This window comes from Tenrec ecaudatus, chromosome 6, assembly GCF_050624435.1.
Source record: "Tenrec ecaudatus isolate mTenEca1 chromosome 6, mTenEca1.hap1, whole genome shotgun sequence".
NCBI classification, from domain to species: Eukaryota; Metazoa; Chordata; class Mammalia; order Afrosoricida; family Tenrecidae; genus Tenrec; species Tenrec ecaudatus.
Genome location: NC_134535.1, coordinates 47233604 through 48307993, shown reverse-complemented (window position 1 = coordinate 48307993; position 1074390 = coordinate 47233604). Strand labels below are relative to the sequence as shown.

The following is a 1074390-nucleotide window of genomic DNA, read 5'->3' as shown; positions in this document are numbered from 1 at the left end:
GCCTGGACCACAATCAATGCCCACAGAAACAGCAGTCAGGATATTAAACGGCACAATGCATTGGGTAGATGTGCATAAGACCACTTTAAAGTGTTGAAAAGTAAGAATATCACTTGGAGGACTAAAGTGCATCTGACCCAATCCATGATAGTTTTAATCAACTTAAATGCAAGTTGAAGTTTCACCTTTAAAAATAGTATGAACGAAACAGGAAGTTCCAAAGGGACATATTAGAGCAGTGAAATTCAAGGTCAGAAATCCGACAAGTCAGGTCAGAAGCTCATGGTGGCTTTTTTGGGAGATGCCAAAGGAAGCACCTTGATAGATATTCTCGAAAGACACAGGCCAATCATGGGGTTTAAAATGATGCAATTTTAAGAAACTAGAGTGTGGCATTGAGAGAAAAATTGTACTAAAGAGAAATATCCATTAAGACGATTCACCTGTATTCTTCAAATGTAGCAAAGGCTGCTCTATCAGATTTTGATTGAGAAACACAGCCTATCCACATTACCAGCCCAGTCTTACCCTTTCAGACTCCCTTTTGTTGCCTAAAGTGGAAGAAGAATGAAAAGAGGCACAATTAGCATTTCGCTAGAATTGCCCAAATCCCAGCTCGACATGGTGAAGCTCAAATGTAGATTTAAAACAAATTTTGAGGACAGATCAGAGGGGTGGGAGCACCACCTTAAGAAGTATGTTGGCATAGCTGGAGAAAGGTCCAGAAACACTAGCTTCGAGTTTGAGTATTTTAGTTTCGTAAATTTTCTATGATTTTTTTGGAAGAGCTTTTTTCTTACCCATGTAAATACCTTGTAAGTGAGCAAGAAGCAGAGAAATGCTAATTGAAGCTATTAAGAACCAGCATAGTCTGTTTAACAAATTACAATGGGACAGTGAACTATCCACACATAAATGAATGAATTTGAACTCATATCACATACCATATGCAAACAATTTAAAATGGAGCAAAGTAGTAGCAAAAATTCTAAACTCTTAGAAAAAGATATAGGAGAAGATACTTTAGACCTTAGATTAGGCATGAGTTTCTCAGATGTGACACCAAAACAAGAAACAAAAGCAAAAATACATACATTTGCATTGTGAAAATTTTAAACTTTTTGTTTCAAAAGATATAAAAGTGAAATATAAAGACTACTCACAGAATGAAAGAACATGTTGAAAATCATGATGAGACTCTTACCCAGAATCCATATTAAAAACTCACACAAGACAACCATAGAAAGTCAAATGACCTAGTTAAAAACTAGGCAATGGTTTGGAGTAGATATATCCCCAAGGGGGGTATACAAACATCAAGATAATACAATAAAATACGTTCAACATCATTAGTCAGTAAGAAGCTAGCTAAAACAAGCAAGCAAGCAAACACAAAAAATCAAAAAAGTAATACCACTTGCCCTCATGAAATGATCACTGAAGATATGAGTGCTGTAGATAAGTGTGGTGGTGGTTATAAAGTCCGCAGGTGAGACTATTAAGAGTGAAGGGTGGAGTTTAGCTTGTCCATTAGGTAGTAGCTTGATGACCTCATTAGGAGATGCTAAGGAGAGAAATAGCTCACTGGAGGCAGGACACACACTCACACCCTTTGAGATGTTCCTGTCAGCAAGCCATATGGAGCTATGCTGATGGCAGCCAGAGCCTTGGAGCTGGAGAAGCGATACGGAAACCCACGCCAGCGCTAAGATGCTTGCACCGCCACTGGATCCACTAGACTTAATACCCACTGGCCTGTGAGCTTCCTACATTAGGGATCATTGCATGTGTTGCATGAGTCTGAAGAGGAATTTACAAAGTGGTACTAGGTACATGGGCTAATATTGGACTTATGGACTTGATTTGGATTGGGCTGGGATGTTTTCCTAATGTACAATTACTCTTTATATGAAACTCTTTCTTATACACATACGAATCTCTATGAACGCGTTTCTCTAGTCTACCCGGACTAGCACAGTGGTGAAGAAATCAGATGTTGTCCAGCTACCAGAAAGAACAGTGTTTAGTTAATTGGACATCCCCTCACAGAGGGGTCACAGGGAAGAGAGAGCCAGTCAGGGTGCAGTACAGCACTGATGAAGCACACATTCCTCTAGTTCTTTGGGAATTCCTTTACTCCACTATCATGACCTCAATTCTATCTTACAAATGGAATTAGACCAGAGCATGCACCCTGCTACAGATAACACAACACAGGAAATCCAGGATAGATAAACCCCTCAGGACCAACAACTGAATTGTCATATTGAGTGTTTAAATCCTATGGTAGGCAAATTTTAAGTCGTAAACTGTTATTTATAATAGCAGAGATGAAATCTAAAAAGAAAACTGGGAATAATTTAATGAGACCCATTTAACTTCTTGTGCTGAAATACATAGAAGGATATAAAATAAAGAAAAATATTAAAATGTTCGCATATTCACAGATATATAAAATGAGAAGTTTGGGGTGGTTTCTAAATCAGATAATATCTTACTTAATAGCAACGATGATTTCTGCTCTGCATTTTCTCCAACAGGGTACCTATCCAATGTTAATGCCTAATTTATCCATTTAATGATGCTACCCTTTTATTTCCTTGCCAGCATTGTAATATTCAGAGCATACAATGCTAACCCTTCAGACATAATTAAAGAATCTGACAATGGGTACCGATTTTTAAAAATCTGCTTTATATACGTCTACATAAACATAAAGTATTTGCAATGTGGAATTTAAAATACTAAAACATTCAGAGATACGGTTATATTGAAGAAATTTGGGGAAAATTTATTTCTTTATGTATTACGTTTCAGCTGAAACTCAATATGCTATTTCTAGAACCAGTTCCATCTTTCTAATTTATAACAGTAGCATGAAGGTGACTGACTTTAGTAAAATGGAATAATATTGAATTATTCAACAGTGATACTTAATTTTTTCCCAGAACAACTGAAAAAGCATGGAAATAATGAATCAGCATAGTTTAGCTTTAAATATCTTCAGAATTTTGGGCATATTTAAATTTCAAATACAATCTATTTTTTTCTGGGAAAATGTTACTTTTCATGTATACTAGTCATGAATTCTTGAATGATTGTGGATGTTTTCACATTCCAAACTGCTAATTTTAAAAGAAAAGTAATTGTGAAAGAATGGGTCATGAATGGATTGACCTAGCATTCTCTATAAGCAAGGCTTTCTTTTTCTATGCATTAGTTACACGTATGCCTCATTTCTGTTAAATCACTTTAAATTTCATTTTTTTATTTCTACTGACTCACCTTACTTTTCTAATTTCTGTGATCCCCTTGCTGTTTCTTGTGATTTTACATAATTCTATTATTCTGAGATTAAAATCTTTATATTTTCATTCTGCACCAATGTCTAAGTCTTCCCTAAAATATTAATTTGTATAAACCAAAAATCTTTTAACTTGCAGCAATTAGAAAAATGACCAGTAGTAGTTTCTTTTCCCTACTAGAGTTATTATAGTTATTTTGATCTCCAGAGGAGCCACACAGCATTTCTGAAATCACCACATTGGCGACATCTTCTATATATTTGGCTACAAAGGAAAACACAAAGCTTAGGTACCCTTCTATGAAATAACATGTGCCAGATGCAGTTAATTCATCTGAAAATTCAGAGGCCTGATACTTCATTGGTATAAACAAGCAAACAAACCCTGCCAATCTCATTAAAGAAATTTACTGGTCTTCATTTCAAATACCATGTTTCAACAACATAAAAAATGGCTGCAGAGGAGGATCTCAAAAAGCAGATAGAGGAGGTTTACGCTCTGTAGATGTCAATCAGTCTCTCTCACCAGCCACCCCAGTGTTTACTCAATGAACCCAAGAACAAAGTGTCCAAGCCAGTGCAGGAAGAAGCTGTCCACACAGTGAGTCATCCAGGTCTTCTCGCTAAGGCTCATTGGGACAATATCATTTCTCAGTATTCGCTCTGCCAGGAGAGGGCTGACAGTCGAGTCTTCAGTAGATTACCATGTTCCGGAAGCAGACAATCACCTGATGGCAGTTTGACTACATTAGAGATTTATAACTTATCGGGGACAGTGGACTCTCTCATTTTTGAATATAGATGTTCCTTCACAGTCCTCAAATCACAGTTCCAACATCGTCCATGAACACCATGAATATTTTATTTACCATTACAGATTTTTAACTGGGGATTCATTCTCTGTGAAATAATTGGGGCAATACATGAATACTTATGGGATTCACTGGTCATACTATGTATCCCATCATGAGTCTGTCAGTTTGCTGTACTGTGGTAGCTTGCATGTTGATGGGATGCTGGAAACTATGTCACTAGTATTTCAATTATGATCAGGGTTACATAAGGCGAACAGGTTCCAGCAGAACTTCCAAACAAAAAACAGACTACAAAGAAGGCATAGCTTATCCCCTTCTGAAGGAAAATCTTATAACATCAGTGAAACATTGTCAGTGATTGTGGCAGAAGGTGAGTGTCCTTGGGTTGGAGGACACGCCAGATACAAATTGGGAAGAGCTTCCTTCTCTACGTAGATCAACAATTAATGGTGAGAATGGAACAACACTTTTTAACATTCATTTGCAGATGAGCATTACTAAAAATGAGAAGAATTGATTAACTGGACCATGGAATAAATGAAGTATGTATACAGAAAACATGTCACAAGTTAAATGGGAAGCATAGATATCAATATGCTAGGTATTAGTGAGGAGAGATGGACTGGTCTTGACCCTTTGAATAGAAAAATAATTATTTTCTCTGCTAGGAATCACAAATTTAAGAGGAATGGCACCACATTCATCATCAAAAAGAACTATTATTCAAATTTACAAAGCAACTAAAACTAGTGAGGAGGAAATTGAAGAATTATACTACTTCAGTCTGAAATCGATCAAATATGCAGTCACAATACATTGACACACTGACAATTATTGGCAAATGGAGGAGAAATTGGAAAGATAGAGGAAGCAATCAACTAAAAAACCTAACTCACTGCTGTGTAATCCATGCCGACTCACAGCGACCCTGAAGGACAGGGAGAGCTGCCTCTGTGAGTTTCCAAGACTGTAACTCTGTAAGGAAGGAGAAAGTCCCACATTTTCCAAGAAGCTGATAGTTTGGAACTGCTGGCGGGCAGCCATCCTGTTAGAAACTCGGGTCTTTGTGATTGAAATAAGGCTGGAAATACATTCGCAAGACCAATGACTTCATCATTAAAAATGCCATGGTTTCAACAACATAAGGCGAAACTGCAGCTCTGGATCTCACCAGAATCAAATGGACTACATTTGTGGGACAAGAATAACAAGTCCAGTGTTAGCAGCCAAACAGAATCAGTGGTGCAGCGTAGAGCCACCCCATTGATTTCACATGTGTAAATTCAGATTGAAGTTGAAAAAAAATTGAAACAATTTCACAAGAGCTGAAATATGACCTTGAGTGTATCTCATATGAATTTTGAGAACATCTCGCGAGTGGATTTGCTGCATTCAACACTAGTGCCAGAGACCTGATGAGCTGAGGGATGACATTAAGTACATTCTACACAAAGAGAGCAAAAGGTCATGAAAAAGAAAGTGAAGAAAGAAAAGATCAAAGTGAATATCAAAAGAAACTCTGAAACTTAATCTTGAATATAGAGTAACTGAAAACGTGGAAGAGTTGGTGAGGAAAAAGAGCACTCAGCTTGTCTTAAAAAAAAATCAAGAAAAAATTTAAAAGGCAGCAAGAAAACAAAATAAAGTATTGCCATGAAATGTACCAAGACCTGGAATTAGAAATCCAAAAATGAAGAGCATGCCCAGTGTATCACAATTTGAATGAAATGAATAATAATTCAAGCTTCAAGTTGAAATATTGACAGATTCCATTGGCAAACTATAAAATGATTCAGGAAGCATCAAAAAATCATGGAAGAAAATACACAAAGTTACTGCACAAAAAGGACAGGTTGACATTTAACCATTTCAAAAGGTAGCATATAAGTAAGAGCTAATGTTACTTCAGGAAGACCAACGTGCATTGAAAGCATTAGCAAAAAAATAGGATCCAGAGACTAAAATTGACAGAACGCCAACTGAAATGTTTCAATAAACTGAAAAAGCACTGGAAGCACTCACTAATATAAACCAAGAAATTTGGAAGAAGCTACCTGGTTGTGGTGGTCACCTAATCTGGTGTCAATTCAAGGATTAAGAGTGTAGGGGTGGAGTCTAGGTTCTCAATCTGGAGATAGCCAATGAGACTTCCGTGTGGGCATGATCTTCTCCTGAGAATTCTGGGAAATCTGGTACTTCCTCCTTGGAGGCGGAAGAAACCTCTCTCTCTCTCTCTGCTACTCCCCGGGAGACATTGTAGAAGACAAGCCACATGGACGCAACCAGACCTCTGAAGCCAGAGAAGCCACAGAGAGCCCTGCCAGCACTGAGACGCTTACAACGCCACTGGATCCACATGATTTCCCACCAACTGGCCTGTGATCTTCCTTCATTCAGCGTCACTGCATGTGTTTCATGAGTCTGAAGAGGGCTTTATGGATTGGTATCAGACATGTGGGCTAGTACTGGATTTATGAGCGTGATCTGGACTGGGCTGGGATGTTTTCTCAATGTTCACTTGCTCGTGCATATAAATCTCTTTGTTATACACTTATGTGTGGCCATGGATTTGTTTCTCAAGTCCACCCAGACTGACACACTGGTTAACTGGCTAGAAGAGGTCCAGCATTGTGCTCATTCCAAAGAAAGGCAATCCAGTAGATTGTAGAAAATATTGAGAATGTAATTAATGTCACTTGCAAGTAAAATTTTGCTGAACATACTTTGACAACAGTGGTCTCAGCACATCTATAGAAAGCTGTCAGAAATGTAAGTTCAGATTAAAAAGGACAAGGTATAAAAGAGGTATCTTTCCTGATGACAAATTGATCTTGACTGAAAACAGAGTGCCCCTCACGTAGTTAGAACATACAGGTCTCTACAATGCAGAGCATCTTCGGAACGGCTCACATCATTACTAGGGACACAGCCACTTTGGACTACCTGGTTCTTAAAGGAAGGATGTTCCCACCATGAACAAACAAAGTTTGTCTGAAACTGGAAATTGATATGGCTACCTGACTGATTCATGCCAGTCAATTGGCTGTCATAAAGAGATGTTATTGAATTTTTTGGATGATCAATCTTGATGATTAAATATATTTGCTATTACTATATAATGGGGTGCTATGTGAAATGAGATTCACTGGGAAACTCATTGCTTCCATGTGAATGAGAAAAAAATATGTCAAACTGAAGCAATCAGATGTTGGTAGAAGCACTAAGATTTACAGCATCCCACCAGGTTAAAAAACCACAAATCTGAGGATCATGAACTATAAAACAATTTCTAGAAAAAAATATATTAATATCCAGGTACAGAAATGACTGTAGTTCTCAGGTATACACACTTTGCTTGATTTGTTCCTAATATAATTGTGCATATTAGCCGATAGACTTTATTTTTCCTCTTCTATTAATTGATATAAAGTATTTAAGCTATGGATACTTTCATAATTCAGAATTTAATTTAAGTTAGTTCAAACTAAATGTAGTTTAGTTTAAAATTTATCTAAAAAAACAAGATGGTAACTAACCTAGGAGGAAAACTGTCACCACCTTGATTTATATAAATTAATTCATGGGAACTACAGTTAACACATCTTCATTTGAATAATGATAATTGCAATATTCTGGAATTATAGAACTGTCATTGCTACCTGTACGTTTAAGAGGTAGAGGACCATGTATGGATGCTGAAAAACCAAAGGGGTAATTGTGATCGATCTATCATCTATCTATCATCTATCTATCTATCTATCTATCTATCTATCTATCATCTCTATAGAATGTACCCTAATGATTTTTTTCCACCCAGCCTCATACTGTAGCTGCTGGAATCCCCAAAGTCACATTTGTCTGAATGTCTCGCCAAGAGCTTTAGAGTCCACCAAACGTAGATCATCACAAAGGTCAAAGAGAAAAAGAAATCATTGTCCTGAGTTCTATAATTTCAAGGAATTGTTCATGTGATACAGTGGTAAATCATTTGTGGTTACATAATTTTATTAAGATTCTTTGGGTGGGAAATACCTTGATTCTTGGCTTGCATGAGAAGAAATTCATGCCGAATTCTGGTTTGTGATCCAAGTGAGTTTTCATAAAGGATAGAAGAAGTTTCAGGTTTTACAGTAAACTGAACACAGGACTACATCCCACACATGGTGACCTGGGGCTAGCAGGCGAGTGAGATCGGAGCAGCGGGGGGGGGGGGGGGGGTGGTGGAAAGAAGGCTGTGGTCCAGGTTCCGGCTTTTTAGGGCCTTCCATGGTCGACGGTACTGGTTGACTGTATGGGTTGACTTAAGGCCACCTGGCCTAGTTTGGGGCCCACCCGATGTACTGGCTCAGGGTGCCTGAATGGCCCAGGCCCTTTAGCCTGCATTGGCTTCCAGCCTCCGGTAGGGGGCCCCTGGCATGGAGAGGAACAGCCCCTCTCTGGCTGCCTAACATTTTCCCTAATCCTCTGATCACGGGTGATGGAAAATGAGTGTCAGCTGCCCCTTCCCACAATCACGATTCGTCCATACCTTCTCTCCCCCTTTTATTTTCGCTTATTGATCACCTAGTTCACAGTATAAGGGTAAGTCAAAAAGCATTGCTTATGGGTAAAGTTTATTTCAAACAAAATACATTTAAATATTTCTCCTTAATCTGGGGTGGTTTCAGACAATTTGCCTCAGTGACATATTTGTCTTGTTAGAGCGCCTTCAAGAAAGATCCAATCAAAACAGTGGAGGATCTACTGCAGTATTTATTCAAGGCAGAAAGATTAGCTCAATAGTTGATGGAAACTGCTTATTGCGATTTCAAAGGGATCGTATAGATCGATTTCTCTTGAAGGACACAAGACTATCACTGGGACTTTTTATGAAGAAATTTGAAGGAAATGGAAGACTGCACGAGTGAGGCCAAGGCCAGGAAAGCTGGGCCGTGGATTTGGTTTTTTCCTCATGACAATGCACCTGCTCATTCCTCAGGGGAAATAAGGGTTCCCCTGAGACTTTCATTGGGAAACCTTACCCCCTCCTTCCTACCAGCCCAATCTTGACTCTTCAGATGCCTATTTGCCATTGTGACAAGGTGTGAATCAAAGTTTCTATTATTTCTCTGTTTGACCATTACATTTCTAATACTATTACATTCCCTGAATTAATCCTGATAATCATAGATTGGGCAAAACTACATTTTTATCTTAATTGCTTTTACTAACAATGTGATATGTCAACTCTTACCACATATATAAAAATCTTTAGATAGGCTTTAATGGGATAAGAAAGATAAACACTACGAAATCTTGAGGAAGAGCATAAAAATATCAATAACACTGTTACAAATGTCATTGAATTATCGATGTGGAAATTGTTGGAAAAAATCTAACTGTAACATAACAATATTGGACTAAGAATTTTGTATGCTTACTTGTTCTAAGAATTTTATATATTTGTATATTATTTCATCTGCTCCTCTCAACAAACCTATGGGGTAAAAATCTTATTATCACCCCTATTTTAAGAAAACAAAAGGAGGTTTCAAAAAGCTCATTAGCTTTTACTGTTATTTCCCCATGAATTTTTTAACCTCTCATGTCCTAACCAGGGCTGGTTCAATCTGGTCCAATTTTGTGCCGAGAATTTGAATTTCCATTCTAGAGATACTGAACTGCAATCTGTAGTTCAGTAAGATTATTAGGTGATTCCTACAGATACTCTAGATGAAGCATTTGTGTGTGTAAACATTACGGGGAGGATTTTGCTAAACTGTAGATTCTGATTCAGTACATCTGGGGTGAAAATGTGAATTCTCGCTAAAATGTTAAACCAGATAGATTTAGTTGGAAGTCTTATATAGAGAGGCAACATAAGCATGCCTGCCATTACATAGCTAGAAAGTGGTAGAGGCTGGATTTGTTTCTAGGCATTACGTCTCTTGAGACTTTACTCTGTAGATACTGCATTATGTTGATTTGTAATACAAGAAAACAAATGTCAGCACAAAGATTAACACCCAATAAAATAGTTAAAATAAATAATGAAGATGAGCATAGGCTTTATATAAGGTAATTAAAAAAAAGAGAATGCCTGTTAAATATTCATACAGATCTGTCTTTTCTGTGTTTTTTCCCCCTGTATTATCCCAGATTCAAATGCTATTCTGGCATTTGGCTGTTTGAATATCATTTACATCAATCAATAAAAAATACCCAAACTCACTGCCATCGTTTCAAAGCCGACTCCTAGCGACCCTATAGGACATGGCAGAACTGCTCCTGTGGGTTTCAGAGATCGTAACTCTTTGCCGGAGAGGAAAGCCGCCCCCCCAAGCAAGACCACCACCACCCCCTCCCCCACCACCCCACCCCCGTCTTTCTCCTTGGAAGAGGCTGCCGCTTTGGAACTGCAGACCTTGCAATGAGCAGCCCAACCTGTCATCACTACTCCCTCCACCAGGGCTCCTTAACAGCCAGCATTCACAGAGCAAACACCACTGGCTGAGGACTATGTCACATAGTTCACACGCATATTTCATCGATTTTCATCACAATTTTAACATTGCCCACATTTTATAGACTGGAAAAGGTGAGGCTAGTCGATTACGATATTTTCGCATATAAATGACAATAAAAAAAGAAGCCCATCAACTTGGCCCAGAGCATAACACTTCACCACAAAGCTCCTATGAGACGGCAGGCTCTGGGGAAGGACATCGTATTGGGTAAAGTAGAGCATCGGTGACAAAGATGGGCTGGCACAGTGACTGCAACAATGGTCATGAGCAGCAGTTGTGAGCATGGCCCAGGACGGCGGCACACAGGGTCACTGGGAGAGAAACTGGCTGGGTCGCACCTCGGAAAGCAGCAACATCAATTCGGGAAGCTGTCCTTATGAAGGAAGTGCATTCGTGTCCTTGAAGAAAGCTCAAGTCATGAAGATATTGGAGAAATCCAAAATATAACTGTTACATTTAGTTTTTTCTCTCCATTCCCCTGATTTTTTTCTATAAATATTTCCATAGGAACAAACTTCTGCTCAGGACTCAAATTAAACTAAAGTGGGCCTAAAGGAAATGAGGACATATGCCATAAACATACCTTACTTTTAGTGGATTTTTATAGTTAGATGTGCTTCTCAGTAAGAACATTCGGCATATTTCCTTCGAGTGGAAACTTTTATCTCCTTAATTTAAGACTGAAATCAGTGAGAAGAAACCGAGAGCTTCCAGGGAAAGCTTTGCAGAACCCTGGATGTTTGAAGAAACCTAAAAGCACTCATTGGTCCTTGTATTACTGCCCTTCTCCATTGCTTGCACTTCTAATGTGATTTACTTTGAAGAGGGGGTGAGGGAGAAGGAGTGAATTCAAGTGCTCTGAGGTTTCAGGTTCTAGAACCCAAGAAATTAGCAGGCATTTTAAAGAAAGCAAGTTGACAAGCCTCTAACCCAACCTGGGACTTCAGTTTGATTTGCACACAACATACCAGCTGGGTTACAGTCTGCATCTATCGGTTGCCAGTTCTAACACGATCCAGATTTCATGTTTAGCATACTTCTCAAAAATGCTCTGCTTTTAGAGATGCCGTAGTCTGCCAGGCGCCTCATTACGTGTTCTCATGCTGACCTGTTACGTGTTGTGCACTTACTGCAATTGTAAAAGAAAATGTTCATTTTATACATGTCTTCTTTTGCTTATAGATGTTCATATTAGTGGTATCAGCTTAACTGGAATGATAAAAAATAGCTCTTAAAGACTATAGCAGGATGGTTAAAAAAACCAAGTGAGATTATTTTTAGGAAATAAGCTAGTGGCTGGTATGGAAGCTAGCTTTCAGGCCGATTTGCACTGGTATGGGGGTGGTGCAGGCTGTGGCCTGATGGATGGCTCCTTGGGAGAGTGGCCTTTTTATACGAGAGACACCAGGACATATGAGGGCTGGAGGCACAGGGAACCCAGGGTGGACGATACCTTCAGGACCAAGGGCGTGAGGGGCGATGCTGGGAGAGTGGGTTGGAAAGGGGGAACTGATTACAAGGATCCACATGTGACCTCCTCCCTGGGAGAGGGACAGCAGAGAAGGGGGGGAAGGGAGACTCCGGATAGGGCAAGATGTGACAAAATAACAATGTATAAATTACCAAGGGCACATGAAGGAGGGGGGGGCGGGGAGGGAGGGGGAAAAAAAGAGGACCTGATGCAAAGGGCTTAAGTGGAGAGCAAATGCTTTGAGAATGATTGGGGCAGGGAATGTATGGATGTGCTTTATACAATTGATGTATGTATATATATGGATTGTGATAAGAGTTGTATGAGTCCCTAATAAAATGTAAAAAAAGAAAAGAGGAGAAAAAAATGATTAGGGCAAAGACTGTACAGATGTGCTTTATACAATTGATGTATATATATGTATGAACTGTGATAAGAGTTGTATGAGCCCCTAATAAATTGTTAAAAAAAAAAGAGAGAAAGACACACCAGGCACCTCTCCTCTTTCTCTGCCCCTTCACCTCCCTGCTGCCTGGGACTCTGTGCCCCATCGGGGCTGTCCTACCCGGAGAGCTGTCAGAGGCCGGCCGTGTTTCTACTGCCCTTGGATCCACGCAACCCTGCACCCACAGGCTTGTGCTTTCCCATAAGCCACTCACCTTTCTGCATCATCAACACGCAGCTACATGAGTCTTCAGGGTGCTCCGGCTAGCACTGCACCCCTGAACTCAAGTTTGACCAGACTTGGATGTCTTCTTAATATTTGATTACTTCTTGATATCAAGCTCTTTCTTATACATATAGTAGTGTTACTGGTTTTATTTCTCTAGACATCCCAGCCTAACACAAATGGAGTTTCAGGCTTTTGAACTTTAGTGGAATTTGTGCAGGAAAATAAAAGGGTAGCTTAGAAGACCAAGCTTTGTTAATAGTTCTAAATCTGTTGAGCTATTTGGGTCAAGGAGCTCTTAATCAATTGTCATTTTGAAATGCAGTTTGGAGACACTGCATGCTGATTCAGTGGTGGTGTAAAGAAGCTGTGACATTCGAAGCAACCTAAATGACTGTCAAATACTATAATTTTACTGATGAGAAGTCAAATGACCAAGTCATACAATTATTTCCCTGCAAAGCTAAACTTAAATACAAGTTCATTCTTATCAATATCAGGATTTTTTCAATAAATGAAACATTATGATGGTTTATAAATTGTCATTACGCAGCAAATGTCCTTTGTTATAGAGGGCAGCACTCTTGTTTACTTGAACAAAAACACAGTCTATAGGACCATTGGGGGAATGTGTGAAGGATTCGGTTTCAATTGGACCAACCAAAGGCAGATTTGGGTCAAAACTCTATCAACTTTCTGACTTATATTCTCATTCTTACTGGTGGATTGAAAATGGTAATGTGGGATACTGTGAAGGAATTAATGTTGATTCAGCATCCCAGTTTTCTGAAACACCTGGGCATATTCTTTTCTCGTAGGCACAGTTTTGTAATGAAGTGATCATACGCTTTGTCGTTTGTGGCCATCTAGTGGATTCCAACTCCTGGTGACTTGCGTGTGCAGAAGAAAACTGACCCTAGAGTTGTCAAGGCTGCGGCCTTTGGGAAGGTCTGTCTTATGGGGAAGATGCTGCTGCGTGGGTTTGCATCACCTTCAGTTAGCAGTCAAGCATCCCCAGCTATGGGCTCATTAACTTCTTCAAATTGAAAATACATTCTTTAATTGTGCTTTCAATAAGTCAAATAAAGAAAAAAATCATAATTCTTTCTTGAGTATTCAGTACTAGAAATTTGACATATTTTTCCTTCACTCCATTTTCCTAGGCCAGAAATTAATTTTTACAGACTTCTTTAACTATACTATTTTGAAGTAGTAAAGAAAAGCCTCCGATGACTAATTTTGAAAAACGTGATGTTGTCATTTTAATCCTTAAGAGTTATTAAGTTCCTTACAACATTGAGCCAAAATAGAGAAACACTTGTTATAACATTTATGTAATAGTATTCAAAATATTTTTTAATATTAGAAGACAATCACAGATCAATATTTATATTCATGTCAATGTCACTTTGATCTTGGAGTTGAAATGCATTTTTATTACCATTTGTCATGTCATTGATTTTAAAGGTTAGAAAAATGGTGTAGACTGTCACGGCAGTTCCCATGTTCAATTTTCTCTATGTCATCAAATGTGAAAATGGCAAGGCAGTTTCAGATAATTCAGTATGACCAAGGGATGGTGTCAAACCTCATCGTTACCAGCCCACAAAGCCACCTAATCAAGGGGAATGTCTGCAGCTACCCAGCAAAGTTGAATTTTGAGCCAGACGCTGACAGCCATGCAGCACCAGGGGCATTTAAAAATAAGTTCTAATCTAATTTTGATTGACTCTGAGTGGAGAATAACACAAAGAAAATGAAATGTTAAATGTTTCAATGGCAGTCCATTTTTCCTAGAATTTTTCTCATCTGGTGCCTCAGTACATACGGTAGCCTAATAAAAATATCCATTGATGACCTACAGAGTCACTGATGAAGACAATATTTCAGTCATAGTGCAGTCTAATGCTACTAAATATAATCCCCGGCTATGTTTTTATATCTTAGACATTCCCTTCACCCATTGCAATTAACACGTTTATTAAGGTGATACTATGAACACATACTGCTCACATAATATTATGCCATATAAATAGGTGATTAATTCTGCACCCATACAATGATTTGAGATACCAATTTGGTAAATGTGCCCCGACTGATTATATTGGAAGCAATTTGATGTAATCAGCCAGCTAAGAGACTTATCTCCACCTGGCATATTGCTACTTTCTTCATCCTGCGTCAGGCAGCGGTGCCCAAATGAGTTATTATTCCAGCTGCTTTGGCATCGCTGCCTCTACCTACTTAGTTGCAATCAGCCTCATCAGACACTGAAGAACATCTGAAAGAATAGAACAACCACATGTATTTTTCTTTCCTAAGCAGTGCCAAGAGATGGTGAAAAAATTTTATTTTTCTGTCATATTTTTCAAACAGAGTAATTTGGGCAGCAAACAAGTCGCAATCAGGATGAATAAACAAGACATGGTAGCTGAGCGAAAAGAAACCTAGGACTAGCCTATCATACTGTTCTCCTGCTTCTGCTGTACTCTGAGCCGTCCTCACATCATTTCTCTATTATTTGTAGCTATTCACTGAAAATATAAATCCAGAGTACTAAGAACTGCCTTGATCATTTTGCAGATTAGGATCCCACCATATATTATAGGTCCGGACATCCAAGGGGTTAAGCATTTGCTGTTAACCAGGAGGTTAGCAATTTAAATCTAGCGATTGCTCTTCAGAAGAAAGCTGTGGTAGACAGCTTCCCTGAAGATCATAGTCTTAGAAACCCTATGTGGTAGTTGGACTCTGTCCTACATGGCTCTTCTCTGCTGAATGGATGCAACAGCAATGAAGTTCAACTCTAAAGATCCTAAGAGGGTCTTCAGAAGCCCAGAGAACCCCTTGAGGGGATAGTGGGTTAGTCAATGAACTACGAACCACCAGGACAGTGGGTGGAACCCAGCAACTGCTTTGTGGAACAAAGATGAGGTTACTTATTCCCACAGGATTTACAGTGTCAGAAGCCCTATTATGTAGGGTCACTAAGAGTCCAAGCCACGTGGTGACAAGGGGATTTTAAGTTTTTGGAATACTGACTATTGGATTTCCATAAGTGCCACAAAAATAGGAATGATCCTTTTCTTTATCTTAAAGTTGCACAAAGAATACTATTTTAATCAATTGACCTAATTTAATTATGTTTTCCATTCCATTTTTTCTGCTAAAAGCTAAAATATACAACACTACAAATAACCCCAATCTTCCTAACACATTTTTTCTGATAGCATTGAGTTTTCCTCTGAAAGGTTATAAGAATTTTATAAAACAGTCTCTTTTTAGTTAAAGATCATCCAACAGCAGTTGCAACAGTGCATTGACAAAGAACTGTCAGAGGTTCAGGTCAGATTCAGAAGAGGTTGTGGAACAAGGGGTATCATTGGTGATGTTAGATAGATCTCCGGTGAAAGCACAGAATACCAGAAAGACATCTACTTGTGTTGTATTGACTACGCAGAGGTATTTGCCTGTGTTGATCATAACAAACTATGGATAATCTTGAGAAGAATGGGAATTCCAGAACACTGCATTGTGCTCATGCAGAACCTATCCATGGATCAAGAGGCAGTTACACAGATAGACAAGGGATAACTGTATGATTTAAAACAGGAAAGGTATGAATCCAGGTTATATCCTCTCATCATACTTATTGAACCTGTCTGCTGAGAAAATCATCAGAGAAGTTGGATTATATGAAAAAGAATGTGGCATCAGGATTGGAGGAAGGTTTATTAACTTCCTGTGATACTCAAATGACACAGCCTTGCTTGCTAAAAGTGAGGACTTGAGGCACTTACTTATAACAATCAAGAATGTCAACCTTCAGTATGGATTACAACTCAATGTAAAGTAGATCAAAATCCTCACAACTGGACCAACTGATAACATCATGATAAATGGAGAAAAGGTTGAAGCTGTCAGGATTTCATCTTGCTTGGATCCATACTCAATGCTCATGACCACAGAAGTCAAGAGATGTGAAGACATGCTGCACTCAGTAAATCTGCTGTACAAGAACTCCTTAGAGTATTGAACATCAAGAATGTTATCTTGAGGACGACTAAGGCGCACATGACTCCAGCCATGGTATTTTCCTTTGTCTGAGATGCATGTGAAAGTTGGACATTGAATAAGGGAGACTGAAGAAGAATTGATGTATGAAGTGTGGTGGTGGAGAAGAATATTGGAAATACCGCGGACAGCCAGAAGGACAATGTGTTTTGGAAGCTATGTCATGCATAAAGTATGATCATAGTGCTCTTTAGAGGCAAGCTTGGCAAGATTTCATCTTACGTATTTGGACGTATTGTCAGGAGGGACCAGTCCCTGGAGAAGGACAAGGCCTCAAGGAGATGGCTTGGCACAGTGGTTGGACTCTGGGTTCTGGCACAGGGAGAATTGTGAGGCTGGTGCAGGTCTGGGCAGTGTTTCAGGCTGTTGTGCATAGGGGCCCTATGGGGCAGAGACAACTCAATGGCATTTAACAACAACAACCCAACGAACAACAACAACAACAAAGCATTCTCTTCCTCATTTGTAGTTGTTTCATCTGTCGTGATGGAATGAAGCTTTGATAGATTGTTTAAAAGGAGTAATTTTTAAGCAAGGATACTTCGTAAAGATGAGCCTTATTAGAATACAAATATTGGGTTTATGAAGGTTCTGGATTGTTTTGTTTTTTACTTCAGATAGTTTTAAGGAAATTTTTCGGTTGGTCGTAACCTACTTTTGAATAACCATACTTTGTCCACATTATTCCTTCATATAGCATTTTACACAAAGCTTTGAGGTTTTGTACCTAGAGGAAGAGCGAATTGTCTGTTTTTGTTTCTCCCTCCCCCCTTTTTTGCTAGTCAGGCCTCATAACTAGTCTACTACAATGGCAATAGCTTTAAAAACTAGGCAGTTCCATTTCATAAGAAGTCTAGATACGTCTAACCTCAGTTTAACCCTTTCCTGTTTTTTGACATGTTCATCTTTCCAATTATCAAAAGGATGAGGACATGATCATCACTGTCAGCTGCATGACGCTGCATTCCCTCAGTGGACTACTAATTGTCCACTGCCATCATTTGCCTGGGTATCCCTAGAAAAAGAGGTGCCAGAAGAGAATATGGTAACTTTGATTCCTCCATCCATTTCCATTGGCTCATAAGCATGACTGACCCCACTGAGCTTGACTCAGACACAATCCATTTCTTCTAGGCAAGGTGATGAGCTTATTTGTTAGGTAGGTGTACAAAAACCTTGTCTTCTTTTTATTAAATCCAGTATATAGTGAAGCAGTGGTTCTCAACCTGTGGGTCATGACCCCTTTGGGGGTCAAACAGCCCTTTCACAGGGGCCGGCCGATTCATAACAGTAGCAAAATGACAGTGATGAAACAGCAACGAAAATAATTTTATGGTTGAGGGGTCACCACAACTTGAGGAACTGAATTAAAGGGTCCCGGCACTAGGAAAGCTGAGAAGCACTGCAGTAAAGGGCCCAAAGCACAGTGATACCACACCTAGAGAGAAAAATCAATGACATTCAAAAGGAAGAATTGAGAAAACAACCTAGAATATTAAAAATGTTTATTGTGAAAATAGTGTAGGACCAGCCCTGAGCATGATCACATTAACCATCTTTAACAAATAAATCAAACCAAAACCAGGTTCCTATAAAACAGAGTAAAACTGCCTCATAAGGTTTCCAAAACTTAGAATCCTAAAGGAAGCTGACTGCCAGCTGCGCCTCTCCGAAAGCAGGGGGCGGATAGAGCCCTTGTTCCTTAGGTTCGTAGCCAAGCGCCACGAGGGCACTTTCTTGCATCCGTCATGCTTGTGGTTAGGAGCCATGCAGTCAGCTCTCATCAGAGACCCTGTGCACACAGACGGAAACCCTGGCTGGGCCTGTGCCAGTCTCACGAGGGCTGTTCGGCTTGAGCTCATTTGTGCAGCCACTGCCACAGAGACAATCCATCTCTTTGATGGTTTTCTCTTGTTTGGTGACCTACTTTACCAAGCACCACAGAGCTGCTGTAGTCATCAATTTCCATACAGTAGTATAGTGCCCACCCTGGAGAGATAGGTATAAATATTAACATATAAAAGCCTATGTAAATTTTCTAATTCTGATTTACCTGATGTCTCTAGATATAGTCCTGATCTGAAATCTTAAGATGTCAGTCTCTTTCAATCTGTTTAGCAATTAGTCAACGCTCAAATCTCAGATAGTTTTGTCAGATATTTAAATTTTGTAGACAGGTTCATTTATTTTCATTTGTGCTTGTTTTGCTTTATAAAATTTTATTTACCACATTTGAGTATCATGCGAGTCTCTCATGAAACACAAATCTAGGAATATCTCAATTTAGATGTTACTATTATGGTAAATGGATAAAATTCAAAAGGCAAACAATTTGTGTTATTAAATTTAATGGCCCCAAATTTGGGGAGATATACAAAAATATATCAAATGTATAGCTCAGATTCCCTACTAGTTGTCTGTCAATTTGTGGGACTATGGTGACTTGCATGTTGCAGTGATGCTGGTGCATTGCTACTGGAATTGCAAACACCAGCAAGATCACCCAGGCCGGACAGTTACAGCAGAGCTTCCAAATTCAGATCAGACTCTGAAGAAAGAATAGCCTGTTCAGTTCTGAGGGATTAACCACTGAAAACGTTATGAAAAGCAGGGGAACATTACTTGATCTGGTGCCTGATGATGAGACTCTCAGGTTGGAAAGCACTCAAAGTCCAGAATACAAAAGCTGTCTCCTCTGAGGAGGTTTGAGCTTAATGACGTGAATGGAGTAGAACTTCCAGGACCTTCATTTGCTGAAGGGCTACAAGCATCCGTTACTAATAAGAACATGGAGCACAGGAAGCATAAGTATAGGAAATCTAGAAGTCATTAAAAAATGGAATGCATCAACATCCATGTGCTTGTATTAGTGAGTTGAAATGGACTGGTATTGGCAAAAGATTTACACACATAAAGTTTACTATGCCAGAAATTATAAATTCAAGAGAAGTGATATCATATTCACTGTCATAAAAGAACATTTGATTATCTACCTTAAAGTACAATGCTCTCTGTAATGAGATATCGATATGCCTACCAAGAAGTTTGGTTATTACAATATTATTCAAATTTACATTCCAACCCCTAAAGCTACTGATATGGAAATTGAAGAAATCTACTGAAGGAGTAAGTCCAACCTGCCCCGAAGGCATTAGCAAACAAGGCTTCAGGAATTGAAGGCACTGGAAGCACTCACTAATGTAAGCCAAGAAATTGGGAAGAAAGCTACCTGCCTGTTAACTGGAAGAGATCCATATCTGTGCCTATTCCAAAGAAAGGGGATCTACCACATGCAGGTAAAATTTTGCCGAAGATAATTCAACAGTTGTTGCAGCAATACATCAACAGGGAGTTGCCAGCCATTCAAGCTAGTTTCAGATGAGGACAAGGAAGAAGGGATATCATTACTGATGTCAGATGGATATTGGCTGAAAACACAGAATACCACAAAGATGTTTACTGTGTTGCATTGACCATGTAAAGGCATTAGACTGTGTGGATCATAAGGAACTATGGATACCCTTGAGAATTCAAATCCCAGACACTTCATTTTGCTCATGTAGAACTTGTACATAGGCCAAGAGGCAGCCACTCAAAGCAAGCCAGGGAATACCACAATCAGGAATGGTCCACATCAGTCTTGTATGTTTTCAACATACTTACTCAGTCTTTACCCTGAGCACAGTCTGAGAAAACAGACCATATGAAATAGAATGTGGCACCAGTGTTGGGGAAGACTAACAGCACAGCCTGTGTTATGGAGATGACACACGTTGCTTGCAGAAAACATGGAAGACTTGAAGCATTTACAGATGAAAATAGAAAGAAAACCAAAATTCACACACCTGAGCCAATAGAAAACATTATGATATGTGGAGAAAAGATTAAATTTGTCAAGAATTTCATCTTGCTTTGATCCATCATTGGCGTTCATAGGTTGCACTGCATAAATCTACGGTAGCAGACTTCTTAAGGGCTTGTAAATGTGAATGTTACTTTGAGAATTAAGTTGCCCTGCAAAAAGCATTCTCAGTCACCTCATAGTCTTGTGAAAGTTGGACAGTGAATAGGAAAACTGAAAATAATTGATACATTTGAATTCTGGTGTTGGGCACAAGTATTTTCAATCACTTCACATTCTTGTGAAAGTTGGACAGTGCATAAGGAAGACCAGAAATAACTGGTACATTTGAATTCTGGCATTGATGAAGACTATGAAAAGTACCAAGAACTACCAGAAGAACAAGCAAATCTGCCTCGGAAGAAGGGATTCTTCAGACTTTTCCAGAATTCTCCTTGAAAGCAAGGAGGGTGAGGGTTCGTCACCCATCCCTTGGACATGTTACCAGGAGAGGCCAGTCCCGGGAAAAGGACATCATGGTTGGTAAAGTGGAGGGTCAACAAAAACAAACAAGCCCGCAGAAATAGGAAGATCATCGGTGAGACAGATTGACACAGTGGCTGCAACCATGAGCTCTAACAATAACAATTGTGAGGATGTTGCAGGACTGGGTGGCGTTTTGGTCTGTTCTACATTGGGTTGAGTCACTAAGGCAGTAGTTCTCAACTTGTGGGTCGTGACCCCTTTGGGGTCAAATGACCCTTTCCCAGGGGTTACCTAAGACTATCGGAAAACATATTTCTGATGGTCTTTGGAATGGAGACACCGCTCCTCTATGTGTCTCCAGGCGGGTCTGCCCACCCGCAGATAGGCCCACATAAGAACACCTATCGTTAAGACTGGTACCCATGCTACACCCTGCTTCAAGACAAATTTTCATTTCTTTGTCATTAGAAATCAATAGTTCACAATATATAATGACATATTTTTTTGTGATTCATCACTATGCTTTAATTGTGTTCAATTTGGTAACAATGAAAATACATCCTGCATATCAGATAGTTAGATAATGATTCATAACATGGCAAAATTACAGTTATGAAGTAGCAACGCAGATAATTTGCTGGTTGGGGTCACCACCACATGAGGGACTGGATGAAAGAGTCGCGGCCTGAGGAAGGTGGAGAACCACTGCCCTAAGGGTTCCAGCTTACACAACCACCTCCAACCACGGCTACTGCCAGGGTCCCGTGCACGGCACACGGGCGCCACCCAAACGCGCCAGTTAATCCAGGTGTGTATGATCAGTAGAGAGCTGCAGCTAAGTTCTCGCAGTCATTTAGTTGTCTTCTATGGTGTCTGAAAAAAATAAGTCCATTTACAGTGGTTTCTGAGGGCCTGTTTAGTGTTATGACGCTGTATTTTTTACTATTCCAAAGGGGTAATCTTGACAGATTTCTGCACAGAGGATGATTACAGAGGCACATTAGGAGAATTGAAAAATGCAATCATGAGACAAAAAAAAGTCAGAAAAGTTGTGCAAATGAGTGTTTTTCCCACCACAGCAATGCATCTGTTTACTCCTTGAGAATAAAGGACAGTCCTATGAAGACTTTATTGGAGAATCTGAGCCTAGCTACCCTCCAGCTCTGATTCTGTTCTTTAGCTTTCGTTTGGTTCCTACAACTCAAACAAACTTTAAGATGAACGTGATTAGAGATGTGGGGATTCAAACACTGCTGTTTTGGTGTGATATAATTCAAAGAGGTCGGAATTCTTCAGGGAAACCTTCCCATTGCTATTGAGTTGATTTGTGAATCTAGCGTCCAGAGTTAAACTGCTCCACAGTGTCTTAGACTAAATTCGTGTTGACACAAACAATGACATCCAGCTGGCAGGTTTGCATGGCTAAGTTTGCGCTTAGCAGCCCGATGCCCCAGGAGAGGTCCTAGTGAAACCCGAAAGCCATAGAAACCCTACCTTAGGTACCTTATAGGGTCTAGACTGTAGGACAAGGTGAAGGATATGTCAAGGCACAATTACCTTCTGACATTTTTAATTAATGAAAGTCTCTATGACTTTTGTAGCAATGCTCTTTGGCCTACCTTTGTATTAAGAGCTGCTTTATTTTCTTTATATTAAAGCGCAATACCAACGGAAAGCTATAGACTTCATCTTTATTGATAGGTGCTTCCTATTCTTTTGGCTTTCAGCCAGCAAGACTGTGTCATCTACTTATCCCAGGTGGCTAATGAGCTTTCTTCCACTCTGGCTACCATACAGTCTATTCTCCTTAAATCCTTGATCAATGTACATGGAAGCCCATGCACTCAGGAAATCAATGGCTGCACTGCATTTGCTGCAAGCGATCTTGTTAAAGTATTAAGAAGCAAACATACCACTTTGATTACTAATGCAAGAATTGGGCAATGAATAAAGGAGATCGAAGGATTGATGCATTTGAGCGCCGGTGTTGGTGGAGATTATTAAATATACCACTGACTTCCAGAAGAACAAACAAATCTGTTAAGGAGTAGTGAGCGCAGCTGGAGCGGTGCAATCTTTTTGCAAGTCCTTTGGCCATCAGACAGATGACCGAGAAAGAGGGCATTGTTCAAAGAGATGGACTGGCACATTGGCTGCAGCAATAACCTCAAACACAGCACTGGTTGTGAAAATGAAACACGACCGGGCAGTGTTTCATTGTGTTGTACGAAGTGTCACTTTGGATTGAAACTGATGCCACAGCGCCGACCAGTAAAAATAAAGGCTTATTATTAGTTTTACTACAAACAGGAAAAAAGTAATAGAATCTAGTCAAATTCTTTTCTTGTGCAGTATAAAGTTATTGTGACTATTAGAAGCAGACAGAAAATGAGAGATAAATTCCAATTGAGAAGATAAAAAAAGGCATATATCTCTCAAATACTTACAAATTAGGAACATATGTAAGTGCATGGTCATCCAGATTAAACAGATGCAAAAGGAATTGGTAATTAAGTTATTAATGGGGACAAGATGAGTAGGAGTTGGTCTACCATTAATGTAAGCATTACAGAAATTAATACAATTAACTATAATACTTGTAGTTGTTATACATGTGACAGAAGCTTGCCATTTACTTTTAGAAACAAACTAAACACAGTGCCTCTAAACTATTACCCAAATAACAACCGAAAATAAAAAGAAAAACTGTGAAATAAAAGTGCAAAAGAGCACACACATTGGGATATTCTAAACATAGAGTTGGAAGTTATCCTAATAGAAGGTAACAACTTTTGAAGGCACTGACATATGATCATTTAAAATATGCATACAAGATGATATGAAAAAAGGTGGTCTCATTAATGCAAAATTATCTCCATAATGTCGACAGAAATTTTTGTTAGCTGGAGGAAAAACTGCAATTTTGTTGAAGAACAAGCTTACATCAAACAGGCCAGTGTCAGATAACAGGGGATCTTGCACATTGATTAGCATTTAGAGTTCATTGCTGAAACATGAAATTTACAGCTCTGATAATAAGTTTTTTTCAAAACTTAAAAAAAGCTACATCCTTAGATATTAGGATTTTCTCTTATTTGGATGTCCTTTTAGTTTGTATTTGAATGTTAAAGTAGTAGATGATTCAAATTTTTATTTGATTATCTTATACAAAGTAATTGAATTAAACTTATAAAAAGTCATGGAATGTCTCAGTAGGTCATCTGAATAATTAATAGATTCAATGTAAAACAATTAAAAAGTAGATGGTGCTAGTGATTGACTCAGTCTCTTAAATACTAGATTTTCAATTAGATTCACTCACTGCCATGGAGTTGATTTTGGCTAATAGATAGGACAGAGTAGAACAGCCTCTGTGAATTTCCAAGACTGTAAGTCTTTATGGGAATATAAAACTCTGTCTTTCTCTCTTAGAGCGGCAGGTAGTTTTGAACTGCTGACCTTGTGATTAGCAGTCCGATGCGTAACCACTTCACCACCAGGGGTCCTGTTCAATTAGACAGTGCACTGTAATTTTTTCTTTTAGGATTCATCTTATTTTTATCATAACCCACAAAATGCCTTGCAATCCAACTACCACAGTTGGATAAATCCCTAGACATAAAGTCAATTTAGCTTTAAAATTTTTTAATCACACATTCTTTGAATAGGCAGAGGATGCCTGAACTTTAATTAACTTAAAGCTAGATTAGTTGATGGAAAAGTTTAATTGAACATTAAGTTCAGTGGTGATGAGATGCTATAAAAAGTACATACATATATTCAAAGAGCAGACTTTAGTAGATAATAAAATGATAATTTTGTTATAGCAGATATTAAGTCACTGTAGGCTTTCTACTCCTGTAAAAATTTAAAGTCTCATAAACCCACAAGGGCAGTTCTACTCTGTCCTAAAGAATTGCTGTGAGTTGAAATTGACTCAATGGCAGTGAGTTTTTTGTTTTGTTTTTTTGGGGGTTTTTTGGTAAATACTTTACAAGTTCCATGTATAAAAAAGAAAAAGGAACATGATCTTAGTTCTTTATCTTCCCATTACCCCCCTTAAAACAATACTGATAGAAGGAAAAATAGGGGGAAACTTTCACAAACTATATATTTTTGCAAAGCGAGGCAAGACAGATTGTTGGAAACTTTGTGTGTGTGTGTGTGTGTGTGTGTGTGTGTGTACATATGTGGGAAACAGAACCAGGAGGAACGTGTCTGAGGACAAGCTCACATATGTTGAGGTGTCTGTGAAGCCATGGCTCTCCTGGAGAAAAGACTCCATGGTGGGAGCTGGAGATGCGTCCCACTCACATTCTCCTAAATAAAAGCTACTCCCCACAACGTCCCCATAATAATGCCCGGTTTAGGTGTTGTTGGCAAGCACGTGGTCGCTGAGTAGACACGTGGAGGCCAACTGCTTGAAGGTTGTCAGCCACCTGAGGAGGAGGACCACGCCCCTGAGGAGGAGGACCACGCCCCTGAGGAGGAAGACCACACCCCTGAGGAGGAGGACCACACCCGTTGATAAGGATCATGGATTGTTCCCCTGAAGGAGAGCCCAAAGACACCTGAGGTCAAGCCAACTCTGATGACTAAAGTTAGGCTGCCGCTTGACTCTAAGGCCCACCCATCTGATTATATCTATGCCTTTCTGTCACATGTGTGTCCCTAGTGCCTCCCCTTCCAGTTGCGTGCATGCCTACTGCACTACCCCTTCCTGTTACTTATGTGCTTACTGTGGCCTGCGTGCCCCAGGTGACGTAAAGCGAGATTTCCTCACTTGCCTTCTCTCTCTGCTCAGACCTGGCTCCTGAAATCATGACTGAGAGGTAAGCCCTAGCAGGCTTTATATTGTCTGATGTCTCTTTACCCCTCAAGTGCACAACCGGCCCTGGGACCCATTGGGTGGTGGGGAGGCTGTTTCCCCACATACGTATTTATAAAACGAAATAAAACAAGCACAGGACACCTTATAAAACAAAGGAGAAGCTGCTGTGGAATAATGCAGAGCACCTACCATCTCAGATTAGCAAATAATTACTCTCAAATAGACACAGTCCTCTACTGAGTGGCAACTTAAAAACGAAAATGTTTTCAAATGTTCCCACCGTGGAGGAAAATCCCCATTGATAGATTGTTACAAACAAACAAACAAACCTTATGGGAACTGTGGTATACAGACACATACACACTCAGAGGTAAAATGATATTTCAAAGTTATTTGTTAAAAAATGATGAATCAAGGTATACATTTTGCAAATCAAGAAGCTATAAGGAACAAAAAGAGTTACAGAACATCCAAGAAAGAAAATACACAGTATCAAAGAATAAAATTATTTTGTTTGTTGCTTTTCAATTAAGAGATCCATAAGAAATAAAAGTTATGGAGTGTGTGATTGTGTAGAAGGTGTGCTTGGGAAGGATGAATGGTACAACTTATTGCAAACTCTTTGACAAATGTAAAAAATAATTTTGGACATAAAACAGGAAATAGAAATAAGAATAGAAACTAGTTTTATGAGAGTAGATTTATTAGACAATAGGCCTACTTTTCACAAATCTTTGTTATTTGAAGTTCTTATTGAAATATATAATTTTCTGAAAAGCCAAAACAATATTAACCATAAAATTTAAAAATAATTTATAAATCAACAAATGAATAATTATAGAGAAATTGAAATAAATCATCACATTTACTAAGTTGATTAAATTCATTAAATAAACTTATCTTTAGATTATTTTATTCATCATAACTCATATAAACTCAGATAATATAGATAAACAGAAAGTGGTTGCTATCATTTTCAGTGTTAACATATTTGTACAAATCTACTTATAAGCATATAGATTTTTTGAAATTGGTGGAATTGATTAAAAATCACTATAACCTAATAAACTTTTATAACCACTGACATTCAGAGCAATTAATATTAGAAGATATATTAATATCATATTAGTAATACCTTATGTAAAATAATCATTTTCTTAATAAATTCCATAAAACCACCTACTCAGTGCTGGGCTGAAAATAGTGAGCTTCCACCTTGCCTCTTTCCAGAAATGCAGTTCATTTCATTCCTGTGTATTTCATTCAGTGATATCCAAAGAACTAGACTTCAGAAACTGAAATCGTAGTGAATTTATATATAACTTTTTTCTTTTATTCACCAATCCCTGAGCAGATACTGGATAGGAAACACTATATATATATCCAGAGTTCAATCACATCAAGCAGAATTGTACAATTGTTACCACAATCAGTTTCCAAACATTCTTTTTCTACATGGACCCCTTGACATCATCTCCCCTCACCTCTTTAATTCTGAACCCCTCCCCTCAAAACCCTTTTTCTATTTGCTGTCTCTATAGGTTTATCAATCCTGGGTTTCATACATCATAAAACAGAAAAACATAACACAACTTCAAGAGGGTCCCCTTCAATGGCATGACACCTCTGAGATACAACCCAAATATGGACAGAAAAGACCACAAGGATGGGTAACACAGGAAACTGGGTCGGGTCTAGCGGGCATTGTGGGAGGATTTACTGACAAAGCTTTAACTGTCCAAGTCAGAGCTACACCTTTGATCTTCTCATCTCTCCAAAGTCACGCTTTTTAAAAGAGGAACCAAACTATTCATTTGGGTTCTAGTTATTTTGGATACTAAGATAATTTAAAAACAGCAAAGAAAATTTGAAGTTAGATAGATTTTTGTTCCAGAAAAGAGCACTCAGTAGCAGAAAGTTTCTCATAATTCTTTCGTGTAGGTCATAGTTTAAAAGCTTATCCCAATCAAATGCATGCTAATGCCTTTAAAATTGTATTGTCTGGCTAATTAAGGTATGGATATTTTAAAATGTTATGTCATGATAATGTGTAATGTTTAAACAAAAAGAAATTACTTGGTGCTTAAGGCAGGAATGTAATGAAACCATAAATGAAAATTCTGGTTTATTTTGAACATAATTTTTTGATACCACAAATTCCATTCCTTCTAAATGCTGACCTGATTTTAGTAAGATTTTTATAGCGTGCAGGTGAATAATAAATCAAAACTTTCAAATACGGACAAAAACATAACAGGACTGGGAAAACAATAATAGCAAAATAAATTTGAGAATGAGCTATTGATCGTTAAGGTAAAATCATTTAATATGGTCCTACTAGCCATAATTCTCATGTGATATAACCTTTACACACGTATGACTCTTGTCCCATATTGGAGGGGACTGTCGACTATGAAACAGGAATAGGATGGGAATTAGAGCGGATCTTCATAGAGAATGTGGATGGAGGAAGCCACAGTTTCCTCGATTACATGGTTAAGATCCCACATGAGAACTGGGTGCGATCAGGCCACACCCTACATATAGCATGGTGCCCCATACAATTCCACCGCACAATTCCTTACACTATTTCCTCAGACAGTCTGGAAAGTCAGACTGCTCTTTTCTGACAGGCTTGGTGGAAGAAACAGGACCAGCTGTGACTGTTGGACATTTTTGGCTGCTGACTCTGGACCTTGAATTTGGCTCAACCCTGCCTGACCCTTGGATTGTGTAGTGAACAGCACCTACCCCCAGGGGAGCTGGTTCCCCAGGGCTCTGTGAGTTTCTGTCGACGTGGGGGCAGCCTGCAGCACCCAGGAGGGGAGAGAGTATGCACCACGGGAAGGGACTGGAATGGCATCATGGGAGAAGGAGTTGGACATTTGGGGCATCATTGATTTCCAAGTCTTTGGGACTGGTCTGGTAGCAATGCTTCTAAAAGAGATGATCACCACAGTAATTAGCCCCAAATGATTTTTTTACCTATTACTTAATTTTAAAAAATGACTCTTGAGAAACATATTCAAGTATCTCCTTCATGTACTGTGCAACAGGAGGAATACCCAAGGCAGAACAATGTCTGCCCAGTTACAATTTATAATTTAAATTTTCAGCATTTCTTGTAGTGCATATCTGAGTTAATTATCTCCATTTGGTTTATGTGAAAAAGAATAATTATTTTAGCCTCATTGTTAGAGAATTCATATAGACCACTAAACATGCCATTTCATTTTCTTCCTGATCAATTTCGTTGTTCCATGAGAAATCCGTTCACATACTCCTATGGCTAGTCCTTTGTCTGTTGCTATTCGGTGCAATCGAGTCAGATCTGACTCGTAGCGACGCTGCGTACCACAGAACAAGACACTGCCTGGTCCTGCGCCAACCTCACAATCCTTGATATTTCTGAGCCCATTGTTGCTGTCATTGTTCTTCTATCTCCTTGGTAGTCTTCCTCTTGCTCACTGCCCTTCCAGCTCCATTGAAGGCTGTGACATTGCTTCTATTTTAAATACTGGTGACATATTCCAGCATCACAGCAACATGCGGGCCACTACAATATGACAAACTGGCACATATGTCGTGTAAGTTGTGGTCATTTTACTGGAGTACATATTTTTTTCCTCTTGCTACTTAAGGTTCACTATCTTTGACATTGAATAGCAGTTTGATATGTTAGCTTTAGGTGTGCTTTTTAGTCTTTATTTTGTGGGACGTTGGCTGAACTTATTTTTCATCAAATTTGTTATAAAAACAAACTCCATGTATATACTATGACATTTATCTTACCAACTTCTCTAGAGAAAGTTGTCTCAAGCAGTCATGTGTTTATTTAACAACAGTTACTGTGAGCATATAGTGTATAAAGAATTGGTCTGTGTGCTCTCGATACAGTGATAAAATTGCAGCTCAAGAAAACTTATAAAAAAAATAGAAAAAGCATCTCTGACCTCTGGGTTTTGTGTATGTTTTAGCAACACCTTCTCCAGGGAAGCAATCCTTGGGGACAGGTAAGGGAATGGGATTTGGAGTCAGACGCGTGGTGGGAAGCCCATCTACGCCAATGAAGGATTGTGGGTTCTTGAATAAATTACAAAACTATTTTGTATCACATTTATTCCATTGGTAAAGTATCATAATTTTTTCCTGGGAAGATAAAATGAGTTAAAGCATGTGAGCTATTTAGAATCATGCCTGGTATGTAAGAACTCAATAAACATTTAATACTTTTATTTTCTCTCTCTCATGTCCAGTGTGTTGTCCAGGATATAAAACATACAGAATACAAATGACAGAAAGAGTAAATGAACAAATAAATGGAAAAACAACAACCAAAACTATGCTTCTGGTGTGAGTTGTATATTGGGAATTTTACATTTATCTTGTATCCAACTATGTTTTACCTAAGGTTGCTGGCTAAGAAAGTATTTCCAGTCGAAAAAGACAGAACTGGTTTAATTTCATTTGTTAATTAAATCATCTGATTCATCCATTTACAGTGCTACTCCGAGTACTCATTCAAAACAAGAAGAAAACCCAGACACTTTTCATCCTCAGGAGCTCACAAGGGAAATGATATAATAATATGTATTTGGAAATATCCAATAAAATGCAGTAAGCAATGAGTGCTCTGAGGGAACTAATAGAGCATGTCTTTTGCAGTATAACAGTATACCTAAATTACTTGACATGTGTATTTTTTGGACTTTGAACTATACACAATTGCTTATAGTTTAATGGATTTGTCTATTTTAACAGAAATTTCTTATGGATCAAATTAATAATCAAAAAGCAGCCCTGCGGGACAGGGCCGATCTTCTCCACGGGGACGTCACAGCAACAGCTTGGCTCATCTTCTCCGCAGGGGTTGGCAGGTTTGAACCATGACCCTTTCGGTAGCAGCCCAAGGCTTAAATCACTGCAGTACCAGGGAGTCTTCTCAAACTAACACTCTTGGTGGGATCAGGTACCCAGGTCGGTTTCAGCTCATAGTGACCTGATGCATGAAGGGAAAATACATATATTCTCTCAGGTCTTGCGCCCTCCTCACAATTGCTGTTTGAGTTCGTTGTGAAAGCCACTGTGTCAATGTCCTTGAGGGTCTCCCTGGGGTTTGTATCATTCTCTTTTCATTGTTGTTGTTGTTCCTTCTGTTTTTCCAAGTGTGATGTCTCTTTCTAGAGATTGGACTCTTTAATAATAGGTCCAAAGTCAACAAGATAAAATCTCACCATCTTTACTTCTAAACTAGAGCATTCTGGCTACATTTATGAGATAAATTTATTTGTTCTTCTGGCGGTCAATGGTACTTTAAGTATTTTTCATCAGTGAGGTCAGCAGTTCAAACCCACCAGCCACTCTGTGGGAGAAGGGGGACTTTCTACTCCCATAAGGAGCTACAGTTTCAGACTCTCTCAGGGAGAGTTCGCTCCTGTGCTACAGGGTCGCTGTGAGTTGGTATCACGATGCCAAAGCTCAGACACTAATTCAAATGCATCCATTCTTTTTTAGTCTTCCTTCTTCCCTGTCTAACTTTCACATGCAGGTGAAGTGACTGAAAATGCCATGATATGAGTCAGTAACTCTTTATTCCCCAAAGAGACATTCTTAGTCTTCAACACTAGATTTGTCCAGTTCCATAATGCAATTCATCATTTGGTCTCTTGACTGCTGTTTACATGGTTTATCGTAATGTGGTCTACTGGCCCAACGGTGAGGAGTTTTGCTTCTTCCTTTTGAATTCTAATCTCTACTGAAGCCGACACTTCTTGGTCTTTAGTAATGAGCGCTTCAAGTTCTCCTCACTTTCAACAAGCAAATAATAATAAAATATAGTCTCTGTGTGAGTTAGAATTGACTCGAAGGTATTGATCCTTGGTATTAAAATAGTGTATATATTTTGGAAAAAGGAGAAAACTTATAAATAGCAGGACAAAAAGGCTTTGGAAAATTAAAACAGCTTTTAAGGTGCCTGCACATAAACAGTAGAGTTCAAGGCCATCGCGCACTAGGCAGGGCTCTAGTGTAAGATAATCACAGGGCAGCGCTCCTCAGGCTTCCGAACGCCGTGCCCGTTCATATAGTTGCTCAGGTGGTGCTGACCCCCAACCAGAACATTATTTCCGCTGCTACTTCTTCACTGTCACTTTTCTACTGTTATGAATCAGGTGACCCCTGTGAAAGGGTCATTTGATCCCCAAGGGGGTCACGACCCACAGGCTGAGAACTGCTGGCACAGGGCATCCAAACTGGGAAACAGCTCTCTGACAAACAGTACTTCAAAAGAGCATGGAAAATATGGATCGATTATGTTTTACTTGCTTCATTTTACCCATAGTATCCAAATCTCTGAAGCTAGAAAAAGAAAGAGAAAATAGCCCAAGGCAAAGTAGTTCTAATAATTGAAATAAATATTTTTATAGTATAATTACATTGTGCATTTCTAATAGCATCTTCAACTATTGAAGTCTGTGTCCAATATCATATTTATTTCCTTCAATTAATTTAGACTTAGACCTTGTGAAATCCCAAGAGACTGAGTTGGTTTTTCAATTGTCTATTGTTTAGCATGAACACGCTCTCCATTAGTGCAGAAAAAAAATGTATATAGACAGGCATTCGCTTAGCCAAATGTAACAATATGTATTTGAAGTAGTTCATTCTTTGTTCAAAATCATTATTTTAATGAGTAGAAACATACCAAACTGCAGGACACTCAATACTTAAAACACGGCATAAAATTAAAAATTGCACGAATGTAAAAGAAAGGCTTTTAGTGAAACTGCATGCTTTCAAATGTGTTCACTTGGAATTTTAATTACACATAGACTTGATTTTTCTCACTTGAAGCCTTTTTTAGAATGAACATTTCAAGTGATGTTTATGTTGTATCTGATCACTTAACCAAAGATGAATTTTTTTAGATTTCATATTAATTTGTATAGCTTTAATGTTAATAATGCTATTTATGTATCTTAACATGATGTTGAAATACAAAACACAGCTATTTTCTGCACAAAATATCTTATTACTGTTAAAAGAATTAACTTCATTTAAAGTATTGATTTAGGAGTTTTTGTGAATGCTAACAAATCAGAACATTATTCTCTTAAAGCATCTTATTATTCTATTCCTTAAACCATCACAAATAAAAATGAATCTACTTCTTATTGACCACTTGCATCCAACTAAGGCAAAAAGGATGTTTTGATGTTGTAGAATACCCTATGAATTGTAACGTAAAAAGCACCTGCTTGCCGTCTGGAAATAAAGACTGGATTAGGCTGTCTTTATCACTTGTAAATTGGTATCAGTTCCATGATACCAATTGTTTTAGACTCTGTTTTGTAGATAAGCAAAACCAGCAACACTTATAGATGTCTAGATAAAGATACCTTTGGAGCTTTGGTGGCATAGTGGTTACGCATTGGACTAACACCCCCAAAGTCAGCAGTTTGTAACCACCAGCAGCTCCAAGGAAGAAAGACAGAAGACTCTGCTCTGGTAAAGGTAAAGAGTGACAGTCTCTGAAACTCACAGGGGCAGCTCTCCCGCCTCATCAGGTTGCTGTGAGCTGGCCTCCGTTTGGTGGCCGTGAGTGAGAGATAAGTTTTATATTAAGGAAAAGGCTCCCACAGTTGTTGAGTGGGGATATCTGCAGCGCAGACAGGTCCCAAGTTTGTAAGTCAGATATTAGGCAAGAAGCTTCTCCTAAATCTCAAAGCTATGATTGACAGGAAGACGTCAGGCTGGTAGCTTCAAGGGATGATCAATCCATGGTGAGCAGGTCAGGTTTGGGGCTGCAGAGGCAAGGGCTCCAACATCGGCTCGTCAAAAGACAAGTCTCTGATTACTTTCAGATTGGCCTGCGCATAGAAGGAATATGCTGGCCCTTTTGGAGGAATTAGCGATGGACAATCTTAAGGATAGCACAGAAATGGTCAGATAGTGAAAATGTCATAAATAGCAATGGGACATTGTTAGACATAGTAGCAGAAGATGAGGCCCTCTGGTTGGAAGGCACTCAAAATATAACGGAAAAAGAGTTGCTTTTTCGGGTCAACCTTAATAACACAGATGGAATAAAGCCGCCAGCACCTTCATTTGCTGGAGGGGGGGTGGCGGGAGGGGGCTATTCAAAATGAGAGGAAACAGCTGCAAACATCTATTTGTAATTGGAAGCTGGTATGAAGTATGAAACTAGGAAAATTGAAATCATCAAAAATTAAATGGCTATAGATCAATATGCTAGATGTAGGTGGGCTGAAATGGACTACGATTGGCAATTTTGAATCAGAACATCGTATTGTTTACTATGTCAGGAATCATAAATTCATGAATGGCATCAAAAAGGCTATTTCAATGTCTATCTTGAACTGCAATGATGTCTGTCATAGGACAGTGCCAATCTCTCATCCAAGGAATCCATTCAATACAACTATTTTTCAACTTTATGTACTAACCACTAAAGCTAACCAATACAGAAATTGCAGAATTCTACCAAGATCTTCAGTGTGAAATTGGTCAAATGTCATCAAAATGCATTGATAATTATTGACAATTGGAATGCAAACATTGGAAACAAAGTGGAAGAAACAGAAGTTGGAAAATATGGCCTTACTGGTGATAGAAAAGAAGCTGGAAATCACGTGGTGGGATTTTGCAAGACCAGCGACTTCTTCACAGGGATCTCTTTCCAACAACACAAAAAGTCACTGTGCATGTGGGCTTCTCCCCACGGGATACACAGGAATCAAAATGACTATGTCTGTAGCAAGAGATGAAGGTGAGACTGGATATTAACAATCAAAATCAGGCCATGGGTAGACTGTGGAATATACCATCATTTGCTCATATATAAGTTCAGGTTGAAGCTGAAGCAAATTAAAACAAGTTCACAAGAGCCAAAATATAATCTTGATTATATTGCACCTGAATTTCAAGAACATTTCAAGAACAGATAAGACACATCGAACACTAGTGACAGAAGAATAGTGAGGCGTAGGATGACATCAGGAACATCATACATTAGGAAAGCAATGTTAGTTGTTATTGTTAGGTTTGACCCAATGAGCAACAGAATGAAACCCTGCCTGGTCCTGTACCATTCTCTCAATTATTCCTAAGTTCGAGCCCATCCACGCAGCCACTGAGTCAACCACATTCTTGATCATCTTCTTTTTCGCAGCCCTCAGGCATGACGTCCTTCTCTAGGGACTGGTCTCTCCTGCCAGTATGTCTAAAGTACATGAGATGAAGCCTCGCCAGCCTATAGAAAGATAGGAAAGAAAGAAAAGATCATCACAGATGTCAGAAGACACTCTGAAACTTGTCTTAATCATGGAACAGGTAAGGCATATGGAAGGAAAGATGAACACAAGAAATGAACATACAATTTCAAAGGGCAGCTTAAGAAGACAAAGTAAAATACAATAAAATAAGCAAAGGCCTACAGTGAGACAACCTAAATAGAACACGCTCAGCATATCTTAAGCAGAGAGAACCGAAGGGAAAATCCAAGCCTTGAGTTCAATATTAAAAGATTCTATGGCGAAAATATTGAAGGATACAAAAAAAAGCAGATGGGAAGAATACATAATCACTGTACCAAAAAACATAAAACTAGTTGATACTCAAGCATTTCAATAGGTAGCTTATGAGCAACAAACTGAAAGAAGATCGCCAGGCTGCACTAAAAGCATCAGCCAAAAATCAGTTCCAAGGAATTGATAGAACACCCATTGAACTCTTTCAACAAGCTGAATTACTTACTCGTCCACACCAGAAATTTGAAAGAGAGTACTTGGCCAACTGACTGGAAGAGATCCATATTTGTACCCTTTCCAAATAAATGCAACACAAGCAATGCACAAATTATAGAACAATAGCATTAATAGTCACATGCAAGTAAAATGTTGCTGAAGATCATCTAACAACCTTTCCAGCAGTACATTGACAGGGAGATACCAGAGTTTCAGGTTACATTCAGAAGAGGACATGGAACAGATATAATTGCTGACATTAGATATCTATTGACTGAAAGCAGAGATGACCAGAAAGATGTTTATCTATGTTTTATTGACTAGGACATTTGATGTTGTATATCATAACAAACTGTGGATAACTTTCAGAAAAAATGGGAATTCCAGAATGCTTCATTGTGTTCATTCAGAACTTGTATATGAACAAGAGGCAGTTGTGTGAACAGAACAAGGGAATACTGTATGGTTTATAATCAGGAAACGTGCGCATACTTATCCAAACCGATGCTGAGCAAATCCTCAGAGCAGCTGGCTTATGTGAAGAAGACTGTGGCATTTGGATTGGAGGAAGGCTTATTAATAATCTGTGATAAGTAGATGGCTCAACCTCACTTGTTAAACGTGAAGAAAACTTGAAGCATATGAGATGAAGTTTGAGGATTATAACCTTTAGTATGGATTACAACTCAATGCAAAGAAAACCAAAATCCTCAAAACTGGACCAATAGGTAGAATCAGGATAAACTGAAAAAAGATTGAAGTTGTCAAGGATTTTGTCTTGCTCAGTAATGCTCAAGAGAACAAATAAATTGTTTTGGAAGAGGTTCAGCCAGAATTCCCCACAGAGGCAAAGATGAGGAGACTTTGTCTCACTTCCTTTAGATATGTTGTCAGAAGAAACCAATTCCTGAAGAAGAAATCATGACTGGTGATGTATGAGGGCAAAGAGAAAGAGGAAGATCTCTGACAAGATGGATTGACATAGATGGGTTGAAGAATCATTGTGAGAATGGCGTAGGAGCTGGCAGTGTTTAGTTTTGTTTTATAGGGTTGCTAAGAGTTGGAAGCAACCCAACAGCACCTAATGACAACAACAAAGTTAATGGGATACACAAGTAGAGAGAGGCTCAATAAAGGCAATCATAGCAAAAAATAGACACTGCTCTATTCACACATCTTTTTCTGATTTGCTTGTTCGTAACTCTTCCCATTTATTTTTACTTTGAACAACCAGATATTATTGGCTTGCTTAGGGTATTTTTATTAGTAAGAGATGTTAGTAAATTTTGTCAAGAACTCCAGAGAGTATTTGGCATTTCCTATTTTCATGCAAAAACAAACAAAACATCAATCACAACAACAAAAAGCCAATTTTAATGGCAACTTTTTGCTACTTGTTTCAAATAACTTTTAAAATTTTAATCCAATACTCCTATTCCCTGACATTGGATATCGAGTTTCTTTCTTTTATCTATGCATTTATAAAACTATACAGAATCTTAGTAAGCATTCTCTAGAGAAAGAAAACCAGTGAGAGAATATATTAAAATAGAGAAAGAAATTTGCTTTAAAAGAAAATTAGTAACACATGGTGGGTTTTGACGGGTTCCAAATTCTTTCATGGGGGTAAAGGTTAGACCCAGGCACCTCAGCAACTCACACACTAACTGCAACTGCTTACAGGTCAAGATGATAACTCAGACACATACATGAAGAAAAGCTCTCTCCAAAGGGGAAAACCAACACCAAAGTAGACTAGGTAAAAGCCAACTAAATGGAAACTGCACCCCACAGAGACCGCAAACACAGGCAGAAGAAGGGGAGGACTGTGCAGCTGTGCCCTGGCGGAGACTGCCCGGTTTCTAGTTTCTAGAGTTCATGGAGGAGACATAGGCCTACTTGCTCGCAGATGGATTGAGCCTGCAGAATCTGCTCGGAACCTGTGGGGCTGATGACCAGAGGAGGTGCCCAGGCAGTCCTGTAGCTCCACACTCTGTGGGTCATCTCCTGGCACCTCAGTGCTGCCCAAGGACCCAGATAGTCCCTGTTACTCCCCTGTACCCCACCCAGTGCTGCTGCTCTGGCCCTCTCCTGCGCTTTCACTGCCACAGCCCAGCTCCCCACCAGGGAGGGGAGACTACACCCAGCACTCAAAAGGGGCATGAACCACTTCCTCCAGCTGCTTTTTGAGGGTGTGGGAAAAATCTACACAAAGAGCATAAAAAATTCTATTTAGTTACCCATTGTCTTTCATTGTGTTTATCTTCTTTGTGCTTTGTGGTTTCTAGTATGCCTTTTCTGCACCACCGGACAAAGTCAACTATCCCTCTAGGACCCAGGCACCCTCTCATCCCTGCAACTGCATCCCCACATACTGGAGACAGCAGTCAATCTTGGAGCACATGGCTGAACTAGACCGGCAGGCACAAAGAAGTGAAGAATACCCAGGGCCGAGGAAATTGAAGAAAAGCCTTGGGCAATACCAGCAGGAGCAGTCATACGAGTGATGGTCAGGTCCTTAGGAAGGAAGGAGAAAAGCATCAGGAGTGCTTCAGGAACAATAGACATCAACAACATTTCAGCAGCAACACTGATAAAACAACCAATAGAAATTTAGAAAATGAGTACTCGCGTAACAGAACCGGGCAACAGTTTCAAAGAGGAAAGTCACAGAATGGAAGCAATAGGAAGCTACATGCATGTGTTGAACGCAGATCTCGGGAACCCAATGGACGAGAGGAACAACAACAAACAAGGAAAAGGAATCTGAAGAAAACCTAGGGATTATGTCAGCCACTAGCAAGAGAACCGTGCATTTTTCATTGGGATTCAAGAATAGAAATAAACAAAAATGTCAACCTAGAATGCGAAACAAGGAACACTGGAAGAAAACTTTCCTAACAAGCTAAAAGAAGATAAAAGATACCTCTGCAAGAAGCAGAGAGAACTCGAACAGTATGGACCCTAAAAGAAAACCACAATCAAACTTTCTAAAATCAATGACATGGAGAATCCTCAGAGCAGCCAGTGAAATAAGAGCAGTTGCCTAAAAACGTAAGGAAAAAAAATCACATTTTCCACAGAAAACTTGCAGACAAGACAATCGCATTACATATATAAATTCCTGAAAGAAAAATGATTGCTAATCAAGAAACATATCCAGCAATATTATCCATCAAGTAAGAGAAATAAATTTATTCCTAAACAGTGAGATATTAACACAATTTCTCAAAACAAGATCAGTTTTACAAAAAATACTGAAAAGAATCCTTTGGACAGAGAATCAACAACAGCAGACATATGCATTAGATCAATACACAAGACACCAACACCCCGAACTCAACTCACAAAAGCCCTGATGGGGTAGTGGCTAAGCTCAAGTTCAGCAGTTTAAAACCACAAGCCACTCCTCGGGAGAAAGATGAGGCTTTCTACTCCGTGAATTTTGACAACCTTAGAAACCCACAGGTGCGTTTCTATCTTGTCCTGTGAGACTTTCATGAGTCCGAATCAACTTGTCAACAGTAAGTTGAGAAAACAGTATTTAAGATAAATCAAAATTATAGGTCTTAAAATGGGGAACCGGAGGTATTACTCTACATGGACGATAAATACCATGACAAAGAGGAGCAAGTGTGGATGGAAAATATATGACGAGAAAGGAAGATGAATAGTTTACAATAACCGAACAATAGGCTGTCTCAAACATGAGGAGAAAACAATGCTAGCAAGGTAAGCTCAGAGATAATAGGAAAACTTGATCAAAGTAAAAACAGGAGAAAACCACATCAAGCTAGGGAAAGATAAAATAATAGCACATAAAAGGAAATCCACAAGCAAAGGGACCTCTCCTTGCCCCCAGCAATTTAGAAGCGCAGAGAAACCAATAACACCCACCCCACCCCCTTCAATTCCTCAGCACTCCTTTCCTGAGTGCCTCTTACAGAGAAGAGGTTCCAGGATTCCAAGAACACAAAGATTTTTTTTTTTAAGAATCTCTCTCTGATATCAAGGAAACACAATTTAGTTCTAGTAAAACAAATCAACAGATTTCATAGAGTGTGTGAGGCTTCGTAGGAAATAGATGAACAAGCAATAGTGGAGACCAAGAAAAGTGTGGAAAACAGTTTGCCCTGAGGCAACAGCAATCATTCTAAACCAAAAATCAATTGTGTGGCGTTCTTGCCTATCATCTATCAAGGCCTCCCCATTGCTGATAGGGAACAACAACAAAATCGAAGCTCTTAGGTTCCCCTTGTGGTTTTTGGCTCGTATAGCTACTGCCCCCTACAGAGCATTTGGAAATGAGCAGTGCATCGTATCTATTGCTCCGGTAACCCAATGTTATTTTTACTTAATGTAGTTAGAAAAATCCCCCGCACACAACTCAGTTAGCCTACTTACTGTGGCCTTTATGGAATTTTTATAACTTACAACATGGCTCAAAAGCAAGCAGATTGGCTATGGATGTCCCTAAAAGGTGAAGTCAGATAATGCTGAAATAATGCTTCGCTTCCCGCTGACTATTACTGATTAAGAGCTAGTCTCTGCTAGCTCGTTAGACAACCAAGACATCAGAAGACTAGCATGAGACTTCATGAATCTTATTGCTCCATTTGGCTTGCTCGTGGCCAACAGTTATTTCCTGTGGTGACCCTGAAACCCGAGTTAATGTAAACCTGCCCTGTGTGACTCCCCAAAGTGGGAATTCCACAGCCAAAGGTATATATTCCCTCTGGATTCTGAGTCTGGGTTGCACTGCTGCAGTCTCCTTGCTGGTTCACTTTCTAGATAAAAAATATCTCCTCTTCCTCTGTCTTGGAAAAATGGCGGCACCGCTTCAAACGAAAATACCTGCATTTCAGATGATTACACAGGATCTCACAGTTTGATAACGTTTTATTATCTCTTATTAGTTAACTCCTGGGGGTCAGGAATCTTGGAAAACATACCTGGGTGATTTCGACTCTAATGCGGTCTCAGTCAGGCTGTTGGCCAGATGTGCAGTCAGCTGCGGGACAGGAGGATTTGCGTCCTTGCTGCTCAGACGGCGCTCCCCGGAGGCTGCAGTCCAAAGGATTGTGCAGTGGACACAGCAACGGGCTTGTCCCACAGTGCGCTGGAGGATGAGAGAGAAGACAAGATCAATAATATTTTATAGTTTGATATGAAAAAGGATATTCTATCACTTTTTCTTTATATTAGGCCAGAAGCAAAATCAATTTGGTTTAAAGGCGGAAGGAAACGACATGCTTGTCTTTGGTTATCACTGAGTGAGTTTCCACTTATAGACTCTCATGCACAACAGGAGCCAACATTGCTTGGCCCTGCCCTGCACCTTCTTAAAAATCAGTATCACACCAGCTTGTGTGATCCAAAGACCCCTATAACAAAATTCAAATAGGAAAAAGTATCAGGGGCTAAATTGGGAACACCCAATGTGTAGAGGCTATGGAGGACATTGGGGGCCCCACACCCATCTGCAGATGCCAGATTAAGGCCCTGGCAGATGTAGTGACAGCCACAGTGACGCTGTGCAGGGTGCCGGAGGCTGCAGACCTTGAAGGGAGCGGATGGAATCCCAATGGTCAAGGTTGCACTGAGGACTCCAAGCCTTGCCCAACAGCGCCACCAGGGGTCCAGTTCCTTGCAATGCCTAGTAAAATTCTACGCCAGATTCCCACAAATCTTCCTTCCCACAACAGTGCCTTTACCATTTTGGCAACTTTTCAACTCCGCTTCAGAATTGAGTTCAAATATCTTCCTTTCTTGGATGCCTTCCCTGAACTAATTAAGCAGAACTTAATCGGCAGAGACAATGAGCTTAAACCTAACGGGAATGGTGAGGATGGCCGCGTACCGCAGTGCTGTGTTCTGTTGGATAGATTGTTGCTACAACTGTAGCTCACAAGAGCAGCCTTTGCTTTCTCTCATCCTGCCATCTTTACAATGCCATCTCATGACAATGCTATCGCTGTCTTTTAGCAAGCCTCCTCTTAAGAAAGCTCAGCCAGAAAAGACTGTCACATCATTTTAATTTAATCTCAATGACTTCCTATGGCACACAGTTCCTATACAGGCTGTTCATGTGCTCAGGTGCCATCGAGTCAGCTCCAACTCATAGCGACCCGATGCACAGCAGAACCAAACACTGCACAGTCCTGTGCCCCACCACTTGTTCCCAGGCCTGAGCCCATTGATACAGTCACTGTGTCACTTCAGCTCCGCGAGGGCCTTCCTTTATTTTTGCTGCCTCTTAACTTTACCAAACATGACGTCCTTCTCCATGTCTCTCCCAACAATATGTTCAACGTATGCAAGACATCCTTGTCTCCAAGGAGCACCCTAATTACACTTCTTCCAACTTTGCTGTTTGTCCTTTTAGCAGTCCATGGTACTTTCAATAGTCTTCTCCAGCACCACAATTCACACACATGTGTAGATTCTTCTTCAGCCTTCCTTATTCGATGTCCAACTTTCACATGCATGTGGTGCAATGAAGAACATGGCTTGACTCAGGCACACACTAGTCTTCCAAGTAACATCCCTGCTCTTCATAACTCTAAAGAGGTCTTGTGCAGCTAAGTCAGGTAATGCAATGCAATTTTTTATCTCTTGCCTGCTGCTTTCATGAGCATTGTGCATCCAAGCAAGACAAACTTTCTGAGTATTACAACATTTTCTCCACTTACCATCCGGTTACCTGTCATCAAGGTGTGAGGATTTGAGTCTTTTTGCATTGAGTTGTCATTCATACTGAAGGCAAGCGCTTCACTTCCTCCTCACTTTCAGCAAGCAAGGTTTTATTATCTGCTATTGCACATTGCTAATAAGGTTTTATCATCTGCTATTGCGCATTGCTTCTTTCAAGCCTGAAGCCACATTATTGTTCAGATAATCTAGCCTCTCTGATGATTTGCTCAACATCTAGATTGAACAAGTATGGTGAGAGGATACAAACCAGATGAGAGGAGACCCATATGGCCAATAAGCATATGAGAAAGTGCTCAAAGTCCCTTGCCATAAGAGAAATGCAAATCAAAACAACCATGAGATACCACCTAACACCCCTGAGGCTAGCCCAGATCAGTAAATCAGAGAGCAACAAGTGTTGGAGGGGCTGTGGTGAAGTAGGAACCCTCCTCCACTGCTGGTGGTCGTGAAAGATTTGTACAGCCACTGTGGAAAGCAATCTGGCAATACTTAAAGAAAATGGAAATTGATCTACCTTATGACCCAGCCATCCCTCTACTGGGCATATACCCGGTGGAAGCAGCAAATAAAACACGACCAGTCATATGCACTCCAATGTTTATTGTGGCACAATTCACAATAGCAAAGACTTGGAAACAGCCTAAGTTTTCATCGATAGACGAGTGGATTAGTAAACTTTGGCACATACACACAATGGAGTACTATGCAGCACTGAAAAGCATGGATGAGCACATGAAACACATTATTTCATGGGAAGAGCTGGAAGGAATTATGTTAAGCGAGGTAAGCCAGACCCAAAGGGACAGGTACAACATGAGTACCCTGAGGTAAGTACAATCAGCATGACAGAAATAGAAGAATAAACATCCATCCCACAATAAACGGGGGGAAACATAGATAGTTGGAGGGAGGGCAGGCCACACTTAGGGAGGTACATGGGAGCCCAGCATAAAGAAGGAGAAGTGGGGCAGGGAGAGGGAGAATCAGGAGGGGGAGAATCCGAGTGGATGGTATGGGGAGGAAACAGGGTACTAACCCACCCGGGGGAGAGTATCGGTTGTGTCCCCACAGAACTGGAACATGCATACGGACCCCACCATGACACACCAAACAAGGAGGGCAATGTAAAGTACGGAGGACTACACAGAGAGGCTGGACGACATGCTGGCCCAAACCAGAATTAGTCCAACCCCCACATTCGAAGGGAATAAAACAGAAAACGAAAATAGATCGTCTGGAGTGGGAAAGGAACTGACCCACCACACCATATCCAGAAGGAAGCTGAAACAAAGGAAGGAGAAAGGACGTAGTGGAGTACACCTGGGTCCACCAAGCCCAAGGACGATAGACCAGCTCGAAGGGCACATCGTACAGAGAGGACCATATAGCTGACCACACTGCAAGATGCAACATCCTGCACCAACACATGGCCCTACACGGGACAGCACCTGAGACACAGTGGGGGATGTGCGACTGAGCTGACCCCACCATACTGAGGCAAACACTGGGGGTGTGCAATGGAGCAGTTGGGGAAGCAAAGGGATCCCGAGGGAGTATAAAGGATGGACTTTGGGGGCCAGGACGTGGCACCACACAAGTTTCATCTGGAAAACACTCCTAAAGGCCAATAAACTGACCTTGAACTACTAGCAATTTATCTTTTAATTTTTGCTATCTTTTTGTTTTGTTTTGTCTTTTTTTTTTTACCTTGTAAATTTTGAATGTTAGTGGCTTTTCTGAGTATCAGCGTGTCGGTGTTGCTGTTGAAGCCATGTTCATATGTGCCACTTAGGCACTGTCAAAGTCATCTGCATTTGTATGCACATATTACTATATCAGCAGGTCCACCTAGATAAGATAGGCTGGACAAATAATGAGAGAAGAGAATAATGGGACCAATGGTCTTGGAGGGACATGAGAGCGTGGGAGGTAGAGGAAGGGAGGAGGTGTCGCCCAACACAGGGACAAGGGAACAGCGAGTGGTTCAAAACCAGAGGAGGGAGGGGAGGGGAGGACTGGTAGGGAGTGCCAAGGGCAAGGTAACTGAGAGGAATTACTGAAACCAGAATGAAGGCTGAACATGGTAGTGGGACGGGAGGAAAGTGAAAGGAAATAGAGGAAAAGAGTAGGAGGCAAAGTACATACAGAGAAGCCTAAATACAGACATGTACATATGTAAATATATTTATAATTATGGGGGAAATAGACCTATGTGCATATATTTATAGGTTCAGTAGTAGGGTAGCAGATGGACATTGGGCCTCGTCATGCATACTCCCCCAATACAATAGCACCTCGCCCTGCTAAACGGTCATTGCATGATACCCACCTTCCCGACATGATCACTGAAGACAAGACAAGACAAACGTGGCAAGAAAGCTGATGGTGCCTGACTATCAAAAAGATATAGCATCTGGGGTCTTAAAGTCTTGAAGGCAAACAAATGGCCATCTAGCTCAGAAGCAACAAAGCCCACAGAGAAGAACACGGCCTAAGTGAATACAAGGTGTTGAATGGACCATGTAGCAGACACCAAGGAACAAAAACAATAATTGTGTGATCACCTTCCTCACATAATCGCTGAAGACGAAAGTGTGCATAAGCAAGTGTGGTGAAGAAGGCTGATGGTGCCCGGCTACTGAGAGATATAGCATCTGAGGACTTAAAGGCTTGAAAGCAAAGCGGCCATCTAGCCCAGAAGCAACAAAGCCCACATGGAGGCAGCACACCAATATAGGTGATCGTGAAGGGCAGAGGTGACCAGGTCTCAAACAACAAAGGCGGGGGGTGGGGTGGGGGAGAGAATCACATCATCGTGAATGAGGGGGAGTGCATGATGGGGACCCAATGCCCATCTGTAGACAGCTGGACATCCCTTCCAGTGGGGTAGTGGGGAGGAGATGAGTCACTCAGGGTTCAGTGTAGCAACAATGAAACTCAAGACCTTCCTCTAGTTCCTGAACGCTTCCTCCCCTCCCAATTATCCTGACCCCAATTCTACCTTGCAGACCTGGTTATACCAGAGGATGTACAGCAGTGCAGTAGGGATCTGGAAAGACAGGGAATCTAGGATGGACGAACCCCTCAACACCCACAGTAGGAGTGGCAACACCAGGAGGGAAGGGGGTGAAGAAAGGGAGAACCGATCTTGGAGATCTATGTGTAACCTCCTCTCTGGGAGATGGGCAATAGGAAAGTGGGTGAGGGAAGACGCCAGGCAGTATAAGATATAATAATTATTTATAAACTATTAAGGGACCAGCGGGAAGGGGGGGAGAGGAGAGGGAGGGGGAGGGGGAAAAAAGGGAAACCGACCTGATTCCAGGAACCCAAGTGGAAGGTGAATTTTGAGAATGACAAGTGCAACGAATGTATAAGGGTGCTTTGCTCAATTGATGTATGTATGGGTTGTGATAAGAGTTGTATGAGCCCCAATAAAAAGATTTATTAATAAAAAAAGAATATAACCATGAAAAAAACCCAAAAAACCAGATGAACTCCTTTTCTCATTTTAAACGACGCTCAATGACAGTGTTCAGTTCACAAAGCTGCTCCTTGATCCAGCTACTAGTTCTGAATGAACCCAGTGAAGTGTTCTGGGATTCTTTCTTCTCAAGATTACTCACAGTTTATTATGGTCCACACACTCAAATGCCTTGGCACAGTCAATGAAACACATATAAACATCTCTCTGGTATTCTCTACTTTGAGCCAAGATCCATCTGATATCAGCAATCGTATCCCTTGCCCCACGTCCTCTTCTGAATCCAGCCTCATCTACTGACAGCTTCCTGTCAAAGCACTGCTGCAACCATTGTTGGCTGATCTTCAGCACAATTTTACTTGGATGTAATATCAATGATATCATTTCAATAGTTTGAACATTCTGTTGGGTCACCTTTCTTTGGAATATGCACAGATGGATCCCTCTAATCAGTTGGCCAAGCAGCTGTCATCTAAATTTCCTGGAGTGGAGAAGTGGGTACTTCCGGTGCTTTTCCTGGAAGCTTGTTTCGCTGAATGTGCTCAGCACAGTTTGCCCTCCTTCCTCTAGCACCCTGGTCTTGCTCACATGCTGCCTCCTGAGATGGTGAGCTTTGTACAGTGACTCTGTATTCGTTCCATCTTCTCTTGATGTTTCCTCCATCATTTTGACCATAGAATGTTTCAAGATTGTAAGTTGAGGCTTGGTTTCTTTTTTTGAGTTCTTTCAATTTGGAAGTTGTAAGACCAGAGTGCTCCTCAGAGGAAAGGATGGCAAGAATTCATCTTACATACTCTGGTCATAATGTCTGGAGAGACCAATCCCTGGGGAAGGACATCATGTTTGGGAAAGTGGAGGGGCGGTGAACAAGGGGAAGGTTCTCCATGAGATGAATTGACACAGTAGTTGCAGCCAGGTGCTCAGGCCCAGGAACCATTGTGAAGATGGCACAAGACCAGGCAGTGTTTGGTTCTGCTGTGCATAGGGTCGCTATGGGCCTGAGCCTGCTCAATGGCACCTGACAGCAACAGCATGGGTAAAAGAGGCAGACCTGGCAATAGCACTTCACTGATGTTTATACCAGGTGTCTATAAACAGCGTCAGTTAAAAATAAATTGGTGATGGCAAACCTCAAGCTTGAGTAGCTAATGTTTAGAGGAGAAGAAATGTGAAGTTATTAATGTGAATGTTTTGAAAATATAAAGCCAGGGCATGGTTTAAACCCTGGTTTAAAACCTTTTTTATTTTGTGAAATAAAGTAGAAGGCTGAACAATTCAGGGTTATGGATAACATAATTTTGATATGTATGTATATTTGTTTCATTTTTTTAGGTAGTTGGGTTTAAAAGCATTAAATTTAGGCTGCTAGCAATTACTTCATTGATTTTGTTATAATTAACTCAACGTGTTTACAATGTAATTAACACAATTTATTTACAGAGTTGTTCAGATTGTCATGGAGTTAGGAATCGGTAAATAAATATAAGTTATGGTTACAGAAAATAATTCTGGAAGATTGGAAGTGAAGACGGAAACTCTTGCTGCCCTTCTCAGCCTTGAAAAATGGTCAGCCACTTCACCTCTGACGTGGTCAGGACTAGAACACTCCAAGAGTAGAACTGTTCCCAAAGAGGTCTCCAAGACCAGGATGTTCGGAATCACAGAACCACCAACCTTCCCATTAGGAGGGCTCCTACGACCCCTCCAAAGGGCTCAGTGTCCAGCAGACTACAGGGTACTCAGGGCGGCATCTCTTCCTGCCTCTGCCCTTGGCCAAGGTCAAGATGAAGTCACAGAGATACATGACAGTTGGAGCCTAGAAGTCAGAGGAGAGGCAGGGAAGCCGATCACCACAGAAAAGTGGTCAGTGGGCAGGGCAGAAGGAAGCACTCTGTCCAGGGCTGGTGGCTGAGAAGCCATATTCAGGAAATGCTGAATCTGAACCCACAAGCCTTACTTCAGGGTGAGCACCGCCAGCTTTGCCAAGAGTAACAAGGAGGAAGAGGGTGGTCACTGTGTGCAAGCAGAAGGAGGCAAAAGCAGAGGCCGGTAGAAAGAGAAAGTTAGTTGGAGGAAATTATGCTAAGCAAAGTGAGCCAATCACAAAGGCCAAGTACAACATTCATCCCCTGAGGTAAGTAAAACCAGCACAGTAGATAAAGAAGAAAAGCCACTTATCTCACAATATACAGATTGATGTACAGGCAGTCGGATGGAAGTCAGACCAAACCTAAGGAGGTACGTGTTAATCTAACACAAAGAAGGGGAAATGGGGGGGAGGGAGAGGGAGAAAAGAGGGGTGAGAGTGAGATGATGGCATGGGGGGAGCAGGGCACTAACCCACCCAAGAGGAGAGTATTCATTATGTCTCCACAGAATTGGGAGCGTGCATCACAGCACACCAAACCGCGAGGGCAGCGTGATCACAGGAGGAATGCATGACAAGATGGGGCTACAGGGCTGACCCCAACTGGAGTCAAACTGACCCCCTCCCTAGAAGTACATGCAACAGAGGACAACCCTAAACCTACAGGTTGGGGAGAAGGGCCGGCATATCATGCCCACATGGAAGCAAACCAGGAAGGAAAAGAGAAAGGGACAGTCGGTCTAGACCTCATATTGGCATACCAAGCCCAGAGGACAATGTCCCTACATGGAGCTGCTAAGGCTGACAACAGCTTATGACATGTTGTCATCTTACAGGAGCATACTGTGACAGAGGACAATACTGGGGACAGTAATGGCAGGGAAGTAATGCGGTCTGACCCCCACCCCCCAACCCCACAGTGGAGCAAACTATGAAGGGATCATAACAGAGCAGCAATGGGAACCCCTAGAGAGCCCCCACAATAGACTTCAGGCTAGGAGGGGCAGCTCCCGGAATTCCCCCAGGACCAGTGGAAAGGTCAGTGGACATATCTGGAATTATGTTTGTTTTTTCTCTCCCCCTCCCCCACCCCTTGTTTTGCTTTTTTACCTTTTCTTTTTTTCCCAATCATTTGTTTGGTCTATGCCAGTGGTTCTCCACCTTCCTAATACCTTGACCCTTTAATGCAGTTCCTCTTTTTGTGCTGACCCCAAACATAAAATTATTTTTGTTGCTACTTCATAGCTGTAATTCTGCTGCTGTTATGAATCATAATTTAAATCATAATGTGTTTCCGATGGTCTTAGGCAACCCCTGTGAAAGGGCCTTTTGAACCCCCAAAGGGGTCATGACCCACAGGTTGAGAACCACTAGTCTATGCCATTGCTGGCATGTTTACTTACATAAGACAGGCATAGAAGGAAAACTCAAGAAGCAAGCAACCGGACAAATGGTCCCGGAGGGAATTGTGGAGGCAAGTGGCAGGGGGGAGATGGGGTGGTGGGTAAACAACACCATACACAGGGCAATGAGTAGGGAATTAAAATCAACAACAGGAGGATATCGAAGTCCTTGGGGTGTTGGAGCAACAGCAATCTAGCTGAGAGGAAGTCCTATGAGGCAGACGTAGGGTGAGCAAGATGGTGGGGCAGAAGGAAGGTAAAAGGAAACAGAGTAATGATCTAGGAAGCAAAGCTATGGCTAGAGGTATAAGCATAGGTGTGTCCATATGTAAATATATTAATCCATACAAATAGAGGGATTGGCCTATGTACATATCTTTATACGGCAATACACTGAGGTAGTGGATGGACTTTGAGCCCCTGCTCATACTCTTCCTCAATACAAGAAGGCTTTGTTCTAACAAGCTGTCATTCTGTAAAGTCCATCCCCCTGGTATAATCACCAAAGACAAAATGGGTGCATAAGCAAAATGTGGCAAAAAAGGATTGTGCCAGGCTATTAGAAGATATAGCATCTAAAGTCTTAAAGGCTTGAAGTGAAACAAGTGGTCATCTAGCAGAGAAACAACAAGCCCACATAGAAAAAGCACACCAGCCTGTGTGCTCATGAGGTGTTTTTGGGACTGGGTAGCAGGCATCAGAAGACCCTTAACAAACAAAAACATATGGTTGAGAATGAGTGGGGTGGGAGCAGAGACCCAAAGCCCATCTGTAGATAATGGGACATCCCCCTTTAGAGGGGTCACAGAGAAGGGATGAGTCAACCAGGGCGCAGTAAAGCACCAATGAAAACACAATATTCCTCTTGTCCTTAAGGCATCCTCTCCCCCAACTACCATGACCCCAGTGCTGCCTCTCACATAGGACTAGACTGGAGCATGTACACAGGTATGGATAAGAGATAAGAGCTCAGGACACATGCAATCCAGGAGCAGAAATGGGAATAGCAATACCAAAAGGGTAGAGAGAAGGTGGGAGGCGGGGAGGATGGGGGGACCGATCATAATGATGGACAGACACACAACTACACACATCCCTCCATGGGGAAGCACAACAGAAACCATGGGGGAAGGGAGACAGCGGCTGGTGTAAGATATGAAAATAATAATAAATTATAATCTATCAAGGGGTCATGAGGGGGGAGGAGAGGGCAGGAGAAAAATGAGGAGCTGATACCAAGGGCTCAATAGAAAGTAATTGTCTAGAAAAGAATGATGGCAACATATATACAAATATGTCTGATACAATCGATGTATGGATTGTAATAAGAGTTGTAAGAGCACCCAATAAAATACTCTAAAAAAAGAAAACATCCTAGCCCAGTCAGATCAAGCCCCTAAGTCTGATATTAGCCCCTATGTCTGATACCAATCTATAAAATGCTCTTCAGACTCACACGCAATGATGCCAAATGCAGGAAGAACACAGGCCAGTGGTGGAAGGTCTTGTGGGTCCAGTGGTGGGGGAAGTGTCTCAGTGCTGGCAAGGGTCTTCACCTGGCTCTTCCAGCTCTAGAGCTCTGATTCCATCATCGTAACTCCATATGGCTTGTCAACAGGAATGTGTAGCACAGAGAGTGTCTGGCCTTTATCGCCTTTGCTCCTCCAAATGAGGTCATCAAGCTGCAACCTGAGTCTACAGCCTAGACTCCACCCCTTCCTCAAGTTGACAGTAGATTAAGTAACTGCCCCATGGCTGCTGACCAAAAAAGTCACTGGTCAGTGTGAGAAAGAGGTTGCAGTCTGCTTTTTAAACATTTAGAGTCCTGAAAACCCTATTGGATCCTTATGAGTTGGAATCTACTCAATGACCGTGGATATGGTTAAATAAAATAGAATAAATGTATCAGACGTATTTGTGAAACAATGATGGCATTGTATAAGGAAACATCTCAGAATCATATAAGGAAAACTCTCAGAATTTATATCATCTCTTAAATGTCTAACAAGGGTGTGACAGAGCCCAGTCAGTTACTCCTCAGTATCTTCATTCTCTGTTTTGTTGGCAGAGTGACAGACTACATTTATAGACCCTTTCATCTAGGTAGGGCCAGGGGTTCAAGTTCAGGCCAATGAAATGTGGGCCAATGACATACCCTTTGTGATTGGTCAGTTAACACTTTGACAGATCCTCCACACCCCTTTCCTTACTCTGCTCTCTGGCAGAGATTCTCCAGCAAGACTCTACAATGGTAGATGATCATGTGTGTTATACAAGGTTCTCTAGAGAAACAAAACTAGAATGCTAATAATGTTATATATATATATATTTATACAGATAGATAGATATATAACATAAGAAACAGCTAATGAAATGAAAAAGCAGTACAAATGGCTCAGTGTAACTCACTCCCGTGAGACAGTTGTGAGACACTGGCAGCCCTTGCATTCTTGAGGGCCGCCGGGTAGTCCTCTGTAGAGCAATTCAGGCTGTCCGGGCACAGGCAGCAAATAGCAAGGCAGGTCACCAACAGTCAGCCAGATGACAGGGTCCAACAGTCCCCAGCTCAAGAGATATAAATTCCACGGATTAGGTGTCCCACAGGTAGTGTAGCTTGCAAATTGAGGCAAAGAACAAGCAAGGCAGCCATACACTGGTCTGATGATCAAAGAGCAAGACACAAAAAGGCACGATTTGCTGAGCCATTTATCTCTCCGCCCTTCAATTAATTCTACATGTGTTTATGAGCCAGGTTGGCACAATAAACTAACTACCTCAATCCACCCCTTGCCAACTTGGCACCTGTACCAATTCTTTAGCCATATATAATTTTCGGACATTAATGTAATCACACTTATACTCATCATCAAACATCTATCATACATAAAATGAAAACACACTGAGTCCAATTATATCTGATATATCATACCTGAACAAAGGAAAGATATTCAATAAGCACATATAAAGAAAATACACTGACAATTACAAACCTTGCTTTTGCAATTGATCACGTGGTCATAACTGATAGGTAGAACTACCCTCTTCTACTACTCATTCTGTATTACCTTTGCCCTCAGCAAGCACCTCAGCTGGCTGTGGTTTTTTGCCTGGTGGAGTGACCCAGACCTTCATTCCTGAGGGGTCTGCGTCATTATAAGTCCTGTCAGGATTGGGTTGCTGTAATTTACCATTTACTTTAATCACAGGGCATGGTAGTACTAGGAGTCGGCCTATCACATCTCCTGGATTCCAGACATATTCTTCTTTACCTCAATTATGTAGTACCACTCAGTACAGTGACACCCTTCCTGACCTGTTGATCCAAAGGCATGAGAAGTCCAAAGTGCCCAGGGGGCATTCTCAGCTGCCAGTTCAGTGGAATCCATGCCGTGTTTCCAGGTGGGAGAGTTCCTTTCTTCGGGATCAGGATCTCCAGGCCTGAGGAGCACAGGGTTGCTGGGACAGGAAGCAAAATTGCTGCAAGTGGATCACTAGGAGTAATAGTGAGTGGTGCCACTCCAGCTTCCATCCCTTGGTTCCTGGACCCATGAATCCTGGCTATTGGAGACACAGCACCATATATTGGCCACTGGTTTAGAGCATATACAGCTTCCTGGATAACATTGCCCCAGCCCCGCAAGTTGCTGCCACCTAGTTGGCGCCGTAATTGTGTCTTTAGGAGCCTATTCCATCGTTCTATCAAGCCGGCAGCTTCAGCATGATGAGGAACATGATACGACCAGTGGATTCCATGGGAATGGGCCCATTGCCGCACTGTATTTTCTGTGAAGTGAGTTCCTTGATCTGAAGCAATGCTATGTGGGATGCCGTGACGGTGGATGAGGCATTCTGTAAGTCCTAAATAGTAGTTTTGGCAGAAGCATCATGTGCAGGGAAGGCAAATCCATATCCAGAGTAGGTATCTATTCCAGTAAGGATAAAACACTGCCCCCTCCATGGTGGAAGTGGTCCTACGTAATCAACCTGCCACCAAGTTGCTGGTTGATCTCCCTGAGGAATGGTCTCATATCTTGGACTTAATGTTGGTTTCTGCTGCTGGCAAATGGGACATTCAGCAGTAGCAGTGGCCAAGTCAGCCTTGGTGAGTGGAAGTCCATGTTGTTGTGCCCATGCATAACCTCCATCCCTGCCACAGTGTCCACTTTGTTCATGTGCCCATTGGTCAGTAATAGAAGTGGCAGAGGAAAGAGGAGGACCAATCTCTACAGAGTGTGTCATCTTATCCACTTGATTATTAAAGTTCTCCTCTTCAGAGGTAATCCTTGGTGAGCATTCACAGGAGATACAATTACCTTCACTTTCTTGGTCCACTCAGAGAGGTCTATCCACATACCTCTTCCCCACACCTCCTTGTCACCAATGACTTTTTTGGTCTTCAGTTAAAGTATGGTAAGGAACTCCCCAGGAGGCCATAGGTGCAGACTGGGAGAAAGAAGGTAATGAGACAGGAGTGGAGACTGTGGGCATTTGGGCCACTTCTTCATGTAGCTTACTTGTCCCTTCAAGTCCTGCTTTGACCCGACCTCATATATACCACTTCCATTTGACAATGGAGTGTTTCTGTGCACGTCCTACTTTATGATTCTGTGGGTCAGACAATACCCAGTTCATTATGAGTAGTTCACACCTCATGGTGACTTGGTGGCCCATGAGGAGGCATTCAGTCGCTACCAAGTCCCAGTAACAGGCCAACAGCTGTTTTTCAAAGGGGGAGTAGTCTGCAGAGGATGGCAGGACTTTACTCCAAAATCCCAACAGTCTGTGCTGTGATTCACCAATAGGGGACTGCCAAAGACTCCACACTGCATCTTTATGTACAACTGACACCTCTAGCACCATCGGGTCAGCTGGATCATATGGCCCCAGTGGCAAAGCAGCTTGCACGGCAGCCTGAACTTGTTGAAGAGCCTTTTCTTGTTCTGGGCCCTACTCAAAAATTGGAGGCTTTTCATGTCACTTAATAAATAGGTTGAAGTAGAACACCCAAATGAGGGATATCTTGCCTCCCAAACCGAAGAGGCCCAGCAGGCGTTGTGCCTCCTTTTTAGTTGCAGGGGGGTGGCAGGAGAGGGGTGCGGCAAATTCATTAGCTTATTCTTCACTTTAGTAGGAATATCTCGACATGCCCCACACCACTGGACCCCTAGAAATTTTACTGAGGAGGAGGGTGCCTGAATCTTCATTGGGTCAATTTCCCAACCTCTTGTATGCAGATGCTGTCCCAATGAATCTAGAGTCTTTGATACAGTCTCCTTAGTGGGTCCAATCAGCATAATGTCATCAATATAATGGACCAGTGTGGCATTTTGTGACTTAGACAGGTGATCAAGTTCCCTTTGGACTAAATTATGGCCCAGGGCAGAAGAGTTGATGTACCCCTGGAGAGAGTTGTGAAAGTGTATTGTTGTCCTGCCAGCTGAAGGCAAACTGCTTCTGGTGGTCCTTTGAGATGGGTATTGAGAACAAGGCATTGGCAAGATCAATAGCTGCATACCAAGTACCAGGAGAATCATTAATTTGCTCAAGCAATGAAATCACATCTGGAATGGCAGCTGCAACTGGAGTCACCACCTGGTTAAGTTTATGATAATCCACTGTTATTCTCCAGGATCTGTCTTCTTTACAGGCCAAATTGGTGAGTTAAATGGGGATGAAGTAGGAATCACCACCCCTGCATCCTTCAAGTCTTTGATGGTGGCACTGATCTCTGCAATCCCTCCAGGAATGCAGTACTGCTTTTGGTTTACTATTTTCCTAGGCAATGGCAGTTCTAATGGTGTTCACTTGGCCTTTCCTATCATGATAGCCCTTATTCCACATTTCAGGGATTCAATTTTGGGGTTCTGCCAGTTACTAAGTATGTCTATCCCAATTATGCATTCTGGAACTGGGGAATTTATACAGGATGGGTCCGGGAGCCCACTGGACCCACAGTAAGGCATACCTGAGCTAAAATTCCATTGATAACTTGACCTCCATAAGCCCCCACTCTAACTGGTGGGCCTTTGAAACAACTTGGGTCTCCTGGAATTAGTGTCAGTTCTGAGCCAGTGTCCAGTAATCCCTCAAAAGTTTTATTATTTCCTTTTTCCCAATGAACAGTCACTCTTGTGAAAGGCCGCAGGTCCCTTTGGGGAAGGCTAGAAGAAAGACTAACAGAATAAACCTTCAGTGATGTAACAGGGTCCTCCTTCAAAGGAAACTGGCCTTCCCCTCATTCAAAGAGTTGTGGGTTGGTAAACTAGCTCAGGTCTGGGAATTGATTGAGCGATCGTGACTATCTATTCTGCTGTTCACCTGATCTACCATTCTTCCGCCTGTATAGATCACGTAAATATTTAGTAGGTTTCCCATCTATTTCATTCCTAGGGACACCGTGGCTAAGTAGCTAATGCCAGAATTACATATGAGACAGGTTGCTTTGATTACTATGTAAACCTTGATGTTTATTATAACCACACCTGTCTCTGTTGATTCAGTGCTGACACCTGCCCTCTGCCACTCATTGTGGACCAATGTCAGAGTTCAGTTAGGGCAGTGCCCACTGTTAATCCTGGTGCACATAAAATAGCAATTACAGAAGTCTTAAGAGATGCTGGGACCCACTTCACAAACTTGTTCCTTATGGTTGTGGTAAAGGGTATGTCCTCTGGACATCCCCTTTTTGGGTCTATGGGAATATCCTGATAGATCCATTCCAGCATACCAATTTCTCTAAGCTTTTGGATGCCTTCCTCTACAGTGTACCAAGGTAGGTCAGGTACTTCAAGTTGGTCTAATCTAGGCCATCTGGCAGTCCATGCTTCAGCGAACCAACCAAATAAGGAATTAGATGCTCTATTAGCCTCTCTTGCTGAGACACTGAAAGAAGAATCTGTGCTTAGGGGTCCCATACCTAGAAATTCAGACCGCTCTAATATTACATTTCATGCACCAGTATCCCACACCCTTAGTAACCATTCTTAGGGATATTCTCCAGACTTCTGCTTGTACATATTTGAAAACTTGAGCAGATCTTTGCGAGTATAGTGTGCTTCTTGTTGGGTAACCATCTCAACCTCCCTTTAGCAGCTTTCTGAGACTTAATTTTAGTAACAGGTCTAGCGGAAATAATGGGTGGTGAGGGTGTTTCCCGGGTGCTCTCTGCAAACTTTTGTAAGGCATCTCCCTCAGGCATTGCTACCGATGCAGCCCCACCTGGCATTTCAGCTTGAACAGTTTGGTTAATCTGCTCAGGTGTAGCTTGTTCTTTGATAGTGGATTAATACCTTCAGCTGGGATGGGTGGATCTATTGACTGGGGTGGCTCAATTGTTTCTAGGGATTCAATAACTTCCTCTTCTGAATCATCAACCCATCTATTCCCACCCCATTTTTTTCAGGGTCCCAACTTTTTCCAATGAATGCCCTCACTTTGGTATCAGACACTGCTCTAGATCTGCAATTCAGCTGATGTTGCACTTCAGCCACTTGCATAATGAGACTCTGGACCTGGTTCTATGTCTATTCAATGTCAGCTCTATTACTAGAGGAGAGAAGGCTCTCCCTTGTAGCACAGATGGAAACTTTCAAATCTGTTATTCGGCAAATGAGGCACGCTTCTGAGACCATCCCTCTCCTTAATCACACTTTCCATTGTAAGAAGGACCAGCCAACCAGCTTCCCTATACTTGTCATCCTCACGAAACTCCTGCAAAATATCAAAGATACGCTCACTCAGAGCCTCTCCTTTAACCAGCACTTTATCTATCGGTGGTGATACTGTATATATTAACCTTGCTATTTCACACCATGGATTAGTAAGAGTAGCAGATTTAGCCATACTTTGGGGCATAGAAGTAGCATTATCAGTGCTGTTAAGACTAATCAGGCTGGAGAGCCAATTTAAGAAGCCCGCATTTATAATTTTATTTCTCTAGAAGCACTCCTGGTATCAAATGTGTTATACAGGGTTCTCTAGAGAAACAAAACCAGAATGCTAATAATTTTATATATATTTATACAGGTAGATATATAACATAAGACATAAACTGTTAATTAAATTATAAAGCAGTACAAATGGTTCAGTGCAACTCACTCCCGTGAGACAGTTGTGAGACACTGGCAGTCCTTGCATTCTTGAGGGCCGCTGGGTAGTCCTCTGTAGAGCAATTCAGGCTATCCGGGCGTAGGCAGAAAACAGCAAGGCAGGTCACCAACAGTCAGCCAGATGACAGGGTATGCCAGTCCCCAGCTCAAGAGATGTAAATTCCAATGGTGTGGCGAAGCAAGTCTTGAAGGAACCTCAAATTACAGCAACACAGCCCACGGGTTAGGTGTCCCACAGGTAGTGTAGCTTGCAAATTGAGGCAAAGAACAAGCAAGGTAGCCACACACTGATCCGAGCAAGACACAGAAAGGCAAGGCTTGCTGAGCCATTTATCTCTCCGCCCTTCAATTAATCTCACATGTGTTTATCAGCCAGGTTGACACAATAAACTAACTACCTCATCTTGCAATTTCATGTGAGGAGCCGGAGTCCCTGGTAAAATAATACAGAGTAGATCAGAGCAGAATAGAGTAACATTAAGGGTGAGATAGAGCAAGAAATGCTTTTCTGTTGTACAGTCTGTCTGTTCATTACAGAGGACATCAGTGAAGCTAACACTAAACTTATTATCTTGCTATTTCCTCTCTTAAGGACAAGTTAACATGTTCAAACTGCGTGTATCAAAGTTCCATGAATTATGTATAAACAAATCTTATAAAGGTGAAATTTTTCTCACTACTTCTAGAAAATGTGCTTATATGTTTTTACCAGCATTTTAATGACAAGAAACATGAGCCTAAGACAGAAGTATACACTATTTTCTATGGTGCTGTGTTAGTCCGGGTAGACTAGAGAAACAAATTCATAAACACACGTATGTTTATAAGAAATAATTTTATATACAAGAGTAGTTCAATATTGAGAAAACATCCCAGTCCAGTCCAGGTCAAGTCCATAAGCCTGATATTAGCTTATATGTCTGATACCAATATATAAAGTCCTCTTTAGACTCACCAAACACATGCAATGATGCCAAGTGCAGGACGATCACAGGCCACTGAGTAGAAAGTCTTTGGATCCAGTGGTGTTTTAAGCATCTCAGTGCTGTCAGGAGTTTCCACGTGGCTTCTTCAGCTTCCAGGGCTTCATTGTGACATGTACTATGTATTCTCTGTTAAACATTTTTACTGAACAGTTTCCTATCAATAGAAAAAGATTGATTTGACTTCTCAGAATTTCAATTTAATGAAAATCTATGCTGGTAATTAAAACGCATTTTATGAAATCCATCATGAAGTACTCCAGTTAGGGTTAATCCTCATTGTATGTTATGAAATAAGCATATTTTCTGCTTTCTAACTAAAAAAGTGTGCTTTCTTACATACTGTTTTGTTTTTAATAATATAGTGTTTCTTATTCTTTAAATACAAAAAATAAGTTTGACCATCTAGTGATACAAATAGCTATTTTTATTTAATTATAATCAAAAGCCAAACATGAGAATTACAAGAAGTTGCTGTTGTTTTGAGACAGCATTTTTTGGCTTACTAATTTCATGGGTGAATGAAATGTTTCTCCTAACTAATTCAGCCTATATGGATATTAGCATTTTGCATGATATTACATTACATTATATTTCTCATTTTGCAAATGAGAAAATCAAGACCCAGAGAGGGACAGTGACTAAGGCAAAAATTCCCAGTTACTAAGTAGGGTAAGTTTAATGTGACCCTGGACACTGGTTCTTATGATCTGCGCTCTTAATGACTGAATCCTTTTGCCAGAATATCTTATACACGTTAGCCTGAGGACTGCTAAAAATGTTCCTGTGGAAACCCAAGGGTCTATGGATCCTACATGGAGAAATAATGCAATTAATCATCCAGTCCTTTCTCTTATAGTTTATCGATTCTACTACAACCATAAACATCCACATTGAAGTCACAAGGCAATTTCAGGATAATAAAGGGAAATTTCAGATGATATATAATATGTGTATATGAATGTGCACATCTGTTATCCACCCATGAATGAGAGGGTACCCCCCATCCCCCACTAAACCAGAATTTTTTTCAAAGCTATGTATTTAATTTTTTTTTACAAAACAACCTTATTACCGTCAAAGTACTCTCCATTCTACTTAATACATTTGTCAAATCTGCGATTCCATTCTTGGAAACATTTTAAACCCATCTGTTTGGATAGGTGAAGTACCGCTCTCATTTTTTTCTGCACCTGTTCTACATTGTCAAATCGCTGTCCTTTTATGTCCCTCTTCATTTGCGGAAACAAAAAGAAGTCACACAACTTGGGTCATGATTGTGGGGTGGCTGTGTGTGTGTGTGTGTGTGTGTGTGTGTGAGGAAGCCTCAAAGAACCAGAGGAATATTGTGTGTTTCACTGGTGCTATACTGTGCCCTGGTTAACTCATCCCTTTCCTGTGACCCTTCTGTGAGGGGGTGTCCTATTTTCTACAATGGGTTTTGGGTCTTTTCTCTGACCCACCACGTTCTCAACAATATGTTTTTTGTTTGTTTGTTTGTTTTGGGTCTTCTGGTGCCTGTCATTTGATTCCATCAACAACTCATCATCACACAGGCTGGTGTGCTTTTTCCATGTGGGCTAGTTGCTTCTCTGCTAGATGGCCACTGGTTTAACTAAAATCTTTAAGACCCCAGATGTTATAATTTTTGATAGCCAGCACCATTAACTTCCTTCACCACATTCCTTACCCACTACTATAATGACCCCAGCCTTTCGGTTCTGGCTAGACCAGAGCATGGACACTGGTACAGATAAGAGCTCACAACACATGGAATCCAGGTCGGCTAAACCCCCCCAGGAACAGAAATGGGAATAGTGATACCAGGAGAGTAGGGAGAGGGTGGGAGAGTGGGGAAAAAGGGGAAACCAATCACAAAAAATCGACCCATACACCCCCACCCCATCCGCACGCCAGGGGGATGAACAACAGAAACCTGGGTGAAGGGAGACAGTGGTCAGTGCAAGTTATGGGAACAATAATAACTTATAATTTATCATGGGGGCATGAGGGGAGGATAGGAAAAAAGAGGAGCTGATACCAAGGGCTCAAATAGAAAGTAAATGTTTAGAAAATGATGATGGCAACATATGTACAAATATGCTTGATACAATTGATGTATGGAATGTTTTAAGAGCTGTAAGAACCCCCAATAAAATTATTAAGAAGACAAGAAAAAGAAGTCACACAGAGCGACGTCAGGTGAGTAAGGTATGTGGGGCAAGAGAGGCATGCTGTTTTTGCCAAAAACTGGCACACTGAATGGCTGCATGCGCAGGTGCATTGTTGTGGTGGTAAAGCCAGTCTGCTGTCTGCCACAAATCAGACCTTTTTTTTTGTCATAAACTATTACAAAATCTTTTCATAACCCCTAAATAGAAAGTTTGACCTGGTGAAATGAACTCAATGTATTATACCGCTTACATAAAAAACAAACGAGTATCTGTTTTATGGGGGCACCATTTCTTATGCATCTGGTTATTAAAGAGTCTGAAATGGATAAAATTTCAGTTTCCACCTTTACCATACTACTTAAGATACTCTTTTCACTTAGATATACAAACCTTATCAACCAAGGCATTCAAAAGAATAGAGTCAGTGATAATTTTAAGAAAAATAATTGCCATATATTTTTTTAAATCTGTAATCTTTCCTAAAACTCATCATATTGAGGGTGAATCTCTGTAAGAGACAGCAGTCAACTTCCCCATCTGTGTTTCTTCCTGCCTTATCTTTCTGTTTCTTCCTGTTTCTCCTGTTTCACATAAGAAAGGCATATATGTTAAACATTTTCTTTGGATTTGTGTGTGTGTGTGTGTGTGTGTGTGTGTGTGTGTGTGTGGTGCTCCAGGGAGTAAATCCAAGAGCATATAAATAAAAAATATTGGATGCTGAAAGCAGAGTTGTCTTCTCATGTACTTAAATGTAAGCAGTTCTTTTCAGATATTCTTAAAACATTTCTTTAGGATATGTCATTAGCTGCAAAAGGAGAGTTTTGAAGATTTGAAGCAGTATAGGTTAGTGAAGTAGATTCTTAATATAATTAGAATAATTTTTGAGATCATCAACATTTTCAAGATTCATTAGATAATACTCAAGATTTTTTAAAAATTATTTCTTCCAGGTAGGGGATGTATTATTCAGGAAAGTAATTAAAAACTATTTTATCAAAGCATATCATAAAACACTGTTTTTCTAATTTACTTAACCCTCTTCTTACCTTGTCTTATTAAAGGCCTGTATATATTTTTTAACTTTTTATTGTGAATTAGGTGAAGGTTTACTGAGAGAATAATTTAACATCCAGAAATTCATATATATTCTGATTCAATTTACCCATAGTAATCCCCTCAGTGTCCCATAATTTACCCACTTTCTCCGTGTATTTCTCATGTCCATTCTGTTTTCCTCAGCCTCTGAACTCTTTCCTTGAGTAAATGCTGACCTTTTTATTTTAAGAGGTTAATTGTTCCAATATGGAAACAGTTTCCGTTCCAGAGTTGAAGAGTAAGGGCCATAGTCTTGGGGTGACGCCATCTCTATCCAAACCGGTAAGCCTTATCTCATTTGTGGTTTCTGCGTTCTGTTCTCCATTCTTCTCTTACTTTCTCTAGGACCTTCGAACATGACCTTTTTCAAGGCATTTGGTAGTGGGAGGCAGGCGCCATCTAGTTCTGATTTCAGGGTTGGGGGGACTGATGTTCTCCTGGTCCATTTGTCTATTGGACTACATTTTTCTATTTGTCTTTTGATTTTCTTCAATGTTCCTTCTCTGGACACAGAGAGAACAATAATTACACCATAGATAGCTGCTCATGAGTTTTTAAGACCCCAGTCACTACTTGCCAAAGTAGAATTTAGAATATTATCTTTGTGAACTGTGTTATGACAGATGATCTTGGTGTCCCCTGAAACTATGGTTCTGTTCCCCAAGTCATTTGGCTTTATCTAAGAAGTTTTCATAACTTTGTATACTCCACCATAATCATGGATATGTTTCAGAAAATTTAAATATATATATAGAGATACCCTTATGTAAGTTTGACAGAAGGTATTCATATTTTACTTTTTATGAACAAAATAAAACTGAATACTAATATTAGACTTACTTTGGTGATTTTTTCCTTTTTATACACACATATGGTTGATCATGATGATAAAATTAATAGAGTCATTCCTGGGGTTTTTTTGCATTATTTTAATTCTTCCAGAAGCTCTAATATCAGTTTAATATAGGTTAAATATTTACCCATATTTTACAAAGAAATATTCTCAGCTTCATAAGTAATTTATGATATAAGCTGTGCTCAATAATACATTATTAAAAATAAGTAATGAGGACAATCATATTTAAAAATTTTGTTTTTATTATAGAATTATATGAATGAGTCATGTCTTGTTAAAATCCATATATCTTATAAAACAAGCTGCACACTTGCACAGTGGCTTTTATAAGTTATTTTTTTTCAATATGAGAATTATCATGTTTATTTGAATTGAAAATCAAGTTAGATGTCCCTGTCAGAAATGCATTGTATGACGCTGCTTTTATTTAACAGTGAGGAAAGGCTTATCAATTAAATTATATGGTAAACATTTGGATAAATTAATTTAGATATTTTTGTAGCTCCAAAGTTTTGTAAAGCATACTTAAAGTACACAAGACCAAAAATTTAAATTAATTAATTAATTTTTAAAAGGGTCAAAGTAACTGCCTTCGAGTCAATACTGCTCAAAGGGACCCCATAGGACAGCGTAGAACTGACTCTCTGAGTTTGGGAAACTGCAAACGTTTGCAGGCCTAGAAAGGCCCCTCCTTCTCCCCAGGAGCTGCTGACTGGTTCCAAGTGCAGACCTTGTGGGTTGCAGCACAATGAGTAACTACCAAGGAGCCAAGATAAGAATATATTGTAAAAACATTGTCTTGGTTAATATGTTTTAAATTCACTAATAGATTCATTTTTCAAACCTTTCTGAGGACAATAAGCTTCAAGTTAGTAGGTAAGAGATACAATAACCACACTACCTGCCTTCAAATTCTGGTTTTACCACCATGTCATCAAGAGAGAGTGGAAAAATGACTTAAACTCGCCATGCTTCCATTGAACTGTATTAACATTAGTGGTAACTTAAACATTAACATGAACTGTATTAACATTAGTGGTAACTTAAAGTTGCTTGATAGGACTTTTCCATCCCTAGTCTTCATGATTTTCACGCAGAGACCAGGTGGTTGTTCTTAGATGCCTGAATCGATTTTGACTTTTAGAGACACTATGTACAACAGAATGAAACATACCCAGACCTGTGCCATGCGCACAGGTGGTCTTATGATTTTGCCCATTGTTGTAGGCACCGTGCCAAGCTATCTCTTTTAGGGTGTTCCTGTTCTTCGCCATCCCACTACTTTGCCAAGCATGATGCCTTCTCCAGGGACTGGTCTCCTCTGACAGTAAGTCCAAAGTATGTAAGATGAAGTCTTGCCATCCTTGCCTCTAAGCAGCACTCTGACTTTACACCTTCCAAGACATTCCATGGTACTTTCAAAATTCTTCTCCGGCACGACAATTCAAATGCATCGATTCTCATTCGGTCTTCCTTATTCAGTGTCCAACTTTCACTTGCATGTGAGGCAAGAGAAAATGGCAGGGCTTGGGTCAAGTGCACTTTAATCCTCAAAGTGCCATCCTTGCTTTGGACCATTTCAAAGATGTCCTGTGCAGCACATTTACCCAGTGCAGTGCATCCATTGATACCCCGACTGCTGCTTCCTTGAGTGTTCACTGTGGACCCAAGCCAGGGCAACTTCAATTGACAACTTCACTTTTTCTCCACTCCTCATAATATCACCTACTGGTTCAGGTGTGAGGCCTGTGGTCTTTTTTACTTTGGGTTCTAATCCATACAAAAGGCTGCAATCCTTGACCTTTATCTTCATGTGATTCAAGCCGTCTTCACTTTCAGCAAGCCAGGTTATGGCATCTGCGTATCACAGGCTGTTAAACATTGTTCCAGTTCTGGTGCAGTATTCTTCATATACTCCAGCTTCTCTGATTATTTGCTCAGCACACAAAGTGAATAAGGATGGCGAGATGATACAAAACTGACACACATGTTGTTGGGTGATCTTCAGCAATATTTAAATTTCATGTGACATGAATGAAACTGCTCTGTAATTTGTACACTCTGTTGGGCCTCTTTTTAAGAAAGGGTGCAAATATGGAGGGCTTCCAGTCAGTGGTCCAAGTTTCTGTCTTCGAAATTCCTGGTGTAGACAAGTGAGTGCTTCCAGTGGAAACATTTGAGTTGGCATTTCATCAACACATGGAGCCTTATTTTGACTGTCATTTTAATGCAGCTTGGTTCTTGATTATATGTTACCTCCTGAAATGGAATGTCGACTAGTTCCTTTTGGTACAGTGACTCTGTGGATTCCTTCCACCTTCTTTTGATCCTTCCAGCATCATTCAACATTTTGATCATAGAATCTTCCAACATTGACTCTCCAGGCTTGATTTTTTTTCTTGGGTTATTTCATTTTAAGATATCCTGAGTGTGTTTTTCCTTTTTGGTTTTCCATTTAAAAGTCTTTTCACATTTCATTATAATATTTTACTTTGACTTCTCCAGCTACCCTTTGAAATTTCCTATTCAGCTTTATGACTTCACCTTTTCTTCCATTTGTGTTAGTTACTCTGCGATTAAGGTCAAGTGTCAGAGCCTCTTCTGACATGCACTTTGGTCTTTTTTTCTTTCCTGTCTTTTTATTACCTTTCCCTTCATCGTCCATAATGTTCTTTATGTCTCCCGCGGCTCATCAGGTCTTCTGTCATTAGTATTCAATGCATAAAATGCGTCCCTGAGATCTGCTCTAAAATCAGGTGGGATATACTGCAGGTCAAAATTTGGCTATTGTGGACTTGTTTTAATTTTCTTCAGTTTCTACCCGAATTTACATATGATCGATTACTGTCTATTCCACAGTCAAACCCTGGCCTACTTTCAGCTGCTAATGGTAAACTCCTCCCTCCTCTCTTCCCACATATGTAGTCAATGTAGCTTCTGTGTATCCCATTTGGAGAAGTCCCTGTGTGTAGCTGCCCTCTGGGCTGCTGAAAAGTATTTGCTACAAAGAACTCGTTAGTCTTACAAAATTCCATCATGTGATCTCTGGCTTCCTTTCTATCACAAAGACCATATTTTCCAACTACCATTCCTCCCTCTTTGCTTGCAACTTGTGCATTCCAATTGCCAATGATTATCAATGCATCTTGATTGCATGCTTGATCAGTCTCAGGCTGAAGAAGTTAGTAGATTCCTTCAATTTATTCATCTCCAGCTTTGGTAGATGGAATATGAATTTGAGTAATCGTTGTACTGACTGATGTCCTTGAGTGGGAATAGATCTGATCCCATCACAGCATTACGCCTCAAGATATAATTGACCTCCTCGAGGGAGGTTATTCATCCATCTTTTCTACCAGTTTCTCCTTTCCTACTTCCCCCCACTCCGTTCCTGCACCTTCATGGAATAATTACTCCCATTACTGTTTCTGAGGGACTGTCTCTCCTGGATTCCATGTATCAAAAGCTCTTATCTGTACCAATGTACATACACCGATCTAGCAGGATTAGTGAGGTAGAACTGGTGCCATGCTAGTTGGGGGCGGGTGCATTAAAGAACCAGAGGAATTCTGCTGTGTGTTCTATCGGTGCTATACTTCGCCCCGGAGAACTCGTCCCTTCCGTGTGTCCCTTCTGTGAGGGAATGTTCAATTATCAACAGATGGGGCTTTGAGTCTGCACTCTGATCTCTCTCCTTCACATCGATATAATTGTTTGTTTTGGTCCTTTGATACCTGATCCCATTGACACCCACAGGATCCCACAGGCTGGTGTGCTTCTTCCTTGTGGGCTTTGTTGCTTCCCTTCTAGGTGGCTGCTTGTTTAACTTCAAGCCTTTAAGACCCCAGATGCTATATCTCTTAATAGCTGGGCACCATCAGCTTTCTTCACATTTGCTTACACATCCATTTAATCTTCAGCGATCATGTCGGGAAGGTGAATATCACACAGTGCCACATTATTAGAACAAAGTGCTCTTGTGTTGAGGAAAGACTTAAGTACTTCAGCTTTCCTTATTTAATATCCAACTTTCTTAGGTATATGAGGCAGGGAGGCGAATACCATGACTAGGGTCAAGTGCACCTTGGGCCTCAAAGTAACATCCATGCTTTTGAATACTCTAAAGAGGTCTTGTGCAGCAGATGAACTTAATGCAATACACTGTTTGATGTCTTAACTGCTGGTTCCATGAGCATTGATTGTGGATACAAGCAAGACACAAACCCCTTGACAACTTTAATCTTTTATTCATTATGATGTTAACTACTGGTCCACTTGTGAGGATTTTGGCCTCCTTTACTTTGAGTGGTAATCCACACTGAAGGCTGCAATCCTTGACCTTCAAGTCCTCCTCACTTTCATCAAGCAAGATTGCGTCCTCTGTACATCACTGGTTGTAATAAGCCTTCCTCCAATCCTGATGCCACATCCTTCTTTGTATAATCCAGCTTCTCTGATGATTTTCTCAACATAAAGATTGAATAAGTGTGGTGAAAGGATACAACCCCGACACACACATCTTTCTTGATTTTAAGTTACTTAGTATGTGCTCCTTCTGTTTGCAAAACCGCCTCTTGGTCCATGTATAAGTTCCTCAGGAGCACAGTGAAGTGTTCTGTAATTCTGATCTTCTCAAGGTTATCCACAGTTTGTTGTGGTTCACACAGTCAAATGCCTTTCCATAGTTAATATAACACATATAAACATCTTTCTGAAAATTCATCTGATATCAGCCATGAAACCCCTTGTTTCATGTCCTCTGAATCTCGCCTGAACCTCTGGAAGCTCCTCATCAATATACTTTCTCAACCCCTGCTAGCTGGTCTTCAGCAAAATTTTATTTGCGTGTGATATCAATGATATTGTTCTATAATTTGAGCATTCTGTTGGGTCATCTTTCTTTGGAATGGGTGCAAATATGGATCTCTTCCAGTCGGACAAGTAGCAGCCTTCTAAATTTTGGCATAGATGAATAAGTGCTTCCAGTGCTTCATAAGCATTAATGCCTAGAATGTCCACGTTTATGTGTTCTATTTCATTTTTAACCACTTCTATTTTATTCATATTTCATACATTCCAACTTCCAGTCATTGATTGTTTATACCTGTGCTCATTTCTATCCATGCCCCTTCATCAAAAGAAGATCCTAACAGCTTTACTGCTATAGCCCTTACCCGTCCACTTCATTATGGCCAGCGCTGCTGGGAGAGGGCAGCTCTTCCTCAGCCCTACTTTGATGCCGTCAGTCCTTAGGGGCGCATCTTCCACCACTGTGTCTGGCAGTCTTCTCCTTCTCACGAGGAGGCCAGCTCCTTATTCATAGTCTGTTGTAGTCTGGAAGCTTTGCTGACACTTGTTCTCTGTGGGCTTGGGTGACCCTGGTGGGATTTTGAAATACCAGTGACATAGCTTCTAGCTTCACAGCAACACACAAGCTACCACAATATGACAAACTGACAGACAAGTGGAGATGGGACAGGACTAGGATAGGATTAAGATTTGCTGAAAGCAGGGAGGACTTGACGGTCTTGCTTATGAAGCTTAAGGATGGCAGCCTTCGGTACGGATCCCAGCTCAATATAAGGAAAACTCCAATCCTCACAACTGACCATGATAAATGGAGAAAATGTTGACATTTTCAAGGATTTTGTCTCACTTGGATCCACAATCGATCCTCATGGAAGCAGCAATCAAGAGATGGTTTGCATCAGATAAAGCTGCTTCCCAAGAGCTCTTTACCATCTTGTAAAGCAAGGAGTTACTTTGAGGATGAAGGGGCGTCTGGCCTAAGCCATGGTATTCTCCATGCATCACATGCATGTGAAAGTTGGACATTCAATAAAGTAGACCTAAGAAAAATGGATGCATTTAAATTGTGGTGCTGAAGAAGAGTATTGAAAGCACCATGGAATGCTGAAAAGACAAATGGATCTAAATGGGAAGAAGTAAAACCAGAGTGCTCCTTAGAAACCAGAATGGTAAGACTTCATCTTATATACTTTGGACATGTTGTAAAGAGAGACCAGTCTCTGGCGAAGAACATCTTGTTTGGTGGACGGGCAGCACAAAAGAAGAAAGCCCTTGACGAGCTGGAACTTCACTGTGGCAGCATCAGTGGGCTCGAGCGCAGGAGCAGGTAGGAGGCCAGCACAGGTCCATGCAGCGTTTTGTTCTATCGGCATAGGGTCACTGTGAGTCAGAGCTGACTTAATGGCACCTAAATGGAACAACATAAAAGCTAATCCTGCATAATAGCATTGGAGAACATTTTGTGACAAACACTTAATGTGACTATGAGCTATTATATATTAGTGTGACAAACATATAATGCTACCATGAGGAAAGGGGATAAAGGAAACTTTCTGATGGTTCCAGAAGAATTGAATGAATGTTTAACTCTATGACAGTACTATCTGGATTTTGGACACACTTGAGAATGTTTTATAAAAATATACTTTAAAATGCCAACGTTTGGATATAATGGAAATAATATCCTTAGCAGCTCTTTACATGTAGTTTAATATCAATACAAAAACATGGGCACTTGCCTACGTGTTTTAAAATTGTTTCGGACACCTGTCAACATAACTCTGTGGCATACAGCTTCGGGGAGCTTTTCTTTTCTATCACTTAACAGTATCTACTTGGGTACATCCTAGTGTTCTGAGCACTTACAGTTATTTAAAACAAAGTAAAATCCCATTTACAACCAGCCTCATCCTTCCACTGCCTCCAGCCTAAAGAGCAAGAGGGGAGCATATGACGCCCTCCTTCTTCCGGAGGTGAGTCTCCTGCCATGCGTTGGGCTGCAAGGAAGCAAAAGAAGAGGATCAATGTCTCCGTGTAGCTGCTGCTCTGGGGGTTCTGTTGCTTTAATGATTGAGGAGCAACACTCTCCGTAGAAATATTGCTTATTTTCCAAGGGCTTTTCCAGTACCCATTCCCTGATGCAAGAATCATGCTCCATTTAGTTTTTATCCCCAACAATAGAACACAAAGCTTCTTACTTCACAAACTCATATCCCTCCTGCATGCATGCCCTTCCTGGGCAAGAAAGTTCAAACTCGCTAATTTCTGAAGTACCCACTTGACCTCTGAGAACTGTATTGCTTTGTCCTATCAGACTAGGGGAACTTCTTCTCTGGCAAAGACACAATCTTTTCATTTCTTTTGTGTCTGCACAAAACAAAGCACCACTGCCATCTAGTTGGCGCTGATTCGGTACAAATGAGCAAAGATAATTGTGGTAGTCGGGTGGTTTTATGCCAATTAGACACTCCTGCTAGTGGTGGAGTCAAACCTGTCAATCAGGTCACAGCCTGTGCTGTCTCTTTGGAGGTGTGGCCTTCATCTAAGCGGGTGGGGATCCCCATCACTTGCTTTCTGAACACCCTGAGAGTTGCTGGGGTCCTGCCATGTGTCCACCACCTTTGAATCCACACGACTCTGAGCCCACTGCCCTGTGATCTGCCTGCAATCCTTGTCATTGCATGTGACTTTGTGAATCTGAAGAGGGATTTGCAGACTAATATTGGACTTATAGAATTGAGTTGACTTGGGCTAGGATGCTTTCTTGATTCATAGTTATATTTTGATATAAAGCTCTTTCATATCTATATAGGTATATATGAATATATATTCCACTGGATTTGCTTCTTTAGTCAACCCAGGCTAACACAAAACTTAAGTTTATTGCGTAAGATATGTCCATTCCCATCTTCTTCTACATCTTTTGTACTGTGGAATAAGGCACTAGGTTTGACTTTCATCTCTGGAAGTAGCACTCTCACTGGGATTTGTGAAGCATGATTTAGGCTAACTTCAAAGTCGGCGATTTGAATCCGTTAGCAGTCTGTGGGAGAAAGGCAAAGTTGTCTACTTCCATGAAAATGTACAGTTTCAGAAGTCCAAGGGAGTAGTTCTGTCTGTATTGCTGTGAGTCAGAATTGACTGGTCAGCAGTGAGTTCGGTTTGGGTTTACGGCAGCTATAGAGAAAGGCTTGACTTCTTTGGGTCTTGACTTCTTGAAAGCGGATAAATGTATTCCGACAGTTCCCTGCGTGGTCTGTTTAGGCAGACTCGCAGGTAGCACGGAGGCTACGCTGACCATTACTCGTAGCAGGACTGTCTGCCTCGTGTCAGCAGGCATCAGGGAGATCGTGGTCTCTGATTATTTGTGACACTCTTTAGAATGCAGGGAATTGATGCCTCTTTTCTAGTCTTGGGTTTAAAGCTGCTGAATTTAACACGATTTAAAAGACTATTGTTTTGCGGGCTAGAGAGAAGAATGAAGCACAGATTTTAAAGAATAATATAGCAAAGCTATTATTAAACTTCCAGAATATAACCTTGTATCAGAGCGCAATAAGCTCAATCTGAGTGCGAACTTCCCAGCTGCCCTTGAAATCCACGACGGAAAGTTGTTGTCCACCTGCAGCCCACCCCAGATGACAGTCAAGAATCACAAAAGATGTCTAAATCCATATCCTTTCCCACTGATTCCAAAGTTTCACCGAGAATCATGAAATAAAATAAAATTTAAATTGGTATACTCAACATGTAGATTAAGATGAAGACTATCCCTTTTTACTTTTATGCTAGTTTCTTTTAAAACGATAAATCAGAGTAACATATAAATCTAGAGAAATGAAAAAAATTCATAAAGAAAATTCCATAATTTCCCTAATGAAAATATATTTATAAGGTATAGAGTTGCTGTGTAGGCATTGACTTGTTGACAATGAATTTTTGTCTTCTTAATTCACTGATTTGGCTAGGTTTTCAGATATTTTCTTAAAGTGATTACTAACAGTGTTAGTTTTGTATCTTTTTTTGTGGGGCAGCTCACCATTATGTAATATATTACTGATGTGATCAAGTCAATCATGGACAGGGGTGTGGTATTCAGGGATTATGTCAACTGGACATTCATGGCTAGGCATGGAGGTAAACCTGTTAATCAAGTTGCTGTCTGATTAATACTGTCTCAATAACATGAGCCTTTTAACATAAGAAGACGAGACACTGGACACTGCTCTCTCTGCCCCTCTGTCTTTCTGCCTGCTGGACCTCCCAACCCTGAGAGCTATCGACGCCCTGCCTGCTTCCACTGCCTTTGGATCCACTCAACTCTGCAGCCACCAGCCTGTGACTTTTCTATTTCCCGGTTTGCTGTTCCATGTCTGCATCACCACCAGCAGGTGGCTATACGAGTCTGAAGAGGGACTCATGGACTAATATGGATGTACGGACTTGATTTGGACTAGGCTGTGATGCCTTCTTGATATATAATTACATCTTCATATAAAGCTCTTTTTAAATATGTATGAGTGGTTTTTTTTTTCTTAGAGCACTCCAGCCTAATACAGGGGTTACCTTAACAGAGTGAATCCAGGAACCTGGAAAATAAACGAGTGGTACAGTCACATCGCAGCCCTCTACAATGCAGACGCAGTACGTGCATTCAAACCATCACTGTTGAGTCCCGGGAATCTCTGAGTTTCCAGGGTCATGCCCATTACATGTTCAGTCTTAAACACATGTCATATTCTCTTCAGAGAGGAGTATGTCTTAGAATTAATTCCCACCTCAAATGTAGCAATGTAGTGAAGTTCTTTTATTTCTACAGTCAAAAATGGTTATTATAACCATTCAAAGCTACTCATATGCTTATATCAGAACACCAGACACTGTTCAAATGCCATTTTATCATTGAACATAACATTACATCTGATTTATTCAGAGGTCAATTTTATGGCAACTTCAACATTTATAAAAAATCTGAGAAACGGTATGACCTACTGAAATACTGGGATCTCAAAGTTCTGATATCTTATTTATTGTTGTAGTGAAATGAGTTATTTGTGTGGCCCTTTTGCCTTGATTCCTTGGAAATCTACTTGAGAATTCCTTCGATCTCTCCCCATGCTCTCTTTGCCTTTGTTTCCTATAAGAGAGTATTTGTTATTTTATCCAAATTAATCTGTAAACACCTTGGTTTGACCCTTTTTGTCTGGCCCTAAACTGCAGGCTGACTCATAAGCACACTGCAGAGATTGGTCAGTAGACTATGCACATAGGGTGCCTTCCAGTCTGATACACAAAGGACTTGTCTGTAGCCTACCAAGAGGGAGTGGGCCAATTTGTGGCCTTGGTAGAAGGACTTTGCCTTGAAAATGACAAGGTTTTCGTGCATTTATGCTGCCCACCCCATGTGAATTTTTCAGACAGAATCAGGAAGAGGAGCAGAAAGAGGAAATAGAAAGAAGAGAGACAGAGACAGAACGAGATTAGGCAAGGATATTGTAGAGATCAGGCTGGAAGGTGCCCAGCCACGGGGTTGGTGACAAGGAGTAGTGAGCCAAGGGGAGCCTGTCTGCGGAGGGCTGAGGGTAGAACTGCCCGACCCCGAGCTGCCGAGAGTGGGGACCAACACTGAAGAAGGAAGCCTGTCCCACCGTACAGGTCGGAGACTTTAACCCCCCTGTGGACTCTCGAGTGTAAATATTACAGGAAACAGAAACCCACATCTCATTTCAAGGGAGCATCGGTAGGTTCAAACTGCTGACCTTGTGGTAATCCACCACGTAGCCCACTATGCCACCAGGACACCTCCGTTATTGAGAACATGTCTTTTAAAACATTACGTGGGATAAAGTGAACTTTCCCCAAACAAGGCACACTTTTAGACCTTGTCTAAGGCCCATGAAGTGGAGGCCTGACATACCTCCACCCCCAAATGTTTTTACCGTCTGACACCAGCTGTCCTCTTCACTCCCAATCCCTTTCTCTCATGAGTCAGATAATCCATCGCAATAATCACCGGGAGCTCACAGAACATGTGACAGGTAAGCTATTTATTAGAAAATTAACAGGTCACAATCTTGGTTCACTGTTTGCTGTCACCAACCCTGGAGGGCAGTTATGAATAAGAAGCAACTCGATGGAAGGCAGTTAGTGTTGTTTATTGAGCTTCCGCTGCTAACTGGACAAAATCCAAACAGGAATTTGCTTTTCTGAAAAAGGCAAAAGGTGAAACTCGCATGTATCACTTCCTTTGCAGCAAACTACTGATGAAGCCGCCATCCCAAGGCCTAGCAGCAGTAGCAAGAGCGAGGTCGCCCAGCCCCTTCCCCAGGAACTCCACTGCACACGACTCAGTCTCGACTATCATGATATAGTTTGTATACTTACCAAAGCATTCCTACTTTTAATAGATGTTAGTTTTGTTTTGGGCCTTAAGCATGACTCAGTGTGATTTGGTAGTTTAATTTGGGGGATCTGGGAACACTTTAAAAATGTTTTCTGTATTAATTAATGTTAGTTGTTCCTTCCCTTTATGCCATTTCAGCTTACAAGTGGTCTCACAGGTTGACTCTACTTTGGAATAGTGAGGGACGTCTGTATCTTTGAAATTCACAGATCGAAACCAATATATTTAGCAAAATGACAAGTGTGAAAACTAGAGGTGCTACACTCTAAAAATTAGGATTTATACACACAAAATCATTATCTATAAAGACCATTCCAGAAACAAAATATGGTGAAGATTAATTATTATTACTTCAAGTCCCAGAAAGTGGATATTACGCAATAAGGTACAGCTAGACTCCCTGGAGAAACCACAGTGGCGATTTCAGTTGGCTATTCCTATTAGATACAGGAATAGCACCGAGAAGCTTTGAAAATTTAATAGCCTCTGTCCTCCCTAGAGGACTGTCAGTCGATGAAAATGAAAAACTATACTGGATTTCAAAATAGGATATTCTGAATGATACATAGTAATTAAAATTGGTGGTATTTCAGAAAAACTTAAAATGTGCATGTTAAAGCAATCACAGAATGGTGTGGGTTCATAAACTCAAGAATTTAATGAATATTCTATAGGAAACTGAAGATTTCAGTCACAGCTGAGGAGGCCGCGGGCGGGTCTATAACCCGATGTGCTTTGGTATCTGCGTCACATGGGCATGGTCACATGGGCATGGTCACATTTTGCTGTCGTATAAAGTGAGCAGGTTCCAGATGAACGAACCCATAAATGCCACAGTTCTCCAGCTAATAATACAGTGACTTCAGATGCCTAAAAACAAAGCGGTAGTCTCCAGTCTTAGCTGCAAATGTGCTTTTTTCTTATAAACTCTATACACTACTTTATAATATCAACATTATCATGCCCAAAGAGCTATGTAGGAACATTCAAATATCTAGAATGAAATAGTTGATCATTACTATTAAGCAATATTCAATATTGCACTTGCTACCTAAAAATTCCTGGGGTTAACTTAGAAATGGCAGTTTTGAATCAATAATCCTACATTAATATTGTTATGTTTCTATGAAGGCATTCTGCTCACTGTTGCTTAGCATTATATGTAATTAGTCATAAGTACAGATTAAATTCAACTTTTATCGATGCTCAGTTCTTTCATTAGTGAGACAATGAATAGAATGCGAGCCTGCCATCTGCTCTGTGCACGCAGACTCCATGCACTGTCGCGCGGGCCTTTTTAACCTGTTGATAGCTACGCTGGTTTTCATAGGAAAATATGAAATGTTAAAGTTTGAAGATACTGTGTAATATATTTAACTTCTTATGAACTTTATAGATTTGTGATTCTTGATTTATCTCAGCTTTTCTTCTCATTCCTTACTTTTGTGTTAAAATGTGTGAAAGGGTTTGAAATACAGAAAGTAGCTTTTAGTTGATTTTCTTGAATGCTAAGAAGTCTCAAAAGCACGCACTTTAAAAGTACTACAATTGAGGGGGAAAACGGCCTTTTTCTGGTGCAAAACCAGCAGATGGTGTGTCTTCGTACGTGTAGAAGACTTCTGCTCTCTTGGTAGACAACACATTTAATCGATTGAAAACAATAATGGTTCTGTACTAAAATTGGTGCTTCCAAAGACTAACTTCGCTTATTTTTGATTTCTTCCTCAATGATTTAGTGTCTTGCTTTCATTTTCAGTGATAGAAAAAGAAAAATATTTTATTACCTGAGGAAGACTGTCAGGTTCATGGCAAGAAAAGACAGAAGCAAATACTTAAATCCTTACAAACACTTTCCAAGGACATATCGCCTGGAGAAAATGTCAAGTGTCTGTCTGATGATGCTCATAATAAGGCAATGGTACTTCTGAATCAAAGCTTAGCCTGGCTACCAAGAAGCAAGGCAGAAAAAGACAAAATTAAATGAGTCTAAACTGAACACACTGTTTCACTTGGATAAATTCAGGCTGTGGTTCACAGTTGGTTTCTTTGTTTTGTTTTGGTGGACTGTGTTGTGAAATAGCAAACTGATTTGAACTTGTTACCTTGAAGCTTTGTTGAGACCCTAAGTACAGAAGCAGTAAGTTGTAGAGAAAGAATTTTGGAAAAGTTAATCAAGTAAGATAGTGTTACTGAAACCCACTTCTGAAAAAATAGTATGTGGTGTTGTTGTCAGCAAATATGTTTCAGGAGTTACTGATCAAACAAAGGATGTTTGTTTGTCTGTTTATTTGTTTCATTGAGACAGTCTAGAGATCTTCCTTTTCTAATATGTTTGATGAATCTCTCAGGATGAGGTGTTGATGAAAACAGTATGCACAACTATTTCATCCAAACACACTCATGGATTTCCTATCAAGATTTCATATGGAATAAATTCATAATCAAATGCACATATAGTTTTTGGGAAACATTAACCTTATGAATATAATCAGCCCTACTAAAGAACAATTTACATAAATTATATCACTTATACAATTATAATATCATTAGTGATATAATTTTTAGTTTTAAGCATCACATCAATGAATGAGTAAAATTATAATATTTTCTAATCTAACTTATTTGATAATGTGTTCTATTACATCTAAAACACCATCTAGTATCATTATATGCTTTCTCTCCAAAATACACGAGAATCTGATTGGCCATGGTACATTTTGCTTGAGACATTTGGTGTAAACTATGTAATAACCTGATGGTTCAAACATCATCACTAAATCATACCAAATGTTGTGGTAAAAAGATGTCTTAGAGACTACCTCAATACATTCAGGACACAGGTGCATTAGGGTTGTATCTTTTTAACTATACTTATTCCAGCTATATGGTGCGAAAATGGTCAGAGAAGCTGCATTATGTAGGAAGAATTCGGCATCGCGATGGGAGGAAGGCTCATTAGCAATCTGAGCTCTGCAGAGGACACAGCCTTGTCAGGTGGAAACCAAGAATCCTGAAGCACTTATGAGACAAAATACCTCCAGGGCTGACAACAATAACAACAACAACAAACGTCAAGTGTTTCAGGAAAGACGTGCTCAAAGTTCATAAACAAACGAATAAGTATCAAAAGCTGAATATGCACCTAAAAATAAACTAAGAGATTTTTACAAAATAGCATAAATGAATAAAAGACATAAATCAGAATTGACAAACTATGAAATGAGATCATAGATTTTTTAATAAACAGAATAAAAATTGCTCTTGTGAACATTTATTCTGTAACATGGATCATATTGCTGGAGTTCCACTGATGAATATGCCTAGAAATAAATTGCTTCACGTTTCTAAATTAACTATTTTAAAGTGTATGCAGGTTTTAATTCATTCAACACTACCAAACTGCTATCCTGAAGAACAGGTCATTGTATTCACTTTAATACTTTGGGAAGAGCACCGGTTCAATCAATGCATTGTTACCCAAATTTGGCATTAATTTGCTAATATGTTGGACAAAGTATTTAAATTTTTATCTCCATGATTTTAAATGAGGTGTAGCATTTAAAATATTGTCATATGGTCTATTACTTGGTTCTAATTCTATAATTTCTTATTGATTTGTCAGAATTATCAAATCTGGCAAAAGTCTTTGATTGCTAAATGATTTTCAAATATATATTTTTAGTCTATCATATGCTTTTTGGGTTTATGACGTCTCTCCTTAAAGACAAAATGTATAATTTTTATATAGTCTATTTCAACATTTTTTTCCCATACACTCTGTGTTTGTGTAAATTTTTCTGTCTCCTGCCACAAGAAGTTAAATAAATGCGCTAATCATTCTTTAATGGTTTGCAAAGGTTTGCTTTTACATTTTGGTCTTTTTGTAGAATAGATTTTATGTATGATGTGACATATTGCTCTAATTTATTTTTGCAGTATCAAGAACTGCATAGAAACCAATTACTCACTAACATAAACAATGCTGTGACTGCATCCTTGCACCTATGCACACGTGTTTCTCTATAGAAACACCTAAAATTAGAGATATAGAAGTGAAGGATATGCTCATTTTCATAACCATTCGCTATGCCAACTTGTTCACCCATGATGTTCAAATTGGTACTACAACCAGCAAAAGGTAAATTCTACCTGCCTAAGAATATAATCTCATTTATTAATTTCAAGCAGTCTGATATGAATTCATTGTATTTACAATCATAATTTCAAAAATAATTTTTTCTTTAATTTTTGTCGTTGACATATATTAGGCGATTACTTGTTCAAAGTGATGGGCGCAATTCATTACTTTTGTAGGACTATTGTTAGTGTGCTGCTTTGAGTGAGACTGGAATTTTCTCTCAGAATATATGATAATGCCTTTCCTCATCTTTTACCTTGGATGTTTGAAAGTATTTTCAAGGTGATCGAGTAAGACAATTTTGCGATCATACGATTTGAATTTTGTTATCTTCATGCTTTAAATATTCATCATAATAATATCTTGCATCTCTATAAACACTTGACAATATTAAGTTTAAACATGCATCCTGTCAACCATTTTAAAACTTAGCGTTTCCTACAACTACACATATTAAAATTACTCAATGTCCTCTTTGGTGCCTCTGAGTCACTTTCAGTTTCTTAGTTGCCTATAATTTTATGTCTCATCAAAAATCTTTGCATATTTATATCAACATTCTGTTTACCCCTTAGATTATCCATGCCTGAGTGGAGTGTCAGCTGCAGAAGGAGGAGGTTTAATGAGTTCCATGGGAATCCCTCATTCCAGGAGCAAAAGCAGGAAAAGGAGTAAAGCACCAGAGCCTGCATACTAATATGCCCCTTGTTAGCCCAGCCCTCAGGAGCACCAGGTGATAGTTAGTCCCCGTGCAATGGATATTTTCTTCCAAGGGCCTTCACTTTCAATTCTGTTTTCTTTGTATAAATTAAACTCCCACAGACATTACACAAATGCCAAATATTAAACCACAAATACCTAAAGGGAGAGGTTGTCATTGTTCTGCCCTGAGCATTGCATTTACCCTGCGCTTGCCCACATTTTATTTTCCACTATTGTTTTTGTCTGCTCCTTTCTTATTTAAAAGAATCACTGTTGTTTGTAATAGAAATAAGATATTACAAAATAAATATTTAACTTGTTAGCATTCTACACAGATAATTTTTTCTTAGAGAGTCTCAATTTACTTTGGTGAAGATAATGCATTATAAAGTGCCTATTTTACATATTTAATATATGCTATCTAGTGCTAGTCTATTGGGACAGCAAGCAAAGTTAATTTAAAAGAGTGAAATTTAAGGTTGATCTATGAAGCACATGAAAAATGGAGAACTAAGGCAATTATTCATGCTTTTCAGATGAAAAAATACAATGTATGTATAAATAAGAGAGAGATTCTGGGCCTGCATAATTTAGAAGCATCATGGCTTAGTGGCGTGCGTATGTGCTGTAAAATTCATAAAACAATACTTTGAAATTCTAATTTTTAATGAAAAATCTGGTCTTAAATTGTACAGTGAAAATTAAAAAGGCATCTCAAAGCCTTGATATTTCTTAAGCCAGGTGAAGTTTTGCAAAAAATATTATTTGGAGGGATTTCAGTAACTTATTTGGAGCAAGGGAAAATATGATTGGCAGCAGTTTTAAAGCTCTCTTGAAAATATAGTTAGAAGTTTAGATGGATGATCTTTCACTTTTTTTGCTTCTTTAGATTTTAAAGGGAACAGCTTTCATTAATTATAGCAGAAATGTGCTCATTTATCCACACATTAGTTATACTCTAATATGGTGCTCAGGTGACAATATGGAAAGAAATGGGCAACAGGGAAGATGGGAACAAATATTAAAGCAATGATTAATTTATGTAAGATACTGTACATCTATTATATATATTATTATCCTGCTCAATGTGATATTTTGTGATTCACTCATATATTCAACACAAAGAAAACATTTTTTCCTTTCCTAGAAAGATGCTAGCAGCTTGCCAATTTGCACGATGAGAAAGAAGTGCTAGAGTTGGAACTTGCTTTAAATCTTTGAAGCTACCAAGTGGAGATCATTTCCAGCACTTCATGCAGCAAAGGGAGATAAATATGAAATCTGAGCTAAGTGTGCAAAAATGTGCAAATGTGCTAAACAAAACTATGAGTTCGCTTTCAGTGTCCTATGTTACCGAGGAAATAAATATATTGCCAACATCCATTTATGTGAAGAACACAATCACTCAGGGGCTTTGAAAGTAGTATACACGACTAAGAGGCTCCACGCTACTACAAAATTCTCCACCTACTGTACATGTTTTAGATTTCCTGTATTGTGCCCTTGCTACCTTCCGTTCATGGTTCTACTATCACATTTCCTTGTTCAACAAGACATTGAGGTTAATATTTTCAACCAATTTTATATATGAAGATACAGAGGTTTAGAGAATAATCGATATCACAGAAGTTCACAGGACTTAGCATAATTTAATCAAAGGTCTCCAAACTTCTATTCTCTGAAACTCACAGTCTTCCCAAACTCACAGACTGTTAAGTGCATCAGCATTACAAGAGACTCAATAGCCCAAAGGTGATTCCATTTAGAGAACAGAAGCTGTTATTGATCATAGTAATTTTTAAAAGTTTCCTGTTATGCTGTGTTGAATCACATGCTTTTGTGGTACTGAAAGCTATGCTGTTGGTATTTCAAACACAGAGCCACTCTTGGTGAAAAGGTTTCAGTGCAGTGTCCAGAAGAAAACAAACTTGAAATAGATGATCCGATTCTGAGAGATTAGCCAATGAAAACCAATGAATAGCAAGGTAAACTGAGCCCCTCAGTTTGGCAGACATTCACAATATGACTGGGGAAGAGCTGCCCCCTCAAAGTAGAGTTGGTCTTAATTCATAGTTGGAGCAAAGCTATTGGCACCTTCATTTGCAAACTTCTAGGTCAAAACTCAAAGTCAGAAGAAACAATTGCAAATATCTACTAATAATCCGACCATGGAATGTATGATGTGTGTTTCTAGGAAAATGGGGAGGAATCAAAAATGAAAGAAAACTTGTAAAAATCAATATACTAGGCATTAGGGAGCTGAAATAGGCTATTGGCCATTTTTTAAGTTGTTCAATAGTATTGTTTACTATGCTGGGAATGAAAAGTTCAAGAGGAATTACGTCACATTCATCATCGCAAAAACGGTTTTAAGATCTATCTTGAAGTACAATTATGTCTGTGATAACACCTTTGTGACTATAAAGAAGACAAATTAGTACAGCTATTATTCAAATTTATGCAGCCACCACTAAATGATGAAGAAATTGAAGCATTCTGGGTTTTTGTCAATCTAAAAGTGGTCAAACAAGAGATAGAGAAACATTGACACACACTGGTGACTGAACTGCAAATGTTGGAAACTAAGAGAGAGGATCAATAGATGTAAAACAATACCGTTGGTGAAAGAAAATAAGCTGGAGACTGAATGGTAGAATTTTGAAAAGTCAACAACTTATTTGCAAATACTTCTTTCAACAATCAAACCAGCAACTATCCCGATTGATCTTGCGAGGGAAATCCGCACTACTCAAGTTGCCTACAACTGTAGGAAGAGAACATCGAAACCCTTAATGACGTCAGTCACTGCCAGATCAGTGGTGATTGTGTAAAAGATGATTGCTCATATGCAAGCTGAGCTTAATGTAAGTAAAATTAAAACATCTCAAGAACAGTTTTGATGCGTTGAACATTGATGGGGGAAGACCTGGAAAGTGGTGGGTGACATCAGGATGATCGTGCACGAAGGACTTAAAAAGTCACTGAAAAGACAGGAACGAAAATAAAGGCTCAAAGTGGATATCAGAAGAGAGGTTGAAACTTACTCTGGAACGGAGTAGCTTACACCTTGGCATTACTGCGCTGGTGAAGAAAATCGAGAGTTTAATGGACTTCCAGGTGAACAATTCAGTTGTTGAGGAAGTACAACTGGAGTATTCATGAGAAGCAAAGGTAGGGATACTTTGGCCCATGCACTTTGAACATATTATCAGTAGGGGTGAGTGCCTGAGAAGCGATAGTCTGCTTTGTAAAGCAGAGGGTCAGCAATGAGCTATATTGACGCATTGGCTGCAACAATGAGGTCAAACATACAATTGTGAAGCTGGTACAGACCTGCTCCGTGTTTCGTTCTGTGGTACTGAGCAGGCCGAGCACCATTTCATTGTGTTGGTCGTGTGAGTTGGCACACACTGGACCATGCCTAGTATGCAACATAAAACCATTGAGGATACTTGGTTATAAGTTTTGCAAAACTTCCCTCAAAACAAATTTAAATAATGTGAATAACATTGACTAATGGAAATAGAGCTGGGAGATTTCAAGAATAGGCTGGTTCCATCCTGGCTCTGTTTTTCTGTGGTGTGGTGTCAATGCTGGCGTACTCCAGGACAGACAAGTGGCTGCAGTAGATGTGAGTTTCACACTCCACATCTCATGGCAATCCTTACACAATGAGAGACCTCCATTAATCTAGGCATCTAGATCTCTATAATTCTCTTTAAAACGATTTCAACTTGTGGTGGCGGGGAAAGGCTCTATTTTGAGCAAACCAAGTACAGGCCTCACTACGATGAATAGATAGGAGTGACAGCCAAAGAAACCAAAACAACATCCCCTATAACCCGCCTTCTCTTCTGATTGTAAAGTTGAAATAAATCTGTGTAATGATGCAGCAGAGCGTCTCACACACAATCAATGGTATAAAGATATTGGATAATATTTTTCTTTAATGCTTTTCCTTTTTACTTCCACCACTTGTCTGTCAGTTTGTCATACTGTGGTGCCTTGTGTGCTGCTGCCATGTGGGAAGGTGTGCAACAGATACTTCAAATGCCAGCAGGGCGGAGCTTCCAGAGTAAGAATAGACAAGGAAGAAAGACTCAGCTCCCCACATTGAAAGAAGAAGCCACTTATATAGCTTCAAAGCACTGTAAATTGCTGAAAAATTAAACACAGGAAGCAGAACATTGTCAGAGATACCGTCGGAGGACAGACCCCTTTGGTCCGAGGGCACTTGCCATGAAACTGAAGAGGAGATGATTCTGCGGAGGGAGTAGGGTGTGGTGACGTGAGTCAGGACAAGCCTGTGGGAGTAGAGCTTTCGGGATCTCCATTTGCTGATGGGGAGATGACTCAAAGTAAAAAAAAACAGCTGCAAAAATCCTCTAATGATTGGAACTTTGGATGCAAAAAGTATGACTTTAGGAAAACTGGAAGGGGTAAAAATGAAATGGAACACATGAACACACTAGGCTTTAGTGAACTACTATTGGCCGTTCTCAATCAGAAAGATCCTATGACTTACTACGCTGAGAATAACACAATCAAGAGGAATTACTTGGCATTCATTTCCAGAATGGATGTTATTAAATCCACCAGGAAGTATAAAACTATCTGTGATCAGATTATACCTATCTGTCTTCAAGGAAATCCAATGTATGAAACTATTATTCAAATGTATACACCAACCACTAAAGCTAGTGATGAATTAAATAATTCCAATAACTAGTTCAGTTGGAAATTGATCACATGCAATCAAGATCGATAGTTATTGGTGATTGGAATGCAGAAGTTGGAAACAAAAAATGGAACAGTAGTTGGAAGATATCGATTTGATGATAGAAATGAAGCTGGAGATTGCATGAGATTTTCCAAAACCAATGACTTGTTCATTGCAAATACATTTTATCAACAACACAAAAGACAATTATACACATGAACTTCTCCTATTGAATATGCAGAAATCAATTTGATTATATCTGTGGGAAGACACAAGGGAGAAGCTCAACATCAGCAGCTAAAACCAGACCAGGGCCAACTGTGGAACAGACCATTAATGTATCATATGTAAGTGCAGGATAAAGTTGGAGAAAATTCAAACAAATCCACAAGAGTCAAAGTACTACCTTGATTCTATCCCACCTAAATCTCAAGAACATTTCAAACACAGATTTGATGCACTGACTCCTACTGGTAGGACACAGAGCGAGCTTGGGGAGACATCAAGGCCATCATTCATGAAGGAAGCAAAATGTCATTAAGACAGGAAAGATCAAAGCAGATGTCAGAAGAGACTCTGAAACTTGCTCTTAATCATAGAGCAGCTAAAACAAATGGAACAAAGAATGACGTCAGGGAGCTGATGGAAACGTTCCAAGGGAATCTCAAGAAGACAAAGCCAAATATTATAATGAACTGTGCAAGTCCTAGAATTAGAAAACCAGAGGAGAATTATATGGTCAGCATATCAGAAACGGAAAGTAAAAGGTTAAGCCTTGGGTTACGATTTTGAGTTTCTGTGGGAAAGTTACTGAATGATGCAGGAAGTATCAAGAGAAGATTGTAGAACACACGGAGTCATTGAACCACAAAGAACAAGTTGAAATTCTTCCATTTCAGGAAGTAGCATATGAGCAAGAACCAATGGTGTTGAAAGAAGTTCAAACTGCACTGAACGCATTTGCTCAAAATAAGGTCCCAGGAATTGAAGGAATGGCCAGTGAAAGGTTTCAGAAATCTGAAGAACCACGGGGAGTGCTCATTCGCCTATGCCAGGGAATTTGTAAGACAGCTATTTGGCCAACTGACTGGAAGAGATCCATATTTCTGCCCATTCCAAAGAAAGGTGATCCAACAAAGCACTCAATCTGTAGAAGGATGGCATTGATAGGGAATGCAAGTAAACTTTTGCTTAAGATCATTCAACAATGATTACAGGAGTAATCAGGGAACTTCTAGACGTTCAGACCGGAATCAGAAGGGATGTGGAATAAGGATGTGGAATATCATTGTTGATGTCCGATGGATCCTGGCTCAATGTGGAGGATACGAAAAGAGGTTTCCTTCTGCTTCACTGACTAAGCAAAGGCATTCGCCTGTGCAGACCATTGTAAACTGTGGGCGACCTTGAGAAGAATGAGAACTCCAGAACACTTCACCGTGCTCATTCACAACTCATGCATGGATCAAAAGGCAGTTGTGAAAAAACAACAAGGGCACATTACATAGTAAAAATGAGGAAAGATGTACCTCAGGGTTGTATCCACTCACCATGCTTGTTCAATCTGTACACTGAGCAAATCGTCAGAAAAGCAGGTATATACTCAAATAAAGAAGAATGTGGAATCAGGATGGAGAAAAGCTTATTAACAACCTGCAGTGTTCAGATGAGAAAACCTTGCTTGCTGAAAGTGAGGAGGATTTGAAGCACTTGGTGAAAATCAAGGATCATGGCCTTCAGGATGCATTCCGACTCAATGTAAGGAAGATCAAAATCCTCACAGCTGGGTCGATAGGAAACATCATGGCAAATGGAGAAAAGGTTGAAGGTTTTAAGGATTTTGTCTTGGATTCACAGTCAACGCTCATGGAAGCAGCAGTCAAAAGATCAAAAGACATAGTGCATTAGGTACATCTACTGTACAAGGCCGCTTTAGTGTATTGAAGAGCAAGGATGTTGTTACTTTGTGGATTAAGGTTGATCTGATCCAAGCCCTGGTATTCTCCATTGCATCATATGTATGTGAAAGCTGGACATTGAATAAGGAAGACTGTAGAATAATAGACGCCTTTGAATTGTTGGGCTGGGGAAGAATATTGAAAGTATCATGGACTGCTTAAAGGACAAACTGACCTATATTAGAAGAAAGTCCAGCAGGCTAGAGGCAAGGATGACCAGATTTCGTCTTACACTTTGGACATCAGTGTCAGGAGATACCAGTCTCTGGAGAAGGGCCTCATGAATGGTTAAGTGGAGGGGGTGGTGACAAAGAGGAAGACTCTCCATGAGATGGACTGACACCAAGACTGCATCATGGCACAGCCGTAGGAACACTGGTGAGGTTGGCACAGGGCCGTGCAGTTTTTCATTCTGTGTTGCCAGGGCAGGATGGCACCGAACAATAACAGCATGCTTTTACTTTACATACGTTTTGTGTGATGGTTTTATTAGGAGACAACCTGAAATGTAGCAGCATATCTTATAAATGTTGTCCTAGACAACTAGTTGTATGTAATAGAATTAGACTTTACTATTGTATTTCTGAATTTAGTTTACACTGAGAGACCAACCAAATATCTTCATTCAAATACATTTCCCCCCTCTCATCTTTCTTCATGTCTTCTACATGAAAAAATATTTATAAATTAATCACTTGATAGCAGTTGGTTCGGCAATATCAACTACAGTACAGACATTCCATTAATTAGTCCAGGTGTACTCCAGCTGCATTGTGTTGGTGACAAACTTTGAAGTGCACAAGTTTTTGATTGATTACTTAAATGGGTTAAAAAATGACTGGGCTTAAAAAAAACATGTTTCAGGAAGTTAGAGTAAAACGCTAATTATTTTATAATTATTTATTATGCCCCAAATATCTAAGCCACTGTGCAGTTTGTTTTCTGTTGTGACACATTCTCACGAACCGTGTGAGACATTTTCATGTGTTTTGATACACTTGCCATTTCTTTTTTCTTCACCTTACTTTTTCTACCTTACTCCTTTTATATTGTACAAGGTTTCATATCACTTGACTAATTCTTGCTTTTTACAAAATGATAAAAACAGTGACTGTTTTAAATCCTCAAATGACCTTAAAAGAACTATTTTATCCCTTTATGTAGTAGCACACATTATTTTGCACATTAGTAAGTTTGTAAATTAAAACAATCGATGCTTCAATGATTTTTTAATAGTTTGACTATACCCATAATTGAGAGAATGTGAATGCGGTCACGCTTCCAACACATGCAGCCACAAACACACATATCTCTGCTGTGGATCCTCGCTGTACGAGGATAGCAAACACTGGATCTTCCTGCACATGAAGCCTGCAGGTCAAGCCATCCGAGACAATGATTTGTTTATCAAAGAATTTTGAACCTGTCTCTGAGTCATATTTTCAAGTTCCTAGAATAGAGAATATGACTCTTCCAATTAGTGAAAAACATCCATGTATGATTCACTCAATTATATCCAGGAGGAAGAATTATACCACTTGAAATTTTGATAAAATACATGCTAAACATTATTTTTTTGCTATTAATAATATGATTTTTCAAGAAAAAGCAGCATGGGATGGAAATAAGTCATACAGAAAGACCCGGAAGCTTGAACTAGGAAAGAGGAAAGATACAGAGCCAGTTCTCTAGCTTTATGTCTAAACGCCTGAGCAAGGGCTTTTGTGATGAGCATGAAAGTTTAATGAATTATTTATAGTTGGTAATTTAATTATGTGTAACTGCATAACAAGCTTGGTTTTCTATACAGTGCAAGTTCAATTATTTGCCTATAATTTCTCCTAATTTCAGTCGATGGAAACTTCCTCATATGATTACCGAGCTGAATCTAGGGAGGGACTTGCAGCAGCAGTTGCAGTTACGGTGTTCATATGTAGGAATATTACAAAAGATGCAATGCTTATTGAATACCGTAATAATACGATATTTTTTGCCTAGAAATATTATACCTTTATATTCTTCTTTTTGTGTGGAAAAGCATTCTTTTCACAAGGATACTTGTGGAAGAGAGTATAAAAATAAAATAGGCCCTAGTAATTCATTTTAAGAAGTGGAATAATCCGTTTTCAGGACATGATGTCTATAAAAATGTTGTCATTTTATTTCATAGAAAGTAATGCACACTATTGTCTTAGGCTGAATTCTCTAGAGAAGCAAAACCAGTGATGTGTGTGTGTGTGTGTGTGTAAATGCGAGAGAAATCTTTATCAAGAAATAGCTCACAGGCAAACCCAGTTCTAGCAGGTTTCCACCCTGTGGGTCAGATTTTAGGTTGGCGGCTGCGATGACTCTCGCAGCTGTGGGATGATGAATCTCAGATTAGCAGGAAGCCAGGGTCATTTGAAAAGCTGCTGACGACTTCCAGGATAGACAGTGGGCCATTGACTCAACTCCAAGGGATTGAAGGTCAGCAAGCAGATGCAAGATCAAGAGCCAGCAACAAAGTAGAGCAATGTTTTCCACAGCATCCCCTTATATTGGGAATAGGACTCATCCCAGAAGCAACGTCTTTTCAATGGACTGCATCAGGGCTGTGATCTGAGTAAGAATGTTGCGCCCTGTACTACTCTTCTTACAATTGTTTGATTGCTTATCTCAAAACCAAACCAAACCTCACTGCCATCAATTCTGACTCATAGTGACTCTACAGGACTGAGAAAAGCCACTCCTGCATGTTTCTGAGACTATAAATCTTTAAGGGAGTAGAAAGCCTCATCTTTCTCTCACAGAATAGCTGGTGGTTTTGATCTGCTAACCTTGTGGTATCAGTCAAGGACATAGTAGATCAAATTATAAGTCACATCACAAAGGATTACTAGGTCTTAACTACCAACCACTGACATAAAACCTGTCACAATTATAATTCAGTTTTCTGATCATAAGATGTCCATTACCTTCCTTACCTTTGTTATGTTTAACTACTTTCTTCACTGCACTAGAGAACACCCAAATTCCCGCCCCTCACTTGAAGAACCACATGTTTTCCCCCCAATAAGATAAAAAAAAAAGCCACTGAGTCAATTCCTACACATATTACCTTTGAGGACAGAATATAACTGTCCCCGTGGATTTCCAAAATTATAACTCTTGTGGGAATCGAAATCATCAGCTGTCTTCTCTGGACAGAAAACTAGTCGTCTCCAACAACTGACCTTGTGGTTAGCACCCCAAAGAAACCACCCGGGCTTCTTCCAGGAGCAGCTCTCCACACCACCAGAGCTCCTTCAGCGTGATGAAGAGAATTAGAAAATTGATGAATAAATTTTACCACATTAAAAAGAAATAAGACCATCATGCATTCTTCTCAATAGAGAAATTATATCATTTGCTAGTATCCAACACTGATTGACAGGGAACTGCCAGAAGTTCAGGCTGGATTCAGAAGAGAACGTGGAACAAGGGACATCATTGTTGATGCCATGGGGATCTTGGCTCAACGTAGAAAATACCAGAAAGATGTTTACTTCGTTTCATTGACTATGCAAAAGCATTCGACTGTGTGGACCATAATGAACTGTGGATAACCTTGAGAAGAAAGGGAATTCCAGAACCCTTGATAGTGCTAATTCAGAATTTGTGCATGGATCAAGAGGCAGTTGTGTGAATGGAACAAGGGCATACTTCATGGTTTAAAAACAAGAAAGGTGTGCATCAGAGTTCTATCATTTCACGATACTTGTTCAATCTGTGTGCTAAATAAATTATCAAAGATAACTTGCTTATCTAAAAAGAAGCATGTGACATCAGGATTTGGGGAAGGCTTAGTAACAACCTGTCATGTGCAGATGACAAAACCTTCCTCGCTGCTAGTGAGGAGGAATGGAAGTGCTTGGTGATAAAGCCCAAGGACTGTAGCTTTCAGAATGGATTACAATCCAATATAAGGAAGACTAAATTCTCATAACTGGACCAACAGGAACTATCATGGCAAATGGAGAAAAGGTCGGAGTTGTCAAGGATTTTGTCTTACTTGGATCCACAATCCATGCTCATGGGAGCAGCAGTCAAGAGAGCAAAGACATATTGCATTAGGTAAACCTGGCACATAAGGCCTCTTTAGAGTGCTGAAGACCAATGCTGTTACTTTGAAGATGAAGGTTGGTCTGACCCAAGAATTGGCATTCTCCATTGCATCATATGTATGTGGATGTTGGACATTTAATAAGAAAGACCAGCGAAGAAGAGATGCGTTTGAATGGTGGTGCTGGAGCAGAATGCGGAAAGTATCACGGACCACTGGAAGTTCAAACTGACCTGGATTGGAAGAAGTAAGGTCAGAGTGCTCTTTAGAGGTAAGGATGGCAAGACTTCGTCTGACATAATTCGGATATAGTGTCAAGAGAGAGAAGTCCTTGGAGGAGGATATCATGTGTGGCACTGTGGAGGGGGCAACAAAGAAGGCCCTCAGCGCGATGAACTGACCCAGTGGCTGCAGCATCCGTGGCGCAGGCAGAGGACCACGGTGAGGATGGCCCAGGAGCGTGCAGCATTTGGTCGCTGTGGTCTGAGCTGACCAGATGGCACCCAGCGCAGCAGCAACATCCTTGGATTCTTATAGAGAAGATCATACAAAATACAAACAGGAAGCAGATGAATAAGTAAGCAAACAAAAACCGAATAATGGCTACACAAAACATAGGATAACATCATTCAAAAATAAAGCATACAATATTAAATGGAAATAACCTTTAAAATGGGTCAAAACGGAGATTAAATGAAAAGGTGTTGCCTTTTATCCTAACTACATCTGCCCGATCGACTACAATGCTCGCCGTTCACATCCATCAGCTAGGTTAGAGGGTATTCAGCGGAGACTTACCCATGTGGGGATCCTGCAATTGGATTTTGGGCATCACTGTCATGCCTAGCATCTTGCAAATCAGGTGTTCCCAGCTTAAGCTCTGATACTAATCCCTATTTCAGCTTTGGATTTTGCTATTTACAGTCCTTGGCTCACTCTGTCTGGTGTGCTTCCATGTGGATTTGGTTGATACCTCACTTATAAGGCTGCTAGTTTTAAGATAAGCCATTAAAGCCCAGATGCAATTCTTTCTGATTGTTGGGCCCCATCTTTTTTCATCACCACATTTTCCTATCGGACCCATATCTTCAGTATTGGTCAAGGCCATCTCATAACAACCAACCATTCTTAGACTGGGGCTAAAATTCAGTTCAGGTCCAAAATTCATTCACATATCTATCGTGTATGAGTGTTTTGACTCACTTTAGAGACATCATCATCATTTTAAGATGGAGAGCATGATAAGTCATCCCCCTGGGAACAAGATAATTCTATTGGTAATATCATTAACTTAGTCAATGATATAGAATTTAGAACACTGTTGAGAAACGGAAACTGAACAAGTACAGTCTGTTTCTGCCTGCAATACATGAATTTTTCACTTGTACAAATTAAACTCAAGTGGCTAGACAATATTTACACAATGGGGATTGGCAATCGAAGGAAACTTTCAATGAAACGCATGCACAATTACCAAACTATGTCTGTCAGGTTAATACGTGCCATAAGAAAGAAAGAAGGACATTAAGATAGCAAGTATATGGTGAATCTGGGCCACCAATCATTGGGGACCCTCTAATCAGTAGATCCAAATCAAAGTCCAACAGTCACGAATTCCATTAGCCTTGGAATGGAAGGCATCTGCTTCCTCTCACATGGGGGCTCCAGGCTGAAGTCCAAGGGAGTAGGTCAGTTCTTAAACTTGCTACAGGGACGTTTGAGGTAAAGCCCAGTCCACTTAGTGGGGTTTTCACATCAAATCCTTCTCTTGTGCCCTGTAAGGGATTTTGTGCTTTGATGGCTGCATTCAAAAAATTTATTAGCAAATGCTTAAAATTCTCATTTTCAGTAAGCAAGTTTGTGTCATCTACATATCACAGGTTTTCCATAAACATTCCTCTAATCCTGATACCTCATTCTTCTTCACATACTCTAGCTCCTCATATTATTTGCTCAGTATACAGATCAAATAGTACAGTGAAAGAATAGAAGAACTTACTTGATTTTAAACCATAAAGTATGTCCTTATTCTATTCACACAGTTGCTTCTTGATCCATGTACAGGTTTTCCATGGGCCCAATGAAGTATTTCGGAATTCCCATTTTTCTCAGGGCTATACATAGTCTTCTATGGTCCACACAGATGAAGGACTGAGCAATAAACTCAAGGAAGCCTCTTTCAGGGATTACCTGATTTCAGCCCCAGTCCATCTGATTTCAGCAATGATATCGATACCTTTGTTCCATGTCCTTTTCTGAATGCAGCCAGAATCTCTAGTTCCTCCTGAATGTGCTGCTGCACCATTGTTTGATGCTCTTTAGCAAAAATTTACTTGCATGTGATATCGATGATATTGTTCTACAATTTGTGCATTCTGTTGGGTGACGTCTTTGGAATGGATACAAATATGGATCTCTTCCAGTTAGTTGGCCAAGGAGCTGTCTTCCAAATTTCCTGGCATAGACAAGTGAGTGCTTCCTGTGCTTTAACAGAGTCTTAAAACATTTCAATTAGTTCTCAATCAGTTTCTGGAGTCTTATTTTGGCTAACATTTTCCATGTATCCTGGATTTCTGCCTTCATGGCCATTGGTTCTTGTTAAATGCTACCTCTTGAAATTATTAAAAGTTGACTACTTTTTGGTAAAGCGACTTTCTATCCCTTTTTTGATGCTTTCTGCATCCTTCAATGTTTTACCCATAGCGTATTTCTGAATTCCTCCAGTTTAAGAGATGTTAATCATGTTCTTCCTATATGGTTTTCTACTCTAGGAAAATCTAATCTTGAGATGTTCTCAAAATTCAAGTGGGATAGACCCAAGGTCCCACTTTGTCTCTGGGGGATTTGCTTTAATTTTCTTCACTTTCAACCTGTTTTACATATGGCCAATTGAGGGTCTGTTCCACAGCCCCTTGACTAGTTTTCGCTGTTCATGCTAAACTTCTCCATTGTCTTTTCCCACACTAGTCCATTTGGTTTCTGTGTATTTCATCTGGAGAAGTACATGTGTGTAATTGCCTTTTGTGTTGTTGAAAATAGATATTTGCAGTTTGCACACAACCTGCAACACGTGGCAAGCTTTATAGAAAAGGACAGTTCAAAATTCTTTGAAGGCATCCAAAGACACATCAACCAAGTTATTCACATACAGGAAGGGAGGGTGAGCCTGGGAACACGAAGTAACTGATAAGTGCAAACCGCTGTCTTCTGCAGCTTTAGTCAGGGAACAGGAGGCAAGTGTCCGGTTTAACTCAGGCAGAGAGACAGGCCAGCCATTGGCTTCATCAGCTCCCTTGGCTGAGCCATCAGCATTCTCCCACAGACCACGAACCATGGAATGTGGCGGTCACATCCTGCTTGCCTAAGGAGTAAACAGCATTCTCTCCACATACAACTTCTGATTTTCCTAGATTCATACTGAGTGCATTCCAAGTTCTGATTAATTACGTTTGCAGGTGTTTCTCCTCATGGCGAGCTGTGCCCCACGGGCAAACGAGAGTCCCAAAGGTTTTACGCCCACAGCCTTTATCTGCATCATCATGGTCCCGGAGTGTGAGAAGGCAGCTCTTCCCGAGTGATCTTTTGCGTGTCCTCCTACCCGAGGGGCTCGTCTTCCGGCACTGGAGCTGGCAGCCATCTTCTTCTGTTCCTGCAGTTGGGGTATCCGACAGTGTCCCGCTGCTATACGTGAGTTTCCCAGAGGCTGGTTCCTCAGAAGTGGACAGCCCATTCCTCCTTCACAGTCTGTCCATAGTCTGGAAACGCTGCTGAAACGTGTTCTCTCTGGGTGACCCTGCTGGCATTTGAAATATTGACAATGTAACTTCCAGCATCCCAGCCACACACCAGTTACCACCACATGACAAACTGAAAGACAAGTGGTGGACGCCAGCTGCGGAAGCTACACATCAGAACCAGAGAAAAATGACACAGATAATTATGTGCCAGGCGGCGTCAAATTCATTCCAATACCCCAAACTCATGTCCCAAGCTTTACATTGTTTTACCCATATCCTTTATATACGTACAGGTGACCCTAACCAAAATAATAGATTTATTTGTCCCCATGTTTCCTTCAGTTTGAACATAATCCTTCAGTTGAATATCTCTGTATTATCTTTGAAACCACAAAATCATTGCTCACTTCGCTGTTAAATAAGAGCACCATTTGCATTAGGTAAATTCACTTTAAGTTTATTTTCTGTTTTAATTTTTTACTACCTCTCTATACACACAGAGAAATTGACACATAAAGCAATGCTATTAAATAATCCTATGTTGTAAAAATATTTCCTTTTCCACATATTTACAATAATAATTAGATATTTATTTTACATTATGTATTTAGTATCAATACTGAGTTCCATTCAGTGTTTTTAGTTTAGGAATATAAACATAATTCCTTAGGAAACATGATAATTCCTTAGGAATTAATATATAACAAAAATTTAAATGAAATTGTCTAAGTTGCTGATGAAAATCAAAGATTGTAGCTGGCAGGACAGATTACAACTCACTGTAAAGAAGACCAAGATCCACGCAAATGACTAACAGATAAATGGAGAAAAGGTTGGAGTTGGATCCACTATCAATGCTCATGGAAGCAGCAGTCAAGAGATCCACAGTCAAGAGATCCACAATCACGAGATGCGTAGTTGCACTGCGTTATCTGCTGCACAAGATATCTTCAGAGCATTGAAAAGAAAGGATGTTACCTTGAGGATTCCGTTGAGCCTGACCCAAGCCATGGTATTATTCATGGCCTCATATGCATGTGAAAGTTTGACACTGAATAAGGATGACCAAATAAGAATCGACGAATTTGAATTGCAGTGCTTGAGAATATTGAAGGTAGCATAGACCGCTAAAAAGACAACCCAATCTGTATTGGGAGAAGTATGACGCGAGAGTTGCTATTTAGAAGTAAGGATGGTGAAACTTTGTCTTACATATTTTGGACATGTTGTCAGGAGAGACTATTCTCTGGAGAGCAACATCATGTTTGGTAAGGTAGAGGGGCAGAGAAAACGAGGAAGGTCCTCCAGGAGATGGATAGACACAGTGGTTACCACAATGGGCTCAAGCATGGTAACAAATTGTGAGGATGGCACAGGACCTGGCAGTTTCCTTCTGTTGTGCATATGGCTGCTGTGGGTCGGAACTGATTGGACGGCACCTAACTACAAGAACAGCAGGTTGTTGGTGGTCTGGTTAAAATACTAGTGATCTATATTGTGGGTTTTCACCTTAATTAATGAGATTTTTTTCCCTCAGTTTAAAAATATTTAGAGGGAAAATAATTGAAAAGAAATGATTGGAAATATAGATTACCAGGATTGTGCATCTAGTTTTCTAAAATAGAAGTGACTAAATATTTTTTGTTATCTAGAAAAAATTTGAATCAGAGTTGACTCAGTAGCAGCGAGAAAGAGAGAGAAATAATTTATAACACCCTTCCTCAAATAAAATTGTGGCTATTAGATGAATCTCAAGTTGTAGACTGCCTTCGCATTAGCTAGAATGTTTGTTTAAAAATAATTACTTCAATCTCCTTTCTCCCTCTGTACTCAAAAGAGGAATAAGGCTACATTAAAGATTAGGAGTACATTACTTCACAGTAGCCTATGATCCGAAAGGTCAGTGGGCGAAAGACGGGGCTTTCCACTCCTGAAAACCAATCACAGGCTCGGAAACTCACAGGCAATTCTACTTTGTCCTGCAAGGTCACTAGGAATGGGTATCGATTTAATGGTAGTGAGTCAATGGCATTTCAGAAACTTTAAAAGGCTGTTGAGTTATGGAAAGGCATATTTTAGAAGTCCTTCTTAGCATTGAAATAATTTTTTCACATTTCCTGATTGTAACATTTTAGGCATGTTAATTAATCTGAACATTTTTTCTTTTAAAAATACTTTCTTCTGTCCTTCTTTCATTTTTAAATTACTTTTTGCTCCCAGGCTTTTGCTGCGGCTCTACATTAATTTGGTTTGGTATTATCCTGATTCTAAGCAAGTTTTTAAATGTTAAAGTAATTATGTGAAGCAAGGCTTATCAGCCTTAGCTTCAAAATAGGTAGCAGAGAGTTTCAACGTTTAGAAATGTTTCCAAGCTTTCACATCGAAGTAGTGACTGAGCAGTATTCTGTTTCATGTTTTCATTAGCCAATTGTCAGCTCACCAGGTCTGCACACCTTGTCTACCTTTACCTGGAAGCCCCCTTGAAACCGGTTGCCCACAGGTGACTCTGATGGTATCGAAACACCAGCGGCGTTGCTTCCAGCCCCATAATGACATTCAAGCTGGCTCAGTAGGAGAATCTGACAATGAAATTGTAGTGGAAGATCTTTCTTAAAAAATCCTAAAAAGCAGAGATGTCACTTTGATAACTATGGTTCCTCTGGCCTAAGTCACGATCTCTTCTCTATCACTTCTTCACTCACTCACTCACTCCTCACTCACTCACTCATTCACTCACTCACTCACTCACTCACTCATTCACTCATTCACTCACTCACTCATTCACTCACTCACTGCCATCGAGCTGCTGCTGCCTCATAGCAACCCTACAGGCCAGGGTGGAGCTCTGCCCCCGCAAGTGTCTGAGACTGTAACTCTTCACCAGAAAAGAAAACCAGAAAACTAAACTCACTGCCATTGAGTCAGTTATGACTTATGGCGACCCTATAGGACAGGGTAGCATTGCCCCTAGCAGTTTTCAAGACTACTTATTAATGAGAATAGACATGGTCTTCCTCCCGAGGAGCCACAGCTGTTTTCAAACTGCTGACCTTGTGGCTAGCAGCCCAGTGCATAACCATTATACCGCCAGGGCTTCAAAAGCTGAATATTCAAAAAGAGCACAGAAAACTATGATATTTTTAAAAACCATGTCAAAAAATGTGAACATACCGTATACTACCAAAAGATATAGCAAATCAAATCTTAGAAGAAACCCAAGCACAATCACCCTGAAAAGCAAGAATGGCAAGACTTGAATTTGCTGACTCCGGACACATCCTCAGAAGAGGCCAAGAGAACACCATGCTTGGAAGAGGGTCAATGAAATTGAGAAAACCCTCCCTGAAACACAACAGGGACTGGAACGTATCACTTGCTCATGAAGATGATGTGGGATCTCGCACACATAAGATTTCCACGAGGCTGCGAGAGGGTAACTCACAACGGCAGAGCTCATAATCAAAATGAGACTCACTGAATAGTGATTTTAAGATTTGTGTGCTTAGTGATCGATCAACAAGTTTTAGTGACTCAATTGGTCATTGCTAGGTGCCTCCTCATTGGTTCTTACTCATGGTGACCCCTGTGTACAACAGACTGAAACTCTGCCCAGCCGCGCACCATCCTTACCACCTTCACTTTGAGTGAGCCCATTGAGCCACCCACAGTGTCAACATAACTTCTTGAAGGTTTTCCTCACTTTCAGACCCTCTACCAAGTATAACACCCTTCTCCAGGTCCTTCCTGATTATGTGTTGAAAGTAGGTGAGGCAAAATCTTGCCATCCTTATTTAAAGATTTTTCTGGCAGGGCTCCTTCCAAGACAGATTTATTTCTTCTCCTGGCAGTCCATAGTCTACTCAATAGTCTTGGTCAACATCACATTATGATGTTTTAAATTGCTTCCTATGCACGTGAAAGCTGGGCAGTACAGTCAATACGGAAGATCTATGAGAACTTAATGCATTTGAATTATGGTGCTGGTGTTCATTAAAAAGGCTTATTCTTAGAAAGTGCCTATATTTCCACTATTTGCGCCTCTAGATGTGGCTCGGCTGCAGTCCTCTAGTGCTACTGCCCACTGCTGCCCTATCTGTGTACTGCGTTCCATTCAAGCCGCATGGTTTGCTTCGATTTATAGCTTTCTCTGGATCTCAAATGGAAACATCATTAATAATCTCTTTATATAATTTCCTGATGAAGATGACAGTGCACTAACGAATCCAGAGAAAGACGTTCCGATCTATAATGCTGGGTCAATCTTTGCCTCATGCAATCCTTTAGCCAATCTTTCTTTTTAAGTTAAATGAAAGTTCTCTTTAACTTTCCTTCTTAATATTTAAAGGAATTCAGGGCCTCTAAATCTTAATATGTGCCAGATATTTGGAGGAAATCTAATATCTCCTGCACAAGTTAAATTAACCTTTCTTCTCTTTAAAACTATATTCCAGGGACCCACCTATCCCCATTCTCTTATTTGGTTTATTCTCTACTCCTCTTTTCATTGTCTCTTCAATTACAACCTTCTCCTTTTGACTCTTGTTTCAGTGGGGTTTCTCTAACGAGAGGAGATGGATGTGGATGTGCTACATGCTGTGTTTTATTAGAAATCTATATTCCATTTTTCCCCCCAACACAAAGATAATCATCAGTCAATTGCAAAACTCGTGTGCTTGGAATCACATTTCCAATTTTTCACCAGCCATGTGCAGAAAGAATATAATCGTATTTATATAATACATTGGGAGAAGTGACAGTGCTGAAGCAAATTGATCAGGAGCCCTCCACCTTGAGGCAGAGGCAATAAGGATCATTAAACAAACTGATTGCGATTAGGAAGATCCCAACTACTCGCCAGGCACACTGACTAAGTTCTGAGGACTGATAAGGTGTAAGGCCTGCCTGTTTTTCTTTGTAGCTGAATGGCCTCAAGAAATTAACTTGTCTCTACGTTTCATTTGTAATTATGGACATTGTTGTGTGTGGAATTGTATTTCCACCCACATATGTTCAAACTTGGCAGGATTCCCTGGATTGGTGGGTAAGTAATCATGCACCATGGTGGTTAAATAGTGATTCCTCATGATGTAATCTGGTGTGATAAACCAGTAAATTTAAGAAGAGTAAGCATGGGAAGTAAGCACCTTAACTACAACATCTTCTAACGTAAGGGGGATTTTCTAGGGGTGTGGACTGAAACACTTTTATCTTAAAAGAGAGAGTAGGAAGCAGAGGCCAGGGAGACCTACTACCACCACGAATGTGGAGCCAGGAGTGAAGTGCATACTTTGAACCTGGGGTTCCTGCACTGAGGAATGCTTAGACCCAGGGAAGATTGGTGCCCACATTCACGGATATCTCCAAAGACTGTCAAGCCTGTAGATGCTAAAAGGAGACAAGAACATTTTCTAGAGACAGCAGAGAAGTCCTGCCTCTAGAAATGGCACTCTAAGTGTGAAACTCTAGCCTTCTAAGCTGTGGGGGAATACATTTCTGGTTGTTAAGTCCACACCCTCAGGATATTTATTATAGCAGCACTGGGGAAAGAAGATAATCTTAGTAGTTATCGCATAGCACTCTTATGAGAATTGCTAGAGCAAACCTGTTCGAAATTTTCCATCATAATGTACCCGCATGTTTCCTTGCTCCGTGTTTTCACCAAGGAACAATACCTTGAGCATTGAAGGTGCTTTTATATTTCTTCAGTGAATGATTAGAGTGAACATTATTGTAATATACTTTGCTCCCCCAAAACAAACACACACAAAACTGTAACCATCTCGTCCCTGTGACTCAGCCACACTTGCTCCATAAGGTTTCTCTTTATGGATACAGAGGCCTCATCTTTGTATTGCAGACCAGCTGGGGAGTTTGAACCAATGACCTTTGGGTGGCAGCCCAGTACTTAACCCATAGCATCAAGGCAACATAAAGCAAACTGACCTGGAAGAGGAAGAGAGGCGGCTGGGATTTAAATTGAGATCTTGGGTGTCCGGATTCCAGTTGTGGCACTTCTTTCTTTTTCCTTTAAGAGCATTTTACTGGGGGCTCTTACAGCTCTTATAACCATCCATACATCACTTGTATCAAGCATATTTGCACATATGTTGCCATCATTATTTTCTAAACATTCACTTTCTATTGGGGCCCTTGGTATCAGCCCCTCTTTTTTCCTATCCTCCCCCCTCCTACCCTTCTGACCACTTGATAAATTATACATTATTATTATTTTCATCTCTTACACCAGCTCCCTTCACCCATGGTTTCTGTCATTCATCCCCCTGGGGTGTGTGTATGTGTGTGTACGTTTAGATGCCAATCATTGCGATCCGTTCTCCCTTGTTCTCCTCCTCTCCCATCTTCCCCCTACCCTCCTGGTCTCGCTCCTCCCATTTCTGTTCCTGAGGGTTTTATCTGACCTGGATGCCATGTGTCGAGAGTCCTTATAGACCTGTGTACATGCTCTGGTCTAGTCCACGGTGAAAGGCAGGGCTAGGGTCATGATAGTGAGGGTCAGGGTGATAGGAGGGTGGTGGTGGTGAGGAAACCTCAAGGAACCAGAGGAATATTGTGTGTTTCATTGGTGCTATACTGCACCCTGGTTGACTCACTCCTTCCTTGTGGCCCTTCTGTGAGGGGATGTCCATTTGTCTACAGATGAGTTTTGGGTCTCTGCTCTGACCCCCCTCATTCTCAACAATATGTTTGTTTATTTTGGGTCTTCTGATGCCTGTTACCCGATCCCATGGACAGCTCATGACTGCACAGGCTGGTGTGTTTCTTCCATGTGGGCTTGTTGCGTCTTTGCTAGATGGCTGCTTGCTTAACTTCAAGCCTTTAAGACGCCAGATGCTTTATCCTTTGATACCTGGCACTCTTGGCTTTCTTCACCACATTGGCTTGTGCACTCATTTTGCCTTCAGCAATCTTGCTGGGAGGGTAAGCATCACAGAATGCCAGGTTGTTAGAATAAAGTGTTCTTGCCTTGAGGCAGGACTTGAGCAGAGGCCAAAAGTCCGTCCACTACCTCAATGCACTGACATATAAATATTTGTACATACTCTAATACCTCTATTTTTAAGAATTGATACACGTCTATTTTATACCTCTATAAACATAGAGGTATGTTTCTTAGATCTTTCCTCTGTTTCCTTTCACCTCCCTCCTGCCCCTCCTCCCACCTTACCTTCCTCCAGCCAAAGGAGCAGGGAGCCAACAGCGCCACAGGGGAAACAGCTAGAGAATTACAATCCACAAAGAGGAGGCAGTAGAGATCCTGGGAGTGTTGCAGCAGCAGCAGCAGCAGCAATCTAGCTGAGAGGAATTACTCAGAGGCCGAAGTGCCACCCTGGCTTTTGCCATCAGAGATCCTTACAGTCCAATGGCAAGCCTCCAGGGAGTGTGAATGGTTTAGTACTCCACCACTGTGGGGGAAGGTTGTCTGTTTCAATCACCCAGGAGCATCTTGGAAAAACAGTTGGACAGAAACTGCTTTTAAGAGTCAGGGAAAACGTGCAATACCCCTTCTGTCAGGAGAAAGGCAATTATTGTTGGTTGGCCCCAAGTTGTTTTAATTCATAGAGACCCTATGTGTGCAGAGTAGAGATTGCCCCCCACCCCACCCGAGGATTTTCATAGTAGTAACCTTTGTCTTTCAAGTCTATCTATATCGTCTAGCCCAGGGCTCCTTTGGAAGCCAAGGTAATTGAATGCATGTCTGTTGCCTTGCATTTGATTTCTCCCTGTTCTAGTTAGCTTTGATCGCCACATGGTCTTTCCCTACAGGACAAGGTGTTTACAGCCTCTTTAGGTTACAGCCCTCCCATGTCAGGCTCATGCCCCTCTTTCTCACAGGAGGTTTGGAAATACGTCTTTACATTTAAAACTGCAAACATTGTCACACCAATGCAGCCTGTGTTTGGCATACCATTAAGGCGAACAATTGCATCTGAATTTCACTATATGATGAAAAGTGATAAAGGAGCTCAAATCATGTATGGCAAAGCCAAAGAGTACCGTATATCACCACTTTCTTATTCTCATTTTGTTTTCTTCTGTTTCCTCTTTTTATTTTTAAAATACCGTTACATAACTCTTTGCCTCCCTCTGCCCCTCCTCCCTCCTCTGCCCCTTTTTGGGGCTTCTGGGGATTGGTCAAGGAAACCAAAGAGGCAAATTACAGGGGGCTAAATAAATGCAACACGCCCTTTCCACCGTCAGCTTGTAGAATTGGTGGGAAGGCCCATCAGCAGGTGAATGCCAATGCTAACTGGGTTACCTTCCTGGTGGCCTGTCAATCACCCCAGAAGCACTTCCCAATTTGACCGGCCCAACCTTCTTTCACTCCTCCTACTATCTCAGCTGTCAGGAAATCCTGGAACAATCTTCCCCCTGGAACGGCCATCTGGGTACTTAAGCAGGGAGTGGGTTGATTTAAGAAAGGAACTATAACGATTGGTGGGCTGGACACATCGCCCGGGGTCGGTCCTTTCCGCTGGAGGGGAGGCAAGCTGCACCCAGTTCCTTATTTGGGACATTTCAAGTGCTTGGGCCTCTTCCGAGGAGTGCCCCAGGGGCAAGAAGGACGGATGTCCTGCAGCTCCAGGACGCTTTTCCCGGGCAAGTCCTGAAGTTGGAAGTGTGTGTGCACACTGCATGGGTGGCAGCGGGACGCGGTGACCCGCTCGCCCCGATTGATTCCAGCCTGCGGCTCCCTCGCAAACTCCAGATCGTATTTTCCCGACAACTCTAGTATAACTTTGGCTCCTTCTGGGATTCTAGGTCCACTTGGAATTTGCTCACACCTCCCCTTGTCCCTGAGGCCCCAAGAAGTCTCTGGAGCCCACTTGTCGCCGGTGAAACGGCTGCACTGTCTGCCAGAGCCACCGGTGCCAATGAAGCCGTCCTGGTTGCAGTGTCGGAAGGTCACCGGCGCCGGGGGGATCGGGGCGCCCCTGCCCGGGTCCACTGCGACGCGGGGAACCGGGCCGACCCGCCGGGCGTACGTGACGCCCAGCCCGCGGGGCCTCGGAGGCCTGGGCGGCCGGACCCTGTCGGGCGGCGGCGGCGAGTACAAGACGCACTTTGCCGCCTCGGTGGCCGACCCGGAGAGGTTCTGGGGCAAAGCCGCCGAGCAGATCAGCTGGTACAAGCCCTGGACCAAAACCCTGGAAAACCGACACCCGCCTTCCACCAGCTGGTGAGTGCCTCCTTCGCCAACCCGAACTTTCTGTCGGCCTCCAGTTGCCGTCCAGGGGCTCTGGCCCCTTCCATTTGTTTTAGGTCTCACTCAGCTTCCCCGCTTTCTTCTCTTGGAGGATTCGCTCCGTTTCCTACACACGTTTACCTGTGTGGCGAGGCTCTGCTGACCCTCGGGATGCTTGGGTGGCTGTCCCCCAGGGACAGCGCGGCCCAGTAGGGAAGAGGGCTGCAGTCCACACAAGAACTGGCGATGGCATGAGACATAAGCAGTGTTTGGGATGATGTGTCTTGTCAAGTTTCACAGCGCCTGATAGTCAAAACCCAGGAGCTCTGAACACTTTGAAATGTGACCGTGATGACAAGTAATTGGATTGGCTGACGTGGTGGGAAATGGGGGTGGTGAGTTAGGAATTGGATTGGGAAGTCTTTGCCATGCCAAGTAATTCAGACTGGAGCCAAAGTCTGTGTACATGAAGCTGCAGCATGGGTACCCAGGGACAAAACGATGCAGATATAGACTAGGTGTTAGACATCGTGGTTGGAATAAAGATTTTTATATCTGTCGCTGCAATCATGTAGCTGTTAACGCTGGCTCTTATAGTTAACCCTGTAGATGCATTTCAGTGTAGACGCCAGACTTGCCTGAACATGGCAGGCGAAGCACACACTGATCTTAAATGGATTGTATTCCTAATCCTTAAAAGCATAGTTACTTTCTTCTGCCAGAGGGGGTAGGTGGGTCTTGTTAAGGTGTGCTTGCTTCCAGTCAATTTTCTTCTACAGATCTTACAGGTTACAGTAGACCTGCTCATAAGGTTTCCTGCCTTAGAATCTTCACAAGAGCAGCTCCCTGGTCTTTTCCACTACCGAGTCAGTGGGATGTGGGATGCAACCACGCCTCATGTTTCACAACCAAGCGCCCTAACTATTACACCACAGCTCTCCTTTGCCAGACACCCAGGGGGCTGGCTGTTTCCTGTGAAAGTTGAGAAACATTGCTCAACAGTGACATGGGAGGTTTGATAGGAGATTTAGATTTGGCCAACTTCTCCCTGGCAAGAGCAAGGGGCCGGGAGTGGAGAAGGTCCTCCATCCAGCCCAAGGTTGTTCTTTGCCCAGACCATGCCCATTCCTCTCCTGATCGTTAACTAGTTTCATGTTATTCCCTTTAGAGCCTGCACTTCGAAACCACCAGCAGCTCCTGGGGAGAAAGAGAAGGCTTTCTAGTCTCAAAAAGATTTACAGTGTTGGAAATCCACCAAGGCAGTTCTACTCTGTCTTCTAGTGTCTTTATAAATCAGAAGGGGCTCGTGGCAGTGGGCTTTTGTTTACTGTGTACTTGGATTAGGAACTAGACACACTACAGTCCTCTGCCTTCTGGAAATCAAAATGATGAAGAGTGTGGGTTCTTTGGCTCTGTCACCCAAATCTCACAGGGACTGATTATGTGATCAAGGGCAAGGTAACCTCCCCGTGCTTCAATTTCCTCAAATGTACACGGAGTAGAGTGCGATCATGTTTTGTACAAGGTTCAGAAGAAGATTCATAGTAGTGTCCACATGGTCACATCACAAGTATTTGGGGAGCAGGACATCATTTAATCATTTTGCAAACAGGGAATCACTTTACTTCTAAAATTTCAGTATATTGTAAATCGCTTACATCTGATAACATTTTGTCTGTAATCTTTATCTTTGTATTCTTGGATTTATACCTTTTTATAGTGGTTTAAAAGATAAATGAGATTAAGAGATAAATCTTTAAAATTAATTATTTTAAAAAATAAATGATAAAATATTATTTTCATATATTACACCAACCACTGTCTCCCTTTGTCCACATTATTGTTGTTCGTCCCCCTGGGGAGAGGGTGGTATTGTGCATTATTGTAGTCAGTTCCCTGTTTTTTTCCCTTCTCCCCCCACTGTCCCCCTACCCTCATCGTATAACTACTCCCATTGCTGTTCCTGAGGGTTTTATCTGTCCTGAACTCCATGTGTCCAGAGCTCTTATCTGTACCAGTGTATGCTCTCCGGTCAAGTCAGATTTGTAAGGTAGAAGTGATAGCATGATAGTGGGGAGGGGAAGCCTTAAAGAACTAAAGGAATGTTGTGTTCTGTCCATGCCGTGCTGCATCCTGGTTGTCTCATTCTTTTCTTGTAACCCTTCGGAGAGGGAATGTCCAATTATCTACAGATGGGCTTTGGGTCTCCACTCTGACCCCCAATATTTGCATTGATATATTTGTTTTGGGTCTTCTGATGCCCAGTACCTGATCCTATTGACACGTCATGATCACACAGGCTGGTGTGCTTCTTCTGTGTGGTCTTGTTGCTTCTCTACTAGATGGCTATTTGTTTAACTTCAAGCCTTTAATACCCCAGATGCTCTATCTTTTGATAGCTGGATACCATCAGCTTCTTCACCATATTTGCTTATGCACCCATTTGTCTTCAGCAATCATGCTTGGAGGGTGAGCATCACAGAATGCTAGGTTGTATTGTCATATAAATATATGCACATATGACAATACCACTCTCTTTACAAATCAATGTATTTACACATGCACATGTCTATGCTTATACCTCTATCCATAGTTTTACTTCCTAGAGTTTTCCTGTTTCCTTTGACTTCCTGCTCCCCTATCACTCTCGCTCTTCTTCTGCTTCTTAGTAATTCCTCTCAGCTGGACTGCTGTTGCTCCAACATCCCCAGCATCTCTACTTCCTCGTTGTTGTTGATTTTAATTCCCTAGTTGTTCCTCTGTCTATGGTATTGTTTGCTCACTATCTTCCTTTGCCTCCTCCTCCCCCCAAGTCCCTCCGAACATTACGTCCCATTGTTTTGTCCTTGAACTTGCTTCCCAAAGCTATCTTAAATAGGTAGGCAAACCAACAATAATGGCGACAAAACAAAAGATTGAGTGAAAAGAGAAACTAATAGTAATAATAATAATAGCAAGCAAATAATAACCCAAAAAAAGCATACACGATTCCAGGTCTGTCTGGTGACCTTTATGACTGTCCCCCCACTGATCCTGGGGGATTCCAGGAACTGCCCCTCCAAGCCTGAAGTTTGTTTTTTGGGCTCCTCGGGGGCTTTGTGGCTTGGCTTGGCTCCTGTTGCCGATCTGTCATGTTCCCTTCTTGCTTTGCCCACTGTGGGGGATTCAGTCCTAACTCCCCTCTATGTGACCCCAGTATTGTCGAGGGACATCGCATCTCAAGCTATTGTCGGCCCTGCAGTCCTCGCTGTGCCTTGCAGTGACGTCAGCGCTTGGCCTGCCGATATGGGATCTGGATCATCTCTTTTTTTCCTTCTTGGTCTGCTTCCGTGTGGGCGTGGCATGCTGGCCCCTCCCCAACTTGTCGGTTTAGCTTTGTCTTCTGTAGCACATATTCTAGGAAGGGGCCAGTGTCACTCTGATTGGGGCCGGCCCTGTAGCCCACTCTGTTTATGAGTAAGAGAGAAATCTTTTGAGTCTGCAGTTGTTTCATCCGTGTGGTTTAAGTTTACTTACAACCTTATGTTGGAACATTGGTATTGGGAAGGGAAGTGGAGGAAGGAGACCATGCGTTTAAATTCACATTTCATTTCATAAGTGGGAATCTATGACTGTATTGGATACCTAATTGCAGATCCCAGGGTAAGTAAAACCTGCTGCTTGCTTTAAATACATGCACAGATTTAGTCTAAACACAGCGTTTTTAAACAAGTGGACAAAGCAGTATATGGTTGCAGCCAAATTCTCTCAGAAATATGTTAGTTTTATTTGTGTTAAGGTGCCAAAAAATAAAGAAAGAAAGGAAGGAAGGCAGAAAGAGTGCTTTTTTTTCCCCAAGGAAAAAATAATTTTTGAGGTAAGAACTAATATAAAAAATAAATTTTAATTGGACATCTTCCCAAGTCATTGAAGCTTTATAACAAGCTTATAGCAATAGTGAAACACATAAAACAATAAATTTTAGATGGAGCAAAGTTTTAAGGAAGGTCAGGACATCAGGACGATGTGAAAGACGAACCAAAACCTGTGCTACATCGAGTGTTCAGTGACTCTTGTTTTAATAAGTAGATTGCTGGATCTTTCTTCTCGGGCACCTGTGGGCGGACATGACTTTCCAGTCTCCTAGTCCCAGGCTGAGTGCATTAGCTGTTTTCCCCTTCCAGGGACTCCTCATACGGAATCGCGGTCATATATTGAATTACTAGCACAAGGGCTTTGTGTTCTTTCAGCATTGGCAACAGGGCGGAGTTTAACTCCAACTCTGCCACTTAACTGGGAGAGCCCTCAAGATCCGTATTTGCTACATGAAGACAATAAAATGTAGATTCCTTAGGACTAAATTAAACGAATAGACTTTAAAATGTACAGCCACAGTGCCCCACATTTTTTACTAGGAACTAGTATCTTGGAATATGGACGATAGACTCCCATACATCTGCATGATGCAGGAAGTTTCTGGGAAATGGTAGCATTTGAATTGAATTTTAAAGCAAAGACGCATTTAGAGAAGCAAAGATATTTGTGTGCAGAAAAGAACATGACAAAGCCATCGAGATACGGAAGTGTCGGTGCGTGTGGAGGATGGTATAGTAGAGCAGAAGGAGCCCTGGTGCTTCTGGGACCAGCAGGCTAGCACTTTGAGACCACCAGTGCTCCTTGAGGGAAAGACAGGGCTTCCTCCTCCCGTAACTAGTCACGGTCTGGAAAACCCACACATGATCACTTCTGAGTTACTGATACTTGTTTTCAGGGAAGGTGTTTTCTTCATGGTCTTGGACTTGTAGAAGTAAGCTAAAGCATTTGCATTTACTTCTTAGACTTCAGGTAATAATCAAGCCGCAGGTCTGCAGATAGGCTTGGATTGACCCAGTTGTTATTTAATTTAAAATTGTTGTTCCTCTAGGGCTTCAAAAAGAAGAACAAAATCAGTAATCTTTTAGCTGCATTTTCCCACAACATTCTGAAACCTCGTCATGTGTGTATTGGAAATGTAGCCCTAATATATGTACTGGAAGCAAGGTTGGTGAGTTGGATTGACAAGTGGCTCCAACAGCGGACTCCAACAGGAACGAGTGGCATTGAGGCTGGCATACAATTGAGCAGTGCCTCTCAGTGTGGTATGTAGAGTTACTATGACTCAGAGCCAACTCCACAAGAACTAACAACGTACCGTATATACTCGAGTATAAGCTGACCTGAATACCAGTCAAGGCACCTATGGTAATTTTACCACAAAAACTCCATTAAAAGTGTGCTGGAAAACTCGGCTTATGCACGAGTATATGTAGGACTTTAAATTTAAAATATAATCACTTTTGTAAATATTAAAAAATATTTTAAGAAGGTACATTGCCAGTATGAAAAATGCCCTATTAGAAATCCAGTCTCTCAAAATAACCCCATCAGCAAGAAAGACCAATTTTAAAAGATGGGCCTTAGTTTATATTCTGAAGGTCAGTAGCTCAGTGTTGCGCCGTATCTAATTTTCTCAGCCTGTCATGCTGCCGAACCTTCAGGAGAGAACACAGTGCACTATAGGAATGCTGCAATTACGTAAGCAAGGATGGATTGCCTGGCAAACGGTACAATCAGTGAACAATGGAAATTCAGTCAGCTGTGACTGATCAACTACCAGGTGTAGAGGAAAATCTAAGCTCTTAGCATCTCCTGGAAGGCAGCGTACTTTTCCTTTTGTTCTTGCCTACATTCTTAGATGATAGGGGAGATTATTTACTTCTTTTATAAAACAATTTTTAAAAAGCAACAAGCAACACCTCCATAAGGGATCATAGCCTTTCATTATGGTGTGACAATGGTAAGAGAGTTGTGTGGGAAATGAATGAATCGTTGCCGTAATATGTGTGAATGTAATGGCATCTCTAAATTACGGTTTGGGAAGTACATCTGAATATGATGCTTAAGTGCTTAGACTAAAACTCTCTGGCTAGAGGACATACATATAAAATACATATAATAATGAGTTTTATTTTACTTTTGCTGGAGTTGTGGTTTAATGCAGAGAGGGATGGGATATACAAAGAAAAGGTCTTATATTCTTGTGATATTCAAAAAAATGAAGTTTAAGAACTCTGGGTTGAAAGAGCCCAATTGAAAAGATGAGAATAACTAAAATTAGAACTCTTATTTTAGTCTTGAATTATTGCTTTATTATAAGATATTTCTTTTTTTCCGGATTTTATTGGGAGCTCTTTATTATAACAATCCATAGTTCAATTAGATCAAGCATGATTGTACAATTGCTGCCACTATTATTTTGAAAATATTTTTTTCTTCTTGCGTTCTTTTATATCATCTCCCCTTTATCCCGCCCTCCCCACGCTCTCCCTGAGGAACACTTATCATTATATTAAAAAGTATTATTGTTATTCCTTTTTATGGCCATATCTTAACACCACCCAATGTATCCCTTTGCCTAGCATTCTGTTATTCGTTTTCCTTGAGTGGGGTTATAGTCATCGTTGCTATCAGTTCCCCGTTCTCCCCCCCTCCCACCTCTCTGTACTCTCAGGGAATCATTACCCCCCTTATTATTTCTGAGGGGTTTATCTATCTTGGATTTCATGCATCCAATGATCTTAGTTAGACATATGAACACACTCAGGTTAATGAGGGGAGACTAAGACTGTCATACTCGGGAGGAGATATTGAAGAACTAGAGGAGAGCTAGGTGCTTCAACAGTGCTGTATCTCACCACCGATACACTTATCCCTTCAGTGCGCCCCTTCTCGAGGGACGGTCCTGCCTAGGCTTCTTCACGTCAGTTGGTTGCTTGTGTTTGAACTTCTGATATCTATTCCCATCGACACCTCATGATCACCCAGGCTTCTTCCATGTGGACTGTGTTGGTTCCCTGCTAGATGGTCACCTTTCTCACTTCAAAGTTTTAAAAAATCCAGATGCTATATCTTTTAATAGCCGGGCACCATCAGCTTTCCTCACTACATTTGCTTATGCACCCACTTTGTCTTCAGCAAACATGTCAGGAAGGTCTCATACATTGCCACATTATAAGAACCGACTGATCTTGTACTTGACGTAAGGTTAAAGTAGAGCTCCAAAGTCCATCTGCTTCCTTGTGTGTGTGTGTGTATATACAGGAGGGGGTACCCCCCAAACCGGATTTTATTTTTCAAAGCTATGTAGTTAAAATTTTTTTTTAACAAAACAGTCTTATCACCTTCAAAGTATTTTCCACTGTACTTAATACATTTGTCAAATCTGCAATTCCGTCTTGGAAACATTTTTCAAACTTGTCTGTTTGGATGGCTGACAACACCTCCCTCATTTTTTATTCACCTCTTCTACATTGTTAAATCGCTGTCCTTTCATGTTCCTCTTCATTCTCAGAGATGAAGAGACATCGCATGCAGTGAGGTCAGGTGAGTAAGGTGTGAGGGACAAGAGAGCCTGCAAATGACCTCTTTATAAAGTATTGAAAACTAAGGTTGTTGGTTTGAGGACTAAGGTACTCTTGTGTCAAGCCATGGTATTTTCAATGGCCTCATATGCATATGAAATTTTGACACTGAACAATTAAGACTGAAGAAAAACTGATGCATTCGTTCTATGGCGCTAGTGAAGAATATTGAAAGTAACATGGACTGCCAAAGAGCAAACAGATTTGTCTTGGAAGAAGTACCGCCAGAATGTTCCTTAGCAGGAATGGCTAGATTTCATCCCATGTACTTTGAACATGTTATCAGAAAAGACCAGTTTCTGGAGAAGGGCACCATGCTAACAAAGTAGGGGCAGCCACAAAGAGGAAGGTTCCCAAGGAGATGGACTGACACAGTGACTGTCACTGTGGGTTCAAGCATTAGAACAACTGTGAGGCTGGTGTAGGATGGGGCAGGGTTTCATTCTGTTGCACATACGGGTGCTGTGATACTGAAAGGACTGGAAGGCATCTGACAAACACAATAAGAGGGACAAGACGTGCCACTTCAGGGTGAAGCATTTGGTTGTAAGAAATTCCCATTTTAGTCCTTTCTCCACCTACCATGGCTACTGGGGAAGTGCATCTAGGATACCAGCAGTCTGGGATGCTGAGCAAAAATGTGTAGATGCAATGTTTGAAGAATTTACATGGGCACACATAGAGCTTTCATGAGTGAGAAGCATTTGTGTTGGCTAGTATCTTAGTTAGCCAAAATATAAGTGGATAGTTATAAGCAAATATATAACTGGATAGCTTTAGCAAGCAGAAAGATAACCGCTCACAATTTAAGAGGGTAGAAGCCCAAATGCAGAGCACCAGCTTCAGGGGAAGGCATTCTCTTGGTGTCTGCTCTGCGGAAGATCCTTTTCATCAATCTTGCCCGGGGTTTAAGTCTCCCAGCTCAGGGATCTTAGGTCTAAAGGACACACTTTCAGCCTAGCTTTTCTTTGTTGGTGGCAGTAGGTCCTTATGATCTTGCCTTTTATCTCTTATGAAATAATAGGTCATGCAGGTCACAGGCCTGAGCAGCCTCTCTTACAATGGACCAGGACTGTTAAAGATGTTGCATCGCATCCCAACCCCCTCAGATTAGATTCGGGTTTATCAGATCAGGCATATCGTGAGAAGTCATCATATTATTAGATAACTGCCATGATCACATCATTACATAATTGTCAAACCATTGAGAAGCATGGCCCAGCCAAATTGACACAATTTTGAGGCCACAATCAACTCATGATCAAAGGATATTGGTTTTCCTTTTTTTTTTTTAATCACTGGTTCATAACATAGCCTTTCTTTGTTGATTTTGGGAAAATAATAATAACTTTGTAGGATTACTGGAATGATTAAGCATGGTGATGTGCAAAAACTTGTGAGGCATGTAATAAAAGGAACCACCATTTACGTATCCAGAGGCACATAGAATACTAAGTGCTTCACACTTTTGCTTATTCATTTCACCCTTATAACAACCCTGGGGGGTAGGGTCAGTTGTATTCACATTTCATTGGTGTGGAAACTGAGGCACAAAGAGCTTAAGAACTTGAGTAAACTAGTTTATCTGGGATTTGAAGCAATTGAAATCTAGTGTCTGTGGGCCCTAATCCTACATTTCATTGTTCTATAACAATAGGTTCAATTCATTTCAGTTTTCCTTTTCATTTTGGAGCTATTTGGTAAATATCCATATTAGCTAAAAAAATAACAAAAAGAACAACAAAAAACATGCTCTTTTGAAAAATAAAAAACCAACTGTTTATATTTTATATATGAATCCCACTGGTAGGGCGGACTTTATAGTTGTAGCTAACTACTTTAGAAGTATTTACTGGACAGTAGTAAGCAATATTAATCTTCTCTCTTAAAAATTCTTTGTTGGCTTTCTGGCTTAAGGAAAATCTATAACGACCACATTATTCATTGCATGCAGTGTACTTTAAGGTTGTGTTTATGAGAACATGGTAAGAAATAGCCTAATTAATTCAACTAATTTTGAATATTTGCAAATTTTTCTTTCCTCTTGCCTATCAGTGTACACAAATGCTAGGATTTGTTTTATGTTTCTCCTTACAGTTTGTTGGTTTCTTTCTTTTGTTTTTTTTTAAAATACAGCTTTCCTTCCTGTTATTCCTTCATTCATCTCTATCTTGATCCTGGTTTCCTTGTGTGCATGCAAGATGGAGATACAAAGGTGGACAGAGCTTCATGAATGGCACATGTTACGTGCAGAGATGTTTTCTAGGCAGTATATGTGTCCTGCTTTCCTAGTTGTGTTTGGAATATCTCGATTTTAAAGTTTAGTCCAAGAATATTAAGTTGTAATATTGCCTGCTATTCCCTACATATTAACTAACTTAGTGGAACAAATTATCTAAAAATATTAGATGCTTCCTTGGACAGTTTCTTGACTTGGGATACTTGGAAAGCCGTTAGTAGATTGAAGAGGACTCTCACGTTCTCTGGGTATTGTCTGAGCCAGTCTTCAAAATGGATGTGTTATCTTCAGTAAAGACAACCACAACATTATCAGAAGAAGTTTCCAGAAGCAGCAATTCATAATCTTAGCATATTTACTTTGGGCCAGGCGGTCTACTAATCACTCTATGTGCATTATCTCTTTGAATCCTTTCACAAACTTAATGGGAGAGGTATATTTATCCTAAATTTTTATTCCTGTGTGAATTAAGGTGAAGAGATATTTAGTGACTTGCCAGAGGTCATTTGGTGGCGAACTTAATTTCAACCCACTTGTATTACGCTCTAGAGCCCTTTTTTCAGGGATGTTTCCATTTGACTGCCTTTTATTTTAGAGGACCTATAGGTGGCTATAAGTTGGAATCGACTCAGTGGCAGTGAGTTTAGTTTTTTTTTACTTTAGAGAACGAATTTACACATGTCTTTTTGCTTTTACCTTCATATCGTCTCTCTAGGAATTTTACTTTATTATTTGGTGGTTTACTCCTTAAAAGCTCATCTCAAATATTTTTCTTTCTTTCTTTACTGTGACAAAGAATGTTCAATACTCATCTCCATTTTGTCACTCCACTATATAAATTCACATTCCACTGATAATTTTCTCTTAACTGCAATTTAACAAATAACTTCTAGACCACAGTAGAACTGGGATCAGGTCTCTGCCACCTTTATTAACTTGAGTGAAATACATACAGCCTTGTTTATTTCAGTTGAATTGGTTTTAAAACTTTATCATATGTGGAATAACCTTCTTAATGTCTTTTCAAAATATATATTCCTATATAAATTTCAGGTGGATGCAACCTGAATCACATATCTCATCAGTACCCAAAATGACCTATGAATCGTCTATCAAGGCATCAAAGGGGTTGCAGTTCTTTTGTCTGAATTAATCCCAAACAAAGAATGAAACAATGGACTCCCTTTACTTTCCTTTGAACTTACCAGGACTCTGGTGCCACACAGATTATCGGTTGGGCTTCTTACCAGAAGATGACTCTTTCTCCTTCTCTAAAGATATGTAGCCTTGGCAACCCAAGGGGGGCACTTCTACTCTGTCCTCTTGGTGGCTTTGAGGCGGAATCAACTCGATGCCAATTGGGTTTGGCTTTAGTTTGGGGTTCTGGTGGTGCAGTGAATACGTGTTCATTTGGTAACCCCAAGGCCAGTGGTTCAAGGGGATGGGAGGAGGAGGTGGCAATACGCCCCTGTGAAAATTACCGATAGCCATTTGGAGCACATCCAACGCGACCCATCTGTCAAAGTAGAACTGCTGCCAAAGAAGGCTCTACGGCCGCTGTCTCTGCGAGGCTGTCTGCCCCTTCAGGGTCAGAATCAACCCACTGGCAGTGGGTTTTGGGGTTTTTACATCTTATGGCGGAACCTTGGTGGCGGCCTAGTGGGTTGCATAATATTGGGCTGCTACCCACGAAGGTAGTGGTTCAAACCTAACAGCTACTCAGGCCAAGAGAAGGCTTTCTGCTTCTATAAAGGTTTACAGTCTTGGGAACTCTCAGGGACAGTTCACGCCCCTCCAGTAGGGTTGTGATTAGTCAGAATTCACTGGAGGGAAATAATGAGTTTAATATTCAGGAAAGCGGTGAAGCTCTGGTACTAATTCTAACAATGGCAGAAATGTCTGCAGGTTGAACCCGCCAACCTCTCGGGAGGAAGGAAAATGTGGCAGTAGCCTTTCCTTAAGGTTTTAGGGTCACTCGGAGTTTGAAATGCCGCACAGGCAATGGGTAAGGTAGGCACTCTGTGTGGAAGGGGTCTGCTTCACCACGTCTTTCTCCCACTGACCTTGCACTTAACAGTTAGAACATTCACTACTGCTCCACAAAGGTGTCTTCCTGGGAGTTTACAGCCGCATCAACATTACGAGCTCTACCTTGTCCTACAGGGTTGCTTTGAGTCCGAATTGACTAAGGCACACAATTCCTTAGTTGATTTGTCTTTAAATGGAGGGTCTTGTATAATCAGCCTGGGTTTGGTCATCAAGCCAGAAACACGCACACTTCAGCAAGGAAACGCCTTATCTATGTGGTATAGACCAAAGATCCATATGAGTGTGCCGCAGTGGTTCTCTGGCTTATCTCAGGTTCCAAGGAAACGCCTTATCTATGTGGTATAGACCAAAGATCCATACGAGTGTGCAGCAGTGTTTCTCTGGCATATATCAGTTTCCAAGGATTTCAGGTTAACAAGGTGGATTGACCTAGAGAGACATCATGCACAGCAGAGTAAAACACTACCTGGTCCTGTGAAATCCTCACAATTGTTCTGATGTGTGCACACATTTGGGCAGCCAAGGTGGCGATTTCTATCAACTTGGCAGCCTAGAAAGAAAAGAAAAACCAAGTTGGAGGGATACTATATTACCGGATTTATATTTTAAAAATTCATATGATAACACAAGTAAAATCTCAGGTTAAAAGTGGTAATAGATTATTTAAGGATTATTACTTCCCTTTTAGACACATTATGATAACTATTACTTGGTGTAAAATTCCAATATGCTCTGTTACAAACTTTACTTTTGGAATAAATCTAATACTAATTTTATTATTTTAAAATGTTGAGTGCTGGCTGATCAAGGGCTTCTAATTCATCTACTCTAAATATCTCACTGGGAGCCCTGGTAGGATAGTGGTTATGAGTTGGGTACTAACCACAAGGTCAGTCCTTTGAAACCAGCCACTCCGCAAGAGAAAGACAGGGCTTTCTACAACCGTCAAGAATCAGTCTTAACCAAGCCTCCAGTGAACTCCCTCTATCCGCAATTGCGGGATGGAAGGACAGTGGTTACTAAAGACAGTGGATTGGAAAGATGAGTATGGAAAATCAAAGGTATATATCCGATTTGAACAGTTACAGCCTTGTCCGTTCATCCCCCTCTGATGCATGCTGGACCTGATTGGGTTTCAACATTTTCTGTATTTTTGTTTTGCTTGTTCATATTAGAGTTCATATCAACTCAGAGGTGCTGTGTCCTTGGAGGTCACCCTCTTGAAGTTGTATTATATGCTTCCCTGTGTTTTTGGTATATGAAGGCCAGGACTGAGGAGCCCTTAGGGACAGCAAATACAATAAGGGGTTCAGGGATTGGGGTACAGTAGTGGTGGGAGCTTAAAAGGGACACAATATCAAGGAGTCCACGAAGAAAAAGAATGTTTGGAAACTGACTTTGGTAGCAATTGTACAATTCTGCTTGATGTGATTGAATCACGGAATGAACTGATGTATGTATTATCTCACAATTAACAATAAATTCAAAATAATACTAGTTTAAAAAGTATTACAGCCTTGGAAACACGTAGGGGCAGCTCTACTCTGTGTCACAGGGTTGGCATGCGTCAAAATTGACTCAATGGCCGTGAGGTCTCTGTGTGTGTTTGTGTTAGTGGTCGGTGTGTGTGTGTGTGGGGGGGGAGGGATGTCTCACTATTTCAACAACCATTTGAAATGTGATTTATAAGTATTTGCTAAATTGGTCTAATTTGATTACATTTTCTCTTATTTTGGTTTGCTTTAGAAATAATTTTAAAATTGATAACAAATGCAGAAAAATAACCCTATTAGCATGCCTACATGTGCTGCCAAAGTGAACACAAAATGAGGAGCTGATATCAGGGGCTCAAGTGGGAAGAGAATGCTTTGAAAATGATGATGGCAGCATATGTGCAAATGTACTTGACACAGAGGATGAATGTATGGATTGTGATGGGAGATGTAAGAGCCCTCAATAAAAATATTTAATAAATCAATAAATAAAAAATAAAGAAAATATTCCGTTTTCTTATGGTTACCCAGCTATCTCAAAGACTGTATTTGTTGGAAACACTACTGCTCTTGTCTGCGCAGCACTTCCATCCTGAGACACGAATTTCCTACGTGGTTGTGAGGTGCTGGGGAGTCTGCTCTGACTCATAGTAACGCTGTTTGGATGAACACAGCCAAAATATACCGCTACTGGGATCCCCGCTCATACGTGCAACGGGGTTTCCCCCAAACAGAACGTTTCAGCCTCTCGCTGTTGCCAGTGGACAGCTGCAGACAAGCTTTCCCATTAATACATAGTCTTGAGTGCCTTAAGAACGACATACGATCCACAGCGCAACGACTTCCAAGGGGATCCGCTGCTCCAGGTACATTCCAGGCAGTAAGGTTGGTCTCAGATGGAGACTGAGTCTTGGGAATCCAAGGAAGACATTGTGGTACCCATTTTCTTACAACACACAGGATCATGATGCAGATTTATTTTGAAGAAGTTTAAAGAAAACAGAATTGCATTGGTGAGAAAAAGTCTAGGAAAATTTCACTGAGGGATCTCTTTCTCATCAGAACAACATACCTGGTCATTCTTAGCGGGTAGGAAAGGCTGACGTACAATCGTTTAGTAGGGAAACTTTCCCCATCTACCCAACAGCTCTGCTCATGCCTCTTCAGACTTGTTTTGCACCCCAAATTAAAAAAAAAAGCAAATTGAATCTCTCTAGGATGCCAAAATTGCTGTTTTGATGTAAAGTAAATCTCAGTGTGTAGAACTCTTTTGGAAGGAATGGAGAGATGGAAGTACTACATTCAGAAGTGTGTAGGCCTATATGGAGGACGTTGAAAGAAAGAATAGCTTCTCATTCTGATATTTTGTTTCATTAAGGTTTCTATGATTTTTAAGCAATATTTTCTATTTCCTCTTGAATATATTTGTGCGTTTTGTGAATGCTGGTTAAAATGAGACAGGCTATGAAAAATGCGATCACACTCGTAATGACAACAGTAATGCTCCTTGGCACAGTTCTTCAAATTTCTCAAGAATATATGTTCTTGAAAAATAACTTAGAGAAAGCTAATTAATTTGTTTATTTTAAATTACCATATAAGTGGCAGCGGCAGATCTGACATGAGAACGCAGATCTCTGTGACTGTAGAAGGTATCCGTTTCTCATTGTGTCATATTTCCTCTTAAGTTAATCTTATTTCATCCTGATAATACCAGAAATATGCATCTCAAATTAAACCAGAGGCAAAAATTATGATTGACACCTGAATAAGCTCCTTAACCTGTTACTTTTATAAAAGAATCATTGTTGGTGTGCTTGCTGTGAAATGTGCTTACTTTTGCACTCATTTGTCTGCTCTTTCATTTCTTCCTTTTATTCTTTACCTCTTCACCCACCAAACAGTAATTGAGCACTCCTATAAGCCACCTGGTTTTCAGGTGGTCAATGAGTATCTAGCTAGAGTATGCCTTTGAAGAACAATGCCATCCACTTAAAAAATGTGCCTATAATAAAATGGCCTTTATTTTCCTGTTTAATAAAGGAACAATCAGAAGTGATATGAGCTATCTACTTATTAGTTGCTGCAAATGTGAGTAATAAAATCCATTTTATTTTAGAATTTCAATTGCTTTGACTGTTGAGGTGTGAACAAGCAGAGCGCAGAGGCTCCCTTTTGTTCAATAGTGACCGGTTTATAAGTAATGAAACCTCTCCTAGATAAAAGGATCAACTAATTTCAATTTTATCCCTTTGTGCAACCTCTTGTTTTTTTCTGCTGGAGGTACTAACAATCAGGAAGGTAGGAAAAAGCGACAAAGGAGAAAATGAGACAAATCATGGGCTTGACTCGGACCAGCTCGATAAGGAACTCTTGGTGACTGAATGGCTGCGTTCAAGTTTCATGCTGTTGAAGTGTTGAAAGAAAGAGTTTCATTGCTGAATATGGTGGTGTAGGTTGTGGCAGAATTGGCAAAACTAAAACGAAAATGTAGTTTGTGGCACTGTGTTCAGTTTATTTTGTAGCAGAGGCATGGAGGACAAAAGACATGACACCGTTTTTTAATCTACTTTAATATTTCAAGTCATGTCTAATGATGTTTACTTGATCTGTGTAGACTTATCTTTGTTGACATGATAATTCACTGGGTATACGTGTGTGTGTATGCATGTGTGTGAAGCGAGAGTTGAAGATGGAAGTTGTAGAAAGAGGTATCTGCTCTATTTCAAAGAGCGGGGTTGTTCTGTATCATTTTGGCTTTAATATCAGAAGGTCTACGCTGCAGATGTCAGTATAGACCAGTCCCTGGAGGAGGGCATCATGCTTGGTAAAGTTCCAGGGCAACGAAAAGGAGGAAGATCTTCGATAGGAATGATTGACATGGTGGCTGCATTGATAGGCTCAAACACAACAACAGTTGTGAGGGTGGCGCGGGACTGGGCAGAGGCACCTAACAACAACTGCAAAAACACCGCAGGGATCGATTTATATTACTTTTCATGGACACACTGATTCAGAACTAATCTTGATTGAAGTACAGGTTAATGCAATTCTTCTATTATAAAATTGTTAATGTTCTTCGGTGCTTTCCTGGCATCCTGAGTCACAACAAAGCGAAACAGTGACCATCCTCAAAATCATTTCTGCGTTTGAAGCCCGGGTCACTGCCACATATCCAAACATTTCATTGAAGGTCTTCCTGCGGTTTTGGCCCTCTACCACGTTTGATGTCCTTGTCTAGGGAGTGGTCCCTTCTGATAACATGCACACAGCGTATGAGAGGAAGGGTCACCATCTTCTTTTCTAAGGTCCAATCCGGTTATATTTCTTCCAAGATAGAGTGTTCATTCTTCTGCAATTCGGCGCACATTCAGCACACTTCCAACATCAGAATTCAAACAGATAATTCTCTAATCGTTCTTTTTCATAGTCTGGCATCGTCATGTACATGAAGTGATTGAAAATGCCATGACTTGGGTCAGGTACCCTTAGCCCTCACGCTGACTTTGCTGTTAAAGGCCTTACAGAGATATTGTGAAGCAGATGCCCCCAGTACAACGTCTCCTTTCATTTCGTGACTGCTGTTCCCCTTGTGGTGATAGTGGATCCAAGCAAAATAAAATCCGTGACAATTTCTATCTTTTCTTTTTAATCTGTCCTGATTCTTCCTTTTGGTCCCATTGTGAGGATTTTGTTGTCTTTATGTGTGGTATAATTCATACTGAAGTCTGTATTCTTTGATTTCCATCGTCAGTCCTTCAAATCCTCCTCACTGTCAGCAGGCAAGTTGTCTCATCTTCAGTATCACAGGTTGTAAATGCATCTTCCTGCTATCTTTTTCATATAGTTTTTCGTATTTGCTCAGCCTGCAGGTTGAACAAATATACAAGTCTACTGCATCTTGCTTGTGATTTTAAACCATGCTTTATCCTCTTGTTCCGTTCCAATGACTGCCTCTAGGACTGCACAGATTATGAATGAGCACAATGAAGTGTTCTGAAATTTCTATTCTCCACAATGTTACCTATAATTTGTTACGGTCAACACAGTCGGATACCTTTACATAGCACATCAATCATAGATAAATGATCAAATTAGTGCAATTTCGAATGTTAATTGGAAAAGAGTTCATTGGAAAAGAAGTTCAGCAGACTGACGTCAAGTCCACACGATCACCAGGCTTCATACAAAATCAACTGGGGCTGAGCTCGGTTTTCTTAAATAAAGGGTGACTGCTGGCTGTTGTCTCAGGGAGTCTTCCAGCCCCGACGCTACCAGCAATCCTAGTCTCTTCTGTGCTTTTGAGTTTTATACCAATCTTCCTCCCGTTTTATATAGTATCATCTTCTAATGCCATCCCTTTGGGGACATTTGGTAGTGGTAGCCAGGCACGGTCTAGTTCTTCTGATCTCATAGAGACTGATGTGCATGTGGTTCATATTCCATTGGAGTTATTTTTACCAGCTGTCTTTTATTGTCATCATTCTTGTTTCTGGAGAGAGAGAGAGACCAGTAGTCCCACCTTGGATGGCTGCTTTTCTCAAAAACTCACTTCCACCAAGCTGATTCTAACTTATACCTTATCGAACAAGGTAGAATTGACCTTGTGTGTTTCCTAGACTATAACTCTTTATGGGAGTAGAAAGCACAACTTTTCTCCTGCAAAGCAGCTGTTGGTTTCAAACTTCTCACCTTGAATTTGCAGTCTAGCCATAACCACTATACAAACAGGCCTCCTCTAGATAGGTGTTTCCTAGTTAAAACCCCATTCACTGTTCTGTGATGTCCGTCTGTGGGAATCTCAGCTATAAAGGAAAGTTTCATCAGAACATTTCTGTGTGCCATTCTCCCTGAGTTGTAGTCTTGGAGAGAAAGGCGGAGAACCAGAGGTGAAGATATAGTGAGACAACTAGAAAAGCTTGTAGTGCTAAAGCCTTCAGCTTTAGAGAGCACTAATCTTCATCTTTACCTTGTTCCCTTTCTTCCCATGAGTCCTTAACCAGAGAAAGATAACATCACATCAACAAACTGGTTTTCCCTCCTCTGCATGGTGTCACCACTACTGTTTCTTCTTTCTCTCTCTTCTTTTTGTGTTTTTCATTGCGCTGTATTTGGCTTACGTGCATCTTCTGTTTTCGCTACTGAGCACTAGCAGACCTTTTAGAGCACGCCTCCATGTCCATTCCACTCTTGATTCTCTGGTTAGTTCTGAGGCGTCCAGTAGTAGGCACTTGGGCCTCTCGGAATCCAGAACTATGGGTCTGGATTTCTAGGAATCTATCCACTCTGGTTTGAAGTCTCTTTCCTGACGAGCTTATTGCAAATAGTTCTGAATTGGCTGATTGAGGAGCCATCGCTATTCCAAAGGCCTAACTTAAGAAATGTGATTTCTTTAAAAATGTTCCTTTAAATTTACATCTATTTAACATTATACTAGATTCCAATAAACGTCTGATTTGAAATGCAAATGTTTTGATTCTAGTTTTATTTGTGACTGTTGATATCTATTAAGCTAACTATAATTTCTTCTTTTCCATGCTAAATCAAATTCTATCATCTTTACATTTAGTTTTCTCTTTCTCTACATTTCTCCCTTGAATAAATAAACCAAACAAGGCAAAGTCATGTCCTCATCTCCTGTTCTGAATTCAACTGTCAGGCATGACTCCCAAGTTGAGGATCTTTAAGATAATTCATTCATGCCTTTTCACTTTATTGGCAGTGGATTCAGTTCAGATAACAGGTATTGATTTCTTGAAAGCCTTTCCTTCTATTCTGTTTCCTGCCGGTTGCCTTTCTCACCATTGGCAGTTCACTCAGTATTAAGCCAAGCTGATCTGGCAGAGGTGCAGATGGCTGGACTGTCCTTTCATGTCTAGATGGGGCAATCGGTGACTAAGGCTGGTGGTTGAGATCCGGGTAGAGATTACCAACTCACGTATTGGCTGGATTTAAGTGTGACCATATCTTTGCATTAGACTCCTCTGTTAACATAATTGTTTTTCCTGTAGAGAATGTGTTTTCTAAGTCTGGTTACAAGACAGTATCCCATGAGGCTAAATTAACATAAGGTTACGATGCAGCCCCGCCCAAGGAGCTGTGATCCATGAGGTCAGCAGTTGGAAACCACTAGTTGTTCCATTGGAGAAAGATGAGGCTTTCTACTCCTAAAAAACAGTTACACAGTCTCCAAAATCCACTGGGGCAGTTCCGCTCTGAGTCAGAATCTACTCTATGGCAGTGCATTTGGCTTTTTGGATGTAAGCAACTACCCAATTTGGAGGGTTTCCTGGAACAGTCAATTGATACCAGCCATGATCAAGTTTCTGTAATTTAGATGGGATGTCACTGTGTGAACAGGGCAACATGATGCCCTCTTAAAAATCCTTAAAGCCTTCTCTGTTTGTGTGGAATCGTAGTCTTTTGAACAAGTCGTTGTTTTTGCTGGATGTTGACCAATCACCTCATGAGACTTTTCCTGATTTGTGTTAATGTGTCAGAAGAGTACTTACTACTTTTGTTCACATTCAATCCCTCTTGCAGGCATGTATTTAAACATAATTATTGGGCCTCTGCTGTGTGCTAGGAATGAGTTAACACATGAGGGTTGCTCACAAACACAGTGAATCTATGGGAAGGTACAGGCATAATTGAGCTTGCAATTATGTGCGCTTGACTTTCACTAAATTCAGCCTATTGTCTCTAGCGTCAGAAAGCACTAGTTAGTTTGATACCTCAGAGGTTGGTTTCGCTGAGCCTCCTGGTTCATCTTTAAAATAGGTCCCAGTTTGTCTGCTTCACAGGGGAACTTTTGAGGATTCAATAACTTAAGTTGCTTAATTTCCAAGCCCAGAACATTCTTGATCATTAGATTCCTATACCTCTCTAGTTCAAACATATTCATATTTCTTTCTTTTTCCAAGTCTCTCTTAAAGCTACTATAAAACTGACATCCATCAACTATTTAAAATATTAGTAATCAAAGAAATAAAAATTAAAACCATTTGTCTACCTCTCAAATTGGAGAGGATTTAGAGTAATATTTCAAGCTTAGGGGAGTGTGATGAAATTGAAAGTTGGGTAATGCTGATGGGAAACAAAGTTGATTCAGTATTTCCAAAAAGTAACTTGATTATTGATTTTAATGTGTGTGTACTTCGGATTATTTTTATCCTTTGATTTTAAGAATTTAGTTTATGAATGTAATAAAATCAATGTGGGCATAATTTATCTAAAAGGAATATTGTGGCAGTTATGTAATATCCTGTCAACTTGAGTGAAGGGTGGAGTCTAGCCTGTCAATCAGGTCATAGCCAATCGTGCCTCTGTGTAAGCATGGCTTTCTCCTGAGGATTCTGGGAACTCCTGTCTTCCTCTCTGGAGGCGGGGCATGAACTTTCTCTGCTGCACATTCCTGTTGACAAGCCAGATGGAGCTATCGTGATGGAGCCAGACCCCTAGAGCTCGAGGAGCCACATGGAGACCCATGCCAGCACTGAGATGCTTCCACAGCCACTGGATCCACTGGAATTTCCACTCACTGGCCTGTGATCTTCCTGCAGTCAGCATTATTCCTTGTGTTGACTTAGTCTGAAGAAGAATTCATAGAATGGTATTGGGCATATGGGCTAATATCAGACTTATGGGCTTGATCTGGACTGGGCTGGGATGTTTCCTTAATATACAATTACTCTTTGCTATAAAGCTCTTATACATATATGATTGCCCCTGGATTGATTTCTCTAGTCAACCCAGACTAACACAAATATCATAGGAGTATCATGTGATGAAAGATAATTCAAAACAATGCAGGACTATATTGTTTAACAGCTATTGAATAGAACATTATGTCATCATTGACCATGTGCTTTTAGAGTTTGTCAGGTTCCTAGAAAAAGATCAGCACTAAAATCTTATATGTCAGAGGATATATCTTATTATGTCTTAATATAAACAAAATACTCCCAAGTATATTTTCTTTGTTTTATACAATTAGTTGCTTTTTAATCTAATGAATTTAATTTAATTATTACTTAAAATATAACTTTGGATTTTGAAGGGAAATGGTGAGGTAACGTATAGAAAGCTATTGACCTTTTCTGAAATGATTTAATCTTAAATGAAATAAGAATCATATTATAGTAAAATAAAATATTTGATGTGGGAGGGTGTCCCCCGATAACGTGTTCAAAATGTGTGGGACTAAGTTCTGTCATTCTCGTAGGTTGCTTTGTCAAGTCCTCAATAGTAAACCAATCTCTGCATTTAGTCAGTTTCTGCTCGTATAGTCCTCACCGATGGCGACCTCGGGGGTGAAACCAAGTTGTCCTCTAAAGAAACTTAGATTGTTTGCAGGCTTGTCCCTGTTTGGATTGTCTCCTACCTGCCCCAGTCCTGATGCTTCGTTCTTCTTCATGTAGTCCAGCTTCTCAGTTCAACCTGTATTTGCTCACATACAGGTTGACTGAGTACGATTTTTAATTTTAAACCCTCCCTGGCTGTACTTGAACGGCTGCCTCTTGATCTATGTCACGCTCTGCATGAGAACAGCGAGGTGTTCTGGAATTCCTGTTATTTTCTATCTTTTCCATAGTTTGCTATAATCCACCCAGTTGGATGCCTTTACACAGTCAATAAAACACAAGCAAACATCTTTTGAATAGTCTCTGTTTTCCGCGAGGCCCCATCTCATGTTAGCAATGACATTCCTTGTTCCATCTCTTCGGAATCTGGCTTGAATTTCTTACAGCTCCCTGTCAATGTATGGCTGTTTTAAAATTATCCTCAGCACAAATTCACTTGCATGCAGTATTAAAGATGTTGTTTGATAATTTACCCATTCTGTTGGGTCACCATCCTTTGGAATTGATACAGCTATGGATCGCTTTTTGTCAGTTGACTAAGTAGTTATCTTGCAAATTCCTTGGTGTAGTCTGGCATAGTTGAGTGAGTGCTACCAGTTTTAATCAGCTTGTTGAAATATTTAAATTGGTAGTCTACAAATTCCCAACCCTGTTTTTTTTTACTAATGCATTTAATAAGAGCAGAACTGACACAAACACATGATGAGAACAGAGGCCATATAAGAACCTGTTTACAAGAAAAAACAAACAAATAGCCAGAAGAAAAGCTTACAGAAGTTGACTGATTCTGCTTTGGATTTTAAAGCCTCCAGATCCACACTAACGTCAATTTCTGATTTTTAAATCCATCCACTTGTTCATTGAAAGTGAAGTTGGAATTAAGCACTGGCTAATCAAAATAAAAGGTTGCAGACTTCAATCTGGATCATAACCCAGTGAAAAGGCCACAGCAATCCTCATAAATTTACCAATGGATGAGATGATGATAACGGAGGAGAAACATTGAAGTTGTTAAGGATTCCATTATTCTTGGATCCACAATCAATGCTCATGGAAAGAGCAGCCAAGAAATCAGAAGACATGTTGCATTGAACTAGTTAATGCACAAGGTCTCTAAAATATAAAAGACAAGGATATAAAATTGAGGACTAAGGTGCACCTCACCCAGGACATTATTCAATTTCAATTGCCTCAAATACATGTGAAAGTTGGAAAATGAATAAGGAGAGACAGGTAATTGGAAGGGGATATTGTGCGTGGCCAATTAGATCAGCAAGTAAGAGGAATACCCTCTATGGATCGACAGAGTGACTGCTCTAGGAGATTCAAGCGCACCGGCAGTTGTGAGGATGGTTTAGGACTCAGAAGTGTTTCGTTTTGTTGTACATAGGGTTGCTATGAGTTGTAACCAATTCAAAGGCACTTAACTACAATAGTAACACAGTTAGTTCCAACTCAAAGGCACCTCAAAGAAACAAGTAACAGCACTTGTGGTAGTTTTGGGCATTGCAAATGCAAAATTCATGAGAAGACACCGATATGTGAAAGATAAGAAGGTAAATCTTGGGGCTGAAGAATTACATGGCAGTTTTTCCTGGAATTTCTTCTTGCCTCATACATCCTCTACTGTATTCTGAAAAGGTAAGGCATCCCCACTCACCAATGTGTGCCAACACAACCCAAACAAACCTTTCTCTATCAAGCCAAAACCAAAAGTCCAAACTCAATGTCATTGAGGTGATTCTGACTCATAGGGACCCTATAGGACAGGGTAGAACTTCTATGCTTTTCAAAGACTGTAACTCTTTATGGGAGTAGAAAACTTCATCTGTATTCCAAATAACTGGTGGTTTCGAGCTGCTGATGACAATCAGAAAGGGAGAGAGCTCTATTTTTACAATAACCACCTTACTTCAGCCAAACACCACGGAAAAAAATGTACAGCCTCACCCTATCAGCAGATATGGTTATGGAGAAATAGAAAAGCTCAACTTTTACTCTTACCAGGGTTTCAGTAGCCAACCCAATGCCCAGTCACACGGTGTCACAGAGAAGGATCTGTGAGGAGCTAGAACTGCTACCTCTTCTTGAGGAGATTCTGTACAAATGTCAGTGGAGCTCGTGTGAGGAACATTAACGAGGGTCTTGCACTTCTCTTAGTGGTGGATTAAACTTCAAACCTAACCCAAAAGGAAGGAGGTGCCCCTCACCCCGACGGCTGCCCATGGAGACTTAGTAGGTGTGTTAGTCTGGGTAGACTAGAGAAACAAATCCATGGGTACTCATATGTGTATAAGAAAGAGATTTGTATATAAAAGCAATTTAATATTGAGAAAACATCCCAGCCCAGTCTAGATCAAGTTTGATATTGGCCCATATGACCCATACCAATCTATAAGGTCCTCTTCAGAATCACAAAACACATGCAATGAAGCCAAGTGCAGGATGATCATAAGTCAGTGAATACAAAATCTTTGGATCCAGTGGCATTGTAAGCATCTCAGCGCTGGTAGGGGGTCTCTCTGTGGCTTCTCCGGCTTCCGAGATCTGGTTGCGTCCATGTGGCTTGTCTTCTGCAATGTCTCCCAGGGAGTAGCACACACAGAGAGAGGTGTCTTCTGCCTCCAAGGAGGAAGAACCAGATTTCCCAGAATTCTCAGGAGAAGGCCATGTCCACACAGAAGTCTCGTTGGCTATCTCCAGATTGATAGCCTAGACTCCACCCCTACACTCTTCATCCTTAAATTGACACCAGATTAGGTGACTACCACAGTAGGAAACTGGAAGTTACACTGTACCTAGCAGCAATTAGACGCCCCACCCCCTTAATTGAAATAATGTAAGAGGACACCTGTTAATTTTCTTCAACAATATCTTCAAATAGGTTCAGAATATCATAATTGAATACCCCAAGTGCCCAGGATATCAGTGATCATACAAACAGCAAGGAAAGTAGTAATTTGAATGAGAGAACAATCAACAGATGTCAATGCAGGCATGGGACAGGGTTGGAATTTTTTTGATAAGGATTATAAGAAGGTCATCATAAAAATACTTCAATGAGCAAATATGAACATGTTTGAAAGAAATAAAAAATAAACATTATAAAGTCCCAGTCAATAAGTACAAACCTTTAGCACAGTGGTTCTCAATCTTCCTAATGTCATGACCCTTTAATACAGTTCTTCACGTTGTGGTGACACCCCCCCAACATAAAATTATTTTAATTGCTATTTCATTCATCACTGTAATTTTGCTACTGTTATAAATTGGGCGACCTCTGTGAAAGGATTTTGGGAAGTTTACTATTTCATTCACTCATTAAACATTTACTGGTGGTAGACTGGGTTACACGTTGGGCTCCTATTGCAAGGGCAACTTTTCCAAACCGCCAACCACCCGTGGGAGAAAGAGGAGGCTTTCTACTTCTGTAAAGACCGGCAGTCCTGGAAAACCACGGGGCAGCTCTCCTCTGTGCTATGGGGTCTGTATTGACTCAATGGCAGTGAGCTTAGCTGAATATATGACAAATACTCTAGTAGATTCTGAACTAAAAAGAGAATAAGACAATCCCTGTTCTCTGATAGATTAAAGTACCAATGAAGGAAATGTCTGTGTAAGGGGATTGATTGTTACACCATGTGGTAAGCCCCATATTAGAAATGTACACACAACACTTTGAAATTGCTAAGAGAGAGGATGGCAAGGTGAAAGGAAATTCAGTCATAGAAATATCAGCAAACTGAATTTAAGGAACTAAAATTTTTTAATTCCAGATTACAAACTAAAATTTCATAATTCCAGATAAGTAGAGTGTGAGAGGGTGGATGACGGAAAATTAAGTTGATTAGATGAATGTGGCTCTCATATGTAAAAGTTATCCTGAAATTTATGGAATTAACATTAAATTATTTTAAGTACCATTTGATATGATGATGTTTAATTGCATCGGGGAAAGAATGGCTTGAGAAAATTAAGTCAATCTGGGGACAGAGAGATTAATTAGGAAGCAGTCATTGTAAGTACTCAAAGAGCAAGCCATAACTGTGGCATAGATTCTAACAAACACCAATCCTATAGAAAAAAGTACAATAACTTCTTTTGATTAATGAGATTAAAGGTTTACATGAGCATATAGCTTCATCTTTCTCCTTTGTGTGGATGGTGGGCTCAAACCCCTTACCATTTGGTGGGCAGCCAAGTGGGTAACCCATTACACCATGAGGGCTCAATGAAAGGAATGATCTATCAGATAGAATCAACACAAAAGTAACATTATGTACAATTGATTGGACTGAGGGATTAAATTGGACTTTTGGGTTTCTAGTTCAGGTCGCTGGGTGTTTGATAAGACCAGGTGGTGCAGTGGAATAAACGTTGGTCTGGAAAATTCAAGGTCAGTGATGCAAACTTACCCACCACTCCTTGGGAGAAAGATAAGGTTGTCTGCTCTCGCAAAGGTTTACCCTCTCACAAACTCTAGGCAGCAGCTCTATTTTGTCCAATAGGACCACTATGATTTAAACTTGATTGAATGCCATGTGATGGTGTGGAGCATGGTGGTCTCTGGAAATGTGGAAAACCCATGGAAGACCACATTCTGAGTTGTGGGAGAGGTGTGAGTTGGAGGCAAAATGAAGATGTTTAAAATTGGGGCATATTCTTCCAAGTAGAGCTGTCTAGCAGATTGCTGGGTATGGAGTTCAGAAAGGGTACTCGACGTGGAGATGAAGCTAGCAGATGACCTATAAGGATGTTGAGACCACTTAGAGAAAGCATGTAGAATGAGCAAAGGTACAAACACGGAACTTTAGAATTTTAATCCATCAATTAAAAATTAGGCAGAAAGAGAAGATTCCCAAAGGATAGTGAAAAGATAGAAAAGTGAATATTCTAGACATATTTGGGCAAGAGGGAGCCATATCATGTCATGAGCATAATTACATATTGAACACAAGTGTTAGAATAGAAGTTGTAGGTAAAGTGAAAGAGAGTAATGCTCTCATCAGGAAGTGTTCCAGGAGGTCACGTTTTCCTTGTCTTGAAGATATGCCTGGCTGTTCTTTTCAGAAATGAAAACAGAAATAGAAGTAATGATTTTTTTGGTGGGGGGAGGGGTATGTAAAACATCTTCCCTTATATATGCCACAGAATGTTGTGCAAAACTTACCTTTTTATTTTTGCAAACTGTAGGCACAGAAAGCTGAATAAGCAACCACAAAAACCTCCGTAGTATAAAACAATCAGCAGGTATTCGTTTCTGCAGGATGCTGCAGCATGTACTCGTGTAGGATGGGCTTGGCCGAGGCATTATGTTGGTTGGGTTTGACTCCTTGCTTTTGGGACTCTCTTGTGGCCTGCAAATATTTTATCTTGGTACCTTGCTGAGAAGGTACGTTGAAGGTTCTTCTGGGGAAGGGATAGTGTGCAAGAGGACAAGTCCTATTATATATGCTTTTCAAGTCTCTGCTTGCAACATGTGCATTCATTAAAGGAAGTTTAATGAAGTTGCATTCATTAAAGGGAGTGGGAGAGCCCAGATCAATTGACATCCCCCCCCCCTCATGGCAGCTGTGATTAAGAAAATAAGGTACAGATATTCCTGGCAAATTTAATAACACCTGAAAATGCAGAATCATTATATTAATCCCACATTGTGCTGTTCTGTAAGCCAGTTGCATTTAGTATGATTGCGATATACTGGCTCCTTTGAGACTGATTAAATGATCCCCTTTCCTGATACTGTCTGCAACTATTATTTCTTAATGTTGCCTTTGTATGTGAATTGTGTTTAATCTAATGCTTTGTTTACACGGCATTATCTAAGTAGACTTCAAGGTGAAATTGTTGGGCAAGATATGTCTTCATTCATGTCTATATATTTTTATATTGTTTTGCATTGTTAAAATGTTTGAGAATCTGATTTGGGGACAAATGAGCCACTATTGTATTAAATATTTTATTCTAATTTACTTTTCCCAACGAAGTGGTATATTTAAAGATATGAGCACATTTCATTTATTTTTCCTTTTTAGAAAAATGAGTTACATTTCTCTCAAATATCTTCATATAGCTACATGCTATCTTGTATTTTCAAAGAAAGGCACTGATAGAGGAAATATGAAGAGCACTAAATTGGATTATTCAGCAAAGGATTATTATCGTTTTTGTAGAATTAATGAAACTTTTATGTGTATGTCCATTCTTTATTTAAATTTTGAAACATTTCAATCATTCAAAAAATACCTTAACTTTTCGTTTGTGATTGGAGATCACCTTAATTGAAACAAAAAACATATATCTAACTACTTCATGGAAAAGTTGAATTTTCCTGTATGTTTTTCATTTTATAGCATGTCACCAAACTTCAACCACACATCTACTATTTAGTAGTCCAAAGCCTGTGTGCTATACTTATATATAATTTATATCATTAATGTAGATTAATTTGGCATTCCATATTGTGATTTCATCCTAAGCAGTCAAATTCTTGAAGCTGTCAGATTTATGTGCTTGACATACTTTTCCTTATCCGCATAAAAATAATCTACGTTTATTAAGAAAAGATATTCACTTCTTTATCATCTTTATCAGTGTAACTATAATTGTCAAACACAGCACACACAGAAAAACACTGCTATAAGATCAGCTCTGCCATACTAAGAAACGTAAGAACCGAATCAGGCAACAACGTATTTTGAAAAAAATCATTCACTTTTATGGTCCACATTTTTTTTCAGGTTTGTGGAAGGAATGCTTAACATTTGTTACAACGCCATCGATCGTCATATTGAAAATGGTAAAGGAGATAAAATCGCTATCATCTATGACAGCCCTGTTACAAATACTAAAACAACTATTACCTATAAAGAGGTTCTGGAGCAGGTAACATATTTAACTTTCTCTATATAATTTAGAAACAGTGTTAAATTATATAACTAACCTATTCTTACTATATAATGTCAATTCTAACTCATTGACTTACATCAGCATGATTTTTTTTCAGCGCACCAGATGTCCAATTCTTTTAAGTTATTTTTTATCCCTTTAATTTATATTTCTCAGCATTGAACATTATTCATTTTTTAGGAGAGCAATGATCAAATCTTCAATTGTTGTTCTTATTGTCATTGAGTCTATTTCAACTCAATGGAGACTCTACCTTATAAACAACAAACCTACATAGTACGCTGTCTTGTGACATCCTCACAGTCATTGCTAAGCATCAGCCAATTGGGTGCAGTCACCGTATGAGTGGGTCACTCACCCTCTGCCTGAGCACCTGTGATTTGCTCCTCTAGGGACTGAGTCCTCTTGGAAACATTCACAAAGAACGTGAGGTGACATTTCACTATGCTCATTTTTAAGGAATACCCTGGCTCTACGTCCACAGGAGATTTGTTTGGACTAATCTAGCAGCCCAAAGCCATAATAAAAAGACATCAATGATCTTCTTATTCACTGTCAAGCTTTCCCGTGCCTACGAAATAATTGAAAATAGCAAAACTTTAGTCCGGAACACCTGAGTCCTCAATTGCACATCTTGGTTTGTTTTTTTTTTCGAGGTTCCATTATTAATTCATTGTTCATTATGATTCAAACAGTTAAATACTTTGGAATAAATGTTGAACTGCTAACCGTAAGGTCAATGGTTCAAACTCACTAGTCGTTCCATGGGCCAAGGATGAGGTTGTCAGTTTGTGTTAAGATTTACAACCTTGGAACCCTATAAGGGGTTGCTATGAGTCGGAATCAACAAGATGGCTGTGTTGGGTTCAGAGCTATAGGTTGGATCTCAAGGTCTCATATAATCATGATCTATTAGTCCATTGGACTTCCGTATATACTCGTGTATAAGCTGAGTTTTTCAGCACAGTGTGCTGAAAAACTGGGGTTCGGCTTCTACACGGGACAGTGGTACCACAGCGAGGTATAACACCTCGCTGCCCGCCCCCCCCCCCTCAGGTAACGGGATGAGTGCCGGTTATCTCGCGGATGATTGCTGTTTCTCCTCTGTTCATTCAAAGTCCCACTGACACTGCAGGGCTTTGAATGTTTGCTTACTCACATTTAACCAATCAGAGCTGACCTATGACGTGGACCGCTCCAATTCACAGAAGTATGTGTAGTGATTCACTTGGAAGCTGAACTGGAAAGGATGTGTCTGTGGCTGCGCTCCTTTCTCTCCCCTCTGGTCTCTGTGTTAATTCACATCCTGCATCCCCCACCACACGGACTCTCCCCCCAGCCCCCTCACAGCTAATATGTCGCAGGGGGCATTACCACGAAACTTCTTTTACAAAGTCTTATTTTTTTATCCTATTAGAAATGGATACTCTTGAACTAAACAAAAACGCCGGTCATATGAGGCTGGTTTCAAAATGAAGGTTGTGTCAAGAGCAGAAGAGAGCAATAACATTATTGCAAGTAGGGAATTCTGTGTTGATGAAAAGCAAGAGAGGAAGTGGCAGAAAATGAGGGCTGACTTGGAACAGATTCCAAAAGCTAAAAAAAACCTCGTCGTGGTTTAATGTCTTTTTATGGGGCTCTAGAGAGTGAATTGCATAAATGGGTTATGGAGTGTTGTCAAAATGGTTACTGCGTAACACACGTGGGAATCCACATACATGCCCTACAAATGGCTAAGGATGACAAATATAAAGTATCAGGCACTGAAAAATTTGCTGTGTCAGCAGGATGGTGTACACGCTTCATGAATAGGATTGGCCTACTATGTTTGAGACAAAGAACAAAGATTTCCCAGAAATTGCCAGAAGACCTTGAAGGAAAAATTATGTCATTCCAGTCATTTATTATAAAACAAAGAAGGATTTTTAATTATGACCTGGCAGATATTGGGAATATGGATGAAACTGCCATGACTTTTGATCTTCCAAGCAACAGAACTGTGGCAAGTTTAGGACAAAAAACATTTTTCTCAAAACCACAGGAAATGAAAAAAACACTTTACAGTTGTTCTATCAAGTTTAGCTAATGGAACTAAGTTGCATCCTGTCATTCGTAAAAGAAAGACCTTGCCTAAAAAGATCAATTTCCCACCAAGAATTACTGTGCGTGCACATGTTAAAGTCTGGATGGATGAAGACAGAACAAAAAAATGGCTGGAAGAAATTTGGAACTGACAACCAAGAGCAGCCTTAAAGAAAAAGCCATTGTTACTTGTTTGGGATATGTCCAGAGCTCACCTAATGGATGACATAAAAAAAAAAACTGGCAATATCTAGTAAAATTACGTTAGCCATTATTCCAGGTGGGCTTATATCTGTACTGCAGCCTCTGGATGCATCTTTGAATAAGCCTTTTAAAGACGTGTGCGAAGGATGTGGCATGAATGGATGTCATCTGGTCAAGCTCAACTAACAAAAGGAGGAAATCTCATGAAGCCTGACATAGAGTTAATAGCAAAGTGGGTTCCAGATGCATGAGAAGACATTCCAGAAGACATGGTGTGACGTGCCTTCCAGAAATGTAGTATTAGTAATGCTATGGATGGCAGTGAAGACTGCGCTTTGTTTGAAAATGACAGCAGTGATGGTGATGACGGCGATCTGTCAGGACAGCGTCTATGATGACCTCACACCAGCTGAAGCTCTGCATTGGGATACGGATGATGATGAGGAATGCAGTTTTGAAAGATTTTAACTCTTTACATTTTAGTTTGGTTGCTGATTGAGCTCAGGGAATAGTACTCTTAAGGTATTGTTGATACCTTATTGTTTTGGTTGAACCTATTTTCCACTTACTGTGCTGGTTCACTAATGTTAAATGACTTGTCCTTTTATTTAAGTTTTTTATTTAAAATAAATATTTAAATACATTACTCCACTGATGTCTCAATTTTTAGTAATTTTATTTTCATTTGATTATTGAAACTCACCAATAGCTGCTGCACTTTCCACTCTAGGCTTATACTCGAGTCAATCAGTTTTTCTGGTTTCCCAGGTAATAATTAGGTACCTCGGTTTATACTCAGGTCGGCTTATAGTCGAGTATATACAATAATTGTTTTTATGTGGCTGCTGTTTTTATCATCCTTCCTTCAGACACCAAGAGACCAACAGCTGTACCTTACAACGACCACTGAAAAATTTAAGACCCAAGTGACTCTTCAGCAGAGTCAGATGTAGAAAATTGTGTTTTTGTGGACTAAGTTATACCAATTGATCTTTTTGTCCCCTGAGAAGACAGCCCTGACCCATTGTCCTTATGCTTCACCATATTTACGGATTTATTTGCAGCGAAGATAAATACCTCCATACAATTACATACTTACACTATGTATTTACGGTTATACTCTCACACACATTCAGCCTGTAGACATATTCATCTATTCACAGATCACTGATATTGAAGTATTATGTATTTACCTCTGTTGCCTTGAACTCTTGCACTTTCCCCTGTGTCTTCCCCTGACTCCAATGTTTGTGTCCACCTCAGTGCACATCGTCTCCTCCTTCAGCGAAGTTCCTATGTTTCTATTCTCTAGCCAATAGCTTACCCATCCTTCCCCTTCTGTTCCTGGTAGTCATTACATAATGCTTCTTTTGGGGAAAAATCTCTTTTCTTGACTTTTTACAATACTGATCTCACACAAAACTAATCATTTTGTGGCTGACTATTTTCGCTCAGCATTATATCCTCCAGGTTCATGCAATTTATGAGGTGTTTCACAGATTCCTCATTCTTCTTCTTCTTTTTTGGAGAATTGCTATTGTTAGAGTGAGATTCTATTTCATTGCTATTTTTATTTGCCTTTCTATAATTATTAATGGTCAGAAACATTGTTTCATATTTTTGTTGACCATCTGAACTAATAACATTTTTGGTTCTATATTATTATTTTTTCCTTTTATTCATGTATGATGTCCTTGATGTCATTCCACAGCTCTCTGGTCTGTGGACCTAAGTGTTCAGTGCATCAAATCAATCGTTGATGTAGTCTCTCAATTCAGGTGGGATATGTTCAATGTCAAATTTTGTCTGTACTGTGCTTGCTTTGGCTTTCTCTAGCTTCAGTTTGTACTTGGTCTATTTAACAATTAGCATCTGGCCTTGCTCTGACTGATGATATGCAGCTTCTCTCTCATCTCTTCACTGCAGATGTGGTTTATTTGTTGATTTTTTATTCCATCTTGTGAGGTCTGCATGTATAACCACTTTTTATGTTGAAGCATTCACTTGCAATGAATAAGTTAAGGAATAAGTCACTTTTAGTATTTTTGAACCCTTGGTCCTTTGCTTTCTATGTCCACTGCCATCTTCTTTGTTAAAGAGATAAACTGCTCCTTACCTTTTACATTATGGTTGCCTAATTGCCTATCTGTTTACCAGGCTCAATTCTTTATAGATCATTTCCAAAAGTGACATCAGAGTTTTCTTTCAAAGAAAAGCACTTATCTACACCCTACTTGAAAATATTTTTGTTAAACACTACTATTATTCAGAGACAACACACAGCAATTTGGAATTTGTCCACAATATACTTTCCAAGTTTTACTTCCTGACTTTCTTGGCCATGTATAGCACCTAAAAAGAAAGTCTTATCATTTTTGAAGACACCCCAGCTCTTCACACCTCTTTGCATATGCATGTTTGTGTCCATTGTGTGTTCACTTCTAGTTTGTTTCCAACTGGAGGCATTGCATTGTGGATCATAATTGTGAAAGATAAGTTGTAGGATTATTATCTAATAAAAGTAGGATGTGCATTGAGTCGTTGATGCCTCATAGTGACCTTCTGTATAACAGCGTAAAACAATGCCCAGTTCTCCATCCTCACAATTTTTCTTTTTCTCTGGGAAAAAGCATTTTTTCAGCTGCTGTGTCAATCCGTCTTGTCGAGAGTCTTCTTTCTCACCGTCCTTCTTCTCTACAAGCACGGTGTCCTTCTCCAGGGATTAGCATCTCCTGATGACATGTCTAAAGCAGTTGAGTTGAAGTATCACCATCCTTGCTTCTAAGAAACATTCTGAGTGTACTTCTTCCAAGACTGAATTGTCTGTTTGATTGGAAGCCAGGGTATTTTCAATATTCTTTGCTAACACTATAATTCAAATACACTGTTTCTTCTTCAGTGTCTTATTGAATGTCCAACTTTCCATGAATATGTGGCAAAGGGAATGCCATGGCTTGGGTCAGGTGTACCTTTGTGGTCTTAGGCAGCAGATTTTCTCAATGCAATGCATCATTGGAACTCTTGACTGCTGCTTACATGAGAATTGATTGTGGATCCAAACAAGATGAAATTCTTGACAACTTTATATTTTTCTACATTTACCATGATTCTATCTATTGGAACAGTTGGAAGCATTTGGTCTTCTTAACATTTAGTTGTAATCCATACTGAACACTGCAGTCCTTGATGTTTACCATAAAGTGTTTCAACTCCTCCTTACTTTCAGCAGTCCAGGGTGTGTTACCTGCAAATTGCAGGTTCTTAATAAGCTTTCCTCAAATTCTGATGCCGCATTCTTCTTCATAAGAGGGGGTAACCCCCTCAAAACAGATTTTTTTCCCAAAGCCATGTATATATATATATATATATATATACATATATATATATATATATATATATATATATTACAAAACATACTCATCACCTTCAAAGTACTCTCCATTTCACTTAATACATTTGTCAAATCCATGATTCCATTTTTGGAAATATTTTTCAAATTCATCTGTTTGGATGGTGATATAGCCCTGGATGCTGGAGCAGCTGTGTGGAGACCTCTTCCAGCGCTGAGATGCTTACACGTTCCTGACTCGGCTTTCCTCCTGCAGTCAGCATCATAGCGTGTGTTATGTGAGATGGAGGAGGACTTTGTGGATTGGTGTCAGACATATGGGTTAATGTTGGACTTGTGGGCTTGGGCAGCACTGAGTTGGGATGTTTTCTTGATGTGTACTTAACCTTTATATAAAACTCTCTCCTATACATGGGTTTCTGTGGATTTGTTTCTCTAAAGTACCCAGACTAACATAGATGGCTGACAGCACCTCCCTCACTTTTTTCGTTATCTCTTCTGTGCCATCAAATCACTGACCTTTCAGGCTCCTCTTCATTTGTGGAAACAATAAAAGTCACATGGAGCAAGGTCAGGTGAGTAAGGTGTGTGGGGCAAAAGAGGCATGCTTTTTTTTTGCCAAAAATTGGCACACTGAGATGGTTGTGTCAGCAGGTACATTGTCATGATGGCATAACCAGTCTCCCGTGTGCCAAAAATCAGGCCTTTTTTGTCACACAATGTTACTCAATCTTTTAAGAACCTCTAAATACAAAGCTTGATTAACAGATTGTCCTGAGGAACAAACCCCAAAAGCACTATGAGTCAACAATTTTGTCCATTTGGGAAGGTGACATACGGCCGGAACGAGGTTTGTCATCAGTCAACATTTGACCTTTTTTGAAATGAGAAAACCACTTGTACACTTGAGTTTTTCCCATAGCTCTGTCCTGTGAGCCGTGTTCAATATCACCAGTTTCTGCAACATCTTTCCAGATCAGGAAACAAAATTTCACAGCTGCATGCTGTTCTCTTAAATTGGCAATCACAAAAAATGAGGTTAGAGTGAAACTGCTTTTACCAAAATATTCACTGTGACCAGAGAGAACCTTCCTAGGTGACGCCAGTGGGTGCACTAACTCAGAGTGAGTTGCTTGATGCTTGCTTAGTGGACTATGAAAGTTCCATCCAACGGAGCACTTTTTCTTTTTTTTGTGTGCCCCCACGTACAGTCCATCTTCTCTGATTATTTGCCAAGCGTATGGATTGATTGAGCATGATGAGAGGATCCAACCTGGACACACAGCTTTCCTGATTTTAAACCAGACAGTGGTCCCTTGTTTCCTTCTCACAACTGGCTTGTAATCTATGTACAGGTCCTGCATCATAATATTTTAGAAGTTCCTATAAAATATTTGGGGATATATAAAGTCATTTTTGGTTTAAAGAATAAACCACCTAGTTTACCAGGTAATATGTAAGCATCCAAGAAATATGAGAGGGTTTCAAAATGTTGGTGGAAAATGGAAATATAAGAATTTGGAATTTTACCACAAACGTTTTGAAGCTCCTCATAAGTTAAGAAGCTGTTTAGTAGTCTAAAGCAGAGTTTCCCAACTTTGGCATTGCTCACAATTTCAGTGGATAGTCATTTACTGTGAAGGCTGTTGTATACATTTTAGGATGCTTAGCAGCATAACTGATCCTGGTCCTTACACACTAGCTGCCCATAGCACCTCCCTCTGCACCGTAGAGCTGACAGCTAAAAATATCTTCAAACATTGCTAAGTATTTTTTTGGGTGGGAGGAAGGGAAGAGATTGTCTTTGGTTAAGAATTACTGGTCAGATTTTGACATTCTAGGATATGGAAATGTTTGCTTGTAAATGAAGGCTTTTTATGATTTGCCTTTACGGTGTCTTTTTGATATTTTAAATCCATTTGATGTTGATGTTACTAGTTGCTTTAGTCAGCGCTGACCCACGGTGACTTTATATATATCACAGATCCAAATGTTGTGTGGACCCATCCCATCCTCATTTGTGTTGATATGCTGCGTCTATTGTGGCAGCAATTGCACCGATCCATTTCCTTGAAGGTTTCCCTTACTTTTCTGGCTTTCTACCAAGCACGATGTCCTTGTGGAGTCATCTTTCCTAATGACATGTTCTAAGAATGCAAGTCAGTCTCACTTTTCTTGCTTCTGGTTGCGTTTATTCTAAGACTGATTAGTTCATTATTTTACAGCCCATCGTCTACTTAGTATTCACTTCAAATACCATGCTCTGAAGGCATTCATTTGTCTTCTCTCTTCCTATTTGCATTGTTTAGCTTCCGCATTCATACAACATGGTTAAAAAGAACTGGGGTTTGGTCAGACTCACCTCAGTCATCAAAGTTGTTTTTTTGCTTTAAAAAACTTTAATGAGGTATTGTGTAGCAGACTTACACAATATAATTCATCAGTTGATTTTTTTGACTGCTGTTTTCATTGACATGGTTTATTTCAAGCAGAATGAAATTGTTGGCAACTTGAAGGTTTTCTCCATTTATTTTCAGTTGTGAAGAGTTTTGCTTTCTTCACCTTCAGATACAATTCATATTGAAGGATGTAGAACCTTTGATCTTTATCAGTAAATGCTTCAAGTCATTTGTATTTTTCACATGCAAGCTTGTATGACCTGTAATTATAACTGAAAAACAACGACAAACAAACAAACTCACAGTTTTCGATTTAATGCCAGCTCATAAGGACCCAATAGGATACATTAGAAATGCCCCTGTGAGTTTCCAAGACAGTAACTCTTTACAGAAGAAGAAATCTCGATCTTTCTCCAGCAGTGATGGGTTGATTTGAACTGCTGATCTGCCACTGGCAGCCCAACATATAACCACTGTACTACCAGGGCACCTTCTGCAATTATAGTCTAATGGAACTATAAATGTACTCTCCAATTATAGTTCCATTAAATTATTAGAAAATGTGGTTAACTCTTAGGGCAAAGAATGTACGGATGTGCTTTATACAATTGATGTATGTATATGTGTGGATTGTGATAAGAGTTGTATGGGCCCCTAATAAAATGTAAAAAAAGAAAAGAAAGAAAAAAGAAAAGAAAATGATTAGGGCAAAGAATGTACCGATGTGCTTTATACACTTGATGTATGTATATGTATGGATTGTGATAAGAGTGTATGAGCCCCTAATAAAATGTTTAAAAAAAATAAAAAATACAAAACGGAATTCCCACCCCCCCCCAAAAAAAAAGAAAATGTGGTTAACTCTCCCTGATATCCTTCTGCATTAGCAATATTCTTGCTTAATCTTTTTTAAAACAATTAAATCAATTTTTTAGGGGGGTGGGCTTGTACAATTCTTATCACAATCCACACATACATCCATTGTGTCAAGCACTTTTGTACATTTGTTTCTCTCATCAGTCTCAAAACATCTGCTTTCTACATGTGCCTTTGGTATCAGCTCCTTATTTTTCCCTCCCTACCCCCTCCCCCACGAGCCCTTGATAATTTATAAGTTATTATTATTTTGTCATATCTTACACCATCCGATGTCTCCATTCACCCACTTCTCTGCTGTCCATCCCCCAGGGTGGAGGTTATATGTAAATCCTTGTAATCCATTCCCCCTGTCTCCCTCACCTTTCCTCCACTCTCCTGGTATTACCTCTCTCACCTCATCTGTTGTAGATTCACTGTGTTTCCAGTTCCTATCTGTACCAGTGTACATGCTCTGGTCCTGCCAGATTTGTAAGGTAGAATTGGGATCATGATAGTGGGGAGGGGAGGAAGCATTCAAGAACTAGAGGAAAATTGTGTTTCATCATTGTTACACTGCACCCTGACTGGCTCGTCTCCTCCCCGTCACCCTTCTCCAAGGGGACGTCCAATTACCCACAGATGGGTTTTGGGGCTCCACTCTGCACTCCCTCTTATTCACAATGCTATGATTTGTTTGGTCCTTGATGTTTGATACATGATCCCTTTGATGCCTCGTGATCTCACAGGCTGGTGTGCTTCTTCCATGTGAGTTTTGTTGTTTTTCAGCTAGATCGCTGCTTGTTTATCTTCAGGCCTTTAACATCCCAGATGCTATATCTTTTGTTAGCCCGGCACCATCAGCTTTCTTCACCACATTTGCTTATTCACCCATTGTCTTCAGCCATCCTGCCAGGAATGAGCATCTCAGACTGCCGAATTGTTAGAATAAAGTGTTCTTCTGTTGAGGGAGTACTTGTGTAGGGTTACACTGTCCATCTGTTTCTTTAATACTAAACCAATAAATATATGTAAATAAATCTATTTCCCCCTCATCATATATAAATATAATTACATCTGTATATATCTGTATTTAGATCTCCATAAATACCCTTTGCCTCCTACTTCTTTCCTCTATTTCTTTGTACTTTCCTCTTATCCCACTATAATGTTCAGCCATCTTTTAAGAGACATAAGGAAAGTCAACTCTAACAAAAGAATTATTGACCTCCTCAATCTGCAATTACTGTTAATCATCAGTGGAGAAAACTCAAGGCAGCTTTAGCTGTATATCAGCTTAAATTGGCTGTATATCAGCTTGAGTGTAGGACCAGATACTACAGCTTTATATAGCTTGATTGTAGGGCCAGATCCACAGTTTATATGCTTCCGACATTAAGAGGGATTTATTTAGAGGAAGAATGAAACACCAGGCATAGAAAAATGACATACACGCCTAAGTAGAATGAGTAGCAGTGAATAGAGTTAAGGAGGAACCACAAATTGTAACTAGATTCTAGTTAGTTCCCATGTGTGGTTTAAGTCAATTGTTGCCACTGGATGTTACTACCAAGACATACTTGAATTATCCCTACAGCTTGCTATTCATAGTAGGAATTGGTGCCCTGTTTTAAAAAACTCTATTATTAATTGGGAGTTAATACATACATTATATCACTCCATAGTTCAATCAGCCACGCAGAATTGTACAATAGTTACTACAGTCAGTTTGCAAACATTCTTTTTCTTCCTCGTTGCCTTGACATCTTATCTCTTCTATCTCTCCACCAACATTGTACCTCTCCCCTCCCCCCAAACCTTTATTCTATTTGCTGTCCCTATTGATTCACCAATCCTGAGTGCCCTGCTTTCTTCTAGGTCAGATATTGGGATAATTCCCCTCTAATAAGGTGAATTTAAATGCTGGGATGAACAAAATGCAATATAAAAATGTAAAATTATGCTACAAACATACTATTTTATATTAATCTGAATGTGAGAACTGTTTATTTTTAGAATGAAGATGATGGAGCTGAGTAGGGAAGGACCTTCTTTAACAAGTGAAATTGTTATTCACATCAGAAAATGTTGTATGATAGTTTTATTGTTGTTAGGTGCTGGTAATTGGCATTGACTCAGAGTGACCTCTGTATATACTAGCATGAAACACTGGCTGGTCCCGTTGTTCCCTCTCAGTTGCTATGTTGTTATGCTGAGCCCAATGTAGCAGTCACTGTGTCACTCCACCTCATCGTGGGGCCGCCTCTTTCTTGCTGAGCCTCTACTTTACTGAGCATAATGTACTTTTCTTTTTTGAGTGTTAGATTGCCAAGTTTGACAATTACTTTAATTAAACAGTAGGCAAATTTAGCTGATGCACACCTCCATGAAAAATATGCAGTCAGAAAGAAACAACAAAGACTTACATCTTACAGGATTCCCCTCCCCCTTCCTAGGAAGAGAAACAGGTCTATCTACGTCTTGGGCAACACATTATTGTCCGTTTAATCGACTAACATTCCCACCACCCTCCCACTAGACACTTCTCATTTACAATGATAGGATGTTTCAAAAGGCCAGGATAAAAATTACACGTACCTGATTAAATTTCTTGTTTTAAAATCAAGCTTTATTGATAAAATGGAATTCAGGATATCTTACTGGGAACAGCAGCAGGTTCAGCCAATCATCATGATAGTGAAACGTGGCAGGCTCCTGCATTGCACGGGAAGCCGCTGCTTATCAATGAGTAATTTAAGGTAAGGGCTTGTAAAAGAAGTGTCAATCATGGCGGCACTCTGGTCCCAAGATTGAGACTAAGAATATACTGTATTACCCTTCAATGCTCGGGCCAACAAGGAGGGAACATCCTGAAAGACAGTTTAAATGAAGGGAAGGCTTTATCCACAATGCCAATCCCAACTCCACCATTTAGTTTCCAAAAATCCCCGGCTGTTCAGCTTTGTAAGATGTTGAAGTTATTCTCCACAATTGCGTGCACGTTTGGGCATCTAGCTGATGTGTCTGCTGCTCTCCCTGTGTCCCAATCCCGAATTCAAAACACAGCATGACTTTAAAGGGCTATGCCCACTGCATCACACTGCAAGCAAACATTTCTTGTCACTTTGATAGTGATTTAAAGCAGTTCATAATTAAATATGAGCATTTGTACAAGGACAATTACACTTCACAAAAAATCATACAACAAAAATGGCTGGAGTCTGATTTACAACATGAATTATGGTTTGAAATCACATTTACGTAAGTCTCAAATTTATCCAAAAAAGAAACAAAATCTGTTCTGGGCTAGCTGTTGTGCTGCTGAAGTTCCCTGTTGTAATCACTCTCCCCGGCGTTATAGCCCCTTCTTGCACGTGGAGGATGGCTGTGAAAAAGATTCATCAAGTCGAGCTGCACTCTCCTGTGGAGGGGAAGGTAAACGCCGTGGCTAGATGCGCAGTTTACATCATGCTGTCGTCGATGGACAGTCAGTGCCGTCATTTTTGTAAGGATTCGGGCTATTGTAAGCAGCTGTGGATGTACTACTGCATTTGTTTTAGAATTATGTTCTAAAATTCTACTTGCATGAAATTTCAAGGTTACTGTTTTATAATTTGTGAATTCTGTTGGGTGACTATCTTTTTTTGAAATGGGCACAAATCTGTTGACCAGTACTTCAGCATACCCCGAGCAGTGCTGCCTGTGATGCAGCAGTCTGTGTATCATTTCCATTGATAGCCCGTCGTTTCCTGGAGTTTTATTTTTCACGAATGACGTCAATTCAGATTGGGCTTGCTACAATATCGTTGATTCTTGAGCATATGCTCCCTGTTGAGAAGGTTGAGTGTTGGGCAGCTCTTTTTGATTCAATGATTGGTAAATTTCTTTCATTCTCTTTTGATGTTTCCTGAATTTTTCAATACTTTTCCCTTAACATCGTTCAATCTTTTGACTTAAAGCTTGGATATCTCCTTCAGTTCTTTCAAACCTGTTCTGTTTTGAATCTCCCTTTACATTTGTTTTTCAAACTCCAAATAATTGCAATTTTTTCATTGTAATTCTTTGTCTTCTTGAGCTGTACTTTGAAGTTTTCTGTTCAACTCTTTTACTTTATTGTTTCTTCCATCTGCTTTAGCTACTTTGTGATAAAAGTAGTTGTAAAGAGTCTGACTGACATCCACATTGGGCTTCTCTTTTATTCTTGCCTTTTAAATGACTTTTGGCTTTATTTATGTATTTATTCTTGATGCCATCCACAAACTCATCCGGTCTTCAGCCATTGATATTCATTTTATCAAATCTTTTCTTGAGATGGTATCTAAGTTCAGGTGAGATATATTCAGCGTCCTATTTTGGCTCCATTGGATTTGTTCTACTTTTCTTCTGATTCAATCTGCATATGGACAGTTGATGGTTTGTTCCACAGTCAGCCCATGGCCTTCTTTGGGCTGATGAATATTAAGCTTCTTCATTGTCCCTTATCACAGATGTAGTCCATGTGATTTCTGTAAATTTCATCTGGTAATGTTTATAGTCACTATCTATGTTGCTGATAAAGATGTTTGCAATCAAGATATTGTTCATCATGCAAAACTCTCATATGATCTCTAGCTTTGTTTCGATTACCAAAGCCATACTTTCCTTCCTCTTTGTTTCTAATTTTCACAATCTAATCACCTGCAGTTATCAATTCATCTTGGTTATTTGTTTGATCAATTTCAGACTGAAGTTGTTAGAATTCTTCAGTTTCTTTTTATGTCTGGGTCTAGTGGTTGGTGAATCAATGTGAATAATTTTAACTAGTCTTCTGTTAATGTTCTGTCTCAAATGGCGCTGTACTTCAATATACATCTTGAAATTTTCTTTTTGATGATGACTGTCATACCATTCCTCCGACATTTCTTACATAGTAAACTTCATACTTAGCCAATTAAAATACATTTCATTTGACTAATGCCTAGAATATTGTTCTTTATATATTCCATTTAATTTTTGATAATTTAGAATTTTCCTAAATTCATACTATATACATGCCACATTCTGATTATTAATAAATATTTACATTTGTTTCTTCTCAGATACTCATTTGCAATTGTTTCTTTTCATTGTCTCCTTTTGAGTCATGCCCAGCAGCAGATAAATGTCTTGGAAACATTGTGCCAGCCTTCATGTTGACTCTAGGCTGTTGAGCCTTCTCCTTCAACATATTTTCAGTTTCTCACAACCTAGGGTTTAATCTTTCTGAACTGCAATAGACAATGTTCCTTAGCTATTCATAAGGTTTGTGGTGGCTTATCCTTCAGGAATAGACCACCTTTTCCTCTTCCTAGTGTTTCAGTCTGTAAGCTCTGCTGAAATCTGGTCACCAAGGGTGACCGTTCTGGTATTTCAAATTCCACTGGCATAGTTTCCAGCATAACAACAATTGGCAAACCATCACATACCATATAGATCTGAGTATAAGTCGACCCGAATGTCAGCCGAGGCACCTAGTTTTACCACAAAAGCTGCATTAAAAATGTGCGGGAAAATTCGGCTTCCACACGAGTATATACACAGTACAACAAGAGTGGAATTTATTATACTGCTCCGTGTAGATTTTTATAAACCCCTTTGATACCCCATGTTTTCTCTTAGGTTTGCATTTAATCTATGACTGAAATCTTATTCCTATGATTTTGGTAAATTATACTCTTACTTATTCAGGGACTCTGATTGGTATACAGGTTTGGAAGTCTACTTCCAAATGATATTATTTATGCAATGAAACTATTGTTTAAATGTGTACATTGGTCAAACATCCTAGTCAAAGAAGCGGCATTAGAAAAACCTAAAAGAGAACAAACAATTTGTCAAACAGTGGCGCCGTTCTCGCTTCTTCTTCCTTTGAAAATTAATTGATTACACGTGTGAATGTGGTAAATACACCCACATTTAGCTTGGGAGATTTTTCTGACAGCTCATCTTTTTTTATGTTCATATTTTTTTAAATCATTTTCTAACTTCAAGACTAGACTCTGAGAACCTTTTGACATTTGTACTGGTTCATTGGTTTCAGTTTAGCTTGCCATCAAAGTACTTCAAAGCACTGTTTCTCTCACCTGCTGACAGCTTCTGATTCCCCCGGCTTGTCTTTTCCCAAGTACTAAAGGAAGAACTGTTAGGAAGGAGATATTGTACTTTACTTTGATTATTTGCTTCTGCTCCCTATGGCCTTTATTTTATTAAGTAGAGGAGACAGCAAGAGTAAGATTTAATGGGTCATGCTACTGAGTACAAACAAAAAGAAGTGCTCTTGTACTTCACATGTGTCAATCTCCCTGCTTATTTCCACGGGGAGTTTCTGGCTAGGTAAGACTTGATTAAGGTAGTTAGCATTTTTCATATGATTAATTAACCAACACATTTTAGGCTAAGTTGCTTTAGCAATAGGGACTATCAGAACAATTTATGGAATGGTACAGAAATACAGATTTTTCTTTCATTCTTTACGCAAACCTGATGAACAGACCCAAGGAGCATGGTCACATTCGTAAATAGGCAATTTTATGTAATGTAATGATGATTGGTGTTAGCGTTATATTCTTTGAAAATGCACAAGAGGGGGACCGTCCTAAAGGCTATTGCTTGCTGGAGTCAATGTATAGAATGCATTGAAGTCAATGCACAGAATGATGCAAAATATGGAAAAGAAAAGAAATAGTGGGGAATATATATATATCCGAAGATCCTAAAGTAAGAGAAAACCTGCTACCTTCCCATGGCTTCCACGTGAAGTAGAAGGTGCTTGAGCAAAGAAAAATGGGGCTCCAGTGGCCCAGACGGGGGGGATTTTGGGTGCCATGCTCAGGTTTGTACTCATCCTGAGCTCAGTAGAAAGAACAGAGCAAAACCCAGTCCTTGCAGGGTTCCAACTTCTGCGTGATCTGGCTCCTGCCGCCTCTTCTCCTTCTCCCTTACTCTTCTGCGGGCCCCGTTTGTGCACAGCCCCGTGACCCCGTCCTCTCTTCAGACCTTTGTACTTGCCTACTCTCTGCTTGATTTTCTGCCCCTCTTTTCCTCCCGACATCTTCACCTTACCTACCTGTCTACCCAATGCCATTGAGACGATTCTGACTCATATTGACCCCACAGGGCTGAGTAGAACAGTTCCCTAGGATTTCCAAGACCAGATGTTTTTACAGAACTAGGCTGCCTCATATTACTGAAAAACCCCCTTCTTTGCTTTCCTTTCGGTCTAGCATTTATTATTTATAGTCTATTTACCCATATTTTATAATAAGAACCTCAGGCAGCTTAGTGAGTTATGAGCTGAACTGCTAACCACATGGTTGGCAGTTCAAACTCACCTGCCCATCTCCATAAGGAAGCCCACCTGCTCTGCTGAGGAGTTAAAGCCTTGGAAACTCTTATCCATCGGTAGAGAATAGCTGGCTGTAGGTTTTGGTTTTCGTTCAAAATAGGAGCGGCCCTGTGGGAGAAACAGGATTTCTACTCCTATAAGGAGTTACAAACCCACAGGGCTTCCTACTCTATAGGCTTGCTGTCAATCAGCATTGTCTTGAGGACAATAAGTTTGATAGTATATGAACTTTAAGGATTTTCTACATTTTCTTTTATCTAACCTTAATTTAATGTCAGTTTTACCACTGTGTGTCTTATGGGTGCTCTTTTAATAACACTACAACATTTTATTTTCTAATGCATGTATTTTCTAAATAAGAATATGTCCTCAAAGGGCATTTGGGAAATGTTCATGAAAATATGTAGTATGTACAGAAAATTGATGAAACCTAGTGTGTATTACATTTCCTGATTTAATTCAACCTGAAAGTGCTTATTATCTTTATCAAAGGTAATTTTTAAAAATAGAATTATGGCAACTATTGTAATTATGAAAGCTGATTAATCTAGAGGAGAAAATGACTCTGAAACTAGGGTCATGTCTTACGAGGTGGCCTCCTTCTAACCCCTGCCCTTGAGGAACTGCTCTTCAAACTATGAATTCCATTTTCACAGATCTCTCTCAGGGTAAGATAATATATTCCTTTGATCAACCACCATTTCTTTACACAAAAACTTAAAATGAAAACATAGGAGCTCGTGTGGAAATTTAGGCCTCCTACCAGTTCTATTCTGTCCTGTAAGGGTCGCTATGAGTTAGCATAGATTCAATGGCAGTGAGTGAGCCTGAGTGAGTAGTTGCCTTGTTGAGGCAGAATAATACAGCAATGCAAACGGTTAGTTTTCTTTCCTAAAGAAGCAATAAAGCTTAATTTAAATTAAATTTGAGCTCTACTATAGTTCTCACCTCCAGTCTTTCTGGTCTTGGATTTTATTATTACAATCCTTGGATCATACCGGCTGGTGTGCTTCTTCCGTATGCACTTAGCGGACATCTCACTGAGACGGCTGCTTGTTTTAAGACAGGCCTTTAAGACTCCAGATGCTACTCTTTCTGATAGCTGGGTACCATCTGATTTCTCTGCTACACTTTCTTCTTCTTCTTCTTCTTCTTCTTCTTCTTCTTCTTCTTCTTCTTCTGTTTTTACTATATCCATATCTTCAGTGATCCCTTATGAGGGCAAGTATTGAGGAGGGCTACCTTATAAGAGCCGATTGTTCTTAGATTAAGGCTGATGATTAAGTGCAGGTTCAGCATCCATTCATGGATCGATAGTTTATATACATCTCTGGTCCACTTCAGAGATATAATAATTCTACTGGGGAATATGATAAATAAACACAATGGGGCCCAGCATAATTCATTGGTAGCCTCTTTAATTTAACCAATGATATAGAATGTAAAATACTGTCGAGAAAAGGAAAGTATACATATATAAAATATGCATAGACTGAAATACATAGATTGTTTACTTGTACAGATTAAAACTTAAGTGTTAGCCGTCTCTTCTGGCTCACTTCTCTGTTATTTAACAAGCATCATTATGCAAAACCAGGACCCATGAAAGAAAACGTTCCAGCGTCAGACCTGTAGGTTTGCTCAATGCGCAAGCATGCCTCTCTTTCCCTCTTTTGTCAACGGAGGAGAATCATTTTGGATTCCCCGAAGCCTCCCTTTAACTCTTTGAATAATTATTCATCTAAAACACTATACAATTTCTTATCACCTCTAAAATTATTCGCCATGGTTCTGAAGTGCTCTTATTATTTCTACCAAATAGATGGTCCGTGTTTTACTTGATCTCTTGATCGCTTTCCAATAATCTTCAGGAACTTAGTCCATAGAACCCTGGGCTTGTTTTCTGTCTCCCTCGTTGGTTACGTTGACTAAATCTCCTTAGAAACGGTGTTCTCTCCCTGCCTCGTCTACGGTACTTCTTTACACGCTACATGTTCCCCGGTAGAGTACATTTCCTGCAACGTCCTTGACCTTGATGGAGGTGGAGGCTGTTCGTTAAAGACAAAAACATTTGAAAGTAGGTTGTCAAGACGTTCTAGGGTCATGGTATGAATATTTCCATTATGGATATTGGCTAATGCTACAAATCAGGTCTCTTTGGCCCTCCCTACCCTTCCTGCCTCAGAGAATTGATTACCAGCTTTCTATTGAGCACTCCTGCAAGCCCCGGTGGTGTAGTGGTTGGTTCTGCATTTATTTGACTGAGATCTTAAAGTCCGCTGTTCGAAATCACCGGGTGCTCAAAACCATCAGCACCTTTGTAGGAGGCAGAACAGGCTTTCGGCTTCCACAAAGTTAAAGTCTACCCTGCCCTCTGGGGTTACCGTGAGCTGGCATCGACTAGGTGGCTGTGAGTGTTCTGAGGATTGAGTCCACATCTTTATTTTTCCCTTCAGCTGGTAAGGATGCTGGTAGTTGGGGCATTTGGTTACCACACTAATATCTTAGATCTAAATATGTCTAAACCCACTTTCCTTCCTGTATTATCCACCTTTGTGAATGGCATCATTTCCAAACCAGCTGTTAAAGCCAGAAACATGTACCTATTAACCTTCTCTACCTCCATGTACTAACCAGCATCCGTCACTCACTAATTGGTTTTCCCCTTCCTGGTTCAGGACCCCTGGTGGTGTAGCGGATGTGCTTTGGCTACAATCTGCGTGGCCGGCAGTGGGGACCACCAGCAGCCTCTGTGCAGCATAAAGACGGGCTTTCTACTCCTGTAAACAGCTACAGTCTTCGAAACCCATAGGGGACAGTGATAAGTCAGCACTGACTCGATGGCAGTGAGCCTGGCTTTCGGTTACCCTGGTTGCCATGAAGTCACCCTGGTGATCCCACATGTGTTCAGAAGAAAACTGTACTCCACAGTAACAGCATTTCCACTCGTGGGTCATTCAGAAGTGGATTACCAGACTGGCAGGGGTGACACTGGATGGATTAAAATCTCCCTAGATTAGCAGCTGAACATGTTAACCATTTCATAACCAGCAATATCAACTCCCATTTTTCAGTCCATTTCTGAAATCATTTCAGTTGTTTCCATCCCCATTGGCACGGTCCTAACTCTGCAGTAATCGTCGTGCTGGAAGAACATTGAAAGAGAATGCTTCTAAGAAAGACACGTCTTTTCATTGGCATACATGGTGCTCCACGTAAATCCAGTGTAAAGCGCCTTTGCAAGGCTTTGCATGATCTTTAACATAGCTCTGCACAGCTTGCCAATCCATCTCTCAGCCCTCTTCATCTTAAATTCTTGTTGCATCCAATCTGAAATATTTTACTTACTCAGCCAAATGGAAACATGCCCTAAGGTTAAGAGTTTTAGCAAAACCTACCAAGTGGATAAAAGAAGGAGGAGATTGCTAGTAGCCTTACTACGAATGCCTAAGTGGAGGGACCCATAGCATCTCTACAGGGCCGAGCAGCAGAGCAGAACCTGCCCGGGTGGGTTTCCGAGCCTGTCAATCGTTGTGGCCTCAGAAGCGTCATGGTTTCTCCCAGAATGACTGGTGGTGTTGAACGAGCAGCCCAGAGCGTGGGCCACGTCGTGGTAAGAACTGACTTTACAGGCGTGAACTCTTTGAGAGTGGAGGAATGTTAAAATGGTTAAAAAAAATGGAGAGAATCTATTGATTATTCTTTCTTTTTACTGGATCATTTCTATTTACTGCATGTACTGTAGTCAAGTCATAAGTTAATGGGACTTAATCAATTACGTTTTTATTCTTTTAGATCTCTTCCTTCTGATGTGAAATAATTTTCGCAGCCAATAATGACCTGACTTTTAAATAAATGTGCTGTTTTAATATAAATGTTATTTTCTTTTGAAATGTGATACATTTGGATGATGTACTTGTAAATAGAAATATAAGAATATTAAAGAAATGGAAGATCATATGCCTTATCAAGTCTTGTGAGCAAATATATGTAGAAAAATATAGTACTGAATTCAATTTGTGTGGAATTTTGTTTGAAAAATCACATTGTTCTTGAAAGTAGAGGTTATTGAAATTGTAGCTATTTTGAGTCTCAATTAATGGATTAAAGAATTCTCCATTTCACTTTGCTTGTGAATACAGACTTGAATAAACAAATATTGATTAAAGTCCTCTTTTGCAGAAAACAGAAATTATGAAAATGATTATTTTGAGTAGCAATATTTTCTGCTTCATTTGGTGAAAATTATTTGAGAAGAAACATATCATTAATTGCTTTTTAGCTCAATGTTGCACAACTGTGTTGGAAATAAGTTTAAATTTCATTATTTTTCTTCCAAGGTTAATAGAATTTTAGTATTAAATATATGAGGGAAAAATAAAGTAAAATATATTGTTACTATGAGGTTCTAGTTCGTACGTACATGGGTTTATTCTAAACAAAGTGTATGTAAATATGTCTTTCTTATCTGTGAAGAGTCTCAGATAATGTCCCTTAGTAATACACTTGTCTTAGTCTCATTGGAGTAGCATAAAATATAACAAAAGATCTGATCACAATTATGAATCTTGAGGGGATCTGCTGGGCTAGTTCCATTCGAGACAGAGAATTCCGATCAGAAAATTAGACAAACGTTGGGGGAATTCAGAGGAGGGATTCTAAAGGCTACCACTTCCCCATCAGTTCTGTTGTATTGCGGTGACCAGTGCTTTGCTGAGATGAGGTAAACTCTGTCATTAGCATATCACATGCCAGCAGGGTCACCCCAAGTGAAAAATGTCTGCAGAGCTTCCAGAATAAGAAATGACTGAAAAAGAATAGGCTGTCACTTCTGAGAAATTAGCCATTGAAAACTTACTGATAGCATTGGAGCATTGACAGATTCTGAAAACCTGATTATGAACATAACATTGTCAGAGGTAGTGCCAGAGGATGCGCCCCTCAGGGGAGAGGCACTCAAAGAATGACAGAGACAGAGCTGCCATCTCAAAATAGAGTGGACTGTCATTCGTGGATGGAGCCTGCATGAGTAAAGCCATCAGGACCTTCATTTGCTGATGGGTCTACTCATAATCAGAAGAAACACCTACAAATATCAATTAATAATCAGATGTTATCCGAATCTAGGAAAAAGGAAAGTGGTCCAAAATGAAATGGAAGGCATAAGGAGCAACATCCTAGGTGTTGGAGGGCTAAAATGGACTGTTATTGGCCATTTTGGGTTAGAAAATCATGTGCTTTACTAAGCCAGGGATGACTCTATCAAGAGGCATGGCATTGCATTTCAGTGTGAGAAAGGACAACTCAAGGTTCATCTGGCAGTATAATGCAGTCTGCCACAGAATGCGCTATCTATGTGCATACTAATACAACTCCTGTTCAAATTTATGCACCAACCATAGTGATGAAGAAGTTGAAGAGTTCTGTCAACGTCTTCAGTCTGAAATTGATGGAACATTAATTATTGGCAATTGTAATACAAAAGTTGGACACAAACAGGAAGGAACAGTAGTTGAAATATATGGTCTTGGCGTTGGAAACAAAGCTGGGGATCGCATGGCAGAATTTTGCAGCCTATGATGACTTCATCACAGATACCTTTTTTACAAAAACCGTAAAAGCAGCTATACACAGCAGCTTTTCCCCACGGAATGCAGGGACATCAAGTTGATTACATCTGCGCAAGAGACACTAGTGAAGCTCAAAAGTCACTAAAGTGAGGTGAGAGGACAAGTTCTCATATGTAAGTTCAGGTTGAATCTGAAGAAATGAAAACAAGTCTAGAGCCAATATATGACCTTGTATAGATCCGACCTGAATTCCAAGTAAATCGGAAGAACAGATTTGAACACACTGAACACTAATGGGAGAAGAACTGATAATCCGTAAGAAAACATCAGGAATATTATACATGAAGCAAAAAGTCATTTAAAGACAAGAATGAAAGAAAATACCAAAGTTGAGGTCAGAAGGTTTTTTAATAAGACTTGTTAGTAGATGTCCCACAAAATCATATTTACTATGCCTTTTCATATAAATAAGTAAATATAAACATACACATTTAAAGTTACATGCTATAGTGGAACATTTTACTCAATGAAGTGACTTTCAGCCCTGCAAACTACTGAAATTGAGACAGTTTGTAATTTTTTAGACCATTTCTGGTGTGGTTATCATAGTATGAAAACATGGAAGAACAGTCCTATGAAGCAAAGGGAATGAAGCCAAATGTGTGCCATCTTGTGGTCACAGAGTCCTGATTACAGCCGAAATTGATTGAGTGGAAGTATCTTTAGGGCAAACAGCCCCCTCAAAAGCCAAGTACAGCACCCTGTCACGACCTACTCATTCCATGTGGTTGTAAAACACGTAATACAACTTAGCGTCACGGGTGGGTGGGTGGACATTGAGTTGGTCGTCTAAATATAATTTCTCTTGGAGTGTAGTATTTTTGTGTGTTCAGCTGTTAACCTACTAAGGGTAAGGTTTTATGGGAATATACCCAAGGGCAGTGGGTTTTGTTTTCGGTGGAATATATTTCCTCTTAGGTTTGTGACTATGGTGGTTGTATTTACTATAAAATAAAGAGAATATAGGAGAGTGTGTATTCAAATCAAAAGGTAAATAAAAATGCAACCCTATAGTACACGCCTCCAGGGAATGGTGAGTTTTATGGTGAACTTTACAGCTGGCCGTCAGCTTCAATTGGTTGTCATTTCAGAATGCAGGTCCTCGGTTGCTAGATCTTCCCTTTTCCCAGAAGAAGTTGGAAATCTTGCTTTGAATATGAAATATAATTCTAATAGGCTGTTTTTTATTTGAGTCTTCACCCCAACTTAAATAATATTGGAGTCACATTTGATGTAGGACCTTTATTCAAACTTCTGTTTCAAATTTGACCTTGAATTTCTTGCTCTCATTTTTTCCAGAAGCAAAGAAAGCTATAGGCATCTTTCAGGAATATTGTTAAGAGTGGAAAATAGTTCATAAATCAAAGTGTATACCTTGAGGATTATTTTTACTACGCAACAGATGCATTTAAGATACTAAGAATAACAAAATTATGGCTAGACTCTTCTTAGTTCCATTCCCCCCCTCCCCACCCCTCTACCTCCTCCTGCTTCCACTCCCCACCTCTGTACCCATGTTCAGTTTGGTACTTCTGTGCGCTACCCAGTAACAGGATCACATAACATAACAACTTTCTGCTCATATTGGATAGAACTTTCTAGTGTTTATAATTATTCTTGAGATCCATATAGAATTTACATTCGTGACTTACATTACTTCAGTGTGTCTTTCCTACAGCTTTCTGTTTGGCAGATTTGAGTTCTTTAAAAAATCTAGCCCTACATTACAGTTTTCAATTACAGGGAGAGTAGATCACTTGAGAGCACTTAACCTTCACCACATCTGTACTCATTTGCACAGAGGAAGTGAATAGACAGAAAAGGGAAGAATGGGTGTGATGCAAAATGCCTTTGAATTGGCCTAGAAAGGAGGAGAGTCCAAGTGAAATGAAAGGAGCTACGAATAGCTGCATGGCCTAGTTCTTCTCTCAAGCCTCCTCTGTTCTTTATCTTGAACATTTAAGTACAAAGGCAAGCCACAGGCCTTTCAGATACCTACCAAGTGTGGGAGACCCATTGACTTTCTGACCTACTGTTTTCTCACCCCTCCCTGATGTAGCTGTCCTGGTCTCTTTACGCTTCCTCAGTTGCATCATGTACGATCCCTGTTATAGCCTGTACTGCTATGTTCCTTCTGTCTCCAATGATATTGTCTTCATAGACAGCCACTTACTCTTATTCTGCTACTGATCTTTGCCCCCAAAGTCATTATCTTAGCAGAGGCGAGGCAATGACTTAGAGGCCACATGGGACTACAGAAGGGCGGAGAATCCAACTCCATCTCTGCCCAAGGGTGATTCTTATGAGGGAGAGGGCAGACATTCCTTCATCCTCCAGCTTCCTTTCTCTGCTTTTAATGCCAATGAGCCCTGGTGTCATCGTGGTTGTACATGGGCTACTACCCACAGTCAGCAGTTTGAAGACGCCGGCCTCTCTGCGGGAGGAAGGGAGGCTGTCTCCTCCTTTGAATAATTAGTCTCAGAAACCCACAGAGCAGTTCTACTCGGCGTGGAACATCGCTGCGCGTGCGTCAGAATCTACTGGATGGCAATGGGTTATAGTGAATCCCTCTCGCAGCCTCTATTTTCCTGCGGGGCTCTAATCCTTTGCATGGCCACGTGGAGTTCACAGGTAATCATCACAGTTTATTAGAGTAGCCAACAGGCTACAAAGTGTTAAGGAGATAGTTCTTTAGTCTGCAGCACCTCTTAGCATCACTGGCAGCACATCGCTTGATCCTAGGCCTCTTGATGTCTGCCCTTCTTGGGCAGGTGTTACCACGTTCCTTTAACGCTCACAGGGCACACTATTTTGCAAGCCAACTTCCTTCCCCAAGGCACTCAGCTTTATTTGTTCTGTGGGTCAAAAACGCTCTATCTCATGGTCTCTGCTCCTTCTGCTTCTCCATGCCATGGCCCTGGGGTTTTGGGTTTCTATACCCAGTGGAATGACAAAGTTGACTAATGAATCCCATCATACACCCATTAGAATGCTCCCAGACAGCTATTTAGTGTGAGTTACAAAGCCTAGGGATAGAAGAGCCTTACCAAGCAGTATATTTTCACTGAAGATGTCTATTGTGATCAACCTCTTGAGAATTGTATTTACCCCTTCTTTTAGACTACAATCCTCACCCTATTAGTCTTCTTTCTTTTTTTCCATGTAGGACTGATTTTCTTGTCACGTGATGTATTATTTGCTTCTTATTTATTATAATATTCCCTCTGCTATATTAGTATGTACCTCAGAATAGAGATTTTTATTTGTTTTATTGACCAATGCACTTGACACATTAAAAGAGCAAAGCATATATAGTAAGAATACCTATAATGTTATCTTGATTGCATGATTTATTATTTCTCTTATCTTGGATTAGTTATTTATGATCTTTGAGCTTCAGTTAACATCATCTTTAAAATGGGAATAATATTACTAATGTTAAATGGATTGTTTTCCTTGTAAACTTATAATGTTTTTAATTCTCTCCCTTTTAACATATAATTATTTACTTCTGCAACTAATTCAACATATATCTAAATTTGGAGTTGCTTATTTTTGTTGTTGTTCACTTGATTGATTTACTTTTTAGCATATGAACACCAAATGGGAAAGTTGTAGCTTTGTTATTCAGAATTTTATTTTCAACTCTGAACAGGTAGGTGCGTGGGAAATACACTGTGGAAATATTTCTATTATAAAATAGTTCTATTTTAGCTAACAAAAGCCATGAAGTCCATGTGGCCTAATGATAGTGAGTTTATTTTAATCAATTATTCCAATACAAAGAGTCTTATTGTTGTTGTCACCATAAAATCATCATCTTATCATTTGGCTTCTCTAAGCAACTAGCAAGCGAATGACCATCTTCTTGTGTGCCTGCCTTACCTTAGAAATCTAGTGAAACAACACAGAAAGCAGATTTTTCTGACCTAAAGATTTTGTTACAGGTCTCTAAGTTGGCTGGTGTTTTAGTCAAGCATGGCGTCAAGAAGGGTGACACTGTGGTTATCTACATGCCCATGATCCCACAGGCCATGTACACCATGCTGGCATGTGCAAGGGTAGGAGCCATCCACAGTCTCATATTTGGAGGATTTGCATCGAAAGAACTAAGTAGCCGCATAGATCATGCAAAGGTAGGTCTTTTATTGGGAGCAACTGAAGTAGTTGCAGCCACAATGCTAGTTGGTGTCCAGTGGACTTCTACTCCAAGCTACCTTCTGTAAAAGAACAAAATGCCACTCCACCGGGTGCCCTGGTGTCACCAGAGGACAGCACAGTTGTCTGTGGAGGAATCATCTGGCTGAGATTTCTTCTTGTGACATCTTGCTTTTACAAATGAAACAAAAATAACAACACCAACAAACTCATTGCCATCGAGGCAATGCTGATTCCTAGGAACCCCTCTGTGAGGTTCGGAGGCTGTAACTATTTCCTGGAGTAGAAATTCACTCTTTCTCATGAGGAGCTTCTGGCAGCTTTGAATTACCAATCATGTGATCACAGCCCAGCATCTAACCACGACACAACCAGAGTTCGTTGCTTTTCAACGGATATTTAAAAATTTCATTTTATTTAGCATCTACCTGTCACTAAAATAAGTATTTTATGACATGACTAGTATCTTTCTAGGTGCTCTAAAGAATTAAAACATAATAGAGCTTGCATGCCTTTCAAGATAACTTGCTATAGCATATACTATAGGAACAAATAGTATATAGATAAGGTAATAACATTTAATCTAGTCACTCAATGTATATTTATGAAGTGTTGACTATGTACCTGACACCTGTTTGGCACTCGATGTTGACACTCAGTAAAGAATGAATTACCCTTGTCAAATCAGTGAGACCTATGACTAGTTTTGTAATCTATATTTTAGTTGTATAGCATAGTAATTAGTGGGGAACTGAAATAGCAAACTTATAAGACTGCTGTGAGATATTATTGAGATATTAAGATTAACACAGCAGATAGACTGACACATCTCTCAAAAAAGCAAAACAAAAATGAAAAAATCTTGCTGTCATCGAGTTGATTCTGATTCGTAGTGACCTATAGGACACATCGCTATTCTTATTCTATAAATTTACATCAGGGATTAACAATTTTTTTCTGTGAAAGATCAAACACATAAAAAAATAATAATTTATAAATTATCAAGGGTTCATGATAGAGGGAAGGTGGGGAAGGGAGGGATAAAAAGAGGATCTGATACCAAGGGCTGAAGTAGAAAGAAAATACTTTGAAAATGATGATGGCAACATATGTACAAATGTGCTTGACAAAATAGCTGTATGTATGGATTGTGATAAGAGCTGTAAGAGTCCCCAATAAAAAAATTTTTAAAAGACCAACAAGAAATATTTTGAGTTTTACAAGTGACAGTGTCCCAATCAGAATGACTCATCTCTGTTTTGCAAGCACAGAAGTAGTCGTAGGAAGTACATAAACAAACCAACCAAACTTGAAGTTGTGTAGTCAATGTAGACTCATGGGAGACCCTATAGGACAGAGGCACCGCCCCTCTGGGGTCCAGAGGCTTTACGGGACCAGAAAGCCTCAACTTTCTTCCGTGGAGCAGCTGTGTGTTCAGATGGCTGTCCTTGTCATTATCCCCGCTCGCAACCCACTACACCGCCCGGACTCCGTACACAGACCCTAAGCTGTGTCCCACCCCCGCCCCCTAACAACTGTCTACAAACAGCCTGTGGGCCATATTGGGCTTGCAGATCGAAGCTCCCATCGTTCGCATTTACAGGTGGAAGCACTTAATTTTTGTTGAGTGGTCACTGAAGGAAATGAGATTGGTGGTTGTGAGACTGATACTATGAAAGAGTACAGGTCGAAGGTATGAGTCGGAGATCACAAATAAGGTAGTTTCAAATTCGTTTGGAAGGATGGACCATGGCATGACTGAGGAAAACAGAGAGGGCGATTGTGCTGGCTGTTTTGCCTCAGGTGGAGTCTATGGCCAAAATATTTGAGGGTTAAGATTTACCAAAACTTTCTAAACTTGTAAGGTTTACGGCCCGCTTTTCAGAAAAACAAACAGAAACGCTCTGTGGCAATGAACATTTTTCACACCCTCTCCCTTCTTAATCCCGGGTGAAGGGTGAGCATGGGGTTTTGGAGCCCCTCCCCTGCACCGCTGAATTATTCCAGCGCCACCCGCCTCCAGGGTCTGATAGCGCCTGGAAAAGGACGTCATGCTCGGTAAAGTAGAGGCGCAGGGAAAAGACCTTGACCCGATGGACTGATGCAATGGTTGTGACAATGTGCTCCAACATAGCAATCGTGAAGATGGTGCAGGACCAGGCAGAGTTTTCAGGGGAAATCATTATGTATCCCCTTTAGCTCCTTTTTGTTTCCCAATCTTAAAAAAAAAAAGTGCACCCACTTTGTAAATTTAGCGTATGATGTAGTTAAGACTACACTGACACAGTTAAATTCCAAGACCTTCCGTTCTTTACCAAACAAACCAAACTCACTGCATGAGTCAATGTGGGCTCCCAGTGGGTTAACCGTGTGGTGTCCGAGACAGGACTCTGTGCAGTCGTGGAGAGCCTGGTCTTTCTCCCGCAGAGCAGCCGGTGCTTTCTCACTGCTGACAGCGCGGAGCCCACCCCAGCCGGCAACCACGGCATCACCAGGGCTCCGATCAGTGTTTTAGGCTTGGGCCTGAAAAGCAGCCGGTAATAATACTTTCAGAAAGGTCTTGTACTTGCTGGAGTTTATGTTGAAAAATAAACAGCATATTTCTACTTTATATCTTTGAAGTCGGTTTTCCTGTTAAGGAATTCTGGTGGAGTTGTTGTATGGTCAGCATCTGTCCCTCAAACCCACCCGACATGCCTCAGGAGGAATCTGAGTCTGCTCCTGTCCAGATGACAGCGCTGCAAACCCTCCTGAAGGCTGCCCCAAGTTAGCATGGGTCCAAGGCAGCGAGGGTTTCTTTGTTTTGTACTTACTCAGACCTGAGGGTGTGGCAAACAGGGAATCAAGCCTGAGAGAGGAAATGATAAATGGATCCAAGCTTGGCCTTGGGGCATCTACTGAGCAGTGGGGAAGGTGAACATACACTTTGAATCCAGTTGGCTATCTGAGACATGGTACAAATGAAGCAAAGAAAGGACTTGATCCAATCTGGGGTTCTGTAGGCTTGGGGATACCTTCTCTGAGGGTAACACTGCAGCAGGTTTTGAAGAATTGCTAGACAGTTGTCAGGGGCAGAAGAACTTAGTACCACATGTGTTGCAATGCAGAGCCCTGGCGAGGTAGTGGTTACCCATTGGATTACTTATTAAGGTCAGAGGTTTGAAACTCTCCCTTGCTCCTCGGGACAAAGATGAGGCATTCGATTCCTATAAGAAGTTGAAGTCTGGGAAGCCCACCGGAGAAGTTCGAGCCTGCTCCACAGTCACCACGAGTCAGAATTGACTCCATGGCAGCAATGGTTTCTTTAAGTTTGCTGTTGTAATGACAAGTGAAAGAGTAGATTTGGGGGGATTGTAAATTTTTTTTGGGGGGGATTGTAAATTTTAATCCTTTGAAAGCTTTTAAAAGATATAAATATAAAATTACAAAGGCAATATTTAGTAAAATGAATGTGGACTTAGACTAAAACAAAAGTATTTTCAGGAATTTTATTAGATGAGGCTTTTTCTATGTTTGTAGAGGTTTACAGTTCAAGGAACCTACAAGGCCAGTTCTGCTCTGCCCTGTAGGCTTTCTGTGAGTACATTTCACTAGGTCAGCGGTTCTCAACCTGTGGTTCGAAACCCCTTTGGGGGTCGAACGACCCTTTCACAGGGGTTACTCGATTCATAAGCATAGCAAAATACCAGTTATGAAGTAGCAAGGAAAATAGTTTTATGGTTGGGGGGTCACCACCACATGAGGAGCTGCATTAAAGGGTCACGGCCTGAGGGAGGTTGAGAACCACTGCCCTAGTTCATGGTAAACTCATCTGTCCTCATGAATTCTTTGCAAGATATTTTTGTATAGCTCATATTCATGAAGCAAATACATCACTAAAGGTAACTTTAGAGATTAAGTAAGGTTTATGGGGAAAAAACTTAGCTATATAGCCTCTAAATAGGGATTCTTACTTTTCAGAGCCTTTATTTAATGGAGAACAGCAATATGAAAAGATCTCTTTCGAAATGTGCAACTGCCAGCCTGAAACTGAAGCATTGTGACTACTTCAATTAGGAGCACGACTGTTGATTTTTGCTCTCGTTTATGTATTTGTATATATGCATTTCTTTGTAGCCCAAGTTGGTTGTCACAGCGTCGTTTGGCATTGAGCCTGGAAGAAGGGTAGAATACATACCACTTCTAGAGGAAGCGCTGCGGAGAGGACAACACCAACCGGACAAAATCCTCATCTATAACCGTCCAAACATGGTAAACTGCTCTTATGTTTATTGCAATATGCTGAGGATGGATCTAGTTTTCATTGTTTTACACTTGACTTAAAATATGTTTCATAAATGTCATAATTATGCTCCTCCCCTCAAAAAACTCAGATATGATTTATACTTCGTGTCTTTATTAAAAACCTGGCATAAAATAAAAGATTAAAACAGAGAAGCTTGTGTAATACTTATGAATTTGGGCTTCTATGTACAGTGCCATGATGATGAGTATCATTTATTAATTTAAATAATAATGAATAGGGACTGTGCACCATTGATTTTTAATGTACTCAACTATCTGTGAGTTAGGTGATTTATGACTAGTATGATTTCTAGCAGGCTAATGGCAAAGACATGAAGTGGCCAAAAGTTACACAGCCAATAAGGACCAGAATCATGATTTGACTGGATCTAGGGTGTACACTTAATTCCTCTGTTATTCCTGACGCTAGGTGAAATGTAATTCATTTGCATGCAAAAACGTCTTAACAATTTTAGAAAAAGTACTTATTTTTTTAAATAAAACTATGTTTGGGAACATTAAAAAATGAATATTCTAACTGGATAAACTATTCTCTGATCCATGAATTAAAAGGCAATACAACATATACATCGATATATTTTATGATTTTTTCCCTAATAAATTTGACTTAATGATCACCTTATTTGTACATCCAAGCAAGTCTCCAGCTACTCAGAATAGTATTAACAAGAATTTCTAACAAATAAAAATTACTTTTTGAAGAATAGGAATTACAAGGGAGCAAAGGCCATGGCACATTTTGGTGATGCTTGTAAGAGGTTGTCTGCAGAAAATACTTACAGGCCCAACGGCTGAGAACAGAGTGCTACGCATAATCCATGCCATTTTGAATACCACTCTGCAATTCCCATTCCTACGTTCCATTCTCAGGTAAAGTTTAGTCAGCTCATGAGCTGCTGCCCTCTATGGTTTTAATGTTCTTCCTGTCTCAAAGAAGGATCTAAGTTTCTTCCAGATGACCTCCAGCTTATATTTTTTAAAGGCTTTGTTGTTATTTAAACCAGAGAATGTAAAGTCAGCCAAAGAAGGCTTTCGGTAAGCAGCCATTCGAGGCAGGGCAGGAACACAAACGTAAATACTAAAGTTTGTTTATATGGATGTATGTAAGTCCATGTAGAATTATACTAAGCACTTATGTTGTGCTAGGCTAAATGATGATACTTTCAAATATCTTTCTTATTGTCACAAAACAATGAAGTAGGTGCTATTATTAGTCTCAACTTATAGATGAGAAAACAAAGTCATGATCTTAGCTAACAAACGGTGGGGCTATAATTTATATTACAATTGGACTGTCTCCCCTCCTCGTGGCCCCCTTTTGTTGACTTTATGTAAAAGAACAATGACTTCTAACGCACAAGCTATATGCTGGATCTTCTACTTGTACACATTTGACATAGATATTAATGTAGTATATTCAGATCTATTTAATTCAAGGCTCTTTCCTTTCTCATCAAAGGTAGATATTCACGAACCCCTCTACCACATAAATAGCTGATGTTCCCTTCATCCTTCTCTTCAGCCAGACTTTCCTTCTATTTTTTCCACATTCTCACTTTAGATGAAGATTTTGCATGTCTTTTGTCCTTCATATTAGATCTGCTGGGCAGACAATAATTGAGCCCAGTGGATTGGCTTTACTTTAAATTTAGCTAGATGCAAATTTCCGGGCTCAAGGTATGTTTCATTAATTGGAATTGCAATTTTTCCAGAGGTGGTAAAAACTGGCTTCCACTCCTGAGCCTCAGGCAAGCAGTGGTGGAATGAAAGACGCCTTCCATTTATCAACCTCAGACACTTCCCCAATACAGCCTGCAAGAATGCCCTGGCTAGAAAGGGGCAAGGCGCACAAGCCGTGCGCACAGGGCTAGCTAAATCTTCACTTTGAACCCGTGTTTCTTAGCCTCAACAATAGCCATTTACTGAAGTCCTCATTTCATTCAATTTGTCACCACTTCTGTCACCACTCAATTGACATTTTTCATTATGCAGTATGATTATTTTTTTCCTGGGTTACTAATTGTAACATTTAAAGTTAATAATTCAAAATGAATTGTCTTTATATGATGTCACAAAATGCACAGAAATGCAGGATTTTAAATGAACTATTTTTATTTATTCATGTGGCCCAGCTAGAGACCACTAGAGTGAGCGTCAGGTTTTACCTTGATGATGACCCTAATTCAGATGACTCTCTCTGTGTTCATTCCCACGGCTGCCACATTTGTGAAATCACATTGAAGTATTCATTTATAAATATACCCACTTAGGTGTACGACTAATTTTAGAACTGATTTGTCAGTTAGTGAAAGGGATTACTTGGATACAATGAATGGTTATATAAACGAATTATAAACGGCGAATCTTTCTAAAATTTCTTTTGCTTAAGCTAACATACACAACAATGTAGATTTCCAGATGTGTTAGACCAGCTTCTGATCTCAAGTGTAATTAATCTTTCCAGAAAACGCATACAGTTACTGCATCCCAACTGCACTTAAATGTCTGGAACTCCCCAAGGGAGGACCTTTATCATAAACTACATCTCGACTTTTCACTTACCTGTCTTATTTCCTTGCCTCCATCTTTTTTGTTTATTTGTTTTCTTTTAAGGTTTTTCTGAATTCTTGTAAGCTGAGTAATCTATTTTACTCAGAACTCCATAATCACAAAAATTTCCTGTGTAGAGATTAGTTTTTTGAACAACAAAATGATCTATGTGGAGGGAAATTTGCACAGCATTTTTTATATCCTCCATACTCTTAGCAATTTTCAAAATTGCTCTTTTATCTTTGAAGAGACAAAAGTAGATTTTCCCTCACTCTTAAAGATTATTTAATATGATTTATTTGGAAGAGGACTTGTGAGGTGTTTCTTGGCATTTTATTGTGAAGATGGCTTTTCTAAATAAAATAAATAGGTAATGAAAATAGCAATTGTCTTATAAAGTTATTAGTGTACCACATTTATGGAAACATGAACCTCTAACTTATGCTCTGTTGACGAAAACTTGACAAAAACTGCTTCAGAAATAAACATTGTTTTTTCAATTCAGTTGACACCAATATAAAAATATTGAAGGTTTTAATGAGCATTTACCTCAAGTGATGAGTGTCGGAGTTTCATTATAAAATGTTTAATGTCCTATAATTCCCTGACATTCAGTCCAGTGCTCGGATTTATACAGATAGAAGCACCCTTTTCATGGCATCTTTCTGTATTTTGGGTTTTGCAGGAGATGGTTCCTTTGGCTTCAGGTCGTGACCTTGATTGGGATGAAGAGATGGCCAAAGCACAGTCTCATGACTGTGTCCCTGTTCTTTCTGAACATCCTCTGTACATTCTTTACACATCTGGAACTACAGGGCTGCCCAAGGTAGCTAATCTCTTAAGGTTAAATCTCTTTCAGGAATATTTCTTTTTCACTGACAATAGTTGCTTGCTGACTGAAAACATTTATAAATTATATTGTGAATTTTAGACTGTTACCGTCTATCTTAAACATTTCTTTACCTCTAAACATAGAGAAAATATTTAATATATTTAATGTAAAATGCTTAACTCTTATTCCAAAATCTTTAGTTAGCTACAAAAGGCGATTGTTTTAGTAAACTACTAAACTTGGCGAGTAGTTGGTTTAATGGAAATTTATCAACATGTATTTTAAATATATTTTTTAATTTGAGGTATAGTATATATAGAGTGTGGAATTCATTTTTATCTGGGGGAATTCAATTCTTTGTTATTAAAAAAATACATTTGAAAATTGACCTAGACAGTGTGAACAACTAGCAGTTTCTCCAGAGTGTTCAACTACTTTATTTATAGCATAAATGGCATTCAAGAGTTTTTAAAATCTGTTTACCAGGAGAGGTGTTTTCATAAAACAAAGTTAAAAGCATCAGTATTCATGAATGTGTCAAATACCAAACAAATGGTTTCTCTGCATGGTGTCGGGAGTAATTCTGTTTATTCCGATAGCTTCATGAAAGCTTATAGTTTCTTCTGTCCCATTCATCTTGATTAGAGAATTCCGTTTTCACTCCATCATAGTGATGGAATGGGCATTCAAAGTTACTCGTGTCTCTTAGGACAGTGGCCTCATTATTGAGATTTGATCTCTAAATCAAGTATTCTGAAAATATAACTGGTTAAAACTCTTAAAATAATGGCTCCATTAGATTATATATTTGTGCAGATAAATTATTACACTACATAAAACTTGATTATGGAAAGGAAAACACTTGGTAGGGATGTTTCTTCTCCCTGAGAACAGAAATTACGTTACATTATATGATGCGTTGTAGATACTATTTGGTGCTGAATTAGTTTTAGTTGCCTAAGTAAATAAATGGCTACGTGTGGACATTTTTTCATCGTGAAATCATAGCCTTATGATGTTTCTCTACAGCTTTGCTATTTGAAAATTAAATATTCAAGGCCTTAACATTTTCTCATTAAGCAGTTCAAGTGATATGCTGGGTAGAGTTTCTATCCTCCAGTTTTGTTTTGTTTTTCTTGCTGCATCCTTCAGTCATTGATTGACCTCATGGAATCCAACTGAATAACTAGCTATAAAGTACTTATATAGGAGGCCTGAAAGAACTTAGTCCCTAACATTAAGTACCAGCATGAAAGAAATTCGTGACCCTGAAAATGTAGAAAAGCCTAACCAAAACAACAATAACTAAAAACATTTTAGCTGTTTTAAAGCCTGAAGAACTCTAATAAAAAAATTACACCACTTCAAACATTTAAATGTCTGAAAATCATTGTGACCTAGATTGGGACCTGCATGAGAGGGACAAAAGGAGACCTTGCCAGAAACACAGAACTGACTCAGCCATAACAGTAGAAATAAAATAGAGGTAATATGCAAAACATTAAATCTAAAAATTAGTGATTCCACATAAGGAAGGATCCTACCTATTTTCTTGTATGGATTCGTGTCAGTGTTCAAGCTTAAGGTCATTGGATGCTGCCACCATCCTTGTTTTCTTCTAAGTGTCTCATTATTCAAATAATTTATTTAAATAGTAAGTACACTGGAGGGTCTCTCTATTCGCATTCGATTCAGTTCAATATATTATATCCACAAGGGTAAGACATCTACTGCCCTGACTGTGTTCCTTCAGATATATTTTTTTGTTTCTAAAATTCAAACAACATTTAAAAGAAATTTGATTTGGGTCTCCTAAGGCTGCCCATGTTGCTATTTTGATGCAATATAAATGCGGTGTGTAAAACTCTTCAGGGAAGGGTTAGAGAGATGGAAACACAACCTTCAGAAGTGTATTGACCTGCATGGTGGATATGTCAAGAAAAAAAAGTGTCACATTTTGATTTGTTTGTTTGCTTGTTTAATAAATGTTTTATGAGTTTGTAGCAATACTTACATTTATTCATTTTTATTTTGTAAAAACATTTATTTCCCCCCAACCTTTTTTATTGGCAAGTAATTTACATGTCAGTAATTAAATAGTTCAAAAATCCAAGGACATCAAGGAGAATTGTATAATCAACCCCACATTAATCAATTCCTTTTTAAAAGACCATTCTCCTTCCCATGGTTGAATCGCCTCCAAAAGGAGTTATGCGATCACCATCAATTCTAGTGTTTCTTCCGCTCTCCTCCCTCCTCCCATTTTCACCATTTACTCCCGAGAGCCCCTTACCCTCCCCATCATCCATCCCAAGCCCCTGTATTCCCTATGATTATGGAAGAAATTGCATAATTATTTTAGACCTGATTGAATTATGGAATGATATGACATGTGTAGTGGCTTCCAAGTGATTGCAACAACAACAACAACAACAACAACAAAAGAAGTAGAAGAAGAAAAAAAGGCAAAAAAATCCAAGAATGGGTTTTAGGCTTGGATTAAATCCTCGCTCCAACTTAAGAGGAATTAGTTCTTACCTCCTCGCCCTGCTCCATCCCCACCTTCATGGGACAATCACTGAAGATAAGGGTTCTGCAGCAAAGTGTGGTGAAGAAACCAGACGATGCCTGGCAATCTATCGGAATAGTGTCTGAGGTCTTAAATGCTTGTATTCAAACAGCCAGTCTAGGTGAGGAGTCAAACATGGAAGAAGCACATTAGCTGTGTGATCCAGAGACAATTGCAACATTTGGCTGTGGTGAGGGGAAAAGCATACGAGTGAAAACTATGAACGCCTGCTGATTTGTGGAGGCTACAGGGGATGGCAGGGGCCCCGAACCCATCTGCAGAGTATTTAGTCTGACTGAGCCAAAGGCACGAGTCTCAAGTAGGCAGAGACCTTACTATCTTACTCTGCCTTACTCTCAGGCAGAGACCATTGTAATCGTGAGTAAGCTGGATCCACCTTGACACTTGCGCAGCTGACCACCCTATGCCATATCATTCCATAATTCAATAATGTCATAAATAATTGTGCAATTTCTTTCACAATCATGCATGTTTTCTAAAACATTCTTTTCCTTCCTGGACTTTTTGACATCATCTGCCTCCAAACCCCCCACCCCTCTGCATCCCTCTTCCCTCAATCCTGTTATACTTGTCCCCCTGTAGGCTCAAAATCCCTGGGTTTCATTTACTGAAATCCAAGGCAACACATAACACAACTTCAAGAGGGCGAGCCCCAGTGGTGGTGCACCTCTGATGTACACCCGAATGTAAACAACCATAAGCAGAATACAACTGCATGGCCATCACAAAATTGCCGGGTAATACACATCTTAACACAGCATACTGGTCATTGATGTAGCAAGACCTTGTTTGTTCACCAACCAACAGTACCCTGCTCTTGCTACAGCTGTCTTCTTCTACCTCAGACACCCTATGTTTTCTGGCATAAGTACTCAAGGTACAAGTGTGTCTTGGGTAGAGTCCAGTTCACCCAGTGGAGTTCCCAGTTGGGGTCTCACTGATGCAGCCTCTGAGGGATGATGCACATGTTGAAAATCTAGGACTCCGTGTCCCAGTGTTCTGTGGCATCCCGCCTTGGTGTCCGGGATACTCCCAGATGCCCCAGGTCACTTCTGCCTCATGATGAAGCCACGAAAGTCCCTCCCCACCTAGCGACCTCAAGGGCATCTTCAGACTCTTCTCCCCACACCTGGTGGTCAGACCTTTTTTTTCAAAGCTGTGTATTTAATGTTTTAACAGAACAACCTTATCACCTTCAAAGTACTCTCCCTTACAATGAATACATTTGTGAAGTCTGCAGTTCCATTCTTGGAAACATTTTTTCAAGCTCACCTGTTTGGGTGGCTCATAGCACCTCCTTCATTTTTTTATTTACCTCTTCTGTGTAGTCAAATCACTGTCCTTTCATGTCCCTCTTCATTTTCAGAAACAAAAAGTTGCACAGAGCATGGTCAGGTGAACAAGGTGTGGAGGGCATGAAGGTATGCTGCCTTTTTGCCAAAAACTGGCTCACTGAGACGGCTGCATGAGCAGGTGCATTGTTGCGGTGGCAAACCAGCCCCCCATCTGCCACCAATCAGGCCTTCTTTGTCACACAATGCTACTCAATCTTTTCAGAGCCTCTAAATACAGAGCTTGATTACCAATCTGACCTAGTTGAATGAACTACAAATGCACTGTGAGTCAACATTTTCATCCATTTAGGAAGTTGACGGACATCCAGACTGAGGTTTGTCGTCAATCGACATTTCACCTTTTTTGAAAAGAGACAACCACTGTACATTGAAGTTTCTCCTATAGCTCTGTCCCTGGAAGCCATGTGCTCACCATCACAACAGTTTTTGTGGCATTTTTTGCATAGCAGGAGACAAAATTTCACAGCTGCACACTGAAATCTGCCATAGCAAAAAAAAATGATGTTCAAGCTAATCTACTTTTATGAAAAAATTCAGTGTGACCAGAGAGAACCTTCCCAGGCGACGGCACTGCGTGCATTAACTCAGAGTGAGTGGCTCCAGGGCTCACCTAGTGGGGAAAATGAGCATAACAGAAAATCTGCTACGCCCCAGTGCAATTCCTTTTTGTTTTTGTACTCCCTCATGTGTTCACCCTGACTCGATCATTCCCTCTCCCCTCTCCTGCACTGCCCTTCCCTTCAGTAAGCCGCATCCCTCTGACAGGGCTGCTCCCTCTGCAGGGACCTCACCACATAGCCACCTGACTACCACTCAGCAGACAGCATCCCCCAAGCAGTACTTTTAATATACTACCTTAGGCTGGGTTGTCTACTGAAGGAAGGAAGACCAGTGACTCTTTTATATATATGAATTTATAGAGATTCATATCAAGAAAATGGTTCCGAAGGCTGTTGAAGTAGGCAAGTTCAAATCCAGGCAGGTTCTAAGTCCCCCGGACAAGTGCTAGGTGGCTTTTCCTGATTTGAATAGCCGTGGGGACTGGTGATTGGCAGGAAAACCATAGGCTGCTGTCTGCAAGGTCAGCAGGCTAGGCTAGCAGCTGGAGAGGTGATGAATCTAAGGTTGGCAAGGCAGATGACAGGGGCCATAGGCTGTGTGGCAGGCTGTTGAGTCAAATCCAGGTTGAAAAGGCAGATGCAAGGCCAGGCTCAGCAAAAAAGTAAGCAAGCTTTTATATAGCGCCCACTTATACAGGAAGGAAGCCACATCTCTGAGGAAACTTGCTTGTACACTTACGTTATCCCATTGTGGAGACGTAGAACTGATTGACAGTGAGTACATTATGTCAATGCAGATAATAGTGGAACACTAGGTGTTAACTACCAAACCACTGACTATTCTGGCCTACCCAGGTTGGCATCATATCTTACTGTTAATTTACCCTGTTACCCAGTGGTAACTCACTGTGTGCTATAAGAGATACAAAAATGGGTAACAGTCTATTAAAGTTGAAATCTCTGAGTATGTGTAAAACAAGATAGACCATGATCCTTGCTATAAAGGGGCAATGTGAATTCTCTCTCCTTTAAGAAAAACCATGGGATTGGATTTTGCCTGAGGGATTAAATTCCATTATTTCAGCAAATAATACTGAATGCAAAATATGTGTTTGGATGTCTTTTATTGCTGGAATACAGGTCATAACAAATAAAATATATGTTGTTGGCCAGTCATTTCTGACTTACATGGACTCCCATGTATGTAGAGTGGAACTGATCCTCAGATTTTAAGCCTGTGACATGTGAGAAACAGATTATCTGGTCTCTTTTCAGGGACTCTCTGGGTGTGTTTAAACTGCGGACTGTTTATGGTAGTCAAGTGTTATATATGGGTAATGTTTTGGTCTGCTAGCCACAAGGTCAGCAGTTTGAAACCATCAGTCGCTCCACGGGAGAGGGTTCTTTTACTCCCCTAAAGAGTTGCAGTCTGTATTACACAGCCACAGTGGTCAAAACTGTGTGGTCACGGTCTAGCGACAGATATTCAGACCAATGGAAAAGAGCTGAAGACCCAGAAATAAAAACATCAGCATACAGACAACTGATTTTTTATAAGGGCCCCAAAAACATCCAATGAGAAGCGGATGACCTTTTCAACAAGTGGTGCTGAGAAAAATGGATATCTACCTGCAGAAAAATGAAGCAAGACCCTTACCTCACTCCATGCACTAGTAAACTAAAGGTGGACCACAGACCTTGAGGTAAAACCCCAAACTAGTAGAGCCACTTATGAGGGAATTGGGACAAACCCGAGAACCTTGGCAAAGGGAATAAATAGGCAAAGGGGATTGGAAATAGGGAAGGATACAAATACAGAGGAGTCACAATTAGAACGTGGGATATACTGAAGAGAAGTCACCTGTGTACATTGAAAGAATTCACCAAGAGAGCAATAAGAGAACCAACAGATGAGGAAAACATCTTTAGCAATGGCACATTACACAAAGGCCTTATTACTAAAATCGACAATACTTTACAAGCTTACAATAAGAAAAAAACTCACTGCCCACTGAGGAGGTGAGCAAAGGACCCGAATAGAAGTTTCACAGGGGCAGAAATATGAATGGTGAATAAACATACGAGAAAATGTTCCTGATCAGTAGCCACAAGAGAAATGCAAATTAAAACAACTATGAGATACCACCTGACACCCTCAAAGATAGCCCAAATCAAAAACTCAGAAAGTAACAAGTGTTGGAAAGGCTGTGGTGAGATAGGAACTCTTGTCCACGGCTAGTGGACCTGTAGGTATGTACAGCCATTATGGAAATCCATTTGGCGATACTTAAAACAGATGGAGATTGAGCTACCATATGACCCAGCAATCCCCCTACTGGACATAACCCCAGAAAGTCAAGAAAAAAACCACGGCCAGACATCTGGTCTCCAATATTCATCGCAGCACAGTTCACAATCGCAAGGAGTTGGAAACAACCCAAATTTCCAACAACAGAAGAATGGATCCAAAAACTGTGGTACATACATACAACGGAGTACTACGCATCCTTAAAAAGCTGTGATGGATGCATGAAGCACATTTCCACATGGGAAAAGCTGGAGGAAATGATGCTAAGTGAAATAAGCACAAAAGGACAAGTACAACATGAGCCCACTGAGGCAAGTTTAAAAAATGGGGCATAAGGGAAAGCTACTATATACATATATCCCTGGGGTGAGGTCCAGCAACTATGGCAGGGGCCAAACCCAATCCAGGGATACATCCGGCAGCCAACTAAATAAGAGGGGGAAAGAAAGAGAAAAAGAGACGTGGGTAGGAGGGGATTAGGGCACAAACCCACCCAAGGGGAAGTTATTGTTTATATCTCTTCAGGAGAGGGAGAGAGACCAGGCTTCAACCCAGTGCACCAGGACATGAATACAACAAGGAACCAATAGAGAGGTCTGCGGTGCTGGCCCCAACCCCAACTATGTGGACCTGCCCCCCTCCCATTCAGAAGAATGCACTTAAGAGGACATGGGGAGAGGGGCACGTTGGAGTAGAGCACACAGGAGAAACACAAATGGATGGAGAGGGAGGCGAGTATATCCTGGCCCACTAAGCCCTGTAGATGATGTTCCCGCTCGCAGCAGACAACTTACAGGGAGGACCGTAGGGCCGGCCCCACCACAGGACCTCCCTCACTGAACCATGGCGCTGCGGGGACAGCGCTGGAGACACGGTGCAGGAATAGTGCACGGTCTGCCCCTTCACGCTGGGGCGAGGCCCTGAGGGCATGCAGCAGAGCAGTAGGGGGAGCAGACTGATGAAACCCCCAGGAACAACAAAAATAGACTTTGGAGACAGACTGTGGCAACCAATCAGACTCCCCTGGAAAATACTTGTAAAGGTCAACAAACAGCCCTTGAACTATTTATAGGCTTTTCCATTCCTGTCAGTGGCTTTCTTTTTGTTATCGTTATTTTGTTTGTTGTTATTGTTTTGTTGGTTTTGACTTCGTTATTTTATTTGACTTTGCCAGGTTTTCGCACTTATTAATGTATCTGCATGTCTATCTAGATAAAATAGGCGGGATAAATGATTTGGAGTTGAAAAGAATGGGACCAATGGTTCCGGAGCGGATATGGGAGAAGGGGAGATGGGAGAAAGGAAGGGGGTTTGTAATCCACCCAGTCACAAGGGAACAAGCGAACAAGGAAGGTCGTAGGATGCCTACTGGGTCTTTTTTTGTTTTTAATCTTTTTATTAGGGGCTCATACAACTCTTATCATGATCCATACATACATCAATTGTGTAAAGCCTATTTGTACATTCATTGCCCTCATCATTCTCAAAACATTTGCTCTCCACTTAAGCCCCTGGCATCAGGTCCTCATTTTTTCCCTCCCTTCCCCCTCCCCCCTCCCTCATGAACCCTTGATAACTTATAAATTATTTTGTCATATCTTGCCCTGTCCACCCACTGTGCCTTTCACCCACTTTTCTGTTGTTTGTCCCCCAGGGAAGAGGTCACATGCTGATCCTTGAAATTGGTTCCCCCTTTCCAACCCACCCACCCTATTCCCTCCCAGTATCGTCACTCACACCACTGGTCCTGAGGGAATCATCCACCCTGGATTCTCTGTGTTTCCAGTTCCCATTTGTACCAGTGTACATCCTCTGGTCTAGCCAGACTTGCAAGGTAGGATTGGGAAAAAGCTACTGTATAAAAGCATTCCTGGAGTGAGGGCCAGGTACTATGGCAAGGAGCAGACCAAATACAGGGATACACATGGTAGATAACTAAAAAGGAGGTGGGGAAATAAAATAATAATATTAAAGAAATGGCTATCGGGGACACAGGGCACTATCCCACCCAAGGGGAGGGTATTGTTTATATCTCCATAGGGAAGGAGGGATCAGACTTCAACATAGTGCTCCAACATGTGAATTCAACATGACAGCATGGAGTAGGGAACCAGTAGAGAGGTCTGGGGGGGGCGGCCCCAACCCCAACTGCTAAGTGGACACCTGCCTCTTCCCCCAGAAGAATTTATTTCAAGGGATGGCATTGAATCTTCAGCTCCGGGAGAGGGACATATCTGATCAGAATACATGGGAGCGGATGAAGGGGGAGGAGGAGAGAGTGGAGCACATCTGGCCCACGAGGCCATGAGGATGATGTTCTCAATTAGAGCAGCCAGTTGACAGAGAGGACCACATGACCAGCCCCACTATGAGACATAATGCCCTTCACTGACCCATAGCCCTATAGGGGACAACACCAGAGACACAGTATGGGAATTGGATAAGCTTTGCAAAGCAGAACATACTGAATGGAAAAATAAGTTATCTCACAAGATAGCTCAGAAATATGTACCTCTCCATTTTAGTGTACTTCAAAAGTTCCATTTTTTGGCATCATGTTATACATAGAAAATACTGTCTTTTGCCATTTATCTTATTCTCCTATATGCATCTGGGTATTTTTGTACCTCAGGTCTTAGGATGTATTCCATACTCTTCTGAATCAATGATAGCTCTAACCTTAAAATTGGTCATAGTCAATTTCAGATTGTTTGTTGAATGCTTTCTTACTTCGTGAGTTAGTCATTTAATTAGACTGCTCTTTACACACGAAATTCTAATTTCATTATTAAGCTATCTGATCAGGATTAATAGTAACTATAATTTTATTGTTTACTATTTATTTATTTATTTATTTATTTTTCATATAACTTCCCCCCCTGGGAGATGGGCAACAGAAAATTGGGTGAAGGGAGACGCCGCGCAGTGTAAGATAAGAGAAAATAATAATGTATAAATTATTAAGGGTTCATGAGGGAAGAGGAGCAGGGTGAGAGGGGGAGAGGGGAAAGGGGAAATTAGCTGATTCCAGGAACCCAAGCGGAAAGCAAATTTTGAGAATGATGAAGGCAACGAATGTATAAGTGTGCTTTACACAATTGGTATATGTATGGATTGTGATGAGTTGTATGAGCCCCAATAAAATCGTAACTATAATTTTAAAATTAAGATGACTAGAATAGAGTGCAGGTTAACATATATCCATCAATGAAACATTTTAATATAAATTTCATGTTGTATGTCTTGTTTTCTTGATCTTTGAACTTCATGCCATGAGCCGATTAAGCTAGTCTGTTTAAAAATTATAGTTTCTTTTTTTAAAAATTATAGTTTCTTGTGGACACATTTGAAATCATCTTTTGTAGATCTATTTAGGGCATATTTGCATTTCCACATCCACAAAGCTTAAGTGTTGTCAGATCGCTGTGTGACAAGTTAATCTGCTTTCTGCTGCAAATATCCCATCAAGCACAGCGGAACTGTTTTAAATACATTTCTGTTTTGTTCTTGGATTTACCATTAGTTTTGGGTGCCTGCATCCATGATAGTTATAAGCATCAGATTATAGAGGAATCCCTCATCTGGTGGAGGTGCTTTTGGTGAGAGTGGAAGATTTAATGAGTTATGTATTTTTTGTCCTAGCTTGATATTATGGAAGAACAGTAATAACCAAAAAACAATAGGAAAGGAAGAAAGACTAGTACAATGATAAAAGACAACAAGAGAAAAAGATAAATGATTTCAAAAGGAACTGATTGAAAGGAAAGCTTGACAGGAAGGGAGTTGATGATACCTTTTGTCCTCCTGTAAGTGCACAACCTATATAACATTGCTTCTACTGGGAGGTGCATATTCTCTGCTAAAGGGGTGAGGGGAAAGGAGAAAAACCACTTATCTGTGGTACTGTTCTTGCCGTTAAAATGCTGACCAAGCTTCACCTTTGCCCCTATTTCACAGTTGTTTAGATCAACAAAAAATTATACAGCTGCAAGAGCATTCTTTACAAAAGCACTCTGAGCGCTATCTGAAAACCTGAAGCAAGTTTTTTATGTTTGATGAAATATCTCAAATGGAAATAATTCATTTCTTCACACATGATTCACTGAGGTGCCACATTTCAAGGTTTTTCTTGAACAGAAGAGAATATTTTTATGAAGAAATGTATTGTTCATACATGCATGTTTTCACACAATTGTTTGTTCATTCAGTTAACCAGTCACTTGATGTATTAAAGCCTATTCTCTACTAAACTAGAGATATAGTAGCATTTTCCTTACATCACTGAAAGTTGTGGGGAAGTGTGTTAGTCTGGGAAGCCTAGAGAAACAAATCCATGGACACACATATGTTTATAAGAAAGAAATTTATATACAAGAGCAATTGAACATTGAGAAACCATCCCAGCCCAGTCCCGATCAAGTCCAATATTAGCCCATATGTCCGATATAAATCTATAAAGCCCTCTTCAGACCCACGAAACACATGCAATGACGCTGAAAGTAGAAGATCATAGGCCAGTGTGTAGAAAGTCCTTGGATCCAGTGCCATTGGAAACATCTCAGTGCTGGCAGGGGTCTCTGCATCAGGGTAGGTCCATAGGTCTTGTCAGCTCCTATGTCTCCCAGGGTGTGAGCAGAGAATCTCCTAACTAAGGAGGAAATCCAAGACTTCCCACACAGAAGCCTCATTGTCTGACCAGCATGAGCTGACCATCACACAAGTACTCAAAGACTGCAAACAGGACACTTCTGGGACACTGCGCTTGATGAATAGTTCAAGTTCTGAGTGCAGAAGAAACACTGAACTTAAACACAACAGATCTAATTGTCCTATGGGGACTGGGGGACCCTAAGGCTATGACCCTTGGTTATTCAGCAGGAACTGAAGTCTAGAGAAAGAAAACATCATCTGTAGGATCTCTGTAAGAACACATATTTGTTGATGGGCTGGGTTTTAAAAAGCATAGGAACCATAACTCCTCTATCCAGGACTCTTCATTTTCCATACAGAAAGTCTGCATTTCCCTTCAGATAACCCTCAGAAATAGGACCGGCCAGGGAAGGGCCACCAGTGGAAACAATAGGCATGGGAGCAAAGTGGGAAGAGGGCTGTTACACTGAAGGTACTGTAACCAATGTCATGAACCATAATGTATGGATTGTCAAATGCAGCCCTCCCACCCCCGGCAAACCTTCACTCAAATTACAATGGAAATAAAAATTTAAGAAGACACAAGAAACATGCTTTAATTTTCAGCTCTTCGTATCTAATTATCATTGGTTATGGGCTTCTTTACTTCGAATACATGTCTATCCTTACCCCCTCCCTGAGCTGCAGAATATGTATCTTTACAATATGTAAACATATAGTGTATAATTTATATTTACACACACATGAAGTACTTCAAAAACTTGTGGAAAAGGAAATTAAAATGTAATGGAATTTTTCCATTAACTGTTTTAAAATCCTGCATATATACACCAAACCTGGGTGACACATGCAGTTTGGGTTCAATATTAGCAATTTGAACCCATCCAATAACTGTGGAAAACATCTGGCAAATTGCTTCCAAAAAGATTATAGCCAATAGTGAGTACAAAATAAAAGGACTGAGTAAAAAAAATGAAAGCCTCAAGTTACAATATTGAAGTAAGGGCAAAATATTAAATGATGCAGGAAGTATCAAAAGAAGATGGAAATAATTCACAGAGTCACTATACGAAAAAGTCGACATTCTAATATTCAGAAAGGAGCATATGAGCAAGAACCAATGATGCTGAAGGAAGAAGTTCAAGTTGCACTGAAAGAATTACCCAAAAACAAGGCTCCAGGAATCGATGAAATATCCATGTTAATGTTTCAGCAAGCTGATGAAGCACTCACTCATTTATGCCAGGGAATTTGGAAGACAGCTACTTGGCCAAATGACTGGAAGAGGTCCGTATTTGTACCTATTCCAAAGAAAGGTGACCCAACGGGATGCTCAGACTATAGAACAATGTCATTGATATCACATTCAAGTAAAATATTGCTGAAGATCATCCAGTGACGTTTGCCACAGTACATTGCTGGGGAGTTTCCACAGGTTGGAGCCAGATTTCCAAGAGGATGTGGAACAAGAGGTATCATTGCTGATGTCAGATGGAGCTTGACTGAAAGCAGAGAATACTAGAAATAAGTTTACTTGTGTTTTAGTGACCATGCCAAGGTATTTGTGTGGGTAATGAAAACTATGGGTAACCTTGAGCAGAAGGGGAGTTTCCGAACACTTCATTGTGCCTACTTGGAACTTGTACATGAAATGAAAGGCAATCAGGCAAACAGAAAAAGGAATGCTACATGCTTGAAAACCAGACACGGTGTGCATCAAGGTTGTGTCCTCTGAATTCAATCTGAAGACTTACTGAGCAAACAATTAGAGAAGCTGGTTTATCTGAAGAATGTGATATCAGATTTAGAGGAAAACTTATTAATAGGCTTTGATATGAAAATGAGAGGACATAAAACACTTGCTGGTGAACATCAAGGACTGCAGCCTTCAGTATGGTTTACAGCTCAATGTAAAGAAGACTAAAATCCTCACAACTGGACCAATAAATGACACTATCAATGGAGGAAAGTTTGACGTTGTCAAGGATTTCATCTTGCTTGGATCTACAATCAATGCTCATGGAATTAGCAGTTAAGAGATCAAAGACACATTGTATTACATAAACCTGCTGCACAAGACCTCTTTAGAGTATTGAAAAGCCAGGATGTTATTTTGAGGGCTAAAAGTGTGCCTGACCCGGGCCAGGGTATTTTCGATTGCCTCATTTGCATGTGAAAGTTGGGCATTGAATTCAAGAATTTAAATTTGGTGCTAGCGAAAAATATTGAAAGCACATGGACTGCTACAGGAAGAAATTGGTCTCTAGGGACAAAGTGCTCCTTAGAGGAAAGAATGGACACCTGCCTCACTTATTCTGGACATGTCAGAGAGACCAGTTCCCTGGAGAATGGCATCACTCTTGGTCAAGTGGAGGGGCAGCAAACAGGAGGAAGGGACTCAAGGAGATGGATTGACACAGCGGCTGCAGCACTGGGCTCGCACTTAGGAACAGTGTTTCCTTCTCTCTGCATGGGTTGCTATGGGTCAGAACTGACTGGCTGTCACCTGACAGCAACAGCATAGAGGGGATGATAATACTAGTGAGGTGCATACACTTTAGAATAATGAACTGTTTGTACCTCATTCACAACAAACACTTTAAAAAAAGATTGCAGCCAGCAGATCCTGTAAAGCCTTTCTGCTCTTGAAGACATGTGGTCCCTGAGCAAGAGGCTGACTTAACAGCACTCCCACACGCGCTCGCTCCGCTCTACTTAATCCACCTACCTCTGTTTCCCACACAGGCTCGCTCGCTCCGCTCTACTTAATCCATGTACCTCTGTTTCCCCCACGTGCCCAGCGCCCCCTTGCTCCTGAGGCAGTTTCGCTTCATCGATGGCTGTAAGAACTATCCACCCTCTCTTGATAGCACCAGCTTCTATTTCACTGATGACATCTCTGTGGCTTTCCTCCTCTTTCCCGCCGACCTTTGCCAGGGAGCCAATTCTGAGTTAGCGTGACTTCCCGGTTTACATGACGCAAATCTTTAAAAGAGCAGAGAGAGTGCCATCTTTCATCTGCTTGTGTTTCAGAGTAAGCAGAGATATTACACAGTTTTACTTCATATTTACAATTTAAAATATATTGCATAGCTGCATTTTTAGTCACTGCTTAATTTTGCTTACTTCGAATATGATGATCTATTTTTGAGCATTGCTTATGCGTTTTCAAAAGCTCAGCTGGGATCCTTTTTTGTATTTTAATTTTAATTATCTGGAAAATATGATTACAAAGAGAACGAGAATGCTTTATCTTTTTATTTTTAGACACAAATTAATGTGTACAATAAATGCTTTTTAAATCAAAGCTTCCCAGTATTTCCTGACTTTCAAACTTTTAATGACATGTATACTTCAAAAATATAAAACTACAATTCTTTTTTCTACATTGTGGGTTTGGCATTGGACTTTTATCCCAAAGGTCAGTGGTTCAAGTTCACAAGCTGCTCCATGAAAGAAAGATGAGGCTGTTACTCCCATAAAGTTTAGGCTTATAACCCCTTTTGATAGGAATTGAATCACTCATTGAGGGCCTGACTAGGATGCTCAAATAACTTGTAATGATTTAAATTTGATTTTTCAAATTTTGATCAATTTTCAGAATGTTGACATATCACCATCTGATTATTCTGAAGTCAAGATTAAATGGTAGATCTGGAGTCTGAATGGTGATTGAATGTTTGAGTGTAATTTTGATATTCATCTTTTTTAAAAATTAAAATGAATTAGTTAGCAAAGACCAATGAAAAATTATGGTAATGACAAAATATAATTTCTTCTCTCTCCCTCAGCTCAATTTTAATTTGTTTTCAATGAGAATCTTTGAGTATAGACTCTAATTCTTTTGGCTTTTCTGCAATAATTGCTAGAGCTATGGAAAGTATTATTAATAAGAAATTATATCTAACTTCTAACACATTTTCAAATGCTTTATCCCAGATAGTCTCACGTTTACATCTTGTTTTTTTTGAGGACAGATAGTTTTAATTATATGCTATTTTATAGACAAAGCAACAGTAATACCCATTTGAAGTAGCCATTTTGTGTGGTTCATAGATATTTAATGATCTATCCTTTTATCTTCCTAGTGTGGCAAATGAGTTATTTCTCAGCTTTGTTTCACTAGCCTTTTCTTTCTTCTCATCATGGTTTCTGGTTGAAGAATCTTCTGTGTGTCGTATTTTATAATTTTACCCTATTTTAACAATATTTAGAATTATTGATAAAAGTAATATGCATGAGTAGGGATAGCTATGTGGAGAGAAAATTCTAAAATATAGTGAAGTAATTACTAACATTAATGATTGATGTCTGTTGATTACTTGGGTACATACTGTGCTTGAAGAAGTACACATTTTCTTCAAAATGAATAAATGTTTTTAGGAAAAAAATTACTCATGGGTTAATATGGATTTCATCAAAGTAGTGACCTATGGGAAAAGTCCCACAGGTAATCCAGATTCTCAGTGTTATTGAAGGACAGGGGACAATGTACGCAGAGTAGCCTATCAGTTTACATGGGAAAGTGTTTGTGTGAAAACAGCTAGCAGGGCTCATGAGTTTCAAATATGCCCAGGTGATCAAGCAAGCCAGCTGCATGCTGCCCTTGTCATAAAATCTAGAGAGTAGCTCTTAATTGCCAACAAAGATGCATTGATATTTGCCAAGAGACCAGGTGTTAATTGCGGGTAATAAACTATATTCCACACCTGCTTGTGTTGTCCTCATTAGGTGTCTTTGAGTCAGTTCCGACTCCTAGCGACACAATGTGGGACAGACAGAAGGAATGCCTCATTCTGTGCCAGGCTCACAGTTGTTGAGTATGCTGGAGTCCACTGCGGCAGGCCGTTTCCATCTATTTTCTGAGGATCTTCCTCTCTCGCACTGACCCTCTACTTCACACACCAGGAAAGAGACAGGGCCATCTTCCTGAAAGGTCTACAGCCTTGGCAACTCTGAGGTGGTTCTAATCCGTCACTACGAGGTGGAATCACGTTCTCGGCACCAGGTTGGGATGCATGTATGTGTGCTAAAGCCACAGAACCATTCCGTAAAACACCCCTAGTAGCACATGTTTGAATTCGAGGTAAGATTTCACTTTTAGGAGAACACTTATTTTTCACATAGACAAATGATTGTATTCATCACTGCGCTACTGAAAAATGCTTCAAAAACTTGAATTTCCCACATGGCTCAACTTTCAGTTAAATACTGGGCTTATAGGACAGGCAATAACACCAGGGAGGTAGGCAACCATTAGAACAAAGATCTAAGCAGATCAAGTGGGCAGTGTTTGCACAGGGATAAAGCTCGGAAGGGAGGAAGGGACAGAAAAGAAGGATGGGGAAATGGTGCGCACAGGGGAAGAGTGGAAGGCGTGCTGTGATATGCTGGGGCTTGCTGTCAATGGCACAATTTGATTTGTAAACTTTTGCACCAAATTCTCTCTCTCTCTAACTCACACACACACACACACACACACACACACATACACACACACACACTGGTGGGCTGGATGTCGTGTATGAGGGGGCATCACGATTGCATGGAAAATGGCATAGGAGATAAAATGGCAATGAAATATCTTCACATCTGAGCTCCTACTCATTCTAAAAATCCTTATGGTGACGTCTTATCAAGCCAATAAGGATTCGTATTTATAGTAAAATAATAAATGAAATTAATGATTAAATGTATCTCTGGTTTGCATTTCTGATAACTTTTATGCCCAGTTTTCATATATTTAGCCTTGTATTGATGTTGAATATGCTCACAATGTGAATTTTTTATGTTAGAAATTGATTTATGATATACAAATCCTGACTTTTGCATAAAATGAACACACGGCAGATCTCTCCATCTCAGATACATTGCATGGAGCCTGGTTCTTTATGTGCTAGTGCGTGATCATTATCAATCAGGATCAATTTGATGGCAATGGGTTTGGTAGGGTGGTGTCAGCAGCGTCCCAAGTGTAACATTATCACTGGACTTCAGCTAGAAAAAGGCTTTTTCCTAAGAGACCATTATTATTTAATAATCTTAGGGGATAGAAACCTTTATGCTAGCTCCTGTGTTATGCCCACAACTACATTTAACTTGCAGCGAATTTAATATTTGTATTCCAAGTTTTGTTTTGTAAGCAAGTCTGCAAATAAGATCCTCTATTACTCATGACACATTTTTTTGCAGATTATTTTTTACTTTAAAAAAATTTTTTAAAAGGGAAATGAATGTTCTGTGAGGAAAGATTCTGGCAATGGTGCTGAAGTAGACAGTTCCTTCTGTTTCTTTTTGGAGAAGATAAAGAAATAAGGGTTCAACTAAAATTATGTGAAAGTCAAGGTAATGTGTATCTTATAGAAACAAAAAAGCATTTAAAGCCCAGAACCATGCCGGGGGCAATAGGAAGTCAGCGAGTCTTTCCCATACTGTTTGCTAACTGGAAGTGAACGTTGTCTTTCCTTTAGGGCGTGGTTAGGCCCACTGGAGGATATGCCGTCATGCTAAACTGGACAATGTCTTCTGTGTATGGACTTAAACCTGGAGAGGTAACCACAGTTTCAAACAAAGATTCCCTGGCATTGCTCTGAGGGAGAGTTGTTCATTTTATTATCATCTTATGTTTTAGGTGTGGTGGGCCGCTTCTGACCTAGGCTGGGTTGTTGGGCACTCCTACATCTGTTACGGGCCTCTGTTGCATGGGAACACCACAGTGCTTTATGAGGTAACGAATGAACACATGTAGACGGTACTTCTTTTACTGGACTTTTGGGAATGGCAGTTTTACTTCTCAAAACTTAGGAGGACTCCAGGAATATTTTTATATCTTCGTCCAACCCAAATGATTGTTTTAAAAGAGAAAAGAATGCATAGCAAATAACAGCCAGTTATTTGAATTGTGTCACAGAGCAAAACAGTGGTTTGGGGTCAAAGTGTTTTTGAAATACTTAGAGATTCAAGGTGGACAAAGGCCAGTGAAAATTATATTCCAAAGAACTCAAGGTAACAAGCTTGATGTCTACTCACGACAATTCTTAGGACATAATATCATACTGATATTGATTTTAGAGTTCTACTGTAGAAAAATAGTAATTATTTCCAAGCCAGATAAAGTCATCTCAGGGTGCTTTTAAAAGATAAAGGGATTTATAACAGTATGCTGTCTGAATTTTAGTTGTATATTTTCCTTAGTTTCTGCTGGTTAGTTTGTGTATCAGTGAGAGACATATAGACTTGGCAGATGAATAACTGGATAAAGAAATGCTTTATGGTGCTGGTGCCTGGATGCGTGTCACTGGAAATAAGTCTTAGTTGTGTGCATCATAAAACTCTGCCCATTTCCCCCTTACAGCTCATCAATTACTTCTATGAAGACTTAGAGAAAAATCCCTAACAGATATTTAGGAGGTAAAAATCTTGGAGGGAAAACAAACTGGTATTCAAAAATGACCTTGGACTTTGGGGATAAAACTACAAAGATGGAAAAACGGGAAACAGAACAGGTTAACTTATTGTTATAAAGGTGCCCATGAGTTGTTCCTGACCCACTGCAACCCCCGAGAACAACCAACGGAGACGGTGCCTTGTCTTGCTCCATCCTTACAGTGGTGGCAGCCACTGGGCGGGCCCATCTCGTTGAAGGTCTCGTCTCTTTGTGGATGATGTTATTTATTGCTTCAAAGGAGTGTTTTGGTTGTACTTCTTCCAAGATAAATTCGGTCTTTTTTTCTGGATGTATTCAATATTCAATATAATCTGTGGTCCCTTTAATATTCTTCTCTAGTGATGTATTTCAAGGACATCAATTCTTCAGTCTCCCGTATTCACTGTGCAGATTTTCACACATAGGAGGCAATTGAAAATATCAAGACTTCAGTTAAAACTGTAGATAGAAAACAATCTAAAGTTTTCAAAGTGATCTTTTTGATTTTTAACATTCTAAAGAGAATTTGTGACGTATACTTGCACAATATAGTACTGCATTGATTTCACAACTGCGGCTTCAATAGATGTTGATTGTGGATCAAGTAAAATGCAATTCTTGATGACTTCAAGGTTTTCGCCATTTATCATGATGTTGTTTATCAGTCCAGTTAGGAGGACTTGGTTTTCTTTGTTTGAGGAGTAATCCACGCTGAAGGCTACAGATTTTGATCTAAATCACTAAGTGCTTCAAGCGTTCACATTTAGCAGCAGGCTGTTAATAAATCTTCTTCCAGCAGAGATGCCGCCTTCTTCTTCATATCGTTCAGCTTCTTAGATTAATAGCTCAGTAAACAGACTGCATCAGCATGGCGAAAAGATACAACTGTGATACACATATTTTCTAATTTTAAACCATCCCTTAGTCCTTTCTTCCATTTGAACAACTGCCTCTTCATCTATGTACAGGTGCTGCATGAACACTATTGTTTCCATTTCTTGTAAGGTTTTCCATACTTCTTTATGATTCATACAGTCATAAAATACAGATAGACAAATTTTTGGTATGCTCTGGTTTCAGCCAAGATCCCTCTGACATGCACATTGATAGCTCTTGTTCCACATTCTCTATTAAATCCAGTTTGAATTTCTGGTAGTTCTGAATCGATGTATTGCGACCATTGTTACCATTATCTTTAACATTCTAATTGTGCTATGATTGCCACATTCTGCTGCATCACCTTTTTTGGGATAGGCACCAGGATGGACCGTTAGTTCTTGGCATAACAAGTGAGCACTTACAGTGCTGCGTCCATTTGTTGAAACTTTCCCACTTGTATTCAGTCAACCTCTGCATCCTTGCTTCTCACTACTGTCTTCATTGCAGTTTGAGCTTTTTCCTTCAATACCATTTGTTCTCGATCATCTAACAGCTACCATAGAGTTGATTCTAACTCATAATGTCCCTCTCTAGGGTATCTGATGCTGTTGATCTTTATAGGAGCAGATAGACTTCACTTTTTCAAAAAGAGATAGCTGGTGGGTTTGAACCATCAACCTTGAAATCATGTATCTAGTGCTTACCCAGTAGCCCCATCATGGTTCCTTTTGTGATTATATGCTATTCCTTACACAAGTGTTGAACAATGATTCTACCCCCGCTTATTTTTTGCTCTGTTTATTCTTTCCATCTGCATTTCATAGATGCTGGGTTATGTCATAGTTTGCCCATATAATCCTCCAATACCTTAACTTAAGGCATGAGTTTTTTTTAATTCTTTGAGCTTGAGAAATTCCAAACACATCTCTCACTTTTATTATCTGAATCCAAATCTTTGCCTATTCTCTTATAATACCTTTTTTTTGGGGGGGGGTCTCTGAAAGTCTCCCTTTGAAATCTTCTGTTCAGCTTTCAGATCTTCCATTTGCTTTAACCACTCTGAGGCTGGTTAGTAACACACAACACAGTTACATAAATAAAAAAAATCTTCTTCAACACCTAGTGTGGATGGATAATAGTTTAAATCCTTAGGTATTACATCTTCGAATCACCAGACATGTAGTTTGAACATGATATCAGGAGAGACCAATCCCTGGAAAAGGACATCATGCTTGATAAAGTAGAGAGGGAGCAAAAATGAGGAAGACTCTCAGCAGGATGAGTTGATAAATAGCTGCAACAATCGGTTCAAACGTGAGAGCAATTGGAAAGGCCGTGCAGAACTGTGCTGTTGGACACAGGTTTGCTATGAGCTGGCACTGACTGGATGCACCCAACTAACTGATTGACTGACAGTTCTTCTGATTTCTTCCTAACTTTTTGTTGCTCTTTTATTTTGGTCCGTAGCAGTAGGCTCTTATTCTTAGCTCCATTTTCGAATTCTATTTAATATTTTCAGAGTCATACCCACATGTTGTTAGGGAGACAGGCCCCTAGAGAAGGACACCATGCTTAGCAGAGAGCCATTGAAAAAGAGAAATCCCTCAATGAGATGGATTGACGACAGTGGCTGTGACAGTGAGCTCGAACATGAGAACAGTTGTGAAGATGGCACTAGACTGGTGGTGTTTTGTTCTGTTGCACACAGGGTCTCTATTAGTCGGAACCAACTCAGTGGCACCTAACAACAATAACAACAATCCCCACACATTTTGAAATAAGAGATGATTAAATAAAGGCCCGATGGTAAAACCTCATTCTCTATCTGACCTTTCTGCTGAGCACTCACTTCGCCCTGGAGTCCTCTACACAGGCGGGCTGTTGTGTTGTTAGGTGCTGTCAAGCCCTACTGCGCATGCGTACGTACAACGGAACAAAACACCGCCTATGTGTGTGCTCTCCGCACAATCACCGTATGTTTGGACACATTTTTGCAGTCACTGTATTAGCCCATCTTACTGTGGTTAGTCTCACTTTTCACTAAGCTTCTATTTTAGCACGTATGATGTCCTTCAGAAGGGACTGGTCCCTCCTGGTAACATGCTCAAAGTACGCAGGAGGAATTATCACCATGTTTGTCCCTGAGGCGCATTCAGGCTTCTTCCAAGACAGATTCCTTCATTCTTCTGGAAGTTTATGGCATATTTACCATTCCTCACCAACACCATGACTGAAAGACATAAATTCTTCCTTGGTTTTACTTATTCACTGTCTAGTTTTAAGGTGTACATGAGGCAATTGAGGCTGATTTCCTCCAGATGCAACTTAATCCTCAAAATGAACCAAATTTGCAAAAAGCAAAATCACCATCTCCACTCCCCCCCACAGAATAGGTTTCCCTCCATGTTCTTTGTAATGCTGTCAATGATACGTGTATCCATTCAGAAATCGTCACTAAGAAGTTGAGAGTGATTCTCACTTCACGTTTCTTGTATCTTACCCTGTCTTGCTTACTGCAGTCTGTTGCGTCACCGCGATTGGTCACTTTATTCTTGGCATGTCTTACAAAAACGCCCCTCTTCTTCATGCCTCTTGCCACATTTTCTTTAAAAAGAGTTTTAAACGTTGTACTGAATCAGATGAAGGCTTACAGAGCAGATCATCATTTTTACATTCAACAGTTACGACACATTTGGCTTCATGCAATTCCCTCTGTATACAAACATTTATTACAAGTCACTCCTGTGTTACCTATCACATCCCTATTCTTTCCCAAACTGCTATATGTTGTCTTTGAATAAATGTTCCCTTTTGATCTTAAACAGGTGATTATCGTAACATGGTGGCTATTCCATTTTCCACGTGTGACCGAAAAGCCATAGTCTTCAGGGATCTACTGGTCTCTATCTGACCAGACAGACTGTTCTTCTTTATGATTTGGGGCAGTGGTTCTCCACCTTCCTAATGCCACATCCCCCTAATACTGATCCTCATGTTGTGGTGACCCTCCAACCAGAAAATTATTTTCATTGCCACTTCATAATTGTAATTTTGCTAGTTATGAATTGGGCGACCCCTATGAAAGGGTCGTTCAACCCCAAAGAGGTCGCGACCCACAGGTTGAGAACCGCTGATTTGGGATCTTATTCAACATTTTCTGCTACTCTATACAGTATCTTCTAATGTAGTTCTTCCTTGTGCAGTTGGTAGTGGTTGCCAAGTACCACTTAGTTCTTTTGGTTTCAGGGCCGTGGAGGCTGTGTGGTACATCACACTGGGTGCCATTTCTCTAGGACACTTGAATATCCTTCAGTTTTCATCATTCATCCTTCCTATGGATGGGAGAAAGTAATATTTGTATCTTAGATGGCAACCACAAACTTATAAGACCCTAATTGTTACTCCCTCATGTAGCGTATACAACATTGTGTTTATGAGCTACATTATGCCAATCCAATTGATCTGAGACAATGGCTCTGATCTTCCCAATGTAGCAATCGTGTCCTCTAAGTATTTGGTTATGTCTTAAGACATTTTCATAACATCGCTCCTTATTTGCACTACCACATTCGTGGATATCTTTGCACCAAATGTAAACAGATACATACAAATGTCCTCTGACAAATATGTGTATTCATGCGCATACTTCCACTCTCCTTCCTGTATCTGTCAGCCGGATTATCTGTCCAAGTATCTACTTGTAGAGCACTACCATTTCAGAATTTTGCATAGAGCAATATTTCTCTCTGTTGCCTGCAACACTTCAAAACTCCCCAATGTTTTTACCCTGCTTTAATCATTGCGTGCCAACCTCCTTCTTATGGCATGTTGCTTTCCTTTCCATCAAAAATCAACCCTTATCTGTCTGCTAGCCAGTGATTTCCCCCCCTCTTCTCCTCCCACATCTGTTACTATCAAATAATTTCAAATATTATCAAATAAGTACAGAAACCTTTGCTTGTCTTTATATAGTAGTTGTCTCATAAAATCTCTCTTCTTTTCTGATTGACTAATTTTACTCAACATGTTGTCCTACAAGTTCATCCATGTTATGAAGTAGTCCACACATCCATCTCTACATTTGCATTATGCTCTACTATAGATATGAACCAAACTTTAAAAAATCGATTCTTGTACTGATGGACAGTTAGGTTGTTTCCATCCTTTTTGTACATGGGTTTGCATATATACATTTGTGTCAAGTAGAGAAATTGCTGAGTCATATGGTATTTCTATTGCCCACTTTTGGAGGAAACATCGCATCATGTTGCACAGTTATTGCCTTGTTTTACAATCCCACCAGCAGTGGATGAGTGTTTCAGTCTCTCCGTAAACTCTCCAACCTTGGTTGCTATCTGGTTGTTGTTGTTGTTATCTGTTTGTTGTTGTTGTTGGTGGTGGTGGTTTTTAACTTTTTGATTCATGCTGGATGGGGTGATGTAACACTGTTGTTTTGATTGAAATGTCTCAAATGACTAATGATTATGAACATTTTTAGTATCATCTGTGTTAGTCTAGGTTGACTAGAGAAACAAATTTAGAGAGAGCTTTAGATCAAGAAGTAGTTATATATCAGGAGCACATTGCAGCCCAGTCCAACTCAAGTCTGTAAGTCCAATACTAGTCCATAAGTCTGACACAAGTCCATAAGTCTCTGTTTTAGATTTATGCAGTCACAAGCAATGATACAAAAAAGCAGGAAAATCACAGGCCTGTGTGTGAAAATCATGTGGATTCAATGATGTTAGAAGTATCACAGGCTGGCAAAGGTCTCAGCATGGCTTGTCAACAAGAAAGTGAAAACAGAGATAGAGGGAGTTTTCCAGAATTCTCCGTAAGAGGAGGTCATGCCCACAAGGAGGCACCATCAGGACATGGCCCGATTGACTGGCTAGACTCCACCCCTACACTTCAAGTTGTCACGAAATTCTGTAACTATTACTTCTTTGCCGAAGTATCTGTTAATATCCTTTGCTGATTTTAAATTTTATTATTTGTCTTTTCCTTTTGAAATGAAGTTTTCTATAAATAGTCCCTTGTCCAGTATGTCATTGCTCAAATGTTCTCTCAATGTGTGGATTCTATTTTTACCATTTTGGTGAAATAGTTTGATGCATCTAATGATCTGTTTAAGAACATCCCAGTTATCTAAATTGTCTTCTGCTGCTTGTGTCATTCATTATGTTTGATAGTTCATTTATGCCTTCCCTTAGGGTCCCTATATTTATCCCTACATTGTCAGTGACAGGTTTTTAGTTCTAGGGTTTTCAGTTAGGTCTTTGACTCATCTGTAATTTTTGTTTCTATTTGGTGTGAGATATGAGTTCTATGTTATTCGCCTGTACATGGATATCCAGTTTTGCTAGCACCCTTGCTTAAAAAGACTCTCTCTTCCTGTACTTCACCCCTTTGTTAAAGATCAGCTGTCTGTCGGTGGATGGATTTCTTAGTTCTGTTTCATCAGTCTGTGTACCCATTGCTGTGCAAGTACCAGGATGTTTGAATGCCATGGCTGGGTATTAGGTTAAGAGATAGGCAGTTAGAGGCTTCCTACTCCGTTCTTCAACAGTGTTTTGCTTACCTCAGGTCTCTTTCTTCTCCATATAAAATAGGTGGTAGTTATTCCATGTCTTTAAAGGTTGAGTGCTGTTAGAATCTGGATCAGGATAGCATTATATGTGTAGATCACTTTGGGTAGTATTAACATTTTCATGATATCAAGTTTCCCTATCCATGCAATATTCTTCCACTTATGTAAGTCTTTTTTAGTAGTTGGGTTTTGTAGTTCTCTTTGTTCAAGTCTTTTATTTATCTGGTTAGCTTTATTCCTAAGTGTTTCATCTTGTGGGTGGCCATTGTAAATGGTAAGAAAACCTAGTAGCAGAGAGGTCATGAGATAGGTTGGCCATTGTAAATGTTCAGGAGACCTGGTAGCACAGTGGTTATGAGACAGGCTGTGTTCCATGACAGCAGTTTGAAATCATCAGCTGCTCTGGGGAGAAAGATGAGGTTTTCTTCTCTGATGAAGAGTTTCAATCTCTGAAACCCGTGGGGGTTTCTACCCTGCCCCATAGAGTCACTATGCGTTGGAATTGACCCAGTGGCAGTGAGTATTGTAAATTGTGTTGTTTTCCTGATTTCCTTTTCAGAGTATTTTATTAAGTGCATGTGGACATATGTGACCTCCGGCAGTTTCCTATTGTCATGAGGCAGGCAACACGCACAACTGCACACTCCATCCTTCTTTAACTAGTCAGACAGTAACCGTCCCTTCCACGGCACTCTACTTCGATGGTTCACTGCAATGACTTCATGGAATTCACAGACAATATTTACAATCAATGGGGTTTAACGTAATAACCTAATTAAGGACCCACAAACAGTAAGGGTACTTTCATTAGTTCATAGCAGCACGTCTTTTCATCCTGCACCTATGTCTTTCTCTAGTCCTCTGTCTCCCAGCCACATGGTATCTTGGCCTTTGCGTCCACTGGCCAAGAAGCCAGCTTGCCCGCCTGTTGCTCTGGCTCACAGTTGCATGGTCTCGGGTCAGATGAATAGAAGGGACCTCATCATCTTGACGCTGCTCTCCTGAGCCTCTCGGCCACAGTCTTTGGTCTGTCTGGTGTCCCGCCTCCTGCCACTTCAAAGAAAGCTCTTGGATATGCCCTTCCAATGACAAACTCACTGCCATCAAGTCAGCGTTCTGACTCTTGATGTGCCTGTAGGATAGGACAGAATTGCCTCTGTGGGTTTCTGAGACTAACTCTCTACGGCAGGAGAAAGCCTCATCTTTCTCCCTTAAAGCACCTGGTGGTTTTGAACTGCTTATCTTGTGGTCAGAAGTTCCATGCATAACTGCTACAAGAGCAGGAGTGATTTCTTTCTGTGTCCCAAATGGTTCTTATACACCGAAGGGTGGCTCTGGAAGGGGTGCCTTTTCCTTTTTTCAGACCATCCCTCCAAGGAATACGAAGGACAGTAGCTCAAGTGACAGCCTCTAGTGTAGTTTAAAGCTGCTCCACAGAAACCAAGGGTTTACACTATGCATTCTCCTTAGGTCAGGACTCAGTTCCAAACTATTGACCTTGTGGATTGCAGACCAGTCCATAAGAACTATGCCATCAGGGCTCTCCAGGTCAGGACTCAGCCCCTTCTTAATAATGTAATGGAGAAGTTCCCCCAAATCGGATCATAGCCATATACATCTAATTCAGAATTTTGATATATCACATAAGGAATTATGGCTAGAAGAGCCATATTAATTAACTATTATCTCAGTAATTGGAAATGTCAAACCCCTCTCTAATTGACAAACCAGCTGCATAGAAAATTATCAAAGATAAATGAACTTTGAACATCGATGTATAACTTATATAAGAGAGCATAATAAAAATTCTTTAAAAGTGTATGAAAAACAAGTAACAAGTATAACCTATCCCAAGCCATACAAGAAACCTCAACCAATTTTAAAGAATTAAAACTATAAAGTCTTTTCTATAAATATAGTTGTTCTGATCTACAAGTCAGTATTGACTCAACACTGGAGGGCTTTTGAGTAGAAGTCAATAACGGAAACTCTTCAGATTGTGAAACCATAACCTCTGGCTAAAAAGGAAAGCCTTAAGGAAAATCATTTAAAATATACATTTGCCTGAAAGGGCACAAAAAACACTACATGTAAATATGTGTGGGACCTGGCCAAGGTTGAGTGAAAACAAGAACTGGATACATTGGAAAGGTGAGAAAACCTTCAAAATCAGGAATGTGAGCCCCTAACCCAAGAAACTGGAGCAGAACAACAAAGTAAACTCAAAGCAGGCAGAAAGAATGAAAATAAAGTTAATAGCTCAAGTCAATAAAATTGAAAACAAAACTTAAAACATAATGAAACACAGACCTTTCACTTTGAAAATGTCAAATAAAATTAGTAGAGCTCTCAAAATTTTCAAGGAAAATACGTGGAAGAAACAACATAGCAATACCAATGACAAAACTGGAAACATCACTACAGATCTTGCAGACATCAAAAATATCCAAACACAAAAAAACAAACTCCCTGTGATTGAGTTGATTTCGACTCCTTGTGTCCCTGTGCTAGTACTTGAACAGCACATGCATTTAACAACTTAGATGAAATAGAATAATTTCTCATAAAAACCCAAACACATAAAAAAACTCCAAACTTCTGCAACATACTGATTATGAAATATACCCAGTGCTCACATATTGATATGATTAGGTTCCAAACGGCAGATGATTATGCAAAAATTGATATTATACGAAAAGTGGGATGGTCATATCTGATCATAAAATAGATTAAGAATACATCATAATATAACTGCAAAGTTAAGTAACTAGAATTTTATCAAAACATAACTGCCAATTTGTATCATTACATAATTGTCAAGTCACTAAGAAACATGATCAACCAACTTAACACATAACTTTAATGATAACAGTGTTAATCTCATGTATAAAATAATCAGAGGATTTTTTTTGCTATTTGTCATGATTGTGAAGTATTAGATAATGAGATCGTTGGTAAGTGGAGAGTCGGTGTAGATCATTTTTATATCCCCTATTATTACTAAGGGAATTAAGTTTGTAATTATTATAAAATAAAACAAAACAAACGCACCTCAAAAGAAATATTCAGGATCAAAAGATTCCTCTAGACAATTTTACCATTTAAAGAAGAGTTATCGTCAGATTTGTCTAGTATATTCCAGAAAATAGAAGAGAAAGGATTAATTTACAATTCATTCAATGAAGCTAATATTACTCAATTTCAAAAGCAAATTCTAGAAAAATGGCAACAACACATACTGAATCATATCCCTTATGGATATAGATGTAAAAATGCTTAAAAACATGTAGTCAAAAAATTCCAACAGTATATAAAAATACATTATGGCCAATTGGATCTATTTCAGGGATGCTAACCTTTTCACTATTTGATATCAATACAGTACACCCTATTTATAGATTAAAGAAGGAAAAAATGATATGATTATATCAATTGATGCAGAAAAGGCCTTTGACAAAATTCAGTATCCACTGAAGATTAAAACTCAGGGAAATAAGAATTGAAGTGAACTTCCAAAACTTGATAAAGAGCATCAACAAACCCTACAATTAACTTACTTAATGGTAAGAGACTTAAGGTTCCTCACTATGTTCAGGAATAAGATGATGATACTCTCTCACTACACTTATTCAGCATAGCTCTAGAGGTCTATAAGGTAACAATTCTATAAGGTAACAAAGAGAAATAAAAGGTAAACTAACTAGAAAGAAAAGAAGTTTCTATGTATACATTATATGATTCTTTATGCATAAGATCAGAGGTAGTGTACAAAATTATCTCAAAATTTGTTTATTTTTATTTTCAAAAGACTATTGTCCCTTAAAGAAGCCAATCCAAACTCATTTGCATGATACATACAAAAAATCATATGAACTACCCTTAGCCTATATTTACAGTGGCCCCTGACTCTTCTTTGAAACAACAATTCTATTAAATTCAATTACCTGAATAAAACCTTGCCAGTGATTGTTATTTTCTCTACTAGTATTTCATTTCATTTCTAATCATGTAGCAGACCTTTGTTTCTTAGAGCACTCTTAAATATGACCTCTTCCTAACAGAGCATTTGATTCCTAGGGCTGTTCTTTATTGTTTACACCCCCAACCCCCCAACACACACACACACACACACACACACACACACACACACACACACACACACACACCATTTAGATTTCCTCACTCATTCAGATCCAGCCCTCTGATGCTACAAACTGCTTCTGCACCCGCGGTGCTTTGCAGGGTACCTTTCTGTCAGACATCATTGAGTGGTTCTGATCCACAGGGACACTAAGCACAATATGAAACACTGCCCTGTCCTTTTCCCGCTGACAATTGTTTCTGTGCTTGAGCCCAGTGTTGTAGACACTGCGTCCACCCATCTCTTGGAGGCCTTCTGCGAGTTGGCTGCTCCTCTGCCTTAAAAAGCACGAGTCCCTCTGCAGTGGATTGCAGCCTCCTGACAAGATGGTTGAAGTGTGTAGGGTGAGGTCTAGCCATTGGTGACCCTAATGAGCTGTGGCCATACTTCTTCCAAGATTGCTGCTCGGTTCTTTTTGGCAGTCCATTATAGTTTCAATATTCTTCCCCAGCACCATAATTCAAGCACATCAATTCTTCTTTGGTATTCCTTATTCAATATTCAATTTTCACACGCACATGAGGCAAATATAGTCACATGCTGTTGACTCAACCATGCTTGAGTCAGGCGCACCTTCGTTCTTGAAGTAGCATCCTCGCTTTTCATTAACGAGGTCTTACACAGCAGCTTCGCCGAGTGGAATGCATCCTTTGATCTCTTGACTGCTGCTTATATGAGCATTGATTGGGAGCCAAGCAAGACACAATCCTGGACAAGTTCAACTTTTTCTCCATTAATCATTTATCTGTTAGTCCAGTTATGAAGATTTTGTTCATTTTTCTATTGAGTGGTAATCCATATGGAACGCTACAATTATTGATCTTCATCGGCAAGTGCTTCAAGTCCCCCTCACTTTAGCAAGCAAGGTTGTGTCACGTGCACAGCACAAGTTGTTATCGAACCTTCCAATCCTGATGCCACAGTCTTCCTCATGGAATCCAGTCTCTCTGATTATTTACTCAGCCTTTAATGAATCACTGTGGTGAGAGGATACCACCCCGACACACATCTTTCCTGATTTTCAACCGTGCAGTATTTTTTGTTCTGTTCACACAGCTGCTTCTTGATCAGGAGGTAGGTAATGTGTATTCTGTGAATTAAGTATTTTTAAGAAAGTGGAATTGAAATAGCTTGGCTGATTGATTAATTAAAACAAAACTTAGCTACCCTAAAATGAAGTCTGACTTTCCAATATAATATTGCTCTTATTTGGTGCTTTGGAGTTAGTTTGGGTTCACAGGGACCCTGGAGACAGCAAAGGAAATACTGTTGGGTCCTGGACCATCCTCACATTTATTTGTAAAATGTTTGATCCCAGTGTGGCAGCCACTATGGCAATCCATCTCTTCATCTTGGAGATTTTTTCTTCTGAATCTCTACTTTACTATCCTTTTCCAGGGATTGGGCTTTCCTGATAGCTTGTCCAATGTAAGTCTAAGACTCAACATCCTCATAGTTAAGGAACATTCTAGCTGAACCTTCTTTCAAGACAGATTTGTTTTTCTGGAAGTCCATAGTACTTTCAGTGTTCTTCAGTAGCATTATAATTCAGATGCATCGAGTTGTCTTCCTCAATGGCCACGTGCCTACAAGGTGATTGAAAAGGCCATGACTTGGATCACAGTCATCTGGGTGCTCAGAATGGCATCAGCTTGGTCAAAATGCTCTATGTCTTCCTGTCTTGACTGCTATTGCCAGGAGTGTTAATTGTGAATTCAAGCCAACTGACATCTTTGACACTTTGATCTTTCCCCCACGTAGTATGATGTTGTCTTGTTGGTCCAGTTGTGAACATTTTGTTTTTACATCGAATTGAATCTGCAATAGAGCCTGCAGTGTATGATGTTCATTAAGTGCTTCAAGACTTCCCGGCTTTCAGCCAGGTCGTGTCATCTGCATTTCGCTGATGGTTACTCAGCCTTTCTCCAGTCCTGATGTCCCAGTCTTCTTTACCCAGCATACAGATCTAACAAATGTGGCAAAAGAATAAAACCTTGCCAGACACCTTTCCTGGTCTGGGGCAATGCAGGATTCCCTTGCTCTGTTCGAATGACTGCCTTCTGTTCTCTGTACAGATCCCACATGAGTCCAATCATGTTTTTTCAGGAATTCTCAATTGTGCTAATGTTATCCAAAGTTTGTTATTATCCATACAGTTGATGCCTTTGCAGCGTCAATAAAGCATATTTAAACACTTTTATAATATTCTTTGATTTCAGCCAAGATGCATCTGACACAAATAATGATCTCCCCCATTCCATGTCCTTTTCTGAAGCAGACTGGATTTCTGGTAGGATCCTGGCAATCTACAATTGCAGAGGCTTTGAATTATCTTCCACAAAATTTTACTTACATATGATAGAAAAGGATGTTTCCAAATTCTGTTGGGTCACCCTTCTTTAGACTGGGCCTAAATATTGATCTTTTTATGACAGTTGACCATGTTGTCTTCCAAATTTCCTTGCTGACGAGTGTTGCCAGCGTGGCATCAGCTAATTAAAACCTCTCAGCAGATATGCCTCCCTCCCGGGGCCCTGTGTTTGGATGCTGCTGTCAGTGTGTCTTACGCTTCTTCCTTCAGTGCCATAGTTCTTGGGAACATGCACCTTCTGACATTGTTGACTGCTGTCCAGTTCTGTTTGGTACAGTGACTCTGCTCTGGTGCGTTTTCGTTTGGATGCTTTCCAAATTATTCAATATTTTGCTCCCCAAATCCTTCAATATTTCCACTTGAGGCCTGAAAAGTTCCCCTCAGTTCCTTCTGCTGGAGATACACTGAACGTGCTCTTACTCTTCATTAATGAACGCCAAGTCTTTGCACATTTGGTTATAATACTTTACTTTGTCTTCTCAAACTTCCTTTGAAATTTTCCAGTTACCTTTTTTAACTGCATCATTCCTCCCATTTACGTCAACCCATAACACCAAACTCACTGCCATAGAATGGATTCTGGATCATAGCAATCTTACAGGACAGTGCAGAGCTGCCTCTGTCGGTTTCTGAGCCTGTAACTTTTTAAGGGAGAAAACCTTGTCCAATAATAAAAATATATTGCTTATGTGATGAATAGGAGAAATTAGTATGTTATTCATGTACTTCTTATAAGTTCTTTTAAAAGATTTTTTATTCTTTTTATTATTAGTAGTAGTAGTGGTAGAAGTAGTAAAGATGTATATTATTTCAAAGCTACACTATTAAATAGATAGTGATTTTGTGCCTGGAAGTATATTTTCCTAATTCTGGTTTAATAAAAATATTAAGTAATGATATTCTGAAGTACTGGTTTATTTTCTATTTATTTATTCTGTTCCCAAATCCATTAAAGTTCAATAAACAATTCATGAAACATATCTCTTTGAATATAATGTCCCCTGATATTTTATAAATAATGAATGACTTTTTATAAACAATAAGAAAATTTATATTGTGAAATTTAATACTAGTCTATAATATATTAGTTGAAAAAAAACTCTTAATAGCTGTTTATTAAGTTGGAAATCCAACTTAATTTCTAAACTCAAAAGAATTACCTGTATAACACAATATATGTTTAAACCTAGAATCATTATATGGGTATTCAAAAAACAATTTAAGGCCAGCGACAGATATCTGGTGCAGACTTTTTGTCAAAGTAGAATGATGAATAACAAATGAATTATATAATATATTAAGTTTAATAGAGGAACACATTTATTTCCAACATAAATAGTCTCCCAATTTTTTAATCTTGATTATTCAACTATGTTACTAGCTTCGTGAGTTCAGGGTCTGATACTCTTCATGTAACAGAGTGTTTAACTCACAATTTGTACCAATAAATGAAGCTTTCGTTACTGCACTTCTTTCATCTAAAATAAAACACTCACAGTGAGTGAAAAATAAACTAAAAAAATATTAGAACTAGTCATGTGAGAAATCTAAAAATGCTGACATTGGCTTTATAATCATTTCCATTTGAGAAGGTAAAGTCATATAATCTGAATTGAAGTAATACCTGAATCATCACTTTTTTATCCCATTCTATACAAGCAGAGAATCAAGATGTTGTTACACTAGATTTTTAACAAGAGATGAACAATAGTTTGACCTTAAATCAGGGAATATAGAGAACCACTCTTTGTGCCCATTGACTCTGCGATCATAAAAGGAAGGAGCACACTTTGATCCTTGAAATAACGACTCAAATGAAACAAAGTAGGGAAACATCGGTGAGACACAAAATTCTTACAGGACAAGGCCAGTATGTGCATTTCAGTTAACAATTATATTGTGACAACAAATCCGGATAGGGGCTAAGGATTTTGAAATACACATATGGAAAACTCATCATAAGATGACATCACAGATACTATATATCTAGAGCAGTACTTTGAGAGGGATATTTCTTGAATATTAGATACAAGACAAGTATTTCCAAGATGATTTGGCTATAGAATTAAATATAAAAATTAGTTTGGAAGTAGTTCTTGTGCTCAGAATCCTTAAACATGGCTGTTTCATGCTTTGAAATATTTTAAAGATTTGTTCTATGTATATGAAAAGTAATTACTTATATACATATATAAAATGTGTGTACATATGTGTGCATACTGCTTTTACACACACAAAAAGTGCCATAGTGATTTGAACATTTCCAGATAATTTTACAAATATTCTGTCATTTCATTTATACAAAGTTCCTTTTGTCACTAGTAATGCTATAAAAAAACAAAGCTAGAGATATCTAAATTCTTCTGTTGTTTCATTAACCAGGAAAAGAACATTTAATGAGAGCTTATCACACCAAAAATTCTGAAGTTTAAAGGTATAAATACTCAATTACAAATGTATAGAGATAAACTTATCGCAAAAGAGAAAAGACAAATTAAAAATGTTTGGTTAATGGTGAACCATGGAATATTCTGATATTCACAGATGAAAAGCTTTAATTTGATTCTTAGGTCACTCACAGATTCTAACCTGAGAGGGACACCTCCCTCAGGGGATAGGCTACGGGGCTATTCTCCACATCTGCGGCTCATCCTTCAGGGTTGGTACTAGTAAGACCAACACAGCGCCGCGTGCTGAACGCTTTGGCTGTCATGACAGGAGAACTAATGGGCTGCAGTGGGAGCTGCCTCCTATGCTCTGATGGCTACGTCAGCATGGTACAAACGGCCTCTGAAACAAGGGAGTTTCTCTCTAAAAATCAATCAGTGTGCTGGCTGCAGTTCATGGGAATTGTGATTGATGCTTTTATTCAAGAATTATATTCTTGCAAAGAATGACTTTATATGTTCTAGTAATAAAAGTCCCCTACTTGTCTGTCACTTTGACCTGTTCATGGGAAGGACATCATGCTTGGTAAAGTGGTGGGGCAGCTGAAAAAGAGGAAGGCCCTCAGCGAGGTGGATTCACACCATGGCTGCAACAAGGGGTCAAGCAAAGGAACAACTCTGAGGATGGCGCAGGCCCTCACATTGTTCCACTGTACATCAGACTGCTGCTGTACATCGGACTGTTATTGTGCATCAGATTGCTATTGTGCATCAGATTGCTATTGTGCATCAGATTGCTATTGTGCATCAGATTGCTGTAGGTTGGAACGGACTCATTGGCACTGAATGACAAGAATAACACCAATAACCATAATAATAAAGTAGCTAATATTATGAAATTTATTTGAACAATTATAGTATGGGCACACTTCTTCAGAAGGTTTAAGAGATTTAGCAGTGTGCCTACCACTTGTCTGTCAGTTTGCTGCAATGTGGTGGTTTGTGTGCTGTTGTGATGCTGAAAGTGAACAGGCTTCAGCAGAGCTTCCAGACGAAGAACAGACTATGAAGAAGAATGTGCCATCCACTTTGGGGGAATTATCCAAGGAACAATCTATGGAGAGTATTAAAACACTGTCTATGACCGAAAACTTAATGAACAGAGGCAGAACATTGTCAGAGATAGTGCCAAGAGATGAGCAACTCAGGTCAAAAGGCACTGAAAATTTGGTGAGAAAGAGCTGCCTTCTCAAAGTACAGTCAACCACACGGATGCAGATGGAGTGAGTCTGCAGGAGTAAAGCCTTTAGGAACTTCATTTGCTGATGGGGCACAATTCAAAATAAGAAGAAACAGCTGAAAACATTAAAAAAAATTGGGTGTATATGAAGTAGGAATCTATAAATTTAGAAGTGTTAAAAATGAAAGTGGATACATTTAGATCAATATTCTAGATATTAGTGAGCTGGTATTGACTGACATTAGCCATTTTGAATGAGAAAATCATTTAGTTTAATAGGTTAGGAATGATATAATCAAGAGTAATGGCATTCCATTCATATTCAAAAAGTTATTTCTAAAGCTTTGTTGAAGTACAATTCTATCTATGATAGGATTATCTGCATGCATGATACATGGAAATTCAATCTATATGACTAATATTCAAATTTAAGCACCAACTACTAAAGAAAGTAATGAAAAAAATTGAAGAATTCTGCCAAGGCCTTCAGACCATAATTATTCAAGATGCCATCCAGATGCATTAATAATTATTGGCCATAGGCATGCAAAAACTGGAAACAATGAAGAAGACAGAGTAGTTGGAAAATACAATTTTGGTGACAGAAAGGAAGCTGGAGATTCCATGACAGACTTTTACAAGGCCACTGACTTACTCATAGGAGCAACACAAATGGCGACTATTCACATGGTGTGTTAGTCACACGGTGACGAGTCACACGGGTAAACGAGGGAAACAAATCCACAGAAACTCATATATATGAGAGAGTTTTACATAAAAGTAAGCATACATTAAGAAGGCACCCCAACCCAGAATTGTTTAAGTCCACAAGTCCAACATTAACCCATATGTCCAACACCAATCCACAAAGTCCTCCTCCATCCTACAAATCACACGCAATGACACCGACTGCAGAAGGAAAGCCGAATCAGTGAGCATGTAAGCATCTCAGCACTGGCACGGGTCTCCACACGGCTGCTCCAGCACCCAAGGCTGCATCGGAGTAGGTCCATGTGGCTTCTCCTTGGGGATGTCTTGCAGGAAGTGAGCCTGAAGAAGGGAACTGCACCCTGGTCCAACCATCAGAAAGCAAGAGCCCTGAGAACTAGTAAGGCAAGGCTCACCAAGCCATATATCTCTCCGTCCTTCAATTAATCCCACATATTAATCAGGCAGTTGGCACAATAAACATGAACTATCTCACATGGATTCTCCAGATGGAATACACAGATATCAAATGGATGACATCTGTAGGAAGAGTCAATGACGAAGCTCAATATCAACAATTAAAACCAGTTCAAGGGCGGATGGTGGAATAGAGCATCCATTTCTCATATTCAAGTTGAGGTTGAAATTTGAGAACGTCAAAACAAGTCCACGAGAACCACAATACTATGTTAAGTATATCTCTCCAAAATCTTGGGAATATTTCAATAACAGATTTGACACATTGAACACTAATGATAGAAGGCCTAATTATCCGTGAGAGGACATCAAGACCATGATTCATGAGGAAAGCCAAAAGGTCATTGAAAAAGACAGAAAAGAAAGACAAGACCAAAGTGGTTATCAGAAGAGACTAAACCTAGCTTTTAAGCCTAGAGTAGCTCAGGCTATTGGAAGAAATTATGACATCAAAAAGCTAAATAGAAAATTTCAAAGGGTAGCTTGAGAAGACAAAGTAAACTATGATGATGGAATGTGAAAAGATACAGAAGTAAAGCATCAAAAAAGAAACACACTCACCATATCTCAAACCGAAAGAACCAAATGGAAAAAAAATCAAGCCTTGAGTTAAAATGTTGAAGAATTCTACGGGCAAACTATTCAGTGATGTAAGACTCATCAAAAAAAGAGGGAACAAATGAGTGACTATACCCAAAAGAACTATTTGCCAGTCAAGCATTTGAAGAGATTGCATCTGAGCAAGAACCAATCTCACTGAAGGAAGTATTCAAGCTACACTGAAAGCATTAGCCAAAAACAAATCTCCAGGGATTGATGGAAATCCAACAGAAATGTTTCAACAAAGTGATGAAGCATTGGACATACTCACTCATCTATGCCAGGAAATTTGGAATTCATTGGCCAACTGACTGATAGATCCTTATTTGTATCCATTGTATCCATTTCAACAGGGTGCTCAAACTATAGAACAATATCATTAATATTATGTGAAAATAAAATTTAGCTGAAGATCGTCCAACAATGGTTACAGCAGTACATTGACAGAAAGCTGCCAGAGGTTCAAAATGTCTTCAAAAGAGGATGTGGTATGAGGGATATCATTATTGATACCAGAAGGATCTTGGCTGAAAGTGGAGAATACGAGAAAGATGTTTACTTGTATTTCATTGATTATGCCAAGGCATTGGATGTGTGGATCAAAGCAAATTGTGGATAGCCTTGAGAAGAATCGGAATTCCAGAACACTTCGTGGTGTTCCTGCAATACCTGTATCAAGAGGTAGTTGTGTGAAGAGAACAAGGGAATATTACATGTTAAAAAAAAAAGGAAATGTGTGTCAGGGTTGTATCCTCTCACCATACTTATTCAATCTGTATGCTGGGCAAATAATCAGGGAAGTTGGATTATATAAAGAAGAGTATGGTATCAGGAGGAAGGCTTACAGACAATCTTTGATATGCAGATGACACAACCTTATATGATGGAAGCAAAGAGGATTTGAATAACTTAGCTATGAAGATAAAAGAATATACTCTTCTATAAAACATAGAGAAGACAATAATTCTCAGAACTGGATAAATAAACAATATGATGATAACTAGAGAGCTGTTGAGGGCAGAGAAGAATTGATGCGTTTGAATTACGGTATTGGTGAAGTATACTGAACTTACCATGGGATGCCAGAAGACCAAACAAATATCTTATAAGAAAATATAGTCAGAATGCTTCTTAAAAGAGACCTCATCTATGTACTTTTGACATGTTACCAAGAAGGATCTGTCCAAAAAGGGCTTTCTGTTTGGTAGGGTGTCCGTGAAAAGGGAAACCCTCAGAGATACATTGCAACACGGGTCTGAGAATGAACAATTGTGAGAATGGTGGTCGCAACAGGCAGTGTTTTGGGCCTTTGTACATCGGGTCAGTATGGGTAGGGACAGACCCATGAGAACCTAACAATGACGTTAGCCATGAAATCAGGATTTTGTTGTGTCTTAGGGAAGAGAACAATAGAAAAGAAGGAAATAATCAACCCTTTCAAATGCACTGAGAGGCCAAGAAGAAACTGCAATGTCCTCTGGCTTGTGAGAAATGCTCACTGAACACATCAGCAGACTCTATTATTATGAAATAATACTGAGAGGTGCAATTATAGCTACTAGTCGTGTAACTTTTGTGTACAGGTATCCCTTCAAACTTAAAATGTTTAGGAGGTGGAAAGAAATAAGGTAATCTAATGTGAACTAAGAGACTTAATAATTTTAGGTTCCATCTGTGATTAAAGTATCAGAATAGTGTAATATTGAGAATACAAATTTAGGGAACAATTGAAGCCGTGAAAAGGAAACAAGTTTCTTGAAAATCAGAGATTGAAGCTACAAAGGGGAAATGTAAAAGAAAAAGATCTCAAAGAACTGTGATGGCCTTCTAGACAGTGAGCGTGTGTGGGGCCAAGTGTAGGCTATTCACTGAATGAGGAGTTAGTGATTAGGGGATTATAAGTCAACTTTTATGGAACCAGGTTCATAGAAAGCTTGATTGTGTTTGCTTTTTAACATTAGAGAGGAGCCATATATCTGGATTGCTTTTGTTAAAACTACTGAATGTAAGGAGGAGCCGAGTGTGTATAATCTCACACTAAATTGCAGTATGGAACATTCACACATGACTTCCTTGCCAGTCTGGTTGGGTGATCTAATTTCTATAATTACAGCAAAGTCTCTCTATTATTTGTGAATGAGGAAATCCTTATGTTCTTAACTAGTACAGGGTAGTAGAGCGTTAAGGTCCCAGTGTAGAAGAACTCAGGGAAAGGTCATTCTGCTAGAAGCAATCAGCTACCCCAAACTACAAACTCCACCATGGGGTTGATTCAGACTCATAGAGACTGTATACCAGCTACAGTGGTGGTAAATGCTCTGCGGCTACAGAGAATTCTACATTTTTCAGGATTGCGAATTATTTCAGTTCCTGATCTGTGGAGTTACCAGTTCCAGTCATCTGCTTCATTTAGTTGGCATTAATACTTCTAAAAACAAGCTTCTTTTTAGTCAAACCCTAACTCATTGTCATTGGGTCTATTTTGACTCACAATGACCCTGTAGCACAGGGTAGAATAGCCCCTGTGGGTTTCTGAAACTGTCACTCTGTATGGGAGTAGAAAGCCTCATCGTTCTCCCATGGAGCTGGTGAGTTTTGAATTGATAGCCTTGCAGTTAGTAGCTGTGTTGGGCTGGGTTGCCAAGAGAGAAAAATCCAGTATATATACATTTCCAGCAAGTAGGAAAGGGAAGAGCCAGAGAGAGAAAGGTGGGGATGGGGGTGGGGTGGGTTGTCCCAGCCTGCCTCTCCCACCTGCTCTCATTTACAAGATGGCCACATCTCCAGGAAACATAATTTAGCCTGATTGACGGGGTAGAGTCCACCCTTACATCTTCAACTAACCAACAGCAAGAAGAATCCTCCAGCCATCACAGAACCCTGGTGCATAACCCTCTTTGCCACTCGGACTTGTTTCAGTGAGCTAAATGGAGTTTCTCACTCCGGCAGATATAGTGGCTTGTTTACCAGAGAATGCGCCCATCATTGAACGCTCTCAGATCCGGAAGAACTCAGGTTAAGAACAAACACAAGGGAGTACATGTTGATAGAATTATCTTAAAAAACTAAACAAAACCCCAAACCAAGAAACTTACTGCCATTGGGTGATGCTGACCCATAGTTAGCCACACCTCCCCTTGTGGCTTTACAGGAGTAAGAAGCCCGGTCTTTCTCCCACTGAAAACTACAGGTTTTGAATTGCCAACCTTTCAGATCACCCCCTAGAACATGACCATCTTGCCACCAGGGTTCCTTGAAAGAATTATATATATATATATATATAATTTCTAGCTTGGAAATTTAGCCCTACCTTGTCAGACCTGGAAACCATGAAAGTTCTTAGGGAAGTAAAGAATCAAATGCTAATTACAATGAATATTTTCAAAATTGAGAAAAAAATACTCTGAGTTACAGAGATAGTGACTTGAGAGAGAGAAAAAGCTTATTTTTCAGAAGGCTGTACACCTACTTGTTCATATGCCAAAATGTACCCAAGGGGAAAGAGTGATTATCTCACAGTTTTCTATTTCCAGGTACCCAGGATCCTGATTTTTCTCACCTTAAAGTAATACATTTCATATATACAATAATTGACTAGTATATGCACTGTTTTCTCCTTCAAAAATATAGACACATTATATATATCCTATTCCACATCATTTTTACAAAATTAAACAATCAAGTCTTTGCAACATTTATCTGCTTGGATTCAATTCGGGACTAGTCAATGAGGCATGCTGTTGCCTTTACCTTAAAACTGCAGTGAAAACACACCTTAGGTGACATTCCTAGATGTACTGCTTAAGGAGAGCCCAAACATACTTCAAATTTCACCCCAAAGAAGATGCAAAGTCTGCAGTTTCTATGTGTGCATGTGAAATATACATGGCAGAGTGCTAGAAAACACCGTTATTACTTATGACCCAACTTTTTGAATAAACTGAAGCAATAGGATTAATACTAAATGAACTGACTTTTCAACTAAAGAGCTAACTCTAGTGTTAATCTTTGTCTAAATTGCTGTATTTTACTAATGTATGGCTTGGAGACAACTGAAATAGGAACTATATGAAGAATTGAAACATCATCTGTGATTTTTTTTAATCTAGAGCTTTTCTATCTCCTCTATTAAAGTGAACATATTGAGTCCTAAGTGTTAGGAAATTATAAATAGAACTTAATTTTTAAGTTATTTTGAAATTTTCCTTAGTTTATGTGCTTTTCCCTGTGTCAAATCTCATTTTAAATCTCACTGATATTAAACCAACAAAATAAACAAAGTGCTTTATAAATACCTATTGCTGAATTATATTGGCTAGGATTTTTTTTTGTTGAACAATTTTTTCAAGTATATTCATGAATGATGTTGGTATATCATTTTCATTTTGTAGTGATAAATATGTCTGGTTTTGTTGTGAGGATTGTACTTGCTTTTAAAAAGGAATTTAATAATTTTAATCCACGTTTTACTCTTGAAGTGTCTGAATAAAATTGGTGTTAGCTCTTCACTGAATATTTGTACAATTCAATAGCCCCCTCTGGGTCTGGGTGTTTTTTTGGTTGCAAGTTTTTCAATGATCATTTTCTCCTTTTGTTACGCGTTTTCTCATGCGTCTGTGCCAGTCTGTATTAGTTTAAGTAGGAAATACATTTTTAGAATCTTTTCTAAAGCTTCTTGGTTTCTCAACTGATGTAGTTCTTTATATTATTATTCAATTATTCTTTTTGAATCAGTTGATTTTGCCCATTTCCTTTCTAATTTGTATTATTTACATCTTCTCATTTCTTTCGATTTGCTGGTGGTTGGCTGCTTTTGCTAATCCTGTCAAAGGATCGGCCTTTCTCATTCATTCTGCTGTTTTGTTTTATTTGTGCTCTTCTCATCGCTATTATTGTTTTCTTCTTGTCAGTGTAGTTTTAGTTCGTTGTTCTTTTACTAATAATTGGAGGTGTTCGGTTAAGGTGTTAATTTTTCTTCTTTTTGGATGTGTGCAGTTATTATATTTCCCACTCTGAGCCCTGATGGCTTTGCTATGTTGTGTGTTCATTTTCATTTGATTCATGGAGTTTTGGAATTTCAAATCTTATTATCTAGTAGTTAGTTTTTACATAGGGCGTTATTCAGTTTTCATGTATTTGATTTTATGTATTAGGTAGTATTTTTATTCATTTCTAATTTTATAGGCGTGTCATCTCAAAATATGCTTTGTGATCTTTCAATATGTGTGGCTTAACCAAAGAGCTATTCTGGAGAAGGTTCCATGTGTACTGGGAAAGATTGTGTATTGTTTTATTGTTGATTCACATGCTCTCTCTAGATGCCCTGAATCAAAGAGTTTGAGTTTGTTTCATTTTTGTTCTGCTTCTTTCTAGTTGTTCAATCCTTAGTTTAAAATGGCATATAAGCATCTCTTACTATTATTGTGCAGTTGTTGATTCCTCTTTTCAATTCCATAAGATTTTGATGAATGAATTTTGAAGTTTTTTTATTGATTGTAGAGATATGTGTTATAATTGTGTCCTGTTGTTCAGCTGACTTTTTAATTACTATTTAATACCATTTTTGATTCTCATGTTGCATTTTTCTTGAAACTCTACTCTATGAGAAAGTATTACCACCCCTCCTCATTTTTCAGAGCTTAATTGGATATTCTAGTAGAGCAGCCCAGCTCCCCACTGACCCTGAATTGAAGGATGATCACCCTCCTAACAGCGAAGGTCTTCCTCTTTAACCAAACATACAGCCTTGAGAGGGGCACACGTGCAGCGGTGAGGGAGGAAGGGGACTCCCAACTCGCCAGCCTGGTCAGCCTATCAACCTGGTCACCTATGGGGTGACAGATGCACAGCCAGATCTCCCGCGCATCCGCAGCTTGAGATATCCATATCTCCCTCACATGTCAGCTTGATATATTGTTTCTATACTTTGATTTTTGTCTAATTTTGTCTTTATGTCTAAAGTGTGTCTCTTGTAGACAACATACTGATGGGTCCTATTTTATATCTATTCTACTACTGTCTCTTGACTGAAGCACTCAATCCATTTATATTCAGTTTAATTATTGATAGGTATCCACAATCAATGTCATGGAAGCAGCAATAAAGAAATCAAAAGATGTGTTATCTTAGGTAAATATGCTCTGTAGCATATTGAAAAGCAAGGACATTTACTTGAGGACAAAGGTGCTCCTGGTCCAAGTCACGGTATTCTCCACTGCATTATATTCATGTGAAAATTGAACATTAAATAAGGATGACTGTAGAAGAATGGGTACACTTGGATTGTGGGGCTGAAGAACAATATTGTGTTAGTCTGGATAGACAAGAGAAACACATTCACAAACATGCAGATGTGTACAAGAGAAAGAGTTTGACATAAAGCAGTGGTTCTCAACTTTCCTAATGTCCTGACTCTTTAATACAGTTCCTCATGTTATGGTGGCCCCCAGCCACAAAATTATTTTAGTTGCTACTTCATAACTGTAATATTGCTACTCTTATGAATCAGGTGACCCCTGTGAAAGAGTTGTTTGACTTCTAAAGGGGTTGCAACCCTTAAAGGGTAATTGTGAATTAAGAAAACATCACAGCCTAGTCCAGATTAAAACCATATGTTCAGTATTAGCTCATTTGTCCAATACCAATCTGCAAAGTCCTCTTCAGACTCACAAAATACATGCAATGATGCAGAATTCAGGATGATCACAGGCCAGTGGAAGCAAAGTCTTTTGGATCCAAAGTCTTTTGGATACATAAGCATCTCAGCGCTGGGAGGGGTCTCTACGTGGCTCCTCTGGTTAACGGGGCATATGGTCTATCAGCGTAGTAACATCTGTCTTATCAGTAGAGTGTCTCTCAGGGAGTGAGCTGAGAGGGAGGGAGGGAGGAAGGGAGGGAGAGAGAGAGGGAGGGAGTGGGGGTGGGAAAGAGAAGAGAGAGAGAGAGAGAGAGACTGTTGCCTCCAAGGAGGAAATACAGGAGTTCTCAGGAGAAGGCCATGCCCACACAGAGGCCTCAATGGCTATAACGTGATTGACAGATTAGACCCCACCCCTTCACTCTTAATCCTCTCCAGTCCCAAATTGACATCAGATTATGTAACTACCACAAATATTGAATGTGTCATGTACTGCTAAAAGGACAAACTAATGTGTGTTGGAAAAAGTAAGGCCAGAGTACTTCTTAAAGGTAAGGATGATAAGACTTTGCGCCTTACATACTTTGGACATGTTGTCAGGAAAGATGGGGGATTGGAGGACATCATGTTTGGTAAAGTGGAGAGGTGGCAAAGTAGAGGAAGCCTTTTGGCAAGATGGAGCGACACAGTGGCTGCATCCAGACATCAGGACAATTGTGAGCATGGTGCAGAACTTGCAGTGTTTGGTTCTGTTGTACACATGGTTGCTATAGGTCAGAGCCGACTTGACGGCACCTAACAAACACATGAATTTTTTGCTGTCCTTTTGCTCTGTTTATTATAGTGCTATTGGTTTCTGTATTCCACCTAATTTTCGGTTTTGAGTTTATTTTGTCTGTGGATTTTATTGTTGTTTTTAATTGTTGTTGTTTTAGTAAATATTATTTTCCTCATTTTAAGGTTTTGAACGATTTTTGTCAACTCTTAACCTTTTATAGTGATATCCTTAAACCCAAATAATTAGAGGTATTGTAATAATACATAACCTATGTCACACATCTTGTGACTATTGAAAGCGCCATGGACTTCCAAAAGAACAAATCTGTCTCAGAAGAAATAGAACTAGAATGAGAGGCAAGGATGATGCAACTTCGTCTTACAGACTTAGGCTCTGTTACCTGGAGAGACGGGGCGAGAGAAGGACATCGTACTTGGTAAAGAAGAGGAGAAGTGAAGGCGAAGAAGATTCTCAGTGAGATAGACTGACACAGTAGCTACTCTGAGGAGCCTGAGCATGGCAGTCGTTGAGAGGACTCCTGGTGCATGACCGGGCAGTGTTTCCTTCTGTTGAACATGGGTTGCTGGAGTCAGTGACTCTCAGGTGCCTAACAACAACGACGTCATATGTGGCAACCACACAGAGTATAGCATGTTCATTACGACATTGCCATTTAGCACGCACCTATGACACGGGCAATGTAGAGAGCTTCAAGGCCAATTGGCAGCAAATTATCTTTCAACAGTGGAGATCAACCTAATTTACAATATTATCTCAGTGCATGCTACTTATGAAATAAATACTGACATAAATGTTCATTGTTATTTGAAGGAGGGACATAGAAGCGTAGACTGTCAGTAAATTGTATAAGGTTGGTTAACTAATTATTTTTATGTGGATAAGATTCAGTTTTCCAAAGTTGACTTAGTAAGAACTCTGAAATGGTCAGTGCTTAAGATATATTAAAGAAAGAAAAAGAAATTCAGTCTAAAAAAATCCCCCAAAACACACTTAGAAGGTCTCATTATTTTAAATAGAAAATATTTAAAATATTTTAAAGGGAAACTATTTGAAACAAATGATAATTTAAAAGATTGCTCTATTAAAAATATAAATCTTTGTGTATAGAAATCTAAATTAATTCGTTGCTAGAGTCTAACTCTCAACTATTCTACTCAGAGAATTTTTTCTTTAAGTTTATATCTTTTTACTACAAGCAAATCTTTTCTTTTTTATGATTTATATTAGTGTTGATTTCTAAAAAAATATTAAGAGCGTGGAATGCTCGGGAAAGAGATGTGGTCACACTAGCTTAGGAAATATTATAAATAGTATCTGTGTTAGTCTGGATAGACTAGAGAAACACATCCATAAACACACATGCATATGCATATAGGAATGATCCTTATATATAAGAGCATTTGAATATTGAGATTATTGAGCAAACATCCCAGTCCAGTCTATTTCAGGTCCATAATTCTGATATTATCCCATATGGCCGATACCAATCTAAAAGTTCTCTTCAAACTCATGAAATACATTCAATGCTGCTGAATGCAGGAAGATCACAGGCTAGTGGACGGGAAGTCTTGTGGATCCAGTGGCATTGTAAGTATCTCAGAGCTGGCAGGGGTCTCCACATGGCTTCTCCAGTTCCCAGGGCTCTATCAGGGTGGGTCCATGTGGTTTCTCCTCAGGGACCAGGGAGTGAGCCTTCTCAGTAGAGAGTCTCCAAGGGAGGGAGCCAAGAGAGTGTGTCTCCAGCTTCCAAGTAGGAATTACAGGAGTTCCCAGAATTCTTAGGAGAAGGCCATGGCCACACAGAGGCCTCATTGGGCATGACCCCTTTGACAGACTAGAGTCCACCACTTCACTGTGAATCCTCTCGAGTCCCAAATCGACACCAGATTATGTAACTGCCACAGTATCCCTTCTCACGGAAATTCCTAATGTACTTTGAGACTCAGTCTTCAATAAATGGCCAAGACACCTATTTTCCATTCTATAGTTCATCTTTTATGAAAATGATTTGATTTTAAAATACTTTTTACATACATATATTTATATTCCAGGTGCACTCTTTTGAAAGAACGAGAATTAAATAACAATTATGAGAATAGGTTGAGGAATTAGGGGATATAGCTGTGATCGAGTTTATAGATGGGTACCATTTTTGTAGATTATTTTCCACTGTGAACAAACCACAAATGAAATAAAAATGCTTTTGTCCTCCAGCATTGTGTTCTGCCCGTTATTAGAGTGTTATGCCCGATACTTCCATTGAACATGAGCAATATAATTTTGAACCTATCAAAATATGCATTTTAAATATTTTAGTTTATATATAGTTTTATTATGAAAGTCTTTTCTTAGAGTGAGATATTTCATTTGCAAGTCTTTCATTTCTCAGGGATCGATGAGATTCCCAACTTTTCTCTTTTCACAAATACGTGGTTATGAAAAATATACATCGATATTAGAAATTCATAGCAGTATATTTCTCATTAAGTATTCTCTACAAAACAATATATTTTATAACGTGGTCAATATAGAAAATGGTTTAGGTTTCTAATTTGAATATGACAAATTTAGTAGTTTTCAATATTTAATGTGTCCATCATTCAGAATTAGAGAAATGAATACTCGTAATCTGAAAAGCTTTTAGGGTGCTCTCATAGAGAAAATGGCCTCTCTGTCCTTCAATTCTGTTTGCTTTATTTATGAGAGAACATGGGGATATTTTGAAAATGAGCTCTGTTGAGAATCCCATTTGATTAACATGGCTATGTTAAATGTGTAAGTATTAAATTCTCAATGAAATATGAGACAGTTTACCCAGTGACATTTTAAATGCATCTCATTGTAGGGGAAGCCTGTGGGAACCCCAGATGCTGGTGCTTATTTCCGTGTGCTGGCGGAGCATGGAGTGGCTGCCTTGTTTACAGCCCCGACTGCAATTAGAGCGATCCGCCAACAGGACCCTGCAGCAGCCTTGGGGAAGCAGTACTCACTGACAAGGTGAATTCAGGATGCACAGGACAAATTACATTAAAAACTAAAATCAAAATGAAGAACCACATGTTATTTTTTTCTCCAGTACTGGGATACTCATATGGGAAGAACCAAAATCTTCTGAATATTCAGACGGATTATTTTATATATATCTTGGAATAATTTGGAATTTTAAATATACCAAGGGTTTTCTTCAGAAAAAAAGATTAAGTTCATGTCAGTTTAAAACTTTCCAATATGCGGCTTCTTTTATTTTTCTGAATGATGCTGTTTATATTTTTCTAAAAGTATATGTTGAGGATGACTGCAAACGTATATGTGCATAGTAGCATCGGTCTTTTGAAAACAGAATAATGGCTTTCATGTGGAAAAAAAGTATTATTTGATTTGCAACAAACAGATAAAGCTTAAACATCCAAATCCAAATTACATTTGGTGAGAGTGAAGAAAATGATTTTTCTTTTGTCTTGTAATAATATGTTCAGAAAGTTTTAGATATATTTGCTCTGGTTTATTGCCATCAATTTTAGTTTAATGACCTGTGTAGTTGAAAATAATTATAGCAAGATTTATCTTCAAGGCATTTTTAAGCATTAATTGTCATAGAATTTCTTTGAAATAGGTCACTGCTATCAGAAAATAAAATGAGAATTTTTTGAGTTTCTACAATTTCTTCCAAAGTAGGTGTGACTTGGAATCTTTCAAGTTAAATACTGGACTATTTGAATATTATATTTCTATGTCCGAAAGAAAAAGTTAAAATAAATAACACAGAGCAAACAGCAGCTATAAACAAGGAACACTCAATTTAGGAATGCTCAGTGCTTTTTCTTATGTCTTTTATTTCCTTGTAAGAAAAAAAAAGAGATCTAGATTTACAGAGAATCTTATTTATAGGCTGAAGACTGTAATCTTATTAAAATTAAAACTAGAACTGTTCATGAGTTAACTTTCTGTTGTGATACTCGTTTTTCTATCCATCCTCTATTTGTTTCTTCACCTACTACCATACATTCCCAGTGAGCGACCTTCAATTAAGCCCAGAGGACTCGTAAAGCAAACCGGAGTAAAATGTCTTAGGATCTGAACAATCTCCTTGCTTTCCAACAATCGAAGGGTTTTGAAGAAACAATGATTATGGCTCTGTGCAGTGATCCTTGATGGAGAAATACATCCTGATTGGAGGCCACACAGTTGTGTGCGCAGCAAGCTAAGGGCTCTCTTTCACTGAAGCATTTTCTTCTCCTGTGTGTGCCTGGGTTTCAAGGTCGCTCTCCATGGGAGGCCTGAAACTCTTCCTACTTTATCAAATGTGAAGCATCAAATAATAGGCGAAGTACTAAATCACCGTATGTTCCAAACTGATATACACAGACATGACATACGTGTGAAATGGCAGATAATCCTTTTGCCTGGTCATGAACCCCTGTCTCTAAGCATCGTGAATTTAAAAAGTTATTTATAATTGTATGCACATCTGTTTCTTAAAGATATTTAATATGACCTCAACCTCCTAAAATTGTTACGATTAAAATGCAAACACTCACCGATCGTCTACTACGTGTCAGGCACTGTTTGCAATCCTTTGAATGTATTCCATCGCAGTCATCACAACAACCCTGTGAGGTAGGGACTGTGGTAATTTTCGGTTCATAGTATTAGGAAAGATTCAGTAACTCATTCAGAAGAAACCGACGGAGGTAGCCGGACAGGGCTTACTCTCGTTCTCCTGTACTACGGGAAGTAGGAAAGTGCCGTGACCCAAGGTTTTGATCAGTCCTACAAAAAACAACCAAACAAACAAAAAACAAGTTTTGATTTTCCTGACCATTCTTTCTTTAATCAAATAGTACCTCATGAACTATGTTAAAATATAATATACCTGTGGAATAAGACGATGTTAAAAGCAGCAGTGATTTCAAAATCAAATAGTTTTCTTTTATAAATAAGGAAGCCAAGATTCTCAAAATGTAAGTGACTTTATCAAAATTTTACCCAGGATTAAGGAAATAATAAAGACCAGAATTCAGGATTTTTCATATTAGTAAATACATATATAAGAAAATGTACATTACTTATCTGGGGTTTTCCAATGGATCCCTGGTAGTGTAGTGGATTTGGCTGCTCACAGGTTAGCAGTTCAAAATCACCAAGCACACCACGAGAGAGAGGTGAGGGCTTTCTACTCCGGACAAGATGAACAGGCTTGGGAAGCCCCAGAAGGAATTCTACTCCGTACTCTCAGGTCACTTTGAATCAAAACAGACTCCGTGGCAGGGAGTTTTGGTTGAGTTTTTAGGTTCGATACTACGATCACTAGCATACGATTTATTCCCAGAATGTTCTCTTCTTACTTATAGGGCATTAAAGGTAATGGTGTTTTATTTTGTAAATGCATTTGTTATACATTTCATTAAGATGAAATGTTCTAGGCTAGTTCTAGGATAAATTTGAAGATTTGTTAGGTATTTCATTTCTAAGAGAGGTAGCTACGGAGGATTTTAGACTCATTTAAAAATAGTATTCCATAGGCCTATAGTCCGAAACAGTAGCTAGCAGGTGAACTAGTATAGCTCTTCTTTGGAGATGATGAACTTGTGCCACGGAGAAGTTGAATATCAACCCTAGCATTCCACTATGACTCCGGGGCAAAGGTGAAGGTCAGGCAGTGTGGCTCCGCTAGAGGCCATTCTCGTAGCACTGGCCCTGGGGGAGCCAGGATATAGTTTCAATCCGGAGCGAGACTCACTGCGTTCACATCTACCAATGAATGGTTTTTGCAATCTTATTGAAGACATATAGGTCGATCTTCTGTTCTCATGAGGAACTTTAGCCTACATCCATGAATGACATTGACCTCTAGTTTATATTCTTGTACTATTTTCTTCTCATTGAGTTGTAATCCATACAGAAGACAGCAATCCTCGATGTTCATCAGTAAGTGCTTCAAGTGGTGTCTACTAACAGCAAGCAAGGCTGTGTCCTCTGCAAACAGCAGGGTGTTAGTAATCTCCTTCCAATCCTGATGTCCCGTTCTTCTTCATCTAATCCATTTTATTGGATTATTTGCTCAACATGCAGACTGAATAAGTATGATGGATGTACCCGGTGCCCACCTGTCATGCCTACAAATGATGCCGTGTGCCCTGACCCTGCTGGAGCAGAGCCCGAGCATCTCCTTCCCTAGAAGCCATGGTGTCTGGAGTGCGTGCCAGTGGCTGCGCCTATCAGCCCCACTCCTGTTGTTCAACTTGTCGACCACTGTTTTCCTTTTGCCAAATGACCCGGGAAGGACTAGTTGCTAGTCAACGCCAGACTTATTTTCTGGACATTTTTTCTCTTTGGAATCTTAGCACCTTGAGCGTTCATTGCCTTGTTAGGTCACTGGTGCCTTCAGGAGGTGAGATACAGGTCAAGTTTTTCTCTTTTTCCACTGCAATTGAGGTTATTTGGCACAAAGCTAGTCTGCATTGAGAGACTAGTAAATGCATGTGGAACATAAGCATTTGTTTTTGTTTTGACTTTTTAATAATTTTTAACCTCAGTGAAGAGCAAGTAAAAAGTCAATGAAGGAAATATGATTATAACCACAGGAATATTGATGGAAAACTAATGATGAACTTTCATGTAAACTACAAATTGATGAGGCATCACTGAAATAATCTATTTGAATTTGAAACCTGTTAGCACAGCGAAGGATTATTTTTGCCTGCTTGGTAGTTTATGAACCTTGAAAGGACACTCATTTTTATCTTGTTTGGCTCCGATTTTCTAACCTGAATATGACCAATCAGGATATGTTTGTAAATTTTACCCATGTATATGCAACTTACTGTCTATCTGGGACAAAAATAATTTGACAATATTAATATTTTCTGTTTCATATAGCCTAATTTTCATCATACTTTGGCTCTTGAGTTATGTAAAAATTTTATATAAAATTTGGGAAAATATTGTGTTGTCTTAGCATTATCTACTCGACCTCAAGTTTCTAATATCCATTGTTATGGCTCCACAGGACCCACATACAACATTCATGATTGGAAGGTTTAATAAGGAAATGAACAGGCTGGAATTCCAGTGAGAAATGCTCAAGATAGTTGTTTATCTGGACATGTTGCAAACTTCTAAAACTTCTTTCGGGTCTGCTACTAAATGCCCAAGAGACATACCACTCCACCATCAGCATCAACCCAAAGACATTCATCTCGGACTCTGTGGGGCAGCAAACCAAGCTCCCTGAATTAGTTACCTGGAAGCACCCCACTCCAGTAATCCTCAACCCAAGGCACTCCCCTTCACATCCATGGTCAGCAAGTAGAGCTTCTACTACTGCATCTATAGCCTTCCTGCAAACCAGGTATTAACAATCTAAGTTCTGATTCCACGTCTTCCTTCAGGTTTGGATTGTACAGTTGACGGCCCTTGGGTCACACAGGCTGATGTGCTTCTTACTTGTTGATGCCTTGCTTAGATGGCTGCTTATTTTAAGACAAGTCTTTAAGGCCCCAGATGCTGTTCATTTTGATATCCGAACACCATCTAGTTTCTTCACCACACTTTTCTATAACATTCATATGCTGTCTTTCATCCAAAATTCTGCTAAGATTGTCCCAAACCAACTAACACTCCTACCACCATTATAAGGAAACCATACTGGAAATTCAAGCCAAAATAGAGGAATGGGGGTATGTTTGTCCCTGAGGAACATCATGCTCAGTGGAGAAAAGGTTGAAGTTTTCAAGGATTTTGTCTTACTTGAATCCACAATTAATGCTCATGGAAGCAGCAGTCAAGAGACCAAAAGAATTTTTGCATTAAGTAAATCTACTTCTCAAGACCTCTTTAGAGATCACCGAGCAGGGATGTTGCTTTGAGGATTAAGGGGCACCTGACCCCAGGCATGGCATTCTCCATTGCATCATATGCTAGTGAAAGTTGGACAATAAATAAGGAAGACTGGAGAGGAATCTATGTGTTTGCCTTGCGGTGCTGTAGAAGGTTACTTAAAGCCCCAGTGGCTGCTATTGGAAAAGTAAGGACTGAGTGCTCCTTAGAGGCAAGAATGGCAGGACGTTGCCTTACATACTTTGGACATGTTGTCAGGAAATACCAGTGTCTGGAGAAGGTCATACTATTTGGTAAAGTGGAGGGGCAGTGAAACAGATGAAATAGAAAATGATGATGGCAACATATGTACAAATGTGCTTGACACAATGGATGTCTGTATGGATTGTGATTAGCGTTGTATGAACCCCCAATAAAATGATTTTTTAAAAAGAAAGGAAAGAAAAAAAGAACTAAAATAGATATCAGAAGAGACTCCAAACTTGCTCTTACTTGTAGAGTAACTAAGGCAAATGGAAGAAATGATGAAGTTAATGAGCTGGATAGAAAAGTTCAAAGGGTAACTCAGGAAGACAAAGTATTCTGATGACGTGTGAAGACCTAAAAATAAAAACCCCAAACAGGAGGAACACACTCAGCATATCTTAAATTGAAATAACCGAAGAACAAATAATCAAGCTTCGTATTGCAATTTTGAGAAAGTCTGTGCACAAAATGTTGATCAATGTAGGAAGCATTAAATAAAGATGTAAAAAAGTATAGTCACTGTACTAAAAAGAACTAATGGACAGTCAACCATTTTAAGAGGCAACATATGAACAAGAACCAATAGTACATAAGAAAGAAGTCCAAGGTAAGTTGAAGACATTAGTCAAAAGCAATTAATGGGATATCAATTGAAACGTTTCAACATGGTGATGAAACACTCAATCATCTATGCTAGGAAATCTGGAACAAAACTACTTGGCCAACTGACTGGAAGAGATACATATTTGTACCCATGCCAAAGAAAGGCGACCCAACAGCATGCTCAAATTATAGAACAATGCCATTGATATCACATGAAAGTAAAATTTTGCTGAAGATTATTCAAAAGCAGTTGCAGCAATATATTGACAGGGGAACTGCCAGATGTTCAGGCTGGATTCAGAAGAGGATGTGGAAAAAGGAATGTCATTCTCATACAGCCAGTGAAAAGCCTGTGGATCACAACAGAATATTTCCTTTTCTTTTTCACAATTGACTTCCTTTATCTTGTTACTACTCTTTTAATACTGGATTGATTAAATCTAGTTTTACATTTTTTTCATGTATGCCAAATATCTCATAATTTTCCTTTAGAGGAAAATTGTATCTGTTCTGATGAAGAATATTTTCCAATGTCCTAAATATATAGAATTGTTCGGGTCTGTCTATGCTCCTTTCATGTTGTGATTGATCGAGCAAATGATCAACTTCGGGATCTCAATGGAAACCAGGTTGCAATAGTTCTCCTATATCACATCCTGATAGAGAGTCTTCTGAGCAGGGTTCGGGTGCTATCATTCCTCCCAGGTGAACTTTCTGTCACATCATTGAATGTCAGTGATTCCGTTAGTTAAGAGGAGTCTGAGCCTTGGTCATTTTCTTTGATCTTTAGGACATTGCTGGTAACTGGCATGCTCCATTTTTGTCTTATCTGGATCAATTCTAATAATGTTCACAAACCAATCTCTCGTGAGAACATCTCAGAAATAATACTATCCAATCCAGGCACTTCTTGCTCCTTCTTCTAAGCTTCTGGTGATGCACACTGTGCAAATCAGGCGAATGGATTTGCTTCACAACTCATTCAGAAGTTGAAATCCTTCCTTGTGATGCTTCAATGTTGAGGGTCCTATGAGGGTAGAGCAACAATTTGCCACAGAGAAATATGGCCCTCTAGGGAGCTAGAGATCTGTTACTACTGTCTTGCACATTGAAGCATCACAACAGAATATTTGTCTGATATAGTGCTTGAAGATGAGCATGTATACTTCAGAGGCTATGTAAAACCAAAGCACCGCAATCTGGATCATCTAGTCTTTGCAGGAATCTGGATTCATCAAACCCTGAAAATGTTCCCTCTGATATCCTAGAACTTTTGAATTATTCTTTGCTAAAACTTTTGGGATCATATCTATCTACAAGCTAAAAAATCATCTAGATTTCTAAATGTTAACAAAAGGTTTAAGTGCCTAATGCCTTCATCAATGAAGCTTTATAAAGTTTTAGAATCTCCTCATAGAGGGGTTTAGGAGAGGAGATGGGTCAGTCAGGGTGCGATGTAGTACCGATGAAGAACACAGCTTTCCCCCAGATCCTGGATGCTTCCTCCCCCCAACTACCATGATCCGAATTCTACCTTGCAGGACTGGCTAGGGCAGAGGTTGTACACTGGTGTATATGGGAGCTGGAGGCACAGGGAATCCAGGGTGGACGATACCTTCAGGACCAGCGGTGTGAGGGGTGATGCTGGGAGAGTGGAGGGTGAGTGGGTTGGAAAGGGGGAACCGATTACAAGGATCCACATGTGACCTCCTCCCTGGGAGATGGACGGCAGAGAAGGGGGGAAAGGGAGACTCCGGATAGGGCAAGATATGACAAAATAACAATCTATAAATTATCAAGGGCTCTTGAGGGAGGGGGGAGCAGGGAGCGAGGGGGAAAAAAAAGGGGACCTGATGCAGAGGGCTTAAGTGGAGAGCAAATGCTTTGAGAGTGATCAGGGCAAAGAATGTATGGATGTGCTTTATACAATTGATGTATGTATATGAGTGGATTGTGATAAGAGTTGCATGAGCCCCTAATAAAATGTAAAAAAAGAAAAGAAAAAAAAGAAAATGATTAGGGCAAAGAATGTATGTACAGATGTGCTTTATACAATTGATGTATGTATATGTATGGATTCTGATAAGAGTTGTATGAGCCCCTAATAAAATGTTTAAAAAATAGAATAAAATATAAAAAAAAGTTTTAGAACCTCTTCAAATGAAATACTGTTATGGTTTGAATTATATCCCATACACGTATGCTAACTTTCTCCCGGAACCTGTGACTATGACCCTGTTTAGAATCAAGGTTTCTAAACTTTTGTTTTATTACCTCGGTCATATTAGAGTAGAATTGATCCTATATCTAATCCCTTCTTAGTCACTCACTACCAAATAGCGGATTCCAACTCACGAAACCTATAGACAGAGTAGAACTTGACCCAGTGAGTTTCTGAGATATATAACTTTTCTCAACCTTCTCCTATGGAACAAATGGCATTTTCTAACATTTGACTTTGTAGGTAGCAACCTAATGCCTAATGCACTACACCGCCAGGGCTCCTGGTATTGTCTTTTTTTTTTCTTTCTAGTTTCATTTTATTTCTTTTTGTTGTTGTTGTTTTTATTTATTTATTTATTTATTTAACAATTTATTGGGGCTGATACAATTCTTTTCACAGTTCCCAAGAGCAGGAAGAGCTATGTAAAAATCCCTCTACAAGCTAAAGAATCGGGGAAAGTCTGGTGTTGCCAGCACTGAAAGACACCAGCAGTGATCTTCTTATGGCAGGCAAAACGTGGCGCAGCCAACATCCTGATTTCTGCCCCCAGCACCCAAATGGGTGAGACAATGAAATCTTACTTTCTAAAAGCTGCCCAGTTGTAGAACTTTCATCCCGACAGCTCTAGGTAACTGACACATTTTGGTAACTAGAAAGGGGGTAATGATATAAGCAGTATCTAAAATTATGGAAGGCACTTTGGAATTAGGTAGTAGGTAGAAGCTGAATGAAGTTTTAAATATTTGATCATAAGCATCTAGATTGCCTTGAAGAGATGTTGGTGGAATTATGAGTATTAATGGCAATTCTGAACAAGGCTCAGGGGAAAAAAAGAAAAATTTACAATTAAGTGCTCACAGTCATGAACAGTTGTGATTAGATATATGAAAATTAAATTTGGCTCTGATCAAAAAGTAGTGATGAACATGTTATACATTGGAACAAAGGAAATATTTGTTATGTATCAAAGCTTAATTTCTGAGCACTCCACTTACAGAAGGCCAGAGTTCACAGCGGAAGACCTAAATCCATTTGAGTCTCCATGTAGTTTCAGCGTACTTTTTTTTCCTGACCATTGAATAGCCATGCAAAAGTCTTTGCCCTTAGGAAGAGTGTGCTTGCTTCCCAGTGATCTTTGTGATAGTTTATGGTATTCCTTTTTTCCCCCCTCAAAAAATCAAATCGAGAGGTCACAGGACAATGAGTGTTTCACATAGATAAAACTCTTTTGAGACATGGATCCACAATACTATCAATACAAAAATAGCTGTGGACTATTTCAAGTAGTAGTATTTCAAGAGTAAACATCATTTTTAAAAGATTCATTCATGTTTAGAATTGAGTTGACACATGTTTTCAGTAACTTGTTTTATCCAGGAATTTCTGTGGAATAATTAAGTGCTTATTTTTTGACTTATTTAGTTTATGTAAGAAACACATTCTCAATTGTATAGACAGTCTTTGAGTTATGAACCAGATTATTTTGTAAATTTACCATTAAGACTTTGTAGGTAAGTCAGACCATGATTCTTACATAGACCTACCTTAATTCAAGCAAAACCTTGAAGCCATTTAAATGACAAAATCTGCACATGCAGCAAGTAAAGTTAAGTTTGATGAAGAATTTGTTCCAATGAGAGATATAGTCTTCCTATCAGATAGAGCATTGTAAAGTTGATGATGGCAGATATAGTTAGGTAATGTAAAAAGTGATGCTCTATCATTTGACCCATTTTAAAATGATTTCAAGAGTTGTCTAGGTTTTGGTACTGCAGTTGGCATTTTTGTTTGCTGCTTGTGCTTTGTAAGGTTTTCTGTGTATGAAATCGGCTAGGTAGAACTATAGAGACAGTAAATGGATAGATAATTGCCTAGCTGCACGGCAGGGAGTGGGGGGGGGACCAACAAATGAGTAAAAGAAGAGAATGTTCTGAAATTTTGGTGGTGGTTACACAAATATTAATATGAATGAAGGATTATATTGTATATGAAGTATATGCCAATAAAATATTTTATTTAAAAAACTTAAAAAAACACATTTTATTAGGGGCTCATACAACTCTTACCACAACCCATACATATGCATACATCAATCGTATAAAGCACATCAGTACATTCTTTGCCCTAATCACTTTCAAAGCATTTGCTCTCCACTTAATCCCTTTGCATCAGGTCCGCCTTTTTCCCCTCCCTCCCCGCTCCCTCTCCCTCATGAGTCCTTGATAATTTATAGATTATTATTTTGTCATCTCTTGCCCTATCCGGCATCTCCCTTCACCCCCTTCTCTGTTGTCCGTCCTCCAGGGAGGAGGTCACATGTAGATCCTTGTAATCAGTTCCCCCTTTCCAACCTACTCACCCTCTACTCTCCAAGTATCGCCCCTCACACCCCTGGTCCTGAAGGTATCATCCACCTGGATTCCCTGTGCCTCCAGCTCCTATCTGCACCAGTGTACAACCTCTGCTCTATCCAGACTTGCAAAGTAGAATTCGGATCATGCTAGTTGTGTGGGGGGGGGGGGGAGGGGAGGGAAGCATTTAGGATCTGGGGGAAAGCTGTGTTCTTCATCAGTGCTACAACGCACCCTGACTGACTCATCTCCTCCCCTAGACCCCTCTGTGAGTGGATCTCCAGTGGCCGACAAATGGGCTTTGGGTCTCCACTCTGCACTTCCCCCTTCATTCACTATGGTAATTTTTTTTTATGATGATGCCTTATACCTGATCCCTTTGACACCTCGTGACCACACAGGCTGGTATGCTTCTTCCTTGTGGGCTTTGTTGCTTCTGAGCTAGATGGCCGCTTGTTCACCTTCAAGCCTTTAAGATCCCAGACACTATCTCTTTTGATAGCCTGGCACCATCAGCTTTCTTCGCCACATTTGCTTATGCACCTGTTTGTCCTCGGCGATGTATCATGGAGGTGTGCAGCCAATGATATGATTTTTTGTTCTTTGATGCCTAATAAGTGATCCCTTCGGAACCACGTGATCACATAGTCTGGTGTGTTCTTCCATGTGGGCTTTGTTGCTTCTGAGCTAGATGGCCGCTTGTTTATCTTCAAGCCTTTAAGACCCCAGATGCTATCTCTTTTGATAGCCGGGTACCATCAGCTAAAAAACATTTTTGTTGCAAGCAGGGCTTGTTTCAAGTTTTACAAAGTGAGGGCAAATTGACGTAATGTTGAAGGGCAAGGCAGTGTGGCAGTTACATCTGACGTGTGCAATCCAGACTGTCTGTTCTACACAAATGAGGGCAAAATGCACGTTTGGTGGCATGGCTATTTCTAGGAGTTAAAGGTTAGTGACATTTGTATACGTGGTAATTCTGTGCATTCTAATAAACCGTCTTCTGAAGTTCAAGCATCTATATTTAACACCTTCTTCTACTGTGCTGTGCAGTCTTCACTTATAGCCTTCTACTCATTCAGTGCCTCTTTACTCTTGACTGCCACGCTCCTTGATTGATCTTTATTATTTCGTTAATAGACTTTTATATCTCCAAGTACCTTTCGATATTAGGTTCTCTCAGCAACCATAAACAGTGTAATCCTTTAAGAAATTACACAGAAATGAAACCACCATAAATTATTTTTGTTGTTACTTCCTAACTGTAATTTTGCTACTGTCATGCATTGGGCAACCCCTGCCTTAGTTACTCTGTGAAAGATCATGTTTAAGATTCTCTCTGACATTCCCTTTAATGTTTTCTTTCTTTTATATCCTTTAATGACCTTGCTTCCTTTATGGACAAGTTCTTGATGTCATCCCACAGCTCACCAGGTTTTTGGTTAGAAAGTTCAATGTGTCATTTTTGTTCTTGAGGTGGTCTTGAAATACGGTCGGTATATATTCAGAGTTGTCGTTTGAGTCTCGTGGACTGGTTTTCATTTCCTTCAGCTTCCATCTGACTATATATGAACAATTGTAGGATGGTATCAAGAATATCGCGCATGAAAAAAAGTCGAAAGTCACTAAAAAGACAGAAAACCGAGGAAAGGCCAAAGTGGATGTCAGAAAAGAATCTGAAACTTGCTTTTGAATGTGAACGAGCCAAAGCACAAGGGAGTGGTGATGACGTAGAAGAACTGAAGAGAGGAATCCAAAGGGTGGCTTAGAGAAGAGAAAGTACCACAGTGCACTGTGAAAAACATGGAGCGAGAAAAACACAAGCACAGACTTGGCATTTCTCAAGCTGAATTAACTAATGAAAATTTAAAGCCTCAAGTTGCAAAATTGAAGGATTCTGTAGACAAAATGTGGTATGATGTCAGAAGCATTCTATACTGCTGAAAGGAATGCACAGGGTCGATGCGCCATAAAGATTTCAGCCGTGTGAGAAAGGAGCACGGTCTCACGAATCCATGGTTTCGAAAGAAGAGGCCAAAGCTGCACTAAAGGTTTTATCCAGAAGACAAGTGTCAAAGGACGGATCTTGGGATGCTCCAACAACTGAAAGGTTGCATTGCTGGAAGCACTCGCTCAAGTATCTTGACAACTTGCAAGACCTGGCAACTGACTGGAAGAGATCCATAGTTGTGTTCCTGCCAGAGAATAGTAATTCTTCAGAAAGTGGATATTATCGAACAATCTCACTAATGTTGCACCCAAGCACAAACTAACTCCACCGACTTCACTGGCGTCAAGTCAATGCTGATTCACAACAACTCTTAAAGGGCAGGAAAACTACCCCTGCGAGCTTATGAGCCCATTACAGTTTAAGGGGGTAGGAAGTTCATCTTTCTTTAAAATATATATTTTAATTACTATATTATGAAATTGCAATGGCCGGAATTCAAGCTAGATTTAGAATAATGTGCAGAATGGGGTGGGGATAGTGATGTGGCTCATGGATAAAAGTAGAGAATACCAGAAAGAAGCTTACCTTTGTTTTACTAACAATACAAAAGCATGCAACTGTGTAGAATAATGGGAATTTCAGAACATTTTATGGTGTTTTAAAGAAACCTTACATAGACCATGACATGGATGGTTCTATGAAGAGAGCAAATGGATAGTGTGTGGTTTAAAATCAGAGAGATACTTATGAGGATTTTATCATTTCACCATATATTTTCAATCTGTATACTAACAAAGAATTGGAGAAGCTGAATCTATGAGGAAGAATATGGCATCAGTGCTGAAATACGACTCTTTAACAATCTGTGATATGAAAATCACACAACCTTGCCTGATGAAAGCAAGGAGGTGTTGGGGACAAATATCAGTCTGCAGGCTGTGCTGTGGGGACATCCCATTATAAGGAAATGAAAGTCATCACAACTGGACAAAGAAGCAACATCATGAGAGAGAAAAGATGGACGTCAAGAATTACCTATCAGTTGGAACCACAATCAATATGCAAGGAAAGAGCAATCACGAAGTCAAAGAATGGATTTCATGAGAAAAGCTGCCGCAAAGCTTCTCTTTAAAGTGACAACAACAATGCGGTCACTTCGAGTACTAAGGTCGGCCTGGCCTAAGCTATGATTTTTCAGTTCCTCATAGGCTTGTGAAAGTTGGACGATGAATAAGATGGAACAGAAAGAATTAGTGCACTTGAATTATGGCGTTGCCAAACAACGTTAAATAGATAACTGTGGACTTGGAGAAGACACCCCTCTGTCTCAGAAGGATTGCCGCTGTAATCCTCCTGAGGAACAAGAATGGTGAAACTCCATGCGATGTGCTTCGGAGCGAATGGCCCCTGGGGGGGACAGCATGCTTGGTGAAGTGGTGGTTCAGGAAAGATGAGGACATCTCTCGACGAGATGATGGACCCGGTGCTGCAACGGTGGACTAAACCACTGACAGGAAGAGGACGAGACGGGGTCGTGTTTGCTCTGGTGCACAGACTTATTTTGATTTTCACCCGACCTGAGTAGCACCTAACAACACTGTCAAAGAAGAAAAGCTTTTTGATTTTTGGTGTTTGGATAATATAACCATTTAATAATAGGTCACATATTACAAAAATAATTTCAATTTTTCTTTAGAAGTTTGCAAAGCTGTAGAAACTACTGTAACTTCTCCTTTGGAATTACTTCTCCGATGGTGTGATTGTATTTGATTACCCTTTGGAGCAAAGCAAATACTGCCTCTCCCAACCCTATGATATGGTTTGTGACAATATGGTTGCTGTCTTCATTGTAAATGTTGATAAAATCATTTAGATTTTATTTTACTCTCTCTATTATACTCAGGTTCAAAACGCTATTTGTGGCTGGAGAACGCTGTGACGTTGAGACCCTGGAATGGTCGAAAGAGGTCTTCAGAGTTCCAGTCCTGGACCACTGGTGGCAAACGGGTGAGCATTTTCCAAAAGCATACGTAAATATTGCAGCCACGCTTTCAAAAACACTATAAAGATTGAGGAAATCCTGACCAATGACTAACAGGTATAAAATGGAACATAGGTGCTCCCAAACTCAGGACACTAGTAGTTCTCATGCCAGTAGAAATAAGTAATTATTTTATTGTTCCATTATTAATGATATCTGCATAAGTGGCATTTACATCACCATTCTCTTGGTTCCTAGGTATAAAACAGTGAGGAGCTCTTTCCTTTGTCCCCTTTGTTTCCTATATCCAGCAAGCCAGTCAATCTCATATTCCCCATGAAGTAACTGCGGCAGGCCTTCCACTGTCGGCCCTCCCCTGTCTTCAAGCTGTGGCAGCCTCAGCATCAACTGCCCTGATTTAAAGAACTCCTCTCACCCCCCTCGGCACACTGTGCCCAGAATATCTTTTAAGCACGGTTCCTCTCATGGTTTTCTCGAACTCATTTCTTATGTCCTACAAAATCAAATCTCCTTTGTCTAACACTAGAGGCAAGGAATTTACTTTTTACAAAATACTAATTAGATGTTATTTATTTACTCATGGATCTTGCTTATTGCCTGTGTCTCCCACTGTCAGGCATACATTTTGTCTTCTTTCAAAACTCTATCATGAATAGCTAAGAACAAATCCTCACACATTGCACATTTCCAATAAGTCAGGCTGTCACATAATGACTTTGGCCTCTCTAATACCTTTGTGGAATAATAGGCTTACACATAACAATAATTGCGAGGAGGGCACAGGAGAAAGCGTACTTCATTCTATTGTACATGGGCTCACTGTCACTGAGAACGGACTTGATGGCACCTAATAGCAACATTATCTTTGTATAGCCTATACACTTCATTTCCATTCATATTATTTCACCTTTAGAAAACTGTCTCTGATGACTCCCAAATCGTACAATGAATGGTCCATGATTTCTAAATTTGCATAGCATTCATACATATGTATGGAAATTTATTCACATCTATTTTATATTTGTGTATGCATATGTATGTATATAAGATAGGCACATATCTGTATGCTAACTTCTATGTATATGTACATAAATATTGTTATATTACTCTCTAGGTGTTTTTCAATATATAATTGTAATTGTTTTTCTTTTTACTAAATATATCTTATTTTTCTTTTATTTTGGCATTACACATTAAGGTGGACATTTATTTTTTTTAAACGTTTTATTAGGGGCTCATACAACTCTTATCACAGTCCACACATATACATACATCAATTGTATAAAGCACATCTGTACATTCTTTGCCCTAATCATTTTCTTTCTTTTTTTTTCCCTTTTCTTTTTTTACGTTTTATTAGGGACTCATACAACTCTCATCACAATCCATACATATACATACATCAATTGTATAAAGCATATCCATACATTCCCCGCCCCAATCATTCTCAAAGCATTTGCTCTCCACTTAAGCCCTTTGCATCAGGTCCTCTTTTTTTCCCCTCCCTCCCCGCTCCCCCCTCCCTCATGTGCCCTTTGTAATTTATACATCGTTATTTTGTCATATCTTGCTCTATCTGGAGTCTCCCTTCCCCCTCTTCTCTGCCTTCCCTCTCCCAGGGAGGAGGTCACATGTGGATCCCTGTAATCAGTTCCCCCTTTCCAACCCACTCACCCTTCACTCTCCCAGCATCGCCCCTCACACCCTTGGTCCTGAAGGTATCATCCACCCTGGATTCCCTGTGCCTCCAGCCCTCATATGTACCAGTGTACAACCTCTGCCCTATCCAGCCCTGCAAGGTAGAATTCGGATCATGGTAGTTGGGGGGAGGAAGCATCCAGGATCTGGGGGAAAGCTGTGCTCTTCGTTGGTACTACCTTGCACCCTGGCTGACCCATCTCCTCTCCTAAACCCCTCTATGCGGCGATCTCCAATGGCCGACACTTGGGCCTTGGGTCTCCACTCTGCACTTCCCCCTTCATTCAATGTGGTATATATATATATATGTATATATACATATACATATATATATATATATATACACACACACACACACACACATATTCTTTTTTTTTGCATGATGCCTTATACCTGGTAAGGTGGACATTTAATGTGTGTTAGCTAAAATGCATGATGAGTTAACTTAATGTTTTTGGTTTGGTTTTTCATTGTCTGAAGCCCAGGGGTAAAGCCTGACAATGATTTGGGGTTATAGGATGCTCTGGCATGGGACATCGTTAGAGGCCCGTGGGATGGGACAACTTGCTGGTTTGTCTGCCAAAAATCCATTTAGTGTGTTAAAACTTATTGATATTGGTCCAGGATGGTCAAAATATTTTAAATGAATTTTTAGAGAAGTTGTTTTCCCAGGAGTCAATTATGTTATGATATCTTTTTAAATAAAAAGTAAACCATATACAAATATCAATTTTAAGCCACAATAATATTAATCATGGCGCACACAGAAACCTTCCTGCTGCTTTTTCATGGAGTACTGGGATTTTTTTTCCTCCTCCCTGCATGCTGGGATTTAGTTGGATTTCCATTTTGACTTACTCAAAGTACATACTTCAATTGAAGCCCATGGAGTTCATGGAATTAGATGAGCCCTTGCATATTAGGGTTTTCATTTATCCTGCTTTCTGAGAGTCTGAGATGGAGTATCAAATTTAGATTAGGTTTGATTGAAAATTGATTATGAACTACAGGACCAAATGAATGACTAAAACTGAAGTTTCATGTTTGATATTTTAGGGATTTTTGATTCAGAGAAAGTATACCTTTCATACATTATTCTTGGATCTTGCTCTTTAGAAAAGCATGTTTTCTTTGGCTCACAATATGAAATGCAAAATGATCAGAGTAGAAGATACATTTGTTTGCTTAGATGAACATTACAATTTTTTTTAATTTAGGCAAAAAGGTTCTTACCTACCTACATTTAGATTTGTAACTGTTTAAGATCTTTAAAAGGATAAGCTTAGCTTTGAGGGAAGAGCAATGTGGAAACAAAAATTTATGAAAACAAACAAGGAGTTATTTCCTGTGGGAGATGGATGCTTATCCAGTTCATGCGCTCCCTATTAGCTAGGAAAGTGGTAATAGTTCTCTTCTGGGGTCTGAAAAAGAAAATATTTCTTTCACCCCTTACGATGATTTCCTGTACCTGGTCAAGTGAAGCGATGCTTCCCAGACGCAAATTATTTTACACAATTGTCTATAGAGGGTTTTTGTGTTTTTCCCCTCCTCTATTCCCTTAAAAGTGACTGTGCTAAAGTCAGTTGAATGAAAACAACATATCCATGAATAAAATCATGACTCTTACTTTTTCCTGATTGATATCCTTGTACATAACAGCCTGCGCAGACGTGTGCAGGTTAGTGCACTGGGGCTCACAGAAAAGCCCACCGAAGCTTGAGAAGCAGGCATATGAGGTCCTGGTGGGCACTGAGTTTGATCATGTGTTGCTCAGGGAGAATTAATAGCCATACTGTCAGAGTGCTGTCATGCTAAGCGGGCTTGAACGGCTGCTCAGGACTTTGGATGTCTACTAATAAATAAACGAGTGCTCCTGAATCTCAACTTCCAATTTTACAGCATTTGCTAATAAAGTATACAAATGCATACTACATGCAAAACCACATAGATGGTGAGAGGTCTATAGGGAGGCAGATGGATGGACGGGTAGAGCATGTCCTTTAAACAATCATTTTACCTTAGGAGACAAAATATCAACTACTAACAAGTAACTTGCTCAGATTATTAATTTGCATGGAACTAATTGATTCATTATTTCAAAGTTGCATCATGAATTAATTGTAAATCAATACTGAGATTTAGCATTTACAGTTGTTCAGATGATATTACATTAATGTTAAGTCACGAGGGGGAAAATGCAAGTAATTGAATGGGTTGTTTTTAACTCTTAGAGAAGGATTTTTTTTTAAGTTCATGAATTTCCTGATACTTTGTATAGCAAGTGTATTGAAGTAGATATCTCTAAGAGGCACATAGGAGAAAGCTGAATGCTATTTGAAGAAGTTCTGCCAAACGAATGATTTTCCTCATTTTGAACTTTGAGTTTTCTGTATGGACCGCTTTTCTTGTAATTGGCTTTAAAAAAGATTTCAAAATCTAATTGCATTTGTATGAGTCGTGCAAACAATGTATATTTTTAAATTTACTATGCACATTAGTATACATATGAAAATGAGCATAGACATTGTGATTTTTAAGTGGGAAATCTGAAGAGGTGCTTGGTAAGTAACCGAAACGTATGAATGAAATTTAGTTAGATCCTTTCACTTGGGTTCTAAGAAGGTACTCTGAAGTCACTCTCCTCATCGCACTGTGTCGTTTCCTGTTATTTGTAATATCCTCTTCTAGTTCATTAATGTCAACACTCTTGGGGCCCTGATTTAGTAATTTAGAAAATCCTAAATTGAGAACTAATCTGTGGGAAAGCAAAATCAGTGCCCTGTCCATATAAGAATTTTAATAAAGAATTCTTTTTATTCAATACTGTGAAGGACGACACCCTAGCTTTGGGGTGTTATAATATTAACCCTTCATATTGTCATGAGGGAAATTGATCTTGGAAAGTTTAGAGGATGGCATGATTATATCAAGTTGATTACTATAGCTGGATAAAAGCTAAATTGGCACTTACCCAGATGTTTTTACCTTCGTGGTAACTCATCCATATGCACCTTAAAAATATGTACATTTTTACTGCGCTTTTCATTTTCTTTTTTAGATAGAAATAAAGATGCATAGCCCCTCCCATCATGATTAAAAAGGAACATTCAGAGAAGGGACATTTTGCCTTTGAGGTATGGTTATTTATGTGCAAAATGAAATAAACAGCAGGCCCTCCTTGCTTCCCTGGTATGATCTGCAGATCAGCCTCTGGGGCTCTCTGGACCGCCCCCAGCCCGGAGGGGACATTTCCCAGAAATGAGGAAGTGCCCGTTTTACATCAGTTCAGGATGTCCTTTGCAGGGACTTTCTGCGAGGGCTTTAAGATGACTCTATAGGAGAGTATTTCCCGCTGTTAGAGTAAATGAACTAGGAAAACAGAAAAGGGGAGCTTTCTTCATTTCAGAAACTAAACCTGAAACATAATAGACTATATTTCGTTGTTTCTTCCTTCTCCCCTCCTGCTGTCTGTCTTCTTTCCTGTTCTACTTGCCGTGACACATGATCGTGATTTAAAATGCTTGTACCCAAACCGCTCGTCATCCCCAATCTTAATACCATTTAATTCCAAGAAGAAACAGTTCTATTTCACTCACTATCAATTAAAGAGAATGGCCACAGAGCGCCCTATAATCAATCCTCTACCCCGGTGGTTCTCAACCTCCCTAATGCCGCGACCCTTTCATACAGTTCCTCAGTTTGTGTGACACCCCCCAACCATAACATTATTTTCCTTGCTACTTCATCACTGTCATTTGGCTATGGTTATGAGTCAGGTGACCCTTGTGAAAGGGCTGTTTGACCCCCAAAGGGGTCGCGACCCACAGGTTGAGAACCACGGCTCTACCCGAAGCCCATTTTCCCCATTCAGGCTTATGTACAATTATATTACTTTCTTATAAACCCTATTCCTAGTGCTTTCTGCTATTTTCTCATTTTTTAGCAAAAGCCCTTCCTAGGAAGAGGTATTTCTCAGGTTCCAGACTGGCTTTTAGGAGCAGTCTTGCCACCGGCCGCAGGACCCGTCGGTGGGCCCTGTATCTGTCACCGAGATACAGGGTTTAGACGCCCAGGCAAACGACGGGGCGGTTTCACGTGACACGCAGCTATGCATGCAGCAGTGGCGATACAGGGCGCTGACTAAGCCACCCCTTGCTGGTCCTCCTCTTTCTGACCCTGCAGACGCTCCGCTCTCATCCATAAACGCATTACATGGGCTTTCCAATCTGCCATTCTGTGCTTCTAAATGTAGTCTGCAACGGAAATTTTCTTCATCCGTACAAGCTTTATGATCCTTATAATTTCTTCTTACACCCCCCACCTTAAAAAAAACCACAAGTTTTTACCACGGTGTGCTAGATGCATGCATTTCTACCTACTTAGATTGTGCCCACTGCAAAATCCTTGTGTGCATTACTTCAAAACACCTTCCTCGGCTAAGTGTCCCTTCCGAGGGTCCCCCGGGTGGAGCTGTGCGGGCGCCATGGCAGGGAGGAGCGTGTCATCTTGGCGACTCACCCTCTGATCTCTATCTGTCATATGCACGCCGCTCTGAAAGTTTGGCGCCAAAGCTCCTACGGAACGCTCCTCTGACTATACCCACTCCAGGAGAGTCATTTCCCCTGACAACACATGCTGCGCACCTGGGGGTTTCTTGGTTAACTTTTTATTAGTCCTTACTCCGGGGTTTTACTTGATAATTTCTGAATCTAGAAAATTTGGGCTCTGGTAGTAAGATTTCCTGAAAAGACAAACCTGTATTTTCAGACAGTAGACTGAGCCCGACTCTGGAAGCGCACGTTTTGGACATCACAGCGTTGGATTGAATTGCACAGGTGATGGCCCTGTTCCACGCTGATTCCCAGGATGTATTCTGTGCTTCTGTCCAGGAGGGGAATGGGAAGGCTCTCTTAGTCGTATGAATGGACAGCCGATGCCAGATGCTTTGGCTTTTTTTCTGAATTTAATGTTTGGAAAAGAAATGTCTCTCTCTCCTTCATTCAGAGAAAATACACTTTATACAGTTTAGCAGAGAAAGTTGGGAGTGGGGAGCGAACAGCAATGAAGACACGGTGAGAGTGTTATTTCAGCAGGGGCAGACAGCAGCCTCTGAGAATATCCATCTGGTAGGTGCTGAGCAAAAAGTGCTGACGTCATCTTTGTTGCTTGGCAACGGTATTTTTTCCTCATCCAGAGCAGCTTCATTAGTTTAAAGTAGGTGATTTTTACTGGTAATTTGAGAAGCAGAGACTTAGGCTTTGGTTTGTGAGAGGAATGATCTTTTGTAGGATGTAAGACAGGCTTGAGGCCCCCATTTTGAATGTAAATAACTGTTTACAAACTGTTAGTCCATTGAAAATGAATGATGTCAGTCAATGAATCAGGGCTTTTGTTCTTTGTAGCATTAAGATGGAGAGAGGATATATAATATTCTTTATATATGTATTTCCAATATTATTACTGTACATGCAGCAGTTCAGAGAAGTACAATTGCTTTTGTTAGATTTATTTTTATGCTTATTATGATTCTGGTCTCTTGACAAGAAACTAGAAAAATTGAGGAAATCAATTAAGAATATAAAGTGGATTTGGATTTTGAAGTCACATCTATTTTAATTCTACTGCCCTTGGCAAGGATCACATTTAATCCACTCTAAAAAAAAAGAAAGAAATATATCGTTTTTATAGATCTTCAAGAGAAAACTTGTTAATAAACCTTTCTTCCACATAACTTGCTGTCTGAAATTTTTATTGCCTGTCTTACGTCTTTCGTAAGTGTCTGCACTGCAGGCCCATTGGTCCCACAGAGGGGTTTCTGAGTCCTCTTCTGCTGTCAGTTGTAATTTGAAAAGCAGCAGTTGACAATTCTCCACGGGAAAGCAATGTGGGTATTGAAAACTGATGCAAACCTGGTAGGCCTGGATTTAAATCCTGGCTCAGCCACATCCTCTGTAGCCAGAGGCAAGTCCTTGTTTTCATGTTTATGTGTTTTCCCTTATTCACAATGAGTAGAATAATAGTTTCTCACATTTCTATAGAAATCTTGAAATAAATAAGGAACAGCTGCGAACAATCCAGCATATCCTGGCCCATTTAGAAAAACAAACAAACAAATAAACAAAACCCACTGCCACTGAATTCTGACTCATAAAAACCCTATCGGACAGAGCTTTCTAATGTTCCAGAGACCATACATGTTTGTGCAAGTGGTCGCATCTTTCTCTGGTCAAGCAGCTGTTAAGTTTGAAGCACCTACCTACCATTAGCAGCTCAAGACGTAACCCACTGAACTCCTAGGGTCCTTTTCCAGGACGATACCCCAAACCAAACCCGATTCTCTGCCACCACATCAGTTGCTATTCACGGTCACCAGGTAGGAAAGCTAGAAGTGCCCCATTTGGGTTTCTGAGGCTGCCAATCTTCACGGACATAGACAACCTCAATGCAACTGCTGACTGGTGGTTATCAGCCCAACACATAACCTGCTGAAGACTAAGTCAACACTGGCAAACACCTAATGAACACTCTTTTCCTCTAACTTTCCTTTCATAAGGGAAGGGAAGGAGCCTTCTTGGCAGCCTGCCCAGTGGAGAATCCAGATTCAGGGAAACCGGTCATTAGAAGTTAGTTGACACGTAAGGGATGTAATCAATCGTTGGTAATTGTCATTGAGTCACAACTTCCAGGGACCTGACAGAGAACAGAACGAAAAACCAACCAGTCCTGTGGCCTCCTCCTTTCAGTGCTATGTTGGACCCTGCGTTGCCGTGACTCCATCACTCCAGCTCCTGCAGTCTCCCTCCTCTTCCCTGACCCTCCATTTGACCAAGCATGACATCTTTCCCCAAGCACTGATCCCGCCTGGTAAAATGCCCAGAGTTTGTGAGCCGAAATCTTGTGTCTAAGGAGAATTCTGACTGTATTTCTTCCAAGTTAGATTTGTTCATTCTTCTGGTAGTTCGTGGTATTTTTAATATTCTTCTCCAACACCATAATCTCAAGGCAGCAAGTTTTTAGCCCTCTGGAATCATTGATCAATTTTCACATGCATTGGGAGCAATCGACAACACCATGGCTTAGATCAGGAGCACTTCAGCTCTCAAAGTGACATCTTTACTATTAAACACATTTAAAAATCGTTTGTGGCAGATTTCTCCAATGCAACATGCCATTTGATTTATTGTTGTTGTTTTTTTTTTTACAGTTGCTTCCCAACACCTCTAGAGCCATGTGCCAAACTTTGTGGTTTACAGTTTAGGATCCATGAAAGCATCAGGTCCTCTACATGAAAGTGAAGTTGGCAATCCATATTAGAGGGAAGAGGATAAAAAGGCCAATTGGAAGATAGGATCAGGGTTCTGGTCAAGAAGGTTATGCCTTGTTGTATGATTCTCATCATAACCCTGTAACATAGTTTTTCCTATCTGATTCTAAGCCTAGAGACGGAGGCCCAGAGAGCAGAGGTGCCTTACCTGGCATGTAGAGAATGGAAAGGAGGCTGGTCTGAACCCAGGGTTCCTGTGCACTTCACCTGGGCTTTGGTCTGAGCTCCCGTTTTCTCTGTGGCCATCTAGCAAATGATTTTGAGGCTCTCAGAGGCTGCAGGCAAATGGCAAAGTGTTTACCTTTTGTGATTGTAGTGGAAGTGGGGCGAACCCTCAACTGAAAACCCAGACTGAACAAGACTCGGCTGAGTCTTGGTCAAGGGGTTCTTGGGGCCCCAAGGGGCCTTTAGATTGCTCTAGGTCTCAGGCTGAAAAGACCGCTGGAAGCATCAATTCCCTCCCAGCCCCAGAGGGCTTTGTCGGCACTGACGCTGCCACCTCCGATGACTGAGGTCCCCCTAGAAACAGGAAGGCACTGATCATGACATGGGATTCCTGGATGGGGCTAGTGGGTGACCTGTTTGGCTGCTAACCTGAAAAGGGACAGATTTCAATCCATCCAGAGGTGCCTTGAAGAAAGGCCTGGTAATCTCTACTTCTGAAAAAACAGTCACTAAAAACCTAATGGTGCACAGTTCTACTCTGATAAACATGAGTGTGTAGACTTTGATCATGGCATTCAATGGGGTGATGCTTAACATTCCTTGGTGCCTAACAGATGGAAGTAGGTAACACAGAATTCTACTTCCAGAACAAGACAATACTTGTCTCCACACATACCAATCTAGCCCCTGCTACCATGACATAGTTGCAGCCAGGTGCCCCTACCATCAGGGAAGTTGGTGGGCACTGAAGGAATGAGGAAGAACTTATGCACTATTAATGCAAACTTGGACTTGCTGATTTTCTTGTATTATTTAATTAGGAGACTTGTTCGTTCCTGCTGATCCAAATATAGGTGGGAGTGTAGACAATGTATATCCTAGAGGCACTGGGGAAATTATCAGTGGAAATCAAATCCTGGTTTCCCATCAACTTCCTCTGATCAACCTTCAGCTTCGCAACTGTGGCCTAGTGTTATTGGGTTTCTTCCACTGACGTTGATTAGTGAAACCAGTAAGATGAAATCCTTGACAACTTCAATCTTCTCTCCATTCATCATGATGTTGCGTGTGGCTAAGAGGATTCACATTTTCTTTCACTCAGGGCTCATCCCTGGCAAGGCTGGTCAGCATCGGCGAGCTCTTCAAGCTTCCTTTGCAGGCAGGGCTGTGCCATCTGCACATTTTGGGTCTGTAAGGAGCTGTCCCCCAATTCTCTTCAGATAGTTCACATTCTTGGATTATTTACTCAACATATAAATTCAATGAGCCTGGCAAAACGGTAAAACACCGACATGCACATCTTTCCTGATTTTAAATCATGCTATTCCCCAAACTAAGGCTCTAGTGCTATGTCCAGGTTGCAGACAAAGTGTTTCCATTCTTCACAATATCATATATATGTATGTATGTATATATATATATATATATACACACACATACATACATACTTATGTTCCACACAGTTCAATGTTTTTGCAAAGTCAATGAAACAGAGATAAACATTTTTTCTGGTTTGCTTTGCTCTTAGTCAATATCCATCTGACATCAACAATCATCAACAATACTATCCCTTGTTAAATATCCTTTTTTTAAAAATTCCAGTCTAAATTTCTTGAAATTCCCTGGTTATTGTACTATTGCAATTTTGGCGACTCATCTTGCTTGTGACATTGATTATATTGTTAGCTTCCCTTTTCTGTTTGATCAGCTTCCTCTGAAATGGACACCAAATATAATCATAAAAAACCCAAACTCACTGCTACGGAGGCGGTGCCAACACACAGGGTCCCTCGAGGGCAGGATGGAACGGCCCTGGTGCATTTCCAGGTCTGTCAATCGTTCCAGGAGTCGAAAGCCCTGTCTGCTGGTTTCGAACCGCTGATCTTGCAGTTAGCAGATGACCAGGCTATTTGCTGGCATCAATACAGTGATTAAGATCAGCACCAGAATGCTCATCCTTCTCTTTGGTCCACATACCTTCCTTTAGCCACTGGGTTCCCTGCAGTTCACTCATTCCGCATTTCTTATCTAATTACTCCGCTGGTTAGTCATGGGTTTCCTTAATTTGGGCTGGATATATAACTGTCACTCAACTTAAACTCTATGGGTGGCATCTCCAGTTAGGACCAATGGACTGGCTGTTGTGGTTTCTGTCTTGTTAATTCCAACTCCTCTCATCCCCTTCTATCAAAACCGTGACCGGTAGGAAGCAGGTAGTGAGGCCTGTCTTCTGAGGTATCTGTGTGAGCTTGAACTGCCAGCCTTTCAGTTAGTAGTTAAGGACCTCACCACTTACAGCACCCAGGGGCCCCTAGTGTCCTGGTTAAGGAGTGAAATAACATGAGCCTCTGCATGGCTTCATTTAAGGGTCTGTCCCAGGGGCCCTGGCGCTACCCTAGTGGGAGTGTTGGATCACTAGCCACAAGCTTGGTGATTGAAAGCTACCAGCCACTCCCAGGAGAAAACTGAGGCTGCCTTGCACCCCCCCACCCCCGCTCGGATACCAGATCTAGGGTCGCTACAAGTCGGACAGTGGTTTGTTTTTGTTTGGGGTTTCAATAAAGAAAAGTTAGGTTGTTTTGAAGTATCTCAAGCTGTAAACGTCCCATCTCGTGAAGACGGAGGTTGAATTGATTTTCTTTCACTAGCGCACCTCTCACTGTTTCTGCTTTCTCTGCTACCACCAGTCAAGTTATTTATAGCTCACTGTATAGATTCTGCAGTGGGAGATGGTCTCCTTACAAACTGCCCATGTGCCCATCACGATGCCGTGATTAATATGACTCAGCAGTACTGGGCTGCTGAATTGATTTATTCTTAGAACTTCATCTCTCAGCGTGGGCCACCGACTTCTAAATCCATATTGGTTAAATGTAGTGTTTCTAGAAGCACAGTTGGGGCAGGATGGCAGCTGGCCCAGGGCAGTGGGTGTTCTCACTTACAGAACTGGACATGTGAGCCTACCACCATGTTCCCTGATCACCCACGTGTCGCTTCCGCTTCCTGTGTTATCTTGCATGGCAGTCGAAACCCTGGGAGCGCCCTGGACTTGCCCCGTGTCTGAACAATCACCAATCCTTTTGATTCTGAGTATAACACACATTTGATCTTATCTTTCTCGGTCATTCACCTGCACCACATCACCAGCATGCAAGAGATTTATCGCTTTGTGTTGCAGTTCAGTTTGCAACCAAAGAGATTTTTCTAAAGTTCAATTCTGAACAGATGACCCCACCTAAAATCCCCAGCTCCCACTCATGTCTCCCCATTGCTTCCAGAATAATCGCTGAATTTCTGAAGTTGGCAAGGAAGACACTTCATGATCAGCCTCTGCTAACCTCTTACTTTTGGCTCCTGTCATTTCTTCTAGACCACCCACTGCTCCCAATCTTTGCTCTGCTGAGTAACGTGCACTCCCCTGATCTTCTGATGTCTGCCTCTTTGCACATGCTGATATTCCGATTTAATGACTCTTTCTACCCTAACACTCCCTTTACCAAAAGAAGTGGCTGTCAGGGAGTAGAATATATTCAATGAACATTCATTAACGGGTGACCTTTAGGTATTATTCTTGATTTAGGGAAAGGTTGTAAAAGAGTTCCGGCAGTGGTATATACTTTTCCTCTTCCCCGAGCTCTCTATTTTGCCGGCTCTTTGGTTCATTTGGGGATTTCATTCTACGACATTGCTATCTAGTTTTCGGAAGCCTTGATCTAATAAGGGAGAACTGGAGCCAAAGGCCATATAAGAAGCGTGCATTTATTAGTCAGCAAACACTTCCTAAAACAAAATGCCAGGGACTTCACTGTGCTTGGAGACGATGATAGAAATGGTCTTTAGGAATACAGAAGGAAAGGTTGATGCAAGGACAGACCAGGAGAGAGTTTTTATGTAATTATGCACACAATTCTTTTTGAGAATTGCACAAATTCCATAAGAATCCTATATTATGTTAATGGCAGTTGTTCCAGGTATGTATTGCTGTGTAATATACACACTCCTCCAAAAGCTCAAGGCTTAAAAAATATATCACTCTGATTCTGAGGACCAAGGGATCAGCCAGAGAAAACTCAGACAGGGTTTAGTGGTGGACCGGCTGGTCTCGATGGTCCAAGATGGCATCATTCTCACGCCTGGGGATGGCTCCAAGACTGGACTCAGCTCGATCTTCACAGACATGCCTCCCAGGGGCTTTCTCAGCATGGTTGCCTCATGATAGTTTTAGATCATTCATATCGTAGCTCAAATATTTCCCACCGAGCACTCCAAGATTCTCAAAGCATCTCTCTGCAAATGGAACTAGCTTGTTTTCACTGTTTGCTATCAGTGAGAACAGTCAGAAAGCCTGCCACAAAATCCAAGGAGAGGGACACTGGGTCATCTCTGGACGAGACGACTGAAAAGAAACCTCAGCCCTCTCTGCTCCGCTTCCTGTTTCCTGATGTTCTGGGAGAAACAAGGGTATCTTACATCAACCAAATTATTATACTATATTTTCTATTAATCTATGCATATTCTTCCACAAAATAAAGCTAGACATAGAACTTATGTGGGATTCTAAGATATACATGAATTACATTTCTATTTTTATGATCCATTTACTTCTTTCCTCAAAAACCCTACAAGGTGTGCAGTACCATTGAGAGTACAAGCTTGCCCTTATAAGGACTGTGAAGTTGTCTCACCTGCTCAGTCTCTACACTACCTCTTTGGCCCTACTTTCTACTAGCATTCTCCCCATTTACTTTATATAAATCACATGGTTGTCCATTGATACTCAAACCTTCTAGAAATTAACCCACTGAAGACCTCTGTGCTTGTATTTTTCTCCACCTAGATGTGCACTTCCCCCAGATAGCTCCCGACCTATCTCCTCACTTCCTTCAGGTCTTTATGCAATATCACCTACTCACGAAGGACTCCTCTCGTGTGTCTTTCCTTCATGTTACCGTGTATACTCGAGTATAAGCTGACCTGAATATCTGCCAAGGCACCTAATTTTACCACAAAACTTGCATTAAAAAGGTGCTGAAACCTTGGCTTATGCAGAGTGTATAGTGTTTGATTTTCCTTAGCATTCGTCACTCTCTAACATTAATTTATTTATAATTTATTGATTGACTCACTCACTAGCATTGCCATATCTTCAATTCTAGAAGCAGAACGCAGAACACAGTGGCTAAATGAATAATTTTTGGCCAAGTGATCTGTGTCACTACGATGTCCATTTGCACTTATAAAGATCTAAAGCAGCGGTCACCAGGATTTCTGTTCCTCCGTGAAGACAGACTTTGGAGAATTTCGCTTCCTTTTCCATTTCCCGTTTTCTGTATCAGAACCTCATCTATTTCTCCTTCTTCTCTGAAGGAACTCCATGAGCTGGGACAAACTGTTTACATTTTCTTGTTCTTAGTAATTTTCATATGTGAAAAAAGATTCTTATATCACCTTAGAGTGCTGTCTTGATTAAATGTAATCATATAAAAGCAGTATAAAAATGCTGTATTTGAAAATAATCTGTGTCCTCGCTCCTCTTTTGGTCCCTCAAAGTCAGACATTTTAAGGGCACTCCATTTAGGTAACAATCCACCAGCCTAACGAAGGCCGTGCGCTGTGAGGATGCAGTGGGCTTGCGCTAAGATGGAGCGGCAGGGGAGATGAAAGGAAAGCACCTAGCTTTTAATTCGATGTGAAAGTAAAAATACCAAAGTAGCTTACCTTCCACACCATTCAACTAGCTGACAGCTTCTTCCTCTCCATTCAGCTTATCTGAAGAAATGACATGGTGAATTCCTGAATATCTCATGTTTACAAGGTTAACATCTAAAAGATTTTTTTTCTAAATGAAATATCTAATTCCCTTTTTCAAGGAGAATATTCTATCTTGTTTAATATTTCTATTTTCCAATCATGGTATGACATCTGGATTTTCAGTCTCCCTAGATCACTGCTAGACAAGTTAATTATAGTCTAGATAGTTTGAAGCAGATGTTTTTAGAAGGTCTTTGGAAGGGACTTCCGGAGTCCTGAGGATTTCTGTAAGAACGGTAGCTTCCCTGGTTGTTTGGTTTTGTTTGAGCCACCAGCCTAATCTGCACATGCTCTGACTTGCGTGTCAAGGTGATCACACAGTCCTGTGTGCATAAATGAGAACACGTGTGCATTGCATATGAATCCATCCTTGGGTCACAGTATGCTTGAGCTACAATGAAAGAAGACCACATTTCCGTGATGAAATATTATAGTCTTCCCTGATCCACCATCGGCCTAACTGCCAGATTATGCTTGGAATTCTAGAAACTGCTACTTTGTCTAAATATGTTTGCTGCGTGTCATTCGCTATGTAGTTATTTTTCTAATCTCCTAAATGAATGCCAAAATAAGATAAGCAGCATCAATTCATATTATCAACCTAAGTTACCTGGATGCCTGATTCATTTCTAAGTCCTTGGGGCTATTTTTTTTCAAAGTCCCTTTAAAAATCAGTCAAATTAATCATAGAGACAAATAAGCATTCTATATTTGAATTATAATCATAAAGCAGAACAAGCCACTGAAGGATATTAGATACATGTAAACTCTATGTAGAGGTGCCTAGGAGCCTCATGAAATGTACTTAATGTTTAATTCCATACACTGTAAGTTTTGATAGCATTTCGGTAATTTTTTTTCTTTACTTAATAATCGACCTATTCTCACCATCTTTCACACACTCCTTCTCTCGCAATGGTATAGAAGGACTGGCCCTGATACCTTTCATAAGCACTTACACGAAGACGGGGTTAAGTAGGGCACAGCGGTGGAGTGGTTGGACTGTTAAGAATTGATGTTGAATGCTTTTTCTATTTTGTTTTGAGAGACACGGGATCGTTGGTATGGGTCAGAGTATGTGCTCACAATTTCTGGGGCTGTGCGTGCAGTGTTAAGGAAGGGAGGCTGGAACTAAACTGTAGTCACCTTATCGGTAGACTAAACTCGAACGGGGATCGTTTTAGAAGAGCAGGAACTCTAACAGATTTCCCCATCAGATCGGCAGGGAAAACAGCATTTGAAGAGGCTGTTTCCTTCCCCGATGTGTACTAGTAATTTCTGCTCCTATTGTCACCTTTCCTTCCTTCTGTCGATTCTTCTCTACGCACATCGCTCGACAGCAGTGATCTCTGTCATCGCCTCTGCTTATTTCTTGCATGGGTTTGGAAGAATAGAGGAAGTTAGTGCCTAGATATTTTAAAACAGAAGAAAGGTGGGAAATATTTACCCTTTAAAAGATATACAATGATTCCCACACTGGTTATGCTGTGGTTGTGTGTGAGTATATGTGTGTGTGCGTAGCGATACATGTCTATCTATCTATCCTTGTATATGTGTGTGTGTGCGCGCGCGAGCACATGCACATGCAGACAGTAGGTATTGTGTGGCTTTGTATAAATGTATGTTCATAAAATACTTTCCCATCATTTGGACATAGAATGAAAATATGCGAGAATTTCTGATTACATATCAGAAATGTCTGTTCCGGTTACTTGCTGATTATCCTCAATGGTGACCATCTGGCTTAGCCCCTTAATCTCTGGACTGTGACTTAGGAACTGTGTTTTAATGTTCCTTAGCCAACTTCTGTTACTGATGCCAGCTGAGACACTATCCATAAAATGTGAATAAAAAATCATTTCTCTGAAGCTGGAAAGAGGAATACATTCTTCCCATCATTCTAAAATATATAAATCTATGACAAACTATGTTAGAGATCATGGTGGAAGAAATAAATTCTGAGTACTTAAGAAGGTAAATATGTTTATTATTTTTAGATTACTGTGAATATAATTAGGTAGGCATTTACGTCTTTGAGGTGCAAATGTGTATGTTTACAGAGCAGGGGTCATGTGAAGTCTTACAGGCACAGACGATAAAGGTTCTCCCATCCCCCAAAAAACAACACAAATGTTTAAAAGATGATGTTCACTCCAAATCTCCAGATGTATACTTATCAAGAATACTTCTTTTTATCCATTAAAACAATTATTGAGACAGTAATGGGATTACTAATTACCTGCCAGTGTGGCAGGGAGGTTAGAGGGCAAGGGAGAGCTAAGAACAGTGAGTATGAGAAAGAAGAAGATTTTCTGGAATTGATTGTGGTGACGATTGTACATTTGTTCATGATATTACAGAACTGTTAAATTGCACAATATGTAAATTATATACCAATAAAACTATTTAAACTGTTCCTGAAACGACAACATGGGGTTTTTCCTTGAGCTTCTGGAAGCCCCCACCAATAAGGACTCTCCTGTGTACATTGTTTCATGCCCGGTCAACATTACGTTGGAGAAGTGTTCATAACATGTGTTAACACTTGCTCTTATCGTTTTTTACCGTACATACTAGAGCATTACTATTCAACAGTGTATGTGTCGAGCCTATGTTTAGTGTGTATTTGAATTGTTTCAGGTCTTTGGTTATTATCCATGATATTGATACTTTTACGCCTTTCAGTGTCCAAGTGTGCAGATTTGTGTTGGGAGTCAAATTGCTATGTCAATAGTCTTCCTATATTTCCCCTGCCAATTGCTATGTCAACAGTCTTCCTATATTCCCCCCACCCAATTTTTTAAAGGACTTGGAACACAGGTGTGTAAAGAGTGGTTTATTTATTGTTGTGGAATTTATCAAATTATTGCCCTTAAGAACAATCACTCTCAGATAATAATTGATACTACTCTGAAATAACTTGATATAAGAAAATTTGAACATATTTTGGTAATCAATGGAGACAAATTGTGGATAAATGTTTAATGTTGGTGAAATGGCCAGCATACCATAAATATTTTTGCATTCTAAATTTGGGGACCAAAGAAGACAGAGAATAGTAGATTGATAAACCCTTCAATACAATAAGCACTAGAATGCAAGATTCCTTATGCAAAGGTAAATCTTTGAAAATTAGGATTTTGTATTATTTGTATTTTAAAATTATTTCTAGTTTAAATATTTGAGTGCCTTATTCTGACAAGAAACTACATAGAGGAATATTTTGCACCAATATTATTTACAATGAGAGGTAAAATAATTTTAAATGAATAAAGAAAAATTCTATTTTGTAGTGATCTTAAAGCTTTAGGCCTACTAATCTATAATGGATTTTTTTTTCTTTAAGACAAATACTACTACATACATTTTTCTAAATTTATAATCTTTATATATACATATCTGTATATATGTAGTAAATTACCACGTTGTCACCTCCAAATTATATGGTGACAATTTCATCACTTCTAAGTCATATATTGTTATTATTCATCTATTTCTAAATTCTGGAACAAACTGGAGTTTGGGCATGGATGCACTGAAGAAAGAATTTTGATTCCAGTTAAATGATTAAATAATCAATGATATTTCTTTTCCCAGAAACTGGATCTCCAATTACAGCTTCATGCATTGGATTAGGTAATTCTAAAACACCGCCGCCAGGGCAGGCAGGAAAATGCGTTCCTGGATACAATGGTAAGAGATGGCTTCGGTTCTGGAAAAGACGCGGAGTGAATGTAGTGGAGAACCCATGTGTCTGGGGCCTGACTTAGAGCTGGGCATACACTAAATGCTTAGTGAGAATTGTTTGCATCAGTACCTTCGACTGCCAGTAAAGACATTCAGCTCTGCTACAGCAAACATCGACAAAGTTGTGGCGATGTTGCCAAGCTCTCATAATAGAGAAAAAATATTATTTTAAGGCATTTTTAGGATAACGTATATGTAATTAATGCCCATGGGATAGCTACAAGATGCTGAAAACATATATACATTCAGGTAAGGATGCTTCAGGGCGATTTTACCTTTTTACAGGTGAGGTAACTAACGTCCAGAGAGTATATAACTGATTAGGTCTTGATGGCGAGGAAATGGTTGTCTACATTTGCTAGTTGTGTGTTTCGACTACACAAACTGCCCCTCACCATGACATACACTACCTTTTAATTTGGAAGTGATGGCAAGTTGTTTGAGTCTTGCTGGCAAAATATAATATGAAGAGTAATGGTTTTCAAAGGAAAATTAATCTCCTTTATGCTAGCCATGTGCTTGCGATATAATATCCTTTCAATATTTGTTTTTAAAATTCATGGTAGAGTAGCAAATGTAACAGTTACATAATTTCCCTCAGGTTTTATTTCCGAGCTCCATAACTTTGATGAATTATCTAAGTTTTTAAATATATGGTTTATGTAGATATAAACAGAAACAGTAGTTACATCGACGGTGGTGGTGACTAGGTGAGGTCAGGACGGTTCCACTTCGCAGCGGAGTCGCGTGTGCCCCATGACCGGGCTGTACCATCCGCACAATGGCGTTAGGGCTCAGCGCTCAACTCCCCCATCCAGTCATCTTCCTGCACGTCTCCTCTGTTTCACTCACCTTCCACTTCCTCAAGCATGACATCCTTCTCCAGGGACCGACCCCTCCCAATGATAGGTGCAGGATACAGCTCAGGAAGGCTTGCCGTCCTCATGTTACAGGAGCGTTCGGGCTAAAAGTCTTCAGGGATTGATTTGTCCATTCTTCTGGCAGCCCATGATTATTCCATATTCTTCGCCAACACCATCGTGCAAAGACATCGATTATTCTTCCTCATTCAGCATACAGCTTTCACGTACATCACGAGGCAATTGAAGATGCCACGCCATGAGTCAGGGACACCTCAATCATCAGTCTGACACCTTTGTTATTTATTACTTTAAAGAAGTCTATCTCCGCAGACTTGGCCAATGCAATGTGTGATTTTATGTCTCTACTCTTGTTTCCATGGGTGACTGTGTATCCAAGTAAATCAAAATCCAAAGCAACTCCCATATTTTCTCTATTTATTGTGATGTTGCTTGTTGATTCAGCTGTGAGTTTCTTAGTATTTGCTTTTCCTCAGTAAGTGCTTCAGTTCTCCTTCACTTTCCTTAAGCAAGGTTGTATCATCTGCATAGCATCAAGTTATGAAGTCTTCCTCCAGGTCTGATGCTCCTTTATTATTCCTATAGACTACCTTCTTAGAATATGCGCTTAGCATAGCATACATATTGAGTAAATGTGGTAAATTGATATAACTCTGAGACACAGCTTATCTGTTTTCTTAAGCCACATGTTTTCCCCTTCAAATGACTAGGGCTCACTCTGCCTGCACAAGCAGTCCAAATAAGCACAATTCAGTATTTTGAAATTCACTTTCTTCACACTACCATCTATAATTTAATCCATGCAGTTTAAGTTTTAATAATATTTAAAACCCAGGTAAATATCTTTCTGGTATTCTGCACTTTTGGCCACGATTAATTTTGGATCAGCGACGATATCTTTCCACATCCTCTTCTGAATCTAGTTTGAATTCTGGAAGTTCCCTAGCATATAATGCTAAAATGATTGTAGAATAGTCTTCTGAACAATCTGGCTTACCTCTGACATCAATGATATATTTGAACATTTCCTCACTCTGTTGTCTCATCTTTCTCTGGAATGGGCATGCATATAGATTCGTTCCAGTCAGTTGACCAGGGAGTTGTCTTCCAAATTTCTTGGCATTGACCAGTGAGTTCTCACAGCATTGAAGTAACTTGTTGAAACCTTTTGACTGATTTTCATCAAATCCTTGAGCCTTATTATTACCATTCTTGTTTTTCAGTGATTTCATTAAAATTTGAATTTATGTGAATGTCATTAGCATTCAACTATGCAGATCCTAACAAATTATGTTTGACATTGCAAAAAAGAGGGGGAAGGATTCTAAAACACTTAGCATTGCTTATGCAGAATTTGTACATAGACCGTGAGGCAGCTATTTGAGGAGAGCAAGGCAGTACCGTGTGGTTTAAGAGGACAGCTGCGTGTCAGGGCAGTATCCTTTAACCACATTCATTGAGTCTAGATGCTAAGTCAATACCCTGAGGAACTATACATTTGAAGAACACCGAATCGTTTGAGTCGGCTACATACGGAAGCTGGTTAATAAGGCAACCTTCTAATCCTGATGTCATAATCTCTTTCATATAATCCAGTTTCTCGTGAATAAATATGGTGAGAAGACACATCCCTGATCTACACCTTTCCCGATTTAAACACCAGCAGTATTCTCTTGTTCTATTTACACACTGCCTCTTGATCTACATATAGGTTCCGCATGAGCAAAATGAAGTGTTCAGGAATTCCCATTTTTATCAAGGCTCTCTATAGCCGATTGTGATCCACACAGTCATATGCCTTTACTTAGTCGATAAAACATAAGTAAACATCCTTCTGTTATTGTCAGCTTACAGACAAGATCTATTAAACATGATCAATGATATCCCTTATTCCATGTATTCTCTGACAGGCCAGGACCTCTGGTAGCTCCCTGTCAATGTACTTTTGTTGTATGATCTTCAGAAAAATTTTATTTGCATGTGATATTGATGACATTGTTCTATAGCTAATACGAGCTTTCTGTTGGTCACTTTTCTTTGGCGTGAGTACCAATATGGATCCGGTGTTCAAGTAGCTGGCTTCCAAGTTTCCTGACCTAGACAAGTGAGCGCTTCCCCTGCTTCTTTAGCTGTCAAAACATTTCTCTTGGTCTTCCACGAATTCCTGGAGCCTTGTTTTGACTAATGCTTTCAGTGAAGCTTGAACTTCCTCATTCAGCACCATTGGTTCTTGCTCATATGTTACCTCTTGAAATGGTCAATATCAATTAGTTCTTTCTTCTTTGATACTTCCTACGTCCTTCAATATTTTTCCCAGACAAAGCTTGCAACTCAAGGCTTACATTTTTCTTGAGTTATTTCAGTTTAATATATACTGAGCATGATCTTCCTTGTTGGTTTTCTCCCTCGAGACTTTTGCACATGTTATTTGAATGTTACTTTGTTTCCTGACCTGTTATTTGAAATTTTCTGTTCAGCTCCGACTTCATTATTTCATCCATGTTCCTTAGCTATACTATGACTAAGAGGAAGTGTCAGAGTCTGTTTTGACATCTCCTTTGATCTTTCCTTTCTTGTCTTTTTATGACAGCTCGTTTTCCTAATGTATGACGGCCTTAGTGTCGTCTCACAGCTCACAGCCCTTCTGTCATTAGTGATCACTGTGTCTAATCTGTTCTTGAAATGCTTCTGAAATTCAGGTGAAATATACTTAAGGTCATTTTTTTGGCTCGCATGGTCTTATTTCAATTTTCTTCGGCTTCAACTTGAACTTAGGTATGAGCAATTGATGGTCTGTTTCAGTCAGACCCTGGCCTGGCTTTAGCTGCTGACATTGAGCTTCTCCATCATCTTTGGGATGTCTTAATTAATGTCCTCTACATTAAAATTCCCATCACAATTTGTACATAGAACTTAAAAACAAAATTCACAAAGGGTTTTTTAAAGCAAGTTAACCCGTTGTGATGCCAATGGGAGATGCTCAGGGTTGAGTCATTTATCAGGACGTGTTGCTGAGGCCTTTCAGGTTCAGGTCCGATGATGAAGGCACACCAGTCTGATGGGAGCCTGCCACGGGAAGACATTCGCTCTGCCTCTCTGAGTTAGGTGCCCAGAGCCACCCTACCCCAATAAGCCTCAGCCTGAAGGCAATCAACTCCCCTGCAGTGGACGAGCAAACCCGATGTCCCCTACAAGCACTCAAAGGCGCCTCTTCCACAAGGCAGCTTCCTGCCCCAAAGTACTCAAGTTTACTTCATCTGTGGGTTGGGAAGTTCATCACTTTGTTCCATGCCCTGGATCGTGGTTGTGATGTTCTCCTGATGTTATAGTTGTCTTCTGGACCCAGAAGATTCACTGTGTAAGGACCTCAGGTCCAGAGGACATGCTCCACGCCTGACTTGCTGGTCATGAGTTCACCCCTCCTGCTTCTCAGATGACTCATTTTATTTGCCTAGGACTGCGTTCCAGGATATCACATTCACAACTCCACCAAGGTGAATTCTCTCAGTATCTTCCATCTTCTTACCAGACCTATGCAGACCACTTCATTTCTATCACCAAGACCATATTATCCAACTATTGTTTCTTCCTCATTGTTTCTAATTTTTGTATTCCAATTACAAAAATGTGAAATACATCTCGATTGCATGTTTGATCATTTTCAGACTAAAGACCTTGGTAGAATCTTTCAGTTACTTCATCACTAGCCTTAGTGGTTGCTGCATAAATTTGAATAACTAAAATTTTATTTGAATACAATTTGAATAAAATTGGAATAATTGGATTCTCTTGTATGAAGATAGATACTATCCCATCACAAACAACGTTATGATACAAGATATATCTTGCAATGTTCTTTTTGATGATAAATGCTACACCATTCCTTTTGAATCTGTCATTCCTGCCATAGTAAACTTATGATTCTCTAATACAAAATAGATTACAGAAGTGCATTTCAGCTCACTGGCGCCATTTTATTTCCTAAAATTTCTTATTTTCCTAGATTTAGCTTCAGATATTTCAAGTTCTGATGATTAATTGCTTGCAGCTGTTTCTTCTCATTTTGAGTCTTGCCTCGATGGAAAATCAAGGTCTTCAAATCCTTCGTTCCTTAGGCTTACAACATCCCCATCATCACAGTCAACTCTACTTGGAGCAGGTGGCTCTTCCTCAGCCATATTTCCAGTGCCTTCTGCCCTGAGGGAGTCATCTTCTGTCTCTGACAATATCCTGCTTTCAATCGTTAGGCTTGCAGTATCCGACAAGGTGTTAATGCGATCCATAAGGTTTTCAGTGGTTAATACCTCAGAAGTGTGTGACCTATTCTTTTTCATCGCCTCTTCTTAGTCTGGAAGTTCTGTGGAAACCTGCTTGTTTTAGGTGACTCTGCTGGTACTTGGAATACCAGTGACATAGCTTCCAGCATCACAACAACCCACATGCTACCATAGCAACATACCAGCCATCATACAGGGCATGCTGAGAGACAAGTGCTAGGTGCTTATAGACACCACAGATAAAATATTAGAACTCAATTTTAACCAAAGAACCGGTGGCCGTATGATTAATTTTGTTCAGAAGGTTTATGGCAATTCAGATACAAAGTTATAATATTCTAACTTATTGGAGGAAAATACTTTTGAATGGAAATATCAGCATGATGTAACATGTACTTCCACATCTATTGGATTTGTCACTTTACAAACACTTTTTCCAAAATTTCTAAATACCAGCACTTTGAGAAAAGAATTATTTCTCTGTGTTCAATGTGGAAACAGAAAGGATAATAGAGCATGCTTAGTGTCCCAGTGCTGGGAAGTCAGTCACTGTACTGGGATCTGGGGACACAAAGTTGAAGTAGGCCTGACCTCTACCCTTTAAGGAACTCGTGATTTAGTGAAAGACAGATCCTCTATCCCTAGTATGAAATGTCAAAGTAGAGTTTTTAGAAATAATTCTTGTTGCGACTATACACAAGAAACATGGTAGAGTATATTTCTTAGCCATTCTAGAGCTTCAAATGAAAACAACAGTGAGCTGTAACCTTACCCCAGTATTAATAGAAAAATAGTTCAAAACCCAGAAAACAACGAATACTGTTGAGAGTATGGAGAGACTGGAACCTCCATACATTGCTATTGGTTCTGTAAAATGCTACAATTACTGTGGAAAATAGTGGAATTTATATATTATACATTCAGCAATCCCTCTCAAATTTACTACCATTGAGTCTATTCTGACTCTTAGTGACCCTCTGGACAGGGTCGAGCTGCCATTAGGGTTTTGAACTGCTGACTTGGCAGTTAGCAAACTAACAAGTAAGTCACAATGCCACAGGGGCTCAGTATGTATGCTTAGGAAATAAGAGCCATGACATGAATAGACACATGCACACCCACAATCACCCCAGCACTATTCACAACAGTAAACAGATGGAAACAACGTCAATGCCCTTCCGTTGAAAATGGGTAAATAAACTTTGGTCAGAACACGCAGTGGAATACTATCCAACTTGAAGAATAACAATGAATGTGTGAAACACTTCATAACACAAATAAATCTGGAGTGTTTTTATGCTGAAAGAAATCAGTGAATCACAAAAGGACAAATAATGCATGAGTTTACTATATAAAAAGCCCAGAAAGCTTTTTACATCAAGAGAAACATTATTTGTTGGTTTCCAGGACTGTAAGGGGATAGGAAGGAGGCCAGTAAAGGCCTAGAATGTGGACACATTTCAATCTGGGCTCACGGGAGTCAGTGTACACTGAGAGTGGGAGGGGAAAAAGATGGTGGCACAGGAAAACCCTGAGGAGTTCCCACGAGTGAACGGCCTCAGAGGCACATATTTCTGGAGAATCCTGTACTTTGGTGAGCTAAGCCTCGGATGGATTTATAGGCTCACAGGTGTGAAAAGGAGAGTGGACACATCCTCATGAAGAAACAATAAGAATTAAAAAACATAAGAAGGAAGTTTCAGATAGTTTGAGGATAGTATTAAACTAAATGTAAATATTCATGGACTTTTTAAAGCTCCTTTGTACACCAATCAATGATTTCTACATGTAAAATTAGTGTCATTGGTTATTATATTCTTTAAGATGTGCAACTAGTCTCACCCGCCTTTGGTGAATCATTCCTTCTTCATTAATATAAAATCACTGCCCACCATGGTTCATAGTGAATCCTTTGAGGGATTCTCCATCACTTTGATCCACAGAGATATATGTCCACATAGAGTTTTTGAGCAAGGGCTCTGGAGAGACGCAAGATCATTGTTTTCAGATCATTGAAGAGTGCTTTGACTTCTTTCGTCACAGCTTCTTTCAGTAGAATTGTCAGGATCAAATCATAGGGAGGATTCATGAGAGTTTACAGAATGATGATCTCTCTTCATATTTAGTATGTACTAAGGGCACTGATTTTAGATACAAGCTGTGGGTCTCCTACAATGGTTCAGCCTTTTCTCAGTGTAGCATAAATAATATTGGGATAATATTTGGGTTGATTAAGTTGACTTTTCAGTCATAAGTGAGCATTGAGGCTAAAATCCAAATAAGTGCATTTAAGGCTTTTTAAATGTTTCGTTTTTATTGCTTGATATTTTGTTTCACTGATTTTTTCCATTAATTTTTAAGTAGACATTTAAATTTTTCCTTTAGCATAGAATAAAACCTTTACATAAAAATAAACATAGGACTGAAAATCACCTGCATGTTGGAAATATATATATATATTTAAGAGAACTTTTGAGAAACTAAGTATTATCTTGTCAGTTATTAAAAGTGCGTAATTTTTTATTTCATGTAAATTATTTTGGATTGTCTATATTAGATATTCATGGTCTCACAGGAATTTAGCTAGACATGTTTGGAGGTTGTATTTAGATATCTGGACAAATCTTTCAGTTTTAAATAATGTATTTCACTTTACTTATATAACTATTTATTTAACTTTTCAGTTATGATTTTGGATGACAACATGCAAAAACTGAAGGCTCGGTCCTTAGGAAATATTGTGGTAAAGTAAGCACACAAAAAAATCTATCACTCTTTTTTATTCTGCCCCCAGTCCCACTATCACTCTTATGTATAGTGGAAAATATAGATTTTAAGGTTAAAAAGGAGATTGTGGTCATAATATTATTAAAGCTATGTCATGGTCCATTTATGACTTGATAATCCTGCTATCTTTATCATAATTTATAATTATATAAACATGATAGCCCATAAAGTAGAATAAATTTAGTATATTACAAATTTGATCTTTTTAATACATTTTTCACATATGAGAGTAGTCTATAGATAAAAGTGACTTTTACATCAATAAATGATTATAGTTTTGTATTATTTCACATTTTGATGAACATTTTACGTTGTTGAAATAATGATTATTCAATTCTGATTAACGCTGCCTTTCCTAGATCTCATAAGCATTTTGAATCTTTACTATTATCTTTCCCAGGAGCCCCAGGGGCACAGTGGCTAAGGGTTCAACTGCCAACCCCAAGGTCACAACTGGGTAGCAATGAGGTGGAGTCTACATACTCAAGGGCAGTGCCAAGTTTTGTTTTCTTTTGCATTGTTTTTTTGAATTCTCCTTAAATATATGTTATCCCAACTGGATGCCTGTCAGTGTTTTAAAATCTCTATCCTCACAAATTACTGTATTGAGCAGTTTCTTGTTCATTTGTCCTTAATAACTTTCTAATAACTACTTTAGTATAAAAAATATTTCTAGTAAGGTTATGAATGGAAAAAAGTTGAATAAAAATTTCTTGACTCCCCAAACCCTACAGTTCTGTTCTATATTCTTTCATTATTGTTAATTTGATAAACATAAGTCCTACAATTTTAAGTGAAAATAATTTACTTTACCTTTATTAAATAAATACTTTAAAATTTTATTGCGAGAAGGTGCAAAGTAGGTTTATCAAATTGGGAAGGCATATTGTATGACATTTTAATAATTCATAGTAAGTATCTGAGCCACACAATATTAAATTTGTTACTAATGTGTCTTAAGTAATATTTTAAAAAATAAACAGCTGACAGAGAAAGCCTATCTGAGACCCACATTCTAACGTCTAGCCTTCTAAGTTGTGAGATAATAAGTTTCAATCGGCTCAAGTCATCTGCTTTTTGTATTTCTATTGTAGTAGCACTGGATACTAATATATATTATATATATATATATATTCCTGCAAAAGTTAATAATGAATCTACAAAACACCTCATCCCTTGGATGAACCTGGAAAACTTAATGTTGAGTAAAATTCATCATTTCTGAAATAAAAAAATTAAAAGAACAAGAGCAAACAACTGCATTGGATCACAATTATAAAGAATCAAGTCCTGGAAATGTTTCACCCTCAAGGAAACATTATTTGATGGGCAGAGGGAAAAGGAAATTGAAAGAAAGAAAAAATATTGCTACATAATCAGAAATATTCATTAATGTAACAATGTGAAACTATTACTTCTACACATATCTAAGTCTATCTCCTTCTGAAGGCTTTGTTTCCATCCTCAGCCTTAAAGAGCCCCTGTGGCACAGTGGTTACTAATTGGGATGCAAACTACAAGATCAGCAGTTTGAAACCACGAGCAGCTCCAATGGAGAAAGATGAGGCTTTCTTCTCCTGTAAAGAGTTACAGTCTCGGGAACAGACAGGGGCAGGCTGACCCTGACATACAGTCTTCATGAGTGGGAAAAGACTTGAAGGCAGAGAGTTAATCTTAGCATTTGTAACTAGAAACAACAGAGAAGAAAATCTGTATGAGAAATTTAAAATATAGAGGGCTAAGCTTATGTTTAAATAAGTTTAAGTAAGTCAGTAAGGAAATAATTACTATCTGTTAATTTCCATTTTTAGTATAGCTATAACTTATCATAGGAATAGCAAAAGTAGACTGGAAACTATACTGTGGCAGTTTCTTAAAAATATGAAAATATAATCATATATCAAAGCATTATAAGATTCTAAATGATTCACTGTATGATACTAAGTTTGTTTACTGCTAAATTAGGAAGAATTGTACCTGTACATTAATTATTATCCTGATATAATTAGTATTTTTCTAATTCCTATCTGAAATTCACATTTTTGCTCCCCTGGGAATCTCATAAACACAAAGAAGACATTTTAGTTATACTTTAAATACTCTGTGCATTCAAAGAAAAAACAAAATCACTTCCTAAACAAAGAAAACCTCATTGCCTTGGAGCTGATTCCAACCATAGCGACCTCATGGGACAGAGTAGAACTTGAGCCTGCAGATTTCTGAGCCTGTGACTCTGGACAGGAGCAGTCAGCGTCATTGTTCTGCACAAAGACTGGTGGTTTCACACTGCCGACCTTGAGGTTAGCAGCCCAATATGTAACCCACTACACCACCAGGGTTCCTTACTGTCTGCACTCTAATGTCATAAACTGCTTTTGCAGTTTTTCTAGATTACTTGAATTCATAGGATTTATTTTCTTAGTATGCTTCATGTCTGCATGGGCATTAGAAAATCTCTTTGATTTTGAAATCCACTCTAGGCAGTTAATTCAGTGGGAAAGTTATAGCATCTGAATTTCCATGAATACAAAACGCTCATGAATTTTAGCAGCTTGCATGTAATTGCATCCAAAGTTCCAAAGTGCAGAAATAAAACTATGAGTCAGTAATATCCAGGCACTCTAGAGGAAGGCATGAAACAAAATTTTAACTGCAATTGCTGCCCTCAATATCACTGTTCACTGTTATTAAAGCCATAGGTCTTTGCCTCTTCCTCTCGTGTGGATTTACATTGTTTCGGGCTCAAGCTTTTGTTGCTGTTAGAGGTGTAACTTGTCTGCTCTTTGCTCCATTCCACTGACCTGTACCCTGCAGGCAGCGGTGGGTGGGAAAGAACTAAATGGAATTGTCTCTGTAGCTTTCATACTGGTGCCTGCAATTTCTCATCCTCCAGACACTGAACTTTTGGCCCTTAACTGTGTTTGTTCATATCGGAACAGCTCTGCAGGGCTGTGCTTCTGTCTTGGGAAAGGGTCAGAATATGATTCTTTTCATTAATATAGCCTTTACAAACCAGGCATATTACATAATTTTAATCTTGCTCCTGTCTAAATCTCAGGTACAGATTTTAGTTAATATTTTATTAGCCTTGTGTCAATACTGTGAGGAAGGTGATGCGGATGCGATATCACTTTTCAGACAAAAAACCCCCAAACATCACTAATGTTTCCACAGCCAGAACTCACATTTATTATCGAATCCTTGGCTAGAGAGAAAGAAAGGAAAACATATTATAACCTTGACAGTCTCTTTTGGGAAGGTAAAAAGTGATTTCCTATGAAAATCTTAAATAAAATCTATGAGACCCTTAGAAAATACCGAGAGTGTAAATTTGGGCTCTATTTCCTCTAAGAGAGAGGTAACAGTTGCAGACTACCTCTGTTAGAATAGGTGTTCCTGATAAGGCAATGAAAATAGACCACTGCTAATAAAGAGCTATACAATTTTACCCTATGTCTTAACTGTCCACATATTTGTGTGATTTTACTAACTTAATGGAAAAGGGACCATTTTCTATAGTTGTCCTCTCAATCTGAACTCTGAAACTACTCAATTTCTTGTCATTAACAATATGCTAGGATCTCTTAACTTCTGTGACCATAGTTCATAATTTTGTATTATCATTTCCCAGAGCAGTGACTGAGGAATATGATACACCTCACATAAAAGTACATTGAACAAAGAAAATGAATAATGACTGAATAAATAAAAACAAATGAAAACAATCATATAGATCCTTCTGTGCTTCTAATGCTCCTTTGCTGTCTACTTTCATTTACATATCCCCGCCCTAAATCAACATACCCCTCTGCCACTAACTCACTGCTTATGTTAGAGGGCTTAAAATATTATCTTTTAAAATTCCATTCCCCATGAGCTTTTTCAAGCCTCCTTATAGCTCTGATTCTAGTCACAACTAGTGCATTTGTAAATGTAAGAAAAACAGACCAGGTATGGGCTGGCATCCCACATGAAGAAAGCAAAGGTCATTAAAAAGACAGGACAGAAGAAGGAAAAGGAAAAATCGATGTCAGAAACTTGCTCTGGAAGCTAAGTGGAGGGGGGCGCAGAGATAAAGTAAAATCAGGGTGAAATATTTTAAAGAGCAACTCAAGAAGACAAAGTAAAGCATTGTACTGAAATGTCATGGACTTCTCCCACCTATGTTGTACGTGTTCTTGGATCATCTCACTGATTTACAAGATTCCAATGAAAATCTAGCTATAAAGAGTGAGCATATTTATGTAATTTCCCCAGGCTAAAATCCCTTCTAATCTTCAGATATAGATTTATTGATTTCTTGTTGGATAGCTCCACATACATGTCAAGAGTATCTACGAACAACACTCTTTTGTCTGTACTTTTCCCAATTGATAATATATCACAATAAAATACTGCTTTTACAACATTTTCCTCTTTTTGTTAACCTTATCATTGGCCTAGAGATAATGTCTGATCCTTCTCACCTCTGCATTCCTCGTGTTTAATTTGCATCCCACTATGTGGCTTCTAGTTACCCAATCATTTATTCAGTATTTTTCTAGATTAATGATTTTATTATATCCAGTTTAAAAATATTTTGAAATCTCAACCTTATACAATGCTTATTTTTTATGGTTAAAAACACCCAAACCCATTGCCATAAATTCTATTCCAACTCATAGCAACCTTATAGGACAGATTAAAAACTGCTTTAGTCGAATAGGGACGACAAGGCTATGAATCATAAGGAATCTGGTTTCTTCACCCTTCTCCCATGGAAGGATTGGTAGATTTGAATCACCGTCCTTTGATTTTCAGCTCAGTGCTTAAATAACTGTGACACCAGATCTCCTTTTAACAAACCAAACCAATTTTCATCGGAATAGTTTTTTTCTGACTCTTAGAGACCCTGTAGGAATGACCCATAGGTTTTCCAAGGTTGTAAATCCTTATAAAAACTGTCAACTACTCATCCCATAGAATGGCTGGTAGCCTCCAATTTCACACTTTTCACCTAGCAGTCAAGTACTTCAACACTGTACTACCACAACTCCTTTCCATTGAAATATTCCCACTGAAATGTTTGGTGAATAATTAGTACCCCTGTTTCCTGTTATTGAATCAAAGCCAGAGATTTCCTCCTCCAATCTAAACAAAACATATCTACATAAAAACTTTAACATCTTCAAAAGTTCCAAGGAGCTTGATTATACGAGAGGTACCCACAAAAAAAAAATGGAATTGTGTTGGGTAGAGGAGAGCTTTCCTAGTACGTATTTTTTTTTTTTTATGATCGCTGATTTAAGAGAATAGCATGCAGCTGTGAAATTTTGTTTCCTGCTTGGAAAAATGCCACAGAAACTCTTGGGCTGTTGAACAGGGCTTACAAGGGCAGCACCATGGGAAAAACCTTAAGTGTACAAAGTAGAACTGGTAAAATGTTGAATGATGACAACCTCATTCTGGATGTCCATCAACTTCTTGAACAGATGGAAATGTCTACTTATCATGGATTGGCAGTTCATTCAACCAGGTTGGACTGCTAATCAAGCTTTCCACTTAGAGGTTCTAAAAAGATTATATAACAGTGTGTAGCCAAAAAAAGATCCAATAGAGAGGTCTGAGGGGGCATCCCCAATCCCAGCTATGTGGACACTGACAACGCCCCCCACCACACCCCACAGAATAATTCACTTCAGAGGACAGCACTGAAGCTACAGCTCAGGGAGAGGGACATGTCTGATCAAACACACGGGAGCAAATGAATGAGGAGGAAGAGAGAGTGGAACACATCCTGGCCCACCAAGCCCTGAGGATGATGTTCCTGCTCAGAGCAGCCAAAGCACAGAGAGGACCATTGGAATGGCCCCACTATGAGACATTACATCCCTCCCTCACTGACCCATAGCATTATGGGGGACAACACTGGAGACATAGTGCTGGAATTGTGCCCGATCTTATGCAACCACATCGAGGCAAAACACTACGGATATGCAACAGGACAGCAAGAGGAGCAGAGCAACGAAGTCCCCAGGGAATACCAACAATAAATAGACTGTGGGGCCAAGGCATGGCACTCTACAAGACTTGACCAAAAACACTCTAAAAGGTCAACAAACAGATCTTGAACTATTTACAGGCTTTTCTTGTTTGTTGTTTCGTTGTTGCTGTTGTTGTTTCTTCTTTTGTTGCTTTGTTTTGCTCTGTTTTTTGTGTGTGCATACATTTTATTATCTCTATAGGTCTATCTAGATAAGATAGACAGGATAAACAATCTGGAGAATAAAAGAACAGGACTAATGGTTCAGGGGGAACATGGGAGAGGGAGGTAGGGGAAAGGAATTGAGTGTTAACACCCCCAGGGACAAGGGAACAAGTCAAAATCGATGGCAAGGAGGATATAGGAGGCCTGGTAGGGCTTGATCAAGGGGAATGTAACTGAGAGGAATTACTGAAACCCAAATGAAGGCTGAACATGATAGTGGAACAAGAGGAAAATAAAAGGAAATAGGGGAAAGAACTAGGAGGCAACGGGCATTTATAGATGTCTAAATACAGGCATGTACATATGAAAATATATTTACATATGATGATAGGGAAAGAGATCTATGTGCACATAGTTATAGGTTTCGTATTAAGGTAGCAGATGGACATTGTGCCACCACTCAAGTACGCCCTCAATGCAAGAACACTCTGTTCTATTAAACCGGCATTCCTTGATGCTCACCTTTCTGACATGATCACTGAAGACAAAGCTGGTGCATAAGCAAATGTGGTGAAGAAAGCTGATGGTGCCCGGCTATCAAAAGATATAGCATCTGGGGTCTTAAAGACTTGAAGATAAACAAGTGGCCATATAGTTGAGAAGCAACAAGGCCCCAATGGAAGATGCACACCAACTTGTGTGATCATGAGGTATCGATAGGATCAGGTATCAGGCATCAAAGAACAAAAAATGATATCATTGTGAGTGAGGGGGAGTACAGAGTGGAGACCCGAAGCCCATCTGTATGCCTACTGGACATCCCCTTACAGAAGGTTTGCAGGGAGGAGACAAGCCAGTTAGAGTGCAGTGTGGCACTGATGAAACATACAACTTTCTTCTAGTCCTTAAATGTCCCTACTATCATGATCCCAATACTACCTTACAAATCCAGCTAGATCAAAGGATTTACACTGGTCCAGATCAGAACTGGAAACACAGGGAACCCAGGACTGATAAACCTCTCAGGACTAATAATGAGAGAAGAGATACCAAGAGGGTAAGGGTAGGGTAAGGTTGGGGGAGAAGAGGGGAACCAATCACAATGATCTACATATAACCCCCTCCCTGGGGGATGGACAACAGAAAAGTGGGTGAAGGGTGACATTGGGCAGGGTAAGACATGAAAAATAATAATAATTTATAAGTTATCAAGAGTTCATAAGGGAGGGAAGGAGGGTGGGGGAGAAAGGGGAAAAATGAGTAAGTGATATCAAGGGCTCAAGTAGAAAGAAAATCTTTTGAGAATGATGATGGCAACAAATGTACAAATGTGTTTGACACAATGGATGGATGGATGGATTGTGATGAGTTGTATGAGCCCCCAATAAAATTATTTTTTTAAAGGCCTGATTTGTGGCAGATGGGGGACTGGTTTTGCCACCATGACAATGCACCTGCTCATGTAGCCATCTCAGTGTGCCAGTTTTGGCCCAAAACCAGAATGCCTCTCTTGCCCCATGCATCTTACTCACCTGACCTCACTCCATGTGACTTCTTTTTCTTTCCACGAATGAAGAGGGACGGACCTGAAAGGACAGCAATGTAACATAATAGAAGAGGTGAAGGAAATGTGGGCAGTGCTGTCAGCCTTCCAAATAGATGAGTTTGAAAAACGATTCCAAGCGTGGAATCACAGATTTGACAAATGTATAAAGTATAATGAGAGTACTTGGAAGGGGATAAGGTTTTGTAAAAACAAACAAACATAGTTTTGAAAAAAATTGTTTTTGGGGGGTGTACCCCTCATTTAACCTTGGAAAATAATAGGGACAGTTCTACTCTGTCCTATATGGTCAAGACTTGATTCCATGGCCATGAGGAATTTGTTTTGTTTTGTATATATGCTCCTGCTCACATTAGTTTCAGTATGGGGCATATTATCATTTAAGAATTTGGATCAGCATTTCTACGTATCAGCAATCAGGCAGAGCTAAGAAACCACTGCTCCCAGGGGACCTCGTCGGTGTGCAATAATTGGCTTCAAACACTACTACTCCCTGTGGACCCCACTCCAGTCCGAACACCGAGTATCACAGTTCATTTTTCTTAAAGTGGAGACATATTTTCACATTTTCTTATATTCATGTCTATCGTGTGTTGGAACCCACTAGTCCCTCTGAGGGAGAACGACTGCTGTCTACGCTCATGAAGAGTTAGTCTCAGACACTCACAGGGCCGGTTCCTTTTGTCCCCTATGGTTGCTAGAAATGTGCATGGATTGATGGCAGTGAGTTTGTTTTATTTCTCATCATATTATGTCTTGGAGAAAATGAAATGATTTCTTATTTAATATGCAGGCAAAAGAAATCTCCATCTGGCTTGTTAACGTTTGCGTCCACGTGGCCTGCTTTACGTGTTATCCATTGGGGGTCTAGTGGCTCGTGGCTTCTTAATAGCCTTTCACATTTTATCTTCCGCACCCTGAACAATGTTGCTAAATTGGGTGGCGTCCGAATTTTCATATTCATGTTTTATTTCATTATGTAATAATGAGTGATTTTTATGCTTTTACCTAAAACATTGACAACCAAAAGAATGATCACATGAATATATATAATCGGCTTGACGTCAGAGATTATGTACTGCCAACTGCTCCTCTGCACAAGTTCAGTGATGGAGCAGGCACAGCAAGCAAGGAGTGACCACAGAACGCCAACACCCGTGGCGCTCCTTTGCCGTTAACAGAATGCTTCTCAGTGCATGGCTTGTAATTCCCGGAAATCTAAAAATGCCGCGGTAACTTCTGTTCTCATTCTTAAACGAATATAAAAAAGATAAACTTGTGAGATACTTTTATCAGGGCCACTACGGGACATGATGGAAAGAAAGAGTAACAGCAGAGCTGACCAAGGAGACATTGGTGGCTGACCCCACTTGTAACAGCATCTTTTCGCCTGACAGGACGTGACAGTAAAATCCATTGCCTCAGAGATCTAATCTTAGGATGACCTCTGTACTATGGTGCTTCCTTCTTGCCCTATCAGAACTGAAAACACTGCCTGGGCAGTGGGAAGGTGTGTGGGGGTGGTGCCAGGGTGGCAGGGAGAATGTGCCCTTCTACTTCATTAGAAACGTCCTCAGCATCAGCATTGTGAAGTCACGGCTTCATGTGTCCTTTTTAGAGTGTGAGTTCTAGAGAGTCATTTTTAGAATGTCTCTAAAAACATCTAAAATGACAAACTATGAAGTATCTACAATTTGTCCATAGCTAGAAAATAACTGGAGTGGTTATCTTTATTAAGCTCTTGTTACAGGGAACCAAGATGAGGATGCATATCTTTATTTATATAACCCCCAAAAAAAGCCCAACTGGAGCAAAGGGGTGGAGTCTAGTCTGTCAAAGGGGTCATAGCCAATGAGGCCTCTGTGTGAGCATGGCCTTCTCCTGAGGATTCTGGGAACTCCTGTCTTCCTCCCTGGACACTCTCTCTGCTACATCTTCCTGATGACCAGCCACATGGAGCCATGCTGATGGAGCCAGAGCCCTGGAGCTAGAGGAGTCACGTGGAGACCCATGCCAGCACTGAGATGCTTCCACCACCACTGGATCCACAAGATTTTCTACCCAGTAGCCTGTGATCTTCCTGCCTTGGCACCATTGCATGTGTTGTATTAGTCTGAAGAATTTGTAGACTGGTATCAGACATATGGGCTAATATCTAACTTAAGGACTTGATCTGGACTGGGGCTGGGGTGTTTTCTTAATATACAATTACTCTTTGATATGAAGTTCTCTTTTACACATAAAAATGTAAGCAGGTAGGTAGGTGAATATTAAGTTCTTGTATGTGTACACTGTCTGTTTGAGATTACAGAGGAAGAAGAATATCGAAGAGGAATTGCATTGGAAAAGCATACACTCTTTCTGGGCTCTTGTATTTATATGCTTCAGTCTTTCTCTCTCTTCACGGGAGTGAGAGATCATACAGCCTGAGAAGGTCATAGAGAGGAAGAAGAGAAGAGGGAGGCAGGACAGAGTGATCCCGAAGAAGGAGGCGCGTTGATAATGACCATCAAGATGCACGCTGGTGGCTTAGTCGCAGTGTCTTCTACGCTGTGCACAAGTGTAACTTCTATGAGAGGAGGTCCCTTTCTCAACACCCGGGATGGCACAAAGAGGCAGAGGTAGCAGTTGATAGTTAGGTATTTCCAAAGAAATGATTTGTTTTCGTTTGGTGAATGGACATTTCACTTACAGAATAGTTCCGCGATACCTATTGGAGTCTTTTCGGAGTAAGTAGTAAGTAGTCTTCTCATCAGAGGAGCGATTGCCGCTCCTCACTGCTGGAATGCCAAACGTGCGTGCATTTTCAGCGCTCTCTGAACAGTCAGGGAGTACCACATTGATTCCACACAGCACACATGGGGGCCTCCGAGGGCCACCATCTGCAAGATGATGGGCGCAGTGCAAGGTGGGATTTCAATTGTGGTTTTCTATTACACTAGAAAGATAACACTTTTAATCAGTCTACCTTTGTAAGCTTCTCCATCAGGCTCCTAACTGATCTGTGTTTTCATGTAAGGCTGCCATTACCACCGGGGGCTTTTTCTGGACTCTGGGAGAATCAGGAAGCATTCAAACATCTCTACTTCAAAAAATTCCCTGTAAGTACTTAAATAAGGTTGATTTTCTTATCTGTTTCTCTGCAGTTCTTTATTTTGGGATTGAACAACTTAATCTTAAAATCACCGATCACCGAGGGACTTTTAAAGGTCATTGGGACCAATCTCTAGTTCTGAGAGATGAGCATGCCCAAACCACAATTGTCTAAATGAGTCATTTTTCATACTTTCATTATTCTCCAAGATAAAAATTCTCTGGGTCTTTGAGTCCCTCTTCCTAGATTCCTATAGCTCTTGTTATGAGGGAATGTTAATCAAAATGCTTTTCAGGATTTCTGCATCATCGCCTTGATACCAATGGCGAGTGAGGGATCGGAATTTTCCTGGCCAAGAGGGTCTCTGCAGCGTGGGTCACCGTGGTTGTACAAGCAAAATTTATTCAGCTTGCTGGATCGTGTATATTTCCATTTCTACACCCGTTTTGAAATTCTTTCCTACTGATCTCTGTGCTTCTTGATATTGCATACCGTTTGAAAACGAGGAAACAGGATAGAGACAGATGTTTTCAAAGCCTAATCCCAGTGTATCACACAAATCTTCAGGAGAAAAACAAGGCTTTCTGCTCCCGTAAGGCTTTACAGTCTTGGAAATCTAGAGAGGCAGTTCTGCCCTGTCCTGTAGAGTCCCGTGAGGAGGTCTCTACTCGATGGCCATGAGTTTGGGTTTTAAGAGGTAACGCTGGCCCAGTGTAGTCCACTTGTTATGTGGCTTAGGATGTGTGTGTGTGGGGGGGGACTGTGCACAGAAGAGCCTTTTGGTAATTCTCTTCTGAATCTCATCACCCCTTTGCTCTCTCTCGGGGAGAGAGGACTCTTCCTCATTATGCACTCAGCAACAAAGAATTAGTGCTCCAAATTTCATTTTAGAAAGTGAATCTAAGTACTTAGCATTCCATCTTTATTATTTGTGAGTGAAGGCAGATAACCTAATCAAGTAGACAAATGATGCGACTAAAAATAGCTGCTTAAGTGGCTTCCTTTAGAAAGACATCTCAGCGGCATTTCGCCTCAGAAGCCAAGATTAAGCGTGTCCCCCAAGACTGACAGGGGCTGCGTGTCAGTGTAGGTGCTTCCAGTCAGCCCGACCCATCTGCCTGATGGGACGCAGCTAAATCGTCAGAGTGATGATACGGTTAATTATAACCTGACAAAGGTCAGCAATGTGTGGGTGTGCTTCGAACATGATCATCTCGAGCCCTGAAGCCTCCCACAAGGCCTCAGTTTATAGTCTGCATAAAGAGTGGTTCTGTGCCCTGATTACCTGACTTGCAGTCTGTGATCAGAGATACACTTTAGAAGCGACAGGGCTGAGCTTTGAGTCTCTACCGGCTGGCTCTAGAGTCCACGCTTTTGACCGCTAGTCGAAGCTACCACTGTAATAATAGGAGTAGTAGTAATTAAGTAACAGCTATCACTTTAGGTCTTCTTAGAAAGCACGGGATGCTTTCTCTACTGAATGCACTCCAGGACAGTAGAACCCCGGACCTCGATCCTCACCTGTTCTAGAAGGAGCACGGAGACGCAATGCAGTGGAGTTCCGAATCGATTTTTCCCAGAAGAAATAACTGAAAATGGATTAATCTGTTCTCGACCCCAAGCTTGTACCCTAACCTTGCCTTTTTATACAAAACATTAGAAAGCAATTTCAAACTAAATAATTCCAGAGTTAAATAATAGAATTTAACGAATAAACACACCATAAAAAACAGTTTTTAACAACTACAGCATGGCCCGTACCTTGAGCTTGCTGAGGATCTGGATCTGTGGACAGGCATGACCAGAGGCGGTGTGGACAGGGTCGTTGTTTGGAAGGGCAAACCCCGTCCAGCAAATCAACGGGCAGTTGCTTTTCAGGAGGGTTTTTGCCCCCTTTCTTTGCCTTTTTGCTCTAGGACCTGGCTGGCTTTCCTTGTAAAAACAATCTGTCTAATGCCGTCTGCTGTTGGCGTTTCCTTTAACTGTTTTCTGAAAGGGATTACTAAGTTATCATCACAATATCCATAACTCGGTTAACCAGCTCCTCATCATGATGATTCTTTACAAGAAACTCTAGGACCGGTGCTTTTTAATCTAAAAACAGTTCAAAAAGCACAAACACTAAGAAAATTGTAGCATAACACTTGGCACACAGTTGCAAAAGGTCGAAACAACGCGAGCTCACAACGCCAACTAACGCCGAGTGACCGGAACACGAACTGCTTTTGTTCACGAGAATCACGTGCGTGCGGACAGAGGCCGCTGCTGTTTGAGCTCCGATGCCGAGTGTTCTCCACCTTTCACGTCAACATCCCATTTTGTCGAGTATTCCTCCAGCCGAGGACCTGGGTTCTACTGTACTACTTTATATTCACAGTATTATTATTCGTTTTTAATCCACAGTAGATGCATAGCGCGGGGATCTCGCTCGCTCCCTTCGCTCAGCCGGCACAGCAGGTTTCTGTAAAGCTAAGGAGCCCAGGCACTCACCTGGGTTGGTTTCAAAGCTCACGTGTAGGAGCGTAGATATCGCGATAACTCAGAAGAACTGGGGCAAACATCATTTCTTTGCTTTCTGCTTTTTCCATTCTTTATTATTCATTCTCTGTTAACTTCTAGTCAGTGAAGACATGCTATTTTCAGTTAAAATTAAATCTCATGCATACTCTGAACTGTTAAAATTCACTGAAGCAAGAGTCCATTCCCAACCCATGTTAATAAACTAGTCCTATATATTGCAATTATTCATAGGAAATTTTAATGCATTTTTAAATTAATAAAATTCAAGAAGAAATCAATCAAATAATTACTTTGCAATACCAAAGTATGTTTAAATATTGAGCTATTATATTGAGTTCATACACTTTACAACTCTTAAGTTCAAACACTTAACTTGAACCTACATAAGGACACTTTCATTTAGTCCTGGTGGTAGAGGAGGAAGGAAATTCTAGCTACGCATTCAAAATCAAAGGAAATATAATTCCATAGTATAGATATAAAAGAAAAATTACCTATACTAATCCACTTCTTTCATATTCTATAGTTTCTAAGACTTTAAAATGATTATATGGCCTAGTAGAATATGCTACTGAAACTTTTTTATTCCTAATTGCAGGGATACTATGACACCATGGACGCTGGTTACATGGACGAAGAAGGCTATTTATACGTTATGTCCCGAGTTGATGATGTCATAAATGTTGCAGGTCACAGGATTTCTGCCGGTGCCATTGAAGAGGTAGTGATGTCTATTGGCATTCTCTTTTAGGTAGTATTTAAGTACCTAACCTTAAGGCTAGATCATTCTGTTTACAAGCATCCCGCCATTTAAGTGACGGTAGAAGCTATGGTGGTTAGGTGCCTACTAGTTGGCTCCGACTCATAGCAGCCCCGTGTTCCCCAGGACAAATCCTCGTCAGGTCCTGCACCGTCCTCCCAATTATTCTGCCAGAATGTGTGGCTGCAGTCAATATGGAGGGTAAGCGAATGCCTCAGCTCACCTCCTCTTACATGGGTTTCCCGTCCTCCACACTCCCTCTCTTCCCCATCTCTACATGGGCTGCAGTGAGGAATTTCAGTACTTAAATATATGTATTCTCTATGGGAAAATCTGTATACATGTTTCTCATGCCTTAGTTTGTACATCAAATCTTTAAATAGTATGCGGTTTAAACATCTTAAGGCACATTTAGATTATTAAAGTTATTTTTAATGTACCATATTCAAATTTCATAAAATCATTTCAAAATATATCAGTTTTAATTTACACAGAGTAAATGTTACATGTCTGCTGTATAATTAAGGGTCACCTTTCTATTCGGATCCAACCCAGAACCTAATACTTGGGGGAGAATTATTTTTTCTGTGTCTTTATGTTTGTTTGATTTTTCCTTATGTAGAATGTTTTATATGTTATATAGACATATTGACACAGTGTGGATTAGTATGAATTTTCACGTCTCTCTGTTTGTGTCCTTTATTAATCAGAATTCTTCAATTTTAAGTGTAAAGACTTTTGGCATGTTTTGTGAGATTTATACTCATTTAAAAATTTTAAACTATTAAAATCATGTGGCTTTAAAACATGTTAACTTCCAGTCTTTTATTGCTAGTATATCAAAATGTTATTGCATTTTGTATACTAACATGCGTTTTGTGATCTCAGAGATTCTAGGAGAGTTTTGTGCATCCCTTGGAAATATCTATATGGAGGCTCATGTCTGTAAACATGTTGTCTGTCTTTCTCTTCTGAATGTTGTTGCGGTCTTTTCTTGGTCTTCTAGAGATGGACCGATTGAGCTCAGGCTTCCAGTATTAAACTGAGTGTGCTGAGAGCAGACACTACTGCTGCTTCCTGGTTACAAAACATTGGGTTTTTTTTCTCTCTACGATGTCTAGCGAGTCAACAATAGGAAGAGATAATGGACTATGTGGCTGTTTTCCTGCAGGAACAACTACCATTGGTCAAGTTCTTAGATGGTCAAGTTCTTAGATGTAAGCAAAAAGGTTAGTAGCTTGAACCCACCATAAATTCCAAAGAAGAAAAGGCCAGGTGACCCTGTTCCTGAAGGGCCACAGCCTGGGACACCTGAAAGGGTCTCTATGAGTTGGAATCAAGTTGGATGACATACCACAATTGTGCTTTTCTTCCCTCCATTTCTTTGTTGCTCTCCTATATTAATTCATTTGAGTCTTTTTCCATCTATTTCTTTTCTGAGAATGCCTATGTTTTCATTCATTACAAGAGTTTCCCCATACTCCTGGGACCAGGGTTCATGTTGTATTTGGTGGTGTTGTGGGTTACATGTTGGGCAGCTAAGATGACAAGATAAGCAGTTCAAGAACAATAGCAACTCCATGGGAGAAAGAGTTCCTGTACCCTGTCTGCAGGGCCACAATGAATCAGAAAGACCTCCACACCTGTGAGATGTTTTGTTTTCATTGTATTTATTCATTTCATTCCTACTGTGCTATTGATTTTTCCCCGTGAATAGTTTGAATACTGTCTTATGAGATTCCGGATCCTGTTGAAGTATTTTGATATTTTGTTCATGTGCTTTATTTCTTTTATCAGATGATTGAGGTCATACATTTTGTTATGGGTAAGAGGAGACAATACATATATCCTGACCCAGTGGTTCCCAACTTTCCTAATGCCGTGACCCTTGCATACAGTTCCTCATGTGGTCGTGACCTCCCAACAATAAAATTATTTTTTGTTGCTACTTCATAATTTTAATTTTGGTACTAATATGAATCGGACAACCGCTGTGAAAGGGTTGGTCGAACCCCAAAGGGGTCGCGACCCACAGGTTGAGAACTGCTGTACTATGTGGTCTTTGGTTCCAACCTCAATACACTTTCCAAATCTCCAGTGTTTTCTGATTTGTCCTACCTGTGACCCTCTCAAGAGAGTATAAAAATTGAGTTAGTGTTCAACATTTTTGCTATGTAATCTGTTCCCCCTTTCTCCGTCCCCTTCCCTCCACCCTCACAATGCTGCCACTCTCACCACTGGTCCTGAGGGGTTCATCTGTCCTGGATTCCCTGTATTTCTGTTCCTATCTGTGCCAGTGTATATCCTCCGGTCCAGCCGGATAAGTAAGGTAGAACTGAGATCATGATAGTGGGGAGGAGGAAGCATTCAAGAACTAGAGGAAAATTGGATAAATATTTCATCATTGTTACACTGCACCCTGACTGGCTCGTCTCCACCCCACAGCTCTTCTGCAAGGGGGTTTCGAATTTCCCACAGATGGGTCCTGGATCCCCACTCTGCACTCCCCCTCATTCCCAATGCTCTGAGGTTTTTTTGGCAGGGTGGTGGGGGGAGGTCTTTGATGCCTGATACCTGATCCCTTTGACGCCTTGTGATTTACAGGCTGCTGTGCTTCTTTTATGTGGGCTTTGTTGTTTCTCAGTTAGATGGCCCCTTGTTTATCTTCCAGCCTATAGGACCCCAGATTCTATATATTTTGACAGCCGGGCACCATCAGCTTTCTTCTCCACATTTGCCTATGCACCCGATAAAAGTTTTTCTTACCTTCAGCCCCAGTAGTTTACTATTTCTTATCAGGAAGGCTTCCCCTCACCTCAGTAACTTTGCTTTTTTAGTCAATAGTTATTTCTGGGGCAAAAGGAAGAATTTTATAAAATATTTTGGAACATGGGCCTAATATGCTATTATAATATTATTCTTGTTTGAAATGACTGAACTTTTTGAAAACTTGAAGTTTAAATATTTGGTGGTTCGGCTGTATTAACTCTTTGGTTCATGTTTCCACAAAATAACCTTCAATGTTACCTGCATTTGGGGCATATTTGGATAATCAGAATGCTGGAAAATGTGTGCATAGGTCTTATTATTGGCTAATTCCCGATTGTCCACTTTTATTTTCCAAATGACAATAGAAGTGGCAACCTATTCAGATAACTTTGTTTTCCAATGGCACATTTATTACCAAATGTAATACTAGAGTGAGGCAGGCTGTAGATGGGCAGTTAAAACAGAAAAAGATATAAACAACAAAATATTTGCCAATATCGGTGACATCTTATGATATTCATTGGGCTTTGGAGTATTTACAGCACACACTGGGATATTTTTCTACATCTAGCTTTCTATATGAGCATCTCCTTTTATATGCATTAAATGGTTAGCTCTTTATTGGATATTTATATATAATAAGGGGATAAGCTGGTCAGTTCATGTCAGATTTGCTTTATCTTTATTGGCATCTTTCAGAGCATTGTGAGCCTGAAAGCTATACTGGCTTTGTACCTGTCCCAACAGAACTGCGGAGTAAATGCTTGCTCTAGAGAGGCGGCAATGCTAACGGTGGTGGCTAGCATGCCCAGCACTTACTAAAGAGCCCAAACCTATATTAAACCTACATTTAAATGCTTTTACAAGATGCTCAACAGAATAAGCTAGATTCCAGTCTTACTCTTTGAAATGAAACTGGTGGACCATAATCCCTTGAAAATTTTCATTTGTAGGGGAAAAATAACTATTGTTTTATATGTAATGGAAATGGCTGTTTTTCCAGCTCCCCAAAGTAAAAGATTGATAAATGTGTTACCTTGCATATGACTAAATCAATGAGAGACTCCATTTAGATGACTGAATTTTAAAAACCTCAGGAAATTCTATTCTCATCACAAGAAAGCAAAGCCCTACAATATCCTTTGTAACTTTAAGGGGTCATTAACTGTGCAGGTCCTAACTTATGTAAGGAAGGACCTTCTGTAACCATTAAATAATAATCAGATCTATTTAAGAAGTTGATTCATTTGTCCAAATCTAGTTTCCATCTTATGTCCAGCTTTCCATTTTAAGAAATATGAGTGTGAAATTTGCTAACTCAGAGTACGTGAATTAAAATTAATAGGATCCAATGTAACCCTCTTGCCTAGTTCTCTTTTGCTCTTGGGGACACAGTTACTAAGCAAAGACATCTTTAGGGAACAAGCCAGGTTCCCTAGTTTCCTTCCCTCACTTGAAGTTTAACTTGGTGTCCTTGTAAATTGGACTTTGGTGTTAAAATATTGGATTGAAAGCCTAGAATAGTGTCCATGTGCAATTTCCCCCTTTGAAGGTTGTCCTGACCGATGCGGTATTGTCTGTTTTTTGAAGTTAGATAGTCCCTATTTTAGGTATTATTTCTTTAAGCTTGAATCTAATTCCATAAAGTGACGGTATATTCAACCAAGAGGCCATGCAATTTTGGTTCTACCTTGGATTAGATGACCACTAGATTTAGATAGTTGTAAAATTGCTGAACATTCCCCTGGGTGCCAGTGTTAACACCGAGGAAGATGCAGAATCCCTACTTTAGATAGTTGTAAAATTGCTGAACATTCCCCTGGGTGCCAGTGTTAACACCGAGGAAGATGCAGAATCCCTACGACACTTTTCTAGATCATTCCACCGCCAGAGGACATGGAAAGACAGCTGTTTCTTCCCACTGCACAGACTCCGTCCCCACTGCTGAGTCGAGTCTCACAGCCTATGCGGTGCTTGATTCAAACCCATTTTTCTAAAACTGAAAGTTCTGTAACGATTGAGAAAGCTGACTAGTGTAGCCCACTAAGTTATGAATCCTACTAAAAGGATTAAAGCTTATACTAAAGGTAAGAAGAACTCACCAACAGAAATGAGAGCATTCACCTCGGCATTAACCACTCACTTGGAGAAGCTTTTAGGTGGTATCGCGTTGTCAGAAACATAAAGGTCAGTTAGCATCTACTTCCTGGATTTTAAATGGAGCAAACTCAGGAGAGTGGCTGCTGATTCCCCCACCGCCATAAGACAAATGCTTGGCTCCTGTCATGCGAATGGCACCAAGGCATCTTTTGATAGTTTCCTTCTTGATGATTCAGTTGCTGAAATGCTCGCTTGGTGCTCAAATATTGTTTGCCCATCCAACATAAAAATTATGCCCCCCTCCTTTTATAGCATTTATGGAACAAAGATAAATACACATAGTGTTGAGTTCATTGTAATAATGAGTGTCGTGTAGAAATAAGATGGAATCCTGGGAAATTACTATGTTGCACATTGACTTTTCAGAATGTACCTACAGTTGGCAGAAAAACAACAAAAAATTGATTTTAGAGGTAATTATGCTGTCTTTATCCTGATTTTACAACATTCTCTCAACATTTTTTCACTCACTGCTCACAATCGCAAGGCTGAGGATAGAACTCGAGCCAAACTACAACGTGAAGAAAAGCTTTGCAGTCCAGAAGTCTTGGCGATTAGTTTTAGTTAAAATTATGTGCACAGCAGAGAGACAGTAAAGTATATGGACAATTGAGTTTTCTCCTCTGATTTGAAAATTACAGAACTCCAGTATGGAGGCCGTGGCATGAATATAGACTTTAATCAATGACTTTTTGACAATTGGAACTTTGCTTTAGGGGAGGAAAAGGGTTTTACTCCATGTATTAAGAAAGCACTAAAGCCAAAATTACAGAACCAATCTAAAGTCTTGATCATATTTGCTGTTCAGGGGGCATTCTCTTTCATACACAGTGACATTGGGAACATTATACGTAGTCACTGTCATGGACTGAATGTGTCACTCCAAAATATGTAACGGCTTGACTGAGCCATGATTCCCAGTGGTTTGGCCGTTAGATGATGCGGGATCTTACCCCCATGAGGGGCTCCTGATGTGCGCAGCCACTTAGTGGTAAGAGACGTAGGGTGAGATGATTCCAACATAAAGAGAATTATTGCAAGGAGAGGCCGTATCCCTTTTTTATTTTACGGGAGATAAAAGGAGACAGAGTGAACCGAGAAGAATCTCCCGTGCGGAGAACCTTCTGGACTCAGGAGAAAATTGATGCCAAGACCCACAGAGAACTTGAAAATACTCACAGAATGTTGAGGCGACCGAGACCTTTCCTCAGAGCAAAGGAGAAAGAAAGCCTCCTCTGGAAGCTGTGGGTCTGCAGGCAGAGGTCTAGCTTTGTAAACGGGTCCTGCTCATGAAAGCTGCCCACTGGGGTGATTTAATTACAGCACCACTAGGCGTTGAAGAGAGCGCCATTCCGTGATTCCAGCGCGTAGCAAGTCTATGTGTTCCAGATGACAACCACTTTCTTGACTAAGTTTAAAGAATGCAGAATGCCTGGCCTTCTCTAGTGGGGAGGTGGGACCCTTTAGTTCAGCAGTCGGACACATATGATTTGTACCACTTAAAGACTTAAGACGAAATATAAAAATAAATATGCCAGGAAAGTCTGTCTTTAGTCTCAGCATATGGACTTAAGCTGTAAATATGATCGTTCCAACTAGCCAAGCCTTTGAAGGCATGTTGTTACTTCAAAAGGAAGCAGCAGGAGAACAGATTTTTGTACCGAATGTATATTATATGCTTAACAACTGCTCTTTAGTTTGGCCTGGTTAATGGAGAGCGATAGGACCCCTGGTGGCTCGGTGGGTTAAGCACTAGGCAGCTCACTACAAAGTTAGCAAAGTAAGAGCATTACATGTTCCGCAGGGCAAAGAGGAGACTTCCTAGTCCTGTGAAGAGTGACAGTCTCGGGACCTATGAGCTGGAAATGACTATGGCAGAGAATTTAGTGGAACGAGAGCATGAACATCTGCACCCTAGGCAAGAAGTTAATAAAATGGATGGTACCAAATTCATTTCTCTGATGCAGATCAGAACAAAAAACTTGAATTTGTCAATAATGTCATTCTACTTTGATCCATAATCAATATCCATGGACATAGCAGTCTAGGAAACAAATGACATAGTACAATGGGTAAAATTGCTGCAAAGAAATCTTATTAAAATGTTAAAAGGACGCTTAGCATTTTGATGATTAAAGTCTGACTGACATAAACCATGTCTTTCAACTGCCTCACATGCCCAGGAAAGCTGAGCAATGGCAAAACGAGAGCGTGCATATTCTCATTGATGTTAATGAGGGTTTTAAATATACTATGGATTGTCAGAACCCGGAGGAAGTACCGCCAGAATGTTTCTATAAAGCTGTGATGGAGAGACTTTTCCTCGCTTACTTTGCCTGATTGTTGTTATTATTAGTAGTATTTTAATTAGGAAAGTTCATGTTCAATAGGGGGTCAGCAGAAATAAGAGGGACTCTGTGAAATGAATTACGTGGTGGTAGCAACCATGTGCTCCAATAACCAAAATTATGAGAATTGGTCCTCACAGTTGAACCACTAGACAACATCATGGTAAACAGTGAAGAGTTGAAGATGTCAAGGATTTCATCTTGTTTGGATCCATGATCAATGCTCATGGAGGTAGCGTACAAGAAATAAAAGGATACACCGATTTGGGAAAATCTATTGTTCAAGGACTCTTTAAAAGTGTGGAAGAGCAAGCATGTCACTTTGAGAACAAATGTGCACCTGACATAAGCCATCGTATTTTCAATTGCCTCCTACACATATGAAAATCAGACATTGAATACGTTAGGCTAATGAAGAATTATGCATTTGAATTAGGGCGCTGGCAAAGAATATGGAAAGTCGCATCATCTTGGAATGCTCCATAAAATTGAGGATGGCCATATTTTGTCTCACGAACATGTTATCAGGAGAGAACAGTACCTGGAAAGGACTTGGTAGAGTTGAGGGTAGCGAAGAAAAGGAAGACATTTATTGAAATGGATTGACAAAGTGGCTGCGACAGTGAACTCAAGTATAACAGTCACGGTCAGGATGGCATAGGACCAGACAGTGGGTTTCTTTTGTTGAGCGCTAGGTTGCTATGGGTCTGAGTCAATGCCACGGCACCTAACAAAGGCAGCATTCACTTTCAAAGAAAGCATTTTGAGAACCGTCTCCTATTGCCAAGTTGGGGTTTTTTTTTGCCACATCTCTTATGTACACAAGTCACACACTTTTCTTTAGAACCTTTGCCATGCTATATTCTTCCTTTGAAATAATTAAACATTAGTGATTTTTAATTGGTTCTGCCTTCTCTACTAGAAGCCATAGTGACACTATGGGATCATATTTGGGCGATTAACTAAAAGGTTTGTGTTTCATACATACCAGCTCCTCCATGGTAGAAAGACAAAACTGCCCCTCCTATAAAGGTCCACAGCCTCCCAAAGCCTATATAGATAGGGTCACCATGAATTACAATTGACTGACTGGCAATGTTTTAACTTGGTTTTGGTTTGTTTGCCTCCTGTGCTAGAATGTAAGTGCTACAAGCTAGACTGAGCTTGTTCACCAATGAGCCTAGCAGGGTGGGCGGGAGAGAAGAGTGAGCATTTGCTGAGCGCATGAAATGAAGACAGAATGAGAATTACCAAATGAGCTATTGGGGACCACTAGCTTCACTCTTTTTTATAGCGATTCGAAGTGTGGAACCATTGAAATACATGTATGCTGATTTCTCAGAAAAGCTTTCTTGAGTATTCATTTTTAAAAATATCTCATTATACAGTAGAACCCCGGACCTTGACGCTATTCCAGTCTAGAAGGAGAATCAAGATGTGATGTAGTCACGTTCCAAATCAATTTTTCCCATTAGAAATAACTGAACACGGAATAATCCATTCTCAACCACAGAGTTGTTACCCTAACCTTGCCTTTTTATATACTACATTACACAGAAATTTCAAAGTAAACAAGTTCAGAGTTAAATAATATAATTTAAGTAAGAAACACAACATTAAAATGTTTGTAACAACTACAGTATAGGCCATTCTGATCGATGAGGATCAGGATCTGTGGACTCATGTGGAGTGGAGGTGTGGAGAGAGAGTCGTTGTTTGGAAGGGGATCCCCTTCCATGAAATCAACTGGTAGCTGCTTTTCAGGAGTTTTTTTTTTTTCGCCCCCTTCTTTGCCTCTTTTCACTAGGACCTGGCTGACTTCTTCTAAAGAAAATAAAAATCTGTCTAATGCTGTCTGCTGTTGGAATTTCCTGAACTGTTTTCTAAAAGGGTTTACTAAATTATCATCTACAATATCGATAACATGGTTAACCAGCTCCTCATCATGGTGATTCTTTTCAAAAGACTCTCTTAAGACCCATGTTTTTTATCTAAAAACAGTACAAAAAGCCATAAAAACTAAGAAAATTATAGTAAAATGCTTGGAACACAGCCGCAAAAAGGTTTTTAACAATGCCTACTAACACTGAGTGACCGAAACACCAATTGATTTATTAACGAAAATCACATTTGTTGGGTTGGATTCCACTGTTTTGTTCGAACATTTCTCGACATTTCACATTGAAATCCAATTAATGGCGAGTACTGATGCCGTCAAGTACCGGGTCTACTGTAAGTGAAATAAATAATAATAACCCTAAGCTGCTGCATTCCTTACGGTGACTCAATTCTAAATTCTTGTGACTCCTTATAGACTTAAGTGGCTTTGTTTTTTACGGGACTGAGGGCTTAGGATGAGTGATAAGAATGCCGTCCCTCCACAGCGATGCTGGCCGAAGCCATCCTGCCATATCCAGGATCCGTTTCAAGTCCTAAAAACCGTCTCTGGGTGGATCACTCAGTAAATGGGATGTCATGTTCCTTGCTCCCTATGGCATCCCCAAAGAACACGATGATGTATGCAAAGACTAGTCTTGGTTTCCCCTGGGAGGGAGGTGTGCTGCTGTAACCAGAACAAATGCCAAACACACACTGGTTTTCTCAGAGCTGCTGCACTTTCTTTGCACGTGGTACCCACGGCACATTTTCTCTTGCTTCGTTAATAAACAACCGAGATGCAGGAACAATTGCCTTCCTTTTCAGGTTAGCTAGGCAATTTATCTTAATTACTGTCACCCTTTAGAGACTCCCCTGGCGATCTGAACGACTCCCCACTGGCCCTAGCAGTAATCACGTTGTGAACGGGTAATCATGTCTAGGCAGCAAACCGTGAGGTCTAGGGTTCTGTGGCGTTTTTTCCTCTCCGATTGAAATGACACACACATACACACACATGTTGAATGATAATATAGCTGTCTGGGTAGCTACATATTAACGTCTACTTCTTTTCCACGCATGCATTTGTCACAGTCTGTCCTTTCGCACGGAACCGTGGCGGACTGCGCAGTTGTCGGCAAAGAGGACCCTTTGAAAGGCCATGTCCCGTTAGCACTGTGCGTCTTAAGAAAAGGTAAGAGACCTTTCTGTCGGACACTCTGGCTTTCTGGGCCCCACACAAGTAACTAAGGTTCATGCTTTCCCTAGATATTCATGCAACGGAGGACCAAATTTTGGAAGAAATTGTGAAACACGTGAGAAACAGTATTGGCCCTGTGGCTGCCTTTCGGAATGCAGTTTTTGTCAAACAGTTACCAAAAACGCGATCGGGCAAGATCCCCCGGTCAGCTCTCTCTGCCCTTGTCAATGGGAAGCCGTACAAGGTAATGACCAAGGACGTCGCATGTGGAGGGTTTGTTGCGCGCCTCCCTGAATTGGCTTCAGTCCAAAGGGAGACCACCTCTTAGAAATGGTTCTCAAACCTGAATTGGATCCCTAAAGACAGATAATATTAATTGCCATTGTTCAAGGGAGGGGAGAGATTTTCTTTGAAATGGGTGAGCAGCACCGGGAGCCATGAGAGATTTGGAAAGAAATTCAGCTAAAGATCATATAGTTTGATCACAGGAACCAGCATGTAAAAATATTTTGTTGCTGGTAACAAAGTCAATATTGTTTAAACTCAAATATACTAAATGGTTCTTCCCTTTGGAGGTCAAATCATTTTAGGAAACTTACATGGATGTTTCAGTATGTTTAATTTTAATTTGGGTTCACATTATACATATTCATGGATATACATATTTTACCATTGAGATGCACCGAGAAACAATGCAACAGGAAAAGGTATGGGAAAATGTAAAGAAAAAATGCTCTTTCTATAGAGCCACAAAGAAATGACTTAAAAGGGATTCTAGAAAAAGCATCATCTAAGATGCATGGTTGGCTAGTTGTACGGCTGTTCATTTTAGAACTGTAGCAGATTCTTGAAACATTTTAAAATAGTAAGTTCTAAACATCCTATTTTGAGACATTTGGCTTTGAGCGTTATAAGAAATCAGGAATACAACCTAGCCCCAAACCATGTAAAGGTTGTGGAAGAGACTGAAGGACGTATGTTCATGTAATTCTAAATGTCTTTCCAGATAACGCCCACCATTGAGGACCCCAGCATTTTTGAACACATAGAAGAAGTACTGAAGCAAGCATCCTGATAGTTTCACTCTTTTGACTAAATGTTCATCAGATATAAAGAGTTAAATAGATATTACTTATCTGCAAACTGAAATGATCATTGTAAATCTGGTGTAAAAAATAATAACAATCAAAGACTAGCAAAAGGCCGAGGTTTTATGTTTGATTACACTCATATAACAGTTATCAACTTTGACATGGCTTATTATTAATAGCTCTTTCCCAGGATTTTAATTTAAAAAATCTAGTGTGCGAATTTAAAAACTGTATCCCACCCAAAAATTCTTTTGAAAGTGATGCCTTTATAGAACCACTTTTTGAAATTGGGAATCAGTATCCTTGATTCAGAATCTTAAAACTCCCCACATTCTTGAGGTGCCCGCATGTCTACGTGCATTAAAAACCTGAATGAGATCAGCGGTTTTAAATTACTCTCTAGTCAGATAAAGTTATTTTGTAGACTTATCTAGCCTTCCATTTCCTAAGACTGACCACTGGAGTTCAAGCTCGACCTTCAGATCACTTGTTACTTAGACAAGTGGAAGCACATGACTGATAGTCAGTTTAGATGCACTTTAATCCAATCTTTTTTATCAAGGAAATGGAGGTCGGGGTACCCCCACGCCATAGCTCGTTCTAAAGATTCTAGCTTTTACAGAAAGAGCTAATCTAGAAATGGGGAAGGGAACGCCTCGAGGGGCAATTCTTAAAGGAACATGTAAATAGTTGTAACATCCTGCTACAGACTGGCTCAACTTCAGTGAGCAGGCTGATAACACAAAGCCAATGGGCCCAAGATCTTCGAAGACAGCTGGGGTTTCCTGGTCTTAGAGTGAGGATCCATGGGGAATGAGGAGAATTGAAGAGCTCCAGATATTTAAGCGGCCCTTCTCGTGTCTAAGCCAAATTTTGCTGGGAAGACTAGAGAACAGGTCCTTTTTGGAAAGAACCAGTTTTTTAACAGAGGGAAAAAAATCAAGACATTTCTAATTTTAAAATAGTAATTCACTAAACAAACAAAAATACCCTGGTATCCAAACTTCTCTTTCCATAGCCTGTTTCTATACAAACTTTCCAGCATATTTTTTAATATCTGGAAATGATTCTTTGTCAATGAACTATGGTCCTGTTCCCTGAAACCGAGCAGATGTGACCTCCAGCAGCACTGGTCCTCAACGAACGGCGATGCCGTGTGGTACGAAGCAGAAGCTCTCCGCAGGGTTTGTTGACTGAGAGTTTTATGGAAGCTGACCTTCAGCTTCTTCTCTGTGGAGCCACTGGAAGGACTGGTACTGCGGCCCTTCAAGTTCGTAGCCAATCCCCAAGTCCTTGCATCACTCAGGCTATCTAACGAGTCCCAAGGCCACAGCCGTTATGTCAGGTCAGACCCTCCCTAGAAGATTTCTCACACTATACATATTTTCAGAATCAGACTGCCACGTCTTTCTCCCATGAAACGGTTTGTGGATATGAACCAGCAAGCTTTTTGTGAGCACTTTAACCCCTGAGCCACCAGGAAATCTTCAAGTCTCTTTAGACATAACGAACTACATATTTTCGTCTGTGTATGATTGAACATGATATCGACTACCCAAAACACCAATTAAACAACAACACAAATAAACCACCACCACCCCAAATTAAAATAAAAACAAACATACCCAATCAAATCCTTGATGGTTCACAAGGCCCTCCTGAGTCGTCAGTCCATCTGGGCATCACTATCAGAGTAGTTGTCCTAATATAATAGCCTGGGCACATTAAAAACATGTAAGAGCTAATAGGCAATAGCTTATGTACTCACCACCCCCCCAAATAGCTTTCCAATAAACAAACAAGAATCCTAGACCCACTGCGATCAAGTTGACTCCAACTGCCAGCAAGCTTGTCGGGCCGCACAGAAATGCTCGCTGGGATTCCATGCTGTCACCTGGACAGAAGCAGACTGCAGCAGGTCCCAAGCCTGAAGCACTTGATACATCTGAACCCCTGTCATTCAGTTTGCAGCTCAGTGCTTAACAACGGCACCACCAGGCTTCTTTAAAATAGTTTACAATATGTATAAAACCCTGAAAATATTCACTTTGGACTTGTTACAAAATAAATGGCTTCTCAGAATAAATCCCTGTTTGTTTAATTGATTTCTTGATTTGTACACCTGAATACAAATATTCATATAGGTATTACTTAGTAGCTTGAACTAAAAAAAAGAGATAGAGGTTCTGTTTATAATTTGAATCTGTTGGTTTTCATGAGTGTTCTTTTATACAAAGTATGTGTTATCCACAATTACAAATAGAAAATTAATTGTCCATCCTTTATGGCTTAGCATTTAAAATATTATTACCTTATCATTTTTCTTTTGTATAGAAGATTCAGTTAACTTGAAACAACAAATTCTTATGCTGAATGTAGCTCATGATTTGTTTTCAAGTTGCGAACTCAGAACCAAGAAGTGTGGAATGGTTCTGTCTTCAATCCTCTTGTTGGAGAGTTGATCTGGTGGGACATTCATTTTCCTGCAGAAGCATATCTGAAGGACAGGCCACTTGAACAAACAGACTTGAGATATTTCCTAGTACAGTGGGCATGGAAAAGTGTGCATGAGACTGGAAAAGCAGCTATGCCTGTCTCTTCATCAGAGTCATAGAAAATATGTATACTTCCATGGGAGACAAAAGGGACAACAGTATACATTCAAGTTTGCTTCACTTATCAGTTTGCTTAGCATTTGGTAAGAAAAATAGAGACCATTCTATTTTAGTACTGATAGCAAAGATAGTTGACATATATAAAAATCTTATTAAACACCATCTTAAATTTGTCTTAAAAACCACCCTAATTCTGTATGAGATGGCTTATTTACTTTCATAGAAGATTATTGTAAGGTAATAGAAAATTGAGAATATAAGCTAAAATCTATAGCAATGCAATTTCCCAAACTGAGCGAGTCTGCTCATAAAAACTCTATGTGAATTAAGTCTATTTAATTACAGATTAAAAATCAGCTTTGGTCACACAATATTGTATTTAGAAGTTATCTGTCATTATAAATGTTGATAGATGGATGAAAGGAATAACATTGAGTCTCTGGTGTTCATCCAATAAATGGGTTTTATAATCTAGCATAACTGTAAATTAAAGACTACTAAAATTTTTGAATAGACTAGTTGGACCCTTCAGATCCTCTCTATATGAAGCTCTGTAGTGGGACACGCATTGGACCTCAAGGATAACAGCCCTTTGAAGCCAAGAGCCGCTCCTGGGGAGCAAGATGAGGCTCTCTACTCTGGGAAAGAGTCGCAGTCTCAGGAACCCACAGGGGCAGTTCTGCTCTGTCTATAGTGTTGCCATGAGCCTGCCTTGCCTCAGTGGCAGTGAGGTTTTAAATATATATTTTTAATTGTAAGTACTCTAGATGTTTAATGTCTCTTATTTCATTATGTCCTAAAGGGGAGAAACTAATGTTAGTGATTGAGTCCATGTAGAAAATTGCATAAATACCTCATCTGTGTTACCATAATGTAATAGTGCTAGAATGGTTTCACATGAGTTCAGAAAGTTCGGTTGCCATTATGTCTGCTCAACTCCTTTAGAAAATGCCGAATCACCTCCAAAACCAAGTTTAGTACTCCCTCTTGTGGTAGATGTACTTCAGAAAATAAGTATCACATTATGACTCTAAAAAACCCGTTTTCATTTTGGTTTAAGTCAGTTATTAAACACTAGGTGACTACAAACGGAGGCTTAAGACAGAGAATCGCCAGTATTTTTTTATTGACAATGGAGAGGGGTTCTGTTACCATTAACTTTCAACTAAATCTGTCAAAGAAAAGGACATGAAAACAAATGTAGTGTACGTGCAAACATAGCAAAATAAAAACACCAAAGAATGAAATAACCAATGGCAGGTTTTGCGCTTCGTCAGATCAAGCAGCAGAAAATCAGCAGTTAGATAAATGGCATTATTAAATAGGTTTTACTTTGAAATTCCCCATATAAACAAAGAATAAACAACAGTAACACCACCAAATAAAACCACAGGGAAGAGCTTGCTCTTCCATACTTGTATACACTATCTATGTTAATCATTCGGTCTTTTATTTAGTACCTCTGATAAAACTGACTTCGGGGAAGTCACAACAAGGCCATCTTGGCTAAAAGCTTATCACAGGAGACACGAGTCTGGCGAATGCGCTGTTACATTCACAACAGGGGAGGCTTCCGAGGTGGTCGTTTGTTCCAGTAGGAAATGAACCTCAGAAATACAGTGGTTGACATTCACTGTCCAGTGCTGGCTGGCAGGTCAGAGTATTAAGTCTTAGTAGGAACATATGGTTCTTAGGTAAAGATTTTTTTCCTTGGTCCACAGGTGACAAGAGAAGATAATATTTTACTTTATAAACTTTTTTTTAACAATTGATTTTGACCCTTATAAACAGCTTGGCTTTGCTTTGTATGGAAAAGGAGATTGAGCCATCACAGTGCTTAGCTGAAGGTGAAGGGCATCCCTGATGGCCTTGAAAGGTCCATTTGGCTCCAGTTCCAGGTTAATTCATTCTTTGATACGTGATCAGAGGCAGGTGTTCAGCTTTGAGTATTGACAGACGTGCAGGAGAGACATGCTGAAGCCTGTCTCCTGCTTCAAGGAAATGTACTCATTTGACTGTTAACAATTCAAAAACTGTAAAAAGGGCGAAATGGTCAAATACAAACAGTACGTAGAATCGTCAAATCTTTGCACTTGAGACTCCATGAACCATATATTTTATTTTTAAAAAATCATATTTATATCCATTTACATAAGACTTACACATTTAAAAAGAAATACATACACAGTAATACATAAATGCCTAATATATTACAAGAAAACATGGAAAAACAAGTCGCTCCATCTCATAAAAGCATCGGTTGTACAGAATTGATGATGCGGTTGATGCTTCATTTCAAATGACTTAAGTATTTTATAACAATTGTAGTAAACTAACCAAACTCAGTATCTGATTGTTCCCCAAATGACATTTTCCGCATAACGATCAATTCGCTTTGGATACTTCCTTAGAACTCGGTCTTCACACAACTTCTGCTGCTCGTCTTGTTGATGGTAGTGCACTTTAGGTAGAGTAGACCGAAAAGACGACATCTGAAACACATAATCGGCACTGTCAGTTCATTGACAAGCCCTAGATTAGACATAAAACAGAGCGACAATCTCTTGACAAAACTGTACTTCTCCCCACTGGGCTATCACTGCGAAGCAGGAACAGGACTGACCAGTCGCTCTGTGTTTACTCTTCCCCAAGTATTTGCAAAGGAGTTTGAAATAAGTAGAATCACTCAACTCTGCGGAAAGCATGGCAAACGTGTGCATGCAAGTGCTCACATCATGCCACATGCCTTTTGAAAATTTGGAAGCATGTCAATGACTATATTGGTGAATTCGACCTCTTCCATGGAATAGATTTATATTCTAGCTCATGTACTTTAGATCTCTTGATCAATTGCGTTTTAGTAGCTAGATCATATACGTTAAAGGATCTCCATCTGAGATATGATATTATTGATCCTTTCTAGTCCTAGTATCACGAGGAAAAATCTCATAATTACTATTCCTACCAAAACAGTCAAACAAACAAAAACAGCTTAGTAGCTAATATGCCCTGGATTACTTGAATAAGGAAAAAAAAATACTATTTTTTTCATCACCAGTGAAATTGGTTGTCCTTAAGTTTACTTATTATAAATAAATATTTTAATGGTGAAACTAAGAAATATGAACTAGAATGTCATGCACAAAATATAAATTACACATAGACCAAGAGTAATTCTACCCATCAGTCAAGAACTAGTAAGCAAACACTGCTGAACTTAGTAAGTTGTCATTTGTAAATTAGTTAAGTACAAAATGCAAGGAAAATTATCCTGTTCTGCGTAGAAACTATCATAAGTAGTATTTTGGAAAGTCTCATATTCAGCCAAACTAATAACTATTTTAGATAGTGCCAATTCGATGACAAATTGTATACCATAATTAGACGTTTGAATCTGTGGCTGGTATTCTGAAATTAAATCTCCTATCATCTAAATGGTTGTGTGCTTTTGGGTTTAAAATCATGACCCAAACCAGGTAGCATACCAGCCCTCACCTTAGGTCCGAAAGACCAATAGTAACGTGTGTGCCACCCTTAGCTCAAGGCAATGAATAAAGAGCACACGGCGCTCTGTCTGTCTGTCTACAATGACCCTGTTGTCTACCCCCTATGTATACTTGGTTCTAAGTATTGCTCTAAATAGTGTGTTTGGAAACATTGATTCATTAAAGATCATAGAATATTTTTGCAAAGCATAGGTTGCTGTTATTATCAAAAAGAAAACTTTTGTGAGCATTTGCACATTTATAAATCTGGGAAACCATGGTTTTATTAAAACTGCTTATATGAATTGGAATTAACTTCAATCAATTGATAGTTTTTCTGAACATGAGTGTCCTTTATCATAGTGTTATGCAGTAAGGTTTTATGTGGGTTCATGGGTCAGATTTTAAAGTGATGCTATTTTGTTTGATATCCTTTTGATGATCAAGACGTCTCCCTTTCTGCCTGTGGGGTGGCTCATGTTCAGCCTAGTGGGATGGCCAAACTGGCAATTCCCTTTTAGGGTTCCAACTACCTTATTTACATCATTAGCAAGGTATGCAAGCCCCATGGCTGGCCACAAGCGCCTCGCATAGTCCTATCCAGTCATTTGGTGGGAGTCAGCAAGGACTGGGCTCGGAGGGCCATCCAAAGCAACTCACAACAATATTAAGAACCACAGACACTGAAAATGCATGCTTGGTTTCAAGGAATGCAAAAGGCACAGCAGTTTCCAACTCCTCTGTGGTTAGCAGCCCCGAGGGCCATGCAGCACGATACCAGGGACCCCTGCTCCATATGCAACCATCTCCACAAGCTTGCCAATCTGCCACGCAGTCCTTTGTGAACTTGCTTAAATGACTATCTGCTTACCCCAATCCCCCTACAGAAAAATTCACTGAAAACTAGACTATTTGGTGTCAAACTCTTATCAATAAAACACTGTGAATCACTATAAAATACTATCGAGTAGTAGAAGGCAGTGCACAACCAACCCAGTGATGTGGAACAGCAAAATGACAGGACTGCAGCAGAGATTTAAACGATAGCAGACAGAAGGTGCTGGAAATCCTTGATTGTTTCAACCCACAGATCCCTTCCCCTAATACACAGGGGTTAACTTAGCTCACTGCTGAACGGCAAGGCCATAGCAAAGGCGACCGTGTTCAGTTTCTAGTCTATGTAAGTTCCAGGAGGGTTTGTTGTTGTTGGTTTGCTTTTTGGTAGTCAAGGGAAACTACTCACAGCAGGTCAGTGCTGCCTCCTTGAGTGGCTTGTCAACATGAGTATGTGCGAACTGTGGAGTTGTCTAACCTCTGCAGTCTTGATGAAGCAACTGCAAATGGAGAAAAGGACTTTAGCGGGACTCCGATGATTGAGTACAAAATTCCTGATGAGAAAGATTTATTTCCCTGCAGAAAGGGTCCCGGGATATGCTAATAGACTTTCCTTCTCTTACATATATGCCACTGACATTGCTCTGTTCTAGACCGCGCTATGAATGAAAGCGTGTACTAATTCAATTTAACTGAGCTTTTAAATTGCTATGTAATCCTCCTGAAATGAAATGAATAGCAAGAGCAGCTCCCCAGTGAGCTACAGTTTTTAAACAAAGATTGTTTTTAGATAACTCAATATGGTATCCTTTTTCCTCCAAGTTTAAAATGTGCTGAAATATTTTTAATTCTATTAAATTACTCCAGAATTTGTACTAAACCTGTTTCACAATATTAACAAGTTGTAAAAAATTCAGATTTAGGATTAACTTTTATGTTGGAACTAATTTTAATGGCCATATAGCTATGGCTTTGAACAAATCATGAATGATTATTTTAATAAAGAGAATGTGGGTGTGTGTTTCCTTGATGCCTCTCAAGCAGAAATCACTCTGACTATCATTTCAAAATGTTCGCTCATTCTGATGGCTATTTGTTCTTTGGGAAATATATAACACAAGACAAATGTCCACAGAGGAAAATACTACCCAAGAAATTACTGATGCTTTGTGTTTCTTTCATTCGGTTCTCATTTGGTCTAACTCTAAAATACATTTACACACTCACTGCCTTCAAGTCAATTCTGAAGCATAGTGTCCCTATATAGAACCGCCTCTGTGGGTTTCCAAGAGAGTACTCTTTACGCAAGTAGAAAAAGCTTCATCTTTCTCTCTCAGAACAGTTGATAGTTTCGAATTGCTGACCCTTGGTTAGCAGTCCAGCATGCCACCCACTAGCCCAGTGCTTCTCAGCCCTTCTGATGCTGCGGCCCTTTCATACAGTTCCTTGTGTTTTGGTGACCCCAACCATACAATTATTTCCATTGCTACATCATAACTGTAATTTTGCTACTTTTATGGATCGGATGACCCCTGTGAAAGCGTCATTCGACTCCCAAAGGCGTCGCAGCCCACAGGTTGAGAACCCCTGCACTAGACCGTTAGGTTTCCTCTGGTCAGAGGTGTGAATATTTCATGAATCTGCATTTCTTAAAAAATATACAACTTGGAATATTCAAAGGTGTAGGATAACAATGGAATTAATTTCTGTTAAGCCAAGAGTCTGCAGTCCAAATGAAAATTTTAAATGATTTACTTTGGCAAAAGAAGAGTGAAGAAACACAAGTCATATCCATAGTAATTGTTCCTCCTGGATGTGGACAGTGTTCATAATTGTTTTTGTTAGGATGCCATACATGTTTTCATGTGAACAAGTGCTATGAAGTCATGCATTAGCACTTCACAGAGGAGTCTCTTTTGATAAAAAGCGAAGCAAAGGTCAAGCTCAGCAAACCAATGCAGGAAAACAATCAATTCCAGGAAGCTGTGCCAGATCAGAGAATGACACTAACTTTTGCTAAACAAGCTTTGAACGTTAAAGCAAAGTACAAAGGTTCTGTACCATCCGTTGTCATTTTCCTCGACTGCCCAGATGTTGTGGTTAACCTAAATCCAGCTGGTAATGTTTCTGAGGAGCCTGGCATCATGCTGATTCCATGTACTTCACGGGGAGGAAACTGCCTTCTCCAGGTGGACCCACGTCGGAAATTCTTGTCATCACTCTGCAAGTACCAATGTATCGTTTTAGAAAATAAAATTTAAAAAGTCAACTTATTCAGGTGTAACAAAATGTGTGCATAGAAACATGTAATCTACATAGCTTACATTTAGTCTGTCAATTACAAACACGCACATACACATACATTTTACATACTATATATTTTAGTCTATAACATGCATATGTGTAGGAAACTACCTAGGGTGTTTTGCATTGAAATGTATAAAATGCCTCTCACTTGTGTTTAAATATAGTGGGTGGATAACTTGGATAATCTTGGTATATTCATAAAGTACTGTACTCCCAAAATGAGAACTTTGAAGACTCTAAAATGGAGCATTAAAAAGACTTTTACAGTTATTCTAATCTAAAGCCTGCCATCCATCAAGTAGATGTCCTCAGAAATCTAAAATAAAATGTCAGTGTTTCTCCTAAGCATATTGAAGATATTTTGTGATACTTTATTTTAATTGATTTAATAATATTGCATGACATGTCTAATTGACTATACTGTGGAGTCACACACTTTAATAACAATGATTCATGAAGTTTGACTTTAAGTGCACAAATTATCTATGTGCAAAATCTATATATGAGGCAGTCTGGTGCCCATGGGATATTGAAACTTAGAATCAGTGGGAAAACTCTACATTTGTCATTTGTTAGATTTTAGCAGATCCAGAATCAAGGCAATTTGTGGGAAATCTTGTGCAGCATTTTGTGATAAAACCTGAACACTGTTCAATAAACACTTTGTAACTCAGAATCTGTTTTATTATTAGTGATACTATTTCTTTCCTGGATGTATATACACAGACAAGCACAAAGTATACAACTACTTTCTCTAAATTGGGAAACAGCAATATGTAATTTACTGAGTGCTATTTGCTATTCGTTACTTTTCTAGTTGCAAGATAGTACACAGAAACTACTGTTTTTATTAATATTTGAGCTCAATTCTTAAAAAATATTGATTATACCAAACAGAGATTCCCATTTTATACTTAATTTTCTCATTTCTGAAAAGTCTGTCCAATCCCTGAGACAATAGCTAATTAAGTATGCGTCTGTTGGCCATACTAGCTCCATTGATTACATTTTGGTGTAAGAGACCACAGCAAAAAGGTCACGGAAAAATGAAATATAAGTCATGGTTTTTTTAATGATGTTGAAACCCCATCACAACAGAGATTACTAGGCTATTTCTCATCCAGATTATCAGTGTGACATGGAGTATTCTTCATAGGATGTTAATTAAAATTTTATTCAATGTCCATTTGTGAAAAATACAATAATTCTTATATAATTGCGTATAAATACTATTTGATGAGTATTTATTTATTATCAATCCTTAGGTTTTTCTGCCACTCCTCTCCTCAATCACTGGGCTTTGTCCTAACCTAGCACCCATCTGTCGGTTTGTCACACTATAGTAGCTTGTCTATTGCTGTAATGTCGAAAGTCATGCCACTAGCATTTATTTCAAATACAAGCAGGACCAACCAAGATGAGCAATTAAAGTGGAGCTTCCAGACTAAACTGAGAAGAAGGATATAATGGTCTACAGATGAAAAAATTGGCCAGGAAAACCTTATGAATAGCAGAGAAAGATTGTCTGATTCACATATCATAGCAGAAGATGAGCCCTTCAGGATAGAAGGCACTTAAAATACAACTGAGGAAGAGCTGCCTCTTTAATGTAGAGCTTATCTTAAGACATGGATGGAGTAAAGGTTTCAGGATTTGTATTGCAGATGTGTGCAACTGAAAACGAGAAGAAACAGCTGCAGATATCAATGATAATAATCAGAACACAGAATGGACAAAGTATGAATCTAGGAAAAAATGAAATTATTAGAGAAAAAACTTGAAGATCAAAATACTGGGCTAAGGAGCTAAAAATGAACTGCTATTGGTCATTTTGAATAAGAAATCACACTTTTTACAGTTTCGGGGATAATAGCCCAAAGAGGAATGATATAACATTAATTGTCAAATTAAAAAAAACTATCCTGAAATATAACACTATCAGGGATAGATAATGTCTACTTCAGTTGATCAGTTAGAACAGGTGTCCTCAAACTACGGCCCGTGGGCCACATGAGGTCCACCGAGGACATTTATCCGGCCCGCCGGGTGTTTTTGCCCCATTTGTTTTTTCACTTGAAAATAAGATATGTGCAGTGTGCACAGGAATTTGTTCATAAGTTTTTTTTAAACTATAGTCCGGCTCTCCAATGGGTCTGAGGGACAGTGAACTGGCCCCCTGTTAAAAAAGTTTGAGGACCCCTGATGTAGATCAATTGATATTATTCAACATTACACAACAACAGCTGATGTCAAATGAAAATAAATCATAGCACCTTACCAACCTCTGCAGTCTGGAGTTGATCAAAGATGCAATTAAGATGTATTGATAGTTACTGGTAATAATAATAATAAGTTTGAAGATGACAGAGGGGGTTTTACATTTGTAAAATATGACCTTGTTGATAGAAATGATCGATTATACTATAAAAATTTTCAAGGGCAGTTACTTATTAATTGTAAATATTATTTTTCAACAATATAAATGGTGGAAGATCTATGTGGAGAATCTATATAAGAAGCAGTCTATACATGTGAACCTCACAGGACAGAATATACAAGATTAGCATCTGTGAAAAAAGATCATGGAGAAGCTCAATATACTTAGTCAAAATAATGACAGGGGTCAACTGTGGAACAGTTTAATTGCTTATATGTACGTTCACACTAGAGCTGAACAAATTTAAACAAGCCCCCAATATTAACTTGAGTGTGTTCCACTTGTGATAGTTGGCTTTTATGCCACCTTGGCTGGGCCAGGGTTCTCAGTGATTTGGAAGTGAAGACTTAGTAGTCCCGCTTGGTGGGCCCTACCACCATTTTATCAACTCCATCCTGGGGTCTGTTGCGGAAAACAATCAGCTTTAACATTCGGGTGGGTTTGACCTCCTTATTTGCAATTCTAAAGACGTTTCCTTGAAGGCTTTGCCCACTTCCTACATAAGGAGATTCTGTGGTAAACGCATTTTCATTTTGCTGGGTCTGAATCCTGCATCTAGTTCATCAACCTCCAGTTCTTTGAACTTGAGTCAACAACCTGCTATATTGCTTGTCAGTCCTGGGAGCCATCAGTAAGCAGCCTGTCATAGGACCTGGTGACCTTGTATTCATGGGCCTCTCCAGTTACAAGCCTGACCTGCTGACCTGGAATCATCCCCTTCTGCAGCCACAAATCTGTGTGATCTGCCTGCCAATCTTGGATTCACCCACCCCAGAAGCAACTCCTACTCAGGAGAAACCCCCAGCTTAAAATATTACCTTGGACCTTAAAATATGGACTTGGAACTTGCCTGGATTCAAATTTGCCTGCTTCTAGCTTTTACAACTGTGTGAGTCAATTTGCAGATAGAAATGATGTATTCATTACAATCAACATTTCTACTGGAAAAGCTCTCTTTTTAAGTTGTCAATAAGTAGGGTAAAGTCAGTTTGAAGACTAACATGCACCTGATCCAAGTCATGATCCTTTCAGTCATCTCATTTACATATGAAAACTGGATAATGAATAAGAACAACCAAGAGGAATTTTTTTAATTTGAATTTGTATTTTAATTTTGGTGTCAAATATTAAAACATAAAGTGGACTCCAGAAGAATGAACAGATCTGTCTTGGAAGAAATAGAATCTTCCTTACAAGCAAAGATGGTGAAACTCCTTTAGGAGAAACTAGTCTCTGGAGGACACCCTGCCAGATACAGTGGACGGTCAATGAAAAAGAGGAAGACTGCCAACAAGGTGTATTGGTACCAGGGTCACAACAATCGGCTTACACTTAGCAACACTTGTGATGATGGCTCAAGACCAGGCAGCATTTTGTTCTCTTGTACATAATATCTCTCTAAATGAACATGACTTGACAGCACTTAGCAAAAATAAACTTCCAAAGTTGTAGTTTTAGAAAAGAGACAGAATTCTCTTCTCTCTTAATTCTTGGAAAACTTGTTGCATAAACATGATTATTTAAAAAAAAATTTAAACACTACATTGAAACTCCTATCCCATGCTAAAGATGAACTAAAAAATAAGTTGAGAGTTTCAATCATGACTATTTACCTCACTTTTAACTCTTTCAATGAAGTTAACTTTAGAGAGTTAATAGTTCCCAATAGTAACAAGATCACTGGGCTAAAAGTTTTCATGAGATAGCTTTAAACGACATCCTTTTACTTGTGTTTGAAGCTCACTGGAGCACACCACTTCTCAATTTATTTCACAAGGGGGAATCTGAATGTGATTAACAAAGCCCCACAGCTAGCCCATTCTAGTGTTTGGTAAATTTGGCTAATTCTATTCATCCTGAAGCAAAACAAAACAAACAAGCTTAGGGTAAAAGAGTTGACAAGGTTTGAATGATTAAAATTATCTGTTCTTTCAAAGCAAGAACGAAATCCAGCACATTTTTAAAGACAGATAGTGGCATAGCATTTTATTGACCCAAAGACCTTTCTGCCATCCCATACTATTAGGAGCAATACAAATTATAATCCATATTAACTAGTGTCTCCACCAGAATTAGGCCAGCAGGTGTATAAGGGATTTTAGAACATAGCAATACAACTTATCTTTACTATCTTGAATGAAAATCCAGTGTCCAATATTCAAGTAAGAAGTATAATATATTTAAATGTATGCATAACTTTTTTTCCTCTTGCTGTTTTCATCATTTTAAACAGTTTTATTTGCATATAATTCATATGTCATACCATTCAAAGCATGTATGATTTTTTGAGGGGATCCTTGAATCAGCAATGATGATTAAGGCTTACAAAGATTGCTAAGCTGCTTACAGATGTTGAAAGGTGGCTAAGTGTGAACTGACTTTAGAATACATTAGGAGTGATTCTGATAAGGCAGCAGGAAAGTGTTTTAGGAATATATCTTATGTCAGGAATTCAGACCTAATCTGTGGTCTGAGCATACTCCACAGTTTGGGTATTACATAACAGGAATGTTTCCTATTTTGTGAATGCAATAATTTTAGGAAGTGCTGGGTTATTTATATAAGTATTTCAATTAATTCATCTCTATGGCCAGGAATGATTGCACTTGGCAATGCAGAATATTCATTTCTGTATTCCCCATGTCATACTCATGTTCCCTTCTCATGTCTTCCTTCTAGAAAGACCGCTAAAACATCCAGAAGGATTTGCAAGAGGATTCTGAATATACAAGATTGATTAATGCCCACTGTATGAGTAGATCTTATTAAGATATGTCCTTATTTATTACTTTATTATTACTTTTCGAACATTTGTGACCCATCGGACATGTAATGCCCACTAGCATCCAGCCTCTTGCTCTGGGTTAGTGCACCCATGCCATCAGCTGGGAAAGTTCTCCCTGGTCACAGTGAATTTTTTTTTTTTTTTATGAAAGCAGTTTTGTTGGAACCTTGTTTTTTGTGATGGCTGATTTAAGAGACTAGCATGTGGCTGTGAAGTTTTATTTCCTCATTTAAATGCTGCAGAAACTGTTGTGATGTTGAACACAGCTTACAAGGACAGCACAATAGGAAAAACTCAGGTGTACAAGAAGTTTTCTCAGTTCAAAAAGGTGAAATGTTGATTGATGACAAACCTTGTTTGGATGTCCATCAACTTCCTGAATTAAGGAAAGTGTTGACAAAATCTGTACACTTGTATTTGAAGACCAATAACTGACCATTGAAGAGATGGGGAAGTTATCTGGACTACCTTGGAGCTCGGTCCAGTGAATTTTAATGGAAGATATGGGAATGAGAAAGATCGCTTTGAAATTTGTGCTATGGGTCCTGACTGACCGGGAAAAAGAGCATCAAGTGGAAATATGCTGCCTTTGAAAGAACAGCTGTGACGTGATTTTAACATTTTTTTCCCAAGGTGATTACTGGTGAGGAGACATGGTGCTATTTTTTTTCCAAAGCTATGTATTAACTTTTTTTTTTTTTTTTTACAAAACAACCGTATTACTTCAAAGTACTCTCCATTACACTTAATACATCTGTCAAATCTGCGATTCCATTCTTGGAAGCATAAAAGCAACCATCAGTCAAGACAGTGGATTACACCATTGTCACCCACTCAAACAAAGCTTGACAAGTGAAGTCAAAGATTAAGATGATGCTCTTTTTTTAATCCGAGAGGGATAGTGCATTTGGAGTTCATTCCACCACGTCAGACTGTTAATCAAGCTTTCTTTCTATTTAGAGGTTCTGAAAAGATTGCATAACCGTGTGACAAAAAAGGCCTGATTTGTGGCAGATGGGGAAGTTTTTTTTGCCACCACAACCATGCACCTGCTCATGTAGCCATCGCAGTGCACCAGGTTTTGGAAAACACAGCATGCCTCTCTTGTCCCACACACCTTACTCACCTGACCTCCCTCTGTTTGACTTCTTTTGTTTCCCTGACTGAAGAGGGACATGAAAGAGCAGCGATTTGAATACATGAAAGAGGTGAAGAAAAAAACGAGGGAAGTGATAGTGTGAAAAATGTTTCCAAGAATGGAATCGCAAATATGACAAATGTGTTAAGTGTAATGTAATGTAGTACTTTGAAGGTAATAAGTTTGTTTAGTTAAAAAACTTAAATACATAGCTTAAAAAATCCGTTTTTTATGGGGGAGGTACCTCCTTCACATGCTGGTATTTGTTAAGTACATTCCTTCTTTTAACAGCTGAAAGTATCAGTTTTATCATTTTTAAATTTTTAACACTTTTATATTTTTCCAACATTATTTTATAGTTAGAGCTGATTTTGAGAAGTCTATTTTTGAAATGCTCTATTATTTCTTCTGCTGAAATTACATTACATATATAATTACACATATCTCTATAACTCAATTTACTTTCCAAATCAAATAACAAATATAACTTTATGTTGATATTGAAGAACAATACTGGGAAAAAGCATACTCGATTCTAACATAGCACAAGCATTCTGTTATTTTCCGAGTAGCCTCCATTAAAAGCCAGAATGTTCCATATAATCTCGAAGCTGCTTTGGGAATGATAGGGAAAATCTTACCTCATCCAATCGTCGTTCAGTTCCCAGGGCCAAGAGGTTATTGTATTCCCTTTCAAGAATCTGCCTTGCCTGTTGATATCAAATTATAATTACCACAATTTTAATGAAATAAATCACATAGACTAGATTTATCTAAGAAAATATTCCAAGCTCTGCTTCACTTAATGGATCTTAAGTTTTTATTCTTCAGTGTTTGAAAGTCACTGAACATTTTACCTGTAAATACAAAGGAGGGCTGTTTGCTTTTGTTTAGGCTCACAAAAATTTCAGTGGTCCGGGGTTTTGATGTCATTTTTCTGCTTGATATTAATTGAGTATTCTATATAAACTTTGAAATACGCAAAACAGAGGTGCAGTTGTACCATCAAATTCTTATCAAGCCAGTGCAGGTAATTCTCAAACCTGGTTGGTAGTCATCATCTGAGGCAGCGGCAGATAGTACGCATTTCTGTGACCAAGCTCTGTAATGTGAGTTGGAGGTTCTAATTTTAATGTAAGGAACTCTGGTGATTGAAATAGTCAGATTTAGAAATCACTCCATATCCAGCCCTGAGTGACTCTATAATTCAGACATTAAATAGAATCGACGGCTTCTCAGAAATGCAGAGATTGAAGGCCATCTGTCAGGGAAATTGTTTTGGGGGAATCTGACATTCAGGTGGGAGGTTGGACCATACAACTGCTTAATCCCTTCCCACTTTAATTTTGGGACTCTGTTTTGGCTACAAATCCAGTAGCTTGAAATTAATACCCCCATGACATATTTCAAAGGTTGAGCTGACTCTCATTAAGAATCATGAATTGACTTCTAAGTCTTCCTCCCCTGCTTAAAAGGTGAGCTAATCATGCTGTAAAACCGGGCAGAGTGTCACCAGTGTGCAGTGGGGCTTGCCTGGGTGTTCTGTGTTGGAATCTGTAATAACAAAGCCAAGCTGCTGAAGTCAAAGTTCTCATCCAGGGCTATAAGTGATCCATGCACACCACTCTCAAGAATATTATTCGCATAATCTCGAAGTCCAATTGCTTGTATCCATCGAATAACTCGGTCATTGCTCCACACCAACACATCTAGAAGAGAGGTGCACTGTTTTAGGCTGCAGCACTTTGTGCAATAAACAGAACCCAGAGGGGAAGAACCACAGGCCAGGTCACCATTTATGCTGATTTCTTTATTCGTCCCCTAATGGCTTCCATGGGCTCACAGTTATAGACAGCCAGCATATTTAACTTCTGATAGACACAACAAGTGTTTTATGTCAGAAGGTGTGTTATCCCGGAAAAGACCTCCTCCACCCCTGGAGCCCACTGCCTCAGAGCCTTGTTTCCCATTAGAGCCATTAGGGTTGGTTTGAAGTACAGTGTTTTCACCACCAGATGGAGACACTTCTTATTTGTGCCATATGCATGTTTTCCCAGTAACTGAAGAACAAAAAGAATTTTACATGCTTTTAAAAAGTCTGATTAATTAACCATTACTTAGAACATTGAATAGACTAGAAAGTCCTCTTTCAATCTGAAGCAATGTCTGAGACCACTAAGATGCTGTACGAACTCAACTAGTTTCCACTTCCTGGACTACGCTGTACATGCATTGTTTCCCAATAATATGCTGACGCAGGCTCAAGCACTCAGTCTAAAGGCACCATTTATTTTCCTTTAGTGTTGGACGATAGCATTTTATTGAGGCATATAACATTTTGAATGTTATTTTGTAAAAGTAAAAACCTTTACAGAACAAAAGTCAAGGTGGGTCTTTTCTAGAGCACAATGTAAACAGTTTATTTTATAATTTATTTTTCCAATGTTTTCCACTGAATTGATAAAATATCTTATCAAATAATTGAAATTGAAGTTAATAAAAATAATTTATTTTATGATATATAAGAAATGGTAAAAAACTAAAAGCATTTATATGTCCTCATAAAATCTTATAGAAAGACAATTGTGAATCATACTTTACTCTTACAGCAATTTTCCCAATTAGTATGTTTTTCTGAATAAAATTAATACATTTTAAAAGAAAAAGTATATAAAATATCAGGGTATGCCTGCAATTTATTTTGAGTACTTGGAATTTTCATCTTTAATCTACTAGTTGATAGAAAGAATTATTTAATTTTTCTTGTTTTTTTCTGTAAATTTCACGAATTAAATAGTGGACTTTCAGTGGGTTTTCTGGGATGAGCTGTACATCTCATCACGCACTATCTATCCTTTTAATGACTGGATTGTGTGGGTCTGAGACAATCTTTTGTAGTCTCCTCATTGACTCTTAGGATTGAGGTTGTTCTGGTCGCCTAAGATGAGTGTTTTCTTCTTTACCTAGTCCTTGGGAGATTATGTAAAAGATTTCTGTTAGCTCTTTCTTTAGTATTAAGAAAAACTCACTGATACAAGATATACAAGTATGAACATTAAGCTTTTGTTTAGTGAGAATGTTTAAGTAAGTATTCAGTTTTTATAATAGTGTTGTGTGTGTGTGTACCATTGAGTTATTAAACCACTAAAATCTTCTGAAAACATTCATTCATTTTCTAGGAATTTGCTTATTTTTTTCCCAATATGCTCTAATACATTCATTCATAATTGCGTCTAAGAATTCTAATATCTAAATGTTTATAGTGATGTTGGCTGTAGAATTTTTATAGCAGTAATTTATCCCTCAGGATCCTGGAGCCCTCTCCTCCCTCAGCACCTTCTGTAAGGCTGGACTCTGGTTTTGTCTCTCTCACTGTGAGATTTATGAACAACTGTGTTTTGTATTTTTATCTTTTAGACCCCAGCTTTTTGTCCCAGCTTTAACTTCAAATCCCAAGTCTTTTATCAGTCTACTAAGATTTCCAGAAGTTGTATAAAATAGCCCTATTCCCCAACCCTTTATTTCCCCTCATGACTTGGATGTTTGGGGAGCTTCCTAAGTTATTTGAGATGTATTTATCATTTCTATATGTTGGTGGTCAGACTATAGAGCCTTGTTCAAGTAGCTAATAAAAGCAGCGGTTCACAGCATTTTTCTCTATTGGTAAAACATGTGTCCACGGATCTGGTAGTGAGAGGCACATGTGCCTCATGGACCTGTACTTGGTGCCTTCTGTTGCCGCTCTCACTTCTGGACCAAGGGTCTGATCTCCCTGCACATTTAATTCATGAGGAGCATGTGTGGAAAGAAAAACTGTCCCCTCTCTACAGTGTCCTACTTCATTAAAAGCAGAAGGGTTCTATTCAGGAAGTAAGGTGGCGCCTGTTAGCTCGTTCTGTCCCCATAGCTTTAAAAAAGCAAGAAAACTACTGTCATCAAGTGTATCTCACTCATAGTGCCCCTACATGAGCTCTGACACTAAATAGTCCCAGGAACGGGCAACCTCCTCTTTCTCCCCTCGAGCAGTTGAGAGGTTTGAACCACTGACTTTGTGGTTAGCAATGCAACATCTCACTGAGAGCTCCTTAGAAAAGCAAAAGCCTTCTTGACTGACCTTGTCGGTCAGTCTGTCATGCTGAGGTGGCTTGGAAGTCGCTATGATGCTGGGAACAAAATCACCCCTCTTTCAAATACCAGCAAGGACGCTCAAAGTAACCCGGTTTCAACGGAGCTCTGGGATGAAGAGCAGCCTGTAAAGAAGGGGCAGGCTGTCCCCTTCGGAGTGACGAGTCACTGGCAGTCATAAGTCTCCATGGAACAGAGCCAGGCACGGGCCTGGAAGATCAGTGCCTCCGAGCAGGAAGCATTCAAAATATGAGTGAGGAAGAGCTGCCTTCTTAGAAGACAGTGAACCATGAGGCGCCCAGGAGCTGGCTGCTCTGGCACCTCCTACTTGGGAAAGTCGAGGGGGGCAAACCAGAGGAAGATACCCCACAAGACAGACTGGCACAGTGGCTGCCAATGAATTCACACCTGGTAACAATTGGGCAGGATCTGCGTCGGGTGGCTTTCTGTCCTGCCTAGGGGTCGCTGTGAGTGGGAACCAGCTTTCCCGCACCTGACAACCACGTCGACTGTACATTGTAGAGAAATTCAGAGCATCCCTCTGGCAGTGCAGAAGCATGTGTTTTCCACGGAGCTTTTCTTACCTCGCTCCACTGATGTATTAGACCTCAGAAAGCGGCATGTGAGGGCTTTAGAACTTCCATCATGCGTCAGGTCGGTTAGAAATGTATCAGTCCTGTACCATGAAATAAACTCTGCTCAAAGAATTTCGCCATCGGTCCCTGAGAAATATTCTGGCTCTTGCAATTATTTGAATAACAGGTCTGCTGGTCATGGGGAGGCCTCCACAAGGTACCTGAGAGCTGTCGCTAATTAGGGAGCACAGGTGAGGGCTGGGCAGGCCAGAAAGACTACTTTGCAGAATCCGTTGATCAAGCAAGGCGGACTGATTCAATCTACTGTGACTGGTGAAGTCCTGCTACAGGTGTGCTTTTTACTGGACTAAAACTGTAACCATAAATATGGCACTCTCTCTGAATTCTGAGTGCTTTTAGAAAAATTTCCAATAAAAGTAAGTCGTGAGAGTCAACAATAAAGATCAGCCAGGACCCTGGAGCTGGGAGCTGGGATCCTGAGGGAGGGGGGTTAAGTAATCCCTAAATTTGTAGTCAGTAGGTCAAATATGAAGGATAGCAATTCCCCAAGCTGTGGCTCCATCCTGTAGGGAAAGTGGGAAAATCCAAGCTTCCAGTCGGCAAGCCCAACGTGAGCGCGTCACGAGGACTCCCGAGCTGTAAGCCGGCAGCAGAGGTTCGGCCCTGAGCCCTTTCATTTGTGGGGTGTATCCTGGCTCTAGAAGACTGCCGGCACAAGAAGAAGTGTGGGCGCGCCTAGTGCCAGGACCCCTCCCTTTGCAATGCTGGGCAGGGATTTGTCTCACAGAGCACTGCCTTGTGCTTTACCACGTACAACGCTTTTTGAAGCCAATGGAAAGATATGCTGCCTAAAGAGCAAACGAAAATGTCCACTTTCATTCTTGCGCTTGTTGTTTTGTTAGACAGAATTGTAAATGGGAACATTTGATCTTTCCTAGAGCTGTGTTCCTGAAGCGATAAACAAATGCATGGCAGTAGTCAGATTTCTGAAAATAGATATCCCCTCAAGTTCTTTTGCTATATCTATAGACAAGAGTGATCAAAAATAGAAAATATTCCATTTATTGAAAGAAAATTAATAAATCCAATACTCAAGCGTTTCTTTCTAAACAACAGCAAACATATCCTTATTCTGTTTTGTAGACCAGATTCCACTGTATAAATGCATATTTCCAAGCAACATCTTTGTGCCGACAGCAAGGCATTGTAGGGATCTTTTCGACCGAAGTGACAAATGGCTGAAAAGCAGTCTCTACTGTTCACTCCAAACAAATTCAATGTCACTTCATTTTTGATGTTCATATGACCTCCTGACTTCATAACATGCTTTATCAAGGTCAAAGATAATTGACACTTCAGAAATGACAGAAACCCTTAGTCACAGTCAATAGATATTCTTGTCAATGTCATCAGGTCCATTATACGAAATAAGAACTATTTATGACACCACTCATGGCATCTTCTCATAAGGAACTGTTTGTATTTATATATAAATGTCGTAACATTATGGCAGCTTTCCCTTAGGGGCACACGAGCCAAGGGTTGCCAAATACTAAAATAGCATTTGGAGTTGGGCCAAGGGGCTGATTGCTCCACTTTAGACCTCTCCACAGCAAGCATTTCAGTGATGAGATAAAGCAAAGTAAATCTAAAGAAGATAAATGTTTCACAACGCAACCTAACTAGTGCCGTCGCACAGCAAGCTCTCTTTGTGTATTAAAACATCCAGTGTTAGGTCAAGCACAGGCGCCCCTCTGGCTTCTATCTTTGGCCCATTAATTCCCATATTTCATCTCTATTGAACAACCATGCATTGAAAACCACCGACAATTTCCTGGGATCCCTACATAAAGTGAACATACGCTTGATTTTTCTAATAGGAAAAATGCTTTCTTGCACCTAAGTATAGAAGAAAATGAAGTGTTAGGAGAAATCCATTACGCGTCTGCCTATTCTCTGATGAACCACAGATAGAAAATATGTTTGACTGATCATTGTCACATGTATTCAAGTTCATTCTAACAGAACGAATGTTACTGGCCAAGAACTACTAAAGGTGAAAGTATCTGCTATGTTCTTTATCACATGTGAAAATTACAGAAGTCTAATAGAGAGGATCTTACAAAATAAAATAGTACTAAACTTTAATATTGGTGGGGGTAAGAAGCAACATAAACTTTTTTCCATATCTCAAGTAAGCCCAGAGGCAGGAAATTTAAAAACAAATAGGCTTATCCTTAATACTTTTTATGTTCCAACACCTATTGAGTTCGATTAGTTTCTACATGCCAACTCATGGAAATGGGAAATAGAGAAATTTAACAGAAGAATACTTTATTTTTTCACATAGCTTACATAGAAATTTTCCTTGAATAGTCTGGTTATATTTTCCTTAATGAACTTCTTTTTTTCTTAAATAATATAAGTGGCTATATTTATCAAACATAGGTTGAAGATGCTTATATCCAACCTTGTACCATTTCTATTAACATCAACAAGAATAAGAACAAGATACTTTCAAGTAAGTACAGGCTCTAATGTGCTTCTTTAAAAAAAATCATCCTTTCTCCTGTACACAAAAATACTCCTAAACATTTAAGGGGTTCATTGTTAAATAAAATAAATTACTTTAAATATTAAATCTGTAATGTGTACAGCTTGACATTTTTCATCATTTAAGTTAAACATTTTTGTATACATAGTTATAGAATTAGAGAAGTTCCTAAAGTAATTTCCATCTGAAATAATAAAGTGGTCTTGTTTATGGATGGGGAAAATTTCCATGTTACTTCTGATACTCTATTCTAATTATAAAATTATATGTTTAAAAATAAAGTTTCTGGACAATGACCCAAATCACTGAAAGAGACGTTGCCATAAAACAATAAACCGTTTCTTTGAGTCTTACTGAAAATATTAAATTGTTGACAAAATATATGCTTCAAGACACATTTGGTGCAAACCTAATACATCATTAAGAGGTTCAGAGAATTAAGTCCCTGTGATAGGTTGGATTATTGTGCCAACCTGGACAATAAACACCTGTGGGGTTAATAAGGTTGCAGTTTAATTGAATGTCAAAGCCATAAATGGCTTGGTGAGCTTCACCTTTCTCTCTGATGATCAGACCAGTGTGCGGCTCCCTTAGCTAGTTCTCTGCCTGAACTTGCAAGCTACACTATCTGTGGGACACACAACCTGTGGATTATGATGCTATATTTTGAGCTTCCTTCAAGACCTGCTTTGCCACACTGCTGGTGTATACATCACTTGAGCTGGGGACTGTTGGACCCTGTCATCTGGCTGACTGTTGGTGACCCTGCCCTACTGTTTGCTACCTGTGGTTGGACTGCCTGTATTACCCTACAGAAGACTCGGCTGTCTGCTTCTTTGACTTGCACCCAGCAGCCCTCGTGAGCTGAAGGAGTGCCAGTGTATGAACTGTCTCACAGAAGTGAGCTGAACTGAGCCATCTGTACTGCTCTGCAGACTAGTTAGCTGTTTATTTCTTATGTTGTATATATCTATTTATCTATCATCTATATCTATGTCTATCTAATCATAAGTGTCCTGGTTTTGTATCTCTAGAGAACCTTCCTAACACAGTCCCAATTAAGAAATCAAAAATAGGCCCAAAGAAAAATATTTATCATAAAACCAAAATACTTCTTATTATGTTTTAATCTAAAGGTACTAAACAAATAGAATAAAAGCAAATGCCCAGAATCCCGGAGAAAAGAGATTTGATATAAAAGCCATTACCTTTTATTTCGTGTTGACTTGCTTCCCGTCTTCTTTCCAGTTCTTTTCTGTCATAATTCAACCTCTTTAAACACATAATTCCATATTGTAAACTTGTTCTGTTATTTATTTTTTAAAGAAGAAGAACACGCATTGAGTTTCTTTCAGATAAAGCATGTCCATGATTAAGCATAGTCACCACTACATGATACGTAATTAAGATAATAGGATAATAAATTATAAGTAAATCCTTTAATATTGGAAAGGTAACACAATGGAAATTATTGTTAGCACATGTCTCAACATGAGCGTAAAAGTTAGAAAACTATTTTCAGAATAAGAAAAATACAGCCTGAAAAGAATCACAGGTCATTTTGTTCACCTATGTGTTTTTTGCTGTCCATTATTTTTAGACAAAGGAATATTTCTTTAAGAAAATTTCAACCCCTATCCATCAGTTGAGGTTCTTGAGACAACAGTGGTTAATGTTTTCATCTGCTAACCAAAAAAATGGCAGTAACTAGAACCCATCAGTCACTTTGCAGGAGAATGAAGTGGCATGCTATTTTGGTAAGACTTTAAAATCTTGTAAACCTTAGAGGATCATTATGAGCTGGAGTTGACTCTGCAAGAGTGGGTTTGGTGTTTTGCTAGAATATCATTGGGATAAGATTGACTGGGTTATAGGTTTAGTATTTAGATAGCAAGTATTATGAATTGAACTGTGTATCTCCAGAAGCTGTGTTCAACATTTTATTTGAAGATTTTGTGTTTTGTTTTGTTATGTGAATGAGTCAGTATTAATGTAAGACATATCTTACATCAATTTCTTATGAAATATAAAAAAGCAGACTGGGCACCAAACAAGGAGAGATGCCACATTGGGGTCACCAAGAAAATGAGGAACAGGTAAACTTCCCCTGGAGAGTGCCTTCACTGAGTTGGTACTTCTAGAGAGTTTCCAGTAGGAAACTACATGTCTGCATGCTAAATCCACACCTTTGTGGTACTTCTAGTATAGAACCAGGAGATGGCTAAGTTGGAGAGGGACATAAGAAACAGAAGTGCTCTTTTTTAGTTGAGGAGAATCTCAATCTCTCTCTCTCTCATTCTCTTTCTCTCACAGGACCTTAATCCACTGCATCGATGCCAACTCATATTGACCTTATAGCACAGGGCATAACTGCCCCTGGGGGTTTCTCAGACTGCAATCCTTTATGGCAGTACTAAGCACTGTCTATCTCCTGAGCAAATGCTGGTGGTTTTCAGCTCATAGTGGTTTTGAACTGCTGACCTTGCAGTAAAAGTGCATTATGTACCCACTACTCCACCAGGGCTAATTCTCTCTCTCTCATACATATACAATCTTTTAATTCTATGTTTCCACCAATGTTTTGAAGCCCCTCATATGTATGTCAATTTAGTAATACACACACACGCTGTATATACTCGAGTATAAGCCAACCCAAATATCAGCTGAGGAACCTAATTTTAACACAAAAACTGCATAAAAATGTGCTGAAGGCCAGTGGTGAGAGTGGTGATACCAGGAGGGCAGAGGGAAGGTGGGGGGGAAAGGGGGAACTGACTACAAGGATCTACATATAACCCCCTCCCTGGGAGACAGACAACAGAAAAGTGGGTAAAAGGAGACATCAGACAGTGTCAGACATGAGAAAATAATAATAATTTATAAATTATCAAGGGTTCATGGGGGGAGAGGCAAGGATGGGAAAAAATGAGGGGCTAATACCAAGGGCTCAAGTAGAAAGCAAATTATTTGAGAATGATGAGGGCAACAACTGTACAAATGAGCTTGACACAATGAATGTATATCTGGATTGTGATAAGAGTTGTACGAGCCCCCAATAAATGATTTCTTTTTAATGTGCTGAAAAACGCGGCTTTTACACGAGTATATACGATATATATATTGAAGCAAATAACAAAAACTTGCATATACAACAACTCTAGGTATTAACACACAACTGCACTGCCATCAAGTTGCTATCAACTCGCAGCCTCGCAATAGGACAGGGTGGAACTGTCCCTGTGGACAGCCGAAGTTGTACAGGGTTATTGGCACAGAAATCCTCCGTGTTTTCCAGTGGAGTGGCTGGTGCCTTCGAACTACAGACCATGCAGTTAACAGACTGACTTGTCAGTCACTATGCCTCCAAGGCTCCCCAAAGGTAGAAAGCAAGATGTAAATGGAACACCGCAGCAGACATCGAACTGTGCATGGAATGGACCGTATGGAAGCACAGAGAATTGACCCTTCAAAGATCGTGCAGCAGTGAGAGGAGCCTTACAGAAGAGAGCTCGTTATGAACAAAGTCTCGCAGGTAAAGTTTTAATGTGTGGTAATAGTTTTGAGAATCAGGTAGGAAGTTAAGAGAAATATGATCATATGGATCTATGGAAGGCCAGGACACATACACTGACAGCGTTGATGTAACGGAAACACAAGACTCCTTTTTGGTGTAAGAAACATTAATATAATAGCAATATAGAATACTGAAGACCCAGGACATTTTAGGGATAAGAAAATTAATCAAGGGCTAAATGCTGCCAAAAGAAGGGCCTGGGGACCACAGTGATGGGCACGGCACAAGCATCCTGACGAAGTACGAGACACCGTGAGAAGAAAGGCTCGAGAGCAGACAGGACCAGTGCGGCAGAAACTGAAAATGCCTAGGTTCCAAGCATCTCTTATGTCTATTGGAATGTACATAATATAATAATGCAGAGAAACCAGGCCATGCCTTCAGGTTGGATGGATTTTTAAGGCCTTGTTTTAATGAGGACGAGACCTTCATTGAATAGGATTAACTATTAGATAATATTGGTAATATCCAGCATACCAAACAACCTAAGGTCAAACTAGGTACTCTTGGTTAATATCGGCCAAATTTTTACTAATATGAAATACAGAATTTTGCTTAAAAGAGAACATTTATTCATATGATACTATCTGTTAAGAGGGAAAACTGGATTGAAAGCACAATGGAATGTTGTACTTAAGTCAGAACTAAATGTAACATGAAATGTAACATCAAACAAGCAAGAACCCTGTCATATCACGATCATTGAAAGAAACCAACATGAACAAAACTTGTTCATTGTAACCATACATTTCTATTCAAATAATAACACAGTGTTAAAGTTGATCTAGTAAAGAAGAGGAAAGCTGAACACACATAGCCTGTAGATTCTACTACACACAGTCTTATGCATCCATAAAGACGAGTTGAGACCCACAGTCCTACACAGGAGTGATGAGGGGCTCTCCCTCACAATGGGAGCAATGCTGGCAACTGAGAATGATGTAGGGTGACCCCTTCTTTATTGATCCTGGGGTATCCGTAGTTGTTGCTGTGTTTGAGCAAAAGGGTTTTCATTTCTTGAATGATGAAATGAATAACTAAACAATGATTTTATCTATATATCTCTTGAAATGTAATATACATAAATAAATGCATGTGATCTCACCAACAACATAAATATGTATTGCCCAGTCATTAACCAAGATAGAGCACTTTATGTCAATTATAAGTCTCATATTTTTATATAGCTGCTATTATATCACAACTGCTATTATATCACAGATTATCCACCTAATATTTTGATAATATATATTGATATTATAATTATTTTAAAAAATTTTTATCTGGTGATGTTAATAACTTTAACACTCAAAATATCTGAATACGTTGGAATAAATAGTCTGTTATCTATTCTAATTTCATCATAAATATATTTTATTACTGTATTATTCTCTTCACAGCCACTGATTAAATGTGTCCAGGACTGAATCAAATACAGCATCCCATGGTGAAATAATCTACATTGATACTTATTAATTTATCAACCTCATCACTTTGTATAAAGCAAACCATCACAATTCAATAGACTTTTGTTTTCTTAGGTTGTAGGGTAGTCAAGTTATAATTACAGCAGATATAACAGGGTACTGTAACATGCCTGTTTAGACTTAGTATTTAGTAACACTTCTAGACACAAGCCTGTAATTTGTTCTTCTAACCCTTCATAGTACCTAAAAGCACATTGAATATTTTTTCAGGATGGGTATGGAAATAAGAAAAAGGATGAAGACATAGATGTGAAAATAAACAGCACAAATATACCCTTCACAAAATAACTAATTCTCACTATGCTTCATTTACTTAAATTACATCTATTTATAAGCTCATTTATAGTGGGCTTCATTTTAATCTTAAAATTTTCTCGTATAAACAAATATATATCTATAAAATGATAAACATGACAATGCTTAAGATAATACAAGGACAGATTTATAATCTCTAAGGAGGATCTTCCTCATATATTATTCTTTGGACACACACTATGCACGTGGTTTTACACGACATATAAACCAAAATACCAACCGCACTCCCTTTGAATTGATTTCCACTCACAGCAAACCTACAGGATGGGGTTTAATTGCTCATGGAGTTTCTGGAACTGTGAGTCTTGGGGAGCAGACCATTGCACCTTTCTCCTGCAGAGTGCCTGGAACTGTGCTTAGCACTTAATGCTTAACCCACCAGCGCTCTTCTACACTCATGTGCCTGAAATATTCTTCAAATAGATGTTCTCCGATATTCGTATAGAACCTATTTTCTATTGCCTAACCATCTCTATACATGCATGATTTTTCATTTCAGTAAAAAATATTTTCATTTTTGTTTCACTCTGATCATTATTTTAAATGCACCTACCGGTGGAAACTATCCACCATCTTTAAATGGACACGGAGATCTTTTTTTGTCAGATGGTCTAACATCCTTGCATCTACCAAGCACTCCATAAAGTAACTTCGGTATTGAGGTAGCCCCAGACTGGGAAGCCATTCATTTCCAATCCACTCGTGGTTCATATCTCCATAAGCCAGCGTCTGTAGAAAGACCGGACACTAGAATTGTTTTATAGCAGTCAAGTCTCTTAACCAATCATATGAAATGGTAATTGGAGGATGCTACTAATTACTAGGATGTACATTACCTAATTAATATGATGAATATCTTGTTCATGAACAAGGTAGAAATGATATCTCACCAAGAAGTGTTTGATTTACTTTAGTAGAAAATAGGATTCTGGGCAGATTTTTAAGGTTTGTTGCCTGTATAAAATTACTGTGCCTATTCCATATTCTCAGAAGCAATTACATTACTTCTTATTCAAACATGTACTTTGATAATCAGGGAATTAACATTATCGTTATAATGCATGGTGTAAATTTTTAGATTTTTATGCTGATAGATTTACTTCATTTTTGTCTTATTTATATTTCATTTGTTGTTCTTGTTGAACTTGTCAGCTAAGACTCAAAAGTCCCCATTTTCAGTGCCATTATTGTCAGTACTATAGTTGAAACCTTGGTGGCAAATAGAAACCGTCCTACAGTGTAAACCTGTGTCGAAGTATCTAGTATAAACCTTAGTGTCAGACAGAAAATGAAGAGAAATAGGAGCAATGAGACAGGACAAAATGTGGAAGTTTAATAACATTTTTGTTACTTCCAGCATGCAGTAAGAATTTAATAAGTGTCCCTAGAAATCAAGCAAAGAGAACCTGTATTTTAATATGGTGGGAATAATAAAAATCTAATGCAGATGTTATTTTTAAACGTAAGCAATTTGAACTATTCTTACAGTTAAAAGTAATGCCAATGCAAGCCTCACTGCCAAACCATTTTTCCTCTCTAGAAATGTTAGAGTTTCCTATTGAGTTCCTTATCTATAATTTTGACTGTAAGTGGCCCTCATTTTGTGGCATATTCTAAAGACTGATGAAAGTCTTGCAAAGATCAAAATCCAGTACAATCCTACTAAACCTAGGGCATTGTACCTCCCTCCCTCACTGCCATCGAGTTGATTCTGACGCGTGGTGGCCCTATGGAACAGGGTGGAACTGCCCCTGTGTGTTTCTCAAATGTCATGCCTTGGGGCAGGTGAAAACCTCACCTTTCTCCCAAGATGCATCTGGTGATTGTACACAGCAACATGTAACTCACTATGTAATCAAAGCTTATATCCACGTTGAACACATAAATTTACTTCTGTCCATGTGCATTTATCATATCAAATACCCAAAAGGCAGAACTATTGAAAAATGCACAGCTTCTTTGTAAACTTCTATGATGGTTCTTAATACCGGCACTTCTCTTAAATAAATGGGAGCGACTTCTGATTAGCAACCCACAAAAATAACATAACCCGTCCGGCTCCGATTTTGAAAATGTTGCCATTAGCTCGTCAAGGATCACACACATAATTAAATACTTCCTAATTAAACATCCCAAACAGGTTTTAGAGAAATTTAAGTCCCACAACACTTTCTATGATTTAAAAAGTAATGAATTACTCTTTCAGAAAAGGTCATACATAAATGGACGTTTAAGTTCTTTGTAAAACATTATCATTTTAAAGTCCATAAAGGACATTAAATATAAAATGTACTTAACTGTATATTGATTTAGTCATTGGCTAAGTGAAGGTTTATAAGACATGAAGATTGTTGCCCTGCACCCGCTCCTAGCCTACCAGATGACGTGAATTGCTGTAAAGCACATGGAGTTCCTACCTGCGCCCAGCTTCCTTCCTCAGATTCCTTCTGTGTTAGCAGCAGGGAATCATTAATAAAGCAGGTAAAGATAAATTAATGTCAAATGAATAGAGTGAAAGTTTAATATCAGAAGCAAAATTGTTTGTTAAAGAAAGCACGCATTCATATGATATACACAAATCAATAAGTATACAGATTTTTAGACAGATCCATGCAAATTAGTTCAGAAATTCTATTAAAACTACATAAGTTCCCATTCATATTATCTTAAACACACATACATATGTCATGAGAAATTCATGATAGTGTAGAAACTTGATCCCCTCCTTTTCAGTATTTTCTAGTTCTTAAAAGTATATAAATCCCCAAGTGTAAAGAACTACAGAAAAAGTTTCTAATTTATATTATATACATAGGAATAAACTCACAACACATATATAATGGAGAAAGCATACCGGAAGTAAATTAAAAAATAAAAAATAATAGTTTCCATTTAAAATAACTTTGTGGTAATCAAATAGATTTCTATAATAACAGTTATTGAAAGAAATAAACTAGATCTATATTTCTAAAATTAAATGAATAGCATGTTAACTTTGTTACTTTGTATGAAAAATGACTATATGTCATATTTTATAAATCAAACAATTATAATCAGAGTCACCAGGCATGGTTTTTTACATTGGAAATCTCTAATTATAATTAATTTGACTTAAAAAATTTAATTTTAGACAAGCCAAAAAATATTGATATGGTCAAGCACAAAAAGCCCAGATTATTCTATTAAAGGTAAGCCTTGAATATACATTATTCTAAATTAATTGGGTTAATAATATGTGTTACCTGTGAATATGCCAATGTTAAGTTGTAAATAATATCAAATATTTAAAATGTTGCAAAATTCACTACTAAGGTTTTCATTTCTTGATTATTATTTGGCTTTATATAAACTCTTTTGATATTTAGACTACTTAGCACTGCTTCCTTAAAGAAATATCAAATAGAGTGAAACGAAATGAATGGGACCTGTTAGAGACCATTACCTATGATGCACTAAACATACCCCACTCACCTGGTCTATGGTACACAACCAAGTTTTCCAACCAAATGGAAGCAGGAGAGTGTTTTGTTTTGTTTGGTGAAAGCTTAAGAGAGCAGAAATGACTAACCATTTTTGCTGGAGCTGCAAGATTTTCCATTTCTTCATGGGTCACCCAGACATTGCCAGAAGGCTGAGGAAGCGGCCAGAGGGAAGCGTGGAATCCACAGGAGGGAAGCAGCGGTAAAGAAGAAAGGCAGCGCCACTGTCAGTTACCAGCATCCCATCAAACACACTGCTCTTGTCTCTACAGCATGCACAAGAGAGACCACATTGCTGGTTTGTTTGCTCATAGCCCCCTCTTGCTTTGTAACTCAAAGAAGCTTAAATAGAACCCATATGCCATGAAACTCATGTGGCGTGGCGTAGGTTTCAAATATTTCTATTGTTATTTAATCAAGAAAAGGCATGCTCAAAATTTGCATTTCAAAGCTACAGAACCATAATAAGGAAGAATTAATGTAATATGATGTGTAGAAGAACCTCTGTTTGTCTATTTTTTCAGCTGGAAATATGGTTTGATATGCACTTCATAGTGTTACAGCCAACATGTCAATCACATAATGATTTGGCATCTTGGAAAAAGAAAGTCAGTTGTCAACACATAGCTCCACGCACTAACTCAACCTCTCTAAAAATCAATTATGAACGTTTTCCAAATGATTATTTCCTTTTGCAATTCAGCAAACATGCTGTTTTCCTTTATTCCCTATAAAGGAAAAAGAGGGGAAAACAAGTTATTTTTATTTGGTAATATTTATTTTTCAGTTTCACTGAAAACTCTCAGATACTACACAGGATGCATTTCCTAATTTTTCAATGCATCCATAACAACAATAGTTTAATCCATATGCTTAGCAAATCTCTGAAAAACTGAACTCTATGAATAATAATCATGTGTGAGTATTGGAGGAAGATTCAACAACCAATGATATCATGTGACACACATTTATTTGGTGAGAGTGAAGAAGATTAAAGAATTTATAGATGAAGATGAAAGATTACAGTCTCTCTTATGGATTGCAACTCAACATTAAGGAAAGAACACTCTTCACCACTGAACTAGTAAACATTGTGGTAAATGGGGAAAGTTTGAAATCATCAAATATTTCCTTTTACTTGGCTCTACAGTCAACGCACCTGGGCACAACAGTCAAGAGACAAAACAATGTGTTGCATTGGACAAATCTGCTGCAAAAGAGCTCTTATAATACTAAATCCCTAAAGCTCTCACCTGGAGGATCAGAAGTGACCCATGCATTAGCATTTGTAATTACCTCATATGCATGCAAAAGCTGGGCAACCATCAAGATTTAAGAGGAATGGATGCATTTAACTGTGGTATTGATGAAGAATATTGCATATACTATGGATTAGCAGAAAAACAAACAAATTAGTTTTGCAAGAAATACCGTCAGATGGTCCCTTGAAGCAAGAATGGCAAAATATTTTTCTCCACTATTTTGGACATGCTATCATGAAGGACCCTCTCTGGAGAAGTGTGTCATGCTTGGTCAAGTGGAAGGTCAGTAAATAAGTGGAGGGCCCTCAATGAGATGAACCGAAACAGTGGCTGCAATCATGGGCTCAGGCATACGGCATTGTGGGCATGACTAGGGACCACGGCCATTATGTTCTGCTGCACACTGGGTCCCATTGAGCTGGAACTGACTCAAGAGACACTAACAATAATAAAAACAGATTTTTCAGAGAATAATAGGATGTCAACAAATGCTTTCTCTATCAGAGACTATTTGGTGATGGTGATGCAGTCTCATTTGAATTCTAATAAATCAAAAATTGACATCTGTTCTGTTATGCACAATTTCTAAACTGAAATCCAGTTAGTTACATACAGATTAGGCATTGAAGGGAATGACCACTGAAAGCCCCTTCTCAATAAAAATCTACCATTTTACTGATGATTGTAGCTTATGAGCACTGCAGTACAGTAACCCAAGCCTTACACTGGCCTCATTTCCTATGTATTGCTCATTCCTTCCTGTGCCACCAGGGCGCAAGTTATCCTCAATGATGTTCGTCCCTTGTTACTAAGTTGACTCTGACCATCTGCTGACCCCCTGTGTGACGGAGTACAACTTTGTTTCACTGGGTTTTCAAAGACTGAGTTTTTGGAACTAACTTTCCAAGTTTTTCTTCTGAGGCAATGTTGGGTGGACATACACCTCCAATCTTTCATGGTAAAACTGAGCACGTCATCACCCTGAGATTTGCATTCGTCTCCGATTTGGGTATATTTTTCTCTTTAATTTAAGAGGAACATTTCTCATTACAATATGACTGTTTATATAATGAGGCTTCTAAGATTAGTTTTAATGAAAGGAAGAATCAAAATGGATCGAATAAAATAATCTGAGAGAAGGAAATAAAAAGTGCAGTACAGAAAGCATAAACTTGATGCTGTCAGAAATGTACTTGTAAAGAGCACCTGTTAGGTCAAACCACAAAAAAAGTGTGACATTAGAGAAGTCATTTAGCCTCTTTACACATAAAATTTTCCTTATGTGTAAAACATCCATATGTTGTAGTGTCTATGTTGTAGTGTTATACGACTGAAATGCGGATGCATTTACAACACTGAGAATTGTAAAATATGTCTAATAAGCACTCAAAGATGTTGGATAATATTAAAATATCAGTCGCAACTCTGAATTAAGCTCCACTTAACCCTTGGTAGCTTAGGAGAACTGGTGGCATACTGGTTATACATTGGGCTAGGGACTCATATGGTTTGAAGGTTGTCAGTTCAAAACTCCCAGCTGCTCTGCAGGAGAATGCCGGATTTACAGTCTCAGAAACTCACAGTGGCAGCTCTACTCTGTCCTATAGGGTTGCTATAAGTCAGCATTGACTCGATGGCAGTGAGTATTTATATTGGTTGACTGATTTTTAAGTTTGGAGCTGGCGTTATCTATAGGGTTGCTAACAGCAAGGCCTGGCTAATCACAAAGTCAGCAGTTTGAAAACACCCATAAAACACGAGGCTTTCTATTCTTATAAAGAGTCTGGGAAAACCCACCTGGGCAGTCCTCCCCCACCCCTCAGGATCATTGTGATTCAGAATGGCCTGGACGGCAGCGAGTTTGAGTTGGGCTGTCTTTCTCTTGTACAGTACACTGAGCGATGCCTCTTCTGTTGCTCACACTAGTGGAATTGTATGACAACCAAAGATACTTTGTACTTCTTTCCAAGTTTATTTCCACTTGACTTTTTTTTTTTTAGGTAAGCAATTCAAATATATTTTTAAGTAAAAATTAAAGAAAGCTTGATATTTTGTGAACTCTAAGTTGAAAATTGTGGAACACTAGATAAAGGTAAATCATGAAACATAATATCAAGAAAAGACAACTTTAAAGTCTGAAGAGGAAATGATTAAAAAAAAATTTACCCAGTTAAAGGCAAAAAGAAGAAAAAAGCCTTGGCTATTTCATTGACAAATTGAGTGAATGAAGAAGACATATTACATTATTAAAGAAGACAAAGTTATGCATTAATTAACAAAAACATTCCAAAAATCCTTGAATAATCTGAGTTAATTAACACATTCTCAGAAACGCAGTAGCATTTCTTGAATGGAAAAAAGACAAACCAAAACTTGTCTCTTCAGTGTGTGCATTCTAACATACTTATAAGGTCATTATGATATTAAATAATGAGTGATGAGCTTAAATGACCACATCTTTCTTTTATGCAGTCATTTTATTACCAGAAATGTATATGTAAATTTTACTACAGATTAAATAATGCTTAAATATATAAGAGATTAAATGCTTTCATATGATGGGGTTGAATTATGGTACAAAGAGTGTTCAGCATACAAAACTTAAGGTTTCCCTTATATAACTTGCACCTGCCTTTATATAATATTTGGCAATTTATATAACTTTTTAGATTCAAAAAATTTTACCTAGTCATAAAAATATAAATATTCTTCTGACCTTAAAATGAGAAGTCTAGAATTAAAATGAATAAAGAAATGAAAAGGATATGCATATATAATTCATAGAAATAGTAAATCCTTGCATAACATATTATGCAATTTTAACTTTCTAGTAATTGCCAAAATGCAAATAATGTACAAATATGGGTAAAGGAGGGTAAATGATATTGGTTTCTCATCAGCATATATCAAATGAAATACCTAAGATAATACCAGTAATAAAGTTTGATGTTTTTTAATTAATGTTTATTAATTATGATACTTGGAAATCTGGAAAATATCAAAATATTAAAAGTTCATAGTAATTATTTACATAATTAGTGTTATTTTTCTATATTTTACATTGATTATATATTAATTTTATAAAAATAGAACATCTTTATAATATAAACAGTATTTCAGCTATCTTTTCCATGCTAATTCCTTTTTGAGTCTTTATTCAGTATAAAGGACGGAAAGCATAATAGTTAGAATCTGGCATCTGAGAAAATAATATTAAAGAAAACCTTTTAGTATAAACAGCACTTAGATCAGAAAGGTTCTCTTAAGTGATCTTCACATCTGCCTCTTAATTAAGGAATTACATATACTCTCATTTTAAACATCCTCTTATTCAAAATCCTTTGTTTTTCTCAAGCATGTTTGGGAAAATTATAATTAATTATTCTATTTTTTATGAAAATTGATTCAGTTTTTAAGTAAAAATTACAAGTCTATTCTATTTTTGAGGTCAGCACTTCTAATGCTCTATTTTTGCAACGTTCTCTCACCACCATGAGTGGACTCTGACCGACGACCTCTCGCAGAGCGTAGACTGGCTCCTGTAGGCTCAGGCCACAGCTCTAGAAGGGACTAGAGAGCCTCATCTTTCTCCCCAGAAGCCGCTGCTGCTTTCAAACTGCTCAGCTTGGGGTTAATGATTCAAGCTTAGCTCACTATGCATCGGGCTTCTTTTTGTAAAAATAGTTTTCAAAAACATTTTTTGCATCTGATTTTAATTTAGGATATTAATATCAGAGTCTGTTTAAGTGTTGCAATAAACCAGCTGGATTTTGTACAGGAAATTCTTGATCCACTCTGAATTTGGTCCACAATAACCATCCTAATTACCTGCTCATTTTTTATTCAATATATTCCAAGTTACCTTTTAATTTTATTAATATCCCAGTTATACTACACATAATATATATATAATGTTATGAATATGAGCTGAACGATGTGGAAACATAATGGTGGGGTAATAAGGAGGAAAGAAAAAGGAAAAGAGCAAACAAGAGGAAAAATATATAAATCTATGTATTTTTGAGACTCTGAATTCTGCACCTCTACCTAAATCTTACCTCAGTATGATGCTCAACTTCCTGAGAGGATCACTAAAAAAACAATGGGTGCATAAAAATGGGTGAAGAAAGCTGATGGTGCCTGGCTATTAAAAGATATAGCGCCTGGGGTCTGAAAGGTTGTAGATAAACAAGCAGCTATCTAACAGGGCTAAAAAGCCCATAGGGAAGAAGCACACTTGCCTGTGTGATCATGAGGTATCAACAGGAAGAGGTATCAGAAGTTCTAAAACTAGCAATCAAATCGATGTTAAGGGGAATGGATATAGAGGAAACCCTTAACCCCCCTGTAAGATAATTGGACAGTCGCTCACAGAGGGCCATGCAGAAGGGGAGACACATCCAGCGTATGGCATGGAAACTATGGGAGAGCGCAGGAAAACATTGCCAAGACGACGGGACTCTGAGGCAGAGGCCAAAGGACCACTTGCCCGAGAGGCTGAGACCAGAGACTGGTGCTGGTAGAGAAGGGGTGTTGCTGTGGACTAATGACCGTATCCTTACTGTCGACGAATACTCACCTACTCACTCCCTATTAAGCCCTCATAAACATGAATGGTGCCTGTGAGCTCGGTGTGGCCATTGCAATGCATTTTGGGACCAGCAAAGAAACGTATTGCTGTGGGAGAAACAGTTGGTGTCAGAGCAGTGAGGGAGGATGGAGCGTGGAGGCTTACCCGCCCCTTGCCTCTTGACAAAAAGGAAACAAGAGGATCTCCGATATGGCCCGACTACACAGCGTTTACTGCAATCAGAAGGAGCAGAAAGGATCCGGGGGGGTGGGGGGGTGGGGTGGAGTTGTGTGACTATAAATCTTTATGGGAGCAGACTACCTCTCCTTCCTTCTTTGGAGAGGTTAGTGGGGTTGAACTGCTGACCTCATGGTTGGTACCCACTGAGGAGAGGATTGGAAGCTTGCAAATGAAAAGCAAACTGAATTTGAAGGAAGGTATTTCACTTGGTGTTTATAGAACATCAACCCTCAGTGTAATTTTATAATATGGAGAGAGATTTAAAAAGTGAGGTAACCATGGAATCTCCAGAAAATACTGATGTATACATTTAACGTCCATAGATACTACTGAATTACTTTTTTCTGGTTAGTGTTGTTTACAACAACATCCATAAAAAATAGAGTGAGACGAAGGATTTTCAACGTTGGAGAAAGATGTACTAAACTTGAGGCTAGAAACTTCCCCCAGATTCTTACTTCTGGTTTTCTATTTTAAAGAACTGCATCATTATGAAGAAGGCAGCCTTCAAGTGTGATTGGAAGCACATCTCACTGCATAAAAACCCATTAAAAGTAGCAGCTAGGTTAAATTTCTAAGTCATTCATGTTGGCATTGAGACGTGTGCTCTGCCCCTCTGTGGATGGCCCCGGCTTCTCTCTGCGGATGGCCAGGTGCCACCAGAGGACCAGAAGCAGAAAGGGACTCACTGTTCGGGACGTGGGAGGCGCTGAAGGGCTTGTCAGGGAAACCATCTCTTGGATAGCAAGTCGGAGCTTCAGGCGATGCAGCGGGTTGCTGATTCCGATTTCTCGCTGTATCTCCGTATCTGATAAAGCAGACATGATGGCCCCGCTCTTCACGTTGGCCCGGCAGGCGGCCACGTACCAAGCAGGCATTCCTAACCAGAGCTGTGAGGGGCGAAACATGCAGTTGATTACGATGTGACATTTTAGTGTCTATCAGAGTCAAGAACTCATTTGAACTATCTTGTATGCGTGACCACATCCAATGCCCATAACCCGAGTAACTGCCATTATTAGTTCAATCAGAGGAAATAGATGAACCAATACACTAAGAAAGTTGTTTTGAATTATCACTCAGGAAATCGTGTAACCAAGACTTTATTCCAGGCATCTGACGCCAGTCTATTTTAACAACCACATTATATCTCGAGGGATAAAAGTAAAAGCACAGTATTTAAACCCCTTGTGTCTAAGGCCCTAAAGAATAACCGCCACTTGCACTTGGTAAAGAACTCGATCAAAGCTGCGTGAGGGATTTGTACTTCATAAATGTCCTTTGGAATTCTTAATATTGGAATTTTTTTCATAGAAAGAGATAGCTCGACTGCTTTCCAGCCATGTGGTTTTGGCCAAGGCATGTATACATAGCTAGCACTCTTTTCCCACCTTTCTCTCCTACCTCCATCATTTAATAAGTATGTGGATAAATTTATGTGCTATCTATGAAAATAGATTTTGGAGTATCGAGTCAATATAATGGAAAAGGCTAAAGTTATAAGCATGGGGGCAAGTTCCTGGCATACAGATGATAGAAATAACCCCTTTTTGTATGAATGAGTGAGTTACTTAAACATTCAACAACTTTTTATTTAAAAATAAATGCCAACTCCTGAGTGTTCTAAATGTTTTTCATTTATTTAGCAATTATTTATTAGCAGTTACATTGTATCAATGTCAGAGAAAACAAATCAGATACAAAGCTATTCTCTCACAGAAACCATATTTTTACTGTGAATAATTTTCCAGTGATTTAGGTAATAGTAGAAGGAAGGAGGGCCATTATCTGATCCTTTCTGAATCCAACATATTGAGTTGAATAATCACTGCAATCTAGTTGACATCAACTCATACATAGGTGCCTAACGACATCCTTTTTTCCCTTTAAGACACAAGTGAATTCATCCACCTCTTCACTCATGAATCCAAGCATCTGTCCATCCTGTAATGATACACTGCAGCTTTCATAAAAAGAAATTAACTTAATGTACAATCCTAGAAGAGCTAGATTAGTAGAACTGACAGAACCACTTCTATGATTCAATTTATCCAATGGAAATCTTCCATGTGCAGAGAGACACAGTGAAGTATCATATGAGCCTATCCATAGAGGAACCTTATAAGTGACCTCAAAATGGACTGAAGAATTATGAGAATACAATTTTAAAACGTTTGAATGCATTATAAATTAGGAATACAGATTTTCTTTCCATGTATATGTGAGGCTCTGATCAGCAGGGCAGGGAGTGAGTGTGACACTGGGTGAATGGGAACTTGTGTTCATTATGCAGCGGCCTGTGAAATGCAAGCACCTAACGAAGGAAGAGGTTCCCTTCTTCTTTACCTGTAAGGAGCATGCAAGCGGTTTGAAAGCGAGGAGTTTAATTCTTGGGTTTTAAATGTCCAACATGCTGGTGTTTGTTTTCTATTTCCTGGAATGACCACATTGAGCAGAGGAGACGAACATAAGAATGAACAAGAGGGTGAGAATGAGAGAAAGAAGGACAACTCTGAAGGGAGTGAAATGCAATGCCAGCAGTCAGAACGCCGGGGTTCTCATCCGGGAGTCCAGGTGGCACATTAGCACCATCAACTTAGTGGTTGGAACTCACCAGCCTCTTCCCAGATTATCTGCTCCTGGAAGGGGTTACAGGCTTGGAAATATCAAGGATCAGTTCTACTGTCCTATAGGTCTTCTATGAATTGGAATTGACTTAATGGGGTGGATTGTTGAATTTTAATTCATCCCTTTCATTGGTGTCATAAAATATCTGTAAACCCCAGTCTCATTTTTGTTTCCATTTTAAAAGAGAAGGAAGTAAGCTTGGTTATTTATAAGATATTGTGTGAGGGAGTTTCGAAAATGCTCCCCTACAATGATCTCTACCCCTAGTATGCACACCCTTGTGTGCGCCTCTGTCTTTGAGTTTAGGCTGGACCTATTGTCTCATTTGTAAAGAGTGTAAAGTGGAAAATTACAAAGTAGTGGGCTGTCCCGTCCCAATCTTGGGAGTCGACTGTACTTGTCCTCTCCCCTGCTCTCAGCCCTTTAAGATCTTACTCAGAAGAAAGCAAGGTGCCACACTGAGAGTTGAATTTCAATGGGGCCCTGATGTTTCTGGCGAGTGGCTGCGGAGTAAGTGAATTTGCACTAGCACCACATGAGCAGTGGATGCTGCCAAAATGGACCCTTGGGAGGACTGCAGCCCCAGGGAAGATTCAGTTCAGTGCTCAGAGAGGCCCCGAGAGAAAGCCATCGCTCTGCCTGGCCCGATTCCTGGCACACAGAAACTGTGGGTTAATAATGTTAGCGGCGTATAACTATGTTTTGTGTTAATTGTTAACAAGATACAGATAATTAATGTAGACTTTCTTTAAATTGAAAAATTCCACTGTATTGGATTGCAAGGATGGTGCAGGACTGGGCAGTGTTTTGTTCTGTTGTGCATAGGGTTGTTATGGGTTGGAACTGAGTCAATGGCCCCTAAAAATAACAACAACAGCGACAATTTGTTTCTGTAGCAGAGAAATGAAACTAAAAGCCCAATCATCCTGCAAGTGTGATCTGGGTTGTGCCTGGGATAGGAGCAAGCAGGGGGATATAAGAAGAGTGTACCAGTGCACAGTTTCCACTTTCATCCAGCATGGAATTGACTTTACCGTGACAAGCAGGATTAGATAAGAAGGAAGGTAGAATGCGACTTCTTAGTTTATGAACACAAACTATAATAACAAATCATCTAAATGGCGCCCACCCCCTTCTTTACTAAGTTATTGGGATTCCCTCATCGCTCTAAAGCTGTCAATACATTGACCTTCCTCAGCCTTTAAGGAGTATTTTACAGGAACAAATGGTCTGTAAAGCAGCAGCCTCACTTCCATGCACACATCCTTCTCCACAGTCTGTGCACGCAAGTAAGTGATGCTCTCTTTCACGGTATAACCCTGCTCACTCATCTGGTTTATTCTATAAAACAATTTGAGTCACATTAGGAAGAACATCATGAGAAATCCCTGTGTGCTCAGGATAGATTTAATTAGCACAAACTTCATTGCCTGTCAGTTCCTAGCACCTTAATGTCAGTGATTCTGTTTTCCTGTAAGAGGGAATTGTTCATTACTTGCCAAAATTCCAGCAAACTATGTGTCAAATTGCAGGTCATATTATCAGTGTGAAAAATGAACAAAGAACTGCTGTCATTTTTTTAAAGATGTGTATTCTTTTCTTTTAGCTTTTAAATTTTTCAATTGAGTGAAGGTTTACAGATCTTTTTAAAATTCAATAATACATATTTTATTTCATGTAATTAACTGCAATCTTCACAATGTAACATCACTACGCCTATTTCCTCCTTGTCTTTCCTATTTCCATTCTTTATTTATTCTTAACCCTGATGAACTTTGCTTTTGGGTAAATACAACCCAATTGATCTCAAAAGTTTGATTGTTCTAAAGTATGCATAATATCCTAGTGTTATTGATCCTCTTATTGACTCTCTATTGTTTATCTCAACTTGAGCTTTTGGGTGAGTGTAATTCAAGACCTACATGGCCATAGTCTAGGGGTTTCACTAGTCTCTATCCAATCAGGAAGCTGGGTATTTTTAAAATGATTTTATGTTTTACACATGTGTTTCTCCCACTCTATCCAGGACCTTCTGATGTGATTCCTTTCAGGTTAGTTAGGAGTGACGACCAGGGACCATCTAGTTTTTCTGGCCACAGGGTCATGGAAATGGATGCTCATGTAGTTTATTGGACTAATTGTTGTCATGTATTTCTGATTATTTTTTTCACTCTTCTTACTCCAGGCAGGACTAGAACTATGGAGAACTACAGTTGTACCTTAGATAGTTGCTCATGGGTGTTTACAATCCTAATTGCTACTCACTGAAGTTCACTGTAGAGCACTTTCTTTGATAACTACGTTATGCCAATTAACAATGGTGTCCCACAAGATTATGGTCCTGAATCAGGGTCTCTTGTCACATTGCAAGGTATATATAATTAAGCATTTTAAAAACTTCAATAATTTTAAAGACATGCTTGGAAGAACTACAACTCTCAATACTAATATGGTAAAAATTCCTGACTTATGAGAGAATAAAAATAAGGCAAGGTAATATAAGAAAAGAGCATAGAATGTTTATATTTATTTATAGATGGATGGATGGATGGATGGATAATTATAGGAATGGATGCTAAATATAGAGAGATTTAGATTTACAACCAAAATGAGTTTTAATAGTTTTCATTATTGATTATTTAGTTCTAGACATGCTATGATAATGGAGGTAATTGATTCACCTAAAAATGTTTAAGACAACAGGTTCAAATCCCTTCTGTCATACGAGAACATACTATCTTCTTGGTGCTGACATTGGCCTAGCCACACTCATAGCCAGGGACTCGGGGTTTTTGAGATCATAGATCTTTATGGGAGCAGAAAGGCTCATCTTCCCATCCCGTGATATTTTCTACACACTGCTGCCATCCGCATAGAGAAGTAAATGGAAGGGCAGTGGATAGGACTGAGAAGCGGCAAAAGAGGCCCTTTGGGGTCAAATATGCATGTCCCTCTGCTGCCCTTCAGCCTCCTCAGGTCCTATTTCATTCTCCCGTAGAACTACATTGAGCACGTACAAAATGCTCAGTGTGAGGTTTTATCAACAGAACATTCAGTTTGGACACAGAATGCGAAAGAACGATAAGCCCTCAGTTTTCTCTTGCTTTATTCCAAGTGCCGAAGCTGGTGGGCGTCGCTGCGTCAGCAACAGCATCTCTATGGACATTCCAGTGGTAGTGGCGTCTTCTGACTCACAGTAACTCTGAAGGACACGGTACAACTTCCTCTGTGGTTTTCTGAGTCTGTCAGTGTTTATGGGAGTAGAAAGCCTAATCTTTCTCCTGTGGAGAGGGTGGTGAATCTGAACTCCTGACCTTGTGACTTGTCATCCAAAGCACAACTCACTGTGCCACCAATGCTCGACAAGTCAGAATTGACTCTGTGAGAGTGAGTGAATCTCTTTTCTGGGTAACACAGAAATGCTGCCTAAGGCATTAACTCTTCTCTAGAGACTGCTGACTAAAAGCGGCCCCAGCTCACGGACTGGAATCGATGTGCTATTCCGTCAAACTGGGACTCAGAGATGGTTTCTCCTCCTTCTTTAGTTGTGCAGAAACCAGGACTTAAAGAAATTTCTTCTTGACCCACTGAGCACTTCCTTTATTTTTTGTTTTCTTCTCACAAGAAGAGTCAGAGCACCATCCCGATGATGTGTGGAGGGCCCCACTGTTCTTGCTGGGTGCCGTGGGGTTGGTCGGGGCTCACAGAGACCTTACAGACAACAGAATGGTCCACCACCCAGGCCTGCACCTTCCCCACCATGGGTGTGATGTCTCCGCCCACTGTGGCAGCCACCGCATCCACCCCTCTCGAGAATCAATAGATAAATTGACTAGTCCTGTTAGATGCCTTTCTAAGAAAACTGTGCCATGAAGGACCCATCCCTGTTCCTAAAAATTATTAGATGAATTGTGGCAGATTTAAGAGGTCTCTAGTTAGTAAAATCTGTCTTACCTCTAGCCAGGCCACTACAGTGGGCCCATCCCACTGGGCAAAAGGCAATCCCTTTCTCCGGGCTTCTTCTAGAAGTTCATGCCTGAAGTATATAGTACAGATTATTAGTCAAGCAATATGAAAAATATGGCTGTGATTATCACCTTTAAGACAATATTAAAAAGAAATAATCCTTTGTATAGCCTTGATGAGATAATACAGAATAAGAGAATTCCTTTTTCCTCGAGCAATGTAAGCAAATCACCCATTGATTTTATTAGGTATAAAACATTGACATCTGATAATAATTTTCCCCAACATTTATTCACTAAAACTCAAATATTAACTGCTAATGAACTAAAAAACCAAATTGCATTATCTGCAAATATCTTTGCCCTTTAACAAGAATACTCATATGCACACTCAAGCATACATTACAGAACCTAAATATGGATTCCTCCATCTGTCCTGCTGTCCTCCCTCACTATTTCAGTGGTAGGAAAATTACCTATATAAAGAAGCCAAAGATAAATACGGTAATTTTATCCCAGTCTAGTGATGTGCTTGATTTTAGAAAGTTCTCTAGGCCTGGAGGAATATTTTAGGGGTTAGTTTTTTTTTCTAAACTATAAGAAGATAGATTCACATCACTGAAAGCTATGCAAGGTATGAAATTCAATACATACACCCAATCTCCCCTGTTTTCCTTAGGCTGGGTTAAAATGAAATGCCCCGAAGCCACAGCGCAAAATGTCCCTTGAGAACTTCATAATGAACGCATTTTGATTTCATTGTTCAAATTACCAAGCCCTTTGAACATTCTAAAAACTAGTGTGAGATAGTTTGTCTTTGTGATAGCACGCATGTACTTTAATGGAAACTGGACATACTTGGCACAGTTACACTGAAAAAGAGTCTGTTTTTGGTATACAGTGATTTTAAACACAAATGATAAAGAGATAGTGTAGTCATTACTTTATTTTGAATATGTACCTTTAATAGTTAGGATACTTTTATTAATATCATCTATCAAAACATACATTTTATTAATATCTATCAACATGTATACATTTTATTAGTATCATCTATCAACAGTTATCATCTATGAATTAATTAAGCATCATTTATGAATTAGCAACTAATTATTTGTTTATCATGATTCACTATGCTAATACATCAAAATATCCAGTTCCAAAATCCATATTTGTAACACGAGGCCTTTCTGCATTTGTGATCGTGAATTTACCCACAGGAAATGTGGTTCACAAACGTGCTAAGGAGGGTGGAAAGAACACTCACTCTTAGCAGCTGAAGATACTCATGAATAAACAGCTATTTAATTTGAAGAAATAGAATGCGAAATATTAACCATTCCACACACAAGCCCTCCAGCACCAGGGAAGGAGATTCATGGCACTGGTGTCCTGGAGCTAACTGGGAAACTGAAGAAGCTTCCCCACCTGGATTGCTGCACCAACAGCTAATCCTCTGTGGTTCCCAAAGCAACCCCTCCTGGGAATGCAGTCTTGAATAGCCTAATCTCCCTGTGACAGCTATAATGTTTAGAAATATGTTGAAGGATTAACCAACCAACCACCTTTTGAGGATCTTTTTGTGAGCTTAGGTTTATGCTTGATGTAAAAATTAGACTCAGCTACATGGACTCAGCTTTTACAGGAGCTTTCTGATTAAATATACAAAGGAAGCACATGAAATATTTATAAACACAATACAAGACAAAAAGAGCTGCTTTAAACTGCAGATGGCCACTCTTACAGCATGAGGATGCCAGGAAAGGGGATAATAACAGCAACAAAAATTGGCGGTGTCCCTGTGGGAACACATCTGGCTCTGAAGGGCAGGTTAAAGAGAGGGGAAAGGCATTCCCAGTAGGATTAGCATGGCGAGCGGAAACAGAGGCAGGCCTGAACATGCTCTATGCACAGGTATTTCACATGCCTTTGCCGAGCCTAGAGGAGTGCAATGCTGTAGTCAATACTGAAGGGAAACACCTCCGGCGGTATAATGGATCAGTGGCATTAGCAAGAAAAGAAACACATACATGCTAACAAATGATTTCTGTCTCATTTAGTAAAAACAAAACACACAAATATAATACTCAAGGAGACATGCATTAAACCTCTTGAAAGCACAAGTGAATGATATGAGTTGTAGCAAAGGTACAACTTCAAAATAGTTTTCTAAAAAAAAATTGTACCACACAAACTAGAGGGAGACTGATAAAACCGAAAGCAGATCACTTCTTTGCTACAGTGGTTAGAACTCACCAGCCTGTCCTGGTCCCTGTCTCCTTTCTTCCTGCTCCTATGTGTCAGAGACACCGGTCTCCATGCAGTTCCATAGAAATATACCTGGTTTCTTTCTGTTGCAGAACTTTCTGCAGTCTCTGTCTGGAACGTTCTTTGCCTACATCTTCAATGGGCTTTCTCCCGCACCTACTTTAAATCTTCACTCTCACATTAGCTTCTCTATGAATGTCTTCTGCCCCATTTCCTCAATAAGATCAGCCCCAGAAGAGATATTCAGATAATGGTTGTGATTATTGAAAACTAACTCATGTTAATATGGAAGTACTTTTCATTTCAGAAAATTTTATCTATTTCTTATTGTTATCAAAAGCCCTGATCTGTCTCTAAGTTACAGTTATTTCCAGATTTCCCTCTTATCTCTATTGCTGGCCACATTGGATGCCCCCTTTTTTATACACTGCACTCTTTCGTTTCTGTTCTATTATGTATACTTTCCTTCTGGAATGATATTTCCTCAGTTTTTCCCATTGAACGTCAACTTTCCCTGGAATGCCACCATTCATTTTATATATAAGACTCTGTGCTAGCCAGCCCTTTGTAGGTGCACAAGTCTTATCTCCTGCACCCTGATGACACGAACCACTTATCATTTGTGTTCTCTTATAACTTCTATTATACTAGATACCGGGGAGTTTATGTAGTGATTTTTGAATCAATGACAGGCCGAAACAGCTGCAAATTATCACTCAAATATGAAAACTCTTAAATAAAATACTCAAGTGGAGTTAAGAATCTTTGAATTTGGAAGCCACTATGTGACTGTTTCCTTGAAGTTCTTCTTCTGTAATTACCTGCTTTCCTAATACCATAATTACAATTTTTTTAGAGAATACATGTATGTATTGTCATCATTTCTTCATTTTTTGTATCAGGGAAATGATGAGAATCAATTAAATCATAGTTGTAGTAGGAGTATGTTCAATTATTTAGTATATATTCTTTTTCAGAAATAGCGAACTGCCTAGCAATTATTTTGGAAGGATAAGATTTGATTCAGTAGAAGTGTCTGCATGAGAAACTCTGAAAATGACATGCCTCAATTCCTCAGAGAAGACTCAGCTCGGGGGGTAGCGATGTGTCCTGCCCGTACTCTCGCCGGTAGAGAAGAATCACTACTGTCAGTGAAAGGAGATTGTATTCTGAGACCACTGAGCTTCGGATGCTATTTCGGTACTGAACATTTGTCATGGAAGCACTTAACTACCATGAGCCACCATTCTCTCTGTCACTTGGGCTGGTCAATTCAGTCACCTTCCATTCAGAGCCTGTCAATTTCACCTTTATTATTGCTCTTCCGTTTTCCATAGGTTCTATTACTCAGTGCCACCACATTTTTTCTCTCTCAACTTTTTAATTGGCTCTTCTTTTCGGTCTTCAAAAATACTGCCACCAAAAGTCAATCTGCCTGAGAGGAATCTTCATAGCAGAACAAGTAAGAGAGCGGTCATTAAAGTCAAACTCCCCACTTGGACTTGCTGTGCCACCTTGGAAGCAGCCATGAACCTTGGTGTGTCTCAGTTTTCTCACTTGTAAAGTAAGGTGACCTTACATACTTACCAAGAGAATAAAATGAGAAACTGTGTGAAGTGTGACTACAATAGTGCCTAGCACAATATAAATGATCCATAAGTCTGAACTTTGATTCTTAGTCTCGTTTTCAACTAAAAACCATCTAACAGTTCTTCAGACACCTAAAGTATAATCCTTAACCTGGATTATAAAATCTCTCATTTATAGTTATTCTCTTACTTCTAAGCAGAGTTAAAAGCATATTTCTTCCAAATTTATATATTTCTAATTTCACCCTTGCTAGTGATATTTTCAGAGATGGTAAGATATTTTCCTTCTTCAATCACCAAAATTTTACTATTGCCTTAAAGCTAGGTCCTCTCTTCTTTAAAAAAACTTCATTAATGATCCCAGTGTGTTTTTTTTCCTTTAAAATCTGGAAGTTTACAATGTCAAGCTCACACATATTGCTAACTAGATACCACCATATATGCACCATATATGCCTCATCTCACACAAGAGAGAAGACTAGAGAGAAGAAGTTTGTTCTTCCATTGTACCCTACATTAAAAGACTAATTTGCAATTATTGCTATAGTTTAATTTACAAATATTTCAATGATGGTAACCACTGAAGATCCTTGATTACAGATTAGCGTTTAAACTGGCTACATATTTCTTATCATCCAACTGTTTATCACATTTTTAAAAGGAAATAAAAACGGTGCTTAGCAGTTACCCAGGAGGCTGTAGAAAGAGAAAAAAGTACCCTTTCAAATACTCATAAAATAGTTTATAATTTGAATGAGTATTACACAGACCTAGGTTCAAAGCGCCATCTTTTGTAGCAGATGTCAATGGGCTCCAGAATCTCTCTCACTGGGTACATCCTCCTGGACACGCTGGCAGGAGCCCTGGTGCCTGGCGCTGCTAACCACACTGCCAGAGAGGAGAGCCCACCAACTGTCCTGCAGGAGGAAGATCCTGCTCTCGGCTCCAGCCAAGATTTAAAGCCCCGGAGATCCAATGTGGCAATTCTATTTTTTCTTAGAGGGTTATGACTAGGTGAACTTGACGAGAGGGCAGTGAGTTTGGTTGTTTTTTTCCCTACATCCTGAAGCTCTAGCGGTGTAGTGTATTACATTTTGGGCTGCTCATGGAAAATCAACAGTTCAAATCTACTAACTGTTCTGTGGGAGAAAGATGAGGCTTTAAAGCTTGACAGCCTCAGAAACCCAAAACTAATAGCGTATCTTTCAGTCAGAATAGAATCGATGGCAGTAAGTCCCTGCATACTTATTCCAACTTGCCTAAAGACCTTTCTAAAAATAATCTTTTTGTAAATGCTCACTTGTTTAAAACTCTCTTCAGTGTCTTCAAAATAAATGTCAAGCAACTTAGCATGACCAAAAAGTCCCCTGGGGATCTGAACTTTGGTTGCTTCTCCAGTTACTTCTGCTTAATTAGTACAGAAATAGTTGCTATTTCCCAAATACCTCCTCCTATTGTAGCCCCCAGTGACTTTGTGTATATATGTATACAGATACATACATACATACATATATATATATATATAATTCTTCCAGGGAAATCCTTATTTATATCAGACTCATCATAACCTTATCCTCATTGTTAGAACTCATGCGTTGACCTTTCTGGTCATCCTTACAAGAAATCTAGAGAGTAGAAATAAATATTTTCTACATGAATATGAAACTTGTATATACTTCAGTTAATACTTTTATTACATCTCTCATTTAATCATTATAATTCTATTTAATTTTATTGAAATACATCACATAGCATTTTAATCCCCTAAATGGTATAATAGATATTTATCTACTGTGCTCCATTCTTCATTTGAAACATTTTATGTCCTTATGAAATTCAAACTAATGGCTTAGATGAACAATGGCTATAAATGCTAATAAATTTGGGTTTGGATCACAAATAATAACAGTTCTCGCACATTAAACGCGTACTATGAGTGAGCCGCTATTCTAGAGGTCTATATACCCGTGCCCTCTGTATCCATCCTCTGGTTATTTTTCCTGGGTGCGGTCGAGCAGATTCCGACCCACACTGCTCCTACAGGGCTGAGTGAAACCAGCTCCTAAGCTTTCCTGAGCCGCGATCTCTACAGGGACCGTCTCTCCGCCATCATTGGCTGGGATGATTGAACAAGAAACCATTTAGTTAGCAGCTGACTCATTTATGTTTCAATTCTCTAGATTTTCAAATAATTGCTGTAGTTTAATTCACAAAGATATCATTGGTGGTAACCGATAACATACACATTGGTGTGAATGATAGTTACGTTTCGAGTCAGCTTGGCTAGGGGAGGAGCCTCCGTAGTTTGGCGGCTAAGACTTAGCAATTCTTTATGACATGACCTAATACAATGTAATCAACTCCATAAAAGGATCTGCAGTGAGGAGCCAAATGTCATGAGAAGATTAGGGTCAGATGCACCCCTTATTAGGTTACAGCTCTGATACATCTGACAAGAAGTTTTCTTGGGGTGTGGCCTATTTCCTATATAGAAAAAAAAAAACACTTGCTTCCCTTTTGATAGGTCTGGCTCTTACAACTCTGGTTCTTTGTACTTGAGCCAATGGCTTGGCATATTGTGTGTCAATCATAGGGGCAATCATTGGTTTCCAGCTGACCTGCTATTTGACCTGTCAACCTTGGGTTCATTCATCTCTCCTGTTACAGACCTCACGGGTTGACTTCGGGTTCATCTGTCTCTGCAGTCACTAGCATGTGGTGACTTGGACAAGAAACCACTCACCTCCATACTTGTGAGAGCCATTTTCTTGACAGAAATTTCTCTCTTTGTATATACGCATGTGTGTAAGTGTCTTTATGATATATGATAAATAGCACACATTAGTGGTTTTGTCTCTCTAGAGAACCTGGTCCAACATAATTCCCGTTCTACTGATGAAGACTTTGAAGTGTTGTATTCTAGACTTATGTTTAGAATTCTTTCTCTGGAAATTAGACAGATTCTGGGAGAGTTTCCACATGATAGGCCTCCATAAATGATTTTGGAATCATAGGCCAAGGGAGTACCAGAGCCCCAAAGTGCACCCATATAACCTGGCCGCTGTGCTGCGTCTCCTGATTCTCCTGCTGTTTTCAAGCTCATTAACCTCTCTGAAATTGTTCTCATGACTGTAAAATAATAAAGTTATCCCCCACTTCATTGTAAATATTAAATTTAATATTACTTTTCCCCCCCTCCCTCTTTTTGTTTTTTTCTCTTGTTAATTTATCATTAGAAGTGGGATGTGTTTCTTTGACCACTTAGCTAATGTATACATAGTCGTATAGATATGCACACACATATTTACATATATATGTGTATATATATATATATATATATTGTCCCTCTCTCTGACACATTATGATTCTCGACACTATAAGAACACAGAAGTCCCACTTTTCTTTTTCTTGTTATTCCCTACTAGAATCAAGCTCTACATTACATCAGATGAAAGAAATTCCTTTATTTAACTGAACTAGAAATCCTGAGTTAGTTGTTGTAGTTTGTTTCAATTTAGTTGATTTTCTATATATATAAAATGCAAAATAAATTATATGGTTGAAAATGGACCTTTAAATCTAATTTATTTACTGTAGTATCACAAGTATTTAATTACTGATAAACCAAAGAAATAAGATTGTAGCTTGTTAAACAAAACTAAGAGTAAACTAAAAATCACAATAATTGAACAATTAATTCTCTTTGTTACTAGTGGAGCACAAAGAATAAATCATCTTTGTAAGATACTCACAGGAAATGAATATAGACCAAACTATTACGAATTGCAAATTGTTTCATTAAAATTGACTATTCCAAAGGGCCAGCATAATATAATCTCTTTAATTTTGAGCCAGACAATGGACTACCACTCCAACATGCAAAATTTATACTTATTGATCAATTCGATGATAATAAAAGTTCAAACACTTGAGAAAATACAATACTGTTTAGCAAATGTGAAAAAATTATTCTGCCTTCATCTTTATTTAACATAGCCAGGTCAAAAGAGGTAACTTAATTAACATAATTATTCCATGTAAAAATATGTCACTAATTCCAATCACTTTTCTCAGAACATTGATTATCTAAATATAAGCTTTAAGCTCCATAATGTTAAATTTTAAGATTCAAACTGACAAGGTTGATTTGATTTTGCCTTCTTAAAAATAATCTGTTGCTGCATATATTTCCATACAGTGAGTAGAAAAAATTATTAAATATCTCAATAGTTTTGTCATTTAGTTTATAAGAACATACAGAGTTGTTTAGATTTGAAATAATTTGGTTGTATTAATACTTAAATTGATTCATATCTAACCTTTCATTTTCTTTAAGCTTCTCTGAAATGTAGGACATAGTCTCAGGAAATAAATTAAATTTATTTGTGAATTTGCATAATTTCCTTTATTTTAAATTTAATCATTCTGAAACTCATTAAAAATATATAAACAAGAAAGTGATGGAGCAATACAGTCATTTGCATTGTTACTGAAAACTAGAGGGCTTGTATTACTTTCACTAATAAATTTCATTTTTGCAAGACATTATGTTCTGTTCCCCCCAGTCATTTCCTGAGAGAAACCTGGGGACTTTCTGAGGCACACTGGCAATCTTTTAGGTTATTGATATACCATTGAAACTAGATTGGATGACTATTTTATCCAATTGTTAGCCCCATTTAACCCAACTGGGAAGTAAGTAGTTAGCTTCTGAGAGCCTAGGTGCTTCCTCCCACATTGGTGGGCAGCGGGAGGTTGATGGTAAGCATGCATGAGAATGCAGCTCACATCTGAGAAGCTGAGTCTCTGATTCCAAACTCAGTGTTCCTTCCTCCCACCTCCTGTCGTCTAAGCACTCACAAACCAGATATTCCACCTTCCCCAACCTCTACGTCGCCTAAGCTTTCTTTTAGGAATTACCGTGTACTAGAAAAGTTATTTAAGGATCAAAAATATTTAATTTTGAATGAAAGCTACAAGAAAAAGAAATTTAGTTTGGGAATGAAGAAGTGATTTCAGTTTCTTATAGTCAATGAATGCCCGTGTAGCATTAACTATTACTTTTCAATATTTCATTCCATGAGAAATTAATACTCAGCAGTTCATTTAATAAGAGAAAGGGAAATTATACTCTTTACTATAAGATTATTTTGAATTTAAAAAATCACAGGAGAACAGAAGGTGAAAATTACATGATAATGTGAAAAATAATGCTTTAAAAACACAGTGCTCAGGACCAAAACAAAACAAAAAAACCTCACTGACTTTGAGTATAGGCTGACTTAGAGTGACCCTACTGGACAGGACAGAATTGCCCCTGGGGGGGTCTGAGACTGTAACTGTTAAGGGGGGTAGAAAGCCCCATCTTTCTCCTGCAAACTGCCTGGTGGATTATCTGGGTCATAGCCCAACACATAACCACTGTGTCACTAGTGAAACCAAACAAAACCCCAAAGAAACAAACCAACATTTACAACATGCATTTGCGCAGTATGTTTCAATATGCTCTTACAACGGCATTTCTGACGTTTTGAAAACATCTTAATAGAGCTCCCCTTAATATGATAAATTACTGTAACTAAAAGAGACACTGTACTGCAAATAACTTTAGCAGTAACAACTCCAACTTCAAATTAGAATCGAAAAAGCATATGTAACATTAGTTCCACTCATAAGTTAAATCGCAAAATACACACTTGTAAAATATGTGTAAAGCTAATTAGTCACACTTAATAATTTTTAGTAAAATTACATATAATTTGAGCTATTTTATTTACCAAAAACCATGATTTTTTGTTATTTCAAGTAATATCTCTTCCCCTAATAAGTATCACAATGAGCTCAGCATCTTACCAATGCAAAAATTTACTCTGTGGCTAATATTTCATAAATTTAATACATATTTTCTTTTAACAAAAATTGCTTTAGGAGTAAAACAGAACGTATTATTTTAAATCATTAAGTAGGCTTGCAACTAAAATCTGTGTAATTTAGATTTTTAAAATATCTTTTAAAATAACCAGAAATATAGAAAACATTAGAAATAACACATATTCAGCCAAAATCAAGGACTACATTGTACTCGCTAGGTATTAAAGCTATATGTTGTGAAGGTCCAGAATTAACTTGTTCCAATTAACTGTAGTTCTAATACTTGGCATATAAGTTTGCTTCTTGAATAGAACCTAGATGAAGAATCTCAAAGCACTAAAGAGAATGCAGCCACAGGCAGCCATGCAGGAGAGTCAATACAACCAGCTGGCATTGAGCCTCTCTTGCTGCAGACCTAGCCCAGGGACAATGGCTAGAGGACGAGGGCAGCTGAGGGCCAGTAGAACTTTTGATTGATTTCTGACCAACGGAAGGAAGAGAAGTGCCTGAAAGGCCAAGCCATTAATTCAAATGTGAACATTTCTCTGAACCAATGATTCCTTTTTACTGTCTGAGAATGAATATGCTTTGTAATTTTCATTTTAGGTCAGAGGCAGTGCAGCTTGTGTTAAAACCGAAAATAAAAGCACTAAAGAGAAAAGCAAACTAGAAAAAGGAGCATGGTGCTGAAAATAAACACGTTCAGCAGCCATTGTGATTCAACTTACCCAGATGTGCTTTTCATGAGATGAAGAAGGATGGATGGAAAAGAAAAGCACACAAATGTTAATGGATACATTTCAATTCCAAAAGGCCATGGGAAAAAACAAGAGCATCATTTTCGAGATGAGAAGGCTCATAGAAGAAGGAATCATGGTGTCTCTTATTCCAAACCTGACACACATACTCACTGTGTCCAAAAGCATGGTCAGGTGGAGGGCAATTCTAGGAGGTGACCAATCAGTTTGTTTCTGCAAAGTAAGCTGTTCTGAGCATGCATCACCCCATTCCCCAGCCTCTGAGATATCCTAGGAGGAAGTCAGGCACCATGGCAAAGAACATTCCCTGTGTTAGGCCACGCGTGTGTTGGTTTACCAATAGAAACAAGAGCTGATTAAGTGGCATTCTGATTCTCAGGTTTAAGAAAAGGCGCAGCTGAATTCTGGAGAGCTAACGGCACGCAGTGGAGAAAGAACTGGTTTGAGGTCAGCGTGACAGGATTTTCGTTCTCATCAGAAGTTTGGTGAAAAGTTATGAACAAGTTTTGATGTCTAATTTTCACAATGTAATCCAGGGCAAGAAGATCTTCTGTAAGGTCTATTCCATGCCCATAATGTTAGTATTCTAAAAAAGTTTTAAATTGATTTATGACTTTCATTAACATGTACGTGTCAGGAATCAGTACTTTTAATCCTCTCTGTCATGCACGATACTTTCTCCTCCTGTTTGAAATGACAAAATAATACAGATTTGAGCAAAGTGAGTCCATTGCAATGGAAACACCCATGTATTGAGCATAAATGTAGAAATGCTGCTCTATGGACCGTAAAGAACGAGGCTTCTTTGCCAGTGTTACCAGAAACCATCACTAAGAAAACCAAGTGGCTCACTTGCTCCCTGGATATAGTAGAGGCATTGAGAAGATATGGAATGCAAATAATTCAACAAAATGCTACAGGAACATAGTACAAAATTTTCTGTGCAGATTAAATTTTAGAAAAAAATAAAAATATTACTAGAACTCATAAAATATATCTACTATAACAAAATACAAAGCAGAAATTCGTATCTCAGAAATGAAGCACGTTAGAGTATTTCCTGTTTAAGCACAATTATCATAAAGAAAAGATTGACATACAATGGAACACCCTGCACATGCCTCCTCTGAAGGAATTCATTCAGAGAAACCTTGCTTTTTTTTTTTCTCAAATAAATGTTTATGTTGGAGAAATATAATTCTTTTGCCTTAGCTCCAGAGCATTTATGACAAATTCTCTAGGGTTTCACATAAACATAAGCATAAATTCATCAAAACTGGCATCACGATATCATAAGAGAGTTAGGATGTCACTTTGGCATCACTCATGCAGCCGAAACAGAAGACCCAAACCAGATGGCTTCCAGTTGATTAAAGTGATTTAATCTTGAAAATACTCATGAACCCTATAGAGTTCAGATATATATATACCTTTTGAATTTTCAAGGAACATTTCCAAAAGCATTTGAGTGTAGTTAGTACTACTGGCAAAAAATATTTGCCTCAAAATTCCAACTATTTCAGAATTGTTTCAACAAAACCAGTTACTCACATGTTACAGATTCTTTCTAAGTAAAAAATCTGTAGTAATGAAAATACCTTAGAAATAAAATGTAAGAGAAATTATGAAAATAATTGAAAGCATGACTATAAAATGCATTCCTCAGTGAGCAGTTCCAATATTTTAAAATTATTATTTTGTACAAATTGCCTGAATTAATCATGTTTTTGAAATTTTTCCTTCATAAGTTATGGCTTGAAGAGAAAGCCTAAACAATTAACTCATAATATAAAGTGGTTTAACACATGACTAAAAAAATCTTATCTCCAATGGACAAGAAACCACTCATAGAAGACTATGAGAAATATTCTGAATATAGATCAGCTTCATATTAGAATATATATTCACAGAGAATATTTTTTCTGTAAATAGTGTTTACCTTCTGATAAAAATTGACACATTCCTATAAACATTATATAAATAATGTCTCATTATTTTTCTCTGTGTGCCATAGTTTTAAATTATGGTAATTAAAAATTATTTCAACAGTAAATAATATTCAGCTAAAAACTACTGTGAAGACTCAGAAAATAACAGGTCAATTACTATTGCAGAAAAGACCAAGTGATAAGTTAACACGCGATCAATATGCCAAGATGTAATTATTGGCGTAATGTAGTCCATTAGGAGTGCCAGCGAGATCCAGCCACAGAATAATGTAGCCACCTCTACATCTACCTTACAGTCCAAAATAAAAGCCCTAAAATGGTAAGGTGCCTTGATTAATCTGCCAGGTATTCTACAAATGAATGATCCCCAGTTGATAAACTCATGAACTTTGTATGTCAAAGTTCATAGAACAAATACCTCTCTAAATAAACTTCACATGTGGATAACTTCCTTTTATTAAGCCCAAAGTTGGAGATACAAAAATCTATTTAAATCACCTTTTAATTAATATAATATTGTTTATCTCTCAATATTTCAGGATGGAAACAAACATTAAACTTTACATAAAATTAAGTCACTTTTGGAGATACACATGTGGAGGTTTTTGGAAATATATATTCATGCCTATTTGTTTACAGATGTATCAGACATTGAAGATCATGTAATATTATAACTTTCAAAGGACTCTCAAAAGTGTGTTCTAGTAGATTTTATTTCTTCAATATTTATTTCTTTATCTCTAAAATTACAAATACTTATCTACTCTGGAGTCATTTATCATCCTATTTCAGACATGCAAGCCCAGGAGATTACTGGAACACACGGGCCTGAGGTTATGTAGAACAATTTTTTAAAAAAATCAGCATTCATTTAAATAAAGGTGATGAAAATTATAGTGAATTAAAAAATTTTCATCGATTGATAAATATGTAATATTTTAATCACACCTATTTATTATTTTAATAAAAATCTTGCAATATAGCTCGCTTCACAAAGAGTTTAAAACAAAAAGCAAACAAACAACACATTTCAGTGTTGTAGACAAGAATGAGGTATATGTTAGAACTGATGGGGTGGTCAGGGAGAAAGAAGGGTTTCTAAAAATGTTTCAGGGTTCTGGTTTCTTGGACTAGATGGATGATGCGCTTATAACCCAGAATGGGTGTCATGAGGTACGTGAAAGATGGAACAGGAAAGTGAATCAGAACCTGATTATGTACGGAACGCGTCTGAGATTTGAGATATGCAATTGCAGAGTCGCAGGATACAAGCGGGCAATTCAGAAAAAAATGTTGGCATGGACATATAAATGCGATCATTGTTATCATACGGGCCATAATTAAAAACATATGAGGATAAGTTAGAGAATATAGACTAAGACACAAGGAATAAAATCGAGCGTTGTAGAACCCCAACAGTAGAAAGGAGAATATACAGACAAGGAAGACTGTGGAGGAACAGGTGGAGGAGCCAAGAAAGAGAATTTTTAAGAAGGAAAATGAGCCCAACTCTGATGAGGGTCTTGAGATCATATTCTGGAAAAGTGCATTGAATTTACCAGCACAGAAGTCATTGGTAAACTTAGAAAGGACTTGCCTTTCAGTCCATTCTAACTCATAGCAACCCAATAGAACAGAGTAGAACTGCCCCATTTCCAGGGCTGTCATTAACTAAGAAGCGACCATGCCTAAGGTTTTCATAGGAGTAGTTGGAAAACATGATCTTGGTGATAGATGAAGCTGGAGTCACATGATAGAATTTTATAAAGCCAATGGCTTGTTCAGCGCAAATACCATTTTCCAACAACCCAAAAGGTGGTGACAGGACGGCCTGCTTGGTAAAGGGCAGTGACAAAGAGGAAAGTCCTGAGTGAGATAGATGGACACAGTGGCTGCATCAATAGGCTGAGGCACAGGAACAATTGTGAGGACGGCACGAGATGGTGCGGTGTGTCACTTGGTTGTGCATCAGACGCGGTCAGCAAGAGTCAACTCGATGGCACCTAACAACATCAGGAAAAAAATCTCATCTTTCACCTACAGAGCAACTGGTGATTCGAACTGCTGACCTTGCAGGTAGCAGCCCAACGCTGTTGCCACCAGGGATCCTTTTAGTAAGAAAAAAAGGAATCTAATTCAATAAACATAATTGGCTCAATAGTGGTGAACTTTTTTTGAGAAATTAAAAATAAGACAGGCTAGGAACAAATATTATTAAATGGGTGTCGGAACAAAGACGTCACGCCATTTAAATTCTTTGATAGGAGTGCATCTAAAGAAGATTCCTTTTGAGGACAGTATTAGTTTACAATAAGAGTTTCAGAGAGTAAAATACACTCTAAATTGAAAAATTACATTAGAATTTATGAATAGTGCTAAATTTTCAGCTGACGTAGGTCCACATTGCCTTGCAGTAACTTTATCCACTAACAGAAATCCACCCGTGAGGCAGAGAAAGCAATTTCATTTGTGAATTTGGTTATGCCACATGGCTGTAATCACATGGAGAACAGCAACAGAAAACCCCAAACTCACTACCACCAAGTCTGTGTTGATTCATAATGACCCCAGAGGACAAGGGGGGACTGCACCAGAGAGTTTCTGGGATTGTAATTCTTTAAAGGAAGAAAAACCCTGCCTTTCTCCTGGAGTGGCTGTTGGCTTTGAACTGCTGACCTTGCAGATCACAGCCCAATGGGTAATCATTATTTCAGAAGGGCGCCTTATCAAACAGAGAAGGGCGAAAGAAATGTAGGCCTTTTTGTGATTGCACTGAAGTGGTAGACATGGCACCAAAACCAACCAAAGAGAGAGTTTAGACAGAGCAGTGGGAAAGGCCGACAGTGACCGCAGTTGATAAGGTGCCCTGCAGAGAGAAAACTGGTGAGGAAACAAAATGATGGCTTCATTAAATATTTTCAAACAAGAATGACTTGGGGAGTGGGAGAATTAGAAGATCCATCGAGTAAGTATCTAGAAGTGGAGAGTGACATTGGAAGTGATGAAAGTATGAATCTAAAATGTCAGGTTGTGAATGAGAGCACGGCAGGGTGAGGGCAGAGGTGGTTTTATATAAAAAGCCAGGCGATAGTATACGGTTACACACTGACCTCATAGCTAGGGATTCTTGCACATACTGGAAAATGGCTCACATAGGGTTTGATTATGGTTCATCGTCATCCTACTTCAGAAATAACTTTCCCTTAAGGTTTGTATTGACTTCAAATAGTAAAAGTGTTTGTAGCTCTTTAAAAGTGGCTAATTGTTACTCATTTAAGGATCTTGTGATACAATTGTCTAGGAAATCTAACACAGTGTAGCCTCCAATTAAATTTGTGAGTATTCAAAAAATAAAAAGTTTACAGTTTACAGTTGCATGTATGTGCACATGAAATATAAATATACATTACATACATATTTTAGGGTGGAAAATTTGGGGTAATTTTTGGAAGTGCTGGCAATGTAACATATATAATTACTGGCCTTCTCAGAAGCATAGAAACAAAGAAGAGATGCTTGCTGAATTAATGGTGAATTTACTATTGTAAATAATTGCAGGAAGGAAGCATATCCCAAAGGTCTTATAAAAATATATAAACAACTAATATAAGCTCTTAAGCAGGTGAAAATAAATTCAGACTATTCTGTTTACTTTGAGAGTTCAGTCTTGTTTAAAGGCACCTTAATCACTGTTTGGGGACGTTGCTTTTATTTGTGTTTTTCCTTTTAAAGAATGAACTCAATTTTCTTAATCATTAGTTTCTGTCTTTGTAAGATTGGTAGAAATAAAAAGATTGATTCAGTAATTACTAAACTTACTTCAAACATTGTATTAATATGTATAGATAATTATATCAGAAATGGAAATTCTATACCATAGCTAAATCTTGTGAAGGTAGCTGGATAGTGGGTTAATTTGGGGGAAGTAAACCTAAATTCAAGACAATATAGATGTTCAGAGAAACATGAGGAGGGGAGGGAAATAAATTGAAGACATGTCGTCTATTCCTATATAACCGTGTGTGTGGATATATATCCTGGTAGAGCTGTTAGGTAAGCCTGGACAACTAACTTCAAGGATGGTGGTTCAAATCTAACAGCCACTCCGTCTGAGAAAGATGAGGCTAGCTGCTCCTGTAGAGATTTATAGTGCTGGAAAACCTTTATCATGTCATTATGAGTCAGAATGTACTCAATGACATTGGACTTTATTTATTTTAGTATGAACTTTGGTAGCATACTGGTTTACTGCTCGGTTGCTAACTCCGCAGTGGGTGTTTCGAAGGCAGCGGCTGCTGTGCGGGGAAAGATGTCACAGGCCATTCTGTAAGATGATGGCCTTTAAGTTCTGTAGGACAGCGCTGCTTTGTCTTCTAGGGGTTTTATGCGTTAGAATGGACTAAAGGTTGCTCTTTTATAGAGACTAGTAAAAATGATATGTGGATTCAGGTTAACCCTAACAGATTGGACTTTATACTAGTTAAATCAAATTTCTACAAGATTCTAAATAACCTAGGGGAAACCCGGGCTTAGGGTATCTGCAGTTTGTGGGCCAGTGCAGAGTGGAGACCCAAAGCCCATTTGTCGGCCACTGGAGATCCCCTCACAGAGGGGTCTAGGGGAGGAGATGAGTCAGTCAGGGTGCGATGTAGCACTGATGAAGATTACAGCTTTCCCCCAGATCCTAAATGTTTCCTCCCCCCAACTACCATGATCTGAATTCTACCTTGCAAGTCTGGATAGAGCAGAGGTTGTACACTGATGCAAATAGGAGCTGGAGGCACAGGGAATTCAGGGCGGATGATACCTTCAGGACCAGTGGAGTGAGTGGTGATACTGGGAGGGTGGAGGGAGGGTGAGTTGGAAAGAGGGAACTGATGACAAGGATCTACATGTGATCTCCTCCCTGGGGGACGGACAACAGAAAAGGGGGGGAAGGGAGACGCCGGACAGGGCAAAATATGACAAAATAATAATCTATAAATTATCAAGGGCTCATGAGGGAGTGGGGAGCAGGGAGGGAGGGGGGCAAAAAAAAAAGACCTGATGCCAAGGGCTTAAGTGGAGAGCCAATGCTTTGAAAATGATTAGGGCAAAGAATGTACAATTGATGTATGTATATGTATGGATTGTGATAAGAGTTGTATTAGCCCCTAATAAAATGTTTAAAAAAATAAACAGGTAATAGATATGGTAAGATCATAAAACACAAAGTGGGGAGTCTCACTGCCATCAAGTCAATACTAACTCAGTGACCATGGAGGGCAGGGAAGAATGGTCCCAAATGCATAAACACCAAGGCACTGCGGATACAAGAGGGGAGGAGAGAGAGAAAGTTAGAGATGAATAAGCACCACATAATGTAGGGAATTCATGGCTACACAAAGCATTTGGGCTTTTTCCCATAAATACAGAGAAAGGACTGGAGAGCTTTAGGCAGATTCAGAAAAGTGTTTTACCTAGGAGTCTGGAGTGGAAATGTGGAGAGTGGATTCTAGGCCGAGAGACCTTGAGTGGGGGACTGTTGTCATGTGATGGGCTGCCTTGGGAAAGAGAAAATAGCAATTTTGAGGACTATTAAAGAGATGCAAGAGATTTCACGTGGTTAAAGTAAGAAGTGACAAAAGCAGAGATGAAGTCCAATTTTCTGGCCGTAGTTTCTGTTCCATTTTCTCAAGCTTTCTTTTTCATCCTCTAGTTATGTTCCCCTGCTCTAAGTCTAGCACAGTTTACAATGTATTCAATTTCAGAAAATGTGGTTTATCTGTTTATAATACATGGTTATCTGACACTGCAGTAAACAAAGAGGTTGGAAAAAGCAGAGGTGCTCCGGAGATCAGTTTTCCTGTGAATCATATGAAAAATTATAAAATCTCAGGGCAAGGACAGTGTAAGCATTCTATAATTCCAATCTTACATCTCTCATGTAATAATTTTGCCATAGCAAAGGTGTTATAGGTCTGTATTGGATTGTCTGTCGAATCAAAATTCTTTATCAGAAAATGTGATGCCTTCTAGGTGTGTAATATCATATGAAACATGTTTTATTTTAAAAAAATGTGGAAGTGCTGCGTATTCTACTTTCTGCTTCCTTTACTTCAGTCCAGACTAATGTCTTAATTTATTGAGAAAGAGAAGTTGTTTTTGAGCATATAAAGCTATCTTGAATTTTAATCCTCTTTAATTTTTTAAAAATTCTTACTTTATTATTTACATATCAAAGCTACTTCTTCTGGGTAGATTCTACTTACACCCGTGTTTTCATTCTACTTAAACTATAATCTGCTAATATTGTATTGTAGACTCAAACCAGCATCCCTATCCCTATGTCTTCCTTGTTCTTTTCTTCCCCTAAATAAATAAAATGTATCTTAACATATATATATGTAAAAAAGGACAACATTGATATTTTTGAAAATTTATTTTAACTAACAAATTTCAGGGCTTGTGTGTGTGTGTGTGTGTGTGTGTGTGTATAGGTTCACAGCATACTTATACATTTTCTAGTTGAAGTAAGGCAGGGCTGTGTGTACTGTCTGAGAAGCCCTTAGTCCAGAGTTCCATGTATGGCTTGGGAACATTTTCCCAGGGAAACATTCATAACATTGGGCTAAACTATTCCACCTCACTAGAACTTTTAGAAAACCAGAAACTCAGTGCTCTACGGTTGATGCCAACTCATAGTGACAGTACAGGATAAGGTAGAACCGTGCCTGTGGGTTTCTGAGGCTGTACTCTTTAAGGGAGTAGACCTGTTTTTCTCCCAGAACCTTTAGAGTGGTTATCAAAAGTGTTACACCAGGAGCTGTAGCTGTAATAGACGAATCAGTCACTAAAATTAACTGAACCAAATACAAACGATCAGACCACAGACTAGGTCGATTGATGCATTCATGGACTAAAAGAGAAAATAGGAGTTTGGGGGCAACACTCTAGAAATGGGTCTCATGAGCTCTGGTTCAAATTTGGGTGATGCCCTGCTCTGCTGCTTCTGGGACCTGTAAGATGCTCTAACATCCTAGCAGTTAATATCTCATTTTACAAAAATAGCCAGTGTGTGCCCTAGTGGTACACAGACAAAAAGATCGAAACTAGTATGTTTACACTATGGTTTAAAGAAACTGTATTACTCAGCAAAATATAATGAGAGTCTCTAACACACATTTTACAAATAAAATTTAGAATACAATTCTTTGATAAGTTAACTTGGTACATAGGTGTTTAATAAATATTAAATAAATTGCAGTGGAATTTCTCTGAGACCTTCAATTATGAATATTTGCAGTGGAATTTCTCTTGCTTAGAGATGTGCACCCTCTGAACCTTGCAAATGACAAAGATTAAAAGCACAGGCTCTCAAAACACATTAGAGTTACCACTGAAGAAGACCCTTAGGATTTGACTGGGAATAAATCATCTAAATCTCCAGAGCTTCATTTTTATGCCTTTGAAGTTCTAACATACGATTCATTGGTACAGATTAACTGTTCTTCTCGAGAGGATGTTGCTGATAGCTGAATAGAATGCTAATTTCATATGAAATCATATGAAATCCATATTTATTTAGCAGTGGTAGCTATTGAGAACATAAAAAATTAATATAATAATCTTTTCAGATTATATGTAAAGGTTATAGTAAAACATTAACATTACAATTTAGATGATCAATTTTAGTGTCTCAAGATATAGATGATTTCATCATGTTTATATATTATAATGAAAAATACATAGTATTTTAAAGGCAAGAAGGAAAAATAACAGGCAACAGGAAAAAAGTTAAGCTATGGTTTAGATATTTTTACTTCTGGAGAAAAGTATATCTTTTGATGAACATTCTGTCACATTTTATATTTTCACTGATGATCAAGGATATCCTGACAGTTATATGGATGTACTATGATGAAAAAGATACCTCGTGAATCTCCTAGTCTCTGAAAAATGAGCCTCACAAAACTCAAGTCTGTCTAGAAAGGTGGATCTTTTAGAGGAACACAAGTAAACCAGCACAGCCTAGTAATTCATTGGATTGAAGTACAAAGGAGAAAAACGACACATTAAAAGAATTGACTAGACACGCCTCTTTGACACTCGTGCACTCAATAATAAAATGAATAAGTCAAACTTTCTGAGACAGGGAAGAAATAACCTATATGTTATTTACTCAAGAACGGTCATCAGCTGACCTTTGACATAACTGGCAGCCGGAGCGCAATGCCTTCCAAGTGTTACGGGGAAGTTATTGTAAAGACAGAGCTCTCTGTGCTGACACTTAAATTCCACTGAGCGATACAATATGCGTTTTCAGGTGTCCATGTACTAAGAGTGCAGGGGCAGTAAGTATTTCATGTACCTCTTGTAGCCAACGTCTCTGTAACTCCTATCAAAGGGCCTATGGGTCTGGGTAAGAAGGTGGGGGAAGATACTATAGGATCCCCTGTGAGTGACTGCTAACAGGATTCAGTAGATTGTCATTCTGTTGGGTATAAAATGAGCCCCTGAGAGGCAGGAGGAAGGAATCTACTACCAGCAAGAGCCAGATTTCAGGGAGTCCCCTGAACACTGAGCAGTGAGTGAACTTGCTTGATTAAGAGCAGACCACCCGGGAGCAAGAGCATTAAACTGAGTGGGGGACTTGTCCATCTGTCACACTTAATACTTCCACTCATGGTCAAGGACTATCCTGACAGTTGTATGGATGTACTATGACTGAAAATGGTAACTCCTTTATCAAGAGCAAGTAAAGCTCAGTGCTTTGGGGCTGCAGGCTGGCTGTGGAAGAGGCTGCCTCTGGGCTTGCTGACCCATGGGATAGACTTCAGGTGGTGATGTGGGGTGCCTTTGGGCACTATATTCAGGAAGCTGGCTCAAGGACCCACAGAGCTTGAGCTGACTGCTGGTGGGTGGAGACTGTAAGTTCCTTAGCAGCCATGAAGGAACTTCGGAGCATGTCCTGAGCATTTCTCACCAGCGATGCAACTTGCTACCTTCCTTAACAAACATGTACTATTAATAATTTGAAAACTTTAAGTTTGAAATTTTGAATTTGGAACTTTAAATTTGAATTTTGAAAAGTTAAACAGTCAACGCAAGTACATGATTCATTTTTATGTCAATGTGCGGCTTGTCCCTGTTTAGATTGGGAACTTAATTATCAAGCTTTAACTGTGTCAGGTAACTTTGTCTAGTTTTGGAGTTTAATTTTAGGATGTCCATTTTGGTTATTATTAATTATTTTGCCATATGAATCACTGTTGCTCTTAGATTTTATGTCAACTTGCTACCTATGTGAAAGGGCGGGCTGCATTCCAAGCTATCAATCAATCACAGCATGGTGCTATCTCCTGGGGGTGTGGCCTGTTTTACATGAGAACAACCAGGATGCCTCCTTTCACTGCCCCTCTCCCTGATCCTTGTTGGGACTGTGTCTTCTCCAGGTGTGACCCTAGGTGGTCTCACTGACCCTGAGAGCTGTCAGTGTCCCATGTTTCCACTGACCTTAGATCCACAGGGCTCTGCACCCATCAACCTGTGATTTCCCTGCTTCCCACTGCGCCTTCCTGCATCTATGTGAATTTGAGGAGGGCTCTGCTTATGCTCAGACCCAAGGACATAGGATGCATTGGGCTGGAATTCCATCTTGATATAAACTTACTTCTGGATATAAAGCTCTTTCTTATACATATATAATTGTCACTGGTTTTGTTTCCCTAGACAAACAGCATGTTCCATCAACTTTATTGGTAATAGTTTCAATTTTGATTTCTAAGTGAATGACTTCTTTGCTAAGATTGGTATGTTGGCCAAGGGATGGCGTTTTCACTCAATGTGTCCTAAAATACTGCCATTTAAGTCCTAGAGAAAGTTGGAAAATTGAAGACTATTCAGAAGGTGGAGTGTTTCTTGGGTTAATCCGTGCAAATTGTGACCTTTCTGTGGTCCGATTTAGTTGGAAAGCATCATCAAGTAGATAAAGGTCTTCTTGGGTAGGAAAGTGAAACAGACTTTTAAAGGTCAGGGTAGGTAAGCCTAAACTGGAAGGGATGATGGTACAAGTTCTAGTTCTGTGTGTGAATCTTAGAAAAAGGGAAAGGTTTGGAAGAGGGCTAGTGTTGTTAAATCCCAGTGTGTCTGGAAGTCTGTGAAATTCAAAGAGGATGACGGACACGAAGTCAGACAGTAGTGATACCTACAGAGAGTTAACGGACCCAGAAAACTATAAAGGATAAAAATTTTAGTATGGAATGCCATACTGTGGGTTTGTGCAATGTAGCTAAGAGGAATTACTGAGAGCCCAATAAAGGTCGAACATGTAGTGGGACGGGGGAAATTAAAAGGAAATAGAGGAAGGAACTAGGAGGCAAAAGACATTTACAGAGGTATAAATATAGGCGCATACACATGTAAATATACTTATATATACTGATAGGGATAAATTCTATGTACATATATTTATATGTTAAGTATTAAGGTAGCAGATGGACATGGGGCCTCTACTCAAGTACTCCATCAATGTAAAAGCACTTTGTTCTGATAACCTTGCATACTGGAAGGCTCACCTTCACAACAACACTGATTGTTGAAGACAAAGCAGGTGCATAAGCAAATGTAGTAAAGAATTCTGATGGTGCTCAGCTATTAAGAGATACAGTGTCTGGGGTCTTAAAGGCTTGAAGATAAAATAAGCGGCCATCTAGATGTGAAGGAACAAAGTCCATATGTAAGAAGCATGTGTTTTTAGGATACACAGTATCTGTTAGTTCCCTATTTCTCATTAAAAGCCAAGAATCAGAAAAAATATTTAATAAAAACAAGCTGGAAAGCAAAATAAATGTAAAATTACAGTAGAAATTCATATTTAGTCAGGTGAGGGCAAGTTATGTATGTTTAATTTTCTGGATGACAAATGTGCCTCATCTTATACTTTGGCAGGACTTGTAACATTAAAAATCTGTGAACATTGCAAGAATTTGAAATAGATAAAATTATACTCTCTGAAAGTACATCACATCATGTGATTTTAAAAATATGCCATAGATAACTTTTGTTATCCCAATTAAGTTTAAATTCACAGATTGTCAATTCCATATCTCTGATACTCTAATGAAGTTAAAAATAAGGCTTTTCTCCAGTTCAGCTTGTTCCTACCGAGACTAATGAATCTTTAGTATGAACTCTGAGATAGTGGGTGTGGGCTTAAGTACTACATCCTGGATGCATCCTGTTGACACATCAATAAATAGAATGTAGAAATTACCTATGAGAAACCACAGTGATTATGAATGTGCATGCACAACTGTAGTGTTTGACCTATTAAAAGGAACTGCTACATGTATTGTTCTTATTTATCTTTTCAAAATAATAGACTTGAAAGATATATTTTTCCATCTTGGTAGAAGACCAGAAAACAAAATGTGAACACAAAAGAACACATGACTCAGAGAAGATATGGTGTCTATTCTCTTGGTTAAATGAAATTACGTACATTGTTTCAACACATTTTTAAACAAATTCGTATAACAGTAACACAACTTGATAGAAATAAAATGAAATCAAGGGATTTAAAAGTGATTTGCCTTACCTATCTTATAAAATAAAGTAACTACATAGAACAAATTATTCTCTGACAAACCAGAAACAAAGGTTTAGTTGCATAAATCCAAAGCAAACATTGAAACTTATTTATATACGTCTATACTGTCATGGTTACATATTAATGCTCATAGTATTTTGTTAAAATAAGGTAAATAATTAGGTTTTTATCAATTTACTCTTTCCACTTGTGGGACCTACTTTAGCCAGAATATTATTATTCTCTAGGGAATTTCTAAAAGCTAAGAAATGTAAGCCTTATTGAATTATATAATATTATTAATATTCTTAATGATAAAGACATTTAAAAATTATATTTGATCAAAGTTTATGGAAATAATAAAACAGAATCAAGTGTAAGTAAGCTCTTCAGTCTAAGAATAGAGATCAAATTAAGTTTCTGATTGTGAAGATACTGAGCATTAGCAAAATAATGTTAAAAAATGTATACCAAACTACTGAATATTGTGTAAAGCTACTAATGTATACTTTACCTCTAAATTTTCTATGTTCAACAATTGTTTATTTGGGGTGTTAGAGTTAAATTGCTATTAAAAAGAACATTTTACTCTGTCTCAAAAATAGCCAATGAAATATTGTCATAGTGTAAGAAAATTTTTAGCACTTTGTTTAATCCCAAATATCACTCTTATATACAATGGTGATAACTAATCAGATTGTAACTATTTATAACTATTCCTCATTAAGGAAAAATTATCATTAACTTATGCGGGTGAGGGCTGGTGAAACAAGTCTATTATCCAGGCTGGGCTTTGCTTACCATTTTCCTTTATGTTTGAAATATAACTATTTTTAAATGATCAAATATGAAATAATATTTTATCAATAATTAGCAAAAATCAAAACTAAATATAAAATCTCCAAAAGACTAAACAAAATCAAGATATTTCAAATATATTATATTTAAATATACTATTGAGTGATCAATAGTTAATTCACTTTCCCCCAATACCTCCCTTCCACCACAGGTCACTGCCCCCAGAGAGTATTTTACTGAATTTGAGTAAACCTCTAATTTTATTAAAAAACGAATGAGCAATTGGGCTGTTTAGCTGTAACTTGTAAGCCCATACTACCTCATTCATCATTATTAAACATCTGGAAAACAAGAAAGCAAAATATGAAGCAAATTTGGTTAGCCTGCCTACTACAACCGTGTGAGCAAATGTGTTTCAAGAAGGATAATATGAAATGCATATTTTTGTATAGGAAAAATGTAAATGCAGAAGCCACAGATGTAATAAATACGTGAAGGAGGAACAGGAATAATCATTGCATGTACTCTGAAATTGGGAGAAATTGCTTTGTTTTCAAAAGATCAGTCTAAAGGTGCCATTTTTCACTGATAATCTAATCATTGCATTTATAAGATGTGGGATTTGTGGATCTACTTGCTTTGCTACAGCTGCTGACACACATTTGAGCATTATGCAAGTCATTTAAATGCTCTGTTTTAGATTCTGATTAAAAAACACAGTACTAGTTCTCTGACAGATCCCCAGTGAGATTGTTGTGATCCTAAGATCAGTTTATAGAAGTGGCTCTCTGCTTAAGTACTTCATCTTCCAGAGCAGATGCATGGGACTGTCACAGGAGAAAACTCAGCTGGGTGGTATCCTCCTTCCATTGATCATATCCACTCAATATGAATCAATGGAATATTAGAGAATTTTTAGAACATTAAAAGTATTTTAAATACAAGTGGCTTTTGGAATAAATTTTTTGATTACTTAGGAGAAAGTATTAATTTCAACTACAGGTGAAATGTGCTTTTACTCAATTCAAACAGTATCACATTTTATCTAGGAAACCAGGTAATAGGATCATTAGCATTTCCTTTTTTGTTTTTTGAGGAAGGAGTTAGAGGGTGGGAGTGTGCTATATTGAGAAAATGTTGACCTTTTAGAAGAGTTGCTTTGTTTCCAACTACTCGCCTTTTAATTCCTCATAAACAGAACATAAGAAAGAAAGAAATGCTAGAAAAAGGAGGGGGGAAATCTCCAAACCTACTTTTTCTTCAATCTTCTGTCCTTCTCAGCTTGAGTTCCAAGTTTGCCTAGCCCGAGGGACTCTTGGGCCGCAGCTTCGGTCTCTATAAACCCACCTGTGAAGAGGTAACTATTCAGATTAGGTTGTATACACAGCATCAAATCTGAATTCAAATCCTTAACGTTTTAATGATCAACTGTTTAGTTTCTTCTATTTTGAATTGACTTTTTATTTCCAAACCTAACGTGCAAAAGTGCAGTGGGTGGATATGCGCCTAAGTATAATGAAATAATTAGACAGCAAAAGACAAACGAAACAAGAACCAGACATTTTTTGATACATCATTCAGTTGTATTACGGCTCCTAGGAGAACATGACCTGCATATTAACACCTGGATTTAAAATGAGCATCCCTGGAGGCTCAATTTTCTAATTACAATATTTCATACACTAGCAACCAACTATAAGAAGTAGATTCAGAAAGTTCATGTTTGTATTTTGGCTCACTTGCATTTCTTTTGATTTTTATCAAGCTGAACCTGAACTTGTATACCAGAAATTAATAGTTTATTCCACAGATGGCCCTTGTTTTGCTTTAGCAATTAATATTGAGTTTCTCTATTGTCTCTTTCCACAAATGGGATTCGATTCCACCTGGTGAGCTCCGTGCGTATAGACACTGCTTATATTGCTGATATGAGATTTCCAGCTGGATCAATCGAATCCATGGTAGTGAATTAATGTGCTATGTATGTCACCAAACTGGAAATTATTTGATGCCACATCAATGCTTATTATTCATATTATTCACGTAAGTTGCTCAATTTATGCTAATTCAACCAAAGTCTGAATGAACAATTTTAGAGTATCCAGATTGCTTTCCCTCACCATAGACTCAGTCCTGTGGAATCCGGTGCCGTCTTATGGCCCTCTCTCTCTCATGGTGACTATGAGACAGAGGCACAAATGCAAGCTTACAAATAGTCTCACTCATTTGCATATTGCGCTTATGACATCTTATTGGCATGTTTAAATTAAATGCAATAACAAAAATAATAATACAATGCTTAGCATTCCCTTTCTTAATAATTCCAATTTTTAAATTAGCAATTTCGTTTTATTTGGGCTGATGGTCTTCTGAAACTGCTCTTACATGCAGTTATGCTCCCCATGCCCACGGCTTGGTATGGTCTCTGTCTCCAACGTTTGAACCGATTTTTGAAAATCTCTCAAAGGAAGAAAATTCTGACTGCAGTTAAACTGTTTGCTCCTTATTAAGGGTCATACTGAGAGAAATACCACAATGAATATGTTACTACTCCCTTGAATTTCTCTGGACACACCTAGCCATAATGATCCCAGCAAATGATCCATTTTCTTGAGGACTTGGACTTTTGTTTTGGAGTTTTCACAGGGATGGATGCAGTGGTGGGATTTAGCCAGTTCGTACTGGTTCGGCAGAACCCAGACCTAATTTTTGGTTGAGCTCGGTCAACCTGATGTTAAAATGGCACTTGAAATCGGGGTTCTTTCTAAGGTTGGTGGCTGGGCAGCTCCCCAATGTGGAAATCACAAATTTATACTCCTTCCTGTTTTGAAATGTTCATGACCAAAACAGTGTATCCCATTCAGAGGTATAAATAATTAGATGCAAGTATGTTTGCAATATTCATTTCACAAAGCTCATTGTACTTTTCACAAAATACTGACTTTTAACTCCCTTGTGTTTGTCAACTAGTAAACAAACATATAATGCAAAGGGGGAAAGTGCCAGAAAACAGAGGGTGGCATGCTATCTAGCATTCATTTCTATGTCCCAAACTCCCACGTGATATTATGAGTGAATTCACAATTCCTCAAAGTCTTCAGAGAGCTAAACATACTGTCAGAACAATTGCTGTGGGTCCAATAGACGCTGAGAGAAGATTTTCAAATGTAGAATGTTCATAGAAGAGAAGTCACCTGTGTCTGAGCTGTCAAACACAATGACTGCTACCTAGTTGGCCTCCCTCTAAAAGACTGGCATCTTACTCCTGCCGGGAGAAGGTGGTGAAAGACAAACCACACAGCTGATGATGCCTGCATCAGAGTGAAGAATATTGCAAGAGAGCGTGAAAAATATTATTTAATATTTTTCATTAATGTTTTAAAACTCATATAATTTAGTTTTGTGTAACTCTTTTCTTATTCTTATTTAAATGCTAAGTGTATGAAATAATAAGCTACCTTTAGGTATATCATTTTTCTATACTTAAAATGACTTAAATGATTCAATTATTGAGATCATGCCACTGGGTAGAACTACGTAGGAGGCTTTCCAAGAGTGGACAATTCTTACAGACACAGAAAGCTTCAGTTTTTTCCCACTGAACTGCTGCTGGTTGAGAATATACAAAATAGAAGTTAACTGCCGGGGAAAATTACAGAGGTAGGTGATTTTTTAATAAAGAGTAGATATGAACATGCATAAATATTAATAGAAATATCAGAGTTTTATCACATCTTAATGCATACATCCTAAAACCAAAATTAAGGATGGTGACCATTTAGTTTTTAAGTCTCAAAAAAATACTAGTACCATCTGGATCCGTGTCCCAGTGAGTTAGCAGAAATACTGACCTTGACAGTTCTACATATCAGCAAACCTGTTTATGCATATTTTTATTCTAGGGCTTATAAGAGAAGAGAGAGTGTAGATTAAATTAAGTGTGAAGCAAAGGAGCAAAGGACTCCATTGAGATTTTCAAGACCACTGGAAAGAATGTCCCCTCTATTTGGAGCATCTCCCCTATTCAATTGTAAACTTCAGGATGAAAGGGTTCACATATGTTTGCTTTGTCCAGCACTGTAATTTAAAATTAAACTTGAATTCTTTAAATAGACACAAAAGGGCTCCTTCCTCATTCACAGTTTTACCCTTATTATTCTATATCTTTCACTTAACTTGCTGCCCTTAGTACACATTTCGTTTGCAAATCCTTCTCTTATGAGTGAAAAGCAATGAGCAAACTCTCAAACTCACTGATACTAGCAGAATAAGTGTTCTCAAAGATTCCCCCAAATTGGAAACTTCTACTCCTACCGTACATTTCTTTGTGCTAATTTCTGGATCATAGGAATACCCGTTAACCATTTCTAGATCATACTATAACTCATTTTTGGAATCAAATCATCGTGGTTAGTTCCCAAATACCATTATTCAAAGAATTTTAGATGTGTTAGATTTTTTATTTGGGAAATTGTTACTTTAATTTGTTTTTGCTAGTAACTTATTTATAAAAATAAGCTATGTGTCCATTGCATTTGATTTTACATGGCAATGGTTATAAATGCAGTCACATACATTGATTTGTTCAATCTAAATTTTTCCTTACTATCTTTAACTGTCTAAATATTTCCTCTTAAAATTTTTAGTATAAATGACCAAGAATCTCTCTTATGTTTTATAACAGTCCTGATAGGCTTCAGTAAACATTTCAGTTCTATTTATGGAGCATTCTTCCTTTGCTTCGTATTTCATGTAAACATCGCTCATCTTGGGTTAACTTATATTTCTGTCTTGTAACCTAACTTCTTCATTTTAATTAACCCATTTAAAATCTCAGCCCATTGTCCTCCTAATCCAATGGCTATTTTATACCATCACTCTTTACAATATTCTCCACGACATCCAATTATAATTTTCTAATTTATCGGTAGAAGGAAACACATTGGCTGTGCTACTGCATATTTGAATTCTATGAAAACTTTATGTTCATCATCACTAGAGATCTATTTTCTAGTTTCTTTTGGTACATGGGTCACTAAGATTAGATTGCAGTCTCTGCATTTGATACGTTTTAGTCATATTTCTATCATAACCTACATATCCTTAACCAGGACAAAGGTGAACCCCAGCTCTTACTACTAAACTGAAGAATCATTGATGTACGCACTTGATTATTTTTCCCCGGGATAAATATGGTTTCTTGCACTTTTTCCTGTCTTTTTTTCTTGTATATTATTCCAATAAATAACTTGTACTCTTTATTTCTCCAGGACCTTTAATCTTCCATGTAACTTCTGTATAAATTCAGAAGTATAACTTTTTGTCTTAATCCTTCTTATGTCGTTGACTTGGATTTTAATTCTTTATCTTTGTTGTACAGAGACCAGCTATCTTCCCAACTCTACCATGTGATCCCAAATCATTTTGCTATTACCTGACTTGTAGGCGGTTTATAACTAGAGGCCTTTATGGAATATATCCTGTTCTCATCAGTTATGACTTTAAAATAAAGGAGTCCAGATTTCTAGATGTTAAAATATATCTTTGATGTTTCAATGTTGATGGAACATTTGATGGTCATTTTGCCCCTGATTCAGAATTTCCCAAACAAAGTGCATAGATAAGGAAATATTTAAAAATCTTAAATGAAAGTATCAATTGCATACATCTTTTAAATAGGAATTAGCAATATTATTTATGGCATTAACAAAATAAATATTTTAAAATTATGATACTACTATAAAGACTATAACCAGTTGGTAAGTGAAATGAAATAGCAACTTTAAAAATATTCTTTGGCAAGTTCATTTTATATCCGTAAATAATTAGCTTTCTTCTTTTCTCTTTGTACAATATTTTTTAATATCCTGGAGGGTCCCTCTCCTGAGAAATACAATTTCTAAGAAGCTTAACTCTCCTGCTGAACAACACTTAATCACACGGCTGGCTGCACAGCAGTTTCCTGTTGCTTCCGATGCTTTGAGTGGGTTTTACACTGTGGAAGTCAGAAAACCCCTTTTTACATATTGCTAGCCTCTTAAATCTGCCAACATATATACCATAGTCAACAATGCAGGAAACAAAGACTGGGCTTAGGCCCAAAAAGGCATAAGATATTGATATCACCCATTTGCTGCTTAATATTGACAGTAAGATATAAATTTAAACATCAATTTCTAGTGTTCAAGTAAATAAAAGGATAAACCAAACTCAAAGTCACTGCCATTTGGTAGATTCTGACTCATATCATAATATGTAGATAAAATAGAACTGCCCCCTCTGGTTTACCTAGCTAGTAAGTGTTTATGAGAACAGAATGCCTCACACTTCTCTCTCAGAAAGGGGGACGGGCTGGAATTGCTGACCTTGCAGTTAGCAACCCAGTGTGTAACTTAGGGAGCCACTGGGAATCCTAAAAAGAAGGATCAGAGAGAAGATATAAAAATCCAAACAAGAAATACTGAGAGGATAAAAAGCAGAATAAAGAATATATAGCAAGATATATACATACACATAGCTAGGTGTATATTTCATTATTTCAAGAAATACCTCATATTCTTTTGGTATAAAGTATGATAGCCATATTTAAAGAGACATTTCTTACAAACTGGTTATTTATTCTTGTTCAATTATTCACTGGCAACAGACAATTCTAGCACAATCTCGATTTCTCTGTTCTCGCCCTGTACCTTAGTGGAAGCAGCAAAAGCTTCAAAGAAATGTTGCCCTTTACTTTTTACAGCATTTATGCTTATAAAATGCACTGGTTTTTTGCTTTGATTTATACATATTACTTTGTGGTTGTGTTTGTTGGTTGATTAGTTGGTTGGTTTCTCTACTTTTTCCCAGCAACAAGTCCTTGAAATTTAAATAACTGTGATATATGTATAATCTCCTGAAGAGCCCTGGCTAAGCTAAGTGTTGGGGTGCTATCCAGAGATTCAAGCTTCAGAACCCATCAGCTCTTTGATGGAAGAAACATGAGGTCCTCCACTTATAACAAGCTTTCCAATCATAAGAACTCTACCTGCGCTCCTTCTGAGTGGAAATGGATTTGATGGCAGTGAATTTGGTTCAGGTCAGGCTCTAGGTGATAATAAACCTAGTGGCTTTAAGTACCATGGTATGGAGTACTCATCAATAAAATAGAGATAAGTGTAAAATAATTCCCTCACAGGGTTGCTAGGGCTACCGCAGATTTAGCATTACAAATTTTCTAGCTCTTGCTATTAACAAGGAAGGCTAGCAGCACAGTAGAAAATTGTTGTGCTGCTAAGGACTACGATCAATAGCTCGAATCCACCAGCTTCTCCATGGGGAAAAGAGGGACCATTCTTTTCCTGTGAAGAGTTACACTCTTGAAAATCCATGGGAGCTATTCTAACCTCTCCCATAGGATTTTTGTGAGTTGACTTTGACTCAAAAGCAGTGAGTTTGGTTATTAACTAACAAACCAAAATGATTGATGTTTTACAATATTCTCCAAGTATAACATTTGCCAAGCATTTTCCAGGTCAAATTGTTTTTGCAAAACTGAAAAAGAAAAAAATAAGAGTTTGCCCTGTACCTTGCCATGAATAAAATCAATGAAACAGACATTCAGCGGTGATTAAAGTGAGTGGCAATTCTAAGTCAATTACTTGCATACTTACGGAGCTGCCCAAGCCGAGCTTTTTCTTTTTTACCAAACAGCCTTCCTATTGAAGACTTGATCCCCTTCTTCTTCGGGGCTTTATGTAAAGAGTCTTGGCTGCTGTTGGCACTGCCAAGTCCAAGGCTGTCTGGATCAAGGGAGGCAGACAAGCTACTGCAAGACACAAAGGAGGACACCCAGCTTATTTATTTGACCACCCACTATTAAATTGGCTCCTGATCTTAAAACTTGACACGAGAAAATCAAGGACATCAGTAAAACTAGATTAGAGCCTGCTTTGGGATCTGCCCTGGCTGAAAGTTTGTGGCAAGCCATCAGAGAAGTAAATCCTACGGTCTGGTGGTCAGCACTGATTCATATAGGAGTAACAGTATTAATAATAATTATCTTTATTGTTCTGATATTTCCAGTCATCATCCGGGGAATCTTCCAGTCATTAAGAATACTCCAGATTGAGTTGGCAACAATAAAATTAAAAAATAAAAAAGGGCGAGATGAGGGGACCAGTCCTGCCTCGTGACGTTGAAGACAGAGTCGATCGATGCCTGGCCCGGCTTCAAAGAGGCTGGACGGTGGGAGTTGGCTGCCCAAACCCGCTCTCGATATGTATTTGGACTTGTTTGATTGGCCTTGCCATAATTATTTGGAGTGCTTTTGTGCAATATTCTAAAAAAGTTTATCATCCTCTTCCCATGGTTTTTCCCTTTCCTTATCTTGGTTACCGCATAGGGGGCAGAATATGGCATCCCCCTCCAGGAAATAGCCCAAAGAGAAACAGAGTTCCTGACCCTGATTTACCTTATACAGGGACTTATAAAGAAAAGGGCATAAGAATAGTTATCAAAGAAAGGTGTACAAGTTCCTTTTAGTAGTTTAAGTTTTATGGAATGGTTAGCAAGAAGAGGCTCTCCGTGATGTTTGAAGTCCACTGAAGCAAAGCTACCTATTGTGAGGCAACTCATACCTTGGTACAGAAAGACTTTGGGGAGTTTAATTTATGGGAACTTAGTGGAAAAGTAAGAACAAGAAATGAAAGCCCTAGAGGAACAGCCTAAGAAAGAACAGAAAGAACAGCCAAAGCCTGTCAAGTAATTTTTAATAATGAAATGTATTAATGCTTTATGATTACATAGTTAGAACAATGCGCCCTAGTTGGGTGAGGTGTGCTCAGTTATTGTTAGAAGGTCTATCACCTTTGTAGTTGAGAAAGTTTTAGTTTTAAGATGTACTAATTTTTAACCAAGAATCATGATGTGATTGATTTAATTTGTTACGGTCTTGTGGCCCGAGAATTTCCTAATGTATGATCTTAGGCCATAAGCTTAAAGCCAAGAAAAAGAATATATAAGTTGAAGCTTTGCATGAATAAAATTGGAACAGTCACTGCAGCCTTTGAGTCGTGTGGTTTCTGTCTCCCACTCGTCGACACCTTACCCACCTAGCCGGGGACCTTCATCCACTGCGGCTACACCGCGGCATCTTTTCTTTACAAATGTAGAAAAGGCAGACAGCACAAGGGGACTTTGCATATCATTTTCTCTGTTTCCTCCCAAGCTTTCTATTTGGTAGATTTAAGTCTAGTTTCCTTAACCTTAAGACTCTAAGCCTTTATGTATGCTCTGAAAACTTTATTTTTGCTTCAAATGGTTTTTTTGGAGTTCTTATTCTCTGTACTATCTCTAATTAAGAAATGGACACAAGATAACATTCAAAGAATGTTAAGTTATCTTCTATTATTTAACACGTCCTTGATCATTTACATCTTTCTTTGTCAGCATTTATCTATCATGAAAATACTGTTCTTTCTATCTTAAAAATACTGGCCTATGATGGCAGGTAAGAAAATGTTGGTTGTCATTTTGACCTATTTTTTTATAGAATATTTCTCTAGTGGTCTTGTGCTGAATTTATTAAACTGTAAATGATCTGGGTAATATCTAAAAGTAACACATTTGAAGAACATGTCATGAACAGACGTGCTACATTAAACCTTACAAGAGAAGACCTGCTGAGCCGTGGGATGTCATCAAGCCCATCAGACACAAAGAAAGCAACAGGTTGGTCCAAAGAGAAGAAGGATGGACAAGATCAAAGTGGAGACTCTAATGTGTTCTTGTTCCTTGAGCAGCTAAGGCACAGGGCAGAAACGATGACATTGAAAACCTTTACAGAAGATTTCAAAGAACAGCTCCAGAATACAAATAATGAGCAAAGGAAACCCAAACCAAGGAAAACACTCTTAAACAGACGTGAAACTCTCCACATACGAAACACAGCTCTTTCCCCCAACTGTTTTATTGACACATGATTTATAAAGCATAGAAATGAGTAATTCAATTATTCAAACATATCTAGGGAGAATTGTACAATCACCACAACATCCATCCTAGGGCATTCCCTCCCCCATGGTAAATTCGCCCCCAATGTGCACTGTTCAGCCATCATCAGTCCCACTGCTCCATCCCCCCTCCTACCTTCAGTATTTACTTCCAAACTCCCCATCCCCTCCCTATTGAATACCCCTCTCCCTTTACTTTCCCTTTAACACCTTTCATCAGTTATTGTGGTTGTGTGTCCACTCCTGCGCTTCACAGCTGTGAACCCCACAGAAAACAATGAAAAACAAATTGCACTAAGGTGGTAAGGATAAAATCACATTAGTATAAAGGCAAAAATAATCCATGAGATGGAGAAGACTCCCCATCAACATTCAAGAAACCAGGTAGGGAGTTTTTGTCATGGAACATCTAAGAGATTCTTGCACCCAGAACAAATTCAGGATGTGTCTTTGGGGAAGACAACTGACCAAGTCTCTCTTCTGGACTCATGCCTTTGGCTATAGTGGATCTGCCAGTGGCTTGGTCTGGATTATGTACTTTTCAGCTGGATTTTTAGGCTCCCTCTGTCCTCCATAGCCTTCCCCCAATTGAGTGTTCATCATTTTAGCTCTGATACTTTTTACTATATTTGAATTTTGTAATAGTCCTATTGGGATCATGCTATCTGGTGTGCTTCTTCAGAGTGGACTTAGTTGATTTCTTACTTAGATGGATGCTTGTTTGAATATAAGCCTTCAATACCCCAGTCTATTTCTATTGCTAGCTGGGCACCATCTACTATCTTCACCACACTCTGCTATGGAACCCTTATCCCCAGTGGCCATTTCATGAAGGTGAGTATTGAGCAAGGATCTGCTGTAAGGACTATTTGTTCTTAAGTTGGAACTACGAGTGGCCAGAGGATCAGGATGAATTCAAAAGTGGCATGGAACAAGTGCTATCACTGCAGGTGTTAGATGGATCTTGACTGAAAGCGGAGAATACCAGAAAAAATATTTACTTGTGTTCCAGTGACAGTACAAATGCTTTCAACCGTGTGGACCATAGTAAACTACGGGTTGCCCTAAAAAGAATGGGAATTCGAAAGCACTTCATTGTGCTCACGAGGAATTAGTACTTGGATCAAGAGGCAGTGTGTGAACAGAACACAGAAATACGCCATTTTTAAATCAGGAAAGGCAAGAGTTATGACTGTATCCTCTCGTTATACTTATTCAATCTGTACACTGAGAAAATAATCAGAGAAACTGGATTAGATGAGTAAGAATGCAGTATCAGATTTAGAGGAAGACTAATTAACAATCTATGCTAAGAAGGTGACACAACCTTGCTTGCTGAGTGAGGAGGACTTGATGCACTTGATGAAGATCCAAGATTGTAACCAGTACGGATTACAACTCAATGTAAAGAAAGCCCATATTCTCCCAAGTGGAAAACTGGTAGCAACAGGATAGATAGAGAAAGTATTGAAATTGTGTGGGATTTTGTATTGCTTGGATCCACAATCAATGCTCATGGAAGGAGACGCCAGAAGCCCGAGTGAAGCATTGCGCTGAGTAAATCTGATGCCCAGTGTCTCTGAAGTGTTGAAAAGTAAGGATGATACTTTGAGAACTTAAGTATGTCTGACCCAAGTCATGATATTTTCAATCTGCTCATTTGTGTGCAAAAGTTTGACCTTAAGTTAAAAAGATCAAAGAAAAACCGATGCATTTGGAAGATGATGTTGGTAAAGAATATTGATAGTTCCATGTACTGCCAAGAGAAATCACAAATCTGTCTTGAGAGAAGTCAGCCAGAATGAGTCTTAGGAAGAAGGATAGTGAGACATTGTCTCATTTACTTTGGACATGTTACCAAGAGCGATGGGTCTCTGGGAAAGGACATCGTGCTTGGGACTGTGGAGAAGCAGTGAGACATTGGAAGGCCCCTCACACCATGGATTGACACCATGTCGGCAGTGATGGGCTCAAACCTAAGAACAATTGTGAGGAGGTGGAAGGAGCAGGCAGGGTTTCATTCTGTTTCGCATAAGGGAGGTTTGAGTCAGAACCGCCTCGATGGCGCCAAACAACAGCAACAACATGACCCGGTGGACTGGCTGCAGCGATGGAAAGTCTTCTCCCAACAAGGATGGTCTGAAGGCTCCCAAACTAACCCTGTACTATTTCTAATCTGTAGCATTGCAAACTTCCCAATCTTGGTCTTTCCCTGCTTCAATTGTCCCACTTGTGAAAGTAAGATTAATCTTCCAATCATGATTTTGTGATGAATCCCCTTTATTTTCCAGGCATCACAATTTTTCCATGTGTCTATGAATCTTTTGAGGCCACTAATACCTCAGGTTAATGGTCTACCTCATCTGAATTTATTTGTTAAGTCTTTGTTTTATTTAAGGCAAAATCTTTAAAATCTTTGAAATTATTTTATTTTAGTTTTTGTCCCTAGAAAACAAATAAGACTACAAAATATAAATAATTCTAAAACAATCTAAATATAGAAATTTAGTTAATTTATCCCTAATATTGAGGAGGGAGCAGACTCATACACCAATAGAGAGTTAGTGCTCATATTAATGATTTCCTATATATATTTTAAAATAATCTATTTTACAACATGGTGGAAAGCAATATACAAAGTGCAGTACCTCCGGGCTTCATTATGGTAGGAAGAAGGGAGGGTGTGTGTCATTCTGACGGCTCTGGGTGTAGGGGGAGGAGAAGTTTCACATTTAATTGTTGCTTTATCTTCTCTGCCATCTTCTTCCACCACTGCAATCTAGAAGCAAAAGCAAAACATTCAGATGACATCTGTGTACAATTTCAAGTAATATGATTAAAAATGAAGAATTAATAATGAAAGCTTATTTGAGCCTAATCTAAAGCTTCCAAAGATGTTTTGGAGAAATTTGTTTCTGGCACCAAGATGGTTTTCACAATTTCCCAAGACATGTGTCTAAAGCTGTATAAATAACCAGAGGTGCTGTTTTTATGACCCTATCTGAAGGATACATGATAGTGACTAAAATTTTGTTCCAGAAATCCACCAGTGGCAACCTCTGCACTTAATTACCCAATAGCAGCCCAACTCCTAACATTCTCACTGAAACCTGAACCAGATGGCTGTCTTATAACTTCATTGTGGCCTAGATTCTACCTGCCTTTGGTAGAATTCTTTAGTTCTCAAGTTGTGGGCTGTTGGCTATCCGCATTCAAATATATCATTTTCTTCTTTTCAGAGTCTCTTCTGACATTTTTAAATGAATTTATTTTTAAATGAATTCTTCATCTCATTTTAAGGATTGAGGGGATTTTTTTACTACAGTATTTTCACCAACAATTATGCCATTTTTCTGACCATTACTATGTATTGAAAAATGTTGAAAGATTGTTGAAAGCACAATTAAGTGATAAAAGATTCTGCAGAAAAAAATTCAACTTGGAAAAAAAATTAAAGTTCTGTTGGCGGGAAATCCCGCCTTCATTTCTACATTAAATTATTATGTACAAATATGCTTCTCCATGGAAACTACTTATGGGTTGGAAGAACTTACTCATTTGGTTTGTGGCCTGAATATTCTGTAGAAATTCCACAAAGTCTTCTTAATCTCATCATTGTGCCTGAATTCATAAACCTTTTAAGCTTACTTTAAAATAATTCCATAAGATGTACTTTTAATATTTATTTTTGTGTTTATAAAAACTTTAAAGAAAGTAAATATAATTTTAAATTTTCATTGAAGAAATAGTATTTATCTATGAAGTATACAAAAGTTTTCACAGTACCTTTCTCCGATGTTTCCTTAAATCACTTGGCTATATTTGGTAGTAAAAAAGAAAACAGAATTAATCAATGACTACAACTAGAGAATTTTACAACTTTATATAGATACTAAAGCATTTTAAACACTTAATATACTTGTTAATTTTTATTTAAAAAATAAAAATGTACTTTTATTCATGTATTCCATGCAAAATAATATTTTTGCTGATGGGGGAAGTGGTTTGATATTATCTCTGCTAATAATCTAATTAGATATTGCTAGCAAATTATTTATGCTAATGGATTTTCAGCTAGTTACAGGGGAATGCAATAAGGACATATTACAATCAGTTCAAAATTGTAAATGGTAGCCCACGTATCCTGCATCTTATTGAGGAAATGCTGGACACGTCATTTTACCAGTGTCATGACTCCCATCCGATCCATTTCCCGGGCAGGGCTTCTTGGCGTGAGCTTTGGTGTTGAGTGTCCACTAGGGGGAGATGAACTGGCCAGTGACGAGGCAGTAACTGAGGCAGTGATGGAGGTACCAGGGTGGACCCTTGCCAAATTCAGGCCTTCCAGGCTCACACTAGCCACTCGATTCTCAATTTCTTCAGCGCGTAATTCTGTTGATTCTTTTTCTTCCTGAATTAACCTGAAAGACAGTTTAATATTGATTAATTGCCTGCTGCTCAGTGATTGGTCCCTAAATGATAGAAACGGTATGTATCCAAGTCCTAACCTGGGTTCTGTGTGGAGGTAAATCCTGGAGGTCGGCTTTCACAAAGATTACAGCCAACAAACCCCAGAGAGCAGTTCTGTGCTCTAACACAGGGTTCAGCATAAACTGTAACTTACTAGACAGCAACAAACTGCAGCGACATAACAGTGATTGGAATCCACTTAAGTCAATGCTAGATTACCTGTGAACATTCCATATAACATCAACTATATATATATATATATTTGTAATGACCATTTTCTACAAGATCTTCTATACATTTCAGTGACTTCTCTATGGATTTTGCAAGCTCTGCTCCTTTAAATGACACATAATTACTCCTTACCCCACTTTGAACTCAGGTAACAAAACAAAATGTATGCACAAGAGACTTCATAATTCTAGACACCAGCAACCTCTTACCCAATAAAAGCAAACTTTTTGCCAATTAAAAAATTTCAAAATAGAATCTTTAATAAATGGTCATTCATAATGTTTGAGTGATCTTACACTCAAATGAAACTGTCTTCATAAACATTAATATCTATTTATCCAAAGATTTTTAATAGAGCCTTCTTTTATAGAATTTAATATTTCAACTCAAGACTTGAAGTTTTTTTTTCCAATTCTTTCATCTTGAGATATGATAGCATGTTCTTCCTCTTTGGTTCCGCTTCTCGGTCTTTGCACCTTTCATTGCAATGTTTTACTTTGTCTTCTCGAGCTGCCCTCTGGAATCTTCTGTTCAGCGCTTTGACTGATCATTTCTTCCATTTGCCTTAGCTAGACTATTGTTACCTGCCATTTTCAGAGTCTCTTCTGACATCCACTTTGATCTTTTCTTTCTTCCTTGTCTTTTAAATCATCTTTCATTTTCTTTCTCTTTGATGTTTTTGATGTGATCCCACCGCTCATCAGGTCTCCTGTCACTAATGTATAACATGTCAAATCTGTTCTTGGGTGCTCTCAAAATTCAGGTGCGAGGTACTCAAGATTTTATTTTGGCTCCTGTGAGCTGGTTTTAATTTTTCTCAGCTTTTACTTGGAAATGCATAGGAGCCATTGCTAGTCTCTTCCAAGCGTGGTCCTTGCCTGCTTTAACTACAGGTCTTGAGCTTCTCCATCACCTCTTCCCTCATTTGGAGTCAACTGGAGAAGTCTGTGTGACTAGTAATCGTTCTTGCTGTTGAAAACAAGGTATTTACAATAAAGGATTTGCTGATCTTGCAAAATTCAATCATGCCATCTCCAGCTTCATTCCTATCAAAAAGGCCATATTTTCTAACTAGTATACCTATTTTTGTTTCCAAATTCTCAATCCAAATCACCAATAATTATCAATGCTCCACAATTTTGTTTTTGATTACACTCAGACTGAAGAATTGGTAAAATTCTTCAAGTTTTGCATCACTAGCTTTAGTGGATGGTACATAAATTTGAATAGTGATTTTATTGACTGGATTTCTTTGTATGCTTATAGATATTACACTATCACAGGCATCATGGTACTTCAAGACATATCTTGAAATTTCCTTTTTGACAATGAGTGAAATACCTTTCTTCTCGGTGTTGTCATTAAAATTATTAATCATATGCTCTTCAAAATTCAAAATGGCCAATATTAGTCCATTTCAGGTGATTAATGGCTAGGATACCAATTTTTGTGTGATCCATTTCATTTTTTGTGACTTCAAATTTTCCTAGATGCAGACTTTATATGAAGTGTAAGATAGGTGGGGCCCTGCCTATTATGGATTTAGTTCTGTATCTTAACAACAGAAGGTTTTAAAAACAGAAATTGCATAAACTTTAAGGTTCTCAAAAGCCAACTTTAAATCCTGATAGGTTGAATTAACAGCCTAAATATTAGAGACTTCAAAAAGTTTTTGGACAAAAACAGAATTAGAAGAAAGCTGGTACCATGAACTGCCAGACAGGTTAATCTGTCTTGAAGGAAGGCAGCTGGGTTGCTCCTTAGAAGTGAAGATGGTCCAATTTCGACACGGGTGCTTCAGACATGTTGTCAGGAAAGAGTTTGCTCAGGAAAAGGACATCATCCTTACAGTAGATGGTTAGCGACAATAGAAAGACCCTGAGTCAATAGGCACCATTAGTGCAACTTAGAGAAGACATGGACTACATCTTTGCTGTTCAGATGAGGGAAGACTATAAGCCATTGGCTAATACAAGGTGAAGAAAGAAATATTCAGAGAAGTGATAAAGGAAAACAGGGTATTTTTCACTTTTGAAGTAAAAGATTTTAGAAAGTTGATCATAGAATGATGAGCTGGGTAATATAGGAAAGTATATCAATATAGGAAAGTATTCAAAGTACAAAATGTCAGAATTGTGAGAACCATGGTATTGTGTGCTCATACTTCTTAAATATCAATCTATGAATACAGAGCCTGCGAATCTTGTTACAAGGCAGAATCTGAGGCAGCAGGTCGAGCAAACTGTCTTTGTTTTTAGGCACAATCTAGTCAGTCTTGACTCACAGTGACCTCACACGTACAATAGAGCAAGACACTGCCCCATCCTTGGCCATCTCCATACTTGGTTTTAGGTTTGAGCTCACGTTAGGACTACTGTCTCAATTTACAGTATGAGGGTCGCCCTATGTTCGTTCCCCATCTACTTTGAAACATGATGGCCTTCTCTCCTGATAGCATCATCCCCTGATAACACAAGTACCATGTTAAAGTCTTGCTATCCTCAGTTGTAAGGAGCATTCTGGCTGTGTGTCCTGTATTTGTTCTACCGGTCATACAGTTCAATGTTATTCATTATCACTATGTTGCGCACGGTCCATTAGATTCCATTTTTAATATATTCCAAGTGCTGATGATCCATGAAAGATGAGACTTCAACACACAGAAAGAGTTACAGTCTCCGAAACCCCAGAGGCAGATCTGCCCTGTTCCCAAAGGTTGCTATGAGTCATATTCTGTGCTTTGGCAGGCAGTTTGATTTTGGTTTGTTGTTGTTCCAGTGGAGTTGGTTCTGACTCTTTATAGTGACCTGATGCAAAGTAGAACGAAATACTCCCTGCTTCTGCACCATCCCCACAATCGTTCTGACGTTTGTGCCCATTGCTGCAACCACTGTGTCCATCCGTCTCGCTCAGGACCTTCCTTTTATGTTTGCTGCCTCTCTACCACAAACGGTGTCCTTCTCGGGGGGCCGGTCTCTCCTGAAAACATGTCCAAATTACATGTGAGGAAGTCTTGCCATCCTCACCTTTAAGGAGCATTTTGGTTGTAATTTTGTATTCTTCTGCAAGTCCATGACACTTTCAACATTCTTTCCCCGTGTTTTGCAGCCTGAAATACCGTTCTGAGTGCTGTCGTGGTTAGGGCCTGGCGGCTAACTGGGAGGTTGGTAGTTGGCACTCACCAGCCACTCCGCAGGAGAAAGGAGCGGCTGTTGGCTCCCTGAAGAAACCCTGTCAAATAGTGCTACCCTGCCACTGCAGCACCAGCACTGGGAGCGCTGGAACTGACATGGAGGTAATGGGCATCGAGAATTAAAGATTGAATATAAGGACAGAAATAAGGGAAAATTTTAACTCAGGGTATTTGAGACATGTGGGTTCCAGGTGCAGGTTTAATGTCAATCGATTAAGAATCATTCTTGGCCATTACTATTTCCAAGGAAAACATAAAAATACCTTTTTGAACAATATGTAGTGAGATTTTGAAAATAAACAAAACATGCTTAACCAAGACAGAGGAAAAAAGATGAGCAGAGCCTGGAGTTTCTCTCCAGGCTCAGAAATGGTCTTCCAGGTTGGCAAGTTGAGAGACAGGAGCCGGGAGTGGGGAGTGGGCGGGGGTGGGGGGGAGTGGGCGGGGGTGGGGGCGAGCAGAGGACATTTTAGCTACTGGAGGGCCCTACCACGAGGAGGCACATTAGTGTTCACCGGCACCGCTCTGAAGAGTGCAACAGACAGATGGAAACCTAAGCTGACAAAGCCGAAACAAACCTGCAGAGACAGGCTTCCTCTAGTGTGCCTGAGAATGTGCAACAATTAAAGGAAGGAAAGACAATTGGATCTAAAATAAATCAACTTCTCTTACCATTAAAAATTAGTAATTAAGATTTCACACGATAATTGAGCTGAGTTTTATACTTACTACAAAATAAAGGGCATCAGGAGTTTTCATTATGTGCATCTATATATATATAATAGTAAAAGTAATATGTTTACACTTAAACATGTAAACATGAATAACTATTCAGTAGAACATGAGAAACACAGGAAAAGTTTCCTCTCATATCTTCAGTGCGATTGTTGTTTGTTTTGTAAAGCAGATAGATGATAAAATCGAGAACTTAATCAGGAACTGACAAGGAGGGCACCTGACAACAACACTTAGTAAATATGGCCCAAAGCTGGATCAACTTGCATCCGTTAATACCAACTTTTGAGAAGAAACAAGGGGAAGGAATACAGAGAGGAGGGAGACAGGCCTAAGTAGGTACTACTCCTCAGTTACCCGAGTACAAATTGTTGTTTTGATTTCAGAATTCTTTGAAGCCCGGTGAGTGCTTCAGAGCCTCATTCTCTTGTTTCTGAAACAAAACTAAAGCCTCCTTCATCATGCATGGTGGAAGATCCAATCTGTGTACTGTTCGTTCTCCTAAGGAAAGTTTGTTTTTATGGCCACTTGTTTCCTTTTCACCCTTATTTGCCTAATTTCTTATTTTAAAGTATTTCACAGATTTTGTAAAATTGAAAAATAATTCAGAAAATGGTGAAATTAGAAAATAAAAATGAGAGGTATAAATGAAAGCACGGAAATACTAGGTTTTATTTTCTTTTTATCTTATAAATCAAATATAAGACTTCCCCCCTAAGTCATCAACCTGTTATCAAATAACATCTTCATTAACACATGGTAACTGGCTTTATGGAAGATAGCATCTACACTATTGGAAAGCCACTTATTCTAGGTAGCCATAGATGTTATATTTTGGGTGAATTAAAAGTTTATCTAAAATCTCCTTGAATACCAAGGGCATAATGTTTATTCACAAGAATAGGAAAAGTAAAATGGATGTTTTGTTCGCAAGGATAGAAAAGTTTAGTGTACAAAACCTTTCAGTATGAATCCAAATGGGAGATCCACGCTGTCTCACTGCCCTGAAGGAGACCTGGGTGCACAACGGTTCAGCATTGAGCTGCTAACTGAAGAGTCAGCGATTCAGAAGCACCAGCAGTCCACAGTAGGCTGTGCCTGACCATCTGCTCTCATAACGACTGGAGCAGGGGAACCTATGGGGCAGTTTCACTCTATCCTTGAGGGTCACCATGTGTCAGAATGCATTGCATAGTAACCAAGAACAACATCATTGTGTTATGATTGTTTTGTATCTATTTCCACATCTATACTGGTCTCTACAATCCTGGGCACTCACATATGTATGTATATTTATGATGCATAAGGAAGACCGAGAGAATTTATGCATTCTAATTGTGGGAAGAGTGAAAGTACCATGTCCTACCAGATGAACAAACACGTCTGTCCTGGAGAAAGCAAACCCAAAGGTTCCCCGGAAGGAAGAGTACTGATACTTCATTTCACATGCTTTGCACATGTTTATCAGAAGATACAGTCCCTAGAAAAGGACATCATGCATGGAATAGTAGACAGGCAGCAAAATGAGGAAAATCTTTGGAAGATGGATTAATATGATGGCTGCAACAATGGGTTTGAGCATAACAATAATTTTGATGTCGTGGTGTTACAGCATCAGACTATATTTTGTCATCCATATGATTATCCAAAAAAGCTGACTATTAGTCTATTCCAGCTAGATTCAAAAGAAGACACTGAACAAGGGGCATCATTGCTGGTGCCAGCTGCATCTTGGCTCAAAGCAGAGAATACTATAAAGATGCTTGCATGCGTATGCAAAGGCAATTTACTACATAGATCATAACGAACTGTGGACGACCTTGAGCAGAATAGAAATTCCAGAGCACTTCCTTGTGTCCCTAGGTAACTTGTACATGGATCAAGAAGTTGTGCAAACAGGACAAGGAAATAGCGAATGGTTTAAAATCAGGAAAGATGTGTGATAGGGCTGTATTCTCTAATTCTACGTGTTCATTACAATCAATATGCTGAGCAAATCATCAGAGAAGCTGGATTATATGAAGAAGAGTGTAGCATTAGGCTTGGAGATAGGCTTATTAACAACCTGCTGTAGGCAGATGATACAAATTTGCTTGCTGAAAGTGAGGAGGACTTGGAATATTTGCTGATAAAGATCAAGGATCATAGCCTTCAGTCTGGATTCAATGTAAAGAAGACTAAAATCCTCACAACTAGCCCAATAGGTAGAAGCATGATAAATGGAGAAAAGTTCAAGTTCTCAAGAATCTTATCTAACTTGGATCCACATCAATGCTCATGAAAACAGTAGTCAAGATATCAAAGGACACATCCCATTAGGGAAATCTGCTGCCCACGCCCTCTTTAAAGCACTGAAAGACAAGGGTGTCACTTTGATGATTAAGGTGTGTCTGACCCAAGCCATGGTATTTCAATGGTATCACATGCTTACAACAGTTGGACACTGCATATGACTGAAGAAGATTTGATGCATTTAAATGGTGGTGCTAGAGAAGACTATTTTTAAAATCATTTTATTGGGAGCTCGTACAATTCTTATCACAATCCAGACATCCATCCATTGTGTCAAGCACAATTGTACATTTGTTGCCATGATCATTCTCAAAATATTTGCTCTCTACTTGAGCCCTTAATATCGGCTGCTCATTTCCCCCTCCCTTCCCACTCCTGCCTATCTCATGAACCCTTCATAACTCATAAATTAATATTTTGTCATATGTTACCCTGTCCAACGTCTCCCCCCACCCTCTTCTCTGCTGTCCATCTCCCAGGGAGGAGGCTATAAGTATATTCTTGTGATCAGTTCCCCCTTTCTACCCCACATTCCCTCCACCCTCCAGGCATCGCTACTCTCCCACTGGTCTTGAAGGAGTCGTCTGTCCTGGATTCCCTGTGTTTCCAGTTGCTACCTGTACCTATGTACATCATCCGGTGTAGCCAGATTTGTAAGGTAGAACTGGGATCATGATAGTGGGTGGGGCGGGAAAGCATTTAAGAACTAGAGGAAAGTTATATGTTTCATCATTGCTACCCTGCACTCTGATTGGCTCATCTCTTCCCCACAACCCTCCAGTAAGGGAGTGTCCGGTTGGCTATCAATGGGCTTTGATTCTTCACTCTGCACTCACCCACATTTACAATGATATGATTTTTTGTTCCTTGATGCTTGATACCTTCGACAGGTTGTGGTCACACAGGCTGGTGTGTTTCTTTCATGTGGGTTTTGTTGCTTCTGAACTAGATGGCCACTTGTTTATCTTCGAGCCTTTAAGACCCCAGACGCTATGTCTTTTGAGAGCTGGGCATCATCAGCTTTCTTCACCACATTTGCTTATGCACACGTTTGTCTTCAGTGATCAAATCAGGAAGGTGGGCACCTATTGATATGATTTTTAGATTTTTGATGTCTGATAACTGGTCACTTCTGCACCTCGTGGTCAGACAGGCTGGTGTGCTTCTTCCATGTGGGCTTTGATGCTTCTGAACTAGATGGCCACTTGCTTATCTTCAAGCCTGTAAGACCCCAGATGCTATATCTTTTGATAGCCGGCACCATTAGCTTTCTTCACCACATTTGATTATGCACACGTTTGTCTTCAGTGATCGTATCAGGAAGGTAGGCACTCATTGATTTGATTTTTAGTTCTTTGATGTCTGATAACTGGTCCCTTCTGCACCTTGTGGTCAGACAGGCTGGTGTGCTTCTTCCATGTGGGCTTTGATGCTTCTCAGCTACATGGCCGCTTGTTTATCTTCAAGTCGTTAATACCCCAGACGCTATATCTTTTGACAGCCAGGTACCATCAGCTTTCTTCACCACATTTGCTTATGCACACATTTTTCTTCAGCAATCGTGTCAGGAAGGTATGCATCCTGGAATGCCAATTTAATAGAACAATGCATTTTTGCATTGAGTAAGTGCTTGATTGGAGGCCCAATGTCCACCTATAAATATATGCACATAGATCTATTTCCCCACACTCTTATATAAATATATTTACATATGTACATTCCAGTTTTTAGACCTCTATAAATACCCTTTGTCACCTAGTTCTTTCCTCTATTTTCTTCCACCTTCCTCTTGTCCCACCATCATGCTCAGCCTTCACTTGGGTTTCAATAATTTCTCTCGGTTACCTTGCCCTTGCTGAATCCTTCCAAGGTCTCTCACAGCCTCCCCGCCACTGATTTTGGATCACTTGTTGCTCCCCTGTCCCTGGGTTGGTCGGCTCCACCTCCTTACCCCCTCCTCCCCCTCTCCCATGTCCCCTCGGAACCATTGGTCCCATTGTTTTCTCCTCCAGACTATTCAAAGCGTCTACCTTATCTAGATAGATCTGTAGAGATAATAATATGCATCAAACATCAAGTCATAGCAAGATAGGCAATGAGTGAGAACACAATGATGACAATAAAAAAGGAAACCAATTACTCATAGAATAATAAATTAATTAAAAGAAAAAAATTAAAAAGAAAGAAAAACCTGTATATTGATCTCTAGGAGTGTCCTTCAGTCAGGTCCAATGAGGTACCATGCTCTGGTCCCAGAGTCTGTCCTTTGTACTCCCTCGGGGGCTCCCTGCTCTGCTCCCACGGTTGCTCTGCCGCATGCTTTTAGTGGTTTGCCTCAGTGTCACAGGGTCAGTCTGGTCCAGTCCCCACACAGTTTCCAGTGTTGCCCCCTTAGGGACCTGGGCCATCAAGGGACGGTGTGTCTCGTAGTGGGATCAGGCATGTTGCCCACTCTATCCATTGGCTGTTCAGAGTGGGGATATCATCCTCCAGGCCTGATAGGCCATGACGTGCTCCACTCTCTCTTCCTACTCCTTTGTTTGCTCCCACTTGCTCTGATCAGACATTTCCCTCTCCCCTAGCTGCAGCTTCAGTGCTATCTTCTCAAGTAAATTCTTCTGGGGCGAGGGGCAGGCTAGAGAAGACTATTGAAATTACCATGGCTGCTCAAAGGACAAACAGATGTATGCTCTAAGAGTGCCCCTTAAAGAGGCAAGAATGCAGACTTCTTCTTACATATTTTGGACATGTTATCAGGAGAGACAGTCCCTAGAGGACAGCATATTTGATAAATCCGAGGAGCAGCAAAAAGACGAGGGCCGTCACAGGTGAACGGACACAGTGGCTGCCACCGTGGGCTGGCAGGCTGGCGCAGTCCTGGGCGCGGTTGTGCATCAGGCCACTGGGGGCTGGAACCCAGGCCCTGGAACATGCCAACAATACCAACAACATTCCTATAGGGGTTTGAAGTATTCTAAATACAAGGGGACAGATCTCTGCTCTGTGGGATAATTACGAGTCAGAATTGAGTCAATGGTAGTGCGTACGTACATCTATAAAGGAGTCCTAGTGGTACTGTGGGCTGAGCATTGGGCTATTAACTGAATATTAAACATAACAAATAGATATAAAATTCAATATATTATAAAAATGTAATCATATCTACAGCATATATGCATGTTTATATAAATGTGTGTATACATGCACAAATGTATGTGTGTATGTATGTGAACATATATATACCAAATATATCCATATATATCCAAATAAGTGTATCAGAGCTTTAGAGGGAAGGTTTATGAATTTAACTGGAATTAAAACAGCAAGTGAATACAGCTATTGATTAAAATGGGAAAACTGTCTATCAATTGCAAAACTAATTAATAATATATCGCAGATATCTGAAAGAAAATGAAACCACCTGATGTAGTAGAATCTAATTAAATTAGTACAAACTAATCTAAAATATATGTGTCCTTTTTTCTTTTGTTTGTTTCTTTAGTTTCCAAAGTCAATGTTTTCCAGGTTTTATTCAGGCTAACAAAGATTCTTGAGAATCTTATGAAAGTGCAAATCTTGATTAATTAGGTGGTAAGATACAGAGCCTGCATTTCTGACAGGCAGCCAGGTGAGACTGCAGATCTGAGGGCCTCATGTTCAATATCAAGGTCTTTCAAGGTCTTGAAACCATCAACCCCAAATAAGCTCACCTGATTTCCTTGTTTATGGCATCCAGCTGTTCCTGAAGCATCATGGCGAGAGTCTGGGCATCAGAATGACCACTTGGAGAGAGAAGATCCATTGAGCTAAATATGGTTTCTCTGTCATCATCATCAATATCAGACATTTCTGTATCACTTTCAAAATGGTGGCTGCTGAGCACTCCAATTTGTTGAGTTCTATTCCATTCATGATCCCCAAGGGACTTCACCTGAATAATACATGAGTAATGTAGAGTGTTCATCATATTGTTCATTTTCAACAGACTATAAGGCAAGAGCGAAAAGGCACGCATGCTTTTACAGGTGATCTGGCAGAGGCAGAAACAATTGTCAACATATTAATTTACTAATCAATGGAGTTGAGCTCTCGAGAACTTAGGTAATGGTAGACACCAATTGTCACCCTAAATATCCAGATTTCAGAAGGCTGAAAGATGATAAACTTCGTTATGAGTTCTAGGGAAATCTACATCCACAACAGTATTTCCTTAGGGCACGTACATTTGCAACACAGGTTTATTTCCAAATAACCCTAAGTCTATCCATTTGTAGTCAAGCATTTCTACTTTATGCACTATTTGTTTTACATATATATATTCTTTAATGTTGGCAGCAATCATCAATATTAATGCAACAAATTGCATGGGAATTTTTCTCCCCACCATTTATTTGCTTAGGTTTTATCAATATATTATGAAAGTATTGCAAAGTGTTTCAATTTCTTCTTCACTGATTTTGTCACTAAATGCCAAATTGCCAGAGTATATTGATTTACATCACTGTTTTTAATTCATAAAATAAATTTGTCATCGAATGGGAGTTTTCAGTAACCAATATGTTAATGGGTTTTAACTGTGATCTGGAAAGTTGAGGAACTGGATAGAAAAAGGAGGGCCTGTCATTTTCTGCAGTTTAAAAAATTGATTTACATTTTTGTCATCATAAAACATCATCTGTAGGACTTTATTACCTTATTCTCAGTATTGACATAAGATTTGAGGACCTATATCGACATTGTGTTCAAGTTTTTGGGTACCTATTAGGCTAATTTATTTGCCAAACAAGAATATGTTTGTGTTAATGAGGATATAGTACTTCAGAAGGAAGTGTAAGAATGCAACCAATGCCACTAAATTGTACATGGAGAAACTATTGAACTGGTGTATATTTATTACATATATTCTTAGCAACAACCACAAAATAAGTAAAATCAGAATAAAAGAATGATAAAAGAGTTGAGAGAGATTTTATTTATTCTTCATTTGTCTACTTACATTTACCCTTTGAAGGAATGTGGAATGCTTATTAGGAGGAATTAATTTATACATGGCTTATTGGGGCCAATTAGAAACAAAGGATAACAGAGTTCTGTGAATAATGAGCGTACATATATAAAATAGTATTTTGGACACAACAAATTGATTGCACCAAAGAGAATATATTAGGAACATTGGAACTATAATACTTCCTTATAAAAGACAACTATGTACCTACTCAAAATGCAGTTTACCAATTTTACAGTATTGTCTAAATGACCAAATGGTATCACAGTTCTCTAATCACACTTTCCATTCTCTGTGTACATTTTTTTCCAAGAATAATTAAAGTAGTAATTTTAATTAAAATATTTATTTTTTATTCATAATATGAATATCAGTGATTATGTAACTGAGGAAACCAAAAGTTAATATTTGGTAATATAGGATTAAAGTTTTTAATTGTAAAAATAAATAAACCACAACATCACATTACATATATGTTTATGTGTTACATCACATCACAATATAATGTTTCCTCAATATTTCCCCTGCTTCTTTTTTTTAATCTACTTTTTGTATAAAACTTTATAGTGTTATATAGATAAATGCATCCAATGTGTAGCACAACTTCTCCCACATAGTTGGGGTGGAAGCTTCATAATTTCATGTCAACTTGAAGCTGTCGGCAGGAGCCCTAGGGTTTGGTAGTTAGCGTTGGCCTGCCATTGGCAGGGTTGGCCGTTCAAAACCACCAGCAACTCCATGGGCTTTATCCTCCCATAAAGAGTTACAGTCTTGGAAAGCCACAGTGGGGTCGCTATGAGTCAATATTGACTAGAGGGCAGAGAGTGAAGTTGTATGAAAGTGTGGGGCGGTATCCAACTTGTCAGACTAGTCACAGCCGGATGGTGCCTCCTGGTGGACATGGTCTTCTCCTACGGAGGCCCTGGAACAGCTCCCCCACTCTGCCTGTCCCTCTTGCTTGCGACCAAGGACCCTGAGAGCTGTGGCAGCCCGACCATGCTTCCAGCGACCCTGGGTGCACCGGGTTTACACCGAGTGGCCGGTGACCTTCCTACATTTGGTATCATTGCTTGTGGCTGAGTTAGTCTGGAGAGGGACTTCTGGGCTAGTATCGGACTTATGGATTGGAGTTGAGTTGGACTGGGCTGGGATATTTTCTTGATATATAATTCCTTCTTGATATAAAGTTCTGTCTTATACATAAATGAGTGTCACTGGATTGGTTTCTCTAGTCAACTCGATCAAACACAGTCGGGGCACACATTAAATGTCTTTAAAAAACAAACAAACATGTATCCTAAGGCACAAAAGGCCCTGCTGGTGGCATATAGGTTAGGCGTTGGGCTGCTAACTAGCCAGCTCCGTGGGTGAAAGATGGGCTTCCTCCTCCCTAAATAGTTACAGTCTCAGAAACTCACAGGAACAATTCTACCCTGTGCTGCAGAGTTGCTGTGACTCACCATCAAATGGATGGCAGAAAGTTTAGGTTTTTTGGATCCTAAGGCACACTTGAAACTAAAAGAAATAATATGAACTTTAATTCTATCAGTGCTAAAATTCCAATGACAATGAAATATTTCATGTGTTTAATACTTTGTGTTGAAACTAAAAAAGTTCACCTTTGGCTCATCCCTTCGCACGCCCATGCGGCCTCTTCTGGGTCTTCTTATAACTTTAGTTGTTCTATAATCAGACTGGCTGTCCGCCAGTGAGCCCGCCGAATACCGCAACTCGGCAGAGGCGTCCAGGTGAGTTCTGTTGAAAAGGGGAAATGTCACGTATAGCTAATCTTACAAATTAAATCCACCAACACGTGACCATTCCCTATTTAACTGACAATAAAGAATAATCCCTCAGGGAATAAACATTAAAGGAGATTGATAAATTGTCATTAACGCTTGGATGCCTTTCCAGAGGCTTATGCCAACAATTTCAGAAGCAAGCTCATTCACTAAGGTCAGTTTACTTTCTCCTTTTAGAACATACTTGCGCTCTTCCTGTTCAATAATTAGTATCATTTAAAAATATATGTCAGAGTGAATTATGTTAAGATTAATAATTGGTGTCCCAATATGCATTTCCTAGTGTATTTACTTTAGGTATTTCTCATTAATGTCATTGAATAAAATATATATTGTCCCTTGTATTTTCAAATTTTAAAAATTTGAGGGAAATTTATTCACATCTTTATATTCTAATACCAGTTCAGTGACTGAATAATAAGCTTACGATTAGAATTGACCTAAGGTCAAACAACTCTTATTGTTTAAATAAAATGGAATATTACTATGAGAACAATTGTTCAGCTTTGAAAAGTTAGTCTTCAAAAAGAAAAAGAAAAATCTTTGGAAAAGAACATTTGATTGTAAAATTTGCTTCACAGCAAAACAGTTTGAAAATTCCAATTGGAAAGTATTATCACACTGGTTTTCAATAAACACGGTAATAAAGTATCCTGTAATCTAAGTGCAGAAATGACTTCCCCAGGCATATTATTTAGATTTGGATTGATAGAAAATTCCATTTATTGCCAACATCGGGGACAACAAGCTGTCTTATGTAACAAAGTAACAGATCCATCACCTCTGGGAACTCTGCTTAAAGCGGTCTCTGAGGAGCTTACACCCCCTACGGCCTTGCAAAGCTGAGCCCTCTCTTTTCAAGTGAACAGTGAGATGCGATTGCACATATCTGGCTGTGATGAAATGTCTGCATGTGGTGCAGGTTTGCAATAGTAAAGAATCTGATTTAATTGATTCACGATCTTGCAAAAAGTCCAAATGAGATCTCAGACTCCAGAAAGCAGAATCAGCCTCAAAAAGAGGATCGTCAATGTTTATCTAGTAGGAAAATTGTCTTTATGAAGTAAGTGGCTTTATTGAGGACAAGTCACAAATAAAATCTAACTTACCAGGTATCAGTCATAAGTGGCATAACCCCAAATCTTTATCTTTTAGGTATTCACTGAACATATTTTGGGTGAGGGGTGGGGGAGGAGGGGACATGGTCCAAGTCAATGCCAGTCCTAGAGACTATTATTTATACTTTATAAAAACACTGGTTTTAAACTCTTATTTTATTAAGCTCTCTGATTTGATTAATAGAAGAAAACACTAATATTTCTATGCTAATTGAAGTTTATAATTCCAGAAGCGTCATTGGAGAAATACCAGGCACTCTGCTTTGTAAAGCGTTTAGTCAAGAAAAGGCTATCCTGAGAAGCTATGCTGAGAAACGGGCATATTGAGAAGCATTTTGCAGGCATCAGTAGTTACCAGGAGCCCTTTAGCACAGCAGCCATGGGATTCCGTAGTAACCTCTTAAGGACCTATTGCCATTGTGTCACTTCCAACTCAAATTGGTCCAAGTACTAACATGGACATATAATTTGTTGATTGGATAATATTCATTCTATGAATTTGCTTTTTAGGTTTTCTAACAGGCCTTCTCCTGGTCCTCCACTATTACTATTATCACCATCATCACCATATAAACACATAAAAAACAAACAGTTTTAAGTCATGTAGATATTTATCAGAATAACAATAGAAAAATAACCATGGTTTTCCAAAATACATAATGCATATCTTTATAAGTCTTTGGGTGTTTTTACACTAGAAAACTGGTTCTTATGTTAAATTATAAGAGGTCACAGCCAATGATATTTCTTCAATCACATTAAGAATTAGGACATAGTCACATGCAGTATCTTTATTACAGTTCAATTTCATCCTTTAAGTATACCTCTACCTATGTTTACCTATATATTAATTCCAGAACAAGAATGTTACTAAAATTGTATTACATGTTATTACAATTGTATTACATGTCAACATGAGGGATTTTATATTAACTAAATTTACACATTGAAATTGTAAATTACTAAAGAATCAAAACTGGTAAGACAACTAAGGACCAGGAGGCAATTGATTCTTTTATTTGAGAAAATATGAAATCATAAGGAAATTCATATTGAAGTTCAGTGCACTATGGATAAGCTTTTAATCTAATGTTACCTTGATATTGCAGGTTCTATTAATGACCCAGTTCTCATTTTCATTTGGTCAAGTTCAGATCTCAGTTTTTCAATTTCATCTGCTAATCTTTCCTAAAATAAAAAAAGATGTTTTTTTACATAATGTGCAACAATACCTGCATTCACTCACAACTAAGCATGCTTAAAAAAAGAGAAATATGATTTACCTATTTTTGCTAAATATCACTGACTTTGATTGTAAAATAATTTGCCTGAAATTACTCATTGGAATGAAAATATAAACAATAAAATTTATTCATGTTTCATGGCATTCACAGGTCCTAAAGTTATATAAACTTAAATGAATATTATACTCAAGATGAACTATGTATATATCACTTTTAAATGCAGAGTACAATCATAGCTACTTTTTTAAAAGAAGAGAAATTTATATATGCACTAGCTAAAATTTTCATTGTTCTATGTGAGTGGAAGGACACATGATAAAAAGAAAGAAAATTTGGACCAACAAAACTTGTTATCTTTAAGAAGGATGACAGTCCTATGTCAGTTTGGCAAACCTGGGGTTCTCAGTAGTTTGGCAGTTCAGGCCTACTCATCCCCCATGATGTGACCTAAGAAAACATAATCAACTTCATAATGGGATCTGTTATGACAACCCATCAGTTGTAAGACAATGAGGGTGGAACATGAGCCTCTTACTCAGGCCAGAGCTCTGATGCAACTTGTAAGAATTTTCAGGCGGATGTGGCTTACTTCCTTTATAATTGAATCCTATGGAAATCTTCTTTGCTTTGGGGTGTGTATTGAATCCTGAATCTAGAGCATCAATCCCCAGTTCTATGGATCTGAGCCAATAGCTTACCATCTGACCTGCTGACCTTTGCTGTATCTGTCTTTGCCTGCCTGCCTTGGGTTCATCAGTCCCAGAAACTACACCAGTCAGGAGAAACCTCCAGTTTAACATCTGACCCACGGGCTTAGACTTGACTCAGGCTCGACTTGTGTCATCCATTTTCTTAATATAAATTCACCTCTATTTGTCTGTTTATCTATCTATCTATCATCTATCTATCTATCTATCTATCTATCTATCTATCTATCTATCTATCTATCTATCTATCTATCTATCCATCATCCCTCTCTATCCCCCCGCTCTCTGTGACTTTTGTTTTTCTTATCTCTTTAATGGTCACTTACTCTCTTGGAGGACCACTGGAGGCATAGTGGTTATGCATGTTGGATGCAAGTCAAGAGTTCCAATCCCCAAGCCGCTCTGTAGGAGAAAGATGAGGCTTTCTATTCCCATAAAGAGAAACCTAGACGGGCATGTCTTGTCCTACTGGGTTGGTTTGTAGTATCTGAATCAACTCCAGATCAGTGAATTTGATTTTGGCTCTTGATTTTTTCATATACGTCATCCCACAACTCTTCAGGTCTTCTATCATTATTGTTCAGTGTGTCAAACCTATTCTTTAGATGTTTTCAAAATTCAGGTGGAATATAGTCAAGTCAAATTTTGACTTGTGGATTTGTTTTAATTTCTTCAATGACAGCTTCAATTTTCATGAGAGCAACTGGCCTCATTTTGGCTGCTAGTATTGATTTATTTTTCATTTCCTCTCCCTACAGATGTAGTCAATTTGATTCCTCTATATTCTGCTGGCAAGCTCTAGTTGCACTGTCACCATTTATATTGCTAAAGAAGCTTTTTGCAATGATGTTATTGATCTTGTAAAATTCTATCTTGCAATATTGGTTTGGTTCTATCACAAGTCCATGTTTTCCAACTATTGTCCCTTCTTTTTGGTTTCTAAATTTTGTATTCCAATCACCAGTAACTGTCAATGTATTTTAATTGCAGGTTGGAGAAATTTCACATGGGAGTAGTTGGTAGAATTCAATATCTTTATTACTAACATTATGGTTGTGGTATATATTTGAATAATAGTCTTATTAACTGGATTTCCTCTTTTGTGCATAGATATTATCCTATCATAAACAACATTGTAGCTTAAGATAGATCTTGAATTTTCTGACAATGCAAGCAATGTCATTACTCTTGAATTTTCCATTCCTGGCATAGTAATCCATGATCCCTAATTAAAAAGGCCAATATGGATCTTTATTTATTGTTTCATTTTTGATCCCTTCTAATTTTCCCAGCACTATACTTCATACAGTCTAACTTCCAATTAGTAATGGACATTTTGCAGTTGTTTATTTTCATTTTGATATGTACCCATCAGCAAATGTAGGTCTGGCAGGCTTTACTCCATCAGCATCATTCAGATAGAGCCTGCTTGGAGGAGCCTGCTCTTCCCCTGGCCCATTGTGACCTCCTTCCAGTGCGAAGAGCTCATCTTCAGGGACTAGAGTGAACACTGTTCAGCAGTCATTAATAAAGGTTTCAGTAGCTAATCCTCCAAAAGAAAGCAGCCCAATTCCATTTTTGGCTCTTTCTCTGCTCTTTCTCTGCTTATATTTATAAGGTTTTCAGTGGGTTTTCACTCAGAGGTCAATGGCCTAGCCCTTTATGATCTTTCTGGAAGCTCTGCTGAAACCTGTTCACATTGAGTGAGCCTGTTGGTATTAAAAATACAAGTGACATAGCTTCCAGCATCTTGGCAACACTGAAGCCACCACAGTATGATGAAATGACAGACAAGTGGTTGAAAATATATATATTGGCTGCACTTCTTCTAGTACAGATGTGTTTGTCCTTCTTGCTTTCTCTGGTACTTTCAGTACTCTTCACTATGACTCAGAGGTATTATTTTTTTCTGGTCTTCTTTAATCACTATCCAGCTTTAACCAGCATATGAGTATATGTGTATCAAATATTGTTTTCTTCACTTATAAACTATATGAAGCAAATGCAGTGGCGTTTTCCAGCTGTATACATGTAAATGGTATCTTTTTTGGTCTACATATGTCTTTATACTGGTCTTTATTTAGCGAAAATGTGTGGTTTAAGAGATATGCACAGAGGGTTAAATTGTGTTATGCAGTTATGACTTAGTCACTCCCCATGACAAGATCTGATTTAGTCTCAGATGCCAACCATCACGGGTTTTCATTATGAGGTCAATCAAAGGGGTCCTCAGGGGTATGACCTGCTTCCAGTATATCTTGACGTGATGGCAAAGCTCACTTGCTTTGCTGCTTTTGGGACGTGAAGACTGCATGTGGCTGTCATCCTCTGACCTCCAGTTCTTTGAATTTAAGACGTTGGCCTTCCATATCACCCACCGATTTTGGTTTTGTCAGTCCCTGTAAGTCTGTCCTCTGAGCCACAGATTAGGGTCTCTGCAGACCCTGCACTGATATGAGTTATTTCCTTGAGATAAATCCCTCTGTACATGTGAAAATCCTTCAAAAACTTATAGCAAATAGAATGAAGAGATCATGGATTTTCCTCAAAAATAGTCTGAAGCCTTTTCACACCTATGTAATCGTCCCTAGCTTTGCTTCTCTAGAAACCCCAGCATGGGACTCCCACTGAAGTGGACAGCACAAAGGAGAAAGACCCAAGACAGGATGGACTGACGCAGTGTTTCAACAGTGGGCCCACATCAAGCCACGATTGTACAGACAGCACAAGGCCATGTGATGCTTCACTCTGTTGTACACAGGGCCACTAGGCAATGCAATGGACTCGGTGGCACCTTACCACAATAGTAGGAAATATAGTCAATTTAGGAAATATGGTCTGTGGTAAGGGTGAAGAGATTAGGAATGAGGTTTGGCCCGCGATTTTCTTCCTCTGATTTCTTAAATATATAAGAAGGCAAAGCATGAAGTGAGGCGTATTCTTGGATGTTTGGGCAGATTGTTGAAGCTATAAGACTTGGGTAGGTGGTGGGGGAGTGGGTTCTGGGGACATTGCCAGGAACACACAGAGCTCTGGATTTCAGACCATTGCATAACAATAGCAAGTCCCAACTTCAAATCTAGTTACAATCTATTTCTTCAAACACATACCAGCCACATCAAATTTTACTGATGTCTGAAACCAACCAACTCTGTTTTCTTTATGTTATTGAATATTCTGTTTCTTCCTACAAAGTCTTTACTTTTTCTCTGCTAATACGATATTCATCTTCAACAACATCCTGCTAAGCTTTTAGGTGCTCTGATTGTGGAGGCTAAGCAGTTTGTTTTCTTTTTTGTTGCCATCATGACATATGGCGTTTGTTCCACGTACAAGGGTTATCTCTTGCTTTTGCTCCCTTATCTCTCCCAATGTCTTCGAAATAACATATCCTTGCCAGATCTTCCTTTCTTTCCCCTTTTCCTCCTCCTTCTTTCTTTTTGTCCTTTAATCACAGCCTCCGTTGGTTTATTCATTAAATAAACTAAGGCAAAGATCGCTAATGTAGGGATTTCATAGGCTAATGACGGAGGAAAGCCATATTAGCAATTACTGCAGTGTATGATGTCGGAGCGGAGCTGACTGCAGCTAAACCAAGTACAGTTACCATTATTTAACAATGCATTACTCCCCTCTACCCTGAAGGCAAATACCAGTGATCACATCGTCTGTCGTGAGTCTGGTCATCTGCCGGCAGAGTCCTAGCTTTCTTCAAATCCGGCCTCCCTGCATAGTCTTCATAGCAGAAAGTTCCTAACAGGGGGCAGATCTTCTGCACACTTTGCCCATTGGGCACTAGGCTTTTGCCTACTTATATCCTCATTGATTTGTCCAAGGTATAGTCTCTCTCCCGTTAGATTCTTTAGCTACTTTGCAACTGGGACAATGTTTATAACGAGATAATGAGCACAACTGCACCACTAAGCAGGACAATGAGAAATGGAGAGAAGATTGAAGTTGTTAAGAATTTCACCTTGTTTCACCCACAATCCGTGATCATGGAAACAGCAGCCAGGCGATCAAACAACACATTGACGGGGCACATCTGCCACACAAGAACTGTTTGAAGTGCTAAAGACCAAGATTGTCCCTGTGAGGACTAAGGTGTATCTTGACCGGAGCCATGGTACTTTCAATCACACATGCATAAGAAAGTAGGACCATGAGCAGGAAGACAAAATAAATGGATGCATTTGGATTAAGGTGCTGATAAAGAATATTGACATGTGCTTCCAGAGGGGCACGCAAATCTTTCTTGGAAGAAAAACAGTTATAATGCTCCTTAGAAATAAAGATGGCGAACCCCAACTCACATACTTAGGGACTATCAGGAGAGACCAATTTCTGTAAAAGGGCATCATGCGTGGGAAAGCAGAAGTTTAGCCAAATAGTGGAAGCACCACAAGGAGACAGACTATGACACAAAGGCAGCAGCGATCGTCTCCAACATAACGACTGTGAGGATGTGGCGGCCTCGGCAGGGTGTCGTGCTGTTGTAGGCAGGATCTCGATATGTGAGAATCAACTGCACATCACCACAGCAACAATACAATTTAATATATAATTAAAAAGCTCTTCAAACTCACTGCCATCCCGTTGATCCTGACTCAGAGAAGTCCTATATGATAGGGGAAAGGCCCTCTATGGGTTTCTAAGACTTTAGGTTTAATATATTTTTCCTAAGATCACAGCTTAATCTTGACTTAAATAAGCAAGCACATTTTAATTCTATTTATATAAACTGAAAAGCAAGGTAAAATGTTTTTCTATTTGAAATCAATGCAGTGATTACCCTTGAAGGGCTGATTCATGTGTGGAAAATCACTTTAACTCTCCACACACATATATACACGTTCCTGCATATGTATTTGAATATATTTTTTAGATTATTAAACATATAACTTCCCGGAATTATTTATCAAGTTTCTTTTACAACAAATATCCCTTAAAACAAAAAGGAGCTAGGCTGTAATTTTCCATAATACCTTATCATGCAAAGATTCCTCAAGGTTCTTCCTGAAAGTTTCTGATTCTTGAATTAAAACATTCTACAGAAAAAAAGCACAGATGTTATTTGTGGATTAAGAAAACAGCAATAAACATATACGTTTATGTTTAATCACTCAAGAATCTTTAATTCCTTCCATGAGGCACAAATTTCTTGGTCTCTATGGACACCAATTTCAATGAGATATTTTGAAATTTCACCTCAGTATTTCAGGAAACATTTAATTACTATTAAAGTTAATTTTTAATAATATTTGATTGGCTTTATGGGATGAATATGATACTTTAAGCTACTTTTTATTATAACAATTTTAAAAATAAGAAATGAGTAAAATATTGAACATTATCTAGACATGTTATGAATAAACAACTCAAAATATGTAATTCATTTTTATGAATGGAAGGAATGATGAAATCAAATTTTTGATATTTTAGTTCTGGATTTCTATTCAAATACAGAATTAATAACTTTTAGTAAGAGTAAGCTTATTGTAAATACAAAAATAAATTCAAGCTATCCAATGAACAGTTATGTATCACAGAGTTATGTGAAAAATAAGTTAATTCATAAATATCTAAAAAATCCTTTTTATAAATATTTACTGCTGCTGAAAGCTCTGTAATTTATTTATACTGTTCTGCAGCATGCTTTAAAATGTATTATTTTCAAACTTTAGAGTAAATTTAAACTTAAAGTACAGTAATCGATGTAGTGGTCGTGCTTTAATATTAGCAGTTGAATGTACAACCTTTTAATTGCAAGTTAATCAAACCAATTCCATTTCTCATGGAAACCTGTTTCTTGTTTTGTTCTTCTTCTGCAGCAAAGGAGACATGTAGTTTAACTGATTATTAGCATTCGACCCAAATTTCCACAGTGACTTGCTCATCTGTGTTCTAGATGCTCTTTTTGTTTATGCTCTTGGAGCTTAGCTACTGGTTCAATAACTCTGCTAGTTTAGTAGCTCCCAACTATCAAGGAGACATAGATGGGTCAGTCAAATTCAGACTGTATACATCATTGTTTCATAGCAAAGTGACTGAATTTTCAGATTCCTAACCCCTTCTAGTGTGATTGACAGTATTAATCTGTGGGTGATATAATTTCATTTCCATGTATCTTAGTCATTTAAGATACTTGAAGAGTTCAAAGAAAATGCATCTGTCAAACTAAATATTTTGTATGTTCTCATGCATTGCTTTCTCATTCCAGATATAGCATGAATGATACATTTTCATCACAATACAGCAACTTAAGATATGTTCATAATGCGAACATTCTAATTTGCACAATTCATACACCATGCAGCTTTTAGAGTCATTTAGTTGAACTCATCTATATGTTTTATAGAAACTCTCCATTCTAATACTACATCCGGCTTCACACAAACAAACAAAAAGAAGCAAAGGACCACTTGATAAATGTAGGGGTGACGGCAGCATGTGAAACCAGCATGACCCGGAGCCGCTGCTACGTGCCCATGCGATGGAGCCTCCTGTCGGTGTTACCTTCTCTTCTAGAGCAGCCATCCTCTCCTTCAAGTGCAGCTGCAGGCGCTCGTTGGATTCTGTCAGAAGTCTGTCCACGGTGTCAGATAATCTTTTGTTGTGCTCCTCATTCATTTTTTCTCTTTGCCTAGCCTTATGTTCGAGAAAAAAAGAAAGAGAAGCTTCAAGAATTGACCTGCAAAAATTACTTTGACTAGTATTGGGGCATGCTTTCATATATCTGCCAATTTCGTTAACAGATTTCATTTAATTTCTATACAGGAATCCCAGGTAACTGACTTACATACAATTCATAGTTACAAACCAATCCCCAAAGTGCATCCCCCTGAAAATTTTGAGGTACAATCAATGGCCCATAATGACATGTGGATGCTACTTTTCTTTCAACGTGAAAACATTATTTTTTGTTATGCTAAAGAGGTTTAGTCTATTGCAAGTCTTTCTTTAATGTTTCTAAGTGCATAGCAAGGTACACTAGAATCAACATACACAGATCAACATTTGACTGACTCTAGATACAAACTACCCAAGAGTTCCAATTTATGCACAAGTTTAAGAGCAGCGTTCATTTGAAACCAGGGATTTCCTGTTAGATTAATTTATTAGTAATTGTTGCCTTTTAAAGTACACTGGACCTTTCATAAGATTATAAATCATTAAAAATCCATCAAGCTATTACTTTCTTTTATGCAAAATACTAATCCTTCATATCCAATTGGCCATGGGAGTTTTTAATATACATACTCTTTGAAGCTCTTGATTTTTTTCCTCAAGTTGACCTTCCAGATGTCTCATGCGTTCTTCAATATTCCCATGTCTCTCTTCGGCCTACAAAAAATATGAAGAATTTCCTCACCTAGAATGTAAGCTTTAATTAACTCCTTTCTTCTAAATAAACTTAAAATAAAATAGAAAGCAAGCTACTATCAATCGCAAACATAGTTTTCAAAAAATAAACTTTCTTTTAAACAGGCAGCTGAACAGCATTGCTTGAAATGTGTCAGCTACAAAGGCCTGTTACATCCAAGCATCAGCAAAACATTGGAGTTAATTATGAGCAATGAAATCAGCCAAATGTAACATGCAGACTGTGCATGGTTTGAACACAAACCTGCCATTGTCCAATCTTAAGCTCCTGAAGCACTGAACTGCACAGATGGTCGATTATCAATAAATAAAAGTAACATAATTTTTATAAATGAAAAGAAAAATTAGATGGATTCTATTTAGCAATAGAATGTAAAGTCCAGTAGGACTACCTTCCTACGTATGGAGATCATTTCTTGTAGTTTAGCTTCCATAACATATTGATAATCATCAGATGAGGTAGAAGAGGTTGGGTCAGACTAACAAGTCAAGGAAAAGGAGAGGGACAAAATTGAAAAATCAGAACTAAAGACACTGACACCGAACAGAACATAGCACAGAATGCTTAACAGAAAAGCGTGACAGTAAAGTTAATACTATATAGACAGAATCATACGTGGAGAGAACGCCACTGACAACCGGTGAACATGATGCAGTTGATGGTTATAAATGAAGAACAGTGATATGCTAAAATAAAAAGCGGTCGACCTAAGGTATGGAAAGTTAGTGATGGTTGGCGGATGAATGACTACTACAGGATGAATCAAAGCAACTCTGGAAAAGTCATGTAATCATTGGAATTATGGGAAACCAAACACTAGAACATGTCTCTGATAAATTGTTAATTTTTTGGTAATTTTGTTTATTTGTTTAAACATAGTATTTAAAGATCAATGGAAACAATGTATATAATTATTGAGGAATATGCTAAGGCATTAAGGTATAATTAATTTGGAACAATCTTTAGTATAAACCTTAATCTGTAGAGATAAAAAAATAGCTAAGCCACGGGGTTAATTATGAGTAGTCCCAAATTCAACCAGGATTGTTTCCTCAGCAACAGTGGCAAACTTAACTAAATTATGTCTGGCTTCTGAATACATGTTACGGCTGTCGGCCCTAGAACCTAATCACCTCTTCTTGGACATATGTTTGATTTTACATTTTAAATGAGCATGATTAAATGTCCTCAAATTATGAATATTTTAAGAATGCAAAGAGGACAAGAAAATGTATCGTGAGCTCTGCTAAACTCTCCTTGTTGAGGACCCAGTCCAGCATGGTTTCTACATTAATTCGTTGCTATGGAAACAAAATAGTGCCCTAGAGCACAGTGCCTTCGTGAACTAATGGAAGCCCATTGCCAAGGTTAGTTACATGTCTTGAAGGTGATTGTCAGGTTACCACAGGTGCACCATGTTCAACACATGTGACATTGCTGATAGTTGAATTATATTAGTATACCGTATACAGATTACATATAAGTTACATCAACATTGCAAACATTATTAAAAGTCAAGTAATTATAACAACATTCAAAGGACCCTATGTTATGCCTAAAATTTTAACTGCAGAACACAATTATGACATTTTATAAAGTCATTGTAAATCAGGATAATTTATTTTATGCAAATATAGGCCTATAAAAATTATATCATGCAGTACCTGAAAATTGTTAGTTAACTCATATTGGTTCATAAGCATGTGTTCTATTTTATACAACATATTTCAATTTGATTGATGAAATACACATTTCATATTTGGTGTGCTTATGTACATTTTAAGTCAACATTTACATTTTATAAGATTTGATAAGTGTGGAAATTAATGAATAAATAACAAATCAAAACTCTCCTCCCTTTTCTTCCCAATTTTCCAAGAGGAAGCATATATCACAAGGTATTATAGCAAGAGACCATAATCCTCAAGTGCCACAAATATCTTTATAATTAGGTTAAAATTATGCATTCTTTTAAGATATAATAAATGTGTAAAATGTTGCTGAATTATATGACTAAACTCATAAAGCTAGATACTATTTCTTAAAAGTACATTTTACCCATCAGCTAGTGGAACTAAAATTAATCAAATGACTAATTAATCAAGGTAATCAATATATATATATATATATATATATATATATATATATATATAAGTTTTAACTCCCCAACCTGTCTATTCAAATTCAAAAACATTTCTTAGACATATCTATTCCCATATTAATTGTCAGAATACATATAACATCTCAAATATTTACTTATGAGATGGAAAATATTTTGATCATGTTAAAATTACTAGGTTAACACTGATTTGTTTAATTGGTCATAAAAATGTATGAGATACCTCATGTAATAAAAGATGAATTATGTCCTTGCTGAGAGACTATGCACTTAATTAAATAAATAGAGCTAAAAAAAACCCATAGTTTTAAGGAAACAAAATATAATTAGTTAACTACATATATGTTTGCAATTTTTAAAAGTTTATAGCCATTAGCTACCTTGCTGATTTTCCCAATTCCCTAAATGAGCTCTGTAGTATATGCACATGCACATACCACACACAGCTACGCACACATACACATACATATAACACATTGTTAACCGCTGTCATGTTGACCCCTCACCAACTTGATCTGTAGGCTTTACAGAGGTTGACTCTGGGGAGGAGATCACTGGACCTCTTTCCCTACTCTGCCCTAGTGTGAGTGCTCTGCGGACATCTCGTCAGCATCATAGTCAGTCACAAGCCTGCGCTCACAGACCAGCGGTGGCTCCCTTGAGAAGCACTGTGTGGTCACAAATATGGATCTCGCACAGGAAGAAAGGACTGTACCACTGAACCACCATTGCCCTCTGTACTCACACGGCAGGGGGACAAACGGTGGCTTTAGTAATAAGAAGTAAATGTAGACATTGTTTCTTAGAAACATGTTCTAATTTCAATAAACACTATTGACTTATGTGCACCAATACCTTATGAAAACTATACTTGAAACTATTGCTATAAACCCAAGGGTCACAGAGAAACAATCAATGGTTGTTTTGTTTTTGTTTTTTCCCCTTGGTTTAAAGTAGAGCTTATCCTTGTTTCATTTTTAACATGATACAGTAAAAATTCATGGAAAAACACAGGTAGAAATGGTTTGAGTAAAAGGGTGAGTGTATTCATAACAGGAGAAGTGAAAGTTAAAGTGTAGATGACCTAAAGAGAAAAAAATAAAGGTGGCAGTTAGTAAACACAGAGGAAAAATATAGGCTGAATAAAATGTCTGAGGAATTGTTAGGAATCATATTTCAAATTAGAGAAGAGGGGAACTTATGTTTATACTGAGCATTATTTTTCTTTTACTTTAGTGCATAGACAAAAAGGAAAGAAGTACAAAACAGACTCTCCAGGTCAAGAATACTGCAATACTGAAAATGAATGGCAAGGAAAGCAAACACCGCTCTGCAGACGCACTGTAGAGGTTTAGACAACGCAGGACAGAGCAAGTACACAATCCTGAAGCCATCGATTTGGAAGAATCAATTAAATGGTCACATTTACAAATGTTATCAAAACAAACAAAAGAAGTATATTGAGGAAAGATTTCAACCTTTAAGGATCTTCCATAATGAATTTAATTATGGTGGTATAATGCTAAAATCTTTATATCTGAATAATCCTGTTGCTAAAGAACTGGTCAGAAAAAAAGAGTATAGATAAGAAGGTTGGAGTCTATCATTTGAATACTCTTATAAAGTATAAAGTTATTTTAAAATATGAAAAAAACCCCAATAGGTTAAAGAGAGAATGGAATCTTGTCAATGAATTATCTTAGAGGAAAATGAGGAAATTATTTTGCGTGAAAAAAATAAATGTAATACATTAAGTGCGCAAGAGAATTAAAGAGAAAGAAAAGGAGACATTCCTAGACATTTTCATATATACATATTTATATGCCTAATGGTGCTGCCAAGTAAATATTGATTGGACTACTAACCATAAGCTTGGTGGTTCAAATCCACCAGCTACCCACAGGAGAAAGACGAGGTTGTTGGCGTCTATAAGATTTACAGCCGTGGAGAGAAAGACTGGGCTTTTTACTCCTACAAACAGCTGCAGCCTGGGAAACTCACGGGCCCGTCTACCCTGTCTTAGAGGGTTGCCATGAGTTGGCATTGACTCAATGGCAGTCGGTTTTGTGTGTATATGTGTGTGTCCTAAATTAAAAAAAAATCATGGTGAATTTTAATTTTAAATAGAATACATTAAATGTTATATTTTAAATTCTATTTTATTCTACATAAAGAAAATATAAGTTAGGGAAAGTATTACTGAATTTTGTATGTCCATATTTTTTTGGTGTTTCACTAAGGGCTATACACATGATTCATTATTTTACACGAAAGTTTTAGATTAATGATTGTCAAGTTACTCTTCTACCTGCTGTACTCCCACAAATGGTGCAAATGAGCAGGGTAAAAATTTTCAAAAGCTCTTCCTGTTCCTTTGATTAAAAACTTATATATCTATATATACACATATAGACATATCTCCATTTTATACTACTTTCGAATGTTCTAAAAAGAAAAAAAGAGATACTATCACAATGTTTACCTCTTTTCATGTAATTAAGGAAAATTTTGCTTATTGAAAGATTAATTTATTTTTCATTTGGAATAATACAATTCTGAAACTGCCAGAATTGTTTGAGTATGGCCCGTGACCTTGTTGTGGTGGTGGCTCGGTGCTGCCAAGTCAGTTGGAACACATAGCTATCCTAGGCACAATAGAACAAAGCACTCTCGGTCCCAGACCGTCCAAACAATTCGAGTCAGTTTTAACCTTTAACACAGGGTACAAGAGAACAAAACACTGTCAGTCACGGATGGGACCAGACCATTCTAACAACTGTATCTATATTTGAGCCTATTTTTGCAGCCACCTTGTCAATTCAACTGTGACTGTGAAAGGATCCAAAAATAAATTTTCTAATCAGGTTTATGGTTTATTGGACTAGTTACTTTCAGATTGTGCTGTGTACACCTACTCCACATTTTGAAGATGACTATTAATAAAATGAGTATGAGACCTGGAATGTTTCATAACATAATCTATCTCTATTGTGTACAAATCTGGGTCTGGAGACAAGATTTTGAAGATTAGTATATTTAAACACAAAAAGGAGAGAAAAGTTATGTAGGGGAACATACACTGGGTCTACCCAGCATATTTCAAAATGCTGATTGAATCTTAATCAGTAAATAAACTGTGCAGCACAGGGGACAAGAAAAACAATAACAACAAAACAACCATTCAACTGCCTCACAATATCTTACTAGGGGGTACCCAAAACAGCAGTGATTTTTTTTCAACTCTATGTATTTAAAATTTTCTACAAAACAACTTATCACCTTCAAAGTACTCTGGCAAGAGTGTTTCTGTAGCAATGGAAGAATTCTCATTGTAAGTTTACACTCGTCAGCTAATTGTAACTGTACTCAAAGCAACTCAAAAACTGCAAACAAGCAACTACTCTTTGTTTTCTCACCCTGTTCTATTCTGCCAAACTTTTGCCTTTCCCTATTTGATTAACTCACTTATTTTAACCAACCGGCAAATCAATCTGCTGTGCCTCCTTATTCACTTTTCAGGAAACCAAACTTTCTTTTTGCTGCATTAATTAATTGGAAAATCTCTAAAGCAAATGTTTTCATTTGCTCCTCAAATGAAATTTATTCTGTATTATGCCAGTGGTAAGGATTATAAATATTGTTAAATGTGTGAACATCTATAACATACTGAATTGATATTAATAATTAATCATGTTAAATGGAAAAAATAGTGTTTTATTCTAGTAACACGAACAGGCATTTTGAAGCAATGTCATTTCTATGTACACTTAAAAGATGAAGTAAAAGCAGTCCTTGTGAACTTTATGCTTGTGAATTACTAAAATATGCAAATAATCTTTAGAACCGAGGCACCATACCTTGGTATAAAATTTTAAAAGTTCATTAAGGTTTTATGGATTTTAATTTATTTTGAAGAAATTGTAGCTATGAAAATCATTTTCTGACTATTTAAGGGACTTAGATATTAGACTAAAACTTTAAGTTCTAACTTTCCAGAGGTTTTATCCTACGATAGGAAGTTAGTGTTGGCAAACAATGTTGCATACACATTACGGGTTTCCAGGAGAAGGAGCACAGCTGTCTGGGAAGAAGTAAGCTAGACGGCTCTTTGGAAGGGAGGGTACCAAGGCTTCATCTCAGGTACTTTGGGCATGGTATCAACAGGGACCATTCCTTGGAGAAGAGCATCATGTTTGGTAAAATGGAGGATCGGTGCCAATTAGGAAGATACCCAGAGATGGAGGCACACAGTGACTTCCACAGTGGACTCGAACACAGCTAGTATTGCGAGGACAGATCAACCCTGGGTGGTGTTTCTGTGGTAGTTACATAATCTGCTGTCAATTTAAGACTTACCAGTGAAGGGTGGAGTTTCACCTGTCAGTCAGGTTGCAGCCTGATGACCTCATTTGGAGGCACTATGGAAGTAAATGGCTCACTGGAGGCAAGACACAGACTCACTCCCTGGGAGACACTGCGAACGAGAAGACTCGTGGAGCTAAGCTAGTGCCCTGATCTGGAGGAACCACGAGGAGACCCCTGCCAGCACTGAGATGCTTTCCCTGCCACTGGATCCACAAAACTTCCCACCCAGTGGCCTGTGATCATCCTGCATTTGAGATCCTTGCATGTGTTTCCTGAGTCTAAAGAGGACTTTATACATTGGTATCAGACACATGGGCTAATATCGGTCTTATGGGCTTGATCTGGACTGGGCTGGGATGTTTTATCAATATCGAACTGCTCTTGTATTTAAACCTCTGTCTTACATACATATGAGTGTCTATGAATGTTGTTTTCTAGCCTCCCCAGACTAACACAGTTTTGTTCTGTTGTACACAGGGCTGTCCTGAATTGGAATTGACTTGATGGTACCACAAACAGAAGTAGGAAGTAATTAAGTGCTTATTATTCCATATATTACTAATACCAAACAGTTTAGCAATATTAAATGACTATGCTTCATGGACACACATGTTACATATCATAATTATATGTTAACTTCTGCCATGCTTCTAATGAGCTAATATTACCACTTAAACATAACATGATTACTCATGAAATTCTGTTAGTGTTTGTTAATGTTGAAAAAGACAAGGTAATGGCCACATATCTTTTGTCAATTACTTCTGCTGTCCTAGAAAAGTGCACTGAAGTCAGATAAATGTAATAATATCCAATAACCCCAATGAATCTATGTTTTATGGGTTAGGTTCTCTATGTGCATGAAGGGTGACACATATCTTTAGGGCAGTACCTTTGTCAGAGCTGCGATTCTCTGAGCCAGTTCAGCCTCTACTTCAGGCAAGGTCTCAGCCTTTCTCATAGTCTGCTGCAGCTTTTGCTCAGCCAACTCCAGACGCTCTTGTAACTGCCGGTTCTTCTCTTCCATCTGGAAGGAGTAATGACGTAGATGTGAAGGTTCATACCGAGGACCGCAGCAGCAAACCCACAGCCAACAGTGGCTTAAGCTATTTTTCTCGGGTTAAAACCAGTTATCACCACACTAAAAAGGGGAAAAGTGATCATTGTCTTCATACTTTCCTATAGTCCCCAACTTTGTATTTTAAACAAATTAGGCCGATTACGAAAATAGAACTCATACCAGTTGCAGTAAAATAAAATAACTTAAAGATGAGCATATTTGACTAAATGGAATTCAACTCAGTAATGAGACCTCAGGTGTACTGTCAAAGTAAAATATTGAAAGTCAGCATATTTGTTAGCACAGTGGGGAGAGGGGCTATTGTACAATGTTTATGAGACTGAGCTATAGAGATAGGCTTGGCCCTTCTTCCTGTAAAGGCTGGATAGTTCATATATTAGTCTTCATATGCCACATGATCTGTGTCCAAACTCCTCCTCTCTAGCGCTACACGGTAGAAGCAGTCATAGACAATGAGCAAAAGAATGGTAGCGCCTTTGTTCTAATAAAGTTGTGCTTACAAAAATAGGCAGGTAAACCGATTTGATCTGTAAGCCATAGTTTGCTAACTTCTACTCTAGAAACAAATAGACTTGGGCTCCCATTATTGATTCTGGAATTTTTAAGCTGTGCGACCATAGGAAAGTGCTAACATCTTTGAACCTTCGCTTCTTCAGAATAGTAAGTATTAAGGATTAAGAAGTAAGTGAAGTAAAATTCTTGCCATAATTATTAGTATTCACTTAAAAGAAAAACAAAGTCCTTAGTTCTGTTATTTTAACAGTCTTTTGTAGGTTATTCTACTATAAAGTTAATAGCATAGTGAAATTGCATGTTTAGTCAGTTTCACTTTAAATTTTAAAAGGCAGGTGCCAAGAAATACACGTATCTTATTAACTTTATATTATTCTGGGGGTAGAGTGAGAGCACACAGGGGCCACAGAGAGCCAAGAGAGAGATACTGAACCTGCCGCAGGATAGCCTCTTTGTTTGCTAATTCGTTTTCTAGTTTGTCATTCATGTCGTGGATGGAGGTAGACTCCCTCTGCGCACTGAGGTAGCGCTTCTCCAGCGTGGTGATTCTTTCTTCCATGTCTTCCTTTTGTGCCATGGCCTACAAGTAGACGAAACCAAGAAATAAAAACCTCACTCAAATGCTCAGTTGAATGCATTCTTTCATTAAATAAAGTAATAAGGTGTGAAAATCACTGAGTTTATAGTTAATATTCATTCCTATATTTTCATGCAATATATGCAAGATTTCATACAAGTTTTACCAAGTCATTTGTCACAATCTTCACACTTTGCATTAAGCAAAAAGAATTTTGCTTTCTGAAAAAGTAAGGGAGTATATTTTGAAACCATGTAAGAAAGAAAGTGCCAGGTAAATTACTCCATTATATATGACAGGTAAGTACAATTATAGTAAGAGTTTCAAATCACAACATTCATAAAGTGGTGCCAACAAGTCAAAATTGTAAAAACATCTTCAAATAAGACATAACATATATTTCTATATTCTCATCTGTATATACTGAAAAAGAGAACCTGATTCACTAAAAGTTAAATAAAATAGTAAAGTTGAATCATAAATAGAAATGTCAAGAGTTCTTCGAGTCATATTTGCTTCTAATCAACCCCTTACCATTCTTCTTCACGCTCTAAAGCAATATCGCCAGAAACAGAAGACGAAAACATGTTTTAATTTCTTACAAAACAAATTTAAACAATTAAGTGGACAGTCTTTAAATGCTTAACCTTCTTTTACCACAATATGAAAACAATGCATATACAAATTGTTAACTTCTAGGGTTATTTTTAGAACAAGTCCTTCACTTAGTCTTATAATTTAATAATTATGTAAGATCTGGGTCTTATCTTGTTATTTAGGTTCTTTTATCTCTCTTTTCACCCTGTATTTCTCAAATGATACTAGAGGAAATTCTCATGAAAATAGTGTAATAGGCTTAGAAAAAAACAGTACAAATTGGAAGAAGAGATAAGAAAAGAAGGCATTTGAAAGAAAATAAAACAGAGAATACTGAGTTATTTTTCAGTTTGACCATTGATCATACATGTTGAACTGAAAGGGTAAATAAAATGTTTGGAAATGTTGACATAGTTTACCGTAACTCTGAACTATAAGTGAATAATAAAATCTAGCAAAATAAAAAGTTTAATAAGAAAAAATGGTAATCATAACAAACTATTACTTTGATCCATTGTAGAAAAAATATATAGTTACACTAATAGAAACCCTGGATTTTATTACATATTTAATTTTTTTTATGCACATGAAGTTGGGCAATAAATATGGAAGGCTGAAGGAGAATAATTGTTGTCCTTGAATTATGGTGTTATGAATATACTACGGGCTATCAGAAGAAATACATCCAGAAAATTACTTAGAAGTGAGGATGGTGAAACTTCATGTTACATATTTTGGGCATGATATTATGAAGGAGCAACCCTTAGAAAAGGACATCATGCTTAGGAGAGGGGAAGGCAAGTGAAATCTAGGGAGACCCTTAAAGAGAGGTATGCATACAGTGGGTATGAAATAGTTAAGATACAGGAAAGATGGTGAAGATATTCCGAATGGGACCATGCTTTCCTCCGTTGCATGTGGGATCATGATGAGCCAGTTGGAAGAAAAACAGGGCTTCCTACTTCCTTAGAGAGTGACATTCTCAGAAACCCACAGGGACAATCCTACCCTGTGCCACAGGGTCACAGAGCATCAGCACATCCTTGCTGGTGACGAGTGAGTGATAATTAGTCGCTGTCATTCTGTAGTGGCATGAGAGTGGCTGTGAGGCTGAAAGTGATGTCACTGTATTTCAAATACCAGACCCGTGACACAAGGTGACCAGGTTTTGATAGTACTTCCAATCAAAGAACAGACTACAAAAAAGGAATAGGCTAATTCTGAGGAATTGGCCATTGAAAAGCTTAGTAACACCAGCAGAATATTGTCAGATACTGTACACCTCACACATAAAAACGGAATCTTGTCAGACATAGCTCTAGACAATAAACCTCTAATGTTGAAAGACACTTGCAATGGACTGAGGAAGAATTTCCTTCTAAAAAGCGTCAACCCTAATGGCAGATGGAGTAAAACTTTGGGGATATTTATTTGCTAATGGCAACTGCCTCAAAATAAGAAGAAACAGCTGGAAGAAATCTATTAATAATTTGAACTTGGAATGTACAATGATTGAATCTAGAAAAACTATAAGTAAAAAAATGAAATGGAATGCACAAACATTTTCTATCATAGGCATTAGTGAGCTAAAATGAATGGTTACTGGTTGTTTTGAATCTGACAGTCATATGATTTACTACGCCAATCATGACAAATTAAGAAATAGCATCACATTCATCATCAAAAAGGATATTTTAATGTCTATTTTGATGTACAGTGCTGTCTGTGATAGAAAAATTTCTACCCACATACAAGGAAGTCTACTCAATAAAACATTATTCAAATTTATGCACCCACCACTAAAGATCACGATGAAAAAAATGGAAGATTTCTAAGAACATATTTAGCCTGAAATGAATCAAACATACAATCTGAAGGATTAATAATTATTTTCAATTGGAACAACAACAAAAGGAAACAAAGAGGAAGGAACAGTAGTTGGGAATCTGGCGTTGATGACAGAAATGGAGCTGGAGATTGTATTGGAGATTCTGCAAGGCTGTGATGTGTTCATTGCAAACACGTTTTCAACAGCATAAATGGTCACTATATATGAGGATTGTTTTATGTGTGTAGTACTGGAATACACAATAATCAAATTTATTGTATCTGTGGGGAGAGAGGATGGAGAAGCTCAATATGATCAACCAAAATGAGACCAAGGAATATAGACTAGGCCAAAAATTGCTGCATTGCTGGGTCAAACAGAAGAACAATTGTGATGATGGCACACGACAAGACAGTATTTCATTCTGTTGCCCACAGGGTGACTATGAGTTGGAATTGACTGGCTAGCACCTAAAACCAGCACTTAACCACTGTGCCACCACGGCTGCTTCTCTATGAGAATAACGATAATGTATAATTATACTAAATGTAGTAAACATATTAAGATTCATTATCAGCATCACATATGAATATTTAAGTTTACAAAACATCCTAAATAACAATTCTATCTTTCAACCGTGGCAATATCTAAAATCAAAACTTCCTTAATAATGACATTAGTTTTTTTCCATTGGGAAAATGTCTGTGGAGGCTCATTTTCCAAAGGTAACATGTTTGCACATGAATATAAAATATTGTCAAGAGTTTCTCCATTTGTACCATAAGTGACCATTTCTAGCTTCAGCAAGTGGATTTACTTCTTTTATTTTCAGCATAAATGAGTTTGGACAATGGAACACTATCAGTAAGTGTTTTTCCCACTGAACATCTTTCGTCATACTATGAGTCAAAATGACTTAACAAGTTGAAGTTGAAGAAAATTAAAACAAGTCCATGAGCAGCAAAATATAACTTTGGACATATGACTTTGGGCAGGTCTCACCTGAATGTTGATACATCTGAATGTGGAAAGCTCAAGAACAGATTTAACCAATTGCACACCAAGAACAGATGACCCAGGAGCTGTGGAATGACACTGAGAATATTATGCACGAAGAAGTCAAAGTTCATTTTATAAGATAGGGAAGAAATAAAAGATCAAAGTGGACCTCAGAAAAGACTCTGAAACTTGCTCTTGAATGTGACTGAAGCAAACAGAAGAAATGACATCAAAGAGCTGAACAGAAAATGTTATATGTCTGGAGAAGACAAAGCAAAATGATGCAATGTGTAATGACCAAGAGTTAGAAAACCAAGAAGAAGAACATGCGCATCATACGTTAAGCTGAAAGAACTGAAGGAAAAATTAAAGCCTCAAGTCGCTATATTAAAATATTGACTGAAAGGGGCATCAAAAGACGAAGGAAGGAAGACATTGTCTCTGTTCCTAAGAGAACTAGTCCACTATAATCCATTTCAAGAGGCAGCAAAAGGTCAAGACCCCATGGTGCTGAATAAAGAAGCCAAAGCTGTAATGAAAGCATTAGCCAAAAACAAGGCTTCCGGAATTGAGGGAAAGCAAACTAAAATGTTTCAACAAGCTGATGAAGCACCAGAAGCACTTACTTTTCTATGCCAGGGAAACTGGAAGAAAGCTACTTGGCCAACTGATGAGGAGACATCCATATTTGTACCCATTTCAAGGAAAGGCGACCCAAAAGGATGTTAAAATTATACAACCATGTCATTGGTATTTACATGCAAGATAAATTGTGCTAAAAATCATCCAACAATGATTGAAGAACTATATTAACAGAGCTGCCAGAGGTTCAGGCCTGATTCAGAAGAGGTCTTGGAATAAGGGATATAATTTCTAATGTCTGATGGATGTTGGCTCAAAGAAGAGAGTATCAGAAATGTGTTTGCTTGTATTTTACGGACTATGCCAAGGTATTCAACTGTGTGGCTCATAATAAAACTATTCATAGGCTTGAGGGGAATGAGATTTCCAGAGAATTTGACTGTCCTCATGCAGAGCTTGTACGTGGATCAAGAGGCAGTTGCGTAGAACAGAACAAGGAAAATATGCATGATGAAGAATTAGGAGAGGTGTGCTGTTGTACCTCCTTACCACACTTATCCAATCTATAAGCATAGATTAGGAGCCGCTGTAAATTCAAGCTGGATTCAGAAATGGTAAACAAAGGATATCTTGTTGGCATTTAAAGGATCTTAACCGAAAGCAAAGAATAGCAGAAAACCAGAAAAACTTGTGGCACTATTGACCATACCAAGGCATTTGATTGTGTGGATCATAACAAACAATGGATAGCATTAATATAAATGGAATATTAACACCTGTTATAGGTATTGTTAGGTGCCATTGAGTTACTCAAAATGAACCTATGTACAAGAGAATGAAAAACATAAAATATGTTTAAGAATAAGGTAACATAATATCTGAAATACTTTTCATGATGCTTTACATAGAAATGGGTACTTCATCAATATAAGATATTTTGTTATTATTAATTACTCTTCTGTTTATGATTAGCCGGCCTAACACTGTGGCATATATTAGTTATAGTTATGCAAATATGTGACATTGGTAATGCATTTTGATCTAGTGATTTGGATGGGGGATTCAGTATGTATTTGCCAGCTATGTTCCCCAAAATAAATTTTGAATTTATAATTCATAGGAATAACATTTCCCTTTGTGTCATTTGAAAACTCTAAAATAGAAAGTTCTGTATGTTTTGTATCTCAGAATATATTATCTCTAAAAAACATGTACAAGAATATTTGAAAGATTCATTTATTACTAGATGACATTACATGTAAAAATGAATTTCTTTGTAGCACACTAATATATTTTATATAAATTAGACCTGTTAAAATGAAAAACAACTCTAGGATTCAAATAATAGCAAACATAAAATGACAGGGATTTATTAATTTAATCACTTTGTGAACTCTGTATGTTTACCAGGAAATTAGAAATACAATCAATATTTATTCATAAATATATAATTTCAGCACCTCACTGCCAATTTCAATTATTTTCACAATTTCACTCAAATGTAATTACTACACCTGATAGGTAACCTGGATTTTTTAAAGTAGGGAATAAAACTAAATATAGTTATGGGATCTTCTATGTTTTCTAATATTCACAATATATCATGCTTTAATCCAGATCCTCATAAGTAAAATTTAATATGCAACTTAAACAAAATTTCAAAGAAAAAAATTGGAGAGATGTTTTTCTTGGTAAAGAGTAACTGCAAAATATATACTCATAGGATTGGAAACAGATCAAAATACCCATCAGTGGGACACACTGATACCATTTTAGGTATGTTGAACTGTCCTTACAGGCAAACTACTGACATTTGGATTTTATCCATGTCGTCAGTTTGTATGTCGCTACATGTAAAATATACCTTAAGGAAAAATAGTAACTGTTATGTTTAATTACTATTAAATTTATTATTAGTTGATCTATCTCTATGGTATACATTAAAAATAGAAATAATTATATGTGCACTTGACAATTTTATCAAGAAGTTACTCATTACATAGTTTATAATGTGGTGAGTTTATCCTACTTCCTTAACTAACTCATCGAATATTTACCACTTATATAATATATAAATGTAACTGTGCTGGTAGTACAGGGAAAGCAAACCAAGTCTATTTATTTGCTTGTTTGTTTGTTTGTTTATTTTCCTGTTAAGAAATCTGTATTTTGTGTGACTATAGCCCCAAATGTGCTATGACTAAGGAAAAAGAAAACAGGCTCTGGGCTTATTTTTAGGTGCATGATTTGCTAATTGCAATAAAGGAATGATAGATTATTCATGGGCAATGATAGCAGTGGTCAAGCATCTCTGATGGTACATTGGCTACAGCTCTGGACTGCTTACCTGGAGGTCGGTGTTTCAAATACACCAGCTGTTCCAAAGGAGAAAGGCGTGGCGATCTTTTTCTGACAGAATACAGGTTTGGAAACCCAATGGCGAAGTTCTACTCTGTCCCGTGAGGACTCAGTGATTCAGAATTGTTTCAGTGGTAGTAGGTTTTTTGTTGTTTTTCTATTAACAACTGTAACTGCACTTTCTTAATATCTGCTACCAATAAAGTATTGCATCTTCTTCATTTGGAAGAAGGTCAACGTGGAAATAGTGCAGACTTTGAAGACAAGGTGACCCTGCTTCCCAGTGCTGTGAGTGTAAAGAATTGAAACCTATGCCTCATGTAAGTCTCCTCCAAAAAATGAAGATAATTAAACAACATCTTCTTTATAAGACAAGCTGCAAAGGATTAGATAAATAGAAAGCAGACCCAACCCACTTTTACTTATGGATTCCAACTTTTAGTGAGTCTATAGATCTAGATAGTCTAGATCTGCCCTATAAGGTTCAAACTGCCCACTTTTAAGTTAGCTGGAACCAGGGGGCATTATATACATACAAGACAACTATCGGAATTTTTCATACATGGTAGATGCTTAAGGAATCCCAAGCCAATTAGGGTTGTAGCACAAGTCCTGAGTATTTTCAGAAATAGTTCATTTGTTCTGCACAGATTCATTTCAGTACACACACACACACACACACACACACACACACGAGGGATCATCCGGAAAGGCAGGCACTTTTCAGAGGTAGCATTAACTCTCACTCCCTGCTATTCTGCACCAGGCCCATCACACATCTCTACTACCTGCATGACTCTGAAAGACTTGCATTTGGCACTTTGTCTCTCAGAGGTGGATGATGAAAGAATTTATTTTCTCATGAAACTCCTAAAATATAGCTGCATAGAAATTTTAGAGCTAATAAGAATAGTTATAATTTCAGAATGTTCCCTATGAAAGAACACCCGATTCTCTCCAACAGATTTCTAATAAATGAATACCTGGAAAATATCAGAGAAATGATATATTTTATCTGACTGGGCTTTCTGTCACCAACCTCTAGAGATTTTCCAAAACTAAGAGTCATTTTTCAGCCCCCAATAAGAAAGGAGGACCTTGAGATACCGAGCTCTACGTGTAAGTGATGCCAACTTAGATGCGCAGAGAGAAATGGTAGGTCCTTCCAAGAGTGAAGGCAAACAGGTAAGTCTCTCAGAACAAGCGAATGGACGAACGGCGGAATGAAGAAAAGATCTAGAAACGGCTCTGGTGGTTTAAGAGCTAGAAGTCTGAGGGATTGTCTTCCTGAGGCGAAGTGTATGCTTTCAGTGACGTGGCTGTGGAGAGGGGCGAGCGACGTGCAGAGGAGACACACACCCAGGAGCAGTCACCATCAAGTGTAGAGGGCACAGGGCCCTGGAGGACAGGTGCCACCCACCTGCGGGGTCTTTACGCTTTTCTGCATCAGGAAGCATTGTTGTGGGACTTATTCTGATCTCATTTATGTTTTCAGATATCTACTACGAACCCACTGTTGTCAAGTGAAATCGATTTGAACTAACAGTTACTGTTTGGGATGGTACCAAACTGCCCTGGGGAGCAGGTTCAAAGTTGTAATTTTTAAAGCAACATCTTGCCACCCTTTCCTCCCAAGGTGTCTCCATCACTGTACCGCCAGAGTGACTTGTGGTATTTACTTATTGAAAACAACTATAAATAAATATTCATTACTTCAACAAGGATAACATTTGAGGGTCTGTTTTATGTGCACGATCTGGGTGTTTGGAACAGAGCAGTGAACAAAAAATAAATACCCGAGTCCTTATGAATCCTTATATACAATGTGTGCACTGGCAAAGTATATACATAAACCACAGGTGTCAGGTGGTAGTAGGTACAGTGAGGTAAAGGAATAGAAGGGGCGTGTGTGTGTGTGTGCGCGCGCGCGCTATCACTTAGATGATAGCACTTGAGTGAAAAATAAAAGGCAGATAAACAAGGAAATGATGAGAACTGCCCTGGCCTTTAACGAGGTGCCCATAAATGAACAGAGTAGGGTGGGATGAGAGAACAGGGCAAGAGCTTCACGTGGTCAGCAGAGGAGTGAAGATCGCATGGATTGCAGTCCATGGCAAACATGTTGATTCTGCCCTACGTGGCACAGGCCACCACCGGGGAACGTCAGGAATGTGGCCAGAGTGTCTTGGGTTGTAACCCATTACTCAGGATGTTGGATGGAGCACAGACTGAAGACAGTCAAAGGCAGAAGCAGGGGAACCATTCAGAATATGTTTGTGATAAACCAGTTAGAGACAGTGGCTGTCTGGATCAGGAAGAACCAAAGCAATTGGGAGAATAGGTCAGAAGGAAAGGACATGATTTGCAACTGAGTTTCAAATGGGGGTGCTTGTGAAAGAGAAAAAGCAAAGACAAACTCAAGGGATTGGGAGTGAGCAATTCCAATAATGCCTTTAATTGGGATGCATACCCTGCAGGGGAGTCAGGTTGCAGGTGAAAGCTTTGAAAATGTTGATTTTAGGAAAACATTATTGATGTGTACATAAGCACCCGACAATCAGGAAACAAGGACAAACTCGGTATACATTGGTAGTCATAAAATAATGTATGGCTTTGGGCTCAATGGGTAGCAAAGGCAGATGGAGAAAGGAAGTCACTGCAAGGCTGAGGAGAAGTGGAGACCATTAAAGGAGCTGGGGAAAGGGAGAGAAGGAAGCCACTGGGGGGTGTGCACACTGCCAGCCACGTGGAGCACTGTAGGAGAAAAGAGTGAGCATTTAGTCATGTGTTTCAACTTCATCCACAACTAGTTAATTTAATAATGAAAAAGAATTTTAAAGATAAAATAATGATTCTAAATGTGTATCTAGGGAAAGATGAGAATTCACAAAATTGAATTTCTCTATATTGAAAATATTCTTCCCAATTGAATAGGATCAAAGAAAAAGAATTCTAAACTTTGTTTCTTAGGAAGAGAGATGTTTGAGCAATGCTACAAATAAAATATTTCCCCGAATCTTCTATAATGACTTTAAAGCACTCTCTTTTTTTAAATAGATGAAGTGCTGCTATGTCTAGTAAAAACTGAAAGAACCAAAAAAATCCATAATCACTCATATACATTCATATTCATACAGACAAAAATAAGACGGGATAATCTGAGTATTTCCATATGTTAAAAGTATAGCAATTCATTATTCATAGGCACATTCTTGGTTATTTAAAGTTAAAAACTTAAACTTTAAAAAATAGATAGTGTTCATTGTATGTGAGCCTTGACGCCAGCACTTTCTTTTGATGCATACTTAAAAAGGTTAATGAAGTAAACTTTTTTTTACTTACTGGACAAGTTTCATAACTAATATAATTCATTTCAAAGTATGGTCATTTTACAAAATGTGGAGGATATATGCCATTAGAGGAAATTATGGAGATGGCACACCAGAGGCAGCATTCAGGAAGGAAAGACTGAAAGCGTGATGACTCACTTACCTCCCGAATGTCCCTTTGATATTTAGTATTCATTTCTTCTGTTTTAATGAGATCCTTTCTTGCTGTCTCTGCTTCTTGTTCCACTTCTCCCACGCGCGAGGACAGCGCTGCCAAGCGTTCTTTCATTTGTGCCATTTCATAGTTTTGCTTTTCAAGCAATTCTTGCAATTCAACTATTTGACTAGTTTCATCAGTCGAGTCTATAGAGCCATTGGACAAACGCTGTTGGAAAAGAGGTAGAAATAGTCCTTAGAAAGCTATTCATCTTTAATTGAACAATGCACGGACCTAAAAAACTGAATTTGACACATCTGTCATTCTGAGAAACGAGAGCTTCTGAAAATAACTAAGTTCAAAGTAAAACTTTTTATGAAGAAATTCATATCTTAGATTTGAAATATAAAGGTGGACCATTAACTTGCATATGTTTTATATATATGAACATATATATACAGCGTACATTAAATGCGCCTTCAAATCCACTTTATATATGTATATATGTGTGTATGTGTGCTACATTTGTATATACATGTATCAATTACATATATAAGTTATATTTATATATAATTTTTATATTTATGAGAACATCTGTATATAAGGTAGCTCCAACAAATTGAGGAATGATGGAATAGAAAGATAATCTGAAAACATTTTCACCCTCAGAAAACCTATGCTGGTTTGTTATGAGTTAGAAACAACTCAATGACAGTGGGTTTTGTTGGATTGCATTTTACAAATGGCTTAGAACAAAACTCTAAAGTATACTAAATATTTAGTAAATGACATCTGTCATTTTAATCAATTGTATATAAAACTGATGATTAATAACTGACATTATATAGTGTACCATACACAATTTATTGAATAGCAAGGACAAAACAACTATGTAATAAACATTTCTATTGCTTCAAGATTCTTGTGATTTTGCAAGTTCTATTTTCAATTAAACTCCAACAAAGTGCTTACATAAAATTTTTTAAGGATATTCCTGCTGTGATTCTGCCCTATGTGAAACTAAGGTGTAACAGAAAATTCTTGCTTTCTGTATCACCGTCAACATAAAAGTACTGAGTGCACACAGCCACAGGAAACAGGCTGAAACCAGTTAAAAGTCTTCAGATGGAATTTTTCCACTTCTGCTAAGGCTGCCTACAAACCTGTCAGTCAGTTCTTCAAAGGATGACCCAGTTGCATCAGAGGAGTTCTGAAGTAATAACAAAAAATGTAGTTGCTCCAGAGAAATATTCTCCAGCCAGACAGCAACAGGAAATCATGGAAAACAGTCATCCGTCATTTCTGTTGGGAACTTGGTTTTAATATGTAAATGCACTCTAATATATTATGAAGCAATTTTATGGCCAACAATTGCTAGAAAACTAAGAAGGAGGATGTGTGGAGGGTGAGTGGAGGGTGGAAAACTAGATCAAGGAGCTAGAAAAACCAGACCAGAAAGGAGTATATCATTATATTCATTATTAAAGAACAGGATTACAAAGAAGGTGACAAATGTCATTCAACAATTTATGTAGAAATTGTTGAATTGCAATTTAAACCTTCACCCAAACCACAAAAATATTAAAAAACACACACTGAGTAATTTCAACACATTAGAATGATCTTTTTTATTTTCTTCTCTTTTAAATCATTTTATTAGGGGCTCTTACAAATATTATAACACTTCATAATTCAATTTGATGAAGCATAATTGTACAATTTCTGCCACCTTCAGTTTCAAGACTTATTTTCCTTCTTGAACTATTTGATATTAGCACCCTTTATCCCCTCCCTCCCCACCCTACCCCGCAGGAACACTTTTTTTATTATTGCTATAGTATATTATTTTGCTGCATCTTACAACATCCATATGTATCCGTTCACCTACAATTCTGTTATCTGTTCCCCTCAAGTGGGGTTAAGCAGTCATCATTGCTATTAATATGCCCTTCCCTCCCTTGCTCCCCACCTCTGCCCATGCCTCAGGGCAGGATCTATTTTCTTATGTGTACTTCTGTCCCAAGGACCACTGTTGGGTTCCTTTATATCAGTAACCACTCCTAATGACACTGCGTGCAACCAAGTGAAACACTGCCTTACCCTTGTCCGGCACCATTCACCCCATCTTGCTAAATGTTAAGCTCATTGTTGTAGCTACTGTGCCAATCCAGAGTCTTCCTACTTTTCACTAATCCTCCACTTTACCAAGCTTGCTGTCCTTTTCAAGGGACTAGAGCCTCTTTCTTGATAATAGTTCTACCAAAAGACAAAGTCTTTCTATCCTCAAGTCTAAGGAACATTCTCAGCGTGATCCTACAAACAAATGTGTTAGTTCTGGCAGTCCACGGTGTATAGAATATTCTTCTTCAACACTATGATTCAGAAACATCCATTTTTCATTCATCCATACTTATTGTCTAGCTTTCACATGAATATATATTTTAAATTATTTTATTGGGGGCTAATACAACACTTATCACAATTCATACATCCATCCATTGTGTCAAGCACATTTGTACATTTGTTACCATCATCATTCTCAAAACATTTGCTTTCTACTTGAGCCCTTGGTATCAGCTCCTCATTTTACCCCTCCCTTCCCAATCCCTTACCTCATGAAACCTTGATAATTTATAAACTATTATTTTGTCATATCTTACAATGTCTGACATCTTCACATGAATATTAAATGAATAAAAATACCATTTCCTCAGTTTGGCCTTGGTCTTCAAAGTTACATCTTTGCTTTTTAACAATTTAAAGTAAATTTTCCCAATCCAATATGTTGTTGGATTTATTGTCTGTTGTTTTTTGGCCATTGTTTGTGGATCCAAATAAATTAATTATTGACAACTTCAATATATTCTCTGTTTATTATGATGCTGCCCGTTGGTCTAATTGTGAGCATCACTGCTTCATGTATGATATGAGACAACAAGGATGCTTAAAGTAGTCAGCCAGAGCAACACCAGGAGCTTATTGTGGAATGGGCCGCCTGAAACATTTATATGCAAGTTCAAGTTGAATTTGAAGAAAACTATAACAAATCCTGAAAGCTATATTTAATTCTGTTGTCCAAAGTCATTCTATGCATTAGAACCAACTCACTGGAATCCAACAATAACGATGTCACAACTACTGATATTTACACATTTGGTTAACTTTTTTACAAATTCTCATTTACCTACATTCAAATTCATACATTTTACTCTCTATTAATAGTTGTTTGTTGCTGTTTTTTTCTGATTCTGAATCACATCAACAATGTGCCATTTCATGTAATTTGCCATATGAAAAAATCATGCTCTCAAGCTTTGATCTAACCATAACAATTAGGGCAACGTTTATGGAAGAGGCAGTTCTTCCACAGTCATATTTGAATTACCTTCCAACATGGCCGGCTCATCGTCCAGTACTGTGTTATATAAGGGGCTGTTGTTATCCATAAGCTTTTCTGAAATGAATTACTAGGTCCTTCCTTTTGGTCTTAGTCTGTAATCTCTGCTAAAATTTGTTCACTGTCATTGACCATGTTGGTGTTTGAAATATCTATTGTATAGTTTCCAGCTTCACAAAAACATGCATGCCTCTACAATACAAAACCAAACCAAAATGTGGACGGATGAGTGGTGGAAGGACAACTGGAAAATACTTCGATTGTACTTATTTGAACCAAGACATGTCATAATATGTAAAATGCACAAAGGTAGATTGTGCGCTTATGGACGATAGCCGATCACCCATCTAGTGCCTAATTTCAAGTAAACCTTCTTCCAACCCCCACAGCCATGTACAACTATAGTCCTCACAGCTGTCACACTCTTCTGTGAGTTTCAGGCCTCCCATATGTACTATTATGTACTAATGTACTTATTTACATATTAGTAATTTAGAATATGTAATATGGATCTACCTTTTTAATTAGGTCCCTGACTCTTTTTAAATGTGTTATTGATAATCTTTTCTTTACAAGTTATGCCCTGCATTTCCATTTTCTCCATACGTCTTGTTATTCTTGGACAGTCTGCACTTCTTAGGATTGGCGGTCTGTTTAAAGCAATGCTGACTTTAGGCGAAGGAGAAAGAATAGAAAGTGACAGTGATCTGTGAGGGAGTTAATGTAAAGAAAAGTGTAAAACCAATGCTGAGTCAGAAAAGTCCCGAAATCCGCCCACTCATCTACAACAGCAAGAGTGAGCATGGAGAAAGAACTGGAACAATTTAAATAGTGGAGAGAAACTAACACAGATCGAATTGTTCCTCTCTCTCCCCTGATCTCTCCTTGTCCTCTCGTCTGTCTTAGTTAAGTAGAGTGGTTCTCACTCAGCATAGGTGTTCTATTTAATGGTTAATCTTGTTTAGTAACATGCAGCAGCCAACAGAAGGCTTCCGAAGCTATTTCAATGATGACAAAAATTCATCCATAAAGTTTGTGAAATAGGATGTTATGTGATTTGGATGTCTTGGAAGCACCATATTGTAATCTGGTCTTGCCCGCTCCTTTTCCTTCTTTTTTTCTTGTACGCATCTAGATTTTAGAATAACCTTTATGCCTTAGCTGTGATGATCAATGCACTGGAGGGACTTGCTTTTGTGTTTGTCTTTAATCCAAATCACTAGCAATCCCTTAATATTTGATATAAGTCACTGTCACATTTACATTAGTGGAGTTGACCCTTTAATTGCTTGGATCATTTTTCTTTGTTTTTGAGAGCTTTCATGATTTCATAATTTTCCACCTGCACGCTGTTTCACTTCCAGATTGATACTTCTCTCCTTTTTGCAGCACATATTACTAGAACAGCTTGTGTTGCATGTGGGAGCCAATATGTGCTTCAAGGTGATATTTTGGATAGAAAATCCAACAAGAGAAGACACTACAATACTCAATTGGATCCAACATGAGGCTGGATAGTCAGGTATATGCGATCATTGAGAAAACTTTTTATATGGAAAGTACGGTAGAGTTCACAGTCATTTATTATGTTTATAAATATGAATATATTATAAATTATATAAATGGCACTGTCATAGATCTGGTACCACAAATGCATTGAAACAAATAAGAAACCAAATACAATATATCAAAACCTTTGGGAGACTGCAGAAACATTACTCACAGGGCATAATAAAATTCATATATGTGAAACCAATAGCCTACATCACACTGAATGGAGAGAAACTGAAATCATCTCCTCATTGATCAGAAATTAGGCAAGATTGTACTTTTATCACCACTTGAATCTAATATAGTTCTGGAAGTTTTAGCTAGAGCTGTATGACATCAAAAAAGAAGTATACACTTAGGCACTGAAGAAATAAAAATCTCTTTATTTGTAGACAATGTAATCCTACAGAGAGAAGATCCCCAAAATTCAATTAAAAAATTACTCAAACTAATTGAAAATTTTGGTAACATAGTAGGCTATGAGATCAACATACAGAATCAGTTGGATTCTTGTATATTAAGGATGATGATACCAAAAAAGATATTGCATGAATAATACCATGTACAATGACTACACAATTATAAAATATTTAAGACTAAATCTTACTGGAGGTTAAAAAAAAAGGTTTATACCAAGAAAAAAAGTATTCCTTCAAGATACTGAAAGGAACTCACACAAATGGACCAAATAAACCCTGTTCCTGGTTAGGTAGATTAAATATTGTGATAATGTCAATATTACCAAAATATTTTACAAATTCAATGCAATTTTGATCCATATCCCACCACAAATTTTGAAATAAAAAAAACTAAATACCAACTATATATGTAAATGAAAGTAACCTAGTATAAATAAAACTCTATAAAAAAGAACAACATGTAAGAGACCTTTCCCTCTTATACCTTAAAACCTACAACACAGCCATAGTAATTAAAATAGCCCAGTACTGGTGTGCTGATAGATATGAAGACTGATAAGAATTGAAAATCCAGAAATGTAACCAACTACCTATAGACATCTAACTTTGCATGAAGAAATAACATACATTAAAAGGGCAAGACATAGTCTTTTCAAAATATGGTGCTTAAAAAGTAGATCTCCATTTACAAAAGAATAAAACATGACCCCATACCTCACACCATGTACAAACCAAAGATGGATCAACCACATAAATATAAATCACAATATTTTTAAGACCATCAATGAAAAATTAAGCACAAGTTTAATTACCCTAATATTAGGCATAAAGACATTACAAAATATAATGAAAAATAGCAACACTATACAAGACAAAATAAGCACTGGGACCTACTAAGTATATGACATTTATGTAGAACAAAAGATTTCATCAAAAAGTAAACAGAGGATGCACAGAAAAATTCAATAATGGTACCTCAGATAAAAGGCTAATCTGCAAAATCAATAGAAAACATCTTAACAAGAAAAGCAAAAAATAATCCAATAAAAATGGGTACAAGATATGACAAAATAACGAGGTATAAATTACCAAGGGCATATGAGGGAGGGGGGAAAGGGGAGGGAGGGGGGGAAAAAAAAGAGGACCTGATGCAAGGGGCTTAAGTGGAGAGCAAATGCCTTGAGAATGATTGGGGCAGGGAATGTATGGATGTGCTTTATACAATTGATGTATGTATATGTATGGATTGTGGTAAGAGTTGTTGGAGTCCCTAATAAAATGTAAAAAAAGAAAAGAGGAGAAAAAAATGATTAGGGCAAAGACTGTACAGATGTGCTTTATACAATTGATGTATGTATATGTATGAACTGTGATAAGAATTGTATGAGCCCCAATAAATTGTTTAAAAAAATAATAAAATAAAAATTTATTAAAAGTGAAAAAAAATGGGTACAAGATATGAATAGGCTATTTATCAAATAGGCAATGTGCAGCTTGCTAACACCCAATGAAGAAATGTTTGAGGTCCTTAGCAATAAAACAGATACAAATAAAACTAAAATGAGATTTACCTCACACCATCAGATTTGCAAAATTCAATATAACAGGAAATAACAAATACTGGAGAAATTCTGGAGAGAACTTCTTCCATGTGGGCTTTATTGTTTCAGAGATAAATGGCTGCTTGTTTACCTTCAATCCTTTAAGACCCCAGAGGCTATATCTTTTGATAGCTGGGCACCATCAGCTTTCTTCGCCATATTTACTTATACATCCATTTGTCTTCAGCGATCTTTCATGGAGATGAACACACAATGATATGATTTTTTTGTTCTTTGATGTCTGATACCTGCTCCCTTTGACACCTCGTGATCACACAGGCTGGTGTGCTTCTTCCATGTCGTCTTTTACATTGTTTGTGGGACTGTTGAATTGCACAGACTTTATGGAACTCAGTATCGCATTTCCTTAAACAAATGCAAAGCTAAGTACCTTATGTTCTTATGTTCTAGCAATGTCTCAACTGGGCATAGACCCAAAGGAATTTGAGAATATAACATAAACTGATACATATACGCCTTTGAGTATTGCAGCAATTTCCACAGTGGCCATAACATGGAAACAAAACCACCAACTATAGAGGGATGGATAAACAAGCTCTGGTGTATTTATACCTCGGAATTATATACATCAATTTAATAAAAGGATAACGCTCTAAAACACCACAAGGTGTGGAGAAAACTAGAGATCAGAATGTTTAGCAGTCAGTCTTACAAAGATAAACATTTAATATCACTATTGTTTTAAGAAAAAAAACCCAAAGAAGAATAAATGTGGTTATAACACTAATATACAAGACTCTAGTGACTAAGAAGACATCGGGGACAGGAATAGGAACAGAGAAAAAAGAAGGGTGGAGGCAGGGAGGTGGGGAGAACAAAAAAAAGAGTGTCTAACAAGAAAAAAAAATACAATGATAATTGCTTCATGGAAAAAAACCCCTCCAGGTTACTTACCTCTCAGATATAAATACTTGTCTGAATGCTCAAAAAGATGGAAAAGTATAACTAACATGGACTTAGAATCTTTTATGACCTTCAAATTCATTTAAAAATAAATAAATACAGAACAAAAATACATTGTATACAACAGGAGTGAGATACTCATTTGCGATGTGACATTCTCTGATCAGGATCTCTGAACTCTGTTATAATCTATAGGACAGCAGGCATACAAAGGGGGCTTTGATCTTAGGGGTACCAAGATGGCAGGGAGAAGGCAGGTTGGAGTGGAGGAAGGAGGAGCCTGTCTCAATGACGGACAAAGAACCCCCACGCCCCCAAGGGGCTGAACAACAGAAATGTGGGAGGAAGGAGACAGTGGTCTACGTAAGACATGAAAACATTAATAATTTATACCATATCAAGAGTCATGAGGGGAGGGGATGGGATCAAGGGGAGCTGATTCCAAGGGCTCAAGTAGAAAGTAAATGTTTAGAAAATGATGATGGCAGCATAGGTACACATATGCTTGAAACAAATGATGTATGGAAGGTCATAAGAACTGCAGGAACCCTCAATAAAATGATTATTAAAAACTTTATGAAATAAATTATCTTTTATTCATTTGTTCCCCATACTATTTGAAACTCCTTCACATAGGAGTTCTGACTGCATTGCAAAACCAAATCTCAATTATGGAAGAGTTGGGGTAATGATTGACTAGTGATTGGCTCTAGCCTTTTTCCCAAATTCAGTTCTCAAAGTTATCTATTGCTGCCTAATGATTATAAATTGTTTTATTCTCTGTTAAATGTATAAATAGTTTTACATGACATAAAGTTCAGTATAACTAATTTTTAGTTTTCGCTCAGTAAGTGACATCTCCACAGCAGGACTGTGCCCTCCATGAGCTCTCCACACTGAAGCCAGCCTCTGGGGACATGCAGCAGAACAGCAGGGGAAGCAGAGCAATGAGGTCCCCAGGTATAGAGGCGGTGCCAGGGCATGGCACCCTATCAGACTTGACTGGAAAGCACCGGTGAAGGAAAACAAACAGACCCTGAACTATTCAAACGTTTATGTGTATGTGTGTGTGTGTGTGCTGTTGTTGTTGTAGCTATTGTTTTACTTTCTACTATTGCTTCGTGGTACTCAGTCTTGTCTACCTGGTACATAGCATGTCTATCTGGAAGGGATAAGTGGAATAAACAAGCCAGAAGAGAGAATAATGGGATGACAGTTCCGGGAGGACAGGGGGGAGGGGAAGCAGGGGAAAGAAAGAGGGTATTAACAAGCCCAGAGACAAGGGAATAACAAATGATCCAAAATCAGTGTCAAGGAGGGTAAGGGAGGTCTGGCAGGGCTGGATCAAGGACAGTGGAACCAAGAGGAATTCCTAAAACCCAAATGAAGGCAGAACATGATAGTGGGACAAGAGGAAAGTACAAATAAACAGAGGAAAGAACTAGGAGGCAAAGGGTAGTCATAGAGATTTAAATAGAGGCATATAAAGATGTAAATATATTTACATACAACGAGGGGGAAATAGATCTATGTACATATTTTTAAAGGTTTAGTATTAAGGAAACAGATGGATAGTGGGCCCCTGCTCAAGTACTCCCTCAACACAAGAGCACTTTGTTCTAACAATTCGGCAGTCTGAGATGCTCACCTGCCTGGAACGATTGCTGATGACAATGGGTGCACAAGCAAATGTGGTGAAGAAAGTTGATGGTGCCCGGCTACCAAAAGATATAGCACCTGAAGTCTTAAAGACCTGAAGATAAACAAGCAGCCATCTAGCTGAAAGACAACAAAACCCACATGAAAGAAGCACACCGGCCTCTCCCAACTCGATCACCGAGGACAAAGTGGGTACATAAGCAAAAGTTGTGAAGAAAGCTGATGGTGCATGGCTATCAAATGATATAGCATCTGGGGTCTTAAAGACTTGAAGACAATCAGACAGCTATCTAGCTAAGAAACAACTAAGCCCACATGGAAGAAGCACACCAGCCTACCCCGACACAACTGTTGTGTCATGATCCTCAGCAAACTTTTATTTGCATGCAATATGAATGAGATTCTTCAATAATTTCTGCTGTGTAGGTTGAGTTCTTTAGAGAAGCAAAACCATTGACACTTGTATGTGTTGTAAAAAGAAAGAAATTTATTTCAAGAAATAGCTTACACAGTTGTAGGAATAAATAAGGCCGGTCTGCTACAAGTCAGGCCTGACTTGTGGAAGCTGATACACAGGAAACTGGATGACCCAATAGAGACAGCAGGGTGCACAGTTTGGTGGATATAGAAGTCCTACATCTGCCAAAGAAATCCAATAGATTATTCACAGCTCCTAGGATTTTTAATCAAACCAACAGGACATCGAATATCCAGACTCAAAATCCAGCTCCAGAGGAAGGCAAAAGGGCCAAAGATGAATCGGCTCTACTCAGTATCTTTCTGTTATATACAAAAGCTTATAATACCAAGGAGGTGTCATTAGGCTGCCACACAATTGACAGGTTGAGCTCTGTTTTGCTCCTACCCTTACCTAGTAGTGTCTAGACGACATGATCCCTAACCATCACAGTCACCTTTCTTTGGAATATGTATAGATATGGATTTCTTTAAGTCAGTTTTTCAGGTGGCTAGCTTCAAAATTTCATGATATAGGTGAGTGTGGGCTTCCAGTGCTTTATCAGAATATTGAAACATTTTCATTTGTATTCTGTTAATTCTTGGAGTTTTGTTTTTAGCTAATCTGTCAGTGTAGCTTGGACCTCTTTCTGTACCATTGGATCTTCATCATGTGTTACCTCTTCAAATGACTGATTGTGGATGAGTTCTTTTTGTCCTTGCATCATGGTGCTTACGAACTGGGCTGTGATCAGTGAGGTCAGCAGTTCGTAACCACCAGCTACTCCTCAGGAGAAAGATGGGCTTCCTACTACCTTAAACCATGACAGTCTCAGGAGTTCACAGGGACAGTTCTACCCTGTGCGATAGTGTCACGGTGAGTCAGCTCTTTATGTTCCAATCATTCTGCATATGCCTTCCATCCTCTTTCGATGCTTCTTAAATCAGTCAATATTTTCCCCACAGATTCTTTCAATTGTGCAACTTGAAAATTTTTCTTCCGTCTTTCAGTTTCAGATATTCTGAGCTTGTTCTTTTTCGGTTTTGTAACTTCAGCTGTTTGCACATTTCATTCTTATACCTACCTCTATCTTTTTGAACTACACTTTGAATGTTCTGGTTAGGCATTTTACTTCATTGCGTAATGAAATTACCTTAGGTAAACAGAGATGGCCCTACTTAAGGCAACCCCACTCACTTGTTTCAGATTGTCATACTTCAGGTACAACTTTCCCATTCATATGGGAAATAAAAACAATGCATTGAGTAATTTATAAGCATGAAATCAACTATAAAACTAGAAAACAAAATCAAAACCCCAAGCCCACTGCCATCAATTCAATGATGCTGAGGGCAGAGTAGAACTGACCCTTCGGATTTCCAAGGCTGAATGTCTTGAATGGGAACAGAAAGCCCAGTCTTTGCCCCTCAGGGCAGCCAGTGCTTTTCAACAATAAAAATGTATAGCTTATTGAATTTAAAACAATACCTTTGCCTTGTGAAATAACTGAAACATCAACATATAAAGAATATCTTGTTGCACTATTACATTTTGGTATATTTCCTTAGTCTCCCCTCTGTTTATAAGCTCTAAGGTATTCTTTAATATATAAAGAGATCAACCAATGTTCAGTAAATACTTCAATTTTGTCCTTTATAAAGTCATATGATTGCCACCATTACAATCCTGGTGGAGAACTATCCCATCACCTAAAACAGTGCCTTCTTCTCCTTTACATGCAGTATCTTGCTCTTGTTAACAGCCATTTATGTAACTGCTGTGTGTCACTATAGTTTTACCTTTTCACCAATTTTAACAAAATTTCAACAAAAACAAAAGACATATGTGTGCTCTGTGTCTTTTCATATAAGAAGCTTGTGAGATATTCCTCTGACTGCATATATCAGTAGTCGGCTCCTTCTGGACTGTTTCACCAGTATTGTATTGCATGCTTCACCAGTATTGTATTGCGTGCTCCACCAGTATTGTATTGCGTGCTCCATCAGTATTGTATTGCGTGGGCTACACCACAGTTTGTTTATTCCCCAGTGGATGGATAATTGGCTTTCGTCTTTGGCTACTATGAATAAAGCTGTTATAGAACTTTGTATAGATATTTAAAAAGATAGGTAACCATAGGCATTAGTGAGCTAGTATTGACTGGTATTGGTAATTATGAGTCTGGCAAACATATGGTTTAGTATGCCAAGCATGAAAAATTGAAGAACAATGATTTTACATTCATCGTAAAAAGAATATTTCTAGATATATCATGAAGTACAATGCAGTTTTGTGATAACAAGCCTAAAAGATGACCCGTTTATAAAATTATTATTCACAGTTAGGCACCCATCACTAAAGTTAATGATAAAGAGATTGATGAATTATACTCACCTTTTTCTTCAGAAACCAATCAACATGCAAACAAAATGAATTAATCATTTCTTGCAATTGATACATGGATGTTGGAAACAAAGAAGAGAATCAGAGGGTGGAAAATATGTCCTTGGTGACAGAAGCAAAATGGAGATGACATGAGAGAATTTTGAAAGACCAATTAATTCTTCATTACAACATAAACAGTGGCTATGCACAAGGATCTCACAAGAGGGAACGCACAGGAATCAAATTAACTTCATCTAGAGCAGCAGTTTTCAACCTGTGGGTCACGACCCCCCGTGGGGGGGTTAAAGTAATCTTTCACAGGAGTTGCCCAATTCATAACAGTAGCAAAATTATAGTTATGAAGTAGCAACAAAAATAATTCCACAACATGAGGTACTGTATTAACTCTATTAAAGGTTCACAGCATTAGGAAGACTGAGAGCCTCTGATCTAGAGATAGTAAAACAATGCGACATCATCAACCAAAACAAGACCAGGTCACCAATTGCTCGGATGCAAGTTCAGGTTAAAGCTGAAACAATTGCAACAATTCTATAAGTGCCCAAATATGACCTTGAGTTTATCCCAAGTGCATTTAGACACACCAAGAATAGGTTTAACAGACTGAGCACCAATGGCACAACACTTGACAACTTGTGGGATGATATCGAGAGTATTATACCTGGAGACAGCAAAGAGACATTAAAAAGACGGAAAGAAAGAACAGACTAAAGTGGATATTAGAAGAGACTATGAAACTTTCTCTTATACTTGTTATGCATAGAGCAGCTAAAGAAAATGGATGAAATGATGAAGTAAAACACTGAATCGAGAATTCCAAAGGGCAGCTTGAGAAGGAAAATGTAATTTATTATAATAAAATATACAAAGACCTAAACCTATAGGACAAAATACACTGAACACATCTCAAGATGAGAGCGCTAAGACAAGGTCACGTGCATTCCCTCTGCTCCTGTAAAGACTGCAGCCTTGGACACCCATGGGGGCAGCTCTACTTGTGTGATGGGGTCACTATAAGTCAGAAACTGTGCCATAGCAGTGAAGTTCTTTTATGTGTGTGTTTTCCTCTCTGTGTGTAAACGTGTGTTTCTCTCTCTCTCTCTCTCTCTCTCTCTCTCTCTCTCTCTCTCTCTCTTCTTTCTCTCTCTCACTCTCTCTCGCATGCGCGCGCACTCTCGCTCTCAGTGTGTATGTGTGTGTTTGTACCAAAAAGAATTGGGATATACTCACTTTCAAAGGGCAACCATTTCAAAAGGCAGAATATAATCAAGAACTGATGGTCCTGAAGGAGGAACTTCAAGTAACACTGAAGATCTTAATGAAAAACAAAGCTCCAGGAATTTACAGAAAACCCGTTGAAATGTTTCAACAAACTGATATAACCCTGGAGTTTCTCATTCATTTTTGCCTAGATAGTTGGAAGACAACTACCAAGCCAACAGACCGAAAGAGATCCATATCTGTGTCCATTATAAAGAAAGGTTGTCCCCAAGAATACAGAAAGTATTAAACAATATTAATATCACATGAAGGTAAAATATTGCTCGAGAACTCTCGCAGTAGCACATTGATAATAAGGAGCTACCAAAAATTCAAACTGAATTCAGAAAAGGATGTGGAAGGAGTCAGGTCATTGCTTATATCACATGGATTTTAACAAAAAGTAGAAAATACCAGAACAATGTTTACTTGTGTTTTAACTATGCTATGACATCTGATTATGTGTATCTTAAACTATGGGAACATTGCAAAGAGTTAACATTCTAGAACACTTATTAAGTGTGCATAACCTAAAGGGCAGTTGTTCCAACAGAACCAGGGGATATTACATGCGTGTCTTATGCTTATGCTGAACAAAACACCCAAGATGCTAGACTATGCGCACAAGAAAGCTGCATCAAGATTGGAGGAAAGCTCATTGATTATTTGTCATATGCACATAACAACCTTACTTGCTGCTGAAGATCAAAGACTGAAGCCTTCAGTATAGACTACAATTCAATGTTAATAAAACCAAAATTCTCACAACTAAACCAACAGGCAACTTCATGATAAACAGAGGAAAGTTTAAAATTGTCAAGGATCTCATTTGACTTGGATATAGAATCAATATTGAAGGAAACATAGTCAAGAACTAAAAGGAAATATTGCATTGGGCTATCTGCAAAAGTCAACTATAAAGTGTTAACTGAGTGTATGTGAAAAGTAGACAATGAATGCTGAAGATCAGAGAAGGACTGATACAATCGATTTAGGATGATGGAGAATACTGGAAATACCACGGACTTCCAGAAGAACAAAGGCGGAATGTTTATTAAAACCATGATGGCGAGACTGTCATAAGTACATGACCAAGTTATCGGCAGAGAGAAGTCTCTGAAAATGGATATCTTGCTTGTTATAATAGAGAACTGTTGAAAAAGAGGAATGCTCTCAATGGGATCATTCAACCAAGTGACTGCGACAATGGGCTCCCACATCACTACTGCGAGAATGGTGCTGCACTGGGTAGGGATTCACTCTCTTGTACTTAAGTTTGCTATGAGTCAACCATTTGACTCATAACAACAATTTAAGATATTCAAATAAAAAACTACTGATGTTGAGTTGATTTTGATTCATAGTGACCCTATATTGGGTTTAAATCTTTACAGGGGCAAACAAATAGTCTTGTTTTCCCATGAGTGGCTGGTGGGTTTGAACCAACAACTTAGTGGTTAGGAGCAGAATGCATGTCTGGTAGTGCCACCAGAGTCCCTTAGTTAAGATACAAAACTTCAAATCCCCAGTCCAGTTCTTTCTATCTTTCACCATGAAATTTCTCTAGTCAGAGCAGGCATATTTATAGAGTAAAACTATACACATGCTGCAGGTTAATGACAAGTATGTAGGATATGCATGCATGCATATCTATAAAAATAGAAAGTCACAAATGTGTATATGTATATGAGTGTTTGCAATGAGGAAACATTCCAATTTTTATTTATAAAATTAACCAAAATGGAAAAGACAAGAGTGTAGGAAACTAACACTGAGGGAAATGTGACTAGGACTATATTTCCTAACTTATAGCAGAGGGAATCTGGAAAGTTGGTATTCCATGGGAGGAAAGCCACCACTCTGGTAAGTTAGAGATAAAGTCCAAGTACATTATCCTGTTTTAAGTATCATTCCCACACTCTGTTCCCTAACAGCTATGCTGCCTTAAAGTGAGCACATGGTTGCTTTTATCTCCATATAGAAGCAGACAACTTTTTGTTATCTCCTCCCTCTGTGTCACCCAGCCCACCTCATACCTTCCCCCAGTGAAGGTCTTAGTTTCTTCACCTGTGAGCTCAGGGACCTTACTGTAGTTAGCATCCACCTTGTAAAGTATGTAACTACTGAAGATTCATGTCTTATGGCTACCTATAAATATCCCAAGACAGTAAAGAATCACTCTCCTCTCTCTCTTCTCCCACCGCCAGGAAGACCATCAAGAGGGAATGAAGTGAGCATGCTACCATAAAATCTGTCTGACTCTTTTTATTTCACTCTACTAATTTCTATGACTTTACTATGATCTTTATATATTATAACCATACAATTGCACCTACTGACCTTTTGGTTGTTAGAGGCCTGTTTCTCCTGAAACAAGAATTACAGACCATGCATCCATCATAGAAAAAGAGGGAAATGAAATGTTCTAGACACCTCTTGAGAGAAGTTCCCAAGAAAACACTTCTGAGTCTAGACATCTATCACTCAACTGTTTTTCCACAGCAGACTACGTTCATTTCTGCATTTTCTCAGTAGGTTGTCCCTTGCATTTGCCTTTCTCTTTTCCAGCCTGTTGAGATTTGGCTTTGCTTTCGAGCATTTTTTTTTTCCTGATCGTTGTCCAACTTCAGCTTGGTGATGACCGCCTTGTTCAGGGGAATGCCCGCGTGGACAGTGGTGCCATCGGCTTTCTCATACTGCACCCACTCCCACTCTGTGTAGAGGACAGGCTTCTTTCTGTACACCTGGATGACCTTGCTGATTGACTGGCCTTTGTAGTGCCTTCAAACCACCTGGACCTCATTGTCCTTGTGATGGGAATGATGGGCCAACTTATATTTCTGCTGCATGTCCTTGGAAGGTGTGGATGACATGATCTTCCTGTGTACATGTGAGGAAGCACTAAAGGGAAATTTTCAATTTTTCCAGTGGTCCAAGGTCATGAAGGGGCTTGAACTTCATGGTGACCTTCGGTATCAAGTGGTCTGACACTTCACACATAGGGCTGTCTGTGTTCAACAAATATTTGCTCAGTGCACAGAATGATGTTGATTTTCAAATTAGAAATATGTGCTGCTGTTTTTTTTTTCTAAATCTGTGCACCTGAAGTCCATTAAAACCTTATTCTAAATTGGGCTCAAGGTAGCAGAAATTTAAACTAAATGTAAACAGCAATCAGGTAATTAAAATAATCACTTTAAAAATGTTAATTTCTTGATTTTTTTCTTTTTAAGCAGCAGACTGCATTCTGCACTATGCTAGACTTTGGAAATATGCATTTAAAAATTTTTAACTCAACGATTTTATTTCTGAAGTGTTAATGAGTTTTTATGTCTAGCAAATGTGTCCTATTTTGTTTTTTCAACTCCCTAAATCTATTTTATGGGAGCTTCATATGTGTTTTCATAACTTCTAAATACAAAGATAAAAATAAGCTGATTCATATGTTAGAAAAAATTTTCATATCATTGTTGCTTTTATTTACCTTTAAAATAAATTTTGGCCCTTTACCTCAATAACAAATGAATCAATTAAGGGGAAATCCAGTGCTATTACAATTTATTTATTAGTTGAAATTTATTTATTAAACTTGCCTTTTAAAGAATGTGATGTTTTTCACAGTTAGAAATATGGACTGCCATTTATGAAAAAAGATAAATCTGCAGGAGTAGAGGATTTGAGATTAAGACCAGCTAAAATCAGACACTTGATTTTGGAAACCTTACCTTTGCAATGTTATTAGATGTCAACATGAAGGTGTAAGCTGCTTTTGTGAGTGTACTGGGGAATAGTCAGTGTATGGAGGATTCCTATGGTATTCTCCTCAGGTACAGAATTACACTCTCAGCAACTCGCAGGGGCAGTTCTACTTGTCTTAATAGGGGTTGCCTTGAGTTAGCATCATTCAACTTCAGTTAGTTGTGTGTGTGTGTTTAATAAGCTAATAAATTAACATCTTCAATGACTTGTTAGGCTAACCTCAGTCTCTACATAATATACAACTTATCCCCATTTCTAGCCCTCTCAATAATTCCTGATCAACTGACAATTTTCCAACTTTTGTCAATATACGTACTATGTTACAGCTTATCAGGTAATTTATGCATCCAATATATATTGCTCCAGTCTGCCAGCCTATTGAAAATTAGTAAATTTTAGCCTTCATTTATGTTGTTTATGATATACTCATTGATGCCTGGAAGCTGGTGGTTATGAGATATAATTTGTTTGATTGAATAGATATTTTTAATTTTACTTATATCTAGTGACTTTACAGCATAATCCACAGACACTATACAAAATAATGCATTTGCTGAATATTTGTTTCAATTAATGAGTGAGATGAGTTCTGAGATGAACAATAAATAATCCAAATGAAAGGAGTTTGGAAACATGGTACCTGGATTGGTTGAAGCCCATCCATGTAGGGCAAGTCAGTAACTAATGCTCTAAAACATGAGTGGGGAATATGTGGCCCGAAGAGCAATATAAGAACTGCAAAATCATCAACACCAGCTAACATAATGCCTCATCAAAAAGAAGCAGTTAAAGGGAATACATAAGGGGGGGAGTTAATTAAATGTTTGATCTTTTTTTTTTTTTCCTTACGGCCATGAGCCAATACTGACTCATAGTGACCCAAGGCTGTAACTTATGGGAGTTGAAGCCCTGTCTTTCTCCTGCTGAGTTTTTGGTGGTTTCAAACTACCAACCAGGCAGATCACAGCCCAGCGCGTAAACACTGTAGCACCAGGGCCCCTAACAGGCGAATGTTTAATTTGATAATTTTGTATGACCGGTGGATGATGTTATGAATCTCCAAATGACCTTTGGCAGAAAAAAGATACCCCAGCCCTGCTCTACTGGAAGAATAGTTAATGAAACCATGACGTGAAATGGTCTCTTTCATGGTCCATTCATTTAAGAGAGGGAAGGGTGGAGGTGGAGCAGTAATTCAAATTTATTCGAATAGTGAAGTTTAAAGGAGAAAAGAAACTCAGATGTTTTTCCTTTCCGGGGTGAAGTTCAATGCTGTTTTAGACGGATAAACTGGCCACCATAAATGATTAGAACATAAAACGCTCCAAGAGCTAACAAGAACCTAATCGGAAGGTAATAGTTCTAACTAGTGATTCCTGTTCTAATTCTCAAAAGATGCCAGTCCCAGCTCAGTGTGCACTCTATATGTACAGAAGCAGGTTGAACGGAGCATTTGGTAGATGATTGTAGGGCCTGAGATTAAGCTATTATGATATGATGGTATTTAATTGTTATAAGATTGACCGAGGTCACTAAGAGAGTGAAGGTAGAAAGGGGAGAGAGTACTGAATACTCGAGTATTACAGTATTAAGACATTGGGAGGAAGAGCATGATCCAAGAAAGGAAAACAAACAAACAAACAACTGAAAAGGGCCACCATGGGGTATGGTTTCCTACAACGCCAGTGAAGATGAAGTATCAAGGACGACAGCGTGGTGAGCCATGGCAGGTGCTGATGCTGAGTAAATCCAACCATGGCTGCGATGTGGCCATATAATTCAGCCATATGACCTTAAAGATGATGGTAACAACATCAGTTTCTACAGAGCAGTAAGGCAAAAGCCTGACTAGGTTTTTTTTTAAAGAACAGAAAGGAAGTAAAAGACCAAGTAGACAACCCATTAGGATATCTTTGTTGTAAAAATTGAGCGAGAAAAACCCCAAACAAACAGATAATAGCTGGTGGTAGAAATAAGATCTAGAAACTTTCCCCCACAAATTTTAAATTGGACAGATTTTCATGTTACAGGAATGGAATAGAGAGAGAGAGAGAGAGAGAGAGAGAGAGAGAGAGAGAGAGAGAGAGAGAGAGAGAGAGAGAGAGAGAGAATGATTGAAGATGAGGTATATATTTGACTAAAGATGTGCTAACTATATCAACATAAATACAGCAAAGTTCTCTTTTGTAAGGCTTATTTTTGAATAATTTTGTTTGCATGTTCAAAATAATAAACTCTTCGATCTCCTTGGACAAATATATGGGTTTTGACTACTTTTAAGTAATAATTTTCTATTCCGCAATTCATGAAATCAGAAAATATATACGGTACCTTTCTTTTTCATCCACACTTCACTTTTAATTTTTGTATATTTATAATACTATTTATCTTAACCCCATCTGCTCACTAGCTATATCACATTGAGTCTATAATCATTGATTTACAAAATTCACTTGGTTGTTACTGAGATCAAATGAAGAAGCTTATGAAAAGCTCTTTTGGAAAATTGTAAAAAGGCTTTTTACAGTAGCTTATGGTGTTCTTATTGGCATACAACTCCTCTGTTAATGAGGTTTCAAGACAGATTTAAAGAGAAGGTTGCCTTAGTGTAAAAGGACAGAACCCGACTTAAGCGGAGTCCTGCAGAATACTGATTATGGGATGTGTTCTTCTCTGGGCATAAGGGATTGTGTTTATGAAAGTTTAAGAAGCACTGCATACTGTGCTATCTTTGGGAGCATGAAAACCTTGTCAGAAAAATAATAGAAAAGGTGCCAATTTAAATGTCTACAGCACAGCATTTCCTAATTTGCTCACCATACAAATTCTCATTTGAGGGGATGTGGATGAGATCTGTGAATATTCTAATATCTGCCTGTGTCATAAATGCTTAATAGGACGTTTTGAGCTGGAAAAACCCTACCCGAGGAGAAATTAAAATTGGGTCCATTGAGGAATATCTTCATGATAATCATAAAAAAATATCCTAGTTTGGCTTAACAGATCAATAAAACCAATACAAAAGGAAGGAAAATAATCTGTTAATCTCTGCATTCCCAGGGAGGCACATTGCGTAATGTAGAGTTTAACCAACCCTTTGCCATCGTGTTGATTCCAGCTCTAATTCTGCAGCAGAACAGAACACAGATTAATGAACAAACTGTCAAACTATAGGGACTCATTCTGAAAATCCTTTAAAAGTTCTTGTTTGCACAAAAATATATTTCTTCTCCTTCCATCAAGTATGACAGTTTAAAAAAATGATACCAAATATTTAATTAAAGAAAGAGGAGTCAAATTGATTTTAATTTCTCATCTAGTAAAATCCTAGTTAGAGCATGGCAATCTAGGCATTGCCCTCAGAGATGACGTGCTTTGAAGGAACATACAATATTGGGAAATTTTAAATTTTTTAAATTTTATCACTTCACATAGAAGACCCTGAGTCTTATTTCAGATTTTGAAGCTTCTCTTCTAAACTGAAATGAGATATTTTCATGGGTATATGGATGAGCCATCCAAATCTTGCTCTTTAGAACTTTCTCCTTATCGGTGATCTCCCTCTGATCCACTCCACCCACACAGACTGAGGGTAAACACGGACCCTTCTCTTTTCTCGGAAGTGTTCCAACACTGAAACTACAAATTCAGAAATTCCATTATTCTGGGTATTTCACCGCTTTCAAATTCTATTGAAGAATAAACAAAGAAGGGGGTCTTATATGACTTCACCTGTTATTATTAGTGATCAGAACACACTGTACAGGGTTAACACATAGATGGAATGCTCTGTTGGTTTTATCAATCTATAAATAAAGGCAAGTGATAATTATATCTGATATAGAAAATAAGTTCAAACTTAGTCAATAAAGCATGCAGTAAGTTATAATTGACAAAGACTAAATTTTCATATGAATAATTGTTGGCCATAGTCAATATACAGGAATAAGATACATAAAAATGAATAAAACACAGTGATTAATACTTGCCATGGCTTTTAGTCAGAATTTAACATAGGTAAGTAAATGCATTTTTGATAATGTTTATTGTCTTTACAATAGTAATATAATACATTTTCAAAACAAATATTTAAAAGCTTTGTGTGAAACTGTGTAATGCCTTTATATTATTCTATCTCATAAGATGGCATAACAGAATAATTCAATAAAATCCATTGTCTCCATTGAGGAAGAATCAATTGAGAATACAGCTACATTAATTCTCAAGGTAGCTATTTCTGTGACTGATTCTGTAGGCTGAAACATAATATTCCATTGCGCAAACCTAAAAAAAATTAACTTTGGTAAAGGTAGATAATATTTTCTATCTTTGACAAAACTATAGATTAATGTCCTTCAGCCACAAGAAAACAATGCATAATCTAGAAAGTAAATTAGTAGACAGTGTGATCAAGACTTTTTTCTTGCCACTGATTGTTCGTTTTAAGTATCTTCTGACCATAATTCTTTTATAAAATTATCTGGCAAGAATTAAGGAGCAGAAATCATGCAAATGAAATTTGATATCTAACTTTATTCCACTTGCACATTTACATGACAGTGTTGCTTAAATGATTATGCTTCTGTTCCATTTAAATAACAAGCACTATTAATGTCAAATATTAGACAGAGGAAATAAGAAGAACAAAATTAAAAATGGAAGAACTGATTTAGTTCATTCAATGTCCCTAAATTCAAAACAGTGGTGATAAGCAAAGAGGCTTGAAAGTTGGAAAACGGACAGCCAGCTAAACAAGGAGCTTAGGTGACATGCCAAGGCACTAGTGCTATGTGGGCACTGAAAAGTCAGCCACTTTCTTTTACCTTTAGTGGTGTGAAAAGCTAAAGTAACTATTTGATCAGTAATACTTTATCAAAAATCATTTAATAACTATTACAAGAAATTAGGTAACATATTTAAAAACTAACACTGAAATCATCAACATAACTCTCTGGTTGTTCGTACTGACAATTGAAAGCATTACTTTGATAATCTAGATCCAATAAGTTCTAATAAATAAAAATCTATATAGAGGAAAATGAATTTTAATTACTTATGCTTCTGGCAACTGAAGCTAAAAGAAAATTTAGTCCTAGGTCACTCGAGTAGAAGATAATATCAATGTTTAGGCAGAGGAAACACTGTGGAATTATAACATAAATACTTTTGGAGGAACAAAGACGTAACTGAAGACTTCCATGAATTGCTAGGGGAATAATGCTGTCGCTATTGCTTTAAGTAGATAACCAATGGGGTGAGGAGTGTGTGGTTATTGCTGTTAACTCCCTTCATCTGGCCCACAACACATGGGGACCTCAGACACAACTAGACAAAATGCTATGTGTCCCTGTTGCCACACCTATGAGGAAATTGTTCTTAGCCATTGATTTGACTAATTTTCAGAGGTAGATGTCAAGATTATCTTCTTAGTCATGTGATAACACCCCCCCAAAACAAACAAACAAACAAACAAACAAACTCACTGACACTGAGTCAATTCTGACTACTAGTGACCATACAGAATAGGACAGGGAGTTGCTGCAAGTAGAAAGAAGTAGAAAGCTCCACCTTTCTCCTGTGGAGTAGCTGGTGGTTTCAAACAGCTGACCTTGCATTTAGCGGGCACTACATCATTAAGTACTCCAGTATGATATTCTGTGTGATATTTAGGTTTTATGTCAACTTGACAGGGCCAGGATTCTTCCATGATGTGATCTAGTATGATATAATCTACTCCAGGATGAGTTCTTCTAAGGTGGATTGCTACCCTCTGGGTCAGGTCCCAGCTTAATACCATATAAAAGAAGTTTTCTAGGGTGTGTGATTTGTTCTTATTTAAGCACATTGTGGGAAGGCTCTTTTCTTCTTCATCATATTTGTCTGCATCTCACATCTGACTTTTCAATGAACCAAATTGCCTCCGACCTTGGGAGCTATCTTTAGGCCTGACACATGACCGTTCAACGTTGGATTGATCCTGGCTTGTGCCTGACCCTGGTTCAAGGTCAGGCCCCACCAGGCTGTGATTCCCCTGCTTTCTAGTCCATCTTTCTGTTTCATTGCAAGTTCCAGCATCTCTGCGAGTCAGGGAAAAGCCTCCTGCAGACAACTTAACCACTTGTCCAACTGTGCACTCTACCTTCATGATATCAAATTCTTCAGAACCCAGGACAATAATCTGCCTTAGATTAGAAACAACTAACCAAACTCACTGCCATCAAGTTGATTTTGACTCCTGAAGACCGTATAAGTCAAGGTATAACTCACTTCCCCTATGGGTTTCTCAGACTGGAACTTTTTACCGGAGTAGAAAGCCTCATCGTAGTCTGGAAGTTCTACTGATAGAACTTCAACACCATGGCAACATGCAAGCCTCCACAGGGAGGCACATGGTGGTTGTGAATGAGACACAGTGTCTGGGAAATACACGCCGATCATTCAGATGGAATGCAAGCATTCCACACAGAACCAAAATGCCCCCTTTTGTATGGTAGAAGTTTAATAATATGGTGAGGATCCAGCTTGGAGGAACAGAGAAAACTATGAAGAGAAAAGGCAGTTATGAGAGTAATACAGCAGTCTAGTGAAAAATGGTAAGGCCCGGAACCAAAGGGAGTAAAAGGGAAATTGATAGGTTGAGATACGTAAGAGGCAAAATCATCAAAACTGGGTCAATCTTGATAGCTGGGAGGGTTGAATAAAGATTTACTTCTACAAATGTGTGGTAAATATCGGACATTCTAACTAGATCTTCAATGAGACGCATTGAGTGGCTACAACGGGCTCAAACAACACATGTTGGGGATGGATGGTGCAGGAGCAGGCAATGGTTCCTTCTTTGGTACACGGGGTCTCTATGAACCGGAACCAATGCAATAGCACCTAATAGCACCTCGAACTAGAAAAATGATCTGTTACAAAAACTTTAAGTCTGTAAAAGAGATGAATCCATCTTTCAAAACCAAGTTCACTACCATTGAGTTATTCCAACTCATACTGAATCTATATAAGTGAAAAAAACAAAACAACATATGTGCCCATATACAAAACTTTTATACAATTTCAGTGATGTTCACAATTTCTCAACCATCTAATACTATAAGAATGCATTAATTTTTATTCTGAAACCCATATGAAGGCTTAGCATGGTAATGGGACAAGAGGAAAGTCAAAGGAAATAGAGGAAAGAACTAGGAGGCAATGGGAATTTATAGAGGCCTAAGTAAAGGCATGCACTTATGTAAATATACTTATATATGATGATAGGGAAATAGATATATGTACATATATTTATAGGTTTAATATTAAGGTCACAGAGGGACATCTCTACTCAAGTACCCCCTTATGCAAGAACACTTCATTCTAATAATCTGACATTCTTTGGTGCTCACTTTCCCCACATGATCACTGAAGATAAAGCAGGTGGGTGCATAAGCAAATATGGAGAAGAAAGCTAATGGTACTTGGCTATCAAAGGATATAGCATCTTGGGTCTTAAAGTCTTGAAGACAAACAAGTAACCATCTAGCTTAGAAGCAACAAAGCCGAAATGGAAGAAGCACACCAGCCTGTGTGATCATGAGGTGTAAATAGGATCAGGTATCAGGCATCAAAGACCCAGAACAAAAAATCATACCATTGTGAATAAAGTGGAGTGTGGGGTAGAGACGCAAAGCCCATCTGTAGGCAATTGAACATCCCCTTAGAGAAGGGTCACGGGGAAGAGGTGAGCCAGTCAGAGTGCATGATAGTACAGAGGAAACATACAACTTTCCTCTAATTCCTTAATGCTTCCTCTCCCCCACTGTCATAGCCCCAATTCTACTTTACAAATCTGGCTAGACCGGAGGATGTACACAGGTACAGATAAGAACTGGAAACAAGGGGAATCCAGGACAGATAAACCCCTTGGGATCAATATGGATAGTAGTCACACCAGGAGGGTAAGGGGAAGATGAAGGGTAAAAAGCGGGAACCAATCACAATGATCTACCTATTGCCCACTCTCAGAGGGATGGACAACAGCAAATTGGGTACAGTGAGACATCAGTCAGTGTAAGATATGAAAAAATAATAATAATTTATGAATTCTCAAGGGTTCATAGAGAGGGATGGTGGAAGAGGGAGAAGAAAATTGAGGAACTGATACCAAGGGCTCAAGTAGAAAAAATATGTTTTGAAAATGGTGATGGCAAAAATGTACAAATATGCTTGACACAATGAATTGATGTATGGATTGTGATAAGAGTTGTATGAGCATCTAACAAAATGATTACTTTCTAAAATAGTGTGCTTCATATGCTACAATAGTACAAAAGAAGGTACAGTATTAAAAGGGTGAAATTGATTATTTCAGTTAGCTAATATAATTTATTAATTATATGGATCTTATTCCCTTAGTTAACACTAATGTGATACAGGGTTTTTTCCCTTTCTTATTGAATTTGTGACCCATTTAACCTTGTTGTGGGGAAACATGCATTAAAAAGAATAAATAGAATAAGGAGGATTACAGCAGATAACTTTAATCAAAAGTGTAACTGTTGTTTTGTGAACGTCACATACACACATACATACACATACATGCTAAAGAGTTTCTGTTAAATTGCATCTTTTCCAGTGGGGAACATGTGGTCGGGTCCTAGCATGTATAGAGCCCAGGGCAAGAAAAAAGAGGCCTTCCTATATCACAAATCTAAATACTTATAATTATAAATCAAGCTAACGTATGTCATTCTGCATGTTGACAAATAAATCTTCATAATGGTCATTAATACATACACAGCTATGCTCCACATTGACAAACACACAGTGGTCATTAGTACAGTTCTTAATAAGACACCTTGGCCTCCGTAAGGTTCCTCATCCAAAATTAGTTTTCCAGACATGGACCTTTTACTATAGCTTCGTCTTGTCCTCTCCTCCGCCTTGGTTCCGTTCATATTTGTTTTTCCTGTACACATGTGTACAAGCCAAGTGGCATTTCAAACTTTTATAACTCCAGTAATCAACCATCCCTTGGCCTCTCCCAAGATATGTACAGTCTAGCAATAGGAAATTGGTTCTGGGAATAGGTTCAAAAGCCATAGAGGGAGGCTAGAGTCTGTTTGGTAAGAAAATGGAACTTTACATGCACTTCGCAGAGTGTTAAGGCAGAAGTGATGTAGGTTCTTAGAACACAGGCTCCTTGGGTCCTAAGGCTCCTAACTTGATAGAGCGGTCACAGCAACCATAGCTACGTCAGTCACAGCAACCACAACTGCGTCAGTCACAGCAACCACAACTACATCAGTCACAGCAACCACAACTACGTCAGTCACATCAACCACAGCTACGTCAGTCACAGCAACCACAACTACAGTCACAGCAACCACAACTACATCAGTCACAGCAACCACAGCTACGTCAGTCACAGCAACCACAACTATGTCAGTCACAGCAACCACAGCTACATCAGTCACAGCAACCACAACTACATCAGTCACAGCAACCATAACTACCGCAGTCACAGCAACCATAACTACATCAGTCACAGCAACCACAACTACGTCAGTCACAGCAACCACAACTACATCAGTCACAGCAACCACCACAACTATGTCAGTCACAGCAAACATAGCTACATCAGTCACAGCAACCATAGCTACATCAGTCACAGCAACCACAAGTACGTCAGTCACAGCAACCACAGCTACACCAGTCACAGCAACCACAAGTACGTCAGTCACAGCAACCATAGCTACATCAGTCACAGCAACCACAAGTACGTCAGTCACAGCAACCACAGCTACGTCAGTCACAGCAACCATAACTGCATCAGTTAGCTTCTCTCCTGTACAATGATCCTATGAGTTCAGTATGGCTATTTTACCGATACCTGAGGCTCACATAAGTTACCAAGGCTTGCACATTAGCCCTGTCATGAACACGGAAGACACGCTGTCCACCCATATTTTCAGCCTTTTTCGATTTCTTGACTAGCATATTCCAGTTGTAGTACACACTATCACATTGTGAAGATCTATGAAAATAGGTGAATATGAAGAAACATCGATCCTACCTTCAGAACCCATTTGGACACATATGCCCCGCATAATTATATTAAAGTCTATATAAATCATTTTTTCTCTTTATTTTGCCAGGCTTCCTTTACATCTATACTGAAAACACATGGCTTTAAACAACAGCAGCATCAACAAAACAGAAATTTACCAAGTCATGATCAGGGAATTTCCCTGTCAGGAATATTATAATCTTCACAAAACAAACATTTGGCAAAGATTATGTTTTACACAAATTAGTTGAAGAAAAAGAAATACAAATAAACAAACTTTCAGAAAATAATATTAAAAATATATTGACCTACATTCTGGACTTTGAGATAAAAATTGTGCTCTGAAATTTTTTCATTTCCCGGTGAATATTTATGTTCTTCTGGAACAAGTGATTCGATTTCATTCACACCGAAATATTTTAAATTGTTTCAGCTGTACTCATCTGTTTCTTTTTTGTTTTGTTTTAAAGACTCAGTAATAATTACAGGTCTTTTCTGTGAGTAATAAGACTGGCTACAAAGTAAGCTGTATAAGACTATTTTTATCAACAGTCTGTGTTCAGCTCTCCAGCCACTGACATAAAACATCTCCTGTTGGCTAATGACCCACCATGACTGTGTAATTTAAGTCATTTTACTGCTCTAGACAAGACTGATCTTTTCACTACTCCACATGAGTCACTTTATTCCCAGTCTATGATGTCAAACAATGGTTTTCTGGTTTTAAATTTGTGTATAAGAGTTCCGGTGAAGATGGCTGAAAATTAAGTGAGCAGTTCAAACCCACCAGCTGCTCCGCAGGAGAAAGACGACACTATCTTTTCCTGCAGAGATTTATAGCCTAGGAAACCTAGAGCAGCGCTTCTCAACCTGTGGGTCGCGACCCTTTTGGGGGTTAGTAAGACCATTTCACATGGTTCTCCTGATACATAACAGTAGCAAAATTGAAGTGATAAAGTAGCAACGAAAATAATTTTATGGTTGGGGGGGGGGTTCACCACAACAAGAGGAACTGTATCAAAGGGACAAACTGTATCAAAGGGTCGCGGCATGAGGAAGGTTGAGAACCACTGTTTATAGGGTCACTATCAGTCATAATTGACTAAATGGAATTGTAATTTTCTGTTTCATTCTTTTGGTTTGAGTGTGTGTGTGTTTTTCCTTTAATATTGTTTTTCAATTGATGACACTGGTATCCTTCATTGCATAAATGCAATCCAAAAAAAGTGTAACAGGTTCATGTTCAATGTTATTTAATAAGGGTTAGTAACATCTATTACTATAAAATTATAGAAAACCTTTATTAAAAGTATATGTAATTTGTAGCTATTTTTATTGACTTAACCTCCATCTAGGTCTAGGTCTATACACTTCTGGGTTGACATTTCCATCTCTCTAAGCTTTCCCTTAAGAATTCTGTGTTGTTTGATTTTCATCACATCAGAACAGAACTGAGGCACGTTGTTGGGACTCAAACTGTGTTTCTCTTCAATACTCTTGGAATTCTCAGAATAGAAATAATTCTGAAGGGACAAGATCATTGCTGAGGAGTGGATGAGGTAAGGTTTCACAATGACATTTTTATAGACCCTTGCTACCTTCAAGGAAGGAGTGGGTACACTATCATGATGGGGGGAAAAGGTTCCTTGAATTTGTTTCACAGCCTTTTTTAGCCAATGGAGTTTTCAATTTTCTTTAAACTTCATCACAATTAAGCCCTCACGATTATTCTGAATTATTAAAGAAAATATATCAAGGTTGCTCCTTTGGAATCCCCACCAAAAAGAGAAAGTTGGCTTCTATGACATGAATGTAATGAGCTCAGCAGATCCCCTGGAAATACATTGTTGTGACAGGTCTTTTGGGGGGCATGCTAAAAAGACTAGAATACATGCAGAGCTGAATAAACTTGTCTGCAGAGACGTATGTAAACACATGTTGTTTAGGATAAAGAATACATGTATGAACTAGAACCCAACCAACAATAATTCCCAGTCAGCAAAAGAAGGTGCAGAAAGCTTTACTCCACCCCCATCGCTGAGCTCCATTCTACTATGAGCAGCTGAGTGCCTTCCAACATGAGTAGCTCCTCCTCTAGCGCTCTGCCTGCCAATCTGCAGCTGCTACTCACAATATTTGCTGTGGCTGATCACTCAGAAAAAGTTTGCCTCGTCCTCCTTTGTAGTCTTTTATTCTGGAAGTTCCATTGAAGCCCCTTCACCCTGGGTGACCCTAATGGTATTTGAAATACAGGTGACAAACTTGCAGCATGACAGTAACACATAAGCCAACACATTACGGTAAACTGATAGATAAGTTGTGGTAAGCAATAAATGTACATAATTGTTCTATAGTATTTAGAAACCACTCTGCAAGTCAGGGTTTTTAACTGCAATCACAGAAATTGAACTCTTTATTTACTCTTTATCTACAACAAAGAGTGCATTCTGTTAGCAACAACACAAGATTTTTTACCTATACTGGTTGAAATACTCCACTGAGACATGGAAGAAAAAGTACATTAAAGAATGACCATAGGCCAGCAACTATTTAGACTATCCCATGTGCGCAACTGTATCTCTGGATCCCAGCAGATACCTCCACTTCAAATCTGTAACCAGCTTCTGAAAATCAGTCTGAAATTAACTGCCTTTAATTCTATACCACCTCAATGTATAATAAAGTGTATCTACACACATACATACCTATGCACATGTGTGTATAAGATATATACTGTGCATGTATATGAAATTGTACATGTACTTACATACAGGCGCGTACACACACACACACACACACACACACACACACACACCAAACTCACTGCCATCAAGTTATCACTGACTCAGAGAACCCTGCAGGTTTCTGAGGCTGTGACTGTGTATAGGGGAGAAACACAGTCTTCCTGCCATTGAGCCGCTAGTGGTTTCCAATGTCCCATCTGCAGATTACAGCCGAAAGCGTCACCACCACACCACCCACACATATTCTAGATGTCAATTAGTTGTTGCTCAGTGGATATGATCACTTTCTATGTAGAAGAAAGATATATATTGTCTTTTATATTGCCTTATATCCACTAGTAACAATATTCTCCAAATGCCAGATTGAATAAGAAGAAACACACCAACTGCCTTCTAATCAATTCTCATTCATAAAGATCTATAAAATAGAGTAAAACTGCTTTACAGGGATCCTTGAGCTGTAGATATTTTAGAAAGAAGACTACCTCAGCCCTGCAACCTCATCCCCCGAACCACCACCCCACACCCAAGAATAGACTGCAAGTCTGCAGACCAACGCTTACTGCACTGGACCACTGTGCTTCCTAAAGCAGATGCAGCATTATAGAAAGATTCTGTAGCCATCTAAAGAAAACCTGGATGATCATAAAGGGCATTTCCCACCCAGTCAAAGTGTCTACAGAATTCTCAGAGGATAAGTATAGAAATCCACCAAGATGATGACATAATTACAATGGGGCATCATAGAAAATTACACACTAAACTGATTTGTCAATGCAAATGCATTGTTCTTAAGAGTTTAGTTGTCAATTCATTGAATTGATATAAGCATATTTTTCTGGAAAAAAATAAATCATTATATTATAATATTAAATAAAGCACATGGAGTTATCTGTCAAATTAGAGTTTATTTTAAATACTTAACGCTTTTATAAAATATATGGATGAAATGCAAATAGTGAAGTCTTTATAAAGATGGCATCTCAGATACTAGAATTGTTTTTAGTCTCAGAAAATTAGCTTAATAGCTGTCCTTTGCTTTTAGCTTGAAGTAGGAAACACGAGAAATCCCCATTTGGTTCATGTGGGTAAGTGAGGAAGTGCCCAATTTAGTCTCTGTAAGCAGTGCAGTGCGATCTGTGTGGCTCTCAATCTCTCTATTTTAGAACCTCTTGACATTCACAATTGAACCAATTTAGTTTCCTGCTTCATATGAAGCTGACAAGTAGGAACTCAACTATATAAAGGGATAACTTTTTAGGGACAAATATCCGATAGATTCCCCTGAGAATCGTACTCCATGGTTTGCACACTCGTATGCAATTTTCTTTTGATGCTTTCCCTACCAATAAGTTATTCGTTTCCTTCCTCTGGTATTAGATACGAGAGATTAGCACAGGAGGAATACTCTTCCACCAGTGGCCGAACAGACTGCTAGCTTCCTTTGCTTGGATGTAAGCCCACACAAAGAGAATTCATCATTTCTTTTTAATCCTAAAAGTTCAATGTTTTTATATAATTTTTCATGAGCAAGAGTATTTCTGGGCTTTCTAAAATGATTAAAACATGAAGCCTGCTAAGAGATTAACCAAAAGTGTTTGCAGTAATGAACCACAGATTAGGTATCACCTATATATCACACCTCTTATAAATCAAAACTATTGCACTCTTACTTAAAATAGTCCCGAATATACTCACATGTTGCACATGTATGCACACATACAGAGACATATGTGTACATGCAGATGTAATTTTTACTACATATACATATACTTATGTTTTTAAAATACAAATTATGAGAAAATTGTCATGACTAATTTACGAATAAATCAACACATTTGAAGGGAAATTATTGAATTGATTTCCAATTTCATCTCACTGTCATGACATAGCAAGCAACCACTTCCAGGAAAGACCATAACGTGTTTGTCTTACCTTTTCATGCACTTTCTGGCCAGGCTCAATCCCTTCAAGATGTTCTGACTCTACGGAGCCCTCACTGGATGCCATTTTCCTTTGAATATGAACATTTTGTTCACGCAATGCAACAATCTGCAAAATAAAACACTCTGTATTTAGAAAATAAATTAGAGCACAACTTAAAAAATAAAATGAATGGATGTGAACCTATGAAATTTAGGTGATCAGAAAGTAAACATTCAATTTCATGCATATCATTCCAAAATTTTTTTTTAATTTTTGGTTAACATTTGGAGTATTATTTAAAGGAATCAAAAGATCTCTTCAAATGGTCATTATTTTAACACTGTTAGTTCAAATTTACTTCATTTGGAGGGAGATATCAGAGGACAATTGATTCTTGTAAATTCTCTGCTCAATTTTATATGAGTGATTTAACTAAGAAAGGAATACATAGGAAGTTACAGTAATTTTAGTAACATAAAGAGTAAAGAATAGCATTCTATTGCCTTTATATTTTAAGAATATATGCTGTCTATTTATATATTTACTATCTATACAATAGCTTAGAAATAATTTATATAATATTAATCTTAAAATATGTATTTTATGGCAAATTTTATTATATTATCAACTAAGATATTGAACCAGTATTGGTTCTATGAGTAAACAATATGCACAACAAATATTTAACCTATCATAAATATTGAACATTATTCCCATTGCATTATTGTGAAATTAAGGCATAGGATATGTCTGCAACATAGAGGAATAATCATTAGCTTAATGAAAGCCTTCAGGGGGTTGATGATTGTACAGCTCCCTGGACTGCTTCCATGCTCAGATGGATCAAGGTGCACTTGCTATGTTGGGTGATCTTGCGAATGATCTTTGACATATAATCTTTGATGTATATATGTCATAGCATTTCTTAAGGGGACATCAATTTCTTAAGGAGAAAAACTATGCAAACACTCCTCTCTCTTATAATACTGGAATTGCTACTAAGTTCTCTTATTTCTGCTCATGTGCACCCTCAATCTATTCCTAACAAAGTCATCAGATTCACCTTTGAAAACTTAAGTTAGTTCTTTACTCAGCTTCCTAAAATAGTTCATTATTTCTCCACATATTTACCATAATTTCAAACCTCTTTAAAGGTCTATGGGAGTGAAGAATAAACTACTGTTACTGAGATTCTAATTCATACACACATGGATTTTTTCTAAGCAAGATGTATCTAAATATGTCTCAATGACCAGTGGCTGGGCTGTGGACAAAGTTTCTCAGTAACACATTCATCTCAGTCTCAATTGTACGTTTTCAAAGAAGGTCCAGTGAGAACAGTGGCGTCCATAAGTCTAAACAAGATCAGTTGAATCCTTGGCTGAAAGGTTAGCTCAGAACGTTGAGGAAACTATTTTTTTTTGTATTCTAAAGGGGAAATCCTAATAAATTTCCTCAGATGACACTAGACAATTATGAATGGTTATTAGGAAGATGTTAAAAAAACAAAACTGAACATTGCTTTGGCCAAAAAAAGGCTCTGAAAGTTGCACCGAAGGCGTTTCCTTCCCGATGACAAAGTACCTGTTCGGTCCCCGAAAGCGGAAAGTCACTCACGGGAGAACTCTGATGGGAAACTACACCCCAGTCATTGACAGCCTCGATCTTGCTCCCTGACGATTCAGTTGGTTCCCCTAACATAAGTAACACAAGTTGAGTTCCTGGACAAGGCCCACACTGCCCATTTGACTCGGTGGAAGTTGAAGAGCAGCGTCAAGAGATCAAATGACGTCTTGCACGAGGTAAAGCTGCTGCACAAGACCTCTGTAGAGGACTGAAAAGCACGATGTCACTTTAGGACTATGGTGTGCCCGAGACCAGCCTCATGTGCATGGGAAAGTGGGGACTGAGTTAGGAAGACTGGAGGAGAATAGAGACATTTGAACTGCGGTGCTGGAGAAGAACATTCAACGTTCCATGCACTGCTTAAAGTCTGTCTGGGAAAAATGTCAGCCAGCGTGCTCATTAGAGGCAAGGATGGCAAGACTTCAGCTCACAGACTTTGGCCATATTGTCAGGCGAGATCGTTGCCTGCAGAAGGACATCACGCATGGTGAAGTAAAGGGGCAGCAGAAAAAGAAGACTACCAATGAAATGGATTGAGACAGCGGCTACAGCATTGGGCTCAAACATAGGAGCAATTGTGAAGGTGGAGCGGGATCAAGGGCCAGTGTTTGTTCTGGTGTGTATGGAGCACCATGGGTCCCAACCTAACAACAATGGAAGGGCACCGAATTCTTCCCCGGAAGAATTAATACTTTAGAAAGTATTAATGTCATGTGTAAACCAAAATGTGGGGTATGTCAGAAAACAATGGCTTCCCATTTTGATGTTTTACAATAACCATGTCAATATTTTTAACTTAGCCTTGTACATGGTCCTACGTGATCTAGGCTGCACACACCTGTTCAGCATGATCTCAGTCACAGTTTCAGTGCGGTACTATAGTTACACCGACCTACCTCCAGCTCCTCCAGCACGCCACTTTCTTTACTAACATTGGGATGAGATTTTATGAGACTTCTGCTAAACCATTTTTCCCAGTTTTAACTCCAGACATACAATACTAACTTATGAAGTTCAGGAGAAAATGACTCATAGGATGTACTTGGCTATCAAACATGTTCTATGTCCCTGCTCATTTTTGTATGTGTAACAATCATTAAAATCAAATATTTTATTCCTTGATTTACCTACTGACTTGGAGGCTTAATATTATGTTCTATTTAGTTAGCAGCTATCCAAACAACATATTATGATAAAATAAATTCCCATAAAATCCTTTGTTTTAAATATTTTCTGATATATATTTTGTATAATATTTTATATTATTATGTGTGGCATAGTCAATAAATATGTGTTTAATTAAATTTTGAATGGATATGAAGGATTCAAGTTCAATTAATTCAGAAAAAATGATAAACTCTAGAACATTCAACTATTAGAGATACTCCTGTTAACATAGAAATGAATTATAGCAAAGCAATAGCAAAAAAATTAAAATGTGGTAATTTAATGCCCAATATTACATTATTATCTATGGTCTCATAAGATAGTATTTTAGAACCACTTACATGTAATAAAGAAAAGTGCTAGTGGTGTTGTGGTTATTCATTGCACAGCCAACTGGAAGGTCACTAGCTGATCTCCAGAAGAAACACAGGGCTTTCTACTCCCAGAAAGGGTTAAGTCTCAGAAACTCACAGAGACTGTTCTACCCTGTCTATCGGGTTGCTGTGAGTCTGCATTGAATTTATGGCAGTGATTTGTTTTTCTATATAAGAAAACTTTGCTATAAATTTTAAAGATCCCCTAGAGTATATTTGGCCAGCATTCATATGCTTAAACTGTTGCAGTCTAGATTAATTTAGATTTCAGGTGACCACGTGTGTTACAGAATAAACCTGTGCTCAGTTGGAATTTTAATGGCTGATTTTCCAGAAGAAGATAGCCGGGCTTCTCTTTGGAGGTACCATGGGGAGGTTTTAAGCCAGCAACTTCTGGATAGTCCACGCCCTTTTCTATAGCTGGCCTGCAGCTCCGGCAGTGTTCTGCTGCAGCTGTTGTTGGAGGATCTCCGGCAACTTTGAGTCACAGGATTTATTAATTTAATTTTTAAAAATTTCTTCTATTGTCTCGTTTTCAAGCAAGACATTATCCAATTTCCATGTATTTGATTTTTTTCTCCTTGACATTCCTATGGTTGGTTCCTAATTTTATATCATTGTGATCTATGTTTTGAAATGTTTTAAAATTTATTGAAGTTTGCTTGTGGCCTAATTTATGTTCTATTCCGGAAAAGGTTTCATTTGTGTTGGAAAATAATGTATAGTGTGTTTTTGTTGAGTGGAATGTTCTGTGTATTTTTATGAATTCAAGTTGGTTGATTGTATTTTACTTCTTCAGAATCTTCATTGAACATTTTTCTATTTATAGTTTTATTGACATATAGATAATATATCATACAATCATCAGCACAATCAATTTCAGAATATTTTCTTCTTTTTCTCATTGTTGTTACCTCCCCATATCCCCCATGCTCCCCTGGCTAAGCCCCTAGAAAATTATTGATCTAGTTACTATTTTTAGATAGCCCCATCTTGGATTTTCTATACAGAAAAGCAAAGAAAGCACACACAGAAAGCAAAAAACAAACAACCCAACAATAATGACTAAACAAACAAAAAAGCTTCAATAAAAAAGAAAGCAGAAAATATTTTAAAATGAAACAACTTTCAGATTGGTCGAAAAATGGAATGATATTACATATCGACCTAACTACATCTGCCATAATCAACTTTACAATGTCTTCTAATAGCAAGGCCTCAATGACGATCAGAGAGTTCACTGGGAGTTCACTTAATCCATATGTAGTTCCTGAAAACAGATTTTGGACTTCCGTTGTCATCTAGAGCCTTCAGCAAAGTGGGCACTCACTATTTAAGCTTTGATACCAGTCTCTCATTTATAGTTGTATTTGATGATTTACAATCCTTGGATCACACAGGTTGGAATGTTTCTTTCTTGTGGACTTAGTTGACTCTTCCCTTAGAATGCTGCTTGTTTGAAAACAAACATTTTAGAACCAAGACAAGCTTTTTCCTAAGAGTCGAGCACTCTGGTTTCTTCATCACACTTTGCCATAGCACCCATGGTTTCCGTGATCTCTTCTGGAGGGAAAGTAAAGCCATGCCATAAGAACTAATCATTCTTAGACTGGGCCTAGACTTAGTCCCAAATACATTCATATATCTATATGTGGTTATGTATGTCTCTGGTTCATTAGAGACATCCTTGTCGTATTATGAGAGAAGACATTATAAATCATCACCACCAGGCATAAGATAATTCTATTGGTAATAGCATTAATTTAACCTAGGTGTAGAGTTTAATAAAATGTTGAGAAATGGAAATTATATAAGTACAGCTTATATTCTTAAGTGACTGTACACTATTTACACAAACAATGGTGCCTGGTAATAGAGCAATTTTTCAATGATAGTCATTCATGAAGGCCTAAAGATGAATATATATCATAGCAAGGCAAAAATGATATTAAAAGTAAATATATGCTATTCCGCAGCCATTATTCATTGGTCACCTGGAAGCAAAGGGTTTGAACAAAAGTCCAATGACCTCTGATTCCATAAACTGGGATAGCAGGCATCTTCTTCTTCTTCTCATACTAGGGCAGTTCAGCCTTAAATTCAAGGGAGTGTGTCCGTTCCATAAATAGGCTCCAGGTGAGTTTGAGGTAAATCCCAGTTCGCTTAGTGTGGTTTACACACTGATTCTTTCTAGGGTGGATTCGGAAAGATGTTGTGTACCTCCAAATGACAGAGTTAGAAGTCCCAGTAGTGTATAGTACACAACCTGGGACCCCAAAAACTGAGTATGACATCAAAAGTGTCTAATAGGAACCTAGTACTAGGTGTATTCCACCCTTCAGTCTATATAAGTATCATTAAGTATTGCTTCCCTATGAGCGGTTGTTCCTCCCAGTTTACCTACTAAAAGAAATATAATCACTTTCTGAATCATACATGTCCCCTGCCCCACATCTTGACTTGAATTTCCAGTCTCTGAGGCTATCAGTCGCTTGGAGTGTCTACTGATTTGTGGTGACCTTAGAACAGTGTTGTATGGCAGTAACCAAATGGTTTTCCCTTTCTTCCCCAGTCGTGAAAACCTGACCCCAGCTAAGGTGAAGTTTCTTCTAACAAAGTGGTTTTTAAGATGTACATTAAATGTGGTTGATGGACACTGACTGGGTAGGCTCTCTACTGCACTGCCTGGGGATCAGTTAGATTACATGACCTGAGAGCAAAATCTGCCTTCATCTTGGTGTTTATCCTTAGAGTACTCATACAACATTTGTGCTTTTGTGAGTGACAGGCATGATTACACACAGGTTTGCAGGTCCATCCATGTCATTAGGTGTTTTATGGTTTCACTGGTACTTTTTCAGGTTTCCTTCGTATTCCATTGTGTGTCACATGTACCAGAGTTTCTTTCTTCATTCTTTCATTGGTGGGTATGTGGGTTGTTTCCAGATTCTTGCTACTGTGAACTTTGCTGTGACGAACCTGGGACAGCATACCCCTTTTCATGCTGTCTCTTATGTGTTGGGGGTCTATGCCCTGCAAAGTTATTGATGGCTTGTATGATCTTTCTATTCCCAGTGGTTTTAAGTGGACTGTATCACTCTCTACAATGGTTGTACATACTTTTGAGTGTTTCTAGTTGTGCTGCCCTTAATTAAAGATGGTGTATTCAAAGTCATACTATAATAATGATTGTCTATTTTTCACTTCAATTCTGTAAAGTTTGATTCATGTTTTTTGAGGCTTTTGTGAAGGTGCATAGGTATTCACTGCAGTTATACCCTCTTGGTCAAATGAGACTTCAATCTTTATACAATACCCTTCTGTCGCTCTCATACTAGATTTTCCCTTGAAGTCTATTTATCATAAATTAATATTGCTATTGCTGCGGGAGTATTTTGCCATTAGTTTGATAAAAAAACTTCTATCCTGTATTTGTTGGTCTATTTTTGTTTTTTTGTAGAAAGTATATTGATGGGTCATTTTCTCATTCATTCTGCTATGTCTCGTGATTGGTGCATTGAACCTATTTCTATTTGGTGTAATTGTTGAGAGGTTTGTATTTGTTGTCATCATGACTTTTTTTATAGTGCTGCTTGCTTCACTGTTTCACATACTTTTCCATGCTGAACTGAACTCATTTTGCTCATTGATTTTCCTGTTATTGTTGTTTTAGTGTCTACTAAGTATTTATAATTTTCCTCTTTTTTATTTTGATGATACTTATTCATTTCCCTTAAGGTTACCTTGTAATTTATTAATTTTATCCCACATTATAAATAATATTCTCAAGTTCCTCTCTACTTGAAAGTTTTATAATTTCAATTTTTTTCTATTTATTTTGTAATTGCATTTGTTTCAAATTGATATCTTTGGTTCACTATTTTCAGTCTTGGAGATATTTTATATCTGGATTGACTTTGGTGGATTTCTCATATGTTAATCTCAGGTCATTTCTACTGCTTTATACTCTGTATAAAGAACTTCCCTTGGTATTTCATGTAAAGTTGGTCTGGGCTTTATAGAGTCCATTGATTTCTGCTTATTTGGAAATGTTTTAATTTGCCCATCATATTTTAGAAGGAATTTTGTTCAGCATAGATTGTTGGTTGACATATTGGCATGAAGCAGAGAATCAGTAGAGAGGTCTGAGAGGCTGGCTGCAATCCCAACCAGGTGGACAGTCCGCCCCTCCTGGCAGAAGAATTTACTTCAGAGCACAGCACTGAAGCTACAGCTCAGGGAGAGGGACATATCTGATCAGAGCACACAGGAGTAAACGAAGGGGGAGGGAGAGAGAGTGGAGTACATCCTGGCCCACCAAGCCCAGAGGATGATATTGTTGCTCAGAGCAGCAAATGCACAGAGGAGATCATATGGCTGGCCCCACTAAGAGACAAGACATCCCTCACTGACCCATAGTCTTACAGGGGACAACACTGGAGACACAGTGTGGGAATTACGCCCGGTCTGACCACACCACACACAGGTAGAACACTAAGGGCATTCAAAGAACAGCAAGGGAAGCAGAGAAACGAAGTTGCCAGGGAATACCAAAAATAGACTTTGGGACCACAGCTTGGCACGCCATCAGAGTCACTAGGAAAACACTCATAAAAGTTATCAAACATACCTTGAACTACTTACAGATTTTTCTTTTATTATTGTCATTATTTTATTGTTTTTGCTTTGTTTTCTTTTGTTAGCTTGTTTTGTTCTGTATTGTTTGTGTGCCTATCATTATCTCTGTGGGTTTATTTAGATAAGATAGACAGGATAAACAATCTGGAGAAGAAAACAATGGGAACCACATTCCTGGATGGGGGACATGGGAGAGGGGGGAGGTAGAGAAAAGGAAGTAGGTGTTAAAAAACCTAGGAACAAGGGAACAACAAGTGATCCAAAATGGGTGGCAAGGAGGATATAGAAGGCCTGGTAGGGCTTGATCAGAGCAATGTAACCGAGAGGAATTACTGAAAGCCAAATGAAGGCTGGGATGATAGTGGGATAATAGTAAAGTAAAAGGAAATAGAGGAAAGAACTAGGAGTTAAAGGGCATTTATAGGGGTATAAATAAAGGCATGTACATTTGTAAATATATTTTATGTATGATGAAGGGGCAATAGAGCTATGTGCATATATTTATAGGTTTAGTAATAAGGTAGCAGATGGTCATTGGGCCTCCACTCAAGTACTCCTTTAATGCAACACTTTGTTCTAATAAACTGGTATTCCATGATGCTCACCTTCCCGACATGATGGCTGAAGACAAAGCTGGTGCATAAGCAAATGTGGTGAAGAAAGCTGATGGTGTCCGGCGATCAAAAGATATAGTCTGGGGTCTTAAAGGATTGAAGATAAACAAGCGGCCATCTAGTTGACAAGCAACAAAGCCCACATGGAAGAAGCACACCAGCCTGTGTGTTCACAAGGTCTCAATGGGATCAGATATTAGGCATCAAAGAACAAAAAATTATACCATTGTGAATGAGGGAGAGTGCAGAGTGGGGACCCAAGTCCATCTGTAGGCAATTGGCCATCCCCTTACAGAAGGGTCGCGGGGAGAAGACCAGCCAGTCAAGGTGCAGTTCAACAACGATGAAACATACAACTTTCCTCTAGTTCTTTAATGCTTCCTCCCTCCCCCGCCCCCTATCATAATCCCAATTCTACCTTACAAATCCAGCTAGACCAAAGTATGTACACTGGCACAGATAGGAACTGGAAACACAGGGAATCCAGGACAGATGAACCCCTCAGGACCAGTGGTAAGAGTGAAGATATCAGGAGGGTGGAGGGAAGATGGGGTAGACAGGAGGAATCAATCACAAGGATCTACATATAATCCTCTCCCTGGGACATACAACAGAAAAGTGAGTGAAGGGAGATGTCAGACAGTGTAAGACATGACAAAATAATAATAATTTATAAATTATCAATGGTTCGTGAGGGAGGGTGGGCAGGGAGGGAGGGAGGAGAAAATGAACTGATACCAAGGACTCAAGTACAAAGAAAATGTTTTGAGAATGATGATGGCAACAAATTTACAAATGTGCTTGACATAATGGATGTATGTATGGATTGTGTTAAGAATTGTATGAGCCCCTAATAAAATAATTTCTTTAAAAAAGAAAAGATTGTTGGTTGACAATGTTTATTCTAACTTCTACCTCTGCCTTCCCATTTTCTTCGTGCCTACATGGGTTCTGCTGAGACATCAGGGATTATTCTTATTGGTTTCCCTTTTAGGCAACTTTTCACTTTTTTGAGCTTCACTCAGTTTTCTTCCTTGCCTTTTGAAAATTTGATTATGGCATGTCTGCTGAATTCTTTGGGGGTCCATCTTGTGTGGTTTTCATTTAGTTACCTGAATGCATATTTTCTTGTCTTTCATGAGGTTAGGGGACTTTCTCATCAACAACTCAAACAATTTTCTCTGTGCCTTTATAATTTCTTCATTTTCTGGGATTCCATTGACATGTGGGTTACTCCTTTTGATGATGCCCTACATAATTATGAGGTTTTTCGACAAATTTTTGCTTTTTTTATTGTTCAACTAGCAGGTGAGACTTTAGAGACTTAACTGTTTGAGCTCACTAATTTTGTTTTCCATTGATTCAAGTCTACTTCTTTCTTCTTTTGATACATTATATATGTCAAAATCATAATATTGTGCTCTTCTTATTTAACTTTATTTGTTACTTTATTGCTCTTTTTATTTGTTATTTTGTATAATTAGTTTGTTCTTATAGTGTTTTTCTGAATTTTCAAATGTTTTTGTTCAATAAAATGTGTTTTCCTTGTGTTAATTAATCTTCCTTTTAATGCATTGGAATCTAGATACCATTCTTTTGAATTATTTCAAACTCCTTTTTGGTAAAACAAAAAAACAGTAAACAGAGAGTTAAATGGGAAATAACTAAAAAGAAAAGGAAGGCAAGCAAGAGAATTCTTTCAAACAACAGCAAAAGAAAATAAAGCAAAATAAATTTAGTAGCTAAAAATAAAACCAGGCTAGGAAAGTAAAAGCAGAGACAGAAAAAATAAGAAAACGGATGTAATTATCAATATAGGTAAGGGTAAAAGACGATTATAGTAAAGTAAAAATGACAACTAAGAGAAAAAAATGGGGGAAAAGCTAGGTAAAGTATAAAAGAAAGAAAAATAGAAGGAATGAGAGAAAAAAAAGAGTAGCAACAGGAATGAAAAAATGGGAAGGAAAAATAAACCAAATCAAAGGAGAAAAGTATTCAGGCCACAAGACATGTTTTGGTCAGACCCTCCACCAGCCCAAAGCTCCTGGGGTGGGGTGACATTGAGGCGGAAAGATTATCCTTCTCTAGACGGAGATCTGGTCCAGTCAGCCTATACGTTATCCGGAGTCCAGGAATAGTTTGTACAAATTCACATGGTGGCTGAATCAGGGTACTTGTTCCCAGAAGGAGCAAGCTCATAGGGCGGCAAGGAAGGGGGCAGGTGTTGAGTAAGGACTTCATGCTCCTGCAGGTGTGTCCAGGGACCTTCACTATGTGTTTTGCTGCTATGATGAGAGGGATTTCACGAGCTTCCAAATGCAAGGTGTGGCTTCCCGATCCACCACTTTGTGGGTCCAAATATGGCAAAACAAGGTTTGCTTAGGCCATGTTAACATCAACCATTGGGTGTGTGGGAATGAGGGCTGGCTACTTTTCTGGTGTGAGGACCCAGTGATGACCCCCACCCCACCCCCTTTCTCATTTCAGCCACTGTTTTGCAGGCCACAGAATGCTACTTGCAAAAGTTAAAAATGGCCATGCCAAGGCAAGCTGGATGACAATTCACCCATCTGTCTCCTTTCTGGACACATTTTTCCAGCTTCTTTTTCTACTGTATTCTCTAACCTCTCCTCTGAAGCTCAGATTCCTGGATCATCATCTCTGTATTCCATTTACTCCCATGTATCTCTGTTGTAGAGGGTCTGTGTAGCATGCCTGCCTAGCCTTCCATCTTGCCAGATGTGCCTAGATGACATCTATCTATCTATCTATCGATTTATTTGTTCATTATTAAGATATCACTATTTGGGGCTCTTACAGCTCTTATAACAATCCATACATCAGTTGTATCAAGCATATTTGTACATAAGTTGCCATCATTATTTTCTAGACATTTACTTTCTATTGGACCCTTGGTATCAGCTCCTCTTTTTTACCTGCCTCCCACCCTCATGACCTTTTGATAAATTATAAACTATTATTATTTTCATATCTTAGAAAGACATCTTATTTTTATATCTTTCATATCTTATTATTTTCATCTTACTGCTTTGTCCCTTCTCCCATGGTTTCTGTTGTTCGTCCCCCTAGAGGTGTGTATGTTTATGTGTCAATCACTGCAATCAGTTCCTCTTCCTCTCCTCCCCTCTCCAACTTCCCCACGTCCTTTTGGTATCGCTACTCCCATTCCTGTTCCCGAGAGGTTTATATGACATTGATTCCATGTGTCTTGATCACTTATCTCTTATCTGTGTCTGTGCACATGCACAAGAGGAATATTGTATGTTTCATTGGTGCTTTACTGGACTCTGGTTGACTCATCTCTTCCTTGGGATGTTTATGGGAGGGGATGTCCCATTGTCTGCAGATGGGTTTTGAGTCTCTGCTCCAACCACTCTCGTTCTCAACAGTATGTTTTATTTGTTTGTTTTGCGTCTTCTCGTTCCTGTTACCAGATATTATCGACACCTCATGATTGCACAGGCAGATGTGCTTCTTCCATGTGGGCTTGTTGCTTTTGTGCTAGATGGCCACTTGCTTAACTTCCAGCCTTTAACACTCCAGACACTATCTCTTTTGATAGCTGGGCACCATCAACTTTCTTCACCACATTTGCTTATGCACTCATTCTATCTTCAGCGATAGCGTCAGAGGGTAAGCACCATTACAGAATGCAGTTTGTTAGAACAAAGTGCTCTTGCATTGTGGGAGGGGTATAAGTAGCGGCCCGAAGTCTGTAGCTGACAGTTTTTAAAAGTAATACTCAAGCCTTTCTCTACCTTTTTGTAACTAAAATGAGCATTTTGATTTGGAATTTTCCTTCCCTGTGGCAAATGAGTGGGCATCCGAATGAGCCCAGGCCACAACAATGTTTCCTAAAATGTTTCTGACAGAACCACAGGGGAAGATGTATTCTTTCTACATATCAGATATGACCAGAAGACAGCTATTAGTTCTGCCTAATGGAAAAAATAAGGAAATTGAATCCTATTGAATCAATTCTATCCCTAATTCTAAATGTGTTAAATTATTTCTATCCCTGTTATCTCAGTAACACCAACGTAAAACTCTCGGTGCGCAAATTAATTAGAATTGAGTTTCTGTCACTGCCAACCAAGCTGGCCTTTTAAACACAGCAGGAAGCAGGAAGGCAACACTGCGTGTAATTGCTTAATGGGTATTTTGAGTATGGATTAAACAGTATAAGAAGAACATGAGAAAATATTTTGCAAGTAAATAGAAAAATGAGGGCATGTGTCAGATGGAATTTTCTAGAGAAACAAATCCAGTGACACGCATATATGTATAAGAAAGAGCTTTCAATTAATAAGTAATTATATAACAAGAAGGCATCCAAGCCCTATTCCACTCAAGTCCATTAGCCCAGGAGTAGTTCATATTTCCCTCTTCATATTCTCCTAGCTGCAGGTAGGTGACACAGAAAGTGAAGCAAGAAACAGGAAGATCACAGGCTGGTGGGTGTGTCATTGATCCAAGGTGGGTGGAAACATGGCAGGGGGCTGGAAGCCCACATGGGGCCTTGAAGACAGGCAGAATTCCAGGAGACAGGAGGATGGAGTAGCCAAGAGAGAAGTGGTGTCTGTTTTCTTGCTCTAACAAAAATGACTTATGGCATCAAGGAGGTGTCGTCAGGCTGTGGCTTGAATGATCCGCTTGGCTCCACCTCTAGCTAGGAGGGTCTAGTTGGCATAATCCCTAACTACCTCAGGGAACAAACATGGAAGTCAAAAAGCATCATTGGGCTTCTAGCACGTGCCTTGTTAATATCACTGGGGTAAAGCATCCGGGAGAAGTAAAAGGATGTCAGGAGACGAAGCGAAAGTGCTTCAGCTAAAACCTTGGCTTTAATTTGGTTCTTGCTTTCTGACTCAGAGGTTAGCCCTTTGACCCTCATTTGCTCATTCTTATTATCAAACTTCAAACATGTTGTCCTGTTGTTTCTAAACTCTCCCAAATCCATTCTATATGAGCCAAGGTTTCATGTTTCAGCTTTGTCATTGCCCCGTCAGGCTGTTTTACGCTCCTATCAATCTCGGACAAGCTCCAACTTTGTAAGGCCGACCACTGCGAGTCTAGGCTTTCAGACTTTCAGTTGGAACACTCTATAGCCCTCTTTTCCTTCTCCTCTCCCACCTCCTCCTTTTTCTTTGCTATCAAACTATCTCCTGCCTTCTACCCTGTCTTGGGAAAGATCCTTTCAGACTTCCTTGTCTTTCGAAAACTGTTTTTCCTCAAGAGCACTGAGGGATTCGTTTCACAGACAGTCTCGAACCACTTCCAATGGACCACGCCCGAGGGATATGCACTGACCCACGTTCTTGTCCCAGTGGGACCCAATGGAGATTGGTGAAGAACATATTTTAAGTGATAATAATTTCAAAGGGAAGAAAGTAAAGTATGGGAATAGGTTAGAAAGTAATGAGAGATGCAATTTTAAACAAAAGTAGGTGATTCTGAGAACAGACCTTGCAATAAGAGAGAACACATTTTTGGATATCTGAGAGAAGAATATTCCAATCAGATGGTCCAGAAACTGAAAGACAGATGCAAAACAAAACCTATGTCAAATAACAATGTTGCAATGAGGTCTCAAATGACGCAAAATGTGTTTCTTAGGAGAGAGATAAAGTCCCAGTGAACGGTGATGCCTAGAAGCCTGCGGCTTTAGTGTATGAATCTTGAGAAAATGTGATTTGGGAGAAAATGAAATAGTGTGATATCTCTGTGAGTTAATCAGTGGACTGCAAACTACAAGGTGGATTCTTCAAACCCACTAGACACTTGGAGTTATTTTCTCTTATTAAGATGTATAGTCTCCAACATCTTAAGGAGCAGTTCCACTCTGTCCTACATAGTCGCTATGAGTCCGAATTGACTTGATTGTTGTATTTACTATCATGGCATTCCCAAATTTGGATTTTTTTCAAGAGTATAAAATATATTACGTCAGTTGGTAAAACACACTAAGTAAGCCTGCTCTATGTATCAGTCAGGTACTACCAGGAAAATGTAGGGGAAAAATCTATATTCTTATGGAGATTACATTCAAGTTAAAGAGGAAATAAAGAAAAACAAAGAAAAGGAAAATTAGCAGTAGGATCATAGTAATAAAATACCAAGCATTTGTTGAAATCTCTCAAAATGCCAGATGCTATGCTGTTGTTGATGGGTGCTGGCAAGTCAATTCCAGCACATGGACCCTATACAATACCGTACACTTGTCCACGGTGTTTTCAAGCACATGATATTTATGGGTTTTCAGTGGCCTACTCCTGGTTCATCTATTGTTAGTCTGGAATCTCTGCTGAACCCTGTTCACTGTGGCTGACCCTGATGGCATTTAAAATACCACCGCCAGAGCTTCCAGCATCACAGCGACCCAAACCGCCACAGTACAACGAACGCTCAGACAAGTGGGGGGCTCCAACTCACCAACAACCGTGCACATGGAGCTGGGCTGGGTAGTGTTTTGATCTGTTGTGCATGAGTCACTGTGATCTGGAACTAACTGGAAAGCTCCTAAAACTACAGCAATCTTATGGGAACAGAGCTCCAGATGTTTTTGCCTATGGAGGAATTCCTCCATACACTTAATTTTTGGTTAGCAGTTGAGCATTTAACTATTATAACTACAAATGATTCTATGACATATTGAATATGATTTATAGAAATTTGGTTCTGCACTTACAACTTTTCTCTCTGGAATTGATTTGATGGTAATGTGTACTATTCTTTTCACTTGAAGTTTGACATTCTTTTAGTAAAAATGTCAGGGAAAGGAATTTGATATAGTTTATCTCAGAGATTATTCTTGGAAGAGCATGTTTTTTATACAAATCTCTGTGTAGTGTTATTCCTGTTGCTACTGTTTCTTACTGGCTATATACCCCAGTATAAAATGTATAAAATATGGTTAGTGTTTTTCTTTCATTATAAAACACTTAGTCAAGCATCAAACACATGCAGCACTAATTATGTAACAATATGACAGCAATACACTGACCACCATCACATCTTTAACATTATCTTCCTATGACTACGTCATGCTGTAGTTTACTAAAAAGTTTTCATTTACACATACCAAAGTGCTCTCTTGGTTGTGAGATTTGATACTCACCTGACTGATGGACTTTTAGACTCTTTTTGGTAGTAGCTTATAGATCATTCATTTTAGGATATGTCCTTGAATTATCCCCCTCCCAAGGACTAATGTCACATAATCCTTTACCATTTCCAAACACTTCATACCACACCCACTTGTACACTCCATTTCAGCTGTCTGAGAGTTCTCTGATAGCCCACATTGGTAGTGAATGGCCTCCCAGGAAGCTATAACTGATGCATTATAGCCTGCTCTTCAGGCGCTGTTTACCAATAGGAGGTCATCTATAAATATTTATGAGAGGTTGAATGACAACAGACTTCATAAGTACAAAAGACAGTTTTGAGAACAAAAGACATTTTTGAGAATTTGAAATAAAGGGGTAGAGAGGTACATGAAGATGGATAAACAGGGAGAGGGGATCAATTTCTATAGAGAAGTCTACATCATCTGGGAAGGTTTCCAAACTCCCATTACGCGATTCAACGTTATGAAGGAGCCTTGCTTATGGAGGAGTAACCAGTACACTAGAAGGATAGAACACAAAAAGAACCAGAAGTCCTGATAGTTGTGTTGATAATCACAGTGAGATGTGAGGAAACAGTGTAGAGCACAAGCAACTATAGAGACAGAATCTTGAATGGGTAGATTAATGCAAGATTAAATATGACACAGTAATTTCATTTTAAATATATAGTGAATGACTAGGAAGTATATTGTGGGTTGGTAATATGATTTACGCTCAGTGAAGAGTGTGTTGTATTCGTGTGCTTCTGATTTAGAAAGAATTTCCTTAAAATGGCAGAAAGTCCACTAGAGTTAGTAAAATTTAAATAGAAAAAATAAATTTTCCTTTGGTTTAATTTTCTTTATATTTCTGAAACATTAATATGCAGGACACATCCATCAAGTTAGGTAAGGAAGAAAATTATAAAAAACAGAATCAAGAAATTAAATCCCTAATTAAAAACTACTCGACGAGGTGTAATATTACATCAAGGGCATCACCCATGTAGAAAACAAAATAGTAATAAAGAGATAGGACAATAATGACCAAAATGGATGTCAGAGGAGACTGAAACTTCCTCTTGGACCCAGAATGAACGAAAAATCATTATGTAGAAAGAGATCAAGAGAAGGTTCGAAAGAGATGCTCGAGAAGAAAAAGTGAGGTATTAGAATGCAGTGTGCAAAGGCTAGACTACCCAAGGGGAAAAGACATGCTCATCATTTCTCAAATTGAAAGAACCAGAAGAAAAATTCATGCTTGAAGACATAATACTGATGGATTCTAAAGACAAAATTAGAGACTACCAAACCCATTGGTTGACATTCAACTGTTCAGGAGGCGGCATATGATCAAGAACTATTCATTTCATTTTTGTGTCTATTCAAAAATATCATAATCTGAGTGTGGAAATTAAAAATAGAATTAATATTACAAACTAGTTAACTTTTACTGAAGATAATAAAAAATGTTTACAACACTCAAGGTTCAGAAGAGGATGCGGATCGTGGGATATCACTGCTGACGTCAATAGATCTTGACTGAAAGCAGACAGTACCAGAGAGATATTTACTTGTGTTTTACTGACTCTGCACAGACAACTGACAGGGCGAGCACAGTACAGAGCATTTGACTGGTGTTGCAGAACCGTAACCAGACCGACAGGTCGTTGTAGGAACACAACGGGGAACTGTGTGGTTGCTACCAGGAAAAGTTCGGGTGGAGTTTATGTCCACTCACCCTACTACTTCCCTCTGTACGCTGAACAAGTGGTGCAAGAAGAAGAGGACTACATGAGCAACTCAGCAGGTAGACACCTTAAGACACTTTGATGTGCAGATGACACAACTTTGCTCTCAGAGTGACAAGAGGACTGGAAAAGTTTAGGATGAAAATCAAAGAGCACCACCTTCAGTATAACATAGGAAGTGAAAGAAAAATAAATCCTCACAATTGAGGCTACACCTCTAAAGTGTTAAAAAGCTGAAATATCATCTGGATGCTTAAGGTCTGATTGGCTAAATCCAGGATATTTCAAATTGCTGCATGTATATGTGGAAGATCAGCACTCAGTAAGGAAGGCAGGAAAATAATGGGTGCTTTCAAATTATATTGTTGGCAAAAATCTTGACAAGACCTTGGAGTACCCGAAAAATGAAATTTAAACATGTGTCTAGGAAGAATTACAGACAGAAAGTTCCTTAGAAGTGAAAATGGCGAGACTTCATCTTGTGCTTTGGAAGTGATATATGGAGTGACCAGTTTCTAGAGAAAGACATCACACTTGGTCAGACAGAGGATCCCTGGAAAAGAGGAAGACCTACTCCACAGTGGTCGACATCGACTCAGTGGCTGCAGCCGCACCAGGTGCAAACAGCACAGACTGTCAGCAGGGCTCGCAACAGCCAATGTTTTACTCTGTGGACTTAGGGTCACTATGACTGGAACCGACTTATAGGCCCCCAAAACAATATGCGATAACTACTACATAATCGTACGTTTTATATGCTAACTGCAGCGTGACACAATTTGCATGCTTTATCTCATCTAGTCTTCCCAATAACATCATGAACAAAGCATAACTTTTTCATTTTACACATGAAAAAACTATATATGAGGTCACAAGAAAAGTAAAACAAAAACAATGCTATCTTCTCAACTTAAACTTTCAATTTTTGAAACTGTCCAAATGTACATTTTTAAGCATTATGATTTAAAGCTGTCTGAGAACACTAATGAAATGGTTCATTGAGATTTTAGGATCTGGGGGAAAGCTGTATTCTTCATCGGTGCTACGTCGCACCCTGACTGACTCATCTCCTCCTCTAGACCCCTCTGGGAGGGGATCTCCAGTGGCCGGCAAATGGGCTTTGGGTCTCTACTCTGCACTTCCCCTTTATTCACTATGGTAAGATTTTTTTTGATGATGCTTTATACCTGATCCCTTTGGCACCTCGTGATCACACAGTCTGGTGTGATTCTTCCATGTGGGCTTTGTTGCTTCTGAGCTAGATGGCTGCTTGTTCACCTTCAAGCCCTTAAGACCCCAGACACTATCTCTTTTGATAGCTGGGCACCATCAGCTTTCTTCGCTACATTTGCTTATGCACCAGTTTGTCCTCAGGGATCTTATCATGGAGGTGTGCAGCCAATGATAAGATATTTTGTTCTTTGATGCCTGATAAGTGATCCCTTCGGAACCACGTGATCACACAGGCTGGTGTGTTCTTCCATGTGGGCTTTGTTGCATCTGAGTTAGATGGCCTCTTGTTTATCTCCAAGCCTTTAAGACTCCAGACGCTATCTCTTTTGATAGCCGGGCACCATCCGCTTTCTTCAACACATTTGCTTGTTCACCCACTTTGGCTTCAGCAGTTGTGTCGGGAGGGTGAGCATCATAGAGTGCAACTTTAATAGAAGGAAGTATTCATGCATTGAGGGAGTGCTTGAGTAGAGGCCCAAGGTCCTTCTGCCACCTTAATACTAAACCCACAAATATAGGCACATAGATCTATTTCCCCATCCTCATATATATTTGTTTATACATGTCTTTGTCTAGATCTCTATAAATGCCCTTTGCCTCCTAGTTCGTTCCTCTATTTCCCTTGACTTTCCTCCTGCTCCACTATCATCCGTCCCCACCTGGGTTACAGCTATACCTCTTTGTTATGTTACCTTACTCTTGATCATTCCCTACCAGGCCTGCCACTCCCACCTCACCACCAATTTGGATCCCATGTTGTTCCCTTGTCCCTGAGTTTGTTAACACCACTTCCATTGCAAGCATTATCCAATTATTTATCTAAGTCAAAATTATAGTTCTGTAATCCTTTACCACGGGAATTTATTTGCCCTACCTTTGCAAAACAAAACAAAACCAAAAACTTATGTATAGTTAGGAGATGTTTTCAATTATTGCTAGAAATGGAATAGAGACACAATTTCATATGTATGCTTCTCAGGATTCTTTAGTAGGAGTGTGGGGGGCATGTAGATAATCCCAATTTCCAACACAGTCATTGATATGCATTTCTGATAAGAACTCCAACTATTTCTTTAGCTCTATTCTGTTCATCAGAGGGGTCCTGGCAGCACAGTGGTTAAGAGTTGGACTGTGTTTCTTCAGGCGTGCAGTTGGAGCAGCTCCGCAGGAGGACAGACAGGGCTTTTCTCTGCAAATAGTCAAAGTCAGAGATGCCTAGGGGTGGCTCTAGGTGCCCTCATAGGGACACTGGGAGTTGACATAGACTGGGTGGCTGTGAAATTTAATTATTATTTTTTTTATTCTGTTCATCAAGATGATATTTTGATTATTCCATCTTTGATACTTGATTTCTTTTATTCATTCTATAACTCTAATATGTTTTCAATATATGATTATAAAATTAACTAGGAACATTTGTATCACAGATTTGTAAAATGCTACAAAAATATACAGTAAATCTAGTTGGATAGAAGGATTAATGGACATTGCTAAGACACAGACCTGCTCCTATCATGAGTATGTCTGTTAAAAGAATGACAACTATGGAAGGGCTGTAATAAAAAATAGTCTGAGAAATTGTTAATGCGATCAAGTGCAAAACTCTTATACTGATAATGTGGTCAAGTGCAAAAGACTGAGACGCAATGTCCTAAACAACTTTCTGAAAACAGCTGTGTTGAAGAACCATTCTCTGAAAAAATATGTCACGGTCAGAATGGAAACCACAGAACTAACTAGGAATTAGCAAATCAATTAATAGAGGCTATTCATCAAGGCAAAATGAAAACGGCACTGAGAAGTGCACCATCAAGTGTAAACCAGCCACTATGGCTCAGACTGAGTTCTGAGAACTATGGCAGATTTGTTGGAAGTTTTGAATTTCATGGAGAACATTCATGCAAGTAGATGTCATTGTAAATGACTTGGGCCTGACTTATGGCACCCCTAAAGAAGCCAGCAGATTATCTTTTAAATTTGAACTGAGTAACTCACAATGAAAACAGAAAATAGGATTCAATAAAAGTATTGGTTTCAATGTACTTCCTGATACAGAATGAAGTCCCTCTTTACTCACACTCTCAATAAACAACGCACCCTAGATCCCTTACCTTCCAATGTTTGAGGTGTCCATCTACACACGACTCGGGCAGAAAGGGCAACTGATGGATAGTAATTAACTCCTCCCAGTTAATTACTCTCCCTCTGCTTCCCAATCCCTCCACCTCTAAACAAGAAATGGAAAGGAAAGGAAAGTGTGGGGGTGGGGTGTGATTTACATTGAAAAGAAAGAAAAATGAGATCCTAATGTATAGACTGGAAAAAATGTATGAATTTTACAAATAAAGCTGTCTGAGCTATCTGAACTCTCTCTGTAAGTTTCCCCCCAACTCCCAACACCAACACTTCTGAAAAACAACATACATAATTGGCTGCCATCCTTGAGTTGGTTCTAATGTTTTCCTCACATGATATGACACACACCCTTTTTGCAAGCCTGCATGCAACTCCCTCAAGCGCTAGTGTCCAGTTCCTGCTGTGCATGCTACATAGAGCTGCTGACCACAGAGCCGGGCCTGCAAACCCATCGGAGGCTCATGGAAGGAAACAAGACTCCCTGCCACCGTAAACACACATACCCCAGGACACGCTAGGTAAGGTTGCCTAGACTCAGGATTGATGAGCTGGCAGTGGGCCTGTTGCTGTTGTCTGGGTCCATGTGTGCAGAGTAGAATGTCTCCACGTGTTTTCATAGCTGGGAACTTTCCGAAGCAGATGATCGCCAGGCCTGCCTTTTGAGACAGTCTGGGTAGGTTCCAACTACCAATCTTTGGGTTAGTAGCCCAGTAGTTAATCATTTGAGCCATCTTGGCACTCCAGGTAGTTCAACAGTTCCATATATATGCATATTCAATAATAGAGCTACATTTTAGTTTTAAAAGTCCCCATTTTCTGAATACAGCACCAGTTATTTTACTTACTACAGTTAGCTGAAGGCACTTCACTAAATGCAGTCTTTATGAAATTTGTATAAATTGCTACAATGCTCAGAACTTGGTCTCAGATATTTTGAACGTGTTCCCAGGAAAGACCCATCTCTAGAAAAGAATCGCATGCTTGGGAAAGGAGGAGAAGAGCAGCCCTTGAATAACACGGGATGACTCGCTCCGTGGCGGCAACAAGGGCCTCAAACTTAGCAATAATTATGGGATGGCACAGGACCGGGTGGTGTTTGTGTAACAGAGCTGCTATGAGTTGGAACCAGCTAAGTGGTACCTGACAACATCAACACTGCTCAAAGGCAAACAGGTTAGATGCAGATGCTAACCTGGAAGGGCCAGAGAACTCTGAGAATCTTCTCTTATTTGCATGACTACTGGCAATGAAAAGGCTAGGTCCTGTTATCTGGTAACAGAGATATCCTGAGACTGGCCTAAAACTTAAAATACTTTATTGTTTTGTGTGCTTGCTCTAGTCAACAATTGTTTCCCATGATTTCCTCAACCTGAGTTATGTAAAACAGGATGCTGTCAGTGTCATTGCTGGGGACCTTCTAATAAGCCTCTGTCTTAATCTAATTTGGAGTTAATTAGTTGGACAGTCCAGTAAGCCTTAATCGATACTTTTTGTGTATGTTGAGAAGTAATTACATGCTTTGAACATGGACTGATATTAACATAATATTAGTGATATATTTACACAATAGTAGCCATGTCCTTTTTTCAAGTATGGCTCATTTGCCATCAGTAATTTAGAATGACTATTCTGCTTTAAAACTGAAAACTTACTATATTTACATCACTAAGTAACTATTTAAAATGTCATATTGAAATTAATGTGCTGAAGATCAACTTCTAAATTGACATCTGTATTTCCCTCTTAATACCATGAGGCTTGGCCTCCTGAGTCAGGCACAGTGAACACAGTACACTTTAAGTACACAAATACATATTTTTCCTTTTCTTCTTTTTTGAATCAGGGCAGAGTTGACAAAATTATAGGCTGTCATTAAACGATTCCTTTTAGCTCCTTTATGGTAAAGGGACAGGCAAAGGAAAGTGTTTCAAACTGCTTGAATGGTACTGGGAAAAAGTACAGAAGGCAGTGCTCAGCAGAAACAATATGTATTAGTCATTCTTGCATATGAAAGAGCAAGCCAAGGCAGTAAAAGGATTTATCCATTGAGTTACTCCACAGAAACAACAAAGGAGGCATACTAAACCCATTATTCTGAACAATGTCTTTTAAAGTAATCTACTCACTTGGGTTATTTTAGCAACAATCATCCATTACGTTCATCTGCATGCATTTCAACTTGATTTTTAAAATAATTTTACTAGCGTATACTTCACATCTCACATACTCTAACTGTTCAGCAATATTAAGAAGAGTGTGCAATCATCAATAAAATCAATTTCAATATATTTTCCCATACTTATTAATTTTAGCTCCCTATTTCCTCCATCTTCCCCTGTTAAAGCCCAAGGTGATTATTAATCCACTTACTATCTCTATAGATTTACTTATCCTAGATTTCATAGATACAAAATCAGACCAATAAACAAAAAAGCCAAACAAACAGAAAGCAAACAATAATGCCCAACAGCAGCTAGACAAAACAGAAAAATCTCAATCCAAAAGCAAATATAAAAACTAAAAATGGAGAGCAAATGATAAGGTATTACATTCAAACCTAATCCCATCTTCCATGATCCACATAGCAGTGCTTTCTGTCTGGGAGCAGGGCTATGCTATTGGCATCTCTAGATTATGGTCACAAGGAAGTCACCTGAGGCTTAATCCATTTGGGGACCTTGCAAACAGATTTTGGCCTTCCACTGTCATCCATAGCCTTCTGCAAACCAAATCTTCATAATTCAATCTCGGATACCATTCCCCCTTTTGTATTTTATTTTTTACAATCCTTGGATCATCCAGGCTGGTGAGCTTATTCTCTGTGAATTTAGCTGATGCCTCACTTAGAATGCTGCTGGTTCGAAGACAAGACTTGAAGACGCCAGATGCTATTCACTCTGATAGCTAAGCCCCAGCTTGCATCTTCGCTATGACCCACTTTGCTTTAGCACCCATATTTTCAGTGATCTCTTCATGAGGGCAAGTATCAACTTGGGTCACACTCTAAGACCTAATTGTTCTTAGATTGGGACAAGAATTAAGTACTAGCCTGAAATCCATCCATCTTTCTATGTATGTGTCTCTGGTTCAGATCACTTTAGAGACATCATTGTCAATTTATAATGCAGAGTATTATAAGTCATCTCCCTGGGGCATTCGGTAGTTCTATTGAGAGTGTCCTTAAATTAGCCATGGTATAGAATTTAAAACATTGTTGAGAAAAGGAAATCATAATAGGCTGGTTTCACATGCAATCCATGAATTGTTGACTTGTCCTGATTAAACTCTTGAGTGATTGGACACTATGTACACGGGGGTTGGTGATAGAGCAAATCTGTCATCGACACTCCTTCACAGGAACAGAGCCATGCCTACCAGGCTACCATAGGAAAGCAAGAAGAGTCTGCTTAATGTGATTTTTAAACTATGCATATTCTATAAAACATCAGTATGAAAAGCTATATCTTTGTGGTTTTTAAACTTTTACACTTATGGGTTTAAAAATAGCTGAAGAGAATGAGTGAAAAATCTCTTTATTTCCCCAATAAATTGATACTTTAAACCCCACTCCTTATTTCTCCAATAAATTGACACTTTTAATCCCACTCCAGGCAGAACATTTCAACTCTCTGGGTTTCAGCTTGAAAATTTTAAAGGATTTGGATGGAATAGGGACAAACAACAACAATGTCTTCATCAAAACCAGCAATCATTGTATCTTTTACTGACACCCTGCCAAGCAGTTTCAAGCTTTGTATACACTGATTCACTTAACCTTTACAATAATCTTGTAAATTCTATTATTACAGTTGAACTAATTGAAGCTAAGGAGAAAAAGAAATTATCCATAGTCACAGAGCTGACAAATAGCAGAATAATTGAGGGAGATAGTAAATTCCTTCAGGGTCGGGGTTGTAGACATTATGTGGGGTTTACTTTTTTCCTTCCTTTTGCTGTTGTCAGTATTCTTTTCTAAGAAAAGACAAAGTATATATGCACAACCTAATTAAGAATTCCATATAGAATGATCGTTTTTATGTTTGTCACTTTATCCCCAAACCTCCAAACTAATTTCTCCCTACTACCTACTTTTCATGGATTATTCGACATTTGAATGCTCCTTTAAACCTTCCTCTTACCGAGTCACATGTATAGTGTGGTAATTTGCCATTGTGATATATTCACTCTTTGTAACTGCTTGTTTATGATGGACATATGCTATAGGATCATATGCTCTATGCTGATATGTTATATTTAGGACTGGGTTCCTCTTGGCAGTTTTCAAACCATTTTGCACCAGAACTGATTGCAATGTTTATTCAAGTGTAAATCTATTTTAATGAATATTAATTTTAATTGTGTTTCAAGGTGAAAATAAAGTAAATGTTCATCTTCAGTTTAAAAATGCTGTAGATATAAAGTTTTCAGGTAGATAGAACTTTTTCCCTAGCTTACTGTTGTTGCCCATGCCAGGCAGAAGCAGATTTGTTAAAAGATGTTCAAAGACTGTGAGGGCGTGAGAGAATCCAGGAAGCAACCTTTGAGACCTTCTGTGCAGAGCTCAATCAACTACTGTTCTCACACTGCCTTTCTGGTTCATTTGCAACCTAAGAAAATTCCTTTTATATTTTTGAAGTTTAAAAAATAAAAATACTAATATCTTATGATGCTGAAAAACTGTAAGAAGTTAATATTCTGTTGATCCAAATAAAAAATTATCTATGTCTGCCTTTGTGCAGAGTTGAGCAGTTGCATTCCTTAGAGTGTAAAAGCACTCATTCCATATCCTCCCCCTCTGTTTCCCATTTCCACTCATCCTCCTTTACTTACTCCCTCTTTCAGTTTTTTGACGTTGTTCCTGGGCAAATGCCGTCTTTTTCATGTAGTGCGCTTAGCTCGCCGAGTCCATTGGTCACCTTGTAGGCCTGTCTACTGTTTAAGTGATGGAGAAGAATTCAGTTTCAAATCTGAAGGATGACGAAGGGGCATAAGCTCAGAGGTTCCACCATCCTTTGTCCTGTCAGTCAGACCAGTCATTTTCATGATTTTGAGTGTGGTTCCACATTTTTCTCCTACTCTATCCAAAACCTTGTAAGGTGGTCTCTTTCATAGAAATAGGTAGTGGTTATGTGGTCCCAATTAGTCTCAGATTTGCGGAGGATGACGATTGTGTGTTATATTTGTCCTTTGGGGCCATAACTTGCATGTGTCTTTGATTTTATTCACTCTTCTTTGATCCAGTGGGAGTTGCACCTTGGATGGCCACTCATAAGCTATTAGTCAAAGTAGAACACTGAACATTTCCTTCACACTCATTGACCACGATTGCCCCTGAGACTGTGGTCTTGAACCTACAAACCCAGTAACTCCTTCCCTCAAGATGCTGGTTATGCCTTTCAGTACCAAGTTTTAATCTTCATAGTTCTAGCTACTATATGGTCTATACACTCATATTGCTGGATGTATCGGTAGCACATATATATGTAGCACTCCCACGTATATACACACACATATATACTGACATTTGTAAAAATAACCACCCCACACTTGTGCATCTTGACATGCCTATCCACTTCCCCACTGTTACATTATTATTATGATGGGTATTGTTGGCTTATGTATCTAACTATATTTACTTTCGATACCTTTAACTTTAGTGTTTCTTCCAATGTTTTCCTTGACCTGGATCATTTTGGACTGAGTTTCCCGATTGGTGATCGCCTCTCCTTGCATCCACGTTTTGCAGAGCCCCTGTCCTGCTGTTGGGAAAGCGTTCAATTGCTCACTGCTAATCGCTAATGGACCATGTGTTCCCAGATCTACAGCCTTGGAAAGACTACAAAGGATCTCAAAGAACCTTCTTGAGGGCAGTGAGCTTGATTTGGGTTTCACTGCAGTTAATACGTGTCTATGAAAATTAGATGAGAGTTTATGGAGTAGATCTGTCTACCATTCAACATTTCATAGAGTATGTCTCTCATCTGGTCCTTGCAATCTCCTCCATGTGACATCACTTACCTCACTGCATCTCTGTGTTCCCTGCTTCCATCTGCCCTCTGCCTCACCCTTCTAACCTGTGTCCTTAGGAAATGCTTCCCTTTAAGATGGAATGGTTACTTTTCCTAAGGAGTGTGCCATAACTAGAGTTCTTGTTGCTCTTACAGACTTTTTAAACATTTAGAAAGTTAAAATATAGTAATCTAATTTATGCAAATGTCTTGATGCTTTCATTTAATTTCTCCCTGAAGTTAAAAGCTGAATTTAAATCTAGTATTTGGTACTGTTTCAAAGCAGTCTAATTAATTTAGCTTTCCCTTTTTTTCAATAATTAAAGTTATGCACCTTGAACGCATCAGGAGAAATATAATAAATATGGAGGTATCATGCTTAATTAAAATAACTGGTGATTTTGTCCAAGTTTTCAGATATAAAGTTACTTGTTCTTAGGAGGAAGGTCAGACAGCAGAGTGAAAGCATTAAGATAGGAAACTGATCACTGATAATATTCAAACAACTTATTTAGCATTTCCAGAGCTTAGTTTCCCCTTTTGTAAATGATAAAATTAATTATACTTAACTCATAGGTAAATTGTGATGATTGAAAGAAAAATGTGGGGTTGTGGGGGTTGTGGGGTAGAGCTTCTATAGTACAGACCACACAGAAATCTCTCAAAGAGCTATCTTTGTCAACTGAATAAGTGAACTGTAAAGTCATTTATAAAATGCATGTAGTTCAATTGTATGACATGGATGATGGGCTAATACATTTTTAAATTAAAATAATGAATAATAAAATGAATGTAGTATTGCAGAATTGTCATATAAACAATAGAGCATTTGTTAATCAATAAAAGATATCATTTGGAGTATAACAACATACTGTTACTTATGCATCATCAATTAATAAGACAGTATATTGCATCAACTTAAATAGTCGCTAATTGATATTGGTGTTTAAGCTCTAATAGCAGTGATTTAATTTTACTACTTTTAGTTCACAAAGTCTTTTCATCCTGACGTTACATATCGGCAGTTCAGATTTTATTAATATCTAATTTTACTAACTAATAAAACTGAGACTAAAAGAATTTAAATAAATTTCCAGGACAGCTATAGGGCCCCAACTGAAGTATTTGTACTAGAATTCAAATGCATTTTTTGTAATTATTTTAATTACTACTCTCTCATTAAATTGTAGTGTTCTATTTAATCTTTTTAAAGATTCAACTTTTTCAATTGGTTATATATAAAAGTAATATGACCAGGTTTATAAATATATGGGCAAAATTAACTATATAAAACTCATTATGCTTATTATAAAAATATCAATAGCAAATATAAGTCTTGTTATTAGACACGTGAAAAGCAAAAGTAAGCTCTCTATGCAGAGGTAAAATATGTATTTTGACTTTCACTTGGACAAAAAATCCCATGCTTTCATCAGAGGAAACATTTATAATCAAAGCAGGAAAGAGTCTGAAAAGATTTGCAAACAGACTTCAAAAGTCTCATGCCCACTAGGAGTCTACTTTAACCTATATTTTATACAATTGCTTCACACAGGTCTTAGAAATAATAAAATACTAGAAGTAACAAACGGTAATTTCTCCAGTTCTCTTTGTCTTTGTTGGGTTTTATCACATGTGGCTAGAAGATACCTTTATTGTCTTTTGCTTTTAGGAATGCTTCTTTGTGGTAGAATAATGCCATTATCAATAGCAAAAAGGACATCTTCTACTGATGACAATAATTTGGGTAATTAACAGTCTTTGTACTTCTCTTTACAAAGCAGTGTAGTCAGAAAATAGAATCTTAAGGTATGATGAAAACAGATTTTTTTGGAACACAGGTTTGACAAAGCTGAAAATTTGAGTCTACCAATATAAAGAAAAAATGATAATATTTAATCATTATTGAGATTTTTCACCAAATAAAATTGATTTGATTAAGAGGCACACAAATTTCTAAACATGAATTTTTCAACTACGACAGGAAGAACAGGCTCTCAGTAAGTGGCTGTATTGGAGTCTCAACATTTTCAGGCACTCTCCAACCTTAATGTACTAAGAGCTTGATACTGTCTTCCAGGGTTATAAATTACATGCTACAATGGTATCATTAAGTTATGCAAATACTTTGGTTGTTTAACAAATGCGATTTTCTGGCAAGTAACCATGATGATTTATTTCAAACCCTCATAAACTAGGAGCCTTGCATGTGACTTCTTGGGAGAAAGGTGAGGCTCCCGTCTGCTCCAGGAAAGATTTACAAACTCAGAAACCCTAAGGAGCTGCTCTGCGCCATTGCAGGGCCTCCCTATGAGTTGGAATCACCTTTGTTGTAGTGTTGTGACTTAATGTGAGAATATCACTTGAATGGTCACAGAATTTACTAATGAGGAAAAGAAGCTTTCCATTGAAGCAGGGCATGGAATAAAGTGGTAAATCTACTATCATCTCATCTAAAACACAAACCCGTGGTCATCCAGTGAGATTTCCACCTAGGACAATCGATCCTCCCAAGGGTTTCTGAGGGTGTTCATCTTTCAGGGAGCAGACAGCCTCATCTTTCTCCTGGGGAGCCACTGAAGGGTTTGGAGCCCCCTACTTTCCCTAGGAGTCCCATGCTTCCCTCACAGTGCCAACAGGGCTCCATCATCCCACAGAACACAAAGGTGAACAATTGGATAAAAGGTCTTCCCAAAGAAATGATTATCCTTTCTGAAATAAGTTAACTCAGATCTTGGCAGTGGTTTCCTGTCTTCATCTAAAGCTTTTTGCTCACAAACATGACAATTTTAATTTGAAGAGAAAAATGACTGTTATGTCATCAATATTTTAAACAAATGCCCATATGAATATTACTAATTGCTTGTTTGGTGTTTTACCCCTGTCAAATGTTTAAGGCACTATTTTACCTTTAGATTCATTTATCTTTAGACACGTGGCCAAAGTCCTAACTTCACATCCGTATTTGTATGTTTCCTTTGAAGTATGTTGAAAAGCACAAATTAGTAGAAATGTTTGAGCAAATATCATAGTTGGATCCATGTCGTATTACTAGGTAAATGCTACAGAAATTGCTGGGATCACTTAATGAGCACCTCTTTTGAGTCTATCACCCTGCACCAAGATTCCTAGTCTTTGTGGCTCCTTATCATTTGTTCCCATATTAGCAAAATAACTGTGTTCCCTTCTCCCCTTAGCAGATACCTCCGTTTCTGATTTTTTTGAGACACAATCCTCTAACATATCTATGTCTTCAAATCAAAATCCTCAAGTATAATGATATGTTCTCTACTCCTTCCTGTTTCCCAAAGGGGGGAGTTCTGCCTGTGATGGGTTTTGTAATCTTTGCTTAGTCTCTGCAGTGTTACGCTTAGGGGTGGCCCTGATGGTGTAATGAGGGTGACAGGCTGGTGCGGACTACAGGCAGCAATCTGAAACCATGGTGTCTCATGGGAGAAAGAGAAGGCTTTCTACTCAGTCATAGACTGTGAGTCAGAACTGGTTCACAGGCAGTCTAAGTTAAACGATCCTTTCTCGTTTCTTCCATTGACATTTTCAAGTCTCTCCAGTAATAACAGCATTCTCCTGCAGGATTGCCGGCTCATCCACGTGTTACCCACCCGCACCTTCTTTGCTTCACTTTTCAAAATAGTCTTATTTGTCATCTCCTGTTACCAAACTTCTAATAGGCATCTTCAGTTCTTCTCATCATGGCAATTATCCTTTCACTAGAGTGGAATGAAACTGTCATTGTAAATGCAGCTAGTGACTTTCACGTGTAAATCTAATTACTCCTATTACATAAAATATGACATGACTTCCTGCAACATTTGACTTTGTTGACCACACCCATCCGCTGTACTTTAAATTCTCGAGTGACTTCCTGACTGACTTTCACATTTCTTACAGCGCCTTGTCAGCCTCATTTTTTCACGTTTGCGTTAGGACCTACCATTTGTTGGCTTCACTCACCTATTTCTCTTGATGTTTCATTTCTATATGCTCACCAGAATAAAGATTCTTAAACCAACACAAACATATTGTGAAAATTAAATGGCAAAATGTTGTAAAACAATGGATATGATCTGTAGGTCTATAAACCCTCAAAATATGAGTTTATTGCCTTTATCTTTCTACCACTCTGATTTAAGAGTGCTCTTTAGGAAAACAGACTGCCAGAGCAATACTGGTTACAGAGAAGGAAAAATGAAAAGTTAATTTCTTATAAACTTTCTAATTCAATGTTGGTAAATTCAGTAGTTGGGATAAACACACCCAGAGTAAAAGCAATATAAGAGCATAAGCAAGACTATAAGTAAATGTCCTAGTTCCTTTTATATAAAAGCAATCGCATGGAAAACCTTTGAAAATTAAACACACCTTGTGTACTCACTGCAAATTAGGCTGTGAATTGATTTTTTACAGTAGCATATGAATAATCCATTTTGTCTGGTTTAATTACATTATTAAAACATTATACAGGCTTCTGTTGAAAGAGAACACATTGTTAGCATGTAATCTATTTATTTCTCTTTGTACTTCCCTTTATTGTCCTATCTTCGTGTGTGTGTGGCTTTCAAATTTTAAGTGATGACAAACATTCTCTGCAAGAAATAAAGACCTATTGTATTTTTGTGTGCAGATAATCTGAATGCTCTATGCTAGGATAGTGGTCTGAAAAACAGATTTAACGTTAACAATACAGTCCACATGTGGGGCTATTAAAAGAGGCAATATTTGAGAAAAGTTCCATTTTTAAATATATATACATAATATTTTGTCTGATTCTTCAACTATATTTTATTTTCCATTAAATAATAGAAGAAAGACTACACTTGTTAATAGTCATGTCCTACACAATTGCAGGGTTTCTGATGAAGCCTTTTGTGTGTGTGTGTTTTAAAGATATATTAGTGATTTTAAAATTTTTGTTTAAAGTTGATCATAGATTAAACACTACAACAACTTTTGTTTGTTTGTTTTCATTTTTGGAAGTACCATTGATCTGAAAATTTACCCTCAAATTCTAAGCAAATTTTTATTTTTACATAAGAAGATTTTTGTAATACCATCTGCTTTTACTTATCTACATTGAGGTGCAGTTAATTAATAGCCATAACTCCGTATGGTATTATAATTCTGGACTCTATATACCTGTGGCTAGAATGCCATTTCAGTGGGTGTACTAATTGACAGGTGAAGGTGAAGTTAAGGTGGGGTTTTCTACTCTCATAAAAGAGTTGCTGTCACATAACTCACAGGAGCAGCTCTACCATCTACAGGCAGCTCTACCATGTTCTTTAGGCAATCCTACCATGTCCTAATTTGGACATGACTATGTTAAGGAGTTTGGTTTATTGGTTTGGTTAGTAGTCAGACCCTTTTCTTTGGGGTTATCTTCAGACTTCACCTTGGTAGAGAATGCGAACAGAATCACAACTTTTGTGTTTCTCAGAGGTCTCTACCAAACCAAATCAACCGCCGTAGTCAGCTAAAAAACAAACCAAAAACATCAAACTCGCTGCCAGTTAGTCACTCCGGACCCGTGGACACCTCAACGGGGCCTGAAGAACTGCCCGTGGGATTCAAACACAGTGACTGTGAGAGTCGAGAGCCACACCTCTATCTCTCTCCTGCAGAAAGGCTGCTGCCTTTGACCTGCTAATACTGCAGTTAGCAGCCCGGTGTGTACCCCAAAACACCACCAGGGTTTAATCTCACTCTTCAAAATGCTATTTTATTCGAGGGTGTGATATAAAACACCCTTTGTTAGGTAGCTAGATTTCAGGACATAGGCGTTGTCCCTCTCATCATGCCTGCACAGGCCCCTCTAGAGGAGGTTGGAAAGAAATCCGGCAACCATTAAATACCTAGGAAGACCCCAAACTGAGCATGCACAGACATAAGCCACCTAGGCCCAGTATCTTGGACCCACCCACCTTGGGTACATCACACAGCTGGGCCCACTCAGAAAACGGGGTCAAACAATACCATCACCCACGCCTCCGCAGCAGAGGTTTGAAATATCCTGGCTGTGGAAGGGCCCTCTCTCACCCTGCTCCGGGTCAGCAGCTGGTGAAGGGTGGGGGGCTCCCTCCGCTGTGTGGGCTCACATGCGCCTGTCTGAGCAACCTGGGGTCCACAGCCTCGGCACCCACAGGCTCTAGCCTCTAGGGATCTTGAGCTTCTGGCCTCCGAGGATCGCCCCCCACCCAAGTCCTACACGCATGGGTGTTCATTTCCACGTGGTTGTCCCTTTCCAGTTGGGAACCCAGCACGGCTTCAGCGACGCTTGGCACGCTGCCCAGAAATAGCGTTTACCCTTTTGAGACCAACACCGGAAACGTTCCCGTTCTTTCATAGACACTCACTTGCATTACAAAACCTGCTTTGGCGTGAATTCTCTCAGCGTATGAAGCCGAGAACCAAGTTGTAACCCACTCCAGAACCCTAACACCTCTTTTGTTTCCTTAGGGATATATATGATCAGCAAAAAGACAAAACCACGTCCCCGCCAAAGCCATGTGAAGGTTTAAGAGGCATCTGGGACACACAGCAAAATCACAGGGCCATTGCGAGCGAGGGCAAGTTCAAGAACTCTGACGTGGCAGAGGCAGCCTAGAGCAGAGGCACCAGAGAGTGTGACATGGAGATTCAGAGGGGCAGTGCCAAGGCTAGTGGGGTACCCTTCCTCATCTTTCCCAAGACATCGGAATTGTGAGACAGAACGCTGCTGGGCTGGCTTCTCAGCCCACAGAGGCAACAGTCACAGGGGATGTGGCTGAGAGCCTCGGGACTGCAGAGCCGTGGCTGCTGGCTTAAGGAGACAGAAGCAGAGGGATTCTGTGACCGGAAACTGTGTCCTTACTGATCCTGATTTTTGGTAAGCTATTAAATTCCCCAATAAACTAAAACGCACGGCCATGGAGTAGATGCTAATTCATAATGACCTTATAGGACAGGGTAGAACTGCCCCTGGGGGTTTCCCAAGCCTGTAACTCTTTAAAGGAGTAGAAAGCACTGTTTTCCTCCCACCTTCCCTAATAAACCCCCTTTTTTGTGAGTATGGTCTTTACGTACTTTGTGGCCATTGCAAACAATTATTGAACCCAACATAGATGGAAAGTGGTCTGGGGGAATGCTTGATGTCACAATAAGAGCAGGATGGAGTACGGAGGCAGGTCTGACCCCTACCTGCAGTCAACAGGAAAGCCAGAGGAGGCCAGCTGTGTCCATCTCCATGGAAGTTGACCATACATACCCTGACAATTAGTTACTGCCTCTGTAATGGAATACCGCTGTTACTACTTGTTTTTGTTTTTCTGTTTCCTTTCTCCTTATGCAGGGTCCCTGGATACCACACAGTTTGTGCTGGGCTCCTAATTGAAAGGTTGGAGGTTCTAATCCAGCAGGTGCTATCATGTGAGAGAGTTAGTTTATTGTGCCAGCCTGGCCGATACACATGGGATTAATTGAAGGGCAGAGAGATAAACGGCTCGGTGAGCCCTCACCTTTCTTGTCTCTCGCTCTTTGATCATCAGACCAGTATGCGGCTGCCTTGCTTGTTCTGTGCCTCAATTTAGAGGCTACACTACCTGTGGGACGCCTAGTCGGTGGACTGTGTCACTGTAAGTTGAGGTCCCTTTAAGACCACACGATTGGAATGTACATCTCTGGAGCTGGGGACTGAACGTTGGTGACCTGGCTGACCGTTGGTGACCTGCCTGTGCTGATATAGCCTAGCTCTCTCAGCCCTCAGCCCTCAAGACTTAAAGGACTGTCAGTGTCTCACAATTCTCTCATGGGAGTGCGTTGCACTGAGCCAATTGTACTGCTTTATAATTTAACTGTTCATTTCTTATATTATCTATCTATCTGTATATAAACAAACAGTTCATTTCTTGTGTTATATATCTATCTTTATATATATAATTACTAGCAATCTGCTTTTGTCTCTCTAGAGAACCTTGTCTAACACACCATGGAAACAGGCCTGAAGACCTACTTCACTCAAATTGCAGCCACAGAAATCCCTATGAAGTTCCATTTTCCTGAGACACTCATGGGAGTGACATTCCTCACAATCAACTCAATGGCAACATATTGGTTTGTTTTTTTTATTTCCTCTACTTTTCTTAAGCAATGCTCTATTAAAACACACACATGCACACACGTATCTAGTGCAAATCCCAATAAATGGGGCATGATCAGTAAATGTTTGCAATTCAATCGAAGTTAAATATTCAAAAACACTTATCAGATTGTTCTGTCCATCAGCCTTCTAAAATTGTCTCACCTTTCCAGTGGCATCATGCACCAACCATCCCTTTTCACAAGTGCAAAATGGAACGGATAGCAATAAAAGTTTCCAGCAATTTTTACAAAACAGAACATTCATTTTAGCATGACATTAACCAATGCAAACCCACTGCCCTTGAACTGTTTTGGACTCAAGGAGAACTTATAAGACAAGGAAGCACCCCTGGGGGTTTCTGAGGCTGCACCCGCTTTCTCCTGAATGCGACTTTGGGACCCAACCAAGATCTGGGCGCTGTCAACGTCTTTACCGTCTTCTTTTACATCTGGTTAAATGAGTTTGTAATTATACCACAGTTCTAGTTTGTCCTGAAGCCAGCAGTGTCTGGGTTCCTTTATCAAACTGATTCTGCAGCCTGCACTGTTCTCACAGGTCTGAAGAACAATCATGCTCTTCCAGTACCGCATACATGGCTTCTTTTACTCAAACCTCCCTGATAATCTGACTACAAAAAGAGCCATCTCCTTGGTACTCTTTTGCACTGAGATTCTATATGCATTTTGTACTTATTCATGTTTAAACAAATCACATTTCAGGTATAAGCTTGTATGTTTAGCTCCTTACTTAATCCCCTGTAGGGAAAGTTGCATGCATATTTATATGTCTCACTTTTGAATTCCTTCTCAGCAGAGATATATACAAAATTCCATTCTTGGTAATTATATTGAATGAATATTCCCCTTATTTATTGAAACATATAATCCATATAGTTCCAGGGGAATAGTCATAGAATGACATGAAAATTTTGATTAAATGGCCCAATGCAATTTGACAAATATGGATCCAATGGTTTGTATCACTACAAAATGAATAAGACACAATTCAATTTCTCAGAGAAATAATTACCTGCACTTAAAAAACAAGTAAACAGAATTGAAACCCACTACTGTCTGGTCAAGTGTGGCACCAAATAACTCTATAACACAGAGTAGAACTGTCCCATGTGCCTTCCAAGGTTCTAAATCTTTATAGAAAGAGACTGCCTATCTTTTTCCCATGGAGCAACTGGTGGGCTAAAACCACTGACTTGTCAGTTTGCACCTTAGTGCTTACGCTTCATTCTACCAGGCTCCTTTCACTTGGCCTTAGACAACTATATAACTACTTCTAATATTTGTTGATCTAAGGATAATGTCATAATAAATACTGAAGAATGAGCCCGAGCAATGAAATCTAAGGTGCAATGACTGCTGCTTGCACAGAATCATAAACTATTTCATTAACAAGATGACATTTGAATGTGACTCCAAGGAAGTGTGATTTCAGTGGATGAACTGTGTCAGTGGGGTATCCCAGCAATGAGAGATGGCATTTGGATAAGTACATAATACAGGCAGAAAAAGGAGGCCCTGAAAAATAATTTTAACAAGAACATACAGATTGAAGATGTACAGTTTGAAGATGTTTGAGCAGTAAAGGTAGTGGAAGTTAAAGCTGGAGTTGTAGATTAGGCTCTTTACAGAGATCTTATAGTCTATCACTGGTCAATGTAGTATATATCAGTAAATTACTAATATATATTATTATGGCATATTATATTATCATGTTTTATATCATTTAGACATGGATACATATGCTCAAAATGTATTACAATGTATTATATATACTATATTAAATGTAATATATTAGAAAATGTTATGATAAAAACCAGAACAAAACAAAACAAAAACATTGATGCAGATTTAGCCTAGCAGAATTATTTACCAGAAAGATACAAGATAAAAAGGAGATAAAAATTTATTTGGCATCCAGTGAAATTATATGAATCTTTGAACAATGCACTTTTTAATGTATATGTTCTATGATTTCTCATTTCTTAATTTGGCAACGTAAATAATTGATTGCAATATTTGGATAAATTCCGTATTATGTGAATTGACACTATCACAACTAGAAATTCAAGCACTGGATTCCATTAATGTAGTACCCTTACTATCCAAGTTTGTTATCCACATTCTGGAAGTAAAGAGTTTAGAATTCTAAGGGATACTTGTAAACACATTTAAATTTGCATTCAAATAGAAGCATCACATTGTTTCTAATCCTTTGTTAATTTAACCATATCCTAGGCATTTCTTTTTAGCACTTTATTGAAAAAATTTTTGGCTTTGGTTTTGTTTCAAAGATGTGTTTATTTTTTGGTTCGATTCCAAAGATATGCTTATAAGCAGTTCTTAATCTTTTCAGAAAAAAATGTGCTCTATTTCAGAAACTATTTTCTTCAATTATTTCCTGTATTCAACTTTACCAACTTTTCTTCTCTCCAAATACTAAACCTTAGCCTAGTTTCCTTTGCTGACACTGTCAGTAGCATGAGCATTCTGCGCCTGCGCTGTGGATCTCTGGGAGTCTCCTAGGAGCGCCAGCATGGCACTCTACCGAGGGAAAGTTCCTGTAGTGTTAGAGAAATGAGGACTGACAGTTCAGGACTCATGCTCTCGTCGCTTTACCGTTTATTGTTTATTTAGAACCATTTATTTTCTTTTGAAGTGCATTTTTCTCATTTACTTTTTAAAAAATACATCATTAAGAATTTACTTGTAAACAACTTATATTGAACACAAATGACACAGGAATTAATGTAATTGTTGGTCTTACATAATTACCGCTTCTCTGGTCCACTTATCGCACAGAGGTGGCTTCTGGGTTGCGGTGGTGCTACAATACATGTTACGAGTTTTCAAATGCCAACCGGGCCACCCAAAGTGAAGGGGTTTCTGCAGAGCTCCACGGTGAGCAGGGGCTGCGAAGGAGGAGTGGCCGCCCGCCTTAGGAAGAGGAGCCACTGGAAACATCGTGCATAACATGGAAACACACCAGATACTGAAGGACGAAGGGATGGGAGCAGAACACTGTTGGAGAAAGTGCCAGAGGATAGGCCGCTTGGATTGGAAGGGGCTGGAAATACGGCTGAGGAGAAGCTGCTTTTTCAAAGTAGAGTCAACTGTAGTGACATGAATGTGTAAAACCTGAGGGAGGGGGCCTACGGGATCTTCATTTGCTGATTGGAACAAATCAAGGTGAGCAGAAACAGCTGTAAAAATCTAACAATCTGACCTTGGAGTGTACATACATCTAGGAAAATTGGATGTCATCAAAAATGAAATTGATGTGTAACGATCCTAAATGTTAGTGAGCTGAAAGGGACTGATGTTGGCTATTTAGAATCAGAAAATCATATGGCTTTCTATGCTGGGAATGATACAACCAAGAGTAGAGGTGCTGTATTCATGATTTAAAAGGATAGCTCAAGGTCTGTCTTGAATTAGAATAGTCTGCGATAGGAGTGTCCCTATCTGCTTTCAAAGAAATCCAAACAATACAACGAGTATCCAATTTATGCCGAAACCAAAAGAGCCCGCGACGTGGAACTTGAAAAATTCTAATAAGGTCTTCAGTCATAAATTTATAAAACACGCAATCAAGGCATATTGATAATTATTGGTGATTGGAATGAAAAAGTTGGAAACAAAGGAACAGTGTTTGGAAAATATGTACTTGGTGATGGAAATGAAGCTGAAAATCCCATGATAGAATTTTGCACGACCAACAACTTGTTCATACCAAATAACTTTTTTCAACAATACAAATGGTGGCTATCCACATGGACTTCTTCGGGTGGAAGAAACAGAAATCAAATTGACCACATCTGCAGGAAAAGAGGATGGAGAAGCTCAATAACAGCAACAAAAACCAGACAAGGAGATGACTGGGATTCAGGCCACCAATTTGCTTATATATAAGTTTAGGCTGAAGCTAGAGAAAATTAATACAAGTCCACAAGAGCCAAAATACAACATTGAGCCTATCCTGCCTGAATCTGAGAAAATCTCAAGAATAAATTGATACAATGAACGCTAATGACAAATGACCCCACGAGCTGTGGGAGGACATTAAGAACATCATTCCAGAAGGAAATAAAAGGTTATTTTTAAAAGACAGGAAAGGAAGAAAAGGCCAAAGTAGATGTCAGCAGAGACTATGATTTTGATTTTTTAAACCTAGAGTAACTAAAACAAATGGAAAATTGATTAAGTCAGAACTGAATAGAAATGTCAAAGGATAGCTCAAGACAAAGTAAAATATAATGAAATGTGTAAAGACCTAGAGTTCATAAAGCAAAAAGGAAGAACTCATTCAGCCTATTTTAAATGGAAAAAAAACAAAAGAAAAAGTTAAGCCTCCAGTTGTAAGTTTGAAAGATTATATAGTTTGAAAGATTTTATATATGTGTATACATATATATATATATATATATATATATGAATGATGCAGGAAGCAACAAAGAATATGGAGAATACAGAGTCACTGTCCCCAAACGACTAGGAGACACTCCACCATCTCGGGAGGTAGTGTGTGAGCAAGAACTAATATACTGAAAGGAGAAGTTAAGGGTGCACTGCAAGAATTAGCCGAAAACAAGGCTCCAAACATTGATGGAATGCTTCAAAATGGAACCAATCGAAATGCTTCAAAACGCTGCTGAAGCACTGGAAGCACTTACTAGTGTAGCAGGCAATATGGAAGACAGTTCCTTGGCCAGCTGACTGGAAGAGATCCACATTCATGTTCATTCCAAAGAAAGGAGACCCAACAGAAAGCTCAACTTAAAGATGGGTATCATTGCTATCGCATGCAAGCAAAATTTTGCTGAGGATCATCCAAAACCAGATGCAGCAGCGCATTGATACGGAGCTGTCAGAGGCTCACACTGGATTCTCAAGAGGACAAGGAGCAAGTGTTATCACTGCGGACATCAGATGGACTGAAAACAGAGAATACCCAAAATATATTTACTTGTACATTATTGACTGTGCCAAGTAAGGCATTCGACTGTGTGGATGAAAATAAACGACAGACAGCCTGGAGTGGAATAGGAATTCCAGAACACTGCATTGTGTTTACGCAGAATGTGCAGATCGATGCGGGGCCAGTTGTTCACACAGAACAAGGGAATGTTGTATGGATTCAAATCAGGAAAGGTATGTATTAGGATTGTATCATCTCACCATATTTATTCACTTTATATGCTGAGAAAATAATCGGAGAATATGGATTATATGAAGAAGAATGTGGCATCGGAATTTGGAGAAAGATGAACAACCTGCAATATGCAGAGGACACAATCTTGCTTCCTGAAAGTGAGGAGGACTTGAAGCCCTTGCTGATGAAGATGAAGGACTGCAGCCTTCAGTCAGGATTACAGCTCAGAGTAAAGAGGACCCAAATCCGATATATGTACTTTTATGTACGCACACAAATCTGGCTTTACAATCCAAGTTCATGTTTGCATATTATAAGCCAAAAGAAATAATATTTCCTGAAGAAGAACAAAACAAAAAATAAAAAACCTTTAAACCTTATATAATTTGCTAATATTAAAATGCATTCCTAGATCTATAAGTGTTATCAAAGGAAATGGGCATCTTATTTTAGTGAGTAGACACTGGAATCTGAAAAGCTCACCAGCGGCCACCTAAGGTCCAATTCTAGAAGATAATGCCTGACAACCTTTACCAACTGCCATTAAAATTGTCCCAGCAGAAGGTCCTGAATAGAGTAGGAGACACATGTGAAAATAAGTCAAAATCATCCAATCAACCAGGTGCACTGGTTGCATAGAGACTGGTGGGATCCCTGAAGTGATTGCCCTCAAAGGCACAGATATGGCCGAGAGGGAAACAATAGCACCAATGAGATATGCAAGTCTTCAACTCACCACTCCCTGAGATCAAATGAGGACACTACCACAGGACACTACCACAGATCAAATGAGGACACTACCACAGGGAAGGAGGAGGGGCAATAGGAAGAGCAAACACAGGGAGGAAATGGTCCAAGTGATATGACAATAAATAAATGACATGAAATAAAATGTATACTAATATTGATTGTAATACCAGTTATCTGTTCTGAAAACCTTTACCCAATTTCAAATTAGAAAAATTAAACATATAGACCTAGTTGGAAGCTATACTAAAACACACTCCACATGTTTACAATTTTGTTTAATAAAGGTTTCTATGATTCTGCAGCAATACTTTTTCATTTCCCTGCATAGAAAAATATTGATAATTTTACTGGGCTGGTAGGGTAAGAATATTTGTGTTATTTCTAATCTGTTTGTAGCTTGCAATTTATCTTTCTTAGCACAATGAAATGTGTTATGAACAAAATAAAATAACAAGTAACAGTTACAATGCTTTTGGACCTTACGAATGTGCATGACTTCAACGGCAGTACCACACACATGCATATCTCCCCAAGGAAGTTACACCATGTCCTAAGCTTACATAGTTCCTAAATCTGAATACTTGTTTTCAAATATGGAAGCTGTACTCAACTTAAAAACAACAACAACAGGCATTTGGTTGTAGTCTTCAGAAATTTTAATTTCACCAGCTAACATGTAACTAGCTCTTGATAATTTTCCTTTGTTTTTTTTCTGACAGATCTGAATAAAAGGAAATCAGAAATCCTGATCCTGATGACTGGTTTCAACAATTCTTCTTCAGGATCATACCACAGATCATCTATTTTTTGGGGGTGACATTTAATAAAATGATGTGACACACAGGGGACAGAATGTTAGCAATATTGCACCTCAAAAGAGGAGAAAGTGTGGTGTGTTACCTCCTGATTAGCAGCTGCTAGTTCTTCTTCCAGTGCAGAGACTCTTTCTAAAGAAACCCTCAGTCGCTCCCTTACCTAGAAGAAAAACCAAAATATGTGCAGTGATGTGCATCCTGTACACGTGACAATGTATTGACTCCATCATTAATAGCATGAGGCAAATTGTTCAAGTAGTTATAGCCCTAGGTTCTCACCATCCGTATTAACCTGGCAGGAACACTATGAATACATTGTCACCCCATAGTATCACTGCATCCAGTGACTCCCTGGTAAGCAAGCCCTCTGGGTGGCTCAGGGATGGAACAGCCAGCGGTGTTGGAGATTTATCAGTCTTGTTCTGAATTCTGATTCACAGTAAGTGAAGGCAAAGTTCAAAATTATATTATGAATTCATTTGAAAAAATAGTCACTGATTAAGTGTAAAGCAAAAGACATTCTCTTACTATAAAATAAGACACAAATTCTTATTTGGCAGTTAGGACCTAACAAGTGATTTTCTTAAACGTAAAATATTTTAAAACTTGACCTATTTGGGGGTCTAAGAATCATATGTATTGTATTAAACCAAGGAATTCTATTGGTATTGAGGAATTAGAATGCATTTAATTGTTTCTGAGCATCTAATTAGCTTCCAGATACCACAAATTCAGTCATTGCATTTTTCAAACCAAAATTCTGTATGCACATTTTAGTGCAAAACAATGATTTACTAATGTTTCATATGTGAGTGAAACATACTTTTTATTTTTTTTTTCTTTCTCAAAATGTATAAAGATTGTGTTGTCATTCAAATCTTGTTATCTCTACATGCATACTCCTTATTAAATTCATTGTAAGTAAGAAATGTTTGGGGAAATAAAATGAATGATTAAAGCTCTTAAACATTCTTAAACAAATCAAGGCATTAGTCTTTTAATTGAAAATACAATTATTTTGCTTGGGGGAAATCTATGAATTAAAATGTTTTCCATTGAAATATTATACCAATTTTCACATTAATATATAACAAATTAATATTTTCACATTATATTTTTAGAAATGTAAATTTAGTTAACTGATTATATTTTCATGAATGGAATTTTCTTTTTCTAAGAAGTTTTAACTGAGAATATAGGTTAAACATTAAGCACATATAAGAAAGCTGAGATTCAAAAAATTTAATTTTTAGATTCATATATTTTCTACTTAAAATTAGTCAAAGCAATATCCTATTATTCTGAACTCTAACTTAAAAATTTTTAATCAATACTTTTTTGATATCATATAATGATAATTTAGGCATGTCTGAAATGCATATTAAAAATCAAGAAAATATATCCTATAAGTAGAGTTTTAGTATAAGTAATTATACTCAAATTCTCTGAGAATTTATAAACACATATAAATTGATACATGATATCAAAGAAAGTACTTAGGTTTCTTCATGATCTTTAGATGCATCGATGGACTGTAATAATGTTGTACTGTTAGGAACTATCTCTTTTTAAATAGAATTATGATGATTTTAAGTGAATGAGATGAGCTATCTGGATGGTAGTCTGGTGATTTAACTTGGGAGAGACATTTTAAGAATGACCTTGATAGATGTCAAGGAAGTAAATATTCCAATGACATGACAATTAGTAAGATGGCTCCTATGAGGAAAGGCACAATCTAGAAAGCTCTAAATGGGCATGCTCAGCATTTAACAAGGATGATTGGAAAGATTTAGGTTCATTTTTTAAATTGCCAAGAAAAATATATGAGTGTTTGTAAAAGCTCTAGGAATCTTTTTGGGGAAAACATTAATATAGAGTGACCTAAATGTCACGGTGTTACTGTACATAACATTGATCAGATCACACTAAGATTAAAGATTGAAGACTTTAAAACACCATATATTAAAAGAGATGTACTTTATTCATATGTTTCAGCCATTCATTTAAGGAGTAAGTAAAACAAGGCTAGATGCAAGCTGAAAATATTATCTTTTTCCAAATGAAAAATCTTAGAAATGGTTTAAAACACTTTTCTACCTACCATTGGTTATATATTTCCTAGTCTCATTCTATCAAACCTTCAAAAAGTAAAACATGACATTATCAAGAATGGTACAAATGAGATCACTTCTCATTTTGCAATTCAGAATGCATTTTACAAACAGAATATATGACCTATGAAGTAATTATATTTCAATCAGTGTTGTAAGTATAAAGTTAGTGTTGGCAATGTCTATCTATTGTTAATGCATGCTTCAGTCACACTCAGGTGAGGCTGCTTATCCTTAGTGAGTTAGTTCCTGGGAAACGCAGACAGATGCAATGGGTAAGCTCCATCTTCTCTGATCACTGTTCATCTTCGTTAGAAACTAATTGTTTTAAAAGCTCTAGTGGTTTGACATTTCCTATTAGAGTTAGTGTTCCTTTAATGCTATGTAGACTTGTTGGATAGAGCATGGATAACATAATAGCCTTTGTTTCATGAAAATAGTGCACAGTTGATAAAGTTAGCCCACAATTTTTTTTTTGTTATTTGCACTCAAATTGACCACTTTCAATTAATGGGTTGTCTATCTAGTTTTAACATATATCAGTTCTTTATTTATAGACCTAGATAGTGTAATATCCAAACATATGATTTATAGATATCTAGAAATTCCAAATTTCTAATTTTAGCTGTTCTACCTTCTTTCTTCATAATGGGATAAAATGATTCAGATTTTTTTTAATTCAAAAGATATTCTAAGATGATAAACATCGTATTACTGTAAATATAAGTACAATAAATCCCTCAAAATGTCAAGTTCATCAAAGAGAGACTTTGTTGGAACAAACCACCAGAGTATCCCACATTAAAAATAGTTTATGCCAAGGTTTTTGATTTAGGAATTGTTAATCCTACAACAAAATAGCTTTGAATAATTATCTTTAGACAAAAGTTCAAATCCGCTTTTACCATTGTACAATTTATTAGACTTTGTAAGCACATAAGCAGTAAACGTATATTTATTATGTTTGAGGGTTGCATTGCCAGTAACAGTTCAATATGTCTTCTTTATAAAATAATATTTATGACAGAGCAAAACACAACAATATTTCTCATTCTCTTCGGCCCACATTGTTTGCAAGGGTATTGAAGAGTGGCAGCACCAGACTGCTGGGCTGAGAGCATGTAGAAGTGCTCAGTGTGGTGGCCCCTCCCCTTCGGAGATGCAGTAAAAGTGCAGCCATAAGGAAGACTGTCACTTACTGCATCCATCTCCAGCTCTGTCCAGTGCTGTCAGGTTACTGAGCTCCGCATATATTCTAAGCCCTACGTGGCAAAGCTGGTAGTTTGATGTTTCCAAATCAAGATTGTCTTCTTTGAACTTTCTGGATACTATAAAAATAGTTTTAAAATAAATTTTGGTAATAAGTGTGTTTTATCACCTCTATTCCTTCTCACAAAGCTACGTGTTTTTCTTGCATAGGGAATTTATCTATGAATGTTTTTGGTTCTGTATTAGACCTTCATTAATGAAATAAAATACTATTGAAAGAAGCAAATGGATCTAAATCAGTGTTTCCAAAAGTGAGTGATACCACTTCGGTAATCACCTCAGTTGCCTCTAAACTCCTCACCATTAGCTTCCTGGGGCCATATTATAGAACATCTTGGCTTCTACGCCCATGCATATTTACAGCCTTGGAAACCCACAGTGGCAGTTCTACTCTGTCCTATAGGGTTGCTATGAGCGGAAAAAGACTCACGGGCAGTAAATTAAGTTAAGAAGTTTAATGGATTATTTTATATGGTAAAATATTTCCAGATCATAAGTGATGCAATAATTATTTTCTTCTTAAATGTACTCATACTTATCAGATTGTCTGTTTTGAAATAACGCTTATTTTTCTTTTTACCACTGGGGAATAATCCTTCTTTCACAAAATCATCCCTTTGAAAGCAATACATTATTTCACATCTTTACTCAAGGAATTAAACACAATTAGATTTTCTCTGAAGAAACCATGCTCATCTTACAGTGTTGTTGCTTCAAGTACTTTTCTTCCCTCGTGGAATTTTCTCACTCCGTGATCCCAGCTTAAATGTCTATGAAACTCCCTTTCCAGTCAAGCAGCATTAGTCAAACCCTTTTCTGAGCTCCACATCGCAAATGTATGATTTTTCATGGCTTTTTATTGACAAATGCATATCTATCAACTGGAGATTCTTCAGTAATAAGGACAATACCTTAGTATGTTTGTGCACCCAATGCCTGCCAAACAGTCTGACATGTTGTACATATTCTATACATACAAAACCTTGTAAAGGCATGGTTTGGTGCTCTAAGAAGGGGTTATAGCATGAAATTAAATACTGAATTATTATGTGATATTTTTTCTCTTCATTAAATTATATTTAGTAGGATTTACTTCTGTTTCATTAAAAATGGTTCAAGAATTAGTGGCCTTCCATTGCTAAAAGGTCAAAAATAACAAAAGGTGCAAAATTATCTTTATGCACATATTCCACATAATCCCCTGCTCTGAGATGCACATATGAAATTCTGAGACACATTCGTGTACACACCTATACATCCAAAAATATTGGCCTGTTTAATAAGCAAAAATTACTGGTAAATAATCCTTAAGTTGAACACAATATTCAGAAATTGTGCGCTACTACAACGAAGAGCTTTAAATCTCCTGCTATAAAATATCAAAGGTTCCTTAAATTAAAAAGTAATTAACTCTTCAATTTCAAAAAATTTAAATCATGTCATAGCCCTAATTACGAAGATTAATTTTGTCATATTGACACTTGCCAAAAGAATGTTTTTGAGCAACAGCTAAGGAAAGCTTATAACTACTTTTGAAAAGACCTAAACACGTGTCTTCCATTATTATCTTGTTATTATATGCAGAGATTTGTATAAAGGTATATAAATTTAAGATATTAGAGATATAAAATCTACTTCTATACTTTTAATATAAACCCCAATAGTTGACGTTTAACTAATGTGCACTGCAAAGTATATGTAATTAATATCAATAGATACATACTTTATAGGGAGAAAAGGAGAGTGATATCAATATATATAACATTTCAATTGGCTATCTAGAATAATGCCTTAATGAGTCTTTATAGATATTAAAAGATGATAAGCTACAGATTGCCCATAAAAAGAGCATGGGTACTAAATATTACCAATATGCACACAGTGATAGAATTGAATTAAAAATAATAAAAATATTTGTCATGGAACACATGTATTCTGAACTGACTTATGCAGGAGTTGAGTTAGGTGATTTAATGAATGAAGACATGATAGCTCATGCTGATGGGAAAGGCACAACTAAGCGTCAGCTCGTTTGTCCATACTGTACCTTTTCATCCAAAGCCTTGTGGTGCTCAAACAAAGACTTCAGGGCTTTGAGAACCTCGACTTCACTGGACACTCCCGAGGGGGACTGAGCTTGTCGTTTGACCACCGTCATTCTGAGTGACCTCTCATGCCGGGACACGAGGCATTCCAGGTGCTCCAGTAACAGCTATTCGGTTTAACAGAAAATGTGATTAATTCCCTGATGGACACAATGCACTCGGACTTACAAATGACTTTTCCCTTAAGTATTATAGGGTCATAGAAGATCTAATGGTCATCTTGGCTTATACAGTTAGGAGAAAAATGTACTTTAAGTCAGAAACAGAGTTCAGGAAAACAAAAGTTTTCCCATGAAAAGAAATATTTTCTGCAAATTCATTAAACCAGGGGTGAGGAATATCTATCCCATGGGCTAAATAAATCATTAAAATAATTAAAACCAGCTAGCATCACAGGCCTCCCCAAAGAGACGCAATCGCAGCCATCACACTAGAGGTGTGTTAATGAAATGGTTGATTAAATATAGCAGGATAATAGTTAAGTTGATGATTCTGTATGGTACTTGAATGATATTATGAATATTCAAATGGCCGTCAAAAGTAAAAAGGTTCCCCAACTCTGCTCTATAGGGTCGCTCTCAGCCAGACGCTGTTTGATGCCAGGGAGTTGGTTTGGTAGGGAAGGAAGAAGGGTAAATTATTTACTAGAGGAAAGATGCAGATGAAAAATAAGTTCCATTTTTACTACACCACAAGTTATTTATTTTTTTAATAATATGTATTCATTGGGAATATTTGATAATTTCAGGTTGGATTCTGTCAAAATAGAACACTTGATATAGTATGTGTAATCTAATATGGTGGTTGCTAAAAATATTCAATGATACATCTAGTTTTCAGTAGCACAGTATTAACAACGTAACCTTATTCAATTCATAAGTGGCCAGTTAATTTTTTGAATTGAAATGAGCATAATCATGATAGAACTACTTGACATTTGAGTAATACTCATGAAAGAGTTTAATCACAAGAAATCATTTTATTACATAATGCAAGAATCTGAGCAGAGTCCTGGAAGATAGTGACTGAGGTTTCCAAGAGCCTTTTTTGGACAAGGAGCCAAAAGAACTACTTCTCAAGCTTACTACCGTAGACCTTGTCTCCCCACACAGTCTCTGCGAAGAGGCCTGCCTGTTCAGCCTTTTCCCGGCTTTCCATTCTGAATATCGCCTAATGTGTTTCAATTTTAAATGATCTCTGAGTTAGGCTTCATTTAAAAAAAATTTAAATTAATTTTCATAGCTCAAAACAAAGTTATAGGAAAATAAAGAAAGAAAACCTGCCAAGTTAAATTATTATCACATGTTAGTATTTTTCCAGTGAAGAATCACCTGAGACTGATATGTTTAACAAGAAATATTTTCAGAATAGCTCCAAGTTCTAGATGTCAACAAATGGGTCTTTTAATAAGTGAAATATTGGAGAAAATAAGACAGATGTTATAGCTATGACAAAAGTGCAGGTGTAAGACACAAGAAGTGGAAAGAGAAAAATAATTTTATATTTATTTTTCAGCGTTTTACCTGATGCTCAATATCCAAAACACAAACAAACAAAAACAGTAGTTTTCACAATAGCACTATCTATTTTTGTTTTCAGTGTCACATATCAGTGTCCCACTTCTTAGTCTTTAAAAAGTTCATTATTCCCTGTACCTTTTCAATATTTATAATTCAAAGAGCCAGGGAACACTGTAATTTTCAGAAAAGATCACGTTATACAAAATGCGAAAACCTGAAAATAACATTAATCATCTTTCTGTATGAAGTTAACATTAATGATGTTCTCAAATAACTTGCTTCTTTAATTATCAAACTAACATTCTAGTCAGAGTCTTCCACTCTTGAATTCTACAGATACATGACTGAACTGTTTACATCAAGGCTGTACCACATGGATTATATGGTTTTGCATGAATTAAAGCACATGTTCATTGAGTTGATTCAACGCCTGACTGCCCCATGTGTCCCACCTTAGATTGTACTCCCTAGGCTTCTTGGTGACTAAGTTTAGGAGACTGCCAGGCTTTTCTTGTGAAGTACTTTTTGATGGGCCTCAGCAGTTGCTAAGCTTGTTAACCATTTACACCACTCAATAATTACGTTAACTTAAATTTCTTACTTTCAGTTTCTAGAAATCTACTGCTTGCTCACTTCCTTCTCATGTATTGACTTTCTTGCCAATTTCTTTTGCTGCACACAGGACCATGTGCATGGTACCTATCAGGGCGTTTGCTCTTGATTTGTTCTCTGCCTACAACATTCTTTCAACTCTACTTGAACTCAACTTCTGTTTCATGCTTTTACTAAAATGTCACATTTCCGCAAAGCTTTCCTTGATCACTACACCCATTTAATATTTCCTTTTAGCTTTATTTTTTCCTTGTTAGTAGTTTCCCCTTGTCTGGTGTACATATTTAAAGAGCCCTGATGGTGTGGCTAGATAGATATGAGACTGCTAACCACACAGGCTGGTGGTTTACAGTACTGTCTGTTCTGTGGGAAAAGAAGAGGCTTCATGTTCCTATAAATAGTTAAAGAAAACACATAAGATGTCACTATGAGTCAGAATTGCCACTGCAGCAGCACATCTCTGAAATCTCTGAGCTACCACACTGGACGTCTAACTCCACGGTGACCATTATGCAGGTGGATCTAAGTCCCCAGGAGCCCTATTCTCTAACCATTCAGATCAAATCTCAGACACGATAGTGCTGAAGGCATTTTAAAGGGAGATCGTTCATTCCTTACCTGTTTGAGTCATCCTTGAGCTACCACTGACCCATACTGCCTTATGAGGACTGACAAAGTTTTAGGAATTCTATTAGCTGGTGACTAAGCAGAGCTGCTATTTAAATATAAATTATATAATTTACCATTAAATATGCTACAAGCAATAAGTATTACCTCGTGGGAGATGATATACAGATGGAATATTAGCATATGAAAATATGTTCAGCAGCGTATGTCGTGAAGTAATTGAAAATTAAAATAAAGGTGAAGTACCTGGAACCACCTATTAGAATGGGAAAATACAAAATACCGATAACACCAAATATTGGTAAGGATACAAAACAAGAACTCTTGGAAGGACCAGTTAATGGTATCAAAATCCAAACTCAGTGCCATTCAGTCCATCTGACGCCAACTCATAGCGTCCCAGGACTCTACAGGAACAGCAAGCTCCGTTGGCCACCCTCATAACACCTGGTGATTCCAAAGAGCAGGCTCTGTGGTTAGCAGCCCAGACCATAACTATTACTCCACCAAGGCTCCTAGTAAATGGTACAAACACACTTTTTAAAAGTCTGGCAATTTCTTACACAGCTCAACGTGGTCTTACTAGTCAATTCAGCAATTGCCCTATTAAGGATTTACCTAAATGAGGTAAAGACTCATGGTCAAACAAAATAAAAAATTTATTGCAGCTCTACACACAGTTTCAAAAAATGGAATGAAATGAAACTGTTCTACAATGAGTGAAAGGATAAACAAACTGCAACATATTCAAATTATACATTTTACTCTGCCATAAAAATGAGTTATCAAGCCAGATAAAGACATGAACCACGGATATAAGAGCAGCCTGACTAAAGTCACTCCATTCTCTTCTCTTGGGCATAACCTCCCTGTTCAGCTCACTCCGGTATGTTCTCAGAAAACCTACACTCTACCCTGTGTGCCCAGAACCAGCATGTGTTCCTAATCTTGCTATATTTTACTTTTGTAACACCTACTTGCTGTGGTAGAAAGTCTAAAACCTGCTTGCTCTGGTGGAATGTCCCTAACGAACGAGCTAACTTGGATGTGGTTGTAGCCTTTATAAACCCACGTGTAAGGGCTTTGACCATAGTCACCTAGAGAGACGCTTTCAGCTTCCCCAAATCCAACCAGCTGAGAAAGGACTTTTCTAAATCTCTTGACTTACAGTGCTCATCATTTACTTGAATCCACAACACTGACATTGAGTCAATTCCGATCCATAGCAACTCTACATAGGGTTTTTGAAGCTATAAATCTTTTCAGGAGCACAACTTCAGGCTTGGGATTTCTAACATGTGATACAATAAGAATGATGTAATAAGAATGATATTCAGATACCATTTCTGAATATTTCCTTTAAAGATTCTAAATTAAGATCCTGATAAAAAATTCTAAATAAAAATCCTGATCAAAAGAGAAAATAGGCTTTCAATTCTCTTGAAATGTGGATTTAATGGTGTCATTGATGTTAGGGTAACCCCTAAAAATTGTCCTAAAATAATCTTTAAACTTTAAAACTAAATCTATAATATACCCTGAAGTTGTATCTAAGTCAAACAATAGTTTATTTCACAGGTAAATAATTTTGCACTTATTAGCACTGTTTATATGGGATAAAACTGAGGCCAGCAGCCAGTAAAAGTAGACAGGAAAGTGAGGGTCATTAACTCCCTCTGGTGATGATGGAGGAGGATTACTAAGGAAAAAGGGGGGAGACTAGTTGCCCACCTTGAATGATTTCATCAATGTCATTAAATCTTACAGGTTGAAACTGTGGAGTTTATGCATGAGGGTAATTCAAAAAGAATTGTTACAAAACAATAGAAACCTTTATTTAAAAGGCATATCAATTTTGAAGCTATGATTTACCCACATACTCTCCATCTAATTCTATACACTTCTGAGTTGGTGTTTTTATCTCTCTAACATTTCCCTAAAGAATTCTGCAGTATCCAATTTTTACTGTGCAAAAAATAACAGTGTTGGTATCCTTCCAGGATTCAAGTGATGCTACTTTTCAATGTTCCTTGCATGTGGGAGTATATAACTTTCTTATTAACACAAAACAAATTCAAGGGTTAGAATACCTTGATCTATCTTGAATACTTCTCAATATCACAAAATATACTAAAATATATGCATTTAATAGCCATTTGTTATCTAACCTAGAAAAGTTGCCAAAATTGTCCTCAAGTTTATGTTTCTATGGCCTTTAAAGTTGTAAACATTAAATATTAAATAAAATTAAGAATGTATAAATAAATAAAAATACAAAAGGAGGAACATATATGTGATATTACTAACAACAAGGTCATTGGAAATTTTTATTGGAAGCTACAACTGGAAAGCATTCTTTTTTGTATACTCAAAGGATTGTAGGTGTGGTAGTCCGGGTAGACTAGAGAGACAAATTAATAGACACTCATATGTATGCACAAGAGCAATTGAATATTGACTAGACATCCCAGCCCTGTCCAAATCAAGTCCATAAGATATTAGCCCATATGCCCTATAACAATCTATAAATTCCTCTTCAGACTCACAAAACACATGCAATGACGCTGAATGCAGGTAGATTACAGGAAATTGGGTGCAAAGTCTTGTGGATCCAGTGGCTTTAGAGGCATCTCAGAGCTGTCAGGGGTCTTCATTTGGCGCCTTCAACTCCAGGGCTCTAGTGTAGCTCCATGTGTCATGTCAGCACGCATGTTTTGCAGGGAGTGAGTGTGTGTCCCACCTCTAGTAAGCTATTTATCTCCTTAGCTCTTTCAAATGAAGTCATCAAGCTGCAACCTGATTAACATGCTAAAGTCCACCACTTCACTCTTAAGAATCAAATTGACAACAGATTACATAACTACCACAGCAGGAAACATGTGAGTGGCAATTAAGCTTTGCTGGAATTCACTGTAGAGATGCATAGTCTATAGACACGCATACATGCACATTATATATGTGTGTGTGCATATGTGTGCTTGTATGTCGACTCCCCACTTAATGACATCATTAGGTTCTAATGACTAGGTCTTATGTGCAAATAGACATTATGAGAAAATGGAGAATAACTATATCAGATTACAAAATAGAGGTCGATTACATCATTACACAATGGCAAATAACATGAATGCCAAACCATTGAGAACCACAGCCTAGCCAGGTGACGTTATTCTTGTCTCGACTTGGCATGAGTTACTGCCAAGATATACATTGTTAATTCACAAAATAATCAGAAAATAGTAGCTATTCTAATATTGTGATGAATAAGAAATACAAGATAACAACATAGTTGATAGGTAAGAAATGGGTGTGTATACACACATATACAAGTGGACACACATCATCAGATTTTTAAATTGAATTCTGCCTGGAAAAATAAGATGGCTTATGTAATATAAATCATTTATATTATAATAATTTTGTGATTTTTCTAAACTTGCAAATCTTTCGGCTAGATCTGATTTCAACATACTCTTGTGAGCAATTGAAAATGTTGTTCCGGTAAAAATATATTCTGTCCTATAAACTAATTCACCGGAACTATTATGGTCACATATATCAAAACAAATAAACAAACAAACTCACTGCCATGGAGTGGATGCTAACTCATAGTGACCCAATAGGACTGAGTGCCACTGCCTCTGTGGGTTTCTAAGATGGAAACTCTTCACAAGAGCAGAAAACCCTGATGTCCTTCCATGGAGTGGCTGGCCGCTTTGAACTGCTAATCCTATGGATAACACCCAACATGTCACCACCTTGCCACTGGGACTCCATGGTCACAAATATAAATGCTGAAAATTAGAACTTCAAAACTGTTTGTTTCATGCTAGCTCTCTCACCACATTTTCATCCTCCAATTATCGTTAAAAATCACTAGGGATTTTTATATACACATGTGCTTCTCAAACAAAAATAGCTCCTGGGAGGACATGTGTCTTTACTCATTCACACTTGGGAATGTAATTACCATATCCTACCACAGTGCTTTCATACATATGTATACAGGCACACCCAAATGGCTTAATATATGCTTTCAGATACTAGTGCCCCCTCTTTGGAAATGAGTTGTATATTCTACTCATTGAGGAAATATGTTGGGAAGATATTATTAGCTTGGGTAGGCAGAGGTTTGTCAAGAATGGAAAATTATTCTTTAGTAATGGCAGATATTTGGCTCCATCTGAACATTATAAATATAGTTTTGGGGCTCAAAATAAAAATGAGGGCATGATAAGGAACATTCTAAATGTAACTAAGTATTTCTCTTTTAGTTGATTACTCATGGGAGGAAAGTCCAAAAGAAAACTGATATTCAACACTGATATGAGAACTTGCTTAGGAATCATTTACTTCTTTTTAATTTATAATTATATAATTTATTTATAATTAAGACTGGTTAAAAATACCATAATTTTTTCAAAAATTTTTTTCCAAAATATTGTTATTTACAACGATATTCTAAAGTATTGTCAAGAGTATTAACCATACATTACAATTTTTCCGTCATAAACACATTTCCAACAATTCTAACTGAAAGTGAAATACTCTAAAGAAGTCTGTACAGCAGATTCATCCAATGGACCACATTGTTTGATCTCATGATTATTGCTTCTGTGACCATCGATTGTGGATCCAAACAAGACAAAACTCCTTGACAATTTCAACTTTTTCACTATTTATCATGATGCTATCTATTGGCCCATTTGTGAGGATTTCGAACTTCTTGAAATTGAATTGTAACGCAGACTGAAGGCTGCAATCCTAGATTCTCATTAGCTCACTTTTAGCAAGCAAAGTTACGTTACATGGACATTGTGGGTTGTTAGTAAGCTTTCCTCCAATCCTGAGTCCACATTTTTTCATGTAATCCATCTTCTCTGATTATTTACTCAATATATAGGTCAACTATATATGGTGAGAGGAGGCAACGCTGATGCACACCATTCCAGATCTTAAACCACACAGTATTCCCCTGTTCTGCTGTCATAACTGCCTCTTGATCTTGGTACAAGTTCCGCATACGCATAATGAAGTGTTCTGAAAAGGCTATCCACAGTTCGTTGACATTACTGATAGTAGGGACCACTTATTTTCTAAAATTAATGAGCCTCCATAAGACTCAGACTCTCTGGGAAATACAAATGATTAATGCACTCAGATGCTCATCAGATGTGGATGTTTGAGTCCATCCCATGTACACCGCAGAAGAAACTGCTTAGCACTCTCCTACCAGAACACTGTCCTTAAGAACCCCACAGAGTACAGTTCGGCTTTGATTGAGATGGGGTCGCTATGAATTAGGATGGACTCAGTAGCCACTGGTAGATAAATCAGGATAATTTTAAGAATTCCAAATTACGTTTGGTGGGTTTCTCCATTGACAGCATATGGTAATTAAAAAATCAAGCTTTTGTAAGTTTCTATAAATATTCACCATAATTTCGAATATTTCTACGTTTGTATCCATAATTCAGGTGCTAGTTTGTTGTCTATGGTGGCTTAAGTGTTGTTGTGATGCTAAACGAGATAAGATGGCACAAATATTTCAAATACCAATGAGGCCACCTATGGAGACTTGACCAGAGGACTGCTTCTACATTAAGAGCAACCAAGAAGAAAGTGGAAGAGGCAGTTCACTTTGGGGGCCTGGGTTGTTATTGGGCACCATCAGGCCAAACCTGGCTCATCGGGGCCCAACATACAACAACATGCAACAGTGCCCGGGCCTGTGACATCCTCACATTGCCACTATGTTTGAGTCAAGCTGCCTCTGGAAGGGTCTTCATTTTTATAATCCTCTACTTCACCACGTCTGATGTCTTTTCTCCTGGGACTGGTATCCAAAGTATATGATCCTTGCATCTAAGGAGAGTTCTGTCTTGAAATCTGTGCTGAAAGAAGTACAGCCAGAGAGCTCTTTAGAAGAGAGGATGATCAATCCTAAACTCATGTACTTTGACATGTTGTCGGGAGCAATACGTCTCTGGCAAAGGTAGATGCAATGAGCTCACACACAATAACGGTGAGGTTGGCACAGACCTAGGCAGAATTTCTGTCTGCTCTGCATAGGGTTACAATGAGTCGCTGAGCAAGTTTCACAGGCATCTCAAACAAAAACAGCAACGACACCTTTTCATAATCATAACTATAACATATGACTTTATTTGGATGCCAGAAAATTAATTACCTGATGCAACTAGGTTTGAGGGAAACTTGAGTGATTATCTTCATTTTGCTGTTCATTCACATTTCTGAGCTAGGGTCAGGTGATAGTAATAAATGCAACGAACGTGATAAACGACCCCACGATTCAGCACTGACATCAGACTAAGGACCTGGCATATTACTTTGTAAGAAAATGAATCAAGGCAGCTATTTGAACAGAATTGGACCGCACGACTGAAATTTGAACAAACTCTGCTCTCCCTAATTGCATTGCTTTCCACTAACCTTTTCCACCACCAAGAGGCGACTTTAAACATGTAGACTGGGGTTCAGCCCAGGAGCAATTTTCCTGGGTGCCATGTATAATTCATGTGGCTTGAGGGCCGGGGAGGGATTTAGCCTAATAGATGCTTCTTCAGTAAAGTGGAGATAAAAGAATGGCTGAGCCAGAACACTTGCATATGTGGGTCAGGCAAACAGGACTGGGTTCCACTGCTCATAGAAAGGCAGGCAATTGGGTCAAGCACATACACCATGGGAGAAAGGCCAGAAAAACTACTTTCCAAACATAAGAGAAGGGAAATTCTGTGCCTTGCAGTTCTAGTCTGGCATACAGGGCATCATCATGGATTAAAATCAACTCTGTGGCACCTGATTTTAAATACACAATAATGCTCAGATGAAGCATACTTTCTCAAAAATTGAAAAAATTGATGTTTTAGCGGAAGCTTCATGAATGATGTTTAGTGTTTATGTGTGTATATGCTTATAACCATTCAACTCCACTGACAGTTCAATTTTCTATTCTAGAGGAGTTATAAAATTATTCAAATAGCATTGTGCAAAGGAGCCCTTCCTGGTCTAATGTTCTTGATGATGCTCCAAGTGAGCACAAGGGACTGCATCGCCCTAGAGGTATCTTGAGGGAGTTTCTGTGTTTTTCATCTCAGTTCATAAAGATATGCCAACTACTCAGTTTGGAAAGATGCATACGCTTAGGAGAACATTGTGAACTGGGACACCCAGTTCAATGCTCAACTTGTTCACATCTTACACCAATAAGTATGTCTCTAAATATGAATAGGAAAGATAGGTAATTGTTTATCATAAGAAAAACTCAGTATGAAGAAAGAGAAACTATTATACAAATAAGAAGAAATATTATATTTAGCCATACTAAATAATGTATTCAGGGGGAGGAGAGAGGATGAATTCGGCCCAATTTCAGCTCTGGATTTTCTTGAGGTTGGGGGAGAGTGAGAGTGGGCTATATAACTTAAATATGTGTTACACAATCAATATTCTGTACAAGGAAAGTTTCATAAATCTGTTTTTCTTTAAATATGCTGCAGAAAAAAGCATCCACATCATTGCTTTACAGAAAGTAGAAAAGGTTTTCCAAATAAATTAATATTTTCAAAATAAATATGGTACTTAAAATGAGTGGCTCTGCTCTCTGCTGTCTTTGAGGAACTTAGTGCTGGCATTTTCCTCAATTAGACTTCTGAACGTGCACTGCAAAGGTCTCATGCCTTACTTTTCTGTTGTCCAGGGACACTAACCACTCACACGTCTGAGCTCTGTGGGGTTCTAGGAGGGAAATAGCCAATTTTTGTTCTTGTCAAAACTTCTAGTTCTCTGAAATGACTTACCAGCAAGAAGAAACACAAAGCACTTCAAACTGACTCACAGGCAATAATGTGAGCTTTAGCAATATTTCACTTCCTTCGTGGATAGATCTAGGCTGTTGGTGGCTTCCTGACAAAGTCTTTCTTTCCAATTGTGCAACTTCAGACAAGTTATCTGCCCTTTATAAGTTTAGTTACCTCATCTGTGAAATGGGGTGATTAGACCATCTAATGAATGGTGCCGTGGAAAAGAGTGACAGACACAAAGAAACATCGAACAGAGAAGTCTGGTACATGGCATATGGATTAATTGGAAGTAATGTTTCTAGCTTTCTCTTCCTATTTCTATATTTGTCAGTTGTGCTGTAATAGGGAAAGATAGCCTGAGACATTAAAAGAGTAAATAGGGGAATCTGAAGGCACTATCAATGTCAAGGCAGAAATACACTTTAGATTTGCAGAGTTAAACAACGTAAGCGAAAATCAGAAGCGGGAGAATACAGCATGACGGAGAAGAACAAGAAGTCATCAGTGGTCCTTTCCAACGTGACGGGAGCTGCCCTGGCTGCGCCCTATTTGAGACAATATCTGTGACCACCGCTAGCTCAGCAAAGATTCAGTGCAAACAATTCATTGTGTTCACAGTGTGTAACTTATTTTCCTCATAATAGAAGATCCTGATGAATAAGGATATACATGGCATGTGATGTTGTAGCCAGCACGCATACAGGGCTTCCTCTCAGAGGCGCAAGCACACCGTTTGTGAAGCTGCATTTTGCATTACTCTCCAAGGCCCTGCATAAAAAGCCAGATGATTTCCATTTTCTCAGTATTGACCTCTTATATCCAAATATGACAACATATTTTGCATACACTATGTGTTTAAATTGAACTCATATATAGGCAAAACAATGGTTACTTTTAGGTAAAAAGCTATACTTACCTCTGGCTAATGTGGCAATTTATATTTCTTATGAAAATTGGTGGCTTTTTCTCTTAAACAACAGGAACCCTGGTGGCTCAGTGGATACAAGTTGAGCTATTACCATAAGATCAGCAGTTCGGAACCACCTGCTGCTCTGCAGGAGAGATGAGGCTTTCTACTCTCCTAAAGAATTACCATCTTGGGAGTCCACAGAGCCAGTTCTATCCTGTCCTATAGGGTCATTATGAGTCTACATCGACCGATGGTGGTGACTTTGTTTTTCTCTTGAACAATACATTACAGCAACTTCAATCAGATTCTGAATTTTAATGTTATCTGTAATGTTAACATAGCAAGCTCTGTGAGTGATAGAAAACATGGATTCTACCAAAATATCAGAACTGGAAGTCCTTTAGTACCCTTCTAAAATATAAAAGACAAGCCTCTTTTGGATGCTGTATTAAAGATCTGTTCAATGGTTTCTAATTTCTTGGATTTTCTTTCTTCTTTTGCTAAGAACTGTTTGTGCAGGGGCAGAGTGGAGATAAGTGTTCAGTTTATCTTTTCAGCATTCCATAGTTGAAATTCTATTTTCATTGCCAACTCCATTCAATAAAGCATGCCTTTCCAGACCCGGTGTGCCAGTTCCAAAGTCTGAAACCCATTACTGACATCGAATCCTTCTTTGCTTCATCTAAAGAAAGCCCAGAATAAAGTAGGAACATTTTCTACAGCAACATAGTGATTTAGTATCTGACGCTATATTTTAAGTTTTCTGTCTTGTTTTGAATCATCATGCAGCATATCCTAATTTACTGTAATCAACTATGATTTATATTTGCATAAACACTTGCTACATTTAAAAAATGCTTCTTATTTTTATGCATTCAGCGGAACTACTCCTACTTTCTGCCAATGGGTCAATTCTGACCCATACCTCCCACAGAAGACACACTAGCACCGTCCCTTTGAGATTCTGAAGCTCCATCTCTTAGCGGAGTGCAAGGCCTCATCCTTCTCCCAGGTGTGGCTGGTGAGTTCAAACTGCCCACCTTGGTTCCCAGCCAAACACATCGCCCACTGTGCCACCAGGGCCTCTCAGGCTGAAGGACAGATGCATGTCTTTCCGAGCAACGGTAGTCTTGCACTTACTCTTGTGTTGTTTCTTTCAGCTTTCAGTTCAGAGATTTCTTCTTCCTTTTCTAGAAGTTGTTCTCTGCAGGCATTTAATTCTTTTGTCAGTGCAGCAAATTCCTGAAAGGAAAACACATATATTTGAAGAGTTCTTCGCTCATGTTAAAATGATATATTTCTTCAGGAAGAGAAAATTCAAGATATGACTTTTGATTAAAAAGAAAGGAAAACACCTAGTTGGCTGGTGAATATAAGCATTGTTTTAAGTAAAACGCTTTATTTCATTGTTATGAAAGTGCTTTTCCAATTGTTCAATATATGCAATTATACTATAATATCCTGTTTAGATGATTGCCTAAAATATTATCAAATATGTTTACCAGCAAGTATCACAATTTATTTAACATTAATATGATCTCTCTCTCTCTCTCTCTCTCTCTCTCTCTCTCTCTCTCTCTCTCTCTCTCTCTCTCTCTCTCTCTCTCTGTCTCTCTCTCTGCCACGGAGTCAATGCTGACTCATAACAACTCTTGTGGGTTTATGAGACTGTAACTGTTCACGGGAGTACAACCTCCAGTCTTTCTCCCACGGAGCGGCTGGTGACTTTGAACTGCTGACCGTGTGGATAGCAGCTCAAACAATAACCACTGTGCCACCAGGGCTCCAATAACATTGCCGGGATGGTTAAACTTTGGATAATTATATGAATGTCTTTAACAATCTTATACTTTCAGTTCTACGTAATAATATTGAGTACAGTAAACCATAGAAATACGAAGCAATACAAACTTCTATTTAGAGATTAAGAAGTTGTTTTTTTCCACTAACAAGATAAAGAAAGAGAATGTACCAATCTCATAAAATAGTAAATGCATCTAAGATGCTCTAACATTATCTAAGACTGTCATTTATGTGTGTATTCCTGTCTTTTCCAATCACATGTAAGTTCTGCGTGAACATAAGCTTTAGTTGACTTTTTCACTTCCATTTTCTGTGTCTGACACTTAGTAGATGCTCAACTGATATCATTTTCCATAAGTAATAATGGTCATATGGTCTAATGGTCTAAAAATGCCGGTTTAAAGTAATTGTTTCTTCTCGTAGTAAATGAAGATTTCTCCTCATAGAGAGGTGATATATAGAGCTATTCTTACCCCCTAGGATGAGAATTTGGACACAAAATAGATTTCATTATAAGACAAAGATCTTTAATTATTCTTCTATTCTTGCGTATAAACCAATATTTATTAAAAACAAAATGGAAGATAGTAGAAAACACTGTAATGTCAGTGAACTCTTTAGAGTGAGCCGCAGTAATAAAGTCAGTGTCTGTGAAACCCTTTACGTATTGGGGAGAACTTGGCCGTAGGCGGAGCAAGTACTGTCAGAAGATCACAAGGCGCAAAGGCAGTCATGGAAGACAGATTTGGTTAACCTCACCTCCAGGACAGCACAGTTATAGAAGCTTTCATGAGCATGTTGATGATGAATGCTAGGAAATGTTTAGAGTTTATATTTTGTTTGCTTTAAACCACTTATTTTGCTGAGTTTCTCTGGGTGGCTTTAGCCCAAGTGGGTACTTCAAAGACCTCAGAGGAGACACGTGGGCTCGGAATCAAGCTGAAAGAGAGCATTGTTACATCTGGGTATAACTACCAGTGAATATGTTTCTCCCTTGATTGCTGTCTACTTGGTAAAACTCTCTGAGCATATTGTTTAAATGGGAAATGGAAATAAACAAAAATAGGGGGGTGGGAAGAAAGTCTGGAAAAAAGTGAATTGTTTATATAAACTGTTTGATTTTGGAAGAGAAAGGAACACAAGGAAGTGGAAGTCTAAAATTCCTAATACACAAGGGTAAGTAAAAGCACACTGCTGTAAGAATACAGTTAACAGGTGTGCAGGTTTATTCCAACCAAAGGATTGTTTCCACATATATGCGTATTCAGTTCTCTCAATAATACACTGTCTCAGTCTCAGTAGGATACTTTCAAATAAGGTCCGATCAAAATAGTGACGTCTGAGGCGATTCGCTGGACCAGTTATATGTAAGGCAAAAAGGTCAGGACACAACGTTATGGTGACTGATTGTGGGGCTTTTAAAGGGACAACCTTGCCAGATTTTCTCAAGAACACAGGCTGATCATTAGGAGTTGTTATAAAAAAGTTTCAAGAAAATAAAAATAATAAAATCTGTAAAGCCAGGAAAGTTGCCCCGACAGTTTCTACCCCACCAGTTATTATTCCAAGGTAGGAAGGACTGTCCTATGAGTGTTCTGATACGAACCCTTATCTTGACCATTTGGACAACTTTGGTTCCTAAGCTGCAAGTGAAATTTAGGCGGAAGATGATTTGAGCGCCCTGAGGATGCCCCAAATCCTGTTGTGATATGAGATCAATTGAGAGCACATGCTTCCTGGGGAGGGGTAACCCACGGTCATGGAGGAGATTCCCGTTCACTGCAGCCCGATAGGTTAGACTAGAACCGACCCTCAGGAGCTCTGAGATCACAGCTCTTCACAGTGGTGGACAGCCTTGTCTTTCTCCAGAGGTGCAGGTGGGGAGTTTGAAGTACCCACCTTGCACTTAACTGCCCAACACTTAACCCATGGCACCCCCTCCAGGGTTACAGCAATGGCAACATTGTTGATTTTAGACAGATATTGAGGATACATAAAGAAACAATAGTTTTACATGTAAACTGTTTTTGTTGTTGGTCTTGTTTACTAAAACTTTCTATGCTTTTTTATTTACCCTTATATATAATATAGCCAATATAGTAATGTTACTGTTGCTGTTCGACTACTAATTTGGCAGTTTGAAGCACCCTAAAAACACCCTGGAATAAAGACTCAACAAACTGCTTCTGACAGGTCATAGCCTGGAACCCCCCCCCCCCCCCCCGAGCACACACACATTAAGCACCCATGGGGTTGTCAGAATGAGTCAGAACCAATTAGGCAGCAATGAGCAACAACATGCCGTATTTTGAGTATGAGGATGCTGAAGCAGAGTCTGAATGAATTGCTCAAGCTAGAAAGTGGTATCAGGTAAAAAAAATGAACAAACCTCTCAGAATCCAATGAATATACTCGAGTCTCTTCAGCATCACCTCTCTCTCCCTGCAAATGCACATTAAGTTTCTCAACAGTCCAGATGTACACTACTAATAGCTGCCCCTCCATTGATGAGCACCCACCATACGATAGACCCTGTGCTAGGGTCAAAGGTGTAAAGCTAATTTAGATATAGTTGCCACACTTGACCTTCGGAATCTTCAGAATTCATGTTGAGATCCACAGGTTGTTTCCATCAATATTAAGCCCTCAAAACCCAACCACACAACCCCCCCCCCCCCCCGCCCACACACACACAAATTACCATGTGCTCTTTAAGATACTGGTTTAATTTACAAATGATTCTTTCCCATTCTAAAGGCTCCATTTTATGAGGTCTATTTGGATGTGTACTGACCCCAATTTCTCTTTCTTTTTCCATCTCCAGCCTTTCCACTTTCCCGTCTCTCTCCTTCTACTCTATTTAATCCATACTACCTGAAATTCCCTTGCTCATTCTCGCTGCCTAACTAATTATTTTTAAACCGTCAGCTTGACTCTTCAATAATATCTTGATCAAATCTGCCAATGCAATTAACCCTCATATTTATAATTGAATTATGGATTTTCTGTTAGAAGTAAATATGACCCTTGAGAGGGATGCTTTCTTTGTACAAATAAATCATTGTTATAAGACTAAAGGAATGGTTGCATTTCCTTACACTTTTTTAATATCAAAATATTTTTTAATCTAACAATAATTAGAGTTTTCCCCTAAATTGAAGGTCTTTGGAATTTACTCTATATTACAATATTTTATTCTTTCTACTTTGTGGCACTGTATTATATTTGACCTATCATTCAATTGACTGTTTATTAAACTGTGTTTGCTTGCATGTTACAATGGTGCTGGAAGCTTTGCCACTGGTATTAACTGCCAGTAAGACAGGTTTCCAAAGAGCTTCCTGCCTACGACAGATTATGAAGAAGGACAAAGGCCCCCTCGAGGCTGTTATGAATTATGAAGCATTATGTGACATAGGGCTAAAAGATGAACACCAACGAAGATGAAAGGCACTCAGCATACTTCTCAAAATGAAAAGAGACAGCTGAAGCATCCACAATCAGAATGTGCAGTATATGAAGTATGAATCTAGGAAAAGTGGAAGCCATCAAAAGTGAAATGGAACTCATAAGAGTGATACTCTAGGAGCTGAATGGCCTAGTATTGGCGATTCTGATTTAGAGAACTATTGACTGCACCAGGGATGACAAATTACAGAGAAATGCCATCCCCTTCTTCATCACAAGCGCTTTGCATGATCTGTCCTGAAGCGTAACGCTATCGGTGAAAGGATAATATCCGTATGCATGTACAGAAGATCAGTTACTGTGATAGTCAAATGTCTATGGACAGAATTAAATCCAAGGGTTAATAAAGTAATTATTCTAATATCTGCAGTCTGAAATTGATCAAACATGTAATTAAGATGAAATAAAAAATTGTCCTCGTCCCTAGGTCACACAGGCGATCTAAGTGTGTCCTTAAGAATCTGTAGATAAGTTGGATTACATCGTTAAATCTAGTTCTCCCTCCGCCTTGGCAGCGTGGGCTAAGCACTCGGCTGCTCGCTGGAAGGAGGCGATCTGGTCTCCCTGGCAGTGGCAAGGAGGAGTGATGGGCAGCCGTTCCTTTGGGGCAGTTCTACTCTGACTTACAGGGTGGCTGTGAACTGGCATTGACTCCCTGGGCTTCTCTAGCGCTCCCGTCCTAAAGGAGACGTGGCGACTGTTCACGCATGGGTGGCACCTGAAACGCTGGCCCTTCCTCACCCTTCCGGTCTGGAACGGAACTCACCTCTGTGGTTCAGGACAACGCTCAGCAGGGTTAAGAGAGCAGGAGGAGCCAGGGAACGGGAAACACAGGGAGAACGTAGGATACCTGATGTCACATTTTGATTATGGGGATTGCAATCAATGGGGTGACGCAAAATGTGTATGAACTGTTGAATGGAAAACGGATCTATTACAGAAATCTTCACCCAAATCACAATTAAAAAAAAAATCTTCAGCAACCGAAGTTTGAATGCGTGACCTTGCAGTTAGCAGTGCACTGCTGACCGGGCCCCTTAAGACCCGCACGAGTAGATGGCCCTGCCAGTGCAGATGCCAGCGCAGAGCATGCTATCACTGGGCTTCCCTTGCTAACTGACGTCTGCACTAAGGGCAAACCTCAGTAATTCAAATGTCTGCCTAGTTCTAAAGTTGTCCCCCATCAGTTTCAAACACACAAACAATAAAAGCTCTTCTGGTCCTTTTTCCCCCTTTCAAGTGCTATTTCCCTAGTGAAAAACCATGGCAAAGTACAAATTCACCGCTTCGCTGGCTGCTACCGGCTACAGCAGTACTCTGGGCTTTCTCTCTCTTCTCGTGCCTCTTTCCACCTGGTGAATCACCCTAGCCGATCAGGAGACTCATCTTCGAATGGATGTGGAACATCCTATTTGAAAACGTTTTCATTTTTTAAATCATTTTTTGTATTTAATATTAAATATAGATGGATTGAAATAGACTGTGAACTTCCCTGACTCACTTCAAGCGAATGCTTCTTGAGGAGGTTTATTAGGTTAAAAGGACATATTTTCTCATTAAATAAATGTTTGAAAGGTCTTGGTTTAATAGGTGAAGCCTCACTTCAGGAAAGTGGGTCAGAATAAGCTGTATGATAAGTGGCAATTTCAACCTTTTCATTTCAAGTCAATGACACCAGGCAGTCTCCAGAGTAACCTATGACAATTCAATTGTGATTCAAATATTATACTCTTTTTGTCTTTTAACTAACTCTACAGCATACAACCTCGTGTCTCACTTAATTAAAGAACTAAGAATGCTCTTATTTATGCAGTCATGTATTTGAGTACATACAGACTGAAGAATCATGAGTGCTAACCAGTCTGAAAAAAAAACAGAAAGAAAAAAATGAAAGAGCATATTTTAATTCAGCTTCATCAACACCACCAAATCACTGACAAACTTCAAGAATCTCTTTCTTCACACACACACACACACACACACACACACACACACACACTTTAAGTTCATTCTTTAAACTTCTAACATTTGTGCAAATAAAAAATATTAGCTACTTCAAAAAATGTTAAGTTGTGTCCTTGAGTTATGCTTTCAATTTACTATATTTTGATGTTTCCTCTTTTGAAAATTCTATTTGTATTACTCAGTGTAATGCATTGGGCGTTACATTTTTTTCTCTGTGTAGAACTGTGCATACATTTGCATGTATAAAATTATGCACCTCCTTTCCAGCACCATTGAATATTTTCAAAACAAATTAATAGGCATCTAAGATGTGGAAACAAAGCAACAAAAACACATGAATATTCCTTAAATGTTACACTATATGTATCTCAGAATATTAGTCCATGATAGTTTCACAAGACTCATTAGAAATGAACCTTTCGTTTGGAAATATGTGTATCACAGAAAATAATATCCTATCATTGAATACACACAATCATTGTGAAATATTCTGTTATGTAATCAAATATAGTAATGAATGACCTCTGCTATCATAATTACTTCTAGACTCACAAGAGTCCACGGAAAGCTGTCATATAAAATTACTGTGTGAAGCAGCCATGTCTCATGGTCATCCCGGGGCTAGACAGCCTGAAGCTAGAATCGCCTGCAGAACTAATTCAATGTGACAGACACAACGGGCTCAAAGTTTTCACTGAAATGGTTGAGCAAGGCTTCCCAACTGAAAGGAAATTGGAATTGAAACGCCATGCAAAACATATATTGTGCACCTCTAGATATTTATTTCCGAGTATTCTAAGTATTGTGTCTTTTTTATAAAAAATGAGTAGTAAAAACATGTTACTGTATCACAATGGCCTGGAAGAGGTAGATTTATTCAAATACAAGCATTCTATCAGAATCAACTTATGGTCACTGGGAACATTGGTACTTGGGAACTTTGGTTTCATATCCTGTAATCAATGTAACTAGAATCTTCCGGGAAGATGTTTGTGGAAACCAAACGGTGGTGGTATCAGGTTACCAGGCTCTCCTCACCACACTCAAGTCCCTCGCTTGTATCTGATGCCTGATCTCTTTCTTGATTTCAATTGTCAACATGTGCTTAGAGCACCCCTGAGTACGGGTGCACTTTAACTATAGCTTATGAGAGCTGATTTCACTTCATTGTTTAATCTTAGAGGGCAGACAGTGTCAAAATAGATCTGCTTGGGACATAACTTGAGGCAAGGCAACATTTTTCAGTACCCCAAATCTGGCTCCTTTGTGGGGCTGCCTGATGACTTCCATTGGCTCCATCAGATGCTGCGCAGTGTACAGCACCCTCACAGCTGTTTTCATGATGGCAACTAAAATTTAACTGAGAGTCACATAATTGAGACCTACTTAGATGAATCCTATTGTTAGTCTCACAGCCCTTTCAGGAAGCCTTGAATGGCAATCCTATACTGAAAGTCAAGGACTACAGGGTTACCGTCCAGAGTAAAATAACAAAAGAAGTGAGTCTACTCTGTCATCAATGTACTCTATCACTAGTGTGGAATGATCGGCCTCAATATGAAAACAGCACAGATACATGATACATTTTAAAGGAGAAAATGGCTTTTTTGTAAATTTGGGTCCCTTTGCTTTCGGTATATCCATGATGTCATAATGGTGATGTGCCAGGTTGTTAATTTAAAGGTTGGAGGTTCAAACCCATTGGTCACTCTGTGGGCAAAAAGTGAGAAATCTACACCCATCAGAATTACAGCCTTGAAAACCCTATAGGGTAGTTCCAATCTGCTTTAAAATATCACTGTAAGTCAGAAGCAACTCGAAGTCAACAGTGTGGGTTTGGTTTTGGAAAATAGAGCAGATAACCTTATCTTCTAAAAATGAGGCATAATATTTGTCTTATTAAAAATAAGATTTAATATTATGTAAATGGATACATAGAAGAATTCTTTATGTGTTATATTGTCTTCTTAAAAGCTGCCTAGAATACATTCCTATTATTCCCAAGAACTCATCTCCTATTATTTTCCCAGAACCTCTTTGATTTCTTTCAACCACCTTTACCCTGGGTCTGACACAATTCTCAGATGCTGTCTGGAGTCTGAGGTGTTATGAGAGCAACAGACAGTTGAAGTGTCTTCGTTCATTCCGTATGGTAGCTCCGGTGCCAGTGTGCCAACAGACAGTTGCAGTGTCTTCGTTCATTCCGCATGGTACCTCCGGTGCCAGTGTGCCTGAGGCCTAACTACTGACAGGTCGTGCTTGAATTCAGGGCAGAGGCCTTCTATGCGCTCCTTCTGGCTCTATCGCCATCTTTTTAAAGTCTCTCCTTCAAGTACGTAGACAACCTTTATTGACTAAAGACACCTCATTATCATGAACTCTTCATTTTACGGACATGACCACAAGAATGGGAATAATCATAGATGGTCTGGACTAAGACTGAATTTTCCCACATTATGATTCCTTCTTCCTTGTCCTGCTTCAGCCAGCACTTCCGCTTTTCTGTAGGCCAATTAATGATCTATTTCTGTTGTTGTTGTTGTTCCTGATGCATCTTTGTAAAGAGAAATATAGAGAATGGTGAAAAAATATATATGTAAATTATTGGTTGTGTTCTTGAAGCACTGAGAATTTGATTAAAGTCCATAATTCTAAATACATTAGCAAAATCACCTGGCCTAGCAAGCATTGCAGCAAGAGCATATCAGGGCTGAGTCATTGCCAAATGAAAAGTCTGTTAGTAAGAAAAGCCAATTTTCCACGGCTCTGACAGTGTAAACCAGGAGGCATGTTTGACAAGATGCTGCGTATTAATTAAAAAGGCTTTAGCATCTGCTTAGGTCCACCTGCCGTGGCATACACTCTCAGGCTCACAAAAAAAGGATTCACGCTGAATATTCCAATCTCCTAACATAGTCCAACAAAGCACTGTGTCTAAACAAAACCAAACCAAGTGTCTCTAGCAATCGGCAAGATTATAAATAGCTAACAAACCATTAGGGCTTCACACTGTTTACGATTCTCTGAGCCAGCCGGCTGTAGTGGGTGTTTCAGAACCTGGCCTTGTCTTGTCCATGGAGAAGGGCGCGGAAACGAGTCAGAAAGAGCTGCAAGGGCCATTTCGAACATCTCCTCCAGGAAGGAAGCCCACAGAGGCTTCTGGATCACAGCAGTGTGAAGGAGCAGAAACAATAATGACCTGGGATTGCTTACACTACGGGACATGATGCCACGGAATGTTCAACAATTTGATATCTTCTGAGTTCACGAACACGAAGGAATACACTGGCAATACTTGAATTTTCTGTTTAGTTTCCCAAAGAGTAGGAAATTGCCCTGGTGAGCTCCATGTGGATACTAAGTCTATTGGCAATCCTATTTTTCACTATAAATTAAAACATTATCATTTTAATTAATCTCCTCACTTCTAAAAGATGACTGCTTGTCTGTGTGGGTTTCCCCAGCTGTCAATATTTCCTGGGGGAAGACAGCATAGTCTAGTTCCTTGTGAGCAAGAGGCTGGTGGGTTTGATCCACTCAACATACAACAAGCAGTTCAAGGTCACCTAACAATACCCCAGGGTTCCTTAAAATAAGTAGATGCTTCTGTACATTTTCCTAGATATTTATTGTGGGAAAGACGCAGTCAATAAAGAAAATTACACTACAGTTCCCACTGTGTGTGATTAAAAACCACAATAAATTCAAATCTAGAGTGTTCAGTGTGCAAAGGGACAGTTCAATTCATTGCTGTGAGGGGAAAGGTAGAAGAAATCTGTGAGGTAATACTTGAAATATGAGCAAGAATTACCTGGGAAAAATGTAGGGTTATGTGTGAATTCATCACTGACCAAGACTCTTGAAAATATTGTACTAAGTGAAAGAATTCAGTTGTCAAGGACTTCATCTTAAAGAAAGAAAGTAGAAGAGTGATTATTTAGGGCTAAGAGAAATAGTTAAATAATTAAGGGTGATGAATAAGGCGTATGGGCTCTATTTTTGGAATAATGAAAATCATATAAAATGGATTGTGTTGATAGATAAACAACCCTGTGAATATACTAAAGTCACTGAATTGAATATTTGAAGTAAATGCATTCTATGAGATATATGGGTTATATCTCATTAGAACTGTTTTTATAAAGCGGTTCAGTGTGGAAGGAATGGAGAGTCAATAGTGTTCATTTGGTCAATGAGATAAAAAAAAAAATGACCGGGTTACTTCCATTATTAACTTCAGCCTCCTTCCTGAGGTTAGCACCAATCCAAGACATGGAAAAGACCACATTTCTGGACTCACCAGCCTATGGCACAGATTAAAGTTATCAAGATATTACCACCCTAGTGATTTTTTTCTCTTTAATAACCACTGTGTTTTCTTGTGAGCAGCCAATTATTTTCATTTCAGCAGTATATGTTTCTTGCTACCATTTGAAAAGTCCCCACTTTTTCCCTACTTTGATGTCTCCCTCCTGAAATAACAAAGACAACGAAACAAAGGGTGTGCTACAACAAACAGATGTGCTTTTCATCTATGCTAGTTTCCCTCCTCCTTCGAGAATGCTGTTCCTCACATCTAAGTATCTTAGTAGTCAGTACAGGAATTATTTTATGTCATGTTAGTAGTCAGTACAAGAATCTCAAAAGACTAATATGGAGGGCAGCAATTTGTAAAAGACATTTTACATGGTGAAAACGTTTGGAAAATTATTCACCAGCTTTCTGGGGCTTTTTGGCACTTATAAAAGTCTGCAAAGACTCAGAAAAACATTTAGGAATAATTTCTAACTTTCTTCTACTTACCATTGATCCCTGCCTTGCCACAGGGGTCTTTTCCAATGACTAGTCTGTCGAAGAGGGGAATATCACCCACCTTTCTGTTAGGTTTAATTACTAGTGATATTCCCTATAATAATGTATTATTAATATATTCATTATAAATCGAATATTGATTTGTCATTGGTAGTTTGAAATACTACAGCAGAGAATAATGGAATCATCAAATTATGTAACAACGTTATATGTAGAACATGGTGCTAAGTATAAACTGTACCCCAAACCAAAAAAACATGAAATAGTTCTAAATGCAGTTGAAAAAAACTCTACAAGTCATAGGCCTACCCATATTTATTACACAAGTGAAAGACACACTGAACAGGGAATTGCTAAATACTTACATGTGTATGAAGTTGTAGCTAGACATTAGAGTATTTATTTAAGTATTAGTGGATATTTGGTGGATATTTGGTGTCTTATACTGTCTGTCTACAGCTTTACCAAGGGAACCACAGGTGTATTGTCACTCCTCTTTTATAAAGAAAGATAACATAAAATAATCTTTTTTCTCCCCCTCAAAGCAGCTTCATAATACTACTTCATTTTGTACATTAAGCACTATATAACTTCAACTGCACTCATGAGGAATTCTATTTTCTCTCCTGTATGAAATTTTGAATATTTTATATCATCTTCAAAAAACAAATACTACTTATCCATAATCCAAGTTAAAACTTCCACTGCAATAACCTTCTTAAGTGAAGGACAGGTTAATGTATTCTCATTTATCCACATGCACACATTTTGTTAGATTATAGGGCTTTAAAATGTTTTATTTAAGCTAATATTGCTTTGTAAAATTGAAATATCTAATGGTGAAGCATATATTCAGATGTTCTCACTTTTATCTTTTGATGCTGAAATAGTTAGTTTAAGGATCTATTTCAAGAGGAGGACAATACTTTTTTTTTTTCGGGGGTGGGGGCACCTCAGCCAAATGCAGACACCAAATGTCTGACCCTGAGGCTCTGCCAGGAGGAGGAATTTGCTTCCTGAGGAGGAGAACGAGGCTGTAGCCACAAAGGAAGACAAAGTGGTTACGTTTCTGCCCGTTACATTTTCATTTAGTTTTACTGTAAACAACTCCAGATTTATAATATATAATGGCACTTGATCTCATTTTTAAAAATAATTGTTCTGAAATATAGCTTTTCCTTAAAACTGTGATTGTGTTTTTTTTGTTAATCATTTTATTGGGGGCTCAGACAACTCTTATCACAGTACATACATACATCCATTGTGTCAAGCACATTTGTACATTTGTTGCCCTCATCATTCTCAAAATATTTGCTTTCTGCTATAGCCCTTGATATCACCCTTGATAATTTATAAATTATTATAATTTTGTCATATCCTAACCTGTCTGACGTCTCCTTTCACCCACTTTTCTGTTGTCTGCTCCCCAGAGAGAGGTTATATGTAGAACCCTGTAATCGGTTCACCCTTTCTATCCCACTCTCCGGTGTCGCCACTCTCACCACTGGTCCTGAGGGACCATCACAAGTAGGCAAAATAAAATTACTGTTGTTAAACCCCTTCTTTCAAATTCCAAGGTGAGGTACAGAAGCAAAATTGTGTTCGTTTGTCCCAGTTGCTCTGAATTAACTACTCAACATCATGTGAATGGTGATATCTGCATTAGATTAGATACAAAACAGGGACTTTGGTTGGAAAATTCAAGACAGACACAAGACTTGGGAGCTACCTCTCATTTTTAATATTCCTCTCTGCCTTCTTCCTCTGGCTTTTTTGGTGGTTGGCCTTCCCACTAAAATAGAAGACAGGACGGCTTCATTCTAGTCGAATGGAGAACTCCCTTCCCCTCAATGGTAACTTCTGTGACAATCAGAGTCTTCGTTTGCTTGTGCTGTGCTGCTATCGTGCTTCTCAAAGTGAAGAAGAGATTTCACTGTTGTTTAAAATGCTTCTTATTAAACGATCCACTTTTAGTAATCAAAAGATTAAAGCAAATGAGTGCTTTACTGGTGAAAAAACAGTGGTTCTGCATTTATAAAAGCGGTTTTAATTCCCATTCCCTTCCGTCTTCTCTCACAAGTTCTTATTTCTTTTTCTTGTGCACCAAACCCCATCAACACTCAACCCCAAGTTTCCTCTTCCTGGGATCAGAGAATATATTTTAGGTACTCAAATATTCAAAATATGAGCATAAGTCAAAACGTATTGCTATGAAAACATAGAATTTATTTTTAAAAATCAAATTATGATGGGATTATTTATCACCATGTCTTCCATTTAAGTCTATACACAGATGAGGGGCAGGGGTTAATAGTTGTTCATACAACTGCCTTTTAATCCATGTACAGGTTCCACATGAGCACAGTGAAGTGTTCTAGAATTCCCATTCTTCTCAAGGTTGCCCATAGTTTATTATGGTCCACATGGTTGAATGCCTTGGCATCGTCAATAAAACACAAGTAAACATCTTTCTGGTTTTCTGTGCTTTCAGCCAAGATCAATGTGACATCAGCCATAAAATCTCTTTCTCTATTTCTTCCTTTGAATGTGACCTGAATTGCTCTCAGCTACCTGTCAATGTAGTGCTGCAATTGTTCTTGGATGATCTTCAGCAAAATGTTATTTGCATGTGATGTCAGTGATATGTTTTTACCATCTGTACCGTCTGTCAGGTCGCCTTTATTTGGATGGTACAAATATGGAGACCTTCCAGTCATTTGGCCAGGAGGCTATTTCACATTTCTTGGTATAAACATGAGGCAGTATTCCCCATAAACTTCAATCATTTGGGAAGATGTCCATTTGAGTTTTGTCAGACATTTGCTAGTATTTCTGACCTCAAAATTCCCAGTGAATGCTAACTACATATACATGTTTTAAGGCACCCCCACGGGACGAAGGCAAGTTGACTGGTGAGAGAACTTGTGTAGTCTTCAGCCATCCTTGATCGCAGAGGCATATTTTAATATGTTCAAGAAAAGCCCCTCGTGGTTGTGTGAAGTGTAACCCTAGCGGAAATAATTTTCACTTATCTTCAATATAAAGTATACATATATATGTATATATATACAAACAATGTTTCACCATTTATTTACTCAACATTTTCAAAATTACGGTCACTTGTCAAAAATCTTTCTTGAATTATACACATGAGTAAAATACGCTCAAACTAGTGAAGAATGCTGAATGTCCCTTGGAGTGCCAAAGGAACAAACAATTCTATCTTGAATGTAGTACAGCCAGACTGTACACATTGCTCCTTAAAAACAAAGATCGCAAGGCTTTGTCTCATATACTTTAGACCGCTATCAAGAGAGACCCATCTCTAGGAAAAGATTGAATTCTTGATAAAGGAGAGGGCAGCTAAGGAAGAGGAACTTCTTCAAGCAGACAGACAGACAGAGTGGGTGAACGCAGGCACTCAAACACGACAACCACCGTGTGGCTGCCCCAGAACCCGACCTAGGATGCGAGTCTCTCGTACACAGGGTCATTCGGAGTGGCCATCAATGTGATGACACCTGGCAACAGTACACTGCAAGGGTCATTCTAGTGTCTGAGAAGGAGACATGTATGCACCAAGAGTGACATTGTGATAACGTAAAGTATCCTATAACAATGGAGATAGACATTCTATAATGGCAGCACAATGGGCCATTTTTAAGTTAAGTAGAACCTTTACTTTTGCTTGTGGGTTGTAAAATGTCTCAGTTGCTTTGGAAAATAGTTTGGGAATTTTGAAAATGTTAGTTGTAGAATGGGTGACCAGAAATGTCATTCCTAGGTATGTATCCAAGATAAACCATAACACATGTCCACATACAAAAAGATGTATACAAATATTTATGCTATCTATTCAAGTGTTAATCAATTTAATAATGGATAAACAAAATATGTGATACCCAAAATGGGAATTATTTGGAGATTTACATGTAATATTAATATATATTAAGTACAAGGATAAATATTAAAAGGAGTATGCTAAGTGATAAACAAATTCATTGAAACTCATGTAATGTAAGAGAGAACTTTACATCAAGAAATAATTATGCATCAAAAAAACATCCCAGCCCAGTGCAGATTAAGTCTATAAGCCTGTTATTAGTCAATTAATTCCTCTTCAGACTCATGCAGCACACGCAATGATGCCTAATGCAGGAAGATCACAGATCAGTGGGTTGAAAGTCCTGTGGATCCAATGGTGGTGGAGGCATCCCAAGGGCTCTGGCTGCCATCAGTGTGGCTCCATGTGGCTTGTCAACAGGAAAGTGAAGCAGACAGAGTGTGTCCCACATCCAGGGAGGAAGCAATGAGTTCCCTGACTCCTCACCCACAAGGAGACATCTTCAGGATGTGACCTGACTGATAGGCTAGACTCCTACACCTCCATTCTTTTATCAAGTTCACATGAAACTGTCTAACTACCACACCAGTTTAAAGGAAAAAATATATTATGATAACACTTCTATGAATTGTGAAGAATAAATACATTCATATAGATAGATAGTAAAGTAAGGGTTACGAGGGACTAGGGGAAGGAGCAGAATGGACTGGGGTTAGGAAATTTGTGATGATGGTTAGACACCTCTGTGAATCTATAAAGATATTTTCCTTATTAAAGTGTAAATTTTATTGTAGAGAAATTACATATCAATAATGCTTCAACAGAAATTATGTAAGAAAAAATGGTTATATAAAGTATTTAAAACTATAATGATCAAGAAGAATATTCAAAAGATATTTTTTTTAATTATTTATTGAAAGTATAAAGTCTCATACCTTCAATTCAATAGAACCTAAATTTCATAGTCAACTAAAGTCCGCACACACTCAGATTTAAAATTGAATCATTTCAAAGTTCTTTTATGATCTCCCCCTCTATTTTCTTTGGCTTTGGGAACATATATATAAATTAGTTCTTGCTGTTGTGCCAAAACATATAGTATTCCTTGAGATAGGATTCACTTTTAAATGCCCTATTGTTCAATTCTGCTGTTTGTTCATAAAGACACAGAAAAGAGAAACTAGAATTACATGCACAAGGGTCATTTTCTTATTAATGATTCCACAATATGCTAATAATTTCCGTTTCATTTTCTTGCATTACACAGTCCAGATTAAAGACCTAAAATAATGAAACCAAGTAAAAAGTCAAAAACTTTTGGGATAGAGCAATGAACACCATAGATGGTAGGTCGGTAGGTCGGTAGGTCGGTCGGTAGGTAGGTAGGTAGGTAGGTAGGTAGGTAGGTAGGTAGGTAGGTAGGTAGGTAGGTCGGTCGGTAGGTCGGTAGGTCGGTAGGTAGGTCGGTCGGTCGGTCGGTCGGTCGGTAGGTAGGTAGGTAGGTAGGTAGGTAGGTAGGTAGGTAGGTAGGTAGGTAGGTAGGTAGATAGATGATAGATAGATGATAGATAGATAGATAGATAGATAGATAGATAGATAGATAGATAGATGATAGATAGATAGATAAACTGCATGGTGTTCTTGCAGTCAGTTACTGTGCGAGTCTCTAGAATGAAATGCAATTTGAACCACAGTAACTTAACCCTCTAATAGGGAAACAAACTGATAAATAGTTGGTGCACTTTGATATAGTAAAGACATGTGCCAAGTTTTAAGAGCTCCGAGGAAGTTCCACTAATGCTCATTAATAAAATCAACAGTAGCCCTCAAAGACCATAATCTTTTCAGGTTGTCCGTCGATATGAAAACATTTCCCAGGCTTTAATTGCCATCCTAATTCCATACTACTCCAATTCATACTGCTTTGTTAAAGTAAATATATACCAATTAAAATTTAAATTAAGTCAACCTAATGACTCAATTTGAGACAAACCATAGGCCTGTGAGGTGGATGATATCTAGTCTTTAGAACAATCAACCCATGAGATGAAAAATACACCACTTTCCTAGGAATGAAGTTCAGAAAGCAGAAAGGACAGCAAATTAAAAATGCTCGGTTGAATTAGTTTTAAAGGTGTCAGCGAGTTGAGTGTGATTCATAACAAATGATCAGCACCATCTTCACAATCATCATACCATTTGAGCTCGTGGCTGCAGCCTCTGTGCCACACTCTCTGTGAGAGGCACCTCTGGGGATCTTCTATTTTACCCAGCATGCTGTCCTGCTCCAGGGACCTGTCCCTCATAATCACAGCCCAAAAGTATTTGAGATGAAGGCGCATTCTGGCTGTACTTCCTCCAAGACATATTTGTATGTTCTTTTGGAAGTTCATGGTACTTTCAATAATTTTTGCCAACACCATAAGTCGAATACATCAGTTCATACTGATCTTCCTTATTCATTATCTAACTTTCATATGCACATGAGACTAGTGAAAATACGATGGCTGAGTTAGGACCATCCTACGTCTCCTAGTGACCTTTTAAAAAAACAATTTAAAGAGGTCTTGTGCAGCAGGTCTTGTTCAATGGGATTGTGCATTTTTTCCCACTGCTGCTTCCATGAGTATTGATTCTGGATCCAAATAAAGTGACATTCTTGATAACTTTGCTCTTTTCTCTACTTATCATGTTGTTGTCTATTTTGGGTTTCCTCCCATGATCAGTGGTTCAATAGAAGAACTCTGAGGCTATATGCTTCTGTAAAGACTTATAGCATTGGACATCCCATACAGAGTCACAATGAGTTGAAATCCACTCATTGGGAGTGCATAAGGTTTGGCTTTATCACCAATAATTGTCAATGATTTTAATTGTATCATTGATCAATTTCAGACATCAAAAGTTGATAAAACATCTTTAATGTCTTTATCTTTGTAATTACGGACTGGTATGCATACATTCATAATCATATTCACTGGTCTTCCATTTATTAATATGGTTATTATCCTATCACTAGCGCCTTCAGAAGAGGTGTTGAGATATTATTCTTTTTGACGGTGAATGTAATTCACTCCTCTTCAATTTGTTATTCCTGGTATTACTCACTGTTAATGCCAGTGAGTTGACTGTGACTTACTCATAGTGACCCTGTACAACAGAGTAGAAATAGTCCATAGGGCTTCCAAAACAAAATTCTAAGGCACCAGAGAACCTCATCTTTCTCCCTCAGAGCAAATAGTGAGTTTTAGCCATCATTGTTCTGGTGGTTAGCAGCCCGACTCCTAATCCACTAGGCCACAGGGGCTCTTGTGTCCAATTAAAAATAACCAAAACGACATCACTTCAGTGTACCGTTGCTGCTGTCGTGTTCTAAAAAGACAACTCTGACGCATAGTGATCCTACATACAACAGAAGGAAATACTCCCCAGACCCATATCATCTTCCCAATTTTTTCCATTTTGCCCATTGTAAGTCACTGAGTCGAGACATTCCATTGAGGGTCTCCCACTTTTTCACTGACCCACCTTCACCATACGTGATTCCCATTTCTGGCAATAGCATATGAGACAAATCCTCACCAACTCCGCTTCTAAGGATCAAATTGGCTGTTCTTTCACATGGTTAGGAAAGGAGGGCTGGAATCAAGAAGCACAGGGGGAGAATGTAGAAGGAGCGGTGGTACAGAACAGGGGTGGAAATGGATGCATGGAAACAAAATGTGCATAAAAAGTTAAGGCAGAACTGATGGTCTGCTCTGTAAACCTTCCCCTCAATCACGATAAAAGTTAAAAATAAATAGCATTAAATAAGATCGTTGTGTATTTAAAGAAAAGTGGAATGCCATGAGAGGACTGGTGGGTGTGAGAGTAGGTAAAGGAGGAGGAGCGTGGGGGCGTGTCTGACCCCTGCCTCATAGCAAAGGAGATGCCAGATATGGCTCTTTGTGCGGTTTTCTGCAACTACATGGTTTCATGGGGATACTTTATGCATCTATAAAGATGATTTGTTATAAGAATAAGTACTTGGACACAATTTGACACATAATAAAGAATTAATAAATTCGTGTTATATTAATTAATTTAGAAATACACACACTGAAGTAGCTAGTTTGTTGTGCCAACCTGGCCGATAAAACACATGTGGGACTAATTGTAGGGCAGAGAGATAAATGGCTCAGCGAGCCTTGCCTTTTTTTGTCTCTTGCTCTTCAATCATTGGACCAGTGTGCGGCTGCCTTGCTTGTTCTGTGCCTCAATTTGCAAGCTACACAACCTGTGGGACACCTAACCCGTGGACTGTGTTGCTGTAATTTGAGGTTCCTTCAAGACTTGCTTCCCCACACCACTGGAATTTACATCTCTTGAGCTGGGGACTGTCAGACCCTGTCATCTGGCTGACTGTTGGTGACCTGCCTTGCTGTTTGCTGCCTCTGCCTGGATAGCCTGAATTGCTCTCCAGAGGACTACCTGGCAGCCCTCAAGACTTGAAAGACTGTCAGTGTCTCACAACTCTCTTACGGGAGTAAGTTGCATTGAGCCACTTGTACTTTATAATTTAATTAACTGTATATTTCTTATGTTATATATCTATCTGTATAAATATATATAAAATTATTAGCATTATGGTTTTGTTTCTCTAGAGAACCCTAACACACATGCTATCCTGGCTAATTTACACACAGGTCTCTGTGTGAAATTTTAGAAACTATATAGGTCAGCCTTTGAAAAATTCTGAATTTGATTTCTTTTATAACTTTTCTGGACATATTGTTTTGTTGGATATTTCTAGAAATGCATCTGACTGAAAATTATAAAAGCAAAGATATTTTACATAAGTATAATATGCTATATAATAAGCTATACAAAATATTAGCATAGTGTATTATACTTAAGTATAAATATTGAATTAAAGCATACAATTCCAAATAGCTAGAAATGCACCAAAGCGTTACGAGATAGCACTCTATTTCAAGATGATCTCTAGCACCATATTCCCATCCTCTGACGGTTCTCAATGTGTCATGCCCTAGTTCTTCTAAAGTTGGTGTGTATGTTGAGTAAACGCAAGAGTAAGAATACTAAAAATACTCCGAGACTTGCTGAGGGTTACATAATTAGCTATTTCTACTAAACATTCGTGTTCCAAGCTCACTTTCATCAGAGCCAGTAACTATTAAGTGGCTTTTACTATGTTTTAGGTACAGGAAAAAAGGAAACAAAAAATGTACTTGGATATGTTTGCCTTCCATCACTCTGCTTCTTCTGTCACAGAGCCACTTTCTACCTTTCCAATATACCCTTGTCCTGGGGACCATTTCCATTCGTTCCCATTTTATTTTGCTGTTGATGGATTCAAAGGTAATAGTCCTTCATTCCTCCCCCCTCCGTTCCTTCCTCTTTTCCTCCCTGCAACTTCTTTCTATCTTCTTTCTTTTAAATAGCAAAAGAAAGGCATTAGTAAAAAGAGATATGAGAAGGAAAATCTAGATTGATTCCTCAATACATAAATAACTTTTATAAAAGGAGCATATAGGAGAATCCACAAAATAATTAAATGCAATATGTAATATGTGTTCCTTGATTAAATTAACAACTGGCCAGAACATAAAATGTTTAAAATACTAAGAATATTTTGGAATAATTGGAAGAGATTGAACATGGACCGTATGTTAGATAATACTAATGCACCCTGTGAATTTCCTTGGATATGATAGTGACATTGCGCATATATAAAAGAAAGTCCCAATTTTTTTGAGAGAAATGCTCAAGGCTTAAATAAGTTGATGACAGCACAACTTATATTCAATTATTTATGTTTAAAAGAGAAAAAGAATGCTAGAGAGGAAAAAATGAGACAGAAAACAAATTTAGGGGAATGAGTGAAATCTATAACTAAAAACTGTCTCTTTGAACACGTAACCAGACTGTTTTTGGCATCTACCCATTTGGAATACTGTTAGGTTGTTCAACATGCAGGAAATATTGGCAAAGAAATGATATCCTTCAGATATCTACATCATGAGTTGTTATTTTTTGAGGAAGAGTGGAATAGTTAGTTTACTGTGACAGAAAGAGTATCAGCGTGGTGCTATACTAATACATCTGTGAAGTTGAGTATCTCATACCATGTAGGCATCACAATGCACTCTTCTTGATGATACCATGACTCAGAACAAATGAAGCTGACCTGTCAGACACCTTTTAATAGATCGAACCCTATTGAATCTTCATCACCCTGAAGAGGATAGTCCTGATTAAAAAACAACAAACTCCATATTCAATAGTAAAATTTGGTCAAATTTAACATTTCCAAAGAATAAAGGTCAAGTACATGTCCTAAAACATGCCTAGTCCTCATATATGTAAGCTCTTTGGTAGCAGTTCCACTTCCCTAAAGACAACCAGATGTTTTATTCACCAATGACAGTTTTGGCTACAGAAGTAATCTTAAATTCATTTAAAGTGAATAATAAACAGGAGAACAGAAGCAATTTCATAAAGACACGCTTTTTCAGGTCACTTGAGGATCATTTTTATCTCAATAATATTGAAAATTAAGGATTAAAAAATCAGCTGACTTTAGAATTACTAGATAAAATTACTGTCAAATAATTTTTTTCTTCCCAAGATGATGTGAATTAAATTTTCTTGAGTTAATTTTCTTTTTATTAGGAAAATCTTTTTTATATAACTTCTTTCATAATTTATTTTAGTGTCATTATTGAGAATATTTGCAGCTGAACATACACCAAGTCAATAATTCCCAATGTACACCTCAGTGACATTGATTACTACGTTACTCTGGGTATTTTAGAGAAACAAATCCACAGAAACTCATGTAAAAGAGAGAGTTTTATATAAAGGTTAAATGTATATCAAGAGAACATTCCAACCAGTGCTTACCAAGTCCACAAGTCCAACATTAACCCATATGTCCAACACCAATCCACAAAATCCTCCTCTATCTCACAAAATATATACTATGATACCGGCTCTAGGAGGAAAGCCGAATTTGTGAACATGGAAGCATCTCAGCGCTAACAGGGTCTACACATGGCTGCACTAGCACCCAGGGCTGCATCACGGTAGGTCCATGTGGCTACTCTTTGAGGATGTCTTGCAGGAAGTGAACCTTGTCAGCTGAAGCAGGGGACTGGCTAAGACAGCTACACCCTCCTCTGATCATCACAAAGCAAGAGACCTGAGAACTAGAAAGGCGAGGCTCATTGAGCCATTTACCCCTCCGCCCTTCAATTAACTCCACATGAGTTTATCGGCCAGGTTGGCACAATAAACTAACTACCTCCATTTACACTCTAGGAGTTGTGCAACCATCCCCCCATTAACATAAACTCACGCCCCCACCCCATGTGTCCTGTATAAACTTTCTCGTTGCTAATGGAAATTTCATCCCATATAGGTGCATCTTAAAGCTGCACAATGTGAAAGGGAGGCATTCTGAACAATGTAAGCTAAACCATTGTTTGATTTGGAGAGGACTTTGAGAGATAGTTTTGGTTTAAATTTTAAAAATTATCTCTAGGTAATAAATATAGAGCATCATCCTGACTCCATGGCTCCAGACAAGTTTTATTCCATTAGTTTTTAAATCATTTCCAGAATTTCCCCCCTCATCATTAGTATTATGCTATAGAATTTTTTAATCAGGAAATTTAGTAAGGGTAGCCAGACTCCATCAACTCTTCTGGTTATAGTAAAGGACGCAGCTGTTCTGGGAGGCAATTTAGCACACGTTCTATTGTTCCCTCTTGGTTGTGACTCTCTCTCATCCAGTGTTGCTCAAGACACCTAGCTTTTCATAAAGTAGACCAACTGTTGCATGTTGGCCACTTGCAAACCATTAAGAGCCAAGGTATTATGAAATAAACAAGAAGATGGATGCACTAAACATGTTCTTAGGGCAATTTATTGAGCTCTGGAGGCATAGTGGGTTTTATGTAGAATTGCTAAACACAAGGTCAGCAGTTCAAAACAACCAGCCACTGAAAGACAACGTTTTCTACACTCATACACAGTTATAGTTTCAGAACACCATAGGGCCAGTTCTACCCTGTCCCATAAGGTCACTCTAAGTCAGATTTAACTCGATAGCAGTGAGTTGAAGCCAATTTATTAAGCTATCTCATGAAAACATGGTCTTAACAATTCAAACCAAGGAACCACCTCCCACAAGGTGTTTGTTATACATAAGCAAGCCTGGCAAGAACTCTGTTGTAATTATTAACTATCGCGCAACTTTTGAAAATTTACCTTTTTACAGATGTTCAATTTTTTGACAGCAATCGCAGTATTTACATATGACGTTTTGCTGTTAAGTGTCATTCAGTTGGTTTTGTTTCATAGCAACAAATACAATGGTTTCAAAAATAGGCTTAAATAGAAAAATTATTATTATTATGAGGATGGTGAGAACTAGGCAGTTTTTCCTTCTGCTCCACATAGAGTAACTATAAGCAACCTTGACTCCATAGTTTCTAACAAAAAACAACTTACTGTCCATTAAAATAATTTAACTCTAGGCTTTACTTTTTAAACATGCACATTAAAAATATTTTAAAGTATAAGGCTCAAAACCTATATTTACACTGGTAGTCTCTACTGTTGCAAACGAAAATGAATTAACATTTTCAAATGGATGATTTTCTTTTTTTAACATCTAAATTTGGAATATATTTTACTATGAGTACTTTTTATTAAGAATGTTGATTAGTGTGCATTTAAGAGTTTCAACCCATTTCTTAAGGTTTTAAATTTACACATACAATACTAATTCTATTTAATATTATGCTTATTAAAGTCCTCAAAGACCCTATCTACTAGAAGCCAAACTATTTCATTAAAACTATCTCCTAAAATTTCATTAAAGCTATTAAAGCTGAGGGAGACAAAATCTAAATTCATTTATTTGATTACTATTATTTAATTATACAATACTTCAAGAAAAAATAGGCCAGACTGATAATGACCAATCAGATATAGACACATGCCCTAAATACAATGGCTTCTCTCTGAGAAAACAGGAGTACTAATAAAATGCTTGTTTTCTAAGCCTAACATGAGAACCCATGCCTGTACATTCAAAGTAGACTGTGATTTAGTCTTGTCAACTTGGAAAGTGCCAAAATATCCCTTCTTCATCTGTAAAACACAGATGACTATATTTCACACAGATGTTTAAAAGATGTCAATAACGTATAAGGATGGGCCACATTTATCCAATGACCTCGACAGGAGAAGTCATAGGAAATGACTGAAACTGTCAATGTCGTATATAGTTCAATCTAAATCTGTAAAACATAAATGCCTGTTATATACCAAATATCCAATAAACAAAAATTATTATGATGGGTGATATTATTGCAGATTTCTTCAATTATATATATAACAAGTGTGTTCCACTTCAATTTAAACTCTTCTTAAAGCATGGTATACAAGAGAAAAAAAACTAGCTTAAGAATAAGACCTAGACACAGCTTTTCCCTTTACTAGTCGAACATGAGAACTGGACAAGGTATTTAACGTCCTTGAATCTCAAGTGAGGAAAAGCACACTTACATCAGAGGATGCAGTTAAGGGTCAAGAGAATGTTTAAAGCACTTAAAATAATACTTGCTGAAACTTTTAATTTTAATTCTCTGATTATTACAAGCAGAATTAACCATTCCATTCTCTTTGTTTCATGAGGATTTTTCTCACATGGCATTACTGGTAATTCTTGCAACTTATTCTTTGCCACCACAGTGGAAATGGTTGTGCAGAATATTGCTTATCAAGGTTTGCCTTTGCAGTGCCTAACCCAGCTGCAAGATATTTATGGCCACACACTAACCCAAATCAAACCAGTTGTGGGAAGCTGATTTTGATTCCATGAATGTCAGAAGAGATCTGAGCTACACAGAACTTTTAGTGACTGGATTTTCTAAAGTGGATCCCGAGACTTCTCTTTGAAAGTGCTGTAAGCAGATTGAAGCTTCCACCCCTTCAGAAGCCTAGTATATTAGTCAATGACACCACCCTGGGGTGCACCCACCCAGTAACTTGTATTTCATTGTGAAACATATTACAGCCTGTCTATATTAGCCGAACCCTTGTCCTTTTCAAATAAGACAGAAGCAGCAGCATCAGAACTGATCCTTCACACCATTAACTAGTCTTTAGTTTGCACTTGACCCTGGGCAGAGCCTCTCTATATTTTGTATTTTAATTTTCGATCAGCCCATGACAGATATTGCAGTCACCATGAGGAGATGAATTACTTACACAAGGTTATAAAGCTAACAAGAATCAGAGCTGGAAATAATCCTAGTCTCCCTGTCCCAAAGCTTAGCAGCATAAAGCATTGCAACGTTGATTCTCCCTATCTCCCGCAGCCCAGTACTACTACCCCACTGCATTGAGTGAGGGGTTAAGCTCATAAGGAGCATTACTTATGTTGACTGTGCTATACCAAATAAGCTCCGTGTAGTTTTCTTCATTTGTACATTGTACCTAAATTTCAAGCCATTTCAGATTGGTATTTTCTGGTTCAAAGTATGTACATACCCCACTCAAGAAACCTAAGTAGCATCCAGTATTTTACCAACATTACACTGTGATTTTATTGATGTACAATAGAAAATGTTTGGTTTCTATTTCTAAATATTGTAATAAAATCATCTGTTTTAAAATATAATGTGAATTAGCCAATTAGAATTTGCCTTTCTTACCTAGGCAGGATGGCATGTTTGTAAAAAAATATTATCCTAGTGACACAGATATTGGATATCAAAAATGTATTCATTCATTCATTTGTGCCATTGATGGCCATACTCTAAATTTTTATCTGAACCATAAATTCAGGTCTTGTTTGTTTGGTTCGTTCTCTCTGTCTCTCTTTCTTTCTACCTGAATGTTATTTGTTAATTTGAATCTTATTTCTCAACTGATGCTTCTATTTATGGACTTGCCCCTGTGCTCCTGGCTTCTGCTTTTCATAATCAGATTAACGCAGATGAAGCCGCTTCAGGAAAGAGATCAAAACCATTACCAATAATAGTAGTTGCCCTACTTGAGTCTATTTTTTATGTTAATGGGAGAGCCTAGTCACACAGTCAAATCCCCTTTCTGCTCACCAACCTCCAGTTTCTCTTGACTTCACTCAGTAAAAACCCAAGACAAAATAGTAATAATTTATAAATTATCAAGGCTTCATGAGGCAGGGGGGAAATGAGAAGCTGATATCAGGGGCTCAAGCAGAAAGCAAATGCTTTGAGAATGATGATGGCAACAAACGTGCAAATGTGCTTGACACAATGGATGGATGTATGGATTAAGTTAAGAATTGTACGGAGCCCCCAATAAAATGATTTATAAAAATCCCCATGTCATTGCTCTTCCCTGCAATGTCTTACAGTGTAGGGACTTACCTTCTTTGAATTGAGCACAAGGCTGTTAAAATCACAAGGCACAGTTTTATAGCTGCACTATCTACCCACCCAAATATGCCAGGGGGCGATGATTCTGCCTCGGGCCTTTGCTCTTGCTATAGCCTTTCTCTTTACCTCCCTTGTTCATTCTCACCTCAGGACATTAAAAAAGGCTCTTCTCATCAAAAATCCTCATACTATCTAATTTAAATATGCAACACCCTTCTTTGCTTTATTTAACCAGAATATGTGTCCCAATATAAAGCTATATGCAAAAGTGGATGCCAAAATTTTATGGAAAAATTGAATTAAAAGTTAATGAAATTTGTTCAGAAACGTTTTGAAGTCCATCATACTTGCTTTTTTCTGTTTACTGTCTGCTTCTCTAAATATTCTGTCAGCTCCTTGACACAGACTTTTCTTTCTGTATTCTATACTGGTCCACGCAAAACATAGAAAAGTACCTGCAGCTAGTAGGTACTCCAAACATATTTGATATATTACTGAAGAAACCAATGTATAAATAATTATTTTTGCAATTATTGAGTCATGCTTTATTGTTATTACATCATACTGACTGAATTATAAATTTTATTATATAGTCTCAATTTACTCTTTAGATACTTTGTTAGACGTTTATCATTAATATTTCTATTTCTAAAATTAAAATTTTGAAGACTATATGAAAGGCAGCATCCTCTTTGAGGGAAAGAGAGGTTCTTATTACACGAAGCTTCTAACACTGCGATTGTCAGTTTGCTGCTGACGCAGATCAAAGAGCAGGAGACAGGAATCTGAGGATGCCTCGTGCTAAGGACATCAGTGTGACTTTGAAGAGAAATGGACCTGAATCCTACTACTGAAAGGAAGTTACATAAAAGGGCCATTTTCTCTAAGAAAAAAAGCATATGCATTTTTTTGCACTGCTCTGTTCTCCAGTGAAAAGTCATAGTTTCTTGGAAACCTTGCCTCGACCTGATTTATGATTTTAAGAAAATAGATCAAATGACATTATGATATCTTTTGGTCTCCCATAGGCCTAGAAAATCTCTATTTTAAAAGATTATCCAAATGGCCTAATGTACAACTAGTCTTAAGAGGAAAAAAATACTAATCGGAGAAAAATGAACATGGCTAACACATTTCATCCATGTATTAATGCATCCACAAATAAATCCTCTGTTCCCGCCATGTGCTATGCCATGGCTTGAGGAGATACAAAAAACAGAAAGTGAGGGAAAAAATGTTACTATGTGTTACTAAGCATGCCACTGACTTATCTCAATAGAGGACGGTGACATGATTGATTTCCTGGCCTCTATTTTACAAACCCAAACTCAAATGAATCTAATTTTAGTTTCGGTTACTTTCCTAAATGAAATCTAGGCCTAGGAAAATGAAGTCACCGGTTTCAACTTGTTCTTTTCTGCTCTTCGTTCTGTTCCTTCTAGTTGAAACGTCTCTTTAAGGGAATGCACGCATGTTATCGATGACCAGCAACATCCAGGGTGATCCAAGAGAGCAAGAACTTAGTGTCCCTTCAAAGCATTTCCGTTTGAAATGGCGTGTTCTCCTGTCCTCTGTTGGACTCTAGGACCAGTGGTTTCTTGTGGTTAGTTTGTGTGGGTCTAAACTTCTGATTAAACATTCCCACTTGCTAATCTTCTTCTTCCCACGGCCATTACTCAGCCATCTCTGAAGAAAACTGTGGTAACAACTTCCTGATCAGTGACATGCCTTTCACCGCCTTCTCTGGTTCTGCCATGAAAAATAAATAAAATAGCACACGTGGGTGGCTTTAAAGAACAAAACTGTATTTTCTCATGGTTCTGGGGTGTAAAAGTAAGAACACTTGACCTGGCTCAGGAGGAAGGTCCCTCTTTCTGTACTTCAGCTTCTAGTAGCTGGTAATCCTTGGAGAGCTGGGCTTGGGTCTCTACAGATGGCACCCCCTCGCCATCCCCAGTGTATAGTTTTTGGTATCGTTTATGCTATTTTATCACAGAAATGATTTGATTGGGTTCTCTCCTTACTGGGGCATGCATGAATTAGCATAACAAAGAAAGCCCCATTTTCAAACACTCTTAATATCCTCAAGTTGACATGAGATTATGTGACTACCACAACCTATATACTTTTTTCATTTATATTCTTTCCATATGAGTATCCTTCTCCTAGAAAGTTTTCTCTTTTTTGCTTGCCTACCAAGTTTCTTTTTTTTTCATATCTATTACTCTGCAAGGAACTTTTCCAATTGATCATCAGTTCAGTTAACTTCAATACCACTTCATACAACAATCTCTCTTAACCTCTACTACCAAATTGCTTTTTATACATATAAATATACATATCCTCTATTAGAACATGAGCTCATTGAGAACATGGGTTAGGGTTTACACTGTCTTTAGCGCACAACAAACCCACTCTATTGTATGCATTTAGAATATTAATAATACGTGATGAATTCCCTCTACTGTTCAATCATCTTCACCTAGATATTCCGGTGTCTTCCTAAATTTCAGGGGCAGTGAATCATTAAATGTGTCTCTTCTAGCTAAAGTCTCTGTAACTGCATCCAAATAACCATTCACTGACAAAGAAGACTGGGGGCGGGAGGATAGGGGAGTAAACATTTTCTTTATGAGTCTGACAAAAAGGTTGGGGATGGCAGTGGGTCGGGGGAGGGGGCGCGGGGGGAGTAAGGCACTGATAGGATTCACCTTTGAATAATTGTTCACCAGCTCTATTGGATTACCATCCTGGCTGGGTATAAAACAAACTCTCTGAGAATTGGGAAGGGGGCCTAACGATCAGCAAGAACCAAAAGTGCATCCTCTAGACCTCGAAGTCCCCCTGCAGTGACCCCCCCTTGATTCAGAAGATATCTGGGATATCAGAGGAGCAGAAGAAGAACCAAAAGCAGGGAGTGCTTTGGACACACTGATTTGGGGAAACTGGGCTTGCTGACTGTGGCAGATATATAATCACTTGTCAATCTGAGGATTAAGAGTGTAGGGGTAGAGTATAGCTTGTCAATCAGATCATAGCCAATGAGGCCTCTGTGTGAGTATGGCCTTCTCCTGAGAATTCTGGGAAATCCAGTACTTTCCTCCTTGGAGTTGGGAGACTCTCTGCTCACACTCTGAGAGACATAGCAGCTGACAAGACACATGGACCCACCCTGATGCAGCCCTGGGTGCTGGAAAAGCCATGCAGATACCCCTGCCAGCGCTGAGATGTTTCCAATGCCACTGGATCCAAAGACCTTCTACCCACTGGCCTGTGATCTTCTACATTCGGCATCATTGCATGTGTTTCTTGAGTCTGAAGAGGACTTAACAGATTAGTATCAACACATTGGCTAATATAAGACTTAAGGACTTGATCTGGACTGGGCTGGGATGTATTCTCAATGTTCAATTGCTCCTGTATAGAAATCTCTTTCTGTTACACGTGTGTGTGTCCATGGATTTGTTTCTCTAGTCTTCGCAGACTGACACACTGACCTCCGGAGGTACCCATGTCCCAGCATCCATTAAAAGAGGATACCCTTCAAAATGCATCTAGAGCCACAGGTTTACAAAGCCCAGATTTTAATGTATTCCATAAAGAATTATGGCTTGCAGGGCTATATGAATTGAACATAACTCAGGTTATACCAATTTTAATTATTGCTATAGTACAGAATGAATAAATAACATGTCCAAAATCACAAATGCATGCAACAGAGCAGGGACTTAAATACATAACTATAAAGATTCACAACTAAATTTTTATTAATGTTCTAAATCAAAAACCAAACTCTGCCACGGAGTCTATTCTGATTCATGGTGATCCAGTGGAACTGTCCTCGTGAGTTTCCAAGACTATAACTATTTGCTTGAGTAGAAAGCCTCATTTTTCTCCCATGGAGTTGGTAGTGGTTTTTAACTGCTTTCCTCGTGGTGAGAAGCCCAATTCATAATGCATTATGCTATCATAGTCATAGACTGCTAGGGAGAAAAATTATACAGATATAGAGAAGGAATTAAAATTGGTGAATGCTGCAAACATGCCTCCTCACGTTTTCATGTGATGGACTTAATAAAATATTATAATTTAGTGTCACTGACTCAATGCTGATTCATAGTGGCCCTGTAGAACAGCGGTTCTCAACCTGTGGGTCGCCACCCCTTTGGGGGCCGAATGACCCTTTCACAGTAGTCACTTAAGACCACTGGAAAACCCATATTTCCGATGATTTTAGGAACCAGGCACCACTCCTCTATCTGTCTCCAGGCAGGCTGCCCACATACAGATACGGCCACATACGAGTACCAGGTGTGATGACTGTTACCCATGCTACACCATGCTTCCAGACAAAATTTCATTTATTTGTCATTAGAAATAAATATTTCACAATATATAATTACATATTGTTTTGTGATTAATCACTATGCTCTAATGATGTTCAATTTGTAACGATGAAAATACATCCTTCATATTAGATATTTACATTACGATTCATAACAGTAACAAAATTACAGGTATGAAGTAGCAATGAAAATAATTTGATGGTTGGGGGTCAGCACAACATAAGGCACTGCATTACGGCATGGCGGCAGGAGGAAGGCTGAGACCCACTGCTGGAGAACATGGTAGAACTGCCCCTGTGAGTTTTCAAGACTGTAACTCTTGATGGATGCGGCAAGCCCCATCTTTTTTCCATGGAGTGACAAGTGATTATGATCTAATGACCTTTTGGTTAACAGCCTGACACGGTTTTCCTCATTCCCATTGTTATCCCTCGCTAGCCATCAAAGAGCAGCTGCATACACTTAGAGTTGTGCACACTTACAGCAATAACTGAGCAGTGGAGGACAAGCCATGTTCTCTGGAAGCATCATTATAAAATAAACCATAGATTTTCTGCAAGTTTACATTATTAGCTATAAAGAATTGTGGTCCTGTTTGAGAGGATGAGTAGGAGGAGGAAGAGGGGGAGGAGGAAACAACTCCTTGGTGTACAAGGATTCTGAAAAGCTCAGAGTCAGTCTGGCGACCATTTATGGGCAATCCTCTGAATATTTTCCAACAATATGTCAAGATATATGCTTTATATGTTTCTTTAAAAAGCTTTAAAAAATGACCCACCAGTGTCTTTGGACACTTTGATTGTGGGAGTATGAACTGACAAAGTCTTAGATGAAATTATTTATTCCTCAAGTAACAAAAATTAAGAGTGAAACAAAAACTGAGAGAACACTTTGACCTTGCAATGCATCCTCCTGGCAATTTAATGGGGTAAATATGAGAATAAAGATTGAGATTTATATACAAAAATATACATAATTAAATTTTTATTAACATGCAGTTCACAAGCATGTATATCTGGATGTCATGGGTTCTAAGAAGCATAGTAGAAGATGATATATGACTTTTATCTCAAATACATAAAATACACTCAATTCTATATCAAGCTCTCCCCTTTACTACATATTTTATGACAGGTAATGGGGTATTGCTTACTCTCTTAGCTCCAGCACCTAGATCCACATAAAAAATATAGTTAATACTCAATATGAAAACGCAGTTAACAAAATAAAGGGAATATATAGGGAATTCCTGGTAAGGAATCCTTTCAAAGTCAATAGCTAATCTTAAATCAGGAGAGATCAAGCACTTCACCAAGGAAAACAGTCATTACCCCAATGTAGTGTGATCCGATTCCCTTCTTAGTCTTATGAAATCAGGTAGCAGAATATTTCCTTTTCGTCATTTGAAAACAAAGAAGGATCAATGCCTGAGAGCAATGTCTAGGTGTCTGCAGAGACTAAATGCCATAAGGCAAAAAAGATATAAAACACATGAAACATAATAATTTATATGCATTATTTTAGAATATTGAATTTCTCAATGCCTCAAGAGATGCACTTTATAATTTGGTTTTATTGCCTGAGTTAGTCCTTTTTTGTCTCTGCTATCATGTGATATTGTCTCTTCTCACTAGTAATTAAAGAATTTCAAAGGATTCCCTATGTCTGGGCAACAAGCTCTAAGCTCCTCACACTGACCTAAAGGCCTCTGATGACTTGGCCTCTGGACTCTTCAGTTCTATCTCTCAAGACCTCCTCGTTTCTAGCAAAGCCAAATTAGGGATGTTCGTGGATTCCTACCTTCCAGACATTGTATACTCAATCTCCAGCACAGAATACTATTTTCAATTTTCCCTTAATCTAACTTCAAATTTTCCATGAAACCCCACTACACTGCCACTTCTCTAGGAAGCCTTCCCTGCCTTCCCTCTCCCAGTGGATCTTTGATCTCTTCCTCCTCATGCCTCAGTGGCCTCTGAACCCTAACAGAGGAGGTGTCGGCTCAAAGGTCAGTCTCGGTCTTGAAGTCATCTTTCGGCATGCCCAGCACAGAATCGAAACTCAAAGGTTCCGTGTGCAAATCTGCACCGAATAAATGGCCTGGCTGTGTGCTGTCGCGATGAGTGAGACTTGGCTCTAGGGCAGTAACTGTGGATACAGAGGAGAGCTTGAGAAATCACTGTATTGATGTGACATTTATGATTAGCCAGAAACCACAGTGCTCCGGTTAGAACCCCCAAATTCTTAAAGTTTCAAAGAACGTGTTTTTGTTTTAGGGTAATAAGGGGTTCTAAGAAAGCAATGCTCATGAGATTGGTGAAGGGCAGGGAAGTGTTTTCTTCTGCTGCACATAGTCAGAATCCACTTCATCGCACCTAACAACAGTGCACCCGTATCGGATTAGTAAATTCAACATAAAAGCACATTAACTGTAGGCCTAGGATGACAAGGTGCCTTGCAAATTAGAAATGAACTTGTTTCTGTTCATTAGTGTCTCACGGGCCCACCTTTCTCTCTAACAGAGTGCTTTATTATTACAAGCTCTGATCATATGCTTTGATCTTTTGTTTGGATAAAGCATTTATCGTCGCTCTAATACCAGAAGGACTCCTTTACAGACTTCTATGATATTCCAGCAGCTAATAGGAAAGTCTTGGTACTTTTTATTTAATAAAATATTAAATCATATATGGTAGTATATGTACCTTACTCGTTACTGATTTCACATGGGAAACTGGTATAAAAATAGACTGCAGACACCAAAAATTCAATCACATGGTTAAGACTTTATTGAGATATTTAAGTAGAATTGTCTACCAATGGAAAATATGTCCTTGGTATGATTAAATTCAAAACAATTAGAATTTACCAGTTATTTTTTAATACAAATACTTTTTAATTTTTTAAAAGCCAATTTATTTTTTTAATTGGACAAAGGCAACATAATCTAAAGAGAAAATAAGCATTAGGATACATAAACTGACTGACCAACCATGTGATTCCCTCAATTGTGAAGGCGGCACGCTTGCTCACAGTGCCATGTTGCTGTTGCTCTTGGGCGCCATAGAGCGGATTTCTGTAACTCTTACTGGCCCCATGTGATTGAAGAGACCATCTCCAGAGGGTTTTCTAGGCTATGATGGGGTAATTATCAGCCTGCTAACCTGCAGGTCAGTGGTTCAACCTGTGGTTCCACCCGTCTCAAGAAGAAAGACGAGTCTCCATCTCAGAAGCCGGGTCGAGATTGCTCTGTTTGGGATTGACCCAGAAATTAACATTGTTACAACACGTTGTTAAAAACGATCTATAATTTTAAAGAGCAATGCCACTTGAAATGCCAACTTGGCGGCCAGCATCTGCTCTTCTTGGGCTTCCCTCTTGCAATGAGACAGGCAGCAGACAGGCCGTCAGCCTCAATCCTTTGCCTACTTTGACAGCGACCATTCGTCCCCAAGCATATTCTTTCTGAGCTGCAGTTGATACTTCATTGCAATGGGCAATACTCAAAATGATGGAGGTCTGCTAGAGCAATAAATAGATTACCACAAGTCAGGACCAGTAACACTAAGGATCCAGTCACTGGTCGACAGCAACACCTCAGGGAGCCAGCAGCCCTGTCTCTCGTCAGCCCCTAGCTGCTTAGTCACAGGTGCAACTGCTAAGTGCTGGGTCCGCTAAGCACACCGTGAGAGACTTGAACCCAGCCAGTAATTCCGTGGAGGAAAGATGTGATGATTTGCTCTTGTCAGTGTTACGGTCTAGAAACGCCACGTTTCTATTCTGTCACATGAGGTCAACTACACGGCACCTTGCATTAGTCTGTATCTCCATACTTAGTGACACGATTAATGAAAATGCCTTGCCTTGCTTTGGTATGAGCAGCTGACTGGTGCAACTGAAGGCTTTGATTTCCATTGTCTACGATAGTGCAAAATACCTCCTGGGCTAATAAACAAGGACAAATACATCTGCTTTCCTGTTTTGTAATCAGCTGAGAAAATACCTTGTGGTAAGACAAGGAGAAGCAGTAACTCCATGTGACAGAGTAGAAGTATCTGGTAGATTTTGTCCTTTTGTTTGATTTTCCGGTTTGTTTCAGAAACACATGCCACCCTGTCTCCCATGGATCTACAGGGTGGGCTCACAGGCAGCCTAGCAGCTAGCAGCCACGCATGTAAGAGCGCCACTTTGAACTGTAGTTTGAGTATTTTATTTTCAATATCATAGAAATATTTTTTAATTGAGCATTTCATCCATATAAATTTGAGATCTTTTGGGAAGTAAATGCTTTGTGTAATTATTTTCTCATGTAAGTAAACTATCACTAACAAATAAGACTCATTACTCTGGGTTTCTGAGAGCGTAACTGTGTACAGGAGTTGAAAGCCCATTCTTTCTCCCCCTGAAGTGGCCGTGGTTTTGAACAGCTGACAATAAAGATTGCAGCACAAAGAGTGTAGGAACAACAACACCACCAGGGCTCCTTTTACCACGCCAAGGACTTTAAAAAGGGGGGAAAAAAACTAGGGAGATAAATGTTACTGTTTTTTTTTGGTTGGATTTCTCAAAATAATTAGTGTGAACAATAATAACCTTGATTTCTATTTCTTAAAATAAATATATTAAGCATCCTGCATGACTTAGGCATCTTCTTTTCTTCAATCTGTTGTCCTAACCTTGATAACAGATTGGTAAACATGAATTAACTCATTTGTAATTCTGTGATATTTTACGATGGATAATGCCATTTAAGTTTCTATTATAAAGAAGTATGAGTCACGGGCATATTCTGAGAGGCTTCCTTCTTAAGCCATTATCACATGTTTTTCACTGTCCTTCCTGCCATAAGCTTTAACCCATAAGATTCAGAAACAAATTCTTGAGGGAAGGCTGTCTTCAGCAGAGCTAGTGAGGGTGTCCAAACAAGCTTCTCTTATCAGAGATAAAAAATAATTTTCCTATTACTGATATCTCCATACATTCCATACACTCTTTTGCTTTCAATTGTTTTATATTAAGAAAAAAATGTGTATCAAATCACCACCATAACAAGTGGAGTAGCAATGAACACTATACTTTTGGGGAACGAGCCATTTTTGGATCTTAGAATATAACACAGCCGACTCAACACAACAGAATCTACACTGAGGTTACCTTTGTAACCTCTCAAATGTAATAAATTGATGGCAAAGAATACACAAAACATCCATCTAAAAGTCAGTACTCTCAAACTTACTTTTTGATTTCCTGTTCTTGAATAGGGCTTCTGTAAAGGATTTTGGTGATTGGCATTTTTCTTAATCACAAATTTGGAAATCAGTCTTAAGTTCTTTCCCCCTCATTCTCATATCCAATACTACTAGACTATAAATTTTACCCAAGATTTATATCTTGGATCTCACTCCCTCTCTCTCACCATCTCTCACTTAAATGCTGACCACAGTCTCCACCATATCAGGATCATAGACTTGGAAATATACCTTTAAACCCCTTAAAACTGCAACTTAATTTTTTCTGTTTTTTGGGGGTGAACTCAAGGTCTCTAGTGGTACAAATGGGTTGTGTTTGTCTGCTAAACCAAGGAGTTCTTTAAAAATAACAACAAAAAAATCTTACCAGCACTATAGAAGAAAGGCTTGGCTATGGGCTTCCAACATGGTTACTGATAAGAAATCCCAATAAAGTAGTTCTACTTTGTAGCACATGGGGCAATCATAGGTCACAAACAACTTCAAAGCAATGGGGTTGCCTTTTTTTTTTGGTTGACATAGCAATTGACATTACATTTCCCCATGAGAATTGTTAAATTTAAGGATAAATTAATCCTTTTTTTTTTTTTTACAACTCTTATATATCTCTGTGCTTTGGAGACATCAGTGTAGGTTTGTGGAAAATGTGTTGAATTTGTTCTAGATGGATGATTTTAGAAGGCGAATTAAAATGTCATCTTTATGCTAATTAAAATTTAGTTAAATAGAGGGTCAGCAAAAATGAGGGAAATTATTGATAAGATGGCTTGACGCGCTAGTCGGAACAATGGGCTCAAACATACCAATGACTTTCCAGATGGAGGAGGAGCACGAGACACTGTTATACAGAAGGTTGCTCTAAGTTGGGGCTAACTGGACGGTAAAGAACAACAATTTCGACCAATTGAGGCAACAACTTAGAGACACAATCTATCATTGCAAAAGGAAGATGGTTCTTTCCATAGAGTTTTTAGTTGTTATTGATACTGAATGAGATATAAGGTGGAGACACTGAATTCATAATATATATATATATATAGTTTTTTCCTACCATTTTTTTTAACTCTAGTATGCATTTGTCTCTTATTTATCAGGAATTTATATGTTGAGTTACTGGTTCTATTGTGTTCTATACAACTGTGGTTATTCCCGTGTTAACTGTTTTATAAGTTAAATTATTTTAAAAAGTACCTGGAATATAGGTTCTTTGTCATATCACTTAATACAGTACCAATGATAATTAAATGATCAAAAGTCTAGATATTTCCAGTTATGAAATTCTACCTCACCCAAAGAAGACACATTAAATGCATTGCCATTCATTCTATAGTGCCTAAAAAAAGGCTTTAAGGTAAGAAAAAAAAGTGGTGACAGGAGGTTTAAAAATCAGTTTTTGTAATATTTTTTCTTTATTCTCTAATCTCTTCCTCAATGCCTATTTGTAAATGTGGAAATCTATGTAGCCTTTCTGACAAACTCTTCTGTTTATTCTGGACCAGAATCAGCTCGAGCTTTCGCTGCATTGGGCACAGTGTTTTAAATGGCTTACTGAATCACTAGGAAGCTTGAAGGAATAAACTTTCGTCTAAATTTTAGTACATGCTCTGTCTACCGCACAGAGCCAGCCCTCCCAGGAATCGCTGTGTCTTCCCTGTCAGGAAATCGCTTGCTCTCGTCCCTGCGACCATCGCCATGGTCCACAAAACAGCCACGTAGTTACAGTTTGAGGTCTGCAGGAGGCCAGAGAGACTGCAATGGTGAAATCCATGCCACATGCCCTGCTTCTCAAGCCCCCCCCCCCGCCCCGAAAGCTGCTGGTGAGAAGCTGACAACTCCGCGAACGCTGTCACAGAAGCACCAGACAGCTTGATGACCGTCCTGACCAGCACTTAGAACTCCAGAAAACAGGCTTTCTGAGAAGGCATCTGAGGGACCAACCGAATTCATAGGCACCTTGACTACAAAGGGTTTCTGGAAGAACTGGTTGACCGTGTCCATTCTCTGCTATCTCACGGGGCCCAAGCCGCCCCATCCACAAGATAATGTAGTAATATAGGATTGTTATGAAGCGTTTTAGACACTCGATGCAACCTCCAGTGTAGGACCATCCTTCTGAGTCTTCGTTGCCACAGCCTCTTGGCTACTGTCCTTTCTGGAAACTTCCAGTCGTGAAGGTCCTAAACTCAGAACAATGTCTGCTATATTTACTTGACGCAGTAATTTAACAATTTCTTAAGTATTTTAAACATCATCCTCACTACCACTTTCTCTTTTTGTCAGCATTCTTGATGATTTAATATCCACACCGGATTATTGATGATTTGATTCCCTTTTGATGGTTTGAAACTCCATTATATTTCTATAACTCACTTTCAAAGTCATACCGATGTCTTGTTAATAACTAAAAATACTGGCATAATCTTCATTCTAAATATCTTATTCCCAAACTACAACCTTCTATCTTTCTAGCAATTCACACGAAGCCCTAAGTTCCCTATAGCTAGAAAGACTATATTCACTGCTAGTATCACCTCTTCATTCTTCTTCATCTTCCCAAACATCCCTTCCCTGCCTTACGGGTCTTCCATAGCCATTACCTATCCATCTATTCATTGATCTAGCATCTATCTTTCTATCAATCATCTAGTTATTTATTTCTAAGTTTATGATGTGTATCCAGAAGATATCAAAAATTTCATGGAATTATGGAATTAAAAGCAGGTGCAATATATTTTTGAAGGTCCCTCATATATATGCAGATATGAGATGTAGTTGATCAATGTGGCCCTTATAGCCATAATCCCTTTTATGATGTCTTGTGAATCCTAGTCTCTAGTCCTATGGCTGTAATGCCATGTTGGAAGCAATTCTCTGTTGCGCTAATGGACAGGCTTAAGGTGAGATGCATTCTGAGTCTCCATTAGAGGATTGGAACCAAGACACTCTCTTTTGTTTCCTGGGGGTATGGCCTGCAGAAAGACAAAAGCAGGGGAAGTCTCAGAATCATCCAGGAAGAAGAGCCACTGGGGGAGAACATTCGAGAGCCCTCCCTGTACAAGTGGTCAAGGACTAGAGGGCATGCCACATCAAGGCTAGACGCGGTTCACATGGAAGCCTTCTCCGCTTCTCCCTTCAAAGTTCTCGTTTGAATATTTGCTACTACCACCCTGCAGGACCAGTGGTGTGAGTGGTGATACTGGGAATGTAGAGGGAGGGTGGGCTGGAAAGGGGGACCCGATTACAAGGAACTACATGTGACCTCCTCCCTAGGGGACGGACAACAGAAAAGTGGATGAAGGGAGACATCAGAGAGGGAAAGATATGACAAAATAATAATTTTGCAAGGTTTCATGAGGGGGGGGGAGCAGGGAGGGGGGAGAAAAGCTGATGCCAGGGGCTTAAGTGGAGAGCAAATGTTTTGAGAATGATGAAGGCAATGAATGTATGTATGGATTGTATGAGCCCCTAATAAAACGATTAAAAAATTAAAAAAAAACACTAGATGCTGAGGTCAGGAGTCCATTAAGCAAAACAGAGCAGCAGTGCTTAATTAGATTGTGAGACTGTGAGGGAGAGCAGTGGTGTTTCCTGGACCACGGAAACCAGAGACCAAGGGGCAGGCAAAGTAGAGGGTGAGAAGCCTAGGGGAGGCCTAGGTGTGGATTGAGGAATATGGCTGCTGTGGACCAACGACTGTATTCTTACTGTCTCCTGATCCTGGCTTGCGGTAACCAGTTAACTGCACTAATTAACTCTGTTAGGTATGCGTATTTTGTGTTAGTTCTGTATGGCCATTGCGCTGATTTATCAAAAGCAGCAGACAAGTACGATGTCAGATAACGGGGAAACAAAGAAAGGAGAAAGGAGGCACGCCCGACCGTTCCTTGGGTTTGTGGGGAGATGGATTCTTCATCTCCCTTGTCAAACCAGCAGAGGTCACATGTTGTCCCCTGTGAGATTTTCTCGAGAAACAGTCTAAATATATATGAATCTGCCTACTAGATGGTGATTCTTGTGAGGCCAAGTACATTTTTATTCACTGCTCTCTCCTCAGAAGAAGCTATAGTGTCTGGCATGTATTCGATGATCAATAAAAATTACTTAATAAATATTACTGAATTACCCAATATTATTGAATTGATGCCACAATTATCTTGAAATCACTCCCAACTATAATTCGGGCAGTACTTGTCTTTATCAGGTGTCCAAATATATTTTGAATAAATGAGTCATCTAGAAGTAACAATTCTGAGACAAAACAAGAACTTAAAACTCACTTAAGATCAATGGGTAAACATCACTGATATAAAGGAAATACAAAATAATCTATGGCTTAATTGCATATGGTCCTTTTAAAACTATTTTTTCCTAAATTTCCCCTTTTGAAATTTTCTAGCCCATTTATTAAATGTAATTATCTTATTAAAATAACAACATAAAATTTTAAGATTAAATCAAAACAATTTTAAAATGTAAATGGCCAATTAATATGACTATAGGTGTCATAAAGTTATACTGGAATTTTGGTTCTCTTCAGAACCACTCTCTTTAATCTGTCTACAGCAGGAAATTAAATGGTTTAAAAATATCTAAGATTAATTTCTGTGATGCCTTTCAGAAGTCATACGGTAGCTCCACAATTATTAATTATATCAGGTAAATCAACCATGACAATCTATTAATAGGAAATGGAAAGGGAAATTAAATTAGTGAAGACTATTTAAACTGATTGGCTAATTGTAGTGGGATCCACATTCATACTAGGAGAGCTTATATCTGTAAATCACATGCATATAATTCTGTTAAGCAACGTTGTTTCATTGCCATCCTGACCTAAGGATGTACACTGTGTCAAATTGCATGCTTAAGATAATGTTTCCAATCCTTATAGAACCAAAGCACCTCCAGCCCTGCACAGAGTTTGACTACGGAAACATAGCATGCCAAATGCTAGTTAGAGCTTATTATGTTACTCCTTAGGAATTTGTTTTAAACTGGACTCCTCTGTCTGTGTGTTTTCTAACTGCAGCCAGTCTACAATAAGCAGAGCAAACGTTTTCATTGTGCATTTATTTCCTAACTCCCTTCTTTCCTGTCTTCTGACAGCAAATTTTTATAGTACAACATTTATTCATCAAATATTCTGTGCCAGCCACCTTGATTGGCTTGGAAAAGTCATGAATACCAAGACAGACAAAGTGACTCTTGTGGGTTATCATGTCTCCCAAAAGTATGTGGTGTAATTTTGATACTTTCTGATATAACATCACTTGGGAATACGGGTTTCTTTGCTGTGGTGTATCTTAAGACACTCACTTCAATGAGCAAAAAGGATTAGATTATACACAGACCCTAGCAAGCAGGACAAAGAGGAAAAACCGATTCCACATGATTGTCAAGAAACCACAAGCAGACACTGAGAGAGAAATCATGTCTCCAGACTTAACACGGAAAGAAAGTCTTCACCCTTGAAACACTACCCCAGATTTGAGTGCCAGCCTCATGAGCTCTGAAAACACAAATTCTCTTTGCTGAAGTCACCCACTTTGGGTAGTTTTGTGATAGCAGCATTAGTAAACTATGACAGTGGCTGAGGTCAGAAACATAGTTAGCCGTAGGAACAGACAGGCAGGAATGGGAGGGATGAGGATTTTAGATTTCATTACAGCATCTAGCACAAGTTTTTTGTGATGTGAAAAGTATGATATCCTCTAAGAGACTGTGGATAAAGAACAGAATTGATGATAGGAAGTATTTTAAGAGAGGAAAGCCAGCCAGTAGGCAAGGTTTATGCTATGTAAAGACAAGTGTTGAATTCTATTAAAGTGCATTGAGAAGCCATTGCCTGGTATAACCAGGTACCTACTGACACGATATGTATTAGTATTGTAAAAGATGATGTTACAAACATCATTTATTTGGTACCCTATCTTGCATATAATGGTTTACAAACAAACTCTAAAGAATGCATTGAGTTGATTCTGATTCATAGTGACCCCACAACACAGGGTAGAATCTATAAATGTCATAAATCTTTACTGGAGCTGAAAGTCTCATATTTTCCCTTGTTATGTAATAGTACCAACAAGCACAAACAACAAACAAATAAGTAACTCCAACCCCATTGCCATCAAGTTAGTTCCCATTTATAGGGACTTTATATCAGCTTTCCAAGACTATAAGTCTCTCCTCCTTCTCCTGTGAAGCGAGTGAGGAGTTTGACTCTCCATCCACGTGCACAGAAGCCCATAGCTCATCCCAGGATATCACTAAGGCTTGTGACATTCAGGTCACAAAAGTGGTTCATTTTAGTAATTGTTCTTAATCAAAGTGAATATTATTTTAAAACATAATTATCTAGGGAGAAATTAAGATGAGTCAAAGAAAAGAGTCAACATGGAATTTTAAAAAATTTAGTTCATAATAACCTTTTGGAAATCTTAAAATAGTACATTTGAATTAAAATACTCCAAATATAAAATTAAACTGAAAATATTGATTATTTAAGATACTTAACAGCTGGCCTTGCCAGTTTCAAAATAATTTGCTATAAGTTAATTTTCCTCTTGATTCCACTCTTTTCAGAAGAATTCATTGATCCTCTCATATGTATTCCACTAGTCTTGACAAAATTAGATATGATTATGTGCCTCCTTTGAATCCTTGGGTAGTGCAAATAGTTAAGCATTCGCTATAACTGAAAAGGTTGCTCAGAGGCATCTCAGAACAAAGATATGATGATATGTTTCTGAAAGATTAGACACTGAGAATCCTGTGAAGCACAGTTTGTCTGATATGCCTTGAGTTATCATGTGGTGGAATCAACATTATTTTGTGTAATACATCTTGTAAGTTCAAACATAGATGAGATCCAAACACTTTGTGGTGCTCATGAAGAATGTGTACACAGTTCCAACCGAACAAGGCATATTGCCTGGTTTAAAATCAAGAAAGGTGTGTCATCATACTCATTCAGTCTGTGTGCTGAGAAACGCATCAGAGAAGCTGACTTATATGACAAAGAATGTGGAATCGAGATTGGAGGAAGGCTTATTCACACACTGTGCTATGCAGATGACACACCTTGCTTGATGAAAGTGAGGAGGTCTGAAATCACTTGATGAAAATCCTGTATTGCAGCCTTTAATATGGATTATGACTCAAAGTAACAACCAAAATCCTCAGAATGGCATCAAGAGGTAACATCATGATAAATGGAAAAAAACATCAATGTTGTCAAGGATCTAATCTCGCTGGGATCCACAATCGATGCTCATGGAAACAGCAGCCAAGAGAGCAAAAGACACAGTGCACTGAGTAAATCTGCTGCATGGGAGCTCTTGTGTTCAAGGGTGTTATTCTGAGAACTAATGTGCTCCTCACCCAAGCAGTGGTATTTTCAATGATATCAGATGCTTATGAAAGCTGGTCACTGAATAAGGAAGGCTGTAGGAGAATTGATGCATTTGAATTTTGATATTGGTGAAGATTGAAAGTACTGCCAAAAGGACAAGTCTGTCTTGGAAGAAGTAAGTACAGCCAGAATGCTCCTGAGAGGAAGGGAGGGCAATACTTGGTGTGATGTACTTTGGACATGTTGTCTGGAGAAGCCAATCTCTGGAGAAGGGCATCATGCTGGGTAAAGTAGAGGACCAGTGAAAAGGAGAAAGGCCCTCAACAAGATGGATGGACACAGTGGCTGCAATAAGGGGCTCACACATAGGAAAACAGTGAGGCTGGCGTGGGACTGGGCAGTGTTTCTGTTCCACATAGGACCACTATGACTCGGAACCAACCCTAAGGCACTAACAACAATGTGTGTTTAAACCACCACCCATCCATCAGTTACTTATCAGATTGAAGGAAAAAACACCACTGGCATGTCAAATCGTCTGTTGTGAACAGATGTCAGAAAAACGTCCAGACTAAAATGCGACCATGACAAAGGAGTACACAGTCCACACCTGAGGGACTAGCCACTCCGCCTTGTGACTAGCAGAGGACCATTATCTGATATCGATGAGAGCATTATAAACCTTCCTTGCAAGACGTTGAACGACCTTACAAAATGCAAATACAAGAAACTCCATTTTGAGGAAAAAAATAAAGTGTGACATTTAGGCCCAGCTAAAAAGTTGAGCCACTGCCAAGAGCCACCCCAGAAAGTCTGGAGGATCCCGATAAAACCAAAATGATGTCAAGGAGCCAGCGGAACTGCCCACATAAACCCGGGTAAAAACACTAACTTTCCAAAAAGCTAAAAACCAAAACAACATCAACTCCAGTTTCTACAACTCTACCCGGGGTGAGCACACTGATAAAAACAATGCTGATGGGGACTATGATGCTAAAATAATAATGTAGTGTGTTGCCCCTAAACCTGATATTTGTTCAAAATGAAATTATGGTTTAAGTTAAAATTAAAATTGTTAAATCATTTGATGTGTGTTTGCAGTGAATAAACCAAGCATTCAAAATGCCAGAGAGCGGTAGGTAATTATTGATGGCACCACTCTTAACAGATACAGATTGGGAGATGAGTATCTCGGGTTGGCAGGTCAAAGCGAAACTGGGAAAGCGCTGCCTCCTCAAAAGCCATCCGTAGTGATGGGGAGAGAGTCTAATTGGGGACCTTCACTTGCTGATGGAACTCAAGTCAAAATAAGAAGAAACAGCAGCAATCATCCATTAAAAATCTGTACACATGATATACAAAGTATAAATCTAGGGAAATTGGAAGTCATCAAATAAAACTGAGTGCATATACAATCCTTGGCATTAGGGAGCTGAAATGGACTGGTACTGGCCATTTTGAATTGAACATTAATGTGGCTTATCCAAAAGATGGATTGTCATAGTGATTGCAACAATGGGGTCAACCCCATGGCAGTATGGCACATAAAGAATGGGAGTATGGCAAAGAGCCTGGCACGACTCCCTTCTGTAGCACATTGGGTCACTAGGAGGCACAGTCAGCTCACCAGCATCTGGAAAAAAATTCCATGATCTTTTCAGAACACTTTCGCACATTAAACATAAAATTACATTTATCTGAAGATGAGCTTTCTTTAAAAATATTCATACTGAATGCTTTAAATATAGAAACTTGAATCAGGCAGTACTACAGTTTTCTTAAGTATGAATAGAAATATTTCTGAATAAGAAATCCCACAAAGTTTCTGTCTCCAGGCTCCTGCTAGTTTAATACTCTGCAATCTACCCTGCACATTGCTGCCAGACCTGCACTTACAAAAGTTATAGTACCATTACCCTGGTTCTGGGCTCATTTCAACCCACTTACTGTGATTGCGTCCCTCCCACCAAATTTCCCTTCAGGAATGCTTTCCATGAGATAACTTCCCCTTGCTTACTAGTTTTCATAGAAGCGTGTTCCATCTACTTGCTTTGAGTGAAACTGGGCATTTTAAGAGTATATCACTTTCCCGTAGCTTTTGTTCATGGAGATAATTGGGTTTTATGTATTAGTTATAGTAACAACAGCTTCTGTACCCAAAAAAAAAAAAAATCCCTGAAATCTCAACGGAAGCCTCTTGGTGGTGGTGGGTTTCTACTTTCTGCATTTCCTAAAGGATCCAGGATGATGAACTTTCTTGAATTGTTAAGATATTGCAGGTTGTCAATATGCATCTGTCCAAGGAAACTGGAGGTGCAACTATAGAGCAGATCAAAAAGGGGTGTATGTTATTTTTGTTGCCAATCCACTAAACATAAGCAAGTCACACGGCTACTCCCAACTTCTTAGAAATGGACCCCTTTATTCTTTATCAATATCATTGAACACTGTGACAAGATTTAGTCTCCATGAGTCTGATTGCCTTGAAGTTCATCTTCTAGACTCTTTGTTCTGGTTTACTTTCATCTCATTCTAAATAAATGTCTTCTACTCTTTGCTTCTTCTGCAGGTCATATCCAGGCAAACGTCATGCACCTTGCTTTACCAATTCTTGGTCTTTGACCAATACACTTATTTTAAGCCCTTAATACGATATCCTTGTCTTATCTGAATTCTTTTCAAAATGCCATTCTTGTCATAGAAAGTTATTTATAATGAAGTTTTAATTTGTCTTTTCTTTCCAATTTTAGACCATGATCTCCAAATAAGAACTCTATCTGACTAACATGTTAAGAGCATAGAGCTTACCTCTATCATGTTAAAGGTTCTGATTCAGGTTAGTTACATTTTATTCACATAACCCCTCTTGCTAAACCCTAAGTGACTCACCAGTAGCTGCTAAACTATGGCTTCCTCCTGCTATTTTCACATATAATCTCATGCTTATCAAAACATCCCTCAAATATACACAATAAACAACTCAGAGGACAATTACATTGTGACATTCTTGTTCATTTTCCCTTCAAGAGTTAAAGCAGTGGTTCTCAACCTTCCCAATGCTGCCATCTTTTAATACAGTTTCTCATGTGGTGGTGACCCCCCAACCATAAAATTATTTTCATTGCTACTTCATCACTGTCATTTTGCTAGGGGTCACGACGCACAGGTTGAAAACCTCTGAGTTAAAGCAACTTCTCTCTAGGTCAGCTTCACCTCCGAATATTGCAATATTTCTAATAGATTCATAAGCAGAAGAGCGTTGGCTTGTTTTAACTCGTCCACGACTAAATGTGTTAATTCTTTTGACAGACATAAATGTTTTAAAACATGAGTGTTCTAATACTTGTCCTTCTCGCGATCGCTCAAGGGTATTTTATCTATTCAGTTTCTCTTAAGGAAGATAGCAATTCAACAGATCATGTTTATAATTGGGTGAGTCATTTTTTTTCTATAAACTCAGTCACTTTTATTAAAAAAAAAACCCTCCTCAAAATGTGAAGTTATTACCTGCACCATCAAGGTTTATATATTTCTAAATGTGGCATTTTCAGTTATTTGAATTTGGGGATCAAAAGGAATCTAAAGTGGGGAGAAGAATGCTGTAGGGTTGATAGAATAAGGTTTCTCGTTGAAATCTTCGAAGAATGAGCAGATACATTTTCATGATGGAAATAAATCATTCCCTGTGTGAATTTCCTGGGTTTTTTTCACCAATTTAGTTTTCCATTTTCTTAAATCTTCTTCAGAATTTTCTCTCATAATGTGTTCTTTGATAAAAGGTATCAAATTGACCAGTGGGAGTACTAAAAACAAGTTGTATGAACCGTTATAGCTATACTCTGCCTTGAATTTAACTGGGCCAGCAGATACCTTAGAAATCCATGGTTTTGAATGGACCCTACTCTCTGGGATATTGACAAGTCTACAAATTGCCTTGGTTATGATTGTTTCCATTAAACTCTCATTACCTTTGATCTTGCTTAAACACTGATGGAAAGATGAGCTCTCAGAGCTAGCTGATCTCCACATGAACCTTTTGAATACAAATATGACATCCTATGAGAATAAAGTAAGTGTCTTCCTAAGTGAATGTGACTGCTGCATTCCAATGATCTCAGAGGCATTCCCAACACATTTTGTTTGGATTTAACCCATGCGTATATGCACTGGAAACCCAATGGCAACACGGTGTGATTTACCCTTGTATTATTAAGTAAATGGAAAAGAGAATGAGAGGGGAAGATAGTACTAGCCCAGTTTGGGGGATGCATTTTTCCACCTGGGTTAAAAAGAGATGGACGGAAACAGTAGAGTTTCAGCATCTGAGCGCATGCACTGCACGGGTAGCAGATACAAGTAGTTTGCTGAAAGCGATGTAGCTCTTCAGAAAAGCTGTTTGACTGGATTAATTATATTTTATATATATGCACATATGCTTTATTTTATACATCTATACATATAATATTTTCATATATTAAACATTGTGTATTTGTACACACACTGGACCCCTAACATCTGTCTAGGGATGAATATGTGCCCACAGCAATCTCTTACTTGAACAATAAAAACAGGAAATGGTCTGTTTCCCATCTCTAGCTAATGGAACGAGGATATCTATGGCCCTGTGCATTTGGCGTATCTGGAAATGGAGATGAAAATTTTGGAGAGCACAGCTGACAACCAGAGGAAGTTGTGTTTTTGACGACATAGTTGAAGAACTATATCTTATATCTGTATTTCCATTTTGCTCACTAATTTCTAATAAATTTTAAACCTGTTTTAACTTGGCTAAACTTTGTTGGACTCTAGTCTGGATTCTGAAGATTACACATACAATCCTAACTGATATATGGATTCTAGATCTATGCTCTCAGGGAAGCAATAGGATTCACTCTAAAGTAACATTTAGTTATTCAGCTAGGTGTTCCATTACAGAACAGCACACTGAGTGACAACTGTGCATTGTGTTACCGCATCATTGTATGATGTTTGAAACAGGAAGTTATGCATTTCTTGATTTAGTAGCAATATATGAAGATAAAGTAAAAAATTTCAGTTATTTAAAAACAATTACCCATGTATATATTTCTTAATGATATATATATAGTTGTTCATATCATATGTCTGGGTAGTTTTAATGTATATAGGTTTAAATTATTAAATAGAATTATGCAAATACAGGAATTTCCTTAGTTTCTAGATTGAGGTATGGAATGACCTATTGGTTACAGCCTGCAGGCCACATGCGGCCAACCAAGGATATTTACCCGGCCCACTGGGTGTTTTTGCCCCATTTGTTTTTTTACTTCAAAATAAGGTATGTGCAGTGCATAGGAATTTGTTCATAGTTTTTTTTTAACTATAATCTGGCCTTCCAGCGGGTCCGAGGGACAGTGAACTGGCCCCCTGTATAAAAAGTTTGAGGACCCCAGGGTTAAAATAAAAGATTACAGGAAATTTATATATATATATATATTCCAAAACAAATCTATAGGATAATACCCAAAGAATACCCAAAGCAGTAAGGAATTCAGTTCATGTTGTAAATTGGTATTGTTAATGAGAATTAAAAGAAGAAATTATTTGTATATTGATTTGTTTCAACCACACTATGACACTGAAATCACTATTATGTCTCTGCAACCAACATACAAGCGTGTCCTCATGTCAACGGTCTTGAGCAACACCTTATTGACCCACTCCCCTGCCATCCATCGTCTTCCAGTCCCGCTAAAGACAGACTAGTGTGAAGCACCGTCTCCACTGTGGCATGCACCTTATTGACCCACTCCCCTGCCATCCAACGTCTTCCAGTCCCGCTAAAGACAGACTAGTGTGAAGCACCGTCTCCACTGTGGCATGCACTTGCACTCTTCCTCTATTTTCACAGCCTCCTGGTTTACTCAGCTTGGCGACGTGTTCAATGGTCCCCAGTACTCGGGACAGCCTCCTCCCCTCCTGCAGATCTGCCCAAATGGAGCATGTTCAGAGAAGTCTCATACCGCTGACGTTCTCTGCTTTATTTTCTCTTCAACGTTTAATGAACATCTGATATCATGAACATTTCAACATACATTTTATTTATTTATTAGCAACAGCAGTCACCTCTTTTAGACTGTAAGATCTTAAAAGGATTGTTTTTATTTTGTTTACTTCAATATCCTAGGTTTATTTCATAGTGAATTGCTCCTAGAAAGCACTCATTTCTCTTGCTTTCTATTGAAGAAACTAGGCATACCTGTTTTGTGTGAGAGAGCTTCAAAAAGCTGATGGAAAAGTGGAATTAAAGGATATGGACTTTGCCACACATTTGGAAGCCCCTCCATATTTTTCTGGAGCCAGATTTTCCCAAACAAACAAACAAACAAAAAATAAAGCTGAGTCTAATTGGGGTTAAAAAATCAAACAATAATCACAACAAGCGTAACTTATAGGCATGGCAAATAAGTTAAGTTCATCATAAAAGGAAGTAATCTGCATGCCATTCAAATGAACAAAGGACCTATATATATACCCTTAAGCAGTAATCCATACGTTGCTTCAAAATAAAATTTAAACTAATAATCTTGTACATAAATAATCAGAAAAATAACATTAGCAACAAAAATAATTGACAAAAAGTACCCTTAATACCATTTCTTGAGTAACAGCAGAATAATTATCACTAAAATCAGCAAGAGAGGAAATGTGTTAAAGCCAAGTTTTGTTTTTCTCAGAATCATGGGACTGCAATGTTCCCCCACACAGCAGCATCAGCAGCCAGTGCAGTCACAGAAATTCTATTTTATACAAAAACAAACACTGCGCACACTACAATTATATGTAAACCAAGGAGTACAAGATAAAATTCTAATTGTGGTTACGACAAAAGACAGCTGTGATAATTTGATGATTTTCTGCATCAGCAAAATTATAGAGTATTTTTTCTAAAATTAAAGACGCATTGCTAGAGTTTCAATTTTAGAAGAATAAATGCACAGCAAAACCAATATCTTAATTTATATCTCATTAATGAAACTAGTTTCTTTGCAACACATTGTTATTTGGAACCATCAACCTGCCATCTACCCACCGCCATTGCCTGCATTCTGATTCACAGCAGCCTTATAAGGCAGAGTAGACGTGCTCTAATTGTAGTTCCTGATGCTAGAAATCTGTATGGGCACAGCCGGTCTCATTTCTCAAACTATCACTAAGTCTACTTTCCTCAGGACCAAGAAAGACACTGAGTAGTAGAGCTAAAAGGATCCCAGAAGGTGCATGAGTTATGCATTGGAGCGCTACTTACAAGGTTGGTGGTGCAAACCCAATGGCCGGAGGGGCAGTGGTGAGAGAGAGAGAGAGAGAGAGAGAGAGAGAGAGAGAGAGAGAGAGAGAGAGAGAGAGAGAGAGACAGAGAGAGACAGAGAGAGAGAGACTGTTTCCTGTAAATATTTACAGTCTTGGAAACCTATAGAGCAGTTCTATTCAGTTCAACAGGTTTACTATGATTGAGTTGACTTGATAGCAGTGTGGATCAGAGTTAAGATATCAGAGGAAGAGGAGCAGTCAAATGGGATTTCTCTTTATTTTAGTATATTATATTAAACAAAGAAAACACGACGGCTATGTGTTGAATTCTGTCCCTCAAAAATACCTAAATACTGCACTTGTGAATGCAACCAGTTTGAAAATGTGACCTTTGAAGGTGGGCCTCAATCCACAGGCCTCGGCTCCCTGTACAAGGAGACGAGGCAGAGGCACAGAGAGAAGATCACCTTGTGAACACTGACACAGAAATCGGAACGATCACAATCTGGCTGCTCAATCAGCTCAGTCAGTTGGTTCAGAAGATACAAGCTCCTTAGAGGTAAGCATTTCCTAGGTAACCCCAGGAGAAAATGAAAACTAAATTAGAAGAGATAAGGCTGTTGGACGCTACTGACTATGATTTTGTCGAAAAGTTCTGAGTCTACATTCAGCACTGCTGTGAGATAGCATCAGGTTGCAACAGGCTGCAAGCCCAGCTGTTCAAACCCCGCAGCCAACCGCAGGGAAAGATGAGTCTATCTATTCACAAAAGGAGCTAGAGTCTCAGAGACCGTACACAGCAGTGCTGTCAGTTGGAACCAACTCAGTGGCAGTGGGTTTGAGTTTTTTCTTAATTTTCATTTTCTTTTTCTTGTGATTTCTTTGTCTGGATTGATAGCCAACTTACGCTGACTTCAGACAATGAATTTGGAGTATTTGTTTTGTTTCTATGTGGTGGGAGCTTGGCTCTGAATATTTTTAGAAGTCTCTAGTGAAGGCTTCATTAAGAAATGTTGCCTCACCCACCCCTGATCTAATCCTCCCTCACCCCCAAATAACTCGAAGATCACTTAAAAGGAACATGATTAAAATAGGATAACATTTTGGCTATGTTATAAATTAAAGAGCACAAAATTCTTCCAGGGAAGTAAGAGAAACAGTGCCTTCAGAAATGTATAGAACTAGATAGAAGATAGGCTGAGAAACAATAGCTTCACGTTTTAATATTTGTTTAATAAAAGTGTGTTATTTTATAACAATGCCTTTTAACTTTCAAATAATTTTGGTTGGCAATATTTTTTATCAAGGCCTCACATTCGCAATCTGCCAAGTAATCTAGACATAGTTTGACTATTTTCATTGGTAGCTGACTTTTCATTTCCCTAAACTGCTCTTTGGTCTTTGTCTTTGGTGAATTCGAACATCTTGGTGGCTTTCTATCCTGCGTGAGTTTTGGTAAGCTTGTTCAGTGGATATCTTCATTTTTGTTATATTAGGGATGGTTTCGGCCAACAAATAATAAACAGTATTTGTTGTGTTTTTTGATGTTTGTTTTTGTGTAGGTGTATATATGTGTTGTGTTGTTAATTTTTTCACTTATTTATGTGCTAGAATTCCAATCATACATAATTTTTTTCTTCTTGATAGTGTCTCACTTAACTCTTATGCTTTCATAATTCCTATCAATTCTTATTTGTCCTTGAATATACTGATGACAAAGGATTTGTCCTTGATATTGCAGATTCTCTGTATTCCATTTACATAATCCTGCTTTTATTTCCTTCTATAGACTTACCTATTTCTAATATGTCATTGCTAATCTGTTTGAATATCTTTTATCTGTTTTCTAGTTGTGTATTTATTATGTTATTTTATTCTTGTATTGTTTTCCTGAATTCATCAATTGCTTTGTCTATACTTCCCTTGGCTTGGTTGTGTTTTACTTTATCTGTTTCGAGTTATGAAATTGGTGAGTATGGGAGGCCATATCTGACCTCTTCTGGATTCCTATTGCAATGATCCAGAGGTCAGATGTGCCTCTATGCTCCCTCCCTTTTCATTTATTCTAACACCAACAGTTCCTCCCATGTCACTGTACCTAAATTCTGGGTTTAATCATTGATTACAAGGACCAAACAGAAGTCAAAGAAAATACTCACAAGTGAAGGAGTTTATTAAGGGGGTTAACAAATTACCCCCCAGGTAGTTCACAGTAAGGATACAGTCTTTGGTCCACAGCAACATCTCTCCTCAGCCAGTGGCCAATCTTCCTTTGGCCTCAGCCTCTTGGTCAAGTGCTCCTTGGGCTTTGGCCCCTGTAGGCTAGGAAGCCAGCTTGAGGCTCTGCCTTACAGTGTCAGTCTTCCTCTCCTCCGCTCTTCTGCCTCATCGTTTCCTTGGTTCTCTTTCAGCCTGGCTCCTTTACTCTGCCCCATAATATCCGTGGCACAGTGTCTGGTGCCTCGGGTATCAAAGTCCTTTCAACCAGAGAGCTTGAGCGTGTTCTTTGACGGTCCTAAGACATTCTCTGTCTGGGATAGCTCTTACAAACAGAGGAATGGCTTTGATGGAGGTGTGGTATTTGTCTTTCAGCAGACCATAAACTCACTGCCAAGAAGGAAACGCCGGCTCATAGCAACCCCTCTGGGTTTCTGAGACCACAACTGTTTACAGAAGTAAACGGTCTTTCTCCCTCAGAGCAGCTGGCTGTTTTGAACTGCTGACCAATCAGGTGGCAGCCTAACAAGTGACCACTCGAACCCCAGGGCTCCTCTTCAACCGACCATACCCCCAAGGAAACAAAAGATGTGATTGGTTTGACACCCTCTACTGAATTAGAGACTTAATTCCACCTTAATCAACCCATCCATTCGCCCAGTCGAGAATGCCCTCTGTGCCACAGGCATAGAGTCCCGAATGATAATAATCCACATAAGGAATTATGGCAAAGGAAGCCGCATTAATTGACTGCAACTCATGAACTCTTTGTGTACCACTTATATTAGTCTTTCGAACTCCTAATCAGGTCGTTTCATAACCATTTCTTTCTCTAGACGGTTGTGTGATTCTGAATTTTGACCACTTGCTGGAGTCATGCTGCTTCTTTACATAATTGATTTTGTCTGTTATCTCTGAGGTTAAACCAGAACTAACCAAATGGTAAGGCTATGTAGTTGATTAGAGCAGCTCTATAGGACAGAATAGAACTGCCCCTTTGGGTTTCTGAAACTCTAAATCCTTGCAAGCGAAAATAGCTTCATTTATCTCCTTTAGAGGGGCTGGTGTACTGGAACTGCTGATCTTTCCATTAACAGTCTAATTTGTAACTCATTATGCTACCAGGTCACCTCTGAGCATTGAAGTATCATGATTTCTCTGTTTCTTATGTCCTGATGTTTTGTTTTGTTATATTCACAAAGCTGAGAGAGAGAGAGAGATATCTCCAAGAGGAGCAGACAACATTTACATTGATTGCTTGGTTGCATGGCACGTGGGCACACAGTTGGGTTCAAGGTGGCTGGGTGATTAATCACCAGCTGTGTCATACGGACACATTTTCACAGACGCTCCCCAGCAAGCAAGGCTTTACTGCGGTGGTAGTTTGGAGCGTTCCTGAGGGCACGATGGGAGGGGTGCTGCTAGTCTTTCACTGCCCACCGGGAGACCGTGCTCCTGCCTGCCAGAGTGCACCATAGGGCTAGGATGACTCCTGGCAGATGTGGTTGGAGGGGGTATGAAGCTTCACTCTTGTGGGGACCCCCAGCATGGGTGGCTGAGCATAGGAATTGGGAACCTTTGGCTAGGGGGTTCCTTGGGCTAGGGGCAAGGTAGAGCAGTGCACACTGCCACTCGGTGTGTCAGGCCCTGTTCCATGCAAGAGTGACTGAGTAAAGGTAAATGCACTGCAACTGCACGGTCTCAAATTCTGGAGGCTGGACATTGACGGGTATTTCCTGACCACAAGCCTATGCAGGCAGCAGGGAGTGGTTGGATGAAGGGAGCGGAGTAGGGTCACAGAGAGTAAGGTAAGCACATTTAACATCCAAAGGTAGGGAGCACTCCTGCCTGGCTCTGGACAGGAGTGAAGTCACTCTTATTTGACTGCATCAGATGATAGGGGTTTTAGATATGAAACTTGATTGAACCAAATGACAAAAGAGAACGAGTGATGCAAAGATCTGGGGTCCAAGCCTTCCACAGACGAAAAGCAAAAAATAAAGGGTAAAGACATAGCTTTTTAGTACAAAGTAAGAATTTGAAAACACCTTTTTTTCGTAGCAAACTGGAAGAGCTTGGATTGCTTTAAGCATGGAGTCGGAAAAATGTCATTTGTATTTTTCAATGATCTCTTTGGTTGCTGTGGTAGTTACACAATGTCATGTCAACTTGAAGATATAAAATTTGTGTAGGTGTGGTGTCCAACCGACCATTCAGGTGACAGCCTGGTGGGGCCGCCTTGTGAGTGAGTACTTCAGGTATGGAGTGCCTAGGGAGCTCCCTTCTCTTCCTTCACTCTCCCACTTGTGGGATACCCTGAGAGCCGCTGGTGCCTGGCCCAGTTTCCACGGACCTTGGATGAAGAAAATGTTCTAAAACTGATTGTGGTGCTGACTGTACAACACTTCTTGATGTTATGCACAATTATGATATGTAAATTATGTGCCAATAAAACTACTGGGGAAATGTTAAAGCTATCTAAGTAAAAGTGAGTTATCCAGCTAGACCAGAGCATGTTCACCGGTACAGATATGAACTGGAAACAGAGGGAATCCAGAATTTATAACCCCTCCTGGGACCCATATTGAGAGTAGCAATACCAGAAGAGAAAGGGGAAGGTGGGGTAGAAAGGGGAAACTGATTACAATGATCTACATATAACCTCCTCCCTGGGGAGTGGACAACAGAAAAGTTGGTGAAAGGAGCCATCAGTCAGTGTAAGACATGACATAATAATAATAATTTATAAATTATCAAGGATTTATGAGAGAGGGAAGGTAGAGAGGGAGGGGGTAAATGAGCTGATAGCAAGGGCTCAAGTAGGAAGAAAATCTTTTGAAAATGATGATGGCAATAGATCTACAAATGTGCTTGATACAATGGATGGATATATGAATTGTGGTGAGTCGTATGAGCCCCCAATAAAAGGATATTTTTTGAAAAGTGAGAGACCATGAATGAATCCTAGAATTTTTAGGTGAAAATCTGAGTAGAAGGTGTTGTATTTACTTTGAGATATCTGGGATTGAGATTAGATTGAGATATCTGGGAAATAAGTAATTTTTTTAGTGCAAAATCAAGCCTCCTCCTTTATAGATAACTGATGTATCTATTAGACCCCTAACCTCACTAAAACAAAACAAAACAAAACACTGCCATCAAATTAAAACCAACTGATAACAACCATATGTGGGGCTTACAAAGCTATACATCTTTATCGTGACACATAGCCCCGACTTTGTCGCTCTGAGTGGCTTATTGGTTTGAACTGCCAATCTTGAAGTTAGCAGATCTATGCTTGCTTGGGAGTACCCACCAAAGCTCTGAAATAGAAAGATGGGAATGCATTTTAATTCAATCGTTATCAGCACAGGAGACATACATTTGAGGTTCATTCTATCCATATGTATATGCCTTGTTTAGTTCCAACTTACTTTAAATTAGTTTATATTCATCATATGAATTCTCGAGTGCATTCATCAACATTCAATTTTGCTTTAATGTAGAAATATTTGTGATGAGAAATTGATGCTACTAACAAAAATACCAAGATTGCTGTTATTTGTATGCACTTTTTGTTACTAACTCAAATAATGATAGTATTTTGGTTCTGGTTATTTATTTGAGATCATTTATTCCCTACTCTTCCATTTATGATTGAAATAAATTCTTCTGTCAAAGACACAATAATTTCACAACAATAACTTGGATCATTTTGCTACTTACTCTACCGAACACTTCCCATGGGAAGTTGTTCTATTTTCTTACATCTACTAAATAGGAGTCATTCCAGTAATGTAAACTGGCTTAAGTAGCATAGAATTTATTCGTTTAAAAATAGTTATAAAGCTGTAAGTTATAATGTGTTTTGGATTCAGCACAGTCAGAGATGAGTTGAAAAATAAGGTCCCTGTGCTTCAGAAAAGCATATCAGATAACACATGGTGGAGAACGCTGGGCATACACATAACGATGGTTTAATGCGCCCCCGTAAAGGGACGCATTCAAGGACCAGAACACACCATGGGGAAGAGCTAATATTAAGTGGGATTTTTAAGAAAAATGAGGTGTATCTGAAGCTCCAAAGTGAAGAGATCTAGACAGCTATGTCAAAAATAAAATTTTAAACAGTAATGAGGAGGGGGAACATGATAATTAGCAACTAGTAACTAATTAGTGTTTATTATAGCTTCTGAGTAAAGTTGTTTAATTTAGGTATTTGGGTTTTTTATAAATACAGTAGGCCTTTTGATATGTCTCATCCATTTTTTTTGGAATTTGGGGTATTAATTATTACCTAGCCCTTTCCATGAAGATGAAACATATCTTGATTTTCATTTCATATCCAAAACAAGAACTATGCTTATTGTTTCTTCTACATCCCATGATTCTTTCTACTTAGCAGAGTGCCTAGTTTTTTATAATGGTATGTGCATATCTCACTCTCAATATATTAATAGAAAGAAATTTAACTTTGAGAAGCAAAAGCCTATCACCACCCTTATCTCAACCAAGTAAGTGTCTCCATTAATCAAATATCACTTCGGAATTTTCTATCACTAGGGTGTTCCTCACATAACTGATTTTGAGTCAAAATTTAGCTGACATGGCTACTTTGTCTCAGAGCACTGCTGCTAACCACAGTGAAGGGGCACTTAGCTGTGAGCTTCAGTTTCAAGTGAAGTGTCACTAGTACCCTTACCAAGGAAACGAATTCAATAAAGGGAAATACTTAAAGATGATGGAGAGGGAATTAATTAAATGCTAATTGATACTCAAGCACATTACTTTATAAAGAAAATTTAATAATTTAATATAAATTTATTCCATTAAAATTATCTTTTTTCCAAAGATAACAATTCTAAAATCTATGAAAATCACATATGGATTGTTTAAAAGATGTATCCTCATTGAAAACTTGTACGTAGACTCAGAAGCTAATTCGTAGTATAATGAAACAAAGAATAATTGATAACCTTATTATCTGAATTTCTTTACCCAGGTTATAAATACAGGCACAACTGAACATACATTAAAATCTATGTTGAATAATTACTGATATAAAATACCCACAGACCACACTTTACATAGAGATATTCAACAACCTAGGACCACTTAAAAATTTGTAAATGAAATGGGTACAAAAATTATCTCGAATTAAAACTAGTTCCATAAAGACAGGTGTGAGACCAATAATATATAAAAAGTCTTTTGAATTATATAAAGATCTGTAAAACAACTTTTCTACAAAGCTATGGAAACCTTTATTAAATTCCAAATCTCAAACTACAAAGCTATTCCTCTTCAGATGTCCCCCATCTAGGTCTATGCATTAGGAGGCGGTTATTTTGATTTTTTTGAACCATTCCCAGAATAATTCAGAAGTCTTTGATTCACATGAGGCCAGAATAGCAGTCTTGGCATCCTCAAGAGATGAAAACCACACTCCTTTCAAATGTTTTTCGAGTTTGGGAAGCAAACAGAAGCCTGGTGGGGACGATTCGAACTGTTGAATGGATGCTGACATTCTGTTAATGCTGACTCAGATTGACTCTCCAGGACAGGACAGAACCCCTCCCGTGGGAGTCCAATGCTGGAAATCTTGGTGGGAACAGAAAGCTTCATCCTTCTCCCACAGAGCAGCTAGTAGATGCAAACTGCTGACCTTGGAAACACAGCCCAACAAGTAAGCCACTACACCGCTGGGCTCCTTGGATGGGGTTAGGTTGCCCGATAAAATTTCCATAGGAAAACCTTTGCTCTCATGAAAAATGACCAGTTGCATTGTTGCCATAGAAGGAAATTCTTTGGTGCATCTTCCCTCGTTTTTCATCAATGAAGTTTCCAATTTTCTTAAAACTCCATTCTTATAAGCTCTCTTAACCTCCCTATGCCATTTGGGAAAATCTATTGAAATGATCATTTGCAAGTTTCAAAATCAATTTCCATACATTCTGAGCTGATCTCTCCATCTTGAATCAAACTTGACTAATAGATCCATTAGTAAATTTTTCTTTTGTTTTTATTGGGCTTTGATTTGGATGGCATCTTGAGATGTAATTAATTATGTAAAATGTTCCTTCTAGCGACACCTCTCCTTTTTGCAATGTATTGTAAATTCTAGACTCTCTGCCTGAAACTTGGGAAATTCTACCCTTCCCTACAGGATGACTGTGGGTTGGAATCCTACTCAGTGGCAGTAGGTTTACGTTATTTTCTTTCTACACCCATGGTTATAATTCCATTTTAGAGGGAGTCCCCTGTTAAGCTAGCACTACAGACTAAAATATACTGTGAGTCCTAACATTACTATAGTGTGTCAATCAAGTCACCACCCTTGGGGATATGGTCTGAGGGAAGCAAAAACCACATCATCAGCAAAGCCAGCTTGTTGACCATCCCTTCCTGCCAAGCATGCACAGAAGCAAGACCGACTTTCAGTGTCTGATACTTCACTTCTTACTCTGGACCCTGCATCTGGCTTGTCTCTGTCTGACTTCAAGTTCTGCAAACTTGACTCGTGGCCTAACACTTGACCTGATTTCATCAGTTCCTACAGTCTTTTGAATGAGGTGGATGCTCCAGATGTATAACGTCAGATTTGGGACTTAACAACATCTACAACCATCTGAATCATTTCCTTAACAGTTCATGAACTCTGGGAAACTTTGCAGTGAATTGAAGAACCCTAGGATGTGCAAGCATATGCCCAGGGAGGAGTGGTGGTGATATTAGGAATGATGGAGTGGTATAGCATTTTTGAAAAGCCGGAAATCTAAGACATCTTTAATCTCCACCTCATTGGGACTAATACTATTTTTTGAAAAGAAATTCCCGGATAGGAATTAGACAGTTGTATCTCTAAATGGGCGTAGGCATAGGAATGATTGAGAGTATGATGCAGACCCAGGCAGTGTTCCGCTCTGCTGAGCACAGGGTCACTAACAGGAACAGCAATGTTGCTCAATCAACTTACCTGCAGCCATCAGTGGCCATAAAGTCATGCTGAAACAGATTTTGCTTGGGATAAAGCTATGGATGAGTGAACTGGAAATCTAGAAGCAGTATTTTTTCACTTAGTCTTGTAATGGTTTCTAACATCCTATTCTTATGTTCCAGGTCATTTTCCTACCCTAGTTATTGTGCACACAAATCTATATTTGAAAAATATAGTTTTTTTTTCAGTCAGCATTTCCTCATTGTACTTTATGCCAAGCAGAAGAAAGACATAATAAAGCAGGATAGATTTTTTAATATTGAAAGGCATTTTCCTTTACTCGTTCCTTTTAAATTTATTTTTAATGATACATTCCAATAAAACTTGAAAATTATAGCCTGAAAATCTCATTCATTTATTCTGTTGCAACTGAGAAAACATCTAAAACTATGAATTTATTTATCAGCTTTGTGTTTCAAAAATCTCTCAAGAAATCATAGCAAGGTCAATTTTCAAGTGAGAGAAAATGCTTTTCTTGGAAGAAGTAGAGTAAAATACATCTCATATGCCAAGAACCAAATCTAGGAAGACAAACCACTAAGTAAGAAGGAACTGTAACTGAAGCAAATCCCATCTAGGAACGATGGACCATTCTAGGATTAGAGGAAAGAAGCCAGAAGAAGAGCTACAAAGAGAAGAAACCATATGAAAATGGCTTATTTGTCATTCTTTTCTCTCACCAAAGCTCTCAAAGAGCACCGGATTTTAGTAGGTGCTAAGGCTACCTTCATACACGCGGGCAGCAGCTGAAGAAATCATCTATGTGCATAAACTTGAGCACAACAGCAGCAGGTCTTCCATATTCCAATTTGGATGATGACATATTCTGTGGATATCCTCGGGAACATAGACAACAAAGGATACAGGTATTCAAAGAGCACGGGTGAATTTAAAGAGCCTGGCTCTGGGTGAGCGCATCCTGGAGTGTGAGAATTCTTGACTGGAGACAAAGGCCAGCTCCACAGCGCTCATCACGAGCAAGGACAATACCCAAAAGACTAAATAAGACCTACCAGACACCAGAGGACACCAGATCCTGATACTTCTTGGAAAGATCAGGCTGAGACAGCTGAAATGGAGAATACCTAACCGAGTAACACAAAATGCATTCACTTTTCTTTGTATTCATGATATCATAGCCAAGGGTGATGGGAGTATGATTCAAGAGAACGGATCTAGGAAACCATTTCCCAATCCCCCTCACCCCAAAAAATCAATCATTAAATAAAAGTGTAACTGTTTTAAACCAAAATTAGCTAAATTATCTTACATAATAAGATCACATGTTTCTTCAGCTGAGGAAGGGAAGCTTCAGTGCAAAAAAATATACATGCAAAATAAATGTGTGGGCCTTTATTTTCCTTCATTATTAGGGATTATGTGGGAATGTCAATGCCATGATAAGAGTTGTAGCTGGAAGGCAAGGGAAAATAAGTGTCTGGTGAATCCCCTCTGACTATAGACTAGGGCTGTGAACAGCCTCGCTCTCATGCGGAGCGCATTGGAAAGTGGATGACTGCAGAGGCAGTTAGGTTAAAGTTTAACTCCTTATTATCTGATCTCCATCCTGACTTGCTTTAAAAGTGTTCTAATGTTTAGTATTTTCTACCTTCTTTTGGATTTAAGTTTATCTCTGTTTTACTTTGCTGTCAATATTTTTAATACGTGTTTCTGTTACAGAATCCAGGATTGGTCAGTCTACAGCGACAGTTCCTGGATTAATGGTTTCTTACTAGTAGAGCAGGGGAAGGGAGGTACTAACAATGAGAACAAGAACAAGGAAGAGGTTCTACATTTGGTTTTGGTAACTCTTCTCGAAATGATTGAAGTACTGCGTTTTTTGATATGTGCCAATAAAACTGTTAATCGGTGTAGCCTCAAAATCTCCTTTATTAGGGATTAAATGGAGAGCAAATGCTCCGAGAATGATGAGGGAAAGGAATGTGCAGGTGTGCTCTATACAATTGATGTATGTATATGTGTGGATTGTGATAAGAATTGTCTGAGCCCCTAATAAAATGTAAAAAAAAAGAAAATGATTAGGGTAGAGAATGTACAGCTGTGTTTTATACAATTGTTGTATGTATATGTATGGATTGTGATAACAGTTGTATGAGTCCCTAATAAAATGTTTTTAAAAATCTCCTTTATTCATAGTATCTCTGTTGTAACTGAATACAAATCTACCTTTTCGTCATGATCCCAAAGTAATTCCTGGGACAAAAAAGATTAGCAAACTGCTGCTAGCAATTTCACCAAATGACTAGTGACTAACGACAATATCCCTAAAGCGAACGAAGCGAGTCCTAAAAAGATAAAACCTGTTTTTCAAAACTTCTCCTTATTCATTTTCACAGAATAACCAATCTAAGACTTCAGTAAACATGAGTATTATATAGTTATCTTCTCAGCATGCACAAAATATACAGTAAGAATTAGCTACCACAACACTTATAGTGCATCAATAAATGTAATAAAGTGACAAATATTATTAATTCTACATCAGTTTAGCTGAAAATTAACATGAAACAGAGATGTAGTATTTATTCTGAATCATCAGCATAGCAATTCACATTACATTGGCTCAGCATAATTATAAATTCTAACCTAACATACTCATGAATATTTAATGCTTTTATTAACTGTAATTTTCATCTATAATATAATTGTTTTACAAATATGAGTTTTAATTTTATTCTCTCAATTGTACAAGTACCATATTAAAAAGTACCAGCATTCTCAACTCAGGTACCAGCTGAAATGAGGCTCAAAAATGGCAAGGCTCATTTTGTTCTCTTCTATACAGTCACTAAAGAAAAAACACCACAATGTCTTAATCTATAGTTTAAACATTTTCTAATTTGATAATGAAAAACATCATTGAAATGCTTTAAGAAATCACAAAAATGTAAATAATGCATTAGTTATTGCAAATTGTACAATTTATAGCATATGAATTACATTTTTGGAATTAAAAAAATAGTATTCTCCGTTAAAACGCTCCCTTGAAATATGTGGTGCATGGAAGAGAATAATAAAATTTCTTTCATTAGAATTCAATGTAGCTAGGAAATAGGTTGATTTTTAAAAGATATACTTTAAGCCTTCAACTGTAAATGTAAGTAAATATTTTTAAAAAGCCAAGTGTATTTCCATGTCAACTTCCCACAAGTACATGTTTGTTTGTCTTTTTAAAAAAGAAACCTAGATAGAACGCAGCATGAGAAAATCTCCAAACAAAGAAGTGTTTTCCAATAAAGGATTTAAATACTCAGGTACTTCATAACCAAAACAAAAGTGAAATAATTGTAAACAGTCAGAGAATAGGGACATTCGTTGAGATGATACGAGAAAGGGAAATAGAATCTTCTGGTAAAAGTATACGATAGCGAAAGACCAGAATTTTAAACCTGCTGCCTGCTGTTGGGTGCCATGGAGCTGATTCTGAATCATAGTGACCCCACTTACAACAGAATGAACTACCTCTGACTCCAGCACCAGCCTTGTAATTGGTTTGTTTCACCTCTTGTTGCAGGCCCTGTGTCAGTGCAACGTGTTGATTCTCCTTTGTTTCTGCTCCTCTGCTTTACCAAGCATGATGTCCTTCTCCAGGGACTGGTCTCTCCTGACAACATGCCCAAAGTACATGAAATCAAGTATCGCCATCCTTGCCCCTAAGGAGCATTCTGGCTGTACTTCTTTCAAAACAATCCTTGTAGCAGTCCATGATATGTGCAATCTTCTTCACCAACATATCATTCATAGGCATCAATTATTCTCCAGCTTTCCTTATTCAATGACCAACTTTCACATGCATATGAGACAACTGAAAATGCCATGCCTTGGGTTAAGTGCACCTTAGTCCTCAAATTAACACTCTTGCTTTTTGATACTTTCAAAGGCTCTTGTGCAGCAGATTTACCCAAGATAATGTGTTCTTTGATCTCTGGGCTGCTGCTTCCATGAGCATTGATTTGGGATTCAAGCAAGATGATATCCTTGACAACGTCAATCTTTTTCCCGTTGATCCTGCATCCATTGGTCCAGTTGTGAGGCCTTTCATCTTTCTAACACTGAAGCGTAATCCACAGTAAAGGCTGCAGCCCTTGGTTTTCCTCAGCAAGTGCCATCCGGACCTCCTCACTTTCCACAGCAAGGTTGTGTCATCTGCATATTAGAGTTTGCTAATAAGCCTTCTTTCAACCTTGATACCACATTCTGCATCATACAGCCCAGTTTCTCTGATCATTTGCTCATCACACAGGCTGAATAAGTATGGTAGGAGGATATAACCCCGACATACATCTGCCTCGATTGACCATGTGGAATCCCCTTGTTCTGTTAGCACATGGTTCTTTGAACCACGTACATGTTCCACATGAGCACAATGAAGTGTTTCGGAATTCTCACTCTTCTCAAGATTATCCAGAGTTTGATATGATTCACATAGTTTGAATGCCTTGGCACAGCCAATAAAACACAAATCAACCTCTTTCTGGAATGTTCTGCATTTAGTCTAAATCCGCCTGATGTCTGCAGTATCACCCTTGTTCCAAGTCCTAATTTGAATGCAGCCTGAACTTCTAACAGGTAATGTGTACTTTCTATTATTTCCCAGACACTTCCCATGTTCCTTTAGTTACTGTCTCATCAGAAAAAGAAAAAAGACAATAATCAATGGAGACACAGAAAGAGAGAGAGAAATACAATCCAAACTAGAACAGAACATAGTCCAAAAGAATATCAGTTCTTTCTCAATGCTCTTTGCTCACATGTTAGCCTGTACTTGATTGTTTCCCTCCTTCTAAACCAAAATATTTCGGACATGATATTCATCTAACTTGGAGATGCCTCCATACACCTTCTGGTAAACTTAGGTGCTCTTGATGGACCATTTAGTCTCCTGTCAACACACCTGTTGCAGAGTGTGGATAACGAAGTACCTGTTAGACGGCGAGTTTCTCTAGGAGTCACTGTAGGTGTTTCAGAAATGTTTCCCACTGAGAGCTACTTTCCTGAAGTTGAACTGTCTTATTCCCATACAGATTCTCACACACTGCTATATACACATACCTATGTACCCACAGACAACCTACAGCAGTGTTCTCAACTATGGGTCACAACCGCTTTGGGGGTCAAATGACCCTTTCACAGGGGTCATCTGATTCATAACAGTAGTAAAATTATAGTTATGAAGTAGCAACAGAAATAATTTATGGTTGGGGTGTCACCACAACATGAGGAGCTGTATTAAAGGGTCATGGCATTAGGAAGGGTGAGCACCACTCACCTGCAGCATCAGTTATCTGCAGCATCAGTTATCTGTTTAAAAAATGTGTGTGAGCAAATTGTCTATCTACTTCACAGTGTTATTAAAGTACTTACGTTACTATCCACTTCACTGCTGTTGTGTCCAGCTCATAGGGAGCCTACAGGGCAGAGGAGAAGCGGTCCCTAGGGCTGTAAATCTTTATTGGACTAGACCAAACCCAAAGCAAACATGCTTCCGTCGAGTCCATGCTGACCCATAGCAATCCCCTGTGCATTTCCAAGACTCTTGCTGTTGCTGGGAATAGAGGGCCCAGTCTTCCTCCCTCTGGGCAGCTGCTGGTTCCTACAGGTCTACCATGAGGCTGGCATCCGCATGCAGCCGTTACGGCAGCACGGCTCCAGTGTATGGGACTGCCCAGCCTCCTCTCTCTCCCATGAAGACGCTATGGAGTCTGACTGCTGACCTTTCTGTTAGAGTTCAACTCACAACTGACTCCGCACTAGAACGTAGGGGTAGTTCATTTATTTTAATTGGTACATAGTCTTCTATTATATGAACGTAATCAACTTGTTTATTAATTCCTAACAGAGAAGCAGCTATTTTGTATCCACATTTTCCCTTTGCTTTCATGAAAATTTCTTTTCATAGCTTTTCTTTCTTGTCTTGTTTTAAATGGGTGCTATTTACATGAATTCAGCTGTACGAAATTGTCCTTGGCATCTTCAAATAAAAGAGTTCTCTCCCTTAGCCCCTCCTCAGCAGCTGTCCATTCCGATGCTCAAAATTTTCATGCAAAATTTAGTTTTCCCATTAGAAGTTCCCAGGAGAAGAGCTGTCTTTTGTGGTGGGGAATCAGATTCCTAAGGGAATTTATAAACTATAAGAAGAAACATACAACAAATGAAATTGCTCTTAATGGCTTTCCATTTGATCTTCATGGATCTTATGAAAATTTGGTACACAGTCTATTTTCTTTTGTTAAATCATAAATAACACTTAATGAAAACAACTATTTATCAATAAATATTTATCTTTCGACAGACCGTGTACTCTTAAAAAAGGAAGTTGTTCCAAAGAATGAGGCACCCTGTCCATTTCAACATGATCTTAGAACGAACATTTATGTGGATGAAAGCATGTTTCCAATCATTTGAAACCGGCACCTAATTTCATTCTACATGAAAACCTACGTAGTTCCAAATATGTTCCCGTGATTCATATATATATATATATGAATAAGCAAACACGCGATGAATTCATTACCTCTGGCTCTGTGTGGGCAAACACTCCAGACTCACTGCCAGCAAATCGATGCGGATGCACAGCAGCCCTTCCGGACAGGGTAGACATGCCCATGTGTGTTTCCACATGTTAAATATCTACCATTAGTTATGCATTATTCTCCCTGATGTTCATTTTTCTTTTGAAAGCATTTTATTTTTTTAATTATTTATTTGGATAGATTGTATTTTCTATGAATTTCACTTTGAAAAATAAATAAAAAGTACTTTGCTTTGGAATGTGACATAAAAAAGGAAGATAAAAAAGATTGTTGACTCTGAGGAATTTGAAGACCAACGGAACTGGGACCTTTTAACTTCTGACTGGTGTCTACTCCAGTATGGAAAGAGCAAGGTTTTAACATCTCAGTTCCTAATCATGTTCTGAGCCTGGCATTGAGAAAAGTGGCAGATGCTGGGGATGGGTTTGCTGGAAGGGAAAAAGAAATATTTTCCAGTACCTAGGTTTTGGTGTTGGCAGTAAAATTATTTATCCATGACAAACCACATTTAGCTTTTATGAAAGTGGTTATCATGTTATATGAATAGACATCTGAGTTATACCATACACATTTCATCTTGCATTCCTATTTTATTATTTTAAAATAAACCATATTGATCAATTATACACTTTGAATGATATCTCTGAGCCACAGTGTAAAACAAAATTTTACACTCTTCATTTTAGGGCTGCTGCTAATTAACTGTGAATTAACTGCAATCTGGATCAATGATGTACTTAATGGCATAGAAAATATAGCTTTATAGAAAGAACAAAGAGAATTGGGTACACTCTCTAAAACCCATTATGATTTGCTGAACGATTGTTTAATAATCTAAATATATTCCATGTCACTCGTGTTTTAATCAGAAATATATAAATAATGACGGCAACAATAGCAACACCTAGAAAAATATTTAATTGGCAGGAAATGGATTAGAATCCTCAGGCGTTTTTCTATCAAACTTCTCACTCAACCAATTGAGAAGGGAATGGCGGTCATGTTTATTTTAAGTAATGACATTAGTATTCGTTGGCCCCTGGCTCCCTGGTGGCAGACTGGATTACCGGCCCCTCTGAGGATAGAAGATGTGGCTTTCTGTCCCCCTCGCCCCCTCACCCCCGCCCCCCATGAGCCTCAGAGACTGCCACAGGAGCAGTTCTACTTGGTCCCACAGGGTTGTTAAAGTTGAAATTCATTTGATGACAATATTTTGGTTAAGCAGCGGTTGTATTAATATGCTTTGATCCCTTAGCATGTGCCAAGTGCTTTTAGTAAAAACTGACTGTTTTCCCAACAGTGTTAGCTCACTCCCATCAAGTTGATTCCTAAGTAGACAATAAACAGTGGAGCAGGAGTCTCCACTACCACGGACTCCATTCTGACTCATGGTAACCCTACATCAGATTCCCCAGGCTCTGTAAATCTTTCTAGAAGCACACAACCTCATCCTTCCTCTAGCAAATGGCTAGTGGCCCTATGCTCACAAACCAGTAAGACTAAGAACAGAAATTTGACCTTAATATTTTATGACTCTAAGGCTTTTTGGTTTTGTTTTTTCTTTTTTAATTTCTGCGTTAGTCGGGGCACTTTAGAGAAACAAATCCACAGAAACTCATGTATAAGAGATAGTTTTATATAAAGGGTAAGTGCACATCGAGAAAACATCCCAACCCAGTGCTCCCCAAGTCCCCAAGTCCAACATTAACCCATAGGTCTGACACCAATCCATAAAGTCCTCCTCCATCTCACAAAACACACACAATGACCCCGACTGCAGAAGGAAAGCCGAATCAGTGAATGTGTAAGCATCTCAGCTGGCAGGGGTCTCCACACAGCTGCTCCAGCACCCAGGACTGCATCGGGGTAGGTCCATGTGGCTTCTCCTCAGGGATGTCTTGCAGGAAGTGAGCCTTGCCAGCTGAAGCAGGGAACTGGCTAAGGCAGCTACACCCTGGTCCAACCATCAGAAAGCAAGAGACTTGAGAACTAGAAAGGCAAGGCTCACTGAGCCATTTATCCCTCCCCCCTTCAATTAACCCCTACATGTGTTTATCAGCCACGTTGGCACAATAAACTAACTACCTCAACTCCTGAGCACTCTGTTTCAAGAATGTACTCTACAGTGCTATCCTTTCAACAAATTTATTTAATCTGTATGCTGAACAAATTATATAAGAAACTGGACTCCATGAAGAATGTACATCAGGACTGAAGGCGGATTTAGTAACACTTTGCGATATTGTTTGCTGAAATAGAAGATGACTTTTAAAACTCACTGATAAGATCAAACACCGTAGTCGTCAATAAGAGTTACGTGTCAACATGATAAAAACAAACACCCTGACAGTTGAACTTACTAAGTAATTTCATGCTTGACAAATGGTCTCATAGATTGAGGTTGTTAAGTATTTCATTTGACTTGTACTGACAATCAATGCCCATGGAATTAGTATTCAGCAAATCAAAGAACATAGCACATGGGGTAAATCTGCTGCACAAGATCTCTTTAAAATATATTTTTAAAAGATGGCATTTTATAAACTAATGTCATAAGCCACGGCATATTAAATTGTCTCATATTTGAGAATATGTAGAATAAATAAATACAGCCAGAATGGTCCTTATTAGTGAGAATAGCTAGACTTCATCTTGTGTCTTTGAACATGCCACCAGGAGGGATTCTTCACTGGAGAAAGGCATGACATTCGGTAAAGAAGAATGTCAAGAGAAAAAGTATAAATTCTAAAGAAATGGAGTAACACAAGACTGCAACAATGGACAGACAGAGGAAAGATTATGAGGACAATACCAAACTCAGCAGTTTTTCACGCTGTTGGATTTGATTGGTACAGGCTGGTTGCTAATGACAACTTCAACAAGCACCCCCTAGGGAGAAAGGGTTGGGGATGAAAATCAGTCACGGGTGTTGGCAGTAGTTTGGGATATTAAAGGGACAATTTACTGTCTTAGATTTCTCCAAAAACATAGTTGTAATGAAAACAGAGTAAGACTTTTATCTGCTCTAATTATTTGTTCAAAACTGGACATAAAGAAGCCCATCTGTCAGAATATTCACACAAATTCTGACTTTTAATTTTTCCCAAAGTTAAAGTAGAAAATGGATATATTAGTGTTAGTATATAACTCATCTATCCGTGAGTTTCAAGAGTCAATTTTAATGAAACTACCAAAGTAACATTTTAAAATTCGACCTTTTGCCTAAATTTGATATGTGAAATAATGGCTGAAAAATTTTATCAGAATCCGACACCTGAACCCTGATGCCTGGGCTTCGTTTCACCTTCTTGCAGTGTTGTCCACGTCTACTTGCGTAGGTGCTGTGGGTTCAGGTGGAGCGACTGTCGTGCTTATCACGGAGCTGTGACCCTCAATTCACAAAGAAAATATTTGTATTTTTCCAAAGCAAGAATTTGTAAGTTCTTTTTCAACAAACTGTACTGAAGCTTAGTTTTCCACAAGAGAAAGTAACACTAAAAATTAATGTTTTTTGAGTCATAGCTTGCCTCCAAACAACCAGTGAATCATGTACTCTTCCATCTGTCCCCACCAAAATCCATCCTTTAGAAATGCACGGCTTCCGGGGAAAAGCACTGGAAAATGTATTATTATTTCATCTAGAAATATATATATATATCTTTGCCTCTATCTTCATAATATTTACTGTTATTTTAAGAGGTTGAAACATATATGCCTTAATGAAAAGATACTACAATTCATAAGTCAAAATAACTTTGAACTGGGTGATAGACAGAACATGCATAGCCTAAAGGAAAATCTACTTTTAAGATAGTTGATCATGCCCGAAGCAACCATGGTGGCATAGTGGGTAAAAGGCTTGGCCATTAACCAAAATGTTAGTGATTCTAACACCTGACCTGCTTCCTAGGAGAAAAATGTGGCAAATTGCTTCCATCTAGATTTAATTTTTTTAATCAAACATACTGTCATCCAGTCAATTACAACTCACATCAACGATATAGGGTTTCAAAGGCTGTCAATCTTCATAAGAGCATTGAGACTCATCCACTTCCACAGGAGCAGCCGGTGACCTTGAACTGTTTGAACCGCCAACTTCAGAGTGAGCAGTCACACTTTCCCTAGGCAGACACCCAGGCTCCTGACTGTAAAGATCACGGTCCTGGAAAGCCAAGGGAGCACCTACATTTTCCTACAGCATTGCTGAGTTGGAATCAACACAGGCTTTGGTTGTCAATCGTCCACATTAGGGACATTATGAGAACCGACAGTAAGTTTATTATTCACAGAGCTCTGATATAAATGTCAACAAGTGTCATCTTAATTTTGAGATTTAAGTAACAGTGCCTACTATTGGCATCTAATGTCTTATAGAAAGTACAATAAGTATGTAAGAGTTTTCCATATCACAACACCTAAAACTATTCTCTATAATACCATATAAATTTTCAAAACATTAACTTAAGAAAAGCACTGGAATAATTAATAGAACAAATGATAAAAGTGTGAGGTTTTTAAGTTTAAAAGTTAAAAAGATAAAGCCACCAAAAGTTTAAAAGATAAAGCCATTTATTCTGTAGCCATCTATTTTCACATCAGTAGACATTTGTAGCTGTTTTCCTGCTAGAAGCACTGATTTCATTTCTCCACACTGATAGATCTCTATAATTTATTTCTGTAACGCAATCTGTCCATTGCTATTATTTGCAGCTTGTCCCATCCATCCCAGAAGGCTTCATCTTAATAAACAACTAGCCCATTGAGGCATATTTCAAAACAGACTGTTTTGGGGTCTGTTTGTTTTTTAACTGAGAGGAGTTCATAAGATTACATCTACAAAAAAAATGTTGTCTAAGATTTTATTTGCTCTAATTACAAGAAGATGAATCACTTGAATAGAATTTTATAATAGACAAAGAATGAACAAAAATGCTACTGCTTCAAAATTCACAATTGAGTACAGAAATAAGCAAGTGAAAAAGTTTACCAACAATCCAATGATTGCTGTAATAGAGCTGTGTGGGGTAATTAGCCAGTAAGGAAAACTCACAGATTAATAGTGCAGTGGATCTCCGAGAGGATTCATATAAGAGAAAACATCTGATTAAAAGTAAATTTTCAAAAATGAATAAGAATTTTTTTGTCACATGGTAGGCTAATCTTCAAGAACTAGGAAAGAGTTTTTATAAAAACATGGAGATAATTCATGCAGGAACGTAATACATTTACTTTAATAACCTGCATGTTGTTGTTAGGGGCCGAAATGTCTGTTCCAACTCCTGGTAAACCTGCATGTAACAGAAACACGGACCCGCTCACTGCCACTGGGGTGATGCCAACTCCTGGTAAACCTGCATGTAACAGAAACACGGACCCGCTCACTGCCACTGGGGTGATGCCAACTCCTAGTAAACCTGCATGTAACAGAAACACGGACCCGCTCACTGCCACTGGGGTGATGCCACCTCCTAGTAAACCTGCGTGTAACAGAAACACGGACCCGCTCACTGCCACTGGGGTGATGCCAACTCCTAGTAACCCTATAGGCCAGGGTAGAGCTGCCTCAGTGATTTTCTGAGACTGTGATTCTTTATGGGAGTAGAGATCTCTGTCTTTCTCCTGCAGAGTTGCTGATTTTTCAAATTGCTGACCTTTCTGTTAACAGCCCAACACATGACCGCTACAGCACCAGGTCTCCTTAAATGCTGACTAGCCCTCCCATACATTTATGACCACTGCTATGTGCAAGACCATTGATGCAAGCGCTTCATAAACTCATCTCGGGGAAATTCTTACCCTCTAACAGAATATGGTTTCCCTCTCCTGAGACAAGCCCCTCCTGAGAGCATGTCCAAAGAACCCAAGTTAATGTCTGATCAACCTCCCTCCTAAGAAGCATTCAAGCTATACCATTTCCAAATTTGCTTGTTCTAATGAAAGTCTATGGCCTATCTAATATTCTTTTCCAATTACTAATTCAAATACTGAAGTTCTTCATCAATTGTTTTGCATTATTCCACTTCCTTGTGTATACAAAACAATTGAAAATAATATACATGGGTTGGGTCAACTGAAAACATTATACTAATGTGTTTATAATTTATATTATTAAAGTGTTAGCATGTAGACCTATAATATCACTACATTTTGATTTTTTGATGAATGATAAAATAAATGTGCTATTGGAGTAGGAAATCATAATTAAATATCTGAAATATGCAATTTTATCTAAATTTCTAAAGACTGGTATTATAATAAAAATATGCTGCATACTTCATTGATGCTGTGTAATATTTTATAAAAATGCATAACATTTATGTAGAAAACCCACAGTGCATTTTAGCTAAGGCCAGAACAGAGTGGACTTTTTAAAACAGATCACAGTTCCACACTGTAAAATTCTGAAGGAAAAAGTTATAGAAGTTAATTCACTCATTGTTACAGGAAAATGTATGAATTTTGCTAACGAATGTTGGTCACTGGAGCCACAGGATGGCAAGATGGGACCTTTAAGTCACTATATGCCATTACAGCAGGGAAGGTGCTGTTGTGCGCTGTTACATAAATTCAACTCACAACTCCCTTATGTGACAGAGAGCTGCTCCATCGTGTTCCCTAAATTGTAAGTTTTATGGGAGCAACTGCCAGTTAATTGTCCGCATGGATCCACAAGGGGCTGCTAGCTACTTCGTGTAGGTTACCAGATACTCTTCCAGCCAAGAAGCTGCTAGGGCTCATTGTTATAGGAACAGCTATGCTTAAAACGTTTTTCAGTAGTTACCTCGTTATTCTAAAGTCATTCATTTATATCCAGTTTATTCTGAGAGAGATTATGTTTTACCAGGTTTATGTTACATGATTTATGAATACGTAGAAACTATTGAATTGGTGTATGTTGTAGTCGTAAAGTTTTAACAGAAAAAAACATTTAAAGGAAAACAAGAAAACAATAGTAAAAGACTGTTGGCAAGAAGAAATAATAACTTTCTTGAATGCGCAAATTGCTGTTTAAAGGAGGTACATATGATTCACCGGACCTTGTTCACATTGTTTTTGATGTATTTATATAACAGGGTTATATAATGCTTAACTTTTCTGAAGATGAAATGAAAAACTACTTAGTTTCTTATACCTAGTGTACTTCAAAGACAGAAACATATGTATGGGCTTCCAAATTACCTTGGTATATTTCAAGTTGTGTAGCTTCAACCTTGAATTAGTATGTAGAAAGAGTTGAGTCTCAATGAATAATTATTATTATGATCTATATTCATTTATAGATTCAAATAAGTTTTTCTATAAATGATAATTTAATATAAGGTCGCTGAGGAAAACAAATGGTAACTTAGTCAGACAAACTACAACTAAATCACTGTAAATGACACCCCAGAAAGATTACCTCTGTACACTTCACTTTTTGTACAGCACACACCAGGGGGTCAGTTAGGATATTCGTGGCCCAGGACGCACGGTCCATTCCCATGCGCCCTCACAGCTTTGAACACCAATGCACATCACATTGGCAAAAACAGTAAAAGAACCAGGAAAGCAGAGAAAGGTAACCATATTAAAAGGCTTTCTTAAGACGGCATTCTGACACAGAATGTATAGACTTGTGAAATATTTGAAGGTGAACCTGTATGCTCAGTTGTTGACATCTTACAATGGGAAGGATAGCAGGACTAATGAAAACTGGGATATAACTTTGCCCGCCCCATCACACACGCATTTCCCCTCAGGGTTAAAGACTTGAAGAGTCCTCCTTACCCAGTCAGTCCAGTGAGTTTTTGTTTTGTTGTGTTTTCATTTGAAGTGTTTGTCCCTCTCTATGAGGGCCCATCTGCTATCCTGATCGGAATCGGAGGGTTTGGAGGAAGCCAGGGTGGGGATTCCCACCAGAGTCCCATTGACTTGTAACTTGGAGAGTGGCCGGGGATTATCTGAAACGTCACCAAGTGATGGCTCCAGCTAGAGTAGTAGCTGGTCCAGATGCGTTTTTGTTGCTTGAGCAAATAAAAACATCTTCCTCTACCTGGTAATGCAGTGGTTGATCTAGCTTGTTCTCAGTCTTTCTCAGTGTCTTTTTCTCAAGTGGTTTTCAGGACCACCAGAAGCAGATTGCCTTCAGCTAGAAAAGACAGCTATATATTTCCATATTTGTCCCTTAGAACTATAACAAGTCTCCAGCACGATGCAGTATTTTAGTCCACACAGAACGTGACCACTTTCCCTTCCAGATTTTGTCACATTGTCCATTGCATCAATGGTAGGATGCAGGTTGAATCGCGTAAGCAGAAAGCATTGATGACTCTACACTTATTCATAAAACACCTGCATGCTAGAGGGTAAGATGAGCTGGACAAAAAACAGGCACCTGCCATCTCAGTGAAATTTCCAGGAACCCAGTGGTATGGGCATGTTGAGATATTCTTACTAAAGTGAAGGCCGTTATTTCATTGGGCACCCCCCACAACTAGAAAGGAGGCACAGAACCTGGTGGGCCTCTTTGGATTTTGGACACAACGTATCTTTCCTATTTATCAAATGAATCAAAAAGCTGCTAGCACTGAGGGGCCCCAGAGGAAGAGAAGGTTCTGCAGCAGTTTCAGACTGCATGCAAGCTGGGCTGCCACTTGGCACGTGTGACCTAGCTGACTCGATGCTGCTTGAAGCATCAGTGACAAGTAGAGATGCAGTCCGTCAGGCTATTTTTAAGCTTTAGGACTTGGGAACATCTGACAACAAGTGTAGATAACTACTTTCCTTTCGAAAAACTAATTTTGACATATTACTGGGCCTTAGTGAACACAGAGTGCCTCACCGTGAACCACCAAGTGATGATGGTACCTGGGTTTCTGATCACAAACAGGGTGTTATCTTACTCAGAGGCATGCATTTGGGCAGGCATAGCAGCACTGTATCATTAATGGAAAAGGTCTATATGAGTTTAGACATGAGCAGGACACCGAGGGATAAGTCAGTTACATGAACAAATGGCCCAAATATCTATGGTCTCCAGTCATGTCACACCTAAGGCTTCATGGGGATTTCCTAATGATCAGGTGACTGATGAAAATAAAATTCTTGCTTGACTTATTCTGCACGATAAGCCAGTAGCACCCAAGACTTCCTCTCTGGAACTTTCCTGAAAGACAGCAGTGAAGAGAAGTTCTCTCAATGGGCAGAAATGCAAGTGTTATACCTGGCTGTTCATTTGTTTTGAAGGAGAAATGATACAATTTACGGTTGTATATTGATTCAGGAACTGTATCAATAGTTTGGCTAGGTGGTCAAGTATTTGAAAGGAGCATCTTTGGAAAATTGGTGACAAGGAGGTGTGGGGAAGAGATATGAGGACAGACCTCTCTGAATGGGCCCAAAACGTGAATCTAGTTGTGTCTCATGTAAATGCTCACCAAAGGGTTCCCTCTGTAAGGAGGATTGTTACAATCAAATGGACAGGATGACATGTCATCCATCCTCTTTCCCTATTCACTCTGGTCATTGCCCAATGGGTGCATGAACAAAGTGTCCCTGATAGTAAGGATGGAGATCCTGTGTGGGCTTAGGAACATGGAATTCTCCTCTCCAAGGCCAACCTGGCTACTTCCATTGCTGGGTGACCAATCTACCAGTAGTAGAGGTGAACAATGAGATTAAGATCTGGAACCATTCTACAGCAGATCAGTCAATATTCAGGTGGCAGGCTGATTACATAGGACCACTTCCAGGTGGCAGGTTGATTACACAGGACCACTTCCATCATGGAAAGTGCAGCTTTTCGTTCTTACTAGAATAGACATTTACTCTGGGCATGGATTTGTCTTCCCTGCATGTATGCAGCTGCCAAAATTATGATTCATGGACTTACAGAATGCCCTATCCACTAGCATGGTATTCTACAATAACCACATTAATTTGATCAAGGTATTCATTCCCAGCAACAAGCCCATGCTCATGGAATCTACTGCTCTTATCTTGTTTCCTATCATCCTGAAGCAATTTGCTTGAGTGAATGATGGAATGAACTTTAAAAGACACAATTACAAAGCCAGTTAAGGGACAAAGCTTTGCAGAGTTAAGAAAATGTTCTCCAGGAAGCTGTATATAGTTGAAACCAGCAGTCAATGGATAGTTCTATTTACACATTTTGCACAAAAGGTCAAAACCGATTTGATGGCACCTAACAGCAACAAGAAGACAGACATTGTTCAACATGGTTCCCAAGTATCCACTCCTTACAGAAGCAGCCTGCCTCCTTCTTCTGCCTCGTAGTAGTTGGTGGGGCTGACCTACTAACCTTTGGTTAGCAGAACATCACTTAACCCACTGTGCCACCAGGCATCTTGAAAAAAAGACAAATACTACTCAAATGCCATGGACTCATTCCTTTTTTATTTACATCTTTAATCTTGATTCCTTAGGCTTTTATCCTTCAGAAGTTCAGTTTTCTCTGCATCACTAAGATACCTGATCAAAATGAGATCCTGAATTGCTCCTAATTTTGTGTGTACATGTGCAAAATTCTCCTTTTGCCTTTCTTTGCTAAGTCCTTTGGGATTGTCTCATTGACTCAGCAGAGATTAGGCCGCCTCTACTGAACTAAGCAGTTACCTTCAGGCAGGGTGCAGGGATGGGGTAGAGAAATGGGACTTTGTGGAAGAAATAGCTTTCTTTTAGCACAAAAAGACAAATGATTGCCTTTCTCATGTACTTTGGGCAGGGTATCAGGTGAGATCAGTCCCTGGAGAAGGTCATCACGCCTGGTAAAGTGGAAGGGCAGTGAACAAGAGGGCAGCCCTCGACGAGATGGATGGACACAGTGGCTGCAACAATGGGCTCAGACACAGGAACAATCGTGAGGATGGCACCGAAGCAGGGTGCTTCATTCCACTGTATTATGTGTTGGAGCCGATTCAAAAGGGACTAACAACAGCAGTGACAAAGAACTAGAGCACCCATATATCCAATCAATTCCTTGATTCCATCTTAACCCTATAATAGGACGAAAGTGATAAAAAAGCATATGGACAGAGATATTTCATTCCACCCAAGCAGAAATAGTAGTATCCAGTGACAGACTTCTGTGTTCAGCATAGCGTTTCATCAAGAGTTTTGCTGCTGGCATGAAAAGGAAATAAAATTCTCAAAGGCTAGTTCACTAGGCTTATTTGGTTTTTATTTGCTAAGTTTGATTCAAAACTCATCATTCTTCAAATAAATAACATATTTTTAAAAATTACTTTGTTCTGGCTAGCTTGTTTCCTTTTCTATTTATTTATATTTAGAATATTCTTTTTATCAACATATAACAAATCAAATTCTCATTGGACTTTCTTTTAATTTAACAAATCTTCTGTGCTCACAATTCTGCTGGTAAGCAAAAACTGAGATATCATCAAAGATAAAAATCATTTAATAAGTTTAATATTGACAGGCCTTTTATTTAAAGATTTGTTATCTCTTGGAAAGGATAAGCCTGAACGTTTTTCATACCTAGCTTTATGGTATATTTTTGTTGTTCTTGTTGTGATCAAGTATTGCTGTAAAAGATTAATGTAATTTGGGAAACATGAAGAGAAGTTATGAAAAAATCAGTAGAAGAAATACATACAAATTCAAGTGCATCTAGATACACTAAATTATAAATATATAAAGAAGAATAAATTATGTATGCTCTCCTGAAAATTAAAGATCTATTGCATTAAAATATTTGAAAATACAATTAAAATTTGAGTAAAATTTACCAAAAAATTAAGACCAGTATACATATCTTAATTCCAAAAGAGTTAGACTGTTTTTTCATAGCCAAAAAATGTTTTAGAAAGATAATTACAAATAAAAACACTGAAAATCTTTATGTAGTCAAGAAGAAAGTTAATAAATAAATAAGGTTCACTGAGCAATAACCATAATTCAATGCCTTAATACTTTTCTTCCTTATTCATTGCCCAGCTTTTAAATGCATAAAGTGCAGGATTCCAAAAGAAAAGAAAGTTGTGAAAGGCATTCCGGAAAGGGCTCATTCAATACAAAAGATAAATAACACAAGGGATAAAAAACTTAACACATACTGTACCATTGTGTACACATATAGTTTTCATGAAAGATTATGTGTCAATTTAAAGGTGAAACAATATAAGTATTTAATGGCCATATTGTAAAATGGTCTCAAAAAGAAAATTTCCCACAATGAACAATTAATGGATGGGGGCAGGAATGTGACAGCACTATTCAAGAAGAACCAGGCTGCAGACAGGAAAAAGGAAATCCTAGTTAAGAACAGTTAGGGAAATCTGCTTTCTTTATAAAAAAACCACTTGAGGGGCCTGAACTACGATGGTGGTGAAGTGATTTGAAAATCACTTCTTTCTTTCTTCCTTCACTTTTATTCCTATGGAACATTCTGACATTTGTTCATATCCTTGCAAAGAACCACGACGTAAACCAGCTCCCTCTTTTATCTACAAGTCTCCAGTCTTTTCTGTCTCTGTTTCCTTATCTATATGTTGGCCATAGTTGTGGTCAATACAGACTAATGTATTTTTACCTAATCTCCTCATACAACGTCCCAATTTAGCTGTTTGGTCTACATACACACGTTTGTTTACTTGCTTCCAATTCATTCTATGCTATAGATGCTTTCTATATTCCAGAATTTATTAAAATACTGTGTGTATGCACGTATTTAATAATGATGCATGGCATTCTTTTACCTCTGATGGTAATTTCTTGCTTCCTATGTAATGAGTTATTGCCTATGATCAACTATTGCACCAGTATATTTATTTGTAATCTTGTATTTAGTATCTTATCAAGGATTAACAACATAATTCTAATTATCTAAAACTCTTTTCCTGAAAAAACAATTTTAACAGTCCTTTTGAGAAAGTCCCCTTCTACAATGGGAAAGAAAACATTTTTCATGAGGAGCATTTAAAAATCCAAGGAAAAATGTCATTCTCCCTCAATTCCATGTTTTCACAACTTTATGAAGCCCTTTTGTGTATCTGCATGGCACGTGTGCTCAAAATCCTATAACCCACCATAATATTCTGCTGAAGACCAGCCAGTGGTGGTGCAACAGCACACTGAGGGATGCCAGAGGGTCAGGCCGGAGTCAGAAGAGCACGTGGAACTAGGGGTATCGCTGAAATCAGATGGATTTTGACTGAAATACAAGGCTACCCTGATATTGACTTGTATTTGGATTATGTGAAGGCATTGGACAATGTGGATTATAACAAATTATGGATACCTTTGAGAAGAATGGGAATTCCATAACACTTTATTGTGTTCACATGGTAGAGGCAGTTATGCAAACAGAAGAACGACAACAAAACTTTATGGTTTACAACCAGGAAAGGTGTGTTACGGGGTGGTATCCTCTCTCCACACTCATTCTATCTGTATTGTGAGAGGATCTTCACCAGGACTGTATGCGGGTGAAAGCATCATCGGGATTGGTGGAGGCTTATTAACAATGTGTAATATACAAGATGAGACCACATTGCTTGTCGCGAGGCAGGAGGACTTGCAGCAGTAGCTGTTGAAGATCAAGGATCACAGTATGGCTTGCAACCCAAGGTAAAGAAAAAAAAATTCCTTACAACTGGATCAATAGGTAACATGATGATAAATGGAGAAAAGTTTGAAGTCATCCAGGATTCTGTCTTACGTGGATCCATAATGAACGCTTCAGGAAGCCGCAGTCAAGAGAACAGACACAATTGGCAACGTCTGCTGATCAAGACCATGTACAGTGTTGAAAAGCAAGGATGGTACTTTGAAGACTAAGGTAGGCCTGGAACAAGTCATGATATTTTCAGGCACCTCATAGGCCCGAAAAATTGGACCCTGAATAAGGGAGACTGAAGAAGAATCAATGCATTTGAAATATGGTGCTAGGGAAGGCTATTGAAAGGACCACAGACTGTCCAAAACCAAACAGATCTGTTTTTGGAAAACGTGCAGGCAGAATGCTACTTAGAGGAAAGGATGGCAAGAGTTCATCTTAGGTACTCCAGACATTTTATCAGAAGAGACCAGTCCCTGGAGAAGAACATTAAGCTTGGTAAAGTAGATGGGCAATAAAAAATGAGAAAGACCTTTGACAAGATGGAATGACACAGTGATAGCCACAATGGGCTCAATTATAAGAACAACTGTGAGGCTGGAGAAGACCTGGACTGTGTTTTGCTCTGTTGTACTTGGGTTTGCTGTGAGTTGGACCCAACTTGATGGCATCTAAGAACAACTACATTTTTTATGTGCCTTTGACTCAGAATGGATGTAACTACCTTGAGTTACCTAAATTCTATGTAGTAGCATGTTGAAATTCATAAACTGCATGTTGACAGGTGTTTTGATTTCATAAATAATAAAGAAAATCTGGTAATGTAGCTATAGTTTGATTTATATAAATAATAAAAGTGGGATTTGCAAACACAATACACACTGAGTTCTTTAAAAGGGTAGAGCAGAACAGTGCAGCTTTATGCTTAGAGTGTAGAATAGACCTTAGTAGATAGGAATGTAGATATGTAAGTTATTATATTAATGGAATAAAGAGGAATGTAGATATGTAAGTTATTATATTAATGGAAAAAGTGTCTCTAATAATTAATCATAGATTATCCAGATTATTAACATGAAATCTATATAAATTAATCTGTGTTTTAATTGCCACGTATGTGACAATTTAATAGTGATCTTATTTTCAAAACATTTAACAGAATAACCTCACTCAAGTAAATAAAACCAAGAAAGCAACTCTGAATAGAGCATAATTGTTTCCCTAAATGGAAACAAACAAAAATATTGACTTCTGAATAGTTTTGTGTGACATTAAATTTCACCTAATATCTTTATAAAATAGACTAAAGTATGAAAATAATTATTCTGAAAGATATTATTAATTTTTGTTAATATTACAAATAGAGAGCATTTGATTTAATGGAAAACTGAAGCAATTAAGTAATTCAAATGGCACTCCAAACAGTGTATTCACACTGAAAAAATGCATCATACTGTAGATTTGCAAACAGCCAGGTCCCATGTGCCCCAAATTCATAATTGTACATAGAAGAAATCAACACTTGGTAAAGCACACAGATTTGTGGGGGTGTAAATGAATTAGAGTTCAGACTGCTCTGTTCCAAATACTTTACAGAATGTGCAAATTGAGCGCAAAAGCAAGTCTTTAGAGGGAACTGTGCATACCCCTTCCTAAAACTATTCATGATAGCCAAAAGAAAAATACTTTAATGAGTGGTACATGTGTTTTACCTCCCACTCATTTACTCCAGTTACAAACTCAGAGAGCAACTACTGAACATGGGGCCATTCCCTTAGGAACCCCAATGGAAGGCACTTCATACAGCTGGGCGTCTGTAACCTGAAGAAACTAGAACAAAGACGTCACATTCTTGTCAATGTCTCTCACAGCATATGACAGATTATAAAGTATGCTTTAGAAAGTCATGGGTGATGCAACGGGCACTTTCTTTATCTGCCATCTGATTGCTCCATTTGAGGACAAATCAACAACCATTCACTTCCTTTCAAAAATAAAATTACCTGCCAAAGGTGAATTGGAAGTTGATGCTCTTAATCTTATCCCAGATGCATGTTTAGAGGGAAATTACATCTTCTTTTCAGGGAAAGTTACTTACTAAAGGTATCTCACAAAGCAAGAATCTACTGATTCAAAAATCACCCTGGAAAATCCTCGAGGGAGCATGCTGTGAGAAGTCGCACACCAAGCCCCGCTTTGTCCGTTCTGGCAGGTTCCTGCCCCAGCAGAACAAACCCGTCACTGCTTATCGGCATGAATGTTCAGTCCTGCCATTAAAGGTTTTCAGCATGAAAAGTACAGCATATACTTTATAATACATTAAAAGTATCTTTAAAACCTACCGTAACATTTGGCATACAATGGATTCTCACACATGAGTAGCACAGAAGCAGCTTCAGAAATTGTTCCTGTTTTCCATATTACAATTACCTGGGGTGTGTACACTAATTGCATAGGAAATCCTCTAGGATCTTTAAGTTGTGAATTGTTTCCATTTTCTGATGTTTTAAGACACATAGATTTGAATTTATATAAGAAACCCGAATAATGTCAATCTACTTTAAACATGATTATTCTAATACATATCATATACATATCATGTATATATAACAATACTTAACTATGTATATAGGCAGTATGATAAATGTTGTGATGGTACAAAATGTGTTTCAGGAAATTATTACATTTGTAAACAATAAAATAGTGTAATAACCAAAATTCACTTCCATTGAGTAGATTGTGACTAAAAGTGGCCTATAGGATGGAACAGAGCTGGTTCTTTGGGTTTACGAGCCTATAAATATTTGCAGGGCAGACAACCTTATATTTCCCTAGCATAGCAGCTGTTGGGTCTGAATCACAGATCTCGAGGTTAGCAGCTAAGTCCTTAACCCATAATAGCTGCCCAAGTTTAACCTTTAAAATAACACAATTTCTAAAATTTGTGAACTAAAGCAAACTCACTGCCATGAAATCATGAGTTAGCATATGACCAACCAGTCAAGGAAGACTGTCAACCTGCACTGAAGGCATTAACAAAAACAAGGTTCCAAGAGCTGATAGAATATCAACTGAAATGTTTTAACAAGCTGGTGCAGGACAGGAAACACTGGAAGCAAACACACATTTATGTTAAGAAATTTGGAAGACTGCAACATGGTCAGCCAACTGAAAGAGATCCGTCTTTATACCCATTACAAGGAGGACCCAACACAGTGCAGAAATTATATAACAATTCCATTAATATCAAAAGCAAATAAATGTTTGCTAAAATATCACTCAATAACTGCAGCACTACATCAAATGGGAGCTGTCAGAAATTCAAGTCAGAGTCAGAAGAGGACATACAATGAGAGGATGCTTATGTCAGAAGGCTCCTATCTAAAAATCAGAGACTACAAGAATGGTCTGTACTTGTGTTCTATTGACAATTTGATTGTGTAGATAACAACAAACTATTGATAGCCTTGAGAAAGATGAGAATTCCAGAACACTTCATTGTTCAGATGCAGAACCTGTGCAAGGAACAAGCAGCAATTGTTTCAACAGAACAAGGGAACGCTGCTTGGTTTAAAATCAAGAGAGCTGTATGTCTAGAATAGATCCTTTCACTATCCTATGCATGCTGACTAAATAATCCAAGGACCTGGACTATATGAAGAAAAACTCAGTCTCAGGATTGGAGGAAGGCTTATTAACAACCTGTGATATGCAGAGGACTTGAAGTACTTGCTGATGAAAATGAAGAACTACCACCTTCATTATCAATGATAACTTCATTCTATACATTATGAGTGTGCAGAAAATAAAAATCCTAAAAACGGACCACTAAACAACATCATGATAAATGGAGAAAAACTGAACTGGTCAAATATTTAATCTTGATTGGATTCACAATCAATGGTCATAGAAGCAGCAGTCAAGAAATCAGACAGTGTACTGCATTGGGCAAATATGCCGCACACAACCGATTTCAAGTGTTGAAGAAGAGTATTTCACTTTGAAGACAAAGTTGTACATGCCCAAAGTCATGGTATTTTCAATTTTTCATATGCATATGAATCAAAGTAAACTGATCCATGTAACTTTTATTGTTGATGAAGAATACTCAAAGTACTATGGATTGCCAAAAGAACAAACAGATTTGTTTTAGAAGAACAACTAGAAGACTTCTTTGAAGCAGGAGAGCAAGACTTCACCTGAGGTCATTTGGAAGTTTTATCAGGAGAGACCAGATACTGGATGAAGGCATCATGATTGTTAACGTGGAAATTAGGCCAAAAAAGGAGAAGATTGTCCAGGAAGTGCATTGATGCAGTGGTTAAAAAAGTGAGTTCAAATATAACAATGGGGACGATGGCACAAACTGAGCAGTGTCTTGTCTCGTTCTGTTAAACATAAAGTCCCTGTGAGTTGAAACCAACCTGACAGAACCTGATAGAACCCATCAGGAATCAAAAAGAAAAGGTAGTTCTCACTAAATCCAGTACAACGAGGATGAGAGATATTATTTTAAGGTTCATAATTATATTTAATATTAATCTGAATGTGTTCCACATACTTTGATAGTAAAGTTTTTAAATTAAAATTTTAATAATTCTGAAGTCTATTTATTCATTTGCAAATTCTATAACAAAGTTTCTGGTTTTTCTTCACTTCTCGTCAACTTAAATTTAGAAGAGGACAACTGTTATTTGCCACATCGTGAAATGTGTTCGGGCGGGGTGACAGAAGCATTTCATGAGCAATATGAACTGAGCTATTTTTGACCAGACAAGTTCAGCATCCATGACTCAGCACAAAGGATCTATTGTGTATCTTCTTGATACATTTTTTTTGTTTTTTAAAGTGGATGTATTCTTTAACATTCATAAATTATAGAAAGTTTGCTAAAAAGAAGACAATTTGTCCCATTGATTTAAAATATATATACTACTGTACTTCATGGCATGTTTTAAGCAGTAATTACACTAGATTAAATTATAACAAGGAATACAAAACTGCTTCCCAATGTTTGCCACACCTTATCATCCTGTTCTAGAAAACCAGTTTGAAACTCACTAAAGTCAAGTCTCCCATGCTGGTTTATATACTTCTAAGATATTTCCTGCCTCCCAAATATCAGATTTATTTTTTACTTTACATGAAGCTTAAATTTCATCCATTAGTAAAAATATCCATCTATACTTGTGACAACATGTAAACATGTAAACAACATGTAAAAATAGATTCTTTTAAAACTTTATCTTTATAAAGATTTTTTTCCATTTAAGCAAAAGTAAGATTTCATAAACTGATACTAATACTAACATTTGGAGAATGAAATTAGAATATATCTGTGCTAAGAATGATACCAGGATTAAAAATCCCTTGGATAAAATTTACCAACTATATATACATATCACAAATATAGATATAATTAGTTCCATGTGGTAATCAATGACTGCTACTAGCATTTCTGAACTCTATTCTTAGCATTCAAATAGGCATTGCAGAACAGAAAAAGAAACAAGGTGAAAAAAATTCACAAGCTTAGTAAACATATAAAGGCAGAATATTAGAAGGAAGATATACATACATGCTACTAACTCCTTCTGTCCTCTCTTTTAACTCACTACACAGCAGCAGGGTGTACTGAGCTACTGTCGACTACATGACTCAGGGCATGGAATGAGATGACTGGTTTTTCCGGCACCACCACCACCCAGAGTTCTAGCACCAGGAGCACCTGTGCTGGTGGGTGTCTCTGCCATCAGATCGTGTGAACAGAACCACATGACAGACAACCTTTTTACTGCCGGCTTCTGTCTATACGACTGTGTCTGAAAGCCATCCGGTATCAGTGTCCCCAGCTTCCAGCCCAGTGTGAACCCCTAGCAAATTTTAAGTCACTAGTCACTTTCAAAAAAAAAGAGAGAGATGGTTGGTTTAAATATCAACTTCATGGGAAGAATAATATTACTTACCTTCTGACTTATTATAAGAATTAAACTAGTATATGTAAATAAACTACTTAAAATAATACATAGTGGATTACATATGTTTTGTAAAATCAACCAACATAGTTCTTTATATTTTATAACCTTATAATACTATCCATTTACTAAGTTATTCACTCATTCCAAAAAGAGTCTCTGGGGATTCTAACTGCTACTCGGAGTGTGCTTATTCACCATACTTTTCATCATGCTTATTCTGACTTTATGTTGAGGAAATAACTTGAAACACTGGATTATATGAAGAAGAATGTAGTGTCGATATTGGAGGTGAGCTTATTAACAACCTATGATATGCAGAGGACACCATTTTGTTTACAAAAAGCGAGGAGGAGTTGAATCCCTTGCTGATGAAAATCAGACTCCAGTCTTCAATATGGATTGGAACTAATGGTACAGAAAACTAAAATTCTCACATCTGAACCAACAGACACCATCATGTTAAATGAAGAGAAGATTAATATTTATGAGTTTTCATTAGACCTGGATCCACAATCAATGCTCATGGACGCAGCGGTGAAGAATCAAAGGACCTTTGCTTTGGATAATATACAGAAGTGTTAGAGACCAAAACTGTCACGCAGGGAACTAAGATGCACCTGCATCATGCCATGGTATTTTCAATCACTCCACACACTGGTGGGAGCAGAACAATGAATAAAGGAGATCTACTGTGAAGAACTGACGCATTGGAATATGGTGCTGGTGAATATATTGAAATATAATAAACTGCCAAGACAAACACATCTGTCTTGAAAAAATTGTAACCAGAGAGCTCCTAGAGACTTCATCTCAGGTAGTTAAGACATACCAGGAGAAATTTGTTCATTGGAAAAGGCAACATGATTGGTAGAAAGTCAACCAAAACGACTAAGAACCTCAAGGATGTGGATGACCACAATGGCTGCAAGAATGGGCTCACACATAACAGCAGTGAGGACGGGGCATGGCAGGGCAGGGCAGCTGTTCACATATCATACATAAGGCAGCTATGTTAGACTGGGCTCTCTAGAGAAACAAAACCAGAATGCCAATAATTTTATATATATTTATACAGATAGATAGATATATAACATAAGGAATAAACAATTAAATTATAAAGGAGTACAAATGGTTCAGTGCAACTCACTCCCGTGAGACAGCTGTGAGACACTGGCAGTCCTTCAAGTCTTGAGGGCCGCCAGGTAGTCCTCTGTAGAACAATTCGGACTATCCAGGCACAGGCAGCAAACTGCAAGGCAGGTCACGGATAGTCAGCCAGATGACAGGGTCCGACAGTCCCCAGCTCAAGAGATGTACATTCCAATGGTGTGGCGAAGCAGGTCTTGAAGGAGCCTCAATTACAGTGATGCAGTCCATGGGTGAGGTGTCCCACAGGTAGTGTAACTGGCAAATGGAGGCACAGAACAAGCAAGGCAGCCGCACACTGGTCTGATGATGAAAGAGCAAGAGACAAGAAAGGCGAGGCTCGCCGAGCCAGTTATCTCTTTACCCTTCAGTTAATTCCACATGTGGTCATTGGCCATGTTGCATAATAAACCTTAACTATCTCAGTGGCTAAGCATGGGATATGATTCCAGGGTATCTAACAACAAGAAGATAACTTATTCATTTTATCCAGGGTTTATAATGAAGTTTTCTTTTTTTAAAATGAAGTATTATGGACTGAGTTTTGTTGCTGCAAATAATAGTCCCTAAAACTTCTGAGGATAAAATCGCATTTGGAAATCTGGTTTGTTTGACTGTGTTCATACAAGCTGTGCATTAAAGCCTATCCACTTTTGAAATATTCAACAACAAAAGCACTAGGCACGGAGAGAGAATCAAAGGTAAGGGAAGAAGGGGAGGACACATACGAGGTGGACACCTGCGAGGACGCAAGGCCTGGTAATTCTAGAGAAACGGAGAGATCCGCTTGCAATGAGTTCTTTAGTGGCTCAGATACTGGTTTCTAAGTCCTTTTCTCCATGCAAAAAAAAAAAAAAACTTTTGAAGAAGACCCTGATTTTAGGTCTGCTGACGGGAAGGGAGGATGAGCTTGGGAAACAAATATTTAATGCTGGAAAATATGTATGCATCAAATTAATAAAGACACATCAAAGGATACAAGGGTCAGCTGGAGGGGCTCCCACTGACTAAATTGGGATAATTTAAGCACCAAACAGAATAATGACAAAACTTGGTTTTAATTAACTGAATAGCGAAGACACTCATACAGAAAACAAAGATAGGACAGGATGCATTTCTTATATCGGTAGGTGTCTATCACATCCACTCAAGTCTGATGATCAGGGAGTAAGGGTTACTTAATTATTGTAGGAACAACCATAGTGCATGCGCAGGTGCTAAGAGGACTTTCTTCACAGCCGTTGAGTGCCCTCGCGTCTGCACCTACCCACAGCATCCCGATATACAGAAAAGACAACTTCCTGGCCCCGCACTCTCCTTGATAGTGTTGGGTTTGGGCCCGGTGTTGCAGTCACTCTGTGGTGGTCTTGCTCCACTTTATCAAGCCTGATGTCCTTTTACAGGGACCGGCTCTCCTGATATTGGGTCCAAGTACTTGAGATGAAGTCTCACCATCCTTGACTCCAGGAAGCATCCTGGCTGTCCATCGTTGAAGACATATTCATTAGTTCACTTGGTACTTTTACTATTCTTCCCCAGCACCATTATTCAATTCACTAATTCTATTTGCATTATCCCTATTTAACACCCACATTCCACAAGCATATGAGGTGATTGAAAATTCCACAACGCAGGGTGGTCCTCAAAGTTACAGCCTTGCTCTTCAGCACGCTAAAGAAACCATGTGCAGTAGATTTGTCCAATGCAATACATCTCTTGATTTCTTGAGTAAACTTCATGACCACTGAGTGAGGTTCCAAGCAAGACGACCTCCTTGACAACTTTAATCTTCTCTCTTTGGGCCATGACGTTATCTACAGCAGCACTTGTCCATTGTTAAAAGATGTATTTCACTGTTTCCAAGTAAAAGACACCAGGAAGACATAAAAGCCATTGTAAGATGGGAACCTTGATTAATTCCTCAACACTGGAGAAACTTTGAACTGTAAATGTGTACAAGATGTAAAAGGAGAAATAGCATTCATTTTCTGACAGCAGATGTGATGATAGTTATGGAAGAGACTATATTTATAGTTACGTGTTTATACTGAAGTGCCATGATGCTTAGAGATGCAATATTGTTTAGAAAAAGGAAAATGAAAAGTCCAACATATATTGAAAGATATTAGCAACTATCTAAACAAGATGTTTGTACTGAAGTTTTCCTTGTATTAGTCTTTCCATTTTTAAATAATCTAGCGTATTTCATTCTCTCTCTAAGGAGCTGTGGCGGCACAGTAGGTTGGCACTGACTCCCTGCATAGTAAGTAGCTCACACCCTAGGAATGATCTGCCGTGGGGAGAAAATAGCCCATCCAGCACTAATAACCTTAGGAAAGCACGCAATGCTCCGAGCTGACAGCACCATTCTGGGTTGCTACCAATCCATGCACATATATAAAACAGAAAAAAAATGCGTGCAGACACTCAGTCTGGTTCTTGACACACATTCAGCATTAGCAAGCTCTCGTTCTTAAAAGAGAAACAGCAGAGTAAGCTTCAGCACCACAGGCTGACTCTATTTGGAGCTTCTCAATGTCATAGTAAACGCAGATCCCCACACCCCTTGGCCTACGTTCAGCACCTTCACCTGGTAATTCTCATACTGTGTTTAGTCTAACACAATAACAAGTCTTCCTCCACCTCCCCACTGAGAATGTACAACCTCTTTAAGAATAAAGGAAAAAGAGCAGCCTGGTTTTGGTCACAGATGCCAGGAGCTTCAAAACATGATCATTAAAATCATCCTCTACTCAACCACCACTATCATCCTTAATTATATTACATATGTTTGAAATATATTCCTGCTACAGAAGCTTTGGAAATCAACCTTCAAGTCCTAGAATTTTGAGTATTCCTAACTTAAAAACACCTTATGCTAATTGAAAAAAATCCAATCTGTGCATTGTTCTAGGACGGAAACATTCTCAGTAGGAACTGTGCCTTTAACTTTCACCCTCTCATTAACACTTTACTGAATATGCCATGTTTGTGAATATTATTTTGACATGAAACTAACAGATGGCACTCAATTGCACATTCAATGTTACATTTTCTAATATCACAATACAAAAATAGTTGTCATGGGCTGCACATCCATTTCTGTAGACTCCCAGGAAAAATAACTCTCACATTTCCTGTTTTATCTTCCACTTCTGTGCAGCCAGAAGGTTGCATGCCACTCCTAACCATCTGTTGATGCATTGGTTCTTAATATATTTTTGTTTTAATCATAGAATCAATGGGGGGATTATATATAAGGTTCTCTTTAATAGCAATGTACGAGTGTTTTTTTAGAGAATTAGAAAATACACATACTAAAACTACTCGACTCATTTCTACTCTGTGTTTCCAAAGGCCCCTCACAGTTTTGAGATTTGTTACATTAGAAAAGAATAAGAAAAATAAAAATGATCATAATTAGTTCAGGCTATATTTATTTCTTTGCTACTGCATTTACCTTCCAAGGCATAAAGGGATAACATGTATGTATGTATGTCTTTTATGTGTATTGTGTGTTATTAATAACAGTAGGCATATTCTTAAATCAAGATCATGTGAACCTCAAAAAGTCTTACAAATATTCAGACCATATAGATGCTATTTAAAGTGTCTAGATTTACAATCAATTAAGGGCTTGGATAGGCTGGTGAATTAAGTACCTGTGGGGGAGTGGGGGGTAGGGGGCAGTCTGGCCATCTACTTACAAAAAAAACCAAGAACCATTTTATACTCTCTGTGGATCACTGTCTACTCTGATACACCTGGGTCACCAGGTATAAACAGGGACTCAACAGCAATAGAGGATATCAATGCTATCATAATAAACACATATTAACCAAGGCCATGGAGTTGACTACAACTAATTTCAACTCATGGGACAGAGTCGAACTGCCCCATAGGTATTCTGAGGCTGTAAAACTTTGTAGAAACAGGCTGCAGTGTCTTTCTGCTGAGGAATGGCTGGTAAGAACCAACCTCTGTCCTTTGGGTTAGCAGACCAACAATTACCCCAGGGTATCACCATTCCGTATTCTATAAACAGCTGCTTGAAGCACTTTTCATTGCTGAACTAAAATAAAGATTTTGAAACTTTTAAATCATAATACCTCATATAAACAAAAAGATTCTCTGAAAACAATTTTGAAATTTTTATATATAATATCTATTGATTTGGCAGGTAAATACGCTCTGTAACTATCTCTTCACTATTGTGGGGAGAGAGAAGCCTTGAAAATTGATCCAAAATAATTAAAATCTTTCGTAGCAGTTTTGTGTATTTTTAAAAAACCAGAAACATAATTATATTTCAAATATTAAATGTTATAATATAAATATAAATATTGAATGTAATTATATTACTGTACTGGATATCATAGGCATAATATTAAATGCATTCCTTGCTAGATTTGTAGAACATAATTTGTAGGTTTACTTACTAGAAACTCAAATTCTTTCAATATGAACTATTATTTTAACCAAGCAAGATATATTTTAGTATATCTTACCTTTCATAAAGAATTGTTTTAATTAATTAATATGAGTTCCAAAATTATCTTCTCTTTTGTTCAGATAAAAGTGTAAATTTTAATGAACTATTCAAATTGATAATATAGGGAGGGAATAGCCTCTTCTATTATTTTTCTTCCAAATTTTCCCTTGGACCAAGCCTCCTCCAGATAAAAAGTTCCTATGCTGTTAATATTGGGGAAGTAGATACTTCATTCATATGCTATTCCTACCATGGGAAAAATTCTTACAAATACACACACACACACATATCCTTCTCTCTCTCTTTCTCTCTCTCAATATATACACACACACATTCACATACACACATTGAACATATTTAATTGAGCTTACACTATATAAACTCAAAATTCAAAAGAAGAAATTATGGTACCTGATGACAAGTAACTTATAATCTCGTTAAAGTGTAGTGTGAAAACTTAAAAAAAAACCCTTCCATAAAGCAATGTGCATAAAATTGCTCTATTATGAAATCTATTGATGCTTCAAATTTGGAGCATCTATAAGGTGACAGCAGTGAGTATGGTGGCAAGAGAAGATAAATTAGCTATCATATCAAAATGCATAAATATTAAATACTACATGTCTATTTGGTTAATGAGGATCTGCTCAAATCAAACCAACCTCATTGTCATAGGACAGGGCAGAACGGCCCCCTTTAGGTTTCTGAAACAGCCTCATCTTTCTCCCGTGGGGTAACTGGTGGGTTTGAACCACTAACCTTGGGGTTAGCAGCTCAATGCATAGCTCACTATGGGACCAGAGTCCCTGAGAGGGTCTACTCCAAAACCAAACTCACTGCCATCTGCCAACTCAATCCTATAACCCTATAACCTCATAAGCAACCGAGGGGGTTCCAGGATTGTAATCTTTATAGGATTGACAAGTCATTAAATATGTATTCACAGAATAGGTTACCAAACTTTTCAACCTTGGCAGTTGTATTAGTTAATTATTTATGCTTGGTATATTGTTAAATTTCGTGGTTTAAAATAATAAGCACGTGTGAGCTCTTATTATTTCACCAAACAAACAAAAAACGCAGTGCCATCGAGTCTATGCCAACTAACAGTGATCCTTGACACAGGATAGAATCACCCTGTGGGCTTCCAAGACTGCAGTTCTCTACTGGAGGAGACAGGCTACCTTCCTCCCACAGAAAGACTGGTCTCTTCAACTGGGGATTCAACATGTAACCACTCCCCTTCCAAAGCTCTGGTCAAAGTTTTGGGAAAGACTCATTTGGCTGGTTATATCTGAGCGCTCTCATGAGGTTGCTTCCAGAGGTCAGAAGGGCAGCAATCACTGGATGGCTTGATACCTGTGAAAAGAGGATCCACACCTGGAATGTTTCCTTCATATTGCTGGCAAGCTAACACAGCCAGTGCGGATTGGGGACCTAAGTACTTCCCACGTGTGTCTTTCCACAGTGCTGCTTGAATATCCTCACAGCCTGGCAGAGTGTGTCCCTAAGCTTCCCACAAAAACAAGGGAGAAGTTCCAATAACTTCAGGATTTCATTTCAGAAGACATGCAATTCAATTCCCACCAAAAATAAAGGTGCACTCACCCCAAAATGGATTTTTAAACTATGTATTTATTTAAAAAAAACAACTTTATACCCACAAAGTAGTGTACATTACACTTAATACATCTGTAGATGCTGTGATTCCATTATTTGAAATATTTTTAAAACTCATCTGATTGGATAGCTGACAGCACCTTCCTCATTTTTTTTCTTCACCACTTCTATGTCATCAAATGCTGCCCTTTCATGGCCCTCTTCATTCGTAGAAACAAAAAAGAAGTCTCATGGAATCAGGTCAAGTGTGTAAGGTGCATGGAGCAAGAGAGGCATGCCGTGTTTTGCCAAAAACTGATGCACTGAGATGGCTGCATGAGCAGGTGCATTGTCATTGTGGCAAAACAAGCCTGTTGTCCCCTATCTGTCATAAATCAGGCCTTTTTTCAACACACTGTGAAACAATATCACTGCAAAACCTCTAAATAAAAAGTTTGATGCACAGTCTGACTTGGTGGAAAGAACTCAGAGTGCACTATGAGGTGACATTTTCATCCACTAGAGAAGTTGATGGACATCAGAATGAGGTGTGGTCGTCAGTTGATATTCCACCTTTTGAAACGAGAAATCCACTCATACACATGAGTTTTTCCCATAGTGCTAGCTTTGTAAGCTGGGTTCAACATCACAACCATGTCTGCCGCATTTTTCCTAGGCAGGAAACAAAATTCACAGTCACCTGCTGTTCTTTTAAATTGCCCATCACGAAAAACAAGGTTCGAGCAAAACTGCTTTTACGAAAAAATTCACTGTAACCAGAAAAAACCTTCCCAGGCAACACCACTGGGTGCACTAGCTCAGAGCAAGTTTCTCGGTGACTGCAGAGAGGGGGGAATGCAGACTGTGAAAGCTGTGCCCAGCAGACCTTTATTCTTCGCTTTTTCTTTTTTGGGGGGTGGCTGTAGGGGGTGGGCAAACCTTAATTCAAGAAGGGAAAGGACTACAGACAATTGAGCTACATTTGTAGCAAACAAAAACCTTTTTGTTATAATTATTATCATCATCAGTTTTTTTTGTAAATAGCCTATTACATGTTTAGTAGTTTAAATACATCACTTGAATTTTCATAACATTACTCTGAAATAGGTTTGATGACTTTCATTTTTAATATGAACTAAATTTCAGATTTGTTATCTAAGGGTACACAGCTAGTAAATGGCAAGATACATATAAGATATATTCCAAGTGTCATACCCTTTCAACTATACAATGATGCCTCTCAAAATCCCTCTCTGCCGTCAGCCAGTTCTACGCAGACATCATAAATGTCTAGAGTGACTCCTTAATGCATCACAAAAGCAGAAGACAGAGACATTATTCAATATCATCATTTTTGGTACTTTGAGTTATTATTTTCTATTATAAGTAAGGGACATTTAAAATAATGCTCATTTTGCAATAAGTTTCTTCTCTTTCAAACTAAATATATATGCATATAACATATATGTACATATATATTGAAACAAGTGATAAGTGGATTTACAACATATCTAAAACCAGTACTTTTTCATGAATATTTCATTGTCAAACTTTTAGTGGATTTTCCTGATTGTGAACTTTGTTACACATCTTGAGATGAGAGCACGATTTATGAAAGCAAAAGTGACTGTGGAAGCCTTATTATTGAGATTTGGCCAAAGGCCTAAAGATAATGGCCAAACATGCTAGGGGGAATATTTCTCGTTACCGGGTAATTGTATAGTGTTAGAATAACAAATGCACAGTGTCCCTTTTGCTGAGGATACGCCTTCTTTTAATAAAACTCTGATTTTAAATGCCAATTTTAAAAGGAATAGATCACATTTGCGATAGCAGATAATTTAAAGGTTCTGTTTTCTTTTCAAAAGTTTCTGTGTGACAGTTAAGTCATTAATTGACAGTCGATGAATATCAATCTTGACATTTCAAAATACTAAGTCTGAATTTAGAAATTCGGTGGCAAGCATATGCCCTAAAGGAGGGACAAGCTAAAGGTCACAATAACTGAAGGCTGGTCTTTGATTCAATTTATTTATTTTAGGGCAAAAAAAAGTAGTTTTGATTTCTTACAATTCATATATTCAATAAAGTTAAACCCTAGCCATGAAAGAAATAACTAGATGACAGCATTAAAAATTCAAGAGGATACCTTTCTAAGATATATAATTACATATAACTGGAAGCAGACTTGGTGGATATTTAAGCCCATTATCATCTCCATTTAAGATTCCTTTGCAATACACTCCAAAAATATATGTCATCTTTCATACACTATCATCCAAATCAGCATCTTCTTGCATAAGTATCAACTCATATTCTTCTTAAAACTTCCAACTCCTTAGCCTTTTCCAGGCCTTCTGAATCACACATGGGGGTGAGAATCAGTAACCTGCATTGTCAATAGTTTAACCATGACCAAGGTGCTAAGCATGTATTCCTTATTTGAAAATCCTCAAAGCTATTCTTTGGTGTGTGTGTGGGTTTGTTTTTTTTTGGGGGGGGTGCTGCTGAAGGTTCTGGTAACGTGTTTGTTTTCTTGTGACTGTTTTTTATTTCCTCCCTCCCCTTTGGTCCCATCCATGTCTCTTCCCACTATGCACAGATTGAATTTCACTTACAAACTCCTTAATATGATTTGTGGAGAATGTACAGTTTAAACACATCAATAAATACTTTAACTTCCAAAAAAAAAATCCTTTTAACTATTTCAACATGGATGTAATGTGGTGCAGAAGAAAGTCCTATAAAATAAAAACTGTAGCAAGTAACAGAAGCTCTGAAAGGATAACAGGAATTCACAAACAGATTTTGGATTGTCAATCAACAAAGGAAATAAAATATTTAACAACAAACTATTTCATAGTAAGACTTTGCAATTTAATACTAATATTATAAAATAATATAGGTATGTCTGTTGTGCATATTGAACCCCACATCAAGTACCTTCTATATTTTATTTTATTTTTGGACACTAATGACAATTCCTTGGGGTCAGAATTACTGTCTAACTCATTTTATAGATAAGAAATGAGAAGTTTAGAGAGAAATCATGTAGATAGACACTCATTCAAAGTAATGAGGCCAGTCAACAATCTGATTGGGTAGTTCATATTTTATAGGCACAATGTCAAGTCCATTGAGCACACTCCCAACATAAATCTTGGTTCAAAATACACTTTGTGATGTTTGGGCTAATCAGATATATTCAGACATTTCTTGAAAACCCACAGTTCATGCCCCTAAAAATGTATCTTATAATCTTCAGAAAATCACAGTGTAATGAAAAGTATATGCATGCTTGAATTACATTTGTTCTAACAATTACAATAGAGTAAACACAACTTATTATGAGCTCTCAACAGGCAGGGTAAATCAAATAAGTGGATTGTGAAATATTCACCAAAGACATCCATTGCTCTGGACTCAAAAGACCAAGCAAGTTTTTAAAATAAAAGTATAAGACATGGAAAAGATTGAATAGGACGCGTTTTAGAAACTGTTTAGAATATACTTTCTTTAGAATTAAGAGAAGTCTAATAAATAGCTAAGCACAATTGTTCATGGTGACCATGATTATAACAGTTTTGAATGTGTTGGCACAGGAGCTAGGCAGTCAATTGGAAGCTGGTGACAAAACTCATCCATTGGGTGAAGGGGAGAAAGACCGGGAGGATAGTCTTTATATAAGAAAAGCTTTATTATGATTACTTCAGCTTCTTTGCTTATAGCATGAATCAAAATAAACCTGCATCTTGGTTATAGTGATTTTATAGATGTATTGCCTCATTAATACTCAGATTAAGCATATGTTAAATAAAGTACACATATACATTAAAAGGAAATAGTGTCCAATGTGACTTGACATTGTATGCTAGAACATTTCCACTTACATATTTTCAGTACAAAATAGCAATAAATAAAATGTATCTGGTGAACCTTGAATGTTCTCAATCTCAATTTTTTTAATTGAGAATATTTCAAGGAGTGTCATTTCCTCTTTAAACCCCTGCTTTATCACATAAACTCTTTCATTTAACTCTTTCGACTTCTGCTTGATCACATAAAGTATCCATGCATCTTTATTAAAATGTTATACTCATTTCACATTATTAAAATGCCTAAACCTCCATCATAGCTGCTGTCAGTAATAGGTTTGACTCTTACTATCATTAGTTTAAACTAATTTAAGGCCTTGCATGGTTTATGACATGATTACATATAAAGTGAATTACTCCTTATAAATGTAAATAAATTTGGAAAGTGCACCCTAGAATTAGCCAATTCCACAAACTAGTGACCTTAGTTTTGCATTTATATGTATATAAAATTTTGACATAAATAACAAATGCAAAATAAATTCAAATATCAATATATAAAATGCAACATGCCATTTTAAATAGAAAAAAGTTACATAAGATACAAGTGTATCTGAAAGATTATTTAATATCGATGCTGTGAAAGATTACATTCTGTGGATACAAATATATGGTATGTCAAATGAAGAATGATTTGATGCAATAAACACTAATAATTAAAGAACAGACAACTTGTAAGATGACATGGAACGCATCCCACAGGAGAAAAGCAAAGGTCATTAAAAAAGACAAGAAAGAAAAAAGATCAAAATGATGATCAGAAGAGAGTCTGAAATCCTCCTTGAATGTGAAATAACGAAATCAAAGTAAGGAATAACGAGATAAACATGATTAGAAAGTTTCCAAGAAGGCAAAGTGAAGTGTGAGAATGAAGTGAATAAAGAGCTGAAATCAGAAAACTAAAAATGAAGAACATTTTCAGCATTTCTGAAGATGAAAGAATGGAAGCAAACAGTCAGGCTGCAAATTTTAATGCTGATGGATTCCATGCGCAAACGATACCAGGAGGCATCAAAAGAAGGAATGCGCAGTGGGCGTGCCGCAAGAACTGGTGATGGGCAGCCATTTCAAGAGGCAATGACCACGATGCCAATGAAGGAGGAAGCCCACGATGCCCTGAAGCCATTGGTAAATAAAAGAATTCTCTTAATTGACAAAAGACCAATTGAAATATTTCAAAAGACGGATGTAGCCCTGGAAATAGCCACTGATCAATGTCAAAAACTGGGGAAAATAACTGCTTACCTCACTGATTAAGAAAGATTCCTATTCAATCCTATTCCAAGGAAATATTATCAAGGATAATGCAGAAATTATTAAAATTCAATTACTACCACAAATATGCAAAAACAAATTTGCAACAATCTACTGATAAGACAGCCAGCAAATCAAGCTGGAATCAGAAGAGGTGGAATAGTGGATATCATTGCTGATATCAGACTGATTTGGGCTGAGAACTAAGGATACCACAAAGTTGCTTACCTGCATTTCATTGACTATGCAACAGCAGAGTGGTCAGGTAAAACTTGGACTGCTAACCACACAGACAGTAGTTCAAACCCATCAGCACTTCACAAGAGAAAGTTCAGGAAAAGTGCTCTAGTAAAGGTTGACAGCCTCAGAAATGCTGTATTGGGTCCCTATGAGTGGGCATCAACTCAATGGCAAGGAGTTTGGTTTGGTGTTTTGGGATATAAAGGAATTCAACTATCTGAACCATAACAAGTCACAAATAATGTTGCTAAGAATGGTGTGATTGACGGTTAGATTTTATTTCAACTTGGTTGGGCAATAATTTTCCCATGATGTGATCTAAGACAGTGTGGTCAACTCCATGGTGGGATAGTCCGTGAAATCCCTAAACAGTTGTAGGAAGAATGGGGTGGAGCACTACCTCCATCATCTGGCAATAGCCTTGATATAATTGAAGATGGTTTCACCTGAGCTGTGGCCTACTCTGGAGAGGTCGGCACTGTACAGAGGGTGGCTCACCCTCTGCAGGATATGTGACTAACATAAGCCAGGGTGTTTCCAATGACCCCAAGGGCTTGTGAAAGCTAGCCAAACCAGAAGGAAAACTGACAAAGAATTGATGCTATTGAGTTACTCAGCTCTTGAAGATTATTAAATAGACCAGGGACTGTCAGAAGAATGAATAAATGTGAGTTGGAAGAAGTACAATTAGAGTGCTCCTTAGGCTAGAGAGAGGGTCCTACATTCTTTGCACTTATTACTTGGAGAACCAAGTCCCTGGGAAAGGACGTAATTCTGGGTACAATAGAAGTCGGTTGAAAAAGGGAAAGCCCCTCTGTAAGGGAGAATGACATCACAGTTGCAACAATCGGCTCAAACCCACAAGGACGTGAGGGCGGTTAAGAACTGGTTGGGCTTCATTCTGCTCCACAGACTGTTGTTATTAGTTGGAACCAACTTGACCACATCTAACAGGATTATTCAGAAAGTAAGTTAATCATAAAAACAATAGCTAACCTTGATTTAGTGGCATATTCATTGACAATAAGTGATTTATACCTGCTTTCCTGAATATCCCATTTAATATGTACAATGATTTGATCACCTAATTAGTCTTTTTCCTTTCCAGGAAATATGAAAAATGAAAACGGAGACTTTCACTTGCTCATAACTACATTCTATTAGACAGAAAAACCTATGTTTGATCCATGAGAGTAATTGAAAGGATGTGCTCTTAAATGCTATACATTATCTTTGTCTTGAGAATAATACTCATCACATTTAAAATAATTTGAGCTATTATTTAAAAAGCAATATAAAGCACTAGATAAGTTAAATGGCTTTGAATCAAAAAGTAAAATTGAATTAGGATGGACTTAAATTACCCAACTCGTATAACTATCTGGATATGTACCTCTAAAACTAAAACATTTGGCCTGCTTTTCTATACCAGAGAACAGGGTAATGTGTTCATTTGACTTCTGGATAATTTTCTTTAAGGCGACTCTAAAATTCTTACGCACAACGATCAGTATTTTGTCGCTGTAGTGGCGAGACCAGCAGTGACCAACCACCAATTTTTCAGTTAGCAGTTGAGCATTTAACAAAGAAGATAGAAACAGAATAGCAATGTGAGCTGGAACTTGTCCATCCAAAAACTGCATTAAGTGCTGGATATTCTGTGAAAACCCAATTGTGATGAGCATGCGCACACAACCACAGTGTATTAAGCAAAACGAAGGTGCAATCAAAGAGTAAGCCTTGGATTTGGTGTAATCTTTAGCTTCTTATTTCCTGCTCAGGACCTTGAACTCCGGAGATAAAATGTATTCTAAATGCTACACTTAGAATATGAACGTGTACAATTTCACCAAAAATAACAGGATCCTTCGAACATTTAATGAGAAGCTGGCACTGACAGTGCTCTTCATTCTAAGCTATGCGGAATGTTTTTGCATATGTTAACGCCTTTTCTAGAATAAGTTTAAGAAAGTCAATGTTAAAACCCAAGTCTTTGATGTAGAATCATCTTAGGAGTACATTTATGCCATTTCATATGAATATTATACTTGAAGATTTAACTCCTTAATAGTTACTTTTCTCAAGATATATTTCTGACAAGTGATTGGTTACTTTGCAGCATATTATTTCTAATTAAAGTATACCAACCACACAAATGGTTCCAAAGTCAAATGTATATAAATAAAAATTAATCATGCACATTTTTATTTTCTGATTAAAAAGCCAAGTCAATTTTAATAAACATTATGTCGTGAAAGACCTGTTTCTCTGGTCCCTTTCTTCCAGTAAATATTAGCCACAATAAATAAACATATAAACTTGAACACACACTCTTGACTATCATAAACATCAGGATCAAATAATTTATAGGATTAAAACATGTACAAACATGGAGTTCATATCTACCAACATGTACATTTATCTCAAAGTGTAAGATTTGTTGACAGAAATACATTACAACAGCAACCAAAAACAAGTACTTAAACAGCCATAACAGTGTATTTTCAAAAACAATTACCTGCCAAGAAAGGTGTCAGCAAGATTCTTACTGAAGGAATGGTTTAAAAGCCTGTGCCTTGCCTGAGCATATAGAATTTATTGACCCTTAAAGTTTAACAGACTGAAGTAGAATACCTAATCCCCAAAACTGCCCTAAAGAGCCAGCTAGATGACATTGCAAAGTGTGTTTATATTTCAGTGTTCGGGAAAAAAAACAAAAAAGTAATAATCCTGTGGAACAGCTCCAGGGCACTTGCATTTTGAATGACTGCAACAATAATCAGATCACTACTGGGAAGAGAGATTTTGTACAGCACAGACTCTCACTATCAGTCGACATCAGCGTAAACCAGGAGAGGCGACAAGATTAAAAATAAAAGCAAAATGAGGTAAAAGGAAGAGAGTGATTTTATCTACTGCCTGTAGTTTGCAAAGCCAAGTGACTTTAATACATTTAATGTTCATGGATTCAGAGGCCCTATTTTTAAAAATTCTATCTTTGCTCTTTTCATTCTCCAGGTCTTTATATTCTTTATTTCCCTCTTACCTTCAGAATACTATGAGAACACAGCCACAATAATTAACTATCAGGTGGGCATACTTATATAATATAAAATATGCAGAGATAAGAGGTTCTTTTTCTCCTTTCAGAGAATGATGATATGACTGAATTACAAAGTAAACACTACTAATGAAAGATACAATTTGAGGTTAAAAATGAGGGAGCACCTGATTGACTTTAGACTTAATCATTCTCAAGATTGATTGCTGATTTATTCACAGGCAATTGAAATTCATTCAGTAGGAAAGAGATTTGTAACTCATTTATATTTACATTATAAATCATTTTGACTTTTTGATCGCATATAAAATATTCCACCCTAATGAGATTCTACTTTGCTTCAAATTGAAAAAGCATACAAAAAGTGGTACTTAAGTCTCCTGTAGTATTGATTACGTGCATGCTCCACGTATAACAAAATTAAATAAGAGGAATTATGTTAAACCGTGTATATGAGATCTGAGCAGCCTTCGAAACCCAGAGGATATCATTTGCAAAGTACTATAAGGTATCTTTTAATTCTATTCTGTCAGCAAAGCACAACGTTCACTACATTGTAGCCATAAATAACAAAACCAGGATCATAACACATCTCAAAGACTCTCAAGAAAGATATTGTAGCAAATTTTAAAACCTCTTAGAAAATTAAGTGCTAGGTATAATTTTGTTTTGCTTTAGAGACAAAGTTAATGCCATCCTATTTCCATATTTCAAAGCAGATTAAACTGACGTGCACACAATTCATTTCGTAACATCCTCTTCAATACTTTACACTTTGCAACTTTCCTTTCTTTTTATTTCCCTCTTTTATCCAAAGTTTGCCTATGTATTAACTTCCTAAGGAGTGAAGCCATGGAAAGCACACTTACTTGAAAAGTATAAAATCGGGTCCCATTAGGAGGATGCACTTTAGGGGAGCCAGAAACGTTGTTCATATCCGAGAAAATCATATCTGATCAGAGACAATATAATCCACAAGGAGCTACAGATGCAGAGCTGAGAGCTTAACGCACAGATAAATTTGTGCATGCACTGAAGGGAGGCAAGGGGGTAAAATGCAACCTGCCCCTTCCTTTTGAGACACACAATGATAGCATTTTGTAAAATCTCTCTCTCTCTCCTACATTTGAATTCTAAGCGGCAGGGTTATCAGCCACCAGCCTTTGGCACAGCGAGTTCTTTAGACAATACAATGTTAAAACTAAAAATAAATAAATAAAAGAAAACCACAGAAGGAAGAACGCAAGAAGCACCAGTAAATAGAGCTTTTGCAGGATCTGGCAGTGCTGTGGACCTGCCCATCTGTTCTCCGGGATAATCACCTCCCTCCACCACAGTCTAGCAGAGTGATTATGCTAAACATCCTGGTTAACCAATAGCGCAGTTTCATTGCAAGAAAGCGAACACGGTGTAATTCAGAGGACCTCTTCTGACTAACCAGAGGCATGCCTCACATTCTGTTGAAAGCTGTAGTCAGTAACAAAGTATTTTCCCCTCTTTATTTCCGCATGTTTCTAGATCCCCGTGTCACCCAGTCTTTTCAGTATGATATTAATTTTTATACAAGGCTTTTAAAATATTTTGTGACTAATATATAAATCAAGGCATATAATAGAAGGCCAGGACATTAAGAGGCAAAATTGACAGTATAGTAATAGTACACAATCCTAGAACTATTATAAAATAAAATGTACTATATATTTGTACATTCTGAAGTCCTAAAGAAAAACATGAATACAAATGTAATTATTTCTCCTATCTCCCACCTAAGAGGAAAACACCACATATACATGCACATATACTATGACAATTAATACTTTTAAATAGCACCTATTTTTCAATAATGACAATTTAGCATATACACAATACAATCAATAAAAAGATTTTTATATACACAAAGATTTTAAATTCAGTATCCAAATATATTGCTTGTTAACATCTAAATTATGCTGCAAACTATATTTCTTTTGTTAAGGATTTTAACAGGAATGATTCACTTACATAAAATATTGTATTCTGAGGGCCTGACACCTTCTAGTGGTAAGACTCAGTGTTCCGTTTACACGTGGCTTAAAGGCAGAGACTTTAGAAGGGTGAAGAATTGAGTGTGAGCCCCAAGCGGTGTCTTCTTCAATGCATCCAAGATTAGTATAGAGGTCCTGGGTATGCCCAGGCTGTTCCCCAATTGTTAATATCTTATATTACTATGCCCAATGGCACAGTGACCAACACTACAGAAGTGATTTGATAAATTGTTATTATTTGATCTCTAGGCTTTATTTGTACTTCACTCATCTCACTGTCATGGAGTGAATCACAACTTATTGTGACCCTGTAGGACAGAATAGAACTACCCTTTAGGGGTTCCCTTACAAATACCCATGTGTTGGATACTGGGAGTCTTCATACTTTAAATTCAAATAATATTCAAACATTTATCCTTGCAATAGCAAAATAATTTTTCAAGTATTCAGTGAATTTTTGGATTGAATAAATGCTGTTTACAGAATATTGTTGGGTGATACCATATATGGAAATCATGATTTCAGTGACTATCCAGATTACAGAATTGATTGAAAGCTTATAGACTATACTTATAGAACCACATTTCTAATTTTAAAAACAAAAGGATAAAGACTAAAAATTTGAGAGAAACTTGGCCAAATTTAGAGCTTATTAAAAACTCAAACCATGTCTATAAAGAACAAAATTCAATTAGTTCAGAGAGCTCATTGTCTCAGGCTGAGCCTTAGTCTCCTCCTCTGTAGAATAAGACTTATAAAGCTATACTTGAATTACATGCTACTATTAAGTGGGATTCAAGAAGTGAAATTAGTCCTAGAAAGTTAATGGTTATTGGGCTGCTATATTGAGTATTGTTAGTTCAGAAATACACGGTGGCTCCTTTGGAAGAATGACTTGTTAAATTGCACCACCAAAAAGAGCCTATGACACTGTTCTACTCTGTCTCATGAGTTTCCTTGAGTTGGAATGGAATCAAAAGCACCCCAGAGCAATAATAACAGGACAGCGGAAACAATAAAACAACTAGCATACTAATGAAAAGGTATAAATAAACAAACAAAACTTCAAGTGACTGTCCCTCTCCTAGTCTTCTTCTGTAAGGCTCCCTGGTTGCACAGTGGTTACACACAAGGTCAGCAGTTCAAAACCACCAGCCATCCCACAAAAGAAAGAAGACACATTCTACTCCCATAGAGAGTTACAGTCTCATAAACCCACACAGACAGTTCTACCTTGTCCTACAGAGCCATTATGAGTTGGCGTCAAGTATTTGAATCTACTTCTGTAAATGGAAAATCATAAATGATCAAGTCTCAAAAGCACCTTTCAAGTTGCTACTTTTCTTTGAGAGAACAGATTTCAAGATGTTCCATAGTTTGTGAAGGTAAATAGAATGCTTTTATAAAGTAGGTTAAGTCACTCACATTTGAAAAAATGGTACATTCCCATAAACTGTAATCTTTTTATTACAATTTTAAAGATAAAAAAGTATATAAGGAATATGCTACCAATTATAGTTTGTATGTGGGGAATTTCTCAAACTATGTTATTTTGAAAAAAAAAGTTTGAAAAAAATGAAATAAGAAATGTGTTTTGATATATGTAGTTATTATGTGCATTAAGTTCCCTGATCCTCACAATTGAATCAGTATGTAATGTCATGATAAACAGAAAAAGATTGAAGCTATCAAAAATTCCATCTTGTTGGCTCCACAATCAATGCTCATAGAGGAGCAGTAAAGAAATCAAATGCATTGGACAGTGCAGCTGCACAAGAATGCATTGAAGGGCTGAAGAGCATGGTTGTGACTTTGATGACGAAGGTGTGCTTGATCCAAGACAGGGTATTTTCAATCACTTTATATGCATGTGAAAGTTGAACAGTGAATAAGGAAGACCAGAAAAGAATCGATGCAAAGAATATTAATTTAAACACCATGGACTGATAGAAAAACAAACACATCTATCTTGGAAGAAGTACAGTAGAATGCTCCATTGAAGGAAGTACTGTGAGATTTCACCTCATGTACTTTGGATTTGTTATCAGGAGAAACCAGTCCCTGGAAAGGACATCATGCTTAGTAAAAGGTAGACAAAAAGGTAAAAAGACCCTAGATGAGGTGGATCAACCCAGTGATTGGGACAATGGTCTCAACCCTAACAATTGTGAAGATGTCACAGGACCTGCCAGCGCTGCCTTCTCTCTGTTTTCCAAAGGGTCCCTGTGCAGGAAAACCTACGTGATGGAGCCTAGCAACAGCAGCAGCAAAGCGTCTCCCACCGCATTGGATTCCCACGAATGAGAGTCAATGAAACAGCACTGGGTAAGTTTCTACCAGTTATTCAGAAGGTGAATGGTTTCCAATTTATTTATATGGCAAATTTTACTCCAAGTGTGCTTTGTTAAATTAAGTAATATTTATTATGCAGTACAGTACACTAGATTTCAGATTTCGATGGTTAGGTGATCATAAAGGTAACTTATAATGTAACTGGAGCAGAAGAGAGGGCTAAAGCAGCACTATTAATAACCATGTGAGAACAATAAATATACATCAGGTCTGTCCTTGGTAACAGGAACCTGGAGGCCCTACTGAGCTAAATGTTGAGATGCTAATCACAAGGTCAGCAGTTTGATCCCAGCAATCACTCTGTGAGAGAAAGGCGAAGCTTTCTGCTCTTATAAAGGTTTGTTGTCTTGAAAACCCTGAAGAGCTACTCTATCCTATAAGGCTAGGTGCTTTCACAGGTAAATCAGTACTTGGGGCATCCTACTCAATTTAAATACTAAAGTATGTTTACCATTAAGGAGTTTCTAATCTAGTTAGAAATATAACACGTATACAACTTTTTGAAAGTTTATTGTGGAATGGAATGCATTTTGCAGAAAAAATAAATTATTATGGAAATAAACACAGAACATCATCTGGTCTGACTAGTTAGAATAAACCTCAAGAAGATAAACATCTGAAAAACTAGATGGGATGAACTAACATTTGCTGAACATTTATTATTTGCCCCAAATGAGACACATATCATGTAATTTAACTCACATGGTATCCTTTGAAATAAATAATGTATGTATTTCACAGAGAGAAAATTGAGATTTGGAGAAGTTTAGTAACTTGCTCAAGAATAGACTCACTTTTCAAATAGGAACATATCCAACCACTAAAGAGAAAACCTTCCCATTATACCTGATCCTTTCTATCTTCCTATTTTTGAGTTCATCTGTTAATTAATGCATTTATTATTCAACAATTCATTGATTTAACAACTGTTTACAAATTGACTTATATTTAACCCACACTATGTTGAGGGCCTGAAGGCATAGCTACAAAGACAGTTTCTATTCCCAAATCCCAAACTCAATGCCAAGGAGTTAATTCGGACTCAGCAAACTTCTGGGTCAGAGTAGAGTGGCGCCCTAGTTTCCTAGGCTCTGAGTCTTTTCACAGGTGCAGAAAACCTCAACCATTTCCAGTGGCAATCTTGGTGAGTTCCAACTATCAGCCGGGAGGGTTATTCCCCAGAGCTGCATTTCTGTCCTTGGACTTCCAGAAACTTTAAATGTGATCAGAAAGAGATGAACTAACAAGAGGTAAGTAGGTAGCAAGGAAAGTGAAATTTAGTTAAATAAATACTAAAGACGGATGTAGCATAAAAGAAGTTAATTGATTTAATCTGAAAACACCTGACCTGGCAAGAGCCAGAGTTAGAGGACTTGAAGGCTCCCAAAGGGGGAGAAGAGATCAATGGCAAGGAACGGTGGTGAAAATGTTGGTGGAGGCACCTCTGGGTACAAGATCCACTTCAATTACAACAGAGGTCACCATGACAAAACATCTCAAGATGAATCTTTTACCACAAGAAGTCAATTGAGAATATGAATTTAAGAATGTTCAATATCAGCTATCTCTACCCCCTGAAATTTACAGAAAGAAACTGAAAATAAACCTCAATGACTAAATTACATTGTCTTAGCAATTAGGAAAATGTAAGTCCTGAATCCAGATACTTGTTTTTAATAGAGTTATAGATATGATTCCCAGAAGTCATTTAATATTTTATTCTATTTTTCTTTCTCTAGGAATAATTACTTATAAACTTTGTTAAATGTATAGTACCAGCCTGGGTTTGAAGAAGTTTCAAAAAAATAATTTAATCACAATATTTATATTTTTTCAGCAAGATTTCTACCTAGCATAAGTTCTTTTTTAATATGTTATTTCACCATAATTTAAAGTAAATTTTTGTTAAATAAATTCTGCTTCAAGACAAGTAATTAAATTTAGACTTTTATTACTTTATGTTAAAAAAGCTTTTAAATTTCTAAAGTGATAAGAATTTAGTGATTTAAAGAAAAACACTGAAGAGTTGGCAATGTCGTCAGTTTCTGATAATGCTGTGGGTGAGAAGATGATACAGAAAGATGAGAGGAAATGAAATTAGAGGACTAGAAGAGAGAGATGCCACAATGTGCAAGATACTACCATAGGAAAACAAGGCATTTCTAGTCAAGCACTGAGTTAAAAGTTAGGCCACATGGAGTGCCCAGATTGGCAATAAATTCTATTGAATTCATTTGAATGGCATATCAAAGCTAGTCTAGTATGTGTATTGTTGTTAGTACCTTAGAATAAGTTCCAAGTTTGCATACACTAGAACAAAAAACTGCCTGATCATAATAGATCTATTATATTAATTATATTATAATCATATATATTACATTATATATTATGTATACATATACATATATAGATCAAATAACAATCTTATTAACATCAAGTCAATGCCAACTCATGGTTACTCTATAGGAGATGGTAGAATTGTCCCTGTGAGTTTCCAAGACTGTAACTCTTTATGGGAGGAGAACGTCCTGTCTTTCATATATATGTACATATGTATGTTTTAACGCCAACTGCATCACAAATGAACTCTGGTCGCAGAGTGGGTTAAGCAATGGGCTGCTGACCTAAAGATCATGGGTTTGAACCCACTGTTATTCCAGAGTAAAAAAAATGAAAAATACATGAGATCATGTGCTCTTTGGCCTTAGAAACCCTATACTCACTTCCATCTAGTCAATGCTGACGTGTGGTCACCCTCTGTGGGTTCCTGAGACTGTAACTCTGTAAGGACGTGGAAAGCCCAGTCTTTCTCCTGCAGATCTGCTGACGGTTTGAATTGCCGACCATGCGGATCACAGCCAAATACATAACCATTATACCACCTGGGACAACTGACAGGACAATCCTATCTGTCTTTATAAGGCCATTAAGTAAGAAACAATATGAAGGAAGTGAGTTTGGTTTGAGTATCTGGTTGGTGGAAATGATTTTAAATATTTGACTACTAACTCAAAGATTGATGGTTCAAATCCATCCAGAGATCTATAGGGGGACATGTCTGGTGATTTACTTTTGAGTGATGGCATATACAACAGAAATTATTTGACAAGCGAACTTCGGTATGGACCAAAAACTCTGCTTTTTGTCGCTCTCAGGAAGTTTCATTCAAGTGGTGTATCAGTTCTAGTTATTAGTATTTTGATTGGAGTAGCTCAAGTTAAACAAAGAAACTTTTACTATTTCAAAGGCTATCTTCTAAGCCAGGTGATTGATTTAGTGTAGTGAAATAAATGATGCAACATAGCTCTTCTAGCTATTGTCTTTGTTAATTCCCAAGTGCCTAAGTAGGATTATACAAATGTGAGGTGTTGTTACTGACCAATGGAAAGGGTGGAGCCCAGAGAATGTGAAACCATGAAATATGATGTGTAGGATGCTAACGTGGGGATTGATCAGTTTTGTCTACCTGCGAGGTTTAAAATAAGCCATTTTAGGAACTTAGAGGAAATAGAAGAGTCATCCTTTGGAACCCAGGATCCCTGGGCTGACAATTGATGGGATTCAAGTAATTTTGCAACCATTTTGCTGCCCTAACCCATTTTAAGAACTAAAAAACTGATATACCAAAAGGTAGTTATTATTATTTCATACTGTTAATATTGAAATAAAAATCATAAACGGGGTACACATTAAAAGAGAGTAAGAAATGTAAATTGGTAATTTCCACAGAGCACCCTGATTACAAAGCCTTTTTAACAACAACAGTAAAATTAGACATAGGTTCTGCGGGATGAGTGTGAACCCACTGAAGCCCACCATGGCCTCTGACTCAGGAGAAAGATACGTGACACCAGAAGCAAGAGATGACAGAAAGGTGGCAGAGAAGTGGAGGCAGCAAAACCTAAAAGCAGGAGACAAATGGTGAGCTTCTCGGCCCAAGGAAAGAAGGAGCTGGGCGCCGTCGGGCAGACGGCCTTCCGACAGAGTGAGGTGGGTCCTCTCCAAGCACTTACTGGGGCTGGTGGGCATTGAGTGTGTTTACCTACAGAGCTCATTGTCTTCAGGCCTAATATTCCTAGTGGAGTGGGGACCATTCACAGAGCGACACTTGCCCAAGAAGACCACAGACCCAGGAGCAATGGGGCCTAGAAGTCTAGAGATAACAATTGCCCAAGCAGGCCACAAGGTTGTCCTGATTAAAGGTATTTCTGATCAGGAATTCTACATAACTCGTAAAATTCCCTAAAAAAAAAAACTCTACAACTGGGAACGTTATCTGTGAATTCAGGGTCCATAGCAACAAATTATTGAACCCAGTAGAGAAGTAAAGAGGGATGGGAGAGGTACAATCATTGTTAAAATTGGAAAAAGGCTGGTAGATTGATACACGTCTTACTTCCTCCTGATGGGAATCTTCATGAGCCCATTGCCTTTCATGAAGCTAGAAGACATCATACAATGCCCACAAGCCATTTTTACACACGGTTTGGTCATATGGATGGGATTTTCTCCTCCCCACCAATCTCTTCCATCATTGCTGGTTAAAGCCTTGGAGTACGTTTGCTTAACTCAGCAATTATTTCTACATCCCCTGCACACATTTTCTCAAAATTTCCTTCCAGGGTGATGCATAGTTTCAAACACACTGACAATCCTAAAGGAACTCACTGCAATTTGAACATGTTGTAAATCAGAAGTTCTATGTGTGTGTGGGGGGGGGGGCGGGGGGGCAGTACTTCAGTATTAAAATGACCAAATTCTAAAATAGAATGTTCTTTCTATATTTTGAGGAGCCCCAGTGGCCTAATGGTTTCACATTAGCCTGCAATGCACCAGGCAGCAGTTCTACACCACCAGCGGATGTACAAGAGAAAGACTAGGCTTTGCATTCCCATAAGGAGTTATACTTCCAGAAAAGCTCAGGGCCATTCTACCCTATCCTATTTTGTCGCTATCAGTCGTCATCAGCTCAATGGCAGTGAAGTTTTGATTTGGTTTGTTTTGTTTTTCCATATTTCATTGCTTCATTTGGCCAATTTATTTTCTCGTAGTTCAAATCATTTTAATACATATTTCTTAAAAATAAAAAATAAAATACATATTTCTTATATTATCATAAATACAGTCCATGAATACATTTAAGATCAACTTATATACATTAAATTTCATACATTTTAGAACAGTTTACTTAGGGAGTTCCTTGTAAATACTGGTAGAAAATGATTATTGATTATAAATTTGTTATTCTAAAAATTAATAATTCCATTAAAATTTGTTAAGTTTACCTCTGGTCTTAAAATATATGTCATCAGCCAGGTTTTATGGAATTTATATTAAGATGCAAGATTAGCAGATATTTCCACTGTCCTGAAATCAGTTACTTATATAGTTCAAATACTTATTGATGTATCTGAAAAGATTTCTGGGCTCTGCTTTATAAATATAAAAAGGGTCCATTAAGAAATAAAGGTCCAAACTGTGATAGGATAACTTCATAGAAATTATTACACATTAATTTAAACTTGGAGCACCGTTGGCATAGTAGGCTGCCAACTGCAAGGTTGGCAGTTCAAAACCAGCACCTGTTTCACAAAGAATGATGAGGCTGTCTTCTCCAGGGAAGAGTTACAGTGTCAGAAACCCGCAGGGACAGTTCTACCCTGTCCTATACTGTGGCTATGATGTGGAATTGACTCAATGGAAGTGAGGTTTTTGCTTTGTTTTTAAATAAACCATGTATTCTCTTTTGTAGTCAGCTTTTAATGTTTTTAAAATCATTTTATTAGGGGTTCATATAACTCTTATCACAATCCACACATACATCAATTGTGTAAAGCATATCTGTATCTTCATTGCCCTCATCATTCTCAAAACATTTGCTCTCCACCTAAACCCCTGACATCAGTTCTTCATTTTTCCCCACCCCAACCCCCTCCCTCATAAACCCTTGATAATATATAAATTATTATTTTGTCCTATCTTGCCCTGTCCAATGTCTCCCTTTACTCACTTTTCTGTTGTCTGTCCCCCAGGGAGGAGGTCACAAGTAGATCCTTGCAATCGTGTCCCCTTTTCCAACCCACTCTCCTCCCTCCACCCTCCCAGTATTGCTGCTCATATCACTGGTCCTGAAGGAATCATCCTCCCTGTATTCCCTGTGTTTCCACTTCCTATCTGCACCAGTGTACATCCTCTGGTCTAGCCATATTTGTAAGGTAGAATTGGGATCATGATAGTGGGAGAGGAGGAAACATTTAGGAACTAGAGGAAAGTTGTATGCTTAATCATTGCTACATTGCACCCTGAATGTCCCGTCCTCCCCGAGACCCTTCTGTAAGGGGATGTCCAGGGGCCTACAAATGGGGTTTGGGTCTCCACTCTGCACTCCCCCCGCCCTCATTCACTGCGATATGATTTTTTTGTTCTGATGATGTCTGATACCTGATCTCTTTGACACCTCGTGATCACACAGGCTGGTGTGCTTATTCCATGTGGGCTTTGTTGCTTCTGAACTAGATGGCTGCTTGTTTACCTTCAAGCCTTTAAGACCAGAGATGCTATATCTTTTGAAAGCTGGGCACCATCAGCTTTCTTCACCACATTTGCTTATGCACCCATTTGGCTTCTGTGATCATATCAGGGAGGTGAGCACACAATGATATGATTTTTTTGTTTTTTGATGCCTGATAACTGATCCCTTGGGCACCTCATGATCACACAGGCTGGTGTGCTTCTTCCATGTAGGCTTTGTTGCTTCTCAGCTAGATGACTGCTTGTTTCCCTTCAAGCCTTTAAGACCCCAGACACTATCTCTTTTGATAGCCGGGCACCAACAGCTTTCTTCACCCCATTTGCTTTTTCACCTGCTTTGTCTTCAGTGGTTGTGTCGGGAAAGTGAGCATCATAGAATGCCAATTTAATACAGCTGTTAATCTTAAACTTCACAACATCTTGAGGAATTGACAAAATTCTTAGCCACTTGTAGAAAAATGAAATGTTTATGCTTTGGATCTGTCTGTGACTGTGACTTAATTAGGCTAAATATGTCACATCAGTATTCTTTTCAGAGCTCTAGATGTTTCTGATGTGCATCCAAGATTTGGAAACCACTAATGTAGTTCAATTGTTATATTCTATAGTCAATCAGATTTTAATAGAGTTAAACCCCCTTCTTCAGCCATGCATGACTCATTCTGCACTAACTAGGACAGAGCTTCCCACCAACTGAAAGAAGTGGGTTGCACGTGTGCAGAGGCTCGGCCTCTCAAGGTAACAGGCCTTACAGGCGCCTGAGGCCATCCTTTTTTATCTTAAGCATTTTTCTTTGCCAACCCCAGTGTTGCTGTGGAAATACAATATTTCTACTTGTGCCATAATGAAGACATAATTGGAAATTACTAATCTAATATATCCTTATAAAAATCTTCTTGTTAATATATCATATTTGTTAAGTCTGTTTTTTCACACTTTTTGACGTTAAGTTGCATGTTTTAAAGTGTTGATCTTCTCTACATCCAGGTCAAATGACAATCTGTGCAATTAGTGAGGTTAAAATAATATAGTATGAAATCTGATTACCAGATCATTGATAAGAAGGATAAAGACAGCCTAAATAGGGACTGCCTCTGCAAAACTTCAGTTTGCATGCATTGACACTGAATTGTTAGTAATGTCATGTGCTTCAACTTCTTAGCTGCAAATGCAGACACAAAAACATGTGGCCAAATCACAATGTCCTTGCTTGTTCACTAGGAGGTCAGGCAGACACAGGATTAATAATACATTATGCCATGATAAGTGGAGAGCATACATTAATTTCAATTTATGAAACTTGACAGTGATTACACATAAATAAATGAAAGATATAAATATTAAGAATTCATAATTCATGTAAAATTCTTATTACTAATATTTCCCTTTAATATGAAAGGTACACAATCAGTAGTAGCATGATTACAATGTCTTGGACAGAGTTATAATAAATACTAATTAGATTGAACTGATTAGGATCAAGGAATTGGTCATTTGCTTTAATCCTGATTGTATTATAATTGTTAAATCAACAACACAGTAACCAGTTTATAATATAGACTCTTGTGTTGAATGGATTCAAGTTTAAAGTTCCACTTTCTACTTTCCTGGTGAATAAAGTTTAGGCAACTGATTTAGTTTTTTTGAGGTGCACTTTCCTCCCCCAAGAGAGGGCATTAAATGGAATGTAACTCACTGGGGGTTGGCAAAAATTCAATGAGACAATCCATGCAAAGCACTGAATGTCATCTTCACCCTTTGGTCACACAGAACTGAAATGGTCAAATATTCTAAATTCACTTTTTTTCCTTGAAGGCTGCTGCATTTATAACTTTCCCAATGGTTTTCCATTGCTCAAAGTTCATATTTTACACAAATACCAAAGTTCCAGTGACGCCTCCTCTGTGAAGTTTCAACTCCAGAGTTATGAATGATTTTTTTTCTCTCACATGGTCCATTACGCATCTTGATATTTCATCTGGCCTTGGCCTTCTTCTCCTCTGTCACTTCACTTGACCTTATTATTTCTCCCTACACTAATGCTGGCTCTGCTGCTCTGCTCACTATTCCTAGAATGTGAATTGATGCATTGATGAACTAATGGGAAGATGCTATGTATGCATTGCTATTCTAGACATGTAACGGTGAATAAAATAGATAGACCCCTCTCTCCTTGAAGAGCGTGCATGGCAAGGAGAAAAAGTGAACAGACAATCAGCACAGTGAGTGAATACTTTTGCCAGAAGAGGACAAGTGCAGTGGGGTGCCGAGAACATGAAGAGAAGGGAGACCTAGAGCAAGAGAGGCAGGGTGAGTGAAGTGTAATGTTAAATTTCATATGAGCAAACTCTTCTCTCAAGGCATTTGCAGCTGATCTTCCTTCTGCTTGACTCTATCTCTTCCCTACCCAATATTCACATGTCTCCTCCATGGGTCATGTAACTGTCTACACAGCTGTCAACATTTCTGAACATTTTATCAGAAGAGAGTGTGAAATGGTATGTTCCCACTCCCACAGGCTTACTCTCAGCTCTTCTCTGGACTTCTCTTCCTTCACTGATTTTTCACTAACTGTGTGTGTGTGTGTGTGTGTGTGCATACATTCTATGAAGAAAATGACATTTGATGCTTGATTAGCTGGCATTCCCACTGTTTAGAACAGTGTTTGACATAGAGAAGTTGCTAACAAATATTCATTGAATACAGATAATAGCATCATCTTATGATCAATAAATTAGGATGTTAGTGCAAAGATAACGTTGTCAAAATATTATTGCTCCAAAATGGGGAGTTATTTTCATACCAATAAAAAAAAGTGACCACGGCACTTATCTATATAACAATGACAAAAACATATTCGTGTCTATATTTACATATATAAAATATTTCTAAATATATTTATATACATCCACATGAATCATACATATATATTATTCTTTCTAAATGGAAATATTCATATATTAATTCAAAAATTATTAATTGAATTAATGTAATCTTCCAGACTTTATAATAATTCCTGAGGCTCTAATTCAAAAGACAGACATGACTATGTTTGACATTTTTAATTATTAAAATCTTTAATTTATAGCTATCATAGACAATCATTGGGTGACCATTTATGGAATCTCCTATGAGCCATGCATGCCGACTTTTGAATACATTCTATCCTGGTCAATGAAGTGAATTGGAAACAGACCAACATGTTTACACTTTAGATGGGTATTCACAGTAAAAGACAGTTAAAGGTCAATGTTTGGGAGTTGGAGAGGAACAAGTGGTGAACACTTTTAGGTGACTGTAATGTGATACTGGATTAGTAGCAGGACTGTGGAGAGTTACACACATTTAAAGTGTCATCATTTGCTGCTATGTTTGTGTGGAGCCCCGCTTTCTTTGAGTGGGACACCACCATCTCTGAGCTGAGAGGTGAAATTGTGACTCCATTCACTTGTTAGAAGTCTGCTATTACATAATTACATAATATTACATAAAGTTCTGAACATGTAAAGTGCGACTGCTGCTTTTGTGAACCCCACCCCATTACCACAGCTGCCTTGTGTTTGTGTCAATAAAAAACCAACCCCTGAAAAAAAAGTACATAAACTGGCCCTGGCTTTGAAATCAACTCCAACTCACAAAAACAAAATCACAACAATAAAACATTTCATCATCACAACCATGTTCACCTCCTGCTTGAGAAGCATTAAAGGCATTGGGTCTTTCTTAAACTGAACCCGAATCATCAACTTCACTGCCATTAAGTCAATTCTGAGTCACAGCCACCCTCTAAGACAGAGTAGAACAGCTCCTTTGTGTTTTAACTTTAAATCTTTACAGGAGATTTTGCAAGAGCAAACATGTCCATCTTTGTCCTGAGGAGCTACTCCAGTGTTTAACTGCTGATCGGGAAGTTAGCCGTTCAACGCACATTGCTCTGTCTGCCTCTAGGGCTCCTTCCCGAAGGAAGACTCAATGCGAACCATGTGCATTTGCTTCCACTCTTAAAATTCCTATGTAGCATTTCATGTGTAGCCCTGAGAATTGATCTAGTTTCTAACCCAGAGACTGCTGATATTACAAACATTAAAGCAAATATGTGCTGCCATTAGATATCAACCTACTTCCTTGTTTTGGCTAAATCTTTATGCATTATAACAACCATAGAAAATACATTTTTGTCTGATCATTTTGGGCTTTCACATTGTATGCTATATACTACTACACAGGCTTCTATTTCGACTCAGAGTGAATAAACTATCCACCTTTGGTAACATTCTAAAATAATATGAACTGGTATCTTGTCTGCTTTTAGAATATCTGATCTTGATGCAGAGCATGGGTATGATATATGTTAGGTATATAGCTTAACTCAAGAAATCACAAAAGTGGGACTCAAACCACAAAAGATGTAATCAATATTTTGTGCATGCTCTGAATTTCTAACATGGACATAGCCTGATTTTAAACATGTTCTCACTGAACACTTGTAACCAGTTCCCATTTCACTTGATATCAATCTGTTTCAAATTATTGCAACTATCTATTTCTTTCCTCTTGGTAATGTCAAGAAATCATTCTAGAACAAGAAGTATTAGACCTTCATTATTTTGGGTACTCAAATGATTTTAAGGTAATTTTAGAGTTCTTTCTAAAGGGATAAAATGCAGATACACCTTGAAATTCATACTAAGTTTTTCCTATAACCACAATAAAATTAAGCTAAAATTTGAAAGAAAAAAAATCACTTTGGGCATAAACATAAATTGGAACAGAAAAAGAAAATGTTTTTATAGAAAAAGAATAAAAAGGAGATTTATTTAAAGTAATATATAAATACTTCCTAATTCATCATTAAATCAATAATTCATAATAAATACTTAATCTATCATTAATATATTATTTACCATTTATATTTAAATTACATAATTTATGTTCAAATTAATGCATAATGTCTATGCATTAAAGCTGTAAGCAAAAATATTTACATAGCTCAAATTATCCAGAGAGATGTTAAAATGGACCAAAACTACCCAAATAATATTCATAATCTGTAAGTTTTCATGTCACAAGTTTGTTTTTATAATTAGATTTTAACAAAAACATAGAACTATAAAGATATAAATAAATATACAAAGACTAAGATCAGAGACAGTGAGAAAGGCATTAACAGGAGCAGTGAGTGACTAATAAAATGTATAGACTGCAATGTCTGCTATTGATTTTAACTGTTTGGGGCTTGGTAATGAAATATACTGTCAGGGAAAAGCTACATTAATGGCACCTGTATATAAGAAGATCCATCTGTGTGTCCATCATGTGCATAAATCAAAGGGTTTAAGGCAGGACACAGAATCTGATAGGCTGGAAAGGGAGATTAGATCATCTAAGGTCATCAGACCCTAGCCTGCACCATGAAGAAGTAAGACATTTCAGACAAATGGCATACATCTAACCTCTTCAGAAATATTCAGTGCACTGAAGTACACACAGTATAACAGCTATTTCGCTTAGCTTTTATTAAAAGTGAGAATGTAAGGATGGCTCCGAAGCATCCCTTTATGGATTTAATGATGAGTTTTTAGTTCTCTAAGTTTCTTAATTGCTGATGATACAAGCATGAATAATGTAGGGAAAGAAAAAAATGGATTAAATATTGTTTTTATGGCGCTTACTTGTTATTACGCTCCCCCAAAATCTGTATGAATATTATATAAAATGCTATAAGGTGCTAAGAAGTCTAGCGGTGGGAAAAGGGAGGGGAGAGTGGGAGAGTAGAACATTCCTTACATGGTGGTTAGGGAAGACCTCGATGAGAAGATAAAAACAGCCTTGCTGTGAACAGAATATCAGACAGAGCAAAAGACATACTATAGCAGTGCCTGGGTGGGAGTGTTTAACATGCTAAGGGCTAACCAAACCACTTAAAGTTCAGGTCCAAGCAGTAGAAACTCTAAAGGAAGTTCCAGTGGCCACCTTCCCAAAATAAGCATGGAAAACCCTATGGAGCACCACTCTACTCTGGCACACGTGACCCTCCTTGAAGCACATTGCTTCCACCGCATCTGGTTTTCCCCGGGTCTTAACGGAGTCATGTGTTCACAATGTGTCTAGAGAACAGCAAGTATGACGGAGCATTAAAACTGAGAACATGATCAAGTTGGAGAGATTACAAAACTCAAACCATGTTGGTTTAATTTAGGTTGTTATAGTGGTTTATTAGCTTTTACTTTGACTTAGATGGAATGTAACTCAGAATGGTTCAAACTCTGCCATAGAAAGGCTGTGAATTGAGGACTGACAAGATTAAATAATTGATCAACATTTTAAATGAATCCTCTGCCTCTGAGTTGAGACAGGATGATAGAAATATAGTGAAAATGATAGACTCAAGTGAAAGGTATTAGTTGCTTCGGGCAAAATTATGACAGAGTTTATGAAATGTGTGTTTTTAGGTGCCATCGGATCCAACTCACAGTGGCCCTCCATACAACAGAAAGAAACATTGCCTGGCCCTGGGTCCTCTATGAACTGCTTGTTGGTGGAGAGCCCACTGTTGCAGCCATGATGTCAATTCATCTTCTCCAGGGTGTTCTTCCTCTTCATAGACTTCCAACTTTACCCCACATGATGTCCTCGTATCAGGGATTACTTCCTACTTATCATATGTTCAAAATACCTGAAATAAAGTCCCACCATTCTTTTTCTTAAGGAGCAGTGTTGTAATGAACATTCTGCTTGTGCTTCTTCAAGGACAGATTTCCTCATTCCTCTGACATCCTATGGTGTAGTCAATATGATTTGCCAATGAAAAGCGTCAATTCATCATTGGTCTTCTTTATTCATTGTCCAGCTGTTGCATGCATAGGAGGTGATTGAAAACATCCTGGCTCGGGTCTATTTTACCCTAGTCATCAAGGTCTGTAGCAATTTAAAGAGGTCTTGTGCAGTGTTTGCCTCAAGCAATTTGTCATTTAATTTCTGTTTTTTTTTCATCGTTTTATTAGGGGCTCATACAACCCTTATCACAATCCATACATACATCAATTGTGTAAAGCACATTTGTACACTCACTGCTCTCATCATTTTCAAAACATTTGCTCTCCACTTAAGCCCCAGGCACCAGGTCATCATTTTCCCCTCCGTCCCCCCGCCCTCATGAACCCTTGATAATTTATACATTATTATTTTGTCATCTCTTGCCCTGTCCGATATCTCCCTTCACCGACCTTTCTTTTGTCCATCCCCCAGGAAGGAGGTCACATGTAAATCCTTGTAATGGGTTCCCCCTCTTCAACCCACCCTCCCTCTATGCTTCCAGTATCGCCACTCACACCATTGGTCATGAAGGGATCATCTGCCCTGGATTTGCTGTGTTTCCAGTTTCTATCTGTACCAGTGTACATCCTCTGATCTAGCCAGACTTGCAAGGGAGAATTCAGATCCTGATAGTGGGAGGAGAGGAAACATTTAAGAACTAGAGGAAAGTTGTATTTTCTTAACTGCTGCTTCCATGAGCATGGATTGTGGATTCAAGTATAACTAAATATTTGGAACACTTCCAAGAGGCCTCCTGCAGCAGATTAGTCCAGTGCAATATATGGTTGGTATGATGTCATGCTACCAGTTATCTGTCACACTACATGGTTTAAAATCAGGAAAGAGGTGCATCAGGGTCATATCCTGTCACCATACTTATTCAATCTGTATGCTGAATAAATGACCAGAGAAATAGGAGTATATGCATAAGAATGTGACATCATGATTGGGGGAAGGCTTATTAACAACCTGTGATATGCAGATGATACAACCTTGCTTGCTGAAAGTGAGGAATTCTGGAAGCACTTGATGAAAATCAAGGATTATAGCCTTCAGTAAGGATTAAGATTCAATGTAAAGAAGACCAAAAGCCTCAGAATTGGACCAATAGGTAATGTCATGATAACTGGAGAAAAGTTTGAAGTTGTCAAGGATTTTGTTTTACTTGGATCCACAATTAATGAACTTAGATGCAGCTATTGAGAGATCAAATCTCTCATTGGATGAGGTAAATTTACTGTACAAGACCTTTTTTTTAAGTACTGAAAATCAAGGACGTTATTTTGAGGACCAAGATTTGCCTAAGTCAAGCCCTGGTATTTTCCATTGGCTCGTGTGCATGTGAAAGTTAGACTTTGAATAAGGAAGACCAAAGAACTCATGGATTTGAATTACAGAGAGAATAAGGACAAGTTGATTTGTCTTAGAGGTACCGCCAGAGTGCTCCTTGAAGGCAAGATTTTATTTTACATACTTTGTATATATTTTCAGGAGAGACTAGTTGCTGGAGAAAATCATCAGTGGAGGAGCAGCTAAGGAGAGGAAGGCCCTCAGCAGGATGGACTGACCCAGCAGCTGCAACAAGGGGCCCCGGCTTAGGAACAGCTGTAAGGCTGGTGCAGGAGCGGGCAGGGTTTCACTCTGTGGTGCTAGGGGGTAAAGCTGACCCTCTGGTACCTAGCAACATGAGGCGCTGGATATTAATTATGATCCAACAAAAATAAAATAAATGACCACATCAGTCTTTTCTCCATTTATCATAAAGTTACCTATTGGTCCAGTTATGAGGACTTTTTGTTTTCTGTGTGGTAAGGTATTAGCTATCCTGATGTCTGTAGTCTTTAATATCATCAGTCAGTTCTTCAAGACATCTTCAATTTAAACGCACAAAGTTATGTCATCTGCTTGCTTCAGGCTGTTAACCCTCTAAGTCTAATGACAGAATACTGACTACATATTTCTTGTTTTAAATCATGTAGTAGTATTCCTTGCTCTGTTTGAATAACTTATTTCTTCCTGAGAACAATTAAGTGTTCCTAAGTTCCCATTCTTTGCATTGTTATCCATAATTTGTTAAGGCACACACACACACACACACACACACTCCGTTTGCACTGTCAATAAAACACAGGTAAACATCGTTCTGGTATTCTCTGCTTTCAGTCAATGTCCATCGCATATCAGCAATGACATAGCCCTCATTCCTCATCCTATTCTGAAGCTACGTTGTATTTCTGACAATCTTCTTTCCTTATACTGCTGCAACCTTAATTGGATTAAGCATAGGTGGATATTAATATGTGAAGGTAGATGTGTGTGTGAGGGCAAAAAGAGCCAAGGATAATTATAAAAAAATAAACAAGAAAATAAAGAGGAAGTCTTCCAAAATTAAGATGGAAAAGACTGCAGATGGATCAACTTTGAGGGGAGATATAAGTTCCACTTTTTGATATCTTGAGCTTAGCATGGCCACGAAACATCTACTTGAAGATGTCAAGAAAGAGGGGAACAAATAATTTAGAGATACGCATTCAGAATCTTCAAGGAACAAGTGACAAAGGAGAAAAAGAGAGGTCCAACAACAGTCCTGTCACTTTTTTTGTTGTGGAGTTAGTTCCTGCTCATGATGACCTTAACTGTAATAGAATCAAGTGTTATCTAATTCTACGCCATCCATACTACTTTGATATCTTTGAGCCTATTGTTGAGTCCAGTGTGTTATTGGGTATCCATTTTACCAACCAAATGTTCTGTTCTAACATTGGTCCTTCCTGATAACATATTCTACCAGCCCAATCTAATGGCTCATTATCATTGCTGCTAAGAAGTTTCCAGTTTTATTTTTATTAAAACTGGTTTGTTTATTCTTCTGTTTGGCTATTGGATGTTTGATATATTTCATCAACACTAAAATTCAAATACATCAATTCTTTTTTCCCATTGTGTTTGTGTTTAAATGAATTTAGCTGTATGTCACTAAATAATCCAACTCCATTAAAGTTTTATTTTTATCCTTTTGTTTTACACACCAGTATGTAGATCAGAGGGGCAAAGAATCTGAAGGATTTTTTAAAAATCTGTGAACCTTCAATTTTTTTCTTCTCTGTGTTCTCTAAAGAAGCACACCATATGTAGTTAAACAGCCACCTCAACCAATGAAATCAGCAGCATTATTCCACTGAATCTCCCATAAATATGGTTATTTCCTCCACTCCAACCTTTGTATGTCTCTGCTCAATATCCTGTCTCTTCTCTCCCTGTCCTTGCCCCTATTCCTGACCTCCACCTAGCTATCAGTCTTCTCTTTTGATGTAAAAACAACTTTTATTTTTCTTTGACTTCTCTTATAATAATGGTATTATTAACCATTTATCTTTGTAAGATTGACTAAGTTTGCTAAGCACAATGTTCTCTAGTTTTGTCCATGTCTTTTGGTGTTTAATAGAGTTGTCATTGCTTTTATTATTCATACATAATTTTCTTCTGTATGAATGTATAAGAGTTTGCTTATCCACTCATTTTAATAGAAGTTTTAGGTTATGTCTATGATTTTGGTATCGTGGAAATTGCTGCAATAAACAAAGGCAGGTGTGTATCTGTTTGTACTGTATTATTGATTTCTTTAGGGTACATATCCAATAGACAGCTTGATGGTTCATGATATATTGGTATTTACAATTGTTTAAGGAAGTGCAAATCTACAGTCTCGCCAGAGATGTAAAAATTTTCCCATCTTTCTGCATCATCCCCACCATTTATCTTCTGATTTATTGAATTTTGTTAAAAGTATTATGTGAGGTGTGTGATAGGTTTATTGTGCCAACCTGGCCAATAGTAACATGTGGGATTAATCAGGTCACAGTTTGATTGGAGGGCAAAGAGATAAATGGCTCTACATAGCCCAAACCACTCTCTTTTGCTCTCTATGTGCTGGAGCACGTGTGCTGCTACTGTAGTTAGTTCTCTGCCTCAACCTCTGAGCTACACTACCTGTGGGCCAGGCCAACCCATTGATCGTGTCACTAGAGCTTGGAGCTCCTTAGAGACCTTCTTCACCACACTGCAGGTGCGTACATCGCTTGAGTTTGAGGCTGGTGGATTCTATCACCTTGCATTGCCTGTGTTTGATATCCCATACAGCCTGTTTCGCTAAACTCCCAAGCTAATTGACTGTTGGTGATCCACCCAGCTGCTTGCTGCTTGTCTTGCTGCAGGGAAGACTCTGTTGTTTGCATTCTTGACTGTGGACCCGGAAGCCCACATGAGTTGAAAGACTTCCAGTATATTGTGTTCCACAAAAGTGGGTTGAGCTGAACCCTCTGTACTGCTGTGTGGACTAATTAGCTGTGCTATTCTCCTTCTCACTATATGTATAATCATAATGGTCCTGGTTTCATTTCTCTAGAGAACCCTGCCTAAAAGAGGTGGTATGTTATTGTTATTTTAATTTATATTTCTCTATTGCTTATGGAATGAAACAGTTCTTCATATTATTGCATGTAGCCTAGAAGTCATCTTTTGTAAATTATTCATGTCTGGTGTCCACAATGCATCAATTCTTATTCCGTCTTCTATTTAATTTTCCAGTTGTTGCATACATATAAGTTGGAATTTAGATCAATCTAATATTACAAAGTACAGGAAATGAAGAAGCACTAGCAAAAGCGAACTAAAATGCAGAGGCTGTAATATCACAAGACATTGTAATATCACAAGATGCTTCAAAAAAGCCACATGAGTAACCAAAATAATCTGGAAATTCTGGAGTAATGTTTTGATATGCTCCAGTATTTAATATTTTAAAAATTATAACCATAACATATCTTAAATGAAATTATGTATATGAATGTCAATTTATCAGACATAAAAGTGGATCTGTTTTGTTTAAAACAGTGGCAAGGTAATCAGAGACATGCCTACTCTAACTCTTTCAGAAGAGCACATTCTGGCAATTCATCACATCTTAGAGCCCTATAACATAGCATAAAACCAATGTCATATGAATTTATAAGGGATGCAGTTCAGATATAAAAATAACTGGTGTTAGAATAGTTAAGGAAGTTCTCTTAAAATATGAAAAATGAAACTGATGGAATAAAATATGCCTAGACTTTCATTTCAATGGATTGTTTTACATCCCGGATTACCACATATCAATGGCAACATTTTTAAAAGTATAGATAGGAACATGCTAAGCTAGTTAAAATTTAAGGAAAGGAAGAAAATGTACAGTTTAGAAAATAACATGAGAATAATGTATGCATATACCATTTCAGATTATATGTATTCAATCCAGAATATATGTATATATACTACAAGATTTCATTTTTTTCTGAAATGGGTAACCTGTTTCAGAAAAAATAACTCTAAGGAAAGGTGGGGGGAGGACAGAAAGACAGATATTTAAAAGTTCGTAAAGATAAAGAGGAGATATGCTCTTCCCCAATTACCTTGGGAAAACGAAGTTGCAACAAAGAGCAGACATGATAATAAACCTGAAATTGCCACAATACCAATCTATTTTAATCAAATGGGATATTAGACTTCCAGCAGCAGTAAATGAAAGTGTGAATAAGAAAGCAATCTGTGGATCCCTCAAGAGTAATACCACGCCTTATTTAGAGATGTGAGATTTTCAGGAGATATTCAAAACAGGGAAAATGGAGAAGCTCCAAGTGTATGGAACTAATTTAGAAGAGTAGATGCAAAGGAACGTGTGAGGAGAAATGCAAACTGGTATTTACATATACTGATTAAAGCGATGAGTATGTCAGGTGACTTTAATGACCTAAAATAATGTATCATTAATCTTATCCATCTCCCACCTTGCAGGGACATATTACTTTCTCTGTCTTAAGGCTGAAAGATTTATTGCCAGTTTATAAAGGCTAGCAGCTAAATTATCTTCCCAAAATGCCATCGTAGCAACAACAGTTTTCATTCACAATATAGGACTCCTACAACATCCTGTGTTTAGATCGCATATGCACTGTGTCTACAGAATAGATTCTAAAGTTATGTAGATAAAATTATACATGTGAGTAATTAACAAAAAATGCACTACTGCTCTATATAAATCTCTGGATCATTTCCTTTACAAATCACATGCACAATAAGGTTATAGGGAATAAAAGTAACACATTTTGTCCTTCTAATGGTTTCATGATGACAGAGAATATTGTTTTGCTCATTGTTCAATAGGGAAACATGTCTATTGGATGAGTGAACACCGGCTGATAGGTTGTGGTTACTGATGTTAGATGCCATCGAGTCAATTACAATAGCAACCCTACATACAACATAACTAAACACCACCGGGTCCTGCACCATCCTCACAAGTACTGTTTAGTTTGAGGCCCTGGGGGGCAGCTACTGTGTCAATTCATCTTATTGAGGGCCTTCCCCCATTCAGCTACTCCTCTACATGACCCGGCACGATGCACAAAGCATATGAGATGAAGGCTCACTGTCCTTGATTATATGGAGCAGTCTGGCTGACCTTGTTCCAAGACATATTCGTTCATTCTTTTGGCAGTCCATGGTACTTTCAAAACTCTTCACCAGCACCACAAGTCAAATACATCCATTATTCCTCAGTCGTTTTCATTAAATGTTCGGCTTTTACATGCATATGAGTCCAGCGAAAATACCATGGGTTGGGTCAAGAGAAGTTTAGTCCTCAAAGTAATATCTTTGCTTTTCAACACTTTAAAGAGTTCTTCTTATGCAGCATATATACCAAATGCAATACGTCCTTTCATTTCTTTACTTCCATTTACATGAACATTGATTGTGGATCCAAAAAAGGCAAAACTTGAAAATTTATGGGGCTTCCATATACTTATATTTTAATGCCCTCCTTGCATTAAGATATATCAATCTTGTAGGTGTTGTTTTGCCACTGTCAAGGAATACTATTGAAAATTTGGTCTTATCACCAAACCCTATTGTTTGTGTAAACAGTGTCCAGTCAATTAATAGTTTTCTTTGTACAAATCAACAATACATGTAATACGGTTCATAGCCAGCCTACACTTATATAATTTCCTTTACTCAACTGTTTTTTAAATCTATAACATTGGCTAAATTAATGATAACATCAATAGAATTACCTTATGCTCCAGGGAAAAGATTGATAATGTTCTCTAACATAAAAATGTCTTTAAGGTAATATATATACCGTATATACTTGAGGTAGTTAGTTTATTGTGCCAACCTTGCCTACAAACACATGTGGAGTTAATTGAAGGGTGGAGGGATAAATGAATTAGTAAGCCACGCCTTTCTAGTTCTTGCGTCTCTTGCTTTCTGATGGTCGGACCAGGGTGCAGCGGCCTTAGTCCGTTTCCTGCTTCAGTTGGCAAGGCTCACTTCCTGAAAGACATCCCCAAGGAGAAACCATGGACCTATCCCAATGTAGCCCTGAGTGCTGGAGCAGCCATGTGGAGATCCTGCCAGTGCTGAGATGCTTACACATTCACTGATTTGGCTTTCTTCCTGCAGTCAGTGTCATAATGTGTCTTTTGTGGGATGGAGGAAGACTTAGTGGATTGGTGTCAGACATATGGGCTAATGTTGGACTTGTGGGTTTCGGCAGCACTGGGTTGAGATGTTTTCTTGATGTGCACTTAAACTTTATATAAAACTCACTCTTGAGTTTCTGTGGATTTGTTTCTCTAAAGCACCCATAGTAACACAACACTCATATATAAGCCGAGTTTTTCAGCACATTTTTTATGCTGAAAAAGCCCTCCTCGGCTTATACTCAAGTGAGGGTCCCACTTACCTGTTCTCCCATGCAGTGCGGGTGTTCTCCAGTCTCTCCCGCTCATCTGCAGGCACCTGCAGCCTCTGTGGATGGTCCCATGACTGCTGATATCACGGCTCTTCTTTTCTCCTGCTCGCGGGCAGCCTCTGTGTTGTCCAGATGTCCTGGGAAATAACCTGCCCTCTTCTGTGTGCTGGTACCTGGGGCGCACTGCATCCTTGTTGGGTGAATGTCAGATGCAGCCACTCTTCTCCCTCTTCTCCAGGGCTGTGACCAATGACGCAGCCTTTACAGTCTTACCCGTGCTGGGTCACACCCCCTTGCTTGACCAAGTGTTGACTATGCTTGCACAGAGCAGCCTGTGTTAGGGCTCATCATATACACACTGCATTGTGTACGCATTGTGTGACTGCATGTGTGACATTAGCACTTCCCATACATATGCGGTAACGCTGTGCTTGCAATAACACAGCACACGCAGTGACACCGTGCATACACAATGCAGCGAGTGTATCATGCTGTTCTATGCAAACAATCATGTCATCACCTTCTGGAATATCACCAGCCTGCATTAGGCCTCAAACTATACAAGCTGCGTTGTGTGCACACGGTAAGGCAGCACATGTAGTAATGCGGCACATGCGGTAACACAGTGTGCATAGTACGAGCCCTAACACAGGCTGCTCTATGCAAACATACTCATGTCATCACATCCTGGAGTATCATCATACCAACTCTCCAAACCATGAAGCACTGTCATCTTCCTTGGTGACCCAGCATGTTTTGGGTCTCATTTTGAGTGCGATTCTTTTGGGGGTATCTGTTTTCCATGATGAAATCTATCTGTCTTGCTGCATTCTATTGTCAATTGATTGTACTTATTTATATGTATAGTTACCTGGACACCACAGTTTTTACTGTAAATTGACCTATTTTAAAAACTGTAACTAGGGCTTATTTTTGGAGTAGGGTTTATGGTATATTTTGACAATTCAATCACTATGGTATGGCATTCTTTTTCAAAGTCCTTTTTTTATCCTATTAAAATGGATCCCAATATGTCTAATCCTGTGACCAAAAGAAAAATGCAGGTGATACGAAGCTGGTTTCAAACTTAAGGTTGCATCAAGATCAGAAGAAGGTAATAACAGTACTGCAAGTAAGGAATTTTGTGTTGATGAAAAACAATTGAGGGAGTGGCAGAAAATGAAAGCTGACTTGGAAAAGATTCCAAAGGCAAAAAAAAAAAAAAACTCGGCATGGTTTAACGACGTCATATGGGGCTCTGGAGACTGGAATGCCTAAATGGGTTATGGAGCATCATCAAAATTGTGTGACACGCATGGGGATTTGCTTACATGCCCTTCCAATGGCTAAAGACAACAAATTAAAAGCACCAGGCATGGAATATTTTGTTGCGTGGGCAGGATGGTGTACCCGCTTCATGAATAGGTTTTCCCTATGTTTGCTCAGAGAGCAAAGATTTCACAGACGTTGCCAAAAGACCTCGATGAAAAAGTGATGATGTCATTCCATTCATTCATCATAAAACAACGAAGGAGCAATACCTATGACCTGGTTGATATTGGGAATGTGAATGAAACACCCGTGACCTTTGATCCTCCAAGCAACAGAACTGTGGCAGATTTGGGAGATAAAACTGTACTCAGAAGTGCAGGAAATGAAAAGAAATCACTTCACAGCCATTCTGTCTTGCTTGACTGATGGAACCATGCTGCGACCCATCATTGTTTTTAAAGGAAAAGCCTTGCCTAAAAAGGTCAAATTCCCCCCATAAATACAGTGTGCGCACATATTAAAGGCTGGATGGATGAAGACGGAACAAAAACATGTCTGGGAGAGATTTGGACCAGACGCCCAGGAGCAGGCTGAACAAGAGACCCACCATGGCTAGTTTGGGATATGCTCAGTGCCCACACATCTGATGACAAAAAGAGATTGGCAAAGTCATCTCACGTTGCTTTGGCCATTATTCCAGGTGGACTTACACCTGTATTTCAGCCCCTAGATGTGTGTTTAATTAATTTTTTTTAATTAAATTTTTTAAGACCATGTGTGAAAGATGTGGCATGAATGGATGTTATCCAGTCAAGCCCAACTGACAAAAGTTGGAAATCTGATGAAGCCCTTCATAGAACTGATAGCAGAGTGGGCCTGTGATGCACGGGAAGAGATTCCAGAGGACACGGTGCAATGCGCCCTCAAGAAGTGTGGCTTCAGGAAGGCTGTGGATGGCGGTGAAGACAGCACTATGCATTAGGACGACCGCAGCGCTGGTGACGGCTGCGAACTCAGTGAGGAGGACAATGTCTGCGCTGATCACCTCACACCAGCTACAGCTGAAGCTCTGTTTGGACAAATGATGGGGAGGATACTAGTTTTGAAGAATTTTACCTCTTGTGCTCTAGCTTGGTTGCTGATTGAGCTGAGTTTTGCGTACTTTTAAAGTTATTCTTGATACCATTTTTTTTTGTTGACCCCTTTGACCCTAGTTTACGTTTTTCTTTGAAATAAATATTCAAACACATTTAACCTACTGATGCCTCAGCTAATGTAATTTTATTGGTATCTATTTTTATTTTGCAATTTACCAGTAGCTGCTTCATTTCCCACCCTAGGCTTATACTCGAGTTAATAAGTTTTCCTAGTTTTTGTGGTAAAATTAAGTGCCTTGGCATATATTAGGATTGGCTTATACTAGAATATATGTACAATATATATCTTAGATATATGAATGGATTTGTGGCTCATATTTAATTCTAACCCCCCAAAAGACCAGTTAGTTGTTATGACACAGCACTGCTTGATAGCTGCCCTCATGAAGAAATCAGTGAAGATATGGATCCTATAACAAAGCCTGGCAAAAAAAAAATAAACACAACATAACCTAGATAGTGCCCAACTCTGAAATAAAAGTGTTTGGGGTCTTAAAGAATTGTCTACAAACAAGAATCCATAAATTAGATGTCACCTAAGTCCACAAGGAAGAAACAAAACAGCCTGAGTGGTCCATGAATTGCAAATATTATAATCCAAATCTCAAAGGGAAAATGATATCAGAGTTTAAATTGTAAACGCCTGGCTATGGACAACAGTGGAAGCCCAAAGTCTATTTGCAGGACTTAATCCACATATAGATTAAGCCTCCCATGAATCTGTTTGGCCATAGTTGAGGGATGTAGGTAACCTTCTTATCAGACAGAGAACATATAAAGTTGATTATGGTATATTATAGTTAGGGGAAATGTGATATCTTATTTGATCTCTCTCTTTCTCTCTCTTTTTAACCCAATTAAAAATTGCTTTCATTAAAAAAAAAAGTAAAGGGAAAATACAGGTGTATTAATCCTCCAGTGAATTCCTTCTGACCATAGACCAGAGATTCAAATAACCTTGCTGTCATGCAAAGTGCATTGGAAAGTACATGTTGGCAAGCATAGTCAGTTTAAAATTGAACATCTTATCATTTAATCTCCTTTTTGATCATTTTAAGTTATTTTAGCTTTTCATATTTTCTACTTTCTTTTCAATTGAGGTTTTTCTCTATTTAATTTTTTATTGTTGTCCAGGGAGGCTTTTTGTATATTTTTCTGTATATGAAATCCAGGACAAGGAAATCTGTAGACACAGCAACTAGCTTAATTAACTCAGAAGCATGAGATATGATTTCACTACCACTGCGTCTCAGGAATTGAGTGAGTCCTCTAGACACTCACAGGGAACCTTAGATCTGGACACGGTGAAGCAGGAAAATAGTTTCTTGGATGTATGGCTGCGTAGAATGGTAGGGAAATGTGGAACTAATAAACAATGAATGCAAGAGAGGAAAATGTTGTAAAACTGTGGTAATGATTGTATAACTCTTTTTGATATGATTAAATTATTGAGTTATATGATATGTGGATTATGTGCCAATAAAACTGTTCAAAAAGTTAAAGGAAAAAAAACCCTTGAAAATGCAATCTTTTCTCCATTTATCATGAAGTAACCTACTGGTCTGTTGGTGAGGATTTTGGTCTTTCATACTTTGGGTTGTACTCCATTTTGAAGGGTGCAATCTTTGACCTTCCTCAGCAAGTGCTTTCAGTCCTCCTCACTTTCAATAAATAAGGCTGTATAAGCCTTCTCCCAATTCTTATGCCCCATTCTTCTTCCTATAATCCAGCTTCTCTGATGGTTTGCTCAGCATGCAGATTGAACAAATACGGGGAGAGCACACAACCCTGACACACATCTTCCCATAGCTAGATGCCATTATCTTTTACAGCTCAGATTAGACTATGCCAGACCAAGTTGAAAAACAAACATAAGCAAAAGAATCCAAGTAAATTATTTATGTGGCTCTTCTAGCTTACTTTCTGTAACTCCAACCAAAAGACCTTTTGTCCTGATGAATTTGGGTACAAGAAGAAGGGGAAAGATATGGGTAGGATCCAGTTAGGAGAGCTTGGTAACAGGCTTCATGGGGGATGGTGTCCTGCTGGCCATCAAATGTACCATCTCAGAAGCAGGGGGTAGAATTTCACCTCGAGCTAGTGCCTGGAATGGGGTGAGTCCTCTAGAACCCTGACTCCTGCACAGTGAACCAGACATGGAGATATCGCGATGCAGGAAAATGGCATGACAGGGGAGCAACAACAGCAGGACCAGTAGCAAGAGCAGGAGACGGAGCAGTGATTTTCCAGCCCACAGAATAAGGAAGGTTGCATGCTTTGGGGCAGGAGGCTGGCAGCTTGTGATGTGGAATGACTTCAGGCACTCATGTAGGATTTGCTCACCCATGGAGCTGAATGCCTTCAGATGGCCATCCCTAAAAGAACTGTGTAAACTGTCCTGACTGAATAACTGTCACGAGCATTTCCAATTGAATTGCAATCTAAAACTTCCATAATGAATCCCATAATAATGAGCATTGCCTATGAGTTCTGTGTGGCCATTGCAATGAATTACAGAACCCAGCTGAAAAGAAGAGAGAGTTCTGTGGGGACAGAGTACATAAAAGGTTAGAAAATAAACAGAGCATTATGTTACCCAAAAGGTAAATTAATATTCAGTTCGAAGTTCTTAAAATGACAGTTTGTATGTGTGTTCATTTGATGACAAGAGGAAGGAGCAAAATCAGGACTCGTAAACAAGCCATTTTCTCAGTTACAATCAATTCATGTGTGGCTACCATGTTGCAATTATAATTCAACATCCAAGTAAATGTCCCTACAATAATATTCATTCTTATATTATTGATGATTTCAGCCACCATAGGATAATTTCTCATATATTCCCAGATTGTTCTGTCTATGCCTCAATTAGAAGATTTATAATAATGTTTATTACATTCTCATTATTTGTATAACTTTTGTTCTCTGATAAATCTCGGTTTTCTTAAGGAGTATGGATGATGTCTTATTCATATACAGCAGTGAGTTATGGAATTATAAGATGTGGCACGCAAATCAATATTTGGATTTAGTTACCTATTAATGGAGACCACACATTTGATGACGGCAAGGAAGATTGCTACACACACTTGTAAGCCTAAGGAAAAAATTAAAGTATTTTTTATATTATTAGCTATAAAAGATTCCTAATTTTTATATAAAAAGATAAAACACATGCATCAGGATCTATAGCTCATGGCGCACTGGTGCCGCTTAACTTAAATGGCCTATACAAACAAACTAAGCTCGCCGCTACTTGGTCCAAGCTGACTCCTAGCAATCTTAAAGGCAATGGAGAACTTACTCTTCATTTCTGAGACTGTATTTAGATACAGGTGTAGAAACGGGCATTTCTTTCTCTCACAGAGAAGCTGATGGTTTCAAACTGCTGACTTTGTGGATAGCTTCCCAATGAGAAACCACTATGCTAATAGGGCTCTTCTAAAACAACCTATAAACCTTAAAAGAACGTACTGCATTGAGGTGATTCTGACTTAGGGTGACCCTGTGGGACAGGATACACCAGTCCCTGCGGGTCTCCAGGACTGCAACTCTTTTTGAGAGTAGAAGCTTCTTATAGTGACATTTCAAAACCTCCTCCCTGGGGGATGGACAACAGACAAGGGGACAGGGGAGGTGTCAGACAGTGTAAGACATGACAAAAATAATAATTTATGAATTACGAAGGGTTCATGAGGGAGGGGGAAGTGAGGAGGGAGGGGGGAAATGAGGAGCTGATATTAAGGGGCTCAAGTAGAAGGCAAATGTTTTGAGAATGATGATCGCAACAAATGTGCAAATCTGCTTGACACAATGGATGGATGGATGGATTGTGATGAGAATTGTATGAGCCCCCGATAAAATGATTTTTAAAAACCAATTAAGTTTAAAGTTAGAAAAAATAAGACATCATAAAAAATTAATGGAGATTCTTATTGTTAGCTAAGGTATCATGTTTTATAGTTTATCATCTATCTGACCACCTCTCAGCTGTCACTTTGTCATACTGTAGTGGCTTGGGTGTTGCTGGGTTGCTGGTGTAAACAGTCTAGGTGTTTGATTTATATTGCCACATGCCAATTCATCAATCCAGAAAGGTACATGGTAGATGCATGCTTGTTAATTTCTATATACCTCATTGCTTACATATTAATGTCCTAAATTTAGAGCCAAGGAAAGCCTATAATTTGCATGTTGCTAGAGACTTGCCCTGAATCATAATTTTATACATACCCTCTGATAATAATGATTACAGCAAATGCTTTAAATATTAGTCCAACTAAGTTTAGCATAGATACTAACCTGAATTAAGACAAGATATATATACTCTCATAATATTAATTGCAAACATTAATACTATATATAGTATTATAAAAATTAATATATTTGTGGGTGTGTCTGTGTGTATTATAAAGCTCCAGGGGAATAGGGATTTAAATGCTCAGTTGCTGACAGAGAAATGGGTAGGTCAAATCCAACACTCATTCCAATGAGAAAGACATGATCCTCGGCCTTTTTAAAGCTTGTTAGAAACCCTGTGAGACCATTCTACTTGGTCCTATAGTGTCTGCATAAGGTGAAATGGAAAACAATGGGTTTCATGTTGGTATATAGACACACATATTAAGGAGACTATTAAAAGTTTGTGGAAATAAGAAACTATAACAATGGACTTGTGTGAACTTTTTGAAATATATATTTATTAAAATAAAAAGCCTCATCATTCTGCCACTATCTATATAGACATATTTACACACCCAGAAGTGGGCTTCAACTTATTTTGGGGAAATGGAATTTAAATAGAAGGGAAAACATTTTAAAGTGAGAGGACAGAAAGTGAACATTTTGCAGAGTGAAAGGGTGAGTCACTTGTGATGTCATTGAAATAGAGAGATAGCTAATTAGTGAAAGGGCATAACTGGATCCATTTCATGGGAATGACATTAACCGAGTTAAAGCATTAGAGCAAGTTCAATGAATGCCATCTTGTGGCTCCTGTCAACTACTCATATTACTCCCTTGTACCAGTTGCCCGGAACTCTAGAGGAATGGGGCTTGAAAGGGACAATTTAAATAGAATTTTATGACAACATAAGAAACCATCGCCAGTATCACATAAATAAGAAAGCACAATAAATACAATTCTGATTTTAATTTTTCTAAGAATAACAAGTGTGGGCAACTTGAATGGGGCCTCCACACCCCTAGCAGGAGCTGTGAATCCAAAGCCCACATTTACATCCTGAAACAAGGAAGTCAAGCCAGAAAGATCACACTTCATTTCAAATATGCTTGAAACAAACACTGACATTCAACCTGCCTTTGGGCAACTGTCCAAGAAGGCGGCGTAATCAGGGCTGCCGAAGGCTATGTGTGAAAGCTCAAAGCTGACACCACTCAGCACAGTGGCAGCAGGATATGACCATCCCTGGCCACTTATTGGAAATCTATCAGCTAAAAAATATGAATAAAACAGCCTGCGAAAGAAGGTCCAAAAGAGCTTTGGAAATATGGCACCAACACGTGGGCAGAAGAGTTGTAAGCGCAGCTAAATTGGTCAGCGGCAGCTCATAGCAGACCACAGAACTACCAGTATGTGTACAGGCACAGGGAAGATAGTCAGTGGCACAGAGTTCTGGTATGATGGCAGGGGTTAAGATTCCACTGCTGAGCAAAACTCCAAAACTATTCACTGCCCATGAGTCCCTTCTGACTCATGGTGAGCCTATAGGACAGGCGAGAGCTGCCTCTGTGCATTTCAGAGACTGTAACTCTTTATAGCAATAGAAAGCTTCATCTTTCTCCTGCAGACCAGCTGGTGGCTTTGAACTGCTGACTATTTGTTTACCACCCAAAATTTAATCCATGCACCATCAGCCTTTGACTGGGTGGGATTATGCAAATAAGGATTGGGGGCAGGCCTCATTTGCATAAGGGATTCCTCTGTTTTTGTTAGTACCCTGTGGCAAATGATGAGCCATCTTTGAAGCAGAAGCAGAGAGAGAAAGCCGAGAACAACCCAAGCAGAACATTCTAGATCTGCCTGAAGTGGTAGAGGCCAAGGCCAGAGGCAACAGAGCCTGTGGCACAGAAATTCTGAGGGAGCAAGAGGAGCTGCACTGACTGGGAGGCAGAGCAGCAGGCGGCACACTACTAACCCAGGAGGCAAAGCCAGGGGAGCACTTGCTGAGAGGCTGAGAGCTGCAGAGAGAGCTGGTGGGGAAGAGGTGTTGCCTTGGACCAAAGACGACTCTGCATGTGTTCTAATTCTGACCCATGGTAGCCTGTTAACTCCCCTAACAAACACCTTGGACCTTGAGTATTGTCTGTGTGTCCACTGACAATAATCACTGATGCAGAATGCTATGGGAGGACAGACTGCTATTAGAATAGAGTGGGGAGGCATGTGTGACCTCTGCCTCATGACAATAGGTAGCCAAAGGAGGTGAGATATGGCCATTAACTGTGGCAGAAGAAAGATATACTAGGCTTCCACAAACAAAGCTGCCTCAAAAACCCTTTGGTTCAACTCTGTCCTGTAAGAGTAACCTATATGGGACCGAGGAGCCCTGGTGATGTAGTGGTTATGTTCAAAGCCATCCCGGCAACTCACACCACCAGCAGCCCTCAGGAGAAAGACTGGCTTTCTACTCTTGTCAACAGCTATCGTCTTGGAAACCCAAAGAGGGTTATGATGAGGAGGACTGACTCGATGTCAGTGAGTTTGTTTTTTGGGTGTTTTAATTTTTATAAGTAACATATAATGTCACTATACGATGGGATCAACTTAATGGCAAAGGGTTTGGTTCTATAGGTAAATGGTAGCCTATAGGTAAAGGAGTAATGTTATAGAACAGCATACAAGGTAGATTCAGATGAGGGGCAGCATATATATAGAGAGAGCAGACTTTAGGGTAGAATTCGGATGAGTGACGGTCTATATGAAGGGCAGGATATTCAGTACCATGAGGATGAGCAGTAGCGTATTTGTGAAACAGTTACAAGGAAGAACCCACGTGACAGTTTCCATGCAAAATAGAAAGCTAGGATTTGTCACTTTTATTTTAGTTTCCCTCCTAAGTTAAGTCTACAAATATAATTTGCATATCCTACCTAATTACAGGAGCAGTAAAAGTAGTAGATGACAGACATTTTGAAGTCCAAAAGGGCTTCAAAGCTACCTGAAGCATCCTTCATCATGAGTGATAAAAGAAGTTATTTTCAAGCTATGTCTACTATACACCAAAGGGATTCAAGCTACCAATTTAGCCTATTTCCTATACATGGCCTGATACTTCTTCCAACATTTAAACCACAAATTTTATTATATTTGTATTAAACTAAGAAATGTCGTAATTTTGAAAATCAAAGCATGTGACCAATAAACACACAGTGGGGATATAAATAGAACCTCTCTCCTGGGCTGTTTGAGTCACCCTGCAATATGTCTGTAAGATGGGCAAAGAACCGCACAATAATGAAATTAATGAAGCTGGAATTGGGTCCCGAACACCGTGTTCTTGGCAGGAATTAAGCTGATGCTATCATAAAGGACACCTGCTTCCAGAAAGTCAATTGAAAACTCTGTTGCACTAATTTTTCCAAAGGAATAAAAGTGAAGTTACATTCTAGGTAAATTATGTCAAAATATATCCTCTACACCATTTTTCTCTCTCTGGGTGTATAAAATTTGGTCTTTTAATAAATATTATATTAATGTGAGTCATAAGAATAAAGACAAAATTAGTCGCTGGCCTACATTTACCTAGAAAAAAATATCTTAATATACAAAAGATCCTTTTATGTTTGTTTAATTTCACCTATTTGATAATCAAGAAAGAAGATAATATTCAGGGAGTAGGCAACAATCACCAATATTTATTGGTGATTTAAAAAAAAACTTGAGTTAGACTGTTCTGGGACAGCACTGACATTCCAACTGTCATCGGATATCAGGACAACAAGGCAGGAAGCCACTTGAGGTGTCAGGAGCGAAAGCCATGGCCAAGAGTAACATACAACTTTAACCAGCGCAGTCAGAATTGCTCTGTCTTACACCCAGTAGTCATCACTGCTCAAATTATGACTTAGTGCATCCAGTAGTTGGATCACAAATGTTTTGTACCATCGCTGTAAATCCAAATTTTGGACTATGAGATAGTTAATAAGTGAGAAACAGACATATTTTAAATGCAGTTTCCAGTCCTGTGGTTTCAATTATTTTCATAGATTGCCCTCTTGTGGCCAGCTATGAGGTTACTAACAACAACATGAAAATGATTCCGGTATGTCTTGGCTGCTTCTATAAAATTAATGCTTAAAGAATGTATCAACATTTAATATCCTAAAATTCACTTCATTCTATTTTGACATAAAACTTCCATGAATAATCTTTAGTTTACATTATACAAGAAGTCCTAATTTCTGGAAATCCAGTATTGTGTCATAAGCTTTTCACTAAACACAATTCATAAGTATAACAGAGGTTTACTGTGGCTATATATTGATTTTGAGCCATTTTATCCTAAAAATGGATGTTGTATTGATCCATAAAGCTTATGTAACAGCCTGATTCAGAAAACAAGTTTCTGATTCTGTTTCTAAATAATGTTTAGGAGAAAGATACACTTTAGTATACAATAGTAATTTGCTCTCTCTTTTATACAATTTCTTTTTTCTGCCTAGAGTCTTAGCTTGTGCCTTTTCCGGTTTTCACTGTTTGTTTCCATCCATCAATTGGGCCCTGCCCTTCTCAACACCAATTTTTACATTTGCTCTAGGTGGGTTATCTGTAAACTTTTCTGTTCCAATCATTGATTGATGAACATGCCATTTTCTGGATGAAAGGTAGCATCTGTTTTATTTTCCTCTGCTAAAGTTCAGTCCAAATATTTATAACTGCATTCCCTATCACCACAGGCAGTTATCATCAAACACCCTTGTTGACTTAGGTTACTTTTTATCCCTTCTCCAAAACATATATAAATCCTATCTCTGCTCTCAGCTGTCTATGGTGATTCTGTCTCATGCCCACCATAAACTCCCCTTTTACTCAGGTAGTTAACTTAGAACTTGATATCTTATTTTTAAAAATCACAAACAACAATACAAAACAGATGTCACCTGCCAGATATTTGGGTCTGTTCTTGGCCACACAGATGTTTACCTTTGCTTTTCTTTTTTAAATTTAGCTACATTTTAAAGTTTGCTTTCACAGTTCACTGATTATCTTCTAGTGTTTGGGAAAAAGACCATCTTTATTGGAATAATTGTTCTCTGCAATTAATCCTCTATGATCCTCAGTTTTCTTAAATTTTCATGATTATAGTCAACATCCGAAACAAACAAACAAAAGCCTCACTACCATGCAGACATGTAGACCCATAGCCAAGCTATGGGGCAGGGTAGAATCGCCCCTGTGGCTTTCTGACTGCACTCTTTCCTGTTTTTCTTGCTGAGTGACTGTTATTTTCAAAATGATGATCTTGAATTTAGGACCCACTCATTACCATTAAACCACTAGGACTCTAATAGTCAATACTACTCGCCTCTTAACAATACATTTATGCAAGTAATCTACTGCAGTGTCTAGACATGGTTGGAATCAATAAATAACAATTCCAGTGTCAACTGAAACTACAGACAAAGGGATTAGGATTAACCAAGGGATAAAATTTGCTAGGAAGCCAAAGCGATGAAACATTTTATTGCTTCAATCATGGCATGCATCTCTTTTTAAATAATCATTTAGGGAGCAAAACTGTTTATTACCTAATATCCTACTTTTACATATATATATAGATGTAGATATAGATATATAGATAGATATAGATACAGTGATGATAGTCCTATTAAAACTATTCTATAACTACTGTATAGAAATAAGAGGAGCCCAGTTGTATAGTAATTACTTGTTGGGCTTTTACCTACAAGCTCAGCTGTGGGAAACCCCAGTCCCTCAATAAAGGTTTACAGTCATGGAAATTCAAAGGGCAGTCCCTCCCTCTCCGACAGGGTCACTATGAGTCAGCATCAGCTCCATGACAGGGAGTTTTTATATAGAAAGATTTAGTGCTTCTCAGTGGGTGTTAAGACCACATGAGAAAGATGTTTTACAATGAAGCTGATTTAGAAATCCATAGCTTTTTTGTCTTGGCCACCAAGATGCCAATCCAGTTTGAGAAAGAACCAGCCTTCTTGGTGTCAAGGGAGCTGCAGAGAAGTTAGTAGCATGCATCAACACGGAATCGAAAGAAAAGTGGACTGCTTGGTTACTTTCGGCAGGTTGGGATAAGGCATTATTATTTGAAACAAACAAACAAACAAACAGAAACCCTACAATTTCTACTTAACTGTAAACCTTAAAAAATTATGGACCTTGATCAGTAAACAAACAGGCAAAAGGCCAAATTCTTCAGCAGAAGAGCAAAGGACAGGATGAAGGGTGTTGGGAGAGGGGAGAAACTTCATTAACTGTCAGCAAGTGTTCTTTTTAATGGATGGACAGGGAAGAGACAGTGACACTGAATGTTCACAGAGCACTCACTATGTGACATTAATGGATAAGGAACAGAGGCCGACAAATGTGAAAAGAAAAAACAAAACATACATGAGCTCCTAGTTACTGAATGATACTCTGATACTTCCTCACTCACATCTTTTGTGTTTCAAAGCCTATACCCTTATCTAGGGCACTGTGGTAGTTACATAATCTGATGTCAGTTTGGGACTTGAGAGGATTAGCATGTAGGTGTGGAGTTTAGTCTGTCAATCGGGTCATAAACAATGAGGCTTCTATGTGGGCATGGCCTTCTTCTGAGGATTCTGAGAATTTCTATGTTCCTCCTTGGAGGCAAGAGACACACACACACTCTCTCTCTGCTGACTCCCTGTGAGACATTCTTGAGAAATCACATGGACCTACCCTAATGCAGCCCTGGGAGCTGAAGGAAACACATGGAGACCCCTGCCAGAGCTGTGATGCTTACAATGCCACTGGATCCACAAGACTTCCCACCCACTGGCCTGTAATCTTCCTGCATTTGGCCTCTTTGCATGTGTTTTATGAGACTGAAGAGGAATTTATAGATTGGTATCAAACATATGGGCTAATAGCAGACTTAGGGACTTGATCTGGGCTGGGCTGAGATGTTTCCTCAATATCCAATTGCTCTTGTATATAAAGCTGTTTCTTATTCACATGGGGGGGGGTCAATGGATTTGTTTCTCTAGTCTACCCGTACTAGCACAGGCACCTCTAAAGAAAATTAATTTTCTAGGGATAAACTGGGGGCCTCACACGAGAAACATTAGACCTTCTCCCGGCACCATGCTACAACTCAGCTGCCCACTGTAGACTTGTATTTTCTGATATTTAAATTATCTTTCTGTTGGGGGGGGGAGGGAGTACTTTGAAAAATAAGAGAGTTAAAAAGATTTCATTTCATTCTCTTTATGGCAGTGAAAACTTCCTCCAGCTGATTTCTAGAAGACAAGTCAGAAAATTCAAGTCTTCTTTTTTATGAAACTACTGCCTCCAGGTCATATTTGTAGGCTTCCAAAGCCGTTGTCAGAGGAAGGCATCTCTGTGACACATTGTTTTAACTGGCTAATGAGTGGAGGCCCAGAGCCAATGGAATGAAGGCACATGCCCATAGGCGAGAGATGCTGAGTAGGTTCCCATGGGCAAACAAAATTAGTTGACCTTTCTATCTCTTCCAGAGGGATCTGTGCCAAGGAGAAAGGTCAAACAGCCCAGGAGTTGCCATCCCAATAAGAAATAGGCATAAATTGAAGCACATGGGTTTTTAAAATGCTTGTTATATAATGCAAATCTGAGGTTTTATATATATGTTTATGGAGTATAAATAGAATTATTTGCTATCAGAAAACTGATGTCTCATTGAATGAATATTGATAGTATGATTTTACTAGCTAGGAACTTAAAATATAGGAGTCATTAAAAATATTTGTGTGTGTGATTAGTAACCTTAGAGATTAAAATAGCTGATTAAGAACCGCAACAAGTATTATGTAAATCAATGATTAGCATGTGTGACAGCTAGAATATCTCTTAATCATTATTTTACTGTCAATTAATCATCAAGCATCATCTATCTAATCTACTACCCGCTGTTGTCCATGTTCACCCTCCCACAGAGTCAGAGATTTGACTTCTTTAATCAGAAAATACATTCTGGAAAGGGTACGCAATATTTTACAGAACCACTAAAATCTGTTTGACAGCCTGGTTTGGTTTCTACAATATAATGACTGGCTCCAACGAACAGTTCCAATCTCAGACACCCACAGGGGCAGTTCTACTCTGTGCTGTAGGGCTGCTAGACCGGTGTCTGTGAGTTGAAATGGTGGCAGTGAATCTAGGTGTTTTTGTTTTGTTTTGCTATGATTTTTTCCCTGAGCCAGTAGCCTGTCATCTGACTCGATAACTGTGGGTCTGTTAGTCCCTGCAGACTTCGGGGCTAAAAGAAGTCTCCAGCGTGATGCTGGCCCATGAACTTTGGATTGTTATCCTCTACAAGTGTGTGATCCATTTCCTTGAGCTAACTCAATCTTCCTTTCCTTCTCCCGCTCTCTCTCTCTACACACGCACACACACACACACACACACGCACACACACACGCACACACGCACGCACACGCACACACACGCACACGCACACACACGCACACACACGCACACGCACACACACGCACACACACACACACGGGAGCTTCTCAAGGTTTGTAGAAAAGTAGAATTAAAATATAATTAACATTTTCTATAATGATATGAAAATTTTTCATTAAATATTTTATATGGAATTTCACAATAATTCAGATATTCATACATATATGAAAATGTCATATAAAACATTTAAGACATTTGGCTGTCAAAGAACAGGGCTAGGACACCATTATAACAAATACATTTTGAGCTTCCACAGATTTGAGATCTCTCCGCTAGTATCTCCATCTTTGCTGCCCCTGGGAAAAGAAGGTACTAGGGCAACCCTGGTGGTGCAGAGGTGAAGCACTCACCTGTTAACTTAAAGATCAGTGGGTCAAACTCACCAGTTGTTCTGACGGAGATAGATACAGCAATATGCTCTCATAAAAATTTAAGCCATAAGAAATAATAAGGCCTAAGATACCCTCTGAGGCAGTCCAATTCTGTCTGGTAGGGTTGCTATGAATTGAAAAGAACGCTGTCGATGTAAGTGAGGATGCTGAAATGGAAAGAGGATTGTGATACTCAGTGGACTGAAGGTAATCACAGGAGCCTGGAGGGGGAGGCAGGAGAACCAGAATGAGAGAGATTAGATGATGCTATGCCGTTTCTCTGAAGATGAAAAGGGGCCAAGGAATCCAGGTGATCTATAGAAGTTAGAAAAAGTAAAGCAATGGCTTATTCTGATTGAGTCTAAAAGAAATACAGCCTTTCAATACTTGATATTTAGCCCAAGAAAATTCATTTCAGACTGTTGATCTTCAGAATTATATGATAGTAATGTGTGTTCTTTAAGCTACTAGATGTGTGGTCAGTTTCTGCAACATGGATAGACACTAATACAATTCCCCAATGTAGATGCTACTTTATCTCTAGTCCTCAACTCTAGGAACTGGATTGAAAGTAAGACTAGCTAGCTCCAGGGCACAAACTCCCCATCCACAAGAAAGTCTGAAAAGGATGGGATCTTTGTGAGACATAATATCTGCTGTCCCTGAAAAATGTATGTGAGGAATTTCTCAAGTATACGGAGGAATTTCAAGTTCTTGGAATACAAAAGAAAGGATAAAATATTTATTACAATTAAGTTAAATATAATTATTCTTTAGACTTTCTTGTCAAACATCTCTTGGGATCATAATATCTGAGTTCTGAAATCATTTTGATCAGTTAACTTGTTTTTCTCTTAGATCTCCTATAGGTAACACTTGAATTATATAACTCCATAAACTGAGACTTCTATTTCAACTAGAAGAATTAAAGAAAATATTTATTTATATCCAAACATAAAATAATTTCAAACACATGATTTATACAATTAAATATTTTATAAAATGTGTCCATCTGGAGAAATACATGCTGTGCTCACTAACTCCATATGCTTTTACCGCTATAAATTATTAAATGTACAAAGAACAGGCATTTTTAAAGAGATTTCAAGCTAAGTATAACTCTGGAAAGCATTTACCAATATAGAATTTAGCACTTAAATTGATTTATACATTCAAAATCCAGGAATTTATTGACAATAAAAGTTTTAGTAAATAAAATGATTTAAAGTAACCCATTTCATATACTAGAGTTGTGTTTCTTTTCTTCCACCAAAAGTAGTCCAAAAAATCATCCAGAATAATTGTACAAATATTTGACAATGGTAAATTTTTAGTCCTATCAGATTAAATTATTCAATTTCTATTAAAGATCATATTTATTTGAAAATGCATAAGGTGTTTACATAAGATACTCCAAATGGGTTTTGTTTGTTTGTTTGTTTGTTTGCTTAATTTTGTACAGCCAGAAATGAGAGAGTATGTAACAAAGTATTGCTACAGGGTTTCCAGTTCACATATGAATGGCTTTGTTCCAAAAAAACACGGTGAAACATGTGTGCCGTCAATGAATGGCTCTCAGTAGTACACTTCTCATAGTTTCATCATGGCACCTTAATCAACAAAATAAGATTCTTTTTGAATCATAGCATTGTGAATGAGGGGTAGTGCGGAGTGGGGACCCAGGGTCCATCTGTAGGCAACGGACATCCCCTTGAGAAGTGCTGCGGGGAGGAGACGAGCCAGTCAGGGTGCAGTGCAGCAATAATGAAACATACAATTTTCCTCCAGTTCTTAAATGCTTCCAAGCCCCTACTATCATGATCCCAATTCTATATTACAACTCCAGCTGGACCAGAGGATGTACACTGGTACAGATCGGTACTGGAAACACAGGGAATCCAGGACAGATGACCCCTCAGGACCAGTGGTGGGAGTGGTGATACCAGGAGGGTGGAGGAGAGGTGAGGGTGAAAGGGGGAACAGATTACAAGGATCTACATATAACCTCCTCCCTGGGGGATGGACAGAGGAGAAGTGGGTGAAGGGAGACGTCGGATGGTGTAAGGCATGACAAAATAATATTAATTTATAAATTATCAAGGGTTCATGGGGAGGGAGGAGCGAGGAGGGAGAGGAAAATATGAGGAGCTGATACCAACGGCTCAAGTAGAAAGCAAATGTTTTGAGAATGATAACGGCAACATATGTACAAATATGCTTGACACAATGGATGTATGCATGGATTGTGATGAGTTGTATGAGCCCCTAATAAAATGATTTTTTAAAAGATTCTTTTAGGAAAAACAAGGAAAATATTATTTTGAAGTCTTGCCTAAAATCAAAACTTAGCAATATTAACAACACTCAAGTGGATGTTTTCTTAAATAATTGAAGTTTTGCAACAAATTTACAGAAACACCGCCACACTAACAACAAGAGTGTTTAGATAGATCAACTGTTTTATAGAAGGTCAGGTGGATTCTAAGGGTGAATCGAGAAAAGGAAGATTATCAACCTCAACAGAAGAAGAAATTGTGGCTGCGGGGCAGACATGAGGGAAAGGTGGAAGACCTGCTGTTGCCGAGGCATCTACTGACAGTGACAGCCCACAGTAGTCAAGATTTTCAATCATTAGTGGATATCTAGGCTTCAGCAAGCTTCTAGCTAAGCAGGTGCCCAAAGTGCTGCAAGATCAGCCAGCTCCTTCCCAAACCTCCTCTTACCATAACCCTTTTAAGCAAGTTCTAAACAAACGGAAATCATTTATGGAGTGAATCATAATCAGAGAGAAGTCATCGATTTACCAAAAGGATTCAGACAACCAAGTCTGAGCCAAACAGTGACTTCCGAATGGATCGGCCAGACTGTCACCCACTGGGCAGCGAGAAGGAGTGGCTCCGGGGCTCATAGTGTCTGTTTGTTTTGAGAGATTGGAGTCATATTAATATATTTCCCCAATAAGTACAGGGCTTTCATTGGAGTTTATTAGGAAGAAGTTTCAGAACATTGAAAATTGCATTTGTAAGAAAAAGAGCCACTCCCCGACACCCGCCCCCACCCCTTCCCCCCTCCCCGCCCCCGCCCCCACACACACCATGGCCCGTGTCTGTTCTTCCTTCAAGGGGAGCAAGTAGTCTATTCCCTCCACAGCACCGAGTGTCCCCCCAGACTTATGGTTCCGAAACGCGACGACGCGACGAGCACTGACAAAGATAACTGACTGTATCCCACGAGGGTGCCAACACGGACACTCTGAGCTGGGGTCAGACAGGGAGCACTGCCTCGAGAAGTTACAGACAGACCTGTGTATCTCGAGAAATAATGCTATCAAAATATCCACACACAAAAATTATTTTTGTGAAATAAAGCGTTCCATTAGTTTGGTGACAATACTTTTTAGCTCACCCGCTATTAGTACCTGCTCTCCAATAATGCTGAAATGGACATTTAATTTAAAAGCAACGTTTAAATTGTTAAACAGCAAAGGGGGTTAACAAAACAGTAGAAAGCAGGTAACTAACAGCTTTACGGCACGTTAAGCTGCATTTACCTGAGTGCTCGGCCACTGCACTCTCGCTTCGCCCTTGCTTTCCCTGCTTTTTCACTCGCTTTCTCCACCGAAGCTGTGTCGCTGTTAGGGATCTAGAGTTTGTCTCCACTGCAAGATTTTAATTCTATATTTTAATTTATTATTACATGTGTTTGACATTTTCCATAATAAAAAGATTTTTAAATTTTTACTTTTATTATAATGACTCCCATATATTTATCATTCACCTTTCAGAATGATCCCTTTAGGGTCTCACCTCTCTCTTTTGTTTCCTCCACTGTAATGTTGATGGGATGGGTCAGGTCTTGTCTCCCTCACAAGTTCAGCCATCTGCAAGCAACTGGTCGTTAACCATGGTGTGAGCAGGGTCCCTTTAACTGATGATAGGTTTTAATGACAAGCTCTAATTCTCAATGCCCCCAAGTTAATGAATTATACTTTCAACCCCAGGCAGTTCCTTACTCTCTGAGTCAAGAAGAAGCATGTTAGGGGGTCAGTGTGGGCTGAGGAATATTCTGAAAAGACCCTTGTGTTGTCTGATCTACAGCACTCACCAGTTGCTGGCACTCTGCTTTCCATTGGCTCTGGATCACGTACTGGAATCTCAGCATAGTCCCTACTGACTACGAAATGTAACAACGACTTACACTCTGAAATGTTGTAGTTTCTTGTTTCATCTGGCTTAATATTCACGGCCATTGGAGGAAGTTATTATATGAGAGAGGAACAGTTGAGGTCTCAGAGGTTTACACTTGATCATCACACAGAGATTTCTGTCTAGCATCCAAATCTGTGAGCCTTGCATTATTATGGTTATTCCTTTTCACAGTTCCTCCTTCCTGTCGATGAAAGCAGCAGGATAGGAAACAGTTCCCTAGCTCATTCACTTGGGAGACACTGGGCTTTCACTTTCCAAAAACTTAAAAGAATAACTTTATGAATATATAGACTATTGTACACAAAAACAAACAAAAAAAGTGAAAGGATTATTGTTGTTTGAGTTGTTAGGCGAAGTCAAGTGGATTTTAGACTCATACTATTAGGAAATATTTAATGAGCCAGGCACTGGTGTCGTGTGGTCGGTGCTTTGCTGATTAAAGTTTTGGTGATCAATGTCTCATCGGCCTCACGGATTAGATTCTGAGAATATTTTGGAGAAGCAGATGCACAAGCAACACCTAACACGTGGACACGTAGCTTTTAAATTGGTCTTTGATGCCTATAGGGAGCTGTCAAGCACAGGGAACAGTAGACATGGGGGCTGAGCATCCTAAGGGGAAATTTTATAAGCAATGGAAGAAAATATTATTGTGCTAGGATTATAAGATATATTTGAATACATATATATTCATGGACAAAAATTCCATAGGCTAAGACTAATCTGAAAATATTAAATGAGAGAGGAGAAGCTATAATACTTGCCATATTTCCTCTTTAGGATAGTCCAAGGTAATTCTGGATAAAGTTTGATCATTGGGTGGAAGTAGCAGAGAAGTTGCTCATGGTTTTATTAGGAGCTCAGTAAAATATAAGAAAACATGACACTTAAGCAAAACTCATCCAGACTATGGACAAACTTGAAAATTAAAAAATAAATCCAATGAAGAACACTCTCTGGGCTAAGCAGATGTTCAGTGTGGAATGACATAGAATATGTGCAAGATTATTGCGCTCGGATTTTCCAGTAAACCAATGTATTAGGCTGCCATGATGTGCATGGATCTTACTGAAAGCTAGGAGTTTCTTCCAGTTTTAAAAATGTCAATGACCTTTTCAACGGAGGCCTCACCAGCTCCTCTGTGTAATTTGTTGGTTTGAAGGTTAGCACGATTTTGTATCTTGCCATTTGAATTTCATAGATAAGGGTTTTAAGGCAAGATTCTCCATCCCTTCTTGGAATGTTCTTGCTGCAACCGGTTAATCCAATTTTTTTCATAAAAGTAAAATGACTTTTTAAATCATTTTATTGGGGGCTCATGCAACTCATATCACAATCCATACATACATCAATTGTGTAAAGCACATGTGTACATACGTTACCCTCACCATTCTCAAAACATTTGCTCTCCCCTTAAGCCCCTGTAAAATGACTTTGTAAGCACATTTTATGGAATGAAAAAAAAATGTGTCAGCTTTCCATGGGGCATGATTCCAGCTTTGAGAGAGGGATGAAGGTACTCCAATCCAATGGTAAAGCAGCACTTCCTCAGAAATGGGAAATATATTAATTACTTCGGGAAATTGAACTGTTTCCAGGAATTACACATTAATTACTCTTGCCTCAACACCAGAGCCTTAAGAGGCTTTTGTACTGCCCTCTTGTGGTAAAAATTGGATACAACTTTCAGACACAACAGTCACCATACACAGTGTTGTAATTGTTTATCAATCATTAAGCATTATTTGGAGAATTAAGTGGAAAAAGAAAGTCTATGACATTTACTTTTACATTTGTTTTTTCCATGTTCTTTGCTCCGTCTTGTTGCTCCAGTTTCCTTCTTTATTCCTGTACTCTTTGGAGAATTTCCTTTCATTTATTTAGCCTTCATTAGTTGGTTAAATTTTATCTCAATTTTCTCACACCTGGACATAGATTACGGATTAGCAGTTTTTCCTCTTTCTAGGACTTAAAACGTACTGTGCAATTTGTTTGGGTTTCTCTTAAGGTTTGCTCATCTTCTTGAATGTAGAGCTTGTACCCTGCTCAATGCTGTGGGGGAGGGTGTGGATGGATTTCTGACAAAATTAAAAAAAAAACATTACTTTTCAGTCCAATCTTTTTTTTCCTTTCCATTTAAGATACCAGTGACACAAATAATAGATACTTTGTCATACATCCACCTGTTTCTAAAGTTCTGTTTTTGTTTTCTCTCTGTGCGTGCATATTTTGTTTGCTGTTTGGGGGCTTCAGTACATTTCTTTATGTTGTTCACATTGTACACTCCATGGTTCTCATCATGCTTATCCAATCTGAGAAATATGCTAAGAAAATACTCAGGGAATCTGGATTATATGAAGAATTCAGCACAGGATTAGAGGAAGGCTTATTAACAACCTGTGATATACAGATAATGCAACCTTGTTTGCTGAGAATGATGAAGATTTGAAGCACTTACCATGGAGGGTAAAAAACTACTGCTTTTAGTATGGATTGCATCTCAACATTAAGAAGAGCAAAATCCTCACAACCGGACCAGTAAGTGATACCACGGTGTAGGGATGAAAGATTGAGGTTGTTAAGGATTTCTTCTTGCTTGGACCCACACTAAGGCTCTTCGGAGGAGCAATCAAGAGATCAAGTGACACACTGCATTGAGTGAACGTGCTCTGTTAGCACCTCTTTCCAGTGTTGAAAGCAAGGATGAATACGGGAAACAGAAAAAACATCATGCATTTGAATTACCATGCTGGGGGAGAATATGGAAAGTACCATACACTATCAAAAGAGAAAACAGATGTGTCTTGGAAGAATGCTCCTCGCAGATAAGGAGCATTCTCAATGCTCCTCGCAGGTGAGATTTCATCTCATGTACTTTTGACATGTTATCAAGAAAGATCAGTCCCTAGAGAAGGATCTCATGCTATTTGGACATGTTATCAAGAGAGACTGGTCTGAGAGAAAGACATCAAAGTTGGTAAAGTAGAGGGGCAGAGACAGAGTCATGCCCTTGATGAACTGAACTGACACAGTGGTTGCAACAATGGGCTCAACTGTAAGCACAAAGGTGATGATGGGGCTAATAAATAAATTTATCTTTTTAGTGATAGATTATTTTGATATCTATCCTTATAGCAATGAATTTGATGGAATTCATGGACCAAAAAAATACTAGTGGAAAACTAAAGATCTATGGAGGAAGAGACCAGACAAGTTTATTTAATTGATTTAATATACATTTTATAAACTTGGAGTCTCTTTATGACAATTTCTGAAAGCCCTATACTTAATTTGGCAAATTAGAGATTAGACATATGCGTCTTTTAATTGCCATACATTTTCTTTTCCAATTCAGTATATTTTAGCATTTCTTTTCCGTATTTCATCTCTATTTTCTGACATCTTTTTGTTTCCTCCTTTTCAGGAAGTACTTGCAACTGTGAGAATCCTCCACCCTGTGCAATCTCTAATACGAAGCAAAAGACCTTGTTCACCATGGCGTATGTGTGTCACGAAGAAACAAAATAGACTGTGGAAGTAATAACCACCATCCGAGTAGTGCAGGAGTATGTTTGACTAGTATCAATTTCCTCCACTTTGTTCCCCTGAAAACATGCTCTTCTAGATCAAATTTCCAAATACCACCCACAACAAAAAACAACATTCAGTACAAGTCTGACAAAAGAAAATAGCAACCACAATAGAACATTCACTCCTAAGCCTCAAAATATCCCCAACATATCAAAATACCGCCCACAGCCTGGAAAAATAAAATACAGCCACCCACTCTCCCCCCACTCCCAGTATGACTCAAGCACACACGTCCCTTCAACAACAGTTAAAGAACTCTCACCACAGTAAGCTAATAACATGGAATCATATACATGAGTCCAACATTTATGGTAATAGTATTACCTCCCATGGACCATTTGAAAAAGCAGAGAAAAGACACATCACTTTAATAAAATTAGGAAAAGGTACTTTTGAGGAAACCAGACGATTGCACAGATTTCTCTATCAATTGTAAGTAGTTGCTCTTTGTTCTTGGTAGGCTTGAGTTTACACTCACCTATCTGGAAGCATACTTATTTTTCTTAATACATTGAAGAAAAAAACTGAGCTATGATTGACAGTAATCAAATTTAAGCATGATTATAAATACTCATGTTTCTAGAGTTAATGTATATGTAGAATTTGAAGGACCATAATAAAAATTTGAAACATAATATACATAATCATGATATTATAAAGGTTGCATATATATTTAATTGAATTAAAATACTCACTGAGTTACTATTATTCACCTGCACTGACATTTGGTTAAGATTATCAAACAGAGCAGCAGAGGATATATGAGATACATTTGCAGAGACACAGAATTCTCGCGGTCGGTGATTCTGATAGGTGTGTGTCACTGTAGGTGGGCCAGGAGTCACAGAGGTTGGGCTGTTGAGGCCTCCTCCATGATGTGACCCAGCAAAATAGAAGCAACTTAGTGATGGAATCGGCTATGAGAAGTCAAGCAGTTGCATGGCGATTAGAGTGGATGCAATTTTAAAGGGTGTGACCTATGCCTTTCCTGTTGGTCTGGACCCTGCCTTTGACTCGTCCACCTCCAGTCCTTTGGACTTGAGTCAAGAACCCAGCATTTGTCTGTGAACCCTGGGAGACATCTGACCACCAACCCGGCAGTCATCTCGCTCTGCGTTACAGGTCCTGGCCTTCTGCTTCCTGGTTCATCAGCCCTTGCAGCTCAGGGGTCAGAAAAAGCCACCAGTTTAAGATTTGATCAGCTGGGTAAGCCACATCCTTGTTATACGTCTGTTTGCTTGTTTGTTTCTACATATAAAATTTTAAATTTATTTTAGTTGGCTTTTCTCTCCTTGATAGGTAGATAAATTATAAGCATCTCTTGTTTTGCTTCCTTAGAGAATCCAGCCTAACGCGGTGATAACAAAATCCGAAAGCAAGGTGGGCAAAGCCTTGGTGCCAGAAAGGCAGGAAACACACAAACAGCATACGATCCTGGCTGTGTGATCAACCATCATGGACCCACAGCATCTGCACTTCCAATTTCCCAAACATTTCATGTGACGGCTCCTTTTCCTGCACAGATTTTTTGCTCCCAGATTTCCTTTGCTTCCTTGGTTGCAGCTCTGGGTCTCCATCATTGATTTCCATGGGTAACTCCCATTTTCAAATCACTATGCCCCTCAGTCATTTCTGTGTCCAAAACAAGATCATTGTCATTTTAAATGAATTTTTCCTTCTGAGAGGTGCTTTTGTTGTAACCATCACAATATTTATAGTAATTTCTAAGGAAACTCTATGTACTGCATATAAACCAATGACATCTTTTGAACCCATGCCATGTCATATGCAAAATTGTATGTTTTACTTGAATTATTTCACTGAATCCTCTAAAGCAACCAATGCAATAGCTATCATAATTTCCAGATGTTTTGTTTGTTTGGTTCAATGAGTAAACAAATGAATGCTACATGGTTTTCCTAAGGACAGTTATAGCAGAGGTTCTCCACCTTCCTAATGCCGCAATCCTTTCATACAGTTCCTCATGTGGTGGTGACCCCCCCCACCACAAAATTATATTTGTTGCTACTTCATCACTGTAATTTTGCTACTGTTATGAATCATATTGTGAATATCTGATATGCAGGATGTATTTTCATTGTTACAAATTGAACATAAATAAAGCATAGTGATTAATCACAAAACAATACACAATTATATAGTGTGAAATATTTATTTCTAATTACAAATAAATGAAATTTTGTCTTGAAGCATGGTGTAGCATAGGTACTAGTCAATGTCACATCAGTTAACGACAATGCTACATTTTGTGACAGTATGCATAAAAAGCCAATGTCAGTGTGAAGATTGAGATAGCTTCTTTCTCCCCATATCAGAAATTCTGGGGGCAGTCTTTGCAAGAGTACAATGAAGATCATCTTCCACACTAAGTCTACTTCTGTATTCAGACTTGATAAGCAACAAACTGGAAAACTCTGTTTCACAAAGATATGCTGCTGGTAATGGAAGAAGAAGGTGACTGCAAACACTTGATCCAGAATTTTGTGACTGGCACTGTAGAGAAGCCAGTTCTCACTGCATCGCATCTAATAAGTTCAATGAGCTCCTCTTGTGCTGTCTCAGGAACATCTGCAACTTTGTGAATGGGTTTTTGGCAAGTGCAATGGGTGTCAGGGAGATTTGGAAAGTATGATGAAATGTCATCTACTGCATGTACAAGTGTTCTTCCACAGAAATTATTATCGTAATTCTTTTGTCTGGTTCAATGTCATGTTCCTCAAAGAAAACAGATAAGGTAGGCAACATGTGATTTTATTTTCATCCAATTTTTTTTTTGTGCCAAAGTTGAAGTTTCATTTGGAATGAATGGATCCTTTCAGACAAATTGAGGCATGTTACATTTGGTCCTTGCTGTGATAAATTTAACTCATTCAAGGTGACAAAGATGTCAACTAAGTATGAAAACTATTTTCGGCAGTTCACTTTTATTGCTGAGAAGTGCTTCGAACTTCAGTCTTGTTTTTTGATTTAAAATGTTTTGAGTTCATCGCGAAGCTCAAAAACTAATTTTAAAACGTTTTCTCTCAACAAACATGTCACTTCAGTGTGAAATAGCAGAACGTTATTTGGCGCATCCAACTTGTTGCACAGTTGTGAAAACAATCGACTGTTTAAGTGCTCGCCTTTTGCGAAATTGACAGGACTTATGACGCTTTTCATTACTTCTTGTAACTCTTGTGGCAGCGTCTCTTTTACTAATATTTGCCGATGAATCATACAGTGAGTTCCAATGACTTTTGGTGACTCATTCAGTTCCAAACGTTGAAATCCAGATCGACATCCTAGCATAGCTGGAGCACCATCTGTGCAAACACCACAAACCTTTTCCCAAGAGATCCTATGCTCTTTCAGAAATGAACCAACTGTGTCAAATACATGACATGCAGTAGCTGTCGTTTCAAGAGGTTTGCAAAAAAGAAACTAATCTTTTAAGTCGCCATCATTAATATACCTCATGTAAACCAGTAACTGTGAACAGTTTGCAACGTCTGTAGATTCATCAAGCTGGATGTTAAATAATGGAAGTGGAGCAGATTTAATTTCCTGGATTACCTGATCAGGACTATCAGCAGACATGTCATCTATTCTTCTGCGGACAGTGTCGTTAGATAAGGAAATTGCACTCAATGTCGTAACAAATTCGTCTCTGATCATAACTCGAACAATATCTTTGGCCGCTGGCAACTGTAAACCCTCAGGAATGGTGTGAGGTTTCACAGCTTTGGGGATTCTGAGGGCCACCAAATACGAAGCTTCTCTGACTGCTCTGTTTTGTTTGTGGTACTTGCCACCAGTGTCAGGTCTGGCTTTCGTGAGTCCATCAGTTTTACTTCTAAAATAGCTGGTATCCTTGCCGGCAAAGCTCGGATGCTCGCTATCAAAATGGTGTTTTAGTTTGTTTGGCTTCATAGATTTGGCTGATAAACTTTACAACAAACAATACATTGTGGTTTCTCAATTTCTGCTGTAATTATTGAGGTAAAACCATACTGTAAAAAATCCTCACTATATTTTCTTTTCTTAATATTCTTTTCTGCACTATCCATTGTCATGGGATGGTTTGCTAACAAAAATGATATATAACAATAGCTTTAATAATACAAAAGATCATATATGGCATACTTCAATCAATACAGTTCATTAAACTTTCCTATGATTTACCATTCTCTGTGGGGTTTTTATGCATATTTGTTACTATCACAAGGGGACAGTATTCACATCAATCACAGGTGAATATAAAAAGACCGATCAGCATCCAGATTAAGTTCCCTTGGTGTGTGTGCATGTGTGTGTGTGTATTTGCAGTAGTTGATGATCTTACAGTACATGATTTTACATTTATCCAGTAATTATAATTCATGAAGTGTCGTTTTACCACCAATACTGCTGCCTTCAACACAGTAGCTGCTTTCAACACAGGAGCTGCTTTCTACACAGGGGCTGCTATCTACACAGTAGCTTCTCTCTACATCTGTGTGACTGGTCTGCATAAGTACTCCATTGTGCTAACCCTGTCACATACACCTGTAGTTTTACAGGGTGTATGTGATGGGATTGACATGATAAGGTCATCACGCCAGGTACTCGTATGTGGGAGTATCTGCATGTGGGTGGACCCACCTGGAGATGGATTGAGGAGCAGTGTCTCAGTTCCTAAGACTATCAGGAATATGTGTTTTCCAATGGTCTTAGGTGACTCCTATGGAAGGATTGTTCAATCCCCAAAGGGGTTGTGACTCACAGGTTGAGAACCGCTAGTCTATTTGCTTTAAGAGCTGCCTAGGATATATGATAATGATGAGGTCATTAGACAGTACAAACATAGGCAGCCCCTCCGATGCACCCTATACTATGTAATATACTAAAGGCTTTTGTAATTTATTTATTACAACCATATATCCACTTATTTATATATACATATCCAAGTTATTAAAAAATAAATCTTAAAAATATAATATATTATAATTCAACAGTTTGTTAAGAGAAAAAAGGGTTATGATTTGACGTTCACTCAAAATCATTTGACATTCACTCAAAAAGGTTATGATTTGACATTCACTTATCCATCTGAGGAATATTTCCAAAAATATGTAATAAGAAACACAACTGAAAACTCAAAGGTGCACATAAAAGGCTACTTCACCACTTTTATAAACAACTGCCTTAAACTTCTATGAATCTCTGATGTATTCTGGAAATTTTATAAATAAATTTATAATTTCTAGTTCTTTGTACTTTGGCATTAAGTGGATGGAAAAATATGAACTGAAAATATCAACCTATAGATTTATTTAAATTGCATTAATAAGAAGACTAGAAGGATACATATTGTTGTACCCTAACAATATCAGCAGTTGTGAGGTGCCATCAAGTTCGTTCCAACTAATAGCGTCCCTTTTACAACAGAACAAAGAACCGACTGCTAAGGTGCCATCCTGAGAATTAAAAGGGCAGCATCTACCGAAGGAAAAGGTCAGGGAGTTAGGGAAGGAGAGAGAATGAAAACAGCAGAGACAGGGAAGACTTAGGATAAGCAATGGTACATTGAGGGGCTTTCCATCGATAAGTTGATACAAACATGTATGAATTATTAAATGTAAAACTGATTATTTGCTCTGTGAACCTTCATCTAATTCATAAAAAAACATGTTTTATAAAAAGAATATAGAAATGATGACATGATTTTTCTGATTGAATAACTTTGTTGCGAGTAACACCAAGGTGGCTTACTAAAAGCACAATTCAAAATTTTGCAACAGTTCTTTCAGAATCTGTTGTTATTGTTGCGTATGAAGGCCAAAACAAAAGCATATTTAACATGAATGAATATTTTCAATGATTCAAAGTTAAAGAAATAAAGAAGGGAATCAGCATTCATAGTTTCCAACCAACTAGAATAATCAGATCGCTTGCTCACCTTCAGTCAAAACAATTTTCTGAAAAGTTATCACATTAATCATATCAGAATAGGCTGGAAATCTTTGTCTTAACAAGGGTGCATGTTAAAAATAATAAACAATTTTTAAAGGCATGGAACATAATAGGTTTGTTATTTTCAATGTCTATAAAGAAAAGTTATTTAATATCTAAAGGTGCTGGGGTAATTCAGTGTTCTAAAACATAAATACAGTGTTTGATTTTGAAAGACACTGAAATCTATGTTTTTTGTTGTTGTGTGTTTGTTTTATTAAGGACTCTACTTTCTAGTGCTAGGATCCTCATATAACAGGAATTTCAACAAACCAGAATCCTCCCAAGAGCCTGATGGCCTATTGGTTACATGTGGGGCTGCTAACCTCAATGTCAGCAGTTCAAAACCAGGAGCCACTCCATAGAATAAAGAGGAGGCTTTCTCCTTTTGTCAAACTTTATAGTCTCAGAAATCTGCAGGGGCAGTTCTACCCAGTCATACAGGTCACTATGAGTCGGAATCACCTTGATGAAAGAGTCCTTCCTCAGAGTGAACCTGGAACAAAATAGTTAGGGAATGATGCCCACTGTAGAATTTATATAAGAACCATAAAGACTTTAAGGAGCACAAGTGTTCAGATGAAAGTCCATCAAGCAGAGGACATTAGCGGCTGGTCTGAAAGATGGTTCTATGCAGTGGCAGAATTCTGCCAGTTTGCATCGGTGCGGCAGAACCGATACCTAAGTTTTTGTTCAGTTAGAAAACTGGTTTGTAAAATGGCACTTGTGAATCATGGTTTTCTCTAAGGTGGCTGCCCAGTCACTCAATATGGAAATCACAAATTTACATTATTTACTATTTTTTGACGTTTATTGGTGCAAGAGTGGCGTTCTGGTATCATGTTGAAATAAACTATATTTCCACATATCATTTCTATAATTAAAACATTCATTAGGGCAGAAAACCGGTTGTTAAAGTATTTGATTCTCACTACTGCTTACATGTTAAAATGTAGACATGCTCTGCATGCTCCTTCAATTTTAAACTTAGGAGTTGACTGCTAACTGAAGGGACAAAGACAAGGCTTTCCACTCCTGCATCCAGCGAGTCTTGGAAACTCACAGCAGCAAATCCACCCCGTCTTATAGGGCTGCCAGGAGAGGGCACCGACTCCTTGGTAGTGAGTGTGGTTTTTATTTTGGCAAAATAAAAGGTAGGATCCACCCCACCAGCTACTCTGTACAACAAGATGTGGAAATTTGCTTCCATAAATATGAAGGTCTCGGAAACCCTATGGGGCAGTTGTACTATGTTCCACAGGGTTCACTTGGCCTAATGGCATGGTTTGTTTTCATTTTTAAGTGAAGCTTAAAAAATGGTAATTTTAATAGTTTTCTATAGCCCTAATTACATATTTTATGATGAAAATTATATCTTAATGAATCAAAGTGTTTATATAAAAGGAAAACTTGGTAATTACAATTTGTCTGAGGATTTTTTTGTTTGTATATATTTTAATTGACATAGGATTACACAATGGCATTTAAAATAATTCTTTTTAATTTCCTTAGGGAAAAGAGCAGTGCTTTCCTTCTACACAAGCAAGTGTGAGAAGGTAGAAATTGAAAGTATTTTAAGAGCGATAGATGAGTCCTTTATTCCTGTATCTTTTATTTCATAAAATTCAGCTAAATACTTGCTCCCACAAGGTGGTGCTCTTTATTTAAAAATACCAACTGGAAGCAGTTTGGCCCTACATTTGCATAGTGTTCAAAGTCTTAATACAAGCCTTTTTTCCCCCATTTTACTGGGGCTCCTACAGCTCTTATCATAATCCATACATACATTCATTGGGCCAACCACATTTGTATATTTGTGGCCATCATCATTTTCAAAACATTTTCTTTCTACTTGAGATCTTGGTATCAGCTCATTTCCTCCCACCCTTCCTCCCTCATGAACCCTCACTAATTTATAAATTATTACTACTCTTTCATGTAATAGTGAACAATGTCTCCCATCACCCATTTTTCTGTTCATCTTCCAGGGAGGGGATTATATGTAGATCGCTGTGATCAGTTCCCCCCTTCATCCCCCACCTTCCCCTTACCCTCCAGGTATAGCTACTCTCATCATTGGTCCTGAGGGGTTTATCTGTCCTGGATTCCTTGTGTTTCCTGCTCTGATCTGTACCAGTGTACATACTCTTGTCTAATCAGATTTGTAAGGTAATTGGGGTCATGAGAGTGGTGGGAGAGGAAGCATTAAAGAACAAGAGGAACATTGTATGTTTCAACAGTGCTGTACTGCACCGACTGGTTCAACTCTTCCTTGTGACCCTTCTGTAAGGGGATGCCCAATTGTCTACATGAGCTTTGGGTTTCCACTCCACAGCCCCCTCCACATTCACATTGATATGATTTCTCATTCTGGGTCTGTGATGCCTACACAGGCTTCTTAATGTGAATGATCACAGGAGCAGTATAAAGGCATTCATTCCTTAAAATTCATTTTCATTGATTACTATTTTTCAAATATTAGATTCTAAGTAGATATTGATGAAAATATTAATGGACACATTGATTTTCATAGCAATTGAAATAACAGAAATACTGTTGTTGTTGTTGTTGTTTTTAGTCAGGGTTAAAATCAGTAGAAAAACACATTCCTGTCATCAGCAAAACCCTGGCCCAGGGACAGTAAAGAGACAAGTGCTCACTGGACAGAAGTCCTCCCCTGGAGCAGTGAGACACGTCAACAAGCACATGGAAACCCTTGACCGACAGCAGCTACAGAAAGCACCTCTCATTAGCGTGAGGTCATCTGGGGAGTGTCAGAGGAGAGAGGAAAAGGAAAAGAGAGGTTGAAAAATAGAGAAAGAGGAAAAGAAATAAAAGAAAGAATAAACTAAATAATGATATTGATCTTACTTCAATTTTCTCCAAAAACCATATTTACTGTATTAAATTATTCAATAAGAATTTGATATTGCTTCCCGCAGCACCCTAAGTTTTCTCAAGCCTCTCAAAGTGTTACATAATATTTTGTTCAGGCCAACTTTACTAAAAATTTTATATAATGTGTTTATATAATCCGTAACCACTAGCCAAAAATTTTATTTGGTAACCAACCAAAGAGGAAGAACATTCCAATATCTTGGTATTAAAAAAAAAGAAAAATTGGATGAGGAGTTCCAAAAAAATTTAGGATATAATAAGCCTTTAGAGAACATTGTTCCCATGCTAATAAGGAATAACATATTAAAATAAAATGATAAAAAATAACGTAATAAAATAAAAGAGCAAATAACCTAAAACTCTTAATTTTCTTTTTCAACTATCAGAGAACTAACAATGCAAGGTCCACTGATGAACTACGCATCAACACTTGAAAAGTGCCTTCAATGAAGAGTCAAGGAGCAGAGAGAAGGAGGAAAGCCTTCGAGGAGAGGGACCAATACCATGGCTGCACAGGAACAATTGTAAGGATGGTGCAGGCCGGGCAGTGGTGCATTCTGTGGTGCAGAAGGTTACTATGGGTTGGAACCAAATCCTAAGGGTCTAATGACAACACAATGATAGGACACGCAGCATGTTTAACATTGGCCGAACATGAGGAGCAACCAACAGCAGTCATAAAATCTAAGAAGAAAGCAACTCATGTTCTAACACATTTTTATAGACCTACTATGGACTATCATGGGAAGTCAGAATCTCTGAAGCTTCATGTCCAAGGGATTCCGTGGCCACTCAGCTAATAGCTTTTAGTAAGAGGGACTTGAGCTCCCTCTTAGAGAGCGGCCAGAAACAAACCTCCCATAAGACACTTGGAGCAGAGCAAGGTCATTGCCAATATCTTCATCTTACTTTGTTAGGATATACCATCTAACGGGGGGAGGGGTGTGCATGAGACATTTCTACAAGACACCGGGGAGGGTGGCTGCACCAGCAGTGGAGATGCAGGGGGTCATTTTGCCTATGATGTCAGGCAAAGGTTAACTGTGCCTAGGAAAGGTAGAAGTCCCTCAGTGACAGAAGGAAGGAAGGGGGAAATCTGCCACTAAGGGAACATAAAATCCACTAATATCCCAGATAGTAATGGTATAAAAATAATATGCCAGGAATCTGAAGAAAAGTAGTTCCACTTAGAACCCACTCTGCGTTCACCAAAAATCTAACTAACTCTACCCCAGCCCCATTGGGGTAAAGGGAGAAACAGAAAGAAAGGCCAACTGCGTGTTTGCCAGGGGAAGTGTTATATCCACAGCAGGCCTAAGACTGAGGCTGGAGAAGTCGGACCCTCTCAGAAGTCTCAACTTCCCAGCATCCCCACATGCCCACTCTAAGCCTTGCAAAGCATGTCAAACAATGCAGTCTAGAGTTGCTGGGGGTGCAAAAATATGAAGATGGATGTTCCCCTTCAGTGTAGCTATAAAGAGCTTTCTGAACATTGAGGATTTAACAGGGACATTTAGATAAAGCTTCTGGCATTCCATTACTCATTCTAAATACAATATACGTACTATCTACAAATGGGAGAAATGTACCGTGTTGCCCCCAAAACATATAAAACCAAACTCATTGCCACTGAGTTGATTCCAATTTACAGCAACCCGAGATGAAATTGCCCCTGTGGATTTCTGAAACTATAACTCAGAGTAGAAAAAAGAGATAAGATGGAGATCTGAATAGGGCATGTGCAGAGTCCATGACAACATCTTGGGACTACATTTCCCAGAACACCTATGGAAGTTCCTTAAAAATGTTGGTATGCATGGGGGAATAGATACAGGCAAGAAATAGCAAGGCTGTTTTTCCCCTGCTTTTCACATAATTCATCTTTAAAACATCACTTTCTCCAAATAGCCTTTGACCTTCTGGGAAATTCTTAATAATTCTCTGATCCTGTTGTTTCCTTCATTATATCACTCCAAAATAAGAATTATAGTGTATTTTATATGTAGTTTAAATACATACTAAATAGAAATGTAAAAATAATATGTAAATGCAAAAATATATAGTGTTTTAGTAATATAGTAATTAGTGTTTATCATTCTATGTGTGACTAGTTCAGACCATAGGAATTTAAAGTAACTTAACTTGGTCATTATATATATATATATACACACGTAAAAAAGAAGGCAGAAAAATATCAATCCACTGAAGTATTAAAGGATGGAGAAGAGAGCCAAAATTACTTATGAGTGATTAGAAAGTAATTGATTACTTTCCCGACACCTTCCCGACACAATCACTGAAGACAAAGAGGATGCATAACCAAATGTTGCGAAGAAAGCTGATGGAGCTGATGGAGCCCGGCTATCAAAAGATATAGCATCTGAGGTCTTAAAGGCTTGAAGATAAACAAGTGGTTATCTATCTCAGAAGTAACAAAGCCCACATGGAAGAAGTACACCAGCCTATGGGATCATGAGGTGCTGAAGGGATGAGGTATCAGGTATCAAAGAACAAAAAATCATATCATTGTGAATAAGGGGGAGTGCGGAGTGGGGATCCAAAACCCATCTGTAGGCAACTGGACATCGCCTTACGGAAGGGTCACAGGGAGGAGATGAGTCAGTAAGGGTGCAGTGTAGCAATGATGAAACATACAAGTTTCCTCTAGTTCCTAAATGCTTCATCTCCCACCCACCCCCCACTCCCCATTATCATGATCCCAATTCTACCTTACAAATCTGGCTAGACCAGGGGATGTACACTGGTACAGATTGGAACTGGAAAAACAGGAAATACAGGGCAGATGATTCCTTCAGGAACAGTGGTGAGAGTGGCGATACCTGGAGGGTAGAGGGAAGGTGGTGTAGAAAGGCGGAACCGATTACAAGGATCTACATATAACCTTTTCCCTGGGCAATGGACAACAGAAAAGTGGGTGAATGGAGAAGTCGGAAAGTGTATGACAAAATAGTAATTTATAAATTATCAAGGGTTCATGGGGGAGCAGGGAGGGAGGGGAAATGAGGAGCAGATGCCAGGGGCTTAAGTGGAGAGCAAATATTTTGAGAATGATGAGGGCAATGAATTTACAAATGTGCTTTATACAATTGATGTATGTATGGATTTTGATACCAGTTGTATGAGGCCCCAATAAAATGATTTTTAAAAAAGAAATTAATTGATTAGATAGGAAGGAAAAGAAAATTAACACGAGCACTCTAAATCCAAAAAACCACCAAGATAAAATATCAGAATATAATGGAAAGCAAACTTTAATGGGAAAGCAAAGGGAAGACAAATCAATAACCTTTTGTATTATATGATCTGCTGGGGGGAAAACAAAACTATAAACGTAACACTTTCCAGTTTATTAATTTTAGTACAAAAAGTAGAGTGTCATTTGAGAGGATCAGCAAAACAGTACACATTTGTTGCCTCCCCAAATGACTACCATTCCTAATTTAATAGCAAATTAAGAGAAGAAAATGATGGAACGTAGTTTCTGAATCATTTCAATAACATCCAATGTTGATAGCAGATAATAAACAGATGTGTGGCCCTTTGATGTGCTTTGAATTGATATAGCAGTTGAACCTTCCCATACTTTAGAAAAATTGCATTTTTATAGTTACACTTTGGAAATACATTTGATTTCTCAGCACATCTCTTAATATTAATATAAATGAAACTGCTTTGTGAATATCTGCAGCAACCTCTCCTAGCATAATTTCTTGAAAATGAAATTCCTTCGTGTCCAAATAAATATTTAAAGTTGTTTGAATAGCATTAAAAGATGGAGGCTTAAATAATGTCTTGACGACTTTAGACTAGAGCATGAATTTCTTTCTATGTTTTATTTAGTTCACAATGTCATCTGGTTTAGATAATCAAGTGAATGCAGCAACCTAGAAGAACTGGCTAGGCCTTTAAAAGAAATCTTGCCACAGTCAATATTTTTAAAGGATATAAAAAGAAGGAGGTGAGAGAGAAAGTGAGCGGGCTAGAAGGGAAGGAGACTGGAGTGGAGCAGAGGCTGAAAACAGATGAATGGGAAGGAGGAGGGGAGGAGAAGAAGGGAAGGAGGTGGGGAATGAGGTAAGGAATGTACCCATATAGCCAGGATATCAGGTACATCCTTCCTGAATGTTTTTAACTTCATCTAGTAAGGAACTACGAAAAAAAAAATTTTATGCAGCAAAAAATTAAGCTGAAAGATAATAAATTGCAATATTTTTGCATACATATAAGTAATATGCTGAACGCACTTACCAAGATCTTAAGACTATATCAATGTTAATGCCCACTAATAATGCATGCATTTTGGTGATTTGTTGTAGAATTGAATTGAATCATGGGACTTAGGTCCAACATATCCCACACATATACATGCTTATGTTTCTCTACATATGTCTGTGCCTGGGTTTGGAACTATATAGATATAGATGTATAGATATTCATAGTACCCTCCGCCTATAAAGTGCAGTTGGCTCTATAGCACTCTAGCACTCTATAGCACAGTTTTGTAGTTTAAGATTGGTTATTATTATTTTGCATTGGAATTTTATCTAGTCTGAACTTGCTATTATTTTATTTACTGCTTCGTTGTGTCAGTGTTACATTATAAAGTCAGAGGTTTTCCGTTAGGAGCAATAGCTGGAACTTCCTGTTTCCCATACATGCAAATATATATAGGAGGATGGGGAAATAGATCTATGTGTCTATATTTATAGGTTAAGTATTAAGGTGGCGGAAGGATCTTGGGTCTCTACTCAAACACTCCCTCAATGCATGAATACTTTCTTTTATTAAATTGGAACTCTATGATGCTCACCCTCACGACACAACTGCTGAAGCTAAAATGGGTGAACAAGTAAATATGGTGAAGAAAGCTGATGGTGCCCGGCTATCAAAAGAGATAATGTCTGGGGTCTTAAAGGCTTGAAGATAAACAAGCGGCCATCTAGCTCAGAAGCAACAAAGCCCACATGGAAGAATCACACCAGCCTGTGCGATCACGAGGTGCCAAAGGGACCAGGTATAAGGCATCATGCAAAAAAAAAAGATATATGTGTGTATATGTATATATGTGTGTGTGTATATATGTATATGTGTGTATGTATATGTATATATACACACACATATATATATATATATATATATACCATATCGAATGAAGGGGGAAGCGCAGAGTGGAAACCCAAGGCCCAAGTGTCAGCCAATGGAGATCCCCTCATAGAGGGGTTTAGGAGAGGAGATGGGCTAATTAGGGTGCGAGGTAGTACCGATGAAGAACACAGCTTTCCCCCAGATCCTGGATGCTTCCTCCCCCCAACTACTTTGATCAGAATTCTACCTTGCAGGGCTGGATAGGGCAGAGGTTGTACACTGGTACATTTGAGGGCTGGAGGTACAGGGAATCCAGGGTGGATGATACCTTCAGGACCAAAGGTATGAGGGGTGATGCTGGGAGAATGGAGGGTGAGTGGGTTGGAAAGGGGGAACTGATTACAAGGATCCACATGTGACCTCCTCCCTGGGAGAGGGACAGCAGAGAAGGGGGGGGGAGGGAGACTCTGGTTTTGGCAAGATATAACAAAATAATGATGTATAAATTACCAAGGGCATATGAGGGAGGGGGAGTGGGGAGGGGGGGGGGGAAGAGGACCTGATGCAAAAGGCTTAAATGGAGAGCAAATGCTTTGAGAATGATTGGGGCAGGGAATGTATGGATGTGCTTTATACAATTGATGTATGTATATGTATGAATTTTGATAAGAGTTGTATGAGTCCCTAATAAATTGTTTAAAAAAATTTTTTTAATAAAAGTACAAAATCAATGTTACTTTTTAAAATCATCATTTTCATGGTTTTCTGTCTATATAATGGATGTAGCATATTTTCTACTTTTTCATAATTAAATATGTACACTCCTACTGATCAGAAAATTATGGTATATTATATAACTTTTTCATAATAATGATATTCTTTCTACATTTTGATAATAAAAATCGCAGCACCAGCTGCTATAAAAATAATTTAGAAAGAGACCCTATTTGATTGTAAAAATGAAATAAAATGAAAACACACACAGATAAAAGTAATTTAAAAATTACTGAAATATACTCAGAAACTTTTATTAAACAAAAATCGCATAATGAGAAGATATTGCTTCTCAACATATATTCCATCCACACTTCTGAAGGTCACATTTCTGTCTCTCAAACCCTTCCCTGTATTATTATGGAAAATTATGCAATATATTACACTCTTCTGTTACTAGGTGCATTACAAGGTTTTTTGAAAACATTTATTGTACATATGCAACTTAATTGTAGAAAAATAGGAACTTGGAATAATGTATGAAATGTGAATCTAGGAGAATCAGAAGTCATAAAAAATGAAATGGTACACATAAAGATCAATATCCTAGGCTTCAGTAAGCTAGCTAGACTGGTATTGGCCATTTTGAATCAGAGAATCAAATGGTTTATTGTGCTGTGACTGGAACAAACAAGAAGAGTGTCATTGCATCTCACGGTCATAAAGGACATTTCAAGATATATCTTGAAGTGCAATGCTCTCTGAGAGAAGCTGATGAATACCTATGCATAAGAAAATCCAATCAACAAACTAGTATTCAAGTTTATGGACCAAACACTATAGTTACTGATGAAAGAATTGAAGAATTCTACCAACATCTTCTGTCTGATATGGAAGACATATGCAATCAAGGGGCACTGATAGTTAGTGGCGATTGGAATGCAGAAGTTGGAAACATAGAAGGAACTGTGGTTGAAATACATGATCAAGGTGATAGAAACAACACTGGAGATCACATGGTAGAATTTTGCAAGAGAGTGACTGCTTTTTCATAAATAATTCTTTTCAATAACACAAACAGTGACTGCACGTGTGGCTTTCCCCACGTGGACTACACAGAAATCAAACTGATAATATCTGTGGGAAGACACAATATCAGCTGCTAAAATGAAGCTGGACACTGATTGTGGAACAAACCACGAATTGCTCATCTGAAAGTCAGATTGAAGCTGGAGAAAAAATTTAAAGGAACAGAACCAAAATATGACTTTGAGTATATCCCACCTGAATATCCTCTCAAAAACCGTTCTGCTGCAAGGAACACTTGTGACAGAAGATGAGCTGTGGGATGACATCACACGTAAAGAAAACAAAAGATCATTCGAAAAACAGGAAAGAAAAAAAAAGATCAAAGTGGGTGTCAGAGAGACTCTGAAACTTGCTCTCAATCATAGAATAGCCCAGACAAATGAAAAATAAAATGATGAAGTCAAAAAGTGTAACAGAAAATTTCAAAGGGCAGCTCGAGAAAACAATGTAAATTATTATAATGAGCTTTGCAAAGACCTAGAGTTAAAAATCCAAAAGAAAGAACATGTTCAGTGTATCTAAAACTGACAGAACTCATTCAAGACTTGAAAACAACTATGGGCAAAAATGTGGAATGATGCAGAATACAGAATCATTGTACCAAATGAAAGCTGTCATCATTCGCCCATTTCCAGAGGTAGCATATGAGCAAGAACCAATGGTGCTGAAGGAAGAAGTTCAAGCTACACTGAAAGCATTAGCCAAAAACAAGGCTCTAGGAAACGATGGCATATAAATTAAAATGTTTCAACGAGCCAATGAAGCACTGGAAGCACTCACTTGTCTCTGTCAAGAAATATGGAAGAGAGCTACTCGACAAACGAACCGGAAGAGATCTATATTCATCCATTCAAAAGAAAGGTGATCCAACAGAATGCTCCAACTGTAGAACACTATCATTGATATCAGCAAATAATTTTTGCTAAAGATCATCCAACATTGATTCCAGCAGTCCATTGACAGGGAGCTGTCCAAGGTTCAGGAGGATTCAGAAGAGGACACGGAACAAAGGATACCATTGCTGATGTCAGATGGATGTTAGTTCAAAGCTGAGGATACTACAAAGATCTCTGCTTGTATTTTAACTGTTTATGTGTGTATTCAACTGTGTGAATCATAACAAACTATGGATAGGCTTGAGGAGAATGGGATTTCCAAAACACTTCACTGTGCTCATGTGAAATGTGTACATGGATCAAGAAGTATTTGTCCAAACAGAACAAAGGTATCCTCTCACCATAGTGATGCGATCTGAATGCTGAGCAAATCGTCACAGAAGCTCGGGGATCTGGAGGAGAATGTGGCGGCAGGATTGGAAACGGCGTATTGACAACCTGCCAGGTGTAGAATGGCACACCCATGTTTGCTGACGGTGATTATTTGAAGCGTTTGCTGATGAAGATCAAGTATGGATTACAACTCGCTGTAAAGAAAACCATCACAACAGATGGAGAAAAGTTTAAAGTTGTCCAATATTTCCTCTTCTTTGGGTCCACAATCAATAGTCAAAGCAGCAGCAGTCACGGGACCAAGGGGACACATTATATTGGGTAAATCTGCTACACAAGATCTCCCTCTAAAATCTTTAAAAGTGAGATTACTTTTAGATTAAGGTTCTCCTGACCTATGCCACGGCATTTTCAATGGCCTTCTATGCATCAGAAAGTTGGACACTGTATGAGTATCCAAGGATGAACTGATGCATTATTGAATTATGTTGCTAGTGAATTTGAAAAGTAACATCTACTGCCAAATAACAATCAAACATGTCATGGAAAGTATAGCCAGAATATTCCTTAGAGGCAGAAATGGCCAGACTTCATCCCATGTGTTTTGGGCAAGTAGTGGTCTCAAGAGAGACCGATCCCTGGATGAGGACATCATGCTGGTAAAGTAGAGGGGGTGAGAAAAAGAGGAAGGCTCTCAATAAAATGGATTAACACAATGGCTGCAACACTGGGCTCAAGCACAATTTTGAAGATGACACAGGACGGTTGTTGTTTCTTTCTGTTGTACATAATAAGGTCACGCATTCAGAACTGTCTGGACTGCACATAACAACAAGCAGATCCTCTGTGTTGATTGGACAAGAGTCACTCTTTCGATTGGACCTTTCTTTTGAAGACATCCTAAAGATGTTGGAGTGTATTACTTAGAAAATTTGTCTGATGCTAACCACTAATGGTCAACATATGTTTTTAAAGTTTTGTTGGCAATACATGCATATATTATGAACTGGAACTCCAGTGCCAATACTTCATTCCTGAATTCATATATATATGTAAATCTTATCTTGCAAGATAAATTAGAGAGACCATTCAATTGTCCCTGAAGAAGCAAGTGCTATGTTGTTTTAATGTGAACTATCTATAAATAGGGAGGGTCATGTGGTTAAAAATATGAATGGCTTCCAAGTGCTGAAGGTCTGATTCCTACAACTGCAAGGAACTGACTTCTGCAAACAACCATGTACACTTGTGAAACGATTCACATCTCCAGATGAGAATGACATGCCCACACCTTGATCACAAACCTATGACTGCCAAGGACCGCTGGCAGCTAGAAGCTGGAATAGAGAAAGGACAACCTCCTACTGCCATGTCCCGAATTCATACTGCAAGCATCTGGAATTCTGGGAAAATGAATTTCATTTCTTTGAAGCCTCCCATTTGTAGTAATTTTTGTTAAGGCAACACTACACTAGGTAATGAAGACAGGTGCATACATATTTCAAGCTGATCTACCTTCAAAAAGCACCAATTATGACATTAAAATATCCACATTTTTATTCTTAATAGTATTTTTCTCAAAACTACATTTTCTGATATTCATTTAGTTAGTTACATAGGCTATTTTAGTTAACATTTTCAGGTGTATATTTTCTATAAAGTTTCTTTATTCTCAGAGTTTATATTCTTCATTTGCTTTATTTATTCTCATTTTTCCATTCTTTGGTATTATGGCTATAATACATGATGGCACTTTTCATCTTAAATTGGTTATTTTATGGGTTTACAATTAATATAATTATTACACAAATATGCTCATTAGTGATAGAATATTGATTTTATTCCTAAGTCATATTTTTAAAAGATGTTAATGTTTTTGAAAATGCTAAAGCAAAAGCAGTGGTCCTGGATAAGCATTTAAGGCAAAACATTTCAGGAATTTTTGCAGAAGTAGTTGCCCGTAGAGGAAATGTAATGCTCCACACGGATTATTCACTGATATAACCTACAGTGGAAAAAACAAGAAGCAGTGAGGGCGGAGGGAACAGACGAGGGTCACGTCTTGATGGCAGTGAGTGTGACAACGCAATGTTAACTGTTTTTACGGGTAAACTACAAGAATATTTGATATGTGTGATATGTAGCCAGGGATGAGGAAACGACTTCCATAGGACCTTGATGAGTAACTTTGGTGAAATAGTAATTTTCAATATTTAACTTTTCCACATTCCTTATAATACTTATAATTTCCTAAATGCACTTTAATAGCTTCATATAACTCTTTGAAAGATAATTTAATAGCCTAATGTAAGATATATATTATATTTAAGAACAAGGACATATTCTTATTATGTGGTATTCTTGAATCAACTAGATTTTCATTGTAAGATTTTTGCAGAATCTCAACTTTAATTTATTATGAATATATAATCAGATTCCTTTTTAAAGTGCCTGTAATGGTTATAATTAGTGTTTAGGGAAAGAAAGAAAAAAGGAATATGCCTGCAATTTGAAAAATTTACATTTTGCTGATTCATGCTTCCCTGATTCTATGCATTTTATGAAGACTATCTAGTTATAAAAGGGTACCTAAGGCCAGTTCTTTTCCACCAGATGAATATTCCTCTTCAGAGAAAGGCAGTTCCTGGGAAGGAGCTAAAAGGCAAGCAAATCTCAACACTGCTTCCAGGTCTCCAGAGAACCAGTAAGGAAGAATGAGTTGATGTCAAACCAAAAATCTCTGGAATTTCTTCCCATTCGTTGACTCCTTCGCAGTGTGTTGTTAAGGTCTGATAAATACAATGGTGGCAAAACTGATCAATTCTCAGATAACAAACCCCTTTCTCAGTTTGCCAGAGGATGGTGCGTATCCTCTAGAAGCAAGAGCAGTAGCACTGGATCTGTAAGTATATTATTATGTCAGGCAATCAGACCTTTCTATTGGACATCAAATTGTTCATGTGGGTGTAATGCTGAGTCTTTTAGGACGGTCAGGCAAGTAAAAACCAGTAAACTAAAATTATTGAGTCTGAACCCTTGTTAGGTTATACAGGCACACTATTTTATGTGGTGGGAAGTGTGTGTGTGTGTGTCTGTGTGTTTCACACAGTTCATAGAAAATGAAATCAAAAGGTAAAGTATTTCCACAAAATTTTGAGACACACATATTTTTTTCAGTCTGAGTAGGAGCAAATATGCATATCTATTGCAAATGATTTGTGGGGAAAAGTATATATATAAAGAAGGAAAGAAAGGACAAAATATCAATATACAGGTAAGTACAATGTTAACCGTTAAAATTCTATTAGTCACTTGGACAAAACTATAATAGGTGTTTGGGGGAGCAAAAATAGGTGACTTAAAATAATTCCTACTCAAACTTTAGACTTAAGAAAAGAAATCTAAAATATTAAGCATATACTAAGCATATATTATATTAATATATTTCTTTAGTGTTTTAATAGTAGTAATGGTGGTAAGTCATAAAGCATCCTGGCAATAATGCAAGCTTCAAGTTTATTTCTGTATTGCTTCTTATTTAGTCTAAAACTTTTTATTTAAGTATCTTTCTTTTAACACATCACTTAGGAATTAACAGTAAATAACAAGCAATACTCAGTTTCTAACAAAACATCTTTATTTACCCGGAGCTTTTGAAAACATTTTTACCAGTATTAGAAAACTCAATTTTAAAATGTTTCCCTCTGGTTCCTTGAGATACGCTCACCCCCACGACCATGACTCTCGTCCTGCCTCACTATGGGCTAGACAAGAACATGTGCACAGGTACAGATGAGAGATAGAGCTCACAGTACACAGAATCCAGGAACAGGAAGGGGAATAGTGATACCAGAGGGAAGGTGGGGACAGGAAGGGAAGAAGGAGGAACCAACTGCAATGACAGACACATAATCACCCCACCCCTACCCCTACCCCCACTCCAATGGACGAACAACAGAAACCATGGGGGCAGGGAGACAGTGATTAGTATAAGATATGGAAATAATAATAATTTGTCAAGGGGTCATGAGGGTGGCAGGGGTAGGGCAAAAGAGGAGCTCAATAGAAAGTAAATTTTTAGAAAATAATGGTGGCAACATACATACAAATACACTTGCTACAATTGATGTATGGATTGTTATAAGAGCTTTAAGAGCCCCAATAAAATAATCTTTTAATAAATAAATAATAAAATGTTTCCTATCACACTAGTCGATGATGTCATAATATGATAATTGGTGAATGCTGTTCTAAACCCAGCTTCAGGTTTCAAGGTGTAATTAACATTGGAAACGTTCCTATGGAACACAATTTCTACTTTGGAATATTGTGGCCACAATATAGTGTATCATACCTCAAATCAAGTAGTTTGTATAAAATCTAGATGCTTAAACTGTTATAAATCAATGATTATAACAAAGACGTGGACATCTTGTGGTGACATATATAACGTATAAGCCGATTGAGTATACACTGGAGTATAAGCCGAGTTTATCAGCACTTTAAAAAATCATTTACTGGGGGCTCATAAAACTCTTATCACAATGCATACATACATCCATTGTCAGCTATTTTTTATTCAGTTTTTATGGTAAAAATCAGGTGCCGTGGCTGATATTCAGGTCGGCTTATACTCAAGTATTATACAGTAGTAAGCATTACATTGGTATCTTGAACAGTTATCTACATATAACCTGTCTTTAATCAGTTTGACTATATACGCATTCAGGCCACCAATATTTGAGTACCAATTCTAATAAGTTAAACACGTAGTAAAACTAATGAATTAAAATAAAGGATTTGATTATTTTCTTCACCATCATTTTTCCATGCTGACATATGCCTATGACCTAAGGAGAAAACAGCCACATCGTTACTAAATTCCTGTGTTGGGGATCTTTTGAGATGCTGACTTAGAAGTATCCGAGAGAACCTGATGAAGTCACCTGGGTACAATAGTGCGCGTGGGAAGAAAGAGTAAACCGGAACAGGAAGCAAAGCTTGGGGAGCAAAGGGAGCCCCGCAGGGCCCAGGATAGGCTGAACTTCAAATACTTGGGGAGGGGGAAAGAGTTTTGTTTTAATTTTATTTTTTAACTTAAGAATAAAAACATTTCAAAATTATCCTTATACAGTGTCATTTGACATTTGAAATTTTACAAAGAAACCTCCAGGTAAGGATTATTTTCACAGGTTTTTATTGGATTGCACATATCAACAGGAACATATGAAGATCAATCGGGCATTAGTCACAGTCGTCTTTGGAATGTAACTTCAAGGTCACTGGGAACAGCAGAGACCACGCTACATCAGAATTACAACTCTGGCAGACGTCAACGTCTGTGTTTCTGAAAGCTTCAAGAGAAGTACAGTAGAACCCCGGACCTCGATGCTAATCCATTCTAGAAGGAGCATGGAGACATGATGCAGTAGAGTTCCAAATCTATTTTCCCATAAGAAGTAACTGAAAATGGATTAATCCCTTTTCAATCACCAAGTTTTTACTCTAACCTTGTTTTTTAATATAAAACATTACACCGAAATTTCAAAGTAAATAAATTCAGAGCTAAATAATATAATTTAAATAAGAAACACAACATTTTTTAAGTTTTTAAAAATTACAGTATGGCCCATACCTTGAGATGGATGATGACCTGGATCTATGGACACGGATATGGAGAGGCGCTATGGAGAGAGAGTCATTGTTTGGAAGGGGAATCCCCTTCCATAAAATCAACTGGTAGCTGCTTTTCAGGAAGTTTTTTTTCCCTTCTTTGCCTTTTTTTCACTAGGACCTGGCTCGCTGTCTCTTAAAAAAAAAAAAAATCTGCCTAATGTGATTTTCTGTTGGCGTTTCCTTAACTGTTTTCTAAAACGGTTTACTAAATTATCATCAACAATATCAATAACACGGTTAACCAGTTCCTTATCATGATGAGTCTTTTCAAAAAAACTCTTAGGACTATTTTTTTTAATTCTAAAAACAGTACAAAAAGCCACAAAAACTAAGAAAATGACAGCAAAACACTTGGAACACAGCTGCAAAAGGTTTAAACAACATGTCCTAACAACGCCAATTAACACCCAGTGACTGAAACACAAATCGCTTTTGTTTAAATAACTCACATGCCTCCAGTGGGATTCCAATGCTTTGTTCCAGCTTTGATGCAAACTGTTCTCTACATTTTGGGTGGAAATCCGATCATGTTGAGTACTGATGCGGTCGAGTACCTGGGTTCTATTGTGTTTGAATTCTGCAGCCTTATTGTGCAGCTCATAAAATTAAAGCTTTCTCGTCAAACTTACCAGAAATGTCTTCGCAAAATCACTGGCTGAAAATTAGGTTCTAATTTAACCTCCACTGATGCCTACTTCACTAAAAAATCAGGGTGCTTTAGCAAAAAGTAGAAGAGGTTTGTGGCAGGCATATTTAGGGGAGCTCAGGAACTTCATGATATTTCAAAAGCGCTATCATATTTTTACAGCTTCAGGTGCTTCAAGGGCGGTTACACACTACGGAGTTTAGTGAACCGCTTAGAGCTCCACACTAAGTATGCGAGGGCAAGGAGTAGGGACCTACTTTGAAAATACCACTAAAATGCTTATGTGGGTGACAACACTTAGAAAAGGGAAAATTTCAAGACAAAATTTGTTTGGATACAGTCACATTTGTCTTTTTCCATATCAGTTTACCTGATCTCTCTACTGAAATCAGACAAAAAGGTAGCAATCTCCTAAATTTATATCACCTGGCAGCAGAGATCTTAGAAGCGTTCCCTCCAAGTTAAGGACAGAGGGATGGGGACCCTAGCGCACAGTCTGCGGAGGGAAACAGTGAGGCAGAAACGCAGGAGTGATTTACAGCCCAGGGTCTGAGAATGTTCGCTGTTAGTAAGCATCTTTCAGGAGGGGCAGAGCACTGGGTCCATATGCTGGTTCCCGGGAAAGGCTGGGGGGAAGGGGGGTTCGCACCAGGTTGCCAAATAGGATTTTCCAGCTCTTGCCTTTGCAGCATGAGTGGAACCAAACCTGCTTTCTGCATGGTATTTCGGCGTAGAGTCAGAGAGCTTGCGGTACAGACGGCATGGTATTTTGAATGTATTGTACAGGCAGCACAAATGGAGGACAATTTGAAAGTACCCAGGACTTGGGATGGAGTGGGGACGGGACGCAGGATGCCTGTAGCAAAGAGAAACAAGTAGTGACTGTTTACCATGAAAGAAGTAACTCTGCTAAATGTCTCAGTTTGTATTTCTGGATGGAGGAGAAGAGGTTGGTTTCTGGCCCTATCTGTGTCCTATCCTCACTTCCCTGCTCTCCAGTACTTATCTTTGCTGGGACAAACTCATCTGCTACAAGCAGATGTCTAGAAGGAATAGCGATTGTAACAGTATCTAAGAGAAATTCAATTCAAGTGGTAAGAAATAGATAAAGGTGGGTTTGATTGATAATGACAGGCATATTTAGATGGCTCAGATGGACATTATACCCTCTTTTGCAGAGAGAGAATTAAAAAAATAAAACCACAAGTCTAACACATAGTAGTCATACGTTTCTCAAGTTCCCTGGAAGCATGTAACTTGTTCCTCCTGTATTTTGTTGTGACAGCCGTCATGTTAGGTGCTATTGAATTGGAAGGGCATAAGGGTCACCTGTGTAGCACAGAAATGAAAGGACCTGAGAATGACTAGATTGATTTATATTATAAAAGCCTGAGCTGACTGTATCTATTTATATTAGCAAGTCTCTTGCTCTACTTGCATAAGAATATGCAGATGTGCACGCTGTGAATGAAAGACGGTGAGCAGGGTACAGATTGAAGAGCCAGTTCATGCTAGAGATGTGAGCAGATTTGGAAAAAGAAAAGCCAGAAACAGAGAAGTTATTTTGTAAATGGGCAAACGTAATGTTATTTTCCCCTCGAATCTTCCAGAGATTGTATGAAGGCCTTATTATCGCCGCTCTGATTATAACACTGTGCTAAATGAAAGTCGCTCCGAGTGGTGGGCTTTAGTTGTGTTGATTACACGGTTACTTGGAAGGCAGGATGACTGTAGAAGATACACATACATAAATACATATATAATCATTTTATATGATCATTTTATTGGGGCTCTTACAGCCCTTATAACAATCCATACATCCATTGTGTCAAGCACATTTGTACACATGTTGCCATCTTCCTTTTCACAACATTTTCTTTCTACTTGAGCCCTTGGAATCAGCTCCTCACTTTTTCCATTCCTCCCCCACCTTCCCACCCTCATGAACCCTTGATAATTTAAAAATTATTATTAGTATTATATCTTAAACAGTCCACTGTTTCCCTTCACTCATATTTCTGTTGTTCGTGACCCTGGGTTGGAAGCGGTAGTGTTACATGTGAAGCATTGTGATCGGTTCCGCCTTTCTTCCCCCTCATTTCCCTCCCCTCATGCTATCACTGTTTCCATTACTGTTCCTGAGGGGTTTATCTGTCCTGGATACCATGTGTCGAGAGCTCTTATCTGTACCTGTGTACATGCTCTGATCTTTTCAGATTTGTAAGGTAGAACTGGGGTCATGATAATGATAGTAAGGAGTGGGTGGGAGCATTAAAGAACTAGAGGAAAGTTGTATGTTTCAGTGGTGCTGTACTTTACCCTGGCTGGGTTATACCTTCCCTGTGACCCTTTTGTGAGGGGATGTCCAATTGTCTACAAATGAACTCTGGGCTCAACTCCTCCCCCCCCACCATTTACATGGATATGATTGTTTCTTTGGGGTCTTCTGATACCTGATCCTGTCAACACCTCATGATCACACAGGCTGGTGTGCTTCTTCTATGTGGGCTTTGTTATTTCCCAGCTAGATGGCCACATGTTTATCTTCAAGTCTTTAAGACTCAAGATGCTATATCTTTTAATAACTGAGCACCATCAGCTTTCTTTGCCACATTTGCATATGCACTCATTTTGCCTTCAGCAATCATGTTGTGCAGGTGGGCATAATGATTACCAGGTTATTAGAGCTAAGTGTTCTTGCATTGAGGGAGTACTTGAGTAGAGGTCCCATGTCCGTCTACTACCTTAATATTTAACATATAAATATATATAGATATATATACATAGATTTATTTGTCATCATCATATGCAAATATGTTTACATATGTACATGCTTTATTTAGACTTCTGTAAATGTCCTTTACCTCCTTGTTCTTTCCTCTATTTCCTTTTCCTTTCCTCTTGTCCCACTATCATGTTCGACATTAATTCGGCTTTCAGTAATTCCTCTCACCTATATTGCACTTGATCAAACCCCACCAGATATATTTTTAGATAATGCTCACTGTTATTTTTAAAAGTGACTGCAATAAGAAAAGTGTGTACTTAAGGGAGGATAAAGTTTGAGGAGGAAGGGGAAGATTATATTAAAAAGTAACAATTATAGAAAACCTTATAAAAAGATAGATCATCATGTTCTTATTTTTCTGATAGTATCTATAATTATGAAGTTTAAGGCAAGAGATCATGCTATTACACAGCTGTATACTCTGTAAGTGTGCATGTACATATCTTCTGGTGACAGGCACTTCTCTGCCATTGCAGCTGGACCATAACCAGAGGGAGATTCCCCAATAAGCAAAAGAAGCATGGGCTAATCTGGAGCAACCATTTAACATGAAAATGTTCACCACATTGTTTGAACTTGTTCACTATAAATGAGTAAGCAAGCACAAGTAAGCCTTATTCTTGCTTGAGTCATTGGGTGCTATATCCCTATCGCTGATTCTAAATTTGAAAAGAGGCCTAGATTCTATCAGAAGGTGCTGTGGGGTTGGGAGAGAGACATATGAGAGCCGTACCTAGAAGCAGCATCTAGGAGGTGAAACAATGTGAAATTGCCACTACATGTTAATATAAAATTAAATAATTCCAGGCTCACATTGCTTATTGGGTAATGCAATATTGAAGTCTAGATAACACTAAAAATTAATCTCACTTCTTAATCAATCTCACTTCTTCACCATCGAGGGACAAGTCATAGATGAGTTCTATACATCATCCTAATAAAATAGAAAGACTATGGAAATATTGGGTGGTGTAGTGAAATTTCTTTTTTTTTTTTAACCTCTACAAACAGAAATGGTTTTATTGATGTAGATATTAGTTTTGTTTGTTTGTTTGTTTTAATCATTTTACTTGGGAATTTTATAGCTCTTATAACAATCCATACATCAATTGTGTTAAGCACATTTGCACATATGTTACCATCATCCTTTCCAAAACATTTTCTTTCTACTTGAGCCCTTGGTATCAGCGCCTCTTTTTTTCTTCCACCTACCCCCATCCACTAACCCTTGATAAATTATAAATTATTATTGTTTTCATATCTTACACCATCTGCTGTCTGCCTTCTGAGTGAAATTTCTTAATATGGCTCTTCTACCCCTGTCTCTGTTACTCCCAGCAAATAATTGGGAGGCTTTATGCACACAGGATGTATGTAATAGTAAGAGAAGGGAGTAGTCTGCTTCAGTTGCCAAGTCTCTGGGTACAAGAATGAGAGAAAAGAGGAATCCCCGGAGCATCAGAAGAACATGTTCCAGGTCTCCCCCTGCAGTGGTGGAGGCCAACACCTGAAACTGGGCTTGGAGGCTATGAGATAGAGCAGGGGAGCCAGGCAAGGAAACCATGGGACAGAAAAGAGGAGTCGCACCAAGATTAAGGGGTTGTGAAGCAGAATGACTTTGGACTTGACCAGGTGGGCTTACTGGTCTATGGAGGCAAAGGCCAAGGGACCGTGTGGCTGAGAGGCTGAGGACCAGGAAAGTATTTGGCTGCTGCCTGAGGAGAGGGGTGTCGATGGTGCAATGACTGTATCCACACTGCTGACTGATCCTGACTTGGGTCATCTATTAGCTGACCTAATAAACCCCCATCATTGTGAGTATCATATGTGAGTTCTGTGTGGCCATTGCAATGAATTATTGAATCCAATAGAAGTAGAGGGTCATGGCAGGAATGGTTGATGTCAGCGATAGATAATTTTATGTCAACTTGATGATGCATGAAAAGTGTATAAGTGGAGTCACCTCTGTCAATCAAATTGCAGCCTGATGCCTCCTTGATGGCATCAGACAGTGAGACACTGGGAGCTATCATTGTCACTCCCCCTTCACCTTCTGTCAGAGCCCTGTCCTGTTTCCACTGACCTAGGATCCCCACATCTCTGCACCCACCAGCCTGTGGTCTTCCTGCACTCTGCCTCCATGCATGTGGCCGTGTGAGTGAGTCTTCAGTGGGACTAATGGGGTAGTGTTGGACTTATGGCCTTGAGACTGGGATGGGACGTTTTCTTGATGTGTCACTGGATTTGTTTCTGTAATCAATAAGGCCTATAAAGTGTCAGAATAGGTGAAGAAAGACAGCGGAAGGAAGAATATCCAGCCTCTGCCTCATGACACTAGGAAAGCCAGAGGAGATTAAACATGGCTCCTCTCCCAACTGTTTTCTCATATTGGGTGATAAAATTTCAGAAATTCCACTACTGAAAACAAACAGTAAAATACATCCAGATAGGTATCCTCAATTTCCCTCAAAGACTCAGGATTAGGTAAAATCATTGGCACAAACTTTGGTTTTAAAACACCAGATGACACTAAATAATTGTGTACTCAGAGCTACCTCCTATCAAATATGAATATAAATGAAAATGCAATAAAATATATTAGAAAATTATTTAAAACATTGAATAACATTGGAAATACAGAGTATGTGTGTTCACAAATGCTTAAATCAGCAGTTCTCAACCTATGGGTCGCAACCCCTTTGGGCTTCAAATGACCCTTTCCCAGAGGTCACCTGATTCCCAACAGTAGCAAAATTACAGTTATGAAGTAGCAACGACAATAATTTTATGGTTGGGGGGGTCACCACACATGAGTAACTGTATTAAAGAGTCACGGCATTAAGAAGGTTGAGAACCACTAGCTTAAATGAAAGAGCAAATATGCAAAATTTGTTTTAAAAGAATTCAAGAACCTGTAGATTTATTTATTGAAAACTATGAATATTATAAATTCTTGTGCATAATTCATAATTTAAATATAGTTATATGCTATGTATGGACAATATCAATGATTAGTTTGACCACTGTGCATATCTATAAATAAAATTTATTTATAAAATGCAAATTATAATGTTTTAATAAAATGCATCATGAAATGAAATTCCTATGTTTAATCTGTGTTAAAATAGAATTTTTAATTAGTTTATGCATTAATTAGCAAGGCCATTATGGTGCAGTAATTACTCAGTATGCTTCTTCTAGCCATAGTCTTTTTGACTCCCATCAAATGAATAATGAAGAATGTGACCATGGGTATTGGGTATATTTCATCATTCTCCAGATGAGTCTGGGTAAGATGGAGGAATATATTGATAAGATTATATGACTCAGTTATGGCTCATTATTAAATCTGCTGATTATAATTATAAAACTTGGAACTCTAACTTGGAAATGTGTTAGTTTTGCTATTTATGCTGGTGTATTATGAGTAATCTCAGAAGCAGGAGGTGGGACTAACTCACTGCTATCCAGAATGAAGTGGGTTCTTTGGGCAGCAAGATCCCTGAACAGTGAGACTCCTTACTGCAAAAACAGCAGTTTGCAACACTGGAGCAGCAGAAGCTGCAGAGTTCGAAACACCCAGAGTACTAGACAGGAGCAGGATGCCAAGCCCACAGACTGAGAAAAACTAAGTGTCTTTGAGAAAGAGGCTGCTTTCAAAGTCGGATTCTTTCAGGAACTTAATCAAGGGAGCGAGGTTTGCTGACCCACGGAATTAGGCTATGGAACATGGAGGGCACTTTGGGTGTTTAACAGCAGTGCTAAAGGAGCTTTATAATAATTCCCTTAAGCAGAGACCAGAGAGATGTGTGCCCACTTCACAACTCAGAAGAAGCACTCCTAATCTGAAGAACTGTACCCCAAGCAGTTCGGCACCTGAATTGTAACCTAATGAACCCCACAAACATGAGTATTGTCTGTGAGTACTGTATGGCCCTTGCAATAAATGCTCAAATCCAGTAAAAGTAGAATGTGTCAAGGGAGTAATTGCTGGTGTGAGACTGGTAAGAACGTGGAAGGTGGAGACCTGTATGACCTCTGTCATAGGAATTGATGTTGTGCTGATTCGCAGTGTGAGTCTTCTCTCCCTTAGGAAGTCAAATGAGACCAGACAACATCTCTACACTTCTACAGATGTTTCAGAGTTCCACATACAATTAGAAAATATACCACGATATTTTGAAGATATAGTAAATATCGATATATTTAGTCTTACGTTCTTAACATTTATTTCCCCCAATTTAAATATGCAAAAAAGCTATTAATCTATATAATATCAATCTGTCCAGCATTTATGGTTTGAGTTATCCTACATATGGGAAATAAGCAGAAAAAATATTCAGACTAAATACCCATTCTTATCAAATTCATTAGTTATTAATATCTCATTAATTAGTTCCATTCTCCTTCATTCTCATTGCCACACTAAGGGCTCATTTTCATCATTTGGTAATTTATTCAACAAAACGTTGAGTTCCTCTTGAGCTATTGCTCTTAGTTTTATAATAGAGTGGAATGTACAGAAGAGCGACCATCATCATCATCATCTCTGTTCGAGGACCAAGAGTCTTCTCACTGGTCCCCTTTCTCTAGACTTTTCACTAATGGACTCTCCACTTTCCAGGGAAACATTTCTAAAGGAGAGATCTGATAGGACGCCTATAAAAGACTGCAATGGTTCCTTAGGACCTTTAGGACTGTAACTAATACAAATTTTTCCCATGAAATTGTTCATGCTCTTGCTCAACTTAACCCTCCAGCCTGCTACCTCACAGCTAACTCCCATCCTCCCTCTGATCTCATATTCCAGACACACTGGTGGTCTCTCTCTCTTCTTAAGACAGTGGTTCTCAACCTTCCTAATGCCACGACCCTTTAATACAGTCCCTCATATTGTGGTGACCCTCAACCATAAAATTATTTTCATGGCTACTTCATAACTATAATTTTGCTACTATTATGAATTGTAATATAAATATCTGATATGCAGGATATATTTTAATTGTTACAAATTGAACATAATTAAAGCATATTGATTAATCACACAATATGTAAATATAATTCACAAAGTATTGTTTTACCTCCAATACTGCTGCTTTCAACACAGCAGCAGCTTTCTACCCAGCAGCTGCTTTCTAAACAATAGCTGCTCTACACATGTGTGATTGGTCTGCATAAGTACATTATGGCTCCAACCCTGTCACACACATCTGTATTTGTATGGGATATATGTGATGGGGTTGGTGTGATGATGTCATCATACCAGGTACTCATAAGCGGGCGTATCTGCATATGGGTGGTCCCGCGTGGAGACAGATAGAGGAGCTGTGTCTCGGTTCCTAAGACCATCAGAAAGATGTGTTTTCCGAAGGTCTTAGGAGACCCCTGTGAAAGGGTCATTCAACCCCCAGGTTGAGAACTGCTGTTTTAAGATGTCGTATTCCATCCTCCTTACATGGCTGTCTTCAACAAATCCTACCAAGTAGATATTTGCATTCCTTGATTCTATAGTTCCTTCTCATTCCCACTGAGTGGAATGTGTGGCCTTCTTACTCTGTCATTTGTTTTTATTAGTATGTTTACCCATATTATAATGTAAGATTTTGTGTACTGTTTACCATTGCACATCTAAGACCTAACCACTTAGCACATAATATACACTCAAATATATATTTAATTCTGAACAGATGAACAGGAAATGAAAGAAAATAATATAGCAATGCAAACCAGGTTGAAAACAAATCAAATAAGAATTATCACAATCTGAACTGATATTTTATTCTGATTTTAAATTCCTTTTTGTCCTGAAGCAAGTGAGTAGAACATTGGCATTTTAAGAATAAACAAATTAAAGATAATTTGGGAACTTTAAGATTTTAGGATAATTTACATTTTAAAACCAAATAACCTGGTCTAAACCACATTCCCAGGAAACTGAGTTTGTTTTATTTTCTGTGGTATGTTTACCCAAATTGCTAAGAACCATCAAAAGAACACTAAAATGAGAACAGAAAGTACAAAAATATGGAATGTACAATTTTGATTCGACACTGGGGGGAAAATAAGAGAGCTGGAGAATGTTCGGGACAGTGTGTGCATCAAGCCAAAGATATGAGTTAGAGAGATACTTACTTGTTTATCACCTTCTAAAAACAAAGATCACATATGCACATTTAGAAAAAGAAAAACTTAGAAAATTTAATAGTCCTAAATTCCATAGGAGTAAAATTTACAGGAAACAAACATAAAAACAAGCAAAGAACCAAGAAATATCCTCAGTGGCATTCTTACTATAAATTATTGGTGAGCAATGAGTTTGACTTGATTTAAACCCCAATAATTATATTTTGTGAAATATTAAGACTCTTCCATGTTTCATCAATATATGCTACAATACAAATTCAACTATGCATTTCATGTAGTTAGGGGGTTGACCATATTCTTAAATGATTTTGTCCCATTAGCCCTAAAAAATGTCAGAAATTATAAGAAAGTAAATAGCTAGTTGATAATCAGAATTTTAAAAAGAAATAAAAATCACATCAGGGAATCTCAATTATGAATATTAATAGGTGGGCCTATTTTACTAAATTTAACTGTGGTATCCAAGCTGACCTAGTAAATGCTGCCTATAGATACTCAAGCTTTCTGAAAATTAATTCTGGTGCCAGACAAAGCTATGGCCAACACCTCTACACCACCTGATCAAGAAGGCACAGGAACATCGTAAGTTCTACACTGACAAAGCATCTTCACTGTCCAGACACAGGAGCTAATGCTTGGTACTCCATCCAGGTCTTCAGTCTTCAAAGTCCTTGTGGCTACCTGAGGGTGAGTTGCTGATTCTTTTGTCTGGCCTTTGGGCCTGTCATTTAACTACCTGGAAAATCCCTTAAGTTCTTAACTTTGCTTCCCATGCTGATATTGTTAATATTTAAAGGTTAAATCAGTTTGAAAAAGTAGATGAAAGAGCATTATGTAACTTCTCAGGGTCTTGGAGTTGATGCAGGCTCAGAGTGTCCCTATTGAACAGAGCAGAACTGCCCCTCTGGGTTTCCAAGACTATAAACCTTTATGGAGTAGAAAACTACAAGTTTAATAGTGATATTTTACCATCTAGAATTATGAATCTAGTTTCTTTTTATTTGTGTATGTAAATGTATACTGTGCTCTTACACAGGAAGCTGAACTGTGATCCAGATTTTGTGAATGGGAAATACATGCTGAATGTGAAATGCCATTGAATGTAATTCTTCAAGGACAATTTAAATTAATGTATAACTGGTGAAGTGGTTAAAGGACTCAGTTGATAACTGAGCACCCACCAGCTACTCTCTGGGCAAAAGATGTAGCAACCTGCTTCTATAAAGACTTACGACCTTGGAAACCTTTGGAAAAAGTTCAACTGTGTCCTATAGGGACAGTATGAGCTGGAATCACCTTGACAGCAGAGAGTTATTTTTCCCAATGATTGATAGATGAATTTGTTATTCTAATATAGTCTATTTATTTGTATAAATTTATTTTTATTTATATAAATTCTATTTGCATTTGCAATTAAATTGTATTTTCTGACTTAAGGAAGATGTGTCTGGAGTTCTTTTTAGAGGAGTCATTCTAAAACTTCTTGATTTTCCATGAATCATGAAGAATCATGAAGAATCATGAATAAGTAATCCTCTTTGTCACTAGTTGGCTTTTCTAGAAAGCTTATCATGTATTTTTTAAAAAATATTATTCAAAACTAGATTACTGGAGTTCTTCAAATTTACTCTCACCATATATTTGTGAGTATTTATAATGACATTCATGTATTAAACACATGATGTACTACGTACACCTCACTACTGGAAACAGCATAAGCCTCAGTTTTTCCTCAGTATTTCACAAATAATATTTATGTGTAGCCACAGAAAAATCTACAATTTTTTAAAAGTATATCATTTACATATAAAGATGTCTCATTGAGATTTTATTGTACTGGTAAAGACATTATTCCACAGCCATGGATTTATGTGCAAGAATATTTATTCAGTCTATTGTGTATTCTTTTCAATAAGTAAAAATTACAGGACTTGGTATTTCTTTCTAATTAAAACTTTGTAATTGAAACATTTTAAAATTTCTATAGAAGATATAATTTTCCAAACAGTGGTATCTTTAAAGTAGATTACAAGGGGATATTTGGAAGAAAAAATCTTTAAAATTTCAAATGAAGTTAGGCTATATAGAATTTAACCTTTCAGTGTTCCAGCTCTAGGGTGAAAATAATAACTTCACTCAAAGTCTTACTTTTAGGTTTGACGGAAGCATCCTGAGATATTATTGTCATTTCACCTTCATATATTGACTATTTTATTTACATTGAAGCTTTTCTGAGAGCTAAAGGAAATGAATATATGCTCCAGGGAGCTATTTACCAAATTAATGTGTGCCATGACCCATTAGGAGCCCTGGTCTCACAGTAGTCCTATGTTGGGCTATGACCCGACAGGCCATTCGTTTGGAACCAACAACTGCTTTATGGAAGGAAGACAGGACTTTCTACTCAGGTAAACAGTTCAAGTCTCAGAAACTCATGGAGCAGTTCTATCCAGCTTTGTAACGTCATTATGAGTCGGCATCAACTTAAGGGGAGTGAGTTTTTTGTTTGGTTGGTTTTGATGGCCCCTTAGATTGCCTAAGCTTCTATGTATCCTCTCAGCTTTTCAGTGATGCTCTCCACTCCTTAATTAAAGGAGTACAATCATTGAACTAATGTTCTTGTTGCTAGGAGCCATCGAGTCTGTTCCAACCCCAGTGCCTCTATGCACAGCAGAATGAAACTCTGCCCAGTCCTGGGTCATCCTCACAAACATGATGGTTGAGGCCATGCTAGAAAATGTAGGCTGTCTAAGATACTACTCGCTACAATAGGGCGTGATTAGGAGAGAACTACTAAATTCACACTATAAATATTTAGTCTAAGAGAAGACAGTATATATAGGAATAGTCCTTTATAGTTTAAATAGAATTATACATACAAACACACAAGAGGGGGGTTTGAAAAAGTGTATGTAAAAATGACATGAAAAGATAATGGAATTCCCTAAGGGTGTGTGTGTGTGTGCGTGTGTGTGTGTGCTTAAAGTTAGTTGGCAGTTTGAACCACCAAGCAGCTTCATAGGAGAATGACCTAGTAATTTACCTCTGCAAATATCACAGCTTGGAACATCCTATGAAGCAATTCCTCTTTGTCGCTGAGGATCACAATGACTCAACAGCGCCTGAAAACATACTGCACACATTTTCACTGGCACTAAAAGGGTCTGTGGTTGATCAAGTTTGCCCTCAGGATGTCATCTACCTCTGTCACCTTTTTTGCTCAACAAAAGAAAGACTTCTTCTAGTAACTGGTCTCATTTACACTCAGTCTTCTATGCCCGGAAACACGCTGTCCTAAAGGATAGGACTCCTTTATTGTGGGCGGATCCCGAGTTTACGCATGTCCGCACGCCATCTGTTACATACAGATCACGAGATAACTCGTGATTTCTACACGCTGTCCTCAGATGCCATCTGCTTGGATATATTTTAACTACTTCGTCTATTTAGGTGTTTACATCAGTAGTGAATGTATCAAACTTGATAGTCTTCATGTTCTTTTTGTTTATTTAGCATTTTAGTGCATTTTGGTTAAATCAAATAGTTACTATTTGTTTGAATTGTTTGCAAGGAGTTGTGCACTTACCATGATCAAACCTCCGTGAAATGTAAAACATTTCGACATTCTTAGCCCTAATTCTTCTAATTTTTCAAAGTAATATGGATTATGTTGATTATTTTTACAAGTTTATAATTTCATGCAGATTATAGTTCATAAAAGTAATAATGTTCCACATACATTTCAAAATATTGTTTCATGTGAGATGTTTTATATTCAAAAACTGAAAGTTATAAATAAATATGATAAAAATTGATGAGATATAAACTCATTTATGGTTTAATGCAAAAAAAACCTAACAGCCGAAAAAATCTCCGGCCACTTGGGTAAACTGGTTAAAAAAAAAAATATCTGATCTTTAATGTGTTAAGGTACCAATAAAGAATTACATCACTAAATGCAGAAGATAAGTTTTTTTGTTTTGTTTTCAACAAGCAACACATTCTTTTAAAGTCAAAAAACAACTAACCTCTAACTGAAAAAATTCTTCCAGAAATAAGTAAAAAATGAGGGAGGTATTTTAAAGAAAATGGATGTACTCAGTCAAAGCGGAATGCTGTCAGCAAGCCTTCAACATGGCAGCAGGTTGAAATTACATCACATAAGCAGTCCCTACACTAGTTAAGTATAGAGGTGGCTATAAACCCACGCACGATACACTCGCTGGGTAGACTTGGATTTCATTTTGTTTTATTCTGCAGTGTCATTAGGTTCAGGAAATAAACATTAGCAGTTACCTAAAGCCAGTACATTATTTCTACATAAATTTAGAGGGTGAATATAAAAAGGTAAAAAAAATGACTACAGTATATTGTTGAGGCCTAATTTAGAAACACCTTAAAAATTAGACAAAGTCTTGAGATTCATGAATAAGGCAAGGAAGAGATGCCACTGAAAGTTATTTTTTAAAAACCTTACTGAGACTTTTAAGGACCCACAGACAGGACCTTAACTTCTCAAGCAACCTAAGCATTCAATGTCCTTGGACTAGGTGGTGTTTAAGTGAAGTACAACTAAATGCGGATGGCATTTGGGTCTGCATGTTTCTTATTAAAGCGCGCCATGCTAATTGTAAAGCTTTAGAATTATGTATTGAGCATGAAAATTAGTTGAGTCTGTTTGTTTGTTTTTAACTTTAGATCTATATAATGATCTCATGTTTGTACTTCAGAGTGTCATAAGATACTATCTGATGAAGTCCCAGGGAACATAAAAATAGAGTTTGGGTCCAAAGTGTGGCATACCAACAGACTGGACTGGAAAACACACCAAAAGTCAACAAACAGACCTGGAACTATTTATAGGTGTTTCTTTTCTTTCCTTTCTTTCTTTTATCGCCATGGGGTTTTTTGTTTTGGTTGTTTTCTTTTATGGCTTGGTTTTGTTCTGTCTTGTTGTACTTATTATTCTCTCTACAATGTCTATCTAGATAAGATAGGCAATATAAGCAATCCCAAAGAGGAAACAGTGAACCAAAGGTTCCAGGAAGACATGGGATAGGGGAGGGCGGGGGGGGGAAAGGAAGTGGGTGTTAAAAAACCCAGGGACAAGGGAACAACAACTGATCTAAAATTGATGGTAAAGAGGGTGTAAGAGGTCTGGTCACGCTTGATCAAGGGTAATGTAACCAAGAGGAATTACTGAAACTCTAATAAATTCTGAGCATGATAATGAGACAAGAGGAAAGTAAAAGGAAACAGAAGAAAGAACTATGAGGCAAACGAGCATTTATATATAATGACACAGAAATAGATTTATATACATATATTTATATGTCAAATATCAAGGTAGCAGAAGGATATTGAGCCTTCACCCAAGTACTCCCTCAACACAAGAACACTTTGTTCTATTAACGTGGCATTCCATGATGCTTAGCTTCCTGACACAATCATGAAGACAAAAGGGGTGCATAAGCAAATGTGGTGAAAAAAAGCCAATGGTGCCAAGCTATTAAAATATATAGCCTCTGATGTCTTAAAGTCTTGAAGATAAACATGCGGCCATCTAGCAGAAAAGCAACAAAGTCCACATGGAAGAAGCACACTACCCTGTGTGATCATGAGGTGTCAATGGTCCCAGGTATCAGACATCAAAGACCCAGAACAAAAAAAATCATATCAATGTGAATGAGGGGGAGTGCAGAGTGGAGACCCAAAGCTCAACAGTAGACATTGGACATACCCGTACAGAAGGGTCACAGGAAGAGAGGAGCCAGTCAGAGTGCAGTATAGCACCAATGAAACACACAACTTTCCTCTAGTTCTTTAATGCTCCCCCCCACCAACCCCAACCATCACGATCCTAATTCTACCTTACAAATCCAGCTCTACCATAGGATTACACTGGTACCAATAAGAGCTGGCAACACAGCGAATCCAGGACAGATGAAGCCCTCAGGACCAATCATGAGAGTAGTGATACTAGGAGGGTAAGAGGATGGTGGGAGGAGAAAGGGGGAACCGATCACCATGATCTACATATAACCCGCTCCCAGGGGGACAGGCAACAGAAAAGTGGGTGAGACACAGGTCAGTGTAAGACGTGACAAAATAATAATAATTTATCAATTGTCAAGGGTTCATGAAGGAAGGAGGGAGGGAAATGAGGAGCTGAGACCAAGGGCTCAATTAGAAAGAAAATGTTTTGAAAAAGATAATGGCAATAAATAAACAAATGTGCACGACACATGTGTATGTATGGATTGTGATAAGAACTGTACGAGCCCCACTAAAATGTTGAGGGGGAAAAAAGAAATACCATCTGAATCACTGTTCTCTGAAATTAGACATCACCACAGAAAGAGCAGTAGCATTCCAAAATAACAATATCAATCTCTTCTTTTTGATTAAAAATGATACTCATTTAAAATGACAAAATACTTTTTCCCTTAATTTTCTAAAAGTGTCCTGGGATGTGTGAGAAAAAGCACCAATATCAAGAATCAGCATCCCAGTGACAAGAAATGGAAAGATGCGAAAGTCCCACCAGCAGAAGAATGCATAAAGAATGCAGACACACACATACACAGTGGGATACTCCAAAATCCTGATGAATAATGGCGAGTCTGTAAAGGACTTCATAGCATGATGGACTTGGAGGACACTATGCTCAGGGAAATGCAGTTGGCCAATCCTGTATGATACTCCTAGGATAAAAAGCCAAGTAAAAGGTGTCACACTAAAAGAATCATTACTGGATGGCTGGTAGAGGTAGGCGGAGAAAGTAAGGGAAGGCACGTGCTAGATCATAGACAAGTGTTAACTGTAATGATAGAGAAGGTAATATAAAATAAGAGGAGAGTTGTCAAAAAATGATGGGGGCAAGGAAAGACACTGGGAAATGTTTAAGACAAGAGTAAAGGCAACAGAGTTAAATATTGTTATGTACAAGTAGATGAATACACGCAGCTCAACATTTATATTATTTCATATAATAATTGTATATGTTATAGTAATTATATGCAATCATTAGTTATATGAAAATGCTATGATTATATGTGTGTCTGTTTACCTTTGTTGCAAATATATTCATAAATATGGTGGAGCATACAGGGGGCAAAGTTATGAAAACAACTTGGACATAACCAAACTCCTTGAAGGAAATGAGCCACTGAGGTCCGGGGATCAGGACTAGAGTATCAGGACCCAGCAAAGTCAACTGACATAATAACATAATTCACAAAAAGAACATTCTAAATCCTACTTTGGTGGAGAGTGATTGGGGTCATAAATGAGAAGCCATCTAAGGTACGACCATTTCTCTCTCACTATAAATAAAAGAAAAATGGTAAACATTTCAACGCATATAGAATCAATGAGTGCAATAGACTGATGAACCACCCAAACATCACTCTCCACCACCTGGAGGCCATAAAATTTAGATGGTGCCCAGTGCTGTGAAAGGGACCACATAAAAAAATTATACAAAGGATAAAAATGGTGTAGCAGAACATGGAATTACCAAAGTGATCAGCCTACTGGTTGAATAGAGACTGGTGGGACCCTCAAGACTATGAACCTGAATAAACCCTTCAGGCCTAGAACTAAATGCACCCCTGCCTAAAAGTGCCTCCAAATAACTGGTCTATCCGGGATACAATAACTCTAGCGAAGTACATAACCTTAACATAATCAGTCATTGAAGATCAGGGGCAGTATTTACCAAAAGTAAAAGTTCATAAATGTTAGAAACGGAGTTGGAATGGACACAGACAGACACACAGAGAGGAAATAGGCTGTCATATTAAATTGCGCTGATTGCAATGAATGAAATGAAACAAAATGTGGATCAATTATTGCATACAAATCTGATGATATATTCTGTAAACTTCCAGAATAAAACATTTTTCAAAAGGAATACCACTGACAGACATCAAAGGCATATTTTTTTCTGTTTAACTAGATAAGATAATATACCTCAAATCATACACTCATCTTTAGAACTGTGAATGCTCAAGTTCCAAAAAGGGTTGACTTTTGTCTTTTGTTGCAACCATTAATACGACAGAAAGTACTGATATCTTCTTGTAAAGCTTTTATTTTTAAATTTAGTGCCAACAAATAAGAGAAAAGTGTGATGAGTTTATCAAAATGTTTTAAAACACCAAACTACACCTCATAGCAATTCACATCTTTTATGTTTGTAGTTAAAGCAATATCTATATTTTAAAACAATAGTTACATATGGTATATAAGAAACTGATTATCTGACATGTGTAAAATTCCATTTGTCGAGTTAAATGTAATGAAGGATCTAACTTACCGGTGGCTCAGTCCCCTTAGAGCCAGTCAAACCTCCTGTTAGGGCTTCGATATCCTGAAAAGGGGAGAGGTATGGATTATAAAACGCTACTCAACAGCAAGGAGAATTCCCCAGCCCCACAGTGTCATATTTTCTTTCACCGCATAGTTAAGGAATCTCAGCCATTATTATTTTTTATAATCTTTCACATTCAAACTTACTGCCATCAAGGCCATGCTAACTCACATTGACCTTTTAGGGACAGGTTAGATTTTTTCTGTGAGTTTCGGACACCATAACTTTTTATGGTAGAAGAAAGTCATGTCTTTCTCCCTCAGACCAGCTGGTGGTTTGGAACTGGGGACCACCAGGGCTCGCCTATCATCCAAGTTAATGATATATAAATAATGATACCTGTGTATAAGTACCCAAATAGTTCTTTCTCTCAGAACACTATAAAGTGACTAATAATGTTTGAAATATGCAAAGAAAATGGTTCTCAGTGGTAAAGCTGATACTTTGGTCTTTAAGGAACAGAGGGGACAGAAGAACATAAAGATTTTCTGTAATATAAATACAATATTAAGTTTTATTCTCAAGAATGGTAATTCCATGGAAGATACCTGTCTGCAAAGATTAATTATGTATGAATCATTATAGTTCTGTGAACAGAAAAAGAAAACAAAAAGATATATAGATAAATTAGCTATTATTTTTTAAAGATAAACATTTTCTTGAATCAGTTATCACCTGAAATTGGGCTTGAATCATGATTATAGCAGTTAAAGTTATAACAAAAGGTGAGATGACTGATGCTGTATACAACAAAATAAGAATGTGCCCTGCATAGAAGACAAAAACAACTTGCCTTTCATCAGCTGTCAGTATCCAAGAGTTCTAAATTTACCAATCATAGAATTTTTCAAAGAAAAGCTAGAATTCCAGATTTTTAAAGGAAAAGTTCCTAGGTTTTAACTATTTGAATCCGATTTCATTTTTAACACCTTTACCACACACATACATCCTCAAATGAGAAAAACTATGATGGGCTGGGATTCTGTGCCAAGTCTGCTGAACAGAATCTCAGAGCTACATTGAAGAGCTACGTTTTTGTGATAAAGGCCCTTTCTTATGACCCTGGTCACTTTTTATGTGTGCCAATCAGCTGAAAGGGCAAGGGTGAAGAACTTGAAGAAAACGGTTGTAAGAAATACAAGATGAAAGAAAACTTAGTAAAGATTGAAATGGGAAAAAATTAAACATTGTGATCAGAGAAACAGCCATCACTTTGAAACCATTAAGAGGACTTATGCTGCTAATTCACTTGAGACCTAATCACATCATGATTGCCCCTGCATTTCAAAACCAGGGACTCTGAAAGCAATCTGTGGCTAAAATCAGAATATAAAGAAACATCAAATCACGCAAGGGGGTGAGACAGGACGGAGTGATCAAAGTTTGCAGCTGAAGATGCTGTCTTTGCACAGGTTCTTAATGGGTGATGGATTTCATCATGAATATTTTATTAAGGATCATAAATGGCAAAGAAATCTGAAGAAATGCTTTCCAAGAAAAGCATTTCATCTTTAAAAGTCCTATTGTGAGGAGTTCTTGCTATTACAGATGTTGTTTCAGATTTCAAATTTTTTTAACTTCAAAGATTTCACGGTAGTCAAAGTCTTAAGGCAAATAAAGAATAATAATCATTAAAATATAAATGTGAAAGGCATTGGCGTCATCGTTTGTTTTTAACATAATGAGCTAAAGACAAATGAACGATGTATTAATGCCTTTAAACTGGGTACAGTGTTTACTCTTGTCCTTTTTATTCATTCGATTGTAAAACAACATTTTGAGCTATGTTCCATTTTCAGTATAAGCTGAACAGAGAGAGTGTCCTACTTGGATGGAGGCCCAATTTATATGTGACTTACTTCTGGATGCAAAAAGACATTACTTAGGTGTGAATACTGTGTTCTTAAGAGCTATCGAGTGGCTCCAATTCACAGAGAGCCTGTGCACAAATGAACCAACCACGACATGATCCTACACCATCCGCAGAACTGGTTCTATGCCTCCCCCTCCCCCCCATGCAGCAACTGGAAATGAGCCAAGCCCTGTGAGAACTGTTCTATAAAATTTACAAAATATAAGTGAAGTCTTTGGCAAATCTATGTATCATATTTAAATGTCATTTTTTATGAACAACAGAAACCAAACCCATTGCTGTCCCGTCCATCACAAGTTAACAATCCTCCGGAACCAGGTAGAACTACCCCATCATTCCATAATGACTGCAATCTTCATGGCAACAGGCAGCCACAGCATTTGCCAAGAAGCGGCTGGTGAGTTCAAACTGCTGGCCTTTCAGTGAGCAGGCACGTGCGTAACCACTGCACCACCAGGGCTCCTACAACAAGAAACCTCAGCACCACCACTGTCAGTGAGTGGATTCTGACTCATATGTGACCTCACATGGAGTTTCCACGGGTGTAAATCTTTATAGGATATTAAGCCTCAGCAGTTGGTGGGTTTAAACTGCTAACTTTCTGGTTATAAGCCCAATGCATAGCCCGATCCTTACTAAGACTCCACAACAAGAAGCAGAGATATAAAAAAGTAGAGCTATTGACGTGGTAGAAGGTATTTTAAAAATAATTTTTGACATTCTAAGTTGGGTGTTCAAATCTACCAGGCACTCTGCAGAAGATATATGAGGCTCTCTGCTCCTGTAGAGAATTACAGTCTTCCAAACCTTACAGAGGATCACTATGAGTCAGAATTAACATGATGGCAGGGGGTTTGTCTTTGATAGGTTTTATTGTAATAGGCTTATGAGTTTGATGAAGACATTTAAAACTATTATTTTTATTACAGGCCAGAATTTTTTCAGAATTTATTTAACTGTATTGTATACCAAGTACTTACCAAACACTTAGGCTTGATGGCAAATAAAAAGGAGCTCATCCTTACCAATCTTTGGCTACATACTTTATATATATTATCCATTACATCAAACTTTTACATTTAATAATCTCTCTTCTAACTTAAAAGGCAAAGTTAGTTTATATAACATTTAATATAGTTACTAAGTAATAGATATAAAATATTTTTGTGTGACTCCAAAATTTCCACTTTTTAATGAAGTTATAGAAAACTGATTCTGCCATAGTTCCCTCAGGATCTTGCAAATATCCCAAATGTGTTACATACCAAAAAAACAAAAAGACACACACAAAAACCCCAACTTTTATGTTGATTCCTCATCATAGTGACACAAGATAGTATTTCTGAGACTTAAACCTCTCTGAAAACAAATAACATCATCTTTCTCTCACCATTGGAGATAAAACAAAACTCAAAATCCAAGCTCAACTATCATGACATTGTAACCTACAGGCAAGGCTAACCCAGAGGTTGGCTTAAATCTTGCTTAAGCAATCTATTAAACCGTAGCAGCTAATGAAATCAGCCCAAAACCAAACTCTGCCATCTGCCACTGAGTCTTCCCATATATTTTACTTTCCATATATTTTCACCCTTCTATATAATTTTAGTTACTACTTTAGCTTTAATATTATATAAGGATATAATTGATGTGAAAGTTAAAAATTGAATACTGAAGATCAAAGAAATCAATGCAATCAAATAATGGCTACAGTGAAAAAATATTGAAAGTGCCAATGAACAACCAAAGAACAAACAAATCTGTCTTGGAAGAAGTACAGTCAAAACGCTGCTGAGAGCAAGGATGCTGAGACTTTACCTCGGACTTACTTGGGACAAGTTGTCAGGAGAGACCAGTCCCTGGAAAAGAACATCACGCTAAGCAGACAGTGATGAAAGGAAGATCCTCAGCAAAATGGGTTGACACAGTGGCTGCAGTAGTGGACTCCCGTGTAAAACAATGGTGCAAGAGCAGGTAGCATTTTGCTCAGTTGTACATATGGTCACTGTGAGTTGGAACCGACTCAGACTTGGTGGCACTTAACACAACAACATATGCTAATGACTACCTGATTTATATCTTCAGCCTCAACTTATTCTCTGATTCATATGTGTGTGTATCTATCAATCGATCTATCTATAGCCTAATTAGACTCTCTGCATAAATGTTACTACAACTATCTAAACCTTAATAATGTGAAATGAAAGTCCTGATTTCCACTTTTTCATAATTCCTGATCATTCCTGAAAAGGTCCCTTTTCCTGTGCTATTTGCATATTATTAAATGATCCTATTAGTCATAAATTTCTTGGGGTAAAACTCATAAGCAATTCCAACTAGTTATATTGCAAACATGGTATGAGTTGGATTCCTGCTTCCCATCTACCTTCAAAATCCAAATCTACCACCAGCTGTCCCATAAACGAAAGAAACAGGAAACTAACTGTTGTCCTTACTCCTACCTTGTCCATATCCTCTCAGATGTTCCCCACAGAGAACCCAGAAATATCTACTCAGAAAGTAAATTGCATTAGATGCCTTCACTAAGCAAGGCCCCCAGTGGTCTACCATCCATCCTAGAGCTTGAACAGTTCTCTGCATGATCTCACATTCGACTCTCTCTCAGACCATCTTTCGTCATTCTCCGACTTTCACCTGCCACACAGCCCATTTTTGCCAATTCTGTTTCCAAAACAGTACTAATATGGCTCCATCTCTGGGAATTTGCACAAGCCCCCCTCCCTTGTACTTTTTAGATAACCTCCTATTTAATGTACTCACTTCATTGAAATTTAAATATCAAATCTTCATATTACCTTCCTTAATTTTCTAAATCAGAAAGAGTTCCAACCAGAAAGACAGAGAAGCTCAGCCTTTATAGAAGTGTGATTAGTGAAGGATAATGTATGTAGATAGGTATAGCTGAAGAGAATCAGATAGATGGTGAAACAGCAGAGTATACCCACACAGGGAAGTTGTAGCTCTCCTCAGCGTGAAGGGGTAGCTGAAAGAACTGTTTTGTTAAGAGTCCAGTAAGATGTGAGCACATATCATCAGCCTTAGAGTGTCTCACCACATCGTGAGAGCTCAACGCGTCCCTATCTCGATAGTTCAATATTCACTAGATATATGAATGATTGACTGAATGAGTGAATAAAGCATGATATACCATGTCTATACATGGCAAAACAAGTTCAGAGTATATACATGTTGAAATAAAGTGTTTCTCATTTTTATATAAGGTATGGCTTCGAAACTGTGACTTACGGCAACAGTGTCTTGTATGATAAATGTTTGTAGAGCGGCTGAATGAACATATTAATGAATGACTTGCCCAAATTCAAACATCTGGTGAATTCTGGAAAGATGCCTTGAGATCCTCAGTGTTCCAACTACAAACCCAGTGCACGTCCCATTCTCTGGTGCAAACAGGAATAGACATCCTTCCAAAGGAAAAGCCCCTCAACTCTTTAGCTCCTGATCTTCATGCAGTACATTTTTATATTCCTGAGTTCTAGTTTATAAGAAAAAAAACATACAAAATAATTTAAAATCAAGAAACCACATGTTAAAGTTACCTTCTAGTGAAATACTAGCAATATATCAATCAATTTAAATATTCAAATCTAAAATCTTAATCACTCTATTTTGAATAAATCAATATATAAGAATATTCCCTAATCTCTGTGCCTCGTATTCATGAACAGCTCAAACACATTATGTTAAATATCAATGTTTCATTGTAAATTTCAGACTGTAGGTTCACAGCACTATGAATATGTAATAGAACAGAACTTTTTAATCATTCAGTTTTTCACATAATCCTTAATGGAAACAATCTTTCATTAGAGAACACGGCTCCTTGAGGCAAGCATCCAAATAATGAGCTGAGTTTGTTAATGAGGCATCTCTCTCCCCTACCAGACTTAATGTTTCCTTGGCAACTTCACAGAGTAAATTTCCTGGGAGGCAAAGAAGAAGCAAGAAACACACACAAACCAATATTATAAATTGTCTTTCTTAGGGAATGTAGAATGAACCTCTTTAGTCATTTTTTTACATGAAAAAGATAAATTTCTAGACTTTCATTTTGAGCATGATTCAGCTCAAATCTGAATCTGCTCTATGCTATATAGTTAATCTTTTAAAAAGAAAGATTAAGTACCTCCAAAGATTAAGTTTCTCCTGTTATGCTGAACATAAAGGACATGAGTGGAGGACATAGATGATGTCCTAGTTTCCTGAGTTATGACTCTACCACAAATCCAACAAAACACATTTTTTAAAAACATATTGTATACATAATAAGCATGAACCACTACACAGAACTGACATACTGAATCCTGAGATTTGAATGATCCTCGACTGCTCTGTGGATTCAAGGTTCTTTCATCCTGTGAGCAGGACAACATCAGGAAGAAGTCGGAGAAGGGAAGTATTGAAATTGCACAAGTAGTAAATTACAGATGGTGACAGGACCTTTGAGTAGTTCAGAATGCTAGAACTGTATTGGGGTTTTGAATTCTGACACATTAGGCAAATCTATCTGAGGAATGTCTGATAATTAACAGTCATTCAGCATTTACTATGGCAAGCACTATGCTAAAAGATCTATCCCTCACTAAGTAGTATTCACCTCTCTGGTTTTTAGGTGCCATCTAGTTCGTTCCAGCAACACCTCGTACAACAGCATGAAACATTTTCCAGTCCTGTGCCATGCTCACAACTGTGGTTATGTTTGAGCACATTGTTGCAGCTACTGTGTCAATCCATCAAGACCCTTCCTCCTTTTCCCTCTCCATCTCGTTTCCAAAACCACAAATCACTGCCATCCAATTGGTGCTACTTGGAACACCCCTGTGGACAAAGGGGAACTGCGCCTGTGGCTTCCAAGGCTTCAGTTCTTTAGGGGAGCATTCCCGCGGAATAGCTGAGGGGTTCAAACCACACTACCACTAAGCATGATGCTGTGCTCCGGTGCCAGTGCCTCCTGGCAACATGTCCAAAATCTGTCAGATGACGTTTTGCCATCTTTGCTTGTTTCTAAGGAGCACAGTGTCTATCCTTCTTCCAGGACAGCTCTATCTGTTCTTCTGGCAGTCTATGGTACTTTCAACATTCTTTGCCAGCACCATTAATGACAAGCATCAGTTCTTCCATGGTCTCCCTTATACATTGTCCACGTTCACATGCATGTCAAGCCATTGAAAACACCATGCCTTGGTTCACCTTAATAACTAAAAGTGATATCTTTTCTCTTTAACAATTTAAAGAGGTCTTGCTCAACTGATTTGCCCAATGAAATGTATCCTTTGATTTCTTGATTCTTGCTATCAAAAGCATTGTTTGTGGATCCAAGTAAAATTACATCTTTGACAACCTAAACCTTTTCACTATTTATAAGTGTCTTGGTTCCATTGTAGAGATTTATTTTTCAATGAGTTGTGATCCATACGAAAGACTGGTTTTGAAATATCAATTAGCAAGTGCTTCAAGTATAGTGAAATGATACGACACTGATGCACACCTCTCCTTATTTAAAACCACACACGGTAACTTCTCGTTTTGTTCCAATCACTTCCTATTGGTCTATATATAGGGTCTCATGAGCACAACTAAGTGTCTGGAATTTCCATCCTTCGCAATGTTATTCATTGCTATTATTGTGGGTAGGTGCCATTATGTTAATTTTAACTCCTAGAAACCCATGTAAACCAATGAAATCACTGCCCACTTTAGTACCATCTGCATAATCGTTCCTATGTTTAACCCCATATTTGCAGCCACTGTGTCAATTCATCTTGTCAAGGGCCTTCCTCTTTTACACCTCCCCTCTGCTTTCCCAAGCATGATGTCCTTCTTCAAGGACTGGTCTCTTCTGATAATATGGCAATGTACATGAGATAAGCATTTCCATCTTGCCTCTAAAGAGCATTCTGACTGTATTTCTTCCAAAACAAATCTTTCATTCTCCAAGAATTGATGAATTTTTTCAACAAGATGATGAAGCACTAGAAGCATGCATTCATCTATGCCAAAACATATGGAAGACAGCTACTTGTCCAACTGACTGGAAGAGATCATTTTGTACCCAGTCCAAATAAAGGCGACACAATAGAATGTGCAAATTATAGAACAATATCATTGATATCACATGCCAAGTACACTTTTGCTGAAGATCTTTCAACAACAATTGCAGCAGTCCATTGACTGCCAGATGTTCATGGCATATTCAGAAGAAGACGTGAATAAGGATTATTATTGATGATGTCAGTTGGATCGTGACTAAAAGTAGAAAATATCAGAAAAATGTTTACTTGTGTCTCATTGACTATGCAAAGGCATTTGAGTATATGGTGCATAACAAACTATGGATAGTCTTGTGAAACAAATGGGAATTCCAAGACACTTCATTGTTCTTATATGGAACCTGTACATGGGTCAAGAGGCCCATGTGTGAAAGGAACAAGGGAATTCTGCATGGTTTAAAATTAGGACAGGTGTGTGTCAAAGTTGTATTCTAGCATCATCTTGACTCAAACTGTATGCTGAGAGAGTCATTAGAGAAATAGGATTATATGAAGAAGAAGATGATCTATTAGCTATTACTAGTTCCTCCATTTTCAAGATGTTCAAATTGGGTCTTTGAAATTTAAAAGACTTAACAAAGGTCATGCAGCTAATTAGTGTTTAAACCATACTGGCTAACTCTATAGACAATCATTTTTTAACAACTATGATTTGTTGTATACATTGAGATGTGGAGAAAACATAGATATTATGCAATATTGAAAGAAGAAGAGATGAACATTCAAGGAGGATATTCCTGAGAGGGCCTGGTATTGGTATTCTATTCTTAGAGGAGCAATATCCCAGATAAAACTATAAATATGAGCATTAATGCCATTGAAACCAGCATAAAACTGTAATTCCAAAGATATAGTCCATATCTTTGCATTTAAAAGGTATTCTATCAAACACAAACCTAAATAGGGAATCCAATGGGCATTAAGGAAACAAGTGTGCCAATGCTACATGGAATATGGTTTTCTGAAGAAATTCCCAAAGATATTTAAGATTCTTTTTCATGCAGTGCCTTCTTTGAAGCACTGTGTGTGCACGTGTTTGCTGTATGCTAATTTTCCTTTTTATTCCTTTCATAAACAATTTTCCTTATCTTGTTCCTACTCCATGTGTGAAGTGATAAATGGAACTGTTATCTCTAGCTACTGTTTCATTCTCTGTCTGAATTCCTTGTCAACTCTTACACATTATCAGGAGCCCTGATCGCATAGTGCTTCCACACTGGTACCCACAGGGTCAGCAGTTTGAAACTACCAAACTTCTTTCCATTCTTCGCAATGTTATTCATTGCTATGATTGTGGGTAGGTGTTATTATGTTAATTTTAACTCCTTGGAGAATGATGAGGTTATCTACTTTCACAAAGAGTTACAGCATCTGAAACCCAGGGGGGCAGTTTTACCCTGTCATCTAGGGTCCCTGTATGTTGACCTGATGGCAATATGTTCGTTCTCATTAAAATCACATGTCACCTCCCACCTTCCTCCGTGAAGGCCTGCCGAATGGCTCAAGGTCTCTCATCTTTATCTCAAGAAATATTACACTGTCCAGTCTAATTCTTGATACCTTCCCTCATATCTGATAGCCATGTGTCAACTCAGGCGATGTTCTCCAGTGTGTGTGTGTGTGCGTGTGTGTGTGTGTATGATTGTGTGTCACAAGACTCCAAGTCCATTTCAGTTTCACTTTCCTTCGTTTTTCTTTAAGCCACTCAAAATTTTTTTCCCTTTAAATATCAATTTAATGTATTCTTCTTTCAATACAACTGCATTTACTACTTTATTTCAATGCCTCACTTTGCATTTGCCCACGCCCTACTTTCCCCAAACTCTCCCTTTTCTGGTTCCTGTTCCAACCTAGTTCTCACACCATCTCTTCCCCGAAGACTAATTCTCAAAGCATGTCTTGGGTACTGGTAGCTTCAGCATTAACTAAGAACTTAACAGAAATAGGCAATTTGGTAGGCCTGATCCCAGATCCTCTGAAACAGAATGTCTCTAGTAGCAATCCCATCAGTTTAGTCTGAAGGAAGCTAAGGCTTGAGCCCGGTGCTCCACAGTGACATGCTTCCATATTTAATACAGCTTATCTATGTACTCAAAATTCTTACATTCCCCATTCAGCTTAGGAGAAAAACAGTCCAACCATGTTACACATGAGTTCTTTCACCAAACAGTTCTTGATTTTATTTCCCATCACATTTCTCAAAAGAAATTTTATACTTCCATTATTGTAAGGAAACCTGCATTTCTTTCTTTCTTTCTTTTCTTTTTTGCATCAAATGTTTTCTTGCTTCAGTATTTCTGCACTACAAATTGCTCTGCATAAAATTCACCACCTTCAACTTGTGGTTAAATATTACACATTTTTTTAAATTCAACTGAAGCTTTAACCTTTCTCAAGAGACTTTCATGATTCTCCCACCCAGGAATCGTTCTTCGGTTGTTTCAAAGGCTCGTGTGTACACTTCTATCCCAGTGTGCCAACCAGACCGAGAAACACAGGTGGGGTTAATGGACGGGCGTTGGGATAAATGGCTCGGTGAGCCTTGCCTTTCTAGTTCTAGGGTCTCTTGCTTTCTGATGGTCGGACCAGGGTGCAGCTGCCTTAGCCAGGTCCCTGCTTGAGCCAGCAAGACTCACTTCCTGCAAGACACCCCTGAGGAGAAGCCACATGGACCTACCCCAATGCAGCCCTGGGTGCTGGAGCAGCCATGTGGAGACCCCTGTCAGCACTGAGATGCTTACACACTCACTGACTTGCATTGGTTTGGGACATACATGTGGGCTAATGTTGGACTTGTGGGCTTGGGCAGCACTGGGTTGGGATGTTTTCTTGATTCGCACTTACCCTTTATATAAAACTCTCTCTTATTCATGAGTTTCTGTGGATTTGTTTCTCTAAAGTACCCAGACTAATACACCCAGCTCTCATTAGCTCATTCTCACTCTCACTGCCATCGAACCTAATACAACTCAAAGCAACCCCATTGAACAGTGGAACTGCCCCTGTTGGTTTCACAGGCTGCAATTCTTTACAGAAGTAGAAAGCTACATCTTTCTCCTGAAAAGCAGCTGATGGCTTCCAATTAATGATCTTGAGATTAGCAGTGTAACCTGTAACCACTACATAACTAGAGAATTCTATTATTTTTATACAATATGCCATTTTTATAATACTTATAAATTTTATACATCTTAATATACTATTTTTAAATTCTATTTGTATTTATCTGCCTAACATTTAAGAATTAATTCAGCTTAGATGATTACATCTCATTCTGTGGCCCAAAGTCAATCACTAAGTGTTTTATAAATTGATAAACCAGGTTTGAGTTTATCTTTCCAATGAACTCCTACAGGGTGTTAGTTGGTTTCAACTTGTAATATGTATTATCTTACATTGATTTATTTATTTCTGATTATATATTTAGCTTCTTTAGTATTAGCCATCCATTGAGTAAATTGACGTCTTCAAGTTGATTTTAGAAAAAAATTTCTGTAAAGGAAATAGGTAGGAGGTAAAGGGCATTTATAGAGGTCTACATGCAGGCATGTAGATATGTAAATATATTTATATATGAGGATGGGGAAATAGATTTATGTGCATATATGTATAGATTTAATATTAAGGTAGGAGCTGGGCAGTGGGCCTCCATTCAAGTATTCCCACAATGCAAGAATACTTTGTTCTATTAAACCAGCATTCCATGATGCCCACCTTCCCAACATAATCACTGAAGACAAAGTGACATAAGCAAATGTGGTGAAGAAAGCCGATGGTATCCGGCTATCAAAAGATATAATATCTGGGGTCCTAAAGGCTTGAAGGTAAAGAAGCGGCCATCTATCTCAGAAGCAACAAAGACCACATGAAAGAAGCACACCAGCCTATGTGATCACAAGGTGTCAAGGGATCAGGTATCAGGCATCAAAGAACAAAAAATCAAATCACTGTGAATAAGGAAGGAGTGCGGAGTGGAGACCCAAAGCCAATCTGCAGGCAATTGGACATCCCTTATGGAAGGGTTGCCAGGAGGAGATGAGCCACTCAGGGTGCAGAGTAGCAACAATGAAACATAAACTTTCCTCTAGTTCCTAAATGCTTCCTCCTCCCTCTCCACCCCATCCCACTATCATGACCCCAATTCTACTTTACAAATCTGGCTAGACCAGAGGATATAGACTGGTACAGATAGGAACTGGAAACATAGGGAATCCAGGAGAGATGATCCCTTCAGGACCGGTGATGAGAGTAGCAATACCAGGAGTGTAGAAGCAGGGTGGGGTGGTAAGGGGGAACCGATACAAGGATCTACAGGTGACCTCCTTCCTGGGGAATGGACAACAGAAAAGTAGGTGAAGGGAGATGTCAGACAGTGTAAGATATGACAAAATAATAATTTATAAATTATCAAGGGTTCATGAGGGAGGCGGAAGCAGGGAGGGATGGGGAAAAATGAGGAGCTGATGCCAGGGGCTTAAGTGGAGAGCAAATGTCTTGAGACTGATGAGGATAATGAATGTACAGATGTGCTTTACACAATTGATATATGCATGGATTGTGATAAGAGTTGTATGAGGCCCTAATAAAATGATTTTAAAAAGCAATGTGTTGCCTATGAAACCTATAATTTGATTGTCATTTCTACTAAATTTATTAATAATTGAGTACTTTCTGAAACCATCCTATGAATTCCTATATTTAATTAAAGATATTTGGTTATATTTTTGAAAATAGGTAGTAAAAAGTTAACCTGTTAAAATGGAATCTAAATAGGCCTGGTGTATTTGATCTGCGAGGTTTTTCTCCATGAGGCAAAAATTTATTATATTATACTTAAATCACAAGCACATAAAAAGAAATACAGTTCTACCTTTTTATCTTGATGTGTTTTCTCTTGAAGATGATTTTATTTTTCCATTTTCTTTTGGCATGTGGAAGATTTTAAAATTAAAATTTGTTTATGTATCTAGATATTTGTTGAAATAGAAATTACTTAATGAAAAATGTGGCAGCCTTACATAAAAAGAATTTCTCTTGAATTTCCAAATTTTATTTACTGAACATATTTAACTGTGCTTTTATTGTATAATAGACTAAACAGAAAAAGAGATATTTTTAATTGGAATATCTTAGAATGTGCAAATGTTAATTTTATAAAATATTCTAATAAATATAAATCAAAACATAAATTTTATTATGCTGGAGTTTTTAATTATTTAAAAATTGTGGAATCATAACATATAGACCTATTCTTTACTATGAATATTTCCCAGTATTTAACAGTAAGATTTTTAAAATTATTATTTTAAAAAATCATTTTATTGAGGGCGAGTACAGTTCCTATCACTATCCATACATACATCCATAGTGTCAAGCGCATATGTACATTTATTGCCATCATCATTCTCAAAACATTTGCCTTCCACTTGAGCCTTTAATATCAGCTGCTCCTTTAATATCAGCTGCTCATTTCCCCTCCCTCCCCACTCTCCCCTACCTCATGAACCCTTCAGAATTCAAACCACACATTTTATACAAAATTGGAAAAATAATCATTGCATATCTTTTAATCCATTTAAGACACATGAATTCTATCTCGGCGAAGTAAGATGGCAGGATGGATGACGGACTTGCCAGATACTCTGTTTCATTTGGAAACTCGGCCACTTAGGGTCAACTGGCTGGTTTTCCAGCTTCCACAAATAAAAATTAAAACATACTTTCTAATAAGATAATGTGCATTTATGCCTATAATACCCCAGCCACTGTTATAGGAAAACACTATAATAAATATAATTTCACATGTATTAACTAGTTAATCTTCAAAAAATCCCTCTGAAATACACATTATTTTGTTGTTTCATATGAAGAAACGGAGCCTTAGCCAAGTAATGACCTATGGTATGATAGTCATACTAGACGTAGTGTGAAGTCACTGAATCCCTCAAGAAGGGCTAGAGAAATAAAAGAGTAAACATATTTGCTGTGCTCTCTATGCTCTTTCGGACCTTCCTGCACAACATTATTTAGTTCTCAGAGGCTAGCTTCTTAACAACGTGCAAAAATTCTTTCATTTGTAAACAGAGATAAGCCTAAATTTTAAAAACACAAAGATGACTTCAGATATGTAAATGAAAATATTTCAAACCTCATGACACAGTCAAGTAAGCATTAAACTACAAATCTCGAGGTCTATGGTTCAAACTCACCAGTTGCTCTAGGCAGAAAGATGAAGCTATCCACTCCCATAAAGATGTACAGCCTCGGAGACTCCATAAATGATCCTTATGAGTTATAACCAACTCATTGGTAGTAGGTTTGGTTTGGAGCATTGAAGACAACACTCTACTAATTATATGAATATAGTTTTAATGTTTTAAAGCTAACATCTCTTTTCTTATACTTTCAAAAGCTACTTTTCTTTACCAAATAAAAGTTTATTATTGCACAGGAATTTAAATAATGAGTTGGCAAATACGAACGACAGAACTTGCAAACCCTCTCGTTTGGTTTTCTTGTTCTTCACATTCTAGACAAATGATTCTGGAACATGTGTGTGGTTCTTTGTTTTCTTCTCCAAAATAATAATGTAGCATTAAATGAAGGTTTATTAGTTATGCTTCTGATTATCATTCCCAATACTTAAAAGTTATACATATGAGTTATACAGCTATGTGAAAGGGGCAGTCAGAGTGCAGCTTGCTGATTTTCCCAGTGACCTAAATATGAACTTAGAAAACTACATGTATCAACTTGGCTTGTGGAGTAATTACTCCCTTTCCAAGGGCACTTTGATCCAAAACACATTCACAGCAGCTGCGATGTGCACATTTCAAATTTGCAAATGTGATTCAGCAAATTCCAATTTGCAAACTTGAGTTTTCACATTTTAGCATAATCTCCCTGTCTTGCACTGAGCATATGTCAACATTCCCAGAAACTTTCTCTCTGCTCTGCACATATGTGCCTTGTATGGCAACTGGCAATTTCATTCCTCTATCTGTGTATGGCTGGGAAGGAACTGTGCGCCTCCTAGTGGCACAGAGAGATGCACACAGATCGGAACCCTGCACCCAATGAGGAGAGTGGCTTTCTGGCCATGTGAGATAGGTACTTCTTTTTAATTATTATTAATTAAATCATCTTATTGGGGGCTTGTAAAACTCTTATCACAATTCACCCATACATCCATTGTGTCAAGCACTCTTGTACCTTTGTGTCCCTCATCATTCTCAAAACATTTGCTTTCTTCTTGAGCCCTTGATATCAGCTCCTCTTTTTTCCCCTCTTTCCCAGCTCCCCCCAATGAACCCTTGATAATTGATAAAGTATTATTATTATTTCATGTCTTAGACTGTCCAACATCTCCCTTCACCCACTTCTCCGCTGTCTATCCCACAGAGAGGAGGTTATATGTAGATCCTTGTAATCTACATCTAATCGGTTCCCCCTTTCTCCCTCTCCTTCCCTCCACCCTCCTGGTATCACCACTCTTACCACTGGTCCTGAGGGTTTCATCTGTCCTGGATTCCCTGTGTTTCCAGTTCCCATCTATACCAGTGTACATTCTCTGGTCCAGCCGGATTTGTAAGGTAGAATTGGGATCATGATAGTGCGGGGTGAGGGGAAGCATTCAAGAACTAGTAAAAATTGTGTTTCATCATTGCTACACTGCACCCTGCCTGGCTCATCTCCTCCCCATGACCATGCTGCAAGGGGATGTCCAATTGTGCACATATGGGCCCTGGATCCCCACTCTGCACTCCCCCTCATTTACAATGCTATGATTTTTTCTTTGTTTGTTTTTTGAGGCCTGATACCTTATCTCTTCAACACCTCGTGATCTTACAGGCGGGTGTGCTTCTTCCATGTGGGTTTTGTTGTTTCTCAGTTAGGTGGCCACTTGTTTAGCTTTAAGCCTATAAGACCCCAGACTCTATAATTTTTGATAGCCAGGAACCATCAGCTTTCTTCACATTTGCTTGTGCACCCATTGTCTTCAGCAATTGTACCAGGAAGGTGAATTGCCAAATTGTTAGAACAAAGTATTCTTGTATTGACGGGGTACTTGAGTAGGGGCCCATTGTCCATTTATTTCCTTAATACTAAACCTATAAATATATGTACATAGATCTATTCCCCCTCATTGTATATAAATATAGTATATACCTATATTTAGATCTCAATAAATGCCCTTTGCCTCTTAGTTCTTTATTTCTTTGTACTTTCCTCTTGTCCCACTATCATGTTCAGCCTTCATTTGGATTTCAGGAATTCCTCTCAGTTAAATTGTCCTTGCTCCAGCCCTGCCAGACCTCTTACACCCTCCTTGCCACTGATTTTGGTTCACTTGTCCCTGGGTTTGTTAACACCCACTTCCTTTCTCCCGCTTCCCTGTCTACTATGTTCCCCCAGAACTGTCATCCCGTTCTCTCTTCTGGCTTACTTATCCCACCTATCCTTTTCAGGTAAACATGCAGTGACAAAAATATCCCTTCCAGGTAGAGATGCACCGACATAAGATAGGTACGTCTAGTGAACCTGAGCTTGTCCTCTCTCTTCTATATCTCAGTCAGGCAATTGCTCCACAGGCTGTGCGTGCAAGTCATGTTTAACCCCGCAACTTGGAAAAACAAGTGCTTTCAGTGCTCTGGATACTATGAATAATAAAATGACGACAAATAATTAGCCCAGAAATAAGCTGAAAAATAAGATAAATACTTTAGAGGGGAAAACAACAACCTTAAAATCCAAGTAGATCAGTTTGATATAAAAATTGAGTGAAAAGAAAATTTTCATGCGGAAATTACCTTCACTGAGAAATCTCAAGGTTTGTAATCAATAAAATGTTACCTATATTTTCCCCAAAACTGGGATTAAAAAATGTTTGCAGGGAGGTAACAGGGAGATATATATATATATAAAGATTTTGAAATATATATATATATATATATATATATCAAGATTTTGAACAAGTATATATGCCTAAGATTTTGAAACTAAGAATCTAGGGGATGAAGGGAAGTAGCTTGCCACTGGCTAGAGGGAAAAAGGGTCAACCACCCTGAATGACATTTCTAACTTGCAACACGGAGGCATCATGATACTCACTGTTGATGGCTGTTGGGAAGAGCACACAAAACACTTCAAGTAATGTACTTGGCACAGTCACTGTTCAGAAAATGCCAAGTTTTTAAAATATGGCTGGTGTTGCTGCTACTATTAATACTGGTTATAGGAATTAAGTTGAAAATAGAGGCTTCCTGTGAGAGAACATGAGTGTCCAATTGATCTATGAATTTACATGAGCTAAGAAACCACTTCAAAGGAACAATGTGATTCCGGAACACTAATAGTAAGTATATCCATCATATCATTCTCTGGTCACTGAGGGAAAATTTTAGGTCAGAGTGTGGGCTACTTGGGTTCAAATGATGTTAAATTAATTACCTTAATCAAGGTATTTAAACTCTTTATCTGTAAAATTAGGACAAAAATAATTGGTGACTAAATAGGTTGTTGTGTAACTGGACATTTTTCACATAAAACTCTTAGAATGTTTTAAGAAGCACAGTAAGCATTCAATAAGTAGAAATCACGATCTAATATCCTACCATTTCTCCGTTGAAATTCAAAGCTCATTGCTATCAAGTCATTTCCAACTGCTAGAGACCCTAAAGGAAGGTGTAGCAGTGCTTATATACTGTGACTATCGATGCCAGTAGCAAGCCTCATCGTCCTCCCTCAGAGCGGCTAGTGATTTTGAACTGCTGACCGGTGGTGACCAGCGCTAGGCGTAGTCCGCTACACCGCATGAGTTCCTCTCTCAGTTTTATATGACTGTGGTTCAGTCATACAGCTTTCAGAGTCGGAGCTTATTATTTAGGCTATGTTTTATCAGTCACAGGAATAGTCTGATTTCCATTAGCCCCCCAATAAGATAAGAATAAGCCATAAAGCGTTCTGGTGGCGCAAATCTTGAAGCAACAGATTGACTCTTTGTGTGGGGTCACAGTGTTAAAACGAATTTGATTTACAACTGAAACCAAATCACACTCATTGCCATCGAGTTGATTCTGACTCATAGAGACTCTATAGGACAGGGTAGAATGGCCCGTGTGGGTTTCTGAGTCTGAAACTCTTAACGGGAACAGACAGCCTTATCTGTCTCCCTCAAAGAGGCTGGTGGTTTCAAACTACTGAACTTGACATTAGCAGTCTGACGTGCAGCCACTACATCCCCAGGGCTCCATATACCTTAAAAGGAATTTTTTTTAATGTGGGAGGATTTGGGAACTTACATTTAAAAGAGTTGGGTGAGAATAGCTATATAAACAGTTTGCTAACTGAAGAAGAGAAAAGCGTGGGATATAATTAAATAGTGTCTTCGTTTGCTCCTAGCAGTTAGCTGCAGGATGGAGTGGGAAAAATAAGGCAGCTGGCAACCCTTCGATATAACTTCTGTTTTCTAGATCCACTATTCCACTAACAGTGTTTTTGTCTACAGACACATTTCCACAGCATTTACAAGCTGATGGGGCTGTACACACACACACACAAACACACACACACACACACACCTACAACATACTCTAACATTTAACAACTTAAATGATCTTTTCTTGCTCCATTTTATTTCTCCATCCTGACTCTTTTTTTTTATCACAATTAACAGTCAAAACTCTTAACATTGTCTCCACAATTCTCACAACAGGCCTCAAGTCTCACAACTCCAGGAAAGCCAATCTTGTTCACATCACACCGAATATTTCACCAAGATCTGCTCACAAACCCACTTCACCAGATGTCAGTGGCATGTCCATTAGTTGTCCCCACACGTCTCGATAATACCGGAATATATCACCCACACCAGGTAATGTAGGTTTTATTCAACATGCAATAAAAATTCACTGACAGTTATGGGGATGGAAGACCTATTACACCCTCTAGATTTTACCCTGCTTCTCTTGTTTCTTCTTCACGAACGAAATTCTAACTGGCAAGCTTCCTTGGGACTCACTCTGAGCCATCATTTCTGCTATTTCTACACTCTTTCGCTAGAGACCTGTGTCTAATTCCATAACTTTAAGTCTGCCATAAGAAAAAAACCTGCTCAGGCCTGCAAGGCACATTCAAGATAATGTATTTGGCAGTGGAGTACCGAAGTGAAAACAGGCTAATATCAGAAGAGAGGAGGTCCTGAGCAGGGGTGGGATAGAGAAGAAGAGAGGACAATAAAATCATTGCTGTTTACTTGTGATGGAGGTTACAAACCCGCCCACTGCTATCTCCAACTCAGCGGACCCTCTATAAGAGTTCCTGAAGACTGAGAATCCTTATAGGAGCAGGACTCCTCATCATTCTGCTAATAGGTTGGTTTATGGTTTGAACCAACAAACTTGCAATTAGCAGTCCAGTGCTTATCAGCACTACCAGACCAGGCCAGGTCACCAAAGTGAGGGTCAAAGAACCGGGGAAGGTTTTTTAGTGAGACAAAAATGCTTAGCTTTGCTCAAGTGAGCTACAAAATTTACAATAATGACATCAGAATGCTTATAATGTATATTTTTTCAGAACGGTTCATAAAATTGTCAAAATTGGTGAAAGGCGTTTATTTTAGGCTGGATCTGGTAATAAGACTCAATCTCAACCTTTTACCTTAGACATTGTTTGCTTAAATGAAACCTCTAGGTTGCCAAGGAAATTATAATAGTCAACCAGTTCAAGTTTTTTGTAGAGAATGTGTCTGTATACCTTTATCATGAAAGGACTATTTCCCAAGGCCATTTTCACTAGTGGTTCTGTGTTAAAACCTCCTTTCTTCGGGTGAATTCCATCCACATCCTGTTTTAACTACAGAGAAAATGGTCTCGCAGTTATTTATGGCTTCTAGCAATTAACATAGTCAGATAACAGAAGCCTGACAGGGAAGCAAACATGGATTTTAAGTCAGGCAGTTGTATAAAAAGAACAGTCTAATTCAGTAAGAACTGAGTTAAATCTAATTTTTCAGTTTTGACCAAACAAGGCTTTAGAAATTTCTTCTTACAAAGCCTATTTGCAGGTCGATAGATCACAAATTTATATCTGTAACTTGAAATCTTTCCTCTGGAAGCCCCAGATTTTATAAGAAGTTGCTTAACTGACAGATTGGGCATCTCACAAATACTTCAAATTCAATATTTAGAAATAAATTCACAACTCTCCAAATGTTTCTCCTTCTCTCGTTCATGTGGACTTTAAAAGTAAGAAAGAAAGTAGCTATCATCAAAACGACGAGGCTTCGTTTGGTAGAGCCTGGTGGAATCCAAAGTCTGTGACCAGAACTCACCTCCAAGACGCAACTTCCCGGCAAACCACAGACAGGTTTACGGGGTGCACTCCTTAAAACAACTGACAAGTGGAGGGAAAAAGGACAGCATTTGCCCAGGAATAAAGTCAAACAGCGGGAAGGATGGAAAAGAAGGACAAGAAAATCGGATACATGGGAGAAGTGGACAGTATATTATTTGTTACATTGTGGGGACTGCAATAAATGTCATGGAACATGTTTGGATTGTTTAGTGAAAAACTGTTGACTTTCATCAAAACAAAACGAAAAATAAAAGAGGTGAATATATATGTATATGTATATATACACATATATATAATTTTTGTTATCTAGTTTTCATAGGTTTTGGCTTTTGTTTTGTAAGCTATTAAGGAACCCTAAGAGTGCCGTGAGGTAGGCTTCGGACTGCCAAGTTCAGGCTCTACGGTTCAAATCTCCAGCCGCTCCTTGGGAGAAAGATAAGGCTGTCTACTGCTATCAAGAGTTAACAACCGGGCACCATCAGCTTTCTTCACCACATTTACTTGTTCACCCACTTTGGCTCCAGCCGTTGTGTCGGGAGAGTGAGCATCATAGAGTTCCAATTTAATAAAAGAAGATATTCATGCATTGAGGGAGTGTTTGAGTAGAGGCCCAAGGTCCTTCCGCCACCTTAATACTTGACCTATAAATATAGACACATAGATCTATTTCCCCATCCTCCTATATATATTTGCATGTACATGTCTTTGTCTAGACCTCCATGAATGCCCTTTGACTCCTAGCTCTTTCCTCCATCTCCCTTGACCTTCCTCCTGCCCTACTACCATGCTTCATCGCCACCTGGGCTAGAGTATACCTCTTCTCTAAGCAACCTTACCCTTGATCATTTCCCACCAGGCCTGCCACTCCCCCTTCTCTACCATTTGGGGTCCCATGTTTTTCCCTTGTCCCTGGGTTTGTTTACACCACTTCCTTAAAAGAGATAGTGACTGGGGTCTTAAAGGCTTGAAGATAAATAAGCGGCCATCTAGCTCAGAAGCAACAAAGTCCACATGGAAGAACACACCAGCCTGTGTGATCGAGTGGTCCCAAAGGGATCAGTTACCAGGCATCAAAGAACAAAAAATCGTATCATTGACTGCACACCTCCATGATAGGATCGCTGAAGACAAATGGGTGCATAAGCAAATGTGGTGAAGAAAGCTGATGGTGCCCGGCTATCAAAAGAGATAGTGTCTGGGGTCTTAAAGGCTTGAAGGTGAACAAGCGGCCATCTAGCTCAGAAGCAAATAAGCCCACATGGAAGAAGCACACCGGCCAGTGCGATCACGAGGTGCCCAAGGGACCAGATATAAGGCATCATGCAAAAAAAAAAAAGATATAAGTGTGTGTATGTATGTGTATATATGTATATATATCATATTAAATAAAGGGGGAAGTGCAGAGTGGAGACCCAAGGCCCAAGTGTCGGCCAATGGAGATCCCCTCATAGAGGGGTTTAGGAGAGGAGATGGGTTAATTAGGGTGTGAGGTAGTATCGATGAAGAACACAGCTTTCCCCAAGATCCTGGACGCTTCCTCCCCCCAACTACCATGATCCGAATTCTACCTTGCAGGGCTGGATAGGACAGAGGCTGTACACTGGTACATATGAGGGTTGGAGGTACAGGGAATCCAGGGTGGATGATACCTTCAGGACCAAGGGTGTGAGGGACAATGCTGGGAGAGTGGAGGGTGAGTGGGTTGGAAAGGGGGAACTGAGTACAAGGATCCACATGTGACCTCTTCCCTGGGAGAGGGACAGCAGAGAAGGGGGGAAGGGAGACTCCGGATAGGGCAAGATATGACAAAATAACGAGGTATAAATTACCAAGGGCATATGAGGGAGGGGGGAATGGGGAGGGAGAGGGCGAAAAAAAAAGAGGACCTGATGCAAGGGGCTTAAGTGGAGAGCAAATGCCTTGAGAATGATTGGGGCAGGGAATGTACGGATGTGCTTTATACAATTGATGTATGTATATGTATGGATTGTGGTAAGAGTTGTTTGAGTCCCTAATAAAATGTAAAAGAAGAAAAGAGAAAAAAAATAAAGCACAAGTAAACGTAAAAAAAAAAAAAAAAGAGTTAACAACCAAACTTGGTATCCTTGAGTCAATTCTACCATGCAGTGACTCTATAAGACAGGGTAGAAATGCCCCCTGTCAGTTTCTGACACTGTAGCTCTTTACAGGAGCAGAAAGCCTGGCCTTCCTCTCAAAAAGCTTGCTGGTGGTTTTGAGTTGCTAAGCTTGTGGTTACCAGCCCAACATGTAACCACTAGGCCACCAGGGTTCCAGTCTTAGACATTCTATAGAGGATCACTATTGGTTGAAATCAACTCAACAGCACATGAGGTCCATATGAGATACAATGATGTAATATGCTGAATTATTCAATACACATATAAAGGGGTCATTTGGTAAATAAACAATTAGGGTTTATTATACAGTGTTTTAAAACAACAAACAAACTCTCTGCTATTAAGTCAATGCTGACTCCCAGGAACCCAGTTGAACGGATTGGAATGGTCCCTGTGAGGTCTCTGTAACTCTGTACAGGAGGCGAAAGCTCTCCTGCTCTTGGGGAGTGACTGGAGGCTTCAAACTACACCTCCAGGGCACCTTTCATAAATTTGACAACAAAAAAGTTTTAACTCTACTACTATCAATTTTGAGCATCAAAATTATGTAGAAATATTATAGGCTAGTCAACAGGATTTTGATGGTAGTAGGTGTCTACTCCCATACAAGTTGACATTTTCAGACACCTGTCGGGGCACTTCTCCCAGGGTGACAATGAGCCAGTCAGTATCAAGTTTGGTTTTCAGTTTAGTATCTGCTATATGCTCAGATTATACCCTGATATTCTGGGGAAGAGTTAGGAAACATAAAGACACTCAGTGCTCCTAAGAAGTGATATTTTTGAGGATATAAAGTGTAAGTGTACAAAATAGCATTAAGAAGAAAGATATATGAAGTTATTTCAGGATAGGAACAGTAGCTATAAATTATTGAAGAAATGTAATGATAATAAATGGGTCTCTTTCATGAGAGTGACCTGAAGCATCCATTGTCCTCCAAAGAACGGGGACCAAAGCATTCAGCTGAAATAAGGAGCACTACCACCCACCAAAGGAGCAATGAAATTACACAAAGGTGTGCACACAAAAGGTACATGTAACATGGAAAGTTTTAATAGCTTCATGAAACCACAATTCTCAGCTTTCCTAAAATTCAAATAAAATCCAGGTTCTTAATAAAATAGGAATTTAAATGCAAAATGTAATTAATTATTAACTGCCTATTTTGTTCCTACTGTCTGCCTGGTGTCTGGTTAATGTAAGTGTATACCACACAGTAACTCCTTACAGAGAATCCACAATCTGGTTGGAGGGAAAAGGATTACTAAAGTCTGACTGTTCTGGGCTGCTAAGTGAAAGGTATTTCCAGATAAAAAGAACACCAATTCAAAGTCACAGATCTGAGAGAAAACGGTTTATTTGTGCACTGTGGAATGAGAGGGGTCAGAACTATCTCACCGAATTCATAGATTAGGTTCTTTTTATTTTATAATACAAAAGGAAAAGGGCTTTGTGCGTGCGCATGTGTGTGTGCATGCGTGAGAGAGAGAGAGACAGAGAGAGAGAGAGAGAGAGAGAGAGAGAGAGAGAGAGAGAGAGAGAGAGAGAGAGAGAGAGAGAGAGAGAGATTTATTGTGGTAGGTGAGGTGTTCTTGGAGTAGGTAAGACCGTATCAGAGGCAAAACACCACCCACACGGTGAAAACACAAAACAAAGCAAATGAAATAAAATGGCTCAGGAGGTGGTTTTGTTGTTACACAAAACTGTTTAATCCACAATTTGACTTAATATTTTTCACCATGTTAATCATTTTTCATAATTTCAAAGAATATTTCTCTTTTGGAGAACACCCTATAGGGATCTCCATACATCATAAAGCAGTGCTTTTTCTCAAGGCTGGCGCTTCTATAGTCACAGGGGCCGTGAGCACTTGACACACGGCTAGTGCTCCCTGGTGAAGTGGGAATATTTTGATACATCGGCACACAAAGTATATTATTAAAATGAATTATAACCCATTTCATTTTCTTCCGTTTTTAAAAGCAGCAACCAGAAAATGTGAGACTTCCTGTGTGGCTCACATTGTATTCCTATTAGGAAGAGTTCTTCTGAAAGTCTTATAAAACAAGCTCATTCCTTTCTCCAGGAAAAAAGCTTAGAAGGATAGAGAATTTCCCCCCACCGACTATGAAATCATCTTTGAAGCTAGATGTGATATACATAAGAGTCACTGAAAACTTTGCATTAATATAGTGCATAAATACTGATACTAGTTTTCATTTTAAAATTGTAGTGAACAACGCTTGTTACATCAGCACTCTTCATACTTAGATTTCAGCAGCATCGGTGATCATACTTAGATTTCAGCAGCATCGGTGATGTTTAGCCCTCCCCATGATCTGTTTCAAGCATTTCCCATCGTCTTACACAGAATTTCAGTGTTCACTAAGCAACTTTTTCTCCTCTTTCCTGCCTATTCCCTGGAAAACATTAAACTTTGGTGGTTTGTAGTCTTAAAAGTTTCAATCAGTATTTCCTCTGATTTAGGGCACTTTTTGCATGTTTGTCATTTATATGAGGGCCTAGAAAAAGTTCATGGAAAAAATGGAACTAGAAGATAAGGGAAATTTTCCAGCAACCTTTCAAAAATAATTTCATTGGCACATTCACTTATCATACAATTTAATCATTCAATCATATTAAGAAGAGTGTAATCATCAGCACAATCAATTGCAGAACATTTTCTACTCATAAGCATTATTAGCTACCCATTTATCCACCCCCACCACCTTCCCTCACCATGCCCTTAGGTAATTAATAATCCAGTTACTGTCTCTATATATTTCTGTAATCTGGATTTCAGAAACAGAAGATCCTACAAAACACAAGCAGGAAGAAAACAAACAAATAACAATAATGAGTAGACAAAACACAGAAAGGCCTCAATTGGAAATACATTTCAACTTCACTACATCTGCCAAAGTCATCTTTACAATATTCTCTCTCTGTTCATGTCCCTGGACTATATTCAGAGGAAATTCACCACCGGCTTAATCCATTTATGGACCCTGAGAATGGATTTTAGGATTTTCTGTCTTTTGTAAACCAAGTGGTCACAATTTAGGCTCTGAAACCATGCCCTATGGTATTTTTTAAACACTTTTATTGGCACTTCATCTGCACCCAGAAAATTCAATAATTCCATCATATCAAGAAGAGTTGTACAATCAGCGTCACAATCAAGATTAGAGCATTTTCTTCTTCCTTGTACTCACTGTTCTTCATGTAATTATTTTTTCAATGTGGCAAAAATATACACAGGAAAACATTCTCCAATGCATCAACTTCTACACGTACAATTCAGTGCCATTGATTCTGCTCTTCATGTTATACAACTCTTATTGCTATCCCTTTCCAAAGCATTCTTCCATTATTAACACAAACTCAGTAACTCCTAAGCAAACACTCTCCTCCACCAGTAGTAACCATCGGTCAAGTTTGATTTTCTTTTTCCCATTCCCTCTTTTAGACTTGGATTTTACTCATATATTCTTAGATCAACAAATGAGTAATAAGCATGAATGTGAAAAGGACACCTCTTCAACAAATGGTACCGGAAATATTAAATTTCCATCTGCAGAACAATGAATCAGGATCCATACTTCACCCTATGAACAAAAAGAACTCAAAGACCTTTGAAATGTAAACCCAGAGCTACAATGATCGCCAATGAGAAAATGTGGACAAACTCAAGAGCCCTATTTTAGGGCACACACAGACTACCAAATAGTAAAGGAAGCACATACACTGAAAGACAAAGTAGATGACTGGGATTTATTAAAACCCAAACATTTATGAGCATCAAAATACTTCATCCAAAGAGTAAAATAAGAATTCATGCAGTGGAGGAAATGGCACATTTTCAGCAATACCATAATAGACAAGGGACTAATGACTAAAATCTATAGAATTCTGCAACACTTCAATACACCCCAGTCCAATTAAATGGTGTGCAAAGGAAATGAATAGACAGTTCGCAAGGGACAATACTAGGATAGTTAAACACATGAGGAAATGCTCACCAATACTGGTCATCCAGGAAAAGCAACTTAATCAAGAATGCGATATCATCTTACAGCCACAACAATAGCTCAACTCAAAAAGAGAACAACAAATGCTGGAGAAAGTGCAGAGAAAGTGGAACTCTTACACACTGCTGTTGGGCTTGTTAGTATGCAGAACCATTGTGGAAAGCTATATGGCACTAACAAAAACAACTTGGAATAGAAATACCACATGTTTCAGCAATACCTGTGCTGGGTGTATACCCCCAAAGAAATAAGAGACAGAACATGACCAGAGGTGTGCTCTCCCATATTCGTGCAGCATAGTTCACAATAGCAAGAATCTGAAAAGAGCCCCAGTTGCCCATCAGTAGAAGAATAAATAAAAGAACTCTGGCACACATGAATACTAGGCACAGTGATGAAACCATGGAACATCTCATGACATGACTGCACCTAGAAACCATTATGCTGAATGAAGTCAGTCAATCACAAAAGGACAAATATTGTATGAGTCCACTACTGTAAGGATAAGCATCAATACAAAGACAGGCTGCTGATCTCGGGTCATGTAATCTTCTAACCCAGTCTCCCAAGAAATGAGGCAGAGAGCCAGCCAAGTGTCTATGAACCATATAGCACCCCCGTTATACACACAACATCTTAAATACCACTTCAATTAAATAAAAACCCTCACCTCCAGTGGGGTCAGTTTCCAAGATGGGGGTAGGGGTGGGAGGGAAAAGACCCTCCCAGTTGCTGCTATACAACATTACACTAAGGTCACCCCCAAATCACCAGGCATCCTACAATAGTGATAAAAAAAAAAACTACTTACTGAAATTTCAAGTCAAGGTGGAGAGAGGGAGGGATGTCTCAGAGAAGGCGATTATGCTTCTCTGGGTAGATAAACAACCTTCCATCGTGAAAAACACGGAACAATACCGATCTGGAACCCACAAGGAGAATACGCCCAGCACTGTATTCCTCATTAGACCTCTCTGACCTACTTTCTATCTAGCCCTTGGTAATGCAGGCCATGTGTCCCACTCCTGGGACCTTAGATTCTACCATTCAAGGTACAAAGACAGCATCCTTTACAGGGTGCAGTAGAGAAGGGTTCTATGTAGAAACCTCGCTAAAGTGAAGTAGGCTTTACTTCAAACTCACTGGTGGCAGATTTAAGGAGCTGGCATACTTCCTTGCACCTAAGGTCTAAATGCCTCCATGAGAGAAGAAGCAGAGGGCTGCTATCCCCAGTTACGGAACTAGTAGTCGTTGAATCTCTTCCTTTTGGGGTACCCAATGATTGGTGGCCTGGAACTACCATATAGTTAATAGTTTGGTGCCCTTTTTACTTTCCTCTGATATGTATTAGGTGGGTAGGCATGTGAAGGAGTGTTATTCAAAGTTTTTCCTGTCACCAACCCCATGGTTCATGTAAATAGTATCCAGTTGCTTAAGAGTTTAATCTTACAAGTCAATAATTATGTATTGCAATCTGAAGGTGGCTCATAGTTTAATAATTTCCTTTTTCAAGTGTTTTAAATTCTATACTATTGGCTAAATTCATGATACTAATCAGTAGATTTACTTAGTTCCCTGGGGGGATGATTTACAATATGTTCTGTCATAAAATTATAATCATATATCTAAAGTGAGCAAAAGGTACATATAAAACATAAAAATATGAATGAAATTTGTGCTTTCACTTTATTCTAGCCCCAACCTGAGAACCATATTTACTCCATGAAGAGATCATGGAAGACATGGATTTCATAGCAGAGTGTAATGAAGAAAATAGATGATTTGTGGCTATCAAAAAGAATAGCACATATTTTTAAGCATTTAAGATTTATTTTTAAAAGAAATTTCATCTAAGAAAGCTGTATTTTATTAACACAATTGATAAAGCCAGAATAGCCTCTACAGTATTATAGTATTGTAAAGAATTCCGTAGCAAAATTTTTAGCCAATTCAATGTATTGCGTTCATTAGTTTCACAGCCTACCAAAAATATACACAAGACATACCTTAACTCACATGTGATAACCTCCCTTTGAGTCTACTGACTCCTAACAGCCCTGGTGTACACGAGAAGGCTAAAGTCAAAGTAAAAATCAACCACAGGTAGAGACATATAGCAATTATATTCATTGTGATTATCTGTTTTTTAAAATTTAAGGGATATAATAGTAAAGAGGATAAAAATTTAAAACAAACTGAAATGACTTAAAATAGTCAACATCTATTTGTATCACTGAGCTAGATTTTTAGGTCCTAAATACCAAGTGTTAAAGGGAAATTTAAATTCATTTAAAATTTATTTCAAAATCAATGAGTCTCAATTTTTTTAAATCTGATGTTATTTTGATAAAATTGTTACTTTTGAATAATTTACAACTAAATGTAGTGAGCACAGTTCCCATGAAACAATAGTGGCATGAACAGCACTAACCTAATTACACAGTTCTACTAATTTCTGTAAAGTACCTGAACACAAAATGGATTATTACTGTCTATTGTGTTCAGGGAATCTCAGTTCATATAAAAGACGTGGGTTACAGCCTTTTTCGAATGATTGGGAATAACACAGCTGTTAAAATGCATGAGATTACACTGCAATGTCATTCTGTACCTAATAACAAATCAGGCCACAAATACTAATAGACTGAATCACTGGGCCCTTCATGGAAGATTTCTGCTAATTTGAAAGTTTTACAATTAGCTGTGATTCAATGAACCTAATTCCTATTTAAATTAAACTGTTAGGAAAGGCAAAGCAGTCTTGTTTTAGAAAGATAATACTTGAAGTCTAACCAAACATCTATATTTAGAAGCAAGGTGGTTTAAAATTAAAATCATGTGTGTACATGTGTATGTGACTATAAATCTATAAAATTAAGACCTGCTGATTTCACATATTAGAATCCCTTGTGGTGTAGTGGTTATGCTTTGGGCTGCAATCTTCATGGTCAGCAGTTCGAAACCACCTACAGCTAGTTCTGAGAGAGAAAGACTGAGTTTCTACTCCAGTAAGTAGTCTGGGAAATGCACAGGGGATCACAATGAGTCATCACTGACACAATGGCAGTGAGGTTTTCTTAGTCTCATATATTGCTCTAGGATTAATATCTTCTTTTCCTTTAAAAAGGATCACAATCCACTGGGGCCACCAGACTGCAAACACATGATTTTAATTTAAGTGAAGGAACTCATAATGCTGCACAAGCAATCCAAGAAGTTCAACTATGTGGTGAAGACAGGGGTTATCAGGATTGGAGGAAGACTTATTATCAACCTGGGATATGAAGATGGCACAATCTTGTTTGTTAAAAGCAAAGGAGGCTTAATGCACTAACTGATAAAGTCAAAGATCAGTAGAGACTATTCCTCAACATAAAGAAAACTAAAATGCTTATAAATGGACCAACACACATCATATTAAATAAAGAAATTATTGAATTTATCAAGAATTTAATTTACCCTCCAGATTCCTTCGCCCGCAAACATAAACAGTGGTCTGAGTGGCTTAAAGGAAAAAGGAGGAAAGTGAAACTGAAATGGACTTGGAGTCTTGTGACAAACAAGTTCACTTCAAACAATAACACACACAAAAATTGATTTATTGGTCATATAATCCTTGTCTATGGGAATAGAAGTAAAAATATCAAGTGAAAGTTTCATTGGGTACATCTGCTGTTAAGAGCTCTAAAGTGTTACAGAAATATAGCTAACAATTTGAAGACTTTGATGTTCCTGAATAACCATGGCATTTTCAATCATCTCATATGCATGTCGCCACTTCAGAAGGGATCAGTTATCAGGCATCAAAGAACAAAAAATCATATCATTGGGATGCATACCTCCATGATACTATCGCTGAGGACAAATAGGTGCCCAAGCAAATGCGACGAAGAAAGCTGATGGTGCCTGGCTATCAAAAGAGATAGTGTCTGGGGTTTTAAAGGCTTGAAGGTAAACAAGTGGCCATCTAGCTCAGAAGCAACAAAGCCCACATGGAAGAAGCACACCAGCCTGTGTGATCATGAGGTGTCAAAGGGATCAGGTATAAGGCATCATCAGAAAACAAAATCTTACCATAGTGAATGAAGGAGGAAGTGCAGAGTGGAGACCCAAAGCCCATTTGTTGGCCACTAGAGATCCCTTGCAGAGGGGTCTAGGGGAGGAGATGAGTCTCTCATGGTGCGATGTAGCACCGATGAAGAATATAGCTTTTGTCTAGTTCCTAAATACTTCCTACCCCGCCCCAACTGTCAGGATCCAAATACTCCAGACCTTGCAAGTCTGGATAGAGCAGAGGATGTACACTGGTGCAGATAGGAGCTGGAGGCACAGGGAATTCAGGGCGGATGATACCTGCAGGACCAGGGGTATGAGTGGCGATACTGGGAGGGTAGAGGGAGAGTGGGTTGGAAAGAGAGAATCGATTACAAGGATCTTCATGTGACCTCCTCCCTGGAGGACGGACAACAGAAAAGGGATGAAGGGAGATGTTAGACGGGGTAAGATATGACAAAATAATAATTTATAAATTATCAAGTGCTCAAGAGGGAGGGGGGAGCGGGCAGGGAGGAGAAAAAGAGGACTTGATGCAAAGGGCTTAAGTGGAGAGCAAATGCTTTGAAAATTATGAGGGCAAAGAATGAACAGATGTGCTTTACACAATTGATGTATGTATGGATTGTGATGAGTTGTATGAGTCCCTAATAAAATATTTAAAAAAGGAAACCAAAGAGAGAGAGAGAGAGAGAGAGACAACAAAGAAGGACTCAGCTTTGAAAAATTGCCAGATACTGAAGGTCTAATGAATGGAATCAGAACATTGACTGAGATAGTGTAGGAGGATGGCCCCCTGGAGTCGGAAGACATTCAAATATGACTGAGGAGGAACACCGTTCTCAGAGTGGGGTTGACTCTGGTGCCATGGGTGGCGTGGGAGTGGGCTTTGGGATCTTCCTTCGCTGATGGGGCACAACTCAAAGAAGAAATTGCTACAACCGTCTATTAATAATTGGAACATTGAATACATGAAATATGAATGTAGAAGAATCGGCTCTGCTCCTCTAGTCTGTCTCATTGTTTCCTGACATTGACCTTGGTCTCAGACTGGCTCATTTGCTCTGTCCCCTGTTCTCCAGGCTGCAGCGTCTGGTGCCTCTGGTCTTGGCTCCAGCCATGTCAGAGAGGAATCTCAAACATTCTCTTCTTCTGATGGTCCTTGTCTGTCTTTCAACAAATCATACCCCAGGTAAATAAAAGGTGTGATTTTCTTTACATCCTCTACTAAGGTGCGGACAAAAATCTCATCTTCATCTAATTCATTAGCATAGCAGAGAACTCCCTCCAACATGTGGTCACAGCCACGGATTGATAGTCCAGTATTATAATACATCACATAAGGAAATTAGGACAGAACAGCTATATGAATTGATTACATCACATAGAGCATTACATTGAAAAAACTGAACGTGTAGAGACTTATTGCCAATGTGCTATTACAGTAGTTTGATACAAAGAACTCAAAGAAAATTTCATAAATGATGTGTCCCTGTATAGGACAAACATCTTAGATCCCTTAAAAAAAATTTTTTCTCAATTGTTCCTTTAAATTTGGTTACTGGGACATGTAATATGAATAACCAAAACCAAAACCAATTCACTGACATCTAGTCAATGCTGACTCATAATGACCCCTTGTGGGTTTCTGCGACTGTAACTGTTTACAGGAGTAGAAAGCCCAGTCGTTCTTCCACAGAGCTGCAGGTGGTTTTGAACTGCCAACCATTCAGATCTCAGCCCAACTCATAACCACTACACCACCCAGGCTCCTTGTGCTATGAATAGGGTCTGCGTAAATTCCTAGGTAGACTTAGAAATTTAGAGTAAAAGTTAATAAGTATCAATTACTGAAAAGATCTGTCTTCAGGATGCAGTACCATATGTTTTCAGTTATGGACACTCCCCTCTTAAATGTATCTGGAAAGTAGAAATATTTTGAAACAATGTTGCTGAACAAGTGGCTTATGGGTGACTCAGTCCTCTCATTATCTCTCCAGCAATAACACAAAAGCATTTTTAGTAGGATATCACTCTTTTTTTACCTCAGCCAAGAGGACAGTATGCTATTCTTATAACTGTACTGATTTTAATACCAAGCTTGGAGCTGCTGTCATGCTGTTCAGTGTCTGAGCATCCTTAAACATTCTGGAAGTCCCAATCACATCTCCAAGCGTATTGAATCCATGGATGGACTGTCATTGAGTGAGTGAAGCAGGCTTGTGGCTCTCACTAAACATTTATTGTACTCAGGCAAGGGAAGGATCCTATTTCTGCTAACCAAAAATAATTAACATAATTATGTGTTCAGGGTATTCAAGTGAATTATACCTTGTTAAGAGAAGAATTTAATAGTAAGACACATTTTCCACCTGTATTATACACTGTCATATTTTGTGTTATTCAGGCCACTAACAAAATTCATTTTACTATCTAATGAAAATATATTAGAAAATATATAATAAACACATTGTTGATGGTTAATTGAACATTAAGAACTTTATGTAAATTTATTTAATCCTCAGAGCACATTGATCAAATTAGTAGTGACTGTATTCCTTGGGCAGATGGGAAGACTAACTCACTGCCATTCAGATTTTCCCAAAACCACAGATCTAGAAAGAGCAGAGCTGGGACACATCAGGTGGATTGCTTCTACAGTCGACTTTCCAAGAGTATGTCCTAGTGTCTCAGATAACTAACACCTTTCTCCAGTTTCCAGCGTCTGAGGTTCTGCCGAGGACCTAATATGAGTAACAGAGACAACCTTTCCTGGACCCAACAACCCTGACTTCTGCAGTTCTACTACAATCCAGATTCAAATAACTCCTAACCAGGTCTAGAAATTCCAAAGTGATAACATAGTCTCATGTACTTGGAAATTAAATTATCCTACAACATATTCCCCATGTCACTCCCGAGAAGTTCCGTACTACCTAATATAATTCATGATCATCATTAATGGAAGGACCACTGTATGCACCTTACTGTTCCAGCAACCCTGGGGAAACAGAGGAGGAAAAAAGATCCTGAGTTTATGGAGCGGATATTACAGAGGAGAAAAATAAGTGAAAACTCACATATAAATTAGTAAATGCTGATGAAAGAGATGGTGATGGTGAATTCAATTATAGTGCCTAAGGTAATAAGAGGCAAGTCTCAATAATAAGATGGTATGTGAGGGAGAAAGGGGGAACAGATAACAAGGATCTACATATAACCTCCTCCCTGGGGGATGGACAGCAGAGAAGTGGGTGAAGGGAGACGTCAAAAAGGTGTAAGATATGACAAAAATAATCACAATTTATAAATTATCAAGGGTTAATGGGGGGTGTGGGGAGGAAGGGAAAAATGAAGAGCTGATACCAAGAGCTCGAGTAAAAAGCAAATGTTTTGAGAATGATGATGACAATATATGTACAAATGTGCTTGATATGATGGATATATGTATGGATTGTGATGAGTTGTACGAGCCTCCAATAAAATGATTTTACAAAATTAAAATAATCCTTAGATACTAAAAAAAATCTAAATGAAATAAAGGGTTATTCCATGTAGATCTCCAAGGGAAGATAACTGTATGGAGATTTCTGGAAAATATCAGGAGAACGGTGTGCTTTTATGGTGAAAAGGAAAGGGGAGAGTGGTATGAGGTAAGAGATAAAGAGAGGGTCAGATAAAATTAAGTATATAAGTGCAAGTGACACGTGTATATGTGTGTATTAGAGTCAAGAAGATTAATTACAGACTTGAATGTGGGTGTGTGGGAATGAAAAATAAATATAGGATGACTTCAACAATTGTGCTAAATAACAGAAGAATGGAATCTGTTACTAAGATTGAGAAGGCAGTTCTCACTGCCCTAGAGTCCATACTATCTCATGGTGACCGTATAGAACAGGGTAGAATTGCCCTTGTGAGTTTCAGAGACTGATTCTTTACAGGAATAGAAAGCTCTGTCTCCCGTGGAGCTGCTAGTGATTTCAAACTGCTGACCTGGAGGTCCACAGCTGGATTTGTAGCCACTACGCCACCAGGGCTTCTCAGCAGGCAGTTGGGTTAATGAGTGGTTTTTTGTTTTGTTTTTGTTTGTTTGGTGTTTTGTCATTGTTTTGGAGTTTTTTTTATTTGGGGAATCAAGTGTTCAGATAATGGATACTTTAAGTTTGAGGTTCCCATTCAAGATCAAAATGGAGCTAGTAAATTATCAACTTCTTTAAGGAAGAGTCAGTGGCTGAGGCTGAATTTTGAGAGGTGTCCCAGTATCAACTGGATGCAGGCATACAGGACTAGAGGATTGACTCTCAGAGCGGATTTAGAAAGGGAGGAGGACAATGACCAACCATGGTGCTGGCTGATCGCTTGCAAAATTGAAAACAGGATTATCTTGTTGAACCAAGAATAAAACTACAATAAAAAATTTGAAGAAACAGATGTTGTAAAGATCTTTTGAGTAATATTCTGTAACCTGATTTTTGGCAACTAAACCTTTCACCAAAAGGAAAATTACCCAATAGAGTCCGTGATGATATTGCACTCAAATGCCCGGATGAGAGGAGCATCCGGGAATAGTAAAGGGAACAGGGAGGGGAACTATCACTCACTACAAGCAGAAGACCGACATATTCATATTAGTACATCAGGTTGTGGCACGTGGAAACAAGAAGGACAGAAGGACTGATCTTTGAGCGCGGCAGAGAAGCCGGTCTGGAGTTTCACAAGAGAACTGAAGAAAGAACCAAGTCCATCAGCAGAATCAGTGCAAAGCTAAGTCTAAGTGTTCCGGGAAGAGTAAGAAAGTGGAGGTGGCCAGAGTAGTTAGGGCGGGGAGAGAATTAGGATGTGATGCCGGAGAGAGAACAAGCATAGAAGGGTTTTCTTGGATCACTGAGTAAATACACTACAAGCCAGAATCGACGGCAATGACTGCTCAGTGGGTAGACTGAAAAACTCTTAAGATAACAGAATGGAAGCATAAAGTTCCCCAATATATCTGCATCATACTTTTAAGCCCAGAAAGGGCTCTCTTAAAAGTTACATGGTTGAACTTTTAAAATGTAGACATTTTCCACAATGGAAAAAGTTTCCTTGGAGCTAAAACACAAGGATAAACTTCTAACTTGGATGGAATATGTCTTCCTGTTTCGTACAATTGAAGAAACGGTGACTATGCACACTAAGCTGTTTCCAAATAATAAGGCTCATTTGTTTTCAGTTCTGAAACTTAATGGCATTCCATCCATAGCAAGATAGAGACGGATGAGGGCTAGAAGGATATGCAAAGGACGTGTGCTTACAGTCTAAACGAACCTAAAACCCATCGCCATTGAGTCAATTCCAGCTCTCAGCCACACAAGAGGGCAGGGTAGGGCAGTCCCCTAGGGCCTCCCTCAGAGTAGCTGGTTTAGGTATGATGAGGTTAGCAGCCAACTGGGTAACCCACTAAACTGCTGGGGCTCTCTCAAGCTGACTTTAGCTTAATGTTTACTCAGGCATGCTTCCATGACCAACTCATATAAAGGTACTAGTCATCAAGTTTCAGACAAGTGAGCCACATTGACCTTCCATGCATTGCCAGCTACTGCCAGAAAGGGTATGACCGACCACTGCCGAGCAGTCCATTCTGACTCCTGGTGACTGCATGGGACTGCCCTGGAGGCTTTTCAAGGCGATCAATCAGTAGCAGGCTGCCACAATTTTCTCTCACACCTGGTACCTTCAAACTGTTTAATTATTTATTAGCAGATAAATTCTTTAACCCCTAAATGACTAGAGATCTTTTTAGAATGGCTATATCCAAAACAATACTACCCCAAACAAAATACCAAATCCAATGCCACTGATTTGGTTGCAAATCACGGTGACTCTACACAGAGTTTCTGAAACTGTTTGCATTTATAGGAGCAAACAGGCTCATCTTTCTCCTTTGGAGTGACTCGTGGATTTGAGCCACCAAACCACAAGACCAATAGGACTCCGAGGATGGCTTTGTTGTTATTAAGTGTTTTCCAGTCAGTTCTGATTCCTAGGGACATTTGTACAACACGACAAAGCACTGCTCAGACCCACGTATGTAATCTTCACAATCATTATAATGTTTGAGCCCATTGGTGTGGACACTGAGTCCATCCATCTTGTTGATGGCCTTCCTCTTTTTCACTGACCTTTTACTTCACCAGGCATAATTTCCTTTTCAAGGGACTGGTCTCTCCTGAAACATGCCCCAAATATAAGACACTAAGTCTCACCATCCTCGCGTCTAAGAAACATTCCGGTTGTACTTCCTCCGAGATATACTTGTTTGTCCTTCTGGCAGTCCACAGTGCTTTCATTATTTATGCCAACATCGTAATTTCAGCGCAACAACTATTCAGTCTCACTCACTGGACTACTGGGTGCATTTCTAAGCCCAAGGTTGATAGAATCAATCAGTTGTTCTAGGGAGAAAGATGAGGTCTTCTGTTCCCTTTACACTTTCGAGCCTGGGAAACTCACAGGGACAATCCTACTTCTATAGAATCGTAAGTTGGAATTTCAGGGAGAGAGAGAATGGTTATATAATATCATAAATCATCAATTTCACCAGTTCCCATGCAAAGTGATTTACTGTTCATGTTGATAAATTGAGGACAACTGACCATTCTTGAGGGAGAATCAGTAATTCTAAAGCAATTGGAAAATAACTGCATATTAATAACTAATAACAATAATACCCAATCGATGCTATTAGTTTGAAATAAATATTTCATACAATATTAATATTGGGCTTCAAGTGAGTAGTTATTATTGACTTTAGCTCTTTGTTATTATTGCTGGTTTTCTAATTTATAGTATGTCTAATACTTATATTAATTCAAAAATTTTACATTATTATTCAATGTCAAGTCAAACTTACTTTTTCCATAAAATTTATTTAACTTTCGGGTTTTGCCTTTAGTTGGCATCTCTTACTCTGCAGTCAATTATCCAATATATTCCTTTCCTCTGTTTGGTGGGGAGGGGAGGATTTAAAACATCTGCTTTATTGAGACAGAATTCAATCCATCACAGATGTGTATTAAAATACATATAACATTTGCATGTAATATTCCCAATCCTCAACGTCAAAGATTAAATCTACACAGATACTAAAAAATTTAAAGAAAACAACGAGAAATAAAGAAAAGTGAAGTTGATTTACATCAGACCCAGCTCATGAAAGGAGCCTGCTGTACGCTGGGGACCACTTGTACTTCATTTCTGATTCTAATACCACTCTCCAATTCTTTGCCATTAACAACTTCTGGCTGTGGGGACTACCCTGTGTAGAGAGACTTCCTGAATTACAAGCCTATCCTCTTCTTCTGTATCACAATTATGTTTCTTCTTTTTTCCCTTATATTTGTAGAACTATAAATATAATCAAAGAAATATTTAAGTCAAAATAATGCATTTGGAAAAGCTATTTTAATTGAAGATCATTATCTAAATTTAATTAAAGACTACATTGAAAATGCATCTAGCATTAAAAATACTACATCATAAAACATTCAGGTTCTTTCAAGAGCTGTTTTATCTTAATATCTGAATATGAAAAAACACCTCAAAATAATGTTATATTCACTGACTTTTAAGATGTATATTTATGACAAATCATGTCATGGAATACTTATATTAATCTATTTAAATATTCTTGTTTTAAGTATAGACTATTTAAATATAGAGAATTTGAGAAGGGGGTTATTTTTCATTTGCATACAGCTAGAGAATGATGTTAATTTTACTAAAATATTGTGTTTATTTTATGTATATTTAGAATTAGCAAATTTTAAGAAACTGAATGTTATTTAAACATAGCCTGTCACTCCCTGCTTTAAGAAGTAAAACACGACTGAGAAATACTCTCCAGTGATAAAATTAGTAAGGAAATATGGCTATATGTTCTCAAGTCTTATATTTCAAATAAAATCAGACTTCTAAGTTTTACACCCTTCTGTACAGACACTTGGTCTCAAAAGGATTTTAAATTAGAATAAGAATTTGTTCTGACATAAGCACTGAATGATAATAAAATGTTTTTAAGAGCTAATTTTAAAACTACTACAAATAGATGCATTTGCTATATATGTCATATGTATAGACTTATATTTCTGCATTTTCTCCAAACAGTTTGTATATCATATGTGTGTCAACTGAAGGTTTCCTGAGTATTACTTTTATAACCACACTGTCCCTGTTTTTAACATGAATGGCTTCAATTGATAATGAAGACAAAAATTAAATATTAAAATAAACAGACCTAAGATAACCTAAGGATTTCACTTAAGATAAGTGGATAGATTTTCACATTCAACTGTTGAGCAAATTTTAATATCATAAAATTATTAAACCAATGAACATAAACAAAAACATGGTCCCTTGGTAGTCCAAGGAAGAGCTTCAAAGAGACACGTGGATTGACACAGTGCTGCATCAGTGGGCTCAAACACACCAAGTATGAGGATGTCAAAGGACCAGGTAAGGTTTCCGTCGGTTGAGCATGGGTCACTGTTAATTGGAACCAACTCATTGGCATCTAACAACAAATAACAGCCAAACTTAATCCATGATGTGCTGACATGGTACATCATGCCTTTATTGTTCATTTATGATACAAGTAAAATGTCAAGCACTATTGTTACACACATATGCAGGAAATTAAAGAAAATGAACACAATGAATAAGAGAATTATGATGTCAAATTCACTTCTGGAAATATGAGGCATGGACGACAGACGCATGAGTTCACATGTCAGACAAGGTTTACCTGATTTTCCATTTACATCCATTATCTATGCAGGAACATTATTTACACACATGTGTTATTTGCATTTATGAGGAAGTATGTCTAAGAAAACCAATGCTCATTTGTTTTGTTGATGTAAGGGGGATAGTGCATTTGGAGTTTGTTCCACAGGACAGGCTGTTAATCAAGCTTTCTATTACAGGTTCGGGAAAGATTGTGTAACAGTGTGACAAAAAAGGGCTGATTTGTGGCACATGGGAGACTACTCTTGTCACCACAGCAATGCACATGCTCGCAGCCATCTTAGTTCACCAGCTTTTTTAAAAAAACAGCATGCCTCTTTTGTCGCATGCACCTTATTCACCTGATCTCACTCTGTGCGCCTTCTTTTTGTTTCCGCATATGAAGAGGAACACGAAAGGACAGCAATTTGTTGACAAGAAGAGGTGAAGGAAATAAAAACAAACATCTGGGAGGTGCTGTTAGCCATCCAAACATGTGAGTTTGAAAAAATGTTTCCAAGAATGGAATCATAGATTTGACAACATATTAAGTGTAACAGTGATAAGTACTTTGAAGATGATAAGGTTGTTTTTTTTAATTAAATACCTAATGTGTTAGTCGCGGTAGACTAGAGAAACAAATCCATAGACTGACATATATGTATAAGAAAGAGGTTTATATACAAGAGCAAGTGAACATTGAGAAAACATCCCAGCCCAGTCCAGATAAAATCTATAAGTCCTATATTAGCCCATATGTCTGATATCAATCTGTAAAGTCATCTTCAGACTCACAAAACACATGAATGACGCCGAATATAGAAGATCACAGGCCAGTAGGCAGAAAGTCTTTGGATCCAGGGGCACTGGAAACATCTCAGTGCTGGCAGGGGTCTCTGCATGGCTTCTCCAGCACCCAGGGCTGCATCAGGGTGGGTCCATGTGTCTTGTCAGCTGCTATGTCTCCCAGGGTGTGAGCAGAGAATCTCCCAAGTCCAAGGAGGAATATCAGGATTTCCCAGAATTCTCAGGAGAAGGCAATATCCACACAGAGGCCTCATTGACTATGATCTGATTGACAAGCTAGACTCCACCCCTACACTCTTAATCCTCAAATTGACAAACAATTATAAAGCTACCACATGTACTTTTGAAAAAAATCCATTTTGGAGGGGGGTTTATATATATCCTATACTTTGTTCTTGTATGACCAAGAATTAAAGCTATATAACACTCACTGCCACGGAGTCAATGAGGACTCAGAGTCATCCTACAGGGCAGGGTGGAACTGCCCTGTGATATTTCGAGATATAACTTTTTATGAGAGTAGAAAGTGTGGTTAGTATGCTGCGGGTTGGCTCATGGTTTTGAACTGCATGGAGTGGAGCACAACATGGAACCCCCATGCCTCTGAGGCTCCTTGAATAGATATAAGTGAACCTAACATGGTCAAAAATAAGATTCCAGCATAAGTGGCATCTTTTTTTTCCAGCACACTATTTATTCTCCCTGGGCTTCTAAGTACAAAGTCAGCCCATCAGAACCAACCAGCAACTCTCAGGAATAAAAAGAAGGTTCTCTGTTCTCGTAAAAATGGACACCACCAGCCCCTCCGCCCCCCCCCCACACACACAGCCACAGGGGCAGTTCTACTTTGTTCATAAGGTCACTAGGATTCAGAATTGACTTGATCGCTGAGAGTTTGGTTTTGAAAATGTTAATGAAACATTACCCCCGTCTCCTTTAAATACACTGGAAACATCCATAAAACTTCTGCATACTTCTGGCCAAGGTATGGATTTGTGGCACAAACTAACCAAAGCCCAAACCCACAGTCATTGAGTCAACTCAGACTTAAAACAACCTGATAGAATGCATCCAAGACTCTGCAATGTTTATAGGAGCAAAGTCCTCATCTTTCTGCTGCAGGAGCACTAATGGCCTTGAACCACCAGCCTTGCAGTTAGCAACCCAATGCTTACCCAAAAGAGCCACCAGGACTACACTGACTGAATCCTCCCGTATGGAAATGTGAATTCTGAACAGAGTACTTCAAAAGTTGAAGGTACTTGGAGGTGATGAATCTCATAGATGGACATTCTTTCAAGATTGTCCTTAACTTCTTTTCATGCCTTTATAGGCTCTTTGCTTCCACCCTTTCCGACATACAGTCACCGAATTTCCCTTGCCGAGTCTCTGAGCTGCCTTAGGTACTCTGGCTTTCCACACATGCACACAGCAGTGGGGCTTCAAACAGTTCATAGAAAAATTCCATTATTTTCCAGTTCCATTTATCCACAAACTTTTTGAACTCATGTCTATGTCTGTGTATACACACATATATATCAACAGAATTTAAATAATAAATAAATATACCAATCTTCATCTGAATTATCTTTTTCTCTAAACAAGATTCATAGACTATCAAAGCACATTCTTCTGAGAATTCTCAAGATGCATGTCAGTCATCCTTTATCTCAAAATCTGAGGTGGCTGCTTGTAATAAATACATTTCAGAGGGGAAAAGTATCTGTCTCTGTACTTTCCTTCCAAGAAAATTTATTTCTGGTTAATTTATGAAGATCTCTCTAACATCACAGTACCATAGAAGAGAGAGTGCATCTATCTTACTTCTCCTATGTAAGCTTCAGCTTCCCACAGAAGAATCTCTTGAGAAACAGTTTCTGTAAAGCACGGTCCTTGCCAAACACAAATCAGGGAATCACCTCAGGCAACACAATTTCCGCATGAGAAGATTTATTGTATTGATATTATGCATAATTCAGGTCTGAATGCTGATTTGTCAGATCACCTCCTTCAACTCCTTCTAAGGAAAATCTCTGTTCTGAAAACCCTGTCCCACTGATGCTCATCTAAACCAGTGAGCTGACTTGTAATAATCTATATTATGATATATTTATAAATTTCTCTTCTGATGGTTCAGCAAAAGGTTCATTGTGCCAATCACAAGGCAATTATAAGATAAATACAATTATCTAATCAGCTGGACGGGTTTCCTAAACACATGAATTTCAAATCAGTTGACAACATGGGATACTAAATAACAATATCTAATGTGAGCATATAAAAATCCATCAACTGTATCCAACGTCAATGAGAAGCTTAGAAGCATGTGAGTACTCACACATGCAAACACGTGTAAGCACATAAAGTTCATCAGCCTTATGTTCAGAAACATCAGGATTATGACTATATTGTACCTCTTCTCCTGTTTCATATTTCACTGTTTCATTACCTCCATATCACCCCTTAAAATTTAATTAACATCTAAAAATACTGTGTAGTTCACAACACACTTTCTGCCTGCAATTGAGTATAAAACATAAAGAGGACATGCTTTTTAAAACCTTAGAAAATGTTCAGTCTAAACTGTACAAGCCACCTCATCATTTATGGTTAAGGATTGAGTAAACTGATAACTTGAAGAACAAAATTTTAACAGAACATTAAATAAAACAAAATATTTAATAGAACATTAATAACTATTAATAGAGAATGCTAATAAATGTCAAAAGTATTAACATTGGTTAAATTAATAGTCAGAGTGTTTATTGATATGCTTAGAAAATGGCCTGTTTTGAGGTATTTAAGAAGAATTATTGAAATATAATCTTAATGAGACTTTAGTAACCAATTCTGTCCGTGGTATTTCAATACTAATATACTCCCTAGGGTTACAAGGAAATAGTCACTCTTTTTTCATTAATAAAAAAAGACATTATTCTATAGAGTGAAGTTCTCTATACACACTAAAAAGCTTTCAGTACATTAAGTTCTTGCCAAAACATCTATTATAATGCTAATTATGAAATACAAAGACAAGCTAGCATTTCTATCTATAAAGCAAGTTGATTGAGAAAAATCTGCATATTATAATAAGATAATTCTCTCACTTATAGGGCTTTATCTCGGAAAGCACAAATTAGAAGAAAAAATTAAAATATTTTTCTCCATCAAAATTGTAAATGAGATAAGTTGTAAATGAAATTTTCTGTTAAACTTTATCTAAATTGTCAACTAAAATATCTAAGATTTAACAACAATCTGGGAATTCCATCCATTGTAATTTTGCCTGTTTTACATAATAGAACTACCTAAAAAAAAATCAAAACAGGCAAATATCAGTGTATTAGGTGGGATCCAAACATCTCTTTGTTTGGCTGTATACCTATTATTTGAATAATCTTTAAAAAGATCACTAAAATATGTAATAGGCTGGTTTTGTTTATATTTAGAATTGCTAATAATTCTATCAACTGCTCTACTTATTAATTCTAATCTGACATGTTGCTAATCCTAGCTGATAGCTTGAATTATATAAGCTGCATTGAATATCAATATGCTATTAAATTGTCTAAATAATTAATTCAATATGTCTTCATTTCACGTCAGATCAAGTGAACAAAATTAAATAAAACTTTTCTTCAACTCTCTTAAAAATAATTTCACTGCTCCTCTTTCTTCAAGTCTACACTTCTGCCCCTACATTCACTATCACCTTATACCCTTGATCCCTACTTCTATTAGAATTAAGCAAAAGAAAAGTTTCCTTTTTTCAAATCATTTTATTGGGGGCTCTAAACTCTTATGAATATATATATATACACATATATATATATTGTGTCAAGCATATTTGTACATATATTGCCATCATCATTTTCAAAACATTTTCTTTATACTTGAGCCCTTGATATCAGCTCCTCATTTAGCCCCCTCTCCCACCCTCCATCATGAACATATGATAATTTATCACATGTTTTTCCACACATCTTACACCGACCACTGCCTCCCATCATCCACCATTCTGTGGTTGATCCCCCTGGGAAGGGGTGATATGTGCAGTAGAACCCCAGACCAAGATGCTAATCCAATCTAGAAGGAGCATCAATGAGATACAGTCAAATTCTGAATCAATTTTTCCCATAAGAAATAACTGTAAATGGATTAATACGTTCTCGACCACCAAGTTTTTACCCTAACCTTGCCTTTTTATATAACATTACACCGAAATTTCAAAGTAACTAGTTTCAGAGTTAATATAAGTTAAATAAGAAATAAAACATTCAAATAGTTTTTAACTATTACAGTATAGCCCATAACTTGACTGATGAGGATCTGGATCTGTGGATACGGATGTGGAGGGAGGTGTGGAGAGTCATTGTTTGGAAGGGGAATCCCCTTCCATTAAAATCAACTGGTAGCTGCATTTCAGCAGTTTTTTTTTCCCTTCTTTGCCCTTTTTCACTAGGACCTGACTGGCTTTCTTTGAAAAAAAAAAAAAATCTGTCTAATGTGGTCTGCTGTTGGTTTTTCCTTAACTGATTTCTAAAAATCTGTCTAATGTGGTCTGCTGTTGGCTTTTCCTTAACTGTTTTCCTAAACTGTTTTCTTAACTGTTTTCCTTAACTGTTTTACCAAATTATCATCAACAATATCAATAACACAGTTAACCAGTTCCTTATCATGATGACTCTTTTCAAAAAAAAAATCTTTCTTTGGACCAATTTTTGGGGTTTTTTTGTTGTTGTTTTTTTATCTAAAAACAGTAAAAAAAAAAAAGCCATAAAAACTAAAAAAATGTTACAGCAAAACTCTTGGAACACAGCTGGCAAAGGTTTAAATAGTGCGTCCTAACAGTGCCAACTAATGCCGAGTGACCAAAACACTAACTGCTTTTGTTTACAAAACTCAAGTGGTTGGGTCGGATTCCGATGTCTTGTTCCAACTCCGATGCCAAATTTTCTTGACATTTCTTGTTGAAATCCAATTATATCGAGACTGGTGCAGTCGAGAACTGGGGATTCTACTGTAGATCATTGTGATCCCCCCACTTTCCTCTTACCCTCCTTGTATCACTACTCTCATTATTGTTCCGGGGGGGGGGGTGGTAATCTGTCCTGGATTCCCTGTGCTGTGAGCTCTTATCTGTACCAGTGTACATGTTATGGCCTAGCAGGATTTGTAAGGTAGAATTGCAGTCACACTAGTGGGGGGGAGGAAGCATCGGAGGGAAGACCCAATGTCCATCTGTGGAAAATGGAACATCCCCCCAGAGAGGGGTCACAGGGAGGGTTTGAGTCAACAAGGGTGCCACAGAGTACTAACGGATCACACAGTATACCTCCAATCCCTAGAGGCCTCTTCACCCCCCACTATCACGACCCCAGTGCCACTTCCCATCCTGGATTTGAGGGGAGCATGAACATAGGTAGAAGCAAGAGATAAAACTCACCACACATGGAACCCAGGATCAGGAATGGGAATAGAGATACCAAAAGGGTAGAGGGAAAGAGAGAAGAGGTGGGGAGGGAGGAATATTACTGATTGCAATGAATAGCAAGCACATAACAAACACACCCCTATTCAGGGGGGGGGGGGGAACAACAGAAACCAGAGGGGAAGGGAGACAGTAGTCAGTGTGAGATTTGAAAATAATTAACGATCTACAATCTATCAAGGGGCCACGGAGGGTTTGGGGGCCGGGGTGGAGAGGAGATTATGCCAGGAGCTCAATGGAAAGTAAATGTCTAGAAAAGATCAATGGAATATATGGACAAATATGTCGGATGCAATTGATGTATGGATTATAACAAGAGTTGTAAGAGCCCTCAATAAAATGATCTACAAAAAGAACTCGAGGAAAGTTGCATGTTCCATTAGTGCTCTGCCGAACCTTATAAAAGAATTTCATCCACTCCACAATCACATGGACATGTTTACCAGCACCTTTCCGACACACTGTAACAGCTCATCGATGATTACAACAACAATCAACAAACCTGTGGATTCTTCCCCTAAAGCCTTTCCCAATGTTTCAAATGCATTACTCCAGAACTCATACACCACACACTGATAGTTCTCTGATGATTTAGTCTCATTAGTATTCATTTGCATACAAGAATCCTCTTATTCTATCTGAAAGCTGGAAAAAATGTATTTCTTTTCACTCCGTTTTATCCATCGGTTACACCTTTAAATCTCCAATTTACAGCAAATTTGCTTGAAATAGCTCTTTATATTTTCCATCTCTAATTCTGTTCAATCTATTTTTCTTAAACCCTCTCAAACTGGCATTTTGCCTACACTGTTTTTTCAACAAAATTTGCAGAAAAGCTACAGTACCCTACACAATGTACAATTGTGGGAATGCTCAAAGTTGAATTACATGCAGTTTTGCTGCTGGTGTATTTAATTTTAAATAGACATTGTTCTTCCTAGAACCAAAAGAAATTCAGATAAAAAATGGAGATCCCACCACTAACTACACGCGTGCAAGTGCACACACACACACACTTGCATGCACACACCTTTAAGCAACCCAACAAGTTTTACGTGAATGTCAACACTTGTGCATGGCTGAAGTAAGCTTCCCTCATCTATTGCCTTTATATTTTGTTTTGACCAATGTAATGCAAGTAGAAGTTGTGATCAAGACAGAAGGTACATTTTAAGTGCACCCTACAGTGCAGACTGTTTGGGAAGCAGCACTGCAGACAAGGTAGTCAACACAACAGAAAAGTGAAAAATGTATCTTTGCTGCGAACCACAGAGATATTTTGGTTTCTTTTTTAGAAACATTATCTACTAAAAGCTAAGTCACATACATCTACCCTCATTTAAAGACTAACCCCTTATCAGACATTTTGCATTTATGTCAACAGTAAAAACAAAAATCTATCAAATTATTGTGCATATTAGCAACACATATCTGGCAGTAACAAATGTCCAGATATTCACAGAGAGGAACACAGACTGTAATGACCTACTTGGTCACTATATTCCACAAAATCAACAGTTTCCCAAGAACATTTAGAGTTTTCTCATGGCAAAAAAGCATCAATGTTATAACAACATCAGAAGAAAACATTTTTAGGTAAACTCAAAACTATACTTATCCCCAATGATTTCTGAAAATATGTTAAACAACATAATACTTATTAACAAACAAAAGTAGATGATACACATAAAAACATCTGAAGACATCTTCATTAAAGAATGACAAAATTAATATTAAAAAGAGTACAATAATTCTTAGCCTAAGACTTTATTAATGGTCTTCTTAACCTAGATATGTTATAATAATGATTAAAAATAGAAATCAAGAAAATATTGCTTTTTTCAGATTAAACTATTCCTCACATGATTTATATCTATACTTTTAAGATGATTAAATTAGCAGTTCCATCACTGAGCTTGCATAAATTGACTCGTTTAATATAACTGACACTTAGTGAAAGGGCAATACCCATGGTTGTGCAGAAATAGTCAAATAAATTATAAAAATCTCAAGAATATCTGGATTGATTTTGAAAATGGAGTCTTTGGAGTTTTGAAGCTACATCAAGCCATGTTTGATGAGAGGTGTCAAGTCCCAGTGACATGGGAAATAGACTATAAATAACCATACTTTAATTTTCAGTTTACAATACTTTCCTGATTTTGATATTAGAAATATTTTCAGATGTGCAACATATAGTTTATTATTGGAAAACACTTAAACAAAATAAAGCAGTGGTTCTCAACCTTCCTAATACTGTGGCCCTTTAATACAGTTCCTCATATTGTGGTGACTGCCCCCCCAACCATAAAATTATTTTCATTGCTACTTCATATCTGTAATTTTGCTACTGTTATGAACTGGGCGGCCCCTGTGCTAGGGTTATTTAACCCTGCCAAAGGGGCTGCAACCCACAGGTTGAGAACCTGAAATAAAGGTGGGGAAAATAAAGGGGAAGAGGTAAAGGGGGGAACCCTTAGAAGTGTCCACTTCTTAGTCCCTAAAACAAAACCCAAACACACTGCTACCAAGTCAATTTCAATTCATGGCAACCTTGTAGGACAGAGAGTTTCTGCGCTTATTAATGTATCTCCAGGATCAGCCAGTCTCCTTTACTCCCTTGGAGGGATAGATAATTTAGAAATGCTGCCTTGCATTGTGCAGCCCAACCAGGAACATACTACGCCACGACTCTAGACTGTGAACATGTTACATTATGAGGAAAATAAAAATGTATACAAGCAATTAATATTACATCTTAAATGAAAAAACCAGTCCTGAATTTCCCAGGTATATATGTTCTAATCACAGGACCTTTTAACGGCAATGGATTTTCTCCAAGTGGAGTTCGACAGCTGCAGCAGCAAGACAGGAGATTCCAGGTGAGAAATTGACTTACAATTCCTTGCTGATGTGAAGATGGATGGAGCAATAAGAGGAGAATTATATAACTTTTAAGTGGCTGGCAGACTCCCCAACTGGCAGCACAACAGCCTGGAAACAGGGAACTGATCCTTACAACTGTAAACTACTAAATTCAACTGATATTCTGAATGCCCTTAGAGGGAAGATTCATCCCCCACATTCCCTTAAAAAAATAAAGGTATCCCTGTTGACAACTTAATTTCAACTCTGTGAAGCTTTGAGCAACAGACTCAGTCGAACCATGTTGTAGGTGGGTTTCTAACCTACCAAAGGCCAAAATCAAGCTCATGGTCATCAAGGTGATTGCAACTCGTGGTTGGCGGTACAAAAGAGACCTCAATTTCAAATATAATTTAGAGAACATTTATTAGGTCTTATAAACGACAAAGACAACATATCACCAATCTGATGAGGGAAGCCATGAGTATGAGGTCCTATTGGCATCCCAGGATTCATAGTCAGGACTCTAGGTAATATGGCATGAATAAATTCATGTCAGTTACAAGTCGGACTTCAGAGGTGGACACAAGACCATGACTGGAACACATATCTTATGTTAGACAGAAGAGCTTAAAATATTGGTCAGGGAACTACTGATAGTCAATCTTGATTCATAACTAGTTGACCCATTTGGCCCCCAGTACTGTCCAAAGTATTTGGATCTCCTCCAAGGAACACTAGGCAAACTCACAAAAGAGGCTGCCCCTTTCTGAACTGGCTAGAGAGGGGTGGAGGTAAATCCACTTTCCAATACACTCTACCTAAGGGTAAGACAGTCTACACCTTAGGTTAGTAATTGGAAGAAATTCAATTGGAGCTTAATTCACATGGAGACACTGTCACGGGATCTTACGCTTTCACTGTCAACCATAGCCTTTCTGCAAATGGGGTGCTCAGAATTTAAGCTCTAATATACCAGCAGTGACCATATAGGACAGAATAGAACTGTCCCTGTGGGTTTTGGAGACTGTAACTCTTTAAAGGAGGAGAAAGTCCTGTGTTATCCCATGTAGCTGGCTAGTATTTTCAACCTTCTGACCTTGACTATCTCAGCACAATGGGCAACTTTCTAACCTTTCTGAAAACCCATAGTTGATAATAAATTGGTAGTATTTCAATAAAAATAATTCATTAGAGCAAAAAATTAAAATAGAGTATCTCAAACATGTATCGCTTTTTCATAGAATAAACTATCGTACATGGTATCCCTTGTTTTATAGCATTTCCTAATATTGGATATAGCCAAGCTGCAATCCAGACTGGCTAAAGTAAATGAGTATTAAGATTTATTGAGATCTAAATTAGGCTGTGATAGTTCTTTTATAGTGCCACCCAGGCCAATAGGAACATGTGAGCCAGGTTGATCAGGTCGCAGCTTGATTGGAAGGTGACCAAGGTAACTGAAGAAGACTGACATCCCATATCCCCCTTGCTCCCTGGTGATAAGACCCAAGTGCTGCTGCTTTAACTAATTCTCTGCCTCAACCTGTGTGCTACATTACCTGTGGGTCAAGCCAACCCGGGGATCCTGTGGCTACAGCTTAAGGCTCCTTCGAGCCCTGCTTCCCCTTGCTGCTGGGGCATACATCATTGGAGCTTGAGGCTGGTGGGTCCTGTCACCTTGCATCACGAGTCTGAGATCCCATCAGGGCCAGTTTTGCTAAGCTCCCGAGCTACTGACTGTTGCGACTCCACCTGCTCTCTCTTGCCAGACCCACCCGGCTGTCTGCTGCTGATGGGCAGACTATGCCTTTCTTGCCGGAGGAAAGACTCCACTGCCTGCTTCCTTGACCTTGGACCCACTCTCATGTGAGTTGAAGAACTTTCAGTATATTAACTGTTCCATGAGTGAGTTGAACAGAGGGCTCACTCTTGTGAAGACTAATCAGCTGTTACATTCCTTCTTGCTTGCTGTATAAACCTATCTATCTATCTCATCTATATCAGTGGTTCTCAACCTGTGGGTCACAACCCCTTTGGAGGCCAAATGATATTGGCTTGTGTCAGTATACTTTAGTCCTCAGAGTGACATCTTGCTCTTTAGCACATTCAATAGCCATGCACAGATTTTCCCAATGCATTTGTCATTTGATTTCTTGACTGCTGCTTCCCTGAGCATTGACTGTGGATCCAGGTAGAAAAAAATTCTTGAAAAATCACTCTTTTTTCTATTTATCACGATGTCATCGATGTTATCTCTTGGTCTCATTGTGAGAATTTTTGTTTTCAGGAAATGCATAACCACTCAAAAAACCTTTTCTTAAAAAGTTCACTTAAAGATACATTCCATCTGACCAAAGTATGAAATAAAATATAAAAATAGTATAATGGACAAATAATGGTATACAACAAATGTTCAAGTACATAAATAAATTAAACATTAAGTCTATTTAAATAATTATTTTATTTTAATTATAAACCTAAATATAAATATAGATAATAATTTCTGGAGAAAAATGTATCCACATTTCTGACCATAAATATTGGTCTATAATAACAGCAATTTGGGGGGGGGGGCGTAGAAGAGAGCTATGCTCAATTCTTGCTCTTTAGATCTTGGGAAAAAATGCAGTTTCAAGTAAAACAAGCATACATCTAGCAGGGAAGCAAATAAGCCCACATGGAAGAAGCACACAAGTCTTTGTGATCATGAGGTGTTGACAGGGTCAGGTAACAGGTATCAAAAAATCCAAAACAAACAACTAAAAATCCAAAACAAATTTCAACATGAACGAGGGGAGTTGGAATGGAGGCCCAAAGCACATCTTAAGGCAATTGGACATCCCCCTACAGAAAGGTTATAAGGAAGAGATGATTCAACCAAGGTGTAGTACAGCACTGATTAAACACACACCATTCCTCTAGTTCTTGAAAGCCCCCCCCCACACACACACACACACTACCATGACCCAATTCTACTTTACAACTCTGGCTAGACCAGAGAACACACATTGGTACAGGTAAGAACTCTGGACAAATGGAATTCAGGACAGTTAAACCCTTCAAAAACTGTAGTGGGAGTAGCGATATCATGAGGGTAGGGAGACAGTTGGGGAGGGGAATGGGGGAGAAAGTGAGACAAGGTTAGATATATAGTACACACACCCCCAGGGAACAAAAAACAGAAATGTGGGTGAAGGGAGACAACGGAAAATGTAAGATATGAAATAATAATAGCAATATATAATTGATCAAGGATTCGTGAGGGTGGGAGGGTGATGGAGTGAGGGGGAAAAGAGGAGCTTGTACCGAGGGCTCAAGTAGAAAATGATTTGGAAATGATGATAGCAACATATGTACAATATGTTTGATACAACTGATGTATAGAATGTTGTAAGAATCTGCAATAAAATGATTTTAATGCAGCTTCTTTTATTTTTAATAAACTGAACCTACTAATTTCACTTCAGATAATTTGGATTTATGTGATACAACTTCAAAAAGCTCATGAAAACCTACATTATTTGTCAACTCCATTTTTCACAAACTTTTAGAAACACCCTTAAATAGTGTGGAAGAGAAAAATAAAAACAAAGTTCAACCTCTAAAGCAAAGAGCAAAAACAGCAGCCAGGAAGAAAATAAAAGGAAAGAAAAATAATTGCCATGAAAATTGTTCCTGACATGTTAGTGAGAAAAGGAGCAAAAATAATTATAGTGATATTTTAATGGCATGCAAAGTATCTTTCCTCTAGTGTAAGAGAAAACACAAGTCTTCTAAAAAAATTGAACTTTAAATAATTGTTCAGTGTAGAAACATGCTCATTTTCAACAAATCACACCCACAAAATAAATAATTAAAATTACTTTCCTTACCAGTAAAAAATTAAACAAAGACATTGCATAACTCAAAGAGAAAATCAACAAAATATGTATCACAAATGATGTTGAAAACCAGAGAAAACTCTCTTGTCTATATCTAGTCCTGTGTTTTAACAAATTTCTAACTTGGGAATTTTTGTAAATTAATACAGCAATCCCTTTTTAGCCACAATCATATATATAATGTTCAATATTAAGATATAAACAATTCCATTTCTAAAATGTAGATCATCATTCTTTTGTTTTTTATGCCATCAGTAAAATGTAATTATATATTTTTATTCCAAGCTTGCTATTGCCACATTCATTAGTTTCATTCGTGCTTAAGAAATTTTATTGGTTTATAATCCATATATCATATAATTCAATATTTCAGTCATATTGGGAAGAGTTGTACAATCATTACCACAATTAAGTTAGGACATTTTCTTCTTTCTTGTACTCATTATTAGTAGCTCTCCATTTCCCCCCAATATCACCACCATTTCCTTAAGTATCCACAAATCTGGTTCTGTTTCTGTAGATATAATTATCCTGAATTTCATATCAGAAAACAACAAAACAAAAACAAGAAAACCCTAATAACAATAACAACGTGAAACAGAAAAATCTCAATCGTAAAATATGTCATCAGTGATGGCCTCGTGTGCTTTATGTCTTTTAAGTTTATCTAATTACTTCTTAGTTCTATCCTAAGTTCTAAATGTTAGTTTTTTCCCATTTCTATTCCATCTTTTAAAAAAATCGTTTTCATTGGGAGCTCATACAACTCATCACAATCCATACATACATCAATGGTGTCAAGCACATTTGTACATTCATTATCCTCATCATTCTCCAAACATTTGCTCTCCACTTAAGCCCCTGGCATCAGCTCCTCATTTTTCCTCTCCCTCTCTGATTCCCCTCCCTCATGAACCTTGATAATTTATGAATTACTATTTTGTCATATCTTACACTATCCGACGTCTCCCTTCACCCCCTTTTCTGTTGTCTGTCCCCCAGTATTTGAAGACTCTAGATAATGTTCACAATAAAGGGACAAGTTCCTCCAAAGAAAATGACCAGTATTTTGTAGAGCAACTTTATTTTGCAGACAACTTTAAGGTTTCCTATATATAATCAATCAGTGAGTCCTAACAGTGCAGTAGGTTTAACATTGGGCCAATAACTAGATGTTGGCAGTACGGCGTTATGCCCTCAAGCTGTCCCACAGGAGAAAGATGAGGCAGTCTGGGTTACTATGAGTCAGAAGTCTGTAATCAATCATTCAGCTAGATTTTCACTTTAGCGTTACTTTAATAATCTCACCTCTGAAAAATACTGAAAGAGGTAACTAAACAAACTCAAGAAGGAGCAGACATGACAGAGCAATAGGGTCCCTAACTAAAAGTAAGTTTTGTTGTTGTTGTTGTCATTTTTAAGTAAGTATTAATACATTGAATAAACAAGTTGAACATTTCAAAAATATGTCATCATTCTTAAGATCTTTTCCCCTTTAATAAGTTTATCTTTAAATTGTGGTTGTTGTTAATTGCTGGTAAGGTATTTCCAAATCACATCAATCCTCTGTGCAACAGAGCAAAGCACTTCCATGATTTGTACCATTTATTGAAAAGAGCCTTCTTTGCATAGGTAGTTGTTTTGGTGTATTACTAAAAAGTAAATTGAACATAAACATAACGGTTGGGGTATGTTTCATTTTTTCCCATTCATTTATGAGAAGACTTCATACAGTTCATGGGAAAATGGAATGAAAAGATGATGAAATTTTTCCATGAACATTTCGCAGCCCCTTCATAGGTAGATACTTAATATTTCTTTACTACCCCACTTTTAAAATAAGTTTTAAATTAGGATATACAAGTCCAGAATCCTTGTTACTCGTTTACAAGATAGCTATAGCTTTTCTGTTTTTTGTTTTGTTTTGCCTTTCCTTATATTTTAGAATCTATTTGTTAATTTCGGGAGGGATTAGTCTGCTGATTTTTTATTGAAATTGTGTTGAAACTACAGATCAGTTTGGACAGATGTGACATATTGATACTATTGAGTATTCTAATCTGTGAATATGGAAGGTGTTCTATTTAGAAGTTCTTTAGTTTCTCTCAGCCTCATAATTTTTTCTAAAGTTTTTTTTTTGCTACTATGCATGATGTGCTATAGCCCCAATGTTATCGTGGTTACACACTGGCTACTGCAGGTTAGCAGTTCGAAAATAAACAGTGCTCCAAAGGAGAAATATAAGGCTCTCTACTTTTGTAAAGAGTAGAAACAGAAGTTTCACAGGGGCAGAAATCTGAATGGCCAACAAACATATGAGAAAATGTTCCTGACCTTTAGCCATAAGAGAAATGCAAATTAAAACAACAATGAAGTACCACCTGACACCTTCAAAGGTAGCCCAATTCAACAAGTGTTGCAGGGGTTGTGGGGAGAAAGGAACTCTCATCCACTGCTGGTGGGCCTGTAAGTACGTACAGCCACTATGGAAATCAATCTGGCGATATCTAAAACAGATGAAAATAGAGTTACCATATGACCCAGAAATCCCCCTACTGGGCATATCCCCAGAAGAGGCAAGGAACAAACCAAGACCAGACATCTGTGCTCTAATGTTCATTGCGGCACAGTTCACAATTGCAAGGAGCTGGAAACAACCCAAATTTCCATCAACTGACGATTGGATTAAAAAACTGTGGTATATACATACAATGGAGTACTACGCATCACTAAAAAGCAGTGATGAACGTATGAGGCACATAGCTGCATGGGAAGAACTGGAGGAAATCATGCTAAGCGAAGTAAGTCAGGCACAAAGGACAAGTACAATATGAGCCCCCTGAGGTAAGTATTAAAATAAATAATTAATAAAATTAAATTTTAAAAAAATGCAAAAGGGGCATAGGGAAAAAACTACTGTATACAAACATTTTTGGGATGAGGACTGTGTAGTATGGCAGAGACCAGATCAAAATAGGGGTGCACATGGTAGACAACTGGGGAGGAGGTGGGGAAAGGAAAATAAAAGGATGAATATAAGAAAGCTAAGGGGAGTGGGGGCATGGGGCTCTAACCCACCCAAGGGGAGGGTATTGCTTATATCTCCACAGGAAAAAGGGACCAGACTTCAACCCAGTGCCACAAGGTGTGAATGCAATATCCTGGCATAGAGTAGGGAACCAGTGGAGAGGTCTGGGAGGCTGGCCCCAGCACCAAAAATTAAGTGGACTCCTGCCCCTCCCCCGAGAAGAATTTGTTTCAAAGGACGACATTGATTCTGCAGCTCCGGGAGATGGACATATCTGATCAGAGCACACGGGAGCAGATGAGGGGGCAGGAGGAGACAGTGGAGCACAGCCTGGCCCACCAGGCCGTGAGGATGATGTTCCTGATTAGAGTAGCCAGTCCACAGAGAAGACAACATGGCTGGTCCAACTATGAGACATGATGCCCCCCAGTGACCAATGGCACTACAGGGGACAGCACCGGAGACACAGTGTATGAATTGCACCTGACCTGATCCCACCACACCGAGGCAAAGCACTGGGGGAGTGCAGCAGAACAGCAAGGGAATGGCGTGGCAAAGTCCCCAGGGAATGCTGAAGGTGGACTTTGGGGCCAGGGCGTGGTGCCCCAACAGACAGGACTGGAAAACACTCCTAAAGGCCAACAAATGATCCTTGAACTAACTACAAGCTTTTCTTTCTTGATGTGTTATGTTTTGTTCTTTGTCAGTGGTTTATTGTGGCTGTTTTGTTGTCTGGTTGTATACTGTTGCTTTGTTTTCCTCTATCTTGTTTTTGTGCATGTTATTATCTCCACAGGCCTGTCTAAATAAGACAGGCTGGATGAACTATCTGGAGGAAAAACAACGGGACCGACAGTTCCGGGGGGACTTGGGATAAGGAGGTGGGGGGGGGGTAAGAAAGTGGTGTTAACAAACCCACAGAAAAGGGAACAACATGGGATCCAAAATGGTGGTGAGTGGGGAGTGGCAGGCCTGGTAGGGAATGATCAAGGGTAAGGTTACATAAAGAAGAGGTATAGCTGTAACCCAGATGGGGACAGAGCATGATAGTGGGGCAGGAGGAAAGTCAAGGGAAATAGAGGAAAGAGCTAGGAGGCAAAGGGCATTTATAGAGGTCTAGACAAAGACATGTACATGAAAATATATATATGAGGATGGGGAAATAGATCTATGTGTCTATATTTATAGGTTTAGTATTAAGGTGGCGGAAGGACCTGGGCCTCTACTCAAACATTCCTCAATGCATGAATACTTTCTTTTATTAAATTTGCACTCTATGATGCTCACCCTCACGACACAACTGCTGAAGCTAAAATGGGTGAACAAGTAAATGTGGTGAAGAAAGCTGATGGTGCCTGGCTATCAAAAGAGATAGTGTCTGGGGTCTTAAAGGCTTGAAGATAAACAAGCGGCCATCTAGCTCAGAAGCAACAAAGCCCACATGGAAGAACACACCAGCCTGTGTGATCACCTGGTCCCGAAGGGATCAGTTATCAGGCATCAAAGAACAAAAATCATATCATTGTGTGCACACCTCCATGATACGATCACCAAAGACAAACGGGTGCATAAGCAAATGAGGCGAAGAAAGCTGATGGTGCCTGGCTATCAAAAGAGATAGTGTCTGGGGTCTTAAAGGCTTGAAGGTGAACAAGCGGCCATCTAGCTCAGAAGCAACAAAGCCCACATGGAAGAATCACACCAGCCTGTGCGATCACGAGGTGCCAAAGGGATCAGGGATAAGGCATCATCAAAAAAAAAAAAATCTTACCATAGTGAATTAAGGGGGAAGTGCAGAGTGGAGACCCAAAGCCCATTTGTCAGCCACTGGAGATCCCCTCACAGAGGGGTCTAGGGGAGGAGATGAGTCAGTCAGGGTGCAATGTAGCACCGATGAAAAATACAGCTTTCCCCCAGATCCTGGATGCTTCCTCCCCCACCCCCCCCACTACCATGATCCGAATTCTATCTTGAAAGTCTGGATAGAGCAGAGGTTGTACACTGGTGCATATAGGAGCTGGAGGCACAGGGAATCCAGGGTGGATGATTCCTTCAGAACCAGGGGGTAAGGGCGATACTGGAAGAGTAATGGGTGAGTGGATTTGAAAGGGGGAACTGATTACAAGGATCTACATGTGACCTCTTCCCTGGGGGATGGACAACAGAGAAGAGGTGAAGGGAGATGCCAGATAGGGAAAGATACGACAAAATAATAATCTATAAATTATCAAGGGTTCATGAGGGAGGGGGGTGTGGGGAGGGAGGGGAAAAAAAGAGGACCTGATGCAAAGGGCTTAAGTGGAGAGCAAATGCTTTGAAAATGATTAAGGCAAAGAATGTACAGATGTGCTTTATACAATTGATGTATGTATATGTATGGATTGTGATAAGAGTTGTATAAGCCCCTAATAAAATGTTTAATTAAAAAAATGTTACAGTCTCAGAAACGCAGAAGAGCAGTTCAACCTCTTCATACTGGGGTACTGTGAGTCAGAGTCAATTCAATGGCAATGGGAGAAAGATTCATGAAATTGTTTTCTCTATTTCATTTTTTAATTATTCATTGGGATGATATAACAATTGAATTTTATATATTCATATTTTATCCTGTGACCTCACTGTATTAGTTCTAGATTTAAAATAAATAAATAGCATATTCATATTTGCATTTGAATAGATTATCAGGAAGTAATGAGAAGGAAGCACTTGAAAGAAAATGCTGGATGTGAAGAGATTATTTTTCCACAGTTGGAGCAATTACTGGCAATCAAAAACCCTCAAAGCAAACTGAACCTCAATGTCATCGACTTGATTCTGACTCGTGGCAACGTTGCAGGACAGGGTAGAACTGTCCCTGGCAGTTTGCAGGACTAATTTTTAGGAGTAGAAAGATGCATCTTTCTTCTATAGAGTGGCTGGTGGCTTTGAACTGTTGACCTTGCTCGCAACAGCCCAACACACAACCACTATGCCACCAGGGCAGGGATATATGAGACCAGGAGTACATCATAAAATTAATTCAGAAAGATAATTGCTTTGCCTCCCCCTCCCCACACACATATATACAAATATAAGCATATGTACTTTAAGAAAAATTGCTCTACCCTGTCTTTTCCATTAATTACATTTCCGTACTCATTATAACTTGTAGATTTTACTTCCAGTAAGGGCAGATTGGAGAATGTGAATCAGCTCTGTAGACAAGAAATAGAAATGCTGGATTTCTCTTCTTGATCACCTGAAACCTAAGACATCATGAAGGGGGCACTGGTCCCACAATCAGGATGAAGCCCGATCTGCTAACAGAATGGTTGGTAGTTTGTAGCAACCTGTGGTTTTATGGGAGAAAAGACAAAGATGATAATCTGCAGATCCTATGAAGAGTTCTCCTTTGCCCTGTAGGGTTGCTATAACTCTGAACCCACTCAATGGCACATGAAAACATAAGGAGGCAGTGAACATTGGGGAACACTGAGGTCCTAGGCAAGTAAATAGGCTTTTGTCCCTAGTTGTCAAGGGACCAGCTTGGCATCTTAGATAGCCTTCTGAGGCTTGAGGGACAAGAACTGGAGTCCAGGTGTTGAAGATAAGATGAAATGAAATTTCCCTATTTGGTGATGAGACCCTGAATGGATACACCCAGAATAATTCTGGTAGATAGTGCTTCTGAACAGTGGGCTGAGGTGATCTAAAGTTTCCCAAGACATCTGACCAAATAAAATAAACGTTTCTTCTACAAGATAATAAATAAGATTGTTCTGAGCCTAAAATGATTTCTATGAGCCATATCTCAAATAAAATTACTGGCAGATAGTCTAATATAATTACGTACATGAGGTAAGAGAACAATAAGAATAAACACTATGAAATAATACCCAACAGAAACAAATCATAGTTCTTTGAAAGACTTAAATTTTTTATGGCTACAATGTTCAAGGTGATTTCTAAAAAAAATGTAAATTTGTGCAGGAAATTAAAAAAGAGAAAAAATTTAATGGAATTTGTAGACATGAACATGAGACCAAGCTCACCAAGCAAAACTCACACCAACTGTTATGGAATCAATTCCAATTCATAACTACCACATCGTGTGTTTCTGACACTGTAAGTCTTGAGCAGAACAGACAGCCTGAGCTCTCCCACGAACACCTGATGGGTGTGATCGGCTGACTATTTGGTCAGCAACTATATGCTTCTCCCATGGTGCTACCAGGGTTCCATAAAAACAACAACGGACCAAATGTTTGAACAGAAAATTAGATAAAGCACTGAAAATGAAGTGATCAACAGATGTATCCAACAAACCTATTCCAAATGAATCTTAGAGCGAAAAGAGTTAGAAATACAGAAGAATGAGTAAGAGACATAAGATAGTGAGGGAAACTAGCACGTTGAATATAGAATTCCAGAACTGCAAGAGGAAGAACACTTGACAATATTATATATTAAATAAACAAATTCAAATTGATAAAAGTGGTCAAGTATTGCTATACATAATCTGTTTGAATACTAAGTAGGAAAAATAAAAATAATGAATGCATGGTAATTATGTTATGCTAAGACTTCTTTTAAAAATTATTCAACAAAACCCCAAACAAAATAAGAGTCTACCCTCAGCTGACCCAGTATTCTTTATCCAATGTAAAAAGTTTTGGGGAATAAACATGAAATAAGGGCATTTTCAAAAAATCCTAAGCTAAAAAAAAAAAGGAAAGAAAAAGGAAAAACCCTGATCTGAAGAGCTGTTCTAAAAGAAACAGTGAAAATCATACTTCAAGTATCAGGAAAGTTATCCCAAATGGGAAGCTTGTGATCTGAAAATATAGATTAGTAACAAGGATAGTAATATGCAAATAAATCAGAAAGACTATTGCCAGCTTAAAACAGCAATAACAATACACTGCTGGATAGATATACAGATATAATTTTTTCCTCCAAACTACACTCATGGGAAGATAGGAAGGTAAAGTAAGTGAATCCTTTCAAGTGTTCTAAGTACCCTTTCTTTCATTAGCTGAGATGAAATGAATGTTCATGGTAACATCCAACACTGGCATTTTGCAGTTTTATGTGACAGTTTCTAAAAAGATTCACTCTACAAGGAATAACAAGGGAGTAGAAGAGGTGAAAAGGAAAAAAATAGAGTAATACAAATTATGCATTCAATTTAAATATATAATCAACTAAAAACAAGGCATGAACAGTCCAAAAAAAATAAAAAGATGGGACCAATAAAAAGCCTATACTAAGATATATTAAACTAGGGATTGAAACTGTCTTTATGGTCCAACCCCCCGCTGAAAACTGGATATGCAATTTCTCAGCAGGATGCTGCACCAGAGTGAGCTGGCTGCAAGCCCTGTATTAACCGCAAAGGTGACTATAGTGTCTACAGAGAGACCAAATAGTTTGGAGAAAGATTATCAGACTGCACTAAATTAAAATCCAAGCTATAAGGATGCAGACATGGTCCTGAGTGCCACAAAGACTTCAGTGCTTAAGTGCTAACCAAAAGTTAAGAGGTCCAAGTTCACCCAGAGGGGCTTCAGAAGAAAGGCCCAATAATCTAGCTCCCCAAAAGCGGCCATCCAAAGCTTTACGAAGCCCAGTAGTTCCACTCAGAACCCTGAGGCTGCCAGGAGTCAGTCAGCTCCACAGCGAGTCTAGGGGTACAGCACGAAGACGAAGAAGGCGAGTGTGCTTTCTAAACATTATTACAATGAAATAAAATAGAACTTAAGGGAAATTTTTGTTTAAGGATAAAAGATGACAGCACCTCAAGATAAAAGGTTCAATTCGCTAAGAAGGTATAGCAATGAGACTAACTTACATCAAAATAGATGAAGCAAAACTCAATAGAAACAAAAGGAGGAACAGACAATCCATATTCCCAGCAAGAGACACTGAAACTTGTGATGGTTGCTGTGAAGTGTCACTGAATTGTTTCCGACCCAAAACAACCTTATGCACAGCAGAACGAATCTCTGCGTGGTCCTGTGACTCTCTTCTGAGTGTTCCAATGCTTGAACCCACTGCTGCAACCACAGGGTCAAAACACTTGTGACGATGCCGTTAAGATGTTTAAAATTAGCAATGCAAAATGAAATTGTATCTCTAGAAAATAATCATTGATTTCACAAATAAAATATAAAAAGCCATTGCAAAAGTAAAATATTTTCTACTAGTGCCCCACTATAGACAAATAACACCTGCCATCGATTCTTCTTTCAGATTGAATACAGTTTACAGAACCATAATCTGATGACAGGATGAATCAGATCATTGTTAAATAGCGTTTCAATATATACAACTAACAATGATCAATTAATGTGCTGTTATTTGCAACTTGTTTATTTTAATGTACAAATAGATTATTAGCTAAGAACTTTATAATGAAAATGCCTCATGTTAATCATTGAAGCTTTTAAACATTTGGTCAGCTAAAGATTTACCTTCGGTCACTGATACTCATAAATTCATTTATATGGGGAGGGGGGTTTGAAAAGTGTGGACAAATGGAATTAAAACATAGTTTTCCATGGACTTTTTGAAGTTTCAGTTTCCTTCTAAACTGTCATATGAATATATGCAATGTTTTTGGCCAGAATATCATAACTCTGAGTTAAAACACACAAAAATAGGCATAAAAAACTGAGAGAATCATCAATAGGAATAATCTAGGAAAATATACTCACAATAGGACAAGGTCCTATCACAGTCTAAAAGATCCATTCCTGAACTATCTCCTCTAGTCATCACCAAAACTAACATAACATAGAACTAACAACACTAACATTTTAGAAGGACAACTATTCTTCAAAGCAAAACTATTTGTTGTCAGGCAAATACATTAGGAATAACTGTCATTTCTTAACATCTGCTTGGTAGTCACTTTGAAACCTCTTGACCCCCTGGCAGAGAGTAGGAACTAAGAGGTGTAAGATTTCCCTTGTTCCCAAAGAACCTGTTTTAAGATTCATGGGCAAGGATTCCATTCCTTAGAAGCCAAAAATGATTTTAAAATTTCATTCTTAAAAATGGTTAGCCCTAATTTAAATTCTAAGAAATAAACTATCAATTTTTTAGTATCTCACAATTAATTCAGTCAAATATGGGGAAAATTAACCAGTAAATTCGGAATCCTTAGCAGCTCAACATCACCAGTTAGGAGAAAAATAAGACTTTCTGTTTCTATAAAGAGTTTCAGGTCTCAAAAACTCACAACAGCAGTTCTAGCCTTTCCTATAGGAATTCTGTGGAATTAGCCACAGAAAAAAATTTATGAATAGCAACGGAACATTGTCAGATATTTAAAACCTCATGAATAATAGCAGAATATTGTCAGGATTGTGCCAAGTGGTAAGATGCTTAGAATAGGTGTGAAGAAGGGCTGCCTGCTCAGAGCAGAGTTGGACATAATGGCCTATGTTGAATGACGCTTTTGAAACTTTTATTTGCTGATGGGGAACATCTCAAAACGAGAAGAAACAGCTGAAAACATATATTAATGACTGGATTATACATCTGCAAACATCCATTAATAACTGAATGCATAAAGCTTGAATCTAGGAGAATCAGAAGTTTTTCGAAATAAAACGCAATGCTTAAAGACTGGCATACTAAGCATTAATAAGCTGAAACGACGGGTGCTGGCCATTTTGAGTCAGATAATAATTACTAGGCTAATAATGGCAAATCCAAGAGCAATGGCATCACATTCACCGTTAAAAAGGACGTTTCAAGATGTGTATAAAATACATGCTGCCTGTAATGGGATGTCACCTATCTGTACACAAGAAAACCCAGTTGATACAAGTATTATTCCAACTATTCACAACAGCAAGCCTAGTGATGAGGAAATTGAATTCTGCCAATGTCTTCAGTCTGAAATTGATTAAACATGCAATCAAGATACAATTACAACTATTGGTGATTGAAATGCAAAAGTTTGAAACCAAAGGGAAGGGACTGTTGGAATATATGGCCATGGTAATAGAAATTAAACTGGAAATTACAGGATGGAATTTCGAGATGTCTTCATCACACTCCTGACCTTCTCCAGATGAAATACAAAGAAATCAAATTGACTGATGTCATCTCTGGGATGATACTATAGAAAACTCAATATTGGCAGCCAAAATGAGGCCAGTAGCTGACTGTAAAATAGACCACCAATTACTCATATGTAAATTGAATATGAATAAAATTTTCAAAATAAGTTCACAAGACAAAACAAAATGCAGTTTTGATTACATCCCACCTGAACATGCTCTTTTGAAATGAATGCTGGCAAAAGTTCATCCCATGTGCTTTGCACATGTTACCCTGGGAAAAGACATCATACTTGCTTGGTAAGGTACAGGGGCAATGAGGTAAAGGAAGTCCTTCAATGACATCTACTGACACAATGGCACTAACATTGAACTCAAACATGACAACAGTTATGAAGGTAGTAAAGAATTAGATGGTGAAGAATTGGCCGGTGTTTTGTTCTCTTGGGGTCACTGTGAGTTAGAACCCACTCTGCTAAAAACACCAATGTTTCTAGATAGGATAGGCAATATAAACAATCCCGAGGAGAAAACAACAGGACCAATGGTTCTTGGGGGACAAAGGAGAGGGTGAGGTGGAGGAAAGAAAGAGGGGAACCAATAAACCGAGGGACAAAGGAACAACAAGTGATCTAAAATCCATGGCAAGGAGGATGTAGGATGCTTGGTGGGGCTTGATCAAGTGCAATGTAGCCAAGAGGAAAAAAATGAAAGCTGAATGAAGGTAGAGCATGACAATGGGACAAGAGGAAAGGAAATAGAGGAGAGAACTAGGAGGCAAAGGACATTATTATAGAGGTACAAATACAGGCATGTACATATGTAAATATATTTATGTATAATGATGGGGGCATAGCTCTATGTACATATATTAAATAAGTTTAATATTCAGGTAGTGGAGGAACACTGAGAGTACACAAGTACTTCTTCAACACAAGAACACTTTGTTCTAATAACCTGGCTTCTGTGATGCTCACCTTCCAGTCAAGATTGCTGAAGAAAAAATAGATCCATAAGCAAATGTGATGAAGAAAGGTGATGATGCCCAGCTATCAAAAGATATAGCATCTGGGGTCTTAAAAGCTTGAAAATAAACAAGCGGCCATCCAGCTTGGAAGCAACGAATCCCACATGGAAGAAGGACACCAGCCTCTGTGATCATGAGGTGTCAATGGAATCAGGTATCAGGCATTAGAAGATCCAGAACAAACAATCATATTAATGCAAACAAGGTGGGGAAGGGGTGGAGACCCAAAGCCCATCTCTAGACAATTGGACATCCCCTCACAGAAGGGTTACAAAGAAGTGGTGAGCCAGCCAGGGTGCAGTATCCCACCAAAGAAACATACAACATTCCTCTAGTTCTTTAAGATTTTACTCTCTCTCTCTCTCTCTCTCTCTCTCTCTCTCTCTCTCTCTCTCTCTCTCTCTCTCTCTCTCTCTCTCTCTCGCTCTCTCTCTCTTCCCCAATTTTACCTTACAAATCCAGCTAGACCAAAGCACGTACATTGCTACAGATAAGGACTCTTGACACAGGGAATCCAGGACAGATAAGCCCCTCAGGAACAATAATGGGAGTAGCGATACGATGAGGGTAGGGGGAAGGTGGGGGAAGAAAGAGGGAACTGATCACAGTGATAGACTTATAACTACCCTCCCCAAAACGTGGGCTGAACAACACAAGCATAGGTGAAGGGAGACATTGGTAGGTGTAAGATATAAAAATAAGAATAATTTATAAATTATCAAGGGTTCATGAGGGAGGGAGGGTGGGGGAAAGAGACAAACAACGAGGAGCTGATACCAAGGGCTCAAGTAGAAAGAAAATGTTTCAAAAAGGATGATGAAAATATATGTACAAATGTGCTTGACACAATAGATGTATGGATTGTTACAAGAGCTGTAAGAACCCCCAATAAAATGATTTTTTAAAACACGCCATCAACACTACCAAAGGCCATGCAGAATGAGCTAACAGAGAACTACTAGCGTTCTGCAAACTAATTCAAAGGCAAAGATCTGTGATATAACTAACTAGGGTGTGATGAAATGTTTAGGGGACCTGATAGCCTCCTGGGAAGCAATGGTAGATTGAGCCCCTGACCATACAGTTAACAGTCAAATATTTACCTGACAAAACCACCAGGTGCGAGAGTCATGGGGTCTTTTGTTTCTTTGGTTATGTTTGTTTTAGCTCTGCCCTGAAGTTTATTAAGTAGATTTTGAGTACATAAAACAGTAAAATATTGTTAATTAAATGAATTCTTTCCAACAGCCTTTTAAAATTTTGTCTAGTATTTAATAAAAAATTCTCTATTGAGAACAAAACCTATTTTTTCAATCATTTTATTGGGGGCTCATACAATTCTTATTACAATCCATACATTTGTCAATTGTGTAAAACACATTTGTACATTTGTTGCCCTCATCATTCTCAAAACATTTGCTCTTGGAATCAGCTCATTTTTCATTTTCATTTTCATTCCCTCCCCATTCCCTCAGAAACCCTTGATAATTTATAAATTATTATTTTATCATACCTTACACTGTCCGATGTCTCCCTTCACCCACATTTCTGTTGTCCGTCTCCCAGGGAGGAGGTAATATGTAGATCCTTGTAATCAGTTCCCCCTTTCTAGCCCCCTTCCCTCCACCCTCCCGGTATCACCACTCTCACCACTGGTCCTGAGGGGTTCATCTGTCCTATCTGCACTACTGTGCATCCGTTGGTCTAACCAGGTTTGTAAGGTCGAATTGGGATCGTGATAGTGGGAGAAGGGGAGCATTTAAGAACAAGAGGAAAGTTGTGTTTCATCGATGCTACACTGCACCCTGACTGGCTCATCTCCAGCCCTGACCCTTCTGTAAGGGGGTGCCCAGTCAGTTAGGCATCTCATGTTTTAAAATAATTCCATAATCATAGGTCTAAACTTTGTCTCTTTTCCCAAACTAAAATTGTCCGTTGAAATTAGCAATGAAGAGGTTATTGATGATGTTCACAAGAGAAGTTTGATAAAAGATGATGGAATAAATACCTGATTGGACTAGGTTCATGGAGAAAAAGAAAGAACAATAGTAGAGACTTTTATAAACTCTTTTGCTCTTATTAAGTGTTAAATAGAATAATAACTTCTTGGGATGGAAGGATTTGGATGAGCACAATATACAGTATATTTTAATGCTGTTAGTTATAATCCATTAGAGATGGAAAAGGGGATGCAATAGGAAACTGAAAAATAAAATTTTGTACTGAAATAATACTGGGAGGTCCAGGAAAAGAAGGAAGGAGTTCATTTTTTCTAAAAACATGGACAGATCAACTGTTCATGATATTAGAAGTGAAGGCAATGAGTCAGCTAAAAATAAGACTTTCAAAGAATTCAAAGATGTGCTATTCAATGGATCATAGCATTGACTTATTGCCACAATATATTCCTATGAACCATAAATGATCATTATCAGAAGCCAAAAATAAAGCACAGATAATAATAACATTGTACTTTAAGCATAGTGTGGAACAGTGCAGGGCCTAAATTATTTTAATAAACAAATGCTAATGCTTATTAAATGATTATGGTTAAATTAAGCATGCTAAGGTGTATGCCATTTACAGTCAGGTCAGATTATTAAGCATATGAGCTAGATTAGAGGGGACTAGAAGCCCCTCTTTTTTGTTAGCAAAGGGAAGCCTGAAGGTACAAAGGCTTTGCCATGTCATGGGGTTGGCAACACTGTGACCACAATCCAGGCCTTATGGTTTCTATTTCAATACACTCTTGCAAACATACACCCTTCCTTTTAAAAGGGGCCTGATAGAATATAAAGCATGTTCAGTACATAAAAAGGCAACTTAATGTTGCTATAAACCTGAGGAATTGGCACCCTTGAAAAATTGTATTTACATTGTGTAACATGACTCTAATAGTGATTTTAAATTTCATTAATACAAATTTTGTTTGCCTTTTATAATTTAGGTGCCATTAGGTTTAGAAATGCGTTCAGTAGTTCTGTCTGTGAATTGGGGGTTGGGGTGGTGAAGTGAAGACCCAAAGCCCATCTGTAGACAATTGGAAATCCCCTCACAGAAGGGTTACAAGGAAAAAATGAGCCAGTCAGGGTGCAGTGTGGTACCAATGAAACACAACTTTTCTCTAGTTCCTTAATGCTTCCTTCCCCCCACTGTCATGACCTCAATTCTACCTTACAAATCGGATTAGACCAGAACATGCATAGCTACAGATAAAAGCCAGCAACACAGAGAATCCAGGATAGATAAAACCCTCAGGGCGAAAAATGAGAATATCAGGAGGGAAAGGGGAAGGTGGGAGGAGAAAGGAGGAATCGATCACAGGATCAACATATAACAGCTTCCCAGGGGGATGAACAGAAAAATGGGTAAAGGATGACAGAGGACAATGTAAGATATGAAAATAATAATATATGACTTATCAAGAGTTCATAAGGGAGGGAGGGCTAAGTAGGGAGGGGGAAATGAGGAGCTGATATCAAGGGCTCACGTAGAAAGAAAAGGGTTTGAAAATGATGATGGCAGCATATGTGCAAATGTGCTTGACATGAAGGATGATTGTATGGATTGTGATAAGAGATGTAAGAGCCCCCCACCCAAACTATTTAAATAAAAAAGGTTTCCGTAAGATAAATAAAGATAAAATATTTAGGAATAAATCTTATCAAGAAACAAAGACTTATATAAAGAAAACTATAAAATACTTTTTCAAGAAACCAAAAAAAGAAATGTACACAAATGAACAAGTTACCATGTACCCAGATAGGCAGACAAAACATGGAATGTTTAATAAATTCAAAGCAATTCTGATCTAAATCCCACCACAATTTTTCAAAGCAATGGAAAAAAATCATCATTAAATTTATATAGAGAGGAAAGAAATCTGAGATAAGTAAAACACTACAAAGAAAATGAAAACAAAGCAGGAGGCCTTTTACTCCCAGACCTTAAACCCTACTATATAGCCTAGGTAATCAAAACAGACTGATACCGGTACAACAATAGATATGAAGACCAATGGATTAGAATTGAGAGCCCAGAGATACAACCAAGTACTGATGTCCATCTAGTTTTTGATAAAGAACTAAAATAAATGAAATGGGCAAAAGATAGTCTTTCCAATGACTGGTATTGGGGGAAAAAAACTGGATCTTCACCTGTAAAATACTGAAACAAGACCTATACCTCATACTATGACAAAAATATATTCAAGATGGATCAAAAACTTAAATATAGATCACACAATTTTAAATACCCTCAATAGAGTAATAGGGACAGACTTAAGGAGCCTAATACAAGGCATAAACATACTATTGAACATAATGAAAAATCTCCACACTGTATAAAACAAAATAAAGAACTAGGACCTACTAACAGTGCTACATTTGTACACAAAAGGGTCAACAGAGTCAACAAAAGCATTGTGAACCCCTACCCTGCCTATTTCATGTACACCCCAAACTCATCCCTTTCCTGTAGGGCATATGACTATTCAATAGTCCCTTCTAGTTATGTATGTGGTTACCTGTAATGGGGGGGAGGGTAACCCCTAAGTATATAGAAACCTTGATTAGAAATATGCTCTCTCCTCCTTTCTCTCTCTGTGCGGACCTGGCTGCTGAGATCATGGCGGTCCTGGAAGTGGGCATGCTACGATAAAATGTGTCTGAATTCTTTATTTTATTCTCTCTTCTATCTCTCCCATCTTCTATGACTATACTTTAATATGTATGTATTGTAGCTGTACAATTACACTATGGACCCCTCAGTTGTTTGAGGCTGGTTTACGCTGACAACTTTGTAATGCTCTGATATCAGCCTAGTCACATCACTCAATTATGATCACAGGGAACTTAACAGAGGCTTAATCCATGTCCATGTGTGGACCCTCCAAATGGATTTTGGATTCCACTGACAACCACAGCTTTCTACAAAACAAGTGTTGACAATTTTAGTTCTGATCCCATTTCCTCCTTTAGATTTGGAGTAAAATATTTATGATCCTTCGATCTCATAGGCTGATGTACTTCTTCCATGTGGACTTAATTGACACCTGACTTAGATGGCTGCTTGTTTGAAAACAAGCCTTTAAGATCCCAGAAGCTATTTTTTCTGACAGCCCAACACCAGCGAGTTTCTTCACCACACTTTGCTATGGCATCCATATCTTCAGTGACCTCTTCATGAGGGTGAGAATCAGGCAGGTTCATGTCATAAAAACGAATTGCTCTTAGATTGGGACTGGAATTAAGTATGAGCCCAAAATCTATTCATGCATCTATGGTTTATAATTGTCTCTGGCTCAACGTAAGGCACAAATGTTATCTTATGTTAGAGAACATTATCAACCACACCCCTGAGCACCACTTACACTGCCAGACCAGCCCACAGTCACCCTACAGGGCAGGGTAGAACTAACTGCCCCTGTAAATCTCTGTGCCTACAGTTCCTCACAAGCATAGAAAGCCTCTTCTTTCCCCTGCTGAGCTAGCTGATAGTTTCAAACTGCTGACCTTACAGTTAGCAGCTCGGTGCATAATCAACACGCATTGACAGTGTCATTCATTTAGCCGGTGGTGTAGAATTGGAAACACTGTTGAGAAAAGGAAATTACAGCAGTACAGGCCACCAATGAATTGCAATACACGAGGTTTTGACTCAGACAGATTGAACTCTTAGTTGACTGTACACTGCCCAACAGGGGAGTTGATGAGAGGGCATATAGCCTAATAATATTCATTCATGATAGCAGAGACACAACTAGTAGATTAATAAATGTAGTAATGTAGCAAAGAGGGCATTAAAGTAGTCAGTATAAGACAATTCTGGTCACCATTCAATGGGCACCCGCAAGGCTAGAGATTCAAACCAAAGTCCAAAGTCTACCAGTTCTACGCCATGGGGCTAGCAGCCATCTGCTTCTTCTCATGATAGGGAGTTTCAGCCGTAAGTCCATTGGCTACAGATAGATTTGAGGAAAAGGCCAATTCACTTAGTAGGGCGTCAAAATTAAGTCCTTCTGGTATGTCCTACGAAAGATGTTGTGTACCTCGAGAGAACATCAAGAGTCCCAGTAACATGAGACACTTTGAATCTACCATAGAAGCAGGGCCACCAACCACAGGTGCTGTCTTTAGCAGCCTCCCGGGGACAGTCAGAAGCTGCCTTTGTAGTGTTCAGAAGTACCTCACCCTTGTCTGAGTTGAAGAGAAAGCATCCCATCCTGAATGTACACATTGGTAGATTACACACACTGCAAAACAATAGTTTTCCTGAATAGTCCCCCTTTATTTGGGTTTTCTCACCTAACCATTACGCAAGAGAAGCTTTAAGATGCAGTCTGAGCCAATGCTGGGCTTCCAGATTGGACTGTCTTAGCATGTCCTACAACCAGTCTTATTCCTCACATTTGAAGCCTCACCTCAGAAAGTCAGCAAGGCCCCCATCTTAATATCTAGATGTAAAAATAAAGCATTTCCTGATGTAGTAGAGGTGCTCAGAAAGTAACTAACCATGTTTTACACAATTAATGCGCACAATGCAAAATCAGCACAAGTTTGCTTTCCATGCATGTGCTTGTGATAAGTCTGCACTATTTTCTTCATTTGTGGATGCACTGCATGACAAGATACAGTACTACTGATCTTCTTGCCTTTATTATTTAAAATCTAAAGAGTGGCTAAATGAAGGTTGGTTAAAGGTTGAGTTATTTTCTTTGTGGAAAAATGAGATGATGTTTGATGTCATTTTCAATAGGGAAAAATGGGGAATTTGGAAGGAAAAAAAGCAGGAATATAAGTAAGGAGATTATATATATACTACAAAATTGGATAAAGATTAAGGACAGTAAAGGATCTTTAGTGCTCTCAATATGTGCTCATGTTCATTAATTACACCATACAATTTTGCAGTTAAGGTTGGCTGAGGATAATGATGATAATATTGATAGTAATAACAGCAACAACAGAAACATTTAACATATATTGAGCATGCACTATCTATGAGGCATCGCATTCATCATTTAACATATTCTAACTCATTTACTTCTCACAATGACCCTATGAGGCAGGTTCTATGGCTATTTGAATTTTTCATATTAGAGAATTTAAGTATTTTTACCAAGGTAACTGAACTAGTAAGGAGTAAAGTCAAATACCTAGTTTTCTTGCACACAAAAAGTGCCTTTCCAGCAAAGTCCCTAACCCTCAGTAGGTTTTACTTATTTATTTTGCATTTTTCAGTGTCAAAAGATAAGTTTTTCAACTTCTCTGAAAAAGACTCCTTGACTTTAATTTTCTATCATCAATAGGTTACACAAAATCAGAAAAACACCATCTGACATTGTTGTAGCGTTAAATGTTTCTGGGGAAATATATACATCAAACCAAACGCAATGCTTACCAAATAATGGTTCCTCAGCTAATAAGAAGAGTATCCATTTAAATTCAATTGTTCTCAGTCAGGATCAAAGACTAGCCATTCAGCTCATTATCACTGCTTGTACATTCTGTCTTTTCGATATAATTTGCATTTCTACTGTTCTTGCTGAGCTCATCTTAATAAACTATGGGAAGCTTTGGAAATCAGAGGAATTCCAGAACTTTTCATAGGGCTCATGGAAAACTTGTACATGGACTCAGAAACAGGTGTGTGAACAGAAAGAGGAATACTGCCTGGTTTAAAATCAAGACAGGTGTGCATCAGGGTAGTATCCGCTCATACTTTCTAACCTTTATGCTTGTCAAGCAATCGAGAAGTTGGCTTCCATAAAGAAGACCATGGCATCAAGATTGGAGGAAGGCTTATTAACAACCTGCGATAATGGAGATGACACAGCCTTGCTGCTGAAAGCGAGGAGGACTTGAAGCATTTGCTGATGAAGGTCAAGGACACAATCTTCCGTAGGGATTATAACTCAATGTAAAGAAAACCAAAATCTTCACAACTTGTAACATGATAGTACGCGTAGAAAAGATTGAAGTTGTCAAGGATTTCATCTTTCTTGAATCCACAATTAACACTAATGGAAATAGCAGTCAAAAGATAAAAGAATGCATTGTATTGGGTAAATCTGCTATTTAAAAAATCTATTTAAAATGTGTGGATAGCCGGATGTTACTTTGAGGACTAAAGCGCACCTGACTCAAGCCATAGTATTTCAATGGCCTCATATGTGTGAGAGTTGTACATTGACTGAGGAAGACCAAAGGAGAATCAGTGCATCTGAATGAGGGTTCTGCCAAAGAATATTAAAAGTACCATAGACTGCTGAAAGGACACACCAATGCATCTTGAAAGAGGTGTAGCCAGAATGCCCCTTCGAGGCAAGCATGGTAAGACTTCATCTCACATACTTTACAGATGTTCTGAGGGGAGACCAGTCCCTGGACAAGGACATTGTGCTTGGCGTAGCAGAGGGGCAGCAAGAAAGAGGGAAGCCCTCGACAAGGCAGACTGACACAGTGGCAGTACCAATGCAAACATGAGGCAGTGTTTCATTCCATTGTACAGAGGGTCACGATGAATTGGAACCAACTCAAGGGTACCTAATAATAACAACTATCATAGTTTTTCCTAGGTTCTATGGTAATCATTCCCATTTCAAACCCTGAAACCTCATGAGAACTCTTACTTAGTTAAAAAAAAAAAAACTCTGAAGCTCTTCATTACTAATATAATGAGACAATTTTCAATTGTTCCATAAGCTAGACATGAGGAGGATCGAATGAGAACCAATACATTTGAATCAAAGGTGTTGGTGATAAATATTGACCATATCATAGACTGCCAAAAGGAAAAAAAAAATGTCTTGGCAGAAGTACAGCCAGAAAGTCCTTTTTAAGCTGAGATATTTGGACATGGAATTTGAACACATAATTTGAACATGGCCTTAGGATAGACAAGTCTCTGGAAGAGGACATTGTGCTCCGTGAAGTGGAGGGTCAGCAACAGAGAGGCAGATGCTAAGTGAGAAGGACTGACAAAAGTCCCTGCAACAGCGGGCTCCAGGGTAATGAGGTGAGGATGGCGCAAGGCGGCGGCGTTTGTCTGTAGCACATAGTGTGGTTGAGTCTGAGCTAAGTGGCAGCAACGACATAATCGTTGCCAACTCTTTTAGGTTGTATTCTTGTTTGATTCGTTGCGCTGACAGTACTATTTCTTCACTGAACTCTGTGTCTGTGTTCTTTGCATTAAGGAGAGTAATATTCTTAACATCTCAAGGATTTCCCAAGAGACATTAGAAAATACTAATCACACATTTATCTGCCATGACCATGAGAATCTTTAAGGCCATCACAGATCTGAAAACATCCAGCTGACATGAATGTTGACTCAGCCAACATTCAACTGACCAGCAACAAAAGTGAGCCAAGCCAAGATCAATCAATCCAAGTCTAGTTAACTGAGTACCATGAATTAATATGCGTGTATACCACTGACCTTTTTGGGTTACACAGCATTATTTTAGAAATAGATAATCAAATGGCTTTTTTTATTAATCATTTATTATTGAACTGTTGGTAGGTGGGCAAAAATGGTCTTGCTACATCAATGCCCTACAGGCTATATTAAGAAATATGTTAGTGTGGAAAATCTATGATTGATATTCTCAGTGAATATTATTTAAATTTTCTCTTACAATTGACCCCCATTGTTTGTGTAAATCGCATCCAGCATGAAAGTACTGATTCTGTACAAGTGAGTGATTCAGGTACTGTGACATAAAGTTAGCCCACCGTGGTCCAACAGAGCCACTCTTCCTCAAAAGAGCTTTAAAAACTAGTACCAAGGACTAATAAAAGACAATGTTGAAGGTATATCATTATGCCCCAAAGAGATGATCAATAAGACTCTACCATAAATTAAAAAGGATGTTTTGAAAGGGAGTCAAAGGCAGATAAAAAACAAAACATAGATCCAGGAATGGGTTTGCACTAAATCCTAGTTCCAACTGAAGAAAAATGAGTTCTTACATCATGGCCTGCTTGATATCCTCAGGAAGAGAACTCAGAAAATATGGGTGCTATAGCAAAGTGTGGTGAAAAAATTAGATGATGCCCATCTATCAGATAAAGTAGTGTCTTAAAGGCTCATTTCCAAACAAGTAGCCATCTGAAGGAGATGTCAACTAAGTCTACATGGAAGAAAAACACCAATGTCAGTCACCGAAGGACTGAAAATCTTATCATCTGAAGCTGACGGAGGGAGTAGTATCAGATCCTAAAATGTGAGAACTGGCGTGCAGAAGGCGATGGATGCCAGTGGGAGCCAAGCTCTATTTGTGGGACTTCTGCTTATAGGAAGGAAGCCCCCAGTGATTTCCGTCTGTCCATAATAGAGGGGTGGGAGGGAAGTGGTTACTAAGCACCGGGCATGGGAGAGATGACTGCAGAACATTAAAAGGGTGGTTGAAGCCGGTCAGCTGATCTCCCCTATGAGGCACATCAGGCCTGATCTTGTTTCCAACCTTTTCTGTATTTTTTTGTTTTTGTTTGTTCATATTGGGGCTTATCTCAGATGTGTTAAGACCTTGGGGATCACCCCCTGGAATTTGTGTTATCTGTCTTTCTGTTTTTCAGTACATGAATCCAGAATTGATGAACCTATAGGGACAGGGAGCAGAATAAGTGTTGATGGGTGGTACAGAGATGGAGGGAGGAAGTAAAAGGGAGCTGAAGTGAAGGAGTTCATAAAAGAAAATAATGTCTTGAACCTGATTGTGATGGAAGTTGTATAATACTGCTTGAAGTGACTGCAATATGAAATGATACGACATCTCTGGTAACTCCCAATAAAAAAGAATCGGATTTTCTCTTCCACTGTAACTACAAAAACTTTTTTTCCACCTCACAATCTGTGATTTAACATTTTTTTAGTTATTTCTATGATCACCTTTGTAGTCAGTCTTTAAAGAAAAGAAAAGAAAGAAAACAGAACTGTTGCTAGTTTATATGGCTTCGTTGTTCAAATTAGATAACTTTATTATAAAATAAGTAGCAAAGATTCAAATTTGAAAGTTGGAAACAAAAAAGAACAGTAGGTAAAATACAGGGCCTTGGTGATAGAACTGAAGCTGGCGACTGCATGAGTGAACTCTGAAAGACAGTGAATTCTGTATTGCAAATGCCTTTTTCAACAAAATAAACAGCAACTACACAAGCAGATCCCGCAGATGGAGCACACAGAAACCAAATGGCCTGCATCTATGGGAGGAGCCCGGGTGGGGTAGTGGTGATGAACTGGGCTGCTAACCACAGTGTGCTGCAGCCTGAAAACACAGCTGTTCCCTGGGGAAAAGATGAGACTGTCTACTCCTCATATGAGTACATGTCACAAACACAGAGGGGTAGCTCTACCCTGGGACACTGGGTCACTGTGAGTAAGAACCAACTGGATGGCAGTGAGTTTGGGGATTTTGGGTTTTGGGTTTTTTGTGAGAAGAGATGATGGAAAGGCTCAAGATCAGCAGCCGAATCAATGGAGAAAAGCTCATCAATTACTCATATGTAGGTTCAAGTTGAAGTCGAAGAAAACTGAAACAAGTCCATGAGAGCCAAAAATAACAAATTGAGTCTATCTCACCTGAATCTTAACACTTTCTCAAGAACAGATTTGATTTGTTGAAGACGAATGACAGAAGACTTGATGGGCTATGGGTTGACATCAAGAACATCATACATGAAGTGAGCAAAAAGTCAATAAAAAGGCCCAAAAAAAGGAAGATTAAAGGAGAGGTCAGCAGAGACTCTGAAACTTGGTTACTGGTGATAGAGCAATTAAAGAAGATTGAAGAAATGATGAAGTAAAAGATCTAAACAAAAATTTCAAAGGGCAGTTCCAGAAGACAACATATAATATTATAATGAAATATAATCTAAATCAAAAAAGTTGGAGTTAGAAACCTTAAAATAAATATGTATTCATCACCTCTCAATATCTCAAGATAAAGTAATTGAGAAAAAACTCAAGTTTGGAGTTGCAATCCTAAAATATCCTGAGCAACATATTGAATGACGCAAAAAGCATCACAGGAAGACGGAAGAGGTACACAGAATCGCTGTATCAAAAAGACTCATGACACTCAACCATTTCAGAAGGTAGCATATGAGAAACAGGCATACTGAAAAAAGAAGTCCAAGTTGTACTGAAACATTAGCCAACAAGAAGGCTCCAGGAATTGATGGAATATCAATTGAAATGTTTCTATATGCTAATGAAGCATTGGAAACACTCATCTATGCCAAGAAATGTGGAAAACAGTTACCTGGCCAACTGACTGGAATAGATCCATATTTGGAGCTATTTCAAGGAAAGTTGATCCAGCAGATTGTGTCCATTATAGAACAATATCAGTGATATGCATACAAGTAAAATGTGGCTGCAGATCCTCCAATAATGGGTGCACCCATACCTTGGCAGAGAGCTATCAGAAATTCGGGACAGATTCAGAAGAAGAAATGGGACAAAAACTACCATTTGTGGTAGGTATATAATTGTTAATTTGAGAGGACTATGATTGAAAGGGTGGAATCTAGTCTGTCAATTGGATCACAGCCAATGAGTCTTCTGTGTGGGCATAGCCTTCTCCTGAGAATAGTGGGAAATCTGGTACTTCCTTCTTGGAGGTGGAAGACTCTCTGCTACTCCCTGGCAGACATTGCAGAAGACAAGCCACATGGACGCAACCAGACCTCAGAAGCCGGAGAAGCTACAGAGGGAGCCCTGCCAGCACAGAGATGCTTACAATGCCACTGGACCCAAAGACTTTCTACCCACTGGCCTGTGATCTTCCTGCATTTGGCTTCATTGCATTTGTTTCATGAGTCTGAAGAGGACTTTATAGATTGGTATTGGACATATGGGCTAATAACAGACTTAGGGCCTTGGACTGGACTGGGTTGGGATGTTTTCTCAATGTTCAATTCCTCTTGTATATAAACCTCTCCCTTATATACATATGAGTGTTTATGAACTTGTTTCTCTAGTCTGCCCAAACGCACCATTGCTTACGTCAAATGAATCTTGGTGAAAGCAGGACATATTAGGATTAAGTTTACTAACATCTTTTGGACTATGCAAAGGCATTTGGCTGTGTAAATCATAAAATATGAATCACATGAAGATGAATGGGAATACCAGATACTTTATTGTGCTGACATGGAGTCAGTACGTGGACCAAGATCTTGCCAGTCATTCAAACAGAACAAGAGAATGTTACATGGCTCAAAATCAGGAAAGGATATCATGGCTGTATCCTTTCACCGTGTTCATTCAATCTTCATGTAGAGCAGATAATATAAGTACAATATGAGAAACTGGAATATATAAAGAATAAAATGGCCTAAGGATTAATTAAAATCCTGCTATATGCAGATGATGCAACCTTGATTGCTAAAGTGAGGAGTACTTGAAGCACTTGCTGGTGAAGAGCAAGGATTATGGCTTTCTATATGGATTGCAACTCATTGCAAAAAAGCAAAAGTCCTCAAAGTGGCCCAATAGGTAACATCATGATAAGTGAAGGAAAAATTGAAGGCATTTGCCTTGTTTTCAAAGACTGTTTATTTTACCATGTTAATAGTAAATTGCTCTGATGGTTATTAATACACATACATAGAAATTAGTTTATCCTTTAGTATTCTTGATAAAGCAAAATAAACATGCCAATATTCAATATTTATAAATTATTTTGTTTCTATTTACATTGTTGCCTCTAACCCTCAAAAATAACCATCTGAGGTCTTAGTATTTCCTGTGTGTAGCACAGTAATCCGAAGTCCTGACTCAAGTTGGTAATGTGAAATAAAGTCACAGTACATATGCCTTCCTAGGTCAAGTCTACTTATCTTTCTGCCTCAAAAATACATATACTTATTTTTGTTTCTATCTAAAACTGGTTCTCAACCTTCCTAATGCTGTGACCCTTAATACCGTTCCTCATGTTATGGTGACCCCAGAACCATAAAATTATTTTCATTGGTACTTCATAACTGTAATTTTGCTACTGTTATGGATCAGGCAACCCCTGTGAAAGGGTCACTCAACACCCAAAGGGGTTGCGACCCACAGGTTGAGAACCGCTGATCTAAAATGACCTACTTATTAGTCTGGTACTCTAATAATACGAGAGTTTTGGCAGAATAAAGTATACCGCTGCCCTTGGGGATCTTATACACTATGATGAGAAACTGCCAGGCGAACAGATAATTTAAATATAATATGGTAAATGAAAAAGGCAAGGAACAGAAAACAAATGTATTAGACTTTAAAAAAAAACTTCCTGGAAGAAAAAAAACGTCTTAACTTGGGTGAGAAGTTACCTAGACAAATACATTGGGGAAGAATCTGATAGGCAGAGAGATAAAAATGCATGAAGGGAAAAAAGAGTGGAATAACATGGTGTTTGTTGAAACTACAAATAGATAGGATTGTCTGAGTGCACAATGTTACCAAAAGAAACAAAGGAGAATTTAAGGAACACATACTAACAACAGACTATAATAGAAATATTTAGGAATATTTAAGAGGTAAACTCAGAAGAGCTCAGCGATGAATAAATGAGGGAGAAGATGTTATCTACATTGACACTCAAGTCTTTGGTCAAATGAGAGCAGTACTGGATGAGAAAATGGAGTTGGATGATGACTGAGTCCGGAACATCCTGAGGGGGAAGTTCTGGGCACAGTAAAACAGTATGTGCAATACACCAAACCCAAATCTATTCCTATTGAGTCAATTACAACTCAGAACCACACTATGGGACAGACTAGAACTTCCCCATAGGGTTGTCAAGGCCGTAATTGTGCAGAAGCAGACTTCTACATCGTTCTTCCACAGTAACTACTGCATTCCAATCACTGACTTCACTTATCCCTTGAGCACTTTAATAACTGCACACTAAAATCCCTACTGTATGTTTTAACTATGTAGAATATTGAGTCTGAAGCTTAAATTCATCAACCTAGAGCTGCAGGGTGATGTGAACTAATCAGCACTCTGTAGACCGAGCTTCACTCAAACGCATAAGGAAAGACTAAACACTCTGTCTAGAAAATAGTTGGCATGACCATCCTGTCAGCATTGTTCATAAAGAAGTAACACCGAGCGCCAGTTCCCAAAGGCATTACACATCCAATCAAAATCACGAAATGTCATAAAGTGTGTCTGTCTTAGGTCTATATGGTTTTCTAGAGTTATTTTTATATTTAATTTTACTGTAGAAACTTTCGATATCACAAGCTTTATCTCTGTTTTGAAATTCAGCTTAAGGACAATCACCTCTACTTTACAAATAAAAGTCAAATGCATTGCCCCTAAACAGTGTTGTTGGTGTGAGGTGCCAACTAGTCCATTCTGACCCATAACGACCTCATGCACAACAGAAAGAAACACTGCCCAGCCCTGCAGCAGTCTCCCAAATATCCCCATACCTGTACGAAACCGTATAGATAGATTAATTATGACTACTCAGCCAGATTTTAATATACCACTTAAAGAAGACTAGTCACTGGTTAGAGGTTAGCTAAGTGTTAATTTGTGTGATGGGAAAACAATAAGCCACGAAAGTCACATGAACAAAAAATGATGGAAGAAAGGCAAAACATTCGAACATTTACAATAATTAAGGCAACAGAGGCACATACTGTTTCCACAATCCTACAATAGCAGTGATCTGTGAATAGATGCTTAGACAGACCACAAACTGAATAGGTATGGGAGGATGAGTGGGAATATTCTTTCAAGTACATACAGAGTTCAGAAAATATACGTACAATTGACAAAAGATATTTGTACATGTGCATTTACCCTTGTGGTAGTCACCAAATCTGGTGTCAATTAGAAGATTAAGAGTGTAGGGGTGGAGTCTAGGCTGTCAATTGGAGATAGCCAATGAGACGTCTGTGTGGGCACGGCCTTCTCCTGAGAATTCTGGGAAATCTGATCATTCCTTCCTGGAGGCAGGAGAGACTCTCTCTACCACTCCCGAAAGACATTGCAGCTGACTAGACCTCTGAAGCCAGAGAAGCCACAGAGAGACCCCTGCCAGTGCTGAGATGCTCACAGCGCCACTGGACCCAAAGACTTTCTACCCACTGACTTGTGATCATCCTGCATCGGCTTCATTGCATGTGCTTCGTGAGTCTGAAGAGGACTTTATAGACTTGATGGTATCAGACATATGGGCTACTTAGTATCAGATTCATAGCCTTGGACTGGACCGGGCTGGGGTGTTTTCTTAATGTACAATTGCTCTTGTATATAAATCTCTTTCTTATACACATATGTGTGTCTATGGATTTGTTTCTCTAGGCTACCCAGACTAATACACCCTGCCTGAAAATATATTGATGAATGTGGTAGAGCATACAGGGGACAAACTTAAGAAAACTTCTTAGACAATAACCAAAGACCTTGAGGTAATGAGTTGCTGGGGGGAGGGGGCATCAGTAACAGTCAAATGGTATAACATAATTCACAAAGACAATGCTTCACATGCTATTTTGCTGAGTAGAAACTAAGGCAGTAAAAGCTCAGGAGCGGTTATCTGAAGAGGAGCGATTGTTCTCTCCCCATCTAGAGGAAAAAAGAATGATGAAAACTGAAAGCCATGGAACAATTAGTCCAATAGATTAAGGGACCACACAAAGGCCTTCGTGAACTTGGACTAGACGTAGGTGATGCCTACATACCACACCAATTGCTCTGGAAAGGACCACATCATAAAGTCCGGGCTAGAGTAGGAGAAAGGATGTAGAACAAAGTCCCAAATCATAGCATCCCAAATGTTTCATCTCTATACAAGACAAAAGGTCAAGATGAGAAGGATGCACCAGGCTCATTGGTGGGATAGAGAGCAGTGGGACCTCCAAGGCTCTGACTACTGCCGCCATTTAGGTCTGGAACTGAACTCAACCCCCTATTAAACAATCACTTAAACAAATACCCTTCCCCACGGGCATTTACATAGCAGTACAAAGGAGTTGTGTAGCATTGTCAAAGCAGGACAGAGGCCAAGAGAATGTGTGGTAACAGGCCAAGGCCTGGAGCAAGATGTGCCACTTGTACCCACCTGACCTGAAGAACCGTTTCCTGAACGTTTAGGATGCTACTTTTTAAGTTCCATAATAAACCCCCTTCCACACTCATAAGTATTGTGTACATGTGACAATTAATTATGGAATCCACCAGAAAAGGGCAGAGTGCTGTGGGAGAGATGGTTCTGAGGTTAGAATCGGTCAAGACCATTGGAGGTGGAATCATGTCTAAGCTCTGCTTCAGAAGAATTGGCCTTGACCTGATTTAGAGTTTTATTCTCCTTCCCCATGGTGAGATGAGAAGAGGTCAGATGCTGTCCGTACGCTATTTTCTTACCTGAAGGATATTCAAATATTTAGAATAGTAAACTGCCAATCAATATTGGAAAAGATGCATGAAAATATTTGTAGAACAGATTATAACTGTACCCTTCCAATGTAAAGGCTGATAATCCCTAGTCCACAATTTAAATATATACACTCTGAAAACACATTTTCAAAGGCATAGCAAACTTGATGGCCAGCAAAACCTGGCCTGAACTAAGATAAACCTATTTTGAGTCTTGAGTTTTCCTATGCAGTAAGAATATTTATATAATTATCACCAAAATGGGAATGTGTTTAATTATGGAGTGCTTCCAGAATCCTCTGGCTGCGTGTTCCATAGTATGCATTCTATACATTACACACAGAAGATAAAATCAATTCTGAATTCCAAGACCCACTGACCCCACGGGATTTGGATAAGACCATGCCCCAGTGAAATTTAGAAAGCAAATCTTAAAAGTTCATATACTCAGCAGATGAATTGCTAGCATTAAAATTATTTTATTGTATAGCTTTAAGAAATGAACCTATACAATATAATTTTCTATTAAACCATTTCCCAGTTTTCTCCTTCATCTCTCCAAAGTAACTTATCCTAATATTTTTATAGTTGTAATATCCCTTCAAAGTAATCTCTCAGTTTTTACAGTTAGGGAAAATTATAAAATCCAAATTATTCTTAGAACATTTGACAGGATTCTGACCCAAATTAACAACCTCAAGTTTGCATAAAATAATGAATGATAAATGTAGAAGGGATGCATTCAGAGTCCTACAATTAAGAGTCAAATGTCAATTTCCAAGAAAAGTTGGAAGTTGATTCTTGGAAGTATATGTGTAAAAGAAATTGAGAATACACTTCAGCAACTATGCAATTTAATTGGAAACTTCAGTTGATTCTATCCTAATACATACTGAAAGTATATAATATAATCCTGAATTATTTAATGGAAAACTCTGTCCAGAAAAAATAAATGATTACCCCACTCAATGCTTGGTTCTGGAAATGTACTTTATCAATAGTATTAACTCAGGTAACCTGAGAGGATAATGAGTAAATGCAATAGCTCTAGAAATTGCTTCCTGGAGAAAAATTTCAGAGACTAATATCTAGCTTGAAAAAGGATAATTCTTGTAGAAGATACGGTAGTTACCTTCAAATCCTTGAAAGAAATCAACATATTCTTTGTGATGGAACTAACTAGTGCAACAGGTGAGAGTTGTTGAAAACATTGTTTCAGCTAGGAGGCAAAGGCCAATTACAGAGGTCTAAATAAAGGCATATATGTATATAAATATATTTATATATGAAGATAGGGAAATAGGTCTATGTACATAGGGTAGTGGATGGATATTGGGCCTCCACTCAAGTACTCCCTCAATGAAAGAATACTTTCTTCAATTAAATGGGCATTCTATGATGCTCACCTTCCCGACACAACTGCTGAAGACAAAGTGGGTGAATAAGCAAATGAATGTGGTGAAGAAAGCTGATGGTGCCCGGCTACCAAAAGATACAGCGTCTGGGGTCTTAAAGACTTGACATAAACAAGCAGCTATCTAGCTCAGAAGCAACAAAGCCCACATGGAAGAAGCACACCAGTCTGCGTGATGATGAGGTGCCGAAGGGATCAGTTATCCGGCATCAAAGAACAAAAAATCCTATCATTGTGTGCTCACTTCCCTGATATGATCGCTGAAAACAAATGGGTGCATAAGCAAATGTGGCAAAGAAAGGTGATGGTTCCCGGCTATCAAAAGATATAGCATCCGGGGTATTAAAGGCTTGAAGGTAAATAAGCGGCCATCTAGTTCAGAAGCAACAAAGCCCACATGGCAAAAGCACACCAGCCTGTGTGATCACGAGATGTCGAACAAAAAATCACATCATTGTGAATGAGGTGGGGAGTGCAAAGTGGAGACCCAAAGCCTATTTGTAGGCCACTGAACATCCCCTTATAGAAGGGTCACAGGAAGACAATCCAGTCAGGGTGTAATGTAGCAATGATGAAACATACAACTTTCCCCTACTTCCTAAATGCATCCTCCCCACAAACTATCATGATCCTAATTCTACCATACAAATCTGGCTCGACCAGAGAATGTACACTGGTACAGATAGGAACTGGAAACACAGGGAACCCGGGATGGATGATCCTTGCAGGACCATTGGTGTGAGTGGCAATACTGAGAAGGTGAAGAGAGGGTGGGTTGGAAAGGGGGAACCGATTACAAGGATCTACAGGTGACCTCCTCCCTGGGGGATGGACATCAGAAAAGGGGGTGAAGGGAGATGTCAGACAGGGAAAGATAAGACAAAATAATAATTTATAAATTATCAAGGGTTCATTAGGGTGGGGAAAGTAGGGCGGGAGGGGGAAAATGAGGAGCTGATGCCAGGGGCTTAGGTGGGAGAGCAAATGTTTTGAGAATGATGAGGGCAATGAATGTACAAATGTGCTTGACACAATGGATGTATGTATGGTGATAAGGGTTGTATGAGCCCCTCATAAAACGATACAAAAAGAAAACATTGTTTCATCGCTATACAAGATAAACAGTAAAAATAAAAAGGATCAGAAGAATTATCCATATATCCACATAGGCTTACAAGATTAACTACTGGGGATGTGGCAAAGGCTTCAAGATAATACTCTTTATTCAGGAAGTCATAAACATGCCAACATTATACTGGACGTTATTAGTACAACTCCTTTTAAAATGTTGTACCTTTTGATTATAGCGTTTTCACTACTTGAAAACCCAAAAATGAAAAGCTATTTCCTACAGATATAACTACAGGGATATTAATATTTGCTCTTTTATCTTTTAGGTTAAGGGTCAGTCAAGTTTTCATTTAAAACAGTGGTTCTCAACCTGTGGGTCACGGCCGCTTTGGGGGTGGAATGACCCTTTCACAGGGGTCACCTGAGTCATAACAGTGGCAAAATGACAGTGATGAAGTAGCAACAAAAATAACTTTATGGTTGGGGGGTCACCACCACATGAAGAATTGTATTAAAGAGTCATGGCATTAGGAAGGTTGAGAACCACTGATTTAAAAGAAAACTGTAGTTCATTGGGTTGATTATAAAATATATCTTTTATACACAGCTTTTTTGTCCTACTTAAAATAAACACAATTTCACCTACTTTTAAGTTAGCAAATAGATGCTCATCATTGGCACAACTTACTTAAAATAAAATAAGATGATTGAAAAATAAAACAACAATACGGCTGTGGGAATAAGAGTGAACTTATGGCTTTTTTCCATTTTCAAAAGATTTTTTAATATAAAAAGAAATTTGGTTCACATTTTTAAGGAAGAAGCAGTATATCAGTAATCCCCAGTACTTAAAAGATCTTTTACGATTTTTTTAAACCAATAAAAGTATGAGACTCTCAAATCAAACTAGTATAATTTTTTGAAGTAGAAAACACAATATATATAAAGAGAAACTAACTAACTACTCCTACATTCTAGTCATTAAAACCTGATCAACAGGTGATTTTTGTATCTCGGCAAAGGACAGCAATACAGATCAAACAGTCATTCGCATTTCACATCCTCTATCCCCAAAGTACAATTTTGCTTGAGATAAAATTTCATGTGAAATAATTATGCTTAAATTTTCTCACCAAAGCAAGCAAGTATATCTGTTAATAGTAAAAGTATGCAAATAAGTATTAAGTGGTTTACTTAAACCTTATATTTGCACAGAAAAGGTAAAGGAAAGATCCTCTCAGGAAGCCTACCTGCGGCAGAGCTGAATTGAGCTGCCTCTGAAGGGAATCCCTGTCATAGATGACATCCTGGAGTCTTTGCTGGGCAAGGGAGAGGCTTTCCTGGGTCTCCCGCAGGGTGTCCAGAAGCCGATCCCGTTCATCTAGCATGTTTACCATCAACTGCTCGAAGTGGGAGTCGGAGTCCGAGCCACTGCTCTGGGACCCCCTTTGGCTCATCGGGGTGTCCTCGTTAATCGTGGGCATCACTTCACACATCATTGCTTAAAGAAAAGAGAGAAGTCCTTAGGAAAGAAATCATTTTCAATAAGGCCACTTACTTGCCCCTCAATGCACTAAACTCAAAAACTTCTAAGCCTCCTGCTGATCTCCTTTCCTGTTCCCTGGCCCGCCTACTCTAAGCAAGCCAAGTTTCCAGCACCAATCTACATGTGTTCTCTTCCTTTTGACCATCTGTGTCTCTTCTGTTTACAATTTGATTTCACCTTCAAAAAGTTTTCTTTTTTCATGATTTTCCTACGTCAAGCAATTTACCTAAAAATTTGTATTACTTTTTTAGTCAATCATCTATCTTTCCCTGCAAGTTTACAAACCCTCATAGCCTTATTTGTTATTTAATGTCCAAGTAAATATTTTTTCAGTGATGTCTCTAATTGAATGAATTATTGATCACTCATTTATAAAATCCTCAATTTATTCAATATTTACTTCACATAATAGGTAATTTTTACTTTCTTGTTTTAATTACTACCACTATTTTAAATCTTCTTGAGATTAGAACTCCTATTTTTGTTTTTACTTTTAAATGTTCCCCTTGTGAATTCCTATAGTAATATATCAAAGTAGTTAAGTGATTCTGACAGGATTAGATGTAAATTTAATCAAATATAGACCAAGGTACATGCATTTGTTTAGATTATTGCACTAGTAATTACACCTAATGTTCCTTTGTTTTCTGTTAGCTTCATTGTCTGTTTTCCCTCCAAACAATACACTCTTACAAATATTCCACAAAACAGATGCCATAAATTACATTAGCTAATGTAATAACTTCACATCTTAACTGCTAATCACAAGCTTCCAGTCATGAAATGAATGAACTGTTCAAAATCTTTCATAATATTATTAATTTGATTTGAAATAGAGAACACAGATATAACATATAATGGAATTTTAAAAATAAAAATTTATCACTTTATATTTTTATTTTGTTATATGTTTTTTGAAACTCAAACCTATCTCAATTTCCATTGTCATACTGAAAGCAACAGCTATTAATTAGAGGGCTTGGCTTTGCAGACGGCTGATGTGGAAAAAGACTGGTTTGGCAGTTGATACTGGAGTGGTTTTTTTTTGGCTTTATAATTCAAGGTCAGCTCATTTTTCTACCTACATCTTCCTGTCCCCGGGGAAAATATTTACACTAATACTTTCAAGTAAAATATCAAGATTTAACAGATCAATAGTTAATTATTTTATATGATTCTTCATCTTGCAAATTGGGTTATTGAGGGAAAAAAATCAATTATCTGGGGATCATAGGACCAGGACCCACTGAAAACTTGGAGAAACTTTTTAAATGATAAAAGGAAGTATTGTGTAAATAATAGCTTAGGAAAAATATTTTTTGAGGCAAGGGAATGAATTCTTATAATAGTTCAAATAATTATTGGAATCATCACACAAAACACTAAAAAACTTGAAAGCAGGAATTTGGTTGAATTTCTTATTTATCCTGATATTCATAAACAAAGACATGCACATACAAATTTTCTACCATTGTTAACCACTTATTGTATGAATTATCTAGCATCTTGGGGTAATTTTTCTCATTTTGATTTTCATTCCAAGACTAATACAAAAGAGAGGAAAAGAAATACTTCCTTGTCTTTACATTAGGCAAAAAAGAATAGAAAAGTCTAAAAGTTCTGAAAGCTTTGAATATTGAAAATGACTAGTTCACATGCCATGCATGAAGCTTACAAATTAACAACTGTGTCCTCTTTAATTAGTAGAACCAATGTGTTTCTTTTTCACTTTTAAAATGCTAACTATCTACTTGGAGAGGAGATGATAACTGTGACAAAGTATGCCAAGAGACACGAATGGCTTAAATTTTACTCCATCTGTTAAAGGATCTCCTCTTTAAAGTAAATTAACTCCCCTCTACTCAGAAAACAACAACAACCACTTTAAATTTCAAGTAAAAACATAACAGTGAATATCTCCAGTGTCCTCTGAGCATACTTCCTTAATTCTACCCATGGCTCTCCGCACCAGGTGACACTACACATTCACAGGCTTTAGCCTCTCAGATCATATAACAGGTTGTCTTTGATTCAATCATTTAAAAGATGATGTGATGAGAACCAGCACAGGAGGGTGGGGAGTCCAGTAAGTCTCGATGCAAAGACTTCTATCTGCACCCTTGCTCCTGAGTTCCACCTGAGGCGCTTGAGCCAAGGACAGTCACATCACCTCTCTGAACTTTAATTTTCTATTCCATAGAGATAATAATACATGATTATTTTCTTGGGGAAAAATTCATTGTAATGATCCAGTTATATATGTGAATGAGAACCATAGTAAAAATATAAAATATTGTCATATATGCAAGTATTTCTTTCTATTATACACTCAGCAACATTCATCTTCACAAGGAAAAAACCACTTTATGACTCAGTCTGCTTCCATGACTAGATGTTTAATTCTACTGAACACTTCTGAACTCTCAAAATTCTAAAACTAAACTATGCAAAAGTTACTTAGGAAATAAAATAAATGCACCATGCATTGCCCCCATAAACATTCAACCCAGATGATTAATCTAAAGTCTTCCCATTAAAATTAGAAGACCAAAAAATGTCTACACAAAATTAAGGTCACTTTTATGTACTAGCTTAGTTCCTTATAGTAGTTTTCAGATTCTGTCCAATATAAATTTAAAGTATTTAGGTAATTTAAAAAATACTGATTGAGCTACTAGTGCACATTTTAGATGACAGAACCAGTCGTTAAAATGCATATTCAATGTAAGAGTTAAACATCTTCTTATAGAATGAATGGCATATGCAACCATATGGTCCAGAAGCCTCTGTCATTTAATGTCCTCATATATTTCACCCAAATATACCACTTTCAACTTTTGCACACCTTTTAATAGTAAAAATTGCATTGCAATTCCTAAAAAACTAGGAAGGGGCAGAGTATCTGCCCTTTTATCGCTCTCTCTCCAAAGTCATTGGGATGTAGGAACTGCTTTCCTCATCTGATGCTGATCCCATATTTGAAAAATGACTAACAGTTTCAATACCTAGTTATAGACATTATTCATTTGGTTGTGAGAAAATGAAATGGAAATACATGTGTTTTGTTGAATTAGCTCAGAGCTTAAATTTAGCGTGAAGCATTTATACCAGGAAAGCCAGCTCCCTTATTCTTAGCACATAACCTTGACTGTCTTCTAAATCCCTCAGATTTCAAAATAAAACTTTCACATGCCTACTGGAGTCATTACCCCGGGGTTTTCCAGTGTGTTCCTTAGCAATACGTGACTTGAAGGTACTACCTACCTATTTAGGTATGACTGAACCACCAAAGGTTTGGTTTGGTTTTAATTTGTATCATTGGATCACTTTAATCAAACTGATGACTAGGATTTAGCCCCAAATCGAAGCAAAGAAGCAATGATTCTGTACAGTTTCTCCGAGTAGGATTCAGTCTTAAGAACTGGCTAACCTGCACCTCAGTTGAACCACAGGAGTAATTCAGCAAAAGAAATCCTAGCCATTGTGTGATTTCACTACATGTTTAGACCTCTCTGAAAACCCTAGTCCCCTAGAAGCAATAATAATCTCCGGCCGAATTTTGCACTTTCTTCCCCCATGGCATTTACCTATGGCCAAAGAAAGAGCTCACCCTCCACTGCTGGACAGCCACACCCCCCCATCACCACCCAGCGAAGTTGACTTCATAATTTCCACACTCAAATTCTTCCTCCTTCCCACACGAGCTAGCCAAGGAAGATGCAGACAGAGAAAAAGGAGATGAAGAAATGGGAAAAGGCAATGGGAGGGGGCTGCCAAAGGTACCTAGGGGTAATTGGCAAAGAGGAATTTGCATCTCATCTTCCCTGGGGGCGGGGTGGGGCCGGAGGGTGGGAAAAAGAAAGAAAGAACCTGGAAGAGAAACCCAGGAAACTCGTGCACCGTGTCTGTACCTAATATCTGGGTGGGGGGGTCAGGTCCTGCTTCGTCAACTGCTCGGTGCCCACCGCAGCCTCTGGCTTGCAGAGAGGGGAGGCTCACGCCCGGCACACCTGGACCATCGCCCTAGCAACGAGGGCAGAAGGGCGGCTGAGAGACGCGCGGGCCCCGGCGCCCTCCCGGAACGTGCCCCGGCTCGGCGGCGTGACAGCCACTCGGCATCTTCCAGCGGCGGCTCCGTCAGCAGCCCAAAGGCGAAGAGTCCATCGGAAAAATGGCATATTACAAATTTCGCTTTGGGAAGCCGAGCTCGGTTCAAACCATTCTCCGAGCGAGGAGAGGGGGAGGCGGCTCTTAAAGCAGCAGCGGCCCCTTTCCGCGAGCCTCCGCAGAGAGCGCCGAGCCGGCAACTCCGGGCCACTTTCGGGGACTCCAGCCAGCGGCGCCGGCCCCTCGCGAGCCGGTCCCACCGAGGGCGTCCCGCGCTCCGTGCGCAGAGGCGCCCGCACGAGCTCAGGTCTCCGCCCGGCGCCCTCCGGAGTCGAAGGCTCGCGCCCGGAGCTGGGCGGCTGAGGGGGCGCGTCCCCGGGGAAGGGGCGAGGGCTGGTCCCCCGGGGCCCCAAGGCGAAGTCCGCGCTGGCCGGGCCCCTTGCACTTGCGGGAGGGGCCCCGGAAAGGCGGCCCTCCGGGCCGCGCCGCGCACCCGGGCCCCAGCCTCGGCGCCCGCCCGCGGGGCGGAGGCCACCAACCTGCGGGGAGTCGGCGCGCGGCCCGGGCAGCTCCGCTCCGCCGCCGCCGCCGCCCCGCCCTCGCGGCAGCCGCGCCTCCGGGTCCTCTGCAGCCGGGCTTCCCCTGGAAGCTGTGCAGTGGTTTCCCCCGACCCTTAAATAAATTCTGAAGTAATCACGTCCGCGCTCGCCTCCTCACGCACACGCGCCCGCACACACGCGGCTCCCGCGAAGCCGCTCCCGGCGCTCCGAGCTCCAGCCGGTCCCGCGCCCCCGGGCGGGCTCGGGCGGGAGGAGGCGCGCGGAGCCCCTGCCTCCACCGCGATCTCCGCCGAACAGCGTGCGCGGTCCTCGCCCGTGGGGATGGGGATGGGGATGGGATGGGAAGGGGCTCGGGCACGCTGCCCTTGGATGCTCGCACTTGCTTCCAGCAGCTTCCCTTGCCCTGGACCAGAGCAGAGTCTTTACATTCTCGGGGACCCTGGGCAGCCTAGGGTGTGGCAGCATCAGTCACTTCGGATTGTCTCTCGCAATCTTCATTCTTGGCTTGGGCGATGGGGACTGTGTGCTCGCTATAACCAATCACTGTCCTGGTGAATTTGCTCCAGCGGGCTTCGCAATTCCTCCTCCAGCTACACACCCAGTTACCTACTCGCCTTTCTGTGGTCCATTCATACCCACCCTTGAGGGCTGGGAGACAGCGGGAGCCACAACCACTATCTGTGCTAAACGGAAAAGAAACTGTCCTGTGAGCCGGTGTCTGATACCCTGCTTTGAGTAAAAATGACAAGAGTGAAATAATTCAAAGAAGGCTTACACATCGAATCGAATCATATATGAGTGAGTGCCAGTGTCCTTAGAACTGCACGGGCTTATTTTACTTTTTACGTTTATGTAAAGCAAATCGTTTGAAGTTACCTAAATAAATAATACTCAAATGCCAGCTCACTTGAATAAAATACAATACTCAAGAAACGGGCTCTCTTTCTGGAGTAGCGTTTAGTTCATTTAGTGACCTAATAATGGGCATGTCGGGTTCAGCTTCTATCCTCAACCTCTAGTAGGCTACCGTTCAAATCCTTTACCCCCCAAAATCTTCTGAGTGTCCAGACAAGTACAGGAATATATTGAGATTCATTAAATGTCAACTGGAGCAAGCATTGGCTTGTCAAGGCCCTTGGTAAGGTGTCACATTGGAGTGGACCCAGAAACGCTCCATTTCTAGCAGCTCCCAGGGACCATGAGGCTTCAAGTTAAAATAGCTACACCGCCCAATCAACCTCCTACTTGACATGGTTTAGCTATCTCTAGCCACAACAAATTCATGATCTCACAGTGAAACACCGCCCACTTTCACACATACCTAATTTGGCAATGGTGTCGTCATATTCGTGCCTTATTGAAACTCTACCGACTCTGGAACTCCCCAGCTGACAGAAAATAGCATTTATAAGAGAGGTCTTACCATTTTAAAGACGGGTTGTCTACCTCCAGAATGATTTCTAATTAAAACTTCGTTCCCTTTTTCTTGACAATCACTAAAGCTTGAATACAGCCTCAAATACTCTCTTAGATCTTGGTTCGCCTCAATCCTATTCACATATTATATGAAAATATAAATTTCACCACATTCACTTGGCAACCCCATAGTTGATATCCCCAAAAGGAAAGATTTGATAATGGAAAGAAAGAAATCAGGCTTAATACTTGAGGAAAAGATATAGTGTTGCAGCAGGCATTCTCAGCTAAGAAAGTACACATGCTCACCCCTAACGTAACTGCAGGTAACATAGTGAATATTTCCGATTACAAATGAGAAAGGACTTTTTTTGAATTGTTTTATTAGGGGCTCATACAACTCTTATCACAATCCATACATCAATTGTGTAAAGCACATCTCTATATTTACTGCCCTCATCATTCTCAAAACATTTGCTCTCCACCGGAGAAAGGACTTTTTAAGAAGCAACTTCACATAAGATATTAGATGAGCCAATTCACAGAAGAGAAGAAGGGTCTATTCCTACAGGAAGGGTCTATTCCTACAGAAGTTCCTTCAGTTAGGTCGTTTTCAAATTTAGCTTGCAACAGAATCACTGGAAAACTTAATACACAGAATGAGGGGTTTTATGTTCAGAGTTTCTGATTCAGAAGAGCTGTTCTGTTGTAAGAGTTAAGTTTTGGAATCCCTTATAACTTTCCAGTCACTGATACTGCTGTTACATGAGGGATTCTACTTTGACAATAGAAAAAAAATCTGGAACAAAAGAAGTCTTGACAAAATAAAATAAAAAAAACAACAACAATAAACAAATGGATCTATCCTTTGTCTCAAGGTAGAGTCTTATACAAACACACAACACATTTCTGTGTTGTAGCTAGCTTCTGCTCCTGTTGCTTTTGTGGTCAAAGAGCAATAATTAAAATGAAAAAATATATAAAAAGAAATGGACTTTAATGTCTTTCATGAAAAACAACTTCACCTCAAAAAATGATTAAAATAAAAAATACTTAGTAGGCAGATGTCTCACATGTATATCAAAACATACTACACACCTACTATAATCAAACAGCTTGATATTTAATGCTTCAATGATATGTAAATAAGGACAATAGTATTGCCAGTCCAGAAATAAATCTATCCATGTATAAACAACTGAATTTTGACAAGACTTTAAATTCCATTTACTGAGGATGAAACAGTCTGTTTAATAAATGGTATTGGCAAAATTGGATATCCACTTGGGGGAACAAAACTTAAAAAGGAGCCACACTTCATATTAAATGCAAAAATTAACTCAAAATGGACCAAAGACTAAAATGCTAAACCTAGCACTATAAGCTCCTAGAAAAATGTACACATAAAAATAAAACAGTTGAGTAAAAAGACAACCTACAAGCTGGAAAGGAAATTATTTTGAAATGGTATATCTGATAAGAGTTTAATCTCCACTATATAGAAAACTTCAACAACCACATTATGAAAAAAACAACTCAATTAAAAAATGGGCACAGCACATAAGCAGACATTTCCCAAGGCAGGACATTAAAGTGCAAAGCTATATATGAAAAGATGCTCATGCTAATTTGCCATTCCAAACCAAACCAAATTCACTGACATTGAGTACATTCCAACTCAGAATAAAACTATAGGCGAGAGTGGCATTGCCACAGAGGAGTTATAAAGCTGTCAATGTTTACATAAAGACACTGCCAGATAAGATAAGTGTCCTGTGGAGCGGACTCAATGGCTTAAACCCCTATTCTTTTGGTTAGCAGCCAACTGCATTACCCACCATGCCACCAAAATAAAAAAACAAACACTCTGTCATCAAGCAGATACAGTGACTGTGGCAGTTACATAATCTCGTGTCAGTTTGTGAAGGGGTGGAGTTTAGCCTGTCAATCAGGTCGCAGCTTGATGACCTCATTTGGAGGTGCGAAAGAGATAAATGGCTGACCAGAGACCAGATATACACAGACACTCTGCTTGTCTTCCTGCTGACAAGCCACGTGGAGACCCCTGGTGGAACCAGAGCACTGGAGCTGAAGGAGTCACATGGAGACTCACAGAGTTGCTTCTGCCAACACTGCATCCCCAATGGCCTGTGAACTTCCTGCCTTCAGCATCATTGCATTTGTTGCATGTGGGCTAATATTAGACTTATGGACTTGATCTGGACTGGGTTGTCATATTTTCTTAACATACAATTGCTCTTTTAAATAAAACTCTTTCTTATACACATGAGTGTCTATGAATTGGTTTCTCTAGTCAACCCAGACTAACACAGTGAACCTATAGGGCAGGGTAGAACTGCCCCTGTGGGTTTCTGGGACTCTTTTCAAGAACAGAATGCCTTTCTCCCATGGAGGGGCTGGTGGATTAGAACTGCTGGCCTTCTTCTTAGAATCCCAATGGGTCACCACCATTAAGCCACCAGGATATGCTAATTAGCCTTTGTTGCTGTTGTTATTGTCAGGTGCCATCTAGTCAGTAGCCACTCACAGCAATCTAAGTCCAACAGAAGGAACTGGTGCCCAGTGCGCCATCCTCACAATTGTTCCCATGCTTGAGCGCATCATTGCAGCCACTCTGTCAATCCATGTTGCTGAGGGCCTTCCCCTCTTTTTACTACTCTTCTGCTTTACTAAGCCTGATGTTCTTCTCTAGGGACCGGTCTCCTGACAACTTGTCCAAAGTATATGAGACAAAGTCTCCCAATCCTTGTCTCTCAGGAACGTTCTGGCTATTCATCTTCCAAGACAGATTTGTTTGATTTTGGGGGAAACATGGTACTTCCAATATTCTTTTTCAGCACCACAAATCAAATATTTCTATTCTTCTTAAGTCTTCTTTATTCACTGTCCAACTTTCCCATGCATATGTTTAATCTCTGGAATGCTGTTTCCATGAGCATTGAATGTGGATCTAAGTCAGGCAAAACCCTGGGGGACGGACAACAGAAAAGGAGGTGAAGGGAGACGTCCGACAGGGCAAGATATGACAAAATAATAATTTATAAATTATCAAGGGCTCATGAGGGAGGGGGGAGCGGGCAGCGAGGGGAAAAAAGAGGACCTGATGCAAAGGGCTTAAGTAGAGAGCAAATGCTTTGAAAACAATGAGCGCAATGAATGTACAAATGTGCTTTACACAATTGATGCATGTATGGATTGTGATGAGTTGTATGAGCCCCTAATAAAATGTTAAAAATAAAAAGAAAGAAAGAGCTTTATAGGCAGGAGCAATTGAATATTGAGAAAACATCCCAGCCCAGTCCAGATCAAGTCTGTAACTCCCATATTAGCCCATATCTGATACCAATCTATAAACTCTTCTTCCGACTTATGAAATACATTCAATGATGCCAAATGCAGGAAGTTCACGGGCCAGTGGGTGGAAAGTCGTGTGGATCCAATGGTTGTGTAAACATCTCAGTACTGGTGTGGGTCTCCACGTGGCTCCTCCTGCTCCAAGGCTCTAGCATTGCTCCGTGTGCTTTGTCTGCAGGAATGCCTCTCAGGAAGTAAGCGAGTGTCCTGCCTCCAGCAAGCTATTTATCTCCTCAGTGCCTCCAAATGATGTCATCAAGCTGCGACTTGATTGAGAGGCTAAACTTCACTCCTTCACTCTTATGTCTCAAATTGACAACAGAGTATGTAACTGCTACACTTGTTCTGTTGGAAAACTGCCTCTTAATCCATATACAGGTTCCATTTGGGCATAATGTAGTGTTCTGGGATTCCCATTCTTTGCAAGGCTATGTATAGGTATGGTCCACACAATCAAATGCCACTGTGACATATGCAATAAAACACAGTAAACCTCTTTCTGGTATCCTTTACTTTTAACCAAGATCAAGCTGATGCCAGCAATAAGATCCCTAATTCTGGGTCCTCTTCTGAATCTGACTTGAACCTCTGGCAGCTTACTGTGAATATACTCCTATTAGAAAGCTGTAAATTAAAACGACAATGAAATACCTTCCACCTGAGTAAAAATGTCACAAATTAAAAACAAACAAAGCAGTGGATGATGATGCAAAGTTATCCCTTTCTGAAGGCGGAGCAAGGCCTCTGTGTGGGACTCACAGTCTGACACTCAGAAGGAAAAGAAAAAGAAAAACAAACGAAACCAACAGGTAATAACAAAAGAGAGCAAAGATGTGGGTAGATAGGAATCATTATGGATTCCTGTCTACGGGAATAATGTAAAATTGTGGAACCACAATGGAAAATAGCATGATGTTTCTTCAAAAACCTAGATATAGAAATGCCACATGATCTAGAAATCTAACTTCTAGATACATGCTTTGGAAGGCTAATAAGAGTAATGCACTGATATATTTGCACACACATTCATTACTATATTATTTACAAAAGTAAACAAAAAACTGGGAGATTAGGGGCAGCAGCCTAAATGTCCTTCAGTGGATGATAGGATAAGCATTATATGTGATATGCAACAGAATACTGCACAATCATAAAGAATAATGATGCAGCCATGAAACACATATATCTGGAGGACAGAGTGCTGGGTTAAATAAGTAAATCACATAAGTTTAAATATTGTATCATCCACTCTTATAAGAAAACAAAGGGCAAATGCCTTGAGAATGATTGGGGCAGGGAATGTATGGATGTGCTTTATACAATTGATGTATGTATATGTATGGATTGTGGTAAGAGTTGTATGAGTCCCTAATAAAATGTAAAAGAAGAAAAGAGAAAAAATGATTAGGGCAAAGACTGTACAGATGTGCTTTATACAATTGATGCATGTATATGTATGAACTGTGAAAAGAATTGTATGAGCCCCAATAAATTGTTAAAATTAAAAAAAAAAAAGAAAACAAAGGGGCTTTGAAAATTACATGGAACATGGATTTAAAAGATAATGGAATCTTCTTACGAACCTTTTGAACCCACCTCAAACAAACACCAGCTCTTATATACTTGCTATTTGTAGTGATGGGAAAAGTAGCATTGAGAATGTGTACAATGAGCAGAGTTTGACTGAAGGAAATGGTGGAACAAACAAAGACGTAATAGAAAAGTGTGCTGGTGCTAAAGAATATGACACATATAATTTGATACCACTAATAACGAAAGATGAGTGTGCGATCACATATCTAGATGTTTTAGCATACAGGTGTACAGGTAATCACAGGCATGTACAGATGTGTGCTCAATAACCAAAAGCTCATTGCTGTAAAATCGATTCTAACTCATAGAAAGCTTATAGGACAAAATAGAACTACTCCTTTGGAGTTTTGAGACTGTAAATATGTAAAAAATTAGGGAAGAAGATAGCCCCATCTTTCTCCTCCAGAGCAGCCCCATGCATAACCCTCTAAGCTGTCAGGACACCTTTGCATGGACATGCATGTACAGATACATGTCTGCACAAAATAAGCTTATAGAATACACGCTTACAGCCACATTTCCCAACCACTGCTCCTTTCTGTTTGTTTCCAACATTTACATTTCAATTATCATTAATCATCCATCTGACTTGATTGCAGTCAATTTATAACTGAAGACATCGGTGGAATCATTCAATTTCTCAATTGTTAGCTTTAAAGGTGATGCTTAAATTTGAATTGTGGTTGTATCGACTGGATTTCTTGTATGCAGATAGATATTCTCCCATCACAGATAGCACTGCGCTTCAAGATGGATCTAAAAGATCTCCTTTGATGATGAATACTGCGCCATTCCTCTTGGATCTGTCATTCCTGGCATCACAAACCACATGATTTTTCAGATTCAAAATGGCCAATACCAGTTCATTTCAGCTCATTAATGCCTAGGACATCAATTTTTATGCATTCCATTTCATTTATGATGACTTCCAATTTTAGTAGATTCATAATTGGTACATTCTAAATTAACATATTGAATGATGTTTGCAGCCATTTCTTGTCATTTTGTGTCGTGCTCTTTTGGAAAACGAAGGTCCTGAAGGTTTTACTCCCCCAGGTCTCCCCCTGTGCACATCATTGTGGTCAATTATACTTGGAGAAGGCAGTTCTTCATTCTTCATGTATTTAGTATCTTCCAACCTGAGAGGCTCATCTTCTGGCATTGTATCTTACAATGTTCTCCTTAAATTCATTATCTGACAATGTTTCAGTATCTGACAATGTTTTGTCAGTATCTGACAATGTTTGGATGTGGTCCATAACATTTTCAGTGGTTAATTTCTCTGAAGTGGGCAGCGTATTCCTTTTGCTTAGTCTGTTCTTAGTCCAGAAGCTCTGCTGAAATCTGTCACATTGGGGGGCCCTACTGGCATTTGAAACATCATTGACAGAGCTTCAGCATCACAGCAACATGCTGTATGATACACTGACTGACAAGTGGTGGACTGTATTATTTAATGGGGGGAGTGGGGAGAAAGATTCCAAATATATGTGAGGTCTGATGTAAAAGAGGCTTATTTTTTAAATTCTAAATATTCCAAGGTGTGAATGTGTCAGTAAGTTGCTTTCTCCACACAGTGATTCCAGTTTCTTTCTTATCTAGCCTCTGCTATTCCCTTGGGTTATGCATTCATATGGTGAAAGAGAAGATGGATGAAGTATACCACTTCTTTAGGATCCTTGATCCGGAGTTTATTACAACCATCGGTGAGAACTCTTCTCGTCACAGCATCTAATTGCAAAAGAAGCTGGGAAAATCATGTCACTCTAGGCCAGAGGGAAAATAAAGTGATTTTTTTTGTTGAACAGTTTGCCATTTTTCCACACACATTGTTTGTGAAAGCAATAGAAATCAAATATATGTGGAATGTGTGTTCTTAAACTTTCTGTCATTCATAAACAAGAAACACCTTTAATACAATTAAGCGGTATCAATTAATTCAATACTATCAATCATATTTGGTAATTATTATATAATATGCTATATATGAAAGGTACACTAAACAAATAGTTGCTGACTCTTGAGCCTCTTGTATAAGTATTATTTCTCACAAGATAAACTGTTGTGAAAAGGCTACATTGATCTGCCTTTATAAATTAAGATAAAAGAACTGTAATAGCTAGCAATTTGATAAAATTCTTATTGAGATTACAATTCAAACCTAAGGATATCTTAGTAGTCCACAAGAACACTAACTGTATTTTTTTAGTCAATGTGTGATAAGAGAAGACAAGTTTCATGGAATTTTACTTTACACCATCCAATACCATCTGAGGATTAATCTAAAAGCAATAACAATGCATTGAAATAAGTAAAAACTGTGGCATATGAAATTTTATTTTTCTAAAGGGAAACAGTATTTTTTAGAGAAAGAAGTGTTTTTCATGTTCCTTTCTAGACCACGTTGTAAGCTGATTTTTATTAGAAAGAAAGGGGTGTTTTAAGTATTAAATTAAAATCCATTTAACACTTTTAACTGAAAGGCAAGGGTTTTTTGGTTGATGTTGTTGTTGTTTTTTAGCATAAAGCCTCATTGTTAGGTTTTTATGTTTTACATGTTGCTTTGCAGTTAAGAATCACATAATTTCATGCTGGGAATCTTAGTCAGCCTCTAATCATACAGTAAAAAAAAGTTCTTGAAGTCCAAAACCCTGAAGCTAGACAAGTATTACTTCACTTGTGCAATCTGTGTTCCACTTGTAGTTAAATACATACCTGTCTTATAAAATACAAATGATGCATTACTATGTTTATCAAATTATTTTAATCATTAACATCACTGATAAAAATGCAATAATTTACTGAAGCAATTGGCAACACAAACAAACTAAATCATTTTAGGTTAGTCATTATTGATCTTTGGGGAAGACATTTTTTGGAAGAAAAAGATGAAAAGAGATTTTTCCTTACTGTTGAGCATTTAAAAATATGTACAAGCAGTCCTGGGTAGCAAATTAAGGAATTCAAATAGCTGAAATGATTAAATTTCATTTGGAATGTAGTTTAAAGATTCATAGGGAAATTGTGAATGCAAATGCATGCTTTAGAAAGATAAACTGAAAAAAAACAGTATCTTCGCTCTCAAATGAAGACATCTATTGTCAAAAGTCTGACATAGCTGAAATCAGATAGAAAAATATACTCAAGTGACAATTAATTCTAATACCTTTAGCACTGACTTTAAATAAAAATGATGGATATATTTAAAAAAAATTTTTGGCCCAACTCCCAGGAGCAGATAGAGGGCCAGTGGAGGAGCTAGAGCACCAGTGGAGAAGGGAGAGGGCCAGTGGAGGAGACAGAGGGCCAGTGGAGGAGACAGAGGGCCAGTGGAGGAGCTAGAGGGCCAGTGGAGGAGACAGAGGGCCAGTGGAGGAGCTAGAGGGCCAGTGGAGGAGACAGAGGCCAGTGGAGGAGACAGAGGGCCAGTGGAGGAGCTAGAGGGCCAGTGGAGGAGACAGAGGGCCAGTGGAGGAGCTAGAGGGCCAGTGGAGTAGACAGAGGGCCAGTGGAGGAGACAGAGGGCCAGTGGAGGAGACAGAGGGCCAGTGGAGGAGACAGAGGGCCAGTGGAGGAGACAGAGGGCCAGTGGAGGAGACAGAGGGCCAGTGGCGGGGCTAGAGGGCCAGTGGAGGAGACAGAGGGCCAGTGGAGGAGCTAGAGGGCCAGTGGAGGAGCGAGAGGGCCAGTGGAGGAGACAGAGGGCCAGTGGAGGAGTCAGAGGGCCAGTGGAGGAGCTAGAGGGCCAGTTGAGGAGACAGAGGGCCAGTGGAGGAGACAGAGGGCCAGTGGAGGAGACAGAGGGCCAGCAGAGGAGCATGCCAGCAGAGAAGAGAGCCCAAGTAGCACATACTCTGCAAAGAACAGCTCAAAAGAATCACTGAAAGGGATATCATGAGGACTTCTGGGAAGATGGCATTGTTGGGCTTTCTGTGTTATCGCCAGATTTACAGGTGAGAAGGCCAAGTTGGGAGACTTGGCCTGGTCTCTGGAACTCGAGACTGGGTCTTGCAGCACCCCAGAGTTCTTTTGTCCGTACTCCCACATAGAGCGCAGCTATACTGCACACACACAAGTTTCTATTTCAAAGCATCAGCCTGTACTTTGCCTTCCTTTGGGCTCCCAGACTCTTCTCCTTCTCCCCATCCCCACCCCATTAAGGGATCACCAGCGTGGGGAGGTTGCCCAGGGCAGTCTGTACCTCAGGGGTATGCTACAGACGCCAGCACAGACATCTGGAGGCCCTTGATGCTGGAATGGCAGTGGCCGGCCGAGTAGTGTTCCCTTTGGAGATAATCCCTAGCCATGGCTCAGCTCCCGCCCATGGAGGATGGGTGACACTGGACTCTGGCTGGAACACTGCAGCACAGCAGGCACCAAGAAATTGTTAGATTTGTTCCTTTGTTTTGTTTTTAGAATGAAAACACAAAATTACTTACATACCAGAAATGGAACCTGCCATTTCCAGTTTTTTTCTGTGGCTTTCCTGCCTCAGGGTTATGAAGCCTATGAAACTAGAGCCAATGGGTCCTTAGCCAGATCTCCCTCTGGTCAGAAGCCCCCCTTCCCTGGTGTAGCCACTATAATAGCCCATTTCCACCCTAGGATCACACATAAGAAGTGGTTGGTTCTGAGGTGTGCAGGGATCCACTGCTATAAGTACAATAACAGAAGGACTGCACTCTCTCTACATAATATAGATGGTTGAACAGGGACTCTGATAGATTCACTATATCCCTCCCTTACCCCAATGAATCTGCTCCTTCCACCTCAGTAATACACACTCTCCTTTAGTTTACCACGTCAAATCACATCTCCCATAACCATTCTCCAAATCATTAAAAATTACTAAACTTAATGAGAAGGCTTCCTATGATTAATATCACAACTTAAAACCTACTCCTGGGAACCTAAAGCCTAATCCTTTCACTCACCCAACTAACAATCCCTCTTCATCTACTCACAATACGTTTTCCAGCGCCTATCTGATCCTCCCTTTACATAAGGAGCCAGCCCCTCCCTGCACACACATCCCGGAAGAATATGCAACACATTCAGCTCAACCAAGATGCAACACAGTCAACAGCCAACACCAGCAGCTATCATAAAAATTCTAGAGAAAAAAACATCAATTACTGAAGATGAACCAAACCCAACGGTTTACAGAGAAAACGCAGCCATTGAACTGCCAAAGAAGAAAAAAGAATGCAAGAGAACATTGTTTGGGGCCATACAAGAAATAAAGGGATCAACCCTGACAGCTAATGAAAAGTAGTGATACTAGAAACCTCACAGCAAAAGGAAATCCAGGAGTTAAGGATTGATGTAGCAGAAACAGACTAAAAGATGAATGTTCTCACCAATAGAATGGAAGAAATAAAAAAACAAACGAGCAATCTAAACATAACCAAGCAGAATTCAGTAAACAAGCGAAACAATCAAACAAAAGAGCAACAGATTCTCAGAAAAGCTGAAGGATGCTGTTGGATTCCATGAAGAAAAACAATATTAGAGTCATTTGGGTGTCTCAACAGGAAGAAATACGTAAGCCTACAGTTAATAAGGGGATTCTTGGAAGAAAATGCTCCCAATATCTCAAAGAGGGAGATGAGAACTGTTCATGAAGCAGAGAGAACACCAATTAGCTTACCCCCAGCATACACAAAAAAAATACAACAAGACATCATTTTCAAGGCAAAGGACAGAATCATGAGAGCAGCTAGAGAGAGTGGGGAAAAAAATCAGTCACATATAAAGGTAAACAGATAAGAATAAGTTCAGACCTCTCCTAAAGAGACTCTGCAAGAAAGAAGAAAAGGGAACAACATATTCTGAACGTCGGAAGACAACAAGTGCAATCCAAGAATCCTTTATCCAGCAAAGCTCTCCATCAAATGTGAAGGAGAAATATAATTTTCCTCAAATAAGGTAACAATTAGAGAATCCATAGAAATAAAGCCAGCATTACAAAAAAATATTTTGTAATGTTTTATCTAGGAAACCAACAACCACAGCACACAAACCTGAGACCAGGGTGTAAGAGCACTCAGAAACCCAACACACTGAAAACAGTACCCAAAACATTACAGATCCGATGGAGATACAAAGTCAAGAATAAACGCCTCACATACACACACCACCCTTCACAGTAGAAGAAGGGAAGACAACACTCACAAATAGTATGAGATGACAGGAATTAATCTACATTTCGCTATTACACAGAATGCTAGTAGTTTAAATGCACCTATGCCTCCCTGGCGGCAATCCCGAGTGTGGCTCAGGTGAATGTTAACTGTGTCTTTACGTTGACCATACCTGGAACGTCTACCAGAGATACAAAAATGAGTAATTTCTTAAGAATTACAGGCCTACAATATAAAACAGCAAATTTTATGCAAAACAATGTAGCGCTTTGGGTACAAAACTACTGACGTAATTAGACCGCCAGGGAGGTTAAAAGACAAAGAGTAGCAGACTGAATTAGACAACAAAATGAATCAATCTGCTGCCTTAAAGAGACACAGTTGATAGTCAGAAAACAGAAGACTAAGCTTATCGGACCAAAAAAAAAAAAGATAAGGGGTGGCAATACTAATCTCTGTCAAAATAGGCCTCAAGGTACATGATATAATGAGAGATAAGAATGGGCATTATATAAGGCTCAAGGGATCAACAGACTCAGAACCCACAAACATAGTAAAATGATATGTGCTCAGTGAGAGACACTCAAAATCATCAACCCCATCCTCAAAGAGATGAAAAGCAAATTCACCTGAGCAACAATTACTGTAGGTGATTTCCATACACCGCTCTCAGAGAAAGATAGATCAACGGGTAAGAAACTCAACAAAGAAACTGGAGAGCTGAACAAAACAATTGAACAACGTGACCTCCTAGACATTTCCAGAACTATCCAACCAACAGCAAAAAAAAATAAAAATTCTTCTTCAATGCACATGTTCTTATTCAAAAATAGACCACATGCTTGGACAGAGGACAAGCTTGAGAAAATTCAAACACATAGAGGTAATTCACACCATCTTCTCTGACCACAGCACCATAACACTGGAAATAAAAAACAGAACAAAGACAAATAGACTCAGTTCACTTCTCAAAAAAAAAAAAAAAGTAATAGCACAAATTAAAGGAAATCAGGAAGTTTCTAAAACCCAACAAGAATGACAATACAACACACCCAAACCAATGGGACGTATCAAAGGCAGTTACCAGAGGTCACTTTATTGCAATAAATGCACATATGAAAAAAGAGAGAATAATGGTCAGCAACTTAACACAGCATCTCCTGCAGTTAGAACAGATTCAACAGCATAACTCTTCCAACAGAAAAATAGAGGAAATCCTAAAAATTATTGCAGAGATAAATGAACTGGAATACAGAAGAACAATGATAAAAAATGAACACAGCAAAAAGTTGGTTCTTTGAAAGGATCAACAAAATTGACAAACCCCTAGCAAACTTAGCAAAGGAAAAGGAGAGATGTCAATATCTAAAATTAGGGATGAAACAGTGGAAGTCACAACAGACCCTAATGAAATAAAAAGATTAATTATGAAAAACTACAAAAGACTGTATTGCAACAAATTCAATAATTTGGAGGACATGGACACTTAACTGTAAATTCACTCTCTCCCCAATTAACGCATATGGACATTAAGAACTTGAACAGACCCATAGGGGGGTAAAAAAAAAGAAAAGAAATAGATAAGGTCATCAAGAAACTCCCAACTAAAAAAATCCCCAGTCCAGAAGGCTTCACAGAAGAACTTTACCAAGTATTCAGAGAAGAGTTGACACCAATCCCACTCAAATTTTTCCATAACATAGAAAGAACCAGCAAACTCTCAAACTCATCTTTGAAGCCTGATGTCGAAACCAGGCAAAGACCCTACAAGGATAGAGGATTACAGAATGATATCTCTCATGACCATAAATGCAAAAATTCTCAAGAAAATCTTGGCCAATAGAATCCAACAACGCATCAAAAATATGGCCAAATAAGATTCATACCAAAGACACAGGGATGGTTCAACATTTGAAAAACAATGAACATAATCTACCACATCAACAAGAAAAAGCACAGCAACTATATGATCATATCAATTGATGCAGATAAGCATTTGATAACATCCTATACCCATTCCTAATAAAGGCTCTCAAGAAGATATTGGATTAGGAGGGAAAAATAATCAATTCAATAAAAGCCATATTTGAATAACCAATAAGCAATATTACATTCAATGCACAGCTGAAAACACCCCCCCCCCCCGAATAAAGGAGCCAGAGAAATGTGTTACCTATTAACCACACTCATTTTCTAGTCCCTGTGAACCAGGTCCACAGGTGTCAGTGGCCAGACTCAACCCATCTCTTTATTACTGCATTTCTTTCACTTCTCAACAAGTGGATCCAGGTGGTCACCCAGCAAGCCTTTCAGCCTGCCTACAGGCTCCTTTTAATGTTCAGTTCTACATTTCTTTATGGCACCAACTTATTTCCATGTGGCTCATATTTTTCCAATTTATGACAAAAAACCACTAGTTAAATTTTGGGGGGGAAAAGAAAAACAACCAAGCAGTTTCTTTATTAAAAAAAAATATATCTTTCGAGGGGCCACTTCTACTCCACACTCCAGAGCTACTGTGAGTGTGAGTTAGAATTGACTCCCTGGTAGTATGTTTTGTAGTGTCAAGGGCGGAGCTGAGGCTTCAATGACTTATAGGTGAGGATTTTGATTTCTAAAGTTTATTTGTTGTCTTTCTACCCTCATTTGGGTTTTCCATGTAAAATGCCAGGGTATAGTGTGTCTCTTTAAAAAAATTTTTTTTTTAGTGTGTCTCTTAAAGTGTAAGTTAGGAGCCAATCTCCTGGCTGATGCAGCATTGGAGTTTCTGTGTTAAAAAGCAAAAGAGGCAGAGCTAAGGACTAGAAGCCTGGCAGCATGTCGGATGCTCAGAAGCAACAACAAATTATGCCTTAGCATAAAAGAAATGCCTTAGCATAAAATAAATGAATTAAGTAGTTTCTCCCTAATATGAGTATTCAGAATGGATGTATTAATTCAGTACAGTGAAACACTGTTTGAAAAATAGCACTATTTTTTACTTAAGGAATGGACAATAATTTTTCTTTCTTTCATGTAAAAATATGCTCTTTTGGTCTTTAGATAGCTTTTTGAGAGGCAATATGAAATTTTTCTAATTCTCTAAGGTTCAGTTTCTGTTGTAAGAGACTCTTCTTAATGGAGCATATAATATTGCCCTAATGGATAGAATTAAGTTGGTGGAGAATTGGAGATATTAAGTAAACACTGACAACAAAAATTAGACAGAGATGAGATTCATTGAAAAACCACACTCTGATCAAATTTTATGATTCCTTCTCTGGTTAGGACAGTTTTCAGGGTACGTGGACTGCCTTTTCTCATGTCGGAGTTGAGAAAAAAAATTCTTTCAATAGCCTCCTAAGCAAGTCGCTTCACCTTCGAATGTCCTCAGCACTCAAGACACTGTGGAGCATAGCTTTTCAGAGCCTTCTTTGCAGGCATGTCCTACACTCATTTAAAGATCCAATTTTATTATCTGAAGGCAAGTAGGCTTACAATATCTCTATTTCATACTTCCCAATTATCATTTCTATCAATAATTATATCAATAACAACAGGCAGAAGAAAACAGTATAAACCTATTACAGCCAGATCCTAAACTCAATCTTAAAGCAGTCAAGTTTAACCCTAATCTATTTTATCTTAATCCTTATCTAAATTACTCAATTTTTACAAAATGTGGCATTCATTCTCACTAAATCAAGCCAGATCCAGGCTTTCTATAGGTCATTTTGACCTTCTGCCAATCATTTTCATTAAGTAGCGTGGTCTCTGAGAAATTCAAGGGGCAATTTCATCTCGATCTCAAAATATACATTAATTACATTCATTAATACCATTTCAAAAAGGGATAACCAAAGAAAACAACCAAACAAAATAATTAAAATGTTAGCTTCCCACATTCTTTCCAGAAAATAATACGGTAATCTGCATGGCATATCTGACCACTGGCTCACCAAAGAAGAAAGACTACCATGAGGCAGAGATCAAACAAGCATCCACTCTCCATCTTCATGATTTGTTTCTCTAGTGTCCCACTCCTAAGGTACCATAATGTGTTAGTCAAGGTTGACTAAAGAAAAAAATTCATTCACACTCATATGTGTGTAAGAGAGAACTTTATAGCAAAGAATAATTTTAGATAAAGAAAACAGCCCAGTCCAGTACAAATCAAGTCCATAAGTCCAATATTAACCCATATGGCCAATTCCAGTTTATCAATTTCTCTTCAGACTCACACAACACTTGCAATGACACAAATGCAGGAAGATCACAGGCCAGTGAGTGGAAAGTCTTGAATATCTAGTGGCGGAAGAGGCATCTCAGTGCTGGTGTGGGTCTCCACGTGGCTTCTCCAGCTCCAGGGATCTGGCTCCATCAGCATAGCTCCATGTGGCTTGTTAACAGGAATGTCTCACAGAGAGGGTGTCCTGCCTCCATGGAGGAAGACAGGAATTCCCAGAATCCTCAAGAGAAGGCCACACCCACATAGAGACTTCATTGGCTATAACCTGATTGACAGGCTAGACTCCACCCCTTCCTCAAGTTGACTGTAGATTATGTAACTGCCCCATGAAGAGAAACAATGGAGCTGTCATGGGATACATCTTGCTTGGATCCTAATCAATTCTCAGGAAGCTGCAGTCAAATCAAAGGACATATTACATTGGGCCAATCTGTTGCACAAGATCCCCCTCTCTGATGCACACAGAACCGGAACTGGTTTTCAACATTTCCTGTATTTTTTATTTGCTTATATTATGGTTTATCTCAGAGGTGTTAAATCCTTGGGGGGTCACACTCTTGAAGTTGTGTGTTGTTTTTTTTCCTGAAGTGTATGAAACCCAGGATTGATGAACCTACAGGGACAGTAAGTAGAATAAGGGTTTGGGGTGGGGGTGGGGTACAGTGGTGGTGGTGGAGTTCAAGTGCGTAAAAGGGAGACAATGTCAAGGAGTCCAGGAAGGAAAAAAAGACTTGGAAACTGAGTGTGGGAGAAATTGTACAATACTGCTTGATGTGACTAAACTATGGAATAATATATGTATTAATTCCCAATAAAATAAAATCAGAAAAAAAAGAAATAAGACCAATTTATGGGCACATAATTCACATAGCACAAAATTCAAAAGTTCAACCATTTTAAGAGTTGTATGATCATCATCACAATCAATTTTAGAGCATTTCCTTTTTCTGTTTTCCTTGCTGTTAGCCCCCATCCCTCTGGTCCAACCTGGTTGCCACAGCCCCAGGAAACCAGTAATCCAGTTACAGTCTCTATAGATTTACCTATGCAAGAAAACATAAAACAACCAAAACACTAAGAGAGTGAAACACAGAAAGACTTTAATCAAAAAGAAAGCGGGGAATTGTGACAATGAGAACAAATTTAAAATGGGTCAAAAGGGAGATCAATGATAAAGTGTTAAGTTTCAATCTAAGTACATCGGCAATAATCCACTCCCCAGTAGCATTTACTTTTATCTTTTGTTCAGCCCCCAAATCCAAAAGAGATCAAATGATGCATTTCATCGAGTAAATCTGCTGCATAAGATCTCTATAAAGTATCGAAGAGAGAGGCTGTCATTTTGAGGATAAAGGGGTGCCTGATCTAAACCATGGTATTTTCAATGCCTCATAATGATATAAGAGTGAGCATTGTATACGGAAGGCCAAAGAAGAGTTGAGGCATATGAATTCTGGTGCTGAAGAACGTGGAAAACACCATGGAGTGCCAAAAAGAACATGCAAATGGATGTTGGAAGAAGTATAAAGAGAATGCTCCTTATGGTGAGGATGGTGAGCCTCCCTATCACAAACTTTGGACATGACTCCAAGCACCCTTTACCTGTGAGCCTCAAGGCATGACACTGTAGGGCAGAATAGAGCTGACCGGAAATGTTTCCAGGACTGTAAATCCTGATGGAGTCAGATTGCTGCGATGACGTTCTCCCCCAGAAGTTGGCAGGTTCAAACCCCCAGTCTTCAGGTTAGCAGAGCCATAAGTAATTTCTCCTCGGTCTGTTAGCCCCATCTTATTCCCCTTAACTCTCACTGTGTACTTTAAATTGACTCAATAAACCGTGTGATTAGAACCTTGCACTTTATCAGGCAAGCTTTTTATTCCATAATCTCTGATACAGCTTTCTAGTAATATACTCGAACAGTTTCTGTCCATTTACAAAGGTATTGTTCCAAATGACACTTTTTCTTGGCCAATAGGAGGTAAGTGGTAGAATCTTATTATTTGAAATATTTTATCTATGTAATATTCTAAGATTTGGTCAATTAAACAAGAACCTATCAACCAGGCATGAACAAACTGGCAGTTCTCTGAAGATTCTGAAATTATGTCCCCCACCCCCAAACTCAAAATTCACACCCAGTGCTACTGCGTTGATTCCGACCTATGGTGACCATATATAAATTTTGGCACTCTAAATATTTAGGATTTGAAACACAAATTTCTCCTGTGGAGGCACTGGGGGGCTTGAAATGAAGGCCTGCCTCACAGCACCCCCAGGGCCCCTAACCCCTGGATTTCATAGATTTATAAGTTGAAGAAGACAGTTATGACCAAGTGGGGCCAAACTGCAGCTGGGTCCAATGATGGAATGTAGATTCTAGGACTTCCACCAAGCTGGCTATAAAAGCTCATTTTGGTCCTTTGATTAATTATGAAATTATACATTATTAAAATAAATGTTTAATAAGGATTTCATCACAGTTAACATATATTTGTTAAAATATACATAGTATGTGTAGGCTCATTTACCTCCTGACCAGTTTTAGAGTTTGGAGAGATACAATAGGTTTTTGGAATTGAAACATATTCTAGGATATTTTATATTTGTAAGTAAGATATTGATTTATCATTGTAAGTTTTTTAGGTGTCATTCCAGAACCAAATGGGTAGAGACTCAGAGATCATATAGATTGTGATAGTAGATATAATGTTGGTGATATGAGAGCCTAGAAAGCAGGCATGTAATCTGTTTGTGAAAGATCAGAGATACTTTCCTGAAGAAGATTATATCTAAACTGAGACACGAGGATGAGAAAAGATTACAAAGTAGATTTGTATATGAAAGATGTTTGAGGGAAACAACAATTTCAAAGAATCAGAGGCAGATAAACCATAGCAGTGTGAAAAATAGGATATGGTGCCAATCTGGGTGTAGTGTAGAAGATGAAGAAGGTTTAGCTGAGAAAAGAGAAAGAGAATGTAAATCTAAGCCAGAATTCAGATCATGAAAGGATATCTAAATCTTATTACAGGATTATTTCCCTGAAGGCCATATAAGCTTAGTAAAGCTTTAAATCAAGGCATAGAGTGTATTTTGGAAAGGGTGGGGTGAAACTTGGTTAGATAGTGTGATATAAAACAGGAAAGGGTATATTTAAATTGAAACTAAGTAAATTCAGCTTTGATCATATTGAAGTTTGTGATCTGCCTATCATTCAATTAGTGATAGTCAAGAGCAGTTGGAGATATAAATCTATCAAATAAGAATGGAAGGTAGCAGATTAGAAATCATTAATAACATTTTAAGCCAGAGAAATAAAAAGTATTACAAAGGAAGTGAGCATAGAATTAGACAAGAAGTTGTTAAAATGATAGGTTAGCCTTTTCTTTTTTAATGTGGAGGGAAAAGAAACCCCAAAATGTGCAAGGATGTCAGCAATGGCTACCAAGGAAAAAGTAACTATCACAAGCAATGAGTAGTGAACATCCTTTAGCAACAAGACATTGCAGGGATATTTATCAGGGAAGTTTGTGTTCAGTGATGACCATAGGAGACAAATTACAAAGGTTTAAACAATGTCCCATAGGGTTGCTGAGTCAGAATCAATTTGATGGTAGTGAGTGTTTTGTTTTTTGTTTGCTTATTATAAATAGTGTATGTTCAAGTAACATGGTTGCTAATGATGTGAGGCTGAAAAGGGTCTCTTGTATTTTAGAACTCTATTATCCATAGTGGATTTAAAAAAAATTAAATCATATAACTCTTTTTAAAATCCATTCATACATCCATTCTGTCAAGCACATTTGTTGCCATCATAATTCTCAAAACATTTGCTTTCTACTTGAGCCCTTGATATCAGCACCTCATTTTCCCCCTCCCTCCCTGATGCTCCATCTCTCATGAGCCCTTCAAAATTTATAAATTACAATTGTTTTCTCATATCTTACACTGTCCTGTGTCTCCCTTCACCTACTTTTCTGTTGTCCATCCCACAGGGAGGAGGTTATATGTAGATCCTTGTAATCGGCATCCCTTTCTACCCCACCTTTCCCCTACCCTCCTAGTATCGCCATTCTCACCACTGGTCCTTAAGGGATCATCTGTCCTGGATTCCCTGTGTTTCCAGTTCCTATCTGTACCAGTGTACATTCTCTGGTCTAGCCAGATTTGTAAGGTAGAATTGGGATCATGATAGTGGGGGTGGGAGAGGAAGTATTTAAGAACTAGAGGAAAGTTGTATGTTTCATCATTGCTACCCTGCACCCTGACTGTCTCATCTCCTCCCCACATCCCTTCTGTGTCCAATTGCCTACAGATGGGCTTTGAGTCTCCACTCTGCACTCATTCTCATTTATAATGATATGATTTTTTGTTCTTTAATGCCTGATACCTGATCTCTTCGACACTTCATGGTCGCACAGGCTGGTGTGCTTTCTCCATGTGGGCTTTGTTGCTTCTGAGCTAGATGGCCGCTTGTTTATCTTCAAGCCTTTAAGACCTCAGACTCTATATCTTTTGCTAACTGGGCACCATCAGCGTTCTTCACCACATTTGCTTATGCACACATTTGTCTTCAGTGATCATGTTGGAAAGGTGTGCATCATGGAATGCCAATTTAATAGAACAAAGTCCATAGTGGATTTTATAAAGTTCCAGAATTCCATGAGATTGTATGTGAAATGTTGTATGTATTTCTTAACTGAATTTCTTTGAGATTAAACATTATAGTATCACATTATGAATGCAAATAGAGATAAAAAATTAATAATGAGAATTCTATATAGAAACTACTAGAATATCTATACCACATGCATGTGTATGTAATATAAATTCGCAGATGAGTTTATACATGACAACACTACATTATTGTGACTGATTTTATTTGAGAGAGGAAACCATATCATACTACTTTATTATAGTGCATATTGTGGCACATTTTATTGCTATTTTCTATTACTTTATTCATCATACTTCCTGAAGCTATGAACATATGCCCATTGTTGCTCACATCATACTACCTTCTGTGAGAGTAGTAGTGTTTCTCTTTGTGTTGCCACAGATCTGCTCATGCCCCTTGTCTCCTCTCCTGGAGTCTAAGCAGAAGTGACTAGGGCACATTATGCCATGGCTTGTCTGTCCTCTTTGTTACAAACCCAAGTTCTTTGCTGTTCCTTCATCCTGAACAAAAATCCATATCTTATGCAAAGCTACACCTCCCCTAGTATGTCCACACATGATGGATTTGGGCACTTATGCCATTTTCAAGCATCTCTCCCTTCCCTATGCTGCATAACCAGTTAGAAAGAATAACTGCACCTAATATCACATTTCTTCATACACCTAATATGTGCTGAGTGATGACATGATGATATCAGTGGTTGGATTCAATTAGTTTGAACCTGTTTGACCGAACAGATAGATAACTTTTTGTTGCATTCAGCTTGCTGGTTGTTAGAATGGCCCTTTTAATGTGGGTTATCTCTAAAGTGGGTGGCTGCTCAATGTAGAAATGATAAATATGCATTCCTTACTCTTTTTGACTGTTCATTTTTACAACAGCATATTCTAATGTTCACCCTGCCCATTGGTGTAAAAAATTAGATGGGCTGTGCTTGCAACATTTATTTATTAATTTCATAAAACTCATACTTTTGATGAAATACTACCTTTTCATTTCCTTACAGAAAACAAAGATATGATTTAAAGAGAATTGCCGAACAACTCGAGGATGACACACTGCCCTTCTTTTCAGTTTGTGTTATACCCTAAATCCCCACGAGATATTATGAGTGAATTAAGAAGTTCTGGAAAGTGTTCAAAGAGCTGAAAATACTGTCAGAACAATTGCTGTAAGCTCAGCAGAAGTGGAAAGGTTTTTTCAAAGATGTACATAATATGTTCAGAGAAAAGAAGTCACCTCACTATTTTTAATCTATCAAACACAATGACTATTGCCCAACTGGCATATCTCTAAAGGAATGGGATCCTACTCTTACAGTGAAAAGATGGTTAAGGATACATCACACAGCCAATGAGGCTCTGATAAGATCAAAGAATATTGTAAATGAAGATATCAATCAAGAAGCAAAATGGGGGAGGAAGAGGGGAAAGAATCAATTTGAAGCCAGACACAATGCAAAGCAGGGCGACTAGATAAATTTGACTCTTAATTAAATTCCATTCTAAATACCGGAGTACATTTATGATTAATGATATTGGCACCTATTAATGTATATTAATGTAAATAACATTAGTTAATGTTTATTAAGTAAAGATAGAATATCTTAATAACAGGTTTATTGCTTTTTATTGGGTATTTAATTTTTTCATTAATATTTTTACACTCTTATAACAATCTAGTATGGTATACCCCTTTTATTATACTTATTTAAATATTAAAAGTATGAAATAATAGACTACCTTTTGGTATGTCAGTTTTTTGTACTTAAAATTGTCATTAGGGCAGTGAACCAGTGTTAAATTACTTGAATCCCACCACTTCAGAAAACTAATAAATATGAAATGTGAAGTAAGCACAAGAAGAATAACCTATTCTCTTTGGGGACTTAGGTAGGATACAAGACAACATTAAAATATACTTTGTTATGAGAAAGATATAATTCAATCAAATGTTGTGCGAACCAAACCAGTGCAACTTTCAAAGGAAATGGCTCTGAATATTGTTTTAGATGATTTTTATGAGCTACATTAGGATGAAAGAATATGAGGAAATAGTTGTGGAAAATATGCAGAATTTACTTTGCGCAGGAGAAATGTGGGGAAAGGAAATGCTAAGACGCATCGTCTGACTAGTCATTAGAGAAATGCACTCGATACACAGGAATAAGACTGGAACCAAGAGACTACACTTTCTCGGCTGCTTATTGTATATTGCTTATTGCTTTGAAAACCATGAACTAGAAAGTCAGAGGGGGGATAGATATACAGACACACAAACATTGGCTGGCTTTGTTTTATTAGAGTGTTTAATGTTAGTAAACTTTTAGCCCACAAGAATGTCACAAAGGTGAGAATGTGGCAAGATAGGAACTCTCCTTGACTGCTGGTGGTTTTGTAGCTAGGTACACCCTCTGTGGTAAGCAATCTGGCGAAATTTAAAGCAAATGGAAATTGAGCTACCCAGCTGTCTCTCTACTGGCCATGTACCCAGAAGAGGTAAGAAATAAACCATGACTGTTCGTCTGTGCTCCAATGTTTATTGCAGCATAATTCACAATTGCAAATATTTGGAAACAACCTAAAATTCTATCGATAGACTAGATAAGAAAATTCTGGCAATGCGGTAGATACACAATCTGGTGTCAATTTGAGGATTAAGAGTGTAGGGGTGGAGTCTAGTCTGCCGATCAGGATATAGCTAATGAGGCCATTGTGTGGGCATGACTTCCTCCAGAGGATTCTGGGAACTCCTGCAATTCCTCCTTGGAGGCAGGAGACACACTCTCTTTCCCTGTGAGTCATCCCTGTCAAGAAGACACATGGAAGTACGCTAGTGCCCTGAGCCAGAGGAGCCACATAGAAAACCCTGCCCGAACTGAGATGCTCATAACGCCGCTAGAGCCACAAGAATTCCCACCCACTGTTTCATGAGTCTGAAGAGGACTTTACAGATTGGTATCAGACATATGGGCTAATATTGGACTGGCGGACTTGATCTAGTCTGAGCCGGGATGTTTTCTCAATGTTCAATTGGTCTTGTATATAAAGCTCTTTCTTAAACACATATGAATGTTTGAATGTGTTTCTCTAGTCTCCCCAGAATAACATAGGTACATACACACAATGGAGTACTATGCATCACTAAAAAGCACTGATGTCACATGAAGCACATCATTTAATGGGAAGAGTCCGAGGAAATTATGCTAAGCGAAGTTACCCAATCATAAAAGGACAAGTACAACATGAGTCCCCTGCGGTCAGTCTAATCAACACAGTAGGTGTAGAAGAAAAGCCACTTATCTCACACTCTACAGGCAGTCTGGTGGGGTCAGACCAAACACAAAGAAGGGGAAGGGGGGGAGGGAGATGATGGCACAGGAAGAGTAGGGCACTAACCCACCCAGAGGGAGAGTATTGGTTATTTCTCCACAGAATTGGGAGTGTGCATGCAGACCCCACCATGGTACACCAAACCTTGAGGGCAACGTAACCACTGGTAGCAACACACGAAAAGAGTGGGCTATAGGGTCGACCCCAATCAGAGCCAAACTGATTCCCTCCCTAGAAATATGTGCTACAGAGGACAACACTAAACCTACAGATGGGGGAGAGAGGCTGGCATATCATGCCAAACACAGAAGCAAACCAAGAAGGAAAAAGACAGACTAAAGATCCAAACCCCATATTGGCACCCCAAGTCTGGAGGATGACATCCCTGTATGGAGCTTCTAAGGCACAGAGAGGACTGTAGGGCCAAGAACCACTCAAGACGTGATGTCCCCTCACTGGAGCGTACTGAGACAGAGGACAATACTGGGAACACACAAGGGGGCGTGGCCTGCTGTGACCCACCCCTACAGTGGGCAAACCAAGAAGGAATCATAACAGATCAGCAATTGAAGCAAAGCCAAGCAACAAAGCCCTTAGGAGCCCCCAAAATGACTTCAGGCTAGGAGGGGCATGTCCTAGAATTCCTCAAGGACCAGTGGGGAGATCATGGTAAAGGTCAGTGAACAGACCTGGAATTACATATGCTTTTTTGTTTGCTTGTTTGATTTTTCGCTAGTTATTATTATCTTTTTTTCTTTTCTCTTTTTGTTTGGTCTTTGTTATTGTTGGTTTGCCTACTTATATATGATAGGTATGGGAAGCAAGCAGGAGGCAGGGGAAGGTCTTGTTGAGCAAACAGTGTCATAGACAGGGGAATAACTAGGGAATTAAAATCAACAACGTGGAGTACATAGAGACCGTGGGGGTGTTAGAACAACAGAAATCTAGTTGAGAGTCATTACTAAGAGGCGGGAGAAAGGCAAGCATGATGATGGGGCAGGAGGAAAGTAAAATGAAACAGGAAAGATCTAGGAAGCAAAGCTTTGGATAGAGGCATAAGAATAGGTGTGTACATATGTAAATACATTCATTCATAAAAACAAAGATATTGGCCTATGTACATGTATTTATAAGGCAATACACAGAGGTTAGTAGATGGACTTCAGGCCTCTGCTCATGGCCCCCTCAATGCAAGAACACTGTTCTAACAACCTGGAATTCTGTGATGCTCACCCTCCTGGAACAATCACTGAAGACGAAATGGGTGCATAGACAAATGTGGTGGTGAAGAAAGTGGATGGGGCCCGGCTATACAGCATCTGGGGTCTGAAATGCATGAAGTTAAACAAGCGGTCATCTATCAAAGAAGCCACAAGCCCACAGCAAATACGCACATCAACCTGTGCGATCATGAGCTGTCAACAGGATTGGGTAACAGACATCAGAAAACCCCAACAAAGAAGCAAACAAACAAAAACCATATTGTTGAGAATGAGGGGTGGGGAAGTCAGAACAGAGACCCAAAACCCATCTGGCAACAATGAGATATCCCCTCACACAAGCGTCAGGAGGAAGGGATGAGTCCACCAGGGTGCAGTATATCACCGATGAAAGGCATAATATTCCTCTGGTTCCTTGAGGCTTCCTCACCCCCCACTCTCATGACCCCAGTCCGTCCTTTCACTGTGGGTTTGACAGGAGCATGTACACAGGTACAAATAAGAAATAAGAGCTAAAGACACAAGGAATCCAGGAAGAGGACTGGGAGTAGTGATAGCAGAAGGGTAGGGGAATGTGGGAAAAGAGGGGAGAAAGAGGGAACCTTAATCTTGCCACTCCCCCGGGAGGGGGCAAACAACAGAAATCATGGGGGAAAGGAGACAGTGCTCAGTGTAAGATATGAAAATAATAATTCATAATTTATCAAGGGGTCATGAAGGTGGGGCAGAGGGAGGTATAAAAACAGGAGCTGATACTAAGGGCTCAATAGAAAGTAAATGTTTAAAAAATAATCATGGCAACATATATACAAATATGCTTGATGCAATAGATGTATGGATTGCTATAAGATATGTAAGAGCCCCCCCGAATGACCTTTAAAAAAGAATGCACAAAGATCCTACTTTTAAGGCATTATTTCCCCGTGTGTCTGTTTCTATTAAGTCATGGCAAAGGTTGAGTATAAAATGTACTTCTTCTTTATCAAACTACTTTCTTTTCTAAATCCTTCTATTAAAAATAATGATATGTCGTATTTAATGACTATTAACTTGTTTTCCGGTTTAAGTAAATTTGTCAAATTAATTTGAAATAGTTATCTTGACATAAACCTGAGAACAGTACATTTAAAATTACCAAAGAATGTGGATTTTCTTTAAGTTGATTACTTTCACAATTTGTATCTAATTATATAATTTAAAAAAAGAAAACTGCAAGGAAGCAAAAAGACATATATTCTTTTCTCTATAAATACTAAATACTACACTCCTAAAACCAAAATATCTACTGTCATTAAGTTGATTCCAATTTATTGTGACCAATGAGTCTTGGTGGTGTAGTGGATTATGTGTTGGGTTGTTAACCACAAGCTCAGGAGTTTGAAACCACCAGCCATTCTGAGCGAGAAGGAGGATTTCTACTCCAGTAAAGATGGACACTTAAAAATCCACTGGGACAATGCCACTTGGTCTGAAGGGCTCACTGGGAGTCAGGATGTACTTGATGGCAATGGACTTTATTTGGTTTTGAGTTTATAAGGTAGAGAACTGCAGCCTGAGGCTGTAAATTTCCTTGTTACAAATATGATATTTAATTAAAAGTACTAGTTATATCAATTTACCTATGCAAATTGTGAGAAATAAATCTTATAACTTCTTTTTCAAATGATTTCCATGTAAAATATCATTTTATGGTAAGGCACTTTCTTAACTTAAGAATGAACCACAATTAAAGCTTAAGCATCATTAATCAGAAAATTTTAAACTGATTTTCGATTTTATTTCAAAGTTACTAAGGGCACAAATAAAAATTGTTACGGTCCTCTTTTATTTTAACTAAATATATCTGCAAACCATAGTCTGCCTTAGTGAAAGTAGGTGATATATTTCTAGATGTATGAACAAATATAACATATTCAACTTGAAGCGAATTGGACATTAAATTGGCAAAAGTTGATATCTATACCTTAGTCTGGTAATGATAATTAAATTTATAATGAACCTTGTGAACACCTATTACCTACCTATTTAAACAATGAATAGATCCTTACTGTCTCTTACTAAGATATATTGAAAAAGTAAAAAAAAACTCACAATTTTATTCACAATGATCAAATATACATGTGATAGCAAAGACATTGTTCTTTCTGTGTTTCACCTTTGCCTCAAGCACAATGTATCCCAAACTATTTTTTTTCTTTTCTTTTTATTTCTAACCCCTGCCAGGTGTCTTTTTGTTTGCTTGTATCAAACCTTCATCATCCCAGTAACTAGGGCTTATGACTTTGGTGTCCCTAGTTAATTAATTCCAACTTTTTATCCACATCTAATATGATAATCAGATTTGCTGAGTTTAAACTACGAAATATTCCTTAGTCTTACTCCTCTGTTTTTATCCCATTATGACTATATCACATGACATTATTTTAAGTCATTACTGGTTTTCTGCAGAAACCTCAAAGAGTTCATCAAGCAGGAGAAAGTTGGGTTATAAAGCGGTTATAAGGGCAGACACTTGGAAGAAAGATTGATAGGTGCCCTCTGTTGATAAATCATACAAAAGCGTCTCAGCAGAAACAGTATCAGAATCATCATATCAACACATAAGAAATGAGATTCAAATATGCAGCAATGGGCACTCGTCATGCTTGGCAATAGGTGGGTTTCCTCCAATCTGGACAGAAGCGGCATCCCAGCCCCTAGTAAGAGTAAAGTCAGGACAACTGCCTGGAGGGAGGGCTGGGCAGGGTACCCAGTCCTTCACTGGGGGTGTGGCCTTTTTCATGAGAGACACTAGGAAGCTCGCTTTCTTGCCCTTCACATTCCTCCTTGCCTGTTTGCAGGGGGGTCCCATGTGGGATTACAGGCGAGGGAACTACAGAGGTGGGACAAGAGAAGCAGGACTAGGACCATGATTGGAACACACACAGTGTGTTTACATTATGCTACCAGGCCTTCGGAGTAGAAGAGTCAGGGCACAACTGATAGAGCATGACTCACGACTGCGGAACTCTGAGTACTCTTCACAGTATGAGGTTCTCCGTCCAAGACACACCCAGACAAGCCCCTAGGTAAGACTGTTGCTCCCTCGGCTAGCTGGAGGGGACAGAGGCATTCCATGTCCCAGTGGACTCTGACTAGGGGCAAGACTATCTGTAGCCTTGGTCAATGATCAGAAGGAATTCAATGTAGGCTTAATTCAGCTGGGAGTTCTGAAACTGGATTTTGGGTGCTCGATGTCACCATATCCTCTGAGCTTTCATACACTACAGAAATAACTCATAAATGTGCAGAGAGGCGGCAGGTTTGACCTCTGTTATCATCAGCATCTGGTGGAGTTGCGATTTCTCTCTTTCGGGTACCAGAGGACATCAGATTTGGCCTCTATGTGGTTTACTCAGTTCATAGGTGGAGCAGGAAGGAAGCAAGGAGCTTTGTGAGATAAAGGGGGAAATGGTGTAAGGGTGAAATTTTGATTTTGCATGATTTAAAATGCAATGCTTTTTTAATGTCCCAGGGTAAAAACAATGCTATTAATAGCTGATAGAAGGGCAGGCTTGGTAAGGGCAGGGAAAGCAACTTGACAGGTCTGCTTGATGAGTCAGCACAAACTGGAAATGGGAAGAAAGGCCACAAGCCTGGCATCCAGGACCTTGACAAGAGAAGACATGTTGAGTCCCAGGCAACCAGGGACCACTGCTTGAATTCCAGCTAACCAGAAACAACCACCGTCTTTGGTTTTTAGCACAAAAAAACTCCAGCCCTGAGCTCACTGGCCACTGCCAAGCATATACAAAGGGCCTTCCTGCTCTGGACAGCATCTCCTACTTTGTCCCTTTCGGTACTGTAGACCAGCTGAAGGTCTGTTCCCAGTGTACCCCAACTTTATCGCTCAATAAACTTGCTGGGCTGCCTCCTCCTGACTTGTTTGATTTCTGCATTGCTTCCATGACACTGCTCCTTTCAAGAAGCCGGCTGCATCCAGGATCATCTGGGAAAAGGGGTCACAGGACCCTAATAGGCTGGCTGGACTTACCCTGCCCATAAGCCCAAATCCATAGGTATAGGAATGGGATTGTTTAAGAAAACTTTGAACCTGAGTGTTTTGAAAACAGTTTTATTCAGGATCTAGCTATACAAGGATTGTATTGGTTTCTCTTTACGTGATTGAAATGAATATTAGAAATTATAATTAAAGAGAGCTTATAAATCCACCAGACTTCAGACTTTACAAATACATTTGTTAAAAGGGGCAATAGGAATTGCCTGGGAGAAATGGATTTTTGTTTGAAGCCAAGGTGAAAATAGAAGGATTAAAATAGATAAGCCCCACGAAATGCATGGCATGTCAGGACATTTGAATTTGAAAGATGTAACTGGAATTGCTGAAGGTTTGAAGAGAAAAAAATGAAATAACTGACATTTGAATTTTGAGCAAGCAGCTTTCCTGTAGATTTGCCTAGGCTGGAAAAGTCTGCACCCTCCAGAGAAGTGTCCCTACTCTGTAGGACTGAAGGGTAAAGGGAGTTTGCACAGAGCCTGTGATGCTTGGTAGGTGACCACCTGGATTCACTTTTTGATTGAAGTGGGGGGAACACAGCAATGGAGAGAGGAGTTGAGTCTGTTCACTGATAGCCATGGACTTGGTCCACAACCACCGGAAATAAAGAGATGAGAACCAGATGGCTGATTTGAAGTTTAAAGAGTTAAATGGAAGCTAAGCCTATGGCATGACATAGCCCAAGGAGGCTAATGTTGACGGGAATATGTTATGTCCTTGCGTTCATTGACAAAAAGGACATTTCAAGATCTATCTTGAAGAGCAATGTTGTGTATCATAGGATTTTACGTTTCTGCTTTAAAGGAAATCTAATCAATATAACGATCATTCAGTTTATGCACAACCACAAAAGCTAATGATGGAAAAATTGAAGAATTCTACTAGCATCATAAGTCAGAAATTGATCAAATATGCAATCAAGATGATTGGCAATTGGAATGAAAACGTTGGAAACAGAGGAAGGAAGAACAGTTGGACACTATTGTCTTGGTGACAGAAATGAAGCTGGAAAGCTTATGGTAGAATTATGCAAAACCAACGCAGACACTATTCTTTCAACAACACGAAAGGCACCTATACACGTGAGCTTCCCCAGAGGAAATAAACAAACAAGAATCAAATTGACTCCCTATGTGGGAAGAGACAGTGGAGCAGCTCTTTATCAGTAGCTCAAACCAGGGTGGAGGCTGACTGGAAATCACTATGATTTGCTTATGTGTAATTTCAAGTGAAAGCTGCATAAAATGAAAACAAATCCAGGAGAGTCAAAATATGACTTTGAGCCAATCGTCCTGAGTTTAGAGAACATTTCAAGAACAAATGAGCTGCATTGAATGTGAATGACAGGAGATCTGAAGAGCTGTGGGCAGACATCAGGAACACCATTAAAGAAGAAAGCAAAAGGCCATTAAAAGATGGGAAATAAAGAAAAAATCCAATTGGCAGAAGAGATTCTGAAACTTGTTCTTAGTCATCAGGTAGTCAAGAAAAATGGCAGAAATGATGATCTCACATGGGTAATTAGAAAATCTCAGAGGACAACTCAGGAAGTCAAAATAAAATATTATAATGAAATATGCAAAGACCTGGAGTAAGAAAACATAAAAAGGAAGAAAAAACTCAGCATACCTTAAACTGAAAGGATTGAGGAAAATATTCAAACGTGAGTTGCAATATTCGAAGATTCTACGGGCATTGCATCATATGATGTGCAAGTTAAACACTGAATAAGGAAGAACATAGAATAATAGATGCATTTGAATTGTGGTACTGGAGAAGAATATTGAAAATACCATGGACTGCTAAAAGGACAAACTGATCTGTATTGGAAGACATAAGACCAGAATGCTCCTTAGAAGCAAAGAAGGCAAGATTTCATCTTATATATGGTGGAGAAACAGTCCCTGGTGAAGGAGAAAGAGTCCCCGATGAAGGATATCATGTATGGTAGAGTGGAAAGGTGGGAAAAAAGAGGAAGTCCCTCAGAGCCAGGCCCTCGACAGGATGAATTGACACAGTGGTTGCATCAATGCGCTCAGGCATGGGAAATTTTGTGAGACGGGCAAAGGACCGGGCAGTGTTTTGTTCTGTTGTGCATGGGGTTGTTATGGGTCAGAGCCAACTCGATGACACCTAACAAAAACAACAACATGGTTAAAATATTGAATGATGCAAGAGGCATCTAGAACAAGATGATGGAAAGGATAGAGTCACTGTATCAAAAAGAACTAGTCCACCTTCAACCATTTCAGGAGCTCATTGCAACCACAAGAACAAGAACCACTGATGCTGAAGCAAGAAGTTCAAGCCTCACTGACAGCAGTAGCCAAACAGAAGTCTCTAGGAATTGATGGACTACCAATGGAAACATTTCAACAAGCTGCTGAAGCGCTGAAAGTGCTTACCCACATATCCCAGGGAATTTGGAACAGAGTTACTTGGTCAAGATACTGGATGAGATCCATATGTGCCCTCATTCCAAAGAAAAGCAACCCTAGAGAATACTTAAACTATAGAACAATATCACTAATATAACATGCAAATGAACTTTTACTGAAGACCATTCAACAATGGTTGGAGAAATACATTGACTGGGAGCAGCCAGCGATGCAAGCCGGATTTAGAAGATGACATGGAGCAAGTTAATTATTGCTGATGTCAGATGGATTGTGGCTGATGGCAGAGAATGCCAGAAAGATACTTACTTGTGTTTTATTGACTATGCAAAGCTGTTTGGCTGTGTGGATCATAAGAAACTATGGCTAATCTTGAGAAGAATTGGAATTCAGAACACTTTATGGTGCCCATGCAGAATTTATACATGGACAGGAGGTAGTTGTGTGCACAGAAGAAGGGAAACTGCATGGTTAAAATCAAAAATCAAGTAAGGTGTGCATCAGTGCTGTATCTTCTCACCATACTTATTATGTGGGATCAGGATTCGGGGAGTCTTATTCATAATCTGAGATATACAGATGACACAATCTTGTCTACTGAAGGGGAGGACTTGAAGCACTGCAGAAGATCAAGGATTGAAGTTTTCAGTGTGGATTATGACCAGACCAGAGTTTGTACTCTGGTACAAACAGGAAGGGGAAACACAGGGAATCCAGAACAGATGATCTTTCCAGAACCAGTGCTGAGAGTGGCGATAACAGGAGGGTGGAGGGAAAGGTGGGTTGGAAACGGGGAACCGATTACAAGGATCTACAGATAACCTCCTCCTTGGGGGATGCACAACAGAAAAGTGGGTGAAGGGAGATGTCAGACAGTGTAAGATAGGACAAAATAAAAATAATTTATAAATAATCAAAGGTTCATGAGGGAGGGGTGTGGGGAGGGAGGGGAAAATGAGGGGCTGATACCAAAGGCTCAAATAGAAAGCAAACGTTTTGAGAATGATGAGGGCAACAAAGATACAAATGTGCTTGAAATACAATGGATGTATGTGTGGATTGTGATAAGAGTTGTATGAGCCCCCAATAAAATGATTTTTAAAAATTAAAAAAAAAAAGAAAACCCAAATTTTCACAAGAAGACCAATGGGTGGCATCATAATAAATGGGGGTGGGGCGGACACAGGGGTGGAAAAGATGAAGTTGTCAAGGATTTCATGAAGAAGCAGTCAAGACACACTGCATTGAGTAAATCTGGTGCGCAGAAACCTCTTCAGGATGCTGAAAAGCAAAGATCTTTCTTTGAGGACCAAGGTGAGCCTGACACAAGCTAGGTTATTTGCCTTACATTCATGTGAAAATTGGACGCTGAATAATAATAAGAAATGATGAATTTGAATTGTGGTACTGAAGAAGAATACTGAAAGTGCTGTGGACTTCCAAAAGGACCACACATATGTCTTGGTCTTACTTCTGTATGACCATGGTGCTCTGTAGAGGCAAGGCTGGGAAGCTTGGTTTCATACTCGGGGCATGTTTTCAGGAGAGGCCAGACCCTGGGAAAGGATATCATGCTTGGGAAAGTAGAGGGTCAGTGAAAGAGAGCAAGGCTGTCAATGAGGTAGCTCAACAAGGCTCTAGCATAGGAATCTTTGTGAGGATGGTTCAGGACATGGCAGTGTTTCACTCTGTCGTGTTTAAGGCTGCGATGGATCGGGACACACTTGATGGCTCCTAACAGCAACAACAACATGGATACCGACACACAAGTTTCCAATTGGATAGAAGATTCTTCACGTCAATGATTGAGATTGCCTCCTCAGAGTACTGGGTTGATAAGTATGGGCAGGTTAGAAATTGGACACTGAAATGGAGGGAGATAAAGGCATGAATTGTCAGGCTGATGGACATTTGTGATGATCTTTCATCTTAAGTATGTGGAACAACGGAAGATTCCCTATGAATAGTTTCCTCTTTTCCTCATGGATCTAGGGCAGAGAGGATGAGGGCAAGGTTTCAATATGATTAAAGGATTCAGGTGTTCACAGGACTTTGATGGTTAGTCTTAAAGTGATTTTGTTTGGGCCAATTACAGAATATAAGACACGAATTGGGCTGGCACACCTTCAGTCCTATGTGTTTTAGTTGTCTCCTGTTAGGCACAAACATGATTTGGTTATTGTCGTCGGAGATTGTGTCCTGTTAAATAGTTATGTACAGGTGTCAAGTTGACAAGAGGTGGAGCGCGATGGTTACATTTTCTCTTAAGCTGTACCGGGATGAAAGTGTTGAGAGGGAGTCCAATCTCTCAATCAGGCCACAGCCCGATGACTCCTCCTTGGGTGGTTGGCATTTTTATAAAGAAACATTATGAACCTTCTTGTTGCCCTTCATGTCCCTATTTGCTTGGATTCTGTTTCTGCCTTCAGGGTGGCCCATGTGGGCTTCTGACTCTTGGAGCTGTTGGTGTGCCCTGACAAACTCTAGACAACCTTAGACCCCTGCGACTTCACGCATCAGTCCGCAATCTCCCTGCTTCCCGCTTCCCGTTTCTGTCATTAGCTGGCAGCTCCAGGAGTCTGGAGATTGTTCCAGCTAGCATGGGACCCATGGATTGGGCTGCGATGATTTCTGTATATAAAATTCCATCTTAGTATAGTTCTTCTGATACCTACATGTGTCACTGGCTTTATTTCTCCAGACAGTCCAGTTTAACATGCAGGGTTTCAAACATGCCTATTATTAGCATCAATAATTCCAGACTCGAGAATCCAGGCAGGATCCTAGTATTTCTATTTGAGATGGAAATTAGAGGTCACAGTAAAACTCATTTGTATAAGCAAATGAAAGTCATAAATGGTCTTAATATATAGACACCTCACTCTAATTTCCCCAGTTTAAGGTTTGATTCTAGGTAAGGCATAAGTGAATCATGTAAAATGTATGTTACCATTTCATCCACCAACATATTGTTCAGTTGGGATTAGTTAGACTTTAATGAATGAGTGTATCAAATATGCTGTCCTCACGGTTTCTGTCTCAGATGGCAAATGCACAGTCAGGTGGCTTCCGGAAAGAGTAATGCTGCTGTTGCTGCTGCAGGTGGCATCCAATCACTCCTGACCAACAAGGACCCTGTGCCCAACAGGATGAAAGACTGCACAGGCCGGTGTCAGCCTCACAATTGGCTTCCTACCGGAACCTGTTGCTGCAGCTCAGTGTGAAGCAATCTAATACGGGTCTTCCTTCCTCTTTCTGCCCCTCCACTTTGCCAAGCAGGAAGTCCTTCTTCAGGGACTGGCCTCTTCTGACAACTGTCCAAAACATGGAAGAGAAACTCTTGCCATCCTTACTTCTAAGGAGCACTCTGGTCATTTGGGCAAAAATTGAATGATGCAAGAAACACCCAAAGAAGATGGAAAACATGCAGTCACTCTACCAAAATATTTGCCAGTAGTTTTCACTTTTAGCAATCGATGGTATTTTTAATATTCTTTGCCTGCACCACAATGCCAACACATTGTTTCTTCTCCAGTCTTCTTTATTCCATGTCCAGCTTTTCCATGCGCTTCACCTTCCCAGGCAAGTAAAAGTGCCATGGCTCGGGTCAGACACACCTTATTCCTCAAAGTAACGTCTTTGCTTTCCAGTACTCTGGAGAGGTTTTGTGCAGCAGATTTACCTAGTGCCATACCTCTTTTGATTTCTTGACTATTGCTACCATGAGCAGTGATTGTGGATCCAAGCAAGACAAAAATCCTTGACAATTTCCACCTTCTCTCCCTCCATCAGGATGTTACCTCTCGTTTCATTGATGAGGATTTTGTTCTTTTTCACACTGAGTCCTAATCCAGACTGAAGGCTGCAGTCCTTGATGTTCAGCAGCCAGTGCTTCAAGTCCTCCTCACTTTCAGCAAGCAAGGCTGTGTCATCTGCATACTGCAGGTTGCTAATAAGCTTTCCTCTGATTCTGATGGAACAACTTTTTCATATGTACAATCCAGCTTCTCTCACAATTGCTCAGCATATAGATTGAACAAGTCTGCTGGAAGAATACAACCCTGGCCCATGCCTCTTCTGATTTAAGCCATGCAGTGGCCCCTGGGTTTGTTTGCACAACTTCGTGTTGACCTAAGGAGTCCATCTGCTACAACTTCACCAAAAAATGTTCTCCTTCCTTTGTCCAGGCTTTCACTGTTGGGAAATGATTTGAAACGAGGCACAAAGTTTTCAGTGCCTTCTTTCTCAGAAGTGGGGATCCAGGTCCTCCGTCATTGTCTCTCCTTAGTCTGGAAACTCCGCGGAAACCTGTTGCTTTGGGTGACTGCTGGCATTTGAAATACCAACGACATAGCTTCCAGCATCACAGCAACCCATACGTCACCACAGTAAGACAAACGGACAGACAAGTGGACTTGCATGCGATGTCAATGATATTGTTCCATCGTTTTAGTATTTCGTAGGGTCACCTCTCTTTGCAGTGGGTACACATGGATCTCTTCAGTTGTCTTCCAAATTTCACGGCATAGATGAGTAAGTGCTTTCAGTACGTTATCAGCTTGTTGAAACATTTCAATTGGTAATTCATTGATTCCTGGAGCCTTGTTTTTGGCTCATGCTTTTAATGCAGCTTGAAATTCTCGCTTCAGCAGCAGCGGTTGTCGCCCCTCTGCTACCCCTTGAAACAGTGGAGTGTCAACCCGTTGTCTTTGGTACGCTGATTTTATTCTTGTCGCCTTCTTTGGATGCTTCCTGCCCCATCCAATATTTTGCTCACAGAACCTTTCAATATTTCAACTTGAGGCTTCAATTTTTTCTTCAGCTCTTTGATTTTAAGATATGCTGAGCATGGTCTTCCCTTTTGGTTTTCTAACTCTAGATCTTTACACAGTTCATTATAATATTTTACTTTGTTTTCTTGAGTTGTCCTTTGAAACTTTCTGTTCAACTCTTGACTTCATCATTTCTTTCCTTTGTTTTAGCATAGAATCGAAATACAATAGTAATAGAATATTGTAAGTGCTCATTTGGGGGAAAGGGGGTGTATTAGAACCTACATCTACTTCAGGTTGGATTTCTCCATATCCAAACACTTGTTTTTTTTTAAACACTGTATAAATGTATATTTGGCTAGCTGTTATATCTCATATTTATATCAGCAGATGACACTATTGCCTAAATGTACTTAGGTAAATAAGTTTTAATTTTACTGTAAATTTATTTACAAACTTAGAATACTTGAAAACTTTCTAAAGTTATATTTTCACTTATTTAATATTTTGTTTTTACTGAAATAACGGTATTTATATATAAATTGAAGGCTGTAGATGTTTTTGCTGTGCATATTCTTAAAAATATATACTTCTTAATTATAGGCTATATTCGTACCCAAAAGTCCCTTACAGGAGCAAATCAAATGCCTTTTGTTACCTATAAAAGATTTAAGTTTAGCAAGATGGCTCAAGTTTCCAGAGTTGCAATGAAGTAGTACGTGTGAAAAGTACTACTTAGTGAAGGAAGGGCACATTTTAGAAAGAACTTGCCATAGTAGCTGTATGAGGATGGGTAGACTAGAGAAACAAATCCATAGAAATTCATATATGTGTAAGAAAGAGGTTTATATACAAGAGGAATTGAATATTGAGAAAACATCCCAACCCAGTCCAGATCAAGTTCATAAGTCCAATATTAGCCCATATGTCCTATTCCAATATATAAAGTCCTCTTCAGACTCAGGAAACACAGCAATGACACTGCGTGCAGGACGATCTCAGGTCAGAGGATAGAAAGTCTTTGGATCCAGCGGTATTGTGAGCATCTCAGCGCTGGCAGGGCTCTCCACGTGGCTTCTCCGCCTGCAGAGGTCTGGTTGCATCAGGGTCTGTCCATATGGCTTCTCTTGTCAGCTGCAATGTCTCACAGGGAGTCAGACTTGTCAGTAGAGTGTCTCTCTGGGAGTGAGCAGAGAGTCTCTCTCATCACCAAGGAGGAAAAACCAGATTTCCCAGAATTCTCAGGAGAAAGCCATGCCTACACAGAGGCCTCATTGGTTATACCTTGATTGACAGACTAGACTCCACCCCTTCACTCTTAATCCTCAAATTGACGAATGATTATATAACTACCACAATAGTCAATTTGGCTAAGATTAACCCCAAAAGCTACTAAATCAGGAAGACTTTACATGCTTTATATGAACCCTGATGGTGTAGCGGTTAGCATTGAGCAGCGATCTGCAAGGTCGGCAGTTTGAAACCACCAGCAGCTCCTCAGACAAAGACTGGGCTTTCTACTCCAGTAAACAGATCCAGTCTTGGAAACACACAGGGAGTTACTAGGAGTCAGCATTGACATGATGGTAGCAAATTCAGATTTTGTTTGTTTGTTTTGTTACATGCCTTTGGCCAGGCATTATGCATACATCAGGAAGAATAATACCTTTTAAAAAAAGACAGAATGGTCCAGACTGGCCAGGTGATTTTATTTAGGCTGTCCTAAATTAGAAATTAGGTCAAGATCTTAAGAACTTCTAAAAGAAAGTGCCCTTTGTTCTTTTGTCAACCTTGGCTGATTATGTCTTGGTTGAAATGTTAATACTTTGTCTATTACAGTCTTTTTTTCTAAATTAAATCAAGTCTTAATATCACTGCAATGCAAAAATTTCAGAACAAATCATGGATTCATAAATATACTTACTATGAAATGAAAATGCATTAAAATATAGTCATATTAAATGACACCTTTAAACTGAGCACTACTTCTTCATGGTTGATTACATATTTGAAAATAAAGTCACTTTTAATTTTCTCAATTTAAGTATGCAAGAAACACACAGAACAAAGGAAATCATTTGCTTTCATGGATTCAAAAAATCATTCTGTGTATATTTGTCAAGTGAGTATACATATCTGGTTTTGCATAAGGTAAAGCTTACTGGATTTTGCCCTTCTTCCACAAATTTCAAAGATGATCTGAGAGAATGGTGAGTAGAAGCTATGACTTCAGAGGTTCAAAGGCATCTGTGAGTTTGCGATTCTTTCTTGTATTAATGATTTTATCATCTGTAAGCAACTTGGGGATAATATATCATTCTCAAAGTTAAACCTATTCTCTACTGCCATCTATGATACCAACTGAGAAATTCTACCAAGAAATTAAAACATCAATATTAACAATAGAACCAAAAATAATGACAATGAACCTATTAGGAAATCATGTCATAGGTATAAAATCCATGTTTAGTTTCATACACTGACTGTATCAAAAGAACAACTCAAACATATTGGTTTGCATTGGCTGGTTTTGTTCTTAGGGACCATCAAGTAGTTTCACCTTCCAGCGACCCCATGAACCACAGAAGCACTTCCCAATCCCACACCATCCTCAGAGTGGTTGTCATTGTTCAGCCCATTGTTGCAGCCACTATGTGAATCCGTCTCCTAGAGGGTCTTCCTCCTGGTCACTGACTGTCCTATTTTCCCAAGCATGATGTTCTTTTCCAGGAACTTGGCTCCCGGTAGCATGTTCCAAGTGCATGAGACAAACACTTTTTAAAACTAATGAAAAGAAAACTGCTATGGGATGTCTATGTTATTTCAGAACAAGTCATGGAAAACAATTGAATACTATTCTATAATCTAATTTTAAGTTATTTACCTTAGTGAGTAATTACTTTATTACTATTATTTCAGTTTCCAACATATTCCAAAACATTAGAAATCTTTATAGAGCTCTCTAGGAGGTGGCAGTGGTCATTTTACTTAGTGAATGCAGTTTTATAAGGCCACGAGCAAACATGCTGAGAAAAAAAAAAGAGTATTCCCCCTCTCCTTTCTTTGCAAGTTGAGCTGTCCGGTTAAGAAATATTAATTTAATATATTTGAAGGTTTCACTCTGGGAGCTTTTCATTTGGGGATTTATATTATGATTATTAATTTATTAAGTTGTCACTGACTTATTCATCAATATAATGACATGATTAAATATCACTATCACATAACACTGTTTAATATTATTTACCAAAGGAACCAGTGCTTCTTGTTTTACATTTACTTTCTTTCAATTACAAGTGAAAACATGGGAAGCTGGGGTGTGACCTGAAATTCCTCTGCATTGAATGAATTAAAAGAATATTTCACAAGTTGCATCTTCACCATTTCCCCCACTGATTTGCCTCCTTTGTTTTCTATGTCCACAGCCACTGACGGTGGCATCTACAACAGATATATAAAGCACGAGTCTATTGATCCTAGCTATCAAATTTATATCACATGTTGGAGACTCAAATTTTTTTAGAGACTGTACTATTTGTATAATAAATTTACCAGCAAGAATCCAAGCAAATGAATCACTGTCCTTGAGTAGCAATTGTAATCACAACACTTAGACATCGGGACTGACAGTCGCCCTTAATGTTTCATCACTCACATGATTCTTCACAATACATTTTAAGTTAAATTATAGGTATCACTTTAGCTTAGAGATCTGCATTACCTATTTGAAATTAAAATATATAGTAAAATCCATACTCACATAAAGCTCAGCTATCTTCCTTTGTGTTATACCCTGGCATTTTATATTCAAATTATCCTGATATCAAAAAGTCCTGCTGTTTTGCCTTTCACCATGAGAATGGGAAACTAACAATAGAAATGTTCAATGACGAAACCATGGTTACATTAGAACAAGTTCCTTCTGCATTAGTCAGAGATTCTATTAACTGGTGTTGTGTCCTTCAGTTAAGACATATTTTAGGATTTGAAATCAAGCTCTACACTTGCAGGGAGACACAATAAGAGAGGATATTTTAGAAGACCGAATACTTATATTAAACAAAATAAGAGTCTTTTAAATAAAATGGAGATGATCGAAGCATACCTTTTATTTTAGCCTATATAAAATAGCATCCTGCAGATAAATATCATTATCAATTAAGCTTGGTGAATGTATAAAAGAAAAAATCATTTCTACACTAATAGACATATGTTTTTCCATACACATAATAAGCAAACTTGATTTCTTTGAAGATGACCTGTTTATTTTTAAAGTAGGGCTTGTGCTTAATGATTTTATTTGGTGATACAAATTTAAAATGTCTGGATATTGCTTATTAATTACAAGGAACAATGATCTAATCTTTCTATTAGCAAATATAATTACAACTAATACATGAATATACAAATGAATTTAGGTGCACATATATAAACAACACTAATTTTAATTTGATAAATATATACATATAATTACATTCATATGTAGAGAGGGAAAGATAAACCCACAATAGGTTTGTTTTTGTTTTCTTAAAATAGCACACCCACACAACCCACACATATATAAGGGACTTCAGAAAGTTCATAGAAAAATTTCATTATTCCACAAACTTCTTAAAAGTCCCCCTTATGAAAGGCAAAAAATGAAAGAGACACACAGAAAGTTCTGCCACAGCATATCAGACTCCTGACATTTCCAGAAGTGAGTTTCCACCTCAATGACCCTCCCTCAAAATTGCATAAATGTTACTTTTGACCATATTTGTATAATAAAATTATAAGACAAAGTCAAGAAGTTAAAGATCTAGTTTGGTATGATAACAGTAATTGTAAAATTAAAAAAGAAAGAAACTGTATGTTTGCTCTGGCATAGTTTGTGATCAAGGCTGGACGCTCTGGAGTTCCTATATGCACTCTGCACCCGGTGACATTGTGTAGGAGACAAGTGGACAGTTCGACATAGGGCTGCATGCAGGGATCCCTCATTCTAAGCCCAAACAGATCTCGTGGTGCAAGCTTCAGGTAAAATTGAGCATCAGGAGGGTGTGCGTATGGGTGCCCGGTACCCTAGTCCCACCAGACCTCTAAGTATCTGATATGGTCCCGCTCATCTTAGTGAAAAAGGCACACTCCTCTGCATCTGAAGCTCTCACATCCACCCTAGACATCCTTGCAGGTAGCATTCCCACTGGTCCCAATGCAGAGTGGTTGCTGTGCAGGATAATGTGACACGATGCATGTGCCTGGGGTGCTCGTTTGCCTACTCAAGTGGCTTCTGTGGTCTGGGATGCACAAACCCATGTACCTCCTGTTTTTCTCCAGGGCAGAAAGATGATTTTTTCCTATATAGGAGAAAGCAGTTTGCAGAGCAGGGGAGAGGTCACGCCAAGACAGGGGCTGCTTTAGAGACTTGAAAGTAGGCTAATGGAGAGCTCTTGCTGAAAACCAGAACTTTGCATCCAACAGGCCCAAGATGACGACGTAACATTAGATTCATGGATAGGAAAAAAGATCGAAATTGAACCCCGTGATGTGCTTTCATGACAAATAAGACACAGCGGCTTGTGTAGAAGGGAAAAATATAATGTAGGTACTATCTCTTTAAAATGATATAGACAACAACGTAGATATATACACTGTAGATACATGTACACAATTTACTTCGAAAGTCGTATCTTGTAGTGTTTATAGTTTTCTGTGACATTCTGTGTATATACAAATATCTGTATGGTATATACTTACACACAAAAAAATTCATGATGACGATAATAGTTGGTAAAATTTACTCAATTCTACAACTACATTAATCAAATAACATTATACATTATGCAAATATCCTGCAACATACCTCTTTAAAATGCCAAGAATCAAATATATCCCTTTGATAATTAAGGTACACCTGAGCAAAATCATGGAATTTTCATTTGCTTCATTTTTATGTAAAAGCAGAACAATAAAAATTAAGGCTGAAAAAGAATTGAGACCTTTTAATTATAATGTTGGTGAGAAATAGTGAACATACCATGGGACTGCCAATATAACAAACAAGTATATCTGAGAAATACAATCAGAATATTTCTTAGAAGTGGGGATGGAGAGATTTTATTTCAGTATGCTACCAAGAAGGACCAGGCCCTGGGGGAGGATATCATGTTTGGTAAAGTAGCAGGTGAGTGAAAAAGAACATCCTCAATGACATTGATTGGCGCAGTGACTGCAACATTGTCCCAAACATTACCAAAAAAAAGTGAGGTAGCACCAAGCTAGTCAGTGTTTTCCTCTCTTGTGTACAAAGTCTCTATGAGTTTGAACCAAATTGATGTCAACTAACATCAATAAAGGATGGCTGGTATACAATAAACATTAAGATTCCTAAGGCCATAGTGTGTGAATTCAAATTCAAGCTAATCTTTTTATTAAACCTACCAACTTCCATCATTTAACATCTCTGTGTTACCCTGACCCAAGGAGCTCTTATGGCACAGTGGGTTGTGCATCAGGCTGCTAATGGCAAGGTCAGCAGTTGAACTCCAGCAGCCTCAGGATGAGGCCATCTCCTTCCATATCATTTACCGCCTTGGAAACCGGAGGGAGCAATTCGACTCAATCCCAGAGGATCTCTGAGTCGGAATTGAGTCCATAGGACAGTTGCTGTTTTGGTTCCCTATTCCTTAAAATTAGGATTATGCTGATAATAATGCCAACATCCATGTAGTATGCACTCTGCCTAGGTATTAGTATAAGCAATTTTATATAGCAGTTCATGTCATTATCTATATTCATAGGGTATGGCAAAGACTACATTCATGATTTTTATGGAGTTCTTAGCATATCTGATGACTGGTACGAACTCAGTACATGTTGTCTTTCATTACAAGTGGACCAAATGTTTGATAAGTACATTACGTTTATTTTCTCATCTGTTTCTCAGCCTAACTCAATGGTGTAGCAATTACTTGCTTTATTTCCAAACCAAACTCACTGCCATTGAGTCGATTCTGACACATAGTACCCCTATAGGACAGAATAGACCAATGCCTGCGGGTTTCTGAAACTGTAAATCTTTACAATTGAAAAAGCCTCATCTTTCTCCTGGGGGTGGGGGTGCTGTTGGCTTCAATCTCTGGCCTTGGGCTTTGCAGCCCAACTAATAACCCATCATGTTACCAGGGATCACTGCTTTATTTAAAAAGTTTAAAATTGAGACTTAAAAAAGCTAAGTACCTTTTCTAGGAGCCTGGTGGTGTGATGGTTAAGAGTTGGGCTGCAATCTGCATGGTTAACAGTTCAAAACCACCAGCAGCTCCTCAGGATAAAGACTGGACTTTCTACTCCAATAAACGGTTTTAGTGTCAGAAACCCGCAGGGCGTGGGGTTCACTATGAGTCAGCATTGACTTGATGGCAACGAGTTTTGTTGAGAAGTATATTTTGTAAGGTCACTTTAGATAAGAGTGTAGGTAGTATTCAATCACCATTATTCCTTGCCTTTCATATTCAGGATGATATATACTGTTTTTATCATGTCAAATAGTTTGATTGGATAGGGGCTCAGCTGGAAACAGTAATTCTAAGAGAAATTAATAAAGGATTACACTTATTCCTCATTTATGGACTATCACACCCGATATTTTGCATTTACACCAATAGAAAATCTACTTGAGTATTTTGTGTGTGAACTACATACTTGTGACAGTAGTGAATCCAGAGGTACAAAGCAAGGGTAAAGCTGCTAAAATGGTAAAAGTGATGAACCAACGTCTCTGGGCCATAATTTTCTATGGGTTGGCAGCTATGTAATGATGCGATTTAGCAGCCATGAAATGATGCACAGACAGCTCTAACTCTTCAGTTCATGAGTATGCTGTGCCTAGGCTCTCCCGCCACACCGAGGCTAGTGTAACAGTTCTCTCAGCCAAGCCAATTGTAGTGGAGTCTTTCTTTGGAGTTACTTTTGGTGATTACACTAAAATTATACATTCAAAAAATTCAGCCAATAGAGAGACAACAGACACTAGAGAGTTGATAGACAACATAAAGCTGATTCTGGCTTATGGCAATCTTATGTAGAGTGGAGTTAAATGGTTTAATCTGGATCACTCTCATGATCATGAGTTCATTTGCGTTCCTGGTTAGGGCTGTTGTGCTAATCCATCTCACTGAAAGTCTCCCTCGGCCTCTGTTTCAACAAACATACTGTATCACTCTACCAATAGATTCCTTCAGATGACATATACAAAGCCAGCTAGTTGGACAGTTAGGTTGTGATTCATAAGGTTTTCATTGGCTAATTTTCAGAAGTAATCTCCAGGCCTTTCTTCCCAGTCTCTCTTTGGCTGGATGTTCCATAGACGTCGGTCTACTATGGTGATCAAGTTTAATAAAACAAGGGACATCATTGCTTATGTCAGATGGATATGGCCTCAAGGCAGAGAATACCAAAAAGGCATTTACTTGTGTTCAATTAACTATGCCAAGGCCTTCAACTCTGTAACAAAGTATGAGAAGAATGAAAAATCCAGAATGCTTAATTATGCTGATACAGAACTTGTATGAATTACAATTACATGGATAATTCAAATACATGGATTGAAGAGGCTTTTGTAAATGCAACAAGGGACTAATATTTAGTGTAAAATCAAGAAAGGTATATGTCATGGTTATGTACAGTCACCATACTTACTCAGTCTGTATGCTGAGCAAATCATCAGAGAAGCTGGCTTATTTGAAGAAGAATGTGGCGTCATGATGGAGGAAGGCTTACTAAACAACCTGTAATATGCAGATGACACAACCTTGCCTGCTGACATTGAAGAGGATTTGGAGCATTTGATGATGAAAAACAGGATTTCAGCCTTCAGTATAGATTACAAATCAATGTAAAGAAGACCAAAATCTTCATAACTGGACCAATTGGTCACATCATGATACATGGAGAAAAGATTGAAATTGTCAAGGATTTTGTTTTACTTGGCTCCACAATCGGTGCTCATAGAAGCAGCAATCAGGAGATCAAAAGACCCACTGAATCAGGTAAATCTGCTGAACAAGAGCTCTTTAGAGTACTGAAAAGCAGGGTGTTACATTGAGGACTAAGGTGTGTCAGACTCAAGCCAGGGTATTTTTTATTAGCTCATATGCAGGTGAAAGTTGGACATCGCATAAGGAATAACAAGCGTAACAGCAACACCCAGAAGTCAATCCAGATAGGGAAGTGTCCAAGATAAAACTAATTCAAGGGAACCAGAGATACCAGTTTATAACTAGTCATTTGAGGGACTAGCAGAGTTAAAGCACTTTCCACTGGAGAAGAGATCGAGTCCATTTCAAGCCTGAACAGTCTGTTTTAGACTTGGAAATAAATAAACAAATATTTAGTTAGAAGGTAATTATAAAAATAATGAATAAGCTTCATCAAAATTGGGGAAGAAAGAAAAATGAAAATGATTTAGTATATACTGAAAAAACAGGAGTGAATAAAATGATAAGAAACCCTCAAACAAAATAAACTCGGCACCGAAAACTATGTGGAATGAAGAAACCAGCAGTATAACGTGCCCATACAGAAAACTGAGCAAAAGACAGCAATAACTTTATACCTATCAACAATTACACTGAATGCAAATGGATTCAATGGTACTCAGGAGATAGAAAGTAGTGGAATAAATATGAAAACAGTCCACATTAATATGCTGTGTATGAGAGACACACCTTACACACAAATACAAAACTAAGACTAAAAAATCGCGTGAAAAGGCTGTTGAAGTCATGTGCTTGTATTAGTTTCCTAGAACTATCAGAATAAATCACCAGAGACTGGATGACTTAAAATAATGGAAATTTATTCTCCCACAGTTGTGAAGGCCAGGAGTCTGAACTCAAAGTGTTGGCAGGGATTTATTCCCACTTAAGGATTCCGTGGCCTTTCTAGCTCTTGGTAGCTCCGAGATTCCCTTCTTATGAATCCTGGTGGCCCAGTGGGTTATACATTGGGCTACTCACCATAGGTTAGCAGTTTGAAACCTCAGGAGAGATGAGGCTTTCTACTCCTGAAAAAAGGTAAGCTACAGAAGAAAGAAGAGGGTGTACTCCCTTAAAAAGTTACAGCCTCAGAAACCCACAAAGAGTGTGACCGTGACTTACAGAATTGAGTCCTATGAGTCAGAAGTGATGTGAAAACAGTGAGTGTTCATTGACTTGCCGTATTATCGCTCCAATCTTTGCTCTCGCTTCACGTGACCTTCTTTTCTGAGTGTCCCCATTTATCCTCTCCTCTCCTTATAAAGAAACCAGTCATTAGACTTATGGCCCATTCTGTATCCAGTGATCATCTTGAGAATTTTAACTAATCACATCTGTCAAGAACCTGTTTCCATGGAAAGTTTAATTTCGAGATTTTAGGTAAATATGAATTTGGAGGAGAAGGACACAAACTAACCCATCTCAATTTAATTTTGAAAAAAAAAGGGATACATCATTTTCTTTCTGATTAATAGGATTGTTTTAATATTCTGAATAAAGGTCTTTTAGATGTTGTGGTACAGTGAAATTTCTCAAACTAAGTCTCTGTAGCAATCACCAATGGTTGGGTGGGACTATGCAAACAGGTCACGTGTGACACACATAAAGGAGATCAGTTTTCATTACTATCACCCCATCCCTCTCTTCCCTGGTGTGTGGATGAGCCATCTTTGAAGCAATGTGGTAGTTATATAATCTGTTGTCAATTTGAGAGAATGGAGTTTAGCCTGTCAATCAGGTCATAGCTTGATGACCTCATTTAAAGGTGCTAAGGGGATAAATAATTCTCTGGAGATGGGACACATGCTCACTCCCTGTGAGACATTTGCTGTTGATAAGCCACATGGAGAAAGAGGCTGAGAGGCTGATGGAGCCCGATCCCTGGAGCTGAGGAGTCATGTGGAGACCCATGCAAGCGTGAGATGCTTCCACCACCACTGGACCCACAAGACTTTCCACCTACTGATCTGTGATCTTCCTGCCTTTATCATCATTGCATGTGTTGGGTGAATCTGAAGAAAAATTTATAGACTGGTAACAGATATATAGGCTAATATTGGATTTATGAACTTGACCTGGACTGGGCTATGATGTTTTCTCAATATTCAATTGCTCTTGTATAGAAAGGTCTTTCTGATACACATATGAATGTCTGTGGATTTGTTTCTCTAGTCTACCCAGACTAACACAAGCAACAAAGAAGAGAGAAACCCCCAGGACCTTGGAAGTAAATGTTCAAGATTTCTGTCTGAAGTGACAGAGACCTTTGAGACCAGATACATCACCGACTATGGAACGGTCTCAGAGGAACAATCCACAAACGATGAAGTACCTTCTCCTTACAGTGACTCAATGATGGTGAATTGGGTTTGGGTGTTTCTCTCTATTTGGCCTGAGACTATGGTCTTGTAAGGCAGAATGACAGGTGAGCTGGCTACCTGGTCCATGGAGGCAAAGGCCAAGGACCCCAAGGCTGAGAGAATGTGAACTAGAGAGAGACTTGCCTACCGTATAGCTAGAACTGAGACTTGCCTATCACGTAGCTGAGAAGTTGAGACCCTGAGAGAGGGATTTGGCTGCTGACTGAGGAAGCCATTGTCTGCACATTTCCTGTTTGCTGATCCCGCTTTGTGATGGCCTATTAAGTGCCTTAATCGCCACTGTCTGTTTGCCATTGCTGTGTGTCAGTTGGTCCTACTGTGGTCACTTGGGTGTTGCTGCAATGCTGGACACTATTTCACTTGTATGTCAAATGCCAGCAGGCCCACCCAAAGTGAACAGGTTTCAGCAGAGCTTCCAGACTAAGAACAGACTCCAAAGAAGGAACTGGCTGTCCACTCCAGAGGAACGAGCCCCTGACAACCTTACGCATAGCAGAGAAACTTCTCTGACAGCACTGCTGCACTGTGAAGACTGCCTGGGAGTGATGTGGAGCCATTTCAATGAGTTACCAAACCCAGCATCGATGTAGAGCGGTGTGGGAGGAATGGCTGGTGTCCGGCTACGTGAGGATGGACGATGAAGACTTGTCTGACCCCTGCACCTGGTAATGAGGCAGCTAGAGGACGTCAGGGGAGGCCTTCCATTGCTGTTTAGTTCAGACGTACTGTATTACAAATATGACCTTCCTGAGAGTTTATCTTTCACTATTTTAATGATGTGTTTTGATAAAGAACATTTTAGTAGAATGGAGGAGGTACATTTCTACCAGCAGCAGAATGTAATCCAAATTTATCTAAGACTCTTTTTAACAGTCATTAATATTTCTTAATTATGTGTCTCTCTTTGTGTAGTCTCTATTTAGCCAACTTTTGTCCACAAGTTCTTATAAATGTTTTCTATAAATTCCCTTTACTCTCTCATACCAATACTTAATCAGGTACTACAATTTCAGATACTAAAATTAATATTTGTGAATTAAAAAACACGATTTGTGACAGAAATAATCCTAATACTTAAAGGTCAGAAAGCATTATACAAGTTTTGCTTGCTGAGATGGGTGATAAGATTGAGAATATTTAAAAGACTTCAAAGCTGACCCATCCCCTCCCAAACAAAACAAAACAAAACAAAACACTCCCAACCCTCATGCTAAGTAAGGTTGCCTCCTCAAGAGTCTGTGAGCTTCAGAGACCCCAACGCTTTACTGGAGTGGAAAGTCCCATTGTTTCCAGGGGGCTGCTGGGAGTTTCAAACTGTCAAACAGGAGATGGCAACTCCGGGAGAAAGCACTAAGACAGCAGGATTCCTAGAGGGGAAGGTTGCCTGAATTCTACTGTAGAAGAACAGACAACAGAGCCTGCGGGCAGATTCCTTGGGTGTTGGAATCCCATCTATGGTAGGGAGGGTAGTTTTTGTTTGTTTGTTTGTTTGTTTGTTTGTTTGGTTGGTTGGTTGGCAGACGGTGAAAAAAGCGGGGCCCTGAAATCTGAACAGGCCTGTGTGGAAAGAGATAAATAGGCTGGGCCAGTGGAAAGACAGGCACTTACTAACATTTTTATTATGTTCTGCTCAGTGTGCACATGAATTACAGGTTTCAGTGAAATCTCCCTGTAGCAACGTGTTGCTTTCTGAAGTACATTTGATTTGGAGCAGGGGACAGGGTGCAACAAAGATCTTGGTTCAAGATGAATACAAGCTAGTGAGATACTGCTATTCATAGCTGTCCAACACCCCTGGTTACTTTCTATTCTAATTTTTATCTTCACGGTACAATTTACACTGCTCTTAGCTGTATTTCCAGTCAAAGATGGAAGATCCATGACATACCATTTCCCCAAGTAAATTGGTTATTTTTTGTTCTAGTTCAGCATAACACTAGGCTTCTCACCACTAGGTCAGCAGTTTGAAATGACTAGCCACAGAGCTGGGGAAAGATGAGGCTTGATATTTCCATAACGAGTTATAATCATCTCAAAGCGTACAGCGGCAGTTATACTCTGTCTGATAGGTTCGCTATGCATCAGAATTGACTTGTTGGCAGTGAAAGCAGTGTTTTTGTTTTTGATTTTGTTTTTAGTTATAGTTCTCTGAATTGTGGAACTCTGTTAAATTAGAATATACCTTCACTGGACCTGTCTTTTGAAAAAATACTTCTTGTTTCACTCAATCGAGTTTATATTGCAATTAAACTTTAACATTGATGTCAGAAATAGTAATTTGCCATTTTTTATTTGCAAGTAGGTTTTTACAAATCTAAACCATGAGTGGCAGTTACACAAATTCATGTCAATTTGAAGATATATAAAAGTGTAGGGGTGGGATTCAAACTGTCAGTAAACTCACAGGATGATAGTGCCTCGCTGTGGGTGTGGCCTTCTCCTAAGAAGGGTCTTGGGAACCTCTTCTTTCTGCCTTCACCTTTCTGCTGGCTAAACCTGATTGCTGCCATTGCCCTGCCACTGCCATTGCATCCGCATGACTTTGCACCACCAGCCCGTGATATTCCTACATGTTACATCATTGCTTGTGACCGCGTGAGTCTGAAGAGGGACTTATGGACTAGTACTGGACTGATGGACTTGAGTTGAACTGGGCTGGGATGATACTGTGACATACAGTTACTCCTTGTTACGGAGTTCTTCCTTACACATATGCAAGTGTCTCTGTATTTGCTTCTCTAGTCAACCCAGTCTAATATTTCATGTTCTTAATTTTTTCTATTACTTATATAATTTTGGTAAATCATAGAGTTACTGTTTTCAGCAAAATGAATACTTGGAAGAATTGATAGTAAAAGCAGTAATGGCCTGCCTTTCATAAAGGAAATGAATGTTACCCAAGATTAATGCTGTTACTCAACTTTAAAAACTATTTTTCTCTCCTCCTTAATTCTTTAATGTTTTTTATTTTTCCGGCTATGGTATTATTAATGAAAAACAAAGTAAAACTGAACTAAGTTACCATTCTTGGCAGATCACATTTTTTTTTCCTACACAAAAAAAGACCTTTATGGAAAAGATTTTATCAAAAGAATTTCTAGACATCTAAAATTTGGTAAGCATGTAAAATTCATGTACATGTATATCCACAGTCTCCATACCACTAAAATTATTACAGTTGAGAACTGATCTTATGAGAAGACATGTCAGTTCCCCTGCAGACAGGGAAGAAGCAAGATGGTGTCTCCTGAGAAATGTAGTCTCAACACTAGAGTCCTGATGGTATATTTTCAAAAGAGCTGTCAAAGTCATGAACTTCAAATGTTAATTCAGACATTTTATAAAATGACATATAAGTAATTTTGTGTAGGATCTCTACCAAAATAATAAGAGTAAACTTTTTCTTTGACTGACAGTCAAGGCTGATTTGGTAGCACAGAGCAGAATATTCAGAGTCCTTCTTTAAATAGGATACAGGTTTATAGCAAATCTCACCAGAGGTATATTATATACGATTTCATCAAATAGATTATAAACAAAGAATGTTTATTGTGTAACTGCTCAAGTAAAATCACTAAAACATCATGATCTAGCCAAGTTGACACACAAGCTTAACCAATACAGAGGCCAGAAAGGATCACAAATAAGCACTAGTACTGAGAGACGATGTGGTGGATTGCAAAGAGAAAGACATTTGGAATGGGCGTCCTCCGTTTGAATGCTGGCTTTGTCACTCAGGAATGTGGACTTAGGCAAACTATACATCCCGCTGAAACTGTTTCCCTTTCTCAATGTAGCTCCAAGAATTACATGGAGGCCTTCTCTGAGCTCCTCCAGCTATGCAAGAAGGAGGAGAAGAATTACCAGCACAAGGTTGATTCACATGAGGTAGAGATCAGACATGACTCCACTCTTGAATCGTTGCTGTGTTCTGACATCAATCATCTCTCACACAACCCTGTACTTCTCTGCTGAGTTTGATCATCAGTTTCAGTAGCCACATGGTACTCACAGACAATGCTCATGATTTGAGAGTTTATTGGGGAAGTCACAGTTACATTTCCGAATCAGAAACAGTAATTCTCTGTCCAGAATCGCCCACTCTCAGTCAGGCTCACAGGCTTGCCTCTCTCTGGCCTTGGCCCCCGCTCCGCAGGAGCAAGATCACAAAGCTCTTTGGCAAGGGCAGCAGCAGAGGCAGTGGTCCTGAAAGCAAGAGCCAGAGAGACATGCTTCGTGAGCCATGAAATGAGGAAAGCCTGTGGGCAGAAGTCTGCTGTGCAGAGTGGAGTGCCCTTTTGGCACTTTGCAATGCAGAGTAAATATTGATATGATAAGCATTACAAATAATAACTCAAACTAAAAAACCCACTGTCATTAGTCTATTCTCTGTCCCAACGACCCTATAGAACAGAATAGAACTGCCTCTTGAATTTCTAAGTCCACAAAATATTTTTAAGAACAGGAAACTTCATCTTTCTCCCAGGGAACAGGTGATGGGTTTGAACTGCTGACCTTGTTGCTAGCAGCCCAGCGAGGAGCCCACTATCCCACCAGGGCTCCTAGTTACAACTGATCATTTTGTCAAGAAAAGTAGATTTTGCCCAATGATACACTGATATGATCCCTGCAAGAGAATTTTAGAAGCCAAAGTGAGTGATTCTATGACATTCATTAGCTCGTGATCTTTTCTGAACCAAAAGCACTACGGGGAAAGCATTGCTCTAGGCAGCTCTTTCTAACAGAATTTCTGCAGGACCTCCGGAGGGACGACTGGAGATTACAAAGCTATTGCAAAACATCTGACCTGGTGGTAGAGGCGGCAGTTTACAGTCAGATAATGCCGTTTGCTTTGGAATTAAAAACAGTTAAGGACTGGAGGGAGCAAGCTGTGCAAACAGATAATTCACTCGTCTAATGTTGAACAGAGCTAAGCATAGTTTTCTTCCACTGATAGATCGGTAGCATCGTTGATTTGAAATGAGTTAAATTTTACCGAGCTACTTATTAATCCAGAGAAAACTAACTGGGGCTATGAGTAAGTTTCTTTCCAAATTATTTCCCTAGCAACTTCACACCCTGATGCTAGTGTTGAATTTAATAAAACAGCCAGAGAAGTCGTGGTAATCGAAGCATGCAGCTTATCTGCAGAGCTAAGCTAGGTCTTTTTTTTCTCTTTTTCAGTAGACCATTTCATCCACGGAAAGCACTTTAGGATTTTGTCCCTTCCAAATTCTTATTCATCATTTTCTCTTGGTCTCCTAAATTTGTAAATAGAGAAAACTGAAGATTTTAGTTCCCAGTGGAGCTGTAATAATGACAGCCACTGTTGATTTTCACTTACCCACATTTGTTTAGTCCCTTAGAGTTGTCAAAGGGCAAACAAATATTTTCAGTAAAATTTTTTAGTGGCTATGTTCCTTTGTTTCTAAATGTGTTTATAAAACTAAATGTATTTTATTGACTCAAAAGCTACATAAAATTCACATTTGGGGAATTTTAGTGCATTAAAAATTTTTAAAGAAAATGTTCCTCTTTTCAAATCATGTTAGAGATAATAAAGCCCTTGTCACCCACTTATCGCAGCCCTAGAGGAAAGCGTAGATGGCACTGCAGGGTTTCGGAGCTATGAACCGTTACGGCAGCCGACTGCTTCATCATGAGGGCTAGGTCCAAGCCACTGACCTTTCAGCTCAACACATCCACTGCAGCACCAAGGCTCTTTATGGATAACCGATGGATGAACCAACAAGAAGTTTGGTCAGAATAATCATATCTCTTCATAGGAAAGGAGACAGGAGTGTCAAGGATTTAAATTTTGTTTACAAATACAAATGAAGAATTTTAGATAGGATCACGAAGATTCTGGGCAACAGGAAAAACAAACACTCCAAAACAGTACAGTCTCTTCTTACATCTCAACTCAAGTTCTTGAATGCATCTGCTTAGAATCACTATGGCTACACAAATCTTTATAGAAATAGATGTTTCCAGTGCTCCTAACTCAGACCTTGGGAATAGCAAGAACTCTTGAGTCTGAAACATAAATCGTAAGCAGTCTGCTCAAGGACAAATGCTCAAGTTAGCAAGCACATATTGCTAATCATCACCTTGAATACATTTTTGTACTGAGTACAAAATCACAATGGTTCTTACAAGGATAAGACAAATGGTGCAGGTAGGTGTACCGAGAGGGTGATTCAGTTCCTCACTTACAGAAAATGAGTGGTAGAAGCATAAATCTTGAACAAGCTCAGTAGGAAGAGAATCTTTAGAGCATGTGTGTAAGGGGAAGAAAATGCAAAAGGGGCATAGGGAAAAAGCTACTGTATACAAACATTTTGGGGGTGAGGACTGTGCAGTATGGCAGAGACCATATCAAATCTAGGGATACGCATGGTAGACAACTCGGGAGGAGGTGGGGAAAGGAAAATAAAAGGATGAATATAAGGAAGAAAAGGGGAGCGGGGGCATGGGGCACTAATCCACCCAAGGGGAGGGTATTGTTTATATCTCCACAGGGAAAGAGGGACCAGACTTCAACCCACTGCCACAAGGTATGAATGCAACATTCCGGCATGGAGTAGGGAACCAGTGGAGAGATCTGGGAGGCTGGCCCCAGTACCAAAAATTAAGTAGATTCCTGCCTCTCCCCCAGAAGAATTTGTTTCAAAGGACGACATTGATTCTGCAACTCCGGGAGAGGGACATATCTGATCAGAGCACACAGGAGCAGATGAAGGGGAAGGGGGAGAGAGTGGAGCACAGCCTGGCCCACCAGGCCATAAGGATGATGTTCCTGATTAGAGTAGCCAGTCCACAGAGAGGACAACATGGCTGGCCCCACTATGAGACATGATGCCCCTCACTGACCCATGGCACTACAGGAGACAGCACCGGAGACACAGTGTGGGAATTGCGCCTGACCTGATCCCACCACACCGAGGCAAAGCACTAGGGGAGTGCAGTGGAACACCAAGGGAATGGAGTGGCAAGGTCCCCAGGGAATGCTGAAAGTGGACTTTGGGGCCAGGGCGTGGTGCCCCAACAGACTGGACTGGTGAACACTCCTAAAGGCCAACAAATGATCCTTGAACTAACAACAAGCTTTTCTTTCTTGAAAAAAAAAATCTAATCTCGATAGAAAATTCAGATTAAGGTTTAAAATGAATTTTTTAAAAATTTGCTGCAAGAGAGCTGATTCTAAACAAACTTTCTGAAGATTGAGTTCACAGTGCATTTGTTTTCTGAGTTTACACATTTTACATAAATGGCACAGCAAAATAATTATTTAGAGACTAATTCTGCCAACTCCATCTTTGGCTCTATTTAAACATATTTTGAGTATAAATGTTTAACAGTGTATATAAAAGTATGTCCAATAATAAAGCAGTATTACTTTTGGAAGCTAACACAAATAAATGACAGAGATAGTTCAAACATTTCTACAATGTGAATTATGTGTATTGTACATATTTTTCACATACTAGGCAAGATGGTAGAAGAAAGAGAAATAAGGGAGAGGTCATTTATTTGGTTTATCTTGCCACATTTAATGCAAATTAATAGTTAAATTGTATTTCAAGATGGAAAATCTTGAACAAAAAAAAGTGGTTACGACACTATAAGCATAATTCAAAATTCTCCTGGGCAAACCCAGAAATATACATTTTCTTGTTTGTAACAATATCAGAAAATATAGAAGCCCAGGAAGAAATAATTCTAAGAAGGAAGATTGCTCAATAACGTTTCTGAGAGTCCAGGTTAGATCCCAGACCCAAACCAAACTCACTTGCCATTGAGTTGACATTGACTCATAGCGGCTGTATTGGACCGGACAGAAATGCCTTGTGAGTTTCTGAAACGGCAACTCTTCACAGGAGTGAAAGCTCTTCCTTCAACAGAACAGCTGCTGGTTTTGAACTGCTGACCTTGCAATTAATAACCCAATGCATAATCTACTCTGCCACCATAGTGCCTGTCCAGGTAGATGAAGTCTGTCAAATACTAGTTTGGTTTAACAACATAAAACTCAAGAAATCGCCTTGCTGAGTAAGATTAGAGTGAATACTACAGAGTGGGACGTAATGAATTGGGGAGATTATATGTGAATATTTTTTAAAAGTTGGCTATAATATGTTGTTGTTATTGTTGTTGTAGTTAGGTACCATTGAGTCAGTTCCAACCCATAGCAAACCTATGCACAACAAACAAAGCACTGTACCATACTGTGCCATCCTTACAAGTGTTCCTTTGCCTGAGCCCACTCTTGCACCTACAGCATCAATCTATCTCATCGAGGGCCCTTTTTCACTGCCTCTCTACAAAACATGCAGTCTTTCTTCAGGGACTGGTCTTTCCTGATAACATGTCTGAGGTATGTAAGGCAAAGTGTCGACATCCTTGCCAATAAGGAACCCTCAGACTGTACTTCTAAGACATTTTCTTGTCCATTTAGCAGTCCATGGTACTTTCATTGTTCTTCTCCAGCATCACAATCAAGTGCATCAATTCTTTGGCTTTCCTTATGTAATGCCTAACTTTCACACGCACACGAGGCAATGGAAAATGCCATGGTTTGGGCCAGGCATTCCTTAGTCCTCAAAATAGCATTCTTGCTTTTCAATGCTCTAAAGAGGTCTTGTACAGTAGGTACACCTAACGCAATAGATCTTTTTATCTCTTGACTGCTGCTTCCATGAGTGTTGATTCTGGATCCAAGTAAGACAAAACCCTCGATAACTTCAACCTTTTCTCCATTTATCATGATGTTACCTATTGATGAGGATTCTGGTCTTCTTCAAGCTGAGTCACAATCCATACCAGAGGATGAATCCTTGTTCTTCATCAACAAGCGCTTCAAGTCCTCCTCGCTTTCAGCAAGTAAGGTTGTGTCATCTGCATATCACAGATTGTTAGTAAACTTTCCTCCAATTATGCCACATACTTCTTCATATAAACCAGATTCTCTGATGATTTGCTTAGTGTACAAATTGAATAAGTATGGTGATAGGATACAACCTTGATACATACCTTTCCTGATTGTATGGTAAATCAAACAGTATCTTCTTGTTCCACTCACACAACTGCCTCTTAATCCATGTACAAGTTCTGCATGAGCACAATCAAGTCTTCTCGAATTCTTGCTCTTCACAAATGTATTCATAGTTTGTTATGATCCACCCAGTTGAATGCCTCGGCATAGTTAATAAAACACAAATAAACATCTTCCTGGTATTCTCTATTTTGAGCCAAGATCCATCGGACATCAGCAATGATCTTCTTTGTGCCTTGCCCTCCGCTGAATCTGAATTGAGCCTGAGCTTATGACAGTTCCTTGTCAATTGTGAAGGTGTATAAAACAGTATTGATAGATATAGAGACTAAAAGAAAAATCAAGATAAATGGAGACAATATTGATGTTTTCAAAGATTTCCTTTTGCTCTGATTCACAGTTAACAACTCTGGAAACAGCAATCAACAAATCTAAGGATTTATCAAATTGGATAACCTGCTGCAAAAGCACACTGTGTGTTACAAACCAAAATGTCTCTGTGAGACCCATGTGCACCTGACCCAACTCATAGTATTTTTCAGTCACCTCAGATGCATACAAAATTTGGACAATGAAGAAGACACCAGAAGAATTTATGCATTTTAAGTTATGGTGTTGGTGGAGAATATGGAAAGTACTATGGACTACCAGAAAAATAATAAAATCGTCTGGACAGAAATACAGCCAAAATGCTCCTTAAAGTGAGACTGGCTCAACTTTTCTCAAGGACTTTAGACATATTATCAGGAGAGACCAGACGCTGGGAAAGGACATCATGTGCTGAAAAGTAGAAGGTCCCTGAGAAAGAGGAATCTCCTCAATGAATTGGCATTGTGAGATGGATTGATTCAGTGGCTGCAACAATAGGCTCAAGCTGAGCAATTGTGGACTTGGTGGTGGTGATTATGGGTGGGAGCAAGTAGTGTTTCATTCTGTTGTAAAAAGGGTCTCTATGAATCAGATCTCCATGGCATATAAGAACAGTGGGTTCTAGGAGAAGTTTTAAAAGGTGAATGAAACTTGAGTTAGATCTGAGGAATTCCAAAGTTCTGGGATATATTTGAAACACATTGTAAGAATTTTTGACATTCTACAAAAATGTTCATTTAGACTGTGTGTTGCTAGCCTAAAATAAATCAGAACCATAAGAAAAGCAGAAAAAAGAGGGGGAATTAAAGAGATAAAATAAAAAGTTATGAAGACTAGGCTTCCATAGTTTGAAATGAATTTCATTATAAAATACATTAAATAAATGAGAAAATATTAAATAGATTGTTCATGGCAGTAATGAGTTTTAAGTTTTATGAAATGCTCCAATAATTAGATTAAGAATTGCAAGTGGGAAGTGAGTGATCTTCCTTAGAGATGCAAAATATTCAAGGAACTTATAACAGGGATGTTATTAAAATGTTCAGATGAATATAATTCTGGCTCAAAATAATAAGCTTTCATTTATTATCCAAAATCTCAATAAAATTTGGCTTCAAATATTTTTTGAACTAAAAATCTGTATAATTTTTTTATAGTTTATAGATGAAAACTTCTGAAATTTTATTTGGCTTAAAAAATAAAATTTTTGTAAGCTTGCAAAACAGTGAAACCACTATATATAGATGTAATTAAAGACATCATCTGTTTAAAAAACTTTCCTTCAATTTAGCTATTACCTCAGTTTTCATATAACAACATAATTCTATAAAAATATAATTTATTCTTACATTTGGCTTTGTCACTTCATTTCTGTATTGCTTATACTACAACTGGAAGAAAAATATACATTTCTGTTTATATTCCTTATTGTTGTTGTTGTTTGTTGTAGGCAAGTTGCTTTCCAAATCATAACAAACCTACATAAAACAAAATGAAATACTGCCTAGTCTTTTTTAAACATTTTATTGTAGATTGGGTGAAATTTTACAGAGATCATCCCACTTTATGTATGCAAATCCATACACATTTTGTTGCTCTTCATTCATGCAATCCCTTCAATGTAGCATCACTCATCCCACTTCCTCCCTGCTTCTGGTTTACAATACTCCTCTCTTCATGACCATTCTGAAGTTTGTCTTTGGAAACTACCGGCCTTTTTATCTCAAATGGCTGATCAGCACAGGTGTGTTTTCACTACTGTCATTATTCTTGCTATTGACCTGTAGAGTGTTTGGTTAAAAATTGAGTCATGGTGGGCAGCTCAGTTCCAGAGCTGAAGCATGACTGAGAGTGATACTCTCTGTGTTTTGCTAATTTCTATTCAACAATAAGTGTGGTCTTTTGTGATTGTGAGTTTTGTTCCATATTTTATTCTCCTACTCCATCTAGGATTTTCTAGCATGATCCCTTTCAGAGCCTTTGGTAGTGGTTGCTGAGCACCTTCCAGATTTTCTGGTCTTGGGGTTGTGGAGGCTGATGTTTGCATGGTCCATTATTCTACTTGAGTACTTATTTGCATGTGTCTTTGATTTTCCTTGCTGTTCTTTCCCCAGACAAGAATCAATTTTAGATGAATGCTCACATGCTTTTAAGATCCTTGGCATAAGTCACCAAAGTAGGAGGTCATTGTGTGCTATGTTTTACTAGTTGACCTTTGTAACCCTCCAGTCTATGGTCCTAGGTCTTCAGGCCCAGTGACTCAAGATATGAGTTTCCATCTCAGAAGCTTTCATAATTTTACTCTTGTATGCCAGCACTTTAATGGATACATTTGCAGTAAACATAAATAGCCATGTCTGAATTTCTGTCAAATCTATCTGTGTGCATATATACATACATATATTAGTTGTAGGCATACTTCCACTCTCTGACCCACACCTATTCAGCCTTCATGTATATCCATCCATTCTACCTATAGATCACTATTATTGTAGGCTTGTTATATAATAGGATTTACATTATTTACCTTTAGCTCTTGCACCCCCCCTTCCATTGTCTCCCTCTGCATCCATCAATTTTGCTAATTTCCCTCTTATTATATATTGTCTTCCCCTTCATCCAAGTTAATAAATGTCTATTCATTAGCCTGTGACGTACCCTCCCTTCCCTCTTGTGTTAGTCTAGGTAGACAAGAGAAACAAATCCATGGACCCACAAATGTGTATAAGAAAGGGTTTTGCATACAAGAGGAATTGAACATTGTGAAAATATTCCAACCCAGTCCAATCCAGGGCCATAAATCTGATATTAGCCCATGTGTCTAATACCAATCTATAAAGTTCTCTTCAGGCTCACAAACACATGCAATGAAGCCAAATGCAGGATGATCACAAGCCAGTGGGTAGACCAGTGGGTAGAAAGTCTTTGGGTCCAGTGGCGTTATAAGCATCTCAGTGCTGGTAGGGGTTTCTCTGTGGCTTCTCTGGCTTCAGAGGTCTGGTTGCAACCACGTGCCTTGTCTTCTGCAATGTCTCCCAGGGAGGTCAGCAGAGAGAGATAGAGTCTCCTGCCTCAAGGAGGAATTCTAGATTTGTCAGAATTCTCAGAAGGCCATGCCCACACAGAGGTCTCATTGGCTATCTCCAGATTGACAGCCTACACTCGACCTCTCCACTCTTAATCTTTACATTGACACCAGATCAGGTGTCTACCACACCTTTCCACTTCTGATAACTGTCTGCAATGCAGTGAGTGAATGATTTACTGTGGCTCTTTTAGCCATAGTCTTTGTTACTTCCCCTAGATGGCATTCGTTTTCCTGATGGATAAAAAGTTGGGGGAAGATACTTATTGGATTACATGATTCACTTGTGAGTGATTGCAAACAGAGTTCATTGTGATTGCCATCTTGCTGGGTATAAAGTCTGTCATTCCAGAAGCAGAAAAGGGAGAGTTTACTACCAGCAAGAGAGAAGAGGCAGGCGGGGAGTACATCCTGTGAAGATTAAGATCTCTACACACTGCACCTGCTTATTCTGGGTGATATCTCCCCCACACCCATCCCCGAGGAGTAGCAACAGCAGAATCAGGAACCAGCAAATAAGACAGAGCAGTGAACACCCCAGTCCACAAAACAGGTAAACGGGTCAAGCTGAGTGCTGTTGGGCATAAAGGCTGTGGAATGAGTGTCACTGGACACTTGATGAGAGGAGCTGGGTTTCCTGGACATGGGGCTAGAGCCAAGTGTGTTTGGGTTGAGACTTATGATGTAATGGCATGCCCTCTGGACAATCATTGTGGCTGTTGTTAAATGCCATTGAATCAGTTCCAACCCATAGCAATCCTGTGCACAAGAGAGCACGGCTCTGCCCAGTCCTGCACCATCCGCACAATTATGTCTCTGTCCGAGTGCATTACTGTAGCCACTGTGTCAATCCACCTGGCTGAGGGCCATTCTCTCTTTTGCTGCCTCTCTACTTTACCAAACATGATGTCCTTCTCCAGGAACTGGTCTCTCTTAACCATATGTCCAAAGTATATAAGATAAAGTATTGCCATCATTGCCTCCAAGGAGACTATTCGTCTAATGGAATAATCATTCAAACATCAGTTTCCACAACAGTTAGACAAGAAGAGCTAGATATCTTGCTACTTAGCACCAATGGTTTTGAAAAGGAACACATTACATTGCCATGGGTATATTGGGAGACAAATGTGGAACAAAACTCAAAATCATAAATAGAACAGCTTCATTGGTTGTATAGAGATAGATAGGACCCCTCAATGTTATAGCTCTTATTGCCTTTTAGGTCTAGAACTAAATCTATATCCTGTTCAAATAATCAATGGTTTGAAATCAAAAGTGCAGATTTTGTCCAAGGGAAAAGTTCAAAGGGATAGGAGAGAAAGAGATATGGAAATGAAACACAGGGAAGAAATGGAAAACGTAGTGGTACATTGAGGAGATGGCGATGGATGAGCTATAAAATAAAATGTAGCATGTACAATTGATTTTCTCATCTGTAAACTTTCACTTCATTCACAATAAAATGGTATGAAGAGGCGTTTTGCATCTCTAGTCATTAGGGAAAGGCAAATTTAAAGCCAACTATATGATAACACTCTACACTCAAAATAATGCTTTAAAAATATATGTAGTCAACACCAAGTACTGGTGAAGGCTAAGACCAGTTTGAGTACTCATATACTGGAGGGATGCAAATCAGTATGGAATGCTTGAAAAATGACTTTACCCTGTCTTCCAAAACTAATTATGTGTTGGCTTCTAAGAAATTTCACTCCCAGATATGTTCATATACACAATTTAAATATAAACAGAAATATATAATATGTTCATAACCTGAAGAGCTATCAGCAGAATTAGGTTATAGTGTTACAACCTCACAACAGGATATTTATTATAAAGTAATTTAAATGAACCACCCATTGCTACACCACCAACAACATGGATGAATCTTAGAAGCACTCTGTTGAACAACACAATTATGCACAGCTCGATGAACTACAGACTGTATGAAACTACTAGAAATTTCAAAATAAAGGGGCAAGAGAAGTAATATGTTGATTTAGTCAGAAAAGTTCTTTAGAGTGCAAAACAATATAGAAGCTTCCCAAGGTGTTAAGGATTTATTATATTTTCATCTAAGTAACGGCTTCATGAGGGTGTTTCTTTCTAGCAGTAATCTGCCAGGATAGTTACAATGTTCTTCCTATCTGTATATGCAGTACAGCTGGTTAGACACAAGTTTTAAAAATGTATTTAATGATCTTTTGCATTTATTTCCAGCCTTGTCATTTTAACAAAAGCAAATCTAAAAAGTCTGCTATTTCAATTTTCCTGTGTTCAATATACAGATGCATCAATGTACTCTGTGCTCCCATTTGTCCCATGGAAAAGCCTATCATTGACTGTGTTTTTCAACACTCTATAGTCACTTGACATTGTAAGTAGGTGACTATAAATCGGAGAGCAGGGCCCCTGTCCTTTTTTGTCTCTCCTTTGCTTTGTTTAGAACAGTACCTGGGACAACGTGGTGGTGGTGGTGGCTGCCATGGATTCTGACACATGGCAAATAACATGTGGGATTTTATGCAAACTATATAATGAAGTCATGCAATTTTAGGAACTTGTAATATTACATATTTTAAATTCTCCAATTAAATATGAAAAGTCACGAACCCAAAGAGACAAAAGGGCTTCATACCTTTGCTACACACCAGTCTGTTAGCGGCATCTGTGGTTGTGCTGAAACTTCAAGATGGAGGCAGAGGGGAGACAATATGAATAAACTATGTTGCTTTATTGAAAATACTGGGGTTTAAGGGAGGATCCAGGACAATTTTGGAAAATTGAAATGATGTTGGTTGTTTACTATGTGAAATTATGGTTCTTCTCTACTGAGACCTCCCCTGGAGAGTTCAACCTTGTTACCTAGTGTAGTCTATGCCCACATTGTAAATGGCTTGGATTAGCAATACTCTTAGAGAAAAGACAGACCCATCTTTGAGAAAGTAGAAAATGTCAAGTGTTTCCAAAAGGACATGGTAGGTGATAAAATCAAGGGGGTAGATGGGGGCTCAGATCCAGGAAAACCTACATGGTCACTAAAGTCATTGAAAACCGTAATGGGAAATATTTAAATAACTGCAGAAGATACAGTCTTAAAACTACATTTTAGAATGATTTCTTAGAATCAGAGGTTAAATCCTTTGGAATGAAGAAAAACAACCTATTATTAACAGCTTCAGAAATACATATAGGGTAGTTATAGGGTTTTAGTTTGTTGTTTTAGATACTTATGGTGTAGTGGTTATTCATTGAGCTGTGATTCAGATGGTAGGCAGTTCAAAACCACCAGCAGCTCCACAGGAGAAAGACTGGACTTTCTACTCCCATAAACAGTTACAGTCTCAGAAACTCATGGGGTCAGTATAAGTCAGCATTGACTCAGTTGCAGGAAGGGAAAATTGTATAATTTATTTCCCTACAAATGTTACTTTAGAAAAGACAGCATGGCATTTTCAAAGCCAACTCAATTATAAAAACATTTTCTGATCCTGAAATTAATCAATCTGTGGCAGAATTCCAAATCAATCCCAATTTCTGATTCCAAGATCCTACAGGAAGTTTAAAAAAACCTCTTGAGGTAAAGTGCTAATATCAGCAATGTGTATGTATACATGAGATTTATTTGAGAGACTTTAGAAAGATAGCTACAAGTAATCTCAAACACCACCATCCCCTCTCTCTCACTTGCGTGCGTGCGTACACACACACACACACACACACACACACACACACACACACACCCCACTCTCCTCATGGCAGTTAGCTCATCCTACTTGAAATCTTCAAGATTTAGCAGACTTTTCAGAACTTGCTTTGCAAAGGAAGCATCTTTGAACGGAGGAAGCATTGAATGCCTAACTTGCTTGGTTTGTTTGGAAGTTTTAAACCAAAATGCCCCTGAAGAAACAGCATGGGGACTCCTCCAACTCTCCAGGCTGATTGCCACAAGGCACGTGCCAGACATGCTTCCTCCCTTTTGACACCAAGAGGCCCACTCAAGACACTCTCCCTCTTTGGCGAGCCTCAATTCATTGCAACGGCCTTACAGAACTCACAGACATGCTCATTGAGTGTATTAGGGAAGTTGACAGCTACAAGTCAGGTGAGAAATGCTCAGGATACAATAGTTCCGGGAGGACAGTTTGTTCTCTGGGCAGGCTTTCAGCCACTTGACCTGGCCTCTGCCTTGCTGGAGCCATGTCACAAAACTCTTTAACGGCTGCCAATAAAGACTCAAAGGGCACGGCACTCTGCTGTCAGCACCAACCGCAAGGAAGGCACGAAGCTCTGGTTCCAAGGGTCAGCAAACACATCCCAGATCCTCCCATAAATCCCAATATTTTCAATGAAGCAACATAGTTTATTCATATTCTCTTCCCTACCCAGAGATATCTCATTCCCCAGCCAGCTGCCCAACCCAAAGTGCTGAGTTTTACCTGCTTTGTGGGCTGGTCCACTGCTCTGTTCCATCGATATGGCTCCTCTGCTGTTCCTCTGCGGTCACAGCTCTTCCCTGGATCCCGAGGTCCAAAGGAGATGCTTTAGCCTTGACTCTTCTCTCCTACTGGTAGTAAAACTCCACTTCCTGCTTCTGAAATGATTGATTTTATACTCAGTAAGGGGGCAATTACAATTTACCCTGGTGACAATCACTCACAGTTGAATCACATAATCCTATCAGTATCTTCCCTCACCTAATTACCCAGACTCATCAGGAAAATGAAGGCTATTTAAGTGGGAGTAACAAAGGCTACCGCTATAAGAAGCAATTTAAATAGTTCACTGTATTGCAGCCCAAATAACAGAAAAAGAAAAGGAAGTCAAGTGTAGGTCGAGGTACATCTTAAAGGGATAGGTGCAGTTGTGAGGATGGTGCAGGACCGCCCGTGCTTGGTTCTGCTGTGCACAGGTTGTTCTGGGTTGGAGTCGACTCGGTGACACCCAACAACAGCATCTTAAAGTGGCCTCGGTAAAGGATGCATTTGTTCTGTATTATCATGCGTTATAAAAATCATGGCATTTTAATAGTCTACTCTAAATCATAAATAGCTCTTAGATACTTTAATGTTTTAAATTGATTCAAATTCATTTTCCAAAATATAAAGCAGATATTTTTAATTTAGTGAAATTAGCACCATAAAATGTATGTGCTCTGCTTCAGAATATAATGTTATTTGAAATCTGCTGCTGATAAGTCGGTCCCAATGCACTGTGATCCCATATGACAGAGTGGAACTGCCCCTAGGGATTCGAAGGCTGTAATCTTCACGAGAGCAAAGCACCACCTGCTCACGCTGCAGACAAGCGCTTGCTTAGCCACGGTGCTTCATAAAGGCTTCAGAGCTTCGTAAAGGGTGGGATCTAAACTCAGTGAATATATATACTTAGAAAGATTTTTTTAAATGGCGTGTGCAGTTGTTGGCAAGTTCCAATTTTATAATAGAAGCATCGGGCTGGAGTATCCCCCAGGGACTTGGGCACCCCAAATCGGCATGTCATATGGCATGCCGCCAGTTCATGGGGCGGGCTGCAGGAGTTGGCAAATCCCCAAATCTGTAGGTCAGGTGATAGGCTGTGGAGTCACAACCCAAGAATTGAGGGCCAAATATGATAAATCAGATGGAGGATTTAGCGAGAGAGAAATAGAGCTTTGCGAGGCATTCAGGTATGTATCCCAAATGCAGGACACATGCTCCAAGGCATTCTCCTTACTTCACACCATAAAACTGAAGATAATGCACAATCACGCCTAATCAAGTTGACACATTGCACTAGCCATCACACTTACTAAATATCAACTCTTTGTTTTTTTAAATTTTTGTTGTTGTTTGTGTGTTTTTTAAATCATTGGGGGCTCCTACAATTCTTATCACAATCCATACATACATCCATTGTGTCAAGAACATTTGTTGCCATCATCATTCTCAAAACCTTTGCCTTCTACTTGAGCCTTAATATCAGCTGCTCATTTCCCCCCTCCCTCCTCACTCTCCTCCACCCTGTGAACCCTTCATCATTCATAAATTATTATGTTTGTTTTTATCGTTAAATGCACATAACACAAATTTTATCATTTTAACCATCTGGCATATACAATGTTGTATATGTTCACAATGTTATATAGCCATGATTACTCTTAATATATTTTTTAAAAAGCATCCCAAACAGAAACTTTCTCCCTATTAAAAAGCATATAGCCTTTACTCCTCATCCCAGCCCCTGGCAATCACTAGTCTACTTTTCGGTTTTATGAATTTCTGTACTTATTCTAGATACCTCGTATAAGTAGATTCATATCTTGCTTATCCTTTTATCTTCTGTCTGACTTGTTTAAGTTTGAAGAATGTCTTTAAGGTCCCTCGATGTTTTGCATACACCAGACCATCACTCCTTTTTAGGGCTGTCTAATATTACATCATTTGTACATATCTCATTTTATTTATTCACTAATTTATCAGTGAGCATTTGCCTTTTCCATACCTTTTTACTATTGTGAATACTGCTGCTCTTAACTTTGCTGAACTGTTGTCTATCTATGTGTAGACCTCTTTCAATCATTTTGAGTCTACACCCGAGAGTAGAGTTAGTGGGTCCTACGTGAATTACAGTAACTGTCAGAGTGCTTGGCAGAGCAGCTGGCCGTTGTTCACTTTTACCAGTAAGGCAGGGGGTTCCAGTGGACTTTCCAAAACTCTCTCCACGTCTTTGCCAACACTTATTGATTTGCCTTTTTTATCATAGTAGGCATATGAATATGTTTGAAGAGGTACTTCATTATGGTTTTGATGGCCACCACCATAATACCTACTGAAATTGAGTATTTTTTATTGTATCTGTTGGATATTTATCTATCTTACTTGGGAAAAATGTCTATTCAAGTATTCTCCCTATTTTTTAAGATGTGGGTTGTTCGTCTTTTGTTGTTGAGCTGTAGAATTTCTTCATATTTCTTGGCATTACAACCATATGAAATGTATGATTACCAAATATTTTCTCCAATTATGCAGTCTATGTCTTCAATTACTTATTAGAGTGCTTTCATGCAATGGTAGAAACAAATTCATTGACACTCATGTGTATGTAAAAGAAACAGTTTTATATCAAGAAGTAATTGTATATCAAGAAAACATCCCAGCCCACCCCAGATCAAGTCCATAATGCTAATAATCCATAAGTTGTTACTAGTGCGTAAGTTCCTCTTTAGACTCACAGTCACATGCAATGGTGCAGAATGCAGGAAAATCACAGGCCAGTGGCTGAAGTCTTGTGGATCCAATGGCAGTGAGCCATCTCCACAGCTCTGGCTGCCATCAGCTTGACACAAAGTGGCTCATCAACAGGAAGGGGAAAACAGAGTGTGTGTCACCAGCCTTCAGGGAGAAAAGCCATTGATCTCTGTTGCCATCTAGTCAAACAGCAGCCGATCTCATTGACAGGCTAAACGCCTCCCATGCGTTCCTATGGGAGCCAGGTTGGCACAGATAACATAAGTATCACAAACGCGGAAGTGTTTATTTTGATAAAGTCAAATTTATCTGTTATTGTTCTGTTGTTAATGGTTTGGGTATGCTTAAGAATTCCTGGTTGTATTTCCTACTGCAGTAGTCTGATCTTGAGCTCTTCCTGCTGGAAGGGGGTTGATGGCTGGTTCAACCCCCTTCATTGTTACGTGGAGTCCTGGTGGTACTGGTAGGTAAGTGCTGGGTTGCTAGTGGAAAAGTTGGCTCTTCAAACCCTCCAGCTACCCCGTGGGAGAAAGGTGAAGCTGTCTGCTTCTGCAAATATTTACAAAGCCTCGGGAGCCCTATAGAGAGTTGTATGGGTTAGAGTCAACTCATTTGTAATTAATTTATTATTTTAGGTCTATGCAAATTGTCTCCATTCCTTCTTTAATCAGTTTTTGTAATTTGTGGGTTTTAAGCTGTGTCAATTTCAGGTTATTTGATTTGTTGGTTTACAAAATATTCACAGTATTCTCATAACTCTTTTTAAAAAATATAATATTTTATTGTGTTTTAGGTAAACGTTTACCCAGCAAAGTCAATTCATCTTTAAAATGTTTTCTTTTATTTAAATTAAATACTTTTATTGGGGGCTCTTACATCTTTTACCACATTCCATACATTCATCCAATATATCAAGCACATTCGCACATATGCTGCCATCATCATTTTCAAAGCATTTTCTTTCTACTTGAGCCCTTGAAATCAGCTCCTCAGTTTCCCCCTCCCTCCCTCATGAACCCTTGATAATTTATAGATTATTATTTTCATATCTTACATTGTCCTCTATCACCCTTTACCCACTTTTCCATTGTTCGTCCCCCAGGGAGGGGGTTATATGTTAATCCTTGTGATTGATTTCCCCCTTTCTCCACCCATCTTCTCCTAATCCTCCTGGTATCTCTACTCTCATTGTTGGCCCTGAGTGGTTTATCTATCTTGGATTACCTGTGTTGGGGGCTCTATCTGTATCAGTGTGCTTGTTCTGGTCTAATCTGATTTGTAAGGTAGAATTGAGGTCATGATAGTGGGGGGAAGGAAGCATTAAAGAACTAGAGGGAAGTTGTGTGTTTCATCAGCGCTATACTGCACCCTGACTGGCTTATCTCTCCCTTGTGACCCTTCTGTGAGGGGATGTCCAATCATCTACAGATGGGCTTGGGTCTCCATTCCATGCCTTCCCCTCAGGCCCCACCATTCACATTGGGTATGATTTTGTTCTGGGTCTTAGTTGCCTGATACCCGATCCAATCAGCACCTCATGATCACACAGGCTGGTGTGCTTCATCCATGTGTGCTTTGTTGCTTCCACACTCCATGGCCGCTTGTTTGACTACAAGCCTTTAAGACCCCAGATGCTATAATTTGTAATAGCTGAGCACCATCAACTTTCATCACATTTGCTTATGCACTCATTTTGTCTTCAGTGATCATGTTGTCAAAGTGAGTATCATATAGTGCCCCTTCATTAAAACAAACTGTTAATTTATAAATTATTATTTTCATGTCTTATATGATGACTACTCACTTTTCTGTTGTCCATCCCCCAGGGAGGGGGTTGTATGTCGATCATTGTGATCAGTTCCCCCTCTCTCCCCCCACCTTCCTTCCTCTTTCCTTCTTGGTATCACTACTCTCATTATTGGCTCTGAGGGGTTTCTCTGTCCTTGACTCCCTGTGTTTCCAGCTCTTATCTATGCCAGTGTACATGCTCTGGTCTAGCCAGATTTGTAAGGTGGAATCAAGAGTTCATGAGGGAGGAGAGGTGGAGGAGGGGGGAAATGAGCTGATACCAAGGGCTCAAGTAGAAAGAAAATGTGAAAATGATGATGGCAACATATGTATAAATGTGCTTCATACAATGGGATGGATGTATGGATTGTGATAAGAGCTATACCTGACCCCAATAAAATGGATTAAAAAAAGAACAAACTGCTCTTATACTTAGATGATATTTTAGTAGAAGCCCAAAGTCCATCTGTTTCCTTATTATATTTACATATATGTACATGAATAGACAAATACATCTACATTTATTGAATTATATATTTCTATATCTAGTTTTCTACCTATATCTGTATATATGTGTGTATATATGTATATATATGTGTGTGTGTTTGCTTTCTTCTTTTTTCTTTTTTGCTTTTTCTTTCCTCCTGCCCAACTATCATGCTTACCCATCATTCACCTCTTAGTAATTCCTCTCAGACACTTTTAAAATGATCAAATGCAACTAGAAACACTACACTATCCTCACCATCAATTTTATAACCCTTGCTATTTCACTGTCCCTATCATTATTGGCTCACCACTCACCTCACCTAGTCTCCTCCCCTCCCATCCCTCCCTGGAACTGTCGATCCATTGCTGTCTCCATGGGGTTGTTTATGCTGCCTCTTTTATACAGATAGACACCAAAGGAAAAATACCATATACATAGTTTCAAGTCTAATTGATATCTTGACCCAGAGTGGATGAATATCTCTCTGTTAAATTTAAACAGTGAGCAGGACCTATTATAATTCCTCAGTCCAATCCCCTTTTCTTTCAGGGTTCCATATCCTGAGATCCACTTACCTAACAGCACTTTTAGCCTTTAGCCTTTAGCCTTTATGTCAGAAATGTGTGCATCCTACAGGTCCCTATTTCTCTTTCTGCAGTCAGGGATGGAGCAGTCTAGTGCCCCACCCCACCCTGTTATACCTTTGACCTTCAGTGTGGCCCCCTGGTGAATAACCCAAACAAGTTTGGGTGAGGTGCCAAGTGCTGGCCCCAGAATCAGAAGTCTACAACTGGGATTCCTTAGGGACTTCAAGGCTTTGCTCCCATCACTTGTCTGTTGCATTTTCTTCTTGGTTTGCCCCATGTGTGAGCATCAGACTCGCAGCTCTCCCAGAACTGTATCTTCAGGGTCGTCCTCTGTAGCTCTGTCATCTCTGGAGAGGATGTAACCATGTCTCAAGCTGAGGCCAGTCCTGCAGTCATCTCTGGGAATGAGCTCCTCTGAGCAGGAACACCACCCTCAAGGTTTGGCACACTGGCATGAGGTCTACCCTGGGTCTCTCTTTCCTTTGTTATGTGTAGACAAACACAATACCTTCCCCTTGGGTAAATTAGTGCTCTGGTCCTCCATTGCTGTCCTTTTCTTCCCCCATCCCTCTGTATGGTAGTTACATAATCTGTTGTCAGTTTGAGACTTAAGAGTGAAGGGGTGCATTTTAGTCTGCCAATCAGTTTGTAGCTTGACTATCTCATTTGGAAGCACTGTGGAGATAAATAGCTTGCTGCTGGTGGGACATATAGACAGTCCCTGCAAGACATTCCTGTTGAGAAGACACATGGAGTTATGCTAGAGCCTTGGAGCTGAAGGAGCCATGTGGAGACCCCTGCCAGCACTGAGAGGCTTATAATACCTCTGGATCCACAAGACTTTCCACGCACTTGTCTGTGATCTTCCTGCATTTGGCATCATTGCATGTGTTTCGTGAGTCTGGAGAGGAATTTATAGATTGGTATCAGACATATGGGATAATATCAGACTGATGGATTTGATCTGGGCTGGGCTGTGATGTTTTCTCAATGTTCAATTGCTCTTGTATATAACGCTCTTTCTTATACACATATGAGTGTATGAATTTGTTTCTCTAGTCAACTTAGACTAATGTAGGGCCTTCCTGGAATATGAGCGTGAGGGAAGGATGCCTTTCAGTACACTATCTACATCTTTATTGTTTTTGTTTATTTGTTTATTTTTTGATGACTTATGAATCATTAGAATTACTCTGGCTCATGCCAGAGTATCTGGTCCTCAGATCAGGAATTATGTGTTGTGTACATTTCCCCCCGAGGCCTGTTCTGCTGTTTGGACTTACCTCGGTGGACTCACGTTGCACTTGCTATTTTGTGCATGGGTAACTTCACGAAGCATAATATCTTCCATCTCTTTCCACATGATGAAGTATTTCAACTTTGCATCACTAGTTTTAGGGATGCTCATATTCCATTGTGTGTATATACCAGAGTTTTTAATCCATTTCTCCATTGATGGAAATTTATGCTGTATCCAATTTTTTTCTGACACTGAACTGCACAACTATGCACCTTGGAGAGCAGATGTCTGGTCTTAGTCTATTTCTTAATTCTTCTGGTATACGCCCAGTAAAATGCTGGGCTGTAAGGTATGTCATATTCCATCTCTTTTAGGTATTGCCAAATCGCTTTCTACCGTGGCTGTACATATCTATCAGACCTCTAGCAGTGAATAAGAGTTCCTATCTCACCACACACCCTCCAACATTTGTTGCTTCTGTTTTCTTAAATTGGGCTATCCTGGTGGATGTTAGGTGATATCTCACAGTTGTTTTGATTTGCATTTCCTGGGTGGCTAATGATCAGGAATATTTTTCATATGTTTATTGGTCAGTTGGATTTTCTCCTTTGTGGATCTTCTGTTCAATTATTTGCCCACCTCCTCAGTGGGCTATTCATTTTTTCTTCTTGTAGACTTGGAGGATTGTGTAGATTTTATTAATACGCCCTTTATGTGATATGCCATTGCTAAATATATTTTCTCAGACTAGGCGCTCTCTTATTACCCCCTTGCTGAATTCTTTCAATGTACACAGTGTTTTATCTTTAGTGCGCCCACTCGTGTTTTTTATTTCCTCTGAGTGTGTATCCCTCCTTAACTCTGATAGCTCATGTGTTCCCTGTGCCAAGGTTCTTAGCTTTGTCCTAATTTTTCATTGATGATCCTGATAGTTTGGGGTTTGACCTCAAGGTCTGTGATCCACTTTGAATTTGTTGTGTATGGAATGAGGTAAGATCTTGCTTCATTCTCCTGCAGACTGATACCCAATTTTTCCAGCACCATTTGCTAAACAGGGTATTTGCTTCCATTTATTATTTTTGGGCCCTTAGCAAAGATCAGTAATCTATATGCTGTTTTTATTTCTGGATTTTCTGTTCTTATTTATTGGTTTGAGTATCTCTCATTATACCAATAGCATCGATTTTGATAACTGTGGCTATATAATAAATTTTAACATCTAGTAATGCAAGCCTGCCCAATTTATTCTTCCTCTTGAGGAGTTCTTTGTCAACTCTGGGTTATTTTCCTTTCCATATGACGTTAGTAATCAGTTTTTCCATTTCTTTGGAGAAAGATGCTAGTATTTATATCATGATTACATTGAATTTATATAGTGCCTTGGTAGGATTGATATCTTTACAATATTGATATTATTGATCCATATAAATGGGATATTCTTCTATTTGTGAAGGTCTCTTTTGTTTTCTTGTAATAATATTCTTTAGTTTTCCTTGTACAGAACTTTTGATTTTGTGCTTAGGTATATCCCTAAATATGTAGAGCTTCTTGGATTCTCAGTACAATAAACCATGTCATCTGCAATAAGTTCACTCCTCCTTTCCCCAGATGTATACCTTTGATATCATTCCATTGCCTTATATTATTATCTAGGACCTCCAGGATGAAATTGAATGAAAGTGGGGACAAGGGGCATCCACTAGCCTGACTCCAGGCTAGTGTTACACTATGCAGTGGTCTCATGTTTGTGCTTTATGGATATTGATCTTCTGTCCAAAGCATGTTGGCCAGTAATGTTTGTTGTTCTGTTTTTTGTTGTTGTTGTTAAGACATTCTCTAAATTGTTCTGATCTGGGAAAACTCTTACCTCCCTGTCTATTTTGATGGAGAGTTTGGCGGGGTAAACATTTGGGAGTTATCATTGTTCTCCTTCAACTTTTGGAAAATGCTACGCCATTCTCTTCTCTTCTTCATGGTTTCTTCTGAAAGTCTGATCATATTCTGATCTGATTACCCTTATAGGAGACTGCATATATTTCTCTATCTGCTCTTATGATCTACTCCTTTTCCTCAAAGATGGATAATTTGACTAGTATATTACTTGGTGTGTTCTTGTTGAGTTTCAGTCTAATTGACGTTCACTCTGCTTCCTGGTTAGTTGTCTGGTACTCCTTCATTAACTCAAGGAAGTTTTCTTCCAGGAATTTCCTCACCATTTTGGAAGTTCATTGTGTCTTTGCTCCAATATTCCAATAATTCAAATATTGTTCTTATTCATTGTGTTGCTCATTGTTCTCAAGTTTTCTTTAGCTTCTTTGATTATCTTGTTTCATTGTCTTTCATATTTGTTGAAATCTGTTTGACTGTCTTTGAGGTCACTGATATGATTCTCTGCCTCTTCCAGTCTTTTAGTAAGGTCTTCTACAGTTCTCTTCACTTGGTCTTCTACAGTTCTCTTCACTTCTGCTGCCTCATTCCTTAAATCTTATATTTCCCTTCAGAAAGTGGACTCTATCCTCTCTATATTTTCATCCTTTATCTGTATTGATTCCCTCATATGCTAAATGACTCTTAGCTATACTCTGAGGATTTATTCCTGTGATGGATCAATCTGCTTCCTCTATGTACATCTATAAGTTCAGATATTCTTCAGACATTATGGTGAGTTTATTTTGCTTTATTTTAGTGACTGCTGGTGTGGGTAGTAGTTTATGAGGCATTTTTGTGTCACTGCGGTGGTTGTTACACGTGATGCATATGGCCCAGTTTACAGGGCCGGGTGGGTCTGTGTGTAGCTCAAGTGGTATTGGCATTGTGTTGTGGGTTGGGGTGGCCAATGCCTCAAGTAGTGGAGTGGGCCACAGCCACAGGTCACTGGCTGCACTAGCCACTTGGCTCAGGTTGTGCTGGCCAGGGGCCACCAGCAACTGGCCTCAGGCTGCATGGGTGGTGCTAGCAGAGGGGTGGGACTGGTCATGGTTGCAAGCCCCCGGCAGCACCAATGGCCTGAGCTACATGGATTGGGCCGCCTGGGTCCACAGGCCTGAAGAGCAGCAGGCGATCCTCCACTAGTGAGCTATAGCAGGCAGCATACTGGCAGGAAGCCACAGCAAATTGGCAGCATATGGTACAGGAGAAGGGTGTTGGGGGAGGCAAGATGGATCAATACCTCAGGGAATGTTGGCCCACTCAGTGGAATGGACCCCTGGGCTACCACAAGGCCCGTCCTGGACCCCTCTCTAAGCCTCCCACTCCCCAAAACACGCAATCACCCACAGAGCTACCCCCACACTCACCTCTATCTCGCTGCTGTCTCCCCGCTACATGTACTATTTTGAAAACAAAACCAATAATTCTTACCTAAATACACTATGTTTTCACTAGGAATTTCAGTTCTTAATTTACTTATACACATACTCTTAGACATAGACTCAGGGCAGAATAATGGAAACATGTTGCATTGAAAAAATGCTGATATTTCACAGAAAAGCCTCAAGACTTTGGAGAGATCTGCCTCATTCAATAACCAACCTTCTCCATCTGCATTTTCTACCGCAAGCAGTCACCTAATGCATAAAGTTGTGTGCTCTTGGCTTGTTCAGCTCTTTTTCACAAAGAAAACTGGGGCTCTTCTTTCCCTGGAGGCATATGTCAAGTCCTACATGTTACGCTGCTCTGATTTTGCTCGCTTCACATTCAGATACAGCACTTTTCCTGACATAGGGTTTGGTTTCGGGGAAGCAGAAGTGGGTAATAAGTGAGCAGAATGCCCTCACGAATTTGAAGTAATACGCATATGCTCAATGTGTTCTAGCTTTCAGGTCATTCCCACACTCCAGAGAAGGAAATGGATCATTTGACAATCACCCAGAAGGAGCAGAAGGCTAGCTTTGGACCACTGAAAAGACTAGCTAGAGTGTCTAAAACAGCATATAAAAATGTGCCTCTAAAAACTGAAAATCCATCTCTTATAATCCCAAGCATTCCTATAAATATGACTTCTATTAGTACTTAGTATCACTTCAGTGATTATTTTCACCATTAAATGGTGACCCTGACTTAATTTTTTTAGTGGAAATTTTTTCCCATCATTTTAAGTATTGGCATATTTAGAAGCTTCTCCATCTAAACTGTGCTCTTAATGTGTACTCAATACTAAATGCAGTCATTTTATTAAGTGGAAATTGCCCATTTCCAGCTGGATTTATGAGGAGGTACCCAAACAAAACAGAACAACAAAATAAAAATGGAAGAAAGCTTCGCTTGGCAGAGTTTTGTACTACATGTTTTTCCTGCTAGGCAAGCATCAAGCAACTCACTCTTAGTTAGGTTCTCTTTTGTTCACAGTGAATTTTTTCATAGAAGCAGTATTGCTCAAACCTCATTTTGTGTGTGTGTGATGGCCAAACTGTGTGCAGCTGTGAAATTTTGTCTCCTGCTTGGTAAATATACCTGAGAAACTGTTGTGGGGTTAGCACAGCTTACAAGGACAGCACTACGCGAAAGTGGATTTTTTGTTTCAAAAAGAGGTGAAATGTCAATTGATGACAAACCTCGTTCTAGATGTTCATCGACTTTCTGAACGGACAAAAATGTTGACTCATAGTGCATTTGGAGATTGTTCCAACAGGTCAGCTTTCTATTTAGAGGTTCTGAAAAGATTGCATAACACTGTGCAATAAAAAAGGTCTGATTCGTGGCAGATGGGGGACTGGTTTTACCACCAGGCCAATGCATGTGCTCACACAGCCATCTCAGTGCACCAGTTTTTTGGCAAAAACAGCATGCTTCTCTTGCCCGACACACTTTACTCACCTGACCTCACTCTGAGTGACTTCTTTTTATTTATGCAAATGAAGAGGGGTGGGGAAAGGCATGGTGTAGAAGAGGTTAATAAATAACAAGGGAGGTGCTATCAGCTATTTAAACAGACGACTCTGAAAAATATTTCCAAGAATGGAATCAGAGATTTGACAAATGTATTAAGTGTAATAGCAAGTACTATGAAGATTAAAATATTCTTTTAATTTAAATACATAGCTTTGAAAAAAATTCTTTTTTGGGGGGGTTCCCCCTCGTATAGAAAGAAACAGTCATTTGGAGTGAATGATTTTAAATTCAGGAGAGGTGTTTGTCAGGGTTGCAACTTTTCACCATATTTATTCCATCTGTGTGCTGAACAGATAATATGAGAAGCAGTACTAGATGAATAAAAATAAGGCTTCAGGACTGGAGGGAGGCTAATTAACAAACTTGATTTGCAAATGACATAAGTGCTGAAGGTGCTCACTTGCTTGCTGAAAGTGAGCAGGACTTTAAGCACTTACTGATAGAGATCAAGAATGATTGCTAACATTTGGGATTACATCTCAATGCAAAGAAAACCAAATACTCACAACTGGACCAGTACCAGATAAAGATTGTTGTTTTCGAAGCTTTCAGCTTGCTTGGATCTACAGTCAATGCTCCTGGGGAAGCAGCCATCAAGATATCAAGTGATGTATTGCATTGGACAAATCAATTGCACCAGATCTCTTTAAAGTGCCAAAGAGTAAAGATGTCACACCATAAAGATTAAGATGTGCTTGACCCAAGTATTTTCAATTGCCTCATATACACATGAAAGGTGAACATTGAATAAGAAAAATCAAAGAGGCCTCTATGCATTTGAATTCTGGACTGCCAGAAGAGCAAATCATTCTCTTCTAAATACAGCCAGAATGCTCCTTGGAAGTCAGGATGGGAGATTTTGAGTCACATGTCAGGAGAGACCAGTCCCGAGAGAAGAACATTATGCTTGGTAAAGCAGAGGGTCAGCAAAAGAGAGCAGGACCCTGGAAGCACTAGGCTCCCACCATCACTACACTGAAGGGCTTAACCCTAGCAAGAACTGTGCAAATGGCACAAGATCTGCAGACAGACGGACAACAACCTCCACACGTGGACTTTGGTATGTCCATGGAAAAATGAAAGTATGCTTTATTTTTTCCTTGAATAGTTTGAAGCCCCTCTTCTATCTGCTGTGTAAGAAATTCGGAGGTCTTTGGTTGCGCACACAGCTTCTCATGGAAAGGTTAGCAATTTCAATTGACCAGTCATTCTTTGGGTGGAAAGATCTGGCGATTTACTATATGAAATTTACCTGGTAGGAAATCCAATGAGCTAGTTCTACTCTGTTATATAGGGGTCTGTACATTGGAATTGATTCAAGGGCACACAACAATAAACAGCAGGTAAGAAACGTAGGCATGACATATTTTACTGATTTAAATATATTTATACTGAGTTTTGAATGTTGAAAGTAGTGGGAAATACATGTAGATATAATATCCCCAAGGAAGATAACAAAATTTTAAAAATAATTTCAGAAAATTAAATAATTCAATCAAAAGGTTTTATTGTCAATGAAGTGAATAGTAGTTTACCTATCATGATTAGAAACAATAAATCAAAATGAATTCTTCTTTTGCCCTTATGATGTACTAGACAAAATAAGCCCTGGGGGGTGGTGGTTGATGTTTACCTGTTGGGTTGATGATATTCACGGGACCAGCATTTCCAATGCACCAAGGGAGACAAAGGAGGTTTTCTGCTTCTGTTAAGAATGACACTCTTAGAAGCCCAAGGAGCATTTCTCGCCTGTCCTCCCTGGTGACTCTGAGTTAGAACTGACTCAATGACAGTGAGTCTGGTTTTGAGTTTATGTGCCAGACATCGTGCTAATTACCTTACAGTTACTATTGCACTGAACTCCTCTTAGTTGAAACACTGAAGGTTATAAGTGTAATATTGCATCAAGTTAATGAAAGATTCACTCTATGCTGTAGTTCTTCAAAAATATATTTACGATTAGCTTATAACTATTATCTAGAACATGCATCGTAACCTCCCAGTGAGCAATAAGCACATTAGCATGAGTGTGAAAGTATAAACTCATAAGATGAACATCTTTACATCTACTTTTGGTCCTACTACCAACTAATCAGATACATTAATATGGGCAAGCTATCCTGTCCCAAGAAATTTCTCCAGACAATTTGCTCTGAAGGTTTTGAGAAACTGCCTTCGATAATAACAAAATGTTCCCTGAGTAAGGAACAAAAAACCAAGTAGAAGACACTCTTGAGCAGGAAGCTATTGGACCTTGAGAACAGAAACAAGCTGGTATTAAGTGAGTCTCTGAAGGATCAGAGGAGAAAGAATGGAAATGATTCAGACGCTTTCCTAGTCATGTAGTTCTTATCTCGATTACAGGAAGAAATGCACGGCCACCAAGTAGGAGTGAATGGAAAGTACAGAGCGAAATGGCGGGGGAGGGAAACTACTTAGACTCCACTCACCCTCACTTGATCCGGCCCCACATTTGTTTCACAGAGCTGGTTCCACGAAGAGGAACAGATACGGGGCACAAGTGCAAAGCGGGAGGAAAAGAGGGGGGTGAAGCTTTTGAACTGTTGGTGACTAATAGTCCCCTGAACTGACTCATCCATCTCCACTGATTTCTCCTCAAATTACCCATGACATTGCATGAGTGCCCCAGTCTGTGTAACCATGGAAATCCCAAGGACGGACTCATGCTTTGCCACAATCTAGGAGGAGTTTCCTCAGGAGAAAAAGAGATAGGCCCCTAATAAAATGATTTAAAAATAAACAAACAAATAAAAACACCAGGTCTTGAGTCAGGTACAAAGAAAAAGAGATAGGCTACATTTGGCCAACCATCAGATGTAGTCTATACTTAAATGAGTGAAATAAATATAGTCACCTCCGAAAGTAATTATTACGGACTAGGGTCCAGAATTTTCAGTGATCTCAGAGAGAAAGGGTTTGCACCCAAACGATGAGCCCATTGTCTTGAATTGCAGGCCACCACTAAGCCAGTTACTGTTGAAGGCCACAAAGACTCAGCCTTGAGATGGCTGAGAAGTCTCATGACCTATGTGTCAGTGCTTGCTAATTTCTTCTGTGACTTCACGTTTTGAACAGACTGTCAAGAACAAGGAAATATGCAAGGTCTGGAAAAACAGGTGGTTTCATTGTCTCTAGGATGTCTGGCTTGGCAGAAGATAGAGTTGCTATGTGTATCAAATGTGCTTGCTTAACAATGAGATAGTTAACCCCGGGTTGTTTCTGCATGGATAAAAGGAGTATGCATAATAAACTCGAGGCTTCAGTATTCACTGTTGCCCTCCCAGTACTTTCTGTCTCTCTTTTTTTCCTTAATCCTCACTCCTCCTTTCAGGACTGTTCGACTGGTCGGCTGGCTCCGACAAGTTACGGTCCGTGCCAACCCCTGGTGACCCTGTAAGCGCCAGAGCAGGTCCGTGTTCACTAAGGCTGTTAATGGCTGATTTTCTGGACCTTCTTTTTGAGGTATCTCGGGTGAACTCCAATCTCCAACCTTTCAGTTAGCAGTAGAATAAATAACAATTTGTAGTATGCAGAGACACCCTACCTCTTTATATATTAGATACATTTCCCATGCGCTCTCCTGTGTGCCATTTAATCTATTGCTCCCCTATAGGACAGAGGACAGCTGACCCACAGGGTTTCTTAGGATGAAATCTTTACCCAGCAAGTTGCAAGGTATTCTCTTCTGAAGAACAGATCATGTGTTTGAACCAATGACCTTTTGATTAACAACTATTGGTCTATGTGACTGCTGTGCCACCAGGCCATCTTTCCCTGGAGACTAAATCCTGCCATCAAGTGAATTCTGACTCATAGCGACCCTGTAGAGCAGCCTGCAGGTTTGAATTTCTGACCTTTTGTTTAGCAGCGTACTCCAAAACCAAACCAAATTTCTGTCCTCAGTTGATCCAGACTCCTAGTGAGCCTACAGGACTAGTCATGGAAAGACTCTTTCTCCTATGGAACAGCTAGTGGTTTCCCACTGGTGACTTTGCAGTTAGCAGTCCAACATGTAATTCACATGCCACCAGGCGTCAAGACTCCCAGTAATGTACCTTGGATACATGTGAACATTTTCAGACAGGTAGGTTTGTCCTGGAAGTAAATGCCACTGTAAGTGAAGGTAGTCATGCTGAGTTCAGAAAAATAATTATTATTTATTTTAAAATATCGAGAGAAAAAATCCCATCCTTCAGAGCTGAAAAATTAACAAAATAAGAAAGGCAAGACCATTCCTTAATCTTGTGAAACCACACCAGCTAAAGACTTCCAGACAATGTGAATTTGACTAAGACCTTTCTCAGTGAAATGTCCTGAAGCTGAAGATCTGAAAGCAATGTTCTGGCAGCATTTAGGTGGACATTGAAGAATTCCAAAGGGAAAATGCGCATCTTATCTGTTCAGAACAGCAAACTCGAGTACAAAACTCATTATTTAAGAACCAGAAAACTAGCGAGTTTAAGGGGAGAATGTAGCTTTGAGCTAATGAAAAGCTGATGCACTTCACATGAGCATCACCTTAAGGATATACGTGAGGCCACATTCATTGTGCGCTGCTGCTGAGATGTAAGGCAAACTTATACTCTGAATAAAGGGAAAAGACGGAGAAGCAACATGGAGATAGATTAGCATGGGAATCATTAGATGGAATCTAGGGCTTGGAAACAGGTTTAAGTTCTCGCTGTAGCACACCACTTTAAAAATTTTTTGCTAATAAATTACTGCTATGAATTATGCCCCCGTATATGTTTTGTCTTACCCATGTATTTTTGGTTATAATCTCATTTGGGAATGAATTTTCTTGTTGTATGAAAATGACAGAATTATAATAGGGTGTACCTTGGACAAATCAAAAAAAGATGGGTGAAGATATTTGCTGTACCACTTGAAGATCACCAAGGAGCCAAGAAACGCACGCCGAGAAGAGACAAGAACCTGCCTTAGACCGTGCAGAAAGGGAAAATCTTCTTTATGACCAACACCCTGAAGTCGGCCCTCTAACTTTCTAAGTTGTAAGAAAATAAGTTTCGGTGTCAGATAGTGTTAAAACCATTTACTTGTGGTGATTGATTTTGCCTTTTGATCACGTTAGGCTATGGGACTCAGCTGTTGGTCACACAGTAGTCTAAGTGTTGCTATAAATGACTCTTCTTGTAGATATGATTAACATCTAAAACCAGTTAACTCTGGGTAAGGTGGACTACGGGTTTTTCGGAGGTTGGTGGGTAAAGTGGAGCTGGGGAGTGAGTAAAAGCGAGCCAATGTCAAGGAGTCTGGGAAGGAAAAGAATGTTTGGAAATGGATTGTGGTAACAGATTATGCAACATTGCTTGATGTGATGGAACTATGGAATGATATGATACATGTAATTTGATACACGTATTAACTTGTGTAATGTAATACAGATACACCACACACTTTGATTAATGTGAGTACATCACATTCAATCAATTAAAAACTTGAGAGCAAAAATGGAGACTTTCAGGATATAAAAATCCTTCTGGAATATCCAGGATTTTGGATTGATTACAGACCTCTTAAAATTAGTCAACAAATTAATCTTTTTCTTTTTCTCTCTCTCAATATATATTGGTTCCTTTTTTGGGGGGCGGTGAATGCTAGCTTATCCAGTCTGGTACAATTTTCTAGCTTCTTATGACCACTTCAATTTCTATTCTAAACTTACTTCAGTTACTATAATAATCCTAGACAGTTTGAAGAACTATATGTGATGCATATATAAAAACTAAGGGACTAGATGGAAGTAAAGAAGTATGTGTATGATGGTTACATTTATGCACCAACTTGGGAAGCCCAGGAATCACAGTGGTTGGCAAATATTTAATCTTGCTGCATTTAGTGATCAGATGTGAGCAACCAATCAGACAAAAGAGCGTTTCTTTGGTAAGGGCTCCTAGATCCAATACATAAGGAAGTTCTAAGAAAACTTTCTCTCTCGATTCCCCATCTCAACCCAATTCATCATCATCTTTCCTCTGGTTCCTAGGACATAAAGCAACAGTCAGCCACCTGACATGGAGAAGCCTCAAGCCTGATACCTGGCCCATGGATTTGGGACTTTCCAGCCCCCATAGCCATGTGAGCAATTTTCTACAAGTAAATCCCTCCACAAATGTATTTATGCAGATGCGTCACTGCTGTTGCTTCTCTAGAGGATTCAGCCTAAGACAATGTGTGTGTTGGCTGAGATGTAGGACAGGGGCATAATACAGATTTTTCCTAAGCACAAAATACAAAAAAGAAATCACAAAGTAAAATAAAAATCAATTAGAGTATATTATTATTAGAGAGAATTACCTGTTTAAAAATAACAACATAATCATAAACAAAATTAAAGCAAAATTAACCAGGGGAATTATTATGACATGCAGCGTCAAAAAGATAATGCTTTATCTGGGAATAGCTTCTGAAAAGCAACTTCTGAATTTCCATGTATATCACTAGTTAACTTTGCTTATTTATTTTTCAAGATATGAGCAGACATTTTCTAGAAGAAATACAACTACCTAGTAAAACACAATAATTTTCAACCTCATCACTAGGATAATTATGCAATTGAAACATTAATGTAATTTAATTTTATCTATAAAATTTGCCAATATTAAAAAATAAATGTACACTTCATCACACTCTTACTCAAAATGGAAGTAAGTCCTATGATAATCTTTCTGGGAAGCAATTTCATCTAAGGTATTAAAATATATATACAAATATTATATACTTTGACCTAGTGAGTTCTTGCCTACTAATCTAACAACAATAAAAATTTCGACAAGGATTAATGTATAGATATGTTTATCATGTCTGTACATTTAATATCAAATTATTGTAAACAATCTGTATGTTTAATGTTTGATATTTGGTTAAATGCATGTTGGCACATCCTTCTGCATTTGGGAGACTAGATTTGACCCATATTTGAATTCTGATTCTCTCCCATGCCTGTGTCGACTTCTATGGTATTTAACTTACTTTAGCTCTCCTTTCTTTAAATGTGAAATGGGGTGAATAAGTCCTATCTTCAGAGGATTTTTGTTAAGAGTGAATATGCTGACACAGGGAAAGTGCCCCACACATCTTCCCTTCACCCACTTCCTCTTCTGAATCTAGCTTGAATTCTGTCAGTTCCTTGTCTATGTACAAAGGACAGCATTACTGATAGCAGCTTCAAGTTGAACTTGTATTTGAGCTAATTGATAATCTATTCCATCATTGGGCCCTGGCCTTGTTCTGATTGATGTGGAACCAGATCAACGCTGATTGTACATGGACCTTGACTCAAATCAGAGAGTATTAGGAAGATGCTCTGTTTTTGTGGGTGTTTGTTGCCGTACAATTTGGTTCCAACTAGCAGTGACTCATATAGATAGAAGGACTGCCTGACCCACGCCCTTCTCAGATTGTTAAGTTTGAGCCTGTTGTTGCAGCCAATGTGTCTACCCATCTCATTAAGACTCTTCCTCCTTTTCACTGACCCTCTACCATGAAAAGTCATTACCTATGACTCATTGACTATCCAAACATTCAAATTTGTGGATAACATTGTGAAGACTGGAAATTCTAGAAGATGTAATTGTGCTCACACAGGTCCTTTATGCAGACCACAGGCAAAACCCAAACCCAAACACACTGCCATCAAATGGATTCTACTTCAGTGACCCTATAGAGGTGTTTGAGGATTGAAGTCATTATAGGACATATAGTTTTATCTTTCTCCCACAGAACACATAGTGGATTTGAAAAAGGATCTTATGATTAGCAGCCCACCCTTACCTGACAGTGACATAGACCAATGACAGGAGTTCGAATAAGAGGATGCTGCATGATTTAAAATCAGCAAGGTGTGTGGCAGTGCTGTCATCTTTTGTCACGTGTATTCAATCTGCGTGCTGAAAAATAATCTGAGAAGCTGGACTGTAAATGAAGACACTTCAAGGAATGATGTGGGGCCTAGATTTGGCATCCTTTAGCTACAAAAGGGAGAAGGAAATCCAATTTCACGGCTGCCCGAGGTTGATTCCTTTGAGATAGAGGTCAGACATGCTTTCGTCATCCAATCCCCTTTACCTTACTACTCCTAGGTTCTATAATCTGTGCCACAGCTGCACAGAAATCACCGACAATACTTGAGATCATAGAGGTTTATTAGGAAACTTGTTAGGTTCCAACTCAGGATCAGAAACTTTAAAGATGCAGTTCTTTTCTCCACAACTCCTCTTTCCAGCTATGCCAACAAGCACATCTCTTTCTGGTCTCCAGCTCCTCCGCCATTGCAACCCTTTGGCTTTTGCCTTTCTCAGGAAATGTTACAAAGGTCTTTCAGCCATGACAAATGTCCCAAAGATATCCCACTTTGAAAGCCAGTCTATTGCCTAACGGCAGTCAGCTTCCTAGCAGTGTTATTTTGTATCCCTGGAAGGTTGCGGCTCTGTCTCTGGCTTTAGTGCTGTGGTTTCTGGTGACTGTGCTGCGCCTGCCACTTCCTTGGGCTGCCATTTCAGACTTGCTCTCCTCTACTGGCTCTTCTGTCTTGGTCTTCATGCATTTATCTGTCCCTGCTGGAGAAATGGCCAATTGTATGCCCTATGCAGTGACAATGGCCATACCCATGTGGAATGGGTATACCCTATGCAGTGACAACATTGATCAATCCCTTCTATTAGGTTCCACATGTCCTGTTTGCATGGTCCCGTCTAATCATGTGGTGGGAATGACAAAGACTGGATAAAGAGCCATACTAAGTGATTTCACTTTAGTGCAGCACTACATCACAATTGAAGGAAGGTTCTTTGCAAAACAATAACACATATATATGTTTTAGAAAGATTAACTTAAGAGAAGTTCCAATGAACTGGAGATTAAAGATGTCCCAAATGTCTGACTTTTGTAGGACGCGATGCACCTGTACCGTCTTTGATATCAGTGACAGCTCTTTTTGGTAGAACCTCCAATGTGGGACTCAAAATATATGCTTTTTCTCAGAGTAGAAATGCTGTGCTATGTAGTAATATGGTTTAATGATATATTTGACCTATTGAGGTCTTGCCAAAGTCACAGCATCATGTTCCAGTCCCACAAGTAGTATTTTCAGAGTTGTCTCTTCTCATCATATTTGTTAAATGTGTATACTGAGAAACTGGATTAGGTAAAGAAGAATATGGCATCAAGATCGGAAGAAGATTTATTAATAAACTGCAATATGCAGATGACACAATCTGAAGGTGAGAAGAAATTAAAACACTTGCTGATGAAGAGCAAGAATTGCTGCTTTCAGTATGGATTACAAATCAATGTGAAGAAGACCAAACTCCTCCGTCATGATAAATGATGTAAAGATCGAAGTTGTCAAGGATTTTATCTTGCTGTGATCCCACAATCAATGCTCATGGAAGAAGCAGACAAGGGATCAAATGATGCTTTGCATTTGGTCAATCTATGGCAGAAGCTCTTTTTAAAGTGTTGATAAACACAGCGCTTACGTTGCAAACTATGGTTCACTTGACTCAGTCCATAGTATTTGCAATTATTTCATATGAATGCAAAAGTGGGATATTGAATAAGAAATCACTGGATTTCATTTAAGGTGGTGGCAAAGAATATTGAAAGTACTATGAATGACCAAAGGGACAAACTAATTTTTCTTGGATAAAATTCAAGAATGCTTCTTACAGGCAAAGGTGGCAAAACTTCATCTCATATACTTTGGACATGTTTTCTGAAGAGACCAGTCTCTGGCAAGAATATCATGCTTGGTAAAGTAGAAGGCAGCAAAAAATAGGAAGGAGGTAGAGAAGATGGGCTAACACGGTAGCTGTGACGGTAAACTCAAACATGAGAACAATTGAGGAGACTGGGCGCAGGACTGGGAGTGTTTTGCTCTGTTGTACATATGGTTGCTGAGAGTAAAACCTAGCTTGACGGCACACAATCACAACCACAACACAAGTAATGTTTTAAAGTTTCAATTTCAGCATTGGTAAATATTTATAGAGAAGCTTTTGAGATGCAAAGATAATGTTAGGGGTACACAGCAATTTATAGTCCTTCAAGTATCTATCTTATTGTTATACTCTGTACTGGTCTGTGAAATTTCATCACCAATTCTAGCTCTATTTAGAATATATTTATCTTTATCTCAATCTCTTGGGCTTTGGCGTCACTATTAATAGTAGCAGTAATCATTGGTCTCGGGTAACATATTTTCATTTTAATATATCTATTGCCTCATACAAGTGATTTTAACAATAGGAATATTTTATATAAAGTACATGGTTGTAGAGGATATTTTGGTATGAGCAGGTTTTCCATGTTCCATTGAGTCATCCTGATGGAAGCTTATTTTTATGATTCTTTTACTGGAAAACTACACAAAATAATCAATCTTTGTGTAAATAATGCTAAGAGATTTAGGGAACAAAATCTCAAGCACCTCAATTTATAAGTAATGAAGCTAATTTATCCCCCTTTTCCCCCTCCACTTGGTCATCACTGGACTTTTCCATGGCTGGAGTTGAAGGAAGTACAATCAACCAGCTTAAGTCTCAGCCTTTCTTCTCATATGGTCTACCCGTTTGGCTGCAAATAGCAATGCACGTGTACCAGCTTGTTTCGCAAGAATGGAACGAGCTCATACTCATGAAGCCTTTAGCATTGTCCATAACAGAATATTCAAAACTGGTTACTAGCTATTGATGTTTTTATTACTGTTATGACCATTAAGTAAGTTAATAATGAATTAAAGTTATAGAGTAGTTAAGAGTGAAGTTTCTGAAATCAGATGCTCGGTCTAGCCTTCATTGGTGATAAGCCTCCTTAAGAAGTGCTGTTAATAATATAATGGAATTCATGGGGATATTATAACTACTGCATGAGTTAATGAATGAAATATTGAAGAGGGATGCCTAGCAATTAGATGACTCATAAATATTTATTTTTCATGTTATCATTTGAAGAAGTACTTTAAATCTCTAACTTGGCACATTTGAGAGTTTTACATCTTCTGTATGTTGACTTGTGTTTGTTTATATATACAAATTAGACTGAGAAAACCTTACTACACTAATGTGTGTGTCCGTAAGTATACCTCTCTTGTCAAAAGAATTTATCCCACAAACCAGTGGAGTAAAGTCCTTAACCCATTGACTAAACTTTCTCAAACTATATCCAACCAAACGCATCGACACCAAGCCAGTTCTGACTCATAATGACCCTATATGACAGAACGGAGCTGCCCTTGTGCGTTTCCTGGGTTGTAAATCTTCATGGGAACAGACAATATCATCTTTCTCCCGTGGAGCAGCTAGTGGATTGAAACTGCTGTCCTTGTAGTGAGCGCCCAATGTATATAATACCAGGACTCCACCAATCAACAACAGTAGCCAAAAGAAAAACAAAACAGAAACCACCCACGGTCATCAAGTGGATTCCAACTCGCAGCGACTCTACAGCACAGGGTAGAACTGCGCATGTGGGTTTCTGAGACTGTGACTCTTTACGTGCGTGCAGAGCCTCATCTTTCTCCCTTGGAGTGGTTTATTTTTTCAAAATTCTAGCCTTGTGGTTGGTAGGTCAAAGTGTAACGCTCTAAGGCACTGAATTCATCACTGTACTTGGTGATAAAGTGGCCACTGTGGTTCTGAAGGCTCCCCTAGGGACAACACCCCCAGACATGCTGCTTGTTTGTTTCTACATTTGGGAAAGGATCCTTGTTTGTAATGACAATTCTGTGGCATTTATATACTGGGGCTCAGCTTACTGAATGCAGACTCCCAATTTCATGTCAGGTGCAGGGAAAGAACAAAGTACTTAGCACAAGGTTGCCATACTGAGATTAGAAGAGAATAAATAAAAATCATCTCCAGATTCTAATGTCTGAATTTCTTCATATAAATTCAGATAAATTTGATCATATCAATTCACATAACTTGTCACAAATATTATTTCAAACTTCTCTTGATGACCCACATTGATGCAATCGAATTTCTTTTCACTTATTTCACTCATTTTATTCAAATCTCTACTGTCACCAATGAGGGACTTGTGCAGACAACCTAATAATATGATATAATACACTTGTTTCACTCATTTTATTCAAATCTCTACTGTCACCAATGAGGGACTTGTGCAGACAACCTAATAATATGATATAATACACTGTATATTTATTTTTTATTGTCTATCCTCCTTACTTGAATAAAACTTTCATAGGATAAGAATTTATTTTTGAAATGAGGGGCTCAAGTGGAAAGAAAATGTTTTGAAAATGATGATGGCAACAAATGTTCAAATGTGTCTGACATAGTGAATGCATGTATGTATTGTAATAAGAGCTGTATGAGCCCCCAATAAAATAATTTTAAAATAATTTAGTTTTTGACAATTTGACATATTCAGTTTGGTCATGTATAGTTTTTAACATTTTATTTTTAATTTAGAAATTAAAACAGCTGCTAAAGAGGGCTTAGATTTTAAGACCCTCCCTTAGCTTGCCTTTCCTTCATTATCACAACTAGACCAGAAAGAAAGCCATTTGAACCTATTTTGTAACACACCGGATATTATTAAAAACATACTTATTACAAGCAGGCATGAAACAATATACACAAATAATTCTATAAGTCAAAACATTCTGGTCCTCTCCCTTTTTAGAAACTTCATCAATACCTTGACAAAAAGATAAATTTTTGTTATACTTATGGTTCTTATCAGGCAACTATCCAACCCCCTATTAGATTTTGCCTGAAGGTACAAGACATAGGACTCTTGCTACATTCTTTCCCACTAATAATGCAAAGACCGTGACATATTTAAAACATTTTAATCAATGGATTTCTTGAATGACGTTAGTTTCCCCACCCTTTGTCCAATTATAATATCCATCATAGTAGTCAAGAGACATTCTTTCTGATTACTATGAATATAAGTCCAGTTTTAACGCCCCACATGCCAACTAGAAAAGCATTAGGTGATGGCAGTCACCACTCGACTGTGAGACTTCTGGAAGAACGGACACTGACGACTCCAGGAGGTGTGCATGTGCAATGATGTCAGCTAATGATCCTTAAATTAAACCTCCGGAATAAAAAAATAATAGTATTGCTTTGGAGTCTCCTCCAAGTCACAGCATCTTTACAGAACAGCGTCGAACTGCCCCATGGGTTTCCCAGGCTGCAATCTAACGGAAAGTAGACCCAGGTCTTTCTCCTTTGAAGAAAGCTGTTGGATTCAAACCACTGACATTTAGGCCTTCACCTGCTTTCTCTGATGAATTAGCTTGCTAACTACAAGGCCACCAGGTCTAATTCACACCAGCGACTCCACTGAAGGAAGATTGACACCATGGAAATACAATCTACCCTGTCCTGTGGGATCACTATGGGTCAAAATCTATTTCGTGGCTGTGAGCTGAGTGACGGAGACATTCATTAAGTGTGGACATTTATTCCTGTGCCACCAGGCTTCTCTTTACACTGTGTAGTGAAGAGTGATAGTACCCTCCCTCAGCTGATCTAGTTGAAGGTATAGTTCAAATATTTCAGTACCTTGTCTGGTCATTACTGCTTATTATTATTATTTAGAACTATGCCTTATCACAATATAGATGCTTAAAAATTATTTGCTAAGCAGGAGGTTTACTTTCTTCTAAAGAACTAGTTTCCATCATCAAAACTATTCATCATATATATTTTCTTGCTAATTTAAATTCATTTGCTAATTTACTAATAATTTGCCAAATGTCTGGCATTGTAATGTAAATTGTTCTTTCAAAAGATACAAAAAACACACAATCCAACTCTTATCCATTCTCATTCTGTAATAATTATAGAATATCAGATATTTTATAATGCATCAAACTGTATCATGGAGTGAGACTATCTTACCTTTAGACAAAATAGTACTACATATCATGCTTGCTTACATCAAGTTCATTCTTTTTTGAAAAAATGATTTTACTGGGGGTTTTTACAACTCTTATCACAATCCATACGTACTGCCACTATGTCAAGCAGATTTGTACATACGTTGCCATCACCATTCTCAAGCATTTTCTTTCTACTTGAACACTTGGTATCAGTTCATCCTCCCCCCCACCCCCCCATCCTTCCCTATGAACCTTTGATAGCCACACTTTTTTTTCACGTCCTTACACCAACTGCTGTCTCCCTTCACCCACTTTTTTTGTCTGTTGTTCCCTTTGGGAGGGGGTTATATGTCGATGATTGTGATTGATTCCCCCTTTCTCCCCCTACCTTCTCCTTCTCCCCTCTGGTAACCCTACTCTAATTATTGGTCCTGAGGGGTTAAACTGTCCTGGATTCCCTGTGTTTCCAGCTCTTATGTGAACCAGTGTACATGCTCTGTTCTAGCCAGGTTTATAAAGTAGAATTGGGGTCATGATAGTGGGGAGGAGGAAGCTTTAAAGAACTAGAGAAAAGTTGTATGTTTCATTGGTGCTATACTGCACCCTGACTGGATCATCTATTTCTTGTGACCTTTCTGTAAGGGGGTGTCCAATTGTCTACAGGTGGGCTTTGGGTCTCCACTCTGGGCTCCCCCTCTTGCACATTGATATGATTTTTGTTCTGGGTCTTTGATGCCTGATACCTGATCCCATCGTCACCTCATGATCACACAGGCTTGTGTGCTTCTCCTATGTGGGCTTTTTTTCTTCCCAATTAGATGACCATTTGTTTATCTTCAAGGCTTTTACGACCCCAGATGCTATATCTTTTGATAGCCAGGCACCATCAGCTTTCTTCACCACATTTGCTAATGTACTCATTTTGTCTTCAGCGCTTGTGTCAGGGAAGATGAGCATCACAGAATACCAGGCTATTAGAATGAAGTGTTCTTATGTCTTAATATTTAGCATATAAATATATGAATATATGTCTATGTATTTCCCTGTTGTTATATATAAATATATTTACATCTGTACATGCCTGTATTTAGACCTCTGTAAGTGTCCTTTGCCTCCTAGCTCTTTCCTCTATTTCCTTTTACTTTCCTTTTGTCCCAATATTATGTTCGGCCTTCATTCTGGTTTTGGTAATTCCTTCCAGCTACATTGCTCTTGATCAAGCCCCACCAGGCATCCTACACCTCCTCACCACCAATTTTAGATCACCTGATGTCCTCTTGTCCCTGGGTTTGTTGACACCCCCTTCCTTTTCCCCAGCCTTCCCCTCTCCCCTCTTTCCCCTGGAATTGTGGGTACCATTGTTTTCTCCTCTGGATTGTTTATCATGCCTATCTTATCTAGCTAGACAAGCTGAGACAATAATTAGCACACAAAAAAAGGCAAAGCAAAACAAAGCAACAAGAGAAAATAAAAAACAAAATAACAGCAACAAAAAAATCAATGACACACACACACAAAGCCTATAAATAGTTCTAGATCTGTTTTTTGACATTTATGAGTGTCTTCCAGTCAAGTCTGATGGGATGCCACACTCTGGCCCCCAAGTCTATTTTTGGTATTTCCCGAGGACTTCGTTGCTCTGTTCCCCTTGCTGTTCTGTGGCACATCCTTAGTGTTTCACCTCAGTGTGGTGGGGTCAGATCAGGCACAATTCCCGCACTGCATCTCCAGTGTTGTCCTCCGTAGTGCTATGGGTCAGTGAGGAATGTCATGTTTCATGGTGGGGCCAAGACTACGGGCCACTCTGCATTGGCACTCTGAGTAGGAATATCTTTTTCGGGACTTGGTGGGCCATGATGTGTTCCAATCTCTCTTTCTCTTTTCATTTGCTCCTTTGTTTTCTGATCCGATGTACTCCTCTCCTCAGCTTTAGCTACAGTGGTGTCCTCTTACGTGCATTCTTCTTGGGAGTGGGTTGGGGGGTGAGTGATCCAAGTAGTTGGGATTGGGACCTGCCCTGCAGACCTCTCTATTGGTTTGCTGCTTCATGCTGGTTCGAGTTCATTCTTAAGCATGTGCTTCCTTTCCTTTGTATTTTTGTATTCTTTTGAATATGCTGACAAGGGTTTTGTTTATTTTTAAACTGAGGTTCAAATACAATTCCAATTGAAGCATCATCAATTGCTTTCGTCTTCTGGGAAAAATTAATATTGCACACCTTGTCTTTATCTTGTATTGAAAACATTGCTTGCTTAGTATAGTTTTGACTATGAATAATTGTCTTAATCATGAAGTATTTTTTCTCACATGATAGAATTAATATTCAGTTATATTATGTTATCTACTCTATAATATATAACAAGATGCAGTAATTAATTAATATACTTATTACTTCAAATCATAAGTATTTATTATAAAGAAAGCTCCCTATTTGTAAATGTACTGACTTACAACATAAATAGGGCTGCATATTTCAGAGATTTCTTCAAGTTTAAACCAGGTCTGAGGATACCTTTGTGAAGAAGGCAGATATTTGCCAATTGCCTCCCACCCCACTCCTTGCGGACCTCTCGTCCTTTGACTTTGACTCCTTCGCAGTTGCTGTCCTTGTTAGTTCTTTGGAATTTATTTGAACTCACAGCAACTGCATGTGTGAAAGAAGAACTGCTTCACAGGGCTTTCAAGACTCTGCCCTCGGAACTGTGCTCGAGAATTTCAGCTCTCAGCACCAGGTGTGCCGAAGGCTGCAGTTTACGGTGGGAATATAAGCCCAGTTGGCATTTCCACGTCGCGTCAGCCTCCATGGAGGTCTTCCCCCTGGGGACTTGCCTGAGCCCGTCTTTGATGGAAAATGAGGAAGCAGAGTGGCATCGTTAGGAAGCACACTCTGACCAAGATGGTCAGAGTGCACCAGAACTAATCATGTCACTTTTCTATCTGTGAGCGTGTTCATATCCCGATCATGATGCTTCCTCTGTTCCAGAGACCCACACGAGACTAGGATGAATCGATCAGCTGTCAATCATAATTTTCTGACAAAATTTCTTTTTTTGGTGGTAACTCCTTTGAACACGTCATGCTGATGATTCCCCCTCCCCACTCTGGATGACTTATTTTCATAGTTTTCTTGTCACTATCCTGTTAAAGACTTACTGGTCTCAGTAAAATACATTTGAATTTGGAATCTCTTCTTCCCCATAAAGCAGGACGTAAATCATCCAGTACTTTGCACGAGGCACCTCTGGGTGGGCACAGCTGCTGCTATGGTAGCGAGGGCCTATCACTTAACCCTCAGCTCTGCATGCTGGCAGAATGCTGGAAGGTGCCCACGGCTCTCCATGTTGAATAAAATCCACGGCTCTTGAAAGGAGAGTGTTTTCTTTTGACGGTCTCCTTCCCCAACTCCTGTCGGAACGTGATGACCGGAAGTGAAGCAGCTTTCTTGAGACCACGAGGGAGCAGGGTTTAAGTGAAGGAGGAGAAGAAGTCCAGTTCCTTGTGGTACCCTTAGGGAACTTGGCCAGACCTGTGCCATCTAGGTCCAGGTTTTTGGTCATTAAGAAAAGTAGCTGCCTCATCATTCTGACTGCCAGAGTAAACATATGATAATAGAATTTCTCCAGTCTTTTTAATTTATGAGCTTGAGACAGCTGAAATGATCAAAAACATATTTAAAGAAAAGGTGGAATGCTTCCTTTTCTTCGTATCAAAGAAAACATGTCAAGGGGAAGGATGTTACCATTATTTTGCTTTTAGATATCTGACAGAAAGAATTTTTATGTCAAATAAATTTGGCTTCTATGTCACCATTTTTCTCCTACTTGATATTTTTATCCTACTTTAATATTTTTTTTGCTAAATACTTATTAACTATCAAGTAAACCAGGGTTGTAAATTGAGTGTTATTCTGTAAGTTATGACAAATGAGCTGATAAGATGACTTTCCAGTTTTATTCATATGCACGTGTTTCAAATGTCCTCACAGGTATAGTTTTGTCTTAAAATTAATCATAAAAGTCCCCTTATCTAAGGAAAATGAAATATATAGTTTTATAGGAACTTAAAATGAGAATAGTGGAATTTAAACATTTTTTATTTAAAAAATCCCTCTCTAGCCATTTAATTCATCTCAGTTTGTTTACACCTTATTTCCCCCACCCCTGTTTCCATGTGAAAACAATCAATTAGAACAAGGTAGACAAAAACATATTTTATATTGAAATAATATTTTGTAGATACTTAAATGCACTTTAATTTCTCCCTCTAAATTGTGTTCAATTTACTGTATCCCACGTGCACAGCCAGGTCAGGAGATTGCCAGCCTAAATGCAGGAGAGAGAGCACATTGTTTTATTTAGCAAGATTAGACTCGAAGGCAAGGCGCTGTGGAAAGACAGCAAATTACTCGGCTGTCTCCGCTCCCATTTAACACCTTGAGGGGTAATGAAGGGATGGCCAATCGCACAGAGAAAACCACCCTTCCTCTGTGACAGCCTCTCTAGAGTAGCAATGAGCTAGGCTACAGAGGGTGGTGAAAATTCAGCCCTTCTCTGTCTCACAGAATTTGGGGAATCGGAGAGTAGGAAGGAAAATTGGTGGAATGTACAGCCCACTTTTCACTCTGTATCTTTGTAATGGGAAGAATGAGGCAGAAAGAAGAGTCATATCAAAAAGACTGAGCGGACAGTTTGCCCATTTTCTCTTTGGATTGTGGATCAAAGAAAGCTATTCACGGTTTCCAGTAGAGAGCCCTTCCCGCGCTTAGTCTAGCAGCGTCCTAGCAGAATGAGTGGCTGAAGAGCGGGACTGTGTAACACACTAGGATTTAACTTCCCAGAGTTTGGCATGCATTGAGGTTGGGTCTGGAAGGCAGCTGAAGGTGCTGGATAATGGATGTGCTGGGATGAGGGGAATCGTGTCACGTAAGCAGGTGGGAGCCACACTTTGTGTGGCGATGAGAATGACTGCAGGGGTACCACAGCATGTTGATCAACTTAGAATCAAAAAGAGTTGCCATGACCCCTGGGTTTGGCCACGAATGCCAATATGAATGCCAATCGAGCAAGCAGCAAGCGAGTAGAGAGCGCTGTCAGGGTAGATACCAGAAAGTCCAGAGAATCTGATCATAGGCTTTTAATTCCTCTCTCCACCACAGGGTTATATAAGCTACATATTCATTATAAACGTGTATGCCTTTTTGGGAAGGAATCTTTCTTTCCTAGGGCTGTGTGAAAAACATCACAAATTAGGTGGTTTATAAGTATAGAAATTGGTGGTTTTACACTTCTGGAGGATAGTAGTCTGAACTCAGGGGACTGGCAGAGAGCTACCCTTTCTGTGACATCAAGGGAAGTAACCTTCCTCGTCTCTTGCAGCGTTTACGAGCCCCAGGTGTTAGCTGGTTTGCAGGTACGTCTTCACAATGCCATCCTCCTCCCTCGTGTCTGTTTTATAAGGATAGCACTGGAATTGGAATAGGACTGACCATACTCCAGAATGACCTCCTTTGAATATGACATGATTCTTCAAACCCTCTACTTCCAAACAGGTCATTTTCACAGAGTAGAGGTTACGGACTTCAACATTATTTTTAGGGGACATAAGTTCAATAAGGATGAGGCTGTAAATAAGAAGCTTCGGATAAGAAATAGCTGAATTTTTATAATATGAAGGGGGGTACATTATGAGGAACAGCCTAGAATTAAAAATTCCAAGTCAGGTATGAAATCCAATATGTGTATTAAATGAAAAAAAATCACAAAAATGGAAACTATTAAAACCCTGGTTCATAGTACAAATACTTTTTGCTAGATTACATCTTTTAGTTTCATGTAGTATATCTGACCACCAAAGTTTAGTATGCCCCAAAATTCAGTAAAATAATAGTTATTAAAATAAAAATGAAAAAGCATACAAAAACAATTCAAATGTATTTTAATTGCATACACATTGTAATGAACAAGACCTGTGTGAGATGGTCTTGTTGAAAGTTAATATATTGATAATAATTAATACATTAATAAAATATTGAGTGTTGGTTGTTCTTAGGGGTCAAGCAGTTGGTTTCATCTCATAGCGACACTAAGTACTATGTGCAACAAAAGGAAACGCCGCCCGTCCTTTGCTGCTACGGTCAAATTGCTGTCTTTGAGCCAATTGTTGAAAGCACCGTGTCTTGCTGAGGGTCTTCTTTCTTGCAGGCCCACCATGATACTGAGCATGATGTTTTCTTCCGGGGACTGACCCCTCCTGATAAGATGTCAAAGTATGTGAGTTGAAGGCTTGGCATCCTCTCATCTAAGGAGCATTATGGGGTGTGCTTCTTCCAAGACAGATCTGTGTGCTTGTGGGGCAGTCCATGGCGTTTTCAATATTCTCTGCCACCTTCATAGTTCAAATCCATCCATTCTTCCTCAGTCGGCCTTATCCAGTGTCCAACTGGCCTCCGATGGATATGAGGTGGTTAAAAATACCAGGGCAGGTCAGATGCTCCTCAGTCCTCAAGGTGATATCCTGGCTCTTCAGCACTTTACAGACACCTTGCATGTCAGATACAGCACACATTTTGGTTTATTCAATGCTGCTTCAATCAGCATTGATTGTGGATCCAAGCAAGAAAAAGTCCTTGGCAACTTTGATCTTTTTTTTCTTCATGTATCCTGCTGCTGCTTAGTAGCCCGGCTGTGTGGATTTGGGTCTGCATTACATTGAGCTGGCCTCACTGAAGGCTGCCATCCTCGGTCTTCATCAGCAAGTGTTTCAAGTCCTCCTCACTTTCAGCTCACAGGGTAGTGTCATCTGCATATCATAGCATATTAATAGGTCTTCCTCCAATCCTGGCGCCACATTCTTCTTCATATAATCCAGCTTCTCTGAGTATTTGCTTAGCCTAGAGTCTGAATAAGCTTTGTGGAAGGCTACAACTCTGACACACACCTCTCCTGATTTTAAACACGCAGTGTCTCCATCACTTGTCTGTCACGTTGTTGCTCTGTGATGGCTTGTTTTCTGCTGGGGGGCTGGAAATGATGTCACTGGTATTTCAAATGTCAAAAGGTCACCAAAAGAGAACAGGTCTCAGTGGATTTTTCAGCCTAAGAAGAGGCTACAGCAAAGGCATCGCCTGCCTACTTCAGAGGAAGTACCTACAGAAATCCTATGTATAGCACAGAGTAGGTGTCTTGTACATGGATTAGGTGTACCCTATTATAAAGCTATAATAATTGTCAGTGTGCTGTCAATGTTGTGTTTCCCCCAAATAAGAGACATATACATAAAATAAGCTATAGCAGGATTTCTAAGCATATGTGCAATATGAGCCAGCCCCTGAAAATAAGACATGGTGGTAGATAGGCATGGCTGTGCAGTGTACCCGCGTGGAGTGGTCAGGGAGATGGGAAGCCGGGCAGCCCTTCTCATCTGCCCCATCGTGACAGCTGCTGTCTCAGAGGTGACCGGAGAGGTGCGGCTGCCCCATGCACAAGGTCAGCTCTCCTGGTCAGGTCCCAGTCGTTCTGTGCGTGCTGAGGCAGAGAGGGAGACAGAGACAGTGAGAATCAAAGTCTCCTTGGTGAAGTGAGGAGCAGGATGCTCCGCTCTAGGGATCATGTGTTCTCAGGGGGAAGAAGGAAAGTTATGGCTGCCGTTTGACTCAGCATCGTAGATTGTTGGACCATACTTCATAAAAAGAAGACATCCCCTGAAAATAAGCCATAGTGTGTCTTCTTGAGGAAAAATAAATATAAGACAATGTCTTATTTTCAGGAAACATGATATTAGGATATTCAAATACACAAATGACTAAAGACTCAAAAATCATATTTACACTTACCAGACTATTTCATTTATAATAAAAGTCACACATCATGTTAAAAAATCATTTTATTGGGGGCTCATACAACTCTAATCACAATCCATTGTGTCAAGCACATTTGTACATATGTTGCCATCATCATTCTCAAAACATTTGCTTTCTACTTGAGCCCTTGGTATCAGCTCCTCATTTTCCCACTCCCACTCTGCACCACTTCCCTCATAAACCCTTGATAATTTATAAATTATTATGTCATGTCTTACACTCTCCAATGTCTCCCTTCACCTACTTTTCTGTTGTCTGTCCCCCAGGGAGGGGGTTATATGTAGATCTTTGTAATCAGTTCCCCCTTTCTACCCCACTTTTCCTCCATCGTCCCGGTATCACCACTCTCATCACTGGTCCTGAGGGATTCATTTGTCCTGGATTCCCTGTGTTTCCAGTTCCTATCTGTGCCAGTGTACATCCTCTGGTCTAGCCATATTTGTAAGGTAGAATTGGGATCATGATAGTTGTGAGGGAGGAAGTATTTAAGAACTAGAGGAAAGTTGTATGTTTTATTGTTGCTACACTGCACCCTGACTGGCATGTCTCCTCCCTAAGACCCTTCTGTAAAGGAATGTCCAGTTGCTTCACCCCGCACTCCCCGTCATTCACAATGATACGATATTTTGTTCTTTGATGCCTGATACCTGATCCCTCGACAGACTTGTGTGCTTCTTCCATGTAGGCTTTCTTACTTCTGAGCTAGAGGGATGCTTGCTTACTTTCAAGCCTTTAAGACCACAGATACCATATCTTTTGATAGCTGACACCATCAGCTTTCTTCACCACATTTGCTTATGCACCCGCTTTGTCTTCAGCGATCAGGTCAGGAAGGTGATCATCATGAAATGGCAGTTTAATAGAACAGAGTGTTCTTGAATTAAGGGAGTACTTGAGTGGAGGTCCAATATCCATTTGCTACCTTAATACTAAACCTATAAATATATGCACATAGATCTATTTTCCCATCATCATATAAAAGTATATTTATATATGTATATGCCTGTATTTAGCTCTATAAATGCCCTTTGCCTCCTAGTTCTTTCCTCTATTTACTTTTACTTTCTTCTTGTCCCACTATCACGCTCAGCCTTCATCTGGGTTTCAGTAATTCCTTTCCGTTACATTGCCCTTGATCAAGCCCCACCAGGCCTTTTACACCCTCCTCACCACTGATTTTGGAAAATTTGTTGTTCCCTTGTCCCTGGGTTTGTTAGCACCACTTCCTTTTCTCTACCTCCCCCTCTCCCATGTCCCACTGCAACCTTTGGTCCTGTTGTTTTCTCCTCCAGATTGTTTATCCTCTCTATCTTATCTAGATATACTTCCAGAGATAATAATATGGACAAAAACAAGACAGAGGAAAACAAAGCAACAAAAGAAAACAAAAAAAAATGACAAAAAAAGAGAAAAGCTTGTAAATCATTCAAGGTCTGTCTGTTGACTTTTAGGAGTGTTTTCTGGTCAAGTCTGATGGAGTGCCATGCCCTGGCTCCAAAGTCTATTTTTGGTGTTCCCTCAGGACTTCCTTGCTCTGCTCCCCTTGCTGTCTGCTGCATGCTCTTAATGTTTTGCCCAGTGTGGTGGGATCAGATCGGGCACAATTCTCACACCGTTTCTCCAGTGTTGTCCCCATAGGGCTATGGGTCAGTGAGGGATGTCTTGTATGGGGCCGGCCATATGGTCCTCTCTGTGCATTGACTGGTCTAAGCAGGGATATTGTCCTCAAGGATACCTCTGGGGGGAGGGGGACTGTCCATGTAGCTCCCTCAGGACTTCCTTGCTTTGCTCTCCGTTCTCTTCCGTTGCACACTTTGAATGTTTCATCCTGATGTGAGTTTTTCATTATAGTGGTATGTCATAGGTAAAATGCATATGTTAACATTTCGGAACATTTCTCTTACAATTATACAATTAGATCTATACAATTAAAATTAATGCAGTTTGGTAGATACATAATTTTGTGTTAACTTGCAGATTTAAAAGTGTGAGGGTGGAACCCAGCCTGTAATGCAGGTCACAGCTTGATGGTGGCTCTCGGGAACCTCTCCCTGTCCCTCTCAGCCTTCACCTTCCTGCTATTGGGCCACTTGGAGGTGTGCCATAGCCTCCGCCTTAGATTCACAGGACTTTGCAAGGACTAGCCAGTGATGTTCCTGCTTTCTGCCACATTTCATGGGACTGTGTGAGTCTGAAGAGGGACTTATGGACTAATATTGCACATAAGGACTTGCATTGGACTGAGCTGCAATGTTGTCTTGATAAATACCCTGTTTTCCCGAAAATAAGACAGTATCATATTACTTTTTTTCTCCCAAAGATGCACTAGATCTTCTTTTCAAGGGATATCTTATTTTTTCATGAAGAAGAATACGCTTCACATTTATTGTTTTTATTGAAAGAGACCTCTCATTTTCTGTCTGCTCCAGAATCCAGAGTTACAGTAGCTTCAGGGGGCCTTACTTTTGGGGAGGTCTTATTTTCAGGGGGATGCCGTATATTTCAGTGAGAGTCAAAACTATACGTGGGTCTTATTTTCTGGGGATGTCTTACTTTCAGGGAAACACGGTAGTCACCTCTTGATATAAAGCTCCAACTTTGGACTTGTTCTTCTAATCTACCCTGCCTAACACATGCAGTTAGCTGAGTGCACTCATATGTCTATCTCCATGTAAAATCACACACGCACACACGTGCACACACACACACACAAGAATTGGTATAAACAAAATACTTTTGAAACTATATATGTGAAAGCCTACGGAAACTTGGGAAAACAGGGAAAGAGGTTTCTCTATCTCACCTTTATTTTATGCTTCCTTTAGACAACTGAGCCTAAGCAAACCTGGAAAACACTCTAGTTACAATTTTTAAGTTGTTAAATAATGATTCCCTCCTATTTTCGTCATACGTTGGCAGACTTTGCTGACAAGATCTTGTAACCTTTAAAATCAATAAGCTGACATGTAAATCACTCTTGAAGACTAACGAATTTTTAAAAGATTATTTAGCAAATAATAACTTACAGCTTCATCCCATTCTCCCTATCGTTTCTCACATGCAAATATTATCATATCGCTTTATCTGAAAGTTCTCAATGACTTTACTTTGCTCCTAGGATCATGTTCAAATACCTCAACATGACCTTCATTATTTGGCTTCTGCCTTAACAAGCCATTGCTCTAAAGGCCAGTGTAGTTTTTCAGAAAGAAAGATTGAACATCTGATTACTCAAGCAAAGCAAGTGAGTGGAAAAGCAAACAAGATGCCTTCCATGTTCAGCTCAATGCCAAATAAAGGGTTTTGAAGTGAGTGCTGGCTTCACATACTCATTCCTTCTTGTCAAATTTTACAAAACTCAATCCTGCTGGCTTTGAGAAATTAGAGTAAATTTAGTATAGTAAAAGTATTCTGGCTATGATAACTTCTTTTTAATCAAGTGTGAAACAATACATTCTCTCTAAATTTGTTAAAATAATGCATTTAAAGGAGTAATTTTATTTTTTTCTTGTATGCTATATTCTATCTTTAACTAAGAGGCTATTTGTATATAAAACTAAAATATTTGCTTTTTATCATGTTAGTAGAGGCTCATACAACATTTGTCACAATCCATACATACATCAATCACGTAAAGCACATTTGTACATTCATTGCCCTCATCATTCTCAAAACTTTCGCTCTCCACATAAGCCCCTGGCATCAGCTCCTCACTTCCCCCCTCCCTTCCCGCTCCCCACCCCCACATGAACCCTTGATAATTTATAAATTATTATTTTGCCATATCTTGCCCTGTCTGACATCTCCCTTCTCCCACATTTCTGTTGTCTGCCCCCCCACGGAGGAGGTTATATGTAGCTCCTTGTAATCGGTTCCCCCTTTCCAACCCACCCTCCCTCCACCCTCTCAGTATTGCCACTCACACTACTGGTCCTGAAGAGATCGTCTGCCCTAGATTCCCTGTGTTTCCAGTTTTGTAAGGTACAATTGGGATCATGATAGAAGGGTGGGGAGTGGGGGTGGGAAGGGAAGCATTTAGGAACTAGAGGAAAGTTGTATGTTCCATCGTTGCTACATTGCACCCTGACTGGCTCATCTCCCTGAGACCCTTCTGTAAGGGGATATCCAGCGGCCTACAGATGGGCGTTGGGTCTCCACTCTGCACTCCCCCCTCATTCACAATGATATGATTTTTTGTTCTGATGATGCCTGATACCTGATCCCTTCAACAACTTGTGATCATACAGGCTGGTGTACTTCTTCCATGTGGGTGTTGTTGCTTCTGAGCTAGATGGCCGCTTGTTTACCTTCAAGCCTTTAAGACCCCAGATGCTATATCTTTTGGTAGCCGGACACCATTAGCTTTCTTCAACACATTTGCTTATTCACCCGCTTTGTTTTCAGCAATTTTGTCGGGAAGGTGAGCATAGTATGCCACTTTAATAGAAGAAAGTATTCTTGCATTGAGGGAGTACTTGAGTGGAGGCCCAAAGTTCATTTGCTACCTTAATAATAAACCTATAAATATATACACATAGATCTATTTCCCCATCCTCATATATAAATATATTTACATATGTACATGCCTTTATTTAGACCTCTATAAATGACCTTTGCCTCCTAGCTCTTTACTTCCTTTGACTTTCCTCTTGTCCCACTAACATGTTCAGTCTTCATTTGAGTTTCAGTAATTCCTCTCATTTACATTACACTTGATCACGCCCTACTAGGCCTCCTACATCCTCCTCACTACCGATTTGGATCACTTGTTGTTCCCTTGTCTCTGAGTTTGTTAACACCACTACCTTTCTCCCACCTCCCCCTCTCCCATGTCCCCCCAGAACTGTTGGTCCTGTTGTTTTCTCCTCAAGAATGTTCATCCAGCCTATCTTATTTAGACAGACCAGCAGAGATAATAACATGCACAAAAACAGAGCAAAACCAAGCAACAATATACATCAAAACAACAACAACAAAACAATGACAAACAAAACAAAACAGAACAAGAAAGAAAAGCTTGTACTTAGTTCAAGGACTATTTATTCGCCTTTAGGAGTGTTTTCCAGTCCAACCTGTTGGGGCACCAAGCCCTGATCCCAAAGTCCACCTTCAGCATTCCCTGGGGACCTCACCACTCCATTCCCTTGCTGTTCTGTTGCACCTGCTTAGTGTTTTGCCTTGGTGTGATGGGATCAGATTGGGCGCAATTCCCACACTGTGTCTCTGGTGTTGTCCCCTGTAGGGCTATGAGTCAGTGAGGAATGTCATGTCTCATAGTGGGGCCGGCCTTGTGGTCCTCTCTGTGGCCTAGCTGCTCTAACTGGGAATATCGTCCTAAAGGCTTGGTGGGCCAGGATGTGCTCCACTCTCTCCTCCTCCCCCTTCATCTGCTCACTTGTGCTCTGATCAGATATGTCCCTCTCCCAGATCTGCAGATTCAGTGCCGTCCTTTGAAATAAATTCTTCTTGGGGAGATGGCAGCTGTCTACGTAGTAGTTGGGATTGGGCCCAGCCCCTCAGACCTCTCCACTGGTTCCCTACTCCACACCAGCATGTTGCATTCACATCTTGGAGACTGGGTTGAAGTCTGATTAAAACTAAGCTATTTGTATATAAAACTAAGTTATGTGGCATTTAATAGAAAATAACTTTTCTCAGTCCATGCTTTTTGACTACTGCTCATAAAATATATGATACACATGAGCTAACATTTCAGTGATAAGTGAACATCATATTTATTCATGATGTTGATTAGTAAATACCAACAGCATAAGTTCAATTCCCTTAAAGTCCCTTCAAAGTTAAGCAGTTTGGTTAATTTTTCTTCCAAACATAGCCTAAAGTGTATCATTATTATTACATTAATTAATATACAGCGACAATAGTTTTTAAGCCTTATTTAGTATTTAGGGACCTAAACATAGTTGCCAATACATCCCAATATGTGTTTCATAAACTATAAAAATTTCATGGATTTTAACAGGTTATTTCATGAAGCAGCATGGGGTGCTGGGAGCTTATATATGACATATTCAAGTTGATAACTCATAACAATTCTATCGGACAGGGTCCAACTGACCCTGTGGGTTTCTGTGACTGTAACTCTATGGGAACAGAAAACCTCTTCTGGTGGTTTCTAATTGCTGACTTTGGGGTTAGCAGCCAAATGTGTAACCACTGCACCACTAGGACCCTTGAGTGAATACTGGGTTAAACAAAATTAAAGAGATTTTTGTACTGAATGATTCTTTGAGTCCTTAATAGGCTAATTGCAATGGATATTATCTTATGGATATCCAATGGATATTATCTAATAGTAAATTATGCTGAAATTCCCCAAATTATTCTGTCAAATACTTATTTTAAAAAAGAGAAAAATCTGAAAAGACCAGGAGTGGCATGTTAGTAGATAATGTCACTACATTATTCTAAATGTTATAAATAAAATTAAATATGGACTTGCTATTTATTTTTAAAAGAGCTGCATAGAATGATCACATAGAATCTTTTTTTTAATTTAAATAACTCAAGAACTTGAAAGAAGCTTTTGCTTCAAAGGCTGAAGATTTGGAAAGCATCTTCTTCAGGATTATTTCTGATTAAGTCTTCCCCTTAATATATGACACCACTCAGTTTATCCCCCCCTCTCTCATCATTTTATTGCCATCACAACATTTATACTCCATTAATCTTCCAGTTCCAGTGGAACTACCAGCTATTTCAGTGCTATGTCCTCAATATCTAGATAGTGTCTGTTATATTGCAGGCACTAAGTTTGCATTTAACTAAATGAATGGATTTATGATGGTTTGTAGCAGTTCAAATAAAAGAAAAATTACAGTATGTTTTTATAACTATCTAAATCATAGTTTGTGTTAGGCTGAATTTTTTTTTCATGGGAAAAAAATTCCATTATCCCCCCCCACACACACCCCAAATTCTACTCTCACGTCCCTGGAGAAGGGCATCATCCTTGGTCAGGTGGAGGGACAGGGTAAAGAGAGGAAGGCCCTCAGGGAGACGGCTGACACAGTGGCTGCAACAAGGGGCTCAGCATGGGAACCACTTGAGGATGACGTGGCCTGGATCGTGTTTTGTTCTGTTGGGCATGGGGTTGCTGTGGGTCGGAACCAACTCGACAGCATCTATCAACAACAACAATCTTTTTTTTTTCTCTTTCCAACAACAATCTCTTAATTCCAGTTTTCTCCATGAGCTTTTTGGATCTCTACTGTCTAATTTTCTTACCAATTCTGACACTAGTGGTCCCTCCTGTGGCACTCTACTTCTTCTCTGTCATAGCCTCACAGAACTCCCAGAGCCCATTCATGATCAGGGTGTTTCGGAATGGCTCAGGCAACAGGTCTTTAGTTAGGAGAGCTTTTCTTCTGTGCTCACAAGCCAGGCTCGGCCTGGTCCTTGATATCTTGGTCCTCTTAGGCTAGCCTGGCCTCTGCCCTGCTGGGTAAGTGTTACAATACTCTTTCACACCACCAATAAGTGCCAGGAAGTCTCAGCAATAAAGCACTCAGTTATCCTGCTCCAGGGGTCAGCACACCTCTGTATCCACCCTGCTCTATGGGCCACTTAGCTATCTCTGGTCAGTCTCCTGGTTCTGCCTGCTGCCTTCTCTGCTCTTCCGGCTTTCTGCCTCGTGGGTCTAAGATGCTCTCAGGGCAGGGACCCTAGGACTGAAGGATGTTCTCTACTCACATTTCTTCTTCTTGGTGGTAGTTAGGTCCCCCTTCCGCTCTGGTGTTGACCTTCCTTTAAGCATAGCGGCTGGTAAAAGCAACCAGTCCCTTGTTTAACAGTTATGGCATAATATGATGTGGCAGCTCGGTGATGAAATCCCATGATGTGATGCATCAGTAAAAGGATAAAGGGTGGGCTTCAACCTTGATGTAAGGGGAGTGTCCCTGGGGGGTTGCCTGCCATACCTTGTAAGGTAGAATTTTCTAAAGAAACAAAACCATTGGCACTCTTATGTACAAGAAGGAACATAATATCAAGAAAGACATGGATATAAAGGAAGTGGTTTGGCCAGGGCCAACTCAAGTTCATGGATGGAAAACCAGTTCACCCTAGAGTCTCTTATAATATATCACACCCAAATGAAATATCACCTGACTGACAGGTTGAATTCCCCCCATATCTTCTTACAGATACACCAGAAAAACCTATTCATCACATGGTTAAAAGCCAAATGTTCTTCTTAAGGGTACTATCAATTCAGCTATTTAAAGTTTTGCCAAAATGTTAGTAAAAACATCAAGTTAATAGGTATTTCCCACGATGCGTGTCCCATCTCAGTAAAGTCCCGAATGTGTGGCAGCCTGACAGGAGCTATTGAGTGGAAAGGAAAGCTCCTTCCAAGGGACACATTTACTCTCCCTTTGATGAGTCTCCATTTCCTCAGAGCGAAGAACCCCCCAGGCCAATCAACCCTGAAACTAGAAATGCACTAGCGGATGTTGTATTTGTCACTTATGGAGCTTCCTGTAAATCAAACTTTAAAATACACAACCCCAAAATACAAGGAAGAATTTTGGAATTTAGCTCTTAGTTACTGGAACTTCCAATAACTTAGCTCTATACTACATACCTTTTTTTTTTTTACTGAGAGAAGAGCTTTTAAAAATACAAAAAATTTAATTATAGATAAAGGTTTATAAGAATACAGGGCCAAAATCCTCAAATAGCTGTCTGTGACTTCATCCTGCTTTTATGAAACGCATCCTGAATGCTCTGCAGGACACAATAATCCAAAGTTAAATTATAGTTGTACTAGTCATGATGCTATTTTAAATTTTCCTTTTGAATAGCTGGGGTTTTTTTTGAGACCAAAGTGTTGATTTCTATTCTAATTTATTTTCTAAACTGTCATTTATGCATTGAGTAAAAAGGAATTTTAGGTTTTAAAACTATTACTTTGTGCTTTTAATCACACATACATAAAATTAGTTTGGGTCACTATTAGAAAAAGAAGTCCGTTAAGGTCAAGGAACTTTATATTTTCTGCTCAGTGTCCTGCCTGAAATTGTATCCAATTTAAACTAGACCAAAAGTAAATTTCATATAAAATTTATTTACAGTATCTAACTGTATGCTTTGACTAGAAGAGCCTTGTCAGTAATTCGCTCCCCAATTGGTATATGCACATGTGTAACAGTTACACATAGCAATTGGACTGATGAAGTTTCAATAATGGAATCGACTAATTTAACTTAAAACCAGATCAAGTAACCTAACGTTGTTGAAAACTTAAGCACTTTCCTCTCACTATTACCCTTTAGATACTGAACTTGACATAAATGAAACTATGCCAGTGCTTAAACTTTATTTAGATGACACTATGCAGTGTGTCTTCATTCTGCTGCGTCTGACAACTCATCTCAACATTATAGTCGGTTTGTGTAAGAGTCAGTTATCATTGGATCAATTTTGGCTTGTGTGGACCCGTGTGTATCACAATAAAATGATGATCCACTGGGCCTCCCATGCCCAATTTTTAACAAAAGAATCAGTAGTTGTTTCTTCTGAAGCACTCCCGGGTAGATCTGAAACACTGCCATTTAAATCTGAAGCCGAGAATAATCGCTCTTTGTACAGCCCAGGAAATATAGATATGAAACACAACCAAGTTCACTTCCATCAAGTCACTTCTGACTCATAGTTACCACACATAGAGTTTCTGATGTTGCAAATCTTTGTAGGAGCAGACACACCATCCTTATCCTGCAGAGTGACTGGTGGGTTTAAACAGCCAACTTTGTACTTACAGCCCAATGCATGACCAACACTTTTACAAACTCACAACTCACTGATACTGAGCCAACACCGACTCATAGTGACCCTTTAAAGGGACAGGGTAGGGCTGCCGCTGGCAATTTCTGACACGGTAACTGTGTATGGGAGTAGAAAGCCCCCTCTGGCTCCTGCAGAGTAGCTGGTGCTTTTTAACAGGGGATTACAGCCCAATGCCTAACCCTGATGCCATCAGGACTCTTTCGAGTGTTATGTAATACCTTTGATCCTTATTAATATGTGTAGTTAATTCATTCTAATTACTCTTGTAAATTATCGTAATGTTAATGTGTTAGGCTGAGTTGACAAGAAAATCAAATCCAGTGACACTCATAGATGTGTAAGAGAGAGCTTTATATTAAGAAGTAATTACATATTCAGCAAACATCCCAGCCCAGTCCAGATCAAGTCCATAAGTGCAATACTAGTCCATAAATCCCTCCTCAGTCTCATGTAGCCACATGCAGTATTACAGAATACAGGAGCATCACAGCCTGGGGTGCTAGGCTGCGTGAATTCAATGGCTGTGACCGCATCACAAGACTCTTGCAGACTCTAGTATGGGTTGCTGGCATGATATGAAGGGAGTGAGGATTCCCCAGGATGCTCCTTATGACAAGGTCATGTCCACAGGAAGGTAGCATCAAGCTGTGATCTGATTGACAGGCTGGACTCCACCCCTACACTTTTATAGCTTCACGTTGTTGCACAATAATGTAACTAATGAAGTTGATATACCAAACTGTAGTCAAAATGTATTTGTCCAATCTAGTTTTGATGGTTGTGTTTGTAGTTTTTGGTTTGAAAAAATGAAGAATTGCAAGGATTGATTAGCATGTAGAATATTAAGACTGTTCAGCGATTGCTGGTGAGAACATTTTCAGCTGCTGTGTCATAGTCTGTGATTGAATTTCATAAAATTGAGCATATGATTACTGTGTTGGTATTAGGTGCCATCAAGAAGGACCTCACTGGGAGCTACTCTATGTACTTCCGAAAGAAACACCGCCCCATCCTGTACCATCCTCACAATGCCTATGTGTGAGCCTATTACGGTAGCCCCTGTGTCAGTCCATCTGCTCAAAAGTCTTCCTCGTTTTCAATTCTTTCTACTTTGCCAGCCATGCTGAGCTCTGACAGAGACTGGTGTTGGCTGACGATGTGTCCAAAGAGTGTGAGAGAAAGTCCTGCTCTCCCCACCTCCAAGGAACATTCTGGCTGTGCTCAGGTTTTGTTGAAGACAGACATGCTTGCTCTTGTGGCAGTCCACAGCATTTTCCATATTCCTTGCCAGCATGATAACCCAAATGACTCAGTTCTTCCTCAATCTTCTCAATGTCCAAATTTCACATGCTGTAAGCTGGGTCAGTCCTTAAAGTGACACCTTACTCTTCACACGTTCAAGAGATTCTGTGCAGCAGATTTATCCAATACAATGCATTGTTTGATTTCTTTATAGCTGCTCCTTGAGCATTATGACCCAAGAAAAATAAAACCCTTGAAAACTTCAATCATTTTTCAATTTATCATGATGCTATCTACCGGTACAGTTGGGAGGAGTTTTGTTTTCTTTACAATGGCTTGTAATTCCTACTGAAGGCCACAGACTAATCTTCATCAGCACGTGCTTCACTATTGCCTCACTTCAAGCAAGCAAGGTTGTTCCATCTACATCTCAAAGGCGGTTGATAAATCTTCCTCTGATCCTAACCCACCTTCTTCTTCATATAAGCCAGCTTTCTTGATTATTTGCTCAGCAAACAAGTTGAATAGGGATGGAGAGAGAAGGCAACCCTGCCAAAAGTGGTGCTTGCCTGCGATATTAGCGATATGACGCTATAATTTGTGCATTGTTTGATCACCTTTCTTTGGAATGGGTACAAATATATATCACTTACAGTCAGCTGACCAAGTGGGTGTCTTCCAAATTTCCAGGCATACATGAATAAATGCTTCTAGGTATTTGTCAGCTTGTGGAAACATTTAAGTTAGTATTTCATCAAATCGTGGACCCTTGTTTTGGGCAAATTCTTTCAGTACAACTTGAATTTCTTCCTTCAGTACCCTTGGTTCTTGCTTATATGCTACCTCTTGAAATGATTGAATTCAAATTGAATAGTTCTTTTTGGTACAGTGACTTTCTATCTTTTTTGATGCTTCCTGCATCATTTGATAGTTTTCCCATTGAATCTTTCAATATTGCAATTCCTGGCTAGAATACTTTCCTGTGTTCTTTAAGTCTAAGACATACTAAATAATTCTTCACTGCTGGCTGAACCCATTGACACAGCATTATATAAATCAATCTTATCAAGGGTTTTCCTCTATTGTTCTCCCTACCACCTTACCATGCATGGTGTTTTTCCAGGGACTGGTCTCCTGATAACATAACGTACGTGTGTGAGATGAAGACTTGCCATCCTTGCTTTTAAGGAGCACTCTGTCTATACTTTATCCAAGTCAGATGTGTTTATTCTTTTGGAAGTCTATAGTACTTTCAGTAGTTTTTGCCAGCCCTCAAATTCAAATATACCAATTATTTTCAGGTGTTCCCTTTCAAAAGACACTAATATTTTTATTTGAGAAAATAATTCCTTTATAGGCACTGAGATAAGGAACACTCACACAAGATTCAAATGAATTGAAGACATTGTTCTACTTTTTAATAATGAAGTATAAAATCATCTCAACTCACATATTTTTCAAATACCTGTCTTTTTTATTTATCCAGAGAAAAATATTATATTGTACCAGGTAAGTTAAAAAAAATGCTGAGCTTCATTCATTAAAATTTCACATTTCCAGAAATTTTATCATTTGATTATTCTCAGAATCATCATATAATTATCTAATTCCAAATATCCAATACCAGTCCATTTCAGCTCACTAATTCCTAGTATTTTGATCTTTGTTTGCTCCATTACATTTTGTATGATTTCCATTGTGCTTTGTACATTCATGTTCCCATTATTAATAGATATTTGTATCTGTTTATTGTCATATTGAGTCATGCCCCATCAGCCAAGGAAGGTCCTGTTGACTTTATTCCATCCACATTAATTCCATGCACATTACAATGGTCAACTCTACTTGGAGCAGATAGTTCTTTCCCTGCCATCTTTTGAGTGTCTGAAGGGTTCACCTTTTGGAACTATATCTGACCACAGTCCACTGCTATTCATCAGGTTCTCAGTTCATCTGACAATGGTTTGTGGCTACTCAACAGGTTTTCAGTGGCTAATTCCTAAGAAGTGGACATCTTATTCCTTCTTCATAGTCTGGACTCAGTCTGGAAATTGCTAAAACCGAGTAACCTTGGGTGGCCCCGCAGCAGAGCTCCCAGCGCCCCAGCAGTGACAGACTGAAAGACAAGTGGTGGCACAAAACCACAGGAGCTTTCAAGGTAGCTCAATTTTTATATAGAATGGAAATTAACTCAGTTAAGATTATGATCTTCAACATCACCTTAAAGCAAATGCATACATAAGTGTAATTATCATATTTTGAAGCTAACTTTTATGTGCATTTTGTTTAGTTTGTTCATTCCCTCCTGGGCTTTGGTAGAAATCAGATGTGTTTCTACATTTTCTGTTCAACATTTGAACTAATCTAAACTATAAAAGCTGAATTTTGGTGTCTTATTAGTTGCTGATTGATTTCTAATTTATTTTGACTAAATGCACCCAAATTTAGCACATTAATTCACTAAAAAAGTTCAGAATTACATAACACAATATTAAATTATAAAGCATCTTATTAAAGGCTGAGACATATTTAAAAATTAGTTGGTGAAAGAAAAAGATGGGCATCTGTTCTCAGATTATATAATCATTTCATCGAGTCTCACTAACAATCTGGTAGTGTGTCTGTCTAATGCTTACAATCCATTTATCACTCCCTTATTTGTACATCCTAAGAATTACTTCTTTAGAAGAGGTCTAACCTCAGCTGGGGTCAGTTTTTATTTAGAGGGGAGAGGGACAGGACCAAATAGTTCCTGCCATATAGCACTGTCCCATGATAACTGTAAATTAATAGACATTACTGTAATGGTGATGGGTGAATTTCAATGATAATTCAAGACCAAAGGAGGTGGAGAACATATGTCTGTCCCTGAGAAGATAATTTCACTCCTGTTTGTGGGTAAACCAAGGTGGGGCGACCAGCTTTTGGGGAAAATGCTGAAGATTACTTATAGAGATTTCCAATGGGAAAATGTGCCCATCATTATCTTTCTAAGCATGTATTTAAATTGTTGAACAGTTTAATCAACATATAATGCATGTATCATACAGTTCAATAGCTTAAACATTTTTTAAAGAGTTGTGAACTCATCACTACAATCAATTTTAGAACAATTTCTTCTATTTGTACTCATTTTTATTAGCTCTCTATTTCAACCCTCCCCCCACAAACTTCCCTGTTATAAACAGCAAGAAACTATTAATCCAGTTATTGTTTCTATAGATTTAGCAATTCTGGATTTCATATAGAGAAAAACAAGCAAAAAGCAAAAGCAACAACAAAAATCCAGTAAAATAAAAAAATAAAACATAAGAAAACTTCAATTGAAAATATAACAGAAAATAATAGAAACTAAAACAAATATAAAAATAGGTGCATAAGCAAATGTGGTGAAGAAAGCTGATGGTGGCTGGCTATCAAAAGATATAGTCTCTGGGGTCTTAAAGGCTTGAAGGTAAACATGCGGACATCTAGCTCGGAAGCAACAAAGCCCACATGGAAGAAGCACACCAGCTTGTGTGATCACGAGGTATCAAAAAGATCTATTATCAGGCATCAAAAAACAAAAATCATATCATTGTGAATGAGGTGGGGAGTATGGAGTGGAGACCCAAAGCCCATTTGTAGGCCACTGGACATCCCCTTACAGAAGGGTCTTGGGGAGGAGACGAGCCAGTCAGGGTTCGCTGTAGCAAGGATGAAACATACAACTTTCCTCTAGCTCCTAAATACTTGCCCCCTACCCCCACTATCATGATCTCAATTCTACCTTACAAATCTGGCTAGACCAGAGGATGTACACTAGTACATATAGGAACTGGAAACACAGGGGATTCAGAGTGGATGATCCCTTTAGGACCAGTGGCGTGAGTGGCCATACTGGGAGGGCGGAGGGAGGGTGAGTTGGAAATGGAATGGATTACAAGGATCTACATGTGACCTCCTCCCTGGAGGACAGACAACAGAAAAGTGGGTGAAGGGAGACGTCGGACAGGGCAAGATATGACAAAGTAATAATTTGTAAATTATCAAGGGTTCATGAGGGAGAGGGGAGCAGGGAGGGAGGGGAAAAATGAGGACCTGATGCCAGGGACTTGGGTGGAGAGTGGATGTTTTGAGAATGATGAGGGCAATGAATGTACAAATGTGCTTTTCACAATTGATGTATGTATATGTATGGATTGTGATAAGAGTTATATGAGCCCCTAGTAAAATGATTAAAAATAAAATTAAAATAAAATAAAATTGGTTAAAAGGGAGCGCAAATGATAAGTTGTTAAATTTCAAACTAACTACATTTCACCACTTGTTGGTCAGTGTGTCATACTGTGGTGGCTTGTGCGTGGCTGTGATGCTCGAATATATGTCTCTGGTATTTTACAAACCGTCAGGATCACCCAAAGTGAACATATTTCTGCAAAGCTGTCAGTCTAAGAACAAAGAAGAAACAGACTATCTACATCAGAGAAATTTGCCATTCACACCCTTATGAACAGCATTGAAGCATTATCAAAGACTGAAAACCTAGTACATCAAAGCAGAACACTGTCAGACATGGTGCCAGAAGATGAGCCCCACTGGTCGGAAGTTCCTCAAAATAAGACCGAGGAAGATCTGCCTTCCCAAAGCACAGTTGCCCACAATTACGTGGATGGAGTAAAGCCTGCAGGAGTAAAATTGACTAAATGACTGCAACCATGGGCTCACATATAAGGATAATTGTTAGGAAGTTTATTTGCTACTTTTCAGAAATGACTCAATGGCACCTAACAATAATGGTAACAGTAACACATCGGCATTAATCCACTTTAAGACACACTCTGATTGAGGGCAAGGTTATTCAGATCTTTTGACTGAGTTTCTTTTGACTGCTGGCCCAGCCTGAATATTACAGGCTACTTGGAGTTTAGGTTTTATGCTTTCAATATGGACCACATTCTTCATAGCACATATCAGAATTATGTGATTTAGAGACCCCACTAAGAGAACTGAATGTTACCTTAAACACACCTGCTGTAGATTAAATGATTGGAAATGCTCTTTTGAACCTAAGCTGAAATATTATATTGTGAGTAGAAGCAGCCGATTGTTATCCCAAGGTCATGGGCTTGGAAGTCCGTGGACTTTGGTTCAAATCTCTTACCCAAAGATTGGCAATTTAAAACTACTCTATACCGGCTATTTTCATACCTTATTTCTTTTTGTCTCTTAGTCCTGTACACTAAGTTTTACCTTAGCGAATAAGTATGATTGAAATTTTTACCTTATGACTAACCCTCATTACTTTACTAAAAGGTGTCCTGTTACTTAGATTATTAACTTGTACAAGTGAACATTCTATATATTTTAGAAAACGCTTTCCTAAATATGTATATATTTAAAATGTATGTAAAAATCTTAGAAAAATTATACTATTCTTGAATTACCTGAAATTGCACTGGGTGGAAAGGTGCTTTTATAGCATGCATTTTTCCCGATAGGCAAGCATCGAGAAACTCACTCTGAATTAGTGCACCCAGTGGTGTCACGTGTGACGGTTCTCTCTGGTCACAGTGATTTTTTTTGTTAACGAAGTTTCACTCAAACCTTGTTTGTTGTTGCTGTTTTGTGATGGCTGATGCAAGAGAACAGTGTACAGCTGAGAAACTTTGTTTCTGGGTTGGCGAAAATGCTGCAGAAACTTATGATATTGAACACAAATTACAAGGACAGCACTATGGGAAAAACTCAAGTGTACAAGTGGTTTTCTCTTTTCAAAATAGGTGAAATGTTGATTGATGACAAACCTCTTTCTGGACATCTGTCCACTTCCTGAATGGATGAAAATGTTGACTTGTACTGCACGTGGTGTTTGTTCCACCAGGTCAGACTGTTAATCAAGCTTGCTGTTTAGAGGTTCTGATAAGATTGCGTAACAGTGTGTGACAGATAAGGCCTGATTTGTGGCAGATGGTTTTGCCACCAGGACAATGCACCTGCTCATGCAGCCATCACAGTGAGACAGTTTTGGGCAAAAACAGCCTGCCTCTCCTGCCCCATGCACCTTATTCACCTGCCCTCACTCTGTGCAACTTCTTTTTGTTTCCACGAATGAAGAGGAACATGAAAGGACAGTGATTTGATGACATGGAAGAGGTGAAGAAAAAAATGAGGGCAGTGTTGTCAGCCGTCCAAACAGATGAGTTTGAAAAATATTTCCAAGAATGCAATCACAGATTTGACAAATGTATTAAGTGTAATGGAGAGCACTTTGAAGGTAATAAGGTTGTTTTTAAATTAAATACATATCTTAGAGAAAAATCATTTTTAGGGGTACACCGTTGTATGTGTCATAAGGTTAAATTATTTCTCAAAAACCTAATAATGTTGCCTCTAAAACTGACCAAGAAAAATGTATATATAGACACTTTAGACATATAAAGGAATCTTTAGCTCACAATTCACTGTAAGCTCTAACCTAAGAGTTTTTGTGATGTGATGGTGCTCATGAAGTGATCCTTGAAGATGTGGGCACTACAGCAGCATGTGATGAAGGGCCGGATGTGGGCACTACAGCAGCATGTGATGAAGGGCCGGATGGTACCTGGCTAGTGGAAAGAATGATGCTCAGGCCCTTAAAGGCTTGTCTTAAAGTGAGAGCTAGCTACAGGAGCTGTCAACCACTGCAGGTTAAAGTTTAACATATTATCATTTGTTTTCCTTTTTGGCTCATTTTAAATTTTTCTAGTTTTTATCGTCATCTGATTTCTTTTGGCTTGAGTTTTTTTCTGTGTTTTATTTTATTGTGTCTTTGAATTTTTGGTATGATCTTCAATATCATCCTAAAGCAAATCAATATATAAGTGTAATTATCATATTTTAAAGCTAAATTTTGTGTGCCCTTTGGGCTACTATTTTTTAGATTTTCCTTATAGGAATCTAGAATAGGTAAATTTATAAAGACACTAACTTAGATTAATAGTTCCTAAGGGTTATGGAAGGGAGCTTGGGTGGTAATAGGAAGTTAATAATATGGGTACAAGAATGAGGAAAATGTGATTAAAATTGATTGTGGGGGGGAGAAAGTGGGGGTAGGGGGGGTGGGGTGCGGGGAGGTGAGGCTTTCTCCATCAAAGAGTTACATCCTGGAAACCCACAGGGGCAATCCTACCCTGTCCTGTAAGGTCACTCTGAGTTGAAATGGATTCAATGGCAGTGAGTCTTAGTGGCAAAATGTGGAGCCATGGTATCTAATAGGCAGATAACTGCAAGGTGAGCTGTCAAAAACCCCAGCAGAGAAAGAAGTGGCTTCCAGTTTCCATGTAGAGTGACAGCCCAGGAAACTCACAGGAGCAGTTAGTTCTACCCTGCTCTGAGTTGAAATCAACGTGACTGCAACCGATTTCGTTTTGATGTTGGTGTTACAGTAGTGAAGTATTTGGCTGCTAACAGAAAGATGGACAGTTCAAGCCCCCGCCCCTGCCCCTAACCATTTCCAAGGGAGAAAGTGTGACTGGTTCTATAACAGTTTGTAGCCTTGGAAACTGAGGAAGGGTAGGTGGAAAGGGGGAACTGATTACAAGCATCTACATATAACCTCCATTCTGGGGGATGGATAACAGAAAAGTAGGTGAAGGGAGATGTCAGACAGTGTAAGATATGACAAAATAATAACTTATAAATTATCACGGATTCTTTAGGGAGGTGGAGCAGGGAAGGAGGGGGAAATAGGAGGAGCTGATGCCGGGCACTTAGGTGGAAAGCAAATGTTTTGAGAATGATGAGCGCAATGAATGTACAAATGTGCTTGACACAATTGATGTATGTATGGATTGTGATGAGTTGTATGTGCCCCTAAAAATATATCTAGTTGGTGAAATGAAGCAAATAAAATAAGTAGATATTGTTATGTCAAAGTACCTTTTTGCAGCTATGTTACTAGCTTTTTAAAGTGAAATCAGAACAGAGGTAGTACTTGTCAATTCTAAAAACTTCTGAGCCAAGTGTTTTAGAAGGTAGAAGGAGATCTCTCACTACATCGACTCAGTTGCCGACTGTCTCAGAACATGTGCTCTCCTTTCCCCTGGGCTATTCCAGGGGCTACTGAGTTTGTGTCCCTTGTTCTGCATTTGCCCAAGGAGCTTTGCCTACCCCAGCGCATGCACCTAAGCTCAGAGAGCTGTTGGGAGGAATATTTGAACACACGATGGAATAAGTGTTAACAGCTGACCAGTGAATCTGTCACTGTAAAATAGTTTCTGGATATTCAGTTTGTTTTAACAGTAGTCCTTTCTATAAGATAGTTTAAATAAGCATCAATCATTTGTAACAAGAGAGAATTTAAACAACTATCCCAACTGTTAATGACTCTATTATTAGCAAGTCATATAATCCGTGAAGTATTTCTTATTGTCCGAAGAAAACAAGTTAGTCTGCCACACTTGAACCTCTCTATTGGCTCATAATACATGTCTGCTTATTTTATATTTATTATAGTAACTATTTGGTTAATGAGTACTTGGATGATCCAAAAATGGCAAAATCCATTCCTCACATCAGCTTGTAAGAACTCTTTTGGTCTTAGGTAATGCTGTGAAAAAAAAAACATTGCTGGTTAGGGATTTAAAGACAAAGAGCCCCAGTAGTGTAGTGATTACACATTGCCTGGTTCGTACCATGAAGCTGGTAACCGGGGTGGGGGTGGGGGGGGGAAGAAAGTGGAGATAGGGGGTGTGGGGTGTGGGGAGGTGAGGCTTTATCCATCAAAGAGTTACATCTTGGAAACCCACAGGGGCAACCCTACCCTGTCCTGTAAGGTCACTCTGAGTTGAAATGGATTCAATGGCAGTGAGTCTTAGTGGCACAATGTGGAGCCATGGTATCTAATAGGCAGATAACTGCAAGGTGAGCTGTTCAAAAACCCCAGCAGAGAAAGAAGCGGCTTCCAGTTTCCGTGTAGAGTAACAGCCCAGGAAACCCACAGGAGCAGTTAGTTCTACCCTGCTCTCAGTTGAAATCAACGTGACTGCAACCGATTTCGTTTTGGTGTTGGTGTTACAGTAGTGAAGCATTTGGCTGCTAACAGAAAGATGGACAGTTCAAGCCCTGCCCCATCCCTAACCATTTCCAAGGGAGAAAGTGTGACTGGTTCTATAACAGTTTGTAGCCTTGGAAACTGTGGAAGTTCTATCTGTCCTACAAGATATGATAGGAATTGGAACTGGCTTAATGGTAAAGTCTTTGTTTCATGTTAGTTTGTTTGAGGTGCCAGTGGTTAGAAGATTCGCAGCTGTTTTCCAATGCTGAACAGACATCTAATATTACTCAGTGGGCAATTTGATGTACAGGAACACTGTAGTTTGAGTTGCCCTTTGTTGGAGAATTCTAACTAATACTCGATAATATAGTCAGCAAAGAAGTGTCAAGTTTGTGGAAATATTACTAAATCTCCTGCAGAAGTTGCTATTTGACAGCCTCTATCAAATGTGGGTTCTTCTTCAGAGTTCTCTTCACTTGGCTGTTATGTTCGCAGTCATTTTCAGAATATGCCACCAGCTTCTCTTCCCTTCAGTAGCAACTTCCCACCGCGAGCCCTCCTCCCCCAGCTCATTACAGCCCTGTAGCACTTCTGTGACACAGAGAGGATTGGTAACTTTTCACTGGGCAGAAGACTTCACAGTCATTTAAGTGGCAAATGATATTTAATTTTTATTAGCTTTGCATATAAGAAGTATCATAGATCGAAGCCAGCAAAACCCTATAGATTGTGAATTAAAGTAGAATAAAAGCTGGTTTTGCACAGTAGTGAAAAATTGAAGTGCTCTGTATTTGCTGCTATGATACTTTTTGTAGAATAAGACATAGGATCAAAACACTTTCCACAATTTCAGTCATCAAAGACAATTGTGTGAAAAAATGTGGATTACAATAAGTATTTAAAATGTTTTGCCCGAAATAAAATGTAGGAGTGGAATTTAGAGAATAATACCAAAAACTTACCCTCTGGTACATAGTTTATTGACTGTAGTCTGTATGGAAGCAGATAAACAGGCCTCTCTCCCAGGCATCACTGGGTGGGTTTGAACCACCAACTTTTATGCTTAGTAGTTCGGTTTGTGCCACTTGGGGATACAGTGTATTCTCTATAAATGAACAAAGTTAGATTTGCTGAATGATCTGTAAAAAGAATATTTAGGCCTCACTGATAAATAATCAAGGATCAATGAATATGAAATATAGTTTAATGCAAAGACACCATGTCAGCAATATTTTCTAAAGCTATTTTGTAATTAGTATTTTTAATGTTAAAAGACTGTTAGGATGGGTTGACTAGAGAAACAAATCCACGGACACTCATATATGTGCCAGAGAGAGGTTTATATCGAGAAGTAATTGTACATGGGGAAAACATCCCAGCCAACTCCAATTCAAGTCCATAAGACCTATATTAGTCCATAAATCACTCCTCAGACTCACGCAGTCAAACACAATGAAGCAAAATTCAGGAAGATCACAGGCCAGTGGGTGTAAGCCTTGTGGATCCAATGACAGGGGACACATCTCCAGGGCTCTGGCTGCCATCAGTATGGCCCCATGTGGCTTGTCAATAGGAAGTTGAAGCAGAGAGTGAGTGTGTGTACTGCCTCCAGGGAGAAAGAGAGGGGGTTCCCAGGATCTTCATGAGAAGGCCACACCCACAAGGTGGCATCATCAGGCAGTGACTTGATTGACAGGCAAGACCCCACCCCCACACTTATTTAACAATTTGGCATGAAATTATGCAACTACCACAAAGACCCTAGTAACCCAGCATTCTGAAATAAATTATGAACTTTTATATAGACATATTTAAAATGGGGATCCCTGATCAATTTCACTTCTATTCCTAGGGGTGTTACCTGAGACATTTAAAAGGGCTGGCATTTTCCTACATGAATGATAAAAACTGTTCCCTATAAACATCAGTAAGGGTTGGAGCGTTTAAATATCGCCTCATATCTTGAAGATCACGGGGAAGAAGGAAACAACCCCAGCACAGCACAGTGCTCATGATGACAGGCAGAGGCTAGCTCTTTGGAGGCGTCCTGGCTGTAGAGTGGGCTACACAGGGGAGACTAACTGCAAGACACACAGTCCAAAACGATCCACCTATCTGAGAGAGAAAGACGAGGCTCTCTACGTCTGTGAAGATTACAGCCTTAGACACCCTTAGGGGCAGCTCTTCTTTGTCCTGTAAGATCACACAGAGTCAGAAATAAACTTGAGGCCGGTGGTTTGGGTTGCGAAATGTTACATAGTCATTTGCCTTGTGAGTTGATTGTATCGCATATTAATTTAGCTTTTCTTGTTGTCAGTTCAGACTCAGAGTGTCTGTGTGTGCACAGCAGAACTATTCCATAGTCTTTCGAGGCTGTGACCTTTCGGGTTGCTAGGCTTATTCTCCAAACAGTCTCTGAGACGACAACAACAACCGCAAAACAAGGTCATTGCCAGCGAGTTAATTCTGACTCAAAGGGACCTTATAAGACAGACTACAACTATGTCAGAATAGAGCTATCGTTGTGGCTTTTCGAGGTTGCTAATCAAAAGACCTCATCTGCGTGCTGTGGATTGGTGGGTTTGAACTGCCAATTTTGTTAGCAGCCCACCTTTTCACTCACTATCCCACCACCGCTCTGTGTCAGTCTCAGCTCAGAGTCAAGCACTTCACTGTTTGAGCGCGCCGCATGCCACGATTGGCGTTAAATCAACAAATCCCGTTATGAAACCAGAGCACGAGAATAGTTATGTTAGTTAAAGCACACATGCTCTAATCAAACAGATTAACCACAAAGTCTTCCAACTCTCACACAATCTGAGATCCAATTCCCACCCACCAGGAAAAGAAATGTGTGTTCTGAACAAAGGATGCCTGCACTCGCTTGCCCTCTTTGGCTTACGCGTTGGTTCCGCATAGCCTACGTCAAGCGCAGGCCAGTGCTGGCGGGAGACCCTGCGAAGGAGCCACCACTTACACAGGACTGGTGACTGCTTTCATTTCCACCGGGGAAGCGGGAGAAACGGAACTCGCAGGTGAACACTGAACAGAACGGAGGAAGAAATAGTATTTATGGGGTGTGGGTGCTTCTGGAACAAGGGCAACTAAGAAACAGAGCACTATGGCCCGCAGCACGGGGAGGGTGCCCCCGACCAAGCATCGCGCAAGCACACACCTTTAGGTAACGTCACCACACTGCCATCGTGAGCATGCAAGTCAAACTTGTTGACATTTTACTTAACACATTATGGCATTACATGGCAATGACAGCTGCAGTTTCCTTGTATTCACTGATGAAATCAACTTTTGTTAGGCTCAATCTTTCCCCACCCCATTTCCCTTCTTTCTACACTTAACAGAAAAAGATCACACAATCTTCCTTGACCTGAAGAAACTCTCACATATCAAAATATTAGTTTTAACTGTGAATTATCTTTACAGCTGTAGGTGTGAACTTTGATGGTTAATCGAAGCTGTTCAAAGCCCCCCACACCCAGCCCTGGGCACACGCCATACCTCCAATACTTAGGTAAGCCTCGGTTTTGGACCCCCCCCAAACACTTGCTCTTCTATTTGGGCAGGGTACTCTCTCCATCTGAATGAGATAATGATAGCTATCGTGTGTTACATATGCATGATACCTTTTTAAATATATTGTTATTGTGGGTCAATTTCCACCCATGGCAACCCTAAAGGACAGAACAGGACTTCCTTACAGGGTTCTCTATGCTATAACCTTTACGGAACCAGACTGACAACTCTCTCCCATGGAGAAGCTGGCGGCTTCGAACCACTGACCTTCTGGTTTGCAGTGAAGGGTTTTACCCATTGTGCCATCAAGTTCCTTAAATTGCTATTATTTCCCCAGAAAAGCTGAACACTGTCACAATTGGTATATTGCTTTTGGTTCAGCATTAAACTTACATATTTAAGACTCCAACCACATAGAATTATATTTTTAAATTTTTAATATTTCTTCTTTAATTAGAAAAAGAGCAAATACGAATTCTGGGTCATTTGTGGCTTTCTGGAGTGCACAGAAAGAATGTGTTATAGTTGTAGTTCTTTGAAATCAAAACTCTTCTGATGTCTGAAAGCACATATTCAGATGTTGGCTACTTAATAGTGTAGCATCTCAGTTGCATACTTTACCATGTGAATGGCACTACAAAAATGCTGTGGGGGCCATGCCTGACCTTTAGCTTTAGTGGGGAGAAGGTGAATTCAACACTACACTAGCCCAAGGCTGACTCCCACAAGGTGGAGGGCTGATAAGCCTCTACCCACCAACTCTCTTCACTCTCTAATGACACCAACTCTCCCGCCCCTGGCATTCTACTTCTCTGCTGAGTTTGATAAACCATTTCAATAGCCACACAGAATTCACAGACAATACTTAACAAATGTGAGGTTTACCATGAAAGCCAACTGGTTACAAAATACTAAGGATATAGGTTTGTTTGTTTGTTCTCCAGAGCACATATTATAAGAGATATCTTCCCTTTCTGGTGCTTGGTCTCTAAGCTGCTTGGCCCTTGGGCTTATGCCCTGCTTGGGTAAGTATGACAGACTCTTATGCAGTGATAATGCCCAAAGGATATCCCACGATATAAGCCAGCCCCCTGTTTAAAGACAGTCAACTCTCCCCATGGGCACGGAGGCCTACTGATCTGTCCCGTGGCCTTCGCACTTTTCCTTCACCATCTCTCCTTCCAAGGATCTAGGACATGTTTCATTGCCGGCTCTTATTTCCTGGGGGATGTGGGATTGTCTGTTCTTCCTTCTGGAACAGCTCACCTTATTACGCTCAGTGGGATGGTAAAATTGACCCATTCCTTTATTAGAGACCTCTCCACCTTATTTTATGCTTACACCCAGTCATTCAGTGGGAGTAAAAGAAACCACAGAGACAAGTAAATTTACATCACCACAGGCACCCAATAGAATTGAACATTCACAATTAAGCAGGCGTATGTTATAACTCTGAGTGCCCCCACTAAAGTATGAGATAAAGAAATGAATGTTTTAGCTTATAGAAATGGTAATTTTAGTGCCACCACAGGGGATAGTGGGGTCATAAATGTGTCTGTTATTAGGCTATTGCTGATTGCTATGAACAAAAGTAAAAAATTGCTTTGTTTCTCTCGAAAATGCTTTAAACATGAAGTGTGCATTCCAAATGTTAGCCCATCAATGGACAGAGCATTGAGTCGGGAGGGAGGGAGTAGAACAGAGATAAAGCGCTAGGTCCGTGACTGAGAAAGCCTGGAAAGGCAAACTCCGTCTCTTGGAAGCTGTGCGACCTGGGGTCAGTGACTCTCTCATTTTAGCGTGGTTAACAGAGGGCTAATCATAGCGTCAACATTGTCGGGCATATCAAGAGGATTATGTGTGATGTTTTATGTAATCGACTAGGAAGGTGAGTTCGAGATTGTGTTCAATAAATGTTAGCTGTTCATATAAAGTAAGGTCAAAAATAAGAAGTGGTCCAACAATGCCTTTAAGCGATACGTGGTCACTGTGAATGTGGAGTGTTTTGACATTTCTCGTTGGCTTCTGTACCCAGGCATCTGAGGAACCTTCACTTCAGCGCAGAGGCAGACCAATAAATGAGGCCTCTGTGCAAAAACCCACCCCTGACCTGGTTGTCAGTGAGCTGCAGTGTTCCTCCTCTGGGAGACAGCTTGTCCTCCTCCCATGAGCTATATCTCCATTAAATCAGAACTGAAACAATTATTTCCATTTATTTTCAAGATTGATAAAGTGATGACTTCATCTATTAGTAAGAGCAGAAGCTGAGAATATTTCAGAGCATACAAGTCTGTTAACTCACTGAGATTTGGTCCTACACTCTTTTAGAATGAATTGCAGCTATTTTTTTATCCTAAACTAAATTATTTTTAATACTTTAAAAGCCAACAGGATGTTTCAATATAATAATAATTTGGGACATTTTATTTTATTTTAATAAATCATTTTATTGGGGGCTCTTATAGCTCTTATAACAATCCATACATCAATTGTATCAAGCACATTTGTACATATGTAGCCATCATCATTTCAAAAACATTTTATTTCCACTTGAGCCTTTGGTATCAGCAACTCTTTTTTTTCCCCTTCCTCCCCCACACCCACATGAACCCTTGGTAATTTATAAACTATTTTTATTTTCATATTTGACCCCAGCCACTGTCTCTCTTCACCCATGTTTCTGTTGTTTGTCCCTCTGGAAGGGGGTGTGTGTTTGTTCCCCTTTTCTCTCACTGCCTTCTCCCTGTCCTCAGGTTATCACTGCTCTCATTATTGGCCCTGAGGGGTTTGTTTATCTGTCTTGGATTCAGTGTGTCAAGAGCGCTTACCTATACCAATGTACATGCTCTGGTTGGTCTGGCGAGAACTGTAAGGTAGAACTGGGGTCATGGTAGTCGGGAAACATTAAAGAACTAGAGGAATGCTGTGTGTTTGTCAGTGCTATACTGCACCCCCGCTGGCTCATCCCTTCCTTGTGACTGTTCTGTGATGGATGTCCAGTTGTCTACACATGGGCGTTGGGTCTCCACTCAAACCCACCTTGTTGGCATCAAAATGGTTGCTTATTTTGGATCTTATGATGCTTGATATTATCAAGAAATTTGGGACATTTTATAAGAATTCCAAGTTGGTATATTTAATTTAAGCATAGACAATACTTTTTAAATTGTGATAAATCATTCTAAGGCTGATTTGATTCAAATATTTAGATCCGTCATCCAAATTTATCATGTTAAAATTAAAAATGTCAAGTTTGCCTAATGTCTCTGGAAAAGAATAATGAGCAATTTTATTTTATTTTGTTCATTTACTTGGATGTGAAATATAAGGAAGACATGTTTTGTTTTTTAAATATGAAGTCTCTTTCTTTTAACTAGTGGTCTAAAGAAAAGATGGAAATTTTTACATAGAATTAATGTAGTCCATAAAATCATAAGCTACATCTTTAGTAGAAGTTTTACTAAGCCTTTGGTGATAGTATTTACATTATTATAAGCAGAAACACTCATTTCACATTATTTATTTTATCTGTATGTTGAGCTGCTAGTTACAAGGTCAGCAGATCAAAAGCACCAGCAGCTCTGTGGAGAAAGAACGGTTTTCCATAGAGTTATAGCCTCAGAAACCCACACGGGCAGGTCTACTCTGTCTTATAAGGTCAATATGAGTCACCATCCACTTGATGGAGATGAGAGAGAGTCCTTTTATGGAGTATGGAATTAGGAGCATCATCAATGAAACCTTTTATCCCAGTATGAGAAAGAATAATATTTTATTGTACAAACAATTAATCTTTCCTTACTCATCATTGACACTTTGATCACAAAAGCATATACTTTTTATTGTCAGAGCAAATAATCTGATTTGTAAATGCAAAATTCCTACTCTACTCCTGTGACTCTTATACTTATTAGATGTGTATTTCATGGGGATTTTCCAGTAAGAAAAGTATAAGAAAGACCAAAGATGTAGGCTCTTGCCTGGATGATTTGATTCAGATTTTATTTTCTATTGATATTTTGGTACACTTATGTTCAAAATAATGTTAAAACTATAACATTTCTGAAATTGTCAAAGCTAAAACAATGAATCATCACAATCATCATTACATTTTCTTCACTATTTTTATAAGGTAGAATAAAATCCAGAAACCAAGATCATGCTGAATTTTAAAATATAGGTAAATATTTAAAAACTTCTACTTGTAGCTACGATTGAGGACATACTGGCCAAAATATCCAAAGTTATATGAGACCATATTTCAAAGAAGCTTATTTTAAGAACTTCTCAGGAAATGTTACTAGCTGTCTTAATTTTAATTCATTTGCACACTTGATGCTCATTTTTCTAAACAATTTCAGAAGCCAGGGAAGCTTTTAGTGAACTTAAACTACTTTTGTGTTTGACTTTTTTTATAGTTAATCACTGAGCCACATTTTCCTAGAGCAATATCTATATGCCAAGAATAAATTAACAATTTTTGAAACTATCTGAGAAGAAGAGTGTTTTGACCTTTCGATAGTCTGGGTCACATTTGAAGATTGGTGAATTCTGTCCCACACATACCCTGATTCAAGTAGCCTCTTTGAGTCTGTCTTCTAAAAGATCTACGATATCTTGTGAAGGGAATGGGGCATGGTCTTTATGAACACACATGAGCATTTAAATAGTTTCTTTCCAAATTATAAACATTATGTTAGTGTCTTTTCCCTTTCTTGACATAAACTACAGAGAGTTTGATGAATTAGAATTCAAAATTCATAAATTTTATTTGCACTGGTATATTCATGCCCCTCTGTCTGTCTTGATTTCATTATAAAAATATAGTAAGTTCCCATAAAGCCAACATTTACCAAAAAATAGAACATACTGTTTCACTTATATTACCGTTTTCTTCTTTTAATCCAATCTGAAGTCAGGTCCATGTTTATCATTGCATTATACAGTCTGTTTAGGTCTGTGTTTTCTATTTAATGTTGGCAATATGTTCAATCGCCAATTTGAGGTAATTAAATTCATCCAGTTTCAGTGCTATATATTATTGAAAAATAAATATACTATAAATAATTTATTCGGTTGTCTAATAGTAGTCATTCTGGCTGTTTCTACTTGTTTGCCTACATGGAGAATGATGTGAAGTGAAATTTCTTGAAATTTTCTCATGGTACAATGTGTGAGGGTTTATTTTAGATATCTATACTTTGAAGTGGATGTGCTGTTGAGTATGAGAATGCTTATTTTACAAGACAATGTTAAGTTGATTTCTGAAATGGTTTATTCATTCAGCAAATATTTATTGAATATATATTGTTTCAAGTGTCATTTTAGATTCTTGTAATACACCATTGAAGAAAATTAATGTAACTGTTTTCATGATATTCACATTTGAGGTGGAGGACACTCACAATACATTAATAAGTACATTGTGAAGTTTACTAGAAGGTGAAAAGTACTAGAGGGAGGAAGGAGACACAAAATTAAGCTAGAAGATTTAGGAGAACTACTGAGGAGGATCGGGTTAATTACTAGTGAAAGTTGGAAATGAATTAGAAATAGCATTTGGAAAATATTGCCTAGAGAATAGAAACTACTCCAGGATCTCCTGATAGGATTTCGCAAAACTAATGACTTATTTATTCTACTACCCTTTTATCAACAGCATAAATAGAGAATACACACAGGACGTTATTGGATATCATATATCAAAATCACATCTATAGCATCTGTAGAAAGAGATAGTGGAAAACCTCTTTATCAACTGTCAGAACAAAGCTGGGCCCCACTATAAAAGAGACCATCAATTGATTAGTTGTAAGTTGAAGTGGAAGCTGAAAACAAATGGAAACAAATCCACAAGAACCAAAGTACAACCATTAGTATGTGCTACCGGAATTAAGAAAACTTTTAAGAACAGACTTGAAATATTGAACACTATTGTTAGAATACCTAACATGTCATGAGATGACATCAATGATATAATACATGAAGAAAGCAAAGGGTCATTAAAATGACAAGAAATAAAGAAGAGCCCAAAGTAAAGATCAAAAGCAACTCTGAAACTTTAATGTAAGAGTAGCTAAACTCTGTTCAAAGAACTATGAAAAGGGGGAACCGATCACAATGATCTACATTCAAGCCTATCCCTGGGAGATAGACAACAGAAAAGCGAGTAAAGGGAGACGCCGGACAGTGTAAGACATGACAAAATAATAGCAATTTATAATTTATCAATGGTTCATGGTGGGGTTGGAATCAGGAGCTGATACCAAGGGCTCAAGTAGAAAGCAAATGTTTTGAGAATGATGAGGGCAACAAATGTACAAATATACTTGACATAAGGATGGATAGATGATTGGATTTTGATAAAAGTTGTATGAGCCCCACCCAATAAAATGATTTTTTTAACAAGAACTAGAAAAAAAGAATGACGAAGAGAAAACAGATATGATACATTGAACACTAATGCACAAAGATTAGAAAAGCTATGGGATGACTTAAAAAAAACAGAAAAATAAATTAAAAACCATACTCACTGCCATCAAGTTGATACTCATAAATGGTGACTCTAGGACAGGATACAGCTGCCCCTGTGGGTTTGCAAGACTGTAACTCTTCATGGTGATAGAAAGCCCCTCTTTCTCCTGCAAAGCGTCTGGTAGTTTCAAACTACGGATTTGGCAGTTAGCAGCCCAACATATAACCACTACACTTAACTTATTCAGCTTGAGATATATGAGGTATATTCTTCCTTTTTCTTACATTCTAAATCTCTCTTTACTGCCTATTGATTACAATAAATTGAACTCTGTAGATTGCCTTTGCTATGTTCCAAAAGTTTTTATATAGTGCATTATTGTTTTTGTGTGTTTCAAGGAATTTTCAAATTCCATTCTTTATTTGATTTATTATTTCCCAGTTGCTTTTTAGTATGCTGTTAAATCTACATATATTTGTATTTGTGTTTCTGTTCTATTATTGATTTCTATTTTGTAGAATTGTAGTCTGAGCAAATAAATTGTAGGACACCATCATAAATGAGGAAATCAAAAGATCATTTAAAAGACAGGGGGACATCACCAGTATGTATGACAGAGGAGACTCTGAAACTCATTGTTCAGTAGATAATACCTAAAGCAAGGAAAGGAAATGATGAAGTAAAAGAGCTGAAGTGAAGATTTCCAAGAGCAGATTGAGAAAACAAAGGGAAATATAAAATGAGGAAAGATCTGGGATTAGCAAACCAAAAGAAAACAATACACTTAGTAGTTCTTAAGAAGAAAGAACTAAAGACAAAATATCAAGCTTCAAGCTCGAGCATGAGGAATTCTATAGGCAAAATATTGCACCCATTTTTATTTATTTCAACAAAATTAACTTACGATGTTGATGATAATTTTCAATAATTTCTGTACTTTATTGGGGCCCCTTTCTTTGGAATGGACACAAATATGGATCTCTTCAGTTAGAAAATATTGCCTAGAGATCCGCCCTTCAGGTCTGTTGTTCTTCCAAATTTGTTGGTATAAACTAGTGAGTACTTTTAGGGCTGTGTCACTTGTTGAAGTTCTGCCAAATCCTGGCGTCTCGTGTTGACAAATGCCTTCATTGCAGCTTGCACAGATTCCTCAGTAACCCTGGTTCTTGATCCTATGCTACTGCTTGAAATCGGTGAACGTCCATCAGTTCTCTTGTGTACTCCTTCCACAATCTTTTGATGGTTCCTCTATCATTCAATTTTTTTTGCCAAATAGAATCGCTCAGTATTTCAAAACTAGATTTTTTTCTTCACTTTTTCAGCTTGAGATATATGAGGTATATTCTTCCTTTTTCTTACGTTCTAAATCTCTCTTTACTGCCTATTGATTACATTAAATTGAACTCTGTAGATTGCCTTTGTTATGTTCTAAAAGTTTTGATATATTGCATTATTGTTTTTGTGTGTTTCAAGGAATTTTCAAATTCCATTCTTTATTTGATTTATTATTTCCCAGTTGCTTTTTAGTATGCTGTTAAATCTCCATATATTTGTATTTGTTTCTGTTCTATTATTGATTTCTATTTTTGTAGAATTGTAGTTTGAGCAAATAAATTGTAGACTCTCCATTTTATTTGAATTTGTTAAGGCATGCTTTGAGGCCGAGTATGTACTCTACTCTTGAAAATGTTCCATTTGCACTGGAGGAGAATGTACACTGTTTTCTTGTTAGATGGTGGATTCTGTGTAGGTCAAGTTTGTTAATTGTGTTGCTTAGCTCTTTTGTGCCTTTATTGATATTCTTTCTTGATGATCTGTCTTCCCTGGAGAATGGCCTATTGAAATCTCCTGTTATTATTGTTAAACTGCCTATTCACCTTATCATTTATGTAAGGATTTAATTTTTCTGTTTGGGGGGTCTTTTGTTGAGCGTATATATGCTTTACATCTTCTTGGGCTATTATTGTTCCTTTAATCATTATGTAATCCATTCTTGTCTTTCATTACGTTATTGGCCTGGAAGTCTATTTTTTTCAAAGATTAATATTGCTACACTGTTTTTCTTGTTGTTGTTCCCATTTGTTTGGTAATGTTTTTGTCCAGCTTTTGGTTTTCAGTTTGTTTTTGTCTTTGTTTCTTGGGTGTGTTTCTTGTAAGCACATATTGATAAGCTTTGGTTTTGTATCTATTGTGCTACTCTGTGCCTTTTTGTTGGTGCACTTAGTCCATCAACCATCAGTGAGCTTATTGATATGTGTGGGCTTGTTATTGTTGTTTTGATTTTGTTTGTTTGTTTTGGATATTGCTGAGTGTGTTCATTTTTGTGAGGAATTGTCTTTTATGTTGGTCTCAGGTTCTGTGCTGTTGTTGATTCTTTGGCCATGAGATTACATTTAGCATTTTGGTAATGGTGGTCTTTTGGGGAGCAAATTTCTTCAATTTCTCCTGGTCTGCGACTATCTTTAGTTCTCCTTAATATTTGAATGATTTTGGTGTTCACAAGGTTCTTGCTTGATAGCTTCATTTTCTTAAAGACTTTATACATGTTGCTTTATTGTCTTCTTATTTGCATGGTTTCTGCTGAAAATGCTGGGCTTAGTTTAATTGCTGCCCATTTGGCTATGACAGTTTTTTTCCCCCCTCCAGTTGTTCTTAGAATGTTTCTTTGTTTTCATGGTAGAGAGTTTGATAACAGTATGTCATGCAGTTTTCCTTTTAGAATTCCTCCAAATTGGGGTTCTCTCAGCTACCTTTTCATCAATTATGCAGTAGGTAAATTTTCTTCCAGAAACTCTGTGGATTTTTTTGTTGTTTGTCCTCCTCTCTGTAATCCTTATGTCACAGTTGTTCCTCTCGTTTGCCTCCCACATTATTCTTAGATTTTCTTCAGTGTCCCTTGCATTTTTGTTGCTTATTTTTTTCTTAGTTTGGAGTCCAAAGATTTGTCTTTAAATTCACTAAGGTGGGTTTCCATCTATTTCTCTGTTCTTTTACAGTGTTGTGTGATTTTGTTATAGTACTACTTGACTTCTATGTTTCTGTCTTTAGTTATTTTTTTGAAGTCTTGTAATGTGGTTTCTAGCTTTTCTATTCTTTCCCTTTTGCTCTCAGGCTCTTCCTTTCTCTGTTGTATAGATGTAATAATCATTCTTCTGAATATTTTCCTCTCATCATTCCATAGCCTCTTCAATTCAGCCATTTCTTTTAGGTCTGGGTGTTATTATTCATTTGTGTGTGTGTGTGTGTGTGTGTTTCACTGTCTCTTTTTTGCCAGGAAAGGGGCAGTTAATATTCTGTTGTATCCATTACATCTTGCTGTAGCTATTTGGCTGGCAGAGAGGTTGGGTTTGTAAGCATTATTAATTCTGTTGGGTGATGCAGTAGAGGAATGATAGACACTTCAGATCAAGTATCGGGGAAAGAGTGGTAGAACTAGGACTATGGGAGAGAGCAAAGAATGAGAGAGCAAAGAATTGAAGGGAAATTCTTAGAGGAAAAAGAAAAAATAGAGATCAGGAGTACTAAATGATGCATTGTAAGAAGAGACAAAAGGGGATTCCCCCCCCCCTTATTTTGCAAGAATCAGAGGGTAATAACGATTGACAAAGAATTGTAAGAGTAGTATGAGCTTATGGTTCAGGGGAAGGAGGAGCAGGGAGGGAGGGGAAAATGAGGAGCTGATACCAAGGGCTCAAGTAGAAACGAGAGTAGAAATTTTGAGAATGATGATGGCAACATATGTACGAATGTTCTGGACACAAATGATGTATCTATGGATTGTAAAAAGAGTTGTATGAGTCCCTAATAAAATGATTCAAAAAAATTTAAAAAGAAGAGGGGTTCAGGACTGCTACTGGAAGCCCAAAGTGAAGGGCTGGTGAGCGTTTATAATCCGTGCTTGCAGGTGAGTGGTTCCACTTGGACCGGCCTTGGGTAGAGGCACTATCTGTTCCACAGTGGCCTAGAGGAGAAGGGGTTGAGTCAAATGGCAGGGTCTGGAGACACTTCTCATGGCGGTCCTATGCTGAATGAGGAAGGCTCACACCGTCCACCAGGCAGGGATCTCTGAGAAGAACCTGGGAGGTGGTAGCAGGACTGTACAGCTTCCCTGGGATGGCCCAGGGCAGGAGTTGGGGGATGAGTGGTCCCAAGTGGAAAACTGACCCACCTGAGGTGGTCTAGATGAAATGAGACCTGAGTGATGTGGGTATTGCTAAATTGAGGGTTGTAAATATGATGAGGAAAAGGAAAGAAAAAAATTAAACCAACTGATCAGAAAGTACTGATTAAGAAGAAACTATAGAAATAGTACAAGGTTTTGTTTTAAAGAAGAAGAGGGAAAAGAAAGGACAAAACAAACACCCCAAAAGAACCGGGGATCTAAACTGTGTCCTGGAAGAGCCACGCCTGGGAAGAGCAGGGGTCTTTTGAGTGGTTGGAGTCTGTGCCTGGGAATGCATTGGAACCAGGAGGGTTGGTTTGGAATTTAGCCTAGCAGGGCCGGGCTCTAGATGGCTGAGAGGCCAAGAGGCTAGAGAGTCAGGCAAATTGTAGCTGGATGCCTTAAAAGAATAGGGCTCAGGTGGCTCAGATTGGAAAGGGGGAGACGCATTCTTTTCAGATGATAATGGTCTCCAGAGGGAATAGAGAGTGGGGGCTGCACCTGGTATTGTCCAAGCTGACCTAAGGGGAAGGGAACAAGAGTCTTCTTAGAGGACAGGAAGTTGCTCTGGGTGGCTGGCTGGCGTGGGGTAGTCTAATTAAGGTGCTGAGTCAGGGTGGGGGAGACAGGGTCCTAAGGCAGCTGGTCAAGGTGTTCAGTTCAGCTAGCACTTCTGCAAGGATGTACAACAGAGAGTGGAGCCTTTCAAGCTTGGAACTCTGGGCTCATGGATTCATGTGCTCCCTGCCAGAGGGGCAAGGAGCTCTAGCTTAGCCAGGATTCTTGCCATCCAAGAGGGCTGAGTCCAGGGGCATGTGTGTGCATGGGTACTCACCTACCCAGGTGTGTTCACTCACCGTAGGATTTGTTGGCTGCCTGGGCAGCCTGGAGACCAGGTATGTAGAGTGCACACCTGAGGGGGAGTCAAACCTCTAAGTTCTTCTGGGAAATTCTCAGTTTGTTTTGGCAGGAGGAAGGGCTAGGCTTCTCTTTTCCTTTACCCTCTGTCATGCCCACCATCCCTGGACTTCTTTGCTTCTCTTTGGGTTGGTCTACATAATGCTTGAACTTACTCTCCCTTCCTGTGATTTTCTCTTGGTTCTTGGAGAGGGTTTTTCTCTCCAGGTGATCACTTGACCATTTTAACTCAGAATCTACCTCCAAATGTCTTTATCATGATTTACTTGGCCTTCTCAAGCTTCCCTCGAATGTTTATGCTTAGGTCTTTCACCTCATTGTTTTGTTTTGTTTTTTTCTGTGCTCACTTTAGCTACTGTGCATTTGAAAACAAATTTCAGACTTTCTTCTGACATCCAATTTGGACTTTTATTTCTTTCCTCCCTTTCTAATGGACTTTTGTTTCTTTACGTATGATGTTCTTGATGTCACCTGTCAGGTCTTCTGTCTTTAATGTTAAAGCATCATGCATTTTTAAAGAGGAAAACAATATTGGTCTGACAAAACAACAGTATGTCTTGGGAAAAGTAAAGGCAGAACGCTCTTTATAACCTAAGATGACAAGATTTCATTCACGGTCTGTGGAAATGTTGTTAGGAAACCCCAGTCCCTGAAGAAAACCGTCATTCTTGGTAAAAAGCAGAAGACCTTTTACAAGATGCTTGACCATGTAGCTGCAACAGTGGACCCAAATATAACATTTGTGAGGCCAATCCAGGATCTGGTAGAGCTTCATTCTGGTGTCCAGAGGGTTGGTATGGGTTGGAACAATTATTTCAAAAGGTAGCATTTGGTCAAGAGCTCATGATATTGAAGGGAAAAAACCCATACTATACTGAAAAAAATTTCCAAACACTGCCCCCCAAGGCTCCTGGAATTAGCAGATTTCAAATTGAAATGTTTCAACAAAAGGATAAAGCATGTAGAAGACTTAAAGCACGTACTGATGAAGGTCAACAACTATGAGCTTCAGTAGGATTACACTTCAACATAAAGCAAATAAAAACTGTACCAATAAGCAACATCATGATAAACAGAAAGGACTGAGATTTTCAAGGGTTTCCCTGGACTTGGATTCTCAGTCAACAACCATGGAAGTTCCTACCATTCAAGAAATAAAAGGTGGCATTGAATTGGGCAAATCTTCTGCAAAAAATCTCTTTAGAGTGTTCAAAGGTAAAGGTGTCACTTTGAATACTCAAGTACACCTGACACAAACCATCATATTTTCACTAACTTCATGATCATGGGAAAACTAGACAATGAGTAAGGAAGGCAGAAGAATTGATGTTTCTGAATTATAATGTTGGAGACAAATTTTAAGCACTCTGCAGACTGTGTTCAATGACAAAATGTGTGTTCAAAGGAGCACAGCTTGAAGGTCTCTGAGAAACAAGGACAGTAAGATTGGTCTCATGTGCTTTGCACATGTCATCAAGAGGGACCAGGCCCTGGCTGACAATATTGTTGATGGTAGATCGTGAGCCAAAAAGAAGACTCAAAGGAGATAGATTGACACAGTGTTTACAACCATGGGTTCAAACACAGGGATGATGATAGCGATTTTGTTGAACTCGGCAGTGTTTCACTTAGGGTCTTCGTGCGTTGGAAGCAACTCTATGATACTTAACAACAACAAGGCCATCATGCAGACTTTGAATGAAATAGGGGTTTTGAAGAGATTAATGACATATTCTTGCTGATATTGAGATTACCAAAGAAACGGTCTGCTACAGTTTAACCAGAGCTCCTAGAAATCAGATGAAGATTCATTAAACATTACTAAGCTTGGTTCTGCAAAAGAGGAGACCCAAAGCTTATTGATAATTAGGTTAAAATAATTTATTTTTTCTTTAATTGGGTTATTTTAAACAATTTCACGGACATACAAATCACATATATTTCAATAGTTCAATCACATTTATAAGAATTTTGCAACCTCGGCAACCACCACTTCCAAAACACTGATATGCGTGCTAAACAATCGGTGTTCAGATTGTGGAAAATATTCTCCAACTCCCCCCACCCCCTTTCAGACTCCTGTCAATTTCCTTAACTTCCCAGTTGTATTACTTGTTGTGCCAGTCAGCTTAGAGAGGGAAGGCTATTAAATGCCTGGCAGCTGGCACTGGAAGATAGGAAACTTATGACTAGAATTTTTGTTTTTTCTTTCCTGGATGAGGAATGGAGAGGGGGCGGACTACATGAACCATCTAATTTAGTTTTAAGTGCTGGTTAGAATTGGCATACTAATTCACGAGGTTCACTTGATTATTTTCTGATTTGAGGTCGTAATCTCAGTGGTTCAGGACATGTAAGGGAGAAGAACTGAATATTGTGCAGTTTCTGATACTGCAAAATTGTGAGCTTGTTTACACAGGAAATATCCCTTGACGTTGGTAGTTGTGACTAAATTATAACTACAACAGGGAAATTGTTGGAATTTGTTTCATATTTACATTGCTAGAGGTCATTTGACTGAATGGTGGGAACATGACCAAACGTACATTTACTCACCAATTGTTATTTTTAACCCAATCCCCCTCCCCCCTGACACACACACTTTTGAAGATGGGTAACAGATGACTAGTCCTTGGGCCCAGTAGTTGTAAGCCATGTTTAATTAGAGCAGAATTGTCCAGATTATGGAACCTTTTTAGGGAAAGTGTAGTTGGCTTATTAAAAAAAATAAAAAAGAGTGATACTGGAAGGAAGTTATCTCTGAAGCTGTTTGCATATAAAGATAATCAGGACCAATTAAATAATGCATATAAAGATAATCAGGACAAATTAAATAATGGTTAGAGTTAAACTGGGAACGCCCGAGAAGAGCTTCCTTCGTGTTGCACAACCTTCCAATTATAACAGCAAGGACAGACTCTTTGGTTGCATAAAAGTTTGTGTGTAGCCAAAATCATCTTAAACCATGCCAGCAGCGAACTCTCCACCAAGCAAATGTTTACAAAACGTTGACCGAAGAAGGCATGTTTCCACAAATAACCCAGTAGAAAAATGGGCAACACATCTGGCAGACAAGGAGATTCAAGTGGTTAATAAACATAAAGAGGTCTTTACTTTTACATGAAGAGATGCAAGTAAAAAAAAATTTTCAACCTTCACCACAATCAATTCAAAAACATTTCTTCTTCCTTGAACTTGTTAGCTCCCCATTTCCTGACAATGTCCCTATCATGTTCCTTTGTGTCTAGTGATCCTGTTGATATCTCTATAAGTTTACTTTATCTGACTTTCATCTACAGAAAATCATACAAAATCAAGACAGAAGACAATGACCCAGAAAAAATAATCCAATGAAACAAAGAAAACCCTCAATTGAAAACAGAGCAGAAATTATTAAAAACTGGAGCGATTATACGTTGGGTCAAGAGGGAGATCAATGACAAGGCGTCACCTTTTGACATCGCTCCCATACAGTCATCCACTCTGCAATATACTCTGTCGGGTCACAGGCCTTCCCACCTCTGGTCCATCTGCAAAGGGGACTCACTGGAGGCTCAATTCAAATGGTGGACTCTGTAATGGTTGTTGGATTTCACTGTTGTCCACAGCCTTCTGCAAACTGGGTATCCAGAATTTAAGTTCTATTAGCTCTGGTGGTGTACTGGTTATGAGTTGGATTGGGATCTGCATGGTTGGCTGTCTAAAACCATGAGCAGCTCGGTGGGAAAAAGACTGGGATTTCCACTCCCATAAACAGTTACAGCCTCAGAAATCCACAGCAATGACTTGATGTCAATGAGTTCAGATGATTTCCTCCCCTGGGTTTGGCTTTCAATATTTACAGTTCTTGGATCACTCATGGTGGTGTGTTTCTTTTGTGTGGGCTTAGATGGCTCCTCACTTAGATGGCTGCCTCCTTTAAGATAAGCCTTAAGACCCCAGACTCTATTCTTTCTGATAGCCAGGTATCATCTTCTTTCTTTATCACACCTTGCTATAGACCCCATATCTTCTGTGATCACTTCATAGGGGTAGGTAGTGAGCAGGGAGAGCTTTGTCATAAGAACTAATTATCCTTATATTAGGGCTAAGATTGATTGTGATCTCAAAATCCATTCTTATATCCATGGTTGATATACATCCCTGATTCAACTTAAAATCATTTAAAATAATTTCTTATTTAATTTTCATTAATATGAGAAATTATATTCCCACATTGTGTAGATCAGAAAAGTGAAGCTCACAGAAGGACCAAGAACCAGAATGATATAGAATTAAGTGACTGAAGAAGACAATTTATTTTAGGCTGTTTCACTGGTGTTCCTTGTATCACCCTATATTGCTTCTTCAAAAGAAGAGAGAGCATCAGGTTCCATCACTATCATGAGGTGACTCTACACTTGTCATTTGCCAAATTTGCTCCCAGCCTTTCAACTTTTCCAGGAAGTCTTTAGTTGGCATCCTTAACCTCTCACGGTGGATTATTGACCCAAAGTTCCCAATGCTACTTATAATCCAGGCATTCAGACTACTATAATGTAAAGAGGAACACGATTATGCATTGTTCAATTTTATTCCTCACCGAGTTTCCATATTTGCTAGGAAACTACTGAAAACCCTTGTATTTCAGTAAAACATTTTTAAGCACAAATAATTTTGTAATTGGTCTCTTATTTCCAGTGTCACAAATTTCCCTCAATGAGTCAGCTTTGCTGCCAAGATTTGACCACAAGAGCCCCGTGGTTCTGGAATGCATCGCGCCATTCCAGCTCGCACTGATGCCTCACTTAGCGGCCGTCTGCCTCAGCAGCACGCACACCTTCATGTGAACAAGAAAACAACATACCACATTTTACTGAACCAGTTAAACTTAGCAAAGGATCTGAGCGTGATGAGAAGAAGCTTCCTACTCTGCAGAGTGTGCATTAATCGCCTCCACTCTATTAGACGCAGGAAGTCCTTTGAGATTTCTCTTTCTCTACAGATCCTAATTTTCTCAGACATGAAATAGTCAAATAATTTTAATGCGATTAAATGTAATTTCAGCATTATTTGAAAGTGATTTGCCACCTTTAAATATGTTTTATGTTATTTAGAATAATGAGCTGCGTTAGTTACTATAGTAACCTGAAATTCTACTTAAGAATGTGACATTCCATTTTCTCAGAAGGCATTTTAATTAGAACACACGCAAGTGTTTATTGAAATGAATATATAAGTTAACCTCATAGTAGCAGGGCATACAGTATTGCTGTGTCTGATATCTATGTATATATATGCGAAAATGAATTGGATTTTGAAACACACCCCTCATTAGTAAGTTAACTACTTTATTAGTTTTCCTTAGTTCTATCGCCACTATTAATAACTTAATCCTCTTACACGCCTGATTTACTGCATTACTGAACTCTGATGAACAACAGATATTACTTTAAACTTCTTCTCCTTCATTCTTCAGTTTACAATTCTACTAGGTGAATAAATGTAGCTTCATCTTCAGAAATTCAATTCAGATTGTCCTTAATTCGTTTAACCTATTTTCTCACTAAAAAGAATTCCCCACATCTCTGTATGCTTTGGCATTTTTCTGTAGGTCACTAATACTTCTTTTAAACCCCAAACCAACCTCATTGCCATTAAGTTGATTTCAACTCAGTAACCACATAGAGCAAAGCAGAACTGACACATGTGTTCTAAGTATGTTTAATTATGTTTCCTTTTCATTGACTTGCCACGCCTCTAGGGCAGGATTGCAATTGGTCTCCAGAATCTAGTTCTAATGCAAAGTAATAGATTCTCTATGGCAGAAAAATTGGCTAGAATATACATGTACACACGAATGACTGAGAATGAGCAAATAATGAAAGGCAATAATTTAAAAAGGAACACAGTTTAAAGAGCTGATGAAAAAATGAGAATATGCATTCTCATCTTCTCTAGTTACAGACACATCTAATTTTCCATTGTGCGTCAATGAAACTATTCTCTTGACCTTTATTCTTTGCGTGACTATACAAAGGTTGTTCTTTGTGCAGTTCAGAGCATATTGTTGAATGAACATGGTAGTTATAGTTTAGCATATGCAATATCATGTGCCCTATATGGAAGCTGTGTGTGAATGCATGTGTGTGTGTGTGTGTGTGTGTGTGTGTGTGCGTGCGCACGCACTAAAAAATCTTCAACGAGTTTACCAGAACTCTGGTTGTTTTTCAAGGGTGATAACATTTTGTTTCACTTTTCTCTTATTTAATATTTTTAAAAGTTCAAGGTATCGAAATAATTTATTTAAAGAACTTTTTAAAAGACACATTGGCTACACCCCTAGCTTATCATTAAAAACACAGCGAAAAAGGTGTATGTCTGTTCCAGAAAAGATTTAAGATAGCAAAAGTGTTACTATGCTATGCTCTGATATTATTTTCAGAACTAGAAATAGATCTTTACCAGAGCAAATTATCTTGCACTCAAAGTAGGAAGACTGATCCGATGGTCCTGGTGGAGTTATGCAGATGACTGTGGGGACATCAGGACACATACACGTAGTCCTTCTGCATTAGCAGTGAAAGTTAGTCAGACCCAGCAGAAAGTGTCACACGCTTGAAGACCCTCTGCAACAGGCCTCGGTTTCCTTAGAAACAAAATGGCATAAATAATTGAGAATATGCATTCTCGTCTTAGTTAAGGGAGAGAAATATAAAAATACTGTCCAATATTTATAATCTGTTCACTATTTCCAAAGACCTTTCATCTGTTCTGTAATTCTGACAGGCACCTTGAGATACTGGCAGGCTTCTGTTACTTATCACAGTGAGATACTTTCCCTATAAACACTGACAAATGCTAAGGAAAGTTTGCTCCTGGACTTTTTATTCAAGTATTAAAAAAAAGTATTGGTTTTCTGATTAGTTTTGGAAATAACATTAGACACTTCTTATTTTCAAAATATACCTTTCACAAAGAAGACAAATATTTTGGAAGTCCATCTTTAGAATCCTTGGGATTTTTGCTGAAAATGCAACATTTTTAGTTGAGAACAGTTTCTTTGTTTTGCTTATATTCTTTGGGGAAGAGAAAGTGGGTGTCGACTGTCCAGGTGTAGGCTCTTGCCTTGGATCCAGACATACCGGCTTGCAGTTTGCAGAACTTAGAATCTTCCTCTCTAGTATTTTCAAAGTGGGGTTAGCTGGTGCAGTGTCATGGTTGTTCTTCAATGAGGAGAGAGTGCTTTACGTTTGCCTTGGTGTTTACCTGTTCTGTTGCATGTTTTACAAGTAATCACCAATGCATTTTTGGAATCTTTGCACTTTTTCACAATTTTTTTGCTTCTTGAAAAGTGACTATGCAACTTTTTACTCTTGATTCAGGATTTTCTGTATATTGATATCACTTTGGGCTTAGGTTTTTGGTGCATTCAGGAATAATCCGACACCAGCAAACGGCAACAGTAAGGACATGTTTCTTTAAATCTGGTCTTAGCAAGAGGGGATGAACTCTAGGCACACAGGAGATCATGGGCTTGGCTTGAACACCGAGCTTATAATTTCCACATTACGCCCTTTAGATGGTGCTTCTGACTCATTGTTGTTGGTGAGAAAAGGTTCGTTTCATTTTTTAAAATTTATTTGAACTTCTCGATTGATGATATATATTAATATTTGAAAATGTACACTCTAAATATTTATTAGTAAATACACATGTTGTGGTTGTTGGGTACCATCAGTTGGCTCCCTCTCATGGAGACCCTAAGCACACCACACTGAAGCATGGCCTGGCCCTGACCCATTCTCACAATCGTTGTTAGGTTTCAGCCCATTTTTTTCAGTGTCAATCCAGCTTTTCGAAACCTTCTTCTTTTTAACTGCCACTCTACTCTACCAAGTATGATATTCTTCTTCAGAGACTGGTGTCTCAGACAACCTATGCAAAGTATGTGAGAAGAAATCATGCCTTGCTTTCCTCTAAAGAGCATCCTGGTTGTACTTCTTCCAAGATGAAGTAAAATATTCTCTTAAAATGCATACAAAGGGTTAAAAATAGATGATGGGAAATATTAGGAATGTTTGCTTAGCTGCCAAATTTACAAGTTGTTTTTCTTTTTTTATATATTTTTCAAATAATCTTCACTTGCAAAAATTTGTTCACAATGAGAACAAACAAAATATCTAATATGAAAAATTAGGAACAAACCCAAATGAGAAATGTCTTGCCATGTTTGCAAAGGCTCTAAGTGGTGACTTCTTAGATGTTTAAAAGGGAAAACAGTAATGTCAAGTAGAGTAGGAACATAGTGTACCAGTATTCCGGATCAGTGTCAAGATTCCAGTAGAACATAACTACTCACATCTAGATGAGGGGAAAGCAACGTTTATGAAAAAATTCTGTTACCTTTAATTCCATTTAAAAGTTCTATATTAATAATGTGACATTCAGCTTCTTACATGATTAGTAACTAAATGGATTGACTCATATTCTTAGGACAACCTCACTATAATGTAAACAGAATACGTTTTATGAAATACAATCGGTCTCACGAAAGGCGGAGAGATCCCAACTATTCTTCCTATTAAGAGAAAAAAAACAGAGAAAGGGGGGAAGGGAGACTCCGGATAGGGCAAGGTATAACAAAATAACAATCTGTGGATTATCAAGGGCTCATGAGGAAGGGGGGAGCGGGGAGGGAGGGAAAAAATAAAAAGAGGACCTGATGCAGAGGGCTTAAGTGGAGCAAATGCTTTGAGAGTGATTAGGGCAAAGAATGTACGGATATGCTTTATACAATTGATGTATGTATATGTGTGGATTGTGATAAGAGTTGTATGAGCCCCTAATAAAATGTAAAAAATGAAAAGAAAAAAAAATGATTAGGGCAAAGAATGTACAGATGTGCTTTATACAATTGATGTATGTATATGTATGGATTGTGATAAGAGTTGTATGAGCCCCTAATAAAATGTTTAAAAAAGAGAGAGAGAAAACCCTGAAACACAGAATACAACAGATAGTCCCAATGAAGCGGATTGTACTGAGGACAGTAGCTAGGGACAGCACTGTGCCGTGGGTATCGAGCACCAGCATAAGGTTGACGTGGAGAAAGAGCCTGACTGCACCCTCATGACCATTGGTTCTTAGGTAGTGGAAATGCTCTCATTTGAGATATTAGAAAATACAGAGGTAATTCTTTGAAATAAAGATTTCCTTTATGCTGTACTAAAATTTCAAGGGAATAAGGTGAAGGAAAATGCCAATCATGACAAAAATGCAAAACAAGATAAATTAATAAACAGATCACCAGATCCCGATTACCCTGGTTTTGCTGCACTAAATCTGGTGCATGGCACAGCCAGTCTACGATATATTCTCAGCGTCTACCCAATTTCCAGGTGTCCAAAAGGCCAGGAGAAAAAAGCTACCAATAACGAATACAGATTGCACTATTTTTTAATCATTCTATTGAGGGCTCGTACAACTCTATCACAATCCATACATCCATCCATTGTGTCAGACACATTTGTATATTTGTTGCCATCATCATTCTCAAAACATTTGCTTTCTACTTGAGGCCTTGGTATCAGCTCTTTATTTTCCCCTCCCTCTCCACTCCCTCCTCCCTCCTTCCTCATGAACCCTTGGTAATTTATAAATTATTATTATTTTGTCATATCTCACACTGTCTGACGTCTCCCTTCACCCACTTTTCTGTTGTCATCCCACAGGGAGGAGGTCACATGTAGATCTGTGTTATCGGTTCCCCCTTTCCACCCCACCCTCCCTCCAACCTCTTGGTATCGCCACTCTCAGCATGGTCCTGAAGGGATTATCTGTCCTGGATTCCCTGTGTTTCCAGTTCATATCTGTACCAGTGTACATCCTCTGGTCTAGCCTAATTTGTAAGTCAGAATTGGGATCATGATAGTTGGCAGGGGAGGAAGCATTTAAGAACTAGAAGGAAGATGTATGTTTCATCGGTACTACCCTGCACAGTGACTGGCTCATCTCTTCCCGGCTACCCTTCTGTAAGGGGATGTCCAGTTGCCTACAGATGGGTCTTGCGTCCCCAAACTATACTCCCCCTCAATTCACAATGATTTGGTTTTTGTTCTTTGATGCCTGATACCTGATCCCTTTGACACCTTGTAATCGCACAGGCTGGTATGCTTCTTCCATGTGGGCTTTGTTGCTTCTGAGCTAGATGGCTGCTTGTTTACCTTCAAGTCTTTAAGACCCTAGCCACTATATCTTTTGATAACTGGGCTCCTTAGCTTTCTTCCCCACATTTGCTTATGCACCCACTTTGTCTTCAGCGATTACATCAGGAAGGTGAGCATCACGGAATGCCAGTTTAATAGAACGAAGTATTCTTGCATTGAGAGAGTACTTGAGTGGAGGGTCAAAGTTCATCTGCTACCTTAATACTAAACCTATAAATATATGCACATAGATCTATTTTCCCATCATCATATATAAATATATTTACATATGTACATGCCTGTGTTTAGACCTCTATAAATTCCCTTTGGCTTTCCTCTCTATTTCCTTTTACTTTCCTCTTGTCCCACTATCATGCTCAGCTTTCATTTGGGTTTCAGTAATTCCTCTTGGTTACATTATCCTTGATCATGCCCTACTAGGCCTCCTACACTCTCCTCACCACCAATTCGGATCACTTGTTCTCTTGTCCCTGGGTGTGCTAACACCACTTCCTTGCCCCCCACCTCCCACTCTACCATGCCCCCCCCAGAACTGTCAGTCCTGTTATTTTCTCCTCCAGATTGTTCTCCAGCCTATCTTATTTCGACTGACCTGCAGAGATAATAACATGCACAAAAACAAGGCAGAGAAAAACAAAACAACACCAACAAAACCAATGGAGAAGAAGAAAAGGAAAGAAAAGCCTGTAGTTAGTTCACGGACTGTTTGTTGGCCTTTAGGAGTGTTTTCCGGTTGAGTCTGATGGAGTGCCAAGCCCTGGCCCCAAAGTCTATTTTTGGTATTCCCTGGGAACTTCGTTGCTCTGTTCCCCTTGCTGTTCTGTTGCACACCCTTAATGCTTTGCCTCGATGTGGTGTCAGATTGGGGTCAGATTGGGCACAATTCCCACACTGTCTCCAGTGTTGTCCCCTGTATGGTTATGGTCAGTGATGGATGTCATCTCTCACTGTGGGGCCGGCCATATGGTCTTCTCTGTGGATTGGCTGCTCTGAGTGGGAATATCATCCTTAGGGCTTGGTGAGCCAGGTTGCGCTCCACTTTCTTCCTCCGCCTTCATTTTCTCCTGTGTGCTCTGATCAGACATGTCCCTTTCCCTAAGATGCAGTTTCAGTGTTGTCCTTTGAAATAAATTCTTCTGGGGGCAGGGGCAGGTATCCACATTTTTGGGATTGAGGCCAGCCCCTCAGACCTCTCTACTGGTTCCCTACTCCATGCTGGTATGTTGCATTCACATCTTGGAATTCTGGTTGAAGTCTGGTCCCTCTTTCCCTGTGGAGATATAAACAATACCCTCCCCTGGGTGGGTTAGTCTGATTGCACTATTTCTATCACCTATTTCTGATCCAAATGTGAACATTTGTTAGCAAATGAAAAACAACTTTTATTATGCACACAAAAGGTAAGCACCGCCCCTCCTAAAAAAAAAAAAAGGAAAAAAAGAAGCTGTTCTGGCAAAATGACTTTCATGAACAATACAATTAGGTCTCATGGGGGTGAGACCTAAATGGAGCAGTTACATCACATGTCACCCACCCACCTTGGTTTCTGATCATTTTCTCCGTGGACCTATTACAGGCAAACATCCTAATGGCAGTGTGATTGGGACACACGATGAGAGCCGACATTCTGCACGTTGCCCCTGACCAGGTAGGTAAGGGTAGGTAGGCTTTAAGCTATGCCTAGATCGCTAGCACTATAGCTGAGAAGACAGAGAAAACTTCCTCCCCAGCTGTGTGACTATCACCACCAGCCTAGCGACTAATGGTATCTTTAATTTAGCACACACATCTTAGTGCATCATTCCATCCTGACTTCCTCAGTAGGTGTGGGATGGTTAGCCAAGAACGTTCTTTTTAACGCTGCTGACAAATATCAAGGACACACTGGGCTGTGATCCACATGGCTGGCAGTTCTAAACCACCAGCAGATCTGAAGGAGAAAGAGCAGGCTTTCTACTCCCTTAAACAGCTACAGTCTCCTTAGAAACCCCCAGGGGTGGCTGTGTGTCAGCACTGACGTGATGGCAGCGAGTCTGGTGTTTGGTCTGGTGGCACAGTGGGTTATGAGTTAGGATGCTCAGCACACAGTCAGCAGATGCCACCATCCACTTCCTGCCGTCTCAAGTCCTTATGATGCTAGTGAATTGTTTTTGTTTTTAGGCAAATGGTGGGAGAGGCTTAGGGAGGAGTTCGATATGAAGGGAATTGTTCTGAGGCCTAAAGTTCTGTGCTGGAGAAAACCATGCTGGCCTAACTTACTCAGCGACCTTCCCCCTCCCAGTAAGCCAGGAAACAGGAATAAAATATGCATACACTCAAATCTGCAGAGACCCACCCTGTAGATAGCGCTACACCGGAAATGTTTAAATTAGTCTATATGCATATAGTCTATATGCAGATGTTTAAATTAGTCTATATGCACATAGGCAACCATAAGACAATCCAAGCCACTTTGACAATAACTATATATAATACTTTAAATAAAATTTTTTCATTGTAGGGGTAAAATAAATAGTAGATTGGAAAATGCTCAGGATGCAAATATTATGCAAGAATACATAGATATACCAATTAACCAGATGAAGCACAGAGATAAAAGAAATAGATATATTTAAAAGCTATTAAGAGACAGGGAGGGTAGAATGAGAAATCGAGTGGAGATCTAATTAAAATACCTATGTAGAAGCAGAGAACAACAATACAAATTGGAAAGTAATTAAAGTTACAATAGGAGAAATGAGAAGTTGTAGTTTAAAAAGCAGAAACATTTAAAAATAACTTGTTTTGAACATCATTAGTCAATTCTTAGACACTTAGAAGCCAACCTGTATAAGACATGGAGTTTTGTTAAACATTTTCTGAGAGTTTGGTTCAGCAAATGTATTCTTGTCATCAATTCCTGGAACATTTATACCCCCAGCCTAACTTCAAAAAGTGTATGAAAAGTAGAATGAAAAGATAATGGATTATCCCATGAATTGTTGAAGCCTTTTCTGGGAACAGTCATATCTTCAAGCTTCTCCCCTCCTTGGATAATTCTGGGTAGCACACGTTAGCTCTTTTGTGAGTGTCCACTTCAAAATAGCACAGTAACTTAGGCTCATTAAAACAAGTAAAATATCTAAAAGATATCTCTAACACATAATAATCAAAAGACAGTCCTTAAAGAGATAATGACTATCTTTTGTTTTTCAAAATCTTTTAGTAAACATTTCCTTGACTACTTTAAATGACAGTACTCTTTCTAGAAATTTCAAAACTGGTAAATGAAATCAACTTCAAAGATAAACCATCTAGTGTTCTATTCTCCCCATCACTGTTAAAAAATTAGTCATAAAATGTACTCCCTTCCTTATTTTACATTTTCAAACCACATTTCAAAGATCTCTGGATGCATAATAGGCTCGGAATTGGACTGTTAATCACGAGGCAGCCATTTGAACCCATGAGCCACTCCCTGCGAGAAAGATGAGGTTTTCTGTCAGATTTACAGCCTTGAAAAACCTCGAGAGTAGTTCTAGTCTATGTTATATAGTACACTACGTGCTGCACTGCAGTGTTCCTATGAGTCAGAATTGACTTTATGGCAATGGGTGGCTATCACTTAAAAAACTGTTTTAAACAATAATATTCAATATTTTAACATGTATAATATTCTTAATAAAGAATCTTTATTGACTACAACTCATTGTACAGAAAACAGAAACACTCACTATCATGTTAATAATCGACATCATGATAAACGTAGAAAAGATTGAAGTAGTTCCTGTATGTCATTTCACTTGCATTCACAATCGACACTTATGTAAGCAACTGTCAATAAATTGATTGGCAAAGACATCTTTGAAGTGTTGATGAACAAAGACATCATTCTGAGGACTGAGGTGCACCTGACACAAACCGCGGTGTTTTCAATGGCCTCGCATCCATGTGAAAACTGGACAATTGATAAGGAAGGCCAAAGAAAAATTGATTCATTCAAATTACGATGTTGTTCAAGAATATTGATATTATCATTGAATGCCAGAAGAAGACATAAATCTGTCATAATAAATGTATAGCCAGAATTCCCCTTAGAGTTGAGGATGGTGAGACTTCATCTTACATAATTTGGACATGTGATGAGTAGAAACCAATTCCCAGAAAAGAGGAGAAAAATTGTAAAAAAAAAAAAAAAAAGAAAAGAAAAGGGGAAAACCGCCTACAAAGTAGCTTGACCCCATAGCTGTAGCAATGGGCTCAGACACAGCAATGACAATGATTGTGGAAATGACATGGCTTTTCCCTGCTGTCACAAGAGTTAGAACCGACTCAAAGTCATCTAACAGCAAAAGAAATACTTAAGAACTGATTAATAACAATCAATGCATGAATAATCAGAACACCTAATTAGTATACGATACTGGTGTGTACTTTCTAAGGCGTGTGATTGTATTATGATATGCATTATATGGTGACTTGAATGGGTTGCCTGTATCCTATTATGCATAGTTTCCTCTGGTCATTGTTCATAGTTCAGCATCTATACTTTAATGTACTATAGAAAATGGAAATGCTGAGGTTTCAATGCTATTAGAAAATTATTTATATTCTCTCTACAATTATATTTTAGAGTATCTGCAAAAGTGGAAACCTTTTTGAGAGTCAATTTCTTATTCGATATAGAAAAAAAGGTTAAGATTCAAAGTGACAACAAGCCTTCTAGCCATTGTCAGTCCAGTGTGTAATACTCAATTCTAGCAACTGTGGAGGGCAACCAAGTGGCCTGTTGCCTGACTTCTGCCAGTATCAAAAAGATGGCATAGACTATTTCCATAGATCATACCATAAGAAGTTACAGGAGGTAGCTTTTTAAGATTGAAATATCACCCAAAAGACAGAAAATAATTAAAGGAATGATGCCTCCATGTTCTTTATATTTTGCTCAGACATATTTCTCATATCTCTTTGAACTGATCTCTTTGCACAAAGGGAAAATAGGGAATATTACTATCAATGTTTCTGTGTATGTATATACATATGTGAGCACTAAGTATTGGAAACTTTTGGCAAAGAATAAGCCTCTGAATATTACTTCATTAAAACATATTGGGAGAAAGAGTGGTATCATTATGAGTTGGCACTGACTCTATGGTGTGGTTGGGAATGTAAAATGTGGCTACTTATATACCAGAAATAAAATCATGCACTGATTGGGAGAGAATGGAAATGAGGATGTTTCTCTTATTACCTTAGTTCAGGCTAAACAGATAGCTAGCTGATTTTTTCTCCAATTATCCTAAGCTGGTTTAACTCCAGCATCACTCCACTGTATCCAATTCTATGAGTAAACAGCCACGTAGAACTAGAACACACACACATTTTCTGTTTGTGTATCTTACTCATTTGTATTTCAGCAACTAAAATCTGTTGCTTAAGCTCAGAATCGAATGTAAAATTTTGACATAATAATTAAGAAAATTACATGAGAAAATAATGAGAGAAATCTGAAGTGATAAAAGGGAAATGTATAGAGATACACAAGCCTAATACATTTACTATAATTATGAAGGGATGTGTAACAAATGCTTCTTCTGATCACTGGCTGGAACGTAAGTTTTTAAAAGAAGTTTGAAACTATGACTCCCCCGTTGAGCTACAAATAACAGCTGTAAGACTATTAGCATTGTTGTTGTTTTGTGTTTTAATTGTGTTCCTCTGCAAAAAGTTTTTTTTAACAGTTAGGCTTATGTTAAATATCATAGGCCAAATTTATAACATGGTATTTAGATCCCTGGTTGTGTTGAAGGTCAGGTGTTAGGATTTTTAGTAAGGTCGAGTCCCATTTGTGGGGTAAGATGAGGTTGTCTGCTCCTGTCAGGATTCCAATATCAGAAACATTATGCAGGGTCACTCTGAGTTGGCACAGACCCTAGGGCAGTAGTTGCTAACATTAAACGTGGCTACTTATCTACCAGCAGGCAACTGAATCCTTTGCTCAGAAGCAGAGAAAAGTGCGCTTGTCAATTACAATGTTCCCTTTCTTTTCTTTTTTCATAAATGACAGTCTATAGCATTTAAACCTTTGCAAGTATCTTTTTTTTAAATTTTTATTTATTTTTTTTTTTACATTTTATTAGGGGCTCATACAACTCTTATCACAATCCGTACATATACATATACATACATCAATTGTATAAAGCACATCCGTACATTTTTTGCCCTAATCATTTTCTTGCAAGTATCTTAATGCATATTTAAATTCTTACATTCTTAGTAAGATGTATTTTTGCCAATTAAGGGAACAAATTCAGAGAAATTTACTACTGCACATATATAGAAAGAGCAAGGAAGAACTAAAATCCAGGTTCTGCAGTTCCAAATGAACTGCCCCCACCCTGGCTCCGTCCCCGTCCCTGTAAGACAACACGAGGAACCTTGGTGGTATCATGGTTACGCCCTGAATGACGGACCTTGTGGCAGAGCCTTCGAAACGGCCAGCTGCTCCTTGGGGGAAAGAAATGACAGCGTCTCCTTGCACAAAGAACAGCCACCGGGACCCAGGAGGGCAGTTCTCGTGCCTACAGGGTTGCTATGCATTAGTGGCAACTCGAGAGCTATGAGATGATACAACAAAGGCCTGTAGTTACTGTATAGGTCTTAGTCATGAACAGCAAATGACAAAAAGATCACCTAATGAGTTAACTTCATTATTTGAAATGATAGCACACAGAGAAAATATGTATTAACTTAGGAGCATCCTTTCCCCCTGCTTTTAAAAGCACTGTGAAGCAGAGGAAGGGTAACTGTCGATTGGGGATTAGAAGGTCCTTGGGTGAAGGGGAAAGTAAGGAACAGAAGAAGGCCTTAGGAAAATGCTGGCAGCAGGGCAGGACCTAGTCCTACAATAACGATGGTCTCTATCAAGATGGGTAGGTAGACAATCAGGCTGCGCAGATGTGCGAACAAGAACAGCAATATGTCCATTGATATACAAGGGGTTACCCCCCAAAAACACATCAGAATTTTTTTTCAAAGCTATGTGTTTAAAATTTTTAAAAAAACAACCCTATTGCATTCAAAGTACTCTCTATTACACTTCATATATTTGTCAAATCCAAGAATTCATTCTTAGAAACATTTTTTTTTCAAACTCATCTGTTTGAATGGCTGACAGCACCTCCCTTGTTTTTTTCTTCACCTCTTCTGTGTCATATAATAGCTGTTCTTTCATGTCCCTCTTCATATGAAAAAAACCAAAAAGAAGTCACATGGAGTAAGTTCAGGGGAATAAGGTGTATGGAGCCAGAGAGGCATGCTGTGTTTTGCCTAAAACTAGCACACTGAGATGGCTGCGTGAGCAGGTGCATTGCCATGGTGGCAAAACCAATCCCCCAGAAGAAGCCCAGAATTAGCAGAGAACTCCTCAAGAAAAAGGACAAAGTGGGAGGGCTTGCTGTACCTGACTTTAGCAAATACTATACAGTCATAGTAGTCAAACAGTGTGGTATTGGTATAATGACATATTCAGACCAAGAGCTGAAGACCCAGAAATAAAAACATCAGCATACAGGCAACTGATCTTTGATAAGGGCCCAAACATTTTCAAACGAGAAGTAGATGCACTCTTCAATAAACGGTGCTGGAAAAAATGAATAATTTCCTGCAGAAAATGAAGCAAGACCCTTACCTCACTCCATGCACAAGAATAAACTCAAGGTAGACCCCAGACCTTGAAGTAAAACCCCCCAAAATTAGGGCCATTAATGAGGGAATTGGGACAAACCTGGGACCCTTGGTACGGTGTATACATAGTCTATCAGAAATGGGAAGGATACAAATACAGAGGAATCACAAATAAACAAGTGGGATATACTGAAGATAAGTCACCTGTGTACATAGAAAGAATTCACCAAGAGAGTAATAAGAGGGCCCACCAACTGAGAAAACATCTTTAGCAATGACACATCAGACAGAAGCCTTACTACTAAAAATCTACAATACTTTTCAAGCTTACAGTAGGAGCATAATTAACTGCCCACTGAGGAGGTGGGCAAAGGACCTGAACAGAAGTTTCACAGGGGCAGATCTCTGAATGGCCAATAAACACCTGAGAAAATGTTCCCAATCATTAGCTATAAGAGAAATGCAAATTAAAACAACTATGAGATACCACCTATCACCCTCAAAGGTAGCCCAATTCAAAAAATCAGAAAGCAACAAGTGCTGGAGGGGCTGTGGGGAGACAGGAACTCTCATCCACTGTTGGTGGACCTGTAGGTATGTACAGCCACTATGGAAATCAATTGGCGATTTCTAAAACAAATGGAAATTGAGCTACCATATGACCCAGCAATCCCCTACCTGGCATATGCCCAGAAGAGGCAAGAAACAAGCCTCAGCCCGCCATCTGTGCTCCAGTGCTCATTGTGGCACAGTTCACAATTGCAAGGAGTTGGAAACAACCCAAATTTCCTTCAACAGATGAATGGATTTAAAAACTGTGGTCCATACCTAAAATGGAGTACTATGCATTGCTAAAAAGCACTGATGACCACATGAAACATATCGCTTCATGGGAAGAACTGGAGGAAATTATGCTAAGTGAAGTAAGCCAAGCACAAAAGGAAAACACGAGTCTGCTGAGGTAAGGTTATAAAAAAGAAAGGAAGAAAGAAAAGATAAGAAAAAATGCAAAAGGGGCATAGAGATAAAGCTACTGTACACAAATACTCCAGGGGTGAGGTCCAGGTAGTATGGCAGAGGCTAGACCAAATCTAGGGGTGCATATGGTAGCCAACTAAATAGGAAGGGGGTGGGGAGGAAAGGAAAGGAAAAAAATGTGTGGCGGGGGAATAGGGCACTGACCCAACCAAGGGGAGGGTATTGCTTGTGTCTCCACAAGGAAAGAGAGACAAGACTTAAATCCAGTGTTCCCAGATGCAAATGCAGAGTGTTGGCATGGAGAAGGGAGTCAGTGGAGGGGTCTGAAGGCTCACCCCCATACCAGCTACATTGACAATGGCCCCTCCCCCCAGAAGAATTTACTTTAGAGGACAGCACTGAAGCTGCAGCTCAGGAGAGGGACATGTCTGATTAGAGCACATGGGAGCAAATGAATGGAGAGAAAGAGAGAGTGGAGCACAACCTGGCCCACCAGGCCTGGAGGATGATAGCCCCGCTCACAGGAGCCAATGCACAGTGTGAACGATATGGCTGATCCCACTATGAGACACGACTTCCCTCACTGACCCATGGACCTACAGGGGACAACACTGTAGACTCAGTGTTGGTATTGGCTTGGACTGACCCTGCAACACTGAAGCAAAACACTAAAGGTGGGCAGCAGAGCAATGGGGGGGGGGGGGAGGCAGAGCTGGGAGCTCTGAGGGAGTGCAAAGGATAGACTCTGGGGCCAGAGCATGAGACTCCATCGGACTTGACTGGAGGACATGCCTAGAGGTCAAAAATCAGACGATCTACTTACAGGTTTTTCGTTCTTTTTAAAAAAATTCTTTAAACGTTTTCTTTTTCTTAAAATTAATTTATTCTTTTATGGGTCATTGGTTTTCATTTTTGTCATCGTTGTGTTCTCTTTTGTGGCTTTGTCTTGCTATGCCTTGTTTTTTGGTGCATATTATTATCGCTGAAGATTTATCTAGATAAGATTGGCTGTATGAACAATTTCCAGGAGAAAACAATGGGACCAACAGTTCCAGGGGGACATGGGAGAGGGTGAGGCGGGTGTAAGGAGGTGGTGTTGACCAACCCAGGGACAAAGGAGCAACAAGTGATCCAAAATTAGTGGCAAGGAGGGTGTGAGGCCTGGTAGGGATTCAGCAAAGGCAATGTAACCGACAGATATTACTGAAACCCAAATGAAGGCTAGGCATGATAGTGGGACAAGAGGAAAGTAAAATAAAATAGAGGAAAAAACTAGGAGACAAGGGTATTTTTAGAGGTCTAAATACAAGCATGTACATATATAAATATATTTATATATGATGGGTGGGTAAATAGTTCTATGTGCATATATGCATAGGTTTAGTATTAAGGCAGCAGATGGACATTGGAAATCCACTCAAGTACTTACCCAATGCAAGAACACTTTGTTCTATTAAATCGGCATTCCATGATACATGCCTTTTTGGCACGATCACTGAAGACGAATGTGTGTGTAAGCAAGAGAGGTGAACAAAGCTGATGGTGCCCGGCTATCAAAAGATATAGCATCTGAGGTATTAAAAGCTTACAGGTAAACAAACAGCCACGTAGCTCAGAAGCATCAAACCCACAAAGAAGAAGCCCACTAGCCTGTGTGCCCAGGAAGTGTAGAAGGGCAGGTATCAGACATCAAATAACAAAAAATCATATCAGTGGGTGTCCACTTCCCAATATGATCACTGAAGACAAATGTGTGCATAAGCCAATGTGGTAAAGAAAGGTGATGCTTCCCAACAATCAAAAGATATAGCATCTGGGGTCTTAAAGGCATTAAGGTAAATAAACAACAACGCCCACATGGAAGAAGCACACCAGCCTATGTGACTGTGAGGTGTTAAAGGGATCAGAACGAAAAATCATATCATTGTGAATGAAGGGGAATGCAGAGTGGAGACCAAAAGCCCATCTGTAGACAACTGGACACGCCCTTACTAAAGGGTCTCGGGGAGGAGACGAGCCAGTCAGGGTGCAAGGTAGCAATGATGAAACTTAAAACTCCTCCAGTTCTTAAATGCTTCCTCCCCCCCCCCCTATCATGATCCCAATTCTACCTTACAAATCTGGATAGACCAGAGGATATACATTGGTACAGATGGGAACTGGAAACACAGGGAATCCAGGACAGATGACTCCTTTAGGACCAGTGGTGAGAGTGGCGAGACCTGGAGGGTGGGGGGAAGTTGGGGTACAAAGGGGGAACCGATTACAAGGATCTACATATAACCTCCTGCCTGGTGGGTGGACAACAGAAAAGTGGGTGAAGGGAGATGCCGGACAGTGTAAGATATGACAAAATGATAATAATTTATAAATTATCAAGGGTTCATGAGGGAGGGGGAATGGGGAGAGAGGGGGGAAATGAGGAGCTGATATTAAGGGCTTAAGTGGAGAGCAAATGTTTTGAGAATGATGAGGGCACCAAATGTACAAATGTGCTTGACACATGGATGGATATATGGATTGTGGTAAGAGTTGTATGAGCCCACAATAAAATGATTTAAAAAATTTAACATAAAAAAAAAACAAACAAAAAACCCAATCCTCCATTTACCACAAATCAGGCCTTTTTGCACACACACTATTAGGCCCTCTTTTCAGAAACTTTAACTAGAAAGCTTGATAAACAGTCTGACCTGGTGGAAGGAACTCCAAATGCACTGTCCCCCTCACATCAATAGAACAAATGAGCATCGTCTTGATGTTTTATTTCCCTTGACAAGCTTTGGGCAAGGTGATGATGGAGTCTTTCACTGCCTTAATTGATATTTGTTTTGAGGTTGTAAGAATGGCACCGTATCACCAGTAATGACTTTGGGAAAAAAATCTCGGTCACCTCAGAACTGTTCTTTCAAAGCATGCATGTTTCCACTTGATGCTCTTTTTCCAGGTCAGTCAGAACCCGAGGCACAAATTTCACAGAGATCCTTCTCATCCCCAAATCTTCCATTAAAATTCAGTAAACCGAGCTTCAACACAGTCCAGATAACTTCCCCAACTCTTCAATGGTCCATTGTTGGTCTTCAAGCATAAGTGCACGAATTTGGTCAACATTTTCATCTGATCGGGAAGTTGATGGCGATGCAGAATGAGATTTGTCATCAATTGACATTTTACCTTTATTGAAATAAGAAAACCATTTGTGTATTTGAATTTTTCCCTTAGCTCTCTCTTTGTAAACTGTGTTCAACATCACAACAGTTTTTGTGCCATTTTTTAAAGCAAATTTCACAGCCACACATTGTTTTCTTAAATTGGTCATCACAAAAAACAATGTCCAAGTGAAACTGGTTTTATGAAAACTATTCATTGTGTGGAGAAAGAAACTTCCTAGGAAAAGCCACTGGGTGCACTAACTCAGCGAGTTGCTTGCTGCTTGCCTATTGGGAAAAGTGCGTAATACAAAAACTCCACCCAGCATAGCTGTTTTCCTTTTGTTTTGGGTACCCCCTAGTTTATTACTATCTATCTATCTGTCTATCTATCTATCTATCTATCATCTATCTACCTATATGCTTGATGAAGGTCATTGGTACCCAAACAACTTTTGGGGGCATATGTTGTTAGATTCTATTGGCCAGGATTTTGTTTTAGGCATCTCTGTTCATAAAGTATATTTGTCTATAATTTTCCATCTTTGTGGTGTCTTTGTTTAGTTTTTGTATCAAGTGGGGGTCATACCTAGTACCCAAGTATGGTTCAACCTTAGAAAAACCTATCACATAATCTGTAACATAAATAAGATAAAAAAGAGTCATCTAATTATATCATTAGATGCAGACAAAAGTATTCAACGATATCTAACCTCCATTCTTGATAAAAACAATAATAGAATAGAAATAGAAGCAAAATTTCACAACACAATAAAAACTATATAAGGAAAACCAATAGCCAGCATCTATTCAATGGGAAAATGGAAAGCTATTCCTCTATATATGAGAACTAGACCAGGAGGCCCTGATTACTATTCTTATTAAACATCATCCTGGAAGTCTTAGCCCAGACCATTAGACAATGCAAAAATCAAGAGACTACAACTGGGCAAGAAGAATTGAAAATCTCATTATATATAGTTATATTTTATATGAAGGAAATCCCAAGGATTTGACCAAAGGATTGTTAGAAACAATTGAGAAATTCAGTAATGTGCCAGAATTCAAGTTTAACATGCAGGAAACAATTGGATTCCTGTGTATTCATGAAGAAAACTCCAAAAAGGACATCAAGGCAACAATAGCCACAGAAAAGATAAAATACATAGGACAAACTTAACCAAAGAGGAAAAGATCTATACAAAGAAAACTACAGATCATTAATATAAGAAACCAAAAGAATATGCAAATGAAGGGGTTAGCCCATTTTCAAGGACTGGAAGACTTAATATCCTGAAGATATCCGTACTATACAAAGCAATATGTTAAACACAATGGAATTCTGATCCAAATCTCAACGTCCTGGTCTAAGGAAATTGTAAACCTAATTACTAACTTCCTGTGGAGACTGAAGAGACCTGAGGTAAGCAAAGAACTCCTTGGGAAAAGAGAAAAGCAGTTTCAAAACACAGTCACGGTAGTTACACCAGCCTGGTGCTGTCATGGCTAATGGACATGTAGGCTAATGGAACAGATTATAAAACACAGAGATAAATCCATCTACCTACCGAGAACGGATCCTCACCCAAGGGCCAAACACATTCCATGGGAAAAATACAGCCTCTTCAATCAATGATGCTGGAAAAATTGGATCTCCATCTGTAAAAGAATGAACCAGGACCCATCTTACTCCATGTACAAAAACAAATCCTAGATGGATTAAAGAAGTAAATGTAAATCCAAGCATCCTCAATGAAAAACAGGGGAAAACTTAATGGGTCTAGTGCAGGGTATAGATATACTACCAATTATAATTAAGGAAACAGTAGAACCCAAAATAGATAATTGGGACCAACTAAAATTGAAACATGAGTATCTAACGGCTTTATCAAAAGAGTAACAATGGTCTGGGGGAAAATCTTTAACTAGGACACAGCAGACAATGGATTAATTACTGGTGGTAGTTGGTGAGTTTATGTCAATTGGACATGGACTAATTGGGGTGGAGTCAAAGCTGTCAATCAGGTCATAGCCTGATGTCTCCTTGGGAGTGTAACTTTCTCATAAGAAACATCCTGGAACGTTCTTTGCTCTCTCTCCTTCATCTTCCTGCTTGCTAGCCACCGGGAAGTGCTGTAACCCTGCCATATTTCCACCGAGCTTGGGCCCATGCAAGTCTGCGCCCACAGGCCTGTGATCTTCCTTGTGTCATTGCATGTGACTATGTTAGTCTGAAGAGGGACTCATGGACTGCTATCAGACTTATGGACCTGAGTAGGGCAGAACTGGAATGCTTTCTTGATATGTAATTACTTCTTGATATAAAGCTCTCTCTCTGTTTTTTAAAAATAATTTTATTGGGGGCTTGTACAACTCTTATCACAATCCATACATACATCCATTGTGTCAAGCACACGCGTACATTTGTTGCCATCATCATTCTCAAATCACTTGCCTTCTACTTGAACCCTTAATATCAGCTCCTCATTTTCCCCTCCTTCCCTACTCCCCCCTCTCTTATGAACCTTTGATAATTTATAAATTATTATCATTTTGTCATATCTTACACTGTCTGACGTCTCCCTTCACCCACTTTTATGTTGTCCATCCCCCAGACAGGAGGTTATATATCCTTGTAATCAGTTCCCCCTTTCACCCCACCCTCCCTCAACCTTCCCGGTATCACCACTCTCGCCACTGGTCCTGAAGGGGTCATCTGTACCGGATTCTCTGTGTTTCCAGTTCCTATCTGTACCAATATACATTCTTTGGTCTAGCCAGATTTGTAAGGTAGAATTGGGATCATGATAATGAGGGGGGAGGAAGCATTTAATAACTAGAGGACAGTTGTATGCTTTCATCGTTGCTACACTGCACCCTGACTGGTTTGTCTTCTCCCGGCTACCCTTCTGTAATGGGATGTCCAGTTGCCTACAGATGGGCTTTGAGTCCCCAACCTGCACTCCCCCTCATTCACAGTGATTTGATTTTTCATTCTTTGATGCCTGATCCCTGATCCCTTCAACACCTCGTGGTCACCCAGGCTGGTGTGCTTCTTCCATGTGGGCTTTGTTGCTTCTGAGCTAGATGGTCGCTCATTTACCTTCAAGCCTTTAAGGCCCCCAGACATAAAGCTCTCCCTTATAGATGAGTTCCACTGGATTTATTTCTCTAGTAAACCCATTCTAACATATTGCTAAAATATACAGAAATTTGCAATTTTTAAGCCAGGAAAAATTATCCAATCAAAATTAGGCAAATTTCAGTTAAAAAAATTGAAATGACTTACGAACACATGAAGAAATGCTCACAAATACTAGCCATCTGGGAGATGCAAATAAAAACAAGATGCACTATGTTCTTAAATGGACAATGACAGCCCAATTTACGCAAACAGCAAGCGTCAAAGGGTAGAGAAGGTTCAAAGAGATTGGCACTCTCATGCACAGCTGGGGGGGGTGCTGTCTGTAAACTTGCATAGCCATTGTGGAAAGGGACAGGGTGCTATCTAAAACCATTGGGAATCATAATCCCATATATTCCAGCAATAAAGACCTCTGCTAGGTATATACCCTAAAGATGTAAGGCTCATATGATGATTAGATACATTTATTCCCCTGTTCATCACAGCACTGTTCAAGAACTGAAAACCATCCAAAATCTCATCAGTAAAAGAATGGATAAAGAAACATTGGTAATTACACACTACGGAATACTATTCATCTCTAAAAATGAAAGATGAAACAACAATGCACCTCACATCATGGTTTTTGACCTGGAGAACATTATGCTGTGTGATGTTGGTCAATCACACAAAGACAAATCCTGTATGAGACACTTCTCTGAGGATAAATTCCAAGACAAATACAGACAGGGGCTCTCAGATCATGCAGTCATTTAACTGGGCTTTCCAGGCAATGGGTGGTAAAACTCTAATGTTTGTAAACCATGTATCACTCTCTTTCTTGTACACCACAAAGACTACTTCTCCAACATAGGTCCCACTGCATTTGGGGACAGTTTCTCATTTATGTGGGGGTGGGAGAGGACTGAATTGCCCATTCCATGTGGCAATGTTCTGTGGTCACCCTGATTGGTCGGACACCCCTATGTTCGTATTCAATACACTTTAGTGGAGACTTATGAAAACTGGAGGGGAAAATGTGTCTGTGTCTAAAAAGATGATTTCACCTTTTGTTGGTGGGTAGAGTGGGGTGGGGATTTGCCCTGGAAAAAAATATTGACATTGCTTACATGGACTTCTTGTATTATGTGCCATATCAGAAGTATCCAAGTAAGAAAACCTACTAAATGAACTGGACTTAAGGTAAACACATCTGTTATAGATTAAAAGAACAGATAGACTTTTGGATTGACATCTAAAATGATGAGGATCATTAAATCCAAGGTTGTGGGTTTGGAAGTCATCGGACTTCTGTTCAAACCTCTTGCCTTTGGAATGGCTCAATAATCAGCGTCTGAAGGGCACCATATATCCGCTCCCTTCATATTTTCTTAGCATTTTGTGACATGTGTTAGTTCTGCAGATAGTTTTGCTGGAGTGAGTCCTATTGAATTTTTGTGTTGGTTTCTTAACAACAGGATGCAGGCACCAGAATTTTTCAATATGTATAAAGAAAGATATATTGTAGCCTAAACAACTTTCCTACATATGAATATTTCCCTTGCTCAAAAGTATTTTAAATTCTAAACCACTGACTAGTTTCATGATACTATTATTAGAACTATCAAAGGCCCATGGGCATTACTTATATTGAACAAATGATAAGGCTGCCACTAAAATGAGATAGGGATATATATATGTACATATATGTGCCTTTCATATATGGATTTTGAGATCTATGTAACTGTATGTCCTAACCTTATGATAAGTTCTTATGATACAGCCCTAGTGGATACTTACCTTCATGAAGGGACCACCGAAAATATAGATGCTATAGCAGAGAGTGGTAAAGATAGCAACTGGGGTCTTAAAAGCCTATCTCCAAACAAGCAACCATGTAAGTGAGGTTTCAGCTAAGTCCACATGGAAGAAACTGGTAAACCTGTATGATCCAGACATTGTAAGTAATAGACTTTAAGACCCAAGGGGGGAATTGTCTAGGCGTAAGTGATTTGCAGAAGACAATCAATGATAGTGAAATCTCAAAATTCATTTGCAAAGTCCTTGCATGGATTGCATGTGAACAGTCGTGCCCTCAGACAGGGAGCATTGGAAAGTAGATTAAAGCAGTACAGTGCAGTTAAATTTAAACTTTTAACTTTAAACATTAAACTTTTCAATCACATTATATGTATGTGAAAAGTGGGCACTGAATAAGGAAGACAGCAGAACAATGAATGCATTTGAGTGAGGGGGCTGGAAAAGATGATTGAAAGTGCCAGGGACTGCCAAATGATCAAAACAATCTGTCTTGGAAAAAGTACAGCCAGAATGCTCCTTGGAAGCAAAGATGGTGAGACTTCATCTCACATACTTTGGGTAAGTTATCAGGAGAGACCAGTCCCTGGGAATGGACATCATGCTTGGTAAAGCCGAGAGGCGACCACAAAGAGGAAGGCCTTAGACAAGACGAGTAAACTCAAAATCTGCAACAACGAGATCCAGCACGAGAAAACGGCGAGGCTGGCACAAGACCAGGCAGTATTTCCTTCTTCTGTACAAGTGTCCCTAGGAGTTGGGTTCCACCTGACAGCGCCTAAAAACAGCAGGTCAAACTTAACAGGAGGTCATTTGTTCTCCCTTTTGACTAATTTGAAATATGTTCTAGTGTTTATTACCTTTGGGTTTCTCTTGGATTAAAGTTTTTCTGTTTGTTTTTGTGTGAGTACGTGAGTGTATGTGTGTTCATATGATTTTATCTATTCATATAGGTATGATAAGTATACCTATAGAGACAGTAATTAGATGAATAGTTTCTCAGGGTTATAGTCAGGGAGAGTGGGGGGCAGGGATGGGGAGCTTCTATTAATGAGTACAGAAGGAAGAAAATGTTCTAAAATTATTGTGGTGATAATTGCACACTTCTTTTTAATATATTTAAACAATTGAACTTTATGGTAAGTTAATTATATGGTAATAAAGCAGTTTTAAAAAATGTTTAAGAAAGCAAATTGCAAATGGGTGGAGCAATATAAATGCCAAATTATAAATATATAAACAATACAAAACACTGTATAAGAGCAGAAATGTAAAGTAAAATTACAAAGACCTCTATGTGATTATAGTTTTCTCTGAATATTAAGAAGGGGCATTAAATTTGAGAAGAGAAAATAATAAACTATACAAGTTTTAAAATTTTTTTCTATTTTGTTCTGGCTTCATTGGTGTTCATCATATTAATTTTTAAAACTTTTTTCATAAGGCTAACATATCTATCAATAGTGATGATGACAAAGTATTCTGGAACTAGCGGAAGCTTAAAACGAATCCAAAGTCACTGCCATTGACTTGATTCTGATTCTTACCTAGTTTATGGAAAATTTGAGCTACAGTTTCTGTTTGACTATCAGTTTTCATTAGTAAAGAGAGTATTCTTTTATATTCTAGAACCACAAGGCGCTCCAAGGGATAAAGATGGCCTTTCTACTCCAGAATTTAAAGTCTTGGACACTCACAGGGACAGTTCTACCCTGTCCTGTAGAGTCCTTGTGAGTGGGAATTGATTCATTGGAAGTGAGTAATATTCCATAGATCTCACTTTCATGTTGGTAAATATTTTGTTCCAAATAATCCCACTTCTGGAAGTTTAGATTTAAGCTGTAAAATCCAAAACAGGAAGTTTTTGCTTTGCTCTCTGAACCGATAGATCTTTTTGCACATGCACTCTGTGACCACTCGCTCATGGAACTCAACTTCAGGCCAGTAGAACGGGTCTAGGAAATCAAATTGTAGTTAAATCATGAAAACTCTTGAATGCCAAGTTAAAGAGTTTAAGTCAGCTTTTGAAAATGATATTTTCTAGCAAGGAAATGGCCTGATAAAATCGTAATTCAGGAAAATACCTTGAGCAGCAGTGTCTAAAATAATCAAGGAAAACTATTGGGGAACCATTAAGATAGATGGAACGCCATGCTCTGAAAATAAGAACGTAAAAAAAATCAGATTTTGTGAGTTATCAGATAATGATGAGAAAAATACACTCAAATTGAGTTGGGAGTTTGCATCGAAATAAAGGGGACTAAAGAATAAAGGGGACAAAAGAACATTCTTTGGAAAGGACATTGACTTCATGTTGGAATTTGGAGAAAAACATGATGAGGTAGTTACATAAGTGATCGCTTTGAATTTCTGTGACTCATAGGAAATGGAATAATTTGTAGACTACCACAAAGAACTGCTTTGCCTATGCCTTTGTATCTTTTGCAGTTGAAAATGTTAGCTTATTATGTGACAAGAATCTTTTTAAGCTGAAAATGTTAGCTACTGTATGACAAAATGTTCTATAAGCATTTCATTTAATTCTCTCAATTATCCTCTGTGGTAGATAGTGTTTGTATTCCATTTTTAAAATAGATGAATACACTGAAGAATAGCAGGTTTAATTCAATTATCCAAGGTCGTCAAGGTGGAAAGTGGCGGAGCCATTATTGAATTGCTGTCATCTGGCTTCATGTGCCATGCTTTACAAACTCTCTAGTCATTTAGAAGCTAGAGTGTGCAACTATCTTCAACAGGAGAGTGGCTTATTCAATGTATCCTGAATTGTATGACAGTTTCACTTTAGGAGAGAGTAGATTTAAGAAGTGCAAAGCAAACATATGAACAATTGATAACAAATGAGGAGAGTGAAAAAGATGGGTGCAAATGCAGAAAGCTAAAGCTTTGGAAGATTTACTTCACCACCCAGGCGTTTTCCAGTGTTTACTTAAATCTTCTCAAAGCTTTAATGTTTCTGGAAAGACTGAAGATGGGGGTGCTTGAAAGTATGCAAGCCTTGAGTAAATTAGAGGAAAGAAAGGTTTCTCTCTGATGAGAGTCAGTCTTTGTCCAACTCAGTTTCCTTAATTATAAAATCATCTTTACAGGTCAAAATGTACATACTGTACTTTTCCCACATAAAAATGTACCCATGTAAATAAGACACACACACATACGTATCTTGCACATAGAAGTGAAGCGATCAAGGAGCACATTTTGACAGAGGGTCCCTATGCATATACGATCCATGCCTCCCCGCTTCCCTGCACATGTTCGCCTGTCCTCCCATCTGACACGTCATTCAGAGTTTTCTGTTCATTTTCCTTCATTCCATTTCTTAATTTTATGTTCATGTGTTTAAAATTAATATGAAAATGTTATATTTTACCATCATTGTATAGTGAAGGTAAAGTCCATTTTAAGTCATAGAATGAGTGTCACCTGTAGTGACCTGATAATCAGAAAATAAAAAATCATAACTGTTCCTTTTCTGTTAATATAAGTTGATGATTACAATATTCAAGTTCATTAAGCTCAAGTTTATTAGCATATAATTAAGCTCCATAGTTTGAATGCAAAACCTTATCAGATCATATTAAGGGAAACCATTGTTAGGTTATATTGACTGATTGTCAATTCTGACTCATAGGGACCCGAGAGAACAGAGTGGAATTGCTGACTATAAATCTTTGTGGAAGTAGAAAGCCTCATCTTTCTCCCACAGAGCAGCTGGTAGTTTTGAACTGGTGACCTTATGGTTAGCAGCCCAACATGTGAGTCCTGATGCAACCAGAGCTTATCTCGTAGTTTCATTATATCTTAGTGTCAATTGAAACCAAAGATAGGTTTCCAAAAATGGTGTAATATGCTTACAGAAATAATGTGATGGGACAGGAGTGGCACGCTGGTAACAAATGTATAACATCCATATTATTTGTGAAAATAGGCTAATTGTAAAGGGAACTTTTAATATTCTAATCTATTATTACTCATTTCAGATGTTTCTAGATGTCCATATTCTACACAGGACTGTGAGGTGTATCCTTCATCATATTAGCTGTCCTCCATTATTTTCTTGGAATAAACTCTTAGACATGAACATACTTTAAGTATACTAATTCCCAAGCCTCTTGGCACATATTTTCCAGTTAGCCTCATTTTATCTGTGGAAGAATGCCTCAATTTAAAACACTTCATTCACCATTCCCAATACCCGTTGGCAATCTTATCTCTATCCAGTTCTTGCCCATTGCAGTGTGTTTGCTTAAGGCTGCTTGAAATCCCCTGGACATTCATCCACACCTTCTCTAAGTGAGAAAGACTTCTCAGTGCTCAGTTGAGAGCTAGCTCTCTAACTTCATTGATATTCCGATATTTAGCTCTCATTTCCCCTGCTTCCTCTGCAGATCACTACATTGCTAATAGAGTTGTCACTTTATACTAGTTAGATGTCTTTCCCTTTATAAATTATAACCAGGTAGTCTCTTTGTTGCCCAGCAAGGACTAGTCTGAATATCATATAATAAGACATTAGTACATATTTTGAATGAGTAAAGATACATATACTGCCTTTCCCTAAATTGGATCTAAATCCTCTGACCCAGTTCTTAATCATCCCTTTGGGCAGCACACCATTGTAACAATGCTGGGTGGGATAATCTCAACTCCAAAATTACTAGAGACTAAATTTTAAAAATTGAAAAGATTTAGAGAAAAATCAAATGGTTAGTAAGCTTATAATGTGTATTTAATTAACATTTTATTTAACTGAATACTGAATGGTTACATTCCAATTTTAATCATGTTTTCTCTTAGAATAATGTCAAAAAGAAAGTAATTGCATGTGTCCTACAGAGGAAATAATGTATTACAAAGTCATTTTTTTCAGGAGAAAAAGAGAAGTATGAGAATTGAAAAGCACTTTTGAGACAAAAGAATCATAGGACAATTAAACATAGTTTATACTGCTTTGCCTTTTTAAAAGACACATATTTAATCACATATTTCAAAAGAAATCAACAGACCCCAAATTGTTCAAAACTCAATGTTACAGACTTTAAAACTTCACTTGTGTTCTAAACAGGTAAGTGAATTTTGACACATTAGCTTTAAAAGCAAATTAACTTTAGTTTCCCTTTATTGACTGTCTCACAACATTCCTTCCATTTCTGATCACCTACACTCAGAAGTTCTTGTTGCTTGTTGCTCCTGCTTACATTCCCAACAAAAACATATCCTGTGGGCTACTTCCACTTGGATTTCTGGTCTCTCCTATGACATTAACAAAGGAATCTTTATTAATGTCGAAAGAAAGCATTAATTTCTCCCAGGATACACAGTAGACTCTACCTGGAATTTTGTAGCTTCATAAATCAAAAAAAGTTTTCATTTATAGCAATTTAATAGCATAGCAGGTATATTGGGAAAGCATTTTTGTGTCAGGTGAGACCATGGGCATAACCTAAAGAAATGATCACAAATTTAAATTCTATGCATTGGTTGATAACGTCATATGCATGAGTAATTCAGGTTCTGTTTAGCAAACCTGGGTGCAAAGGCACTAGAGCTGCTCAGTTTTGGAAGCAGTTTTACCATGTCTGAGAGCAAGAATCGAGCTAAGAATGCTTCCTTTCAATTTTCATAATTTAAAAATTATCGCTTGTCAAGTATTTCAATATTTCCAAAACCTGTATGGGCCAAAGAAAATGTGTCAATGGAAGATTTGGCAAATGGGCAAGTCGTCTGCATCCTGGTGGCATAAATTATGTCACACATGTTCTGCCACTGGGAGAGGAGGCTCTAGTTTCTCATCTAATCCTAACCCCTCTGTGATTCGGAGAAGTTCCTAATGAGACATTCAAATTAGCAACCTCATCTAGCCCCAGATCAGATTGGGTACAGCTATATATATAGTGTGAATTTTCCATAGAGCTTAAAAGAGAACGGATAATTTCCAAACTATTTTTACAAGATAGAAAAGCAAGAAAACGTAGTTTTCACCAAAGAAGTCTGAAAACATTAAGTAGAAAAGAAAAATTTGAAAAATCAGTGAGGTGGAATTATATAATTATCTCAATTATTAGATTTCTAGGCCCTCAAATATTTACATTTCCTCAATTATATGGCTATGTTCACATTTGTAAATTATATGGCAGGGTTCAACTGGAAATGAAATTTTAAAGTAAGTGTTATTTAACATTCTAATGAGTTCCTATCACGTTAATCATCAGTAACATGAGTTCTGAACAATATTATGTGTACTTCCTTGGGACTTGGTGGGCCATGTGCAGCTTTCTCTCTTTCTTTCCCTCACTCTCTTCCTCCCTCCCTCCTTCCCTCCTAATTGGCTCCCATGTGGTCTGGGCAGACCCACCACTCTCCCGGCTGTATCTCAATATAGTCCTCTGTAGTGAAATCTTCTGAGTGAGGGTTGATGTACCTAGGATTGGGGCTGCCCCTGCAGACCTTTCTGTTAGTTCACTGCTTTATGCTGCTATGTTGCCCTCAAGGCTTGACATATGAGTTGAGTTCTGGTCCCTCTCTCCCTTTCCTGTGAAAACATAAACAATACCCTCCCCGTGGGTGGCTTAGTGCCCTGTTCCCCAACTATCCATGTCCTTTTTTTCTTTTTTTTCCTTTCCCATCCTTTTTAGTTGGCTGCCATATGCATCCCTGGGTTGGGTCTGACCCCAGCCAGAGTGCCTGGGCCTCACCCAGGAATGTTTGTATGCCTTTAGTGTCTTTTCACCAATGCCCTTTGTGCTTTTCAAGTTTACCTCCGTGGGCTCATGTTGTACTTGAGGACAATATTCCTGCTCAGACCAGCCAAAGCTCAGAGAGGATTGTAGGCCCAGCCCTACCACAAGACACATCATTCCCTCACTGACCCACAGCACTGCAGGAACAGCACTGGAGACACAGTGTGGGAATTGGGACCAGTCTGATCCCCCACACCAAGGAAAAACACGAAGGGAGTCCGACAGTTCAGCAAAAGGAAGAAAGCAGTGAAGTCCCCGAGGAATCACTCAAATAAACCAGCCTTAGAGGGAAGGCATCTCATCAGACTTGATCTGAAAGCATGCATAAGGGTCATCAGACAGACCTGGAACTATTTACAGCAAGCATCCCACTCCTCCTTTTCTTTTTCTTCTTTTATTATCATGTCTATCTATATAAAATAGGCAAGATAAACAATCCCGAGGAGAAAACAGCAGGAACATTGGGTTCCAGGGTCATAGGGGAGAGGTGGATGCTGGGGAAAGAGAGGGGGAAGCCATCAAACCCAGGCACAAGCGATCTAAAATCAATGGCGAGGAGAACATAGAATGCCTGGTGGGGTTGTGGCTGTTACATAGTCTGTCGTCAATTTGAGACTCAAGAGTGAAGGGGTGGAGCCTGGTCTTTCACTCAGGTCGCAGCTTGAGGACCTCATTTAGAGGCACTAAGGAGATAAATAGTTCACTGGAGGCGAGACACACTCACTCCCTGAAAGATATTACTGACTATAAACCTGATGGAGCTACACTAGAATACACTAGAGTCCTGGAGCTGAAGGAGCCATGTGGAAACCCTTGCCAGCACAGAGATGCTTCCATTGCCATTGGATCCACAAGACTTTCCTCCCACTGGACTGTGATCTTCCTGCATTCTGCATGTGTTTCATGAGTCTGAAGAAGACTTTATAAATTGGTATCATACATATGGGTTAACAGACTTGATCTGGACTGGGCTGGGGTGTTTCTCAATATTCAATTGCTCTTTTATATAAAGCCCTTTCTTATAAACATATGAGTATCTATGAATTTGTTTCTCTAGTCTACCCACACTAACACATGGGGTTCAGTCAAGGGCAATGTAGCTGAGAGGAATTACTGGGAGCAAAATGAAGGTCAAACATGATAGTGTGACAGAAGGAAAGTAAAAGGAAATAGAGGAAAGAACTAGGAGGCAAAAGACATTTATATAGGTATAAGTATAGGCATGTACATTTATAATTATATTACTATATAATGGTAGGGTTATAGGCCTATGTACATATATTTATGGTAGTTTTAAGGTAGCAGATGGACATTGGGCCTCTACTCAACTACTCCCTCAATGCAAGAGCACTTTGTTCTAATACCCTGGCATTCAAGGATGCTCACCTTCCCAACAGGATCACTGGAGACAGAATGGGTGCATAATCAAATGTGATGAAGAAAACTAATGGAGTCCAGCTATTAAAAGATATAGCATCTGGGGTCTTAAAAACTTGACATTAAAAAAGGAGGCATCCAGCAGAGAAGCCACAAGGCCCACATGAAAGAAGCACGCCAGCGGGTCTGATCACAAGTTATCAACAGAATCAGTAGATACCCCCAAAAGCAATAATGATACAAATGCAGGAATCAGAGCAGAGACCCAGATCCCACCTATAGAAAACTGGACATCCCCTCACAGAAGGGTCCCAAGGAAGCGACGAGCCAGCCAGGGTGCAGCACAGCACCGAGGACACACAGCATTCCTTTATTCCTTTAATGCTTCCTTCTCGCCCCCCCCACCCCCACTGTCATGACCTTAGTTTTACCTTAGAAACCTGGCTAGACTGGAGCACATACACTGGTACAGATAAGCGGTCTTGACACACAGAATCCAGGACAGATAAACCCTCCAGGAAGACAAACGGGAGTAGCAATTCCATGAGGGTGGGGGGGCAGTGGGGGGAGAATGGGGAGAGAAGAAGAACTGATCCTAAAGGTGGTCCCCAAAGGTGGCCCAATAACAGAAATGTGGGTGAAGGGAGACAGCAGATGGTGTAAGGTATGAAAATAATGAAAATAATAATAATTTAAAATTTATCAAGGGTTCATGAGGGGGAGCGGGGATAACAGAGAAGCTGATTCTGAGGGTTCAAGTAGAAAGAAAATGTTTTGGAAATGATGATGGCAACATATGTATAAGTGTGTTTGATGTATGGAGTATTTTAAGAACTGTAAGAGCCCCAATAAAATTATTTATATAATATATAAGTACAGTTATTGTTAGTTTTTCCCTTTCAGTAGTGTAAACAGCACTTACATTTAGTTATAAAAATAAATAAAATTTCATTAAAAATATAGATAAAAATAAAGAAAAAAGAAGCAATGAATACCTTTACACATAAAACCTCAACAATTGATTTTAGAAGATATTTATACATACATTGAAACCATTTTGCATGGGTAAATATGGATATGAATAATCTTTTGAAGGGATTATCTGGGTGCATTAGAATGTTTCAACCAAAATCTTTAGACCTAAACTTTTGGACATTCTCTGATGTATCTTAACTGTTGTAAAGGTTTTCAAGGATCTATAACTTATACAAAAGACATATTTTCTATTTATTTAGGATAAAAATAAAATCAAATTCCTAACATTTTACATGGCCACTTGGGAAGACTTCTGGAACCCACTTACATCCTCCAACAAGACGGCACAAGGATTGACAGCTTCCCCACACAGCATCATTCCTCGAAGCACTGCCATTCGCGCGAGTGAGAACGGGACCTTGTATTTTTGAGGAGCCCTGGGGGGCAAAGGTTAGAGGATCAACTGCTAACCCACAGGTTGGCCTTGTAACCCTCTCCTAGCTCCTTGGGAGAAAACTGGTGAACTGTTCCTGCTGAAGCCATGGCCTAGAGAGCCCTGCAGGGCAATTCTACTGGCACGTGGGTCACTGTGAATCACAACTGCACACACAGCATTTGACAACAGCAGTATTATTCTACTGAGCACATCTTTGATACCTGCATATCAAACCTCTCTTGATAGCTGTAAGTCATTGTAAGAGAGTATTATTATAAAAGTATAAAAAGTGTCACCATTAAATCATCTAAATCTTAATTAAATAAAAATATCACAATGTGAAGCTGTTGTTCCTAAACATAGCCTCCATCTGGGTCCATACATTTCTGAACATGGTGTTTGCCTCTCTCTAACCTTTCCCTAGACAATGATGCATTCTTCACTTCACACCATGTCAGACAGCAGTCATGGCATTCTTAAGGGACCTAAATCCTGTTCCTTTAAATTCATTTGAGTTTGAAGTCATATGGGTGCACAAGCAAATGCGGTGAAGAAAGCTGATGGTGTCTGGCTATCTAAAGATATAGTGTCTGGGGTCTTAAAGGCTTGAAGGTAAACAAGTGACCATCTAGCTCAGAAGCAACAAAGCCCTCATGGAAGAAGCACCCCAGCCTGTGCGATCACAGGGTGTCGAGGGATGAGGTATCAGGCATCATCAGAACAAAAAATCTTACCATAGTGAATGAGAAGTGCAGAAGTGTAGGCAACTGGACATCTTACGCAAGGGTCATAGGGAGGAGATGAGCCAAGCAGGGTGCAGTGTGGCAATGATGAAGCATACAATTTTCCTCTAGTTCCTAAATGCTTCCTCCCTCCCACACTATCATGATCTCTTACAAGTCTAGCTAGACCAGAGGATGTACACTGGTACAGATGGGAACTGGAAACAGGGAATCCAGGATGGATGATCCCTTCAGGATCAGTGGTGAGAGTGGCGACACCCGGAGGGTGAAGGGAGGGTGAGGTAGAAAGGGGGATCCTATTACAAGGATCTACATATAACCTCCTCACTGATGGATGGACAACAGAAAAGTGGGTGAAGGGAGACGTTGGATAGTGTATGATATGACAAAATAATAATTTATAAATTATCAAGGGTTCATGAGGGGGTGTGGAGCAGGGAGGGAGGGGGGCAATGAGGAATTGAGGCCAGGGGCTTATGTGGAGAGCAAATATTTTGAGAATGATGAGGGCAACAAATGTGCAAATGTGCTTTGTACAATTGATGTATGTATGGATTGTGATAAGAGTTGTATGAGTCCACAGAAAAATGATTTTTAAAAATTTTTTGAGTTTGGAGAATAAAATAAAATCTGAAGGTAGCAGAGTCAGGTCTGGATGCAGCAGGACTGCCGTGGAGGACTGCCAACCTTGACCTCATTCAGCTAGGTATTCACTAGCCTGTGGTCTTCTGGCTTCCTGTTTGTCAGCCCCTACAGGAGTCGGGAGAATCCTCTAGCTTTTATTTGACCCCAGAACTTGAACCACACTGGACTTACTCACTTCTACAATGGCGTGAGACATTATTTTTATGTAAATGTCATTAAAGATATATAGATACACATACACATGCAAGAGTACTGGTTTTGCTTCACAAGAGCACATGGCCTAACAGTTTCCTATTGTGAACTCGCTCATCTTGAGTCACTGTGGCTGCTGGTCTTTATGATTGTGCATGAGTCCTTCATGCCTCGAGATGATTCCTTTTTCTTTTTCGTGTGCCTTCCCACCCCCGCGGCTGCATTCATCCTGTGCATATGACATAGACGGAAAAAGGTTTCCCAGACTAATATTTGCCTTTTATTTTTTATGTATTTCCCTCCACACATGTCATATAATTTACCACTTAGCTAGTCTTTGTGGAGTAATGAGAAAGGATTCTCCAGTCCCCAAATGCAAAAATATTCTTCTGTACCCTCTATAAGCACCATTATGGAGTTCAAGTTAAATATTTATCTGTCATTACCTTTCATGGAAATTGTGAGATAAGAATGGAAGTTGGTGTTTTCACAAACTTTTAGCTACTTACCACATTTCATATACCTTTTCCCTAATTATTTCGTTAAATTAGTTTTTTAAATTAAACTAAACTTTAAATTCTATTTTAAACAAATAACCAATTTTCACCAGCATTGTAAATTAACCTACCCATTTTCTATTATTTTTATATGCCTTGTCATTTAAAAAAATCAATAAACAATATCCAGGTTTTGTGCTATGAGGTAAATACTTAAACTATATATGACTCAATTTACAATCTGCAGAATTCCTTACACCATTGTGAGAATTTCATATTAAGGTACATGAAAAGCATCAGATAATGCTGTGCATAAAGTACTCAGTAAATGCTAATTACAATAGCAATGAGGAGGAGGTGAGAAGTAATGTGTCTATTTCTATACTTTAAATAGTGTTATTGGAATATGTTTCACATGCCATGTAATTTAGCTGCTCAATTGTATTAAGGATATATTTGTGCAGGCATTACCACAGTCTATTTCAGAGCATTTCTTCTTATACTCAATGTTGTTGTTGGCTCCACTTGCCCCCGCCCTTCCTTCCCATGCTCCAAGCAAGTAAGAATCCAGGTACTCTCTCTACAAATCTACCTAAGTCCACATGCAAGGAGCACACTAGCCAGTGTGAGCCAAGGATTACAAATAAAATCCACATCAGATGGAGGGACTAGTATCCGAACTTAAATTGGGAGCACCAGTTTTCAGAAGGCTTTGGAGAACAGTGGAAGTCCAAAATCCATTTTCAGGATCTCCATGTGAATTAAGCCTCCAGGAAATTCCCTCTGACTATAGTCAAGTTACGTAAATAGTCTATACTTTCCCCCCTCTGTGTATATGTTTACTCATGTACATTTATTTGTTTACTCATGTACATTTATTAAAATGCTCAGTTAACATTTCACCAGTTTCCTCAAGTTTCCCAAATTTTCTGTCTAAATTTTAATAACATGCTTTCCTAGAAAAGTATATCAAATTAAGTCTAATTCATAAAAATACCATTGGACATAGTAATATAACTTAAAACTATATTATATGATTATATTTCTTTCTGATTCTAAGCCATGTGCAACTATGTTTGATCTCTATAATATACATAATTCTTCATTTAATATTCTATATTCCATATTCAGAATATAGTAGAAATCAAGATTTTACAAATGATTTTAACACTATTTTATATTCAAATAGATGGTTGTTTGTAATGGATATGATACCAAAGTAATTGTAGCTAAAACTATTGATGCTTGTGATGTAGTCAGTTAACATGGTCTCTTTAGCCTTAATCCTTTTTGTGATGTATTTTAAATTCTAGTCTCTATGCAGGTGGTGGTAATCCCATTTTGGAAGTAGGTCTCTATTATGGGACTAAGGTGGGACAGATTATGAGTCTCCATATTAATAGAGGATGTGACTCAAGTCATTACTTTTTGTTTCCTCGGGGGTACGGTCTGCAGAGAAACAAAAACCACGCTTCCAAATGGGAACAAGCCATCTAAGAAGCCGGAGGAACACAGAGAGAATCCCAGGACCATTAATGAAGCAGAACCTCCAGTGGAGCACTTTGGAAAACTCAATCCGATGTCGCACCCGAGGTTGTGGGGGGGCGGGGGGGGGTGACACGCTGGACCAGAGCAAAGGAGGCAGGTCAAGACCAAAGGCTGGGGCAAGATGAGCAACACGGAGACTGAGACTCTGAGGCAGAGCAGGGGGCTGGCCCCAGGCCCCCAAGGGACCACATCGCTGAAAGGTTGAGGACTAGACAGACACTTCCCTGCTGGCTGAGAAGAGGTTTTACTGTTTACCAAGACCATTGGGTGGCAGGAGTAACTTCCCCGATAACTAAGGTTTCTGAGGCAGTTAACTCCTTACAGGGTCGAAAGCCTTCTTTTTCTCCAGAGGAGCCGCTGGTGGTTTCAAACTGCTGACCTTGTGGTTAGTAGCCCAACAAATGACCAAATTCTGTTTGGCCAAGGCAACAAATGATCTAATCTAGCATAGAAGTAAAGTGTAGGAGAAATGGAACTGTCAGAATAAAGTAAACAAGAATGGGAAAAGGAGGATGTCTGAGGTCTGCCTCGTGGAAGTTGGGTGGAGCGCTAATCTCCTCCCCTTATGCATAGCTAGAGGAGGGCAAACACAGCGTCTGTGCCGGTTGGCAGTGAATCTAAAGAACGCCGGTGGCAGAGTGGTTATGAACTGGTCTGCCAACTGCAAGAACAAGTTCATCACCAGCTGCTTTGAGGGGAAAAGACGGGGATTTCCAGTCCAATGTGGGGACGGTCTCAAAACCTCACAGGCGCGGTTGTGCCCTGTCCTACGGGGTCTCTGTGTGGGCACCTATCAGGGCTGTGAGTTTGGTTTGACTTTGGCCAGCACGGATGAATCACCCCCATGCACTGTGCTACTGCTCATTCTTCACTGCCAGAAAAATAGCAGTTCTACTTATGAAGGTCTTTGATGAGGCAGTAAAAATGATTAGTTTTATCAAATCTTGACCCCTGGGTATGCATTTAAATTTTTTCAGTGTGTTGAAATGGGCAATCCACATAAAGCTATTCTGTTGCATACTTAACACACCCCGGTTATCTCCAAATGAAATATATTGTTCAATTAGTGGATTTTAGAGCTTCGCTAGTTCCCTCTTCCATGGCACACCATTTTTACTCGAGAGAACAACTGGCAGATGAACTGTGGTTATTCAGCTTCGGATCGCTGGCAGGCATTTTCTTGGAGATGAACAGAGTGAGCTTGTCTCTGTAAGAAAACAGCTGACAATATTTGCGGCCAAAGATGAAAATTTTTGAAAGATTAAATCTTTCAAAGGAAGCTTTACTTTTGGGGAAAACTGCTAATTTCGATAGCATAAAATCTTTTTGGAGAATGTGGTACTTGGATAGAGACCGATCCGAATAAGTGATTAAACATGTTACATGACACTCTGAGAAGCCTGGTGTCGTCAAGGGCTACACATTGGGCTGGAAACCCCAAGCAAGTCCATCAATAATAGGCTTTCTACTCCCACAATGTCTGGCCCTGCCAGCACACAGGGGCAGTTCTACTCTGTCCTGGAAGGTCACTGCGAGTTGGCATTTTTTCTTATGTGTCTGTAAAACCCTCTGATAAGAATTTATGCTTTCAATCTATACCACTGCTTGAATATATACATATAGTCAGTTGTAGAAAATAAAAATTATAACCATTAATGCTATACTCCACCCTGGTGACTCGTCCCTTCCCTGTGGCCCTCTGTGGGGACACTGAGCTAAGTAGAAAGTAAATGTCTAGAAAAGAATGAAGGCAACATATGTACAAACATGCCCGATTCAATTGATGTATGGATTGTGATAAAAGTTGCATGAACCATCAATGAAATGATTTAAAATTTTGTAGCCATTAAAGATTGACAGCATAGTTGTGAACACTCAGGGAACCTCTGAGTCGTGATACTGATAGAGAAACCCTTTTTAGTATAAGACATATCCTTGCTTCTTTCCCATTTATCAGATTCAGACCTAACAAAACCTTCTACATTGTTTTGTTGGGTCTTAGAGTAAATGTTAAATTCTATGTCAAAACTAAACTCATCGGCATCGAGGCAATACTGACTCATAGTGATGGTATAGGACAGGGTAGAACTCTCCCTGTGAGTTTCTGAGACTGTTAGCTGTTTACAGGAGTAGACAATCTCGTCTCTCCTTCAGGGCTACTGCTGGTTTTGAACCACTAACCTATCATATCACAGCCCAACACATAACCATTACACACCAGGGCTCAATAAATTCAGTGGCATGCATATTTGTGCCATGCCTTCTTCCTATTGATTATTAGATGACCATTTCTACTCTGATTTTGTTGTGCCCAGACTTGTCCCTCAGGGAAGGTTCTGACTCACACAGCATTATACTTTCTCCATTACCGAGTTCCAGAATTCTTTCAACTGCCAACAGAAACGAACAATTATAGGGTTTATTGTGGAAGCTAAAAGGTTCAAATTCAGGGGAAATGCTCAGGATACAGTTGTACTTTCAGTCCTGTTAATAAATGTCCAAAGGGAATGCCACTTCACTCTAAGTCTCAACCCAACTCTGTGGGCCAGTAAACCCAGCTCCTTTCACTCCATTAATCACAATCTGCAGGCACCCAGCTTCAGAGCCATGCTCAGCAATCCCAGATCTTGCAATTGGGTGCCCAGAGGTACCTTGCTTTATCAACCAGCCTCCTTTCCAAAAGCATTCACTTTCCTTGTTTTATAAATTGGGAATTCCACCGCTCACTCTTTCATGCTCTGTTTCCTGGTTCTGCTGCTGCGGCTCCTCAGCCATCACCCTGATGTCCAAGGTGTCTTCTGTTCACCCAGGGAGATGGTGGAGTCCAGGGGAGGTGCTCCATTCCTGGCTCTTGTTGGCAGTGAAATCCTCCCTCCCATTATCAGAGAGTAATCACAATGAATCCTGTTAATAAGCATTCACCAAATCCTATCAGGACCTTCCCCAACCTTCTCTTTCACAGATTCAGCAGGAAAGGTTATTGCATGGGACTTACAGAGACTATGACCAACAGCCATATTAATAATAAAGAGCCAAATTAAATAATTCATCCTGCAGTTATTGATAAGTTATTTCCCCCAGTATCTGTAATTTTCCAGTAATTAAACCAGACACAAATCTTTGCAAACTTTGGAGTAGAGTTCAAAATAAACTTGCATAAATTCTGGGTTTTGTCTATCAATAATTTCCATACAGACATGTGAGAATAAGGAAAAGGTTCCAGGGTAGCAAATCACTTTGAAATGGTAAGTTTTTAATAGAAATGACATATTTTAATCTATTTTACTTAGCAAACTTGGGTAGCTTATTAGCACCAGTTTCATGAGACACTAAGATTCAAAGATTTAATTTAACTTATGCACGATCCTTCAGATTGTGACAGATGTAAAAATAAAATTTTTCTCATAAACTGAGAGCTGTGTTAACAGAATATAATGTGCTAACATTATTATCCAATTTAATAATTTTGACTATTTCCTCTACTGTCTTAGAGATAAAACACTAAACTTCCTTTTTAAAAAATCATATTATTGGGGGATCATACAGCTCTTGTCACAATCCACACATTCATCCATTTTGTCAAGCACATTTGTACATATGCTGCCATCATTCTTTTTTTATCATTTTATTAGGGGCTCATACAACTTTTATCACAATCTATACATACATCAATTTTGTAAAACACATTTGTATATCATTTCCCTCACTATTCTTAAAACATTTGCTCTCCACCTAAGCCCCTGGCATCAGCTCCTTATATTTTCCCTTCTCTCCCCACTCCCCACTCCCTCATAAACCCTTAATAAATGAGAAATTATTTTGTCATATCTTGCCCTGTCCGACGTCTCCCTTCACCCACTTTTCTGTTGTCCATCCCCCAGGGAGGAGGTCACATGTAGATCCTTGTAATCGTTTCCCCCTTTCCAACCCACCCTCCCTCCACCCTCCAAGTATTGGCACTCATACCATTGGTCCTGACGGGATCATCTGCCCTGGATTCCCTGGGTTTCCAGTTCCTATCAGTACCAGTGTACATCCTCTTGTGTAGCCATATTTTTACAGGAGAGTTGGGATCATGATAGTGGGGGTGGGGGTGGGGGGAAGCATTTAGGAACTAGAGGAAAGTTGTATGTTTCATTGCTGCTACATTGCACCCTGACTGGTGCAAAGGGGATGTCCAGTGGTCTACAAATGGGCTTTGGGTCTTCACTCCGCACTCCCCCAACTCATTCACAGTATGGTTTTTTGTTCTGATGATACATGATCCTTTCGACACCTCGTGATTGCATAGGCTGGTGTGCTTCTTCCACGTGGGCTTTGTTGCTTCTGAAATAAATGGCCACTTGTTTACCTTCAAGCCTTTAAAACCCCAGATGCTATATCTGTTGATAGCCAGGCACTATCAGTTTTCTTCACCATCTTTTCTCATATACGCATTTGTCTTCAGAGATCGTAGCAGGGAGGTGAGCACACAATGATATGATTTTTTGTTCTTTGATACCTGATAACTGATCTCTTCGACACCTCATGATCACGCAGGCTGGTGTCCGTCTTCCATGTGAGCTTTGTTGCTTCTGAGCTAGATGGCTGCTTGTTTATCTTCAATCCTTTAAGACCCCAGACAGCCATCCTCATTCTCAAAACACTTTCTTTCTACTTGAGCCCTTGGTATCAGCCCCTCATTTTTTCCTTCCTTCCCCCACCCTTCCTCCCTCATGACCCCTTAATAATTTATAAATTATTTTTTCACGTTTTTGATGTCTCCCTTAGAACTAAACTTATTAATCTATTTACAAATATCTTTAGGATATGATCCTTCATTTGCCATTGCCACTTTTCTCCTCTTCCTCCATATACAATGTTACCGAATCGAAGCCTACTGCTCTGCCTCTGGTGGTGCTGTAGGATAAGAGTTGGACAGCTGCTCTCAAGGTCAAATCCACCATCCAAACGGTGAGAGAAAAATCGGGTCATTATGGTTGGAATTACCTCAATGGCAGTGGATTTTATTATTGTTGTGGTTTTTTTGATCTGGTGCTTCCGCTAATGTGGATATTTGTCCTCTTTTATGTTGATCTGTGCCATATTTTTAATTCTAAGTTGAATTATGAAAATCAATAAGATCTTCTGGAGTGTTTTAACAGTAATAATACTTTTAAACTTTAGTTTTAGAACTTAGATGGCATTTCTCTTTAAATTTTTTTAAAAATATTGAATGGGTGAAGGTTTCTAGAGCAAATCAGTTTTTCATTCAACAATGTATACAGTTATTTGATTATAGCCTTTCCCATTTCAATTGTTCATTCTTTCCTCACCCTTCTTGCCTTTTAACTACCGTCCTCCAGCAAAATAGCTGATTGTCCTAAGGAATGAATGACAGTCTAGTATTATGTTCACCTTTCATACCTATATTGACTCAATAGGATAGGGTAAAATTGCCCTCTGTGGATTTCTGAGACTGTAGTTCTTGATGGGAGTTGAAAGCCTCATCTTTCTCCAAAGAAGCTGCTGGCAGATTCGAACTGCTAATGTGGTAGTTCGCAGTCCAACTTGTAATTTGGCTATAGGAGCACTATACAACCAGAGCTCCTGAACGGGAGCCCACGGGCTCAAATTTTAAGGCTTCCCACAAATTTCTATCTGACCATTAAGCCAGGCCTTTTGTTTGTTTGGTTTTTTTTTTGCTTTTAGGGTTCCTCCACATTTTTGTTTTTTGTTTGCTTTTAGGGTTCCTCCACATTTTTCTCTCACTCCCTGCAGTACCTCCTGATGCCATCCTTCCAGAGAGGGTGGTAGTAGGAGCCAGGCATCTAGTTCTTCGGATTCCAGAGTTGAGAAAGCTGGGGTTTATTTTGTCTGTTAGTCTTTTGAACTAGTAATTTTCATGTGCTTCTTATTTTCTTTACTCTTCTTTGCTCTGGATAGGGAGAGACCAATAGTTGCACTTTATAAGACGTTCTTGAACTTTTAAAATCTCAGTTGCTACTCACCAAAGTAGGATGTAGAGCATTTTCTCTGTGGACTGTGCTGTATCATTTGACCTTGATGTCCCTGAGACTATGGCCCCGAATCCCAAACCCAGCTAGCTATTCCCTGACAGTGTTTGATTCTGGCTAAAAAGTTTTCATATATGTGCCCCCTTTAGGTTCTACTACACTCATGGATGAGTTAAGCTGGAATGTCTAGAGAAACAAATCCAATGATACTCATCTGTGCACGTGGCAGTTATAGTATCTCCTGTCAACTTTAGAAAAACCTGTCAATCAGGTCATAGCCTATGAGGCCTCTGTGTGGGTATGGCCTTCTCCAAAGGATTCTGGGAAATCCTGTCTTCTTCCCTGGAGGTGGGACACACACTCTTGGTGCGAGACATTCCTGTTGACAAGCCACATGGAGCTATGCTGATGGAACCAGACCCCGGTGGTGGAGGACACATGTGGAGACCAGTGCCAACATTGAAATGCTTCGACTGCCACTGGATCCATAAGACCTTCTACCCACTGGACTTGATCTTCCTGTATGCAGCATCACTGCATGTGCTGGGAGTCTAAAGAGCAATTTATGGACTAGTGTTGGACATATGGGCTAACATTGGACTTACGGACATCATCTGGACTGGGATGCTTTCTTAATATATAATTAAGCTTTGATATAAAGTTTTCTCTTACACACATATGATTCTCCAAGATTTGTTTCTCTAGTCTACTCAAACACAATGCACAATAAATAATTTTATATTAAGTTGCAACTCTACATAAAGGTAGCATCTGAGCCCAATCCAACTCACTCAAGTCTCTAAGTCTGATGCTAGTCCGTGAGTCCTTCTCCAGACCCACATGGCTGATGCCAAAAGGCAAAGCAGGAAGCAGGAAGATCACATGCCAGTGGGTGCAGAACTGTGTGTGTACAAGGTCAGGGCAATTGAAGTTCTCATGATCAGGTGTCCCACATGGGCCCACACCTTAAGGCAGGCAAGAAAGTGGAGGGGCAGAGAGAGAGTGAGAGAGAAATAGTCTCAACTTGCCTTGCTCTTATACAAAAGACTTATGACATCAAGGAGGTGTCTTCTGACTGTGACTTGCTTCAGAGGTTTAACTCCACCCTGGCCAGGACTGTCTAGTTGATATAATCCTTAAATACCACAATGGGCATATTTATAGTATCTGTAAATACATATGCAGATATATCCTCAAACCTGTGTCTATTTGTGGGTCTCATTCTCCTTCCCACACTTGCTCCCCATGAGAGTCTATTACTATGACTGCAGGATTGTGTATAGAATAGTAGCAAGAGGTTTCAAAAGTTTATGAAGAAATATCATCTTTTAATGACATTTTCCCCAAAATTTTTGAAGCTCACTCACATTTACTGCTGTTGCCTTTTACTCTTTTACACCCCAGCCTCTTAATTGGACTCCATCATGCTTTGTTGACTGCACTCGTATGGTATGTTGCCTTCCCCTTACCCGAGTTAATCAATATCTACCCTCTAGTTAGTGATCTACTCTCCCATCCATCCCCACTGTTGGCACACATCCAAGAATGCTTCTTCTGTGTGGAAACATTTCTTGGTGATTTACAATACTATATGTACTCATGTATAAGTCAAGTTTTTCAGCACATTTTTATCCAGTTTTGTGGTAAAATTAGGTACCTTGACTGATATTTGGGTCAGCTTATACTTGAGTATATATGGTAAAAGTCTCATACAATATTTGTCCATTTTTGATTGACTAATTTCTTTATGATTCAGTATCTACTTGATGGAAATTATTTTGGTATTGGTTTTACTGTCTACCAGGACCACTTATAAGTATGAGATAACATGCAGATTCGTCATTTTTTTTTTTTTGGCATTCCCTGGTGTGGGTATGCTCCAGAGTTTGTCCATTCTTCTAGGACTGACCATCGAGGTTGTTTCCATGTTATTGCTAGTGTGAATAGTTTTGTGGGGAACGTGGCTGTGCACAGATCCATTCATGTCACAGCTCTTATTTCTGTATCCTCTATGCCTACTTGTGGAATTGCTGGGTCAGATAGTGTGACTGTTTGGACCTCTTAAAGAGGTAATTTTTTCCACAAGTTTTTACCATTCTGGTCTCATCAAGAGAAATATCTATGATAGACATAGAGAAACATGAAAGGATTTTCTTCGAAGCTCCTAGGAGGTAGAAAGCATGACCCAGGCAACATGGTGAGAATCAGTTTTTTCATACCTTCAGCATGGGTATCAAACTTTTAAAAGATTCCTGAGCACATGACATTCACAGAAACTTCCATCTGACCTTTCATCGTGGTAGCAAGGAGTTTTGGGAAATGTAGGGCAAGATCCACTCATGGCACTCTGAGCATGCTCTCTGGCACTCTATTTCTGCTGCCTTGCCCTGTCTCACACCAACAGTGCATGAGGGCCAGTCTCTCCACATCCTTGCCAGGATTTATTATTTTCTCTTTGTTTTAGTTTTGTTATGAATGCTGGGGTGAGATGATATCTCATTGTTTTAATTTGTACATGATAGTAGCTAATTCTCACAATCATTTCTTCATGTGCTTATTACTTGTCTGATGCCTTTTTGGTGAGCTGCCAATACATGTTATCTTTCCATTTTTAATTTTATTATTTGACATTTTATTAAGATGTTTGTCTATAAAATTTAGAGATAAATGTTTTGTTCAATTTTCCCTTGTCAAAATTTTTCCCAGTCTATAGGTTCTCATTTTATTTTTTGATAAAATCTTTTGATGCACTTAAGTGGCTGATTTATAGAAAATAGCATTTATCTTGTTTGTCTTCTGTTTGTGCATTTTCTATTATATTTGATTTATGTATACAACATGTTAGAGGCCCTAATGTTTCTCCCTGCACTTTCTTTGATTATGTTTACAGGTTTAGGTTTTAAATTTAGGTCTTTGATCTAGCTTAAGATTATTTTTGTATAGGGTGTGTGATATGGGTTCTGTTTCACATTTCTTGCAATAGATATAGATGTTTTCCCAGTACTATTTGTTAAGGTAAATGAGTGTTAAACTCATTTAATGAGGCTCAGTTCTTTGTCAAATGTCAGTTGTTCATAAGTGGATAGATTTACTTCTAGGTTTTCAATTTTGTTCCATTGGTCAATGTATCTGTTGTACCAGTACCAGGCCCTTTTGACTACCTGTCTGTGTGATAATATTTGAGATTGGGGAGTGTAAGGTCTTCTTGTTTGTTCTTTCTCTTTCAATGTTATTAGGGGTCTGCAAGTTAGCTCTGACTCAAAGCAATTCTGTTACAACAGAAGAAAACACTGACCATGCTCTCCCATCCGCACACCTTCATATTTCAGTGCCGTATACAGGAAATTCCCCTGCCAGCCTAGAAGTTGGGGTGAGGGCAGTGTGTCCAGTATGTGACAGTGCACTCTGCCAGCCAAGGTGGGCCATAGGGCAGAAGAGTAGATCACCCAGGCTAAGCCATGCTTCCTGCTTGCCTTGAAGATGACTAGAGTCAGATTGCTTAATCCTAAGAGTTCCTGCTTGCCTTGACTGTGGCAAGAAATTCCAGAAGGAATTTCTGCTTGTTTAGAGGGTGGCTGGTGGCAGAATAACCAGTCTGAGATGCAGTTTCTTTGGGTCCGCGGAGAGCACCCTGGCCAGGATGGAATTTCTGCTTGTCTATAAGATGGCTGGGGCAAAGCGCCTGATCCTAGAAGGTTTTCCTGCCAACTTAGAACGTGGCTGAGGGCAGAGTTAGAGACTGCCTATTAATCTAGGGGGTAACTGGGGGCAAGGTACCAGTCTGGTACTGTGCATGCTGCTGACACGAAGAGCCAGGGAGTGTATGCCATGGATGTTGGGGTGGTGTGCACTCTGTGCCCCATCTATGGGCACAGGCCCCTGATCTTAGGTGTTATTACCTGCCAAGAGGGTAGATGGAGATGGACACACCTCCTGCAACTAGGAGGGTGTAAAGAATAAAGAAAGCACCTTTCTGGGTGTCAGTGCTGGCGAAGTCCTAAATGAGTGGGTCCATGGCCAGATTGCTGTGAATCAGAACTGACTCCCTAGCATTGCCATCACCACCATACTATTGGTCTAGGGAAGCGGTTCTCAACCAGTGGGTCGTGACTCCTTTTGGGGTCTAACGACCCTTTCACCGGGGTTACCTGCCTCATAACAGTAGCAAAATGACAGCTATGAAGTAGCAACAAAAATAATTTTATGGGGAGGGAAGGGGAAAAAAAGAGGACCTGATGCAAAGGGCTTAAGTGGAGAGCAAATGCTTTGAGAATGATTGGGGCAGGTAATGTATGGATGTGCTTTATACAATTGATATATGTATATGTATGGATTGTGATAAGAGTTATATGAGTCCCTAATAAAATGTAAAAAAAGAAAAGAGGAGAAAAAAAAGAAAATGATTAGGGCAAAGAATGTACAGATGTGCTTTATACAATTGATATATGTATATGTATGGACTGTGATAAGAGTTGTATGAGTCCCTAATAAATTGTTTAAAAAAAAATAATAATTTTATGGATGAGGGGTCACCACAACACGAGGAACTGTATGAAAGGGTTGAGGCATTAGGAAGGTTGAGAACCACTGGGCTAAGGGAATGAGATCTAACAGAAACTTCTGGTGAAGCAAATGCTCATTACTTGCCTTGCTCAGTAAAATGGTCAATAGCCACATGTAACTATGGAGCACGTGTAATGTATCTAGTGCAATTGTGGACCAGAGTTTTTAATCATATTGAACTTGAATCAATTTAAATAGAAAGAACCATATGTGGCTAAGAGTTCCCACATTCAAGAGTACCCAGGAGCAACACTAGAAAAAGAAGATTAAAGCGCACTGATGAAAGGCAGTAGGATAAATATATATTTGAAATAAATTACTGTTTAGTTCTTTTTTCTTGCTTCTATTCTAGTCCCTATAAAGCGTTGTTCTTTTATCTAAACCTTTGCACATCTTGGTAAAAAGAAATCAATCATAGTTATCTTGGAGCTACCTTTGCTACAAATATCAATTGTTATTTTAAATAACAGAAATGTAGAAAGGAGATTTTACTTCTCTCAAAATGTCCCAAGGACATGCATATTTGAAGGAAACCTAAAGAAGTGAAGCCATATAAATAAAAATATAAACACCTGTACTTCACGGGATTATGGGAGTTCAACATCAGACACTTCCCTCATTGTATCTTCTGTGATATTTCCCATCTCCCTGGGGCTGTCTGGTGAGCTGTGCACTGCTAACTACAGTGCTGGCAATTCAAATCCACTAGCTTCTGTTCAGTAGAAAGATGAGGCTCCCAGCTCCTGTGAAGATTTACAAAGCCGCAACCACCTGAGACAGAGAGCTCAGTTCCAGAGTTGGCTTGATGGCACTGGGTTTTTAAACAAGTATTCTTCTTCACCTTTGTGATCATAGGGTTTCAACAAAGAGGTTAATGGGAAATTTTGTGCAAATAATATGAAAAATACTCTTTATAAAAAATTTGAGAAAATTATAAATCAAAATAGCCTAAGCAATTAACAATACATTGTGAAGATAATATAAACACTGATTTCTGATTTTGTTAAATATTCTCTGCAGATTGATAAGATGAACAAGAATAAAAAGACAACAAAGCAAATCCTAAACTTTAATAAAAGAAAATCAAGAGATACCGTTCTAAGGTACAAGTTACGAAATAATGTGTTAGCCTATTACCCAGAAATGTGGTAGTAAATATGAGACTACTAAAGTAGAAAGAAGTGATTGGCCTTGTGGATGATCAGTAAGAGTAGTTTTGGTTTGGTTTTTAACCATTTTATTGGGAGCTAATGCAGACATCATTTCATTGTATAGTTCAATCACATCAAGCGGTATTGTACAATTGGAGGCCACAATCGGTTTCAAAAATTCTCTTACTTTTGAACTCCTTGACATCCACTCCTTTTACTACCTCCTCCCATTGGACAACCTCCCCATCCCCCCAAAACCCTTATTTTATGTGCTGTCTCTCCTGGTTTACTATACTGAAAAACAGAAAAAAAGATAGCAAAAAGAGGTTACCCCAATGACAAAATACATCTAAGATAAATCCCAATATGACAAATACAGAAAATGTTGAAAATCAGGTCAGGCCCAATATTCATCAGAGGGGGGATCAAGTATTCAGGTTTTAACCATTCAAGCCAGGTTTATTATTTTGATCTCCTGTAGTCGTCTCTCCAATGCATTCTGTTTGGTAACCAGTTTCTTCCCCTCCTTCTATTATGGATACGAGGAAATCATGGTAGGAGTATTTCTTATGTATAATTTTAAATATTATTTTAAAGAATATTATGTCTATATTTGACTTTTTTACATAAAATCAGAATTATGGAGTAGTCACTGGTGACAAAAAATGCAACAATCTAAGTATCTGGTAAAAATTCTAAAATGAAATGCTATAAAATGGCTGCGCAGCCATCACCTTACACTTTTATTGCCAGATATGGATGTCAGGAATGGCGCCTGTGTGAAAATGGAAGGGAGCACGTTATTTGGTGTGTAGTCACAGGCCACTGACTCTGCAAACTGGAAGATGCCATGCGGCCGCTGCTGTCCGGTGCCCCTGAGTCCATTTGGATTCACGGGGACCCTCATATAACAATGGGGGACCCTGGCCAGTCCTGCCGCATCCTCACCATTGTTGAGGTTTGATTCCATTGTTGCCTCCACTGGGTCAATCCTTGGCGAGGGACTTGCTTGTCTCACTGCCCCTCTACTTTACCAAGTATTCAGGCCATGCTTGCTGGATGGCTCTTCTCCAGGACTGGTCTGTCCTGATAACATGTCAAAAGTACTTGCGCGTCTCATCATCCTTGCCTCTAAGGAGCATTCTGGTTGTACTTCTGCCAAGAGAGATTTGTTTGTTCATTTGGCAGTTCACGACATTCTCCTTATTCTTTGCCAGCAACATAATTCAACATACAGATTCTTCTTTTGTCTTCCTTATTCAATGTTCAGCTTTCACATGTACATGAGATGATTGAAAATAATCTGGCTTGGGTCCATGAATCATAGTCTTCAAAACATGTAGGAGGCATCACTGATCAAGGTGTTTATTTATGGGTTGACCATTTAGTCCCCTGGTGCCTCTGTGTCATTTGCAGACAAAAGCATTGCAAAATGACTGTTATTTGTGACCTTGCTGCTAAAAACATTGAGAGATAACTCAGTTATTTGCGTAGTGCTTTTATTATTCTAAGGTTAAGAAAGTGTGACTAGTTAAGTAACATTTGCATAGATGAGAGTTTAGGAATGTTTTTTAAGTTCTTTGATGTTTGTTTTGTAACCAATCCCTTGTAAGAAGAATATAAAAACCAAGCTTCCAATATATTCGGGACTTCAGTCTATCAGACTGTTGTCCTCCCGATCCCATGCTTTGTACATATCTCTTTCTTTTCCTTTCATCCGCACGCCTCGTTTCGAATGCAGATTGATGCGGGCTAGCTGGTCTAACCACTGCAAAAGCAGCCTCCTTGTTTTTCACCATTTTAAGGGGTCCATGCAGCACACCTACTGGACGCAATGTGCCAGGTGTTCTCTCTCGGCCGCTGCTTCCATCAGCATTGCTCGCGATGCCAAGCAAGAGGAAATCCTTGGCAACTTCAATCAGTTCTCCATTTATCCCAATGTTCCCTACGGATCCAGTTGTGAGGATTTAGGTTTCCTTTACACTGATTTGTGCTGCATCCTGAAAGTTACAATCCTAGATCTTCATCTAGTCCTCCTCTTTTTCAACAAGCAAGGTTGTGACATCTGCATATTAAAAGTTGTTGATAAGCCTTCCTCCAATCCTGATGCCAGATTCATCTTCATAGAATCCAGCTTCTCTAATGATCTGGGAGATCATGCATTCCTCTCTCATTGCTCTTGCTGGTCCATCTACCATTTCTTTATATCATAGAGAAATATTGGCATAAAGATGTTACAGCACAGCAGAAGGGGAGTGGCCAGAAGCTGAATCACTAACCCAGCTTTCATTTGACATGTGAGACTGGCTAACATACAGAATTTTAATTATATGAAGAGAGAGCAAATGATCTGATTAATAAAGTACCGTCAAGTTAAAACATCACATTGACTATATTTTGAGAATCAAAAAATATAAATGAATGTTGATGGGAAGACTTTAAGGGTTAAAGGCAACAGAGATAAATACTGCCATATATATGCATATGTATAATATATTTCCATAGACATATCCTGTGATAATGTTGATATACAAGCAGACCCATCATAAATATGGAGGCTGAAGAGGTGTTGGAGGGAGAGTAAGAGTATATTCACACTCATATATAGGTTTAATAGAGGATATTTGTACATATGCATTTACCTTTGCTGAAAATATATCCATGAATATGGTGTAGTATAAAGAGTAAAACGTTATGAAAACTTATACAGACTATCTTGATGGAATGAATTGTTGGACTTGGGAGATCAGGACCACAGTCTCAGGGGACACCAGAGTCAATTGGCACAACATGGGCCGCAGAGACAATGTTCTACATCTTATTTTGTGATTAATCAGTTGCAGCTAGGTTCATAAAAGCTCATATGGCCACCTAAGGTAGAACTATTGGTTTCTTTTTGTCTAGAAGAAGGAAGAGGGATCCAAGTTTAGGATTAATGGAAACAATTAGTCCAGTGGACTAATGGACAGTGCGAATGTTGGTCTTCCTACTTTGGGGAACAGAGAACTAGATGGTGACTGTGTATAACTAACTGCTCTGAATGGAACAGCAGTGTGAGGTCGTGGATAGAGAGGGGGAAATGTGAACTACAACCTCAAATCATAATAGGCAACAGGCTTACTGGTTAGATAGAGACTGGCATAACCCTGGAAAATATAGCTCTCAATCACCTTTTAATTCTGCAACTGAACTCATTCTTTCACTCCATTTTTATCCCAAACATAGAAAGATCTGTGGGGAGAATAAGAACACCTATGCGGCATGCCCACTGTATGATAAATAGTCATGTGAGATAGAAAGGGCAGTATTGATCTAAGGACACTTGTCAAAAGAGTAAGGAAAGGAGGAATAGAAACAGGAAACACAAGGAGGAAGTGGGATAAGCGGTGTTAAAATGAATGAAACACAGCAAAATTTGTATGACTTTCCTAAACCTCACTACCTTCAAGTCAATACTGACTCATAACAACCCTATGGGACTGGGGAGAACTCCCCCTTAGTGTATCCAAGACTATAACTCTTTATGGGAATAGAAAGCCCCATCTTTCTCCCAAGGAGCAGCTTGTGGTTTTGAACTGTTGAAGTTAGCAGCCCAAAACATAACCATTATGCTACCAGAGCTATGAAATGGTGGGTGTGAAACTGATTGTCCTGTCAACCTCACTCAATTCACAGCTAGTAGTATAAAAAAATCATTTTTGGATTTTCATTGCATTTATAGTTTAAAGATTAAAGTGGGTTTAAAAAAATATACCTAGACTACCCAATTAGGATAAAAACACACCAGTTAGCATAATTTTTTTTAACTCTGAAGTGGAAAGATCCTGAATTGGAATCTTAGGGGCACAATGAGACATTTACTTATCCTAAATGATTTGTGAATGGGCCATCTTTATATTGTTCGGGGGATGTAATTGCCACTCATCCCCAGAGTGGTTGCCTGTTTGTTTGTGGTATGATAACTAGGTACTCATTTGACTCCTTTGCAGCTACAATCAGACCTATTAATTCCACCATGACACCACTGGTGTTCTCAGAAAATCTTTGTGTAGTTTTAATATTTCTCTCTGCTGTCCACAGTGAAAGCCTGCTCCTTGGGCAGCTGCATGGAACCACAGAGGTTGTGCATCACACAACTCCTGGGAACTCTAGGCATCTAGTTTAAGACAGGAATAAATAGCTACTGTTACTAACCCCAAACTTGTAAGTTTGAACCCATCCAAAAGCACTTCAGAGGTCTGGTGGTCTGCTTTCATAGAGTTTACATCGAAACAATCCTATGAACCACTTATATTCCATAATACTTGGGTCACCATGAGTTGGAATTTACTCAGTGCCAACAAGTCTGTCTTTTGTCTTTTTGCAATTATAAAACTCACCACATCCTCAAGCAATTAACATATAGAGTTAGAAATGAGGCACTATGTGAAAGTAGGTCATGGAACTGTGCAATGCTCTCTAATGAGTGTCAAGATATTACTAAATCCGACATAAGCAGGAAGAAAACAAAGAAATCAAGCAGAGTGGAAATTACACCCCCACACATGCACATCCACCCTCCCCCCAACCTCACACACAAAGTATTTGGATAGCTGGAAAATTAGATTAAGAGAAAAGATTTCTAACCCTTTCTGATATATTGCATATTGAAATTTCCAAAGAAATCCCTTCCTTATGACCTTGAGATGATAGGGCAGCTGTTATTGTCACCCAGCTGATAGTAATTGCCTTTGAAACCATTTGGTTGGGGGCTGTGTTCCAGGAGGGATGAGAACTGAGAAATTGCTTAAGGATAAATCTGGACGACAGGTGGGTGACAAAGATGAACTGGAAATGAAGAAACTTGTGGGAAGCAGAAAACATAAACGTTTCTCCTTTCACAGTCATGGGGGTGACGAGTGAGAGAAAGATAAATTCTGCCTGGAGTTACTGGCTATGCCCCAAAGGACATTTAGCAAAAGCAGGTTAATTTAGTAGCATGTCTTTTGCACTGTTGATAAAAGTAAACTACCAAACTAAAGTAGTAGAGCAAATTATTAAGTATGCATTGAAATTTAATAATTAGAGTTTGAAGCTAATCATATAATGAAGTTGTAGAAATTTAATTTTTTAATCTGGCTTGTGGGAGTTTATATTTTGACCAAAGGCTATGGCTGCCCCTCTCGTGAATTTTATCTTCTTGGTAACGAAGGGTTGTGGGGCTCCCTGAAGACATCAGAGTCATTCTTATCCTACTAAGGCCGCCCCAGCTCCTTAAGGATCTTCTGGGAACTCAATCGGTCGTCATAGAGACTACCTTGCCACTCAGGTGTGAGTAGAAGAGGTACCCCAAACACAAGGCTGCAATTCTGGGGTCTTCGCTTTGCTAGCAAGGACTAAACAAAGGAAAACAGGTGGGCTTTGACAGCAGCATACAACATTTACCCTCCTTTTAAAAAATATAAAAATAACCCCCATAAATTAGAAACCACAGACGTTTAAATGTACCTTTAAATTAATTGTTACTCACCCCCATAGCTTTCTATTGACCATATGGATCGGGGCTATTATCTGAATTAAGTAGAAGTGGGCCACTTTATTATATCTGACTGAAACTCAGGAACATGACAGGTAATCACGGGTTATTTTTAGAGTTTGTGCTCTATGATCTTCTTTTGCTTGCATCCTAAATTGAGCTGTAGTTGAACTGCACTATTGTTCACAGAGGAGTCACCAAGTAGACATCAAATGAAGGAAATGCATTTCCACTACTTCAGTAGTCTTGGAGGACATGCTTGCATTTTTATGAAATAAATTAATCATGAAGATCTAAGTCATAAGTAATGTAAGTAACTACAATAAAAACCAAACACACTGCTGACTCATAGAGACCCAATAAACCAAAACTCCCTCAAGGCTGACTCTTTGTGACTGCCTGTGGGTTTCCAGGAAGGTAACTGTTTACAGGAGTAGAAAGCCAAGTTTTTCTCCTGAGGAGCTACTGGTGGTTTTGAACTGCCAACCATGCGAATCACATAACCATGAGAACCCATTAGTGATGGGCTCCTTAATGATCATATCACTCTTCCTTCCTCAGGATGAACCCTGTGGCCCTGGTGGCACAGGTCAGTTAACCACAAGGGCAGCCGTTGGGAATCCTTTGCCTTTCCACTCCCTGTCCTGTATGGTCACTATGAGTCGGCACTGACTCAATAGAAGGGAGTTTTTCAGTTAATGACCTGGAAAAGCCAGATAAATTTAGTAAAATGCTATAAAGTAACCCTAGTCTTACTCATAGCAAAATTGCATATGATTCCGGATGCTCCGTAGATGGTTATGGAAGCAGAAAGCCTCATCTTTCTCCCATTGACAAAGTAGCATGTACTTCGGGGCAGCTGATGGGTTTGGGCTATTCACCATGCAGTTGGTAGTCCAAAGCTCACCTGTAAGCACCACTAAGAGTTCCTTGTAATAAGGTATAACATTTGCTAGAAATCTATACTATCTACAAAATGGGAGGTGAAATTCAATTATGATTAATATTGGGAATAAACCTTATCAGCATAATGATGATGGCACTTGGTGATGCAATAGTGAAGCTTTCAGTTGCTAAAGGAGTTTAAACCGACCCAGTAGTTCCACAGGAGAAAGACCTGGTGCTCTGTGCCCGTCCTGATTACAGACTATAAAAGCCTACGGGGCAGTATTCCACAGTTATCTGGGTTCATCGTGTGTCAGAATTGACTCCATATAACCCAGCAGCAATGCCTTCGCAATCAGGATGACGATGTTTTATTTATTGAGCACTACTTTGTGCTCAGAAATATACCATTTTACACATCTGGTCCCTGCAGGAAATAGATGGCATGCTCAAATAAATAACTGATTCAATTTGATGAAGGGAAATCACCCTAGTTTCAGAAGGATTCATAGAAACAGAAAGCAGATAGGAGCCTAGGAATGCAAGATAAGATTTTCCTCATAAGAACCAATGATATGGAAAAGTTACCAGAGCCTAGGGATCCAATATCCTTAAAATGATTTTGTGGGACAGCTGTGGCCTCATTTAGAGGGCCACAGCAAGAGCCACACTGATGCAAGGAGAATAAACATCCTATTTAAATCTGCTCTCTCCGCTGAGACTCTGAAAATACTTCCCACTCACCAACTCAATCAAACCCAGAGGGTACGTTAGTTCAGACAATGCCCTCTGTAGATGCAGATTAGACAAGAAGACAGTGTGGAACATACCCGGAGGGGCAAATGGACAATCTCATCTCCAGTGGGGAATTGACAGGAATGTGTGTGTAGGGGAAATTGTGGAAGAGGCAAGGGAAAATATGTAAGGTTTCCAGATATTCAAATGTCAAATGCTGGGAGCTTGGATGAGAAAGGTGATAGTGCTGATGGACAAAATCAAGGTATTTAAGGTGGGTTAAAGTGTGCAGGTAATGAGTTGGGTGCAACACTAGATGTGGGATATGGTGAGGAGAAAATGTGAGAAGGGTGCTGTGTCTTCTTGACCTCTAGGTTCGAATATCCATTGCAATGGGTCCCCAAAACTCACAGGCAAAATCCATCATCAATGGGTTTATTAAGGCACTTAACACATTGTAATGCCAGTGACAAATGCTCAGGATTGAGTTGTTTATCAGGATATGCCACAACGTTTTCATATATGCTAATAAATGCTCAAAGGGACTTTCCACTCCAGTGTTGTCTCCACCCAAAGGCACACAGCTCCACTGCCCTGCGTTAGCAAGCCCAGCTTCTTCAAGTAGGTGCCTAGAGGCACCCAACACTGCCAGTCAGCATGGGTACAGAAGCACTCAGCTTTACTTGCTCCGTGGGTTGGGAGTCCAGCACTCGGTCTCATGCTCTGGCTCCTGGTTCCACTGCAGCTCCTCTGATGGTACAGCATCTTCTGGATCCAGGAGGCTCACCACACAGGGATTCTGTGTCCACACCCTATGCCTGGCTCTTGCTGGTACAGGGATCCCTCCTCCTGCTCCAGAGGGCTCATTTTATACCCCGTGGGATGCCATTCCAGGAAATCCTATTCATAATTCCTCAAAGGGGTACCCTATCAGTATCATCCCCCACCCTCTTAGTAGATCCATACAGGCAAAGGTCATTTGGTGGGAGTTGGAGACTTTGGCTAGAAGAGCCACCTTAACTCATTCACTGCCTTGCTGGTGCTACGCCAGGAAAGAACCATATTTGGCCTCCATCCAGCTTCACATAATAAAGGAGTTCTTTAAAGATAATTTAGGCAAATTGTTGGTCTTATGTTTACATCTTACAGGTCAGAAATATAAGGCTCTGTCATCTACTCGTCTTCCTTCTTGTGGTGGAGATGTCAATGAGTTGGAGATGCCGGGCATGAGAAGAACTTTAAATCACTTCACCTTGAAGTGTACTTCGAATTGACTACAATATCGGAACGAATGAGTTTTTAATCTTGAGAATGAAACTTTATATAAAACAGTTTTATACAGATTCCAAGATCTGTAAGTTGGGAAAAACCAAATGAAAGTGGGAAATGGCATTTACAGGTTGTTGCTAGGTGCTGTCGAGTCACGTCAGCTCAGGGTTGCCCCCTGTACAGCCGAACGGAGTGCTCCAGTCCTGCACCAACCCGACAGCGCCGCCTCCTCGGGTTGAGAGGCTTCGTCTTTCTCAAGTTTATCACGCAGAACGTCCTTCTTCGGGCGCTAATCTGTCCTACTTACATGGCCCAAGTATACGAGATGGAGTCTCCGCAGCCTCACTTCAGGGGAACATGCTGGCTGTAGTTCCTCCCAAACAGCAGTCCATAAATACTTAGTAACACTATTATTCAAATGTGTCAACTCTTCTGTGGGATTTCTTATCCATTGTCCAGAGCGCACATGTACCTGAAGCGATTGGAACTAAATAAGGTCAGCTGAGCATTCGTCCTCAAAGCGACTTTGCTCCTGACGTCTTAGGTTTTTGGCAGCAGATCTGCACAATGCAATAGATCGTTTGGTTTCGTGACTGCCCTTCCATGAGCAGTGATTATGGATCCAAGTAACATGAAAAGCTTGACATGTTCACTTTTTTCTCTATCATATTGGTCTCGTGTGAGGATTTGGGCTTTCTTGCATTTAGAAGAGGGAATATAAAATTAAAAAAAAAGAAGAAGAGGAAGCATACCCATTTCATCAGAACTCTGCACAAGGTGAGGTATGGAAGCAGCTGATCTTGCTCGGGACTGACGTGTCGGTTGTGACCCACAGTAGCCCTATTGAACAACAGCTTGAAAACGGCTTGCTCCTATCCCACCATTACAACCGCTGTGATGGAGCCCGTCACAGGGACAACCCGTGCTTCCCGCTTGTGAGGAGTCTTCCTCTTACTCATTGAACTTCCGCTTTCCCCACCATGCCGTTCTGGCTAGGACTGCTCTGTCCTGATGCCACGCCAGAGAATGGCTCTGTGGAGCCCTCTGGCGGTGCTCCCTCCTAGCCTTTCGTGGTTTCTGGCCGTCTACGGGCAATATGCAGCAGTTCTCTCCTGGGCTTCCTCTTTGTCCAGCTTCTGCCTGCGCTTGAGGAAATTGAACACAGCATGGCTTGGATTGGGCACCTCAGCCTCAAGGTGACATCATTGTTCTCTAAAGAGATCTGAGGTAGCAGATTTTCAAATGCAAAAAGTAATTTATTGACTGTAGCTTCCACATGGCTCAATGGGGGATCTAAGTAAAGTTAAATCTTTGATGACTTCAGAACCTGCTGTGTTTGTCAGGGTATGGTTTATTGGTCCAGTTGTGATTTTCCCCCTTCTTATTGACTTGTATTCCAGACTGAAATGTGCAATAGCTGTAAGACCACGTAGGCGTATAGATATGATCTTCTCATAAACACACTCTACTTCAGGATAGATCTTGAAATATGCTGTTTAATGATGCTGTTTTATAACACCATTTCTCCGGCCTTTGTCATCCCTAGCATAGGAAACCATATAGTTGATCTAAAATGACCAATACCACTCAATTTCAATTAGGTTATAAATCTTTATTCCATTGCATTCTTGACAACTTCCAGTTTTCCTAATTTCATACTTTGTGCATTCCATGTTCCTATTGTTCGTGGATGTTTTAAGCTACTTGTTTTCATTTTTGAGTTGTGCCCCATCGGCGATTGTAGATCCCAAAGGCAATATTCCATCCACCGCTATCCACATTCATCCAATATTCCACCTACCTCATTATGGTCAACTCTACACTGACATGTCAGCTCTTCCTTAGTTGTGTTCTGATGGCCTTGCAAATGAGGTGCTCATCTTTGGGCATTCTATCTGACAATGCCCCACTGCTCTTTGTAAGGTTTTCAGTGACTACTTTTCAGTGACATTCAGTGACTACTTTTCAGTGACATTCCTCCTTTGTAGTCTGTTCTTAGTCTGGAAATGCCACTAAAACCTGCTCTCCTTCAATGACTGCTGGTAGTTGAACTGCCAGTGACATATCTTTCAGCAACACAGAATCATGCAAGCCATCACAGAGCAAGTGATTTGCATCTTTCAATTACCTGTTCCAAGTAACCAAAATCAAAACAGCAGAGATATTACCTCAGCTTTTAAAAAAGTAGAGTTAAACCAACAAACAGAAAACATGTATGATTGTGAAGGTATGGAAAACCAGAAATCACATACACTGCTAGTCGCACTGAAAAATGATTCATGCACTTTATGGAGTGCTGTAGCGAAACCTCAAACATTTGGTAATAGAAATAGCTATGGCTCATTAATACCTCTACTTTGTATACTTTCTCAGGAAATAAGAGCCATGGCAGGAAAAGATACATACATGCCCTTGTTTTTCAAAGCACTATTCACAAAAGCAAAAAGAGAGAAACAACCTAAAGGCCCATCAACAGATAAACAAACTTTGATATACATGTACACACACAATGGGATACCATATAACATGAAAAAAATAACGATGAATCTTCAAAACACCTCATGGGATGTTTGAACCTGGAGGACATGCTGGGAGAAATGAATCGATCACAAAACGAGCCCCACTGTAGGAAATCCCCACTGTAAAGCATCAAGAACACGTTTGCACATTAACAGAGACATTCCTTGATGGTTACTATTGGTGCAAAGAGGAAGGGAGGGGAAAGACAAATAGAAGAGAGCACAATCTGCTTTGGAAAGTAATACAGTGGATATGTGACATATAATGCTCATCTCAAGAAACCTCTGGGAACATCATAAAAAATCTCTTTATTATACCTAACCTGATTCCAAATCAGAATCAGATTTTCAGTACACAGTTCGCTTAATCACTCTCCATTCCACCTTTCTTGAACTATCAATCGTGTGGTCGCCTTCATCGACTCTGTGATCCTGCAGTCTAAGCGCGTGCACGGCAGACACCCTGGCCTTGGACTAGAGCTGGCTTAGGTTGCTAGAAGACAGAGTCCTGCCTCCTGCTTCATTGTCTTCACAGCTCTTCCTCCTGGATGGCTTATTCCCAGGAGTCTGGTTCTTCCACATTCCAGTAACCTCCTCTCATCCTGTTCTTGTTTCCCTGCCTTCCCTTTCACTTTGGTTGGTCTCCCACTGTCCTCACTGCTATAAATAGTTCCATCATTAAACTTTCATTGGCTATATCTCCTTTGAGGGTACCATCTGTTTCCAGACTGACAGGAGATGTATCCTACCAAGGCTACATATGAACTGAGTTCCAATTCTTGTCTTGGATAATTGAGGGAATATATATTGCACTTTAAAATTAGGCCTATTTTAATATTTTTTCTTCAAACACTGAAGTATCACTTTAAAGATATCTTTTCTGTAAAGTTCTTTTTAATTATTAAATTTTTCCTTAAAAAGTAAACTTAGGTGGTAAAAACATTTCTTATGACCTTGTCATTAAGCTTCAAAAACAATGACTAATTTTCTATACTTGTTTCAATTTATTTTCCTTGTGGTTTCTGGTATGGAAAAAGTTATTTTCAAGCTAATTCTAGACAGTTTATTATTTTACTGCTTCAATGTGCATCAAAGACCCAAAAAGCAACAACAAAAACCCTTTCTTAAAAAATCACGATGCCATTATCCCTGTGGAAAACAATCACAACTAACAAGAATTTCTCTTTGTAGGCTATTTTTTAAATCGCCTCAACTATATATTTTTACATTTTCATTGTTTCAATTACAAACTAGTGAAAAGAGGCCATTGATTGTACTTGGCTATTATATTTCCCAAATTACTCCCTTTTTATATTTAGGATGAATAAATATATCCTTTCCCATCACATCTATCATGTTATTATTATTTTTTGAAGAACTTGGGTAATTTATCCTGCAGGGTAATCACAATATGGATTGGGCTGATTAATTCCTTCTGCATTTCATTATCCTTTTTCTTGAGGCAGGATATACGTTCTTAAAGGCTTGATTCTTTTCAGGTAATTTTTCCATAGGTGATGCTTTGCACTTAGCCCCTCATCACATTAGAAGCACACATTTCTGATAGTCTCACTCATGTCATAATTGACATTTAGCATTACTGGGTTCTAGAGGTGATGACCTGAACCTTTGACTATGAAGTTCTGCACTCATTTTCATTTCATTAGCATCCATTGATAACCATAAACTGAACCAATTATTTTTCAGTATTTTCAGAATAACGAATTTCTAATTATATCATTGCTTCTGCATTAACACAACAGAATTCTTTTTTTTACAAAAGAACATCTTTGACATAATGATAGAGTAATAGTGATAACTGTTACAGTAACTTTGCAAAGTAGTGCTTATCTGCCATGACAAAGCACTGTGTACACTTTGAATGTTTAAAATATAGTCATCCTTAGATATCCATCAAGGACTGGTTCCAGAATTCTTTTTTTTTAAATCATTTTACTGGGGGTTCATATAACTCTTAGCACAATCCATACATACATAAGAATGTTGCCCTCATCATTCTTAAAACATTTGCTTTCTACTTGAGCGCTTGGTATCAGCTCCTCATTACCCCTACCCCACCTTGAAACCTTGATCATTTATAAAATATTATTTTGTCATGTCTTACACTGTCCAATGTCTCCCTTCACCCACTTTTCTGTTGTCCATTCCCCAGGAAGGGTGTTATATGTAGATTTTTGTAATCAATTCCCCCTCAGAATTCTTTTCTATAAAATAATTTTGTCTATCCTCTAGCACGTTTGTGTTCTTATGAATTAGTTTATGGCAGGTTGGAAATACAGGCTAATTGTTTGCTTCTTTTCCTTTTAATAATCAATTAGAATGATCGTCATGCACACTGCTTCCAAAGATATACAATGAGTTTTTTGTTTCCCCCACTCTTGTACCCACTTTTCCTGTAAGCATTATAATAAATTCATTATATTAATAATCAGTGTTGATATTTACTGGTGATTTAAATGCAAAAGTTGGAAATAAAGAAGGATCAGCACTGAGAAAGGTGACATTATTGATAGGCATGATGCTGGAAAGCACATGCTAGAATTTTGCAAGACTATTAATTTTAAGTATTTTTCTTCAACACAAGTCATGCTTTTACACACAGATTTTTCCAGATGGAATACACAGGATTCAAGTTGATTAAATTTGTGGAAAGAAACAATGAAGAAATTCAATATTATCATTCAGGACAAAGTCAGCAGCCAACTGTGGGATAGACAGACCATCAATTTGCTCAGATACAAGTTCAAGTTAAGTCTGAAGAAACTTGAAACAAGTTCAAGGAGCTAAGATATGACCTTGAGCATATTCCACAAATGTAGAGATCATTACAAAAAGTAGATTCCGTGAATTGAACCCTAAGGACTGAACCAGAGGGGTTGATTGTACATGAAGGGGTGAAAGGGGTCACTGGAAAGATAGAAAAGAAAGACCACAAATGATGTTGGAAGGCTCGAAAACTTGTATTTGAAGATAGAAGAACTTGAGTAACTCGATGAAACTATGAACCAAACGAGATGATCAGAAATATCTGCAGGATAGCTTGAGAAGACAATGTGACATTATAATAAAATATGTGAAGTCCTAGAGTTAGAAAATCAAAAGAACTCACTTTTCAAGTTGAAAAAATATGGAAGAAAAACTCAAGCCTCGAGTTGAAAAAATGAAGGACCCTAAGGACAAAATATTGAACCACGTAGAAAACATCTAAAGACAATGAAAGGAACACGTAAAGTCACTATTTCAAAACAATCGTTCAGCAGTCAACTCTTTTAAGAGGTAGCACATGATCAAGAATCAACAATACTGAGGGAAAAGGATTCAAGCCGCACTCAAGCTATTCCTGAAAAATAAGGCTCCAGCAATTGACAGACTGTCCATTTAAATATTCCAACAAATGGACGCAGCTCTGGATGTGGTCACTCATCTAAGCCCCCAAATTGGAAGGCAGTTACCTGGCCAACTGAAAGGAAGAGATCCACATTTATGCCCATTTCAAAGAAAGATAATCTAACGGAACACAGAAATGATCAAGTAATAGTAATTTTACACACAAGAACATTTTTGAAGATAATTTTTAAAATTATATCAGTACACTCAAAAGGGATACTAGAAATGTAAGGTATATTCAGAAGAAAACATGGAAACTGAGATATGATTATTAATATGAGATGGGTCTTGGCTGTACTCAAAGAACACCAGAGAGGAGTTGACCTCTGTTTAATTGACTAAGCAAAGGGATTCACCTATGTGGATCATAAGAAATCATGGGCAGCACTTTGAAGAATGAAAATTTCAGATCATTTCATAGAACTTATGGGGAGCCTGAATCTAGATTGAGGCGGTGGCTCAAAGAGTACAAGGAAATGCTGTGTAACTAAAATCAGCAAAGTTATGCATCACTATTGTCTTCTTTCACCATAATCATTCAAATCCTATGCTGAGCAAATAACCAAAGAAGTAAGAATATAAGAAGGAGAACATGATATCAGATTAGAGTAAGGCTCACTAACAAACAACCTGTAATACGTAGATGACACACCCATGACAGTTGGAAACCAGGAGCTCTTGAGGCACTTGCTGGACATCTAAGAATACAGCCTTACACTTGGATTACAATAAACATCAACACAACAAACCCCTCACAACTAGAGCAGTAAATAACAACATGATAAATGGAAGACTGAAGTTGTGACAATTTCCTTTAGTTGGACTCACTATCAACATCTGTGAAAGCAGCAATTAAGAAACTCAAACAACATGTTGCATTGGGAAAATCAGCTGCAAAAGATCTCTGTAAAGTGTTAAAAAAAAACAAAACGATGTCACTTTGAAGACTCAGGTGTGCCTGGTTGAAACCATGGCATTTTCAATCATTGCACTGTGTACAAAGCTGGGCCGTGAAGAAGGGAGCTCGAGGAACTCTGGAAGCCTTTAAATTATGCTACTGGTGAAGAATATTACAGACAAAAAGATTGTAAAGATGGTACAATACCTGGCGGTGTTTCATTTTAATGTAGTATAAATTGAAAATGATTTGGTAGCAACAAGAACAACATTCTTTGAAACAGAGAAGTCATTGATTTTCTTGAGACAGCGAAGCCCGCAGGAAGACTATAGGGTGCGGATTACCCCAGATGACACTGTCAGAAGGGGTGACGCCAAAAGGACTATGATTGTTGGCAGTGTTTCAGCAAAAATCTGTTTATTTGAAAAACAATCCTATAATTACAATAAGAAAACCACTATTCTAAGTTCAGTGTTGTTGTTGTTGTTGTTGTTAGGTGTCATGCAGTTAGTTCTGACCCACAATGACGCCATGGACAATAGAACAAGCACTGCCTGGTTCCGCGTCTTTCTCCTTTGTTCCCAGGCCGAGCCCATTGCTGCGGCCACTGTGTCAATCCATTGCGGGAAGGCCTTCCGCTCTTTCCCTGCCCCTTGTCCAGGGTCTCCTGACAACATGCCCAGATGAGCTAAGACAAGGTCTTGCCCTCCTTGCCTCTAAGGAGCACTCTGGCCTGACTTCTGTCAACACAGATCAGTTTGTCTTTTGATAAGTCCGTAGTGCCTTCACCATTCTTCTCCAACACCACAGTTCAAATGTGTTGATTCATGGAGTATCTTCCTTATTCAATGTCCTACTTTCCCATGGATTTGGTGCAATGGAGAAGACCAGGGCTTGGGTCAGGAACACCTTAGGCCTCAAAGTAACAACCTTGCTCTTCAATACTCTCAAGAGGTCTTCTGCAGCAGATTCACCTAATGCAATCCATCTCTTGATCTCCTGACTGCGGCTTCCTTGGGCATTGATTGCAGATCCAAGGCAAAATCCTTGCCAACTTCCAAGTTGTCTCCATTGATCATGTCACCTATTGGTCCAGATGTGAGAATTTTGGTCTTCCTTACGCTGAGCTGCCATCCATACTAAAGGCTGCCGTCCTCGATCTTCATCAGTAAGGGCTTCAAGTCCTCACTTTCAGCAAGCAAGGTTGCTTCATCTGCATATCACAGATTGTTAATAAGCCTTCCTCTAACCCTGATGCCACATTCTTCTTCATATAACCCAGCTTCTCTGATGTGCTCAGCATACACATTGAACAAATATGGACAAAGGATCCAACCCTGACACACACCTTTCCTGATTGTAAACCACGCAGTAGTCCCTTATTCTGTTTGCACAACTGTCTCTTGATCCATGTCCACATTCCAAAAAGGCACAATAGATTGTGCTGGAATTCCAGTTCTTATCAGGATTAGCAACAGGTTATTATTCCAATTCTTCTCAGGTTATCCACAGTCGAAGGCCTGTGTCTAGCAGCGAAACACAAGTAAACATCTTCCTGATAGTCTTTGCTTTGAGCCAAGGTCCACCTGACATCAGGAATCCTATGCCTTGTTTCATTGTTTTTTTCTGAATCCAGTATGAACTAATCTCACTGGCATTACAACCTGCCAACTTCCTTAATAAATCCTTTAATCACGAATTTTGTCTGTGAATTCCGGGTAGACATTGCAATGTATATTTGAACAAAGAGAGAGAGGTAAAATACACAACATTAATTAAGACAAAACAGGCTACTATCCTTAAAATTCATCAGCAAGTGCTTCAAGTCCTCCTTGCTTTCAGCCAAGAAAGTCTGTGTCCTCTGCATACACAGAGGTCTAATCCTGATACTGGGCTCGTCGTCTATTCAACTTCCATGTTATGTGCTCACATAAAGACTGAGTACGTATAATGGAGAGAACTCTGACATACACCTCTCCAGATTTTAAATCCGACAGAATTTCCTTGTTGTTAGAACATTGCACCTGATGTGTGTACAGATTCCGAATGAACACAGTGAAGTATTTTGAAACCCCCCTTCTTCTCAGTGCTTTTCATAGTTTATCAAGTTGCACACAGTCGAACGCCTTCCTTTGCATAGTCAATAAACATAAGTTCACAGCTTTCTGGTCTTCTCTACTTTCAGCCAAGATCCATCAGACATCAGCAGTGATACCCCTTGTTTCTTGTCCTCTTCTGAATCTGGTTTGGATTTGTGGTAGCTCCCACTTAAAGTACAGCTGCAAACATTGTGGAATGATCTTCAGGGAACTGTTACTCGCATTCAGTGATACTAATGATATTGTTTCATTATTCGGGCATTCTGTTTGAGCCCCTTTCTTTAGAATGGGTACAGATATGAACTCCTTCTAGTTGTTTGGATAGGTAGCTCTCTTCCAAATTTCTTGGCATAGCTAAGTAAGAATTTACAGTGCTTCATAACTTTGTATAAATATTTCAGTTAGTATTCCACCAATTCCTGGATGCTTCTGTTTGGCTAATGCCATTCATAATGCTTGGACTTCTTTCTTCAATACCTTTAGTTGAATGTTGACTAGTTTTTTGGTACAGTGATTCTGTGTATTCTCTCTATTGTCTTCTGATGCTCATAGAAACTTTCAATATTGCAACTCAGGGTTGAAATTTTTCTTCAGTTCTTTCATCTTAACCTATTCTTAGTATATTCTTGTTTTCTAACTCAATGTCTTTGCACAGTTCTTTAAAATACTTTACTACGTCTTCTCAAGCAACCCTTTGACATTTGCTAGTCAGTATTTGACTTCATCATTTCTTCAATTTGCATTGTAGTTACTTGTTGGTCTGTGATCTGAATGGTCAGCAATTTGAAACCACCACCAGCTTCACAGGAGAAAGACTGGGCTTTCTATTCCCATAAACAGTTAGTTTTGGAAACTCACCGGTCAATAGGAGTCAGCATTGACTTGCAGGCCATGTTCTTCTTTTTGGTTTGGCTCTAAGATCAAGAGCAGGGTTCAGAGTCTCTTCTGACATTTGTTTTGTTATTTTTTCTTACCTATGTAATGACCTTTTGCTTTCTTCCTGTAGGATCTTGATGTCATCCAATTGCTCATCAGGTCTTCTGTCATTTGTGTTCAATGCATTAAATCTGTTCTTGAGATCTTAAAACTCAGGAAGGATATATTCAAGGTCATATTTAGGTTCTTATGGACTTTCAAAAATTTTCTTCAACATGAACTTACATATGAGAAACTGATCATCTGTTTCCAATCAGGCACTGACCTCATGTGGGCTACTGATATTTAGCTTCTCTATTGTCTATTCCCACAGATGTAGTCAATTTGGCTTCTGTGTATTTCATCTGGGAAATATAGCTATGTATAATTGCTGTTTATGAGATTGTCAAAAGGTATTGGTCAAAGAAGTTGTTGGTCTTGCAAAATTTTCAGCTGAGATCTCCAGCTTGGATGTTAGGACTGCCAAAATGGGAGAGAGTTTCCAGATGGGTGATGGTCATCTGGACACCTGTGGGGACTCTCCCTGGGCCTCTCGTCCATGCCTGGACAATACATACAAAGGATGAAAGGCACAGGCCGAATTATGGTGCTGAGGGTTGAAACAGATGTTTGAGTAACATTTGGGGTTGTTTTTTAAGTGAAACCCCAAAATGACCATATCTTAAGAGTTAAGGCCATATCTAGGTTAAGTCTTCATCCTAGGAATAAGATTAAAATGGAAGGAAACTACACAAGGCACGTACTTGATGATGCCAAATACTTGATGATATCAAAAAGATTGACCTATCTACCTGAGGAGCCTTGGCGGCCTACTGGTTATGCATTGGGCTGGTAAGTGTAATGTCAAGAGTTTGAAACCACCAGCCACTCCCTAGGAAAAAGTTAAGTTTTTGATCCCATAAAGAGTTACAGTCTTGGAAACCCAGAGTTTTCCTACATGGCCCCATAGAGTCAGAATGAGTTTAACTGATTCAATCACAGCGACTTTTGTTTATGAGCCTGCAAAAAATAAAACTCAGTACTTCATAAGAATAACCAACATACTATAGATATTCTCTATCTAATACTTGTATATCTTAATGTGTCAGCTATAATGTCCAGTATAGAATCATTTATCTAAATAATTTGTTTTAGCTTTTGGTTTAAAAAATATCCTTCTTTGCCTTGTCACATGTAGAATAATTTGTTTATTATTTTCTTTTATGTGATTTTCACATGAAACATTTCTTTAAAGCTCCTTATGTCTTCCTTGTTACTATTTTTTTAAACGATGCGAGGGGGGGGTTATGTACAAAGAAGCATCAATAGGCTTCATTAAAATTACTAAAAGTTTCCCAAAGGCTATTTACTTTACTTCGGTATAGCAATATATACTTTGCTGATATATATATGGTTTTGTGACTGAAATTTTTATTGATCACAAATTGGAAAAAGCACAATAGATATTTCTTTAATCTATAAAGATTTCTCAAATATTACTGAATCTCATGTAAATAAGGAAGCATCAAATTTGCTAAAATTATATAAAGACAGAGAAAAATTTAATTTGTTTGTAAGAGGAAAAGACAAAATACATGAATCATTCTTAGCTCATCATTTTTTGTTAAAGGTAATCTGTTGATTTACCAATGGCCATGACTGATAAATGATTGATTTTTCTGTTGTAGACAAAGAGTGACAGTCTTAAAAACTCACTGGGGCAATTCTGCCCTGTCCTATAGGCTTTCTGTGAGTCAGCATTGACTTGATGTCAGTACGTTTGGTTTTTGGTTTAGACGAACCGTCTAAATTCTTACTTTACAAATTGCAATACTTCTGAAATACAAAATATTTTACCTATAATTTTAAACTTTGTGAACTTAATGCTAAGTATTTAACAATAAACATATGGTGAGTTGTCAATTTCAATAATTTAAAAAAGTTAATGAGCATCAAAATTATTATAGAACAAAGTGATGGAGTTGCCAAATTAAGAAAAGCAAAAATCCTTATTGACTTCTGTCTTCTCTTAGAATTTGTCTATAAATACTACTAGAGTCTCAATGTAGTTTTAAGTTCTTACAAACTAAAAATAAATTTTTATTTGAGCTCATAAATACTTAAAGCCATTATCATATACCTTACAGCATAGATAAGACTTAAATAATATTAATTTTTTTATTGAAGTGAATTTTGATGGGATTTTTTTTCCCTGTGGATTTCAATTATTCAAACAATGATGCGCTAAAGAAAGGGCATGGAATTTAAAGTAAATCAGACCTTTGGCTCTCAATCCCATTATTGCCACTTGTAACTGTGTCATTAGGCAAATAATTTAATCACTCTGATTCTTAGTTTACTTATCTGCAGAAGTCATAATAATGCCTTAATTTTAGAGACTTTGAAGATCAAATGTAATAAGATTCCTTAAGAAAGCCTAGAATGTAGTACCTATTCTTGCATACTTCTTGTTCTTTGTCAAGTCTTCTCTTACCAACCAAAACACATTTAAAATACTTCTTTGGAAAGTTGCAGGGACTAAGAATTTCTGGTGGCTCAGAGAGTTAAGCATTCAGATACTAATTACCAGGTCCATGATTAAAACCCACCAGCCACTCTGCAGGAGAAAAATAAGATCGTCTAATCTCATAAAGATTTAAAATCTCAGAAACCCCAAGGAGCATGTCTATTTTGTCACGGTAAGCTGTAATCAACTAGATGGTAGTGTTTTTTGTTTGTTTGTTTTTTGTTTTTTCCTTAGGAAGTTGATGGATGCATTCAGATGTTATCAAAACTCGTTTATTATCTCACCATGATATACTGCCCTGCCGTGATCTGCATCTGCGCTCACACCCCCGCCTTGTTGGAACCTTGAAGGAACCTCACACGTGTTCCCTGCATCACCTTGCAGTTTCCTGAGCGAGGGCTTAGCTCACACAGTTGCTCTTTCTCTCACCGCTTTTCTCTTGCATTATTGTTCTTAACATAAACTCATGCTGTCTCAACCTCCACTTTTAAAACATCTAAAGAATAAAAATATTTTTCTTTACTCCATATCCTCTTTGTGCACCATTTTTGTGTTTTTCTGTATAGTAAAACACACACACACACACACAATTGCTATACTTACTGCCTCTAATATGAGTCTCCATTGTTTCCTGAACTATTTGTAAATAGATATTAATCTGTAATATTCTGTTGAAAATACCCATGCATTATCAGCAATAACTTGATGTTGATCCAAAACAAGGATACACTTATAGGTACTGGTTCCCTTTGACATATGACCCCTCTCTCCTTGAAATTCTTTCCTCTGTTGGCTTTGAACACATATCACACATTTGTTTTCTCTTCTCCAATTCTAGAACACTAAAGGTTTAAATAGATCAGGGCTCAATAGGAAGCCATCTTTCTGTTTTCTACAGTTAATCCTTAGTGATTTCATCCAACCAGTGTCTTTAAGGGCCCTGTGTGTAAACTGGTAACATCCAAATAAAGGTTTCCAAGTGGTGTAAATGACTAAATGCTGGTCTATGGGGAGGGTTTGTTCTTCCAGTCCACTCAGCAGTACCTGGAAGGCAAGACCTTAAACAGTCACAGCCTTGAAAACTCTATGGCTGGAACTCCATTCTGCACACGTGGGGTTGCCAGTCGTTATATTGCACTTGACAGAAACAACAAGGATCCCGCCTCCGACTCCGCACTCATCACCACCACCGTAGGAGGTGTCTTCAAGGGGTGCCTCCAATTGGGGATAACATGCTTACATGATCTCTAAATTTCCTCATAGGGTAGTCTCGGACAACGGAGCGCGTCTTAACTTGATTTTCAATTGCATTCGCCATAGAAAAAAATTCTTGTTGAATTTCAAGAGCGTGTTTTTCTAATGATATTTGTAATGCAATTAAAATCCAAGTACCTCTTAAGTGAAATAAAGCTGACTTTGGACAGGAATCTGATTTATAGTATATATTCAGATTTCTTGTACCTTCACTAAAGCTCTTTGCTTTAAGGTGGCTGGTTTTTATGTTGGATGTCTGGCTGTTTAAAAAGGCCTTCTTAAAAAAATAAAAAGGCCTTCTTTATATTTACCTAAAATCTGACTTCTCAAACTTCATATTGATTGTTCTTTATTGTAAAACTTTCAAATCTTTAATGAGAGCTATTATGTCTTCTTTTAATCATTTATTCTCCAGGATAATCATCTTTACATATTTGCAAATAATTCTCATATAAAAATATGGAACATTCATTTATCAATGCTTCTAATAAAAACTTATACCTAAGCTAAATCTTAAGAAACACTATGCTTTAAATTAAATTGAAATATCAGAATTCATACTTTTTTAAAAGGATAGATTATGTATAACGATCATGTCCTTATGTTAGACCAAATGGAGAGAAAGGCAAAGTCCCAGTCCACTTGAATGTCTAGAATTCATCTATGTGGCCCTCCAAATTATTTATTTTGAAATGTCTGACTATCTGAGTAATCAAGGTCAGATAAACAGCAGAGAACTTATGGTTCAGATGTTTGGATTTTGCTTTGTAAGAGTAAACATGAATCTAGTACAAATGTCTCAACATTAAAATTTTTCACCCCTAAGAAAATTTAAAGTATTGTTCAAAACTAATAATGAAATATACATGATCACTCTGTTTTGCCATTAGTGTTGTTTTACTGGCTTATCAAAAAGAACAAAGATTGAACTAAAAAAAATGGGATGAGGAGAGAATTCAACTAAAAGTTCTTTATTGTACACATCAGAAATTAATCTAAAGACTCAATCAATCTAAGTACCAGGTTGAGAGATTGATCAAATTTGTAGATAGAGAAGGGCGTCAGGAGAGGATAAGAGTTAATTAATCCCAAACTCCTTTGAAGCAGTAAATATCTTTTATAGCCGATAAACTTGCATCATTTTATAAATCAAGATAACCTACAGATTTGATGAAAAAGAGGTACTGAACACTGCTACAGATAAGAGCCAGCAGCACAGGGAATCCAGGACAGATAAACCCCTCCGGCACCAACAATGAGAATAGAGATACCAGGAGTAGAAGGGGAGGGTAGGGGGAGAAAGGGGGGATCAATCACAAGGATCGACATATAACCCCCTCCCTGGGGGATGAACAACAGAAGAGTGAGTTAAGGGAGACAGGAGACGATGTGAGATATGAAAGTAATAATTTATAACTTATCAAAGGTTCATGAGGGAGGAGGGGGAGGGGAAGGAGAGAAAAGATGAGGAGCTGATATCAAGGGCTCAAGTAGAAAGAAAATGCTTTGAAAATGATGATGGCAACATATGTACAAATGTGCCTGATACAGTCAATCAATGTGTGGATTGTGATAAGAGCTGTGAGATCCCTCAATAAAAGTACATAAAGAGAGGCACTAAATTATTTTTCCCTTTGGTCTTTGTACTTTTTAGGCATTTTTTCTATTCAAAGATTAAAGAACAATTTACTGAATTTAAAGTTACTAATAATATAGTAGTAACTTCTATGATGTACCTAGGAAAATGTAAAAAGGCTGCAGACTTCAAATCACATTTGCTTTGTGGGTCACACATCTAAATGATCAAATAATTGTTTTTCCCAGAGTAAGCTCTTAAAAAGCAATTGTTTGTTGCCTTTAAGTCGTGCCTGACTCCAGGCAAAATGTTTTATTTTCATGAATTCTAGCATTTTCATTGGTTGGTTTTTGGATGTAAATCTCTAAACATTTTTTTAATGTCTTATTCAAAAAGTTCTGTTTGAATGTGCTCAGCATGGTTAGAGTAAATAAACAATACAACTTTGTAACAATACTTTTTTACTTATTATATAAAAGAATGCAAGCCTCCACTATGAGGTGAATTAGCCAGAATTGAAACCTAGTCTTGTACCTGGGAGATAAGGTTTCTAACTAAATGATGACTGCCTCCTTTAGAAAGTAATATACTTTAAAATAAAATAATAATACAAAAGTAAATTATTTCATATAGAACAAAGAAAATATTTTTGAATCCACATAACAATGATTTATTTCTGAGCAGGATTTTGCCTAACTTAGACTTAGTGTATGTGATATAATTATTTCATATGGTCTTTCACACCGCATCCCTCCATTTTCTGATGTACAAACCCTAGCCCCTACTGTGGTTACAGTCTGTTAAAAAAAGGAACTTCTAGATTTAAACTCTTCCCTTAGTAGCCTTTTAGTAAACATTGTCAGCTAAAAGGAGGCTGGGGTCATAGACCTGACCCCCCTAAGAGGACCAGAATGTTTGGGCATGTGCTCTGTTTAACCTTTGGATAATAGATCAAAGTCCCGGATATAGGCAGGAAGCCATGTCTGTGCTTCGCAGCCCGCCTCCACTACCCCAATCCCCAAAACGCGCGAACACACACACAGACACACACACACACACAACTTCCCAACTGAGTATATGAAGAAGTTAGGGGTTAGGGGTGGAGTCAACAATGCCAAACTGCAATTACACACTACTTACCACGCACAAAGACTACTGGCCTGGGCCTTCACTCACCATCTTGATGTGACCCCGGGCAGGCTCCCTTGGCTGGCCAAGCAAGCTAGATCTTCATGTACTTTCAGAGGTTTCCTATCTCTGCGCCTAGGCTGAGTGGCTTTGACGGCGTTTGCTCTCCTGCCTGTGTCTAACCTCTGGATTTGGGGATTTGAGTCAATGGCCTATTCCTGTCATGATTTACCAGTTTCTGAAACCTTATGAATCAGCAACACCTTTTGGTCTGAATGAGACACCTCCAGACAGAAGTCGAAATTTTGGATCTTGGACTCAGCCTCCACAATCACATGAGCCATCCCCTTAATATTTATGAATTCTGTGAGAATTGCTGAATTCCCAACGAATTTCAGAACTCTGGAATGTGAAGAAATATATTAAAGGAACCAGTGGTGCTTGATATTTGGGATGATAGAGTGATAAAAACATTTTAGGAAAATTGGACTTTTGGATGTCTTTAATCTACATCTCATTGAGACCAGTCCTGTATTCACCTTTCTAAAAGGAGTTATAGTTGCAATAAATTATTTTTTAAAAACATATGTAATATAACTATATTTTAGGTAAAATTTAAAAGGCTAAACTTTTAATTGAATTTAAAATATAGTGTTCTTAAATAGGTTTAGCTAAAACAAAAATGTATAACTAGCATTTAATTCTGAATTATAAGACATAGAAAATATTTTTCAACTTTTTAATGACCATTGCTGTGTTGAAAGTCTATTTTCAATTAACTAGTATTGCTAATTTTCTTTTTACTTTTTATCCTCTAGTAGCATTGTGATAAAGGAGCCCTGGTGACATACCATATATACTCGAATATAAGCAGACCTGAGTATAAGCCAAGGTACCTAATTATTACCTGGGAAACCAGAAAAACGGATTGACTCAAGTATAAGCATAGGGTGGAAAATGCAGGATGTGAATTAACACAGAGACCAGAGGGGAGAGACGGAGCGCAGCTACAGACACATCCTTACCAGTTCAGCTGGCAGCGTAAGTGAATCACTACGGGTGCTGCTGTGAATTGGAGCCGTCCATGTCATAGGACGGCTCTGATTGGTTAGATGTGAGTAAACAAACATTCAAAGCCCTGTAGTGTCAGCGGGGCTTTGGATGAACAGCGGAGCAATGGCAATGACCCTCGAGATGTTACACCTCGCTGGGGTACCACTGACCCATGTATAAGCCGAACTCCAGTTTTTCAGCACATTTTTTGTGCTAAAAAACTCATACACGAGGATATACGGTACTTGTTAAACATTTGGATGTTAGCTGAAAAGTCAGCAGATTGAAACCAACAGCTTCCCTGTGGGAGAAAGAAGAGGCTTTCTCCTCTCAAAGTGTTACAGTCTCTTCACTCAGCATCATGACTTCCAGGTCCCTCTAGGTCAGGAAGTGTTTCATCACTGGTTTTTAGGGACACATAGTATTCCATTGTGTGTATGTAACAGAGTTTCTTTATCCATTCTTCAACTGATGGGCAGCTGGGCTATTTCCAGCTTCTTGCTATTGTGAACTGGGCTACAATGAACATAGAAGGGCAAATGTCTATGTTCTGCTTCTTATTTCTTTGGGTTATGTGTTAAGACCAGGTTGACTAGAGAAGAGAGAGCTTTCTATCATAGAGCAATTGTATATTAAGAAAACACCCCAACCCAGTACAAATCAAGTATATAAGTTCAACATTAGCCCATATGTCTGATACTAGCCCATAAATTCCTCTTTAGACTCATATAGCCATGCGATGATGGCAAATATAGGAAGATCACAGGTCATTGGATGGAAAGTCTTATAGATCCAGTGGCGGTAGAAGCATCTCAGTGCTGCTGTGGGTCTCCACGTGACTCCTCTAGCTTCAGGCCTCTGGCTCCATCAGTCGGTCTCCATGTGGTTCATCAACAGGAATGTGAACTAGAAAGAGTGTGTGTCCTGCATTCAGGGAGGAAGACAGGAGTTCCCAGAATCCTCAAGAGAAAGCCATGCCCAGACAGAGACCTCATTGGCTATGATCCGATTGACAGGCTAGACTCCATGCTTTCACTCAATTTTACAGATTATGTAACTGTCACAGGTTATATGCCCAACAGAAACATTGTTGGATCATGTGGTATTTCTATTCCCAGTTATTTTATATATTACCAGATCACTTTATAAAATTGATGAATATATCATCAGTCCACTACTATCAGGCAAACACCAAGGTGAAGACAGGTCCACTACTCACAAGCATATACAAGGCGGTACCCACACACAATTATTTTTCCAAAGCTATGTATCTTTTTTTTTTTTTACAAAGCATCACCTTCAAAGTAGTCTCCATTACACATTGCACATATGTCAAATCTGTGATTCCATTCTTGGAACATTTTTCAAAGCCACCTGTTTAGATGACTGACATCACCTTCCTCTTTTTTTTATTCATCTCTTCTATGTCATAAAATCATCGTCCTTTCATGTCCCTCTTCATTCACAAAAATAAAAAGAAATTGCCTGGAGCAAGGTCAGGTAAGTAAGGTGCATGGGGCAAGAGAGGAATGCTGTTTTTTGCCCAAACTGGCACACGGAGATGGCTACGTGAGCAGGTGCAGTGTTGCATGCCAAAACCAGTCTCCCGTATACCACAAAGCAGGCCTTTATTGTCATACACACTTACACAATCTTTTCAGGCCCTCTAAATAGAAAGCTTGATTAACAGTCTGACTTGGAGGAATGAACTCCAAGTGCACTATCCCCCTCACGGCAAAAGAACAAATGAGCATTGCCTTGACTTTTTATTTCACTTGACAAGATTTGGAGGGGGATGAGGGGTAAGGTGACAATGGTGTCTTCGACTGGCTTGATTGATGTTTGCTTTTGGGGTCATAAGAATATAACTATGTCTTGTCGCCAGTAGAGACCTTGGGGAAAAAAGACTGAGTCGCTCTAGAGCTGTTCTTTCAAAGTTCGGCATGTTTCAAGTCGACAATCGTTTTACTGGTCAGTAAGAACCTGAGGTACAAATTTTGTAGCGACTTCTCATTCCCAAATCTTCCATTCAATTTCACTGAACCACGCTCCAAGGTAGTCCAGATAACTTCCCCTTCTCTTCAATGATCCATCGGCAGTCTTTGAGCATAAGTGCATGGATTTTGTCAACATTTTCATCTGTTCAGGAAGTTGACAGATCGCCAGAACAAGGTTTATCATCAATCAACATTTAGCCTTTTTTTAAGTGAGAAAACCACTCATACACTTGTGTTTTTCCAGAGCACTGTCCTTGTAAGCTGTGTTCAACATCAGAACTGTTTCTGTGGCATTTTTCTCGAGCAGGAAACAAAATTTCACAGCCACATGCTGCTCTGTTAAATCGGCCATCACAAAAAAACAAGGTTGGAGTGAAACTGGTTTTATGACAAAATTCACTGTGACCAGAGAGATCCTTCCCAGAGGACACCAGTGGGTGCACTAACTCAGAGAGCGTTGCTCAATGCCCAACTTGAGGGAAAAATGTGTACTACAAAAGCTTCACCCAGCAGAGATTTTTTTCCAGTTTTGGGGGGTACCCCCTTGCTTTCTACTAATCCACTCCACTAAACAACCAGGTAGACAGTTTGCCTAGTGCCCATGAAGCCTAAATCACCCCTTCTAAATGTATGTCTTAACAACCACTCAATAGAGGAGACCTCACATCAGCCGGGGCCAGTTTTTCAAGACCTGGGGAGAAGGAGAAGTTTATTTAGCTGTTGCCATACAACACTGTGTGTAGGTCACCACAATCCAACAGACACTCCTACCATCGTGTGAGGAAATGCACTGGAAATTCAAGCCAAGGTGGGGAGGGGAGGACAGCATGTATGTCTCACAGAAAGCAATCATATCTCTGTCGGTAGGACAACATGGAGGAGTAACCTCCTGACAGGAAAACCAGCAATACTTATGTGGAACCTACGGGGTGAATATACCCAACACTAGGTTCCTAATTGGCCACTTTTGACCTAGCTTCTATGCACCCCCTGGTGACTCAGTGCGTGTACTACAGAATCCTGGGACTTTGGATTCTGTTCTTTCAATGTGCACATCGTCCTCACAGGCCACACCTGGACTCTATATGGAAACCCCACTAAGTGAACTAGGTTATTCCTCAAACTTACCTTCAGCCATTGAAGTAAGTGGAAGATGACTACTAGCCCCAGGACCTAGAACCATAGAACTGGTCAATGTGGGACTTTGGTCTGACTCTCTTGTCTTCAGGGTGACCAATGAGCTGTAAGTGCCATGCACACACTATTGTAAAGTCCTCCTTGCTTCATTGTGACATATACTATTCTGGTAGGTATGGTTCTACTGCTGGGAATGAATATTATTGGAAGATTTGCCCCGTCGCCAACCCCTATTGTTAGTGTAAATAGTGTCCAGTCACTTATGAGTTCAATCGGTCCAAGTCAACAATTCACAGATTGTGGCTCATAGCTGACCTATACTCATGATTTCCTTACCCAGACAGTGTTTTAAATTCTATACTACTGGATAAATGAATGACACTATCAATGCATAGTGGTTATTATATATTGGGCTGCTAACCACAAGGTCAGCAGTTCAAAACCACCAAGAAACTTCACAGGCTTTCTACTCCTGTGAAAATTTGTAGACTCAGAGATTCACAGGGGGAAGTTTTACCCTGTCTCATCATGTCAAAATAATTCAGCATTGACTGATGGCCATGATGCCCGAGAGAGAGGCTAATATTCTGTAACATAAAATGACAAGGATATCTCCACAGTGACTCACAGACTAGCTAAACCATAGATACATGAATGGATTTGGGGCTTACTCTTAATTCTTGCTCCAGTGTAAGAACAATTAGTTCTGATGACAGAGCCCCTCTTTATGTTCAACCTCATGAAGGGATCCCTGAAGGTATAGGTGCTGTAGCAATGTGTGGTGAAGAAATGTAATGGTACCCAGCTGTCAGATTACATTGTGTATGGGGTCTTAAAGGCCTCCTTTCAAACAATCAGACATCTAAGTGAGGCATCAACTAAGTTCACATGGAAGAAGCACACCAAACTCTGCAATCCAAGGATTTCAAATAATATCATCTAAATCTAAAGGAGGGGATGGTGTTAGAGATTAATTGTAAATAGTTGGCTTTCAGAAGGCTATGGATGACAGTGGATATCTAAAATCAATTTGCAGGGTCCTAATATGGATAAAACTTTTGGCAAAAGCCTTTTGATCATAGTTGAGGGATGAGAATAGCTCTGCTCATAGACAGAGAGCACACCTTCCTGACACGACCGCTGAAGACAAATGTGTATATCAGCAAATGTGGTGAAGAAAGCTGATGGTGCCCGGCTATCAAAAGATATAGTGTATGGGGTCCTAAAGGCTTACAGGTAAATAAGCAGTCATCTAGCTCAGAAGCAACAAAGCCCACACGGAAGAAACACACCAGCCTGTCTGACAATGAGGTGTCGAAGGGATTAGGTATCAGGCATCAAAGAACAAAAAATCATATCAATGGGTGCCCACCTTCCCGATATGATCACTGAAGACAAATGTGCTCATAAGCAAATGTGGTGAAGAAAACTGATGGTGCCCAGCAATCAAAAGATATAGTGTCTGGGGTCTAAAAGGCTTGAAGATAAACAAGCGGCCATTTGACTGAGAAGCAGCAAAGCCCACATGGAAAAAGCACACCAGCCTGTGTGACCTCAAGGTGTCAAAGGGATCAGGTATCAGGCATCAAAGAACAAAAATTCATATCATTTCAAATGAGGGTAAGTGCAGAGTGAAGACCCAAACAAAGCCCAATGTAGGCAACTGGACACCCCCATACAGAAGGGCTGCGGGGAGAAGACGAGCCAGTCAGGGTACAGGATAGCAACGATTAAACATACAACTTTCCTCTAGTTCTTAAATGATCCACCCCCCCCCCCCACACTATCATGATACCAATTCTACCTTACAAATCTGGCTAGACCAGAGTATGTACACTGGTACAGATAGCAACTGAAAACACAGGGAATCCCTGGAAACACAGGACAGATGATCACTTCAGGACCAGTGGTGAGTGTGGTGATACTGCGAGGATGGAGGGAAGCTGGGGTAGAGAGGGGGAACCGATTACAAGGATCTACATATAACCTGCCCCTTGGGGGTTCGACAACAGAAAAATGGGTGAAGGGAGACATCGGATTGTATGAGATATGACAAAATAATAAAAATTAATAAATTATCAAAGGTTCATGAGGGAAGGGAGAGTGGGGAGGTAGGGGGAAAATGAGGAGCTGATATCAAGAGCTCAAGTAGAAAGCAAATGTTTTGAGAAGGATTCTGGCAATAAATGTACAAATGTGCTTGACACAATGGATGTATGTATAAATTGTGATAAGAGTTGCATGAGTCCCCCAAAAAAATATTTTTAAAATAAATAAATAATGTGGAACACTTAAAAGTCCCTTATGGAAGAGATGGCAGACGTAGTTAGGTCAAAATGTATTATCTAATCATTTGATCTCCCGTTTGACCCATTTTAAAAGTGAAGGGGATATACAGATTAATTAAGTCCTCTGAACAGGAACCAGGTGTATGAATACCTTGCTGTCATGCAGAATGCATTGGAAAGTGGATTGTTGCAGATGAGATTATGTTAAAATTTAGTACCCAGTCATTTGATCTCCCTTATGATCTATTTAAATTTGCTCTACTTTTTAATATTTTCTATTTCTATTGATGTTTTATCTCTTTTACTTTGCTATTGTTATTGTTAGATTTTTGTTTGTTTTTAAATATTTTTCTCTGTATGAAATATAAGAGAGGTAACTATAGAGACAATAGCTGGATTAAGGGTTCTTTGGGTGTATGGCAGGGGAGGTTAAGGGGACATGGGGAGCTAATAATGATGAGCATGAGATAAAGAAAATGTGTTAAAATGGATTGTGGAGATGATTTACAACTCTTCTTGAAGTGAGTAAACTATTGAATTTTATCGTACATGAGTTACATGCAAACTATTGGGGAGGGGCGTTACAATACAGAAGTAAAAAAAATTTTTTTAAGTACAGTCTCAGAAACCCATGAGAAGTTCGACCTTGTCCCGCAGGGTTGCTATGAGTTGTAATCGGCTCGATGGCAGGAGTTTGGTTTGGGGGGCATGGTGCTGTGGCTTTTGCCTGTCGTGTATTAATGTTCACTCTGCCATCTGGGAGACAGAGTTTTGTTTTTTCTATTGTAGGGCCTATTCTATCCATGTCTCTATGCTTTCCACCAATTGATTACGTGAGACCCGGCAAATAGGGTAAATGAAACATGAAATGGAAGAGATTGGTCCGTTTTTATCATTGCCTTATGTATAAGAAAGCCATTTCAGAAGCTCAGATGCAAGGAGAGAGAATTCCTGGGACCATCCAGGAAGAGCCTCCAGTGGAACACATGTTTGATGCCTGCCTAAAGCGGCAGAGCCAGCAGAGGACCTGCCATACAGAGACCAGAGACCCAGTGCAGAGACGCCATGCTGCTGAGAGCAGGCACAGTGAAGCAGAGTGGCAGGCAGGCTTCCTGGCTCATGGAGGCAGAGACCAAGGGACTGCATAACTGAGAGGCCAAAGAGGACTACTCTGGAGCTCTAGATCATAGTGTTTTCTGATCCTGACTTGTGTTCATCTTTTAACTTCCCTAATAGAGAAGCAGAACGCTGTGGGCAGAAGTGTTGGTGTCAAAACAGGGTAAAAGAAGGATGGAGGGGAGAGACGTGTCCTATTGATGTTCTAGAGCCCTGATGGTCGATGCTGTCTGGGAAGCATCATACTGCTAACTACAAGGTCAGCAATTCAAAGCCACCAACTGCTCCACAGGACAGAGAGGAACATCTGTACATATGTTAAGCCTCTTAACCCCTATGTAGGTCCCTATGAGCTGAATGAACTCAGTGGCAATAGGATAGACTCCGATGTATTGCATATTTTTAATTCTATATTTTGAAACTTATATCTCTAGCTATTTTATTTTTGCAAGTGGGATTTTTCTTTATAATTTAGAAGAGGTGCTTGAATTTCAAGTTATGTATTATTCCATAGCATGGTTTGAAAATTCTTGGATATTTAAGTCAAATCTTGCAAGGCAGTGTGAGTCAGTTCCAAAAATCTACTTAATAGACTTCTAGGTAGAATTTTTTTTCCTTTGTGGCTTTAAGCTATTTATTACACATGATTTGAAATGTGGGTTTTACTATTAAAAGTCTACTGTTCATAATTTACCATTCCAATAATTGATCTTTTTCCCTCAGACTTGAAGCTATTTTCTGGGTTGGGTTTTCTCCCCATTTTTCTACAAATGTCTATGTATAACTTTATTTTACTTATTTTTTTTTACCCACCTTGTTATTCGACACCAGTGAGTCAGTTTTTACTCATAACGATTCAATGTGCAACAGAGCAAAACCCTGCCTGGTCTGCCTCCAGAAAATACTCAATCTTTATACCTTAAGATACTACTGGTTTTTCTTCTATTTAAGTATATCCATTTTAGTGTGTGTGGAATTCTCCTTCTATGTTAATTTCTCAGACTTTACCACTTCAGTGCTTGTTGATATAAGCTATTTTAGAATTTTCCCAATTCTATCTTTCATTAATTCTTTAGTATTTATAACTAGCCATGTAGATCAACAAGTAGAATTTCATTTCAAAACTGTTTTAATCATAATTTTCTTTTTTAAAAATCTATTTTACTATTTATATCTTAATGGTATATAGAATTTTTAAATAATAACTCTCTGACTATTCTAATATCTAAATTTGTCAGAATAATGTCTTTATTTGTTGTGTTGACTCATTCACAAGACTTAGCTAAATCATGGGAAAGCTGAGGTTAAGGATAGATTAAATTAATCCAATTATTTGGTATTTTATTTGGATCTGGGTCCTGCAGCACCTATAGATAACATTGTCCTCAGATTTCCTATTAATATTAGTTGAAATCTCCTTGAATTAAGTTTCTTACTTGAATATGAGAATCGTGTCTAGCATAATAGTTGCTCCTCAATTTCCCCATCTTATTCTGTCTGGAAAAGGATAAGAAGCATGAATTGTAATGAGGTCAAGAACAAGAAATAACTAAACTCGTGTATGGTAGACAATGTCGAGAGCTACTCAGATTCCCTCATCTAAACCAAAGGATTATCCTATCTTCTACTGGATATTCTAATAGGAAATGCTCAGATTTATGCCTTTATCAGTCAACTTCATTACAGAAGTGGAACCTACATAGATATGTGTATGAAGAAACTGACTGCAAGGATTTAGCTTAGTTGACCGTGGACAATAAAAATGCAAGTTCAAAATCTGTAGGGCAACCCACCAGGAAGGCTGTACCATAACTCTTTTGCTCACCTATTCCCCAGATGTGGGATTTCGGTTTTTCCCAGAATAGATTAAGTTCTGAAATGAAGGCCTAATTTAATTAGCCTCACTCAGATTATTGACAATCTCCCTTTAATCAAGTTTACAATATTTCTCCTGGCAATACTTAGAGTGAAGTTCCATTGAATGATTGGGGATTATAATCTGGCAAATTTAACATATTAATCTACCATACAGATTTTGTTGAGAGTTGTCCGAGTGTATATCCTCACTCAAGGCCATTGTCCCTTTCCAGAAAACCCCACATTTAATGATGCTTCAATGCAAGGCTATAAAGCTCTGCCATGCTCTCCCGATTGCAAGAAGATCTGTAAAATTTGTGGGCAATCTTGTCCATTCTGATTCATGGCAGCTCTGCAGAATAGAGGACAGCTGCCCGTGGGTTTCCCATGACTGTCCAGTAGAGCAGACTTCTATACTACATGCCCCTCCCATCGAGTGGGTCCACACCGCAAGCTTTCACCAAACAGCCAAGCTCTCTAACTGTTGTGCGACCAGACTTGCTTTTCAAGTTCGTATGAGCTACAAAATGTCATCCGGGATTGAGATGTTGTGACACCAACATTTCCCTTAGTCAATTTTCCTACCTTAGCTTCCTTTCCACAGATGCGGAAATACTTCTCCATAAACTTCCTGCATTCAAATCCCCATTTTTTCTGGGAACCTAACTAGTGGCAAGTAGGGACATTCTCTTCACTTCTCTAAGAGCTTATTGATGGCACAATATATGTGTTTTAATAAACCCTATTAGGAAATAGTAAGAATATAAATATCCAGTAAATTTTGATGCTGAGACTATATCCATGTGGGTTGCCACTTCATCTCAAGAACATATCCAATAAATGTGTATAAATAAATCAATATAAAGCTTTAAAATTGTTTTTAACAATAGTTCAGTATTTGTTTATACATTTAAAATCAGAGTTCATTTTTATCTAAAAATTCCCACAATTTTTCTATTGTTCTTAAAAATACAAAACATGATGTTCATTTCCAGTGGAGAGAAGAAGATTTTTAGACACATTTTGGACCACATCAAAAATGACCAATAGCCTACAGAGTAAACCCCCAGCTTAGCTTGTGATGCTTTGTTTCAATCAATTTAAATTTTTATATGCTGACTGGAAATGATGCTGAATTGAATGACACAATTTAATGAAATCATATCAGTATTAGTGATAGTTTTAGTACTGTGTTTCTATTTCTGCTTGAATATCTATGCACATATCTGTGCACAGTATGCATAGTACTTAACAACGACCAATTGTGATGAAATGACAGCTATATTTAAAACATAAATATGCAGAGAAGGACAATTTACAATCTAAAGAAGAGAAAATTATATAGTCAGAGCATTTCTTCTAGAGAGCTAATTTTTTATATAAATACGTACCAGAACATACCCTAATTATTCCAGGAGATCTATCCAACAATTTTTCTCTTTTTGCCTCATCATCTAATTTTAATCAAATAAAAACCAACAAAAATTTAGGGAAAAAAATCAAGATCACGAAGGTTACCAGGTTTATATTAATCTCTCTGAGAGGCTAAAACAGTTTTGATATATGTGATTATTAAATAACACATTCATCACAGGTCCTCCTACATTAGCATTACAAGTCATGGATAAAGAGATCTTTGCTAAGAAGTTTAGATAATTTTTTATAAGGAATTTGTAACGTATGAGGAAAAACACATTTATTTTACTGGGGAGATTAGAACTGGAAGCAGTAGCTCAATTCTTGTTTGTTTGTCCTTGGGCATCATCATTTTTCTATATTTCTGAAAGACACAAAGTGTGGACACACCTGCAGAGCCGGACCCAAGTCCAACTATGAAGACCACCTCCCCCTCCCCCTCCCCGCAGAATTCACTTTAGAGGGCAGCACTGAAGCTACAGCTCTTAGAGAGGTGTGTCTGATCAGAGCACCCGGGAGCAAATGGAGAGGGAAGGAGAGAGAGCAGAACACATCCGGCCCACCAACCCCCACCCCCACCGAGGATGATCTTCCTGCTCAGAGCAGCCAATGCACAGAGTGCACCATAGGGCTGGCCCCACCACGAGACATGGCATCCTTCACTGACTCATAGCACTACGGGGGACAACACTGGAGACACTGTGTGGGAATTGTGCCCAATCTGACCCCACCACACTGGGCAAAATGCTAAGGGTATTTAACAGAGCAGCAAGGGGAGCAAAGCAATGAAGTCCCTGGGGAATACCAAAAATAGACTTAGGGGTCACAACGTGGCACTCCATCAGACTCAACTGGAAAAAAACTCCTAAATGTCAACAAACAGACCTGGAGCTAAGTTTCATGCCTACTATTTGCTGGGTTGAAACTTGGACAAACAGTACAATTTACATGGAATATATCTTGCTGCACTGATATACTTTTAATACGTACCTCAGTCACTATGACTAATACCTCTGTCCAGTATACAATTTGCATGTATGTATTATAAATAAATAAAAAGTGCTCAAAAACAACAAAGCCCACATGGAAGAGGCACATCAGTCTGTGTGACTATGAGGTGTTGAAGGGAACAGGTATCAGGCATCAAAAAACAAAAAATAATGTCATTGTGAATGAGGGGGAGTGCAGAGTGGGGACCTAAAGCCCATCTGTAGGTAACAGGACACCCTCTCACAGAAGGGTTGCGGGGAGGAGACTAGCCAGTCAGCATGTAGTATAGCAACAATGAAACATACCACTTTCTTCTAATACTTAAATGCTTCCTCGCCCCCCCCCCCCACTGTCATGATCCCAATTCTACCTTACAAATCCAGCTAGACCAGAGGATGTACACTCGTACAGATAGGAACCAGAAACACAGGGAATCCAGGACAGATAATCCCTTCAGGAGCAGCGGTGCGAGTGGTATATCAGAGGGTAGAGGGTGGTTGGGTGGAAAGAGGAAACTGATTACAAAGATCTACATATAACTTCCTCCCTGGGAAATAGACAACAGAAAAGTGGGTGAAGGGAGATATTGGACAGTGTAAGATATGACAAAATAATAATTTATAAATTATCAAGGGTTCATGAGGGAGGGGGAAATGAGAAGCTGGTATCAAGGGCTTATGTGGAAAGTAAATGTTTTGAGAATGATGAGAGCAGCCAATGTACAGATTGCTCAAGACAATTGATGTATGTATGGATTGTGATAAGAGTTGTATGAGCCCCCAATAAAATGATTTTTAAATAAATAAATAGATAGATAGATAAATAAATAGATAGATAGATAGATAACTTTTGCCATCCAGTCAATTGTGACTCATATGACCAAGCCTTTGTGACTTAGTGAGTTACACTTGGGACTGCTAAGCACAAGGTCAGCAGTTCAAACCCACCAGCCACTCCACAGTGGAAAGATAGGATTCTATATCCCTAAAGATATACAGTTTCGGGAACCCACAGGAACACTTTTACATGGCCCACAGGAATTTTATTTATTAAACAAAATAGTAAACTCCCTAGTTTAGAGTTTGCGTGTATGTATTCATTTTCTTTTGGTTTCAAATTCACCAAAATTTAATCATAACTATCCTTATGCAGTATAATTAAGGATGAAAGTATTCTTCCTTATATGTTTATACATTATACATATTATAAGCAGTGAAAACATTTTGTACTTTTTACATTAAATACCAAGAGGAAGTAAATATTGTGACTAATTAAAATTGTAATAAATTTGACATGAGACAGTTGGCCAACTGGTAGGAAAATCTAATAATAAACATACATTTTTAACTGCAAAGTTACAGCAAAAAAGAACAACCTCACCTTGAAAATAATTTGCTAAGCTGATAAAGTAAACAATTCAGCGATTATCTAGGTAACAGCTATGCAAGCTTGTGCAAAAGAATGAGTTGATCACACATTTTGGGGAAAATTAATTTGACATATCTTCCTGTGAGAACCGATTCCATTGAATTATAGCATTTGTAATATGACAAGGATGATCAGCAACAAACAAATCTGCATTGGAAGAAGTGCATTCAGGATGTTCCTTACATGTAGAATTGTGATATTTGGGCTCACATCAGTGGACTTGTTATCAGGAGGGACCAGTCTCTGTTCAAGGGCATCAGGCTTGGTAAAGTAGAATGTCAGCCAATGAAAACAGATTTTCAACTAGCTGGATGGACACAGTGGTTACAACAGTCAGCTCAAACACAGGAACAATTTCTAAAGTGGTGCAGAAGCCCACAGTGTTTCATTCTATTGTAAATTGGGTGGTAATGAGTCCTTCCTCCAAAAGAACAAAAAGGGAATTCCAACTTAAATTACTGATAGCAACATTGATTTACAATGGAACGAAGGAAGAAAACAAAGGCAGGAAGGAAGAAGGAAGAAGGGAGTGAGGGAGCGGAAGAAAAGAAGGAAGAAAGGAAGGAAAGAAGGAAGGAAGGACGGTAGCCATTACTATCGGTCAATTCTGATCCCTATTGCCACTGCAAGGGCAGTGACTGATTTGATGTGGCTCTTCTCGCCATAGTATTTGTATCTCCAATCAAGCCACCTTTTCCTGCATGGCCTGGGTACGGGGAAGACACTAATAAGATGCACCTCTAATTGTTAACAGGCTGTGTTTTGATTTCCACCTTACCGAGTATGAACCCTCTGAGCAGTGGAAGGGGGAGAGGGGACTTTACTACCAGCAAGAGACCAGACTGAAGCAGGTCCTCTGGACCCTGCGATCCCTGCACAGTGAAATCCATGGATCCTGAAGGCAGTGTGGACATCAGAGAAGCAGCAGCAGAGCCAGGCACTAGAGCATCAAACAGAATGGTAGACTTCCCAGCCCACAGAGCAAGTAAAACTGAGCGCTCCTGGCCAGTTGAGGCTGTCCTGTGGAGTCCGGTGCTCCTTAGCACCTAATTTGGGAATCTTACTAAGCCCCAGAGCTTGGGTGGAATACGTTTGAGGTGAGACTTACATTGGCATGGCATGCCCTTTGGGCATCTCTTAATAGGCCTGAAAGAACTTTGTACTATGTCCTGCCTGAACAACAACACCCTGAACATTTCTCACCTGATTTGTAACCTATGAACTTCCTTAATAAACCCTATAATTGTTAGTGGGTTCTGTGTGGTCATTGCAATGAATACTGTAATGTAAATGTAAAAAGAGAGAAGTCTGTATGAGTAACAGAGCACATTCCCTATAGAACAGAGTAGAAATGCCCCCAAAGGGTTTGAAGGCTGCTGTCTTGTTGGGAGCAGACTGAAATCTCTCTCCCTGATGGAACAGCTGATAAATTCAAACCACGGAGCTTTCTGTTAACAGCTGAGGACTTAGCCATTGAACCAACAAGGTTTGTGTTAATAGAAGCAGATCATGGACATGAAACTAATAAAGTAACTTTGTCGTGATGTAGAAAGTCAATAACTATTTTCTCCATCTACATATTCTCAATTAGCTTTTGAAGTTTCCTCATTAAAGAATATAGAAATGAAAGCTACATATAATATGTTCCAGGACTGTAAAAACAAATTATTTGATTCCTTTCACTAAATAAATGATGATTTCTTTGATTGACTTTGGTGATATCACAGTTTGACAAAGAAAACAGCACTTTCTCCTTATGTCCCTTACCTGTGCAGCCAAGTGGAGCTCGGTTGTCTGCAGGAGATGGTGATGACGGAGCCCTGGTGGTCCCGTGGTGAAGCACACGGCTGCTAATTGAAAAGAGAGCAGTTTGTGCTTACTAGCAGCCCCTCAGAAGAAAAAGCCGGTCTTTACCTGTTCTCATGAAGATGAAAGTCTGAGAAATCCCCTGGGGTAGTTTTACTCTGTCCAATACCATAGCTATAAGTCTCATAACCAATTCAGTAACACACAACAAACACAGAGTAATAGAATTATAATGCAACTGCTATACACTTAATTTGATATCCATAATAACAAGAGAATTGCTATCAATGAAACAAATGTAAATTTATTAAAATGAAAAACTATTTGATTTAATTTTGATAATGTAATTCTACCATACTGCCTGATGCAGAAATCAATTTATAAATGTAGAAAGCAACATTTACCCACAAAGCACTGCCTAGAGGGCATGGTAATTTCTAGCAGATGAAAATTTTATAAAAATAAATTTTATAGAAGAAAAGAGAGAATGGTGATCTTAAAATTTTATGTCTTAGTGTGTTAGTCTAGGTAGACTAGAGAAGCAAATTCATAGACACACATATGTGTATAAGAAAGAGATTTATATACAAGAACAATTGAACATTGTGAAAACACCCTAGTCCATCCAGATCAAGTCCATAAGTCCGATATTAGCCCATATGTCTGATACCAATCTATAAAGTCCTCTTCCGACTCACGGAACACGTGCAATGACGCTGAATGTAGAAGATCACAGGCCAGTAGGCAGAAAGTTTTTGGATCCAGGGTATTGGAAACATCTCAGTCATGGCAGGGGTCTCTGCATGGCTTCTCCAGCACCTAGGGCTGCATCAGGGTGGGTCCATGTGTCTTGTCAGCTTCTATGTCTCCCAGGGTGTAAGCAGAGAATTTCCTACCTCCCAGGAGGAAAAATCAGAATTCCCAGAATCCTCAGGAGAAGGCTATGCCCACACAGAAGCCTCATTGGCTATGACCTGATTTACAGGCTAGACTCCACCCCTACACTCTTAATCCTTAAACTGACAATTATATAGTTACCACAGATCACCCCTTGTTAATTTGACACTTTCACATAACTCCATAACCATATGTAATTTTCAAACAAACAATAATAAAATCATACCTGTACCTAACAGTATAAAAGTAAAACGCATACAATTCAACATGTGCCACCCTCATTTAAACAGAACATTTATAAGTGAACAAAACAAAAATATCGTCTACTTAACAACTGCAGTTATGTAACACCTACACCTCGATCCTATAGTCCTATAAATACAATCCCCCCACCTATTAAAGTTTGTAAGCCACCTACTTTATGCCTTTATCCCCCCCAATTTTGGGTATCCAATTTCTATATTTCCCACTTACATCAACCCAGTGCTCTGAGAAGACTATCATATTTTTCTATGTGAAGAATCTTCATTCCAGTTGGAACCTTGTGAAATCTGCATCCATAAGCACAGTCAAATCAGGATAGGCCACCCTTAAAGTCAACAGTAATAAGTACCAGTTCACAGGCTCAAAAATCTTCTCTTCAGCTGGTCGGGTTCTGGTCAACTCAATGTGGGCTGCCTCATTTAACCTCACCAGGGTGTCCACTGGTCACCTTGCATTAGACCATGGCCCCATCACAAATTCTCAACAACACTAGCCCCTTGTGCTAGGTCATGAACTTTAGACCAGTCAACCCACATCATCTTCCTGTAAACCAGGTCCATGGGTGTAAGTGGCCAGACTCAACCTATTACTCTATTGCTGATTTTCTCCTACTTCTACTCAACAAGTGGATCCAGGTGGTCAACTAGCAAGCATTTCAGCCTGCCCACGGATTTCCTTTACCATTCAGTCCTAGAGAGTTTTCTTCATGGTTCCAGATTTTTTTCCAGCTTCTGACAAAAACCACTAGAGTTCAAACTTCAAATCCAAGAGTTCATTGTTTTTTAATCTTCAATCTGTCAATCCTGTACCCAGGAAAGTCTCTTGGAATGCAAATACCCTGAGTACTCCAAAGCACTGGGCATGGCTTATCTTTTCAGAGCCTTCTCTGGTGGTATGTCCTAAACCCATCTATAGATCCAATTTTAATGACTGATGACAAATGGGCTTACAAACTCTCTGCTTTCATACTTGCCAAGAAACATTTCTATTGGTATCAGATATAGGGGCTAATATCAGACTTATGGATTTGATCTGGACTGGACTGGGATATTTTCTTAATATTTAATTGCTCTTATATATAAATTTCTTTATTATACACATATGTGTGTCTATGAATTTCTTTCTCTAGTCTGTCCAGACTAACACACTGAGCTTACTAGGTAAAATCCAAGTGAAACATTAAATAAATATTCCATAATAGGACTTTATGTTTATTATTTTTATGCTGAGTAGTCCTGTATAGTTTGTCTACAGAAGTCTTTGTCAATATTGGAGAACAGGAGTTATCTAAGTATAGAAAAGAACTTTGACTTCACTAACCTTAAATCACCCGTACTTACCTTCAAAATCATATCAATACCCAGGAAGTACTATGCTATATGGAAAACTACCACGTTTTTGTGGGTCACGATTGTGCTATTTACTGTATATACTCATGTATAAGCTGAGTTTTTCAGCACATTTTTATGCAGTTTTTGTGATAAAATTAGTAACTCGGCTGATATTTGGGTTGGCTTATACTCAAGTATATACGGTAAAACACATGTCTGCCAGCTAGCTACAAGAACTTGAATAAGTAGCGATGTACTATTGATGTAAAGATTTTATATCTATATACATGCATATGTCTGTATGTATAATGAATATCTATACGCATCTGCCACTTGACATCAGTGTGTTGCATTGCTGTGGTTTGCATGTATCTGTGATGCTGGAAGCGATCACCAATAGTTCAGGTATCAGCAGGGTCACCAAGGTGAACAATTTTCAGGAGCTTCTGGACTAAGAATAGACTATAAAGGAATAGGATGTACCCTTCTGAGTGAATAGCCACTGAAAACCTCATAGATAACTGAAAAATATTGTCAGGTATCCTGAAAACCTTATGCACATCAGCAGCAGATGAGCTGCTCAGGACAGAGGGCACTCAAAATATGGCTGAGGACAAGATGCCTTTTCAAAGTAGAATAATTCATTGTGTGGATGGAGTACAGCCTTCACGATTATATTTACTTATGGAAACAATTTACTTATGAGAAGAAACAACTGTAAACATCAATTAATTATCAGAATTTAGAGTGTACACAGTATCCATATAAGAAGATTGGAAGTCCTCAAAGGGGAAATGGAATGCATGAAGATTGATATCCTAGGACTGAGACATTATTTAGCTGAACAATACTGGCATTCACCATTTTTAATCAGACAAGTATATAGTTTGCTCAGATGGGAATGAAAAATACAAGAAGAATGATATGGCATTCATCATCAAAAGAATATTTTAAGTTCTTAAAGTACAATGCTGTGATAGGCTACTATTTCTAACCATACAAGGAAATACAATTAACACAACTATTATTCAAATTTATGCAGAAGTAAGTGTTCTGGAATTTCTATTCTTCTCAATGTTATCCATAGTTTATTACGGTCTACACAGTCAAATGCCTGTGCACAGTTATTAAAACACAACTAAGCATCTTTATCACAGTCTCTACTTGGAGTCATTAGCAGGGATAGCCCTTTTTGGCGGTTCTCAACCTGTGGGTCGTGACCCTTTTGAGGATTGAACAACCCCTTCATAGGGGTCACCCAATTCATAACAGTAGCAAAATTACAGTTATGAAGTAGCTGCAAAATTACTTTATGGTTGACGGGGTCACCACAACACGAGGAACTCTATTAAAGAGTCACACCAGTAAGAAGTTTGCAAACCACTGCTCTAGGTCCTCTTCTGAATCTGGCTGTTCCCAGTCAATATACTGCTGTAATTATGGTAGATGGCTCTTCATCAAAATTATATTTGAATTATCTATTAATGATATTTTTGATAATTTCCACATTCTGTTGTACCCCCACTTAATTTTAAGTATTGGAACAAATATGGATTTCTTCTAATCAATTGGCCAGGTAGCTGTCACCCAAATTTCTTGGCCTAGATGATGAGTATTTCCAGGGCTTAATCAGCTTGTTGAAACATTTCAATTGACATTGCATCCAATTCTGGAACCTTGTGTGGTAATTATATAATCTACTGTCAACTTGAAACTTAAGAGTGAAGGGGAGGAGTTTAGTCTGTCAATCAGGTCTCAGCTTGATGACCTTATTTGGAGCTGCTAAGGAGATAAATAGCTCACTGAAGGCGGGATACTTGCCCAGTCTTTAAAAGACATTCCTGTTGACAAGACACATGGAGCTACAGGAGAGCCCTGGAGCTGAGCCCTGGAGCCATGTGGAGACTCCTGCTAGTGCTGAGATGCTTCCAATTCCACTGGATTCACAAGATTTTCTACCCACTGGCCTGTGATCTTTCTACTTTCAGCGTCATTACATGTGTTGCATTTGTCTGAAGAGGAATTTATAGATTGGTACCAGACATATGGACTAATTGACATATTGGACTCAATGGACTTGATCAGGACTGGGGTGAGATTCCCCCCTCATTTTTTGTTTGTCTATTTTAATTATTATTTTTAATCATTTTATTGGGGGCTCATACAATTCTCATCACAATCCATACATACATCCACTGTGTCAAGCACATATGTACATTTGTTGCCATCATCATTCTCAAAACATTTGCTTTCTACTTGAGCCCTTAATATTGGCTCCTCATTTTTCCCCTTCCCTCCCCACTGTGCCCTCCCTCATGAACCCTTCATAATTCATAAATTATTATTATTTTGTTAAATGTTACACTGTCTGACATCTCCCCCCACCCTCTTCTCTGCTGTCCATCCTCCAGGGAGGAGGCTATATGTAGATTCTTGTAATCAGTTCCCCCTTTCCACCCCACATTGCCTCCACTCTCCAGGGATCGCCACTTCACCACTGGGCCTGAAGGGGGTCATCTGTCCTGGATTCCCTGTGTTTCTAGTTGCTATCTGTACCTATGTACATCCTCTGGTCTAGCCAGATTTGTAAGGTAGAATTGGGGTCATGATAGTGGGGGGAGGAAGCATTTAAGAACTAGAGGAAAGTTATACGTTTCATTGTTGCTTCCCTGTACCCTGACTGGCTCATCTCCTCCCCACAACCCTTCACTAAGGGGTGGGCTTTGAGTCTCCACTCTGCACTCACCCTCATTTACAATGATATGTTGTGATTTTTTGTACTTTGATGCATGATACCGGATCTCTTCAACAGCTCATGGTCAGGGCTGGGATTTTTTTTTAAATGTACAATTACTCTTTGATACAGAGTTCTCTCTTACACACATATGAGTATCTATGAATCTGTTTCTCTCATCAACCCAGACTGACATCCCTTGTTTGCCAATAATGCTGTAACCTTAATGCCACCCGTTCTTGATCACATGCTAACTAGAAATGCTTCTCTGGCTGCGTCCTGCATACTTCAGTATGTTTCCCATTGAAGCAATGTTACATTTTGAGGTTTGAATTTTCTTTTAACCCTTCCAGCTTGATGGGTCTGCTCTTCCCTTCCTTTCTTTTTTTCTAACTCAAGGTCTTGGCATGCTTCATTATAATGTTTTGTCTTCTTGAACTGCCCTTTCAAACATTCTGTCAGTGATTTTACTCCATCATTTCTTCCATTTGCCTTAGCTGCTCTATGAGCAAGAGCAAGTGTGAGAGTCTCATTCTGACTTTTTGACATTTTCTTTCTTTCTTGTCTTTTCAATGACTTTTGCTTTCTTTATGAACAATGTTCCTGGTCTCATTCCACAACATATAAGATAGTCTGTCATTAGTGTTCAATGAATCAAATATATCCTTGAGATGTTCTTAAAAGTTAGATGGAATATGCTCAAGGTCCTATTTTGACTCTTGGGGACTTGCTCTAATTATCTTCAATTTAAACATGAACTTGTTGTTGGTTACCATTGATTGGCTCCAATCCATAGCAACCCTACGCAAAACTGATACACTGCAAGGTCCTGCTTCATCCTCCCAATGATTCTTATGTGTGAGCCCATTGATGCAGCCAGTGCATCAATCCACCTTGTCAAGGGGCTTCCTCTTGTTTCCCATCCCTTTACTTTGCCATGCATGATGTCTTTCCCCTGGGACTGGTTTCTCCTGACAATATATCCAAAGAAGGTAAGATGAAGTCTTGCCATCTTTGCTTCTAAGGAGTATTTTGACTTCACTTCTTGCAACACAGATGTTTGCCCTTTGACCAGTCCACAGCACTTATCAATATCCTTCTACAGCACCCTTCAAAGGTATCAATTCTCCTACAGTCTTCCTTATTTAATGCCCACCTTCCACATGCACATGATGGAATGAAGAATAACATGGCTTGGGTCAGGCAAAATCTAGTCCTTAAAGTAACATCTTTGCTCTTCGATATTCTAAAGCGGACTTGTGCAGCAGATTTCCCTAATACAACACATCTTTGATCTACTGAGTGCTCCTTCCATGAGCATTGATTGTGGATCCAAGCAAGACAAAATCCTTGACAACTTAATTTTTTTTCTCCATTTATTGTGATGTTAACTATTGGTCCAGTTATGAAATATTGTGGTCCTTCTCACATTTAGTTGTAATCTATACTGAAGGCTGCACTCCTTGATCATCATCAGCAAGTGCTTCAATTCCTCCCCATTTTCTATAAGCAAAGTTGTGTCATCAGTACACTACATGTTATTAGTAAGCCTTCCTCTAATCCCAATGTGACACTCCTCCTCTTCATATAATCCAACTTCCTTGGTGATCTGCTCGGTATATAGATTAAACAATATGGTGAGAAAATACAACTATGACACACACCTTTCCTGATTTTAAACCATGTAGTATTCCCTTGTTCTGTTCACACAACTGCCTCTAAATCCAGGTACAAGTTCAGAATGAGCACAATAAAGTATTCAGAAATTCCCTTTCTTCTCAAGGCTCCCCACAGTTCATTATGGTCCACACAGTCAAAGGACTTGGCATAGTCAATGAAGCACAAGTAAACATCTTTCTGCTGTTCGTCCAGCCAAGCTCCATCTGACATCAGCAATGATATCCCTTGTTCCACACCCTCTTCTGGATTCAGCCTGAAGTTCTGTCTGTTCCCTGAACCTACATACGAGGACTTGCTTGTCTGTTCCATAATCAGTCCCTGGTCTCATGTTGGCTATGGATACTTAGTGTCTCACTTGTCTCCTCATACAGTTGTAATCCATTTGGTTTCTTTGCATCCCATCTGTCCAAGCTCAAGTGCATAACCCAGGTTCTTTCTACCATACTATAAGTCGATTTGGACCATTTAAGTTTGATTTTCCTACAGTTCTCTCCAACCATGTGATTTCCACAGACTCCTTGTGTTTATAGTACATTGAGTGCAGTTTGGGATCAGATACATATAAACATACACATACACTAAAAACACTCTGAAGGACTTTTCTTTCTCAAAACAATAGAATAATAAGAAGTACAATGTTTATCTAAATGTTACCACAGTTTACAATGTATGAGTCCTCACAATTATGCAAATAATTTTAAGTGGGTGAGGGGACACATCAGATGCTATAAGATATGACAAAATAATAATAATTTATAAATTATCAAAGGCTAAGGGGGGAGTAGGGAGGGAGGGGAAAGTGAGGAGCTGATACCTAGGGCTCAAGTAGAAAACAGGTGATTTGAAAATGAAAATGGCAACATATGTACAAATGTCCTTGACACAATGGATGGATGCATGGATTGTGATGAGTTGTATGAGCCGCTAATAAAAATGATTTTTTTAAAAAGTCTTAGTTTCTCATTCTTGTTTCTATGTTTGTTTCTTTGGCCTTGCTGGAAATAAGAATTAATACCATTTCTGAATTTCACTCTTCAATGTTATTACAAAAGCAAGAGACATTTTCAATCAAAACTAAAATTATTGCTTGTATAATTCAAATTCCTCATGTGAGTCAAATTTTCAGTCCTGTTTACTTCAGTGTATATTTTAGGAGAAGTTTAACTGGGTGTACTCATTTCCAAATTATTTTTATAAGGCTAGTATCTCTAATAAGACCTATTGTTATGCATGACATTTCACAAACTATGGTCTCACCCTGAATTTTTCTTTCTTCATTGAAATTGATACCAGAAGATGAGACTGTCTACTAGTGAAAGTTTATGTCTGTGATTCCCTTTTAAAGAACTCGTTAATGCCTAATATCTGCTCCTCTTGGAAGGAAACTTGGTGGGGCAGGTGGTGAGGCATTGGACTGCTATCTGCAAGGTGGCACTTTGTATGTATCAGTCAGTCAGTGGGAGGAAGATGAGGCTGACTGCTCTGGTAACAATTTACAGCATTTGAAACACACAGAGGATGGTTCTATTACATCCCAGTGGGTCACGATGAGCTATAATCTACTTGATGGCAGTGAGTTTGGAGGGTATTTTGGGATGTGCTCCACTTACAGCATACTGCTCTTTGAACACATTGCCCTAGATTGGAGATCGATACACACGGTTAGTATAGTTAGTGTAGTAGTATAGAACACCAGAGATAAGGATGGAGGATGGATCGCTTATCTTCAATGGAAAAGTGGTGGGAAAGAAACTGTAAGCTTGTTGTAAGAACATGGGTAGGAAAACTTGGGCAACCAGTTTTGAAGATTTAGATGGGGGGATGTGGGGATCCTGAAAATGTGCTCTTTTAAAATAGTTTGCTATTTTGTCTTCATAGCGCATACATTCACCAAAATGTGTGCTTTCTAACATTAAATATTATTAGCCATAATTAATGCTTCTGAGTTATAAAATGGAAGTTTCATTTTACTTAAGTATAACATAACTGATGTAGTAAACAATTCAAACTAATTGGGCTATAAATAGGATCTAGAGGTTTTTTTAAACCACTTTCTACTAAGCTCATTATAAACACCCTTTTAGCTTTACAAAAGTCTATAGTTTTTAGTTGCTCTTTAGTAGATTTTGATGCATGCACCTCCATGTGGATCTACTCCATAAGAGTCTAATCTATTTTAAATCATTAAATTAATATACAGTAGAACCCTGGAACTTCGACACAAATCCGCTCAAGAAGGAACGACGAGATGTGATGCAGTTGAATTCTGAATCAATTTTTCCCATAAGAAATAACTGAAAAACGATGAATCTGTTCTCAATCAAGTTTTTACACGAACCTTGCCTTTTTATACAAGTAATTCCACAGAAATTTCAAAGTAAATAAGCTCAGAATTACATAATATAATTTAAATAAGAAACACAACATTTTAAAAGGTTTTAACAACTACAGTAGGGCCCTTACCTTGAGACTGATGAGGATCTGGATCTGTGGACACAGATGCGGAGAGGAGGTGTGGAGAGAGAGTCCTTGTTTGGAAGGAGAATCCCTGTCCATCAAACAATTGCTAGCTGCTTTTCAGGAGTTTTTTTCCTTCTTTGCCTTTTTTCACTAGGACCTGGTTGGCTTTATCTTAAAAAAAAAAATCTGACGAATACGGGTCTGCTGTTGGTGTTTCCTTAACTGTCTTTCAAAGGGCTTACTTAACTATCATCAACAATTATCGATAACTTGGTTAACCAGTTCCTTATCGTGATGACTCTTTTCAAAAACATGCTTTCTTAGGAGCCATGTTTTTTGTTTTAATCTAAAAACAGCCCAAAAAGCCACAAAGACTAAGAAAATTACAGCAAAATGCTTGGAACACAGCTGCAAAAGGTTAATCAACAAATCCTAACAACGCCCACTAACATTGAGTGACCGAAACACATTTGGTTTACAAAACTCACGTGCGTCAGGTCGGATTCAGATGTTTTGGTCGAGCTCCGATGCAAAATTCTCTAAACATTTCCCATTGAAATCTGACTATGTCGAGTACTGATGCGGTGGAGTACCGGGATTCCACTGTACAATTCACTGCATATTAATTATTCTCCCAGAATCATACAGATTTGGGTCCAATCACCTGGAGGAGGAATCAGGTTTTCTTGTACCTCCTCTTTGCCCTCTTTCTTCTGGTGCTACTCTTGGATGTAGAGCAGGGAGATGGACTCCAGCGGAAAGAGACCTGTCCTTACCTGGGCACTTAATTACAACTCTGAGCCGCTTCTGCCACTGGTTGGCCGCCCAGTGAGCTCCCTGGCGGACTGTGAGGTGTTCTTCATTCTATGGTTCTTTGGAGTAAAAAGCCCACCTGCACCCAACCTGAACCAATTCTCCATCAACCCTGCACTGACTATTTTTAGTTTTACACTGCACATATTCTCTTGAGACATAAATTCTTAGGTTCCTCTGTGCAGTCAGCACTCTTGCTGGAGACGAGGAGGCTGAAACCTGGCTATTTTCTAGGGAAGATTTATGGCCAAAGAGAAGTAAGCACATATATGACCACATTACTGTTACCCTTCTGTGTCCTAACTCCCTCGAGTGTCTTTCCTCAATAAAGTTTCCTTTCTATTTAAATAAGCAATTCGGGAGGAGCGGATCAACAAATACACTGTCTAGATAAAATTCGAGCCAGGAAACTCAATGTCCACTATTCCTGTTTCTCTTGAGTGTCTTTCCAGGTAGTTTAGAAAAGCACCCCTTGGCCCGTCTTGATGAAACGAAGGAAAGCACACCGTTTGCCCACGTGATCATGACTTACAAACGCACAGCTTTCTTGGCAACGTCTTTCAGTAATTGGTCTCAGGTGAAGTGGAAGGAGGTGCAGTCGAGCCTCTATGACTCAGAACTACCAGACCATACTATGTGGTGCTGGTAGGTATCCTCGGACCGATTCTGACTCATAGCAACAGTGTGAAAACTCGCTCGCTCCAGTGCCATCCCATAATGGTTGTTATGTCTGAGCCCACGGCATCAACCCATCTTGGTAAGAGTCCTCCTCTGTTTTCACTGCCCTTCTCGTTTACCAAATTGTACTGCAGTAGTGATTCCAACAGCCCAGTGCTGTCCACCCGCAGTCAGTGAATTCTCCCTCATTCTGCAGGTCCACCATTGGTGTTCAAAGAGACAGCCTGCATGCTGCAGGTGCTCAGAAACTGCTGCGGGCTTCATTATTTGGACACTTGCCAGCTGTTACATCATCCTGGAAGCAGCGAGCACCACTAATGCTTATACTTCATCAGCAAAAGCTAATCACAAAGATATGTTAAGTTGGGAAGTGAAATCTGATCAAGTACCCAAAAGGAAAGAATGGACATATTATATGAATAGTATTCACTACGGATAATACAGCTAAACCTTCTGGTCATCAAATATTCAGCAAATGTTTGATACCAAACCGTAATAAAATCAATTGCCCTTCCCCAAATGGAACAACTTAAGGCCTCATGGAATCATATTAATCTCAAAGTATAATAAATATGACTAATTAATATTAGATTATTTTACATATAGTCATGTGATTCTGCTTGATTTGTATATACAATAGCCAAAACATAGTTTATGAAGGAGGTGAACTTACACCTTCATTTGCCCCAGACATCAATTTCTGCCTTCTTTCTTGGCATATTTATTATGAATACTTCCCCCTCCTCTCTCAGTATTGTTTTGTTCTTTCTGATGATGATAATTTCCTTATCTAGGCCCTACATACATGCAATAGACAATTTTGTTAACAAGGACAAAGTGAAATGTATATTTCTAATTGGAAAATGGAAGCTAGAATTTTGAAAGCCCACCATACATATTTGTTGAAGACTTTTTTACTTTGAGAATAATTAATATCCTTTCACCTGACCCTAACTCTATTTGTTATAATTGTTTTCTATAGTTCTCCAAGGTCCTAGATTCAGCCACTGGGAAATTATTTTCCAGTATCCTTCTAGTATCATCTGAAGTGCACATTGGAGAAAGCTTCCAGTGTTTTGACTAGAGACAGTTTGGTGTCCAACTATCATTTTATGTCTCAAATTTTCACAGCTTATTTAGCCTAGAAGAATAATTGTCAGTAAATAATAAATGAAAAATATATACATCTTTTCATTTTATCAAATAAAGTGGTAACTATACTTGAAGTTCTTATCAAGACTCTTACAGAACTCAAGACTTATCTTGAGCCTATTACACTTGATTGAATCGTACTTTTAGATTTTTATTTTCCTCATCTATTTTGTTGAATGTTTTGACTATATAAATTCTTAATTCGATCTTTATTTTGAAATACTTTATTCATTTTAATGGTATTAGGGTCTAAAATAAGTTGGTTTTTCCCAACATGTTGAGGACCTAAATTTCTGGATGACCTCAATTGCTGAAAGTCTTCCAACAGCAGTTGTAGCAGTACACTGATAAGGAGTTGCCATGGTTCAGGTCCTATTCAGAAGAGGATGTGGAACAAGGGATACCATTGCTGATGTCAGATGGATCATGACTAAAAGCAGAGACTACCAGGAAAATGTTTACCTGTGTTTTATTAACTATGCCAAAACATTCAACAATGTGAATCATAACAAACTTAGTAGCCTTGAGAAGAATGGGAATTTCAGGACACTGTATTGAGTTCATGCAGAATTTGTACATGAATCAAGAGGCAATTGTGTGGACAGAAGAAGGAAGCACTGCATGGCTTAAAATAAGGAAAGGTATGTATCAGTTTTGTATCCTCTCACCATACTTACTCAATATGTATGCAGACAAATAATGAGAGAGGATGTATTATATGAAGAAGAATGCAGCATCAGGACTGCAGAAAAGCTTATTAACAACCTGTGATGGGCAGATGACACACCCTGGCTTGCTGAAAGTGAGGATGACTTGAAGTACTCACTGATGAAGATCAAGGATTGCAGCCTTTGATATGGATTACAATTCAATGTAAAGAAAACCAAAATCTTTCCAAGTAGGCCAATAGGTAACATCATGACAAAGGAAGAAAAGATTGAAGTAGAAAAGATTTCATCTTGCTTCACCCATAATTAATGACCACAGAAGTAGCAGTCAATAGATCAAACAGTACATTGCTTTAAGTAAATCTATTGCAAAAGACCTCTTTTGTGTGTTGAAAAGCAAAGTGTTCACTTTAAGGTAATAGATGCACCTGAACCATGCCATGATATTTTCAATGACTTCATGTGCATGTGAAAGGTGGACACTGAATAAGGAGAACTGAAGAAGAATTAATTAGTTTGAGGAACAATATTGAAAGTACCTAGACTATCAAAAAAAACCCCACAAATCTGTCTTGGAAGAAGTGCAGCTAGAACTCTCTTTTGAAGCAACAATGGTGAGATTCTCTGACATACCTCAGACAGGTTGTTGGGGAAGATCAGTCCGTAGAGAAGGACATAATATTTGGGAAAGTAAATGGGCAATGAAGAGAGCAAGACTCTCAACAAGGTTGATTGACACGGTGGCTGCAACAATGAAGTTAAGAACAGGCTCAATTGTGAAGGTAGAGCAGGCCCTGGTAAAGTTTCATTCTGTTGTGCAAATGACCGCTATGGGTTGGAACCAATTCATAAGCACCCAGCAATGATAAAAGATTTCTCTAGGCTGTGTGGTCCCAAACCAATGATGCTTGGTGTAACAGGAAGAAGGTAATGTAGAAGAGGACAATTGCATTCTCAAAAACTTCCACTCTGTTGGCAGGAGTCACTTTTCATAATTCATTTGCCAAGCAAATTCACATGACCATACCTATAATTAACTAGGTCAGGGGAATTCTATCCTCTGCCTGGCAGAAAACCAGCAACACACAACAATAGCACTAATTATTACTATATTAGCTTGAATTGAATTATGTCCTTTCAAAAATGTGTTAATGTCCTAACCCTTAGTTCTTATGACTTATTTTGTTTCAAAATAGACTCTTTAAAGATATTATCAGGTTAACTGAAAAGAGGATTTTAGCCTTAGGTGACTGGTGTGATTATAAAGGAGAAGCTCCTCAGAAACAAAGGTGCAAGAGAAGGCGTCTTGTGATGATGCTACAGCTGCAGGCCACCAACTCAGCAGCGACCAGAAGCGTAAAGAGCTAGGGCGTGTCTTCTAGAGCAGACAGATGCCTTCATACCACACTCCAGCCTCTAGAAATGAGGAGTGATTTTCTGTTCTTCAGACTCATCCACCTTGTAGTATTCTGCTATGGCAGCTCTGGAGATTTTATACAGGGTTTAGGATCAGGAAGGGAGGAGCTGTCTCAACGTTTAAAATGTGGAAATGACTTTGACTTTAGGTAATGTGTAGAGCCTGAAAGAGATCTGATGAACTTAGTAAAAGCTTAGATTACTTTATTGGGAGACTGTTGGTAGTTATATACATTAAACATGATTCTGGTGAGGCCTCAGGAAGATGCATGAATTATAGAAAAAGTCTCTCATGAATAGAATGTTACTAGAAATGATAACATTGCAGCTGCTTTGGCCCTTAACAAGAAATGATGAGCATGCTATTGGTCCTGGAGGAAAGGAGGTTTGGCTAGCTTAAGTTAGAGAGAGCGTGGAACAGCTGCTCCTTCAAAGTCTCACAAGAGTCAACATGACTAACATCCTGACCAAGGACTCCCAGCATCCTGAACTGCGAGACAATATCTGTTTTATAGTCCGCTCAAATTATGGCATGTTGTTAGAGAAGGTCTAGGAAACTGACATAATAACTAGCCTAGTCTAATTTTAGAGCATTAGGGAAGGCCCCTCAAAAATTATTCATTATTAAAATTGAACACGAAAACCATTATCAACTCCATCTTTCCTCCCCCTTCCCCCTAAGAATGGTAAGGGTAAATTAAATCTTACAGGTACTTTACAAAAGCTATATTACACAAGGTAGCTTCAATTTGAGCTGTATACTACTCAGGTTTAATCTCTAGAAATAGTAAAATCATCATCATCAAAGAAATTTACAGGGTTTTGGTTGGTTGTTTTATGAGTTTAACCAGAAATAGACTTAAAGATGATGAGAATTTCAGGTGAGTTCACAAATAAAAGAGGACAAAACAAAGAGGTTTCTGTTTGTTCATTAGTTTTTAATTATGACTTATATAATCTACTAGGTATACCACAGTGGTTGTCTGCCTCACTTAGATTAATTTTCCAGGATAATCAGGAAATAAGAATTGTACTCTGCATGTTTTAAAGAAAGGGACAGGAAGCCAAATAATAAAATTTTTTAATTGCATTAATTTTTCTTAAATAAAAAGCTAGAGCAATTGATCAAATTGAGCCATATTTTAATAACAATATAGTATACTTTAAAAAAATCTAAGACATATTGATGTAAACCTATGCCTAATTTAAAACTTGTAGCACTCAATTTATGATAACCTTTAAAATAATTGAATTGCATCAAATTTAATTAATATAAATGATAACCAGAAGTAAACTTTAAAACATATTCCCAATTATGTTATTTTTAGTCACAGAAAGTACCATTCTGAAACATTTAAAAACATCCAATGTCAGTTACTTGAATTTCTTTTTTGCTTTGCAGGCACACAAAAAAAATCTCTATTGTTTCTTTCTCTGGTTTCCATGGAAAAGGAGGCCATCTTCTGACTAAAATTTTTGTTCCTCATTGTGGTAATTACAAAATCCAGTGTCAGTTTGTGGATTCAAAGTGAAGGGGTGGAGTCTAGACTGTCAATCAGATAGTAGCTTGATGACCTCCTTTGGAGCGCTAAGGAGATAAGGAGATGGGGCACATGTTCACTTCCTGGGAGACATCCCTGTGGAGAAGACACATGGAGAAAGGCTGATGGAACCAGACCTCTGGAGCTGGAGAAGCCACATGGAGACCCCTTGCAGCGCTGAGATGCTTACACCATTGGATCCACAGGATCTCTACTCATTGGCCTGTGATCTTCCTGCATTCAGTATAATTGCATGTGCTTTATTAGTCTGAAGAGGACATTATAGATTGGTATCAGACGCATGGGCTAATATTGGACTTATGGACTTGATCTGGACTGGATTGGGTGTTTTCTCCATATTCAACTGCTCTTATATATAAAGCGCCTTCTTAAACACATATGAGTGTCCGTGGATTTGTTTCTCTAGTCTACCCAGAACAACACACACATTTTATCCGGATGCTGATCTGCACAGATGTGCGTGCATTTATACATCTTTTTGAGTGTTATGAAAAGTGTACAAAGGTCTGTTATAAAGTGAGCACTGTGTTAAGAGCTGGTGATACATTGTAGGACTTTGAAGAGACAGCAAAGGCTGGATGCTGACAGCAGGCTCCTCTCCTCCTGACCGATCCTATTCTCCAGCTGGAATAGCTTAAGCCCTTTACTCTTCTGGGAGGGGAAAAGAGATGGAAAGGAAGTGAAATGCTTGAATTGATTTTTGAGTTAGTATTTTTTAGTCAGTCTTAATAGGTCAAAATAACAGTGACTCTTCCTGGAATTTCAGCAGCTGTCCCAAGGACAGAGTCAGCTTTAGGATCTAGAATCATCTACACACTTACTTAAACCAGAGTGGCCAGTCACTATCAGATGCACAAATCTGTATGTAGGACAAGATGGACTTGAATCTTTCAGAGAAACAAACCTCTGAACCTGTAGCTAACTGGATGCATGGGTGGAGATCTTATTTCATTTATTTGACAATAAAGCGACTTGTGCATTTTAGGATGACATCACTTTTGGATTCAACTTATAATGTTGCGGTGGATTTACTCATCAGAGGTACAAAGCACAAATAGGAAATCATTTTAAAGTAACAAAGGCACCTTTTACTACTCAGTCATATGGTAGAAGGAAAAAGGAACGAGCATTGATGCTGAGGGCTGCCTATTTGAAGACATGAGATTAAGGAGTTTCCTCCTTCCTCAGTTGTATTTTGACCTGTGAAGTAGGATGTAATTTCATCTGACGGTGAGGTGAAGGCAAATGCAGCCAACCCATGCGCCTTTAGCACCTTAGAAGCAAAACAAAGCAAACCTGGTCCACGCCTCTGTGCGTTCCCTGCCACTCCACAGATTCTTCTTTCCCTTGCTGATATCGCATGAACCCTGTAAACTTGCCCAGCACTTTGTCTGTGCAAAATATGGTTTTTTAGAAAAAATAACCAGCTTGGCCTACCTTGGCTTAATACGTTCTACCCGACATATCCAGCTATGTCCATGATGTTGGTGTCTTGTGTATAGCGGTGATTTATGGAAAATGGGGAAATGTTACAAATCTGATCGTTAAATAGGTGTATCTATAGGATATATTTAACCTTTCCCATGATTTCCTGCTCCTATATTCTTTACTTCCAGGTGGCCCCTCCAAAGTCTCTTTGTTGGGCTGCTCTGTCTTGCAGTCTGGTGTTTGTCAAGACTCTCTTCAAGACCTTTTGTTTATGCTCTTGGACAGATACAAGTGATTTCCTTCTTTCAGAGATACAAGTGGTTCCTACCTGATGCTCGCTCCTATGTACCTCTTTTCTAGAACCCCTAAGTCATAGACTTATCTACACGATGTGTCATGGACCTTTCAAACCCAGCATTTCCAAATGCAAATTAGTCACCCTTCTCCAGTGCCCGCCCTTATTGCGGTGACCCCCCTCTTATTACCAGGACCCCAGTGATACAAGACAGCCTGCATGTGTCGCCTGATTGGTCTTCACTCCCAATATAAAAGGCACAGGGTTCCGCCTTTCCAGGTCATGTTCTTCCCTCTAGCTCAAGAGCCACTGTTCCTGTAAGTCACCAAATACCACTTGGATTTTTTATCAGCCTGTTGTCCTTTGCACTTCAGGCTCTACCCACACATAGAGTAAACCTCGCTGAAATGCCAGTTTCATCAACCACTTACTGTTTCGCATTGAAGATATTTTGAAAATCTATTGAAATCACATGTCTTGTAAAAATCCATGTGTTTTGAAGAAGTGAATGCTTCCCTCCTGAGTTCCAAGACCCTGAAAACTCCAATGTCAATTTTTTCCTCTTTCTTGTATGTGAATAAGGTTTATTTTGTTTTGTTTTATTTTAAAGACCAGATGCTGATGCTACGGCTGTATATTTATGTAAAATAATTTTGTTATACATGATAATGATATGATGTTCATATGAAGATTCTGATTCAGATTGTATATGGTGGAAATGCAAATTCTTAATGTGTTAGTCTGGGTAGACTAGAGAAACAAATCCAGGGAGACTCATGTATATAAGAAAGAGCTTATATACAAAGACAATTGGATATTGAAAAACATCCCAGCCCAGTCAGATCAAGTCCATAAGTCTGATACCAGCCCATATGTCCATTAACAGGTTGTAAATTCCCCTTAAGATTCATGCAACACAAGCAATCATGCCGAGTGCGGAAATATAACAGGCCAGTGGGTGGAAAGTCTTCTGGAAAGTGGCGGTAGAAGCATCTTAGTTCTGGAGTGGGTCTCCACGTGGCTCCTCCAGTTCCAGGGCTCTGAGTGCCATCACCCTAGCTCCATGTGTCTTCTCCACAGGACTTTCTCACAGGCAGTATGCCTGTGTCTCACCTTCAATGAGCTGTTTATCTCCTAAGCATCTCCAAATGAGGTCATCAAGCTATGACATGATTGAGAGACTACACTATACCCCTTCACCCTTAAGTCTCAAATTGACAGCAGATTATGTGACTAACACACTCAACAAGGGTCAAATCAGTATGAACCAATTGAAATCCGAGTATAAAGAAGGTCTTTAAGAGTCATTTACTTACATTGTGCCCTTCCCAAATCTCATTGATTTTCTCAAATGTATTCTAGCTTCCAAACATCTAGTTCTTTGGTGAGTAATAACAATGATTCAAAATGGGATAAATTTGAGAGCGAATGGAAATAAATCAACATCAGATTCAAGAGTGGATCTTGTTAGAGCAAATCCAATAAAGTTGAACCCATCTCCATTGCCACAGTGATTGTGTTAGATAACAAAGTCTAAACAAGGTAACGCATGGCATTCTTTTCAGAGATGTCCAATTTAACATAAAGTTCAGGATTTTGCTGGGAATTCTGCACCAAAAATATTTATCTATCTTGAGTTTTAACTTATAAGAAACTGAAATTACAATAGTAGTTTTGCTTCTATGAGGTAAACAACCATTTTGAACCTGAAACTGGAATAAGGATGGTAGCAGAAAGAATGACAGAGAAATTTAGCCCAAAGTCTGCCTTCTTTTTATTTAAAAGAGTCAGTAAAATCTAGCATTTTAATGTTTACTTTCTATTCTTTGAAAGTATAATGTCCAAATGATTCAACTCCCCAAATCTCTATGTAAAAATTCTGTTCCACTGTCATTATTAAGCAGCATGGTGAAAGGTGTTAATTGTTTTCCATAAACCCACATATGTATCTCTGTTTCTAGATAATAAAATATTTTTACTTTCGGGAATCCCTCCTAATACGTTTTGGCCCAGCTAAATATACGTCTTATCTCCAATACGCTTTGAACCATCACTATTTTCTCTTTCCCTAGGAAAAGTGATTGGTTCATGAAAATGTCTGAGATTTAAGATAAAATGAGACAAAATTTTGCCAGGGCTCCTGTAATGATTAGAGAAGATATGTTCTATCTCCACTTGTATTATTAAACTGGAGAAATTGAAGTCTGCTACTGGAAGCAACCATAAAATGAAGTCCTCCCTGGAAACCAAGCTTAACACAAGAGCAGTACTGAGATAGGAAGAGAGAAAGAGAGTGATTTAGAAGAAATCAAAAGTTTGAAAGCCTTGACTCTAGATAGCCTGATGAGATTTCTTTTCTGAATAAACTATAATAAGAATCATTCGTGCTTAAGCCAGTTTGAGCTAAATTCCATTCACTTACAACAAAAGGAATACTTGATTTATGATCAAGCCTGGTTTATTTATTTGTTTTTCCAGAATATTTTCATCATTTATTTCCCTTCTTGCTGCTTAGTTACAGTTCTTTTCCGAACAACCTGTCTTTTTCTCCCCAAATCAGTATAGTATCAATTACTCCAAACATTCTTACCCTCTCCACTACCAGCATCCTTCTTTATCAACACACACAGACACACATACTCAAAAGTAAACTCTAAGTGCTAGATATAATTTCTCCTCTAATTAATAACATTTAATTGTGGTGGATGGAGCAAACAAAAGTTCATTGAGATGCAAACCTCCTTTTTCAGCACAGAGAAATAGTTTATGCATGACCCTGTAGTGGAAGAACTCAAGAAACATGAGACTGCGGGGAGAGTCAATATGGTGTCCCGGTAAAATCACATACCCTGTGCTCCTATGGTTAGATACAAAAATTAAATGGTAAGGAGGCTAATATTGGGAGCATGTATGCTAAAAATAGATTCAGTGCACTAGGGTCTGGCTCAGACTTTCCCTTGCAATTTTCACACACTGAGTGATTCAAGAACTCACTGAAATGTTTTGGTTTGATCTTTTGTTTGTTTTTTAAATTCATCATGTCTGCCTGCAGGATCCACTAATCCCTCACTAGGTCCAGCAGGATGGTATGTGTCATCCATTCTGTGTTAGTCTGGGTAGGCTAGAGAAACAAATCCATGGACACACATATGTGTATAAGAGATTAGTATACAAGAGCAAGTGAACATTGAGAAAACATCCCAGCCTAGTCCAGACCAAGTCCATAAGTCCTATATTAGCCCATATGTGTGATACCAATCTATAAAGTTCTCTTCGGGTTTGCAAACCACATGCAATGACGCTGAATTTAGAAGATTACAGGACAGTGGTTAGAAAGTCTTTGGATCCAGTGGCATGGGAAACATCTCAGCGCTGCCAGGGGTCTTTGCATCAGGGTGTCTTGTCAGCTTGCTATGTCCTCCAGGGTGTGAGCAGAGTCTGAGTCTCTCATGCCTCGAAGGAGGAAAGTACCAGATTTCCCAGAATTCTCAGGAGGCCAGGGCCACACTGAAGTCTCATTGGCTAGCTTCAGATTAACAGCCTAGACATCACCCCATACAATTTTAATCCTTAAATTAACCCAAGGAACTATCACACCTTCCTATGCCCAATATCTGAGACATGCAGCGTTCATTAATTATGCCAGGCTGCTGTCTAAAGATGGTCATAATCCCAGGATTGTGAAGAGCCTTTGATAACTAGCCACAAGGCCTCACACCAGAGTTCTCCTCTCTGCTATCCACCCTGCTCCTGCATTCTCAGGCTTTGCATCCTCCCTACCCAGCCAGGAATGGAATGTGAACATTGACCATTCCCTTTCCCCCCTCCCCAGCTCCTCACCTGCCAGTATGGGTAATAATAATTAGACACTAATTTACAACAGCTGAAGAGCCCCTGGAGTATTCAGTGTGACAGAACACAGATTGCTAGAGTGCAGCCTGCAGAGCTGTGCAGGAGAGAGAGAAGGGAGTGACACCTGGGAGATAATTCAAATACAATCAGTCCTAAATCCAATCAGATCATCTGGTGCCCCTTCACTGGGGGACAGTGCAGCACAGCCCTGATACCAGGGCACCCACAAGCCCATTACACAAAGAAAAGAAAAACATTTTTTAATGCTTAAATTCCAGGCTGTGTTTCTTTGTGTAACTTTCAATATAAACCACCAGAAACATAGTCCATTAACATAATATTAACATAACAAGACAGGCATAAATCTAATCCCCAGAGGACAACCTAAGATTTTAATATAACAAAACCAGAAAAGCCAAGGGCTGAAAGCCACAGCTCAATCAAAAACTGGCTCTACCAGTTTTGGGCTACACCCAGAGTCTTAAAACTACTTCAAATTGTGCCCAGGCTGTCTAGGCCAGGTCAGTGCCTGCACTGTAGGCCTGTCCCAAGCCAGCCCAGTGGCATACCTATAGTTGCCTGCCTCAGCACAGCCTCTGAGTTCCCCCCACTGCCACCAGACACTCAGTTCTGTCACCTTATCTACACAGCACTGTGGACCACCACCATAGTAGGCCACAGGTAGTCCCTGAAACCACTTTTATCAGTTACACAGAGAAAGAGCTCAGGGTCCTCAGTCTTCTGGTAACATGGCACCCAGTTCTTCCAAAATGACATGCAGACAGCAATATACCTCAACACCCTCAACAAGAAACAAAAACAAAAATGCAACAGCAGAAGTCCTAAACCTAAATATACTCATAGAAGAAACAGACATTGATATGCAACAAAGGGAAATCTTCATAATGCTGTTTGTGGTAATACAGGATATGAGAGAAGAAATGAATAATAAGTATGCAATGATAGAAGAGATGAAGCCTACAATAGAGGGGATGAAGTTCATGCACCAAAGGGAAATACCAGAACAAATGGATGTGGTAACAAGCAAAACACAAGATAATGGACCTCACCAGCAGACTAGAAAAGGCAAGGAATCATACCAGTAATGTCAAGGACAACCAGGAAGACTTCAACAAATGGGAAACATAGTCAAACAAGATAATCAAAGAGGTAGAAGAAAACCTGAGATCAATGGCGGATCTTCATAAGAAACTCTTATGAAGAGGAACAATAATCAAATAATTGGTCTTCCACAACAAGGCACAATGAAGAAGTCAACAGCTAAATTAACACAGAAATTCCTGGAAGCAAACTTCACCACCGTAATGAATGAGTATCAAACATTCATACGGGATGCAGAGGACACCAATTAGAGTAAACTCTAGGAAGAACTTACCAAGGCACATAATAGTTAAATTATTCAACTTCAAGGAAAAAGAAAAATTTAAGAGCAGCAAGAGAAAAATAGGTGGTCACAAAATGGTGCTCAGGTACAAATATGTTCAGATCTATTGCAGATACCATGAAGAGGAGGAGTAACCTTTTTCTGAAAGCTAAAAGGAAAAATCACCAACCTGAGAATCCTCTACTCTGCCAAACGATCTATTAAGATAACGGTGAGATAAGTGACTTCCTGGACAAGGAAAAACTCAAAGAAAATACCATAAGACACCCAACTATGCATAAAATCCTTGCCAACTCACTGTGGTCAGAAGATCAACATCCAGCAAACACAAGCAGTAGACAACCATATAGCACAACTCCATCCAGAAGTCAACACCCCCAAAACAACTACCAAGATAACACTGCCCCAGAGGGAAAAGAAGGCAAGTATAAAGCCCCCACAGAAACACAGCACACTGATATGAAAGGATGTAGGAAAACGCCCAACACAAAAGGTATACGACAGTAGTTCTCAACCTTCCTAATGCCGTGACCCTTTAATAGAGTTACTCATGCTGTGGTGCCCCCCCCAACCATAAAATTATTTTCATCACTACTTCATAACTGTAATTTTGCTACAATTATGAATTGGGTGACCCCTGTGAAAGGGTCGTGGAACCCCCAAAGGGATTGCGACCCACAGATGGACGTGGTATAAGATGACAGCAATGAATCCACAGATGGTGGCAATAGCCTGAATTAGCCCATTAAATGAGAAATGCTAGAAGACTGGCTCAAAAAACATAACTCATCAATCTGCTGACTGCAAAAGACACATCTCAAACTTGAAGACAAAAATAAACTAAGACGAAAAAGTTGGCGGAAATTATACCAGGCAAACGGCAACTTAAAAAAACACAGGGGTTGTAATCCTAATCTCTGATTAAATTGTAAAACCTTAACAAGAGACAAGGATAGGAACTACATGATACTCAAAAGATCAATAGACCAGGAATCACTGATATATATATATATATATATATATATATATATATATATATATATGCCTAATGAAAGACCCGTGAAGCATGTCAAACTATTCAAAAGATGAGAAAAGAAATCACAGACCCAACAGTCATAGCAGGTGACTTTAATACACCACTATCAGGGATAGGGGAAAGGAGCTCAGCAAGGAGACGACAGAGCTAAACACTGAAGTTGGGTCACTGGACCTGATGACCATTTATAGAGCTCTCCAACCATTTTTTTTAAATCACATACTTTTCAAGTGCACATGTCTCATTTTCAAAAACAGACCTCATGCTGGGACACAAATTGAGCCTGAGCAAATTCAAACATGCAGAGATCCCTCAGATGTCCCTCTCAGACCTCTACGCCATAAGGCTGGAGAACAACAAAAGGAACACCAGAAAAACAATGGCAAACGACTGGAGGAGGAATAACTATCTTCTGTGACATGAATTGGAACTGACCCATACTAGAGAGGAAATTAGGAGGTTTCTATAAACTAATGAGAATGAGCTTACAATGTACCCAACCCTATGGGATACAGGAAAAGCAGTTAACAGAGGAAGCTTGATACATATATGAAAATGGAAGAGAGACTTATGATTGGCACACTTTCGCAAAACCTCCAGCAACTAGAACAGAGTCAACAGAACAACCCCTCCAATAGCAAAATAGAAGATATAATAAAAATCAGGGCAGAATTAAACCAGTGGGAAGACAAGAGAATGATGCAAAATCAATGCAGCAAAAGCTGGTTCTTTGAAACGATCAACAGAATTGACAGACTACTGGCAAGCCTAACTAAGGGAAGGAGCAAACATAATTTGCCAGGATGAGGGATGAAATTGGGGAAATCACAATGGACTCCAATGAGATTAAAAAGATAATCACAAAGTACTATGAAAGTCTGTACTCTAATGAATACAGAACACAATGTGGAAGACATGAACAAATACTTCGAAAAACATTGCCTCCTAATTGTCCCAGATAGAGGTCAAGAACTTCAACAGACCCATAGCAAAAGGAGAAATAGATATAGTTATCAAGAAACTACCAATGTAAAAATCACCCAGACAGCTTCACAGGAGAATTCTACCAAGCATTCAGGGAAGAGCTGACAACAATCCTTCACAGATTAAACCAGGGCAGAGAAAAAGATGACAAACTTCCAAACTCATTTTATGAAACCAGTATAACGTTTATACCAAAATAGGGAAAGGATCCCACAGGAACAGAGAACTACAGAGCAAGATCTCAAATGAACATAGAATCAAAAATCCTTAAAAAAAATATTGGCCAATGGAATACAAAAGTATATAAAACATAACATCCATCACAATCAGGTGGGATTCATTACTGAGATCCAGGGATGGCTCAACATCCAAAAGTCCATCAAAATTATTCACCACATTGATAAGAAAAAGGATAAGAATCACATAATATCAATATATGCAAAAAAGCATTTGACAATATCCAATACCCTTTCCTAATTGAGTCACTCTGGAAGATAGGGATGGAAGGAAAATTTCTCAAGATAATAGAAGCTTTTTACGACAAGCCAACAGCCAACAGCTTCTAGTTGCTGTTGAGCTAGCTGACGTTTTTGCCTGTACTGTTCCTTTGTAGCACACTAGACCCCCCTCAGAGCATTTTCTAGCAACAATCTTTAAGGCAGTAGCTCAGTGGGTCTTTCTTCCAAACAGTTGCTGGGTGGCTTCAAATGTTCAGTCTTTTGGGAGCAGCTAGCATTTAACCACTACAATCACCAAGCTTCATTGAAGAAAAATTACTCATTGCTATACGCAGTTCTAAATAAGTGGTCCTGCAGATCAGAATGGAACTGTGCCACTGGCTTTCCAAGACTGAAATCTTTACCAGAATAGACTGTCACATCTTTCAAACCTTGATGGGTTTGAACCTCTGAGCTTTCAGGAGCAGCCTAGCACTTACCACTGTGCCACCAGGTCTCATGCAGGAAAATTAGCAAATATTAAATTAATAAAATGCTAAAAGATGTAAACATGTAAATACTTATGTATGTCATATTTGTTTTGATACACAATTGTAATTGGTTTTCTTGTTCATCTGGACCATAATTTTGTAAATATACTATCGACAATTTGTTTTATATATTTACAAACATCTAACTATATGGAAGTTATATACATTTAACCTGGACATACGGGATTTAATTCAAATATAAGAATAAAAGGGGATTCTTGAATTCTGGCAGGAAGATGGCGTACCAGGGGGACTGCATACTCTGAGAGCTCTTTCAAACAAGGTGGGTTTTGTGTCCAGGTAGCCCAGTGGCAGGAGTCTGATGAGTGAAATATCCCTCCGGGACTGAACCCCACCCCCACCCCGCACATTTGTCCTGAGCTGGGACCTCTGATCCAGGATCCAACTCGTGGGACATCTCTGTTAACTAGGCTGCTGCCTCTGCAGCCGAGACTAGCTATAGCCCCACTCCATCCCCAGACGGGGACCCCAGCCCAGAGTTTCTTACCTGCTCTGCCGAGTCAGGTACAGCGGTGGCGGGACCCCCTACAACAGCTGCCCACTCTTGGGGCCCCACTAGGAGAGAAGCTTCCCTATCCCACGGTTCCCCTCTCTTCAAGTGGCAGCGATCTGCCCTTGGGCCCGTGTCCCTCCCTCCATTCATCCAAGGCCCGGGTAACTGACCTGAAGGCCACCAGGGGGCTGCCTGGGTGACCCCCACAGGGGACCATCCACCCCCATTGCTGCCTGGGACCTCTCCACCAGCATCCCACTTGGCCAGCTGGCCGCCCCCGTCAGCTGAGCTCTCGCTCCACTCCCAGCCTGAGAACCTGCACTGCACAATTCCCGTCAAAGCCAGTCTGCTGTTGGAGTCCATTCCGCTTCTATCCCCGACACTGCGTTTCTGCCAGAGCGACTTCAGGATGGCCTGCATCGCCATGGAGCGCTGTGCCCATGGCCCAGGGCGCTAGACCGGCTTGCCGGGGAGTATTCCCTCAGCACTGACAGCACCACGCGTAAGAGTGGGTGCTCCTGCCTATTGGGAGGGCAAGCCACGGGGCTGTGCACACACTCCTGAGAGGCTTTGCGCTCCCCGGTGTGCTGTAGGGTTTCCAGCAGCCAGCGGCTCCGAGCTCTGAGGCTGCCGCGGGCGCATTGCTCCCAGGGCAGAAGGCAGGCACTATTGCCTGCTTTTTCCCGCCAGAACTGCTGCTGTCCCAACCGGCTCGGACCACGTCGTTGAGGAGCCTGCGCTGTTCACAGGGCCAGCAGCGCACGCGATAAATGCCCGCTTGCTGGGGAGCCTAGGACACGGCTTTGTGGTTTCCGCCAGAGCCGTCTGTGCGCTCCAGGCAGCTCTAACCACTGCGGTGCCCAGCAGAATCCCCAGTGCCAGCTTCAAAGCCTGCCCCAGCCCTTTTCAGCCCGCAAAGGAGGCGGGCGCTAAGGCTTGTGCGTCCCTCAGCACCCTTTGTGGCCCAGGCCTTTTCGGGTGGGTCCAGGAGGCCCGCCCTTGTGGTGCTTCTCCTGCCTGTGTAGCCTTTCCCCACAGGCTCAACTCTGGAGGCCTGAAGGGATCTGGGAGGGCTTGCTGATCTGAAGAGAATTTCTCCCCCACATAGCCCGGCACCAGAGCCCAGATCAGGACCATGTGCCCTGGCAGCGACGCCTTGCCCACCTCTGTCTTCTATTAGGCATCACTAGAAATTGATGGGAAGAGAAGGGGGAAATTTTAAATATATACATATCTTTTATCTAGTACTGTTTTTTTTTCTCTTTTTCCCTGTACTTTCTGTTTTCTTTCTTTATTGCTAATACTTCATTTCTGCCCCTTCTCTACAGGTTTTCCTTCTTTTGTTTCTCCTTCCACTAGTATCACTTCTTTTCTGTCCTGTTTTATAGCTTCTCCTTTCTCTCTCTCCATTTTCTTTTTCCTCCCAAATTGTTTTTAAAATTATTTTTTAATGTTTAACTTTTAATTTTTTATTACCAAACAAAATAAAGTGCTGCTAAGGATACCCTGACAGACCAGGTCAAAGCAGCCTGGGGGCACTCACCGAGGCTCCAACCCCCATTCCAGTCACTGAAACATCTCACCACTGCGGGTCACTAAGCCTTCAGGGAACTCTGCCTACACAGCAGTCTGACCCATCCTTATAGTAGGTCATAGGCAGTCGCTTGAAAGAATCCTTAACAATAACACAGATAAGGTTACCCTGGCCTCCAAGAAACATGGAGCCTATGAGAGGATTGAAGAAAAATCAACAGACATCACTCCCAACAAAAAAACAGAGAGACAAAACAGAGTAGCAGAGTTAATGTCTCTCATAGAAGAAACAGATACAGATCTCCCACAGAAGGAAATCTTCAGAAGTCTGCTCACAGTAATACAGGAGCTGAGGGATGAAACCCAGAATAAGGAAGCAATGATAGAAGAAATGAAGTCCACAATAGAGGGGATGAAATCCACTCACCAAAGGGAACTTCAGGAGCCAACAGAGGAGGTAGCATAAGCCACACACATGGTCACAGAATTTATGTTTAGGCTTACGGAGGCAGAGAACCATATCAGTAATCACGAGGACACTCAAACAGACCTAAGCAAGCGAGAAAGACAGTTAGATAGGAAAATTAAAGAAACAGAAGATAGCCTGAGATCAATGACAGATGCTATGAAGACGAATAATATTCGAAAAATCAGTCTATCAGAGCACAACACGACAGCCAAGATAGCAAAGGAATGTCTGGAAGAAAACTTTCCCACTCTAACAAGGGATAACCAGGCACTCATAGAGGAAGCAGAAAGGACACCAGCTACACTAGACCCCAAGAACACACCAAGACATATAACAGTAAAAATATCCAACTTAGAGGAAAAAGAGAAAAATTAAGAGCAGCAAGAGAAAGGAAGACAGCCACATAAAAAGGAGCGCAGGTCTGAATATGCTCAGACCTATCAGCAGATACCATGAAGAGGAGAAGAGAATGGAGCAACATCTTCCAAACGCTGAAAGAACAAAAGCCTCCCCCAGAATCCTGTACCCTGCCAAGTTATCCATTACGATAGATGGTGACATAAGGCTCTTCCAGGACAAGAAAGACTCAAAGAATATGTTGCAAGACACCTGACCCTCTGGAAGATTCTGCATGACTCACTATGGCCAAAAGATCAACCTCCACCAAGAACAAACAGGAGACCACAATGTAGCCCATCTCCATCTATAGCCAACATGTCAGCAACAATTACCAGAACAACAGGGTCTCAGATGGAAAAAAAGACAAGATAGAAACTCTCCACTCAAACACAGCACACTGACATGAAGTGAGATAGGTAAAAACCCCAATCACAAAACAGAGTATGACAACTATGAATCTACAGCTAGTGATAAGAACTCTGATTTCCAATTGGACTAAATTTGTACATTAAAAGAAAAAGGCTTGAGAACTGGCTCAGAAAACATAACCCATCAATCAGTTGCCTGCAAGAGACACATCTTAAGCACACAGACAAGAATATGCTAAGAAAAAAGGGTTGGCAGAAAGTTTACCAATCAAATTGTAACTCCAAAAAGTGAGGGGTGGCTACCTTAATCTCCGACAAAATGGACTTCAATATCCAAACCATAAAAAGAGACAACGAGGGACACTACATAATGCTCAAAGTTACAGTAAACCAAGAAGCGCTTGGCATATTGAATATTTACGCTCCTAATAATGGTGCAGCGAATTTTGTCAAACAATCTATTAAAAAGATGAAAAGAGCAATCACGGACTCAAAATTATAGTAGGTTACTTTAACACTACGCTATCAGAGAAAGACAGATCACTGGGAAAGAAGCTCAGCAAAGAGGCCGTAGAGCTAAACAATGTAATTACGTAACAGGGTCTGATAAACTTTTAGAGATCTTCATCCAAATGCAAAGGATTTCTCATTCTTCTCAAGTCCACATGTATCTTTTTCAAGAATAGACCACATGCTTGGATACAAGTCCAGCCTGAGTAAGTTCGAACACGTAGATATTATCCAGACATCTTTCTCAGATCACCATTCCATAAAGCTGGAGATTAATAAGAGGATGCCAAGAAAAGCAAGGGCAACAAATTGGAGGATGAACAAATATCTCTTGTGACATAAATGAGTACAGGCCCAGATTAGAGAGGATATTAGGAAGTTTCTAGAAACTAAAGAGAACATGAATACAACATATCAAAACTAATGGGAAACTGCATAGGCAGTTATCAGAGGTAGCTTGATATCATTAAATGCATATATGAAAAAAGAAGAGAGGCATATGACAAATACATTAACACAAAACCTCCAACAAGTAGAACAGAGTCAGTAGAACAACCCCTCCAATAGCAAGAGAAAGAAATAATAAAAACCAGGGCAGAGTTAAACCAGTGGGAAGACAAGAGAACAATGCAAAAGATAAATGCAGCTAAAAGCTGGTTCTACGAAAGAATTAACAAAGTTGACAATCCTCTGGCAAAGCTTACCAAGGATAGAAAGGAGCAAACATCAATAGCCAGGATGGGGGCTAAATCAGGGGCAATAACAACAGACCCCAATGGGATTAAAAGGATAATCACAAAGTACTATGAAGGTCTGTATTCTAATGAATTCAGAAACATGAGAGACATAGATAAATATTTGGAAAAACAGTCTCTAACTAGATTATCTCAGACAGAGATCAAGAACCTCAACAAACCCATAGCAAAAGAAGAAATAGAGAGGGTCATCAAGAACCTACCAACAATAAAAGCACCAGGGCCAAATAACTTAACAGCAGAATTCTACCAAGCATTCAGGGAAAAGTTGACACCGATCCTCCACAAAGTATTCTACAACAAAGAAGAGGATGGCAAACTCCAAAACTCATTTTACTAAGCCAGTATTACTTTGATACCCAAACAGGGCAAAGACCCCACAGGTATAGAGAATTACAGACCAATATCTCTAATGAACATAGATGCAAATATCCTTAACAAAATATTGGCCAATAGAATACAAAAGTATATAAAACATTCTATCATCTACTACAATGAGGTAGGATTCATCCCAGGGATGCAGGGATGGTTTCACAACCGAAAATCCATCAATATTATACACGACATCGAGAAGAAAAAGGATAAAAACCATATGATAATATCCATAGATGCAGAAAAAGTATTTGACAACATCTAACACCCATTCCTAATCAAGACACTCAAGATAGGATTGGAAGGTAAATTCCTCAAGCTGATATAAGCTATCTATGAAAGGCCAAAGGCCAACATCATAGTCAATGGAGAAAAGACAAAAACAATCCCACACTGAAAAAGGGTACAAGACAAGGATGGCCCCTGTCTCCATTTCTATTCAATATCATTTTGGAGGTTCTGGCTAACAATATAAGACAGCAGAAGCACCCCAAACGGATCCAAATTGCAGAGGAGGAGGTGAAACTATCGCTATTTGCAGATGACATGATCCTGTACATTGAAAACCCCAAAAGCTCCACAGCTGGAATACTTACAGAAATAGAGGAATATGGAAGTGTGGCAGGATACAAGATCAATAAATAGAAGTAGGTAGGCTTTCTATACACATCAGACAGGACCATGGAAGAGGGGACTATGAAGGAAGTACCCTTCACAGTAGCTATGAACAAACTGAAATACCTAGGAATATATTTAACAAAAAATACTAAAGACCTATACAAGGAAATCTGTAAGACCCTGCTGCAGGAAACCAAAAGTGATCTCACAAATGGAAGAACGACAGTTTTACATAAAGCAATTTACAAGTTAAATGCTATACCAATTCAAATACCATCAGCCTTCTTCAAAGAACTGGAAAAACTGATCACCAGTTTCTTATGGAGAAGGAAGAAAAAAAACCCCAGAATTAACAGAGAACTCTTCAAGAAGAAGGACTCAGTTAGAGGACTCACCTTACCTGATTTTAATGCCTATTACACAGCTACAGTGGTCAGAACAGTGTGGTATTGGCACAATGGCAAATACTCAGACCAGTGGAAAAGGATAGTGGAAGGAATAAAACCATCATCATATAGACAACTGATCTTCTACAAGGGACCCAAAACCATTAAGTGGGAAGTGGATGCCCTTTTTAACAAATGGTGCTGGAAACAATGGATATCCACAAGTAGAAAGATGAAACAAGACATTTATCTCACCCCATGCACAAGAATAAACTCAAGGTGGATCACAGACCTAAAAGTTAAACCTCAAACCATCAGGACCATCAAGGAGGGAATTGGGACTAACCTCAGAGCACTGGCCCCAGGGACTCATAGACTCACTGCAATAGGGAAGGGTACACACACAGGTGAAGTTAAAATAGACGAATGGGATTTAATAAGAATAAAGCACCTGTGCACCTTGAAAGACTTCACCAGGAGGATGATAGGCCAACCCACAGACTGGAAGAGGATTTTTAGTAATGACACATTGGACTAAGGGCTCATTACTAAAATCTACAGCACCATCATGACAAGCAAAAAGAGAAAATAGTTAACCCCCTAAGGACATGGGCAAAATAACTGAAAAGAACTTTCACTAGTGAGAACACCCATATGGCCAATAAGCATATGAGAAAGTGTTCCAGGTCATTAGCCATAAGAGAAATGCAAATCAAGACAATCATGAGATATCACCAAATACCCTGAGGCTAGCCCAAATCAGCAAATCAGAGAGCAACAAGTGTTGGAGGGGCTGTGGTCAAGTAGGAACACTCCTCCACTTCTGGTGGTCATGTACATTTGTACAGCTACTGTGGAAAGCAATCTGGAGATACTTAAAGAAAATGAAAATTGATCTACCTTATGACCCAGTCATCCCTCTACTGGGCATATGCCCGGTAGAAGCAACAAATAAAACACGAGCAGTCATCTGCATTCCAATGTTTATTGCAGCACAATTCATAATCACAAAGACTTGGAAACAGCTTAAGTTTCCATTGATAGATGAGTGAATTAGTAAACTCTGGCACATACACACAACGGAGTACTATACAGCACTGAAAAGCACGGACGATTACATGAAACATGTCATTTCATGGGAAGAGCTAGAAGGAATCATGTTAAGCAAGGTAAGCCAAACTCAAAAGGACAGGTATAACATGAGTCCCCTGAGGTAAGTACAATCAGCATGGCAGGAATAGAAGAATAAACACCTATCTCGCAATAAACGGGTGGAAGCACAGATAGTTGGAGGGAGGGCAGGCCACACCTAGGGAGCTACATGAGAGTCAAACATAAAGGGAGAAGCGGGGTGGGGAGAAACCAAGTTGATGGCACAGGGGGGGGGCAGTACACTACCCCACCCAAGGGCAGAGTATTGGTTGTGTCCCCACAGAACTGGAACCTGTATAGAGACCCCACCATGACACGTCAAACCAGGAGGGCAACTTAATGCGCAGAGGAATCCACAAAGAGACTGGACCATACGCCAGCCCTAACCAATTTAGCCTGACCCCCATCATGGAAGGTAGTACCACAGAAAATGAAAATAGGTCGTCTGGTGTGGGAAAGAAACTGACCTACCACACTACACCCAGAAGGAAGCTGAAGCAAAGGAAGGAGGAAGAACGGAGCGGAGCACACCTGGGCCCACCAAGCTCAGAGGATGATAGCCTGGCTCGGAAGGCCCCAGGTACAGAAAGGACCATATAGCCAGCCTCACAGCAAGATGGGACACTCTGCACAGACCCATGACCCTACACGGGACAGCACCAGAGACACAGTGGGAGATGTGTGACTGAGCTGACCCCACCACACTGAGGCAAACACTGGGGGCATGCAATGGAGCAGCGGGGGAAGCAGAGCAAGGAGGTCCCAAGGGAGTATAAAGGATGGACTTTGGGACCAGGATGTGGCATCCCATCAAATTTGTCTGGAAAACGCTCCTAAAGGTCAACGAACAGACCTTGAACTACTAACAGGCTTTTTTTTTCTTCTGTCTTTTGGTTTTGATTTTAAAAAAAAATTGGAATGTCAGTGGCATTTTTGTTTGTTAGCTTGTCGGTGTTGCCATCGTCACCATGTTCTTATGTGCCACTTAGGTGCTGTCAAAGCCATCCCCAGTTTTATGCACATATTAATATATATGAAGGTCCACCTAGATAAGATAGGCTGGACAAACAATGTGAGAAGAAAATAACGGGACCAATGGTCCCGGAGGGACATGAGAGTGTGGGAGGAAGAGGAAGGGAGGAGGTGTTGGCCAACCCAGGGACAAGGGAACAACGAGTGGTTCAAAACTAGTGGAGGGAGGGGATGGGAGAACTGATAGGGAGTGACCAAGGGCAAGGTAACTGAGAGGAATTACTGAAACCAGAATGAAGGCTGATCATGGTAGTGGGACAGGAGGAAAGGATAAGGAAATAGAGGAAAGAAGGAGGAGGCAAAGGGCATACATAGAAACCTAAATACAGACATGTACATATGTAAATATATTTATGATTATGGGGGAAATAGACCTAGGTGCATATATTTATAGGTTTAGTAGCAGGGTAGCAGGTGGACATTGGGCCTCCTCGTGTGCATTCCCTTAATACAAGAGCACCTGGCTCAGCTAAAAGGTCATTTCATGATACCCATCTTTCCAACATGATCGCTGAAGACAGATATGTGAATAAGCAAACGTGGTAAAGAAAGCTGATGGTGCCCGGCTATCAAAAGATATAGCGTCTGGGTTCTTAATGGCTTGAAGGCAAACAAGCGGCCATCTAACTCAGAAGCAACAAAGCCCACAGAGATGAAGCACACAAGCCTGTGTGAACATGAGGTGTTGAAGTGATCAGGTAGCATCACCTAAGAATAAAAACCATCATCGTGTGATTACCTTCCCCACATAAACGCTGAAGACGAAAGTGTGCATAAGTAAGTGTGGTGATGAAGGTTGATGGTGGCCAGCTATCGAGAGATATAGCGTCTGGGGTCTTAAAGGCTTGAAAGTAAACAAGCAGCCATCTAGCCCAGAAGCAACAAATCCCACATGGAAGCAGCACAACAACATATGTGATCATGAAGGCCCGAGGGGACTAGGTTTCAAGCACCAAAGGTGGGGGAAAATCATATCATCACGAATGAGGTGAGCACATGATGGGGACCCAATGCCCATCTGTCGACAACTGGACATCCCTTGCAGAGGGGTAGTGGGGAGGAGATGAGTCACTCAGGGTTCAGTGTAGCAATAATGAAACTCACAACGTTCCTCTAGTTCTTAAACGATTCCTCCCTCCAACTATCATGATCCCAATTCTACCTTGCAAAGCTGGTTAGACCAGAGGATGCACAGCAGTGCAGATGGGAACTGGAAACACAGGGAATCTAGAACAGATGAACCCCTCAGTACCAGTGGTTAGAGTGGCAATACTGGGAGGGAAGTGGGGGTAGAAAGAGGGAACTGATCACAAAGATCTATATATAACCTCTCTCTGGGGGATGGGCAACAGAAAGGTGGGTGAAGAGAGATGCTGAGCAGTGTAAGATAAGATAAAATAATAATTTATAAATTATTAAGGGTAATTGAGGGAGGGGGTAGCAGGGAGGAAGAGGGAGGGGAAAAAGGAAAATGAGGAGCTGATTCCAGGACCCCAAGCGGGAAGCAAATTTTGAGAATGATGAAGGCAATGAATGTATAAGTGTGCTTTACACAATTGATGTATAAGATTGTGATAAGAGTTGTATGAGCCCCAATAAAATGATTTGAAAAAATAATAAAAAGGGAAACAGCCACTTTTCAGTACTATTCAAACATATTTGTACAAGATGGCATGAGTATTGATCTAGCTTGTACTGCAAGACTGAACTACTCATAAATATACCTGAATGTAGGTTTATATTAATGGCAGACTTTGAAATAGGCTTATGTTATAAGCATTGTTTGCAGTACCCACAAGCAATTCCTAAGGCAGCATATAAAAATTATATTCAGTACAAGTTAAATATAGATAATATATCTTACATCTGACATCTATCTTAGGAGTAATATATCCAAAAATAATGTGATTAAACTATGAGCCTTCTTAGCAATAAAAATTACATTTTAATGTTTTGCATCTCTAGACAAATTGTTCTCAAAGCCAATTTCATTAGGCTAAAAATGTCATTCCTTTTTTCCCCAAAAAATACATTGTTATTGTGTTTGCTATTTAAATTGCTATTGGGTCAATTCTGAATCATGCTACGCTTATGTGTGTACAGCAGTGATATACTCCATAAAGTTTTCAAGGTTGTGACCTTTTGAATTAGATTCCCAGTCTTACTCATGAGGAACTTCTGAATGATTTGAAGCACCAACCTTTTGGTCAATAGTCAAGCACTTACCCATTTGTGCAATCGAAGGCCCTCTTCAAAGAATCTGGTGCTGGTGTTCACTCCTTTAATAAGCATAACAAACAACATGTAGGAAGGGAGCATGTAAAAACCAAGCAGAGTAAACACTGCAGTAGAGTGGCAGTTGTTGGTATTAGGTGATACCTAGGCTGTTCTGCATGACAGTGACACTAGTATGTACAACAGAGTGAAACAGTGAATGATTCTGTACCATTTTTTCAATTGCTCTTATGCTTGGGCCCATTGTTGCAGTCACTGTGTCAATCCATATTATTGAGAGCCTTCCTCCTTTTTTGTTGCCCATCTACTTTACTAAGCACAATGTCCTTCTCCAGGGAGGGTCTCTGCTAAAGCGTGTAAGACAAAGGCTCACCACTAGTAGTGTAGTAAAAAGACAGGTACAAAATTGAAATCTTAGTCTTAGTTCAGTTTAATTCTGACATTAGATAGCTCTATGACTTTGTCCTAGTCACTTAACTCCCTGACTGTTTTTGACCTAGAAAAAGAGGGTGCTGATTTCCGCTAAGGAAATTCCTACATTTCAGTTTAAATGTGTCAGTTATCATTTAGTGTAGTAAGAAGAATGAATTGTTACAGTGTGAAAATATATATTCCAACTTTTTCATTGTGATATTGCCTAGCATTTAGGAGAAACTGGTAACTACTGATTGTGGGTGATTGAGGATTTTTTGCTGAATTTTTCATAGTAAATGATGTGCCTCTTATGTCACTTTTACTCTAAAGAGTTAAGAATTTAGAGAACTGGACCATAGTTGGTAAATAAGAAAAATGTACTAAGTGACCTAAATTGTTTTGAATGCATCTATATTCCTTTTTAAAAAGGATACATCAAGAAAGAGTAAGTATAAAGTTGCCTGGGGCTACTTTAACTTATGCACCAATGGCATGCAGGAGATCCACATGCTACTTTGTATAAGTTTCATTTTGTAATTTCTCTTGAAAAGCAAGTGCAGCAGGATCCACTTAAAGTAAGCCTCATCAAAGAATTACTTGCCTTGCTTTCTTTCTTGAAGGCTCTGATATTACCACAAACTCATTATTTTATCGAAGGAGCTGAGGCAGCTCTGAGCTCCAGATGCCAAAATGCTTTAGTCATGACAAAAGAATAGTGGAACATTGTAAAACGGGAGCTTGAAGAGAGAAGTCTGAGTTTTTTGTGACTGTTCAGAAATAAATCATAGCCAACTGCTCGATCAATAGAAGCAACCAAAGAGAAATTAAACCAGGCTTCTCTATAAAGAAAGTATAAGAATCTTACCATCTGGACATAGAGTAAAACCAACCTCACTGCTGAGAATTCATTAAGACATAAAAATACAATTGAGTCAATATATTGGAAGACCGATCCAAGGAGACTTGAGTGCAAGGCTTGAGTTAAGGAGTCCCTCAAATTCCAGTCAAGGAAGTTTAAAGCTACCCTCTTCCACATGAACTCTCTTACCCACCCTTACTCATAAAAAGCATGAGGCACCTATCATATTGCTGGTATTTGCTAGTCATATGAAGACAAAAATGCAGTGGCTGGTTGGCAGCAGGTTGTTAATGACTGTGGCGCAGTTGTGCATTGAGAACAAGGAGACCTGGTGAGGGCTTATGGCCAATGCTGGGATGTCACAGAGCGGGTCTCAGAGGAAGATCATTTTGATCTAAGTTTTAATGCACATAAGAGTTAGTCCACATATAAAAGATGTTTCTGGACTTTTCAGCAGTAAAGACACCTTTCAGTAAGTTATAGTAGATTCAGAAAACTTCATCCAATGCCACTGAGTCCATTCGGACTCATGGTGACCCAATAGAAGCTTTGTGAGGCTTTGTAACTCTTGACAGGAGCACATACTTCAGCTTCCTCCCTCGGAGGTCTTGGTAGATTTGCTTAACCAGCAGTTCCACCAGACTTCCTTATATAGTTCACTGGAGAGGTAACATTCAATAGAAACTATTTTTAATTAAACATTTAAGTATGCACTCCTAAACATATTTTAGAGATTGAACAAAAAATAAATGTAGAGCCTGTGCATTAATCAATGCATAAAAAGGAATGATCATCGAAATAAGAGGATTGTTCATATTCTCTTTGCTAAGGTAATTAACCTCAAATAATCACTTCATGCTTAAGAAATAGTAAAAATGTTTGAAATTTAAGTAACTACTCAAATTTCACCCCAAGTGCGATATGTATAATTGAACTTCCTAAAATACCATGATGCATTTTCAACAAGTCTAAAAATGCTGCATATGACTTATTTTTACAAAGTGTTTTGGTAATTTTCTTCTGATAATAGAATATTGAATGGCTTATTGAAAGTTACACTAAAAAACTATGAAATATAAAAACAAAAAGGCTGACCATTTAGTACATGTTTTATGGGTGTTTTTCTAGCTAGTACTTCCCTGAAAATCAGACCCAAATACCAGTGAAGGAGGGGTCTGTTTCAGTGAACTGTGTGAATTTTGGGGAACAGAAATGTGTATGAGCCCAGGAATAAATTAATCTCATTCTCTGTCTGGGAAACTGATGCTTTGAGATTTAGGGATTTAGTACTTTGGTATCCATTCTTCGCATTATTAGATATTTCTCAGTTGTTGCTGGGGAGACAGTACCATAGAAACCTAGTTACCATTTTTCAACGTGACTCGAGGACAAGCCAGTTATTTGCAGCTACCCCAACTCATGGCGATGCCGCGAGAAGGAAGTAAAATGTTACCTAGTCCTGCCCAGGTCTGTGCCATCCCATGAACAAACTAACAAAATTTTCATTGGCAGATTTTTCAAAGATTTCCAGGCCTTTCTTTCTAGTTCTTCTTAGCCTTAAAGATCTGTTGATATCTATTCAGTCTCATTGAGTTATAGTCAATTAATATGGCCCTTCTAGCCATAATTATCTGATGTGCTATAATTCTGGACTCCGTTTGTGGTTTTGACCCTATTTTGGAAGGCATTCTCTATTATGCTAACGAGGGGATTACGGTGTCATCAAATCCTGACTTTAGGAGAGGGTGTTAACCAGGTCACAATCTTTGTTTCCTTGGGGGCATCTGTAAGACTACTTTACTAGAAGGTATGGCTTAAGACATCATCCTTTGTTTTTCCAGGACTGGAGAGAAATGCCAGCTCTGTGGTAGAGTTCTGCTCCCATGACCTGAAAAGCCTCATCTCTAATTCATGCCTACACTTTGGTAGAAACAAGAAACTCTGCTGTGAGTTTGGGACACTTTGGGCTTCTAGCTCTGGAGCCTACATTTGGCTCAAATGGGAGCTGGATTATATGAAGATGAATGTGGAATCAAGATGGGAGGAAGGCTTATAATCATCTGTGATATGCAGGTGACACAACCTTGCTTGCTGAAAGTGAGGAGGGCTCGAAACACCTGCTGAGCAAGATCAAGGACTTCAGTCTTCAGTATGGTTTGCAACTCAATGTAAAGAGACAAAATCCTCACAACTGGACCAATAAGTAATATCATGATAAACCGAAAATATTGAAGTTAACAGGGATTTTCTCTTGCTTGGCTCAACCACCAATGCTCATGGACGCAGCAGTTATGAGATCACATGACACACTGCACTGAATGAATCTGCTGCACGAGCCCTCTTTAAGTTGTTGGAGAGCAAGACTGTCACTTTGGGGACTAAGGTGTGCCTGATGAAAGCCCTGGTATTTTCAATTGTCTCATATTCATGGGAAAGTTGAACATTGAATAAGGATGATTGTAGAATAAATGCATTTATATTGTGAGGGTGGAGAAGGCTATTGAAGGTAACGTGGACTGCCCAGAGGAAAATTAATCTGTCTTGGAAGAAGTACAGCCCGAATGCTCCTTAAAGGCACAGATAGCAAGACTTAGTCTTACATATTTTAGACATGTTGTCAGCAGAGACCAGTCCCTGGAGAAGGACAGCATGTTTGGCAAGGTAGAAGTACAAGGACAAAGAGGAAGACTCTCAACCAGGGGGATCGACACAGAGGCAGTAACAATGCACTCAAGCATAGGAACTTGTGTGAGGATGACACAAGACTGGGCAGTGTTTTGTTCTGTTGTGAAAAAGAACCGGCTTGATGGCACCTAACAACCACAACTGCCTGACGTTTGTATTGAAGACTGAATAGTATCCACAACCACATGAGACATTTCCTTAAAGTTTCATGAGTTTTTGTGGGACGTTGCCGTGAAGTGCAGAACCAAGGGATGTAATGGAATATATACTTACGAGAGGAGTAAAAGGGAACGGGGAGATGGAGCAGAATCACGTTTTAGAAGAGTTGGATAGTGGAGATTTCTTTAACCTCCAACTCTCTGAGACTAGTCTAGTATCAATTCTTCTAAAATAATTTACCACCACATTAACAATACACACTCCTCGACTGCTATGACTGGTGGTGGTGCTAGAGGTACTTTGCCCAGGAATTAAACCTGGGTCTCCCATATGGACTATTACCATTGAAACATAGTTATCTTAAAAGAAAAAGAAAGACGCTGTTGTGTAGCACATTGTCTCAGAGTTTCAGGGAGAACAAATTAGAGCGTAAGAAAGAACAAGAACAAGAATGCAAGACAGCGGCTGCTTGATAATCTTTCAGTAGAGATGGAGCCACTTGTATTTAATACAACTGGGTTTCAGGGGTTTCTTTGAGTTCTAAGTTGCTTTGAATATATTTCTGCTCTTTGGGACCAAATGCTGTTTCACAGATATCATATTTATTAAAATTTTACAGGACGAATAAATTAGGTCCTTAGTTTGGAACTAATTGAGGAACAAATTTGGAAGTGTGTCTCAGATCAAATGTCAGTTTTAATTAACAATGGAAACTAAGTTGGAAAAGAGAAAATGCTAATAACTCACTCTGAAACTGTCAGATTTACCTACCCCATCACAAATCCAATGGGGACACTGAAGGTCTCACCCAAGAGGTTGTGTCCCTGTAAAAATCACATCACAAAGGTATAGCATAAAGTCACATTTTTCTGCTGTCAGACAAATTTTAAATTAAGACAAGAAAGCAGGAGGTGATCTACAGATACCCAGTGACTTCTTCCAAACTCCAGAAGCAGTCAGATAAATCATTCCTTGTGATATTCAGGGTTTATGTCAATTGGGTGGGCCAAGTTATGATGCTATGATCTAGTAGAGTGTGGTCAACGCCACGATGAGATTTTCTGTGACGCACAGCTAAGCATTTGTGGGGAGAATAGACCCCAATCTGGTTACAACCTTGATATGGATGGAGGGAGCTTTCATGCTCCATGGGGCCTAATCAGTATAAGCATAAATTGACAATGTCTAGAAAAGCAAACCTATTCTGCTTCCATCCTCAAGGGGTCTTAGCCCTAAATAACAAAGACTTTTGTCTCAACTCTCCTTTATACACTGATAAGTGGGCTTCTACTGCTGGATTTCGATTCTGCATCTGCTTCGTTGACCTCCTACCAAAGCGCCTGCTGCTCCCAGGAGCCCAGAGTGGACTGGCAGCCTTGGATTAATTCAGTTCAGCCACCATCAGCTCATGGTTTTCCTGCTTCCTGTTCTTCAGCCCCCGAAGCTACTGAAGTCCGTCTTCAGCTTACACTGATCCAAGGACTTGAACCAAACGGACTCACCCACGTCTACAACCGTGTGAGCCCGTTCTTGATATAAATCTCTTTTTATGTCCATACACGTATGAGAGTTAGTGGCTTTGCTTCTATAGAGAACACAACCTAACACACACCCTCCTTTCTGGGGGATGAGTGAGGGTAAGAACGCTATTTCTGGAGAAATATAACCTTAGCTGTAAATTGGAATTACCGGAGAAAAAAAACCTTAAATCCCATGCTAAATCTCAGTCCAGGTTTTGTTTATTTCAAGTGTCACTTGTGTATCAATATACTTTAATGACAAAAAAATAAAGATGCTTAAAAGCTCCACAGATAATTCTATTGTGAGGCCAACCTTGGGAATCTCTCTATAAGGAAGACTTGTATAAAAGGGATTGGTCACTATCAAACTTTCTGGGTTTAATATTCTGATTTTAAGTCAACCAGGGTTGGGATTGTCTCCTCAGATGGGCATATAAACATTTCTCCCAGGCCTATTCTGCTTCCATCCTCAAGAGGTGTTCACCCCAAATCATGACTTCTTTCCGAACTCCCCTAGAGAGAACGATAACCATTATACCCTTAGGCCACGGGATGTTCCACAGTCCACTACAACACTATTAGATCAACAAAATTGACTCCAAAGGTCACTCAATTAAAAGTTATCCATTTTTTCATTTCCCAGTCCAAATGATGTCTATTCATGTTCATTAAAGTTTATCAAACCTTTGGCAATGAGATTAAATGGCTTTACTATACCCCCACTGATAAAATTAAAAGTTAAGAGGTGTTCTATATTTGAATATAAATCCCCTGACAGAATGAATTTCATGGGAAATGTAAAAAAAGAAAAGAAATCCAAGTTTAAAGTCAAAATATATGATTAAAGTTGAAGGCTTTAAAGAATTTAAAGTAATATTTAATTTCTTATTTCTTTTAATCCCTGCAAGAAGAGATCTTAAAGGCATGGCTTCAGATGTATTTATTTTAAAAGCTACAGATCTGAAGAAAGTGGCATGGAGTTCTCATGTGACCTCTTCTGACTCCAAGCCTGATAGCCACAGACAGGCCTCCACTCGAATCTCTGTTTTTTTACCTCATCTCTGACACCAACTCCCCCTTCCCCTTGTCATGGCACTCCTCTGCTGTGACTGCGTTCAATCATTCTTTGCAGTCACCCCCAAGAACACGGAGACGGTGCTCATGGTTATGGGGTTTATTAGGGAAATGTGGGCTGGAGTCCACCATTCTGAAGAACGCTCTGAAGGCCAGGTTTGCTGTTTTGGCTCCTGATGCCCCTCACCTATTATCAAGGTTGTCTCTGATCAAGGAGGTTCAATGTGCAGGAATCTCAAGATTCAAAGGACGAGCTCTGCTCCTGGCTCTTCTCTCCTGCTGCTAGTAAAATTGCCCCTCCAGCTTCTAAAATAGCTTATTTTATACCCAGCATGATGGTAATAATAATTAATCATAATTAACAATACCTTACAGCTGAATCACATAATCCAATCAGTGTATTTTCCCACGTTGTTATCCCGAACCACGAAGAAAACTAAGGTCACTTGGTGGGGCAACAAAGGCCATATGAAATGATTCATTGCATTGTAAGATCACAGAGCACCATTAAATTTGAATTTAGCTCTGCCAAGGTCTCTAATATGTTTCATTTTTGAAAAATAGAGCATTAATGGGCTATACAAGCACGGAACTATCAACAACAAATTACGAAAACATGTCAACCCCAAAATTCTAGGCATTTCATGATGAAATCATGTTAGAGAACATATGTGTTCTTATCTTTGAGGAGTAGTGAATGTCTACTACTATGCATGTACATTATAATCACTTGGTGAACTTTTAAAATTTATATAGAAAATTCACCAAGAGTGATTAAATCGACATATCTGAAGAAGGAATTTGTGCACATAAATTTTTACAAAGGACTTTGGGTTTCTTAATGTCCATCCACAGTGAAAAGCACTGTGAAAGCTCGTAGCTAAAACACCAACTATTTAACTAAACGAAAGGAGAGTAACCAAAGCTTAGGTCTGAATTCCTTCCTTTAGCTCTATTGGCTCTTGCTCATAAGCTACCTTCTGAAATGGCTGGATGCAGGCTAGTTCTTTGTGGTATACTGACTCTGTATAATCGTTCCACTGTTTAATGTTTATTGCATCATTGATATTTTGTCCATAAAATATTTCACTAATGCAACTCAAGGCTTGAATTGTTCTTGAGTTCTTTCAGTTTAAGATGTGCTGAGAGTGTTCTTTTTTATTTTCCAACTCTAGGTTTTTGTAGTTCATTATAATATTTTACTTTGTCTTCTCAAGCTACCCTTTGAAATTTTCTGTTCGTCTCTTGGCTTCAGCATTTTTTCCATTTGCCTTAGCTACTCTATATTAGGAGCAATCTTCAGTCTCTTCTGACATCTATATCACCTTGGGGTCATAAACCATTATCTGACTATAGCAGCAAAGACTATGAGAACAAACACTCTCATTAAGCACATTAAATATTCAATTGACTATCAACATTAACTGAGAAGTACCTGCTTACTACATATACTACATAAATCACTTCCACAGACACACTGGATTATAGAAACCGGGCATCAAGCAATTTATAGCAACAATTGAAAATCTAATAAAAATAAGAAAACATCTCCTGAAGCTTAAACACAAATAAAAAGCAAGCATCTTAATGGAGATATACCGAAAGAATTTTCACTAGAAATCACGCAACACAATAATCAAGGCATCCAACTGGGTGTGATTATTAAAAAGTGTGGCTGATGGGGATTTCTGAAAACGAAATTGTGCTTACGCTGAACTGTGCACAGACCAAGAAGCAATTGTTCAAACAGACCAAGGGGGCGCGGCGAGATTCACAACCAGGAAAGGGGTGTGTGTGTGTGTGTGTGTGTGTGTGTGTGTGTGTGTGTGTGTGTGTGTGAGCGTTATATCCGCCCAGTAAACAATTCATAGACTGGAATTATAGGTGGGAGAAATGGGATTAGAATTGAAATAAATCTCATTAATAGAGAGATGACACAAACGTGCTTGCTGAAAATGAAGAGGACGAGGAAGCATTGACTAACGAGGCTCAGGCTGTCATCTTCCATAGGGAAGTACTTCAACATAAAGAACAATAACACCCTTTCACGTGAACAAATAAGACAAGCATTGTAGTTCTAAAACATCCATTTTACGTGGATCCACAGTCAATGCCCATGCAAATAGCAGGCAAGAAATCAAAAAGCATATTGCACTGTATAAATCTGTTGCACCATACCCCATAAACATTAAAAAGCAAAGATTTTACTCTGAAAATTAACCCAACATGTTACTGTGAGAATTGACCCAAAACATGACATTTAAAATCACTTCATATGAATTTGGAAGATGGACCATAAAAGTAAAACAGACCAAAGAACTGACACATTTGAATTATGGATAGGTAAAGGAAAAAAAGAAAATGTTGTGAAACTGATTGTGGTAATGATTGTACAATTCTTAATATGATTGAACTATTGAATTGTGTGGTATGTGGATTGTGCCAATAAAGCTCTTTAAAAAAGAATATTGAACATATCATGGACTGACAGAAGAAAAAAAATCTGGGAAAAAGTACTGGGAGGATGCTCCTCATAAGCAGCAATGGTGAGACTTCGTCTTACATACTGTGGACATGTTATGTGGAGGGAAAAGACATTGCTGGGAAAAGACATCATGTATGTAAGGTAAAAGGTCCATGAAAATGAAAAGACCCTCCAGAAGATGGACTGATAAAGTGGCTTCAACAGTGTTTTCAAACATAGCAACAACTGTGAAGATTAGGTAGAATTTTGTTGTGTTTCAACCTTTTACCACCGTGTACATTCCTTCTTTCTATCTGGAATTCACTGTCACTTACTTATATTGTAAACCTTGAAACATCGAAAGTCTAGTCTTTTACTCTGTTGATTGGGGTAGTGGATAGTTTTGCACAACTGGAGTAGTTGAGTAAGGGTACAACTTACATTTACTCAGATAAGAGGATAGCATCAGAAACCATGGGGGGAAAGAGGGCAGCTCTTTGCTATCTGGGGGTGTCCATGAAAAAAATGTTAAGGTAATAATTTTTACTGAGTGAAAGAGTAATAGAAAACTACTTGGACTTTCACTGTTGTTTGATATAGTTCGTCCTCTCATCTTTCTTCTAGATAAGTCAATAAGTTTAAACTCCCAAGATTTCTGGATTATATGTTTTCATTCAATGGGCTAGGAAGATGGCCACTCCATGGGAGAATGACGAGATGCTCTGGCCCTGTGAAGATGGATAGTTCTGAAACACACAGCGGCACTCAGACCCTGTCCTACAGGCTTGCTGTCACTTGGAATCAACTCAATGACAAAGAATTTGAGTTGTTTCAATAGGCTGCCATGCAGGAGATGATCCTAAAACAGATTAAAATAAACCCAACTTTCCTCCTGGTGCATTTGGAAGATGATTTGATGTACAAATCCTTGACTATTGAGGTAAAATGGAAATATATGTTACTCTTTTAGGTAAATAATCAAAGTTGTGTGCATTATAATCCTCATACATTATTAAACATCAGAAAATGAACATATATGAAATATTTACACATATACTTCAATATATCTGTAAGAACTTGTGAGCTCTACTTTTCCATAATAATACTGTTCATTCAATAGTCAGTCAATTGAAGTGCAAATTGAGGTTCTATAAGAAATAAATCTCCAAGCTGCTAAATATGTTTCTGACTCTTCCTATTTATAAATGCATAATATTTCAAGATATTGTTTATTTTCCTTTTCTTATAGCAAACTCATTTTTATCAAACTCATTTTTCTAGTATCTTAATGATCAGGAAGGATAAATATTTTAAGAAATATTTTGGCTTAGCTAGATACACTATAAAATGTAAAACTCTCATGTCAGATCAAACTTTTAAGCATATATACATTTTTAAACTAGATGATACCAATTATTTTTCTTCTGTTGAAGGCTCCAAGACCAGAAGAAAATTTAATTAAACACACCAACAGGAAAAAGAAAAACACCTTGCCTTCCAGGCGATGCTGATGTGTAGAAGCCCTAAGTAGGGCTTTGAGGTTTTAGTCTTCATGGGAGCAGACAGTATACCTTTCTTCCTCAGAGGCACTCGTTGGTGTTTGAGCATTGAGGCTAGCAACCCAATCAATGCTTACCGATCAGTGTCACCAGGGCTCCCTAAGACCAGAGCAGGGGGAGCAAACAGACAGTGCTGAATCAACTGAACTAAATGTGAGATATGGGCTTCCCATTAACATGATCATCTATCTCACTTCTTCAAATGAAATGGATAGATAGATAGATTATATACACATACATTTATAATTAGTTTTTATCATTTTTCTGTCCGTAATAGTCTGGATTTGAATGGTACCTCTTGTCTTTAGCAGCCTGGGATTGGCTGGTACTTTGAGATAAATTGGTTTACCTTTAAGAATGGCATCTACCTTTTATGTATAACAGAAATAAAGTCAAAGAGCACAGTAATCTCTATTAAAATACATTATATAAAAAGCAACTTCTTAGGTTTACGAGTAACACACTAATATTTTTCACAGCTCCCTTTCAAGGATATAAATTCAACATGCTAATACTCCATGTGCAACAATGAATTCACTAAGCAATAAAGATAAATACATACTTATGTACTTATGATTTATTTGGCTTATGTGTAAACTAGGTTTAACTAGCCCATCGTGTAAATATTCAATTTTTCCTTAAGTTATTTTGAAATGACCTATGACTGATGTGCCTGGGCCCTGCTATGATGTGCCTGCTATGTCACAAGAAGGAAAGCAAGCACCTTAACTACCTGGTCTAGTGAGACCCATCAACAGTGAGCACTAAACTAGCTCAGAATTCTTCCTCATCGAATCAAGATTCACTTGTGTCATCATTTGTTTTGACATGGGTAACAAATTATTTGCTTTTTCTAGTAAATTGCTAGAATTTGAAAAGAACTTTTATTTTAAAAAATAGAACACAAAATAAAAAAATATCTCTTAGAAAATGAAAAACCAAGTTACAGACTGAAATCATGTATTTTTAAATCATATCTGTCATAAGGTACAGATATCCCTAGTACATAAGGAACTTTTTCAAGACTCAACAACAATAAAATAAAAATCCACACTTTAAAAGATAGGCAAAATCCTTGCAAAGACATATCACTAAAATAAATTACATAGGCAGCAAATAAACATGAGCAAAAATGCTCAATATAATTAGTTATACAGTTAATGTAAACTAACTATAGTAATATACCACTACATTTATATAATGGCTGCACTTAAAATGAAAAAGTATAATGATGTAATTGTGAAATAACTGGAATTTGCATACACTGAAAGATGATATAATCATTTTGGGAAACAGTCTGGCAATTTCTAAAATGTTAAATGAATATTTACCATATGAACCAACTATTCCACTCAGATATTTATTTTTTTTTAAAGGCAAATGAGGAAACACTGGCAGTTGATGAATATGTCTGTTATTGTGTTTGTAGTGATAATTTTACAGGTTTATGGACAAATCAATCCTTAAATTGCACACTCCAACCAGGTGCACTTTATTGCACGCAGTTATAACTGAGTAAACATATAAATACATCTGCATATACATACAGATTTAATAGTGTCATTAATTTTTTATGTGGCAAAATAAGGATAAAAATTACTATTTGGCCATGAGAATAGATATAATGCCATGTATACTGATGCATATTTATTATGCATGTAAATATTGTATGCTATTTGTTCCTGAGTTGGGGGGAAAATGGAATCTCTGTTTTAGACTACGTTTCAAGTTGGAAACATAGGAAAATTAAGGCACAGCCTCTGCACTCTCTGAGCATTGTTGACAATTCCACGCTGTTCATTCTCCATCTCAATTAGAGGGCGAAGGTGTAAAGGGTGGCCATATTCCAGTATTAATGACATCAGGACTAAGGGGAACTTGGTTGGATAAAGTGCCTCCACTTGCTGAGGCATATAATTACTTCTTCCTGCTTGCAGGAATACATATGACATCTCTCTCGGCACAAGTCTTTTGTCCTTAAAAACCATACTATTTATGTATTAAAATGCATAAAGGTTATAAATAAAGATAATATTTATTAGAGGACATTGGAGGTGAAAGAGCTATAGGAACATGCAGTGAAACATAACTATATTCAGAAACTGGAATTGAACTTGCACATTAGCACACAGAAATATTATTGGCATAGTTGGAAGTAAAACACCTCTTCTGGCTCCCTGCCTCTGAGTTTCTCTCCGACATGACATCATCTTCTTTTAAACACTGTACTCTGAGCGTAGTCAGTAAATTTGCTTTCCAACTGACAATCAACACTGGAAAAATGCACAGGAGACTCTACACAGTGATTGTTTTCCTCAGAGGGCAGAGGGACAAACTGTTCACATGAATAAGAAATTATAATAAATCTTGAATTTTTAAAATTTTGTTTTCCCTTTAGCTACATTTACATATAAGTCTACTCTAAAACAAACAAACAGCAAAGAGCCAATTCTCTGCTTATAATAAAAGTAATTAATCAGAACTATGGTGGGAAAAAATCAAGAAAGAACTTCAAAAAATGTCAATTTATGAATTAAAACTATTAGTAGAGATTAAATCAGTTGAGTGAACAGTCAGTGGGAGACCTTTGAGAAACTCCAAGCTATTTATAGTAAAGGCTCTGGAACTGGGCTGTTCAGTTCTATTAAGTAACACAATTACTACTGCAACAGAAGCACTTTGTAGGGAAAGAGTTCTTGGCAGGCAAAAGGAACTGAGTCCCAGCCAAGAAAATGACAGCACAGTACAGCTGATGCTGCCTTCAAGGAAGGGGGGAAAGGAGAGAGAGAGGAACAGATCATCATCGCTGCACATGGGCAGCGAAGAGAATTAATTACAAGCCCAATGCATGCACGAGGGACAGCTTTTGAAGGAGACTGAGATAAATGGGGACAGGCATTTAAGGTGGCTGCAGGGAATTGATACATTCAGGGAAAAAGAAGGTTCCACATTCGTAGCAGCAAGGACCAAAGATGTGTCATGAGCGAGAGGATGGGGATAGTAGTGCTGGCTCTGCTACATAACGACATCTTCAACTACCCAGGGGAGTTTCCCTGGATCCTTCTTGTCGTCACGGGATGCTCATTTCACTTAGTCCATTATTGGGACAGTATCAGAGTGAAAGATTATTAGTAGACGCTTAATACTGATGACATTAGCAAATATTCATATATATGGATGTATATATGAGTGGTGCCCCCCCCCCCAATGGAAATAATCTCCCCTGGGCAGAGCTTTCATAGGATGCATTTTCCCCACAAGTTGAGCATCAAGCAACTCACTCTGGGTTAGTGCACCCAGTGGCAATGTCTGGGAAGGTTCTCTCTGGTCACAGTGAATTTTTTCATTAAAAAGATAAAATGTCGATTGACTGCAAACCTCATCCTGAATGGACAAAAATGTTGACAAAAGATGTGCGCTTATGCTCAAAGACTTATGACAGACCATTGAAAAGTTGGGGAAGTTATCTGGACTATGTTGGAGCTCAGTTCGGTGAATTTTAATTGAAGATTTGGGACTAAGATGGATTACTGCAAAATGTGTGCCTCGGGGGTTCTGATGGACAAGCAAAAAGAGTGTAGAGTGGAAACACGCTGAGCTTCGAAAGAACAACTCCGAAGTGATCCAGGCGTTCTTTCCAAGGTCATTACTGATGATGCGACGTGGTGTTATTCTTATGGCCCCAAAATAAACATCGATGATGACAGTGGAAGATGCCAGCATTACCTCACCCCCAAAAATGTTTGACAAGTGAAATCAAAGATCGGGACGATGCTCATTTGCTCTTTTGATGTGAGGGTGATAGTGCATTTGGAGTTTGTCCTCCAAGTCAAGCTTTCTATTTAGAGGTTCTGAAAAGATTGCATAACTGTGTGCGACAAAAAGGTCTGCTTTGTGGCAGACGGGGACGAGTTTGCCACCTGCTCACGCAGCCATCGCAGTGCCCTGTTTTTGGCAGAAACCAGCATGCCTTTCTTGCCCCGTGCACCTTTCCCACCTGACCGCACTCCATGGGACTTCTTTTTTTTCTGTGAATGCAGAGGGACATGAGGGGACAACGATGTGACGACCACGTAGGCGAGGCGAAGAAAAACCTGAGGAGGTGCTGTCAGCCATCCAAACAGATGACTCTGAAGAACATTTCTAAGAGTGGAACTGCAGTTTTGATACATGTATTAAGTGTCATGGGGAGTACTTTGAAGGTGATTAAGGTTGTTTTGTAAAAATAAAGTTAAATACATCGTTTTGAAAAAGTCCAGGTTTTTTTTGGTACCCCCTAGTGTGCAAGTGTGGATATTTGTGTATACATATATATGTGTGTGAATGTGTGCATTTTGTGTATACATATATATGTGTGTGAATGTGTGCATTTTGTGTATACATATATATGTGTGTGAATGTGTGCATTTTGTGTATACATATATATGTGTGAATGTGTGCATTTTGTGTATACATATATGTGTGTGAGTATTTTTGTGTATACCAGAAAGAGACTGACAAAAGTATAAGCTACAGAATTTAATTACAAGTAGAATATATCTTGCCACCAAGTCAATTCACACTCATTGTGACTTCTATCTCAGAGGAGAACAGGGGTTTCCAAGGCTGTGACCCTGACAGAGGAGGACACGCTGGTGCTTTTCTCCCTCTGACTGATTGCAGGGCTCCAGCAGAGGGCTTTTCAATTAGCAGCCACACACTTAACTGATGCGCCACCAGGCGTCTCTTACTAATAGGAAAATACTATTTCATTCCAATGTCATATCACCAATAATTTCTCTCACAGAGAGTAAGGAAAGTATGAAGAACCCTAAAATAAAATTTTCTTAGCATGAATAGATGCCACAATATTAAGTCATCTTGATCATATAAAAAAATAATCACGTAGAGCTTCACTCTTGTGAGAAATGTCATTTCAGTAATCTACATTCTCTACAATAGATTCAAAGCAGCATGTTTTACAGAAGAGTTGCTGCAAATTGATTAATAACACAAAAATACACATTAAACCATTTAAGCTAAGGGTGATTTTAAAAATTAGAACAATAGATGAAAGAAAACAGTCTCAGAATTAAGAAATCTATTAATGTAGAAACATACATTTCTACACCCAAGCATGATGCCATTGTGTGCCATAATAAAATATATTCTCAGACTGATGAATAAAAATCATTTAAAAGACAATAATAATCATCTGTATACTCTACAGAAAAGACAGAAAGTAGAAAAAACACTATTAAAATGCCTCCAGCAAAAATTATTAAAATGGGAAAAAAGTCTTTGTTTGAGTATGAAGTTATCTAGACAGTGGTCTTCATGGAAACTTCACATTTAGACCTGCAGCATTCTGTAAATGGGTCCTCAATAAACTTGGTGGAAAAGAAAAGCTATATGTATTTTGCTTGAAAGCAAGAGAAACTTGAACAGCCTGGTTGTATAGATCTTGGTTCATATGTAACTGGTTTAAAAACACAAATTGCCTTTATTCGTTTGGCTTTCTTAATTTCTTGGCTCTATTACTTTTGTTTATTTATTTTTAGCTCTTTTATCAGTTGGGAATTAATACATACTCCTTTCATTCCATCGTTCGACCACATCAAGCAGTGCTGTACAATGGCTACCATAAGCAGTTTCCGAGCATCCTTTTCCTTCCTGGATTCCTCCTCTTTCACCCTCCCCCACCGCACCCCCAACACTGTACACATCCAACCCCAGAAACCCTTGTTCTATTTGCTGTCCCAATAGGTTCATCAATCCTGGGTTTCTTACACTGAAACAGAAAAACATGAAACACATCTTCGAGATGGTGACCCACCGATGACATAATACATCTGAGATAACCTTACATGAACAAATATATACACATATATACATAATATATAGATAGATATGTTGAAAACCAGATCTGCTCCAGCGTGCATCAGATGGGAATCAACTGGCAAAGTTTTACCTGTTGAGTTTATCCCATTGATCGTCTATACCCATTCCTTCAATGAACTTTTGATTTTTCAATAATTTTAGATTTTTAGAGAATTTGATATATATATACCATAGTGAATGAAGGGGGAAGTGCAGAGTGGAGACCCGAGGCCCAAGTATCGACCACTGGAGATCCCCTCATAGAGGGGTTTAGGAGAGGAGATGGGTCAGTCAGGGTGCGATGTAGTACCGTTGAAGAACACAGCTTTCCCCCAGATCCTGGATGCTTCCTCCCCCCAACTACCATGATCCGGATTCTACCTTGCAGGACTGGATAGGGCAGAGGTTGTACACTGGTGCATATGGGAGCTGGAGGCACAGGGAATCCAGGGTGGACGATACCTTCAGGGCCAGGGGTGTGAGGGGCAATGCTGGGAGAGTGGAGGGTGAGTGGGTTGGAAAGGGAGAACTGATTACAAGGATCCACATGTGACCTCCTCCCTGGGAGATGGACAGCAGAGAAGGGGAGGAAGGGAGACTCCGGATAGGGAAATATATGACAAAATAACAATCTGTGGATTATCAAGGGCTCATGAGGGAGGGGGGAGCGGGGAGGGAGGGGATAAAAAAAGAGGACCTGATGCAGAGGGCTTAAGTGGAGAGCAAATGCTTTGAGAGTGATTAGGGCAAAGAATGTATGGATGTGCTTTATACAATTGATGTATGTATATGTATGGATTGTTATAACAGATGTATGAGCCCCTAATAAAATGTTTTTTTTAAAAAAGTGTTTTTGTATCCCCTTAATTTTGTTTCCCTCATATTAACAATTTATGACCACAGCACAATGATCAAAAACAGGAAGTATAATAGCATTAATTAAATGAAAGACTTAATTTGTATTTACCCATCCCACACACACACTACTTTTCTACCTAATACCCATTCAGTCTGCTGCATTGCAATGCATTTCTACACCTTTTCCATTATTTTCAACCTCTGCAACAATTTCACTTTTCTCATCCTTTATGTGCTTGGCAGTTTTGATGACTCTAGTCAATTTTTTCATCAAATAGTCCTTGACTGGAGTAGGCCTGACACTCCCTTCCTATTGCACTGAGGCCATGCACTGTGGCGTGCTACTGCAGGGCTAGTGGGTCTCTTGCCTTTGTTAGTGCCAAGTATCAGAAGAACACAACGCCATAGCATCTTTGTCCTGCTGCTGCGAACTTTCACCACTTGGTGATGGTTTCTCTATCTTAAAGTTACTATTGTTTTCCTTGTTGCCATTAAAAAACAACTTGGGGGGAGGTTTGGGGGGACTATTCTATCATCCTGTGTCCCCTCTCATTTTCACCCAGCGACTTTAGCATCCACTGGAACAATGATTCTATGATGTCTGCTTTGGCTCTCTTTATTCTGCATCAGCTTCATTCCAAGATAAGTTAGTCCCACACACAAAAAAATATTGGACACCCATAGCTTTCATCTTCTAACCAACTCAGTAATCCCAATGAAAACAATAATACCCCAAAGGCATCTTTTTCTCCAGTTGCAATGAAGCACATAGGGCTACCACTAGTGTCCTCCACATGAGCTAGGTATTCATTTCTGAATTCATTACCAGAGCCAAAGGGGAATGCGAGGCTTAAATTATGCTCCCACTCCTGGAATTGGGCAGTGGGAGTATTCACCATAACCACATGAACAGAGAGGGGGACTGGCGATCCCCCAAAGCAAAGCAGAGTATTGCTACCAAATGAGAAAATAGATGCTGGATGGGCCAAGTCAACAGATGCACATCACACTGAGATATGGCCAATGATTGCTGGCTCCCCTGGAGACCTAACTTTGGTAAAAAAACAATTGTTTAACCCATTAATTCTTTAAAAGTGAAGCATTTTATTGGTCTTAATTAACATAGTGCTGAAAAGTATAAATTCTTGGTCATATGTTTCAGTGTTTCCCACCTCAGACAATTGCCATTATTTAAGATTTCCTTCTGCTCTGTCTTTGATAATAAAAGGGGGAAACTAACCACAATTGTTTATAATTAAAACAGTCATTGGCATGCAAGACACATTAGTTCATGCTCCAAAAGGTCAATAGTTAATTTTAAAATATTCAACTTTACACACATTATGAAGGTTTAAGACAGTATAAGATTCTAGGGCACTCAAAGCTGATTAAGTTGGGATTGGGTTTTAAGGACGATGGCTATTCATGCTGTGGATAAAATAATTTCAAACTAATAACAGGAGGTATATAAGAAACTCTAATAATAGATACATAAGCCTATCCACAGTATATAGTTATGTGCTTTAAATATTAAAAACCCAAATCAAATGCATTACCACTGAGTGGATCGCTACTCGGAACAACTCTGTGGATCAGAGTAGACTGCTCCCAGGAGTCTCCAAGCCTGTAAATGTTAATCGAAGCAGCCTGCCACATTCTTCTGTGAAGCGGCTCATGGGTTCAAACCACTGGCCTTGCAGTTAGCAGCCAAATGCTAACCACTGCACCACCAGAGCTGCTTTTAAAATATTAAGTCCCTACTTTATTATCTCGTCTTCACACAAGACAAAAACAAGCCAAAGAAGCACCTTTCTGTTTGATTTTCTCATAAACATTAGGCTTTTCATATGCACTTAGACTTTTGGATCTGTCCCACTAACCAGAAAATGAATAGAATGAAGAACAATTGACTTCATTGTGATTAACTACTTAAATTAAAAGACTTCAACAAGTAATTTAATCAGAATGTTATTTTACAGAATTTCATACTGCAATCCCTTCATGCAAGAGAAGACCTTTTCTACACTATTTTCCTATACCTGAGAAAAAATAGGATTATTGAATTTTTTCTACAAAAGGTTTTGCAGTTTAGAAATAGCTTTTGAATCTAATGCTCAGACTGTTGCTAAGCAACAGTGTAAAACAATTCTTAGATGTTGACTCATGTCTAAATTATGAATATATAAGGTCCATAGCACTAGGTTTGGCCTTCTTAGAGAGTCAATTCATAGTATTTCCACAATAAATACTTTCAACAACTCATTTAAATAGGAATTATATCAGTGTGTAAGTGTATCTATTTCTGAGAAAGTGAACGTATTAAATGTGAGACTGAGAAAAATATCAAGAGAAAATCAAGTTAAATTTTAATATCAGTTTTTGGGTTGTACTTTGGCTCTTAGCCTGTCAAGACATGGATTTGTTTAAAGAACTATGGTTTCTTTGTTATAATCTTTGAAGCACTTCTAGACTGACACTCATGCGGATGAATTGAGTCTAAGATCTTTATCTGCAAATGGAGCACTTTACAGATACTATTTCTGGAAAAATATTGACAATTCAAGGGATTGGTATCTTCCTTAAGAACATATATTCCCATTTGGAAAATTATTGCATTACAAATGTAATATTTGATTGATCCAACACCAAAACTCCAGTTGTTCATTACTTATCACTAATATTCAGGTTAGACATTTAATTCTTACGAAAAAGACAACCCCCTTTTCCACATATGATTATAAATTGTAAGAATGATTTCTTTAAAAAGAACTAGAGAAAAAGGGGTCCTTGGATTAATTTCTCATGGCAATATTATTACTTTTTAAATAGAACGAAGACTACATTAAATAGAATGAGGCTACATTATACCCTCTACAGTTCTTATTAAGAAACACCAAAATGTCAGCTACTGTTTGTGAAATATGTCTTCTTTGTTTGTGGAGACCATTCCATTCAAAAAAACTCAGATGGAACAGGACAGAAATAAAAGTTGGAAACACATGTGTCTTTGGGCAATTCTACACTAATTTCCTTAGCAGGTCAGTTCTGTAGACAGTGAGTGTCAGAAAACAAGCAAACCTAACAGGAAGATACAAAGAATCAATGCTAAACTATTCTGTAAGAGCCAAGGGCAGGAGTTTGCTTTACTTTGGAGAGGGAAGTGCATGGAGAAACAAAATGATAAGAGAACTGGGCGCCCCCGAGGCAATATTACATGTGAGAAGCATCCATCCGAAAGGCTTATCTTCTTTCGAGTTATTCCTGTTGATTCCGTGTAACGTTTCTTTCCTTTCAACTCCAGTCTTTGTCATAACAAGCTACAATCATAATCACTGTTATGTGTTATTGTGCCCCCCAGCCCGCCCCACCACACACACAGAAAGAGTTAAATTACCTCGGCCATGATTCATGCCGTTTGCTGTTATTTAATGATGTCATCACTCCCCATGATATACCCTGAAGTCACAGCACTGGTTTGATGTAAAGGGATTAGAGTGGGTGCAACCCCCTTATTCAGGTCACGTGCTGACCCAACGTGAGGGGCTCTCCCTGGAGAGTGGGGAGCATCACCCTCTATGAGAGAACAAGAGACAGACGTGAGCGAGAGGAGGAAGCTCCCACCCTGAAGAAACCAAAGCCATGAAAAAAGCGTGTCATTTGGATCCAGATCCCCTGTGCTGGTCACCTCCAAGACCCAATGAAAGAATAATGCCAACAGGCGTCGGGATCTACAGGAAACTGGTTCCCAGATTCTGCAATGAAACAAGAAACTTGCTCCTAAATTGCAATCCATCAGAGAGAGAAAGCTTCCCTCACGCTGGTGCTCTAAATTCGGACTTCCAGCACCCAAACTGTAAGGGAACAGATTTCTGGTTTTTCAAGTCGCTGACTTGTGATATTTCTGCTAGAGCAGAGAACGTCAATAAAGCTACCTCATTTAGAATGGAATTCTTGTCAGAATATTTCCCCCTGGCATGTGGTAAAAGAGAAGAAACTTTAGTTCTGCGTTATATGGGGTGAAAACCCCGTTAAGATAGACAAACACATTAGCTTAAAGGCACATACCCAAACTCCGAACGCACTTCCCTCGAGTCAGTTCTAACTCAGGGGGTTCCAAGACTATCAGCTCTTTTTGAGAGTAGAAAACTTCTTCTTCCTCCCATGGATCAGCTGGTGGTTTACAACTGGTGATCTTGTGGTTAGCAGCCCAATGTGTAGCTACCGCACCAGCGGGCTCCTACATAACCCCCAAAGCCCTGCAAAGCCACACCACACGCCAGGGAATGGCGTAGGGTTTCACTGATCACAGAGTTGGGGGGTTGAGCCTATTTTAAAATAATCTTAAAGAAGTAGAAGACACCGTCCAATACATACTTCCTTATGAATAGTTTAGTTTTTTTGAATTATTTCATATGCAAAATTTGTTGAAATGTCAATTTTAGATAATTATGATGAAAGATAATTTGTCACATATCATCTTAAATATAAAAATCAAGATTATGTTATTTCAAGACAGCTTTGCCCTTTCCCCATCTTTGAGTTGTGGATTAGTGATGGGTTAAATCAAATAAATCAGAATTCAAAATTCTCTAATTATATTAAAGCCACAGGAAGTTCACTTTTTACACCAACAATTTAAGTACCGGTTATTTGCTTGGCAAGATATGGAGCTCTGAACTGCTGCAGACAGTTACTGCTCTCAGCTGTGAAGTACAATGTTACAAGTACACCGGGGCACCTTGGAAGAAAGGCCTGACAGTCTTCAAAAAAAAATCCACCGTAAAGCCCAGTCTTATTCTAACACACACGTGGTCACCATGCACTGCAGTCTCTTCTATGGCAGCTAGGTTTTGCTTGCTTTTTCATTACAAAATATAAACTGCTTTAAGTAATATTTAGTGATCATAAAATAATAAGATTATACTCATGATAAAAACATCAGTATGCAAGAAATAATGAATACTTGTTTATACGATTCAAAAAGACAAAAGCAGCATCCTTTAGGATATCTTATTTTTGATGTTGTCCAAATCAAATGTTTTTGTTTCTCTCATTGTGAAAGCAAAATGATATAGCAAAGATTATTTTTATTCACAACCCTTTTGCCAATGGAATCACATTCAAATGGAAGGTAAATTGTAAGGAGGAATAATTAACGGAAACATCTTGTCGGAGTCCTAAGGGAGTCGTCACACCTTCATAAATTACACACCATTAACTATGTTGTCTAGCAACCAAATCATGTGAGAAAGAGGTGCCAGTTTTGAGCATTTTTGCAAATGTGACTAATTATGAGGTAGATCTTTTTTCCTATTTAACTCAGAAGCAAATTTTCTACCACATCTCAGTGTATGGTTTTGAAAAGAATTTCAATGTAAACCATAGTCATAAAATGAAACCTTCTACTTGGCTCATTTTTATTGCACATTTACTGTGACTCTTAGAAACATTTTCCAATGCAATGTGTTCCTAGGCGACTGGAACAAAAGACCTATATGCATTTAATTTTATAGAGCATTGTGAAGATGCCCCAGTGATATTGTCCTTGTGTTGATGGCATGCGAAAGAATGCATGTTCTTACTTGGGCATATTTATAGGATATAGTTAAAATGTTTGAGATTAACTCCAGTGTGACTACATTAAGCCTGTTTAGGGAGGGAAGAGAGATATCTTCAGGGAGATTTTTACAAGACGCTTGTTTACCTTAAACTGGGAAATGCAGAGTGTAGAAAAAGTAACTAGTTGATTATATGTACAGTGCACACAAAGACACATTGGTGAACACGCACACACACATGCACGCACACAAACGCACACACACACGCACACACACATGCACACATGCACTCATATACACACGCATGCACACACACTACACACATGCACACACACGCACACGCACGTATGCACACACACGCACACACACACACACTACACCAATCATTGTCTACCAAAGGCTTTTGATTAGTGCAAATATAATAATGATCTCTAAAAAGACTAAAAACATGTCGCTAAGCAAATGGTAAATATAATTTCTTCACTAGAAATCATTTATTGTTTCCGATGTTTTTATAATGTCATTCTTGTTAGTTGCCATCAAGTTGGCTCTGACTCATGGTCACTTTATGTTTAACAGCAGAGTATTGTCTGGTCCTACGCTATCTTCATGATCACTGGCACATTTGAGACCATTGTTGCAGTTTTCACCTCAACCTATCATATTGAGAGCTTCCACTGTTTCCACAGGGGACGTCTTGGTGGAACTGTCAGGGAAGCATTGAATTGCTAACCACAAGGCAGGAAGTTCAAATGTACCAGCCACTTCTGGGGAGGAAAATGAGGCTGTGAATATTTACAACCACATGAATATATTTACATATATAAATGCTATATACGATCATTATGAATTGGAGCTGACTCGGTGGCAGAGGGTTTCATTATGCTCGCTGCCCCTCTACTTTATCAAATATAATGTTTTCCAAATCAGAACAGATGTAATTGTCTGTATCATAATAATACTACAAAAAATTAGAAATATTTGCCTGAATCTTATTTCTATAGGCCATAAATTGGATAGGAACTGTGTTCCTATATGAACTAATCTTCCCTTTTTTGCTTTTAGCATTATGATTCCAGCTTCCACCACTTGTCTGTCAGTTGTCTGTGATGCTGGAAGTTCTGTCATTGGTATTTCAAATGCCAGTTGAGTCTCCCAAAGTCAACAGGTTTCAGTGGGGTTTCCAGACCAAGAACAGACAGCGAGGAAGGACTTGGCTCCCTACTTCTGAGGTAGAACCCACTGAACACTTTGTGCAGGAAAGGTGTGTGTCAGAGTCATATCTTCTCACCATACTTCTTCAATCTCTGTGCTAGACAAATCATCAGAAAACCTGGATTATATGAAGAAGAGTGTGGCATCAGGATTTTGCTTGCTGGAAATGAGGAGGAAATGAAGCACTTGTCGATGAAGATCAAGAACTACAGCCTTCAATATGGATTATAACTCAATATAAGAAAAACCAAACTTTTCACAAATAGACCAATAGGTAACATTAAGATAAAAGGAGAAAAGGCTGAAGTTGTCAAGGATTTTGTCTTATATGGATCCACAATCAGTGCTCATGAAAGCAGCAGTCAAGAGATCAAAAGTTGTATTGCATTAGGTATATCTTCTGCACAAGGCTTTTTTAGAGTATGAAGACAAGTATGTTTCCTTGAGGACTAAGGTGAGCCTGAATCAAGCATAATAAACATGTGAAGGTAGGACCCTGACTAAAGAAGACAGAAGAACAGATGCATTGAATGGTGGTGTGGGAGAAGCATACTGAAAGTCCCATGGACTGCCAAAAGGACCAACAGGTCTGCAGTGAAAGAAGGAAAGCCAGAGTGCTCTTCAGAGGTAAGAATGGCAAGAGTCCAGCTTACATCTTTTGGAGATATTGTCAGGAGGGACCAGTCCCCAGCGAAGGGCATAATGTTTGGGAAAGTGGAGGGGCAGTGAAAAAGTAGAAGGCCTTGGACAAGATGGATTGGCACAGTGGCGGCATCAATCAGCTCCGACACAGGAACAATTGTGAGGATGGCACAGGGCCGTGCAGTGTTTCATTCTGTTGTGCATAGCACTGCAGTGGGTTGGAGCTGACTCGATAGCCCCTAACAACAACAATTCCAGCTTGCTCTGAGGGCCATGACAATGGTCATTATTCTGCTTACCCTGTTAGCACCATTGAAGGTTCACATTGATGACCAACCGAATAAAACGACAGCAGCTCGGCAGAGTGTTTGCTCTTATTACGCCATGCTTCTTGATTCCGTAGGTGGTAACGGAGTAGAGCAGACACAAAAGGCTCAGAAAGTGCATGCAATGAGGTAACAGACACTTACCTTTGATGCCTTCAGAGAAACCCTGACAAGAAATCCCGGCAGGCCTAGTGTTTGGGTTTGTTTTTCATTGTCTTGTCCCCACCACATAGTAGAGGATACAATACAATTTGTATAATTACATGAATTTATGCCCCAAATCCAGAAAATTCAGCTGTGTCCTCTAGGACAATAGGAGGGACAGAAACTGTCTTCGTACTAGCTTCACTTTTTAAAATACTTCTTCAAGATGAAGGGTCCACAAGCATCGTGGAGTCATTGCTCCTAAGTACGCATGGCACAGGCCTGCACTCCCAGTGGTGCAGCTTCAGGATTTTGAAAACGAGCTGCTCAAAATCCCTGTCCCAACGAAGCATAACTGATGGACACCCCCAGCTGCTGCTCCTTAGAATCCACCTCTGCGTTCACACTGACACTTCCTGATAGGCTGCTCCCTGCCAAGGACTAGCCATGGAGGCTTAGAGGCAGGCTGGTACCTGGGTATTGTGGGACTCTTCCCTTGGATAGCTTTGTCTCCAGCACGTCCTCTCTGAGACTCTCTTCCCTTCTGTAGAGCTTTATTTACTTATATTTTTATTGTTGTTGAGCATGTACATATACATAGCACAACGTACATCAAATTCAATAATTTCCACAGGTAAAACTCAATGGCACTGATTATACACGTCGTCATTGAATTATTCATTACCCCCCCCCCATTCCAAATTGTTCTTACCCTATTGACACAAACTCATTTCCTATTGAATCTGTGGAGTTGCAGTTGTCACTTTGAGCCCATATAGGTCGTTTATAGAAGAACACAATGTGAATTTCATATTTTAAAAGCATTGCAGGTATTTCCATTTGACATTACTGAGACATTCGGTTAGCTTCCTATTCTCTTGGTATGACCACCAACTAATAAATAAACAAATTCTGTACAAGATTCAAAATTGTACTTGGAATGAGAATTTTTTTAACCATCTTAAAAAATGATGTTTTGGGTTCAAGTTTATAGCATATGTTAGGTGCCCATTTGTTCAACGACCTAAAATATTTCAGGTCAGTGATTCTAGATTTATCCCTTAGATATGGTAATTTAAAAATTATGGAAGTCATGATATGTTTCAGGGAGAAAGCATGCTTAACCTATATATTTCTAATGCCACAAATCAGCCATACAAACACAAACCTCAAACCCACGGGCATCAAGTCAATTCCAACTAACAGTGGCTGTGGGCTGGAGTAGACCTGCTGTGTGCTGTTTCCAAGAAAATAATCTTCACGGAAGCCGACTGCCCTGATCGTCTCTTGCAGTGACTGGTGGGATGGAACCATCACCGATGCAACCTGGCAACAACATTAACTCTTTTTCTAATTATAATTCTCATTTAATATTTGTGTTTGTCTTAGTTGAGATTTAATACCTATATCATATCATTTCATATTTTAATCACAAGTAGAATTGTACAGTTGTTACCACAATCCGTTTCCAAACATTCTTTTTCTACATGAACTCCCTGACATCGTCTCCCTTTTATTCCACCCCCACCACTGTACCCCACCCCCCAAACCCTTATTCTACTTGCTATCCTATAAGTTTATCAATCTTGGGTTTCAGATACCAACAAATGGAAAAGCATATAACACAGGTTCAAGGTACGCTCAAATATGAGTGAACAAAATAATACATACAAAATTACAAAAAATGCTATAAAGCCAAATCAGGTCCCGCCTGCATCATAGGAAGGATCTACTGATAAAAATTTAACTGTTCAGGTCAGATGTCTGCCTTTGATCTTTCATACTCCTCTCTCCCAAGCCCTCTGTTTAGTGACCACTTTCCTCCCGTCCCTCAATTATAGAGGGGGAGTTCTCTGGAAGCTTAATCTCTATGTAGTTCCACAATTGGCTCCCACTGTCATCCATCGCCTTCTGTACACCAGATTCTTACAGTTTAGGCCCCGATATACTGATCCCTCCCTCGACTTTGGATTATATGGGTTGCAATCTTTCGGTGACTGATGATGGTGTGCTTCTTCCATACGGACTAGTGGACATCTCACTTAGATGGCTGCTTGTTTGGAGATAAGAGATGTTGCTTTATCTGCATGGGCACCATCTAAATTCTTTGCCACATCTTTCTATAACACCTTCATCTTCTGTGATCCCTTTCCGAGGGTGAATATTGAGCAGGGCAATGATGGAAGAACTCATTGTTCTTAAGTTGGAGCTAGGATTTATGCAAGCCCCAAACCCATTATTGGAGTTATGCATTTTTGCCTTAATTTGGGAGTTAATACATACATCAGAGTATTCCATAGTTCAATGACATCAAACAGAATTGTCCAATTGCTTCCATAATCAGTAACCAAACATACCTTTGCTTCCTGAACTCCTTGACATCATTGTCCTTCAATGTCCCTCAACGTCCTGATAGTTTTTAAGGGCATCAGACCTGAATTATGGTCTGAGGATTCTCCCATTTTTTTCCAGCTTGGTACACTTTGTCTAGGAGCAAACAGCTCTCTCCAAAATATGTTACACGGCTCATTCCATTTCGATATCTGTTTTTAGGAAGATCTGAAACAACACAAAAGGATATTTCAACACAAAGTATCTAATTATAAAGAGAGGACATAACATGAGCCTGGGAGGAAAATAGCCTAGTTATTAGCAATGTAGAGACTCCAGGGGGTATTTTCATATTTTAATAAATACATTTGACATTTTCTATAGTCAACAAAAATGAGTCCTGGTGGTACCGTGGTTAGAGTGTTTGGTTGCTAATCAGATGGCACCAACAGTATCACTTACGTGATAAGCAAGGTAAATCTGGGCTTGCATGTGCTTACTTATTGATATAAAAGACATGCAAAGCTGTTCACTGCAGATTATTAAGCAAGCACAAGCAAATTTGTGCTTAGATTGTGCACTGGGTAATCCAACATTGTCTACCAGCCATTCCACAAAAGAAATAGTTGGCAATCTCCTTGTGTAAGTAATTCAGTCGTGGCAACCTTATGGGAAAGTTCTACTCTGGTCTTATAGGACTGATGAGCTGGAATCAACTCAGTGAAATAGAGCTCCAATCTGGTCAGTAAATATTGGTGTCATAATAAAAAGCAAACAGAATGCAAATGTTTAGAACACATTTAAATGGCATATTCAAAGACGGTATGGACAAGAGAAATCTGGGTAGGGAGGATGGAGGCACTTAGAAGACATTCTCTGAGGATCACCGTTTTCCCGATTAGGATCCAGGTGACAAGCTCGCACAGCCGTGCTGCTCTGCCGAGAGAAGACAATGCACCGCCTACTCCCTCGGAGACCACAAAAAGGCCAGCAACCAGATCAATTAGAGTCAAGCCCAGTTTGACACACACTCTATCTCAGTCACTTCACCTGAAAAATAGAGCTAATAATCAGACTGTGGGGACCCCGGGTGGGGCAAGTCACACATTCAGCTCACCATTCTACACTTGGAGGTTTGAGTCTCCCAGAGGCACCGCCTAAGAAAGGTGTGGTGAGCTGTGGAAAATCAGCCACTGAAAGCCCGTGGACAACAGTTCTACCCAGACACGGGTGTGGCCATGTGTTGGAATCTGTTTGGCTGTCACTAGTTTCTAAAGGAAATGCCACCAATGGGTTAGATGAGAAGGCAAACGTAAAGCCATTTGGAAATTGCCTGTCCCGTGGTATGAACTCAATGACATCATATTCTCTTCATTACTGTCCACAAACTGTCTGTCATATATGACGCATGAGGTAGGCGGTCAGATAAAAATATCAAATCTGTGATAAACAGATGAAAGAACCGCATGCTAAGCATTTTGGAAAGCATTTTTATTCTAATAATGTCCAGGTTTAAATATTTATATTGTGTACTCCAGATTTTAGGGTGTTGAGACTCAGTTAAAATAATGCAGATATAGTTGTGTAAGCCCCTAATAAAATGATTTAAAAAATAATAATGCAGGCAAACAAAAAATATATACATACTCAATTAAGAGATCCAAGTAGAATGTACACAGTGTTTTCAACTATACGCATCTGAATTTGTCAAATTTAAATTTTGCAGAATGCCTTGTCATGCCTCTATAATTAAGCCTTTGAGCTAATGGAGATATCTCAACAATCCGATCCCAATTTTCTGTAGAAAAAGAGATTGTCCCAAAGTGAAATAGCATTTTGAGATTTCTGATCATGGTTGCTGGAGGACAGGGGGAATAATCATGCCCAGAAGGTCCACTCGCCAACATGATAAAGTATCCAGAATTGTTTCCTTAAATCAGTATTCTTCCTTTTTCTTTTATTCATTAAAAATACAAAGTGTGATGGAGAGCCTACTCAGTATTAGATTCTGTCCTAGAGGAAGGAGATGAAACAATCAACAAGACAAACTGGCTCTCCCCCTCAGGAACTCATATTCAATCAGAGAAATCTCAACAGTGAGTGAATAAATGGATAAATAAATAAACTAACGAGGATAATGAGCTGTAGAAAATAAACAAAAGAAGGATGCAAGATTGGGAGTGATGAGCTGGGGACACTGGGAAGCAGTTTATTGTAGACAAGTTGTCAGAAAAAACCTCCTCCTTAAATGGAGTATTTAAGCCATTTTGAATAAACAGAAGCAGCCAGCCATGGAAAGATCTAAGGGAATTGTTTCGGTGAAAGGGGTGAGGAAAATGCAAAAGCCTGAGGAAGAACTTATTTTGTTCAGTTGAAGAATGGCAACCCCAAGAATTACATCATCAAGCTTTTTCCCCCCAAGGCACTTCTTTGTGGGTTCAAAGCCCCAAACTTTACCCTTTGCACTTAACCTTTTGCACCACTCGAGGATTCCAGAAGACTTACAAGAAAGACCACGGTCTTACTGGACCCAGGCAGTGAAGAGAAGAGCTTTAAGAGCTAAGGTCCACGGAGTGTGAGGAGCCTTCCTGGTGTAAGCTGCCCTCCGGTGGGTTCCGACACAAGGCCACCCGGGGTTCAACAGAATGAAACCGACTTGGTTCTTCATCATCTTCCCAACCGTTCTCATGTTTGAACCCATTGCTGCATCCTCCGTGTCAATCCAACTCATGGAGGGCCTTTTTCTTTTTCCTACACTTTATCATGATGTCCTTCTCCAGGACTGGTCTCTCCTGATAACAAGACCAGAATATGTGAAACGAAGTCCTGCCATCCCGCATTCTAAGGAGCACTCTGGCTGTTCTTCTTTCAAGGCAGAGCTCTTTGTTCTTTTGGCAGTCCATGGTACTTTCAACATCTTTGCTAATACAATTCAGCATCCAACTTTCAAATGCATATGCGACGTCATGGCATGGATGAGGTAGACCTCAGTCCTCAAATGAACGCCCTTGCTTTCCCACACTTTCAAGAAGTCTCATGCAGCAGATTTACCCAGTGCAATGCTTCCATTGATCTCTTGACTGGGTACTTATTGTAGATCAAAGCAAGCTGAAATCCTTGACAACTTCAATCTTTTTTGTTTACTAGGATGTTATTAGACCAACTTTTAAGGATTTTGGATTTCTTTTTATATTATTTAATAAATCATTTTATTTGGGGTCTTACATATATTATAACAATCCATACATCCATTATATCAAGCAGACATGTACAATTGTTGGCATCAACAATTTCTAAATATTAGCATTATTCTTGAGCTCTTTAATATTGGCTCCTCTTTTTCCCCCTCCCGTCTCTCACCCCCACCCCCAGAACCCTTACTATATTATGTATTGTTATTATTATTTATACATATCTTACACCATCCATTCTACCCCTGCATCTACTATTCTGGCATTCATTCTCCACCAGGGGGATTATTCCACCATCAATGCTATCCATTCCTCCTTCCCTCACTTCCTCCCCCTCCCCTTCCCCTACCCTCATGGAATCACTACTCCCATTGTTATTTCCGAGGGGTTTTGTCTATCCTCAGTTCCTTATATTGAGAGCTCCCATTTGTGCTGCTCTATGTTCACAAGTCAAGTGGGATTTGCGAGGTAGAACTGAGATCATAATAGTGGGGGGAGAAAGGATTAAAGAACAAGAGGCGTGTGGTGTTAAACTGCCCCTGGATGTGTTTTCTCTCCGTGAAGCCCCTCTGCACAGGAACATTCAATTATCTATGGATGGGCTCTGGGTTTTACTTTGACCCCTCTCCATCACCTCATGAGATTGTTTATTTTTGAATTTCTGATGCCTGTTCCCAAATGCTACCTCATGATCACACAGGCTGGTGAGCTTCTTCCATGTGGGCTTTTTTGCTTCTCATCTAGATGACTGCTTGTTTAGCTTCAAGCTTTTAAGACCCCAGATGCTATATCTTTTAATAGCCAGGCACCATCTGCTTTCTTTACCGCATATGCTTATGCACCCAATTTGTCTTGAGCGATCATGTCAGAGAGGTGGGCAATGCCCAGTGTCACATTATTAGAACAAAGTGTACTTGTATTGAGGGAATTCTTAAGTAGAAGCCAAAAGCCCATCCACAACCTCAATGTATTGCCTTGTAAATATATGTACATAGTCTAATATGCCTATTTTATACATTAATATATTTACATATGTACTCATCTATGTTTACATCTTTATAAATTATTTTGCTTCAGGTTCTTAACTTCCTTTTGCCTTCCTCCTGCCCCATTATCATGGTCACCCCATGTTTGCCTCTCGGTAACTCCTCTTGGCTAGATTACAGCTGCTCCAACACCAACAACAACCCTACACCCACCTCGCCACTGCTTGGAGATTCCTGGTTGTTCCCCTGTCCATGACATTATTTGCTCACCACTACCTTCCCCCTGCCTTCCCCTCCCCCAAGTGCCCTTGGAACTCTAGGCCCTCTTGCTTTCTCCTGGGGCTCACTGCTCAGGCCTGTGTCACCCACATGGGAACAAACTAAGAAGGAAAGAGAGAGATTGAGGGACAAGACCACATTCTGATTTTAGTTTTCTTTATATTGAGTTGTAATTCGTACTGAAGACTACAATCCTTTATCTTCACCAGAAAGTGCTTCGTGTCTTCCTCATTTTCAGAAAGCAAGGTTATGTCAGCTGCATATTGCAGGTGGTTTTAGTCTGTCCTCATAGGGTTAATGTGAATCAGAATTGACTAGATGGCCATGAGTATGAGGAGAATTGGAGATACCAAATGGGAAGTTTTATAGTTTCAGTGCAAAGCTTTTTCAGGGGTCAGAGCCCTGGTTACATTGTCAACATTTAAGAATTTAACTGCTGGAAGACCTGGTAATCACCTTTGTAAAAATTGTAGATATAGCCAAGAAAACACTATGAAGAAACTGTTCTCTATTGCAGGAGGTCACTGTGCATTACCATCAACTGACTGGAGCCTAGCCACAATGACCATCATACAATGGGCATGTGATAAAATGGATTTCCTCGTGACAATTTAATCTTTGTGATTTTGACTAAACTTAAATTATATGACTCATATTCCAAATTAAAGAATAGAACTATCCCATAGAATTTCAAAGTCCATAAATCTTTAGATAAGTAAATTGCCATATCTTTTCCCTATGGAATGGCTGGTGGATTCGAACTACCAACCTTGTATTAGCAGTCAAGCACTTTAACCACTGTACCACCATGTCCAGGGCTCCCTAAAGAATCATAGATAGCACCTATTATAATAGAACAACAGTGTTTACATAGAAACAAATAGAATGCAATAATCATTTTATTACATGCAAAAAGATTAACAATAATATCAACCCATTTCTGGATTTACATTTTTTAAGTTCTCAATCTAAGAAAGGGTTTATGCCCCAGAATTGAATGAAATCCTGCTCTTGAACTGTGTGTCTTCCCCTCTCGCCCCCACTCCTTAATCCATGCCTGAGTGGAAGAACAGCAAATGTACTCCATATCATATTCATAGCTTTAGAAATGCCCAGGTGTAGAAGGAGATCAAATTATCTTTCCAGGAAGTCAAATCTCAGGAGTAGTCTGATGCTGGGGAAACACAGGGATTGGGGGCGGTCAGCATTTGCAGTCATATTTAACAAGTTTTCTTCTCATAGATACTATCAAATTTCACCTCAGACATTAGTTCTGCAGTATGCTTTCTATAATGTCACAATGCACTCAGGATGCGATGCTAACATGAAAACCAGTAGTGGTTATATGTCTTGGAATGGAGCAGGTTAAAAACTCCCATGAAATCTATATGGTCTTTAAGTTTCAGATGTGACCATTTAATGTAATTAGGAACTTGTGAGTTAGAAGAACCTGACTTGACATATTGATTTATAAATTATTGACTTATTACTTTGGTCTACAAAGGACTTCTAGAAAAATATATAATAAAAGATACATAATATACAAGAGAAGCTTACATTTTAAAAAAAGTAATAAAATTGAGGCAAAGAAAAACTAAGGATGGGGAAATACAACAGCGCAAGTGTGAGCTTAACAGAAAATACCATGCTATTAGCTGTCACGGAGGATCCACAGGCGGGTTCCCAGTCCTCTGGTGGTCTTTTCTTCAGATGCGTGATCCTCAGTGTCCCAAGAGAAGAACGTCTAGTTTTCAAGTGAAGCAAACAAAATCTCTTCCTGCTTCCGAGACAGAACTAACTGTATCATGCAGACCTTCCTAAAAGTACTTTCTTTAAAATATTGAACAACATCCTCAGTGACAGTAAATTTTGAGTAAATAGTAAATTAAAAAAAAATGAATGTGTTAGACTGGGTAGACTACAGAAAAAAAATCCATTTAAATTCATATGTGTATAAGAGAGAGTTTTATATAAAGGGTAATTATACATTAAGAAAGCAATATATATATATACACACACACACCATAGTGAATGAAGGGGGAAGTGCAGAGTGGAGACCCAAGGCCCAAGTGTCGGCCAATGGAGATCCCCTCATAGAGGGGTTTAGGAGAGGAGATGGGTCAGTCAGGGTGCGAGGTAGTACCGATGAAGAACACAGCTTTCCCCCAGATCCTGGATGCTTCCTGCCCCCAACTACCATGATCCAAATTCTACCTTGCAGGGCTGGATAGGGCAGAGGCTGTACACTGGTGTATATAGGAGCTGGAGGCACAGGGAATCCAGGGTGGACGATACCTTCAGGACCAAGGGTGTGAGGGGCGAAGCTGGGAGAGTGGAGGGTGAATGGGTTGGAAAGAGGGAACTGATTACAAGGAGCCACATGTGACCTCCTCCCTGGGAGATGGACGGCAGAGAACGGGGGGGAAGGGAGACTCCGGATAGGGCAAGATATGGCAAAATAACAATGTATAAATTACCAAGGGCACATGAGGGACAGGGGAGCAGGGAGGGGGGAAAAAAAGAGGACCTGATGCAAAGGGCTTAAGTGGAGAGCAAATGCTTTGAGAATGATTGGGGAAGGGAATGTGCAGATGTGCTTTATACAATTGATGTATGTATATGTATGGATTGTGATAAGAGTTGTATGAGCCCCTAATAA

At 38.8% G+C, this 1074390-nt stretch overlaps 2 protein-coding genes across 9 annotated transcripts; one reads left to right on the top strand and one right to left on the bottom strand.

Annotated features, from left to right (window-relative positions):
* The first annotated feature begins 101595 nt into the window (after positions 1-101595).
* On the top strand, positions 101596-280682 carry ACSS3 (acyl-CoA synthetase short chain family member 3). Of its 2 annotated transcripts, XM_075551223.1 has the most exons (16): positions 101597-102193; positions 130523-130667; positions 156521-156709; positions 160848-160982; positions 164272-164412; positions 182352-182432; positions 182513-182608; positions 211982-212133; positions 226251-226354; positions 244945-245040; positions 252937-253000; positions 263810-263891; positions 267003-267125; positions 277412-277511; positions 277586-277761; positions 278524-280682. In XM_075551223.1, exons 1-16 carry the CDS (start codon positions 101889-101891, stop codon positions 278590-278592), a joined length of 2058 nt encoding a protein of 685 aa, XP_075407338.1. In that variant the 5' UTR covers positions 101597-101888; the 3' UTR covers positions 278593-280682. The 2 variants fall into 2 exon arrangements, with proteins under 2 accessions (XP_075407339.1, XP_075407338.1); XM_075551224.1 differs by lacking the exons at positions 182352-182432; positions 182513-182608 and having other exon boundaries at positions 101596-102193.
* A 1849-nt stretch (positions 280683-282531) lies between these two features.
* Positions 282532-773009, bottom strand: PPFIA2 (PPFI scaffold protein A2). 7 transcript variants are annotated; one of them, XM_075552747.1, is made up of 30 exons: positions 772761-773009; positions 687130-687183; positions 496303-496404; positions 483613-483777; positions 478268-478342; positions 436651-436767; positions 404491-404712; positions 394491-394637; positions 393356-393490; positions 385856-385939; positions 385112-385243; positions 383581-383643; positions 377741-377832; positions 375344-375479; positions 372430-372650; positions 361982-362219; positions 361585-361614; positions 360447-360577; positions 355459-355613; positions 349060-349153; positions 322994-323075; positions 317101-317301; positions 310429-310491; positions 309278-309307; positions 307414-307607; positions 302693-302790; positions 295743-295918; positions 294851-294919; positions 287604-287763; positions 282532-283715 (listed from the first exon to the last, which is right to left on the bottom strand). In XM_075552747.1, the coding sequence occupies exons 1-30, from the start codon at positions 773007-773009 to the stop codon at positions 283687-283689; spliced, it is 3744 nt and encodes a 1247-aa protein (XP_075408862.1). In that variant the 3' UTR covers positions 282532-283686. The 7 variants fall into 7 exon arrangements, with proteins under 7 accessions (XP_075408862.1, XP_075408863.1, XP_075408859.1 ...); XM_075552748.1 differs by lacking the exon at positions 687130-687183 and adding an exon at positions 333461-333469; XM_075552744.1 differs by lacking the exon at positions 282532-283715 and adding an exon at positions 285960-286042.
* Between the last annotated feature and the right edge of the window lie 301381 nt (positions 773010-1074390).

Coding starts and splice junctions, on each gene's coding strand:
- ACSS3 (XM_075551223.1), top strand. CDS start 101,889: ATGAAGCCGTCCTGGTTGCAGTGTCGGAAGGTCACCGGCGCCGGGGGG. Junction 182,433..182,512: donor ATGGACTTAAACCTGGAGAG/GTAACCACAGTT, acceptor CTTATGTTTTAG/GTGTGGTGGGCCGCTTCTGA. Junction 212,134..226,250: donor AAGCAGTACTCACTGACAAG/GTGAATTCAGGA, acceptor TATTATACTCAG/GTTCAAAACGCTATTTGTGG.
- PPFIA2 (XM_075552744.1), bottom strand. CDS start 773,009: ATGATGTGTGAAGTGATGCCCACGATTAACGAGGACACCCCGATGAGC. Junction 478,343..483,612: donor ACAAGGCTTTGGATGAAAAG/GTACAGTATGGA, acceptor TTTTTCTTCTAG/GTAAGGGAGCGACTGAGGGT. Junction 310,492..317,100: donor CGCCTCCCACGTCCCGAACA/GTGAGTCCCTTT, acceptor CCGCTTCCTCAG/CCTTCTGGCAATGTCTGGGT.